This window comes from Heptranchias perlo, chromosome 12 (assembly GCF_035084215.1).
Source record: "Heptranchias perlo isolate sHepPer1 chromosome 12, sHepPer1.hap1, whole genome shotgun sequence".
NCBI classification, from domain to species: domain Eukaryota; kingdom Metazoa; phylum Chordata; class Chondrichthyes; order Hexanchiformes; family Hexanchidae; genus Heptranchias; species Heptranchias perlo.
The window spans coordinates 38,565,904-39,719,336 of NC_090336.1; the positions used below are offsets into that span (position 1 = coordinate 38,565,904).

Below are 1,153,433 nucleotides of genomic sequence, written 5' to 3' on the forward strand. Positions count from 1 at the left end.
CAAAGCACTTGAGCCAGACGGAATGTACCCAGGAATTCTCAAGTAAATGAAACATTCAAAAAGCTAATATAAATGGTTAACATTTTTTGAAGAAATGACACCTGTACATTAGAACCTAAGAAATTAGAGCAGGAATGGGCCATACAGCCTCTCGAACCTGCTCCGCCCTTCAATAAGATCATGGCTAATCTTTTACCTCAACTTCACTTTCTCGCCCTATTCCCATATCCCTTGATTCCCAGGGTGTCCAAATATCTCAACGACTGAGCGTCCACAGTCCTCTGGGGTAGAGATTTCCAAAGATTCACTTTTGAATGAAGAAATTCTTCCTTATCTCAGTCCTAAATGGCCGACCCTTTACCTTGAGATTATGACCTCTAGTTCTAGAATCTCCAGATAGGGGAAACAGCCTAGGACTGTTGTAGGACTAGACATGTTACCTAAGTATTCAAAAAAGGACTGAGATCTGAAGCTGGACCAGTTAACTAAACACCTGTAATGGGGAAAATGCTTGAAAGCATTCTACAGGATAGTATAAGGGAGGTAATTTTAACCTAACCCACCCGGCAGGAAACTAACAGGATCAGATTGACCGTCCATTTTACTTTACATGGAAGTCATTAGAAAGTAAAATCAGATGAGGTGTGAAACGGGTGGTCGATGAAATCCTGTCAGTTTCCTGCCTGTCGGGATAGGTTAAAAATAACCCCCAGGCTCATCTAAACAGCACATAGAGCATTAGAAGTATACCAAATTAATTTAGAAATAAAGGGCTAGATTTTCACCTGTTTTTGAGCAGATTGAGTTGGGGAAGTTTAGTGCCAAAACCCCACCTATAAAAACCCAAAATTACAGTAGATCGGGAGAAGCCCTGTGGAAATTCCACCCTGAGCTGTTAAACTTGTCTGCCTGCTCAGACAAATGTAAAGTACTATTTGAAGAATAGCAAAGAGATCATCTTGACCAACAATCCTCCTTCAACTAATATCACCAAAACAGATTATCTGGCCATTCATTTGTTTGGTCTTTGCATAATCTTGCTGTGCACAAATTGGCTACCATGTTTGCCTACATATTAACACTAACTGCACTTCAAAAGTGGCTGTAAATTGTTCTGGGATTACCCTGAGGATGTGATAAGATGCTGTGTAAGTGCAAGTCCGTTCATTCTTTCATATTGGTTTGCAGTGCCATGGAAGGTGATTCCAAGTTGGGTTAGGATTGAATATCTTTTCAAAATCTCAGTGGTGCTTCCACGATGGCTTAGTGTATAAATATGCTACATGATGTGGTACTCAGCTGCGCAAACCACCAAGGTTGCGGGTTTGATGCCCAGATTAGTTGATCTCAGCTAAGGTGGTAGTGGCAGCATTAGGTGGCCCTGGGCTAGGGAAGGGATAAATCACCCAAGGTTCTTGCTCCTGATTGCTATCCAGTGATGTTAATTTCTAAAAATGAGTACATGATCTCTTCAATGTCCTATTTCAATAACCTACTTCTCAATTTCACATCAATTTTTTAAAATTAAAAGCAGCAATGGTCTCTGTGTACTCCATTTGACAGAAGCTGGAGCACAGCGGTCATTGGGTAGATTACTGCAACATAATGCAAATGGCTTTTGAAAGACAAGATGATCAGATGAAATAACTGCAATAATTCAGACATGCAATAATAATGCAATTTTTCCTTCCTGTTCTGTTTCTTTTTCAAATGACACCTTTTTGGCATGATTGGAGTGAGTCATGAATGGTAAAGCTGGAACTAATTAAATTGGACTTTCAATGGAAGGCCCAGTAGCACAATAGTTATTTGCTCCCGTGGGACTATAATACCCAGATGTTATTGACCTACTGGCATGCAGATCTGCCAAATATATGTGTGGTGACTTTGGTTACCATTGAGTTTGGCCTCTAGGTGAAATGATTGACGTCAAGTAACAACCAGAACTCTATTCATCTTTCATACTTGTAAGTGTATGAGTCAGCAAAGCTATGATGTGGTACTGGCATCATAACTCAGAGGAGTTGGCAGCCTTTTAAACTGCTGCCCCAACTCATTGCAAAGAATTGATTCGCCATGCATATAGAGAAAACAGACTGAATCAAAACCACCTTCAGTTAAGGATACTGAAATAAATCAAATATGAAATTGCCTGATTCTGTTTAAAGAATGTAATATGAAGGAAAGTGATATTGTTTCTGGTTTTCCAGATTTTTGTTGCAGGAAGAATACACCAAATGTACTAAAATTATTTCTATTTTGCATACAATGGGTAGTGTAGTTTCACAGGAGCAGGGTATAAACTACAACGTCCATTAGGCATCTCTCACCCATAGAATTTCACCACAGGAGTTAAGGACTCACTGCTCTTTATCTACCTGGTTGTCATATGACATAACTTATCAGTTTGATAGACACCAAAGTGTGACCGACAGAAAATGTGCGCAGAGGCACCGTTTTTATATTATAAGCAGATCTCTCGTTGCATTGCTGACAGTAAGTCAATTAGTACACTTTTCTTTTAAGGCAGGAATGTTATGCCACATAACGTACAATTTTTATTCTGCCACTAAGATGAAGCTGCGTCCCTTTAAGACTACCAATAAGTAAATACTGGGTGAGATCAAGAGTTTAATTGCTCTTCAGGCTGCAGGTCAGAAGCGCGGCTTTCTTTTTCTTTTTTTTTAACAAGTGTGAATAATAATGTCAATTAAGAAGCTGCAGATTTTCTAACCCTGGTACTTTCTGTTCCTGGAAAGTTTTTCTGCACATTCTCAATGATGCTTATTGTTTCTTTGAACTCTTTTTGAAGTGTGACCCAGAGGTTTGAGTGTGAAACTTGAAGTGTAATGGAGAAGTACACAAAATGGAGGCGTGAAACGTGGGAAATGCACATTATATGTACCAATTTTGTTATGTTATTAGATGATCTCACAAGGCATTGTTCATGGTGAGCAGGAGGATGTACTGTTTTATAATAACAATAGTGCACCATGTAATGCACCATATATTGTTTGGGCCACTGATTTATGGTGACTGAATAAGTGAGGTTACATTATTATTACATATCATTCTGAGATATCTACACGTATCTCTGGGATCAAATCCATTACTCTCCATTTTTCTGTAAAATAAATTATATCAGTGGTCTTAATTGTTATTATATGTTCCTCGACCAGACAAGGATACACAGCAATATGGTAGGCGACATATACCGGATTGGCGATAAGTACAGGTATTTAGCCACACCTGGAAAGTAGGTGGTTTTAATGTTTAGCAGTATTTTGGGAGGGGAGGCCCTGGGCTTTGATAGCACTGAGAAGGGTAGTCCTGGGATTTGGCAGAACCAGGTAAGAATCCTATAGTTTGGCAGCACTGTAGTGAGGGTCCTGGGATTTTTGACTGACTGAGAGGGTGGTCTTGGGGTGTAGAAGGTCTGAGGCGAGTGGGGCTCTTGCAATTTGGGCATCCTGGAGGAGTCCTACGGTCTTGCAGTATTGTGGAACAGGAATGGCATTTGGGACTTGGTTCTGTGGGGGATTCTTGGGGCATAGCAGCCCTGAGGGGGGAGGATAAGGAAGGTGGCAAATGTAAAGATTCCACTGTGTTCCTAGGGCCGATTTTAACCCTGCCACCTTGGTGGAAATGGAGCGGATGGGTGGTTAAATTTGGGGTAGATTATTCACCACTGTGTACTTAATGTACTCCTACCGGCCACCATCTTAACTGCGCAGATACCTAAGTCACTTGAGGCAGGCAGGGGCCTCGTGATACATGTAAATCGGGGTTCTAAGATGCGAAATCACGGAAGTCCTACCCAGTGCCCAACCCGCCAGTGAAATTTAGCAGAATTGCTCTCTCAGAGCCTCTGAAGCAGTATCTAAAGAGGCACTGATCTGCAGACAATTGGATCATGGTTATCTGTGTGCTTTTATGTTGTTGGATTTCCAGTAGAGTGTCCCACTGATATTTTTTACCTTACTTACCCTCAGTAAGCTCTATCTGCTTATAATAGCTGCTGTTATTGCCAGTTTCATTTGGATGGAGGTACTGTTGGAGAAAGAGAAGCAGCAGCCTCAGCAACCAGCACTAAACAGCAGCTGGGCCTATTAAAAGACAGCAGATGAGGTTGCTCGTAGGAGGCTATACCCAGCACAGGCCAAGAGTCACTTTCTTGGATCCATCCGAAGAGCAGTGCATCAGGAAGGTGTGCTTCTCCAGACAGGACCTCTGCTGTCTCCTGAAACAGGACCTGCTGCCTGCTGGACCAGGGAGCAATGCTTTATCAGCGGCTCTCAAAGTCACCATAGTCCTTAATGTCTTTGCCACTGGTTCCTTCCATTCTTCCACAGGGGACATCTCCTATATCTCTCAGTTAGCAGTGGATGCTTAGTCATTGGGTATATTCAAGACTGAGATCGATGGATATTTGGACTCTAAGGGAATCCAGGGATATGGGGATAGGGCGGGAAAGTGGAGTTGAGGTAGAAGATCAGCCATGATCTTATTGAATGGCGGAGCAGGCTCGAGGGGCCGTATGGCATACTCCTGCTCCTATTTCTTATATTCCTATGTTCTTATGCATTTGGAGGAGGCAAAGCAGCAGCAGTCCTCAATGGATGAGGGAGACCGAAGGTGAAGGCAAGGAAGCAACAAAAGGAGAGCCACCTGAACACCTTGCAGCAAGAGATGTGAGGGATGAGTTAATTGCTCAGTGATTTCCCTGCCCTGAAAACATACTCAAAACCCCTCTGCATTAACATTCTTTGTTACAAGCTTCACCACTCCCTTAATCTGGAATTAAAGAACATTGAAACTATTTAGCCAGCTTCTATATGACTGACATCCCCGTGCCCAGCACAGTCACAATGGGCCTAATGGCCTCCTTCTGTGGTTGTACGATTCTATGACATACTGACAATGCAGTTTCCACAGCAAGGCTTTGACTTAGTGGTAGCATTCCCTCCCCTGAGTCAGAAGGTGGAGGGTTCGAACCCTGTTCCCGACAGTCCCAGAGAGTAGAGACCGGAGCTCCGGCTCTGATTTTTGGGTTGATATCCAGCTGGATACTTGCATGCGGTGGGTGTGGGTGGCCCCTCCCATTCATCAAATGGGTTTTAGGAGCCCTATAAGACCCTCCTGCCATTTAGGATTAACAACTCTATTGGCTGATATAAAGATGGTTATGATCATGGAAGGACTGTTCACGTCGCAACCTGTCAGATTGTAAATTCTTCCACTAGTTCACACCATTCTCCAAAGGAAGAGATGTGAAAACAACACTACAGACTCAGAAGCTGCTACAAAAACCACACTGCTGACCAAAATGCTAAATGCGATAAAGGCGATGAATTTAATTCCCAACACGATAAATGCTTTCCATTCATTTCTCACCCAAGTGTCTTTCTTACTAACTCTACTGCTGCTATGAGGTGCTGCCTTAGTGGCCTCAGCAAAGCTGGTGGAAGGCTGCTGTTGTTCATGTTGGGCCGCTTGAGGTGCTTGTGGCTGGTGACTTCTGGGTGCTCGAGCCTGTGAGGGTCCAGCTTCAAACTGCTGCACCTTGGCTGCTGCCAGGGCAGACTGGCCCAGCTGGTGGGTATTGATTCAGGGGGTGGTGAAGGAGAAGACATGCTGACATCCTGCAAGAGGGCAACAAGTTCTGTTCCCATTGCGCCACTGCCACTGTGGGGCTGATGCTTATCACTTCTACTGACCTGCGTGGAAGCAGACTGCAAAAGATGAGTGATGCTTTGAAAGCCCCTATCCATTTGTTGCACCAATCTCTCCAAGATGGATTTCTGTCTCTCTGAGGCGGAGCAAAGGTTTGAACCCAGAATCTGCATGGCAGTGGTTTGATTCTCTAGCAAAGCTGCAAAGGCTGCTGACACTGACTCCTGCTGAGATGGTTCGGCTGCTGCATTCTTGGAGGTAGCCACTCTCTCCAAGGTAGACTGCAGGTTACTGATGCCATGCAAAATCACACCGCATAAACTGGAAGCGGATTCCTCCATAACTTCAGCCATGGCGCTGAAACCCCTTGGCAGGCCTTCCAATACATTGTATAACTGTTTGGGAGAGGCAAGCAGTTTTCTTTTCATGGCTGGGTCTCTGAAGTCCTCATCTCTGTACTGCTCAGCAGAGGTGGGACAGGATCTTGTCCTCTGGTGAACTCTCTCTTGGGCTGTCCGCGTCACGGGTACCTGCTGCTGCTCACTCGTGCTGGGTGTTTGACTATGCGCACACCCACACGGAGTGCCAATGTCTGTGCTGGTGTTTGGGAAAGATGGAATGCATGACGGTGAATCCTCAGGATTGTCCTCACCTGAGGTGTCTTCTTCAGTGTTGAGGTAAATTAAGGGTTCCAAGTAATATGCAGACACTCTGCTCAGATAAGTCACCAGCCTCACTTTCCCTGATGCTCATGGCTTGGCCTGGGCCACTAATCTCCAGGGTTTTGTGCTCCGCTTGGGTGAGGGCTTTGAATTTAAGTACTCCTCTCCTGGTCTTGCTCCTCTTCCTTTCATAATGTGCTGTTTTGTCCTGCAGAAGCAGAGGGCAAGAATTAGCGAGTGGCTGCTGGAAAGGTAAGTGGAGTTGTGTATGGATTTTGCATTTAGTGCATGTGCTGAGAGCTAGAGAACAAGCAAGATGGAATGAGGATGGGGAGGTGTTGAATGTAAAGCAATGTGAAAGTGTGAATGTAAAGTGTGTGAAACGTGAAGAGAGACAGGAGTGCTGGGAGGAGTTGGTGGTTGTGCAAGTGTGAGGATATGAGAAGAGAATGTTAGTGTCTGGTGAGAAAAGAACAAAGGCAGAGGTGAGTCTATTTGGAATGAGGAAGAGAGGTGTTGCAGTGTGCCCTTGTGATTGTATGTGTGAGAATCTGATGGAGGGGAGGGAATTGTTGAGAGTGGTGGGATGAAAGGAGTGTTGTCAGGCACCGTTGAGAGAAAAAAAGGGCCGTACTGACCCTTGTTGCTCTTGTGATGTCTTTGAACTTCTTCCTACACTGAAGCCAGGCCCTTGGGGTGATGCTGCTGGCACTGACCCTCTCAGCCACCTCTGTCCAGCCTTGCCAGAAAGGAAGGACATTCGAAGAACATCAAGCCTATATGCAGGCTCTGAGGTCAATCTTTCAATATGTGTGACAACAAACAGCTGCGCCCCAAGAGTCTACTGCCTTCATTTGCAGGAACATCATAGAAACATTTTCAATATTGCAGGAATGAATGGAGCATGTGGCGTCTTCAATGGAATCTGCACCATTCCTACCTCACAAGCAGGCCGGGATCAGTCAGTGACGGCCTGCTGTCCTGGTGGCCGGAGGGGACAGTTTAGACGGCACCCTTCATACTGGCTTTCAGGCTCTTGCAACTGTGTTGAAAGCTGCTGTCTCGCTGGGATTTCAGGATCCGATAGCTGCCATTAGCCCAGCTAGCCCGCTGATCGGCGTACACACAGATCCAGGGCCCAGTACAGTTAGAGTGGACCTGTCTGTGCAGCCATTTCTAAGGACAGCAGCATATGTCAGGCATCCAACCTTCCTCCTCAGAGCAGCTCATGAGTAGCACATAGAAGGCGCCACAGGGCAGCCCAGGCATAACCTCCAGAAATGCAGCCAGTGGCTCTCTCTCAGGACCAAGCTGCCTTGAAAAGAGAGCCAGCTCAGTCCCATGAGTGAGCCTTTTGTACACAGCAGTGGGTAATGAGCTCTCATGATACTGACACTCAGGTTATACCTAGAAGAAGCACTAGGATAAGAGGTAGAAAGGCTGTTTAGACACCCAGGAGAAGCACGGTGTGAGGAAAGAGTCGGGTGGCTTATGTTCACTTCTGAGTTGCTTGTAATGAAGGAGAATGCACACTTAGTTTGTGCTCTGTTATTCATGCACATTATACTCATACAGGAAAGGGAGCACTTATGTTGTGCTCAATTATTCATTCATATTATGTAGACTTGCATCCCTGCTGTCTCTCAGGGCTTTCAGCCCTGCTGTCTCTCAGGGCTGATAGCTGACTTTAGACCAACATAGCCCACTGATCAGTGAGGACACAGATCCAGGCCCAGTGGAATGGTGTCTGCTTGAGGCAACCTGCCTGAGCCTGCTGTCTCTCAGTACAGTGGCACATGCTAGGTCTCCGTCCTTCCTCTCAGACCACTGTGCCAATGGCACGTAGGAGGCGCACCAGGCTGCAAGTTGCCATGAGAAGAGGGCTATCATAGGAAGAGTCCCATGAGCCTTTCATACCACAAGAGCAGCCAGCCACCTCTCAAGATACTGGCCCTCGGGTTGCACCTCAGTGAAGCACTGGAATAGGAGAAAGAAAAGCATGTTTAGACTCTCAACATAAGCATGGTCACAGGAAAGAGTAGGATGGCTTCTGTTCATTTTGGAATATTTTGCATGCTGACTTATTTAATCAAGTAATTACTATTGGCAAGGCCATATAAGGAAAAGAGGCCTGATGTATTACCATGTTCTAGGATAGGTACTGGATTGAAGGATTAACCTTTTATTTGAAGGTGGGGAGAGGGAGTTGAGACAGTGATGACAAAGGTAGACCGTGTTAAATAGAAAAAAAGACTTCAGTGATTAGATGTGTCTTGCAGCAGTCACCAAGGAGTCCTCCGAGTGATGGGCATCTGATGCTCTTCCCCATGTAATTCTGCCCCCAAAGCAACTAGGGCCAACGCCCCAGGTAAGTTCACAAGTAGTCCTTTTTGGATCATGAAGTTGTGCAGGACATAGCAGGCTACAACTATGCAGGACACACAAGCTGGAGCATAGTGCAGAACTATCAAGGCAGCAAAAGCACCCATTTAAGACCCAGTGGTCCTCTCGGTGACCACTCTGGCAGAGGCAAGTGCTTCCTTGTAATGCTGTTATTCTGCTGTTCACACAACTCTTACTGGGGTCATTATTCATGGGAGATGGGGATACATCTTGTCACACACAAGCCAACAGTTAGCCTACTGCGGTGGTAATGGCTGATAGTTTCAAGATCTTCTGGCTGTCGTCCAAAAATAGCAGCCATCAAATGATTCCCCTCCTCCAATCCACATGGCAGCTTTTAAGCATGTGTGTGCTAATATATTCACTTTGTGCTAAAAAATGAATTCAGGTCAGGATCCAGGTTGACCACCATGACAGGTGGCACTGTGGAGAACAGTGGGGAGGTCTCACAGGTAGGTAAATAAGCATTAGCATCACATACCTTGGAGCAAGAAGGGCTCAATCAGAGGTAAGTAAAATGAATAAGTGAGTTTAATTATGAAGGAAAATATGACAAACATTTGTGTTGGAAACAGCATGATAGAAATCAACTAACAAGAAAGTGTTCGTGTGACAATTACAGAAAGTGTATGCATATGAAAGACTTATATATATTTTTCTGAAATTACACAGTCCGACTCCGTTCTTGCTAGGTTAAGCCATCTGATTGCGAGCAACATTGTTGAACTACGTCCCATTTCACTTCTAGTTTAATTTACGTGTGAAAAGACTCAAAGGATCGGTCTGTGAATTATTCATGTATTAGGATGTATGATTTTAAATGAAATAATGTACAGATTTTCATTCAAGGACATTCGCAGTATCTAGTAAGTGAGGAGCGTCATCTATTTTTTGTCAATTTTTGTTTTGAAATGCAGCCAGGAGAGAATAATCCATAAAATGTGTCTCCTGTTAGCTCATCATGAAGCAACAGTGGCAATGTGTGCGAACCGAGGGCAACAACCTCTCCTAGCCAGACAAAGATGCTGTCTGTGAGAGACGAAAAATTAAAGAAGTTGTTGAGGAGAAAAAAAAATCTAATTAAAGATAAATAATTTAAAGGGGAGCTCAACCCTCAGGAGAAACCCCGACATACTGACATAGCAACTACTTGCAGAGTGGAGTTTCTTGTTGGCAGCTTTTCCAGTAATGGAAATAACCTGTGAAGGAAGCCATTATATTGCACTGTAACTTTAAGATAAAACACAGTCAGAAATTTTCATTGCCTATATCATTAGGACAAACCAAAAGAAACAAGAATAGAAAATGAAATGGCCTTTGAAGGATCCTCTTGTTCATGATTGAATTGTTTTCCCTTTTCCTTTTTTAGCCCTGCTTTTTAAATTTAATGTATAGAGGCAAGATCTGTGAGGTTATTATTAAGAGCAAAGAAAATCCATTGAGAATTGTGCTGCTATTTTGGATATGCTGTACTGTAAGTCTGCTGCTTATGAGTTTCAATCATGTAGAAGCCGAAATTCCTCTTTTGATGAAAAATGTGAGAGAGCACCGCTTTTTTTTACGATAATCAAGACTGACTAATGAAATGAGGGGATGCACAAAATTGAAACGTTCAGTTTCTGCAAGAAAGATTTTGCTCGTGGTAACGAACAAATATCAACCAATTATAGTGCACCTGCAATAAAGATACCTTAACACTTCTCAAGCAGCTAATGAGCCACTTTAGCAGTATAAATCTCCCAGACTTCATTAATCCAGATGTGGAGTGCGCAATTGTATTACAGAATGGCTTAAGGGCAAGTAACAAAATTATATTTCAGGGACAGTACACTGCAAGTTCTCACGAGCAGGGCCACTGATTTATGGTGAGTGAATAAGTCAAATTCTGTTTTTATTCCATAAGATTTTTACGGATGTTTTGGAGATCGCTTGCACATTTCCATTTGTTTATGATTAAGGCCTTTGGTTTATAGTGACTGAGAAAGACAAATTCTGTTTTTATTACATGGGATTCTTGTGATCTTTCTCAGTGTTTTGAAGATTGAATTCCACCATTCCATCATTTTCCATGAAAACCATTATCAGTGGCCTTGCTCACAAATGCTGTAAAGGAGTGTTGGGACAACATCTTTGGTGAGTGAGAATGAGCCCCAAACAAGGGACAATGCCACGCAGACAATGAACACTTTTGCTGGGACAAAAAGACCCTCCAATTTAGAGACAACACCAAGGTAAGGCCTGAATATTACTGTAAAGTAGCAGCACATGGCATAAATGTACATGACAGAAAGCTGTAGTTGTGGAAGAAATGCAAAAAACTACTGATACAGGAATGTTAACAAGGATTTAGAAAGCAAGTATCATGATAGCAGCTTTTTATATATTACACGTGCCATGATGGGAGAAAGAATATAACGCAGGAAGCAATTTCTCAGGGCAAATTCACCCTGTCTTAATCCTCACTTTATTATGTTTAAAGGCAAAGCACTCATATATTAAGAGGGCCTAAAGAGACAGATGTTGGTGTTCCGGACCAGAACGCTCTAACAACCTATAATCAGGTAACCATTGAGAAAGTGTTAGGAAGCCATGAGATGGCTGATTTTCCTGGGGCCCATGGTGATGAGTGGTATGCATGGGCAGTGCACTGGAATAGCGTTGTGCCCAAGGTCACCTCTCTGCATCCCAATTTCCTGTAAGGGCAAATTATAATATAGTGGCCATTCTGTGTGAGGGGGCGGAGGCCTCTGATTAGGTGCATTCATGAGGGTACAGAAAATTGTAGCACTGCTTTAGATCTTAAAGGGCTGCTACATCTTCGGTCTTTGGGAGAGCCTATGTACGAAGCACTATAGCCTGAGCAAAGTTGAACATTTAGAAAGCCTGCAACATATAGCCAGGTATCCTGCAGTGCTTCTGAGATGTTATTGCTTCCAGCAGATCATTTTTAAAGCGCAAGTAACAAGGATGGAAGATTTTATGGCTGTATTGCAATTCATCACCATGTCAGTCACAAGGGCTGATTGCACCCTGCTTTGATAATGAGGTGATTGAGCTGCTGCTGCAGGAGGTGGAACAAAGGAGGGTTGCCTGCCATGGAAGGAAGGCACTGAAGGCTGCAGTATGCAGAGCAATGGCAAGAGGTGGCTGAAGCCATCAACCGCAGCAGCACTGTCCAAAGGACGTGGATGCAATGCCAAAAGACCTCACCAGGAGGGAGAAAGTAAATGTGAATCTTTACACACATCAAGCTGTTTGTGAGCCCCTTGACAACAACCTAGTGTTTCCTATCACACAAGAGTATGTGCTCATTCAAATTACACAACATAAGTCAACAGAGCGTCATGCCCACTTCGGCATATCTGCCTGGTTACAATCTACATGCACTCCACACAAATATTTGGAAGACTCTAATGCATGCATGCAGCAGCAATTTTAACTTCACTGCAACTTCTGTTAATGCATAGGGTGATGAATGAGCTCCTGCTCTAGGGTGTCCTGACACTGCAGTTAGTAATGAAAGTCTCATATGTTGCCGCAGGAGAAGGCAGCTTTTAACAGGAGACAGACCATCACTATCAGAGGAGGACCTGCTATAATCCAAGAAGTGATCCCATTTGAGGAAAGGGTTATAGCGCTGCAAGAAAGCAATTTGACGGAGGTGGCAGGATATGGTGAAAGCAGTGGGTAAGTCCTTACTGAGGGTCCGTTCTTTTACCTTCTCCACCTCCCAATCCTAGCAATTGTCATAAACTATGTTAACTCTGATAACTTTCCCTGGCGGATGAAAATCATGACATAGGTGAATGAATATACCTTAAGTTCATTCTGCATTTGCTTTTATAATTGTCCCTCCTTATGTCTTGACAGGAGTGGTACAGAATGCGGATGCTGAACCCTCACAGAACTTGCAGGAAGCAGCTCGTCTGGCACCTTGATACGCAGCATCCCAGTTACAGATAGGGAGTATGAGGAGAACACTGAGGTAGAGTCACTGAGCACAGGAAAGCAGGATATGTAGGAGAAGAAAGAAGAGGAGCCCCTCGGAAGAGGAGCCCCTCGGAAGAGGAGCCCCTCGGAAGAGGAGCAGCTGCTCAGGCAGTAGACCAAAATCTCTGTGGCCGTGCTTTGAAAAAAAGAATGTTGTCCGAGCACGATGGCCTGTTGCAGTCATTGGTTGATGTGCCCAGTAGCTTCTACAACACGGTGACACATATGGAGGAGTCCATATCCCACATATGTGAGGTTCTGATGCAAGGACTTGAAAGCATGCAGACATCCTCGGAGCAGATGGCAGCTCCAGAGCCATTTGGTTTGCGAGGTCACAGAAACCAAGCTCATTTGGGTCCCTGAGCTTGATCCAGACACACAGCTACCATCTTACTGCCTGTTCACGCCACAGTTGGAAGAGGCACCAGGCACTAGTTATCCATGTATAAAAGATATCCAGTGTTAGAAAGGGGAAGCACCATGGCGGGAAGAGTTAGATTGACAGTAACAAATTGGATATTTGTGCAGTAATTATGTTAGCTAGGGATTATGCTTTGGGCAAAGTACTTTTGATGTTGCTAGGAATTGAGGTTATCGCAGTAGGCGGAATGGTGCTGACCGGGACTGTGGAAGGATTTCTTGCTGGTTTTTCAGGAATGTTTTAATTTTCAGGAAGGTAAAGAGGGAAGGATGGAATCTAGGTGTTATACTGAATGACATGTTCAGGTGAAAGTTTCAAGGATGCTGATTCCCTGAATGCTTCAGCTAGTAGGAGTCTGATTGCCCCATGTTCTCCCTGAAACCTTTACCTCCTCGACTGACATCATTGTGTTCATTGACTGCCCATTCCACTTCTTGCTTCGCCAGATGGATGCCCCTGTCAAACGTACAGTTGTAGAGTACAGAGCAGGCCAGCGTGATCCTGGATACCTTCCCTTGATTATATGGCAGGATATTCTAGGAACGATCTAGACATTAGAATCTCTGCTTCAGAATGCCAATGACATTCTTCATGGTGACTCTAGTGAAAGCATTAGCTTAATTATACCTCTGCTCTGCTTCATTAGGTGGAGCCCACAGGGGTGTCATTAACCACAGCAACAATGGATAGTCAAGGTCTCTTAGCACCAGCCCTTCAATCCATGCCCTTCCTCAAGCAAGGACAGAATGGAGGATTGTCTGAGGCTGAAGGCATCATGTGAGCTGGTAGCTGGCATTCACCTGCATCATTTTGTGCCACAACTCACACACTAGCTGGACATTGATGGAATAATATCCCTTTTGATTCATGTCTGGAGCACACCTCTCTGCAGGATCATGCAAGCCAAAATGGGATCTGTCAATCAAGCCCTGCATCCTGGGCAAACCATCAAGTTGGTAGAAACCAAGGGCATGTGCTTTCTGCTCCCAATCATCCATCGGGAAGATGATCAATTGACTTGGCATTACAAATCACACGTCTGTTATCTGGTGGATGCACAGATGAACTGTCGACTGGCTTATGCAAGTTATGTTCTTGGTTGCTCGCTGAGACCCTACAGTGTAGAAATTGAGTGTCTTGGTTATTTTCATTGGGCAGTGCATTGGAGGCTCCGGACCAAGGTTGCAAGTCCTTTCCCAGCAGGTGATACAACTCTCTGATGACCTCCCTACTAAACTAGAGCCAACAGAGGCAGTGCTCTTCACTAAGGTTCAGGAATGTCTGTCAGGTCTGTAAACCGGCATGTTGGGTACCTTTGAGTTGGCACTATCCTCCTTAGATGCTGCCTTACTACTCATGAATCCAAAAAACTTTCTGCTCATCCTCCTCCTCTTCCTGACAGAATTGTACAGAGGGATTTCAAACAGCAGCTTTCACACATGTCGCAGTACAGACAAAACCTGTGGGAGACACAATCCCTTCAATAGCTAGAATAGCAAATGAAAAAATAAGTATTCTTAGTAATTGTAAAGTTCCTCTACCTCAAAATTCTCACAGTCTCAGGCCTCGCAGTGCTCAGAAATCTCTTTGCTTTCTCATAGAACCCTCTTTTTATGTGGACAGCTTGCAAATGATCTTCAACCGCGCAAAATCAGGTAGTCAGGTTGCAAGTCGTTGTACATGAGAAAAAGGATAAATGAAATATCTGTGCCAGCACTGCAATATGGTCCTCTCAAAATAATATGGAAGGAAGTTTGTGGGCAGCCCTATTGTTAATTGTATCCAAGTGATTTATATCAATTAGTGTTAATTGTATTCAGGTGGTGGGTATCAATTGGAGACTCAATTGTATAAGACCATAAGAGATAGGAGCAGGAGTAGGCCATTCGGCACCTCGAGCCTGCTCCGCCATTTAATGAGATCATGGCTGATCTGATTTTTACCTCAACTCCACTTTCCCTATATCCTTTGACTCCCTTGCTGATCAAAAATTTGTCTAACTCAGCCTTGAATGTATTCAATGACTCAGCCTTCACAGCTTTTTGGGGTAAAGAACTCCAAAGATTCACGACCCTCTGGGAGAAGAAATTCCTCCTCATTTCCGTCTTAAACGGGCGACCCCTTATTCTGAGACTATGCCCCCTAGTTTTAGATTCCCTCATGAGGGGTAACATCCTCTCAGCATCTACCTTATTGAGTCCCCTCAGAATCTTGTATGTTTCAATAAGATCTCCTCTCATTTTTCTAAACGCCAATGAGTATAGACCCAATCTGTTCAATCTTTCCTCATAAGACAACCCTTCCATACCCGGAATCATCCTAGTGAACCTTCTCTGAACTGCCTCCAATGCAAGTATGTCTTTCCTTAAATAAGGGCACCAGAACTGTACGCAGTACTCCAGTGTGGTCTCACCAGCACCCTGTACAGTTGTACCATGACTTCCCTGTTTTTATACTCCATCCCCCTAGAAATAAAGGCCAATATTCCGTTTGCCTTCCAGATTACCTGCTGCACCTGTATGTTGACTTTTTGTGTTTCATGTATGAGGACACCCAGATCCCTCTGTACCACAGCATTTTGTAGTATTTCTCCATTCAAATAATATTTTGCTTTTTTAATTTTCCTCCCAAAGTGGATGACTTCACATTTTCCCACATTATATTCCTTCTGCCAAATTTTTGCCCATTCGCTTAACCTGTCAATATCCCTTTGCAGACACTTTGTGTCCTCATCGCAACTTGCTTTTCCATCTATCTTTGTATCATCAGCACATTTGGCCACAAGACACTCTGTTCCTTCATCCAAGTCATTGATATATATTATAAATAGTTGAGGTCCCAGCACTGATCCCTGCGGTACCCCACTAGTTACAGATTGCCATTTTGAAAATGACCCTTTTATCCCGACTCTTTGTTTTCTGTTAGTTTGCCAATCCTCTATCCATGCCAGTATTTTACCCCCAACACCATGAGCTCTTATCCTGTGCAATAATCTTTTATGTGGCACCTTATCGAATGCCTTTTGGAAATCCAAAATATACTGCATCCATTGGTTCCCCTTTATCCACCCTGCCCATTACTTCCTCAAAGAACTCGAATAAATTTGTCAGACATGATTTCCCCTTCATAAAATCATGTTGACTCTCCTTGATTGTATTATGAGTCTCCAAATGTCCTGCTACTACTTCCTTAGTAATGGATTCTAGCATTTTCCCAATGACAGATGTTAGGCTAACTGGTCTATAGTTACCTGCTTTCTGTCTCACTCCCTTCTTGAATAGGTGTGTTACATTTGTGGTTTTCCAATCCGCTGGGACCTTTCCAGAATCTGGAAGATTACAACCAAGAATCTCATGTGTGAGACTTGAGTTAGGACCTGCCCTAGGACAGAACACAGCTAAAGGACAATATTGATGGTGGGTACATGATGACTTCAAGTGTACAGTCACTGATGCCCTGTATCTTGTGGAATCTAGCAAACTGGAAATATTTATGCTTCCTCTGCTGGCCACTGCTGAAGTACACACAGGTAGGTGCAAGACAAAACAAAGCTGCAGTGGTGCATGGCAAACTGGCTGTCTCCTGTGAGTCCCATGGGTGCTAGTAAGATTTCTGAGGCATAACAATCGAGGGCATTAGTGACCTTCACTGAAACTGACCTTCACTACATTGATACACAGTTCATGCTGTGATTCCACATACTAATCTCAACTGTGCTTTCATGGGGAAGATTAGACCAAGTGCTTCCCAGAGAGGGAGAGCAAGTCAGAGAGTGAGTTAACTTTGGTTTCTCTCATACTTATGCTCGTCATAGAATGGCATTGACAGAAGCCTGTGAGCTGCACTAGAGCCTATCCACTTACTGGAAGATGGTTAAGATTTTGGGTCCGTGTTATTCTAATAGCAGTGGTAACCCATTTATTTTAAAATAACATGGGACTGAAAATTTTAGGTTGATGTATGCTACAAGACATCAGAGGAAGGGTAATTGAGAAACAAAATAACTTGTACAATGGTTGATAAGTTTGATCGTTATCACCATATAAGATCTTTGGCCTACGTAAAGCTGATTGGTGTGAGGGTAAAAACTGATATAAAAAAGAAGTAAGTTGCATTAACATAGCGCCTTTCACAATACTCCAGTTGTGGCCGAACCAGTGTTTTATAAAGGTTCAACATAACTTCCTTGTTTTTGTATTCCATGCCTCTATTTATAAAGCCCAGGAACCTATATGCTTTTTTAACCACTTTCTCAACCCGTCCTGCCACCTTCAAAGATTTGTGCACATATACCCCCAGGTCTCTCTGTTCCTGCACCCCCTTTAGAAATGTACCATTTAGTTTATATTGCTTCTCCTCATTCTTCCTGCCAAAATGTATCACTTTACACTTCTCTACGTTAAATTTCATGTGCCATGTGTCCGTCCATTCCACCAGCCTGTCTATGTCCTCTTGAAGTCTATTACTATCCTCCTCACTGTTTATTGCACTTCCAAGTTTTGTGTCATCTGCAAATTTTGAAATTGTGCCCTGTACACCCAAGTCCTGGTCATTGATATATATATCAAAAAAAAGCAGAGGTCCTAGTACTGACCTCTGGGGAACACCACGATTTACCTTCCCCCAGTCCGAAAAACAACTGTCCACCACTACTCTCTGTTTCCTGTCATTTAGCCAATTTTGTATCCATGCTGCCACTGCCCCTTTTATTCCATGGACTTCAACTTTGTTGACATTTAATGTAGCTAAATGTGGCAACCAATGTGTACACAGCAAAGACCCACAAACAGCAGTGAGACAAATGACCAGATAATTTATTTTAATGGTGTTGGTTGAGGGCTAAATCGTGGCCAGGACAACTCCCCTGCTGTTTTGCAAATATTGCCTTGGGATCTTTTACATCCAGCTGAGAGGGTAGATGGAGCCTCGAATTAACATCTCATCCAAAAGATGGCACCTCCATCAATGCAGCACTCCCTCAGGTAATATTGCAGTTTCTCAAAGTTGGATAATACTGCAAATGAAAATAAGGAAATGGCAGACTTTTTGAGCAATTACTTTGTGTTAGCCGTGGTTCAGTTGGTAGCACTCTCGCCTCTGAGTCAGAAGGTCATGGGTTCAAGTCCCACTCCAGAGACTTGAGCACAAAATCTAGGCTGATACTCCAGTGCAGGACTGAGGGAGTGCTACATTGTTGGAGGTGCCATCTTTCGGATGAGACATTAAACCAAGGCTCCATCTGCTCTCTTAGGTGGATGTAAAAGATCCCATGGCACTATTTCGAAGAAAAGCAGGGGAGTTATCCCTGGTGTCCTGGCCAATATTTATCACTCAACCAACATCACTAAAAAACAGATTATCTGATCATTATCACATTGCTGTTTGTGGGAGCTTGCTGTGTGAAAATTGGCTGTTGCGTTTCCTACATTACAACAGTGACTACACTTCAAAAATACTTCATTGGCTGTAAAGCACTTTGGGATGTCTTGAGGTCATGAAAAGTGCTATATAAATGCAAGTCTTTCTTTTTTCACAGTAGAGGAAGAGGATAATATACCTGACATTCCAGGGAAACTAATAATGAATCAAGGACTGGAACTCACTAAAGTTAACATAAGCAAGAAAACAGTATTAGAAAAAATAATGGCACTAAATCCCTAGGACCTGATGGTTTCCATCCCAGGGTTTTAAAGGAAGTAGGTGAGGAAATAGCTGATGCTTTAGCTATAATTTTCCAAAGCTCTCTCGATTCAGAAATTGTCCCTTTAGATTTAGATTTAGAAAACATAAATTACAAATGTAACTCCATTATTTAAGAAAGGTGAGAAAAAAAACTAGGAAAATACAGACCTGTTAGTCTAACATCTGTTATGGGGAAGTTATTGGAATCTATAATTAAGTACAGTGTGACTGAGCACTTAGAGAAATTTGAGTTGATTAGAGAGAGCCAACATGGATTTGTAAAGTGATTTATATGGACTACCAGAAGGAATCTGATAAGGTTCCACATAAAAGACTGTTAGTTAAAATTAAAGCTCATAGGATTGAAGGCAAATTATTGACCTGGTTAGGAGATTGGTTAGGCGGTAGAAGACAGAGAGTAGGGATAATGGGTATGTTCTCGAATTGGAAGGAAGTGACTAGTGGTGTCCCACAAGGATCTGTGTTGGGGTCTCAACTATTCACTATATATTTATTAATGACTTAGATAACACAATAGAGAGCGATATAGCCAAGTTTGCTGATGACACAAAGATTGTAAGTAGTGTAGACAAGAACATAAAATTACAGAGACAGTCATAGATTAAGTGAGTGGTCAAAACTGTGGCAGATGGATTTAAACGTAGGTATGTGTGAGGTCATCCATTTTGAACCAAAAAAGGATAGATCCAGTATTTATTAAATGGTGAAAAGCTAGGAACAGTGGAGGTCCAAAGAGATTTAGGGGTCCATGTACACAGATCACTAAAATGTAGTAGTCAGGTACAAAAAATAATCAAAAAGGCTAATTGAATGATAGCCTATATAATTAGAGGGTTGGAATATAAAGGGGAGGAAGTTTTGCTACAGATATATAAAGCCATGGTTAGACCACATCTGGAGTACTGTGTACAGTTCTGGGCACCGCACCTTAGAAAGGAAATATTGGTCATGGAAGGAGTGCAGAGCAGATTCACCAGAATGTTACCAGGGCTCCAAGGATTAGATTATGAGGAGATTACATAATTACTAGACTTGTATTCACTGGAATATAGAAGGTTGAGGGGTGATTTGATAGAGGTGTTTAGGATTTTGAAAGGAATTGATAGGGTAGAGAGAAACATTGTCCACTGGTGGGGAGTCGAGGACAAGGGGACATAACCTTAAAATCAGAGCCAGGCTATTCAGGACAGAAGTCAGGAAACACTTCTTCATGCAAAGGGTGGTAGAAGTGTGGAACTCTCTCCCACAAAAAGCAGTAGATGCTAACTCAATTAATAATTTTAAGTCTGAGATTGATAGATTTTTGCTAGCCATGGGTATTAAGGAATATAGAGCCAAGACAGGTGGATGGAGTTAGGATACAGATCAACCATGATCTCATTGAATGGCGGAACAGGCTCATGGGGCTGAGCGGCCTACTTCTGTTACTATGTGTATCTGCCTGGGTGCTGTATTAGGCAGTATTGTAACCCTGCCTCAGATTACTCCAGCATGCAAGTGCAAGAATTCTTCTCCAATATCTGGATTCTCTTTTGCCATCTGTAACATACATGCCAACCTTGAGAATTAGTAAAACCTGACACAGGCCCCAATGAGCCAATAACTTAAAAGCAAATAATTACATTGAAAGTGCAGTGGGACAGGCTTGCAAATTAAGCTGCAGGTAAACTCAGTATTCATTCACTTGTATTGGAAGAAAAAGAAACATGAATACATGAAAGCCCGATGGAGGGATACAAGTCGAAAAGGCATAACATTTATTCTCTAGGTTGGTGTTATGTTTTGGGATTTTGGGTTATTTGACCTTGGAATGATTTTGGATAAATTATAATAAGATATTGCTATGAAGTAAAATTAAGATCACAAGAAGTTAATTTCACAGAACACACAAACTGCTGGGAATGTGGATTAAATCCAAATGAACTGGCTGGAGAAATTGTGTTTCTCACATGTTGCAATCAGCTTGAGACAATCGAGTTCATTGAGTAGTTTTTGTAACATTCACACGTTACAGGTTGGAAAGCTTCATTCACTTGAACCCAGCGTGGATGCAGTTGCCAGAAGCCCACACCTAGGAGGGTGGTAGCAGGTTTGATTAGCAGCTCGCTTGGCCAATCCCCAGGCATGGTGAGCTGGAGAGGGTAGGAGGTTAAATCTCTGGCTTCTGCCCAGCTGAGACATAAGGGGAGGAATTTTAACCCCCAAGATCGGGTGGGTTGGAGTTGGGTGCAAGGTGGAAATAGTTTCTTGGGTCATGACTGCAACCCACTTCTGAGTGCAACATGGGTGTGTTTGGATGCATGCAAGGAACGCATTGGCTGAGGTCCTGTCCCCAATTAGTTCCAACGGGCGAGTACTTAGCAGGGCAATTAATGCAGTTAAGAGACATTAAGTAGCGTTTTTTAATTGAATTTTTCTAAGCTTTGAATTTGACGCCTCCAGTACGGCTTTCCCAGGGCTCGAGAATCTCGCCAGGTAAAAGGAGGCGAGAAGGGCCGGTTCATCAGGTAAGTGCCTTTATTGCACTGCTTGTGGACCAGGAGGAGCAGGAGTGTTTCCTTCAGGCGCAACAAGCCTACCTGCCGCTATCGGACCCCAGCGATTAGCCAACCCCCCCCCCCCAATGTCCGAGAACTCCTCTGATGTCTCCAGCCCTCCTTCGATGTCTCTAGCCCTCTTCCGATGTCTCCAACCCCCGATGTTTCCAGCCCTCCTCCGATCTCTCCAGTCCCTGATGTCTCCAGCACCCCCAAGGTACAACCCCCCCCCACACCCCCCGATGACTGGTCCCCCCACCCGCGATATCAGACTTACCCGGCATCTGCTCCCTGGCTGCTTTCCCGCCCGACAGGCTGCCAGGCTTTCAATCTGGATACAGTAAAATTGTAATAATTCAACTAGGTCGCAATCGCAGATTCCAACCCACCAACTTTACTTCCGGGTTTCGCGCCCAAAAATCTCCCCCCCCCCCCCCTCCCCCTCCCCCCCGCCCTCTTTCCAGCTTCAGGTAAAAATCATGCTCCGGGATCTGTAGAAACTTGGTGGAAAACAGTCACAGAAGGAGGGATCTCTCCTATGTTACAGCTGACTAGTTTCAAAGATTTGCTAGTCTGTAAAATGAATTTAGTCTGCAAACAGGGGTAGTATGGTGTGCTTTGTTATTTTCTGCATTATGAGCATTATGCAATATATTATGCAAAAACTGGGATGCCTAAAAAAAGGGCCCCACAAATTTAGCAGCGGGACCAACACCTGCCGCAGATTGATCGCAGGCGGTCCCACTGCTAAATTGGTATGCTTTGCGTCCCTTTTACGCCCGAAAAATGGGTGCAAAGCATACCAATGTCTACCCTAGGAAGTCTTAAAGAAGCTTGGGAGTGATACCTAGGTCACCAGATAACAAAAGTATGGAAGGAGATCCTCATACCTACCACACACAGGAAAATACATAAGGGCTAGATCAAGATAATTCATCAAGTTTACCATGCACCATACCTGGTCTGCAAATTCCACCTTCTCTGGAGGGTTGAATGCTGGAGAGGTTATGACCAGTGGTCTGCAGTGCTACATATGTTCTGTTTCTTCTTCAGCCTGTCTAGGCAGCAATCCAGAAGGTCAGGGCCAACAAGGCAGACCTCACAGTCCCTGCAAATCTGAGCCTATGCCTGCCGGGCATATCCACTTGGAACCAAATCCCCCTGCAATATGCAGACTACTGCAACTATCACAACGCATCCTCCACTGTGGCAGACAATAATCTTCCCCACAACAATTATTTGGACGAAGCATCTGTGAGACATATGTCAGTCAGAAATGATGTGATGTATGGATGCTGCCTGGAACTCAGGAAATAACGAGCATTCTGGAACCCACTCCTTGAAGCCACACAACCCAGGCACCTCCCACATAGATCCAGACCATCCTCCAGGAAAGTCAAAATAAAGCTATAAACTAATAACCCCTCCTAGTTGTCCACATAAGACAATGCCTGAACTCTACAAGGCTCATCACCACGTTTGTAAAAATCCATGATACTACTGACCCAGCCAAATCTAGGGACCATTGCAAAATTATCTTGATCCCCAAGCACCTTTGTCATATTTTGAATTTTGTTTGACCATTTTTCCACAGAAAGGATTTGGAAATGAGTTACATTTAAGTGGTGTGTTTTAAATTTAAGTGGGTTCACATAAGTTTAGAATTCTGCTTACAACCATATGCTGCAGTCGCTGAGACAAAGAGGAGTTTATCTGTCAATGAGCCAGGCATTGAAGATATATTTGCACAACCACTAGGGACAATAGTTAATTTGTTATGTTGTTTCAGGCTTTCTATCTGCATCTATGCCTTTTATTGTTGGTTGGGACAGGGAAAACCGGTCTGAGCCAGAAAACATTAAGTTATCCCCAAAATGTGGGATAGTGTGACGTGGTTTATTACTTTTTCTTTTTAAGAGGAAGAGTTTGATGTTAAGTGAAGTAAATAAGTTTTGTTTATAACTGTCACTCTGTATGTTCATTTGCTGTCAGTAAAGTAGCAACCATTTGCATATGGCCTCATTTCTCTAAAGTATCCTTAATCCATCTAATGAAAGATTGGAGAAAAGCAATCCTTTAGTCACCCGTCTTAATATCTCCTTCTATGACTCAGTGTTAATTTTTGTTTGATTATGTCCTGTGAAGCACCTTGGGATGTTTTACGACATTAAAGGCTATATAAATACAAGTTGTTGTTGTTGGTAATGTGTGAAAGACGTGCTACCCAGTTCAGCACAGATAACAAGGGAGTATTATTGTTATGCCTTCAAGTTACGCTATTGTATGATTAGATAGTGGGCGACACGGGTGCAATTTTGAATATAAGACGGGGGGGACTACTGTCAGGAGTGGCCAGCACCGCTGAACCTGAGGCAATATCAAAGGCAGGCCCAAAATTTCTAACAGTTGCCTTGTTCCCAGCATGTACACGATGTGCTGACTGACCCAAGGTATTTCTTTGTAAGTATCATGTGACAAATTGCACAGTGAATTTGTAAAATATATGCATATTAAAAAACAGTATGTTCTGAGATTTTTTTACTTATTTCGTTTAGATGGAATTTTGGTTTAATTTATATCATGTTGTTGCTATGAAGTTAGATTCAGCTCACAAAGGGTTAACTCCCAGAGACTCTATCAGGGATTGTAAACAATTTTACAACACCAAGTTATAGTCCAACGATTTTATTTGAAATTTACAAGCTTTCGGAGGCTTCCTCCTTCATCAGGTAAATGTCAGGAACTCCTCGAAGCCTACGTATTTATAAATCACAGAACAATACATGGTGATTACAGACAGTCTTTGCAACTGCCCGTTGCCAAGGCAATCACCGTGTTCAGACAGAGAGGTGTTACCTACAGAACCCCCGAATATACATTCAACAAAAAAAAACAAACAAACAAACAGGAAAAAAAAACAGAGAGAGAGAGGCAGAAACATCCGGAAGGCAGAGAAAGCCAGCAAATGACCCGTTATATTAAAAACAGATAGCTTTTGTTCGCTGGTGGGCTTACGTGTAGCGTGACATGAACCCAAGATCCTGGTTGAGGCCGTCCTCATGGGTGCGGAACTTGGCTATCAATTTCTGCTCAATGATTTTGCGTTGTCGTGTGTCTCGAAGGCCGCCTTGGAGTACGCTTACCCGAAGGTCGGTGGCTGAATGTCCCTGACTGCTGAAGTGTTCCCCGACTGGGAGGGAACCCTCCTGTCTGGCGATTGTTGCGCGGTGTCTGTTCATCCGTTGTCGCAGTGTCTGCATGGTCTCGCCAATGTACCATGCTCTGGAGCATCCTTTCCTGCAACGTATGAGGTAGACAACGTTGGCCGAGTCACAGGAGTATGAACCATGCACCTGGTGGGTGGTGTCCTCTCGTGTGATGGTGGTATCTGTGTCGATGATCTGGCATGTCTTGCAGAGGTTACCGTGGCAGGGTTGTGTGGTGTCGTGGACGCTGTTCTCCTGAAAGCTGGGTAATTTGCTGCGAACGATAGTCTGTTTGAGGTTGGGTGGCTGTTTGAAGGCGAGTAGTGGAGGTGTGGGGATGGCCATAGCGAGGTGTTCGTCGTCATTGATGACATGTTGAAGGCTGCGGAGAACATGGCGTAGTTTCTCCGCTCCGGGGAAGTACTGGACGACGAAGGGTACTCTGTTGGTTGCATCCCGTGTTAGTCTTCTGAGGAGGTCTATGCGATTTTTCGCTGTGGCCCGTCGGAACGGATGAACGGACACCGCGCAACAATCGCCAGACAGGAGGGTTCCCTCCCAGTCGGGGAACACTTCAGCAGTCAGGGACATTCAGCCACCGACCTTCGGGTAAGCGTACTCCAAGGCAGCCTTTGAGACACACGACAACGCAAAATCGTCGAGCAGAAATTGATAGCCAAGTTCCGCACCCATGAGGACGGCCTCAACCAGGATCTTGGGTTCATGTCACGCTACACGTAAGCCCACCAGCGAACAAAAGCTCTCTGTTTTTAATATAACGGGTCATTTGCTGGCTTTCTCTGCCTTCCGGATGTTTCTGCCTCTCTCTCTCTTTTTTTTTCCTGTTTGTTTTTTTTTTGTTGAATGTATATTCGGGGGTTCTGTAGGTAACACCTCTCTGTCTGAACACGGTGATTGCCTTGGCAACGGGCAGTTGCAAAGACTGTCTGTAATCACCATGTATTGTTCTGTGATTTATAAATACGTAGGCTTCGAGGAGTTCCTGACATTTACCTGAGGAAGGAGGAAGCCTCCGAAAGCTTGTAAATTTCAAATAAAATCGTTGGACTATAACTTGGTGTTGTAAAATTGTTTACAATTGTCAACCCCAGTCCATCACCGGCATCTCCACATCATGTCTATCAGGGATGTTGAAATACCAGCCATCTAAGAGTTGTGTATTCTGAAATACTAGTTCAGTTTGAGACAGTAAGGATCACACGACACCTCCTACACATATTTGTACCTTTAAAACAAAAACAGAAGACACTGGGGACACTCAGCAGGTCAGGCAGCATCTGTTGAGAGAACAAAAATCAGTCGACGTTTTGGATCTTGAACCCTTCCTCAGAACTGGACTGGAGGTATGTAACATTAGTACTTCTAACTAAAGAGGTCTTAACTAAACAGGCAATGTAGATGACATGACTCCCACTCCAAACAGAGAAGTCTCTCATGCAATATGGTACATTTGATTGGCAAGGAGATATTAGGTGGATTAAGGATACTTTAGAGAAATGAGGCCATATGCAAATGGTTAAGCTACTTTACTTTACAGACTTTACAGCCTGTCAGTCCTTAACAGAAAGAGCTGAGAGAGATGTCAGAGGTCAATCTTTGTCTTGCTTTCTCTCTGTGGAAGAGGCAGCAGCCAGCAAATTTCAGTCTGGAACTTTAGAAAGATCTCACTTTGTATAGTTAGTGCCAGTCAGCTCCGAAGTTTCTGATTTGTAAAATGAGTTGAGTCTATATCAGAGGGCAAAGTTATATATTTTGATATGTTTCATGAGGAGTGACAGTTTGACTCTTGCTGTGAAAACTGCATTCTGTTCATTTATATATTACATGTAAAATAAACCAGTTTGTTGGTTTATAATTGGCCTTGTCTCATTAGAACACTTTTCAGTCCATCTTCCAAAAGATAGAAGAAATGCATGTGGTGGCACATGTGATATCATAGTATCCAGTAAACACAACAAGACGCCCTTGGGTCACATTATCAGAGTGACCGGTGACAGTGTACCTGAGAGAATATCTAGTGCAGCCCCAAAATTTGTAATAAGGTGTTTGAGGCATCTTCATAGTGATCAAGAGCTGCCACGAACATAGGTTACAATGCAGTGAGCCATGACGCCAAGAGGATCATTTAAAGAAAACTTGCATTTATATAGGGAAATGAATTAGGGAAATGAAGCAGAATGAGTGGGATCCATTCATTTGCAAGGGCATGCAGTTACATAGAACTTATCCTAAATTGTTTTACTATTAGTTAAATGCTCTTGTCAATCATAGTCAAAGGGTTCCACTAGACTATTGCCAATGACTGGTAAATCCTCCAGGAAGGGCATCCTCAGGTTCTGGAGAGAGCATTATACTGATTTTGCACCTGGCCAAACAAGCCATAGTAAGGACCAATGTACATGGATGTTAGAAAGGCTGGTGGTATGTGCTGCACAGATCAAAGGCCTTAATGAACCAATTCACTGGGAGAACAACAACAACTTGCATTTATATAGCACCTTTAATGTGGTAAAATGTCCCAAGATGCTTCACAGGAGCGATTTTCAAACAAAATTTGACACCGAGCCACATAAGGAGATATTAAGACAGGTGACCAAAAGCTTTGACAAAGAGGTAGGTTTTAAGGAGCGTCTTCATAGAATCATAGAAAGTTACAGCACAGAAGGAGGCCATTCAGCCCGTCGTGTCCGTGCAGGCCGAAAAAGAGCTATCCAGCTTAATCCCACTTTCCAGCACTTGGTCCAAAGCCCTGTAGGTTACGGCACTTCAAGTGCATATCCAAGTACTTTTTAAATGAGTTGAGGGTTTCTGCCTCTACCACCCTTTCAGGCAGTGAGTTCCAGACTCCCACCACCCTCTAGGTGAAAAAATTTCTCCTCAGCTCCCATCTAATCCTTCTACCAATTACTTTAAATCTATGCCCCTGGTCACTGACCCCTCTGCTAAGGAAAATAGGTCCTTCCTATCCACTCTATCTCGTCCCGTCATAATTTTATATACCTCAATTAAATCTCCCCTCAGCCTCCTTTGTTCCAAAGAAAACAACCCCAGCCGATCCAATCTTTTCTCATAGCTAAAATTCTCCATCCCTGGCAACATCTCGTAAATCTCCTCTGTACCCTCTCTGGTACAATCACATCTTTCCTGTAATGTGGTGACCAGAACTGTATGCAGTACTCAAGCTGTGGCCTAATCAATGTTCTATACAGTTCTGGTGTAACCTCCCTGCTCTTATATTCTGTGCCTCGGCTAATAAAGGAAAGTATCCCATAAGCCTTTTTAACCACCTTCTCTACCTGTCCTGCTACCTTCAGGGATCTGTGGACATGCACTCCAAGGTCTTAAAGGAGGAGAGAGGTGAAGAGGTTTAGGGAGGAAATTCCAGAACTTAGAGCCTAGGCAGTCAATGGTGGAGTGATTAAAATCTGGGATGTGCAAGTGGCAAGAATTGGAGGAGCGCAGAGATCTCGGAGGGTTGTAAGGCTGGAGGAGGTTGCAGAGCTAGGGAAGGGGGAGTGTTAATTGTATGATTTATATTTATGAGTGTTAATTGTATTCAGGAGGTAGGTATCAATTGGGGACTCTCGGACCCTTTTTATAAGAGAGCTTATCTAGGGTATGGTGTGTGTATAAGGTGAATCTCTGTGAATAAAAGCTTGGAAACAACTAAAGACCAGGCTCTAGTATTCTATCCTTCACCACCTGGCTATTCGATTTTAACAGGGAGGCCATAGAGGGATTTGAAAACAAAGATGAGAATTTTAAAATTGAGGCGTTCCCGGATCGAGAGCCAATATAGGTCAGCGAGCACAGGGGTGATGGGTGAACGGGACTTGGTATGTATTAGGATACGGGCAGCAAAGTGGACTTCCCATGCCATTGCCTAGCTAATGATAGGTGGGGATGGTATTCAAGCCAAATTCCTAAAAGTTGCTCTAGATGAGAGAGTAGAAATGACAAAGGACTTGAACATTAGTTTCAGGAACTACTGACTTCTCTTGGAGCTGGGAAGTGCAATTCTGTTCGAGGCATGAATACCCTTGGTTTCTAGAAGGTATCCTGGTGAGTCCAAAAACTACTAAGGAATCTTGCTGATATCAGTGGCTGCTAATACAATATTTCAGATTTTTATGGTACATATATGAGGAGCTTTAAAGTTAGATTTTGTCTGATTAGGCTCCTGTGAAGCGCCTTGTGACGATGTTAAAGGTGCTATCTAAATGTAAGTTATTGTTGTTGATTTTTAAAAAAAATTCCATTTTTATTTTTAGCATTAAAAACTGGGAGAAAATCAGGGGGAAAATAGAGCCCAAAGACGAGGGTAAATTCGGTAAAAATCAATTTTTATTTTGAACATCACTAAGCCTTGAGAAAGCAAGCAAGAGTCTAAAGAGGTGCCTTTAAGTTAAATAATAAACCACAATTATTTACAGTCACAGACACTACTTTTATGGGCCTCAATGGCAGTTTCATACGCTATGGTTTTAAGGTATTTGCTCCTCCTTAAATCCTTTGTCATTCCATACAACTCATGATCGATCTGCTTTTTCATTGGTTATAGTTCAGCTGATGGTAACCTCAAGAGCACACTTTCACTTCTGCTCTCAGTTGATTTACCGTAGTGTAAACAGTAAGAGAGAAGCTTGTCAAACAGGCTTTAAGAAAAATGACCAGCAACATTAACAAGTGAACTTACATAAAATGGCTTCTCATCTAAATGTGGCGCAGAAAATCGGTCCCCAGATGCGCATGTATCGTGTACATTACATGCATAAGTCATTGTCCCACTCCAGATACTAGAGCATAAAATGTAGGCTGACACATCAGTGGAGTACTGAAGGAGTGCTGCGCTGTCAGAGGTGCTGTCTTTTGGATGAGACGTTAAAACCGAGGCCCCGTCTGCTCTCTCAGGTGGATGCAAAAGATCCCATGGGTAAAGCGACAGAAGATCAGTGTTCAAAAAATAATCTAACATGATACAGACCAGTTTATACCCCTAAGGGGTAAGAGCACTACTTACCAAAAAAAAGCCATGGATGACAAAAGAGGTAAGGGACAAAATAAAACTAAAAGAAAAAGTATACAAAAATACAAAAAAATGGCACAGATCCTGGCAACTGGGAGAGATACAAAGAAGATAATAAGAGCTACAAAAAGGGAGAATGAAAAGAAACTTGCATGGGATATCAAAATCAACACAAAAAAAAATTACAATTATATTAGGCAAAAATAGCGGTCAAGAGCAATGTGGGCTCCTTAAAAACTGATAATGGTGATATTGTAAATGAAAATAAGGAAATGGTGGACATGTTAAATAATTACTTTGCATCAATATTTGTAGTAGAGGAAGAGGATAGCATGCCGGACACACCAAGGAAACTAATTTTGAATCAGGGATGGGGACTCACCATAATTAATGTAAGTAAATTATCAGTAATGTATAAAATAATGGCACTAAACAGTGACAAATCCCCAGGACCAGATGGTTTCCATTCCAGGGTTTTAAAGGAAGTAGGTGAGAACACTGCAGATGCCCTAACTATAACCTTCCAAAGTTCTTTCGATTCAGGGACCGTTCCTTTAGATTGAACAATTGCACATGTCACTCTGCTATTTAAGAAAGGTGAGAGGGGGAAACCAGGCAATTATAGACCCAGTTAGCCTAACATCTGTTGTAGGGAAATTACTAGAGTCTATAATTAAGGATAGAGTCACTGAACACCTTGAAAATTTTCAGCTGATCAGAGAGAGCTAACATGGATTTGTAAAGGGTAGGTCATACCTGATGAACCTGATTGAATTTTTTGAAGAGGTGACTAAAGTAGTGGGCAGGGGAATGTCTATGTTGATGTTGTTTATATGGACTTCCAGAAGGCATTCAATAAAGTCCCTCATAAGAGAACTGTTAGCTAAAGTTGAACCTCATGGAATTGAGGGCAAATTATTGACCTGGTTAGGAAATTGGTTAGGAGACAGAGAATAGGGATAATGGGCAGGATGTGACGAGTGGTGTTCCACAGGGATCTGTGTTGGGGACTCAACTATTCACTGTATTTATTAATGACCTATTAATGACGAGATAGAGAGCCAAATATCCAAGTTTGCCGATGACACAAAGATAGGCAGCATTATAAGCAGTGTAGATGGAAGCATAAAATTACAGAGAGACATTAATAGATTAAGTGAATGGGCAAAACCGTAGCAAATGGATTTCAATGTAGGCAAGTGTGAGGTCATCCACTTTGGACGTAAAAAGGATAGATCAGAGTATGTTCTAAATGGTGACAAGCTTGAAACAGTGGAGATCCCAAGAGACTTAGAGGTCCATGTACATAGATCATTAAAATGTCATGGAAAGGTACAGAAAATAATTTAAAAGGCTAATGGAATGCTAGAGGACTAGAATACAAGGGTGTCAAAGTTATGCTATACAAAGCCCTGGTTAGACCACACCTGGAGTATTGTGTTAAGTTCTGGGCACCGCACCTTAAGAAGGATATATTGGCCTTGGAGGGAGTGCAGTGTAGATTTACTAGAATTAAAACTGGACTCCAAGGGTTAAATTACGAGGAGAGATTACACAAACTAGGGTTGTATTCCCTGGAATTTAGAAGATTAAAGGGGTGATTTGATTGAAATTTTCAAGATATTAAGGGGAACCGATAGGGTAGATAGAGAGAAACTCTTTCTGCTGGTTGGGGAGTCTAGGGCTAGGGGACATAGCCTAAAAAATAAGAGCCAGGACTTAAGTTAGGAAACATTTCCACATGCAAAGGGTGGTAGAAGTTTGGAACTCTCTTCCGCAAACGGCAGTTGATGCTAACTCAATTGTTAATTTTAAATCTGAGATTGATAGATTTTTGATAACCAAAGGTATTAAGGGAAATGGGGCTATGGAAGGTGTAGGGAGTTAGGTCACAGATCAGCCATGATCTCATTGAATGGTGGAACAGGCTCGAGGGGCTAAATGGCCTACCCCTGCTCCTATGTTCCATGACAATATTCGAAGAAGAGTAGGGGACATCTTCCCGGTGACCTGGCCAATATTTATCCCTCAACCAAGATCACCAATCAAACAGATTTTATGGTCATTATCACATTGCTGTTTGTGGGACCTCGCTGTGTGTTAATTAGCTGCTGCATTTCTTGCATTACAATAGTGACTACACTTCAAAAAAGTACTTAACTGGCTGTAAAGCACTTTGGGACATCCTGAGGTCGTGAAAGGCAATATATAAATGCAAGTCTTTCTTTCTTTTAGCCAGTCATTCCTGGCACAGATTTTGTTGGTCTCTAAACTCAAGGCTACTGTGTATGTACAGAATTATATCTTTTTATTTGAAAAGTGTAAGGAAAATGTTGCAACAATACCTGAAGGCATCGGTGCACTGCAAGTCAGACACTATGGCCTGAAATTTTCTTTTCCTGCCCCAGGAGGGGGACTCCCACTTGCTGCTGTAACCATGCCACAGCCCCAACCCAGCTTCCTAGATCAGGAAGCTGAGTTGGGGCTGTATGCACAGCAAGCTCCCTGCGGCATCTCTGTCAGCAAGCGGAAGCCTACCAATGGCCCGGAGGAAAATTTCAGTGGTGCTGGAGCAGGAGAACCACTGCAGCGCCCAAAGAGGTGATATAATTTAAAGGGGGCAGTAGAGCCCCAAAGATAAAAGAGGGACAGGCACTTTCTAGGCCTATATTCAGTGGTGTAAAATATCCCACAGGTTACTTTAGGGACTGCCAAATGTAGTAACTGATGACTGTGGAGTGTTCAAAGGTAATACAGAAACTTAAATCACCTACATTAAAATTGATTTTTCCAAATTAAGTATGTTTCCAATATTTATATGGTATTTACCAAATAAGCAAACAATACCATCTAACAGGAAAAAAATTCCAAGAATGAGATTGTCAGTAAAAATGTAATTGAAATGGATGTGACAAGTGCTGTTCCCCAGGGATCTGTCCTGGGGCCTCAGCTTTTCACCATATGTATTGATGACTTGGATGAAGGAATAGAGAGTTGTATAGCTAAGTTGCAGATGACACTAAATTAGGAGACAAGTAAGCTGTGTGGATGAGAGCAGGAAGTTACAAAGGGACATACACAATCTAAGTGAATATGAAAAACTATGGCAGATGGAGACCAATGTGGGGAAGTGTGAGGTTATCCATTTTGGACCCAAGAAAGGCAAATCAGAATATATTCTTAATGGTGAGAGACTTGGAGCTGTGAAAGAGCAAAGGGATTTAGATATCCATATACACAAGTCACTAAAAGCTAGTGCACAGGCACAAAAAGTAATCAAAAAGGCTAATGGAATGTTGGCCTTTATTTCGAGAGGGTTGGAATTCGAAAATGAGGAAGTGATGCTTCAGTTGTACAGAGCCTTGGTCAGACCCCATCTGGAGTATTGCATTCAGGAACCAAACCTCAGGAAAGATATATTGGGCTAGAAATTGGGCCGTGTAGCGCCCATTGTTCAGGCGCGATGTGGCCTCCCGAAGTTCCAAAATGGCTTCCGGAATGCACGCGCACGCTTCCAGCATTACGTGCGCCGGATGTCACCTTGGTAAAGGGTTTTGCACACTGCAACACCTGCATGATCCCTTTCAATAGCGCTGGTGGGGGGGTCCTCCAGCCACTCTAAGACACGTTCAGGTGTTCGTGGTTAAGAGGATGCGTAGATAACGAACGCCAGCAGCATGTAAAGTAGGAAGAACATGCGTTTGATCAGTGTACAACGCTGATTTAAAGTGATAGACTAGACACCATTTTGGCACTTAATGCTCCACTCTACGCATCCTCCTAACCACGAGCACCTGAACGTGTCTTAGAGTGCCTGGAGGACCCCCCCACCAGCGCTATTTAAAGGGATCATGCAGGCGTTGCAGGTTAGTTGCTGGATTATTGCTTCTGGCTGCTGGTAGAATAGGACATGTTTATTGAAGCTTCCTATATTTAGAGAGTTGCTATAGTATATTTGAGAGCGGTTTGGCAGGTACTGCCTTATGGTTGGTTTAATTTGCAACAGTGTTTGAACAAGATTCCTGGCAACCATGGGTGGTCTTCTAGGACTTCCACTGGGCATAGAACACGACTGGGAGCATGCAGAGAGGCCACGCAGAGCAGGTCAAGCTGCGAGGAGAGGGAAGAGGTGGCGCAGGGCACTGAGCAGGAGGCCATATCGCATGAGGGACTTCAGGGAGCACCACTTTTACCTCCAGATGAGGGAGGACCAGTGCAAGATTCACCAAAGAGGTCGGGACGGAGATCTGCCACCAGCTGCAGCTATACCTACAGCCTCAGAGCAGGGCAAGGACAGCATTGCCTGTGGCTGTGAAGGTAACCGTGGTGCTGAACTTCTACGGCTCTGGATCTTTTCAGGCCTCTGCTGGCAGTCTGTGCAACATCTCACAGTGTGCAGTGCACTGGTGTATAAGGGAGGTCACGGAGGCACTATACGAGATGCGCAACAGGTTCATCACGTTCCCTCTTGATAGAGAGAAGCAGATCGAGTGAGCACGAGGTTTTGCTCATGTTGTAGGCTTCCCCATGGTGCATGGTGCCATTGACTGCACGCATATTACCATACGTGCTGCACATCTCAACTTGGCCATCTTCATGAACAGAAAGGGGTTCCACTCCCTGAATGTACAGCTGGTGTGCGACCACACGCAGCGCATCGTGGAAGTCAATGCCCGCTTACCCGAGGAGCAGTCACGACGCGTTCACTATGCGGCAGTCCAATATGCCAGCTATCTTTGAACAGGCTTGGCAAGTGAAAGGCTGGCTACTGGGTGACAAGGGCTATCCCCTCATGAGGTGACTCATGACCCTGGTCCAGAACGCACCCACATGTGCAGAGTGGGCCAACAATGACAGTCATGCTGCCACACGCAATATCACTGAGCACACCATGGGCGTCCTAAAGTAACGCTTCCGCTGTTTGGACCATCCTGTAGTACTCAGCTGAGCGGATGTCAAGATTTGTCATTGTATGCTGCATGCTGCAGAACCTCGCCGTTATGAGGGAACAGCCCTTGCCACCGATTATCTGGCAAGATCCTGAGCAAGAGGAAGAGGAGGAAGAGGCTGAGGAGGAGGAGAAGAGGCTAAGGATGAGGGGGAGGAGACGGAGGAGAAGTGGAGGAAGACGCAAGGGAGCAACCAGGAACACCGGCCCTGTCTGCCAGAGCTCTGCGTGCTCACCTGATCCGTGAGCGATATCAATAACGTGAACGACATCTCCCAAGTCACCAACAGTCCTACACTCCCCACCTGTCCTCTCCCACATGACCAAGAAAACGCCCTCCTTATGATTACACATTGCTTCCTCCCTCAGTTCATCGCAGAACTAAAACCACCACCAAAGGCAAATTCACATTTATAAATTAACACATGAAATGATGCAAACAAAATGAGACTATTCAACCTTGTGTATTCCCTTAGTGCCTGTTGTTTGTGTGCCTTTACCTTTCCTTGTGCTCTACGAGGTGCACCCCCAGTGGCTGGAGCATGGGCGGTGGAAGGCTGCTGACCTTCAATGGAGGAGAGTACAGATGGCCATGGAGGACGACCTCGAGCAGCTCTGGGCCAGGAGAGCCCGGCTTCAGACTGCACCATCTCAGCCTGGGCTGCAGCAGTCTGGCCTGGCTGGCTGACCGGCAACAGCAAGGGCACTGGCAGAGTGGCAGAGGTGGGAGCAGGAATGCTGTCATCCTGAGAGAGGACAACAGGTTCGGCTGCCATGGCGCCACTGCCACTCACACGGGGCGGCGCCTCAGCACTTATGGTGATCAGCTGGAGAACGGATTGCTGGAATACTGTGATGCCCTGGAATCCCCATTCCACAGTGGTACTCAGAGCCACGATAGCAGCAGTATGAGCCTGGAACGTAGCAGTCTGTGCTTCCATAGCAGTGGTCTGAGCTGCCATTGCCGCAGTCTGAGCTTCAACTGAAGCTTGCAGAACTTTGATGACGTCAGTTTGTGTTGCAAGGGCAGCTGTTTGTGCTGCATTGAAGGCTGCGACATTGGCCATCAGACCCTGCATCATGGTGCCTTCCTCAGCTGTGCTGATGGAGCTGACCACCCGTTCCACGTGGGTAAGGATGGGCTCCAAGCTCTGCGCAAAGCCATGTGGCAAGTTCGAGGTGGACTCCTCCATGCCCCTTGACATTGTGCGCAGGCTTTCTGGCAGGCTTTCCAGTGCACTAAGCATTTGGTGACGTACGCCCATCAGCCATCTTCCGTAGTCTGGCCCATCGGAGTCATCGTCTGACCCCCACGGCAGCAGAACCAATGTGCGACCTCGCCCTCCGGCGATCTGGCACCTGTGGTATCCGTTCCCCCCCTCCCCCAGCTCCTGCGCACTTGTGCCCAGTGTCTCACCATGTGCAGATCCGCCCTCTATCCTAGCCTCTACACTACGCACAGCGTTAGTCTCTGAGCTGGTGGATGCGAGTCTCAGACCGAGTGACGGTGCGGCTTCATTGTCAGTGTCTTCCTCCTCCTCCACCTCGGACGGTGCCGGCTCCAGGTCTTGGGTACCTGCAATGACAAAGGGAGAGGGGTTGAATTGTGGAGCGGGGAGAGGAGCAAATAAGACGTGTGTGCTGACACCATCTGCAGCACGTGAGTCAGAAAAGATTGTGGGATGTGGAAGATGTGGGAAACGAAGGAAGATTAGGTATGCAGAGACCCCCTTCGACGGGACCTCCAGCGCTGCCGGTAGCCACGTTCGCAGCAACGGCCCGCCCAATGATTCCCAGCACAGTCTCCTCCGGGGGGAGAGGACGTGTAGGCGTGCCTGTCCTCCCTCAGGTCTCTCCTGCTGCCGGCTGTTATGCGCCACCTTCTCCTGAAGTGTGTCAGTGAGTGTCCTGCAAGGTGTCTTGGGTGATGTGCTTGTCATGGTCGAATAGCTGCCAATGTGTGAGATCTGTGAGTGGTGGTTGTGTGACCTGCAAATGTGGTACAACGTGAGGGTGAGATGCAGCACGCGAAGTGCAGCGTTGTGTACGAACGGACAGTGTTTGTTGGTGGGTGGGTAACGGGGGGTGTTGTGCGTGGAGCATAGAATCATAGAAAGGTTAGAGCACGGAAGGAGGCCATTGGGCCCATCGAGTCTGTGCTGGTTCGATGCAAGAGTAGCGCTGGCTGCACGTACAAATCATGGTAATGACCAGGGAGCATGAATCTCACATGCTGCCTGCATCAGAAGCACTGGGCGCGGGTTAATTGCACATCATGATGCTTGCACTTGGATTCGGGGGTTATCGAATTTAACCCCCATTGACTTTGGAAGAGGTACAACAAAGATTGACCAATGACACCAGGGATTAAATTGTTAAATTAGGAGGACGGGTCATATAAACTTGGCTTGAATTCCCTTGAGTTTAGAAGGTTGAGGGGTGATCTAATTGATGTAATTAAAATGATTAACAGATCAATAGAATAGATACAGAGAAACTATTTTCTCTGGTGGGGGAATCCAGAACAATCTTAAATTAGAGCTAAGGCATTTAGGAGTGAAATCAGGAAACACTTTTTCACAGGAAGGATAGTGAAAATCTGGAACTCGCTCCCACAAAAGGCTGTGGATGATGGGTCAATTGAAATTTTCAAGATCGGTAATTTTTTGTTGGATATGGGTATCAAAGGATATGAAACAAAAACGGGTAAATGGAGTTGAGGTACAGATCAACCATAATCTAACTGAATGGTGAAACAAGCTGGAGAGGCTGGATGGGTTACTCCTGTTCCTATGAAAGGGTATGTGAACAATTGATCCCGGCTTTAAGAGGCCAATAAAAGTCACTGTTCCTTTAAGAGCAACATTTCTATTCACTACAAACGTAAATAACCATGGTCCACTATCTTAGTTAATAAGTAAATACATAATTTCCATCCACTCTTTTTAAAAAAAAACCCAGCGCCCCTTAAGCTACAAGCGATGCACCTGATACCCATGGGAGAGAGAAGGCGCCTGCGTGTCCTCTGGCAGAGGGTGCGGCCCCTCCTCACGGCAGCGCCGGGGCCAGAGCGATGCCCGCCCATCAGTGGAGCATCCCGCACAGCAAGAGGCTCCAAATGACAAACATTCACATTATTGCACGGATAGAAATAGATGGGTTAACGCTGAAATACATATGAGGGGGGGGGGGGGGTCTTTGCAAAGTGGGTGGGCGGGCTACTTCACCTCTTGAGGGCGGAAATTTTAAAATTACCAGCTAGAAATTGCAGCAAGCCACTTAACAGGTGCCTCTTCGAAGCAGTGCACGACGGGCTTTGTAGTTTTTTTGCAACTGCATTGGCAATATTCTTGTACATGATTATTTTCAGAGAAGTTTAAGTTTTCACTCTCGAGTATATTTTCCCAGTAACTTTGTTTTTCTTTCATTTTTTTAATAAAAAAGTGACTTCACCCCGAAGTTCCTCGTTACATTGTATTATGGCTCGTAATTGCTGCGGTGGCTCTGACAGAGTCTCAGAACAGTGTGTGGCTCGTTGTGGTGTCAATCACCTCGCGTCAAGGCGCTTCCGCTAGCACTTTAGGTTGCTTCAGCGTATAACCATCGTATCTACTGTTTCATGGTGTAGAACTGGCGTGTAGCACAATGGTGTATGGATCATAGCCTTTCTCATTTTATTTTTTTGCCCCAAAAAAAAATTTGCAGGAAAAAAAAAAGAGAATTTAAATAAAAACCTACCAGTTAGTGGATCTGCAAAGGATTTTTTTTTTTAAAAACCCGGTCAAAATGTCAACGGGTAAAGAAATCGGGGGAGCCCAACATGCTCAATACGTGGGACCATATCGACTGGAAAAAACGCTTGGAAAGGGACAGACAGGTTTGCGCAAATTTTAATGACATACACTAGTCAATATCAATAGCTGTTCCACTTATTATTGGTATCAAGCGAATGGAATATCTTGTTATCCATCTTGTAGTGTAATGAAGTCTTGCATAGTTTGAATGTTTCTTTGTAACACATTAAATGCATTATTTTTTGCAATTGTTGGGAATTTTAGATATACTAATATATATAAACTGTTTTATTCTCTGCTAGAAGTGTTGGTGAGCAGTATTACTGCATGTTCATCTGTGGTGCTACCAGCCTTGCGTGTAGTTTGTAGGAACTGGAGTCTGGGGATACCCCTTTCTGTGATTTCTTCTGAACAATGTTGATTAAGTGTAATCAAATTGGGATTTTAAAAATAGAATTGTGATGTAACGTGTTATTTCAACTAAGATTTTGATCATTTTTCTAGGAGCGCAATTTAAGTATTTCTGCCATATTTTCTGTGGGTAATTGTCCAGTTTCATTCCGAAAGGAAGTGGAAAAATGTTTTACCGTTTAATTTGATTAATGTTTTGTTGAAGGAATTGATGCATTGTAGCAGAGTCCGAGCGCAGAGCTTGCCCATCTGTTGTCTGAGACTACAATAGGCGTTACCTTACCAGCTGCTGCCCCAGTAATTTGCAGTGTTTGGGCATGTCCAGTATCTTTTGCATTGTAAATCGTACTCTCTATATAGAGTAATATAGCCTAGTCTTTTTGAAACCGGGCTTTCAGTCCATTGCGTTGTGTAGTGTAACAGAGTATTTAGCTTTGTTAATCTTCTTAGGCGGTGGTGAACTGATACACCAACACTTCTGCGGTTTTATTGACCGATTACCGTACAGCTACAATCACAACAGAACCAAAGCAAGCAGATAATTATGTATTGGCGGGTGGTGATTTTTTTTTAGCACGTTTCGACTACTTTTTGGGGTCTCCCGTCGTATAGATGCATTACAGGAGCACAGCAGTGATTTTCATGCAGGAAAGTGCATCCGTTTTCTGGCATTTTCCATATAATCCTTCATCAGAAGCCTTGCAAGAAAGTAACCCAGTACTGTACCTTCAGAAAGGTGTGTTATAGGAGGAGAGAGGGAAAACACGCGAGATAGCGGGTTACCAAGGACGCATTAAAAAGAGGGAGGAAAAGATGAGACTAAATGCGTGTGTGTACATTGTTTTAACATCGTAGCACCGTCTGAATTGTTTTGGAGAGTAAAGGGGAGTCCTTCAGTCTGGGTTGTTTGAAATTGATTATTGTTTGTGGGGTATGCGCAAAGCAGGTTTGAATGAATAATGGAGCTTATACCCGTGCATGTCCCGTTAATGGTAACTAGAAAAAGAAAATTACAGGCTCCTACACGTTGTGAAAACTCGTATTTAAATGCCCTCCATCGACCTGGGATGGAAACAATGAATCGGCATGGTTATATTTAAACCATCTTTCTGACCCACGTGTCGCTGCGGATCTGACCGTCTTTCCCCACTTCCTTGAGCTTGGTTTGATCCTTGCAGGAACTGTCCAGTTTTCTGTGCTATAAATATCGGCTGTCGGACGTAGGTGTCTCTGGGTCATGCCACCAGTTTATTTCCTTTGGAAGCATCGCCTCTTAGTTACCCACATGTCAGTACCGACTCTGATCTGACTGACGGACACTTTTGATTTGAAATTTCTTAATTTTTTTTTCAAATAAAAATGAAAGGATGATTTAAATCGCATTTCTTTGTTTCCGCCAGGCAGAAAAAGAAGTATTTGGAGAAACGTCATTTTACGAATGTCTTAACAGATGGGTGATTTTCATTATCCAGAGAAGCTGATTATTTTTCCTGTTGCTGCTCTCCAAAAGGGGTTAGACAGGATGATCTTGTCGTGATTGAAATCAGTGGTGTGCGTGGTGGTGTTTTACGGGTCGATACTTGCACTATAATTAAAATGCTTCGTGCCCTTTTTGGTAATGGCAGAGACACCGAATCCAGATGGTCTCGTATTGGTTGTTTTCCAATTTACGTCCCCGACTAGGGCTTTATTTTTAATGGTGCATTAAGAAATGGTGAAATGTTCGATTGAAATTTGCGTTGCCAATTAACGCAGTAATGCTAAGAATTTCTCAGGAAAGTTGAAAGTGACCAACATTACTCGCCCAGTTTTATTACTTTTGGGCGATAGGATGCCTAAAATATAGCCCAGGGTTATATTAACTGGCTGAGGATATGTTATAAATGGCCAACTGGAGGGAGAGGTTATTTTTGCACAGCAGCGATCACGTATGTAACCCCAAGGGCACGTATTTAAGCACTTCTAACCATAAAGTTGCAGTTTGTTTTATTACACCCTTTGGCTACAGTTGCTTATTGGTGATTTAACTCCTTTGCAGATTGCAATAGAATGTCCGCAGCAAAATAAAGTAATACATTGTAATTTTAAAAAACCTTTGCAGCCCACTGTATGGCAGGAAATATTTTATGACACTTCGCTAAAGCCCATTTCGTACTGAGTAGTAGAGACAACGCATTTGGTGGTTGTGTGTGTGTGTGTGTGTTTGGGGGCGGGAATACAAGGAGATTAGATGCCAAAAAGTCTATTAAATTATATCTAATAGGCAAAATAATGGATTGTGGGGGTGGAGAGAAATTCAAGGGTAGAGGTGGATTGCTTTTTGACTCCCAATTCAACATAATTTGTGTACTTTTTAAAAAAAAAATGAACTGTCGTACTTATACTACAGGAACAGTGTAGAATTTTAAGTCATTTAATAATTTTATAACCGTGTGTTAGCCGCTTGTCATTTTATCTGTGGGTATTGGGTTTAAGTCTGGACTGACTACAAGGGTCCTGAACTGAATGAGTTTTGGTTGTCGGCTTGAGAGAACGGGCACAGCAAAAAAAGAGCCGATAATTAAACATAAGTTGGCAATAAATTGGTCATCTTTCAAAAGCCACAAGATTGGCTGGTGTGGGACATGGACATTGTCACATTAGTGCAATAAAGATTGTTCTGAGGTGTTAGTTAAGTCACTGGGTAGAGTACAGATGCTTGCTGTACGTCTGACTGTGAGACCAGACCTGGGAGCAGTTGATTCTAATACTAGATAGCCAAAAGTTCAATTCTCCAGCACACTCAGCCCTCACCTTGAAGAGCAGAAAAACATTTTCTTTTAATTAGTATTTTGCATCATGTTGGAACATCACATTTCAAGTAATTTTAAAAAAATGTTTTGTTTCTGTTGTTTTGTGAATTAAGATAAGGGACAGTAGTAGACAAATGGAACACTTTCAATTTGGGATCCCAGTATTAGTGTCGAGCACTTCCAGGGCAGGTATGACTGAGATTACATACTTCCTTAATTCTACTCTGCTTAATAATGTGTCTTAACCCACATTTCAGAAGACCACTCTTGCCTGCACCAATTTCACACTTGAGACTGAGACTGTCTAATTAGGCAGAGATTTGTACTGTGGGCAGTTGAACTTAGTTGAGACTGTTCAAAGTCACTTCAGGTCAAATCATTGCAGCTAGCAGAGGAAATTTTAAACCCATCACACTGATTTGGATTCAAATATAACTCCCAGAAGTGAAAGGTAAGTGTTCAAACCCATTAAATCACCCAGTTACTCTCTTGAGCCTAAATATTACCACTGCTATTGGTGCTTAAAGGGCATTTTACAGTTCTGTATAAACAGATTCATCCATTCTGTCAATATGTAGAGAGTTGGTTGCAGAGTGTGTCCTGTAAGGATGGATGGGATTAGGATCTTTATATGGTGTTGCAGGATTGGTGCTGTGAGGACTGATCTCTTGGTGAGGTATGGAAGGATCAGTATGGTTGCCTCCTTTCCGTCCCATCAAGTTAGTTTATCTTGGTGAACGGGTGGGGGCCCCACCCAAAGTTGGAAGTGGTGGACTGCTGGAAAGGGCTGAGGTAGATGGATGTTTGCCTACACAATACCCAATTGGAATTGCAGATTTCTAACAGATATTTTGTCTGAGTCTGGTGGGGGGTGGGGGGGTTGCTCTTCATACATAGAGGGTTGGAATGCATGATTGTTGTTGAAAGCATGAATTGTGTTGGGGTATATATCCTTCTCGAGTAGAAGGAGTGAAATTTGGAGCATGAGTGGGTGTGGTATATTTGTCTTGTACTAGGATCTCCTTAGAGTCTATATGTTTCCTGATAACATGCAGTAAATATAATGCAATAAATGGAGCTGTGTCTTGGATGTGGAGGAATAACACTAAGGGGATAGGTTTCCTTTGAACTTTCAGTACAATGAGTCCCATCTTAGCCCTGTGGGCTGCTGCTCCTTAACCTATAATTTCCCCATTACGGTACTATGTACAAAATATTGAATCATTCCATCTTGGCTGAACCAAACTCATGTGGGCAGTAATGGACCATCACTGATTTATCACCTATGTGTTTTTGGTTTTTTACTCTCTTTCTTGGGTTCAGCATCTCGATCACTCCCGTAGGAATCTTTGCTTATAACTTTGCGGTAACCTAAAACTGTGTTGGTCTTTTGTTCTTGTCTGAAGGGGGCTACATGAGAATGAGTAGTGGCCACAGGAAGAATATGTAGAATGTAACATCAGAAAAATAGAAATGTCTTGCTGAATCTTTTTAGAGGCAATAAAGTATCTACTTATTTCAAAAGCCTACTTAACCTTAGTTAAATTCAGGTCGTTTCGAGAGTTTTTAATAGTTTTCATTGTAATATTATTGGTTAAGAGTTCTAATGTATTAAGGCAGTTGTAAAGAGTTCTTTCCTTTTATTTTGTATGTCTCAAACTTTCTGTCTGTATGCCAGCCTCGTTCTCTTGCATGCTTTCTCTTGTATGTCTCATACGCTCTCCTGTTCCTCTCGCCTACCATAGAGACCCGCAGGTAGACTTGGAATGACAAAGATCTACTAGCCACAGGTGTGAGCTTGTCACTCTGTGGACTGGAGGCATGCTGCATATGATATTTTGTTGCTTTCACCCAAGATGGGGAATGGGGTGGAGGGAGTGGGGTGGGGTGGGGGGTGGATGGATGATGGCTAAATTGGAAGGGAGCGGGATGGGGATGGCATCTGGGGTAAGGAAGAAGTCGAGGCAGGCCTAGGTATGGAGGCCATGGGATGGGCCTCAGATATCGGAAAGGCCAGGATCTGGGATTCAGACTTGGAAGGAGCAAGGAGGCTTGTATGAGAATGGGAGAGAGTGGGGAGGCGTGGATTTGGCTGCAGAATGATAGAGCAGGCGGATGGGTCATTGGTGAGTGATGATGTATTAACATTCTCTATTGAGCAATCATCTGCAGCCCATGACGGACAATTTTTTGTTTTAAGTTGAATTGGTAGTGAACAGATGAATTATTCCAATGTTATAACTTATTACAACATTACAGATGCACAATTTTTAATGCCAAATGATTGTCATGGTCATTTTGGTACAATGACACTACTATAATCCTCAACCAGTTTAAAGTATGTTATTTGGGGTAAACAAAAATGTTCATGAATCATATGGACGAAAGTTTTGAATATGCCCCTTTAATGTGCTGAGAATGTTGGTATTGGTAATTTAATATCTTACTAAATGACATAAACAGAAGTCACAATAAACAAACCTTTTCTCCTGAAGCTACAGTAAAACAGCACTTTCAAGTCCTGTAAAGGGTTATCATTATCAAAAGTAAAAGGGTTCTGATCCCTTTTTTGCTGAAAAACTTGTTGAAATGGGATTGGTGAGTAACTCTGCTCATTATTTTCAAGGAAAGTGTAATTCCAAGAATGATTACTGCAGCCAAATACTGCATTTTAACAGCAAACTATCAATGCCTCTTTGATTTCTTTACATATGATTTCTTTACATATGAAGACTGTAGTTACTGCAGAATAGTTTTGAGTAAAACAATTTTCCCCTTCATTTATTGTGCATCTACAGGGTGTTTGCATCGCTGACATTATAGAATATTTGTAGCTTTTATAACTTGCAGTCTTTTCAAAAATGTTATATTGCAACTCTTTTCAGATGCCACTGGAGAAAATTCCTAGGTAAGGAAGCCATATCTAACTTATGAAGAAATTTCTAAGTAGCTGATCATTGTAGGTCACCTAAGATGAGAGCAACGTTCTAACATTCTGTTGCCTTTCACTCACCATTGCTTCTCACATCATAAGTAAATGGAAACATCAGAATTCTTTGGTTTATTATCTGAGCATTGACACTAATGAACACTTGCATTCAGTCCTTCCCATGTGAAATCTGTGTTTGGACATCAATAACCATACAGAAGCCCCAGTGAGCAACCCATTTACTGTAAGCGGCATTCCTCTGCCTACACAGAATATATCTCTCAAAATCCTGCCATTATTGTCATATGGCTTTATCAAAAATGGTTTGTTTTTTTTGAGAGTGTCTTGTAGGATTTTAGTTTGGCCATGCAAATAATTGGTTTACTTTAAATGGTTAGATGTCCAAATTTGGAAATTGGTGTTTTCTGCAGGTAACACTTTACGCTGTTACGTTTGAGTGTCTATTGTGGCTACACAGAGCATGTACAGTAAACACCCTTGAAGATAACTCTTGTACTTGAGTGTTTACTGTGTGTGGTATAAAAAGCTGCTGAGTACCATTACTAGTTCTATTCATTATGATAACTGGAAGTGGAAAACATAATTGACTTTTTGTAGGATGAAATCATGCATAAAGATCAGTTAAGTTAAGGGGATCGTTAACCTTTCCATTCTCGCTTGCCAAAATGTATCCCTAGCAAACAAACTAAAAATGGCCACCTGTGGTTTTTTAAAATTGGAAATAGCCAGTGTTGGTTTGAAGAAACTAAAAACATTAGCTAATCATTACTAGCATCGACATTTTAGTTAAATGTTCACCCCCCCCCCTCCCCTAGCCAGCTGTAAGTCTACATTTGAGGATAGTGATAGGCTAAATCAGGGGACATATGTGCAGAATTCCAGTTTTGACATTGCTCATGTCACAATATTAATAAAAAGTTTGAATTATTTGGTTTTGGTCACAGTCGTGGTTATTATGATGTTTATAAATATGGTCGTATCCGCTAACGTACTTTAAAGGTTTAACTTTAATATTTTTACTTATTTATAAACTTGCATTCATCCAGGTCTGAGCTGTGCATGCTCATTTACCATAATTAATGGGGATGGGCAGAGCATTCCTTTTCACAGAGTATAGATCTTATCTGTAAGCATATACAAATTTGGGCTAAAATGTAAGTGTGTGCAAGTAAATCGAGAGCATATGCACCTGTGTTTACGCATACTATGAAAAGTATAGCCCAAGGCATTCATAAATTCAGAGACAGTATTCTTTGGTGTAGGCTTTTAAATTACTTGCTGTTAGTGTAGTTAAGATAATTGATCTAATATCTCAGCTCCCTGAATTATACTGAGAATAAGGGATACTTGGGAGTGATTACAAGCCAATGGTGTGCTTCTGATAATCCACAAGCAAAGCTTGAGCAGTTTACAACTGTCGCCTCAAATTTAAGAATAGGTTAGGGACCATCTGTGGTGTAAAGATATTTTTAAAAATCAATTTTCATTTTTTTACAGTATATTTGTAAGTGAACAGAATGTAGGCAAAGCATTAATGTTGTGAAGAAGGTGAAGTGTGTTATCCTTTACAACCTTGCAATTCCTGCCTGGTATCTGTATTGATTGTAATAAATACCATTTCTATTGTGGGACTTTTATCCTGTTTTGGTCAGTTTTTGTGCTGTTTGTACAGATAAGCTACTGCAGGTTGATTGATCTTTAGTTGATTACTGGGACATTCCGGACCCAATAAATTATATTTTATTATCTGAATACAGAAAAGCTGAATTTTTTAATTTGAAAGAATTTTAACTTTTTGGTTTAACTCACTATCAACCTCTCTGTCCATCACGGGTATAACAGCTAATCAAATTTAAAGGCAGTCCTTAATAAGAAAGATAGTCAGGGGAGAAGTGGGAAGTTGGCAGTGACCATGTAATTTGTCTGCTTCAGTTCATTTTAACTCTGCTGTACCACAGTGCAAGAAAACACTGAGCACCACATCTCCTATCCCTGACTTTTCTGAAATCCAAAGAATATCCTTAATGTGGTTTTATTTGTTGGTATGTTTGTAAAGGCAATGGCAGCCCAATCATCATTTTTTGTTTTAGTGGTGATTTGTGCCCTGTTTCCTGCTACAAAGGAAAGATTGCTTTGTGCTTCCCTGGTTCACCACAGGTGGCACTGTGAAAACTCAAAGAAGGCATGGTCCATGAACTTGCTGGGATGAGTGTGTCTCCTTTTGCTATTGTACATGGACTGGGAACTTACTGGGATGAGAGTGTCTCCTTTTGCTATTGTACATGGACTGGGAACTTGCTGGGATGGGAGCATTCTCCTTTTGCTATTGTACATGGACTGGGAACTTGCTGGGATGGGAGCATTCTCCTTTTGCTATTGTACATGGACTGGGAACTTGCTGGGATGGGGGCATTCTCCTTTTGATATTGTACATGGACTGGGAACTTGCTGGGATGGGGGCATTCTCCTTTTGCTATTGTACATGGACTGGGAACTTGCTGGGATGGGAGCATTCTCCTTTTGCTATTGTACATGGACTGGGAACTTGCTGGGATGGGAGCATTCTCCTTTTGCTATTGTACATGGACTGGGAACTTGCTGGGATGGGAGCATTCTCCTTTTGCTATTGTACATGAGGAACAATTTGACAGCTCACTAACCTGAAGAGGATAACATTTCTACTTAACTGTTGAATTCTGTTTTCACTGGGCTGCCGTTCATAACAGTAGTATGGACTGCAAGCAGTTGGCATATTTATTTTCCAGGGCTTTGAATATTGACCCATTTCTGGAATGGATTTCTACAACGAAGTAACTTTGATCATTGAAGGAAAAATACAAATTTGTTTATTTTTTCGTTGTTTTCACTAACACCCTGAATAGATGGAAAATAACAGAAAAGAACTACTGATGTTTCAAAATATATTTATTTGTGCTCACGATAAAACCACACAATAAATAGCTGAACAGTATAGGGAAAGAGCTGATTTCCCTGATATTACATGCAGAGATTTACTTTCCTGTCTGCCTGCATTGGGTAGGGAATTAAAAAAAAAAATTCCCAGGAGCTAATGAAAAAACAAACTTGCTTACATACTTCTTTCCAAATACTTTCAACACACTCCTCCTCACTTCCACATCTGGAACTCACTGCCAACAACAGCAAAGATCACCTCTGCCAGTGTTTGACAAATTTCACTCAATAGAGGGATCTCTTTTTCAATTCAAACAATGTGTAATATTATTAATAACATGCTTTGTGTTGGTCTAAAAGTTAAATTTTATTTCATAGTGTATGCCTCATTTTTAATTTTAGACCCAATTCTATGAGTTTATCAAGTTTCGAATGACTAGATTTTGAAGTCTAGGTTCAAATGGACCCTCTGATTCTGATGTAAACACTGCAAATGCAACACCTTAATTTGGCAACAATTTACAATTGGCATGGGTTAATTATCGTAAACTCAAAAAAAAATCTGACTCTAATTCTGGAAAGAAAATTTATACCAATTCATTACTTTATAGTAAAATTCCTTGTCACAAACACTGTATTGGAAGAAGTGTCATATTTAGACTGGTAATTTTTCAACCTCATCAAAATAAAGAAAAATCGTATGCACTCAGTCCATGGCAATAATAAATGTGCCATTAATAAATGTAAAAATGTACCAGAATTATTGACAATATCCTGGGGTTGATTTAATGTGGTTTATATGGATGTTGGTTTTATAGTTCTGATTAAGCTGATGGATACAGCTGTGGCTGCAAGATTCAGTTACTATGATACTATTGCTTTATGTCTACTCACTTTTAGATTGTCAACTTTTCATAATCATGAAGATGATGGCATTTTTGTAGGAGATGATTGTTTTCTTCATAGTTCCGTTGATGTGTTCAAACCAAATGAAAATGTTATGAGTAATTAAGGAGGTCAGGGGAACACTAAATGGTTGACCTTGTGTACTGTTACAGTTTGTGCAAGCATAAAAGTACACCAACTGTACATCAATGCTGGTCGACTGGATTATGGTCACACCAAACAAACCTTGATCCAGTAGGGAAGGATTTTTTTGTAGCACATTCCCACCAATCTTCATACTCCTAATGTACACATCGGAGTTTCAAGATTACTTGTGTTAAAGATGTTACTGTAAATTGGAAAGGTAAGGCAAGCTAGAGAGCTAAATACGCTACATTTATCTTTGAGTTGGCAGTCCCCTTAAGCCCTCTTCTGAAAAGTTAAATTTAGTAACCCATTAAACTCAGCCTTTAAAATGGTACAATTTATATTTACTCCCCATAAAGGTAGGTTCCAAGATGAAGGATCTTCAGGTAGACTGATTCATGGCATATTATCTGATGCAGCATCATGCTACAATTGGCATGAAGTATTATTTTTAGTCAGTGTGCAGTTAGCCTGTTTAACAGCTATGTGACATATTTGCACCATTCTCCTATAACTGATGAAAGCACTGTGTATATTGCACCACTGACTACAAGTTTGCCAGTGAGTCAATTTACTTCCAAATTCTGAAACTGAATCCTGATTATGCAAATTATTTTGCTCCCTGTGTTTTTGACTGTCATCAGGATTTCTGTAAAGTGCATTGGTGGGCGTCACAAGTATGACTGAATCCTGTTCAAAAATAGGGCCATTTCTATTTTGCTTTTTATCTGTGCTGACATGAATATTCAAAATTTAAATAGGTAGTTCGCTTTTTAATCTGTTTGACTTTTATTTTAAAACTATTAAGAATTTATCTTAATCCTACTTCAAACTCTATTGGCTTCCAAAAATTTAGTTTTGAATATGTGTCTTGCAGTATTTAACTGTAGTAATTATGCACTGTAACACAGACTATTTCTTCAATGTCAATGTTCTCTGCATTACTTAAAATTGATATATTTTTGGTCTGATGTAAACAATACTACAGTTGGATAATTTTTAAGCGACACTAATGTATCTTTAGAACTCAACACTGAAGTTAATTACATGGGTACGGTAGCATAGTGGTTATGTTACTGGGCTAGTAATCCAGAGGCCTGGACTAAAATCCAGAGTCTTGAGTTCAAATCCCGCTAAGGCAGCTGGTGAATTTAAATTCAATTAATTAATTAAATTCAATTAAATTAAAAAATCTGGAATTAAAATACTAGTATCAGTAATGATGGCCATGAAACTACCGGATTGTCGTAAAAACCCATCTGGTTCACTAATGTCCTTTAGGGAAGGAAGCCTGCCGCCCTTACCCGGTCTGGCCTATATGTGACTCCAGACCCACAGCAATGTGGTTGATTCTTAATTGCCCTCTGAAATGGCCTAGCAAGCCACTCAGTTGTAAAATCTCGCTACGAAAAGTCGTCATAAGAATAAAACCGGACGGACCACCCGGCATCGGACCACTAGGCACCCGACTCGACAATGGCAAAACACCAAGCCCAGTCGACCCTGCAAGGTCCTCCTTACTAACATCTGGGGAATTGTGCCAAAATTGGGAGAGCTGTCCCACAGACTAGTCAAGCAACAGCCTGACATAGCCATACTCACAGAATCATATCTTTCAGCCAACGTCCCAGACTCTTCCATCACCATCCCTGGGTATGTCCTGTCCCACCGGCAGGACAGACCCACCAGAGGTGGCGGTACAGTGATATACAGTCAGGAGGGAGTGGCCCTGGGAGTCCTCAACATTGACTCTGGACCCCATGAAATCTCATGGCATCAGGTCAAACATGGGCAAGGAAACCTCCTGCTGATTACCACCTACCGTCCTCCCTCAGCTGATGAATCAGTCCCCCTCCATGTTGAACACCACTTGGAGGAAGCACTGAGGGTAGCAAGGGCACAAAATGTACTCTGGGTGGGGGACTTCAATGTCCATCACCAAGAGTGGCTCGGTAGCACCACTACTGACCGAGCTGGCCGAGTCCTGAAGGACATAGCTGCTAGACTGGGCCTGCGGCAGGTGGTGAGCGAACCAACACGAGGGAAAAACTTACTTGACCTCGTCCTCACCAATCTACCTGTCGCAAATGCATCTGTCCATGACAGTATTGGTAGGAGTGACCACCGCACAGTCCTCGTGGAGATGAAATCCCGTCTTCGCACTGAGGACACCATCCAACGTATTGTGTGGCACTACCACCGTGCTAAATGGGATAGATTCAGAACAGATCTAGCAGCTCAAAACTGGGCATCCATGAGGCGCTGTGGGCCATCAGCAGCAGCAGAATTGTATTCCAGCACAATCTGTAACCTCATGGCCCGGCATATTCCTCACTCTACCATTACCAACAAGCCAGGGGATCAACCCTGGTTCAATGAGGAGTGTAGAAGAGCATGCCAGGAGCAGCACCAGGCGTACCTAGAAATGAGGTGCCAACCTGGTGAAGCTACAACTCAGGACTACATGCATGCTAAACAGCGGAAGCAACATGCTATAGACAGAGCTAAGCAATTCCACAACCAACGGATCAGATCAAAGCTCTGCAGTCCTGCCACATCCAGTCGTGAATGGTGGTGGACAATTAAACAACTAACGGGAGGAGGAGGCTCTGCAAACATCCCCATTCTCAATGATGGCGGAGTCCAGCACGTGAGTGCAAAAGACAAGGCTGAAGCGTTTGCAACCATCTTCAGCCAGAAGTGCCGAGTGGATAATCCATCTCAGCCTCCTCCCGATATCCCCACCATCACGGAAGCCAGTCTTCGGCCAATTCGATTCACTCCACGTGATATCAAGAAACGGCTGAGTGCACTGGATACAGCAAAGGCTATGGGCCCTGACATCATCCCAGCTGTAGTGCTGAAGACTTGTGCTCCAGAACTAGCTGCGCCTCTCGCCAAGCTGTTCCAGTACAGCTAAAACACTGGCATCCACCCGACAATGTGGAAAATTGCCCAGGTATGTCCTGTCCACAAAAAGCAGGACAAATCCAATCCGGCCAATTACCGCCCCATCAGTCTACTCTCAATCATCAGCAAAGTGATGGAAGGTGTCGTCGACAGTGCTATCAAGCGGCACTTACTCACCAATAACCTGCTCACCGATGCTCAGTTTGGGTTCCGCCAGTACCACTCGGCTCCAGACCTCATTACAGCCTTGGTCCAAACATGGACAAAAGAGCTGAATTCCAGAGGTGAGGTGAGAGTGACTGCCCTTGACATCAAGGCAGCATTTGACCGAGTGTGGCACCAAGGAGCCCTAGTAAAATTGAAGTCAATGGGAATCAGGGGGAAAACTCTCCAGTGGCTGGAGTCATACCGAGCACAAAGGAAGATGGTAATGGTTGTTGGAGGCCAATCATCTCAGCCCCAGGGCATTGCTGCAGGAGTTCCTCAGGGCAGTGTCCTAGGCCCAACCATCTTCAGCTGCTTCATCAATGACCTTCCCTCCATCATAAGGTCAGAAATAGGGATGTTCGCTGATGACTGCACAGTGTTCAGTTCCATTCGCAACCCCTCAGATAATGAAGCAGTCCGAGCCTGCATGCAGCAAGACCTGGACAACATCCAGGCTTGGGCTGATAAGTGGCAAGTAACATTCGCGCCAGATAAGTGCCAGGCAATGACCATCTCCAACAAGAGAGAGTCTAACCACCTCCCCTTCACATTCAACGGCATTACCATCGCCGAATCCCCCACCATCAACATCCTGGGGGTCACCATTGACCAGAAACTTAACTGGACCAGCCATATAAATACTGTGGCTACGAGAGCAGGTCAGAGGCTGGGTATTCTGCGGCGAGTGACTCACCTCCTGACTCCCCAAAGCCTTTCCACCATCTACAAGGCACAAGTCAGGAGTGTGATGGAATACTCTCCACTTGCCTGGATGAGTGCAGCTCCAACAACACTCAAGAAGCTCGACACCATCCAAGATAAAGCAGCCCACTTGATTGGCACCCCATCCACCACCCTAAACATTCACTCCCTTCACCACCGGCGCACTGTGGCTGCAGTGTGCACCATCCACAGGATGCACTGCAGCAACTCGCCAAGGCTTCTTCGACAGCACCTCCCAAACCCGCGACCTTTACCACCTAGAAGGACGTGGGCAGCAGGCGCATGGGAACAACACCACCTGCACGTTCCCCTCCAAGTCACACACCATCCCGACTTGGAAATATATCGCCGTTCCTTCATTGTCGCTGGGTCAAAATCCTGGAACTCCCTTCCTAACAGCACTGTGGGAGAACCGTCACCACACGGACTGCAGCGGTTCAAGAAGGCGGCTCATCACCACCTTCTCGAGGGCAATTAGGGATGGGCAATAAATGCCGGCCTTGCCAGCGACGCCCACATCCCGTGAACGAATTAAAAAAAAGTCTTAGTTCTAATTCAGCTAAAATTAATTGCTATCCAGCGACTACTTTTGGAAGTGTGTGTTTGGATAGGATCAGGCTTGGCTGTGATGTCCATGCAGTCAAATAGCCAGTCATTCATAGTGAAGATCTCACATGGATGATACTAGAGATTGCCCATGTAACCAAATGCCAGGAAGGATTCAGTGTCTTTTGGGAGAGGAGAAAAATTGCATCAGAAAAAATGCTGAGCACCCAAGATAATTACATTCCCAAAACCAATAAGTTCCAACCAAGCAAATATGAACCTAAATGGATTTACAGACAAATTAAAAAATGAGAAAAAGGGGCAAAATGCAGAGGGGGAATAAAAGGGGAAAAGGGCTCAGAGGTGAATGTAAGAAAAAGCAGAAACACATTCAAAGTGATCGGAGGAGCAAAGAGAGACATAGAAAAAGGCATAACAGCTGATACTCAGTATCACAGTGAAACATTCTTTCAGTACCACAACACTCACAGGGCAGTCAGAGAAGAGGTGAAAACCATAAAGGATCCAAATGGACTTGAAACTAATGAACACACAAAACAATTCTGAATGACTGCTTCCTCCAAGTATTGACAAGGGAAGATCTGAGCAACATGCCTTCTTGAAACAACAATATCCCCAAGTATAATCAATTACTTCAACATTAATGAGAAGGAAGTTCTCGAAAGGCTAAATGAGAAGGCAAATAAATCCCCAGTGATGGATGATATTTTTCCCAGAGTCCTAAGAGATCCTTGGGTGGGGACTTGAGGTACTGATGACCGTTATGAGGGAATCAGTGCACACTAGGGAGGTATCAGTAGATTGGAAACAGGTTAATGTACCCATATATTAAAAGAAAATGTGACAGAACAGACACAAACAGCGACAGACCCATTCATTAGGCTTGCTTCCATTCCATGTAAACTAATGGAATGGATTAACCTTGATCATCTTTATATCAATGACCTAGTTAATAGCCATGATGTGGAGATGCCGGTGATGGACTGGGGTTAACAATTGTAAACAATTTTACAACACCAAGTTATAGTCCAACGATTTTATTTTTAATAAATTAAAAATAAATTAAAAATAAAATCATTGGACTATAACTTGGTGTTGTAAAATTGTTTACAACTAGTTAATAGCAGTCAGCTTTGATTGAAAGAGGAAAATCCTGCCTGACCAACCTTGACTTCTTTGAGGAAATGATAACCTAAGTGAACTGTGAGAAGCCCTATGACCTGGTGTACTTTGACTTCCACAGGCAAAAAGGCTTTTAATTAAACTCAAAGCTGTCGGGTTCAGGATAAATCCTGGGAATGGATAAGAAACTGGCTGAAGGGTAGGAAACAAGCTGTCGTTGGAGGAGTTCTGTTGAGATTGAGGGGAGGGGTAAAGAGTACTGGGTGGGGTGCCTCAGCTTTAATGCTGGGACTTCAAGGGTTTTTAATTTTCTCAAATGACCTGGTTTCAGAACTTAATGCAAAGCCATTAAGTTTGCAGATGATACAAAACTAGTGGGATTGCAAGAGGCAGCTCAGAAATTAGAGAATGAGTTGCACAAAATTTTTAACTGGGCAAAACAGTGGTATTTGTAAGTTAATGCAATAGTTGATACTTGTTTGCACTTAGGAAAGAAAAATAGAAGACATACGTACTCCATGAATGGTGTTGAAATAGGTAAGGATGAAGCTGGAAGAGGCTTGGGCTTGATGCTAAATGTGTCCAATCAATGCACAAGCAGCAATTAGCAGAACTGATAGGGTGTTGAACTACATAGATGTCAAACTTGGCTCAGTGGTAGCACTCTAGCCTCTGAGTTAGGAGGTCATAAGTTCAAGTCCCACTCCAGAGACGTGAGCTCGTAATCTAGGCTGACACTTCAGTGCACTACTGAGAAAGTGTTGCACTGTCTGAGGTGCCTTCTTTTGGATGAAACGTTAAATCCAGGCCTCGTTTCCCCTCTCGGGTGGATGCAAAAAATCCCATGTCGCTATTTGAAGATGATCTGGGGAGTTCTCCCGGTGTCCTGGCCAATGTTTATTCCTCAACTAATGTCACTAAAACAGATAATCATTTATCTCATTGCTGTTTATGGAAGCTTGCCTTGTGCAAATTGACAGTCACGTTTCTCTACACTACATCACTGATTACACTTCATAACTACTTCATTGGCTGTGAAGCACTTTGAGACACTGAGGTCATGAAAGGTGCTATATAAATGCAAGTTCTTCCTAATCAAAGCAGTAGAATCGGTCAGAGGCGGTATTGATCACACCGTATAGTGCTCTGGTCAAACTGCACCTTAAATAGTGTTCAGTTTTCGTCACCAAGGAACAAGAGACATTTGAGTGCTGGAGGCACAAGATTGATTTCCAGTTTCAGGGGTCTGAGTTATGAGGGAAGAGTTGAGAAATCTGGGCTTTTCAGTTTGGAAAGGGAGCATTTGATGGCTGATCATAGAGGTATATAATATTGTTCAGTGTATTAAAAAAGTTAAACTGGAATATTACTTGAAATTTAAATTGAGTGTAGAACTAAGGGGTACTGGTTCAAACTAGTAAAAGATAAATTTAAAACCGATACCAGGAAATTCTTCCACATATTGATCACACTGTATGTGAACAAACTTTGATTGAATAGTGGAGGCATAACCCATGGAACTATTTAAGAAATAATTGGATGCCACAAGGGAGGAGGTTCGGATCTCTCTGGATGTATGAATTAAGAAACCTCAATGACTTTCCTCATCTGTAATTATGTTGCGAAAAAACTTTTTTTTTGAAGTGTGCTCTCTTGCTTTTGGAATGTCAGAGAAAGGGGAAGATTCAGAATACAGAACCGACGTCCAACTGTCCTTAATCTTGACCACACTCTTTCTTCTGCTGAACCCTATTGATAGCTTTGTGTGGCCACTGCTGCTCTGACAGACATTTGAGCTAGTACATCAGAGGGAACCTTTTCCCTACTGTGTAAAGTGTGCAGGCTTTTCTTTGCTAAACATCCTTTCTTGTGTCTCCAGTGCAACAGTCACTATTCCCAGCAGAGAGTGCAGAAGACCTGTTCTTGAGCCTCCACCAATGTGTCTTTGAAGCCAGATATTAGGACAAGCAAAAATATGCCTTTGGTGACCTCCTTTTTCTTCCTTTTACTGTGAGAGAATATCTAGGCATTGTTTAGTGTTCTCCTGTGGCTGAGATTAGGGATTTAGCTGATGAAGGATCATTAGCATAGGCTAATATCCTATCAACTTCTGCATTGCCTTAAAAGATGTGGATGTTTTTACCTTGTATATACACCTTTTGTCTATTTGGATGATGGCACTTTAGTAAGAAATTCCCTGAATCCAAATTGCCAGGGGAAAAGATTTTTAGTTTTAGATTTATGGTTCAAAATCACTTGTAACTAAGATTTATTTTAATAATCAATGCAGTCCATGAAACCGATTAACGCTGCAGTTTAACAACACAAATTTCATTTTTGTACGTATAATTTGATTTAATATTCATGTTGAGCTTCACAACAGATACTTCTTGAGATTTCGCTCTCCGTTTAACAAATCCACCAAGCATATGTAAACAAATTGCAGTCTGTATTTGCTTCAGTTTTAGCACCTGCTTATTTAAATTCTAATTCATTGAATTCTAATGTCAATATTTGCATTCCGGCCATTTATAGCTCTGCATCCTTGAACTTGCCACTTTCCATTACATTGTGGGGTCTCCAGTCAGTTGGGTAAAATTATGCTTATAAATTTGGGATTCCAGTCTCAATTTATGATCTTCTATTGAATAGGCAAACCAATAGTGTATTTTTGTATATGGCAAGTTGATTAGTGAAGGGTGGATTCAGTTGCTGAAGAATATGATCTGACAACCAGATACGTAGCTAGTGAATGAAACAATGAGCTGGATTTTTCTTTGAGTGGCGAATGAATGGCGCCCTCCACTCGTTAGACTTGGGCTTGTCCATAGATTTTTTTTTTTGTGGGCTTTTGCACTGCAAATTCCTCTTATCGGGCCCTCAGTCCAGCGTGGTATCCTTTCCCAGGCATCTGTGAGCTGTGTGAACAGGGCAAGGAACTGTCGATCCCCTTAACCAACTAGATTGAAGCATGTTAATAAGCAAAACAGAACCAGGAGGTGTAGGTTAGAATAGTGAATTCAATGTAAAACCAGTTACAGAAAGCGAAAGAGAGGGTAAGAAATATTGATTTAAAAGACACAAAGAAAAAGTATAAAAATATTGTTTTATAAAAACATCCAACAACAATTAAATATGAAGGAATGAGACTCCACACTTGTAAAAGTAAATTTTCAGTGCCAGAGAGGTGTTTGGCAGTCATTAAGACTTACCACGTCATTAAAATTTTGGTAAAACTAAAGAAACTGGACGTACCTTTTTTGCCTGATTAATTCATTTCCAGCAGGGCAGGCGAGGAACTTTGAAAAAAAAATTCGTTCATGGAAAGTGGGTGTCTCTGGCGAGGCCAGCATTTGTTGCACGTCCCTAATTGCCCTTGAGAAGGTGGTGGTGAGCCGCCGCCTTGAACCGCTGCAGTCTGTGTGGTGAAGGTTCTTCCACAGTGCTGTTAGGAACGGAGTTCCAGGATTTTGACCCAGCGACGATGAAGGATCAACGATATATCTCCAAGTCGGGATGGTGTGTGACTTGGAGGGGAACGGGCAGGTGGTGGTGTTCTCATGTGCCTGCTGCTCTTGTCCTTCTAGGTGGTAGAGGTCGCGGGTTTGGGAGGGGTTGTCGAAGAAGCCTTGGCGAGTTGCTGCAGTGCATCCTGTGGATGGTACACACTGCAGCCACTGTGCGCCGGTGGTGAAGGGAGTGAATGTTTAGGGTGGTGGATGGGGTGCCAATCAAGCGGGCTGCTTTGTCCTGGATGGTGGAGAGCTTCTTGAGTGTTGTTGGAGCTGCACTCATCCAGGCAAGTGGAGAGTATTCCATCACACTCCTGACTTGTGCCTTGTAGATGGTGGAAAGGCTTTGGGGAGTCAGGAGGTGAGTCACTCGCCGCCGAATACCCAGCCTCTGACCTGCTCTTGTAGCCACAGTATTTATGTGGCTGGTCCAGTTAAGTTTCTGGTCAATGGTGATCCCCAGGATGTTGATGGTGGGGGATTTGTCGATGGTAATGCCGTTGAATGTCAAGGGGAGGTGGTTAGACTCTCTCTTGTTGGAGATGGTCATTGCCTGGCACTTGTCTGGCGCGAATGTTACTTGCCACTTATGAGCCCAAGCCTGGATGTTGTCCAGGTCTTGCTGCATGCGGGCTCGGACTGCTTCATTATCTGAGGGGTTGCAAATGGAACTGAACACTGTGCAATCATCAGCGAACATCCCCATTTCTGACCTTATGATGGAGGGAAGGTCATTGATGAAGCAGCTGAAGATGGTTGGGCCTAGGACACTGCCTTGAGGAACTCCTGCAGCAACATCCTGGGGCTGAGATGATTGGCCTCCAACAACTAATACCATCTTCCTTTATGCTAGGTATGACTCCAGCCACTGGAGAGTTTTCTCCCTGATTCCCATTGACTTCAATTTTACTAGGGCTCCTTGGTGCCACACTCGGTCAAATGCTGCCTTGATGTCAAGGGCAGTCACACTCACCTCACCTCTGGAATTCAGCTCTTTTGTCCATGTTTGGACCAAGGCTGTAATGAGGTCTGGAGCCGAGTGGTCCTGGCGGAACCCAAACTGAGCAGGTTATTGGTGAGTAAGTGCTGCTTGATAGCACTGTCGATGACACCTTCCATCACTTTGCTGATGATTGAGAGTAGACTGATGGGGCGGTAATTGGCCGGATTGGATTTGTCCTGCTTTTTGTTGTCAGGACATACCTGGGCAATTTTCCACATTGTCGGGTAGATGCCAGTGTTGTAGCTGTAAAGGAACAGTTTGGCTAGAGGCGCAGCTAGTTCTGGAGCACAAGTCTTCAGCACTACAGCTGGGATGTTGTCGGGGCCCATAGCCTTTGCTGTATCCAGTGCACTCGGCTGTTTCTTGATATCACGTGGAGTGAATCGAATTGGCCGAAGACTGGCTTCTGTGATGGTGGGGATATCGGGAGGAGGCCGAGATGGATCATCCACTCGGCACTTCTGGCTGAAGATGGTTGCAAATGCTTCAGCCTTGTCTTTTGCACTCGTGCTGGACTCTGCCATCATTGTGGATGGGGATGTTTGCAGAGCCTCCTCCTCCCATTAATTGTCTACCACCATTCACGACTGGATGTGGCAGGACTGCAGAGCTTGGATCTGATCTGTTAGTTGTGGAATCGCTTAGCTCTGTCTATAGCATGTTGCTTCCGCTGTTTAGCATGCATGTAGTCCTGAGTTGTAGCTTCACCAGGTTGGCACCTCATTTCTAGGTACGCCTGGTGCTGCTCCTGGCATGCTCTTCTACACTCCTCATTGAACCAGGGTTGATCCCCTGGCTTGTTGGTAATGGTAGAGTGAGGAATATGCCAGGCCATGAGGTTACAGATTGTGGTGGGATACAATTCTGTTGCTGATGGCCTACAGTGCCTCATGGATGCCCAGTTTTGAGCTGCTAGATCTGTTCTGAATCTATCCCATTCAGCACGGTGGTAGTGCCACACAACACGTTGGATGGTGTCCTCAGTGCGAAGACGGGACTTTGTCTCCACGAGGACTGTGCAGTGGTCACTACTACCAATACTGTCATAGACAGATGCATCTGCGACAGGTAGATTGGTGAGGACGAGGTCAAGTAGGTTTGTCCCTCGTGTTGGTTCGCTCACCACCTGCCCCAGGCCCAGTCTGGCAGCTATGTCCTTCAGGACTCGGCCAGCTCTGTCAGTAGTGGTGCTACAGAGCCACTCTTGGTGATGGACATTGAAATCTCCCACCCAGAGTACATTCTGTGCCCTTGCTACCCTCAGTGCTTCCCCCAAGTGGTGCTCAACATGGAGGAGGACTGATTCATCAGCTGAGGGAGGACAGTAGGTGGTAATCAGCAGGAGGTTTCCTTGCCCATGTTTGACCTGATGCCATGAGATTTCACGGGATCCGGAGTCAATGTTGAGGACTCCCAGGGCCACTCCCTCCTGACTGTGTATCACTGTACCGCCACCTCTGGTGGGTCTGTCCTGCCGGTGGGACAGGATATACCCAGGGATGGTGATGGAAGAGTCTGGGACTTTGGCTGAAAGGTATGATTCTGTGTGTATGGCTACGTCAGGCTGTTGCTTGACTTGTCTGTGGGACAGCTCTCCCAATTTTGGCACAAGTCCCCAGATGTTCATGAGGAGGACTTTGCAGATGTTTCAGTGGTGAATCAGCCGGCAAGATCTCCTTCCTGTGAAGCTTCTGGACGAGCAGGGCATCTGGTAGAGGAATTTCCGATATCCTCCTTCAACTGCGCATGTGCAGTTGCCGGAAGTTCCTCTACCATTTGCACTGAAATAACAGTGAGCGCTGAAAGGCTCACTGTTATTTTTAGAGCAAGTTCTGGGCCATTATTTCTATTTGTTTTGGAGGCTGAAGGAGCTAGGCATGTACCCAATATCGCAATTTGCAGACGTGTAGTTTTTAAAAACACTTGAGGATATGAATAGTTTATATTGCAAAAGGTGAGGCCCTTAGTTATGATATTTACTTTGGAACCCAATAAAAAGCACTTTTGAGTAAACAGTTAATTATGGAGAGGAAAAAGGTGAGAGCGCTATATAAATTATGCATATCATATTGGTTGTGGCATATTAGAAATTTCTAGTACAAATCCAATATTAAAATAAACTGTTTGTTTCCTGGAAAATTAAGCAATTTATCTGTCTGAGAAAAACCACACTTGCCTACAGTATTGCTTTTGTCCTATGATTATAATGTCAAAAATAATCTCCCTTCTCTCATAACTCTGCAATCCTTGAGGTTGAACACCCAACAGAAACAGTGAATGGCAGAAGTGTAATCTATTCAGCAAGCTAAGATGAAGACCCAGTCGATCCCATTGTGATAATAAATGTAGATTTAAATTGATTGAATGATATGCTAAAGAAATCACACTTTAACTTAAGTGAATGGATCAGTGCAACTGTTGCCCCTGTGGCAGTGAATTGGTCTTGGTACTTCTGATCCTCCATATAGTGACCTCAGCTGAAGTCCGTGCATTGTAGCAGAGTCACAACTTTAATGGCGTTGACTGTTTTCATTCCCTAATGATGTATTACTTTGTACAGGAACACTTGCAAGATGGTTTTCCAGTGTTGTATAGTGTTTCGTTTTGGAGACAAGCAGCTAGTAGTGTACACTGTGCACAATAAAATAATGGTACTATTGTATCATTGCAGTTTATTACACATTTAGAATAAATGGGTGGGTTAGAGGGTTCAAATTGTAAAGTGTCAAAGGAAAATATATTGTAGGAAATTTTAGGTTTAGTACGGCACATGGGACTTTATAATAGACGTATTGTCCCCAGTATTTACTGGAAGGCGGGGAGGGAGTGGGGGCGACTGTCAGAGGCTGGGAAAGGCGGAGGTCGTGCCGCATTTAACGGCAGGACCTCATTAGAATCTTTTTACCTCATTTCCCGCCCGGCGGCTGGCCAGATTGAGAGGCTGGCTGGCTGTTGGGTGGGAAGGCTTGCTGTACAAGGCCGCAGCTGGGGACCAGAGAGGAGGGAAGACATCGGATTGCGGGGGGTGGGGGGAGGGGGGAGGGGGGTTCAGAATATCATCGCAAGTTTGCTTGGGGGGCTGGGGGGAAAGTGCTCCTGCTTCTCCTGGCCCACGTTCCAAGCAGTGCTGGAATAGTATTTCCCTGCTGGATCTGGCAGTTCTCGCCTCCCTTCTGCAGCCAGGTTTCCCGAGCTCTGGGAAAGGTGCTGGAGGCCTTAAATCCAAATAGCTGCTAAAAGCTGAGACATGGGGCCTCATTAATATTATTATTGGCTAATCGCCGGACCCCAACTCACCCCAGTTAAACCAGAAGTAGATGCGTTCACGGCGGGTTGGGGTCAGGTTTCCCATTTTTAAGAATTTAATCCCCCCCCCCCCCCCCACCCTGCCGCTGTCCTGGGTGGTTAAAATTACCCCTATTGTATAGAAATATTTTAGTGAATTTCCTGACCATTTTTACAAAGTCTACTAAGATTTAACTAATTTTTGGAGTTGGAGCAAATCCTGAAACTTGGCCAGCCAGTGTGATTATTTTTTTTTGAATTGTGGCTGAACTGTTAAGTTGTAAAATTTTGTCAAGATCACTTATCCACCTACATCTAGATGTTTCATTTTTTTTTGAAAAAATTGATTCCTTTCTTGCTGTGGTTTGTCACTGATTTTTTTTTTCACATGCTTACCAGTAATACTGCCCACCTCTTGCTGGGCGAGTGGATTAAAAGGCAGCAGCCTCCAGTATATGTTCTGGCACCAAAACCATACTTTGTGTAAGTTGCCAGGAGCTTTGTTTATATGAGGTGAGAGGGATGGGATGCATTTATTTTCCTGTTGAACAATCTTTATAAACCTTACCATGCATATTGTATTGAAAAAACAATTGTTAGATTGTCAAACCTGCTAAATCAGTTGATCCCAGAGGGCAACTCCTGAGCCAGAAATTGTGTTTTTGTACTTTGGAAATGTACTGTAACACACTGCTGTGCTAATCCACTTTCCTCAATAGATGAAAAGTCATTCCCATCTTTAGAGATATGGTGCTCTTTGGTGATCACTGTCCAGCGATAAATGCAATGCAGCAATATTAGTACTGTTATGTGCATTGCAAAATGTAACTGTAGGCAGCTTCATTGAAATCACATTAAATATGGTTCCATGGAATGAGAGTTGATGGACTTAAAAAAAATTGCTCACTGTATACTTATTACTGGGAAAATATACATTTCTATATTTGTTCCACAATACCGCAGTGACAAACGGCACTACATTTTTAGTAGCAGTTGCTAAATGTTTGAATGTTTATTAAAGATGTGAATATATTTTAATTACCAAGTATTGACATGTAAGATTATTGACTGTTCTTCAGTTATGTCTGTCAGTGGCAGGGGCAGGGAGGCGTAGGGAATTGGAGGAGCTGGGGATGGACATAATGGCCCATCAAAGGATGTGTTGTACTGCTTTCCTCTCGCTGGTTTTGTTAAGTGGATGACTTTCTTACTCATGGAATAAATTTTGGTATTCCCCTGTGTGTCTATTTATAAAAAAAACCCTTTGTTAGGGAATTATTTTGAAGTCGATTAAGAAATAAAAACCTGTTTTTGAAGGACTTAAATTCTTTCAGATTTGTTGGATAGCATTTTGATGGTTTGATCCTTTTCTGAAGCTTTAAAGTAAATGTGTTTCTTTGTTAATGTGGGCTCAAAAATGCAAAAGCAGCGTTGGGCTTTAAATTTTTAAAAATGTCATTGTTGAAATTCTGTAGATTTAAGAAGGTAAAAGAGATTTGCAATGTTTATTAGCTGGAGTTTCCTATAAATTGCAATTCAAGTTGTTAAAATAGTAAAATGCATAGTGAAAGTATCTGTTAAAATGTTATCACCATAATTAAGTACCAAGTATAAAATGGTAGAAATGAAAGGTAATGAAAAGGAACTGTAGTTCCAGTTTGTTATCATATATAAAAAAAATCTTTTTTCAGGGACAGAACAACCGAGAAGTAGAAAATACTTTCTTACGATCTTATGGAAAATATTTATAATGGAATAATTAGGGAAGGGAGTCATTTATTTTCTCTAGCAGTCACCTATCTTAAAGCTATGAGTACTATTTTAAGTCTTAATGTCCAGTGGTAACAGTGAAACAGAGCTCAACCTGCACATCTCATTTTATGATCAGAAAAATTGACATTTTCCTTCAACTAAGAGCTTTAACAGAAATTACATTAACTTCAGATGTCCATGAGATACTTGCTTTGTAATGGTGGTATTCCTATTTTTAAAATAATAAATTGGGTTGTAATGCTATACACAGCAATTAAAGGATAATTTTGGATTCCGTGTCTTTGCTGGAAAGAGGGAAAATTGTCTTTCAATGAACAAGATAAAAACATCACATTGTCAAGACACACAATCACAATCCACTTTATTGATTTTGGCAGTTTGGCGTGGTTACAGAGCCTTTGTGCTTGATAAACAGATATTTTGAACCTTGATTTTTTTTTAATGGAAACTTATTAAATGAAGGGAAAGCAATATAGAACTTCATAGCTGATATGCATTTTGATTGACAGAAATGCAAGCCAAAGATGTCCCAATTTATCATCATTTTCATGGCAGGCCACATGCTGATCAACACATTATCGGAATGACATTTGATAGCACAGAGATGTAGAAAGAATGTCGCTTCCAATAAAGAAAGTCATTTGGTTTTCAGTCCTGACTAACTGGACACATCACAAGCTAAAATGAAACTCTAGTGTATTTGTAATGTGATATTACGACATTTATTGCTGTTTCAGCAATGTCTCATGGTTATGTAATGTGTTAGAATCTACTTTTTCTGTAATTTCTTGACCCTTTTTGCAGTACATCGCTAATTTTTTATTGTGATACGTTCATTTTAGGTCACTCCTACATATCACTTTTTAACACATGCTCTGTGCAGTTTTATTGCTGCAGAAGTCCAATGTTTTGCATTTTATTTTTGCATGTTATAAATGTGAGTAAAAGGATTTAGATCAGTTATGGAATTGGGCAGACATGCAGCAAATTTAATTTAACACTGATAATTATGTACTTATGTCCCACATTTTTCGATCTATTGTGTTTTACAATGACTGGAATTAAACTGGCAGAGGGAAATTTAAGAAGGGACTTGCTTTCAATGTCTAGACAATACAATGAAGCAATTAAAAATGTGAACAGAATGCTAAAATATACAACTGGAACTTGTGCTAAGGTTTTCAATGTACTGGTCAGACCCTACTGATGTCTGTTCAGTTTTGGTTTTCATGTCTCAAGAAAAGATACTTGCATTAGAGGGGGTGCAGAAAAGAGCAACAAGACTGATCCCAAGAATGAAGAGATGTATTATAAAGGAAAAATAAGGAAGCTGAGAGGAAGGACAATCCAGGTGAAGTTTATTTTGTAGAGGAAAATAATAGTTTTGAGGAGAGTTGATTTTGTTTTTGAAAAATAAAGTTAATTTTCTTATAGGCCTGAACAGCTCCAAGTCTGATCTCAAACAAAAACAGAAAATGCTGCAACAACTCAGCGGGTCAGTCAGCATTTGTGGAGAGAACAGACAAGTTAGTGTTCTGAAGTTTTGCCTTCCCTGTGACATCTTATCACTAACTGGGAATATTCCCATGTATTTTGAAGCAGCTCCATGGCATATAGGGGACAGCAGAGACCTTTTAAGATTGACTTCAGAAGAGCTCCAAAACTGGGGTCTCAGGAAGTTGCACTGGAGGTTGGCTGATCTGCATTCCCAGCAAATAGGAAGTGTGCTCGGGGTTCCATGGCTGTCTGGCCAGTTTGAGATTGTGGCCCTCGCTGTTTCCTGTGAAGTTCCTCTGCTTGTGCTATCACTGGAATAGCTCGGGGACTCCTTCCTTCCTCCCACCCTCATTTCAAATGAGCACCTTTTTCTCCCTCAGTTAATGATGGCACTCTCCTTCCTCTGCCTCCCAAAGCATTTGTTCCCAGCTTCTCTCATTTTTCTTCCCCTCCAAAGTACCGTTCCCCGCTTTTGCCTCTTCCCCTTCCCTTTATTGCCATTCTCTCTCTCTCTCTCTCTCTCTCTCTCTCTCTCATGTTGCTTACTACCCAAGTTCTTTTGCTAATGAAAGAGATTCTTTCCTTGCAAACTGTGGGCAAGAATTCCCACCGACAGTATGCAGAGGCTAGACTCACTTCTGTTAGTGACCGGCATGCTGTTGAGGGGAGAAGGTCCCAGCTAGTGCTGATTTTTGGCAGGTCATCTGGTCATTATCAAATTGCTTGCTGTGTCCAAATTGGCTGCCGCGTTTCCTACATTACTACTTTTCCAACAATGACTACACTTCAAAAGTACTTAATCGCCTGTAAAGTGCTTTGGGGCGTCCTGAGGTTGTGAAAGGCACTATACAAGTGCAACTTCTTTATTGTATGCTTCATTCAAGATCCAGATACACAATGCCAGCTCTGAAATACAGAAAAAACTTGAGGACTAGTCTCCAGAGAAAAAGGTAGGCCTGTTTGGGAACTTTTGGTGCTATTTTTAATGTCCAGTGACTGACTTTGTTGGTATGTTGAGTGTTCTTTTTCAGAATTATTTCAATTCTTTATTTTGTTTAAAATGCTTTTAGCCACATGAATTGGGCTTTATGGGGAACCAAGATGACGCCTCCAGGCTGGAGAATTTTTTTCAGGTATTTAATTGATTCATTTCGTGGATAGTTGCTGCTTTTGAAGTAAAATTGGAATGATTGGATTTGCTGGTTTTGTAGTTGTTGGTTTGAGCTTTGATTGAATCAGCATGTTCAGTTAAACTGTGGTTATTTCAGCCAATCACTAAAGTGTGATGAACAATTCTAAAGTGAGACATCCTGGTGTAATGCCCTCTCAATGGCGGCTAGTTGCTAGACTTTTAATTATATCGATAGCAGCATCTCGTCAGAAGATTGTGGGTTCAAGCCCCACATCAGGTCTTAAGCACATTAATTAACACCTCAGTGCATTACTGAAGCTGTCATCCTCGAGATGGCTCGTTAAACCGAGACCATGTCTGGCTGTTAAGATAGACATTAAAGATCTCATAGCAGTATTCAAACGGCAGGGAGTTTTCCCGATGTAGCCAACATTCCTCCTTCAGTTAACATCACCAAAGATAGGATAACTAGCCATTTATATATTTGCTGTTTGTGGAATGTTGCTGTGAAAATTGGTTGTGATGTTTGCCTATGTAACAATAGTTACTGCATTTCAGAGTAATTGTATGTGAAGCATTATGTGGAAATAAAATGGAAATAGTACACTTGGAACAAGTTTCTGAGAAAAACTCTAATAAATGTTTTGAATAATCTACTCTAAGATAACAGAGCCAAAAGCATTGTTTTTTTTAAAAATAAGGTGTCATGATGAGAGAGAGAGAATATACCAGAAATTATTTTTACTGGGCTGAATGCCTTTTTCTCATTCTTGTCAACCGACCTGTTCATATGTACTGCAAATTCTGAAATGAATCTAAACTAATGTTAGATCAGTCTTTAGCAAGTTGCTTTTCATGCAGCAGTGAACAACTGTTGTACGTTGGCCTGACAGCATTGCACTTCAGCCTTTGAACAATTCTTGGACCTCTGTTTCTATTGGCAACATGCCTTCTGTCACTTTTTAATGAACATAGAAAAGAATAATTTAATTGGCTTGAGGCTAAGTTAATGACAAATTTGTTTTACATTAGGTCACTGCCCATTCATAAAGAAAGGTTATTCTTTGTAGCTCTTGTGTAGAATCTTGAGGGAGAGGAGATCACAGCATGTGAGCATTTTGAGCTGTCTGTGTATTTCAAACCAGTGTGAAGCTGTTTCATCCTTTTGAACTCTGAAGTGTACTGTCACTATAAATGAGACTATTTTAATTTCCCTTGCATCCGTTATGTCTGTATGCCAAGTCTGCATCTTGTGGAACTTAATTTGTAGAACCAATGCTTCACATTGCTACAGTTAGACTATTGGAGAAAGTGAGATTTTTTTTAATTGAGGAAAAGCAGAGTGCTAGGTTGGAAATATTTTACAATGAAGAGAACTTGAGTTATTTCTACACAAAAAAGACTATCACTGGAAGTACTTGTAACTTGTCAGAATTCAGCTTTTCAAACAGTTAAGCTTAAAAATAAAAGTAGCAGGAACATTAATATCCACTGTGAAAACCAGGGCTGGACTAATTACATGGGCCTATGGGTCTGTACCCAGGGATCCCAGCCAAATATGGGACAATGCTAGGGCCCATGCAAATGTATTTCATTCAAGCTTCGTATGTTGTAATATGATTTGCTTTATTCATACATTGTGTAAACATTTTATAGGCCTGTTTCTTCATGCATTTAACAACACATTTGAGTTTTAATGGAGAGATGCGGGGAGGGTCTCTGAATGTTCTTGGTGCCAAGGCCCCAGGAATTCTTCATCCGTTTTCATCAAAGCTAGATTAAGAAAAATGCAATTGAAAAATTTCATGGCCATTATATGTCTCAACTTTGGATAAATTCATAATTTATTAAAGGATTAGGTTTGAACAGAAATTTGACTTCATTGTTAAGATTTTTTTAAGGACCTATGAAGCTCTCTTGAATGTAGCTTTCCCTTCCCACAAGGCATCACTGTTCAGTCCTGTTGAGGCTTGTAGTTAGATTTCTCTAGTAAAATCCAAAGTATAATCATGTTCAAAGTTCATTTTAATATTATAAATGAATTTATCTTGGCAAATTCCACTGTACATTATCTTTGGAGATTTGCACAGCTAATTTCATATAATTGAAAGCAGAAAGTGCCTGTCAGTAATCAGTCAACTGTTTATTCAGTACCTACAAATATGTGGTATGCTAAAATATGCAGTGATCATTCCCACACTCTATTGTTGTATGAAACATTGAGTCAGATGTCTGATTTGAAACAGAACTCCCTGCCCCTCATCCCACCTCCATCTATTTTTCTTCTGTATTTACAAAAGTTTTGAGTTCCTTTCTACAGAGGAAACTACTGCATGGTATTCAGATGATGCAAAGATGAAATTGTTCTAAATACTCATAACATGAAATTTGTAATACTGTATAAGACACTACTTGTATAATTTATTTCAAAAAATTTTACAATGTATCTAGGGCAGACAAGTCAATCAACCTTAAATCTGCAGAGCCTTACGAGCAATACCTGATTTGTATCTCTAGCCAGCTGAAATCCTGCTTAAAACATCTAATTTGTTGAAGCTGCCCTCTCCACTGCTGGCAGTAGAAGCTTACTCCATTTTTTTTTAAACTGCTGAGAGGAGATTGTGGTGCAATTAATGGGAGTGACCCTGTCATCATTGTTTTGTCACAGCTCTGCCACATGGACCTTAGCCATAGCCTGCAGATAGGGTGTCTTCTGTAATACACTTTCAAAATAATGAAGATTAATGCAGAATAAAACTTATTTTTGCCTTTCATTTTTATCTCTGCAGCACAACCATGGAGGCTGCCAATATTGCTTCCAAGCTATAGTAGGGATAAATTGTTGGAAAGTGCTAAGCAAAGTAATGGGTTTATTTACAACAGACTTTGTATTAGGTAGTGAATGTAGAACAGTAACTCTTTTGAACATTCTGCCTGTAAAGTTTCCAAAATATCCTAAACCTAGCTTTGGTTACATTTTTGTGTGTTTTTCTTTTGTACTAAGTTCAGGTAAGAGTTCGAATTAACTGAACCAGAAATTATAGATTGGCCCAGAATTTGCTGTAGCAGGGCAATGAATGGCGCCCACTGTTCGACTTGCCCTTGCCCACCTAATCTCGATATTTGGTGCCGCAAGTTGCTGGAAATGCAAGGTGGAAATGGTGTGGCGCCCTCTACAGGGCATCTGGGATCTGAGTGAACAGGACAAGCAACTGTGTATCTCTTTAACCAATCAGATTGAAGGATTGTGACATTAATAGCGCAAGGATTGAGAAAGGAAGTGTAAGTTAGAATGGGTGAATTCAATGTCAAATCAGGTACAGAAAGAGAGAGAGACTAAGGAAAAGGTTTTAAAAATATTTAAATTAAAATTTAATATTTAAATTAATATTTTAAAAAAACTTGTCTTTTTTCTCCCCCTCTTAATCCAATCTTAATTTAAATTAAAAATGTTTTTTTATAAATCTCCTACAACAATTAAAACCTGAAGGAATGAGACTCCACACTTGTAATAGTTAATTTTCAGTGCCAGAGAAGTTGATTAGCAGTAATTAACACATCATTAAAAGGGTACTTAGACTTGAAATGACTTGACTTAACTTTCTATGGCGAGTATAGTTCATATCTACCATGCAAATACAGGAACTTCACACCATTTAATGCGTTTCAATGGTGAGGCAGACAGCGAGATGCCGTTTTTGTGAAGCTAACGGTGGAGCAGCGCATCTCTGATAATAACTTTTGGATTTTCACGTTTATCTGCACATCAGCCCCTTGCCTGAAGTTGCTGTAGCATTTGCGCATAAATAACAGCGAGCGCCATTAGGCTCATCGTTATTATGACAGCAAATTCTGGGCCATTGTCCACAATGGTATACACTTAATATTTACATTGACCGTACAGACTTTATATAATTACTGTACATGTAGTAGCTTTTGTATCATGGTATCTTGTGCTGGGTGAAAAGTTGGTCAATACTAATGCTTTACTCCAATTTTAGTACAATTATTTATATTAAGTTATAATGGCCATTAACTAACTGCTGAATGAAGCCTTTTGTGATTTTTGTTTTAAACTCCTCTTGGGATGTGGGCATATAATTGCCAGTTTAATGGTGGTAGAGATTTTGTTATGGTTAAAGTAAAAGTTATAATGGTGTTTCCTATTCTCAATATAATCAGTATTTAAAATACAATATCTAAACTGGTTCAATCCAGTTGTGTACTTCTGTAATATATGTCCTGTCTCATATCATAAGATTTCTCCAATCTTTCTCATACAAAAATTTAGAGTGACAGAAAGGAATATAACTGCACCATGTTGTTCTCGAATTCCAACTGCAGTCAGAATTCTTCATCATTTACTGACTATCTTTGGCCTCATCTGTCGTGGCAGGTAGGCTCCAGTTTTAGAAGTGCACACAGCCTCTCCTTGCTTGTACTTCAGCAAATGTAACTGCAATTTTAAATAAGTTGGCTGCAAATATGAGAAATTACATAATATTCTCCAAGGGCTTAAAGTAAAAAAGACTTGCATTTATATAGCTCCTTTCACAACCTCAGGACATCTCCAAGTGCTTTACAGTCAATGGAGTACTTTAGAAGTGTACTCACAGTTGTAATGTAGGATCTCAATCATAACTTCTCTTCTATACAAATATTGTTCAAATTCTTCACAATCATACACTATGAAAAACATATCTTAATTTGTTCATAGTTGCTTTCTATTTGGGTGAGTGATGTTGAGATATGCCACTGGCTGTCTTTGCATTAGTGTTACACTAATACCTGATTCTGGTGCATCACTCTGGTATGATTTCCTCTTCTACAGCATAGTAGCTAAGAAATGTTTTGTGATTAACCATTTGACTTAATCTACAGCCTGATTTTGTTTAACCAATGCCATTCTACATCTTTATCTTCTAGATGTCTCAGTGGTTTAGTTACAGTCAACCAAAAGTGGCATAAATTTTGAAAAACAGTTCACCTCCATACTGAAGATTGAATAGGCATCATTTGGTTTAGGTATCTACAGGACAGCTTCAACCTTCTTTGAATCTGGCTTCAACCTCAGCCTTAAGAATGATCAATGCATGGTACTTCTGTAAGCTGCAAATGAAGTTACTTCTTGCTTAATTTCAGATTTCTCAAGCAAGCTATGGACACTTTTTTTTCTGTTGCACTCTCTGGATCAACCTCTCCCTCCATAAAGGAAAATGTCATCCACATTGACTTCTACTCCCAGAAGACCCTCCAAAGTTTCATGGTTTCAGGTACTTCTCTGGAGCTGATGCAATGCCAAATAGCATATACCCACTGATGTTTTCTAAACTGTATTGGAAGTCATTCATTTGTCACAACCCATCTGTCACAATATGGGCTTTCATTAAATACTTCTTCTCATAGCAACATAAAAATGAGACCCTCTAGCAAGCCCATGCATCCTGTGAATGAAGTGAAACCTCATGAGCAAAGGAGTCTTGGATAGCAGTCCCAGAATTCTGGTCTATTTTCTCTAGGGTAATTGTAAACAATTTTACAACACCAAGTTATAGTCCAGCAATTTTATTTTAAATTCACAAGCTTTCGGAGGCTACCTCCTTCCTCAGGTGAACGATGTACCCTTCTCTAGGGTACACACTGGATTTCCTCTATATCCTCATATCACTTCAAACAGCAATTAGTTAGCCTAACCTCTCCTGCAGAAGACTAAACTAGCAAACAGGTTTATTCATGGATAGTCATTCACAAAAGCAAGCAGTAACAGGCCAATTGTTGAAGTCAGTTCAAGTAATACAGCAGCTTTGAATGACTTCATGAAAGGGGTAAATAGACATACCAGTGAGTTGAGTTCCTTTGATTATGTTTCTTTGCAGATCTTTTGGACAGGTGCTTCTCTGAAGGGAACAGCCACCTGATCCCTACCAGTTAGACTCTTTCTTGGAATTACGTAGACATCACACCAGTGGAGTTGTGCCTTTCCTTCGTGCCTGTTGTGGCTAGGTCAAAATCATAACTAACTGGTATATCAAAAGTGTTGCATTCTTGTATCCAAAAATCCTTTGAAATATAATCTTGACTTTGAGAAGTTAATCTATGAGACAGAGGAGCTTTATTCCAACAATGCACTGCAAACTCCATTACACATACACAAAAGTATGCCAATGGCCATTTGTGGTTTCTGGTGAGTGCTGTCTATCGTAGAGCTATCCGAACTAGATTATATCATTGATTAATAGCCCAATGATGCATGTTAATTGCTCCTAGCGCTTGAGTGAGGTTGTTGACTTTTTCCAGTCACACGTCAGCCTTTTTCTGATTTACTTTTACTTTATATACAGCTAAAAGACTGGAAGCTGTTTTCCTTCCTGCAATTGCAGAAGCCATTTTGAAGGTGGTATATTTCTTAAAAGAACCTATTTTGAAGTAGTGAAACACAATATGAAGAGAACACAAGCTGTGAACAAAAATACTCTATTTTTGCTACAACATCTTTTGGCATCTGTTATAGAGAAAATCTTACCTTTGCTGACTTTCTTGACAGACTCTAACTATTAGCAGTGGATAGTGAGCTTGTTTGGGTTCACAACTGTCACCATACCTTGGAATGGATTTTTCTCCACTATATCACCTAAAATCAACAGTAGAGGAGGAGGGGAAATGGGGTGGGGAAGCCTACTGCAGGATCCCTGCCCCTTAGCATGCCACCAGGTATTCTCCCACCACCCCCCAAGCAAAGCCCTTGATGATCCTGTCATGTTTAAATGTCTGGGGGCAGGGAAACTGCTTCTGTACTGCCGATCCCAGGTACCTGTAGAGGAGATTGGTGCTATTATCAGGGGAGCAGAGGGAATCCCAATGGTGGCTTGATTGGAGGGAGAGGACCTCTTTTACCCCTGTCATTCACCTCGTATAGGCCTCTGCTTCTTCTGAGGCATTAAGAAAAATGTTAGTGCTAATCCTTGGGGTGCTTCTGCCCTCTTTGGCTTCTCTCTTACTGGCACCAGCACATTTCCTTGGCTGGTAGTGGTGAGCTTCCTCTGTGTAGTGGAAATCCCCCTTGTAGCCTTCCCAGCATTTCTAATGAGCTCTGGTACAGAATAATTGGTCAGAGTCAGGATGGGATTGTTAGCAGCAGGTGGAACTCCTTGCCTGTCTCACCTCCAGCAATGAAACTGCTCTGGAGGAACATCCAGCCACTGGTCTCTGGATACACTTCCCTTTTTTTGCAATTGGATCATCAATTATTTTCTTCTGACTCATCTTCGGCCCAACAGAAATTTTACATGCTAGGCGCACCATCACTGACACCTTTTTTGGTCTGCTTCATTGTGCCATGTATCTTCCAGGCTACCCAAGCTTTAAAACTCATCATCATGCACATGTATAATTTCTTAAGTCAGTGGTTAACCGGTTGTCTTGTTACACTATGCCAATATGTAAATAATGTTATCAGTGCTCAGTATCTTAAGAACATTTAGTTTCTAACATGTTCTGCAGTCAACAATGGTATGGCATAAGAACATAAGAAACAGGAGCAGGATTAGGCTATACAGCCCCTCGAGCCTGCTCCACCATTCGATAAGATCATGGAAGATCTTTGACCTCAACTCCACTTTCCCGCCCGATCCAAATATCCTGCCATTTCCCTAGGGTCCAAAAATCAATCTACCTCAGCCTTGAATATATTCAATGTCTCAGCATCCACAGCCCTCTGGGGTAGAAAATTTCAAAGATTCACAACCCTCTGAGTGAAGAAATTCCTCCTCATCTTAGTCTTAAATGGCCGACTCCTTAGCTTGAGACTATGCCCCCTAGTTCTAGACTCTCCAGCCAGGGGAAACATCCTCTCAGCATCAACCCTGTCAAGCCCCCTCAGAATTTTATGTTTCAATGAGATCACCTCTAAACTCGAGAGTATAGGCCCATTCTACTCAATCTCTCCTCAGGACAACCCTCTCATCCCAAGAATCAATCTAATGAACCATCGTTGGATTCAAGGTTCACTCATCCTTAGATAAGGAGACCAAAACTGTACACAGTACTCCAGGTGTGGTCTTGCCAAAGCCCTGTACAATTGTAGCAAGACTTCCTTACTCTTGTACTCCAACCCCCTTGCAATAGAGGCCAACATGCCATTTGCCTTCCTAATTGCTTGTTGTACCTGCATGCTAACTTTGTTTCTTGTACAAGGGCACCCAAACCTCTCTGGACACCAACATTTAAAAAATATTCTGTTTTTCAATTCTTCCTACCAAAATGAATAACCTCACATTTCCCCACATTATACTCCCATCTGCCACCTTCTTGCCCACTCACTTAACCTGTCTGTATCCCTTTGCAGACTCTTTGTGTCCTCCTCACAGCTTACTTTCCCACCTAGCTTTGTATCATCAGCAAACTTAGATACATTACATTCGGTTCCTTCATCTCAGTAATATAGGTTGTAAATAGCTGAGGCCCAAGCACCAATCCTTGAGGCACCCCACTAATTACAGCCTGCCAACCTGAAAATGACCCATTTATCCCTACTGTTTTCTGTCCTTTAACCAATCCTCTATCCATGTTAATATATCACCTCCAACCCATGAGCCCTTATCTTGCGTAACAACCTTTCGTGTGGCACCTTATCAAATGCCTTTTGAAAATCCAAATATACTATATCCACTGGTTCCCCTTTATCTACCCTGCTAGTAACATCCTCAAAAAACTCTAATAAATTTGTCAAACACGATTTCCCTTTCATAAAATCATGTTGACTCTGCCTAATCATGTTATGATTTTCTAAATGCTCTATTACCACTTCCTTAAAATGGATTCCAGCTTTATCTGCAACGCAGAACACTTTTATTTGTTCATGGGATGTGGGCGTCGCTGGCGAGGCTGGCATTTATTGCCCATCCCTATTTGCCCTTGAGAAGGTGGTGGTGAGCCACCTTCTTGAACCGCTGCAGTCCGTGTGGTGAAGGTTCTCCCACAGTGCTGTTAGGAAGGGAGTTCCAGGATTTTGACCCAGTGACGATGAAGGGATGGTGTGTGACTTGGAGGAGAACATGCAGATGGTGTTGTTCCCATGCTGCTCTTGTCCTTCTAGGTGGTAGAGGTCGTGGGTTTGGGAGGTGCTGTCGAAGAAGCCTTGGCGAGTTGCTGCAGTGCATCCTGTGGATGGTACACAGTGCGCAGTGAAGGGAGTGAATGTTTAGGGTGGTGGATGGGGTGCCAATCAAGCGGGCTGCTTTGTCCTGGATGGTGTTGAGCTTCTTGAGTGTTGTTGGAGCTGCACTCATCCAGGCAAGTGGAGAGTATTCCATCACACTCCTGACTTGTGCCATGTAGATGGTGGAAAGGCTTTGGGGAGTCAGGAGGTGAGTCACTTGCTACAGAATACCCAGCCTCTGACCTGCTGTTGTAGCCACAGTATTTATATGGCTGGTCCAGTTAAGTTTTTGGTCAATGGTGACCCCCAGGATGTTGATGGTGGGGGATTCGGCGATGGTAATGCCATTGAATGCCAAGGGGAGGTGGTTAAACTCTCTCTTGTTGGAGATGGTCATTGCTTGGCACTTGTCTGGCGCAAATGTTACTTGCCACTTATGAGCCCAAGCCTGGATGTTGTCCAGGTCTTGCTGCATGCGGGCTCGGACTGCTTCATTATTTGAGGGGTTGCGAATGGAACTGAACACTGTGCAATCATCAGCGAACATCCCCATTTCTGACCTTTATGATGGAGGGAAGGTCATTGATGAAGCAGCTGAAGATGGTTGGGCCGAGGACACTGCAGCAATGCCCTGGGGCTGAGATGATTGGCCTTCAACAACCACTACCATCTTCCTTTGTGCTAGGTATGCCTCCAGCCACTGGAGAGTTTTCCCCCTGATTCCCATTGACTTCAATTTTACTAGGGCTCCTTGATGCCACATTCGGTCAAATGCTGCCTTGATGTCAAGGGCAGTCGCTCTCCGCTCACCTCTGGAAATCTCCTCTTTTGTCCATGTTTGGACCAAGGCTGTAATGAGGTCTGGAGCCGAGTGGTCCTGGCGGAACCCAAACTGAGCATCGGTGAGCAAGTTATTGGTAAGCAAGTGCCGCTTGATAGCACTGTCGATGACACCTTCCATCACTTTTGCTGATGATTGAGAGTAGACTGATGGGGCGGTAATTGGCCGGATTGGATTTGTTCTGTTTTTTTTGTGGACAGGACATACCTGGGCAATTTTCCATGTTGTCTGTTGGATGCCAGTGTTGTAGCTGTACTGGAACAGCTTGGCTGGAGGCGCAGCTAGTTCTGGAGCACAAGTTTTCAGCACTACAGCCGGGATGTTGTCGGGGCACATAGCCTTTGCTGTATCCAGTGCACTCAGCCGTTTCTTGATATCACGTGGAGTGAATCGAATTGGCTGAAGACTGGCTTCTGTGATGATGGGGATATCGGGAGGAGGCCGAGATGGATCATCCACTCGGCACTTCTGGCTGAAGATGGTTGCAAACGCTTCAGCCTTGTCTTTTGCATTCACGTGCTGGACTCTGCCATCATTGTGGATGGGGATGTTTGCAGACCCTCCTCCTCCCGTTAGTTGTTTAATTGTCCACCACCATTCACGACTGGATGCGGCAGGACTGCAGAGCTTTGATCTGATCCGTTGGTTGTGGAATCGCTTAGCTCTGTCTATAGCATGTTGCTTCTGCTGTTTAGCATGCATGTAGTCCTGAGTTGTAGCTTCACCAGGTTGGCACCTCATTTTTAGGTATGCCTGGTGCTGTTCCTGGCATGCTCTTCTACACTCCTCATTGAACCAGGGTTGATCCCCTGGCTTGTTGGTGATGGTAGAGTGAGGAATATGCCGGGCCATGAGGTTACAGATTGTGCTGGAATGCAATTCTGCTGCTGCTGATGGCCCACAGCGCCTCATGGATGCCCAGATTTGAGCTGCTAGATCTGTTCTGAATCTATCTATTTAGCACGGTGGTAGTGCCACACAACACTTTGGATGGTATCCTCAGTGCGAAGACGATTGTGTGCAACTCTTCTGGTGTGGTTCAATTTACATTTACCTATTGGATGCATCAAGATCCATTGTATAATTTTAGTATAATTTTACTATTTTTGAAGATGCAATTTTTGAGAGGAAATTGTACAATTTAGCTGAAGTGTAGCATATACATTACCACTGACCCTCATTCCAACAAAGTTGTTTGTGATGTTTTATTCATGTTTCCACCTACTCCAATTGTTTTTTTTTCTCATCCCCTTCCCCTCCCCCTCTCCTGCCTCCAATGACAGTTCCAACATGAATCAGTGATCAACAGTTTAATGTAATAATCAATCAGCTTCCAACTCACTTTGATGTCTTGAATTGGACATATATTTTTATATACACACACACATTCATTCTTAGTTGTCAAATTTCTCTAACTCCTCATTTTCATCACTTGCTGTATTACATACCAGCATGTTGCACACATCAACAGGTTTATCACAGATGATATAAGAATTGCTGTGACCATTAAGTCTACTCCTTTATCTGAAACACCAATAGATGGCTCATAATTCACCAACTTTTGCTTAAATAATTTACAGTTCTGCCTTGGATTTTAATTTAGGAATTGTAGTTATTCATGCAGTGGTAATAATAAATGGATTAATAGAAGTTTATAGCACATAACATGGCCATTAGGCCCATTGTGTCTGTCATCTTTACTAGAACAATTAAAAACTAATTTCACTGTTCTGCTCTTTCCCCAAACCCTTTAACCTGTCTCTGCTTCAAATATTTATCCAATTTTCTCTTAGAAGCTATAATCATTGCCTCAACCACTCTCCCACTCCCTGTGGCAAAGCATTCCATGCCCCAACAACCCTCTGTGTAAAGGAATTCCTCCTAACCCCACTCCTCACCCTCTTAGCGATTATTTTAAATTGATAGCCCTTTGTCACCATCTCCCCAATCAGCGGAAATCATCTTTCCCTCGTTGCTCTATCAAAACTCTTCATAATTTTAAAAACCTCTTAAATTTCTTCAGCCTTCTGTGTTCCAGTGAAAACTGTTGTCGTATCTCCTGTGTCTCCTAATAACAAAAGATTCCGATCCGTGGCATCATCCTGGTGAACCTACACTGAATGGTCTCAATGACTTATGACCTTTATGTATTGGGGCACCCAAAACAGCACAGAGTGCTCTTAACTGTGGCCTAAACAATGTTTTATATAATTCATCATTACTTCTTTACTCTTATGTTCTATGACCCTATTGTAAACCCAAAGTTCTATCGGCCTTTTTATGGATTTATTATACCCTTTGTGTATAATCCTTGCTTTGTCTCCCAAAATGCATTACTCCGCACTTCTCTATGTTAAATTGTATCTGGCCGTGTATTCCCATTTCATTAGTCCATCTGTTTTACTAAAGTCTTCTATAGTCTTCCTCATTGTTTGCCAAACCTTCTCCTTTTCATTGTTAGCAGATTTTGAGATTGTTCCCTATACCCAAGTCCAAATCATATGCATACCAAGAACAAAAGTAGACCCAGCACTGACCCTGGGGGTACACTACTTTTAATCACGCTCCAGTCTGAACAATTCCCATTTAACCTAACTTTTTGTTTCCCTCTGTCAATTAATTTTCTATCTATGTTGCTCCATTTCATTTTGAACCATGTGCCTGAAATTTTTTAACAAGCCTCTTGTGAGGCGTCTTACTGAATGCCTCCTGAAAACCTATATACACTACATATACTGAATTCCCTTTGTCCATCAAAGCAATCTTTGCTTCATACTAAATTTCTCAAGCATAACTTGACCTCACAAAATCCATGCAGACCGTCCTGCCTATTCCTAAATGTTCGCTAATTTTATCTCAAATTATGGGTTCTAAGAGTTTGCTTAATAGTTACCCAGTTGTCCTTTTTTGAACAAGGTTTGAAAACTAATGTCCAAAGCCTCTGTCTATCTCCTGTCTGACTACTTTCAATAGCCTCTGGCACATGCCATCAGGGATCCGTGACTCATCCACCTTGAGTTATATTAATTTTTTCAGAACCAATTATTTTTCTACAGTTATGTCTGACAATTGTTCAATATCTTCCTCCAGTAAGTCTACGTTCTCGCATCCACCACCATTAAGCCGATGCACAATATTTTAGTATCTATATCATAACCTTCATCCTCCACAATTTGACTTCCTCCTTCATCCTGAAATGGTGGTCCCCTCTTTTTTTAATTTTTCTTTTACATTTTATATACATCTAAAAGCCTTTACTCTTTTTATATTATCTGCTAGTCTTTTTTTTATATTCCCTTGTTGCCCTTCTGATCTCATTTTCACCTCTACTATACTTTTTATATTTCTCATTGTTTAGTATTGTTAGCCCTAACTCTCTCAACATTCAATTTAGTTTTAATGTCTGTCTATCCGCAGAACTCTATAGTTGTACCCCCTTTTCACCATATAGGAATATTTTGTACTCTATGCATTTCCTATTTTGAAGATTCCCCACTACTGATCTGTATGCTTGCTTAACTTTTCTGTCCAGTTAATTTGGGCCCCATTCCCTTTTTAGCTCGTTGACACTTTCCTTTTTGGACTTTTTCCAGTCCAACATCCTTGTCTTTGACCCTTCATTGACATTTTCTGTTCTTACATTGAACCCAACTATGTTGTCACTATTTCCCAATTGTTCTTCTGCTCTCATTCCAGTTATTTACCCCACTTCATTTCCCAGAACTAAATCAAGCAGTGCTTCTTTCCTTGTTGAGCTAGAAACATACCAATCTAGAAAGCAGTGCGAGATGCATTTTGGAAAACATTCTTCGCTTTGACCACTTACATTACCTTTATTCCAGTCGACTGTGAGATATTTAAAATTGCCAGTATTATTGCCCTCTTTTTTTCTTTCTGAATTTTCTGCAGATCTCCACCTCTACCTCAGCTCCACTGTTTGGCTTGTAATGCACATCAAGAATTGTACCATTTCTCTTATTAATTCTATCCACATGGATCCTATCTTAATTCAACCCCCTAGGACATCCTTACATTCTAGTGCAATGATAAAATCTTTCATTAACACTGCCACCCCCAACCCTTTTTTTTTCACTATCTCTTTTGAAAATGTTATAACCAGGAATATTAAGTTTCCCAAAGTTAAGGCACGTCTTCATTATAGCTACTATATTATATATCTCCATACTTATTAATGCTTCCAACTCTAGTTATTTTTTGAATGTTCTGTGCATGCATATACATACTACACAATCCTGATTCCAGTTTTTTTTTTGGAACATTGACAATTTTTTTTTAATCCTGGTTTTCTCATTTAATTTTTTGATATCCCTTGCCCTTTCTACTGCTGTGTTTTTATCTTTCACTACCTCATAGTCTGTTTCTTCCCCTTTCTCCTCTGACAGTATTTTCTCTTACTTATTTCAGATAAACCATCTGCTTCTATTCGAAAAGGTTTATTAATCTTGTTTTCCCATTCTAGTCTCAAACCTGCATTTTCCTCACCTCCGGGCAGGGGAAGATACCGAGCTATGGGGAGAGAGGAGGGCAGTGGGATTAGTCTTAGATTGCTGTAGCATAGAGCTGACATAGATATAATGAGCCAAATGGCTTCATTCTGTGTGAAACTTACATGGTCCTAATCCCCACGCAGTCCTTTCGACAAGTTTGTACCTTTGATTAAGCTTCAATTGACGATCCGGATTCTTTCCCCTCAGTCTGGTTCAGTAAAAACTGAAGTCGAATACATTTTAAAGTTCAACACAACTTTAATAGCAGGGTTCTTAGTCTGCAGCATTGATTTGGACTCCTGATAGAGTCCCTCTATGCTGGCAGAGCAAGAACAAGAAACATACAGAAATCCACACGTTTTTATACAAATCAATAGGGTTGGAACATACTTAACGAGGGTGAACACCAATCATAAGCCAGGCATAGGTTGCCATGCGAGGTTACATTATTTCCGGCCAATCATAGATAATCATGTGCTGACCATGTTGCTGTTAGACATCAAAGGGGATACTTCCTCACCTTCCAACCTGGAATGTTCTTCCCTGTTCCTTATCTCCCAACCTGGAATGTCTTTCAACTTTGGCTAAGTTCGTTACCTATATTGATCTGCCATAAACATGGAGACATTCAGACCAGTCCTTGAATCACATCAAAGACTCTACATTGCTAAGACCATGCAAACCTGCTGACTACGCAAACATATGGCCCAGCAGGAGGCCAGGCCACCTGTACCAATCTCAGTTACTAACTAATTAACCCTTTCTAACCATTTTGCATTCTGCTTCTTTGCCACGTAGGCATTTTAATATTTTTACCGAAAACTGACCACGTAGGGATTCTCACAATCAGGAGATGTTTTAGCACTTGTAGCATTGCGTACCATCTCCTCTTGTTCACAACCAACTCAGTAGATTCTTTACCATCCAGTGGATTCTTTTTTGTTTTTTCCAAAAGGCACAACCTTAATTGTATTCTTAACCAACATGAGTGATAACCTGATATTTGGCTCGTCTAATTTGTGCATTGCTGAGAATTTTAAAATTGAGGTGCTGGTGGACTGGGAGCCAATGTGAATCGGTGAACAGGACAGAGTTTTGGATGAGCTTAAGTATATGGAGGGAGGAAGATGGGAGGCCAGCCAGGAGAGCATTGGAATAATAGAGTCTGGAGGCACAAAAGCATGGATGAGGGTTTCAGCAGCAGATGAGCTGAGGCAGGAGCAGTGACTGGCAATATTACGGAGGTGGAAGTAGACAGTCTTGGTGATAGGCTTTGGGTCAAATAGGACGCTGAGGTTGCGGTCAGTCTGAGACAGTGGCCAGGGAGGGGGATGGAATCTGTGGCTGTGGAAGAGTTTGTGGCGGGGGCTGAAGACGATGGCTTCGGCCTTCCCAGTGTTTAATTGGAGGAAATTTTGGCGCAACTCCACTACTTCACTATCATGGCCGTTCTTCTAATGTGAATGTAAACCACGAGTATTGGTAAGCCAACTGTAGGTGGAATCTCATCAATCACACAAGTGCACTTTCCAGCTATTGGGAGTAGAAACCATGGCAGATATTCCCTCACTATGTATCAGTTGCACCTCTGTGGTTGCACTCTTGCCCCTGAGTCAGACGATTATGGATTCAAATTCCATTCCAGGGCCTTGAGTGTAAAATCACGGCTGACACTGCAGTGCAGTACAGAGGGCGTGTTCAAAATTGAGGGGTTTTGATTGGGTCGAGGGGGAGAAACTGTTTCCACTAACAGGGTTGGTAACCAGACGACACAGATTTACGGTAATTGGCAAAAAAATCCAGGGGAAAAATGAGAATTGTTTTAACGCAGTGAGATATGATGTGGAATGCACAACCTGAAAAGGTGGTAGAAGCAGATTCAATAGTAAGTTTCAAAAGGAAATGGGATATATACTTCAAAAGAAGAAATTTACAGGGCTGTGAGTAAAGAGCAGGGGAGTGGGGCTAATTGGATAGCTCTTTCAAAGAGCAGGCATAGACACGATGGGCCGAATGGCCTCCTGTGCTGTATGATTTTGAGTGCTGCAATGTTGGAGGTGCAGTCTTTCGGATGAGACGTTAAACTGAGGCTCCGTCTGCCCTCTTGGATGGATGTGAAACATCCCATGGCACTATTTTGAATAAGAGCAGAGGAGTTCTCCCCGGTGTCCTAGCCAATATTTAACCCTCAACCAACATCACTAAAATGGGTCTGGTCATTATCACAATACTGTTTGTCGGACCTTGCTGAGTGCAAATTGGCTGCCATGCTTCCTACATTACAACAGTGACTACACTTCAAAAGTACTTTTTTGGCTTTAAAGTGTTTTGGGTTGTCCTGAGGTCGGGAAAGGTGCTTAATAAATGCAAGTCTGTCTTTTATCTAATTCTGGAGTGCTGAGGCATAATGGTAGCAGCTCTACTGCCATCCCAGCTGAAATCAGCTAATTCAGCACAGGGTTCAACATTGACTGAATGTGATATTTGAATAAATGCCTACGGAAGGTTAAAAGCGGCTGCATAATATGCATTGTTAGGCACTTACTTTCATTGAGGTACCATTTTGTTGGTTTGGTGTCCAAGGATCGCAGTTTTATCTCCTTCAGTTATCTATTAAAACTGTACTTGTTACTGATTAGTATTTTAATTTTAACAGAGCTGATGCAATTCTTCCTCAATTAGTCACAGAAGTGGTAGATAAAATGCAGCCAGTATAAATAATGTGTATTTCGGCATATCAATAATGATCAGATAAATTATATCTCTGTCTTGAAATTTAAAAGCAAAAGCCAGTTTACTATTAGGATGAGTAACTTTACTCCGAGCTTTTGAGAAATCTGGTAAGGTTTGGGCTTTATAAGCACAGTTTCTCTTTTAATGCTGTACTTTTAGTGGCCATCCAAGCAAGACATGCCCCTGTGATCTGAGATTGTGGGATAGATTTTCAAGACGGGCCCAAAATTGGGGCCAAGTTGACAGCGCGCCTATCCAAGGCCACAGTCAGAAGGCCTGAGCTATTTTTGCGTTCAGGCCTTATTTAAATATTATCAATCAGCTGCAAGCGCCAAATAAGCTCTCTGCTGCAGCTTGCCGGATTGGTGGGGTGAAAAATTGGCTGGCTTCTGCATGGAGCTGGCTGGCAGGTAGGAGGGTAGGACCTGTTGGATGTGACCGGGGAGTGGATCCCAGGGCGGGTGAGCGGATCCTGGAGGGGTGGAGGGCTGGGGGGGTTGGTGGTGAGCGAGAACGGGCCGGAAGATCTTTGTGGGGTCAGATAAGCGTGAACGCCCCTCGTGGTCCCACAAAAGTCTTTTTTTTTTAAGAAAAAGCAAAAACTTACCTTTTCTGAGCAGCCTCCAGTGGTCCCATGTCATATCAATGAGAATTACATTATTAATGCAGCAGAGCTATCATCACACAAAGGGATCTATAATTTATATAATTAGGTGTTTAGGAAGAAATAAACCGTAGGTCTGAATTCAGATTTGTTTTGTTACATTTCAATAAACCGAGAAACCCAGGTATGATTATCAATTATTTCAGATTTTTCACATCCTTCTATAACTGTTGCATCCAGAGGATTCTTATCAGTAATGTGCAGAGCCTGACAACTTCAACCAAGAACAGTTTGTGGCTACCAAGATGGTGTTGGCAGAAAATTGAGATTCAAGGCAATTTTTGTCAATTTCTTGATATATTGAACAAGTGGCTTTTTATTTTCTCTGCCATAAAACTCAAGACCCTAGAAAACAACGGCACTGCAATAAAATTACAGTTGTGAGTTATGTCAGTCAATATTTAATTTCCTTGTACAGCAGCCTTGATCAGGTCAGGCAATAAATAGCCATTCAGCAGATGAAAGCATGATTCAAGGAGCAATTTTTATCTTGAAATGAAAATGTACATCTTTGTGGTAAATCAGTGGAATAGATCTCAATCGTGAATAAACTGAACGAACTCGGACCTTCAGCTATATTAATCTGAAGGTATGTGCTGTGGACACAAAAGCTCTTTTCCAAAAAAAAATGACATGCAAGTGCTGGTAAATCTTCACTCCATACATGCCTTTGTAGCGTATCTTCTAATAGAGGGCTATCCGTTCCAATGTCAGGATTTGCGAGGTTGGACTAAATTTTTCAAATCTGGTGGTACAGACATGATTTCACCAAAAAAGAGCAGTGATTTAATTAATTGTGAATCTCTTTAAATCTAGGTCAATTTTTTAAAAAAAGGCAGTAGATGGAGTTGCAGGTGCTGGCTTCCTCAATTTAAATTTGGTGCATGTGTTTTGTGTAAGTGAAGGAGACACAAACTTAAGGTGGAGCAGACTTGCATTTTGTACTTTTGTTTTCCTTTAGTGTCAATCTTCCACCCCCCCCTCCTTTTTCTGAAGGTATTCATTCCTGCTGGGGTATGGTTTCATGGGCAACAAACAGGTTCTGCCAAAGTGTCTATTCTTCACATGTTGGCTGAATATTTGAAGATGAGAGACAGCTGAACCTGCATGGCAATTAGGAGTGGGAATCCTTTTATGATTTTTGCTTTTCTTAGTCTGGAGCCCTGAGGCCAATTGTGGTTTAATGACACTGGCCATGACCTGCTAACTCAGTGCCAAGCAAGAATTGAACCCAAGACCTTCTGGTTTGAACTCCTAAGTTACTTTGTGCATTAGTAAACCAAATTATTGGCTCAGCCCACCAGATCTTTCATTGCAAGTTTGTACATTTCAAATAGGGAGATTACATTTATTTAAATAGGACAGTAAAGTTGACACATCCTTTTTTTAAAAAAAAGGATAATATGGGTGACATTTTTTGATTTTCTTTAAAATCTTAAATCCATAAGTGTGGTGTTTTAGTTACAGAATATTAGTAGGTTAGATTTAAAGCATAGCATCTTAAAATGTAAAAAGTTATAATTTCTTGGGCATATCTTAACTATCTGAAGTATAAGATGTGAGTCTGCTCCACCTGAAGTTCATATCTCTTTCCCTGTCATCTCTGAAAGCCTGACAGTTCTGTCAAATGCATAATAGTGAGGGTAATTATTTTAATTGTATAACTTTACAGTCTGGTTTCCACATGTAAATTGTGCTGAACTATCTTCTTCTAAATCTTAAATAGCATGTTATTCAATTTTAGTTTTTGTGCCTCAGAACTCTTATGTAAAGTACCTCTTTTTAGTATATAGTCTGATTAAATGTGCACAAAATAATTTTACTTTTATATATTGATCAAAAGTAAATGGTTAAATATAGATGTACACCATAAGGATTGTCATGGCCAACACTGAAATACAATAAATATCTCCAGTAGTGAAGCTGACCAGATAACTTCCTTGTGAAAATATTTTGACAGTTCTCTGGTGCCAGTCCTTCACTTCCTGAGATGGAATGTGTGGCGATAGTATGATATTCCATCTCATAGTTTTCTAAATTTCCTCCCCAGCAGCTGCAAGAAGGTCAATTGAAAGGCAACTATGGGACTTGAATGGTCTGATTGGAGGCCAGCACTCCAACATGTATGACAACAGTTTGACTATTAGTCAAAAATCTGAGTATTGCAAAGCTTTAATTTATTTTTTTACCTGTGCTTTCCCCTTCCTTGGTCTCAATGTATCACAGAGAGGCTGTGCTGAATGCAGCTGTGTAGGTGACATCTAAGAGGTACTCAACAGGTGATTGCCCCTCCCTCCAGTTTTTAATTTATTGCTCTTTCCATGCCCCATCTGCTTGATGTTGTGGGTTGGCGAAGATCTCTTTAGGGAATTGTGTCCTTGTTGGTGCACCACAGCCACACAACCCACTCAAGCTGACACTAAATCTGCATAGGATTGATCAAACCGTTTGTATTCTTGGATATTAGCTATTCTCATTCCTGATTCTATACTTCGCATCGTATTGGTCAAAATTCTGTTAATGTATAGAATAGATGATTTGAATTGTCACTTCATAAAACAACGCGTTTTGAAGCTGAGCACAAGTGGTTTACAACGCTTATGAACCCAGTGATCATGTTGCACCTTCTAACATATCATCCAACCCTGCTGCTAGTTATTTCTATACTATACAACTTGCTCTGTATGTAGATATGTAAATTCAAAAGTATAACCTACTTACAGAAAGTCCTCAGGGGCAGTGCCATCACGTAACAGGAATGACAATGGAACAGCCTTTGAAACATAAGCTACTGATGGAATAATGTTATTTGACAGTAAGAGAAGATGAAGTGAGATTTATCTGTGTGTTACAAGAAATTTATTTGTTCGTACAGTAAAGCCAGTTGCTTAAATGTTTAAACCAGTCCTCTGTATGTTAAGCAGAATAGACTAACCTTCAGGAACTGGTCAGAAAAAAAACTATTCAGGCTGTGTCATTGAAAACATTGAAATTGTATGATGGTTTCCTTGGGCAGAAAGGACTGTGACGCAGTGCAGGACAGACCTCTGTTTTGTACAATTATGTAAGGTCACAGATAAAAATAACCATATTTTGTTATCACCACTACTTGAGTGGTTATCCTTGTGCTGAATCATTATAAACTGCACTGAATTACACAAGCCATTGTTTGTGCACTATTTTCACTTTGGGTTAATGTTTGTGGTTATAATCAGTAATGTTTAGAGGGGTGAAATTAAGTCTCATTGTTTTTAAATAATGTCTATGAAAGCCAATGGCAATTTTGTTTTTACTGTGATTTTTATTCCATTAAAAAAAATCTCTCTCTCAGCAGAAAACTGGTGCAGTTTGATACATGCAAGTTCAGTGGTCAGGCTGCCCTTTGCCTCAAACTTGCATCCTACTTGTTGAGATCTGGACTCAATTAGAAAGCATTGAGCCTGTTTACTTTTATCTAGTTGAAAAATAAAAAGTTCATGAATGGAGAGATTATATTTTGCACCATTTTAAGTACAATTTTTTATATTGGTAATCAGTTATTCTGCATTATTACTGTTTTAAAAATTGATCCTGTGTTTAAAAAAAAATAGTGAAAACTGATTTAGGGATCAATATTCTAACTGTAGATTTGGAGAATCCAAAATTTGGATCCTCTAAATCCAGATTTAAAATATGAAAGCTGCACTGGCAAAGAGAGAGAATTCCCTTCAATAGCTCAACCAGAACGTTAGAAGCATGATTATCTCTCCACTAGACTGCTAGCGACTCTGAAGGATGCTTAGAGCAGAAATACACTCCTGCCGGGTGGATATAAATGTATTTGCCACAAGATTGCATGGCTCCTCCCACCAAGGACTGGATGTAAAATTATTAATTTTAAAACATACCTGCCATAGCATCATATTGTGGAAATTTATTTTTATTTGGTGTTCATCCCTAAAATATTAAAAGGACTACTTCTGTTTGTTAGTGTGTTTTGTGATGAATGTATGTGTGTATTATCCGTTAATTGGCTATATAGACAGACAGACATGTTCCAGGTAATTAGTCACCTGACTGTACTTGGGAACACCCAGTGTTTATATCACTTTGTAGAATATATCAAATTGTTATTAAATATTACAGTACATCACACCTACCTGTTTAACATTTATCAGATGTTAGTGATGTTACATTACCCATCATCTGCCCTCACAGGATAGAATAGATTTGCATTTGTCTGACTGAAATACTTAGGATCAAAGGTTCTACTGTTATACTTTGTGTCTCTTTGTTAAATTATATTGATACACATTAGCTACAGAAAATAGATGCACATTTCTGACTTATTTGAAAGGTAGCTGGTGGAAGCTCCTTCGATGACTTACTGGGTAAACGCACTGCCTAGTGTGGTATTGTGCCTTGCAGACCAGATCTTTGGTTTGATCCATGATCTGTGCTGAGTTAGCTGATCTGAGCTGGCAGTAGGAGCAAGGATGCTGCAATTGGTCTCTGTGCTCCTGGAATAGACAAGGTAAAAGTGTGTGTGTGTGTGTGTGTGTGTGGACAGGATTATCCTTAGCCCCGACTATCAAATGGCCTGTGGGCATTCACTGTCTAGGCCCATGAATGGAAAAATGAGTACTGTAGTCACTGCAAAGCTACTCACATCTATGTAAACAATTTTACAACACCAAGTTATAGTCCAACAATTTTATTTGAAATTCACAAGCTTTCGGAGGCTTCCTCCTTCCTCAGGTAAACATTTACCTGAGGAAGGAGGAAGCCTCCGAAAGCTTGTGAATTTCAAATAAAATTGTTGGACTATAACTTGGTGTTGTAAAATTGTTTACAATTGTCAACCCCAGTCCATCACCGGCATCTCCACATCACTCACATCTACGTAACTGTGAGTTGACATAAATTAGCACCTTCACAGAATAAGTGGAGAAGACTGAGGGGGAACAATGAAATGCAACCAATAAACGTTTAAGACCACGGTAATGGTAAATAAATTGAATAGGTCTATTAGACTCAAACAACATTTTTTTAAAGTCATTTTTCTCCCAAAACTTTCTGGTTAACCATCCTTCCTGCATGAATTAGGAAATTTAAGACCTATGTTATGTTTGGAAGCACACATGTAATGGTGCTGCTGGTTAGCAGCAGAAATAATTAGACTTGAATTGAAAAACATCAGCAACCTTGAAAGAAATGAATTTGTAGCTACAGCAATTTGGATGTATTGGAATTGTGTGTAGTCAGGGAGTATATGGAAATGACTAAAGAACCTTAATGGTAGATTTGCTTTTTCACTGTAGCAAATTAATTTCTAAGTCTGACTTCTTTTCTAGCAGGAAATTATTTCACTTGTAATTTTATGATGGAAATATTAACATAACTGGTCAGGGCAACCTATTTTGAATTAGTATTGTTCAAAGCATAAATCAGTAATATGGCCACGCGGGTTGGCAAATATGATTCAAAGTTCAGCTGCTACCAAGTAAGAAGGTGATACTTCCATCTGTGTAATGAATTAAATGCCATAGGAACTGTAATTCCTTAATTTTGTTTGAGTTCTTTTGCGGAGGTCCTTTAAGATGCTGAGGTTTTTTTGTGGAGGTTGGTACAGTCAATTGTACTAATTTTTAAGGAGGAACAGTAGTGGGCAAACTGCATAATATAGGTTTTTAGAAGCTTAAATTAGAACACTTTTTTTTAAAGTTGAAGTTTTGATGGATTGAATAGGGAAAGATTATTTCCTTTGGTTAGACAGTCGATAACTCGGTCATCAATTTAAAATGGTGGTTGAGCATAGTATGCTTCGACACAGGGAGTAGCTGAGGCAGACACCATTGGATCTTTTAAGGGAAAATTAGATAAATATTTAAAGTAGAGGAAGATACTGGGAGAAGGGGAGTGAGCAGAGCAGTGAGATTAATTTTGGATTGCTCTAGAATAGAGCCTGCACAGACAAGATGGGATAAATGGCCGCCTTCTTTGCTGGAAACTTCTATGGTTCCACTAAGACTTAGGAGGTGAAATTGGTCTTTGGTGATAGCAAAAAAAAAATGGGCAACAGTGAATGGACAGCCCATTTTACATCTCATCCAATTTTCTTTTCCATTGAGGTCAGAAAGCTGAGGGTAAGTGTAGTGTTGGGCATCTTCCTTCCTCCACTCCATCCCCCCAACCCAGCCAAAAAATAACCTGCACTTGACAATTCACCTGTTAACTAGAGTAACTAGAATTGGGTTGGTGCAATAATTACTTACCAAAATTTTCAGCCACTATGTTTGAGCAGATTTAGTGTGTGTCAGTGCATTTGTTTTGGTTGAACCTCTACAGTTTATTATTTGTGTCAACGGTTAGCATTTTGTTGTAGATTTGGCTCTTTCTCTTTGTCAATTTCTTGCCAGATGAACGTTACATTACATTTATAAGATGCCTGTTGAGCACTAATGACTGATTGAGTAATGATTTATTGACTTCTCAGCACTGACCAGAATTAAAGTAGGCAGTGAAGGCTTTTTAATCCCTAGACAGTAGCCTGGCCTTTAGTAATCAATCTCAGAAAGACAGCTTTAGGTCTACAGCAATTAACAAACCTATTTCATGGTGAATGACTGGAGAAGAACCCAATTCTACGGCGAAAGTGATTTTTTTTTGCCATTGAACCTTTGCAAGGTAATGTATTCTTCATCGGTAAAGTACTTTTCTTCACACTGGTCTGATCTGAACAGAGTCACTTACATCTGTTATTCTTTTGCCCTTCTATGTTGTGAATTATATTTCACTTTCCTATCACTAAAATGTAATCTGTCTTACTAGTGTGTAAAATTATGAAAATATTTCAGTGCTTGCTATATTTTCTTGTGTAAAAGTTCAAGAAAAATTATTTTACTAAACTGTCATTAGGAGAAAAAGAAACCTTCAACTTTATACACAGAGCAAAATATAGCCATTAGTCAGAACTAAAATCAGAATTTAGGAATAGTTGACTTTTTGCTACTAAAAGGAAACTGCTGTATATTCCTTATGAAACAAAGATACATTGTATTAAGATTAAGTATATTTATTGAATTGAGTGAGAATTCCCCAAACTGGTTATCTAGAAATCTATTGTCTCACCTTTTCAAGTTTATGTCAGGTTTCGTTCTGAATCCTAACTAGTTTATATTACAACAAAACCACAAACTTGACTCTTTACAATAAAACTTGTGCAGTAAAACTGCAGTCTATCCTGATCTGAGATCAGTTTGTGCTTCAGTGCATAGCCATTGCATGAACTAGAGTTGTACTGCCAGTCAGGTTTCTTGGAATTTTTCAGCAATTCCAGAGGCCGTCCTAAGCCTGAGAACAGACATTGGCATGATGATGCGCACACGGTCATGCATCATTTTTCCTACCAAAAGCAAGGATTGAATGTGAAAATGATCTCCAGGCCATGAGAATTACATTGCTTCCTGCAAACCATAAAACTGGGTTGAAATCCCTAACTGCCACTTTTATCTCCTACTTTAACACATGATGGTCAGATTGGTGATTTGACTCTGTGGTTATACTGCCACTTTTGCATCATCGTAAAGCAGAAACTATTTCACAGTGAAACCAACAATGGCAGTAAATGCAGCCGAAGAGTTCATTTAAGGATCATAAAAAAAATACGTGTATGCTTGTTCAAGTAATACAAGGACATTGTACAGCATAATCTTATTACAATTTCACTTAAAAGTAAATGGTTACCAAGCTGAATTTTCATGTTTGGATGGATGGTATGTTTTCGTGCAGTTTTTGCAATGGCTTCACTACCCTGTGCCAAATAAAACCATTTTCTCTCTCCTGCTAGACTAGCTGTCAGTCCTATTTCCTTTCCATCAGAGCTATCCTTTTTCCCTTAATATCTTAAAACATCTGAATATTGTCAGCAGAAGTTTCAAATATAGCTCGTCACTGGTCGTGCAAAATATTTTAGGGGTGAGGTTAACTGCTTGTCACTGGCAGTAAGTCCTATAACCCAGGCGCGCACGCACATAACAATTTTGACTGCGTATTCACCACTTTCTGCATTTGGAAATTTCACAACACTTGTACTTTTTTTTAGATCAAACATATTTCAATGTTTGTAAACAATTTTACAACACCAAGTTATAGTCCAACAATTTTATTTTAATCCCACAAGCTTTCGGGGGCTTCCCCCTTCCTCAGGCGGTGTGGAAATGAAATTTTCGAATCCTTCGCATTTTAAGATCACAGAACAAAGCCTGGTGATTACTGCCCGTTGCCACATATTTCAATGTGGTAGGCCTGCTTTGCTATTTGAAGTTTAAAAAATGGTCATTCCTTGTCTACTACAGTGTCTATAACTTCTTCAGAAAAATGTGACAAATTTTTGAAAGGTTTGCTTATAGCTTTCTTGTTTCATGCAAATAAATATAAACTGTGATGTGTATTTAATTAGTAGCTAAGGTGGGGGGGTGAGGAAATTTGGGAGCATTGGTTTACCAAACCAAATTCATTGACACCTTGAAAAGTAGATCAGATTTAGGATGCATTCCTTAAACAACCCACTAATGACCTATAATCAATGGTTGTGTCAAGGCCACCAGTCATAAAGGACACTGTTATACAGCAGCTGTTGTAACGTGTTTGGCAATTTCCTGAGATTTCTTTTCAATTAAAGGTTAGAAGAAGTAATTAATGTCACTGTAAACATGTGTAATTGGGTCACAATGAAGACAGCTGATTGCTTTTATTTTAAACGTGAATGAAATGGAACATCAAGAGCCGAGAAAGTAGTAATCATTGTAGAACTATAGCCCACTGCTCCAGATTACAATAACAATGCTTAATGTTAATGCAGTGCTGGGATATAGAAATAAAAAAACCTAAGCTAAAGGGAAATTAATTATATTTCTTTCTTTATTTTGGCTAGAAATAACCTATTGCAAAAACTTTTCAGGTAAGGTACCTGATAGCTTTTGTATATATGGCAGAAATGATCCATATGTAGCTTTTTAAAAGATCAATTCTGACTGTGACTATATCCAATGCATAAGAGACAAGAGAGACCTGTAGATTGTAAGAATGCTACAGCATCAAAATATGATTTTTCTTTCTAAAAGTGTTATGCACGGTTGACTTGGGAATCTGTGCAATAAATGTCATGAAGGATTTATTCTGAACTGAACCTCAAATTTAGTTACACCTGTACTTATTTAGTCTAGCCTGGAGCCTAAAAGTGATTCTTCCAGAGACTACAATTTCCTGAAGCACTTTGAGCCACAGGACATGGTTGATGTCCTGTTGATTTTTTACAATTTTACATCAGTATTCAGTGCACTATTAACAGCTCAGGCAAGGAAAGAAGCTCCAGGTTATGTGATAGGTTTAGTGAGTCAAAAAAAGTGAAACTGGGGATAGTGGAATATATATCATTCCTGCAAAACATTTTTGGGATTTCCAGCCATGAATCATCTGAACTTGATCCCATAAGTAGAAAACCAATAACAATAGATACACAATTGAAATTGTGTAAGTTTGCTGTTTGTACCAAGCAAACAGACTTGTCATGTTTCATTCACAGTGAGACTTATTCATTTTTTGATTTAGAAATGTATTTTGTGCTGAAAAATAACATTTAAATGGGTTACACCTCCTCTGGACCCATCCTTTGTTTCTATACTTCTCTATCACTTTTGTCATTTAATCATTCCTGCCTTCCACCCTATCACAGACTTCTCTCTGTTCTTTCCTGCCTCTTTTTTCCCTGACTCTGTACTCGCTTAAAAGCTGTTCATCTCTAACATCTTCCAGTTCTGATAAAAGATCATCGATCTGAAACGTTAACTCTGTTTCTTGCTGCACGGATGCTGCCTGACCTGCTGAGTGTTTCCAGCATTTTCGGTTCTTATTTAAATGGTTTTCTGATTTTGATCATAGATCACACGCCTAACATTTCTCTGAATTGCAACAATTATACACTCCTTTCTGGCGCAAAAACACAAAAGGAAAAGTGGCCCAACCATGGCTAACAAAAGAAATTAAGGATAGTATTAGATCCAAAGAGGAGTCATATAAAGTTGCCAGAAAAAGTAGCAAGCCTGAGGATTGGGAGTAGTTTAGAATTCAGCAAAAAAGGACCAAGAGATTGATTATGGGGAAAAAGAGAGTATGAGAGTAAACTTGCAAGGAACATAAAAGTGGACTGCAAAAGCTTCTACAACTATGTAAAAAGAAAAAGATTAGTGAAGACAAATGTAGGTCCCTTACAGTCAGAAACGGGAGAATTTATAATGGGGAACAGGGAAGTGGCAGAGCAATTAAACAAATACTTTGGTTCTGTCTTCACGGAAGAGGACACAGATAACTTCCCAGAAATGCTAGGGATCAAGGGACTAGTGAGAATGAGGAATTAAAGGAAATTAGTATTAGTAAAACAATAGTGCTGGAGAAATTAATGGGACTGAAAGCCGATAAATCCCCAGGGCCTGATAATCTGCATCCCAGAGTACTAAAAGGGGTAGCCGTGGAAATAGTGGATGCATTAGTTGTCATCTTCCAAAATTCTATAGATTATGGAACAGTTCCTGCAGATTGGAGGGTGGCAAATGTAACCCCACTATTTATAAAAAAAAATTAGGGAGAGAGAAAACAGGGAACTACAGACCGGTTAGCCTAACATCAGTAGTAGGGAAAATGCTGCAGTCTATTATAAAGGATGTGATAACAGGACACTTAGAAAATATCAACAGGATTAGACAGTCAACATGGATTTATGAAAGGGAAATCGTGTTTGACAAACCTGCTGGAGTTTTTTTTTGAGGATGTAACTGGTAGAATAGATAAGGGAGAACCAGTGGATGCGGTTTATTTGGATTTTCAGAAAGCCTTTGATAAAGTCCCACATAAGAGGTTACTGTGCAAAATTAAAGCACATGGGATTGGGGGTAATATACTGGCACGGATTGAAAATTGGTTAACAGACAGGAAACGGAGTAGGAATAAATGGGTCTTTTTCAAGGTGGGAGGCAGTGACGAGTGGGGTACCTCAGGGATCAGTGCTTGGACCCCAGCTATTCACTATATATCAATGATTTGGATGAGGGAACCAAATGTAATATTTCCAAGTTTGCTGACAACACAAAACTAGGTGAGATCGTGAGTTGTGAGAAGGATGCAAAGAGGCTTCAAGGTGATTTAGACAAGTTGAGTGAGTGGACAAATACATGGCAGATGCAGTATAATGTGGATAAATGTGAAGTTATCCACTTCGGAAGGAAAAACAGAAAGGCAGAGTATTATTTAAATGGTGATAGATTGGAGAATATTGATGTACAAAGGGACCTGGGTGCCCTTGTACACCAGTTACTGAAAGCAAATATGCAGGTGCAGCAAGCAGTTAGGAAGGCAAATGGTATGTTGGCCTTCATTGCAAGAGGATTTGAGTACAGGAGCAAGGATATCTTACTGCAGTTATACAGGGCCTTGGTGAGACTTGGCACCTGGAGTACTGTGTGCAGTTTTGGTCTCCTTACCAAAGAGAGGATATACTTGCCATAGAGGGAGCGCAGCGAAGGTTCACCAGACTGATTCCTGGGATGGCAGGACTGTCGTATGAGGAGAGATTGGGTCGACTCGGCCTGTATTCACTCGAGTTTAGAAGAATGAGAGGGGATCTCATTGAAACATAAAATTCTGACAGGGCTAGACAGACTGGATGCAGGGAGGATGTTTCCTCTTGCTGGGGTGTCCAGAACGAGGGGTCAGAGTCTCAGGATACAGGGTAGGATATTTATGGCTGAGATGAGGAGAAATTTCTTCACTCAGAAGGTAGTGAACCTGTAGAATTCTCTACCACAGGAGGCTGTGGAGTCCAAGTCACTGAATATATTTAAGAAGGAGCTAGATAGATTTCTAGACTCAAAAGGCATCAAGGTGTATGGGGAGAGAACGGGAATATGGTATTGAGATAAAGGATCAGCCATGATCATATTGAATGGCGAAGCAGACTCGAAGGGCCGAACGGCCTACTCCTGCTCCTATTTTCTATGTTTCTGATTTTCATAGCTCTGAGGCTTAGGTGTTGAATTGATTTTTCTCTCCAACTCTCTAGAAAAAAAATAACTTGCATTTATATAGTGACATTCTCAACCTCTGGGTGCCTCAAAGTGCTTTTTGAAGTCATTCTCTAACTCTGGAGGTTGGTGGCCAATTAATTTTTTACTTTTCAATCTCTACAGGTAATTTGTCAGCCCAAAATGTTATACCTGCCCATTACATCGCATCATCCAGCCACGTTCCCTTTGCCTGTCTCTTAATCGAGATCAATTTTCTGACTCCTGAGTAATGTGTCCACAGTGGTTATTTGTTTTTGTTTGGTAAAGCTAGCAACAAAAAAAATTGGTGTGAATATAAAGTAGTTTCTTCTGCTTTATGCTCATGCCAACTTTTTTGCTAACATTGCTGAATAGAGGAAGTTATACCCTAGTGTCCCATTTTTCTCATGATGAACTGTTTTACTTCTCTCTGTTCTTATTTGATATCTAGGAGCCCCTCCGTCCTTGTTCTTCCATAGCTAATTTTCCAACGTCGTCTGTCGCATGCAGCTCAAACAACTTGAGCCAGCTATTTGTGTTAGTATAGAAGATGCAGTTTTCACGTCAGTTCGATACTATTGACCACACACATCATTCACTGCTGAATTCACTACCCTCCTGGCCTCTTTCAATCTCGCCCTTCATATAAAATTCCTTCGCAAGTCATCTCTTGGGTCCTCTTTGATTGCCAACCATTTCCTCATCTCCCAATCCTCCTGCAATCCCACTATTTTTACCATCGATCCATGGGGGGGGGGGGGGGGGAAACTTTTCTCAAAAGTCCTTTGCAACTGCATTCTAAAATTCCCAAATTCCTCACCTTTGTCTTTCTATTTGTGGTGTCACTTCTGCAGTTGTCAACTTGCTTAACTGCCCCCTCACCTCTATCTTCAGTGCTCTTGTTCCCAGTAAAACTATCACTGTTTCCAAACCTTGTCATTCCCTGAAATAGTCCCAATCTTTTCTTCAAGTCTGAGGGGTGCAAATTTGAGAGAGCCTGCCCTACTCGTCCATCCCCAGATACAGTTTGAGCACATTAAGCACTACCGTTCTTCAAGCTCTTCTGCCAAGAACACCTACTACTACAAGATCCTCCTGGGGAGCAAGGATAATACTAGGCTCCTTTTATTCCATCCATGGCCAACAGCTTCCTGAAGCCCTTCATCCCCTGCCTTTCTCCACCTTTACTTCAAACACCAAGTGCAAATAGCTCATGGATGTCTTCACTAAGATTGAGACCATCTGTGCAGCTTCCTCAGCTGTGTCCTCCGTTTCCTTTTAACCCCTGCCCCTCCCTGTCCCCTAACTATTCGAGCCACAAAACCCCATCTCTCTGCAGTTTCTTCGCCCATTCTTTATATGAATGTAAGTTCGTTCATCCATTCTTTACCTCCCTCTTGCCTTCTTTGAGCTCAATTTGTTCATGACATTCGCTTCCTTTTCCACTCAATTCCCCTTCTTGGCCCATATACTAGCTAACATTGTCAATGTCCCTTTCAATACAACTGATATCGCTTCACCCTTTTTTAAAAAAAACACTTTTGACCCTTCTGTCCATACCAACTACCATGCCATCTCCAACCTCCTCTTCCTCTCTAAGGTCATCAAATATGTCATTGTCTCCCAGCTCCGTGCCCATCACTTCTGTAACTCCCTGTCCGAATGCCTCCAGTCCAGCGTACACCCTTCTCCGAGCACAAAACACCCAAAACAAAGTCTGAAACAACATCGTTCTCCTTTCTGGTTTGATCTGGTTCATTTTCTTTACAATGCCTCTCCTCCAATGTCCAGCTCTATGGTACAGTTCTTCTTTTCAAACATAGCTCGAGGATTCTGTCGCTGCCTTCTCCTCCCATCCCTGTACTATCACCTCAGTAATCTATGACGGATCTATTCTTGCACCTTCCTTTTATCTATAACCTGTACCTCTGTGACATCATTCACAGATACTGCGTCAGTTTCCACATATACACAGATGAAGCACAGATATACCTTTCCCAATGCCTCCCATGACTCTGTATGTATTCTGTCGGATTGCTTGTTTAACATCCAGCCTTGGATGACTTATCCTTTCCTCCATCTCAACACTGGAAGACTGAAGCTATCACCTTTGGCATCACCACAAACTCCACTCCCTTGGCAATGATTCAATCTCTTCCCTAGTCACTGTCTGAGGTTTAAACAACTTGTTTATAACCTTGGTTCCATGTTTCACCCTGAGCTGAACTTCATATTCCATGGGGTAAATTTTAACCCCACGAATGGATGGGTTGAGGGCAGGTGGGAAGGTAAAAATCGTTCTTTTAAAAAAAAGTAAAACATGACACCAACCCGCCCACTTCCGGTTTTAAGAGGGGCGGGCGACCAACCCGCTCTCAGGAGGCGGGTCCCGGGCCGCCTCCTTCACGCCGCGTAAGAGAAGGCAAGAAGGCTCGGATTGACAGGTAAGTGCCCTTTATTGCACCACTTGTGGGCTAGGAGGAGTGGGAATGTTTCCTCCAGGCCCAACAAGCTCACCTGCCACGATCCCCCACATGTGATCAGCTTGACCATTCCACCCATCCCCTGTCCTCTTCCCAGCCCCCTGTTAAAATTTACCCCCGTATTTTCTCCATCGCAAAGACTGCTTACTTCCACCTCTGCAACATTGCTTACTTCTTATACCTCTTCAAATCTCCATGTTCTGTCTCTTTGTGAAGAGTCTTGGGACGTTTTTAGTCCAAGACATTAAACAAATGCGAGTTGTTGAACATTTAATTTAAGTTGAGGCCCTATTTGTCTGTTCAGATGGATATTAAAGATCCCATGTACTATTCAAAGAAGAGCAGGGAGTTCTTCCAGTGTTCTGGCAAACGTTACTCCCTCAACCAGTATCACCAAAATCAGATTAACTAGTTGTTTGTTTGTGGGACGTTACTACATGCAAAATGGTTGCTGCATAATGTGAAGCTCTTTTGAGTAGTGTGATAAAGCATTATATTTTAACTCAAATCATTCTATAACACTAGTTAAACATCACTTTTGCAATTTTTGTTCTCCCTTTAACTTTTGTTTTGGCCATCTGCTGGTATATTACTCAAATAATTTTATCCACTTGCTCTATTTTTATATTCATGTCAAGGTTATTTTGTGAAGTTATTGTTCCTTGTGATTACCACTGTCTGTGTCTCCTTAGCATTTATTTTCCATCCATATTCCAAACTTGTCTGATTTACTGTCTCAAGTATCTCTTATAGTCTCTCTCTTTTGTATCCGCAATTGGTATTGAATCGTTTGTATACATTACATTATCAGTTTTCTACTGATTTTGATTTCAATTTCAAAGTCATCCAGACTGCCTCATTCAAGGTACATGTTGGGAAAAAAAAATGGAGTGATCTAACACATTGTTGTCTCACTCTGCTCCTGACCTTTGTCCACTTTGTTATTTCATCATCAACTTCTTACTGATGCTTTTTGTTCCCAGTAATAATGCTGAGTCTTGAGTTTTTCGTTTCAATTTCGACACTCTGGATATCTGTTAACCTGTGGTGCTTCTTTCTGTTCAGTGCTTTCTCATAATGTATGAAGTATAGATACATTTTGTTCATTTCGACAGCCTGCTCACAAATCAGCCTCAAACCAAATATTACATACAATGTGTTCTTTTTCCATTTTTTAAAGCCAATTTTTTAAATTGCTTAACTTCCAATCCAATTTCCTTTTTTCTTTTTAAAAGTATGATTTTAACAGCACTTCTACTGCACAGCTCTTCCTAAATATGTAAAAAGGCCAGAAACTTTTATGCTCTAAATCTCCCTCCCCCTCATCTCCAGTTCTGGCTGCGTCCGTGGCATGCAGTGATCAATTTCCAGGAAGCACAATTCCAAAGACAAACACTAATTTGTGACCATTTTCTCGATGAAATGCAATCCTTATACCTGTATGGGATTCTACTCAGTGACCCTAGTAAAGAACCAATGCAAAAGGACTCTCAAGTTGCAGTGTTCTGGTTAGAAACTCAACCTGCTTGCCTATTGAGTTAAACATAGCAAAACTAAATGCAAAATGTATGACCAAACAGTGCTCGCCCTTTTTATTTTCTTGTTGAATATATTAATTTTGAAGCAGTGCCTGATGGTGAGGTCTGTACAATCCACTGACTGTTTAGGCTTGAATAAGAAATGGTTTCATTATGAAACTGCATGTAAAGGGGTTAAGAATATAAATGTAGAAATGATGAAATACCATTTAGCCTATTTGTTCTTTCAGCCTTCTAGGACCCAAATTGATTCCTTTATTCAACTTTATTTCTACTCCCATCTATTTCGGTACTCTCTGCTGACTCAGTAATAGATCCGAGTTGCTTTTGAATCTGGCAGCTGAGTCGATCTTTACTGCACTAGGTGATTATCTGTAGTAACCGCCTGTACTTGTAGAGCACTTTTAACGCAACAAAACATCTTATGGTCTTTCACAAGGTGGGGGTGGGTGGGTAGGGAAATTTATACTGTACAGAAGTTAAGAGACGAGTTCATGGAGGTGGTCAAGGAGAGGTTTGGAGGAGGTTTTTGAAGCTGGGGGAAGACATAGCAAAGTGCAAATGTTTAAGACTACTAGAGTGCGGGGGTTTGATTGCTAAAGGCTGTGAGGCTGAATCTAGTCTATAAATCAGTAACTCTCTAAACATGAAGTTATTCCCTTAAGTTTAGGGTTTAATCATGTTAGCTGGTACTTTTGTTCAGATTTTTACAACATGCCTCTCATCTTATTGGTTGCCATTATTATTTAAAAACCTTGGATCCCTATTTTTTTCCCCCCATTTTCCTTTTTCCATTCTTCATAACTCAGTAATCTAAAACCTGGAATCATCTTTGAACATAGACCATAAAGTATCAATATTGCTGCTTTGATGACTTGCAGGGATTATTTATGTACTTATATTTTATTTGCCTTTGCAACTGCTGCCATACCCTATACCCATCTTTTGAAGGTTTATATTGCATCTATGTTTCCTTTTTAATTTCAATTATATTTGCTATTTTAGTATAATACATAATGACTTGTATTAATAATTATCATTTCATCTGCTCAGTTGCGAAGTCTCTTAAATTTTGGACACTCCTTCAAACATTCTGCAGTACTTGGTATCCTCTGAAATCTTAGACGTTCTACTTTTAATGTCTTCATCAACATCATTTATAAATACTGTGAACAGCAGTGTGATCCCTGAGCACTTTGGCCACAGCTGTCCAATTAGAACCACTGCCATTGATCACTGCCCTTTTTATTTCCTATTATTTAGCCAATTTATTACCCAATTTACAACTATTAATTTAATCCCCAAGAGCTTTCATTTCAACTAGTGTTTTGTGATGATGTGGAGATGCCGGTGATGGACTGGGGTTGACAATTGTAAACAATTTTACAACACCAAGTTATAGTCCAGCAATTTTATTTTAAATTCACAAGCTTTCGGAGACTTCCTCCTTCCTCAGGTAAATGTTTACCTGAGGAAGGAGGAAGTCTCCGAAAGCTTGTGAATTTAAAATAAAATTGCTGGACTATAACTTGGTGTTGTAAAATTATTTACAAGTGTTTTGTGAGACACCTTTTCAAATGGCTGTGCAAATCAAGATCCATAACTTCAACTGCTTCTGTTACTTCCTCAAAGATTTCAATAAATTTGTTTGACATGACCTACATGATTTCCTGGAGCCCTCAGGCCAGTCTGAAGTTGTGTTCCTCCCCCGGCCATTGTCTCTTAACCCACTTTAAGACACGGGGGAAATTCCCCATCAGTGACATCATTAGAGTGGCCTTGCAGGCGGAAGACCTGACTTGAGGCTTTCGAAACCAGTAGGAAAATAGATATTTTTATTAAAGTGCCAAAGGAATTTCTGGTAAGTATATTATTTTCTTCTATAAAAAGTGGAGTACTTTGACCAAAAATTACTCCTTCAAACCTTTCTTCCTCTTTAAGCAAAAACAACTTTGGCTACAAAGCCAGTTGTACTTATGCATCAGAGCACTGTTCTGGAGCGTTCTGGTTAACAACCTTATGAACAGCCTTATTTTCTGAAGTAATATGGTCCTAATATCCGCTGAATACAATAGTGTTTCGGTTTTTAGTGATTTTTATTATCAATTTCCTGTTTTCTCCATGAGCTCAGATTCATTTCCTGCAAATTCAGCTTCTGAAAAGGAGCCTCATTTTTTGTGGCTTAGAAATTTGCTACTCATGTATGCCATAAAATTAATAACTTTTCTACATTATGAAAATAAACAAGCAAATGTGCTGTTTTGAAAGAAACTGAAAATGCAAGAAACAAGCAACAGGTCCGTCAATACCTGAAAAGAGGAAAGGTTGGTTAACATTACCAATCTCCAGTTTGGTTGTAAATATTTTTATTTATTAAAAGGCTGCTTTAAGTTACTTTAAACCATTTTAGAGAGCCCAATTAAAAAGTCAGCTGCAAAGACATACAGCTTCTGGCAAATTTCAGTGATAAAGTACCTGTTTTAATTTCTAAGTAAATTAATCCAGAATAGTCTCGATAAATGCTTTCAGATCAATTATTGGGGTACAGTAGTTCAGTGGTTATGATACTGCACTAGTAATCCAGAGGCCTGTGCTGCTAATCCAGTGATTTTGAGAGTTCAAAACCCAGCATGGCAGGTTGAGAATTTGAATTCATTTTTAAAAAAAAAATCTGGAAATAAAAAGCTAGTATCAGTAAAAGTGACCATGAAGCAGTTGGATTGTCATAAAAACCCAACTGGTTGACTGATGTCCTTTTAGGGTAGGAAACCAGCCTTCTTTACCTGGTCTGGCCTATATGTGACTCCAGTCCCACACCAACGTAGTTGACTCTTAACTGCCCTCTGAAGTGGCCTAGCAAGCCACTCTGTTGTATCAAACTGCTAGAAGAAGGCCCACCATCAGCTTCTCTGGGCAACGAAAGATGGGTAATAAATGTCGGCCTTGCCAGTGATGCCCACGTCCGAAGAACGAATAAAAAGAATTCAGATCAGCTAATAGTCTTAGCATAGCAGAGGGGTTTCCAAGCTCAGGGCTCAGGTGAACATCTTTTTTGTTTCTCCAAAAAACACTTGACTGCATCTTCTGGTACAAATCACCCTAGAATCAATTGAGCAGCCCTTTCAACAAAGACATGCAGTTAACCAACTATAATATATAGTTTATAATTTACTGTCACAGCTGTACTCTCTTTTCCCTCTATCCTGCTGAATAAGTAAGGGTTCCGTATATTTAGCCTGACAAACATTGTGAGCGTTTTAAGGGCTAAGATTTCCAGCATTGTTTCCATTTGTTTCTAGCCCAGTGTTCTGTACTCGTGTTCAACAATAGATGATTCGAACTATTGGAGCACAAATGAACTAATCATCAATCTTTTAATGCCAGTGCTGGAAGCAAAAGATGGCATGGCATTTATAAAGGTTACTATTTAAATTTACATATTTAATAATGTATTGTCAACAGGGCTAGAGTAGAGTTTTTGATCGAGAAGAAATTGTATAAGGTAATGGATCAGGAAACTAAAAGCTACTTACATTTGAATACAGCCTCCAGATGGGGCACTTCTTTTCTAAATGTGTCCACACAAAGGTGCAATGTGAAATGGACAGAAGCCAAGCCAAACTGTGCAAGGAATGAAATGTGTCTCTTTAGTATGAACTTTTGAGGCTTCTAGAGGGTGTAATGAACATGGCATTCTGTTTAGTATGAAAACTTTTCTGTCAAATCTAATTTATCCTTATTAATAAAGAAGTACATTGCAGCTAAAAATGAAATACATTGTGATATCCTAGCCGAATATTACTTCTGTTTTGCTGCACATAGTGCACACCAAATATTGCTGTTAGCAATCTGCAGATCTAGCTCAAAGCACCTGTAAATTGTGTGGTTGCTGGGGGCTTGCAACTCAAGGAGGTCCTGATGCACACAAGTCAGCTCTGATTATTCTATCAGTTTTGCTAAAGATATTTGATCTATTGCTTGAGGAGCAACTTAGAAGCATCAGAAATGAAGACACAAGGAATTGGAGGCATTGGTGATAAAAAGGCTACAAGAGTTGATCCTTATTTCTGCATTCACTTTCCAAAAGGCTGAAAAGAGACTTACTCCCACCGCTACAGAGCCACTGACCATTGCACATCTATAATTGCTCTTTTTGAAAAAAAAATCCTTAAAATGCCAAGGAACACTCAGCATTGTGTCTGTGCTTGGACAGATGCAGATATTGCAAAAGTTTAGCTACACTTGAGTCCTTATTTGAAGTAATTTGTGCTTTGCTTAATTTAAGATTTGCCACTAATCATTCTGTACTCGCAGGCAGCATCATGTCTGCTAGGATTCCTGCTAGATATACAACTCAACTCAACAAAGGTCAAACTTAGCAAATTTCAGGTTTGCTACTTGTACATGCGCTTTGTTAGTACATGAGGATTCCCACCAGGATGACACTTTTATGTGGTGTTATCTTCTGAACGAGTTATGTATCCATGGCAGATGAATATCATTTGAGGCAATGTAAATCCTAGTTATCATATATCCAGTGGATCTCACATTCTCCCCCAAAAAAAGGTGAGACTGATGAGCTGGTTTAAGAACTCTTCTGAGTGGGGCGGGGGGAATAGTTCATAGTCTTTGGAATTTTTATCCATTCTCAGGTGTGGATGTCGCTGACCAGGTCAGCATTTATTGCCTGAGAAGATGGTGGTGTGACCTCTAGGGCTTTGGTACAACTGAGTGGCTTGCGAGGACACTTCAGAGGGCAGTTAAGAGTCAGCTATGTTGGTGTGGAACTGGGATCCCATATAGGCCAGACCGGCTAAGGATGGCAGGTTTCCTTCTTTAAAGGACATTAGTGAACCAGTTGGGTTTTTGACAACTCAGCAGCTTCATGGTCACTTTTTTTCCAAGTTTTGTTTTAAATCAACTGAAATCAAATTCTCAAACTGTCATTGTGGGATTTGATTACAGGTTCTCTGAATTATTAGTCCAATAACATAATCACTGTTATTGTACCCATGATGGGAAGGGACGACACTCTCATCAAGGCCCTTAATTCAAATTTATATGCCTTCCAATTACAATATACTCTTAGTGATCATTTCTAGTTACAGAATGTTGTTCAGGAGCACTGTAGAAATATTGAAGCCCCTGCACCTGTATATATGTTGATTAATATGGTTTTAAAGGGATGGTGGTAACTTGGGTGCATAATTGGCTAAGGGATAGGAGGCAGAGCATAGTGGTGAACAGATGTTTTTTTGACTGGAGAGAAGTATGTAGTGGGGTCCCCCAGGACCTCTGCTTTTCTTGTTATATATAAATGACCTGGACTTGGGTACAGGGAGTACAATTTCAAAGTTTGCGGATGATCAAAACTCGGTAACGTAGTAAATAGCGAGCAGGATAGTAGCAGACTTCAGGAGGACATACAGACTGGTGAAATGGGTAGACATGTGGCAGATGCAATTTAATGTGGATAAGTGTGTAGAGGACTTTAGGAGGAACAATGTGGAGAGGCAATATAATCTAAATTGTACTATTTTGAGGGGGGTGCAAGAGCAGAGGGACCTGGGGGTGAATATTCACAAATTTTTGAAGGTGGCAGGGCAAGTTGATAAGGCGGTTAAGAAACGTATGGGATACTTGGTTTTGTAAACAGGGGCATTGAATACAAAAACAAGGAAGTCATCCAGGCCTCAGTATTGTGTACAAATCTGGGCACCACACTTTAGGAAGGATGTCAAGGCCTTGTAGAGAGTACAGAGGAGGTTTACCAGGATGATACCAGGGATGAGGGACTTCAGTTATGTGGGATTGGAGAAGCTGGGATTGTTCTCCTTAGAGCAGAGAAGGTTAAGGGGAGAGGTATTCAAAATAATGAGGTGTTTTGATAGAGTAAGTAGGGAGAAACTGTATCCTCTGGCAAGTGGGTTGGTAATCAGAGGTCATAGAGTTAAAATAATTGGCAAAAGAACTAGAGGGGAAATGAGGAGAAATGTTTTCACACAGAGGGTTGTTAAGATTTGGAACGCACTAGCTGAAAGGGTGGTGGAATCAGATTCCATAGGAACTTTCAAAAGGCAATTGGACATATACTTGAAGAGGACTAATTTGCAGAGTTATGGGGATAAAGCTGGGGTGTTGGACTAAATTGGACAGCTCTTTAAAAGAGCCGGCACAGGCACTACGGGCCAAATGGCCTCCTTCTGTGCCGTAAGATTCTGTGATTCTATTCTATGATTCTAATGCTGCATCCTACAGCTGATCTGCCATATAACCTTGAGATTCTATATACTTACACCAGGTACAATATTCTTAATATATTTGTTGATTTTCCTAAACAGTAAAAACACATCAGGTCCAACAATTAACTTCTGTGCAAAATGCATGTTCCTGTTGACTATCAATCCAGAAAATGTAAAATATTAGATTGTTGTGCCAGGCTAAACTAGTAATTACATTTATTTGGATTTTTAAAAAATGTTTGATACAAGCAAAAAGAATGCAGTCAAAATACTAATCAGCACAATTTTAGGCGTTAGCCTTGGCTCAATGGTAGCACTCACCTGTGTCAGTAGGTTGTGGCTTCGAGTCCTACTCGAGACTTGAGCACATAATTCAGGCTGACAGGTCAGTGCAGTACTGAGGGAGTGCTGCTCTGTCCCAGATGATGTCTTCCCCCTCAGGTGGATGTAAAACTTAATTAAGTAGCAATCTTAATTTTAAACCCTAGCTATCTCAAAAATATTTAGATATTTAAGCCTACCAAAACTAAAGTATTACTTTTGTTACAATGAAGTTTTTATGTTCAAATCTAAATCATTATCATATGAAGCCATTTTCTCTAGCCAAAATTTATCAGCTGTAAAGTAGGAAAGCTGAAAGCATGAGTGACTATGAAGAATGTAGACAAGGAAATGCTATAATCTCCCTGAAGGAGATTAAATATCTGTTGTACAGTATGCACAGGACACCTGTGCTAATTTTTCCACACCATTTCTGCTAAATTTTCCCCTCTTGACCATTGAAGATTCTCCCCTGCCATTCCTAGTTTTTCCTCTTTGCAAAGATATTGTTTATCTCCAGCCAACAATTTCCTGTATAGCGGAGTTTAAATCAGTGGCTGAGTCGGTTGAGAGATCATAGATTTACATTAGGGCTGCTGCTCATGTGGAGGATCAACACCAGTCTGTGTTGGTGTTTATCCTCCATGAGCAGCAGTCCTAATCCCTTGTGCCCGCTCTGTTTCTACATCCCTTTATTCCCCTTTCAGTTAACCACCTATTTAACCTATTCTTAAACGTTGACGTGGTCTCTGCTTCAATTACTAACTCTAGTAATGCATTCCACAGTCTCTCAACCCTTTGTGTAAAATAAATAAATAAATTATCCTGCTCTCTGTTTGAATTCTATTATATTTGATCTTATATCTACGTCCCTGTGTTCTGGACCCCTCAATCACTGAAATCAATCTGTTTCTACCTACTCTGTCCCAACCCTTCATAGTTTTAATCATGTCTATCAAATCACCCCTTAATTTCCTTTGCTCTTAGAAAAACAGCTACACAGCTGTGTTAAGAAGGAACTAGCATTTTTTTTGTCAGCTGGGTACTTAAGGGTACTTAATAAATGTGACCATTTTAAAGAGTCTTGAATTCAAGCTGGCGAGAATCTACACCTACTGTAAGATTTCTGTTTGCCCTATATGGTATGCATGCGCTCTCCTCATAGGGACACCTCCCATTTACCCAAGTCCAGAAAGTTAGGTGCATTAAGGACCTTGAATTGCAAACTCGTGTACTGCTGAAGTTTGACCAGCTAAAACCACAAAGCTTACCAGAGCTGATCACCTAGTTAGCTTTCTGCTGCTGGATCAGCTAGGACCACCCTAACCGTTAGAGCTTTGTCCTACATGGTTATCTGGAGCTGAGCGAGAAGAGTCTAGGCCTAATCATTCAGGTTCCATTAACATTAACTGAACCCTGGAGTACGGCAGACCTACTTGGTTCAAGTATTGGATTGATACTTGAGGGTTGAATTGGCTCCAATCTCCCATCACCATCCACGTCAGCTTGAAGCCACCTTAACTCCAAGGAAACCATGCTTACCTCCCCCGTCTAGTCACTAGGCCAGGATACTGAGCGAACTCTTGGCTCTTCTTTGAACAATACCAATGGGCCTTTTATCACCATCTGAACCCACAGAACAGACAGATTAACATAGGGTTGCCGACTCTGTTTGGACTTATTCCTGGAAGTTTTACCACATGACCTCCTGTTTCCAACCGACGCTCCCCACGTTCCCACCATTGGTCGCCCAACATGTCCATCCTCACGGTGCACCGCCAGTTGGGAAGCGAATAGACTCATTACCCGATTGGATGATTCTTGACTGTCAGTTAAACAGCCTTTTTCCCATGTCCAATATTTTTATAACTAATGAACAAAAATGGTCAAAGATAATTTTTAAAAACCCACAATGTTTTACTGCTCCCTATGATTTTTCTGCTGGTTGCTTGCAGCAGTGCCCTGGAGATTAGTCTTTAATTCCTGGAGACTCCAGGGCAATCCTGGAGGGTTGGCAACCCTAGTTTAACCTCCCGTCTGAAAATCCACATCTCCAATATTGCAGGACTCCCTTAGTACTGCACTTAAATGTCAGCCTAGATTATGTACGTGGGTCCTGCAGTGGGGCTGGATTCTAAAAACGTCTGACTCTGAGGCGAGAGTGCTATCACTGAGCTTAGATAACCCCTACCCTGTTGCACTGTGCCTTGCCGTATTGTTACTTCACTTTTTGTTTCCTTTTTAAGGCTGCACACAGCTAATGACTGTAAATCAAACTCCACCATGTTTCTGCAGAAGTTATAGCTGTTCTTTTGGCTCCAGTTTATCTCAGTGACATTTATTTAAAAAGTGGTCACAATCAATTTTTAAAAAGTTCTCACTGTATATGTTGCTGGACACATGTCACTGAGATAAACTGGAGCCAAAAAAACAGCTATAACTTCTGATAATATTCCAGGTCACATTGTACTAGGTTGCCATGGTGAACTGCCTTAAAGACTCTCAACCATGCTTACACATAGGAGAGAGTACAGTGATGCAATTGAGTCATTAATTGTGTCTGACAGTACAAAAGTTTTCTTTGATCAAATTTTCATAAATAATAGAAGTTCCCACTACAGCAGGTATACTGTCTCTTTTGCAGCGTTTTTTGGCGAGTTCCTAATGTGCTCAATCTTATCCTCCCTTTAAATTGCCATGCTACTGTATGCACAGGTTTTGCAACATTTCAAATGTTCCCGGTTGCAGCAGGAGTGACGTGAAAGGGAAGCTCGTGTGCTATTTTCATCACTTACGTAACATTGTTGAGGTGGCCAGCTGTGCCGTTTTTGAGATCAGTGCATAGTACAAAAAACTCTGGCTTTCCTGAGTGTTAGGGTGCTTTGTGTGTCGTTTGATGGAAAAGGATGAGATCGTATCAGTTGGTTTCTTCTTTTGTAGTAATTCTGAACCTATGTAACAGTAAATGTGTTATGAATGCACTGAATTGCAGCTTTGTAATAGTATAGATGTAATCTTTCTAGAAATTTCCAGATACTTCAGAATGGAGAGTTCTATTACAGAGCTTTGTAACACTATGCAGGATTCTTGTAAGGAAGACATGATTGGGCAAATTTCTCACAGATGGGATTTCACTGTAATGAGATTGTGGGATGTTGCCTTTTTGTTAATCTGAGGATTCCTGTGTATTCTTTATGGCAGCAGGTCATATTGATTTTCTGGGAGATAAAGATCTAGGTGATGCCATTATTCTTTGAACAGCTTACGGTTCCCTGATATTTTTAACTCTGTGCTGGCAGTCGCTATGCTACAGTGTTGTACTCCAGGGACTTCGGCCTCCTCACCAATGACTAGGTATCTCTGTTGTGCATTTCCTTTGTGAGAAATTAAAAATATTAACCCTGCCCGCCTGACAGGAACGGGGTGGGTAGGGGTTTTAAAATCTCCTTTGGGTGTGAGTGGTTTGTGAACCATTTCCTCCCGCCCCCATTTTAACCTTGGAGTTTTATTGATTCGGGACAGGCGCCCACCATAGGCAGGCGGAGGCTTCATGAATATATTTAGATCAGGGTCCTATGACATAATTAGGACCCTGACACGATGCTGTCCAGTGCCTGACCCACCAGTAAAACCCAGTGGGATTGGTACCTCCGAAGCACTGAAGCTGTTTTTAAAGGGACACTGAGCTGCAGGTCCTGGATCATAAGATCTCTGCTGTCTGGTTTGCCAGGAGAATTTCCAGGTTCCAGATCGCTGCTTTCTCACTCTTTGCCTCATCATCTGTTTGTGCTTATCATAGGGGCTGTTATTGCAAGTTTCATTTGGATGGAGAAACACAGAGGAGGAGCAACAGTTGATTCAGCCACCAGAAGAGGTGGGCCAGAAGGCAGCAGTTCGGAGGGGAGGGTGTTCAGGCCAAAAGTCGCTTTCTTGGATCTATCTGAGGAGCAATGCAGGAGCAGGCTGTGCTTCTTCTAGCAGGTTTATTTAGACCTCTGCAGCTTCCTCTAACAGGACCTACAGCCTGCTGGACCAGGTGGGGCATTTCTTGCCACTGTCTCTCAAAATCACCACAGCCCTTAACTACTTCGCCCCTAACTTCTTTCAGTCTGTTACAGGGGTCATCAGCCACAGTCTGCAGTACAACCTGCATTAAGCAGGTCACCGACTCCCTGTTCGCCAGGGCCAAGCAGTACATCACCTTCCCCATTGACCTCAACAGTCAACGTGAACGAGTTTGGCGATTTGCAGCAGTGTCTGGCTTCCCTTGGGTCCAGGGCATGGTCTTGGGGACACACTTGCGGCTTCTGGGGAACAGTTGCTCCCTGCTTGCCCTCACATCCTCCACTAGGATCTCTAGGAAGGCATCAGCCTTGTGGGGGGCAGCCTTTCTACTAATCTGTGTTGCCACAAACTTTCCCAGTGTTCTACGAGCATAAATCAAAGGCCATGCACCCTGCTTTAAGCAGGCCTCTGGAGGCGGGGCGGAAATTTTGCGCATCGTGTGGGTGGGCTGCACTGTTACTGACGCGATGGAGCAGGAAGCCCATCAGTCAAATGTTAATGAGACTTGGGCGTTAAAACTGGGCAGGCCTCACACCAGTGACGTCATGTGGGCTTTCCGTCAGCCTGAATTGTGCCCCGAGTTAAAATTGGGCTTTTGTTTCTCTTCTGCTAACAATGTGCAGTGTTTCAAAAGCTGAATCGTGTAAGTATCTGACTTTTTAATTCTTGATGTTTTTGTTTGTAAAGGCAAAAAAGCCAGTTTCTAGCTCCATTCTGCCAACATAAAGAAGCTGTCCTTTTATACCATTACTGACTATGGGAATGATTAGCTACGCCAGGGTTAGTCAACATTTCAAAGCTGAAGAGCTGGAAAAAGAAATCATCTCTCAACAAATTTTAAATGTGTGTGCGTGCATCTATGGCTTGCTTACTGTCTTCGCACTGTGGCAAAAGTGTACAATGCAAGCAATTTTAAAATTTAACCCAGTGATGTGAGTTTTGCTTCCAATGATATACTTTCAATCTGGATTGTTTCCCCTCGTCATTTTCTGATTCCACTTCTCTCTCCCTCTCTCTTTGTCTTTCTCTCATTCCCTCTGTCCCTGTTTTTCTCATTACTTATTCTGGCCCCTCATTTTATTTCTGTTTCTATTCAGTGCATGATATTCCCTTGAAGGATTGTCTTATGAGGAAAGATTGAACAGGTTGGGTCTATACTCATTGGAGTTTAGAAGAATGAGGAGAGATCTTATTGAAACATACAAGATTCTGAGGGGACTCAATAGGGTAGATGCTGAGAGGATGTTACACCTCATGGGGGAATCTAAAACTAGGGAGCATAGTCTCAGAATAAGGGGTCGCCTGTTTAAGACCGAAATGAGGAGGAATTTCTTCTTCCAGAGGGTTGTGAATCTTTGGAATTCTTTACCCCAAAAAGCTGTGGAAGCTGAGTCATTGAATACATTCAAGGCTGAGTTAGACAAATTTTTGATCAGCAAGGGAGTCAAAGGATATGGGGAAAAGGCGGGAAAGTGGAGTTGAGGTAAAAATCAGATCAGCCATGATCTCATTGAATGGCGGAGCAGGCTCGAGGGGCCGAATGGCCTGCTCCTGCTCCTATCTCTTATGGTCTTATAAATTTATAAAGATGTGACTAACTCATGTTATGAATTCATCATTCTTCCATGCAGGAAAACAGGAGCTAAGCCAGGGGATCTCATGATGCTCTGCTGTTTCATTGATAAACTTAATGTCTGTGACATCCACGTTACCACAAATGGTTGTGTGGTAAATTGGCAGTAGTTCCTGCACGCCATCTGGCTTGTGTTTTGCTGAAGATTTGTAGATTATAATGCAATGAAGGTTTGTGCTTGTGACAATAGCAACAGCATTGCTTCCAGTTTGCTCCTTTCCCAGGCAGCCTGTGTGAGCAATTGTAGCTGAGCAAATTGATTGTTGAGGTAGGGGAGGGAGTTGGGAAGAAAATGTTGTGTTTAATATTTATGAACTTGTCTGATCTACAAAAGATAAGAAAAGCAATTATGTCTTGTTGAACGGAGTGTCCTGTTTCTGTTTTTGAATTCTGAAGAAATAATTTCCACAGCATTAAATTTAAGAGTACGAGTATGTGAAAGAGACTGTACTTTTTCATTAGATTGCCTTAAGCATCCATCTGTAAATAACCTTTCCTCTACCAGAAGTGTTTTGTGTAGAGGGCTTACAAATTAGACTTAAAATTTCCTTTTAAAAGAAACTCCAGCACAGGCACAATGGGCCGAATGGCCGCCTCCTGTGCTATATCATTCTATGAAACAAAGAGCCATACTTAAGCCATTAAAGAGTCATACGTGGCTCATGAAATCAGTTGGTGACCCCTGAGCGAAGTCTTGCTCTGTTTAGTGTGATGCGTGATATGAAACATGCAATTAATACAGTGCCTTGTCTGTGATGCTTGTTTGTGATTTTAAATGATGTAACTATAGTTTAGTTTTAAGTCATTTTTATTAACTTTTCCAAAACTGAAAAGAATAAAGTTGATCCATCTATCTGTTTTTGTGTTCTCTCAACACTTGGATTGGATTGGTTATACATATCAGTTGAAGAATATAGCTAAGCTAATATCTGCCCTCTCCAACCAGGCCAGCAAATTGTTGCAGCCTCCACTTCCTATATGGCTAGCTACTGTTTTGTCTTAAAATTCTTATTTACACTGGCTGGGCATCTCTTCCAGGATTTTCTTCATGCATTAGATTTCCCCTCAAGTTATTTTTGTAAGGCAGTTTGTGTGTTACCATTTTTACAGTCTGGAGAAAGCAGATTAAGAGCTACATGGCTTCAGAATTTATATGTGAACTTGAGAACATAAACTATCAAACAGGAACAGACCATCTTTCAAGCCCATTTCTTGCAACTGATTATATGCACAATTTACATTGTTGTGGATGCTCTGCAATTTACTACAACCCTGAGAGAGAAATTTCTAAGATAAATCTCCATGAATGGATAAGTGCATATTTCTATACTTAAAAGTTAACTGAAATCAAAATTGTCCAAATTAGCTGCTAGCTGTTAAACTGGCCATTACAGCCATGTTGCAGAATTATACAGCAACTTTTCATCTAGCTTTTCACATCCACAAAACTGAACATTGTTGTGATGTGAAAAGTTGGTACTGAAGTGTATTTTGCACCATTGGTTATTCTTTGAGCACTTGCATGTGCTTTCGCTGGGAAATTATATGAATTGGTGGAATAATTGATTGACAAAGCTCTATTTATGCTAGACCCTAATCCCCATACCAACTTTCATTATACTTGCAAAGTAAGAACTTATTTCATTTTTAAGCATTTCTAGTGCAATTATTAAAATATGTCTTGCAGAAAAATACACAGAATACTCGCGTCTTTGTATTAATACGAAACTCTTTATGCCCAAGGTGGTGTGATGGAGCCATAGGCTGGTGGGATACAGAATTCCCCTCTTATTCTGAGTTCCAGTTTTTCGCTTCATTACTGTTAGAAAGTGCCAAGTTTGAAGGGAGAACAAATCAGAGGATGCGTTATCCCTGAGTGATCTTGGCACTTACTAGCGGTTAATTCGGAGTGGCGTTGGTAGAATCCTGGGAGCAAGTTACCCAATTGTCCTGTTGAGGCCTCGAAAGATTGAAATTTAAAGAGAGTGTTACTCACAACAGGGAAAAAAAAACACACTCTTCTGTACACAGTCCATCATCATCTTTTGAAGCAAAACATTTTTATGCTTTTAAGAGTCACATATGGCAGCGAATCCCAAACAACACCCTGTGAAACATATAAAATGTATTGAACATTAAAACATTTCTAACAGAACTCATTCTAAATTTAAATAAGTGGATGAATCTGTATCTACAAACTACAATAACAGGCTGCAGTTTGCTTGTATCCACCTGCCAGCATAAAAATTATTTGAAGAGATTTGTGAACTGAGAAACTCATTAAGCGATAGTATCCTTACTAATGTAAATGAAGTGCTCAACTACCAATACTGGTGTGTGTGCTGTACCACCAGTCCCGCACTGCCTCCAACTCACTGACTGACACATGTTAATCAATATTCACTCTGAATATTTAATTGTAAACTATCCTTAGAAATTAAGTAGCAGAAATGGATGACTGACATTATACATATCAATATAATTCAAAATCTTTAATAACTTCTATAACTATCACATTTATAAATTTTGGTATCTGGCAATCTGAAGCTGCACTTCTTGAACCTGACAGACTTTTTCGAGCAGCATTCTTTATTAGTTCTGACCTTTTAGTCACCCTTGGTGAAGCATGCAGTAATTTATCAGAAACTGTATCGAGCTCTTTATATTACTAGAGCTGATATTCTTTTATTGTTTTTTTTTGTAGCATTGCTTTGTTTTTCAAAACAATAAAATATTACAATAGTTACATCAAATGTGCATCATAAGATAACCTTTCTAGATGTTGCTTTTCTTATTGTGTGAGAGGCTGGTTAGGATTTTGTTCATGAGAAAGCTTAAATTAAAAAAGAGTGAAACTCAGATCGATTGAAATACTAATTGAGTACTATAGGCAGTTCTGGTCATCTAATAATAGCAAGTATATTATTACTCGCGAGGTATAAGGCAAGCGATTAGGGATTCTGGACATCAGTTTGTTACGAGAAAATGTTAATGCAGTTAATCTTGTATTCCAAGGAAAATGTGATTTTTATGGTGGCCCAATTGAGGTGGTCAAGAATATCAAGAAAATTGACCCAGACAAATTATTTGTCATGATAAAGTCATAGAACGTATACAGCACAGAAGGAGGCCATTTGGCCCATCGAGCCCGTGCCGGCTCATTGTAACAGCAATCCAGTTAGTCCCATTCCCCCGCTCTTTCCCCGTAGCCCTGCAAAGTATTTATCCAATTCCTATTTGAAAGCCACAATTGAATCTGCTTCCACCACCCTTTCAAGCAGCGCATTCCAGATCATAACTACTCGCTGTGTAAAAAGATTTTTCTTCATGTCGCCTTTGGTTCTTTTGCCAATGGGAGCAGTTTCTCTTTATTTACTTAATCTAAACCCTTCATGATTTTGAACACTTCTTTCAAATCTCCTCTTAACCTTCTCTGCTCTAAGGAGAACAACCCCAGCTTTTCTAGTCTATCCACATAACTGAAGTCCCTCATCCCTGGAACCATTCAAGTAAATCTTTTCTGCTCCCTCTCTAAGGCCTTCACATCCGTCTTAAAGTGAGCTGCCCAGAATTGGACACACTATTCCAGTTGTGGCTGAACCAGTGTTTTATAAAGGTTCAACATAATTTCCTTGCTTTTGTACTCTATGCCTCTAATTATAAAGCCCAGGATCCCATATGCTTTTTTAATCACTTTCTCAACCTTTCCTGCCACCTTCAAAGATTTGTGCACGTATACCCCCAGGCATATCCCCCATAAATCTCCCTGTTCCTGCACCCCCTTTAGAATTGTACCATTTAGTTTATATTGCCTCTCCTTGTTCTTCCTGTCAAAATGTATCACTATCACTTTGCACTTTTCTGCATTAAATTTCATCTGCCATGTGTCCGCCCATTCCGTCAGCCTGTCTATATCCTCTTGAGGTCTATCACTATCCTCCTCACTGTTTACTACCCTTCCAAGTTTTGTCATCTGCAAATTTTGAAATTGTGCCCTGTACACCCAAGTCCAAATCATTAATATATATCAAGAAAAGCAGTGGTCCGAGTACCGACCCCTGGGGAACACCTTCCGTCAGTCTGAAAAACAACCGTTCACCACTGCTCTGTTTCCTGTTACTTAGCTAATTTCCTATCCATGCTGCCACTGCCCCTTTTACTCCAGGGATTTCAATAAAGGGTTCAAATACTGGGCGTGACACATTTTAAAAATTAGATTGGGATAAAAAGTCAGCATAGAAATTTTCATCCAAAGAAAGTAAATTGTACAGTAAGTCACCAAGGAAGACCATTGAAGCAGACCGTATAAGCGGATTCAAAAGGCAATTAAAAGTGTTTCTGCTGGGAGAAGGGATTGAAGGATAAATATTGTGAACAATTACTTTTCCAAGTATTCACAAGGGAAAACATGAACAATATGCCCTTCCCAAAAAAGGAGTATCAAAGCAAAATTCAGTACTTCAATATAAATCCTAGACGAGCTAAAACGGCTTAATACAAATAAATCCCCAGGAATAGATGGTATTTATTAAGAGATACTAGCAAGGAGATTTGTGAAGCATTGACAATCATTGAGGGAGTCAGTGGATACTGGGGAGGTACCAGTAAATTGGAAACAGTTAACGTGGTACCTATATTCAAAAAAGGTAACAACACAGACACGACCCATTAGTCTGTCTCTGGTTCGGCAGAGTGATGGAGACAAAAACCGTGGAATCATTTAAGAAACAATTAGATGCAACAATAACGAGATGTTCGGATCTCTCTGTGGATGAATTAAGATGGGCTGAATGGCCTTCCTCATCCATAAGTATTTTGAGATACAATGAGAATGGGATGAGTCTTATCAAAAAGGGATGGATTGTTGAACCTACTAGGCTTGTCCTATAATCCTAAAATGACGACTTCAGTGAAAGTCCCAAAATGGTACATTTTTCATGTGTGTACATCTATAAGAGTGATATGGCTCTAAAAATGAAGATCACCCAATTCAAAAAATGTTATACTCTTCACAGTATGATTCACATGGTCCCTTTTTAAATTCCTGTTTGAAAAGCTGCAGTATCTGAAAAGCTTGTCAGTGAATGAAAAGCAGTGGGATGTGAATACAATCAACTCTGGTTGTAATGCTGTTTATTGGAGCTACAGTAAAGCATCTTGAGTATATTTACAGAGACATTATGGTTTTTATATGGTTCTCTATATTAAAGAGCCATAAATGATTATTAATGGAGGTTGGTCTCATAGTATAGACACAGTTTATAAAGCAAGGAAAATCTACTTTGTTTGGAACCCTTGATGTGGAATGTGATTATATCGGCCTTTCAAATCCTACTGTATAAATATAGTAAAAAGTACATTACATTTTGGTTTAAAACTAGAAGCATCACTAAAAATTATGGAAGGCTTCAAGCTGATGCCGTGCTTTTCAAACTCTAACTGCTAATGGTGTCACTTATTAAAACCCAACATTCAGAAGTTGTCATTATCTACATGTCTAAAGAGTGTTGCATGATATTGCAGAACCTTTCATTCGATCATGTCTAAATTGAAGAGATAGTATGAGCTGTATAGCTGAGATTCTCCTTGGACACCCTCAAGAGAACGGTCTGTTGAGAGCACAGAAAGCAGTACAAGACTTGCAATAACATTTAAGTGTACCTTCAGCAGTTTAAATATTAGAATATCCTGATTTTAATAAGGTTTCAATTATTTGATTTTCTTTTATCCTTGATTTCAGTGAATGAAGTACTTTTTTATCCCACTATCTTTATCTTTATGTTCAACTTCATTAGCAGTGATTGAGGCAAATTGTGGCAAAATTGATGTAATACAAGTTTTGTTAATGGGTACTGCATATAATATTTAATCAAAAGCACTGAATGTCACAATGTTATTCAATTGCAGTGTGGTCCTATCACAATAAATGGTATACCTTGCTCATCAAGTATCTATTTATAATGCCCTTTGTTCATTTTTTAAAGAAAGATTATTCCTTGATGCTTGCTCAAACTCTTACAGAAAACACTAGGGATCATTGTGTGCTCCCAGGCTGTTTATTGCCTTGAGCAAAATGGAGTATTTAACATTAAAGATATTCTTTTGTGCAGAATACGTTGTGGGTGTGCAGGTTCACTCCTTGCTTAAACAAGTACATTCTTCACTCACCTGGAGTGTGCATATATGAAAATGTTCATGTTTTATAGATGTGTATGTTCACAGCATACTGCTCACGATTCTCTGATTGTTATGTTGTACTTTATCCTCCAGTAGAGAACCCAAGAAGGCCCTTTAAAACTTTCACAAGTACTGAGAAAATGTCTTATTTTCTTTCCATACTACATAAAGTGCATGCTATTATCGATTGAGAAGAGAAGTGACTGAAATTGTGATCAAAAAGATAAGTTTACGATGGGGTGAGGGGTAGTGAGGTTGAAAGATTGAGGAAGGGAGGTCAGAGAATAGGGTTAAGACAGCCAAAGGCTCTTCAATCTAAGGTGGGAATGGAGGGAAACGAACATACACAAAGGTCGGAGTCAGATGATTGGAGGGCATGGGACATAAGGCTGGAGGAGGTTGCAGAGATAGTGGAGGGATTTGTAGATAAGGATGATTTCTAATTTGATGCATTGGGTGGCAGAGAGCCGGTGGAGAACAGCAAGGACAGGGATGATGGATGAGTAGAACTTAGATTGAGACAGATTATGGAGAACAAAGTTTTGGCTGAATTGGAGGTTGTGAAGGATGGCGATTAGGTGGCCAGCAAGAAGGGCACAGAAGAAGTCAAAGTACGTGTACAAGGGTTTTATCACAATGCGAGTGCAGTGGCAGGTAATGTCACAGTAGGTGATCTATCTATGTGATGAATAGGATATCAAGTTTGAAGCTTAGCTCTGGATCATGCAGAACACTGAGATTGTGTACCATCTGCTTCAGTATGAATGAACAGCATAGCAGTGGGATGGAGTTGGTATATAGGATTCAGAATTTTTGGTGAGGGCCGAATAAGATGCCTTCAATATTTCTAGTATTCAATTGGAAATTCTAGCTTATCCAACCTTGATGTTGGATGACCAGTCATAGAGTTGAGGGAGCTGGTAGAGAGGTACAAGTGGGTGTCATCTACACACACACAACCTAATCCCAAGTTTATGGATGATGTTGCTGAGGGATAACGTAGATGAAGAAAATGAGGAGACCAATGAAGGATACCACACGGAGGCAGGAGGAGAAGCCATTGCTGATGGTAGGCTAGCTGCACTGGAGCAGGTAGAAGTGGAGCCCCATAAGAACAGTGAAATGGACATGGAAGATTGAGGAGAGGTGTTGTAGGAGGTTGGAGCAATTGACAGTGTTGAATGCCATGGAGATATCAATGAGAGATAATGCACCACAGTCATATTGAGGAATGTCTTTGCTGATCTTGACCAGGGTGGTCACAGTGCCTTTACCAGCAACTGGATGGAAGAGATTCATACATGCAGCTGTAGGACCGGTGAGTACGAAACTGGCAGACAACATTTCTGAGTGCCTTTGGAAAGAAAAGGGAAGTTAGAAATGGTCATGGGAGAGAACGGAGAGCTCAGAGGCATACTTTTTTAAGGATTGAGTTGATGGCAGTTCTGAAAGGGGAAAAAAGTGTTGCCTGCACAAAGTGAGTGAGCATTAACAATGTCAGTAAGCATTAGAAGAGGGAACGGTAGTGGAGTGGTCAGGAATTAGTTGAGGAAGGTATTGAGGATGCAACAGGTGGGTCTCATGGAAAAGATGAGCAGATGGGGAGACGTGATAGTGGGTCAGAGCTAGGGCGAGAAAAGGGTTGCAGTGTGTAGGAACGGGGAGGCGGCAGAGGTTGAGGCAGTTGTCCAAATAGTCTCAATCTTTGAGACAAAAAAGTCCATAAGCATCATGCACTTGGTATTAGAGATGAGGGTGGAGGGACAAGGTCTGGTTTTTATCTTGGGTTTGTCTGTGTGAAGCGGAATCTGGGAATGTCCTAACACACTGGGATGATCCTGGAGTTGTAGAAGGAATTGCCTATCAGGAGGTAGGTGCAGCGTTCCTTGAGACGGTTGTGAGATCTGCCAATCAATGAGAAAACCAATCACACGACAGGTGTGTTGAAGTCTCAGACTTGAGGGTGCAAAGGTGGGAAATGTACCAAAGGAAATAATAGCTGTGTTGTGACAAGTGGAAGGTCAAAGGAGAGGAAACCATAGGAATTCTTGTCGATATTCTCCACCAATTTGCTCCTTCCCTCCCATATCCCGAAGATGTTGATGCCATGCTGTGGTACTGTTCCAGATGCCAGGCCCCCTCTGATACCTTACCTAAGTGAATATTTATCCATTGAAGAATCTTGAAAGTCAGTATCGGTGACCTGTTCAACCACTGTGGTAAATCGCAGCTGATCCTGTTCCCACATGTGCACTTCCTGCTCTGACTCTCGCTGATTGCCGCTTCCAAGCCAACCACTCCCTCCTCAATACCCTCTCTGAATGTTGTTGGTACTCCAAGTTGGGACAGACCAATGCTTTGAACAAATACCGACAGGAGAGCAGTGGGGAATGTTTTTTTTTGGAGGGAGGAGGGACAAAGCCAGTGGGATTGGAGAATTCAGAACCAAAGAGAAGTGCAAAAGCATGTTAATTTGTCGAGTATTTTAAAACCCCTCTTTTTTTGCTTCATGAAAACAATATTTAATATGAACCTGTATAGCAAAAGGATTTTTCAGATCAGTAAAGACATTAAGCTTCATGATTGACTTGACCTATATTTTTTATCTGCTAAGTTATTTGCTGTCTCTACTGTTTTGCCTAGTGAGTTAATGTGCACACATTTCCTGTCTCCTAGCTCAGGTGTTCTTGGAGCCTCTGCTTTTTTCTCCTTGCTCTAGAAAGTGGCCAAATGCTTAAATTCTGCCAATTTGGCTTGTGCTGTCAGCCACCTGGACCCATTGTCATCTCCTCCCTGGTCTAGCTCTCCCAGTTGCTTCTCCCTGGGTCCATGCTGTTCTGTGGTGCCAGCTGCTTCTAATTCCTCTTCGGCTGAATTTACTTGTTTGAATTTGTGGTCTGTCATTAGTGCGGCTACTGGAAGAAATTGATGTTACAACTCCAAAAAAAAAAAAAGAGAATTTGTATGCCCAATTCTTGATTTCCTGTTTTTTTTTTTATTTGGACCTCCTGTATCTTTTTTCTTTTTCTTCCTCACTTTTTTTCTTTTCCCATGCTATTTACACACTTGTCCTTAAATTCTTTTCATTGCTTCACTGAGATGATTTCTTATACGACCTAAAATGTTCCTGCTTTACTATTAAGCAGTGTGCAGGTCGTTCAACCTAATGGGCCCGATGTTACCAGGGCTGCGGGTTCCCGGCGGGGGGGCTATTGGGTGCGTGGGTAACGTGCCCGGCGAAATCAGTCAGCCACCTGCGCAATCGTAGCCCAATTGGATCCACTTACCTGCTCCTCCGGGTTCCCCACTGCTGATCTACGTGTCGGACGGGCTGCGCATGCGCAGTAAGCTCTGTCAGCTGGAGGAGCTCTATTTAAAGGGGCAGTCCTCCACTGACAGATGCTGCAACAAATAGAAAAAATTACAGCATGGAGCAGCCCAGGGGGAAGGCTGCTCCCAGTTTAATGATGCCTCACTCCAGGTATCAATACACTGGGTGAGGAGGAGGGGGAGGACAGAGATCTTCCCCCCGGCGGGCGGGAGGAAGCGGCCTGCCTCTGCCACCAGGAAGGCCTGGCTCGAGGTGGCAGAGGAGGTCACCTGCACCACCAACATATCGCCCACCTGAATACAATGCAGGAGGCGCTCCAATGACCTCAGTAGGTCAGCCGAAGTGAGTACACTTACTCTTTCCCCTACACTCCGTCTGCCACATCACCGCCCCCACCCCATATCTCCTTCTGCACTGCCAACACTACTCTGTCACATCACCCCTCATACCCACTCAAACCTCATCCTCATCTTACCTGCACCTACTCACCTCGCCAGTACTCATCCCGCCACTACCACTCAACCCAATCCTCATACAATCTCATGGCTCTATCTCATACTCACCCTCTCGTGCATCTCTTTCACGGTCAGCCTCACTCAACCTGCCACTACCTGTGCTGCAGCCACAGGGCATGCATCACATATGTGCAGTAGGCAGCGTAAGGCAAACGTGTCGTGAGCATGAAGGGGATGCACAAGGGTGTTTGAGGGTTTGTCATGGTTGTTACTTATATTGAATTTCTGACCAACTCACATTATATATTATATTGGCACCACTACTGCCACATCTTTGAGAATCTTGTCTGGTTTGTGCAATAATGCCCTTTCCTGAGGATCACTATGAAGACCCACAACTGATGCCACCCATTGTGTCACTGCAGATTGGGTGTAGGTGTATTTGCAGGGCTCTTTTGTGCAGACGACTGAGAGACGTCGGCGATGTCCCCGGTTGCACCCTGGATGGATGCGGAGGAGAAGTTGTTGAGGGCAGTGGTGACTTTGACAGCGACAGGTAAGAAGATGGTGCTCGGGCCAGCCGGGAGTAGCTTGGCATGAAGGAGGCTGCAGATGTCCACAACTGCATGTCGAGTGACTCTGAGCCTCCATGTGCACTGCTGCTCAGAGAGGTCCAGGAAGCTGAGCCTCGGTCTGTGGACCCTGTGGCGAGGGTAGTGCCCTCTGCGACGCATCTCTCTGCGGTTGCCCTCCCTCCTGCTGTGCAGGTGGATGTGTCACAGCACTGTGTTGTGGAGCTCCACGTGTCAGAGGTGGACGGCGTGGACGGTGAGGCTGGTGATGCTGTTCGCCCTCCGAGGAGGTCATGACTGCAGCTACGGCGGCCCCCATCTGGAAGATGTACATCTGAGGGGGTCCGCAAGGTAGGTACATGTCTCCGGACCCCAGGGTAAGTGTGCAGGTTGGTGACTTTGATTGTCAGGAGGAGGGTGGTGGAGGCCAAACTTTGTCCCAAGTGACAGAGTAGCTTCCTGCAATGAGTGAGGGTTCCCCCCCCCCCCCAACAACCTGTCAAATGGATCTTTGCAGCTGCCACAGGCTGACAGCTGCAACAGGTCCATTTGAACTGGGAGTGTTTCCCCCAGTGTGGGAAACAGTCCGAGTTTGCTTTAAAATCCCACCCCTCCTCACATAATCCCTTAATCAGGTCAGTTAATGACCTGAACAAGCAAAGTAAATACCTTCAAGTGGAACCCCGCTGGCTTTAATTGCCTGTGGGATTCCCACCAGCGGGGGCTGCGCGTGCACGCCGGCGCGTCAGTGGGGAACCCGGAAGTGGGTGGGTTGGAGTCTGGCTCCCGACCCGCTCCGGGATTCTCTGATTTTCGGAGCCCCCCCCCCCTGCCAGGAACGCACCCGATAGTGGGTGCTAAAATGACGCCCAATAACTCCAATCAGAGAGGAGGTTAAGTGATCTTGCATTCTCCTTCTCTCTATGTATTTTTCTTTCCTCTACCCTACAAAGGGGCTTGATTTATCGTTCAGTTCTGAGAAGGGCTCTTGTACCTGAAACGTTAAACTATCTTTTCTCTTTACAGATGCTGAGTGATCTGATGTATCTTTCCAGCATTTTGTGTTCTTATCTCAAAATAAATCCAGAGTCAGAGCCAGATGTAAATCCAGAGAAAAGCTGTGCGAGAATCATTGGAGAGGGTATAGTCTCACACTGCTTGGGTTTGGCACTGAATAGATTTAATTAGTGAAATCTCTAACCAGATATAATAAGTTACTAAGAGGTCCCTTGATCACTTGGACACTTCTTAAAACCTATCTACAGTTAATTTCAATATTTAAGTAATGTGTACATTGCTGCCTGTGCCCTCCAGATAGTTACATTCGAAGTGTTGGGAATGGACTGCTGGGTATGTGTAGAACCACGTTCGTGCAGAGCTGTCTCCTGGCAGGAGAATTGAAGTTCAACTAGCTACTGCTGAGCTGGAATCAGCTAATGGTCTGAGACCAGTAGCTGCAGTATAAATGAAGCATTTGGGCACTTTACAAGAGGATGAAGAGCAAGGGAGGGAACCTAAAGCACAAGGGGGTTTTTGAACAAAGGGATCAAAGTAGCAAGTGAAAGTGATTTCTGGGAAAGTTCCAAACAGCAGGGATGTACTCTCAAAGATCAGCTTCCAGTGGCGGAGCAGAGAGCAGGCCATGAGCAGTAATAGGTTCGAAGAGCAGAGATTGCAGGGTGGGATATGTATGAAGATGATATGTGTAGCAGATTTTAACAGGACTTGACTGGAAACGTTAGACTGAGAGTGTGGCTGAAAATAATTTGAGTAAATTAGACAGCGAAGCGCTTGAGTTTAAATCAAAAATCATCCATTTGCAAAGTGCATGGTGGCTTATTTCAGAGAGCAATTTTTGCAATTTCAAATTAAAGTATTTTTTCTTTTCTGCATACAATCCTCGTGCATCTGAAAAAGCACTCATATGATTACAAAAGTTCTTCAGTTCTTCACTTCTTCAAAGGAGTCAGATGTATTCTACCAACTGACCACTGCTAATTGATTTGCTTTTTCATGTGTCCCCAACACACTATCTGTAACAAAATATGAAAAAAGTCTCCTATTTGAGATTGATTATTTCAGGTTTGAAATGATGCTTAATATAAAGTCATCTGATGATTATAAGTCCAACGTCTTCAATTTTAATAAGCTGAACCTCAAACCCCGTTTGAATCATCACGCTGAAAAAAATGTTTGCATGCAATGTCAAATATTTAGAACAAATTGTTATAAAGGACCATATCCTTCGACTCACTGTGAGTAATGCCACTAATGTAAATAACTGAGAACAAGAGGTTTTGGGAGCAAAGAATAAACAAAAGTTGCATCTTGAACACATTTTATAAAGTGATAAGTAAATAATATTACAAATATGTCTGAGGCTTTTATCTTCAATATCAATAATGTGTAATTTTTTTATCTTGTATTATTCAAGTGATGTATACAAAGTTCACTTTGTTACAGTGATGAGCACGTTGCTGTCATGTTTAGGCTGCCATGGGACTGCAGTAAACATCAAACTGTGTTCCAGCTCCCATACGACTCATGAGCAATGTCACTGGAGATCCACTGGTATTTTCAAAACTGAACATAGGAACAGGAGTAGGCCATTCAGCCCCTTGTGCCTGCTCCGCCATTTGATAAGATCATGGCTGATCTGTGATCTAGCTCCATGTACCTGCCTTTGGCCCATATCCCTTAATACCTCTGGTTGCCAAAAAGCTATCTATCTCAGATTTAAATTTAGCAATTGAGCTCGTATCAATTGCCATTTGCAGAAGAGAGTTCCAAACTTCTACCACCCTTTGTGTGTAGAAATGTTTTCTAACCTCACTCCTGAAAGGTCTGGCTCTAATTTTTAGACTGTGCCCCCTACTAGAATCCCCAACCAGCGGAAATAGTTTCTCTCCATCCACCTTATCTGTTCCCCTTAATATCTTTTAAACTTCGATCAGATCACCCCTTAACCTTCGAAACTCCAGAGAATACAACCCCAATTTGTGTAATCTCTCCTCGTAACTTAATCCTTGAAGTCCGGGTATCATTTTAGTAAACCTACGCTGCACTCCCTCCAAGGACAATATTTCCTTCCGAAGGTGCAGTGCCCAGAACTGCTCACAGTACTCCAGGTGCGGTCCAACCAGGATTTTGTATAGCTGCAGCATAACTTCTGCCCCCTTGTACTCCAGTCCTCTAGATATAAAGGCCAGCATTCCATTAGCCTTATTGATTATTTTCTGCACCTGTTCATGACACTTCAATGATCTATGTACCTGAACCCCTAAGTCCCTTTGGACATCCACTGTTTTTAACTTTTTACCATTTAGAAAGTACCCTGTTCTATCCTTTTTTGATCCAAAGTGGATGACCTCATTTGTCTACATTGAATTCCATTTGCCACAGTTTTGCCCATTCACCTAATCTATCAATATCGCTTTGTAATTTTATGTTTCCATCTGAAAACAGGTTATATGTTGCAAACATATTTATATGAAAACTTAACTTAAACATTTATATACAATAGCAACAGATTATTTCTCCAATTACCTGCAGTAATGACACCATAGCTGTTAGACATACTGCAGAGAGGGCTTACAGAAATCATGTTGGTGAGGCTTAACCAAGTATCTTTCAGTTGCTCATGGAGGGTGGGGGGGGAAACAAACACTTCTACCTTATAAGATATTTGACTTTGTAATCCAGAGTGGTTTTCAGAATCATATGGCATTTTGAAGTGATGCAGGGTAACAGGGGAGTGCTGGACGCTGAGAGTTCAGCACTGAGCTGTGTGCTTAACTAGAATAAAATTTTATTACAACATTACACTGCCCTCCCAGCAGGCCGTCCCTTTACACTTTTCATCTCCTGAGGAGCCAGCAGATGCCTAGGTAAGACTCACAAATAGGATTCTTATGAGTCGTCGCTTGAGTATTCCTTTAACTTCTCCTGCCTGAATGACATAACACTTCAAAGGCAGGAAAGATACTGATAGTTAGAATCTGCATGCAAACAAAAAAAAAATTAAATCCTGCATTAAAGTTAAATGATTTATATAATCTGATTGTTTTCATAGGGTTCATGTGATTTATGAATTTACAGTGATGTTATCTGATCACCTCTCTGTTGATTACTGTTTTTGTAATCACTCCTAGGTGCTCATAATTTATTTTGATCCCCTTTAATCACATTTGCCATTTGCAAAAAAATAGAGTACATGGAATTACAGATTTTATTAGTAACAATGGTTTTGATTTTGCAATAGTACCAGAGATTCTGTATCTCACTTAAGAGCTTTATTTTATTATCTGGTCATATAAAAGTACTTTTTAAAGAAAACAAAAGGTTGATCTGCCATGGTGTTGCACACGACCAAGAGCAAGTATAGTCTTGAGGTTCAGTGGAGTTAGAGGCCAAGGGATAATTGGACCTGAGCGTGCTGATGTAATTCAGTCCCTACTTTAAAGTCGTTCATTCTGTTGTTTGTATATATTTATTAGAAATTACTGTGTCAACATTTATACGGGAAACTGCCGATGTAAATTTGTCTTGCTTTAATTACATTCTCCTGCAGGCATTAGGATCTGTGCAAGAGCAACTCATTAAAGACTCACTATTTGGTTTTCCTTTGTCCCCCTGCCCCCTCCACAAAAAATAGAAAAGTGCCTAAACGTGGCACTGCATCTCCTGGTGTATCATAATTGGATTTAGGAATTTAGCAGAGTGAGGAATTGAACGTGGATCACACCATTCTGTGATGCTGAGTATTGGTGCTCTGTTGCACCAGCTCATCTCTCATGCAATGAGTGGAGAGTTTTCTGACTGGGAATTTTAATCAGTGATCTAGCAAACCTAGCATATACTCTTTAATGAAGTTTTTGACTGAGCTTTTTTTTTTTGAAACGGCAGTTAAAGTAGAAGAATGAACTTTTCCTCTATCTCTGTTCTTTCTTGTCTGATAAGTTTGCTTGCAAAATTTTAAAAGAAGGGGTTGTAACTACACAGAAGCAGGGGATTGTGCATGAAATACCAAATTCCAGTTCGGTAATACCTTTGGGGGTCATTTCTTTGATTAAAATACAGATCCGCTGTACATGTCTAGATAAAAATGGTGCATAAACAATTCAAATGCATTTGCTGAATCGAGTTTGAAATACAGTAAAGTCTTTCTTTCATTACCATTATATTGTCAACTAATTCAAATTTTCCATCAAACTAGCCGCTTTGCATGTATTACCTAGCCTAATAACTCATTTAAAAAAAAAATAAACTGTTGCAACTAGTTTTTCAGTAGCTCCTAATTCCAAACACTAACAGTTTCTTGGATATGCTGGAAGCCATAATGTTGTCCCTTTTATTTCCCCCTCCCCCCTTATTTCGTAAAGGCACCTATTTATCCTAGGATACAATTGCACAGGCAGTGGCTTCCTACTTCATCACCCAAGTTGTTGTTCTTTGTGTAACTGCCTGGAGAATGAGTATCAAAGAATGAATAGACCTTGGGGGTCATCACAGCTTGTGTATCCATAAAAAAGGATAGTAATGTTCCAGACAGCATGGAGAACTTGATTGACTTTACAGACTTGGAAGGGTAGTAAGTAAATTATGGCCATATTCCTTATAGGGATGGTAAACTTACACATTTTAGTAAAGGCTGGAGGTCATCTGAATCTTAGTGCCAGCTTGTCCTCCTCACTGGGTTACTTTTAAGCACAGCCTGTTGGGTTAGCTACTTGGGGCTTCAAGAATATCACCAAACAAATCTCTGTTCGTATTGACCTCAAAGTAATAGCCCAGGCCTATAAGGCCATATAATTTCCTTTTATCCTGGTATAAATTCCTTCTTTTAAAAAAAAAATATACCCATAACTGAAAAACTTGGCAGCTGGGGTTAAAACTTAAAACTTAAAATTTGATTTTACAGAATGCTGGTTTCTTGATTGAGTACATAAGATAGGAGTAGGCCATACGGCCCCTCAAACCTGCTCCGCCATTCATTAAGATCATGGCTGATCTTCGACCTCAACTCCACTTTCCTGCCCGATCCCCATATCTCTTGATTTCCCCTAGAGTCCAAAAATCTATCTCTCAGCCTTGAATATATTCAATGACTCAGCATCCACAGCTCTCTGGGGTAGAGAATTCCAAAGATTCACAATCCTCTGCGTGAAGAAATTCCTCCTCATCCCAGTCTTAAATGGCCGACCCCTTATCCTGTGACTCTGCCCCTTGTTCTAGAGTATTGTTTCAAAAGTTCCTTGTTGATATATGGGGCACCACTTAGTTTCCTTTAGCCATTGAGAAATTCAAAACTCCAGTTTAGATAGCTGATTTACTGCCAGACTTTTGAGGGAATTCCTAAAATGGACATTCTCTCCATTTAACATTGTCGTCATGAGCTACATATTGTAACTTAAAAAAATGATAGTTATAATTATAAAAAAACATTTTTTAAAAATATATTTTTGTATTTGAGTGTACATATTCTCAAATGCAAAACAAATCCTTCTTGTGCTTGACAGTCTTACTCCAGAGTGAGGGCCCTCAGGGTCTTTATCATTTGAGTACTTATGATAACATTACTACAACTACAACAACAACAAAAGTAAGGAAGTCATGATGAACCTTTTATAAAACTCTGGTTCGTCCACAACTAGAGTATTGTGTCCAGTTCTGGGCACCACACTTTAGGAAAGGCTTTGGAGAGGTTGCAGAAGATATTTACTAGAATGATTATAGGGATGAGGGTCTTTAGTTGCGTGGATAGACTGGAGAAGCTGGGGTTGTTCTCCTTTGGAACAGAGGATGTGAGGCGATTTGATACAGGTATTCACAATCATGAAGGTTCTAGACAGTAGATAGAGAGAAACTGTTCCCATTGGCGAAAGGGTCAAGAACCAGAGGGCATAGATGGGCAAAAGAATCAAAGGTGACACGAGGAAAAAAATTTTTACACAGCGAATGGCTATGTATGATCTGGAATGCACTGCCCAAGGGGGTGGTGGAGGCAGTTTCAATCATGGCCTTCAAAAGGGAACTCGATAAGTACTTGAAAGGAAACAATTTGCTGGGCTACGGGGATAAGGTGGGGGAGTGGGACTAGCTGGATTGCTCTTGCCTAGAGCCGACCTGGACTAGATGGTCCAAATGGCCTCCTTCCATGTTATAACCTTTATGATTCTATGAACTTGCATTTATATAGCACCTGTAATGCAGTAAAACATCCAAGGCGCTTCACAGGAGCGTTGTCAAACAAAATTTGACACCGAGCCACATAAGGAGATATTAGGTCAGGCGACCAAAAGCTTGGTCAAAGAGGTAGGTTTTGAGGAGCATCTTAATGGAGGAGAGAGTGGTAGAGAGGCGGAGAGTTTTAGGGAGGGAATTCCAGAGCTTAGGGCCCAGGCAACTGAAGGCATGGCCGCCAATGGTGGAGCGATTAAAATCGGGGATGCGCAAGAGGCAAGAATTGGGGAAGCGCAGAGATCTCGGAGGGTTGTAAGGCTAGAGGAGGTTACAGAGATAGGGAGGGGCAAAGCCATGGAGGGATTTGAAAACAAGGTTGAGAATTTTAAAATCAAGGTGTTCCTGGACTGGTCGCCAATGTAGGTCAGCGAGCACAGGGATGATGGGTGAATGGGACTTGGTGTAAGTTAGGATAGGGGCAGCAGAGTTTTGGATGAGTAAGTTTATGGAGGATGGAAATTGGGAGGCCGGCCAGGAGAGCATTAGCATAATCAAGTCTAGAGGTAACAAAGGCAAGGACGAGGGTTTCAGCAGCAGATGAGCTGAGGCAGGGGCGGAGATGGGCAATATTACAGAAGTGGAAGAAGGCAGTCTTGGTGATGGAGCGGATGTGTGGTCGGAAGCTCATCTCGGGGTCAAATAGGACACCAAGGTTGTGAACAGTCTGGTTCAGCCTCAGTGACGGAGGGAGGGGAGGGGGTTTGTGGCGGGAGAGAGGGGAGGGGGTTTGTGGCGGGGACCGAAGACAATGGCTTTGGTCTTCCCATTGTTTAGTTGGAGGAAATTTTTGCTGATCCAGTAGTGGATGCCGGATAAGCAGTGTGACAAATCACGTTATCTCATGATAGCTGTATCGAATCATAATTTAACAATATTTTTTGAATTAAGACAAAATGCTTTCCATTGGGCAGTAGTTTGAAAGAAGTGACACCAAGCTTGGAAACATAATCGTAGAATATTTACAGCATGGAAGGAGGCCGTTCGGCCCATCAAGTCTGTGCCGGCTCTCTGCATGAGCAATCCAGCTAGTCCCTATCCCCTTAGCCCTGCAGATTATTTCCTTTCGAAAAATTATCCAATTCCCTTTTGAAAGCCACGACCGAATCTGCCTCCACCACCCCCTCAGGCACTGCATTCCAGACCACAAGCACTCGCTGTGTTTAAAAAGAAACGTTTTTTCTCATGTCGCCTTTGGTTCTTTTGCCAATCACCTTAAATCTTTGTCCTCATGTTCTTGTCTGCTCCACCAATGAGAACAGTTTCTCTATTTATTCTGCCTAGACCCTTCATGGTTTTGAATACCTCTATCAAATCTCTCAACATTCTCTGCTCTAAGAACAACAACCCCAGCTTCTCCAGTCTATCGATGTAACTAAAGTCCTTCATCCCTGGAACCATTCTAGTAAATCTTTTCTGAACCCTCTCTAAGGCCTTCACATCCTTCCTAAAGTGCAGTGCCCAGCACTGGACACAATACTCCCAGTTGTGGTCAAACCAGTCTTTTATAAAGGTTCATCATAACCTCCTTGCTTTTGTACTCTCTGCCTCTGTTTATAAAGCCCAGGATCCCATATGCTTTCTTAACTGCTTTCTCAACCTGCCCCGTTCAATGATTTGTGCACATAAACCCCCAGATCTCTGTTCCTGTACCCCTTTTAGAATTGTACCCTTTAGTTTATAGTGCCTCTTCTCGTTTTTCCTACCGAAATGTATTATTTCACACTTTTCTGCATTGAATTCCATTTACCATGTGTCTGCCCATTCTACCAGCCTGTCTCTGTCCTCGTGAAGTCCATCACTGTCCTTCTCACTGTTCACTACCCTTCCAAGTTTTGTATCTTGCCTGAGTGCAGCTCCATCAACACTCAAGAAGCTCGACACCATCCAGGACATAGCAGCCTGCTTGATTGGCACCCCATCCACCACCCTAAACATTCACTTCCTTCACCACCGGAACACAGTGGCTGCAGTGTGTACCATTCACAGGATGCACTGTAGCAACTCGCCAAGGATTCTTTGACAACACCTCCCAAACCCGCTACCTCTACCACCTAGAAGGACAAGGACAAGGGCAGCAGGCACATGGGAACAACACCACCTGCACGTTCCCCTCCAAGTCACACACCATCCCGACTTGGAAATATATCGCCGTTCCTTCATCGTCGCTGGGTCAAAATCCTGGAATTCCCTTCCTAACAGCGCTGTGGGAGAACCTTCACCACACGGACTGCAGCGGTTCAAGGCGGCTCACCACCTTCTCAAAGGCAATAAATGCTGGCCTTGCCAGCAACGCCCACATCCCATGAACGAATTTTTAAAAAAATCATCTGCAGATTTTGAAATTGTGCCCTGTACATCTAAGTCATTAATATATATCATAAAAAGCAATGGTGCTAGTACCAACCCCTGGGGAACACCACTTAATACCTGCCTCCTGTTTGAAAAACAACCGTTCACCACTACTCTCTCTTTCCTATTACTTAGCCAATTTCGTACCCATGCTGCCAATGTCCCCTTTATTCCATGGGCTCCATGACAAGCCTATTATGTACTGATTTAATCTCAACTCCCAACAAATTGCTGCTTTCATTATAGCTGCAGGGAATTTGGAAAGCAAATCTGATCACTTTTAAAAAAAATTAGACATCACAAAAGGAAGCCTGATTTAACTTTTAGATAGGAACATAGGCACAGGAGTAGGCCATTCAGCCCCTCGTGCCTGCTCCGCCATTTGCTAAGATCATGGCTGATCTGTGATCTAACTCCATATACCTGCCTTTCGCCCATATCCCTTAATACCTTTGGTTGCCAAAAAGCTATCTATCTCAGATTTAAATTTAGCAATTGAGCTCGTATCAATTGCCATTTGTGGAAGAGAGTTCCAAACTTCTACAACCCTTTGTGTGTAGAAATGTTTTCTAATCTCACTCCTGAAAGGTCTGGCTCTAATTTTTAGACTGTGCCCCCTACTCCTAAAATCCCCAACCAGCGGAAATAGTTTTTCTCTATCCACCCTATCTGTTCCCCTTAATATCTTATAAACTTCGATCAGATCACCCCTTAACCTTCGAAACTCCAGAGAATACAACCCCAATTTGTGTAATCTCTCCTCGTAACTTAACCCTTGAAGTCCGGGTATCATTCTAGTAAACCTACGCTGCACTCCCTCCAAGGCCAATTTGTCCTTCCGAAGGTGCGGTGCCCAGAACTGCTCACAGTACTCCAGGTGCGGTCCAACCAGGATTTTGTATAGCTGCAGCATAAAGTCTGCCCCCTTGTACTCCAGTCCTCTAGATAGAAAGGCCAGCATTCCATTAGCCTTATTGATTATTTTCTGCACCTGTTCATGACACTCCAATGATCTATGTACCTGAACCCCCAAGTCCCTTTGGACATCCACTGTTTTTAACATTTTACCATTTAGAAAGTACCCTGTTCTATCCTTTTTTGATCCAAAGTGGATGACCTCACATTTGTCTACATTGAATTCCATTTGCCACAGTTTTGCCCATTCACCTAATCTATCAATATGATCAATAAAATAGAATTCTTAAAGTCTGCTGTAAATTAACTTTTGTTTCAATTTGTTTTTGGGATGTGGGTGACACTGGCAAGGGCAGCATTTATTGCCCATCCCGAGTTGACCCCCGGGGATCATTGGGTCAGCCATGTAGTGTGGGACTGGAGTAACATGTAAGATGAGGCAGGTCATTTTCCTGAAGAACATCAGTGAACCAGTTAGGTTTTTACAACAATCCAGCAGATTTCATGGTCATTTTAATTGGTGCCAGCCCACAAATTACAAGATTTATTGAAATTAATTCCACAGCTTGCCAGGGTGGAGTTTGAACTCCTGATCTCTGGATTAGTTGTTCAATACTATAACCACTCGGCTACTGTACCCAGCACATTAAGCAACCAATTTTACGCACATCACAATATGAACCTGTTGCAAAGACATTTACAGATTAGCATCCTGAACAAGCACCTGTACTTAAAAATAATTAAAACAAGATAGTATCACCAGTGACATACTGTGCACATTTAGCCAATGTATCAAAGCTACAGAATAACATTCCAGCTTTACACCACCAAATTAGCAGCAGACTTAACGAGTACACCATTCAATCTGTCTTTGGCCTAATGTAACATGTTGAAAGCAAACTAAGTTTGGCTTATTTGAGATCTAACAACTCAAACGGTAGCCAATTAACTCTCAAGTCACAAGGCTTTGTAATTTAACATTGTTAATAAAGATTTAGATGTTTTGAACTCACCATTGCATTTGTAATCTCTTTGAATTGGTGCTTACTATTAGAATCTTTAGCAAGATTTTCCTTGAATTATAAGCAAGTTGGGGCATGAGGGGCAATTCGCAACCTGTTGAATTACTGATTTTTTTAAAAAAAAGGTGCCTACTTATTGAATCTCAAACATTTTCATTAAAGTCTGTTTGAACTCGTATGCCAATTGGCGTATATAGCTTCAGTGGTTTATAGAGTTTGTTCGAGCTTTTCTTATTGGGGAGCTGGGATGTGAGGGTGAGCGACTGTGTTTCAATGAATTTTAAGTGGTCGTGATGGTTGGTTTTCTGGTTCTTTCTAACCTGACCATGAGTATGAAGCTACGAAATATCATTCACATAAGATTCCAGTATTATTTTGTTCTAATACTACTCTTCACTAATGTCTTTCAAAAGGAGGACTGTACTAAGAAGATAAATTCAATGTTTATTGTAAAAATTGGTTGAGGATGTGCTATTGCAAAGCTGAAGACGTTGGATCAGATTTTGCTGTTAAAATAACGGTGAGGCTAATGGTGCTCGCTGTTATTTATACGTAAATTGTACAGCAACTTCAGGCGAGGAACAGATGCGAATATTCAAAAGTTGCTGTACGAGTTGCACTACCCCACTGTTAGCTTCGCGAAAACACCATTTCACTGTCTGCCTCACCATTGACATGCATTAAATGTCATGAAGTTGCTGTATTTGCGTGATAGATATGAACTAAACCCACCGCAAATATTTAAGGCTAGTAATTACAAGTGTAAGTACCCTTTTAATGACATGATAAGTGTTAATTACTGCCAATAAACCTGTCTGGCACCGGAAATCAACTGTTACAAGTGTGGAGCATCATTCTTTCAGGTTTCGAAGATTTTAAAAATGTCATATTTTAGTTTTTTTTCTTTTCCATTCTGTCGTTTTTTCTCTCAATCCAGTCTGTCTTTCTGTCTGTCTGTCTCTGATTTGACATTGAATTCACCCCCTTTAATTCACCGTCTGTCTCCGTCCTTCTGTTTATTTCCCAATCCTTAAATCTGATTGGTTAAGGAGATACCCTGTTGGTTGCCCTCTTCCCCGATGCCCTGTTTCCCTGGCTGCGCCGTTATCAGCTCGCACTTTTAGCAAGTTTGTGGGCAAAAACATTTTCAGCTGAAGGGTGCAGAGGCAAGTCTAACTAACAGCAGATGCTGTTGGATACTTGCTACAGCAAAATCTGGCCCATTATTTAAAACAGTTAGCAGGCACCTGAAGATCTTTAAATGAACATTTGTCCCTGGCTTTTCTTAAACAAAATAAATTATCTAAATATACAGACCAAACTAGAAAACTAGCAAATGCTGACTAACACTTCAAAATTGTATACCTATGGCATGTAACGCTGAAAGTGCTGTGGGCCATAACTTGTCAGAACTTAAGCTGCAGGTATAACTAACATTCCATTACTTGTATCGTGGAAGACTGTGGCAATTTTCCCTCATTTATTGTGAAGAAATTTCAGGCTATATTAGATATGTATTGGTGCCCTCAGTTGTTGAATTTGATAAATTCTTCACACGATTGTTGAAGTGATACAAAGGCACTCTCTCTTTCTCCCCTCCCCCTCCCCTCTCCAGTTCACACAAGTAATGCTTTTTCCCCTCCTTGTCCCACAGTTCAGACTCCTTCCTCTACCTCAGCCTGCTGGCTGGCTTCTATCTGATGCTGCTACTCTGGGAGATGAAACAAAGGTTTACAGCACTTCATTTTTTTAAAAAAACCCCACCCATTAAAATACAAGTCATTTGGAGCCCTTAATTTTTACTTGACAGCAATCCACTTTTTCACTTTTATGTTGTTATCCCTCTATTTTGATTTACTTGTCAGCACTCCTGTTTTCAGAGAATTGGGTCTATAGATTGCACAATATAACAAGTTCCACCTCCTTATTTTGAGTGGGAAAGATCGATGTGATATTGGGATGCGACATCAAGCCAGCTTTTAACTTTCAATAAAGTAACAAACTGAGTTCATTTAATAATGCAATTTCTTAATGTAGAGAATAACCATGTTGTTGAAAGATTAGCATTTGGGGTACAAACCCCATTAAAATCTCTCTCTATTTCCACAATGTGGTTATTTTCATCCCATTTTGACTTGTGCACAACAGTCACGAGAATTCGCATCCACACCAGAGTTCCATCCCCAGACTAGCAGCAGGTAGATGTTCATTTGCAGATACTCATCTCAAAATGCTGACCACCCATATGAACTGTGGCGGTTGGCACTCCCATTACTTTCACAGGACCTGTAAGTACAGAGTTGCAGAACAAAAATGTACAATATTAAACTCACCAGGCAGCAAACAAGCAAGAAGAGGCATGTGGGTCCATGTCTACAATTCCACAAAGCTTCCAATCTCAGCTGGGAGGGGCACACTGAGCAGAGGTTGCATTTCTGTCCCTTTGGTCGTGGGGTGACGCAGAGTATAAAGGACCTAACTGGGTGAAAAAAGGGATGTGTATTCTTTAAATTCGGTATGTAAGTAAATTATAAATCTTACTGAATTCATTTGCGCTGCGCATACAGACTGAAACTCTATCCTTTCAGCACTGTATTGAACTATGTAAGCATTGCAGTAATAGACGGGGTTGAGTTAAAAGAACTTGCATAAATTATTGAGCTGTTCTTGCTGATTATTAGAAGAAAGGGCAAGCAGAGAACTGGTAGGCGCTACATGCATCATAGACACCTTACTCCCACACGAATCAATGAAATGTCACTGTTGTATTTCTTCCAATACAGTATTCAGAACAATAAATTGAGAAGATTTAGTCTGATTTATAATATCAACCCTGCAGGAGAAAAATCTAGTTACAGTTAATATTAATCCTACAGGATAAAAGTGCAGCAAAGGTAGAGCTTGTTTCAGTTCTGTTCTGTCTAACCATGGTGAATAATTGTTAATTATTATCATTGTTCTATGGCAGCAACTATAAAACCGTAGTCATTTTGCGATTGTGGAAACTCTCTCTTCTAAGTGAGGACTTTTTTTTTGTTTTTAGTTTTGAAACTCTCATTAATTATGCATCCTCATTTGTTCTAACATTTAACTTAAGGGAAAGTAGAATTCTTGATTAATTGATTATCCAAGAGGGCTGGCTCCAGCAGCTGGATGTCATTGTCCTTTACTACTTCAGGACAACCCCTTTGGGATCTTCTGGTAATATACAATGGCCCATGCAGGTTCGGGACTAGGCATTGCTGTGGTATTAGATACAATCATTGATCTATTTTGCTTAGTGTATCCCAGAGCAGTTGAAAAGAAGTTATTGATCTCTCCTGTAAAAGTAAGCCAATTGGTAGTATTATCAGGGTTCATCTGTTGAAAGCAGGACTATGGAGAAGCGAAGATGAAAAGTACACTTTGGTGATCGGTTTGTCTAGTGTTTTCTACTATGAAAACTCTAATGGTTCCTTTTCAGCCTCGTTGCTCAATTGTAAATCAAGACTCCAGAAATTGGAATAATTGTATAACTCTTTAGCTAAGATTTTCTGATATGAGTGCAGTTTAAACCCGAATGGTTAAAAGTGAGTTTTAGACAGATGCAGATGGAAGCTTGCATCTAATTTTGTGACGTTAGGACATTCGCATTGCTCCAGGTGCAGATTTGGATGAGTGCAGGGAGCACATTAGTAGTGGGAGTGGAAAATTACATGCTGATTAACTTTAAGGGATGGGGATATTTAAAAATGAAAAACAATGCAGAAAGCCTTTAGAAGGGTTGAGATGCTTTTTGAGCCTATCAGTAGCCTTTGCCAAAGCTCAAAGTGTAGGGGGATTAAGAAATGACAGGCAAACAGGAAGGGAAGGAAACCCAAAGTGCAGGCCTGAGTTTTTAGGCGAGGAAGGGTGCAGCCAAGCACCTGATTGCCTGTTTGATGGCTGGTGAGGATGGTGCTGCTGCATGTCGTGGTTGCATGACATGATTTGCCACAACATGGAACCATCCCCATAAGTAGTCATTGCAGTGTGTCTGCAAGGGGGTGGAGGCAGGTTGGAGGCTGGAGCTGACTGGTACTGACATTGGCTGTGCCAGCCCTATGCTGCATTGAGTCCTAGCAGCAGATGGCACAGCTCTGTAGCTGTTTCTGCTGATCTGAAACCTCTCTAGACAATTCCTCACTGTCATTGCCAGGTAGGTGTGACAATGCTGGCAGAAATGGTTGGTGAATCAGTCTATGCTGTCTGTTGATCTCCGGGCATGACTTCTTCCATGCAGTGTTGCTGAAACCATGACACACTGTAACTTGAGTGCTTTTGGGGAAACATCCAACATTAGGGTTAGTCATGCCTTCTCATAGTTTATGGGTTAATCCAAACTGCAACCTGGCGTATTGATAGATAGGCCCTTCCTCCCATCTCAACCAACCAGTGTTAGTCAAAGCTCCCTGGAAAATGGATCAATTTGAAGAAAGATGTATTGTTTGATGCTGAGTCAGCAAAGATTCAACATTTGGTCTCCATTTCTAATCTTCTGCCATTAAGAGCCACTGTTCACCAAAATGCCCACTCCCCCCACATTAGTACAAATATAAAGAAATTTAAAGCTGGAAAGGCACATAGAAACTCTCTCCATGAAAAGAAAACTCTAAAGGTTAGGAAAGGATGGAGTAGACCAATTTTCTATGATTTTTAAAAAGGGTAAAACCTGCCTCCAATGTAAATACAGTAAATATGAGCAAAAACAGCCAAGGTCTCTACAAGCCATTTGGAGTATGTAGGCCATTTGTCACACTTCAAATTGTATATTAATAATGTAACATAAGATGTATGCAATATATAATTGTTAATAACATTCTGTAACAGTACTCCAGTCTATCTGATAGCCATGACGTCTAAGACTACAATTAGAAATTCCAGCAAGTCTCACTCCAGTTCAGGTCCTGTTTCTGGATTTGTACTATAACGTTATCATTGACACTACAGTTGTAGTGTAAATGCAGCCTAAAGTTGCACACTGGAGGTGACTTGCCTCAGAAAGCTGAGGAAGCTGCTGTTGTATTATTGCTGCAGAATCCAATTCAATTCGATCGAACAATGTTGTAGATCTTCAATATTCCCACATTGGCATCAAATCTGGATGGCATTCAAGCACCAATTTAAAAAAAAAAATCCAGCATTTGAAAAGCTCAGTAATTGGGCTCTGACTCCTTATTAATACTAGGTTGTTTTCTTTTAATGCTCCTTCACTGCCGCAGTCAGTGGAAATCCATAATAACCAGATTATGGTGTTGCTGAGTATTTTGTGCTTGTGGGAGAGGGGCATATTTCAGCATAGCAGTATTTCGTGCCCTTGCTGTTGAATACCTAGATATAATTTCAGAGCCTCGGAGCAATTGATAGAAGATCTATCCATCTTCTTCATTGATGTTCGAGAGCATGTTGTGCTGCAACACAAAGCTTCTGAATACCACTTCTGCTTTTATGGCCTGACAAACATTATAATTAAATGCTTACAAATAATGTATAGAGAAAAATTCTTCAATTTGCATTGCAGCAAAAAAATGTATTGACTCCACATTTGATGAATCAAGTAAATTTTACTGCAATGAGAGTATTCTTCATACTCTTGGTGTCCTCTCTCATTCCATTTAATACAGTACGTTCAATTTATGATGCTGAGCTAAGGAACAGGCAAAGAGAGTACTAACATGAAACCCAAGATCCTACAACTGGTTTATTACATTTAAAGTGATGGACCTGCCAAAAACACAATAGGGAAATTACTCCATGGAGGAGTACACATATTGCAAACATGTTTTTGGAGAGATGAGCCCAGTGTTTAAACTACCTTGGTGGTTTATATTACCAGAAATAAAATATTCACTCCTGCATCTTGTGTGGAAATGGCTACTGTTTTAAAGCTGCTTTAATACAAGTCCATTTCTGTCAGATGAAATACTGACTTGAAAGTGCATGGAAAATGCATTCACATGATCCACTCACTCTTGGCCACAATAAAACACTGCATTGTAGAAGTATCATTCAGTGTACAGGGCATTGCCAAGCCCTCTGGTTCACTACTAAGAAATCAGTTTCTTCTGCTGCGGTGAAGGTAGTGAGCCCAGGGTTCCCACTCGTGATTAGGGTCCAGTGACCCTGGCTGAAAACTGCATATATTTGGATGTTGGGTAAGAATGGTTTCAAGCCTTCCCTACCATAACCAAATAGCTTATTGGACACTTACTGTCTAGCTTCACATGATGAATGGTCACTTGGGTGAGGTACTGGAAAGTGAATGTAAGGTTTCATGGACACATTAACATGGCCTGCATCTTCATGGGAGACCAGGAAAGTGCTGAGGAGGGGAGATGGAAATCAAATTCAAGTGTTAGCATGGAATCCATTGATGCACAGCATTTTAACTAGTTAGATGCTTAAGATATGTATCATTTTTCTTTGCCGTAAATATTTTATACATATTTGTTCTAGAAATTTTAAAATGCTTCTGTAACTTCTCCATGTGCAGGATTTTAATGTTGGTGATTACATGTCTCCCATGCACTCTTATCAAACCACTTTCATGATGTTATATCCACTCATGGAAATCTTTAAATTGGCATTGCAGAAAGTACCTATTTGTGTCTATCCATTTTTTATTAGAAGAGGTTTGCTGATCAGGGGTCTCATCAGATGCCTCCTTCTATTTGTAGCTTTTGCAATTTATTTAGGACACAAAAAAGTCAAAGATGAGAAAAGGCATTTAGCCCTTCAAAGTCTATCCACCAGTACACTCATCCATCATAGTGTTTAATTGTGTTTTGAATAACAGCAAAATTTTGCCGCTATTACTTTGCTTGGTAGAATATTACAAACATTTATCACTTTATGTAAATAATTTTTTTTCTCTTATCTGTTCTAAATTTATATTTTACTAATTTCCATTTATGCCTTATGGTCCTATTTTCCTGGATTACTTTGAAGCAATAAACTGGGCTTACCTTATCTATATCATTTAATATTTTATATCCTTTGAGCTTCCCCTTAGCTGTCACGTTGCTAAACTGTAAAGTTTAAGCTGCTCTAATCTTTCCTCATAGCTCATCTTTCTTTGTACTTGGGATCAATATAGTTGCTCTTTTCTGTATCCTTTCCAGTGCAGCTATACCATTTTGTGGCATAGCAACCAAAACTGAAAATAATATTCCAAATGTAGTCTGATCAGTGCATTATGAAGTCTTAGCATAACTTCTATCCCACTGTTCTGGCTATTCATCCTAGCATTCCATTGGCAGTTTCAATTGCTTCACCGAATATGTCTGAACATTGAAAGAGAGATGAATACCATCACTCCCAGGCCCTTTTCTAAATTTCCCTGTGCTAGTTCAATTCCATTCATTGTATGCTTGTGCCTCTCATTTTATTCTGTCTTAAATACAATTTAACACTGAGAAAACATTAACCATGTATCTCTCTAATTGCATAACTGATCTAAATTCTTCTGCAAATTTTTTGCTGCAACTCTACTGCTTCCCTTGTTTTTAATCCATTGGCAAACTTTGACCAGCTGGTTTCAGTATCCATATCATGAATGTAGATAAGAAAGAATAGAGGACCAAACATTGATTCCTATGGCTCAACATCTCACCCGAGTCTGATACACCTTTCACCTTTCAATTTCTCATTTCTTATTTTTGTGATCCATTTTCATGTTTTACCTTGGTTTTATGCGGCTTTTAGTTTAATTAGAAGTCTTCCATGTAGAACTTGGTCAAAAACTTTTAGGCAGACTAAATATATGGTAGATTTTTCTGCCCACTGCATATGAATAGATGGAAGATCCAGCCATATAGCGTAGGGAGTGCCATTATCTACTTCATGTGTAACGTCTGCAAAAAAATCAAGGTGGGTCATCAAGCAGGAAATTCGCCTTCTTAGAGCATTGAACTCTATAGCTAAAACAGTAGAATATACGTCCAAGGAAGTTGTGTTTAAACAGTGCTGTGTTCTGGTCAAACTGTATCTTGAGTACTATATCCAGTTCCTGTCACTGAGAATCAAGGGAGACATTGAAATGTTGTTGTGTGTGCAGACAAGAACTACAAAGCTGATCACTAATGTGAAACAAAAACAGAAAATGCTGGAAAGCACTCAGCAGGGCAGGCAGAATCTGTGGAGAGAGAAACAGTTAACGTTTCAGGTCGATGACCTTTCATCTGAAAAAAACAAATGGAAATGAATACTTGAAGGGGGATACTTTGAAAGCATTTGGTGAATCTTTATATTTAAAATTATGCATTCTGATAAATTTTAAGCAATTCTCATTCCCACCTGCTGGCCATGACATCAGCTTCTGATGGCTGACATATTTGAAAAATTTTAATGAGTCCCAGTGGTTAAAATTGGCCAGGCCTCGCTTCGGGCCTTTCACACAATGATCCCGCCCCAAGTTACAATTGACCCTTCAAATTCTGGAGGCAGTATATGGAATGGGATTGAACCAGAGAGTCAGGACTCCCCTAAAAGAGAAGATTGGAGAAATTTAAGTTTTCATCCTTGAAAGGAAATGAGGTTGTGGAGGTATATAAAAAGTAAATCCAGAACATAAATTAAAGCATGGCATTAGGATAGGAGCAGAAATTCAAACTAGCAAAAGACTAATTTAAGTCTAATGTCAGGAGGTTCTTCAGTGAGTAATTATTGTATGGAATGTACTTCCAGGTAAAGTAGTGAAAGCAAGACATTCTAGAATTATTTAAGGAATAGTTGGATCCTATGACGCCTCGGGAGACTGAACGAGCCAAGATAAGCCAAATGGTTTTTCTCTGTGTTGACGTTGTGAATAGGACCATAGATTACCAATAATCTGTGGAACACAGTATCTCTATAGATATCAATGTAACTAGTCAGGTTTGAACAGTGTTAGATTGTCATGCAAGGACTTTGCTGGATTACCTCAGTGGAATGGAAGTGCATATTGGAGAAATGTCACACAGGTTTATCTTTGTGTCTCTCAACTTTTGGGTTTTATGCATAGCCTACAATCTAGAATGCACTTTTTATTGCATCGTATCTAGTAAATGATAGCGTGACCCAGGGATTGTAACATAGAACCCTTGCTGCAAATACTGGCTACTGTAAAATCATGTGCCACCACATGCATTTTCCAGTCTTTACAGAAGGTGAACTAATAGGTATTCTATCAAGATGAGGCATGACTACAAACCAACAAATTAGTTTACATAAAATACATGAATGAACTGAATGTAATTTTCACATTAAGATCTATCCAATCCCTACTGTTCTGTTTAAAAATAGCAAAGATGCAACTATACTGATGCTCTAGATGAAAACACACTTAAGCTAGCCTCACCCAAGCTAACTGGCCCTGTTTTTCTGTTACAGGCTTCTCTGGTTAATATGCTAATTCTGAGTTAGGGAGAGAGAAAGCCCTTTAACCTTTCCCTTCAGTATCTGGTGTGGTTTTGGGGGGGTGGGGGTGGGGGTGGTGGCTTGGCCTGTTGGGCTGTCAATCACTGAGGACCCACCCATAGAACTGCAAGGAAATAACATCTTTCATATTTTAATTAAGCTACAATAACCAGCTGGCAACAGTGAATGGACACAGTCTTTGTTGATAGCTGAGGATCCTTGCCAATGACTGAGCATTATAGTTGAATGACTCTCTTTCTCTCTTCCCCGCCCCCATCCCCAGGGTTGTTCCATGGTGTCAGTGGTAACACTCTCGCCTCTGAGTCAGAAGGTTGTGGTTCTAGTCCCACTAGATTTAAGCACGTAATCTAGGCTGATGCTTCAGTGCAGAACTGAGGGACAGCTGCACTGTCGGATGAGCTGATTTTTGGATGAGATAAACCAAGGCTCCGTCTACCATCTCAGATGGACGTAAAAGAGCCTACGGCACTATTTTGAAGAAGACCAGGGAATTCTCCCCAGTGTCCTGGCCAACATTTATCCCTCAACCAATATCACTAAAACAGATTATCTGGCCATTATCACTTTGCTGCTTGTGGGACCTTGCTGTGCGCAAATTGGCTGCTGCGTTTCCAACATTGCAACAGTGACTACATTTCAAAAGTACTTCATTGATTGTAAAGTGCTTTGGGATGTTCTGAGGTTGTGAAAGGCGCTATATAGATGCACGTCTGTCTTTATTGTTTCAAAGCTACAGAAACTTGTATAATCAAGCAGTCTCAATGCTGACTGTTTAGTTATTCCCTGGAAATATTCCATCACCATGGCATGACATGCTTGAGATTTGTACACAACAATCTCTCCATTATTATTTCGACCAGTCTAGTTTCCATTTCTGCTGACTTAAGTAGTGAGTTAAAAATACTGCATTTAATGTTAGAAGAGATATTATAAATTAACAAAACTCAGTTCAGGCAATGCAAGTAAAACCCAAAATGCTACAGTTGGACAATATTAGATTGTTATCCAGGAGTGTTGCTGAATAGCCTTGGAGGGAGGGTCAGTGGAGAAATTTCACAAAGGTTTATCTTTTTGGATGTTTTACCTGTGGATAGTTAGCTCCTTCAGGATATTAAGCAAGCAAATGGGGCAGTCGTACATGAATGGGCAGTTCTAATTCAATATTTTCTTTTGCTCTTATGATATGAGAATCCTCTACTGATCTGTTGCAAAATAATATGGGTAAGGCATTAGGTTACCACAAATCAAGTTACCTATCTTTGGTGGAGGAGGCCTGTGGGGTAAAGATATTTACTAAGAAAATACAGCACTTGACAAAACAAGGCCAAATAAAAGCTAAAAATAGAATATTTAGATAGACAATCAGAAACCAAGGTAGTTATAAGAAGACATTATTCATGCTTGATAGAACTGCTGATGAGTAAAACTCTATAGGGATCAGTCTTTGTACCACTGCTATTCACAAATTTTGTCTGAAGGGGTTATAAGCAGAATTTCTAAATTTGCTGGTAACACAAAATTGTCTATCAGGGTGAGATCCACAGGATGGATGGATGATCAATGGTATTATCTGGAGAAACTCCCCATTAGGCAATGATTGGCCTATGACTTGTTACAAAATATAAATGCAATATATTGCACAAAGGTGTAGACAAATATTAACCTTGATTTACAAGCCGAGTAGTTGCTGCTTTTTCTAATTTACCTGAGGAAGGAGGAAGTCTCCGAAAGCTTGTGAATAAAATAAAATTGCTGGACTATAACTTGGTGTTGTAAAATTGTTTACAATTGTCAACCCCAGTCCATCACCGGCATCTCCACATCATGCTTTTTCTAGAGCAGAGGGGGATTAGAAGTGGTTGAACAGTGCTTTGGAAATGTCTCTGGTGTAAGTTGGCATTTAGTAAGGACAGAATGTTATGCACTGCCAAAAGCATGGTGTCCAAAGCCAATGATGATATATTACCATTTCATATTCTAGATGAAACTGCTGTTATAAATTAAATCCATGTTTGCTCACCATACTTAACAATACAATATCAAAGCAGAAGATAGCGTAAAGAATAGACCAGTAAAGATGATTTCTAGACTTTGATCACTGTGCTCTGGAAACAGGCTAAGGGAACTAGGATTATGCTTTATTTAAAAAAAAGATTGAGTGATGTGTTTCAAATGTTTTAAGTAATGTGGGCATTAAAGTAAGTTGAACCAAAAAAATTATTTGAACTGTATTCAGACTGTAGGACAAAAGGGCACAACTTCAAAACTGGAAAACAAAATGAACATTAAGAACATTAAGTTCTGACAAAAGGTTCATCGACCTGAAATGTTAACTCTCTTTCTTTCTCCACAGATGTTGCCTGACTTGCTGAATATTTCCAGCATTTTTTGTTTTTATTAAGGAATTTGTTGACTTTCAAATTAAGCTGTCAGCTGTTGTGCTGTGAGCATGTAGATTTGAGTGTAAAAGAGCTGGGCATATTTCTATTACAGGATAATATTATGAACGTAAATTAAATGCCTTCATTTGCATACGCATTCTGGCTGCTGCTCCAGACCTGAGCCCATTACTTCTCGCTCCCTTTATACCCTCTTTACCACTCTGGGCCCTTCTCTCCTGTCTCCTCCCCTTCCTGTTAACCAGTCATGCCACAGTTGATTCCTCCCCTCTTGGGTACTTTGCCTCCCAAATCCCTATTCCCCCAAACCCGTCTCGCTTCCTCTCCCTTCCTACTCTCCTGCCGCTGTCACAGGCTTTACTCTCTCCTGGATAAGCCCACAGCTTCCCTCTAAGCTTTGCCCAGCATTCTCAAAAGGGCCCATCTCGACACTCATCACAGTCTCCTTATTAGAAGCAACTCCAACTGCCCCTTTCTTCTCTCACTGACCTCCCCACCTTGCACACCTGGTTGTTGTTGTCATCGTCGTCACAGCAATTTGTATTGTGGGGTTTCAGGTTGTGAGTGATGACTTTAAAAAGGATTGTTTTCAATACCAATTCAATGGACTGATTTTGATGGTCATTAATTTTAAAACCTTGAAATTTGCAAATGTTTTTGTTTAGCCTCGTATAAATTTAAGTAATAACTAGTTGATCCACTGTGGTGTTGCACACTAAATGGAGACCAAGTGTAATCTCCAGGTGAAGCAGGGTTGGAGGCCAGAGGATAATTGGACCAAGGCAAGCAGGTATAATTTACACAACATTTTAGTCATACATCCTGTCCTTATTTTTATTTAATGCTTTGATTTTGAATTATTGTTTATAGTTAAATAGCAAAACATAGGGTAGTTTAGAAATAGAGAAGGAGAATTGTCTGCAGCACAGGCTGAGGAGGTGGGAGATGCAAAACCGAGTCATTATAGTGTCACCAGTGGTGGGGAGGTGTAAAGAAAGAAAAAAACTTGCATTTATATCGCACCTCTCACAATCTCAGATTGCCCCAAAGTGTTTTACTAAGCCTGTGCTGCAAACAAACTCCTATGCTCCAACCAACTCTCCTTCGCTATTCCTAAACTGCCCTATGTTTTGCTGTTTAACTATAAATAATAATGAAGTACTTTTGAAGAGTAGTCACTGATGTAATGTAGGAAAGATGGCAGCCAATTTGTGCACAGCATGGTCCCACAAACAACTCTGATAATGTCCAGATAATCTGTTTTAATAGTGTTGCTTGAGGGATAGGTATTGGCCAGGATACGAGGAGAACTCCCCTACTCTTCAAATCATAGAATCATAGAAAGGTTACAGCACGGAAGGAGGCCATTCGGCCCATTGAGTCCGCGCCAGCTCTATGCAAGAGCAATCCAGCTAGTCCCACTCCCACGCCCTATTCCCACAGCCCTGCAATTTTTTTCCTTTCAAGTACTTGTCGAGTTCCCTTTTGAAGGCCGTGATTGAATCTGCCTCCACCACCCTCTTGGGCAGTGCATTCCAGATCCTCACCACTTGCTGTGTTTAAAAAAAAAGTTTTCCCTCATGTCACCTTTGGTTCTTTTGCCAATTACCTTAAATCTATGCCCTTTGGCTCTTGACCCTTCCACCAATGGGAACAGTTTCTCTCTATCTACTCTGTCTAGACTCTTCATGATTTTGAATACCTCTATCAAATCTCCTCGCAACCTTCTCTGTTCCAAGGAGAACAACCCCACCTTCTCCAGTCTATCCACGTAACTAAAGTCGCTCATCCCTGGAATCATTCTAGTAAATCTTTTCTGCACCCTCTCTAAGGCCTTCACATCTTTCCTAAAGTGCAGTGCCCAGAATTGGGCACAATGCTCCAGTTGTGGCCAAACCAGTGTTTTATAAAGGTTCATCATGACTCCCATACTTTTGTATTCTAGGCCTCTATTTATAAAGCCCAGGATCCCGTATGCTTTTTTAACCACTTTTTCAACCTGCCCTGCTACCTTCAACGATTTGTGCACATATTCCCCCAGATCTCTCTGTTCCTGTACCCCTTTTAGAATTGTGCCCTGTAGCTTATATTGCCTCTCCTCGTTCTTCCTACCGAAATGTTTCACTTTGCATTTTTCTGGGTTAAATTTCATCAGCCTGTCTATATTTTCTTGAAGTCTATCACTATCCTCCTCACTGTTTACTACCCTTCCAAGTTTTGTGTCATCTGCAAATGTTGAAATTGTGCCCCGTACACCCAATTCCAAGTAATTAATATATATCAAGAAAAGCAATGGTCCCAGCACCGATCCCTGGGGAACATCACTGTACACCTTCTTCCAGTCCGAGAAACAACTGTTCACCACTGCTCTCTGTTGCCTGTCACTTAGCCAATTCTGTATGCATGTTGTTACTGCCCCCTTTATTCCATGAGCTGCAATCTTGATGATAAGCCTACCCTGCGGCACTTTATCAAATGCCTTTTGAAGGTCCATATACACCACATCAACTACATTGCCCTCATCTACCCTCTCTGTTACCTCATCAAAAAACTCAATCAAGTTAAACACGATTTGCCTTTAATAAATATGTGTTGGCTTTCCCTAATCAATCCACACTCGTCCAAGTGACTGTTAATTCTGTCCCGGATTATCATTTCTAAAAGTTTCCCTACCACTGAGTTTAAACTGGCCCAAAGTTGCTGGGTTTATCCTTGCACCCTTTTTTGAACAAGGGTATAACATTTGCAATTCTCCACTCCTCTGGCTCCACCCCCGTATCTAAGGATGTTTGGAAGATTATGGCCAGAACCTCTGCAATTTCCACCCTTACTTCCCTCAGCAACCTAGGATGCATCCCATCCAGACTGGGTGACTCATCTACTTTAAGTACAGCAAGCCTTTCTAGTGCCTCCTCTTTATCAATTTTTAGCCCATCCAGTACCTCAACTATATTTTCCTTTACTGAGACTCTGGCAGCACCATCTTCCTTGGTAAAGACAGATGCAAAGTATTCATTTAGTACCTCGGCCATCCCCTCTGCCTCCATGAGTAGATCTCCTTTCTGGTCCCTAATTGGCGCCACCCCTCCTTACTACCCGTTTACTGGTTCACATGCCTATAGAAGACTTTTGGATTCCCTTTTATTTTGGCTGCCAGTCTTTTCTCATACTCTTTGCCCCTCATTTCCTTTTTCATTTCCCCTCTGAACTTTCTATATTCTGCCTGGTTCTCACTTGTGCTTTCAACCTGACATCTGTCATATGCCATAGAATCTTTTACATCCACCTGAGAGGGCAGACATCCTTAGTTTCATTACACATCTGAAAGACAATATAATTACAATATAAGTTTGCATGAGCAGTTTCCATTATAATTGTGGACAAAGGAAGTTATAATGGACAAAGTTGACAGGAAGTGCACATAGACATAACATGTTTAATATATTGTACATGGAAGCTGGCCAATATTAATCAAGGAGTTGAGGGCAGTTAGTCAATCCAGGATGAGACAAATCCTTTGTCTGCTGCCCTTAATTCTTTGGTATGGTAGATATATCTAAGGATCTATTAAATAATTTGTTGCAATCTCAACCCAATGGGTGTGATTTGTCTGTTTCACTCAGAGATAAATGATGTGGACGGTGTGGCAAATGGAAAATTGACTCCAACAGGAATGGACCCTCTTTAATAAGTGGGATTAAGGTGCCTGTCAGGGCAGAGTAGAGGCGGCTTTACTATACATCTTTGTGTGCTTTGCCTGGCTCTTAAGTGATTGATTCAGACACTGGGTTTGTAGAGTGGAAAATTAGTCTACTTCACAACATCAATATCTCCCACTTCAATGACCACAATATTTTCCCCAAAAATATAAACTGTAGGGGTGGGGGGAGGAGTTAGTAATTGGGTAGAACAATGACAGGGCATGAACCAACACAGGTTACAGATCTCATAAGGATATCCTAATTGGGTTTGAATGCACTACATTCAACCAGTCAGCACTGTTATTTTCAGACACTCTGATTAAATATAGATCAGTTGATAGGGAATGATTTTTCTAAGATTATAATGGAGTCATATTAACTCAGAAGTTGCTTTGTGTATATATCTGTATAATATATCTATGTGTGGGAATTTCTTGGTTCACTGAAGATCACGCATGATAAATTGGAATTCTGCCTTATTTTTGTCTTCAGTGTGACTGAGAACAAGGCAGAAACAAGTTATGCATAATCCTCAGTGCACAGAGAAACTTTGACAGATAATGTACAACGGTGTGTGTCAGTGCGATTATGATGTGATCTATTGGTTGCTTAGTTAGCAGAGACAATATTCTCGCTCTTAGTAAATCCAGACAGAACACCAGAATTATAATGTCAAACATGTTGCTAGAACTTCTTTTTCCCAATTTTTATTTTTGTTCTCGTGATATGGGCACCGGTGGCAAGGCCAACATTGATTGGAACAGGTTAGCTAAGGGCACTTAAGCCGTAGACTTGTGAGGAACTGGTGAGATTGAGCTGATTTGCGGGTGTGTTGATTTTCTTTTTGTAACACAGCTGCACTACAATGAACTGCACCCAATAGAAATATTTTAAAAGGGGGAAGTGTGGCACATGGAAATTTCTCATCTGAGAAGGGAACAATTTTTTAGATAACTGTAAAGCTAGAGTTGTACCATTACTCATTTAGTTTGGATTCTGGTGGACCGATGCCAATGCACTGGCTCCCTGTCTTTACACTACCAAATCTGGCTTCCTTAGACTCGTAGCAGAATCACAGACCCACTTAAAAAATTGTGTCTACAGTTCTACCACTGGATTAAGAGAACCAAATGTAGCAATATAAAGTCAGGGAGCTGGCTCTGGCCCATGTGGCTGTATAAAAGCAATTTAAAGGCACCAAAAGATGGGGGCCTATAAATACGGCCATGCAGCGCTGTTTTTCAGGCGCTAACTGGCCTACTAATCCCTCAATATGGCGGGTAGGAAGCGTGCACAGTTCCAGCTGGAGGTGCGCCACCTGCCATTTTGTGACAAGAAAATAAAAACGCCCCCTTTACCCATACCTGAAGCAGGCATTTGGCCCTTTGCACGTGCAAGTAAGGGACTTTGATGCCTGTTTGAGGCCGCTATTTCAAGATTGGTTTGTCCTGAGGCAGTACACGCCAGCACTGGCTACACTCAGTAAAACCAGACCTTGGGTCTGCCTGCAAAAAACAAGGTAAGTTTTTCACATTTATTTACTTTAACGTGGAGCCGGGAGCAGCAGGAGTGCTACTCCCGACCCTACATTTAACAAAATCTCACCGCTGCTCCCGAGTCTGGCCTCTTCCTAACTCCTGATTCTCCCCCACCCCGGCCTCTGACCCCAGCCCCGAATCCCGTTCCCACCCTTGGATCCAGTTACCCAAGGGACGTTGCAACCCTAGCAGCAGCCTGATTTTGCAGTCCTCCGCCGGCTGGCTGTTGCGCCTCTTGGCTCCGTTATAATGAGGCCTGATATTAGGGGTGCCTCGGGCCTCACCATTCAGGCAGAGGGCATACATCTGACACGCCAACAATTGGTGCGCCTGAATTTCTAGGCTGGAGTCTTTTATCGATTTTAACTGGATTCAAACCCAACAGTTACAGACAATGTTCTAACACCTTGCATCATCCAGTGACCCCGATAGCTGAGTTTTACTGTAATGCAAATTGGTACCATCATGAAAATAGCAATATATTGGGAGGGGGGATCCTTTCTGTCAGTGTTATTAATTGTATTGTTATGGAGCCAGGAAACCTACTGGAAAGAGATTAGAAATCTCCATTACTGTAGGGCTCGGTAAACAAAAAGATATACAGTTACAATATGGTGGTTCTTTCCAAGGTTACTACTGTAGCTTGCTATTTTAGCTATTCCTGTTTGAAATATCAGATGAAGTGCTTAAAATTTTGAAATAAAAGTCTCCTACTAATCGTTTTTACTTGATATAATTTGGTGATAAAAGCAAGTGTGTACTGTAGTATATGTGAATTTTGAAATTATGGGATGAGGCAGTTTTAATGGATTTATTGATTGCATTTGCAGAGACTTGACCTTATTGTATCCAGAACAATAAAAGTTGGTTTTATTGCGCCTCTGTGTAATAATACAGGATTGCATTAATTCTTACCAGAATGTCAGCTAGTATAATGGCAGAGCTGAGTGTGCCATACCTGTCTCAAATTATGACTGTAATTATATCATTAGTGATTCTTTGGGCACTTGGGTTATTTTCATTCCTTGTTTTTTAAAAAAACCTTCCTTGTGCTCTTTTAAGTCAAAGCAATTCTGTTGCAGGCATTCACTTTCATGTTAAAATGCTGATATTATGGTAGCTACCTATCTAGTTATTGGGGTATTGAAGTACCCCTTTATACTACAGAACCGCTTCAAGTAAAAGCAGTCTTGCAAAATCCTGGTGTTTCTGTTGTAGAAACTGTCCCGTTTATATTGTAAGTGCATGTCCACAGCACTGGTGACAACAGATAAAACAGGTTGCATTTATACAACAAAGTTGCATTTATATCGCGCCTTTAACATGGAAAATTGTCCCATGGCGCTTGTTACAGTGGAGTGTGAAGTGGTTTTGATCCACACCGATGCTGCAGTTATAGTGTAAATGCAGTCTGAAGTGGATTAAGACTTTCTGGAGGACAGCGTCACACTGCTTCGCTTCAGAGTAGGTTCAGGCCTCCACAGCCTATTCATACCCCAAGCATGGCACTGGTGCAAAGCAGTTTTGGCTTTGCAACCAACACTAGACTTGTGGAGTGTGGATGTCACCATAAAAGTCTTCAATTGTGATTTCATTTCTGGTTGTCTGAACTGTATGGGGAAGCTCCATACAGGCCACACATTCAGAACTGCAGCACTGGACTGTAAGCTTGGCCTTAGCACTCAGCTCATCTGTTGGCTGGACACCAACTTACGTTAAAGCACTGCTGCCAAAGTTAGTGTTAGCATCAATGTAATGAAAAGGAAAGGTGAAAGATGTTTTTTAAAAAAAGTTGTTTTTTTTCTGTGTTCTAATAGATGTTAACTTTTTTTAGTCCTTTTGGCAGAAGGGTTGTGCATCATTTTAATTTTCATCACAAGGTCATTACATATATGTGACGCAGTGATGCATTTCAGCATGATTTTATGACCTTGGTTGTGTGCATTGTAAATAAATGGTAAGAGGTTTATCAAATATTTTTCATGAAAACAGCAACCCTTTTAAATTGGGGGTTTGTGTGCTTTTATTGTATTACAATATAAGAGTTACAGGCATGCTTGGAAATGGTAAATGTTAAAAAAAATCTTAGTAATTAAACATCAGTAAATTCTTGATGTAAAAACAAAATTTGTGTATTTTTAATTGAGTATGTTTAGAGCCAGCAAGTTCCTATTATTGAAGTGACTGATGATGATAGTGTCATTCCATGTAATCTTTAAATATTAATGCTGTGTATTTCAGAGAGAGGCCATAGTCAGGTCAGGGTAGGGGGAGAGGGATGTCGCCTTGGCTCAGTAAGTAACATTCTCATCTCTTTAGTCAGAAGGTTGTGGGTTCAGTTGACACTCTAGTGCCATACTGTCTGAAGTGCTGTGCTTCACTTAGGGTGTTACAACAAAGTCCTGTCTGCCTATTCCTGTGGTTCAGGTGGATGTTTGACTATCAACTGGTGCTATCAGAGAAGAGCAGGGAGTTGTCTTTGGCCTACATTCAACAAACAATACCAGAAACAGAATAACTGGCTGTTCATCCACTTGCCGTTTGTAGGATCATGCTGTGCACAAGCTGGCTGTTGCATTTGCCTATATCACAACAGTGACTGCACTTCAAAGTAAGTAAGAGTTAGTATAGTTAGTGATCAAAGATAAAAAAGGGTTGTACAATAGACTCCTAATTATGGGAGGGAAATTGAAGAGGGAATCTGTAGACAGATCAGGAAGATGAGAAGGAATTAAAACAAATATTTTTCGAGGAAATTTTATTTAGCCATTCATTGATAGGACAGGGAAGGAGTAAATGGAGAAAAGGGAATGGCTTACTAAAAAGATTCCTTCCTCAAGCAATATGTTCGAATGCCTGCAATCAGAGAGACATTGCTAGATCTAGTTATGAGTGACAAAATAGATCAGGTAAATGAGTTAAATGTCGGTGAATGCCTTGGGATAATATGATATGGTTTATAGTCCAAATAGAAAGGGGAAAAAGTTAGTATGAAAACATGGCCATCAGATTTAGAAAGGTGAGTCATCTAGCTGAAGTGAGGTGGAAAACAGTTGGCACACAGGACTGTAAATCAACTGTGGCATATTTTTTAAAAAGGAACAGTATTAATATATACCAATAAAAAAGGAAATTACTGAAGTTTCAGAATGTCAAATGCCAATACATAAATAGAGGAGGACATATTGGACCTATAGGTATAATTAACAATGAGAGAACATAGAGTTACAATTCTATAGTGAAGTTTCTTTTATTGTAACATTGCCTGTAAGGGAATCCTTCCCATCGTGCTTTTTTTCAATCTTTAGTATATAAATATTTCTGGAAGAAATTTGTGTATTTTATACTTTATGTTGATCAGATAATCTATAATTTGCAGTATCCAGCTGAGATGAATCGGTAGGCAATTGATCTGACAAAAGATTCCAATATCATCAAATAGTGCGGTTTGAGCCTTGCTGGATAGAACAGTGATGAATGTGAGCACTGCTGCATACTACTTGGCTAATTTACATTGTAACAACAAGCACTTTGCAACGGTGTGGTCCTCTACCTGAGCATATTCTTGACTATTTAGCCTATAAGAATGTTTCAAAATTTAAAAATAATTACCTGCGTTTAAATATTACCTTCAATGTAATCATGTCCCAATGTAATTTACATATGGAAATAGACAAAGAAACATACGCCAAGCAATGGTGGGGAGAGATTAGAAGAGGTTGAAAGCCTGGCTGACAAGATGGCCTTTGAGCAGGCTTTTAATGGAACAGATAGAAGTCGAGAGGTCAAAGAGTGTAGGGAATAAGTTCCAGAAAGTAGGGCTGAGGTGAAGGGAGGAAGGGATCTACAATAGGACCGAGCCAGAGGCCCAAAGGGTGTGGGTGGGGATGATGTATAAGGCTGGAGGAGGTTGTAGAGATATAGGGGGCAAGGCTGTGGAGGGATTTGAAGATGAAGGATGAGAAGTTTATATTTAATGCACCGGGGAACAGTGTAGATCAGAGAAGATAGGGTGATGGACAAGTTGGAGTTTGTGGAACGTGGCAAGCCGGAAAGGAGGGCATTGTAATAACTGAGGTGGCAAAAGCATGGATAAGGGTTTTCAAGTCAGAATGCCGCAGCTGGGGTGGAGATAGGCAATGTTGCACAAATACAAATATTTGGTCTTGGTGATGGATACGATGTGGGGCTTAAAGCTCAGTTCAGGGTTCAACACGTGCCAAGGTTTCTCATGGTCTGCTTCACCCCAAATAAGTGGCAGGGTGGATGTCGTCAGTGATAAGGAAGTGCATTTATTGTGGGGGGGGGGGTGCAAAAACAATGGTTTTGGTTTTCCTGATGTTCAGTTGGAGGATGTTATGGTTTATCTGTAATTTGATGTTGGACCGGCTGTGCGATAGCATGGAGGTTGCACTCCAACGGCATGGTGGCAGTCATGGAGTCGTGAAAGGTGGTGGAGCTGGGTGTCATTAGTATACTACATATAAGACATAGGAGCAGGAGTAGGCCATATGGCCCCCTCAAGCCTGCGCTGCCATTCAATCAAATCATGGCTGATCTTCGACCTTAACTCCACTTACTCCGCCTAATCCCCATATTCCTTGATTCCCTTAGAGTCCAAAAATCTATCGATCTCAGTTTTGAATATATTCAATGACTGAGCATCCACAGCCCTCTGGGGTAGAGAATTCCAAAGATTCACAACCCTCTGTGTGAAGAAATTCCTCCTCATCTCAGTCCTAAATGTCTGACCCCTTATCCTGAGACTATATCCCCTAGTTCGAGACTCTCCAGCCAGGGGAAACATCCGCTCAGCATCTATCCTGTCAAGCCCTCTCAGAATCTTTTATGTTTCAATTAGATTCCCTCTCATCTAAACCCCAGAGGGTATAGGTCCATTCTACTCATAGGACAACCCTCTCATCCCAGGAATCAATCCAGTGAACCTTCGTTGCACCGCCTCTAAGGCGAGTATATCCTTCCTTAGGTAAGGAGATCAAAACTGCACACAGTACTCCAGGTGTGGTCTCACTAAAGCCCAGTACAGTTGCAGAAAGACGTCCTTACTCTTGTACTCCAACCCCCTTGCAATAAAGGCCAACATACCATTTGCCTTCCTAATTGCTTGTTGTACCTGTACGTTAACTTTGTGTTTCATGTAAAAGGACACCCAAATCCCTTTGAACACCAACATTTAATAGTTTCTCACCATTTTAAAAATATTCCGTGTTCCTATTTTTCCTACCAAAGTGAATAACCTCACATTTCCCCACGTTATATGCCACCTTCTTGCCCACTCACTTAACCTGTCAATATCTCTTTGCAGACTCTTTGCATCCTCCTCACAGCTTACTTTCCCACCTAGCTTTGTATCGTCATATGGAAGTCTATGGTGATGTTGATGGACAGCCTGTAGATGAAGAACAACGGGCCAAGCAGAGAACCTTGGGGGTGTCAGAGGTCACAATACAGGGGTGGTAAGGGAAGCCATTTCTGGAGATGCGATGGCTGCATTTGGATAGATTTGAGCGGAACCATGCAAGGGCAGAGCTGGATGATGGAGATGGCTGGAATGATACACCATAACAAATATTGCAGAGAGGATAACTTATAGGCTAAATTGAAGTTAAATTAAGAACTCTAATGAAAATGAGTCTTTTAAACTCTAAACTGGAGCATCATGTGTTCTAGCACCTATCTCTCAGAAACCTGCTCATCAGAGTTGAACATCTTTGTTTAATTTCCAGGGGGTCTGCAAAAGGCATGATTCAGTCATGAAATGGTACTGATGTTGGCCGTGGAGAGTTGTCTGGCTTAGATCACCTGATCCACTAGGCTGAAAGAGTTTTGAGATAAATTGAGGGGTGAGACCATCACATCCAGCAGCCATCATGGTGTCCAATACAACAATGCTTATTGATTGATCATATTTGACTTGCAAGCCAAAAGGGCAAAAACAAATGATGCTGATTTCTCACTTTTTCAGTTTTGAACTAATTTTTGCTCAGCATATTTTTCTTTAAAAATATAATTTACAGTATTACAAACATTTTTTTAATCCTTCCATTTGTATTCCAATAACCCTCTGTAATCTATGGAAAGTTTACTGTATTAATTTCAGTTGTTAAAGTAACATCTTTAAAAGTGGGTACGCTGCCAAGAAAGAAACTTCAGTGATCCTCTTGAGCTTTACTTATTTTTTATAAGAAGACCTAACTTTCCAGCAATTTTCATTAATTTGACTTACTGACTAATTTGTAATGCTTTCAGAAGTTGTCAGGTGAATAACATAACTGTCGAGCAGCAAATTTATTATTATGTAGTCGAGGTTTTATCAGTGACAAAACAGAAGGGATGTCTGAAATCTTGATGATGCTTTGCTCAGATGGTTTTAGGAGGTGTAGACACCATTCTGAGACTAATGGAAGCATATATGTCTCTTGGTAATTCGTTATCTGGCAGTGGTCATGAAGTGATTGGTCTTGGGGGTGGGGGGGGGAATGTTGGTAATATACCAAAGTCTGTTTTAAGTTATCCCTTTCATGTCACTATCTACAACAGCTTGAAATAAATCTGCCTTTTATCAGATATTAGAAGTCCCTAACAATTGGCGTCGGTGCTTAATGTCAATTACAGTGCAGTACGTCTGTGCTTTGCGGCAAGATTTTGCTTTGTGTGCTGTTGACGCTGATTGATGAATGGGTACCCCCTAATAAAACAAGTGCAATTTAGCATGAGGCATTGGGAAGAGGAACTCTTGCTGATCAAAGTGAATGCCTCGTCTAGTGCATGTCCAGCTGGAAGATATACCTGTAAAAATGTGATGGGAAATGTCCTGGGGATTGTACAGAGTTGAAGTATTTTTTTTTATAATACTGCTTATGTAAAACTTCAGAGAAGTAAGTCTCAAAATATTGTAGACGGAGGTGAAAGCAGCATTCTAAGTTTTCTCCCATGCTGTGCATCTTTAGGTGTGATTTATAGTTTTGCCATGTGGTGTTGAACAGTATTATTCTGTAGTCATACAGTGCATGGAAAGGATTATCAATCTGGCTTTACTGCATGATGCAGCAGGTTTCATGTTGCAGTAGGATCCGAACCGGATTAAAGTTGAAGGAATGTCATCTGCTATAGTCGACTATAGCATTCAAATGTGCAACTTGCTAGATTGTTTCATTTATCCTTTGGGAGGTAGATATTTAATTTATTCTCAAAGGGGCACATTCTATGGGGCATTACCGCGTGGACACGATGAGCCAAATGGCCCCCTTCTGTGCTGTATCTTTTCTATGGTTCTATTATGACGCCACTTGTTAAAAGTTTTAACATGGCTCTTAGAATGAAGGACCTCATTGGATGCCAGATAGGTACTGTTTCTCAATCAGATCGTGTAATTTTAATAACCTAATAATTGGTTCCCTTTGGATATTAGATTACCAAATTCTGACATTTTAAACCATCATTTTTATTTTATTTCATAATCTTCCAGGAAGGAGAAGGCACATTATGCCTCCAAATGGTCTGGACAGTTCAGTAAAATTAGGCCACGAGCGACAGCTTCAGCTATTGGAGGTCTATTTGCATACCTTAGGTTATTGAATGAGCTGAAACTGCGTGATTATTGTTTCCCCTTAGTGCAACACTTAAAACAGAACTAGAGGGCACAGTCACAGGATAAGGGGTCGGCCATTTAGGACTGAGATGAGGAGGAATTTCTTCACTCGGAAGGTGTGAATCTTTGGAATCCTCTACCCCAGTGGGCTGTGGGTGCTCAGTTGTTGAGTATATTCAAGGCTGAGATTGATAGATTTTTGGACACTAAGGGAATCGAGGGATATGGGGATTAGGCAGGCAAGTGGAGTTGAGGCTGAAGATCAGCCATGATCTTATTGAATGGCGGAGCAGGCTCGAGGGGCCCAATGGCCTACTTCTTCTACTTATGTTTTTAACACTCTTTTTGGTTAATTTTTAATGCTAATTTGTTCTAATCTAAGTATATTTTAAATCGTGACTTAAAATGTTTCCGTGGAATTTCTAAAGTGGATATTTAACAGATTGCAAAATGTCAAAGGGACAGTTCGGGAGTTGCCCAAAGTTTATACTTACCACCTTGATTTTATATTTGGAGAATGCTACACTTTGCCATATTGCATTTTTAAAATTACCGGTGGATCTTCTGTGACAATGCTGACAGTGAGTCGTCGGTTATATTACGGGGGAGGGGTAATGGTCATGTGCTGGGGAGGTGCATATTTACTGAGAGGTTTTGGAAAGAAGCCCCAACACTGTAATGGCCCTAATCAAAGTCACAAATGGCATCCTCTGTGACTGTGACGGTGATGCACTTTTCCTCCTCGTCCTCCTCCACCACTCTGCAGCCTTTGACGTGGGCGACCACACTATGCTCCAATGCTTCTCCTGCGTTGTCCAGCTCAGGGGGACTGCCCTCGCTTGGTGTTACTCATATCTATCCAATGATAGCCACAGCATCTGCAGCAATGGCTTCTCTTCTCACCCTGCACCATTCCCTCTGGTATCCCCCAAGGATCTATCCCAGGCCTCATCCTTTTCCTCATCTACATGTCTCCCCTTTGCAACAACTTCTGAAGACGTAGGATCAGCTTCCACATGTACGCTGATGACACCCAGCTCTGTGCTGATAGACTGCTTGTCCACCATCCAGTCTTGGATGAGCTGCAGTTTCCTCCAGTTAGGCATTATGCAGACCGAAGCCCTTGTCTTTGGCCCCTGCCACCTTTTGACCGATTCCATCCCCTAGCTTGGCCACAGAATGCTCATATTTGAACTGAATGGCTTGACCCGTTGACCTGTTCCAAACACTTTGATCCATCGGTCACGTCCTTGTCCAAAGACTGTAGAACCATCGGCCCTTGCACATCAACTGCTTCCGAAGCAAGGTCTCTGGCGTTTCCTGAGGTGTGTACGTCACTCAGTGATATATATTCTCTGCAGCCTGCACAAACAAATAGCTATGAGTAACCAATTTTAACTCTTGTGTGCTGTGACCAGCAAGAAAAAATCCAATAAACATTCCATCATGGACAAAAAGCTTAATTTTTGTCACAGTAGGAATAAAAGGAAGTTTATTCACTTACTTGCTATAGATGTAAATGGTTTGGACTTAGGAATTGAGGGAGCAGTGTTTAAAATTTGCTAATGTTACCAATTTGGGGTGGAAGTAGGGGGGTGAGAGGTTGGCAAATTGTGATAAGGATTGCTAAAGACTGCAGGAGGACGTGGGCAGGAAGCACGATGAGCAGATCGGTGGTGAGATGCAGTACAATGTAGAAAAATGTGAAGTAATACATTTTAAAAATAAGAGTAGGGAAAGGAAGTATACCTTTTAAAGTAGAGGAACAAAGTGACCTTGGTGTTAGATACACAGGCCATTAAAGGTAGCAGTGCAAGTTGATAAGGCCATAAAACACAAACAGAATTCTTGTTTTTGTATCTTGAGGCATAGAATAGAAAAGCAATGTTGAAATTGTACAAGATCCTATTTAGGCTGCAGGTGCAGTATTGTGTACAGTTTTGAATGCCCTATTGGGTAAAGGATATGAAAGCAATGGAAAAAGTACAGTACAGATTCAGTAGACTGTCACCAGTGATGGGTTAATGGTTACGTTGACAGACTTCAGAAATTAGAACACTTTTTCACTAGTGCTAAGATGATTAAGAGGTCACCTAATAAAGGCCTTCAGGATTCTGAAGCTTTAAGTTGAATAGTGACAGATTGTTTTCACTAGCCAGCAAGGATAGTAACGAGGGCATAAATTATAAATAGTTACAAAAAGAATTAAAGGAGAAGTTAGAATTTGTTTAATACAAAAGATGGTTCAAACCTGGAATTGTCTGCACCAAACGATTGTTGAAGCAGAGCCCATAAATTCTTTTAAAAGACAATTAGATATTTGCTTAAAAAGAGACATATATTAAAGCAGAAAAGTAGGGTTAGATTAGGTGGTTGATGTGAAGACTTAATGGGCTGAACGGCCTCTTTCAGTGCTGTAACATTCTATGATTCTAGTCTCTTCAGCTGACGGGGATATATTGGAGCCCACATGAACTTGAGGGTCACATTCCCATATAGGCACAAGCCTCTGACAGAAAGCAATTTGACCACTCTAATGTGGATCGTGTGGCTTTTCTTCTCCGTTACTGCACAGTAACAAAGGGGCCTTCACCATGAGCACCTAAACAGCTTTCAAAGTTACAGGACATAACCTGGCACTACAGCTCGCCCACAAACAAGTCAATGCATGCATCACACCTCATAATTGTACATTGTTGTATAATGCTAAATATGGACATGTCAGTTTAATTTTCTAAATTAAGTACCACTCTATCCTCTCTGCCTGTTGTAATTCCAAATCCTGGCAATTTCACAAGTGTATTGACAGAAATGCTCAAAAATGCCAGTTAATGCATTTACACCAGGAATCATCCTCCTTATCTCAAAAAGCAGCTGCAACTAATCTTGAAAAAAATAAACTTACACATAAGACAATAGCTGGGTATGCTCAAAAAGTTCCATTGAGGAAAGTAAGTTTTTAAAAAGCTACATCTTAACCAGTTTGTTTTTTGTAATTTCTTTGGGGACAAGCGCTAAGCAAACGTAACAATATCAGTGACACGCAGAAACCATCAGCTCATCTTGAAACATTTCTGCCTCAAGTTCAGGCACAAAAAGAAATTAGTTGCTGTTCCTTTGGGTCTGTAAGCCTCCAGTTCCATCTTCTAACTGATCCAAGTGATAAATATTGATGACCTCAAAAAAAAAAGTTGATTTTTTTTTCCTTGTGTAATGCTAACAAATTAAAGCCCTGACTGTTAGCCTAAAACATTAACGATTGGCATGTTTCTTTATGGGTAGAAATTAGGAACAATAAAAGAAACTCTCTTCACTGCTAGGTAATCTTGCCTTGTGGCTCAACCGAAAGCCAGTCAAACTAGCCCATTGGAAATAACTGAGTCTATGTTTTCGGTGAAGCTAAGTTTTGAAGCTAGGTTCCAGCTTTGTTATATCTATCATTGCTAATAAGTCGCTCAGTCTTGAAGAAACTCATATACCGTAGGTCAAATTACTTTCATTTTCTGTTTTTTTTTTCATTTGTCACCTCTTTTGAAGGCACTCAGTGTTGCTGGATTAGTTTCCTTAATGTTGCCAGCCCTCCGGGACCTCACCCCAGACCTAATTCCTGATGTGTAAACCAAAATTGATTGCTGTTGTGGTATTCGACTATGGAGTTCATCACAGCGGAGCCCTATGCTGTCTTCAATTATGTTCTTGCATGCATGGGTGGTGGGGGGCCACTGGAAAGCCATCAGCAGCAGGAAGTTTTACTATTTTTTTTTGTTCCCCAATTACTGTCCCAGCTGATACCAGTTAACTCAGCACAAAACAGGGATCAAATCTGGGAATTTCTGGTCTGTATGCAAGGTTCCGTACCAGGCAGTGGATGTACCTTGTATGCCATGAGGGGGATGGAGGGGACTTAAAATTACTTCTGTCTGCTGAACAGCTGCAGTTGGTTGTTAGGATTAACTTAGTTTAAATAACTTTTCATTTACATTAACACCAACAGACAGAGCAGTAATAAATACTGATGTGGAAAGCTCCAATGGAACAGCTTTAGTAAAGCTTTCTTCTGCCATTAACCGTCAAGTGTCTAGGGATTTGAGATCTTGCTTCGTTAGCTCCATTAGTTGTCTTGGAGACCTGAGCTGGGCCCGGGGCAGCTCCACATCTGCTGTTACAACAGTACCAGCTGATTAAAATAAATGGCATTGATATATCTTTGCACTGCAGGGCTACCCAGAGACCGATGCAGTGCCTTTGATCCACTGCAGCAAAGCCTAGTAGCTGATTGTAAACCACAATTTCTTTTGTAGCTGAGGCATGAGATTTGAAGCTGATATGTAGGAACATTGGGGCTCATAATAGGGCCTGTCTCACTGTCCCAGTAGAAGCCATCCCCTAGTCTCATGTCTTCATGCATCTGTTTCAGTCCCAGATTCCCAAGCTTGTCAAAAATGTATAATTGTCAGGAAGGTAGTACAGTAAGTGGGTTAGCAATGTTCCAGAAAGTTTGTAATGTTTGTGAAGAATCTCTCTCTTTCTGTCTCTCTGTCTCTCTCTTGCTTTCTCTCTTGCCCCCCCCCTCCCCACACACCCCCTGTCCCTTATCCTACCCCCTCTCTCTTTTCCAACAAAAGTTCCCAGGCCAGGATCTTATGATGTCCAATGTTATTTTAAAGTTGCTGATTTTTCTTTTTGCTGCAGTGATTTAATTCATCATGTCTGGTTTTGTCAGGTGCTTCTGATGTTTTTTTTTGCAATGCGCAAGTGTTGTTGCTACATTCTGTGTTCTAGTTAGATAGAGGTGCCACTGGTGGCTAGGGGCAGAATTAGAAAGAGGAGCACAAACTATGTATCAGTGAGCCTTATGATCCAGGTTGTAGTGGTAGACATTTTGACTAGCAGTCACAGCTGAATTTTTGAAGAATTCGAGAACGATCCTTGATAATTCTTCAGATCCTTGCAATCCTCGCTATTCCTCACTATTCCTCGGATAATGAAGCAGTCCGAGCCCGCATGCAGCAAGACCTGGACAACATCCAGGCTTCGGCTGATAAGTGGCAAGTAACATTTGTGCCAGGCAATGACCAGCTCCAATAAGAGAGAGTCTAACCACCTCCCCTTGACATTCAACAGCATTACCATCGCCGAATCCCCCACCATCAACATCCTGAGGGTCACCATTGACCTGAAATTTAACTGGACCAGCCACATAAATACTGTGGCTACAAGAGCAGGTCAGAGGCTGGGTATTCTGCAGCGAGAGACTCACCTCCTGACTCCCCAAAGCCTTTCCACCATCTACAATGTACAAGTCAGGAGTGTGATGGAATACTCTCCACTTGCCTGGATGAGTGCAGCTCCAACAACACTCAAGAAGCTCGACACCATCCAGGACAAAGCAGCCCGCTTGATTGGCACCCCATCCACCACCCTAAACATTCATTCCCTTCACTGGCGCACTGTGGCTGCAGTGTGTACCATCCACAGGATGCACTGCAGCAACTCGCCAAGGCTTCTTCGACAGCACCTCCCAAACCCTTGACCTCTACCACTTAGAAGGACAAGGGCAGCAGGCACATGGGAACAACACCACCTGCACGTTCCCCTCCAAGTCACACACCATCCCGACTTGGAGATATATCGCCGTTCCTTCATCGTCACTGGGTCAAAATCCTGAACTCCCTACCTAACAGCACTGTGGGAGAACCTTCACCACACGGACTGCAGCGGTTCAAGAAGGCGGCTCACCACCACCTTCTCAAGGACAAATGGGGATGGGCAATAAATGCTGGCCTTGCCAGCGATGCCCACATCCCATGAATGAATTAAAAGAAAGTCATGTGAGAAAGGCTTGAGAGTTGAGTGTGTTGGGGGGGTGGGGGGGCGGTGGGGCGTGTAAAGGTCCTGATGGAGAAAAGAATTGTTTTTCTAATATTTGCCACCAGTCAGAGGAACATTATCCATAGATAGCTTGGGAGCCAGAGGAATAGAAAAGGGAACAGAAGAAGATAGTCTGTGGTTAGTTATTGAGGAAAAATGTGAAGGAGTCAATGAGCGAGAGGGACGGAAAAATGGAAAGAAATAGAGTTATGACCGACCAAGGGGGAGAAACCGAGCTGGGGATTAAGGGATTGAATAAAGGAACACCAAGTGGAGAGAGAGAGGGGATCTACCCACGTGTTCATATATACAATGAGAAAACTATGAAAAGCCTTGAACTTCGAGGGCTGTTTTTAAGCAGTCAGCTTTTCTGAAGTGATAGAATGTTGGGGTATACTTTCTGCTTAACCTGTGTTAAGCCCATATCCCAATGTACAATCAGTCTAACTCTCAGCCTTCATACGTGAAAACCTTAACACGTGAGACCAGAAATGACTGTTGGTGCCTAAGTGGTTGAACACTTTACACATTGATTTGACATTCCTCTGGTTTCTATTTTAATGGAGGGTTAGTGTTAAAATAGAGGACAGAAGACTATCATACAAAGACGTTAATCATTCGTCAATTATCACCAACACTAATTTCTGGCCTGTATTGCTCTTTTAACACTGTGGAAAAAGCTTTATGGTCTCATATCGAAAATAATCATTACGCACGGCAATCAATAAAAATACCTACAAGTGCAAACGTGGTTTGAAAAACCAGCATAGGGAGCTGATTTTACACACTCGGGTGGACGTGAAGGATTGTCTCCAGTGTGTGGTTTGCAATTTATTACACTTAATATTGATTATTAACGTCACTTCTCACTTTTTGTTATGGATTTTGTCTATTCTGATACAGACAGTGGGTGATAACAAAGGGATCTCCACCACAGTTGTGTAAACAAATAGATTTCAAAGGTACAGAACCCAACTGCGCATGACAACCTGTCCATAAACAAGCCAGCGTCTGCATTATACATTGCAGTGGAATCCTAAATATGCAATTCCGCAGAGGTACGGGAAGGCTTAAGTAAAGCCAGTTAATGCATTCATACCAGGGAACATCTTCCTATCTCAAAAAAGTGGCTGTGATAAGTCTTAAAATAATGCTTCAATTAAGATAACGGTTGGGTATGCCCCAGAAAGTCACTTTAGGAAAGTTTAAAAGCTTTCAAAAGGTGCATTTTGTATGTCACTATTTTGGGGGATAAATGCTAAATAAACACACCCTTAATTGTAACTTTCATAAACCATCAGCTCATCTCAAAACTTTTCTGCCTTAAGTTCACGTGCAACTGACAGTAGGAAGGGGAGGAAACTTCTGACTGCTTTCACCTTCGCCCTCCAACTAATTTGATTGGCTGATTGTTTAAAAAGCTGACGGTCAGCATGCATATTTGTTCCACTGCTTGGTCAGAGAACGACTAATCACCCGGAGATGACTAACTGAGGGGAAAGGGTGAATGAGTAGTCACGGGTCAGAGGGTCAGACAGTGATTGCTTGACTTCCTGACTTGTTCACCGCCCCCCACCCCCAGCTCAAGTTCAAACTGCAGGTGCAGGGTAATGAATGAACACCTTTCCACTCCTCCTCTCCATCCTCAGTACCAAATAGAACAAAAGAAAACTACTGTCAGCCCCCAGCCTGCTTTAAAAGGACAAATGAGCACTGGCGGACATAACTTGAGAATCAGGAAACTACTCTACTATTGCTTGTTGTAGTTAGTGATAAGACAACTATACTAGACATTTAGAAATTCAAACTTGATGCCTGTGGCTTTTGAAGCACAGGAAATGAACACTTAAGCAAAACATTTCACACAGGAGAAAACCCTCTAGAAAACCCCTCTAAGTATCAAGTTTACAATTTAAAGAGAAAACCTGTGTTTTTCAGCTTTCCCTGATCACTAAACCAAAACCTCTGATCTGGCAACACTGCCAAGGAAAGGGAGGGACATGGATTGTAATCCAGTGATTGGGATAAACCCCAGAGGGATATTTTTCGAAGTTTAGAGAGTGGAGATGATCGGGAGTATAATGGTGCTTTAGTTTGATGTAATTATTTGGATTAGTAATGCGAACTGCTTTCAACCTTTGCAGCTGTTAAAACTTAACATACAGTTTTGCATATTTGTGTTCTATGACATTTATCTGTTTTTGGTTCTTGGATCTTTAATAATATTTAACAAGTGGTTAATACTCTATACTCAGTCAAAGTTTTTATATTTGAGTATATTACATTTTCTTTAATTTTCTGACCTCAAATAAAATGTTTTGAACAGTAAATAATTAATTATGCTGACACAAGTAGTCAGCCACTGACAAATTCAGTGATGATGCAGCAAACATACCTTCACTGCAATCAAAATATCATTGCCAAGAAATGAACTTTTTAATGCTTATTCTTCAAAGCTGACCATTTACTGTACTTGCAAACACATTCACGTTGAAAGATCCTGTAGACAGACTATCGTAATGATTATCTGGGCACATGATTAAGTTAATAGAAAGCTAAATGGAAGTGTGTGTGGGGCCATTTTGTTGGGGGTTGCATCCATGTTCTCTGCCTCTCTCCCATTTCTGAGTCCGCATTTCAAAATAATTATTCAAAATTCAGAATTTTACCAGAGACCACAATATTCTTTGCCCCTGTTGTGTAGTTTGAAATGACAATAACCGATGTATAGTTTTATTTATAATTTTTTATTCTTGAACAAGATTTATTTGCCATTTTATTCTTTTTCCAGCTTTTTAGTTAAGCATCTCTTGCTAGCTACTCTTTTTCAGTCTAGCTTTTTCTCTTTTTTTTTATGATGTTTGCATTTTTTTTGCTCTCTGCAGGTTTCAATGCCTCTTGTTTCTTTTGACAGGCCCTCTTGTGCTGTGCTGATTTCTGTTCTTTGTCCTGACACTAATTTCAGTTTCTCTCTCTCATCTTTCTTCCATTCCTTTCTTTGATATGCCCGTTGTTTTCTACCCATCACTGCCTTATAACTGCTTGCTTTCACTTCTAAAGCCATCATGACGATGGCAATTCCCAAAATGCCACCAGTTTCTTTTCATGTATGAATCAGTCGCTAGTGATGATCATCTATCTTAAATATGCTAACTTGACTCAGATGGTAACGCTCTCACCTCTTTAAAAAGTTGTGGATTCAACCCCCACTCCAGGACTTGAGTACGTCATCCAGACTGACACTTCAGTACAGTACTAAGTGAGTGCTGCAGTGTCAGAGCTGCCGCCTTTTTGCTGAGATGTTAAGCTGAGGCCCTATCTGCCTGTTAAGGTGGATGCAAACGATCCATGGTACTGTTTGAATAAGAGCTGGAAGTTCTCAGTGTCCTGGCCAACATTTACCCTCAACTACCACCATCAAAAACAGATTAACTGGCGATTTATCTCATTTGCTGGTTGTTGGACTTTGTTTGCAAATTGGCTGCTGTATTTCCCTATGTAACAATGACTGAACTTCAAAAGGAATTCATTGGCTGTAAAGCACTTTGAGATATCCTGAGGACATGAAAGCAGGAGTGGACTTGCCATATGTAAAATCGTAAATGCTTCCATAGTGCTGTATTATTGGTACCTCCCCTTTTCCCATGAGAATCCCGAAGAATCCTGCACCCTTTGGGGAGCCAGTCAGCCCCTCCATGAAAGGCATTATATAAATACAACTTTGTCTCTTTCTTTCTCTAATCAAACCACATTGTGATGTTGTGCACTACTATTTTGACACCTGATCATCCCACAGTGAAAGTAGTGTTTAACTTTCAAAAAATATCCCACTCTTGACAAAGGTATAACACATGAACAGCAAACCAGACACATGTTTTTGGTCAACTGACAATAGTATTATAAGAAAATAATGACAGAAAATCCATTTTATTTTGCTACATAACTGAATTATTGTTGAAGCCACAAGATAGCTGAGTGACCAATGCTGAACCTGGAGTATTAAGCTTCAAAAGCGGAAAGCTTTGCTGCTTAAAACCAAAATACAATTTTATCCAACGGAAAGAATTTCTTCAAATTACTGTTAATTTTGAAAATGTTAAATGATCATTCCCAATCACAATGTGTGGGAAGGAGTGGATAGCTGCTGCTGTTATTAACGATGTTACATATAATTTTTATTGACCCAAGTCTTTGCAGCTGGTACTGTGACACATGGTGATTGCCTTAGTTGAGCTTCCCCAACAGCTCAGCTGGTTTAAGACTGATGGCAGTGCCATGCGGACCTAAAGGCCCTCGGTTGGATCACCAATTTATGCTAGGTTAGTTGATCTCGGCTAGAGGAGTCACAATTGGCTCGAGTGCCCCGGGTTTAGAAGAGAAGTGGCTAAGATTCCCGTTCCTGATCACTAATTCTGCTGGTAGTGTATATGTGTGATTGTCGGATGAGGACTTGGCTGTGATACCGTTGTAGTCGAATAACGTGCTGATACTCTGCCTTGGCTAACACTTGGGTAAGATACTGGAGAGCAACCAAAAGAGTTGATGCCTTCAGAGAGGATGAAGGGAGAAAAGGGAAGCAAGTTGGAAGAAAAAGGAGGGGAGAAAAAGAAAAAAATTCAATTTTTTCATTCCCCCTTTTCTCCCTCTACAACCATTCATTTCCCTGTAAAACAGTTTAATACTTACTTCCAAGCCTTTACCACCACAACTGCATTAATGGCTACTAGGAGATACACAAAAGTAGGCTGAGGTGATTGGCCTCAAGATTGTCCCTCTCTCCCTCTGGTTGCATTCTGCTTGTTAGCTCCCTGTCGTGGTGTAGTTGACATTGTGAATTCAATGTACTGGGAATTGTGAGTGTGAACTCACTCCCAATCCTTTCACTCTGCATTTACAGTGGATTGGGGCTCTAGCTCAGAACGTTACTGATGTCATCCTCAAGGTAATAGTCTGAGTATTCTATTTAAAAATTGCACTTAGACAAAGTTTTGACAAAGTTGACAGCAGATATATGATGTGCTTTTAACATTTTAATTGCTTGAAAGTCAAGTGTTCTTATGTTGTCACATGTTCTAATAGGTACCAAATCTATAAAATAGCTTTGATTCCTGGTGCTAAAGTTGTTGAGCGCACAACAGTAAAGCTTCCTACTTCTCCTGACCAGCTTGGTTCTCCGGTTGAATGAAAACTCCTTCATTTTTGTTAAATACCTCTTCGGCAATTGCATGTTCCTTTACCACCTCTAAAACAAAACTGTTCCTCACTTAATTCCCAATTCAGTTTCCTTTTTGTATTCTTTCTTGTGTGATTCTTAGCAGCACTTTGTGTGGCTTCTCAGACTGATGGTTCCTTGTTTTGTACATTGTGTGCCCTTTGTTTTCTTGAAGAGTGTTATGAATATACATCTGGCAAGGTCTGTAGGATTCCTGAACTGTACGTCATATTACAAAGTGGAGAGATCACACATTGCCCAAATCTTGCACTTACCCAGTGTCAAGTGAGGCACTCAATCCACCATCATCACCTGATACAAGCCCCCTCAACCCCGTCAACACACAATAATTAGTGCTAACAAAATGTATTGACGTATGTAAACCTTAATGTACACATCTGCAAGTACCATGTAATGTAACCTGTGATGTATCATTGTGTGAGAAAGCATGAAATAAAGCTAATTCAATAAAACAGGATATGAGCTTATTTTAATTTTAAAAAAAAGACTGTGTGTGTGTGTGTGTGTGTGTGTGTGTGTGTGTGAGTGTGAGTGATCTTTCACGATTTCAGGGCATCCCAAACGTTTAACAGCTAATGTAAAACCACTTTTGAAGTGTAGTCACTGTTGTAATGTAGGAAACACGGCAGCTAATTTGCAATCAACAATGAAATGACCAGATCATCTGTTTTATGTGTTGGTTGAGGGATAAATGTTCACCAGAACAACTGGAGAATTCTCCTGCCCTTCTTTGAATAGTGTTGTGGCATCTTTTACAGACACCTGAGAGGGCACCTCAGTTTAACATCTTATCCGAAAGACGGCACCTTTTAAGTGTAGTCCTCCCTCAGCAGTGCACTGAAGTGTCAGCGTAGATGATGTGCTCAAGTCTCTGGTGTGTGAGTTGAATCCATGACCTCCAGGCTGAGAGGTGAGAGTGCTACCACTGAGCCATGGCTGAACACCTATCTAGATCTAGACAAAAAATCAAAACAAGTTAAAGCTATTAGAAATGTGAGAACCAATGGCATTTGGACTGTATGGGATTTTCGTAGTCCTTGGTTGTAACAAAAAGCTTGATTTCTATTAATTTATTCCAAATGCTCTGCTTATATAATGTTTAGTTTTCAATCTTGATGTATAATTTTTTCACCTGTTTTGAATTCATGCATCAACTTTTGCCAATGCAAATGGTGTATACTTGATTGCAGCATCTTTAGCAAACAGACTTATCTTGTGTCAACTAAAAAGATCAAGTGTCCCTCAGATCATTGAGTTATCTTTCCAGAGAGCTGGCATCGTACCTTTTTTGTCAAAGATCTGAAAAGGGGAATTTTTTTTCCACTTTCCCTCCAATTTTTCTATGCTCTCACGAACAGGCAGACTCTTGGCATAATAAGATTGCACAAGCGCCAGCCTCCATCCAGTACCTCACCCAAGTGATCACTCCATGTTTGAGCCTTGACAGTGAACATCAGGCTATTTGACTTTGGGAGACATCACAGCCAAGTCCAAATCAGTCCTCATCTGACATCCACCTTTGCACTTTCCAGCATGGTTCAATGGACAGTGGGGTCACAGTCTCAGGATACGGGATAGGACATTTATGGCTGAGATGAGGAGAAATTTCTTCACTCAGAGGGTGGTGAACCTGTGGAATTCTCTACCACAGAAGGCTGTGGAGGTCAAGTCACTGAATATATTTAAGAAGGAGCTAGATAGATTTGTAGACACAAAAAGCATCAAGGGGTATGGGGAGAGAGCGGGAATATGGTATTGAGATAGAGGATCAACCATGATCATATTGAATGGCGGAGCAGGCTCAAAGGGCTGAATGGCCTACTCCTGCTCCTATTTTCTATGTTTCTATGAACAGCAGTGGGAACCCTGGCTGATTATTTCCCCTCCCCCAGCCCAGGGACACAGAGGCCAATTTAAGATCCTTGCACCACTTTGTCTGATATCAGTCAATGCAGGTTGGGGACAAATGAAAGACTTTTAAAAAAAAAAGTTGTACTTCCTGTCCAAAGAGCATTTTATGTCACATGCAATTAAAATAAAAAGCTAAATACACATAATGCTCGTCAAATGTACTTCTGAAATACTGTGGGCATGTTGGTTTTGATTCTCTAAGTGCACTTCCATCAGTGCGTAGCACATTTTAGTTGGACAGTGATCTTCAACATGTCTTTCTCCTGGCATAAAAGAAAACAAAATAAAATCCTGAGGGCTCTGTAATTTTGAAATACTTTTTGCTACATTTTTCCATCGTCCTTTTGATGTCTTCCAAGTTTTATGAATAAAGGTCACAAAAATCAGCGAGAGATTGCCTGGTATGCATTATGGTAATTTTAAATGACCTGGTGGCAGAATTTGTAGGTGTGTACGCTGCCTGGCCAATCAGGAGTGTGTGCATGTCCTCCCCCGCACTCAGTGTAAGTGTGTAGGATTCGTGACTTGGTAAAGGCACTGCAGCTGCATTATCAGGGGGAATGTTATCATGTCAGACAATGCAGTACCTTCGTTCATTTGGGAATACCCGAGCATCCTGTCGGCTTGACTCTATAATCACAATCTTGTCTTGGTTTGACTCCTGTTCATTGTGAATATATTTTCAGAGCTCTTGTTAATTTTAATTTTTTTTTTAAGGATCTTTGTTAAATTATATTTTTCTCCTTTATGACTTTTGCATGCTTCACCTTACTATTAAAATGTTAAATACCAAGTTCTTTTACCAGTTTATTTCAACATACCTCAAAGAGGTCTTGTCTTCATGATGGTGTTTGTTTGGCAAACATTTCACTGCTTGGGGAGGAAAAAGTGCCTGAGAATCCATAACCTCTTTTGCTTGTTTGGTTGGGATTTTGGGAGACCTATGTCCTGTGAGCTCCCTGATACCAGCATCGTGAGCTGACTCACTGAATTTACACTATTAAATCCAGCCACCTTATCTCAGCAGCAGAATTAGTGAAGAAAAAAGGTTTTCCATTGTTTTTTGCAGGGAAAGAAAATGGTCTTTAAGGCAAAAATATGGTCAGGCACACCTTTATAAAAAGAGATATTTAATGTTCAGAATGAGCCATGAGCTGAATTAAAAGATTGAAGTCGTCTGAATTTGGCTATTAAAGCTTTCAGGAACTCCTGAATTTGTACCATTTCACGATTTAAATCTGCCTGTCTTTACTAAAATAAATGTGTATATGTGTCTATTTCTGAATTACACTTTTTTTTGTCCCTTGCCTTCCACCTCCGTAACATTGCCCATCTCTGCCCCGCCTCAGCTCATCTGCTGAAACCCTCATCCATCCCTTTGTTACCTCCAGACTGGACTATTCCAATGGCCTCCTGGCCGGCCTCCCATCTTCCACCCTCCATAAACTTGAGCTCATCCAAAACTCTGCTGTCGGGGACCTAACTCGCACCAAGTCTCGTTCACCCATCACCCCTGTGCTCGCTGACCTACATTGGCTCCCGGTCTGGGAATGCCTCGATTTTAAATTTCTCATCCTTGGTTTCAAATCCCTCCATGCCCTTGCTCTTCCCTATCTCTGTAACCTCCTCCAGCCCAACACCCTCCGAGATCTCTGCAATCCTCCAATTCTTGCCTCTTGCACATCCCCGATTTTAATCGCTCCACCATTGGCGGCCGTGCATTCAGCTGCCTAGGCCCTAAGCTCTGAAATTCCCTCCCTAAACCTCCTTCGACCACCTATCTAACCTATTCTTAAAAGTTGACATGGTCTCTACTTCAATCACTAACTCTGGTGATGCCTTCAACAGCCCTCACAACCACCATGTAAAAAAGTTTCTCTTGTTCTTTGTCCTAAAATTCTTACATTTGATCTTATATCAATGCCCCCTCATTCTAGACTCTTCAACCCCTGCAAACATTCTTTCTATCTACTGTGTCCCACCCTGTCATAATTTTGAACACCTCTATCAAATCACCCTATAATGTCCTCTGTTCTAACAAAAATGACCCCACTTTTTCAAGGCTTTCTTTGTACTTATATTTCCTGATGCCAGGCAGCATTCTAGTGCTGTTCCCTCTCTACTGGCCACATCTGTCTCTACTCCAGCTTATCACTCATTTAAAATCATGATCTCTATTGTAATTTCTCTTTTTGCATGGCATTTCACAACTGTTGCAGAAAGCTCCTTTTCTCATCACTAGTGGATCTTTCCTGGTGTTGCTGACGGCCAATTGGAGCATAAGCTGTCTCTCGAGGATGGGAGTATTATAACCATGTAACACACTATGTAGTATTCTGCTTTTAAGGATATATAGTCTAATTGTTCGTAATATCTTTAGGCCCTTTTGTGCTTAATTGCTTTTAAAGACATTATAAGTCATAATTTCAATAAAGCAATTTCTGTTATTGGGGTAATTTGTCTGTGGATAAGAAATAATTGGCTTTCTTTGTCTTTTTCATCCATTTTTAAAAAAAAGTCTAACTCCTGAAATCAAACTTGAGGGGAATCGAGCAGATTTCCTGTGACATTTCTCACGGTGAATAGACACAAAAGAAGACACTAATAGCATTCCACCCATCGTAGGCAGTCCTACAATTAAACTTAATGATTCTGACACCACTTGCATGGAAGCTCAAATCAAATAAATGACCAAGAACAGATGTGTAACCAAGGGTGTCACATGAGCTATGGATGAAATCCACAAAGTGCTGACAGGCAATCAGGAGGTAATCAATGAATACAGGGGAGGCCTCCGTTTCGAAAATGGGGTATTGCACACTGGAAATAAGAAAAATAGGGAACATTCTTTATGAATGGTGTAGGACTGGCTACAGGGAAGGCTCAAAGAGGCCTGCGAATGATGAACTTGACACTTACCATGTCCAATCATTGCAGAGCAGCAATCAACAAAACAAACAGAATGCTGAACAATGTTGCCATATTAGTAGAGAATTTTACAACACCAAGTTATAGTCCAGCAATTTTATTTTAAATTCACAAGCTTTTGGAGACTTCCTCCTTCCTCAGGTACCTGAGGAAGGAGGAAGTCTCCAAAAGCTTGTGAATTTAAAATAAAATTGCTGGACTATAACTTGGTGTTGTAAAATTGTTTACAATTGTCAACCCCAGTCCATCACCGGCATCTCCACATCATATTAGTAGAGGATAAGGCTGAGACTGTCATGCTGAAGCTGTTTGGTGCTCAACTGTTTGGCACTGTGTTCATATCTGGTCATCAAAGTACAAGAAAAACATCCAAGCTATAGAAACAGTGCAGAGAAGGACCACAAGGTTGATCCATAGTATTAGAGGACTGTGCTATGAGAAAAGATTAGAAAGACTTGGACTCTTCAGGCTTGAAAGGAGGCAAATGATCTCTCTCTCTCTCTCTCTCTCTGTCATTTGCTGAGGTTTCAAGAACTCATTTGCCTTGGCTCTCCCAAGCCCATTCTCACTACTTTTTCTCAACCTGAACATGAAGCCCTGTGACATTCTGACATCACTATGCTGCCGATTGTGGGAAAGAATTGTTTGGAATCCCTGGTTGCTGAAGAACGATTTACAGTGTAGTCATGGATGAGCAATTCAGGCTTGAAACCCCAAGCTGATTCAAAGTATGATTAGGATGTTTGAATTATCCAATAATTTGAATTAAGAGGAGTAGACTGTATACTGGTTTCATATAGATAAGATAGAATATTCTCTTACCCCGTTTGAACCTTCATCAATAAAAATGAATGACAGTGCTACCTGGTTACAGGCATTTGGCTTTACTTATTGGCATAAGTTCACTCAAAAGTCGCACTATTGAAGCAGAATCTGTCTTTAATCTTGAAGTACCAATATGATGCAAGAAAAATCACACTTAAATCAATACTCTTTGACATTGTATGATCCAGCTTTTGTGTGATTTTAATTCACTGCCTCTAATTGCTCCCTCCACTACTAGTGGAAGTACCAATACTTCTTCATACTGTTTACATGGCTCAAATGCTCTTTCCAGAGATAACCCCAAGTTTCATAGGACAAATCTATAATTGTGCTACTGGGTGTTTTTCGTAGTTCAATTGAACATAGTTTTAAAATTTCATAAGTCCACCATTATAGTTTTCTCAAAAGCCCAGCAACAACCCTGAATTATTGTACCTTTGGCTGTACGCTTGCCTTAGTTCCCCATAGAGATTGTTTTCCACTAGTCCCGAATGTTTTGCTTGACAAGATGCTGAAAGTAGTTTACTTTTTTTGAATCTGTTCTTTGTTTTTGTAAAAATGAAAAATAAAAGTATTGTCACAAATCATGCTTTACTGTGCATTTGGTCACCAGAAGAGTAGGCGTTCCAACTTTGTATTTTACAAAACCAACAAAAATGCTCAGTTTTTCATAATTGGCAACAATAATCTTCAAATGAGCAATATTTTTTTAAAAAACGATTGCACGATGTAGTGTATCTTTTTCCTTTCCCACCGCCCCCTCAAAATAGCCTTTCAGTAGAGCACATATCCATTTTTATTTTGATCATGTATGGATGTTATTCTCCCACGGATACCTGTTTAGACACCAAACCAGTACAAGCATAAGAAATAGGAGCAGGAGTAGGCCAATCGGCCCCTCGAGCCTGCTCCGCCATTCAATAAGATCATGGCTGATCTGATCCTAACCTCAAATCTAAAGAATACAAGAAGTAGGAACAGGACCCGGCCACTCAGCCCCTGGGCCCGCTCCGTCACCCACAGGGCCTTGACCGATCCGAACTCAGCTTCATGTCCAATTTCCTGCCCGCTCCCCGTAACCCCTAATTCCCTTTACTTCTAGGAAACTGTCTATTTCTGTTTTAAATTTATTTAATGATGTAGCTTCCACAGCTTCCTGGGGCAGCAAATTCCACAGACCTACTACCCTCTGAATGAAGAAGCTTCTCCTCATTTCAATTTTGAAAGAGCAGCCCCTTATTCTAAGATTATGCCCCCTAGTTCTAGTTTCACCCATCCTTGGGAACATCCTTACCGCATCCACCCGATTAAGCCCCTTCACAATCTTATATGTTTCAATAAGGTCGCCTCTCATTCTTCTGGACTCCAATGAGTAGAGTCCCAATCTACTCAACCTCTCCTCATATGTCCGCCCCCTCATCCCCGGGATTAACCGAGTGAACCTTCTTTGTACTGCCTCGAGAGCAAGTATGTCTTTTCTTAAGTATGGACAAGCATGCACAGACATACAAATGTCAACTGAATTTTTTGCATTATCGAAGAGCTAACAGGACCTTTGTCTTTTAGTGAATATTAGAGATTAAAAACTCATTTTCCACAGTTGTGCTACAGCTCGTGCAAAGCTGAAGTGATGTGTGACTACCCCCTGGAGCTGATTTCAAGTCAGTTGTTTAAATTTGACTAGGGCTATTTTCCATCCTATGCAGATTTTGTTGCAAATCTAAAAACTGATCCCTTATATTTGCATTGTAATGCACTTGTACAATAGTGCTGTACACTATTACTTTAAATTATGTTTTTTGTCCCCAATGTATCAATTATGGATTCATTTTTTAATGCAAGTTCTCAATTTTAAAAAAAATCTCCAAGTCTTTTAATTGTAAATGGACTAGATAATCTCTGTTTGTTTTAGCCAAGATACGGTGTTAACTGATGGTGATTTTGTGGACTGAATACCAGCTGCTCTGAGAGAGATTTTCATGTTAATTTTACTGATCACTGACTCCTCACAAAACTTTATATTCATAGCACAGTGCTGTGTCCCAGGGATAAGTATTATTTAGTGGAGGGAAAGCATGATTGAATGAATAATAAATGCCGGCTTCTTCTAAAGCATCAGTCAAGACTTTCCTCTCTCTTGTGCCTCCACTTTATTGCATTCTCTCGCAGTGGATTACTTCTCCTGACTGCTGAGCTGGTTAAAAGGAGATGAGTTAAAAGCGCTCGCTGTACCCTGCTGTAAAATCTGGTTATGATGTGCAGCAAAATTAAAGCCTAAGAATAGAATCTGTCTTCCTAGCATCCTCGGGCAAGCTTTCCTTGGTACCAGGATTAGAAAGGCAGAATAGATTTTCTGTAGTTTACATCACCAGCTGTAGTCACGAGTTACACACGGTGGATTGTGCTGCAGATTTCCTGAGGGCATGTGCAGGTGAATGCAGTATTTCAGATGGCTGTTAGGAGTAAACTCTTGGCAACGTATTTTAAGAAAGATAACGGACAACCTTGTTTGATTTTAACTTATTATGTGGATCACAGTGACTTGCCTGTTTTTAATTCTGACCTTATTTGTGATTTATATGGTTCAGATTTTCCTTTCCAAATATTAAAATTTGCCACATGATATTCTGGGTATGCTTTGGTACAAACCACACCTATTTATTAGGAAAATTGGCAGAATTAAAATTTTCCTTTTCTGATAGGTGGGTAGATATTACACCCAGGTTCAATTGTCAGTACTGTCCTATTTTTAGGGGGAACTAACTGGTGAAGAGGGTTGGACACTGGCCTTTCACTTCTGAGACTTAAGTTCACAATCAACCCAAACTGATGGAGCGAAGGTTTAGTCTGTCTGCTGGCTGTAAGGGTCCTAAATAGAATGGGTTTGGGGCAGTTTCTAGTGAGCATGGGCTCAAAGCTGAAACGTTGACCATAAATTTGCACCAAATATGCAGCCTCACATGGGATGGTTGGTGTGGAACATAATCAAAGGACAGACTGTTGCAGTAGGTGCTGTTCCTCTGATGTTGGAGCAAAGACATGTTGGGATTAGAGAGAGCATCATTTTGCATCTAACCTGGCTGTTCTGTCATGTGGACGTGGTTTACACTGATAGTAGGATAGCTTGACACTGACAGTGTGCCCACAATGAAATGTTCTGTTCCCCAGCACCAACATCCTCACTTTGAGGAGCGCACACATTCTCAAAACAAATTTCTCACAAGTATGTATGTTTTTGAAAACTGTTGTTCCCATTTTACAGTCACTAGCACCCTTTTTTAGATAATGCCCCGCCCTCCTCCGGCACCGTGCACTATTATCTAGCTAAGCAGATGGGTGCTGAGCTGCTCCTGGCTCTTCGCTGATACCATCCTGTCGCCATCTACTCGAGATGATGGCTGAGATTAAAGGAGAAACTGTGCTCATGGTTGAAAAGTAAACTAGTTGTTCACAATGACACAGCAGATACTTGCGTTCCCTTCGCTGAAGAATAGGCGGTTCTGAAGCAGGAACTGTGCTAAAGGTGGGTGGCTCTACTGGGGCTGAAGATCACCCTCCAGTAAAAGTAAACGTGTCAGCTGAATGGAGGGAGGAGTGGGGAGGGGAGTTGCTGATCGTATCATTGTAGTCACTCAGGTCTCTCATAGTGTTGATTCATTCAAATGAAAATTAGATAGATTTCTTGTAGAAAATAACATTTTGGGATACAGTATATGAGTATTTTGAGACATGACATGTGGTAAGCGTAGCACACTTAGGAGGAACAGGTGATTTTGGGCCTATGGTTCCCAAAGCTCTCCACCACTGGGAGTTTTCATTGTTTAATGTCTGGGTCTGTTGTAGACTAATTGATAGAGATTGATTGCCACGAATAGTCAACAGCTCCATTATCGTTGTATCATACGACTACTAGGATGGTAGGAGGCGAACTAGATGGACCTTGGGTCTTTCTCCGTCTAGCAATTCCTATGTTCCTATACCTCAGTACACAGGAGGATCAAGTTTGCTGCTATCAAGAGGAAGGCAAAGGTATAAATGTACAACTATTCTCCCTCATCTAAACCCTGCAGTGCATTTGGACTCCCAGAGGAATATTCCACCTCATTACGTTGGTTGCTTCCAGCATTTAGATCACTAAGAGTAATGAAGAAAAGTACTGGCAGGAAAAAAAAATACTAGAATATAATTTAAAACTCAAAAATCCAAACAACTTACCAGCAACTAAAACTGTAATCTACCTTTTAAGAAGTCTACTTGAGCAGTCCAGGTCCCAGGACTCACTGTATGGGTGAGGTGTATGCTGAGGGTGGAGCCTCGTCTTACGTCATGAGATTTAACCTGGACTGGTCAAATCATTATCCTGATAAATAATTATGATAGTAGTGTGGCCTCATTTTCTCCCCCCAGTTTGGCCGCCACAAAAATCAGTGCACTCTGCATTGCGCATATGACTCCATATGCCCATTTTATGCCCTGCATCCACAACCAGTGAGGCTCCAGGTTGCCGGCTGAGTATTGCAAAATTGGTATCTAAAAGTGATCTGGGGTAATTCCTCTTCATTGCCCTTCCTTCCACATGGGAGAAGACCTGGGCTTCATTTACCACCACCTCCTAATGGACAAGCTTAGATCAGAAATGTTTGCACAAGGAATGATATGGCTCTTTGCACTAGGATACCAACACTAGAACAATGTGCCACTGGGTTTCTCCACTAACAGAAATATTCCACAAGTGCAAATGAAACCTAATTGAAATAAGATTTTTCATATTTTTATTTTTTATTTTTATTTTCATACTTTGATCTCCATGATATATCACTCAGCCTTTCAGCTTGGGAAGGTGAGCTGGGCCAGGCTGCAGATTTCTTAATGACTGTAATCAGCGCTGCTCTGTTAATCGCTAACAAGAGAGATGTGCTCAGTGAGAGGACCAAATTATTATTTTTTTCTTTCTCCTGTTCCATTTCTACCAGACACTCAACCTACAAGCCTCACTGAAAAATATGAAAAAAGGTGAATTCCAGCGGCAGAATTTGACTGTCTGCAAATAACCATCTGGCTGGCTGGGCTGCCACTCACAACTAGGCCACTAAAGAATAGTTCAATTGGGTCACAAGCTGAAAGTGACTAAAGTGAATTTGTGATCTTGCAATTGACAATCATATTAACTGAGGAAATCATTCTCTAGATTTCGAAAGACAAAAAAAGCCTTCCCATTAAAGAGTAGATCACTGATTCTAGATACATCCATGGTGGAACACAGCGCACAGCAACGTAATGGACAGGTGGCATAGTATGACAGTTTGTAGAATCTGAAAACTGAGGCCATTGGCCAGGGCATTCATTTAGTCTTGCTTTCATTGAACTTTTTTGTGTATGTAGATAATGAATCATCATCAATTTGCAGTGGGCCATATAATTATTCACTCCTAGAGGCAGAGAATGCTCTGCTAACTCTTGTTGATGAGACATTGACCAAAATAATTGTGCACTTACTATACAAGCAGTGTGGATTATTTTTTAAAATTTGGTGCCCTCAGTGTTAGTTTTTAGTGGAGTGGCTTCTCGTAGTCAATTATAGAGAAGCAATGTTACAGACGACAACTTACACTTGTGCGGTTGGTGAACAGTGTGTGGCAATGGATAATGCAAAGAAAGGGTTAATACAATCCAGTGGGTGTTCAATATCCCATGTACTGATCCTTGCACACTCTACATGGGTAGACTTATGGCTGCCAGCATTTTATAAATCAAACCTGCACTTGTCATGCTTTATAGCACAGCCAATTCATTTTTTTATTGAAAGCAATGAAGGGCAATCAGGGTAGAGAAACTTGTATTGGTTGGTCACATTGGGTCTCACAGGCCCAGAAGGCAAGGGCCCACATTGTTTTCTTTTGGACAAAGAGATACAAAGATGGCCAACCTCTTAAAAGAATCTTGCAAGAACTTCCCGAAAATTGAAGAATAAAATTTATGCTAAGAATTCTAAATAAATTGAGAGGTGTGAGTGTTCACAATAGCATTGTGATTTTGGAATACAAGTAATCCCTGAAGGACCTTGGCTTACTCAATGCATAAGTCAGTGGTGTTCCTTTGGTTTTGAATTAGAACACAAACCCAGAAATTATGTAAACCTCCTCTTGCCCTCTGTGGCATAATTTCTCTAGGGCTGTGGTATCAGTACTGATGTCTTTTCTACAAAGTGCAGAAATCACTTCATAAAAAATTACAGTATGGGGTAAATTCACAGATCTCGCACTCCCATGAAGAGCTGCACTCAAAGGAAGCATAGGTTGGAGAATTAGTGCCTCTGAGTGTTGTAGCCCTGTCTCCAGTTTGCTCTCCCTTCAAGTGTGGCTCCCTGCTGAAAGCATGGGATCTGTGAACTTACCCGTATATATTCAGAATCCAGGAAAAATATTCATAAAACTGTGCTTAAATAATATAGTTTTCCCCAAGTTTTGCCTTTTGTCTCCTGCACCTATCCTTTACCACCATAAAAGGGAATAGATCCTTCCAAAAAATTCCCCATAGATTAATGGTTACCTGACAGTGACTATGACTAGGGAACCTCATTGAGGGGTTTAAGTGTAAAACACATTTGATACCTGGGATTGCTAATGAACTGTTGACTCTTTGAGGGGTTCAGGTGATTTTGTCTTCACATTTTATATTTATCCAGATCCTGAGATGAGATTATGGCCTTGTATCACTCCAGGTGTACATATTTTATAAGAATGAGTCACCCATGTGCTGTGAAATGTATGGGGATGCTATGATTCAGTTTTTATGTTTTTTCTGACTCAGCTTCCCATACATAATAACTTCTACAGTGACTTGCACAATAATCTCACTCTTATGATGATGTAGATTATGCAAGTTTATCAATTGATAATGAACTGCTCATCACAGGAATTAGTATAATCATATTAAAGGTAATCAAGTTAAGAGGTTCAGATGATATAATTATGAACATCACCTGGACCCAAGATTGCATTACTGGCACAAGTTCACTTAAGGGCATGTTATTATTTTTAATGTACAAATGATCATCTTTAGTTTTAAATTGGTTTTGAGGATAGAAAGGGTTCTCGTTAGATGTGCAGCTTTAAAATGCTGTTTGAAGATTAAATAGTCCTTCATCTCAAAGGGCAAAGGGTATCATCAGTTCAATCATGTTGAATCTCAAGGTGTACAGATCATGTGACAGGACCTATAATAATGCCACGTTATTTTAACAGTAAATCAGTAGAACGATCACAATCTTGTATAACAGAAAATCACTATCTTTCTCGGGCCCCTAAATCATCAGTCATGGTTACTTTATATTATCCAGATACAACTGTAGAAAATGCAATTTCTCCTCACCCTTACCTTTTCTGACATCCCTGTGAATGTGCTGTAACAGTAAGCAATAGAGTTTACTCAAGGTAATGCATTTTGGGAGGAAAAACAAGGCATGGGAGTATGAACTCAATGAAAAGATGCGGAAGGGTGTGGATGAGCAGAGAGATTGAAGGATGCAAATATATAATGTCTTGAAAGTGAGAGTGAAGACAGACAAAGCTTTAAAAGGCCAATGTTTTGGTTTTAGAAATAGGGGCATAGAATTCAGGAGCAAAGCTGATAAATTTGTGCAAAGCAATAACCACAGAGTACTGTGCAGTTTTGGACACCCTATTATACAAAAGATATTAAAACCAGAGAGAGTGTACAGTGTGGATTCCATGGATGGGAAACTATAGTTGTAAGAAGAAACTTAAGATACTAAGACTATTTCAGCTGGAGAAGAAAAAGCTAAGAGGAGATTTAATAGAGGTTTTCTTTTTAAAATAATACGGTTTGATAAGGCGAATAGGAAAAGACTGTTCCCTCTGGTTGGGGAGTTATTGATGTAGGGTCATCAATTTTAAACTGTCACTCAGTGTGAGGAAATTTAGAAGAATGTTTTTACACTGACTTGTTAGAGAATGGAATGCTTTGCTATGGAGGGTAGTTGAGGCAGAGACCATTGTATCTTTTAAGCAAAGTGTAGATAAACATTTAAAGCAGGAAAAGATACAGGGCTATGGGAAGACAGTAAGGGTGTGGGATTATTTTTAGATTGCTCTAGTAAAGAGCCAACACAGATATGATGGCCCAAATGGCCTCTTTTTGTGGTTAAATTTGTAACAGAAAACATTGAAGTCTGTCCCGATCAGTCAACGGGTAATTGCTGCAGGTGGCATGCAACAGAGCTGTACAGAAAGTCCCAGGTTCAGTTCGAGGTCTGTGCTGAGTTAGCTGGTCTCATGGAGGCAGCTGCAATTGATCTTAGTGTTTTTTGGGCTAAAGACAAGAAAAATCAACCAGGATTCCCTCTTTAATCACTATCCATTGGCCCCTGCTGAAAAGTGAGTAGTGTACCTGTGGATAACGGATGAGAGCTGTCGAGGCACATGTGAAAACTGGCCAACTGTTCAAGTGGTGAAAGGTGGCCAATGTCGCTGGAAATATACCTCCGACTGAGTCACCGTTTTCAGAAGTGGAGAGGAAATTGTGGGGGGGGGGAGAAAACCAAAATTGATCGAAAGAAGTGTTAAAGTAAAATATTAACTGGATTCATGAAGTGAATGAGTTTTTGATGTTTTTCTCTTGCAGATCCTACACAATCTTCATGTGTCAGATTAATTTAAAATTACTTGAGATCTACACATGGATAGATATCTTGCAATATGTGGAGAACAAGTTACAATCTAGAGAAATTAAAAAACTGATGGAATTGAAGAGATAAGCAGGAAACTGCCCTGTCAGAGGATTAATCATGTGGGAGACAGCAGTCATTGCTGCTCAGAAGCAGCATTAAGAGGTTCTCTCAATAATGTTAGGTGTTCTTTGCTGTGTGATGGTGGTGATGCAGTCATGAAGATATTCACGCTGACAAAGGCTTAATAGAAAATGTTGGAAATGAGAAAAATCACACAACCTTGCTGTAACAATTTAAACATGGAAACCAAGCTGAACAAGGTTGGTGAAGTGATGGTGCACCAACCTTGGGAGGGAATTTCAGCTGAAAATTAAAGCTGGAATTGTACATGTAGTTTGTACCTTTTCCTTATGGTAGACAAAATCCTTTTTGTGGAGTTTTAGGTCTTAAAAATCAACAACAACTTGCATTTATATAGCACTCATGACATAGATAATATGTCTTGCATCTGAAATTGGGACTTTGTGTACGGCTCTGTTGCAAGTCACCTATAGCAATTACCCGCTGACCGATCAAGATAGACTTCAATGAGCAGGAGAGTAGACGGGAAGCGAAGCTAAGTTAGGGAGGGGCTTTGAAAGCATGTTCAAAGAAAAACGTTTAAAGGAGATTTTTGGGAGGGAGAAAGGTGGAGGGTTCTTGGGAGGGAATTTCAGAGGGTTGGGTTATGGTGGTGGAGCAGCAGAAGGGGCGTATGGGACGTACGACTGCAGAAAATCACAAATAGTGCAATAAATTTTAACCTGCAGTTAAAGCAAATAAAACAAAGGTAACTGCACACTGTGTAAGGGTGAAAGCAGGATTGCTGTGAGGGGATGGGGCAGCTGTCAAAACGTCATCGACCGCATTGTTGAGGTGTTGGGAAGTCAGCAGTCCATCTGCACGTTGCTTACTTGCCAGACTCCAGCCATCCCCCTATTACCCTGAGTCTATTGGAGTTGGTTTAAATCCCACACAAGGAAGTTTCATATCTCTGATGAGCCCAGAGGAAGATCCTGAGCAGAGGTGAAGCACTTCACTCACAGGTAGAGAGGTATCATATTGTTCCAGTATAAACTATCACCTTATTGCACTAATGGGGCCATTTCCGGTGTGACCTGAAATCTTAACTTGTCATTGCTGGTGTAATTTTTATAATGTTGAATTGCATTATTTAAAACTCTACACATCACTAGAGTTTATTGTATATGAATGAGCTGAATTTGCTTGGAACTATATATCAAGGTAAATATAGTTACTGGTATATAGTTTGTCACAGAAGGTTTGCAGAACCCTCTGTGCTCATGTTTGTTCTTGTATAGCAGTTTATAATGTCTGAACAGTACTTCTACCATAACTATCCTAAACTTGCTAGAAATCACAAACGGTAACTACTCAGCTATTTTTTTGGCATTAGTTTTTGACTATATAATGATCACTGCTTTGACCATGGCTTTGTAGATTCATAAGGTAAAACTGTTCATTTTTTTTAAAAAAGCATTGCATTCTCAAATATGAAATCACTGAATATGATATGTACGTTAATTCTTAGAGCATTATAAGTTTTCTTTTGTCACCTTCAAGATCATCCACAAGAATATTTGATGTTTACTTTGTGTTACTAGAACTGATTAAGTGAGTTAGCTTTCGAGCATAAAGATGTCAGTCTATGTCACATGTGTTCAAAGAGTTAGTATCATTCAGCTGTGTTTCATTGTTCATGTTGTGATGGTACCATGCAAACCAGGGAATACTTCATTGATTCTCATGGTCCTTATGATATATGGATTGGGCAGCACACTGCCCCTAAAGTAATTGTGTAATGCCCTAGGGTCACTTAACTCAATGGTCAGACGTTTTGAATTCAAGACCTGGCCTTATGTGCAAGCCCCTGAACTGGGCCAAATATCCAATCATCATTACTAAGGCTTTCTCAAAGGATTTCCTTCAGTACAAATGCTGAAAATTGACTGAGATAGGTTAAGAAAGTAATGAGAATTTGAGATGTTCCCTGAAGATTTCTCCTGCACAGTATCTCTTGATTGACTTGTTGAGAACTAATTGAAGCAAGCTTCTATTGAATATTCATACTCTCGTGAAAGGTGTTTGAACTTGTATTTGAAATGGATAAATTTTGGCACGTGCAAGGTTTTCTTTTGAATATATATAAACATAGTAGATATGTCAAAAAGAAGAATATTTGCATTGTATTCCACCCTGTATTACCATTTTGCCTTCTGTTAATGAAACAGGAAGACTTGTTTATGGACATTTCATTATTGTCTAAATAACACAGTGCTTCATTAGATATATTTTGGGAATAAAGCAAAATACTGCAGATGCTGAAATAAAAATAGAAAATGCTGGAAACACTCAGCAGGTCAGTCAGCGTCTGTGGAGATAGAAATAGTTAATGTTTCAGAGTTCTGACTAAGGGTCAGCGACCTGAAACGTTACCCCTAACTTTCTCCACAGATGCTGGGTGTTTCCAGCCTTTATTATATTTTACTATAATTTGGGGTTTGGCATAGGATGCAACACTATCTTGAGGTGGTGGTCTCTCCTCAGCTTTACATTGATTGCAATATAACTGCAACCTTTGCTAAGCCATTTCCTTAAACTTCAAAACCACAGGACTGCCGTTGCGATCCTAATGTTAGAAAAGAGACAACAGGGCAAGGCACTTAATAATATAAAGTATTAGATATTTCACAGGCTTGGTAACCATAGTTCTGAGCATGCGTTTGTGTATCAATGCATGAAATCCCGCCCTCCTCTAACTAAAGAGCAGTGTGATTGGGGCAGTATAACTCCGTGTCATCCACTCGCACCATTCTAAGAGCTGATACCGGTACCGACCATTTAAATGGATCATACATGCCTAAGAACAGCAGTAGTAAAGACCATAAATAAAAACAGAAAATACTGGAAATACTCAGCAAGTCAAATAGCATCTGTGGAGAAAGAAACAGAGTTAACGTTTATCTGTTTTTATTTCAGATTTTCGCATCTGCAGTATTTTGCTTTTGAAATAATAAAGACCAGATTGGTGCGTGCATGCATGCATATATATTTTCAAAATGATTCATTTATTTGACATTAGGCACTTTACAACCTTCTGGACTCTACACTGATTTCAGTAACTACAGATCATAACCACTGCTCCCATTTTTTCGGACAGCAGGTGCTGGTAATGGTTCTGATGTTGCCATTTACAGTTCCTCTAGACCCATCTTTTGTTTCTTTACTTGTCCCATTACCACTCTCCCTACCTTGCACCATCATCCCTTTTGTCATTTAATCACTCCTGTCCTCCATCCTATCAGAGACCTTCCCTTTTGTTCTTTCCTCCTCTCCTCTTCCTCCCCCCACCCCCTCTCCCCCTTTCCCTGACTCTGTACTTGCTTAAAAACTGTTTGATCTTCAACTTCTTCCAGTTCTGACAAAAAGTCATCTGCCTGAAACGTTAACTCTGCTTCTTTCTACACAGATGCTGCTTGACTTGCTGAGTATTTCCAGCATTTTCTGTTTTTATTTCATTTATTTGACATGCAAGTTGTTCAAAAGCATTTTCAGACAGATTGACAGGTAACTTTTAGACCACATCAAAAACTGAAGATATTACAAACTTAACTATTGCAACATTGTTAAACAAGACTATTGAGGAGCTGTTACTTACTGGTGGTTTTAAATTTAAAAGCACAATTTGCTGGTGGTGCTACTTGGACTGTTTTTGTACTGAACAGTGGGTGCAGCATGACATTTTACTTATAACCGTAAAATAATCCAACTACTGCAGGGGAATTGATTGGTTTTAATCCTTTCTTTTTGGATGTACCTGACCCATTCTGTGTATCTATTTATGATATAATTATCATGCTGATTTTTGTGTTAAACCTTTCCTAAAATACAGATTAGTCATTTCTTTCAATTCTTTATTTTAACCCCTCTTTATTTAAGTGAGCACCATTTTTCTGAAAACATGTTTGCCAAAATATTTTTTTGTTACAAATGCACAGTGCAATGATGTAAATCATGTCAAAGCACATCAGTGCATCATTTATATGTGACATAATTAGGATAAAAATGATGCACACTCTGCTGGGTGTTCCATCTCTCCAGGCAAGGAAAGGTGAAGGTGATGCCTGCCCGAAGCACGGTGACACATTAATCTGCCCAATTCACCATCAAAGAGCATGATAAGTGAAAATGTGACTGTGCATTTGACTAATAGACATAGTTTAATCTGTTTTTGTCTTTTGATAAGTCTTAATGCAGAAAAGATGGATGGTGTGCTGCAACATCATTTTTCATAGAATTATTAAAACAGTTGATCATACTAACATTAATTGAGCATTGTTAGCAATTTCTGGCTTGGAAATGGAAATTCATCTTTATAAACTAGCCGGCCTGTTCCAATACCACAGGCACTGCCTGGTTTCAGGTTCATTTTGATCTTTACAAGTATAGAGTTTTAAAATAATTTCAATGGTATCTTTGTATCAAAACTTTTTTGGGGAAATATTACATCTCTCAAAACTTCAGAAAGAGTGGATTATTGTAAAGATCTTGATGGATTCCCATGCCAGCATCATTTTTGATAAACATTACCACTGACGGTAAGACCTTAAGTTGCTCAGAGTTGTTAGAGATGTCCTTTTTCCCACCATGCTCGACGGCAACAATCAGCTTTTAAACCTTAGGTTAATTGTGACTAACTGAGGTGCTTTGTCCCGTTTTTGGCACGATCCCATTATAAATCAGCTCTCAAGCTTAGCTAATATCTCCAATAGCAATATCTTTAATAAATGACATTGAAACAGGTCTATTTTGACATTAATGAGGATAGATTATGTAGAAATTAATTAGAAATAGTTTGATGTCTTGGAATTCTATGAACAGATTATAGTGCAGTAAGGCAAGATCATAATTGAGTTCCCGTTTACTTGAGGTTTTAGGAAAGACTGATAAGAGGAAATGAGTATTGTTTTCTTTAGGGATGATTTTAATAATAGTTATTACCATTAAGCTAATCAGTGTAGAATAAGACTGATAGCTCCACAGCAATGCAGGCTGATCATTTGCATAGAGTTTACAATAAGTAATCAAAATAGAATATAGAAAGCATTCCTCCATGTATTTGATCTTTCAGGCTTAAAAAAAGTTTTATGCTATTAGTGACTCTCGTTATTGGTGGCTTTAAATTGAGTATTAATGAGAATACATAAAGTATTCTTTTGGTTCAACCTCTCTTATTTTGGTTGTTCTTCTCCTCTGCCCCAACCACTCTGAACACATACACTTCTCCTTCCCCACCCACCCCCTGCCCCCATGAAAATAAAAAGTTAGCATAAAATTCTGAAACTTAACAAGTTCAATAATAACGTCAGATAAACTGTACACGGGCCTTCTCGATAACTGATGTATTGAACCACACAGGCTAGAAGGCCCCAGGTTTGACCTGCAGTTGGTGATTAATCATCTGCTCTCCAATTGGGGTGTCCTGGGGCTTGGGAAATCAGTCAGGGTTTCTGCTCCTGATTGCTATCCAGAAAACCCTGCTGGAAAGTGCCCATGTATGGATGTCAGGATTAGACGTGGCTGTGAAGGATTAGACTTGGCTGTGATGCTTCCCCTGCCCAGCACCCCACACCACCATGGTCAAACTGTTGTCTAGGTTCACAGATGAAGAATAGTTATTTTTGGTGAGCTGGTGTAGAGTGACCAGCAATCATGAAACCACACCCAGGAACATTCAGTAGAGAAGTGGAGAAAATTGGGGAATGCAAAGTATACACATGGATCAGTTTCCCCTTCACTCGGGATGCATGTTTATATTCTTATATAAATAACTGTTTAAAAAAACCTAGAAAATTGTTGATGACCTAATAGTGTGTGCATAATGAAATAATTTGAGGAAATTAGGGGTTATATATTGTACCTTAAGAAAGTTTTAAAATTGAAGTACCATGCAGGTTACTTCATAAGTGAGGGGTATGATTAATAAGGGCATTCTTTTTGTAAAGGATACATTATTGCCTACCCATTGATTCCCAATGTATTTAAATCTATGCCAGTGAACATTCTAGTCTTGCCTTCTAATAAATGGAGCATTTAATTTACAGTAAGCATCTCAATTAATATGCTTCAGATTGTTTGGAGAAAGTGCTATTTCGCCTTTTTTTTGGCAGCTGAGAGCAACCGTTCTATTAAATTTACCAAGAAAAAAAGTGCCCACTGAATGGACCATAAATAACAAATGGTTTATGGCGGATTCTGACTTGTACAAAAATAGAATACAGCTGTTTTCCACCATTCAGAAGATGCACCTCAAAATCTAAATGACTGGAGCGCTTCTTTTCAATTAGGTATGAATCGAGGCTCTGCATGCAGAGTTAACAGCAGAAAGACACCATCAACATTATTGAAGCTCAGGTATTGCCCAGCAGAGCCTGTCACGGATGCACTTTTTGATTTGTTATGTATGGTGAAGGTGATATTTAGACCATTCTTGCAGAGTTTTTACATTGCCAGCTAATGAGCTCAAGAAAGCTAATTCCTGCTTTCCACAAATGAGATACATTTTGAAATGTTTGGTGCAGCCATTGAGAGCACACAGTTCAGAAGATACATGTACAGTATCAATAATACAATTAAATATAATGTATTCATTATAGTAAGTTTTCTTATGTAACTGAGCAAAGTTGTAGGATATCCAAATTTTCAGGTGTGCCAGGCCACCTGGATTTTTGGAAGCTATGTTGAGGCCGTCATGTCTCTCTTGAAAGCTTTGTACTTAAGTTACAGAGCTTGTTGTTTTGAATGAATAAATAAATAATATTTGGAAAGTTGAAATAAATGATTGCAGCACAACTTGTATTCCCCAGGAAATTATGTAGAAGTACATCCTGGGCACAGTTTTAAAGAACTCCAGAAGTACATCACCTAAGAGTGACTCACATGCAATGTGCACAACAGTGGCGATCAACAAAAATTAATTGAAATTCATTAGTGACCTAATCGTCACAGGTCAACACCTAATATCTTTTTAATTTTTCTTTTTTCACCCCCCAACAAAAGTTATCATCTCCAACTGCTATGTATACTCCCTCGGTCAGTGAGCAGTGATGGTGTAGGCCCACAATTTCACCATGACTGCCAACAGTCTCTTCCCCCGCCACCCACCCCCCCCCCCCCACTTTGTGTCTGGTTGACAGTAGGTTCACTTCTAAGAGGCTGGACTAATCCCATCAATTCCTCCTCCCATCCCCACTGAGAGAGCACTCTGATCCTACATAGTACTTCATGTGTTGGCTTTGCCGACACCTTGCAAAACTTTATGAATGGCAGCTGATGAACTTGAATGCTAATCAAGGCTGGAATGTGATTTTCTCATCCTCTGGGTTGGCAGTCCCACCACTAGAGATGCGAGGCTGCCCTTAATGTTTTATGTAATTGCAGCATTGTGATATGGCTGAACTTTTGAACTTCAGCTTGACTGCAGCTAATCTTGTATTTATAGTACAGGATACAGATTGGTTCATAACTGTGTTCTGATATCTAAGATGGCCACAAATAATTTATTTTGTCACAAAGGATAGCTGTTACAACACTGTTGTCCAATGTGTTATACAATGATTTGAAATTACTGTCAGCTACAGTAGCTGCACTTTTAAAATATTATCAGCAGCCAGTTCACACACCATTTACAGTAGTCATGTCTGTGTACGTAGCTCTTTTCACGTCAGTAAATGAGGAATTGTGTCCTTTAAGTAAGAGTATATGATGTTGAGAATACTCTGAATTTATGGCAAAAAAAATTGATTACGAAATACAGTAAAATGTTCATTGCTTGTACTTTCAGTTTTAGTTTACAATGCTTTTAGCTTCATTTTATGAGAGGATTAGGGACCTAATTCAAAGACTCTGCACACATTCACGACTCATGGGTAAGTTGCATATGGCATGTAGTGAAATACATGCATCATATTCTGAAATATACAGGTTTTGTAGTGAAATGGACAGATCATATAGTGACATTCCCTACACACTGAGAGTAGTCTTCATGGGAACTCAGGAGAATGGGGATCGTTTAATGAGGAGACTTTTTTCTTGTCAAGTTTTCTCCTCTTCCCTCCTCTCTTGAAGATGTTGACTCCTTGCTAGGATATGATTCCGCAAGCACTGTTTGGCATCAGTTACCCTGCCCAAACAGTCACTATTCATCTGTCAGCAAGCTATTATTCTGTGGGTGGCACCATAGTTGGGACTGACTCTGTCCTCACCTGGTGTCTGCACATGCTACCAGGAATGTGAATGCAGCCCTATTTTCCCTCTTAATCCCGGGTTACTAAACCTAATTATAGCACCCATACTACTAATCCTGATTAATTTGGCACATATCAGGGATCAAGCCTGGGACTTGGTCTGTATGACTCAGCTGCTCAATGGATAAACCCACAGGAGTATTGGGGAGCTATTGAGTTTTCTGTTGGAATCTTCCATTTCATTATGGAGTGACTGAAGCTACAAGTAAAAGATAGAAGGATTCTTAAAACTGTTAGAGCAGAACTCTTCAATGGTTTAGATCTCAGCAACAGTCAGCACCTTCAGAGGAGAAAATGTAAATTTAAAAAAAAATTGGTTTCTGAAAACTGAGCATGGAAAGAAAAAATAGTTCATTTGGTTAGGGGAGCACCAAGATCAATATAGATTAGGGTGACAATTCTTCCATAGAAACCTATAATCCCTCATCACTGCATCTAATTGCCTCCTGGATGATTCCAGAATTTTTGTCTCCACTATCTTACCCAGAGGACCATTCTTTGTGTGAATATGTGCCTCCTGACATCAGTCCTGAATTTACCTTTTACCTGCTTGTATCTACGACTCTTTATCCAGCAGTCATGATTTAATTTGAAATTGTGCTCTAGATCAACTTTTGATAGCATCAAAAAAAGCCTTTGATGTTGGAATCTCCTGATTTGAAGTTTTCAGATGTCAGCAGGTACAGTATTTTCATTTATTTCAGTACGTATTGATCTACTTAGTGGTATAATCTGTGAATCATACATTGCTAGCATTTCATTGATAAAGATTATTATCCTTTGCACTCCCCCACCCCCTCAGCCCCTACCCCCAGCAGTCTCCTTTCCTGGACATCTTAAGACTTTGCTCCTACTATTGGGTATGTTGTTGTTCAATCCACAATTTTAAGCTACAAGTTAAAGCTACTGTTCAGATCACATTGCCATCCCACAGCCATGTGTTTTTACATGGTTGCTCTTTCTAACAGCTGGCACTCTGCCCACAGTTGATTTCCTGGACTTCTCTGCCATCAGGACTGTGCTGAACTACACTATGCCTTGGCTGCCTTGACTCTGCTCTGCCACTCAACCTCTTTCAATCTCTTCAAATTTAAGATAACCTGTTCTATTCTACCATGCCCATCTCCCACATGCTGCTGTTAGTAACTGGGCTTCTGGACTGTACTGAAGTGGACACCTGACTTTTCGGCTTTAATCTGGGACATTAGACCCCGGGCAGCAGTCAGTTTACTCCTGGGCCAAGTCCTATTTGGAGTGGGGAAAATTACTCAAGGTTTCAATTCCTGATTGTTACCCAATGACTCCTGCTGGAAATTTGCATATTGGTTGAGCATAGACTCAGGGTCAGCAGTGATGTGTCCCAAAGTTGAATTGTTTGCCAACATTTCTGGCTGGTTTTACACACTAAGAATGGTCATGTGGGTGAGGTACCAGAGGGCTGCTGGCAACCTAACAGGGCCTCAACATGATTTGTTGCTTTTAGGAGAGAGAGACAGCAGTTTGTAAATTAAAAAATTAATGCAAAGAAATCAATTCAATAATTCTAGGAACAGGAGTAGGCCATTTAATATCGCGAGCCAGTCCCGCTATTCAGTTAGATCATGGCTCAACTCAAACTCCATTTACCTGCCTTTGCTCCTCATCCCTTGATACCCTTTTAGCTTGTGATCACGTTCCCTTTTTTAAAACAAAAAGGCAGCTTGTTTAGCCAGAGGCTGGACTGTCATCTATTTGGTCATGTTTTTACTAACTGCCTTCTGAGCTTTCATCATAAGCTGATGTTATTCTCTGTTTGATAGGAGAGAAGAAAAGGCTTTTTTTTTTGCTGTTTTATATCCATCAGATAGTTCTGCTCTGCTGAGCAGTGTTGTTACAGCCTAAGCTTTGCCGATGTGGAACAGATCTGTGGAAAGGTGCTTGGCAGGCAACTTGACATTTGAGTCCTATGCATGATGCACTCGAAACCGCTTCTGTAGAACTCTGTTCATCTCTAATTTTGGAGCTGCCTGCAATTTCAGAATATATGCTTTGATCAATGCTAATCATTTACCGGGGCACTTTCTTAAATCATTCACCTTCATTAAAATCAGAGGACTGACACATCAAACTGATGGTGCGTGCACAATTTTAAAAAAAACTTAATTCAGCAACTGTATTTGTTTTAAGTTGTACTGAAACAAACAAAGTGATCACAAAACCAAAATAATGCACATGATAGGAGCAGTATTCAACTGTTTGTGTTCAGAATTATTTAAAGAAATTTGAAGTGGCAGCTTTTTTGACAATAATCTTTATCAGTGAGTTTAACCAGTGGAACAGAGAGAGGGTTTCTGCTTCCAGGCATTGTACTTGTTGCAAAATGCAGTCAGTGGTATTCCAAAGTAGAGGGTGAAGCAGCCCCTGTCTGGCTTAATCTACATTTTTGTGTAATGTTACATAGTTATAAGCGTTCAGATTTTTCAGTGTATTTTGAAACTATTGTGGCATATTTACAATATCTAAGATTAGAGGGATCATTTTCACCTTCACCACTTGGGTGAAGCCTGTTATACAATCTGCCCGATTTTCATTTTCATTTGTGCCAGTGAAGGTGAAAATTACCTCCATGTAATTATGTGTTGAGCAGGATTTTCAGTCTCAGTCAAGGTTCATGTTGTGGTCCTTTCCTCCTGTTTTGCTGAGAGGGACACTGTGGATGCTGGGAAGCAGGGACTCTTAACATTTCACTTCATTTTATGTCAACTCTATTTGCAATCAACTGCCTGGAAAACAATACAGTTAATTTTTGTCATAGATTCCAGTGTTAGTCTTCAGAAAACCCCCCAAAAAAAGAACAGTAACTTACAATGAAACTATGGGTCAGCATTGCTCGAGTTGCTGGAGGAGGGATGCATGCCTTTTTGAAGAGTCATTTCGCCAGTAGGACCTCCCTTCAATTTTTAATATAATTTTCTCCTTTTGCCTCCCCATCTCTCCTGCACTTGGTGACTCACATTGAGGTACAGCACCATCGGCATCTTTAGCTCAGCACAGACCAAGGATCAAATGAGGTGCCTTGCTAGTTTGTATGTTTCAGTACTATGCCATGGGGCTTTTATTAACGCAGCCATCAGGGAAACTCTCTTGTACCCTTTTGTTTTTTTTACTCTGTTCTGAAGAATGTTAATTGACTTCAGTATCCTTGTGTCTTGTTCTTTGACTTCTCTCTTTTTGGTTTGAATATTTTAGTTTTAAATAGTAAGTGCTGAATACATTGTTGGGAGAAGTGATTTCAATTACACACTACAAGATGGAAGTACTTGGTATCCGCACAATGATGTGACTGTCCTTAAATGGCTGGGGTGAGTGGAGACTCTAAGGCCCTTCATTCTGGATGGATCAGTGAAGATGGGCCAAATGGCCATATTCGCCGATCTTGTGACCGGTTGCGTGCTAGACAAAAAGGCTAAAGATGTGCTTACATCCCTATAAAAGTGGTTTAAAATACACTTAAGGCACTGAGAGATCCAAATTTGCATTGCTTGTTAATTCTGCTCTGCTAAAATGCAACTGCCTACAATTCATCTGCAAATTACTACAGAAATTCAGCTATTTGCACACACTTTATGGAGAAGTATATTTTATCAGATCAGCAATAGCTGTGTGTGAAAGGTCAACAGTTGTGAATAACAGCTGGAAGACTAATCTTTTTAAAATGTATTTTCATTATGTTGAACTTTGCCCATGCTTAAACTGGCTGAGGTCCAACTATTTGCTGTACATCATTGGCACCGCACTATGTGCTTACTTTTACCAATCTCGAGTGGATACAGCCTCCATAACTCAGGCATACCAAATCGTTCAGTCATCACTGACTGACAGGTTACTTCCATCTTCTGAAATACCGAACTGAGGGCAATACATCTGTGACGAGACATACAGTATTAAGACATTGGACTAGCATGACATCAAAGCTCAATAGCTCGGCTGTAGCTTACGGTTACTGAGGCTGATTATGTTTCATATCAAGAGATTACTGGACTGGACGTTGACCGTACAACCTAGAATCACTGGAATATAAACCAGATTATGGTCACTCCGACCCATTATGTTCGTATTTGACCAACATCACTGGTTATCAAATCTATCCACACGTTGTTAAGTTTCCTGGTTTCAAAAGCATTTGTGGCCCAGCTGAGTTTTAGCAGAAGTTGACTTTTATTTCAGCAGAGTTCAGCTTCATGTAAAAAAAACCCCCAGCAAATCCAGAAATAGTAATGTCCAAATACAACAGACAGTCAATCTTAATAAACAATTCCAGAGTCAGTGCATCATAAAAGGTTCATTGATGAGTTAACAGGAAAATATATATCAGCATACGCTTAAGGTCCATGCCTAAATCAGCTCGGTCTGTCCCATTGAACAATCAGACATCCACCTTCCCGCAGATCACAACTTACCTCACAGTCCAAAGGATGACATTGTCCACACCTTCCTCCCCCAGTCCTAAACAAAGTTCAGTGGTGCTTGAGAGAGGACAAAGCAATTCATTCCACTGCTAGACCTGAACATAACTCCTCTTTCCTCCCAGTCTTTTTTCCTCTTTGATGTCAAGTATCTAAATGTCTAACTAAATTACATTTGCACTGATATATTTCTCAATAAATGCACCTTTTTGTCTGGAAGTGGCTGTATTTTAACACTTGCCACTAAATTGGATTTAACTGTGTTGTGCAGCTCATATATGGTATTTTCGTGATGTTGAAACTGAAGGTGAAATGATGGAATTGGTATTTTCAAGCAGAAGGGTTTCAGCACCTGTCATGTTCCAATTACACCCCTATTGCAACCCCCCGCGCCCCCCCCCCCCCACCCTCCCCATCATCACCACGAGAATGGTAAAGATCAGAGGAACGACCTGGGCGCGCTCATTCACGTCCTACCAGCTAGTCATAAAGGGACTGAGACATAGCCTGGGAAAAGTTTAACTGCTTGCACACTCGGTCAGGATGGTGTGTGGCTCAGAAGTGAGTCTGCAGTAGAAGCTCAAACAGTGCTTACAAGTTCATTTCTGAGACAGGCATATCGCCCAGCATTGGTCTCTACAAAATACACTTAATGCACCTGTACAAAAAAACCAGGGGTTCCACGCACGGGAGGAAAAAATACACTAATTGGCAGTTTGTTATTTTGTCAGTTGGGATGAGATTGTACACAGTTTTTCCTCCCTTCTGTGGCTCCTCTGTCGAAGAATCTGAGGCTATTTGTATTCGAGATATACATATCAAACTGCTCCATTTCTAATGGACCCTTGTGCCTGTTGAGACTACTTATTCATCAACCTTTCAGGCAGAAGCAAAATACTGCGGATGCCGGAAATCTGAAATAAAAACAGAAAATGTGGAAATACTCAGCAGGTCAGGCAGCATCTGTGGAGAGAGAAACAGAGTTAACGTTTCAGGTCGATGATCTTTCATCAGAACTGGATGAAGTTGAAGTTTTAACAGTTTCTAAGCAAGTACTTCAAGCCAGGGAGAAAAAAGGTGGGGGGGGGGGGTTAAGAGAGAGAGAGAGAGAGAGAGGAGTGGAAAGAACAAAAGGGCTGGTCTGTGACAGGGTGGAGGGCCGGAGTGTTTAAATGACAAAAGGGATTATGGTGCAAGGTAGCAATTTTTGCAGATGAAATGTACACAGAAGAACCGTGGCACAAGCCGGACTGTGTATTTTCAATTTGTCCTTTGGGTTCACCAGCACTCTTCAAACCAATGGTACCGCAGTGCTGGCACAAACCCACATCAGCCAGCACAAGGCACTTCAGTATTGCTTCCTGCCCACTGATTTAAAGCCGTATTCTTTGTTTAACTCTGTGGTCGCTGTAAGCCATTTCTGTACGTATACAGTAGCAGGCTGCTGAATAGCTTATTGAGAGCAAGGGGTTAATAAGAAAATCCTCAGCAAACACAAGTCAGAAAAATCAATGACGCACAAACTGAATGTGAATCTGTAGTCATAGAAGTGGAGCATTCTTCTCATGCAAATTAAAATGTTCTGTGGTTTATAGCTTAAGCCATGGATTGTTAAGTATTTATTCTACCATTCTCCAAAGTATAGGGGATCATGATGTATCCAGTACACTAAATATAGTAACAAGTGATTCTGTTTCTGTTGAACTCCTAGGCTTGCTATATTATCAGATGCTGGGTGTAAATGAGCATTACTAGAAAGCATTACATTATTTGGTTGTTCAGTGGGTCAGCTATGAAAATATTTAAAAATGTAATTCTTATATTAAATCAATTAAAAGTAAATCAAACTAAATTTCAGTTTTCCTATATTGTGACCTCAGCGCTGTGATCCAAGCACCTTAACCCAGCACTAGTTGCCAATTTAACCATCCATGTGTTCATTCAGCCACAAGGTTGATTCCAGAGTGAAACAAGATGGGATCTGACTTTGTAGTGTTAACCATTGCTGAGCAATTTAAACGGAAGCTCACCTCTTCAGCTGAGGCTTTTATACTCCGGGTCCTGGCCCCATGAGAACAAGAGCGCAGCGGGACAGTAGGGCCATCCATGTAATGTCACTACACTACCAGTGTCCCTGCCGACCATGTGTGCGGGAAGTGTGTCCACCTGCAGCTACTGACCGATCGTATCTCGGAGCTGGAGCTGCGGGTGGACTCACTGTGGAGCATTCGCGATGCAGAGAAACTCGTGGATAGCACGTTTAGCGAGTTGGTCACACCGCAGGTAAAGGGTATACAGGCAGGAAGTGAATGGGTGACCACCAGGAAGAGTAAGAGATGCAGGCAGGTAGTGCAGGGGTCCCCTGTGGCCATCCCCCTCTCAAACAGATATGCCACTTTGGATGCTGTTGGGGGGGATGACTTATCAGGGGAAGGCAGCAGCAGCCAACTTCCTGGCACCACGGGTAGCTCTGCTGCACAGGCTGGGAGGAAAAAGAGTGGCAGAGCTATAGTGATAGGGGACTCAATTGTAAGGGGAATAGACAGGCGTTTCTGCGGCCGCAACCGAGACTCCAGGATGGTGTGTTGCCTCCCTGGTGCAAGGATCAAGGATGTGTCGGAGCGGCTACAGAACATTTTGGAGGGGGAGGGCGAACAGCCAGCTGTCGTGGTGCACATAGGCACCAACGATATAGGTAAAAAAAGGGATGAGGTCCTAAAAGCAGAATATAGGGAGTTAGGAGGTAAATTAAAAAATAGGACCTCAAAGGTAGTAATCTCAGGATTGCTGCCAGTGCCACGTGCTAGTCAGAGTAGAAATAGGAGGATATTTCAAATGAATACGTGGCTAGAGGAATGGTGCAAGGGGGAGGGATTCAAATTCCTGGGACACTGGAAACGGTTCTGGGGGAGGTGGGACCAGTACAAACCGGATGGTCTGCACCTGGGCAGGGCCGGGACTGCTGTCCTAGGAGGAGTGTTTGCTAGTGCTGTTGGGGAGGGTTTAAACTAAAGTGGCAGGGGGTTGGGAACCTGAGCAGGGAGAGAGAGGAAAGCGTAACAGGAAGGGACAGAAGGTATGGAGTAATAGGTAAAGTGTTAAAAAAGGAAAAAGCAGGAACTAAGCGTCACAAAACAGATTTGAAAGTTCTTTATCTGAATGCACGTAGCATTCGTAATAAAATGGACGAGTTAACGGCACAAATAACTACGTATGGGTATGATCTTGTGGCCATTACAGAAACATGGCTGCAGGGTGACAACGACTGGGAATTAAATATGCCAGGGTATTTAACAATCAGGAAGGACAGGCAGGAAGGAAGGGGAGGTGGGGTGGCTATGTTAATAAAGGAAGGAATCACTGTAATACAGAGAAATGATATTGGGACAAAGCATCAAGATAATGAAACAGTTTGGGTGGAGATAAGGAATAATAAGGGAAAAAAAAACATTAGTGGGCGTAGTATATAGGCCTCCTAATAGTTGCAACTCTGCTGGAAGAAGTATTAATCAGGAGATAGTCGGGGCATGTAATAAGGGAACAGCCATAATTATGGGGGATTTTAATTATCATATTAACTGGACAAATCAAATTGGGCAGAGCAGCCTTGAGGACGAGTTCATTGAGTGCATCAGGGATGGATTTCTTGAGCAGTATGTAACTGATCCTACAAGGGGGCAGGCAACCTTGGACCTGGTCCTGTGTAATGAGTCAGGATTAATTAATAATGTCCTAGTTAAGGATCCCCTTGGAACGAGCGACCACAACATGGTTGAATTCCATATCCAATTAGAGGGTGAGAAGGTTGATTCTCAAACAAGCGTACTGAGCTTGAATAAAGGAGACTATGATGGTATGAGAGCGGAATTGATTAAAGTGGACTGGGAAAATAGATTAAAGGGTAAGACGGTACATGAGCAGTGGTGTTCATTTAGGGAGTTATTTTACAACTTTCAAAATAAATATATTCCACTGAGGAAAAAAGGGTGTAAAAGAAATGACAGCCATCCGTGGCTAAGTAAAGAAATCAAGGATAGTATCCGATTAAAAACAAGGACATATAAGGTAGCCAAACTTAGTGGGAAGATAGAAGATTGGGAATTCTTCAAAAGACAGCAAAAAGTAACTAAAGGATTGATTAAGAAAGGGAAGTTAGATTATGAAAAGAAATTAGCAAAAAATATAAAAACAGATAGCAAGAGTTTCTATAGTTATATAAAAAGAAAAAGGGTGGCTAAGGCAAACATAGGTCCCTTAGAGGATGAGACCGGGAAATTAATGGTGGGAAACATGGAGATGGCAAAAATGCTGAACAAATATTTTGTTTCAGTCTTTACAGTAGAGGACACTAAGAATATCCCAACACTGGACAAACAGGGGACTCTCGGGGGGGAGGAGCTAAATACGATTAGAATCACTCAGGAGATGGTACTCAGTAAAATAATGGGACTCAAGGCGGATAAATCCCCTGGACCTGATGGCTTCCATCCTAGGGTCTTGAGGGAAGTGGCAGTAGGGATTGTGGATGCTTTGGTGATAGTTTTCCAAAATTCCCTGGACTCAGGAGAGGTCCCGGCAGATTGGAAAACTGCTAATGTAACACCGTTATTTAAAAAGGGTAGTAGGCAGAAGGCTGGAAATTATAGGCCAGTTAGCTTAACATCTGTGGTGGGTAAAATCTTGGAGTCTATTATTAAGGAGACAGTAACGGAACATTTAGATAAGCATAATTTAATAGGACAAAGTCAGCATGGCTTTATGAAGGGGAAGTCATGTCTGACAAATTTGCTTGAGTTCTTCGAGGATATAACGTATAGGGTGGATAAAGGGGAACCAGTGGACATAGTGTATTTAGACTTCCAGAAGGCATTCGACAAGGTGCCACATAAAAGATTATTACTTAAGATAAAAAATCACGGGATTGGGGGTAATATTCTGGCATGGGTGGAGGATTGGTTATCGAACAGGAAGCAGAGAGTTGGGATAAATGGTTCATTTTCGGACTGGCAACCAGTAACCAGTGGTGTTCCACAGGGGTCGGTGCTGGGTCCCCAACTCTTTACAATCTATATTAACGATTTGGAGGAGGGGACCGAGTGCAACATATCAAAACTTGCAGATGATACAAAGATGGGAGGGAAAGTAGAGAGTGAGGAGGACATAAAAAACCTGCAAGGGGATATAGACAGGCTGGGTGAGTGGGCGGAGATTTGGCAGATGCAATATAATATTGGAAAATGTGAGGTTATGCACTTTGGCAGGAAAAATCAGAGAGCAAGTTATTTTCTTAATGGCGAGAGACTGGGAAGTACTGCAGTACAAAGGGATCTGGGGGTCCTAGTGCAAGAAAATCAAAAAGTTGGTATGCAGGTGAAGCAGGTGATCAAGAAAGCCAACGGAATGTTGGCTTTTATTGCTCGGGGGATAGAATATAAAAACAGGGAGGTATTGCTGCAGTTATATAAGGTATTGGTGAGACCGCACCTGGAATACTGCATACAGTTTTGGTCTCCATACTTAAGAAAAGACATACTTGCTCTCGAGGCAGTACAAAGAAGGTTCACTCGGTTAATCCCGGGGATGAGGGGGCGGACATATGAGGAGAGGTTGAGTAGATTGGGACTCTACTCATTGGAGTTCAGAAGAATGAGAGGCGATCTTATTGAAACATATAAGATTGTGAAGGGTCTTGATCGGGTGGATGCAGTAAGGATGTTCCCAAAGATGGGTGAAACTAGAACTAGGGGGCATAATCTTAGAATAAGGGGCTGCTCTTTCAAAACTGAGATGAGGAGAAACTTCTTCACTCAGAGGGTGGTCGGTCTGTGGAATTTGCTGCCCCAGGAAGCTGTGGAAGCTACATCATTAGATAAATTTAAAACAGAAATAGACAGTTTCCTAGAAGTAAAGGGAATTAGGGGTTATGGGGAGCGGGCAGGAAATTGGACATGAAGCTGAGTTCGGATCGGTCAATGCCCTGTGGGTGGCGGAGAGGGCCCAGGGGCTATGTGGCCGGGTCCTGCTCCGACTTCTTGTGTTCTTTAGATTTGTGGTTGGGATCAGATCAGCCATGATCTTATTGAATGGCGGAGCAGGCTCGAGGGGCCGATTGGCCTACTCCTGCTCCAATTTCTTATGTTCTTATGTTCTTATGATCCCTGTCCCGCGCACTGTTACAACTGCAAATCTTGGGTGCAAGGTCTGCCATATCACTCAGATCTTCATCAATACTTGGAATAAACTGTCCCATGCCGAGTCATCCCAAGTATTGGAGAACTGTGACACTGTATCCAAAAAAAAAACAGACCGCACCCCCCACCCCTCTCCCCATAGCATCCAGCTGTTTTTTAAATGATCCTTGGATTTGTGCCTCCCTGGAAATCTACTTCAAACACTGATTGCTCCTTGTGTGAAGAAGAGCTTCCTGACATCGGTCCCAAATTTGCCTTTTGCTAATTTACACCCAGCATCTGATAATGTAGCAAGCCTAGGAATTCAACAGAAACCCTTGTTACTCTATTTAGTTTACTGGATACATAATGAACCTCCTCATGATCTCCTATACTTTGGAGAACAGTATCAACCCATGGTTTAAGCTATAAACCACTTAAGATTTTTGTTTGCATGGGAAGAATGCTTTGTCTATTCAACTGAATACTAAAGCCATGGATTATGCCTGCAGTGGCTTGTGTCTTTTGAGCTGAATACTAACTGTGGCAGTAACCAAAATTTAAAGTGACTGCCAATTTCCTATATAACAAAATTTATAAACTTATAACTAGAATTGAGACGGAAACACCCGACTATCACAATTGTTACGACCATTGCAATGTACAGACGAAGCGTGACTTTCTATCACCTTGTCCTGTACAGTTTTGGCAACATAAGTTAAGGTTTCAATTTGGTTTGTTTATTGCTGCTCTGCTGTGAGTCGATATGTTGAGCGACGAGTCTACTAGTACTCGTCGATCTCTTAACGTCAGCCGTAGTTATTTCAGCATCATTCATTCAGCAGGTACGATGACAATTTTTCCTTCCTGTGTGCAGTACTTTGTATCTGTCAGAATTACATTTCACCTGGCACTCTTTACCAAATTATGTGTTTTACCTAATTCATAATGTAAGTTCATGGCTACCTCCTCACGTTCACTTGTCTTCTCTGTCTCTCCCTCCCGCACCCCCCCCCCCTGCCCCTCCACCCACCATGTTGACCAGTTTGCGTTAAATTTTTGAATTCAATTTGTATCTGTAAATGAGATGGTCATTATCTGAACACTGGTCCCTGATGTACTTCAATCAACAGTTTACTCCCCCCCCCCCCCCCCCCCCCCCCTCCCCCCACTCCACATCTGACATCCAACTTCTTATCCATTTCCAGATCTTGTCCTGAATCTCCACCACTTTAAGCTTAAATTGTACCGCAGGAACTGAGGCGGGAGAAACTTCCAACCGCCTTCAGGTTGTGGCGCTAACCGTGCCGGAAATTGCGGGGTCAGCTAATTTAAATACGCAGGGGAATGCAGGCTGTGTAAATATGAGCCTGCAGCACCTTTTTAGATGGGCTGGAGTGAGTGGATAACTCCAGTAGAGGTGGGAGTTAGACCCTAAACCGCCCTGAACGACTGGCGGAGCCGGCTGGATAAAAGCCGAGGGTTGGGGCCAGGAAATACCTGGGTGGTGGGGGTGGGACAAAGAGAGCTGTAAATACCTTGAGTAGAGGCAGGAGAATACCTGGAGGAGAGTCAGAGACCTGGTGCAGCAGCAGTATATAAAACCGGCAGCTGCTTAAAGGGTGAATGGCAGCAGTGGAGGAAGCAGGTAACCTGGGCAACGAGGATGGCTGAAGGCTGGGTAGCAGAAGATTTCCCTGCCTGAAACTGCTGAAAGGCAACTTGCGGAATCCTTTCTTAGCTGCACAGCCAAGACCGGATTTTTCTCATTGCTTCCGTCAAAGTTGATGTTTCAGACAAGGTTTGTGGACATTCAAAGCCAGTGAACTCAACCACTTCCTGGTTTGACAAGTCATGCAGGTAACTTTCCCCTCTTCTCCAGGCTTAACTTGTTGGATGCAATTCTGGTGGAATTTTTGGCATGGCACCTTTTGCCCTCATTATACTGTCATGTGCATACCTGCATGACTGAGGGTAGGTTCATCTTCTGCCAGCAGGTACTTCTACTGGAGTTTAATGCCTATTTTAGGATGTAGAAACATAGAAAATAGGAGCAGGAGTAGGCCATTCGGCCCTTCAAGCCTGCTCCACCATTCAATATGATCATGGCTGATCTTCTATCTCAATACCATATTCCCGCTCTCTCCCCATACCCCTTGATGCCTTGTGTGTCTAGAAATCTATCCAGCTCCTTCTTAAATATATTCATGATGTGGAGATGCCGGTGATGGACTGGGGTTGACAATTGTAAACAATTTTACAACACCAAGTTATAGTCCAGCAATTTTATTTTAACTTCACAAGCTTTCGGTGGCTTCCTCCTTCCTCAGGTAAATGTTCCCTCAGGAACATTTACCTGAGGAAGGAGGAAGCCTCCAAAAGCTTGTGAAGTTAAAATAAAATTGCTGGACTATAACTTGGTGTTGTAAAATTGTTTACAATTAAATATATTCAGTGACTTGGCCTCCACAGCCTTCTGTGGTAGAGAATTCCACAGGTTCACCACCCTCTGAGTGAAGAAGTTTCTCCTCATCTCAGTCCTAAAGGTCCTACCCCATATCCTGAGACTATGACCCCTCGTTCTGGATCCCCCAGCCAGGGGAAACATCTTCCCTGCATCCAGTCTGTCTTGCCCTGTCAGAATTTTATATGTTTCAATGAAATTCCCTCTCATTCTTCTAAACTCGAGTGAATACAGGCCGAGTCGACCCAATCTCTCCTCATACGACAGTCCTGCCATCCCAGGAATCAGTCTGGTGAACCTTCGCTACACTCCCTCTATAGCGAGTATATCCTTTCTTAAGTAAGGAGACCAAAACTGCACACAGTACTCCAGGTGTGGTCTCACCAAGGCCCTGTATAACTGCAGTAAGACATCCTTGCTCCTTTACTTAAATCCTCTTGCAATGAAGGCCAACATACCATTTGCCTTCCTAACTGCTTGCTGCACCTGCATATTTGATTTCAGTGACTGGTGTACAAGGACACCCAGGTCCCTTTGTACATCAATATTCTCCAATCTATCACCAGTTAAATAATACGCTGCCTTTCCGTTTTTCCTTCTCAAGTGGATAACTTCACATTTATCCACATTATACTGCATCTGCCATGTATTTGCCCACTCACTCAACTTGTCTAAATTGCCTTGAAGCCTCTTTGCATCCTCCTCACAACTCACGATCCCACCTAGTTTTGTGTCCTGGTGAATGGCTGTCTCTCTGATGTATCCGACTTCCGCCTCAAATTCTGATCTGCTATGCCAGTGCTACAGCAATTTTGCCTCCTAAAAATCTTGGAATTTCTAGTCCTATCTTTTTAATATGTCTTTATAGGGTCTGAGTAGCTGACCAGTTAGTGACCACTTGAATTTGAATACTGCTTGCTGGAAACTGTGTACCTAAAAACGCGTAGTTTCTGTCTGGTGCTAAAACCATTTCAACAGAGCAGCTCAGTCACTTCTGTCTAGATGGACTGCTAAGAGTTTTAGATGCAAGGTGAGACAGAGGAGTTAGAAACAGTTAATATTGTTCTCAAGCTGCTGCCACAGTCAGGGCGGCTGCAACTGTGTTTGATCTGACAATTAATCAGCTAAGAGACAACATCAATAACTTACATTTCTATTGTGACTTTTTAATGGAGAAAAACATAAAGCAATAGAGGACTAACAGGCTGCTTTCAAAGTCTCTCTCTCTCCAGAAACACTGGGGGGAAATAGCTTCAACATTTATCTGGACTGTAGCAAGCCATTTCACCCTCCCTCTAACACCGAACAGTAAAAATTTGATTTATCTGACTGCAAGAAGGAGGTCGAGCTAATTTTTTGGGATTCCCAACTCATGGAGGGGGAAACTATCCCGCTATATGTAAGAGTTGCTTTGTTTCACAGATATAAATATTAGGAAAACTGTTGGGCAGTTTGTAAGGAAACCGGGCTGCGCCCCTGGTCACCGGCATTAGGGTCTTTTGGCTGCTGCTCGAAAGCAGTGGCCAGAAGGTTGTCCGCTAAACTTCAGCAATACTCCACCTTTTTGGGGTGCTCAGGGACCCTCTGCAGATCCTGCAGTCCAGAGCTCCTGACACAAGCCCCAGCAGTGGCTTCTTGGGTATCCGAGGGCACTCCTCTGAGGAAAGCGAGGTGGGAGGACCAGTTACGTCCCCTCCCTCCTGATTAGCAAGCTTATTCCAGGCCTGCACCTACTGCAGGTGTAACTGAGCATTCCCCAGGTGCAGAGAAGAGGAAAATCCACCCTGTACTATCTGTCAAACTTTCTTGTCTGTTTGTTGGAGGGACCAAGAGAGAGTGCAGAGTGAATCATATAATTTCCAGCAAGCTTATCAGAAGCATAAGAGTTTATTTGTTTACCTTAGTCACGCTCTGCGATCAGAACCTTTTAGGCACGATTTTAGCCCTGCCCATCCGGCAGCAGGCAAGCAGTTAAAGTGGTCACAGCAATTTCCCACCACCGATTCAGCTTCCTTACCCGTAGGTTGCAATTTTAACTTGCTCTTTTGAGCAGGCAAGAGGGATACCAGCTGGAAGGGAGCAGGATCCTCCTTTAAATATGCAGATGAGCTTTGATGATGTAATCGGGACCTGACTGCTATTTTAACCTGAGGCCTGCGCGGGGGAGTCATTGTGGATTCCTTGCCAGGCCAACCTGGTGGCAGGAGGGGCCAGAAGAGGCCCAGAAAGGCGAGTTAATTTTTAAAAAATTTTGTTTCCTTGTGTGCCTGGAAGAGCAGAAGTGCTCCCATGTGCCCTGCGAGGATACCTGTGGTTTCCCATGCCCGGGGCGCCACTCCTGACGAGTTGCCCTCCCGACCCTCCTTCCAACCACTCAGCTGGCTGCCGGGGACCGTTCTTTTGGTTCCCTAGCAGTGGCCACGTACCATCCGAAATTCCGCTTTCGTCCACCGGCCAGCTAGCGCTTCCCACCAGGCTCAGGCGGGAGACAGACGACAGATGAGGACCGGGAATTAAAATCTCCCAGGCCTCACACTGAGGCGGGCTCGATGGCTTGCCACCCACCCTGGGCCCCGGACGCAGGACTCCTGCCAGCAGGTTAAAATCGGGGCTTTTGTGCCTGAGGGGTGGTGGGAGTGGGGAGGTGGTTGGAATGATTAGCTGCCAGTGCAGATAAATGTGAAAGCTATTTACTGCCCCCACACTATTTCAAATTTTCAATTTTTTTTTAATAAGGAATTTTGAGTTTTTTATTTAAGTGCTTTCATGACCTTTTCAATTACCGTAGCCTTGTCCATGTAAATGAGCACAATTTTACACTGAAAAATTGACATGAAATCTAAGTGTGTTTTACATGTGCACGGTATGCAAAATGTTGTATGCAAATGGAGATGGAAGTAATTTTCCCAGATAGCACCATTGTTTCTTCATTGAAAAACAGGCACTAAACTGAGCTGCATGTTACATGCAAATGCACATTTCATGCGGTGGTAATGTGACCAATTCTCATACTGGCTCACTGTTACAAATCCACTCCCAGTGATTTGTTCTGCATCCCCAGTGATAACTTAGCAGCTTTATTCACACCACGACACCATTCACGGTGTAATTTAGAGAAGATATACTTTAGCAAAGAGAAGAAAATGCAGGGACGATAAGAGAAAGACAATGTTCAGAGTTGTTTCTCTGCAGAACAAGCAATGAAAAATCTCCTGCCGTTTCGCTTGCTGTGACACAGATTGGAAATTGGATGAGTTCTATTGAAATTGCAATGTTAAAAACAGAGGACCTGCCAGTCCTAATAAATGCATCTGTACAGATGGAGAAATAAAGAAAAAGGACTTGAGTTTATATAGTGCTTTTATCATTTCTTTCAGAAACGTTTCAAAATACATTGCATACAATGAATTACTTTGAAGTACAGTGACTGCTATGTTGGTAAACAGAATGGAAAGGCAGTTCTTTTACAAACAATGTACAGCACCAGTTTTGTTAGTGACTCAAATGCTATTTTAACATTTTTATGGGGAGTGTAGATATAACTTTAATACAAGTGGCTCCCTTGATTGCTTAATGGGTAAGTCTTAGTGGGTAAATAGCCTGCCACAAATGGTACTAAGCCACACATACTGAGAAAGTGTGAGGTTGTGTCCTTACTTTGTGCTGAGTTAGGTAACCTCAGCCAAGGTGGCAGTGAAGCTATTGGCTTTGGGGAAAAATCAGCCAGGCTTCGTGTTGCTAATTGCTGACAGCTTCTGGAAAGCGTGTGTGTGTGTGTGTGTGTGTGTGTGTGTGTGAGAACATTAGGTGAGGGCAGGATTGGGCACAGTCGTGATACCGCTCAGTCGTGTGCAAACATTCAAACCAGTTTCACATGAAGAATGGCCAAGTGGATTACAGACTGGAGGGCAGTCAGCAGCCATGAAGCCCAACCTCCTAGTCTTCAGGAGAGGATGGGTAAAAGAATGGTGGGGTGGGGGGGGGAGAGAATTAAAATTAAAACATTGTTATATTTCAATTTATCCAAATATAGTAGGGTGATAAACCCATAGGCCTTCCACCGCCTCTGTAACTTTTTGGTGAGAGTACACTGGAAGGGCTGGAAATTAGGTCGGGACCCGGGTACGTGGGGTCCTGGCCAAATCTTGGAGCATCCAGGACGGTCTTTTGGCAGATGAGCCTCTGACTGCCCTAAGGTTGTGGGGGGGGGGGGGGGGGGCAAGGATATCCTATGTTGGGAGATCGTGTGTCCTCTGCCCTCAGAGAGACTCCGCAGAAGTACCATTATGCACCACCGGTAGAAATGTGGCCCACTGGGGTTTCCAGGCCGGGATCGTGGCCTGGAGCTCCATTCTGAAGAGAGTTTAAAAAAATTAAATATGGCCCTATTACAAAGGGGGCTGCTGGAAATACTAAAATTATCCCTGTGCCAGATTGCACCCCTCCTCACGGAAATTCAGGCCTAATATCAGAGGTTCTGCTGAGAGAGTTTGAGGAGTTCGGGTCCAAATTAATAAGCAGAACCTCAAGGGTAATAATCTCTGGATTACTACCTGAACCACGTGCAAATTGGCATAAGGTGGAACAGATCAGAGAGTTAAAAGGGTGGTGTGGGAGATGGGGGTTTTAATTCATGGGGCACTGGCACCATTACTGGGAAAAGAGGGAGCTATTCCATTGGGATGGGCTCCACTTAAACCGGGCTGGTGAATCAAATAACTAGGGCGGTAGTTTGGCTTTAAATTAAAAAGTGGGAGGAAGGGGTCAGGTAAGGGTAAATTTATAAATCTAAGCGCAAAATCAAGGCTGTAGAGCAGTGTAGCGATTTGAGTAAAGATAAGCAGAGTGTGTCAGGGAGTGACAGAGTTTAACGGTAATAGTGCATCAGTGAATAAGGTCAGCGGGAAAAATAGTAAAAAGTTAAAATTAAAGGCACTTTACCTCAATGCACGAAGTATTCTTAACAAGATAGATGAATTAATGACACAAATAGAGATAAATGGGTTTGATCTAGTCGCCATTACTGAGACATGGTTGCAAGGTGACCAAGGTTGGGAACTAAACATTCCAGGGTACTTGATTTTTTCGAAAAGACAGGCAGAATGGAAAAGAAAGTGGGTGGGTAACCCTGATAATAAAGGATGACACAAAGGCAGTAGTGAGAAAGGATCTCGCATAGGACGATCAGGAAATAGAATCAGTATGGGTAGAGATAAGAAATAACAAGGGATAGAAAACACTGGTGGGAGTAGTTTATAGGCCCTGTGACATTAATTAAAAAATAAGGGAAGCTTGTAACAAAGGGAATGCAATAATTGTGGGGGACTTTAATCTTCATATAGACTGGGCAATTCAAATTGGCAAAAATAGTTTGGAGGACGTGTTCACGGAATGCATTTGAGACAGTTTCCGAGAACAATACATCATGGAAATAGGCCATTTTAGATCTTGTCTTGAGTAATGAGAGAGGGTTAATTAGTAATCTCATAATAAGGGACCCTCTGGGGCAGAGTGATCATAATATGATAGAATTTCAGATTGAGTTTGAGAGTGACGTACTTAAACACGACACTACAGTCTTAAACTTAAACAAAGCCAATTATATAGGTAGACTGGGAAATTAGATTAAAAGATATGACAGTAGATAAACAATGGAAAACATTTAAAGAAATATTTCATAATTCTCAACGAATATACTTTCCATTGAGGAATAAAAACCCCACAGGAAAAATGATCCATCCGTGACTAACTTAAAGAAGTTAAGGATAGTATTAGATTAAAGGAAGAGGCCTATAATGTTCCCAAGAAGAGTAATAAGCCTGAGGATTGGGAGAGTTTTAGAAACCAGCAAAGGATGACCAAAAAACTGATAGAGGGAGAAAATAGAATATGGGAATAAACCAGCAAGAAATATATAAACAGACTGTAAGAGCTTCTACAAGTATGTAAAAAGGAGAGTAACGAAAGTAAACATGGGTCTCGTAGAGGCTGAGACAGGAGAAATGATAATGGGGAATAAGGAAATGGCAAAGACGTTAAACAAATATTTTGTATCTGTCGTCACAGTAGAAGATGCAAAAAATATACCAGAAGACGACCAAGGGTCTAATGAGAGTGAGGAACTTAGTGATTAAGATTAGTAAAGAAAAAGTACTGGAGAAATTAATGGGACTAAAAGCCGACAAATCCCCTGGACCAAATGGCTTGCATCCTAGAGTTCTAAAAGAGGTGGCTGCAGAGATAGTGGATACGTTGGTTGTGATCTTCCAAAATTCCCTAGATTCTAGAATGGTCCCCGTGGATTGGAAGGTAGCAAATTTAACAAGAAAGGAAGGAGAGAGAAAACGGGGAACTACAGGCCAGTTGGCCTGGCATCAATAGTAGGGAAAATGCTGGAATCTATTATTAAGGACGCGGTAACGGGGCACTTAGGAAATCATGATATGATTAGGCAGGGTCAACAAGGTTTTATGGAAGGGAAACTCTGCTTGACAAATCTACTGGAGTTTTTTGAGGATGTAATTAGCAAGGTAGATAAAGGGGAACTCGCGGATAAAGTATCTTTGGATTTTCAGAAGGCATTCGAAAAATTGTCACACCAAAGGTTGTTACGCAAAATAAGGGCTCATGGGGTTGGGGTAATATATTAGCATGGATAGAGGATTGGTTAACGGACAGAAAACAGAGAGTAAGAATATATTTTTAAATGGTGAGCAACTATTAAATGTTGGCATTCAAAGAGATTTGTATTTCCTTATACACGAAACACAAAGTTAACATGCAGGTACAGCAAGCAATTGGAAAGGCAAATGGCATGTTGGCCTTTATTGCAGGGGGTTGGAGTACAAGAGTAAGGAAGTTTTGCTGCAATTGTACAGGGTTGAGGTGAGACCACACCTGGAATACTGTGTGCAGTTTTGGTCTCCTTACCTAAGGAAGGATATTCTTATCTTAGAGACAGTGAACCTTTGCTGCACTAGATTGATTCCTGGGATGAGAGGGTTGTCCTATGAGGAGAGATTGAGTAGAATGGGCCTATACTCTGGAGTTTAGAAGAATGAGAGGTGATCTCATTGAAACATATAAGATTCTGAGAGGTCTTGACAGGATAGATAATGTGAGGCTGTTTCCCCTGGCTTGAGAGTCTAGAACTAGGGGGCATAGTCTCAGGATAAGGGGTTGGCCATTTAAGACTGAGATGAGGAGGAATTTCTTTACTCAGAAGGTTGTGAATGTTTTGAATTCTCTACCCCGGAGGGCTGTGGATGCTCAGTCGTTGAGTATATTCAAAGCTGAGATAGATAGATTTTTGGACTCAAAGGGAACCAAGAGATATGGGGATCGGGTGGGAAAGTGGAGTTGAGGTAGAAGATCAGCCATGATCTTATTGAATGGTGGAGCAGGCTTGAGGAGCGGTATGGCTAACTCCTAAGTATGTTCTTATGTTCTAATTTATAAATTCAGAAATGTTATTAAAATTCAAAAGTTTCTCATTCTATTTAGCATTAGGATTTCTCTGATTTCCAAGGAGCTGTAAAGGACATTTGATACTCGGTGGATTAGTTCTGGGGGATGCTTTTCATTGTTCTGTAAACTGCTGGTGTAAAGTAGCAGTGATCCTAAAGTAAAAGAAATCCAGGTCTATTAAAGTGAGGCCTGAAGGGACTTGATACTGAACTACTCTGTCAGCCTGTGCATCTTTGGGTCTGATCTGGTGTTGAATAATTCATAATCTTAAAGAATTAGCTTCAAAACTTCCCTCTGTCTGTAACTGAGAATTAAAGTCTGCCATTGTACTGTATTTATTTTGACAATATAACCCTTTCTAACCTATTTCAGATGAAGACTGATTTTAGTTGCTTGGGTTAGATTCTGTTCAATATACATTTTGGCACAATCCAGAGTTTGGGTCCTTTTCCCTCTCTTTCCCTCCCCATATTTGCTGTGCTAACTTTTAAGTTATAGTGTAGTCCTAAGGAAGGAATAGAGGCACTTCCACTGATGTGAGTGCTATTGGTATTTGATTGCATTTTAAGTGGCAAATCTGCTATGGTCATCACAATCCAAAATATATATAGTACATAGCCTTACCATTTAAAAAAAATGTTCAAAGCAACGGCAAAGGGTTCAGAATAACCCTTAATAAAATATAATTTGATCCTTAATCTCGGTCTGGGAATAGCCTCCATATTTCTCACTGTATTGTGAGGCAACTTTCATCCTGATGTACCAACGGAACTCATACCTCAACACAAAACCAAGAAAGACTTGCATTTATATAGCACCTTTCACAACCTCAGGGCATCCCAAAGCACTTTACCAGCCAATGAAGTACCTTTTTAAAAACAAATTGTAGTCACTGTTATAATGCAGGAAATGTTATGGTACCACATTGCAACATTTGCCACTTGTAAATATTTGTCATTTTGATGCAACAAATAAATTTGGCTAAATATTGTTCTGACATGGCTGAAAAGCACAGTGCATCGTATTGATCAACACTAATAATAAAAAAAGATAAAATTGAACTAGTCATATAGCTGGGAATTATAGGAAAAGCAATGGCTGTTGTAATGGTGGCAGCATTCAATGATTTAAACCTGGTATTTTTGGAATGTAGAATGATAATGGAAGGAATAGAAATGGCGTCATGTGCTCAATGAAGTGAGTACAGAATTGAAGAAAGTGACCATAAGTATGTGAGATGCACTATAGTACAGATCTGACTATGCACCACTAGTCCACCTTATGGTTTTCAGTATTTTGATCACTAATCTTAAAGCACAAAAGACACATGTTTTACATCCAGGAGACACAGGCCCAGGGCTGAGATTTCTTTTCTTTTTGCATGTGGTAGTTACAGTGAAACACATTTAGTGAAACTGCCTTGCTGGGTTGAAGGGGGGAACACGGACCGACGGACTGAAGCTTTTACAACTGTACTGTGAACAGAAGCCTGGTTGTTTCAGCAATTTTTTTTCCCCAGTCGATATTGCACAATGTTAATGGTCTTTGAAAGAAAAACAAATGGGAGCAAGGTTATAACTGCAACGGAGTGCTCTTTGGTTTAGAAGCCTCTTAACTAGAAGTGAAATCAGACTTTATCAAAGTCTTAGCTTGGGAATGATGCGGGGGTGGAGGAGCATCTGCTGAGAGCAAGATCATGTGTTGTCACTATTAATTTATGAATGAATAAAAATACAAATTGTTCATTTTGAAGCATGATGTCATCAGCAGCCTGTCACATCTAGTGTTCTTTTTTTGGTCCCTCTCTACCAGCGCTGAGAGTCCCAGCTGTCAGAATGAATGATGTTGGCTTGTCTGGTTTGATGGCGTGACACAGTTAACCTCCTTGATGCTGCTGCAGGTGAAATGAGTTATGGGGGTGAGTCAGCTTTATCAGGCAGGCCCAGGGCTCGCTGCAGCAGCAAGCCCTTGTTCACACCTTCTGCTGTGTACAAATAATGTGCCTTTCTCAGCCTTGAGACTTGAGGCTGCTTTGAATGTAGAATGAAAATTCCCTGGGGAAGGTACATGGGCTGAATAGCAAATGAGATCTACACAAGGATATTACCATGCTGGGTTAAGGGAGCACACACAGACTTCTACTTTTATACCGAGTTGGGGTAGGGGCTATGAAAGGTTTAGCTTGCAAGTGACACATACCACCTGCTTATGATGTGTGCAATCCACTGATAACCTGTTATGAATAATGTGGCTAAACAGCCAAGTGTCAAATAATGCCTGGAGCCTGATTTTTGTGATTTCATGTGCAATTTTTTCTCTGCGTATCTGGACAATTCATTGTTTGCTTATAGCACAATCTGTTTGCAGATTGCTTGTGGCTGATACTCCAAGCCATCTACCCCTTATTCAGGCTATTGAGCTTGCAAGAATCAACACATTTGTGGAAACCCAATGATGCCTTTATCTCTTGGCCTGGAAGCTCACCTCCTGTTGACCTGAGGCAACACTGGGTGGCAGGTGTCCACAACTTATTCACGTGGGGCGCGACTTTGCCACCCCTTCTCTCTGGTAGATGGTGCTGAACAGTGCCTGAGGTGAACAACTATATAGGTAGAGACAGAAAGGACAACTGATAATGGGATAAAATGTTTATTTGTTTCTTTTTGTTCCAGTATGCCAGTAGCTGTCTCTGGAGATCTGAGATTTACATTATAATTTAGAATATATTATAACAGCTTTCACTAAGTCCAAACCAGATAGAGGCTGATAAAGTGGAGATGATATCAGTAGGACACAACCTACAACCCATCAATCTACTTATTCTACATTCTAGGGGTGTGGCTTAGGAAATAACTCAAAAAATTGTAATTCCAAAATTTATTTCAACTATTGTGTGGCCTTAACATTCAGCTGTTGTGGGATTTTATTTTGATGATGCTCCTCACCTTGCTGGTGGTGCTGCACTTGATTTTGAGAGCCTGGTGATTATGCAGTCATGGGAACAGTTTCAGATAGGTCCAGTTTTAATACTTCAGTGTAAAGTCCACAATACCTGATTAAAATAAACAGTCAAAAACTGGACTTTTGCTGCCCATTTTATATTAAAAGTAAAAAAAAATGTCAGCCAGCTCAAGAAATGCATTGTCCAGACTAAAACTGGATGAGTTGCAACTTTAATTTTGAGACTTGCAATTCCTTGTATGACGTTATTGCTTAGTTTTCATTTTGTTTTTACACTTTTTAGGTTATTTTATATATTACCCATTATATCAACTGTAATTGGCATCATCATTGAATACTGCAGTATTCCTTTGTCTCTTATTCCCATGATCTTAGTGTCTAAACTTGCATTAGGAGACTGCTGCTCATCAAGGTCTATTGAATTAAGAGAAAAGTGGCCAGGAAATATCCTATTTATGTGCACGGTTAGATTTGATTTGTGTGACCAACTTCCTACAAAAATTATATTTCTGGTGCCTGATGTCTGTTTCCATCAATCAGCAATCACAGTGCTTAAAAAAGATTGCACTGCGGCCTGGTATTTGTGTTGGTTGTATTTGTGATCAACAGACTCCTGTTCTGAGGGCACCAGTTGAATCACCATTATGACTGATGTTCAAACTCCATTGTCTTCAGTAACTGAGTTTTGCTGGACTGTCAGATGAAAAGAAAGATGTGCATTTATATAGTGCCTTTCATGACCTCAGGACGTCCCACAGAGCTTTACAGTTAATGAAGTACTTTTGATCTGTAGTCACTGTTGTAATGTAAGAAACGTGGCAGCCATATTGCACACAGCAAGGTCCCACAAACAGCAATGTGATAATGACCAGATAATCTGTTTGTGATGTTGGTTGATGGATAAATATTGGCCACGACACCGGGGAGGACTCCCCTGCTCTTCTTCGAAATAGTGCTATGGGATCTTTTACGTCCACCTGAGGGCAGACGGGGCCTGGGATTAACGTTTTAGCCGAAAGATGACACCTCCGGGGGACAGCGCAGCACTCTCTCAGTAAGATGAAACTTTTCATGGTAGCTGAGCACTGCGTCCTTTGGCAGAGGGCTCAGATAAAAAGCTTTTTAGGATTGTTCACACCCACAGACTCACCTCTTGTTGACTCATCATGAGCTGACATTGATGGCCATGGAGGAGTCTAAAAGCTCTTGCTTCCTGGCTAGAGGAAGGAATATATAACACCAGCTGGCAGTCCAGGATCAACTTTGGGAGATTTTAAAAAAAAAGGAAATTAAATTCCATCTTGATTGTAACCGGACTCTACTCCCTTTTTGATGGAGAAGTTGCGATATTTATAATATACAAAATTCTTAGAGGAATTCAGTTATGCTTGGACATTCAATTGAGTAAGAGTGGACAATTTTCAATTGAGGGTCATTTGCAACAAATTTGAAGATTCCATCTCTCTTCCCACCACAAGACAATCTGTTATGCAGATTGGGACAGCTTAGAATGTTTGTCTGTATTTTATAAATACTACTGTCAAATTTAAAAAGAAAATATAATGGTAAAGTTTTAGGGGACACTAACTAAATGTTACTTCAAGCTGTTGCCTCAAACACAACCATGGTCCACAGGCTTTGAGGGAAAAGTTTCCAAAAGCTTTTAACATTTCTTTCATTTGTTTTAATTGTGATTGTATGGCTTGTTGTAATTGGAGATAGCAAAAGGATTAAAAGGCCAGCCCTACTTTTTAATCAAGAGTCAAAAGGGGGTAGAGATACACAAATCACTAAAAGTAGCAACGCAGGTTAATAAGGCCATTAAAAAAAATCAAACCAAGCACTGGGGTTCATTTCTAGAGGGATAGAATTGATAAGCAGAGAAGTTATGTTAAACTTGAATAGAACCTTGGTTAGACCACACTTGGAGTACTGTGAACAGTTCTGGTCTCCATATTATAAAAAGGATATAGAAGCATTGGAGAAGGTGCAAAAAAGATTTACTAGGATGATACCAGAATTAAGAGATCATACCGAAAAGGAAAGGTTGAACAGGCTGGAGCTCTTTTCTCTAGAAAAGAGAAGACTGAGTGGTGATCTGATCGAGGTCTTTAAGATTATGAAAGGGTTTGATAAGGTAGATGAAGAGATTATGTTTCCACTTGTAGGGGAGACCAGAACTCGGGGCCATAAATCTAAGATAGTCACTAATAAATCTAATGGGAATTCAGGAGCAACTTCTTTTACCAGAGACTGGTTAGAATGTGGAACTTGCTACCACAAGGAGTAGTTGAGGCGACTGGCATAGATGCACTTAAGGGGAAGCTAGATAAACACATGAGGGAGAAAGGAATAGAAGGAAATGATACAGTTAGATGAAGTAGGGAGGGAGGAGGCTCGTGTGGACCATAAACATCGGCATGGACCTGTTGGGCCGAATGGCCTGTTTCTGTGCTGTACGTTGTATGTAATTCTATGTAAGCTGCCTATCCTGAGTTACAATTGACTAGATTCCTGTTTGCCCATTGTGGCTGAAGTAAAAGATCCAACTATAGAGACAACCGTAATGCATTGTATTAGTTTGTAAAATTGTTTGTGTTACTGTACTCTACATCAAACAGTGGTCATAAGATAGGAAAGTACAAAACATTCTTTACTTTCACCGATATCGAAGGACGAACAATGATATGTGATATTTTGTGCTCCAGTATCTTTATTTTGAATATTATCGCTTAATCAAAGGTCATTCTAGGAACATTTCAGTCAGCATTTTTTGTGAATTATCAGCAAGTGAGAGCATCTATAGCCAATTAAAATTTAAATGACAACTTGATGAATATCATGCAGATGTACAGTAAGGTCAAATATGTTTTTGGATTAAAACTGCTAAATCACTCGTCTGTTTTGTAGTTGCAATTCAATACAGTTCGCTCTAGATAGGCATCTCACCTGTTTTCGCTTATGCCACATTTAATTGTTGTTAGCTCAGGAAAGACTTTGGTATATTTTGATTTTAAGTGAGCCAGTGTTGAGGGCTGCCTGAGGGTTGCCTGGTAGTTCAAATTTCTAGGTCTACCAGTTTCTCAGCCCTTCACGCCTCAGTTGGGTACGTTCTGTTGGTTATGATATGGCTATTGTTCGAAGCACGATACAAAAGCAGTGCACAAGTACTGGATCGAGATGAACTGCAGTTAAATATTGAAGTATTTTAGCTCAGGCTGTGCATATATTGAATCCTTAGGGATTTTAAAATTTCTGGATTTCAGAAATATACTTAAAATTTGTGGTAACTGTTTAGTGTAGCATTCCTATTATTTTATCGTGTGCTGTAGAACTTATGTTTTCAAAAAAAAATAGTGGAATAGAGAGTCACACTGTGAAGAATGAAATTTTGTGGCAAAGCTTTTATTTTTGTGTATATATATAAAATATTTTATTCTTGGTCTGCCAGGCTAAGCAACAGTTGCAGTTGAGAGAACCTGCTTCCAGGCCATCACTTTTGCCACTCGGGCACTAAGAGATGCACGAGCAGCTTGTCCTCTGATTGCCTTGGCCCCCATCTTCCCAATGGGAAAATGCTTTGCCTCCACTTAATGTTTCCTCACAGCCAAGGATCTGAGACTGGGGATTAAGTGGTCCGGGCGATCATCTCCCCTCTCCATGGAATCAGACATTGACGTGCCACTGTGCTATGCCGCATAATTTTTTATATTTCTTTCTTTCTATGTTTCTGACATTGAAGGGTACTGAAACTCCATACATACCTGTCATTCTGTCACCACATTTTATTCTTGTGGGTGAGATACCGAGAGGCTAACATATGTGCACTTGGATGGGCGGGGCACTGTAGCAATGAATCCTCCTATGGATTACTGACAGGATTATGTGAGCCAATCAGTTCATTGAGAAAAATATAAATAAGAAAACAGTTCCTCTATTTGTGCCAAACTAAAAATTTGTTTTTAAACACATTTGCAATTTTGTCGAAAAGTACATCCAAGGTCCTACCTTGGCAGGATGACAATGAATGAAGTCCTAAAACATATTTCAAAGAGAATTATCCTCAGCAATTTATGGAATGCAAGTCATAAATTGCTGTAAGCTTTCAGCAGTAAATAAAGTGGCAGCTACTGCATTTCCATTGCAATCTTCTCCATAATGATATTTTTTGAAGTAACTTTAGGAGTTTTTGTGTGAAAACAACACTGCTTAAATTGTCCAGAATGAGTGTTGAAAGATTATAGCAGGCTCAAGTCCTCACGAGCTTAAACTATGTCAAACAATGGTTTGTTTTGCTATACGAATTTGTATCTTGCAAGCCAGCTTATCTTAGCCCCACCAACGATATGCGTTTATAAGAAGTGAGTCACGCTAGAAGTAGAAGATTCATGATGAGCTGTAGGATATGATTGTCATCATCCAATTTATATGTCATTAAATCTTGTGTATTCTGTGTGTATCATATTGGGTAAAAATCCAGATGTAATTTTTAAACCCACATGATATGGTCCCCTAATTGTGGAGTGTTTTCAAATTCCTACCTGGCAAACTCTGTTTACCAATATGCACCTGCTTTGTGGAATCTGAAAAATATTTCATGGAGGTGACGTTATCATGCGTGTTATTACTGTCATTCTTGTAATTCTGCAAAATATCTACAAGGGAAAGGAGAGGCATTGCAAAGGGGAGCACTCAAAGCACAATAGTATGGTGATAGGTTGAAGTCTGCCTTCTTGCCTCCACCACTTCCATGATCGTTCTGAAAACGGCTCTGCAAGTTGCAGAGTACAGCACTCCCTACTCAAGTTGCATAAAAATCAATGAAGTACAATTTAACGCACCTAACCGGAGAGTTCCTCTCCAGCAGTTCTGAAAACATAGCAGAGTGCATTAGTGAATGAGAATGCATGAGTTTAAGGTGAAGTGCTTTTTAAAGTAAGAGGAAGCTCAGAAGTCATTTCCCAATACATGAGAAATCTTGCCTCTACGCATTCTATTTGAATCAACTAACTGTAACTACGTAGGGGTAAAAGGGTAGCATGATTTTAAAGATCGATGGACAAGCATTAATAGAGTTGTTATTAATCTACTGTATCCTTAGAAGTGCAAAAACATGAAGAAAAATGTGAAAATGGTTGTTTTCTTGATGTGTATTTTGGGCAAACCTAGGCAAAATAGTGAAGAGGACAGGAGGAAGAGCTGGTGATCTGAAAACCCACCCACTTCACTCTCCAACCTCTCTCCTGTCTTATTTTTCCAACATTCCAAACTCTGTCTCAATGCTTTTCTGCATGTTTAAATCAGGACTTACTGCACTGTCTCCTACTCTAGCTTATTTTTTTTTACAGTACCTCCAAAACGGTGGAACTCTTTACCTCCTGCAGTTTGGCATGACCTTCTTGATTTACCTTGTGTTCTCTCTTTTCAACTTTGGTGGCGTGCTGCGTTATGGGCCTTGGCCTTTCGTCTAGGCTTCTCAATTTAATAAAAGAAATAGGGGGAGTCAGCCTGATTAGATTTAGGGCATCATTCAAACACTAGGTTAAAAAATAGTTCTACACATTGTTCCTGCCACAGGTAATCCCACGTACAGCACTGAGAGATACATGTAGCTGTGAAGCAGTATTGCGAGTTCACCTGTGAGGTCATATGGAATCTTTGTTTCACAGACTCTCTTGTTGACTGTCGGAGCTTGACTCCAGAGAGCTGGTTATAACTCAACATGGAAAGTAGTCAGACGTGAAGCGACTGGAGAGTCCAACAGGTAAGGCCCAGTCAGGATTTCCAGCTCAGATGGAGTCCAGGCTTCCAGCCCCAATTCTACCACAGCAATACCAGCCAGGCTGCTGCTTAGAGAGAAGACACAAGTGCAGATTAAGTGGAGGAAAAGAAAGGATGATGGACAGGCAATAGCTTAGGCTGATTTATTTTTAAATTATGAAAAAAAACAGATTATGTGTTTTTTCTTTTATTACGCAGGATTTAGAGAAAAGCACTTAACAGACATGGCGTGATATTTTTTTAATGAGCATAAAGAATGAGACAGATTGCTGTAAACCCATAGAGCAGAGCTATATTTAAAATTTAATTCCAAAATGAGAGTGAGTCATTTTCATAAAATAAAATTTTAGAAAAAGTGTAGCTAAAATAAATAAAATTTAGCAGGCCTGTTACATTACATTTTAGTTATGTCCACCCTGAAGTTTATACAGTTAAAATAAAATTCTCATGCATGTTGTTATTAAACCAGCACTCTTAAATAGATAATGTCCCCTGATAAATTGCACTGTAAAGCACATCGGTGACATTAGTAATGTAGTGGTGCCATCATATTATTCATTGCATCTAGCTCAAGAAATTCTTCAACATTAAGAAAAAAACAATTGAGAATACCAGTTTATTCACATGGCTCCTCATATCTTCAGTGTGACGTGTTTCTCATGGGGAATGGTTGACAACTAGCATAGGCTGTCCCTTAACAACTGGCGTAACCTTGCAGAGGCCTATAAGTCAACTGCTTGCCGATCACCTCATTCTGGCTCAGGATGAACTAAAGAAAGTCCGGAAAAACATTCTTAAAAGGATGAAAATATTGCTGATATGTTTGAAACCTTTTCAGAATGGGAAGAAAAAAAACTTCAAATAGTTACAAATACTACAGTTATAGTAATAGATCATTTATTGCAATGTGATCATGTTCAAATGTCCTTAATTTTAATCTTAATCTCAATAAAGTCCAATTGCCAGGGCGTGCTCACTTTCCCGACTTTTAGCTCGGTTAAGCCCATTCAATCCATTTTTGCCTGAATATTAATTGGAACCAAATCTGGAGCTTTGGGTGTGGGAGAGAAAATCAAGATGTAGAATCAGTCTGGGTGGAGTTAAGAAGCACCATGGGGCAGAAAACACTGGTGGGAGTTGTCTTATAGGCCTCCAAACAGTAGTGGTAATGTAGGGGATGGGATCGAACAGGAAATTAGAGACGCATGTAACAAGGGTACTACAGTAGTCATGGGTGACTTTAATCTGCATATAGACTGGCCAAACCAAATTAGCAATAATACTGTGGAGGATGAATTCCTGGAGCATGTATGAGATGGTTTTTTAGACCAGTACATTGAGGAGCCAACCAGGGAACAGGCTATCCTAGATTGGGTATTGTGCAATGAGAAGGGGTTAATTAATAATTTTGTTGTGCGGGGTCCTTTGGGGAAGAGTGACCATAACATAATAGAATTCTTCATTAAGATGGAAAGTGAAGTAGTCCAATCCGAAACTAGGGTCCTAAATCTAAACAAAGGAAACTACGAAGGTATGAGGAGTGAGTTGGCTATGATAGATTGGGAAGCTTCATTAAAAGGCATGACGGTGGATAGGCAATGGCTAACAGTTAAGGAACGAATTCATGAATTGCAACAGTTATACGTTCCTTTCTGGCGCAAAAACACAAAAGGAAAAACGGCCCAACCATGGCTAACAAAAGAAATTAAGGAGAGTATTAAATCCAAAGAGGAGTTATATAAAGTTTCCAGAAAAAGTAGCAAGCCTGAGGATTGGGAGCAGTTTAGGATTCAGCAAAAAAGGACCAAGAGATTGATTAAGAGGGGAAAAATGGAGTATGAGAGTAAACTTGCAAGGAACATAAAAGTGAACTGCAAAAGCTTCTACAAGTATGTAAAAAGATTAGTGAAGACAAATGTAGGTCCCTTACAGTCAGAAACGGGAGAATTTATAATGTGGAACAAGGAAATGGCAGAACAATTAAACAAATACTTTGATTCTGTCTTCATGGAAGAGGACACAAATAACTTCCCAGAAATGCGAGGGAACCAAGGGACTAGTGAGACGGAGGAATTAAAGGAAATTAGTATTGGTAAAAAAATAGTGCTGGAGAAATTAATGGGACTGAAATCCAATAAATCCCCAGGGCCTGATAATCTGCATCCCAGAATAGTTCCTGCAGATTGGAGGGTGTCAAATGTAACCCCATTATTTAAAAAAGGAGGGAGAGAGAAAACAGAGAACTACAGACAGGTTAGCCTAACATCAGTAATAGGGAAAATGCTAGAGTCTATTATAAAGGATGTGATAACAGGACACTTTTAGAAAATATCAACAGGATTAGACAAAGTCAACATGGATTTATGAAAGGGAAATCATGTTTGACAAACCTACTGGAGTTTTTTGATAATATAACTGGTGGAATAGGTAAGGGAGAACCAGTGGATGTGGTCTGTTTGGATTTTCAGATGGCCTTTGATGAAGTCCCACATAAGAGGTTAGTGTGCACAATTAAAGCACATGGGATTGGCGGTAATACACTGGCATGGATTGAAAATGGTTAACAGAGAGGAAACAGAGAGTAGGAATAAATGGGTCTTTTTCGGGGTGGCAGGCAGTGCTTGGGCCCCAGCTATTCACAATATATATCAATGATTTGGATGAGGGAACCAAATGTAATATTTCCAAGTTTGCTGATGACACAAAACTAGGTGGGATTGTGAGTTGTAAGGAAGATGCAAAGAGGCTTCAAGGTGATTTAGACAAGTTGAGTGAGTGGGCAAATACATGGCAGATGCAGTATAATGTGGATAAATGTGAAGTTATCCACTTTGGAAGGAAAAATGGAAAGGCAGAGTATTATTTAAATGGTGATAGATTGGGAAATGCTGATGTACAAAGGGACCTGGGTGTCCTTGTACACCAGTCACAACGCAAACATGTAGGTCCATCAAGCAGTTAGGAAGGCAAATAGTATGTTGGCCTTCATTGCAAGAGGATTTGAGTATAGTAGCAAGGATGTCTTACTGCAGTTATACAGGGCCTTGGTGAGACCACACCTGGAGTATTGTGTGCAGTTTTGGCTCCTTACCTAAGAAAGGATATACTTACCATAGAGGGAGTGCAGCAAAGGTTCACCAGACTGATTCCTGTGATGGCAGGACTGTCATATGAGGAGAGATTGGGTCGACTCGGCCTGTATTCACTCGAGTTTAGAAGAATGAGAGGGGATCTCATTGAAACGTATAAAATTCTGACAGGGTTAGACAGACTGGATGCAGCAAGAATGTTTTCCCTGGCTGAGGTCTCCAGACCGAGGGATCAGTGAGTCATGATACGGGTTGGACATTTAGGACTGAGATGAGGAGAAATTTCTTCACTCAGAGGGTGGTGAACCTGTGGAATTCTCTACCACAGAAGGCAGTGGAGGCCAAGTCACTGAATATATTTAAGAAGGAGCTAGATAGATTTCTAGACACAAAAGGCATCAAGGGGTATGGGGAGAGAGCGGGAATATGGTATTGAGAGAAGATCAGCCATGATCATATTGAATGGTGGAGCAGGCTCGAAGGGCCGAATGACCTACTTGTGCTCCTATTTTCTATGTTTCAATGAGAGGAAAAGGAAATAATTACACCTCCTGCCAGATGACCGTACAACAGCATTGACAACAACTGTGCAGCAGTCTGAACGTGTCCTGCTGTGCTGCAGGGTGATGTGCAGTACTGACTAGCGTTGCTGAAGAACAGTGACAAAATATCAGAATGTTTTTTAAATTGTAAGAAAGGATTCAAAAAAGGCCAAGACACTGCTGCGTAACACAATGATTCAGAATATTCATAATCAGTGTATCTGAGATTTTGGATTAAGCTAGTTTTATATTTACTGGTAATGATGTACTTCAGCAAGAAGCCTTATAATAGCTCTATCCTTCTACTATCCCACATAAGAACATAAGAAATAGGAGAAGGAGTGGGCCATACGGCCCCTTGAGCCTGCTCCACCATTCAATAAGATCATGGCTGATCTTCGACCTCAACTCCACTTTCCCACTCTATCGCCATATCCCATGATTCCCTTAGTGTCCAAAAATCTATCGATCTCAGTCTTGAATATACTCTATGACTGAGCAATCCACAACTATCTGAGGTAGAGAATTCCAAAGATTCACAACTCTCTGAGTGAAAACATTTCTTCTCATCTCAGTCCTAAATGACCAACCCCTTATCCTGAGACTATGACCTCTAGTTCCAAACTCTCCAACCAGGGGAAACAGCCTCTCAACATCTACCCTGTCAAGCCCTCTGAGAATTTTATGTTTCAATGAGTTTGCCTCTCATTCTTCTAAACTCCAGAGAATACAGACCCATTCTACCCAATCTCTCCTCCATAGGACAACCCTCTCATCCCAGGAATCAATCTAGTGAACCTTCATTGCATCCCCTCTAAGGCAAGTATATCCTTCCTTAGGTGAGGAGATCAAAACTGTACACAGTACACCAGGTGTGGTCTCACCAGAGCCCTGTATAATTGCAGCATGACCTCCTTACTCTTAACCTTTATTGCAAGGGATTGGAGTATAACATACCATTTGCCTTCCTAATCGCTTGCTGTACCTGCATGTTAACTTTCTGTGATTCTGTGTACAAGGACACCCAAATCCCTCTGAATACAGGCATTTTTAGTCTCTCACCTTTTAAAAAAATATTCTGCTTTTCCATTCTTACCAAAGTGGATAATTTCACATCCAACCAAATCTCCCCTCCCCCTCTTTGAAACTTTATTTTTAAGTGGAAGAATATACTTGTGAAACCTTTGTCTTGTGATGCCTGGTCTTCTAATTGAGGCTCCCTCACTTGCATATTGTTTAAGGCTAGCTGCTGAGATTTATTGTTTCAGGACTATCCTTAGTCTCTTGGCTTTCTCTGCTTTTCAGTGATATTAATGGAGCATGTCTCAATTCTTGAGATGGACGAGCACAGCTTTTAAATCTGTTCTAATGTACTTAAACACCTGTTAGAAACATTTTTATTTTTTTTTTGTATTTACAGGCAGTCTCCACCATGAGGAACTTATTTTTGATGAAAATTTTTACAACAATTTAAAAATATAGAAATTTTTTTAAGGAATACTTGAGAATAAGTCTATTTCAGGGGTTTTATCCTATCCTGGAACTATCCTTTAAGTGTAGCAAATGGCAAGTTTCCTAATTTTATTAAATTTTTGAAGATCCCTCTTTTCTAAGGATGCTGGGACAAGAGGATAACTTGTGACCAGCCATCTGTCAATGTTGCTCTGTTAACCAGCTGGTAGAAGGCACTTTAACATCGTAGGAAGAGTCAACGGATTTTAAAAGGGAAGGTCACGCTTGATAACCTTACTGAATTATTTGAAGAAGTAACAGAAAGGATAGACAAGGATAATGCAGTAGATGTAACATATTTGGATAAGGTACTGCATAGTAGACCCATGATTAAGGTCACAGCATATGGAGTCAGGGGACAAGTAGCAGAATGGATAGCAAGCTGGCCACAAAACAGAAAACGGAGAGTAGGGGTTAAAGGTAGTTATTCAGACTGGCAAAAGGTGGGAAGTGGTGTTCCACAAGGATCGGTGCTGGGAACACTGTTGTTCACCATTTACAACAATGATTTGGACTCTGGAATTGGAAGTACAATTTCAAAATTTGCGATGACACCAACTTGGGGGGTATAGATAATACTGAGAAGGACTGCGTCAAAATACAGGAAGACATTAATAAACTTGCAGAATGGGTGTGTAATTGACAAATGAATTTCAATATAGATAAGTGTGAGGTGGTACATTTTGGTAGGGATAATAAGGAGACTACATACTCTTTGGAAAATAAGAGTCGAAATGGGATAGAGGAGCAGGGGGATCTGGGGGTACAGATACACAAATCACTGAAAGTAGCAATGCAGGTTAATAAGGCCATTTAAAAAAAAAAGCAAACAAAGCAATGGGGTTCATTTCTAGAGGGATAGAATTGAAAAGCAGAGAAGTTATGTTAAACTTCTATAGAACCTTGGTTAGAACACACTTGGAGTACGGTGAACAGTTCTGGTCTCCATATTGCAAAAGGGATATAGTGGCACTGGAGAAGGTGCATAAAAGATTTATTCGGATGATACCAGAACTGAGGTTATACCCATCAGGAAATATTGAACAGGCTGGGACCCTTTTCTCCAGAAAAGAGAAGGCTGAGGGGCAACCTGATGGAGGACTTTAAGATTATGAAAGAGTTTGATAGGGTAGACATGGAGAAGATGTTTCCACTTGTAGGGGAGACCAGAACTAGGCGCCATAAATATAAGATAGCCACTAATAAATCCAATATAGGGAATTTGGGAGAAACTTCTTTACCCAGAGAGTGGTTGGAATGTGGAACTTGCTACTACAAGGAGTAGTTGAGGTGACTAGCATAGATGCATTTAGAATCATAGAATGCTTACAGCACAGGAGGCCATTTGGCCCGTCAAGTCTGTGCTGGCTCTCTGCAAGAGTAATCCAGCCGGTCCCACTCCCCCGCCCTTTCCCAGTAGCCCTCCAAATATTTTTCCTTCAAGTACTTATCCAATTCCCTTTTGAAAGCCACGATTGAATCTGCCTCCACCACCCTTTCAGGCAGTGCATTCCAGATCATCATAACTCGCTACATAAATGTATTTTTCCTCATCTCCCCTCTGGTTCTTTTGCCAGTTACCTTAAATGTGTGTCTTCTGGTTACCGACCCTCCTGCCAATGGGAACAGTTTCTATCTACTCTGTCCAGACCCTTCATGATTTTGACCACCTCTGTCAAATCTCCTCTCAACCTGCTCTGCTCTAAGGAGAACAACTCCAGCTTCTCCAGTCTATCCATGTAATTTAAGTCCCTCATCACTGGAATCGTTCTAGTAAATCTCCTCTGCACCCTCTCTGAGGCCTTCACATTCTTCCTAAAGTGCGGTGCCCAGAATTGGACACAATACTCCAGTTGTGGCCAAACAAGTGTTTTATAAAGGTTCATCATAACCTCCTTGCTTTTGTTCTGTGCCTCTGTTTATAAAGCCCAGGATCCCATATGCTTTTTTAACCACTTTCTCAACCTGCCCTGCCACCGTCAATGACCTGTGCTCATATACCCCCAGGGGTCTCTGTTCCTGCACCCCCTTTAGAATTGCACCCTTTAGTTTATATTGCCTCTCTTCGTTCTTCCTACCAAAATGTATCGCTTCGCACTTCTCTGCATAAAATTTCAGCTGGCACGTGTCCGCCTATACAACCTCTCACTTATCTATATTGAAATTCATTTGCCAATTACACGCCTGTCTATGTCCTCTTGAAGTCTATCACTATCTAAGGGGAAGCTAGATAAACACTTGAGGGAGAAAGGAATAGAAGGATGTGCTGGAGGGTTAGATGAAGAATAGTGGGAGGATGCTCGTGTGGAGCACAAACACGGGCATGGACTCGTTGGGCCGAATGGCCTGTTTCTTTGCTGTGCATTCTATGTAATTTGTTCTCCTCTATTAGCACCCAGCACTAAGTGCGCCCATATGATATTACTGCCAAAATAGGGAACTTACCCTTGTGGAACCGAAAGAATTCATGGGCATGAATCTGAATCCTATTACAGTGACATGTAGTACTGGAGTACCAATACATTGCATTGTAACACCACTGATATTCTCCTCCTTTTAGTCTGAGGATCTTGAACTTCAATGTTTCAGAATTTTGACCTGTATTTTTTTTTTAAATGACTTCTTATCTGTATTGCCCATGGTGGCTAATTGCTCGTCAGTCAATGGAGTCAAATCTAATGAAGTAGCCTTTGTTCAGCTCTTTCACCTGGAAGAATGTAGACATAATGTGTGCAGCTCTAAATGGGGAATGATTAAAGATAAGAAATTGAAAAAAGTGAGTCAAGAAATTGAAAAAAGTGAGTCAAGGCAGAAACTGAGTGCTTATATGCAAGCTGAAATTATGTTTCATTGTAACATGCATTGTGTGATCAATCTCTATGAAAAAAGCGTAATTGTTGCAAAATAAAAGGGAAGGCTTTGATCGGTTTTAAACTGTTTCTGCTCTAGCAGCTCTCCATTGTTTCTCCAAAGGCAGGACTTTTAAAAGTTTGGTTTATGGGCTATTGGACCAATTGTATTTGCTGGACTGAGCAATAGGTTCTGGTACGCTATTAAATAACTCCCTCCCCCTCTCCCCAGTTTAAACATTTATTTCTAACCTGTATTGTTAAGAGTCAGTGATCTGTAAATTTTTGTGTTTGTACAAAGCGTGTAATGTAGCATAAAATAAGAGATTCTGGGCCAAGTATGGTTGAGCTTTAGAAATATTCAGTGTTAAAACACCATCACAAGAATGGAACAAACTAGTACCTACATTACCTATTTTTAAAAAAAAATTGTGTTTTGTCAGACGTGAGAGCCTGTAAACCAAGCTGTGCTTATACCCACCACATACTGAAAGGCAATTCAAAACAATTATTTTTGTTATATATTTGCAGAGTTGCATTAGCCAGCGATACTCATACTATGGTCTTGAGGGGGTTGTCTCTTGCAGCCGATCTTCCCCTGACCTGTGACCTAAGCAGACTTGCTGCTTCACGTGTCTCTGGGCCTACATTCATGGCTTGCCCAGATATGGGATGTTGGTTCAGTGCTGTTCCCCTCTTCTTTGTAAAAGAAAGAAAGGAAATACTATCAGAAGGCATGGCTATTCCAGATACTCCTACAAGAAGTGAAAAAGGCTCCATTAGAACAGAACTATCTAGTAGAACTATTGATCCTACAGTTTTATTTATCCTTTTTCTTCCTGTGAGAAGTGCCTAGTGTCTAACTTGGAGACTGTCAAGTGTCATGATTTAAATCAAGAGGATCACCATGTGGGGACTCGCAGGCTTACCATCACTCCATAGTGCAACATGATGCAGTATTCTGGAGCGTGGCCCTCAAGCAATACATTAGTTGGGATTGTGGCTTCTTTAAAAATAGATTACTCTAATGATGGTTATTGGAAAATAAACTTGGATTACTTTAAAGGGTAAACTTTGAATCTGAAGCATACGAAACAGATGCGTGCAGTATTAACAAAGAAGACATCACATTCGAGAGAAAAAAAGACAGTTTCAAAAAAAGAGTACAAGGGTACAGACTGTATGATACTACAGATGCTTACACCAGACTGTTGCCAATTTGATTATGTACCAAAATCTTCTGAAGTGAAACAAAATGAACCACAATTGTTAATTGTTCCTGGCAGCTCTGCCATTTGTATTTGGTGTATGGGATATAATATTCAATATGTATTCTCCTGTTCTCTGGATCCCACCTGATCCACTGATCTGGATTCTGCATCAGCTCATCTCAGTCACAACGTACTGAACCCTCCCTTCAGCATGATTTGCTGAACCTGCAAGATGCAGTTCAGTCCCCACCGCCACTGTTGACATTTGAACTTGATGCATAATAGCATTGAACAGCAAGCAAGAAGAAACTTGCCAGCTTTCCATTGCACCATCTAATAGAAGGTCAAATACCATATTGAGCAGGCAGTTGGGTTCAAAGGTCATCTGCACCTGCTGAATGTCCCTGCTCTGCCGGAAAACCACCTCTAACAGGGGCCAAATATTGTTTTATTTCAACAAAAAAACTTATGCTCAGTGTGAATTAAGTACATAAATATTTATTTTCTTTTTACTTTGCTATAAATGTTGCTTATACATGTGATGCAATCCCTATTTGCTTCTGCAAATAGCACACTTGAGCTGATGAGCAGAAATGTTGAGCCTCTCATTGCCAACCCATATACGCACGGTCATCTCAGTGGTTTTCTGTCCTTGTGCCCTTAGGAGACCAGATTGAAATTAAACTTATGTCATACATAGCGGTGTTTTAGATGTTTTAAATCATCCCCTTTCTCCTGGTATAAATTTTAATTTTAAAATATTTTTCAGTTAACATAAAAATATTAATTACCCCATGGTGATCTTATATTTTTATGGCAGCTTAATTCTCTTGCTTGCAAAGAAGTAGTTCAGCAACTTGGTGAACTGCATGCTCTTTTGGGGTATTATGGAACGTAGCCATGAATCCAGTCTATAGATCCACTTTGTACATATTGCTACATTAATGACTGGTATCAGGCTCACTGCCTTCCTGCTGCGAAGGATTGCTAATCATCCTGGGCTACATTTCCATTTCATGTGTGTGTGTGTGTGTGTGTGTGTGTTGTGGGGGGTTGTCTGTTCGCCAACTTGTTGTCCAATTTATTTTCTTTCATCTCTCCTTTGCTAAAGGCAATGTGTTCCGTTGTGGTACAGATCCAAGGATGAAAGCAGCCTGCCAGCGCCTCGCCGAAAGTGGCCATTCTTCCTTTTGTGAGCCTGAGTGTTAAGAGGATCCTCAATTGTGGGGAGCATCACAATTGATCGCCATCCTATCGTCACCCAGAATATGCGCATGCACACGTTTCAGTAGGGTACAACAATCAGGAAGAGAAAACCTACCTGAGTTTTTTTTTATTATTCCCTCTGTAGGCTAGAAATACTGTGCCTTTACTCTTACATCAGCTGAGATGAACCAACTCACCAAGAATCAGGGATTAAACTTGGAATCTTCCTGATCTATATGGCTTAATACCACATTTATCCTCTGTGCTGTTGAACAATCTTTATGCATGTTTACCTCTAATTTAGTGGGACTGTATTGTAATAATACACCTCTCTCACATTCCTGGACAAAGTATAAGGAAAAGCTCGCCATCTGATGTGATTCTTGACTCCTCTCACATCTCTAGCCTCCAACTGTTTTCATAGAATCACAGAATCTTACAGCACAGAAGGAGGCCATTCAACCTGTCGTGCCTGTGCTGGCTCTTTGAAAGAACTGTCCAATTTAATCCCACACGTCTGCTTTTTCTCCATAACCCTGCAAATTAGTCCTCTTCAAGTATGCGTCTGATTGCCTTTTGAAAGTGCCTATGAACTATGAAAGGGTGGGATGCCCCATCCTTTCAAGTAGAGCGTTCCAGATCTTAACAACTCTGTGGAAAAAAAATCTCCTCATTTCCCCTCTCGTTCTTTTGCGAATTATTTTAAATCTATGACCTCTGGTACTGACCCACTTGCCAGAGGAAACAGTTACTCTCTACTTGCTCTATCAAAACCCCTCATAATTTTGACCACCTATATTAAATCTCCCCTTAACTTTTCTGGCATGACCTTTCATCTCGGCCTCTATTTTAGCAATACTATTTTGGCCATTTCACTCTTGTTTCTTACTGAGCTCCAAATATGCCATCTTACATGCTTTTCCTTCTCTCTGCATGTTAACTATATTGATATCAAGACTTGCACCATCTTATGTTCCAGCACATACTTTCCCAGGACCTCAAAGCCATGAAACTCCTTTCTGCCTGTAAGTCATCTTTTTATCCTACAATCTACGGGATTCTAAGACCCAATTGGGGTTGGTCCAGAGCCATGCAAGTACTGGGAGGGAATGTTCAGGGAGGTCCACTGAGCTCATTAAGAGTGTTCTGTACATGAAAGAAATGCGAGAGAGAATGGTTGAATGACGCACCTTTTATTCCTTTGAGAAGTTTGACATTTTGTTTTTGAATGTTCTTATTTTAGTGCAACCATACCAAAATAATGATTAAAATCAAATTCAATGGGATACAGAGCCAAACTGACCATAGTAATAAAAATAGAACCCTATATCCATACAAAATAACACATGAAAATTAGTGGGGCCTACAGTATACTCTAGTACAGTAACAGGTGAAACAGTGTAATCTGACTATATTGACTAGGTTTGACTTGTATTTGAAAACATGATGCAGTTAGGATTTTGATTAGTGTCTTATATATTAGGATGTAAGAGTACTCACAGCGAGATTCTTACTAGCTGAAAACCCTTTACTGAAATACTGTTCTATCGTGAGATAGATAGAGTTTAATTTTGTCATGTATAGTACCTGCTGAGCATGTTCTTGCTCACAATATGTTCAACGGTTACTAATACAATGCTACCAAAAGCATTTGTGCTCAGTTGTTTTATACTTAAAACATTTGTGGTGGCTTCAGAAAACCTTTTGTTGATTTAGCACAGATTCTCCACAGTAAATCCCCAGCAGTCAAAACCTATTTTCCCAGCGAAGCTTTTCACCAAAGTGATTGAAATTCATTTTCGGTCCGCTTTATTGTACTTTTCATCTGATGAGGAAATGGGAAACACACAGATAAAGTTTGTCCTTGGGGAGATACTACATGATGGGTCTTTTTCTTTTCCACTTGCAGGTTGGCTGTTGCACAGCTGGTAAGGTGTAATTTTATGTTCCACCTCATTAGATGCCCAACCCAAACAGGCGCTGTGCAGCTGAGACACTCAGCATGGCGGCTGGACAGTCGTAAACTAGATCTGCATCATGTGACCAGTGGCCATGTACTTGCTGTGGCTGAGGGTGGGCTGGTAATACTGTGGTCTGCAGATTTCTTCCATAGTCCTTCAAAACTGAATTAGATAGATTTAAAGGTATATTTACTGGACGGTTTTTGGAAGGGAGAAGATTTCTATTCTGAAAAATACTGATTGAGGAAAAATTGTTACGAAATGAACGACAAAATAATGAGACCAATGTAAGCTTACAGGTGTGGTGGTCCCGCTGTAATTTCTCCCCCCATGTTGCGCTGGGGTTCCACACAAGCTATTTGATTAGGGGGTGGGGGGGAGCGATCACAGCTCAGCCTGGTCCTGCACCCATGCACACACTTTGTCACTGAATGGTACATAGGAATAGCAGCCCTGGCTGGCGCTTCTTTTCCCATCACTAGCTCTGGAACACTGAGACCAAATGCCTCACTCCCATTGATCCCGGTTCAAATTAACATAATCAGCACATACCAGGGTTTGCTTCCTGGTCTATTTGGCTTCATATCACACCATACCGTGCATTTACCAACTCAGCTATTGAGAAACTCAGTTTATGTTGTTTTAAAGGAAGGTTTCAGTTTGGCTGACTCAACACTGCACTGAATGATGCTTTTTTTTTCTGGCCTTCAGTCCTTGTGTAGCGTGTGCTAATGCTGTATTCTTAACAATATTCTAAACTCTTATTGGTAAAAGATTAAAGAAAAACAAATCAGCAGCTGAATACTACATAGTAATGTGTTTCTTTTAAAATTGCAATATTAATGTGTGCTTATGTTGTTTTTGAAAATTGAGTCTATGGAACAATTTAAGGTGTAAAAAATCAAAGACTGAGGATTTTCTAAATCTCTTCAAAATTCTAGACATGGGAATTTCATTTCCTGAGCTTGGCAATCATCCTGTATATTCTTGCTGCATAAATTAGACAGTTTGCCTCAAGAGGTTAAATCAATTTTGGACCTTGGGTACATGCTGTGTTAGCAAACAAAACTTTTTAAAAAATAAAATGTTAAAAATCCAAAAGAAATATGTGAAAATTCATCTTTTTTTCTCTCACCGCCCCCCCCCCCCCCCCGCCATCTCTTCATATTTATCAGCAAACTATAGGAGGTTATCTCTCTATAATTGAGGTGCTTCAGGATTTGCTGGGGGAAGAATGGCAGCAGTTAATCCTGCAAATGTGTACAGCATAGAAGCAGCAGACATGTAATAGCAGATAACAGAATGTGTGGCCAAAATGCCCACTGTAGGGGGGATGTGAATGGACACAAAGATGGCAGATGGACACAGCAAAATGATTCTATATTTAGCAGAGTCATTAGAACTCGAGCAGGTACGTGGTGGGTGGTCGGTGCGAAGTCGGTTGTGCTGCTCATTTCACAAACAGTTCTTTCTCCCCCTTCATGTTCGCATTGTTATGCTTTTCTGTCGCTGCATCTGCCGAACACACAGCCTGATATAGCTTCTGTCATCGATTATATAGGATACCACTTTCCTGGCTGCTCCCACTCTTCGTAAGGTGCAGGTTTCTTATGCTGTACTTGTGGTCGATACTCAGTGCTAGTGATGCAAAATCTATCTCCTGGTGGTCTTGCTGTCAGTATCACTTGTCACACACTGCAAAATTGACAGCTTATACTGCATTGCTGATATTAGTGTAGAGCACAAGTCCATGCACCCCAGGCCAAATGCGCAATGTAATTGGAGCATTAGATATTCTACACTTTAAATTGTCAACAGAAAGATCATTATCCTGTTTAGAAATGCATTTACTGATAGTGAGTGTTATACACATGTTTGTTAGTGGCTTTGGGACGTGGGTCAATCACAATACGGCAATTTACATTCTATCATAATTGTTCAATTTCTAGAAACCTCTATTAACTTTCCTTTTACCCGTCTCTGCTCCAATGGAGAGAGTCCCAGTATCTCTTGCCTCATAACCATGGTTTCCCATCCCTACATTCATCCTGGTGAATCCACGCTGCATGCTCTCTTTGGCTTTAATGTTATTATTGCTTCTTGACTTCTGTATTCTATCGCCCCTATTTGTAAAACCCAAAATGCTGTTGGTCTTTTTTAAGATTTTCTGAACTCTCACTTTCAGGGAATTATGTATTTGAACCCCTGATCCCCTCTCGTCATTCACAACTATCAAAGTCTTTTCATTAAGTATATATTCCCTTGCCTTGTTTTTCTTCCCAAAGTGTATTATCTCAAACTTGTCCACGTTAAATTGCATCTGCCCTTTCTGCTAACCTGGCTATGTCTTCCTGAAGTTTTTTTGTGCCATCAATAAATTTTGAGATTCTGCTCCCTGTGCCCAACTCCAAGTAATCAGTACACACTGAAAATAATAATGGACTTCTAGGGTACACCATTTCAATCCTCCAATCGGACCAATATCTATTTGCCCTAATTCATTGTTTCTTATCTGTCAACCAACTTTCTATCTATGTGGCTACATTTCCTCTTCTACCCTATGCTTAAATGTTTCTAACAAGTCTCATCGAATGCTTTCTGAAAAATCCATACACATTACATCTACTGCATCCCTTTCATCTATCCAATTAGTCACTATTTTAAAAAAAACTCTCAATTTCTCAAGTGATTTACTTTTAACAAATTCATGCTGGCTGTCCTTGATTCGTTCATGCATTTCTGAATGCTCACCAATTTTATCTGGAACTCTGAATTTCAGGAGCTTGCCCACAACTAACTAACTGGTTTATCCTTCTCTCCGTTCTTGAACAATATTGAGTTACTTTGCAAAATCTTTATTTCATAAGTGCAGTCCCAGTTTAAGTAAGTCAAATATCAGAGGGAATTTTGGAGGGCATAGGAAAGAAAAGAAAAACTTGATCCAAATTTCTGCTCAGTGCAACTGTGCTGATGCTGGTTATGCCAGAGGTAAAGAATATTCTCCCAAGTTGTAGCAGCAAATAGAAGTTTCTACCTTAAGAATTTTGACCCAGTAAATGACCTTGGAATTCAAAACCTATTTCAGTGGGTCAGCAAAGAATAATCCTCCAGCAAATGGAGCAGTCTCACTTTTCAAGCAGCAAGCCATCTGATTTTCCTCTTGTGCTTGTCTCTCCACAAATCCAATTTTGTTAATTTAACAAACATTTTTTTAAAATCCTGCATTTAGACTCTGACACAAAGTAAGTCAGGTGTCTATGCAGGAATATGAATGCTTAATTTTCCCTCTTCCCATTCTCTTCCTCCATAAAGTGACTCGGGTTGGATTGCAGTTCCACAGCTGGCAGCAGCTTTCCAGTTATTCATCCAGTTGTCCATTATTCACGTAGGAGCATGGGCTATTGCATTTGGCAACTACAAACTACTCTCATTTTTTTTATATATGTATCATTGGTCAACTGCAGTGGCTCCATTGCTGCCCTGGTTGTGATTGCTTAACTCAAGACAGGAATGTGGTGAAGTTCATCATAGCCATGTACGTCAACTGGAATCACCCAGATCACCTGTGCAGCTCCTGATTGCTGTGGAGTGGTGGAGTTTGGGGATCTGCCTTCAACATCGGGAGCAGAAAATTCAGAGCTGGCAGAGGTGACCTGGGATCCTCCCAGATAGATTGAGAAACTTGTACGGTATAATATCACCGTATACATTACATTGCTGAACCATCAAGAGTGAGCTGTGTGTATGTTCTTGAAAGGAAAAAAAAATAAAGCAGAAAGATTAGTGCTTTTTCAATATACCGACCAGAACAAAGTGACGCTCAGTGTATTGCTCATGTATAACATTTCACTACTTTGCTGCTGTTAGGGAAAATAACGTGCTATACCACGCTTTGGACAAGGTAATAATTATAGATTCTAATAATGATAGACTTGCATATCAAACGCAGGTTGGTGGTATCTGGGGATTGCCTCATTGGGTGCGTGGAATTCATGTTCCTTTTTGAAAATGTCTTTGTGTCCATATTTTTTTTTTACTTCAGGCACCATTCCCTGACTAGAAGACTGGCTCCCAGCACATTCCATCACTGGCACTTGGTGCCAAAGTGGTGACTTGCCTGAAACTCCCCCCTCCTCTTTTGTAAAGAAAGCTCCTTATCTCTGCTGAGCCACCCTCCCAATTCTTCTATTGAGATTGGGAACCTCACTGTGTGCATGAACCGGAGTCCCAACAATTGGAGAAATTGCCATAACATTAATGCTCATTACAGCTAGAATCAGCAACAGCTTATGTGGTTTCATTCACTTCTGTAGAAGCTTTGTGTTTTACTTCAGGAAATAAGCCTGGTGTTGCTTAAAAAAGACACAAATCCTGTGTGATAGTCTATTGTTTCCACTATTGATAGTGCTGGTTATGATTTCTGCTATTTACAAAAACAGCTGAAAGTAAAGCAGATTTATTAGAAGGACAACTGTAACAAACAGTGCTCTAATGCCAGAACTGCATAAAGGAATGGTCTATGTGATTACAGAGCTTCAAGTGCTCTCAATACGGTTATCACCATCACCACATTGTAGCAGTAACTTAAAACAGTAAATGCAATAGAATTTCAGAACCTCCCCACCTTTGGTAAGCCTTGCATTACATTAAGTCAGTACTGAATTCTGTGTGGGAAACAAACTGTGGTATTGACAATGGGCCAAATCTTGCTGGAGCAGGGCATCTCGCAGCGTGAGCCGTTACTTGGCTTCTTCCTGCACCCTTCAGTTCAAATATAATTTGTGCTGTAACTTTCTGGAATTGGGAGCTGATAACGGTGTGGCAAGGGCAACGGGGCATCTGGGACCTTAGTGAACGACCGAATCAACAGTTTATCTAGTTAACTAATGAGATTTAAAGATTGGGAAAGAAACAGAGGAACGATGGAGAAGGAGGATGAATTAGAGTGGGTAAATTGGAGTCAAATCAGGTATAGGAAGAAAAATAGAGGGAAAGCTTGGGTTAAGAGAGAGAGGAAAAATAAGAGACAGAAAGGGAAAGTAAGAAACTCTAAGAAGAATTTACTACATGCAGGAATGAGACTCAGTAGTTTAAATTGTGCCCTTTTTGGGCTGGAGAGATTGATTGGCATCGCATTAATAATTATCAAGGCGTTAAAACGGTACATACGCTGTCAATTATGAGCCCTAACTTTCTGCGACGAGTTTAATGGGCAATTCCAGAAAGTTCTTAAAAATAACGAGGAGGTTAAGGGCAAGATGCCGTTTGTGCGAAGCGAACAGTGAAGTGGCTTAAACTGAGCAGCAAGTTCTGGAGTTTCACAACTCATGGCATATCTCTTCTTCCCCTGAGCTTGCTGGCTGATTTGCGCATTAGTAACGGGGGGCGTCGTCAACTTGCTGTTATTTTTCCAGGAAGGTTTGGCCCAAAAATACTGCTTATAATTTTTGTTATGATAAGCTTTGATGTCTTTGTCAGCACATTATTGTAAAGTATAACATTTATCTTGAATTAAAACAGTGTTAAGACTGGAGACAGATTTACGTAATTGAATCTCAAATTACATTAGGAATCTCATAAATGGTCGCTTGTCTCATTCATATGAGACTTAGTTGTATTTTTGAAACAGGACTTCATGTGAGGGTTTTTACCCTTCACATTTTCCCTTTATTCTGCAAAGTCCAAAACTGAAGAGGGTTTGATAGGGGAGTTGTGGGGGAGGGAAGGGAATCATTCTATTTGCTTCATCTTTGATTAAAATTAATCAAACCTTACCCACTAATGCCGCCACTACTGTAAGATGCAGAAGTAATTGGAGAAATGTATTTTTAAAATTGGGACCTTTTTATTATCCAGTTTTGCAAAATTCCAGGCAGCCTATGTAAATACCAGACAGGTGCCAACCTTACATTTTCTCTAATTTTTCCCTGCAGGCTTGTATCTTCACAGTCACGCTCATTGCTATGGCTGTGAGTGACTGTTTGCACTATGTGAGTGCAGAATCTGCATGTTCATTTACTAGGGTCTGGAGTGGAGAGCAGCATTAGAGCAGTTGTCATGCTAGTTTGCTCAATTTCTGGTTCACAGGCATGAATTTGAGTTCCAGTCTTAATGGACAATCACACTCTTGGCTAGTTTGTGGGGCACGAGAAATTTGACCAGGGAAGGAGGGGAAGTAATTGATGGCACTCGTAATTCCACTTTAAATGTACTCTGGAATGCTTACATACAATCATCGTTTTCTCTGCGGACTACAAAAGAGAAATTGTGTTTCTCCTGCACTGGTAGGTTAAGGGAGCATTCTTCTTAATATTGCACTGTGAGACTTATGAAGCAAAATATTACAAATGGTAAAAGACATCATTAAGGACCCCGAATGAGATGAGAATCCTCACAGGATAAATTTGTTTATGTTCTGGAAAATAAAGGCAAAATATTTCCTTTATACCGCAACCATGGTGGTCCTATTAATGCTGCAGGCCCAAAGCTTGTGAAATGCTAAAATTTATATTGAATCCCACCGCTGGTGGTTGATGTGCCACTTGCATTCCAGTGCTGGCGGTAAAACACAATGACCTTTTGCAGTAACCCTAAAAAGCCATAATATATTCAGCAGCAGGATTATCACAAAACTAATAGCAATAGGGCCTATGTTGCAAGGTGGCTTCTTCTATTGGTGTATTTATACTCTGAACTTCATTAGTCTCCAGGAATCTAGACTCTCCACCCTATTCCAGATTCTCAGGCGTTCCCAAAAAAAAAGCCATATTAGAGGAACATAGGAAACATAGGAACGGGAGTAAGCCATTCATCCCCTCGAACCTGTAATATCATGGCTGATCTGTATCTTAACTCCATTTACCCACCTTGGTTCCGTAACCCTTAATACCCTTGCCTAACAAATAATCTATAATAAATTATAAAATTTATTCCGTAAGAAATAACAGTCAATAAGCTGATTGGCTTTATCTTTTATAAAGGCCTAATGTCATCTTGTGAGCCAGTTATAAGTCTATTGGAATATTACATAGAATTTACAGTGCAGAAACAGGCCATTCAGCCCAACTGGTCTATGCCGGTGTTTATGCTCCACACAAGCCTCCTCCCACTTCATCTTCATCTCACTGTATTGACGTATCCTTCTATTCCTTTCTCCCTCATGAACTTATCTAGCTTCTTCTTAAATGCATCTATACCATTCGCCTCAACCACTGCATGTGGTAGCGAGTTGCACATTCTCACTAATCTTGAGTAAAGGCTTTTCTCCTGAATTCCTTATTGGATTTATTAGTGACTATCTTCTATTCATGGCCCCTAGTTTTGGACCCCCCTACTAGTGGAAACATCTTCTCTACGTTTACCCTATCGAACCCTTTCATAGTTTTAAAGATCTCTATCAGGTCATCTGTCTTTTTTCTAGAGAAAAGAACCCCAACCTGTTCAGTCTTTCCTGATAGTTGTACCTCTCAGTTCTGGTATCATCCTTATAAATCTTTTTTTGCACTTTCTCCAGTGCTTCTATATCCTTTTTGTAATAGTTTGGATAGAACAGATAAAACCAGTCAGATTGTCCGCAGGAAGGTAGCTCCACTGCTGAAAGGGGACTGATGAGGCGTAGCATATGAGTGTTATTAGACTCCTTGCTAACACTGTTTGACTAATGTCAAGATAGTGCCAGGTAATTGGACTGCATGCCAGGAGAAAGATAGAGAGAGAGAGACTGATTTCAGACAGCCTGGATATTCACACTGGAGTACCATAGGAATAATATCAGCATGTAACCCACCAAGAATGATGGAGTTTCTGTTCTATTAGGCCTCTGGAGTGTCCACCACAGCACACTGCAGTCACTACTGGATTACTCTGCTATAGATGTAGTAGTTTTTTTTAAACAAAAAGGTAGAAGAAAGGGCAAGCATTAACCTTGTGCCAGCTTTGATATATTGGGCAACAAATCGTACAATAAATGTATGGTAGGCTTTAGGGCTCAGCAGAAATTGATAAATTAGACCAAAGCAGTGTCCTTTTTTAAATGACATTTAATTTTAAAAGACTGTTGCTTTCGTCTTTCACATTAAACAAGATTTCTGGCAGAAGCACCCTCCAATGATGAGACCATTTCAGGTAACCTGGAGCTAGTGTAATGGTGCAACAGAGGCTTCCCAACAGCACATTAACTCTGTAGACCTCAGGCTGCTAAAGCTGGAAATGGATAATGTGCTAGATAGGTACGAGTGAGATGATTTTCTTCAGGCTAAAGACACGAGTTATTAGTTCAACACATTGTGACTCCTTACCAGGCACCCAGCTGAGAACATTGATTTAACCTAAGACAGTGCTGTCAACATCAAAGACATTTTAAGAGTGAGATTTATGATCAAAAACAGTGAGACACGTTGCAAACTCCATTTAAACCTATTTGGATCTGTGTTTATTTGTAGGTTTGAGATACTTCAGAAAGAGTCTCAATCCAAATGAGTGAGGCTTGATAGGTCTGCTAAGACTGCAGGTTGAACTGTACCAGTGTTTTACTACAGCAATACCAGGCTTTGTGTTGTCTCTCCATCAGGGTGCCAAATGACTGCCAGCAAGGATAAAATAAGAGTCTGAATTAAACAGTGGTTTGCCTAGTGGGGCTCTAGATTTAAAGAGGTATGGTCCACTAGATTTAAAGAGGTATGGTCCACTAGATTTAAAGAGGTATGGTCCACTGATAAAATGTGTCACAGTTGGTATTTTTTCATAAGTCTGTGAACCACATAAATGTGTCTATTTTTGAGTTGAAACAAAGAGATTGTTACATGTTTCATAGGTTTAAATATCAAAATGAAAAGTCGGCCCAGGGTTCTGAGAAGGTGCGAGGTTTACGGTTTTGTCCATTTGCCAATCTACTTTTGAAGTTTGATACTTTCTTGACTTTGGGGTTTAAGGTTTATTGACATTTGAAACAGAACTCCAAGTGTAAATAGATCATTTTTTTTTATACTGAAAGAAAAAACTTGCATTTATATAACTCCTTTCACAACCTCAGGACATCCCAAAGCGCTTTACAGCCAATGAAGTACTTTTTGAAGTGTTGTCACTGTTGTGATGTAGGAAACGTGGCAGCCGAACTGGATTTTAAAAAGGCTCAATTTGCTAAAGTACATTTTATATTTGTGAAGTTTGTTATATTTGTATATAATTTCATGGTGTACATTATCACTACTCTTTATGGCTTTTGATTTCTTTAATTTTTTTTAGGTACCAAAACTGTTTCAAGAGCCTTTGAGCATCATGGCTCAGCTTTGAAACCATCGTAATCCTCAAAGATTTCCAGACATTCGAAATGAGTGATCAGACAGATCAGATAGTTCATATGCTGATCATTTGAAGTAATGTGTCAACAGACAATGAATGCCTGCTTTGCTTTAGGTCCTACATTGGGACCTATATGTGAGCATGGAGGGACTACTTAAAGTAAGATCTAAAGCTAAGTTACAGCACACACTATACTTTGATGACCATAAGTTATATATTAGTGAAGCAGTACATTAAGTACAACAAACCTATTTTGAACACTGTGAAAACCCACAAGTGGCCTCAAAAAGAGCTGTTGAAAAGGCTGTAAAGACAATGACTATGGGGATCATATTGGTAATTTAAGCTCAACACATCACAGAAAAGAATCCAAAAAGAGGACAATCCATTCACTAGTTCAAGATAAGTTTTAGATAAAAGCATTGCAGTTGTTTCAAAAGTTGAATACTAATTGACACACTGGATTGGCACACAATCTTTAGTACTAATGGAGGGAAATAATTTCACCAAGACATTTATCTAGTATCACAGGGCTAGTAGACAAAACTAAAACTAAGTTACACACCATTGCTGAAGGTTTAGAAGAATTAGTTGCCTTTACTCCAAGATTGAAGGCAGTATCCATTTGAGTTTCTATAACCTCCTGATCATTATGACTCAACCATGTAGTTTTCTAATGTGTGAAATAACCTTCCTTAAATATCAGTTGCTTGAAGGGGATGAATCATATACTGAAATCCCAACTGCAATACTCAACTTCCTTCTCTAGGCCAAAAGGTCCAGCATATTAGCTGCTCTTAAAAAAGACTTTAATGTAGGGCTTCCCACCACAAGCATGTTTTCATTACACCAGAGACTGCAGCCAAAAAATATTATTTTAATCAGCCATCCTGGCAGTGATTAACCAGGAAGATCATGCATTCTTAAGGATTTCAGAGAGAATATGAAAGGCATGCTTTGGATTAATAGGACCATTTAACAAGCAGATACCGTACGCAAGCCAGACAGCGAAGATTCAATTTCCAGTAACTTCAAAGATCAACACAATCATTAAACAGATGAGACACCCAAGTGACTTTGAAGAGCACTGTCTTCACAGGGAAGTATTTTGCAGATCTTTGGTTGGAGAGAGAGAAGTGTGTTTTTTTTTATGATATAATGTGCAAGTGAAATGTTGATGCCTTTCAGCATAACTTACATTGTTGTGTCAAGTATTTTTAAAGAACTGAAAAACAAAGTTTGTTTCATGGAGAAAGTACATGTGCATGTATATTTTAAAAAAAATGAAATTAACCTCTCCCCATTCCCATGCTTCATGCTCACAGAAAAGGGAAAATAATTGCATTAGTTTGTTACACAATATAGACTGAAATAGAAATTGAGTATTTTGAGTATAGTAAACTAGAATTGGGATTACCATCAACAATTCTACCAATACTTGGTTAGTACCAGTGTGAAGCTGCGGTCAGTGATGCAAGAAGGACTGATAAGGCTGGTATCTCTGGAATAAGTCACAATATATTTACATGCAATGATGCATGACTATATGCGAATATATAGATATCTGAATTGCGTTCTTAATGGAAATATACTAAGTTCACTTTTACTAGTGAGATTTTACAAGGTCAGTTCAATTAGGATTAAGTAATTCACTGCATTGTCTGTGATGCGCATAGGATTTGATGCATTGCAAACACAGTGACATCTTCAATAAGAGAATTGCTTTTACTCCACCAATCTGATGGCTAGCTTCTGTTAGCTGACTTCAAGGTATTTTAAAATGGGTACTTGTAAACAGCCTTGAATGCACAATAAAACTGTTAGTTTTATTGTGCATTCAGGACATTGCTGCAGGAGTTCCTCAGGGCAGTGTCCTAGGCCCAACCATCTTCAGCTGCTTCATCAACGACCTTCCCTCCATCATAAGGTCAGAAATGGGGATGTTCGCTGATGATTGCACAGTGTTCAGTTCCATTCGCAACCCCTCAGATAATGAAGCAGTCTGAGCCCGCATGCAGCAAGACCTGGACAACATCCAGGCTTGGGCTGATAAGTGGCAAGTAACATTCGCACCAGACAAGTGCCAGGCAATGACCATCTCCAACAAGAGAGAGTCTAACCACTTCCCCTTGACATTCAACGGCATTACCATCGCCAAATCCCCCACCATCAGCATCCTGCGGGTCACCATTGATCAGAAACTTAACTGGACCAGCCACATAAATACTGTGGCTACAAGAGCAGGTCAGAGGCTGGGTATTCTGCAGCGAGTGACTCACCACCTGATTCCCCAAAGCCATTCCACCATCTACAAGGCACAGGTCAGAAGTGTGATGGAATACTCTCCACTTGCCTGGATGAGTGCAGCTCCAACAACACTCAAGAAGCTCGACACCATCCAGGACATTGCAGCCCACTTGATTGGCACCCCATCCATCACCCTAAACATTCACTCCCTTCACCACCGGCGCACTGTGGCTGCAGTATGTACCATCCACAGGATGCACTGCAGCAACTCGCCAAGGCTTCTTCGACAGTACCTCCCAAACCCGCGACCTCTACCATCTAGAAGGACAAGGGCAGCAGGCACATGGGAACAACACCACCTGCACGTTCCCCTCTAAGTCACACCATCCCGACTTGGAAATATATCGCCGTTCCTTCATCGTCGCTGGGTCAAAATCCTGGAACTCCCGACCTAACAGCACTGTGGGAGAACCTTCACCACACAGACTGCAGCACTTCAAGAAGGCGACTCACCACCACCTTCTCAAGGGCAATTAGGGATGGGCAATAAATGCTGGCCTCGCCAGCGACGCCCACATCCCATGAACGAATAAAAAAAAAAGTTGAAGGAACAGTCCTTCGAGAAAAAATCCTACATACTTGGATCTGCATTTTCCTCTAATGTGCAAAGGCAAAAATAGGTGCAAGTTAACATCTCAAATTAACAGTTTTTGTTCATTTGCTGTGCATTTAAATGTAAATGACTTAAGTTTGCTCTCAAGTTGTCATTTTCAGTTGCATCCAGGATGAATGGACACAAGCGTAGTTCCTGGTGTGAAATGGGAAATGACACAATAAAATGGGACGTCATTAAGATATATAAAATAGTAAATAATACAGTTGAAGTAGATCTAGAATACTACTTTAAAGTAAGCAGGGTGTTGACTATAAGTTTAAATGAATAGAAAGTAATTTTAGGATTTAGTGATATTAGGAGTGGCTTTTTAAATATTGTACTGGGAACAAAACTATTTGGGACATTCAAAAAAAAAGCTGAATATTAAAATGGGAGATTTAGGCTACTAAAACAAAGAGCTGTGATGGGCCAAAAGGTGTTTTTTCCCTCATTTTTCTCTTTTGTTATGTTCTTAATAGTCATTTGTCTTCTGTCTGAAAAATGGTATTCTATCCTTCAGAGAATTATTCTGTAATTTTGCCAAAGCATAGATGGAATGTTTCTTTAAGGTAAAATCAACTTATTCTGTTCATGTACGAGAAGTGAAAATAATATATTGGCAATGATAGTGCTTGAATACAATTTATGTACAATCTGTTCAGGCAGCTCACTGTGCCACAGGAGTGTGCATTCTGTGCTTTGGCTTACTTGTAGTGAGAGAGAAGATGAATTAATTTGCATTGCTGTAATTATCACTTTGATTCCGTTTGTTGTGGATTTGTTGTGCTGCTGCAGGGGGGCTGGTGGAACAACCCACTACAGCCCTAACAGTGGGGGAACGGACATATAGTGTCTGCTCACAAGCAAACATTCTGACTGTACTGGGAGTCTGCTATTGTGTTCGCTTGGTCTTGTCTTGTAATGCGTTTCCTCTTGCTGCTGTGCTGTGTAGTTGTAAATTGTTGAATTTTGGCATAGTCAAATCAATATATTACAGTTAACATTTAAAAATAATGGAAACATCAATACTTGTATATCTGTAAATAAAACATATGACATTTCATAGAGAGAAACAGTATTTGTAGTTCGATGTCACTGCACTGAAGATGTACATACCAGGGCATAAACACAAACATATGGATATGTTTATGGTGGGACTCAAATCTAGAGCCCCCTGGATGTCAAGCAGCATACAGGGTAGGATGAGGCAAAAAAGGGAAACTTACGTCAGATACCGAGAGCTCAATACTGCAGAAAGCCTAGAGGGGTATAGTCAGTGCAGGGGTGAAATTAAAAAAGAAATTAGGAAAGCCAAGAGGGGGCATGAAAAAATATTGGCAAGTAAAATCAAGGAAAACCCAAAGATGTTTTATAAATACATAAAGAGCAAGAGGATAACTAAGGAAAGAGTAGGGCCTATTAGAGACCAAAAAGGGAACCTGTGTGTAGAGTGGAAGACGTGGATATAGTTCTTAATGAATATGTTTGCGCCTGTCTTCACGAAAGAGGGAGACAATGCAGAGATTATATTTGAGGAGGAGGAGGAGTGTGAAATATTGGATGGGAAAACACGGTGAGAGAGGAAGTATTAAGGGGTTTTCCAGGCCTGGTTGAAATGTATCTCAAGCTGTTAAGAGAAGCAAGGGAGGAAATAGCGGAGGCTCTGACCATCATTTTCCAATCCTCACTGGCTACAGGTGTGGTACTGGAGGACTGCTAATGTTCTCCCGTTGTTTAAGAAGGGAGAAAGGGATAAACCGAGAATTACAGGCCAGTCAGCCTAATCTCGGTGGTGGTCAAATTATTGGAAAAAAATCAGAGGGACAGCATTAATCATCATTTCGAAAGGCCCGGATTAATCAAAGACAGTCAGCATGGATTTGTTAAGGGAAGGTCGTGTCTGACTAACTTGATTGAATTTTTTGAGGCGGTAACAAGGAGTGTTGATGAGGGTAGCGTGTTTGATGTAGTCTACATGGATTTTAGCAAGGCTTTTGACAAGGTCCCACGTGGCAGACTGGTCAAAAAAGTAAAAGCCCATGGGATCCAAGGGAAAGTGGCAAGTTGGATCCAAAACTGGCTCAGTGGCAGGAAGCAAAGGGTAGTGATCGGTGGGTGTTTTTGTGACTAGAAGGCTGTTTCCAGTGGAGTGCGGCAGGGCTCAGTACTAGGTCCCTTGCTTTTTGTGGTATACATCAATGATTTAGACTTAAATGTAGGGGGCATGATTAAGAAGCTTGCAGATGATACAAAAATTGGCGTGTGGTTGATAGGAGGAAAGCTGTAGATTGCAGGAAGATATCAATGGACTGGTCAGGTGAGCAGAAAAATGGCAAATGGAATTCAATCCAGAGAAGTGTGAGGTAATGCATTTAGGGAGAGCAAACAAGGCAAGGGAATACACAATAAATGGGAAGGTACTGAGAAATGTAGAGGAACAGAGGGACCTTGGAGTGCATGTCCACAGATCCCTGAAGGCAGCAGGACAGGTAGATAAGGTGGTTAAGAAGGCATACCGGATACTTTCCTTTATTAGCCGAGGCATAGAATATAAGAGCAGGGAGGTTATGCTGGAACTGTATAAAACACTAGTTAAGCCACAGCTTGAGTACTGCGTACAGTTCTGGTCACCACGTTACAGGAAAGATGCGATTGCACTAGAGAGGGTACAGAAGAGATTTAGGAGGATGTTGCCAGGACTGGAGAATTTTAGCTATGAGGAAAGATTGGATAGGTTGGGATTGTTTTCTTTGGAACAAAGGAGGCTGAGGGGAGATTTAATTGAGGTGTATAAAATTGAGGGGCCTAGATAGAGTGGATAGGGAGGACCTATTTCCCTTAGCAGAGGGGTCAGTGACCAGGGGGCATAGATTTAAATTGATTGGTAGAAGGATTAGAGGGGAATTGAGGAGAACATTTTTCACCCAGAGGGTGGTAGGGGTCTGAAAGGATAGTAGAGGCAGAAACCCTCATCGTATTTAAAGGGTACTTAGATGTGCACTTGAGGTGCCGTAACCTACAAGGCTACGGACCAAGAGCTGGAAAACGGGATTAGGCTGGATAGCTCTTCTTCGGCCAGCACAGACACGATGGGCCGAATGGTGTCCCTGTGTGCCATAAATTTCCATGATTCTATATGCTCCCCTGCTGCCCTACCCAGCTGTGCAGCAGCCCAGTTTTGGTCCTGCCTGTTTGTACCTGCTGTTAATGATTTAAGCGTGTGCTATGGCCTCAGTCATAGCTGTTAAAAAGATATGCGTACAAGATTTAGGTTGCCTCCTTGATTGGGGATTTGACCATTTTGAGTTGTAGACAAGAATCCATTTTGTTGCTGACATGTTTCTTTCAGAAATAAGTTCCATTTTTACACATACATTCCCCCAAGTCCAAACACGGATTGGTGCCTGCAGTTTGGCACACAGAGCAAATCCCCTCTCTTTAGAAATAATCCAATTAAAATATCTAATGTTCAACATTTAAGAATTGATTGATCTATCGACAGTTTGTCACAATCTGCAGAGGGAGGTCTGCACAGATGGCCTACATCCATAGCCAGTCCCTTGACTTAGAGAAAAGGGGACTGAGGTTTATTGACACAAAGGCACCATTTTTGTCAATAAATGTTTTGTAAACCTTTTTCATTTGTTTGCCATAAGTTGTGTTTCAATTCACCATATCATATACATGTGATATCATCAATTGGTCAAAAATTACTTATGTCTCTTTTGGATCTCCTGTAACCTCCACCCAAAAAAAGGATTGCTGAACATATTTCAGGAAGGTGCTGTCCCCTTTAAAAGCAAAACTCTTGAGCTTTTCCATTTTTAACACAGACATCAAATCAGATAAAAATGAAGGCATTTTATGATCCTTCTGCAAAGACTAATCACCCTGCTGTTAATTGATGTTTTGTAAGGACTTAGTGCTCCAATACCCCTCTGACTGTTCATGGGTTTCTTTGCGGGATGTTAATTGACATGGATAACAACCATATCTCACCTATTTAGATTGTATTTCTAGACAGCTAGCTGAATATAAATAGAGTTTGAACTATGGAGAATTCCAATTTCTGGACCAGTTAAAGCAAATAGTATGCATTATTTTTCTTGTGCATATTAGTATAGCATCAGAGAATGGGCTGTTATTTATTGTGACATTGTTAGATTAGTTATCATATAGACTTTGAAATAGACAGAGGCAAAGGCAGTGTATTTATTTATTTATTTATTTACTTACTATTTTTCAGGGTTATTAAGTGAATGGATAAAACACCACCAGAAACTGAGACTTCTTTTCACTTGCATCCAATGATATAACTAAACAATCCTGTAGATCAGCTCTGGGATGAATTAATGCTTTGCAGAAGGTTGCCTCAGTAATACATCTGAATGTCATCCTCCAAATAATCCCCTTCATCTTGTAGCAGGGCACCTTCCATTTTCTACAGGCTCAGTTTCAGGGCTCGATCTTGTGCTTAGAGGCAGCTTTAAATATACACGATAAATATGTAGAGCTTTCAGGGAAAACAACATTTGACGAGCTGGGTCCAGTAGTACAATTGTTGATGTCAAATCAAAGAGTCACAATTCCAATTCTTGTCACTGAAAGTGGTCTAGTCTTGTTGGCTAAATATTAAAATTGTATTTGAAAAGTAGAGGAGAATTAGCAACTTGATGGAGCGTTGTGGAACACTGCTGAATCACGCCATGGGTGTGTGAGGAGAGGCACTGGTTAAAGGAGAACAACAAGCCAGATCAGCACCGCTGAGCAAAGATGCACTTTCTGTCACCTAAATACAGAAGCAGTATTTACAATAGCTGTGGTGTCAAAGTCATCCAACCTCCAACAGCAACTTGAAGGAGAAACATGTTATAAAATCTCTTCAATTCTCCTTTCCATTTTTCACCCGATGAACTTGATCCTGGTATCTCAAAATATCATGTAATTCAAAGACATTTTGCTGATCCTTTTACAATGTAATTTGGGTATTAATGTAAAATCTAGATTCTAGTTCTCAGTGATGTTTAAAATTGCTCACCCACTTGTAGAGAACATGAAGGTGTCACTTATACAGTTGATTTGACAGTAAATCTGACCAAAATTCATGCTCCCGTGTCACTGGTTTTAAATAGTAGAAAAGTTAAGAATTCTCCAAAAGCTATTGTAAAAGATGAAGGATTCCTAGTATTTCTGGTATGTAGATAAACATTTCACTACACAGACCAAAAGAAAGCAGTAAACTTGACTGCTGAGGGATTTACACTAATCCCTTAAGCAATTTGTGTAGTTTGTTGTCCCAAAGGAGGTGAAAAGCTGCATTGACAGTTTGACTTTTTCAGTATTGTTTAAAATGGAGAATTGACACGGCATATCTTTGATCATTACAATAGGCCACGGTCATTGTGTAGTTCCAAATTCTCATATTGCTTTCTCACTGTGCTGAAATAAAATCTCGTTGCACCTTCTGCTCTAGCTTATTCTCTCCCAGAACCTCCAAACTGTGGACTCATTCCTTTATTGTTGCTGGGACAAAATCCTGGAACTCCCTACCTGACAGGATTGTGGGAGCACTTTCACCACGCGGATTGCAGTGGTTCAAGAAGAAGACACATCACCACCTTCTCGAGGGCAACTAGGGATAGACAATAAATACCGGCCTTGCCAGCAAAGCCCATATCCTGAGAATAAAAAAGAAAAAAAAAATGTCCTTACTTCCATCAATCTTCCCTTCCATCTACAATCGACAGGTTTTTAAAACCCCAGCTTGGTATCGCCTAACCACTATTTCTTGATTTATCTCCTCTTCTCTCCTATTCTTTTCAATCTTGATGTCCTGCACTATGGGTCTTGGCACTTCGATTTCTCAATAACATAAAATAATATTGTAGCTAAGATGTGACTGAGAGCTTTTGATCAAGTGCTTTTCAAATGGACCTTAGCTGTTGGAATAAAAATGATCAGTAAGAGATGAAATACATTTAACATAATAGAACACAAGCAGTCGCAATGCAGAGGTCTTATCCAAGTTCTGCTTTGTTACAAGCAATGAACTAAAGCTCGTCGTGAATTGCTATAATGGTAGTTGACGTTTTTCTATATCATTTGATTCTAATTAGGATACCATGGCAGCGCTCTCGAGTTTGATGACGGTGTATTAAATATCCTCATTCAGCATATCTCAGCACGGATGCTTTGAACGATATCTGGTGGTTAAGTTTTGGTTTTCAAATATCAACATAAAATCAGCAAGTTATTTTTAGATTTTCTATGGCTTTTCATTATATGAATGATCTTTAATTATCTTTCTCAAAGTGTTTCGATGAGAGTAAGAATGAAAAATTGGATTAGTTTTATTTATTTTCAATTAAGGACTGATTAGGTTTCAGTTGGAAAAAAGTGTGCATTTTAGTGTATTTTCAAAGAGTTGATTAGGACAGTCAAACTATTTTTTTAAAATAATAGTCAAAAGTGATTGTTTTGGTTTGTTAAGCTGCCTGTATTGCAATGTTTTTTTTTCTCCACTATTCTTCTCTTCTGGAGGTAGTGCCTTACGACTCTACAATGGCTGGTAGCCTTCTGGTTTCTCAGCCAAGTGCTCCTACTTCATGTGCAAACTTAGGTAGCAAGCATAGGCAGACTGTTCATCAGTGTTGAACCCAATCGCATGCTCCTTCATGTCCTCACATATGCAATTTCGAACAGAAATCACTGGCTTGTGATCAGCGCACCTGGCTGACTTTTTTTCATCTTCCCAACGTGGGAGCATAAATAGTAATTATAGTGCTTTATCTGGGAGTCTATTTCACATTACTGTTCTGTGGAGGGAATAAAATTCTCTTTAATAATATATTTGAAGAGGAAAGATTTGCAGGCATATGGGGAAAAAGCCAGGGAGTGGGACTAATTGGATAGCTCTCAAGAGCCAGCACAGGCATGATGGGCCAGATGGCCTCCTTCCCTGCCGAATCATTCTATGATTCTATGATTTCTATCTCAAATTTTGCTTGAAGTTTGTTGATTTTGTGCTCCTCTCCTCTAGCTCTGCACACCCAATACATATTAACTATCTAGTGCATCTATATTTAAAGACCTGAATCATGTCTGAATCAACTGGGACTCTTATCTTTGAAAGAAGGTAACTGAGAAGGGAATTTATAGAAGAAGATGCTAAATGGTATACTAAGGGTAAATTTGGAACAGCATCTCCTGGTAAGCCGTGACAATAGGCTAGGGAACCTTAGTTCCTATTGAGTCTACCTACTGGCGAATGAGCCCCCCAGCAACACGTATGCTAGGGCATCAGTCATTGTTAGCTAAAAGAAAATGCATCTTCCTGCCCTCACAAGGCAAAGTACAGCCCTCCCAGCAAATATGTCTGAAACATCTGTGGAACATCTGCCATTTGGAACAGATAATGTATGAACTGACCTAGTACTCTGGTAACTGTCAGCCTGGAGCCCTTTCGTGGAAGTCTCCACAACCCAGAGAACCAGTGAACATCTGGACTGCCCCCGAAAATGAAACAATGAACCAACTTGGAATGCAGCCATAAGCCAACAGTATTTTCTCTGTTTGATTGGGCTCACAAAGCTCTACAATGGGAAATGCGCAACCCTGTGAAACTCCTGCCACAGGATGGACCTTCAGTATCTCCCTGATCCAGCCAAACCCAAGGGATGTTGCCAACATACCTTGACTCTCAAAGTTTGGGATTCGCATCATGTGTTTAACTATATTGACCCCAAATATGCCAGTGTATTCTCCTGTAAATACCATATAACAAAACTGTAGAGTAACTTTACAATTCCGTGCTTGGATTCTTTTCTTTAAATAAAAAAAGAGACTCCAAAATCCTTTCACCTAGCTTTTCAGTGTTATAAATAAATGTAAAAATTTGTTTAAAAAAGAAACTCTATTTGGCCTGAAAATAATTAATTGTGGAGCTTTTCTCAAAGTAAAAAAGATATGTGCAGGCTGTAAAGTTACTTACATTTATAATATGTAAAATTGGTCCTGTTTATCTATCTAACTATCACCACAAATTATTCTTTTCATTATTATTAGAAAAGTCAGTCACTACTGTAAGACTACAAAAGTGGAAAATACTGTAAAAACACAGTAAAACTGCAAGACATGAAACAGGCTGCGTGATATGAAACAGTTAACCCCGGGTGCCAGTCGAAGAGACTCCAGCCCATGATCATTTGCGGAGACTCATTTACATCAAACAATGAGGCCCTGGCGAAGACACATTTAACATCGAGACAATGTATAATCAAACAGCCTCTGAGCCATGCTCAGTCTCTGACAAGAACGGAAGGCCTTTCACACCTAAACAATGCTGTGTGCCAAGGGCCCGTCACAGTGAGGAATACCACATTGTCCTGATGCTGTGCAAATAGCGGGGAGGAGATAAGGAGTTGTCTCTCGACCTCACAGCTTTGCACAACTAAGGAGTTTTGAATCACTGAGATGCTCAGATGAAGAGGTGTGAATGTCAAGCAATCCAACAGATGGATAGCTGAAAGCACGGATGAGGCCCAGGTGGGGATTTGCATGACTGGAACACTATAAGAAGGTACAACAGCAGCATTTGGGGGCTTCAGTCAGGTGAAAATGGACGGAGACCAGTCACCTCCAGATCCAGGCCTACAATCAACATTGGTAACGACCAGCCACGTGGGTGATGGTAAGTTCCAGGCAAAGCACTAAGGGGTTTGCACTGCGGAGGCTGCAGTCAAGGGAAGGACGGACGGAAACCGGTCATTTCCAGGTCCAGGCCTACGATCAGCATCGGTAACGAGTAGCCGCATTGGTGATTGTAAGTTTCAGTCAAATCGTAGAAGGGTTTGTACTGGGGTTTTGTTGGTCTAATAAACTAACAAGTTTGGGTTGAGCCAAAGCCTGTTTGTCGCATGCAATTTTGATCTTATAATTCCGAGGTCCAATATCCGGTGTAAGGTGGAAAGGAACGGAACACCTTAAACTTCCCATGCCTTTTTAATTGTCCAGTGAAATAATTCGATAAGGGCCACTGCAGAATGGCATAAAGAGGAGTCCCTGTCAGCTTTTTGACTTTGAGTGTGGGAGTGTGCATTTTATTCTGGATTTTAGCCAATCCACTAGAGCTTTACTAGCACAAGGTGATGATGTCTGCTGAAAACTAAATAAACTCTCACCTTTCATTCATTGTCCGTGTGCAGCATTCCCACCCAACCACCCCTTTCCAGGTGCACGTGCAAGTGAGGAGGGTTAGAATTTATGTACTTTTTCTAGAGTATTTCATGAGACAAAGTTGCCCCTTAGGTTCAAAAGTCACAATACAACTTTCAGGTTTTGGATATTCTTTGGATATTGAAATGATCTACAACTATTGATGTTTTCAGAATTGACACCAATATCCGTAAACACTGAGCCTGTAATATCTGCTGACCCTATGGAAGATTCAAATTTAATAGATTTGTTTTTTGTTTCTCTTTCTTGATCAACTTTTTAAAAGAAAAATGCCTAAATTGTGAATACTGATGTCATTCAAAGGAACTGACTTGAAGAAGTTGATGAGCCTAACAATTTGATGTTACATTGGTAGAAATACAGTCATTAACCAAGCGATTGTACCATATTAACTAGTTATGTTAATTCAGTTCTCACATTGAGTTTAGTAACTCTTTGCTAGTTCCCTTGGTTATGCTATCAGCACTTACTGGTTTTAAAATTGGATAGCGTAGAGAGAGCCCTTTTAATATAAATTAATGAAATCATTTATAAAATTGTTAAAAATAATCTTAAGCCTGACAGGACATATCCTTAATTTTATTGTATTTTAAGGCTTATAAAGGCCTGTCAGTTTGGGTCTCCACTCATAGCAGGGGATAATTTGTTGGTAGCAGAGAACAGCTCCGTATGAATTCCTGAACATTGGCATCCAACCTGCTCTCAATGGAATTACTTCTAGGTGCAAGGGGAGAGAGACATGACCAGGAGCTTTTTCTGCAGCTGATGTAAAATAACATTAAGGATATCACCTCTGTGATTTTTTTTTAAAAGGAGTCCATTTTAAATGTGAACACTTCAGTGTTTCATTAATTGATTCCATCAGTATGTCTGACATCTTCGAACTGATATTGTCATGCTTTACAGTGTTTGATATTAGCCCTGTCTCTTGATGAGACAGTACTGAACCTCCTTAATTATTCAAAATCTTTTCATCTGTCATTTTCTGACCAGATGATTGGCTTTTACATTTATGAGAATGGAATGGAAAGTGCATGTGATTTTTTTAATATTAGATCACTACTTCAGGGCTCGAATTTAAGCACAGTCTAAGAACTAATTGTTCTCGGTTCAGAAGCAATACAATACTTCCTTCTAAAACGCCACTTCTGAAAGACTATATTTACCTTCCACTTAAATTGTCTCATAAAACTCCTTAAAGGCTTATTCACTTCCTGCATTAATTTTCAAAGGTGCTTTGCTCACAATGCATACTCGTAGCTCATGGCTAAGGAACCAGTCAGTCCAAACTTAGATCTGTTACATTTTTTTAAAAGTTAAATACATAGATGTGGAATTAATTTGTTTATTGCCCTAATGGTAGTAATGTTATTAGGACTGGTGCAAAATGATAAAATCTAGTTTAAAGTGACCAGAATCCACATGCCTTATGTGTGTCATAGACAGAGGAACATTGGATTTTAAATCATTTTGAGAAGGTACAAAATTACAGCTGATCTTTTTTTTAAAAAGCTAAAAGATTTTTTGAGGTGCTGGCAGTCTGAAATATTTTCATATTTAATTTTAAAATTACAATGCTTGCTAATCTGATGTGACTGGTGTGTTTTATGGGATGCTTGAGAGAAACAGCTGACTGAAAATAATCCATTGCAACTTTCTAGCATATGCCATCTATATAAAAGTGTTTGAAGGGTAACTCGACCCTAGTTTGAGAGACGGTACATTTTGATTATGATGGGCAAACAATCTCCTCTCAGGCTTTTGCTCTTGTTGCTCAGAACCAGCTGGATACGTACAGACAGGGCAGATTATCTTATTGATTTCATCCTGTACCTATGGAGAAGCCCCAAACTTCCATTTGACACCCTGCCACAGTAACATTGCTTCAGGCATAAATGGAATACTGATCAAATCTGTGCCACCAGCACTCTGCGTGTATTGTTATTCCAACGTGCTCGGGCAGTGGCTTCTCTTTGAGATGTGCACCTTAACCTCTGGAGTCCATTACATCTACCTGCTGCCCCTCGGCGAAATCATCCGAAAACGACGTCGGGTTCCACATAAATGCTGACAACATCCGGCTCTACCTCACCACCGTCACTCTCGACCCTTCCAATGCCTCTGTGTTGTCAGATTGCCTTTCCGACATCCAGTCCTAGATGAGCCGAAATTTCTTCCGATTAAACATTGGGAAGACCAAAGTCATTGAGCTCGGTCCCTGCCGCAAACTTCATTCCTGAGCCACTGATTCAATCCTCCTCCCTGACCACTATCTCAGACTGAACCAGACTGTTCACCATGACGTCCTATTTGACCCTGAGCTGAGCTTCCAACCCCATATCATCTCCATCACCAAGACTGTCTACTTCCACCTTCGTAATATCATCCATCTCCACCTATGCCAACTAACTGTTCAATGGTTTGCTTGTTAATCCAATGGACTGTTTCTAAAAATTCCTATGTTAACACATTGGAGCTTCAACATGGTCACCCATAAAGAGGGAAATATAGAAATATGCTGCTGGCTGAGGTACAGGCAGAGTTTAATAGCTAGGTACACTTACCAACAGAGCTGATAAATCTGAAGCCTGTTAAAGATTTTGGAAATACAAACCACTAAAAATAACTGTATATCATAAGTACTATTAGTTCAGTACTGCTCCAAACACTGACATCTAGTTCCCACTTATTTTGAAGTACTAATTTAGAAGAGGTGCTGACTCCAACTTTACTAGGTTTTTAAATAAATGATGTGCTGTTTGCGGAAAACTCTTCAAAGCATTCACCTCATTAACAAGTAAAATTCTAACATCTAACTTATTTCCGACTGAGTCTGTACCAAGCGAATTATTTTAAAATTAAAGCAATGCCTTTGAAGCATTCTGTGAAATGCATAATTAAAGTATCCTGTTTTCTGTCACACTATCACACTATTAAATAACTAATTGAAAATCATATTTTTTCTGCATGACAAAAAAATTATTTATGCATTTTTGGACCACTGAAACACATTGAACTTAGTGTTCTATGAGAGACTAGGAGCTGTGGAGGAGCAAAGGGATTTAGTTGTCCATGTAGACACATCACTCAAAGCTGGTGAACAGGTACAAAGAATAATCAAAAAGGCTAATGGAACGTTGGCCTTTATCTCAAAGGGATTGGAATACAAAAGTGAGGAAGAGGTGCTTCAGTTGTACAGAGCCTTGGTTAAACCCCATCTGGAGTACTGTGTTCAGTTTTGGGCATCACACCTCAGAATTGATTTAGGGTAGATTAGACCTGATATCTCCAACTGCTAACTATTAATTTAGAAATATGGGACTCCCCTCAGACAAAAACCCCTGAGTTCAAAAGCCCTGGATCTATATAGACTACTATTGCTGAAACAATCTCAATGACAGTCAGCACCAGGTTCATTTCTCTCGGAGTCAAAACAAAGAATAATATAACTCTGAAGGGCATTGGGAGATCCCCAAACTGTAACTCAAGAAAGTTTTTCACGATGAGCTCAGCTTTGTATTCTCAAAACTCAACTGTAGGGGATGAGTAACCAAGCTTGACTTCCACAACTATGATCCCATTGGGTGTTCCTCACTCTTTCATCTCCATAGACTCAATTTCAGGAGAGGAACTAAAGGAAATCAAGGCAAAACTGGCACACATCCTGGATCAAATGCGAGGGGACCACAAAGCCACTACATGATCGATTCAACTTCCTAAACAAGACCAGCAGTGACTTGGTAGAATTGATAAAAGCTGTTCTCACTTGGAGGGAGGAGGAGGGGAGGGGGGGGCAAATATTGCATTTGAATCTAGAGACATTCCAATTGATAGTCTGAAATACGCTCAATGGTAAATAACTTTTAGTTCCCACAGGCTTATAACATAAAATGGAAAGTATACAATAGTGTTCTACTTCAGTCACTCCTGCCTCAGGTGATATAAAATTTAGTTCAATTTGGGTTCATGCTGTAGCCATTTCATACTTTCATAATCCATTTGCATTTGGATTGTTAGGAGTCTCCCATCGGTGTCCAATTTTAGGCAAGCTGTTTAGAAATTGGTGACTTAATTCAGTTCTTTACACTGTAGAACCAGAGAGATTTGCAGCACAGAAGGAGACCTTTTGTGTCTATGCTAGCGCTTTGTTAGAGGAATTACAAACTAATCCTACTGGTAGGTCCCCCCACACTCTTCAGCATCTTTCCACAGAGTTTATACTTTTCCTTATTTTTCCAAATTGATATAACTCAATTCTCCACAATAAATTACATTTGTCACCTATCTGCTTATTCCACTAACCTGTCTCTGTTCTCCTGAAGACTTTTATAGTCCTCCTTGCCGTTTGCCAATCCCCATCTTTTGTGTCACCAGCCAATTTGATATCGGGCCCAAATCCAAATTATATATTAAAAATCTTGTGCCTGCATGTGCTTTGTCAACTTTTCCATAATGAATTCTTACGTCCACATTTATAATGGACACTGTCCAAGTAAACTTGTCATACTGTAATTACACCCTCATTCCAGTAGAGGCCCTGCAGTGCCACCATTGGCAAGAGAGAGTAACAACAGTATAAGTTTACATAGATAGTTTCTATTATAAATGTGGACATAGGAATTTACAAAGGAAATATGAAAATAAGGACAGAATGTAACAAGCAAAAATTGAGCCTGAGCCTGACCTGTGTGCCCTGGTCCAATTATCACTGCTTGACCTGAAGACTGCACTTGGTCTTGACCCAGTAGACCCTGTGTTGACCATTGGTGGACACCACTTCCAACCTTTCTCTACTCTAAGCAATAGCCATTAGTTCGACCCCTTTGTTTCTTGCCTGTCAACTTACTTTCTGCTCTTATACCATATGCCGGAATTTCTGTAATGCTCCTCCTGAGAGAGTTTTATCACATGCCTCTCTTTTTAGGTTTCAGTTTAGTTTTTACCTCTCTCTTTATCCACAAAACTCTTGTCCTTTGATACACCCCATTTTGGCCTTACATCAACATATCTATTTTGTACTTTATCCGTCTTGTACTTGGAGTCCCTGCTGCTTATCCATTGTCCTGTTTGTTAATTTTTCTGCCCAGTTAACTTGGGCCCAATCCTTTCTTATCTCACTAAACTTTTGCCTTTTTCTTGTCCAGCAGCTGTTCACATTGAACCTAACTATGTTGTGGCAGTTATTTCCCGATTGTTTTACTCTAGCATCAGTTATTTCTCCTACGTAATTTCCCAGAACTAAATTAAGCAATGCTTCTTTTCTTGTTAGACCAGAAATAAACTGATCTAGGAAGCCTTCTGGAAAGCATTCCCCACTAAGACTAAATTTATTATCTTTACCTCAGTCTATCTTAGGATAGTTAAAATCCTAATTTTAACTTTCACACATGGAAAGCTGCACCGTTGTCCCGTCAATTTATTTGCCACCCTTGAAGTCAGAACTGGAAGAACATTTTCACCGTCCGATGCTCGCAGAGCTGTGAATTGTGATGTCGCTTGCACAGAACAATTTAGGAAATCTCAACAGTTTTTCTTTTCCTATGGTGCAAAGACCCAAGGCAAACCAGTGACTAAGCAGCATTTAGCCAAATGAATGTTTGAGTGCATCTTACATTGCTACATCTTGCAGGGAACAAACCCAGTTGTCAGGTTAAGATTCATTCCGTACCTACCACGACTGCTACCTGAAGATCTCTCAATCAGGCTGTAACTGGAAATGTATGCAAGGCTGTCACATGGAGCAATTCTTCCACATTTTACTAAACATTACTATCTGTATTTAGCTGTAGATGACAGCCCCATTTAGAAGCTGGTTTACAGGGGCCTCCTTTTTAAATTTTGAGCTACTTTGGAGTGCTCCTAATGTGTAGAATGAAGACGAAAGATAGATTACCCACCTGATGGGATTATCATCGTTCTTTGAATGATTCGCATCCTCCACACACACATCCTACCAGTAAAATTCGCAAAGACCCTGTAAAGGTACAGCTTTTTGGAAATTAGTGGTAAGTAATTGGTTAGTTTCAGTTGAGCTTCAGGTAAAAATGAATTGGTACAGTGGCACAGGTCCTGGGGCTTTATATGATGTAAGATTAGGGGGCCATGTGTGACACCACCTATCTGCAGCATCCTGATGGCATGGTCATGTTATCCTTAACATATCAGCACGTGTCTTCTCCAGAGTTTACGCAGGCTATATTCCCAACGGTATGTGAAGGATAAACTTCGGTTGAAGGATGAAAAAGATCCTACCAGGTAGATCTTCTTTCTTTTTGTCTGTTTCTTGCACGTACCTACAATATCATTGGATGGCTTGTTATCTTGTTCAGGTGCCAGGGTGCCCAAGAGTCTCAGATAAAGAGCCTCAGAATTAATTTAGCTGTTGGTAGCAGCTGACTGAAATGGGCCATTTATGCTTGTCTAAAGTAAAGGGTCCAGCTTAGTAAAGTAACAGTTGAGTCTAGGGTATGGAGTGGAATAGTTTGGGTGCAATGTGACATAACGCCTTTGTGCTTCACAGGTTTCTTTATACTTTATATTAATTACTTCATACAATAAAATAGAGGGACTCCAGCAGCAGTATGATGATATTCCCCAAACTATCTAGCATTCCTAGGTATTTATACAATATTTAACAATCCAAGCCATAACTTGTAATCCTCTTAAAATACTCTTAACACAGTGTTCCAGTGATCTAGTTCACTGTAACTGCTGAAGTTAAGACGAGATGAAAAATGGAATTATGTTAATCTTATCCTAACAAGTTGTGTTATTGTAAAGTGTAAGATTAGCTGGTAGTACAGGATAAGCACAATCCTTTAAAAGTAATTCTTTTAACATTTTTTTTTTTAACTTGTTTTGTGATTGTCTATAGAATTGTGCCTGTTCTATGAGTAGTTCTTCCATCTTTGTAACAAGACTATGATCAGTGAAACAGGATGCTGTGGATAGTTGATAGGCCTTTTTATTATAAACATAAAATAGCCAAAACATTGAGCTGCATCATATAAGTTTAGCAAGGTGAATCTGAAAAGCCTTAGTGTGAGTTATTAGCATCAACGTGCATCCACACAATATGGTATTTTCAGATAAACCAGAGGTGAAAGTATAGTTTTCAAAGAAAATAGGATTGCACTTTATTAATATTTTGAAACCATTGAACACCATATATTCTTTATCTTAACACATTAAGGATATTTCAGTATTGGAATAAACACTAACAATAATTACTCATTCCCACTGTTACTCATGAACTATAAAGCAATTTGTCCCTCTACAGACGTTTCCTTGACTACTCATTTGTATCCTGCAGTACATGAAGGTGCAATCCTATCAAATATTATTAAATGGTGGTAATTGTTTTTAAAAATGCGATTAATGGTTTGTACAATACAATTTTAAAATAATTGGATTTAAATAATTAATAGACTTCAGAATATTTCTTTATTCTGTGGAAACATTTAATTCGGAATTTCTTATTCAGATTTGGAAACTGTAAAGACAATTTTTTTTTTAACTCTCAAATATGTTAAAAGATGCACATTCTGACAAATGGTTGAAACTTCACTCTGTGCCAATCAAAGATGCATTGTTTCTTGGAGAATTGTTCCTCAGGGCTTTTCATCAGATTGGTAACAAAGCAGTATATGCAATGATGTGACTGGTTATGTTTAGCTGTATGCATTTATTAACTTTAGGGTAAAACAAATGAGATCCCTCTATTCTCCCACTGAAAACAATAATACAGGGGGGTTGAAGTTTGAGCTGCAGCAGATATAAGTCTCCTGTTGTAGAAATCCCCCCTGGTGGTCAGTGGCTGACATTGAAGAGAGTACTCAGGACAAATAGTCCAAGAGATTTGAGTAAAGTATAGCCACCACCAGAAACCGTAATTCTTTAAAGTCTGAGTAAGTCAGGAAAGGAGTTCCTCTCTCTTTTGCTGTCATTACGGATTTGCAAACTTGTTCATTGAACCAGGAGTTGGAACAGAACTGCAGAAATTGCTGTTCCTGCTTCAAAGGCAAAGTTAAAAAAAAACTCTGATCCAAGCTTCTGATTTTAAAAAGAACTTAAAATCATTCTTAAAATGACAGCTAAGAATAAACTCTCCCTGTTCACATCTCTTTCCCCCCCCCCCAACCCTCCGTCAAAAATAAACAAAATAAACAGAACCAAATTAAAAGAAGGATGATTTTGATCTAATCTAACCAAACACCAGATTTGGATCAGATAAGTTTCTTTGGCCCAGCCTTGCATGTGTGTGTGTGAACAGTATAATTCATATTCATTGTTTGTAATCGCACAGTACACGTCTGTTACAGTTACACAAAGTTTATTTTGCTCCAAAACAGAAGAAAATTTATTCATGACAGTTCCTTTAAATAATTATCAGTAAATGTGTGATAGCTACTTCATTTTTTTCATTGGTGTATGCTAATTAGCTCATTAACATGCAAAGAGGCATGGGTTGGGGTGTTTATTATTCACTGTAGTAGCCTAAGTGCGCAACCTTATTCTGCCAAGGTCACATCGGTATAGAAGGGATCTTTGTAGTTGGGCACAACTGAATGATTCAGTTCTGCTCTGTGGAAACTGTGATTGGTTTGTGACGTTAGTGAGCGATACATGGCCAGAAGGTCATTTAGTTATGAAACCACCAATATGTCAGTGAAGTATTTGAGGGTGGAGTGGCGTTAGCCACATGACATTATGACTGTTCAATGAATAAGAATAATGCACTAGCTGTTCTTCAGAAAATCACTCACCCAGTAGATTGCCCAAGGACCTCAATTGAAAAGGTGGCTGCTAGTTTGGTCCATGAAAATTGAAATACTAGTGAATAATCTACACTGGTCAGCTATGTTGTCTTATTGTTAAAGTACTAGTTTGTATCACAAAACAGGGATGGCAAAGAAATCACTGATTGATTTACACTTGGGTATAATAAGATAATCGGTTGAACATCTTTGTATGACATGGTGCACAGTCCTACACAAAATAATGCCCACAGCACACATCCTTGCATGTGAATATTGAGGTCAAAATTCAAAATAGTTCAAATAGTTTCACACTACCAGAATATGAAATGGGCTATTGGTTTTTGGCATATGGAAATCCTCACAAGCTTCAGTAGCTTGTAGAAATTGGTTGAATTATGTTGCTTTTCCTAGTTTCCTCCTTTAGAAAGGTGCTTTAGGCATGAAAACCAGAAAAACTGAATTCACTCAAAATGTAACAGGCTACACTTACTTCTAATTGGCTGCAAAAAAGCAGTTGCTAAAGCACTGAATAAGAGACCCCTCTGATTACTCGGCAAGTTTATCCAGTGAATATCTGAGCCATACAGACCACGATGGTCCCAGGTTCAATCCTTGGTTTGGGCAGAGTGAGCTGATCTCATTCTGGGTGGTGACATAGAAATACATAGAAGTTACATCACGGAAGCAGGCCATTTGGCCCAACCAGTCCTTGTTGGCATCTACCCTCTATGCAATCATACAGTTCTAATCACATTTACGTTCCCAAATCCCTTCAACTCCCTTTCCTTCATCCACTTGACAGAGGTAGTGCAGTTGCCATCAGTGCTGCTGGACAAGGGAGGGGAAAATTTGGCCTGAATTGTTATTCAGCACTCTTCAGTGATCCCTGCTCAAAGTCCATGTATATGAATGTCAGGTGGGGGCAGGATTTGACTTGACTGTGTCACCCCTTGCCATTGAATAGCTGACTGACACTCACTGACAAGGTTCACACATGAATAATGATCACTTGGGCAAGACATCAGAGGGTACTGGCCACCCTTGGAACCGTACCTTAGCAGGGAATCAGCACTTTGAGGAGAAGTGGACTTCTGGTCGCTGCTTAGCAGGGCTCCCGCGACCTTATAAAGATGTCCAGGAACATCGGCCCGTGAATTGCTCCGAGCAGTGAACCAGCAGTGGTCACCGCTCATTATTGGCGACAACTTCCTTGAACAGCAAGTTCAAATAACATCAGCGTTCTTTCCTGGGCTGAGAGAGTGGTGAAAGGATCTCTAAGGCCCCTCAATCAATTAACTTAAAGCAAGCCACATTGTGAGAACCAGTTCACAGACAAACAGCACAGACTGAAACCACGGATGTGCCCAATAAGGTATTATAAAATGACACAGAGCAAGCGAAATAAAGAAAGGATAAGATTTAAAGACTTAGATAAAAAAGACAGAAGGAAAAATGGTTTAAAAAAATTGTAATTTTTAATTTTTTTAAATGTCCAAAAACTATTAAAATCAGGAGTAATGAGACTTTACATTTTTAAAAGTTAATTTTTAGTGCCAGAGAGGTTGTTTGGCAGTCATTAAGACTTACCACGCTGTTGAAACTTAGTTTAGACTTAAAAAACTGAGCGTACCTGTTTTGTGGCGATATTAGTAAGTTTCCAGCTGGGCAGGAGATCAAGTTGGCGCTGGCCCATTGATTCTATTGATTGCAGCCGGTGCTGTCCCTTTAAGGCGAAGCTGTCAGATTGCCAGTGAACCAGGAAGAGCAAGTTCCGGATTTCCACGTTTGGCTTCGCATGTGCGGTCGCTGGAACTTGTTCTTCGATTTCGCCACTAATATTGGTGAGCGAAGAACAAACAAGTCACTTTTGTGGCGTTTAGGCTCAGAAGCAAAATCTCAAAATTTGCTGATGGCGTGAAAGTAGTGACAAATAGCAACGAGGACAGTAAAAAAGAAAAAACTTCAGGAAGCCGTGGACAGGTTAGCGGAATGGAAAGACTAGTGGCAGATGGGGCCAGGTATGAATTTATGGATACTTCTTGAGTGTAAACTAGCACCCTTGTAGCCTGCACTGCATTTAGAGATACTATTAACTAGTTGTGTGCTGCCACGAGGCAAGAGCTGGCTGTTCTGTGGACTACCATTAGGTAGCATGCAGTGAGAAATGTAGGAGAGAACCTCGGCACACAGCCGGCAATTGAATTATCTCTCCTGTACAATCCCACTGATGATGTTGACATCCACATCCCATGACACAAAAATTGGCCTGTTTTAACATGCTTGGAGACAGACTTCGTGAATTATAATTGAAGGATTTAGAGATCTCGTGGCAGTGCAATGATCTGGTTGAACAGAGGAGTGGTCAACATCAGGAGTGTATGGCAAGAAGCACAGGACATAATAGGTGGCTCTCAAATTGCCAACAGTCCTTTGCTTGCAGGTACCTCTGAACATGTGACTGGAGTAACCCCTGCCCCTCTCCCCCACCCCAACCCCCAAGAGCAGGCAGTTTCTATGCTTTCCAAGCTGAGTCTGCCACGTACTGAATTAAGTGGGTAGCTAAAGTACAAGTGTAATTGCAGGAGACAGCGAAAGTACAGGCAGAATTGCAGGAGACAATCAGAAAGTCTCCACATCTACTCCTTCCAGTAATATATTGTAGTATGCAGTGGAAATACCATGGTGCATTAGTTCATGTGTAGGGATAGGTCAAGTGCCATTAGCCATTAAATACAGTATTTTTAGTAAGGTCACAGCATATCGCCTTCAACTTTATGGTCATTATTTACTTTCAAGATTTATAGTTTCCATATAAGCTGCATTACTGAGGAATGGTTGCTTTATATTTAGAAAAGTCAATGAAACATAAAGGAAAGGATGAATATGTGCTGTTTCCTTACTGTAGCTGCAGAGCTTCTGATAACAGTTCCTCCACCGCCATAGCTTTGTAGCTGCTCCACAAACACATATATGCCTTTTCTGATGGCTATGTTGTGCAGTTGGCAGCACATCACTGCCATTCTGCCAACTTTCTCCAGGGCACATTGTAGAGCTTCTACCGTGCAGTCTGAACATCAGAAATGTGTTTGAGGTTGCCAAGTGTTTCCTTGATAACGTCCTTGACTCTTGAACGTGTGTGGTAGTGATTTTTGCTGGGTACATATAGACTTGGTGGTGGTTTCAGACCATTTGGACATTATTCAAACGGTATCTTTTTTAGTTGATGCACATGATGGGATGTTGAATAGATGCTTGGACTGCCACATGGGTGCAGTCAATGTGGCCTTGTATCCTGGGAAATGCCGCATCTTTCAGAAGGTTTGTCAGACTCTCCTACTCATACTGCAGACTGATGCTCATTTAAATGCATTCCCCAGTTTGTAAAAGCAGATTATCTGTGACCTGGGTAATTCAGTGATAAATGCAAATCTGGTTGATCTTTGCCAACTCTCCTTCCATTACCTAGAACAAGCTTGTGGCAAAAAAGTTGAGTATCATTGTCATATTTACTACCACTTAGCAGCATGGTGCCAATGTTGCTCCTATTTGACTCCAAGCTGAAATTCCAACCCCGTATTCGCTCCATCACAAGTTTTGAAAGAGCTGTACTTTACTAAAGGTGGAGGATGGGAGGCCAGGAAGGAGATCATTGGAATAGTCAAGTCTAGAGGTGACAACATCATGGATGAGGGTGGATGGCTGAGGTAGGGGCAGAGGCAAGTGATGTTACGGAAGTAGTCTTTGTGATGTTAAGTTGGTGGTCTTTGTAATGGAGAAGCTCAGCGCAGGGTGTCTCCCCGAGACACTGACCAGGGAGGGGGATGGAATCGGTGGCTAGCGTACACAATTTGCTGGAGTTTCATGGAGCAGTGAGTGGTTTTGGCCGAGTGAGACCAGATATCACCAGATCTGGTGATGGGTGGCTAAACTAGTTCTATGCCAGATACATGCAAGTCTGCCCCCTTTGAATTTGGAAGGAACCATGATGTCGGCCACACCGGGGGAACGGTCTACTTGTTTAGCTGTAATGTACTCATTTAGAGAACAGGGCAAAAAACAAAAATGAACTGTTTTGTAACAATTATCTTTAGAAACATTTGGAATATTTACTACTTTTTGTAGTTGTTGTATGAAAGGACAGAGGTATGTATTTTCATTGATAAGGTTGTCTTTCAGAACTTAAAATGGTAAATTCTCCTGTGTTTGGCAATCCTTTTTGTTATTTTTATGCTATTAAAATTTTGATAAACTTTATTTTACTGTGAATTTCTTAAACTTACAGGGAGACTTCACAGCAAATATTGAAAAAAATTATAAAAATGCTTTTTTGTGAGATTACATATTTCCTCAAAAAAATCGTTCCTTGGTCAAAGGAGGTTTTGCAGGGGAGGGCCGCCCAACCCAGACAGGCAGGGGCCTACTTTACATTCAAGCACATTAGTGTTGCGACGTCATTTTAACTGAAAATTTCAGGAGGCCTGCATGAGGCCAAACTCGACAGCAGAACCTGGTGGAAGTAAGTGGAATGGCCAGAAGAGGCCAGGGTATTTAAATTGAACTTTTATGAGGATTCCTTATGGGCCAGGAGGAGCGGGAGTTCCGGCCTTGCCTTTTCATCCCAACGTCGACATCACCTGTGTTTCCCCCCCCCCCCCCCCCCCCCGCAATACAACTGCTCTTGGGGCCCTTGGTGTCCTCGAGCTCTCGTCCCAATTTCTGTTCCTGCCCACCAGCCCCGACATCACTGCTGCTGGTTTCAGCCGAGAGAGAGAGAGAGAGAGAGCAGTATTTAAAGAGGCCCAGGAGCTAAAATGGCCCGGGCTTCAGAGTGAAGTCTTCACGGGGTTTTCCCCCTCACCCCGAATGCACCCAGAGTTAAGAACAACCCTTGTGTGTTTTGTGCAGATTCCACACACACTTGTCAAAAAAAAAGTTTTGCTTTCCCATCCACTGCATCTAGCATCTTATTATCCAATCATTTCCAGTCGGGTTCGGCTATATCGGCCAAGGTCAAGAGGGACGCACCATTCAGGAACTGATTTTAAATGTCTTTTATGAACAGAACATGCTTTATATTTTAGCTTTTGACTCAGAAGGACTGGTTTCCATGTAGTAACTGCACTTGGAAGGATTGAATAATTAAGGCTGTAGTCTCTCATGCCCTGTCTGCTTAGAATTTCTGCTGCTGAAAGAAAAACACAATGTATTATTTTGTTGCTGCCTTTCACCCAACAGCTGCAATGACATGTAGTTTAGTCGTAATTGAGATGTTAGGTAATTTTCATTGTGGTTGGACAAGCCTGAATTATGTCTTAGCCATTCAGAACCCATGAAAATGGTCAGCTGACTGAGTTATTTATGCAAGCTTTACCATTTGCATTTTATACAGTATGCAACTGATGAATCAAAACTCAAAAGAGCTCCCGGTGTGTTGCCCACAAATCTATTTTAAAAATCACACCCTGAAGGTCTAGGTGGGATGGTGGGTTAGCACACTCCCCTTCCCCCTGTGAGACCCAGATTTGAACCTAGCATGATGTCATGGAAGCCTTTGCTGGCACAGGAGATCCAGTGAAATAAGTTTGGGCAGTAAACCAGCAGAAATGTCAATTGTCAGCTTTTTAAACAGTCAACGTTTCAACTCGTACACCATCTTGCCAGCTTTTAACAAGAAACATTGGCCTTTTTTTGGAACTACGATTGGAAGTCGTTATCCAATCAAATCAGTTGGATGGCAGGGCTGGAGATTGTCAGATCAAGCAGATTGGCCATTTATTTTAAATGGGTTAACAAAATAGCACAAAGAGGGCAGTCATATGAACATGGTAAGTGTTTGCCAATGTCATCAACAGTAATTCCCTTATTTTGTTTAAGATTTTAAGAACAGGAAGTGTTTGGAAATGCACAGCAGGTTGATTAGCAGCTAGAAGAAGAAAAGACAGGTTCATGCTTGGATGTGACCCTTTATCAGAACTCAGTTCTGAGGTTTAATTTGAATGTTATTAATTCAGCCTTATGCCTCTCAAAACTACTTCAAAAATACAATCATAGACAAGTTACAGCATGAAAGGAGGCCATTTGGCCCATCGAGTCCATGCCAGCTCTATGCAAAAGCAATCCAGTGGGTCGCACTCCCCCGCTCCATCCCCGTAGCCCTGCAATATTTTTTCCTTTCAAGTACTTATCCAGTTCCCTTTTGAAAATTATGATTGAATCTGCCTCCACCACTCCCTCCGGCAGTGTATTCCAGATCCTAACCACTCGCTGTGTGAAAAAGTTTTTCCTCATATCACCTTTGGTTCTTTTGCCAATCACCTTAAATCTATGTCCTCTGGTTCTTGACACTTGCGCCAATGGGAAAAGTCTCTCTCTACCTACTCTGTCTAGACCCTTCATGATTTTGAATACCTCTAACAAATCTCCTCTCAACTGTCCCTGTTTCAAGGAGAAGAACTCCAGCTTCTCCAGTTGATCCACGTAACTAAAGTCCCTCATCCCTGGAATCATTCTAGTAAATCTCCTCTGCACCCTCTCTAAGGCCTTTCACATCTTTCCTAAGTGCGGTGCCGAGAACTGGACATAATACTCCAGTTGTGGCTGAACCAGTGTTTTATAAAGGTTCGTTATGACTTCCTTGCTTTTGTACTCTATGCTTCTATTTGTAAAGCCCAGGATCCCATATGCTTTTTTAACCGCTTTCTCAACTTGCCCATATACCCCCAGATCTCTCTGTTCCTGCACCCCCTTTAGAATTGTACCCTTTAGTTTATATTGCCTCTCCTCATTCTTCCTACCAAAACGTATCACTTCGCATTTTTCTGCGTTAAATTTCATCTGCCACATGTCCGCACATCCCACCAGCCTGTCTATATCCTCTTGAAGTCTATCACCGTCCTCCTCGCTGTTTACTACCCTTCCAAGTTTTGTGTCATCTGCAAATTTGGAAATTGTTCCCTGTTCATCCAAATCCAAGTCATTAATATATATCAAGAAAAGCAGTGGGCCCAGCACCGACCCCTGGGGAACACCACTGTACACCTCCCTCCAGTCCGAAAAACAACCGTTCACCACTACTCTTTCTTTCCTGTTACTTACCCAATTCTGTATCCATGTTGCTATTGCTCCATTTATTCCATGGGCTTCAATCTTGGTGACAAGCCTATTAAGCGGCACTTCGTCAAATGCCTTTTGAAAGTCCATATATATCACATCAACTGCATTGCCCTCGTCTACCCTTTCTGTTACCTCATCAAAAAATTCTATCAAGTTAGTTAAACACGATTTGCCTTTAACAAATCCGTGCTGGCTTTCCCTAATCAATCCACACTTGTCCAAGTGACGATAATCCAGGACAGAATTAGCAGTTTCTAGAAGTTTCCCCACCACCGAAGTTAAACTAACTGGCCTATAGTTGCTGGGTTTATCCTTACACTTTTTTTTTGAACAAGATATTGGCCAGGGGCTGCAGAAAGTAACCTGAGATGTCAGCTGCTGAAACACACAGGCAAGAACAACTTTTGAACTGAAGTAACCTGAGTTCAGTCGCTGGCCTGAGCTGGCTAGAATAGGTTTGAATTAACTAAGTTTTGTGAAAGACAAAGGAGATGTGATAAGACACAAGTCCTTGTTTAGAAAAGGAGTAATGAGGTAATGCTACCTAAGTTCTTGGGACAGAGCCAATGATAAGTAACCGAGCAAGCCTAAACCAACGAAAGAGAGAGACAACACAGCTTGAAGAGATAAGATTCGGAATAAAATGAAGGATCTGGGGCGTGGAGCCAGAGCGAAGACTCCGGAGACCAACCATCGCAGAAGTGAAGACCCTACCTCAGGGACGTAGAGACGACGTATATTCTGTGACCACTCAGGGAGTGTCAGAAAAACCTCGAAAGAGAGAGAGAGCGAAGACTCTGGAGACCAACCATCGTGGAAGTGGAAGACCCTACGTCGAGGACGTAGAGATGACATCGAAAGAGAGAGAGAGAACGGAACGCCTGGCCAGCGTCAGCTTTCATTTTCGGGTATTATCCTTTATATTCTGTGACCACTCGGAGTGTCCGAGAAATCTAGTGAGTGTGCGTTTAGATCCTAGTTTCGGTATAAAATTGTATAACCTGGTGCAAACTGCATGTCTATATCTAACCAGATGTATAACGGCGTGAATAAAGTGAATTGAGAGTTAAGAGAGAATTGACTCTTCTCTTTGTACTAAGCCAGTAACCGTAACCGGTGACCTCCGGTCAACAAAGGGTGTAACATTCGCAATTCTTCAGTACTCTGGCATCACCCCTGTATCTAAGGATGTTTGGAAGATTATGGCCAGTACCTCCACAATTACTTCCCTCAGCAACCTAGGATGCATCCCATCTGGACCGACTTTAAGTACAGCTAGCTTTTCTAGTACCTCCTCTTTATCAGTTTTTAGCCCATCCAGTATCTCAACTACATCTTCATTTACTGTGAATTTGGCAGCATCTTCTTCCTTGGTAAAGACAAATACAAAGTACTCATTTAATACCTCTGCCATGCCCTCTGTCTCCATGAGTAGCTCTCCTTTTTGGTCACTAATCGCCCCACCCCTCCTCAGACTACTCGTTTAAGAACATAAGAAATAGGAGCAGGAGTAGGCCATATGGTCCCTCGAGCCTGTTCTGCCATTCAGTCATATCATGGTTGATCTCTGACCTCAACTCCACTTTCCTGCCCGATCCCCATACTCCTTGATTCCCTTAGAGTCCAAAAATATATCCATCTCAGCCTTATCCTGAGACTATATCCCCTAGTTCTAGACTCTCTAGCCAGGGGAAACAATCTCTCAGCATCTACCCTGTCAAGCCCCCTCATAATCTCATGTTTCAATGAGATCACCTCTCATTCTTCCAAATTCCAGCGAGTATAGGTCCATTCTACACAACCTCTCTTCACAGGACAACCCTCTCATCCCAGGAATTAATCTAGTGAACCTTTGTTGCACTGCCTCCAAGGCACGTATATCCTTCCTTAGATAAGGAGACCAAAACTGTTCGCAGTACTCCAGATGAGGTCGCACTAAAGCCTTGTACAACTGTAGTATGACTTCCTTACTCTTGTACTCCAACCCCTTGCAATAAAGGCCAACATACCATTTGCTTTCCTAATCGCTTGCTGTACCTGGATACTAACTTTTTGTGTTTCTTGTATGAGGATACCCAAGTCTCCCTGGACACCAACATTTAATAGTTTCTCACCATTTAAAAAATATTCTGTTTTTCTATTCTTCCTATCAAAGTGAATAACCTCACATTTCCCCATACTATACTCCATCTGCCACCACCTTGCCCACTCGCTTAACCTGTCCATATCCCTTTGCAGACTCTTTGTGTCCTCTTTACAGCTTACTTTCGCACCTAGCTTTGTATCGTCAGCAAACTTGGATATGTTACACTCGTTCCCTTCATCTAAGTCATTAATATAGATTGTAAATAGCTGAGGCCCAAGCATTGATCCTTGTGGCACCCCATTAGTTACAGCCTGCCAGCCTGAAAGTGACCCGTTTATCCCTACTCTCTGTTTTCTGTCCGTCAACCAATCCTCTATCCATGCTGATATATTACCCTCAACCTCATGAGCCCTTACCTTGTGTTACTAACTTTTATGTGGCACCTTTTTGAAGTGTGTTCAGGAGAACTTTGTTGACCAGTACTTTTCCAGCCCAATGAGGAAGGAGGCATTGCTGTTTACATGCCTATAGAAGACTTTTAGATTCTCTTATGTTGGCCACCAGTCTGTTCTCATACTCTCTCTTTGACCCTCTTATTTTCTTTTTCACTTCCCCTCTGAACTTTCTATATTCTGCCTGGTTCTTACTTGTGTTATCAACCTGACATCTGTCATACGCCCCTTTTTTCTGCTTCATCTTACTCTATCTCTTTTGTCATCCAGGGAGCTCTGGCTTTAGTTGCCCTACCTTTCTCCCTTGTGGGAATGTACCTAGACTATACCCAAAACATCTCCTCCGTAAAGGCCGCCCATTGTTCAATTACAGTTTTGCCTGCCAATCTTTGATTCCAGTTTACCTGGGCCAGATCAGTTCTCATCCCATTGAGATTGGCCCTCCTCCAATCGAGTATTTTTACTTTGGAGTGGTCCGTGTCCTTTTCCATAGCTATTCTAAACCTTATGATACTATGATCACTGTTCCCTAAATGTTCCCCCACTGACTCTTGCTCCACTTGGTCCGCCTCATTCCCCAGAACAAAATCCAGCAATGCCTCTTTCTTCATTGGGTTGGAAACATATTGGTTAAGAAGTTCTCTTGAACACATTTCAAAAATTCCTCCCCCTCTTTGTTCCTTATATTACTATCTCTGCCTATACTAGGATAGTTGAAGCCCCCATTATCACTGCTCTATGGCTTTTGCACCTCTCTGTAATTTCCCTGCAAATTTGCTCCTCCATATCCTTTCCACTAGTTGCTGACCGATGGAATACACCCAGTAGTGTAATGGCACCTCTATTGTTTCTTAACTCTAACCAAATAGATTCTGTCCTTGACCCCTCCAGGACATCCTCTCTCTCCAGCACTGCTATATTTTCCTTAATCGATACTGCCATCTCCACCCCCTTTTTTTTTCTTCCCCATCTTTCCTGAACACCTTGTATCCAGGAATGTTTAGTACCTAATCCTGCCCTTTTTTGAGCCAGGTCTCCGTTATCGCCACATCATATTCCCATGTGGCTAATTGTGTCTGCAGTTCACCAACTTTGTTTACTACGCTTTGTCCATTTACACATATGCACTGTAAACCTATCTTAGACTTTCTTGTACTCCCTTGTGATCCCACCCAATACTGTACTATTTTTTCTAGTGTTTTCTTTCCATTCCAATGCTACATCCTGGTGCCCACCTCCCTGCCAAATTAGTTTTAAACCCCCCCTCCCCCAAAAGTACGAGCAAACTTCCCCGCGTGGACATTGGTCCCAGCTCTATTGAGGTGCAACCCGTCCAGCTTGTATAGGTCCCACTTCCCCCAGAACTGGTCCCAATATCCCGGGAATCTAAAGCCCTTCCTCCTGCACCATCTCTCCAGCCACTCATTCATCTGCTCTTTCCTCCTATTTCTATATTCACTAGCGCATGGCACCGGCAGTAATCCGGAGACTACTACCTTTTGAGGTCCTGCTTATTAATCTCTTTCCTAACTCCTTAAGACCTGCCTGCAGTAGACCTCATCCCCTCTTTCTACCTGTGTCATTGGTACTGATATGGACCACGACCTCTGGCTGTTCACCCTCCCCCTCCAGAAAGTTCTGCAGACGCTCAGTGACATCCTTGACCCTGGCACCAGGGAGGCAGCATACCATCCTGGAATCATGTCTGCGGCCACGGCAATGCCTGACTGTTCCCCTAATTATAGAATCCCCTATCACTATCGCTCTCCTGACCTTTCTCCTCCCCTCCCCTGTACAGCTGAGCCACCCACGGTGCTATGGTCTTGGTCTCTGGCTGTACTCCTCAGAGGAACCCTCTCCCTCACCAGTATTCAGAACTGAATACTGCTTAGAGAGTGAGATGCCCTCAGGGGACTCCTGCACTATCTGCCTGGCCCTCCTGGTCTGTCTGACGGTCACCCAGTCCCCCTCTGCCTGCACTTTCTTGAGCTGTGGGTGATCACCTCCAGAAACGTGCTATCCATGTAGCTCTCAGCCTGGCGGATGCACTGCAGTGATGTCAGCTGTTGCTCAAGCTCCTCCATCCGGAGCTCGAGCTCCTCCAGCTGACGACACTTCCTGCACCTGTACATTCCAGGCCACGGGAAGTGTCCTGGAGTTCCCACATGGCACAGGATGTGCATTCAATGGGTCTGAGGTGTCTGCCTGCATCTTTATTTATTAGATTATTAACTAAACTTAACTGAAAAAACACCTCACCAGAAAAAGATACACTCACCAGCTACTGACCAGTCAGCTCCTTCCCTTGTGCTAGCGTCACTTTTGATTTTCTTACCCCACTCCCTGAAGCCCCTCACTCTTTATCCGCTCCGACGCTCCGCCTTCGAACTCCAACCAGGTCCACTCTCCTTACCTCAGGCACACTGAGGCCAATTCCCAGGGCCTCACTCTTTATCCGCTCCGGCGATCCGACGCTCTGCCCCTGAACTGCAACCAGGTCCGCTCTCCTTACCTCAGGCACTCTGATGCCTACTCCCAAAGCCCCGCTCTTTATCCGCTCCGCCTCCGAACTCTAACCAGGTCCGCTCTCCAATATTGACAGAAAATGCTGGAAAAGCTCAGCAAGTGAGGCAGCATCTGTGGAGAAAGAAACAGAGTTAACTTTTCAGGTCAAAGACCTTTTGTCAGAACCTTACATCTTCGTTTTTATTTCAGATTTCCGTGTCTGCAGTATTTTGCTGATGTTTAACAATAAATGTTGCTTGTTTAAAATAGTTAAATTAGTATTGCCTCACTCCAGGTATTGTCCACCTGCCCTGGACTGCCATGTGGTCTGGGATAGTTACAGAGGCAATAGTGAGCCAGTTTTGTCTTGTGCATGTAGAATACAATGCCATTTGTGGTTACCTTTGGTGTGCATTGTGAAAGATTTCACTTCACACAAATCAGCCTGATGGATATGGGGTTAATTCCAAAGAAAAAACCTGAATCCTGCAGTTATATTGAAGTCCCTACAACTACTTTTATTTTCATATTTGTAACCCGTCCAGGAGAACTTTTTAAAGGCAGAATTATATATGGCTCCGAAACACTGAAAAAAGCATCAAGTAAAATGTCAAAGGTTATCATTTTCTTGGGTAGGGTTTGGGGGGAAATGCCTGACCATAACCCCAGAGACCCTTTCCAATACTCCTTCAATACTTTCTAAATTCATCACTGGTATGAACTCCATGTTTGCTTACTTTAGTTTTTTTTTCCCCCAGGTGTCATAAAATGATTGATCGATTGGGTATACCTGTAGCTTAAGTTGTGATGAGCACATGTACCACTAGAGTACCAATCTAATTTTTTATTTTCATGTATCGTGAGGCCTATATTCAACGCAGTTTTTGAACTATCAGCTTTTTTGAAGCTATTTGTCAGCTTTTGCTTGATTTCTAGGTTGGAATAGAGGAACTATTTGTTAATGCATGTGGGCCCAGAGTACAAAACTGTTTCTGATTTGATACTAAAATTCAACCTTACCCAGGATCATAGTAAGTGTGGGAAATGGAAGTGTCACTCTGGTGATCTTACGTTGTGGTGAAGGTATATTATAGGAACTTAGTAGGGGGAGCTTTACTGTACATCTAATTGTGCTGTACTTGACCTTGATAGTGTTTCTTGCTAATGCTGGTGATTGAAATAGGAAAAAGCTCCCCAGTAATAATATCCTTTACCTTGATGAGCTTAAAAAAAACTACCAAAAATCCCACTGTAGTATCTGACAAATTACGTTGAGGGCTTATCTGGTGGGGCTACATCATCTCTAACAATGGAGCAACCATCAGTAAGCTCATATCTCTTCCCTTCAAAAAAAAATTGAAAATTACTTCTTTCACTTGGTCACAATTACTGTGTGACCTCATGATATTATAATTTATTTATCAAAATTCCAACCACCTCTCACTAGTTGACAAAACAGTACACTCAACATACATAGCTCCACAATGAAAGAAGCATTAAATTGCCAAAGTAACTACTGCTAACTTCTAAAATATGCAGAAGCTAGTTCTCCCAAACCACCTCATGTTCTATACTAACTGAACATACACATCTGAGTTGACTAATTTACTCAGTGAAAACTACCTGGTCTATGACCTTGTCATTTGTTCGGTATTCAAGACACATTGATTGCCTCATAAGCTCAGCATTTGTGATGTACATAGGAACATACAAATTGTTAGACGAGTAAAGACTAAGATTCATCTAGTTTGCCTTCTACCTTCCTAGTAGTCGCATGATATAACGATAATGGAGTTGTTGACTAATCGTAGCAATCAATCTCTATCAATTAGTCTACAACAGACCCAGACTTGACGCGCAGTAAACCCCAGTGGTGGAGAGCTTTGAGGACCATAGGTCCAAAGTCACCTGTTCCTCCCAAGCATGCTACACATACCACATAGCATCTCTCAAATTACTGTATATCATTTTACACTATGTACAGCATAGATGTACAAAATCTGATCCTTAACTGCATGTAAAGTAGTCTTCCTAAAATGTGAGCCAAGGAAGTGAAACATCAGGAGATAACACAGATGAGTATTTACTGAGAAAAGCTCCCCATCAATAATTTCTATGGATTTGCAATTTAAATTTGTCTGGAAAAGAACAAAGATTGATTTTTGTCAGGCCTAATTCATATTACATGATGTGATCCCATAGATATTTACTGTATTTTATCAATTAAGCCAGTTTTAGAAGGTTTGATGTAGGTGTGTGAATATGAATGGACACCAGCTGTTGAAAAAAAATGACCTAATTGAAATATTTATAACAGCTGTTGTCCCCTGATATGGTGTTGAGTAGAACAAGGGATTTACTGTGTTTTCCACGCTTATTAGTATTGATTTGAGACAGATCCTCCATGGAACTTGAAATCAACCTCATCCTGTTGGCAGTCTACAGACTAAGCTGTCTGATATTGGGAATCATATTGTAATTTGTAGACTTGTAACTGTTCAACAGTAATGGGTTAAGTGGATTCTCTGCTTATATAAAATGGGGGACCAGGGATGAGAAACATGGCACTATTGCCTCTCTTCAGCTGACTGGGTAGTTTCTGGGTGCCATAAACAACTTCTTAAGGCAGGATATAAATAATTGGCTTTACCTTTTATGCAGTATTTTATTCTTTAAATGCAACTTTTAAACCATGGCTGCTTTGACAGGTTATTGTGAATTTGTTGATTAAATACTAAATATTACAGATGTAAACACTAGCTAACTGGGGTCAAAAATGAAAACAGGAGATAACACCGGAATTGAATGAATGGAAATTGTGGGCAATGAAAGTTTATTGTGACGATCTATTTCTTGCTGTAGATTGCAATCTTTTGGCTTATAAAAGAATAAGTTAATTCATTGTAAGCAATGGGTTAAACAGCATTAAATGGTCAAACTGATGACCTTGAACATTCCTGAATCAGGCTGACAGTTACTACATGCACGTGCAGCCTTTGTATCACTTACTTTCAGTTTGCTTTGACTAATAACCCTATCTCCTTATCTCACAATGGAGTTACTGGTGTAGATGATTTATTAAATTTATATTCCTCGAATAAAAAGATCCAGTGTTTGTTCAGTATATACTGCGTAGTTTGTAGAACCAAATACCTCCCCTCGTCTCTGAACCTCAGGAAGGTTTAAATGTTGCAGTTTAATTGCACTTTGGTTCTGTAAAGGAGAGATTGAGATTAATTTAATTCAGTGTATTTATTAGCGGAGGGGTCACTTGTTTCGAATTCCAGAGAATGTCTATCATACCTGCTGGCAATCAGTTGATGGGGCCAGAGAATTTGACCTCTCTGTGCATGACGAAGAATCCAAAGGGTTCTCGTGAAAAGTATATCCGTGAGCAATGCTGGCAGGATGTAAACCGTTGCATTTGTGCTCCAAATTAGCTGTGCACTGATACTCCCAAGTATTAGCCTCTGCACAACATCAACCATTTCAAGTGTCGGAACTAATTTACCCTATTCTATCAGCGGTTTCTCTCAGAATAGCCCTTATCACTTTGGATTGGCAACTCTTCATCAGTCCAACATTCCACGGGTCACATCACATTTGACATTCTGACTTGTATTGTTATAGTGCTTCAATTAGTAAAGTTTCCAACAAACTCAAAAGAAACTTATTGCCGGACTAGGATTCAGTGCACAGCAAGATAGGATTCAATGTGCAGCAAGATCATTGTATCATGCGACTATTACGATGGGAGAAGGCAAGTATGCAGTGTACTTTATTAAAGATTCACTGTGCACATCATGCTATTTATGGAAATAATTTTATGCAGGTAACGGTTCTTTTTTAAAGCATCTTTTTTCCCAATAACTACCTCATCGATTCGTATTCAGTTGTTAAATAAGAGTTCATGATTGGAGAATGAGGGAAAATTGAAATACGTGCAGTCAGTTTCTTAATAAATTGATGTCATGAAAATGTGTCATTGTTCAGCATATGAGAAGGTTGTATTCTAATGCTCTCATGATTTTTCAGTGGGAGTGTGAAATTGGCTCAGACCTGTGATTGAATGATACACAGATTTGTTGTTGTGGTCCATTAGGCCCATTATATTTTATTTATTGTACTTGCTGGGAAATTTGAAGCCTTTAATACTGCTATATTCTGTAGTGGATAACCTGTATTTAAAAAAAAATGAAATAAAGTGGTAATGAATGACTCTAGCGATGTGAATTTGTCATTACTCCACTTTGGTATATGAGATGCTTTAGTTTCTGTTACACCACAGTCCACATATAGTGTAAGATACTAGATTCAGTCCCAAATTATTTATGACAAAGCAGTGCTGTTAAAAGACTTTGACTATTTTATGCTGCTGAGGGGTTCATGGGCCACTGATGTTTCTTGATGACCTGATTTTCTTACCCTTTGTTGACTATTCTCAATAGACTTTGGAGGACTAAGGATGCAAGTTTGACATTTATTTTGCAGGAAAGCTTCCTGCAGCTATGCTTTGGGCACTAATTATTTTCAACAGCAAATTCTTGTGGGAAGTGGAAATAATTTTAAATTCCATTCAATGCTTTTGTACTTTGCATAATCTATACAGTTGCTGCTTTAATAGAAGGAATCTTCCGTTGCAGGTCCCATAACTCTATGTACTATGTTGCCCCTCAGGCTTCACATTTGGCACCAGATGAAATGTTTTTCCTTGCACTGAACCAGAAAAATTTAACAGACATTATCAGACTTCCTAATTTAATGAGCTTGTGCATCATCATGATAAGTGCAAAAATTACCAAAAAAAACTAAATTAAATGAAAGTGCTTACTAACAGCACTTGTTCATCCATTCTTGGAGTTCCTCTTTGCTGAAGGCTTTACAGGTGAATTCTGGTTTGAGGCCAGACCTCTGGCCATCTTTTGAGGTGTTACGGACTTGGTGCTAGCCAAGGTTCCCTCTGCCAGCTCTGAACCCAGAAAGAGGAAAGATATTATTCTAATTAACTACAGTGTCCTATATCTGATGTCGATTTCCCCAGGGTTCCGTAGACAAATCAATTTGGGTTCCAATTTCAGAGGGTCCAGAATATTTAAGTAACAAGGTCAGTGCAGGAGCAGCAGGAGCCTCCACTCGACTGCTAGCGCTTGGATATATATCTTCAACTACACCAGCTCGAGCACAGATCTCTCCCCTTTCCCGCTATATCACCAGAGAAGATTACATACCAACTGACCCTCTGTGAAAAATAGTTACATGGACTAAATGACAACAGTTTTTATAATTATATTGCAGCAGATTGTTTCAGTTAATAGTCTCAGCCTTCATCAAATTGGTGAGATTATATTGGAAAGTAGTTCTAGGTGGTTTTATAGATTCCCCACTCTGTTCTAATGCAGTTTGATGAATCTTGAGTTATCAGTTCAAATGTTCTGGTATGATCATGCACTTGCTTTTCATCTCTTGCCATGCTGTGATAGCCCCTGTTATCCCATTGTAGGAGGTACTGACTTCTGTTTGTTGTGTTTTTTTTTATTTATGTATTCACTTTCAGCACAGAGCAGATCAACAAGGGGAAAAAAATTCTGTGCAGCATGAATCCAGTTATCAACAAGCACCAGATTAAAGGCAGCCCTTCAGGAATAATGAAGATAGAACAGCTGCTTAAGAATGCACATAGTAATGATCACAGTACAATAGTCAGCTGATGACTTTAACTGGGATATCTGAAATTTAATTTTAAATTTTTTTTATATGATTAGTATTGATAATACATGGAAAAAAGCACTTTAACAAAATTGTTATCAATCAGTAAATTTAGATAAACAAAGGGGAAAAAGTGGAACAGTGTTGTAATTGATGCAAGTCACAGATATTTGTATGTGAATCAGCAGTGAAGCAGAGTACAAAATTGTACAACTGAACACCAATCCTAAGGAAGACAAATTTGGTAAAGTCAAGCCCACAAATGGGAAAGACAAAGAGTGGACTTGCTTTTTACCAACTTACTTGGAGGGAAGTCCAGTCCTGATTGGATCATTTCAAAATTTGACGCACACTGGACGTACATTTCGGATTCCAAAGTAGACATCTTCCTGTCTAGGCCGAGTATATTATCAATCTACATGAAGCTAGAAGGAAAGAATGATCTTGCATTTATATAGAGGAACATAGGAACAGGAGTAGGCCATTCAGCCCCTCGTGCCTGCTCCACCATTTGATAAGATCATGGCTGATCTGTGATCTAACTCCATATACCCACCTTTGGCCCATATCCCTTAATACCTTTGGTTGCCAAAAAGCTATCTATCTCAGATTTTAAATTTAGCAATTGAGCTAGTATCAATTGCTGTTTGCGGAAGAGAGTTCCAAACTTCTACCACCCTTTGTGTGTAGAAATGTTTTCTAACCTCACTCCTGAAAGGTCTGGCTCTAATTTTTAGACCATGCCCCCTACTCCTAGAATCCCCAACCAGCGGAAATAGTTTCTCTCTATCCACCCTATCTGTTTCCCTTAATATCTTATAAACTTCGATCAGATCACCCCGTAACCTTCGAAACTCTAGAGAATACAACCCCAATTTGTGTAATCTCTCCTCGTAACTTAACCCTCGAAGTCCGGGTATCATTCTAGTAAACCTACGCTGCACTCTCTCCAAGGCCAATATGTCCTTCCGAAAGTGCGGTCCCCAGAACTGCTCACAGTACTCCAGGTGCGGTCTAACCAGGGTTTTGTATAGTTGGAGCATAACATCTGCCCCCTTGTACTCTAGTCCTCTAGATATAAAGGCCAGCATTCCATTAGCCTTACTGATTATTTTCTGCACCTGTTCATGACACTTCAACAATCTATGTACCTGAACCCCTAAGTCCCTTTGGACATCCACTGTTTTTAACTTTTTACCATTTAGAAAGTACCCTGTTCTATCCTTTTTTGATCCAAAGTGGATGACCTTACATTTGTCTACATTGAATTCCATTTGCCACAGTTTTGCCCATTCACCTAATCTATCAATATCCCTTTGTGATTTTATGTTTTCATCTACACTGCTTACAATGCCACCAATCTTTGTGTCATCGGCAAACTTAGATATGAGACTTTCCATGCCTTCATCTAAGTCGTTAATAAATGTTGTGAATAATTGAAGCCCCAAGACAGATCCCTGCGGGACTTCACTAGTCACATCCTGCCAATGTGAGTACCTACCCATTATCCCTACTCTCTGTCGCCTTACGCTCAGCCAACTTCCTAACCAAGTCCGTACTTTTCCCTCGATTCCATGGGCTTCTATCTTAGCTAACAGTCTCTTATGTGGGACCTTATCAAATGCCTTCTGGAAGTCCATATAAATAACATCCATTGACATTCCCCTGTCCACTACTTTAGTCACCTCTTCAAAAAATTCAATCAGGTCTGTTAGGCACGACCTACCTTTCACAAATCCATGCTGGCTCTCTCTGATTTAACTGAAAATTCTCGGTGTTTAGTCACCCTATCCTTAATTATAGACTCCAGCATTTTCCCCACAACAGATGTTAGGCTAACTGGTCTATAATTCCCTGGGTTTCCCTCTCTCTCCTTTGTTAAAAAGCGGAGTGATGTGCAGTTTTCCAATCTAGAGGGACCGTTCCTGAATCTAGAGAACTTTGAAAGATTATAGTTAGGGCATCTGCAATTTGCTCACCTACTTCCTTTAAAACCCTGGGATGGAAACCATCTGGTCCTGGGGATTTGTCACTCTTTAGTGCTATTATTTTCTTCATTACTGTTGTTTTACTTATGTTAATTTTATTGAGCCCCTGTCCCTGATTCAATATTAATTTTTTGGGGATTTCTGGCATGCTATCCTCTTTTTCTACTGTAAATACTGATGCAAAGTAATTGTTCAACATGTCTGCCATTTCCCCATTGTCAATGACAGTATCCCCACTTTCAGTTTTTAAGGGGCCAACACAGCTCCTGACCACCCTCTTTTTCCTAATGTAACTATAAAAGTTCTTCGTATTGGTTTTGAGATCCCTTGCAAGTTTCTTTTCATACTCTCGTTTTGTAGCTCTTACTATCTGTTTTGTGAGTCTTTCATAACCTCAGGATGTCCCATTGCAGCCAATGAAGTAGTTTTGAAGTGTAGTCACTGGTGTGATGTAGGAAACACGGCTGTTTTTTTGTACCTCTCCCAGGAGATTACATGGCTGCAGGGAGGAGTAGGAAGTGTCTAGTCATGATGCTCCAGCCATCCTGGTGGGGCAGGCTTGATGGACCAGCTAGCTGATCTTTTCCTGCCCGGCATTTTCGTATGCTCGTAACTTAGTATAAGCTATATATCATACTGAAATATTGCTACTAGAGTATCAGACCAAGTGCAAATGGGCTCCTAGCTACAGAGATAGCCTGAGATTGTTGTATTGCATCAGGACTGAAAACCCACAGAGTAGACAAGACACTACAGTCTGTTGTGAATAAGATGCATCATTGCCACCAACCTCCAAAACAGGTTTTGATCCTCAGAACAACGTACAATAGAATTAGGAAGCCACCTTGTTCAGAACCTTGTCACTTTAGTGGATAAGACGACACTGACTAGTGTGCTTTGGGTTTGAGAGTTAAGGCATGAAGAAAATGCAGTTTAAAAGAGGGCCAGAGACGTCTGCATTTTCAAACTTGATAAATAAGGGGCTCTGAGTTGCTGTAAAAGGCTTTAGATAAAGCAAAAGAGGGAGGGAGTAATGATTCTCTTGTCAAGAGAGTCAGACCAGAGATGAAGGACTTGCTATAGGAAAGAAGGAATAGTTAAAACATTTGGAAAGAGGATTGAATTCCTTTTAAAATGGAAGAGTATTGAAGAGTTAAATTTTAGGCTGGGGCAAACAAGATAATAGTTGGATACAGGAAGAATGTCCTCAGATTTGTAAATAGAAACATTCCGTTCTTGCCACCTGGGATTCAGCTTTGAGACAGAGACCAGTGTAAAGATCCAGGTGAGGAAGACATAATAGCTAAACCTGTATTTTTAGCTTTTGTGCTGATATGTAATCTGGCTGAACAGAACTGAATTTGTTTTTCTCCCCCTTGTTTTTTCCAGTTATCTTTTCTCCCTCTTGTCAAGGTTTTCTAGGCCATTCCTTGGTCAAGAGGGATAGGTTGATTTTTACTTTCTCTAGCTCTGTCACGTTCAGTATTCTATTTTGGATCAGCGAACTCGGGGCAGACCAAAACTGGGACCACCTCCTTCTTAATGGCTCTATATTGCACCAAGCAAACATAGCAAAAGAAAGGTGAGAAAAGACTATTGGGCCCATCCTTGCTTGGCCTAATTATTAGTTGGTGCAATCTTGTGCAGCTCCCTTCCCAAATGCAAGTAATGCTCCCTCCTAGAGGAAGCAGAAAAACCTGTGGCCAATTTCAGGAAAAATTCTGAGAAATTCTTCCTGCCTCAAACCACCTTCTGGAGACCACGATTACCCACAATTCATCAGTAGGCATACGTAAACTACCCTCTCCAATGTCCTAAATTCCTTTGGAACATAGAACTGTACATGAACAGAAGTGACCATGTACATCTAAATTGTGTAATTTAACTTTATGTAATGCTTTTCTTTTTTGCCTTTCTGAAGGATTTTTTATGATTAATCAGCAGTCCAGTTATGATGCAGAGTTTAAATTTAGAGCCACAATTAATGATTTTGAATGGGGTAGCGCTGTTCATTCCAGATATAAAATTCACTGATAAATAGGCTTTTTTGTATTGCATTCTGATGTGTGATAATCAAATCAGATGCCAAGTGGCAGCTGTGAAAGCTTGAATACATTTACAGTTGGCACTGTTTGGCTGCAGATTTTTGGCGGTATAGACTGTTACTATATGATTACAATAATCACACACCAAGCGTTAGTCCAGAGGCTGCAATGCAGTTATCTTCCAGTTCAAACTAGAAACATAATTTTGCAGTGAAATTTTTCACATATACAAGAGTATAAGGGATCCCCACATTAAATGTGAGCAGGCAGAAGTAGAATAAGCATTGCAAGGTGTCCTGTACACCAAGTCATACAGAACCAAGCGATGCATCTATATCTGGCCAATGACACAATTCACGTCCAATCCTAGACGCAATTGTGAATGATGTAAGCCTGGTTTTCCCTTTTGAGGTAAATATAATATGTGATTTTTTTTTAAACAGGTGAGTAAATCCTGTTCTTCCAGTGAGTAAATCCTGTTCTTCCAGTGACTAAAACCTATACTTCCACTGGCTTTAACACTGGTGCTAATGTATCCAGGTAGAAGGGGCAAAATTGGGGAACTGGGGTAGGTTGGTACATTTACCAACCTGCTCCTGATTTTCTTTACTTCTAAACACCAATAATGATGAGGCTAACCAGGGTTTTTTAGTTTTGTTAGATGGGCCGAGTATTTGACTGCCCTTCATATTCTCCTTCTCACACCTCCTCTTCCTGCATTCAAAGCGGAAACTTCACCCCATAATCTTTAACAATTTCTAATTTAAGATTTGGATATTTAATAATGTATTTTGTTAATGATTCTTATTTTCAGCTAATTTTATTTGGTAAATGACAACAGAACAAGGAACTGATCAAACCTTGTAGCATGAGGTGTATTTTAGTATGTGCCATGGAATTTTTAAGCAGAATCATGTAGTTGTGATGATCCACATGGGACTGATGCCTATTGATTGGAAGCCATTTATGTCAAGTCTGCTGCTCTTAAAAAAAAATCAATCCTTACCACCAAATGCCGATTGTAATTCTAAAAGCAGCAACCCTGGCTCTTCTATAATGCATTTGCTGTTTCTAGTGAGTCCATGGTACAATTTACATCAGCCATGCACAGCAGGGAGTTCATTGGCTTAATGTTGTTCAAGAGACAATACCTGCATAGTATTGTCTTATATTCTCTGTATCCCACAACCTCTCTTGTACCCTCTGGTATTCTCTGTATCCCCTGGGCTCTTCATCCTGTCCACTCCCTAATGTCATGTGCTGTGTCAGCCTTATACCTATAAAATGGCCATGGATCAGAACATTTGCTTAGCAGTTATAATCATAGTCATCAAGTATCCTTCTAATCTGGCAATATCAGAATTATTGGAAATAGTCTCTATTTTAAAGCTTATTCCACAATTCTTCTTTCAATGCTTTTAATGTGGCGTAAAGGACAAGTAAAGAAATGTTGGAAGGCTGACGTATTTTGCTGCCACAAGTTTCTAAGTCAGGGAACGCCTGCATCTACACTGGTGCAAGTTTGTTGTTGCAAATAACCCAAATTTTGTTTTACTCTTCAACAGTTTGCCTTCAGTTTGTGACTAAAATTATGGTGCTTCCAGATGGGTCATTCTTCATTAATGTGATGCTGGAATTTTACATTACCGGTTGTCTAATCATCCCGTCCTTTATTTTTTAAGCTTCTTGCCGGCTTTCACATCTATTTTAGTAATGTTCCCCATCCTGGTGGAAATCAGTTATCACCATTATGAGAGAAATTAGGTAACTGGAAGGGGAGTAGATTTGCTGCCTTGTGCATGAATTTCCATGTTTTGGGAATGGGCATCAAAAAGTCAAATTGAGATATTTTTAATCACTTCTTTAAGTGAGAGCCTCTCTGATGTGCCCTCATTCAAGGTAAGATTTAAACTACATTTAGAGGGTGAGAGAGATACAGTGAAATTGGAAAAATATAACCAAATATCTCCAATTAAGTTGTCTTTTGTTTCTGTAGAACATCAGAAATGCTAATACTGAAAATATCGAGATTTATAAACCTACGAAAAAGGAAGTCTAGGGGTAGCAGATGCATTCATTTGGGGCATTATGTTCGCTGATCACAAAGGGTACAATGGAAGAGGCTTACCAGTGATAGGCTCCGGGGGGCACAGGCAGCACTGGGAAACATAGCATTTTTTGGTTATTTTCAGTGATATTTTAAAGTGGTGACAAAAGAAAGGAAACCACAAGATAGAGATTAAGGGAAAGCAAGAGAATGAGAGAAAACTGCTAATTTATATTTTATGGTGTTTTTTTTGTAACTTGATGCCACAGATTTACCCAGAATATGAGTACAGATCAATGGCAAGCTTCCAGGATTATGGTTTTTGTATTCTGTAACCAGAATTTGCTCAAAGATCATCCAGGAAGAACTCTCATTCTTGATTGCTCTTCCCCTGGGTAAAAATGTGTTCTTGGCTTCATGGTTCTATGTCGTCATTGTGGACTCCCCCAATGCAGCCTTGTCTGTGCTAGCTCCACATAACTCATAGGTTAGTGTTTGTGCAAATACTTTGATTGGCCAGTTGCGTGCACTTGTGCTCGTTTCCGTTACAACTCTAGCTTCGAGCCTCAAGAAGAATTTGGTTGGGACAGTAATAACATGCTTGAATGCTTTCTTTTATCTGGAGGAAGGATGTATATTTTTGTTGTCGGACAATTCTGCCCTAATTTCAGTGGTAGCTCTGCCTGGGCTTTTCTTGAGAATTTCCGTGCCAAAAGTTAACGATTAGCTTGACCCCAGACGCTCCTCCTCTGATTGCACTGTCAAGTTGCAGAATTGGATTAGAAGACCTGGACTTCAAACCGCCTCCTTTTTGGTGCACAAGATTCTGAATCAGTAAGACATTAAGAAAACTTTGACAGCTCAAGTTTACTTGAAAGCTTGGAGTGTCTGTACAAATTAAGGCAGGTTGGCATCTCTACAACATGCTTCTTTGCCCTATGTGCTGACAGAATTTCCTTTTCTACTCCAATATACTGGTGACTCCCCACCAGCAAAGGGGGCCTTACCACTGGCAGTGGAAAATATCAGTGATGATAAACTTAACCGACTAGTAAACATAGACTGACTGGTAAACCCATCTGCCTACTTCAAAATTCAGCCTTCCATGTTTTGTATGTTCATAAGAGAAATATTAATTGCATGGCAGCATATAAAGAACATAATTTGCAAAGGAAAAGGTTTCACACTTTGCTTTTCTTGGTTGTACTTTAACATGGTAGAATTGGTAGCATCTTGATCTCAAGAACACAATCATTAAACACAGAAGGAGGCCATTCAGCCCATCATGCCAGTGCCGGAGTGATGTAACACAACATCTAGCTCTCCTGATGATTAGTAATGATGTGGAGATGCCGGTGATGGACTGGGGTTGACAAATGTAAACAATCTTACAACACCAAGTTATAGTCCAACAATTTTATTTGAAAATCACAAGCTTTCGGAGGCTTCCTCCTTCGTCAGGTGAATGTCAGGAAATCCTTGAACCTTTCGCATTTATATTCAGAGAACAATACCTGGTGATTACAGATAATCATTCCAACTGCCCGTTGTCAAGGCAATCAAAGTGTTCAGACAGAGAGGTGTTACCTACAGGAACACCGAATATACAAACGGCCAGAACACAAAACAGAGAGAGAGAGGGAGAAACATCCGAAAGGAAGAGAAAGACTGAAAATGACCCGTTGAATTAAAAACAGATAACTTTTATTCGCTGGTGGGGTTACGTGTAGCGCGACATTAACCCAAGATCCCGGTTGAGGCCGTCCTCATGGGTGCGGAACTTGGCTATCAATTTCTGCTCGACGATTTTGCGTTGTCGTGTGTCTCGAAGGCCGCCTTGGAGTACACTTACCCGAAGATCGGTGGCTGAATGTCCTTGACTGCTGAAGTGTTCCCCGACTGGGAGGGAACCCTCCTGTCTGGCGATTGTTGCACGGTGTCCGTTCATCCGTTGTCGCAGTGTCTGCATGGTCTCGCCAATGTACCATGCTCCGGGGCATCCTTTCCTGCAACGTATGAGGTAGACAACGTTGGCCGAGTCACAGGAGTATGAACCATGTACCTGGTGGGTGGTGTCCTCTCGTGTGATGGTGGTATCTGTGTCGATGATCTGGCATGTCTTGCAGAGGTTGCCGTGGCAGGGTTGTGTGGTGTCGTGGACGCTGTTCTCCTGAAAGCTGGATAATTTGCTGCGAATGATGGTCTGTTTGAGGTTGGGTGGCTGTTTAAAGGCGAGTAGTGGAGGTGTGGGGATGGCCTTAGCGAGGTGCTCGTCGTCATCGATGACATGTTGAAGGCTGCGGAGAACATGGCGTAGTTTCTCCGCTCCGGGGAAGTACTGGACGATGAAGGGTACTCTGTTGGTTGCGTCCCGTGTTAGTCTTCTGAGGAGGTCTATGCGATTTTTTGCTGTGGCCCGTCGGAACTGTCGATCGACGAGTCGAGCGTCCTATCTCGTTCTTACGAGGGCGTCTTTCAGCGTCTGTAGGTGTCCATCGCGTTCCTCCTCGTCTGAGCAGATCCCGTGTATTCGCAGGGCCTGTCCATAGGGGATGGCCTCTTTGATGTGGTTAGGGTGGAAGCTGGAAAAGTGGAGCATCGTGAGGTTCTCTCCCAGTCGGGGAACACTTCAGCAGTCAAGGACATTCAGCCACCGATCTTCGGGTAAGCGTACTCCAAGGCGGCCTTCGAGACACACGACAACGCAAAATCGTCGAGCAGAAATTGATAGCCAAGTTCCGCACCCATGAGGACGGTCTCAACCGGGATCTTGGGTTAATGTCGCGCTACACGTAACCCCACCAGCGAATAAAAGTTATCTGTTTTTAATTCAACAGGTCATTTTCAGTCTTTCTCTTCCTTTCGGATGTTTCTTCCTCTCTCTCTCTGTTTTGTGTTCTGGCCGTTTGTATATTCGGTGGTCCTGTAGGTAACACCTCTCTGTCTGAACACTTTGATTGCCTTGTCAACGGGCAGTTGGAATGATTATCTGTAATCACCAGGTATTGTTCTCTGAATATAAATGCGAAAGGTTCAAGGATTTCCTGACATTCACCTGATGAAGGAGGAAGCTTCCGAAAGCTTGTGATTTTCAAATAAAATTGTTGGACTATAACTTGGTGTTGTAAGATTGTTTACAGATGATTAGTAAGTAAAAGCAGCATGTAACTGGCTGTACAGACCATGAAGGCCTTGCTTTAATCCCAGGTCTATTCGGTTAACTGAATTAGCTGTGGCAGCAGTAACATCGCTGGAAGGGAAAAATTAGCCAGATATCTCACTCTTCATTACTGCTCAGCGACCCCTTTTGGAATGTGTGGATGTGGGATGAAGACCAGATTGGGCTTGGTTGTGATGTCCCCTTCCCTCTGCCCTGTTGCCCACAGTCAAATAGCCTGCCAAACATTCATTACCTATGCTTGCAAGTAAAGGATTACAACTTGGGCAAGGCACCAGAAAGCAGAAGGTGCCTGTGGACCAGGTCCCAGCAAGGAGAGAGAAAAGGAGAAAATTGGAGGTCAGGAAAAATTATCCAACATTTTCTATTTTGGTAGCCAAGTCCAGTCAAACTCTGCTGTTCTGATGTTCACAGTACAGTGGAGCTGAATTACTGTTACATTACCCAAGGGTTCTGCAACATCAAAGGTTTTTTATCCTTTACTTCAAAATAGAAACTTTCATTACTTCAGTGGGAAAACATTTTTACAGATTGCTTATGATCGATCAGTAAGAAGTGCACTTACTCGATGTTATGGTGTGAAATTAAGTTCCCCCCCCTCCCCGCCTTATGATACCGTGAAAATCAATCTGGAAGCAAATTAATTACACACTTGTATTTGTGTTTGTGGAGGAGGTAATTTTGCTCAGTTTGAATTCGAGCATTGGTTATTAAAGAACTTAAGTAACTGAGAGATTGGAGCACATCTGCTAATCTTAAACAATGGATAATTAAAATAAAATATTGGTTCTGGTCATGATACTGTGGTTAGACTGTCAGTCAAATCATATGATTAAAAGGGGTATCTGGATGATGAGAGCTTTGCTTTGTGCATCACCAATTAAGTTAATTTCACATTAATTGCAGATAATGAATGCAGATATTACTGAAGTAATTGCAGGCTGATTTTCTTTTCTGGCTGTATGTTTATTTCAATGTAGATTTATCGGATGTTGAGGTTTTAGGTGTTGTAAAGTTGACCACTGATTTCAAGCAAATGATTATTTCTGAGTACTGAGAGCTTTGTTGGCATTCTGATGAGAACAATAGATAGTCTGAGCATGGCCTCACTGTACTGTACATCAGATGGGAGCCTGTGCTCTGTATTGTATGTTTCACAGGCGCCTGTGCGCCATATTGTATGTCTGACGGGCGCCTGTGCACCGTATTGTACGTCTGAGGAGGACACAAAGAGTCTGAAAGGGGATATCGACAGGTTAAGTGAGTGGGCAAGAAGGTGGCAGATGGAGTATAATGTGGGGAAATGTGAGGTTATTCACTTTACTAAAAAAAATAGAAAAACAGAATATTTTTTAAATGGTGAGAAACTATTAAATGCTGGTGTTCTAAGGGATTTGGGTATCCTTCTACATGAAACACAGAGAGGTATACGCAGGTACAGCAAGCAATTAGGAAGGCAAATGCTATGTTGGCCTTTATTGCAAGGGATTGGAGTACAAGAGTGAGGAAGCCTTGCTACAACTGTACAGGGCTTCAGTGAGACCACACCTGGAGTACTGTGTACAGTTTTGGTTTCCTTACCTAAGGAGGGATAAACTTGCACTTCTGACAGATTTACAGTACAGGAGTCCCAAGCTCCTGTCAGACACAATAAAGAGGGCCCAGGCTCCTGTCAGTCATACAGTACAGGGAACCCGGGTTCCTATTAGGCATGCAGTACGGAGCACAGGCTCCCGACAGGCGTACAGTACGGAGAACAGGCTCCCGTCAGGCGTACAGTACGGAGAACAGGCTCCCGACAGGCGTACAGTACGGAGAACAGGCTCCCGTCAGGCGTACAGTACGGAGAACAGGCTCCCGTCAGGCGTACAGTACGGAGAACAGGCTCCCGACAGGCGTACAGTACGGAGAACAGGCTCCCGTCAGGCGTACAGTACGGAGCACAGGCTCCTGTCCGATATAAGAAATAGGAGCAGGAGTAGGCCACACAGCCCCTCGAGCCTGCTCTGCCATTCATTAAGATCATGGCTGATCTTCGACCTCAACTCCACTTTCCCGCCCGATATCCCCATATACCATGATTCCCCTAGAGTCCAAAAATCTATCCATCCCAGCCTTAAATGTATTCAGTGACTCAGCATCCACAGCCCTCTGGGGTAGAGAATTTCAAAGATTCACAACCCTCCCTCTGAGTGAAGAAATTCCTCCTCATCTCGGTCCTAAATCTCCGACCCCTTATCCTGAGACTATGCCCCCTAGTTCTAGACTCTCCAGGCAGGGGAAATATCCTCTCAGCGTCTACCCTGTCAAGTCCTCTTAGAATCTTATATGTTTCAATGTGATCATCTCTCATTCTTCTAAACTCCAGAGAGTATAGGCCCATTCTACTCAATCTTTCCTCATAGGACAACCCTCTCATCCCAGGAATCAATCTAGTGAACCTTGGCTCTCTCTGCTCTAAGTCTGGCAAAACCCCCTCCATACTGTATGTGAGGCAGAAGCGAGGTCTCCCGGTATTGTCCGTTGGATGGGAGGCTTGACCTTCCTCTACTATAAATCGTAAACAATTTTACAACACCAAGTTATAGTCCAGCAATTTTATTTTAAATTCACAAGCTTTCGGAGATTTCCTCCTTCCTCAGGCAAATGTTTCAAGAGCTCCTTGAAGCCTACGCATTTATACATATAGAACAATACATGGTGTTTACAGACTGCCCCTGCAACTGCCCGTTGCCAAGGCAATCACCGTGTTCAGACAGAGAGGTGTCACCTGCAGAACCCCCGAATACACATTCAACAAAAAAACAAACAGGGAAAAAAACAGAGAAAAAAAACAGAGAGAGGCAGAAACATCCGGAAGGCAGAGAGAGCCAGCAAATGACCCATTATATTAAAAACAGATAACATTTGTTCGCTGGTGGGGTAACGTGTAGCGTGACATGAACCCAAGATCCCGGTTGAGGCCGTCCTCATGGGTGCGGAACTTGGCTATCAATTTCTGCTCGACGATTTTGCGTTGTCGTGTGTCTCGAAGGCCGCCTTGGAGTACGCTTACCCGAAGGTCGGTGGATGAATGTCCATGACTGCTGAAGTGTTCCCCGACTGGGAGGGAACCCTCCTGTTTGGCGATTGTTGCGCGGTGTCCGTTCATCCGTTGTCGCAGCGTCTGCATGGTCTCGCCAATGTACCATGCTCTGGGGCATCCTTTCCTGCAACGTATGAGGTAGACAACGTTGGCCGAGTCACAGGAGTATGAACCATGCACCTGGTGGGTGGTGTCCTCTCGTGTGATGGTGGTATCTGTGTCGATGATCTGGCATGTCTTGCAGAGGTTACCGTGGCAGGGTTGTGTGGCGTCGTGGACGCTGTTCTCCTGAAAGCTGGATAATTTGCTGCGAATGATGGTCTGTTTGAGGTTGGGTGGCTGTTTAAAGGCGAGTAGTGGAGGTGTGGGGATGGCCTTAGCGAGGTGCTCGTCGTCATCGATGACATGTTGAAGGCTGCGGAGAACATGGCGTAGTTTCTCCGCTCCGGGGAAGTACTGGACGACAAAGGGTACTCTGTTGGTTGCGTCCCGTGTTAGTCTCCTGAGGAGGTCTATGCGATTTTTTGCTGTGGCCCGTCGGAACTGTCGATCGATGAGTCGAGCGTCATATCCCGTTCTTACTAGGGCGTCTTTCAGCGTCTGTAGGTGTCCATCGCGTTCCTCCTCGTCTGAGCAGACCCTGTGTATTCGCAGGGCCTGTCCATAGGGGATGGCCTCTTTGACGTGGTTAGGGTGGAAGCTGGAAAAGTGGAGCATCGTGAGGTTGTCCGTGGGCTTGCGGTAGAGTGAGGTGCTGAGGTGCCCGTCTTTGATGGAGATTTGTGTGTCCAAGAAAGAAACTGATTCTGAGGAGTAGTCCATGGTGAGCTTGATGGTGGGATGGAACTTGTTGATGTTATCGTGTAGTCTCTTTAGTGATTCCTTGCCGTGGGTCCATAGAAAGAAAATGTCGTCGATGTATCTGGTGTATAGTGTTGGTTGGAGGTCTTGTGCAGTGAAGAAGTCCTGCTCGAACTTGTGCATGAAAATGTTGGCGTATTGGGGTGCGAATTTGGTCCCCATGGCTGTTCCGTGTGTTTGGGTAAAGAACTGGTTATCGAAGGTGAAGACATTGTGATCCAGGATGAAGCGGATGAGTTGTAGGATGGCTTCCGGAGATTGGCTGTTGTTAGTGTTGAGTATTGATGCTGTCGCAGCGATGCCGTCATCGTGGGGGATACTATAAATCGGGTAGAAGCACAATTGTCCTGTACTAATTTCTGGCAGGAACCAGCGCACTCCATACTGTAAGTCGGGCAGCAGAGGGCCTCTCTCTGTGATAAATCTAAAATGAAATTTATGTCTCTTTCTCTTGTAGGTATAGATCTGTGTTTTTTTTTTACATTTTTACATTTTTTTCTTCTGGAAAAAATATGCTTTTTCTTTATGACATTCATTTTTTTCACCGAATTTTCCAACTTTCTCTGATTTTTAAAATTCTGATTGAAAACCTAGTTTTTCTATTGATTTAAATTGAAAATATTTCAAATTTTCCCCCCAAAAAACCCACGTACTTTCTTTTTGTACTCCCTAAATAATTCTGCCTTCTGATTCTGAAGCACCATCACCTCAGCCAGCCCCTCAGCGTTAAGCTGAGGAAACTGAAGTCTACAAAGCACTACAAATACATTTGTAAAACAGGCAAAATCTGACAGAAGAGGAATGGTTAAGGAACTTACTTGCAAATTTAGTCCTCCGCGATACAGCAGAACAGGCCGATACTGCACTGAATGCTGAGGTTCAAGCTTGGAACATATAGTAACGTCCTTCCCTTCCTCCAGCATAGCACCAAGAGGGAAACTGGCCTATGGATATTATAAAAGAATCTGTGTGCTGTGCTTTGCTGGACAGCATTTGTATCTAGCTGAAGGGCCCACTGGCAACTTTGTGCCTGAAATACCTGCCTGGACATTGGTTGCAAAGATAGCGGTGCATTGAAGGCAACATTGTATCAAGTGTTTGCTGAAACTTAGCATTCTTTTCTCTTCTGGCCCTGTTTTCCTTCTGATTTTATGGCGAAGAAACTGGCCCTGGATTGTGCAAACCTCCCTGTCATTTATCATTATGAGTAATTGAGTTATTGCAGTGTTCACTTTAGGCACAGTCGAATCTGAACTTTCAGCAAGTAGCAGTTTTCATCATGGATTCAGCCTTTACATGGTAAGGTGTGCACGAGAGATAAAGCTCACTGCGAAGCCAGACCTTTTTTCAGTCCCAAACCCACTTCATCTATTCCACTGCAACTTCAGCAGGTTTATTTGAAGGGTTGAAAGATGTGCAGTCCTTTCTGATTGTGTTGGGGAAGTGTTTAGGCATGCTTAAATGGGCACTCTTATGGAGCTATTGAATGCAGAATGCAGAATGCTCCCAACAGTTGGTCCACACCACTGGATGAGCCTCTACAATGAAGTAAGACGTGTTGCCAAAGCACGTGTATTCTAAGTAATTTGTAATTCAAAGAACCAAAATCAGAGATGCTCGATCAGCTCGTGAGAAGTGTGAAACTAATGCAAATTCTTAAGACTAGATGGAGTTCCTGATCGAAAACCTGCAACCCTGGCAATAATGCAGAAACAGATGGAATTTTTCCTCATCCAGCAGATTTCTTCACCGTTTTCCACCTCCTGATACTCGGTTTTTGCTCAGTTGCATTCCAATACAGGGAATGTGGATTGCACGTATGCAGAAATTACGCTAAAATTCATGCCAAGTTTCTGCACCAATCTTGCCGACGGAACTTGAGTGGAAAATTCCTGCAGAGCTCATTTGCCTAAAAACTGGAGTAAAACACGTGCAAATGCAGTGCCACCAATTGTTGCCCATTTGTCTTATAACTTTATAAGTTATTTTTAAAATGGTGTATTCCCCATAGAAATCAAAGACCTACTGCGAGTGTCTGTATTGCTGTTTAATGGTTTTTTTATAAAATCAGGAAGCTGGAGTGTGACATTGCTGGTGCTTCACAGCAGCAGAATCATAGAATGATACAGCACAAGAGGCCATTCGGCCCATCATGCCTGTGCCGGCTCTTTGAAAGAGCTATCTAATTAGTCCCACTCCCCTGCTCTTTCCCGATGGCCCTGCAAATTTTTCCACTTCAAGTATTTATCCAATTCCTTTTTGAAAGTTACTATTGAATCTGCTTCCACCACCCTTCCAGACATTGCTTTCCAGATCTGAACCATTAAAACTTGCATAATAGGCAGGAGGAAGTGTGAATCTCAGTTCAATCTGGGTTTGAATTCTCTGTTGTCCACTGTAGATCCCTGACATTTTACTATCAGGCCCACTGGAGAGGCACTTATTTCTGGTTTAGCCTCTCATTTCTACATGCAACTAAAATGGCAGCAGCGCGCCATTGCTATGTCCACAATTTGCACACCTCTACCATGGTGTCAATTTGGGCAGCATCCAACACTAATGTCAAAAAGCCATTGTTAATATGGGATTAGAGGGCACAATTCTAAAAATGGGGTACAGGAACAGAGAGATCACTATGTGCACAAATCATTGAAAGTGGCAGGGCAAGTTGAGAAAGCGGTTAAAAAAGCATACGGGATCCTGGGCTTTATAAATAGAGGCATAGGGTGCAAAAGCAAGGAAGTCATGATGAACCTTTATAAAACACTGGTTCGACCACAACTGGACTGTTGTGTCCAGTTCTGGGCACTGCACTTTAGGAAAATTGTGAAGGCCTTAGAGAGAGTGCAGAAAAGATTTACTAGAATGATTCCAGGGATGAGTTATGTGCATAGACTGGAGAAGCTGGGGTTGTTCTCCTTGGAACAGAGAAGGTTGCGAGGGGATTTGATAGAGGTATTCAAAATCATGAAGGGTCTAGACAGAATAGATAGAAATAAACTGTTCCCATTGGCGGAAGGGTCAAGAACCAGAGGGCATAGATTTAAGGTGATTGGCAAAAGAACAAAGCTTACATGAGGAAAAACTTTTTTACGCAGCGAATGGTTAGGATCTGGAATACACTTCCAGAGAGGGTGGTGGAGGCAAATTCAATCGTGGCCTTCAAAAGGGAACTGGATAAGTACTTGAAAGGAAAAAAAATGCAGGGCTATGGGGATAGGCTGGGGGAGTGGGACTAGCTGAATTGCTCTGGTGTAGAGCCAGCACGGACTCGATGGGGTGAAAAGCCTCCTTCCGTGCTGTGACTTTTCTATTATCCTATATTGTTGAAGTCTGAATTATGCCTACCAGATGTAGTTTCACTTTTGAGTGATATTGTGTTGCTGTATTAGTGACCTCACTCTGCCAATGCCTTGTGCCATGCCGCCTCACTCTCACAGCCTCTTTCCTTTGCTGCTTCTCTTCCTTCTCCATTATTGTGAAGATCAGGGATATTCCCATTGGAAAGGCCATTTAGCCCTTCTGAATGTGTGGTGGAGTGCCTGAAAAATTTTGGGTGCACTGATACTGACAATGCTTCGGTTCCGTGTAATGCAGGTCTCAGTAAGAAACATTCAAAAAAAAATGATGAAGAAACTTGCTGTCAAACTCCAGAAATCTCCAGATATAAGGTGACTTAGGGCAGTGCTCTGCTTAAAATTTTGGATATAAATCTACCCCTCGTAAATTCAAGAAACTTGCGCGAGTTGGTCTTTTGCATGGAGGCAGAGGGTTTTGGCAGACATATCTCCGAAGTGGTGCAAACGATCAAAGAAATTCCCATGTAGCGATGTTTCCGGGTAAAACTGGCAAATCAGGTCTTTGCCAAAAAGCCGCCCTTGTAGTTACGCTGAAATGTTCCAAGAAATTTCAGGCAATGGTGTCAAAATCTAGCTCTTTGCGGATAATCAGACTGAAGAAGACCAAAGGCATTGCTTGATGTGACAAATGGGAGGCCATTGTTGTGTGCAACATAAATCTGAAGATTTTTCACCCTGATGACTGCTTCTGAAATGTCAAGCAACTACTTAATCCCTCCTAAAGCAAAACCTTGCTATGCTGACTACCAACTATCCCAGTGAGTGTTCTGTGCATTCAAACTCCTGAAGGAGTGAGAAAACCCTGAGGTGAGCTGCCAGTGTGTGAATACCAGAATCTTCCAATGCTGTCATTTCTCCCATGGACATCTGATAGTTGAATGAGAGATAAAGAATAAGGATCAGCTCAAAAGGAGAAAACAAATTCAAATCAAACTGAAAAGAGGAAGATACAAGACTATTATGTTTATTGCTATTGCCAGATAACTCGCTTGAAATAATTAAGTTCTTTCACAGGTTCTCTGATTAGAACCCAATAGAATTGTTGAAATGACTATACAGTGTACGTTACTCTGAAAACCAATCTCAATCTATTTCAGCAGCAATTCTCTGCTCTAGTCAGTGTACATGAGGTTTTTTTTCCCACATTTTAATCCTTGCTAGCGTCTTCCCTAAATGAAGCACAAATATCCGTGAACCCTGGTCGCAGTGGCAAATGCAGTAGCTTTGAGATGTTTAGGCATTTGAATGCTTTTAAAGACATCTTTTAATAAAGTAGTTAATAATAATCTCATAATCATGAATATCTATTGCTGCTGGACTTAAAAGATGCTGGTACTGAAACGGTTCTTAAATGGTTCTTAATTAGTTCTTTCTCCTATGTTTTTCTTACATTAGGATTGGTGAAGCTTGGAGTCCACTGTGTAACGTGTCAAAAGGTCGCAATAAAGATTGTCAACAGGGAGAAGCTCAGTGAGTCGGTGCTAATGAAGGTAATGGCCTAATGGGAGGGTTTCAATAAAAATCTCCACTTTAAGGCTACCCCTTAACAAAATTAATTTCATTAATTATATTAAACAAATAACCTGTCATAACTCATACTGTACCTGTATTTTAATCAATAATTGTTGCAGAGACACAATGGAACCAAATACTGTATTAGTCTTGTTGTTGAAAAATGATACATCGTAAACTTGTACCCAGTGGGTACGATGCAATAAACTGAATTTGATTATGAAGTGTTTTTGAGTTTTGCTGATGCCAAGTTTTGTTTCGAGTGCCTCGTGTTTACTATTAGTTCACAGCTTTCTATTCCCTATGTGTACTGCATATTGGGAAATTTACACAGGGCAAAATTTTTGCAGAAGGGACCTCAGGGACAAATTCACATTGTTTAGTTTTCACGCCTAGCATGTGCATGCTGGTAGAATTATTGACAGGAGAAAGTACGCGAGAGGTTTATTTTAATGACAAATGAGCTGACACAAAATTTGTGAAATTAAAGCCCAGGTGAAAATAACCCAGTTTGCAATAGATAGTCGTGGGGGAACTCTAAGGAGCTAATTAAATCTAGGGAGTTCAGATGACATCATAAACCACATAAGCAGTTTTGACTGCCAATAGAACTCTAGATATTGAATACCAGCATTATAAACCTTTATTGCCTCTCCCCCAGTTGTACATAGTATGCATTAGGACATTATCGCTGTTTACATTATAAGGTTCTGTGTTTGCCATTGTTCCATTCTGGCTGTGCCACGTGACCAATGAACTCTGTATCCACTGCTCTTCAGTAAATTTCTCTTATGTTTCACAGGTAGAACAAAATGAAAGGAGGCAGAAACTTTAGAAGATATTCCGCAGTAATGTTAAATAATAACCTGATAGTAAAGGCAACATTTGAAGTTTCAAATTAACTTTATTCAGACTTTACCAGCAGTGTGGGATAGATTAAAGTAGGGTGCAGTAATGTAACAAGAATGGTCTAATTGGTTATGATAATGTTTGACCTGAAGGATAAGCCTCATCGTGTGACAAATGCTGCAGTATAATCCCTTCACGTTCATAGTCGTAGAAATTTACAGCACAGAAGGAGGCCACTTGGCCCGTCACACCTGTGCTGGTGCTAGCTCTTCAACTGGAGCTATCTACTCTAATCCCATTTTCTGCCTCTTTCCCCAAGAGGCACTTCAAAGGTTTATATTCCAATAGCATACATTCATGGCCCTGTTGCTGTAAAATCACATGTACAAGCATTTTAGGTCAGCCAATTATCAATTTACTACCAATTTTATACAGTTAAAGGTCTGTGTCCTTTTACCGGCATTAACTAGTAACAGTGATTTAATTTTAAAACGACCACGTGAAATTGAAGTAACTTTTACAATCAATGTTAATAAATATTCGGCTTATTTTATTATTGGGTTGTGTGGTTTGAGAGTGTTGTGAAGGAACATATTGTTTTACATCCTTCTGAGTAAAGGCTATTATTTTTTTGACAAATGTGCACTGAGTGTTCAGTTTCCTCACGTTGAGATGTGCTTTGTTTTATTTTCCTCCTGCTCTTGAACTGTCTCATTTAAATAAATTCTACATATGCTAATTCCCAGCATATGTTCATAGGCTCAGCCTCTGATGTGTACATCCTTATATGAAATCATACATCATGACAAGGCACGAAATGTGGAATTTATTCCACTATTTAGGGAACCCAATAACTCAAGTGCCTGAAGTGAATCAGTTGTATAGCTCATGAGGGGGACAAATTCCGAATCTCATTACCTGCTGTTATATTTTTAATTTGTACCACAAATATGACCTAATAAGCCTTTCATTTTCTTTTTGGCTTATTAGAAACACAAAAGGTGCTTTAATATTTTGTGCATTTGTGGGGTTTAAATATAGAAATTATGAGCATATATAGCCTGAGCATTGGTATATTTTAACTTGTCATATTTCACAACCTCTTCCAGGTCCAGTGTGTGACAAAATGCACAGAAAATCAACAAAATGTGAACTATTTAAAAAAAAAACGATCAGCTGCTTGAGACAAATCTGTAGTGAGGGGACAAAGAAGCATTCATGTGAGAAATGTGTGAAGATCCCTTCATGGCCTCACCCCTCCCTATCTCTGTCATCTCCTCCAGCCCTACAACCCTCACCCTCCAAACTCTCAATTCCTCTGGCCTCTGACTCTGTGCATTCCCCAGCACTCCTTTTGCTCTATCACTGGCAGGCGTACCTTCAGCTACCAAGACTGGTATTATTAGTCTGGAATTCCCTCCTAAAGCCCTCTGCCTCTCCAACGCCTCCTCCTCCTCCTTTAAGACCTTCCTTAAAACCCACCTCTTTGACTGTGCTTTTGATCACACCTCCTAATATCTGATTCTCTAACTCAACATCCATTTATTGTTTATGCCTCTGTGAAGCGCATTGGGATTTTTTTTCTACATTAGTTGTTATTTTATATTATAATCCTTATTTTGGCCATTAGAAATTTCAATTACTGAGAAAAAATGGCAACCAAAAATGTTTTCAATGATTCAATTCAAATACCTTCATCTTTCTTTTATTGGCCGGTTCCGCTAACTGATCATTTAGGATTGGTTATTTTCATAAATCCTTGAAAGGATAGACGTAGAGAAGATGTTTCCACTTGCTGGTGGGGGGGGGGAACCAGAACTAGGGGCCATAAATATAAGATAATCACTAATAAATCTAATAGGGAATTCAGGAGAAACTTCTTTACCCAGAGAGTGGTCAGAATGTGGAACTCACTACCACAAGGAGTAGTTGAGGTGACTAGTATAGATGCATTTAAGGGGAAGCTAGATAAACGCATGAAGGAGAAAGGAATATAAAGATATGCTGATTGGGTTAGGGACCTGAAGGGCCAAATGGCCTGTTTCTGTGCTGTATATTCTACTTAATTAGTAGTTTCTCATTGGCAGTTTTCCAGCCACTTTTATCGTTTTTGATTCAGATGTTCCCTTCCTCCACACTCCCTAACCTGAGCACCTCTGCTCCAGTGCTACTAAACTTCAGGACCCTGACCCCAATTCTGCTAAACCACTGGGCCATCCTCCAGTGCTTCTAAAGCCACGACTGCCTCCAGTACTGCTAAACACCATGACCCTCTCTTTCCAGTACTGCTGCTGCTTCCAACCTGGTTTACCTTGCATATCATTTTTACAGGATCCAGAAGTTACAGGGAGAGAAATTGAGATTAGCCCCATAACTCATCAAAATTTAATGTATTTGGAGCTTTGACTATAAGAAATTAGGTCCAGGTCATACACCAGAATAAACTATACAAAAAAATGACTGTTAAATAATGTGTTCGTCCTAATATAATTGGAAGTTCTGCACCATAAATCTGATATACTTTCAAAGCACAATTTGTGGCACAAAAATATACCCTTCATCATGTAGCACTATTTTCATCTTGAAACAGAAATATGAAATACTGATTAGAAAGTTAATTTAAAATAAAATCACCCCTCATATCGATGTGATAAACAAAAACAGAGGCATCTCGGTGAATTATAAAGCAGTAGTCCAATTTGGGGTTCAGTGTATCTTACATTGGATGCTTGACAGTGAAGTGTCCTCTTTTTCTTTTGCCCTCTAATTTTGGTTCTGTGCAGTGAATTAGGACCTCTCCTGCTTTTGTCAGGATTCCCTTTCTGGGGTCTGTATGTAATTCTTCATGAGCTCGATATAATTACCTCTAACAAAGAAGAAAGCTAACCTGTAGCTGGATTTTTTTCCAACTCTGTATGGACAATGAAAATTGCCAAGCAGATTGCTGGATCTGTTGGGCTGCCCTTAGTTTTAATGGTACGCCCTCTCAGTACAGTCTCAGTTGATGTTGGATAGGACAGGAAACTCTCAAGTTTTCTGATAGTTGTTAACAGTACATAGCCATCGAGCTGAATATATAATCTTTAAAATCTACTGAAACAATTGAATAAATGTGCATTTATATCATAAATTTAGCATCCGTTCATAGTAAATCTGAAGTGAAACTGACTCTGTGGCAAAATGGAGTGAGCCTCCCAGTTGGTAATCTCGTGTCTTTTTGGTTTGACACCACAAGGAATGTATATCTATTGTGGTGCAAACCTAGTTTACAAAGTGCCTAGGGGATCCATTAGATGCCCAGGCATTTGTAAATCCACTGAACTGATTGAAATGTTTGAAGAGTAGAGATTCTCCCCTTCCTGCGTTCTAAACATTTATTGTTGTATCTGCTGGAAAAGAGCTGTGTTATCTATCTGTAAAGTTTTCTCTGAATATAGTGACTGACAAAACATTAGAAGATACACATCTATCCAGAGATGTGCACAGTTCTCTTCTGTGCCAAACTATTAAAGTTCTTGCTAGGTAGAAGCTAGACAATGTAAATGTGGTCCTGCCTGCCTGGAACCTGAACTGCAGTGAAAATTTACCCCTACAAAAACATGCTGATTAGAATGGCCCTGGCTTGCAAGGGTTACCAAGGTGAAAAGTGTGAAAGAGCTGAATTACTATTCCTGGTTAAAATGATACAACGGTTGAATCTCTCTAACTTTATGACTGTACCTCAACTAGAGTTAATTCAGCTCCAGTCAATAATGAAAAAGAGACAATAATTGGAAAGTCCTATTCAATAAGAGAACAACCAACAGGATCCACTGTAATTGTAATTTTAATGCATGCATCCCTTAATTTTGTTGTTGGTAACATCAGTTATAAGGCATTTTACTTCACTGTTGATTCACTTTGGTGTTTAATGCATATGCACGATTGATATGGAACATGCAACCAACGTGGATTAAGAACAATTAAATAAAGTTGTGTGTATAGCCCTTCCTCTGTTACTAGAGGATGTTATTGTAAACTGACCACTGTGAACCAGTAGAATAGCAATTTAATAATCTAATTTTGATAACTTTCCCTCCCCAGTGCAATATGTGTCTCATTCTGTGCAAATTTCACTGGTTTAATGCGACAACCAGGTAATTAGATTTTCATGTCACGGCTACTTAGTGATTGTGGTGCTTCCAATATAGAGCTGGTATGACGTGTGAGAAGGGAGCTTTGATGCTCATGGCACTGCCCAAGAAAATCAGTGTTTGAAAATGCAGCATTCTGACTGAACACTATACAGCCAGCCCAGAGTTGGAATATCCTTTCAGACACCCCAATGTATAGTGAGGTATTAACCAATCAGAAACACAGCCTGGCAGGCTTGTGTGAGAGTGTCTCTCACCAGACACTCCAGCAACCAACTGGATGTTAACTAATCAGTCCCCTCGTTAGCCTCTTGTCAGCAACAGTGAATGGTTCCTCACTTCTTGGTTAGCTGTTATCTCATGTAGTTTTTGAGACAGGGTAGTATCTATAGAATACTGTAAAATTCAATAAGATACAATATGTTTTCAGGCAGTGTATTCAAAAGAGAAAGATGTAAATTTTATGCTGAGCACATTCAACTGCCAAATAAGTTACAGTTCCTAATCTGTCGTGCTGCTATAGTCAGCAGGAAAGTGAAAAACCGACATTAGGCAGCAGCACTGCATATTTGGAACCACAACTTTTATTGGGCAATTTCTTGTGCTCAGCAGAAACTGTAAAGTTTTCTCTGAATATAGTGACTGACAAAACATTAGAAGATACACATTTTTCCCTTCCTTTTGGAGCTTGGAATAGATATGAACTTGGCTCAATGTTTGCTTGTTTCCATAAGCACTGGATCTTGAATGCGCAATTGAGAAGGAGCATCGTATAATGAACAGACTTAAAAGTGCAGTGCAGAAGGAGAATGTGACCGTGAAAGACTCAAAGCAGTGTTGGAGAGCGAGAATTGGAAAGTATGATAGACTTTAAGGCGATTCACCTACAGCACTCTGCCCGAAGGTCCGTTGCAAGTATTGATCACTCTGCGTGGAAAAAAAAACGTACTGATATCAGCCCTAAAGCTACTTGTTTCAACCTGTGTCCCCTTGTTCTACAGAATCTAGAAGGGATGTCGCTGCAACATCAGAAGATCTCTGCTGCTGCGCTTAAAGGGACAGAATAGTCTTGAAGGTGAAAATGGCTTATACTAGGCCGCCTTCCTCAATCAGGAGACTTCAGGGCCATTGCTCTGCTAACCTGGGTCTACTGTCACCTTCCACCAAGTGGTACTGAGGTGTGGAGCGGGGGGGGGGTGGTGGGGGGGAACAGTGGGGGAGGAAATTGGGCTGGGAGGCAAGGCAGGAAAGAGGTGGCCAGTCGCGGCCCAAGCGGAGGAGGAAAATCCAGGTCATAGTGGGGAGGTGGCAGTAGGCCCCTTTATCCCGCCATCTCCGTAGCTATCCCACTTGATTTAGGTGGGGGGGGGTGGGGGGTTGCATGGGGGATAGTGGAAGAATATTAAGACTCCTAGGTATCCTTCAACTTCATCCTTGGCTATTTAAACACCGTTCATGAAGTATGTGCGTTGCCCATTTTTCCTTCCTATGTGCAACACCTTACACTTGTCTACATTAAACTTCAGCTATTATTGTTCAGTCCAATTGCACATCTTGTTCATGTTGATTCTCTGAGGTTTCTGCTGAACTTCTGCCAAAGTTGCGGTGGGAGAACTCCTGGAGAAATTCTATCCCATTCCACTTGTCTTCTACTAAAATATTGACGACCGTCTTCCTCCAATCAACTTGTTTTAATTTTTCCCACACTTCTTTGAATGTAGTCCTTTTTTAAAGGTCTTTCACATACTTGAAGCCCAGATACTGTTATGCTTGATAGCTCTGTGATCTGTCCCCAGGGGTGCTTTGACTTCCATTTCCAGTACATTGTCTGGGTCATTTACTAACACCAGGACCAGGTGAGCACTGCCTCTCATGGCTTCCTTACTCACTGGGTCATGAAGCAGTCATGCATTACATTTGTCAACTCTGACTCTAAACGACTTAGGTTCTACCAATTTACATTGGATTGATTGAAGTCTTCCATTAAAATAACTTTCCTATTCTCGCATACCCTTCATGTCTCTTCATAAAATAAAATGTCCTCTTTCTTGTGTTGACTTCATGGTCTATAGTATAACCCTATGATTAACTTGGATATTTTCACATTAGAGATTTTAATCCAGAGTAGTTCTTTCTGTTGCTTATCCTCTCCCTCAACTTCATTTACCTCCCAGTTGTTCTTGAGATATATGGCTTTACCACCTCCTTTCCTGTCTCTTCTTTCCTTTCTGAACACCCTAGGATATTAAACGAATTCGATCATCTAGTTTTAGTCATTTTTCTGATCATTCCCCCTAGTTCACATCAGTATGATATTCTGCCTCAGCTGTACAGTGCTCTCTATCTTGGGAAAAATTGATCTGTTACCCTGTAGTACAACATCTTTTAGATCAACTAAACCACTGATTGACTTGGTGCTTCAAGTTACAGAGGACTGTGTCCCATACCACTCAATGAAAATATGATGCAGGAGTGGCTGTGATGAGATAAGGAAGATGTGCATAATTTTTTTTTTAATTTGAAAAATTCCCATTTTGAGTAGTGACACGTGAAACACGCAATGTGCAGTTTTCAGTGTAATAATTCCTTAATTAGTGTGTCCTTCTAAAATATACTGTTACCAGAATACCCTAGGATGTTTCATAGCGGGAGATTTTATTTACAAGCAGAACAGTTTTGTCATTCCTGTGGTTTTTATTAATCACACAGTGTCTGTTATTAGACAGTAGTTTAATTATGGTAGTTTTACCCCAAAACTAATCAGATCGTAGTGGTCTTCTTGCTGTGAAACTTGGTGGAAAATGTTTTGTCAATATTATGCCAGATGGTGTCAGCTTGACAGCAACATAAACATATCTTTCTTTCAAAATTACCATTTTGCTTGGAGGCTGGACAGTGAGCTGCTCACAACATTACAGACTAGAGCATTGTTATATATTAAAATGAGAGCTGACACAACAATTGTTAATCTGCCAATCATGCATCTGTGTAATTTAAAATGAATACTGCCTTAAAGCCCATCTATATGTCGGTGTACGCTGTCTGTAGTAACAACTTGGGACCACTCCCTTCTTTAAATTAGTGACTTGATCTTGTGTTAAGGGTCTATCTGTTCTCAAAGATCATCTAAAGTCTGACCCAAAGGTGGTTGCTTTACCTATTCCATGTTTAGATTTAAGTTTGAGAAATCCAGGACAAGACAGTAGTGTAGCATATGTTCTGTCAGTGGAGTAGGAGGTGGTTTACAGCCCACTGTTTTACAGCTTGAGAGTTCTGGCCCCACTTGTGTAGTCAGGGGAGGCACGGAGCAGAAACCGCACCTTTTCCTACGGGTATGAAGAGAAAGTTGGTGCCAGAAACCCTAGGCTGCTCTTCTGTATCTGCCAACGGCTGCCTCAAGGCCAAGATCATTAGACACAAGGAAGCACAGGTTACTTGTCCACTCTTTTCCATGGGAGTCAGTGGCCTGTAGAGAAGAATCAAAAAGAATTAAAAGTGGGAGAGGGGAAACAAAGGTCTAATTTCCAACCTAGATATAAATATCATCATCTTCAATCAGATGAGTTCTTACTTCTGAAAAGATTAGTGAACCGACACTTAATTTGGTTGCGCCCCAATACCATTGTAGCTGAGAGCTCTGTTCACGTCCCTGGGGTTGGGAGTCCAGGTGGCCCGATATTCAAACTCGTCAATCACAGATGTATTGAATTTTGTTCGGTCTCAGCTGGGCTGGCAGAAGCAGCATGTTTTATAAAAGTAGATCGAGTCGTAGTGGAAGAGGAGGATTGGAATCATCAGCTTCAGGAAGAACAAACTGTCTGGTGGCATGTGGAACAGTATTGAGGCTGAAGTTTTGCAGAAATCTTTGGCTCAACTACTCCAAACTTCATCAAAGCTCAGTTGAAGCTCAGGAAATATAGGGTAAAATGTTTTATTTAATTTTCAAGTTATTGCTAAATCTTAGAATACTCTCTTTGAAGCATGGTTGCTACAGGGACTTTTCTCCCTAGTGGATTTTTACATTACTCAAGAGCACTCAAGTGATGTATCGTATTATGAGAATACGGTAGCAAACCTTAGAGACACAATTGTTTTTGTGATGTGGTCGGGCTTTTTGGATGGTTTGAGAAAAGTCCTGCTATTTCATTCTATGGTTTGGAAGAAATTAGTTTGTGTGCATTATTTCAATCAGTTTGCTATTTTTCCTGAACCATCTTCTCCCATGCATCATATTCTCAGTCTGTTAGTCAGTGCCCCATTAGGAGAAGCAGCCTGCGTCTTAACAAGCTCCAGCGACCTTTCTTTGGTGCTGTGCTTCTCGCTGTCGGTACCTGTGTCAATATCCACAGGCACGTGGAAAACAACTGATGAAGAGATAGCTAGACTTAGCACTTCTGGTCATTAGCACATTATGAATAGCTGGACATTCAGGCTGTGACAGTGTGTCAAATATGATACCCGACTTGCGGAATATAACTGATCATGCCTATCTGTAACCACCAAGACATTAAGACAAATGATTATCTCACTGGGTAAGGTCACAAAGCAGTGCAGAGGTTCTCTGGTACCACGGACAGATAGACCGTGCTATTGTAGTTGGCTGCCATAAAAAATAAAGAATAGGTTTTGACTGATGTGCAGATGACAATTACTGTCACTCGTTGCTGCAGCCTCTGGGCTGATTTTTGACAAACACTGAAACCTTCCATATAATGACAGTCTGTTTCATTTTGGGGACCAAAAAAACACAGAAGAACTCACACCTCTCTGAGTTTGAAGGCTTTGGATGGATGAAAATAGACAAAGGCAGTTATTTTTAGTGTTGTTTAGTGTTATTTTAGTGTTGAACTGTGTTATTTCATAAGAAAATAATAATACTTGCATTTGTACAGGACCATATCATGCCAAAGCATCTCAAAGCCCTTCACATAATGAATTACCTCTTCAATGAAGTGACTTTTATGTAGGCAAATAATTAACATTTTCTAAAACAAACTAGTGTAATACAATTCAGCTTTTCCATTGCATGGCAGCACCAAATTTTATTTTTATTTATATATAATGTATGTATGTATATATGTATGTATATAAAAAAAAATGGGTGTTGTAGATCCTGCTTTGAGGCAGAGTCCCAAATGTCTCTGTCACACGCAAATTTACGTCATATGAGCCTGCAGTTTTTATCATTTCCTTTTCTTAAACTCAGAACCTTTAAGTTGCCGTGCAAATCCTTTTTAAAAAGAAGATATAATATTGGAAAATGTAAGACTTAGATATGACACTACCCATAATTGAAACCTCTAGCCGAAAGCAACGCCGACGTTGAGATTCATTTTTTTTAATCCTCGAATGTTTGCGCCTGGCAGTAGGCTTATCGGCTGTGCAATTTGATGTGGAAAAAGCCGGGGTCTTCAGGGAACTATGAATCCTGTGAGAGGATATTACAATAAAGATCACATTCTTGAAGTTACTTACTTGGTCAAAGGAATATTGCTTAATTTTTTTTTAGCATGCTTAAAAAAAATACATGAAAGTATTGCCATCCACTTTTATAGATTTCTGAACAGGCCCTTTGGCTGCCTTTTGGAACTTTTGATCCTGCGCTTTGATCTGAAGTTCTTGATCATTAGTAAGCCATATAATAGTTGTTCTAACTTTTTTTTATTTGTTGACTATGGCAATCAAACATTGTTTATTTCCCCCTTCCCAATTTTCTTCCCTCCTCTCCTGAAGGCGCTGGAGTATGATTCCATGTACCAGTTGCCCTGCTGTACCTGGCCATCCTTCAGTAGCGAGCCTAGACAGCACATTACAGCCGAGCAAAATCCTGCCCGCATTTGACCTCCATCTACATGTTCTTTCTAGTAGGTGTCACTGAATAGTGATCAGGAGTGGGCAGCCAATGCTGAAATTCTATTTAGCATTAGGGACCTTGAGGTCATTTGTATCCCAGCTACCACTTCGACTGCATATTTTTAAATTCTGCATGGTAAAATAAATATTTCACAGCAATGTTATGTCTGCAGATCAGTTTGCTAATGAAAAAGACCAGAGCCTTGATTTTGACTCTGGGTGGGTTTTGGGTTGTTGGGTAGCAAGGTGAGTTGGTACTACACAAATCAGGCCTGGACTATTTTAACTCCCGGACCTCGTTAACATGCCGACGGCCGAATTCCCGCTTGGAGTGGGTGGTAAGCTGCTGCTGGCATCTGGAAAATTGGGCGGCCCATATTTGCCTGCTGGCACTCAGATAAGTGTGGGGAAGAGGAGGGTCTCGCAGGAGACTAATTCATTTGATCTTCATCACTAGAGTTGACTGGATTGTTTGTAACCAGATTTACTCTGACCAGACCCATTTTGACTCTAGGTATTTTTGGGGAGATAAAGTTTTCCTGAGGTTATTGTCAGTAGTCATTTTTTTGTATGGAAGCCATTTATCAGTAGCTCCTGTCAGTGTCAATGAGACAATGTGAAATGATGTGACCTACAAAACATAACCATGATATAACGTCTCCAGGCAGTAACTTAGATAAAAGTTAATCTCTGGCACTGAATAAATTGTAATAATTGACACATATCAAACAAAAACATCTGTTGAATAAACCGGTTAGTTCTGTCCAGTGTTATGGAGATTCCCCAGGTTCTTTGTTGTGTTGATTCAATACAATAAGTGTTCCTGCATTGTGAATCAGATAATTCAGTTCTGAAAACATGATTGGTAAAGAGGTGTGGACATCTTTCTGTTTACAGTTTGTGACCGTTTTCTCTTTTATTCCTTTTCTTGCTCATGATCTAAGTATTTGTCCGTGTTTAAGCCATTCTTTCCCACTTGGATGAACCACAAATTCAAGTGGCTTCCTGTGCTGATGGTACCTGTATTTAGATGTGTCCCTGTGAAGCAAGATGGGTAGCTGTCAACCTAAAGCATGCTTTAACTTCTAGTCCAGTTACCAACTCATTAAAGTTATGATAACATTTTAAAGATATGAAAGGGGATCTGGTGTCAATGACAGAGCGCTCAGCAAATCTTTCTTTGAGTTTTGCCATGATTTTCAAATGAAAAAAAGTTTACCAAATGCATTTTCATCAATTTCAGTTTAACCATTGATGAGCTGATGAGAAATAACAGGATATGGACTTACCTGCACGAAGATTATATTTAGATGCTTCCATTAAACCCATATACAGTAGTTTACCTTCAAAAACAATCTCAGCTCAGTCTTGTTCTATTTCTGGCAGACTTGAACACAAAGCTGTGGCACAATATATATGTTGCTACTTTTCTAATAGTTGAATGTGGAATTACAGGGATTCATAACTTGGCTACTAAGGAGAGAACAGTGACAGTGGTGTCATAATTTAGCAATGTATCAAAGACCAACAACAGTATTCTAACCAAACACTGATGTCGCACAGCCTTTGTGTTGTACTAGAAAAATTGAGATCAATTTGGAGCATCTGGCTTTTTATCCTGCCTGTGATAGGCGAACACCTATCTCCATTTTTCTTACTAGAAAAAAAATGTCAAGACTGTTGCATTGATTTGACAGCAATATACAATGGCAATTGAGCCATTTGAGAGGGGGATCTTACAAAGACTTTGTATTTTGATTAAAAAGTGGAGAATGGTTCAGCCCTAGCCTCGCTAATGCTCTGTGTGTCCGCTTGTCTCCAGGATGGTGGAATGAGTATATCAACGATGGCATATAAGCATGCCAGATATATATTACTGTACCATATTGTGCTGCTGAATAGCATGTTGTATTTACAATGTGCTGCACATGATTTTATTGGCATCAGCATTAATGCTGACACTGCTCATGTTTATAGAAGCTTGCTTCGACTCTGTCGCTTTCTTCATATAGCATAAACATAAACAAAACACTTCTACAAGGACTGCCATACATCTTCTGGGACAGAAGGCACTATTTTGAACAATCAGTGATGGGTACGCAATTTGGGGGGATAAAATTTGAGTCATTTTTAACTACTTAATATCTTGGAAACTGTTTATGCTTTGTTACAGTGGAACTAGATTTTCCCTTCCTTAGTTCCATATAAAGTAAAGCCAGGATAAAAAAAAAGGGGAGCTTATCACAGAATATTTTGTTTATTAATGTACAAACACCAGAATTTTATTACGTTATGTCTGATATAAAATGGTTAGACTGGAATTATCCCCTCTATGGTAATCTTACTGTTTATAATGGAATGTTTTAGGTACGGCAAGTTTATGGTTTCCACAGTGAATTAAACACAGCCATAATACATTATGACTTAAATACCAATTAAAAAGTAATTATTTTGGGATGGATCCATATGAAATACCGTTGTGCTCCATGTGGACTGCATTGCACAGTTAAGGTGTGATGTTCATTGACATATGTCAGCAGTTTCATGCTGACCTGGAATTCTCCTCTTTAATTGCCATAGTATTTACTGAAACCAAGCAGACACCTGCATTCCCGTACCAGAACCCTCCTCTAATCTTTGGGAATGACAGTTCTGATATCGTCTAGTGCACCATGCCCAGCTGCATCCCTGAGGGCACAGATGTACTGTTAATGGGGCCTTCCAGATTTATCCAATACCATAAAGCGGAAGAGCAGCAGGTTTTACTCAAAAGAATTTCAGTTCTGGGTATAGTGGATTGCACACATTTAAAAAAAAATACAGTGCAATTTATTGTATTTTTCCCCATGAAACTTGTACATTCCTTGCCGATGTATGGGCAAATTGTTCTGATTTGTCCCCTTGTGTGATAACATTAGTGTCTGCCTAGGAGATAGAGCAGCCGAGCCCAATTCCACATTAGGTGAACAGAGGCAGTTAGACATAGACATAGTCATTTTTCCTTCCCTTGGGTTATGATTTAATCCCTCATGCTCCCTGTTATTTTATGTGTTGATGTGATATCATCTCATACTCCTTATGAGAAGTATACAATGTGACTGAGGGCTTTTCATTTCAAATTGTTCAGAATGGCAAAAGGACTGATTCTAATATTTCAGGCAAAAAGGATCTACGGCACTTGAGATTTGTTTTATCTCCTAGACTTTCTTTCATTCTTAACTTCTTTCCTGTGTTCCTCACAAGCTGTCATGTTTGGCCATTCATTAGTACCTAAATACAGTATAGCATTTTTTATCAGGAGTACATGGGCAGAAATTGCTCGGAGCGGTCAGTTCAAGCGAAGCTAGGACCTATGGGAGAAACGAGAGGATCACACTCTCCCCTCGACCAATCAGAATGCAGGATTTCTGACAAGCTGCGTTAACTGTCTCTTCAAGCTTGGAACGTGAAAACCAGGAAGTGAAAGGTACAACATTAAAATCATTGTAAATCAGCTATAGACAGAGAAAAAAACAGACGGTAAGAAATAATTGAATTAAATAAAAGACAGAAGGGAAAAGTTTTTTTCAAAAAAAGTTTACTTTTTTTAATGACCAAAAACTATTAAGATAAGGAGTAATGAGACTCCGCATTTTTAAAAGTTAATTTTCAGTTGTTCGGCAGTCATTAAGACTTACCACGCTGTTAAAACTTAGTTTAGACCTGGTATTTTTAAGCGTACTTGTTTTGTGGCGATATTAGTTAGTTTCCAGCTGGGCAGATGAGCAAGTTGGCGCTTTTTCAATGATTTCACTGATTGCAGCCAGCGATATACCTTTAATTCGAAGCTGTCATATCACCGACGAACCAGTAGGAGCAAGTTCCAAACTTTCGTGTTTCGCTGCACATGTACGAACGCCGGAACTTGCTCCCCCATTTTGCCACTAACAACGGTGAGTGCTGTTGGGCTCACCGTTATTTTGCAAGCAGTTTTTGCCCCATAATGTTATCAAGCAATAATTAATCTGAACACTGAAGTGGAATAGGGAGCTCAGCCCATCTGAATGTGGGTGTTTGTGACATGCTTTCAAACAGCAGCTTTCAGCCAGTGCTAAAGGCTGTGGTTTGGCCTCATTTTGGTCACTGCTTTCTCAGAAAAATCAGAATATATTTTAATGTCTTTGACTCCAATACCTCAGTAGTTTTAAAGGAAAAGTTGGACCCACTGACTTTGTTAACCAGTTTGCCAGTGGAAACCTTTTGGCCAGTTAAATCAGAAAACTGGAAAACCTGCTGCTCAGAAATATGAAAACATAAAATGAGAAAGATCTGTCAATTCATTGCTCGGACAATGTACAATCTGTTCTGTCATGAACTCTACCCTTAATACGGGGAAAAAATAAAAACTGTTAAATCTGAAACGGAAACAGAAAATGCTGGAAATGTACAGATCATCGGTCACAGATAAAGAAGTTAACATTTAGATGGACATTTCATAAATGTAGTATAACTAAAGCGTTTAATCACCTGAAACTCTGAAATCACCTCAAGGAGTTGGAGCACTAGGAACTTCTTTTTGTTGATTCTCTCATCTGTTCAGACTATACTTGGAGCACTGTGCCCAGTTGTGGTCACCAAAACACAAGGGAAACCTTTGAGCCTGTGTGGTTTTACAGAGAAAAGCCACAAGGCTAATTTCTATGCCTGAAAGTTATGAGGAAAGGCAGAATAAACTTGAACTTTTCAGCCTTAAAAGATGACTGAAAGGGGACCTTATAGAGGTTTATAAAATAGTAAACAATAAAGAAAGTGGTAGATTTTGAACCCATGTCAAATTAAACCATAACTGCAGGACAACGGGGTACAGGAAATTTAGGATTAGAGTCAGGAAGTTGTTCTTCATGCAGAATACTCAATGCATGCAATGTACTTTTGAGTGAGGAATGGAGACAAATATCCCAGAATCTGCTGGATGCTGTGATGTAGTTTCTTTCAGGATGAGCTAGGATGGGGTCAATGGTTTTCCTCATTCGTATCTATCTTCTGTGGTTCCACAGTCACTGGACACCCTCCAGTATCTCACGCGAATGGTCATTCTTCATGTGTGGACCTGGACATTGAGTATCAGCAGGTTATTTGCCCGAGGACAGAATCACAGCCAAACCCGTGAGAACCACTGTCTCACCCAATGTTCATATGTGCCCACTTTCCAGCAGGGGTCACTGGATAAGAAGCAACTTTCCCATTGTTTTTTTTCCCCCCCATTCCTTAGACCAGGGGCACTGAGGCCAGTTATAGCAGCCTTACTACTCCTGCAGCTGACATCAGCTAACTCAGCACAGAGAATCGAATGTGAAATCTTTAGGTATGTATGGCATATTGCTGCACTGAGAATTACCCTAAGCCACTGGGTCAGAGGGAGCTTGCCTTGGAATTTTTAAAATTATATTTGGAATCTTTTTAGCATTTTGCAGAGATGGCAGTGAGTAGATGGTAGTAAGCTGAACTAGGCTCTGCTGGCTATGTGTCATTCTCATACCTGTAGTATAACCATAGCCTAAATAAGAGGAAAAGATAACTATGTTAGCACACATAAGCATCTGATAACTCTGGTATCACGCACTGTGCAATTTAGGATCCTTTTTATCTCAACCACTCCATTGAATGTTGTTAAGATACCATAAACCTGTGTGAGAATTTTAGCAAAAAAAAATTATTTGATTTAATATTTTTAGCATTAGTTTTACAGAGAATATGAATGCTATTTTTGATGATGTGGAGATGCCGGTGATGGACTGGGGTTGACAATTGTAAACAATTTTACAACACCAAGTTATAGTCCAGCAATTTTATTTTAAATTCACAAGCTTTCGGAGATTTCCTCCTTCCTCAGGCAAATGTTTCAAGAGCTCCTTGAAGCCTACGCATTTATACATATAGAACAATACATGGTGTTTACAGACTGCCCCTGCAACTGCCCGTTGCCAAGGCAATCACCGTGTTCAGACAGAGAGGTGTCACCTGCAGAACCCCCGAATACACATTCAACAAAAAAACAAACAGGGAAAAAAAACAGAGAAAAAAAACAGAGAGAGGCAGAAACATCCGGAAGGCAAACAAACTACCTAGCTTTCAAGAGAACAGCGTCCACGACGCCACACAACCCTGCCACGGTAACCTCTGCAAGACATGCCAGATCATCGACACAGATACCACCATCACACGAGAGGACACCACCCACCAGGTGCATGGTTCATACTCCTGTGACTCGGCCAACGTTGTCTACCTCATACGTTGCAGGAAAGGATGCCCCAGAGCATGGTACATTGGCGAGACCATGCAGACGCTGCGACAACGGATGAACGGACACCGCGCAACAATCGCCAAACAGGAGGGTTCCCTCCCAGTCGGGGAACACTTCAGCAGTCATGGACATTCATCCACCGACCTTCGGGTAAGCGTACTCCAAGGCGGCCTTCGAGACACACGACAACGCAAAATCGTCGAGCAGAAATTGATAGCCAAGTTCCGCACCCATGAGGACGGCCTCAACCGGGATCTTGGGTTCATGTCACGCTACACGTTACCCCACCAGCGAACAAATGTTATCTGTTTTTAATATAATGGGTCATTTGCTGGCTCTCTCTGCCTTCCGGATGTTTCTGCCTCTCTCTGTTTTTTTTCTCTGTTTTTTTTCCCTGTTTGTTTTTTTGTTGAATGTGTATTCGGGGGTTCTGCAGGTGACACCTCTCTGTCTGAACACGGTGATTGCCTTGGCAACGGGCAGTTGCAGGGGCAGTCTGTAAACACCATGTATTGTTCTATATGTATAAATGCGTAGGCTTCAAGGAGCTCTTGAAACATTTGCCTGAGGAAGGAGGAAATCTCCGAAAGCTTGTGAATTTAAAATAAAATTGCTGGACTATAACTTGGTGTTGTAAAATTGTTTGCTATTTTTGATAGCATGGTAACCATTATATATAATATGAGAGATTGTATCTCTGTTGTATTGTATATAATGTATATTTCTGATATTACGTTCACACTTAGGAACATAGGAACAGGAGTAGGCCATTCAGCCCCTCGTGCCTGCTCCGCCATTTGATAAGATCATGGCCGATCTGTGATCTAACTCCGTATACCTGCCTTTGGCCCTTATCCCTTAATACCTTTGATCGCCAAAAAGCTATCTATCTCAGATTTAAATTTAGCAATTGAGCTAGTATCAATTGCCGTTTGTGGAAGAGTGTTCCAAACTTCTACCACACTTTGTGTGTTGAAATGTTTTCTAATCTCGTTCCTGAAAGGTCTGGCTCTAATTTTTAGACTGTGCCCCCTACTCCTAGAATCCCCAACCAGCGGAAATAGTTTCTCTCTATCCACCCTATCCGTTCCCCTTAATATCTTATAAACTTCGATCATATCACCCCTTAACCTTCTAAACTCTGGAGAATACAACCTCAATTTGTGTAATCTCTCCTCGTAACTTAACCCTTGAAGTCCGGGTATCATTCTAGTAAACCTACGCTGCACTGTCTTCAAGGCCAATATGTCCTTCCGAAAGTGCGGTGCCCAGAACTGCTCACAGTACTCCAGGTGCGGTCTAACCAGGGTTTTGTATAGCTGTAGCATAACTTCTGCCCCCTTGTACTCTAGTCCTCTAGATATAAAGGCCAGCATTCCATTATGCTTATTGATGATTTTCTGCACCTGTTCATGACACGTCAATGATCTATGTACCTGAACCCCTAAGTCCCTTTGGACATCCACTGTTTTTAACTTTTTACCATTTAGAAAGTACCCTGTTCTATCCTTTTTTGATCCAAAGTGGATGACCTCACATTTGTCTACATTGAATTCCATTTGCCACAGTTTTGCCCATTCACTTAATCTTTCAATATCGCTTTGTGATTTTATGTTTTTATCTACACTGCTTACAATGCCACCAATCTTTGTGTCATCGGCAAACTTCATCTAAGTCGTTAATAAATATTGTGAATAATTGAGGCCCCAAGACAGATCCCTGTGGGACTCCACTAGTCACATCCTGCCAATGCGAGTACCTACCCATTATCCCTACTTTCTGTCGCCTTTCGCTCAGCCAACTTCCTAACCAAGTCCGTGCCTTTCCCTCGATTCCTTGTGATGTTGTAGATACACAGTGAGAGGCAATGGAATACAGTTTGTTCCATGAGTTACCTTTGGAACACACAACTGACTAGAGTTGTAATAATAACAACTTTCTTTTATATAGAGCCTTTAATGGTAAAACAAATCCCAAGGTGCTTTGAAATGGAAAATAGTTGGGGGAATGGCCATGGAGAAGAGATTAGGTGTGGTGACCAAAGAGAAGATTAATTTATAAGAAGATTTTTAAAGGAGAGAAAAGTGGAAAGGTGCATGAGTTTAGGGAGGGAATTGTAGGGTTGAGGTGGCTGAAGGCTTTCCCCCATGGTGAGGTGGAGGGAGGGAAAGGAGAGTTATTCAAATGGCTAGAGTCAGAGAACTGAAGAGTGTGAGTGAGACATAAGAAGGACTGAAGGAAGTTGCAGAAATAGGGTGAAGTGAAACTGTACTGGGACTTGAAGACTAGGACTTTAATTGAAAAACATGGTGGGCGGGGTGGGGGGGATAGGGAATCAATGTAGGTCACGAGAATAGGGGTGATGGGTGAATGGGACTTACTGTGGCACAGGATATGAAAGTCTTTTGCATCAATAAGATTGCTACTTAAAATAGCAAAGCACATGTATTGTGACCAAACTGGAGAGGAAATGTTTTCTGAGTAAGATTAAAACTAAATTGAATATTATTAGTGACTGGAATTAAATCAAATAAAATGAAAAGCATTATCCTGTGGGAATTATGCAAACTTGCTACTGTTCTGTAAATGGCCTAAGGTGTACTGGAGCAGCAAGTTGCAGTACTGTATCTGGAGCAGAAAGTTCCAGGATCCATCCTTGAAAATATGTTTTGAGCATAAAATGAACATTCTCAGTGTAAATAAAACCAGATTGTGTCCTCTTAGTTGAAGTGGGAGCAGAGGAGGCTTGCACCAGTACTTATGTTGAAAACCATGGAAGCGCAAGTCGTCTTGAGAAAGATATTACACCCAGGCCAAGATTTGTTATTCCTGGCGTTTTGTTCTCTCAGATTTCCGGTGGGACCTTGAACAGGGTGTGTGTTAGAACGCCATCTTTTTCTCATTGTTTGAGAAGCTGCACTTATACATGAGTTTTCAAATCTTTAACAAACCACTTGAACACAGGAGAGACGGTTGGTTCAAACCTCCTCTGCTGAATAAAAGACTCTTCAGATCCAGTAACTCCTATTTGCACAAATCAAAGAAATTGGGTGAGAAGCATCACAACACAAATACAGTTAAACTAGAGAGTTCATCTTTATGAATCTTCTAAACATTGCCATGACAACAACCCGTGCGATCTCAGAAAATGCATGAGTAAAGAGGCTGAATCATAACTTACAGCTGGAGCCTCCTCCCGACCCCCGCCCCCCCAAAAAAAACCCGGTCAAGTTCAACTATAAATTTTAGATATATAATTTATTGCAGGTATTTAGTTTCAGACTATTTTGTCAGGTTGTTATGGTAACTACTGTACAAGGATCAGAAATAACTTCAAGGTTTTCAGCTCCAATATGTTGTGTGCATGAATGATATTGACATGGAGCAATGCTGTGTACGAACACACAACTAAGTGACTGAACCAAATAACCTGTGAGTGCCACAGGTCCTTGTCATAAGTGCTGTATTTTTTTTCACACCACTGCTCTCTGGATCGGTTTCTGTTCATAGTTTTTGTTTCTTCACTCAGTCATCTATTTAGAGTTGCTCTCTGTTTTTATTTCTGCCCTCCCCCATGCAACATTTGCCAGCCTGAGAGCTTGAGGTTGCCAAGCAACCCGTTCTACTTATGGCACTCTTTAATTGGATGTTGAAAGAAACGTTTATGTAACGCCTTACCATGTCATTGAAATGTCTCAAAGCGCTTAACACAATGAGTTACTTTTTTGCAGTGCAGTGACAGTTAGTTTGGCAAACAAGGACGGCAAGGAGACTTGTTCAGTAATTTTGCTGTCCCTCTTTATGGGGAAGTTCCTGTCCTCCATACTGGAGAGATTTTCTAATCATCATTATCTGCGCTGTAAATATCCAAATGGAGAAAATACTTTATGCACAAGTGGTAGTTCTGAGCGTTAATTCTGGGAGGAATTATTGAATGTACTACTTGTCTTTCCAATGCTACCATTTGCCATTGTCCATTAGGCGACTGTGTGAGTGGCAATAACTTACTGCTCGTGTGGATGTATTATATTAATCAGGAGCAGATTGCTGGTCTCTTCAGATTTTCTGGTTTAGAAATTGGTACAGTGATCAAGGTTTTTAACACCACACACACACACACACACACCAGTAATTAGTTTTTCCTTTGAAATTACTTCAGGCTTGTCCTTAGTAGGATCTACAGTAGAACCATGCTTGGACAATCAGTGAGGCTTTGTCCTCTATCTGGGTGTGATCTTCATTCTGGGCACAAAAGTGCTGAGTATCATTGGTCTTTAAATTTAAATAGGCCCCTACTGGCAGCACCATAAAAATAGGTGCGGTTGAGACACTGAACTTCTATCGACAAGCCATGAGTCCTTCCATGCACCCACTTGAAAATTTTCCCCATAATCTTTGCTGCATATTATCCATATATTGCATTGGTCTGCCACTATTCCCCAGAAGTGAATATTAAAGGTGCCAAAGAATGATTTTTATGAGTGCTCGAACTACTTTGACCTCACAACTTTAGTAATTTATGATTTATAAATGCACCCAGATAATATACCCAACTGCTCAATGTCACCTACCTTGACGACATTACATTTCCTTCCTAATTCTAGATCTCTTCCTACATTCACACGGTCTCCATTTCAAACATCCACACCACATGTCATCTTAGGCAGCTGTTCCACTCCCCCATCTCTTGTACTTTCAGCACTGCCATTCATTGCAAAGGGCCCTTCAGTTACCAGAGCAAGTGAGAGCTCACAATGCACCCAGTATATGGTTCGAGAATATAACGTGCACCAGGAATTGCTTGTGAATAGTGTGTTAATGTCTCATCTTTAATGGCCCAATTGAGAAAGCTTATGATACCTACAATATTGACCCATAAAACATGATTGTGGCCATCATCCTGAGTTTATACAGAAACAATCTGAAATTTTTTAGAAAGTAGAGATGATCCCCAATAATAATCCCCTTGGTAGGACAAAGGGACTGTGTAGGTTTAAGTTCTGTACTGCCCTTTGTTTCCTTCACAGATTCTTATTTAACCCAGTCTATCTGTATTTCACAAGTTAACATACTGATGAGCTTATTCTCAGTAGAATGTGATATGATAGACAGGATTGTCTGTGCTTGGTAATTTTGTTTTATTATAGATGAATCCTGACTAATGTTGTGCTCAAACTATGGCTGTTAGAGCTTCGAAGAATGACTCCCCCATCCTACTGTCATAACATTCTAAATATGTAGTGGGTCTTGGACAGATGCTGATGTGCTTAGGGATCCCTTCAGATCTGTTTCACTTACATCTGGCAGACATGAATTATACATCAATCCACATAACTGCCAAATTTAGAGCAGCGTGCCATTGCTGCTGTGTGGTAAATTTAATTTGAAAATGTGAGAACAGATGCATGTAATGAAATACAGTGACATGATGGACTGTTTCAACCCTCTACAAATGCACTCCAGACGGTGATCTATTTGTCTTTTGTATTGGTGTAAAATTAAAGAATAAGTTTTTTTTTCCCAAGGAAATGTTACAAACTAAATAGAGAAGAGTGAACTGTGTTGTCAGTGCTTATTTTCCCAGTATAAGACCTATCCCTAAAGAGACAAAATGTTATTGTGTTATTGTTCCGCTCCATAAATTTTAATTGAGAGTATGTTTTTTCTTAAGTAGCATTATGATCATTACAGGAAACTAGTTAATAGCAGATGGTAGTACATGCTTTCTGTACTTTCACTGTATTTATCTCATCTTGAGTAGTATTTTGGACAATATGCAATACAAATGACCAAGAGGCCCCTTAGTGAAAAATAGAAAATACTCAAAATAGTTGAATTTATGTGGGCACCACTGGCCTATTGATGCCCACTAAACAAAGCATTGATTGCTAGTGGGTACTCACTGCTTCATGCTCCATATAAGAAACAGTTGGTACTGATGCTTCTACAGTATTTAAATTATATACTGAGTGCAGGAAGTCTCTTGCTTTTGTAATATAATGGGCCAGAACTTGCGCAGAGCAGCATGGCAATGCTCACTGCAGCTCCTGTGAATTAAGTTAACGAATGTACTTACTACAGGCTCTGTGGCGTTGACTTGCTTGATTTTGAACACTTAAAAAATTGTGCACCATCAACCCAGCCTCTGAGCAGCGTGAGTTGACATGCATGTGGAACAGTCTGAGAGACTAGAAGACACACCCACAAAATCTGTCAGGAAGAGAAGTCACACCCACAAGCAGGCAAGCAGACTTCGTTCATTTAACATTAGTATTCTGGAAATAATTCATTGTAAATAAAAATTTAATTTTTTTTTGAAAAAAAACAAAAATAATTGAATTAAATTAGAGATGGAAGGGAAAAGTGAAAAAAAAATATTTTTTTAATTTTAAATATTTTTTAATGACCAAAAACTATTAAAAGAAAGAATAATATGAGACTCCATATTTTTAAAATTTAATTTTTAATTGTTTGGCAGTCATTAAGACTAACCGCGCTTTTAAAACTTAGTTTAAACCTGGTATTTTTAAGCGTGCCTTTTGGTGGCGTAATTAGTTACTTTCCAGCTGGGCGGATGAGCAAGTTTGCGATTTTTCAATGATTTCAATGATTGCAGCGTGCGATGGCCCTTTAATTTGCAGCTGTCAAATCGCTGGCGAACCATTTGGAACAAGTTCACAATTTCCGAGTTTTAGTGCGCATGTGCAAATGAGGGAACTTGATCCTTCGATGCGCCGTTGAGCTCCCTCGCTAATTCAGGAGCAAGTTCTGCCCCAAGATGTAGTCCACGGCATAGAAAGGAAAGAAGAGCTTAGAATCTGAACCTTAGTGGCTGTCTGCATTTTCTAGTTTGGGTGAAAAAAGGCTCTTGGCTAAAAATAAAAAAGCCTATTTTTAAGAACCTTGGACATTAACATGGTGTATTATGGGACAGCAGGACATAGCCTGAATCCCCATTGAGTTCTTGGTCTTAACCGTGCCACTGCGAAGGGCTGAGTTTAGGTCAGCAAATAGGAAAGATTTACCCAGCATGCATATGTTTGCCTCCATGAACCATAAGAACATAAGAAATAGGAGCAGGAGTAGGCCAATCGGCCCCACGAGCCTGCTCCGCCATTCAATAAGATCATGGCTGATCTGATCCTAACCTCAAATCTAAAGAACACAAGAAGTAGGAACAGGACCCGGCCACTCAGCCCCTGGGCCCGTTCCGTCACCCACAGGGCCTTGACTGATCCGAACTCAGCTTTATGTCCAATTTCCTGCCCGCTCCCCGTAACCCCTAATTCCCTTTACTTCTAGGAAACTGTCTATTTCTGTTTTAAATTTATTTAATGATGTAGCTTCCACAGCTTCCTGGGGCAGCAAATTCCACAGACCTACTACCCTCTGAGTGAAGAAGTTTCTCCTCATCTCAGTTTTGAAAGAACAGCCACTGATTCTAAGATTATGCCCCCTAGTTCTAGTTTCACCCATCCATGGGAACATCCTTACCGCATCCACCTGATCAAGCCCCTTCACAATCTTATATGTTTCAATAAGATCGCCTCTCATTCTTCTGAACTCCAATGAGTAGAGTCCCAATCTACTCAACCTCTCCTCATATGTCCGCCCCCTCATCCCCGGGATTAACCGAGTGAACCTTCTTTGTACTGCCTCGAGAGCAAGTATGTCTTTTCTTAAGTATGGAACCACTTTAGAGTAACAATGTATTAGGGAGTAGACTCTGTAGACTGCAATGGTGCACTGCCTGGAGATATCCGAGCAATAGTGAGCAATTACTTCCACAAAGAAAAAATACTTTCTGGGCCTATTTTACCCAAACTGAAGCACGAACATACAGATACAGATCTGAATCCTGATTGACTATGTAAAGAATCCTACAGATAAAACTCACTTGGGCTCTAGTCATTCCTTAATCAATCATGCTTATCAAATTGAGACTAGGATCACTTCAGTCCATTAGTTTTTTTTGCCTATATGACAACAGTCACTCCACTCCAAAAGCATTTCACTATGTGAAGTGCTTTGCGACATTTCAACACAATAAGGTACTGTCTAAATGTAGCTTGTGTTCTTTCTTTCGATGTACTGTTTTTCATGTGCGTTGTATTGTAATTGTTGTCGTGTCTTTAAAAATTTGTTTTTGGGATGTGGGCTACAAAGGCAAGGCCACATTAATTGCCCATCCCTAGTTGCCCTTGAGAAAGTGGTGGTGGTGGACATTCTCCTTGAACTGCTGCACTCCTCGTGATGAAGATGCTCCCACGATGCTGTTAGGTCGGAAATTCCCAGATTCTGACCCAGCAACGATGAAGGAATGGCAATGTATGTCAAGTCAGGAGGGGAACTTGAAGGCCATGGTGTTCCCACAACATTGTTGCTCTTGTTCTGCTTGGAGTAGAGTTTGCCGAAGAGGGAGGTGCTGTTGAAGTAAGCATGGCGAGTTGCTTCAGAGCATCCTGTAGATTGGTGCACTGTGGCTGTAGTATGTACAGTGATGGAGGGGATGGATATTGAATCCAGTGGCAGTGGCACCAAACAAGCGAAAAGCTCTCTCCTGAATGGTATTGAGCTTCTTGAGTGCTGTTACATAGAATTACATAAAATTTTACAGCACAGAAACAGGCCATTCGGCCCAACAGGTCTATGCCGGTGTTTATGCTCCACACGAGCCTCGTTGCAGCTGCACCCATTCAGGCGAGTGGTGAGTATTCCATCACACTCCTGACTTGAGCTTGTGGATAGTGGAAAGATTTTGAGGGTTCAAGAGGTGTGCCACTCATCACAGATTACCCACCCTCTACCCTGCTCATGTAGCCATGGTGTTGATTTGCCTGGTTGAGTTCAGTTTCTGTTCAATAGTGACCCCACAGGATGTTGATGATAGGGGACCTGGTGATAGTGGAGCCATTTAAGGTCAAGGGGAGGATGCTTGTTCAAGTTGGTCATTATTTTTCAGTTACATGGCACTAATCCGCCCAAGTCTGGATGTTATCCAAGGTAAGTTAGCATGGGCTGCTTCATTATCAGAGTAGTTGTGAATGGAGCAGAACATTGTGGAATTGTCAGTGAACAATCCCATTCCTGACTGAATGATGAAGGGAGGGTCATTAATGAAGCAGGTGAAGATGTTTGGGCCGAGAACACTTTCCTGAGGAACTCTTGCAGTGATGTCCTGGGGCTGTGATGACTGGCCTCCAACAACCACAACCATTTTCCTTTTTGTCACGTTTCACTTTAGCCATTGGAGGGTTTTCTCTTTGACCCCCACCAACGTCAGTTTTCCTGGGGCTTCTTGGTGCCACACTCTGTTCAATGCTGCATTGATATCAAGACAGCTACTCCCAGCTCTCTTCTGGCATTCAGTTATTGTGTCCATGTCTGGATTAAGGTTATAATGAGATCTGGAACTGCATGATCTGACACAACCTAAACCGATCATCAGTGAGTAGATTATTGGTGAGTAGGTGCTGCTTGATGGCACTATTGATGACCCGTTCTATCACTTTTTACTGATGTTTGGGAGGGGGCTGTTAGGGTGGTAATTGACCGGGTTATATCTGTCTTTTTTTGTATATTGCTGTTGACCAGAGAACCAGGTCTCTGAATGTTTTTACTGATTTGATATAGTTCTTGAAAATTGGTTTTGGCACTAAAGATTAGATGTTGCTTAACTGTTGTTAAATGTTGTTTTTGGCCATTAATTACTGGCCACCATTTTATTATTGTGCTAAAATTTTTTTAGAATTGCACCTGTTCTATTGGGCTTTCATTCAAATAATGAAACACAGGTCTAAAATTCTGCTGACCGAACAGAAACAAAAGCTTGCAATGCAAGTAGAGATGGAGGTTAATGCTATCCAGTGCGAAATGTAGAGGTTTAATGGTTAAGATGTTGAATGGGCAATTCCGTTTGAATTGTAATCTGGATAAGCTGAAAGAGCACTTTACAATTACAATACAGTTAAGTTTCTTTGTATCTATTGAGCTGAACCAGCGATAAATATAACGGTGCTCATTTCTTTGTCTCTGAATACTGTATTAGATTGTCACTTAACTTCATTCAGGGCTGGCCTTGCAACTATTCTAGGTACCATTTATTTCACACTTTATGGAATAGACATCAAGTTCTGTTACAGTTTTCTTTTCAAGTAATGAACTTTTTATATATGCTATACGAACAGAGTGATAAACATAAAATAATTATTCTATTATCAGGTAATATGTTTAACAGATACTACCTCTTTTTTAAGTGTGCTCTGTTCCGATCTACAGTTATGATGTCTGTGAATTGAATTTCCTTTTTGACTCTCAATCTTCCACCTCTCTTGAAGGCATCAACTCCCTGCTGGGGTACAATTTCATGGGTGCCCACCACTATCTTCCCTATTCCCAGTTCTTCATGTGTGAGCCAAGGTGGTAAATGACAACAGGCTATTCAGTCATGGGGTGAGGTGTCGAAGACAAGACCCATCCTTTCCTGCACACCTGGACTTATGCGAGCAATCAGGAGATTGAACTGTGGCTCATTTTCTCTTCCTTGTCCTAGGATGCTAAGACCTATTGTAGCACCTCTACTGCCGCCCTGGATAAGATGAGCAAACTTAGCATAGATTGGGGTCTGGAATTACTGTTATGTCCGACACTGAGTTCACATGGAGGACATTCAGTAAAGAGTGCAACCTAAATTAAAATGATCTGAATCAAGGTAAATTCACGACATTGCCATAACCAGAATGATTCAGTCTTGATTGCTGCTCCTTCCCTTCTGTATTGAAACTGCTGCTCCTTATTTTGCCTTCATCAGCTTTTGTGATCAAGTGCATGAAGGAATTTACCTTTTAAATATAAACTAAATAATTTTACTGATTTGTGAAATTTTCATTGTGGAAAAAATACATTGCAATGAGAGTATTAAATTGTAGGTATGGAAGTTGTACTTTATGTATGGTAGTATTGTTTTAAGAAGGGAGTATTACACATTTTTCACTGACAATGTCATGTTTCTATTAATTTCAAAGGATTTTTACAGCAGATAAGGAACAAACCAGTTTGAAACTTGAAACTAAATATATTTAGTCACAAAGCTTAAATTCTTGGGAATATTCAAGAAGATGGTTCCCTAATCCCAATTCCTTTACTCCGGAGCTTTAAAACCAATTAAAAGATTATCTACAAAAAATACTTGACTATTTAACACCTTCCAACTGAATCTGAACAAATCTACGTTTTGCTGACTTGTCCAAACTGGGCCTCTCCCGGTGATGGTGCAGCTGTCTGTTCTTGTGTCTTTGTAGGATTCCATTCTTTCCCTGGTGGTCCACACTTCTGTTCCTGGAGAGATGCAGCTTCGTGGAACCTCTTTAATCAGCAGTACTTTCAAAGCGCTACAGCTAATTAGGTTCCAGAATGAGGCATTTCTTAGTGAATAAAGGTGCAGCTCTATTAAGAGCCTGTGCAGGCACAGTAAGTATCCTGTGAGGTCTGGGGTGGATAAAGAGCAAGTGAGAAAGAACAAATGAAAGAAATGAGGAATCTGAATCAGAACAGACCACCAAGGCTTGGATTCATAATTTTTTTTTAGCTTTGGCTGTTAAGCTGCTCTGAGCTTCCTTTCTGCTTTTTAATTTGTAATTCTTCTTTTCCTTATTTCATTACATTTTGTCTTTTCCCCACATTTCTGTTGTCTGTATTTTTCTTGTCTTTTTGTTTTTCTTCCTATTTCTTTCTAGTATATCTCTCTTTTACAGTGTTTCCTTTTGTTTAATCCTTTACACTTTTTAAATTGTTTTTCACTTTCTTCTCTCACTCACTTTAATTCCCATGGCTTTTATTATCATCTGTTGAAAATGAAAAATTGTAATTGTGACCAATAAATTAAATGAGATGAGAAATGACAGTTTTGCTTGTATTTGGGGAGTTGTGGGGATGCTGGGAAGTGTAGTTTTTTGAATAGTGTGCAAAGGAAAACCTCAACAAGCTGATTTATGCCTATCTAGGGTCCTTTTTCTGGCTGCACTTTTCACATTGCTTCTGTGGCCTGTGTGCCCGGCAGTCTCTGCTTACTTGTGGACAAACATCAGCTGGTTCACCACGGCTTACAGTTGTCACCAGTGTCATTACTAGAATTTTCACGCTCGTTTCACTTAAGTAATGGTGTGAATTTGATGCAAAAAACTTTAGAGCAGTTGAATGGCCTTTTCATCTAGATGCTTTGCCTCCAGTGAGACCATTTATTGTAAATGGTATAGTGTTGTGCAGTAAAACAGCTGGAGTTAAGGCATTGCCCCATAAACCAATGCATGCCATCGTGACATGCAGGGAAACTAATTTATCTACTTTTCAGTGGGAATTTGTTGTCACATCTCCCTCCCATTTAGGATGATAAACTTGTACTGCTAAATAGACTTAATGTTCCCAGCCTGCAGATAGTCACACACAGTTTTTTATACTTATACACACACACACACACACACACCGCAAAGCTAAATCTGGAGCTGTATCCGAGTGGCATATCCCTTTAATGCCACAGCTCAAGTATTCCCCGGGAGAAGTGATCTAAGCAGGTAAATCCAAGTAATTGTACCTGTTGGAAACTCATGACGACAATTGTATCTGTTTCCAAATTTCTAGCTCCAGATCAAAAGAACCTAGCATCACTTACCTTGGAGGCCAAATTTTGAAGATTCAATCAGAGGTAAATAAAATAGGTAAGTTTAATCAGGACAGAGATGCATGACAGGCAGGTGTAATAGAAATAGCGTGGCAGGTAAAGCCATGAGAGGAAAATGTTACTTGACAGGAAGTCAATAAATATCCATGATTTTTAATATTAACTGATACATGTCTAATGATGTTGCAGGGGTGGATGCATGGTTGTGGTAGAAACATAGGGTGGAGACGGCCAGTGAAAGAATTTGAAAAGATGTTTATAAAAGATCCTCAAATGCAGTGAACTAAGTGCTTTTGATTGGTTCCTGGAAAATAAATAGTGTTCCCTTCCTCACCGCAGATCAATAAATAAATATCACAGCTGCATAATACGCTTCTATCATATTATAGGCTTGTCAGCAAAATTGAAGCCCATGGAATAAAAGGGGCAGTGGCAGCATGGATACGAAATGACCTAGTGACAGGAAACAGAAAGTAGTGGTGGAAGGTTGTTTTGCGGACTGGAGGGAGGTGTACAGTGGTGTTCCCCAGGGGTTGATACTCGGACCACTGCTTTTTTTGATATATATTAATGACTTGAACTTGGGTGTACAGGGCACAATTTTCAAATTTGCAGATGACACAAAACTTGGAAGTGTAGTAAATGTTGAGGAGGATCGCGATAGACTTCAAGAGGACATAGACAGGCTGGTGGGATGGGCAGACACATGGCAGATGAAATTTAACGCAGAGAAGTGCGAAGTGATATATTTTGGCAGGAAGAATGAGGAGAGGCAATATAAACTAAATGGTACAATTCTAAAGTGGGTGCAGGATCAGAGAGACCTGGGGGTATATGTGCACAAATCTCTGAAGGTGGCAGGGCAGGTTGAGAAAGTGGTTAAAAAAGCATACGGGATCCTGGGCTTTATAAATAGAGGCATAGAGTACAAAAACAAGGAAGTTATGTTGAACTTTTATAAAACACTGGTTCGGCCACAGCTGGAGTATTGTGTCCAATTCTGGGCACTGCACTTTAGGAAGGATGTGAAGGCCTTAGAGAGGGAGCAGAAAAGATTTACTAGAATGGTTCCAGGAATGAGGGACTTCAGTTATGTGGATAGACTGGAGAAGCTGGGGTTGTTCTCCTTCGAACAAAAAAGGATAAGAGGAGATTTGATAGAGTTGTTCAAAATCATGAAGGGTTTAGATAAAGTAAAAGAAACTGATCCCATCGACGGAAGGGTCAAGAACCAGAGGACACAGATTTAAGGTGATTGGCAAAAGAGCTAAAAGGCGACATGAGGAAAATCTTTTTTGTGCAGCGAGTAGTTATGATCTGGAATGCGCTGCCTGAAAGGATGGTGGAAACAGATTCAATCATGGCTTTCAAAAAGGAATTGGATAAATACTTGAAGGGAAAAGATTTGCAGGGAAATGGGGCTAACTGGATTGCTCTTACAAAGAGCTGGCATGGGCTCGATGGGCTGAATGGCCTTCTTTTGTGCTGTAACCATTCCATGATTCTATTCTATAAATAAACCTCTGCATGTAATATGGTGGTGCAGATGTCTACTTTTTCTTTCTCTCAAAGAAAAATAAACTCAAAATTACTGCTATAGCTTCTGTGCCCTCCTGCTCTCTGGACGATACAGATTACCTGCAGAAAACTATAGTGATGCATGTTGGAGTTTTCTCCACAATGACCTGCTGTGAATTGTAGGTGTGGACTTGGGAGTAACATTCTCCACTCCTCAGGGCTCCAACATGAAATATTGTTATATAATTTCAAACAAGGAAAAAGAAATTCTATGGATACATTTAGTAATTTCTTGTAAATTTTGCAATTTATTTTACCTCTTTATTATGTTGTCAACATTATTTCTCAAAGCAACTGCTTAGCATAGTGGATAACCCAAGATGACAGTTGGTAGGGTATTAAAAGATTTTTTGGAGCACCTTAATTGGCTTTGCTACTGCTCCTTGCTATTGGTAGCTGTTGCTGACTGCCGTTGATTGACTGGAAGTTTTAAGAAAAAATTGTTCATTGGTTACTTTCACTGTCCTAAGATTGGTTCCCTGGGGATTTTTGTTCTTAGTAATTTTCCATTGGAACGGGTAAGGCTTATAAACAGCAAGCTCTGGCATGCTTTGTGAATGACCATTTTTACTATCAATCATTAAAATAAAATCCTTGTACATAAAGGTACATCCTGGGAGCTTGAATTTCTTTGACAGTGATGGGTCTGGGAACCTACATGAACTCGAGGCTCAGGCTTCTCACTCACATAGGCCCAGGCTTCCAATGGAAAACAGTCATAGGCATTTGAAAGATAGAAAATGCTACTGTTTAATCATTTCCTTGTAAATTTCTGAACTTTTTTTTAATGTCTGTAATTTTACAAAACTTGTTTGCAATATTAAGTGCTTAGCACAGTGGAAAACCAAAGGTGGTGGTTGAAAGGATTTTCAAAATACATATTAATTGATAAGTTTACCATCTTTTTATTTTATTGTAGTTTTTTGAAATTCATGATTGATGGTTTTCATTGCTACCTGCTGATTTGTACATTTCCTACCAATTTTGTGATTTTATTTTTGCTGTGAGCCAGTTGGGTGCATGTGCATGTGCATGCAATTTGCAGTCTTTTTACATTTAAGTGGTAGTTTTCTGAAAAACCTCGTACTCCTGGTGGAGAGCTTTATCCAATGAGAATGCATATTGGAAATTCGGGTACATTCTGGCCATGTTTTTTCAAATATTTAAATAAATAGAAAAAAAAACTTGCCTTTATAGAATCAGAATTGTACAGTGTAGAAAGAGGCCATTCAGCCCATTGTGCCTGTGATGGCTCTTTGAAAGTTCTATCCAATTAGCCTCACTCCCCAGCTCTTTCCCCATAGGCCAGCATTTTTTTCTTTTTCAAGTATTTATCCAATTCCTTTTTTGAAAGTTACTTTTGAAACTGCTTCCACCATCCTTTCAGACAGTGTATTTCAGATCATAACCTGCTGCTTGAAAAAAATTCTCCTCATCTCCCCTCTGGTTCTTTTGTCAATTACCTTAAATGTAGCACTTTATTACATCCTTAGTACATCACAAAGCACGTCACAGCCAATTAATTACTTTTGAAATGCAGTCACTGTTGTTGTGTAGGCAAGAGTAGTAAATCAACGATTGGAAGATATTGCTCACCACATGTTCAAATTTCCGATATACAATCCTGGCAAATGAGGCTCCCCGCCCAGACTGCCAAGTCAGAAAATTACCCAGTTAGCGTTAGTTTGGCTTAGTTGGTAACAATCTCGACACTGAGTCAAAAAGTGATGGGTTTAAGCTCTAGTCCAACCTTCAGCATGTAATTTGGGCCGACACTTCTGTATAACACTAAGGAAATATAAGGAAATGTTGCATTGCTGAAGGTGCCATTTTTCAGATGAGACGTTAAACCAAGGCTCCATCCGCCTGTTCAAGTAGATGTATAAAGTCCCACAGCACTGTTTTAAGAAGGGTAAAGAGTTCTCTCACTGTCCTGGTCAACATCCCTCCCTCAACTAAAAGCACTAAAAAAAAAGATTAATTGGTCATTCATTTAATTTGCCTTTTATGGGACCTGGTTGTGTGTAAATTAGCCACCGCGTTTGCCTATGTAGCAGCAGTGACAATAAAATAATGTATTTGCTGTGAAGCACTTTGAGAGCTCCTGAGTACTACATAAATATAAGTTGTTTTTTTCATAATCTCCTGAAGACATTGGTTTCTTGGGGGGGGGGGCATGGTTGCTCAGATTCCAGACATTCTTCAGTATTTTTCCCATGTGGCCAATATTAATGTGAGCATCACAAGCTATTACAACACTGTGAGCATCACAACCAAGGCCAGTCCTGTATTCACTCATCATCGGCACATGCATACTTCCAGCAAGAATCACTGGGTAGCAATCAGGGTATGAAATGACTAGTTTTTCCCCTCCCTTAACATAAGGGCACCGAGGCCCATTGTAATGCTTCTACCTGTGCCCTGGCTGAGATGAGCTAACTCAGCACAGAATGGGGGGGTCACAAGTTACTAGTCTGGATGGCTCAGCTGCTCACCTGATAAACTCACTGAGACAATGGGGAGCGGTGTACTTTAGGCAGAGTGTCCTTCTTCCCCTTACTCCACACACACACACACACACACACACACACACACACACACTTTTATCGTCTCCTTTTGCAATTCTATTTTTGGGGACACTGTGAGCAGATTTCCAGTAAAATATCGCTGTCCTTCAATTTTAAAATACACAAATCCATGTGTATAAGCTGTACATTTATGCCCATTTTATATCTTAAGAGTTTGTGGTAGTATGGGCATTAAATGCACAGGGGAAAAAATAATCATGAAAGGAGGAGGGTTTTGTATTGTATTGAATGTTCCCTTTTAGCTTTCTTTCACTCCATTCCCCCGCTCAGCTCTCCATTCCTTGACAAAGTTGAACGGAGGAAGTTTTACAAGAGAGGGTCACAGCTCAATGGCACTACTGGTAGTGTGGTAGGGATTCTTTAAAGCCCTTGTACCTGCTGATTTTAAAGACATCGCACGTGTAGCAGCAAATACTGTAATGTGCATAAAATATTCATTACAGCATCATACAGCCTAATGTGGGTCTGGAGCTAAATATAGCGACTGCAGTAGGGAGTTAGAGGAGCTTGTTAGTCTGAGCTCAGAGCATTCTGCTCCTTGGGTTCCTGTCAATTTTGAGTCCTAAAGCACAGAGGCAACATAACGAAAAGACAAGAGAAATGGAATAAAAAGCAATCTTTTGGGCAGGTTCAGTGTTCTTGCAGGAGCTGGTATTACAATCTGATTGTGAAGATAATTATTACAAAATATTATTAAAATGTGTATCTTTTTCTTGAATTCAATAAAACATAAATAATTAATTGTTTGAAAATCAAAAATCTTCATGCTAATGTAGTGCTTAAAAACCAAATTGGCATGTCCCACTTCTTACAAAGTTGATTCTCTGAGCTCATTGTCACAATGAGCCAGTGTTTGTTTTTTGTGGAAACTTTGTATTGTAAGTAATAATTTCTCCTGAAGTAGTGAGGAACTTAGGTGAGATGCAGTGGACAGCAGTCAAAGGGTCTAACGTGGGGAAGAATATGGTGAAAATATTCACGTATATCCTTGATTGAACTCTACTATGTGTCGTGAACAACAGCAAAAACTGGTGTTATGGATAGTAAACTTGTTCTCAGTTTTCTCCACAGGTCAACCAATGCCAAAGGATCATTTATACATGTGTATCAATCACATTCTCGGACATACAGGCCACAGAAACACATGTAAAAGTGTGATTCGTCCAATCAGTTTAAAAACACAAATTGTCGGGAGAATAATAGTTTGAAGATTGAAGGAATAATTTTTTTGACTTCATGTTTCCATTATGGTCGGAAAATTGTGGAATGCGAGCCTGAATTTTAGATATGCACTTCCAGCAGCCCTGGAATGTGAAATAGGAAAATTACACCTTATCTTCAAACATCATAATGATTCAATCATATAACCCTCCCCATCTTTTTAAGCTGTGTTTTATCATTTTTGTCAAAACTCAAATATTTTGTGTGATTCTACCCTGTTTAATATTCTATATTTGTAATTTTTTTTCTGTTATAGTTGTTGTGCAATTGCAATTCACAGTTTTCTTAACCTTCATAAAGAAGTAGTAACTTGGCAAATTGTATTAATTTCATTGGATTTTCCAAGACTAAAATGAATTCAGCTCTTCATCAATTATTAAAATACTCCTGCTAGTTGAAAACTGTAGCTGCTCATTTGGAACAGTTGGAAAAAAAATGTTAAAGACCAGCATTATTTTGGTCACATGGTGTAAAATCTGGGTGAAGTTTTACAGTCCTAATTGTATCTCTGATTATTGTAATCAAGAGTCAAATTTAAAGGCCTCCCTTGGTAATTAGACACAGTGTGTAAATAATGCAGCCAGAACTGAAAATACTGTAGCAGCAGTTTTGTTCGACTTGCATGTGTTCCCTGAAGTTTACATCTACAGGTTCAACTGTGATTAAAAAGGAAGTAATGAATTTTTTGGAGAATTTTCATAAACGACCTTGAGTTCTCTTAAAGAAACTCTGTCTCAATGATAGACTTGCATAAGCAGCATTCTGACCCTTGCCACTTTCCCCTCCCTATTATTACCATCTGAATTGCTAAAATCAGAGCTTTTTTCCAAATATCAATCAAATATAACACTAATTTTTGTTTAGAGTGGCTGATGGAACCTTACTTGAAGGCTACAGATTCTTGTCTGTGATTATTTCAAATAACTTGTGTGTTAAACAATTAGTAACTTGCATGTTAAACCTCAGAGTAGATAATGCAGAATACAATTTTAAAGTAGATTCACTCGGCTAATCCCGGGGATGAGGGGGTGGACATATGAGGAGAGGTTGAGTAGATTGGGACTCTACTCATTGGAGTTCAGAAGAATGAGAGGCGATCTTATTGAAACATATAAGATTGTGAATGGGCTTGATCGGGTGGATGCAGTAAGGATGTTCCCAAGGATGGGTGAAACTAGAACTAGGGGGCATAATCTTAGAATAAGGGGCTGCTCTTTCAAAACTGAGATGAGGAGAAACTTCTTCACTCAGAGGGTAGTAGGTCTGTGGAATTTGCTGCCCCAGGAAGCTGTGGAAGCTACATCATTAAATAAATTTAAAACAGAAATAGACAGTTTCCTAGAAGTAAAGGGAATTAGGGGTCACGGGGAACGGGCAGGAAATTGGACATGAAGCTGAGTTCGGATCGGTCAAGGCCCTGTGGGTGACGGAGCGGGCCCAGCGGCTGGTGGCCGGGTCCTGCTCCTACTTCTTGTGCTCTTTAGATTTGAGGTTAGGATCAGATCAGCCATGATCTTATTGAATGGTGGAGCAGGCTCGAGGGGCCGATTGGCCTACTCCTGCTCCTATTTCTTATGTTCTTACGTTCTTATTTTATCGTAACCATTTAGGGTATAGAGAAGGGTATAGAGACTACTATGCTTACTATATATATCCCAGGTAGAAAACATGAATTAGCTGCTTATATGCCTATAGTTGTTGCTAGAGCAGCATGCTTTGTGACGAATATATTCTTAAAGGAACTAGTGTCGTCCTTGTAAGGTGTCTTGCATATCATTTTAACTGGTTAGTAAATTGAGAAGTGCTCAGTGACTGGTGATGTGATAATGTTATCTTGTCACCAATTGTGTCTGCTCCAAAAATTTTCATGCTGGTGAATTGAAGTATATACAGAATGATGCCATTTTCCAGTAGATTCTATCACGATTTTAGTTGTGCAGCAAGGAATTAATTGCAAGTCAACTGAATGTTGTTAATAAAGAGCTTTCCCACCAAGAAAATGCTATCCCCACGTAGGAATTTACGTATGATTAGAAATAAAAACGGCTGCTAGTTCAGTTTATGGTGTAGTACTGAGTTATACAGACCATGGAGGTCCCAGGTTAGATCTCTGGTCATTGCTGGGTTAGTTATTTTAGCTGGGTCAGCGATGGGGCACTACGTTCATCTCGACGCACATTAGAGAGCAGAAAATTTGGCCAGGGTTCCTGCTCCTAATTGCTTTCAGCAGTATGATGGATCTAAAGTAGAATTTTGAAGTAGGCTGTTCTTGACTTCTCTGGGAAGTGAGCTGCCTGACAACTGCAAAAAGAAAAAGAAAATTCCTGATAAACCTAAAATCAGGAATGGTCAAAATTAAACCACTTGCCTTTAACGTAGTAAACTTGTCAAGGCGCTTCACAGGAACGTTATCAGACAAAATTTGACACCGAGCCACATGAGATATTAGGACAGGTGAAAGAGGTAGGTTTTAAGGAGCATCTTAAAGGGGGAGTGGTTTCGGGAGGGAATTTCAGAGCTTAGGGCCTAGACAGCTGAAGACATGGCTGCTAATGGTGGAGCGAAAGAAATCAGGGATACGCAAGAGGCCAGAATTGGAGGAACGCAGAGTTCTCAGAGGGTTGTAGGAGGTTACAGTGATCGGGAGGGGTGAGGCCATGGAGGGATTTGAACACATGGATAAGAATTTAAAATTCAAGGCATTGTTGGACTGGGAGCCAGTGTAGGTCAGCGAGCACAGGGTGATGGGTGAATGGGACTTGGTGCGAGTTAAGATACGGGCAGCAGAGTTTTGGATGAACTGATGTTTACGGGGGGTGCAAGGTGGGAGGCCGGCCAGAAGAGCATTGGAACAATAGAGTCTGGAGGCAACAAAAGAATGGATGAGAATTTCAGCAGCAGGGGAAGAGATGGGTGTTATTACAAAGGTGGAAGTCGGCGGTCTTGGCGATAGAGAGGATTTGGGGTCGGAAGCTCAGCTCAGGGTCGCCGAGATTGCGAACAGTCTGGTTCAGCCTCAGACAGCAGCCAGGGACGGGGATGGAATCGGTGGCTCGGGAATGGATTTGTGGCATTTGACTCCACTAGTTTTTACACTGTTATGAAGTCATCAATGTCAAAAGTCCAAACAAATTAAATTGCCTGTCCAGTATATATTTCTCCTCAACAGAAAATGGCAGGAAATTCTCTGGTGCTTATATTACATCAGCCTCCAGAGAAAAGGTTCTGCTGAGTTTCTCCCTCAAGCAAAACTGTCGAATACCTCTCTAGCCTTACATCCTACGTTTATACATTGTTGACTGGTTGCCTTCCTTAGCAAGATTATTCTATGGTCCCACAGTTTAGGAGCTATTAAGCTCCACAAAGAATGTGATTATCTTTAATCTGTACTTTATCTTAATAACTATTTAATCCCATTCATAACCAGGTATTCAACCAGCTCTTTTTTTTAAAAAAAAGGTGTCAATCAGCACACAAGCTCAGAGGAACATTTTATTCTGAAGTGAATGGGTGCTATTACAGCACAATAAAGATGTATCACATGCACAGAGGTGTGATGTCTACGTGCCAGGGACTCTTTTTGTTTGAAGGTTAAAATCCTGAAGTGGACTGAACTGGGCCAAATTCAGTATTCAGAAACGAAAGTGAAAAGATATAATTCAGGTCACTTTAGCTTTTGGTTTGGTTCAGGACTCGTTCCTGACATGTTGTCGCTCTTCCACCTATTCAGAGTTCCTTCCACAGAGCAAACGCTCCTTGAATTAAAGTGGGCCAAGAACACGAATGGCTTTATTTTGAGGATTAAAAAAATTATGTAGCAGAAAGGAAAGCAGAAAATACTGCAGATGTTTGTGATGGTCAATCATTGGAGTTATAGTTGGAAACTATTAATTGAAACCTGTTTCTTTGAGGTGTTGGGTAAAATTGCTTTAAATAATCAATGTATTGGCACTTTCCACACAAAAATAATACAATTCACACCCGTAGAGAGAAGGCCAAAAGAAGACCTTTTCACTTCCATTCTGATTAAATACAGGCAGACACTTGGGACAGAATTTTCACTTCCAGCTGGGAAGGGAGCAGAGAGGGAATATTTTTGGGATGCAAAACCCAGAAGGTAAGATTGTGACCTTAGTAAGGCCAATATGTTTTACTTCCGGATTTCATGCCCAGCAGCCAGCCTGATTGACCGGCTGGCTGGCTGTCGAGCAGGAAGGCCTGCGGTAGCAGGCTGCAGCCGGGGATCGGAGGGAGGGAAGGATCACAGGCCGGGAAAGAGATCGGTGGGGGCGTCGTGGGGGAGAGCCGGGGAGAAGATTGGAGGTCACTGGAGGTCAGGTGAAGAGTCGGAGGTAAGTGAGGGTCCACCATGGTGGAGGGCGGAGGTGGGGGAACGCCATCCGATCGTGGGGTTCCTGTTGCTTGTCGGGTTTAGATGAAGCACTTCTGCTCCTCCAGGCCCACAAACAGTGCAATAGAGGCACTCACCTCATGGATCCGGCCCTTCCTGCCTGCTTTCACCTGATGTGATTCGGAAGCGTTGGGAATCCCGAACAGGTAAGGTTAAATTTCTTTTATTATTCCAATACACAAAATATTAAGTACCTTATCTCAATGAGGTTCATTGCCCTTTTAATTATCAGCCCGCTGGCTTTAAGTGGGGGCAGGACTTCCTGGTGTCTGCTGTCCATGCGCGTACAAACCTGCCTGAGTTAAACCCAATAGTGGGTGAGTTGGAGCCTGGATGCGGTCCCGCTCCAAAAAGCTGTTATTTTAACCTCTCACCCATTCTTGGCGGTTAAAATTTATCTCTCGGACTCTCCAAGTAGCTTTTGTCCAATACTGCAATCAGTAAATTTTTTTCTCAGTTGTGCAAAGACCTGGCAAACATGGCTTGAAAATAAGTTTGTTTCTGCCACAAGGAAATTTGCAGGAGGTGGTGTTTGTGAGGTTTTTAATGAAAAATTATGTGTCTGGACAAAGTGTACATGGGTCATGAATGGAACTTCATCAGTGCAGCGTTTGTTAGATCTTATTCAGAGCACTTCATATCACAGATCTGTATATAATTTGCACTTTTAATGAATGATGCACTCTTTCAGGAAAGGCATGCAAAACTCCTCATTTATGTGATGTGGTAAAATCAATACTGCAGATCAACAGGAAAGCTGGGCGTTTTTAACCGACAGCTTTTGGATGAATGTCGTGAAGCATCGAAGGGTTAACCTTCGGCAAACAGGACTGCACAAGTTAAAGCTTATGTTCTTCAGGATTTTTGCATTGTAAAGAAACCCACAGCAATTAAGGACAAACTTTTGATTAAGAAAATTCAGTGACCTTCAAAGAATTGTGCGCTGAATTTTCAAGCTATTAAGGGCAGTTTTTCACAAAAATTCTCAGCCTTCTTCATGCAAATGCTGTCTTAATGTATTCTGGGGCTATCTAAAATGCTTTAAATTCCCAGGTTGTGATTTGTGTCCTTGATGTTGGGAGTTGGTCTTCACACGACAGTCTTGCAGTATATTATTAGCATATCTTCAGTGTTTTTACACCCTGCATAATAAAAAACTAATTACTCTGGATACAGCTTAACTACGATCCATTCTGAAAAAACAGATTGTGCAGTGGAAAGTGTATCCTCCATATATCTTTCTGCATTCACACAATCAAATCTTCAACTTGAAGTTATTTAATTAAATTGGAATCCAATTGCAATTGCATGCAAATGTGTAATATTCCCAGATGCTATACCTGCTTCACTTCTTTTCATATGCAAAACTGCAAATAGACTGGTTAATGAATTGGATTAACATTTTAGGGTATCTATTTGAAGCCAATTGTTAAAAGTTAAAGGCCAGAAGTAATTTCGACGCGACACTAGTAACTCAGCACTGCTGGTGGAGACAGCTCCACAATGCCAATGAGAGATAAGTGCCTCCTGAGGCACAGAGTTTCAATGTGAGGGGTGGTTTGTCTCTGCATCACTTGAGGAAAAGTGTCACTGCTGGCAAGCACTGCCACCTCTGGTGACGATGGATACACAGCCCACCATTTTCTTCAGGCTGCAGAAGGGCTGAAAGTTGAGCCCACTCGTGCAGGCCAACAGTGCAGTTTTTACATTGATGGCCCCATATTGAGGAAGGTTTGCAAGCAGAAACATAGTCACAGGTGTGACTTGGAAGCAGTAACGCATGCACAAATATCTGCCATGGCTTAATTGATAGTGCTTTCGCCTCTGAGTCGGAAATCCCACTCCAGGACTTGAGCATGTGTTCCAGGCTGACACTTCAGTGCAGTACTGAGGAAGTACTGGACTGTTGGAGGTGATGTTTTTTGGATGAGATGCTAAACAGAGGCCTCATCTGCCCCCTCAGGTGATGTAAAAGATCCCATGGCACTATTCAGTGAAGAGCAGGGGACCTCTACCGGTGTCCTAGCCAATATTTATCTGTCAACCGACATCACTAAAACAGATCATCTGGTTATATAGCTCATTGCTGTTGTGGGATCTTGCTGTTTGCAAATTGGGGGCCAAGTTTCCCTACATTCCCTGTGACTACCAGGCAAACGAGATGCACCTTGGTCTTTTTTCATCTAGCAATTCCTATGTACATTACAACAGTGACTACACTTCAAAAGTAATCCATTGACTGTAAAGTGCTTGGTGGTGTCCCGGTGCTGTATGAATGCAATGTCTTTCTCCTTTTTTTAGCTCTTCCGGAAGTGCTCTAAATTCAGTCCATAATGTAAACTAGTGTAAATTCAAAGCAACAGCACAATTAACACATTACAGAATTGTTAACACCTGCTTTAAGATGTCAGTTGTTAGTTGTATGCTCTCGCCTGTCGTTCCCCACAGTGGTAAATCTCTGCTTTGAACAGGGACTTTGGGAAAGCACCTCTTTGAAAGAGATTGAAATTTGAACAGCAATTAAACCAGCAGCACTCTTGTATATAATCCAGTGGCTATGTTAAAGTGGCATTGCCAGAGGACTGAGAGCAGCTTAGCTGGATGCATTCTTGGTCTGAAAGTGATGTGCGCTATCGCGGGACCTGTGGAGGTGAGAAAAAAAATTGCATAATGAGGGAAAGATTATAAATATATATTTATCCATTTTAAATTCTACTATTTGTCTCTGGAATGAAGTTAGTAGAGATTATTTCAAATGTAATTCTTAAAGTAAGCTACATTTGTTTCATACATGGTTTAAACTTACTATTGCAAGTTGTTTGTACTGATGAAGTGTAAGGAGACTAAGGCTATCACCAATCTAATAGCACACGAATATTAGCACCTTTCCACCTGAAAGGAGAAAGAACCTGCATTTGTGCAGCACCTTGCATGTCCTTAGGATAACCAATGAAGATGACTGCTGATTTTCAAAGCAAACAAAGCCATTTTCCTAGGGCTGGAGACATTGTACACCAACAAAGTATGTGGTTTTTATGCACACCTTCAAAGGCAGTGCCACCTTTGATACCAACTATCAGTGCAGCCACCCTGTGCAATGGCAAACAAAAAATGGGTTGTGAGTAAAACATTCCCACCAGTGAAGTGGTTTTGCTTGTATCAACTGGAGCTCCCAATCCATTGGCAAAACTATTGGCCTCAGTGAAATGGTGCTTGTTTGCAACTTTTCTTGCTGCGAATTCCCCTTTCCCTTTCCTGAAGGTGTTGACCCATTGGTGGGGGCGATTCTATAAGTGTGGCTGCTCCCTATTATCTCACCCAAATGGCCACTTTTCATTCATTCAGCTGTGGGGAGCGCCACAGGCTAAATCTAATTTTGGTCTCACCCATTGTATACGGGTGTTTCCAAGTTGGGTTAATGAACAGCAACTAGGAGTTGGGACCCTGGCTGATTTTTCCCTTTCCCTTCCCCACAATCCAAGTTCACTTATATCAATTGTAGTGCCTCTATTGCTGCCTTAGCTAAGCTCACCACTCTGAGCATAGCCTGAGTCCTTCCTGGTCTTTGTGGCTCAGCAGCTCACTGGAGAAGTTTGCTGAGCCTTTGAAGGAACACAATTTGCAACTTTGCAGTCTGTACATGAGTAGTTTTTTTTAGAAGGAGATCTAGCTACTGTAGAAACCTCACCTGCAGTATAAGAAGACTCAACAAAGAGGCAGGAGAAGGGGTTGGTGGAAGCTGGTATTAGACAACCACTTCAGGAAGCAACTTTCCAATATAAATGGAGCATAAGTCTTGATTAATTGACCAGGTTTGTTTGAAAATCCTGCAAATTAACTTTACTTACAATATCGCCAACAAAAGAAATGATCTGAAAAGGTGCTTTTGAAAGTGCAGCTGTATGATACAGGAATAAAGAAAAGTTAAGAGATAACTGACAGGCAGTAAAGAATGAGAACATTAATGGAGTTACAGTTGCCAGGTAACTTTGGAGACAAGGCTTTATTGTCATCAAATCCATTTCAATGTGTATATCTGTTCAAAAGAGGAAATTTAAGAGGATTTTTTAAGAAATGATCTAATTAGAATTTGTCAATAAAAATTATTCTCAGATGTGGCAATTTAAAACATTTTGATGCTCGTGGTGGAGGTGGAACGGACTCGGGAATGAAGCTGTTAAGATGCATCACCAGTTTAGACCTAAAAGCTGACTGTTTTCAATTTACCCGATTTGTGGACAGACAACTTTCAGAAGCAGAATCTTCTCTGTGGGAGGGAACAAGGAGGTTGGCAGAGGGACAACTACAGCTTCATTTATGCCTTTGTCACCTTCAGGCTTGACTATTCCAATTCTCTTCTAGCTGACTTCCCATCCTCCACCCTTTATAAACTTAAGCTTATCCCAAACTCTATTGCCTATATCCTATCCCGCACCAAGTCCTGCTCACCCATCATCCCGTCCTCACTATATCTATATTGGTTTGTGGACTCTCAATAGCTCAAATTTAAAATTCTCATCCTTTTGTTTAAATCTCCCCATGGCCTTGCCTTTCGCTATCTTGGTAACCTTCTCCAAAGCTACAACACCCCATCCCACTGAAATTTTTGTTCCTCTGATTTGGACTTCTTGTGCATGCCTCCTCCCTTTGCTCCATCGTTGGTTGCCATGCCTTCAGCTGTCTCGGCCCCATTGTCTGGAATTTCTGCCCTTTGCCCCTCCACCTCACTTCTTTAAGATCCTCCTGAAAAACCACCTCTTTGACCAAGCCTTTGGTCACCCCTCTTTGGCTCAGCATACATTTTTCCTATGTGAAAGGTGCTGTGTAAATGCAAGTTGTTGTAATTCTGCTGCGTTTTCAGACAGTACTGGCTTTTCTCCAGCTGCGATGCCTCCAGTTGTCTTTTTGGTTGATCCCTGATACCAATTTTTGGGTTTCTGAGAGGGGCAGTCATTGTCGTGTTCATTACTGATATAAGTTTCCTGGTGAAAAGTGAGTCTTGAAATCTTGTATCTTCATTTGGTGGAGCCTGGAATCAATCTTGAAAATAAGGATCTCCCCTACTGGAGGTCTTGTAAGTGGTGCCATACTTTACATAGAAACTATTTGACCCTAAGATATCCTTTATGTCCATACTATTTTTTGATCTAACCAGCATAATCTGGCTGCATAAACTTATTTGCAGCATCCACTTTATGCTTCCTACATGCAATGCGTGCTCCGGCTTCCTCTAAAACCCGAGTGGCATGAATCACACTGTATCATGGGTTTCGCACGTGTCTGCATGTGTGTTACAATCCTCCAAGTTTTGAAATCTGCTGGAGGCTAGTACATTACTGATGCGTGCCGTACTTGGCTACCTTGCCATTTGTCAGTTAACCCAAGAGGTCAATTCTCCATGACTAGTACAAATGAAAGCATTTGTACACATTATGATGCCTTGTCATTGGATGCTGCCGGACTGTGTAGGGCTCCTCATGTTACACTGGAGGCGACTCATTACTGCTCCCAGATGACCACTTGGAGTAAATCTCAGTAGGGGTGCCGTGGTTGAGAGCAGTTTCTGTTGAGTCGCCCGATGCTGAAATGTTCTTGCCACATTGACAATCCTAGCAGTATTAGTGTGGCTAAAATCTCCTAATGCACAAGATACGAGTAAACCAATCGGGAACAACGCTTGCCATTTTCACCCTCTGCTACATATGACTACCAGGCTTAATACTTTAAGTAAGTGCCTCTCGGGCAGGTCCTATTTTGTGCAGGTTCACCTAATTGGTCTCAGCGATAGTAAAGATGGTGTTGTGAAGATGGCACAATGAGACCAAGCGAGTTCTGCTGCAGGGACTGATGGGACAGCAGGGTGGTTTGTGTAGATTATATGGAGCGTTGCTGATAGAGGGTACAATTGCTCTCAGAAATGAGAAGCAGCTACAGGAAAATCAGATTAGACCAAAGCCCCATTAGATTGGGAATTAAATGCTCAGTGCTCTTAACTGCCTTTTCTAGTGTCTCAGCTGTTTCCACTATAAAATGCAAAATCAGAAAGAGCTAGGAAGTTGCATCTAGAAATTAATATTGTCAATAATATTTGGAGCTCTATTTTCCTTCTAAGAATCATATTGAATTTATGAACTTTGGCATTTGGCTCTGCACCCTGCTGATAAATACAGAATGTTTCAGCTTGTGACGATTCGTTATAAGTTATATTTTTTTCTTTTTCATAAGAATTTTGTGCTCATTGAGGTGAAGGATGTCATTTCTGGGGAATAGAATTTTTTCATTTTCTCATACACCGCTGGTATCGAGCACTCCCAGGTCAAATGCAGCATGGGTTAGATGCAAAATAAAGCTCCTTCTACACTGCTTCAATAACAACATGCCACTCCAATCTCACTAGAATGCACCTCATTGTAACATTTCCTTTTTCCATACATGGAGTTCTCATTGCCTCTCTTAGTACCCTATATCTAAAAGTGAATGGAATCCAATCTGCCTGTGAAAAATGGCCATTCATACTTTTGCACTCCTGTTGCTGGCTTGCTCTCCTGTGCAGTTTTATTTCTCCTGCATGTTTTCTGTGCTGCAAAATAAAATGCACACTTTTTGTAAAAATATGCACATGTTTACATGCTGTGTACATGTACAATGACCTGTGTGCACATGAACAGAAAACAAACTGCTCTATTTTGTGTCATTTGCTTTCTAGGAGCAGAGCAAATCACTGTAGAGGAAAGCAAACTGAGGATGAGTGCTGGCCATTTTATACATCTCTTTTGTTTATGGAGCTAACCTGCAGTATAAAGAGTTTCTTGAACAAAGAAAAACAAAGTCAAATGCTGAGCCCGTCTTATGGCACTGGCTTTTTGCATTAACTATGCGGAGTGAGATTTAATAGTGTTAATGCAGAATGAGGGTCACTTTTATGTTGTGGACTCGTGCCTATTAATGTATCAAATTGAGATTTGCTCAAGGTCGCTTCAAATGAAACTACAAAACAGAGGACAATTTTGTTGAGTCAGCACTTTAAAATAAACTAATCATTGATGTATATATTGCACTCTTAAGGAAATGATGAAACAATGGGTGTGACTGCGGTGATGGTATGGCAAATGCTCAGCTTGTTGTTTCAAATAGGGCTCGATAATTAATTTGGAGCGAGCTCAAATATTTGGTTTTGTGCATTTATATTGCAACATATATTGTAGTCTAGCGACCAAGGAACCTTCATTTGGTTAGATCCAGTATACCCTTTGTTGACTGTGGCAGACTGGTGCAGTTTTGATCATTCTATATATTCAATTGATTGAGTTTTACAAGAAAAAATATTGGATATAGAGAGCAATGGATGCTTGGGAGCAAGTTATAAGACTATAATTTAATTGCGGTGCTGATGACATAGAGATGAAAGCTTGACTAGTTTATGAACATCACATGACATTGCAATTGAATTACAGCTATCAACTCCTGATATCTCCCTATCCCATTTTTTCAGGATTTGTTCAGCGTCTCTTTTTTTTCCCCTGCCTCCCACGCCCTGGCCAAGAGGGAGTCACATGCCTTGTTTTCAGGCCCCAGGTTATGCCCCATTGAGCCAGTTGATAGACTCTCTCCTGGTGAGACAGTGCCCTGCATCTGCCTGACATTGATACAATTTGAACAGGCTCTTGTCTCCAGAAAAGAGGGATGACCTAATAGAGGTCTTTAAGATTATGGAAGGGTTTGATACGGTAGATGTAGAGAAGATGTTTCCACTTGTGGGTGAGTCCAAAACTAAGGGCATAAATATAAGATAGTCACCAGTAACTCCAATAGGGAATTCAGGAGAAACTTCTTTATCCAGAGAGTGGTTGGAATGTGGAACTCACTACCACAAGGAATAGTTGAGGTGAATAGCATAGATGCATTTAAGGCGTAGCAAGATAAGTACATGAGGGAGAAAGGAATAGGATATGCGGATAGGGTTAGATGAAATAGGGTGGGAGGAAGCTTGTGTGGAGCATAAAAACACTGGCATGGAACAGTTGGGCCGAATGGCCTGTTTCTGTGCAGTAGATTCTATGTAATCCATTGTATTTTCTGGTACAAGTATATGAATCAAACTTTATAAGTAGTCATGTTACATATTCTTGAATTTGCTGCTCAGCTCTGTATTCTTAAACCATCTTAGTCTTCTAATAGTATGCGAGGATGGCCTGGTATTGTTCGACTTCAATTATTCTTTTGTTTCTCGATTGTTAAGGATAACCCTTGGCTCACCACTGCATGTTGTGTTGTTGAACCATGCAGACCTGGCAGGCCCCAGGACAATCCCTGATCAGCGATGAGTAATTTGATCTCAACAGAGCAGTGGTGGAGTATTCTGGTTCCCTAGGAGAGGGAAGGGAAAAATTAGCCAGGGATTCTGCTGCTGATATCTATTCAATGGCCTACTGAAGAGTGTGCATTTTTGGGTATTGGGTAAGGACAGGACCTGGCTCAGTAGCAAGCACCCCACTGTTGAATAGCCTGTTGATATTCCAGGTCTAAGCTTGCACAAGAAGACCGACAAGGGTATGTTCCAAGGCAGTAAGGCTTCCTCAGATTTTGATAATAGTCACAAACCACATGAATTTTACTTCTATGATCTGGGATGCCCTCTAAAACCCTTGATGTCTTGCTGCCTTGTGATAGGCTTCTGGGTGAAAGCAAGAAAATGTTTGCTAAATAAAGCCTTCTGAATTTCTAAAAATGAAATATTACATTTGTTGTGCGTAGCTATGGTTCTCAAGTCCCCATAGCATATTTTCCTTCTATTAGGTTAACTGACATGCCAACACATAAAAAATTGCTCAAGCTTCTCTGAACTAAAGTGTGTGCTGTTTTAAGGGCCTTTGGAGACCTATGGAAGCATAAGAGTTATAGAAGTTGCAGTATACCATGCTGTTTGTAACAGAACAAGTGTGCTGGGGGCGAAATAGGTGCATAGTAATCGATATGGTGATAGGTGTGCCACATAAATAAGAAGGGTATTTTTAGGTGTAACATGAATATGACATTGTACTTATTTGTCTTTAAGAGCACTTTATTATATTCAGTATAATTGCACAGTTCAGGGTAAATATGAAGCACAGGACATGACATGCAAAATGTCCTTATAGCTGCTTTATTATGGGACTAAATAAGACTAGTATCAACCTCTTAAGTGCTAAATATTTATAGATTTCAAATTATGCACATTTTACAAGCTGTTACATCTTTAAGGAAAGATTGGTTACAAGTTTCTACCTGTGATATACAATTCCACAAATGTACAGAAACATGGAATATTTCTTGAGCTACAGTTGTGCCCGTCTATTTGCAACTTGCTTAATTACAATGCCCGTTTTAACGCATCCATTTCCATTGTCCCTTTTTTCCCTCTGTACTTCGGATTGTGAAAAGTGTGTTTTACTGCAGTTTTGTTTATTGCAATTCCCACTTATATGCAGGCAGAAATCCTGCTTTAGCAAGACCTTTCACCTTTGAACCTGAGGCTTTCACCTTGCAATCTGATTGGGTTTGTTTTTCAATGTGCCTTAAAACCTGTTTGACCTGGTTTCCATTCATCTCTAATGCCTGTTAGTGTTGTGTGGGTGAGGGAGGAATGGAAGTCAAATTTCAAGATGGCTGAACAAAAAAAGCGCCGTGACTTGTCGTTGCCGAGCAACTGGATGTTTTGAACATCATTACCACCCAAAAATAGGATGAAAAGCCCATCCAAATGTGGTGTGAAGACACACACAAATGAAAATAAATTAAAATAGATGGAAAATATACTGTCATATATCTGATGTTCTGTTAATAATTACTTAAATTCAAATATAAAACACATTTCATTCCAAAGGGCTTGGACAGTCTGATTTATACTGAACTGTGAGAATGGTTAATTGATGCATGGGACTACACAAAAGCCAACCATTTCCAATCTTCCATCATTCACTCCACAAAAAACATGATATCAAGACCAGACTTGTAATTTGTTGGAGAATATTGTAGCTGTAAGGTGCAGGAATGATGAGGAAAGTAAGATGGAATTGAAAAAACTCCTACATTAGGTGTTGGAAAACCTAGCCCATTCAAAGGCCTTCAGTTCAATTCCAGCTCAGCTGCCCTTTAAGGGCGAGTTTTGCCAATTGTCAAATTAATATATGAAGATTCCTGCATAGAGGAGAACATATCTTATATGGGGATTGGGTGGGTGGCAATCATCAGATCCATTTTTCCTACTGATCAATATGGAGCTGGATTGAAATGACCACTGAGAAAGATTTCTGCTCTGGCAGTCTCACCTTTCTGTCTGGAGATGGACAGTATGTAGGCAGACTGACTGCAGGTATGGATATAACAGGAGATATGACAGGGTGGTAAAAAAGCACAACGAAAGCAAAAAGCGAGCTCATTCTCCATATTCATAAACCAAGCAAATTCATGAAATAAATAGATCTAATAGTAAACTACACATCAAAAGAAAAAATACAAAAGCAAGATAGTGGATTTGTGGTATAAAGTTGAGCACTGCTTATTTGTGAAAGCAAGAAATGCTACTCAGGTTTATGCACTGTACATGTAGTTAACGTGTGCTGCAAGTGTTACTTTCCCGAATCTGCTTAAAGTGTCTTTATTCCAAGCACACTGTCACTTTGTGTTGTGCTCATCCTTGTAGTTCAGGATTCCGCTTCTAAGTAACACACGTATGTGTGGCAGTTTTTAATCAGGCAAATCGTATCCACAGGATTGCAGGTTTTGCGTGCCCAGTTCTAATTTTGCACAAACGAATTGAATCACATGCAGTAATACGTTGGTGCAAATGGAAGTGTTATATCACTCACTCATGTGATAATTAGAATTGGGCTTCTCCACTCCACTGAACAGGAGGTTTGTATCAATCGCAATGTTTACCATATGCTTCGAGTTAGAGCAAGCCAAGTCTTTCTTTGATCTTCAGTAGATGCTGAATACCTGAAATAAATGTGTATAATTTAATTTCCAATGACAACTAAACAAAGGACATAAAGAACCCAAATAATGAGCACAGGTTAATATACTTCCTGTATTAAAGTGAGGGTCCCCATTATTTATGAAGAAATTCATGTTTATTCTGACTCCTGATGCTTCCAATTCCTTGTTCTTGACTTAGACAATACATTTGGTACATGACACTACAAACTACCACAATTTTGTAACTTTCCCCATTGCACCACAGAAAATATGAACTCAGAAAAGAGGCAGGTTGGGAGAAAGCCCATTTATATGATATATAAAAATACATAATTTGAAACCATCACCAATTGCAAAATGAATGATGTCGTGTGCTGTGAAAATTATTCTGACCTACAGTTCAGAGCCTTCAGCTTGTTCCAGTAAGATGTCACTCAGCTTAGTGCTAACATTTGGAATTCACCTTGTTCAAACTTTTACACAGGTCAAAAATCTATAATGCATACCACATGAACCTTGGATTATGGAACACTTGTAAAGTTTAAATTCAATTTATATTCACTTGCTCCTCCTATCCCTTTCTGACATTTGTTGCATGGCTGTTTACTGTCCATTTGCCTCAAGATATATGTTTGTTTTATAGTCCGGCAACATCTCGATTTTAAAATTGTCATCCTTATTTTCAAATCTCTCCATGGCCTCGCCTTCCCCCCTCCCCCCCCCCCCCCCCCCCACCACCATCTCTGTAACCTCCTCCAGCCCTACAACCCCCCAAGATCTCTACACACCTTCAATTCTGGCCTCTTGTGTATCCCCAATTTTCATCGCTCCACTATTGGCAGCCATGCCTTCAGCTGCCTAGGCCCTAAGCTCTGGAATTCCCTCCCTAAACCGTTCCATCTCTCTACCTCTCGTCCTTTAAGATGCTCCTTAAAACCTATCTCTTTGACCAAGCTATTGGTCACCTGTCCTAATATCTCCTTATGTGCCTCAGTGTCAAATTATAAATGCAAGTTGTTATATTTCATTCCTGCTTGCCAATAGTTCGCAATTTTTTTTAGCAGATCTCTGTTCACTTTCAAAAGTTGATAATATCATTTACTGTCAACTCCAACCCTATTCCTTTTGTTACTTTCTTGCTAAGGGGAAGAATTACACTTCAACTTAAATTTCATTTATTGTCACCATCTGTCAGAAGCCAGTGTTCGCAGCTCCTTGCAAGTGGACAGTACAATCCAGATCTCCAAAGAGTTCCACTCCTACTCAATGCAAAATGTGATCAGCATGCTTTACAATTCATTTATTGCACCATGGTTCATCTTGAATAGTTCTCTGAGGAAAACAACAACAAATTAAGTGAAACCCTGTTGTCGTCATATTCTAATTATCATTGCTTTTATAGCTGGAAAACGTAATTGTGATAATAACAGCAATCTCCTCCATTAATCAGCTATAGTATGGGATAGTGTTTCTGTACTATGGCTAACCAGAGAGCAATATTTTTTATTTAATTCAATTTTTTCAAAAGTTTTCACGTCTATAAAATCTTTCCCTACATTGCACCAGTGAATATACTTCAAAAGTACTTCATTCGCTGTGAAGCACTTTGAGACCTGAGTTCATGAAAAGTGCTATATAAATGCGAGTTCTTTGTTCTTGAAAGGAATGTGATTATCACTATAGAGGTAGACCATGAGCCATTCTGCAGAGATGCTGTCATTTGGGAATTGTTACCATCATCAACTTTAGTTGAGTAGAATGGGCTTATAGGGCTCGATTTTCGGATGTCCAAGCGGGTGCGTTTGTGGCGGGGGGGGGCTCCGAAAATTGTTGATTCCCGGGTCGGGTCCGGAGCCTGGCTCCAACCCGCCCACTTCCGGGTTCCACAATGTCACTCTTAGATGCGCCCGCAGCCCCCGCATGCGGGACTCCCACCGGCGGGATCCCACTTAAATCAATTAATTTGATACTTCAGGTCGTTAGGAGACCTGATTTGGAGGATATTTTAGGAAGGGTGGGATTTTCAGATTAACTGAACGTGTTTCCCGTACTGGGGGAAACACTCACAGTTGAAATGGACGTGTTGCAGCCACCTGCCTGTGGGAGCTGCAAAGGTCCATTTGACAGGTGGGGGGGGGGGGGGGGGGGGGGGGGGGGAGACCCTCACTCATTGCAGGAGGCCACTCTGTCACTTTGGACAATGTTTGGCTTCCACCACCCTCCCCCTAACAATAAAATTCACCAACTTGCAAACTTACCCCGGTGTCCAGACACATGTACCTACCTTGCGGACCCCCTCAAATGTACATCTTCCAGATGGGGGCCGCCATAGCTGCAGTCATGACCTCCTCGGAGGACGAACAGCATCACCAGCCTCACCGGTCATGCCGTCCACCTCTGACACGTGGAGCTCCACAACACAGTGCTGTGACACATCCACCTGCACAGCAGGAGGGAGGGCAACCACAGAGAGAGATGCGTCGCAGAAGGCACTACCCTCACCACAGGGTCTACAGACAGAGGCTCAGCTTCCTGGACCTCTCTGAGCAGCAGTGCACACGGAGGCTCAGAGTCACTCGAGATGCAGTCGTGGACATCTGCAGCCTCCTTCATGCCGAGCTGCTCCTGGTTGGCCCGAGCACCATCTTCTTACCTGTCACTGTCAAAGTCACCACTGCCCTCAACAACTTCTCCTCCGGATCCTTCCAGGGTGCCACCGGGGACATTACCGGCATCTCTGTCGTCTGCACAAAAGAGTCCCGCAAATACACCTACACCCACTCTGCACTGACACGATGGGTGGCATCAGGTGTGGGTCTTCATGGTGATCCTCAGGAAAGGGCATTATTGCACAAACCAGACAAGATTTGCAAAGACGTGGCAGTAGTGGCGATAACAAATTTTTATGTTTTTTTGCAAAACAAACAAAAGTAAATCAAAAACATGACATTTTGTCTTACACCCTTGTGCATCCCCTTTGTGCTCACAAAACCTTCTCCTTACGTTTACGGGAACCCCTACGTGGTGCTACCCCTGTGGCTTCAGCAGAGGTAGTGGCAGGTTGCTCTTGTTCATGCCCTGACCGATGAGATGCTTTGCGCGGACGCCCTCTGGATTTCGGTGCCCGTGGGGGCCCCTCCGAAGACTGGTCCACCTACACCTGTGCAGGGGCAGACTCGGCCACCTGGAGAGGGGGCAGGATTGCGGGTACTGGTTGAGAGGGGGGCAACGGGTGAGACGTGGGAGCGCTTTGAGTGGCGCCCTCACTTCCATGTCCCCTTTCACCATCATCCCTCTCCTGGCCCAGGCCCACATCACTCCTTCCATCCTGCTGGATGACAGTTTGGAGGATTTGTGTGAAGCATGGAAGTCCAGTTATAACGTATCTGTCAGCCTGTTTAAGGCGGCAGAATGTTGCTCCCCCTGAATCCGAACGGCCGTTGTTAGGGCCTGAATGGACTCATTGTTGAGCCGTGCTTGACGCTCGAGGGAGGCTAGCCTTTCCTCCATCGCAGACATTCCCGCACCTACCCGCAACACTATCTCGGAGATACCCTCCTGTACCTGTGCCACCATTCCACTCATGCTGGAGTTGGACTCCTCCATCCTCTGCGTGATTGTGGAGAGTGCGCGTGGCAACTGTTCCAGTACCTCGGCAATGTGCTGCTGCCCCTTGATGACTCTCCTTTTCATGGCTGGCCCCCAGGGTTCAGCTGAGCAGAGCCTGGAGAAGAGTGCTCCCACCGACGCAGATTCTCCACAGCTGCCCCTGCCACCAGGGTCTGCTTGTGCTCACGTGCGTGGTGACTCACCATGTGCAAGCCCAACTAAGTGAGGACGGAGAGCCACCGAGGTGTGTGTATCTGCGCTGGTGGATGGCTGGCTCAGAAGTGATGATGACCTGCCAGCCTCTGAGGATGCCTCTGAGGAATCGCCCTCCACCGTCACGGCGCTCGCAGATGGCCCTGCAAGAGAACAGAAAGCAATATTAAGCATGTGGACAGATGTTGAGGTGCTGCAGATGCCAAGTGATGTTAAGATCATTTGCTATCATGAGTGCCGAGTGTTAGATTTCTGTCACCAGCCGCTTGTGCACTCCCAGTCTTGGCGTCTGCCACGGACAGGCACTCCAGCGTCCGGCTTATTTCTAGTGCCTGCTGCTCCGCGTCCGTTAGGACCACCGGGTGTGGCGGGCCCCCTCCGGTCCTTGCCCTCTCCTGGGCATTCTGGCATCTCTTCTCCTATCATGGTAAAACACAGAGGCATGATTGAGTGATGGTTGCATAGTGACCCGCTGTATGCATTGGTGTGGGTGGGGGTGACCGTGAGGGAGATGCATGGGAGGGTGCGTGTGAGACATAGCCATGAGATTGTATGAGGCTTGGGTTGCGTGGTAGTGTTCGAATGGGAACTGGGGCGGTGAGTAAGTGCAGGCAAGGTGAGGATGATGGTTGAGTGGATGTGAGGAGTGATGTGAGAGCGTTGTGGTGGCAGTGCAGAAGGAGTTGTGTGGTGGTGGAGGTGATGTGGAAGACGGAGTGTGGGAGGATGCGTAAGTATACTCGCTTTGGCTGACCTGGCTAGGTCATTAAAGCGCTTTCTGCACTGGACCCAGGTTCTGGACACATCGCCACTGCTGGTGACCTCCTCGGCCCCCTCCAGCCAGGCCTTCTTAGTGTCGGAGGGAGGCCACTTCCTCCCATCCGATGGGAAAAAAAAATTCCCTTCTTCTCCTCACCCCATCGAGCAGCACCTGGAGTGAGGAGTTAGAGAACCTTGGAGCAGCCTCGCCTCTGGCCTGTTCCATGATCCAAAATTGGTTGTTTGCTGCAGGAGGAGCATTGGAGGACTTTAAATAGGGCTCCTCCTGCTGACAGCCTGTGATGCAGGTGCGCAGTGCGCCCGCTGCGTAGGTCTGGAACGGGAAACCCGGAAGCACGCGTAAGTACCTTTAATTAGGCTGCGATCGCGAGCGGTGCACCCCGAATTCACTGGGCGCGTTACCCAGTCGACCCCCACTGCCAACCCGCCTCCCTCCTAATATCGGGCCCATACTCTCTGGAGTTTAGAAGAATAAGAGGTGATCTCATTGAAAAATATAAGGTTCTGAGGGGGCTTGTCAAGGTAGAGGTTGAGAGTTTGTTTACTCTGGCGAAGAATCTAGAACTAGAAGGCATAGTTGCAGGATAAGGGGTCAGCCATTTAAGACTGACATGAGGAGGAATTTCTTCACTTAGAAGGTTGTGAATCTTTGGAATTCTCTACCTCAGAGGGCTGTGGATGCTGAGTCGTTGAGCATATTCCATGCCGAGATAGACAGATTTTCGGACTTTAGGGGGAATCAAGGGATATGGGGATCGGGCAGGAAAGTGGAGTTGAGGTTGAAGATCAGCCATGATCTGATTGAATGGTGGAGCAGGCTCGAGGAGTTTGTATGGCCTACTCCTGCTCCTATTTCTTATGTTCTTATGTCTACTTTCAACTAATAGTGCTGGGCCTAAGTTAAGACCAGCAGCATGCTTTAGTTCATATGCATGATTTCAAAGGAACATTGCCTACTCAATAGAGAATTTAAGCAACTGATTTTCTCGAACAATTTTGGGTATTTATAAGATAAGAAAATCCAAACTTGGGAAGATGGGAATGTACGGGACCGGAAGAGACCAAATGGTTGACCAAACAGACCCAGCCAACCACAGGCCCATTAGGCTCACATCAGCGCCAGGGCGAATAATGAAATTGAGGTTTATGCATGAACGACTGCCAGGGGATTCAAAATAAAACCTGGGAATGAACAAGAAATTGGCTGAAGGGTAGGAAGTAAGTGATGCTTATTGGAGAAGTGATGTTAGAATGGGAGAAGTGCTGAGTGGCATGTTCCAGAGATCGGTAGTGGGACGACTTCTTTTTCTGTCTTGGGCGGTGGGAGTCGTTGAATCTGAGGAGTTGGACGTACAAACTCCATGAATGATTTTATAGTAATATACAACATGTGGCTGGGTCACATGTTTTAGTGTTTCTCAAATCAGTTTGATTGTTATCATGCTATGGTCACATAGAAGTTCAGCTGTTTCTTCTACTCTGTGGATAGTATTCGGGTCACACTCGAGAATCAAATCTAGAAAGAAACAATTTTATGGGTTCCTAACGCGTTAGAGGGGCTTTTAGCTTCCTCCACCCAGCGGTCCACTTTCTGCTCTTTTCCCACCCCGTGGCTAGCCTAAAGGCAGGCTTACTCCCTTCTGTGTTTCCAAAAGCCTCCCAACCCCTCCCCACCCCTGCATTCGACTTACCTTGCTACAAGCCATGTGCATTCTGAGCTACCCAACCTGAACCTAGCGAACTGCCTCTGGATGCCCATTTGAGGCGGGCAGCTTGCTGGCTCCATTTAAATGTGATAATGCTGTTAAAATTGGCCGAGCCTCCTGCTGCATCTTGCGGACTTTTCTGGGAGTTAAAACTCCCCCTACTGAGTCAGCAAGCAGTTAATCAGCTCAAAGCTCTTCTCACTTGGGCATTCTCAATTTATATTGGGCTGGTTGAAGTTCCTCATCAGTACTACCTTTTTTTTTTACTTGTGTTCCATTTTTTCTGTTGGCCTATTCTTCCTAAATATCTTGTATCTGTGTATTTTTTTTCTTCATTTGTCCTAGGTTAGCCTGTGGTTCATTTTTTAATTAATGGTTGGCACCAGTACCTCTGGTTTCACTACTTTAATTTCAAATGCTTCTAGCATTCATTAACATACACCTAATTTTGGTCTTTGCCTCCTTAACCTTCGTCTTTATTGTCTGGGCAATGTGATATTCTTGTGGCGCTGCATTCTGGGCCCTGTTCTGATCGCTTCCATTATCCAATCTGTTCTTATTCGCTTTCTGGACCTCACTCCGACTCCACTGTTTACCTGGGCAGTACATTAGATATAGTCACTACCAGTCGCTGTGTGAAATAATTAAACCTAAACTGCCTGTTCACCTGTCCTTTTCTGAGCTTCAAACTTGCCTCCGTGTTTAGAGTTTGTGACTGTTAGTGAGTGAAATTTAGCTTAGAAGCTTGAATACTTCAATAATATCCGCGAGAAGCCAAGCTTGAATACCATTCCCATTTGGGCCCCTCTACAGAGCCTGCATTTTATCAATCACGCCTTAATTGTGGTCGGGCAGACAAATGGAGCAAAGGAAATCCCAATGCACTGCTGACCTACACCCTTAGTGCGTCAATTGAGAAGCAATATTGGCAATGTTTGTGAAGATGTCCATAGCCTAGAGTTCCCAAGCGGATAGCTTAATGCAGGAAGGGAGAGAATAGGAAAATAAAGTTTGTTTTAGAAAATAAGACACATTTTCTGAGGGGTTCCACTTGTCTTCTGTCACAGTTCCAGCTGGGGACTGACACAACCCCCAAGGAATTTCAGCCTTGAAATTAGATGTTTTTCTACAGAAAGATGGAATTGAGGTATATAGTGAGAAGCATGAAGAGCAATCAAAAAGGCAATAGCATGTCTGGCCAAACAGCCTTTTCCGGTTCTCGAATTGCTTCTGTTGGGTGTATGTTGTATCTTTCTTTCTAAAATGAACTTTATTGTGTCCCCCTCTGCCAGACAACATTAGCCTTGTAAGGGGCAGGTGTAGGTTGTGCCCTTTACACTGTACAGGATCTCTAACATTCCTGTAAGTTTCTGACTTGCCTTGTAAAGGGCACAGCCTGCACTTGCCCCTTACAAGGCTAATGTTGTCTGGAGGAGTGGGACGCAGCCAATAATACAGTGCATCTGTGGAGATGGTACACTGAGTGAGTTGAGGCATAGCGGCCTCCAAATGGGCAAATGTGTCCAGGCCAGGGAAGTGGCGGAGTTTCAGGCTGCATGGAGCAGGCGGGGTGATGGTCCTATAGAGGTGCTTGTGCTCACCTGCACCATGCACTAACTGCAAACTCTAGTGGGGTCAGTCCTAACCCCCAGGATTGTGTTCCGAGGAATTATGGAGCCATTATTGTTATTTGAAAACATTTACACTGTTAGCTTCAAAAGCCTTCCATGGTAACTTATTCCATATATTTATTACTGTTTGTGTAAAATAGTCCTGTATAAATTCCCTATTTATTCCTACTTTTTATATTATGATCTTATTTAAGGTCACCAGAAACCTGTCTTTCTCTTTCAAATGCTTGACTGATTAGTGTATTTTCATTTTTTTCCTCAGATATCCAAAGTTCATTGTTCTTTTTATAACTCAGTGCAGAGTGAAAGTATGGCCATCAGGGGGGATGGATATGATCAAAGAGTAATTTGCATAAATCTATATGCATGTTTTTATATTTGAGTGTGCAAAACCAGACAGGAAAGCATTTTTGTTGCACTGCAGAGAAATTATGGATTAATCGTGCCACACAAATAATGCTTGCACGATGGACAGGCAGAGTCAGGCCATTCCATTGAGATTGGCTGAAGTATATCAGAAATGCATTTCTGTAACAAATTGCTTATGGTTCTGGAGAAGTTAATCTATTCTACACAGTATAACCTTTGCATAGCTGAGCAGTATGGTCTCAGTAGAATGAGTTTCTATACAGGGGATGCTCAGTCTGTTGCATACTCAGCTGTTATGTGGACCATGTGTGAAAGTGATTTCAGTATGTTGAATGGTACAGCTCCTCTGGCATTTCACAGCACTGCACCTTTTTAGTAGCACACATCATTACCAAGCTGATTTCAGAACAGATTCCCCTCTGGAATATTGTGAGAATTCGCTGATGGGCCTTGACATCAGAGATTAAAGAGAGGAAGGCAGTCATGGTGATGCGACAAATCTCCATGGCAGCAGTAGTAATAATTGTAGCCTGAAGCTAAAAGCACCAAATGCGTATACTAACCAACCTCCATCTCCCAAAATGCTATTGCTGTCTCACTGACTATTAGTTTGTTGGTCATTGTAAATACAGCTTTCTAGAAAAAAGCACCGCAGTTACCATATTTATCAACACAATTGTGAGCCCCAAAATCATTTTTTCAGGGGGTATAATGTAATCTTTTAAGCAGTACTTCTATCGTAACATATAAAGAAGTCTGCTGTGGTTTGTTCATTACCTTGTAGCTTCCCGTGTGGCAGTCTGTAAAACGATAATGCTGAATATTATGAAGAAATAATTGGAACAAGTGCATTGAACAGATTGCTGTTTTAATGGTTGCTGTATTTGGGGGGGGAAAAATTATGGATGTGTTTTTGCATAAAATACTTTTTCTATACTGTTCTTACATATTTGATTGATTAATATTTGGGGGTGTTTCCTTACATCTGACTGGTTTGGTTGGCTGTCCTTAATTTTCAGTTGAGGAAACTCACAATACATTGGTGACCCACCTTCACTCCTTTCCTCCCATCCCATTGTGCAGGTTCCTAATAGGTTTTTTTCCTATACTCTTACAATTTAAAAAAAGAACCATTGAGCTGCTGACAGCCTTAAAAGAGTATTCCTCAAAGCTGAATAATAGCCTTGTCATAGAGTATATGTTCCATATAAAAATACAATGCCTATTTTGGCATTCACTTGGCTAACTTATTTTTTGCATTAAAAATAGTTTAAAATGACTAATTTCCTGCTGTGGAGATGCCGGTGATGGACTGGGGTTGACAATTGTAAACAATTTTACAACACCAAGTTATAGTCCAAAATTGCTGGACTATAACTTGGTGTTGTAAAATTGTTTATAATTTCCTGCTGTCAGTTCTGCAGCACTTGCAAGATTTGGGATGTTAGGAATGATGATGTATGACGTCACATGCTTGCCTGATGCTCCAGGTACCCAATTGAAGTTTTCAAGTTTATGAGCGGAATTGAACAAATTAACTCCCCCAAATTGTTCATTGTGGCTTCAAACGGTTCAAATACCAAGAGATACAAGTTAGAAATGAGAAAATGAGGAGTAGTAACAACCTATAATTTTATAGCGCTCCTCACACGCAGGAAGACATCTCAAAGCACTTTACATTTAGGAGGAGGAACAGTGGCTGCCAAACAGGAGGGAAGAAGAGAAAATGGGAGAAGGGTGGGGGGAGGGGGGTCAAAGGCATGCTCAAAAGGCAAGGTTTTTGATAGGATTTCTAAAAGAAAGGAGGGAAGTCACAAGGTTGGGAGTTAAATGGCTAAGGCACGGATTCGAATTTCAGCAGTGGAGAGAGGCAGTGTTGCAGAGGTGGAAGAAAGATGTCTTCATGATTGAATGGATGTAGGGAGTTACCTCAGGTTGAGGCCCAGCATTGTGCTGAGGATTGGCACATGTTAACATAACGCAAGATTGTAACTGGAGAGATTGATGGAGTCAAGGGCAGAGGAATACAGTTGGAGGTGGGAGATGGAGATGACAGCTTTGGTTTTGCCAACATTAAGGTAGATTACATTTTGGCTCTTCCAATTCTTAATACCAGAGGGGGAGTTGAAGAGTGTAACAACAGCCTTTTGGATTAAAGGAAGAGGCAGAGTGATAGAGCTGGGTGTCATCAACATACTTGTGGTAGCTGACCCTATGCTTCCAGATTATGTCGCCAAGGGTAACATATCAATGATGGAGAGGAGGGGACCAAGGATGAAGCACTTGGGTATTCTGGAGGTTATCATGTAAATGAGAAGGATAAGCTGTTGGAAGTGATGTAACGTCTTTATTGTGACAGGTAAGAGCAGAACCTGGAGAAAGTAATACGATGGAAGTGGATTGTAGAGGAGAGATGTTGGAGGAAGATAGAGTGATTGATGGTGCTTCAGGCAGCAGTAACATTAAGGAGAATGAGGAAAGACTATGATCCATTTATAGTGGAATTCAGGTAGAACTTTTTCATTCTTAGTACACTTATGAAATAAGTTGAAGGAATGTATGTGCGACACACAGTATACATGGGTGTACTGTGTCAACTTGGGTTTTAGAAGCAATTGGATGTATCTCTGGGGAGAGAATGCATTAAGGGATATGGTGAGAAAGTACATATGCAGAACTGGTCTCTCAATCAATGGTCATATTGAGCCTTTCTCGGCATCTAATTTTTTCAATGTTTCATGATTATTTGAGTATTAAGACAATCTCCTGTGTATATTGTCAGTCGTTATAGCTCCTATATGTTTTCAGGTCTTGTTTATGATGCCTTTCTTTAAACTTTTGTCTGAGCATGTGATGCTAAGTTTTGTGTACATGGCACAGGCCAGAGATTATCACGGTGTAAGACACAACCCAAGCAATTGAGAAAATGCCACAATTAATTTTTAATGAAACCTTCAGTAGGCATAGGGCGTCCATGATCAGTCAAATACAAAATGTTGTAATTGGCTTATTTCTAGAAAAGCATGTTTTTGTGAAACAAAATTCACAGTCTGATTGTCTCTTCCCTCATATTTTCAATTTATGGACCAATCTGATGTGAAATAAGGTGCAGATGATGTGCTTTGCAGAAATAGCTGAAAATTGCAATTGATTCTAATCTTGTTATCTGCAGTATGACATGATGACAATGCATTTTAATGGTATTAACATAGAAACATAGAAAATAGGAGCAAGAGTAGGCCATTCGGCCCTTTGGGCCTGCTACACCATTCAAAATGATCATGGCTGATCATCTAACTCAGTACCCGGTTCCTGCTTTTTCCCCATATCCCTTGATCCCTTTGGCATTAAATATATTCAAGAAGGTTTTAGATATATTTCTTAATGACTTGGCCTCCACTGCCTTCTGTGGTAGAGAATTCCACAGGTTCACCACCCTCTGAGTGAAGAAATTTCTCCTCATCGCGGCATAAATGGCATACCCCGTATCCTGAGACTGTGACCCCTGGTTCTGGACTTCCCAGCCATTGGGAACATCCTCCCCGCATCTAGTCTGTCTAGTCCTGTTAGAATTTTATATGTTTCGATGAGATCACCTCTCATTCTTCTAAACTCGAGTGAACATAGGCCTAGTCGACCCAATCTCTCCTCATACGCCAGTCCTGCCATCCCAGGAATCAGTCTGGTAAACCTTCGTTGCACTCCCTCCATGGCAAGGACATCCTTCCTCAGATAAGGAGACCAAAACTGCACACATTACTCCGGATGTGGTCTCACCAAGGCCCTGTACAACTGCAGTAAATACATACATTAAATTGAGTGGGAAGCGGGACTCTGGTCTGTTTGCTGCTAGCTATAATCAGACTTTTGCATAGGTTCTTTCCATTCTATAGTTTGATGGCACAAAGCTGTAGTGTTAAATTCCTGGTATGTTCTGCATTGCTCTGCACAGCAAAGCCCTTTCAGTTCAATTGAAAACTTCAATCTTCTGGGACAGTTAGAAAATTACTCACTTGTCACAGAACATGAACTCAATCAAATTGTGTAATGATTTCAGATGCATGTTTATTTGTATGATCTGTGAACAACTGAGTGATATTAAAGGCAAAGAAAATCCTAACATCTCTCAGAAGTCGACTTTATTTCCCTAAAGTAAATTACATCTAATACACCGGTACTTTGTACAATATGTAGTCAGTTTATGATTGGACAGACGTTAATGTATTGCAACAGCTTTTCTAAATCAAATATATTAGAGGCCTCAATGGGGCAGCCCTCCCCTCCTTATTAAGCAAAACATCCCAATAGAAGCCCCCCTTTCCTTTTCTGTAAATACCATAGTGTTTGGAATGTGAATTGGTGTCCAACTAATGTCATTCCCTGGTGTAAACCACACTTCATGAATTGGCTCCATTTTCAGTATTTAACTTGACTGACCGGAAAAAAAAACCTTTTTAAAAAAAAATACATTTACCCCAATTTAAAATTGATTTTTCTCCTTTTTTGCATTTGACTCGTGGCACACGCCATTCCCTGGCTGAAAGGTGAGTTACCAGCCTCAGAGAACACTGGCAAGGATATTTCTAGGACCAATGACTTGTTACAACCAGAAGTTACAGAGCTCAATTTATTTTCAGTGCAGGGACATAATTCAGGTGTCTCAAATGCTGTCAGGCATTCATGGTACAGACAAAACAGACTACTTCGTGTGAGCGATAAAATGAACATGATTCAAGTGACACTGAAGATCAAAGATTCTCTTCCCTCCCCGCTCTCTCCCCACCCCCTCCCACCCCCAATCAGAGTAGCAGATATGTGGAACCGACTCCCCAAAAAAAGCAGTTAATACTATGTCAAAAAACTGCTTGAAAAAAGAGTTGGATAAATATTTGGTCAGGGATGGGATTGAAAAATAAGTGAATGTTCCATAAATAGGATGGTTCCTGCTCTGCTGTTTCCAAGAAAATGTCATCTGTGGAAAGTAACCAGCCAGAGTTGGATAGTGGAGAAGTATGAATCGATAGATATTTGGAGTTTCGTTTGATTAACATTGGGCTCAAAGAGGAATTATGTGAAGCTTTACCTTGGGCGATTGATAGGTGCGCGATAGGGTAGACTAGATATGGTTTGTGGAGGGGGTAGTTTAATGGTCTGAATGACCTTTTATCGTTCCATGTTTATTTATCGTCTTATATTAGGAGATGTACAAGTGTAGCCTGGAGTGAATGACCTACTGATTTCTACTCTTTCTCTACAAGAGCTAATTTCCTTTCCTTCTCTCTCTTCCTGATGGTACATGTGGGCAGCCAGAAGTTAACCCATAAACTACCACACTATGGAAAAGCACGTTCAAACACCAACATGCTGCACTCTGGATAAATTTAAATTGAAATGGCATGGTGACAAAACAGAAAAAAAAGAAATGGCCAGACCTTATCCAAAACTCCTACTCCATCAGGGAGGAGGTAATAATTTTGAGCTTTCATTTATATTGTCTATTGCAGCTTGAGAGCAAGTTTCATTAATTCACCTTTATGACCTTATATGAGGGAGAAGGGAACACTGTCTTGGTTGTCTTACCTCCTCTTCCTACATGTTACTACAAAGTAATGTGGTCTCTGGTTGTGAACTAGTCCACTGCCTGTCCTGCTCTGACCAAAGGCGATCACATAGTTGCATACTTTTCCTTTGGATAATGCAAGAGGCAAATCAGGACAGCAAAACACACATATCTTTATAGCACACCTGTTGTTGCATTTCACTGAATTATCTCTGATGTTATTTTGCCAGGGCTCTACTTCTTAATGGTTTGATCAGACTGAGCTGCAGCCTGTCACTTACTACTGCTGTTTGTCTTATAAATGAGACTTTCTACACCTGTGTTTTCCTTCATTATTTGCAGTTTCTTAGTTTTCAAAGTGCCCCTGTTTCTACTGCTGTTGTGCATTGTTGCTTATTGTGCACTGGAGGAACCATACCTCCAACTGTAGGCACTTCAAAGGCATGTAAGGATTATTTTCCTGAAAATTACCCACCCAATACGTCATCCAATATATAAAGACCACTTGAAGTAAGCCCCAAAGGTGGTAATTATAGACAATTTCAGGACATTTGAAATGATTATCAATGTGTAGGTAATGTGGTAGTTTTGATGGTGGAGGTTTGAATTTGCAGAGCATTGAGAAGTACAGCTTGAACTGTCACTTGATCAGATTGGATCTCATTAGGTGACCTTTGCTAATTCGTTGTCGGTGCATGGCAGTGAAGAGTTCAGATTTCTTGGCTATGGGGGTGGGGGGGGGGGGTGGTGGTGGTGGAAGAGAGAGGATAGAGCGGTGGGAAGGTTGAAGAACAAAAAATTACAAGCGACTGAAACCTACCTTCTGTTTGATAATGGAGCAGTGCAGTGGCACAGCAATGTATAGAGATAGAGGGACATCAAGAACAATTCAAAGGTTTGGAGGGAGAGGAACATGAGCCATGCCAAAAAAAAATGATGGGACATGCCCCCTCTCTCACCCCTCCTTCCGTGGTTGTGCCTATGGAGGAGTGGTGTTGGAACTTGTAAGATAACACAGAACCCAGACTGCACTGAACCTCCGACTGTAGGAGGAAGAAGAAAAATGCATTTTTATCAGAAAATCTATGGAAACTTTTTTTAAAAATCCAGCAATTGCATCTCTGCAACTTTATTATAGTAATGAGACATAAATAAGGCCTACATTGATGACGTCGAGTAAAAGTACAAGACAGTCTGAAATATATCTATGAATTGTGGAAGCTCCAAGTCACTGACCACAAAAAAGTCAGATAATTTGGTGAAATAATCAAAACCGTTTTTTAAAAAAAAATGGTAGAATGTAAGTCTACAGAATTATGTTAAGTCTTTTCAATGCATCGCTCAGACCATGCTTGGATACCGTATTCAGTTTTGGTCATCCCACCACAAACAAGACCTTTACTTATATTAGAATGGGTACAGATAAGAGCAGCATCACTGATCCTACTTGTAAAGGGATGATTTATGAAGAGAAATGAGAAGATTAAAATTTACAATCTAGAAAGAAGGTAGGTAGGGGAGATCTCCTTAAAATATATATTAATTGTGATGAATAAGGTAAACTTAGATTGCTATGTCAAAGTAATTGAGATCGTGTGGAGATGCCGGTGATGGACTGGGGTGGACAAATGTAAGGAATCTTACAACACCAGGTTATAGTCCAACAGTTTTATTTGAAAATCACAAGCTTTCGGAGCTTACCTCCTTCGTCAGGTGAGTGAGGGAAGGGTTCTAAAATCGCACAGCATATATTAGGCTGGGAGACGATCACAGCAATCAAAGGTGTCGTTGGTGTTCAGACAGGTTAGCCACAGAAAACATTACATCCCAGTATACTGAATACACAATGGGCCAGATTACAAAGACAGAGAGAGAAAGAGACCCGAAAGGCAGAGAGAGAGAGAGAGAAACTGTCCAGTTGTATTAAAAACAGATAACTTTTTTTTCCGCTGGTGGGGTTACGTGTAGCGTGACATGCACCCAAGATCCCGGTTGAGGCCGCCCTCATGGGTGCGGAACTTGGCTATCAATTTCTGCTCGACGATTTTGCGTTGTCATGTGTCTCGAAGGCCACCTTGGAGGCACGACACCACACAACCCTGCCACAGCAACCTCTGCGAGACATGCCAGATCATCGACACAGATACCACCATCACATGAGAGGACACCACCCACCAGGTACATGGTTCATACTCCTGTGACTCGGCCAACGTTGTCTACCTCATACGTTGCAGGAAAGGATGCCCCGGAGCATGGTACATTGGCGAGACCATGCAGACACTGCGACAACGGATGAACGGACACTGCGCAACAATCGCCAGACAGGAGGGTTCCCTCCCAGTCGGGGAACACTTCAGCAGTCAAGGACATTCAGCCACCGATCTTCGGGTAAGCGTTCTCCAAGGCAGCCTTCAAGACACACGACAACGCAAAATCGTCGAGCAGAAATTGATAGCCAAGTTCCGCACCCATGAGGGCGGCCTCAACTGGGATTTTGGGTTCATGTCACGCTACACGTAACCCCACCAGCGGAAAAAAAAGTTATCTGTTTTTAATACAACTGGACATTCTCTCTCTCTCTCTCTCTCTCTCTCTGCCTTTCGGGTCTCTTTCTCTCTCTGTCTTTGTAATCTGACCCATTGTGTATTCAGTATACTGGGATGTAATGTTTTCCGTGGCTAACCTGTCTGAACACCAACGACACCTTTGATTGCTGTGATTGTCTCCCAGCCTAATATACGCTGTGCGATTTTAGAACCCTTCACTCACTCACCTGACGAAGGAGGTAAGCTCCGAAAGCTTGTGATTTTCAAATAAAAGTAATTGAGGAAAGTAAGACCAGAGGACATAAGTGGAAATCAGTAAAATGTGAATTTAGAATGAATATCAGGAAACTGTTTTTACCCAAAGAGTGATAAATGTTTGGAATCATCCACCAAGCAAAGTAAAAGGAAGATTATCAGAATTATTCAATATATAACTAGATTCATTCATTCGAGAGTTAATGTACTAGAGGGCTATGCCAAATAGTCATTCCTGATCCCTAATTTTTCTTATGTTCTAAAAATGTGCCCAGGATGCTACTTTCTCACTGGATTAATCAGATATTCCTTTAGGGAGCAGGTAAAAGAGGCTATTCACCCACATACTGCCTAATTCATGTGCGATGTACTTCCTCCTTCTCAAGTGCAACACATTTTACAGCAAGCTCCACATTCCCAGTGGGCATTTTGCTTTGTTCTCCCACTCTATGTGGATCTGTGTAAAATATTTTTTTCTGGTTTCAGGTGATGGTCTCAGAGCTAAATCTTTATCTGTTTACCAATAAAGCCCGCCTACTCACTTTCTTTCTTTCTTTCTGTCATCATTTTGCAATGAGCTCCAGCAAAAAAAAAGTTTTATTTCATACATGCTAACTTCACAACAAACTTGGTTGCTATATGTATTGTGACAAATGTTATAGAACATTTTAGTTGACGCAGGATCTTGAAAAGATTGAAGATGTTATGACAAAATTGGAGATTGGTCCTATATCAAGTCATAAAATTTGTGTTATATCTTTTCATTTAAATTGTAATGAGGCCACGGCTCTGGGGTATTTAAAATAGAAGCCATGGTGACTGGTCAAGTTTATTCTTGTCGTCTTAGCACGAGAGCCCATAGGTAAAGCAAATGTATAATCTGACTGGAAGCATTAGCTATCAATAACAAACATCAACTGGTTCCTGTTTATTGCTTTCTGGAAGACATTTCTGTAGTTTTTGTGTGGGTTGAGGCAAAAAAAGACTGACTGGAGTTAGAAGCTAGCTTCAAAGTACAGACCATTTCTGATTATATTATTTACTTGCTGACTGGCTACTGTCGGGGCAAATTTGGTTTGATTAATTTGTCAAAGTATGCAGTTTGCCACTGTGACAAAGAAATTGAGCTGCTATCTGTAATGGGTGTCCTTTCAGAGGTATCTGCTAGGCAAGCGATTGTTGTCTCAAAGTTAGCACCTGTGACATGAAAGGCTTCTTTTGGCATAAGGCCTTGAGATTGCTGCTCATCTTTAGTTCAGACAGGTCAACAGTATCTCTAGATCATTGTGATCAGTCAGAATTCAATGTGTGTCAAAAAATCGTGTGCTTGCATAAAAAAACTCATTAAAAAATTTCAGTTAAAGAACTTTGGGAGGGGAAGGACTTCAATTAATTCAGTGCATGTTATTTTAGTCTCAGAAAATGGCCAGAAGTATCCTAGAGAGTTAAATATTGGTATCTTGGTTGCCAATTTAGCTTGTTTCTGTGTATATTACTTATAATCAACAAGTACTGCCTGAAATATATGGCCTTTCAGTGTCTTTTTCCATCAGTCGCTAAGACCAGGAATATTTGGTGGACAACCTGTACTATTTCCAGTATAATCCAGTGTTAAAAGGGTAGACAGTTCGGTCTGAGGCACACCACATCCTATTCACTATATGCATAAGGTCAAGTGTCCATTATAAGAGGCGCGGGACAGCTTATAGAATTGCCTTTATCTTTGAAAACAAATAAAGGGCAGTGACCTGAACCAAAGCAGGTATGACACTAACCCATTGGGCAGGTTAAAATTGCTTTTAACTAGGGTTTGAAACTAGCAGGAATTGACACATCGCAACCCCCAACCTAGAAGTATGGAAGGCTTTTGTCACCCTTGCTGGTGCTCCATAGTGTGAGATGGACAACATCCTACATTTGAGATTTGCAACGTCACATATTGTGCACTGTCCATCTTCCCTGAATTGTTCCTTGTGCTGCTTTATTTTAACATAAGTGTTGAAAAATGAACTTCAGTGACTGGTTGTTTATTATTTAACCACATGTTAATTGGACAAGAGTGTAAATACTTTGTGAGGCAAAAAACAGATTAGGCATAAACTGTGTCTAGTTTTACAGAGTTGTGTAGCTTTTCTTTTCAATACAGCATCATGCTGTATTTCTTTATCTAACTGTAGTGTACTGTGTCAAGGTGGAGACATTTGTCACCTGTCTTCTGGCTTCATTTATCACTCGTTTTGACATTGTAACATCAAAACATTCAGGTCTAGGTCCATTAGAACCATTTCTGAAGCACATTATAACCCAATTACATTTGACAGCTTCATACATGGCCTGCAGCTTTGAACATTTGCAATTTTAAAAGATAATGTAACATACTTTTTTTTAATAAGCGGTCTTACTTTTTGTAGTTAACGAGAAATGTAATTAGAGCTATTGTGGAGTATGCAACGTGCATAAAATAAATGAATATTATACAAATAGAGGATATGTTCATTGGATACTAACTGAAAGATGAAAGAGTACCCTACATAAAAGATGAAAGAATACTCGGCATAAAAGATGAAAGAATACTCTACAACAGCAATGTGCTGTGGCTTCACTCGAGTTTCTTATTAAGCACAAGACCCCATATTATTATTATTTCATTATTTAATTTATCGATATTAATAAAAACTTGTTCTTGCTCTTGGTTGGCCTCCCAGTTGGAGACACCATTTATATGCTCTTTCCCAAGTCTGGGAAGGCTGGGACCACTAATTCATGACATCTCAGCACCCAACATTGGATTCCAAACCCCCTCCCACTGCTCTCGATATTCCATGGAACATCTTTCAGCCACTGATAGCTCCCTCTAGCTGTTTGCATACCCAGCATGTGCTGCATTCTTAGGGGTTCCATTTATAACTACTTATTTTGAAAAAGGCAGCCTCTACATTCGGGAGATTGAAAATCGGGAAGAACTGGAGGATATGGGTTTAAAATGAAGATACCTCCAACAGGGCTGGAAAAAACAGACTCCTGGCAAAAAGAGAGGGACTTTTGTTTGAATAGTAAGATGTAGGGTTGGATAAACATCTTGGAATTTTGCTCAATTTCTTTTGCGGATCAGGGAGTGGCATTTACCTTCAGGAGATTAAACAGGTGAGGCAGAATCAAGCCTACCGCTTCATATTTGGCAGGAGTTTCCTTTTGGAGATTGTAATCTCCTCCTTCTGTATGTATAGGCAGTACCAATAATTCCAGGTATTTCCTTGCTTTTTCTCAATGGAAAATGAGAGAAAGCAAAATGCAGCTCTGGAGACAGAGCCCTCCCAACATTCATAGCAATAGTGAAAGCCCTCTTAAAATATAGAACCTTTAGTTCTAATAGCAGGCTTTCAGTATGCTATCACTTGCTTTCTCTTGCTCTCCAGTGAAAGAAAGCCTGGAGGCAAAACACATCTTCATGGGTAAGACACCAATGTAATTCTAAGAAAAACTGTAACTGTTAGGGGATCAGGCATCTATTCCTTTTCTGAGAAGTATTTGTCCATCTAATGTTTCAAAGATCTGCAAAGAAAGCCATTCAAAGGAACTAAACTAATGGGTTTAGCTGCTGAATCCTTTAATGAACTGGTTCAAAGCTGCTGTTATTTGGACTGACTGCAAAAACTCACTGCTTATTTATATGAATGGATATCTGTGAATAAACCTGTTTGGTAGTTTAGTCTGTTACGAAAGTGTTTGGCACAAGTGATAATGATCTTCTGTGGTAGTCAAAACTCTGCATGTAATCCACAAATAAATTCTGATCCAACCAAAAACTGAGTAGCATAAGAATGGAAGATCTATTCTTGTGTCAAATTTGAAATCATTGTTAAAATTTTATATTTATTATTAAATATTAACTTTGCAGTACCTGGGTAAGAAATTTGAAACGAAGCTGGTATTTGAGGGGCTATTGTCATTGTGCCTTGCTTTTTAGCATGTATCACTACGTTGTAAGCTTAATTGCAGTCAGGTACTCTCCTGAGATAGGGCTTTCCAGTTCTCTGATAATTAGGAAGAGTTCAGAACTATTCATATTAAAAATATTTGTCAAGCTGTTCTATGGCAAAACAGCAATGTTGTACATGAGATCAGGTGGGAAAATATATTGCACAAAACAGCATTCAGTAATTTGTTATATATATTTTGTCTGATTGCAGTTTAACGTATAAGCCCCGATTTTAACCCTGCCCACCCAGTGGGAACGGAACAAGCAGGCAGTTAAAATAGTGGCCAGGTGCAACCTGCTGTATTCCCACTGCGTTTGCGCCGCCCACCATTTTAACTCCTGGGTTTTTGGGAGCGTCAAGGCTGCCCGTCACTGGCAGATGAGGGCTTAATTAATTTGAAAATGTCAGGGTTCAATGACGTTATTCGGGCTCCAACAAGATTTTAAATCTGTATCGTGGCTACGACGCTCTATCCCGAAGCTGCTAGGAAAAGCTGGCGGCAGAGAGACAATATCCAGAGCCAGAAGAGGCCCAGATAAGTAATTTAAACATTTAAAAAAAAAGTTTCCTTGTTGGTCAGGTAGAGCAGATGTACTCCTCCAAGTCCTACACAGAATCCTGGAGCGCCCCCCCCCCCCCCCACACAAACCCCATCACTTACCTTGCCGGGGACTGTTTCCTTCGCTTTCCAGCTACTGCCCGCATCCGTGCTATTTGCCACTCCTTCCCGCCGGCCATCACATCATTCCTGTCAGCTTTGGGCGAGATTCCCATTTGTGACATTTGAATGAGGACTGGGAGTTAAAATGAGCCTGGGCCTCCCATTTCCCTCCTGCTCCATACCCTTCATGCTTTCCTTCCGAGGTTAAAATCAGGACTTAAATTTCCATTCAAGACACAAATGAAAGCAAGACTGGCAAAAGGAGCCAGACCAAGGGTGGTGTATCTTACCAAGCTTATTTTATTATCTTCTATTTGTGCTGCAAAGATGGAAATGGCCTTAGTGCATTACTTCTCCAACTCTACTGCATTTCTGACCGCTGACTAATTCTGTGACCCGACCTTTAACACCCTTTTGCCCATATTTGATCCTTTTCAGATGAACTTGTTGATATTCAACAAATTTATAATCAACTAAAAATTCTAGTTGACAAACTAGTCAATACATAAACAAGTGGGCTCAATAGGCTTGAGGCGTTGTGTACACCTCCTGCCCACGCCCCAAACTGGTGGTCAAAAATTGAAAGGAGTAAGCTGGAATTCTAGAGAGGTTCTAAGTTTGCATTTGATGGAAAAATTCAAAATTTTAAATTAGTGCATTTCTCTTTAATGTTTATTGATTTCTATTTGTTCCGAGCACAATATAATGCATGGGTTCTCAATTCACAGACAACATCCACTTGCCTTATTTATTGATCCTACTGGGGTCAGGGTTGGCATCTATCCCATTCCTATTTTTTAAAGGCTCAATCCAAGTATCTCTCTATTACTCTCTTACTTTCCCTCTTTCTCCCCTTTTCAGTGTCTATTAATATTCATCCTTTCTCTGTGTTTCTCAATTGTTGCGGTCTGACTGCTCTTCATACTTCATCATCTATTACTCTAGCAATCTCTAGGCTGCACCAATTGTGTTCTTGTCCTCCAGTGATCTCTCCTAACTTTGTTTCTCATCAAAACCTGTTAAGTGCACATACTACACATGAAGCTCCTCAGCTCCTTGGGCCCCATGCAGCTAATCAGTGTTCATTTGCCATATGGCAAGTTTTGAAAAGTTAAATCATAATACTTATGTATGTGGTAATAGGATATCTGAGCAGGTTTCACAGGCCCTGCACATAATAAAAAACACTACTTTTGTTGACTAGATCACTTTAGTCAATGGATGTGGTTTTTTTTTTCTTTTTATTCGTTCATGGGATGTGGGCGTCGCTGGCGCGGCCAGCATTTATTGCCCATCCCTAATTGCCCTTGAGAAGGTGGTGGTGAGCCGCCTCCTTGAACCGCTGCAGTCCGTGTGGTGAAGGTTCTCCCACAGTGCTGTTAGGAAGGGAGTTCCAGGATTTTGACCCAGCGACGATGAAGGAATGGTGATATATTTCCAAGTCGGGATGGTATGTGACTTGGAGGGGAACGTGCAGGTGGTGGTGTTCCCATGTCCCTGCTGCCCTTGTTCTTCTAGGTGGTATAGGTCGCGGGTTTGGGAGGTGCTGTCGAAGAAGTCTTGGCGAGTTGCTGCAGTGCATCCTGTGGATGGTGCATACTGCAGCCACAGTGCGCCGTGGTGAAGGGAGTGAATGTTTAGGGTGGTGGATGGGGTGCCAATCAAGCGGGCTGCTTTGTCCTGGATGGTGTCAAGCTTCTTGATTGTTGTTGGAGCTGTACTCATCCAGGCAAGTGGAGAGTATTCCATCACACTCCTGACTTGTGCCTTGCAGATGGTGGAAAGGCTTTGGGGAGTCAGGAGGTGAGTCACTCACCGCAGAATACCCAGCCTCTGACCTGCTCTTGTAGCCACAGTATTTATGTGGCTGGTCCAGTTAAGTTTCTGGTCAATGGTGACCCCCAGGATGTTGGTGGTGGGGGATTCCGCGATGGTAATGCCGTTGAATGTCAAGGAGGTGGTTAGACACTCTCTTGTTGGAGATGGTCATTGCCTGGCACTTGTCTGGCGGAAATGTTACTTGCCACTTATCAGCCCAAGCCTGGATGTTGTCCAGGTCTTGCTGCATGCGGACACAGACTGCTTCATTATCTGAGGGGTTGCGAATGGAACTGAACACTGTGCAATCATCAGCGAACATCCCCATTTCTGACCTTATGATGAAGCAGCTGAAGATGGTTGGGCCTATGACACTGCCCTGAGGAACTCCTGCAGCAATGTCCTGGGGTTGAGATGATTGGCCTCCAACAACCACTACCATCTTCCTTTGTGCTAGGTATGACTCCAGCCACTGGAGAGTTTTCCCCCTGATTCCCATTGACTTCAATTTTACTCGGGCTCCTTGGTGCCACATTCGGTCAAATGCTGCCTTGATGTCAAGGGCAGTCACGCTCACCTCACCTCTGGAATTCAGCTCTTTTGTCCATATTTGGACCAAGGCTGTAATGAAGTCTGGAGCCGAGTGGTTCTGGCAGAACCCAAACTGAGCATCGGTGAGCAGGTTATTGGTGAGTAAGTGTCACTTGATAGCACTGTCGACGAGGCCTTCCGTCACTTTGCTGATGATTGAGAGTGGACTGATGGGGCGGTAATTGGCCGGATTGGATTTGTCCTGCTTTTTGTGAACAGGACATACCTGGGCAATTTTCCACATTGCCGGGTAGATGCCAGTGCCATTCTTATTAGAATGTTAGTGCAGGGAAATGGAATATTGTCAATTGTCAATGGTCAGCATCAAACACCATTAGGTGTTAAAACTTCCTCCACTGTACCCCAGCAATGTGTCTCCGCCTCAACCTTATAAAAACAAACACTACTGCACCAGTGTAACATTTTTTCCTCATTTCACACACAAGCCATCCTTGGCTTCTGAGTGAGAGTGTCACTTTATTGCAGTTTTATGCTAAGATACCCAAGCCCACTAGGAGCTGATTTGTCACTGTCCAAACGCAGTTCACATTGGACAGGGCTGCTTGCAAACAGAGGAACTTGGGTCTCTGAGTTGAGAGGCTAATTCAATTCACTGCACTACTCAGTTGCCAGATTTAACATTTTTAATCTTATTGGGGGAACTGATGGGATATTAAACATGCCCAAACCCTTTCTCAGTACTAACCAATTAAAATCCCATCAAAAAGAAAGTTCTGGCTTTTCCTTTGTATTTTCTGTTCTTTCCTCTGTTTCATTCCTGGCCTGCCGTTTTGTTTTCACTGGCACAAATATTATTGTAAAAATATATTTTTTAATATCAATTTGGTAAACGCAGTGCGTGTTCATATAAGCTAAATAGTTAATTTCGAACAAAATCACAGCGATTATTGCAAGCAAGCTCCTGAATGATGCAGTCCTATATCACTCTCTTTATAAAAGCTTTCTGGCGAACCACTACCCCGTGTCACGCAGTCCTTTATATAAATATTAAAATAGATTGTGACTGTAGTGAGCCAAACTTTTTCTGGTTTGGAAGAATTTGTTTTGTCATCTTTAAATCAATAGCGATTTTCCTGAGCTATAGAGCGGACTGATTACATGTTTCAAACACGGCTGAAAATAACTACAAGACTGTAAGTGACTCGAGAAACACTGAAAGTAACCACAAAGGGAACATTAAGTGATTTTTGAATAAATCTGACTGTGACTTGTGGGGAAAAAAGCTGGATAGTTTTAATGAAATGCTATCTTTATTATCAGTCCCACTGGTGTAAATTATTTTCTACTTGATTGCAGTCAGCAATCAGCCCATGTCATTGATAAGGTCGTGTTTGCTTAAGTTTATTAGAAGATTATGTGGAACTATAAATAGCATTATGCTGAAGGGATGTGAAGTGAACTGACATTTTAGTTTGGATTTACATACCACATTGCTGGATAAATATTTGGGATCTTACCTCGTTTAGTTTACCTGTAGGCAAAAATATAAAGTATGAAATTCCTGAATATTTTATATAAAATATTTATATAGTTTTAAAATATCAATCTGATAATCACAGCATTATGTTTGTATAAATTGAAACTAATAGCTTGATTTCTGTTTTTTTTTGAGAGAGAATATTGTAGTTGTGACTCTACCAGAGGAAGGCACAGCAAGGGAACAAGCCTGAGATAGATGGTAGTGCCAGAGCTATCAACATTGGGCAAATACTGGGTGTAAGATTTGGGGTATTCCTGAGGCATTAGCTTGTGTCAAAAGCATAAACGTGGTCAAAGGTAGCAAGCTGCATCTGTCACACGGCCAACGGGATAGCCTGTCCACATCAGAATCGGTGTTCGCTTTCCCGTTGCTCCTGATGTGGCCGTTCCAAATCATTGGTTTTCTTCAGTTAACGTAAGCATACATACTGTCCATCATTGTTTCATACCAACACTCAGCGTTTGTAGCGTTATGTCAGTGTTTGCTCCAAAACTCAGTGCTTCCCGTAATACCTGGTCCGTCATCTGAGATCACCTCGGAATGCTCCATAATTCTGTTCTGTTTCACGCATGATCCAGACCCTATGCACATGTGTGATCACATGGGACCTGTACTGGCTGCTGATCTGGCACCTGGGTGGCAGGTTTGATGATCATTGTTCATACTGTTATAGACCTAGCAACATTAATTAAATAAAGATATAGATTCTTAATAATCAGGTTGGTAACAACATTGCACTATGTATTGGTACAAAGTGGAGGGTGCTATATGAATATACTAGTGTGCTCGAAGTGTATGTAGTCCCAATACTAAGTGTACAGTTTATGATGCAAGGCATATTTTAATACTGCAAGAGAAGTATTTAATTTAACATTGCTCTGATCTAGAACGATAATCTGAAATGTCCCTCCAATTTTGCTTTTATGGAGCTCATGGGTTGAATGCCAGTGTATTTTTATATTGTTTAGAGGATTAAAAATATACACGTGGCGGTGACTAACTGCAAACGAGGGCCCATGGATACAAGATTAAATGTAAGAGATTTGGAGCAGAGGGCAGGATAAACTTCTTCACAGAGACTTGTGAGACTGTGGAATTCATTTCTAGAGTGGGTGGTCTCAGCAGAAGCTATGTTGATATTTGAGATTAGACTGGATAGGTGGATGAAGGAAAAGGGGTTGAACGGATGCGAGAACAGGATGGGTAAGCGTGATTAGAACCATTTGCTTGCTGACACAGACTGGTTGGGTCAAATAGCTGGTTTCTGCACTGTAACTTCTATGTATTTCTATGTAAAGGCATCTGTTGGAAAATTTGGTGATAGGCATTCTGAGCTATTTTCAGTGCAATGCATTAAGCTGCAGTAAAATGATTGCCTTATGCCCTTGTAGTTGCATCATTGCCAGCTGTCAGCATTTACAGATCTGAGTCCGCAAGTCAATCTGCACTGCCTCTTCCTACACTGCCTGGCACTTCCTTTGAGGTTGCCTGAAAGTGCCCTACAGATTGCTTCTGCACATGTGCAGTCCTGATGTGCATGTGTGGTCATATGACTCCCATGCTGGCTTGTGATGAAATTGCACTTGAGGGCTGTACATACTTCAGACCTTCAGGGGGATATACTGCATGGACTGAACATGTAAGTTGTATTGGAGAGAAAAAGTCATGTAAAATGTATCAAGGGGTGATATGCAACAGAAATTGATGTACAATACACTATAATGGGTGATGTAAAATGCACAGGTGATACATGCATGCCAACTATCAGCATGTGACTGCTGTTTTAGGTATGAGGAGAATTGTAACCATCTTAGAAAACAGTGCCTGCCTTGGAGTCTCTTCTGTGAATAAGATTCTGTTCAAGACACACATGTCCTTGGTATTCTGAGTGCAGTTGTGGTTTCAAGGGGAATCCTAGTAAGCTCAAAAAGTATAGAGGAGTCTCGCTGGTATCAGTGACTCTTAAAGTGAATCTTCCAGTTATCGTAGCATGCATATTGGCTGCTTTGCAGACCTGGAGAGAAATTAAATATGAACAGGCTGCATTTTAATCTCATAAGGAATGTTCAGGGAAGGTTGTGGCTTTATATCAGATTGCAAAGCATTGTAAGGTTAATGCAACCCAATTACATTGATTTCATCTGTACATTTTTGAAAAAATTGCAGCACTCCTTTTCGTAGATGATACTGTGTTGTTACCGGACTCACCTAGAGATGTAGTGCGCTCTATTCCAGCTCTAAGACCCTTGTACAGATAGATGGGAAACTCACTGAATTTATCTCTCCTGAAAGAAGACTGAGGCAAGCTTGGCATCACAGAATCATTCAGCACTGAAGGAGGACATTTGGCCCTTCATGCCTGTGCCGGCTCTTTGAAAGAGCTATCCTGGGGAACTGGTCCATGCACACCTTCCTGAGGAATTGGTCTACACACACCTGTCCCTCTTTCCCCCCCCCCCCCCCCCCCCCCACTCCACTTTCCTGGGAACCAGTCCACGCACACCTCCCCCTCACCTACCACCCACCTGGTGAACCTGCCACTCACACCCACTTTCCTGGGGAACGAGTCCGCACACACCTGCCCCTCACCCCCTCCCCCCAAGTACCACCCAAAGTGGCCATTGTTTCCCACTTGACTCAGACAGTAAATCTGCGGGACATTCAACCTCAGGGAGCATCACCGGCCATGCCCGAAAGGGTGGTGGAATCAGATTTGGCAAGTGGGTCGGTAACCAGAGCTCATAGATTTAAAATAATTGGCAAATGATTTAGTGGGGACATGCAGAGAAATGTATTCACACAGAGGGTTGTTAAGATCAGGAATGCACTTCCTGAAAGGGTGGTGGAATCAGATTCCATAAGAATCTTCAAAAGGCAGTTGGACATTTGCAGGGATTTGGGGAAAAAGCTGGGGTGTGGGACTAAATTGGATAGCTTTTTCAAAGAGCCGGCACAGACACGATGGGCCGAATGGCCTCTTTCTGTGCTGTAAGAGTCTATGATTCTAGTTAGTCCCATAGCCCTGCAATTTTCAAGTAGATACAATTCCCTTTTGAAAGTTGCTATTACATCTGCTTCCACCACCCTTTCAGACAGTGCATTCCAGATCATAACAACTCGCTACATAAAAGTATTTCTCCTCATCTCCGCTCTGATTCTTTTGCCAATTACCTTAAATCTGTGTCTTCTGGTTACCGACCCTCCTGCCAGTGGAAAGAGTTTCTTCTTATTTGCTCTATCAAAATCCTTCATAATTTTGAACACCTCTATTAAATTTCTTCTTAACCTTCTCTGCTCTATGGGGAAAAATCCCAGCTTCTCCAGTCTATCCGCATAACTGAAGTCCCTCATCCCCGGTATCATTCTAGTAATTCTTGTCTGCACCCTCTCTAAGGCCTTGACATCCTTCCTAAAGTGTGGTGCCCAGAATTGGACACAGTGCTCCAGCTGAGGCCTAACCAGTGTTTTTTAGAAGTTTAGTATAACTTCCTCGCTTTTGTACTCTATGCCTCTATTTATAACGCCCAGGATCCCTTATGCTTTTGAACAGCCTTATCAACTTGTTCCGCCACCTTCAAAGATTTGTGTATGTGAATCCCGCCCCCCCCAGCCCAGATCTCTCTGTTCCTACACCCCCTTTTAAATTAAGTTTATGTTGCCTCTTCTCATTCTTCCTTCCAAAATGCATCATATGGGACAGTCTGGGCATCATCTATTGAAAATTATTTGGAAAAAAGTGGGCTCATGGCAAGAAGGATTGACATTGGCAACCACTGTTAACAAACACATTTTAAACAGCAAACATGGATTTACAGTAGAACTGTTGAAACATACCTTGTACAGTATCCTAAATAGATATGTGTGTATGTATGCATGCATGTCTGTGCTGATATTTTCAACCCCTTTTTGCCAGTAATACAAAGCTATTATATTCCACACAATATACCATGCTGTGGTTATTACTGTTTGTCAGCAGCCTTTTTCGGTCGCTCAATTTCAGACATCAGCTTGGATCAAGCCGCTGTTTATGCTGTTTAGTTGTTGACACATATTACTCTTTAGGAAAGGTTTTCCCTCCCAGACATCATAAAAGTTCGCTATAACAAGGTTACGAGGGAGAGAGAGCGAGCTAGCTTGAAACAAACCTGAAACCTGCAGGTTGCACTGACCAGTTTGTTGTTTGTGTACTCAATCAGTCCACTGTAATACTCACTTTCAATGGATTAAGATAAAACACAGGCGTGTAATCCTCACTGCCTGCTGTGTACATCATACTTTGAGCCATGACTTTCATTGGGATAAAATCTTTGCAAAAGCATCAGGTACAGAAGGACTATTAGAATTCAGAATCCAGTAACTGCTTGAGGGAAGAACTGCACCCGTTATTTCTTTCCTTTTAATCCTTTATTCGTTCCTGTAGCCAGGTTGCTGATCCATGTGTCAACACAGAAAATTAGGAAAAGCTGATCGTTCAAAAATAGCCCTGAATTCTAGGTCTATAAAGACAAAAAGTTCGGTTTAAAGTGCGGTTGGGCATAGGTGTGCCATTGCGTAAGCTGCAGATATACTTACTCACTATTATGTTAATTTGTGAACTGTAACCTTTTACAACAATCATCTGCAATAATCCTAACTGGCAGCATATTCTCCATAGACGAGATAAAACTGGCATCCTATCCCATCTGTTCCTGTTCTGGACCCCGTGGCAGTCTGCAGCAGGCAGGAGATTACCTGGATTAACAGAAAGATGATTTAAATATTTAAAATAAACAACCTTTATTTAAAAGTAGCTTCAGAAGGATAAGGCTGAGTCAATATCATCAAAACAAAACCCTAGAACTGAATTCTGATGAAGTATCGCTCCCCAACATTAACATATCCTTTCCTCTTTTAGATGATGGCCAACCTGCTGTGCATTTCAAACATTGTCTATTTTTAAAGCCTTAATACATAAGAGGATAAAAGTTATCTTGATGATGATCGTGGAGAAATGCCTGATGTGTAAATGAGGGGACAGGGGAAAGTCTTACCAATACATTAAATGTCTGAGTGCTATTATTGCCCATAGTAATTGCTAATTATTGTTGCTCTTTTGACCTTGTTAGAAAGATTTATTTGCTTTTACTAGAAATAAAGATCATTTAAAAAAAAATACACACCAAAACTTGGTTTACAGGAACAACCATGGGAAGTGAATTTGTGCTCTCGGGTAAACCTGACTGACTGCCTCCAGTCTGGAGTTTACAATCTGTGATGCGCTTATTGATTATTAATGTTACACCTCACATGTTGATTAATCTGATACCGACGACGTGTACTCTCTCCCCGGCTGCTGCACGGTAACAAAGGAAGTGATCTGAAAACAGCTTTCAGAGTTCCAGACGATAACTGGGCACTGCACTCACACATAAACATGGCTGATGGTCTGTGTGACACATCATAGTGGTACATTGTAGGAGAACCCTAAATATGGGAAACTTAGCATCATATTTTAAATTAAGTAAAACTGATCACCTCTAAATCCAATCCCTCTTTTATTTTCACTGACTCTTTTGCAAGTCCAGTGACAGGAGGCTCAAATGAAGTCAGTTAATGGATTCACATGTGAACATACTCATTAGCACCAATTTCCCCCCTCCTTGCCGCCTCCCCATCCCTGTCCCAGGTGCCCGACAGGCGCAACATATTTGAACTGCGCTGTGCCTATCGAGGCCTAGGATTGCCAATTTTCCTGCCCCAGATCATCAGCACAGCTAAGGAGTGCCTCTGACACAGGCCCATTCTCTGGCAGGGCCTTGGGCTGGGAACTAGGGACAGAAACGGAAAGGCCTGCAGCTGCACTCCTGGCCGGCAGCCTTGGGGCATTCTGGCTGCTGCTGAAAACTGAAAGATAAGCAAGCTGTTCAGTAGGAAGGAAAGTGGAAGAGAGGGAAAAATAGGAAACGGGAGAGAGAAAGAGACAACAGATACTTCAACCAAATCAAAAGCAAAATACTGTGGATGCTGGACATTAATCAGATACTTCAATCAGCAAGTTGATATGTCGATTGACGTGCAAACTACTAAATAGAGATGCAAGAACCTGTTAAGTGATGTAAAAGATCATCTCATTAAGGCAATGAAAAGATAGAATAACAAAAGGACATGCAAATAGCTAGGATGGGGAAAACCACTGGAAAGGCATGAAATTAAAATAGGAAATGTTGGAAACACGCAGTGAGTCCGCCAGTCCTGAAAAGATTAGTAACACTCAGGTACAGAACCTCCTACCAGAGTTGTATCCTAATGAAGAATCCACACCCGAAACATCAACCAGCCTTCCCACCCCTCCAGGACATCGACAGACCCATTCCACAGCCCTAGCACCTCCTGCTAAAAGAAAATATGGGAAATAGCTGAAGCCTCAAGTTACTAAAATCAATGTTAAGACCAGCGGGCTGCAGTATGCTCAAGAAAAAAATGGGGGTACTGCTCCTGAAGCTTGCTTTGAGGTAGTTTGGAGCAATGTAGGAAGTCAAAGACAGAGAGGTTAGAGTGCGAGTCGGAGGAGGAATTAAAGTGATAAGCCATAGCGAGATCAAGGTCCCACTTGTAAATAGAATGGAGGTGTTCAGAAAACTGGACACGTAACCTTCATTTGTGCTCCCCAATGTAAGGGAGACCATACCGTAAGCAGCAAATACCATATACTAAATTGGATCATGTAAACGCAAATTGCTGCCTCATACAGGATAAGTATTTGGGGCCACAAACTGTGGTGTGGGAAGAGGTAAATTGCCGGGCATTGCATCTGCTGTGGTTGTATGGGAAGATGCTGAGAAGGGCAGCTGGAGGTAGGAGTGGTCGAGAAATGAGGAACGGTATCCTGGAGGGAATGGTCCCTTCAGAAAGCAGGAAGGGTAGGAGAAAGTGGGATTGTGCTATAGGTGATGGAAATGGGGGAAGATGATCTGGCGAATATGGAAAATGTAACGTGCGATTGATTCTGACAGGCTATAGTCATGCCCTCTGACCAATCTGATTCTGATAGCTTCCAGTTGCACCTTCCAACTGATCTGATGGTTTGTTATAGATAACCTTTAATTCCAGTGAAAAAAGATTTTTTTTAATGTGAAGTGTGACTAAATTGACATGTGGTTAGGAATTGTTGACTGTTAGATTAAAAGGCTGACAGTTAACAGGTATGGGTACCAGCAATGCTAAATCAAACCAGAATGGGATTAAGGCTAGCCTGTACAATGCTGTAAACATATCCTCAACACTGAATATTAAACTTGGATACAATAGCTATTAATAGTTACTTTATTCCTTATATTTTTCAAGCACAGTTTATGAACTCTACAACCATGTCAGGCTGCACAAGATAAATCCTTGCAATTTTATTTCCTCAAATATTCATTGTGCTTGTTGCATCTTTAACTAAGGATAAAGATTGAAGAATGGGGGTAAATTAAAAAATCTGAAATGGTTCTGATTTGTACATTTTGCACCTATCAATATAGCTTGACTATGGGATAGTTCCATTTTGTTGGATGCACGATTCTTTCAGAAGAATCTCCCTTTGAGTATTTACACCACAGTTTTTAAGGATGTACATTGGTGTGTTATTATCATAACCATTGATGGATATTTGACATGGGTTTGTGCAATGGACTCCTGCCCCATTCATCTCTCTTTACTGGTGGTCAAGTGGTGTGCGTGTATTTGGTTCCTGACAGTCCAGTAGGGCAAATGTTTCCTGGTGGTTAGAGGCTTTTGCACCGTGCAAGTGCCTAAATTGTAAGAGTGCCAAATCCAAAATCTGAAAAAAAAAACTCACCCCAGTTATGACATTGTTTGATTATTGTTGCTCGTTTGCTCACTTGTGCAGTCAACTCATTTCTGATGCAATAGAAAGGTACCTTATGTAATAGGTAAATGGTTGGTTAAAGAATGAATTTCCGATGTATAGGACTATTCTTTACTGGATTTGGACTCCTTGTACCTCATGGCATTTTTATTTATACATATACTGGGCTCAGACTAATTCAAGACCACAGTACACAATTGTATTTCACCCAAACTGACCATTATTTTCCATATAACTTTGACCAGCTTTTTATAAACACATGGTATGAGAGGAATAAATTAATGTTCATTCTGCAGTTCTCTGAATTCATATCACTCCACAATTTGAACCTGGACCTGCAGGCTACATTGAAATTGATGAGGTTGTGAATGACCACTGCAGAATGAAATATGCTATATGATCAATATTTGACCCTTTTGAATGCCATTCAATTACTAGCTCTGAAACAAAAGGTCACACAAGATTTGAGACAAATGCATCAACTTGCATTACTTTTGACATGTTCTTCTGCTGTGGGAAACACTGAAGCTAACTTTAAATGTTGAACATTTGGTCCAATTAAGGATTCAATAGTGTGTGACAGTTCATCTCATCATATCTGTCACCTTCGCAACAGCATATATGTGCTGTTTCATTGTGAGGCGTTGATGCAACCTGTGTTAATGTCTAATTGTGTGACTGCTGCTGCCGTTTCCGTTTTGTCGCGGGCTTTCTGACTTAACTGAAATTACTTGTTCGGAATTCACATTACAGCATTGGCTTTAGTTTAGGCAAATGGTTTGCTCGACTATCCCTGTCAATTACGTAACCCTGATACATTGTTTGCTGAAAGATGAAAATCCCTTCTCCTGATGTCTATGATGTGCATCATATAATCCTGTGTACTGGTTCCATCCGTGTAAATGTTGCACCCAAAACCTTTGAGCTTATCCCAGGTTATGAAGTAATTAAAAAACACACGTGATGGTGTGACTTATGCATTGGGTGTTAGCAATCATAATGGGGCTAATAGCCTGTTAAAATTGTACAGTTTGGTAGTTTCAACACCTCCAACCTAATTTTCACCATTATGGCACAGAATTGCTAATTACTGATTTTTAGTGTAGCCAGTGTAAATATTGTACCTGCAAATTCTTCAGCAACCCTCAACTGTTGAACTAGTGCAACTATTAGATCACATTACATTTTTAAGAAAATTAATGGTTGCACCACATTTATTTTTGCTACTTCTTGTGGAAACTCAATTAAACACTTTGCAAGTGTGCACTCTGCCACCTCTCTCGACCAGCCCGCTGCCTCTGATTTGTCACGCTGTTTGTCTGACAATCCAGTGTTGGCTGAGCAGAAATTTCCTCCAACTAAATATTGGGAAGACTGAACCCATTGTCTTCGGTTCCCGCCACAAACTCCATTCCCTAGCCACCGACTCCAACCCCCTCCCTGGCCATTGTCTGAGTCTGAACCAGACTGTTTGCAACCTTGACGTCCTATTTGACCCTGAGATGAGCTTCCGACCCCATATCCACTCGATCACCAAGACCGCCTACTTCCATCTCCCGTAAAGTCGCCTGTCTCCGCCCCTACCTCAGCTTGTCTGCTGCTGAAATCCTCAGCCATACCTTTGTTACCTCTAGACTCGACTATTCCAATGCTTTCCTGGCTGGCCTCCCACCTTGCACCCTCCATAAACTTGAGCTCATTCACAACACCACTACCTGTATCTAAACTTGCACAAAATTCCGTTCACCCATCACCCCTGAGCTCGCTGACCTACATTGGTTCCCGGTCTGGTAACATCTCGATTTTAAAATTCTCATCCTTGTTTTCAAATATCTCCATAGCCTCGACCTTCATTTTCGTTGTATCCTCTAGCCCTACAACCCTCTGAGATCTCTGCTCTCCTCCAATTCTGGCATCTTGTGAATCCCCGATTTTAATCGCTCCACCATTGGCGGCCGTTCCTTCAAATGCCTAGACCCTAAGCTCTGGAATTCCCCCTCCACAAACCTCTTCAACTCTCTCCTCCTTTAAGGCACTCTGTAAGATCGGTCACCTGACTTAACATCTCCTTACATAGCTCGGTGTCAAATTTTATTTGATAATACTCCTATGAAGCGCCTTGGGACGTTCTACAACTTTAAAGGTGCTATGTAAATGCAAGTTATTGTTGTTGTTGCTTCGTGACATGTAGGCTGCATTTTCATTGCAGACTGAGGCTTAATTAGCTTATCTTTCTGGTTGCTGGTGCTATTAATATTTCTTTTTCAGCCATAGGAGCGAGAAGACATTGTATACAGATTTCTCTTTGGCTTTCGTTACTGCTGCTGTGCAGCGAATTTCTGTCATAGTGAGCTGATCCTTCCAGTTCTGCCCAGTTTTGATACGCAGTCACCTAACTCTGAACCATTAAAAGCTAAATGATAGGTGTACCCAAGTTTAAATGTCAGGTGAAGCTTGGATATGAACTTTAGGCCCTCAGAAATGGCTATCTGTTGCTCTGCTGCTAGAATGCTGGTTCAGCTTCATCAAGCTCATCTTCAACTTGCTATAAAGGCAGTGTAGAATTTCCTCCCATCTCGAAGGTTGAGTTGCAGTCCCACGGCTGTCTGTCACTCACAACAATTGTTCATTTCTTGGTCCCAGTAAGTGGATAGAGTACTTTAATGAATGAGGAAAAACTACTCACACTTTATTTCTAAGTTGGATGATTATAGAGCTCCATTGACTGTGTTTATGTTCTCTCCTCTGCCCTGCTGGAGAAGGAACTTGACTTGTAACTCAGGATAGCTGAGGGACACTTTGCCGTGTGAGGGTTATTGCCTGAACCAACAAGTTTCTGATCCACTGCACTCTACTGCAGTGGTCTGACAAAGATTACCCGGCGACATCTCATTCCCTTGTTGCAGTCTTCCATTTTAACCTGTTCTTCTGGTGAGAAGGACATCTGCCAGAAACCAATGATTTCATCGGAGCTGGACACCTATTTTAACCAGTGACCTGAGTGAGGAAATGGTTGTGGCTTTCTCACCAGATCAACTTCGCGGAAAGAAGGGTCGGAGCCCAAAGAGGCCCAAACAGGTAACTTTTAAAACTTTTTTTTAGTTAACCTTTTGGGCCAGGAGGAGTAGGAGTGCTGCCTGACATTTTCACCAGCCAGCCTTCTCTTCCTGCCGGTTTCGGGCAGGAAACCGACCAGAGTCATGCAGATGAGACCCAGAAGTTAAAGTCCTCCGGGTCTCACACCGCCGAGGCCAGGACCATTTGCGGCTCTCTTCGGCCTCCCTCTCCCCTTCCGCCCAATTCCCGCCCTGAGTTGAAATCATGGCTTTTGTTTCAGGCACTGAAGTATGATTGTAAAATGCTGCCTTTTGTTTTACATTATTTGTGGTGTTGTTGCCAAAGAGCTGCTTATGTCTTGTTTATTTAGTATCTGTGTGCACTGCTCGCAGGACACTAACAATTTTACAGCAGTGTTTCAGTGTACTTACTGTCCTTTCCCAATACATAAGCAGCACTGCCACAAGGTTAGGAAAACGATTTATAAACCTTAAAGTAAATGTATACTTGTAGAGGCTCCTTGCCTGACTTTTGTATCTATAAAACTCCTCATTTTTGCTTTTCAAAACATTTTCTGGATAATCCTTATAAAGACGAAAATGGTTTTGTCCACTCCACAAACAGATTAATTTCCAGCATTACACAATTTCAAGCTTAGGGTTTAGATTTCAGTGGATGGAGGATTAGCAGGAATGCTTGGGATATGTCATTTTCTATGTGTTCCAGATTGTCACCAGTAAATGTTAAAGATGAGCTATGCAGTTTCCTTATAGAATTTCCAGAGTATAAGTAACACAGCAGAAGCTAGCAGGGAGGAAAAGAATGAATAATAGAAGTACTGTGAGTGCTGTATATATTCTGGGGTAGATACAGCAGTAGAATGCACCAGGGGAGTAGATGCATAACACTGCAGTGGGATCATAGAATGGGGAGAGCAGGCCCAGTGCCCATTTCTTACTGAGCTACAGTTCCACAGTCTGTTCCATTCTGTGTGCCAGAATGTTTGAACCCATTTCATGCCTTAGCCCCATTGAAGCCAGGTTTGATGCAGATTAACGACTTGAAAAGTTCTGCCAAGGTTTGTCCCTGGGCTTGCTCTTTTTTTCCTTAGGTGCCCATTTGAAATGGGAGCAAGGAGAGCTTCATGGGTAAAGCAGTTTTTGAATTGCCACAGGTTCTGTATCATTTTTCTTGCAATGTTTACAATATTTTCAGTGCAATATTTTTATTGAACTTTTCGCCCCAAATTTGCAAAATTTTAATTTATTTTTGAGGGGAAAAAATTGGGCACAATTTTTTTTTATGCTTGAGGTAAGTTTGTTTTTCATGGTTCTTCATGGTTAAAGAATGTAAGATGTAAGAAAGCATGACCAGGAGGTGAGTAGGCACCAGATCATATCTACAGACCTTGGCACACCCACCTGCCAATGACTCTGGACAACTGCTTGAGCTTGCTTCATGTCCGTGGGGAGCCAGTTGTAGAGCTTTGCCATCTGCAGCAAAGATACCTGAAGCCAATTTGTAACATACGGATTGCATTGCCAGTGGTTGGCAAAGCTATCACTGCCCTCATCTGGTATCCCTATGGCTCAATATCAGCTAATGGGCTGCAGCACATGTATCAAATAGGCAACGCTAGACAGCATGGTCATTTCCTTACAAACCAATCGGAGTGACGCAGCTGTTCAGTGTAATCACATTGCTATATTTTCCAAAGTACAAGGGGTTACTGATGACTGACAAATGCCCAACTTGAAGCCCAATCTGGGTGTCAATAAGTTTTCATTTTTGTGTTACAGTTGTTTGATGTATGCAGCTCTTGGAAGATGTGAATATGGCATGGCTTTCAAATTGCAGCTTGCCCCACTGAGGTTAACAGACAACACTGTAGTCTTGGACCAACTACCTGGTTTGTGGTACTGTTGGGTAGTTTTACCTTGCCAGGTTCACTGAAGTATATTGTCTTCTCCCACATCTGTTCCCAGGTCCTGCAAGTACTGTGCACATTATTAACCATGGCTGGTATCTCCTGGAAGTCATGGTGCACCGTTTGTCTATTGGGGAGGGTGGCGTGTAGTTCCAGATAGCACAGCCCTCGCCCAGCTCGTGCAGCAGCACATCCACTTTGCCACCCATCAAATGGAGTCAGATGCATTTGTGCACAGACTCTGTTTCGTGCCTCTGAGAAGTGCTGTAACTGTTGTTATGCTTCTAAAGAAGAACATTGCTTATGGAGACTCTTTTAGACCACAACTCTTTGTGGTTTGGATTTGGAGGGTGCTTTTGTGAGAAGGAATTGCTTCCAAGGCTTTAGTGGACTATGGGGGAAGGTTGAAGGACCTTGTGGGGGGGTGCATCAGTGACCTTATTGAAAATTTGTTGACATTGGTGAGATACATTCTGCATGTATTAAATAAAATGGTATTTTACATGTACAAGATGTCAGTTTATTTCACAATTGCATGGATCTGTAAAGAAGGACATGCTTGATAGGTATATTATCCATCTATGTGTTTTCAAAGTCTCTAAATGTCATGGAAATCAATTTGTCAGTCTTCTCAAAGGAATTATGGTTTATATTGTCTGTGGGAGGAAATAATGGTGTAGTATGGGTCTGTCCTACAAAATGCAGTGTGCACCATCCACAGGATGCACTGCAGCAACTCGCCAAGGCTTCGTCGACAGCATCTCCCAAACCCACGACTCTACCACCTAGAAGGACAAAAGCAGCAGGCACATGGGAACAACACCACCTGCACGTTCCCCTCCAAGTCACACACCATCCCGACTTGGAAATATATCACCGTTCCTTCATCGTCACTGGGTCAAAATCCTGGAACTCCCTTCCTAACAGCACTGTGGGAGAACCTTCACCAGACGGACTGCAGCAGTTCAAGAAGGCGGCTCACCACCACCTTCTCAAGGGCAATTAGGGATGGGCAATAAATGCTGGCCTCGCCAGCGACGCACACATCCCATGAACGAATAAAAAAAAATATTGGAAGCTGCAGTGCCCTGCAGAATACATTTTTTTGACATGTAGGTAAGGGTGATTTAAAAACAAGAATCTTTTCAAATAAAAACAGAAAATGCTGGGAACACTCAGCAGGTCAGGCAGCACCTGCGGAGAGAGAAACAGAGTTAACGTTTCAGGTTGATGACCTTTCATCAGAACTGGAAGATGTTCGAGATGAACAGAGTTTAAGTGAGTACGGAGCCAGAGGAAAGCTTCCAAGAAATCTTTTGAATTTGTTACTGATATTTTCCCCCTTGTGCTATCCACATCTTTTTAATGGTGCTCAGTTTTGTGCTGCGATTTACACATTTTAGCTATTGACCTTTGTTCGTTCTTGCGGTTCAGCCTCCATTTTAGGTAGGAGCCCAAGGACGAAGATGTGAAACGAGCTGGATTAGTACACAAAGTACACATTCCAGAATTCAAAATTATGAATGGCTTCAAAATAGAGGGCACTAAGTGCAGTTTATTTAATGAGTTAGCTCCAACATCGCCAATATTTTGTTATAATTAAAATCATTGAAATTTAAATTAATTTTTTAGCCTCCGTATACTGAAAAGATTTCATTAAACTGTTTAAAAATTACAGATTCCTCGTTGTCCAACTCACAAGTGGTGGATTTAAAGTGTGAATCTAACCATAAGTATCCTTCAAAAGTAAACTTTAACATAATGTTCTTTACTCAAGTATTCCAATGCTCTCCTAACCGATCCTCCGCCCTCCATAAACTTAAGATCAGCCAAAGCTCTGCTACCTGTATCCCAATTCGGATCAAGTCCCATTCACCCATCACTCCTGTGCTCGCTGACCTACATTGGCTCCCGGTCCATCAAGCTTCGATTTTTAAAATTCTCATCCACGTGTACAGATGCCACCATGGCCTCATCCCTCTGTAAACTCCTCCACCTTACAACCCTCCAAGGAGGCGTTCCTCCAACTCTGGCCTTTTGTGCATCCCCATTTCCTTCGCCCCACTATTGGCGGCTATGCCTTCAGCTGCCTCGGCTCTAAGCTCTGGAATTCCCTCCTTAAATCTCTCTGCCTCTCCTCCTTTAAGACGTGCCTTAAAACCTACCGACTTGACCTAGCTTTAGGTCACCTTCCTAATAGTTCCTCCTTTGGCTTGGTGTCAAGTTTTGGTGGATTACACTTCTGTGAAGTGCCTCGGGATGTTTTACCACGCTAAAGGTGCTATATAAATGCAAGTTGTTTTTTTCAAATATATGATTTTGCTCAGAGGTGTTAATGGTTTAGAAGTGTAGGGGAACTGAATTAACATCAGTTCAATGATTCACTTAGCATGCTTCAATTTCAGGGTGTCTGTTAACTGTAGATCTCTTCCAAACTGATTTCCCCAAACGATACCATCAGTATTTGCTGTTTGAAGAGGGAGTCACAACATCAGGATCACTTATAAAACTCAACCAGCTAAAAACAATTGGGATCGATTCAGTCTTCTTGGAGGGTTGTAAGGTGAAGGAGTTTATAGTTTCTGTTTTTAAAACATTTCTACATACCTTGTTTAAACAATGTGTGTTGATACAGCCAGAGAATGCCTTGGAGGAGTTTTACCATCCCAAAGGTGGGGGAGGATTTTCATTGGTTGCCGTACATTGATGACACTGTAAACATAGCAAGACAATTTCATGTGATTGCTATTACGAGTAAAATGTGAAACCTTTCATTTGGAAAGTTTTTATGACAAAAAAGAAAGAAAATCTTCCCACTATGTTAATTTAGTTCCTTCAAACTGAGGGAAGATTATAACATACACACGGCTGAAGCATTCTGGGAATTAGGGGTTACGGGGAGCGGGCAGGAAATTGGACATGAATTTAGATTTGAGATTAGGATCAGATCAGCCATGATCTTATTGAATGGCGGAGCAGGCTCGAGGGGCCGATTGGCCTACTCCTGCTCCTATTTCTTATGTTCTTATGTATAATAACGGCATAGATGGATGTTAATCCAGCTCCATAACATTGTTGGAATGAGAACGTTTTCCAAGCATTACTTTCAGTGGTGTCGTCCATGGGACAACCACTTCAAGGTCAGGATTGGGAATGAGGGGAACATGTTTTTTCCCACCTGCTAAATTTTTGCCATAGGTTCCGTCCCCCTCGTTCCAAATCCCAGAATTTTCACTGATGTACCCTCCCCACTAACTTTTTATATGTGCTAATGCTTCTGGTGCCACCTAAATTCAACCTTTTCAATCAAAAATATTCCGAAAAAAAGATGAGAAAAATCAAATATTATCATACTAGCTATATTTTTTTTGTCACTGTGATTTTTAAAAGGGGATCCTAATACTTGCAGAACCAAGGTCGCTGAAGCAAACGTCAGCGACTTCCCATTGGTATCCCAGGGCAATCTTTCCAAGTCTTTCTGTGCTTGCAGCATCCACCCATCATATCTAAGATTTGTGTTCTTATTGCAGTTTTCTATGGCTGCACATTATTGTTGTGGCAAGTAATATAAATAAATACTTTGTCACTGAGTTTTGAAAAGGGAAAATAATCTTTAGTCACCTTTTAAAGTTGTCGCTTGTCAACAAAAAGCAGTCAGAATAACTTTTGCATGAATTTCATCTTGTTTAAAGAGTGTTCATTGTTTATCAAGTAAGATTTGCATTAATCCTCAATTTATATAACAGAAAAAATCATCATTTAAATTTATTACAGAAATTATTTTGCATCAATGTTACCAGAAAATATTAGTGTTATTATGATTGAATACACTTCTCTCAAATGACCAACAAAGCCATCTGCTCCTGTACTGAAGGCAGAAATGAAATGAAACTTGAGCATTCCTCAGTGCAATTTAAATATTCATCAGTTTCCAAAGTTTTGCTTCCGCAACTGAATCCGTGAGTGAGCCATTGAAAAATACGTTGTTTGTGAGATTTTTTTTTGCTTTTTAGAAATCGCTAAAGTTTTCTTCTAAACTGTGTTTGGAACTTTGTCATATAATAAACCAGACTACCCTGAATTTTTCAGATTTCAGAAATTGCAAGAATGTTGGTGTTGGCAGCCTTCATCATTGAATGTAAGGAGTCGCACAACACTAGGTTATAGTCCAACAGCTTTATTTGAAATCACAAGCTTTCGGAGCTTTGCTCCTTCGTCAGGTGAAGACAAAGTAAAGCACTTAGAAAGCAGACCAGCTTTCTTTGTGGCTAATACAGATAGCGTACCAGTCAAAAGATAATACCTTTACCAAAAATTTGTAATAGTTGTTCTTTTAGCTCTCTTCGGTGAAGAACTAGAAATCATCAGAAACATAAGAATACTAAATTTTCTTTTATTCTTGGGATGTGGGCGTCGCTGGCAAGGCTGGCATTTTATTGCCCACCCTAATTGCCCTTGGGAAGGTAGTGGTGGGCCACCTTCTTGAACCACTGCAGTCCACATAGTGAAACTACTCCCAAAATGCCGTTAGGTAGGGAGTTCCAAAATGTTGACCCAGCGACGATGAAGGAACGGTGAAATACGTCCAAGTTGAAATGGTGTGTGACTTGGAGGAGAACTTGGAAGTGATGGTGTTCCCATGCACCTGCTGCCCTTGTCCTTCTCGGCGGTGGAGGTTGCATGTTTGGGAGGTGCTGCCGAAGAAGCTTTAGCGACTTACTGCAGTTCATCATGTAAATAATATACACGGCAGCCATGGTATGTCGTGGTGTAGGGAGTGGATACTTAACCTGGTGGATGGGGTGCTGATCAAACAGACTGCTTTGTCCTGGATGGCGTCAAGTTCCTTGAGTGTTGCTGCAGCTGCAACAACATTCAGGCAAGTGGAGAGTATTCCATCACACTCCTGACTTGTGTCTTGTAGGTGGTAGAGAAGCTTTGGGGAGTCAGGAGGTGAGTCACTCCCCACAGAATACCCAGCCTCTGACCTGCTCCAGTAGCTACGGCATATATGTGACTGATCCAATTGAGTTTATGGTCAGTGGTGACCCCTGGGGCGGGGGGTGAAATTTAGTGATGGTAATGCCATTGTATGTCAAGGGAAGGTGGTTAGGCTCTCACTTGTTGGAGATGGCCATTTCATGGCACTTGTGTGGTGCAAATGTTACTTGCCACTTATCAGCTCAATCCTGGATGTTGTTCAGGTCTTGCTGCATGCGGCATGGATTGCTTCATTATCTAAGGAATTTCAAATTTCCCTGAATGATTCATTATCTTGAAGTATCAAATAGTACCAATTGTAAGGGAATTACTCAGTGGTTTCTGAGGATTTTTTGGTGTTTGTCCATGATGAAAAAATTGGAGTTATTTATTGTAAATGTCAAACTCCTGCAGAGACAACATTTGTCAAGAACCTCTCAATTCACTTCTCATGATGAGACAATATATAGGTTTCATACTGTACTGACATTGTGGTATAACTATGTTAGGCTGGTGGAACACTATAATGAAGCCTGCTGAGATGATAGTTCCACAGATTTTCCCACATGATAAACCAACAATGATACTATAGGCTGTGCTTTATCTAGATTATAAATATCCTCTCTTTCAGTTGTAGAGTTCATATACACACAAACATGTACACAGTTTACAGGACTCACAAAAATGCATTTATTCCTCTTAATGCAGGGAGATATAAGTGACCTTCTCATTGCTTAGGGAGAATTGGAATCAGACTCTATGTCTGAAACTCATTCCAGGCTCTCAGGTCACAAACTTTCTTTGGCCTTCAGTCTCATGAATTCTATTTTTGTGGTGGTTTTTGAAATACCTATTACATGCTGGAAATTTTTGCACATTGCAAGTTTCCAAAGCATAAGTGAAGCTATACCTCTTCAGTCAGTGGATAAGATTCAAAATCATTCCAATTATATAAATGCGGTATCTATAGAAACTTACTTGAAAAGACTATGCCTTTTACAATCACAGTGTGTTGGTACATCGACATGCTGCTTCATAAAGTATGTACACAGCAGGTGGTGGAAGAAGCAACATCAACAACCAACCTCCTGCCCATGGAGCTGTAATCCTGGACACTTCATCTCAGAGCCTGGGCTGAAAGGTGGTGTCCACTTAGCGTTATTTTTTAGGGATCTCCTGGGTGATATTTGAATCCTGTTAGTGGTTGACGATGGATCAACGCTCAAACCAAATGTTTCAGATTTCTCGTGTCTGCAATTTAATGATTCTAGCCCAAAACCAAATGAAACATAAATGTTACTCTTATTGGCACTGACTTAGAATCATAGAAAATTTATGGCACAGAAGGAGGCCATTCGGCCCATTGTTTCCACGCCGGCCGAAAATGAGCCACCCAGCCTAATCCCACTTTCCCGCATTTGGTCTGTAGCCTTGTAGGTCACGACACTTCAGGTGCACATTCAGATACTTTCGAAATGAGTTGAGGGTTTCTGCCTCTACCACCCTTTCAGGCAGTGAGTTCCAGACCCCTACCACTCTCTGGGTGAAAACTTTTTTCCTCAGCTCCCCTCTAATCCTTCTACCAATTACTTTAAATCGATGCCCCCTGGTTATTGACCTCTCTGATAAAGGAACTAGGTCCTCCCTATCCACTCTATCTAGGCCACTCATAATTTTGTACACCTCAATTCAATCACCCCTCAGCCTCCTCTGTTCCAAAAAAAACAATCCCAGCCTATCCAATCTTTCCTCACAGCTAAAATTCTCCAGCCCTGACAATATCCTCATAAATCTCCTCTGTACCCACTTTTAGTGCAATCACATATTTTCTGTAATGTGGTGACCAGAACTGTACACAGTACTCAAGCTGTGGCCCAACCAGTGTTTTATACAGTTCCAGCATAACCTCCCTGCTTTTATATTCTTTGCCTCAGCTAATAAAGGAAAGTATTCCATATGCCTTCTTAACCACCTTATCTATCTGTCCTGTTACCTTCAGGGATCTGTGGACATGCACTCCAAGGTCCCTCTCTCCCTCTACACCTCTCAGTATCCTCCCATTTACTGTGTACTCCCTTGCCTTATTTGCCCTCCCCAAATGCATTAACTCACACTTCTGTGGATTGAATTCCATTTGCCACTTTTCTGTGCACCTGACCAATCGATTGATATCTTCCTGAAGGCTACAGTTTTCCTCCTCACTATCAACCACAGGGCCAATTTTTGTATCATCTGCAAACTTCTTAATCATGCCCCCTACATTTAAGTCCAAATCATTAGGTGTAGCAATGGCAAAACAATATTGGTCACTATCCCCATCCTGAAAGAGAGCAGTAGGCAGTAACATAAATTGAAGAAAATGCTTGTCTTCCTAAGCTGCTGAATTGGTTCAAATGTAAGGAGTCACACAACACCAGGTTATAGTCCAACAGCTTTATTTGAAATCACAAGCTTTCGGAGCTTTGCTCCTTCGTCAGGTGAAGTCACACGAATTGGTTCAAGACACTGTTCTAGAATAAGGAGATGCTACTAAAAATGGTGGGACTGTGGTACTTGGGCAAGATGTTTCTGAATTGATTATCATCAATTCGAAAGGTTTTTTTTTGTTGGGTGGAGTTGGTCCAAGTGTACGTACTTCAGAAGGGGGGAATCTCTTAAAAGCATGCCATTGATGATAGGGGGACAAACATAAGAAATAGGAGCAGGAGTAGGCCATACGGCCCCTCGAGCCTGCTCTGCCATTCAATAAGATCATGACTGATCTTTCCTGCCTGATCCCCATATCCCTTGATTCCCCCAGAGTCCAGAAATCTATCCATCTCAGCCTTGAATGTATTCAATGACTCAGCATCCACAGCCCTCTGGGATAGAGAATTCCAAAGATTCACAACTCTCTGCGTGATGAAATTCCTCCTCATCTCAGTCTTAAATGGCCGACCCTGTATCCTGCGATTATGCCCCCTAATTCTAGACTCTCTAGCCGGGGAAACAATCTCTCAGCATCTACCCTGTCAAGCCCCCTCATAATCTTATATGTTTCAATGAGATCATCTCTCATTCTTCTAAACTCCAGAGACTATAGGCCCATTCTACTCAACCTCTCTTTATACGACAACCCTCTCATCCGAGGAATTAATCTAGTGAACGTTCGTTGCACAGCCTCTAAGGCAAGTATAATCCTTCCTTAGATAAGGAGACCAAAACTGTACGCAGTACTCCGGGTAAGGTCTCACCAATGCCCTGTATAACTGTAGTAAGACTTCTTTGCTCTTGTACTCCAGTCCCCTTGCAGTAAAGGCCAACATGCCATTTGCCTTCCTAATTGCTTGCTGTACCTGCATACTATCTTTTTGTGTTTCTTGTACGAGGGCACCCAAGTCTCTCTGAACACCAACATTTAATAGTTTCTCACTATTTAAAAAATATTCTGATTTTCTATTCTTCCTACAAAAGTGAATAGCTTCACATTTCCCGACATTATACTCCATCTGTCACCTTCTTGCCCACTCACTTAACCTGTCCATATTCCTTTGCAGACTTTTTGTGTCCTCACAGCTTACTTTCCCACCTAGCTTTGTATCGTTGGCAAACTTAGATACGTTCCACTTGATCCCTTCATCTAAGTCATTAATATAGATTATAAATAGCTGAGGCCCAAGCACCGATCCTTGCGGCACCCCACTAGTTACAGCCTGCCAACCTGAGACTGTCCCGTTTATCCCTACTCTTTGTTTCCTGTCCTTTAACCAATCCTCTATCCATGCTAATATATTACCCCCAATCCTATGAGCCCTTATCTTGTGTAACAACCTTTTATGTGTCACTTTATTGAATGCCATTTGAAAATCCAAATGTACTACATCCACTGGTTCTCCTTTATCTACCCTGCTAGTTACATCCTCAAAAAGCTCTAATAAATTTGTCAAACACGATTTCCCTTTCATAAAACCATGTTGACTCTGCTTGATCATATTATAATTTTCCAAGTGCCCTGTTACCACTTCCTTAAAAATGGATCCCAGATTGACAATGTCAAGAATTTGGGATTTTTGGTATACGCACCTTTATAGATGAGCTCCACAGTGCAAATATTAGGTGTAGGTTAGTGAAGTTTGCCCACCTCAAAATTATTAAGGAAATGCAAGAAAAATATGCATAACCTTTGGGGGAAAGGTCTGACCATGATCTGAAAGCACTGCTTTAAAGCATGGCTTATTATCTTTTATGAGAGGAGCGGTTCTGATTTTGACATTTATGTTGTCTTTCAAATGACTTGTATCTTGACATGGATTTTCTTGCAGTTATTAAATAGCTTGAGATGGCTTTGTCTAAATTCTCTGTTCAGGAAAAAAATAAATTGGTTTTCATGGCATTTCAGACTTAGCATCTCTGCTGTTGTGTGGCTTGCATTTTTTTTTGTATAGTATTATTAGATCACAAAAGTAAGGACAGATGAGGGCTGCCAATTGGCTCATCTAGCTCATTCTTCATAGGGACCTACAGTTTCTCCATTCCAGTGCTTAACCACCTCTTGAACGATTCCAGCGTTTTTGCCTTCACATTAGTTATGAAATATTACAAAAACAGGGACAAAGACAAAATGATAGAGCTTTGTAAAATTGCTGTTGTAGCTTAGAGCTCATGACTGGTTAGTTCTATAGCTCAGTTTATTCACTTTTTCATATTCTTAATGATCGGCTGGGGAATAAAATAACATTTTAATGATTTGGGCTGGTGAAAGATTGCCTAGTATATTGTGATCACTTGATGTTCTTTGTCCATTGTCATTTTTCCTGTGTTTAATGCTTTCATTTTATTATACCACTGCCCCCCCCACCTTTTTTTCTCCTCCTTTAGATTTCTCCAAGGCACACACTGTTCCTTATTCAGAAGGTCATATTGACAACCTGTCTGTCCATATTATCAGCAGTGCCTTCCTCATAACACTGAAAAATAGTCTTCATTTCTGTCACAACATAATTGGAGCTAAGCATGCAGTGGTAGCCTAAGCACACTGTTTGCTGGACAGAAGGCTTCTTCTATGTATGGCACTAGCTTTGCATATATAAAGCCTGTAAAATATGACTGGGATGATGTTATTGAGTGCAACATGCTCTCCAGGGGTTTTAATTTATGTAACACATACGCATAAAGCTTTTGAGTTTTGCACTCTTCAGGATCATTCAACCTAATAATACATTTCCATGTGTTTTATACAGTGGTGAAAAATCCGATTTTTAGCTGTCTGCTCACTAGTGTAATGGGTGCATCAAAATACAATTATTACAGTAACTGCCCATTACAAAGCTAGCTGAAGTTTGCTGTGTCGCTTGTTAATCATTCTGTCTACTATAGGCAATACAACCTTGGGGGAGTAATAAAGCAGAGTTTTACAACTAATAGTCCTTTAAATGGCCTATAAAGATTTTAACCAGTGTACTAAAGAGATATTTTCAGAGCATTGACATGAAATATTAAAAGCCAAGAAGATTTTGATTAACAACAATTGGGTTTTAGCAGCATTGCCACTGGCAAATTCAGTGTCATTGCAACTAGACGATTCAGTATCATTGTTATTAACCAACTGAATATTCTGCCTACCAATTCAGTATCCTTGTCAATAATACAATGGGCATTAATTGATTTATTGTTATTGATGGCATGGGCATTGGCCTACGAAGTATCATTATCATTGGCCAGTTTAGTATTCTTGCCAATAATACCATAGGCATAAGTTGATTCAACATCATTGTCATTAATACCACAGGTATTGTATGACCCAGTATCCTTGTTATTAATACGGTAGGCATCAGATGACCCTCTATCATTGTTATTAATAATTGTGTTCATCAGTCAACTCACTATCACTGTCATTAACATTGTGGACACCAGCCAAATCAGTATCATTTCAATTAATACTGTGGGAATAGGTCAATTCAGTATTGTTGTCATTAATAGTCTGGACACCAGCTTAGTCAGTATCATTGTCATTAATATTGTGGGCACTGGTTGACTTGCTATCATTGTACTTACTACTGTGGGCATCTGTTAGTAGTGAGTAATACTGTGGACATCCGTCGACTCATTACCCTTGTCATTAATACTGTGAGCATCATTCATTTCAGTGTCATTGTCATTAATGCCATGAGCTTGGCCAAGTCAGTGCCAATTGCTATTAGAAGTTTAGCTAAATTTTATTTGGGGAGATTGGACAATATTAAGTACCATATCTGATCAGCATTATATAACTCAACCAAGATTCCAACTAGCCACTAAATATAACTAATGCATGTAAGACAGTAGAATCCGAACTTTGATATCGCATTTGTAATACCAAGGTTGAAGACTTTCCAGTGGCTTTCCACAGGCATGTCAGCTGATTGTATATCCGCTTGAAGGCCATTTTATGTTTGTTTATGAATGATTATACCATGCTAGTGTTGCTATCATAAATTATAATTGGTACACTCACTAGTGATGCTAGTGGCAATGAAGAGTATTATGTATGTTTCCTCAAACCATTTATAAATAAGATTCTTGGCAACTGAACATGAAGTCTTTGGCACCTCTGTGCATCAAAACTTTAGCAAAACAGCCAATATGGGAAATGGAAATAAATCAAACTGATATATAGGGTTATTCTTCTGTTGAGATTAAGCCAGGTTGTTGGGGAAGAGTGGATGGAACTTTGTTCTGCATGAAGCTATGCTGTATCTCATCTGAAAGCATTTGATGCTGAAACTGAATGCCAAAAGTTTATTTAAAAAACATTTCATTACTCCAAACTGACATCTTCCATCTCGATCACAAAAACAAATCACTATAAAGTATAAATTTCATATTATATTTCATATGCCGCTCACAGCGTGTATGTCCATTGGATAGCGTTTACAGAAAGTCTCTATACATTTCTATAAACAATATCCAACAGATATATTATACACCATCAGAAGCACCTGAAATATATATATAAAAATAAGTGAATTGCAATGATCTCTGTTCCTAGTTCATGCAAAGTGCCAAAATATAAAGACTACATTATAATGTTGCTGAGTGATTAAATTCTCTTCTGCACTCCAGCGCCATTTCTTCTGTGCACTACGGGGAGCACTAACTAATAAATGTTTTCCCTGTTGGGAGCTCCAGTACACAGTGACGTTAGTGTTCCTGAATGTGTTTCAGTTTCTTCTCAGATACAACCAGCGCCTTTGTTAATCACTGTAACATGCGTTGCTCCTCCAAGGAAAGGGCATGGGCATTATTGGTGTGCCTTGGCATCGTGCAAGTCTTTTTTCATCTTTCCAAATGAGAAGTAACAGTAATGCCCAGTAGACACAATATCCCAGCAGGTGTTTCTGTCATAAGTAACATCCCAGAAATTCAATCCAGAACAAACATCCATAAATCCTTGTGTTGAAATGTTTTGCCTTCAGTAAGGTGTGGATGTGCAATCATTCTTGGAATAATTACCTAATCTAAGATTGCAAAAGTATTATTATTTTTATATTCCAAATATTATGTAACCCCTTTCACTAGCACAAATCTACATTAAAGTTAGAATCCTGGTGATATCAGACTAGATTTCTGTTTGGAAAGTTATTTTCATTCTTCTGCATAGTCTGTAAAATCTTGTGGTTGTGTGACTTGTAATTCCGTGAATGAAGGGTGTTGTGGTATGGAAAGAATTAAATAGCAGTTTTAACAGAAGTGAGTCATTAACTGCAACAAAATAATAACATTTCAATCCAACTTCATACCTACTGGAACTGGAGCTAATGAGAAAAAGCTTTCTAAGGCAAGAGTGAAGAAGATGCTGATTCTTATCTTAGTTTGTGTGTCTTCCAGAATCTTTTAAGTCATTTTTTAAACTAATTTAGTGATGTGACTTCCTAGAATTGTCAGAAAAATTTGGTGCAGTTTTGAAACATTTTATTTTTAAATTGTTGAGTCAAAGTTTGGGACTTTTCTTCATATCAATTCCTAAAGCTGCCTTGTTGAGCTGGTGTGCTGCCTCATCTGGTTCCCTATAGTGCTGCCTTCATTTGTCTGTAGTGCATTGGCTGCTTGCAGTGTGTGCGATTCATAACATGTTGTACTCATAACGTGTTGTGTTGCTGAATGCATTTTTTGTGCTTCCATGTATTATGAAAACAGTGCACTTTAAACATCAAAAAGTTAACAATGTGCATTTCCTTTCCATTATGATGGAAACGATGAGATATCTTTTTTTTCAAAATTAGCACCTTGGAATTATTCATTTAATTGTTTAAATTTGATATCTAAAGGTGCAATTGGCCCCTTGTACTGAAATCCATCATTCAGTCTGAAAAGTTACTGATGGGCTGTCCTTGAAATGACACATACAGTGTCAGGACATGTATGTTGTTCTGTGCTTTTTCAAAACCTGACTGAGTGAAATCTTCAGTGACTGGTGGGTAATTTTTTTTTGCTCTGTACATCATAGGAAGAGGGTTGACTATATTGCCACTTAATTGCTATTCGGCAAGGGGGGGAAACTCTCATGTCAATGCATTTCTATATGTTGGCCTTCATATAGCCTTCAGAAATATTCAGGAGGCTGTCAACCATTTAAAGGCATTGTCACTACTATTTGCAGCAGTATATTTCAGCCCCACCTTGGCCTTGTTCTAGTTCTATTCTTGAGGCAGCTGTGCTTCTGAGAAGTAGTTCCTCTCTGATATACAGGAACAGTGCAGTACTGTGCATCAATGCAGCTGTGAAAGTAGTCTGTGTGCACAAGTTTGCCTCTGGACCTTACTAAGCCACCATTGATAAATGTCTCCTGAAAATTTGGGGTCTATGGACGCATTGGATGTGTCGAAGGCAGACTAATTCCTTGCAACATCAGCACACTTACTATAGACTACACTCCCATCCTCCAAAAATAATCTTTCAGTTGATGTATGAACTCACTGTATAAATAGCTTCCAGCAGTTCCTATGGGGGACTCACTATTCTCTGTTGGGCTGAGGTATGAGATTGATCATGTCATAAGACCTACCTAGTTTAACAGTTCATCTTGTGCACTAGCCCAGGTGAGAATAACTAATTCTTCAAGGGGAAAGCTACTTCTTACTGTGGTGTGCACTCAAGGTGCCATTGTTCCAGTGCGAGTCAACAGAATTCCAAAGAGCAAAGAGCAGCGTAAATGTATTTAAAATTGCGTTGTTCATGATGATTCAGTGCTCCTGAGTCATGTGCACTAGAAAAGTTATACAAACTCAATGGACAGCTTTGGTATTCCCACAATACTCACAAAGAAAATGGTTCAATATAGTCACATGTTTTCAAAGCCAAACTAAAGCTTAAAAGTATATTTTCTCTATTCTTGAACTTCTTTTTTTCTCCTCACTCCCATGCCGCACACTATTCCCTGGCTGAAAAGGCAAGCATGTGACGTGTTCCCAGCCTGTTACCAATGCTACTCTGCAACCGGGAGTTGAAGGAGAGTGCTATGGGACATGTATTGGATTTAAGCAGAGCGTGGCGGGCAGGCTGTATTTTGGGATAATTCCTTCCTTATCCTTTTAACAGATTCGTAAAGCTAGAGACAGTAACGTGTCTGAGAATTAACTTCATTTATTCTTGTTTCAAAACATTCATCTTCAACCTTCATATAGAATAGTACATATTTACTGCTATGTCTAAAACCATCTGTGGAGGGAACATCTAGGGGGAAATCATAAGCAAGGATTATCCAAGCCTGTTCACTTTACCTGATCTTGAAGGTAGGCAAAAGTTCCTTCTGAGTGAAACATTGTATTTCTTTTTATACCATTTTCTTTTATGGCCTAGTTCTTTCTGGATTCAGCACTATTGGGTGTTTTATGATCCCTAGTTCTTTGAACAGATTGCTAGACAGGGATGAGGGGCCCCACATCACGCAGTCGCTTCCCAGGCTTGTTCTTCCCGGGTCATAGTTTTTGTTGTACAAACCTTTGATGTTATGCTCTATAGTAAAAGGAACCTATTGCCTTTTATATTGTAGCAACCTCCTCTCTTATACTCCCCCCTGCTGTGTTCAAAAGTCTGCGTTTTAAAAGCCTAGGTATTTTAATCTAACAACCCTTTTTAGCTCCATATTATCCAACTAGCTTATTTATTTGATAATCTATATGTGCCTATCCTTACAGTACAATGTCTTCAGCTCTGAAATTCATCCTCTCCAATGTTATCAGTGCCATTAAGGGGAAAAGACAGGATTTGCGAGCAAACAGTTTAAACCAATTGTGCTATATTTGCTGTTTTGTTTTTGTTCTGTATTAGAATAATGTAAAAACATATCTATATTCTTATACTGTGCTGTCCATCAGAAAAAGTAACACAAGCATGAAACCTCAATAGAGAAACTGGTCTACTGCAGCCATCTTTGGGATTGACGTAATGTGGTCTTCATAGGCAGTGATCTTTTATAAAGAAGAAAGAACAAACTTCCAGTTATACAGCACCTTTGATGACTTTACAACATCCCAAAATGCCTTAAGTCAATGAAGTACTTTTGAAGTATAGTCACTGTTGTAATGTAGGGAAGATATATGTTTGTGTCTGAATCATTAATATATTATTGGAACTGTCATTAGATGGTCATGGCAGGTGATGAGTTAGTTGTTGTGTTCATTCTAATACAAGAAGTGGACTTCTGTTCGTTCTTCTGTCCAGAGCTGTAGGAGGGAAGTTACTATCCTATTACCATGTTCATCTAAAATGTTCACAAAGATGCTGAATTTCATAATGTGGGACAGGAACAAGAATATAACAATCTGATTAATACAGTTAATTACCTATTAATTCTTCATTAACATAAAATTAAAAATGGCAACTGTTTAAATACTTATCTCAGCCATGTTAACTCTACAGCATTGTGTGTCTTAGCATTTACACTTTTAACACTTAGACCAGTTTTCAAAAGCTTCATAAGAGAATTTTTTTTGTATAATCTGATAAATGTGTTGAAGATCTAGCGGCAGCAGCTAACTGAAGAAGAGACCAACCCTTTATCACAGTGAAGGTGAGACTCTGTTGATTGCAATTCTATGGATGGACTATGAATGGTCAAGGCTTACGTAATCATTGGTCTAACACGCACAGGGAGGAAGACAACTTAGAAGATTGAGCGACACTTGGTGCAGTGCATTCTTGATCATGATCTCAATGCCGATCAAGTGCCAAGAAAAGCCTAGAATAGAAATGATGGCATCACTTCGTTACTGTCTGTGGACGACCTGAGGCCTGGAAATAATTAAAGTTCAAAAAATGTATTAAATGCTGCATGCAGGGTCATTTTAAACAGAACTGTATTGCTTCTCTATACATACTTAAAACAGACAATCACCTTAGCTAACTTACTTGGATCTAAGTTGAAATATCAGTGCAATCCTGTTCTAAGGCTTCTGTGGTAGTATATTGAGTTACTCAAGAGAATTCAGTTAAGAAGAATGTGCACTTTCAGCTGAGTTTGTCCAAGTAACCCAATATAGTAGCAGAACAGGGAAGTGGGAACTCCTTAAGTAGGGAATCCCTGCCTCCAGCCTCACTGTCTCTGCTATGGTTGGCATTGTAAGGGGTGGGCAGAGGATACAAGGCTGAGTGGGGTTTCCTGAAGAGGTCTGGTCCCAGCCTTTTTCTCAGCCGTCATATGCAGGAATCTAACAGAACAGCCAACAAAATTCCCCTTAAACTTGTTTTAAAGTTCTTTGAAATCCAAGGTTGAATGACAAAAGAATTACTTTATCAAAGTTTAAAACAATATACATACAGCAACATTCAGTAGTTCAGACTGTGCTAACAACCTAACATACTCCATCTTGAGACCTCTGCTGGAGTATTGTCCCTCAACCCAGTTGGCACATTGTCAGAGACTGATTGTTAAGGGGCTATCTCCGACTTATATACTTAAATTGATATGAAACATTGATATTTACTGTAATATCCATAAATGCAAATACTATATCAAGGGAGCCACCTTTCTTGTGTGAGCTTTGACAGTGAGTGTCGGCAGGCCATTCGATCGCAGGGAAATTACAGCCAAGCCCAAATCTGTCCCCACCAAATGACCACACCTGGAGCAGGTGTTCCTGGATAACAGTTAGGAGCTGGAATCCTAGTTGATTTTTCCTTTCCCTAATTCAAGGACGCTGAGACCAGTTGCAGTGCCTCTTATTGCCGCACTGGTTGAGATGAGCTAAATCAACACACAACAGGCATCAAGCCAGGTGCTTTGATGCTCTGTACAGCTCAGCTGCTCACTACTCAAACTTGCTAAGCCATTGGGAGAGCCAGCAGTTTAAATTAGGTGTTAGTCATTTATGTGTGAGAGAGAGAAAGACAGCAAACGTACGAGAGCAAGCGAATGAATATGTGTTCAACTCACTCAAGTCTAATGACCACCATTCTAACAACTTGTAATGAATTTAACTAGTCTAATTCAATCAAAGATAATCAGTGGAAGAGACTAGGCAAACAGCAGTAAGAAAAACAGCAATAAGGAGAGTCAAAAAGACTGAAAAGAAAAATGAGTAGGTAAACAGGAAGCAATGAATACTTATAATTTAGCTTCACACTAACGATGGAAGATGCAGTGAACATGGGTGGAGATCTAAACTGTGCCTTTCACCCCAAGACAGGCAGGTTCCCAGAAGAAACAAGGCACCCAGGACAAGCAGCCAGAGTACTTTGAGGCAATATAATGGCGCATGTTTGGCGGACCCTACCCAGAAAAGGAATTTGCCTTCTATTCGAACCCACACAAGACATACTCCAGGGGAGACTTCTACTTTATGAAGCAATCTCACCTACCCCGAGAAACACACACTGACACGGCCCATAGCCATCTCAGACCAATTACACTTCAGCTCACCTTAGCAATTCGGCTTCCCCCCTCCAGACACATCGCTATTTGGTTACCTGATGTTCCTATTCTACCTCCATGCTAAGCTCATTTGTTGCATTGTTGAGAACAAAGGATCCCATACCTCCGCTACACAACTGTGGGAAACACAAAAAAATCCTTAGGGGTCACATCATCATCTTTACCTCCACCAAGAGGTATAAAGAGTTGCAGACCCTATACAAAAGAAACAACCCCCCCATACACACAAAACACCAAATAATATATATGTCAACTAACTAGATGGAGTAAACTGCCCATATCTCATGGGTAGGTTGAATACAATAAAAATATGTTTTCTACTGCTTCCTGTACCTGTTTCTTACCCGTCAAGGTACCAGTCCCTCAATTCCATGTTCAGTCGCTTCTCCAAGTACCTGTGGACAGGCAAGAAGCCACAAATATACCTCAAGCACTTTCAGCTCCTAAAACAAGAGAAGATTCCCAAACTTCAACAGGAAACAATTGCCCAGAACTCTTCCATCACTCCCCAGCAGTCACCTGCAGACAATTGTCCATCTTGTTCTTCATGCTAACCTCTGTGACCAAAAATTGGATGCAAAACCTGAGGTAAGCCTGGATGACCACACCTAAACTATTTGTTAAGGAAGGGAGAATGGTGAGGGGTATAGAAACAGATCTCAACACTACTACCTGCAGCAAAATGTAGGAAGGCCAACTCAAGATTATATGTCACAATTTTGCACCCCACATAAGGTCCACAATTTTCATCCCTTCACATCAGACAACTGCTGAAGGGACTATGGCCAGAAGTGAACCTTTTTACACATATTTTGGTCATGCTCCTGTATTCCTCCATTCTCATCTTGGAAATCAGAGGATCCAGTTCAGTGTTTGTTGGTTAAGTGAGGGCCCTGTAAACGAACAGGTTAGTACAACTCTTGCTACTAGCTGCAAGAAAGTGTACCCCTGGTGAAGTGCAGCCCTCCCCACAACAAATGTGGCTGAAGCACATATTCTGGTCAGGATGAGTGATGTTCAGCCTCCACCTGGAACCAGAGAACTCTAAGCATGCTGGAGCCCAAGCTTGGAGGCTCACTCAGGATAAGCTGCCCACCCACTAACCAGGAAGGACAACAACCCAAATCAAAAATGAACACCTCCCTTGTCCCTAGAATAAATCAATCCACAGGAACCAAGAGCAAGTTGCCTCAACCTCTTCATCTGCATTGCTCCCCAAACAGGCACAGCGATACCAAGAAACCAGGATATATCAATGCACTCCGTCCACAAGCACCATGCAATCAAAACATACAGGGCTTTCATAAAATATAAATGTGAATCTACACCTTTGAGAATTCAATAAAAAAAATTCCTGTGAGAAGACATAAAATATTGAAACATTTTCATTGTTCTATACATCATGCATTTAAACTCACTTGTATATGCAGGGAAATGTACAGAAAATATGCAGGAACATTTTTTTTTTAAATTGTGATTTATGGGAAAAGTGTGATGAGGATATGGGAGCACTGAGTTTAAAATTATGGATAGAAATTTCTAAACAGATATTCTGCCATTCATATGGGGACCTAAATGAAATTCTGCATATCAATCACTGCATTTCAAGCATGAAACTACTATATTAAATACAAAATCTATCGTCCCTGATCAGACCAAAATTCAGTTCATACATTTTTGCTCTAAACATTGTTCTTCTTAAACAGATCTACGTTTAGTACAGTTACAGCTTGCATAATCATCAATATTGCTGTACACAGTAATCCACAGAGGGGGTAAGGGTCGTGAAATCTGCAGTGTTCTACCCTGTATGTGTACTCTGCTCCTGCACTGTTGACAGGCTTTGCATAGAGCCGAGCCGATCCGAGCCATGCCCCTTGCATTGTCCTATGGCATCCTGTGGAATTGCTCTGATTCCTGTCTTTCCAATCCCACTACCCATCAGATAAATTTGATCTGAGTCATGCTGCTGGCTCTCACTTGGGGATGCTGAGGGCAGATTGCACTTTGGCCTTCCAAAGGTAATACTTCAAAGTTTGAAGAGACAGCAAGAAAGGCTCGGCACGACACAATTGCAAGCAATAGGTATATAGGCAAGCAATATTGTGGAAGCATTCAACTGAAACTTCAAAGTAATTCACTCAAATCCTAAAACTGGAACTATAAATGGCTCCTCCAACCCTCTGATTCTATGAAATAAGTCACCTTACTGCATTCACTGATCAAGTTCTTAATTTCTCCTGCTTCCATACTCTCCATATTGTTTTTCTTCCACTCCTTTCCTCTTTCCCTACTGTGGATTTCTGATTAGGAATTCTGGACGTTTATCCCAGTTCACTTGGAACAGTCCATTTTTTTCCGGCTGTGTCCCCTGTTGGTCACATGATGCCAAGGAGTTACATTTTAGCAATGAAACAAAACCTTTTTTGCCACAATATGTGGTGCAAATAAAATTTAGCACAGTCATGTAAAACAATGCTACTTTATACCAATACGTTACATCATTTTTTTTTGTACTCAGTCACAGTTGAGGGGGCAGCCTAGTTGTCAGCAATCCACTTTTGTGCAAACAGTCAGCTTTTGCAGCTCCCATTCATACTGTTCGTGGGATGGGGGGGGGCATAAATTCCACTGTTTTTCAGCCCGTACATAAACTCCACTAGTATGCTGTTCAGGCATTACATAGAGCTAATCCAAACTCTGTCCCTCATGCGGTCTCCTCTGACGTTGTGTGGAATTGTTCTGATTCCAGTCACTCCAATTCCATGTTGCCCTTGGGTGAATGTGATCCAAATTGTGCTGCTATCTCTCCATCAAACACTCACTTAAGGACACCTAAGTGTCTCCCTCCTAATGGTGACATCAAGTTAACTATTTTTAGTCTTTCGCAAAATCTTTTAATCTGAATGTAGTCGCTAGTTCCTGGTTCTTCTGTTTGTGGAACCTATTTTATTTTGCCTTCAGTTGGCTGAGACCTGTGTTGGCCAATGTCTTTGCATTGGTAGAACATAATTGCCAATTGTCCACTTTTGGAGTGGCCACCATCTTATCTGGCATCCAGTTACTTGGAGCCCAGCAGAACAGCTGATTTAAGCGCTAGCTGAAATCACTACATGTGGTTTACCTATTCTGCTCACTCGTGAGAAGCTGACCAAGTGACCCTTCCATGCACTTGGTCCATGACACTCAAACTCCTGGCTCAAGGCTCCAGCCGTTACATGCAGGCATAGCTTGTGACCCCACCTCCCTGCCCAGTGTAGGCAGTGGTCGAATTGTGCATGTGCCACTCTTTTCGTTGCAGCGTGAGCCTAAATCTCTATCCTGCTGCGTTATCGGCCTCAATGCTTTCCGTTGATTCCTGGTGACATAAAGTTGTTCCTTCAGGCTGCTAACTTCGGGGCAGTTGAGCAGCATTCAGGTGCTAGGTAGGATCTAGTCCAGGCTGTGCCATTGAGTAGATATCGGGCTGGGCCGATCCCACAAGATTGCAGGGATAGTGAAAGTGGTTGACAACATCTTGCACCATATTATCGAGTGAGCATTTAAAATAAAGAAAACATGTTATTAAAAAATAAAACCAATAATGTGTGTGAGATATATATATATATATATATATATATATATAAAATATATATATATATATATATATATACACACACACACTTATGTTTGTTGGTCAACTACATATGCCTGTTGTTCCTTTCATATAATTCTCTCCAAGTGACATTTTGATGATCAGCAAAGTTTACTGACCAGTCCATACATACAAGCAGCAACACACGCCTTTTAAATAGATGATATCAACGTTCAGTAAGATTGCAGCAGTCGGATTCCATTTCAGAAATATGACACTGTGTGAACATCCTGCATTTCTGACCTCCCCATGTATCGGAAAAAAGCCAATGGAAAAAACTACCAAATGTATGGAATTTAAATATATGTAAATGCTCCATGTTGGCGTGATGGTGAAACTTGCCTGAGTTTGGTTACTTGCAGTGATGATCTTACAGTGATACGTGCTGCGTTTTCTGCAGATATGACCTTAGGTGGGCTGTTGTGAATAGTGCTCATAGGAGCTTTCAGACATCTGTTAGTGAATGAGATTCCATGTAAGAATTGTGGAATGCGATCCTGAAACAATATTTTTTAAAAATCCAATGTAATAAAATGGAATTTAATTTATTTGGTTACCTTGAAGCAATGGCCTTGGACGAAGGACTTTATTCAGGCCTGTTTTCCAGTATAATATTCTTTGAGTTGTTAAGATTCTTTGGGGCCGTGTTACCTTTTCTGAAGCTGTTTGCCAGCTCGTCCAAGTTCTATAGGTTGGCATGTATGCTGACAGTTTCTTTCAGAGTCAGAACTTATAGATGCCCCACTATCACATTGGATGGTGCAATTGTTGCTTCTGGACTAGACATTTTGCAAACTGTTGTGATTGCAGAAAGCTTTTAACAAATGTATACAAAATAATACAGAATTTAAAAAAAAATAATGTAGCAGTTGACTATTTAATAATGCACTAATTTTTCAGAATTTGGACTTGTACTTTGTTTATTTACTGTTATAAGGAAAGGGTTTTACTGGGGAAACACATTCTCCACAAAGTAGCAAAACTGTGTTAGATTTCCTACTGATTATTAATCTTATTTGCCTTTGTAAAGAATAAATATGGTTTATAATTGATGACTATAAATATGGTGCCCTATATAGTTTGCCATGGTATTTTGATAGTAGAAAGCAATTGTTTTATACGTTACTGCGCTGAGCTTGACATTGACGTGACAAGTTAATTACTGGTATGATGGATTCGTATGGCTCAATAAATAGATTCTAAAAAGCTAAAGGATTTTGAAAATCTTGCCATTATTATCACAATGTGTGTGTGTATATGTATATATACGTGTGTGTGTGTGTGTGTGTGTGTGTGTGCGCGCGTGCATGTGTGTGTATATAACATATGTAATATGTATATAATATATGTAATATGTGTGTGTATATATATATAAATATATATATATATATAAACAACAGACAATAGTGATACTCCCATTATAATTTGATGAGACATTACAATCAATTTTATTTAGCAAACAATAAATTATGTAAGAGACAGGTGTACAATTTTTTTAATAGGAGAACTCTTTTAAGTAAATGATCATGTAAAACATACAAGAATTAGATTTGCAATGCATTTTGCAAATCATGTTTAAGAATCTTCTGGGACATTTAAACTGTTTTAAAATTTTTAGGGTATTCTGTTGGATTAAAGTGTAAAATTGAATTTGAGCCTTGTTGTTTGGTGAGATACAAATGGCATTAGTAGGAGTACAGTAGTGTAGTAGTTATGGTACTGGACTGGCACACAAGAGGTCATGAGTTCAAATTCCACCATGGCAAGTCATGAAAAATTTAATTTACTAATTTGTGAGCTAGAAAAAATTAACATGATAGCTGCTAAATTGTTGCAAAAACCCAGAAGTTTCTCTAATGTTTTTCAGGGAAAGGAACCTACTACCAACCCTGCATATGATCAGTCCTACTCACGACTAATCCACACTATCTGGTTGACTCTTAATGCTCTCTGAAGTTGCCTAGCAAGCGACAAACAATCCCAGGACCATCATCACAAAGACTGCTGCAGTTCAAGAAGGCAGTCTACCACCATCTTCAGGCAATTAGGGATAGGCAATAAATATCCCACATCCTGAAAACAAATTTAAAAAAGAACTTGGAAAGAGTGACTTGTATATGAAACTGTTTCGGAGAAGGAGGCTGAACAAAGTATTTTCTGGGATCAGTAAAGCTGAGAGTTGAGATTAGTTTAGGACTTCCAACCAGAAGAAAATTTTCTGAAGGTGAAGAGGGCACGAAGTGTAGCCAGATTTCTGCTTTAGATTGGCAAGAGCTTTGGGCTGTCTCAAGCCCCATATTTTTCTGTCTAGCACAAAATATATCAGTAAATAATGACATTAAAGTGGGTGTTTCTTAAGAAATTAGATTTTTACCCTGCCTTCATACTGTCATTGTTTCTCTTGCACTCCTTTCCTCTTTCCCCACTGTGGGTTTCTGATAGGAATTCTTGGGACGAGGATAAATGGATAACAATGAAGAGGAGAGAGAACAGCTGCCATGCATTGAACATGAAGAAACTTGAGTATTTTTGACATTTGACCTAATCTTTCATGTCATCAGCAGCCGTGAGAGGAGATAGCTTTATCTTGGATCTCATTTTTTTCAATTTAATTCATTTTCACTACTGTCCAAGTCACCCGGGGTAAAAAACATCGCAGGATGAAATAAGTAGTCGCCAAGCATAGAGTAAAGGGCACCCTTCATGAGGAAACCAGGGGCAATGATTGCAGTGCAATGCACCATAATGTAATGCAGAAAGTAACTGGAACAAACAAAATGATTAAATGCATATGGAAATTGCAAATTATAAATTGTAATGTAAGCTGTAACTTGGCAGAAGTGTTGTCAATCAGAGGTGAAAGAGAATAGAGAAAGAAGTGAATATTGGTGTGATAGAGATTCGAGAATGTCCTGACACTGGTGTGATGTTAGCGTCAGTGTAACAGTTAAAACAGACATAGTGCCCACGATGAATGCTCGATGTACAATTTTCCCCTTGCATCCCCCATTCCTCTCCCCTCCCCCTCCCTCCCCCGCCCCAAGCCAGCGATTTGCTCTGTTACATTTAAATGTAAACAATTTTACAACACCAAGTTATAGTCCAGCAATTTTATTTTAAATTCACAAGCTTTCGGAGGCTTCCCCCTTCGTCAGGTGAACGATGTGAAATGACATCGTTCACATCATTTCACATCGTTCACCTGACGAAGGGGGAAGCCTCCGAAAGCTTGTGAATTTAAAATAAAATTGCTGGACTATAACTTGGTGTTGTAAAATTGTTTACAATTGTCAACCCCAGTCCATCACCGGCATCTCCACATCATGACATTTAAATGTGTTTGGTTGGTGAAATAGGGCAGGCACAGGGAGCTCCGGTTTCTTCTGAACACAAAGTGCCACTGCAGCCATTAAGTACCAGCCAGTGTAACCCTGATGGGGGGGTGCAAGTGAAATGGTAATTTTAAAGCCTCTCTCTTGCACTGGTATTCCTAATTTGACAAAGGAGACTATTGGAGAAGACTAAGAGGTATGGAAATAGGGAAGGGCAGAAAATTAGATTTAAAAACCAGTTAGAAGGGAGAAACCGAGTAAGAGTTAAGGACAGTTTCTCAGAGTGGTCGGAAGTATCCCACAGGGTTCTGCTCTGGGACCATCAATGATTTTGGACATAAGGCTAGAGGGAGTGGTGTCAAAATTGGCAGATGATACTAATAAGAGACATAGTAAATCATTTTGAGGACTATAGAACGCTACAAGAGGATATTAATGAGTTGGTGGAATAGGAAAACAGTGGCAAATGGAATTCAATGTCAGTAAGTGTAAAGTGGAACATTTTGATTAAAGAAAAATAAAAGTATAATTATACTTTGGGGGAATGGTGGGTGATGTAGAAGAACAAAGGGATTTGGAGGTCCAGGTTCACAAGACATTTAAAAACAACACCTCAAGGCATAAGGCCCTAACAAAAGCTAATAGAAAATCGGGTTGTATGTATGGCAAGAGGTATAGAATATAAAAGTCAAAATGTAATGGTGAATCTGTATAAAACCTTACTAAGACCACTGTTGGGAACATTATGTGCAGTGTTGGGCTCCAAACTATAGGAAAGTTAATGAGACAATAGAGAGGGTACAGCACATATTTACTAGGATGCGGCCTGATATGAGGAAATACGAAGAAAGGCTTGGAGAAAATTGAGGTCGTTTTCATTAGAACAAAGGAGATTATGGGGTGAGTTGTGATAGAGGTGATTAAAATTATGAAGGGATGGGACACAGTTGATAGAAACAGACTGTTTCCAGTGATATGGGGCTCCAGAACAAGGAGACATAGACATAAGATTAAATGTAAGTGATTTAGGATAGACAGCAGGAGAAACATTTTTACGCGGAGGGTTGTGAGGCTGTGGAATGCACTACCAGAGTTAGTGATTGAAGTGGATACTGTGTCAACATAGGTGGTTGAAGGAAAGAGGGAATAAAGTGATGTGGGAACAGGGTGGGCACGTGGGATTAGGAATACTGCTCATGTGGAAGATAAACACCATCACAGACTGGTTGGGTTGAATGGCCTGTTACCAAGGTGTAATTTCTATGCAATTCTATATGCGATGACATGGGCATAAAACATCAGCACAGCTCAATAAGAATTTCCCAAGTTTAATTGAAGAAAAATGTAATGAGGCTGAGCATACAAAAACAATTGTAAACAATTTTACAACACCAAGTTATAGTCCAGCAATTTTATTTTAAATTCACAAGCTTTCGGAGACTTCCTCCTTCCTCAGGTAAATGTTACCAAGGTGTAATTTTAACCTGAGGAAGGAGGAAGTCTCCGAAAGCTTGTGAATTTAAAATAAAATTGCTGGACTATAACTTGGTGTTGTAAAATTGTTTACAATTGTCAACCCCAGTCCATCACCGGCATCTCCACATCATACAAAAACAAGGAAGTAAAGCAAATTATTATTGGAGACTGATATAAAAGACTGTTCAGATTTTTTTTTAAAGAGAGCATCAAGGAAAAGAAGAGCTGCATGCAATCAGTGGATCATTCTGTGTGTCTGACAGAGAATGGGCTTGTTCCTGTGAAAGTCAATGTTGAGCCGAGGAAAACCACTGAGGTTCATATTGAAAATTTCAGGATCTGTGTTGAAGGCTGCCCCTCCAGGCAAACAGCTGAACTGAACCTGGTTTACTGATGCACTGTTCAAGAAGCAAGCCAGGCAAATGAGTTATGCTTCAGAGTGGCATACACAGGAGAAGAGAAGGCTTTGGAGAGTAGAATTAAGATGTTCATAGTTAAATTTAGATGAATTGTGTAGCTCACTGCCCGTGGCAACAGTAATTTGCATGGTGTGAAGTTCATCACCTTTAATTTACCTGAATTACTTTGGCAGGAATTTTCCACCCATTCATTGTCAGCAGGGAAAAATAACAGCCAGACTGTTAACTTTTCTATCCATCTTCCAAACACCCTTTTGCACAACATGCTCTCGTATGGAATTTTCATTTTGTCCACGAAAGCTCATTCCGTTACTAAAGGCATCTTGAGGACACTTTTTCTATCTACAAGGTTCATTTCCCAGCATGCGCTTAGAGATTTTTGGTAGAATGCTAAAGGTTGTTCTGCTTGTAAATATTAATTGGATAGCAAATGTCAGCTGCACCTCTGCACCACGCCATGTTTTAAAACGTTAGTTGCCAGTAGACTTACTTCGTATTCAATCTGTATAGATCGTGACAATCTTTTCATTGTCTTTGATCAGGGGACTTGCTGCTGTGTTACACCATACATTTGATGGTGTAGTTCACTCCTGCGCATCTGTGATAGGGTAGAGCTTTTGAATGACTAACTTTGGTACAAAGGCGATGGTGAATGAATATCCTGATGCGATGGCCATCAGCTGCCACCTAGTAATGCAAGTTGTTGTAGAACCCCCCTGGGGCTCCAGCACATAGTGTGAACAGTGTAGTCTGTCCCCTGTGAATTGCATTACAGCTAAAAAGAAAATGAACAAAAAGCAGTGAAGGAGAAAGACATAAACTGCTCTCATTTCTTCCAGTCGATGATGAATTTGTACCCAGCAGGCTTGCAGGTTTTATGGGTAGTTCCAGTACAGCTGGGCACATCAGGCAATTTAAATATAGAAAGCAGCATCGCTGCAACATACTTTGTGTGTCCATGCATTTGTAATTGGAGTGTGCATTTCAAGTAGCTGGCAATGAGGATCAGTTTTGTACAGTGCTGTGAATTGGATCAGCTGGCAACTTGCTTGTATGAAGAAGCGAGAATGGTGATAATGATGGGAGGCATAAGTTCTGTGGTGGTTTGACTGAACAAAATCTCAGACTACCTGTGATTGTTCCCCATTGTATACGAATGTAGTAAAATGTCTGTCTCCAACATGTTGACATTGCCCTTTTAAATTAATATTCCAGGCTGGGCTTTCATGGTTCATTAAATAGTGTTTCTAAGTAATCCCAAAGCAAGTTGCCTATATGGATATTTCTGTGATTCAATGCAAAAAATGGTTTATAATGTACACTGCTTCAAGATTATGATTACAGTGGGTGCTGCCAGTAACTTCAGTTTGTCCAAATTATCTCCCTTAAATGCCAGTGATTAAATCCTACCCTCAATGGGTCCCTTTTAGTGGCAGGTGAACGGGACTTCTGAACAGAAATCACAGTTCGAGTCCTATGACTTCCTGTTTCTTCAACTTGTTTACTTTACTTGGGTAAGTGCCCTCATCTTCTCTTAAGAACATTGAATGAAACAGTACACAAATTCAGAAGGAGGGGTACACGCTCTGAAACAGATTTGTTCACCCCATGGGATTGTGCATCCCGCGGGCCAAACATGAGGCAGCCACGCTGCAAACCATGGAGAAGCTCACAAGCTACACTGCTCGTCCTGGGAATACCTGTGCATGGAAAATGTCAGGCTTTGAATAAAAATCAGGACTTAAAAAGAAAACTCAATCTATTTTATCAAAGTATGACCAAGCAACAATTTTGTGACAGACCTGGTGAAATGTAAATTAAAGGACTGCGGAGAGATCTCTAGGTGGCTGAATTTGATTTTTTTCCCCCCACAGTTGAAAAGAATATAATCTGTAAAAGGAATATTATACTTTTAAAAGTTATGCAGTGGAGGATTCATATTCCTAACCTTGTTAAATTGTGCAGTATAGAAAGGTGATAGTTACCCTATATAATTATACTATATTCAAGTTTCTGATGTGTCAGCTCACACCATGAAACGTGTGATTCACATAATTCCACTCTGCAGTCCTAAAATTGGAGTTTTGCTTTGAAGTCTACTGCAACCTCTGAGAGACTCCAGTGAACAGGTACTTCCATCTCCTGATCAACTGAAGAAGCATACCTCATTCTACTGAATCCATGAAGCAGGTGTGCTGTCGGCCTGAGCAGCTCATACAGTGAGATTGCCACAGGCAGAAGTAACCTGATCCCCCATTCACACTGGAAGCTTACTTCAGAATGTTGATAGATCTGTACAAGGCAACAGACACCATGACCTTGATTTAATGCCAAATATTTATGTCACAGTAGGATTGCAGCAGATTTTCTCCTTATTTTTAAGCTGTAGTGCTGCCAATTTCCAAGAATGAAAGTCTATGAAGTGGTAGCTTAAGCTGGGCTAGAATCCCTATCTATCCCTTCAACCCACAGCAAATGTCAAAAATAAGTGATAACATCAGTAGGTACATGTTATATTGGGATGATAATTTGCAGTGAAATTATGGAATTTCATAACTATTGATTTTAAATTTATTTTTGTTAAAATAAGACTTTTAATACATGGAGCTTCATTATAGTGCACATCAACTGCATAAAATAAAGATCTAAATATAGTTACTCAGATTGGGGTAGTATATTGGAGCTCTGACTGTTAAACCATGGTAGTTGGGGAGTTGAAGGAAAGTTGGGCTCAATCCTCCACACTGCTGTGTTGTCAGTCTCAGCAGTGCTCCTTTGAGGAGGTACTGAGTGGGTGGCAGAGCACATCTCTCCAGGGGAGACAGAAAAATGAAAGGCAACCCAGGTCATGGTCAGATGCTTCCTAGCAGAGTGGAATTAGCAAGGGCCTGGGAGCAGGTCCTCAGTATCATCTGATGTGTGTGGCTTGAGGACAAAATAGAGAGACTTGTATCCTAATCAAGAAAAATAGTTATATTTAGTGCATATACCTGGGAGGCTCATGAAGAATCAGTCAGCACATCTAAAAGTGGATCCTTTGCAGTGTTAAATATAATATGCTATAAAATTATAATGAATAAGGGAAGATCAAAAGAGGGCAAACCAATGGTGCAAGCTCACGTCTGATCTAATGACATAATGAGTCTTTAATGATCAGCGGATCAGCAGTGCTCAACATCACTAGCTGGCTGTGGGAGAATGGAATGAGAAATGAAGGAGATGTTAAAGCATTAATCCAGTGCCTGAGATATTTATTTACTAACCCTGTGAATAGCTGGTGTGATCAGTAGCTGCACTCTGTTATGAGATGTAGTTCGGGTCACGTGCCCCTTAACGGTTATAGGAACAGCGGTGTTCTCCTGCATGGTTCATTAATTCTTCCTTTCTTCCATTAATCTCGTGCCAGAATGAATTGATTTTATAGAGGTCATTTAGTGATGAGTGTGCAAATATTTCTGCAAGTCCTTCTGCTGTGTCCTCCAGTTGTATGTACCGGAATCACTAGGAGACTTGAAACTGACTTTTTCCACTAAAGCAAAACATGCTGTCCCTTTTTTTACTCCCCTCCCCCTTTTCTTTCCTTCTCTTCTGTTCTGAATGTGTGACTTATGTTGTGGTACGGTTTCACAGTCAGTTGTGGTCCTCCATTATCGCACCCAATGGACTATTCCTTACCTGTGAATCTAAATTGTAAGTGTCAGTCAAGATTTTTGACTGTGGAGAGCATCACAGTTGAGATTCATCTGATGTCCACATCCATGCATTTTCCTGCAGGATCACTGGATAGCTGTAAACAGCAGGAACCCTGGATTATTTTATTTCCATCTTTCCAGCCCTGGCATATTGAGATCAATCTTCATGTTACAATGGTATCTTTGACCTGTTGAAGTGCTATTATGAACCAGATTAATCACTTTATTACAGCAATCACAACTACTTACATTTCCATAGCTCATGGTACGAAGAAACATTTGAAAGCAATTTGCAAGGTGGAAGAGAAAATTAGGGGATGCTGAGCAGAGGGGAAATGGGAAGGAATGTCAAAATGTTTAAGAGTAGGATGAAGGCATGGTCCGAGAGAATGGTTATGAGTAGGATTTTGTAGGCAAAGAGGGAGATGCCTAGGCAAAGGAATCTAGGAAGGGAAATTCCAGATGGTGATGGTATAGTGACTGAAAGAGCACCCACAGATGGTGGAGCAGAAGGAGTGGGGGACAAGGATTAACCCTGTGTTAGAGGAGTAAGAGTGGGTGCAGAGACGTATAGCTAAAGGAGACTATAAGGTAGAGTGGGGCAAGGTCATGGAAGGATTTGAAAGCAAATACGAGGATTTGAAGTCATTGTGCTGAGCCATGAGGAACTAACGGAGCTTGGAGAGGGTGGGATTGATTGGGGTGTGGGTAAGGCCACAGCATTTTGAGTGAGTATTCAATATTGGAAAGAGGAAGGGGGAGACAGGCTGAGAGAATGTTAGTAAAGTGCAGCTTTGGGGTGATAAAGGCAAAGAATAGTGCTTCGGAACCAATGGGGGATCGGTGGGACATTTTTTTATTCGTTCATGGGATGTGGGCGTCGCTGGCTAGGCCAGCATTTATTGCCCATCCCTAAATTGCCCTAGAGAAAGTGGTGGTGAACCGCTGCAATCCGTGACTGGAGGTGGAAGAAAGTATTTTCGGCAACAGAATGGAAGTGGAGTGCAAAGACTCAGTTTGGGGTCAAGCAGTACACCAGGGTTCCTTACTAAGCCTGATATGGCCGGCAGGAAAATGGATAGAGTCAAGGCTACAGACAACTTACATGCTGATGCGAGCTGAAGAGCGTGGCTTCTGTTTTGTAGTAAAAAAAAATTTGGTTCATCCAGGTCTTCAGTTGGAATATGCCTTTGGATCAATGAAGGAGCAGAGACGTAGAACTAAATATTATTGTCAAACATGTGGAAGCTGACCCACGTTTCTCAGGATGTCGGTGAGGGATACCGTGTCAATGCTGAAATGGAGGAGACCAAGGATGGAGCCCTGGTGTCCATCCGAGATGGCCAGATGGACCCTGGAGGAGAAGCCATTGAAGGTGATGTGACTTTAATGTGAAAAGTATGTGAGAAACAAACAGAGGGTTGTCCCATGGAGGTAGAATGCCAAGGAGAGGCATTAAAGAAGGACAGAATGGTCAACAGTGTCAAAGGCAGCAGACAGATCAAGGAGAATAAGGAGAGACAACAAACCATGGTCCATGATGAGTGCAGTCTCTCCGCTGTAGGCAGGGCAGAAGCCAAATTGTAGTGTCTTTAAATAAGGAGTGGTGGAAAAGGTAGGGCACAGGTGCTTGGGAACAACATTTAAAGTAACAAGGTTCAGTCGCCATTTAATAATAGAAAACCAACTGAATTACAATTTATATGTATCTGCATTAAAAATTGCCAGTGAAATGTGTTATTCCAACATGTCAGCGTGCTAACTTGTGGCTTCTACCTGCAATTTCCCCACATGCATTCAGTGTAGGATCACTTTATACTGGAAAAATTTATAATTTCTGAGAATGTTATTGGTGAAAGTTACGAAGATTAACTATTCCAATTATACCTTTTGGGTTCAAAAGCCTTCGCTAGGTCCAAATTAAAGCATACCGTTCCTTTTAATGGCTTCTTAGCAATTGTTTTAAATTCAGAAATATTTTCAGCAAAAATAAATGTAACCTTGTGCTTTATTTGACTGGAATGGCCCATAGTTGTGGATGAGGAATGTGACTCTAAGGCAGCAGTCAGCTGTTTTCTAATTTATTGTCATTCAAATTGATGAATTGGTGCAGTATATTTGATTTATAGTATAACAATCTGACTCTACTTGGGGGTTATACATAGAGGACTGTAAATATGCACTAATAATCAAGAACTTGGTTTCGGATTTTAGGTATTGCCCAATGGAAAGCACTTTTGTTATCTTACCGAAGTACTTTGGAATCCAATTGTCCCAACTACTACTACTCTATTCGATGCCTATACTGGGGTGTGTGTCACTGATTTTTCAAATTGACCGTGGTTATTCCTCATGCTGTTTAGTAGAAATGTCATTGTAGTTTAGTCTACACCAGTGTTGTCCAATAGAAATTGCTGATGAGGCACTAGACTGGCTATGGCAATACTGTTTTAGCCACATGCACTAATTTTAATAGAAAACGCCTTACATACAATATACAGATAAATCTACTTCACGTGTATATTTACAAACCTCTACTACCATTCAGTAACCAAGGAAGTAAAGCACTCAACAATCAAAAAACATTCCCACACTGTGCTTTTCAGCTTACCATTTTACCAATAAACACACAAAAAGCTTAAAATTCACATGCATATGTCGCGGGAATATTAGTATTGAGATCAGCTGTCTAACCTGACAGTGTCTATTACTCACTTTATTTAATAATCAGAAATGCAATTATCCACATTTGGATTCCCAATTAGTCTCATGTGGCTAGTGGCTGACTATTGGACACCACTGATCTATACCATCGCTGCGAAGAATAGGATGGGTAATCAGTGCCATTTTACTTGTGTGCTATGATCTTAAGATTTGGAGTTACATTTGGCTTCAAAGGTTGCAAAGCTTTGAGTCTGAATTTACCTGAACAATTTTCACTCTTAAGTATCATGAATGTCAACCTAGAAAACTTGCAAAAGTTGGCCAGCAGCACCTAAAAAGCTGACCACTTAAGAACTGTCCTGATGTGTGAAAACAAGCAATTACATCAGCTTTGTAACACAAGCAGCTCCTTCACTGATACGGAAGGATAATAACCTTGAAGCTTGTAAGGGGAAATCCAAAGCTTGTAAGCATGAAGGGGAAATCCAAATACCCCTTTCACTGTCCCACTCTACCCCCTCCTTTTACTGCCATCCATTTCTTTGCTTTAAGAATGAATCACTGAATGTTGACACATATGAATTAGCCTGATTTTAGATTTTATGCAGCACAAATACTATCATGCAAGTGAATTTTTCAAGATTGCACTTGCAGGACCACAACAATATTTTAACTGTGATGGAGGCCACTTAATATGAATTGTGATTACATTCCTTCTTGTTAATGTACAAAGCCATTGTAATTTGCTGCAATATAAAAAACCCCCATTAAGATTCATTTTGTAAGATCGGATTTATTTTAAATCTAAATTAATTATTCGATCTAATGTTGTACGCCACAATCCTTAGCTTATTTTTCACTTACTGCAGCTTTCATAAATGTCCATGACATGCACATGGGAATTATTTGGTTCATTTCATGTGAAAGGGAACATTGTTTGAAAAGAGAAACATTGACTGTGTTACAAGCTTATCCTTCCCTTCCTATACTTTTGGGCTTTCAGCTTCAGGATGAAGAGATACATCTTGAAAGGGGTGACCCTGTTTAATTTTGGCTGAAGGCACAACAAATAGCTTCTGCCAACCAACAGAAGGGTTACATTTATTCTCATCCAGAAAACAAAAGAAATAATTACATCAGCTACTGCCAAAATACCAATAGCTAAATGGGGACCTTCTGGCTTATATTATACAGGCAGGAACCTTAATACACTGTGCCAATTCTCCTATTTGGCAAGATCCATTTTCCTTTTCAGCCATCAAAACCTTTTTTTATCATTTACCCTGTTAATGCTTCACGTCTTCAAATAAATTAAGCAGGGCTATATAGATAAAGGAAGTTTATTAGAAGTTAGACTGCCTCAATGATCCAGCTAACGACAAGATATTATTTCCAACCCACCTCCCGCCAGAGATAATGCAATAACTTGAGCACAGAGGTTGGTAAAGACAGAGAGTGAACCTCTAACGGGGTGAATTGCTAACAGGGTGAGGACTTTCAACTGGGAATTTGGTGAGTGTGGGAATTAGGTGCAGAAGGGAAAGGAGATGATAAGCGATTTAAACCAAGGGACTATAAACTAATCTACCAACTTTTGAAACTTAAATAAAAAATATACAAAATTTTTAAAAGAACTTAAGTAATTACTAATTAATTTGAAATCAAGCTAAACCCATTTACTAAATATAATCTAGAGCTCAAGTAATTCTATTAGTCCTAGAAATAAATGGCTGATTAAATAAAAACTAGAGATGGCAGTACAGGCTGTGTATCAGGACTGTAATATGTGGGAGTTTGTGGACATTGAGACTGTCCCAGATTGCCACATCTGCAGTAAATGTCTCTGGCTTGGGACGGTCCAGCTCAGAGTCTTTGAGCTGGAGTGCGAGTTAGAGACACTCGGACACATAAGGGAGGGGGAGGTTGAGAAGGAGGTCCCGCATTCGTTGGTCCTATCCAACAGGTATGAGGTACTTGATACATGTGAGGATAAGGATGAATGCTGCAGGGAGGATGCCCAGAATGCTAACCATGGCACCATGGAGCATGAGGCAATCCAAGGGTGGCGAGGTGGGGAGGGAGGATCAGAATAGAAAGGTTGTAGTCATAGAGGATTCTATAATCAAGGGGATAGATAGGGTCCTCTGCAGTCGCGACCGAGAGTCCAGGAGGGTAAAGGACGTCTTGGAGCAACTGGAGAGGACCTTGGAAAGGGAGGGGGAGGATCCAGTTGTTGTCCATGTCAGCACCAATGACTTAAGGAAAAACAAGAAGGCGGTCTTGCTAAGGGAATATCAAAAACTAGGAACTAAATTAAAAAGTAGAACCTCATAGGTGGTAAGTTCAGGTTTACTAGCTGAGCCATGTGCTAATTGGCATTGGGATAGACAGATCAGAACAGACAGACAGATGCGTGGCTGAAAGAGTGGTGTGGGAAAGAGGGGTTCCATTTCATGGGACACTGGCACCAGTACTGGGACAGGAAGGAGCTGTACCCCTGGGATGGGCTCTATCTGAAGGGGACCAAAGTCCGAGCGGAAAGTATAAATAGGGCAGTGCAGAAGGCTTTAAACCAGCAAGATCTGTTAGCAATAACAAAAACTTAAAGATAAAAGAAACAGGAGATGAGTGTAAAGATCAGACCAGAGTAAGGAATAAAGATAACATAAATGGTCAAGGAACAAATATAGTTATAAAACAGATGCATAAAAGGACTGTTAAAAAATAAAGTAAAAGGAACAACTATTAGAGATGAATGAAACTGCCTGTACAGCAATGTATACAAGGTCCAAAATAAAATGGGAGAACTGGAGGCAATAATCCGTCGTGAGGAATCAGATGTAGTAGGAATAACTGAAACATGGCTACATAAAGAACAGGACTGGCAACCAAATATTGCAGGTGATAACATAATCAGAAAGGATAGGGAAGGAAGAAGGTGGGGAGGGTGGGGTGGAGTAGCTGTATTAATTAGAGATAACATAATGGCAGTAGAAAAAAGGGACATAACTAACAGAAGGATAGAAACAGAATCCATATGGATTGAAATAAAAGACAAGAAGGGATCAATCATGCTATTAGGGATATACTACAGGCCACCTAATAGTGGAAAGAAATATGTAAGCAAATACGTGAAATGAATAAAAGACATAGAATAATAATCATAGGAGATTTTAACTACCCCTAAATAAACTGGCATTTAAGAGGTAGGTACAGGGAATGGAGTGTACAGCACTCCTTTCTTACCCAGTGTGTAAAACGCTCAACAAGAGAGGAAGCACTGCTGGATCTAGTAATGGGAAATGAACCAGAACAGATGAAAAATAAGTGTAGGGGAACATCCAGGCAATAGCAATCACAACATAATGAAGTTTAAGATAAAGATTGAGAAGAACATAAGTAAGACAAAGACCAAAGTAATAAATTGGAAACAAGCTGATTTTCAGGAGATGAGAATGGAACTTGGGAAATAAACTGGAAAAATTTACCGATCAACAAAGAAATAGATCAGCAGTGGGAAACATTTAAAACGGTGATCAATAGAGTCCAGGAGAAATATATCCCACTAAAAAGCAAGAACAAACTAGCCAGTAATGATGCACAATGGGTGAATAAAGAAATAAGGGCTAAATTGAAACTAAAGAAAAAGGCATACACTAAGTACATAGACAACAAAGGAGAGGATGACAAAAGGGAATACAAAAAGGTTAAGAAAGAAGTTTAAAAAAACAATTAGGAAGGCAAAGAGAAACTACAATTAAATTATCAAGGAAAATAAAATAAATAGTGAAGTATTTTGCAGACACATGAATAACAAAAGAAAAATCAGGTTAGGGATAGGGCCACTAAGGGATACACACAATAAACTCACAGGTAATGACAGCAAAATTGCAGAAATATTAAATAATTACTTTGCCTCAGTATTTACCTGGGAGACTAACAAGGTGGGCATGACATTAGAAGAGGAGATCAAAAAAGGTATAAAGACATTTAAGATAGAAAGGGGGGAGATAATTGATAAACTAATTAAACTTAGAGAGGATAAAGCCCTTGGTCTGGATGGATTCCATCCGCGCATATTAAAAGTAGTTAGGGAAGAGATAGTAGAGGCACTATTACACATATATGTAAGTTCATTAGAAAAGGGAATAGTGCCAGAGGACTGGTGGACAGCTAATGTGAATCCTATATTTAAAAAGGGAGATAGAACCAATCCAGGGAACTATAGACCAATTAGCTTAACATTGGTGGTAGGAAAGATAATGGAATCCTTACTCAGATGTAATGGAAAAAAATCTAGAAACCGAAAATATAATTTAAAAAAATAGTCTGCACGGATTTCAAAAGGGAAGGTCATGCTTGACCAACTTATTGAATTTTTGAAGAAGTGACAAAGGGTAGACAAGGGTAATGCAGTGATGTAATATTTTTGGATTTTCGAAAGGCCTTCGATAAGGTATCACATAGTAGATTCATGACTAAGGTCCGAGCATGTGGAGTCAGGGGACAAGTAGCAGAATGGATAGCAAGCTGGCTACAAAACAGAAGAGAGAGAGTAGGGGTTAAATGTAGTTACTCAGACTGGCAAAACATGGGAAGTGGTGTTCCACAGGATCGGTGCTGGGACCACTGTTGTTCACCATTTACATAAATGATTTGGACTCTGGAATCGGAAGTACAGTTTCAAAATTTGTGGATGACACCAAATTGGGGGTATAGTTAATATCGAGGAGGACTGTGACAAAATACAAGACGACTGGGTTTCATTTCTAGAGGGATAGAATTGAAAAGCAGAGAAGTTATCTTAAACTTGTGTAGAACCTTGGTTAGACCACACTTGGATTACTGTGAACAGTTCTGGTCTCCATATTATAAAAGGGATATAGAGGCACTGGAGAAGGTGCAAAAAGGATTTATTGGGATGATACCAGAACTGAGAGGTTATACCTATGAGGAAAGATTAAGCAGGCTGGGGCTCTTTTCTCTAGAAAAGAGAAAACGAAGGGGTGACCTGACAGAGGTCTTTAAGATTATGAAAGGATTTGTGGGGGAGACCAGAACTAGGGGCCATAAATATAAGATGGTCACTAATCAATCCAATAGGGAATTCAGGAGAAACTTTTTTACCCAGAGAGTGGTTAGAACGTGGAACTCGGTACCACAAAGATTAGTGGAGGTGACCAGCATAGATGCATTTCAGGGGAAGCTAGATAAACAGATGAGGGAGAAAGGAATACATGGATATGCTGATGGGGTTAGGTGAAGTGTGGGGGAGAAGGCTCGTGTGGAGCATAAACATCGGCATGGACTTGTTGAGCCGAATGGCCTGTTTCTGTGCTGTACATTCTATGTAACCTTGTTTCCAATTCCCTTAGGATCAGAACTGCACAGGCCCATTGCTTGAGCCAATGTCATCAATACTGTACACTGTAATTATATTCTGATGCTGGATATCCATTTTAGTATTACTGTGTTACTGTTCGAGCCTATCTCTATGCCCATGTTTGTCCATGATCTGTTTCTAAAGTATTTTGTTCTAAAGCCATGTTTTAATTGTGGCATATCAGCATGAAAATTTATAGGCTGGTCCTTCTGTATAATTTTGTAAACTTCAGCATCTAACAGTACAGGTCCAATCGTGGACTGTTTAATCGAGGGAAATAGAATGGGATTAGTCACTGATGGTGCATGGAGCATCCAAGGCTTCATCTGCCTATCCAAGTAGATGCAAAAGATCCAATAGTACTAGTTTGAAGAACAGAGAATTCTTTTGGTGATTTGGCCAATAATTCTCACTCAGCTAATGCCACTAAAAACAGATTAAATGGTTATACATTTGCCATTTCCAGGATCTTGTGCATAAAATTGACTGCCACAATTGTCTACATAACAACAGTGACTGCACTTCAAAAGTATCATTGGATGTAATGCTCTTTGAGAGGTCCTAAGGCACTGTATAACTGCAAGTTTGTTCGTTCTTTCTTTCCTTCTTTCTATCCTTTACTTCTTTTCTATCTTTTTATTCTTCTCTTTCCTTCTCTCTCCATTGTTTCCTGGAATATCTGATTGAATTGTGATCTCCTGCAGCCTTTATTGTAAAACATCTGGCTTTTGGTGCACGTCATTTTTGCTGCATAAATGTAGATGATATGTTTAATAGCTTCCCTTTTTATAGTCATAAACCGATGGTCTTTCCAGGGTCTAAAGGCCATTGAATGCTGTAGATGGCAGACATGTTGTACCCACACTGTTGATACCCTTTAATGTAATAAAAATGACCTGACCTCTGGAGAACCGACGACATTGTTCTTCGTTTGAATGCCGCTCCCATGAGACCACTTTATATAATGTACAATGTGCCATAAAATGTCCTATGCTGCAGTACGCTGTGTCTTTTCTCCTTGAATTTTGACCTTTAAGAGTCATTGAGGCTAAATTTTGAATATATGATATCCATTTAATTTGCTTATATACAGCACATTAATTCTGTTTAATTACGTTTTATGTGTATCACTTCAGTATTCAAAGACTTAAAATTACTCATGTGGTAAATGTAGATCTATTACGGCTGTCAAGGAAATCCCCACATTTCAGCAATCTCAGCAGCTGTGTCAGAGTAATTCCTGCTGTTATGCAGTGTTGGCGTCTGTATTTTGATGATAATCCTGAATATCTCAGCTATAACCGCTAGATACTCAATTGCAAATGCTTCGCACAAAATACTGCTTCCCTTCGTGCTTTGTACTGACTGGGGAAGCTGATGTTAAATCATGGTCCCGCCTACCCTCTCAAGTGGACATAAATGATCCCATGGCACTATTTTGAAGAGGAGCAGGGGAATTCTCCCTGGTGTCCTGACCAATATTTAGGCCCCAACCAACATCACAAAATAATAGATTAACTGGTCATTATCACATTGCGGTTTGTGGGACCTTGCTGTGTGCCAATTGGCTGCCGCATATCCCTATATTACAACAGTGACTACGCTTCAAAAGTACTTCATTTGCTGTGAAGTGCTTTGGGATGTCCTGAGGCCATGAATGGCGCTATATAAATGCAAGTCTTTTTTCTGATTTTACTGCAGTATTAGGTCTGTCAGGAAACTATTATGGAACAGGTCATGCAATGTTTGTAGAATAAGACAACACATCTAGAACAGCTACCTAGGAATCTATTACAAGGGTAAGTACCTACTCAATTGTTGACTCAATGCAATGCATTGTGTGGTGAGAGTCTGTACTGAGTTAGCCAATCACAAACTGGGGCAGTGGTGAGAGCATAAGAATTATCTTTAATTCACACGGGCAAGGGGCACTATAGACAGTTTTCTAGAAGTAAAGGGAATTAGGGGTTATGGGGAGCGGGCAGGAAATTGGACATGAAGCTGAGTTCGGATCGGTCAATGCCCTGTGGGTGGCGGAGCGGGCCCAGGGGCTGAGTGGCCGGGTCCTGCTCCTACTTCTTGTGTTCTTTAGATTTGAGGTTAGGATCAGATCAGCCATGATCTTATTGAATGGCGGAGCAGGCTCGAGGGGCCGATTGGCCTACTCCTGCTCCTATTTCTTATGTTCTTATGTAAATTAGGGTGAGGGCAGAATCACTCATTGTCTAGGCTTTCACATTGAACAATAGCAACTTGCATTTATATGGTGCCTTTAACATCGAAAAATGTCCCAAGGCACTTTACAGTGGTGTAATTAGAAATAAATGGATGCTGAGTCAAAGGAGGAGTGGCCAAAAAATTGGTCAGAGAAGTGGGTTTTAAGAAGGGTGTTAAAAGAGGAGAAGAAAGGTGAAAGTCAGAGGAACTTAGTCAAGGAATTCCAGAGTGTGCGGCCTGGCAACTGAAGGCACAGCCACCAATGTTAGAGCGAAGAGAGGAAGGGATGCATAAAAGGACAGAGTCGGAGGAATGAAGAGTTTGGGGCAGGATTGCAGGCCTGGAGGAGGTTACAGAGATATGGAGGGGCCGATCTGCTGCTGCCCATGGAGCTGTAGCACATGAGTTGGCACCTCTAGTAATGGAGAATGAGGGAAAATTGGGGGAATTTGGGAAAGATAATTGCGGGGTTCAAGCAACATCATAAATAGAGCGTGATGCTTGCGCACTTTGCAAGTATCTGAACCCTGAGATTTCATTGCTGTCTTGCAACGCATTCCTGGGACTATTTTTTCTTGAAACACATAACACACTAAATTTATTTGAATTTTTATTAGTTGTAGCAAGTAAGAAATGAGCTCACAGTGATGGATAGTCTACTGCAGGATCCGATTGGTGACCTAGATCAAACTGTGGAGGGAGCAAGAGACAAAAATATCCTGAATAGGTTGTCTTGCTTCTCAGATATCTTTACTGGAGTGACCTGTTACATTATTTGTTTGAAGATTGTATAATATTTTTGTTTTGCACTTTGATGCTAAAGAGTTGAACATCTCGTAATTTTTATTTGTACCTTCTATTTCTGTGTTTTTTTATGTGGCTCCATGGCATGTGACAGGAAGAGAAAGTGTTTTACAATATTTTGATGGAAGATTAAAACTATAATGGTAGTCAGCAGACAAGATAAGGGTTTTTACTGAGAAATAATGTACCCTAGTTTAGAGGTTAACAACTGTGTAGGTGCTATTAAAAGATAATAAGAATGTGGCAGTGAGTTACAGAGCTGTAATTCCATTAGATATGACAGTACCACAAACTGTGAGCAGTCTATTGTAAACGTATAGCTTAATTTGTTTTAGACTTTTGTTAGGACGGGCATGCTGTCAATACCAGTGGTTGAGCAGGCGAAAGCCTCCTATAGATTATAGTGACCAAGGACCCGAAAACATAACTGGATGTGACTCATGCTGCAGTTGGTTGAGGGAGAACTGTTAGTCAGGATAGCTCCTTGCCCTTCTTTCAATAGTACCATGGGATCTTTGATGTTCACCTGAGCAGGCAGATGCAGCTTTTCTAGAACTCATGTGTAAGATGGCAGCTCCAGCAATGCAGCATTCTCTCAGTACTACACTGAAGTGACAGCCCATATTATGTGCTCATGTCGCGGAATGGAGCTTGAACCACAATTTTCTGACTCGGAGGCAAGTTCTATCACTGACACAAGCTGTTGCTGTCAGTGGTGAATAATGTGCTTGTAACAAATCTGCTTCCACTTATCAGGAATTCATAGTATGATATGAATTATTCATTATTATCCTCCATATACTTTAGAATATATGCCAAGCCATCAACAGAAGGGGCAAATGAATCATTGTGTCTAAGACATTTCCTACTGTTTATTTCTTCCATGTCTATAAGTATTGACAGATTACAGATAATGTATAAGGTGGAAAACAAAAAATGGGTTTACCCAACAGAAACGAATGCTGCAATTATATTGATACATTTGCATTGCTACCAAGCGGTTTCCACTTTACACTGATGGTAAAGTGGCATAATTATGAAGCCAGATCAAAAATCTGATGGCATTAGGTATTTGAGTAGGAGAAGTGAAACCCTTGGTTTCTCACCCACAGTCCTGGCTGCAGCATTACTTAAGTTTGTAGGTATATGGTTGTACAGAAGGACATCTGAATGTACTGTTTCATGATGTGATGACACCAGGACCTAGAAGTACCACCTAGCGAAATGCAATTGGTTGTTTCCCTTCACCTATCAATAGTATGTGCACCTTCTAGAGCCCAGAATCACTCCGGAATGCCAAAAAATGGAACACACCAGAATGGCAATGTAACTCGAGTCTATGCAACCACAGCACACTCAAAGACAACCTCTCATATCACTATCTGCAATATAAATGCACCCTTAGAGCCAAAGATCTGGAATGAAGAGTAATTAATGCTATGGTGTATGGATTTCCAGTTTCTTTCGTAATTGAAGAGAGATTGTCCCATAATAGAATTGATTACATGGATTCCCGTGTGCGTTTTTTCCTTCTTAAAGTTGCAGCCTACCTCATTGAACTGTTGTGCAGTTAGTATGTTTCTGAAGGTGCGCATCTTAATAAAAACAAATTACGTCAGCATGACTATTATCAGTGATGTGATGGTGGGGTGGGGGCGGTGGGAAGGGGAAGGAAGCAAGGGTTCTGCATAGTTATCAGCTTTTAGAGTCTTCAGTTTGTGGCGAGATCCTGATCCACTCTTGCAGCAATGATAGCATATCCTGCAGCTTTACTCACTCCATTAGAATACGTGTGATCCTTTGCATGTCACACAAACTGAGGAGGAGGGAGATGACAGAATCCGGACATCCCAGAACATTCTTCCAACAAATAATACATTTCTACAGTCAAATATTTATATTTGATTATTGTTACAGAAGCACAAAAGATGTTAGTGCTCTGAATCAAATACACCCAGCCATTATAATAATTTTGAATATTTGTTTTTACGGAATATAAATTGCCATATGAACTAGACTGAAATCCATTATATAAAAATATTTTAACATTTAATATAGACAATAATTCCTGGGTAAGTGCTAGTGTAATAAAAAGAGCTATTACAAAATAAATAATTTAACATTAATATAACATTGTATACTAATCTGAGCTTTAAGTAAAAGAACTGTACAGCTATTTGGTATGATCCATCATGAAGATGATGATAGCATTGTGACATTATTAAATATGTTGCAATTTAATACAGTTTTAAAGGCACAGGGATTAATTCTGCAGCAATGTAGAATGCTCAGGTTATCGAAAATGCCCTGAGCTGTTCAGACCAGGAGACAGGACTGGTATATTTTGAGTCCTGTTGGGCTCTTTTCTATTCCCCTACCCCCAGAACAAAACAACAGAAAGCAACAATATTATTTGGAAAGAATAATTCATGAGTCAGTTTTATCAGTTTTATATGTGATGTGACCTTATATATGGAGGCTTCAATCATGACACCTTGGCACTACAGGAAGCTCTTGATTACACCTGTACAATGGAAGAGGGACATCAGTGAAGGGAGAAGTGATGTGTAATTAATAATAGATGACTGCTCGTACTTTACTGGAGAACTGAAGGTGGCGGGTTGACGGAAGATCGTGAAGAGTGAGGCTGTCGTTTGAGCTCTTCAGTCAGCTTACTATTCTCACCTCCCTGGTGGAGCACAGACAGTTTTCAGCTGCTATTCAATCAGAGTTTCAGCTACTCTTTGAATCAGAGGTTTGCTCTTCAGTCCCTTTTGCAGCTTATGGAAGTTGCTTCTCAGCTCAGGTCACCATGGAGGGTTCCTTATTACTACTAGTATATTGAATGGGATAATTGTTGACATCCTTCATGTGGTAGACAAGATAATTTCCTGACAATTCAGCATTCAGTCAGTCAGAAAGTTCTTTTTCCAACACTGTTCTTGTATCTGATTTACCAACCGGTATTATTGACTGTCCTTTCTAATGTTTTTTTTGTTTACGAGCCAAAGTTTAATTTTCAGCTTGTGGTTTTAGTAAGCTATCTAATACTCTTCCTGTCCATACAAATATAACTTCTGAATTTACTGTTTCTTAGAATTAAATAGTCACTACTTTAAATTACTTTTCCTTTAAACAATTTGTGGTATCAGGGTTAGATTAATTTGCATTGTTTAGAGTGTTTTCTGGAATATACAGTAAATAGCTCCTCCCTATTTCTAACCTCCTCCAGCTCTACAACCCTTCAAGAATTGTAAACAATTTTACAACACCAAGTTATAGTCCAACGATTTTATTTTTAATCCCACAAGCTTTCGGGGGCTTTCCCCTTCCTCAGGCGGTGCTAATAAATTTTCCACACCGCCTGAGGAAGGGGAAAGCCCCCGAAAGCTTGTGGGATTAAAAATAAAATCGTTGGACTATAACTTGGTGTTGTAAAATTGTTTACAATTGTTAACCCCAGTCCATCACCGGCATCTCCACACCCTTCAAGAACCCTGCGTTCCTCCAACTCTGGCCTTGTGTATCCCCCAATCCCTTTGCCCCATGATTGGCGGCCATGCCTTCAGCCGTCTAAGCCCTAAGCTCTGGAATTTCCTCCCTAAACCTCTCTGCCTCTCCACCGCTCTCTCTGCCTTTAAGACCCTCCTTAAAAACTACCTCTTTGAACAAACTTTTACTCACCCGTCCTAATATCTCCTCCTTTGGCTTGTTGTCAATTTTTGTCTGATTACGCTCCTGTGAAGCGCCTTGGGATGTCTTCCTATGTTAAAGTGCTATATAAATGCAAGTTATTTTTATATGGGTTCTTATAACCCTCTATGCTCTGATACACTGGAATGCCATCTTTCCACTTGCATCAGAACAAAAGTGTTAATGTGGTCATTAAATTTGGAATCATGCTGTCATTGTTGCCTTTGTGCTATGAGGACAAGATCTCTGGGTGTGTTTTAACTTTTTACCTATACCATTTGATGGGTTTAATACCAAGGCTGTTTGATGCTAATAAATTGTCTTTTTTAATGACAGAAAGTGTTGTAATTTGTAAATCACTGCCACTGGACAAAATTAGCACCATTATCTGAGGGTCTAATGCTGCTCCTTTATTAGTGGTCTGATGAGACAGCAGTTCTAAATGGCCATTACAAGATTGTTGCAGTGAAATGTGCTAACATTGACAATATCATATGCATAAGTACAAATAAAATCTAGCCCCATACTCGGAGGTAGTAACAAGGATTTCAAGTGCTATAATATAAGATTGGTTCCTTATGCATGTGCACCTGTAATGTTGCTTACACACTTGAGAAATTACATTACAGCAGCTTATATACAAGGAACTATTGTGATGTACACAGTAAGTGTGTAGCTCTGTTTGATTTCTCCATAGTCAAACAGGTACATTAAAGAAGCCCATTCAGCTTAAAAAGTATACTTCAGTCTGTTTTTTCTTGTGATGATAGAGTTTCAACAACACACGGGTAGATCTGAGTAAATGAAAAAATTAAAAACCTGTCATTCAATCCAGTGCTTTCCAGTAGGTCAAAGCTAGGACCTAAAAATATAACATCAGGCTTCAGGGGTGAAGGCTGAAAAACAGGCCTTCTTTCTAGGACTGGCTGCATACTTGTATTCACAAAGCTTTACCGACAAACCAGCATCCTTTTGGCACTCTACCTGCTCAGAAGGGATTTGATTGTTTCTTTGGTATCATACCAATTGTAAAGTTCCGAGATGATCTGTGACCTTCCCTAGTAAATGCCTTTAATGGATGACAGAGACATGTGCTTTCATGACCCAGCTCCTTGATAGATTTATATAATGATTCACTCTCATACTTGGTATCAGCTTTAATGCACTAGCGAGCCTTGACATTGATACCACACTTTTGTGTTCTCCCAGACCCTCTATCTTGTGCTGGCACCTTCCACAGTAAAATAATCAGGAGAATCATTAACTGGACTTGGCACAAAAATGGTACCTGCACATTTAATATAGTTTGTTCCCTCATATGTTCTACAAGGTCATGTGTTTTGTTGTAATATGTCACCTTTTCTTTCCTTAATTTGTGAAATTAGTAACCAGTCTCTCTCAAGATATATTCAATTTTTAATGGATCAGTTCCATATTTGTGAAAATATGTACAGTTCTTTATAAAACAAGAGCATTTTTGGTTCATCCATGGATTTGAGGGAGTTGTAAAGATATTCCACATGAGTGATGCAAATGTTTTTCACAGTTTTAATTCTACCACAAGTTTAAAGAAAAACTTTTAATTTAATGTTAATGAGGACTATTATATACATGAAGGTACCTTAATACTCCTCAGAGGCACATTCTGCTAAATTGAAAGTCTCCAAAGCAGGAATTTCCATAAAACGTGTAGGGATTATTGATTGACTAAACAACACTGCTCTAGAGAAAGTCAGTATGCAGATACTGGAACGTGGTTCGAAATGGTCAATAAAAGTCAGCTGTACATTTTATTTAGAAATGCAAGCACTCTAAATACCAGAATTTCAATAGCAATATTCAAAGTGCTTGCAGTGTGACTTTCAATAGCTGGCTGGCCAATTGAGAAATGGTGGGGAGGGGGGAACTAGTGAATCTAATTGTAACATTATTATCTGGTTAGTATTAGATTAAAATACATTTGTTTCAATGACCTGAAAGAACATACAAAAAGATAACATACATTGTGTACTAGAATATGTTGGAACTGAAATGTTCATGTAATAACTTTTTGTGTACTAAAATTTCATTAATTGTTTGGATAGTCTACTGTAAAATCCGATTAAAGTCCTCGTGTTAAGTTGCTGTATATTTGGTTTTGTTGCAGCCCACTGGATCATTATGTCAATTTTTTTAATGAATTCAATATTCCCAATAATAGCATAAAATTACCATTAGCTCTGATTAAGTTACTTTTGGCTTGATGCTGTTTCCGTTATGAGATTTCTACAGCTTAGTCAGTAGAATGGAGTACATAGGAACATAGGAACAGGAGTAGGCCATTCAGCCCCTCGTGCTTGCTCTGCCATTTGATAAGATCATGGCTGATCTGTGATCTAACTCCATATACCTGCCTTTGGCCCTTATCCCTTAATACCTTTGATTGCCAAAAAGCTATCTATCTCAGATTTAAATTTAGCAATTGAGCTAGTATCAATTGCCATTTGCGGAAGAGAGTTCCAAACTTCTACCACCCTTTGTGTGTAGAAATGTTTTCTAATCTCACTCCTGAAAGGTCTGGCTCTAATTTTTAGACTGTGCCCCCTACTCCTAGAATCCCCAAGCAGCGGAAATAGTTTCTCTCTATCCACCCTATCTGTTCCCCTTAATATCTTATAAACTTCGATCAGATCACCCCTTAACATTCTAAGCTCTAGAGAATACAACCTCAATTTGTGTAATCTCTCCTCGTAACTTATTCCTTGAAGTCCTTGAGTAGCTATGCTTGTTTTTTTCTTTAGAAAATACAGAAATAGTTGCTGTATAATCATGGTAATTTTGCATTAACTTGCAGCACCCAAGTTCATTACTTTGGTGTGAGTATTAATGTGACGTTTATCTCTTCTTGTCTTGCAGGTGGAACGGGAGATAGCTATCCTGAAGTTAATAGAACATCCACATGTTTTAAAGCTACACGACGTCTATGAAAATAAAAAATATTTGTAGGTATATGTTTGGTATTTAGCTGAAAGCATGTTTTACAGGTTCGTTTCTGTTGATTTAAAATGAATTGGTTTGTAATGAATATGCTTCTGTTCACCTTATCTACACCTTTCGATTTTTGTTGTATGCAGAATACATTTTGATAGTTGAAATCCGAAATAAAACCAGAAAATGCTGGAAATACTCAGCAGGTCAGGCAGCATCTGTGGAGAGAGAAACAGAGTTAACATTTCAGGTCGATGACCTTTCATCAATAATTCGAAACTGCAGTTGTGATCTTTGTTTAGAAATGTGAACTTCCCACGACTAAGTGATGAGGGGATTTAAATGTGGCATGGGTCACTGCCATCCACATTCCTATTGGAATTCTATGCTTTTCTTGGCTTGGCGATGTTTTGTAGCCCTTTGTTTTATTAGTGTGATGGGCATTACTCAAGGAAAAGGTAGAGATAAAATACAAAATGTTGCAGTTCAAGGTCTTTCCCTTTTACATTTATAGTTTAAGGTTAAGTGTATGGAACTGTAGGGATGCCATAGTACATTTTGCTATAAAGAACACATAGTTGTAATTATGGCTGAGAAGAAAAGTAATTTCTAATGATGGAGGGTAATGATGGAGACTGACCAAAGCTACTGATGTTGGCACACACAGCTCACATTATTTTTGGATCAAATGGAAGTTGCCATGTTGTGTTACTTCATAGAACTATGATCCATTCTATCTGTACTGAGAAATATGAATCAGAAACAAATTTAAAATATTTTTAAATAGATTGCTCAAGATATGATTAGGTAAAAAACCCAGAATTTTGTCCATTAAGAAAGCTGATTAAGTGCAACTCTCTGGGCAAAGATCAGAAGAAGAAAATATAGAAAATGGCTACCCTCTGCCTTCAAAACCTCAGTTAACCATGCACAATTTCTGATGCCAGCAATTTTGCATTGTTTGACAGATAAAATCAATAGCACTGAAAAATACATTAACTTCATGATTTTTGAAGTATTTTATATTTATTGCAATTTTGATTTCTTTGTCCGTCACTAAATTGATTTGAGAAATAGAGGTTGATTTTTGCTGGGCATGAATTTTTCAAATCCTTGGTAGCATCTCCACTAAAATCCCAACAAAGTGATGTTATGTTACAGTAACTACAATAAATAGCAGTGACTGTTCGTTCCCTCAAGAATTATTAGCACAAAGGTATTCTTTAAAAAGGAGTTCCAATAATTGCTAGTATGTACAACTACTCAATCTCCTGTGTGACCTGTAAATGATTAGGTAATATTCACACACATGAATAGACTTGTTTGATATGTTACCTTCTTTAAATGAAAATCCAATTTTGCGAGTGCAATAAATTAGATTCCAGCACACAATAGCACTTCAGAGCCATTTATTTTATATTTAAACTCAGCTCTGACTGCTGATTTAATTTGCTTTGTTGGGGGAAAAATCTCATGTTCCAAAAAAACTGCTGCTGATATATGGATCCATCATATCATTTTAGTTTTTGCAATTGTTGATTGTGTAGTATGAAAAGCTGTGTCCTTAAATCATGGGTTTAATATTTTACAGTGCACATCATTTTTCTTTCATTGCATCCTTCTTAAATATCTGTTCTTGTTCTGTTGCAATGTTCATTTGATTTTTGTTTAATCTTCAAAGTTTTTACAGTAACCTTCATATAGCCACGGACATTAAATAGATTATTTTGACTTGTTAACACAGTATTCTAATGTATCTGAGCTCGCTGTGATTACATTTTGAGCTCACTGCTTTATGTTAAAGCAGTTCTATCGTAAAGAGTCTTTCATGCCAGAAACTCCATACTAATGCTGGTGACGAGCTATAGTTTTATAATAAGAATGTGTAAAATGGCTTCTGCACCCAAACTAGAAGACCAGCATGTCGTGCCAGAATAATGATGCACTGCGACACCTTAAGCTGGCCATACAGAACTTCCCGTTCAAATTAACCCATCAGATGACTGGATTCTTTGCTCGAAGGATGGTTAATATTTGTACAAATAATTCATCAGAATCTTTATCAACCCGTTGAGTTAAATAGTACAGAGTAAAATCTGATAAATGACACTTGTATTATGGAACCAGTAAAATGACATCCAGTTCCTCAAAACTGAGCAGTTTCTAGAAACTGGTTGTTTGTGCCAAATACACTCTACACCCACATTTGTTTGCAATCCAGATACTGTTTTGCTCATCTGAGTTTGCTATTAACAAAAATAATGACAGGCAGATTAACTTTGCTTTAACATTTAACATGAATTTCCATTCTCTCAATAGTAATGCAACAGGGCTTTCTGGCAAAGTTCTTAGCAATACCGTGGAGCTGTACACTGTGGTTTCATTCCAGCAATTCTCCATACAACAAGTTCCCAACTTCAGCTCAGAACAAAAGTAGACCCAGACCGCTTCCAGCACTTCTCTAATCCAAGCAATACCCATTTAAGAACATAAGAAATAGGAGAAGGAGTAGGCCATCCGGCCCCTCGAGCCTACTCCGCCATTCAACAAGATCATGGCTGATCTTCTACCTCAACGCCATTTTCCTGCACCATCCCCCATATCCCTTGATGCCTTTAACATCTAGAAATCTATCGATCTCTGTTTTGAATGCACTCAATGAGCCTCCACAGCCCTCTGGGGTAGAGAATTCCAAAGATTCACCACCCTCTGAGTGAATACATTTCTCCTCATCTCAGTCCTAAATGGGCCTACCCTTTATTCTGAGACTGTGACCCCTGGTTCTAGACTCCCCAACCAGGGGAAACATCCTCCCTGCACCGACCCTGTCGAGTCCTGTAAGAATTTTGTATGTTTCAATGAGATCACCTCTCATTCTTCTAAACTCTAGAGAAGCCCAGTCCATTCAATCTCTCCTCATATGACAATCCCGCCATCCCAGGAATCAGTCTGGTGAAGCTTTGTTGCACTCTCTCTATGGTAAGTATATCCTTAGGTAAGGAGACCAAAATTGTACACAATACTCCAGGTGCGGTCTCACCAAGGCCCTATATAATTGCAGTAAGACATCTTTACTCCTGTATTCAAATCCTCTTGTAATAAAGGCCAACATACCATTTGCCTTCCTAATCGCTTGCTGCACCTGCATGTTAGCTTTTAGTGACCCATGTACAAGGACACCCAGGTCCCTTTGAACATCAACATTTCCCAATCACTCACATTTAAAGAATACTCTGCATTTCTGTTTTTCCTACCGAAGTGGATAACTTCACATTTTTCCACATTATATTCCATCTGCCATGTTCTTGCCCACTCACTTAGCTTGTCTATATCCCCTTGAAGCCTCTTTGCATCCTCCTCACAACTCACATTCCCACCTAGTTTTGTGTCATCAGCAAACTTGGAAATATTACATTTGGTCCCCTCATCCAAATCATTGATATAGTTTGTGAATAGCTGGGGCCCAAGCACCGATCCCCACTAGTCACAGTCTGCCAACCTGAAAAAGACCTGTTTATTCCTACTCTCTGTTTTCTGTCTTAACCAATTCTCAATCCATGCCAGTATAATACTCTCAATTCCATGTGCTCTAACTTTGATCACCAACCTCCTGTGTGGGACCTTATTGAAAGCCTTCTGAAAATCCAAATACACCACATCCACTGGTTCCCCCTTATCTATTCTACAAGTTACATCCTCAAAGAACTCCAATAGGTTTGTCAAACATGATTTCCCTTTCATAAATCCATGTTGACTCTGCCAAATCCTATTATTATTTCCTGAGTGTCCTGTTATAATAGATTGTAGCATTTTCCCTACTACTGATGTGAGGCTAACAGATCTGTAGTTCCCTGTTTTCTCTCTCCCTCCTTTTTTAAATAGTGGGGTTACATTTGCCACCCTCCAATCTGCAGGAACCATTCCAGAATCTATAGAATTTTGGAAGAGAATCTATAGAATTTTGGCAGAAAACCCAACTCCTTTGTTTCCTGTCCATCAACTAACATTCTACCTGTGCTGCTAAATTTCTTCTGATACCATACGCCTCAATTTTTGTAACCAGCCTCGTGAGACACCTTATTGAATGCCTGCTGAAAATCCATATACAGCACATCTGCTGCATTTATATGCAAATAATCACTTCTTTGAAAAATTCCATTCAATTTGTTAATTGTTTCTTGATTTTAACAAACCTATGTAACTTGCCCTTCATTATCCCATGCATCTCTAAACACTCACTAATTTTATCTTAAATTATGGATTCTAAGAATTTGCCCACATTTAACATTAAGCTAACTGGTCTATACTTAACTAGCTTATCCTTCTCTCCCTTCTTGAACATTTGTTCTCCTGGCACATTTTGCATATCTAAAGGAGGATTGGAAAATTGTGACCCAATCCTCTGCTGTATCCTTTCTGACTTCCTCCACCAGCGTAGGGTTCATGCCATTGGGCCTCAATCACTTATCCATATTGAATTCTGCTGATTTTTCAAAACCAATTCCTTTTCTACAGTTATCTGTAACAATTATTCCATATCCTCCACTAATTTATCATTTGTAAAAACTGATCCAAAATATTAATTTAATATCTTTTCCATATCTTTATCCTCCATAACTAGATTAGACTCCCTTCATACCTGAATAGTCCTACATTTTCCTTAACTATTCTTTTACTTTTAATGTGCTTATAAAAGCCCGTACTATTTTCTTTTATATTATCTGCTGGTGTTTTTCATATTCCCTTTTAAACCTACTAACCTTTTCACCTCCCAACTATCTGTCGAGGAGCGCACGATAATTGTTAGAATAACCTCCCCAGGTGTGGACACCCTATTCTGTGTTTGGATGGAATGGGGCTTTATGGAAAGTTAATAGTTACTGATGGTAGAAGAAGTGTTTGGCACAAAAAAAACTATATAATGCAGTGTACTGGGAACTAGGGCCAGGCTGCAAGTGGGGTAAGATTAGTTCCATTCTGCTTGCAACTAGTATTTACTTTAATGAGTGGAAAATGATTTTCTTACTTTCTCTGCTTTTGCCTCTCTTGATCGTCCCACAATAGGCACAGTTGCAAGGGCAGATTGGTGACCTGTTCCGTGGCCTCAGCAACTGTTGCTTTGTGCTATTTTGGATGAAAGTGTACCATAGCTACTTGGCTATCAGTATTTTCTCCAGTCCCTATCTTTTTTTTAGGGAAGCCTTTGTACTGACCTCCTTCCTCTTAGCACAGCTAAAATCAGGTACCTAACACATGGGGAATTATAGGTGTAAATTTGCATCCCACTAGTTCATAGCACAACGTGCTGGTGTTCTCAATAGATTATACCACTGAGCCAGCCATTTTATTTTTGTTTTGCATAATATCTATCAAAAAATAAAGGAATACAGCTCTCTTAAAGAAATGCATTAAAAGCTTGTGTGGCTGCAAACCTATGTTCACGGTTACATTTTTGTGAACTTACATGACAGATAGATTTGTAACAGCTATACTTTTTGTATCCCTCAAGATACTGTTGTGTGCACTGGACCGTTACCAGTATAGCTATTGTGTATTGCAGAACCTGCAGCACAGTAACCCAGTGTTCCTTAACTCCTTCCTTTTCGTATACATCATTCCTACATTAGGTACTGACCACTACTAACTATATATCCTATCTCGGCCTCACTAGACTGATAATCAGGCAGTCACCAGTGATGTGATGTGCTACATCTACTGAGTACTGAAGCTAAAATGTGCCAAGGTAGACTGAACCTTTCTATCTCCATTCTTGGGTATGTGCCTGTTTCTTTAAATGGACCAATAAAGCAGAAAGTGAATATATTTACTTGAATTGCAATCTGTTTTTAAGCAAACATGAATAAGTACCGGGAACAAATTGATAAAGTAGCACTTTTGGTGATGCAATGGAATCAGCTATGGAGCATTGTCAAGTCAGTCAGCATTTATGAACAAGCATTTTAATAATATCATAATAAAGGGGGGAAACACAGTAACGAAGTATTGGTGGATTGATCTGCAACTTGCTTAAAAGAACTACAAGAGATTGTCGGATGATGGAGATGATATTTATCATTTCAGTCATCTAACAATCTCTTGCTTTTGTTTTAAGCGGGTTACAAATCATCCACAAATATTGCCTCTCTTTTTCCTCCCTTCCCCATCTCTCTCTTTTCCCCCTTCCCCATCCCCTTTGATCTGATTCTATTAAAATGCTTCTTTATCTTTCAATGTACAGTTCTGAAGAAGGGCCGAGCCCGAAATATTCATTTCTCCTTTCTCACTACAGAAGCTGATTGACCTGCTGTGTATCTCCAGCATTTTCCATTTTTGTTTCAGATTTCCAGCATTTGCAGTTTTTTTTTGTTGTTTTTCATGGAATACGGTCAGTCATGTTAAATATATTTGTGTCTCTCTAGTAATGATGCTGTAACTGGTAACGGCCAATCACAAAAACTTCACCCAGCATTTGCTGTATTGAACAGCTAATAACCATCTAAATAGCACGCGTGACTTCATATTTGAAATTGCAGTGACTATTCTAATCAAAATATTTTTTAGGCAACAAAGAAGATAAAGCCTCTTCTGAGAGGTCATTAAAAATCTGAACTGCTTTACAAGTAAAATTAGTTTGTTGGGTTCTTGGAAATATTTGTTCGAACCAGCACCTGATGTTTCTTTAAGGCAAAGATTTTTGGCTCTTTGCCCAATAAAGGTTTAAAAAATTCATGCGTAACATCAGACTGGATATGACTCTTGCATAATTTATAAACTGCACCAAATACAGCATTTTAATATCTTTTATGGATTGTTTAATCAATACAAAAGAATCTCACAAAACAGCCTTATGAGAATTTCAATTTTTGCCTGGTAATGTAATGTACCTTAATTAACCTTTGAACAGATGTATGTAATTTGCCGCTTGAAGCTCAGCTCAATGTTAAGTTAGCACACAATAATGGAAGTAATACACAATGATACATTGACACATTTCCATTGATCCCATAAGTGAAAAACATTGGTTTTCTACTTAACTTCTGTTTCCTTGCATACATGCAAAATACAGGAATAGACTGTTGAGGCTATTGGTTCCCATTGTGGTGTCATCAAGAAATCAGACCTTGGTGACCTCCTAATTTATTTACATAATTGTTAACTGCATGAGGTGCTTAAATAATAAGCTGACTTACATGAGAGTGCCTGGGTCAGAGCAAGGTTAGATTTCATCATTATAAAACCATTCACATCTATTCTCATTATTTTCCGTGGAACTGCTAGCGTTGAATTTTATACAGTTTAGTGGCGATCTACATGCTTTTCTGCTTTTATAAATACATTGTGCCCTTTTAATTCACTCTGTATGTATTAGAACAAGTGTCTAACTAGCAAACTAATTGGACAGCACCCTTCCTTGAAGGAAAATTCCAGGATAAGGCTCTGCTTGAATACCTGACCATAAAACACATAACTATGTATTGTTTTAAAGAGCATTTAGTTTTAGCTTAATTTTTGTTTTGAAAGTATAACTGGATTTCCAAAGAGTGCAGTAGTTTCTAAGGTTTATGCATGGAAGTATGATATTCTGTCACTAGGACTCTGCTGGAAGCACCCTTTACTTTTTGTGAGCAGTAGGGTTGGAATGGACCAATGCTGGACACTGATACATCTTCACTCCTTAGCCTTAGGAACATGGTGAAGATGGCTGTTCCAATCATTGTGCCAGCCACCTTGTAATAAGCTTATAAAATTTATCTTGTTATTTTGTGGTAACATGTATACATGTGGGGCAAATTTTAAATACTTGGGGCTACGAGGATCTTATCCTGGAGTATCCATTTAATTTTCCAATTTAATACTTGGCCTGATGATTTTATCTGATAAATGTTATGGTTAGTAACTTGCTATCGTTTATATTTTAAAAGAATTAGAGCATAAGATTTGTAAATTATATTTGAGGGAAACAGAATTTCAAATGTATTAATGTAAAATTGGGCGATATAATTATTGTGAACTAGGACAACAGCAGAGACCTGATAACTGCATTATTGGATCAATGAACAGCTAATGTCTGCTTATTGTGTACCATTTATTTATTTAATTGAGTGCTTCACTACATAGGATGAGATGGAAGACATCAGTCCATTACTTATATTAACGCTATTCAATCTGCTTTGACCTTTTTCATTATACAAGTGCATGTCAATATATGTGAATCTCCCACTGATGATTTCATTGAGTTCTCCGCTGAATAACTCCAGCTGCCTCTGGTCATTGTAGCAGCCATTCTGTGATGGTTCTCCTGGTACCACATATACAGCTGGTTTAATGAATGCTGTAGGCTCACTGTTTCAGCCATCTCCAGTGTAATGCCGTAACAAAAATGTAAGTTGGGTTAATACTTGGTGACTGCCCAAATTTGAATGGAAATATTCACATTATGCAAATTGCACATTCATTGTAATACCCAGTGCTTCAGTATGCACTGCAGCCAACACCACTGTGGTGTGTGCAACTCTTAACTAAAACTGCATGGACTCCGGTCTATAAACAGCATACTCTCTTGTAGGTGATTAGTGATCAGAACTGAAGAAACTAATGTGATTGTGTGTCTTGCTGATTTAAATTGCACAACTGAACTCCCTGCTGTAAAGACAATTTCTTGGATTACAGAAGATTTGCATCTTATTTGAGATGGAAAAAATTTGTTTCAGAAGTTGAGAGGCTCCATAAGATTTCTAGTGGGAGAGTATGTTAATAGGAAGTTCTCGCATTGCCAAATAATGGTTATATTGGATCAGTTTTAATACATGTGCTCCTATTGTTATAAAGTTTAAGGTTTAGAGAATTTATAGTCCAATCAAACAAGTGGTTTATTAAAATCAACATAATCCTTTCTCAAAGAATTAGGTCTAATTTATCTAGTCAAATTTAATTGAAATGAATGAAAATTCTTGAAATTCTCGAGGGTTAAATGCAGTTGGACTAACAAAGGAACATCTAAGCCAGCCAAGCCAGTCATTCTCTTTCTGTATCTTCCAGTATGTGCACTTTCCTTCTCCCTCTCTCTCTCACACACATGCATTCTTTCTGTCATGCTTTGTCTGTCTCTCTCTCTGATGCTTTGTCTCTCTCTCTCTCTCTCTCTCATACATTGTCTCTTTCATGCTTTGTCTCTCTTTCTCCCTCTCAGACTTTGTCTCTCTACCTGTCAAAAGCTTTGAGTCTATCTCCCTCTACTTCTCTTTCCGTCTCCCTCTGTGACAGAGTCTCTTTTATGTCTATGTATCTCCGTATCACGCTCTCTATTGTGCTACCTATCTTTCTACATTTCTTAATATCTTCAACTTTCTCCTTAAAAATCAGAAGACAGCGTTAACAACAACAACTTGTATTTATATAGCGCCTTTAAAATGGTAAAACATCCCAAGGCCCTTCACAGGAATGTTACCCAACAAAATTTGACACAGAGCCACATAAGGAGATATTAGGACAGGTGACCAAAAGTTTGGTCAAAGGGGTAGGTTTTAAGGAGTGTCTTAAAGGAGGAGAGAGAGATGGAGAGGTTTAGGTTCAACCTCCGACAATGACCAGGGAGAGGGATGGAATCGGTGGCTAGGGAAACGGAGTTTATGGCGAGGACCGAAGACAGTGGCTTCGGTCTTCCCAATATTTAGTTGGAGGATAGTTCCACTCATCCAGTACTGGATATCAGACAAGCATCGTGACAAGTCAGAGACAGAGGAGGGATCGAGAGAGGTGGTGGTGAGTTGGAGCTGGGTGTCAGCGTACATGTGGAACCTGACGACGTGTTTTTGCCAAGGGCCAGCATGTAGATAAGCAATAGGAGGGGGGGCCAAGGACAAATCCTTGGGGGCTCCAAAGGTACTGATGCGGGAGCGGGAAGAGAAGCCATTGCAGGTGATTCTCTAGCTACGGCTGGATAGATGAGAATGGAACCAGGCAAGGGCAGTCCCACCCAGCTGGACGATGAAGGAGAGGGGTTGGAGGAGGATGGAGACAGATTGAGAAGGATGAGGATGGATAGATTACCATCGTCACAATCACATAGGATGTCATTTAAAAAAAAATCATCTGCCAAACTCAGTGTTCCCGTGGTTGATCTATGTGCAGAACACAATGAAACAGCTAAAGGATATATAAAGAAATCTTGTATGCACACTATTCAGATCATGGTCTGTCTTTTCCATCTTACAATTTGGTATAAATATACAGAAAAGGGGAAAAATGGTTTATATATTATTTTCTTCCTGTCTCCCCAATTGTATTTTCCTGTAAGAGGGCATGTGGGCAATCTGCTCCCAGGCTTCTACCATTGTCATTCTGAAACCTGCTGCTAATGGTTGAGTATGAGTGAACCAGACGACGACTCTTCCTTCAGTTTCCCAGTACCTCTCAGGGGAGCACTTGGCCTCTGCTGTGCAATTCCCTAGAATGACTGGCAATGACACGGTAACAAGTATTGGATACATGCCCTACTACTCTGTGACATTGCGGAGTGATGCTGTAATATGTTGTCCTATCCACCAGAAAAACACAAATGCTTGAAATTATACCAAAGGTCACCCATATTCCATTAAACCTGTATCCATGTGATTTACATTTTTTGACCATCCATTTCATGCTGTTATTTTTTAATAATATACTAAAATGTATATCTGACAATCATCTTTTAGAGGTCAGTATCATTATGAATTGATTGATGAAAACACAAACATTATGTAAAGTGTACTTAGTAATAACAGAAAATAAAAGTTGGGCTCTACTCTTGGTTCTAAAAAAAAATCACTGGAGAGACAGAGGAGGGGTTATCCTGCTGAAGGTAGCGAGGAATCATGTTAGGACTGGCAGTAATGATTGTAAAATAGCATTGCTTTTGGTTTAATCTGCGACGGAAGTAGTGTTCAGTGTGACCTAACTTATTTTCCCATTTCCTAGCAATATTATTACTGGAGATGGTTGGTGTTATCCCCATCATAGCAGGTGGTAGTTCGCTAATCGCTTAAAGTCATTGTTCTGTGCTAAATCCCTGTCTTTGCTGGATCAAGACTCCAGCTATTCAGTTCCGATGAAAAGTAACTTCTGAACCGTTTACTTGTCTGTTCTCTCCATAGATGTTGACTGACCCACCGACTGTTTTTATTCCAGCTATAGTTTTGTAAGTGTTGTGGGAATAATGACTAGTTACATCACTGGTGGTCAAAGAACAATTGTAACTATCGTATTCCGTTATGGTTCCATATAAAATTATCCCTGTAGGGATTTGAAAATTCAAATTTCTGAATTTAATATACAAGGAAATTCAGCTCAGAATCAGACTTTCTGTTGGTACTATTGGTCGCATTAGAGAAAATACGGACTCTAGATATACTGTCAGCTCTATGAAGGATGTTTATCTTTTCTTACAAAGAAATCAGGCCAGCTCAGTTTTGTCAGCTTAACTGCAGAGAACAAGGGTATCTTAAAATCAGCACTTGAATGAAATCCCCAAGCACGATGGCATGTATGACTGTGATGGATTATTTATTGGATTCTTTCTTGATGGTCAACGCCCACACTGGATTAAATTAGTTGCTGCTAGCTGTGAGCTGCAGAGAATAAACATTACAGTCTGATATGCTGAAGGCACTAATTTATACCGGTGGTTTATTTCTGTAGAACAAAAAGAGTGGGGGGGAGTTAATATGCTAATATCTGTTGAGGGCAGTGACATTAGTTTCATTCTGTCCAGCAATGTCCCTGGTAGCTTTCTGGACAAATTTCCAGCAATCACACATTGTTAAGGAAGATAGAATTATTTGATGAGTTTCCCAAGAATGGGGTAAAGCTATTCAGTGCAAACATACTATGTAATAAGTTTGATTGATAGTTATATCTCAGTTTAAAATTTGTGGGAGAAATTGGATATCATTGCGCCCGTATTTTTGGGTGAAAAATTAAGGTTGGGGAGACCAATTTCGGATCGCCATCTCCCTTGCCCAGTTTCCTCTGGAATTGTGCCAGCTACCAAATTGGAAGCCAATGACTTCCAAGTGTGCAGGGCACCCACCTCAAACAAGCATTTGGCCCCCTGAATATGCAAATAAAGGTCCTAAATTGGTCATCAACTGGGCAGAGCATGCGTGGCCCAGTTGTTCCAGGTCTTCAGCATGCCCAGCAGTCCTTTTAGACGAAGCAGTGCTCCTCCTGGCTTAGAAGCAGCAGTGCTCCTCCTGGCTCCTCAAAAATGCTGTGGACCACTGCCGGCCCTGGCTTGCACCCCTCCACTCTGCTGCAATTCCTAAGGCTTTGACCTGCGAACCGCATCAGGATGTCCAATTGGCGTCCGCAGCTCGCTGGTTTCATGCAGATGAGGCCTGAGGGCCAGTTTCGATCGGGCGGTGGGCCGATGTGTTCGGGTTCACGCTGCGACTGCACTGCTTATTTTAGCTGGAAACTGCCTTGGATCAGGTTTGTGAAAAGGGCGAGGCCATGATACTTTGTAAGCCCTTTGAGTCAGAGGATTCTTTAACAATGAATAGCTGCATAAAAACCACTGACGGTATATTCAGAGTCAGTCTAATGTTGAGGGTCATCAGAGTCTTTGTTGTTTTCGACAACTCAAGATGATTAATATGTTTGTAGTTCCTGTAAATATACGGTTGTATTGAATACTGTTCTATTACTGGAATTATATTTCTTGTTACAAATCATGTGGATGTGAGTATTTCTGTCAACAAACTTAATTTCCTGTTGTCACAAGTTTTAATTATGTTAACACTTACCTTTTCAGACCTCTTCTGTTGTGCCACCATATTTTACTGTGCAGAGCTTCCATGGGAGGTTAAAATCAGGTTCCTCTGTACGTCATAGGACCCCAATTTGCGTAGACTAATGAGGTTCCTGTCTGATTCAGGCAGATGCCTCAGCCACCCAGCAGAAGGCCCCGGGAAAAATGACAGTGGATCAGGAATGGGGCGGTAAATCCCCACCTCCGTTTTAACTCCGCTATTGCCCTGTTTCCGCTAAGCAGAGGGAGCTAAAAGCTCCCCTATAATGTCTAAAATAGGTTTTGAAACAAAATCAAAAAAATTACATATTGCACAATAGCATGATTAACTTTATCTGTTGAATTGTCTTTTGTGTCTTTTAATAGCTTCATTAAAGGTTTTACTTTGAGGTCTTAGCTTCTCTCTGAAGTCTGGGCTTTAACTGGATATTATTGTCTCAACAGTTGTCCAGAGCCTTCAGTCACATCTGTACATTCTGAGCATGTGCAGTTTGCGGAATTTTCCAGCATGCTATTTTAGCAGAGGCATGAACCCATTAAAATGGAAGGGTTAATATGTCTGTTAAAGTAGTAGTTGGACAATGAGTTCATATAGCATTTAAGTGTTCGTTGTTGATATTATCGACTGTCATGTCTAAGCTCTTGTGATTGAAATTATAGGAGTTTTGTCGATGAAATTAAACCTGGTCATATTTTAAACCTTTGAGCAGCAATGTTTAATTTAGAAAACAAGTTGCTCTGTTATAAAACTTATGCACATTTTTTCACTTCATTATGCACCATATCCTGGCTGAAAGAGTAAGTTAACCATCTCCCAACCTTCTATAATCCCAGATAAAGTCCTTTTACACTCTAAGGCACAAAGCATTGATGTAGTAAAATGTCATGCAACTCTGCTGCCTTATAGTATTATCATAAGAGTAAAATAAAGCAAGTTTATTAAGAGAAGGCAGTGAGTAAAGAAAATTGAAATTGATTTGAAAGTACACTTCCCTAATGAGGTTGTGTAGTGGCTAAAGAACTTGAGTGCTTGACTCCTAAATAGAGTTCACATTCCAAGACTTTCTATCACTCAAATTTATTTGGTATAATTAGATACGTTTTTCTATTCGTCAGTAGATTGCTGGATAGTGCACTATGTGGAAATAAGGCATTTCTACAATGAAAGAAAGATGAATGTTGTACATCTTGTTCCACTTAAATTTGAGTTCCTACAGAAGCATTATTAGTCGTAGTATTTATAAAGAAGTCTGAGGCCCAGATCATCCAAATGGCTAGGATATCTCAGCTAAGGGAGAAGGCAAGGGCTCAACAATCATAATCAAACCCATTAAGACTCGAGGAATAGATCCATAGATAATAATGGACTGAAGTGGTTCTGACACTCTAAAGGGTTTGCAATATATGCATTTCAAAAGAAAATTGGTTTGTAATTCAGCAATGAGAAATAGGAACTTCCTTAGTCCTTTCTTTTAGATGATTTTGTAACTTTAATAATGGATGACTTCAAGAATATTTTTTTTTACCAGATCTCCATGTTCAGCAGTGAAGCTATATAATAACTTAGCAATTTGTGTGGGACACTGGAGGTATAAATACTTTATATTAGATGGAAATAATAATGGTGCAAAATATTAGCATTGCATACTTCTGAGGTTCATTTCTCCATTAAGAATGGAAAAAAGAATTTGACTTATTATAGAACTTAAATATGTGATTCTGAATCTCAAAGCAGTTCCTAAACGCAGGACTAAATATATAACACTGTCAGTTTCAATCCATCTTAGGAAATACAATTGGCTCAGTGTTACAGCAATAATTAATAACACATGAATTTTCTATTGAAGGCGAAGGTTTGATTTCTGGAGTGCTTTAAAATTTAAATGTAGCCTGTATATGTTCATTTGTCGTGCTACTTCTGAAACTGAAATCCTGGTCTTAATTTTACTAAAACCAGCTGAGATGGGGCAGAAGCATAACACTGCACGTACACAATGTGCATCTACATATTCAAAGCACCAGAATGTGATTTTTTTTTTGAAGCGTGTATTTCATTAAGAATGTGCATACCTTTCTGCACACTAGGGTGCTGTATATGGAAATGAAACCCATTAAAGAAAAAATGAGAGTTTGGAGAATTCAGATCAACAGGTTGAGCTTGAAATGTTCACATTATTTATGGGATTTGATTCATTAACTTTCACTCTGTGTGGGTGTTCTTCCATTCACATACGCCACAAGAATTTTGCATCTTGGAGGGGGTGTATGGATGTGTGCAGATTCTAAACTTTATACCTAAGCATATTTCACTATCAGATCACATACATATTGAGTAAATATAAGCTCCAGTGCATTTGAAAGTTGATTGTAAGTGTTACAGTAGCATTATACCCTCTAGGTGTATTTTTCCCGATTCCTATGAGCCACTGGATGGAATTCCAATTCTCTCACTTTGAAATTCATTAGATTCTAGGACTCCCAAGTTCCCTCCAGAATATGCTTTCTAAAATGAAACGTCCTTCATGCACTCCAACATTTTACTTCAGCATCCTTAGGCATTACTTAGGCATCCTAGAATCGAGAATGCTGACGTAACTACAGAAGCTAAATTCATTCCACTTAAAGTTTGAATATGAAGTAATAATGCTGGTTGCACTAAATAGAAAGTGCTGTGCCTTTCTATTTATTTTAATAACAGTGTTAAATGCCCATTTTTGTAAAATTTAATCAAAATAGTGGCAGAACACAATTTTCCTACCGGCGATCTCGAGAAATAAGTGATTTTGTTAGCAACGCTGCCCAGCCACAACCTAACTGTGGTAATACTCCTTACACATTTCTCAAGTAGCTAAGTAACGACTTAACAGGTAAAACGGATAGAGTTATGTAGTCCAGCTGCGAAGCACTCACAAGTTGTGATGACCACACGAAAATGGAGATAATGCCAATTTACCTACAAGGCACAATCTTCACAAAAAAAAAAATCTGGATCTGAAAGAGATTGGTGTTCCTCAAGCAGCAAGATACATTCCACTTGTCACTTTCAGGTATCAGCCATCAAACTACCAAACTACCTCCTTTCTCCTGTAAAGCCATAGCTTTTTGAAGCTGAAGACAAGATTCAATGTTTTGATACTAGATATAAATGTTAAAAGCAATATATGTGGGTGCCAACCTGTAGTAAGGCTGCGCTAAGGGATGATGGCATGCCACTTCTTATAACATGATCTCCCTTTCTTGTTGAGGTCTTTTACCAGAGGCTGCTGTATCCAGGTCTCACTGTAACAATCTGCAGACTGAGAGAGGTGAGGTCTGTTTGCTTAGGCAGATTCGCCTGGGGCTTGGATGAACATGCAATCTTGATCATTCACATGAACTTAACTTACAATTCAGGTGCAATTCACTCTGAATTCAGTTAAAAAGAATCTTAATAAAACTTGGGCTTGCAGACTAAAGGCACGTGATAATTGGTGCATGGAAGTGACAAATCGAGTCTATCTTGCTGCCTGAGGAACGGCATACTTTTTAAACTTGAAGATTACAATCACTTTTACATTTTAAATTTGCATAACCCGGTGTTGATTGCAATGATTTACTTGCATTATCTCTCTTCTGAGCTTGAGCTTGTACCTGCTGGTTCTAGAGTTTTCGGGCAATCTTGAACATATTTTCAGGGTTCTATTTATCTATTCCTTTAAGAATTTTAAATGGTTGAATAATATTTCCCCTGAGCCATCTCTTCTCCAGAGTAAATAATCCCAAGGTCTTCAGCCTCTCCTCCATAGCCCAGATATCTCGCTCGCTATCAGTTCGGGTTGTCCTTTTCCGCACCGCGTCCAATGCCTAGATGTCCTTGGTATAGAACGGCGACTAAAATTAATTGTTCACTTGTCCATATATAAGCTGGGATGCAGGCTGTCATTCTACATGCTTTTCAAACTTCCAGCTTCTCAACTTAGGGTAAATATTTGTCTTCAGTGCTCACAGCAAAGAACTTTTTTATATTCATTCTAGGGATATCGGCATTTATTGCCCATCCCTAGTTGCCCTGGAGATGGTGGTGGCGGGCCTTCTTCTTGAACTGCTGCAGTCCATGTAGTGAAGATGCACACTGAGCCAATCAAAAGGTTGGATTGTTCACCCGTTTTCGGGTGATTTAGCGGCACCAAAGAAGAGGAAAATAGAGTGATGTGACCGACCATCCCAATCGTGCCCCAAAGACTGCTTACCAGAATTCCCAATGATAAAATCCACGAGTTGCCATTACCACCTGCCCTGTGGACCACTGCGTGGACAAGCTTTCCGTGCAATTTTCCCCTAAATGATGCCCCATATCCAACTTTGGGAAACACTGCCACTGTATAATTGCTGGTATGAGTAGTCCAGCGGTAACCCTGAGATAAATAGAGCATTGAGGAGGCCATCTATGTGAAACTTTGCCTGGGCATTCATTTTTACTGTTTGTTGCTCTGGAACTTCTCTGAAGAATTTGGCCATTTATAGCAAGTACTTATGAACATACGAACGGGAAAAGACCCTCTGGTCCATCCAGCCTGTCCCACACAACCATGATATCTTGTGTATCACAATATATACACTCCCCACCCCACACCATGTGATCTCTTGGAAGAGGTGAAAAAACAGATAAAAACCCAGGCCAACTTGGGGGGAAATCAGTCTGGCCCTGATAATTCTATGCATTACGTTCCCTACCTTTTTGGAAGAGGTGATCTCTGCCCCAGCCAGAAACAGGTCCAGCTCTCGCTTGAAGGAATTCAGCGAATCGGCGTCCACCGTACGAGCCGGCAGCCTGTTCCAGAGGTCCACTATTCCCTGGGAAAAGAACCACCTCGTGACATCTAACCTAGACCTGACCTTATACAATTTAAAATTGTGACCACGGCCCTCCCTAACCTATTTAATTGGAACAAATTGTCAACTGGGACACAATCTATTCCTTTCATCTCTTCTAAACCTCAGTCCGATCACCCCTAAGTCTACGCTTCTCTAGAGTGTAGAGTCCGTGCTCTTTTAGCCTATTTTTTTTATTCGTTCATGGGATGTGGGCATCGCTGGCAAGGCCAGCATTTATTGCCCATCCCGAATTGCCCTTGAGAAGGTGGTGATGAGCCGCCACCTTGAACTGCTGCAGTCTGTGTGGTGAAGGTTCTCGCACAGTGCTGTTAGGTAGGGAGTTCCAGGATTTTGACCCAGTGACGATATATATCCAAGTCGGAATTGTGTGTGACTTGGAGGGGAACGTGCAGGTGGTGTTGTTCCCATGTGCCTGCTGCCCTTGTCCTTCTAAGTGGTAGAGGTCACGGGTTTTGGAGTTGCTGTCGAAGAAGCCTTGGCGAGTTGCTGCAGTGCATCCTGCGGATGGTACACACTGCAGCCACAGTGTGCTGGTGGTGGATGGGGTGCCAATCAAGCAGACTGCTTTTTCCTGGATGGTGTCGAGCTTCTTGAGTGTTGTTGGAGCTGCACTCATCCAGGCAAGTGGAGAGTATTCCATCACACTCCTGACTTGTGCCTTGTAGATGGTGGAAAGGCTTTGGGGAGTCAGGAGGTGAGTCACTCGCCGCAGAATACCCAGCATCTGACCTGCTCTTGTAGCCACAGTATTTATATGGCTGGTCCAGTTAAGTTTCTGGTCAATGGTGACCCCAGGATGTTGATGGTGGGGGATTCGGCAAAGGTAATGCCGTTTAATGTCAAGGGGAGGTGGTTAGACTCTCTCTTGTTTGAGATGGTCGTTGCCTGGCACTTGTCTGGCGTGAATGTTACTTGCCACTTATCAGCCCACGCCTGGATGTTGTCCAGGTCTTGCTGCATGGGGGCTCAGACTGCTTCATTATCTGAGAGGTTGTGAATGGAACTGAACACTGTGCAATTGTCAGCGAACATCCCCATTTCTGACCTTATGATGGAGGGAAGGTCATTGATGAAGCAGCTGAAGATGGTTGGGCTGAGGACACTGCCCTGAGGAACTCCTGCAGCAATGTCCTGGGGCTGAGATGATTGGCCCCCAACAACCACTACCATCTTCCTTTGTGCTAGGTATGACTCCAGCCACTGGAGAGTTTTCCCCCTGATTCCCATTGACTTCAATTTTACTCGGGCTCCTTGGTGCCACACTCAGTCAAATGCTGCCTTGATGTCAAGGGCAGTGACTCTCACCTCACCTCTGGAATTCAGCTCTTTTGTCCATGTTTGGACCAAGGCTGTAATGAGGTCTGGAGCTGAGTGGTCCTGGCGGAACCCAAACTGAGCATCGGTGAACAGTTTATTAGTGAGTAAGTGCCACTTGATAGCACTGTCGACGACACCTTCCATCACTTATGCTGATGATTGAGAGTAGACTGATGGGCAGTAGTTGACTGGATTGGATTTGTCCTGCTTTTTGTGGACAGGACATACCTGGGCAATTTTCCACATTGTCGGGTGACTAAGATGCTTTAAGCTGGGAATTAGTCTCGTGGCCCTCCTCTGCACCCTTTTCAAAGCCCCACCATGTGAGGAGTCCAACACTGGATACAGTATTCCAAATGTGGCCTGACCAAGGCCTTCTGCAAGGACAAAATAATATGCTTTGTCTTATAGTCAACTGTCCTATAAATGTCACTAAAATCCAGGGCGGGTTCAGAGCCCGGCTCCCAACCCACTGACTTCCGGGTTCCCCATTGACGCGTTCGGGTGTGCGAGCACTTCCTGAATGCGGGAGTCCCACCGACAATTAAAGCTGGCAGGGTGATCATTTGCATAGTTTGACAGATAGTTAAAGTACTTGAAATACTTGATTGAGTGGACATTTTGGAAGGGGTGCGATTTTGAAGGATCCCCAGCGTGTTTCCCGTGCTGTGGGAAACACTCCCTGTTGCGACAGACGTGTTTCAGTCAGCAGTCAGTGGGAGATGCAAATGATTATTTGACAGGTGGGGAGAAAACCTCATTTATTGCTGCAGGGCACTCTGTCACTTCAGGCAAAGTTTTGGCTGCAAGACCTTTGTGTTTTCACTCAAAATTCTTACTTTCCACCCTCAGAGGCCGGCAGGTCCTCTGAGGAATCGCCCTCTGCCGTCACAGCGGTCGCTGAAGGCCCTGTAAGAGAACAGAAGGCAATATTAAGCATGATCACAGATGTTGAGGTGCTGACGATGGCAAGGCAGGTTAACATCATTTAATATTGTGTGTGCTGAACGTTAAAGTTCTGTCACCAGACCTTTGTCTGGTGCCAGTCTCAGCGTCCCTGACGGACAGGCACTCGAGAGTACGGCTCAGCTCCAGCGCCTCCTGCTCCGCGTCTCTGAGGACAACAATCTGTCGTGGACCCCCTCCGGCTTCACCCTCTCCCGTGCATCCTGGGCTCTCTTCTATAAGGGGAGAAAGTAGAGGCGCGTGAGTGAGGGATGGTGAAGTGGCCAACCAATTAATACATTGGTTTGGGTGAGGCTGACCATGAAAGAGATGCATCAGAGGGTGAGTATGAGACAGAGCCATGACACTGTATGAGCATTGGGTTGAGTGGTCGTGGTGGGGTGAGTACTGGGGAGGTGAGGAAGTGCAAGTAAGTTGAGGATGAGATTTAGTGGGTGTGAGGAGTGATGTGATAGAGTAGTTTTGGCAGTGCAGAATGAGTTGGGGGGTGGGGGCGGTGATGTGGAAGACAGAATGTAGGAGAATGAGTAAGTGTACTCACTTTGGCCGACCTAGTTAGGTCATTGAAGCACTATCTGCACTGGATCCAGGAGCGGGAGATGTTGCTGCTGCTGGTGACCTCCTCTGCCACCTCAAGTCTGGCCTTCTTGATGGCAGAGGCAGGCCACTTCCTCCCGTCTGCCGGGTAGAACACATCCCTCCTCCTTCTCACCCCATCCAGTAACATCTGGAGTGAGCCATTGCTAAATCTAGGAGTAGCCTTTCCCCTGGGCTGCTCCATTGTGCTGTTTGGGTTTTTGCTCCAGGAGCAGCTATTGGAGGACTGCCCCTTTAAATAGAGCTCCTCCAGGTGACAGCCTGTGATGCGGTTGCGCAGTCCGCCCGCTGCGCAGGTTTCCGACGGGAAACCCGGAAGCCACGTTAAGTGGCTCCAATTTACCTGCGATCACGTGGGGTACGGATAGATTTCATTGGGGGGGTTACCCACGCGCCCAATCGCCCCCCCCACCCCCCTGCTGCCATCCCGCCTCCTTGCTAATATCGGGGCCATTAAGTGAGTGGGATAAACTATGGCAGATGGAGTTCAATGTGACAATGTGTGAGGTCATCCAATTTGGACCCAAGAAAGATAAATCGGAGTTTTTCTAAATGATGAGAAACTAGGAACTGTAGAAAACAAAAGAGGCTGGAATGCAAAGGGGAGGAAGTTATGCTACAGTTGTATAGAGCCTTGGTCAGACCCCATCTGGAGTACTTTGTTCAGTTTTGGGTACTGCACCTCAGGAAGGATATAATGGCTTTGGAGGGAGTGCAGTGCAGATTCACCAGAATGATACTCGAGTTTAGAGAGTTAAGTTATGAAAGGCCGGTTGCATAATCTTGCTTTGTATTCCCTCGAGTATAGAAGATTAAGGGGTGAACGGATCGAGGTGTTTAAAATGTTAAAATGATTCGATAGGGTAGATAGAGAGAAACTATTTCCTTTGGTGGGGGAAATCAAGAATGAGGGGATATAACCTTAAAATTGGAGCTAAGCCATTTAGGAGGGAAATCAGGGAGCATGTTTTCACATAAAAGGTAGCAGAAATCTGGAATTCTTTCTCCCCCCAAAGGCTGTGGATGCTTGGACAATTGGAGCCTTGAAGACTGAGGTCAATAGATTTTTGTTAAGTATGGGTATCAAGGGGTATGGAGCAAAGGCGGATAAATGGAGTTGAGGTACAGATCAGCCATGATCTAATTGAATGGCAGAACACGTTTGAGGGGCTGAATGGACTACTTCTGTTACTACTGGGAGAAAGTTAATTTTTGGACTGGGGAAATGGAGTTCCCAATGAAAATTCCTCTCTTGTATTATGAAGGAATGTGACGAAATGAAAGAGGCTAGATAGGAAGAACTTAGAATGAAGCATCACAGAAGATAATTGTTTCCATCATGTCAATATCCACTTGACAGGATTTACAGACATTGATGTTCTTAGTTAGAATTCTCTGCCTGTCAGTGCCTCACAATTCTGTGCTTCCCCCCGAAGGCTTTTGGAGAGTTATCCCAGCTGCTGCATGAAGATTTGGAGCAAGGAGCACAATATTATCTGTAACAGTGAAAGTGACCGCTACCTTGAATTTTTTTTTTGCTACTAAATCTTTGCTGTGCGACAGCCTTGTGTGACCGTTGTGATCACATTAGTCAGGCAACTGCTCACCAGTTTATAAAGAAGGGCACCGATGCTCCTTTCAGATGCGCCTCGCAATTCATCAGCTTCTCGGTGGGACTTGCACAACAAAGAGAGTGAGCAGTCCAATTCTACAGACTGGTAGAATTCCCACTGGTGTAGGAAGCAATTGACAAAATATATGGGGGTAAACAGCTGAGCAGAGCTTGGAGAGGAGAGCGTTTCCCCCTTCCCCCCCGTCCCCCAGCCGATGCGAGCTCTCCACCACCTGGTGCCCCTGCCACCAGTGTCTGCTCGTGCTCACTTGTGATTGGTGAATCACCAGGTGACGACCCAACTAACTGTCTAACAGGACCCATTGAGGTGTGAGTATCTGTGCTGGTGCATGACTCAATATGATGTGACGGTGCGCCCTCAGAGGCATGGAGCTCCTCTGAGGAATTGCCCTTGTCCAGGTCTTGTGCCTCTTAAACAATCCTTGAAGGTCCTGGAAGAGAACATGAAGCAATATTAAGAATCATCACAGAAGTTATGTTGCGATGACCAGACTGAGGTGTGCAACATGTCAATCATTGATAACATCAATTCATGATGTGTGAGGGATGTTAAAGTTCTGTCACCAACGTTTGCAGGGTGCCAGTCTCGGCATCTCCGACCGCCAGGCATTCGACCGTTCAGCTCAACTCCAAGGCCGCCTCCTCTTCCTCAGTCAGGGCCTCTATTTGTGGTGGCCCCCCCCCCCCCCCCCCCATCCAGTCCGCGTCCTCTCCCTTGCATTTTGCGCGCTCTTCTCCTACAAGGGGAGAAAGAACAGATGTGTGAGTGAGTGAGGGTGACGGGGGTCACCCGAAGGATGCGTTGCTTTGGGTGAAGCTGCCAATGAAAGAGATGCATCAGAGCATGACTATCAGACAGATTCATCACATTGCATCAGGATTGGGGTAAGTGGGAGTGGTGAGTGCACAAGTGGGGAGGTGAGGAAGTGCACAGAGAGTGAAGGTAAGTTGATACTGAGCCTTACGTGGGTATGAGGAGTGATGTGATGGAGTAGGCTTGGCAGGACAGAGTGAGAGAGGAGGTAATGTACACCACAGGATGTAGGTGAATCAGTAACTGTACTCACTTTTCCTGACCTGGTTCGATCATTAAAGCGCTTCCTGCACTGCACCCACGTCCTTGAGACGGTGGTCCTGCTGCTTAGCCCCTCTGCAACCTTGAGCTGGGCTTCCTTAGTGGCAGAGGCAGGGCACTTCCTCCTGTCAGCCAGATGCAGTATGTTCCTCCTGCTCCTCACACTGGCTAGTAGCAATTCAGGAGAAGAGTCACTGAACCAGTTTGCTGGCCTCATCCTTTGTTGCTCCATTTGGCTCAATTCCTCCTTTCTCCCTCAAATTCCATGGCTGCAACAGCCCTTTATATACTCCAGCTCCCAGCATGTCATTCGGGTGCACAGTGCGCCCCCTGTGCAGCTTGGAGGCGTGAAACTCGGAAGTCACATTAAGGGCCTTCAATTGAGTCCTGAAAAATTTTCCGGGTTTTCCACCCGCGTATTGACCCCTCCCTGCTGAGTTCCCGCTGGCATGTTAAAATTTATCCCATGGTCTTGAAAGCCCCATTCAACAACCCCCTTTATTTCATTAATAGGAAAGGGTTTCATTCTGTCTACGTCCAGCTAGTATGTGATGCTAATCACCTTATCCTACAATTCAGGATAATTGATTGGTGACCAGTGATGATTAATGATTCCAGTATGGCATCTACAGACAGAGGGAGGGAACAAATATAATGAGGCCCATGAAGTTTGACAGAGCAGGCCATTCTGCAGTCTTGTGTTAGGTGCCTGGACAAATCTGATGCAGCATTGAGGTACAGCCAATCAAGAATGTCCAGAATTATTGCAGCTTCCTGTACGTTGCATAATATTGCAGTGGAGAAAGATTTACCACTTCCTGAAGCTGAAAAGGTTAACACTGAAGATGAGGGAGATAGCCCTCCATTCCTAAGCAAGAAGAGATTGCACAGTAGGGAGACATAGTGGACCATGAAATCCATCAGCATGCAGTCAGAGGAAGGAAGCAGCATCTTATTGCTGATTGCTTTCAATAAAAACCCTTCCCTCAAGGCTGTACTTCCCCAACCGCCCATTAAGACTGGATTCCGAAAGGCATTTGTACCTTGCACTGTAATAGAAATCTCACATTCTCACATTTCATCAACTCAATCCATAAGGTTGCACACATGCAGAGAAATAAACTCTGAAAGCTATGTAGTCAAACAATTATCACTTTTCAATATAATAATTTCCAAATTATAACAATTTGTACACTAACTGCTACTACTTACTGTCGTGTCTGCCCCCTGTGCTTAAATTTTTACTAACTTGTGCTCCTCATCTTTTGCTTCTACCTAATGGTTCTTTAGTGACAGAAGGCTGGGAAGTGGGTAACTGGGGTTTTCAAGGACTGAGGAGACCTCATCTCAGTGAAGCTGCTGTTCCTGAGGGTCCCATCCCAGTATGCTTTATTTGCTACCTCACGGGGTACTTGGCCCAAGTCTGAAGCTCTCTCATTAGTTGACTTTGGAGCGAGCCTTTAGAACTAGGGTCATTGTCACTTTTATGAGAGATAGTGACAACTATTACCCTCCTTTATAGATTACTGGTGCTAGGCTCAGAGGTGCTACAGGTCAGTATAAGAGCAGACCACCCAGTCTTGGAAGGTCTGTGAAAGTGTTGTGTTAAGGCTGACCCTCAAAGCATTTATTTAAGCAGTGGTAGCTGCTACTCCAGAAGCCGCCAATTTGCTTAGAACTTCCTCCTGATGCCTTGTTGCTGCAGATATTTCCTGGATTGCCACATTCTCCAGTGTATTTTGCATTGTGTTGCAGGTGCATGCAGTGGACTCCTCCCACTTAACTATTATCTCAACCATATTCATGGAAACTATCCCCAATGCCTGTTCATGCTCTATAATCAATGTGCTCTTGGTCCCTAGGCTGCAGCACCACTGAAGTTTCCCACTGCCAGCGTTAATAAACCAATGAACAGCAGGCCCACTAGTATAAACGTGGCCTACATAGCTCACGAGATCTGGGCCAGTATTCAAAACTTTAGAGAGTAATGGTGAGGACACATGGGTGGGCTGTTCACAGGAAAATCCAGCCCAAAGAGTCTCAGTGTAGATTTTACATCTTATACAGGAACACATACGGTTATTTTTTCCAATTATAGCAAATTTTCTTTCTGACTCTGGTCTACTGTCCAGCACCCAGCCAAGGTCCCCCCTCCCCGCTCCACCATAAGGCATCTCAGCCCAACAATCTGGAACTCTCTCCTTGAACAGTCTCTGCCATTTTGCTTTTCTTCTCGCCTTCAAAAGCCTTGACAAAACCCATCTGTTTGACCATGATTTCAGTCACCACCCCCTAATGTCTTGAAGGCTGAACTGGGACAAAGGAAGATTAAAAGTGGACCCTTGCAATCGGCAAAGTTGTCAATCAAAATATGGTTCAAAGACAACAGTTAGCCTGACAAGATATCCCAGTACAATGTTTACACTTGTGAGACAAAGCAACTCTCATATAGGTTAGGTTTTCCCCTTGATGGGCTAGCAATCCCAAACGATTAGTTGTGTCTGCTTCCTGCAGCCAGGTCAGAAAATGTTTGTCATCTATTGACTCGGTAACCAACACTTTCTTAGGCAGTTTGCCCAGAAAGAAGTGGCTTATCCATCCTTTGAAGTAAAATTAACATATGATACAACTAAAATATTTGCAGGTACATGCACACAGATGGTCTATTTCCAGCAAGAGATAAACATGTGAAAATGGCCACCAGCTACCAAAATTTCATAAAGAAATATTGAAACAATAGAGTCTTTTATGATTTTTTTAAAAAGACATCATCTAGGAACAGTTCATATAATATATTTTTATTCTGCGTGCTGTGGGGCTATTTGCTGCTTTTCCTGAATAATTTTGTTAGGTATTATGTAATACTTATTTTCTTCCTGATCTTCCTTGGTTAAACACACAAAGGTTCATGCTTGCCCTGAAAAATACACCCATTATAATTAACGATACATCCAGCAGATCCCTGCACGTGTTCTCCCTTTCGAGAACAGCTGCTTTAAATGGTGATGCCACTCACTATTTGCTGGTACAACATTATTGCACTTCTGCTTTTTATTGCCTCTTATGCTCATCGAAAACTACTCACCTGGTGCTTGACTAGGTGATGCAGGTAAATAGGATCTCTGAGTCCAGGGTTTCTCCTCTGAGACCAGGATTTAGAGTCCTGAGCAATATGATGATAGTCTCCTCTTTATAATGGCTATAATGAAAGAGTTTGAAGAGTCTTAACTTAGTTCCTATGGGTATGTCCACAGCACAAAACAGCTTATAAATCAGTAATAATTGGATTTATAATTGGTAATCAGAGGCACTACACAGATATGGGAAATGGAAAATGCTATCCTCAGGTAAAGGCAGAGTTCAACTTTACTCTGCATCTAGCCCGTGGTGCAGCTAAACTGGGAGTGCTCAGTGTTGACTCTGGTGAAATAGAGAAGTGTTCATGCTGCAACGCTTACATTTCTTGTTTAGATGAATAAAAGACCCTTAAAAATTATGATTGAAACATTCTTGCACAAACAATTTGCTGCATGTTCAGATGCACAGTCAGGGCTATAATGTGTGTTTAAATTGCCAATGCAAGTAGAAATTTTACTATCTGCATCACAGGTTATTAATGGAGAATGCCTGGAGCATAAATTCTAATGGTTGGCTTGGATGTAGACAAGAACCATGGGGGTGATTTTAAATCCCAAGAACGGGTGGGTTGGGGGCGGGTGGGAGTTGAAAATAGTTGTTTTTTGGGTTGTGACTGCAACCCGGCTTTATTTCCGGTTTAACGTCAGCGCGGAAAAGTACAGGCTTCCCATCGGGAATGCAAAGTCCAAAAATTTTGCGGTTGCGACCCAAAAAAACAACTATTTTCAACTCCCACCCGTCTCCAACCCACCTGTTCCTGGGGTTTAAAATCACCCCCATGTGTCCTAAAACTATACTACAGGGAATTACATTGGCTTGTTTCTGTGCTGTACATTCATTCAGCCCAATTGGTCTATGCCGGTGTTTATGCTCCACTCAAGCCTCCCTCCGTATTTCATCTAACTGTATCATCATTTCCTTCTATTCCTTTCTCCCTCATATGTTTATCTAGCTTCCTTTTAAATGCATCTATGCTATTCACCTCAAATACTCCTTGTGGTACTGAGTTCCACATTCTTACCACTCTCTGGATAAAGAAGTTTCTCCTGAATTCCCTATTGGATTGATTGGTGACTATCTTACATTTATGGCCCCTAGTTCTGGTCTCCCCCATAAGCGGAAACATCTTCTCTATGTCTACCTGATCAAACCCTTTCATAATCTTGAAGACCTCTATCAGGTCACCCCTCAGTCTTCTCTTTTCTAGAGAAAAGAGCCCCAGCCTGCTCAATCTTTCCTGATGGATATAACCTCTCAGTTCTGGTATGATCCCAGTAAATCTTTTTTGCACCTTCTCCAGTGCCTGTATATCCTTTTTATAATATGGAGACCAAAACTGTTCACAGTACTCCAAGTGTGATCTAACCAAGGTTCTCTGCTTTTCAATTCTACCCCTCTAGAAATGAACCCCAGTGCTTAGTTTGCTTTTTTTATGGCCTTATTAACCTGGGTCGCTACTTTTAGTGATTTTTTTCAAAATGGAGATTGTACCAATCAGTCCTGGATTCACCCAGATTTTATACATGTACACCATTTACTTATGTTTGCTACAAGAAAAATGGTCAAAAGTGGCAAATCTACCCCATCTTGTTTTCAAATCAGCACTAAGGAAATCCTTTTCATGTACAAGTGCACAATGAATTTGAAAATATGTACGTACAAAATATGCACGTACTTGTTGAGCAACCCCGTGCACTGCTGGAGAATGTTTAATTTATTAATTTATTCCGTAAGCAGGAAAACATGAGTGAGAGCTCTGGCCTCTTCCTGTCACACACCTGCACATTTACTTAATAGAATCGCTCAACAATATGCTTCTAATATAAGGCTGCATATCAAGAGTTCAGTTGAGAAAACCCTCTTGATGTCACTTCTGTGACCACACTACCTAGTATATTACTGAGGTGATCTATTCTAATCAAATTTGCCCCCAGATATTAAGCAGATTCAGGCCTGGTTATTGCTTAAGGGAGAGATCCTCTGAGTCAAGGAAACATTGCCTATGGATTTAGCACTTTATGAATATATTCAACTTCTCATGACTCAGACACTCATTTATTTATTTTTTGGTGCTATTGAGACACCCCTTTTTAAAAAAAAGTTGGGTCCTCTGCACCGTGTATCATTGCTGCCCAAGAGAGTAGGTGAGCAACCTGCAAACATGTCTCTGCCAAGGCTACTGTGACACTGGCAGCACAGAGGGATGCCACAATGGCCTAGGATGACACTTTTGATTATCCTTCTACCCACTGGAGCCTAATCTCCAGTAAGCATCTCTCCACAGTAGCACAAATGGAAAGTTGGCATGAGTCTGATTATAGGAGCAAATTGCACCCTGACCCTCTGTGATCCAATGCATCGGGACACTAGTGAACTGTGGCACTGCACCACAAAACTTATTCTCTCTGAAGTTAGTAGACTGCTGAAGATTTCTATGAAGTGAGTAACTAGAAACCGACATTTACAACCGGTTTGCTAAATAACTCAAATGTTTTCATTGTATTGCTGGCAGAAGTATAATTTGCTTATATTCAAAGGTATTAACTTATTTCTGGGAGACCAAGATGAACAAACACCACACTGAAACAGACCAAATTATCATGAGAGATGAGAGTTACCCAGAGTGCCAAACACTGTCCAAGTTCTCGAAGATAAATTTTCAAACAAAAGTTTAAATGCAGAGCTCAATACCACTTGTTGAATTAGGTTTAAGCTGCAGGATATCTGTGACTTCCCAGTTGGTGGGCTACAATAATCTCTCCCGCTCATTCTGTGTCCCTAGAAACCACTAGGGCCATCCCTCATTGTAGTTGTCTGTCTGTGTCCTGTTTTTAAGTAACCTAGTACATAAACTTGACTAACGTCAGTACTCTGAGCGCTCTACAATGCTTTGCGCATTCATAATATGACTACTGAGTGTGGGATAACCTACTTGTACACCATGTGTAGGTTATTGACACATTTATTATTTCTTATGACATAAAAACTTCCATAGAATGTACCATATATCAGTAAAGACTTGTTAATTCTTTTCAATGCTTCTGTATTTTGTTCCTTATTGTGGTTTACTAGTTACCATTTCAAACTTCAATTTTTTTCCCCAAAAATGAAGGTCCCTGTGTGGCGGGGGAGGGGCATATGTCATGCACTTTTTCTGGAAGATGCTGGCACATGTCACCTTACACGTAATTTATTATACAAAGGGTAAATGACAGAGTGGCGATATTGTGAAAAGTAAACCAGGAACATCAGACGATGTGCATCCTCACTCGAGAGGAGTGGGACAGACCAGGAGGAAGGGAGAGAAGAGAGAGTCAGTGGGTTGGATGGTGAGGAAGGGAATGAGAAAGGAAGGAACAGATTGGGAGAGAGGAAGTAAGAAGGAGAGAGAGAGAATAGGAGTAAGGAGTAGGGCGGGCTAAAAGAGGGAATTGAACAGAAAGTAGGAATTAATTTTATATCACAATTGAGAATTCCCTTTAATTTCTTCAGTGAATTTTGGCAGCGTTTACATTTGTTGGCACTGAGTAATATGTGGACTGTGATTTTACTCCCTCTGTCCCCAGTGTGAACTCATCAGTGGCCTGAAATAAAGTGAGAGCCCAACAGCTGTCAGTGTTGGCACACAATCAATCCAAAACAATGTTGGCAGAACACAAAACCATCACGTACAAACTCTCAAAATAACCTCTACACATGTGGTATAAATAATTGTGCAAGCATCTCCTTCACAATCTGCTGTTATGTAAAAGGCAGGTTATCAAAGGACAAATGAAATTTTCCTGTTGAATTAACGATTATGAAACCAGCAAGATATTCAGTGTTGTGGAGCTATAATCTCCACATAATTTGCTTCTTTCACTTGGTTTCTAAATTGTGCCCCATATAGACTGCACAAATCATAAAGTATTACAATTTGTTTTAAAACTGTTTGAGCTCAGTTTCTGAGAGGTTTCTTCCCCCTGCTTGTTTGTTTTGTGTTGCAGGTCAAGTTATACTAACAATTTCTACTATAGAATAGTAACCATTTCTCTAGCAATGGAACTGTTGATTTTTTTTTTCTGATGAGGGGGATTAAATGGGAAGAGTAAAGAAAACATTTTCTGCTCCTCTGGCCAATGTAGCCCTTTCAGTTTCTTCCAAATAGATTCTATGTAAATACACATCTGTTGGAAATGCCATAATTTGATGAGCTGTCAGCTGCTGAGTTTAATAGAGTTTAACTTGATCAAAAAAAAATTCAAACTCCAGTTATCCTTGGGAGAAGTCCATGTATTGTATATTTCTTTACCCCGAAAGGCTGCAGCACACACAATGACTGTTCATTGGTTGTCATTAGTTTCTCAGGCCTATATTGAGTGTGTAAAATGATTACATTGTTTCCTCTTAATTTTTCTAATCCTTGATTAAATATTTTCAGAAATCAATGTAAACAAAGTAATTATTTCAAGTACATCAAAGATTTACAAAATTGACCTGAAACAGGACAAGGAACCTTTTGCTGTATAATGAACTAAATCATTTTGTTTAGTTCTGTTTTTTTTGCCCTATTGCACAAGTTAGTTTCTCCCCCTCTTCAGATGTCTCCAACCGCCATTATGCACCGTCCAATGACGGCAGGGAGCCAACCTATTCCCCATCCTCTCTTTATTCTACTCTCTCTATTCACCAGATTCTATTCACCAGTTGCTGGGAGGTGTTTGAAGGAACTTGTACATTGAAGAAGTGTTTTGGAGGTCAGGCATACAGTACTTCCACCAGCAACAGCATTCTGTAACTTAAAGGAACTGTTTTCCAGTGACCCACAGAGCAGTTCTCTTGAGCTTAGCTATGGAAATTGACTTTCTGTCCTCCATTGGCCTTGATTGCCAGCAGTGGCCCAGTTATTTTTTATTCATTCATGGGATGTGGGTGTCGCTGGGAAGGCCAGTATTTATTGCCATCCCTAATTGCCCTTGAGAAGGTGGTGGTGAGCCGCCTTCTTGAACCGCTGCAGTCCGCATGGTGAAGGTTCTCCCACAGTGCTGTTAGGAAGGGAGTTCCACGATTTTGACACAGCGACGATGAAGGAACGGTGATATGTTTCCAAGTCAGAATGGTGTGTGACTTGGAGGGGAATGTGCAGGTGGTGTTGTTCCCATGCGCCTGTTGCCCTTGTCCTTCTAGGTGGTAGAGGTCGTGGGTTTGTAAGGTGCTGTCGAAGAAGCCTTGGCGAGTTGCTGCAGTGCATCCTGTGGATGGTACACACTGCAGCCACGGTGCACTGGTGGTGGAGGGAGTGAATGTTTAAGGTGGTTGATGTGGTGCCAATCAAGTGGGCTGCTTTGTCCTGATTTGTGCCTTGTAGATGGTGGAAAGGCTTTGGGAAGTCAGGAGGTGAGTCACTCGCAGCAGAATACCCAGCCTCTGACCTGCTCTTGTAGCCACAGTATTTATGTGGCTGGTCCAGTTAAATTTCTGGTCACTCGTGGGGGATTTGGCGATGGTAATGCTGTTGAATGTCAAGAGGAGGTGGTTAGACTCTCTCTTGTTGGAGATGGTTATTGTCTGGCGTGAATGTTACTTGCCACTTGTCAGCCCAAGCCTGGATGTTGTCCAGGTCTTGCTGCATGCGGGCACGGACTGTTTTATTATCTGAGGGGTTGCGAATGGAACTGAACACTGTGCAATCATTAGCGAACATCCCCACTTCTGACCTTATGATGCAGGGAAGGTCATTGATGAAGCAGCTGAAGATGGTTGGGCCTAGGACCACTGCCGTGAAGAACTCCTACAGTGATGTCCTGGGGCTGAGATGATTGGCCTCCAACAACCACTACCATCTTCCTTTGTGTTAGATATGAATCCAGCCACTGGAGAATTTCCCCCTAATTCACATTGACTTCAATTTTACTCAGGCTTCTTGGTGCCAAGGGCAGTCACTCTCACCTCATCTCTGGAATTCAGCTCTTTTGTCCATGTTTGGACCAAGGCTGTAATGAGGTCTGGAGCCGAGTGGTCCTGGCGGAACCCAAACTGAGCATCAGTGAGCAAGTTATTGGTGAGTAAGTGCCGCTTGATAGCACTGTCGACGACACCTTCCATCACTTTGCTGATGATTGAGAGTAGACTGATGGGGCGGTAATTGGCTGGATTGGATTTGTCCTGCTTTTTGTGGACAGGACATACCTGGGCAATTTCCCACATTGTCAGGTAGTGCTGTAGCTGTACTGGAACAGTTAAAGTAAGCAAGGGAGAGTGGTGCACAGAGCTTGCAAGTCTGTATTTTAGTGCTGTTCCCAAGGCTCCTTACTATGAAAATACAAAAATGCCATTGAGTCCAAGGTCAGCTGACTCATCCTTCCAGTGCTTCTGAATTTGCTGCCTCAGCACGACAGACAGACCAAGGTCACCATGTGGGAAATACAAGTATGAACCAGCGTCCTATCACTCTGCGTGACTCTGCCTTACTTTACCAGTATGCTTAAAAATTGGAGGCTAAGAATATACCATTTTTAAATGTATTTATAATCTTAGCACTGGCAATGCCATTATTATACTTTTATCATTTGTTATTAATACATTTTATTGTTACTGTGGTAACTTCAGCACTGTGTGTAAATAGCACTATACTGGAACTAAAAACAACAACACCTTCCTGTTCTGTGGAAAACTCTTGGCTAAATTTTAAATTTGTTTTACTTAAATTTCTTTAAGCCTCTTGACGCCTTAGAGAAAAGGAGTAGTTTTTAAAACTTAATTTGTTAATATAATTCTGTTTCTTTTTAGAACCTAATTATCCCCTCTCCAATACTAAAGCCTAGAAATTACTTTTGTCGATATTAGTGGACGAATATTAATACATTTGCAAGACATTCCTTTACCTGCTGCTTTAATGCCAGTGTTAATCTTTTTATTTGAAATGGTTCACACTGCCACTAAAATAGTGGACAGGAAAATGTTATATAAAAGTGTTACATGTTGGTCCATTAGTATCACCAACAGTAATTTCTATTCCTTAATTTACAGTGTATCATGCATGAACTGCTATCACCAATCTAAAAATCAAAATCAACATTTGAAGCTATGGTGGGGTTGAAAACCAGTTCTATAAATAACCAGCACGAAATACACAGATCGTGGTAGCAAAAGAGGGATAAGATGGAGCCCATAGTCCTATATATGAACTAGTTTCAGACTTTGCCTTATCTGGATTATGTGTCATTATCATTTACTGGAGAAACTAAAATTGTCTGTGTGTTTGAGATAAGCAAAGATGTCTTAAAGAGGCAGTGTCTTAATCATGGAGGGGGAGGACAGCCACATGATGGTTTTGCATCAGTTACATTATTTATAGAACTGTGATGTGTTTTGCCATTATGGCACATTGGTTGGCAAATACAGGTAAAGATTTTGCCAAAACGCTTTCATAAAGATAGGGCCTCTTTAATGGAATGTTCCTCCAATTTAAAATGGTTGTTTTGTATAGCTCCTCAGATCTTCTCTCATCCGTTTTCTTTTTGTGTGTCATTTGATTTTTCAGGTACTTGGTGCTAGAACATGTTTCTGGGGGAGAACTCTTTGATTATCTTGTGAAAAAAGGACGATTGACACCAAAGGAGGCCAGAAAGTTCTTCCGACAAATCATATCTGCATTAGATTTCTGCCATAGTCATTCAATATGGTAAGCTCCAAACATTGCTACCACATTCAATCTGAAAAAATAAATCTGCTTGTGTTTAAATGCAGTGTACAGAATATTTGTTGCCAGACAACAATTCAACAGTTGTTGAGAATGATCACATCAGTCGGAAAAAGGTTCTATGTACATGTGGGCTCTTTACTATTGGGATGCTATTAAAATTTGATGAAAGTAATAATTTGAGAGAAATCTTTTGATACCAGTTGACTTTCATCTGAGTACATTCGTTAACATCAGGAAGGGGATGCATCTTGAGACTTGCATCAAAAATATGATAATTAGTCAAATTCCCTTAGAGATGTTGAATTTGACTTTGGAAAGTTTCCTTTTGTGTAAAAGAGTTTATTGTAACATCTTCAACTAAAATCATATGTATATGATAGGGGCTATAAATTAGCATTTTGCTGGAAAGCTACAGCTAATAATTGATAACGCTGACCATGTAAACAATATTGAAGTATTTTCGCAGTTCTGATTTTAAAACTTTGAACTGTTGTTGATCCCTTCAGCCAGCTGTGATGCATAACATTCAAATCCAACTGGTCCATTTCAATCCCAGTCACTTTCTGTCTCAACACTGCAATGCAGGGTATTGGTGTGGTAACAGTTGAGTACTGAATTACTATGGGCTTCTATTAACTGTTTGGCAACTGTTTTTTAAACCATGGTTTACAATTCAGAAGTTTGAACCAAAGTTTGATTGTGCTTTTTAAATACTAACTTTTTTCAGCCTAGAATGGTATTTTGTAAATAAATAAACTCTAACCACCATTGGGATAATGAAACAATGATAAAGCTGTGGGATAAAGAGGGTTGTAGGTCATGGTGCTGTTGTGATGAAAAGATTTGGTTGAAAGAACAACTGTGTATTTGGAGAATAGCGGCTACCTTGCAATGATTATATGCTGGTATTCCCATTCAATGAATTTATCTGAAGTCCAAAATGAGATTGCAGCTCGAGACCACTCATATATGGCTGTTATTTAGTATGTACTATAGTTTGTTTCGTCATTGTATCATAGTTGGTGTGCCCAATGTTATTAATGTGGAGTGATGGCCACATTAAAAGAGTAATAGTTGTGATGCAATCTTGCAGGTTTATCAAGTGATAATCCATAGCTAATTACCAGAAATAACAGTCAATGTACATTATAAGTTGATACAGTTTGACTGATTCTTGAAGCCAACACATACGGGAAGTAAATGACAAACATCACTTTGAGAATGAGCTGTAAAAGGGACCTATTATTGATAGGATAGTGGAAACCTCAAACTCATCTTCCATTGAGTTGGACCTTCGTATTGGAGAATGCCCAGATTGGTTTAAGTTTTGATTTGAAAATATTCTGGAGAGTAGTATTGATGGAGCACTGTGCTACAAGGGAAGACAAGAAATGTTAGACACAATGATACAAAGAGCAAACATCAGAGACCAGTTGGAACCATTACCAGGAGCAGAGTGAAGAATGTTAAATGCTTCGGTACAGTCATCCGTCACCTTAATGAGCATCAAAAGAACCTGAAAAGAAGAGCTGAATACCTACACATTATTGATTGCCAATCCTTCAAGTAAATATCTCTCTTTTCTACTTTTTATCTTTACATTGAGTTGTCTAGAAAAGATTGTAGAGTTTAGTAGATAGAAGTTTATTTGTAGACCATTGGAGAGAATTCCATATAGAATAGCAGTGAGCTGCAAGACTGAAATCTAGTCAGGGAATACAAGATAGCCTGCATCGTGAGAGTAAACGCGAGCCCTTTGCAAACATCTGAGCCCTGTAAACTCACCACTTTATCTGTTGTTCTATATTCTGCGAACTGTTTACTTTGATTGCGCTTTTATTACTGTAGTCTGTTTCTGAGTGTTGCTCATATTGATGAAAGGCAGCAGCATGCACAATGTTCTTGATACATAAAGCCATATGCAAAAGGGTATTGGTGCCTTATAACTATTATTACTGAATTGAGTTTGCATTTATCATATATTTGGTGGATATAACAACAGACAATTAAGAGATGTCATAAACCAAAAGAGCAAGGTTTAAGCAATCAGTGTCCCGCACAATCTGTTATCATACTTTTGGAAATTGAAAATTCCTGGTAATATCAGCCTTCAAAGATGCTTTAGGTCTTTTGAAGTGATATCAGTAAGTGCATCAAACTTGTAAGGAATTTAATGCTATTAATCATATGACTGGTGAAAGGATATTACCAAGTCTTTTGCAGTGAGCTACCAAATTTAACCTAGTGTATATTCTAGCCCTACTTTTTACATTTTGTAAAATACACCCGAGTCAAAATGGAAATATTGGTAGAAAAAAGGCAAATTGCGGTAAGAATTTAAAGTGAATTCAATATTTCATATAGTTTTGAAAATAGAAGACATTGTAATTTGTAATCTAATTTATGCGGCAGAAAGTTAATGTGAAACTGATTGTGATGCAAATGTATGCAAATATAGGCAAAATTACTTGAGGTTAATTAGGTGGCAGGTTAAACAAGACAGTCTATCAACCATCAAGACAATGTCACTTTGGTATTTTCAACTAAATGAAGAGTTGAAACAATATTAATGTTCTAATAATGTATTCTGTGAAAAACTCTTTGAAGTTTATGTGACATGTAGAAATGATCAATGAGACTTCAACCTTGTTACATTACAATAAACTCACGAGCTAAAGAGATCCTGCTCAGTAGATGAATGGTGTTATGCAGTATTGTTATCCCTTCAGTATAGTTCACTATTGACACTGGCAATTCATGTTTTATATCTTATTTGGATACAACCAGACACGGTTGTCAGCTAATGCGTTAAAATTGAAGCTGAACTTTCTACGGTTATGCTCCATTGGTTTTTTTTTTGCAATCCATCAGCTCAAAGTAAAACTCCATTAAAGGAAAAGAAATAAAAGCTAGTCCAATAGTGCCCTGGGTTAATGCAGTATGTTAGTGGTGGGGATTGCATTGGCTTCCAGTGTGGCTATGGAGTTTCCAATTTCAGCCAGGTGTTTTGGGAGGAGGCACCTTATCTTTTCCCAGGAAACCATCCCTTACTGATCTCATGCATTGTCTATGTAATTCAGATCTCACTTTGTGTCCATTCACTGCGCATTTTGGCGACAGCTCCGAATCTAAGTCCATCCCCTTTTTCAAACCTCTCTGGCCTTTTTCTCCCCTCTCCTCCCCTTCCCCTCACCTGGCTATGCCTCCTATCATCTCTCCCCTTAGGAACTTTACCCCCTAATCTATACTCTAACCCATCCTTCAGCCTTCCTTCTCGTCTGCTGTCATCCTAGTCTTGAATCTTCCTTGAACAAGACCGCGGCTACCCTCTGTGCCTCTCTCGGCATTCTCCAATGGGCCCATTGTGGCACTCATCGCTACCTTCTTAAGAGGAGTAACTCCAACTATCTTAACTTCCTCTTTCACTGACTTGCCTGCCTAGCGCTTCCGTTGGGGGCTAACCTCACCTTATTACTTTCATGTCCTGCTTTCTACACCTACAACCCGCCCTCTGGAGACTGGTGTTGGACTGACAATCACCAACACTCTCTGCGTTTCCCTCTAGAATGTCTGCCCACTTGCAAACAAGACTATTGCCATCTATGACCTTATTGCTGATTGTATTGACACTTTTGCTTTGACTCAAACTTGGCCTTTTGCCCCACCTGGCTATACTTTCCACCACTTGCCCTACCCATAACACGGTGATGACTGTAGCCTTTCTCACCGTCATACTTTGACCTCTCCCTCTATTCCTCCTTTGAGCACCTCACCCTGTTCCAAACCTCTTGTCTCTCCTTTAAAATCATCATTGTCCACCACCCCCACAGCAAGTTTCTCCCTAAGACATCTCTCTCCCTGAGCCTCTGCATCATGACTCTTCATCCTCGTGATTTCAGTTTCCTTGCCCTCTATCTTCCAAATTTACTGCTCTTCTGTCCTCGCTGAGCTTCTCGCTCCGTATAAACTCTCCTACCTATGTTCATAACCACCCCCTCGATCTCGGCAGTTGCCCTGGTACAGCCCAGATCTTCCAATGGACACAAACCTGAGTGTACCTGGCACACAACTGGCTTAGCCATTCATCACCAGATCTGCCATGGCTGCATTAAGCTCTGTTGAGCCTCTGCTAAAACCACCCACTGCTCTAGGGTCATCCTGGAGGCCAAGATAACACCAGGCTCCTTTTCTCTACTATCAACTGCCTCCTTAAACCCCTCCCCCTGCCCCCTCAACCCTCATCTCTAACAGCAAGTGCAAGGAGCTCGTGGATTTCTTCGCCACTAATATAGAGACAATCTGATCAGCTGCTTCTGCCTAACTTACTGATTCGAACTTAAATTTAATTCGGTGGCAGACTGGATAGTCAATTGGGTAAAACCACAGCTTTTTTTTATTTCTGAAATCCAAAATCAAATCCAGCCTTCACTGCAATGAGGATTTATATCTCTGTCCCTGCTGACTGGTCAAGGGTCCAATTTAAGTTTTAATGAGTACAGTGAATACAGGCCTTAGTAGTTACTGCACTATGGAGTTAATAAACTAGATACTTACCATATTGCTGATGCATTCATAAATATTTTATATTATTTCCATAAATAAAATGTTTCAGATCTGATGGAATGAATTACACACGACTACTTTGTTGGAAAATTTTAATTGGATTTAAATCTAAAATTATACTTGGCTAACATCAAATAAAGATGTTAAGGTCGATTTTAACCCTGCCCACCTGGGTCTGAAATTGAGTTTGGAAATGCCTGAGGAGAAGAAAGTAACTCCCAAGAAGACTGCTAAGAAAGCTTTGAATAAAGCGCCAGCAAAGGGCAGCAAGAAGTGGAGAAAGTCGAGGAAGGAGAGTTACTCGACCTACTTCTATAAAGTGATAAAGCAGGTTCACCACGACACCGGCATCTCCTCCAAGGCCATGAGCATCCTATGCGAACGATATTTTCAAGCGCATTTCAGGCGAGGCTTCCCGCCTGGCCTATTACAACAAGCGCCGCACCATCAGCTCCCGGGAGATCCAGACCGCTGTGCGCCTGCTGCTGCCCGGGGGGCTGGCCAAGCACGCTGTGTCGGAAGGGACAAAAACAGTGACCAAGTATACCAGCTCCAAGTAAAACTCCACAATGTGCTGAAATAAACAAACCCTGCCCACCTGGCACAAATTGGGCTGAGAGTTAAAATAGCCATAGCGACTTACCCCCACCGATTGTTTGTGCCGGGTTCAGATGGGAGACTGATGAGGCCTTAGAGTTAAAACCTCCCGAGTCTCACGCAGTGGAGGGGTGACAGTTTGCAATCCGCCTCAGTCCCTGCCGCACGACTCCTAACGGGAATTAAAATCGGTGCTGTTATGTTGTGTATAGTGCATGTGTTGTCAACATGTTATACGGTAGCATATTGCTTTTGAAGGAATGGAGCAAAGAAAATAAAACTCTTCTATAAAAAGTTACAGGACGTGCAGCTTTCTGGTAGAGAAAATGGGTGGTGCATGTTATGCAACCAGACTGCAGACTGCTGTTTTTGGTGTAATAAAATGTATTTATTTCCTTTGCTATGCAGATAGCATCTTCATAGCTCTAAGCGAATTATGTTACAAAGGCTACTTATATCTGTTAGCGATCTTGTACACAGAAGGTTCCCAGTAAAAGGGCATGCTAAAAGTTTGATGGGCTAATACCGCAATTATCTGCTCCCATTGGGAGCTACACTTGCAATGGAGTACAGGTAACAGAGTTGGGGCTACAATAGAAGTGCAGGAGCATGGAAAGTGTCACCTTGTCTGAGTTAGTAGCGCTATCATTTCTGAATTCAAAGGTTGTGGGTTCAAACTGCACTCTCGGATTTGAGTACCTCATCCAAGCTGACGCTTCAGTGTAGCACTGAGGAAGTGTTGCATTGTCAGAGGTTCTTGTTGTTTTTGTATCTTCATAATCATCCTTTGGAGAATAGTGCAAAGTAGTGGAAGGATTCGCAGGCTGATTAACAGTCTGACAGGCTGCGACTTAAACGCTCCTTCCATGGCCATTGGATTGATTGTATATGGGGACATTTTAATTGCTGTGGGTGCATATTAAATGAATGCTTTCCTTTATGCAGATTGTTATAGTCACTGTGACATTCTAGTTAATGCGCAGTTATTATCTAGTTCTGGTATTTTTCAAAGTTCTTTTTATTGATAAACTGAAGGTTAAAATCAAACTTTATTTTTTCTTCCAAAATGGATTGTTTTTGATTTTTTAATTATTTTCTTATTTAAATGAGGAAACCGCCAGACTATAGATTTTTTGGTTGTTTGTAATGCACGTATGTTGTATTGCCTTTTATATTGTTGCAACTTTTATAAATAATAGAAAGTCAAATCTGAAGTCACACAACTTTTTTTTAAAGTTTTCAATTCAAGACCAGGATATTTAGCAGCATGTTCTGGCAATGCTTTATAGCTTAATTTCTGTAGTAAACCAGTATTAAACAGAGTGCTGTTCTTTTCTTACAAGGAAGTTATGCTGAACCTTTACAAAATAGGGTTCGGCCTCAGCTGGAGTATTGTGTCCAATTCTGGGCACCATACTATAGGAAGGATGTCAAGGCCTTGGAGAGGGTGCAGAAGAGATTTACTAGAATGGTACCAGGGATGAGGGACTGGAGAAGTTGGGGTTGCTCTCCTTAGAGCAGAGAAGGTTAAGGGGAGATTCGATAGAGGTGTTCAAAATCATGGAGGGTTTTGATAGGGTAAATAAGGAGAAACTGTTTCCAGTGGCAGAAGGCTCGGTAATTGGCAAAAGAACAGAGGCGACATGAGGGAAAAACATTTTATGCAGTGAGTTGTAATGATCTGGAATGCATTGCCTGAAAGGGTGGTGGAAGCAGATTCAATAGTAACTTTCAAAAGGGAATTTGATAAATACTTGAAGGGGAAAAATTTGCAGGGCTATGGGGAAAGAGCAGGGGAATAGGACTAATTGGAAAGCTCTTTCAAAGAGCTGGCAAAGGCACGATGGCCAAGTGGCCTCCTTCTGTGCTGTATCATTCTATGATCCTATGTGAGGAGGGTTGTAGCAAAGCCATGTTGTTGACCAGGGCGCAAGCAGGAGATTGATGTCTTCTGACTGGATAACATTTGTGCTGAATCTGTTGATATTGTTTAAAAATCATTACCACCAAATACTAATATACTTTAGAAGGTGCATTTATCCTAGAACCATAGAATTGGTGCAAAGGAATTTCACTTCACATCAACCCTACAGTTATACTGTAAATCTGGAGTTAGGGCCCCACTGGAGCGAAACACAATGAGACTCACTGAAGGAGGAAGTCTTGCTCAACTTCAGGGTCAGTTCGGGCCTCAGTACCCAGTTTACAGTTCAGAAGTTCAGCATTAGTGCAAAACGAAAATTGCTTCATACCAACTCTAGGCTTTTAGCATAAATGCACCTTAAAAGCATCATCACCACAAAAATGGCTTATTGAGTAAATGCACTGTGCTGTGGCACTGAGGTGTACAGACCAGGAAAGTCTAAGCTTTGATCCCTGGTCTATGCAATGCTAGCTGATCTCAGTGAAGGTGTTAGTTGGTGACTAAAATTGGCTTTGTACTCATGGACTGTGGAAGAATAAAATCAGCCAGGGCTTCCATTATTATGTTGTGTCTCCAGCTGAAAAAGTGTGAATGTGTGGATGTTGGTATGGATATGATAAGGGTCAGATGTGATGCCTTTCATAATTGAATATCAGATGACACTCATTGTCTAGGGTCATATATGAAGAATGGTCACTTTGGCAAAGTACTGGAGGACCATCAGCACCTGTGGAACTATATGGCACCAAGACCCTTCAGGAGAAGAAAGGATGCAGTGGTAATAAAAATATTCAAAGCAGTAGTCCTTTTAATATCTTAATAGAAAAGGAATATTCACATTAGACAATTGTAATATTCACAATGGTGTATCTGAAACTGGTTATGAAGCCTGAATGGAGACTATAGTGATTAGTTTTGAAGGTGGCACCTTTCATACTCTTTAGACACTCATTATAGCTCTCCTGTTGCTCAGTTGGTAATGGGAGCATGAAAATGAGCTATACCAATCGGAAGTCCCAAGTTCAGTTCTTGATTTATGCTGAGGTGGCTGATCTCAGCTACAATGGTGCTATAATTGTCCTTTGGACCCATTGGCTAGAGTGGAGAAAAGTCAACTAAGGTCCTGTTCCTGATTGCTATCTAGTGAAACCTGCAGGAAAATATGTATGTGTGAGCATTGAGTAAGTTCAGGATGAGATTCAACTGGGATCCCCACTCACCATCCAACAGCCTGCTGAAATTCACTGCCTCACACAAAAAGAATGACCATTTGGTTGAGGTATCAAAGGGTGACCGGCAAGTATGGAAGCATGGTCCAGCACAAGTCGATGCCTTAAGGAGCCAAAAAATAACAGTTACCATAAGCAATTTTCACAGTACAACTTTCTTTCCTTATTTGGACATCTCAGAAGGTGCTCAGTGTTATAGGAAAAACCTGATTCTCCAATGATTCTTGAACCTGGACAACAGTCAAGCCAAGAAAATCACCCTCACAGTAGTTTCATTAATCAAAAGCAATTATTTCATGTTATAATTCATACAAGCATTCATGAAGCAAAATCAAACCATACTTATGACCTTCCTCTACCCATTATACACTTAGTAATTCACAAGGTTATTATTTAATGATTTAACAATTCACACACACATCAGGCAAATCATTAATATATATATAACCTCAAACCAAGGATTTTTCAACAAGGATTGAAGGGTGATTAGCTCTTTGGCATTTGAGGCTCTTTTCTTCTTCCTGTTGTTGGACCTTCCTGCAAGCTCTTCAATTGCAGTGAGAGAGAGATTTCATCACCAAAGTCTTTTTATATTGTTTTGGACCAATGAGATGTAGGGTTGGGAGAAAGTGTCATTTTGTCCAATCGCTCCATTTGTTACTAGGATTATGTCTCTTTGATGTAGTTAAAAGCCACGTGCGGCGACCTCAACCATGGAATGTGAGAGGCCTCTTTATTATCTTTGTTTACAGCCTTTCGTGCAGAGATAGGAATATGTGGCCCCTTCTCTCCACACAGACTAGGCTTTATAACCGTTTCGTCTCAATTACCTTGTGTGGTCTCTTATCAATTAGTTTCAAATTCTTTCCTTATACCATTTGCTTTTATAGTATATCATATGCTGGATGCAACACTCTGATGTTTTAGGAATTCCAGTTCTTTGAACAGATTACCAGATAAGGATGGGAGGCCCATGCCTTCTCACAGCAATCTCCTTTTCTTACATCACCCCCTACTGTGATGAAAAGCTTGTGTTTTAAAAGCCTAACAACCCTTTGAGCTCAATATTATCCATCTGGCCTATTTATTTAATAATCTAGATATTTCTATTCGCACAGTACAATGTCTTTGGTTCCAAAACTCATCCTCTCCAATGTTATCAGCGTCATTGAGGGGGAAAAAACAGGATTTGCGAAAACACAGTTTAAACCTACATTACTGTGTTTGCAGATTTCAAATGTCTTTGTTTAAAAGGGGCACCGTTAACCCTTTCCTTCAAATGTCTTTTGTTCCAGGGGATTTTTAACCCCACAGTGTTTAATTTAGAAATGGCTCTTTCCCCTTCTTGCAGTGTTATTGAAGATCATGAGCTGATCTGCAAACATTCCTTTGGCAAATGCACTGCCAAAGCACTAAAAACAGGAACCTAAACTAACCAATTAAGGCAGTCTATTTAATCGCATATTGAGCAATCAGTTTCAGACAGCGATCATGCAGGGCTTCAGCAATCTCAATGCTGTGAAGTGGTCTGTTCTCACACAGATTTGCAACTATGCCAAGGGAGCGCCCAGTGGCAAGGGAATGACGGGAACTGACACGGTTGATGGAAATGTCTTTTAGGCAATGTCACATCTGTATGTCCATGCCCCCCTACTCAAATAACTACAGATGCATCAGTGAGCATTAATTACCATAGTGGCTACATTTGCATAAGTGCAGGGCATAATTGACTGCATTCATGTGGCCTTATATGGCCCTATCTTCCCCCCCCCCCCCCCACCTTAGAAGGGGCACTTATGAAGTAGAAGAGCAATGAGAAATGCTGGGCAAACATACTGAACACACCTGCACCATACACTGTAATGTTCAATAAAAGTTGGATCGAATGAGTCTCTAATGAGTTCTAACAGTTCTATTGGTGTGAGACACCTGAAGGCCATTGTGGAGAAATGATGTAGCATTCACGTGTCTGAATGTAAGGCTGGATCTAATGGAGGGAAGGTGTCATTTGGCAAGGACATTGAGTACATGTGTCGATAACCTTTGTGTTTTGGAAAAATAAGGAACTTAAGTAAAGGTTTGATCTGTTAGAAGTCCCTAATAATGCTTAATAACATTATTAACATTTGTAGGGCAAAGTTGTGTCAGACACAGGAGGCCACAATAATCTTGGAGGCCTTAGCTGGGCTATACTGTGGCACTCCCCCCATCTGTCCAAGCATAAGAATTGCTGCTTGAGGATGTCAAAATTGTGCTCCACTCAGATCCTAGTGGAAGCATGGGTTGCATTTTACCTTCCCCCAAGTCTTGTCCTTGGTAGCACAGCAGTGTTACAAGCTATGGATGCAGTGCATATCCTTGATCTCTCCAACAGCCACTCCTGCTGTCTTCTTGGCCCTTCAAATAATGCTGTCACATTGACGGCTGCAGGATGACGGAATCATGGGAGCAACCAAAGTAGTGGGCATTGACAAGCATATGTTCCAATGTTCCAATAGTCACAGACCAGCTGTAATTTCATGGACTGGTAGCCTTTTCCATATATGAATGCAGTAGCATTGGGGGCAGGGGAACATAAGGCCACATGAGTGCAGTCAATTATGCACTGCGCTTATGGAAATCCTGCCACATACTAAAGTGGAGGGCTCAATCTTGTTGCTCTTTGCTTTCAAAAGGAAAATTTGATGAAATCAATGGGCCCTGGCAAAGAAGAGTTAATTTTCTAATTTCATGCTCCTGGTAGGGAGCCCCATCTTCCAAGAGCACGTATCAGAAATTCTGGCTTGTGCTTTACTCTGTTTTTCCACCATTATTTTTAAACAGTCTGAAAATTGTCCACAGTATGCACTAGAATTCCTAATATTACTACAGTAGTATTACTCGGAAGCTCTTGGAAAATTACCCCTACGATTTGTCAGTGACATGCCAAGTGTGTACTAAAGGTTGGGAGATGTAGCCAGAATTTCTATAGTTGCTTTGAATGAACCTGAAACACAAAATTCAATGTAGCTTTAACCTTTACAGTCACTGACAGAGCCGTTCCTGCCCTGGAACCGGTTGGCAAATCTGGCTGCAAGAGTGTACGTAGTTCTGTTATGGTTTAGAAATATTAGTCTGCATGGTGCAGGTGTCTTTGGAAAGGTCTAGAGACAGAAACCTGGCTGTGTGTACACAAATGACAGCATAAGGCCATGTCCTAATGGAGTGCCTAAGATGCAAACACACATAGAATGTCTGGCAAGGCTCCTCTGATCCTACTAATCCTTCTCCAAACACAAATCAATACATTAACAGCTTTGGCTGTACAAATAGGTATTGATAACTGATAGAATATGGCTTTAAGAAGCTGTCAAAAATGTTCCAAGAAGTTTCCTGAACTTACTTTGTCCAACAAGACCAATATAACACAAAAAGAGTGAGAAAACATTTAACAACAATGACTCAACTGAAGGGGACAGGTCTCCCTTGCAGGGACTATTTTCTATGGGCATGTAGTTTATTGGGCACATGTGTAGTTTATTCAGGCATAGGCATTATTATGGGGAATCCACCCCCCCCCCCCCAATTGCCATTGGAATCAGGTCTTAAATGAGCATGGTCCACAGTGCACATGCAGGTACCAAGTGCGCAGGGTCACATTAGTTTGCTTCAAGCTTAGAGTAGGCCTCAGGCTCACCCCTCGTACAAAATGGTAGGGCTCTGGTATGCGCAAGGCAGTATCACTACAGGCGCCTCAGATTGCATTACCAGCCCCATTATGTCGGAAAGATCCCTAAACAAATAAATACTCAGTGTATATAGAACCTAAGAATAGCTCTAATAAACAGGATTGCTTAAACAAGGAGGTGTTCAGATGTTTGAATCTTTCTCCAATGTTTGTCCTATAATTTGACGTACATATTTTTATTCTGTGAGGAGCAGATGAATTTTGCTGTGCAAAGGAAGGATTTCTTACAAAAGGACTCGACACATTCTTATCTTGCTGGGAAAAAGTCATTTAACTGAACTCATGCAGTAACTACTCTTTGCCTTGTATTCAGGGATAGGACTATTGTCATGCATCTTGAAGAGAAATCCCAAGCTAATCCAAAAATCTGGAAGTGAGAAGTATATACATGATGAGTTTATAATAATCTGAATAAGAGTTGACATGGAGTTAAGTGCCAGCATTGTCATGGTCTGCTGGAACTACTTGTCAAAATTTGTATGTGAAATCTTTCCTGGCCAAAAAAGTGCAGCATATTATCCATATTGGTTCATTGATTTAGACCATATGTCCTTATGCAACAGTGACACACAAATGCAAATAGGTATGAAAATTAGGGAAGAAATGCTGGTTTACGCTGGTTGTTTTTTACGAGTACAAAATATCCCCTTGTAATCATGACTGACACGAGGGACTTATGAAGGTCTTTCCCAGAATAGCCATCATTGCATGTCACTCAACACCTACAGATACTCATGCATTGCCCATTGTTCATGTCAGTTTTAAAATCTCATTGGAATGCTTTGCAGAGCACGGGCCATTAAATAATAATTCACACACGTGTTTTTGTTTCTTTTATTCTCAGTAGTGTGAATTATCACCACCTGACACCATGAAATTATTAATGTCCACAGAATTATCAACTCACATTCTGTTGGAGTTCTTATTTTAAAGGTGGTGGGTTTTGATAATCAGGTTAAATCACTATGCATGTGAAATTCCCACTGTTAATAATTGTAGGTTTAAAAAAAAATCGCTGTGATTACAAATTGGGATTTCTGGTTTTGTGTTCACACAATGTTTTTCACCAAAATTATCAACAGGATGCATTTCCGACTCTGTAATTTTATAATGTGTATGAGTGTAATAATCCAATAAAGGTGGATATTGTTTTTCAGTAAAACCCTTTCCATCTGTGATGTTAGAAGACCCCACGTTATTTTCCAGTTTAAAAAAGAATTCTGACCTAGTCTCATAAGAACATAAGAAATAGGAGCAGGAGTAGGCCATACAGCCCCTTGAGCCTGCTCCGTCATTCAATAAGATCATGGCTGATCTTCAATCTCAACTCCACTTTCCTGCCCGATCCCATATCCCTTGATTCCCCTAGAGTCCAAAAATCTATCTATCTCAACCTTGAATATTCTCAACAACTCAGCATCCACAGCCCTCTGGGCAAGAGAATTCTAAAGATTCACAACCCTCTGAGTGAAGAAATTCCTCCTCATCTCGGTCTTAAATGGCCGACCCCTTATCCTGCAACTAAGCCCTCTAGTTCCAGACTCTTCAGCCAGGGGAAACAAGCTCTCAGCCTCTACCCTGTCAAGTCCCCTCAGAATCTTATATGCTTCAATGAGATCACCTCTCATTCTTCTAGGATAGGCCCATTCTACTCAACCTCCCCTCTTCCAGTCTTCCAGTTTCCTGTGTTTTACAGTGGGTGGGGGTAAGTTAGAATCATAGAATTTTACAGCACAGACGGAGGCCATTCGGCCCATCATGCCTGTGCCAGCTCTTTGAAAGAGCTGTCCAATTTAGTCCCACACCCCAGCTTTTTCCTCATAACCCTGCAAATTAGTCCTCTTCAACTACATGTCCAATTGCCTTTTGAAAGTTCCTTTGGAATCTAATTGTGAGCGAGGTAGTGCATTCCAGATCTTAACAACGCTCTGTGTGGAAAAAATATCTCCTCATTTCCCCTCTAGTTCTTTTGCCAATTATTTTAAATCTATGACCTCTGGTTACCGACCCACTTGCCAGAGGAAACCGTTTCTTCCTACCTGCTCTATCAAAACACCTCATTATTAGGTCTCCTCTTAACCTTATTTGCTCTAAGGAGAATAATCCCGGCTTCTCCAACCTCTCCACATAACTGAAGTCGCTCGCCATTGATATCATCCTGGTAAACTTCCTCTGTACCCTCTCCCAGGCCTTGACATCCTCCCTAAAGTATGGTGACCAGAATTGTGTACACTACTCCAGCTGAGGCCTGACCAATGATTTGCAAAGGGTTTAGCATAACTTCCTTGTTTTTGTATTCAGTGTTCCGATTTACAAAGCCAAGTATCCCATATGTTTCTTAACCACCTTATCAACTTGCCCTGCCACCTTCAAAGATTTGTGAATATGCAACCACGGGTCCCTCTGCTCTTGCACCCCCCTCAAAATAGTACAATTTAGATTATACTGCCTCTCCATGTTGTTCCTCCCAAAGTGCATCACTTCATACTTATCCACATTAAATTTCATCTGCCATGTGTCTGCCCATTTCACCAGTCTGTCCATGTCCTTCTGAAGTCTGCTGCTACCCTGCTCACTATTTACTACATTGCCAAGTTTTGTATCATCCACAAACTTTGAAATTGTACTCCCTATACCCAAGTTCATTTATATAAAACAAGAAAAGCAATGGTCCTAATACCGACCCCTGGGGGACCCCACTGCATATTTCTCTCCAGTCAGAAAATCATCCATTCACCACTACTCTCTGCCCCTATCCCTTAGCCAGTTAATTACATACCTAAGTTACCACCTTCCTTTTAATACTATGTGCTTCTGTTTTCCAAATAAGTCTGTTATGTGGTACTTTATCAAATGCCTTTTGAAAGTCCAGATATACAACATCTACTGCACTACCTTCATCAACCCTCTCTGTTACTTCATCAAAGAACTCAGTCAGGTTAGTCAGACACAATTTGCCTTTAACAAATCTGTGCTGGCTGTCCCTTATAAGAACATAAGAAATAGGAGCAGGAGCAAGCCATACGGCCCCTCAAGCCTGCTCCGCCATTCAATAAGATCATGGCTGATCATCTACCTCAACTCCACTTTTCTGCCCTCTCCCCATATCCCTTGATTCCCTTAGTGTCCAAATAACCATCAATCTCCATTGAACCCATACTTCTCCAAGTGAGAATTAACTTTGTCCTTGACAGTGGTCTTTAGCAGTCTTCCCAGCACTGATATTAGACAGATTGGCCTGTAGTTACCAGGTTTATCCCCCTCCTCTTTTTTGAACATGGGTTTAACATTTGCAATCCTCCAGTCCTTTGACACCACTTCCATATCCAAGGAGGATTGAAAGATTGTGGTCTGAACTTCTGCTATCTCCACCCTTGCTTCCCTCAGCAACCTGGGATGCCTCCCATCTGGACCAGGTGACTTGTTAACTTTGAGTGATGCCAACCTATTTAGTACCTCCTTTCTATCTATTTTTATCCTATTCAATATCTCTACTCCCCCCTCCTCTACTGTGACATTAACTTCATCCTCTTCTTTTGTGAAGACAAATGTAAACAATCTTACAACACCAGGTTATAGTCCAACAATTTTATTTGAAAATCACAAGCTTTCGGAGGCTTCCTCCTTCGTCAGGTGAATGTCAGGAAATCCTTGAACGTTTCGCATTTATATTCAGAGAACAATACCTGGTGATTACAGATGATCTTTCCAACTGCCCGTTGTCAAGGCAATCAAAGTGTTCAGACAGAGAGGTGTTACCTACAGGACCACCAAATATACAAACGGCCAGAACACAAAACAGAGAGAGAGAGGGAGAAACATCCAAAAGAAAGAGAAAGACAGAAAATGACCCGTTGAATTAAAGACAGATAATTTTTATTCGCTGGTGGGGTTACGTGTTGCGTGACATGAACCCAAGATCCCGGTTGAGGCCGTCCTCATGGGTGCGGAACTTGGCTATCAATTTCTGCTCGACGATTTTGCGTTGTCGTGTGTCTCGAAGGCCGCCTTGGAGTACGCTTACCCGGAGATCGGAGGCTGAATGTCCTTGACTGCTTTGTGAAGACAGATGGAAAGTACTCATTCACTACCTCGGTCATTCCGTCTGCCTCCACAAGCAGATTTCCTTTTTAGTCCCTAATCGGCCCCACTATTCCTTTAACTATCCTTTTGCTTTTTATATGTTTATAAAAGATTTTTGGTTTCTCTTTTATGTTACACGCTAATCTTTTCTCAGACTCTCTCTTTGCCCTTCTTATATCCTTTTTTAATTTCCTTCTGCACTCTCCCCCTTCCTATATAAATATATATATAAAATAAAACAAAAAAATCTGAGGTCATTTCAAGTATAATACTATCAGAATTTGATATCGACAGCACTTGTGTGTATATAGCACCTTTAATGTAGAAAACATCCCAAGATGCATTCTCGTGGTGTAAAAAAAAAGACCCAAATAACTCAAGTCTAGTTCTGGTCTTGTGGCATGTTTTTGTAGTGTGTAATCTCTGTTTAACAAGTCTCAATTTTAGGAACTTTCTGGATAAAGTAGGAAGATTCTGCTGTTGTGGAGGTTCCAAATAGTATAATCTGTGGGATTGTGGCAGATTTGATTTGCTAACACAATGTCTGCTATTGTTAAATTGAAGGTCTTGAGTTCACTAAGTTCAATTTATTAGTTGTGCTTTATTGTATTTTGCATGCTTTGCATCTTCAGTGTACTGAATTGCTGAATTTTTCTTAATTGATATGAGTTGAGTTCGATACTTTTCTTGAAAAAATATTTCAGACAATGCAAACTGACATGTCCCTGCTTGCACCATTGTCTTTATCATTGCTGCTGGAGGTATGCCATGCTGTAAAAATGAAGAACAGTGCTTTTAGAAAGCCCACATGCTCAATCCTGAGCCAAACATGAGGGAAGAGATATTTCAGGCCGAGACCAACCCAAGTATAAAGATCATTGTGTCTGAGGTTCTTGGAGAGGACATAATTAATTTTCATATGTTGAAGCAAACTCATTCATTATAATCTTTAGAACCCAAGGTAGCTAACTATGTGCAAAATGCCCTGTGTACAGCTACATGTTGATGGGCATGCTTTGATTTTGCAGCTTGTAACAGTTGACCTTTCTAATGAAGCGGGAGTCACCAGCAAAGTGTATCAAGCCACTCGTGTGAATATTAATTAAACTTGCTATTGATGTCTTTATAGGTGGGAAGGCATTAATTGTGGATGGTCATAATTAGTCTTTCTGTTGTGTTGATTTTGCCAGGTGTGAAAGAATACTGGCCAATTAATGTCTGGAGTTTTCTTAATAAATTGATGATGACCGATGGAACTGAAATTATGCTTCAGCATTTATATTCAGCATCAGAGTTATTAATGTGCCCTGATCTTGAGGTTTCATGGAAATAATTGAGGTGCATGCTAAGCAATTATGCCTCCCACATAATGCAGTCTCCTTTCTTATATTTTCAAAGCAAGAAAAACTGCCTCTTGTGTCGTGTCCTGAGCCCTAAGCTGCTGTTCAGCTGTGGATCCATACTATTTTTTCAGGCTTGTAATTTATCTGGTTGCACGCATCAAAAGAGGTCATTCATGTCCTCTATTCCTGCCAACCCAAAATTCTTAAAAATATAAAAATAAAAATAAAACTCAGACCATTAAATGTCTCAGTTATTAAAGTAATTTTGTGCCTATTAATTTTGTTATTAGCTTCTGTATTTTGCCATGATTATGTGTACTTGTTCATGGAACTCCAGAATGAGAATTTTTTCAATAGAGGCCACAATATCAGAATTTTCTCTTCTGTCCAACTGAATAAGGATGAGGTATTACATTTTGGTAGGAAGATTAAAGGGCCACTTGGATACTGCTTGGATAATAAGAATCTAAATAGGGTAGAGGAGCAGAGGGATCTGGGGGTAGAGATAAACAAATCACTAAAAGTAGCGACGCGGGGTTCATTTCTAGAGGGATAGAATTGAAAAGCAGAGAAGTTATGTTAAACTTGGATAGAACCTTGGTTAGACCACACTTGGAGTACTGTGAACAGTTCTGGTCTCCATATTATAAAAAGGATATAGAGGCACTGGAGAAGGTGCAAAAAGGATTTTCTAGGATGATACCAGAACTGAGACATTGGGCTCGATTTTTGCGTCGTGTTTCCAGCGGGGGGGCCCCGAAAATCCCGATATCCGGTCACGTGACCGGATCGCGACAAAATCCCGGCCACTTCCGGGTACCGCGCTGACGTGCGGGGCTGCGCGCGCAAGCCCCGCTGGTGGGAATCCCGCAGGCAATTAAAGCCAGCAGGGTTCCACTTGAGTGTATTTACCTTGCTTGTTGAGGTCATTTAATGAGCTGAAGCAGCTGTCAAAAGAGGAAGTGTGGGATTTTAGGTTCAAGGCAGTGAGTTTCACACACTGGGTGAAACAGTCTCTCTCCAACCAGGCGTGTTGCAGCCAGCAGCCTGTGGCAGGTGCCAAGGTGCGCTCCACGGGGGAGAGCCCTCACCCACGCAGGAGGCCACCGCGTCACATAGGGCAACCCCTGCCCTCCACCACCCCCCGCCAAGCCAGAGGACAGACCGACACGAAACCGCAGCCCCAGTCCGAGGAACCACCCACCTACCCTGCACAACCCCTCAGACCAACACCTGCCAGATGGGTGGTGCGTTGACATCGTCAGAGGACGAACAGCATGACCAGCCCCAGCAGCCTCGCAGTCCACGCCGTCCGCCTCGGAGACGTGGGGCACCCCAACACGGTGCGGTGGCACACCCACCTGCACAGCAGGAGGGAGGGCAACCACAGAGAGAGATGCGTCGCAGGAGGCACTACCCTCCGCACAGGGTCTACAGACCGAGGCTCAGCTTCATGGACCTCTCCGAGGAGCAGTGCATACGTAGGCTCAGAGTCACTCGCCAGGTAGTCGCCGACATCTGCAGCCTCCTTAACGACGAGCTGCTCCCTGATGGACCAAGCAGCATCTTCTTACCTGTCGCCGTCAAAGTCACCACTGCCCTCAACTTCTTCGCATCCGGTTCTTTCCAGGGTGCCACCAGGGACATCACCGGGGTCTGTCAGTCCTCTGCACACAAGTGCATAAGGCAGGTCACCGATGGGTTGTTCCGCAGGGCCTCGCACTACATCAACTTCGCCATGGACGAGCGCAGCCAGATGGAGAGGGCGGTTGGATTCCATGCCATGGCCGGCTTCCCACGGGTGCAGGGTGTCTATTAATTTGTACATTTTTAATAGACACCCTATCGCAATACGGGCACCTCCGCATGAGCCAGGGCTGTTCATCAACAGGAAGGGGTATCACTCCATGAACGCCCAGCTCATCTGTGACCACCGCCAGAGATTCCTACACGTGTGCGCCAGATACCCCGGCAGCTGCCACGATGCCTTCGTCCTCAGGGAGTCCGCCGTCCCGCCCATCCTGCAGGCACCCAACGCCGGCAACGGCTGGCTCCTCGGCGACAAGGGGTATCCCCTACACACGTGGCTCATGACGCCTCTGAGGAACCCCATCACCGAGCCGGAGCGTCGGTACAATGACAGCCACACTGCTACCAGGTCTACAATTGAGCAGACCATAGGGCTGCTCAAGATGCGCTTCAGGTGCCTTGATCGTTCTGGGGGAGCGCTGCAATACACACCATTCAGAGTGGGACGAATCATAGTTGTCTGCTGTGCCCTGCACAACATGGCCCAACAGAGAGGGGTGCCGCTGGAGGAGGCCCCATCCACACCCGCCACCCACATTGAGGCGAGGGCGAGGAGGAGGCGGAGGCGGAGGACGCACCAGAGGATAGTGGACGACCCATGCGCCGAACCGCGACTCACCGGGATGGTCGCCGGGCCAGGGAGGCACTCATACGTCAACGGTTCTCCTAGAGTCAGACAGTGTGAGGCGCTCGCATCTCCTCACCTGCACATGCGAGTGGCCATGCCAGCTCCCTCCACTGAAGAGTGTTGCCAGTACTCCTGCACCCACAGCAGTGTGCCCAATGGGCGGCGGCAGGTGTTCGCCGTCATGATGGCCTCCACGGAACGCACCTATTGCACAGGCCGCGGAAGAATGGACGAGAGGTGGCAGGAGTGGTGAGAATAGAGTATTTAATATGTCCAATGTGACATGATATAAAAAAAATGTACAAATTAATAGACACCCTGGTGTATTCCCTTTGTGATTATAACGCCTTTGGATTTCTTTTCCGGGTACCCCTACGTGGTGCTACCCCTGTGGCTCCAGCAGAGGTAGTGGCAGGTTGCTCGTGTTCTCGCCTTGACCGGGCAGATGCTTTTGGCGGACGGCCCCTGGGTTTCGGTGCCCGTGAGGGCACCTCCACAGACTGCTCCTCCTGCACCGGGGCAGGGGCAGACTCGGCCACCTGGAGAGGAGGCACCATTGCGGATACTGGTTGAGAGGTGGGCAACGGGTGGGACGTGGGGGTGCCTTGAGAAGCGTCCCCGCTTCCATGTCCCCGGTCACCATCATCCCTCTCTTGGCCTCGGCCCACATCACCCCTTCCACCCTGCTGGACGGCAGTTTGGATGGCATGTGTGAGGCCTTGCAAGGCCACCCCTAGTGTATCCGTCAGCCTGTTGATGGCGGCGGAATGTTGCTCACCCTGAATCCGTACAGACGTTGTCAGGGCCTGCAAGGACTCGATCTGGAGCTGTGCGTGACGCTCGAGGGAGGCCAGCCTGTCCTCCACCGCAGACAGTCCCGCACCTACCTGCGACACTGTGTCGCCGGTACCCTCCTGTGCCTGCGCCACCAATGCCCACATGCAGGAGTTGGACTCCTCCATCACCTGCGCTATTGTGGACAATGCGCGCGGCACCTCTGCCAGCACCTCAGCAATTAGCTGGTGGCCCTCGACGACTCTCCTTTTCACTGGTGGCCCCCTGGGTTCAGCATCTGGGTCCGGCTGAGCAGAGCCTGGAGATGAGTGCTCCCTCCGTCGCGGACCCTCCGCGGCTGCCCCTGCCACCAGGGTCTGCTCATGCTCACTCGTGCGCGGTGACTCACCAAGTGCTACCCCAACTAGTTGGCGAGGGGGACCCACCGAGGTGCGTGTCTCTGCGCTGGTGGATGGTTGGCTCTGATGTGACGATGCACCCTCAGAGACCGCCATGTCCTCTGAGGAATCGCCCTCCTCGATCGCTTCACACACAGACGGCCCTGCAAGAGAACAGAGGGCACTTTGAGGCATGTGGACCAACTTGACAGTGCGCCTGATGGCAGGTGATGATACGGTCACTCGCGATCATGGGTGTTGAGTGTCAGCTTTCCCTTACCGGCCGTTTCTGCAGCGGCACACTCGCCATCAGCCACCGACAGGCAATGTCGCGTGCGGGCGAGGTCGAGCGCCTCCACCTCGGCGTCGGTGAGCTCCACCACTTGCGGCGGCCCACCTCCGGTGCGTGCCCTTTCACGATTGTTCTTGCCCCTCTTCTCCTGTCAAGGCAAAACACAGATGTGTGAGTGGGTGCGTATTGCATCGTGAGACGCATCGAGCATCGGTGTGGGTGGGTTGAGCGTGGCGCAGATGGATGGGAGGATGCGTGTGCCACGTGCCCATCCCATTGCATGGGGATTGGGGTGTGTGGTAGTGTTCGGGTGGGGACAGGGACGGTGGGTACTTGCGGGCACGGCGAGGATGGTGAATGAGTGGCTGTGAGGATTGCTGATGGAGCGCAGTGGTGGCTGTGCAGGAGGGGTTGTGATCTGTTTGGCGTGATGGTGGGGATGGGCTGTGGGAGGGTGCGTTGGTGTACTCACCTTGCCAGACCTAGTCAGGTCATTGAAGCGCTTGTGGCACTGCTCCCAAGTCCTTGGGGTGTTGCCCCTGCTGCTCACCTCCGCCGCCACCTCTGCCCATGCCTTTCTGGTGGCGGCGGCAGGGAACTTGCGGCCATCCTCCGGGAAGAGCGTGTCCCTCCTCCTCCTCACGCCCTCCAGCATCAGCTGCAGCGCTAGGTCGGAAAAACGGGGCGCAGCCTTGCCCCTTGGCTGAGCCATCGTCAGCAACCTACTGATTGCAGCAGGAGGGGCTTTGGGAGACTGCCCCTTTAAGTGGAGCTCCTACATCGCGTCGACGGTACTGCGCATGCGCAGCCGGCCGGCACGCAGCTGGGGAGCGGAGAACCCGGAAGCAGGGCTTAATCTGTTCAATTATCCCGCGATCACGTGGGGGACGCACGAAATTAGCCGTCCGCGTTTTCCACGCTCCCGGAGGACCACCCGCTGGGAACCCGCAGGCCTGCTAAATTCGAGCCCATTATACCTATCAGGAAAGATTGAGCAGGCTGGGTCTCTTCTTTAGAAAAGAGAAGACTGAGGGCTAACCCGATAGAGGTTTTTAAGATTATGAAAGGGTTTGATAGGGTTGATGTAGAGATGATGTTTCCACTTGTGGGGGAGACTAGAACAAGGGGCCATAAATATAAGATAGTCACTAATCAATCCAATAGGGAATTCAGGAGAAACTTCTTTACCCAGAGAGTGGTTAGAATGTGGAACTGGCTACCAGAAAGGGTAATTGAGGCGACGAGCATAGATGCATTTAAGAGGAAGCTGGATAAATACATGAGGGAGAAAGGAATAGAAGGATATGCTGATAGGGTTAGATGAAGTCGGGAGGGAGGAGGCTCGTGCAGAGCATAAACACTGGCATGGACCTGTTGGGCCGAATGGCCTGTTACTGTGGTGTACATTCCATGAATAATGTGGCAATTCAGGTTACTCACAGGCTTGTTGTTGACAGCTACAATTCTAATCTCTTTCTTTCTATTTTGTGTCAATATTTCATCTCCCAAAGCTGGGAGATTGTGGCAGGTTGCCAATAGCACACGTGCTTTGCAAGTGGTGAATGGATCGCAATCCAGATTGCAGTCTATATTGGGCTGCTCAGCCAATCTCCGGTGCTTGGTTAATTTTAGTGGTGCATTTTGTAGTTTGTTTATTTAGATACATACTGGTGTGATTCTGAAGTGTTTTAGAGTCAGAATTGGTGGTTGTAATGCATAACTGCTTCTTAACCCCCTGGAGGCAATGCTCATCTTGACCTGGCATTGGTTAATAATCTAGAAAATGTACAAAACATGGAAGTCATAGCACCTCTGGGAGTCAGTGACCACAGAGTGATAAAGTTTAACATTATCTGGGAGTCAAAATTCCTAAGATCAGGAGCTAGGCACATATTTAAAAGAGTTAAATTCAATAAAATGCGGGAACAACTAAAGCAAATAAAATTAGGGGAGGTTGTTCAACAGCTCTTCAGAGGAAGACAAATCACCTTTTTTTAGAAAGAAAGATATAGAGGGTAATTTTCACCTTCAACACCTGAGCTGTAATCATGCCAGTCCTTTGTAGAACCCTTCCGATTTTCATCCCATTAAAATCTGGCCACGCTAGATTATCACCCAAGCAGTGAAAGTGAAAATAGCCTGTTCGAACCTTGAGGAGAGAAAGGAGGGCCTCACTGGGAATAATACGAAAAAATGCAGAAACGTGTTAAAAGGGTGATTAGAAGGGCCAGGAGAGACCTGGAAAGAGAAGTAGCAGCCAAAGCTAAGTTTAACAATAAAAAGTTATTTCCAAAGTATAACAGCAAGCGGGCAGTAGGAGGAGAGGTGTAAACCGTAAAAGAACAAATGGACTTGGAACTCAGGATGAGCATAAAATAGTAAATATTATAAATGAATATTTCCTCCAAGTATTCACAAGGGAAGACATGAGCAACATGTCCTCTCCAGAAAGGGATATCTCAAGCAAAATCAATGACTTCCTTATGAATGAGATGGAATCCTAGACATGCTAATTGAGCTCAAAACAAATAAATTCCCAGGGATAGGTAGTAAGTATTTATCCCAGATTGTTAAGAGAGACTAGGAAGGAAATTGTGAGGCAGTGATGATCATTATAAAGGAGTCAATGGACAATAGGAAGGTACCAGTAGATTGGAAACAGTCTAATGTTGCACCCATAATCCAAAAAGGATGATACAGGCAGCTATAGACTGAATAGCGTTCCTTCCATTCCATGTAAAATAATGGAATTGATTATCAGGAGTAACCTTTAAGGATCAATATAACAATAGCCTTGTTAACAGCAGTGAACATAGCTTCAAAGGGGAGCGGTCCTGCCTGACCAACCTCCTCAACTTCTTTGACAAAATGATAACCTAAGTGGATTGTGATGAGCCCATGATGTGGTGTACCTCGTCTTCCAAGAGACTTTTGATAAAGTTCCACATGAAAGGCTATTAATTAAACTCAAATCTGTGGGGATTCGGGGTAAACCTTGGGAATGAATAAGAAACTGGCTGAAAGGCAGGAAACAACTAGTATTCATTAGAGGAAGTATGTCAGTCTTGGGTGGGGGGAGCGGTACAGAGTACCGAGAGCCATTGCTGGAACCACTACAGTTCCTAATTAGCATAAATAACTTGAATTCAGAAACCCTGTGTAAAGTTGTCAAATTTACAAATGTTACCAAACTTTTGATGGGGGGGGGGGTTGGGGGAGTGTGTAAATAGAATGTAGGAAGACAGGATTCTAATTAAACTTGGTTTGTATGGTATCATTTTTCTGGTGTGGAATTAGTCTTTGAAAATGGTGAGGTAACTCCACACAACCATTACAATTGTTTACAGAGAATACTCTTTCACCTAACACAAACTTTCATAGAGATTTGCTTTCATGTTGAGGAGAGCCAGTGGTTAGCATTATTGTGTTGGAAATTACTGAGCTAAAGAAACAGAAGCTTTCTCTGAATTCCTGGCTCTTTATGTGTAGCAAAATTTTATTCACCAATGTGTTTGTCATTTAGCTTCTATTTGGTTACACTGCTTTTATTTCTTTTTGACTGAAAATATAACTCTTATTTGGATATGTTGGGCAGGGTTCTCTGCAGCCCAGCGTAACCACAGCAGACATAGGTGGGAAATCCACTTAATGTCTTTCCCCTCTGCCCTTACCCATACACTAATTGACAAGGGATGTAAACTACATCCACCCCAATATGGGCAGGCAATTCCAAATTCAATGCAAATAATAGGAATGAATTGTATAATCATTTATGCTGGAACCTTGGCATTCAGGATTGCGATGATGGAGGTTAACTTTTGTGCTTAACTGGAACAGACTACATTAACTTTCTAATCCGGGATGTGTTGTTGAGCGAACAACTGAGTGATACAGAAAGGGAGTGACATTGAAGGGGCAGTTAGTTACCATGTATCACACTTAGGCAACCTCCAGCATCCAACATAAAAGCAACATTGCAGAGATCTGGAGCATGATTTTTACTTGGAGCCGGGAATTGAGGGGGTGGGTAGATTACCGGGTGGAAAACCCAGAAGTAAAGCGTGTGAGTCGGAATCTGCGATCGCAACTCAGTTGAAAGCAGTTATTTTTGCTTCCGGTTTTCCTGGGCGATAGCCAGCCAGATTGACAGGCTGCTGTCTATTGGGAGGGAAAGCAACGGGGGAGCGAATGCCAGGTAGATCCAAGATCGGGGGTGGGGTGGGGGGGGAGGTGCTCAGAGACATTGCCGGTGGAGGGGGGTGTCAGAGACATTGCTGGCGGTGGGGGGAGCTCAGAGACATTGCTGGCGGTGGGGGGAGCTCAGAGACATTGCCGGTGGAGGGGGGTCGGCCATCGGGGCAGGATCTCAGAGTGAATGTTGGTTTAAATCCTAACCAGCGATTTCTGAGATGGGAGCGGTTGGGGTTGAATGAGAATTTGTGATCCTATGGCAGAATTTCTGTTCAGGGGTGGGGAGGAGAAGGTTTGTTGCCCTATCCTGGAATTTCTGCTATGTGTTTGTGGTCCAATGCTGTGGGGATGCATTTGGACTTCTTTTTCGGATACAAAAAGAATCAAGGGATGTGGGAACGGGGCAGGAAAGTGGAGTTGAGGTAGAAAATTAACCATGACCTTATTGAATGGCGGAGCAGACTCGAGGGGCCGCTTGGCCTACCCCTGCTCCTAGTTCTTATGTTCTTATGGGCATTTTTTGAGGGGGTTGTTCTTGGATATATAGTCATTTGCTTGGTTCCAGATTTTTGCCGAGTGAGTGGGGTTTGATTTGTTTTTTTTTACTTCGTTGAATGGGGCCACATTTATTATTCTACCAGGGGATGTAGAAGGTGATGCAATGGTGGTGCTGCGGGGGAGAGATTTATTTTCATTGGTTGCAGTTTTGCCAGTTGATCTCCCATGGCATTGCACACGGGGAGTCAAAACCAATGAAACTTTTCAGGTCAACCAAGGGAGATAATTGAACCAAGACAGGGAGGGGAGGGGTGAGAGAAAGGGAGAGGGTGAGAACAGTGAAGGCAGACTGAGTGAGGGGGAGAGGAAGGGTAGGGAAGGAAGAGGCAGCGAGGGGGAAGAATGGGGAGGAGAGTAGAGAGCGGAGAGATGGTGAGGACAGGACAGGGGTGGGGTGAGGGAGAGATGAGGGGAGAGGAAGGTGGTAAGGGAGAGGAGAGAGGGAAAACGAAAGAGGAGGGGAGGAATAGAGGGAGGAGGAGAGAAGGGGGAGAGGGGGACGTGTAGAGGATGGGGCAATGAGACAGGAGCTTGAAGTATATCAGATTTCTGGATGGGGTGTCTTGGTGCTTCCCAAGAACTCAGCAACAAGTCCGAATGGTAGTTTCCTCGGCAGGTTGGAAGTTTGCCCAGCTATTTGCAGGACACAAACACCTGCCGCCAGCCACAAGTGGATTTCAAGTCGATTTGCTAACAAACTTTTTCACTCATTTTTGGTTGACTTCTGTGTTTCACGTTATTTGGGATTTATTCTTTGGGATCGCCTATTGCTCTGAGGATTCTACTGTTGATTCTGTCTGTTTCCACCATCCTGGATTTCCACGGACGTTTGCTCTTTGCAGGTTGCACATCTTGCTGTACTTTTACGGTATTCTACACTTCCTTATGTTTACAAAGAACTTTAGGTTTTTTATTACTGACCGTTCGTTGGTGGGGAGAAGCCGGCAGACCAACATATACCAATATTAAACAAGGAAAGACTTGCAGTCAACATACTGAAGTTGAGTAGGGAATCATTGGGAGCCACCAGCACTTCGCACCCGCTGCAGTACATGCCAGTCTGCATTGAGGCTGCACGGGGAGGAGGGCGTGAAGAGTTGGCTCCAGATTCAGACCAGGAATAACGAACATATACCAGAGTGAGCAGGAGAGAAGTGATTGGATTATCAGTGCAATATAAGTACCATTCATATTTTGAACTCCCTAACAGCACCAGCACTAGCATTAGCATTAAAAGATGAAAAGCACAACAGATGACCCCGGCAATTATTTTCTGTTGCATGTGGGAAATGTGGTGGATTCAATCCAAGGGCCTGTCAACCACTGCTGAGGGAAGACTCAGCTGAGGAAAAAGAAGGACCTTTAGGAACTCTGGTGTGGAAAGTAGATTTATTATTGGAGCTGGTTTGCGGTCGTGCTGAAAAAAGCTGATATTTTAACCTCTCACCCGCCCTCAACCCACCCATTCTTTGGGGTTAAAATGACCCCCTGGAATCAGATTGCCTTTCTGCTTCTGGTTTGAAGGATGGTTATTTGGGGTAGGATGAAACTTTTTATTAGAATGAAGTATGAATAAATATGTTATTGTTCAATACTTCGATTTGTTGAACAGACTTCTCATATTTTTTGTTTTGTTCAGTTTGTTAACATGCTATTTCAGAAATTGACAATGCACTTGAGTAGATGCATGAGCCACTGAGGGCTTTGTGTTGCATTGTGTTTGAGTTAATGTAGCAGGAACTGTAAAATATCCCAGCTTCTTACTCTTTGTACTCAGTGCATTCATAGAATATGTAATAGTAATTCTTTCCTGGCAGTATGTTATTTCTGTGCAATTTCTATGCATTGTTTAAAACTTCTTTCTGAAGAGATTTAAAAAAGTGTCTGGTAAATGTTTTCTAAACTGTGGAGAAAATGCCTTGTGATAGGAATCCAAGGACATAGAGAGGCACAGATTAAATCAGTGTTTCTAATTCAGTTCTGTGAGATAGCAAGCAGATCATTTCTAGGTCATTGAAATCTTTAGATATTTCGAGTATAATCATTTAAAATAATCTTTCACCCTTTTGCCCGATCACATCACTAAGCAATCATACAAGGTAATCCTTTTCCATTCTGCTGTCCGCAGATACAGATGAGGAGGTTATAATATAGTTTTTCTTTATGAAACACTGAATAATGAATGGATTTGTAGACAAATCAAATATTACATATTCCAAAACCACAAAATTGCTTCCCTGACTTTACATTATCAGCAGGAAGTCGCAGGCTGTACTTTCCATATCTTCATCTGAAATGATTGTTTCCACAAAATTATTACTTTGAGAGCTCTTAGGATGAAGATCATATGGTTGAGGAGCCGAGAAAATGAGTTTGCTGTTTTGTATCGGAGAGTGAAGGCTTTTTTGCTCACATGTGCGCAGGTTAATGTGGGAGATCTTATAGGCTCCGCTGTGTGATACAGTGGTTATCAAACATTTGTGGGTTGTACCATAATTCATGTGCAGGTTATAAAGAAATCTGAAAATGTTTTATATTGAGATCTGTGTAAGAGACTAGATGTACAGCACTTTTTCAAGTACTGTATTGGAGTTCATCAAGTTGATCATGATAGGGAGGTTTTAAAATTTGTGCCAGCAGTGAAACCACTCAATTGTTCAAGACAATGAATGTGAAGATGAACAGCAGTGGAATTTCTTCAGTAACCGCATACTAATCCATAACATGCCATGAATAACTTCTAGAAAACAATGCCCGCTCATTGTATAATGAGAGTAAATCAATAGAATAAGAGCCACATACCACTTCCACTGGGGCTGCATTAATACAGTTCTTCTCTTACAGAGACAAGGTGCAAACAGTGTGCTGTCATGGACACTCCCCCCAAAGGCACGGGTGTCAGTAGCTATATCAACAGCTGTGACTTATGTTGATCCATGACATAATGAATATGCACCGTTGAAGTATGCCGTACTTATCTCAAAGATGCTTCTGTCCTCTGGACTCTTGGTCTTACTAATTATTTGCATGGTAACATCTTGTCACTTTTTCTCCTCGTTCCCCTCTTGCCCCAACCCCCAAAAAGAGCTTTAACATTTTTTCAGTAACCTAATCAGTCCAGCTTTGCACCGGAATTAAAATATTGGAGGAGATTTTACGATTGTTTATGGAAATTCATTTAAAGAGCCCTATTGTAAGATTAGTAGCAGCATTTTGAGGCTATTTCTCAATCTTTGCACTTGCCTTTTTTTTGTTAATTTCCTGTTTCCACTTAGTTGGTCTTTTTCTTCTGGTGAGCTGTCAATCTGAAGCCTGATATGTGCTGAGAGTTTTTCATGTAAATTAAGCTGACCCTGCAAAATCAGGCAGGATCAGCATGTACTGTTAATGCCTGTTTGGAGGCTTGATTGGAAAATCAACCCTATTAAGTGCCTTTGTGGTTGAGTTGGTAGCACCCTCACCTCAAAGCTGTGGGTTCAAGCCCCATTACCAGCTTGACAGGCTGACACTTCGGTGCACTCCTGAAGGGGTGCTGTATTATCAGAGTTGCCATTTTTTTTTGGATGAGACGTTAAACTGAGCCCCATACGCTGCTCAGCTGGACGTAAAAGATCACAGGGGTAATTTTAACCCTACCTGCCTGGAAAAAATTGGGCAGCTGGATGTTAAAATTGTCCTGGTCACTTATCGACCTTGGAACCGCTGGAAGCTGACCTATTTTAACCTGCTGCACTGAGCGAGCGGTGAGGACACCTGCCCAAAGCCAGCGAGGTCCTTTTTAACATGTGTCCTGATGATATGATCAGGATCTGAATGCAATTTTTATTAGACCACAGCAGGAAGCAACAGTGAGCTTCCAACTAGGCCAACCCACTGTGGCAGTGGATCGAGGCCCGAAAAGATCAATTAAAATGTTTTCTTAAATTTCGTCTGCAGGCAGTGCAGGAGTACTCCTCCAGGCCACACAAGGAAATCATAGCCCCCCCCCCCTCCCCTCCCCGATCGTGGGAACCCCACAGGATGACTCTGCAGCTGATCCCACCGCTTACCTGCTTCGAGGGTGGCTTCGGGGCCGCGCAGATTTCCACCACTTCCCACCAAATTCCCTCCCAGAATTGGTGTGAATTGGGATAGAAAGCATGAAATGAGGCCTGGGAGTTTAAAAAAAAAGTCATAAGAATAAAACTGGACGGACCACTAGGCACCGGACAGGATAACGGCAAACCAAGCCCAGTTGACCCTGCAAAGTCCTCCCCACGAACATCTGGGGACTTGTGCCAAAATTGGGAGAGCTGCAACAGCCTGACATAGCCATACTCACAGAATCATACCTTTCAGCTAATGTCCCAGACTCTTCCATCACCATCCCTGGGTAAGTCCTGTCCCACTGGCAGGACAGACTGACCAGAGGTGGCGGTACAGTGATATACAGTCAGGAGGGAGTGGCCCTGGGAGTCCTCAACAATGACTCTGGACCCCATGAAATCTCATGGCATCAGGTCGAACATGGGCAAGGAAACCTCCTGCTGATTACCACCTACCGTCCTCCCTCAGCTGATGAATCAGTCCTCCACCATGTTGAACACCACTTGGAGGAAGCACTGAGGGTAGCAAAGGCACAGAATGTACTCTGGGTGGGGGACTTCAATGTCCATCACCAAGAGTGGCTCGGTAGCACCATTACTGACCGAGCTGGCCGAGTCCTGAAGGACACAGCTGCCAGACTGGGCCTGGGGCAGGTGGTGAGCGAACCAACACGAGGGAAAAACTTACTTGACCTCGTCCTCACCAATCTACCTGTCGCAAATGCATCTGTCCATGACAGTATTGGTAGGAGTGACCACCGCACAGTCCTCGTGGAGACGAAGTCCAGTCTTCGCACTGAGGATACGAGCCAACGTGTTGTATGGCACTACCACCGTGCTAAATGGGATAGATTCAGAACAGATCTAGCAGCTCAAAACTGGGCATCCATGAGGTGCTGTGGGCCATCAGCAGCAGCAGAATTGTATTCCAGCACAATCTGTAGCCTCATGGCCCGGCATATTCCTCCCTCTACCATTACCAACAAGCCAGGGGATCAACCCTGGTTCAATGAGGAGTGTAGAAGAGCATGCCAGGAGCAGCACCAGGCGTACCTAAAAATGAGGTGCCAACCCAGTGAAGCTACAACAGAGGACTACATGCATGCTAAACAGCGGAAGCAACATGCTATAGACAGAGCCAAGTGATTCCACAACCAAGGGATCAGATAAAAGCTCTGCAGTCCTGCCACATCCAGTCGTGAATGGTGGTGGACAATTAAACAACTAACGGGAGGAGGAGGCTCTGTAAACATCCCCATCCTCAATGATGGCGGAGTCCAGCACGTGAGTGCAAAAGATAAGGCTGAAGTGTTTGCAACCATCTTCAGCCAGAAGTGCTGAGTGGATGATCCATCTCGGCCTCCTCCCGATATCCCAACCATCACAGAAGCCAGTCTTCAGCCAATTCGATTCACTCCACGTGCTATCAAGAAACGGCTGAGTGCACTGGATACAGCAAAGGCTATGGGCCCCGACAACATCCCGGCTGTAGTGCTGAAGACTCCTGTTCCAGAACTAGCCGTGCCTCTAGCCAAGCTGTTCCAGTACAGCTACAAAACTGGCATCTACCCGACAATGTGGAAAATTGCCCATGTATGTCCTGTCCACAAAAAGCAGGACAAATCCAATCCGGCCAATTACCGCCCCATCAGTCTACTCTCAATCATCAACAAAGTGATGGAAGGTGTCGTCGACAGTGCTATCAAGCAGCACTTACTCACCAATAACCTGCTCACTGATGCTCAGTTTGGGTTCCGCCAGGACCACTCGGCTCCAGACCTCATTACAGACTTGGTCCAAACATGGACAAAAGAGCTGAATTCCAGAGGTGAGGTGAGAGTGACTGCCCTTGACATCAAGGCAGCATTTGACTGAGTGTGGCACCAAGGAGCCCTAGTAAAATTGAAGTCAATGGGAATCAGGGAGAAAACTCTCCAGTGGCTGGAGTCATACCTAGCACAAAGGAAGATGGTAATGGTTGTTGGAGGCCAATCATCTCAGCCCCAGGGCATTGCTGCAGGAGTTCCTCAGGGCAGTGTCCTCGGCCCAACCATCTTCAGCTGCTTCATCAATGACCTTCCCTCCATCATCAGGTCAGAAAAGGGATGTTTGCTGATGATTGCACAGTGTTCAGTTCCATTCGCAACCCCTCAAATAATGAAGCAGTCCGAGCCCGCCTGCAGCAAGACCTGGACAACATCCAGGCGTGGGCTGATAAGTGGCAAGTAACATTCGCGCCAGACAAGTGCCAGGCAATGACCATCTCCAACAAGAGAGAGTCTAACCACCTCCCCTTGACATTCAATGGCATTACCATCGCTGAAGTGGCTGCAGTGTGTACCATCCACAGGATGCACTGCAGCAACTCGCCAAGGCTTCTTCGTCAGCACCTCCCAAACCTGCGACCTCCACTACCTAGAAGGACAAGAGCAGCAGGTACATGGGAACAACACCAACTGCACGTTCCCCTCCAAGTCACACACCACCCCGACTTGGAAATATATCGCCGTTCCTTCATCGTCGCTGGATCAAAATCCTGGAACTTCCTTGCTAACAGCACTGTGGGAGAACCTTCACCACACGGACTGCAGCGGTTCAAGAAGGCGGCTCACCACCACCTTCTCAAGGGCAATTAGGGATGGGCAATAAATGCTGGCCTTGCCAGCGACGCCCACATCCCGTGAGCGAATTTTAAAAAATGTCCCAGGCCTCTTTGCTATTCGATGAAGAGCAGAGAGCTCTCTGTGTCCCATCCAATATTCTTCTCTCAAATAACACCACCCAAAACACGTTACTTGTTTATTCATCGCATTTACTGTTTGTGGGACCTTGCTGCAAATTACCTAGCTTTCAAGAGAACAGCGTCCACGACACCACACAACCCTGCCACGGTAACCTCTGCAAGACATGCCAGATCATCGACACAGATACCACCATCACACGAGAGGACACCACCCACCAGGTGCATGGTTCATACTCCTGTGACTCGGCCAACGTTGTCTACCTCATACGTTGCAGGAAAGGATGCCCCAGAGCATGGTACATTGGCGAGACCATGCAGACGCTGCGACAACGGATGAACGGACACCGCGCAACAATCGCCAGACAGGAGGGTTCCCTCCCAGTCGGGGAACACTTCAGCAGTCAGGGACATTCATCCACCGACCTTCGGGTAAGCGTACTCCAAGGCGGCCTTCGAGACACACGACAATGCAAAATCGTCGAGCAGAAATTGATAGCCAAGTTCCGCACCCATGAGGACGGCCTCAACCGGGATCTTGGGTTCATGTCACGCTACACGTTACCCCACCAGCGAACAAATGTTATCTGTTTTTAATATAACGGGTCAGTTGCTGTCTTTTCTATGTTTCTACCTCTCTATCTCTGTTTTTTTTTGTTTGTTGTTTTTTTTTTGGTGATTTGTATATTCTGAGACCTTGCAGGTAACACCTGTCTGTCTGCACACTGATTGCCTTGGCAACGGGCAGTTGAAAAAACTGTCTGTAATCACCAAGCATTGTTCTGTGAATTATAAATGCGATTTCATTTCGAGGATTTCATTTCGTTCACCTGAGGAAGGAGGAAGCCTCCGAAAGCTTGTGAATTTAAAATAAAATTGCTGGACTATAACTTGGTGTTGTAAAATTGTTTATAATTGTTATAGGTTCTGGATGACAATGAGAGAGATCACAGACTGAGCAAATTGTTTGATTTCTTTGTTTAAATCAACAGAAGAAAAATATTTTTTCCTCTAGGTTTCCTTTTGTTTAGTTTTTTTTTGGAGTGAAGGCTCAATGATCAATTATCTGTAGCACTTTAATCTATTATTCAGATAAAGCAAGCTATGAATTAATCAGCGTGCAGTGTGCACTGTGACCCAGATTTATGTTGCACTATACCCATTTATACAGATCACCTGCTTGGACAATTGTCTGAAACAAGCCATATCAATTTTTCTTTTTCAAAATGCAATATAAGGTATTGTTTCAAAATACAAATCATTAAAGCTTTGAGGAAAGAGGAGGTTCCTTGACATTTTTCTATGTCGTTTATTCATGACGAAAGACTGTTTGACTGTTTCGGCAGGGATGCACTCTGAACTGTATTAGAAATCATAACTGACCTGAATTTGCTGTAACAGAAATTTATCACAGTGAAAACTTTAAAAGCTGGTCCAAATGGCTCTGTCTGATATTCATGTGGGCTCATTCACAATGTGACAATGGAGTGCAACCTGAAGTCCAAGCATTCCTGTGAAGGCCTAGCTGAAGACTCCCTATTTGTGCACATGTGGAAATCTATTTTGCTCCCAATGTGTGTAAAAGCTACATTGTTCGAATCTGTACACGTGTATTAATAATACCATTAGCTTCACCACTGGGAGAAAATGTATTTTTAAAAAATCGATGGCAGAAGAAAAAAGCCCTGCTGTAGAAGCTGCTCTCTCACTCCTTGTGATTGGCTCAGATTGCCCTTAGTGGAGGCTAGGGGCAGGTTCCTCGCCCTCCATATGGAGATTGCCAACAGTAGGCGATATTGGCTGCAAGGGATAGTGATAGAGCAGTTCTGTGGTAAATGATCCTAAGGTGTCAGACTCCCCATAGAGCACAAGAATGATGTTTCTCTGCAGTTATTAAATAATAGTTAGGTTTGGTCTGCTTCCAGTAAGAGCCACCCACCTCAACAGCCATCTAGTGGTTGTATTTGTGGGAAAAATTGGCACAGGGTATGCCCAAGGTAGGAAGTTACAACTATTTGATGTAAGAAGACCAGCAGGACAGCATGGTATATACAGGCATTCATTAATCCTGGGGTAGCCTGAAATATAAATTTCTGTCATCACTATGTGTGGTGAATCCTAACTTGAGAGTTAAAACATGACAACAGCAGAAGATTAAATGGTAAAATTGCAAATTAGAAGATAGGCAGTTGGCTCCAGCACTCCAGAGTTAGCAGGCCATTTCCAACGACACTTCCTAATTATGCTATTAGTTACTGTGTCTATCAAAATAAGAATAGCTTCTTGTGAATTTAATTCCAAAACTCTGCTTTCTGTAGCAGACACCTGTTGGATGGTTATATTGGATGAGATCCGTATTGTCTATAATGGAATCATTTACAAATAGATACAGAAGCTACTAGAAAATCAATTGTATAATTGATCTTTTCAATGCTAATAATCCTATCAGTGATCATTTTAAGTCACTTTCTATAAATAAAATTAACTTTTATTCAATCTTGCGCTTTACTTTTGTAACAACACAACAGTTCGAATGTGATTAGAGATTACAGATGCATGAACAACTTTTCCATTGGCAAGAATAAACTTATCTAGTGAGCTGATGAGTTGCACAGACCAGGAAAGTCCCTTTCCTGCGCTGAGTTAGCTGATTTCACCCATGATTGCAACTGGGGTGGTCCTCAATGCCCCTGAATTAGGAAGGGGCAAAATCTCTCATGGTTCTCACTCCTAATTGCTATTTGTGCCAGAATTGTGTGTGTGTTCGTGCATGCGTTCGTGTGTGTTTGCGCGTGAATGTTAGGAGAACTTCTGCTAAAGTCAAATAGCCTACTCACAGCCACTGTCAAGGCACAGTGTTTGTGGAGCAGTACCCCAGCATGGAGTTGACGCCTTCATGGGAGAAGGGGGGAAAAGTGGATAAAATTGGGAGAGAAAGAAATGTGTAAATATGGTGGATGTTCACTTCCTGAAAGCAGAGTGTGTGTTCTATCAAATGGAAGAATGACAGAAAAGTTAAATAGCAGTTCTTTAGGCACCTGAGTGATGTTCACCATATACAGTATGAGCCATATTTGATCATTTCTAAAACATAAATATCGTCAACAGATTATTAACTGTGCAATTGCAGCGCATAGCAAGACACGAGAATGAGTTAACAGCTACATTTAGATCATGTGGAATAAGTTGTCATTTTGTAGGCGCCTTATGTGCACTAGCACTGGAATTTAACAAACTGCCTGGCACAAAATATGTCATGGGCTGGATTTTGCTGTGAGCGGCGAATGAATGGGCCGAGCCATTCGTTAGACTTGCACCTGCCCGTAGACTTTCTGTGGGATTTTTGCACGACAAGTTCCTCTAAATTAGAGATCTATTCAGCGCGGCGCCCTCTACAGGGCATCTGGGACCTGTGTGAACAGGGCAAGCAGCTGTGTATCTCCTTAACCAATCAGATTGAAGAATCGTTAATGAGCAGCACAGAGCCCAAACCAGGAAGTGTAAGTTAGAATAGTGAATTCAATGTCAAGTCAGGTGCAGTAAGCGAAATAAAGAGAGGCAAAAAAAGATTGGATTAAGAGACAGAGATAAAAGAGACAAAGAAAAAAATGTTTTAGTTACATTTTTTAAAATATCCAACAATAATTAAAAGCTGAAGGAATGAGACTCTACATTTTTAAAAGTTAATTTTCAGTGCCAGAGAGGTTGTTTGGCAGTAATTAAGACTTACCACGCTGTTAAAAGGATGTTTAGACTGGAATGGACAAGGCCTAACTTTTTTTGGCAAGTTTGATCTGTATCTATAAGGTAATTACAGGAACTTCACGCCGCTGGCGAGCCAGACAGCGAGATGCTGTTTTCATGCAGCTTTTGGAGGAGCATCGCATCTTGGACAGCAACTTCCGGATTTCCGCATTTACCTGCGCATGTGCCGTCACTGGAAGTTACTGGCTGATTTGCACATAAATAACGGTGAGTGCTCTTAGCCTCACCGTTATTTTTACAGTAAAATCCGGCCCCATGTTTATGTGTCTAAAAATAATGGTATTACCTGTGCACAAAAATAAAAGTGAGTTTACTCTGTGAATATATCCTTGGGCTGGGTATCAATTGGAGGGGTTAGTAATGTGCAGCAACAATTTTAGCTCTTCTGCATTTCTCCTGATGTTTTTCTGTATCAGTGATAGGGTGGAGAAAGCAATATGAACTGACTATGGAAAGGAAAGATAACATCATCCTAATATCATATTTGACGGTCAATCAGCTCCCCCCCCCCCCCAGCCCGTACCTCATGTGGGACACACATAAATGCACATTTGCATTCTCTGGATGTCATAATGGGTCGGTGATGATATAATTCACTCCACGTATAGATAAGTCTCTGATACAGGCTAGGTGCAAAGAAAAACTCCCTTTACAATGGTCAAAAGAAGGACCTAACCCCCAACCACAGAAGAGTGTCCCCTACTGCACATGTGGGAGTTACACATTTTTAACACCAATTTCAACATAGGTAGGGTTAATAGCATTAAAGAAACTGGCAATCTATAATTTTGAAATTAAAGTAGGTAACCAATGTGGCTAATTTCAGAACCTCCTGCAGTGCTAAATTTAGAACGTCAAAAGCATTCACAACATGATTAAGAAATAAACTAATCTTAATATTCTATTCATTTACTTAATCGAATGCCCAGGCTGGGTGATTGTAGTCACCCACTCAAATTCTGTTCTCAAAATGCTTTGTTAGAACATTCTTGTAGTTGCTCAGCAACAGAGCAGCAATTGACAGTAACATCAAAACAGTGTGCTTTTTAAATGTTATATTCATACTGTAAATGTATTAGTGGTGAGTACATTAAGAATGTGTGAATACAGTGAAGTGTTGAATTCCTATAGGCTGGTGAGTATGTATTTTGCCAAATACCAAGAAAAAGCCTATCCAAAAAGGACCACAAAAATGTATTAGCATAATAGGATTTAGAGGATTTTCCCCCATTTAGCAGTATCCAGTATAGTAAACAAGGTACATATATTTTTACAGTTCTATACAGAACTTGGCAAAAAGCAGCCTTATGGAGTCTAAGGGACTTGAAAAATCTGGACACTGGCATAGAAACACAGTGCATTTCAAATTTGAAACATGAAAGGGAGTTGGGCACACAAATTTAGAAAACCTATGTGAAGGAACATGCTTCGTATATTAGACGGGATAAATTATTTCTTCAAAAAGCTTTAAATCTTAGAATTAATGCACTCTTTCGCAAAGTTTTATTTTAATATATTAGATATATTTTAAAATCTTTATTCCGTCCCATCCACCTGTTTAAGTCCTTTCATAGGCCACATGTGATTCCCTGCCTCAGAGGGCATGCAATGGTTGGGAACTGTGAGATGTGAAGAGACCTGACGGTTTCTCATTGAATATAAGGAAGTGTTTGGCCTCATTTTGCTACTTCCCCATGCAGTTTGATGCACTCTAGTTTTACGATACATTTAACAGCCTTCAAGCTTCAGTTTTCAGACCGTTCCAGTATCCCTGCAGGTACTCTAGATTTGAAGAGTCAAAGCTCAGGAAACGTTCCCAGAATGTGAAATAAAAAGAAGAGAACTACAAATAGTGGAAATTTGGCGTAAAAACGGAAAATGGTAGAGCTGCTCTGCATTTCCCTCAGTATCTGTGACGAGAAAAAGACAGGTTTACATTTTGGGTATAGGATGTTCATCTGACTGTCAGAATTAATTTGATTTCTGACAAAGGATCTACACCCGAAACAATAAGCCACCTTTTCTCTTTACAAATGCTGACAGATCATCAGTGTATTTCTCAAATTCCCTGCTTTTAATCCTATAATGTAGGATTATGTCAACCAGTATTTATGAATTGGTGGCAGCACATTTTCCATTGGCTGTATTTGTTGTGCAAAATCTGTGAAGTCAGCCCCCCACCATCCAAATTTATAATTGAATTTCATAGCCTTGTACACTGAGTTCAGAAAATATTTAAGTTTCAATGTTGATGTTTGTTGGGGTACCTCCCTGCCCTCATTCACCTCATGGTTGTTACTGAGATGCTGTTTGTACAGAATAGATGCCATATTTGCCTATAAAACTGCATTTCAAAAGTATTGATCCCTTTGAGTTGTTTCAATGTGAAAGTAAACCACATTCATTATAATCCAGCTTTAGAGAGGAAAAAAAAACACAACAACTATAGTCCAGCTTTAGAGAGAGAGAAAACCACACAAACTTATAGTCCAGCTTTAGAGAGAGAAAACTACACAAACTATAGCCCAGCTTTAGAGGGAGAGAAAACTACACAAACTATAGCCCAGCTTTAGAGAGAGAGAAAACCACACAAACTATAGCCCAGCTTTAGAGAGAGAGAAAACTACACAAACTATAGCCCAGCTTTAGAGAGAGAGAAAACCACACAAACTATAGCCCAGGTTTAGAACTACCTCACAAACTATGCTCTGGTTTTAAAGAAAGAGAGAGAGAATTGCACTAACTATAGTCCAGCTTTAGGGAGAGAACCTCAGTGGCTATTGTCCAATTTTAGGAGGAGAGAACTGAATTAACTGCTGTCCAGCTTTATTGAGACAAGAAAACTGACACACCCTTCTCCAGTTTTAGAGAGAATGAGAATAACCTTACTATCCTGAGCTGTCAATGCTGGATGAATCCTAGCTGTGGGATTTTCAGTTGCAAGTTGCATACCTGAGGTGTAACCTTTTACCTAAAATATAAATATGTGGCTAAGAACAACAAACTACATTTGTCACATGGGCTAGAAAGGATGGCCAAGTGGTTTTAATATATTATCTTCTCTCCCCTTTTTTATTCTTTTTCCCTTTCTTTCTATTCTTTTTCTCTTTTACCCTATCCCTCTTCACATCCAGTCTGGCTATGAGGTGTGGAAAAGTTTTCCCCTGCCTGCTTTCATTGGAGAGTGATAGAAACAAAGAACAGGCATGGAGGCACATATATGCCAGAATTCATAGCAGTTATGCAAGTCCTCTATTAAAACCATTGGGGCTACTTTTTATTAGACTTTTGCTACCACAATAAATGCAGTGATACCTTGCTTTCTCTCACGTTGCATTCTGCATGACCTCCCAGATTCTGCAGTTGAGGTCCAGTCTTGAGACAGGAGATCATGCAGAACTCAGGAGAGTCGTTGACTTGTTCACATATGTGCAGCTTTGGGGACAGAGAGCGTAAGCAAATCTCTTCCAGAGCACAAGGCATTTTTTTCTGTAAAATGTAGGAAAGTTTCCCTTCCATGTACAAGAGAAAGGGAAGGATATGAGGAATGTTTCAAATGTAGAATACTCTGCCAGAATAAGCAAGTAAAAAAAAGTCATTTAAAAAAAAAATATATATTTTGTTGGAAATGTTCAGATTTTATTTAATTTCCAATCTCTAAACTCAGCAGGGACCCGACATCAGCCACATGACCCATCAGCAAGTTTCTCCATTAATGTGCAATGCTGATTGACATCAGTTCCAATTCTAATCACCAATTTGGGAAGCAGTTGGCCTGGAATTTTTCAAATTTAAATTTCCTATACCCACAGCTGAGCTTTTATAATATTTACAGTTTTTTATTGAGTTTTCCCAAATGTTGGCATTAACAGCTGACTTAAATGAAACATCTGATTTTGAGGTGCTTTCAGCAGCATTTGACATTGTAGGGAACTCCGTTAATCCTTGATGATCTGCCAGCATTGTGTTATTGCTAAATCAGTCAGTTTCACTCTTCTTTTGTTGCTTTTGGTAGTTGTGGATTGTCTGAGTTCAGTGAAATATTGCTTTAATAAAACAAGCAGATTTCTGGACTCTCAGTGCTGCTGTTTTCACCTGGGCCTGAGCCGATGAATTTTTCTGATTTCTTTAGTAGTTCACATTTGTTAATCTTATAACTTCGTATAATGGAAAGGAAGAGGACTGGCCAGGAAAGCAGCTCACTCCACAAGCACCAGTGTTCTAGCTATTATATCAACACTGGTGCTCTGTTAGATCGAGATTTTATATCTTACCCAGTGACAGATTCAAGAACAATAATAAAACAAACTGCCCTACCACCTGCCCACACTGAAGCTTATCTCTAAGGATACCATTTCTGTCTCGCATGCACATTCCATATGGGCGAGCAATTTCTTTCACATGTCTTTACTTCTGCCTTGGTACAACTCAAAAGTAAACACTCTGTCTCCCACGCAGTGATATACTAATAAGATTTTTGAACATCTCAATCAATGCAACCATTTGGATAATACATCAGCACCTGTTGTTCTTCCTGCCATCATTGCATAAAAACTGCTTTTTATTATTCCTTTTCTTTGTGCTTGAAACAATTGAGAATGACCAAAAACTTATGGTAGTGGTTTCCAGAGCATGTGGGCCATTATGTGAACTGACCATAGGTGCAATCTAGTTGCATGAGTTCTGCCTTATTTAACAATTGTCATTTGAAGGTGTGCTTGACATGAGTGTGATCAATTGCATATCTTACCAAAAGCAGAGAGGGGCCTGAGAGGCATCACTTTTTAAGAAGGACATAACAAGGACCCATTCAACAGCTCTAAATATCTACCCCTGTGCTATTTTGACCTATCATTTGTTCCCATGGTTATGCCGTTGATTGGTAAAATGATACTTTGAATTCCAGTATTACTGCACCATCGAATGTTGCATTCCTCTGACAGAAGGCTCTTTATACATGATACAATCTGATCCGTGATACCTGTTGCTATTATCAGACTCAGTCATTGCAATTATACTAAACTAAAAGGTACAAAATCAAAAAAAAATTGTGCATAAAAAATTCCCACAGCCTTTTTTCTAATTATTCATAAATATCTATATTTTTCTTTAATTTACATTTTTTCACACACTGTCTGCCACAATTGGCTCGCCCGCTACCACATTCTACCAGAATCCTTCTATCACCCTCTGTTGTCAACATGACTGAGGCCATATCATTAATCAATCTTTGCTGGTCCGGCTAATGAAAACATAGCTAAGTTGTAAGCACTCCGAAAGCATCTTATTGTAATAAAATATGAAACTGCTTTTTCAAATAAATTAAGGTGTGATAAAAATGAAGCCTTTTTGTCTATGATGGATTATTATTGGATTAATTCTAGCTGGTTACAGCAATATAGGGTTAAAACTGATTAATGCTATCTATTTCTGAAAGCTGCAGAAAACGAACATTACAGTCTGGTACGCCAAAGGCACTGATGTGCATGGTTGTTTGCTAGCCATTTTCCTTGGATGATAACTCATCTTGCAGATTATTCAAAGTGCTTGGAACAGATCAGTGGAGTTCTCAGGAAGAAGGCAAGCCATTCCATTCAATTACAGGACTCCTGTAAATGTCTGACCATTCATTCATTGGCAGTGCTTTGGGACAGTCAAAAAAGTATTTTTGAAGTGTAGTTATTATTGTAATGTAGGCAAATGCAGCAGCCAATTTGCATACAGCAAAGTCCCACGAACAGCAATGAGATAAATTACTAGATAATTGTTTTTTTTTGGTAGTGTTGGTTGAGGTATAAATGTAGACTGGGAGAACTCCCCTTCCCTTCTCTTTGGATAGTGCCATGGGAGTGCAGACAGGATCTTAGTTTAATATCTCACCTGAAAAATGGCAACTTCGACAGTGTTGCACTCCCTCAGCACTACATCAAAGAGTCAGCCTAGATTATGGGCTCAAGTGTCTGGAGTGGGGCTTGAACACACAAACTTCTGACTCAGAGGTAAGAGTGCTACCACTGAGCCAAGGTTGACACTTTTGAGGCTGACTTTATCATAAAGTCCATTACTGTTACATATGTAACTGTTCTTTCCTTTTATCTTTTTAAATAGTTTTCTTCAGCTCTCTGTTACAGCCTTGTCAGGTTGACCATAGAAATAAACAATCTCCCTAAGAAAGGGAGCTATCTGCATGAGTGATGAACGAAAATCCGTAGTCTCCAGTTAACTGAATAGAAGTGTCTAATATGAAGGCTGAATCAATATATAGCTTGCCTGTAAAAACTGCAACCATGCATGGATAAATTAGTGGCTTGTCAATTGTGAAAGGTTAAATTTTATTACGAACCATTGTTTAGTTCTCCTTCACTTGTTCTGTTTTATTAAAATCTACACTCTACTGCCTGCAGGAAGCATGTCAGAAGTGGCCTGATTAGACCTGTTTGGCCGCTTTAGTTTATGCTGGATCAAACTTCATATATTGTAACAACAAAGCTCCTTTAATTGGGCAATAAAATAACTGACAAATATTTTTTGCCACTCTTGAAGGATCCCATTTTATAAGTTTATAAGATAAATGATGAAGATCCATGGATATGACTTACATCCCAAGAATGTCCTGACCTGATAATTCATGAATGCCAACTGGAGAGTGAGTTATGGTCAACACCATGATTGGGACATAAAATAAAGCAAGCCATGGGGATCCATAGATTACAGACTGGTTCCATTGATATCATCTGTATAAATTTGGAGTTGTCTTACACATCCATTCAATTTGTTGCAAAAAACAGGTGTGGAAATGACTTTTTTAATCAAGTATTGCCTTGAAATTGGGTTCTTTGAATATTAGCCTATGAATGCTTGGTGCATTCAATAAAATGCCTGTGCCTGGTATTTTAATGGAGGTATTCACCCATATATTTTAAATGGATTAATATTTCTGTTAAAATAGTAGACACAGGAATTTCATACAAATGCATTAAGTATTTGCTAATATTTGAAGAGCCTAATTTCCAGCTACATGGATGGGATTGTAAATTTGTGTAAATATTTAATTATCCTGAAATTCATGTTATTGTAATTAGGAAATGTTATTTTCTTACCAAACACTGACTATTTTAGGTTATAAATGATATTGTAAATGTCTGCCTCAGGCTCTTTAAATTAGCCTTCAATCTAATTTGATGTTTGTGATTTTTTAGGGTGACTCTTTACTTTGAACATAGAGTAGAAAATAGATAGGAAGGAAGTGGGGGCTGCAAGGTGCCATTAACAATGAGCGCAGAGCTTGAACAGTTTAAATGTGACATCTGACTACTGGCCTGTGTTACTGTCTTTAATGGCCTCATGCTGATATGAAGGCCTCGATTTTCCTGCAACAGCAAGATCGGCAATTTTACACCATAAATTTCACTGTTCAGTGCGCTGATCTTGCCATCGATAACTGACTCCGTATTTTCCTGAATTTCTAATTAGAGTGTGCTGCAGCGAGCATAGTGGTGAATCAGAAGCTGTGCAGCCATTGGCTACTGTACTTTCTATCACTCCATAGACGATTCCTCACACCTTTATTTAAAACTGTCCTGCCCATGCTTGGCTTTGTTTGCCATAGATTAAACATTTGTACACACATCGATACGGAATTGTTGAATTGTCTTTTTTAGGCATTTATTTATTCTTGAGGGACCTTTTTAGATAAACAAAGTTGTGAAGTAGCAGATTAGCAACAATAAATGCTTTTTAGAAAATAGCACATAGCAATGTTTAAGAACCTGCGTTTCAACAAGTCTCCCGATCAGCAAATACAGCAGTGTCCTGCTCGGCAACCCTATTAGCACGTCATTTAAATGTAATCAGAGAATGCACTCAAAGTCAATTAATCACACCGCTGCCAGTCTGTAGCGCTATCATTTTTAAATCTAAGTGGCATCGGCGTGAAAACTGGCGCTAATCATGGAAAATCGCAATCGCCGTTGATTGTAATGGGTCGGGTGGAGCTATGATGATTACCTTCTGACTGTTGTCAGCGACTGTAACAGCAGAGCGACGCAAAAGTCCCAGGAAAAAATGGCTTGATGTAAGGAATGAAGTGGATCACTTATCCCAAAACAAAAAGAAATGTTCTGGATATCATTGAAAAAAAAACTCTGAAATTTCTCGTTATTCCACATGTTTTATATAATTCTCGCTGAGGAGGGTATTTCTATCTCTGAAATGGTAAAACATACTTGCTATGACCTTGATTTGAATCAGGTGGTATACTGCATTATGTTATTCTTCAGCTCTGTTCTCCCTTACACTTCCAAATTTCTTTCTCCTATAGGTATTTTTAAGTTTTATAAAGAATACATGATTGTGTAGCAATGTCTTCTCAAACTGTGTCACATCTCGGGGATATCAGATGATGCAGATAAACTATGCAGGTTTCCTTACATTACCTGAACCCTTTGACGTCTTATGGCCTGTGTACACTGTGACATTTTCCTGTAACATGCTCTGAAATAAATCTCAGGATCACTGCATTCTGAATGTGTGGTGCAAGTTCACTTCAATTTGAGTTGTATAATTAAATCACAGGAGCCTGCCATCGGTTCACAATGGAACTTCTCTCTCCTGGGCCGATTCTATTTTAAATGATAGGCTACTTTCTCTATGTATATTGCAGAGAAAACATAGGTGGTAAGAATTTGTTTCAAGGCAGCAAAAGATTAAGGGGGGGGCAGAACACTTTATTAAAAAGCCAAGGCCTCCAACTTGGGGGCTTGTCAGATTATTTGCATGCCTAATATCTGGCTTTTGTGATACATTCCAGCCAATGAACTATCTTCCAGGTAACACTCCTATCAATCTATATGGATGTGCAAAATCAAGTGATGGCAGTGCCGTTAGGAGCTATATCACTGATTTGATCTAATGGAAACACTGAGAAACTGCTTAGATAAATTGCTTAGGCTCATCCTTCTCGCTATAGGGATGAGCTGACGCACCTCAATGGGGAGCCGAGCTTGCAGGAAGCAAATTGAAGCAGACGAAGATGGGGAGAGAGCAGAGCAGTGGGATTCATTTCTGATTATTCTAGCAAAGAGTCAGCATAGACGCGCTGATTGGCCTCCTTCTGTGCTGTGAGTCCCTGTGGTAACTGGCTCACTCTACTATATATGGGGGTAAGATATTTTCTGTGCTATGCTTAGCAAAATTCAAAATGCGTTCTTTAGAACCACATTCACAATTTTGCTGCACATAACATAGAAAGGAAATCTTATATATACTGCTTTTCATTCTCTTGATATGACCCAACCTGATCAGCTGACTGTCTATCTATAGATACCCTAATTTTCTACGTTCTATGTATTAACCAGCTCTCTATATAATAACCAGACCAATCTACCATCTATATGTATTAACCGAAGGCAATTTAGTTTTTCTAACACTTAAAGGAACTGGGTGATGCAGTAGATTAGACTTGGGCTTTTACCTCTGCCACCTGGGTTCAAATCCAGCTCGAGCTGATGGAATGGACGTCTCCTCTGTCTGCTACTTGTAAGGAACCTGTGTGAAATGAGTTTAGACATGGGCCTAAAGCACAAAATTGTCTCTAATTTGGCACTAATTAGCAATCTCCCTCAGAAGGGTAAGAATATGGCTGGTGTGGGAAATGGAAAAAATGGCACACTGTGCGGTAGGGGTGTTTGAGGTTGAGGCTGAAAAACGTTGTTGGAACAGAGTAGAGAGGCTTTACACCGCATCTGATTGTGCGATATCTGAGGTGGCAGAACTTGATGTTCACACTGGGTGCCTGAAATAGGAAGAATTCCACTTTCTAGCTCTAATATCCCTCAACTTGGTCTAAAAATTTAAGAGGGAAAAAAATTTCTGCCACTAATACGAACTTGAACTAGGGTAAATTCCTCAATTATAAATAATGTGAATTTACACCATCTAACGTGAGCTCTTAATAAATGCCCCTTGTGATTATGATCTTTTTTGACAATTTGGCAAGTAAATGTGATCATATAGGGTGTGTCTAACTTGCGCTGTGTTCAGTATTGTTTTTATCTTAATCTAGTGCTCCCTCGGACTACCAGTATTTTTGTAATTTACTGTTTAGTTTGGTACATAAATTAACAGCGATTTCTGCTGCTAAAGAGTAAATCGTGCGATTTTTTGAAAAACGGATGGTTTTGTGCCAGCCATTGTTCGTAACTTCTTTTCGGATAAAAGTCCCCGATGTTCAAAACCTCCTTCGTTCTATTCCTAGTTACAGATCTCCAATCACTCATCATGTCACAGTAATTGCAGCAGAATGCTGGTGTCCATTTAGGCTGCTGTTAGCTCTAATAGTTATACATGCTTGCATTGCCCAGAGCTACAGCACTAATGAATTTGGGCTGCCAACTAGGAGGATGGGGGGGTTCCCATTTCAGTTTTGACTGACAATCTCACTTAGGCTTCTTGTAGTGGCTGAGTTTTGCTCTGTAGCTGGGGGACGGAGGTTATACTGTTCTTTTCCTGCACCGCTCAGCAGTGCCTTCTGTTGGATTTATTCGGGGAGTACTGCCTGGAAGTAAAACTCTATTGTTCGTTTTCTTTGTACTTGAGACAGTTTAGGATGACCAAATTTATTCTAGCAGTCTTTAGAGTTTGTGGACCATTGTATGAACTGGCCCTAAATGCAATCTAGTAGCATGAGTTCTACTTTATTTACCATTAGTCATTTAAAGATATGGATGATCATGGCTGGATCAAAGTTCCCTCTTTATCAAAAAGAGATAGTATCAACAGCAGAGAAGATTAGGAAGACAGGAAAATTGTAACTGCAAAAAATAATCATCTGCAGAATATAAGGGATGTATTCCTAAAAGGCTACTCCAAATCTTTGTGAATCTAGACAATGGGCTATAAATTGGGCCACGTAGTGCCCGTTTTCCAGGTGTTACGCAGCCTCCAAAGGACCCGGAATGCGCGCACATGCTTCTAGCGTGACGTGCGCCAGACGCCATCTTGGTAAAGGCGTTTGCACATGTGCAGATAAAGAACGCCGGCCGCATGTAAAATAAGGAGAACATGCATTAGAATATGCAGTAGACGGCCTGAAGGACCCCCCCTCCCCCACCAGCGCTAATCAAAGAGATCATGCAGGTGTTGCAGGTTGGTTGTTTCTGGCTGCTGATACATTTGTATGTGTTTGTTGAAGCTTCCTATACTTGGAGAAAGTTGTATTATATAGAGAGTGGTCTGGCAGGTCCTGCATTACTGTTGGTGGCATTTACAACAGTGTGCTGAACAAGGTTTCTGCCAACCATGGGTGGCTTGCTAGTGCTCCCGCTAGGCATCGAACACGACTGGGAGCATGCAGAGAGGCCACGCAGAGCAGGTCAAGCCGCGAGGAGACGCAGGGCACTGAGCAGGAGGCCATATCCAATGAGGGCTTTCAGGGACCAATTCTCTTACCTCAACGTGACCGAAGATCAGTGCATCCAACAGCTGTGGTTCATGAAAGAGGTTGCGACACAACTGCAGCCTCAGAGTGGGGCAAAGACAGCATTGCCTGTGGCTGTGAAGGTAAACGTTGCACTGAACTTTTACGGCTCCAGATCCTTTCAGGCCGCTGATGGTGATATGCGCAATATCTCGTAGTTTGCAGTGCACTGCTGCATAAGGGCAGTCACCGAAGCACTGTACGAGCTGTGCAACAGATTCACAACGTTCCCGCTTGACCGAGAGAAGCAGAATGAGCGAGCACGAGGGTTTGCTCGCATTGTAGGCTTCCCCATGGTACAGGGTGCCATTGACTGTACGCACATTGCCATGTGTGCTCCACATCTCAACTCGGCCATCTTTATGAACAGAAAGGGGTTCCACTCCCTCAATGTGCAGCTGGTGTGTGACCACATGCAGCGCATCATGGAGGTCAATGCCCGCTACCCTGGCAGCAATCATGACGCCTTCATTCTGCAGCAGTCCAACGTCCCAGCATAGCAAGTCAAAGGCTGGCTACTGGGCGACACGGGCTAGCCCCTCATGAGGTAGCTCATGACTCCAGTCAGGAACGCACGCACACGTACACAGCAGGCCTACAATGAGAGCCATGCGGCCACACGTAACGTCATCGAGCACACCATAGACATGTTAAAGAAACTTTCCTGCTGCCTGGACCGTTCTGGAGGAGCCCTGCAGTACTCAGCTGAATGGGTGTCAAGATTCGTCGTTGCATGCTGCATGACCTCGCCCTTATGAGAGGACAGCCCGTGCTGCCACCTATCCAGCAAGACCCTGAGCCAGAGGAAGAGGAAGTGGAGGAAGAGACGGAGGAGGAAGTGGAGGATGAGGCAAGGTGGCAACAAGGTGCACAGACCCTGTCTGCCAGGGCTTTGTGTGCTCACCTTATTAATGAGTGATATCAGTAACCTCAACGACACTTCCCAACTCACCAACAGTCCTACACTCCTCACCATTCCTCTCCCACATGACCATCAAATCGTCCTCCTTATGATTACACATTGCTTCCTCCCTCAGCTCATCGCATAAATAAAAACCACCACCAACTGCAACTTCAAATACAAATTCATAAACTTACACATGAAATCATGTATACAACATTACTCTGTTCACCCTTGTACATTCCCTCAGTGCCGTCTCTTCGTGTGTGCCTTTTCCTTTCCTAGTGTTCCTACGAGGTGCATCCCCAGTGGCTAGAGCATGGGTGGTGGAAGGCTGCTGGCTTTCAATTGAGGAGAGTGCAGATGGCCATGGAGGACGACCTCGAGCAGCTCTAGGCCGGGAGAGCCCAGCTTCAGACTGCACCATCTCAGCCTGGGCTGCAGCAGGGCACTGGCGGAGTGGCAGGGGTGGGAGCAGGAATGCTGTCATCCTGGGAAAGGACATCAGGTTCAACTGCCATGGTGCCACTGCCACTCTCCCGGGGCGGCGCCTCAGTAATTCTGGTGATCTGCTGGAGAACAGGTTGCTGGAGTGCTAACACACCCTGGAAGCCCCGTTTCACAGTGGTACCCAGAGCCACGATAGCAGCAGTCTGAGTCTGGAACGCAGTAGTCTGAGCTTCCAAAGCACCAGTCTGAGCTCCGAAGGAAGCATGCAGACTTTTGAAGTCATCTGTTTGTGCTGCAATGGAAGCTGAGACATTGGTCATCAGGCGCTGCATCATGGTGGGTTACACAGGTGTCCTGATAGAGGTGACCATATGGGAAAGGATGGGCTCCAAGCTCTGCGCAAAGCCCTGTGCCAAGTTGGAGCTGGACTCTTCCATGACCATTGGCATTGTGCGTAGGTTTTCTGGCAGGCTTTCCAGTGCCTCCAGCATTTGGCTGTGTACGCCCATCAGCCACCTTCTGTAGCCTGGCCCATTGAAGTCGTCACCTGACTCCTCGGCAGCAGTACTAGTGAGCGACCTCACCCTCCAGTGAGCTGGAACCTGTGGTATCCGCTCCCCCCACCCCGGCTCCTGCGCACTTGTGCCTGGTGTCTCACCATGTGCCGATCCCTCCTCTATCCTAGCCTCTACACTACGCACAGTTTCAGTATCTGAGCTGGTGGATGCAAGTCTCAGACCGAGTGACGGTGCGACTTCATTGTCAGTGTCTTCCTCCTCCTCCACCTCGGACGGTGCCGGCTCCAGGTCTTGGGTACCTGCAATGACAAAGGGACATGGGTTGAATTGTGGAGCGGGTGTGGAGAAAGAAAGACATGCGTGCTGACACCATCTGCAGCACGTGAGTCAGAAAAGATGAGGGAGATGTGGGAAACGAGGAAGAGGATCAGGTATGTCAAGACCTTCATTGTCAGGACCTCCAGAACCGCCAGTGGCCACGGCCACAGCGATGGCTCGCCCAATGATCCCCAGCACTGTCTCCTCCATGGGGGTGAGGACGTGTAGGCGTGCTTGTCCTCCATTCGTTCTTCCCTGCTGCTGGCTGTTGTGCGCCACCTTCTCCTGCAAGACAGAGGGAAGTGTGTCAGTGAGTGTCCTGCAAGATGTTTGGGTGATGTGCCTGTCATGGTTGAATAGCTGCCAGTGTGTGTGACCTGTGAGTTGAGGGCGTGTGGATTGCCAGAGTGGTACTATGTTAGGGTGAGATGCAGCATCCAAAGTGCAGCGTTGCGTACGGGTGGGTGACGGGGAGATGTTGTGCATGGAGCAGTGGTACAGTTGGTAGGATGTGCCACTTGACAAACGCATTCACTCACCTTGACCATTCATGTCAAATCATTGAACTTTTTCTTGTACTGCATCCACGTGCGTGGTGCAATGCTCCTGTCGTTCACGTTCACCTCCAGGGCCACTTCCTCCCACTGCCTCCACAGCTGGTGTTTGGAGGGTCTCCTGCCAAGCTACGGATAAAGGACAGTCCTCTGTGCATCCACCTCCTCCACCAAGGTCTCCAGTGCATCATTGGAGAACCTCGGTGCACGCTCTCTTGCAGGTCCAGCCATTCCACTTGTCTTCCTCCACCGATTGCATTGACAGTGCACCCCCCCCCCTTTAATAGGTGCAGGCTGCCTTTAAGTAGTGCTGGCCACACCCCATATTGGGCCCTCTGCTGGTGCGTGCAGGCAATCAGCAGCGCGGGTAGCACTGGCTGCACACAGAAATTGGGTAAATGACCAGGCAGCATGAATCGCACATGCTGTCTGCATCGCAACGACCGGGCGCGGGTTAATCGCGCACTGCGACCCCCACGTCCGAATTCAAGGGTTATCGAATTTAACCCCCAATATGTCGAAGTACTTCATTGGTATGTAAAGATTGTAAGGAACATAAAATGTGATTGTGATTCTGAGTTTGTAATCCGCTGTGATATTTAGTTCCCTTGTCCATGGTAAAAAAAACTGGAGCATATTCCATTTATATCATGGTGTAAATGTTGTGTTGTCCCTCGAAAGCACTCACAATGCTAAGGCACATTTCTGTTGCAGAATTGATTGATAGTTGCCACTTTGAACATCATCTATTGGAAGGTACTGACTATGGGAGAGACAGACGATGGGTTCATTAGAAAACTGCTGGAGGCTAAGAGTTCTGATCATTTTGAAGCTGTGTTTTCTAGCAAGGCTTTATTAAGCATATTACTGTCACTAAGCTGTCAAATTCTTTTACCCGAGTCACCTGTCCTACAAGGTAATGAAACTTCTGTGCCACAGTATTTGTTGCTGTATCAGTCACTTTACCTTTCACAGAACCTTGTGCTGGCTGGTGCACAGAGTATGAATAACAAATTTTAGTAGAGGTGCAAGCAAACATTGAACTTTGTTTTATCGTCTTTTGGGGAAGGGAAGAATAATTAATAATTCAAATATGTTTTGTTAACCATAAATAAAAAATATTGAGAGAGCATATGAAACACGCAAGTTGCTATATGTTAGCTTCTATTTAAAGTTACCTAATTTAAAGTGAGGTAAAATTACTTGGAACTAGGTTGGCTTAAGACAAACGAATTGTATGGCACAAATTATGTGATTGTGCCTGTGATTGTAACCATACTGGGACTGCTGTTCTTGAAGCATTAGCCTACCTGCACCCAAACAAATTAACATTGTACCATAATGCAAGGCTAACTTAATTACCTATTTTAGTGGTGCTTCTGCTGCATAGATGCATAGAGCAAGATATAGAGGGAGGATTTCATTAGCCATGTATAAATGTCTGGTGTACAATGCCACCATTTTATTTTTTGCATACCATGGACAACAATGTCTTTGTTGAAAAAACTGGCCACTGCTGACCAAGTTACAAATGTAAGGAATCTTACAACACCAGGTTATAGTCCAACAATTTTATTTTAAAATCACAAGCTTTCGGAGATTATCCCCTTCGTCAGGTGAATCACGAAGGGGATAATCTCCGAAAGCTTGTGATTTTAAAATAAAATTGTTGGACTATAACCTGGTGTTGTAAGATTCCTTACATTTGTCCACCCCAGTCCATCACCGGCATCTCCACATCATGACCAAGTTACAGAGAGGGTTGTAGTTAAAGCTAGCCCTCTAACAAAGAGAGGACCACCCAGGAATAAACCTTTACATTTTTAGAATGGGCCTCCTTCCGTTCCAAATGGCCCCCCTCAGTGACTAAAATGCTACTCAGGCACTCCAGTCAAATTAGGGGATGCCCCCTAATTCAAATAACTTATTAAACCTTATGAGCCTTCCACACGTTTAATGTACAGGCTCCCAGCACAAGGACCGCATTGAGGCTCTAGGTGAATCGGGCATAGAGTATGCCTCAGTGCCCAATAATACATGGTGCCTGTCATCGTATTATCCACCGCTATTTATACTGACTAAATAAGGAACAAAATGGGACTTTGGAACTAATTGCTTCTATTAGAATTTTTCCCAGAATTTGTTAACATCAGTATTGCCTGAAAATGAACTTGAATCTCGTCATCAGGATTTTTTTCCCCTTATGTAGGCCAGGAATACTAACACCAATTGTAGCAGTGCTACCACTGAGATCAGATAACCCAGCACAAGCTGGGGACTGAACATGGGACTATCCCAGTCTATATAGCTTACTTCCACACTAGTCAGTTCACTTACCAATGTAGCTAGTGGAAAAACACAGAGCTGTTTTTTGATAAATGGTTTGCATGATATCAATGGTAATCACTTAGCAACTACAACAACTTCCAACATGAATAGTACACAAGTATATTGTCATTGTGCAGCACGCAGACTAAAAATGACAATGGAGCAACATTCAAAAACCTGCAGAGATAAATCACATGACATTCCAAAACATGTCTGTCATAGCCTCTGAATACATCCACAGTACCAAGTCTACTCAAGATTTACAAAAATACTGAATAACAACCGCTGTATAAACTTTATTTAATTGCAGAAACCACTAAAAACAGTGTAAATGGATTGTACATTAGGAAACAATGGTTTAGAAAATAAACCACCTATTACGGCTGGCATAATTAAATTGCCACTTTTGGAATATACAGCCTTCATCATTCAGTCGTTGCATGATTTGCATCCTCTACCGAATTTACTAAGAAAGACTTATTAAAAAGTTTTGATTTGATAAAGAATATTTTTTTCTATGCTAGGTCGCATAAGAAGCTGACACTAAGCCGAGTCAAGAATATCATGGAGCAAAAAGAAAAAATAGTTCATGGTGGAGTTTAGCACTGCTAAATGAATATTCAAAACCACATTGAATATTACATTTTATATTTATAGCAGATTTTACCAGGAACAGCCAGGAGGAATGAACATAAATTACAATGTGTTCAATCTGCAATTCTTTACAGCTGATGGACTTGGCATTTTTTTTAAGTTACAATTAAAAACACTAACAATTTGAGCTCTAATCATAGAATCATAGAAAGGTTACAGCACGGAAGGAGGCCATTCGGCCTATCGAGTCCGCGCCGGCTCTATGCAAGAGCAATCCAGCTAGTCCCACTCCCCCGCCCTTTCCCCGTGGCCCTGCCAATTTTTTCCTTTGAAGTACTTGTCCAGTCCTCTTTTGAAGGCCATGATTGAATCTGCCTCTATCACCCCCTCGGGCAGTGCATTCCAGATCCTAACCACTCGCTGTGTAAAAAAGTTTTTCCTCATGTCACCTTTGGTTTGTTTGCCAATCACCTTAAATCTATGTCCTCTGGTCCTTAACCCTTCCGCCAATGGGAACAGTTTCTCCCTATCTACTCTGTCCAGATCTTTCATGAATTTGAATAACTCTATCAAATCGCCTCTCAACCTTCTCTTCCAAGGAGAACAATCCCAGCTTCTCAAGTCTATCCACGTAACTAAAGTCCCCCATCCCTGGAATCATTCTAGTAAATCTCTTCTGCACCCTCTCTAAGGCCTTCACATCTTTCCTGAAGTGCGGTGCCCAGAACTGGATACAATACTCCAATTGTGGCCGAACCAGTGTTTTATAAAGGTTCATATGACTTCCATACTTTTGTACTCTATGCCTCTATTTATAAAGCCCAGGATCCCGTATGCTTTTTTAACCGCTTTCTCAACCTGCCCTGCCACCTTCAACGATTTGTGTACATATACCCCCAGATCTCTGTTCCTGGACCCTTTTAGGGTTGTGCCCTGTAGTTTATATTGCCTCTCCTCGTTCTTCTTACCGAAATGTATCACTTCGCATTTTTCTGCGTTAAATTTCATCTGCCGTGTGTCCGCCCATGCCACCAGCTTGTCTATATCCTCTTGAAGTCTATCACTATCCTCCTCACTGTTTACCACCCTTCCAAAAAATGATTCATTGAATGTGTTTCCTGGTGAGTTACTGAGCCATGCAAACCAGGAAGGTCCCAGGTTTGATCCCCTGTCTATACTAAGTTAGCTTTGATAAGAACATAAGAAATAGGAGCAGGAGTAGGCCAATTGGCCCCTCGAGCCTGCTCCTAACCTCAAATCTAAAGAACACAAGAAGTAGGAGGAGGACCCGGCCACTCAGCCCCTAGGCCCGCTCCGTCACCCACAGGGCATTGACCGATCCGAACTCAGCTTCATGTCCAATTTCCTGCCTGCTCCCCGTTACCCCTAATTCCCTTTACTTCGAGGAAACTGTCTATTTCTGTTTTAAATTTATTTAATGATGTAGCTTCCACAGCTTCCTGGGGCAGCAAATTCCACAGACCTACTACCCTCTGAGTGAAGAAGTTTCTCCTCATCTCAGTTTTGAAAGAGCAGCCCCTTATTCTAAGATTATGCCCCCTAGTTCTAGTTTCACCCATCCTTGGGAACATCCTTACCGCATCCACCCGATCAAGCCCCTTCACAATCTTATATGTTTCAATAAGATCGCCTCTCATTCTTCTGAACTCCAATGAGTAGAGTCCCAATCTACTCAATCTCTCCTCATCCCCGAGATTAACCGAGTGAACCTTTGTACTGCCTCGAGAGCAAATATGTCTTTTCTTAAGTATGGACACCAAAACTGTATGCAGTATTCCAGGTGCAGTCTCACCAATACCTTATATAACTGCAGCAATACCTCCCTGTTTTTATATTCTATCCCCCAGCAATAAAAGCCAACATTCCATTGTCCGCCTTGATCACCTGCTGCACCTGCATACTAACGTTTTGATTTTCTTGCACTAGGACCCCCAGATCCCTTTGTACTGCAGTACTTTCCAGTTTCTCACCATTAAGATAATAACTTGCTCTCTGATTTTTCCTGCCAAAGTGCATAACCTCACATTTTCCAATATTGTATTGCATCTGCCAAATCTCTGCCCACTCACCCAGCCTGTCTATATCCCCTTGTAGGTTTTTTATGTCCTCCTCACTCTCCACTTTCCCTCCCATCTTTGTATCAGTGGAATATATTTTTTTTGAATGTTGTAAAATAACTCTTTAAATGAACACAACTGCTCATGTATCATCTTACCCTTTAATCTATTTTCCCAGTCCACTTTAATCAATTCCGCTCTCATACCATCATAGTCTCCTTTATTCAAGCTCAGTACGCTTGTTTGAGAACCAACCTTCTCACCCTCTAATTGGATATGGAATTTAACCAGGTTATGGTCACTCATTCCAAGGGGATCCTTAACTAGGACATTATTAATTAATCCTGGCTCATTACACAGGACCAGGTCCAAGGTTGCTTGCCCCCTTGTAGGATCAGTTACATACTGCTCAAGAAATCCATCTCTAATACACTCAATAAACTCTTCCTCAAGGCTGCCCTGCCCAATTTGATTTGTCCAGTTAATATGATAGTTAAAATCCCCCATAATTATAGCTGTTCCCTTATTACATGCCCCGACTATTTCCTGATTAATACTTCTTCCAGCAGAGTTGCAACTATTAGGAGGCCTAAATACTACGTCCACTAGTGTTTTTTTTCCCCTTATTATTCCTTATCTCTACCCAAACTCTTTCATTATCCTGATCCTTTGTCCCAATATCATGTCTCTGTATTACAGTGATTCCTTCCCTTATTAACATAGCCACCCCACCTCCCCTTCCTTCATGCCTGTCCTTCCTGATTGTTAAATACCCTGGCATATTTAATTCCCAGTCGTTGTCACCCTGCAGCCATGTTTCTGTAATGGCCACACGATCATACCCATACGTAGTTATTTGTGCCGTTAACTCGTCCATTTTGTTATGAATGCTACGTGCATTCAGATAAAGAACTTTCAAATATGTTTTGTGACACTTAGTTCCTGCTTTTTCCTTTTTTAACACTTTACCTTTTACTCCATACCTTCTGTCCTTTCCTGACACGCTTTCCTCTGTCACCTTGCTCAGGTTCCCAACCCCCTGCCACTTTAGTTTAAACCCAGTGATACAGAAGCACAGTACATTAGTGATTCAGCACCCTGTCGTGGACTAAGATTTAGGCTCATGCAAACAATTGACACAGATTTCTGATGATAACTATGGTGCTAGGGGTAGGGTCCACGCAAAGGAAACTTAACCATAGGGAGGGACGATTAGAGAAAGTGTCATCCTGCATTGCTTTTCCCCAGCTCTTGGCCTGTAATCAGCTGGGTTACAAAGTGTCACTAGCAAACACTCCTCCTAGGACAGCGGTCCCGGCCCTGCCCAGGTGCAGACCATCCGGTTTGTACTGGTCCCACCTCCCCCAGAACCGGTTCCAATGCCCCAGGAATTTGAATCCCTCCTCCTTGCACCACTCCTCTAGCCACATATTCATTTGAAATATCCTCCTATTTCTACTCTGACTAGCACGTGGCACTGGTAGCAATCCTGAGATTGCTACCTTTGAGGTCCTATTTTTCAATTTACCTCCTAACTCCCTATATTCTGCTTTGAGGACTTCATTCCCTTTTTTACCTATATCGTTGGTGCCTACATGCACCACGACAACTGGCTGTTCACCCTCCCCCTCCAAAATGTTCTGTAGCCACTCTGAGACGTCCTTGACCCTTGCACCAGGGAGGCAACACACCATCCTGGAGTCTCGGTTGCGGCCGCAGAAACGCCTGTCTATTCCCCTTACAATTGAGTCCCCTATCACTATAGCTCTTCCACTTTTTTTCCTCCCAGCCTGTGCAGCAGAGCCACCCATGGTGCCAGGAAGTTGATAGCAGTGGAATGGATAATTGGCTTAGTATACCATGCCAGGGAGGGAGAAAACTCAGAATTTCCTTGACTGTCATACTCCCTGACTCACTGTTGAAAAGTGTACATGTGTAAATGTTGGAGGTGACCAGATCTGTCTCAGGTGTGATGCACCACACAGTTGAATAGCCTGAAAATGCTCACTGTTATGGCCCTTTTGGTGAGGTAATAGGATGGCTGTCATGGAACTGTGCCAGCAAGTGCCCATGGAACTGTATGCCAGCAAGAAATAGTGTTTTCAGGAGAGGGGGAGATTAAAAAGAGAAAAAATGGAGGAAAATGTATTATAATAAAATAACATATCAAGCAGGATATGTTCCAAAACATGGTTCACATGCTGATATTTTTTTAGCATATTCCGGCCCACTATGTGTTGCTTCACCTGAGTTCTCCTTCTGTAGAGACCATTTACCTACTAATAATATTAAAATTACTCCAAATTTAAACAATATTAAATGGTATACCTATGTAATTGAACAGAATTTGAAAATATAATTTATTTAGCATCCTAAAACCAAATACAGTGTTTGATTGAAATAACATAAGGAGTTGCATGATGTTTAAGGTTTAAAGACATAGTATAACCAGGTATTTGTATAGGCTGTCATATGCTCCTTAACATTGTTAACTTTTTAGATTTGTGGTTATGTCCTTGACAAAATTGCTTAGATTTTCTAGAAATAAGAGGTGGAAGAAAAACTGTAATTCTGCACCATTTTCCCTGAGAAATGATTTCAGAATTAAAATTGTTTGTTTTTGCTTATCGGCGATATTAAAGAAACATTCATTGTGATACAGAAGCACAGTACATTAGTGATTCAGCACCCTGTCGTGGACTAAGATTTAGGCTCATGCAAACAATTGACACAGATTTCTGATGATAACTATGGTGCTAGGGGTAGGGTCCACGCAAAGGAAACTTAACCATAGGGAGGGACGATTAGAGAAAGTGTCATCCTGCATTGCTTTTCCCCAGCTCTTGGCCTGTAATCAGCTGGGTTACAAAGTGTCACTGTTCCTTTTCACTGGAGAACACAAAGGAAAACTGTGCAGTTGGGACTGAAATGGTGTTTTTACTTTGTACTTAGTTGCAAGAAGAACTCAGCAACTGGTGATGCGCTTAATGATGGTTGGCTCGAGCTGTGACTGAAGTGCAGTGTGTTTTGTTGGTTGCCAGCTGGGCCACCTGCAGGAAGTGTGACGGGGGCTGAGATCACCAGGATCCACTCTGACTACAATTCTCTGCGCACGTAGGAACACAGGAACAGGAGTGGGCATTCGACCCCTCGAGCCTGTTCCGCCATTCATTTAGATCATGCCTGATCTGTATCTTAACTCTGCCTTGATTCCGTAACCCTTAATACCCTTACCTCACAAAAATCTTTCAATCTCAGTTTTGGGATTTTTAATTGACCCCCAGCCTCAACAGCTTTTTGGGTGAGTGAGTTCCAGATTTGCACTACCCTTTGTGTGAAGAAGTGCTTCCTGACATCACCTCTGAATGACCTAGCTCTAATTTTAAAGTTATACCCCTTGTTCTGGACTTCCACCAGAGGAAATAGTTTCTCTCTATCTACCACCCACAAACACACTGCACAGGGAGTCTCAAGATTTAATCTCTCAATTGGAAGTGCAGAGTGACAGGAGTCTGGAGAAGTGGACAGGATGTAATGCAAGAAGGGAAGCAGGCTAAATGCAGGGTGAGCGTCATTGTCTGCAATTTCGATTGCACTGCTATTGGGTCACACCGTGCCTGACCTGTTATGCCATTCTAAAACCTCTATTAGCATTTTATAACATTTATTTTTTGTAAACCTGGTTGACGAAGAATGTCTTCTTACAGTGCAAGAGATAGGAGAGTCTTTGAAAGGATTTTTTTTTCAAGTTTCAGCTGGTGAATTCTAATACTCTGCTGTTAGTTGTCTGTAAGTAAGCAATGTTCCCCTTTAAAATGAAGCAACACATTTGTGGAGACAGCTCAGAAAACATATCCACAGCAAATTTAATGCAGCGCATTCTTAGTCTCTACAATTGGTTTTACATCAGGGTTATATCAGTTGTTATTGATGCAATACAGCTAGAACCATAGATAATGAAAATGTAGAAATGCATTAAACATAAATGTACTGCCAAAAGTAGGTTCAATAATTCATGTCGGAGGATGTATATTTTGACATGGTTTTGACATCCACGTTACGGCTATTTTTATGCATGATGGCTGAAACTGTTCTCAGGGATGCCGTAGCAACCTCTTTTGGGAACGTGTCTGTGGTGAGAAAAACTTTCCTTTTATCCCATCATTCCTGTCAAGCAGATCCCATTGGGAGTTATATGCCACATGCCTGACAGTCCTTTACATGTCTAACAATTCAGATCTTTAACCTGTCTCTAACTGGAGGTTTACATTACGTGAAGAGGGTCTATAAGTAACTGACATCCAAAGGTGGGAATGTATTTAAACAATATATGGTACATCACACTCGCTGAGAATTAAAGATGCTAAACAATGAAGCCTGAGGCCAAGACACTTATGCAGTGTGTATGAGTCCCTTTGAGCCTAGAAAGTGTTACTCAAACATTTTTTAAAAAATGTTTTGATGTCCATTTTCAATTGCAACAAATAATGAAAAATTATTTTAAAATTCTTCTAGGCATATTGTGCTTCTGAAGCCATTAGGTACACACACATGCCAACCTAGAAATCTAACAAAAGCTGACCAACAACTTCAAAACAAAACCTGACAGACCCAAAAAGCTAACAACTCAAGAATGGTTGTGTATAAACCTCTGACATGCGAAAATGAGTAGTTGCATGTAATTAAGTGGTAAGTATACTCAACATTCTTTCACTTCTATTGGAGGAAATAAATATGAATATATTTAAGCTCAAAGAGGGAAATACAAATATTGGAGACACAAAATTAGTGGTGTATTTTAGGACAGTCCTATGGCCATGTTCCCATGGAAATTCAGAATTTTTACTAAAATGATACATTCGGGTTAATTTTGATCACTTTTATATTTCACAACTGATTTTCCTTTTTTTATACATAACATATCTAAGTAACGTTTGGATTTTGAACAGACCATCATTTCCCCCAAAAGTTACCTCAAAGCTCACTCTTCTCCATCTAACCCCTCTGCCCCGACTCAGAGACATTTTGCCCCCTCTTGACCCACTTCAAAGAGCCACTGTACCCAATCCAACTCACCACCCTTTCACAAAGGCAACCTCTCTTCTTCAGTATTCAGCTCAGCCTTGCACACTCATTTTCCAACCAGTGCAAGTAGACACTCTTCCCTTCAATCTAGTACTCGACCCCCCCCCCCCAACCCAGTTTAAGCTGGTATTCTTCTTCCATCCTCCCATTCGAGATGGCACTCTTATTTTTCAGTTCAAACTGAAACTCTTTCCTCTCTCCAACCTGCTCAGTTCAAGCTGGCACTATTTCCCCCATCTCCCCCCCTCCCCCCCACCCCCTCCAAGTTAATGCTTGCATACTCCTTCCTCCTCCACCCAAAGCACCTCTCCCAGCTTCTCCTCCCCTCTTTCTCCCTCAGCACCATTCCCACTTCCTGTCCTCTTCATCTCCCCTTTGCTTCTTGCTTTTCATTTCTCCCCTGTCACCCATTTCTCTTCCCCTTCTTACCTCCCATTGCTATCCATTTCCCCCTTCCCTCTCCCCTCACTACTACTACTACAACCTGACTCCCACGGCTTTAAGTGATTCCGGTCAGCAAGGTTGGTAGGCGGGAACTTCTGTGCTCATGAGAATTCATGCCTACAGTATGCGAGGTTGGGACCCCTTCCGTTAACAGTAAGAACAGTGCTGAGAGCAAGGGTGGAATTTGCCTTACGGGGCCCCCTACAAAGGTTCGGTTTGGGGCCCCTACATTTCACTAGACGATGATACTAAATACTACCTACACACATGTATGATCGCGATAAGGCATATTTACAATAGGCAATATAAAAATTCAAAATGATAAGCGATAAATAACACAAGAATAAATGATATCGAAAGATTAGAAAGGTCTTGAGAGACCAATGTTATTTCAGTATTTGAGCCGTATGACAACTCAGAAACTAGCTTTTCGAACTTTAGCTGCAGGGGGATTTTGCATAATACCTGAGTAGTCGAGTCGATCGTATATTTCGTAAGAACTGAATTTCGTCTTCTCCTTCTCCCACCTCAGCCATGACTGTGGGTTTGGTGAGCAGGCGAGCACTGGGTTTGGAGCCCACTGCGTGTCCCCTGGATTACAACTCTTCTTACTACCCACTCACTCGTACTTGTTCTCCCGCGCTCACTCACTGACGCACAATCTCTCGCATTCACTCACACTCACTAACTCACACTCACTCTTCCACTGATTCACACTCTCTCACACTTATTCACTCATTCACAAACTGTCTCATTCACTCAGTTACTCTCACATTCACTCACTCTCACTCAGGAACTCATTCTCTCCTGTTTACTCTCATACTCTTATGATTGTACCCCAACCTTATAATCTTCATTTTCTTTCTCCCCTCCATCTCTCTCTCCTGACTTCTCTGACCACCTTGATTCCCCTCCGTCCTCGCCCTTTTTTCCTTTGGACCTCAGAGAGGGACCCCGACACTCTCTAGCAGCACAGTATCAGCAGCCTTAGAGTGAAAGTCTGACCCTGGAATCAATGCCTGGGGCAGACTCCCACCAACTCCCACCACTGGGACCGATACCTGTGATTCTCTTTCCTTTACCAGAGGCAAATAGTTTTTTAAAATATAAAGGCAAACCAGTAGTAAAATTAAATGACCCTCCTGCTCGGTGCTATACTGCATGTCAGCGTGTCCCATGAAGCATAGGTTCCGCTGATATCAGCAAATGTTGGCACACAGACTACGGCCCTAAAGCACTGATGTCTGCACGAAGCACTGCTGGTTGGCATGTATGAGTATGAAAACTATTAACTGTGTCTGCATTGAATTGAATTTAACAGTAGATAACAGGTGTTATTAACTGAGAATGGAACTGAAGTGGGAATTATGCACTGACAGAATGGTGAATACTTTTGAATAAATTAGGAGTTTATTCAAGGGTGAATGGTAGATGTAGGGAAACCCAAAAGAACAGTTGATGTGTGGCCCGAGGAGACCTAGAGAGGGAACGCCTATATAATTATTAAATTGGTATGTCCTGTCACCTATCAATATTCCTTATGAAGATTTCAATGTTAACTGTGCCCACACCTATGTTGCATCTGGTGATGTCTACTCCTAGCATGTTTTTAATAGGATTTTCCAATTAATGTGACAGACACATTTAAGGGGAGACTTGATACAGACATGAGGGAGAAGGGAATAGAGGGGGCCAGGGTGGGAAGAGGCTTGTGTGGAGTATAAACACCAACATCGACTATTTGGGCCCAATGGCCTGTTTCTGTGCTGGAGATACTATGAATGTAATTCTGTAATTGTACAATCTGGCCACTGGGTGGCTTCATAAACCAAATCTGAACTCTTTCTCTCAGTTCAGATGCTTTCCTCAATTTTGTGCAAATAAGTTTTTAAATTGTAATTTCTGTCAACACATATTTGTATTTGATTATTTTTATATTAATAATCATTCTAAAATTTTAATTTAAAAAAAATACTTTTTGTTCCTACTGCGCCTCCCATTGGTTTATTTGTTGATCAACCATCTACCTAGCTCCCTTCCTTTGGTCACCTGAATTTCTTCTTCCTGCAACTGAGGTTGTATCCAAAGAAGCTGGCAATGGGAACCCTAAGCTCAAAGGATCTGAGGCGACCAGGAACCGAGCCAAAAAAGGCCCAAAAAGGTGAGTGTCCTTGTCTTCTTTTTTTGCAAGGACTGATTGGATCTTTGGGCCTGGGGCCTTCAACAGGCAGAATGCCTCAAGGGTAATGACCAGTCCTGCAGCTGTTGGCCTCTAAACCCTGCAGCTGAGCTTGTGTTCCTGTCCCTGTTTTGCAGTGCAAGGCCCTGCCTGGTGGTGGGCCTGCACTGCGGGTATGACTGGATCATACTATCCACCCAGTCCACCAATTTGGACACTCTAAGGCCTGGGCAGGCAGAGCACACTTTGGATGCAATCATCCTGTCTCTCGTCCAGGTAAGGGAAGAGAGAAATATCAGGGCCATTGTGTCCTTGTCCAACAATCAGCAAGTGAGACAATGGGAAAACAGAAATGAGCAAAATTTCAAAATGGAAAGCCTGATGTAGATGCAGATATGTTTATTTGAAAGTTTAGGACATAAAGAATTCAGGGGGTTAAAGCAAAAACACTCATAGCTGTACAAAGCTTTGCAGCATCTGCAGAAATTCCATTCCTAAAGATTTCTGCTGACCACATAGTGAGCTAGTGGGATTGTCCACTTTGAGTTTGTCAATCCTCTCCAATTTAGAAATTTTCCAAATTCCCACTATATTCGGTAAGAATTTACAGTCATCTTGTTGCCTCTTTGAGTAGCGTATGATTAGAGTTGCAATGCTTCAAAGGAGAAATTTCCAATTTATTATTCACTGTTTTCATGATGCCATGCTCATAGAATCATAGAATCAAAGAAGTTTACAACATGGAAACAGGCCCTTCGGCCCAACATGTCCATGTCGCCCAGTTTATACCACTAAGCTAGTCCCAATTGCCTGCACTTGGCCCATATCCCTCTATACCCATCTTACCCATGTAACTGTCCAAATGCTTTTTAAAAGACAAAATTGTACCCGCCTCTACTACTGCCTCTGGCAGCTCGTTCCAGACACTCACCACCCTTTGAGTGAAAAAATTGCCCCTCTGGACCCTTTTGTATCTCTCCCCTCTCACCTTAAATCTATGCCCCCTCGTTATAGACTCCCCTACCTTTGGGAAAAGATTTTGACTATCGACCTTATCTATGCCCCTCATTATTTTATAGACTTCTATAAGATCACCCCTAAACCTCCTACTCTCCAGGGAAAAAAGTCCCAGTCTGTCTAACCTCTCCTTGTAAGTCAAACCATTCCCTCCTATTTACCGGGAGTCTACTTTTATTTATATATCCCTCAATCAGTAAAACCAGTTATGGGGCACAATTAAGTCTTATTTTTATCTGTGCACAAATCCAGCAGATGCTTAGTATGGACCAGAGGGGGGGGTTGGATTTAAGTGGGGGGGTATGGGGAAAATTACAATGCCATGTTCAAAATATGGACCTCAGCTCCACTTAGAGCTCACCATTTCCCCAGAATCTGCATGGTAACTTCCTAGCACCTGTGCCAGCCATGGGTGGAACACTGCTGCAGTACAGTGTGTACCGTGTTATTTTTTATTTTCAGAGAAGGCCGTGGTATCATGAAAGCAGTAAACTAACTGGAGGTTTTCCCTTGTATCAGGGCAGATGGATTGAATATAGGGCACTATCATTTATGGACAGTGGGATTGCCTTGGCTGTATCCTAGTTAATTATTTAATTGGCAAGCCATCCAAGTTGTTTCCAATAGAGAAAATGTGTAATCCATTGAGCTGGACATAAGAACTGGAGCCTAGTCTGTATAGGCGGGAGTCCATAGCGACCCCATTCACCACCTATGAAGTCTGAATGTTCCAGCAGCAGTAGTTCCAATGGCATATTAAACAGTAAGATGGGAGAGTGGGTAACTCTAGTGAGGATTTTCTCAATTTTCTCTTTGCCAACAACTTTGGAAACTATTTTTTCAATCATTGTATTATCAAGATTATACTGAAAAGTGAGTCTTTCCTTTTTTAAGGTAGTAAAGGTGTAAATTCCAATATTCCATTTATCATTAAAGCTACTAAGAGGCTAGAGTAACAAATGCTGTTTCGTTATCTCCTTGTAGAATTGAGATGTGAAGCTGTTGTGCCCTGGAGAATTACCCGACACTGGTTATCAATTGACCCTTCATGTTCCTTTAGTAGAAAGGCCACTTCCTCTTTTCTGCACTGAAGGGGCCAAGTTGAGAACTACTTTAAAAAAAAAGATTTCATGCCAAATAGCTTAGTGCTGTTCTAAAACCTGTAGATAGTAAAATTTGTTAAATTTAATAATGTAGCCTTAGGGTCAATTGAGGTAGTGCCATCTGCCTGCTTTATGTCTGGTAAAACGGAGACACCCTTTGCTTTCACAGCCAATGATTCAGTAGACGTCCCACTTTCTCCATATGTTCAATATTATTCTATTTCTCTCAGAAGACAGATAACTCCATTTTTTCAGTTAGCAAAGCATTGAGTTACATCCACATCTACAGCATGTTAAAATAGCTCATCTGGAATTGTGTTCCTTATACCATTTCTCCCTTCCTCCAATTCAATGATTCATTGCATTTTTTATCTTTGAATGAAAGCAAAATATGGAAACGGTACTCTATAAATAACTGCAGCCATTATACAATGTTAGATCTAAGAGCTGTGTCACATTTCAGGATTTTTTTTTACCATTTTTCCACAAAAGATTTGGAAAGAAAGTTACTTTTAATGCTGGAATTTTAAAAGTAATGTGTATTCATACAAGTTTAAAAGAGGCACCTAGACAAAAGGTGGCTAAGTGAAAGTTGTTTCTTCCAGAGGCCAAACAATAAGTGATTCAGTGGCTTGTCTGGGTATTTAGGAAACACTTCTCACCCATTCTGTTAGAAATCCCCTTGATTCCTGTCAGTCTATGAAACGGGGGATATCATAGGGACATAAGGGAGAAAGTTTTAACACAGCGAAGCTGCAAGAGCAGTCAGTTTTGCTGAAGGGAAAACTGAGGGCCTTCACTCAGATGAAGAGATTAGAAATACTGGAGGACAGTTAGGAGACCTCTTGTTGACATTAAATAAAATGATGCATTGGGAAAGTGTGGCATGTTCTTTATTTTGTATCATTACACAAATATAAGTTGTACCAATTGAAGTAAGTGTATCTGATCATATCAGCTTACCTTACTGTAGAATAGAACAGCTTAAAGATTCAAACCCAGCCTTGCCTCACCTAGCCTTTGGTTTGCCTCTGGAGTGATTGAAGAAATGCGCATACACAAGACGTGTATCCAGTCCCATTCACAAGGGATTGATATTGTTCCATTCCTGTATAGCACGAATAGATATAGGGCAGTGTGGGTCAACTCACATAGAAGTAAGATGCTCAGATCACTTAAGGGAAAGACTGATACCACTGAATCTGAGAAAACATCTCCTGCAGACCCGAACTTCTTACATGCTGTTTAGTAATTGTTTAATCTTCCTGGCAGTCCAGTCTGTTTATAATTATTGACCATACCTTGAAAGGATCCAGCCAATAGGAAGTTGTTATCAAGGAGGCTAATCTACAACAGAACCTCTATTATCTGCTATAATGGAAAGGGTCTGCCAGTGGATAATTGAAATTGGCAGATAATCAAGAGTCCCGACATTTTGGCTGAGAAGAAACTGATTGAGCTGAGCTTATTTTCATTGGAGAAAAGATTGGAATGGACCTTGATCTGGGTATTTAAAATGAGGAGAAGTATGGATTGCATAGGTATATGCAAGTTATTCGACCGTAAACAGAACCGGAGGACAAATAAAAAAATTATAAAACAGAACTGCAGATCATAAGTACTGCTTTTCCTTCGCAGAGTAATGGATATGTGACTCCCAGCAAATATGAATGATTAGCTCCCTTAAAAATTAGCTGAATGAATATATGTAAGGAATGGGACTGAAGGGTATAAGAATTTGGTTGGACAAAGATGATTAGATACTCTATGGCATACAATCGTTCCTATATTGGGCCCGTGGAAATGATGTGGAATTTCTCACTTATCTTTGGGAGTCAGTGAAAAAATTAGCAGAGTTTTCCCTCGAGATTAAATGGGTCAGGTAGAGTTTTCAATAGGATTTTTCTGGATCCACACTTGCTTATGATTTGCTTCAGTTACCCTTGTGACCTGTTGGGCAGTATGTATCTGACTAACTTTGTGATTTAGTTGCTAGGAAGTATGCACTTGATTTCCAATAGTTGATTGGCAATAGTCGTATGTGCCTTTCTTCCCTCGCAACTTGGGGTTGCTCTGTCCACTACTGTAGGAGTCATTTTTTTTAGAATTTTGATTTAGGCCTTCCTAATCCAAATCCCATGTTAATTGGAATGCCAGGCAGGGTACACTTGATAGTTGCGCCATTGGCGCCTTGCTTACATTGCACATCAGCCAAATAATCAAGCATCTCTCGAGATACATCGACCTTTGACAAATAAATTCCCTGCCTCTCCATCAACATGCAGGAATCATCAGTTTGTCCTGCAATCAGAGATATGTAGTGATGAGAACATTGTCTGTCAAGACGGTGAAATCTAATGCAGTTCTCCCTGTCAGTTTCAGCAGCTTGCCTGGGCCCAGGAGAGATAGCAGGATTTGTAAAAATGTAATCTCATTTTGCCCATGCTTTTTTTTAAGCCACCAAAACACAAATTGTTCCAGTGTGACCTAATCTCTAAATCATTGCTTTGCACTGCCAAATTTTTTAACCTTACCTTCCAGCACAAAGCACGTTGAGTTTCAAGTCACCGTCTTCTTTGTTTTCATTAATTTGATCCCTCACTGCTCAGAATGGCTGTTCAATTTCCTTTGGAGAGCGCAAAATTTATGATTTAGGATTTAAGTATTGCTTCTGATTGCTTTTAGATTCCATTGAAATTTAACTGAGTTTCTACTGATGTATCTAGTAGTGTTTGTACTCAGGTTGTTACACATCTTTGATTTATATCCAGTTCATTGTTTTATGAACAAACGCAAAGGTTTATATTTTTAAAATGTGAACAATCGGACTTTGTATTCTTTCTATGCCGTTCTTTCCTCCTCACCCTGCAAAGGAATAATGTTATCTTGATCTGAAAGCTGATGATATTTAGCATTCTTTTATTTTTTCTTAATTTGGTGAAGTCTATCCAAGTTACATATTTTCTGGCAAATTGAAATTGATCGTGTGCAGAATTCATAATTGATTATTAAGTTCTAGCGATGCTAATTTTCTGTCACTAGGTTTGGGCTAGAGGGTCATTACAATACATGCTAGAGCCATGACCATCATGATGGGACCAAAATGGTAGGACATGGGTTAACTCTCCATCTCAACTGGCAAAGGTACCAACTTCCTCAACATTGCTGTGGGTGCCAAGTGTTTTCCAAAATGCAAGGAAAGAAAATAGGAGGGAGAGTAATCCTAGGCTGCTACTCCTAGATCACTAGTGGCAGTAAGCAATTTCTCAGGAACTTTCTAACGAGATATTGGGGACTTTGTGGAACTATAAATGAAGAGGGCAGGAAATTGCTGACTCTTTGGTATTTCAAGATTTTTCCACCTACTGAAACTTTCCCCTTAACAGCGAGGGAATTCATCAGTTTTTTTTTTAACAGTAGATCCAGATGAGATCCCACTTAAGTTGATCTAAGTGATTCTGTTGTTTGTGTTTTTGTGAACTATTCCTGTTTTTTCCTTTTAATTTTTTCTTTAATTCTTTGTTGCTCATGTGGAAACGATGTGCCTCTTGCTATAAATAAAGGATGCTTTCCCATCCCAGTGGAAGGGATGCATAATACAAGTATTTCCAGAGGGACTCTGTTAACAATGCAGTGCAAATACTGCCACAATTGAGCAAAAACCAGTTTGTTGGATTGCTGTTTTAATATGAAATGATGGGTCAGACCTAACAAATTTGTGTGATTCCTCTGCAATTGATGGCATTACAGCTGTTGGAAGTTGATTTGAAATACAAATTTCATGCGGCAATCTTTTGCCATTAAATTGATGGATTTACTTTGTGTTTACAAGACACAGGCATGAGTCATAATCAACGAATGACTAACAAATGTGTGAAGTGTACAGATCACATTCACGCATACATTATAAAGGGGCCCGAAAGCATACAGCAGTGATTCATTGGGAAAAGAAGTCTCTGAAAGATAGGCAAGTCTGGGGTGCCTAAAAATAAAATGGTCACCGCTCGATTTGTGACTGCGGAACCACACAGTCTGTTTTTAAAAAAAACACAATAAAAATTGCAGTACCTTAGGTTAAATCGCCTCCTTCAAAAAACCTAATGAGAACCTAATTTTAAAAAAAAGTGTCTTCAAACACAGCAGAAAATTATTCTAATATCTAATGGAGATACATTTGTTAAAAAGTCTGGAGAATTTTCATGTTGTGTCACATTAGTTGGGTGGATCATGCGTATGAAGAGGGTTTTGAATTCCTGTATTTCAGATATAGAATAATGTACGCATGTCCTTTTTGCTGTGTCAGCTAAAGAGATGTGGTTCTGCAGCCCAAGTAACAAGAGTTTTTGATTAAGAAGGAGAAAGCAAGAATGTCATTTACATTTTTTTTTTGTGAAGAACCCTGAAGTTTATTGATCTATCTAAAGCATTCTCTTGCTGTTCCTTTTATAATCTCACGTAGCAGCATGGGACCAATATGTTGCAGAATTCACAATAACTTAGGGTTGACTTTAGATGGGTCATTGTGAATGACAAATTTAAATTATCCTTCTACTCAGAAGGGCTGGCATATGTAGATGTGATGGAGGAAATTTTTATGTTAAATTTAAATCGTCCTGCTACTCAGAAGGGATGACTGTTTGTAAATATGATATCAGAAATTTTTATGGTATTTTACCTCATTCTGTGATCGACCAATTTTAGTGTTAAAGGGAGAAACACCTTGTTCAGAGTTTTATGTAATTTAGAAATGGGGGGAGGGGGGGTCAAGTTTCCGCTAGTTATATCTGTGTAATCCGGACAGAATCGGCTGAACTAATCCAAAAAAGCAGGGAATTTTAAACATGAGTTACGTCCAAAACCACTTACGCTCGTGTTTTCCACAATCTCTTATGCTGAGCCAAAGATGGAGATATTAGAAGAGGTTAACAAAGCTTGGACAAAGAGATGACTTTTAAGGAGAGTCTTAAAGGAGGAGAGGGAAGTGAAGAGGTTTAAAGAGAGAATTCCAGAGCGTGGGGCCTACGCCACTGAAGACATGGCCTCCGTTGGTGGGGTAAAGGGAGGGGGAATGCACAAGAGGCTAGCGTCAGAGGAACGGAGAGTTAAGGGGGGAGGGTGTTGTAGGGCTAAAGGAAGTTATAGAGATAGGGAGGTGTTGGGCCATGAAGGGATTTAAACACAAGGATGAGAACTTTAAATTTGAGGCAACATAGGTCAATGAGGACATGAGTATTGGGTGAGCAGGACTTGGTGCAGGATAGAATATGGGCAGCAGAATTTTGGATGAGCTGAAATTTATGGAGGGTGGAGAATGGGAGGTCAGCCAGGACAGCATTGGAATAGAAGTGTCTGGATGTGATAAATGCATAGATGAGGCTTACAGCAGCAAAGAGGTAGGGGCGAAGACGGGCATTGTTATGAAGGTGGAAGTAGACAATCTTTGTGAAATATGGGGTCAGCTAGTACATCTTGTCACAGTGAGTCGGGTACATAATTACAACAGATGTAGCACATGGCTGTTCTAGTTCTTTATCCAAAAAAAGGGTTTGCCAAATGTCTTTCCCATCACAACAGTGCACCTTTTAATTGAAGCTGGTGTACAGCTGAGTGATTTAGTTTCAGTTGTTCTGGCACTGAAAAGTGGAATTAGACATCCCATTATATCTAGGACACATAAATGTAATGTTACATTTTATTGATTAGTCATTTTTGGATTTCTTTGATATATCAACATTTTCTGTTTCAGCATTTCTGTTAGTTTATTATTTGTGCACAAAATCCGCTTCAAAATTCCAGCCTCTTTTTAGTTAATTACACCACTTCTCCTATAATGCACATGAATTACATACAAGGTACAGCACAGAAGCAGGCCATTCAGCCCAACCGGTCCATGCCAGTGTTTATGCTCCACACGGTCCTCCTCCCTCCCTACTTCATCTAACCCTATTGGTATATTCGTCTATTCCTTTCTCCCTCGTGTTCATCTAGCTTCCCCTTAAATGCATCTATGCTAGTCGCCTCAACTACTCCTTGTGGTAGCCAGTTCTAGATTCTAACCAGTCTCTGGGTAAAGAAGTTTCTCCTGAATTCCCTATTGGATTTATTAGTGACTGTCTCATATTTATGCCCCTAGTTCTGGTCTCCCCGCAAGTGGAAACATCTTCTTCATGTCTACCCTGTCAAACCCTTTCATAATCTTAAAGACTTCCATCAGGTTACCCCTTAGTCTTCTCTTTTCTAGAGAAAAGAGACCCAGCCTGCTCAATTATTCCTGATAGGTATAACCTCTCAGTTCTGGTATCATTCTAGTAAATCCTTTTTGCACCTTCTCCAGTGCCTCTATATCCTTTTTAGAATATGGAGATCAGAACTGTTCACAGTACTGCAAGTGTGATCTAACCAAAATGTTGGCCAGGGGCTGCAGAAGGTAACCTGAGACGTCAGCTGCTGATACAGAGGCAGGAACGACTTTTGAACTAAAGTAACCTGAGTTCAGTCCTGACCTGGCTGGCTGAAACCGGTGCCGGTGACCTCCGGTCAACAAAGGTTCTATACAAGTTTAACATAACTTCTCTGCTTTTCAATTCTATCCCTCTAGAAATGAACCTCCGTGCTTGGTTTGCTTTTTTTATGGCCCTATTAGCCCTTGAGTTAGGGTTGATGTTTTACTGCCTTATGACATTGCTGACATCTGGATATTCCCTCTTTCAATATGGGTAGGCTAACCTGAAGCTCACTTTGTGTGTAGCTGGGCACTGAGTCTGACTGATAGGATTCGCTAGTTCAGGCACCTACTCCATGAACTGATAATTGAATTTGCTGTTATAAACAGCAGTCTAACAATCGGGTGACTGTTCTCTTGATTCAGACCCAGAAATTCCTGACCCACAGTGCATGCCATGAATGTGATTACTGTGCTGGATTGATTCCAAAGTATTTATCCTAAAGTTCATGTGTCTTGGGCATATTATCCTAGAGAGGGATGCTAAAAACAGACTGAATGCCAAACAGTTTTAGGCATGTTTCTGTACGGGTATCTTTATTTATTTCATTTTGGTTACCTCGTGTGTTTTATCAAGTAAAAATTCTTGTGCTCTGGTCTTGGGTGTTGTTATAAGCGTTTCCTTGCCAGGTGGTGAATCTATGATGAAGTGAGTTCGGCAGACCCCAGTCTCTGGAGTATTACTCTTAATGTGATTGGTGTTCAGGGCAAAAGCATGAAAACATGGAGAGTGGAAGTAATGATCACTGATTCATAAAGGAAACCTGCATTCAGGCATTGGCTGGTGTTCTCTGAAACGGTGCTAGAAATAGTGGGTTTGCTTTATTCCTCTATTGCACAGGGGTAAAATCAAACAAAAACAGAGCTGGAAAATAGCGCAGCTCAAGTCAAGACTAGAATATCTTTCTGTCTGGAATCACACAGTGGTATCTCACCACCCTTGATGGAAATGTCATAACATGTCTCTGCATAATCCTGTGAAATGTCGCAACACAACTTGACATCACTCTGTACACACATCATTCAAAGATGGAAGGTACTGGTGGGCTGAGCTTACAGTAGCATTAGAGTTCAGATTTTATTTTCCTCTTGGTTACCACTGTTTGGCAAAACATTTCTAAGAATCAAAGGGACTTCCTGGTTGAAAAGCTGGAATACTTCAAAAAAAATTATCAAACAAATGGAGAATTTTAATCAAAAACAGCAATGGGGCAACCAGACCCTTAGGCATTAGTTGTCCCCAAATAGAGCAAAAACACCAGTGCTACCCTTTCACAGGAGACATCTTCCAGAAAAAGCCTAAGGCCACTCATTAGATAAGGCTGCTTGAACAATTGGCGAGATGGGGCATACTGTGGGTTTAGCATGTGACACAAATATATTATTCACTGTTTCATTTTTATTGTAAATGCAATCTTTTCAGTTGGACAATATGCACGGCAGCAGAACTGACAGGAAACATATGATTACAAAAACAACACTGCCTCTTAAACTTTATTTAAAAAAACATAGATAATGGATAATGGCATTGGCTGCACTAGGCAATCGCGATGTTCAATGCCGTTGCTTTTTGATAATTGCATTTTGAGAAATGTATCTGTATGAACATTGATTGGAAAGCATCTGAGCAATGTCTTCAGCATTTAATGTCGGCCCTCATACACGGAGCCATTTTCCTGTGATCTGCATAACAGATGGGGCTGGAAATCTCGTACAGTAATGATTAAATGGCAGGGCATTCCTGATTCATAAAATATTAATATACTTTAGACAGGAACTATGTATAGTAATATTGAAAGTTAAGTGAGCCTTACTATGGCCTCGTTATTGTGATCAATCACTTTGAGAGAAAGTAATGCTACTGGTTTTAAATGTATATCATGGGGGAGATCACAGGGAAATATGTGACTGAAAAGTTGTGCACATTAATAAAACAGAGCATATCCTTTTCTGCATATCTCACCTGTACTTTAATACCATCATAGTGGGTCACAACATCACATGTTTGCATGATAAATTATATTCAATATGGGATTATTACTATAGGTAGTGATCTTTTCCTGGATTAACTCTTGAATGCTGAAAAACCTTTACTAGCTTTCAAAACCTGCACCTTATTTCTTGCTACATCACAGATGATGTGAGAATTTCTGAAAATGAGTTTGAGGGGGAAAGAATAGCAATTTCTGAAAGGCTTTCTTATGATGTCAGTAAGCCTCTGGGCCAATGATGCATTAGTTGCACAAAATTAACACCATTGCTTAAGTTTTACTGATTGGTATTGTAGAAAGTAAATAAATGTGGATCATTACCATGCATTATACAGCATGAGACTCTGCATTGTAATTGGATGGGATCATATGGATTATTTCCACCGGGTCACCAAAGTGCTGCACTCTGTAGAAGTGTGAAGTAAAAACAGAAAATGCTGGAAATACACAACAGGTCTGCCGGCATCTGGAAGAGAAAAGACAGGTTGTTTCAGGTAGAGGCCCTTTGTCAAACTTCTGATGGAGGGTCTATACCCAAAACATTAATCCATCTTTTCAGATGCTGACTAATTTGCTTTGTGTTTTGTACATTTTCTGGTTTTATTTCATATCTACAGCATTGTAATTTTCTTTTTTTTTATATACATCTACTCTGCAGAAATTATATCCTATATCCATCTTATCTTTATCTCACTTTTCACCTTGCTGCTCCACATTCCTTAGAGCAGTTGCTCATCTTCACTGATGGAGGAAGGGGAAGGATAGTCTGTGCTGAGGCTTTTCTCTGGAACTGGCATCAGTACAGACACAGGGTCAACTATTAAGAATTAGTACATATCATGTATTCCAGATATCACTGGTTACAACCTAATTGTCAATGAAAGGGCAGCAAAATCGAGCAGTTAGTTGGAGCACCCATGAAATGCACCACAAAATGTGAGCTTGCAGCTACACATTCCCCACGTGGTCAGTAACCTGCTTGTTGTGCCTGCTCGTACCCAGAGAATGACTTCCAGATCTCAGCCATGGCATCAAGTGGAGGTTAGCTGCTTGAGAAGGGAAGGACATTTTTGTGCCTTCTGCTGATCAGTCTTAGATGAGCAATAATTTCCTCCAGCTAAATATTGGGAAGGCCAAAGCCATTGTCTTTGGCTCCCACCACAAACTTTGTATCTTTGCCACTGACTCCACTCCTTTCTTAGCCACTACCTCAGCTGAACCAGACTGTTAACAAATTTGGCCTTCTTTTAGCCCTGAGCTGAGTTTCTGACCTCATCCTCTCCATCAAAAAAAAACATAAGACAGAAGAACATAAGAAATAAGAGCAGGAGTAGGCCATCTGGCCCCCCGAGCCTGCTCCGCGATTCAATAAGGTCATGGCTGATCTTCTACCTCAACACCATTTTCCTGCACCATCCCCATATCCCTCGATGCCTTTAATATCTAGAAATCTATCGATCTCTGTTTTGAATGTACTCAATCACTGAGCCTCCACAGCCCTCTGGGGTAGAGAATTCCAAAGATTCACCACTCTCTGAGTGAAGAAGTTTCTCCTCAGCTCAGTCCTCAATGGCCTACCCCCTATTCTGAGACTGTGACCCCTGGTTCTAGACTCCCTAGCTAGAGGAAACATCCTCCCTGCAACTATCCTGTTGAACCCTGTAAGAATTTTGTATGTTTCAATGAGGTCACCTCTCGTTCTTCTAAACTCTAAAGAATACAGGCCTATTCCACTCAATCTCTCCTCATACAACAGTCGCGCCATCCCAGGAATCAGTCTGGTGAACCTTTGTTGCACTCCCTCTATGGCAAGTACATCCTTTCTTAGGAATGGAGACCAAAATTGTACACAATACTCCAGGTGCGGTCTCACCAAGGCCCTATATAATTGCAAATGTAAGGAATCTTACAACACCAGGTTATAGTCCAACAGTTTTATTTGAAAATCACAAGCTTTCGGAGGCTTTCTCCTTAGTCAGGTGAATGAAGGAGAAAGCCTCCGAATCTTGTGATTTTCAAATAAAACTGTTGGGCTATAACCTGGTGTTGTAAGATTCCTTACATTTGTATTCCCCAGTCCATCACCGGCATCTCCACATCATGGCTATATAATTGCAGTAAAACATATTTACTCCTGTACTCACATCCTCTTGGAATAATGGCCAACATACCATTTGCCTTCCTAATTGCTTGCTGCACCTGCATGTTAGCTTTCAGTGACTCATGTACATGGACACCCAGGTCCCTTTGAACATCAACATTTCCAGTACAGCTACAACACTGGCATTTACCTGACAATGTGAAAAATTGCCCAGGTATGTCCTGTCACAAAAAGCAGGACAAATCCAATCCGGCCAATTAACGACCCATCAGTCTACTCTCAATCATCAGCAAAGTGATGGAAGGTGTCATCGACAGTGCTATCAAGCAGCACTTACTCACCAATAACCTGCTCACCGATGCTCAGTTTGGGTTCTGCCAGGACCACTCGGCTCCAGAACTCATTACAGCCTTGGTCCAAACATGGACAAAAGAGGTGAATTCCAGAGGTGAGGTGAGAGTGACTGCCCTTGAAATCAAGGCAGCATTTGACTGAGTGTGGCACCAAGGAGCCCTCATAAAATTGAAGTCAATGGGAATCAGGGGGAAAACTCTCCAGTGGCTGGAGTCATACCTAGCACAAAGGAAGATGGCAGTGGTTGTTGGAGGCCAATCATCTCAGCCCCAGGACATTGCTGCAGGAGTTCCTCAAGGCAGTGTCCAAGGCCCAACCATCTTCAGCTGCTTCATCAATGACCTTCCCTCCATCATAAGGTCAGAAATGGGGATGCTCGCTGATGATTGCACAGTGTTCAGTTCGATTCGCAACCCCTCAAATAATGAAGCAGTCCGAGCCCGCATGCAGCAAGACCTGGACAACATCCAGGCTTGGGCTCAGAAGTGGCAAGTAACATTCGCACTAGACAAATGCCAGGCAATGACCATCTCCAACAAGAGAGATTCTAACCACCTCCCCTTGACATTCAACGGCATTACCATCGCCGAATCCCCCACCATCAACATTCTGGGGGTCACCATTGACCAGAAACTTAACTGGACCAGCCACATAAATACTGTGGCTACAACAGCAGGTCAGAGGCCGGGTATTCTGCGGTGAGTTACTCACCTCCTGACTCCCCAAAGCCTTTCCACCATCTACAAGGCACAAGTCAGGAGTGTGATGGAATTCTCTCCACTTGCCTGGATGAGGGCAGCTCCAACAACACTCGAGAAGCTCGACACCATCCAGGACAAAGCAGCCCTTTTGATTGGCACCCCATCCACCACCTTAAACATTCACTCTCTTCACCACCGGCGCACTGTGGCTGCAGTGTGTACCATCCACAGGACGCACTGCAGCAACTCGCCAAGGCTTCTTTGACAGCACCTCCCAAACCCGCGACCTCTACCACCTAGAAGGACAAGATCAGCAGGCACATGGGAACAACACCACCTGCACGTTCCCCTCCAAATCACACACCATCCCGACTTGGAAATATATCACCGTTCCTTCATTGTCGCTGGGTCAAAATCCTGGAACTCCCTTCCTAACAGCACTGTGGGAGAACCTTCACCACACGGACTGCAGCGGTTCAAGAAGGCGGCTCACCACGACTTTCTCAAGGGCAATTAGGGATGGGCAATAAATGCTGGCCTCGCCAGCGACGCCCACATCCCATGAATGGATAATAAAAAAAATCTCTCACCATTTAAAATATACTCTGCATTTCTGTTTTTCCTACCAAAGTGGATGACTTCACATTTTTCCACATTATATTCCATCTGCCACATTCTTGCCCATTTACTTAGCCTGTCTTTATCCCCTTGAAGCCTCTTAATATCCCCTTGAAGTGTAATAATTGACGGAACAAATGGGTATAATCTCGTGACGTGATTGCAAGGTGACCAAGGTTGGGAGCTAAATATTCAGGGTTATTTAACATTTCGGAAGGATAGGAAAAAAGGTAAAGGTGGTGGGGTAGCTCTGTTAATAAAGGATGAAATTGGTAAAATAGTGAGAAATGATCTTGGCTCAGAAGATCAAGATGTCGAATCAATTTGGGTGGAGGTAAGAAATAGCAATGGAAAGAAATCACTGGTGGGAGTAGTATATAGGCCCCCTAACAGTAGCTACACTGTAGGGCAAAATATAAATCAGGAAATAAGGGAGGCTTGTAAAAAAGGTAATGCAATAATCATGGGCGATTTTAACTTTCACATAGATTGGACAAATCAAATTGGTAAAAATAGCCATGAGGAGGAGTTCATAGAGTGTTTAGGGACTGTTTCTTAGACCAATACGTCGGAGAAACAACCAGGGAACAGGCCATTTTGGATCTGGTAATGGGTAACGAAACAGGATTAATTAATGATCTCAAAGTAAAGGATCCCTTGGGAAGCAGTAATCATAACATGATGAATTTCACATCCAGTTTGAGAGCGAGGATCTTGGGTCTGAAACTACTGTATTAAACTTAAATAAGGTCAATTATAAAGGAATGAGGGCGGAATTGGCTACGGTAGACTGAGTAAAAAGATTAGATGGTATGATGGTGGATAAGCAGTGGCAAACATTTAAAAAGATATTTTATGACTCGCAACAAAAATATATCCCTGTGAGGAGGAAAGACTCTACAAAAAGGATGAACCAACCATGGCTAACTAAGGAAGTCAAGGATGGTATCAGGTTAAAAGAAAAAGCATACAACATGGAAAAGATTACTGGTAAGACCGAAGATTGGGAAAACTTTAAAAACCAGCAAAGAATGACTGAAAGAATACTAAAGAGGGAGAAAATAAATTATGAGAGTAAACCAGCAAGAAATATAAAAACTGACAGTAAAAACTTCTACAAGTACATAAAAAGGAAGTGGGTAGCTAAAGTAAACATTGGTCCCTTAGAGGATGAGACTGGGGAAATAATAATGGAAAACAAGGAAATGGCAGATGAATTGAACAGATATTTTGTATCTGTCTTCACAGTAGAAGACACTAATAATATACCAATAATAGTAGAAAATCAAGGGGCAAAGGGGAGGGAGGAACTAAAAACAATCACTATCACTAGAGAAAAAGTACTAGGTAAACTAATGGGCCTAAAGGCTGACAAGTCCTCTGGACCTGATGGCTTGCATCCGAGGGTCTTAAAGGAAGTGGCTACAGAGATAGTGGATGCATTGGTTGTAATCTTCCAGAATTCACTGGATTCTGGAAAGGTCCCAGCGGATTGGAAAACCGCAAACGTAACACCCCTATTCAAGAAGAGAGTGAGACAGAAAGCAGGTAACTATAGACCATTGTAAACAATTTTACAACACCAAGTTATAGTCCAGCAATTTTATTTTTAATTCACAAGCTTTCGGAGGCTACCTCCTTCTTCACCTGAGGAAGGAGGTAGCCTCCGAAAGCTTGTGAATTAAAAATAAAATTGCTGGACTATAACTTGGTGTTGTAAAATTGTTTACAATTGTCAACCCCAGTCCATCACCGGCATCTCCACATCATAACTATAGACCAGTTAGCCTAACATCTGTCATTGGGAAAATGCTAGAATCCATTATTAAGAAAGTGGTAGCAGGACATTTGGAGACTCATAACACAATCAAGGAGAGTCAACATGGTTTTATGAAGGGGAAATCATGTCTGACAAATTTATTAGAGTTCTTTGAGGAAGTAACAGGCAGGGTGGATAAAGGGGAACCAATGGATGCAGTATATTTGGATTTCCGAAAGGCATTCGATAAGGTGCCACATAAAAGGTTACTGCACAAGATAAGAGCTCATGGTGTTGGGGGTAATATACTGGCATGGATAGAGGATTGGCTAACTAACAGAAAACAAAGAGTCGGGATAAAAGGGTCATTTTCAAAATGGCAATCTGTAACTAGTGGGGTGCCGCAGGGATCAGTGCTGGGACCTCAACTATTTACAATATATATCAATGACTTGGATGAAGGAACAGAGTGTCTTGTGGCCAAATTTGCTGCTGATACAAAGATAGATGGAAAAGCAAGTTGCGATGAGGATACAAAGGGCCCGATATTACCAGGGTGGCGGGGGGTAGATTGGGCGCGTGGGTAACGCGCCCAGTGAAATCGGGGTGCTCCGCACACAATCGCAGCTTGATTGAAGGTGCTTACCTTTTGCTTCCGGGTTTCGCGCTGGAAAGCTGCGCAGCGGGCGGAGTGCGCAGGCGCATCATAGGCTGTCAGCTGGAGGAGCCCTATTTAAAGGGGCAGTCCTCCACTGACTGATGCTGCAGAAAATAGGCAAAATTACAGCATGGAGCACCCCAGGGGGAAGGTTGCTCCCAAGTTTAATGATGCCTCACTCCAGGTCTTATTGGATGGGGTGAGGAGGAGGGGGAGGACAGAGATCTTCCCCCTGGCAGGCGGGAGGAAGTGGCCTGCCTCTGCCACCAAGAAGGCCTGGCTCGAGGTGGCAGAGGAGGTCACCTGCACCACCAACATATCGCCCACCTGAATACAGTGCAGGAGGCGGTTCAATGACCTAAGTAGGTCAGCCGAAGTGAGTATACTTACTCATTCCCCTACACTCCGTCTGCGACATCACCGCCCCCATCCCACATCTACTTCTGCACTGCCAACACTACTCTATCACGTCACTCCTCACACCCACTCAAACCTCATCCTCATCTTACCTGCACTTATTCACCTCGCCAGTACTCATCCCACCACTACCACTCAACCCAATCCTCATATAATCTCATGGCTCTATCTCATACTCACCCTCTCATGCATCTCTTTCACGGTCACCCTCACTCAACCTGCCACTACCTGTGCTGCAGCCACAGGGCATGCATCACATATGTGCAGTAGGAAGTGTAAGGCAAATGTGTCGTGAGCATGAAGGGGATGCACAAGAGTGTTTCAGGGTTTGTCATGGTTTTTACTTATATTTAATTTCTGATCAACTCACATTACATATTATATTGGCACCACTACTGCCACGTCTTTGCGAATCTTGTCTGGTTTGTGCAATAATGCCCTTTCCTGAGGATCACTATGAAGACCCACAACTGATGCCACCCATTGTGTCACTGCAGAGTGGGTGTAGGTGTATTTGCAGGGCTCTTTTGTGCAGACGGCGATGTCCCCGGTGGCACCCTGGAAGGATGCGGAGGAGAGGTTGTTGAGGGCAGTGGTGACTTTGACAGCGACAGGTAAGAAGATGGTGCTCGGGCCAGCCGGGAGCAGCTTGGCATGAAGGAGGCTGCAGATGTCCACAATTACATGTCGAGTGACTCTGAGCCTCCGTGTGCACTGCTGCTCAGAGAGGTCCAGGAAGCTGAGCCTCGGTCTGTAGACCCTGTGCCGAGGGTAGTGGCTTCTGCGACGCATCTCTCTCTGCCGTTGCCCTCCCTCCTGGTGTTCAGGTGGATGTGTCACAGCACTGTGTTGTGGAGCTCCACGTGTCAGAGGTGGACGGCGAGGCTGGTGATGCTGTTCGTCCTCCGAGGAGGTCATGACTGCAGCCATGGCGGCCCCCATCCGGAAGATGTACATCTGAGGGGGTCTGCAAGGTAGGTACATGTGTCTGGACACCGGGATAAGTGTGCAAGTTGGTGAATTTTATTGTTCGGAGGAGGGTGGTGGAGGCCAAACATTGTCCAAAGTGACAGAGTGGCCTCCTGCAATGAGTGAGGGTCTCCCCTCCCCCCTTCCCCCCCCCCCCCCCCCCCCGCCCTGCTCCCTCACCTGTCAAATGGACCTTTGCAGCTGCCACAGGCTGATGGCTGCAACATGTCCATTTCAACTGGGAGTGTTCCCCCCAGTACGGGAAACAGTCCCAGTTGACTTGAAAATCCCACCCCTCCTAAAATATCAGGTCTGTAAATGACCTTAAGTACGTAGTTTTAATTGCCGGCGGGAGTCCCACATGCTGGGGCTGCGTGTGCATGTAAGCGCGTCACTGAGGAACCCGGAAATGGGGCGGGTTGGAGCCGGGCTCCGGACCCGCCCCAGGAATCCCCGATTTTCGGAGCCCCCCGCCACAAAAACACCTGCTCAGGTGCGAAAATCGACCCCAAAACGTCTGCAAAAGGATATGGACAGGTTAAGCGAATGGGCAAAAATTTGGCAGATGAAATATAATGTGGAAAAATGTGAAGTCATCCACTTTGGGAGCCATACAGAGGTATCTAGGTGTCCTCATACATGAAACACAAAAACTCAACATACAGGTGCAGCAGGTAATCCGGAAGGCAAATGGAATATTGGCCTTTATTTCTAGGGGGATGGAGTATAAAAGCAGGAAAGTCATGGTACAAATGTACAGGGTGCTGGTGAGACCACACCTGGAGTACTGCGTACAGTTCTCGTGCCCTTATTTAAGGAAGGACATACTTGAATTGGAGGCAGTTCAGAGAAGGTTCACCAGGTTGATTCCAGGTATGGAAGGATTGTCTTGTGAGGAAAGATTGAACAGGTTGGGTCTATACTCATTGGAGTTTAGAAGAATGAGAGGCGATCTTATTGAAACATACAAGATTCTGAGGGGACTCGATAGGGTAGATGCTGAGAGGATGTTACCCCTCATGGGGTAATCTAAAACTAGGGGGCGTCCATTTAAGACGGAAATGAGGAGGAATTTCTTCTCCCAGAGGGTCGTGAATCTTTGGAATTCTTTACCCCAAAAAGCTGTGCAGGCTGAGTCATTGAATACATTCAAGGCTGAGTTAGACAAATTTTTGATCAGCAAGGGAGTCAAAGGATATGGGGAAAGGGCGGGAAAGTGGAGTTGAGGTAAAAATCAGATCAGCCGTGATCTCATTAAGTGGCGGAGCAGGCTCGAGGGGCCGAATGGCCTACTCCTGCTCCTATCTCATGGTCTTTTTGCATCCTCCTCACAACTCACATTCCCACCTAGTTTTGTGTCATCAGCAAACTTGGAAATTTTACATTTAGCCCCCTCATCCAAATCATTGATATAGATTGTGAATAGCTGGGGCCCAAGCATCGATCCCTGCGGTACCCCACTAGTCACAGTTTGCCAGCCTGAAAAAGAGGATAGTGAGTTAGTAATTGGAGAATGCTATGCCCTCAGGGGACTCTTGCACCACTGCCTGCTCCTCCTTGTCTGTCTGGCAGTCACCCATCCCTCTCTGCCTGCACTCTCATAAGCTGCGGGGTGACCTACTTCCACCTCTGTAACATCCTAGATCAGCCCGAATGCCACTGAAATGCTTTTGTCACTTGCAGAGTCAACTTCTGCTCACCCAAAACTGTGCTGCCCATATCCTATCCTGCACCAAGTCCCTCTCACCCATCACCCAAGTCCTTGTTGGCTTATATTAGCTACTGGTCCTCGAATGCTTCAAGTTTAAAAATCTCATCCCTGTGTTTAAATCCCTCCGTGGCCTCAACCTTCCTGTCTCAGTAATATCCTCCAGCCCTAGCAATGCCAGTCACCCCTCATTCTATTCCTCTTACTCTGACCTCTTGTGCATCCCTCCTCCTTTCACTCCACCATTGGCAGCCTGTGCCGTCAGCCACTTCAGGTAACTGTGTCAGGTGATAGCTTTATCGAAAGATGTTTGGTATCACTGATCTGGCAGCAATCGTTTACGACTTTATTTTGTAAACAAGAGCTTCTACAGTTAGTAATTATGTGTGAGCACCTTCTGTTACAATTAAATTGATTTTTAAAAAAGCTGATTTCCTAATTCATGGTTTCATCTCTCTTTCTGGGAAGTGTTTTGTACAAAGAACATAGATGATGTTAAGTGTTACTATTCCAGAGGAGATAGGTGTAATGAGACCTCTCAAGTGTGTGTTCATAAAACAGAAGATGACCTTTTGTGAGTTCCAGGCATACATGATCAGAAGTGAGCAAGATCAATTGGATGGAGACCAAATTAAGTACATTTACATTGTGATATTCCATTAAATATAAAGTAATTATCACAGTTTTAATTTTGATGCTGAGCATTTTCAGAATATTAATGTGATATATCATCAGTAGTTTTTCTCAGTGAAACCATTTTCCCCAGGGGGTGAGTGGGAGCTGTGGGTTTGCACAGTGTAGCTAATGCAATATACTTTTATTCTGTAGAGGCCATATGAAACCAACCAATGTGGATTTATGCTTTCTTAAAATTGTTTCACTTAATGTGGGTTAAAGTGTTGACAACAATCAGATCAAGATCGAAGCAGTAATTTGCTTTGAACTTGAATGATTTGAAGTTTCTTTTACAGGATCTCCATTCTCCTTTTTGCTGCTCTTCTCATGCCACATCTCACTTGCAGCTACCCTGCTACTACTTCTCGACCAACATCTGTGTGTAACAGGCTCCCTTATAGATGGAGCACAAGGCTGGCTGGTGATGGCCAAACCTTGTAATTTCTCTCTTTCCCCTTCTTCACCCCTCCCAGGGTGGGGGGTGGGGTGGGGGGTGGGTGGGAGGTTGGGGAGGGTGATGTGGGTGGGGGGAGGTTGGGGAGGGTGATGTGGGTGGGTGGGGGTGTGGGTGGGTGGGTGGGGGGTCGGGGAGGGTGATGGCAACATGATTGCCACCCACCCACACAGCAAAACAACTCAAGTTTGGAATTCAACAGGTAAGGAATGAGGAGGGGGTGGGGGAGGGAGGAGATCGCCGGGGTGAACCCATGACCTGCTAGTCCATGATGGAGCCTCAAAGATCAAGTCACTATCGTGCTGATTCATGGGATCAATTTGAACATAAAGCAGCTCTTTGTACTGCTCTAGAAGATGATATAAGTGCCTTTATGTGACTCTGTTCACACTTCCATACATTCCAGTTAGGAATGCGAATGAAACAGAAATTGAAATATTTCAGAATTCCAATCAGACTGCAGTTATTTTTCCTTCTGTGCATAATTGCATATGCAAAGGAATTTGCATTCATCCAACTCTTCTCTTGCTATCTTGAAAAACATACTATATGTCAAAAATATGCAGTTGTACACATGTAATCACGCAGATCACAGTTGCAGAAATACCTGTGAGCTGGAAAATCCTCATTCTTACAGAGCTAGACTTTGTTGGAACTTCAGGTGCTGATGTGTATTGGGAGCTGGCAGCAATGCTTTAGTTTAAGGGGGTGGGGGACGAGTTGATCTGAATGAAACTCAACTTCAGAACTTGGGCTAGTTGAGATATCCCTATTGCAATACATTTGAGAGAATATAGAATAATAGGGCATTTCAGAGCTTCAAGTGTATTTACACTAATTACATTCCATCAAGTAGATGAATAATTAATAGGTCACCATTAGCAATGATTAGAATTGGGGGAATAGACTGCAATACTAGACCCTTAACAGAAAATGAGCCATCTTGTTAAATACTTAACACAAACCGATTTCCCTAGACATGAACGTGGGCAAAGTTTTCAAACACAATGCAATTCCAGTTTATAGCTTAAAAGGTAACTTACTGTGTTTAACTTTCTGCTTTACAGAAATATGACCATTTCCGTGGGTCCCCGGTGGCGCCCTGACCTCATGCACACCTGCTGTGACGTCATTCCTGCTGGCTTTGGTTGGAACTCCGAGTCAGGCATGCAAATGAGGCCTTGGAGTTAAAATCTCCCGAGTCTCTCACTCCAGGGGGCCAGTTGGTTCGCACCACTTTGACCTCCACACTCCTGATTCCTGTCCCGAGTTAAAATCGACCCCATATTAATTTCATCTTTAATTAAAGATTCCAAAATTTTCCCTATCAAAAATAGATGTTAAACCAACTGGGCTGTAATTACCTGGGCGATTCTGCAATTCTCCAGCACGCATCCACTCTCAATAGAACCCTGAAATATAATTTCGAGGGCCTCCACTATCTCTTTCCCCTTAGCATCCTTGGATGAATCCCATCATGACCAGGCACTTAGTTTCACGTTATTTATTATAATATCTCTTACCCATTTTTAACCAGTTCAGCATTTACCTCATCTCCAATAAACGGTAAAAAGTTAAAAACAGTGGATGTCCAAAGGGACTTAGGGGTTCAGGTACATAGATCATTGAAGTGTCATGAATAGGTGTAGAAAATAATCAATAAGGCTAATGGAATTCTGGCCTTTATATCTAGAGGACTAGAGTACAAGGGGGCAGAAGTTATGCTGCAGCTATACAAAACCCTGGTTAGACCGCACCTGGAGTACTGTGAGCAGTTCTGGGCACCGCACCTTCGGAAGGACATATTGGCATTGGAGGGAGTGCAGCGTAGGTTTACTAGAATGATACCCGAACTTCAAGGGTTAAGTTACGAGGAGAGATTACACAAATTGGGGTTGTATTCTCTGGAGTTTCAAAGGTTAAGGGGTGATCTGATTGAAGTTTATAAGATATTAAGGGGAACAGATAGGGTGGATAGAGAGAAACTATTTCCGCTGGTTGGGGATTTTAGGAGTAGGGGGCACAGTCTAAAAATTAGAGCCAGACCTTTCAGGAGCGAGATTAGAAAACATTTCTACACACAAAGGGTGGTAGAAGTTTGGAACTCTCTTCCGCAAACGACAATTGATATTAGCTCAATTGCTAAATTTAAATCTGAGATAGATAGCTTTTTGACAATCAGGGGTATTAAGGGATATGGGCCAAAGGCAGGTACATGGAGCTGGATCACAGATCAGCCATGATCTTATCAAATGGCGGAGCAGGCACGAGGGGCTGAATGGCCTGTTCCTATGTTCCAATCTCTGTGACTTTTGTAAACGCTAAAGCAAAGTACTTGTTAAGTATCCCCATCAATTTCTGCTTATCCTCTACTAATTAATTATCTTCTCCTATCAGAGGTCCCATCTCACATTTAACAATTCTCTTTTTACTGATATATTTGTGGAACACTTTACTGTTCTTTTAATTATTATTCCTCATACTCCCTCCTTGCTTTCCTTATCCCTTTCTTTACCTCTTTCCTTATTTTCTTGCAACCTCTTATTTTTTATCATACCTATAGGTCCAATATTTCTGCTGCTTTAATTTTAGTTTGTTTCTAAATTCTTTATTTATCCATTGCATTCTGAAACTTGAAATGGACTCTTTTTTCAATGGTATATATTTGTTTTGGCACCTTTGCAATCTCCTTTTTAAAAATTTCCCATTGTCAATCTACAGTCCTGTCTGCCAATTGTTTTTCCACCTCATCTCAGTTAGCTACCTCCTCATCTTTCTAAAATCTGCCCTGTTCTAACCTGGTGCGTTTGTTTTTGTTTTAACTTTTTCCCTTTCAATTTAGACCTTAAACCTTATCGTATTTTATGGTCACTATTTCCGAGGTGCTCATCCACATTTAACTCATCTATCTGATCTACTTTGTTAATCATAACTAGACCTAACAACGCCTGTCCCCATGCAGGTATATGAACATTCTGCTTGAAGAAGGAGTCCTGCTCACATTATAGGAAGTCCATTCCCTTTTCTCTGTATACTCCCTCCCTGTTCCAATCACTGAGAGAGCAATTGAAATCTCCTTGGACAATATTTTCTTTGTTCCTACTCATCTTCCTGATCTATCTACAGATTTCCTCTTCCATTTCCCTCCCACAATTAGGGGTCTGTAGTACAGCCCCACTAATGCAACAATCCTTTTTTTAAATCTTTTGATCTCTAAGCATTTTGACTCTGCTTGAACCTCTTTTTTTTGTGTACATCAGTCCTCTCTGCAGCGTTTATTCCCTCTTCCACTAATATTGCCATTCCTCCTTTCTTACCTACTCTGTCCTTCCTAAAAATATTATAACCCGATATGTTTATTTTCTACCTCTGCCCAGTTTCCAGCCAAGTTTCGGTTTGTGTTATTAAATCTACATCTTTCTGTGACCTTATTGCTTCTAATTTCCCCAGTTTATTTCATTTACTCTGAGCATTGCAGGACATGCCCTTTACCATTTTTATTGTTCATACTTAACACTACTCCTTTTCCCATCCTCCCCAGAACTGGTGCCAATGCACCATAAAATGGAAACCCTCTTCCTGACACCACCCCGTTACCCATGTGTTCAACTCTCTAATCTTCCCATGTAGAGTACTGTGTACAGATCTGGGCACTGCACCTTAGAAAGGCTATACTGGCCTTTGATGGAGAGCAGCGCAGATTCACTGGAATGTTACCAGGGTGCCGAGGGTTAAATTATGAGGCGAGATTACATAAATTAGGCTTACATTCCCTGTTTTATAGATGATTAAGGGGTGATTTGATTGAGGTTTTTAGGATTTTGAAAGGTATTGATAAAGTAGATAGAAAGAAACTTTTTCTGCTGGTGGGGGAGTCTAGGACGAGGGGACATAACCTTAAAATCAGAGCCAGGCCATTCAGGAGAGAAGTTAGGAAACACTTTTTCACGCAAAGGGTGGTAGAAGTGTGGAACTCTCTCCCACAAAAAGCAGTAGATGCTAACTCAATTAATAATTTTAAACCTGAGAGCAATAGATTTTTGCTAGCCAAGGATATTAAGGGATATTGAGCCAAGGTGGGTAAATGGAATTAGGATACAGATCAGCCGTGATCTCATTGAATGGTGGATGAGGCTCGAGGGGCTGAATGGCCTACACCTGTTCCTATGTTCCTATTCTATATCCTTCCCTATTCCAACATGTAGCTGGTGCAGCAATCACGAAATTACCATCCTTGAAGTCCTGTTTCTAAGCCTGCTTCCTAATCTCCCTTTTGCAGGACTTCAGGATTTTCCTTTCCCATATTGTCAGTTCCTACATGGACCATGATGATCGGCTGCTCTTGCTCCCTTTCATAATCATTTCCAGTCTTTCTGAAATGGCCCTTTTACCCTAGCACCTGGGAGGCAACAATGCATTCAGGAGTCTGAGTGTAGACAAAAAGATAGTGTCCACTCCTCTAACTATTGAGTCTCCTCTTCCTACTTCATTCCTAACTGAATTACTAATCTCATTCTCACAACCTATCGCGTGTTGTGGTAGAGTTGTGAGAATGTGGAACGTACTGACCAAGAAAGCCACAAATGCAAACTTAATTGTGGTGTTTAAAAGGGAGATCCATCCTTTGGAAATAATGAATACTGAAAAAAGCCAGAGAATTGGGATTGAGACAGAACTGCTTTGGCTAACAAAATGGCGGAACAAGCTTGACGAGCCAAATTGTGTATTCCTGTTGCTATGTTCCAAATGGTGTGCCGTAGAAATTTTTGTAATATGTCCACTTGAACAGTGGAAAACGCTCAGGAGAACACTTATAGAATCTACCCTTCTAAAATTGGACAGTATTTAGAAATAGCACTTTGTGTTATATAACATGAGGCTGAAGTACTGATGGGAGCAATTTGATCATTGGTGGTAATAGTGGTGGGAAGTTTGAGGTGATAATTAACTATCACTTGAAAGGTACTGCCTTAAATGTGATTTTTCCTATAGTTTACTGGTCCTAATAAAAACCCTACACAGTCGGTGAGCTGTAGCTAAGGTAGGACATGATGTCTGCTTAGTTTAGGGGGGCTGGTGAATAAGGGTCAATCTTTGCTCAATGGTGGGGTTGTTGATGCCCTCTATATGTTGGTGGAGTTTGCAGCTTGCCGTAACATTCGCTCAGTAGCGAGGGGGAGGAGAGTGGTCCATGTGGAAATAGGAATTTATAATGCAAAAAAGTTGACAGGAAGTGCGTGCAGACTTAAGATTTTTAAGATGTTATAGATTGTACTTTATCATCCTCTTATGATGTAGAAATCAAAAATTCAAATACACAAGGAGGAACCCGTGGAATAATAGTTTCCATTTTATATGCAAGCTTAACCTTCATAATTCACACGTGACTTGACAGTTTATCTAGCTTTATAAGTTGAGTAAGCTGTTCTTTGCACCATTTCATTGATAATATTTTAATGATCCTGAGCTTTTCACGGCATGGATTCTGCAACATGCTTTTCTTAGAAGTCTGCTGCAACTGGAGAGACTTCCTCCATCTTTCCTTTCTCCTAAAATCTATAGGTTTATAAAACCCAAACTTGGTGTCATCTATTACAACCTGATTTATCTCATTTTCTCTCCTACTCTCCTGAACTTTGGTGGTGTCCTGCACTATGGGCATCAGCTGTTCACCTAGATTTCTCAATAATTAATAACAAAAAAAAACTACAGGTAATTTGCAGTCCTAGATCAACTTATAATGAAACCCAGCTTTACTGACCAGTCAAGGAAAGATGAAGCAGAGACATTGGGGGTGATTTTAAACCCCAAGACAACCCAGCTTTATTTCCGGGTTTAATGTTAAAACTTTCCCAGTTTTTTGCTAATGAAACATATATAATATTTACAGTTTACTATTTTCTGGGATATATTGATGTAATCTAACAAAAACAACAGCGTCCATGACTTTAGAAGATGTGTAGTGTCAATAACCTTGGAAGGCCCTGATAAGACAAGACACTCTTATTTGCATAACATTTTCCCACATTGCTGACAGAATTGTTGCTGCTTGTTTTTAAAGAGGATTTGGGTTATTAGAGGGTTAAATGGATTACATTCCAAGCATATTTTCACTGAATGGTCCGTAAAACCAAAGATAGGATGACTGGGTTTTAATACCTAACAAGGAGATATAAAAATGCAAATTTGATCATTTAATTTAAAACAACCATTTTATAATCCTCAAGATACAGCACTGTCTTTCATTCTTCCTAGCAAAAGATTATATCATAGATTACAATCATTGAATGATACAGCACAGAAGGAGGCCATTTGGCCCATCGTGCCTAGGCCTGCTGTTTGAAAGAGTTATCTAATTAGTCCTACTACCTTGCTCCTTCCCCATAGCCCTGCATATTTTTCCCCTTCAAGTATTTATCCAATTCCCTTTTGAAAGTTATTATTGAATCTGCTTCCATCATTCTGTCAGGCAGTGCATTCCAGATCATAACAACCTGCTGCGTAAAAAATGTTTTCCTTTTGCAATCTCTGGTTCTTTTGCCAATTACCTTAAATCTGTGTCCTCTGGTTACTGACCCTTCTGCCACTGGGAACAGTTTTTCCTTATTATTTACTCTATCAAAACCCTTCCTGATTTTGAACACCTCTTTCAAATCTCCCATTAACCTTCTCTGCTGTAAGGAGAACATCCCCAGTTTCTCTAGTCTTCCCATGTAGCTGAAGTCTTTCATCCATGGTACCATTCTAGTAAATCTCCTCTGCACCCTCTCTAAGGCCTTGACATCTTTCCTAAAGTGTGGTGCCCGAATTGGCCTCAATACTCCACCTGAGGCCTAACTAGTGTTTATAAAGGTTTAACATAACTTCCTTGCTTTTTTACTCTATGTCCCTATTTATAAAACCAAGGATCCCAGATGCCTTTTTAACAGCCTTCTCAACTTGTCCTGCCATCTCCAAAGATTTGTGTATGTGCACCACACCGGTCTATTACTATCCTCCTCACTGTTTACTACATTTCAGAGTTTTGTGTCATCTGCGAACTTTGAAATTATGCCTTGTACACCCAAGTCCAGGTCATTAATATATATCAAAAAGAACAGTGGTCGTAATACCAACTCCTGGGCGGACACCATTGCACACTTCCATCCAGTCTGAGAAACAGACATTCACCACTACTCTCTGATTTCTGTCCCTTAGCCAATTTTGTATCCACTCTGCCACTGTCCCTTTAATCCCTCGGGCTTCAATTTTGCTAACAAGTCTATTTCATGACACTTTATCAAATGCCTTTTGAAAGTACATATACATAACATCAACTACACTACCCTCTTCATCCCTCTCTGTTACTTCATTAAAGAACTCAATCAAGTTAGTCAAACATGATTTTCCTTTAACAAATCTGTGCTTGCTTTCATGCATTAACCCATATTTTTCCAAGGGCCAATTAATTTTGTCCCGGATTATTGTTTCTAAAAGTTTCCCCGCCACCGACATTAGGCCGACTGGGTTTATCCCTCTCCCCTTTTTTGAACAGGGTGTAACATTTGCAATCCTCCAGTCCTCTAGCACCATCCCCATATCGAAGCAGGATTGGAAGATTGTGGCCAGAGTCTCCGCAATTTCCACCCTTACTTCCCTCAGCAATCTAGGATGCATCCCATCTGGACCAAGTGGCTTTTCTACTTTGAGTACTGCCAATGCTTTAAGTACCTCCTCTTTATCTATTTTTATCTTATCCAATTTTGCTACTACCTCCTCCTTTACTGTGATATTGGCAGCAGCCTCTTATTTAGGGATGGCAGATGCAAAATATTAATTTAGTACCTCAGCCATGCCTTCTGCCTCCACAAGATGATCTTTTTTTGGTCTATAATCGGCCCCACCCTTACTTTGACTACCATTTTTCTATTTATATGTTTAGAAAAGACTTTTGAGTTCCCTTTTATGTTGCCCGCTTATCTATTCTCATACTCTTTGCCCCTCTTATTTCCTTTTTCAGTTCTCCTCTGTACTTTCTGTATTCAGCCTGGTTCTCTACTGTATTATGAACCTGACATTCATCACATGCCTCCATTTTCTGTTTCATTTTAATCTCTATAATCTTTAGTCATCCAGGGAGCCCTAGCTTTGGATGCCCTTTCTTTACCCCTCGTGGGAATGTGTCTACTCTGTATGCGAACTATCTCCTCTTTGAATGCCTCCCATTGCTCACCTACTGTTTTACCTACCAGTCTTTGATTCCAATCCACCTGGGTCAGATCCCTTCTCGAATCATTGAAATTAGCCCTCCTCTTGTTGAGTATTTTCATATTTGATTTATCCTTGTCCTTTTCCATAACTACTCTAAATCTAATGATATTGTGATCACTGTTTCCCAAATGCTCCCCCACTGAAACATGCTCCACTTGTCTCACTACTTTCCCCAGGATTAGATCCAGTACTGCATCCTTCCTCGTTGGGCTGGAAACACACTGATCAAGAAAGTTCTCTTGTATGCATTTCAGGAGTTCCTCTCCCCCTTTGGCCTTTACATTGTTATTTTCCCAGTCTATATTAGGATAATTGAAGTCCCCCATTATCACTACTCTAAAGTTTTTGCATCTTTCTGCAAGTTTGCTCCTCTATCTCCTTCCCATTATTTGGTGGCCTGTAGTATACACCCAGCAGCATAATAGCTCCTCTGATGTTCCATAATTCTAATCAAATAGATTCTGTCTTTGTGCCTTCAAATACAATCCCTTTGTAGTGCTGTAAAAGTATCTTTGATCAATACTACCCCACGCCCCTCCTTTTCTTTCCTTCCCTATCTTTCCTGAATAATTTGTAGCCAGGAATATTAATTGCCCAATCCTCCCCTTATTTGAGCCAGGTCTCTGTTATCGCCACTACATCATAAACCTATGTGGCAATTTATGCCTGAAGCTCACCATTCTTCTTTACCATGCTCCATGCGTTTACACACATGCACTCCAAACCCATCTTAGTCTGCCTCGCATTTCCCCCCTTGTCTGATCCCTCCTATTTCTGAACTACTCTTTATTCTAATGCTGTTTGCCTCTCCCAGTCCTCTGTGCACCTTGTCTCTCCTCTCTAATGCTTCACCCTGGTACCCCTCACCCTCCCAAATTAGATTAAACACTCCCCCACAGCACTAGTTAACCTTCCTGTGAGGACAATGTTCCCAGCTCTGTTGAGGTGCAACCCGTCCATCCTTCCCCAGAACTGGTCTCAATGCCCCAAGAATCTGAAGCCCTCCCTCCTGCACCATTTCTCCAGCCACACATTAACCTGTCTTATCCTACTATTCCTGTACTCATTAGCGAGTGGCACTGAAAGTAATCCAGAGATTACCACCTTTGAGGTCCTGCCCTTTGACTTCCTCCCTAACTCCTGAAATTCTGACTGTAGGATCTCCACCCTTTTCCTTCCTATGTCATTGGTTCCAACATGGGCCATGACTTCTGGCTGTTCCTCTTCTCCCCACAGAATGTTCTGCACCCGTTCTGTGATGTCCTTTACCCTGGCACCAGGGAGGCAACACACCATGCGGGACTCACGTGCAGAAATGCTTGTCTATCCCCCTGACTATTGAATCTCCTATGACTACTGCATTTCTACAATTTGCTGTACCCGCCCCCCCCACCCCACCCATGCAGTCCTTTGCCCCACAGTGCTATGGCTTTGCTCTGGACTGCACTCCCCTCGCCAATATTCACCAGTTTGTGAACGCCACAGTCCCGGAGGATCCTTGTACTGCCTGTCTCTTCCTACCCTGCTGAATGGCCACCCACTTACTCTCCTCCTGAACTCTCTGTGGCTACAGGGCGACCACCTCCTGGAACGTGTGATCCAGGAAACCTACAGCCTCCCGTACGCCCTGTAGTGACTGCAGCCGCTCCTCAAGCTCAGAAACCCTGAGCTCAAGCTCGAGCAGCTACAGGCACATCCTGCACACGTGGTTATCCAGGACACACGAAGTGTCCCGGCGTTCCCACGCGGCGCGCGAAGTGTCCCGGCGTTCCCACGCGGCGCGCGAAGTGTCCCGGCGTTCCCACGCGGCGCGCGAAGTGTCCCGGCGTTCCCACGCGGCGCGCGAAGTGTCCCGGCGTTCCCACGCGGCGCGCGAAGTGTCCCGGCGTTCCCACGCGGCGCGCGAAGTGTCCCGGCGTTCCCACGCGGCGCGCGAAGTGTCCCGGCGTTCCCACGCGGCGCGCGAAGTGTCCCGGCGTTCCCACGCGGCGCGCGAAGTGTCCCGGCGTTCCCACGCGGCGCGCGAAGTGTCCCGGCGTTCCCACGCGGCGCAGGAATTGCAGGCAACGGGTCTCAACTGTCCCATCATTTTACTTAGATTTCCTGTCTGTTTACCTGGAGTTTAGTTTAGCTCTTATGTTATATATATCTATATATTTAGTTTAGTAGCCCCATTACTCCTATATAGTTAAATATGAAGATAAATAATTCAGATACTTAGCTTCTAATCCTCAGGCTCCGCCGCTCGTCCCTCTCTGCTATCTGTGATGTCACATTTTTTGGTTTTTTTTCCGTGCTCTGCAGCATTTTCAGCCCCGCTCTTTATAAACGAGCTCCGCTGCGCTCCCAAATAGCTACCACTGTAGACCAGTGGTAAGTTGGAATACATCAGGATGGAACATACAGTTTTAAGTTGGGCTTGGGCCAGCCTTCTAAAGAGGTTACTGTTGTACAGTTTTCCACCAAAGCTTTGTTCACACGATCTAGTTTCCTTTCAAATCTGACCTGTAGTCGATGGCTCATCCTTTGACTTTTTTTTCCATCAATTCAAGGATTCCTCAGGGCTTTCTTCTCTCTCCTGCTCCGTTCCTTCAGTCACCTCCTGCACTCATCATTCAACCCCGTCCACTCTTTTGCTAATGATTTCTCTCAACATTCATCAACTTCCCTCAGCTCACACATCTTCATTTTTCTCACTGGACTGACTCACTACATTTTGATCTCCATATCCATCAAAGGCAATGAAAATTTAATTTTTATCGAAAATGTCTTTCTCTCTCTCTCTCTCTCTTCCTCTCGCCCACTGCCTCTTGCTTTCGATGGCTCCATTCGTAGTTCTTCATTTATTGAAGTTCTTGGGCATCGCTATCTGCTCTGATGTCAAATGGAATTCTCAATTGCCTATGGCTAAAGCTGCTTCCAAGAAACTTGTTTTCCTCTTTTGTGCCAAAACTTATTGTCCCCTAGACCATCCAAGACTTGAGTACTGTTCCCAGATTCGGAGACGATCTTCTAACAACTTTTTTTCATTCCTGAACAGATATTAAGAAAAAGCTTATTGTCTGATAAGCAATCCTCTTATCTCAGGACTAGACACTCTCTCTATTCATTGCAAATTATCTTGACTCTCTCTTTTATCGATAGTACTATGATCATTGCATCGCTGAACTTTCTTCTCCCTAAACTTCGAATATGTCATCCTAAAGAATCTTCCGACTCGTTGCATCCTCACCATGTTGAAATCAAGAGTCATCAAGTCTTCTATTCCAACTCATGTCGCAAGGCCTCCTTATGAAACTCCTCACCTCCTTCAGTCTTGCCTTCCATTTACAATCTACAGCTTTAAATACCCAAACTAGCATCAGCTAATCTTGACCTTTTGATTCCCCTCACCTCTTATACCCCTGAGTGTGTCCAGAACTATGTACGGGCTTTGACCCTGCATCTGGGTGCTCAATTATTTAAAAAAACTGTATGCTTGGACTGCCACCTAGTGGAATACTTCAGTAACTGTCTGTTGGATCTGCCATGCACAAAGAACAGAAGAACGATAAATATATTATTGTTTTTTCAATGTTTAAAATTGTAAATTAATAATAGTTTTTGAAGAAATGGCATGGTTTTTTTAAATGAAAAATCAGATCTGTATCTTTTTCCCTGTTCCTAATTTTCAAAAAGTTTTTCTGGGCTATGGTTCCACGGGCAGCCCTCTGGTACTTTGCTGAGATGCCCATTCTTCGTGCATGGGCCTAGTCAGCTCATGTGATGGACGCATCTAGGCCAAGCCTGGTCCTGTTCGAACTTGATATCCATACTGGGCAGTCTGCAGGAGAAGCCATTGGACAGTGACCAGGAGCAGGAACCCTGGCTGATTTTTACCTCCCTAACGCAGGGATGCTGCTGCCAATTGTACCACCCTAATTAATACCCTGGCTGAAATCAGCAAACTCCGCACAGACTTGGGATCTAATATTGGGTCTTGTGGTCTGTGAGCCTTAGTACCACACTGGCCTTCACCTTCAAAGCCACTAGAACATTCTTTCTCAGATTTGTGTTATTTGGAAGGATGATATAAGATCTCTGTGATGATTTTTAAAGTGAAAAGAGCAGTTTAGCCTGCAGCCTCATAATCTGGTTCAACAATGTATACCATCAAGCCACCGCTTAAATGTATGGGAGACCTGGCTAGAGAGGGGAAATCTGACTCTTGACTGCAATCCAGTGACCCCCCCATGTTGGCACAAGTAAAGACATATTCAGGCTGAGCTGTATTGCCAATCTGGGGTTCAGTCGCCTGCCAACACTCACTGTGGAGTCTTACGTATGAATAGCGGTCACTCGAATGAGGCAACGGAGGCCCCAACAAGAAATCAATGCCTTGAGTATGTGTGGGGAAGAAAAGTACTTAAAATAAGATTGAAGTTCTGATGACAGAGAAGCTATTGTGATGTGACATAAAGAAGCAGCGTCCCATAGACAGTGATTCACTGCTCCATGAAATGGGTTCATATGCTCAGTTCCAGATATAGCAATTGTCCAACATTGCCAGCGGATGTACAAAGATCAGCCTAAGGCATATGTCACCAGCTTTGAAGTCAAATAATGGTCAAATATTTATCTAGCTGGCTGGGTGGTGCAATGGGCTAACAGACTGTTTATTCATGTCTGGGATCAAGGTTTGAATCTTAGTTGAAAGGGATGGGATGAAAGGCTCCTATGTGAACATGTTTGGCTTGTCTCAACCCAATTCATGTCTACGTACCACAAACACTGCCCACAATGCAGTACATTTTGGCACAAAACTGCCAATCTTGCTTAGACCTCAAGGGTGGCTGCAAAGTAAAATTCTCATAGGGGTGACCTTCCAAGGCTGGGGGCAAAACATGCTGTTGAGGCAGAAGAACGGGAGCTTTATTCTCTGTCAGGCCTGTGCTGTATCCAGTGCTTGATGCCAGTGCTGAAAACCTCATCTTGCTAAGCATAACTATTTTTCAAAAGGGAAATTTAGATCTGGATTCCACACTTTGAGACCATCTCTTTTTAGTGTGAATGACAGTCACCCTTTTGAATTATTTTTAATACAATGTGGCGTATTTGTGTGGTTGGATCTTTTACCTTTCATCTAAAAAGGACAGACATTCCTATCCCTGTCCCACTCACCAGTAAATAAAGCTATGGGTTGGAGCTGTGGTGAAATGGTGTACACACAAATGCTTGGAGGTGTTGTAGTCCTGCTAAAGACTGCTTTCCTGGTGAGGTATTGTTTCCTTTTGGTGTTGTATGTGTGCATTTTTTTTCTTTTTCTCAGTGTAAGTGAATCTGCTGAAACACTGACCCAGTGAAATCGAATGTGGTCACAAAGCAATACTTATTGACGTTTTCTCTCAGACGTTGTTCAAAGAACCTGCCCAATGCTTAAGTGTATCGGTTAGTCCCTGCCAAACTTCTCTGGGGTTTTTCAAGGTGGTGTTTTATGTCTGAATTTCTAATAGAGGAGTAGCGAGACAAATTAAATATATTATAAAAGCAAAAATAATGATTGATGCACGCCAGGTTAACCAGCATGTAAAAGAGAAAGATAGGTTAACATTTTACTCAATTAGAACTGATTAGTTTTGATGAAGGAATCCCACTGGAAACTTTATAACCTGGCTTTCTCGAACTGATACAGACTAACCCGTTGTGTATTTATGCTATTTTCGGCTTTTATTTCCGATTTCCAGCATTTATAGTTTTATGCATGCTGACGTGTGTACAGTGCAGCTTTTTAACTAGATCTCTCTCGACCTGTTGCAGGTGAAGATCACAGCAGGTTGCCCTCTGCCAGTCCTCTTGCTGGTGACTGCTCCAGCTTTCGCTCCCCCATGTTCTCTGTATTTTTTATTATGTGAACAAATATTTTAATGGAAATTAGCACTTAAATATCTCCTCCACCCCCACCCCCCTTTTAAAAAAAAGTCAAAATCATTTTAGACAATTTACAAGAAATGTTTTATTTTCTCCAAAGCTACAACCACAACAGCTGGTCCACAGGAACAAAGAATTTGTGGCCTGTACTCAGCTTTTTAAAAAAATCTATTTTCTTTTATGAATATTGGCTCCAGTCCCTGATAGGTTGGAGTGCAGGTAGCACAGAATTAAAAAGTAATTAAACAGATGTTTGATTCAGCAAGCTTTCCATATTAGTACCTCAAAAAAACAAATTATTCTAAATTCTGATTATTGCTGGAGTTGTGATATGCACTATTGATCTCAACAAAACAAATTGTGGGATCGTTAATCTTTTGTGCATAATTATTTTAATGACTCGTCTAACTCCTGCTTCTAAATTGCAGCTTATGGACTATGTTAGTCGGCATTTCACCAGGGCCTGTATTCACATTCGGCCCAGAGTCGTTAGCTAATTTCTACCTACCTATAAAACCTGCTGACAATCAGATATGAAACAAGCTCTTGGACTCTCAGTCTTTATTTTTCTTCCCGCTTCCACCTTTTAAGTGTTCCTTGGCTGAGCAGGTGGGCAGATGATTTGGTTGCAAACCCAGGGGACATTGGTACCACAGATTTTCTTGAAAACGGGATTCTTGTTTCACCTGTTTTCCATTGCTCATGTGACGTCCCTGGACACTCTTCAAATCACATGCAAATCCTGCCATTGTTGGAAGGGCAAATGCCCTTGTTTCTCGATTGCTTCCAGAACTCTTGTAAGCCTCTGCCAGTGCTGTTGTTGAACTGTCAGCTAGGGTGTGCATGAGCATAGCTTGGAGAAGAAAGGGTGGTAATTTGCCCTGGTCCGTGTCAAAGCATCTAATCGCCCCAGTGGCAAGGATGAAAGCACCTAAACGTGGTGCTTGATGATTCAGCTGTAATTTGAGAAATGTTGGAATTGCTGAAATAGTTTAGGAAAAGTGCACATAGTCGCATAACCGATGGCAACCTGGAATCAAGATTTTTGTTTTTTCTTTCTTCTAATAGCAAATAGAACAGATGAAGTAATTCCCGGGTGTAATGCTGTTGTTTTTGGGGCATAATTTTGTTGCATTCCTGTTTTTGTTACATATCCAGTATTAGTGTGTGTGCTATTAAAGATTAAACAGCTCGGCAGTTTTTTTTTATGCGTGATATTAGGCATCAAATAATACTGTGCAGTATTTTTAAATGTGTAGTATTAGGGATCAAACATAAATGGCATAAATAAACACCCATTATATATATTTATTTACATTATTTACCTCATCTAAAGTCCAAAGTTTATGATTTATGTTGTTTTGATTTTAATGCAGAATAATAATTCAGCCACCCTTCTAGACATTTCCATCGCTAGACCGAAAAGCGGAAGGGCCTACAAGCAACAAATCACAGAGCTCGATATTAGCACCTGCAATCGGGTGCGTTCCTGGCCAGGGGGGCTCCGAAAATCGGGGAATCCCGGAGCGGGTCGGGAGCCCGGCTCCAACCCGCCCACTTCCGGGTTCCCCACAGACGCGCTGACGTGCGCGGGCAGCCCCCGCATGTGGGACTCCCGCAGGCAATTAAAGCCGGCGGGGTGCCACTTAACAGTATTTATTCTAGTATTTCAGGTCGTTAACAGACCTGATTAAGGAGATATTTCAGGAGGGGTGGGATTTTACAAACAACTGGGACTGTTTCCCACACTGGGGGAAACACTCCCAGTTGAAATGGACGTGTTGCAGTCATCAGCCTGTGGCAGCTGCAAAGGTCCATTTGACAGGTGTGGGGAGCAGACCCTCACTCATTGCAGGAGGCCACTCTGTCACCTTGGACAAAGTTTGGCCTCCACCACCCTCCTCCTAACAATCAAATTCACCAACTTGCACACTTACCTTGGTGTCCAGACACATGTACCTACCTTGCGGACCCCCTCAGATGTACATCTTCCGGATGGGGGCCGCCGTAGCTGCAGTCATGACCTCCTCGGAGGACGAACAGCCTCGCCGGCCACGCCGTCCACCTCTGACACGTGGAGCTCCACAACACAGTGCTGTGACACATCCACCTGCACAGCAGGAGGGAGGCCAACCGCAGAGAGAGATGCGTCGCAGAGGGCACTACCCTCGCCACAGGGTCCACAGACCAAGGCTCGGCTTCCTGGACCTCTCTGAGCAGCAGTGCACACGGAGGCTCAGAGTCACTCGACATGTAGTCGTGGACATCTGCAGCCTCCTTCATGCCGAGCTGCTCCCGGCTGGCCCGAGCACCATCTTCTTACTTGTCGCTGTCAAAGTCACCACTGCCCTCAACAACTTCTCCTCCGCATCCTTCCAGGGTGCCACCGGGGGCATCGCCAACATCTCTCAGTCGTCTGCACAAAAGAGCCCTGCAAATACACCTACACCCACTCTGCAGTGACACAATGGGTGGCATCAGTTGTGGGTCTTCATTTTGATCCTCAGGAAAGGGCATTATTGCACAAACCAGACAAGATTTGCAAAGACATGGCAGTAGTGGTGCCAATATAATATGTAATGTGAGTTGATCAGAAATTAAATATAAGTAAAAACCGTGACAAACCCTCAAACACCCTTGTGCATCCCCTTCATGCTCACAACATGTTTGCCTTACGCTTCCTACTGCACATATGTGATGCATGCCCTGTGGCTGCAGCACAGGTAGTGGCAGGTTGGGTGAGGCTGACCGTGAAAGAGATGCATGAGAGGGTGAGTATGAGATAGAGCCATGAGATTGTATGAGGATTGGGTTGAGTGGTAGTGGCGGGATGAGTACTGGCGAGGTGAGTAAGTGCAGGTAAGATGAGGATGAGGTTTGAGTGGGTGTGAGGGGTGATGTGACAGAGTAGTGTTGGCAGTGCAGAAGGAGGTGTGGAGTGGGGGTGGTGATGTGGCAGACGGAGTGTAGGGGAATGAGTAAGTGTACTCACTTTGGCTGACCTACTTAGGTCATTGGAGCGCCTCCTGCACTGTATGCAGGTGCGCAATATGTTGGTGGTGCAGGTGACCTCCTCTGCCACCTCGAGCCAGGCCTTGGTAGCAGAGGCAGGCCGCTTCCTCCCACCCGCCGGGGGGAAGATCTCTGTCCTCCCCCTCCTCCTCACCCCATCCAATGATACCTGGAGTGAGGCATCATTGACCCTGGGAGCAGCCTTCCCCCTGGGCTGCTCCATGCTGTAATTTTTCCTATTTGTTGCAGCATCAGTCAGTGGAGGACTGCCCCTTTAAATAGGGCTCCTCCAGCTGACAGACCTTACTGCACATGCGCAGTCCGCCCGACGCGCAGATCAGTAGTGGGGAACCCAGAATACCAGGTAAGTGGATCCAATTAGGCTGCGATCGCGTGCGGGGCAGACTGATTTCACCAGGCACGTTACCCACGCGCCCAATCGCCCCCCTGCCACGAACCTGCCGCCCTCCTAATATCGAGCCCATAGAATCTTACAGCACTGAAGGAGGCCATTTGGCCCGTCGTGCCTGTGCCGGCTTTCTGAAAGAGCTGCCCTGAAATGCTCTGTGAATGGAAGGTTCCTCACCCTATATTCTGGAAGCAAAATGAAGAGAGGAGGGGCTTGTCTTTTACAGAAAAAATAGTCAACTAAGCCCAAACTTTAAAGTTTCAAACTCCAGCAAAGTACTCCATATTAAACAGCAGGCTCAGAAAACAGTTTCCAGTGATTTATAACATTGTACATGCACTCTAAGTAATAATAATTATTTTCTAGCAGCTTATTTTTTATTGGTTTCTTATGTTAGAAGTGTCACTGGGGAACGGGAAATTCAAGGTAGCAGCTCAATTCAATTTCTCAATGTTTGGAGCGATTTGATTTTCAGTCTCTCGCTTTTATTAGTAACTTCTGCTGACTGCTCATGCTTGATTTATTGTTTTCATGTCTTGGTAGTTTCCCACAGGCTTTCCTACCCACTTTTCCTCACATTTAATTTGTACATTCCATACCTGTTCAGTAGTGATTAGTCGCTATTTTACAAAAAATTTGGACGTAAAATGGAATGATGGACACAGGTGCTGTAGGATGAAACTGTTTTATACTTATGCCAGTGAATTGGCCACGCGGTCATTGATGAATATCAGTTTTTTAATATACGAGACAAAACGACAATGGTGTTGGGAGAGAGGTTTCAGAAACTCTCTCCACACAGCCACCTAATGGCAAGAGCCTGCAATTGTATTATGACTGTTGACTTAGCAAAATTGAATGCCATTAAAATAAACCAAAATTGGCAAAGAAATTCGGGATACATACCCTCCATCATTTGTGGCAATGTAATGTTATCAAAATACCATTCCTGACTGGCAATATTAAAAAAAAAGGATAAATCCCTGCTTGCTTCAAGGAAGATTCTAGTGTCATCGCAATTATCCCAAGGTATTGCAGCATTTCAGAATTCCCCATTAATGTCAATTCTAATGCAGGAATGTGGTGGAGAATGCTTACCGTACATGTGTAAATCTCCCATGTGTTGCTCATGAGTAGCCCAGGATCTGGAGCATGGTTACTGATGAAGTCTCAGCTTTGGCTTCGTGGTAGCACCCTTGCCTCTGAGTCAGAAAGTTATGGGTTCAAACCTCACCTCCAGGGCTTGTGCACATTATCTAGGCTGGCACTTCAGTGTAGTGTTGCTGGAGGTGCTCTCTTTTGGGTGGATGTAAGAGATCCTGTGGCACTATTTGAAGAAGAACACAAAGTTCTCCTTATGTCTTGGTCAACATTTATCTTTCAACCGACATTACCAAAAACAGATTCTCCGGTCAATCGCTCATTGCTGCTTGTGGGACTTTGCTGTGCACAAATTGGTTGCCGTATATGCCTACAAAACAACAGTAACTACTGTACACTTCAAAAGTAATTAATTTTGGGATGTCCTGAGGACATGAAAGCAACTATATAAGTTTTTTTTCTTCACTTTCCTTCTTGGAGTCTCACTGTAGTCGAACAGGACAGAGGTTTGCCTATTACTGTAATACAAAAAAATTACTGAAGCAATATATCACACAACTGACATGAAGTAAAAATATTACACTTTACTGATAACTGATATGCCTCAAGTGTAATATTTCCCACTTTAAAAAAAAAACTTGCTTACAATGCAGTTTTTTTTTGCTTCCCAAAACATATTTTATTTACATCATGATATGAGTATGTGTATTATTTCCCTATTTCCTTTTGCAATATTTGCTTATGGCAGAAGTATTTTTTTAATCTGTTAGTTTTTTTCCTCCTCCCTCCCCAAAACATCTTTTTCTCAGTTATTTACATGACAATAAAAGATGTTTTGCTCCTCCTCCCTTCCCACAGTTGATTTGCACTTCTTGCTGAAGCTGTATTGGTTTTGAGCTGCATCGGGACAATTTATCTCACCGTCGAGTCTCCGATGACTATGACATTGAAGAGGTGGTCGTTCACCATGGCCTGGGCCTAATGTCTGAGCACAGCATGAAAGCGACTCATAAGTGTCCTTAGCTGGCCTGAATTTTCCTCGGTGATACAAAAAAACCACCCTCATTCCAAAAAAACACCTCTAGCTCAGAATTGTTGTTCAACAGTTTAAATTATAAAATATTTGTGCGCCATGATTATTATTTGTAAAAAAAAAAATTTGCCTTGGTTGTCATGTGAGGTGGGCCGTCACATTCTACAAGACAGGGATGGAAATTGCAACTGCCATGTTGGATCACTCACACACACAACTTGTCAATAGGATACATTAAATCCCCAAAGTTAATGAATCAAAGGTCTGGGAACAGAGCTTAACTCAAGCTGCTGGGAGAGTGACAGACCTGTCCTGATGAAGCTTCTTCAAAGCATTTCTAATATACAAAGGCTATCGTTGAGTTAGTTTAGTGGGGTTTTCCTGGAGTTCTGTAATTTTTAATGCATTATAATATAAAATTTAATTTTAATGTCCATGTACTGAGGTACTTGAAGAATCAGCAAAGCTACTCAAAGGACTTGAAGAAAATTGATTTGATTGGTCAGTTTTGTGATAATTGCTGGATTGTGAATGATCACTCTGGGGGGGAAAGAAGTAACAATTTGATTGGTTATTTGGTAGCTTTCCCTATCTAGTAAATGAAACTGGCTTGAAATTGGTTTGAAATTAGTCAATTGAATATTTAAGACAATTGGCAGCTTTAAAAAAAAAAGAAAATGCTGGAAATGCACAGCAAGTATATCAGCATCTGAAAGATAAGTTCATATTTTGCATAAAACCTTTCATCAAAGCTCTAATGGAATTCTCACGATGGGCCGTGATCTGAAATATCAGCCAATGTTTTCCTTTCAGATATCTGTTAATCCGCATTTTCTGTTCCCATTTGACCAACCCCCAAAGTTTCAAAAAGCCTTTTCTTTTAAACTTCAAATTTTTATTTTTTTTAAATTCTGAAAAGCTATCACAAAGGTTTATCTGGTAAACTCAATAGACTCTAGAAGATCCTAGGTTTAATCCCTGGTGGGTACTGAGTTAGCTGATTCCAGCCAGGGTGACGGTAGGGTCTTGTCATTGGCCTCGGGTCCCTGAGTTAGTAACCAAAAAAACAGCTCCCAGGTTCCTTCTCTTGGTTGCTATCGAGTGATCCCTCCCTCCTGGATGAGTACAGGGTCAGGCTTGGCTGTGAAGTGTACCTCCTGATTACGAATAGTTGGACAGCCTGCCAACACTTATGTAGGTTCACACAAGAATGATCATTTGGGCAAAATACCAAAGGGCAAACAGCAGAAGGGAAGCTGCTCCCAACAGCAGCTAACACCTTCAAGATAGGAGGAGGAGAGAAAACAGAAACAAAAAGAGTCATTAGTTGTTAAAATTTAAGTTCACAATGGACATGAATGCCGCAATAAAAGCTTTGACACAAATGTAATGGACCAGTGAAGCCTTTCATCAGAAATACAGCTTCACAGTAAGTGGCAGAGAGTCGACAACTATGATGAAAAGCATCATTGTAAAATCAAGGATGGTTGATAACATGATTTATCACAATTCAAAATATCAGTTATTGTGAGTAAAATTAGAAGTGAGAAGTGATTGAAGAGCTGTACTGAATATTCTTACTGTTAGTGCTTTTACAAGAAAAAGAACAGAGAACAAGAAGCTGGTGTTACATGGATTGTTCCGAAGCAATCAAGGGTACCTTGCTAAAGGTGATTTTCATACAGGTTGCAGATGAGATGTAAGTTTAATGAAGCTCTCTGCCTGAGAAAATATTTTTTACAGCTCGCCAGATAAAAAAGGAAAGAAGGGAAAGGATCTGGGTTACAAAGATAGATTGCTGAACTTAAAACTTAGTGATGCAAATCAGACAGGACATTGATGACAATGTGAAGGATGAAGTACAGAGCAAAAGGATGTCCAAACGTCACTTTCTGTTTCAAACTTCGGATCTATATTAATGACCAGTCTTTGGACACTGTGGAATTTACCTTCGTATTTAACATGATTCGGTCACTTTCTGTTTTCCGCTACTGTTGAGGTTTGCGAATGCTTTAGGAATATATTGACTGTGCTGTATCCAAACGAGGCAGAATTTTTGTGGCTTGCGGTGTGTCAGTTTACGAGGGAAAGACCAGCTTGCACTTGGGCTAAAGTGAAAACTTGCTGACAGATGACTGCAGCTCTTAGAGGCGACATAACTGTGCAGTATCAGACCAAGTGAGAACTGTACACTTACAACTGTGCATGAGAACGATTTAAATCAGTACATTTTGAGGTCAGCATTATAAAACTATGATTGCGGTATATTAGGTTAGATATATTATCTTTCACCCTGTGCTTTCAAAAATGTTTGTGTACATTTTAATACCAGGATTTTATTATCCTACATTAAGACAATGCTGAGCTGAATGGCCCTTTTTATATTTCATGGTTTCTTATGTTCTAGTTTTCCATTTCTGATATAATGTGACCATTTTTTAGTGTTGAATACTGTTTTCCCACAGGAGCAGGGAGGTCACAAGGAGAATCACTGTTGTACCTCTACATCATGCCTCCTAGAAGTTGGACCAAGAGTGGCTCAGGCTGAGGCCTAGGAGTAGGTTGTCCACCTTTTCAACCATTAGCAGTACAAGGCCTGGTTGACTCAGAAAAGGAGCAAGAAATATTAGATTGTAACGTTCCTGTCCTACATATCATTACTTCTGTCTTCCCATCCAGCCTAGAGAATGTGCACCCCTATTTAAAAGGTGTAGTTTGTCAGGACCTGTTTGTCCAGGCGGAAGTACGTGGTTAGAGACTGCTGAGCTGAGATGGCATGTGGAGACATTTAGCTTTATCTTGGGACCCATTGCAGCTATTGGAATCATTTTTTCACTGTTATACTCGGGAAGCCTTCCCTCATATTCCAAATTGGAAAGTATTGTATTTCAAGTAAATTACTGAGCTAGTATCTGAGGGCTGCGCTCCCATTTTACATGATCTCTATGCTGGAGGAAGAGGAGTAGCAGGAGTCTGTAAGGGAAGTCAGATTAATCAGGCAGCACCAAAGGAGAGCCAGACCATCCCAGCACTACCCATCCAGCAGCATGTATCAACCTGGAGACCTTTCCCAGAAGCTCTGTCTCAGATGGCTGAGCTTCAGTCATGAAGCTTTGAAGGAGCTCTGTTCATTGCTGCAACCAAGGTCCACAGTGCACACAGCTCTGACTGTGGGAGAGAAAGTGGCCACTGCTTTCAACTTTTATGTTACAGACTAATTCAGGAGGTACAGAGACTTTTGTCAGAGCAACCAATTCGCCATGGACTTCTCTATAATACAAGGCACCAATGCCACTATGATAATGCTCCCAACGGATTGCTGAGAAGACCATCACATTTTTCAGAATTGCTGGATTCTTTGAGATTGTGAGAGCTATTGATTGCACCCATGTGGCATTGTATGCCCCAAATGGAAACCCCGCATTGATATGAACTGCAAAGGCTTCCATTCCCTAAATGTGGAACTCATTTGTGATGACGAGCACAGCTTGCACATGGATTCACAATGTGCTGCCATGATGCTTTTATACTTCTCATTTCAGCATTCTATATTTAGGTGTCATTCCTGGCTCAGTGGCGGCATTCTCACCTCGAAGTTAGAAGGTTATGAGTTCAAACCCCACTCCAGAAACGTGAGCACATAATTTAGCTTAACACACTCGGTGCAGCAGTGAGGAAGTGCAGCACAGTCGAAGGTGCCATTATTTGGATGAAATGTTAACCCTTTTGCCCGCTCAGGTGGAAGTAAAGCATCCCACAGAGCAGGGGAGTTCTCCTGGTATCCTGACCAATATTTATCCCTCAGCCAACTTCTCTCTTTTTTTAAAGAAACATATTTTCTGGTCATTTATCTCTTCGCTGTTTGAGACCTTGCTGTGCACAATTTGTCTGTTTGTTTCCTTACATTCCACGCAAAGGGTGGTAGAAGTTTGGAACTCTCTTCCGCAAACGGCAGTTGATGCTGGCTCAATTGTTAATTTTAAATCTAAGATTGATAGATTTTTTGCTAACCAAAAGCTATTAAGGGATTTGGGGTTAAGGTGGGTATATGGAGTTAGGTCACAGATCAACCATGATCTCGTTGAATGGCAGAACAGGCTCGAGGGGCTAAATGGCCTACTCCTGTCCCTATGTTCCTAATATAACAGTGACTACACTTCAGAATTATTTCATTAGCTGAGTAGTGTTTTGGGACACCCTGAGGTCATTAAAGGTGCAAAATAAATGCAAGTTCTTCCATTCTTGTATTAATTAGCTACTTCATGGATCTCTTATGAGAAGTGTGGTAGCTAGTGGAGAGATTGAAGAATACATAGAAGTATCAAATAAGAAAAAGTATATGTTCTCATGAACCCAATGAAGGCTAAGTATCTGCACATCTCCACCCCCAATTTCCAGGCTAGAGATGAAGCTAATGATTGCCATTGCTTCCTCTTCATGAGATGTTAAATGTTGAATTTTTGCACTTTCTCCCCCAGTGACCAGGCATTCCCTGGCATTGTGAGCTGACTTCTCCTGCAGGAGGAATGCATGGTGTTGAGTGGCAGCTGCACTCTTTAGATCCTACCATCACAATCTGTTAGGATTCATAAGAACATATGATATAGGAGCATCAGTAGGCCATACGGCCCTTCGAGCCTGCTCCGCCATTCATGGCTGATCTTCAACCTCAACTCCACTTTCCCACCCTATCCTCATATCCCTCGGTTCTCCCAGTGTTCAAAAATCTATCGATCTCAGTTTTGAATATACTCCACGACTGAGCATCCACAGCTCTCCAGGGTAGAGAATTCTAAAGATTCACAACCCTATGAGTGAAGAAATTTTTCCTCATCTCGGTCCTATATAGCTGATCCCTTAACCTGAGACTATGACCCCTAGTTCTAGACTCTCCAGCCAGGGGAAACAGCCTCTCTGCATCTACCCTGTCAAGCCCTCTAAGAATTTTCTACGTTTCAATGCGATCACCTCTCATTTTTCTAAACTTCAGAGAATATAGGCCCATTCTACTCAATCTCTCCTCATGGGACAACCTATCATCCCAGGAATCAATCTAATGAACCTTTGGGAAGGAAGTCTATCCTTCCTTATGTAAGGAGACCAAACTGTACACAGTACTCCAGGTGTGATCTCATCAGAGCCTTTTATAATTGCAGCAAGGCTTCCTTACTCTTATACTCCCATCCCCATACAATAAAGGCTAACATACCATTTACTTTCCTAATTGCTTGCTGTACCTGCATGTTAACTTTCTGTGATTTGTGCACAAGGACACCTAAATCCATCTGAATACCAACATTTACTAGTCTCTCACCTTTTAAAAAATATTCTGCTTTTCTATTCTTCCTACCAAAGTGGATAATTTCACAATTCCCCATGTTAGTTTTTCAAAATCCATTCATGGGATGTGGGCGTCGCTGGCAAGGCCAGCGTTTATTGCCCATTCTCTAATTGCCCTTGAGAAGGTGGTGGTGAGCTGCCTTCTTTAACCGCTGCAGTCCGTGTGGTGAAGGTTCTCCCACAGTGCTGTTAGGTAGGGAGTTCCAGCATTTTAACCCAGCGACAATGAAGGAACGGCGATATATTTCCAAGTCGGGATGCGTGTGACTTGGAGGGGAACGTGCAGGTGGTGGTGTTCCCATGCGCCTGCTGCCCTTGTCCTTCTAGGTGGAAGAGGTCGCGGGTTATACTCCATCTGCCACCTTCTTGCCCAATCACTTAATCTGTCTATATCCCTTTGCAGCCTCTTTGCGTCCTCCTCACAGTTTACTTTCCTACCCAGCTTTGTATTGTCAGCAAATTTGGATACATTGCATTCGGTCCCTTCATCTAAGCTATCATGAAATAGATGATAACAATTGTAGGTGGACGAGACCAAGCACCAAGGTTGAGGGACATCAATCTGTGCACCAGTTTACAGAGTGTAACACAGAAGAAAATCGCTCCAATTGTCTTGGAAGAAGAAAGCTGATGCCAGAGCAGGACTATTCTTGTTGGTAATCATGGGATGGCAGATTGTCCCACTTTGCCAGCAGCGGGAAGGAGAAAAAAGTACTATTTCTGGATGATGAAGGTTTTTCATTTAAAGTGAAGTATTGTCTGAAACATTAGCATTTGTATGATATAACAGGATTCCTATTTATGGCAATATGAAGAGTGATTCTACGATCCAGCTCAGCCATAGGCCTCACAAGGAGCACATCTGAAGAAATTACAGGCCATAATTTTCCATCCAAATCACAAGCAAGATGACAGGAAACAAAGCATCCGAAATTTGTGGATGTTAATGCCATTCTCATTACATTGTTGGTTGCTGTCATCGTGTGACTTTAGAGTTGGATGGTGAATGAAAGAAATGGAGCATCAACTTTAGCCTCTAAAAGACCATAGTATGAAAAACAGCACAGAGGAATGAAGGAATACTCAAAAGAGTGAGCACTGATAATCAGGAGGTTTAAGTGATGAATGAGTCTGAAATCTAAATGAAGGGGCGATGTGGAGATTAATTATTTCAGCTGGAAGCATTCTGTTAAGGCTGTGGAAACCACTCTAGAGGAGGAGAGATGTATGATAACATTTGAAAAGGAGTGGATGGGAGTATCCAGTTAACACTTCTGTACGGTGACGAGCTGACTCCTGACAAAGGCACAGTAGCAGAGTCTTTTGGAACGTATTGGGTATCAGCTGGAAATGCAGTGAGACCAACACTGAGGTAATTTGAAGAAGTAGCCTGCAGACAAAAGGATGTTACAGAAAGATGTTTGCGATGGGCAGGATATGTGTGCCATATGGCTGAAGTTCAGTACTCTTGGAATATAGTGGAATGGGTCCCTGCTAAGTAAAGACCAGATAGAAGGCCAAAACTGATATATGTGCACTGGAAAACGTGAATGGAATAGTGAAAGACCGACAGCTATAGGAGTTTACAGAAGATAGAGTCCCATGGCAACGTTTGGTGGTGTCTATGGGAAATCCCAATTATAACAAAGGACAGATTGACTAACTATTTGACTACTTGTGGCATCTCATCCCATCTTTAACTTCACTACAATACTGATTTGAAACTAAATGCACACAGGTACGGTGGTCCTTGACTATTGTTCTCTGACATACTACGGGCTCTAATATAGAATCATAGAAAGGTTACTGCACGGAAGGAGGCCATTTGGCCCATCAAGCCCATACCAGCTGTCTGCAAGAGCAATCCAGCTAGTCCTACTCCCCCCGTCCTTTCCCCATAGCCCTGCAATTTTTTTCCTTTCAAGTACTTATCCAGTTCCCTTTTGAAGGCCATGGTTGAATCTGCCTCCACCACCCCCTCGGGCAGTGCATTCCAGATCCTAACCACTCGCTGTGTAAAAAAGTTTTTCCTCATGTCACCTTTGGTTCTTTTGCCAATCACCTTAAATCTATGTCCTCTGGTTCTTGACCTTTCTGCCAAAGGTAACAGTTTCTCTCTATCTACTCTGTCTAGATCCTTCATGATTTTGAACAGCTCTATCAAATCTCCTCGCAACCGTCTCTGTTCCAAGGAGAACAACCCCAGCTTCTCCAGTCTGCCCACGTAATTAAAGTCCCCCATCCCTGGAATCATTCTAGTAAATCTCTTCTGCACCCTCTCTAAGGCCTTCACATCCTTCCTAAAGTGCAGTGCCCAGAACTGGACACAATACTCCAGCTGTGGCCGACCAGTGTTTTTTATAAAGGTTCATCATGATTTCCATACTTTTGTACTCTATTTTGTACTCTATGCCTCTATTTATAAAGCCCAGGATCCCGTATGCTTTTTTAACCACCTTCTCAAACTGCCCTGCGACCTTCAACGATTTGTGCACATATACCCCCAGATCTCTCTGTTCCTGTACCCCTTTTAGAGTTGTGTCCTCTATATTGCCTCTCCTCGTTCTTCCAATCGAAGTGTATCACTTCCCATTTTTCTGTGTTAAATTTCATCTGCCACGTGTCCGCCCATGCTACCGGCCTGTCTATGTCTCTTGAAGTCTATCACTATCCTCCTCACTCTTCACTACCCTTACAAATGTTTGTCATCTGCAAATTTGATGGGGGAAGCTACAAATAACATTTTTAGATAACAGATTATTTATAGCTTCCCCCATTAATAAAAAAAATTGTCTAAAATACAGTCACTATTCACAACTCTCATTTCAGTACACTTTTGTACATCTCTCAAAGGTAACGTCCTCATGTTTATATACATCATGTTGCACATAGACAATTCATGCATATTTATATATGGATTTTATGATTTTAAAGTTTTCTTGTCTTTTGTGTTGCTGCAACTCAGTTATCTCAGAATGGCATCATGGACTGTTGTCAGTAGTACCAAAATGGAAAGTGAACAATCTTTGTGTTGTATCTGTGGCATAATTCCTGAAAGTTGTGAAATGCTCCTTTGATTAACTGTTGGAGGCGTTGTTCTGTCTGCTCATGGCTTGCCTTTGTAATGATGCATTTGATTTGTCTTCACAGTCTTTGTTATAAGCTTGTAGGAACATAAACATAAGAGCATAAGAAATAGGACGAGGAGTAGGCCATACGGCCCCTCGAGCCTGCTCCGCCGGCCAATAAGATCATGGCTGATCTTCAACCTCAACTCCACTATCCCGCCCGATCCCTATATCCCTTGATTCCCTTAGAGTCAAAAAATCTATTGATCTCAGCCTTGAATATATTCAACAACTCAGCATCCACAGCCCTCTGGGGTAGAGAATTCCAAAGATTCACAGCCCTCTGAGTGAACAAATTTCTCCTCATCTCAGTCCTAAATGGCCGACTGTGCCCCCTAGTTCTAGACTCTCCAGCCAGGGAAACAGCCTCTCAGCATCTACCCTGTCAAGCCCTCTCAGAATCTTTTATGTTTCAATGAGATCACCTCTCATTCTTCTAAACTCCAGAGAGTATAGGCCCATTCTACTCAATCTCTCCTCAAAAGGACAACCCTCCCATCCCAGGAATCAATCCAGTGAACCTTCAATGCACCCCCTCTAAGACAAGTATATCCTTTCTTAACTAAGGAGACAAAAACTGTATACAGTATTCCCCTGGTACGATAGCATAGTGGTTATGTTACTGGACTAGTAATTCAGAGGCCTGGACCAACAATCCGGAGTCATGAGTTCAAGTCACGGCAGCTGAGGAATTTAAATTCAATTAATTAAATAAAATCTGGAATTAAAAAAACTAGTATCAGTAATGGTGGCCATGAAACCCATCTGGTTAACTAATGTCCTTTAGGGAAAGAAACCTGCTGTCCTTATCTGGTCTGGCCGATATGTGACTCCAGACCCACAGGAATGTGGTTGATTCTTAATTACCCTCTGAAATGGCCTAGCAAGCCACTCAGTTGTAAAATCTCGCTAAAAAAAGTCATAATAAGAATAAAACCGGACGGACCACTAGGCACCGGACACGACAAAGGCAAACCAAGCCCAGTCGACCCTGCAAAGTCCTCCTCACGAACATCTGGGGACTTGTGCCAAAATTGGGAGAGCTGTCCCACAGACTTGTCAAGCAACAGCCTGACATAGCCATACTCACAGAATCATACCTTTCAGCCAACGTCCCAGACTCTTCCATCACCTTCCCTGGGTATGTCCTGTACCACCGGCAGGACAGACCCACCAGAGGTGGCGGTACAGTGATATACAGTCAGGAGGGAGTGGCCCTGGGAGTCCTCAACATTGACTCTGGACCCCATGAAATCTCATGGCATCAGGTCAAACATGGGCAAGGAAACCTCCTGTTATTACCACCTACAGTCCTCCCTCAGCTGATGAATCAGTCCTCCTCCATGTTGAGCACCACTTGGAGGAAGCACTGAGGGTAGCAAAGGCACAGAATGTACTCTGGGTGGGGGACTTCAATGTCCATCACCAAGAGTGGCTCGGTAGCACCACTACTGACCGAGCTGGCCGAGTCCTGAAGGACATAGCTGCCAGACTGGGCCTGCGGCAGGTGGTGAGCGAACCAACACAAGGGAAAAATTTACTTGACCTCGTCCTCACCAATCTACCTGTCACAGATGTATCTGTCCATGACAGTGAGAATCCCTACGTGGTCAGTTTTCGGTAAAATATTAAGATGCCTACGTGGCAAAGAAGCAGAATGCAAAATGGTTAGAAAGGGTTAATTAGTTAGTAACTGAGATTGGTACAGGTGGCCTGGCCTCCTGCTGGGCCATATGTTTGCGTAGTCAGCAGGTTTGCATGGTCTTATCAATGTAGAGTCTTTGATGTGATTCAAGGACTGGTCTGAATGTCTCCATGTTTATGGCAGATCAATATAGGTAACGAGCTTAGCCAAAGTTGAAAGACATTCCAGGTTGGGAGATGAGGAACAGAAGGAACAGGAAAGAACATTCCAGGTTGGAAGGTGAGGAAGTATCCCCTTTGATGTCTAACAGCAACATGATCAGCACATGGACGATTTATGATTGGCCGGCAATAATGTAACCTCGCATGGCAACCTATGCCTGGCTTATGATTGGTGTTCACCCTCGTTAAGTATGTTCCAACCCCTATTGATTTGTATAAAAACGTGTGGATTTCTGTATGTTTCTTGTTCTTGCTCTGCCAGCATAGAGGGACTCTATCAGGAGTCCAAATCAATGCTGCAGACTAAGAACCCTGCTATTAAAGTTGTGATGAACTTTAAAATGTACTCGACTCAGTTTTTACTGAACCAGACTGAGGGGAAAGAATCCGGATCGTCAACAGTATTGGTAGGAGTGACCACCGCACAGTCCTCGTGGAGACGAAGTCCCATCTTCGCACTGAGGACACCATTCAACGTGTTGTGTGGCACTACCACCGTGCTAAATGGGATAGATTCAGAACAGATCTAGCAGCTCAAAACTGGGCATCCATGAGGTGCTGTGGGCTATCAACAGCAGCAAAATTGTATTCCAGCACAATCTGTAACCTCATGGCCCATCTCTACCATTACCAACAAGCCAGGGGATCAACCCTCGTTCAATGAGGAGTGTAGAAGAGCATGCCAGGAGCAGCCCCAGGCGTACCTAAAAATGAGGTGCCAACCTGGTGAAGCTACAACTCAGGACTACATGCGTGCTAAACAGGGGAAGCAACATGCTAGAGACAGAGCTAAGTGATTCCACAACCAGCGGATCAGATCAAAGCTCTGCAGTCCTGCCACATCCAGTCGTGAATGGTGGTGGACAATTAAACAACTAACGGGAGGAGGAGGCTCTGCAAACATCCCCATCCTTAATGAAGGCAGAGTCCAGCACGTGAGTGCAAAAGACAAGGCTGAAGTGTTTGCAACGATCTTCAGCCAGAAGTGCCGAGTGGATGATCCATCTCGGCCTCCTCCCGATATCCCCACAATCACAGAAGCCAGTCTTCAGCCAATTCGATTCACTCCATGTGATATCAAGAAACGGCTGATTGCACTGGATACAGCAAAGGCTATGGGCCCGGACAACATCCTGGCTGTAATGCTGAAGACTTGTGCTCCAGAACTAGCTGCGTCTCTAGCCAAACTGTTCCAGTACAGCCACAACACTGGCATCTACCCGACAATGTGGAAAATTGCCCAGGTATGTCCTGTCCACAAAAAGCAGGACAAATCCAATCCGGCCAATTACCGCCCCATCAGTCTACCCTCGATCATCAGCAAAGTGATGGAAGGTGTCATCGACAGTGCTATCAAGCGGCACTTACTCACCAATAACCTGCTCACCGATGCTTAGTTAGGGTTCCGCCAGGATCACTCGGCTCCAGACCTCATTACAGCCTTGGTCCAAACATGGACAAAAGAGCTGAATTCCAGAGGTGAGGGAAGAGTGACTGCCCTTGACATCAAGGCAGCATTTGACCGAGTGTGGAAAACTCTCCAGTGGCTGGAGTCATACCTAGCACAAAGGAAGATGGTAGTGGTTGTTCGAGGCCAATCATCTCAGCCCCAGGACAATGCTGCAGGAGTTCCTCAGGACAGTGTCCTAGGCCCAACCATCTTCAGCTGCTTCATCAATGACCTTCCCTCCATCATAAGGTCAGAAATGGGGATGTTCGCTGATGATTGCACAGTATACAGTTCCATTCGCAACCCCTCAGATAATGAAGCAGTCCATGCCCGCATGCAGCAAGACCTGGACAACATTCAGGCTTGGGCTGATAAGTGGCAAATAACATTCATGCCAGACAAGTGCCAGGCAATGACCATCTCCAACAAGCGAGAATCTGACCATCTCCCTTGGACATTCAATGGCATTACCATTACCGAATCCCCCACCATCAACATCCTGGGGGTCACCATTGACAGAAACTTAACTGCACCAGCCGCATAAATACTGTGGCTACAAGAGCAGGTGAGAGGCTAGGTATTCTGTGGCGAGTGACTCACCTCCTGACTCCCCAAAGCCTTTCCATCATCTACAAGGCACAAGTCAGGAGTGTGATGGAATACTCTCCACTTGCCTGGATGAGTGCAGCTCCAACAACACTCAAGAAGCTCGACACCATCCAGGACAAAGCAGCCCGCTTGATTGACACCCCATCCACCACCCTAAACATTCACTCCCTTCACCACCAGTGCACTGTGGCTGCAGTGTGTACCATCCACAGGATGCACTGCAGCAACTCACCAAGGCTTCTTCGACAGCACCTCCCAAACCCGCGACCTCTACCACCTAAAAGGACAAGAGCAGCAGGCACATGGGAACACCACCACCTGCACGTTCCCCTCCAAGTCACAGACCATCCCGACTTGGAAATATATCGCCGTTCCTTTATCATTGCTGGGTCAAAATCCTGGAACTCACCTCCTAACAGCACTGTGGGAGAACCTTCACCACACAGACTGCAGCGGTTCAAGAAGGCGGATCACCACCCCTTCTCAAGGGCAATTAGGGATGGGCAATAAATGCTGGCCTCGCCAGCGACGCCCACATACCATGAACGAATAAAAAAAAAACTGTTCACAGTACTCCAGGTGTGGTCTCACCAAAGCCCTTTGCAATTGCAGTATGACTTCCTTACTCTTATACTCCAACCCCCTTCAATAAAGGACAACATGCCATTTGCCTTACTAATTGCTTGCTGGTCCTGCATGTTAACATTTTGTGTTTTGTGTACAAGGACACCCAAATCTTTGTGCCCTCCCCACCTAGCTTTGTATAGTCAGCAAACTTAGATATATTACACTCGGTCCCTTCATCTAAGTTATTAATGTAGATTGTAAATAGTTGAAGCCCAAGCACCGACCCTTGCGGTACCCCACTAGTTACAGCCTGCCAACCTGAAAATGACCCATTTATTCCTGCTCTTCGTTTTCTGTCCTTTAACCAATCCTCTGTCCATGCTAATATATTGACCCCAGCCCCATGAGCCCTTATCTTATGTAACAACCTTTTGTGTGGCACCTTATGGAATGCCTTTTGAAAATCCAAGTATATTAATCCACTGGTCTCCCTCTGTCTACCCTGCTAGTTACATCCTCAAAAAAACTCTAATAAATTTGTCAAACACAATTTCCCTTTCATAAAAGCCTGTTGACTCTGCCTAATCATATTATGATTTTCCAAGTGCCCTGCTACCACATCCTTAATAATGGATTCCAGCATTTTTCTGACTATTGATGTCAGGCTAACTCTCTTCCTCCTTTCTTGAATAGCGGGGTTACATTTGCTACCTTCCAATACACTGGGACCGTTCTAGAACCTAGGGAATTTTGGAAGATCACAACCAATGCATCTACTATCTCTGCAGCCACCTCTTTTAGAACCCTAGGATGTAGGCCATCAGATCCAGGGGATTTGTCATTTTTTATTCCCGTTAATTTCTCCCGTACTTTTTCTTTACTAATATTGATGATTACTACTCTTCTTGGCAACATTATAGGCCTCTTCTTTTAATCTAATACTATCCTTAACTTCTTCAGTTAGCCACGAATGGATCACGTTTCCCATGGAGTTTTTATTCCACAATGGAATGTATATTGTTGATAATTATAAAATATTTCTTTAAATGTTTGCCATTGCTTATTTATCATCATATCCTTCAATCTAATTTCCCAATCAACCTTAGCCAACTTGCCCCTCATACCTATGTAATTGGCTTTGTTTAAGTTTAAGACTCTAGATTCGGACTTATGTATGTCACTCTCGAACTCAATGTGAACTTTGATCATATTATGATCACTCTTCCTCAGAGGATCCCTTACTATGCGATTACTAATTAACCCTGTCTTATTACACAAGACAAAATCTAAAAAAGCCTGTACATGAAATTGGTTTCATTGTTTCGAAGTTAATTTCAGCAACATTTTCCTCTGTAGATTGTCCTTTGTGTATCAGCTGGTAGTGTTCTTGCCTCTGGGCCAACGTATAAGCAAAGTATGTATCATAGTTACAATGTGCTAGCTCAAATTTAATAGTCACAAAACTGCAAAAAGTCACAACTGAACAGGTAGGAAATATACCAAATAAAAATGGATACATAAACTACCAATGAAAAGCTATGAAAGATTTATGAAAAAAAACTAATTATCAATGAGCAGGCCTCAAAAGCTACCAATAAAAAAAAAGAAAGGAAACCAGTGAAATTACTTCAATATATACACCAGCTTCACAAAGCAAAGTATTGGGGTCAAACTCATTGAGCGTATCTGCACCTCACAGCTGGGGAGAATAAAATGGGTGTGTTTTACTTAAATTTTATGCTGAGACTTCACTTGGGATGAAGTGGAATAAGACGGCAGCAAAGGAATGATTGGTTGTTGGTGTAGGGCTCGGGAATGATCAGGATGGTGTATTGGTCCATTTTGACACGTGGATATGACTGATTTTGTATTGGGCAGAAAGAGTACTTAAGTAAAGGTCTTGTTGATTAAAGCCTGCCTTCAGGGTCTTCAGCCTAGCTTTTCCAATCACAGTTATTTTAATGCCAACATTAATTCATATATTTTAAACAGGTTAACACCAACATTAAAATATATATTTTTTTATTTATTCATTCATGGGATGTGGGCGTCGCTGGTGAGGCCAGCATTTATTGCCCATCCCTAATTGCCCTTGAGAAGGTGGTGGTGAGCCGCCTTCTTGAACCGCTGCAGTCCGTCTGGTGAAGGTGCTCCCACAGTGCTGTTAGGAAGGGAGTTCCAGGATTTTGACCCAGCGATGGTGAAGGAACAGCGATATATTTCCAAGTCGGGATGGTGTGTGACTTGGAGGGGAACGTGCAGGTGGTGTTGTTCCCATGTAAAATAATGCCAATCAGAAAAGTTTGGCTTTCCTTTCGAAACTCAGCCAATGGTTGCACCTGGTCCTCCTCTTCCACCTGCTCCATGAACATCTCTCTTTGTAACGGTGAAGTTGTGCAATAAGCAACAGATTGCAATGATCTTTGAGCAGGACTGTAGTGTAAGATCTGCTCATCTGTCCAAGCATTGTTGTTGCAACATTCTGATGGAATGTTACAGCTGCAGCTGAACATATAATGGAGTCAACCCCCTTTCTGTTCATGAAGATTTGGGGTTGGAGCCTGGATGGCCATGTGCATACCATCAATAATACCCTGCATTTTGGGGAAACTGTCAAAAGAGAAAAACTACAGCGCTATCTCACGCAGCTGGCTGCTTTCTATGGGGAAATGAATGAACGAGATTGCCCTGGCAATTAAGATTCATTGCACTGCTGGTTATAATATTTGGCTTTTCTCCCATGCTGTAGCTTGAAAGGATCCAGCAACATATAAGTTTACAGTTGTGGTCACCTTGATAGCCACTGGCATAACGGCCCCATCAAGGAAATTGCCTGAACGCCTGGCTCAAGGAGACGGCATATTTCTGAGCCTGCTTCCCTATTGAAGTGTAAAGTATGAGGGTACATCTGCTCAGATATGTCTCATTAAGGAACAACTTAGTCTGTTGATATCGTTGGTCAGGTAAGAATGGGGACAACAAGACTGCCTCAGGTGTAAACATACCTCCTCTCATGTCTCCCCTGATCCTTTTCTTCTCTTCCAAAACCTGCAAGTGGAAAGTTATGCCCAGCAGGATATATATAACTTTTTGCGTATGCAACTTAAATTGCAGCTTTTAACATGCCAAAGAGAGAAAATAAGGAGTTGCTAAAAAAAAAATGCAAAACCAATGCAAAAACTAGGTCACAAACAAAACCAGCAAAAAAAACATCGAAAACATATTTTGATATATATATTAATGACTTGGACTTGGGTGTACAGGGCACAATTTCAAAATTTGCAGATGACTCAAAACTTGGAAGTGTAGTAAACAGTTTGGAGGATAGTGATATGGATAGACTGGTGGCATCGGCGGACATGTGGCAGATGAAATTTAACGTAGAAAAATGCGAAGTGATACATTTCGGTAGGAAGAATGAGGAGAGGCAATTAAAACTAAAGGGCACAACTCTAAAAGGGGTAGAGGAACAGAGAGATCTGGGGGAATATGTGCACAAATCGTTGAAGGTGGCAGGGCAGGTTGAAAAAGCAGTTAAAAAAGCATACGGGATCCTGGTCTTTATAAATAGAGGCATAGAATACAAAATTATGGAAGTCATGATGAACCTTTATAAAACACTGGTTCGGCCACAACTTGAGTATTGTGTCCAGTTCTGGGCACCACACTTTAGGAAAGATGTGAAGGCCTTAGAGAGGGCGCAGAAGAGATTTACTAGAATGATTCCAGGGATGAGCAACTTTAGTTACATGGATAGACTGTAGAAGCTGGGGTTGTTCTCCTTGGAACAGAGATGGTTGCGAGGGGATTTGATAGAGGTATTTAAAATCATGAAAGGTCTAGACAGAGTAGATAAAGAGAAACTGTTCCCATTGGCGGAAGGGTCAAGAATCAAAGGACATAGATTTAAGGTGATTGGCAAAAGAACCAAAGGTGACATGAGGAAAAACTTTTTTACACAGCGAGTGGTTAGGATCTGGAATGCACTGCCCGAGGGGGTGGTGGAGGCAGATTCAATCATGGCCTTCAAAAGGGAACTGGATAAGTACTTGAAAGGAAAAAATTTGCAGGGCTACGGGGAAAGGGCAGGCGAGTGGGACTGGCTGAATTGCTCTTGCATAGAGCTGACGTGGATTCGATGGGCCCGAATGGCCTCTTTCCGTGCAGTAACCTTTCTATGATTCTATATAAAAAAAAAACCTGAAAGAACAAGAAATATTGCAACAAAACAAAATTAAATAGCCAGTAATGGCACAATGGATCTCTGCTGTTTTCTAGAAGATTCTACCTGTCTTCCACCATAATTCCAGTGGGAGATCAACAACTTGCAATTATATAGCGCCTTTAACGTAGTAAAACATCACAAGAGCGAATATCAAACATAATTTGATACCACGCCACATAAGGAGATATTAGGACCAATGACCAAAAGCTTGGTCAAAGAGATAGGTTTTAAGGAGCGTCTTAAAGGAGGAGAGAGGCGGAGAGGTTTAGGGAGGGAATTCCAGAGCTCAGTGCCCAGGCAGCTGAAGGCACGACCGCCAATGGTGGAACAATTAAAATTGGGGTTGCGCAAGAGACAAGAATTGGAGGAGCGCAGAGATCTCTGAGGGTTGTAGGTCTGGAGGAAGTTAGAGAGACAGGGAAGGGTGAGGCCATGGAGGGATTTGAAAACAAGGATGAGAATTTTAAAATCAAGGTGTTCCCGAACCGGGAGCCAATGTAGGTCAGCGAGCACAGGGGTGATGGGTGAACAGGACTTGGTGCAAGTTAGGAAACAGGCTGCAGAGTTTTGGATGAGCTCAAGTTTATGGAGGGTGGAAGATGGGAGGCTGGCCAGGAGAACATTGTAATAGTCAAGAGTCTAGAGGTAACAAAGGCATGGATGAGGGTTTCAGCAGCAGATGAGCTGAGGCAGGAACGGAGATAGATGATGTTACAGAGATGGGCGTAGGTGGTCTTGGTGATGGAGTGGATATGTGGTTGGAAGCTCATCTCCGGGTCAAATAGGATGCCAAGGTTGTGAACAGTCTGGTTCAGCCTCAGACAGTGGTCAGGGAGAGGGATGGAGTTGGTGGCTAGGGAACGGAGTTTGTGGCAGGGACCAATGACACAATGGCTTCGGTCCTCCCAATATTTAGTTGGAGGACATTTGTGCTCATCCAGTATTGGATGTCAGACAAGCAGCGTGACAAATCAGAGAAGGGGTCGAGGGGGGTGTTGGTGAGGTGGAGCTGGGTGTTTTCGGATGATGTTGCCGAGGAGCAGCAGAAGTGGAACCCGAAGGAATTTTGGCCTCCTTGTGTCCGGTTTCCTTTACATCTTTGCTGAATTTGAACCTCACAACTCCTGAATTGCAGATGTAATAAATATATTACTGGTATAACGGTGTAGGCATTTCTTATTAGTAACTGTTTTTCTTTATAACTTGGAGTTTCATAAATGCATTTATTACTGTGTTTTGGGGGTTTGTCTGTTTGTTTTTGTTGTTGAGAATCCTGGTAGATTTGTGCATCTCTTGCATTTTTTTGTGCATGTTTGACAAGAGGAAAACAGAGAAAGACCCTTGCTGATGCTTCCTTCTCCTCGGGGGTTTCGGATTCTGTTCCTAGAGTGGTGAACAGTATTTTGTCAGGTTCCTCTCCTTTCTATTTTTTCATAGCTGCCTATTTCACCTTCTCCATGACCTACACCTTCTCACACAGCAGAGTGGACTAAAGTGTGAACAGGTTTTTTGCATGGTGTGGGTGAATTATCAGCAGGTTATGATAAAGCACTGACTCTGAAGGCATCTGGTCACATATACATGGTGCACGGTCATCTTTCAACTCTATCTTCAGGCTCTTATTTCTGTTGTGATAAATGGAGTTTACTAATTCTGTAGCCATTAGAAGCACAAGTGAAGAACACACTGCGGTGAGCAATAAAGAGGCTGTAGGCGATATTACCAGACTTTGTCAGTAGCAGAAGTTGTCACGGGATTATATACATGATTATATTTTAATATAAGAAAGCTATTTTATTGAACATTTTGTTAGATGCAAAAAAAAATCCAACTGCCATTTCTGTGAGAGGCAGAGGTGGCTGTAGCTGTATCCCAAGATGCACTGTTCTCTGCTTGAAAGTACCGCATCAGTTTCACAACATATTAAAGCTGCGTGACCTTACATGACCCCACATTTTTTTTAATCAATACTACACACCACAATATGTAGTTCCAATTTAATACGCACAAATCCATTTTGTTTTAGAGATATTAAGATGGAAATTTTGCTGGACTAAATTGAATGTGGTTGTTTTCTGTGACATCTTTGGATTGTACATCAGGGGATCAGAACTAACAGCAAGACTCAGGGGGTAAATGCAACATGTGGTGTGGCACAGAGCAGAGAAATTCCCGATTTAATCCCTTATGCATGCAGAGTTACTGATCTCGGTGCGAACATTACAATTAGCTTCAGCATCCTTGGGCCCTTCGCTTAATTGCTACCCAGCGATCCTCGCAGGAAAATGCCTGGGGATGTTAGGTCAGGTTTAGATAAGGATTGATTGTGATGCCCCCCGTAGTCAAAAAGCCTGCCAACATTCACCGTCTAAGCCATGTTGTTGTGAAGAATGGTCACTTGGCTGAGCTGACAGACAATGGCTGACACCAGTGGAACCTTTAGGAGAGAAAAGGTCAAAAAGTGAACAACTGAGGGGTGGGTGGGAAGAACTTTGAGCACACTTCATGTTAGACAACGTGCTACTGAGAACAATCACTTGAAAATAACTCGAGATAATTTTTCTCGAGTATTTGAATGACAGCTTCAGCTAACAGCATCGCTTTCTCAATTGTTAATAACACTTTAGCAAAATGAATTGTGAGAACATGCAACTTTAAATGCTCTGAACCAGTGCTTTAATCACATACCAAGTCATTCCATGTCCAAAATGACAGTTTTATTTTCAATTTGTGATCTGAAAATCCATATCCATTTACACACAGTTACTATAAAAATTCCCAACTGTGGTTGGGCTCTGTTAAGAGCTTACAAGCTCATAAAAATCATCTTGTTCCTTTGACTTTTCTTGCAGATGATATTGCCGTATGTGGTCCTACGGACTTGTCAAATATATATTGAATAAAATAAATGTCTTAAATCTTTTAATACACTAGCAGATCTCCTGTGGCATTGCTCATGGTGAATCAAAGGTTTATAAAAAGAAGGGTATTATGCAAAGTAGTATTACCAGGCATGCTGGTTGCTCAGCACTGGGACAGCCCTGGGATCCAGCAGTATTTTGAGGTGAACTTCCAGGGTCTTAGGAACACTGGGAGAGGGGTCCCAAGGTTCCAGGTACACTTGGAGAAGGCAGTTCTTGGAACACTGGGGCAGGTTCTTGCTGTCCATCATGTTTTTTGTTCTGTTTTAATGAATAATGACATGAGCACACAGCCAGCACTGATAATTAGGGAAGTTGGGAAAAGAACAGAAGCAGATAAGTCTGACTAACATATCTTTGAGGAAATAATGAAATGTTTTGATAATGAAAATGCTGTGGAAGTTGTGTATATGGATCTTCAAAAGGCATTTGGTAAGGTGTCACCTAGGGGCTTATTGATAAAAATTAAAGTGCATGGTATTAAAGGCAATATGTCAGCATAGACATAAAGTTGGTTAAAGGACAGAAAAGAGAGTAATGATTAATAAATATTTTTCAGACAAGAGGGATGTAAATAATAGTGTTCCCTAGTGGTCAGTGTTAGGACAATTGGTTTTCTCAATATATAGAAATGATATGGACTTGGCCATCGGGGACATGATATCAAAATTGCAAATGACACTGAAATAGTGAGCATGCATGAATCTATAAGTGACTTCAATAACAACAGTGCCTTTAATGTAAAAGAAATCCCAAGATTTTTTTTTAGATAGGCATATGGAAAATAGATGCTGAGCGACTAAAAGCCCACTTCGGACGGATGACCAAAAGCTTGGTCAAAGAGATGGTTTTTTAAAGGAGGAGAGAGAAGTAGAGAGGTGAAGGAGTTTAGGAGGCAATTACAGAGAATCAGAATCAGAAGGCTCTGCTGCCAGTAGCGTAGGGGAAAGGAAAGAGCATGTACAAGACACCAGATTCAGTGGAATGGTGAGTTCAGAGGGTGTGGGTGGGATGTAGACCTGGAGGAGACTTCAGAGCTGGTTGATGAGGCCACTGAGTGATTTAAAGATGAGAAAAAGGATTTTGAATTGGAGGAATGGACGTGGTGACCCAGTGTAGGTTAGTGAGCAAGATTAGTTTTTTTTTATTCGTTCATGGGATGTGGGCGTCGCTGGCAAGGCCAGCATTTATTGCCCATCCCTAATTGCCCTTGAGAAGGTGGTGGTGAGCTGCTGCCTTGAACCTTATAATGGGGGGAAGGTCATTGATGAAGCAGCTGAAGATGGTTGGGTCTAGGACACTGCCCTGAGGAACTCCTGCAGCAATGTCCTGGGGCTGAGATGATTGGCCTCCAACAACCACTACCATCTTCCTTTATGCTAGGTATGACTTCAGCCACTGGAGAGTTCACCCCCTGATTCCGATTGACTTCAGTTTTACTAGGGCTCCTTGGTGCCGCACTTGGTCAAATGCTGCCTTGATGTCAAGGGCAGTCACTCTCACCTCACCTCTGGAATTCAGCTCTTTTGTCCATGTTTGGACCAAGGCTGTAATGAGGTCTGGAGCCGAGTGGTCCTGGCGGAACCCAAACGGAGCATCGGTGAGCAGGTTATTGGTGAGTAAGTGCCGCTTGATGGCACTGTCGACGACACCTTCCATCACTTTGCTGATAATTGAGTGTAGACTGATGGGGCGGTAATTGGCCGGATTGGATTTGTCCTGCTTTTTGTGGACAGGACATACCTGGGCAATTTTCCACATTGTCAGGTAGATGCCAGTGTTGTAGCTGTACTGGAACAGTTTAGCTAGAGGCATGGTATGGAACACTATGTGCAGCAGAGTTTTGGGCAAATTGGAGTTTATGGAGGGTTATGGATGAGAAGCCGGCAAGGAAAGCGTTAGGGTTGTCAAGTATGGAGTTGACCAAGGCATGTATTAGTGTTTTGGCAACAGACAGGCTAAGATAGCGGTAGAGGTGGGTTAAATTAGTTAACCCCCGGAAACGGGCACTGGGATCATGGTGCACGATTAAACCGCGCTCATTGGTTGTGATGCAGACAGCACATAACATTCGTGCTGCCTGATGATTTCAATGATTGCTGCTTGCAGCCAGCGCTACCTGCGCTGTTGATTGGCTGCACGCACCAGCAGAGGGCCCCGATATCGGGAGTGGCTAGCAGTACTTAAAGGCAGCCTGCACCTCTTAAAGGGGAGGTGCACTGTGGCTGCACGAAGTGCTGGAATTTGTTTGGCAACACTCTCTGTGCTGCAGGATAGTGAGGAATGGCTGCACCTGCGAGAGAGCGTGCACCAAGGTTCTCGGATGGTGCAGTAGAGGCCTCAGTGGAAGAGGTGAAGGCGTGGAGGGGCATCCTATATCCGCAGGGGGCCCTCCAGACATATGTTGAAGAGGCAGTGGGAGGACGTCATGCACGAGGTCAATGCCAGGGGCATCGCACCTCGCACCTTGCACATGGCTGCAGTGCAGGAAGATGTTCAGTGATTTGACATGAGTGGTCAAGGTGAGCGAATTCAACTGTCAAGTGGCATCTCCTACCATCTGCACCACTAGTCACATCCACTGCTCCACACACTACACCCCACCCTACCCCCATCACCCACCTACCAACAAACTCTTGCAATCAGTATGCAACTCTTCAATTCAGAAGCTTCATCTCACCCTCACACATTACTACTGCTGCAAGTTGCACACCCACAACTCACAGGTCACACACACTGGCAGCTATTTAACCACGACAGCCACATCACCCAAACATCTTGCAGGACACTCACTGACACATTTCCCTCTTTCTTGAAGGAGAAGGTGGCGCATAACACTAGGCAGCAGGAAAGACCTGGAGGAGGACAGGCACGCCTACATGTCCTCACCCCCACGGAGGAGAGAGTGCTGTCTATCATTGGACGGGCTGTAGCTGCGGCCGTGGCCACTGGCTGTGCTGGAGGTATCAATGATGAGGGTCTCTACATACCTAATCCTTCTTCTCGATTCCCATTTCTCCCTCGTCCCACAATGTTTTCTGACTCACGTGCTGCAGATGGTTTCAGCACGCACGTCTTAATTTCTCCTCTTCCCGCACCACAACTCAACCCGTTATTTCAGATACCCAAGAGCTGGAACCTTCCCAGGCAGAGGAGGAAGACAGTGATGGTGCAGAGATACCGTCACTCGATCTTACACTCGCAGCCACCAGCTCAGAGACTGACCCTGCACGTACTTTAGAGGCTAGGATAGAGGAGGGATTGGCACACGGTGAGACACCGGACACAAGAGCGCAGGAGCCGGGGCGGGGGGAGCGGATACCGTAGGTGCCAGCTCGCCAGTTAGCAGGGTCGCACATTGGTTCAACGCTTGGTGCACTGGAAAACCTGCCAGAAAGCCTGCACACAATGTCAAAGGGCATGGAGGAGTCCAGCTCCAACTTGGCACAAGGCTTTGGCAGAGATTGGAGCCCATCCTTTCCCATGTGGAACAGGTGGTCACCTCCAACAGCACACCTGTGGAACCCACCATGATACAGATGTCACAGCTTCCATTGCAGCACAAACATCTGCCATCCACCATCCGAGGTCTGACTACTGCTCTGGAAGCTCAGACTGCTGCTATCATGGCTTTGGGTTCCACTGTGGAACGGGGCTTCCAGGGCATCACAGCAGTCTGGCAATCTGTTCTCCAGCAGATCACCAGGATTGCTGAGGCGCCTGCCCGGGAGAATGGCAGTAGCGCCATGGAAGATGTACCTGCTGTCCTCTCTCAGGATGACAGCATTCCTGCTCCCACCCCTGTCACTCCGCCAGTGCTCTTAATGTTGCCTGTCAGTCAGCCAGGCCAGACTACTGCAGCACAGGCCGAGATGGTGCAGTCTGAAGCCGGGCCTTCTCGGCCCAGAGCTGCTCGAGGTCGTCCTCCAAGGCCATCTGCACTCTCCTCAATTGAAGGCCAGCAGCCTTCCAGCACTCATGCTCCAGCCACTGGGGATGCACCTCGTAGGAGCACTAGGAAAGGTAAAGGCACACGAGCGATAGGCACTAAGGGAATGCACAAGGGTGAATAGTATCAGCTTGTTTGAATCATTTGAGGTGTAAATCTATAAGTGTGGTTATGAATTTGTATTTGATGGTTTTCATTTCTGCGATGAGCTGAGGGAGGAAGCGATGCGTAATCATAAAGGGACGATTTGATGGTCATGTTGGAGCGGAATGGTAAGGGGTGTGGGACTGTTGGTGAATGGGGAGGTTAATTACTCATTAATAATTTGATCATGCAGAGCCCTGGCAGACAGAGCCTGTCTACCTTGTTGCTTCCATACCTTGTCTCCGTACCTCCTCCTCCACTTCCTCCTTCTTCTCCTCCTCCATTTCCTACTCTGTCTCTTCCGCCTCCGCCTCTTCCTCCTATTCCTCTGCCTCTGCCTCTACCTCTGGCTCAGATTCTTGCCTGACAGGCGGTGGCAAGGGCTATCCCCTCACAATGGCCAGGCTGTGCAGCATGCAGCATACAACAAAAAATCTTGAAACTCCTGCTCAACTGAGTACTGCAGGGCTCCTCCAAAGTGGTCCAGGCAGCAGAAGTGTTGTTTGAGGATGCCAATGGTGTGCTCTATAATGTTCCGTGTGGCAGCATGGCTCTCATTATATGCACGCTATGCACGTGTGCGTGGATTCTGGACCGAAGTCATGAGCCACTTCATGAGGGGATAACCCTTGTCGCCCAGTAGCCAGCCTTTGACTTGCCGTGCTGGTTGAAATGTAGGTGGCACGTTGGACTGCCGCAGAATGAAGGAACCATGACTGCTGCCAGGATAGCGAGCATTGATCTGCATGATGCACTACATGTGGTTGCACACCAGTTGCACATTGAGGGAGTGGAATCCCTTTCTGTTCATGAATATGGCCATGTTCTGATGTGGAGCACGCATGACAACATGCATGCAGTCATTGGCACCCTGCACCATGGGGAAGCCTGCAATGTGAGCAAACCCTTGTGCTTGTCTCTGGCAAGAGGGAATGTGATGAATCTGTTTCTGAATGCATACAGAGCCTCAATGACCTCCCTTATACAGCAATACACTGTAAACTGCGAGATGCTGCTTGTATCTCCAGCAGCAACCTGAAAGGAGCCAGAGCCATAAAAATTAAGCGCCATGGTTACCTTGACAGCCACAAGCAATGCTGTCTTTGCCCTGCTCTGAGGCTGCAGTTGTGGCTGCAGCAGTTGACAAATTTCAGTCATGACCTCTTTAGTGAACCGTAGCCGTCGGATGCACTGGTCGTCGCTGAAGTTGAGCTAAGAGAATTGGTCCCTGAAGGCCCTCGTTGGATATGGCCTCCTGCTGAGTGCCCTGCTCCTCCTCCTCCTCCCTCTTCTAGCAGCTTGTCCTGCTCTGCATGGCCTCTCTGCATGCTCCCAGTCATGTTCAATTCCCAGAGGAAGCCCTAGCAGGCCACCCATGTCTGGAAGCAACCTTGTTCAGCACACTATTTTAAATGCCACTAACAGTACTGCAAGACCACACAGACCACTCTCTATATCATATAGAAATTTCTCCAAGTCTAGGAAATTTCTACAAACATGCACAATTGTACCAGCAACTAACCTGCAACTCCTGCATGATTCCTTCAAATAGCGCTGCTGGAGGATCCTTCATGCCATTTACTCCTATTCAGCTGTGTGTTGGCTGGAGTGGGTGCTTGAAATCAGCGTTGCACACTGATTAACGGCGCAATCTCCCTACTCTACATGCTTCCAGCATTCGTTAGGTGACCACCTTTACCAAAATGGCGTCCTGCACACGTCACGCCAGAAGTGTCCGCGCGCACCTCAGACGGTATTTTCGGGGCTTAGGTATCCGCGTAATGCCTACAAATCGGGCGATACGCAGCCCAATTTAGCCTCCGTGGACTTCAGGAGGACATAAGTTAATAGATTGGGCAGATGGATGTTGGGTGAAATTTAATGCAGCGAAATATGAGGTGATATATTATGGCAGGAAAAATAAGGAATGAAAATATAAATTAAATGGTAAAATATTAAAAGGATTAGATGAAAAGAGACTTATGGATTCAGATAAACAAATCTTTTAAAAATGGAAGGACAAGTTGATAAATGAAGCTGCAAAGAAAACCATATGGCGTAATAGGTTTTAAAAATAAGAGCATAGATTACAAAAGCAAAGAAACAATGCTAAACCTATACAAATAACTGGTTAGAGAACAGTTAGAGTATTGTATCCAGTTTTGGGCACTTTAGGAAGTATGTCAAGGCCAAGGAGAGGCTACAGTGCAAATTTACTAAGATGATTCCAATGATGAGAGGTGCTAGTTATGTGGAGAGATGAGAGGACTTACATAGAATGTACAGCACAGGAACAGGCCATTCGGCCCAACAGATCCATGCCCGTGTTTATGCTCCATACGAGCCTCCTTCCACCCTGCTTCATCTAACCCCATCAACATATCCTTCTATTCCTTTCTCCCTTAAATGCATCTATGCTAGTCACCTCAACCACTCCTTGTGGTGTTGAGTTCCACATTCTAACCACTCTCTGGGTAAAGAAGTTTCTCCTGAATTCCCTATTGGACTTATTAGTGACTGTCTCATATTTATGGCCCCTAGTTCTGGTCTCCCCCACAGGTGGAAACATCTCTATTTCTACCCTATCAAATCCTTTCATAATCTGCCCCAGCCTGTTCAATCTTTCCTGATAGATATAATCTCAGTTCTGGTATCATCCTAGTAAATCTTTTTGGTACCTTCTCCAATACCTCTATATCCTTTTTATAATATGGAGACCAGAACAGTTCACAGTACTCCAAGAAACTGGATCTCTTTTCCCTAGAACGGAGAAGGTTAAGAGGAGGTCTGTTCGATTATGAAGAGTTTGATAGGTAAATGAGGAAAAATTATTTCCACTGGTTGCTGAATCAGTAATCAGAGGGCATAAATTTAAGATCACCACCAAAAGAACAAAGGATTGGTTAGGAGAAACTTTATACGGAGTTGCCTTACCAGAAGCAGTTGTGGAAGCCAGATCCTTAATAGCTTTTAATGGAGAAGTGGATAAATATTTGAGAAAGAAAAAAATTCAACGGGTATGAGGATAGGCTAGCTTTATCAGCATGGCCTCCTTCTGTGCTGTAAATTCTATAACCCAATTTTAACTCGGAGTGGGAATCAGGTGGACGGAAATCAAGGTGAGTCACAAACTGCCTTGCATACAGCAGCGTGAGGTCCGGTCTGCATATTTAAAGAAGGACCCCACCGGTTTCCAGCAGGAATCCCTCCCACCTACACAGAACAGCGGGTTAAAATTGGAACTTGCAGGAAGAGAGCAGGACCTCGGCGGGTAGGTCCCACGGGCGATTTTAACTGCCCGCCTGCTTGATTTCCGCCTTGTGGGCAGGGTTAAGATCATCCCCTATATTTCTATAAACTTGAAGAACCCAGAAGCTACAAGCTAGCGTGTTAAAGGAAATTCTGGGAACAGGCCGCGCAAAGAAATTATAATTGTAAAAAAGGAGTACTGCAACAGCAAGGAATTGTATGTAACATTTCCTGAAGGGACTGTGAAATGACCATCTTAACCTCTACTACAGCAGCTGAACCTATTCCAGAATGAATACTTCTGCAGATTCAGGTTGCATTTTTAATTCCATTTTTAAATTATTGGTGTACTGGTTTCAGCTAAAGGTCATGGTCATGCATCTTAATAGTTGTTTCCTGGTGAGTTTGATTATTTTTCAGGGCTGTTTAAATTAAAATGAAGCGTTTGCATGTTGCAAAGCCGCTGTGCTTCAACAGTGGCCGGAGGCAGAGTGACAACTCAAATTTGGGGGAGGGGGAAGGGATCGACACGGCACATGATGATATGAAAAATGCTTAAGCAACCACTATATTGAATCTTATCCAGGTTTTCAACAATAAATAAAATTAAGTTGAATGAAAAATTTGTCAAATAAATAACTATGTATGTAGAAAATATTTTTTATGGTGCCTTCCATGATCTCAGGACATCCCTAAGCGCTTCTGCTCAATGAAGTACTTTTGGAGTGTAATCACAGCGAAATGCAAAAGCCAATTTGTGCACAGCAAGATCCCACAAACAGCAATGAAATTAATGACTAGATACACAATAATTATTATCTAATAACTATTATTATCTAAATTATACAAGATAAGGGCTCATGGGGTTGGGGGTAGCATATTAGCATGGATAGAGGATTGGTTAACGGACAGGAAACAGAGAGTAGGGATAAACGGGTCATTCTCAGGTTGGCAGGCTGTAACTAGTGGGGTGCCGCGAGGATCGGTGCTTGGGCCTCAGCTATTTACAATCTATATTAATGACTTAGATGAAGGGACCGAGTGTAATGTATCCAAGTTTGCTGACAATACAAAGCTAGGTGGGAAAGTAAGCTGTGAGGAGGACACAAAGAGTCTGCAAAGGGATATCGACAGGTTAAGTGAGTGGGCAAGAAGATAGCAGATGGAGTATAATGTGGGGAAATGTGAAGTTATTCACTTTGGAAGAAAGTAGAAAAACAGAATATTTTTTTAAATGGTGAGAAACTATTAAATGTTGGGGTTCAGAGAGACTTGGGTGTCCTCGTACAAGAAACGCAAAGTTAACATGCAGGTACAGCAGGCAATTAGGAAAGCAAAAGAAATGTTGGCCTTTATTGCAAGGGGTTTGGAATACAGGAGTAAGGAAGTCTTACTACAGTTGTACAGGGCTTTGGTGAGACCTCGCCTGGAGTACTGCGTACAGTTTTGGTCTCCTTATCTAAGGAAGGATATACTCTCCTTAGAAGCGATGCAGCGAAGGTTCACTAGATTAATTCCTGGGATGGGAGGGTTGTCCTATGAGGTGAGGTTGAGTAGAATGGGCCTATACTCTCTGGAGTTTAGAAGAATGAGAGATGATCTCATTGAAACATATAAGATTCTGAGAGGGCTTGACAGGGTAGATTCTGAGAGGTTGTTTCCCATGACTGGAGAGTCTAGAACTAGGGGGCATAGTCGCAGGATAAGGAGTCAGCCATTTAAGACTGAGATGAGGAGGAATTTCTTCACTGAGGGTTGTGAATCTTTGGAATTCTCTACCTCAGAGGGCTGTGGATGCTCAGTCATTGAATATATTCAAAACTGAGATCGATAGATTTTTGGACTCTAAAGGAATCAAGGGATATGGGGATCGGGCAGGTAAGTGGAGTTGAGGTTGAAGATCAGCCATGATCTGATTGAATGGCGGAGCAGACTTGAGGGGCCATGTGGCCTATTCTTATCTCCTATTTCTTATCTTATGTTCTTACGTTAGGTAATCTGTCTTAGTGATGCTGGTTGAGAGATAAATACTGTCCTTCTAATAGTGTCATGGGATGTTTTTATGTCCACCTGAGAGGGTAGACAGGGCATCAGTTTAACGTCTCTTCTGAAAGACTGCACCTCCGACAGTGCCGCACTCCCTCAGTACTACAACTGAGTGTTAGCCTAGCTTGTGCTGAAGCCTCTAGAGTGGAGCTTGACCCTACAACCTTCTGACTCAGAGGTGAGAGTGCTACCAATCAGCCAAGGCTGACACCTTAAGTAAAATTCTTGGAAATGTTGCACACTCTACAAATAAGCTAGATATTCCAGTATTCACAATAGTCTGCCTTCGCACTATTTAAATATGGAAATGTCATGAAGGTGGAGTTATAATTTGAGCTTCTAAAATATTATTTTTTCTTCTCGATAGTTGGACAACATTTCACATTGTCCTCCCATGAACCTGAATTATGCTTCTTGCGAGATTTTCCTTAGCTGAAATCACATGGCCAGGATTAACAATTACCACAATTGCAGAAAACTGCAAATTGAAATTTATGTAGTCATGTCTTTTATCTCCAGACATTTCAGTAGATTGAATACCACATCACAAAAATTGCAAAGTTTACAGGCTAGAATTACTACTATAGTTGTTTGTAAATTTACAAACACAAAGAAGCATAAATATTAGGACTAGGCAAATTCTATGGAATTCAGATTTGGCTCGGTGTCAATTTTTGTCTGATTATGTTTCTGTGAAGCGCCTGGGCACGTTTTTCTATGTTAAAGGTGCTATATAAATGCAAGTTATTGTTATCGTCTGATTCAAGAAACTAGCACCCATTAATTGGTTACTGTCATTTAATCTAATAAAACGCTCATATCCGAGTGGCAGAACTGTAGATGCAATTCTTTTCATGGGGTAGATTATCATCTTCACTGGGCGATAATCTGGCAGAGCAAATCACCCGAATCTGGTTTAGCAAATCACCCGAATCTGGTTTAGCAAATCACCCGACTGGGCGATAATCTGGTTTAGCAAATCACCCGACTGGGCGATAATCTGGTTTAGCAGATCACCCGACTGGGCGATAATCTGGTTTAGCAGATCACCCGACTGGGCGATAATCTGGTTTAGCAGATCACCCGACTGGGCGATAATCTGGTTTAGCAAATCACCCGACTGGGCGATAATCTGGTTTAGCAGATCAACCGACTGGGCGATAATCTGGTTTAGTAGATCAACCGACTGGGCGATAATCTGGTTTAGTAGATCAACCGACTGGGCGATAATCTGGTTTAGTAGATCAACAGACTGGCGATAATCTGGTTTAGCAGATCACCCGACTGGGCGATAATCTGATTTAGTAGATCAACCGACTGGGCGATAATCTGGTTTAGTAGATCAACCAACTGGGCGATAATCTGGTTTAGTAGATCAACCGACTGGGCGATAATCTGGTTTAGTAGATCAACCGACTGGGCGATAATCTGGTTTAGTAGATCAACCGACTGGGCGATAATCTGGTTTAGTAGATCAACCGACTGGGCGATAATCTGGTTTAGTAGATCAACCAACTGGGCGATAATCTGACGGAACAGATTAGCCGACTGGGCGATAATCTGACGGAACAGATTAGCCGACTGGGCGATAATCTGACGGAACAGATTAGCCGACTTGGCGATAATCTGACGGAACAGATTAGCCGACTGGGCGATAATCTGACGGAACAGATTAGCCGACTGGGCGATAATCTGACGGAATAGATTAGCCGACTGGGCGATAATCTGACGGAATAGATTACCCGCCCGTTGTGGAACCTGCCCGATTTTCATTCCATTGGTTTCAATCGGGCAAGCTCTACAATGGCTGGATGTTCTGCTCCGCCAGATTACCGCCCATACCGTAATAATGGAAATCTAACCACATGGGTTTATGATTCAGATTAATCAGCAGAATTGCTGGGAGTCGGGCCATTAACATCCGATCCAACCTGAACAAGTGTCAGTATAAAAGTAGTAAATTGCTTCACAATATTACTGAAGCCACCTTGCTTAGGATGGGACAATGGTATTTAGATTCAAGACAACAAACTTTGTTTTAATAATGGTTGAAATGACCACTGTAAATAATGAAACCTGAAAGCTCAGCTCAAAGCCTTTCCTTAATTAACCCATAACAAATTACTGATATCTGAATTTTATCTCGTAATAAAAATTGGAACCTCACAAGTTCATAATTTGTGACAGACTATTTCTTTTGAAGACTTCAGCCTCATTAAGTTTGCATTTCTATTTAATTAGCAACTTACTTCCACAGTAGATTGAGTTGAAATGAATGAGTGGATTAACAATCGCTACATACATGTATCATTTAATGTTAACTTTTTTTAAAAAAAACAGCTACCTAATGGCTACCTGGGGAGTTTGTTGCAAGATTTTGACCCAATCAAAAGTACAGATGATTTCACAAGGCATGAAATCAAAGCCCAAAATTAGACAGTAGGCTTAAACTCCCTAATATTTTTCAAAGGAACCCTTAAGAGATAGTGGGGGGGGGGGGGGGGGTGCTTGGGTACAGGGGAAGGAACTGGGTCAGGACCTAGGAACACTTGGCCTTGGGGCTGAGCCCTGGAAACAGATTTTACTTCAACCGGCCTGAAGTGGACAGGCTGGGCGACCAGCAGTGGGAATGCTGGGGCTGCAGACAGAGGAGGAGAAGAGAGGATAGGACCAGGTTGGGAGGGGTTGGAGCAGCTGCTGATATGGAAGGAGAAGGAGCAGAAGAAGATGCTGAAGAGAAGCAGCATTCAAGGATAGAGGACAGAGATTAGGAGATATGCCGATGGGAGTTGGCAAGGGATCAAAGCAGGTTGGTGAGCGAACTCAGCAGACTCGGGCCTGAAAGGGACTAGAGCAGAGCTGAGGCTAAGCCCAGGAGTGAATCTGAGATTTTTAATAGTATAGAAGAAATATTTATCTCTTTTACTCATGGGGTATTCTATTTTTTGTTGTTGCCACTAGCTATCAGTGCAATCCTTGCCCTTGATGTATTAATATCTTCTGATCTCAACAAAGCATTATTAATGAGTTTGACTGCATACTAGTTTTTCAGGGTTTAGCATACTCAGTACATCTTAGAAGATTTTATCAGTTATACTGCTGTCTAAATACTCTGCATGCACCGAGTCAAGAAACTGCTTGATATAAATCACTGAAATAAAGTGATTTTAGGTTTCGAGTGCAACAACACTGAATACTAACAAATTATATGCACAATCTGAATGTCGAAAGATTCAAATCACATAAGCATACATGGCATAAACTGGGAAGAAATACATCATTTTATTTAATAATTCTGGCAGTGATTTCAATAACTAGATTGCTGTGGAAATAATCGATTTCAAAGGGAAAAAAGCTGAGTTTGAATTTATTTTAAATTACATTTGTAGATTTAGAATTATTGCTGCAACTGAACAACATGATTATAAATTTTGCGCTTAAATAGTGGTGTCCAGTTCCTTAGGTTGCAAATTATTTCATACTTTTACAAGAAATATCTTTACATACAGACTACCGTGCCTCAATGCCGATTTGGTGTTTAACCGTGTGGTGTTTAGAAGGCTAAATTTTTCTTGCCATTAATTTCAATGGTTTGTTTAAATATGTAAACACAAGGTCAGTTTTATACTATATGGAGTACATGTTTGTGATTAAATGGATACTTTCACTAAGCGCAGAAAACAAATTTTCAAAACTTATTTATAGACTTAGCATGAATGCTTGCGTGCCTGTATGCCTATTTGTCTGTGTATCCGCCTATCTGTTTGTGCCTGGATATCATCTGTGTTTGTCTGAATGTCTGTATATCTATCTACATACCTTTCTAACTAATTGCCTTTTTGTTATTATGTTATCCGGACTCACCTCAATTCCTCACTCAGTATCCACCTTACCTTTTTCAAAATATTACTACATCAATGATGTATTAGTAATTCACTGGAATTTGAAAGTATTCATCACCGTTTCTAGTGATCAGTCACTTATAATGGTCAAACTCTGCTATCCAAAACTACAACACATGTGATACTATATAATTGCTGGTGTTTATAATGATCAAAGACAGGTTAATGTTTCAGGTGCATACCCTTATTCAGATTTCTAACATTTGCAGGTTTTCCTTTTATAATGGCAGGACTGCACTATTAGCATATAGTTCAGTTGAGCATCCTGAGAGTGACTGCTCTGCAGACCAGTGTTGCTTAGCACTTGCCAGCATTCTAAAATGTTGAACAGAAAACCACCGATTGATCAGTTGCTCAGCCTGTGCTCCCGGCGTCGGGACCGGATTCCCCTCGCGGCGCCGGGACCGGATTCCCCTCGCGGCGCCGGGACCGGATTCCCCTCGCGGCGCCGGGACCGGATTCCCCTCGCGGCGCCGGGACCGGATTCCCCTCGCGGCGCCGGGACCGGATTCCCCTCGCGGCGCCGGGACCGGATTCCCCTCGCGGCGCCGGGACCGGATTCCCCTCGCGGCGCCGGGACCGGATTCCCCTCGCGGCGCCGGGACCGGATTCCCCTCGCGGCGCCGGGACCGGATTCCCCTCGCGGCGCCGGGACCGGATTCCCCTCGCGGCGCCGGGACCGGATTCCCCTCGCGGCGCCGGGACCGGATTCCCCTCGCGGCGCCGGGACCGGATTCCCCTCGCGGCGCCGGGACCGGATTCCCCTCGCGGCGCCGGGACCGGATTCCCCTCGCGGCGCCGGGACCGGATTCCCCTCGCGGCGCCGGGACCGGATTCCCCTCGCGGCGCCGGGACCGGATTCCCCTCGCGGCGCCGGGACCGGATTCCCCTCGCGGCGCCGGGACCGGATTCCCCTCGCGGCGCCGGGACCGGATTCCCCTCGCGGCGCCGGGACCGGATTCCCCTCGCGGCGCCGGGACCGGATTCCCCTCGCGGCGCCGGGACCGGATTCCCCTCGCGGCGCCGGGACCGGATTCCCCTCGCGGCGCCGGGACCGGATTCCCCTCGCGGCGCCGGGACCGGATAATTTCTGCAAAACTCTGTTCTTGCCATAGTGATGGCACTCTCTGCTTTTTAGAAGCTTTTATACTGCTACAAAATAGATGTCTACAGATAGCTTAAGATTGTTGATGATTAGATCTTTTGTAGTCTGTCAAGTTTGAAAAGATGGTAGTGTTGATTATTGGGTGTGTTACTGCCTGTGTGGTATCATATTTGTTGATGATTGATGCTGTGTTAAATTTACTTGTGGTGGTGTTTACTGAATGTGGTGTCACTTAGTTGTGAAAGTGGAGTGGAAGATGGATGGACATGTCAATCACTCTCTCTGCCTGAGACTAGTCATTTTGATCTAATGTGCTGGATCTGAATAATCCCTGCTGAAACTGAAGACGATCTATGCAGAGCTGCCTAGAAAGGAATCATGACACTTTTTATATTTTAAGTGAAACCCAATGTTATTATGTTAAGTATGAAAATAAATATATATGGATCCACCTTGAAGACCACAACATTTTAAAACTGGCATTGGCTGGGCTATATTAAAACCATTGGTAGTTTACTGCACACACAGAGCACAGAACCCAATTCTCTGGCCTGGAATTTCATGGATGCTGCTTGTGCAGAAATTAAGCAGGAATTTACACCAGTTTCTGCACCAATCATGCCGATAGGAACTTACACCAGAATTTCCTGTGGAGCTCGTTTGCCTATGTCGCAACGTAAAAACCGGTGTAAAACAAGTGCAAATGCAGTGCTACCAATAGGGGTAATAGTGAACAGGCTGTTGTCTTCTGCCATGGCGCCTCACTGTCGGAGCCTCTTGCCTCTGACGCTCTTCCTCTTTCATTATTGTGTAGAACAGGGGTTTTCCCATTGGGAGGGCCCATTCCAGCTGATTAGTACTTCTGAATGCGCCGGAGGGGGGGTGCGGGGAGAGGGCTGAAAAGTTTTGAGTGCACTGAGTCTCTCAGCACTTTGAATTGTAAATAAGTAATTAACTAAAGAACACAAAAAAACATAAAGACTAGAAATAACCAATACTAGAATACAAGTCAATATTGACAAATATACAGCAGAGAAAGTCCATTAAAGAGTTAACTGATGTCACAGTTCTTCTTGAGCAGAAATATGGAAAAGTTTCCTAGCATTAAACAACATCTTGAGCATTACTCACTTTGTCCTGTTCAAACTTGATTATTGACCATTTTCAAAAGACAAGCACCTAAGAAGATTTCTCAAATAACCACAGACTAGCTTTTATCCCATTTTTTATGAAGCTGGGCCTCCAAACACGCTTAGACAAAACCAATCTTCATTTATGCAGTTAACAATGATGTTGGATGATCAGATGAAATATCAATTTCAGAAAACAATTTTTAAAAAGCCCCTTTCTGAGAACTTTGGGTTGTGGGTTCTGACACAAAAGGTTAACCAACTTTCCTGTTTCAGATGCTGACTAGCATTTTCTTTTTTTTTTAATTGTCATTTCATTTCATCTCTCTTTTGGAGCTTTCCCCACTTTAGATGCAAAAACAGTTGAAGGTTTAGCTGACTAAACTCAGCGTACAGTAATACAGTAATTGAAAGTAAAACACTTTGAGCAGGGCTAGACTGGAAGGCAAATCAAGTGTATCTTGGTTCTTTCCACTTAAATGAAGGTTGTGAGGGTAGACCTTGGTAATTCTCCCCCTGTCTTTTCCCACAGCCACAGGGACTTGAAACCAGAAAATTTATTGTTGGATGAAAAGAATAACATCAGAATAGCAGACTTTGGAATGGCTTCACTGCAGGTCGGCGACAGCTTGTTAGAAACCAGCTGCGGGTAAGGTCTCATTTTGCTGTTGTAATAAAGGAAGCGAAATATGTGTTAATAATTGCTTACTTCAGAAGTTTAATTTGTTCATATCAACTGCATTATTTATTTTAATGCAAATAGCTAGCATAAATGTGCAAGCAAATTTTTGAAAACTGATTTATTTGTTTGGTGTGTGTTATAATTCAGAGCGGAACGTAATGTGGTTTACTGAGATACCATCAACCCTCAGAAAAGGTTTTTTTTTCATGAACCCCCATTAATCTTGATTTAGATTTTGAAAGTGCTCAGTGTTTTAGCAACATTTAACTATTACAAACAACATTCGCTGTTGATTTTAATTCAAACAACGGTGAGGGTAATAATTCATATACACCGTGTCAGACAAGTAACTCTTTATAACACTGACAACAACAAATGACAACTCAGCAAAATGTATGAGGCTATTATCTTCCAATGACAATGTTGTGTGAAATAATTTTTCACGATGGAACGCGTCTTAATCTATCTCAATGAATAACCAGGGAGACCGTGGTATCCTTCCAAGTTCAATGTGACTGAAAACTGTGGAGTCATCAAAGAACAGATTTGAACCCCCCGCCCCCCCCCCCCCCCGCAAAAAAATTAGACACCTTGAAAGTTACAGTACGTAAAAAAAAAAGTGAAAAACATGGTTTTGTTATTTGCTTTTTTAAATCATCTTGCTTGAGTTTGCCTGATACCCTACACTTGGGTTTAGTGACAGCAGAATACACAGAGGATGCCCATCAGAAAGCAGTAGTTCCCACTCAAAAAGATAATCCCAGAGTGCCACGTGTTTTCAAACTTGCTGTCACAATGGACATTCCTGTTGCTGGTGTCTTTAATTTACAAAGCACTAGTGTCAGAATCAGGTGGGAAAATATCAGATGAATTTTTAAAAATTATTATTGATTATGAAACTCTAAATACCTTTTTTATTACTTTGTTGCTGTTTTTCTCCCTCACTAATTTCTCCCCTCCTCTTCCAAAGATGCTGATTCTTGCTTGGTGTATGGTTACAACAACTTGCATTTATATAGTGCCTTTAACATAGTAAAATGTTACACTGGTGTCGGCAGCTCTCTGGCACCTCATCCAAGTTCCACCTTGACGGTCCTCCATGTGTATGCGTAGACTGCGAGTGAGAGCAGGCCGTTTCAAGCAATGTTAAGTATCACGGCCAAAGGCAATTCTGTCCTTCACCCAATGTCCACGTGCACTTTCCAGCAGAGGTCACTAGAGGGCCATCAAGAACAGGAACCTCATCTGATATTTCCCATCCTAATCCAGGGACACTGATCCTGACTGCAGCACTGTAATTATTGTCCCAGATGAGATCAGCTAAGTCAGCATAGACCTGGGGCCTTCTGGTGTGTATGGCTTACCGCTACACCAGGCAGTGCCATTAACCACTAGGCCATTGTGGAAGCATTGTCTGTACATACGGTCTTTTCATAAAATTATTTTTAGCCATGGCTGTAGGAACGTCATATAACTGCAAAATTTTTGCTCAGAATTATAAATGAATAAAATCATTTTCACACCTAGGCAGCAGTGTATTCAGTGTAACTATACAGCTGAAAATTAGACCAAGGATGAATTCAAGATCAGTTAATGAATACAAATTATTGGTAATTTGCTGTCACCATCTGAACACGCTAAGCATCTGCAGCCCATCAGGATTACCTAATATTGTTTAGCCTTTCAGTCAGAAGTCTTCAGTTGAAATCTGTTAATGCACATGCTTATTTCAGATAATTGTAGAAGGCTTTTTGAGAAAAACAATGAAATCAATAGCAAACCTACTGAAAGGAAAATACTTGTGTTATTATTTGATCTATGCAGAAAGTGTTACCTCACAAAAATCCAATGTCACTGCAAGTACATGAATGGCCATCAACTCCAAATCATTTGAACTAAGACCCACTCACTTTGGTTTCAAATGTGATCTTCTTTCAAATAACTCATTCCTAACAATGAGCACTGCACCGGATGTTTAAATTAATTTGAAACCTGTCACTCTTTGATCACAAATCTCACTCCTAATATTTCCCTGATGTTGGTCTGCACATGTGACTTGACAGGCCTGTATATTTTTATTTGGAGCATCTAGCATTCCTAGGTCAGATAAAGCATAAGTTACCGGCATGTTAAATCTCCTAACACTGTGCCCTGACAATGTGCTTTAAACCCAAGAAAGTTGCTACTGTACCAGTGTGACATTTCCAGGATGAGCCATTCTATGTGTCTCTTCAATGCAAATTAGTGTCAAGTTCTGCACAATTTGTGTTGTGTATTCACCCACTGGGAATTTATTTTATGCAGGACCCTTACAGTCAGCAGAGTAGAGAGTCTGTAGTCACATAATTCTGTGCTGGACTAAACCCAGCTCGCAGAGATGAAAAGCACTAACCTATGATGTTACTATAATGATTAAATTGTTTACATAGGGGAGGATCTCTCCCACTCATGTTTCTTCCCATTCATTGCATCAATAAAATGAGCACAATTACCACAAATCAGCATGTACAATTTTACTCTTGTATAGTAAAGGCCAGAACTGTTTCCTCTCTACAGCCCAATTGGTAACTGCCATGATATTAATAAAGGATTTTTAACTTTCTCCACATATGTTTGCACTGTCTGGGTAAATTGACAGCCTATCCCTACAGTGCTTTGAAAATGATTTTAAAATGAGCTGTGACCTAAAACTGTTGCAATATATCAAGAATACACGCTGGGTGCAAAACTAGAAAGTGCACAAGAACTGCATCCAGAAATTATCAGATGGTAGAGCATTCAGCAGTGCTTCAGATCTCACTGATGTCTGAAACTCTTACTTTCCTTTAACTAGAACTCCAGTCCATCAATGACAAATGTTGAGCACATTTGCACAGCTATTGTTGGCTTTTTTTAATAATAATTATTACTGCCATGTCAACTAGTCTTCCAACCTACGAAAGCCACAGCCAAATGCCCAAGGAGTGAGGCATGATCAAATGGGCAGTAATTCAGAAGCTGCTTTATATCTCTGGAAACTTGAGTGGTCACAAACCCTTCACTTATTCTCTTCGATACAACATATAACCAGGATACAAAATTATCTGTTCAGAAATTAAGTTGCTACCCTCAAAATGAGGGTTGAGTTGGAAGGCCTGTGACAGTGCTGGATGTAAATTGATTGCCACAGCCCCAGCTACCCAGATGCTGTGGGTGTGGACCTGAAGTTGTCAAATTGGCAGGCTGTATTTTTTTCTCCATTTTGTATATGGCTTGATGAGACTTGGGAGTTCCACTTCCTGACATCTCAGTGTGTCTCTCCTACTCTGAGACAATGCTACCGAGAGGCAGGGCTGGCCTGGCCTCCTTTGTGTGCTGAAAGCGGTCTCTCTCTCCATACTACAGGGTCAGGAGTGGGGAAAATTGCTGCATTCAGTCTGATCAATTGCGTGGTCTCTTAAAGATCTAGGAATTGGGCACTACATGTCAAATTCTGTCATGTGTAATAACAATGTGTATCGAAATCCCTGATCAGCTGACACTGATGGAAGTGCTTATAGGTTGTAGCCTGGAGAAGTTTCAATCAATCAGTAATTGGTGGTGTTTGAAGAGCTGTTGGAGCAGTTTTCTTTTTTTTTTGCAGTGCACCTGTACAGCCTTGCCTCTGACAGCTTGAGGCCCTAAAGGACCACTGGAACATTTTTGCTCCCACTCAAAGTAAGAGGTTCTATGTCAGCACAAAGAAATTCCCAAAAGGCATTCCCATGTCTTCCATTTTAAGAGGTGGAAGTGCAACATAGAATGGAGGAAAGGGGAGTGAGGCGGCATCTCCGAAGGTTGCGCTCGGCAAGATAATACCCTCCCCAAAGTGTTTACAGGCCAAGCAGATCTTACAAAGATCTCACAGAGCAGCTCTGTGCGAGAAGAGTGTGTTCATGAAAGAGACTATAAATGAGCTATAAATGCCAACCTTTTCATGAAGACCTGCGGCCAAGATTATCTGCCCAAACAGCTGCCTGTGGCTGTAAAGGTTACTACCGGACCCAACTTCAATGCCACCAGCAGCTACAAGGGACCTTTATAATATCATCCGGCCATGCATATGCCAGCTTACTGACAGCATTCTCAGGAGAGCAGGGGAGCACATCCACTTTGGCATGACAGCACCATGATAGAGCCATCCAGTTTTATCATGTAGCAGGCTTCCCAAAACTTCAGAGAGCAATAGATGGCATGCACATAGCATTGCAAGCGCCTCCAGTAAGCCCTCTGAGGGATGATCTGCTGTGAGGCTCCAACTGATCTTGCTGAATAGAAAGAGGTTCCGCTCACGGAATGTTCAAACGGTGTGTGACCAGCTCCAAAGTATTCTCCATGTCAGTGTCAAATTTGCTGGAAGCTTTGTCCTCAGGAATTCTAGCCTCCCTGATCTATTCAAGGAAGAAAGGCAAGTGAGCAGATAGACTTTTGATGATATATCGTACCCCTTGCTACTACGGATAATGACCCCTCTGTGTGTTGCAAGAAGAGAAGCTAAGAAATGCTACAGTGAGGCAACTGCATCTATTAGAGTTGTCATAGAGAAAACTATATGGGTCTTAAAGGGGAGCTTCTGTTGCCTAGGTAGATCAGGAGGGACTCTGTAATATGTTTCTGAGCATGTCTCCCGCATTGTAGTAGCTTGCTGTACTGTGCACAACCTTGCCTTCCAAAATGAGATTGCTGGGGAGGTAGCCCCAGCTTCACTGGGGGCAGAGGATCATAGAGTGGATCCACATCAGGATCATCACTTAAGGATTCCTCAGTTCCGACTGCAGGAATACAACTAATCAATGAAGTATGCCCTTCTGTTTAACTGTAGCAACAGCCATCACACCATTTCCCCTGTCTTCAGGTCACATTCAGTTCCTTCAATATAGTGGAGACCTTGGACCCTCACAGCACATCAGCCTTCTCTGTCCCTACACCGTGCTTCCTCAGGGTGTCTAACATGCCTTTCTCAGGTTGCATCTAGGAGAAAGAGTCAGTATTGGGAGAGATATTTGACTGCTTCTGTGCTACAAAAAATTCATGGGACTACGGTGGCCCTCCTCGCAGGACAGCTTGGTCCTGGGAAGGACGTGCTGTGAGCTGCATCTCTGGAGCTTCTGTCTGGGATTGCCTCCTATGTGCCACTTGTGTGGGGCTCGGAGGGGATGGGTTCGATGCTTGCTACGTGCTGCTGCCCTGAAAAAGTGCAGCTTCATGCAGGTTGACTGTAGCACCTGCCATTCCACTAAAGCCCTGTATGTCCACTGATTAGCGGGATGTCAGGTCTAATAGTTGCCATCAGATCCTGAAAGCCCTGAGAGAAAGTGTCTGAAAGCCAGTTGCAGGCTTCTGTCTAACCTGCCTCCGGGGCTGCAGTCTGTGCTACTGCGGAGGAGCAGTCACCAACCAGACCAAGCAATTTTTGAGGTGGGGGACTGTCGCAGATTTCAGTAAAGGTGCCACACACTTCATTGACGCCTGCAACAAGGAAAATGCTTCAGTGATGTAACCACAAATGAAGGCCGTACAATCTTCTGTCACTTCTGTCGGTCGCCACACGTCTTGAGAGACTGTCCATGGTACCTGCTCGTGAGTGTGATGTTGTTCAAACAGCCTGTTGTTTATTACTCATCATATATTTCCTTTTCTTATTCTTCCTCAAATTATATAATCTCATATGTCTCTGTATTAAATTGCATACAATTATCAGCCCCATATTCTAATCTATGACCTTCTGAAGTGATTTACAATCTTCTTCACTGAGCGGCACACTCCATATTTTTCTGCGTTCTCTAAATTTTGAAATTGTGCCCCTATACAGATAATTTATTTTTGTATTTTCTATGAATTGTTAGTCTGAACAAAAGGGATGTTTACATTCCTCCATTCCGAAAAACCTACATTAACAATTACTCTCCATTCTCTGTCCTTCAGTCAACTTCCTTTCCATATTGCCTCATGCTCTTTAATACTGTGTGCCTTCATTTTATCAACAAGCCTCCTACGTGGCACCTTATCAAATCCCTTTGAATATCCAGATACACAATATCCACTGCATTTTTGTTAACAGTACACTCCATCATTTCCTCAAAGTACTCGAGTAAATTTGTCAGACGAAACTTGTTTTTTTAAAATGTGTGCTGGCTATCTTTACTTAGCCCATGTCTTTCTAAGTGAGCATTAATTTTATCCTGTATTTTGGCATCTACAAGCTCATCGATGACCAATGTGAGGCTGAATTATAGATATCCAATTTATTCTTTATTATCTTCTTAAATAGAAGTGTTACATTGACCACCTTCTATTTCCTAGGCTGTTTGAAAGATTTTGATCAGAGCTTTTGCTATTTCCTCTGGGATTTCCCTCAGCATTCTGGGATGTATGAGACATTAGGGCCCGGCACGTTATCTACTTTGAGTTCCAACAACCTTTTCAGTATTATGTCCCTATCGATAGTTATCCTATCTAATTTCTCCTCCTCCTGTTGTACTTTTTCATTCCCGTTATCACTCTTTTGTAAAATCCAAGATGAAATGCTCATTTAGTACCTCCGTAAATCTTGCATTCTCCATGAGATTTCCTTTTACATCTCTTAATTGGCTTACCCTTTTTTCAAACTATTCTTTTTTTTATGTATCTATAAATGCTTTACTATTTCCCTTTATGTTCCCTTCCAGTCCTTCTTCATACCCCATCTTAGTCTTTCAAAACTTTTTTGCTTCCCCTCGACACATTCGACTTGAATTTCTTTTTTATTTTTAGCTTTTCAAATCTAAGTTTAATTTTAGCATCTCCACCCATCCGAGGAGCTCCAACATTTGCTGCGCCACCTTTACTTCTTGTGAGAATTTTGTTTGCTCTCGGGATGTGGGCAACACTGGCAAGGCCCCATTTATTGCCTGTCCTGAGTTGCCCTGAGAAGGTGGTTGTATGTCTTTTCCTCAAACAACAGCAGTCCTGCGGAGATGTTGCTCCTCCAATGGTGAATATACCTGGTCTCTACCCTGATCATCTCCTGTTTGAATGTTTCTCGTCCTTTGTGCACTATTTGATGTACCAATTGTTCTTTACATCTGGGCTCGTTCCCTTTTTATCTAATTCAAATTGGGTTTTTTTCCCAGTCGAGTACCTTTATCTCTGTTCCATCCTTTTCATTTTTTTGTTATCTAGCCTAATTATGATGTGGGCATTCTTACCTCAATGTCCCCCTATTTTATATTACCTTAAATTAAAAAAGAAAGGCTGAAGATAAAACCAAAATATTGGGAATACACAGCAGGTCAGCATCTGTAAAGAGAAAAGGCAAGTTATATATTTTTAGAGTATATCTTCAGATACTCGGTGCTGGATACCTGTTTGTCAACTCATCACTCTCAGGGGATCGTGCAGTGCCTCCTGGTCAAAAAGTTTTCTTTCATTTCTAGGAATATGGGAAGGGAGGAAGAAAAAATAGTCATTAATCCCAATCAGTTTATCCTGTACATCATTCAGATTCATGTGGGTTACTGTAATCTTTCTCCTGCCTGTAACACTATGTGCCCATATGAATTAAGAATATGTCCTTTGCTGCCTTGCATGTTATAACCAATTTCTTATTCACTGCACAGGGTTGCATTATTCCACAAGTTAATAACCAAATTGTGAAGAAATTATTCTTTAGATTCCACTGGCACCTCCGGTTCTTTCATCACACAATCATTATCCTGAGCTTCCTTGGTTCCACATAAAATAGGTCTCCACATCTAAACCATTTATCCTCTTAATAATGATTTTTAAAAGCTTCGATCATTTCTCCCTCCCCCAACAATCATCTTTTTTCAAAGAGAACAGATGGAGCTGCCTTCTCCTCTTTTCACTGCTTGATGATCTAAGACCTTCAATCATCCCTATTCCTGTTTTTCTTTAACTCCGTTAGAATGCCTCTGTCTTTGCATAATATAGGAACCAAACTGTAGATGTGTGGATTATCAAGTTGGTGTTCCTAACCTGCCCTCTCGCTATTAGAACAATAAATTATTAGTAAATTTAAATCCAATCTGTACTTTGCTGGTTTTAGCAATAAAGATGTTGCTATGTCCTTTGTGCTTCTAGTTACTTTGCTGCATTCAGGCTTTTGCTGAATTCCCACCAAATTCTATCTATTTAATAATAAAATAAAAGCAAAACACTATGGATGCTGAAAATCTGAAATAAAAACAGAAACTGCTGGAAACACTCAGCGGGTCAGACAGCATCTGCGGAGAGAGAAACAGGGTTAATATTTCAGGTGGGTGACCTTTGTCTTTCCAATTTTCTTCCCAAGGCAGTGACACCTGCTGAAGTACAGCTCCGTTGGTGTCTGCAGTGTTGTTGCACCTCACCCAAGTGGTCATGCTGAAAGTGTGAGCCTGGACAGTGAGTGTCAGCAGGCCACTGAAACATGAAGGCACAGTAACTGAGCCTGATCCTGTCCCTACTCCCAACTTCCATACACATGCACTCTCCAGTAGGATTGGGCAGCAATCATGAGTGAGAATCCTCGCAGATTTTTTACTCTCCCCAACCCCCTCCCACCTCACTAAGACAGGGATACTAAGGCCGAATGAACTGTCATAATTGCTGCACAGCTGAGATCAGCGAACGCAAAACAGATAGGGAATCAAATTTGACCCCTTCTGGCCAGCGACTTAGTGCTACTGAGGGTGATGACTTTATCCACCAGGCCATAAATTTTATCTGTTATATATCTGCCCTCTTCTTCAAATCCCTTCATGGTCTTACTCCTTCCTACCTCTCAAACCTCCTCCAGTCCGACATCCCAGCTTCCACCCTCTGCTCTTTCGACTCTAGTCGGCTCGGTCGCCTTACCACCAGTGGCAGCGTCTTCAGCCATCTCATCCCCACATTCTGCACCTCTCTCCCCAAATCCTCCCACTTACTGCACCTTCAAAACTCTCCATAAAAAATATTTATTTTACCGTGCCTTTAGGCACCTCCACTCATTCCCTCCTCTTCCTGCTCAGATTTGACATCAAACTTCAAGTGCAATGGGATGTTTTGCTATGTTACAGGTGCTATATAAATGTAAGATGTTATTGTGATGTACACATAAGAACATTAGAAATAGGAGCAGGCGTAGACCATATGGCCCCTCGAGCCAGGGCAGCCATTCAGTAATATCATGGTTGATCTTCTACCTCAACACCACTTTCCTGCCCGATCCCTAAACTGTACATAGAACTCCAGGTGTGGTCTCACCAGAGCCCGACATAATGGCAGCAAGGCTTCCTTAGTCTTATACTCCAACCCCATTGCAATAAAGGCTAACATACCACTTGCCTTCCTAATTGCTGCTGTACCTGCATGTTAACTTTCTGTGATTTGTGTACAAGGACACGCAAATCCCTCTGATTGCCAACATTTCTTAGTCTCTTGTCTTTTAAAAGAAAAACTCTGCTTTTCTATTCTTCCTACCAAAGTGGATAATTTTACCTTTCCCCGCATTATACCCCATCCGCCACCTTCTCACCCACTCACTTAACCTGCCTCTTTGCATCCTCATAGTTTACTTTCCCACCTAGCTTTGTATCATCAGCAAACTTGGATACATTACACTCAGTCCCTTCATCTAAATCATTGATATATATTGTAAACAGCTGAGGCCCAAGCACTGATCCTTGCAGTACCCCACTAGTTACAACCCGCCAACCCAAAAATGACCTGTTTGTTCCTACTCTCTGTTTTCTGTCTGTTAACCAATCCTCAATCCATGCTAATATATTACCCCAATCCCATGAGCCCTAATTTTGTGTAACAACCTCTTGTATGGCACCTTATCAAATGCCTTTTGAAAATCCAAATTTACTACATCCCCTTTATCTACCCTACTAGTTACATCCTCAAAAAAAAACTCTAATAGATTTGTCAAACACGATTTCCCTTTCGTAAAACCGTGTTGACTCTGCCTAGTCATATTATGATTTTCTAAGTGCCCTGTTATCACGTCCTTAATAATATATTCTAGCATTTTCCCTATTACTGATGTCAGGCTAATTAGCCTGTAGTTCCCTGTTTTCTCTCTCCCTCCTTTCTTGAATGGCAGGGTTACATTTGCTACCTTCCAATCCATGGGGACCGTTCGAGAATCGAGGGAATTCTGGACGATCAAAACCAATGCATCCAATATCTCTGCAGCCACCTCTTTTAAAACTCTAGGATGTAGGCCATTGGGTCCAGGGGATTTGTCAGCTTTTAGTCCAAAAATTTCTCCAGTACTTTTTCTTTACTAATATTAATCACTTTAAGTTCCTCGCTCTCATTAGACCCTTGGTTCCCCACTGTTTCCAGTATGTTTTTTGTGTCTTCTCTTGTGAAGACAGATACAAACTATTTGTTTAATGTCTCTGCCATTTCCTTATTCCCCATTATAATTTCTCCTGTCTCAGCCCCTATGGGACCAATGTTTATTTTTGCTAATCTCTTCCTTTTTACATACTTGTAGAAGCTCTAGCACTCTGTTTTTATACTTCTTGCTAGTTTACTCTCATATTCAATTTTCTCCCTCTTCATCAATTTCTTGGTCATCCTTTGCTGATTTCTAAAACCCTCCCAATCCTCAGGTTTACTTTTATTTTTGGCAACATTGTAAGCCTCTTCTTTTAATCTAATACTATCCTTAATTTCTCTAGTTAGCCACGGCTGGATCACTTTTCCCATGGAGTTTTATTCCTCAAGGGACTGTATATTCATTGAGAATTATGAATTATTTCTTTAAATGTTCGCCATTGCTTATCTACCGTCAGATCTTTTAATCTAATTTCCCAATCTACCTTAGCCAACTCGCCCCTCGTACCTATGTAATAGGCTTTGTTTCAATTCAAGACCTGAGTTAACTACCTCACTGTCAAACTCAGTATGAAATTCTATCATATTATGATCACTCTGCCCCAGAGGATCCTTAACTATAAGATTACTAATTAACCCTGTCTCATTACACAATACTAGATCTAAAATAGCCTGTTCCCTCATTGGTTCCACATCCCAGAAATCAAGTCAACAGCAGTAAGCATTGAAGATTGGTTTTAAAGAATCTGATACGCATATCCTGAACTCTCCAGTTTTCCAAAGGGATTGAATATAAGCTTTGGAGAGCCAAACTGTCCAAGTGACAAAACTCCACATTTCAACTTTGCAGCAACCAAATTTCACTGAAGTCATGGCCCATGGGCCAAATTGAAATGTTTGTTCCTAGTGCACAGCTGTAAACTGTTGTTTGCAACAAAAAAATGAAGATAGCAGTGGAAACTATGACCTACTCCTGTTTCTATGTTCCTATAAACTGAACCAAAGGCTAATGTATAGTTGTAGGCAGTGAGATTTTTTTTTAAACTGATTATTATGATGACGCTCATGAGATTCATTTTTTGACTAATGACATCTAGAAAGAGTTAGTCCAAATATAAATTAATTATGATTTGTCCCAGTGAATGGATGAAAAATGGGATTCTTGTGATACAGTAATTTTGAGATGCTATAAAATTCCAGCACAGTTCTTCAGAGGATGAATAATTAAAGGAACATTTAAAATATGATAAATGTATGAAAAATTTTGGTGTTATTTGAACATCCTTTTTATGCCAACTAAACTTCTGGGTAGAGGTAGCTGCACTAATTGCTCCATGGATGGAGCTAGTAATCACTGTAAATGATTATTGAATGGAAAAATTAAAATTCTCATTCATTAATAATGAATATTCCAGTAATCAATTTTTGCACGCTAGAGCTGTAGAGAAAAGATACAGCTGTGCATCTGGAGTACATGTCAGTTAACTACAGTTCTTTGCTGGGAATTGCACGAGGATGCCTTACCAATCAGAACATACGACAGGACATGGAGGGCTGGCGTCCCAGTGCTTTGGTGAACCTGGAGCTGCTTCCAGGAATGGTAGGATGGGGGCTTACTAAGCAATAACTTCTGGGAGTTTCTAATATTGCTGGCAGGAAAGTTAGAAATGAGGAGTTGAGTTGAGGTAAGGTACTTCCCCATAGGGGAGGATGAACCAATCCAGATCACTCCGAGATACCTTCCAGCACCTAGTTATAGAGAATGTTGGCTAAGAAAAGCTGCTTGCTGTAATTTGTTTAGTTTTGACAGTTATTAGTTGGGTCCCTAGATGGGACAACTCTTTATTCATTTTGCAGGAATTTTTTTACATGCATAAATTTTTGAACCCATCATGGTGAGGATTTTTTAAAAATTCATTCATGGGATGTGGGCGTCCATCCCTATTTGCCCTTGAGAAGGTGGTGGTGAGCTGCCTTTTTGAACCGCTGCAGTCGGTGTGGTGAAGGTTCTCCCAAAATGCTGTTAGGTAGGGAGTTCCAGGATTTTGACCCAGCGACGATGAAGGAACAGCGATATATTTCCAAGTCCGGATGGTATGAGACTTGGAGGGGAACATCCAGGCGGTGTTGTTCCCATGCGCCTGCTGCCCTTGTCCTTCTAGATGGTAGAAATTGCGGGTTTGGGAGGTGCTGTCTTGGCGAGTTGCTGCAGTGCATCCTGTAGTTGGTAAACACTGCAGTCACGGTGCGCTGGTGGTGGTGGGAGTAAATGTTTAAGGTGATCGATGGGGTGCCAGTCAAGTGGGCTGCTTTGTCCTGGTGAGTGCCGAGCTTCTTGAGAGTTGTTAGAGCTGCACTCATCCAGGCAAGTGGAGAGTATTCCATCACACTCCTGACTTGTGCCTTGTAGATGGTGAATCAAGAGGTGAGTCACTCGCCGCAGAATACCCAGCTTCTGATCTGCTTTTATAGCCACAGTATTTATATGGCTGGTCCAGTTTAGTTTCTGGTTAGCGGTGACCCCCAGGATGTTGATGGTGGGGGATTTGGCGATGGTAATGCCATTGAATGTCAAGCGGAAGTGGATAGAGTCTCTCTTGTTGGAGATGGTCATTGCCTGGCACTTGTCTGGCACGAATGTTACTTGCCGCTTATCAGCACAAGCCTGGATGTTGTCCAGGTCTTGCTTCATGCGGGCACGGACTGCTTCATTATTGAGGGGTTGCGAATGGAACGGAACACTGTGCAATCATCAGCGAACATCCCCATTTCTGACCTTATGATGGAGGGAAGGTCATTGATGAAGCAGCTGAAGATGGTTGGGCCGAGGACACTGCCCTGAGGAACTCCTGCAGCAATGTCCTGGGGCTGAGATGATTGGCCTCCAACAACAACTGCCATCTTCCTTTGTGCTAGGTATGACTCCAGCCATTGGAGAGTTTTCCCCCTGATTCCCATTGACTTCAATTTTACTAGGGCTCCTTGGTGCCACACTCAGTCAAATGCTGCCTTGATGTCAAGGGCAGTCACTCTCACCTCACCTCTGGAATTCAGCTCTTTTGTCCAAGTTTGGAGCAAGACTGTAATGAGGTCTGGAGACGAGTGGTCCTGGCGGAACGCAAAATGAGCATTGGTGAGCAGGTTATTGGTGAGTAAGTGCCGCTTGATAGCACTGTCGACGACATCTTCCATCACTTTGCTGATGATTGAGAGTAGACTGATGGGGCGGTAATTGGCCGGATTGGATTTGTCCTGCTTTTTGTGGACAGGACATACCTGGGCAATTTTCCACATTGTCGGGTAGATGCCAGTTTTGTAGCTGTACTGGAACAGCTTGGCTAGAGGCGAGGCTAGTTCTGGAGCACAATTCTTCAGCACTACAGATGTTGTCAGGGCCCATAGCCTTTGCTGTTCGTGTTTGTGCTGGACAATGCAATATTTCAATTTCTGACTCCCAGTACCTGCATTTAGCACTCCCTGTTCAGGTATAGCACAGTTTACATTCAGACTAAAACCCACACTACTCTGCTCCAACAATATTCCTCAGTTTCAATCACCGAAAAACACTCCTTGTTACACCAGTGTAACATTTTCCTATTTCTCATGCCAGCCCCTCTGAATTACATTGTGTATGGGCGTTTGACCGCTGGGAATTGCACTGCAACTTCCCAAATTGGACCATTAGCAGATAGAGGAGGCTTTTATTCCATTGAATTCATGGTCTCAAAACTGAAAAACCAGTCAGCCCATGATACTCTTCTTTGAGTAGGGTGAAAAGGAAATATTGTCATTATCAACTAACTTGCAAACTTGAGTTGTACTTCCTGTTGGGTGATTACTCTCTGGTCACTCAGCTCACCTGACATTGCTGACATCAGATAGAGAAACACTCCACTTTTTTGGGAGGAGACCATTGAAGAAATCATACAGTGAAAAATTGCCTGATACCATGCTCCCAGCAGGGAAGTGCCCTCAAAGGGAGAATGGAGCAAAGATAGGGCTACAACACTATATCCCCAATTCTCCAGCCAGTGTACGCTTCAAGCTTGGCTCCTTGCTGGAACATGGGACCAAGGAATTTACCCCATAGTCTGCTCAGTCTGTATTAAGCATACTTCCTACTGCCAGTCACAGCAGCCACAGATGTGTCTGCAGCCAGAATGTCTGATACTCCCAGCTGAAAGAGGCCAGCTAACTTGAGTTGTATAGTCTTATCACTCATCAAAGTCAGCATTAATTTCCCAACCATACATTATTTGCTATTTATGCCAAGAAAGTGTCCCCATACAGTTGATTGGGATTTGTTGAATACAATAGAATTTGAACACTATAGCAATAAATTAACTACATGACTGGGCACAGGGTAATGATTATTGAAGCCATGTTCCAATATTAAAAATCTTTTAGCAATTTAAAATAAAGGGGTGGTAAGTTCTGGATGGATGTACGTGCATGGAACAAATAAAATATATGAGGAGCCAAAAATCCTTGGCCCCAGTCAGGCAGCAGAAGTGCAGCAAAGTGGGTGACAGTGATCGTGTTTCCTGACCTAACAAAATGAAAGCTCATTGAATTGAAGGCAAATTATTTACCTGGTTAGGAGATTGGTTAGGCAGTAGAAGACAGAGAGTAGGGATAATGAGTATGTACTCGAATTGAAAAGGAGGTGACTAGTGATGTCCCACAAGGGTTTGTGCAGGGGCTTCAACTATTCACTATATTAATGACTTAAATAACACAATAGAGAGCCATATATCCAAGTTTGCCGATGATACAAAGATAGATGGCATAGTAAGTAGCGCAGATGGGAACATAAAGTTACAAAGAGACACTGATAGGTTAAGAGAGCGGGCAAAGCTGTGGCAGATGGATTTCAACGTGAGGTCATCCATTTTTGACCAAAAAGGATAGAACTGAATATTTTTTAAATGATAAGCTAGGAACAAAGAGATTTAGAGGGTCCATGTACACAGATCACTAAAATGTAGTGGTTGGGTACAAAAAATAATCAAAAAGGCTAATGGAATGTTAGCTTTTATATCTAGAGGGCTAGTTTATAATGGGGAGAAAGTTTTGCTACAGCAATACAAAGCTCTGGTTAGACCACACCTGGGTCAGTTCTGGGCACCACACCTCAGAAAGGATATATTGGCCTTGGAAGGAGTGCAGCGCAGATTCACCAGAATGTTACCAGGGCTCCAAGGGTTAAATTGTAAGGAGAGATTACATAAACTAAGCTTGTATTCCCTGGAATATAAATGGTTAAAGGGTGATTTGATTGAGGTTTTTAGGATTTTGAAAGGAATTGATAGGGTAGATAGAAAGAAACTTTTTCTGCTGGTGGGGGAATCTAGGACAAGGGGACATAACCTTAAAATCAGTGCCAGGCCATTCAGGAGAGAAGTTAGGAAACACTTCTTCACACAAAGGGTGGTAGAAGTGTGGAACTCTCTCCCACAAAAAGCAGAAGATGCTAACTCAATTAATAATTTTAAATCTGACATCGATAGATTTTTGCTAGCCAAGGTTATTATAGGATATGGAACCAAGGCGGGTAAATGGAGTTAGGATACAGATCAACCATGATCTGATTGAATGGCGGAACAGGCTTGAGGGGCTGAATGGCCTACTCCTGTACCTATGAGTGGGTTGCTGGCCTTGTGGAAATTTGGGACCCACATCTGGAAAATAATTGAAACAAAATATTGGGGGAGAAATCACTTGGAGCGGAGAAACCACCACTCCTCGCCGCTGCATAGATTTATACCAACAAACTTATGGCGGTCTTTTCTTCGGGCACTTCCTCGAATAGGAAGCAGAGAAGAGCCCAGCGTCCATTCAGGTGAAGCTAGGATCCTGGGAGAAACGAGAGGATCGATCTCTCCCCTTGGCCAATCAGATCGCAGCATTTTTGACAGCTGCGTTCACTGTCTCTGCCGGCTTGCAGCGTTAAACCAGGAAGTGAAAGGTACAACGTTGTACATCAATGTAAAAACATTTATAGACAGCGGAAAAAAGAGAGAGGGTTATAAACATTTGAATTAAATAAGAGAGACAGAAGGGAAAGGTAAACAAAAAAAAAGTTTTTTAAAAAATATTTTTTAATGACCAAAAACTATTAAAATAAGGAGCAATGAGACATTTTTAAAAGTTAATTTTTAGTTGTTTTGCAGTCATTAAGACTTACCATGCTGTTAAAACTTAGTTTAGACCTGTATTTTTAAGCGTTTGGTGGCATAATTAGTTACTTTCCAGCTGGGCAGCACTTTTTCAACGATTTCTCTGATTGCAGTGTGCGATGTCTCTTTAATTCGAAGCTATCATCGCCGGGGAACCACACTGAGCAACTTCCAGATTTCCGTATTTCACTGCACGTGTGAACGCCGGAATTTGCTCCTCCATTCTAACAATGGAGAGCGTTGTTGAGCTCTCCGTTATTTCACGAGCCATTTCTGCCCCATTAACTTGTGTCCCATTCATGAAAGACTTAACATCTTGTAGATTTTATGGTCTTGTTTAAATGTGTTACAGGTCCTATAGTTTTCCAATAGCCGTTCTCTAATAGTTTGATGATTATTACAGTGTTATAACTTAATTTGATACCTGGCATGGAAAATATTGGTTATTTATATCTGACTATTCACTGACAATGAACGTAAAAATGAATTAATTATATTTTCAGATTCTTTATGAAAGTCTATGAAGACAAATGTACACAGGACGACTTGGGTGTCAACATTGCATTCTCTTCTTAAGAAATCTCAATGTGGTGACATCGATTTTAAAAGGAACTCTGATTTAATAGCAGTTAATATATTGCCAAATATGCATCAGGTTTAATGGATAGTTAACTTACTGATTTAAAAGTAATACAGTTAAGTGCACTTTCAATTGTTGGAATCATAATGATTTTCAATAGCAATTATATGCTGTTAGATATATATTGGGAAGGTGATTTGTAATGTGCATTTAACTTACCATCTGCTTGTACTCCAATTGACTCCAAGCCTCTATACTGAAAACTACATTAGTTATTTCTTTTGTACTGGGGGAATACTTTTCATCCATCATCACTATTCCAAAACAAGGTGGACAAATCAATCCATTAGTGAGCACCTTGAGTGCCATTCCTTCTGGACAATTCTTTTTTCTTCGTAAATGCACTTGATACTGAGGTTTCTCGCTCTCTTCTCGTCACTGCCTCCCTTTTAGATATTTCCAACTCTGCTGCATTTGCAAACCAACCTTCATGATCAGATATTGTAATTGGTAGAAAATTACTATGACGCAATAGCCCCCATTTGTTTTTTGCAAAATGGTAGCAAGAAAAATCCATGCTTCATAAACCAGAGTGTATCCAAAAATACAGTCTAATTCAAATCAATCAAATGCTACTCAATAGCAAACACATCTCTTTATAAAATTTGGAGTAACTTGGCAGAGTTCCACAGACACAACTAGCTCCTTGTCAGGACAAAGCCCCCCAGAGGGAGTGAGGGACTACGAGTCAGAAAGTCACCCTGGACACATCCACCAGCATCTGGTCACAGAGTGCTGCCGCCAAGAAGCCTCTCCAACGTCTTGCCCAAAAAATCAAAGTTGACAAGGGGTAGCGAAACAATCTGAAAGGAGATTGCCTCACACCTAACACAAAACACCAATGTGAGTTTGGAAGAGTTGCACTGCAGTTATTCTTACATCAGTGCAGCATTAAAAATCTGCTTTGTATAAGATGTGTAAATTCACATTAGTGGTGATAGGTTGTGCTGAACAAATGTTTTTTTCCAATTTTTTTTCTGTCATCCATTTCCAAGTGCATTAATCTTCAAACTATCTGAATACATTTTTACAGTATATATTACTTGTCTGTGGCAAGTGCCCAGCACCTAATGTAAATATTAAACAGCCTGTAGCTCTGTAGTGCAATGAACTAATCGTGTTGCTTTCTTCTTTTTTAGTTCACCCCATTACGCCTGTCCTGAAGTCATCAGGGTAAGCATCTACCAAGGAAGAACTTAATAGCTGTTTCTTAATTTGAATGTAAACGATCACAAGGATAGTAATAGTCTGTTCAACTAAATATTAGAAAACTAATGTTTTCATATGTCACCATATAAATATCTTGTGTAATAAAGCATAAAAATAAGTTATGTTTTTAAAGACTCAAAATAGAGGAAAGCAAGCAAGGTTATAAAAAAAATGCAGATTTACTACAATTATGAGTTTCTTTCAGATACTATACACAATTCATTTTGTATTTGGTTTTGTGCTGGAAATATTTTGGATGATAGTAGGAAATCAGATCAGAAATCTCTGCTAAATTGCCTCTATTGCTTATTTTGAGGCTGTGCTTCTCACTGTTTCTCCTGAGACTGCTACTCTTGCGTCTTCACTGCCTTGTACTGCTTCTCCTGTAGCTGTTTCTGTTGACTTCTCTGACTCAAGTGAAAGCCATCCACACACTTCATTCACTGGGAAGGGCACTTACTCATCTTGTGCTACTGCAACTATGACCTCCTCCATTGCTATCCAGGTTCCTAAGCAGAGACATGGATAAAATATGGTCCCCATTGTTGATACAGTATGGACATCCTTCCTCATTGAGAAACTCTTCCTAGGTGGAACTTTTTAAAAAAATCTGTGAACTGAAGACAATCTGTTCAATATATCAGTTGAGGCAAGGGAGCAAAAACTGACTGTGGAAAGAACATGTCAATTGTTGCCCTTACAGAGATGCTGTTGGAGACGGCCATGATTCCAGTGACCATACAGTAATATAAATGAGGCACCACTAGTGCCTCCCAGCACAGAGTACCACCGAGAAGGGTAGTTTTTCATGGCATGGACCCACTCACTGGCAGCAAGTATAAAAGGGGTTTGCAGACAGAGCTAGATGCCACATGTTGCTTTTTTTTCAGCTGAGCTGAATCCACCTGTACCTGCCAGGAGTGCAGTTTCTGCAATGGAGCAAGTCCAAAGCCAGAAAATTAAAAGTCGCAATCACAACTTCTTAACAATATTGGTGAACTTGCACTTGTTTTATTGTTGCTATCAGTGCTCTGAAATCCATGCTGCAAGATAAATGGGCAGGTTGCAGAAGTCATAATGCGATGCAGAAACACTTATGGTAGAACTGCTTCAGAGAGGTGGTGATGGTGTGACAGTGATAGTGGTGCAGAATGGTAAAGTAGTGATAACTATTACATTATAAAGCAAAATACTGCAGATGCTGGAAATCTGAAATAAAAACCGAAAATACTGACAACACTCAGAAGGTCAGGCAGCATCTGTAGCGATAGAAACATAGAGTTGATGATCTTTCGTCAGAGTGGTGGCGGTACCTTCTACTGATCTGTGTTCACTTTCTTGCCATCGACATGGCATGTCTTTGAGGAAGAGAAGATCATAAATGATCAAACAGCAAACCCGTCAGCCCAAGAACAAATTTTGTACTAATTATGCTGTTTCCACCACACTTACATTGGTGGTTGGGGAAATTATTGCTCTTCTTTCTCTTGAAATATATTCTATTAGAAAGTGTATAGATTTCTACAGAAATTAATTATACGCCTGCAAACCAAATACAGTATTTGCTCCAGATTTTGCTTTCTCGTTCAGATATTTATTTTTTAAAAATTCAATTTTTCGCTAATAGAGAGATATAAAAGGAGTATTCATTCATCTATCCGTGGACCAGCTCTGTTGAATGTGGTCTGTTGGGATGAACTCAAGAATCAAGAACTTTATGGGGAGAAATTCAACCGTGTTTTGCCTATTTTTTGGACAAAAAATTAAGATTGGAGAGACGAATATTAGGTAACGATCTCTCTCGCACTCAGTTTCCCCCGGATGTGTGCCGGCTGCCAAATTGGAAGCTGATGACTTCAAAGTGTGCAAGACTCCACCTGAAACAGTCATTAGGTACCTTGAATATGCAAATTGTGGTCCTAACATCTGATTCTTCAGCCTAACCAGCGGTCCTTAAAGGGACCACTGGAGGCCGCCCACAAAAAGGGAAGCAAACTTCTTAATAGTTTAATTTCTGTAGAGACAACAGGAACAGGAGTGCTTCTCCTGGTTCGACAAAAATACTGATCTGCTGTACGCCGGCTTGACATTGGAGCTGGCTGAAATTCCTAAGGACCCGATTGGCATCCACAGCTCGCCAGCTTCATGCAGATAAGACCTGAAGCCCAATTTCGAATGGGCCTCAGGCCGACATCGCTGGTTTCTGCCAGGTGGGTAGGGTTAAAATCACCTCCAGGGTAAAAAAAAAACAAACTGTGAAGAAGAAGCAAATGAGCAAAAGAGAAGAGAGAGCAAAACAAGAAATCGATGTAATGAGTGAGTAAGGAAGACAAATAGAGAGCATGAAGACTCCAAAATAGCATTGATAGTGACCATGGGGATACCCATGACCCAGATAATCCTGGTTATAAAAAGAAGCATGATACTTGGAAGCAAGATCAGGTCATTCAAAAAAAGAAATATATTATAAATACATGGGTGCATGTGCACTCTTCTGTATCTAAAGAAATACAGGAAAAGGTCTGATTTGATAATGGAGCAGTATACATACCTTCTGCACACAATAAAAGATAATACATTGGCAAATGAAAAACAAATAATTAGTATCATCACCATTGTTTATAGAACCTATAGTCATTTCCATTGTCTCATAACAGATTTTTCTCAGTGTTTCTTTCCTTAAACATAGACTACCAGACCATAACAACTTAATAAAGCAGTACTTTTTTCAGTACCACATAGTGTATCATAAAATGAAGCCCAGTATTAGATGACACGGGAATTTAAGACCAGTGAAAAAACGTTATAAAAGAAACCATTCTAAACGAAACAGTAAAAAAAGGAAGACTTGCATTTATATAGTGCCTTTCACATCCTCTGCATGTCCCAAAGCACTTCAGCCATTGAAGTACTTTTGAAGTGTAGTCATCTTTGTTATGTAGGCGAATGTGGCTACCAATTGCAACCAAGACCCCCCAAACACCTAGCAAAATAAATGGCCAGTGAATATGGTGGTGTTGGTTGATAGATAAATATTAGCCAGGACACCAAGAGAACTCTCCTGCTTTTCTTTGAATAGTGTCGTGGGATCTTTTATATCCACCTGAACAGGCAGACATGGCTTCAGTTTAATTCCTCATTCGGAAGGCACCTCAAATAATGCAGCAGCCCCTCAGTACTGCACTGAAATGCCAGCCTAGATTACTTTTTTAATTCAATCTTGTGATATGGCCATTGTTGGCAAAGCTGGCATTTATTGCCCATCCCTAGGTGCCCTTGAGAAGGTGGTGGTAGGCCATCTTCTGGAACCGCTGCAGTCTTTGTGGTTAAGGTACTCCTACAATGTTGTTGGGTAGGGAGTTCCAGGATTTTGACCCAGCGACAATGTCCAAGTCGGGATGGTGTGACTTGGAGGGGAAATTGGAGGTGATGGTGTTCCTATGCACCTGCTGTCTTTCTAGGTGGTGGTGGTGATTTGGGTGGTGCTACCGAAGAAGCCTTGGCAACATACTGTAGTGAACCCTGTAGATAGTACATACTGCAGCCATGGTGTGCTAGTAGTGGAGGGAGTGGATGTTAACACTGGTGGATGGGGTACCATCATGACTCAGAGGTGAAAGTACAGAGGCAAGAATGCTACCACTGAGCCAAGCTGACAAGCTTGCTGTCCTGAGGTTGTGAAAAGAGCTATATAAATGGAAGTTGTATTCATCTATCTAACTATCTATCTATCAATCTTCTAATTCTGAGGGAGTACTGCACTGTCGGAGGTGCTATCTTTTGGATGAGATGTTACGTCAAGGCCTGTCTGCCCTCTTGGCTGAATATAAAAGATCCCATGACGCTATTCAAAAAAGAGGGGAATTCTCCCAGTGTCCTGGCCAACATTTATCCCTCAACCAACACCACCAAAAAGATCTGGTCATTGCTGTCTTTGGCTCCCATATTTCCCTACATTACAACAATTTGGGATGTCCTGTGGTTGTGAAAGATGCTATATAAATGCTTTATATTTTATGATTTTTTTAATAGAATTTTGCAATGTAAGAGCAATTGTGTATACTTAGGCACAGATCATTTCTGGAACACCGTGACATTAAAGTAGTTTTGTATATAATTAATACTTTGAGCAACTGAAAATTCAATTACTCCTGTCAAGTTTTACTAAGTGTTACGGATATTGGCTCATCATCATCGTCCTAATTACTACTGAGATTATTGATGATTAGGTTTCATGCTAGTTTTAGAATAGATTTCAGGGCCTGGGGTTTCCTCTGTATTTATGCCCAGATACACCCGTAGTCTGGGCGTAAACAAATTACATGGCTTAAAAGATTGCAAAATTTTCAGTGTGTGTTACGCACGTAAAATACAATGTGCCCAAGCCCCCTCAATCTTTCATGACCATCTGTCAAACCCTCCTCCTGAACGAATCTCCGCCCTCAAAACTGGCCACGCTCCCTATTCTCAAATATGAGTAACCTCCAATTGCACTTGTTCAGGTGGGTCTCTCAACATTGAGACAAGATTTTCAGACGCAGCAGGAAACAGTCATTTTTGTGGTCTTCTAATTTTTTGAGCGTTTTTAAAAAATGTATCCTCGCCGAGACCTGCTCTGTATTTTCTGTTTCTTTTAATGAATTTTAAGGCATCAGTATAAGTCACATAAAAAAAATTGAAAGCTTCCTTGATTGCAGGTTCTTAAACATGGTGTGCCTGATGTACATGAATAATGGTTAAATGAGTTGAAACTTAAATTTTAAGACTCAAAGAAGAAATATACTGGTGTGGGTTCGGCTTTTCCGTGGGCCCAGATTGTTTATACTGATTTTTGCCCATTTTAAGTTCGGGTGTACTCTAATGAGATTGGGAGGATACTTAGGTGTAACTTGACATCAGCAAAATGAGCGCAACATTGGCCACATTTTCGGGTCTAACTCCAAGGAGGAAACTCCAGGCCCAGATACTGTTCGATGTTATTATACGTTTCTTACTGGAAATACCATTTATGATCTGGTTGTTGCTCACATATATCCCCCCACTATTGAGACATTGGGCTCGATTTTAAACGTAAATTGCGGGTGCACTGGGGGCAGGGGGGCTGCGAAAATTGCAGAAATGCAGAGCGGGTTCGGAAGCCGGCTCCAGCCTATCGACTTCCGAGTTCCCCATAGACGCACCTGTGTGCACGCGGGCATCCCGACTCCGGAAGTCCTGCCGGCAATTAAAACCGGCGGGATGATAGTTAAAGAACCAACTGTACCTCATTGAGTTACTTAAGGCACTTTACTTGTGACATATTAGGTTGTTAGGACGATTTTTAATTTACCTGGGTGGCTTTCCCACAGCTTTTGATTCACGACTGAAGGGCCAGATCAAGCAAAAAGAAACAGAATTAATGAAATAACAAGCCATTGCACAAAGTTAAAACACAAAATCAACCTACCTTTCCACCCTGCTCCGATGTCCGATGTCTCCCTCTCCGATCTCCCTCTCAGCCCCCGATGTCTCCCTCTCTGATCTCCCCCACGTCCCCCCCCCCGATCTTTCCTACTCTTTCCCCCCTCGATCTGTCCCACTCTTCCCCCCCCCCCCCCGATCTTTCCCATTCTTCCCCCCCGATCTTTCCTACTCTTTCCCCCCTCGATCTTTCCCACTCTTCTCCCCCCTCGATCTTTCCCACTCTTCCCCCCCCCCCGATCTTTCCCATTCTTACCCCCCCCCCGATCTTTCCCATTCTTCCCCCCCCCCGAACTTTCCCACTCTTTCCCCCCCCCGATCTTTCCCACTCTTTCCCCCCCCCGATCTTTCCCACTCTTCCCCCCCCCCCATATCTTTCCCACTCTTCCCCTCCCCCACCCCGATCTTTCCCATTCTCCCCCCCCCCCCGATCTTTCCCACTCTTTCCCCCCCCGCCGATCTTTCCCACTCTTTCCCCCCCCGCCGATCTTTCCCACTCTTTCCCCCCTGCCGATCTTTCCCACTCTTTCCCCCCCGCCGATCTTTCCCACTCTTTCCCCCCCGCCGATCTTTCCCACTCTTTCCCCCCCGCCGATCTTTCCCACTCTTTCCCCCCCGCCGATCTTTCCCATTCTTCCCCCCCGCCGATCTTTCCCATTCTTCCCCCCCGCCGATCTTTCCCATTCTTCCCCCCCGCCGATCTTTCCCATTCTTCCCCCCCGCCGATCTTTCCCATTCTTCCCCCCCGCCGATCTTTCCCATTCTTCCCCCCCGCCGATCTTTCCCATTCTTCCCCCCCGCCGATCTTTCCCATTCTTCCCCCCCGCCGATCTTTCCCATTCTTCCCCCCCCGCCGATCTTTCCCATTCTTCCCCCCCGTCGATCTTTCCCATTCTTCCCCCCCCCCCCGCCGATCTTTCCCACTCTTTCCCCCCCGCCGATCTTTCCCACTCTTTCCCCCCCGCCGATCTTTCCCACTCTTTCCCCCCCGCCGATCTTTCCCATTCTTCCCCCCCGCCGATCTTTCCCACTCTTTGCCCCCCGCCGATCTTTCCCATTCTTCCCCCCCCCCCGATCTTTCCCATTCTTCCCCCCCCCCGATCTTTCCCACTCTTTCCCCCCCCCGATCTTTCCCACTCTTTCCCCCCCCCGATCTTTCCCACTCTTCCCCCCCCCCATATCTTTCCCACTCTTCCCCTCCCCCACCCCGATCTTTCCCATTCTCCCCCCCCCCGATCTTTCCCACTCTTTCCCCCCCCGCCGATCTTTCCCACTCTTTCCCCCCCCCGCCGATCTTTCCCACTCTTTCCCCCCCGCCGATCTTTCCCACTCTTTCCCCCCCGCCGATCTTTCCCACTCTTTCCCCCCCGCCGATCTTTCCCATTCTTCCCCCCCGCCGATCTTTCCCATTCTTCCCCCCCGCCGATCTTTCCCATTCTTCCCCCCCGCCGATCTTTCCCATTCTTCCCCCCCGCCGATCTTTCCCATTCTTCCCCCCCGCCGATCTTTCCCATTCTTCCCCCCCGCCGATCTTTCCCATTCTTCCCCCCCGCCGATCTTTCCCATTCTTCCCCCCCGCCGATCTTTCCCATTCTTCCCCCCCGTCGATCTTTCCCATTCTTCCCCCCCGTCGATCTTTCCCATTCTTCCCCCCCCCCCCCCGCCGATCTTTCCCACTCTTTCCCCCCCGCCGATCTTTCCCACTCTTTCCCCCCCGCCGATCTTTCCCACTCTTTCCCCCCCGCCGATCTTTCCCATTCTTCCCCCCCGCCGATCTTTCCCACTCTTTGCCCCCCGCCGATCTTTCCCACTCTTTGCCCCCCGCCGATCTTTCCCACTCTTTGCCCCCCGCCGATCTTTCCCACTCTTTGCCCCCCGCCGATCTTTCCCACTCTTTGCCCCCCGCCGATCTTTCCCACTCTTTGCCCCCCGCCGATCTTTCCCACTCTTTGCCCCCCGCCGATCTTTCCCACTCTTTGCCCCCCGCCGATCTTTCCCACTCTTTGTCCCCGCCGATCTTTCCCACTCTTTGCCCCCCGCCGATCTTTCCCACTCTTTGCCCCCCGCCGATCTTTCCCACTCTTTGCCCCCCGCCGATCTTTCCCACTCTTTGCCCCCCGCCGATCTTTCCCACTCTTTGCCCCCCGCCGATCTTTCCCACTCTTTGCCCCCCGCCGATCTTTCCCACTCTTTGCCCCCCGCCGATCTTTCCCACTCTTTGCCCCCCGCCGATCTTTCCCACTCTTTGCCCCCCGCCGATCTTTCCCACTCTTTGCCCCCCGCCGATCTTTCCCACTCTTTGCCCCCCGCCGATCTTTCCCACTCTTTCCCCCCCCCCCCGCCGATCTTTCCCACTCTTTCCCCCCCCCCCGCCGATCTTTCCCACTCTTTCCCCCCCCCCCCCCCGCCGATCTTTCCCACTCTTTCCCCCCCGCCGACCTTTCCCACTCTTTCCCCCCCGCCGATCCAGCTCCGGATGACGTCTCACTTTCTCTCTTTCTCCCCCCCCCCCCCCCCCCCCCGCGTTGCAGCTCCTGTCGGCAGCCTGTCAACCCGTCACCATTTCAAAATTGAGCCCATTGGGATTGTTTCTTGTTTATTCCAAGCTTGTGCTCGTCTGTATTTGGTAATTAGTTGATCTAAATCTGTTAGTTGGGATATACCATGGCTTGTTGACAAAGGGAAAGGACATGCTAAAATATCTTTGTACCATTGATTTAATCATCTTTGTTTTAATTAATGTCAAACACTTGCCCAGAAGGTCCAAATGTTTCAGTTTTCCTCAGATGGATGGAGACTTCTCCAATTGGCAACTGAATCATTTCCTCCTTCAGCTGCAGAAAGTCTTAGGAATTGATATGATGGCTGAAACTGTTCATGTTTGGATACATTAGACCTCAGATCAAAAAAATATGATCTAGATGTTGAAATCATCATGTGCGAGGGTGGAAAAGGAACATTTATTCTTATCTGAAGAAATCTTAAGAAAACTATCTCTGGCTCCAGGTTATTGGGTTTGGGTCAGTTCTGATGTCTTTTGAAGTTTTGACTCCATTTTTGCCACCAGATTTACAGGTGTAAATCATTTTCTTTGCAAACTAAAAAATTGTTGTAGCTTAAGACCTTGAACCTGCCTAAAGGTGCATAAATGTGTATGCAAAAGGGGAAATTGTAGAAGACATTTTCAAAAGTGCAAAATACTTATTCAAGTCAGAATTTTGAAAATGTTATGCATTGCAAAAATCTCTACAAATGGAATGAGGAGGTTAAAGAAAGGTCTCCACAAACGATGAAGAAAATAGTACACAGCTTTTGGAAAAGTTATGTTCTGTAAATGTTTGCCCTCCAACGTTATAAAGTAGAGCTGGGGAATCCATGGAACCATTCAATACTTCTTACCTACTAGAATTTTCCAAATTATCTTGGGGCAGTGTTGAAATGATCCTTTTAATGCAGCTTACTATGTTTTTGAATTTTTAACACGAGACATTCAATTTGGATTTTTTTGTCACTCCTGTGAGCAGACCTTGTATAAACCAACATGTGCCTTTACTTGCCCAAAATGTAGCAAGACCCAGGGGTCAAACAGAGAATCCTGCAACTATACTCAGCTTACTGCAAATATATCGCATTCCACTATATGACTTCCTTGATTTCAGTAAATGGAACAATATACATTCTGTCAGATCACAGCTCAGGCTATAAACCAACAAATACATTTACTTAACAATAAGCAGCTAGATGAACAGTACTAAGTACAAATGTGATATCTACAGTAACTAACTTTACTATTTTTGAAATGTCAAAACAACAAAGCCACTTCTCTTCTGCTACCTTAATATAAAAATGATCCTTGAAACATGAGCACTCACTTCAAACATGATGAAATGCTATTAGCTTCGTACCTCTGACAGTCTCAGACTGACTGCTGAGTTGGGCAAAGGCTGCTAATTACAGGGCTGTCCATCAAGTGGCTACAAAGAACCATGGCCCTGCCCTCTTAGAAATCTGAGTCAAGTTTTCAAGTCAGACATAGCTGCAAATGGAGCCTATTTAAAAAAAAATTCACAGTATGCCAAATACTTAAGGGAGCCCAATAATGCAGTGTTAAGGCACTTCATACACCTGTGCAAGAATGACCTAGCCTTGCCTGATAATGGGAGGTTAGATCATTTGAATAATTTTCTGGTGTTCATTCATGACGTGCCGGGGGATCCAGAGGGCGCAGGTGGGAGCAGGGCCAGATTTTGAGCACCAGAGTCAGTCAAGGACTTACTAGTTGCCTACCAGAGCACCGCCAGGAATTTCTGGAAAAGACAGAGGGAGCATTGTGACAGGGATAGCAAAGGGGCATTGGACACGGCTTTTTTCAAATTCGGGACTTCCTTCACCACCCATTTCAAAGTGCATTGTGCGGCTGGAGCGTTGCTCAGTCACACCATTTTTCAGGACCCTAATGAAGCTTGTGCACAGTTTGTATCCAGGTTCCCAATGCCCTTTGTGTTGGCCAGCTGCATTGAGGTCTGCTGGGCACCTAATAATGTGGATAGCCAATATACTACCCAATACCTGCCATCAGATTATCAGCCCCAGGGCATTTGTACCAAACACTTTGTCCAGCCACACTACTGGGCTGAATTACACTAATGGCTCTACACCAACAGAGATTTGTAAATTAAACCACCTTTTGTTCAACGGGAATAAGCTACATGTTACATTTTGCTACACAATATATTTTTGGGGTTTCTTTTACCTTTTTAATGCTAGATATTTTTGGTTTCCACAATCAGACTATTGTCGTAGATGAGTACTAGAATCATATATCCTCAACGTTGTTTGCTCTGATATCTAATTAAGTCTCATAGGGTGCTTGGGATAATGAAGAGAGAACTCTTTTTTTCGATTACTTCAGCACCTGGTTTAATCCCACACCTCCACACAGGGTTTTTCTTGTCTTTAGAAGGCAGTAGCATAACATTACATTAGATTCTGTTTGAGGCTTTAACTGTCAAACAAATTTATTAAACAAAAATAAAACAGGCAAATAGTAGCAGTAGCACAACATATACTTGTACAGCAGCTAGCCCCTCGATATAATGGAAAATAATAAATGGTTCACAGCTTTTATGATAAGCTATATATTCTAATTCATTTTTATATGTAGTTGTTCTTTATTTTTTCTCTTTGCTTTTTCTCATTCACTACGCAAGTCTCTACTTTAGCTAACACTTTTCAGAAGTTTCAGACAGATTCATTTTGAATACTTTTGGTACCATCTTGCCTTATTGAAAGTCCCAGATAGTCTTAATGATTTGAAAAGGGCAGGCTGATAAATCCTTTTGAAACACTAACTGGAGCGAAGCAGAATTTAAATAGCTGTCTGTCAATTTTTTTAAAAACTGCCAATCAGACACATGGCTGAATAATTCACATAGCATGTTTGTATTTGAATTGAATGGGTTGGCTCCTTGCTCAAGTAACTGCACAGCAACAACTGATTAATTGTTGAAATAAAGTATTGACTTAAACTGGGACATGATTTCTGTGTGTGAAGCTGTTTGTAATGCGTTACTGTGTCAGAATTGAAGAAACCAATACTAAGCTAAATCTTAAGATGAAAATGCTTCATTTTTATCACACTAGAGATGCACATTAATAACAGACAGCGATCTTTATTCTCTGCAACCTTAAAAAAAAATCCAGCAGCAGTAACCAATGTAGCCCCTGCATGTAACATGACTCAAGAAAAAGAAATAAAATAAAACTGTACTCCATGGACAAAAGTGCTCCATTTTTGTCACATCTTTAATGCAGTTGTTTTAGGTAATGCAGTAACTGTCATTCGATGTGTGCAACTTTGTTTGATAAGCAATGTTTGGAAACAGATAAATGTAGATTATCTTCATAATCATACTTACATCAAAGTGTATGACACCATATGAATGCTCAGTAATGTGAGGATTGCTGATAATTAAGACTGTGAATTTTTTATATGCTTTCAGCAGTCTGATATATTCACACCCCATTACAACAATCTCTTGGGAATTTTCAACTAGTTGTTAGCCTGGGACAGGAGGAGAATTTTTTTCATATCAAAGTTCAAATTCTTTTCAGTGACTTTGTTCCTGTCCTGTTACTAAATAAATTCTATGGTTCCATCCCATTTATAAACTGCAGTACACAATTTAAGCATTCTTAGATGAATAGCCACTTCTATTGACTGCTATAAGAGTTCTATGTTTCCAGACCATGAGATAAGAGTCATCATGAACAGTTCTCATAATGCTATTTTCATTCAATATATGGAAATAATGGAGCATTGTTCAAACAAAGGCAGCACCCAAAAGATGTTGTTCTGATTAAAGATCTCACCCATCAGAGAGACTGGAACAGTCTGAGGAATGTGTCACATTGTGTCCGTAAGGCTCAGATCCTAGACAATAGTTGCAATCTGAGGGACGGGATGTGACTGCTTTACATTATAGGGGACATATCCCACTCATAGACATGCAGGAACCAGGTTACAATTTTTATACTTTGTGAAAATTAAATGTTGAAATATTAAAATAAAAGCAGATCTGATAAATGGAGCAGATCTTAACTATTGGCTAAGTGGGTTAAGTTTTGATTCATTTTTTTATAGAAAAGGGGGGAAAAGTTGTTGTGATCTTATAGTTAAACAACCAACTTCCATGATGCTGGTTTGTGATGAATGTCTTCTGTCATATCATGACTTTACTCGATGCTGCGTCACCTTCAGTTGTAGTAAGTACACTTCACTTTTAATTTCCTTTTTTATTCTTTTTAATCAGTCTCAGTTTAATATTTTTATTAATTTTGGTTGACACCCATGGAAAAACCACAACACTAATCAGGGACATGTTAGGTGTTATATTTATCCAGTATGCATACAATGCATTTATCAGTCAGGTCCATCCTTTAGATAGATTTTTAAAGATTGATTCTCAGGAGCTGGGCGTCGCTGGCAGTGCCAGCATTTATTGCCCATCCCTAGTTGCCCTGAGAAGGTGGTGATAACTGAATGGCTTGCTAAGCCATTTCAGAGGACAGTTAAGAGTCAACCACTTTGGTGTGGGATGAAGTCACATATAGGCCAGACTGGCTAATTCCTTGTCTAATTAACATTTTTACCACACTCCAACAGCTTCATGGTCACTTTTACTGATACCAGCTTTTTATTGCAGATTTTTAAAAACTGTATGCTATAATGAGATTTGAATTCATGTTCTCTAGATTACTAGTCCAGGTCTCTGGATCACTAGTCCAGTAACATAACCTCTACACTACTGAATCCACCATTCAGTAAATGATTCATTTGCAACTCTGTTGTTTAGTACAGTAGGATAAGGTTCATTATCCTACGCTGGACGCTGGAGACTAGCCTTATTTATAACCATATTCTTATTAGAGATTGAACTTTAGCAGTAACTAACGAAAAGATTTGTTATTAATGAGGTTTATAATAACTTGAAAATGTTACAATGAGGCTTGATTTTATCTCTCATAACGTGCACTGATCAACGGGCACTGATCAACTATTATTTTAGGCAAGATAAAAAGGAAAATGTCTTGCATTCATTAATAATCATTGTACCAAACCACAGATCGGTAATTTTATGCTAATAGTGAATAAAACTGATGAGCCATAAAATTCTAATAAAGTATATGAACTATAGGTCCAATAGGAATATCTGGTATCTAAGGAACATATTTTCCTGAGCTTGTGGAAAAAAACCTCACTTGACCTTTAGTTTTACAAAAAAATTCTTTATGAACACTTCACAAAGATACTCTAATTCAGTGGATAGTAGGTTCAATAGTAAATAGTTGATTTACAGGACCTTACGCACAACTAATGATCATACTGAGCACTTTCACCATATTCAATATCAATAAGACAAATATAGACTTTTGTACTGTGAAATCCACAATAGCTGCATGTATCAGTATGCTGAGGATTCAGAATTGTCAGTACTTGTATTTTTGTTCTCTTTAGATTTTAAAAAAGACAAAAAGTATAACAATTAAGGATAAATAATTGACATCACATTGGCTATGGATCTGGAGTCAAAGCAATGACTGAAACTTGAAGTCAGAATCCATAAGTTTGAGAAACCTAAGTGAATTGAAAATAATAGCTGAGAGGATAAGGGTAAATCAAGAAACAGTGATTCAGTGATGCCAAGCTTGGGTTTTAAAAACCTACAGAGTGTTGAAGGAAGGGAAAGCTGAGCATGGTAAGGATTTCCATAATTATGAGCTCTTGCAGAAGTTTTGTTTTTACTTGTTCTGGGATATGGGCAAGGCAGTATTTATTGCACATCCCTCGTTGTCCTGAGTCACTGGAGTCATATGTAGACCAGACCTGGTAGGAGTGGCAGGCTGCCTTCCCTGAAGGGCATTAGTGAATCAGTTGGGTTTTTATGACAATCCAGCAACTGTCATGGCTATTTTCCTGGTGCCAGCTGGCAAATCACCAGATTTAATGAATTCAATTTCACAACTTGCCATGCTGGGATTTGAACTCACAATCACTGGATTGCTAATTCATTGCCATAACCACTAGGCTACTATACCTGTTTTAGATTGAATTAGAGCAATATGAATTATTGACAGTTCATCCATCACTGTTGTTGTAAGTATACCTGTTTAATGGATCAGCATGGTTTCAGAAGCTACGTAGGAGTCAACAGCCAAGTAAGAAACTGCCTTCAGTTGTAACACGGGAACAGGAGTCGACCACTCAGCCCCTTAAGCCTGATCTGCCACTCAGTTAAATTATGGCTGATCTGTACCTCAACTCCATTTACCTGCCTTTTCTCCATAACCCTTGATATCCTCACTTAACAAAAATCTATCGATCCCAACCTTCGAAATTTTAATTGACTCAGCATCCACAGCCTTGGGGGAAGAGAGTTTCAGATTTCCAGTATCCTTTCTGTGAAAAGTGCTTCCTGATTTCATTCCTAAAAGGCCTAGCACTAATTTTAAGATTATGCCTCTTTGTTTTGGATCCCTCCACCAGAGGGAATAGTGTTTCTGTATCGACCCTATTTAATATCTCATCATTTTAAACACCTTGGTTAGATCATCCCTCAACCTTCTAAACTCACGGGAATACAAACCAAGTTAATGTAACCTTTTCTCATAATTTAATCCTTTAAGCCCTTGTATTCTGGTGAATCTGCACTGTACCCCTTTCAAGGCCAATATGTCCTTCCTGAGGTTTGGTGCCCACAACTGAACGCAGTACTCCAGATGCAGTCTGACCAAGGCTCGGTACTATTGAAGCATCATTTCCTCACTTTTGTATTCCATTCCTTATGAGATAAAGGCCAACATTTCATTAGCCTTTTTGATTATATTTTATACCTGTGCACTAGCTTTTAGTGATTTGTGGTCATGGACACCTAAATCCCTTTGCTCTTCCACAGCTCCCAATTATTCACTCCAAACTTGGGGAAGTGGTGACAAATAATAGCAATACAGGACTCTTTTGTGGTCTTGTAATTGGAATGTATAATCTGAGCCCATTAAGAAAATATTCCTGTTGGTTTATCTCAAATCCAAAGTGGATGACCTCACATTTCCCCACATTGAACCCCATTGGACATAGTTTTACCCACTCACTTAGTCTGTCTATGCCCTTTGTAATTTCCTGCTCCCATCTACACAACTTACTATGCCTCCTAATTTAGTATCATCTGCAAATTTGGATATACAACTCTTTATTCCTTCATCCAAGTCATTAACATACATGATGAAAAGTTGAAGCCGCGGGTACAGATACCTGGGAAACACCACTTGTCAATTTATGCCAATTGGGAGGCATTGAAATAAATAGCCCTGCCTACCTTCCAGTAATCTGCTTTTGTGCCATTCCCTAGTCCTCCGATATCTGGGGGTGGGGGAGGGGGAATAATTTTGCCGATTATTCACAGGTAAATACACACATATATGATATATTTATTACTGAGTGGCTGCCCTTGTCTCTAAGCATCTCTATTGTGGTCTTAATGATTTAACTCAATGGTGAATTTTAAATGTAAGCTGCTTTTATATTACCTGAAATCATCACAAGTGCAGCTGGTTCCCATCGTGTAGGTGATGCGCAGCTGGCTGCAAACCAAATTAAAATTGCCAGGAGTCACTAAGACTAACTGCCAGGAAGACCCATTTTACCAGCTGCACTTGTGTGAATCTTGCACAATGTAAAAGCACCTGAATGGGCTTCCAAATGCAACATTGTTCTCCACCAAAGGACAATTACCATACCCCTAAACTTTTCTTTTCGTGATCTTGTCATAGAAGGTAGGATCTCCAGTATTTCCCACAATGTTACACATTATAGTGCAGAATTTTTTTTTTTAAAGATTTGAAGATGGTGTTGCATCGCCGTTTTATTTTAATCACTGCATAGTTCTGAACAGAAGTTTTCTAATTGAAAAATGTGTTCAATTTAGGGAGAAAAGTACGATGGTCGGAAAGCAGATGTCTGGAGCTGTGGTGTCATCCTTTTTGCACTGTTGGTGGTAAGTCATTTAAATTGTTTCCTTCAGTCTAGTAAATATTGAATGAGCTTTTGATGCACAGAGATCTATTATAAGAGGATTAGTATTTTGTATTTTTGACTTAATGTAATTTCAATCTATTTGCTTCAACTTCATCTCTTAGAATTAATGATAATTTTATGCGGTACATTTGTTAAAGTTATTCTGTTGTGAAGATGTGCTGCTGCGCTGCAAAACAGCAGTAAGTTCAGTACCCAGAGGGTTTCATTTGACAGCAGTATCACTTGTCTCCATATCAGACAATCTGCATGTGTACAGATATTGATGGGTCTATTTGGCTTCCATTAATCTATAAAACATCTTCAGCAATACAGTGAGACCATTTCAGGTGGACTATCTAAACTGTAATCACTTCAGGTACTGCAACCTCTGTAAAACATCCTGCCGGTATTTCTGAGGGAACCACTTGAACTGTAGCATTGCCACTAAATCTGTGGAGCTCTGGTGAGGAGGACAACTGAAGTGTAGCATCACTCTTGTTTCATTCAGCTAAAAGGACTCAATTTATGATGAGTGAAAGAAATTGAAATTCAGATCATGCATCTGCAACAATAGAAATGCCATTTCTAATTGCCTAAATATTTGAATTTAATTCAGTAAGAGCATTTTGTTTTGTTTTAACTGCTCTGATAAATTAAAATGGATACAAAATGGCATTGGTAGTAAGAATTCATAGAGATCATGGAATAATTTATTGGTGTTATGACTATTAAGAAATATAATTTGATTGGGGTACTGGATAGTGCATTGGGTTAGGGCAGGGTGTACTCATGGGCTGGAAGTCTAATCTCTCTGCTGACTATTAAAAGTTGCAATCCAGTAGTCACAGCTCCACATCACACACATACCCATAATTTGACACTTCAGCTCTTGTGTGAGCAATGGAAATGTCACACTGGGGCATGGAAGTTCTTTCCTGAGGTTAGGATTAATACATATTGTTAGAGTAGAGGATATTGTCCCCTTTGTTTAGTAGTAGTACACTTGGCTTGATATCAACACTGGGTGTAAGAAGTAGTTCCAGTACTACCCCATCTTTGATGCATATAAAATTCACATCAAATCGTTATTTAAATAAAACACGCATGGGGCGAATTTAACCTTACCCACCTGGTGTAAGCCGGGGGGTTGAGGGGTTGGGGGTGGGGGGGGGGGGTTGGACAGTTAAATACGGCCAGGTAACTTACCCGCCAAGGTCCTGCAGTGATCATGCTGTCTTCTGTTTTAACCTGCTCTTCTGAGCAAGTGGCAACGACACCTTGAAGCCAACAGGGTCCTTCGTTAAATATGCAGATTGGGGTCCAATACATTATTGGACTCGGACTGTAATTTTAATTGGTCTGAGTGGGCAAGCCGCCAGGTGAAAACAGTGCAAAGAGGATACGCGGTCAAAAGTGATCCAAACTGCTACGTTTTTGTTACTTTCTTTGTGAGGCCAAGAGGAGCAGGGGTGTTCCTCTGCGCCCCACAAGGAAAGTTTTGCCCTCCTCTACCTTGGGCCAAACCCCTTCCCTCACAAAACTCCCTCCCCCCGACTTAGTTTGTTGCCGGCAACTATTGCTTTGGTGCCGCTGCTACTTCCCGCCTATTTCGGGTGAGTAGCTGACCAGGAGCTCATGGATGTGGCTCGGGAGTTAAAATCGGCCAGGCCTTAGGCTACCGAGGTCGGGGGGTTTGATGTTCGCCTCACCACCCACCTGTCCAGTTCCTGCTCCAGGTCTTTTTAATACTCTATTCAGATCAACAATTATGAACTGTGTATTGATTCTGCCATCCAGTACCCCGCAATGATTTTAAAAGTATTTGCTCAGTTTCATGCGACTAGTATCATACTTTATTTTCACACAGTAATCTGATGGATTCTGAAATTGTATCCCATGTTGCTGTAACAGCCTATCAATAAAGGTTAGGCTGAGTTCTCAAGTTCCAGTGTTTTCACATTGCTGGCCTTTATGACCTTGGTCTAAATCAGGGAAGGTTCACAGCCAAAAATGTAAATTTATGAATGAGACTTCAGGGCATCTGCACCCAAATTGCTTTAACGTTGCAATTGCAACTATCAAACAGTATGGAAGATCAAAGTATAATATGAAGAAGAGAAGAACTTCTTTAACATTTTTAGTGTTGACTGCCCATCGTGTCTTCTGCATTCCACAAACATTAAAAACTCTTGAAAAATTTAACGTTTTAAATACTTGATTCCTTTTTTGAATTCCCCATAACGTACCTTTCAATATAATCTGCTTTGTAGCATTAGCACCATTTATACATTTGCCATCTATTGGTTTCCACTAATCATGATTAAATATCAAATTAATCAAGTTCGGTATCAAAATTTCAATTTATTTTGAGCAATCATGATGCTGAGAAGTGGTTAAGAATTTTGGAATCCCTTTTGGACCTGCTACATAGAAGAGAAAATTGTTGTTCATCCGGCCTGTTCCAAAGTTTGAAAAATACTATTCTCATGCCCTCATTCCCTTTTCTCTGCCAGATATGTATTCAGTTTCCTCTTGATTTTGTCAACACTAACAGACATTCCACTGTCTCTTTCATATATTCACCACCTTTTGTAAAATGCAGTCCCTCTTCCCTCTTCTTTCCTTGAGTCTGTGCCTCATTTTAGAGTTGGTCATTATGTCAAATATTATATTGGGGTTCAATTTATACCTGGAATCTTGCAGAAATATTTTTAGATACTTTTAAATCATAGCCTTATTTTCCTAACTTGGAGAACCTCAAAATCCTAAAAATAGATTAATAATTTGTTTTGAGTTTGTAATCTCTCAAAAAGATGCAGGCCTATCATTTTCATTTTCCTGTTATTGTCGTTGTTAAGATTGAGCTATGGAAATATTGTGTTGCTGTTTCCCTTCGCATTTGGAATCATGGTGATCCTAATTATATTAAACTTACTATACACCACAAGAGCATATGATTTGACATTTTAAAACAGCCATTTTTCTTTCATCATTATTTAATGTGGGTCGTGATCTCTACTTCTGTGTTTTTGACATTAATTACTCAGGGTGGTCCTTTGATCAGAAAGCTTTTATTTATAGCCAGCATTAATCATGGCCTGGGGAAGAATTCTGTTACAACGTGTATTTGATGTTTGGCCTTAAACTCTGAATAGTTACATTAAAAATGCAGGGAGTTTTCTAATTATTTCCTAATGTTAAAAACTCTACATTTATTTTGAGAGATTGATCTAAATCTCCGTTGAAAACATATATGAATCAATGAATTGATTTCCTAGGGATTTTGTTTTAAATTGCAAGCATTCCGTAAGGCAGTATAGTTATTTTTTTTAGTCTGGCAGCACCCTATATTTTGCTACAAATTTTACAATATCTACCTTGAATAATTTTATGATTAGTGGCAACAGATATAATGCAAATACTATATTTTACTTTCATCTGCTTAATTGAAGGATTCCCTCTTTGCTTTGAAGCATTATTATTTTTATTATTATGCCAGCTATATGAAAGGCCAAGGACACCATCAGAATTGAAAAGAGTGGGAGAGAACATGAGATAAATCAGGAAGTAGTGGCTAGGTGATGCCAAGCTTAGGTTGTACAAGGCTGTTGATGTTAGAAGAAAAGGAAATCTTGGAGAGGTTAAGAGTTCCACAGTTTTGAGGTCCTGGGAATGAATGAGTTAGGGTAGAAGACTATCCTGTAAAACAAAAAATAGGCTAAAAAAAAAAGCCTTGAATTCTTTCCTGTCTGAAAGTGCAGGAACAGCCAAGAGAACCAGAAGATCCAGCTAAAACTCATCTAACTTGATCCCTGCCACTTGTATACTGGATGCTATTTTTCCAGAAAGCCTTTCTGCTTGGCCTAACATACTCGTACTGAAAATGAGCTGTAGCTTCATTTAAATGTTAATATGTATTTAAATGCGGCCTAGCACCATTTTCTGTCTGCTTAGGCTGGAACTGAGCCAGCAGCTCACTTCTCCCATTTGGATCAGGCTGAAGGGAAGCTCTTAAAGGCTCCGAGGTATTTTTTTAGCCTTTGTTTTATTAGTTTTGGAGTTCAATTTTAATACCGGCTTCTGTTCATTTTTGTTAGCATTTTTATGAAAAATATTTTTATCAATTTTTTAAAAAACATTTAAAGGTTTTTTTTAAACGTATGTTTTTGTCAAATGTAAACTAGCTGAATATTGTCTGTTAATTCACTGGAAAGCCGCTACAATTGAAGCATTTACAAAAGTTCATTAGCACAGGAATAAACAAAAATAACGCACATAAAAAGAAACTCTTACAGTGTGAATTTTCAAGGGAGCTTGGGAACAAGGCACCTATGTGACGAATCCCTGAGGTCAACAAATCAAGTTCCACTTGCTGATGGGGTTCCCTTCAATGTGCCCGATTTGCAGTAGTTCAATGTTGAAGTGGTACAAGATGAAAAGACTGGCAGCAAAATGTTGAGGTGACCTTGACTGTCAGGGAAATCATCAGGTATCAGAACTGAACTATCTACTTGTGCCATTATGCCAGCACCCATATTTGTAGCCCCTGGCACTCTTACCTAACAATGACTGTAAGGACCTGACTTCAGTTGCAAGAACACCTGCAGCTAGCCTCCACCACAGGGACGGTCCGACCAGTGACAGCCAAGGTCACCTCAACATTTTGCTGCCAGTCATGCAACATTACTGTCTTTGGGGAGGAGTGTGAAGAGGAGAAATTCAACATTGTTGCGGCCGTATTTTGGTAGAAAACCTGAAGGACGGGGGGATGAATTTTGGGATCTCCTGCGCCCGATCGCTACCGGAAGCGTGCCAGCTACCAAACTGGAAGCAGGTGGCCTGATAGGGCGGTGGAAGCAGATTCAATCGTGGTTTTCAAAAAATAATTGGATAAATACTTGAAAGGAAAAAATTTGCAGGGCTACGGGGAAAGAGCGGGGGAATGGGACTAACTGGATTGCTCTTACAAAGAGCCGGCACAGGCTCGATGGGCCGAATGGCTTCCTTCTGTGCTGTAACCATTCTATGATTCTAGGTGCTAGGTGCCCTGCAGATGCAAATCAGGATCTTAATACCAGTTGTAGGACCCCCCAATTGAAATTCATCTACAAATGAAGGGAACATGCGCCACATATGCTTCTCCCTGTTGTTGCAGGTCTTGAGCGGCCTAACCAGTGGTCCTTAAAGGCACTGCCAGAGGCCATTCAAAAAATCTCCAGAAAACTTTATAAAAGTTACATTTCTGTGGAGCCAGGAGGAGCAGGAGTACTCCTTCTGACGCATTATATTACTAAGAGCTGCTCCAGGCTCGTCTGAACGTTTAATTAGGGTCACTCTTGGGAAATTCTGAAGATCAGCCCAACTGGAAAGCAAAGCTGGTCATTACATCATATTACTTTTTTTAAAAAAACTGCAGAGATTATACCCCAATTTATTGAGGTGTAATCAGACCTAATGACGAAGAGCCATGGGATGCGGTTTTATTCCAGTTTTGGTGTTAGCCCTAATTTACTCTTGGCTTTGGGACCCGTCAGTTGTGAGGTCGGGCCACATTACTTAGAACAAATGAGTTAAAATAGGAGGTGGTGCAACACAGTGCAGCTGCATGGTGGAGGAAGAGCATGTGGCACAGCGTATTTGAAGCTTAAAAGGAACAAGGCAGTAAAGTGCAGAAGCATAATGACAATACTGAGAAGACAAGAAAGATTGTGATGGAGAGAGAAGTTGGACTCCTAATATATCCAGCACTTTAGCCATAGCCTAATCCACAGCTCTTTGGGAAAACAAAAATAAATGTGACCTTACGAAATGGTTCCTACCATTGCATCCTGTATTCTGGGTCACACTCGCGCATCTCCTAGAAGTTCACTCAAATAGAACAATGGCAGAGTTGATAGATGTATGGAGTAGGTTGCCTGGAGAATAGTGTCTGTCGTGGAGACACACAAATTGGGTATGGAAAGTTGGAAGAAAGTTTTTTATCAATCGGAGTAAAATGTAAATTCATATAAGCAATTATTGATTGTGTATGTGATAAAACTAAGCAGAATTTTTGTGCTGCATCAAATAAAAGAAAATTACTGTGTATATTTTATATCACTTTGGATAGACAAGATAATTGTGATTTAAAAATTGGCTTCAGATAGGCATAGCGAGAAAAGAGTTTCATTGTCTCTGTGTCACGGGAGTGGATAATAAACAAAACTTACCAGAAAGATCCTCAATTCCAGGGAAAGGCCGCCAGATTTTGTTGTTTGCGCCAGTGCCTAAATTGATTAGGTCAAAGTGCGCTTGATGGCAAAACAAGGTCACATACATCACATTTGGGGAAGAACCAAAATTAATTTTCTCAATTGCCTGAACCATCAAGGGAACCTTGTTCTGAGAGGAGTCAGGTGTCGAAAACAAATAAACTATCAGATGACCAGGAGACCACTATTTTCACCTCATCTGCTAAATGTTAGAATTGTTATTAAATCACTTGCCTGACCACTGAGAAGAATTTGATCTTGCCTTCGAATGAGCTTGCCTTAATTTAAAAATAAAGAAATACATATAATGGAGGAGCAGCGTTATGGTGCTTAGTTATCTACTATGCACTGCCTCAGTCAGAGATGGGGTCTAACAGGAGTTCGATGGGACATCAATCTCCCATGCGCCATCCGTCAGAGAATCTGTCAAAAGCTTCTGAAGAGAACTAGAAGTATTCTGGACACTCTTTCTTGTTTAGGGACAGTTTGTGTTTGTGTAAGTTAAGTTTTGTGCTATTAGTTTCTTGCTGTGTCTTTCTGCTTCTGTATAATTGTCTTACTTTTAAATAAATTTGACTATTAGTTTTAGACTGAATGTAACGTTCTGACTGATATTTATTGCCTTTTGGAGCAGATAGGAGAACATGGTGGGCATCACATGTAGTTCACAGTGCATTTTACTGTAATAAAGGGTAATTGCTCGTGCTATGGCACTTAACTATTCCATCAATGGCACGTATAAAAGATACAGATTTTGGTTCATATGGATGCCACCTTTTTGCTGTGAGCAATAGACAAAATTAACAGGAGAAGCCCAAATCATAACCATCTAAGTTAACTATTCTTAGTTATCCTGTTTGTTCATTAAACTGTACCATTTTGATAGTGATACATTATTTTGTTCATGAAGAATGCGTTTTACTCCTGATGGGAGTCATGTAGCCAGGGGCCGAGGGAACGGTCGTTGGGATGGAGTTCAGAAGGGCATCGCAGATAGGGGAGGCCCAAGCTTTCCTTGTAGGGCCCAAAGAATCAATTCTGCTCTTCCTGGCCCAAACGGAAACCAAAAAAATAAATAACCTACCTTCAGAAGCCTCTTCTGTCTCGGCTCCACTTGCCGCCAGATCAGCCCAGTGAAGAAGCCATGACTGGTTCCTGACGCAAGTCTCAGTTTAAAATTGGAGTCAGACCCGGTTATATCATCTGAATATTTAAAGAAGGACCCCACTGCCTTCCAAGAGCATTTAAACTCATGGAAAGGCAGCAGGATCGGAGGGGGTAAGGTAGCTGCAGCTACTTTAACTGCCCGTCTGACTGGTTTCTGCCTAAGTTCCTTCACTAATAGGCCCTAAGGTCTTTCGCTTTCCCTTATTTGATTTAGTCTCCTTGTGCCACTTTCTCATTATCTGCATTGAAAATGGGAATGATCACTTGCACTCAAACACTCAGTCCCAGAAGATTAAACACACCAGAGTTCACTGCACTGCCAATGTAATGCTTTATTTCTTTCACTTTACTGATTATCTGAGCTGTTTACAGCAAAAAACCATTACACCGATGAAAGCAGCACAACGAGAGTAATTACTGCTTTAACTGTACTGTTTTTCATGGGTGTTCTTCCCAAAACTCTAGTAAAATTGACTTTAATTGGAAGAGATATTTTCTGAACGACAATTCAGGACCAAATGGATTTTGCCATCTCACACTCCCATGTTGTTTGTTGAAGCCAGACAATGTTCTTGCAGCTAGGAGAAGTTCTTGCACACCCCAGAATTTGCAATGAGACTACCTGAACCCTATTTTCATTTGTGAGAGGTAGGTTAGATTTTTTTTCTCCACCTGGAGAAAGGATGGGTGGACTTAAATTGGAGCAGTTGGTCATTTTGTACACCCCATGGTTATATTTTCTCATTCTTGGTGGATGCAAATGGGGGTAGTTTTGCCTATAGACAAAACTCACTTGGGAAAGATCTTATCTGTAAATATATCACATACAAGCCATTTTTGTTGTTATTTGAGTAGAAACACCAAAACATTTTAGCAACTGCAGAGGAGTGGTGACAAGAATTTTTCATATGATTAAACTAAAATGAAGTGACTTAAATACAACAGACAGGATGGAAAAACTGACACCTTTTAGGTGCATCTTCCATCCATTCTTTCAGTATGCGGAGGTCAACATGGCTGCTAAGGCAGGAACTGAGGTTCAGTACTATCACAATTAGCATATGCATATCAAGGTACATACGTAAGGGCATGAGGATTTGCACATGCTTGACACGGGGCATAGTTTTATCCTTGTGCAGAAGAAGGAGAATGATGGCACCTATAGATTTTTAGCCAAAGCAATTAAGAGGAAAAACTATAATTATGAATCCTTAATCAGTTAATTGTCCATCATGATGTGGTCAGCTTCAATAACAGAGTTTATTCATTTTAAAGAACAATAACTATTACACATTTAGTATAGAATGATTTTCCTGAGGATGAGCCTGTCTTTTTAAAATATTTTTCTGCCTGATATTTTCCTGGTCTTGTATCAAACACCATGGTGTCTTTTGCTGTGAAGTAAATTGGGTGCTGGCTCTATATATTATCAAATACAGAGGTCTGAGGCCTATATGCACCTTATGGGCCCAGCCTTCAATATGTACAAGGCTCATTTAGGTCACCACAACTTATTTTAATTAGGGCACTTAACCATAATATCGCTGGAGTGCCTGAGTGCTGCTCCAGCCGCTAAGTGCCTGCTAGGAACAATTGCTTTAGAGAGCGCCGGAAGGGGGTTGGAATTTTGTTGCTCAGTGATCCCCATCCTACAAAGGGACACTCATCATTATAGCTGCAATTTTTTATTTCAGCCTTCTTTAGCCAGAACCAGCAAAGGACTTAAGTTCCTTGTGGTTGTTAGTGGAAAAAAAAATGGCAGCAATATTCGGACAGCCAACAGCCCTGCACTGAATGTAGGTGGCAACATTCTGGCCCCTCACTCTGTGATGCTCCCAACAACTCTTGTGTTATGAGCCAAGGGCACCACTGAAATGTTTGTGAGCTGACCTCACTTTATCATGCTCGTTTTGTCACAGGTGCAGCCAGCGCCCAATTTGTTGCAGTCCTAGCAACTCCACCTCGACCATCTAACCAGCCCCTTTGTTCCCTGGTCTCCACTGACGCTGACCTCAGACTAGGTGCTAAGGTTTATGGAAAAGTAACCTAGGAATGCTCTGCTCCTAATGACAGCGTCAAAACTGAGATTAGGAATTCAGTGCTTGGGGTATTGTGACTATAAAACATTTGATTTGTTTATTACAATGAGACAATTTCTGACTCTGTAAACCCTGAAAGGTGCATCCAAGTGTATGTAAATCCAAATGAACAACTACTACTACTTCTTTTTCTTCGTTTTCTTCTGAGTCAGAAGGTTGTGGGTTCAAGTCCCACTCCAGAGACTTGAATATAATCTGGGCTGACACTTCAGTGTAGTAGTGATGGGATGCTGCACTCTCGGAGGTACTGTCTTTTGGATGAGATGTTAAACCGAGGCCCCATCTACCCTCTCAGGTGGATGTAAAAGATCCCATGGCACCATTCGAAGAAGAGCAGGGGAGTTCTCCCCATGTCCTATTTATTCCTCAACCAACATCACTAAAACTGATTATCTGGTCATTATCTCATTGCTGTTTGTGGGACCTTGTGTGCAAATTGGCTTCTGTGTTTCCTACATTACGACAGTGACTATACTTCAAAAGTACTTAATTGGCTGTAAAGCACTTTGGGACATCCTAAGGTCATGAAAGGCACTTTACAACAACTACTTGCATTTATACAGAGCATGAATGTAACACACATAAACATGTGATACGTGAAGAAATCAGGATTGGTCATTCCTCGCTGAAATTTCTCCTCCACTATAAGTAACCTATCTTTCACCATCCCCCAAAAAATAGAAAATAGTTTGCAAACCTTTGTAGTTACTACAGCCAATGAACATTTGCCCTAAAGCATATCCAATGATGTTTTAAGAAAAGGAAATTGCATTCAATGTATTTCCATCATTATTCTCTTGAGTGTCTTATCAGTTAGCTTGGTAAATAAGAGTGTTAATTCTGAGCTTTCCTGGTTTTTGCAGGGAGCACTGCCATTTGACGATGATAATCTGAGACAGTTATTGGAAAAGGTAAAGCGTGGAGTGTTTCATATGCCACACTTTATACCGCCGGACTGCCAAAACCTCTTAAAGGGAATGATCGAGGTGGATGCTTCAAAACGCTTAACAGTAAGTATTGGTTTTCTGTTTCTCCACTTCTCTCTCAATGGTTGTACATTAATCTCTTGTTTGACCATGCAAATCATACATAGTCATTTCTTTTGAAGACATCAATAAAAAAGACTACGCTAAGAGAACAATACAGTGCAGTAATTCCAATAGTTTTGTCAAATATTTTTCACACTATGGTGGTGCTTTACTAAAATTCAATAAGGATTCATAATTTTATAAGTGTCAGTGGTGTACTTTCCCACTTAGTTGCATTCTTTCTCACTGCAAATTTTAACACAAACATGGCCTGACTAAAACTCTCAATTAAAAAATGAACTAAGATGCCAATTGGGTTGTCCCAATCAATTGATATTCTATTCAAGCGATAAGAAGAATCTCTAACTAACGCAATGAGGCAATCACGAGGCAAAACTGCTGTTGTTAAGAAAAAAACACCTTTTTTTAGTTAGAAAAGCTGGATTGGAGAAGATGATGGCTTTTCAGAAAAGCTGCTTCCCTGGTAGCTTAGTGGATAACTTCATTGCCCAACGTGGAGCTGAGCCAAACAGACCAACACGGTCCCAGGCTCTGCATTGTGCTGAGTTAGCTGTTCTCAGTCAGATGATGGGGAAGTGTGCACAATAATTCAGTGCCCCCGCCCCCCACCCCGGCTTCAGCACATTTAAGGCGAGGGAGGGTTCCTGCTCCTAATCACTATTAAGCAAACTGTGCTGTGTGAACGTCAAGTAATAATAGGATCAAGCTCAACTACAGTGCCTTCCACAGCAAAATAGCTCGCCAATTCTCAATGCCTAGGCACATGTGAAGAATGCCATTTCAGTGAGGCACTGCAGGGTGTTAGCGCCCATGTAACTATACAGCAGTGTGTCACTATCTTCAGAACAAAAGGGTGGATAATTGAGGAAAAGCATATGTTTTTAAAAAATATATCTATCCTGTTAATGCAGTGAGAAACATATTAAGCAGGAAAATAAAGCGTTGAGAACCGGTTTTTGCTTCCTCAAAACAGTGGTGTATACTTTTAGAAGTGGCTATATTTTCATTGATTTCATGTAGACGTTTACACTGAATGATGAGATATCATGAATGAGTTACTCCCAACTCAATTGACAGAGCAGATACTCTGACCATGATGAACAATTGGTTTTCTAAAGCTGCTTCTAGATTTGGTTTAGTGGCATAGGAGAGCTTCTGGCTCCTGCAGTGTGGGTCTCATGCTGCTGGCAAACCCAGAATAAACTTGCTGGATTTGCTCAGGCCTGCTGTTGGGAAGACTGTTCTTTTTATACCAGGTCTTGCGCGTGGCATGCCTTTGTGAATCTGGCAAGGTTACATAGAATTACATAGAAATTTCAGCACGGAACCAGGCCATTGGGCCCAACTAATCTATGTTGGTGTTCATCCTCCACACAAGCTCGTGCCCGCCCTGTCCCAACATCCCTTTATCCCTCTTTCCTTCAACCACCTATCAACCTATTCTTAAATGTTGGCACGGTCTCTGCTTCAATCACTAACTCTGATAGTGCACTTCACTACCTCAAAACCCTGTGTTTTTTTTAAAAAAAGTTTCTTCTGCCCTCAGTTCTAAATCTCTTAGAGCTAGTCTTGTATCTATATCCTCTTGTTCTAGACCCCTCAATCACTGGAAAGTCTCTTTCTATTTACTCTGTCCCATCCCTTCATAATTTTAAACACTTCTATCAAACCATCCATTAATCTGTTCTAATGAAAACAGCTCCAATTTTGTATGTTTTTCTTCATGTTTATATTTCCTCATACCAGGCACAACATCCTAATTAAATCTATGCTATACCTTCAGTGTTGCCTGAACCTCATTCCTATAGTGTGGAGCCTAACACTGCATATAGTACTCTATCTATAGTCTTATTAAGGTTTATATAGATTCACCATTACATTTCGATTTTCATTTTCTCTACCCCTTGCCATAAAACCCAGTATTTTATCAGCTTTTTCTTAATGGCCTTATCCATTTGAGGTGCTTCTTTTAATGTCTTCTGAACCTGAACACTCAGACCTCTCTGCTCTTCCATGTCATCCAGCCTTCCCCCATTCAAAGTACAATTATTACTTTATTTCACCAAAATGTATCTGACATTGAATTCCATCTGCCACTTTTTTGCCCATTCCACCATCTTATCAATATTCCCTTACAGCTTCTTTGGTCCTCAGAATTATTTACAATTTACTATTTTAGTATTCACTACAGATTTGGGCATCACTTCCTCTAGCCCTATATCCAAATCACTGATTTATACAGTGAACAGAAGAGGCCCAGAACAGAACCCTGTGGGATATCTTTACCCACTTCCAACCACTCTGAGAAATTGCCTTTCATTTCCTCTCTTCTAAACAGTTTATAACCCAACTTTCTACTGGCCCTCCTAATTCCATACCCCTTAATCTTCTTCAATAGTCTCCTGTGTAGTACCTTTTCAAAAACTTCCTGGAAGCCCATGTACACCACATCCACTGCATTTCCCTCATACACCATTAATGCTACTTTCTCAACGAACTCTATCTGGTTTGTCAGGCATGATCTTCCTTTCTGTAATCTGTGTTGGCTGCTACTGATTAATTTCCCTTCATCTCGATGTTTATGAATTTTGTCTTAGGGAAAATTTTAGAGTCTTTAACTGTCACAGATGTTAAGCTAACTGGCTTGTAATTACCTGGGTTAGCTCTGTCTCCCTTTTTGAAAATGGATATTACTTTGGCCACTCTCTCCAGTCCTCCGATAGATATCCATTTTCAAAAGAACCCTGAAATACAGACCCAGAATTTCCTGGAGACTTGCGGCATTATAATTGTCATAGGACCCGCTTTACAGTACAAGAATTCCAGGAAATTATGGCGAGTGACTTACGCCATTACTTACCTCACGCCATAATTTACCAGGACTTTTGTACCACTCTATTGTTACTCTCACCAAATAGTGATAAATTAATTATCATAGCTCAGCCCCCATTAAAATCAATGGAAATCGTGAATTTCCTGAATTAATGTGACTTTAATCGTCACTGTGACCTAAACTGTAGAATAATGCTGCCAGTGGGCCCTTGATGACTTGGTAGTGGAGTGAACTATTGCTCCAAGATCAGTTTCCTTTACACATGTTTTAGAGTTTCCATGAGCGCATTTGACTCTCCCGGAGAGTCTGATCCCTAGCTGAGTGCTGCCTTTTTGCAGGTGTTAAATCATATTGCAGCTTCACAGCTTATTAAAAAATTGGATGTCACGAGAGTTTAAAATTCAGAACACCATTAAGTCATAATAAAATTGGAAGCACGCGAAAAACATCACAAATGCAAGTTGTAACATAGGTACATTTATATTTCTCAACATGATGGGCTACAGGATGATTAGATCTAATCGCAATACTTTATTGTTGGACCTCAAATTAAAATTGCCGTCAAATATTGAACATATTTTCCAAGTGAGTGATATGTAGGTTCTCATCTGGGAACTGAGATTTGATGAGATAAAGCCTCAGAGGTCCCAATCCCCTTTATAGCTCAAAGTTCCTCCAAGAATCCACTGTTTTGCTCACCACAGATGCTGCCTGACCTGCTGAGTGTTTCCAGCACTTTCTGTTTTTATTTCAGATTTCCAGCATCAGCAGTATTTTGCTCTTGTTCCTCCAAGAAATGGCTGTTTGCGACAGCATCTTGCCTATCAGTGAGATGTTCACCTCCTTTCTCAAGGTGGTGGAGCTGAACATTGGAGGCCAGGTGTACGTGACCAAGCATGACACCCTGGTCAACGTCTCCGATTCCCTCCTAGCAAACCTGTTTTTAGCAGCAATGTTCAAGGTGCTTCCCAGGGGCAACAGGGCTCGTTATTTTATAGGCCGGAATGGATTCCTGCTTCGTTTTATTTATTAAATTCGGCTGGATTTTGCTGTGAGAATGACTGTGAGGCTAACAGCACTCACCGTTATTTATGTGCAAATCGGACAGCAATTTCCGGCAAGCGCAGACGTGCAGTAAAAGACGGAAATCGGGAAGTTGCTGTCCGAGATGCGTCGTCCCTCCATTAGGCTGCACGAAAATGGCATCTCGCCATCTGGCTCCGCATTCAAATGAATTGAACAACACCAAGAGCCAAGAATTGGAGGGGCACAGAGATCTTGGAGGGTTGTAGGCTGGAGGAGGTTGCAGAGATAGGGCGGGATGAGGCCATAGAAGGATTTGAAAACAAGGATGAGATTTTTAAAATCGAGGCATTCCTGGACTGGGAGCCAGTGTAGGTCAGCGAGCACAGGGGTGAAGGGAGAACAGGACTTGATGCAAGTTAGGATACGGGCAGCAGAGTATTGGATGAGCTCAATGTAGTACCATTATTCAAAAAGGGGAGTAGGGAAAAACCGGGGAACTACAGGCCAGTGAGCCTAACATCAGTGGTAGGAAAATTATTGGAAAAAATTCTGAAGGACAAAATTAGTCTCCACTTGGAGAAGCAAGGATTAATCAGGGATAGTCAACATGGCTTTGTCAAGGGAAGATCATGTCTGACTAATTTGATTGAATTTTTTGAGGGGGTGACGAGGCGTGTGGATGAGGGTAACGCAGTGGATGTGGTATACATGGATTTCAGTAAGGCCTTCGATAAAGTCCCGCACAGGAGACTGGTCAAGAAGGTACGAGCCCATGGAATCCAGGGTGCCTTGGCACTTTGGATACAAAACTGGCTTTGTGGCAGAAGGCAGAGGGTGATGGTCGAAGGTTGTTTTTGTGACTGGAAGCCTGTGGCCAGTGGGGTACCACAGGGATCGGTGCTGGGTCCCTTGCTGTTTGTGGTCTACATTAATGACTTGGATATGAATGTAAAAGGTATGATCAGTAAGTTCACTGATGATACAAAAATTGGTAGGGTGGTAAATAGCGAGGAGGATAGCCTCAGTCTGCAGGACGATATAGATGGGTTGGTCAGATGGGCGGAACAGTGGCAAATGGAATTTAACCCGGAAAAGTGCGAGGTGATGCACTTTGGAGGGACTAACAAGGCAAGGGAATACACAATGAATGGGAGGACCCTAGGCAAGACAGAGGGTCAGAGGGATCTTGGTGTGCAAGTTCACAGATCCCTGAAGGCGGCGGAACAGGTAGATAAGGTGGTAAAGAAGGCATATGGGATACTTGCCTTTATTAGCCGAGGCATAGAATATAAGAGCAAGGAGGTTATGATGGAGCTGTATAAAATACTGGTTAGGCCACAGCTGGAGTACTGTGTGCAGTTCTGGTCGCCACACTACAGGAAGGATGTGATCGCTTTGGAGAGGGTGCAGAGGAGATTCACCAGGATGTTACCAGGGCTGGAGCGCTTCAGCTATGAAGAGAGACTGGGAAGATTGGGTTTGTTTTCCTTGGAGCAGAGGAGGCTGAGGGGGGACATGATTGAGGTGTACAAAATTATGAGGGGCACAGATAGGATGGATACGAAGGAGCTTTTTCCCTTCGTTGAGGGTTCTATAACAAGGGGACATAGATTCAAGGTAAAAGGCGGGAGGTTTAGAGGGGATTTGAGAAAGAACTTTTTCACCCAGAGGGTGGTTGGAGTCTGGAACTCACTGCCTGAAAGGGTTGTGGAGGCAGGAACCCTCACAACATTCAAGAAGCATTTGGATGAGCACTTGAAATGCCATAGCATACAAGGCTACGGACCAAATGCTGGAATATGGGATTAGAGTAGACAGGGCTGATGGCCGGCGCGGACACGATGGGCCGAAGGGCCTCTATCCGTGCTGTATAACTCTATGACTCTATGACTCTAAGTTTATGGAGGTTGGATGATGGGAGGCCAGCCAGGAAAGCATTGGAATAGTCAAGACTAGAAGTAACAAAGGCATGGATGAGGGTTTCAGCAGCAGATGAGCTGAGGCAGGGGCAGAGACGGGCGATGTTACCGAGATGGAAGTAGCCGGTTTTAGTGATGGAGCGGATCTGTGGTTGGAAGCTCATCTCAGGGTAAATAGGACGCCAAGGTTGCGAATGGTCTGGATCAGCCTCAGACAGTGGCCGGGGAGAGAGATGGAGTCGGTGGCCAGGGAATGGAGTTTGTGGCGGGGACCAAAGGCAATAGCTTCATCCTTCCCAATATTTAGTTGGAGGAAATTTTTGCTCATCCAGTACTGGATATCAGACAAGCAGTGTGACAAATCAGAGACATTGGAGGGGCCCAGAGAGGTGGTGGTGGGTAGAGCTGGGTGTCGTCAGCGTACGGTATGAAGTTCCTGCACTGATGCCGTAGATACGGACTAAACTCGCCAGAAAAAGTTAGGGCTTGTCTGAACTGACGCGAGGAGCCTGTCTTGCTACCATTTAAAGTTTGCGCATATTTAATTAAGGCAGGATTCAGCTAAAGGGAGCGTTTTAGCTGTCAGAAACTTGTACAAAAAGTCTATGAGAGCTGGATGTCAGATTGTTTTCACACTCTTTTCAAATATATATGACATCAAGACTTCTGGAAGTGCTTAAAGAGGCCTGTGTGGGGAAAAAAATGGGAAAAACATGCCTTTTCCACTCAGGATCCCATTGTTTATAAAAAGTTTTAACAAATTTATATACAATTAAACTAACTTTCTATTTTTAAAAGGTCATTTGAAGACTCTACTCACCTCTCTCAGACTCCTGGCTAAATTGGTGGGCTTGTCTTCTCTTCACTGTTTATCGTCCCATGTGATCAGAACTTTTCGTGCATGATTCCAAATGCTGCTCAGATGTCCTGTGGAGGGCGTCGCGCTGTATTGAGCCCCTAATGACAGCAACTGGCCGTGCAAAAGCCCATGGAAAGTCTACGGACAAGTGCATGTCTAACAAACGGCTGGTGTCGTTCGCTCGCCGCTCAGAGCAAACTCCGGCCCAGTATTTCTCATCTCCCTTTTGACCAATTAAGGATTTATCTCCTCCCCAATATCCTTCTTTTTTGTAAACACTGATGCCAAATACTTGTTAAGATTCCTTGCCAATTTCTGCTTATGCTCTAATTTACTATCTTATATGGGTTCCACCTCACATTTAACAATTCTCTTTTTACTGATATGGTTGCAGAACATTTTACCGTTCTTTTTAATATTTTCTGAGATTCTCTCCTCATACTCCCTCTTTGCTTTCCTCATCCCTCTTTTAACCTCTTTCCTTATTTTTCTCATATTCTTTCATCACTCTGGGATATCACCTGATCCAGACCCGTACATTGGGAGCTGGTAGCACTGACACTCAGAATAATAGTTAACACTGTCCAGTTCTGTTGTATATTTGTGACAATGACAGGGTTACTTGCATATTAAATAAACAGGACGGTGTTTTGCCCTGCTTATCTTCAGTGTTGAGCACTACATGCTAAAACCTACATGTGATTTTTTTTTGATCTGGAAATCAATTTTTCAAAAACAGTCTTTTTCTATTTGAAGGGGGTGGGGAAGATATGCTTTTATTTGAGTATGTCTGTTACCTCTCACAATTTCTAGTTCATAACCTGTGATTTATATGTGATATAAAATCTGATGTAATTCACACACATCCCTATCTATATATGTTCTTAAGCACTAAATCGTCTTTTTAAATTTCTTCATAAAGCTACTTGTGCGTGAGATGCATTTGCAGCACAAATTTCTTCAAATTTAAAATTTAGTTGGAAGGTCTTTAAATAAGAGCATCAGGAATCTTAAAGCAAAACAAGACATTGCCCAAGGAGAAGGATGAGGTTTAAGGTGCAGATTTGGGAATCTGTGGGAGAAATGGAGTGTTGATTTTGAATCTCAATATCGCAGATCTAAGATTGCCTAATGCCATTACCAGAAGCCACATAGGAGATAATTTTCATTCTTCAGCATTTTGTCATCCTTCAGGGTAATAAGTTGAAGACCATGTATACAGTATAGTTAGAAAGATCATTGACTACTCTGGTGTAACAAGAATATTAGAAATCTAACTGGAAGGTAATGGAGTAGCCAAACCATATTATTCTTTGTCTGTAATAGCACAGTTTAGACAAGCTATGGCATGCAATACTTCAATTTTAGCTAAAGGGACTTCAGGACACTGAGTTTGAAAAAGGTTTTAACTGCATGTTGATTAGAAACACTGTAATTGTTTTGGAATATTTTGCAGTTAAGGATATTTACCAGTAAAGTACTTCCAAGCAAGTGCCTGACCCTCTCCTTTCACAGCCTGCCTACATGTTAAGGCATGAACCTCTGTAGAGTGATAAACATCACTATTTTCAGATGTATTGTATCCAATTTACATTTAGATTGCTAGACATTTACTCAAAAATTTACAACTCTGCCTCATCATCCTTTTTATCCTGAATGTTGAGCCATCTTAGTCGAGGATTGAATGAAATGAAAATGACTGTTCAACGAAGATAAACACAACTCTGGCTTTTAATGTATTGGTATCAGAACTAGTCACACAATTTTGCAAATGTCATACCTACATATTAATGTGTAATTATTTCATACCCCAACCCCACCAAACTGTTAAGGACTCAATAAGCGCCTAGGACTATGTCTCCGATCCCACTCCTCCATCTTGGACTATTAGAAACTAGCGCTCGTACTCATGTTTATCTGTATGGGAACTGAAGGCATATCCGTTAAACTAACTGAATAAGCCGATATCCAGAGCCAAAGTGTATGGGGAAATGGATATATACCCACTGAATCACCTCAACTATAGACTTACACCCACAGCCTGATATGGGCAATGGCTGCATACTGACTAACTCAGCTCTTCACTTGGTTAGCACAGCAAATGTGAGTTATGCTTTCCAGTATAGGTTTTGTTTTTGTACCTAATGAAATGTTATTAATGCATCTGCATAGTTACCAGATTATACAATCAAACCTAAATAATGTTTACCAATAAGAACACTTACTGAGAATTCGATAAAAGCTCAGTGATCCTCTTGTTTTCATTTGACTTGAAACAATGCAGTATATAGTCACCTCCTGAAATCAAAATCCTTAAAACCCACCTCTTTGGCTTGGGTCCATTTTCTTTAGGCCTCTGTGAAGTACTTTGGAATGTCTTTCTACATTAAAGCTGCTATATAATGCAAGTTGTTGTGGTGTCAAAAATAGGAATGATTTAATAAAATTCAAAATATCCTCAAGTGTGTGTGAGCTCATTTAATTTAATCCATTTAGTCAATAGTGTACATGTTTTTGGACTTAGATGTGAGTTCTTACTATCAAAATCTTAACTTTAAAAAAAAATTGGGTGTGATCAGATGGATTCAAAAATGGTAACCATTTGAAACGTTTGAATTGTCAGCAGGAATTATTCAGAATCTGGGTTACTTCTTTCAAAGGTGGTCACATCCAAAGTGCTTGCTGGCAGCTTGTTGATTTTCATCAGTTCATATAACTTTGAAGATTGTTCAGTTAATCATTAAAATTCATGCATATCTTTCTACTGTGAAAATATCCCTCCTTTTGAAATAGGATGTGATTTGGATAAGATGGCAATCTCGTATTATGACCAGACTTTAGCACATTATTTTCTGCGGGTGTTCGCTCTATTGTCCGTCATAATTTCAGCAGAAGATCCGCAGAAACCACATAGAAACGGCCTCACCAGTAAATTTTAAGGAGCACCTTAAAGGAGGAGAGAGAGGCAGAGAGGTTTAGGGAGGGAATTCGAAAGCTTAGGCCCTCTCAGCTGAAGGCATGACCGCCAATGATGGAACGATGATACAGGAACAAAGTAGGTCAATATATTATTGACTATTTGCTCATGTGGAGGGTAAATGCCGATATGGGCTGGTTGAGACGATTGGACTTCTGTGTTATAACTTCTATGTAAAAGGATTTGCATCAAAATCCAAGGTTGGTATTTTAGGTTAACAATGTCTGGTGCAATAATTTTAAAAAACAGTAGAAGAGGAATTTATTTTGAAACGAACATTTCAGTCAGCATTTAAAAGAAAACATCTGTTATGTAGGGAAATGAAAGAAGTGGTAGGTAGCATGAGAAATTACAGTGTAAAGGACTTTGGGACTAGTTCTGGTGAAAAGTTATATGGAAACTGCTGGACGTCCTCTCTCATTTAAAATGGAGTTTGAAAGGATCCTTTACATTACGTTTCTAGTTGATAATAGTTATTAGAATTCTTCAGCACTCTATCTGATAGAAAGTACAGACACAAAATCATACATTCTCAAAGCTGCTGACTGGTTTAGAAAGTTTGGGGATTTACACATTTAATGCCAAACATAGAACTGCATAAGTAGAATCGACAGCAGAGGTACAGAACATTCGGCCCAACTGGTCTATGCCGGTGTTTATACTCCACACAACGCTCTTTCCACTCTTAATTACCTCTTCCGATCCTGCCCCCATATCCCTCCATGCCCCTCTCCCTTATGAATGCACCAAATGTGCCAATGCTATCTGCTTCAACTACATGGCTGCGAGTTCCACATTCTTGCCACTTTCTGTATAAAGAAATTCCTTCTAAATTCTTTATTTGATCGGTTAGTGGCTATCTTTATTTATGTGGGACACCCCTTCCCACTTTCTGTCAGTCTGAGAAACTTCCCTGAACTACTACCCTCTGTTTTCTATTTTGTAGCCATCTCTCAATCCATTCTGCATCGTAGCCCTCACTCCACATGCCCTGAGTTTAGTCATGTGTCTCATTACGTGACATCTTCTGAAGGTTCATGTGCACCACGTCCACTGCATTGCCCTTGTCTACTCTTTCTTTTACTTCAAAGAATTCAATAAGGTTGGATATCCTTGTATTTGCAGTTCTGAGAAAATCTAAGTTTAAACTTCTCCATAATATAATTGTTAGTTAGCTAGCATATATTAATGTCAATTAAATATCATTCTGCAATCTTTTCTTTGCATATCCATTAACTGATAAGATGATTGCTTTTTCAGGATCAGTTCACACTCAATACACCTATTTTTTTTCCCAAAAGGCCTTCAATTTGTTAGTTGTATATATAAATACCTCAATTACAGTGGAACTGCTATTACAGTGGCACTGTTATCACTGCGGACTAGGCTTGCCTACATTTGCATCCCTGCTTCCCGCTCTTTGTTGATGATAGAGTTGAAGGCTGTTTGCATTGTACCTCGTCATCCTGAGCAAGCAAATTATATTAGTTTAACTGAGCTCATTATAAAGTTTGCTCTGAATGTTGAGTTTTTTGGACTTGTACACAATAAAAGAATAATTGGTTTTTTTTTTACAGAGTTTAAAAAGTATGTATTCCAACGGAGTGTTCTGTTTGAAATAAATGCTTAATTGATCATTAGGTATCCTCTCGACAGGATGCCTACTTTTCCTATTAATTCAGCTCTAGTGATACCTGTTTAAACTGTAAAAATTCTACTGCTAAATATTTTGAAAGAGAATGAAACACAATCCTAATCCATGTTAAGTACCAACTAAATCTGATAGTTCCTGTTAAATTAGAACAATCATATGACAGATTTAGGAGCGCTGCTTTGAACATGAGCATACAGAATGATTATTAGATCATCAAAACCAAAAAAAGGGGGGAAGAGTGACTACTGTTAGCAATCTGGAAGGATCAGAAGATCGTGTTAGTGGAGCCTCCCCTCATTAATAAATGGTTCCAAGATTTCTACCAGATGTTTGATAAATCTCACTATGTCCTGCCTGAGGCGGATCATAAATGAAGACTGTCTCTGGACAAAGTTCCCTGTATGAGAAAGTGAAGTTCGGCAAATCCTGATATTTCAATACAAACTAGCTCCTATGACACTTCACTTTTATGAGGCCATTGAAACTGGGGAATTCCAAGTTGTTTGTTGGATGTTACATTTGGGTGGCAAGATCTTTGCAAAACTCCTTTTTTATTGGTCAGCGGAAGTTTTAAAATGTTAGTAGGAATAGACAAGTTGGGTTTCTTTAAAGTGAAATTACAGATCTAAAACTGTAAAATATTTCTCAATGGCCCTGTTGATTTGTCGTGCCTAACAGCTGCTGCATGTCTCACTGTTTAGAGATACAACTGATGGGGTGGAACAGCTCTTTCTTTTATGCACCATATATTAGTTTAAGTTAAGCGAGTAATTTCTTAAGTAAGTTTGTGCCCTGTACTTAGGTCCTTTTACATCAGTCACAACAAGAAATATAATATCCCCTCTTTGCCTGAAAAACCATACAGTGCTACCCCATCATCGCTTCTAAGTGGTATATATCATGACATACATCAATAATTGCACGCTTATGATTGATGCAACTTACAGTTCTTGACAGAATGACTGTTACTTCAACACTTGCCACCACTAAGACATGCCCATCTTACTGATACACTGATAGCACTCCAGCCTAAGAACTAGGGGTGTAGAATTTTATTTGGGCTCTTATCCTTAAAGTATCAACCCTAATTTTAAGACCTTCTCTTCTAACGAAACTATGATTCATTCCCACTGTCTCTCCTGCACCTTCATCCCCTTGGGCCGTTATAACGACCCCTGGCCTGCTGACCTGAAGATCTTTGTTCAAAGATGAATACGGTGTAAGATCAAAACAAAAGCAATGTGGATTCCACAATAGTGCAGAGAGCTGATGCTCCAATACACTGTGCCATTTAAGTGGTATGACGTGGATTTGTATCCACAATTCTCCACATAGTGAATATCTGATATTAGCCTACCTATCATGAGGATGTGTTAAGGGACAGCCATGTACCTACAGGGAAAGTGGAATAATCAGAGGGCAAGTCAGCCCAGATAGTATTGGTGTGTTTCCTTGTGGCTACATCGAGGAGTGTTGACAAAGGCTAGGAAACAAGTTATCTGCTTATTAACCATGAAATAGTAGGTGGAATATGGAGGGAACTGATAAAGGGGAAAAAATATTTGCAAAAAATAATAGAGCACCATTGTTTTGAACAGTATGATAGATTACATATCATTCATTAATCAGCAAAGTTAATTTTCTGCATAAGCAAAAGGCGGGTGTCCTGAGCAAAGTGTATATTAATTGTCAATTAACATGCTTTGTCATTGGGCACTGAGGCACTGCATTCACTTTCTGCATGGGTGTGCTTTAATCATCAGTTAATGCACACTTTCTTGTTCATTAATTATAAACTAATGGTTCCCACATTTCTTTGAAAGAGTTGGCGTCCAGAGTGTCGTTAAGATTATGGTAAAAGTAATATTACCTTCTATTCTATTTTCATATTTTGTTATCATTAGTCTGGAAATGAATGGAAAACTAATAATGTACAGTGCTGATGGCTGTGAAAAGGCTTATCACTTAGTATCACCTAATAATTGTGCTCTAATCAATTTACATTTATTTTTAATGCAAAATATGTACCTGCAATCTCTTCTGTGTTTACAAATGTGTAATATTAAGCTCTAAAAATTACAAAATTGAAGTAATTTTCTCAGATGGTTCTGCTCTTGTGGTTTTGAGTGTTCGATTGTTTAATATTTTTATTATTCCTAGTCTTTCAAAAGTGCTGTCATTTTGTATCTTTTTTCAATATCAATAAACCTTTAGCATAGGAAATAAATTCCTTCACTGCATTGTATTAAAAAAGAATATCTCTCTGTCCTGACTTTTAATACAAGCTCAAATTAGTAAAATAGCTACCGTTGTAATTAAATCGCCTCTAGGAGTTTTGAACCTTTCGTATGTTCTGGTCAAAAAAACAGGTTTTAAAGGGACTGTGTCATCGTCTGTAAGGCACTGAGGGTTAGATTTTTCAACCAAGCTTTTTTCTCAACGGTTCTATTGCCAAAAGGTTATTTTTCCTGGGTCGGATGGCCAGGGTCAAAATATATATTTTAAATTGCACCTGCCTGTGATCCATTGCATTAGACAAGGCAGTCCTTTCATTTTTAAAAACCCCATCCACTGATTTCACAACACTGGATGCTAAGAACACAGTGGCAATCCTGTTACCCCAAGCTGCTAAGGGGTTAATTGTGGAAAATTCATCAGTTGATGTGTTCCCGTCTTTAACTTATCATTTAAATAAATCCACCCAGATATTGTATTCAACGTCCACCATAAGTTCCGGTAGAAAATCCCATAAGTAAGTAGTGGAGGATGCCAGGGAGCTGGTGGAAATGCATCTTGTCACATTTCCTGCCTCCAACCACTCTGCTGCCAAAATTGGATGGTGGCGGGGTGGAAAATTGAGGCCAGAGTCTTACTTGTACAGTTCTAGAGTGGGATGATGGAACTGCTTGGAATCATTCCAGACTGACTTATCCAATGGAGTCTGACGTTATGGTTCAAAAAGGCTGGTTTTGCATTCCATCTAGTTGATGCATGATGACAATTCATCATTGCTGATACCTTGGGCTGTTCTATGCTGTTACCTAATTAACATACATCACTCCCTCTAGGAAACAAGGACAAATGCCTTTAAATCTTTACTTAAAACAACAGAGACCTTTAATTGAAAGTAAGGATTTATTGTAAAAGTACATGATAAAGGTATGTTAATAAGTTAGGATTTTTGTCCTCATTTTCTATTTTCCCTTTCGTACCTCCTAACCGCCAGCACTGCATGCTTCTCACAACTACGGCAGCATACTGCTTTGAGCCAATCATTCATGTGCACATGGCAACAGATATAGGGAACAGTCTATGGCTGTGTGATATATTTATACAATAAAAGGACTGAACTACATAACATGTAAGATATAAATTTGCTAATATCGATGACAATCAGGCCCATGTGTTGAGGGTTATTCTATTTATACAATGAAATTGCTGAGAATTATTAGCAATTTCATTATTAAAGCCTCTTTTTTATTTAAAGCACTTTTTAGATATTTCTGAGAGATATGATAAGGCACCATGATAAATGCAAGTCTGTCAGTTACATTTTTGATTTCAGTTTCAGTTTTTATTCTTGCTTCTTTTGAGGCTGGGTGGCATCAGTTTAAGTGTATGTCTCATCATGGCTAAAATTTGTTCTAACCATGTAAGATGGGTATTATCCTAGGCCTCAGGACAACTTTCACTTTATAAATAAATGGGTCAGATTTTTGTAGCCCCAGAGTGATTACTGGGAGACAGAAATATCCACCAAGTGGCAAAACTAATAATCCAAAACAGTGCAAGACAACTTCGAGAGGCAACAAAAGCACCTATTGGTTACAGCAACTAATTTGTACAGCCTTTCCAAAAAGAAGTGTCAACTGTTGATTCTTAACTGTTGAGAACTCATCTTCTGTTTGGTTGGCTGGTTGGAGTTGCGTTCCTCTTGGACCTATAGTTCAGCAAAGTGAGACCCCATTAAGTGGCGACCCAAAGAATGTGTTCATGATCATTTCATTGCTTACTCTGTTTGTTCACATCCTTATACTGTGTCACAAACAAAATAGCAGAATCAGGTATGTTATAACTGAAAAATGTACGCTGACCCTTCTATATTCATGTATTAATACCTTTGACTTTACCAGTTGATGTAAACTGCTTGTTCCAATGATTTATCCTGTCCAAAAAAAAAACATGGTCTGGAATACTGTTTAACATGGTCTATCAGTTTGTGTTGATTTTTGTTGACAGGGAGGATTTAAAGATTTTTTTTATTCATGTGAGAGCTGTTTATGTGTAAAACACTGCAGCATAAGTATGCAAATTCAACTCTTACATTATTGAAAAGGTTGAGTGTCTTTCTTATTTGCAGTGAAGGGAGAAAAACTGTGGTGCCTCTAGCCCTGGAACAAGTGTATGAGCTGTATTAAACATAGAGCAAATATGGGATAAGTCCAAAAACAGAGTATGCTGTCTATTAAATGAGTTTCTAATAAGTATCCTGTTGTACCTTTTATATCAGCCAAAAACCTAATGAAATTGTAGAGGTCTGACTCTTTGTTGTTGAAGACCAGTTTGATTTTAAAAAAACATATTACATTGTTGTGAGAGAATTTTCTATTAAAATATTTATATATAATTTGATTCTTCATATGAGTAATATATTACTCATTTCTTTTTCCCTTAACAGCTAGACCAGATCCAAAAACATTCTTGGTATATGTAAGTACAACTATTAGTTTGGCTACATTTATTAGCTTCTTTATTTGCTCCTAACTTGTATATCTCTGTTTCCTTCTGGCAAATTCGACCTGCTAGACTTTCCTAATCTCTCACAAATCATGTGTGACATTGCTGGCATATTGAAGCCTAATGGAATTACATAGCACAGCAGACTTTGAACTTAAATCATGGGTTTCCATTCTTTTTGATGTTCAGTTATTCTTGGACATTTTTGATGCATAACAATTTTGCTTCAAAAATCATTAAACTAAGAAAATACGGCTTTCCTAATGGCTTAGTAAATAAGCTCAAAGCCCAATGTGGGACTGAGCCATACAGACCAGCAGGACCCCAGTTTCAATTCCTAGTCTGTGCTTAGTTAGCCATTCTCAGTCGGGGCAGCATTACGGTGCTACAATTGACCTCAGTCATTGCTCTTAAGTCCAGAAGAAAAATCAGTTGGATATTCTGCTTTCAGTCACTCCTGCTGCAAAGTGTACTTGTGGGCAAGTGAGGACTGGATCGATCTTGGATATAGTGTCCGTTACAATCGATAAGTCTGCTGACACTCATTACCTAGTTTAATACAAATGGTGAGGGACCAGAGGATGGCTGGCACCTGTATCCAAGCATGAGTTAGATGTCTTCAGGAGAAGAAGGGGAAAATAATGAACAAAATATTTTTGTCAAAATGTAACATGGTGTTCTGTGAAATGACTATTTTCTGTATTTGTTCTCTTCTTTCTCAATTTTTAAAATATTATTTCCTTCATCTTTAGTTTTCTCTTCCCATGCAACAGGCTAATCACTAGTTGAGAGGGTGGCCAAGCAGCCAACCTGCTTGTGCTATTGCCGGTGCCTGTGCCTTTGTAACTGGCCATTAAGACATTTATGAAAGTGGTCCAGGGTGATTCGAGCCGATTCCTCGGTCTTTGCCCCTCACCCCAGCTACCATTGGGATCTCAGCACTTGGGAATTCGTTGCTAGGAATACATATTCCATTTGAGTCAGATACAGATACAGCACTTTGCAAAAGTCACTTTTCAACAATTCTAAGACATGAATATGGATGAACCAGATTGTAAACTATTCTGATGCTGTTCTATGAATTAGTCAGTAAGAGATTTGTATCTGATCATTTGTTGCCATTAGTAACCCCAGCGGGACTGACACGTAGCACCATCCTGTATAACGGGCAGGACTAATTTATCATCTTCACCATTCCTTTCACCTCTGAATATGAGATAAATGCCTCACTGTTTTTGGTTTGCTTCTTTATTGTGAAATTTCAAGCTAAATGTCAACCTAGATCACACTTTTTTTTTAATCGGAGAACATTATTCTTTCAAATCAAACAAAAATATCAATTTATATAAATTAAAGTCTCTCAGCTGCTTCAGTCAGGAAATTTAAGGGAAGATAATATTATTAAGTGAGTCAGAACATTCTGTTCACCTCTGGGTTTAATTCCACTGCAGACAGAAAGTTTGAGTTTTCCTCTGTCTGCTGGTTATAATGGCCCTAATTGAAATTGGTGTGGGCAGTTTCTAGTGTGCACTCCACAGCACAATAATTTGGCAATAATTGTCCTTCTCATTCAGACGTCCCACTGGTGTTGTTTTGCTGGAGTTAAGATACATTGTTGGAGAGAGCAAAAGGGAGTTTTATCTGGCAAAAAAAATCTAATTCCCAGGACAGACATTTATCACTTCAGTGAGCATAGTTTTACCCCAAAGAAATCAATGATGAGAAAACATCTAAGTAGCATGAAGAAAATGATTCTATTTGCTTAAAACAAAAATGCAGTTTATTTTATGGAGCTGGAATTTTGGGTTTTTATGTTCTTACAGCGGGGGTAAGAATGAACCCGAACCAGAGCAGCCTGTTCCAAGAAAGGTGCAGATCCGTTCACTTCCGTCGCTGGAGGACATCGATCCAGACGTCCTGGACAGCATGCACTCATTAGGTTGTTTTAGAGACAAGAACAAGCTCATGCAAGATTTGGTATCAGAAGAGTAAGTTATATTTGTTAATGGTATTCATAGATTGTGCTAATTTTCCATTTGTAACAATTATAGCCATTGTCTGTCATTAATTGTGTGATTCTTACAAATATTACAACATTCATTTCTTCATTCAGCCAGAACAATACCAATTACCAACTTGTACTATCAGCTGTTGAATGGGAAAAAACAGCTTAGACGTGTAACTGTTCTGTCGTTTGATGTGAAGCATGTTATACTCTAAAGGGATCGAAGAGCTTGATCCATTTGTGAAAAAGCAATAAATCCAGTGCAAGCTGCTTCTTGTGAACGTCTTGGGGAGCTCCATGTTTAATAAACCTAACCAGCAGTGCTAAATTAAAGGGGTATTTGTAGGGGGACACTGACAAAAATAATTTCTGGAATGATCTCAGTTTAACAAATAACTTTTTTTTGTCGAGGATGCATTGGTGGCACAGAACACCACAGAATCAATGTACTGAGTCTTGGAGTACAGAAATGTGAATTTCTAGGCCAATGTGTCAATTACCATCTTGGACCCCCCCCCCACCCCAATTTCCATTTATGCCTTCGGATGTACACCATCATTAAGCCAGCCCTAAGGTGGTATTCCTTCATCTCAGGATGGATTTGGAGTGCAAAACGTGCAGTTTACTGAATGAAAAAGATTTGGATTTGTGCATGCTGGGTTACCCCAGCATCAAAAGCATTCAATTTTAGGAAAGGTAAAGGTGTTGAATCTCAGCTATGTCTTTATATTAAGAAGTCAGTAATGAAATGACTTCCAACAGTAAATATCTAGCCTCCAACAAGCATCAATTCACATGCAAATCTGTTCCTAAATCTTAGATCTGTGCGACCTAGAGAGAAGCTCAGTAAAATGGTAATTTCACCCGATGGAGCAGAAGAATCCACATCCAAGGTTAAAATTGAAAATCATTGGCCTGTATTGTTACTGCAATTTAATATACCTGTAGATTGCTCAGGACTCCCACTAGCCCCAGAGCTGTGAAATATTCAATTTTTCAATGAGTTCAACACCATCCCATCCCTCTGCCTTATGAACAGTGAAGCACACATTTAAAAAATAAAAGTGTTCTATTCTTTAGGGGAAGTTAACTGGTGAAGTAAAGAAATGTGTTTTTAATATTACAACTTTCACATTTAATTTACAATTTTATTCCAAATAAATTCAATATAATCTAGGTCCATTCTGGAGGCTGAAGAACCCAACAAGTAGAGCTCAATACATCCCACATTTATCACCTCAAGCATGGGGCAATTACCCACCAGAATAGTGGCCTGCAGTGTTCTTTATTGTGCCTGTTTAATGGCACATTATTTCACTGTTTAAAATTTCATGGTGCGACGTGTGGCACTGCATTTTAAATAAATCCATTTCTGTTTCATCACTCAACATGAATTTTTATCTTCATCCTAAATATGGCAATTTGAAGAAAGAATAATAGTGATTTTAGCAACGGGTGCACGGTCACAAGTGTATTCATCTGCTCTCATCTTGGTCATTCATGAAGTATGTGCAGAGACTGTCAGATACCTTTCTCAGAGTATAATTGAATTGCTACAGTTCAGTTGAGTAAAGAGATTTAGAGAAAATCAGGGTAATGTTTCACACATATTGGAATGGAGAAACCTGGTTAGTTGAAACATTAGTATTATTTATTCCATTATAATTGGAGCTATTTTTGTGATTTTTTTCTAACATTCCTCCCCCAAATGTCTTCCCTACTCCCTTCTTATCAGAGATAAAATTCTGAATTAAATATGTGAAAGTTGTAATATCAAGGCAGTGACTCATAATGGGATACAGTGTTGCAGACAGGGGCAGTACTCTGTCACATTGTTCATTCTTCTATATGACTTTGTGCAATAAGTATATCAACAGGCTGTTTGGCCATGACAGACACCATAAAATTGTACGGCCTGTCTTCAAAAGTTTGCAAACTTAATGCTCTTTGGTCCCCGCCACCGACTCTCTCCCTCTTCCTGGCCACTGTCTGAGGCTGAACCAGACCGTTCGCAACCTCAGCGTCCTATTTGACCCTGAGATGAGCTTCCGACCACATATCCGCTCCATCACCAAGACCGCCTACTTCCACCTCCGCAACATCACTCGTCTCCGCCCTGCCTCAGCTCATCTGCTGCTGAAACCCTCATCCATGCCTTTGTTACCTCTAGGCTTGACTACGCCATTGCTCTCCTAGTTGGCCTCCCATCTTCCACCTTCCATAAGCTTGAACTCATCCAAAGCTCTGCTGCCCATATCTTAACTCGCACCTAGTCCCATTCACCCATCACCCCTGTGCTCGCTGACCTACATTGGTTCCCGGTCCAGGCACACCTCGATTTAAAAGTTCTCATCCTTGTTTTCAAATAGCCTCACCCCTGCCTATCTCTGTAACCTCCTCCAGCCCTACAACCCTCCAAGATCTCTGCGCTCCTCCAATTCTTGCCACTTGAGCATCCCCGATTTTAATCGCTCCACCGTTGGCGGCCGTGCCTTCAGCTGTCTAGGCCCCAAGTTTTGGAATTCCGTCCTCAATCTTTCCGCCTCTCTACCTCTCTCTCCTCCTTTAAGATGCTCCTTAAAACCTACTTCTTTGACCAACCTGTCCCAATGTCTCCTTATTTGGCTTGGTGTCAAATTTTGTTTAATAACACTCCTGTAAAGCAGCTTGGAACGTTTTACTACGTTAAAGGCACTATATAAATGCAAATTGTTGTTGTTGCTTTGCAAAACCATGGCCATTTTTAGCCTATAGCACATAACACTAGTAAAACATTGGAATCTTAGAGCAGGTTTGGCACAACTAGTCACAGAGTAAACTTTATGCCACATTTGGAATGGTAATTGCAGAAAGTTTTATTTTATTTTATGACTGCATCAATTATATTTTAGTCTGGGCTTTATAACCCAGCGTCACTAGCATAGCAAAAAGCAGGAAATTTAAAAAGTGAATGCATAATTTTATTGCCATTATAGGGCCTTCCGCTCCATATTAAGAGCGGTGGACTCATCAGTTGTAAGTTGATTTAAGTTTGTAAGCTGTCAGCAGGAGTTGGGTCAGACTGGGATGCCAGCAGGGGTCTGATTATTAAGAGAACGGGGCCACACAGTCCCTAAATTTGTAGTTGTTTGCAGCCATGCTGTGAGGTTTATTGGCTTTGCCCAAGAAGTTCATCACGTATTTCAATCACAATATCTGATAGCGCCATTATTTCCCAGTCTATAAAATGAGATTCAGAAAATCTGGGGTCAATTTTTATTCTCTCCCTGCACCCCCACCCCCGGCCTTTAGAAACCAGGGAGGGGAGGGGCAGTTAAAATGGAGCAGGACACTTACCGAGTCTGACAGAGTCTTCTTTAAATATACAGATTGGGCTCCGATAAAATCATCGGGGTCCATTCTGCTATTTTAACTTGAGGCCTGAGCGGGGGAGCAATGGTGGCCTCCCTGCCAGGCAAAACCTGCCAAGAAGAGGCCCATCAAGCTACGTTTTCAAAAATTTCTTTTAGATTCCTCATGAGCCGGAGGGAGCAGGATTTGCCTCTCTGGTGCCCACAAGGAAATCAATGGCCTCTGCTGCCCCAGGCTTCTGCTTCCACTCTAATTAAAATTGCTTTGGGGTCCTAATGACGTCACAGGACCCCGATTTTAAATTATTCACAAAATGTCTGCCTGTTTCTGGTGGGTGCGTTTGCGTTTGCCGCCTATGTCAGCTCAAGAATTAAAATGGTGGTTGGCGTGTTTCTGACGGGAGCGGAGTGGTAAGTCGATTATCTCAATTTTAACCGCTCACCTGTCGTATTCCCACTGGGCAGGATGGGTTAAAATCAGGGCTTTTGCTCAGTGGATAGAATTGATCATCAACTTTAATTTATAGCGACATAAGCCAGCATCTTTATAATACAGAAGTGTTAGTAAAAGACAAAGAGGAGCTGCATGCAGGTATATTGCATTATATTAGTAGAGCTGTATACAGGTACATTGTATTATAATATTAGTAGAGCTGTATACAGGTACATTGCATTATATTAGTAGAGCTGTATACAGGTACATTGCATTATAATATTAGTAGAGCTGTATACAGGTACATTGCATTATATTAGTAGAGCTGTATACAGGTACATTGTATTATAATATTAGTAGAGCTGTATACAGGTACATTGCATTATATTAGTAGAGCTGTATACAGGTACATTGCATTATAATATTAGTAGAGCTGTATACAGGTACATTGCATTATATTAGTAGAGCTGTATACAGGTACATTGTATTATAATATTAGTAGAGCTGTATACAGGTACATTGCATTATATTAGTAGAGCTGTTTACAGGTACATTGTATTATAATATTAGTAGAGCTGTATACAGGTACATTGCATTATATTAGTAGAGCTGTATACAGGTACATTGTATTATAATATTAGTAGAGCTGTATGCAGGTATATTGTATAATATTAGTCGAGCTGTATGCAGGTATATTGTATTATAGTATTGTCAAATGACTGAAGCACACTGATTTGATTTTTTTCCTGATTTGCAGAGAAAATCAAGAAAAAATGATCTATTTTCTCCTTCTTGATCGGAAAGAACGGTATCCAAGCCACGAAGATGAAGACTTGCCTCCTCGAAATGATATAGGTGAGCACATTGGATATCTGTGAGCTTTACAAATATTATCAGCAGAAGTGTCACATTTAGATTATTGATGCTTCCTTTTATGCAAAACACTTAATGAGCCAAGCCTTTGCGTTCCAAAGTATGCAAACAATTCCCTACAATATAGCATTTGAGATCCAGGAATGAAATAATCAATTACTGCTGCTTCAATGGGTGAGTTGGAAAATGCAATGCCCGATTAGGGTGGTGATGATCCATACAGACCAGAAGTTCTCTGGTTCGATCCTTGGCTTATGCTGAATTAGTTGATCTTATTCCGGACCGTGGTAAAGCTACTAGAACTGACCTTGTTGCTCTTTGACTACGGAGAGTAAAAGTCATTCAGGTTTCCTGCTCCTGGTTGCCATCTAATAATCTTTGCTGAAATCTGTGCGTGTGGACCGTGAAGTGCAGACAGGATTGGGTTTGGCTGTGATGCCTTTCACGTTTGAAAAGCTTGACAATATTCACTGTGTTAGGCTCATGCATGAAGAGTTACCTCTTTCATGAGGCCCCAGAAGACTTTTAATGCTCATAGAGTCGATGCTTTCAGGAGAGGGGGAGGATTTAAAAATAAAATAGCCCAATATCAGTTTTTTTTTAAATTTCCACATACAAATTATAATCAGTCCATTGGTGAATTCTACCTGGAGACATCAACATTTTCCAGAAATCGAATCAGTTCTATGTAAAACATCTTTCTGTTGAAGGTTGTCTGCTGCTTTTGTCACATGATTAAATGGGGTGTGGTGCAAAGAATTAGTCAATAGGCTATGGGTAACTGTGATTTTTTAGAAAGCTTGCATTAAAGGAGTGTAAAATAAAGAACTTACATTTGCATTAAAAGGTGATGCTGATTAAAACTAAAAGAAATTGTAAATACAATTAATAGCATTTCTGCCTTACTGATTTTAGTATTTGTAATAGATTCAAACCAAATGATGGAAAAATTTACCGCATCAGTATGATTTACTAGTCAAAATATTAGTCAGTTTAAACAGCTTTGATGTTCTGAATCTGTTTTAGAAAGGCAGTCTAATATGCGCAGAATAATTATAATGAAGTTTTTTTAATATGCAATTTTTAATTGTCATGGATCTTGAAAGATCCACCCAGAAAAAGAGTAGACTCACCAATGTTAAATCGACATGGCAAGAGGCGACCTGAAAGGAAATCGATGGAGGTACTGAGCGTGACTGATGGAGGCTCTCCGGTTCCAGCTCGGCGCGCCATTGAAATGGCACAGCACGGCCAGAGGTACAGCGTTGTATTGTGGTATCAAATCGTTAAATGCTATTTCACAAACTAACAGAGGGAATGATCTTAGGCTTTCTTTATGTTTGAGGTTTAATGATGTGGTGATTATTCTGTTAACTCCACCAAGAATGAGGAGCTTTTATAACGAATTACAAAGCACAGACCTGGTGCTGCCCTTGAACCTATAGTCTTATCTTCGAGACACTGTGAGTGTACGACAAACCCAAATGCTGGATGTACAGTACAGGAAGTTTTGGGCTTGCCTGAATATGATCAGACTGTACATTACATGGCAAAGAGTCACGGGTGTCAAGGGAAGACGTACAATTTTGAACCACAATAGACTTGGATGTTAATTGTGGCCTGTTCATGCTGCACTTTCAAATCCTATTTTTTTTTGCCAAATATTCATATTTTAAACTGTTTGCAATCTTAATCTTAACTCAGTGTTCACCTTATTTTTTTACTTTATATCTGAAATAGTGGGCGCAGCTGCCAACAGCTAAAACTTGTCTCATTAACCTGAATGGGCTGAGGACATATACTGATATGCTCAAGATATTTGTTTCTATGTCAATAGCTCTCAGTAAAAAAAAAGCTTTCTTTTTTTAAACTATATATATATCAAGTTTTAAAGTAGCCCCTGTTTAAATTCTTTACCAATGTAATTATGTTTTTTTTTGTTTTACTGTCCCTACTGTAGTAAAAGTATGTTCAGTAAAAGCTTGGATATCACAGATGCCAATCCCAGAATCAACAAAGAAGAAAGGTAGTAAAAGTGTTTCACATGATTTCTCCCTCACTGTGGGTAGCTGCATTAGATGCCCTTAAGTGCACATGGTTGTTGGAATAGCTAAGATATCTTCTCTTCTTCCTCTCTCCCCACTCCCTGGACGTTTCCGTCCCATATCTGAATGGCAAGAGTTTCTTCTGTTGCACACCATGTCCACAGTGTTGATTAACCTCTGGCTTGGGTAGCTTTCACCTTCCCCAATTTTTTCTTCCCCAATTTATTTTCTTTTTATTTGTTAAAAGCCTGAGCATTTCTAGTGCACATTGTTGGGAAGTAATTACCAATTGTTTTGATGGCCTGATCTATGCTGTTTTCCTCCCCTTAAGTCTATGCATGGCATTCTGGTGGTTTATTTAAAGGTGTTCCCTTGGATAATATGACGGGTGTTAAAATGCTTGGTATATCTGCATGTACAAGTTTCCTAATGTTCTTTCTTCTTCCTCATGGGATGGTGCTGATTGTAATTAATCTTTATTTTACACCGATTATATTTTTTCAGAAGCAATATTGAGCAAATTTGTATGTTAATTTTACAATAAAGCAAATTATTTTTTGCATCTGGTGTCTTTTCTAGGAGGTGCTGTTTGCAGTGTACAAAAGTAAAATTGTTGTTTGACAGCCCTAATATGTATAACTGAGAAGTGAGACTTGATATATTTTGATCTTTTGCTAAATGTGCTAGTACTGTATATTTGGCTCACATTATACAATGCGCCACTTGTCTTAAAATTTGTAGCATGCGGAGCATATGATGGTACAAGAATAATGTGTAGAGAAAATAATTTAAGCTAATGTGACAAGCTCCCCAGATGGTTCAGTTGGTAAGTGCACTGCTCAATAAGCCTGAGCCATACGGAACACAAAGGTCCAATATTCGGTCGTGCTGAATTAGCTGATCTCAGCTGGGGCACTGGTAAGGGTGGTACAATTGGCCTCAATATCTCTCCCTAGTAAGGGGACAAATCAGCTAGGGTCTTCCCTGCTGATTAGTGTCCAGTGATGCTGCTGGGAAGGTCTGCATGTGTGGACATCAAGTGAGCACATGATAGAATCATGATAGGCTTCAGTTGTGGGACAACCATCTCCCCTTCTCACACACACCTATACGCACGTACACAGGCAAGTAGCCTCCCACCATTCATTGTCTAGGACAATTGGGCTAGGCACTGGAGGGCCTGGGGAACTGTACCCCAGCAGGAGTCAGCAATTTCAGGAGAGAAGAGGAGCAAATTGAAGGAACCAAAAAAAAATGCTATTCTAATTGAGTAAATGCCTTGTTCTGTCTCTTAAAAAAGCACTACAATATTTAGATGAATGGGAGCCTAGAGGAGACATAGGATCAAGTACATCTTATTTGAGAGGGTGATGAACTTTGAACACTTCCTTTTTCAAAAACTAAGTTTTTAAAAAAACTGAATTGATTCTGGTGTGCTTTTTCTGTGCAGATCCAGGTCAATAAGTGGAGCATCTTCTGGCCTCTCCACCAGCCCTCTAAGCAGTCCAAGGGTAAGTGATACTGACCAACCCCCCACATTAGACTTTCAATTGTCATGCATTTCATTAATTACTGCTTTTTGCGTTTTGATTTTTACCTCTAAATGTAACAACTGCAAGGATTGGTTGGGCCCTTTGACTATGAGTTACAATTATTACCACTTTGACCATGTGTTTGCCTTTTATTGGTCTTAGTTCATCAAACACGTGAATTACAATGTGCTGCTTCTCTTCCTATTAATTTGCTGGCGTAAATCTTATGATTTTGAATGCCTATGTATTTGATGGTATTTTATGCTCACTTTTTTGTTATGACATGTTGCCTACCGCCTAACAGCACGTATTTTTGTTTTCTGCACTCCCATCTTCCTGATTTGTGTCTGTGTACCATGCTATGTCTTGTCCGTTTTTTCTCCTTTGACTGTCCGTGCATGACGTTGTCTGTCGTGTAGCCTATCAGAAAGTTTTTTGTTCCTCCCCAGAGTCCCGATCTTATCCTCTTTCCCAGAACACATGCTCCCATAGATCCTCATAGTAATAGAAACACAACAAAGCCCAGTAATGTGCTTCAACCAAAGATAGGGTTACAACCCAATCCAAAGACACAGACTCTTCCTGCTAAAAGTAAGCTAACAGATAAACCTTTGCAAAGCACTAAATCTAACCCTCTTCCTGTTGTAACATCAGATATGCCCCTTCCCCAGAATCCTCCTGTTAAAAATGTTCAGAGTCAGCAACCTGCAGTCACATCACCCACCCAATTGTCTATCCCTTCAGTCCAGATTACCCCCCTTTCTCTTGTCAGATTGATCCCCGGTACTGATCCAAACACCAAATCTATCCCCATAATACAGGTGACCCCTCACCCTTCCCCAAGGGGAAGTCCCCTCCCCACCCCAAAGGGCACACCAGTCCATACTCCCAAGGAGAGTCCGGCGAGCACTCCGAATCCAACGCCGCCATCCAGCCCCAGCATTGGAGGGATGCCTTGGAGGACGCGGCTGAATTCTATCAAAAACAGTTTCCTTGGATCACCCCGGTTTCACCGCAGGAAACTACAAGGTGGGTTCTTTTCAGTACTTGACTTTTAAGTTAGTTCAATGAAATGCTCTGATCATATTCTCTTTTATGCCAGACATAACTGGGATTGTTTTTGAACTTTTCTACTGTGCGATGCCTTTGTTTTTTGAATTTTTGCTGGAGATTTGAATTCTGGCCCTGTCAAGTTTCAGTTTCAGATACCTTAAGATTTGTGGATTCTGAAAAACTGAAGCTTGCGAATGGGGGGAGCATGGTTCCACCGTTCCCTTATATTAGCCCCCATCCTTGCTGCCTAAACCTTCAAAATTACAAACATAAATTTTCATCGCTAGGCTGCCAGGATTAAGTCTCTCCCACAACAAGGTACTACATTTTGTAATGTCGTTGCAGACTACTAGGTATCTGAAGCAAGCTTTACTACTAGAGATCAGACCAATATTGTCCCATGTGATTATTAGGAATTAGATTCATATTCTAACATAAGACGAGCTAGGGGTCAGGTGCATGCTCTCACACTAGACTACCAAGGATCAGGCAATCACGCGCACACACACCCCGCATCCCCACACACCCACCTATACACACGCCTTCAAACACACCGCCACACACACCTCCACATCTGCCACCCCCACGTGCACATGCCCACCTCGCCCTCGCGCCACCCCTCCGCGTGCCACCACCACCACCACCCCCGCGCACGCATCAGCCCTCCCCCCCCCCCCCCCCCCCGGCGTACACATCAGCCCTCCCCCCCCCCCCCCCCCCGGCGTACACATCAGCCCCCCCCCCCACACATAAAGACCACCCGCCCCACCGCACACACACCTCCCACCCTCCCTCCCCGTTGTATAACACAAATGGAGTTTTGCAGACACCGAGGGACATCGCACTGGTGGAATCTACCTGTGTAAACAAACATTGAGCAACCTTGAATTTTATTGGTTTGAATTGGAACCAAAAGGTCATATTTATGAAATAATCATCAACAGACAAATTGAAATCATATTCAACTTGGTTCAACACTGAGTTTTCGCAGTGAAGCTTTTATAAGTGAACTTGGCGATTTATGATTGGCCGGAAATAATGTAACCTCGCATGGCAACCTATGCCCGGCTTATGATTGGTGTTGACCCTCGTTAAGTATGTTCCAACCCTATTGATTTGTATAAAAACGTGTGGATTTCTGTATGTTTTTGTTCTTGCTCTGCCAGCATAGAGGGACTCTATCAGGAGTCCAAATCAATGCTGCAGACTAAGAACCCTGCTATTAAAGATGTGTTGAACTTTAAAATGTATTCGACTTCAGTTATTACTGAACCAGACTGAGGGGAAAGAATCCGGATCGTCAAACTAAATTGAAGGCCTTTAGTAATATTACACACCAGGGGCATGACTTTAATCCTACACCCCCAGCGGAAACCACTATGGCTTTCTCGCCAGGCTTGAGAGTCGGGACCTGCCAGAAAGATGCAGAGGCCCAAACAGGAAATAGGTTTTACTTTCCTTTGTGGGGCCAGGAGGAGCAGGCGTGCTCCTCTGAGCCCCACAAGGAAAGTCTAGTCCTCCAGAGCCCGGCAGGCACTTCCTGCCTATTCCGTCCCCAGTGGGAAGTGGACTGGCAGCAGGCTCGGGGGTTAAAATAGCCCAGGCATGATTTCTGCAGGTGAATTTTCAACTGTTCTCCCCACCCATGCCCCCAAGATCCGCCTGGAGTTAAAACCGGACATTTGAAAGTCTACGTTTTTATTTGCAGATGTATAAAATCATTGCCCTCTGTTCCAAGCTATTGAGAGCAATATAAACTTCAAGCAATTTTTTAAAAATACAACTTTGGGGAAACCTATTTTACAGCAACTTAAACGGTGTTGCTGTAATCTATTTTAGTTTCTCTCTTGGGGGCAAGCTTGTTTTTATTTCAACCTGTCTGTGTGGCATTTTACTTTGTCCCAACATATATTTGTAAAGATTTGATTTATTTTTCTTCATTCATTTTATTAATGTATGATGAACTTCCCTCAGGGGCCCTATTACAAAATTAGTGTTTTACTAAGTATGCTTCTCTTCTTTGAGACCTATCAGGGCAGAGCTTGTAACCACGTGTCTTTAATGGCTGTTTCTGTGTAAATATAATGAAGATATTACCTTGACAATGTAACCACAACTTCATTCTACATCAGATAACAATGCTTTCAACCTACGCACTCCCGTGACCCCCAGTATTTTTGTATTGTTAGAGTGAATTACAAATTAGATTACTACTTCCATAACTAATTTTACTTATAACCACTAATTGTGAAATAACCATGATTTTTTTTTGCTTTCCTAATAAAATGTATTAGTCAGTTTCTTACTATCAGCAATGGTTGCAGGAAAAATGTTTTTTCATTGTGGTGCAGAAATTGTACTGTACTCTCAAAAGCTATAAGTCCCATCACATACAGCAGAACTTTAACCTATAATAGAAACCTACAATTTAAGATCAGCCACGATCTTATTGAATGGCCTATTCCTGCTCCTATTTCTTATGTTATTAAACAGTAAATTCAACTGTTGCTCTCTGCAAATGACAGTTATTGTATGTACCCAATAAAAAGCCTCTATTGTAACATATCCTCCACATGCTTTCATTGACTAACAATGGGGCTGCAAAAGAGCACCAAAAAAAAATTCAGGCCATGATATTACTTTCGTATATGCTTATACTCCCTTTGTTACCATTGAGGGAATAAATTACAAAACATTCATCATCCCCACAACTTAATTACCTGATATATTCATGAGTTTGCTGCTCAAAAAACATTCAAAAATCAAATAAAACATTTGCATTTGTCAATTTAAAAAAAAAAATCCCTTTAATGGAAATGCATTTCCTAATAGATTTAAAAAGCATCTAATGGTTTGACAGAATATTAGTACTGTACATTCAACAGGCAATAAAGAACAAAAATGCATTGAAAACCCACTTGGTCTTAGGGCATTTCATTATTCCCCACCTGCCAAAGGTAGATTCATTTCTCCCTCATTATGAATCCCAAAGAATCTCAGGAGAAGAAATTAGTTTGTTTCCTTCTAAATATGCAAGGGCCTATTTTCCTGAGTTGTGCCAGCTCCCTGGGATAACTCCAGCGGGCAAAGGTGAAAGGTTGCCGCCATGTCGGGACTTCCTAGCTGAAATGATGTCAGGTGCACAATGTGGAATTATATGCAAATGACAGGAACGTGCCGCCCGATGTATTTCCTGTCTTTTGCGCCATAGCAACGCTGGATGCTAGGAATGCCATTTGTTCGTGCCATCCAGCATTGCCACAGCCAGTTTGAAAGAAAATTTCTCTGGTTATCCCAGAGGCAGTGAGCCAGACTACGTATATACAGGCTCCCCAGCTCCGCAGCAATGATTTCCCTGCTTCCTCCTCCCCCAACCTGCCAATGCAGACTGAAATCCAGCCAGGAATCCACCAAAAATGTTAAAGTAAGCCTGACCCCAGGAAATCAGCCAGGGTTCAGGGGTGCAGGCATGGGCCAGGCAAAGTCTCACCCTTCCATCGTTGCACCAGTGTAAGAGCTGTGAGGAAAATGAGCCCTTTAAGATCCATTTAATTAATTCTTTTGAAGAGAAAAAAAAGAATACGTGCAGTAAGTTTCAGAATAACTTTTGCCAATTAATTTTATATACAAATTTCAAAATAAAATTGAGCAAATCTGAGATTTTGTAGGAATGAGATGCTTGAACGGATGGGAGTTACTCAGTATTGGAAAATTAGACTCTCAGATGGGACATCTGACTTTAAATCCAGGTCTCAGTTTACACTAACAGTTAGGCTTCCGTAGATATTGAGGTCCTCCAATCTGAGTGATTTCATTTTGAGGATGGAGAGAAAACTGAACCTGGGAGGAGGGGTCCTTCCTGCAGAAGTCTGAATCTCAGTCAAACTGACATTTGAGCACCTCCAACACTCCTTGAATAAGCCAATAGATGTTGACAATTAATGCCCCATTTTGAAAGAGGGGTTGGAAAAATTAATAGGAGCTTCTCCCCCCCCCCCCCCCTCGTAGAAATGCATCCCTTATTGTCTTATTATGATGGCGGTATAAGGAGACATTCTTCTGGATTACTCCTACCTGCACCCGAGTTCAATCCAAAAGCTGAGATTCATCTTTCAGAGTCAAAATTTGCTTTGGTTAGATGGACAGTTTCAGGTATGAACTTTCACTGTATCTATCGAGAACACCTGCTGTCCAAATGGATCCAATTCTATTGTGTTCAGATTCACACATTCCTTATGACTTTATCCTTTCCAAGGAAGGCACCAAAATGGGGAAAATATAAATTAAAAAATATATATTTTGAAAAAATTAACTTTGGTCATTCTCTTCTTCAAATTTCTTTGCATCATTTCAAGAACAAAACATATCAATAGATTAAAGAGCTTCTGAAGTATTAAACTGCTCATTAAATTTGATAGCGTTGTATTTTTTGAAACACTTTCATGTCCAGGAATAAAAGTTTCTAAAATGTCAGTGGTTCCATGTTTGATTTAAATAACATGTTTTTCTATTCTCTTCATGCAGTACCTACACCAGAGGAGATGTCAAGCCTAACTCCAGAGTCTTCCCCAGAGTAAGTAACTGCCTGTTGCTCACTAATGCAAGCATGTAACCAAGGTGTGGTGTTCCACTGCTTATACATAGCAACTATTTCCAACATTTGTTTGTCCAGTTTTGGGTGAGATTGTGTTCATTATAGAACAGACTGAATGTCAGTGGGATTCGAGATCCAGGACCCATTTGTGATCTACTTTCCCCAATTTAGCAATTTTTCTGTTTTAAATGCCTATAATACTATTTCCTGTTGGTGGCCTGTGTCTTTGTGAGAAATCTGATCTTTGAGTTCTTGCAGGCTTCCAGAACCATCACTGTTAGCTGAAGAGATTCAAGCTGGCAGGCTACAGGTCCCAAGATTGGCTATTCATAGAGTACACTTTGGTTTTCTGTTTGTAAGGCAGAAAGCATTTTTACTTTAAAGGCTGGGCCCCTAAAGTCTGCATCTCGTTCCTTTTTAGCAGAGCTAAGACCCGAGCTGACACTCCGGTGAACTATTTCCTGGGCTTTCTTTTCCATTTGCACCTGCTCATGCTCACTTGTGCTCTCTGAATCACCCTTTGCACACCCCTCTATCTTACTATCTATCTCACCCTCAAAATATGCAAGCATGAACTTCTGAAATCCTTTTGAGGTAACTGTATTCAAGCAGTTGTCTATGTAGCTACAACCATTACGTGTACATAGTTATTTACCTATTGTAATATGGATACTCACCGCCAACCCGATTTACATTAAACACTAAAATCACCCCACTGTACATATATATTTTCCAGGAACCAATCACTGAGTATTTATTTCACTGTCTCTCAAACTTCTTTCCAAATTCTTTCAGTGGTGATGTAAATCCCTTCCTCACCTCAATGCTCCAACCCCTGCATCAGCATAATCTCCAACCCAACATGAGCAACACCGTGTGAAATCTACTATATATAAAGGCTGATTATGAGAACCTGGTTAAGTGGACCCAGGAGTGGCTGGCTGCCAGCAGAAAGCGAGAGCACAAGCACACTGACCAAACTGCCTCCAATTTATCGGGGACAGCTCACAGCTTCGGCCTTGCACCAGAGCACATTTGTAAATGTCATTTTCCGAGAATGAGCCAACAACTCCATTATCATTGTATCGTGATAGCAAGTGAACTAGCTGGACCTTGGCCGAGCAATTCCTATGTCCTAGACACCTGTCCTGCAGATGACAGGACTCTGTTCCCGTGTCAGAGACCAAAGGTTGTTGCGGGAATGATTCCCAGGACGTTGGCAGGAAGATGATGAGTTCGAAGCTGATCTTATCAGTTGAAAAAATAAGCCATGTTACAAATTCAGGGGTTGTATCACTATCACTATCAATCTGTCCCTGCTTTAGACCATTTAATTCTATTTTGCTTGCTAAAAAGCACAGGGATTTTGGTTGGCGATTTTTGGCATTCAGATACCAGGCTAATTCCGTTTTTACATATTTATTTACAATAATTATAATTAATTGTGCTTTGATAGAAGTATGTAAAATCCTTTCCCCCCACTTTTCCTTTACTCTCTCCAGAAGATGCAGGGATCTGCTGTCTCACTCAAATGGTCATTCTTCATATAGCTGTCTAGAAAATGAGTTTTATCGGGCCATTTCAGACGAAAGAAACTGAATATTTTGCTGGATTAACGCTCGTAAACATGTACCTTTTCATCCAGACCTTGGGCCTTAATCTGAAACAAATGCTAAATTCATGCAGCATTATTAAGAGAGCAACATTTCCAAATAAAAACAAATTTATTTTCTTTCACTTTCTTGCAAAGCTGTTGCTACGTAGCTCATTAGTGCACGTTTCAAAGGTGGTTTGCATAAAGTACCACTCCCTGCCAATGTTCCATCAGCTAGAAATTGCTGACAACAGTGTAGTGCGATAGTTTGGACAGAATCATTGCATCTTGTTTAGTTCAGAAATCCATATTTCATGTACTTCACAAGCAATCTCTAATTGCTGTGCCTAATGGTGCTTTCATCTGTTTTAAATATTTATCAGTTTACAATCAAAATGGTGCTTTTGTGATGGTCTGTGCTGGTGAAAGTTATCAGCTTCAACAGAGACCCATGTGACGAGATGCAAGTCCAAGTGCTTCCATTATGCCTAGTCTCGATGAGCAGCTGTAGATTGAACTGAGCAGAGTTCATACGCTCCATTTATAGCTGCTTTTATTGTTGGTGTCAGGTGGGGTGTTTGCGTCACTGGTTCCCGGAGTGCAGGTCTTGCACAGCTGGCAGTAACCTCAATATAAACCTGCCAGATTCACTAAAGCCAAAACCAGTAAGGCCCGTTTTTACTTCCAGACCACCAATCTCAAAAAAAAAATCAGACAAAAAAGCAAAAAACTGCAGATGCTGTAAACCTGAAATAAAAACAGAAAATGCTGGAAGCGCTCAGCAGGTCAGGCAGCGTCTGCGGAGAGAACAGACAACTTAACGTTTCAGGTGCTGTTCTGATGAAGGGCCCACACCTTTGGCCTGCTAAGGTTTCAGGTGCCGCCAGCCACTTGAGACAGTGCATCAATTCGAGAAAGCAGGAAAAGAAGTGCAGAGTAGAGCCTTTCTGTGACCCAATAATTCCAGAGGAAAAAGGCTTCATGCTCTATGATCCCAATTATACACGAAGAGGTGACTGAATAGTATTTGTGTGTGTGATAAATTACTTCTTTTGCTACTTCGGGTGATCATACTGTGCTGAGTGTAACACGCCTATGGAAAAGTGGTAAAACAGAACAACTTAAATGTTCAGGCCATTAATTGGAGTTACCATTGGGTCAAAGTTCAAGCCAACTTAGCAACTGACTTACTGTCAATAGAATGTTGCTGCATATTAATTGAACCTGAATCTATTTTAGTACCCAAGGTTACAGTAACATACCTTTAACCCGATTATCACAGTTAGCAACATGAAATTCAGCAATCAAAACAGCACATCTTTAACTCTTTCAAGTCTTCTATAGCTTTTGATCAGTGTTCAGTGGAGATGTAAGGTTAAAATTGTCAATTCTCTCTCTCCATCAATTGGGATTCACTTTATAACAGAAAGAGGGAGGGACTGTTGAGACAGTCTTGTCCGAATCTTTCTCAGCTCTCAGTTTCATCAGTTTTTTTTTTAAAACAGACTTTTGGATAGAGCTTCATTTCCTGTGGACAGAAGGAGGAAAAGTGTAAAAGATAGTATCTGTAGTGCTTTACACGCTCAAATTAAGTCCACTGTCCATAAGGTAGCAGTGACAGTGCTCATGGAAGTATCTACAGCCTTCTAACCGGAGGAAGATGGGAGAGAATGTCATGTCTTTGGTTTTTCACGCTTTGTATTTTCTCAGATTCAGGATCACTAACCCCTCCCATAAACAGACCTCACTCCCCCCTACAATCCACAGTGTACCTTTTCAGTCAAAAATCAAGGTAAATGATAACAAGAACCCGCGATCACAAACGAGAAGCCTTGCACTGTACATCAGCTACTGGAATGTGTCATGTGCCACCATCTGCCTCTCTATTCTTCAAAAGGTGGACTGATTATACACCCTATCAGACCAAGACTCGGGCTATAAACCAACAAACAAAATAAATGAAACGTATACAGAATTAAACAGTGAGTCATCCACCTCACTGTTCTCCTTTGATACCTAAAATAACAGCCGCCTCTCATTTTCTCTCTGTGCATAGACTTTAAAACAGAAACTTACTTCTTACGTTATGAAACATGCCACAGTTTCAAAACTGGCCTCGCTTCTCTGTTGGCTGACACAGTCTTAAATACTTCTTTGCTGGCTGAAAAGTAGGCAATCCATCTGACCCCTGTGCCTAGGAAATTCTCGCATCTAAGCACACTCCCAATAGAAATACTGTCCAACAGCAGCAACTTGCATTTATATAGCATCTTTAATGTAGTAAAACGTCCCAAGGGACTTAACAGGAGCGTTATCAAACAAAATTTGACACCGAGCCACATAAGGAGATATTAGGACAGGTGACCAAAAGCTTGGTCGAAGAGGTAGGTTTTAAGAAGCATCTTAAAGGAGGAGAGAGGTAGAGAAGCAGAGTGGTTTAGGGAGGGAATTCCAGAGCTTAGGGCCTAGGCAGCTGAAGGCAGGGCTGCCAGTGGTAGAGCGATGAAAATCGGGAATGCACAAGAGGCCAGAATTGGAGGAGCACAGAGAGTTTGGAGGGTTGTAGGGCTGGAGGAGGTTACAGAGATAGGGATGCCATGGAGAGATTTGAAAACAAGGGTGAGAATCTTAAAATCGAGGCGTTCCCGGACCAGGAGCCAATGTAGGTCAGCACGCACAGGGGTGATGGGTGAACGGGACTTGGTGCGAGTTAGGATACAGACAGCAAAATTTTGGATGAGCTCAAGTTTGCGGAGGGTGCAAGGTGGGAGGCTGGCCAGGACAGCATTGGAATAGTCGAGGCTAGAGGTGACAAACCCCTTTCAAATTTTCACATCGTTCACCTGACGAAGGAGGAAGCCTCCGAAAGCTTGTGAATTTAAAATAAAATTGCTGGACTATAACTTGGTGTTGTAAAATTGTTTACAATTTTCAAATTGAAAGGGATGAAATCTAAAAGACTGCATTTTCCTTTTTAATATTAAATTTATACCCAATCTTTGACGATGGAATACGATGCTTGTCCTGCAAGGTGAAACCTTTGGCCATTTAACACAATTAGCACCTTAGATTTCCTTAATGTGTTGTTCCTAACAGTTCACACCTTGTGAGGACCACTGCAGCCAGCATGTCTGGTCTCTGAACTCATGGCTTTTCCTTTGAGGAATAACCTTGTGTGTCATTACTGCCTATATGCTATTTCCAGCAATTCAGCAGAGAGAAAAATCCATTTTTGTCACAGGGACGGACAAGAGAACAAAAAAAAACATACATTTAAATTGACGCCCGATGGGAAAGTAAGTTAAATACTAAGAAACTTATCCATGCTCATTACTTCTAGATTTATTTTAACTTCTCTCCTACTCTTTTCGACCTTGGTGGTGCTCTGTACTGTGGGCATTAGTCCTTCACCAAAGCTTCTCAATTTATCAAAAGGGAAGTGCTCAAAGGGGTTAAAGCTAACTCAGTAACCTGCTACACATTCCAAACATAATGATGTGCTTTAATGAAACCGTTCAGTATAATTCTATTCAAACTTGCGTCACCCTGTTAATCAGGCCTGCTTGATTGAGTCATGGTCTATGAATATTTTAAGATTATTTTTTCCTTTACTGAAGTGGAGTAGCAGTTCCAAAAAGAATGGTAATGACTTCGAGTGGGGGAGGGGAGCGGAAGAGGCTGATTATGTGTAAATTATGCAACACTCGTGATTTCAATTCCAAATGTAATTTTTCTTCTTGCCAGTACTTTAATGCTGTGTTATTGCCCCACATTGGAATATGTTTTTAAAAACATATAGAGCAATTGCATCGTCTGCAACACAGAGGTGTCAATGTATGGCTTTTCCCAAGTTTGATCTCCATGTGCTTGTTATCATTGCAATGATGCTATTGCAACTGTACGGCAAGGGCCGGCAACTAAATTTATTACCCAAAACAGCAGTGGTTCCCTTTAATCAGCTCTCTGACCACAACTCCAACTGAAACAAGCTGGAATGTTTATAATAACAGAGAAGGTGCAGCATGGTAACAGTGCAGTTGTTAATTTACTATGATGAGCGCACAGTCAATTGTGGGACTTGGTGAGTCTACAATCAGCCTTGTGTTAATTGAGCATTAGAAACAGAATGCTTATTACCATGCAGCAATCATAATACTCTATGGATGAATCTTTATAGTACAGTATTTGCAGCTGTTTTCACCATTAGTATCAACATTTTTGAGGCTTTAAAAATATTCACAAAGTACAGATTAACATAACGTACCCTACTGCAGGTTTTAATAGATTTGACATTAGGAGGTTGTATATAATTAACATTTATACAAGTGTGAATGTACAAGGTAGGGAGGGATTGACCATTGTTATCCTACAATCCATTATTTGGTCAGCCAAGAGGACTGGATCCTCAACCCCTGAAACTATCACAATGTTGGAAGCCTCCTTTGTGTTTGATCTTATTTTACAGTTTCAAATTTAACTTTTGTTTTACCATCAACACACAAAAGCTAATATTAAATCCAGACTTTCCCCTCAAACCATGTTTGCTAATGGTCTTCCTTCACAGCTCAAAAACTGTTCAGGAGAGACTGCAGAAGTTGAGTTTGTTTACAGCAGAGGAGAGGCCCGAAAGGGGATCTTATTGAGTTATTCAAGATTCTTAACGGTATTGAACAAGTTGATTCCTGATAAACATATTGCTATGGCTGCAAAAACAACAATGAGAGGACATGGGGTGAAACTCAGAAGAGGGAAGATGAATGGACAGATCAGATATAACTACATCACACAGAGGGCAGTGACTGGAATGGACTTCCGGGGGCAGGTGGTTGAAGCTGATTGCATTAGTAATGTTAAATTGGACAGACATTTGGCAAGAAAGGGTTAAATTATGAGGAGAGATTACACAAACTAGGGTTGAATTCCCTGTAATTTAAAAAATTAAGGCGTGATTTGATCGAAGTTTTCAAGATATTAAGGGGAACTGATAGGGTAGATAGAGAGAAACTATTTTTAAAGCCTCAAAAATGTTGATACTAATGGTGAAAACAGCTGGTTGGGGAGTCTAGGCCTAGGGGACATAGCCTAAAAATTAGAGCCAGGAATTTCAGGACTGAAGTTAGGAAACACTTCTACACGCAATGTTTGGAACGCTCGTCCGCAAATGACAGTTAATGCTAGCTCAATAATTAATTTTAAATCTGAGATTGATAGATTTTTGTTAACCAAAGGTATTAAGGGATATGGGCTAAGGTGGGTATATGGAGTTAGGTCCCATATCAGCCATGATCTCATTGAATGGCGGAGCAGGCTCGAGGGGCTAAATGGCCTACTCCTGTTCCTATGTAAAAACAATTGAGAGATGTAGGTAGTGAACTCTGTATTTTGTTTTTGAACTCTGGGTCTGGTCAGGTGGACTGAAATGGTTCATCTTTATATTCTTATGTTCCTACGTTTTAATAATTTGTCACACACCAGATAGCTCAGTTGTACTACCCTGGAAAAATAGCCTGAATGGAGACTTGCATTCAAAGTTGTCAACATTGGACAATTCCTAAAGATTAGATTCTTGGTTGCGGCCCGTATAGCTAAGCCATTGCCTCAAACAAAAATTGTAAACATGGTGAAAAGAGGCATGTTACATGTATCATAAAGATCGCTGAATTGGCCGAGAGACTTTAACGTATTCTCCTTCCCTCTTTTCCTCCTATCTTTGGTTTTTCTCTGTATTCCTTACTCTGCACTTCTCTTTCTCTGTCCTCACAGCTCACCTGGTTATGCAAGTGTCACTCTCCAGCAGGAGAAAGGGACAGCTATTGAGGCAAGGCTATCCCAACAATCAAAACAGTAGTGAAAGCACCCTAGTAAAACTATGAACCATATGCAGTTTTACTAAAGAGAATTTGCGTTTACTCTCCAGCACTTGGTCCGTAGCCCTGTAGGTTACGGCACTTCAAATGCTTATCCAAGTACTTTTTAAATTAGTTGAGGGTTTCTGCCTCTACCACCCTTTCAGGCAGTGAGTTCCAGACCCCCACCACCTCAGCTCCCCTCTAATCCTTCTACCAATTACTTTAAATCTATGCCCCCTGGTCACTGACCCCTCTGCTAAGGGAAAAAGGTCCTCCCTATCCACTCTATCTAGTCCCATGATAATTTTATACACCTCAATTAAATCTCCCCTCAGCCTCCTTTGCTCCAAAGAAAACAACCCCAGCCTATCCAATCTTTTCTCATAGCTAAAATTCTCCAACCCTGGCAACATCATCGTAAATCTCCTCTGTACCCTCTCTAGTGCAATTACATCTTTGCTGTAATATGGTGACCAGAACTGTACACAGTACTCAAGCTGTGGCCTAACCAATGTTTTATACAGTTCTAGCATAACCTCCCTGATCTTATATTCTGTGCCTTGGCTAATAAAGGAAAGTATCCTGTATGCTTCTTCAACCACCTTATCCAACTGTCCTGCTATCTTCGGGGATCTGTGAACATGCACTTCAAGGTCCCTTTGTTCCTCTACACCTCTCAGTATCCTCCCATTTATTGTGTATTCCCTTGCCTTGTTTGCCCTCCCCAAATGCATTACCTCACACTTCCCTGGATTGAATTCCATTTGCCACTTTTCTGCCCACCTGACCAGTCCATTCATATCTTCCTGCAGTCTACAGCTTTCCTCCTCACTATCAACCAAACGGCCAATTTTTCTATCATCTGCAAACTTCTTGATCAAGCCCCCCACATTCAAGTCCAGATCATTAATATATAATCACAAAAAGCAGGGGACCTAGTACTAAGCCTTGTGGAACCCCACTGGAAACAGCCTTCCAGTCGCAAAAACACCCGTCAACCATTACCCTTTGCTTCGTGCCACTGAGCTAATTTTGGATCCAACTAGCCACTTTCCTTTGGATCCCATGGGCTTTTACTTTTATTACCAGTCTGCCATGTGGGACCTTATCAAAAGCCTCGCTAAAATCCATGTACACTACATCAAATGCGTTACCCTCATCGGCCCTCCTTGTTACCTCCTCAAAATATTCAATCAAGTTAGTCAGACATGACCTTCCCTTAACAAATCCATGCTGACTGTCCTTGATTAACCCGTGCCTTTCTAAATGACGATTTATCCTGTCCCCCAGAATTGATTCCAATAATTTGCCCATCACCAAGGTTAGACTGACTGGCCTATATTAACTCAGTCTATCCCTTTCTCCCTTTTTAAACAATGGTACAATGATAGCAGTCCTCTAATCCGCCGGCACCACGCCTGTAGCCAGGGAGGATTGGAAAATGATGGTCAGAGCCTCCGCTATTTCTTCCCTAAACAGCCTGGGATACATTTTATCCGTGCCGGGCAAGTTATCTACTTTCAAAGAAGCTAATCCCCTTAATACTTCCTCTGTCACGATGTTTATCCCATCCAATATTTCACACTGTTTCTCCTTAACTACAATCTCTGCATCGTCCCCCTCTTTTGTGAAGACAGACGCAAAGTATTCATTAAGAACCATACAAACACCTTCTACCTCCACACATAGGTTACCTTTTTGGTCCAATGTTATGACCATGTCACCCACACAAAAACCTGGAGGAAAATGCAGCCATCAAGGATACTGTTCTTTAGCTATCTTGATGACCTGAACATTTCTATGCCCTGTGTAAGATCATAGTCTTAAAATATTAAAGTCAATTTTTCTCACACCATTGGCTTCAATGTTTGTTTGGCTCCATAGTGAAATCCTAATGGTAAATGACGCACTACTAACTCTCTTGGTAGTATGATGGGCTTGACAAATTCTGATCTTAGTCATTATCTAGAACATTGAAGTAAAGGTAAAAGCTGACAGCTCTGCCTATTCTGGTCCAATGACCTACAACTCCTGTCAGTTGATCAATGGAGATATGTTGGTTTCTCTTGTTAACACTTCAGAAAACTATACACCATGCATAGGCCAGATGACATACTAAGTGAAGGTGACATGTAAGAGGAAATGAAAATGTTTCAGACAATTGTGGTCAAAATACTTGTTTCTGGTTCTCTAGACTTGCCAAAAAATCATGGTTTGGTAACTTCATCAACCTGGACAAAGAGGAGCAGATATTTGTGGTGATCAAGGACAAGCCATTGAGTTCCATTAAGGCAGACATTGTCCATGCCTTTCTTTCAGTGAGTATCAACTTTTGTTGAAATTACGAGTGAAATGTTATCTCATCATTGCTGCTTGTGATTAAATTGAGATGCTGCCTTGAAGAGGTTGAGACCTTTCTAAATTTAACAATTGTAGAATGTTTAATTTTCTAAAATACACGTGGACTGAAATTTGGAAAACAATATCTACACACAAAATAATCAGCGACTTATTCTGAAATATCCCAAAAATTCATTTTCTATTTTCTGACTGTGAAGCTTATATTCATTCTAAATGTACTGTATATAAAGTATAAACCTTAAAACTGCAATCTAACCTAAAGAGGATATTTATTGAGAAACTATTTACTGCTTGACCCACAAACATAAGGCTGTTACATTGATGCTTCATTGTCTCATGAGTAGGATGTGAGCTCATGCCTGTGGCTCCCCACAGTATGTGGGTTCATGATCTTACAAGTATGGTTAAGAAGAGTCACAGAGCAGATGTCTGGTATCTCCCCACAGGGAGGACGAGCTCACTGGAGAGTCACAAAAGAGATGGGCTGTAACCATCCACATTCTTGCTACTGAGTCAAGCCTCTAAGCTGGGAAGGCCAAACAATCACTGGAAGAAAATAAAATGGTGTAAAAACAGAGTAGAGCAGAGGTTTTTTTTCTGGTTATTTCAGTAAAGTTTATTACTTTGGCTCCCATTAAGAATAAACTTCAATGACAAATATTCTGTCAAATTTGCACCTATGATATTCAGTAATTTTTCTGCTTTGATAACATTTGTTTGCACATAAAATTTTTGTATGATAGCATTGTGGAGCACAGGGCCATGCCATAGCAGCTGTGACTTAGATTTTGTCTCCCTGTCTAACGAGAACGGGGTGGGTGAGCAGTTAAAATCGGGGAAATCCACTTTCCACGACGTTCCCATCTTTAACTGACCCATCGCGATTTTCACGGAGCAACTGACTCCATTCCGAGCTACACTTTCCCATTTCCAGCAAGTGCCTAAAGAGCATCTTTAAATCAGGGTCCCATGACGTAACTAGGACCCCGATGAGATTTTAATTGGGCGAGACAGAAGTCCTGCTCAACGGCCAACCATTTAGTAATGCCTCGGGATTGGTCTCAGAAACTAACTGACACGAGTTGCAGGAAAATTTAAAAGGGCACTCACCTCCATTAACGTAGATGAATGGAATTTCTGTGCTTTTTGATAAATGCATTGTCAAGCATTTTTGAGTTTGGAGATTGCATTTGTTTGCCTTACTCATCCTTGAGTAAACAATTTCAGCTTAGCGTGGGTGCCATTTTTGCTTTGTTATTCTGGGTGGATGAACAGTTAGAGGAAGAACAGCAGCCTCAGCAACCAGGATGAGCAGCTGCTGAGAACGCAGCAGGTGAGGCGGGTGCTGCTTGTAGAAGGCCTTATGCAGCCCACAGGCTACAGGCCTAGAGTAACTTTTGTGAACATATCAGAGGAGCAGTGTGTCAGGAGGCTGCACTTCAGGCAGGTTCTTACAGACCTGTGCAGCACCTTGCAGCAGGACCTGCCTCCTGCTGACTCGGAGGACCATGCTTTGCAGGTGGCTGTGAAAGTCACAATCGCTTTGAACTTTTTCACCTCCGGCTCCTTCCAGGCTATTACAGGAGACATCACCTAGTCTGCAGTGCACAGCTGCATTAAACAGATCACCAATGCTCTCTTAACCAGAGCCAATCAGTACAATACTTTCCCAATGGACACCAACAGCCAGAATGAGAGAGTTTGGGATTTGCAGCAGTGGCCAACTTCCCTTGTGCACAGGGAATCATTGACTCTACGCATATACCTATCAGGGCACCAGAGGACGAGCCAGGAGCTTTTTTCAACAGGAAGGACTATCATTCCAACTGGTGTGTGATCACCACTGAAGGATCATGCAAGTCTGTGCCAGTTCCGCTGGCAGATGCCACAGTGCTTTCATCCTGAGACACTCACCCGTCTCACCACTATTCAACCGCTCCAGGAATGTCAGAGGATGGCTGCTAGGGAACAAGGGACACACCCTCCGGACCTGGCTGATATCCATCCACAATCCCACCACACCTGAGCAGCACAGGTACAATAATAGCCATGGGACCACCATTAGCATCATGAAGCTAAGGTTTCAGTGCCTTGATCGGTCTGTGGGCCTCCCTGCAATATGCTCCAGACAAAGTAGGTCGTGTCATAGTAGTGTGCTACATTCTGTATAACGTGGCTATGCACTGAGGATTGCAGATACCACTGCTCCTCACATGGGGCTGGGGCTCATCACTTCCATTGATCAATGGGAGGGCAGACTGCAGAAGGTGAGTCATTCCTTGAAAGCCCCTATCCACTTGCTCCACCAATCTGTTCAAGCTCTGCATGGCAGCCGTTTGAGCTTCCTTCAAAGCTGTAAAGAGTGCAAACATGGACTCCTGTTGTGAGGGCCCAGCTGCAGCATCCTTGGAGGTGGCCACATGCAAGATGACACTACTCAGACTGGAAGTGGATTCCTCTATACTTTCAGCTATGGTGGCAAAACTCCTTGGTAGGATTTCCATTCCTCGTACAATTGCTTGTGTGAGGCAAGCAGTTTTCTTGTCATTGCTGGAAGATGTCCTCACCCTCCGGCATGCAGTCTTTTAGGCTGTTCCTGCCATCGCTACCTGCTCCTGCAAACTAGTACTAGGTGCATCACCATGTGTGGACCCTTGTACCTCATTCTCTAACCCAGCTGCCCTGCTAATCTCTATGGTGGTGCTTAGGAGTGATGGAGCTTCATCAGAAGGACTTCCCTCCTCTGAGGTATCTTTGGCTATCGAGAAGGGCCTAGAGGAATGAGAAAAGGGAGATGAGTTCAGACGGCATTGGGAGGCTGCACAATTGCAGAAGATGTGCATCACAGTGTAGTTTCATGTAGTCAAGGTGGCTGTGCGTTTTTCCATAGCTTAATAAAGGAGTACAGGTAATTGTCAGGAACCCTTTTCAGTGAAGCCACCAGACTCAAAATGGCCGATGCGCACAGGCCCTGCAGGTCCACAAATTTCTGTTGATTTTTGCTGCTCCAGATTGCTGAAGATCATGGGGTTATCTAGACCTCCCTCGGTCTTGCTCCACTCGCAATTATTGTGCAATGTTTTGTCCTGCAGAAAGAGAGAGCAAGAGTTAGTGAGTGGCTACTGAAAAGGAGAGTGCAGATGTATGGGGCTCCTGCTGGTAGTGCATATGCTGAGAGGGAGTAGAAGCAAAATTCCATCAGGGTGAGGAAGTTTTGAAAGAGAACCATGTGAGGTGAGGAAGGAGTCTTGAGGAGAAGTTGCTGATTGTATAAAGGCTAGCAAGTGAGAGGAGAACAGTGCTCGTGGCTGGTGTGAAGGGAGCAAGGAAGAGATGAGAGTGTGTTTGCAATGAGAATGAGAGGTGGTGTAATGTGGCCTTGTGCTAGGTAGTAAAGGAAGTGATGGAGGGAAGGGAATTGTTGACAGTGATGGGGGAGGGGTGAATGACAGCTCCATGTGTTCATAGTATCATCGTAGGCACAGCATAGGAGGAGGCCATGCGGCCCATCGTGCCTGTGCCGGCTCTTTGAAAGAGCTATCCAATTAGTCCCATTCCCTTGCTCTTTCCCCATAGCCCTCGAAATTTTTTCCCTTCAAGTATTTATCCAATTCCCTTTTGAAATTTAGTATTGAATCTGCTTCCACCACCCTTTCGGGCAGTGCAGTCCAGATCATTACAACTTGCTGTGTAAAAAAATTTCTCCTTATGTCGCCTCTGGCTCTTTTGCCGATCACCTTAAATCTGTGTCCTCTGATTACCTGACCCTTCTACCACTGGAAACAATTTCTTCTTATTTACTCTGTCAAAACCGTTCATGATTTTGAACACCTCTATCAAATCTCCCCTTAACCTTCTCTGTTCTAAGGAGAACGACCCCAGCTTATAGGAAGATAGGAACAGGAATAGGCCATTTAGCTCCGCCATTCATTGAGGTCGCGATTGATCTGTGACCTAACTCCATATACCCACCTTAGCCCCATACCCCTTAATACCGTTTGGTTAACAAAAATCTATCAATCTCAGATTTAAAATTAACTGCTAAGTATTTCCAGCATTTTCTGTTTTTATTTCAGATTTCCAGCATCTGCAGTATTTTACTTTTGACTCTGTATAAGATTTGCCAGTTTAGAGCCAAATGTGGGGAACTGGATAGAAACTGACCAGATTCAGGAGCCTTGCAACCAACAGACTTTCATCCCATCAGTCAGGGCTGAATTTGAATCCAGGTCCCAGAGGTGACAGAACACCATCTAACTGATGGCACCAGCCAATCCTTTTTTTTGACATTCAGTTTATCCCTTTTACCGCTGGAAATGAAAACAGAGATGTGATCACTATGTGATAAGTTGTCGCTCAGAAGTGTGGTACCTGATTTTATCAGATTGAAATTACTGAAGGAAGTGCTGCAGTTGCTGCTGCACCCAGACCTCTGCTAAAGCTTTTCTGATGGCATTTATTTTAAAATAAGTAGGGACTGTTCTTTTTAAAAAAAACTATAGTGCAAATTTTCTAACTGTGAAATAAAAGTGGAAAATGCTGAAAATGGACAGGTCAGCCACCATCTCAAGGGAGAAAGATAAGTTAATGCTTTGACTGGGACACTAGTTAGCTCTGATCAAGAGTCCCACCCAAAATGTTATCCTGCCTTTCTTTTTCCAATGCTGACCTAGTTGCTGTGTGCTTCTAACATTTTCTGTTTTTATTTTAAATCTGAAGGTGATTGTACTAAGAAAGTTCAGTGAATACTCCTGATGATGATCCTTTATGGGAACAACATCATCATAACTTCAGACTAAAATCACAGTCTGGAATATTAACAGTTCAAAATTATTTTTAAATAAGCAACAGACTGGAAAGACAGAAGTAAATTCACGTGACAGCTAGCTGACGATTATCATTTAGCTTCTGTTACTTTTTCACCTCAGGGTATTTCCCTTTTACACAAGTTTGATCAGAATGGACACACAAATAAATATGAAAATGAGCTGCATAATTCAACTGAAGATTCTAATATCTTCTACAAAATTTAATTTCTTAATATCAGATAAACTTGTTTCAAATGATTATATGTCCACCAGACAAATTTTGAATTGGTTGGATAGTTTATTTGACTCCCTACAATATTGGAATATTATGCTCTGAGCATCATCGCTGCTAGAAGAGGCTGCAATTACAGTCAGCTCCATCCTCTCACCCATATCAGTCTTGCCATACTGGAGAGGTGCTGAGAAGAAGTCTGTCTTCTCCTACAAGGAGGGAGGTTTCCTTCAATGATCCCACACCTGCTTACAAATCACTGCAATTTTGCCAGAAGTCTGGGAGAAGATCATCCAAACACCTGAGAGGATGATATGTGGAGCAGAGAGAGCCTAGATTGAGAAGGAGAGAAAATGGCATAAGAAGTTGTTCCACTATAAACACAAAAAAAAACCTTATTTGAACTGAACAGTACATGCAGAAATAACTGGCATTGAGGCTTGGTTTAGTTATTTCAAATTGGGAAGCGCAATGCGATACAGAACAAGAAGACAAAGTTTTGTTGAGATTATTGGTTTGTTCCACATCCCTCCATCCTAGTTATGTACTTCATAATGGCAGTTATGTCATTAGAAGAAATCATGGGGTAGAATTTGAGGCCTCCCGCCTGGCAGAAACGTGACATAAGTGCCCCAGCAATGTTGGGGAATGACTAACTGCCCTGTTACCTCCATTGCAGTGGCCGCAGCGGCCTTTTTGCTTGCTCCACTGGTTGGCCACCCAAAAGTCAAAATCTACCCCCTGTCTCTACTTTCACATTGTATGAGAGATTTGTTTCAGGTGCACTCAGGTTACCAAAGATTTCACCTTGCTGACTGCCACTGATCAAATTACAATTTACAAATTTAATTTGGAATATTTATACTTAGTCTGAACCTAACACTTTGTACAATCTACTGTATTGAAAAACCCACTTTTTTAAAATGACCTGTCGTTTCTTTGGTTAAGTCCTGTGATCATTCTTTATCTCAGGATTGAAACAGTGAGCGTACATCAACCTCTGACAAAGCCAATTTTCCTTTCAGTCCACTGCAACCAACAATATATAATGCTCCAGTTAGCTTCCATCACTAAAGAATCTTGGGCTTGACAAAGCAGAGAGCAATGAAGGAGTGTGAACTGAAAACTAGTCTGGTGGAAAGGGATATTGACATGAATGATGAGAGCTTCATGCCTCTGGAGGTCACAATGTTTTCAGAAAAATGTTAAAACTTATACTACATTATGCAGTTGACTTCACTGGAAACTCAAAATCCCAAATCATTCTACAGTCTACACCTAACGTAATCACTCCTTCTGCCAATTTGTTGGTGTCATTTGCATAGGATGGGCAGGGGTGGGAACTGTTGCAGGGTTGTGTTCAGCTGCATCCCTGCCCATTTTAACATCTTTGTAGTTTTCTGCTGATTGGGACAAGTGACATGCAAAAAGCTCAAATATATCTGGGCGGGTGTATTTTCAATCATTTGCGCAAGCTTTGCTATGGTGGTAGAGGAGGGCTGTTTAAAATTTAAAGCCTAGAAAGTCAGGGCAATGGATTGCTCAGGTGATTCTTTTTGAATTTTCATCCAGCAGTACAAAGGCTGCCAGCCACGCTACACTGTGGCAGACATCGGAGACATACTGCAGCCAATCTCTGCCCGCACCATGACAGAGGCCCAGGAAGCCCTGTTACCAAAATGATGTGAATGAGGCCGGTAAAATTGGCCGGGGTTAGGAGAGTATCTTTGTGGTGCAGTGGGGTGGGGGTTGAGGGGAGGGGTACTGCCACGCTGAAAATAAGCCCCAATCTGCAAATGGAAAATCTAACCCATAGGGGATGAAATTGGTCTTCAGCGGGTCGGTAGTCTGTATACGCTGCGCCCAATTTTCTTTTCCATTGAAGTTGATGAAAAGGTAAATCGGGCGCGATGTAAAATGGGCTGCCAATTTGCTATTGCCTGTTTCACACTGCCGCTGAAGACCAATTTCATCCCCATTGTGTTTATAGCCCAAATTATAGCCTCTTGTATGACTTACTTACACAAGCTACATATAGCAGCTATATGAAACTGCTTAGATTTCAATAAAAGCATCTATTGATACAACATATAGGATACAAGTAATGGTGCATCAGAACATATTTTTATTAATTTCTCACTTTGAAATTTTTGGAAAGTGTACAAATTATTGTGCCAAACACCCTGTTGATTAAACAGGAATTGAATATACATGTCTTTGAGGAGGCAGTCACTGAAATGTGCAGAACAGTAGTTTAAAATTGTATTGTTGTGCTTCAGCATCAGGGTATAACCTAAAACACCCAGGTGCCAAAGTGTAAGAGTAAAGCATTTTATAGTATGTCCAGTCTTTCTGCTTATGATCTCGTAGCGGGGAACATTTTGAAGCTGCCTGCCATGTTAATTGGTGACTGCATCATTTTGCAACTGTCAGCAGTTCAGATTTTAGTTCCAAGTATAGCAAGAACCTGCATACAGGGCAATAAATAATGTTGTCTCCATTTTTTATTTAAGAAGTAACAAGGATATTGGTGCTTATGATAATAATAATGATGTATCTTGAGAATGGAATCAGGCAATAATCTGTTAAGAAAACATCCAAACTATAATCATTTGAGTGCACCTGGGCAAAGTTAAATAGGGTGTTTTGTGCGAACAGAGGGTATCCTTATAAGCACTTCTACCTAATGGGACAAATTTTTAGAATCCATAATTTGAGATGAAGTTATTGAGCATTTAGAAATGCATGGATTAACCAAGGACAGCCAACATGGATGTGTTTAAATGGCCAATTGTGTTTGACAAATTTAATAAGTGTTATCTGAAGAAGTGACCAATTGGATAGATAAATGGAATGCATTAGGTGTAGGGGTATATAGATTTTCAGAAGGCATTTGATAAGGTGTCTCACAAGAGGTACGTTAGAAAATTCAGGCATATGGTATAAGAAGAAATGTAGCAGCATGGCTAGCAAGTTGGTTGACAGACAGGAAACAGAGAGTTAGAACAAATAGATGTTGCTCAGTTTGGAGAAGGGTGAGAAGTAGTGTACCCTGGGGTCAGTGATGGGTCCACTTTTGATCTCAGTAAAAAGGTATATGGATGATTTGTACTTGAGTATAGGGAACACAATCTCAAAATCTGCTGATAACACAAAAGTAGGAGGTTTGGCAAACAGTGAGAAGACTGTTTAAAAAAAAACTTGAAGACATAACCAGGTGGAGAAGAAAAGACTAGCACGAGATTTAATAGATTTTTTTTTAATTATCAAGAGGTTTAATAGAGTGATTAGGGTTGGGCAGTTAGTGACAAGGTGTCATCATTTTAAAATGATCACTAAGTTAATGAGGAGAAAGGTCATTGCACAGGGATTGTTGGAACATGGAATGCTAACATAGGGAGAGGTTGAGACAGATACCATTGCATATTTCAAGGGAGAATTGACTAAGTATTTGAAGTATAGAAAGATACAGGCTATGGAGAAAGAGCAGGGCAGTGGGATTAGTTTTGTACAGTTGTAGCAAAGAGCTGGCACAGACACGATTGGCCAAAAGGTCTCCTTCTGTGCTGTGAACTTCTATGGTTCTATGAAAATAACGGCAGAGCTAGTGTAAAACTCCCATTTATCATAATGTAATATATGGAACTCATGGTTTTCAACTGGAAGATGCTTATGGATGTTATAAATTTATCCACTGATTACTGCTACATAATATGCTGAAAATAAATGTGTCTTTCTCTGTTTTGTCGTAGAAAAAGGATTAATTTGTTTGATCCATTTTTAAAAGAAACAGGTCTGTGTCATTGTCTGAAATACCTGACTTTTCATTGCATACACCTATGCTACTTAAAGAAGTTCAACCCTATTTCCTTATTATTAATGAATGGTGTATTCATTTCCTGAATTGCAGATCCCCAGCCTAAGTCACAGTGTCATGTCTCAGACAAGTTTTCGAGCAGAGTACAAGTCCACTGGGGGCCCAGCTGTGTTCCAGAAGCCAGTTAAATTCCAGGTGGACATCACTTACACAGAAGGCAATGAGGCACGGAAGGAGAATGGGATTTATTCAGTCACCTTCACACTGCTGTCAGGTAACAGCAGCAACAAGGGCAATGGGGGCAGCTGTAACCTTATTAATGGCAGGAAGGGAAGTGGAAGGGACCTCTTGCACACACTGATTATCACTGGAACCTATGCATAATGTTTCATTTCTGTGTAATATTGTATTCTGTGTCTCTTTAGGTCATCAGTGATTTATCATATTATTGCAGTCACAGGAGCAGATGGGGATATGCATATTAAATTCAAGCGAGTTCAGAAAGAACACTTAGATAGCAGGCAACAATGTTGAAAAAATTCCACAGTTTAAACCTTAGAGCTGAATTTTATTACACACTAAAAATTATGTTTTCGTTCTTCACTTGAAGTAGAATGTTCTAATCATTCATTCAATAAATCTAATTATAAACAAAATGAATTGGGAGGAGGAACAGTACCTTAAGTGTACTCGCATAGCATCACAAGTAAGCTTTTATGAGTGCTAGATGGGGTGCATTCTATCATATCTCTTAAATTGCTCACATTATGTTGTATTTTATGACAGTCTGATTCAAATTGTGCTTGTTTTGAAATGAATGTGTGTTTTACTTTGTTTAGCATTAGTAGCTCATCTTTTTTTAAAAAAAAGAAATTAGCTATTTCTGCCCAAATTTGGGAGGGGGAATGCTTCTTATTAACAGATGACAATAAAAAGCGATTTTACCAGTAGGATATAATTAGAGCAGAGGTCATTGACGTTTAGAAACAGTTTAGAACAGTGATTTGTTGAAAAGATAGGGGTTTACAATTGTCACTGACAGTTTGATTGTCAAACTATTAGACCATGGAAATTAGTTTTATGTTCTTTTTCCATAACTGCTTTATATTTCAGAAAATGTATAAAAATGCTAATCATGGAAGGATTTGTTGAAATTTTTTTTTCAAATCTGCCTGTGTGTAGAGATATTAATGTGAATGTAAATACTATTACTCTGAGGATAGTTAAAGCTACACTCATTCTGTTGTAATCTCTAAAGCTGTAGCTGAGTGAATAAGAAAGTACAAATTTTCCAATGAGGTGCTACTTGCCCTTGCTTTTGAGGTTGTTGGACACCAGGATGAATGACTTGGATGAATCTTACTCAGGTTATTCCAGGGAGAATAACATAATTTCACCAGTCAAAATTTCAACATACGTTCACAAGTAATGAGCAAGCAAAAGCAAATTAATCAGATCAACATGCAAATTAATCACTAAATCACCATAGACCATGAGAAAAAACAGAGAGGCAAGAGATACGAGCCCCATAGCCTGTTGAAAGAAGCAAAAGATAATGAAAGTCAATACTGACATATAACCTGTGCAATTATAGACAGAGTATGACTTATAGCTTTGATAGTTAAGGTGAGTATCAATTAGGGAGACATGTCGGACTTCCAGTCGGGGAAACCTACCTTATATTCACGGTGACTTTTTCCACTATTAACAAATGAAGGAAATTATACACCACATTTTGATATTTATATAATTCATGAGTAATTAATGACTTTCAAATTTCCACTAACAGCCATCTTCATGTCTGTAAAGTTTAGTGAGTAGCAAATGTGTACAGATTTGCATTGGAGGCCCCTCCCATTACCCCCATCTCAAGTGACTGTTAGCGGTATCCTGTAGAACCTTAGCAGCGAGGACATGCTGCCTCAAAACTAAAGCTTGTGAATGGAAGACTTCCAAACTAAATCTGTAAATGGGCCACTTTTGAAAAGGCTGCAGAAAAAAATGTAAAAATTAATGCACAGAAGTTAATGAACAGAGAAGTAGGGCAGGAAAAACTGGTCAAAGTCAAAACAGTTGTAACCCAGTAGCTTGCTTTGGTAGAATACTGGATGACTTTCACACCGATTTAAACACCAAGTCTATTACAGATGCGTTGTGAAATCGTTATCTGTTACTGATTGGATTTGTTTTAAAGGGGCATCGCCAATTGTGTTGAAAGACAGAAATGTTTGTATATAAATAGGGGCCAATTGCAGTGCTGTGGTAAATAGCTGTGTTGCAGGTTCTCCGTTATTTTTAAATTGAGGATTGTTTTTACACAGTGTTGAATTTGATCTAGAACTGTTCAAAAACATCCATATTGTGAAAATAATGGTGCATGTTTGATACCCCTGCATGGGTCTCACGTTACATGCAGCAATCTCTGGCATGTGAGCCACAAATTGCTAACGATACCCATTCAATAAAGCATAGTCCCCATTTGATTAGCTTTTTGCATAAATTCAAATCCCCCTTCTGTGCCAATGAACTTAAAGTCAAGACTGCCAGTATGAAATGCTTCAATTTTAAGCACCATTTCCAACAGAAAACTCTTACATGACTGCATTCAATGTGACAGTTGGTTTAAGCTTCACCTGAGACAATAGCTTGCTATGATTGGTGAAGGCAGGACAGTGACTTGTAAAATCAAATTTATTACACAATAGAGGAGTACAGATAACAACCACTAGTATCTGACAGCCTTTCATTAAAGAGGCACCATCTTCACTCTTGGGGAGGAGGAAACAACCATTTCTTCTTAGTAGTAACATCACATGCAAATGACAATTTTTGTGCTAAATGACTCATCTTAATGCAATTTGTGTCATAGCATCTCACTTTTAGCCAAACACAGAGAAAGGTTTACCAAGTTCTTCATTAATCAGCACACCAGTGCACTAATAGACTGTGCCTGTGAAGTGAAGTTTTGTAATTCCCGAAACAAAGGCCCTGATTTTAACTGGGGGCCGGTATTCAGCGGGTGAGTTTTGGTGCCACTTCAAAACTCACCCGCTGCAGCAAAGAAGAGGCCCAGGGTGTTTTAACTCCCGAGCTTGATTTAAATGCTGCTGGCTGACTTCGCACCCATTCTGGGCGGGAAGCGGCGGAAATTCACGTAGCCCAGAGGCTCCCCATCGAGCAGGTAAATGTGTGGAATCGGCTGCTGTGCCTTCCTGCAGGGGTTCCTGCCATTGGCAGCGGGGTCCCCAAGGAAATCTTAAAAAATGTTAAACTAACCTTTCCGGTACTCTTCTGGCACCCCCATCCACTTCTGCACTGAGTTGGCCTGGCTGGAAACTCACTGCTGTTTCCCACTCGGGTCTCCTAGTAAAAATTGCAGGCTGGTCCTGATTATGTCATCAGGGCCCAAAATACATATGTTAAAAACGACCCCAGTGGCTTTGGGCGGGTGTCCTTACCACGTCCTCAGTGGGACAGGTTAAAATAGCAGCAGGTTAGCTCCCACAGCTCCACGGTGGGTAAATGACCAGGGCAATTTTAACTGCCCACTCCCCGGTTTCCATTGGGACCGTAGGATTAAAATCGCCCCCAAATGATTTGTTGAAACCTACGAAGGGCCATGTGGGGAGCTAACAATCGGAAGAAAGATGCTTCCCCTGAAGAAAACAGGGAGGAAAAGTTTGAGAACAAGTCAAGTTTCTGTAACCACTTACCAATGGATTCAGTGCATAATAGGCAGAGACCAAGAATTGGGTCACTCTTCCCGCCACCTCACTATCGCAGTAAAGGATTGATGTGGAGGCATGGGTAGGGGGCTGAGGAACGGGGGAGGGCTCGTGTTAACTCTAAAAAAAATTATGAAGAATTTACTTCACTAAAATGCAGTTTTATGTATCTGAAAGGAATGAGTTTACCGTCATTGATTGTAATGTGTAACATTACATAGCTATTGTTGGTTCAGATTCCAAATGACATGTAGTGCCATGTTGTTTTCCTCCTGTTAAATTGTCATTACTGCCTTCAAATTCCATGATTCTCTTATCAGCCTGGAGAGTGGGACAGTGTGTACCACAAACCTCTCCATAACTGGTGTCTGTATGACACTATGGCCAAAAAGAGGTGTTGAATTGTCTCTGATACTATCACTTTCTGTGCACAGACAGAACAATCAGTTACTGTGAAGTGTTCTGCCTGGAGGGCCAGCGAAAGAGCTGTAAAGGCACACCCATTGAATGAATTTGGGTTTTAAGTAACAGTCAAGATGGCACTCGCGCCCCTCCACCATACTGCTGTTCAGCTGCTAAGGCCCTGTTTAGTATCATTTGGGGGGAACCTCTGTAAAGAGCGACCCAGCCCTAACCTTTTCCCACCAGTTGGTGTTTTGTTTTTAATTGTCTTCAAGATCCGACTGAAATTCTTATTTATTCATTTTAGAAAAATTGTATTCATTGCATTTGTTAAAGAATCAGAGCTGTGAGTCACACAGGCCAGAAGATCCTAGGTTTGATTCCCTATCCATGCTGAGTTAATGGATTTCAACTGGGCAGTATTACAGCTGCTATGATTGGCCTCAGCATCCCTGGTATAGGCAGGAGAAACTCAGCCATGGGGTCCAGGTCTCTGTCGCTCTCCTGTGGCCCTCCTAGAAAGTGCGCGTGTGTGGATGTATGGTGAGGACAGGATTGGGCTTGACTGTGACCTGCTGACACACACTGTCTAGATTTACACATGAAGAATGGGAACTTGGAGAGGATGCTGCAGGGGAACCAGACTCCATGGAAAAAAAAAATCCCAGCAGAATTTAAGGTCTTCAGGAGAGCAGCAGTGTACAAATTAGTCCAGAAAAAGAGATGGTATTTGCTACATTATTTATTTTACTAGAAGTGTAAACAAGCTTCTCTGGGGAGATTGAAAAGTCATACCAATAATTACATCTAATCAGGGACTCATTTTCATCACTGGGTCGCACAAGTCTTAATGAAGTGGAGATGAAATTAATGCAGCTAATAATTATAGTGACTGTGTGAGATTCAGAAAGTGGTCAGGCTAAAAAAAAAACATAAATTATACCCTATACATGATACTCTGTGTCTATGTGGATGAGCATGTTGTGCTTATAATGAGAATACAGAGTTCATTCCTTTTACCTTTAATTCTCTGCTCCAAATAATAGGTCCAAGTCGTCGGTTCAAAAGAGTGGTGGAAACAATTCAGGCCCAGTTGTTAAGCACACATGACCAGCCTTCCGTGCAACAGTTGTCTGGTAAATATTAAGTTTTATCTCAAAATTAATAATGTGCTAAATAGATGCCATCTTATTTGCTTACAGCAACAATCCCAGAGGGAATTCAATATTTATATCAAGACATGTCTTATGTCAAGCCATTCTATGCAATCTAGAAATCTCCCAGTTTTAACATTCAGTTAACCACCCAGTTAAACCTGTTTGTAATCTCCTCATAGTATAGATGAAATGAAAAGTTTTGCTTTCATAAGTTTTTTGTGCAATTTTCGGAACTTTTCATAAGAATATTTTCAGTTGATTCTTCATAACTGAATTTGATTACATCTTTGTTACACTTTGGTCAGTTCACTCAAAATTCCATTTAGAAACTATGAGCTGCAAAGTTGCACCGAGTGAGAGGAAAAAGTCTTTCTATGACATTGGGCCACAAGTTTAGACATGAGTTTTGTAAATCAAAAGAATCTAATAACTATTTTATTAAAACATGAGATAAATTATCCTAAGGTTTGAAAGATTCTATACTGGAGCGAGTTTTCACAGCACAACTTGTAAAAAAAATGTTTTGAGGAAAGTGAGCAGTAGATACAGACCACTGAATGGGAGAATGAGGAGGAATTTCAGGATTTCCACAAATTCATGATCTTCTAGCCTATTTAAACTACATACAGCAAAGCTTTTATTATGTGGTCACCTCCAACATTGAACCATACAGGTTAACAGAAAGAGATGGTTGTTGTGCTGACATGTTGAAATAATGTATCCTATACCCCAAATGCACTGATATTATGAAATGGTTATGGGGGGGTTTCAAAGTGGCCACTTAAAGGGACCATTTTTCCATTCCAGACAACTGGGCTCATTTGTAAACATAGTGGGGGTTATATAACCTCCGAAAACAGGCACTAGGATCGCGGTACGCAATTAACCCGTGCCTGTTCGTTGCGATGCAGGCAGCGTGTAGCAATGCCTGATGATTTAAATTATTGCTGCTTGCAGCCAGCGCTACTGTGCTGTTTATTGGCTGCACGCATCAGCAGGGAGCCCCGATATCGGGAGTGGCTAGCACTTGTGAAGGCAGCCTCCGCCGCTTAAAGGGGAGGTGCACCGTGGCTGCAGGAAGTGAGGGAAGTCAATTGGGAAGTGAATCCTTGCTGCAACATATTGAAGAATGGCTGCACCGGCGAGAGAGGAGCACCAAGGTTCTCGGATGATGCACTAGAGGCCCTGGTGCAAGAGGTAGACAGAAGAAGGGCCATCCTATATCCGCAGGGGGCAAGAGGCCCTCCAGACATACGCTCAAGAAGTGGGAGGAAGTAGCGGACGTGGTCAATGCCAGAATCATAGTGCCAAGAACATGGATTCAGTGCAGGAAGAAGTTCAATGATTTGACACGAGTAGTCAAGGTGAGTGAGTTCAATTGCCAAGTGGCATTTCTTACCAACTGCACCACTAGCTGCATCCACTGCTCCAAACACTATACACCCCCCCACCCACCATCACCAACAAACTCTTGCAATCAGTACTCAACTCTTCAAATCAGAAGCTTCATCTCATCTTCACACATTATGACCGTTTCAAGCCGCAAACCCACAACTCAGGTCACAGACACTGGCAGCTACTCAACCATGACAGCCACATCACCCAAACATCTTGCAGGACACTCACTGACACACTTCCCTCTTTCTTGCAGGAGAAAGTGATGCATAACAGGAGACAGCAAGAAAGAATTGGAGGAGGACAGACACGCCCACACATCCTAACCCATGGAGGAGACAGTGGTGTCCATCATTGGACGGGCCGTCACTGTGTCCGTGGCCACTGGTGGTGCTGGAGGGATTGATGATGAGGATCTCTGCATTCCTAATCCTCCTTCTCTCTTCCCACTTCTCCCTCATCCCACAATCTTTTCTGACTCACGTGCTGCAGATGGTGTGAGCACGCACGTCTTACTTTCTCCTCTCCCCGCTCCACAACTCAACCCATGTCCCTTTGTCATTTCAGATACCCAAGAACTGAAACCTTCCCAGTCAGAGGAGGCAGAGGAAGAAGACAGTGATGTTGAAGAGACACCGTCACTTGATCTTACACTCGCAGCCACCAGTTCAGATACTGACGCTGCACATACTTTAGAGGCTAGGATAGAAGAGGGATCTGCACGTGGTGAGACATCCAGTGCACAGGAGCCAGGGCAGAGGGAAAGGACACTACAGACGCCAGCTCACCAGAGGGTGAGGTCGCTCACTAGTTCTGCTGCAGAGGAGTCAGATGATGACTTCAATGGGCCAGGCTACAAAAGAAGGCTGATGGGCGTACACAGCAAATGCTTGGTGCACTGGAAAGCCTGCCAGAAAACCTACGCACAATGTCAAGGCGCATGGAGGTGTTCAGCTCTACTTGGCACAGGGCTTTGCCAGAGCTTGGAGCCCATCCTTTCCCGTATGGAACAGGTGGTCACCTCCACCAGCACACCTGTGGAACCCACCATGATGCAGCGTCTGATGACAAATGTCACAGCTTCCATTGCAGCACAAACATCTGCCATCCAAGGTCTGACTGCTGCATTTGGAGCTCAGACTGCTGTCTTGGCAGCTCAGACAGCTGCTATCATGTCTCTGGATACCACTGTGGAATGAGGCTTCCGGGGCGTCACAGCAGTCCAACAATCTGTTCTCCAACAGATCACCAGGATTGCTGAGGCGCCATCCCGGGAGAGTGGCAGTGGCAACATGGAAGACGAACCTGCTGTGCTCCCTCAGGATGACAGCGTTCCTGCTCCCACCTCTGCCACTCCGCCAGTGCTCTTGCTGTTGCCTGTCGACCAGCCAGGCCAGACTGCTGCAGCCCAGGCCGAGATGGTGCAGTCTGAAGCCGAGCCCTCCAGACCCTGAGCTGCTCGAGGTCGTCCCCCAATGTTTGATCACAAGGAGGACGATTTGATGGTCACTTGAGAGAGGAATGGTTAGGAGTGTGAGACTGTTGGTGAATGGGGAAGTGGCATTGAGGTTACTGGTGTCACTCATTAATAATCTGATCATGCAGAGCCCTGGCAGACAGGGCCTGTCTACCTTGCCTCTTCCTCCTGCTCCATTTACTCCCCTTCCTCCTCCGTCTCTTCCTCTTCCCCTTCCTTCTCTTCCTGTACCTCTTCCTCTTGCTCAGGTTCTCGCCCGATAGGGCTGTTCCCTCATAATGCCTGGGATGTGCAGCATGCATCATACATCGACAAATCTTGATACCTACTCAGCTGAGTACTGCAGGGCTCCTACAGAGCGGTCCAGGCAGCAGAAGAGTTGGTTGAGGATGCCTATGGTGTGATCTATGATGTTCCACGTGGCAGCATAGCTCTTGTTGTAGGCCTGCTGTGCACATGTGCATGCTTTCCTGACCAGAACCATAAGCCATTTCATAAGGGGATATGTCTCCAGCAGCAGCCTGAAAGGAGCCAGAGCCGTTACCTTGACAGCCACAGGCAATGCTGTCTTTGCCCTGCTCTGTGGCTGCAGCAGTTGACAAATTCCAGTCACGACCTCTTTAGTGAACCGCAGCCGTCGGATGCACTGGTCGTCGCTGAAGTTGAGGTAAGAGAATTAGTCCCTGAAGACCCTCCTTGGGTTATGGCCTCCTGCTGAGTGCCCTGCTCCTCCTCCTCCTCCTCCTCCTCCCTCTTCTAGCAGCTTGTCCTGCTCTGCGTGGCGCCTCTTCATGCTCCCAGTCATGTTCAATTCCCAGCGGAAGTCCTAGCAGGCCACCCATGTCTGGAAGCAACTTTTTTCAGCACACTATTTTAAATGCCACTAAAAGTACTGCAAGACCAACTGGACCATTCTCTATAGACTATTGAAACTTTATCCAAGTATAGGAAACTTCCAAAAACATATACAATTGTACCAACAGCCTGAAAAAATAATCCAGCAACTAACCTGTAACCCATGCATAATCCCTTTAAATAGCGCTGGTGGGGGGGTCCTTAATGCCGTTTAAGTTCAGTTCAGCTGTGCAAGGTTAAGACAGTGCATTGGATGGAGTGTGGCAGTCCAAAATAGCAACGGTCCCTTTAAATCAGCGTTGCACTCTGATTCACGTCATAATCTCCCTGCCCTGCATGCTGCCGGCGGTCGTTAGGTGCGCGCGCAAACGTCTTTCCCAATATAGCATCCTGCGCACTTCAAGTCGGAAGTGTGTGTGCGAATCTCAGACGCCATTTCTGGAGCTTAGGTGTCCGTTTAGCGCCTACGAAACGAATGCTACATGGACCAATTTTGCCCCCAATGTATGTAATTATGTCATTTTGAACACATTCATTATTTTTGGAGAATAAATTTCTGCAAATGAAACATGGTGTGGATAAGTTTGTAATACAACAAGCATCCAATAGAAATCATTGCATTTTATGGTGTACGTTGTTTCTGGCTGCTCTACAAAGGTAAAATTGTGCACAAACTGCAACCTGAAAGCTCCTTTAATCCAGGAGCAAATGTTATTTCCTTCTGCGGGTAACCTGGTACTTACACCAGCAGCCATAGTCATGCCAGTCGCTTAGTCCAAATACCTAATGCTTTACTTAAAAACTTGATGGTTCAAAGCAGTTATTCAGTTCAGGTGACCAGAAATAAAGCTCTTACTGTATTTGCAGATTTTCTAGGCGTCTTTCTGATTTTGTTCTGTGGAAATCTGTAGAGATTTATTTCCTACATAAAACATTTTTCAAATTCTGCTTATCAAAGAAAAGAACTAGATAAATGATTTTTTAAAACTTTTTTTTAAATTACTGACCATGTAAAATTACTTCTTAACCATCTAATTTTTAAAAAAATGTAATTTGTTACAGATGGTATTGAATATTGCTTCTTAATGGAAACTCTAGTCAAACCCTAGCTCATTTGAACGTATCTGCTTCATGCTACACAAACACGGTTTCCCTCTGGAATCCTGGGTAACATTAACTGTGTTTAATCAGAATATTCTAATGTCTCCACTGCAGTATATGAACCATCCTTGTGTAATGACGACCCTATAGCCTCCTGATATCTGTGTGCTCGATCACTCCATTCCTCATCTTTCAGCATCTCTCGTAAACCAGTTTCACATCTCCTGCTCTCTGCTTAGTCTCTCCATTTTGGTGTTCACTGGATTGTGTAATCTCATCATCCCTGCAATTACCATCCTTAGGAAGAATGAATTATTTCAATCTAAGAAGATCTGCCATTCAACAGATACAGTTCAAATGGGGGCATGTCCGTAAAGAAATATTTTGGGGCTTTTTGTTTTAAAAAGCAAACGAGAAATTACCGTTGTGCTAGTGACTTAACATGACTTATTTGTCTACGTACTCTTGTCTCAGATTATTGGTTTATGCAGTAAAGAAACATTTGCCTTTCTCCCCCTGTAATCCAGCAACTTCTCACTGTATGGAGCTGCTGACTGGCAGACTTTCAAAATGTGGTAAGAACCCCCCACTCCCCGCCAATCACTCTTACCCCATGGAGAGCGCACCGTGTTATGTCTTTTTAAGTTTTCAGATTGTTTTTTGTTTATTTTGAATCCACGCTTTTGACCACACTTTAGTTCCTTCTGTTGCTGGTGCTGCATGTTGCAATATGTTATAATTAACCCAACCTTATGCAGCAACCGCTGGGTGACTTTGCCTGCTAGATAGGCTTGTGCTGCGTTGAGATGCCTTACTGCTTGTTTTTTTGGCAGTGAATGGCAAGACCGCAGCTTTAATAGTTTTTTGAAGATGAGCCTTGATTACTTGATTATTACTGTCGTTCTTGTCAGGCAGCTGTCTAAACGCTGCTCACTGATCTAATATTCAGGAATTGCTATTGCTTTGCTTATGTTCCAATGCACATAATGCTAAATGAACAGGATAACACATCTGACACCCCCTCACTGAATTGTGCATGATGACACAAAGACAAAATTGCATTTTATTTGTACACTTTTTGCTAAAGTTTATCCCACCAAATCTTCCCTCCTCTTTATATATTATATATTTTTTTTAAATCATTGCTTTTATAAATGACTTGCAGAACTTTTGCTGCTTTATAGTATGTTCATAAATCTGGGCTCCTGGGCTTTTGAAAGTATAGAAATTGTTTAACTTTTTGAGGACTGCAATAGTATTGATGTTCAGTGTAATGAACCATTGGAGCTGTCCACCCCTTATGAATGCATTTTATTTATTTTTCAGTGGTGTCTGTACCGTGAGCTCTCCTAAGGGCACAGTTCTGACATGCATTGCCCAGTCTGGTACTTAGCCACACAAATCAGGACGGGCCAGTCCCAATTGCTGGTGCTGAAATAGCTGTGCTCAGCTGGAACGGTAATGCGGTGCTAAAATTGCCCTCAATGTCACCAAATTAGGGAAAAATCAACCAAGGTACCCATTCCTAATTTCTGTCCAGTGATGCCAGTTAGACATTGCTTGATCATGACAATTAAGGACAGGATCCGACTCTGCTCCGATGTCCTCCAGTTGCTTGCTGACGCTCATTCTTTAGGTTCACATGCAAAGGATAGCAGCCTGGGCAAGATAGCAGAGGATCGCCAGTTTCTGTGAAACTGTACTACAGTCGGAAGTCAGTACGTTCAGGAAAGGAGGGCAGAAAAGTGGTTATATTTTCCTCCAGTCTCTAAAAGCCATTGCAAATATAAAATGGGGAAATACATTTTAAACTTGCACCGGCTTTTTTGGTAACATTAGCAATCACAGGAAAATACACCTGAAGGGCAGAAAATTTGATACCTCATTTCAATTTAAAAGTTTTCTTTTTGAATTGGGTTCCTGCCCAGGAATGGTTAACAAACACAGCAAAGTGCGAGAGATAGAAGAGATATGTAAAGGACACATCCTGCCCAGCAGTGAGAAATGATAACCATCTCACAGAGTGAGAGGACCAGATAACTCAAGTGACATAATCATGCTCAAGTTACACAGTGACCCTCACAAGTGTGGGTTTCTACCAAGCCTCACCGCTGTCCAAGACCTATAATATTTGTATTATTCCACATCATATAATATTTGTTACATGTTTGGAATGAAATTTTAAAATTAATATTTTTGTGACAAATTGTAAAGCAACTCCACAGCTCCCAGCCGAACATGCATGTTTCTAAAACGTTGATCAGTGTGGGACAAACGTTACGTACAGAGGTTCCCTGTAACATTTGTCAATATTTTTACACGGTGGTAATGTAGAAAAAAATGTTGCTGTCCTCAAAAGGTTTGAACAATTTGTCAGAAAGGCTTTATGTCTGAATAAATGTTGTAACACTTCACAACATTATAATGAGATTAAAAACTGACGGTAGTTCTGTACAGATGCTGGATAATGGTGTTAAAGAAAGACTTATGACCCTTTCAACAGCACAAACCTATATTTAGGTTTTAAATCACATGCGTCTTGAATGGAATAAACTTCCACTGTATTCTTTCCCTTGTGCAAGTGGAATTGCATTCGTGTGACACTTTTGTCAAATTCTCCTTCAAATTCCCTATAATTGTAAAAAAAAATTGTCAAAATTATGAACAGAAATCTGCTGTAACATGCAAAAGGAAAATGTACATTCTTGCCTCACAGCAATCTTAACTTGGTGCTTCAATCAGAGTTTTAGCATTAAAATCTGCATACGGATCCTACAAAAGGTATCAAGCCACTTTCACAGCTTAATCAGTCGAGGGCGTAGTCAGGAAGTTACACCTGAAATTTTGCCCTTTTGTATGCCCATTTTTCCGATGTCTAATTACACCCAAATTTCCTACCAATCTCATTAGTATCCGCCCAAACATAAAAAAGGACATAAATAAGCAGAAATCAGCATAAACCTGGGGTCCAAGTAAAGCACCAAACGCACATTATATATTCTTTCTTTAAGTACGAAAATGAAAGTTTCAAGCCATCTAACTATCACTGATGCACATTAGGCACAGCACGTTTAAGAACCTGCAATCGTGGAAGCTTTTCAATTTTTAATGCGACTTGTACTGATGCCTTAAAATTGCATTAAAAGAAAACGGAAAATATTGTGCTGGTCTTAGTGAGAATAAATAAATCAAAATTGCTCAAAAAAATCTTAATGAAACATCAAGATGATATTGTTTCCCACTGCGCCTAAAATCCTGGGCATAATCTTACACCAATTATGAACCTGAATAATTGCAGGAAATTGGCATGAACGGCTCTTTAGCCTGGGGCCGGAGCCATTATAATGAGCCGAGATGTGTTCGAGGGCAGGGATCGATAGACGGACACAAAATAATGAGGAAATTTGGGTGTAGCATAATTACACTTGCACCTCAGTTTTCTCAATCTTCCACACCAAGTATTTATGCTGCAATTGCACAATTCTGGGCATAAATACACAGAAGATTCTACGCCTTTGTGATTACAACCTCTGAGGCAGTATGCTATTGTCTGTGTCTGCAAACACTGCACTGTCCATCATTCCATTGTATTTGCCTCATTCCAATGAGATTTTAAGTTCTCAACCTGGAAGATTTTTGGCATCACAGTTGTGTAAATATGAAGTGATTGTGCTTGAGTTGCACCGTCTGCTTGCTGCTCCGAGTAGTATTGACGGTGATTGTGGAAGAACTGCCACCCAAACCATCCAGCCCTACCAATTGTTGGCTAATGCTTTCAGCTGCTGTTAGTGAAGAGCCTGCAGGAAAGGAATGTTTTGATTTTTTTTTTACGTTTTAAATCAAGTACTTGTGTGTTTGATGGTTTGTATCTCAAAGTAAACAGTGAACGTCCCTGTAAAGAGCTTGCCATTTTTAACCAGATGCTCAGCAACATAAACCTGGAAATTCTTCATGTGGTGAGTTTCCAATCACAGATGAACTGTATAGGAGCAGAAGAAGGACTAAGCAGATACAAGACATTTCTGCACAGGAATGTTGGGTATCTGATGCCCTGTTGTTGTACTAGGATTTTTGCCTTGGATTTGCCCCATGGTCATGTGATTTAGTATGAAAATTCTTGTTTAGAACAGTTAAACTGCTCTGATTTGCCTGCTCTATCTTGGCACTGCAGTGGTGCAACACAAGCCAGCAGAGCCCACAGAAACGATTGGCTATCAATACATCACAATAGTATAAGTTTGAGTCCCCACCCCCCAGGTCAATAGGTTCACCCATATAGTAGCTTTGTGTACCTGCAGCCAAGCAAAATAGGCTGCAAGTAGTAGATGCTCCAGTATACTCTAAAATGTGGAGTGCTTAACACATGTATTCAGGCACATATACATGATGTACAAAACATGGAAAATGGAGCCCAAAGAGTTTCCTTGGAAGGCTAGGACTCAACCAGTCACACCTACCTCTGTAAAATGATACAATTAAAGTAAAATACTATTGAAAGGACCCCCTAGTGGTAAGTGTATTGAGTAGTGTGGCACTGAGTCATACAGACCAGGAAGATTCTATGTTTTAATCCCCGGTCTGTGTTGAGCTAGTTGATCTCTGCCTGTATTACAATTGACATTAACAATCCTAGACTAGAGAGAGGAAAATAATCAGGATTCATGTTCCTGACTGATATTCAGTGACCTGTTCTGAGAAATGCTTGAGTGTAGATGCCAGGTGAGCACAGAATCAGGCTCAGCTGTGATGCTTCTAGTGGTCAAAAGGTCTGTCGACACTTACTGTCTAGGCTTACGCACATAGCAGGATGGTAGCTGGCAGCATTCGAACTTCAGGAGAGGAAAGATAAGAGGAGAAAATTGGGGGCAAATGAAAAATACACTGAAAATATTTGGGCTACACCAAACCATAGTATCCTCCACAGTTGGACAAATGTAAGGACTTGCACAACACCAGGTTATAGTCCAACAGTTTTATTTTAAATCACAAGCTTTCGGAGCTTACCTCCTTCGTCAGGTGACTCACCTGACGAAGGAGGTAAGCTCCGAAAGCTTGTGATTTAAAATAAAACTGTTGGACTATAACCTGGTGTTGTGCAAGTCCTTACATTTGTCCACCCCAGTCCATCACCGGCATCTCCACATCATCCTCCACAGTGCTATTTCTGCAGCAAGGAACGTTCAGCAGCAGCATTCAGTACATCGTGCATCAGGACCTGAACCTGCCCTGGAAATTCCCCTTCACAGCAATACCACCCTGTTAACTAGAAACAGGAAACATTGGAAATACTGACGCTGGAAAATCAGTTGTGTAATGGGAAAGACGGGTTAACGTTTTAGGCATCAGTCCTTCCTCAGAATACTTTCGTTACCATTGCTCACTGGCCTGTTGTATATTTTTAGTAACTTTTATTTTTATTTAATTTTCAGCATCTGCAGTTACTTTTATTTCCACTTTGACACTTAAACTGCTCTGAAGCTAGAATGTTTAAATGTGACCCTTCACGATGTACAAAAGATTGTGCAATATTTGATCTATATAAGCTGTTCTAGTCAGTTTATAAAAAATATTTCATTTTGCGTGTATATACTTTATGTGGAACCTTTTATTGTATTTATTTGGAAATACATTAATTTAATATATTGGGGGAGTGGTCTTTCACTTATGAGACCTGAGATCAAATCCAGCCAAGATTTAGAGTGAAAATCTCCTCTGACTGCAATGTGTGAAGAGTTTGGGTCATCTCAATCCAATTCCTATGAGAATGTCCCGTGGAATGAAACTGCCCTTAGTTTGACGAAAAGCTCCCGAATGGCCAGAATAGAAAATAAAAAATAATCGTACTAGGTTAAAGCTTAAGCACAATAGAGTAGAAGGATCTTTACTGTATAGATACACTGTAGTACGCTTGAGACACTCACGCTGGGTGCCTGTATGGGAAAGTGTTCCATTCCTCAGCACTAAGATATCTTGCCCAGATGAGCAGAAAATTCACAAAAAGAGGGGGAAATTAAAAAAATTAATAGTCTACCATCAAACTCCATCTAATCTTACAATCTTTTGATGAACAAATCTATTATGGTACACTGCTGTAAAATTGGTTCCCCTCCCCTGCCCAAACTTGAGCAGCCTGAGCCAATCTTAACACATTATGCATGTGTATAACAATGGGTCTCACAACAGAGCCCAGCAGGCTGTGAAGAATGGCACATGATGTGAAATATAAATGTGGAAGAGCAGCACATGGAGATTGCTCTCTCAAGACCAGAACGAGAAAAATAGTAGGGCAAAAGTGCTCTGAGATACACTTGCCATGCTCATCTTCAGCGTAAACCATTAAAGATCTGGAAGGATAGAATTCCACCCTGCCATTGCATCTGCCTCCCCTTGTGCCAGCATCCTGATCCAGTTAGTAACAATTCTTGTAAATTATTTATGCACAGGATTAAACAGTGTTCCATAAATAGAACCTACTGCATGTATAAGATTCAAAGACAATTTGAATCACAGGATAAAGAAATGTTTGATTCCTAAGTATTTCAGTAAATCTTCATTGTATTACAAGGTTTAAATTTGCCGTATCTTGATGTTAAATACTGATAAAGGCCCAAACGAAGAGCATTATATCGACAGCTGACAGGGGATTATAAATTGGAGGGTTCCGTATTTGGTTCATTATCCATAATTTATGTGTTCACATATAGCTCCACATTTTATCTGTTTTGTGCAGCAGTTAGTAATACCTATTTGCTTACAGTTTTCACGGCCTTCACCAGTTGCGCAGATTCCATGTAATCGGGAAGGTCCCATGAAATTATCTCAAAAAATCACTCACACTAAAGGAAATGTGTGGCTAAAATCACTGACTTCATCACTGGGTCTTCATGAAACGCACATTTGTGCTGGCAACATGTGTACTCAAGTCTGTCAAAAATGCGAATCGGTGCGTGTTTACTAAATGTCATTTGGATTTCACTCCTGATCCTATGCAGCAAAATTTTCATAAGAGTCTGCCAGGGAGTATAAAGAGGCACAGCTTCATTTTCAAACGTTTCACATATTCCCTCCAGCAGGGTCATAAAATAAACAAAATTTTGCACATAAATCATAACTCCTGTTTCAAAAACCTGCCCTCTACAGACATTACCAATTTATGCAAGTTATTCTGTAAAGGTCAGTCTGCACATAACCCGTGAAATTTTCTTTTGAGCAGTGCAAAGACCGTGAAATTTCACCAAAATCCTGGGAAAACGTACAGCCTTAGTAAAACCCACAAGGTGTTTATTCTAGCTCTTGGCCTGTGTTTGTATTTAAACATAAAACGATAATCATTTAGCCGCCAGTCTCTCTGCAACCAGCTGCATGCATCAGAAGTGAAATAAGTGAAGATTTTGTCCTCTCCTCCCCCCGATGTGCATATAACCACTCACACCTGACTAGTCCTTACAGGCAAATGAATCATTTTACACCTCTACTGCTGCTGGTCCCTGAGTAACCAGTAGCAGGACTGGAATATGATACATATTCCTTCCTCTCTCCAAGCTGAGCTAAAAATTGATGAGCATCAATTGATATATTGTTAGATGGCGTAGAGAGTTGTTCACCACTGGCAATCCATCTCATGGCTCTAAAGGTGGGATCAGTATATGACACAGAGAAAGCACTAGAGCAATATTAATTTTCAGTTATTAAAGGGAAATTAGTTTAGTATTTTATGATTTATGATCCTTCTATTTTTTTTCCACAATATTTTTGTGTTGGAATATATATTGAACCCATTTGGCTATTTACTTATTGAACCCTATAATTGTGACCACTTTCTACACTGAGATGCCTTCAGATTTGAAAATGCTTCAAGTAAGTGGAACAGGCTATGAGGGTTTGATGATAAGCCAGGGTGGTGAAGTAGGTTTGGAGGCGTCTTTTACTCTCAATTTTTGACAAGGTGTTTGCTTTCACCTTCATTATTAATGCATTATCCAAGGCAGTAACAGGAAATTGTAATGCTCAGCAAGTTCAGGCCAGCGAAACAGATTTATAGGCTTGTATGGGTTTTCTATGGCATGGAGAGGGGCTGCCTGTGTAGTTCGGCTAGAGAAACAATGATCGAGTGACTAGAAAATCCAGCAGTGATTGCAGTTTAAAATCCCTCCTGTTCCAGCCTAAGCTGATTTATAATAAGGTCACTGAAGGGGCTGTTTTATGGGCAATGATGGCTGGTATGTAGGAAATTCATCTTCTGCTTTATGTATACTGCAGTATAAACCAAGTCCATCTGGGACAATGTCGCAGGTTGACTCTTGCTGATATATTTTGGTTTCTGACCAAAGAATTTTACGGTTCCACCAGTAACCAATTGGCTATATTGTCTGCTTCCATTTTTTTGCCACTAGGATATACTGGTAAATATAACATAATAATGTTCAATTTTATATTTAATTGCTTTTTTTTAAATAACTATTTGTCTCTCCTCCTTTGCTAAAAGCACTAACTCTTGCTGGGTTCATAGTTCATAGGTGCCAGCCACCCTCAGGTAGTTCAGTCAAATGATTATTCTTTGTGAGCAAGCTGAGACATTGAAGTATGAATTATCTGTGAGTCCATCAAACCTAATCAGAAACTTGGGCAACGATGCTCAACATTGGATATGTGCCTATTTTTGCATCTGCTTCATTTTCTGCCGTCATATCCAGCAGCCACAGGAAGCGCTCATCCATTTTTGGGTGGTTCCATGCAGACGAGGCAAAAATGCCACTATGTTCCTCATTTTCCATTTCATACCTATATAAAATCCAGGGTTGCTAGGCACTCTGGGCAAGTTGAAACAGGACTTAATGAGCCCAGCACCAACTTTGATAGCAATAGTTTAAAGCTTACTTCTGATCTGTTTTTGGAGACTTTTTTGTTTTTTTTTCTGTTGCTAACTACTTTGATATCAGCCTTTCTGCCATTTGCATTGGGACTACCCCTTTTTCTACCTGTTGTTTCAGACATTGGGTTTCTCTTTGGAAATTACCCATATATTTTCATTTGGAAAGAAGAGGAACAATGATGGAATGTCAGGATGCACATGGCACCCACCTGCCAGTACCCCTACACTAGAATATACAGGCAGAGGTGCACATACCTGCAGTTATCAGAGCAGGAGAACCTGATGAGGCTTCATGAGTTATGCCATGTGCTGCAATTGGCCCTAAAGCTGATCTCCACCACAGGCATCACACTGCCATTAGTGGCTTCATTTTAAGGTAGTTCATCATGCCAGTACTCTTTGACATAGAAAGGCAAATCTCAGAATTACTCCTGGGAGATCAAGGCTACCCTCTGCAGCCATGGCTGATAACACCTGCATGATATCCCAGGATATAAGCTCAGCACTGATTTAATAAGTTAACTCACCACAGTTTAGCACACCATTAATTGTTGAAGCCATTATTCAGTTGCCTGGATTGATCTAAGGGTATCCTGAATATATTCTGGCTAGGGTTTGAGGATTGAGGTTGTGTGCTGAATACTGTGCCACTATGTCTCACAAAGAGGCCTCATCGTGGAACCCCGGTGGAAGAAGGGCCCTTTTGCTCGCTGCCAGAAAATTTATGCTACTCCTCCTACATGAGCCTTTATCTTTACTTCCATATCTTGGCAGTACATTTATTAATGTCTATATCTATGTACTGTCTATATTTAATAATGCCTATACATTCCCTTCCCTCCACATATATGCCATTATCTACAGATCCTTGTCTGTGCATCACTCACCAAGTTTCCATTCATGCCACCTGAGGAAAGCAACTTCCAAAACTCTGCAAGAACATTGCCTGCATGCGCAACTTTGGTACCACTATAATGTTAATTAGACCCCATGAAATATGTGTTCTTTAAACCTAGCCTTGTACTTCTCTGAGATGCTACTTCAGTGGCAGGAGTGTGCGAGGTGGCTACTGTATTGCAAAAGGATGTCCTAGACCTGAGGTGACTCTGATCTCATGGCAGCTAAGTCTCTCTTCCGGTGCTGCACTGACAACTTGCTCCACCTCCTTTAAGCCATGTGTGCAGGCATAGGAGGGAGCTGGCATGCCATCCAATAAACATTCTTGCCCATTCAGTCAGTGCCACTAATACTGGGCACTGGCTTAAGATGGCCACTGATCTGTCAAAGAACAGACCTATTGGTCCCATTGAGATCAGTGAGGCCTCTGTGATGCTTATGTGCAACCTAGCCCTGACCCTTTGAAGGGCGGAAGCGAAGGTCCCTTCCAATCTAGCACCCTCAGCCTCTGACAGCAGTCTGAGTGTTCATGGAAGAAGCGCAGACTGCCATTGGGGTCTCTGCCATGGGGCCCTCTGCTGCAGATGTCTCTGAAGCTCACACACACTTCATGGTGGAATGCACAGTTGTGAAACAGTCTTCAAATGTCCTGAGCACATTGCTAGTGGAGTCCTCCATCTGAGCCACCATCTGCAGCACACTGTCTGGCATGGCCCCCTGATGTCTGTACCAATACCTGATGCTCTGCAAGAGGACATGTGAGATTCAGATCTTCAGGCTTTTCAACCAAGCGACTACACAACCTGACCCTCCAGTCAGCAACATCTACCTAATCATCTGCTCCTTCTCATATGTGTCCACTGTTTTATCCAGTACACTCTTCTCTGGCTCACTCGCTAGCTCCCTAGGGATTAATGTCTCTGAGCCTTTGATTGGGAGGGATAGGGTAATGATGTCTGGTGTGAACTGCTGGCAGAGCCAGATGTACTCGGGGCTGTGTGCTGTTCCTCAGTCACTTCTAGAGGAGGAAAAGAGGAAGAGAAATTACATTGGTTTCCTGATGCACAGAATTCACGTTATTTCAGTGGGAGTGACATGAGGGTTTCATGATGTGGTTTGTTGACACTGGCCAGGAATTTACTGGGAGCTGCTCCCGCTCCGCCAACATAACTTCACCAGAAGTGCGGAAGAAAGCATGTTTATGCACATAAAGTGAGTTTCCAATCGACTTCCAGCAAAGAGCAGCTCCAAGGAAATTCCCGGCCATAGCGTGAGGTACAATAACAGAAGGAGGAGAAGCAGAAGTTCATCATGAACCCGCAGCTGACACATGCCCTTTTACCTTTCGATCTTCTCTATCCTATATTGCTGCCGTCCCCATTATTTGAAGTGTTTCTTCCTCATAAGAGGTGGAAGATTGGAGGTTTGGTGAACTGCCACTTGTCACAGCTCTCTCTCAAATGTTATGGATTGGTTTGCCCTTGAAAAAGAATACAAAAAGTGAGGAATGCTTTTTGTTGCCATGACATGTAGTAAAACCCCGATGTCAGCACATAGCTCATAATAGGTATCATGATAGATGTATTCACCAAGCAATTACATTCCATGCAAGGTGAATACATGAAAGGATGATAAAATTAGGGGTAAAAATAGTAAAGGAAATCACAAGGAATATAGAAAGTGTAGTTGGAAGATGAAAAGAGAGATTAGAAGAGCTAAAAAGTATTTAAAAAGGCGATACTATAGAAGGAAATAGTAAGGACTGTGCTAAGCATATAAAAAGCAGAAGAATAGTTAGCAAGAGGATAGGAACACTGAGCTATGAAGGGGGAAATCTAGTTCTGGAGGATGAAGGTATGGCAGAGATATTAGGAACATAGGAACAGGAATAGGCCATTCAGCCCCTCGTGCCTGCTCCGCCATTTGATAAGATCATGGCTGATCTGTGATCTAACTCCATATACCTGCCTTTGGCCCATATCCCTTAATACCTTTGGTTGCCAAAAAGCTATCTGTCTCAGAGATCTTAAGTAAATATTTTGTGTTAGTTTTTACAAATGATGCTGGAAGAGAGAATATAGAAGTACTAGAGAAGGATACAGAATAGTTGACAGCGATAATTGTAGAAAAAGAATTGGTTCTGAAAAAATTAGCGACATTCAAGGTTGCTAAGTCATTGGGCCCTGATACCATACTCGCTAAGAGATAGCAGATGTGATACCAATTTTTCAATCCCCCTCAGATATGTAAATTGTGCCGGGTCTTTTTTGAAGTAGCGACTGATTATCCAAAGGGAATGCAATATGTGTAGCATATATGGATTTTCAGTAGGTGTCCAATAAGATGTCTCACAGGAGGTTTGTTACCAAAATTCAGATGTATGGTATAGAAGGACATACAGCAGCATGGATAGAAGGTTGGTTGACAGACAGGAAACAAACTGGATGTTGCACAGACTCGTGTGTGCAGCTGGTTGGACTGCTTGATCTAACGTCTGGCCCCTTTCAACTTCTCCCCCCTAAATAACACCACCTCACACCTGCCAGTACAGTCCTTGCACCAGTTTCCTTGAAAAGTCGGCACTTAAGCACTGTATCATGTGTGGGCAGAGCCTCCAACAGCCAGTGTGAGTGCTCATTTCACCCAGCTTCATAGACTTACGATTGCAACTTTACAGGCTGAAAGGGTCAGACGTGGTCTGAGAAGTGCTGTCCAATGGATTCTGGGACAATGAATATTGAAGTGTTAAACTACTTATTATCTGGGTTTTTGTGGCTGAATTGGTGTAAGATTTGTCTGCTCTATACAATTTTTCACCAGACTCATGCTACTTTGGGCAAAGGTTGTAATACAATATAAGAATGAACTGCCAGTTAATCCACCAAACATTTCCAAGACTAAAGTTGTTTATCACAATCTGGGCCAGGCTTGTATATGCTTCTCTTAGGGTCTCCCAAGCAACAGTTGTAAATGATTCTCCTTCCTCAGGTACTGTTCCTGACCTCTCTGCAGCCTTTGACACAATCGACCATACCATCCTCCACAATTGTCTCTCCTCCACTATCTAGTTCAGTGGGACTACCCTTGCATGGTTTCCCTCTTACCTATCCAATCGTAGCCATAGCATCTTGAGCAATGACTTCTCTTCCCACTCCCGCACTATTACCACCGGAGTCCCCCAAGGATCTGTCCTTGACCCCCTTCTTCATCATCTACATGCTGCCCCTTGGTGACACCATCTGCACAGCTTCCACATCTATGCTGACAACACCTAGCTCAACTTCTCCACCACCTGTCTCAAGCCTCGACCCCTCATTGCCTCTGTGTTCTCAGACTGCTGTCTTGGATGAGCTGAAATTCCTCCAGCTAAACATTGATTAGACCAAGCCGTCGTCTTTGACCCCCACAACAAACTCCAAACCCTTGCCACCGATTCCATCTCCCCTGACGGCCACGGTCTCAGGCTGAAGCAGATTGTTAAATGATCTCGTCCTCCTATTTGACCCAGGGCTGAGTTTCTGACCTCTTATCCGCTTCCTCGCAAAGATCGCCCGCTTTCACCTGCGAAACGTCGCCCAGCTCCGCCCCGCCTCAGCTCACCTCCAGCCATGACGATTCCAATGCTGTCCCCGCCAGCCTTGCAACCTCCACCCTATGTAAACTTCAGCTCATCCAAAACTCCACTGCCTACATTCTATCCCTCTCACCCATCACTCCTGTCCTCTCTGACCTACATTGGCTCCTGGTTTAAAATTCTCATTTTTATATTTAAACCATGACCTCATGGCCTCACCCCTACTTATCTCTGTAACCACCTCCAGCCTTTCAACACCCCCCCACCCCTCGAACTCTCTGTACCTCTAACTCTGCCTCTTTCGTATCCCCCACTCCCTTTGTCCCCACCATTAGCGGCCGTGCCTTCAGTCTGTTTAGGCCCAACAGTCTGGAATTCTCTCATTAAACTACTCTCTCTCTCCACTCCCCTCTCTTTTAAAGAAAGACTTGCATTTATATAGCGCTCTGCACGACCTCAGGACGTCCCAAAGCACTTTACAGGCAATGAAGTATCTTTTGAAGTGTAGTCACTTACGTAATGTAGGAAACAGGCAACCAATTTGCGCACAGCAAGATCCCACAAACAACAATGAGATCAGTCCTTCTAATACCACTTCCTTTTGCTAGGTGTTCATTTTTTTTTCTTACATCTCTGTGAAGCAGCTTGGGATGTTTTTTCTACATTAAAAGTTCTATATAAATGTAAGTTGTTGTTTGGCTGTCCATTGTTCATTCAAGACGTGTGTCCAAACCACTTCATCCTTTTGTCCAGCTTAGCTCCAATACCAAGATTTATCCGGTGGTCTCACACATAACCTCGTTCAGGTTGTGATCCTTATTCCTAATATTGCTCAGCAGCTGCAGTTGTTCAAAGGATCAAGACGAGATCACTTATCATTAGCTGCCAAAGTCCTAGTTTCAAACCCATAAGACCGATTATATTGACTTATCAACCTAAAGGTAGATATTCTCATCTGTCTGTCAATTTATTTTCTTCTGTCACCTTTTTGGCTCAGTTATCTACCAAGATAAATCAAATTTGGCATTGATTCCAATGCGCCCTCCTCCCCATGTTTAATTCTAGGCCTTCCAATAACCCAGCTTCATCTTGCCTCCATGGTTTTGAGCTTTTAATTACTGATGTTTAAGCCAATATGTCTAGCCATGTCACAGCCCCCCACTTTATGAATCACTCTTATGGCAGCTGAGCTACCAACCAATTGAGTTACATCAACAACAAAATGCAACAAACCAAGCACAATCTGATGGCTGTTAAAGATTAGGTGAAATGAGTTTTAGTAGTTTGAACCCAGTCAAACAGCTTAAAACTGGTCATAATTTTAGTATTAATTGGCAGGAATCTAATACTTTCATTCAGAAAGGGTAGACTAATAGATGATGTGTGAAAGGGAGATTCATGCTGATGCATTTATTGGAGCAGTTTAGGGTTTCAATAGCCAAAAATAACCTTTTGCTTTCACCTTTCTTGCTGCTAGTTTCTACGTGCTGTTTCTACTTGAGTAAGTTTTAGAAAAAAAGTTAAGGAAAATTTGGGAGAATCCCTGAAAAGTAAACTTGGAACTATAACCTATTATATACTATCCCTAGTCTGGAATTGCTCAATGCTGCCATTAGATAACATGAGACAAGATCATGACAAACATAAGAAATAAGAACAGGAGTAGGCCATACAGCCCCTCGAGCCTGCTCTGCCATTCAATAAGATCATGGCTGATCTTCGACCTCAACTCCACTTTCCCGCCTGATCTCCCATATCCCTTGATTCCCTTAGAGTTCAAAAATCTATCAATCTCAGCCTTGAATATACTCAACGACTGAGCATCTACAGCCCTCGGGTAGAGAATTCCAAAGATTCTCAACCCTCTGAGTGAAGAAATTTCTCCTCATATGGCCTACTCCTAATCCTATTTCATATGTTCTTAACCATAGGATATAGGCCATCAGGTCCAGGGGATTTGTCAGCTTTTAGTCCCATTAATTTCTCCAGTATTTTTTCTTTACTAATCTTAATCACTTTAAGTTCCTCACTCATTAGACCCTTGGTTCCCCACTATTTCTGGTATGTTTTTTGTGTCTTCTACAGTGAAGACAGATTAAAAACTATTTGTTTAACATCTCTGCCATTTCCTTATTCCCCATTATAATTTCTCCTGTCTCTGCCTCTAAGGGACCCATGTTTACTTTTGCTACTCTCTTCCTTTTTACATACTTGTAGAAGCTCTTACAATCTTTTTTATATTTCCTGCTAGTTTATATCATATTCTGTTTTCTCCCTCTTTATCAGTTTTTTGGTCTTCCTTTGCTGGTTTCTAAAACTCTCCCAATCCTCAGGCTTACTACTTTTCTTGGCAACATTATACGACTCTTCTTTTAATCTAATACTATCCTTAACTTCTTTCGTTAGCCACGGATGGATCACTTTTCCCATGGAGTTTTTATTTCTCAATGGAATGTATATTCGTTGAGAATTATGAAATATTTCTTTAAACATTTGCCATTGCTTATCTACCGTCATATCTTTTAATTTAATTTCCCAATCAACCTTAACCAATTCTCCCCTCATACCTATGTAATTGGCTTTGTTTATGTTTAAGACTCTAGTTTCGGACTTAAGTACGTCTCTCTCAAAGTCAATGTGAAATTCTATCATATTGTGATCACTCTTCTCCAGAGGATCCCTTATTATGAGATTACTCTGAGAGAACTCTGTCTCATTACACAAGACAAGATCTAAAATAGCCTGTTCCTGGTTGGTTGTATGATATACTGTTCTAGGAAACTGTCTCAAATGCATTCCATGAACTCATCCTCCAAACTACTTTTGCCAATTTGATTCGCCCAGTCTATATGAAGAATAAAGTCTCCCACGATTATTGCATTATTTTTGTTACGAGCTCCTCTTATTTCTTGATTAATACTCTTTCCAACAGTAGAGCTACTGTTAGGGGGCTTATAAACTACACCCACTAGTGTTTCTGCTCCTTGTGATTTCTTATCTCCACCTATACTGATTCTACTTCCTGATCTTCCGAGCCAAGATCCTTTCTCACTACTGTCTTTATGTCATCCTTTATTATCAGGGCCACCCCCCCACCTTTTCCATTTTGTCTTTTCGAAAAGTTACGTGCCCTGGAACATTTAGTTCCCAATCTTGGTCATCTTGCAACCACGTCTCAGTAATGGCTACTAGATCAAACCGAGTTATCTCTATTTGTGCCATTAATTTGTCTATCCTGTTACAAATACTTTGTGCATTGAGATAAAGCGACTTTAATTTTAACTTTTTACTATTTTTCTCTGATTTGACCTTATTCACTGATGCACTATTACCGTTAAACTCTCTGTCCCTTCTTGTCACACTCTGCTTATCTTTACCGAAATCACTACACTACTCTTATGGCCTTAACTTTTCTCTTTATATTTATAAATTTCCCTTCATCCGAACCTTCCCCCTTCCCCCCACCTTTTTAGTTTAAAGCCCTATCTACAGCCCTAGTTATTGATTCGCCAGGACACTGATCCCATCCCGGTTTAAGTGGAGCCTGCCCCAACGGAACAGCTCCCTCTTTTCCCAGCACTGACCCCTGTCTCCCACGCCACTGTTTGAACCACGCATTTAACTCTGATCTGTTTGTCCCTATGCCAGTTTGGGCGTGGCTCAGGTAGTAATCAGAGATTATTACCTTTGAGGTTCTGCTTATTAATTTGGACCCTAGCTCCTCAAACTGTCTGAGCAGAACCTCATTCCTAGTTCTATCTATGCCGTTGGTTCCTACGTGGACCACGACAACTGGATCCTCCCCCTCATGCTCCACGTTCTTTTCCAGCCACAAGGAGATATCCTTAACCCTGGCACCGGGCAAGCAACACAGCCTTCGGGACTCTTGGTCATGGCTGCAGAGAACAGTATCTATCCAAGCTTGCAGACGCTAAATAAGTTACATTTAATCACTTCACTGTTTCTAGAAGAAAAATGTGATGTTTTGAAGGGTTCCCTGTGTTTTAATAATACATTCACTTAAGAAAGCCAATTATTGTCATATTATTTATGGCAGAACAGGCTCGAGAGGCTGAATGGCCTACTCCTGTTCCGATGTTCCAATTGCATTTATCATAGTAGCTCTAATGAAATGTTTCACTTTATGGACCTTACACGTTTTTCTATTATATTTGTAACTTGTGTTATTGGTGTTAATGGGAACAACTTGAGTTTTCTTTCTGTTTATCCAGCATCTTTTAAAAATTTTCACCAATTTTCTCCCGTCCTGTGGGCATTCACTTGCTGTAGTACAGTTCTACTGGTTGCTTGCCAGTAATTTATCCAAGAAGCCATTATTGATGTGTAAGACTCAACAGATTATTTGCCCATGAGGGCATCAAGCTGAGCCTGATCATATTATCACCCACTGCACACTTCCAGCAGCTGTTACTTCATTGCATTCAGGAACGAGAATCCGAGCCGATTTCCCCCTCCCCCCATCATTTAACAGGGTTCTGAAGCCAATTGTAGTGATCCTACTGCTGATCAGCTAAATCACCACGGACCAGGGATTGAAGTTAAACCCTTCATGGTCTATATAGCTCAGCTATCCAGTCACCTATCAAGCACTTTGTGTAGTTTCAAGAGTTGCTACGTGTAAATGGCACAAAACTTCAATATCGTTAATTTAGTTTCATTGAAATTCAACAAATCGATGTTCCAATTAATGTGGTAACCTACAAATCAGGTGATGCATCCTCTAGCAGTCCATGCTGCTTTTGCTATGGGCCTCAAATCAAATCTAACTTTTTAGGTAACCTAAAATTCTGCAACTTTGCATTTTTCTTAACTTTCAGGACCAAAACTTCTCTGGTTAATGTGAAGAAGAAAACTAAAATATGTTGTACTTAATTACTGTTAATACCATTAGTAAACTGTCTGAATGGGACAATGACCATCGACTATTATTAGACTGAAGCCTGCAGTCCAAGCCTACTCACATAGCTGAACATCAACTAAAGGCAAATAAATACAGCCGGAGATAGTGAGAGAATGCAACAGCAAGAGTGTATTGAACACACTCTCATACATGCAGAAATGGTTTTGGATCTGGAGGTATAGAATCAAAAAGCAATGTTGAACTTGTACAATTACTTAATTAGGCCGTGGTTAGAGTATTGGGTACAGCTTTTGCCACCCCGTTAAATGAAGGGTATAAAAACAATGGGAAAGAAGGGTTACAGTGATGAAGAAAGATTTGAGAAGTTAGAGATTTTTTTTAACTGGAGCTGAGAAAGCTATGGAGTGATCTGATCGAGGTCTTCAAGCATTGTGATAAGGTGAATACTGATAGATTGTTTCCACTGGTCAGCGAGATGGAAGAAGAATTTAAAGGGGAGAATTAAAGGGGAGGTAAGAAAAAATGTGTTTACTGAGGTTAGAATTCTCTATCACAAACTAATGCTGAAGCAGAGTCTATAAATGATATTAAAAGGGAATTAGATAGTGGCTTGAAAAACAGGAATGCAAAAGGGTGTGGGGAATGGTCAGGTGAGTAGGATGAAACTAACAGGTTTATATGCAGAAATACACAACAACAACTACTTGCATTTGTAAAGTACCTTTAACGTAGGAGGATGTCCCAAGGTACTTCACAGAAGGGTAATCAGACAAAAAAATGGACACCAAGCCATAGAAGGAGAAATTAGGAGGGGTGACAAAAAGCTTGGCCAAAGAGGTAGGTTTTAAGGAGGGTCTTGAAGGAGGAGAGAGAGAGGCAGAGAGACGGTAAGCTTTAGGGAGGGAATTCCAGAGGTAGGGGTCTGAAGTCAGAGTTCAAAAAGGAATGCAGGGAGAACCTAAGGGAAGGTGGGCAGCCAGCCAGAAGCACAAAGACCAAGTGGAGATCAGCCTGAGGGTGGCCTGACCTAAAGCATAAGTGGTACGTGGGAGTCAATGAAACAGAAATCGGCACCCAGTAACAGAAAATTATAGGGGTGAAATTGGCCTTGGGCAGTAGCAAATCGGCCACCCATTTTACACTCCGCCCGATTTTTTGTTTCATTGACTGCAATGGGAAAGAAAATCGGGCAGAGTGTAAAATGGGTGGTCGATTTGCTACTGCCTGTTTTGCGCTACTGCCCGAGACCAGTTTCACCCCTATAATTTTCTGTTACTGGGTTCTAATTCTGCTGTATATATAAAATCATTCTTCATTGCAATAATCTTAAATATATTATATCACATTATATTATTTGCATAACTCAGTAATTAAAATAAATAGTAGGAAGATATTTTTTCAAGATATAGCAAGTATTTTTGAGATTAATAACAGCATATTTAACTGGTTACATTGCTTTTAAATGTAGGCAGCAGTAGGTCATTTCCTTTAATTTTAGGTGACCTTCGAGGACATGTGGAAGAGAGAAAGATCAAATTCAAATGAAATAATGTAAAGCTGTTATCCGAGGTTGTCAAATACCCTTTTGGTCAGACCCAGTGGTAAACTATACTTGGGGCAAATTCTGAGAGACTCCATCCTGGCCCAGAGCCTTGTTCAATAAGATCAAAGACTGGAGAATTTGGTTGGATGTCAGCCCACCTGATCACAGCACTCCCAATCTTCTGGTGATTACTTCTATTGAATTATATCAAGTAATTAGTCAATAAAAATTGTCAAAATGAGGCAGTGTTTCTCTCTCCATGAGATGTGATGCTTCCATCTGTCAACCTGGTCAAGAGCTGACACAATTGTGGCAATGGAAGACAGTGAGAGTCGCAGCCTTCTGGCTGTAAACCTGAAACCACAGAGCTGCGCCAAGCTGTTACCTCAATTTATATTGTTACGTAAATTATTGTTGAGACGTACTGGCATCCAGTAGGCAATGGTTGCATTTAAACTACTGACATCAGGCTTCTATATACATTCGGTTTATGCCCGACAAGAAATAACTTCTGACATGTTACCAAGTGTTGCTATTATTTCTTTTACCCCTTGAGTCAAAGGACTGGAAGAGACAGATAGCATTAGAAACATTCTATTAGGTGGGATCAGACTAAGAGAGAATACAAGAAGGTCTAAGATAGGTTTACAGTGCATACGCAACACAGCATGGTAAATAAGGTTGGTGAACTGCAGGCACAAATAGCCACATGGGAATATGATTTCGTGGTGATAACAGAGACCTGGCTTAAAAAAGGACAGGATTGGGTAGTAAATATTCCTGGATACAAAGTATTCAGGAAAGATAGGGAAGGGAAGAAAGGAGGGGGTTGGCAGTATTGATTAAGGAGAATATTGCAATGTTGGAGAGAGAGGATGTCCAGGAGGAGTCAAGGACAGAATTGATTTGGTTAGAATTAAGAAACAATAGAGGTGCCATTAAACTACTGGGTGTATTCTATAGGCCAAAAACTAGTGGGAAAGATGTAGAGGATCAAATTTGCAGGGAAATTACAGAGGGTTGTAAGAGCCATAGAGTAGTGATAATGGGGGACTTCAATTATCTTAATATAGACTGGGATAGTAATAGTGTAAAGGTCAAAGAGGGGGAAGAATTTTTGAAGTGTGGTTCAGGAGAACTTTCTTGATCAGTATGTTTCTGGCCCAATGAGGAAGGAGGCATTGCTGGGTCTGGTTCTGGGGAATGAGGTGGAGCAAGTGTCAGTGGGGGGAACATTCAGGGAACAGTGATCATAGTATCATAAGGTTTAGATAGCTATGGAAAAGGACAAGGAGCAATCTAGAGTAAAAATACTTAATTGGAGGAGGGCCAATTTCAGTGGGTTGAGAACGGATCTGGCCCGGGTAAATTGGAATCAAAGATTGGCAGGCAAAACTGTAATCAAACAATGGGTGACCTTTAAAGAGGAGATGGTTTGGGTGCAGTCTAGGTACATTCCCACAAGGTAGAAAGGTAGGGCTAACAAAGCCAGAGCTCCCTGGAAGACAAAAGAGATAGAGAATAAGATGAAGCAGAAAAAGGGGGCATATGATAGCTGTCAGGTTGACAATACAAGTGACAACCAGGCTGAATATAGAAAGTTCAGTGGGAAGTGAAAAAGGAAATAAGAGGGGCAAAGAGAGATTATGAGAATAGACTGGCAACTAACATAAAAGGGAATCCATAAGTCTTCTCTAGGCATATAAATAGTAAACAGGTACTAAGAGGAGGGGTGGGACCAAAGAGGAGACCTACGCATAGAGGCAGAGGGCATGGCTGAGGTACTAAATGAGTACTTTGCATTTGTCTTTACCAAGGAAGAGGATGCTGCCAAAGTCACAGTAAAAAAGGAGGTAGTTGAGATACTGGATGGGCTAAAAATTTATAAAAAGGAGGTACTAGAAAGGCTGGCTGTACTTAAAGTAGATAAGTCACTAGGTCCGGATGGGATGCATCCCAGATGCATGAGGGAAGTAAGGTTGGAAATTGCAGAGGTACTGGCCATAATTTTCCAATCATCCTTAGATACCGGGGTGATGCCAGAGGACTGGAGAATTGCAAATGTTACACCCTTGTTCAAAAAAGGGTGTAAGGATAAACCCAGCAACTACAGACCAGTCAGTTTAACCTCTGTCGTGGGGAAACTTTTAGAAACGATAATCTGGGACAAAATTAACAGTCACTTGGACAAGTGTGGATTAATAGAATCATAGAATCATAGAAATTTACAACATGGAAACAGGCCCTTCGGCCCAACATGTCCATGTCGGCCAGTTTATACCACCAAGCTAGTCCCAATTGCCTGCACTTGCCCATATCCCTCTATACCCATCTTATCCATGTAACTGTCCAAATGCTTTTTAAAAGACAAAATTGTACCCGCCTCTACTACTGCCTCTGGCAGCTCGTTCCAGACACTCACCACCCTTTGAGTGAAAAAATTGCCCCTCTGGACCCTTTTGTATCTCTCCCCTCTCACCTTAAATCTATGCCTCCTCGTTATAGACTCCCCTACCTTTGGGAAAAGATTTTGACTATCTACCTTATCTATGCCCCTCATTATTTTATAGACTTCTATAAGATCACCCCGAAACCTCCCACTCTCCAGGGAAAAAAGTCTCAGCCTATCCAACCTCTCCCTATAAGTCAAACCATCAAGTCCCGGTAGCATCCTAGTAAATCTTTTCTGTACTCTTTCTAGTTTAATAATATCCTTTCTATAATAGGGTGACCAGAACTGTACATAGTATTCCAAGTGTGGCCTAACTAATGTCTTGTACAACTTCAACAAGACATCCCAACTCATGTATTCAATGTTCTGACCAATGAAACCAAGCATGCCGAATGCCTTCTTCACCACCCTATCCACCTGTGACTCCACTTTCAAGGAGCTATGAACCTGTACTCCTAGATCTCTTTGTTCTATAACTCTCCCCAACGTCCTACCATTAACGGAGTAGGTCCTGGCCCGATTCGATCTACCAAAATGCATCACCTCACATTTATCTAAATTAAACTCCATCTGCCATTCATCAGCCCACTGGTCCAATATATCAAGATCCCGTTGCAATCCTAGATAACCTTCTTCACTGTCCACAATGCCACCAATCTTGGTGTCATCTGCAAACTTACTAACCATGCCTCCTAAATTCTCATCCAAATCATTAATATAAATAACAAATAACAGCGGACCCAGCACCGATCCCTGAGGCACACCGCTGGACACAGGCCTCCAGTTTGAAAAACAGCCCTCTACAACCACCCTCTGTCTTCTGCCGTCAATCCAATTTTGTATCCAATTGGCTACCTCATCTTGGATCCCGTGAGATTTAACCTTATGTAACAACCTACCATGCAGTACTTTGTCAGAGGCTTTGCTAAAGTCCATGTAGACCACGTCTACTGCACAGCTCTCATCTATCTTCTTGGTTACCCCTTCAAAAAACTCAATCAAATTTGTGAGACATGATTTTTCTCTCACAAAACCATGCTGACTGTTCCTAATCAGTCCCTGCCTCTCCAAATGCCCGTAGATCCTGTCTCTCAGAATACCCTCTAACAACTTACCCACTACAGATGTCAGGCTCACCGGTCTGTCGTTCCCAGGCTTTTCCCTGCCGCCCTTCTTAAACAAAGGCACAACATTTGCTACCCTCCAATCTTCAGGCACCTCACCTGTAGCTGTCGATGATTGAAATATCTCTGCTAGGGGACCCGCAATTTCCTCCCTAACCTCCCATAACGTCCTGGGATACATTTCATCAGGTCCCGGAGATTTATCTACCTTGATGCGCGTTAAGACTTCCAGCACCTCCCTCTCTGTAATATGTACACTCCTCAAGACATCACTATTTATTTCCCCAAGTTCCCTAACATCCATGCCTTTCTCAACCGTAAATACCGATGCGAAATAGTCATTTAGGATCTCACCCATCTCTTGTGGTTCCGCACATAGATGACGTTGTTGATCCTTAAGTGGCCCTACTCTCTCCCTAGTTACTCTTTTGCCCTTTATGTATTTGTAGAAGCTCTTTGGATTCACCTTTGCCTTATCTGCCAAAGCAATCTCATATCCCCTTTTTGCCCTCCTGATTTCTCTCTTAACTCTACTCTGGCAATCTCTATACTCTTCAAGGGATCCACTTGATCCCAGCTGCCTATGCATGTCATATGCCTCCTTCTTCTTTCTGACTAGGGCCTCAATCACCCGAGTCATCCAAGGTTCCCTACTTCCACCAGCCTTGCCCTTCACTTTATAAGGAATGTGCTTACCCTGAACCCTGGTTAGCACACTTTTGAAAGCCTCCCACTTACCAGACGTCCCTTTGCCTGCCAACAGACTCTCCCAATCAACTTCTGAAAGTTCCTGTCTAATACCATCAAAATTGGCCTTTCCCCAATTTAGAATTTTAACTTTTGGGCCAGACCTATCATTCTCCATAGCTATCCTAAAACTAATGGAATTATGATCACTGGTCCCAAAGTGATCCCTCACTAACGCTTCTGTTACCTGCCCTTCCTTATTTCCCAAGAGGAGGTCAAGTTTTGCCCCCTCTCTAGTCGGGCCATCCACATACTGAATGAGAAATTCCTCCTGAATACACTCAACAAATTTCTCTCCATCCAAGCCCCTAATGCTATGGCTGTCCCAGTCAATGTTGGGAAAGTTAAAGTCCCCTACTATTACCACCCTATTTTTCTTGCAGCTGTCTGTAATCTCCTTACATATTTGCTCCTCAATTTCCCGTTGACTATTTGGGGGTCTGTCGTACAATCCTATCAACGTGATCTCTCCCTTCTTATTTTTCAGTTCGACCCATATAGACTCAGTGGGCGAACCCTCGGATATATCCCCTCTCACTACTGCCGTGATGTTCTCCCTAATCAAGAACGCAACTCCCCCTCCTCTCTTACCTCTTGCTCTATCTTTCCTATAGCTTCTGTACCCTGGAACATTGAGCTGCCAGTCCTGCCCCTCCCTTAGCCATGTTTCAGTAATAGCTATAACATCCCAGTCCCATGTACCCATCCGTGCCCTGAGTTCATCTGCCTTGCCCATCAGACTTCTTGCATTGAAATAAATGCAGTTTAATCTAGACTTCCCTTGGTCTTTGCCCTGCTTTCTCAGACCATCTTTCCGGTCATGTTTTGTACACTCTCCCTTACTGCCTTTTGTTTCTGTCACCACTTTACTTCCCACTGACTTCCTGCATCGGTTCCCATCCCCCTGCCACATTAGTTTAAACCCTCCCCAACAGCACTAGCAAACACTCCCCCTAGGACATTGGTTCCAGTCCTGCCCAGATGCAGACCGTCCAATTTGTACTGGTCCCACCTCCCCCAGAACCGGTTCCAATGGCCCAGGAATTTGAATCCCTCCCTCTTGCACCATCTCTCAAGCCACGTATTCATCCTAGCTATCCTGTCATTCCTACTCTGACTAGTCCGTGGCACTGGGAGCAATCCTGAGATTACTACCTTTTGAGGTCCTACTTTTTAGTTTAACTCCTAACTCCCTAAATTCAGCTTGTAGGACCTCATCCCGTTTTTTACCTATATCGTTGGTACCTATATGCACCACGACAACTGGCTGTTCACCCTCCCCCTCCAGAATGTTCTGCAGCCGTTCCGAGACATCCCTGACCCTTGCACCAGGGAGGCAACATACCATCCTGGAGTCTCTGTTGCGTCCGCAGAAATGCCTGTCTATTCCCCTTACAATCGAGTCCCCTATCACTATAGCTCTGCCACTCTTTTTCCTGCCCTCCTGTGCAGCAGAGCCAGCCACGGTGCCATGAACCTGGCCGCTGCCACCTTCCCCTGGTGAGCCATCACCCCCAACAGTATCCAAAACGGTATACCTGTTTGAGAGGGGGTTGGCCACAGGGGACCCCTGCACTACCTGCCTGCACCTCTTACTCTGCCTGGTGGTCACCCATTCACTTCCTGCCTGTACTCCCTTTACCTGCGGTGTGACCAACTCGCTAAACGTGCTATCCACGAGTTTCTCTGCATCGCGGATGCTCCACAGTGAGTCCACCCGCAGCTCCAGCTCCGAGATACGATCGGTCAGTAGCTGCAGGTGGACACACTTCCTGCACACATGGTCGGCAGGGACACTGGTAGTGTCCATGACTTCCCACATCTTGCAGGAGGGGCATATCACGGGTGTGAGGTCTGCTGCCATGACTTGCCTTAGCTTAGTTACCCCTTTTAAATTACGTTGAAATAAAGGAAAGCCGGCACGGATTTGTTAAAGGCAAATCGTGTTTAACTAAATTGATTGTTTTTTTGATGAGAAAACAGAGGGGGTCGACGAGGGCAATGCGGTTGATGTGGTGTATATGGATTTTCAAAAGGCGTTTGATGAAGCGCCACATAATAGGCTTGTCAGCAAAGTTGAAGCCCATGGAATAAAAGGGGCAGTGGCAACATGGGCACAATTTCAAAATTTGCAAATGACACAAAACTTGGAAGTGTAGTGAACAGTAAGGAGGATAGTGATAGACTTCAAAAGGACATAGACAGGCTGGTGGTATGGGCAGACACATGGCAGATGAAATTTAATGCAGAGAAGTGTGAACTGATACATTTTGGTAGGAAGAACAAGGAGACGCAGTATAAACTACAGGGTACAATTCTAAAGGGGGTGCAGGAATAGAGACACCTGGGGGTATATGTGCACAAATCGCTGAAGGTGGCAAGGCAGGTTGAGAAAGCGGTTTTTAAAAAAAGCATACAGGATCCTGGGCTTTATAAATAGAAGCATAGAGTACAAAAGCAAGGAAGTTATGATGAACCTTTATAAAACACTGGTTCGGCCACAATTGGAGTGTTGTGTCCAATTCTGGGCACCGTGCTTTAGGAAGGATGTGAAGGCCTTAGCGAGGGTGCAGAAAAGATTTACTAGAATTGTTCCAGGCATGAGGGACTTCAGTTATGTGGATAGACTGGAGAAGCTGGGATTGTTCTCAGGGCAGAGAAGGTTGAGAGGAGATTTGATAGAGGTGTTCAAAATCATGAGGGGTCTCGAAAAAGTAGATACAGAGAAACTATTTCCATTGGCAGAAGGGTTGAGAACCAGAGAACACAGATTTAAGGTGATTGGCAAAAGAACCAAAGGCGACATGAGGAAAAACTTTTTTATGCAGCGAGTGGTTATGATTTGGAATGTACTGCCTGAAAGGGCGGTGGAGGCGGATTCAGTCGTGGCTTTCAAAGGGGAATTGAATAAGTAACTGAAGGAAAAAAAATTGCAGGGCTACGGGGAAAGGGCGGGGGAGTGGGACTAGCTGGATTGCTCTTGCAGAAAGCCGGCGCATGCTCGTTCTGTGCTGTAACCATTCTATGATTTTATGATTCTGGTCAACCCAAACTCCCCCTACATTTCAGCTTTAATCATACATTAGCTTTGCAATCCAGTCATGACTTGATATTTGGACTGTGTTTGCTGCAGGTAAGTTCTACAAATAAGCAAAACTTTTAGACAAGCAAGTCCGACCAACATTAGTGACTTGAAATCATCAAGGTAGCTGGACTAACAAAAGTCAAATTTGTTATTCAATATGACTACTGATTTAAAATTGAATATTGAATGGTGTGCCGACAGAACACTGGGGAACCAAAGCAAGTTTTCCCTTATCTCCACGTCCTGACTGGTGACACTTGTTACTGCTCACCATGGACTACTTGCATAACAAATGATTCGTCATCGTTTCTGGCAGAGCTGGAGTCAACAAAACAGGATATAAGCAAATATGTGCAAGCATGTATTGCTTATCAGTGGACTATATGAATAAATCATCATTTCCTTTTGTGTAAGCATACATTAAAAAGTCAAAACAGTTACAGTAAATAAGATATTCTCTGGGACGTTAAGTGGGAGTTGGCATTCCATTCAGTGCTCCATCATTAGATTTCATACTGAAATGGCAAATAATTCCTTATGATTTAAAGATGGCACACTAAGACGGATATTATGCTGATTTGCATTATATTGAATGGCTATAATTATAATGTTAATTTGTTTTCCATGTAATGTGGAGGGACAAGAGAGAAATATTATCACCATCAGAACAGTCAAACTTGTCTGCTTGTAAATGTATTGCCTTCACGTGTATTTGAACAAATGTCATCTCATATTAACATGAATTGGACGATGTTTCCTAAGTATAGATGGCTGCAGAAAGTAATGAATTAGATTAGCCTAGCATCTGAAAATGAGAGTTGGCCAGCAATTGCAGATGCTTCACATTAATTCCTATAAAACTGATGCCTGAGTAGTGGGGCTGACTGAGAGGAATTTCTGTTCGATGTATGTTTTCAACTAGTGCAGTCACATTGAATGGTCATCATTACTAGTGGCTATCATGCAGGATTGTTCACAGTGAGCTGCAGGACATGCTGTAATTTCGGTTTATGTTACACATAGAAATGACAAGAGATCAGAAGTGGCAGACAGAGCTGGATCCATCCTTGTAAGGTGGAGTAGCCCACAGCCACTCTGCCTGAGGTTCTCAGGGGGGCCGTTCCAAACCAAAGAAAAATGGCATCTTCAATCACCACCTGCTCTTAAAGGAGCCATTTCTCAGCAAACCCTCCAGGATTGATTACCTTTCCCTGCTAAAGGTTTGGGGCCTTCGCTGGAGCCTCAGCAGAACCCACAGCAGGGATCACTTTTGTTCACAATTTACATCAACGACTCGGGATTCAGAAGTACAATTTCAAAATTTGCGAATGACACCAAATTGGGGGGTGTAGTTAGTACAAAGGAAGAATGCATTAAAATGCATTAAAACATTAATAAACTTGCAGAATGGACGTGCAATTAGCAAATGAATTTCAATATCGTTAAGTGTGAGGTGGTGCATTTTGGTAGGAAGAATAAGGAGGCCACATACTGCTTGGATAATAAGAGTCTAAATGGAGTAGAGGAGCAAAGGGATCTAGGTACAGATATACAAATCACTAAAAGTAGTTACACAGGATAATAAGGCCATAAGAAAGGCAAACCAAGCACATGGGTTCATTTCTTGAGGGATAGAATTGAAAAGCGGAGAAGTTATGTTAAACTTGTATAGAACCTTGGTTAGACCACACTTGGAGTACTGTGCACAGTTCTGGTCTCCATATTATAGAAAGGTTGTAGACGCATTGCAGAAGGTGAAAAAAGATTCACAAGTTGATACCAGAACTGAGAAATTGTACTTATCAGGAAAGGCTGAACAGGCTGGGGCTATTTTCTATAGAAGAGAGAAGGCTGAGGGGTGACCTGATAGAGGTCTTTAAGATAATAAAAGTGTTTGATAGGGAAAATGTAGAGAAAATGTTTCCACTTGTGGGGGAGTCCAAAACTAGAGATCATGAATATAAAATAGTCACTAATAAATTCAATAGAGAATTCAGGAGAAACTTCTTTATCCAAAGAGTGGTAAGAATGTGGAATGCGCTACCACAAGGAGTAGTTGAGGCAAATAGCATAGATGCATTTAAAGGGAAGCTCGATAAGCACATGAGGGAGAAAGGAATAGAAGGGTATGCTGATAGGGTTTGATGAAGAGAGGTGGGAGGACGCTCATATGCAGCATAAACGCAGGTAGAGAGCAGTTGGGCCGAATGGCCTGTTTCTGTGCTGTAGACTCAATGTAACACCAGGGGCTCGATTTTAAAAGTAAAAAACAGGTGGGTTGGGGGCAGGGGGAAATTGAAAATTGCCATCATTTCAGACCCGCCCCCAGCCCGCCTTTCCCAGTTTTCATGGGGGCGGGACGAGGGGTGGGTGGCCAACCCGCTCCCAGGAGGCGGATCAGGCCTTAAAACCTTTCAAGGAGGCTTCAGGCCTCCATTTTAAATAATTCCCCATTTCAACCCCAGGCGGCCGGGATTCCCGGGCCTTCTGTTTTACGCCACGTGAAAGGAGGCGAGAAGGCCCGAGACTTCAGGTAGGAGCCTAGAAAGACACAGCTTGTGGGCCCGGAGGAGCAGGAGTGTTTCCCCCAGGCCCAACAAGCCAACCTGCACCGCCCCCCGCCCCCCCCCCCCCCGATCCCAATCCTCCAACTCCCCCTCAACGATTGTGGACCCCCGCGATTACTCCCGATCCCGCGCCCTCCCCTCCCCTCCCGGTGACTGACCACCGTCCCATCCCCCAAGACTCGCGACTCCCATGCCCACCTATGCCCACCCATGCTCCTTGCCCACCCATTCTCTTTCCCCCCCCACCCCCCACATCAATGCAAACAAAGACTTACCTGCAGACGTCCTCTCCCTGGCTGGTCTCCCGTCCGACTGAGACCAGCCTGTCAATCAGCCGGTCAGTCAGACGGGAAACCGTCGAGAAAAAATAAAAGACGTCCTTACGTCAAAATCATTAGGACATCCGGGAAACCGGTACTAATGGGTTTCCCGACCTCAAATTGACCCCTGCCCCCGCCCCCTTCCTGGCTCCGTTTGAAAATTGAACTGAGAGTTCTGCTGTGGCCTTATAAGGGCCTATTGGGTGGTATTCCGTGAACTCCTCCAGGCACTCCTGGATGTTAGGGGATGCGGGGGGGAAAATGGCGATTGGAAAGAAATGAGGTTGATTCCTGGCAAAACCAGGTATCGCCCCAATTTCTGATCACCAGCAGGCAATCTGCCTGTTCTCTGCCCTTGGCCTGTACAGAAAGTTCGGGCCCACTATCTTCAGATCATAAAATCATGGAACTTACAGCATAGAAGAAAACCTTTCAGGTATTGTGCCAGCACCAGCTCTTTAACTAGAGCTAGCTGTTCTAATCCTTTTTTGAAACCCTTTCCATTTTTCAAATACCAATCCAATTCCCTTTTAAATTAGGTTATAGTCAATACTTCATTTAGCACAGAGGTAAATTATTACATGTTCTTATAACCTTGAGTAAAACATTTCTTCTAAATTTCCCTTTTTTTCTTCCGTTGATAATCTTCCATGTCCCCTTGTTACTGATCTGCCAAAACAAACTTTCACTGTTCACCTTTTCAAAACCTATTCGTGATTTTGGAAACTTCTATTAGATGCTTTCTTAACTTTCGCTGTTTCAGTGAAAAATCGCTAGTTTCTGTGATTCTTGATTATGCGTTAATATTTTAATTTAAGGGTGAAAGTAAGTGTCATGGTCAGGAACACAATATAAAGCTAGAACACATTTGATTGAATGTTTGGACCGAATTCATCTCCCAGCCAATTCAATATGGCCGCTGGAACAGGAAAAACATCAACAGGAAATTATGTGTTGCCTTCTGTCCTCAGATTCTAGCAGTAAATTCACTTGTAACACACGTTATGCCACAGTTTTGTATATTTTCTGCTTGATTACATCCTTCTCCAACTGAGAGGACTGCAATATAGTTGTAAATTCAGCTATGAAGAGAGACTGGGAAGATTGGGTTTGTTTTCCTTGGAGCAGAGGAGGCTGAGGGGGGACATGATTGAGGTGTACAAAATTATGAGGGGCACAGATAGGATGGATACTAAGGAGCTTTTTCCCTTCGTTGAGGGTACTATAACAAGGGGACATAGATTCAAGGTAAAAGGCGGGAGGTTTAGAGGGGATTTGAGAAAGAACTTTTTCACCCAGAGGGTGGTTGGAGTCTGGAACTCACTGCCTGAAAGGGTTGTGGAGGCAGGAACCCTCACAACATTCAAGAAGCATTTGGATGAGCACTTGAAATGCCATAGCATACAAGGCTACGGACCAAATGCTGGAATATGGGATTAGAGTAGACAGGGCTGATGGCCGGCGCGGACACGATGGGCCGAAGGGCCTCTATCCGTGCTGTATAACTCTATGACTCTATGACTAACTCTAAATTTGTCTTGGAGTTAAGATGGCAATGTCACTTCAAGCCACAGTGTTACCCCTCACTTAACTTCACTCCCTAACTCTGAGTAGAAGGAAAAAAGAGATAAAATAAAACAGTAACTTGTCTTATAATTTGTATAATATTTAATATCTATATATTGGGAGTGGGATCTGCGTGTTTGCGGATAGAAAGTGCTTATTCCAATAACAGGTGCCGTTGAAACTCTGGAGGTCACCTCCTTTATATGTTTGAGTGCGGGAGAACCACACACATGTTGATGGCACTGACCATCCTAAAAATGTAAATATTGCATTTAACCTGTGAAATTGATGTTGATTTGGTAGCACTGACACCTGACAGTAGAGCCTAAATTTTAACAATGAGGCAGGATCTCAGCGGGGGGGAGGGGTCAATAAGTGGGTGAGAAACCTGGAAAAGTTTTTTGTGCGTGTACCCGAGCGATAGCGACTCAATTGAAGCCACTTAACTCAACTTCCGGGTTTTGCGTCTCCAAGCTGCGCAGCGGGCATACAGTGCACCCACATGACGCGATTTAAGGCCCACAATTTAAAGGGCCAATGCAACAATGGATTTTGAAGGTGAAAGGAGGAAAAAACAGAATGTAATGTCATAGAGCAAAACCAGCACCCAGGTTCTCGGACGCCATCCTGGAGGTACAACTGGCTGCCGTGAGAAACAGGAGGGAGGTGCTCTACCCACCTGACAGGAGGGAAGACACCTGGTTCTGCCACCAAGAAGGCATGGCTAGAGGTGGCAGAAGAGGTCAACAACAGGAGCACAGTGCCCAGGTCGTGGCTGCGTTGCAAGATGCGATTTAATGACCTAACAAGGTCAGAAAAAGTGAGTACAGTTACTGATTGACCTGAATTCTGTGGTGAACATTACCCCCCCTCACACTCTGCCCTGCGAAGCCTACTCCATCACATCACTCCTCACACCCACTTAAGGCTCAGTGTCAAGTTACCTTCACTTTCTGTGCAATTCTTCACCCCCCCCCCCCCCGCCCCCGCAAATTTGTGCACCCACCTCTCCAACTCACCCTAATCCTGATCCAATGTGATCAGTCTGTCTGATAATCACCCTTTGATGCTTCTCATTCATTGTCAGCCTGACCCAGAGCAGTACATCCATCGGGTGACCCCATCACCCTCACTCACTCAGACCTCTGTACTTTTTCCCCTTGTAGCAGAAGGGAGCATAAAATGCAAGGGAGAGGAGTCGGACTGGAGGAGGGCCTCCACAAATCGTGGCCCTTACCGAGACGGAGGAGGCGGCCTTGGAAATAAGCCGAACGCTGGAGTGCCTGGCTGTCGGGGATGCCGAGACTGGCACCACGCAAAAGTCTGGTGACAGAACTTTAACATCCCTCGCACACAGCATGGATTGATGTTATCAATGTTTGACCTGTTTCACACCTCAGTATGCTCATCGCAACACTAATTCTGCGATGAATCTTAATATTACTGTATGCTCTCTTCCAGGGCTGTCAAGAACCGAAGACCTGGACGAGGGCAATTCCTCAGAGGAACTCCATGCCTCTGAGGACGCACCGTGACATCTTAGTGAGCCATGCACCAGCGCAGATACTCACACCTCGGTGGGTCCTGTTGGAGAGGTAGTTGGGCTGTCACCTGGTGATTCACCAATCACAAGTGAGCACAAGCAGACACTGGTAGCGGGGGAAGCGGCGGAGAGTCCGTGTCGGTGGGCACACTCCTCTCCAAGCTCTGCTCAGCTTGGCACTGATGCTGAACCCAAGGGGCCATCCTTGAGACGGAGAATGATAGAGGTACAGATGCACCTTTGCAGTGTACTGGAAGACGTGCCACACTCACTCTCCACAATAGCAGAGAGGATGGAGGAGTCCACCTCCAGCATTAGTGGACTGGTGGTGCAGGTAAGTGTAGGAATGTCTACAATGGAGAGAATGGCAGCCTCCATTGAGCTTCAAGCGTGGCTCACAAATGGGGCCATGCGTACTCAGGGTGAACAACATTCTGTCGCCTTAAACAGGCAGACAAATACATTAGCACTGGCCTTACAATGCACCACACGTCTCCTCCAAGCTGTTGGCCAGCAGAGTGGTAGGAGTGATGTGGCCCTGGTCCAGGAGAGAGATGATGGCGAAAGGAGACATGGAAGTGAGGACCCCACTCAAAGCACTCCCATGTCTCACCCATTGCCCCCCCATCTCAACTGGTATCCACAATGCTGCCTCCTCTCCAGATGGCCGAGTCTGTCCCTGCACAGGTGAAGGTGGAGCAGTCTTTGGCGCGGCCCTGACAGGCTCCAAAACCTAGAGGTCGTAGGCCAAAAGCATCTAAGCAGTCCGGGCATGAATCCGAGCAATCTGCCACTACCTCTGCTGCAGCGACAGGCGATGCACCAGGTAGAAGCAGTAGGAAGAGGAAGTCTAAGGTTTTGTGATCACCAAGGGAATGCACAAGGGTGTCTGTCAGATTGTCATTTTTATCATTTATATTTGGTTTATATTAAATGCACACTGAATATTATGATTCTCATCACCATGGCCACGTCTTGCCCATTCTTGAGTCCCCTTTGTGGAAGCGGCCTTTCATGTGCTTCGTGAATGGCAAACCATCGTGCCACCCATTGGACACGTTTACGATGGGTGTATGTGTGGTTGTAGGACCGTTTTGTGCAACCTGGTTGGGGGGAAGGAGCTGGTGTTGGTGGTCGTTCCAGGTGGTCTGAGTACTTGACTGTCGTCACTTTGCAGATCTCCCTATGAGAATCTATCAAATATGAGTGACTCCCTGGCATCACGAGCAGCCAGGTGAGACGCTACTCTGCCGATGGTTCATCCATCATCCTCCTCCTCCTCCTCACCATCAACATTGGTGGCAGGTGCGGTTGCTTCATAAGCACGTGGGACCTCATCCACCAGTAACCCTCTTTGTTGAGCGATTATTCTACGCACCCTCGCTGGTGAGTACTGTAGATCCAGATCGATCCAGGCACCTGAAGTGCATCCTCAGCATTCCCATGGCTTGTTCAGTGACAGACCTGGTGATGATGTGACTGTCATTGTACTGCCGCTGTGCCTTGTTGGTGGGATTTCTCACAGGTGTCATGAGCCACGTCTGCAGGGGGTATCCCTTGTCACCTTAAGTCTTGTGCCTGGAAGAGGGCCGGGATTTTGGATTCGTGCAAAGTGAAGGAATCATGGCAGTTGCCAGGGAATTTGGCGCACACCTGCAGAAACATCTTCCAGTGGTCGCAAACCAGCCGCGCATTGATGGAGTGATATCCCCTTTCGGTTGATCAACAGTCCTGGCTCGTGTGCAGGTCCTCGGATTGCTGAGTGTGTGCAGCCAATTGTGTCCTGTACCCGTGGGAAGCCAGCCAGAGAGTGGAAACCCACTGCCCTCTCGGTCTGGCTGCTGTCGTCGATGGGGAAGTTTACATGGTCAGATGCCCTGAAAAACAAACCATCCATGACCTGTCAGATACACTTATGTGCAGACAACTGAGAGGTCCTAGTAATGTCACCACTGGCGCCTTGAAATGATCCGGAGGCGAAGAAGTCGAGGGCATTGGTGACTTTAACTGCGACGGGCAATGCGTGCCCACCAGGCCCAACCGGGAGCAGCTCTCCATGAAGGAGCCTGCAGATGTCTGCAACCGCCTGACAACTCAATCTTAGCCTTTGTAGGCTCCTCAGAGAGGTCCAGGAAGCTCAAACTCTGCCTGTAGACCCTCTCACGAGGGAAGCGCCTCCTGCGACGTTGGCCCCTCCGTTGGTCCTCTCTCTGCTCTTCTGCAGGTCTTTGTGGCGCACCTCTGTCTGGTGGAGCTGCAACTCCCAGAACTGCACGCCATGCCTGCCATAGATGGTGATGTGCCTCCTCTTCCAATGTACTGCTGAATACATCCATTGCGCTCTCCCATCCTGATGTTGTCAGTTTGAGGGGGTCCAAAATGTAGGTAAATATCTGTGAACACAAGAATTCTGAGTGTGCAAATGGAAATCTCAGTCTAAACACAAAGAACTCCCAGCCAAAGGTTTGTCTGAGAGAACTCATTGCCCTGCTGCAAAAACTCACCTTTTCTTTACACATTTGTCAATCACTGGTTTAAAGGTCCAAATGGCCGCCGGATGCAACTCGCCTCCGTTTCCATGGTGTGTTTCAGAGGCCACGGGGGACACGTTCAGGTAGAGTTAAAATACTTTGTCTGCCTCAATACACTAAAATTTAATTCACTTAACCTCTTCAAATACCTTAATTGCCCCTTTAAATGTCACAAGCCGACGGGACTTCCGGGTTTCTGAAGCACACACACGCCCAGATGTGTCTGGGTGAAATGTGGAATTTGACGGGTTGGAGCCGGGATTCATTCCAGTTCCAAACTTTTAAAATTTTGACTCTCTTTCCCCCCCCCTCCCACCCATTCTTTGGGGTTAAAATTTACCCCCAGGTGTTTCGAGCCCCACTCATTCCAATTTAACTCTAAAGTCACCACTGTTACAACAGATTCGATAACAGAATAATTAAATCAGAAGGAATGGAAGCAAGAAAGGTTACAATAGAATCAGTTCAAGCGAGGAAAAAATATAAGGGAGCGGGGAGCTGTGTAAATGGTTATGATCAGTGTAGAACAAAAATAATTTTAAAGGAACTCCTTGCACTCTAGTTATGAGAGTAAATGTCAAAGAAAAGAAAAATAATTGTTGAAAATTGTCACACATTTGCGTTACTATGGCCACTGTCTTAGCAACAGATTGACCTGTTGTGGAATCATCAGTTTAGGGACATCCAGGCTTTGCTAACAGACTCACACTGGATCAGTTTGTTTCCATGATGTGATGTTTCATATAGCAGTGCTCTTGAGAACTAATGAAACCCAACACATGTTGAAGTAAATGATTTTTAGTGCAGGCTTCTTATTACAAATTTACATTCCCTGCTGATGTAATAACAAACCACTCCCGCAATCAGTGTTATCCCACAATGTTTACACTACTGATTTGTAAGTACGATGGGAAGTCTGCGTCGTACTGCTACCGGCACTGAAGGCCACTGGTGTGACTTTCTGCACCACTGACTGCAAGACAGCATGCTCGGGGGGATTAGAGTATGCTTGTTAACACCAGCAAAGGAATTTGTTTATGGATGTTCATCTCATTTGTGTTTGCAACCCTGTATTGCATTGATGGATCAAAGATGACACTAGCATAGTGGAATTAGAATTTGTTGAAGTGATTTTAATGCTCTGTGATGAGCAGCACAATCATTTGATAGAAATGTGTGTGTTTCATAATACTTCACCTTCTGTTCAGATCACAAGTTTTTTGCATTGTACTGAAGTGTGTTTTATAGTCTCTGCTGGATCTCAAGACTGAGATAGGTGCATTTTTGTTAGGTAAGAAAGGGTATCAAGGGATATGGAGCAAAGGCAGGAAAATGGAGTTGAGGTGCAGATCAGCCATGATCAAACTGAATGGCAAAGCAGGCCCGAGGGGCTGAAAGGCCTACTTCTGTTCCCTATGTTCTTATGATATTCATCCTTATATCCTAAGATGCTCTGATTGTTAGGAGGAGGAGGAGGAGTGTTTATTAAGACTGTGGGTACACTGCAACTTCAGGATCACTGTGAAGCAGAAAGTTCCAGGTTAATTTTGGAATCAGCTTCTGAACCTACTCAGGGACCTCCACAGTTTGAGGATCTCTGGAGCGGGCCGTCCAATAATTCTTGTGTTTGACACTTGTAATTTCAGTGCAGTGTCAAACCAAGTTTAAAAAGTGTTAAGGGCGATTTTTGCTTCCTGTCAACATTTTTTAAACTGATTCAGAGTGGATTTAAGTGCTTCTTTCAAAATATTAAAATTTAACAGGCAGAAGGGGATCTCTGCGCGTGCCTGTATAAATAAAACACTGCTTGCGTGGTACTGGTCCTGCAGCAAACAGTCTACATGCAGTATAAATGCATCTTATTGTTAAACCTGGCAGTATCTGAAAGGGCTTTCTTCATGTTGTTGATTTAAAGAAGGACCTGACAATATGGAAGGACTCAAGCTCAAATAAATCAGCATTGAACAGTTCATGTTGTTAATTATTTTATTGAAGTAATGCACTAAGTTTGCCTTTGGAACCATTGAGGAGTTTTCAAAAAAAATGTTGTTTCCCAAATCACCCTTTTTAAGAAAAAAATGTCTCAAAATCTTGTTTAAAATGATGATAATTAAAAACAAAGTAAACGTTGTTGGTGTGCGCTGGGTTGGAGATTCAGACTGGTTGCCAATGCTTGAGGGAGTCTAGAGGTGACCATGCTGCCAGGGATGTCCTGCCATCATTTGCTTTGAATTCTGTGCTTGATGAGAGTTACAGGACTATTTTTGATCCTGGAACTTGGCTGGATATTTCAATGCACACACCTCCCTTCTGCATAGTTACACAGCATTAATTGATATTTGTGAAAATGTTTATAATGAGCTGAGTACCCCCTCTGTTCCCTTCATGTGCTCGAGGCTGCACTCCCACAGAGATGATGAGTGCCTTCATTGCAGGCTGGAAAATATTTGTTAAAAATGCCCTTAATATAGTCAGATAAACAGGACTACAGGCAATCGACTGTGAATGTAGTAGATCAAAACTGTGAGGCTTTACAGTATTATCATAAGAACATAAGAAATAAGAGCAGGAGTAGACCATACGACCCCTCGAGCCTGCTCCGCCATTCAATATGATCATGGCTGATTTTCTACCTCAACTTCGCTTCCCCGCCCTATCCCTCGATCCCTTGACATCGTTGACGGTTACTTTACAGAATATTTTTATTTACTCCTGTTAGACTGTTTCTGTATATGCTTTTTTAATCATTTCAAATCACAGTAAAGTTCTTCCATTTTCTTATTTCTCTTCAAATACTTGAAATGACACTGTGTGACTATTAGTATATGAATGTTTAATACATTCCTTTGAAATTTTTTGTCCATTATTTTAACGGAGACATTAACCAATTTAAAATAAGCACTACTATTCATACAGGGTGACTTCAAGGCCTGAGTCTCCACAGCTACACACCATCCTCTCTGGAGAGGACAGGCAGGTAATGTGCTCCGAGGTCACAGCCAATGGCATTGTTAAGTTCGCATCTAGAACGCACAAAAGATTGGTCGTGTGTGTCTCACCTAAATTTCATTTCAAGCATTGTCTAATTGCAATTCTCACAATTGCAAGGCACATGGCACCATATCCTAAATCAGAAGCTGCCCACCTGGGGAATCATTGGCACAAATCTGCATGTCGTCATTCTGCGGCATGGTACGTTGGTATCAATTGTCTTTTCAAAACAAGTGGAGTTTGAAAGAAGCTTTCACTCTCTTTTTGTTCACTTGTTCTTCACCTTTATAATCTCCATCAGTGCGATTCCACAGAGGCCATTCTCATAAATAGGGTCTACTGTTGAAACAAAAACCAGATAAAAAGGTGGTGTGTAACTGTACATGGGCCAGCACGATGTATTGGTTTTGTGATGGTTACAATGACTTAAAAATTTGACCCTGGCTCTAATGAGTTAGCAGACGTTGTCCGATCACTATAGTTTCTCCTGAGTAAAGGAATACCTAGAATTGATTGCTCAGAGGTATTGATTCTGTGTACTTTGTAGTTTCTGGCATTTTACAGGATATTTCATGCTTCAAAGAAAACCCCAGGTGTCAGTTCTCAAAAACACAAAATGATGCAAAAACAGAAAATGCAGAAAAAAACTCAGGAGGTCAGGCAGCATCTGTGGAAAGAGGAAAAAAGTTAATGTTTCACTTATAACCCTTCATCAGAACTGGAAGATTTTACAGATGAACAGCTTATAAGAAGAAATAGAGCAAGGGAAAGGTGTGGGGAGGAAGACCACATATACAAGTTAATAAAAAGAGCAAAGTGCTTAGGAGATGGTTAGATAACAGAACTGATAATCGCATTAGATAAAAGCAGGCATAATGAGAGAAATTAGCGAAATAAACATTGTAATAACAACAACAACTTCCATTTATATAGTGCCTTTAACGTAGTAAAATGTCCCAAGGCATTTCATAGGAGTGTTATCAGACAAAATATTCAAAAATAAACCAAAACAGACAGACAAAAAAATACAGCAGCAATAAAAATTGTTGCTGAATTTGTTAAAATTACTCTTGGGTGCTGAAGTGAGATTACTTAACCGGAATGGTTCACTGAGGTGTGTGTGCAGCTTTCGGGTTGTGTACTTGGATTCCTAGCTGCGCTGACTACACATGCAACACACAAATCAGCTAAAGGCCCAAAGTAACTGCTTTAGTACCTGTTTATTATGCAATATATATAAAAGGCCTTTCTGCATGAATCAAAATTGCAAAGTGCTCACCAATGCTATCCCTAAATGCATTTCTCCATCTTAACAAGTTTGATGTGTAGATGATTGGCTAAATTTAGAAGCTGTTTAGTTTTCAGGTCATTACCTCAAAGGTAAAACTTTAGGGTTCAGTTATACTGCCACTTTTCCACTAGGTTTTTAATTACAGCAATGCAAAAGTGACAGCATAACTCTGGATCAGGTGCCAACCTGATTCTGAAGACAATCAGTGAGAGAACTCCTGCGGTATAACTCAAGTGGGATATCAAACCAGATTTAGAAAACACTCAGGGAGTCCCATGGCACTTTATAAATTTAACCAGAGATTATTTAGCATTCTTTGAAGAATAGATGCTCCCGCCTCCTGAACTCTTGAAACATTTAAAACTTACCAGCCGGGATGGAACTCTGCACATGCCTGTAAGCATATATGTGAACAGTTCCCCTGAATTTGAGAGTCCAAATCTGAGCCAAGCCACATAAACAAGATGTTACTGCACTGTTGAGTGCCTGAGCATCTAAAAATATGGTGCTTTCTCGAATGTATTGAAACAAAACAATTACGTTTTTTCTAAAAAAAATAGTTTTAAATGGACAAATAATTGGGCTTGAACACATGAGAATAGTACAGAAGGAACTGCAGTTTGTCTGTAAATATGGTGTTACTTATGTCATTATTTCATAGAATCATAGAACCTTACAGCACAGAAGGAGACCATTTGGCCCATCGTGCCTGTGCTGGCTCTTTGAAAGAGCTATCCAATTAGTCCCACTCCCTAGCTCTTTCCCCATACCCCTGCAATTTTCTCCCCTACAAGTATTTATCCAATTCCCTCTTGGAAGCAAATTCAATAGTAACTTTCACCGCCCTTTCAGGCAGTGAATTCCAGATCACCATAACTCACTGCGTAAAAAAAATGCACTAACAGTATTTGGACGTCAAGAAAGAAAAACAATTCCCACCAGGCGGATCCAGACATGAATCCATCAGTCTTTACAGGAATAAGGGTTACTTTACCAAATCAGCATCACGTTGTAGAAGGTAATCTAATTAGAGAGGGAAGTGGGAGACCCAGAGCTCAAAGCAAAAGCTGAATATGGATCCATAATCAGTTTTTGCTGATATTCTGGTCACCTCAGCTATTGAACAGTTTCCCACAGATTTATTAGGATTATTATAAGTATTGCATTTAACCGTTGAAATCAATGTTGATTTGATAGTACTGACACCTGACAGCAGTTGTTTTGAGCCCCACTCATTCCAATCTAACTCTCAAGTCACCATTGTTGCAACAGATTTGATAACAGATTAATTAAATCAGAAGGAATGGAAGCAATAAAGGTTACAGTAGAATATCTTCAACACTGAGCCTAAGAAGGCAAAGAAGCAGTGCTTTAAAATTGTAGCTTGCACAACTAAGATTGATACTGCCTCTAATACCTGGAGAAGCAATCAGTCAGTGCACTGCTGAGACATGGGATTTCCATGGCAACCTCTCAGCTTTCCACTCCATCAGTAAATGCTGGGATGTAGCAATCTTTGAACATCATAAAAAAACGCCTGTCCTGTGGTTATTGCTTTTCTACATACGAGTGTTCAAAAGGACATTTTTCATTATTTCTTTCCACTAATAAATCGAAGCAATTAGTAGGTTTCTAGTATAAGTGATTTGTAAAGGCCCATGTACAAGCCAGAGGACACTGGCTTTTCTTCATTCAAATTCTTGAATCCTTTCAACAACATTACCTTATGTACATACTCCAAAACAAATTGCCTTCTGGACATAAACTGGCAAAACTCTTGAAATTTTAATTTAACTTATATTAATATAGTAATTCAGGTATAATCTAGTCTGTCTCTATCTCCAATCCAGAATATTCCAATATTTCTTGAATCATTCGCAGCTGATAATCCTTTGTGACATTTGTTGTTCTTTACAGCTTACCATTTATGTCAGGCACCGTATTGCGCTTTCTTATTGAAAGTTTAATTGAAATTCCACCAAATGCATCTTTATTTGAAAACCCTAAGGGTGCAATGCTAGGCAGGTTCTCGAAGTCTTGCATCTAATTAAATGTCACATTCTGTATATTAAAATAATATGCCTGACCTTTGATCTTCTTTTATTTTTTGAGGTATTGATTTTATGACATCCATCTTGTATTTAATTTCCATAATAATTTTTCTCATTTGTATTGCTGGGTTCTGATTGCTGTATAAAGGTGTCAGCCTTGGTTCAGTGATAGCTCTCTGAGTCAGAGACTTGAGCACATAATCTAGGCCGACACTTCAGTGCAGTAGTGAGGGAGTGCCGTCTTTTGGATGAAACATTAAATCGAGGCCCATTCTGCCACCTCTGGTGGATGTAAAAGATCCCATGGCATTATTGGAAGATTAGCAGGGGAGTTTTCTCTGGTGTCCTGGTCAATAGTTATCCCTTAGCCAGCATCACTAAACATATTATCTGGTCATTGCTGTTTGTGGGACTTTGCTGTGTGCAAATTGGCTGCCATTTTTCCCGACCTCACAACAGTGACTACTTCAAAAGTATCTCATTGGCTGTGAAGTGCTTTGGGATATCATGCGGTCGTGAAAGGCACTACATAAATGTAAATTCTTTCTTTTTTAAACTACTGTTGGGATTTGCAGTGCTGAATTTTTTGTTTATCGAGAATATTTTACATCCTTATCTTATACTGTGAAACAACTCCACTTTAAGGAAGGAAGGAACTAATATTCCTACTACAAAATACTTTTCCCTGGCCAACATGGGAGCAACACTAATAATGTCTGCTTCTGAGACTATCACCCTCCTAGCAGAAGGAGGTCAAGTAGAAGTAAACATCTCTTGGAAGACAAGAAGTACTGAACATGTGAGAGAGAAGTTTTTCATGAATAATAAAATGGGTTTTCACGGACCCGAGTATGACAAAAATAAGAAACTAAAAATGTAACCAGTCGATATGGTGATGGCTGAGTTCACAGTGGGATTTTGTTCAGTTCTAACCAAACAATCAGAGAAGCAAAAAAACTATTTGCCACAATAGCTTTGAAAAGAAATCTAATGATCATGTTTTTATATCGCCTCCTTCCACCCCCCCCCCGCCCATTTCCTTCTCATTCCCTGTCTCTCCAACCCTCAAAGACCATCAAATAGACACGATTCTACTGCACGGTTATCATTACTAGCATTTCTGAAGAGATTACATTGAATTTGTGCTGGTTCCCCACCCAAGTAAGCTTTTCTTGATTTATTATTCTGAGACTTTCTTTGTCTGTTTGCCTCAATTCTTTAAGGGCAGTATACTGAATAATCAGGGACCTTTAAAAAGTGTTTAAATTTAATCAGATTTTGGGAGGTCCTGAGGTGTTTTGGTTCAGTGAAAGCGATTAGCAACAAGGATTTTATTTGAATGTGAATGTTGTTTCTCCAGGAAATGCAAGGGTTAAATAAACTTGTTGAACAGAGAAGAGATTTTTTTTTTCTCCCAGCATAGTTGTAACTTTATTTTAAAAATACCCCACGCAGGATTGTAAATATAAAGTTACCAAAAAAAATACCTTTAATTGTGTTTACTTTTATATCTATTTACTTGTCGGTAACGATTTTAATGAGGAAACAGTTCGGAGCACAGTGCATTCCTCTGGCAGATAGCTGAGGACAGATGCTGTGCTCCTATGATGTTTTCTGTCAGTCTTAGAGGAGATGATAAGGTCCTTTGGGTTTCGCAAAAGTACAAGCTTTCTGTCAGACCACATCTGTTTCATGGCCTCAAATACAGGTGTAAATGTACCACTGCATTAAACAATTCCAAATTAAAAGGACTGATCATTGTAATCCCTTCAGAAAGGCTTGTAATGATAACGGTGCAGTAGAATTATGCCTACTTGATGGAACGGCTAACAGAGACAATTAGCGTTAAATAATTTGAGTTGTCACTACTCATCTGAAAGACAATGGTAAATAACTTACTTGCAAAAAGCAACTGAAATTGAAGACAAACACAAGGGCTTTTAGCTGAAGATGGTAACTGTTAAGAGTCTGTGCTATGTACCCCTCCACCTGCAATGTGGTTTGAAACAATAGATTTTTGGATTGGAACTTAAGGAGGCAGTGTAGTTCTCCATAGAACCAATAAGTTGGCTTGGGTGTCGATAGAGTGTTTGTCAGTTAATGTTAGAACATCCCAAATGAAATAACTAGGGTTGAAAGGCATGGTATACTAACATTTCTTCAAGATATGGAATGAGTAACATACTGTGTGTTTTCGTGCGCAAACCTATTTGTGAGGATTTGGCCCTCCCATCTTCCTCCACAAATAAAAGGCTTTATATTGATGAGCTCCAGTGATGAAGTGAGCGAGAGTTACTGAGCTCCAGTGATGATGTGAGGGAGAGTTACCGAGCTCCAGTGATGAAGTGAGGGAGAGTTACTGAGCTCCAGTGATGATGTGAGGGAGAGTTACTGAGCTCCAGTGAAGATGAGGGAGAGTAACTGAGCTCCAGTGATGAAGTGAGGGAGAGTTACTGAGCTCCAGTGATGAAGTGAGGGAGAGTTACTGAGCTCCAGTGATGATGTGAGGGAGAGTTACTGAGCTCCAGTGAAGATGAGGGAGAGTAACTGAGTCCAGTGATGAAGTGAGGGAGAGTTACCGAGCTCCAGTGATGAAGTGAGGGAGAGTTACCGAGCTCCAGTGATGAAGTGAGGGAGAGTTACTGAGCTCCAGTGATGAAGTGAGGGAGAGTTACCGAGCTCCAGTGATGATGTGAGGGAGAGTTACTGAGCTCCAGTGATGAAGTGAGGGAGAGTTACTGAGTCCAGTGGTGAAGTGAGGGAGAGTTACTGAGCTCCAGTGATGATGAGGGAGAGTTACTGAGTCCAGTGATGATGAGGGAGAGTTACCGAGCTCCAGTGATGAAGTGAGGGAGAGTTACTGAGTCCAGTGATGAAGTGAGGGAGAGTTACTGAGCTCCAGTGATGATGAGGGAGAGTTACTGAGCTCCAGTGATGATGAGGGAGAGTTACCGAGCTCCAGTGATGATGTGAGGGAGAGTTACTGAGTCCAGTGATGAAGTGAGGGAGAGTTACTGAGCTCCAGTGATGATGAGGGAGAGTTACTGAGTCCAGTGATGAAGTGAGGGAGTTACTGAGCTCCAGTGATGATGTGAGGGAGAGTTACTGAGCTCCAGTGATGATGAGGGAGAGTTACTGAGCTCCAGTGATGAAGTGAGGGAGAGTTACTGAGTCCAGTGATGAAGTGAGGGAGAGTTACCGAGCTCCAGTGATGAAGTGAGGGAGAGTTACCGAGCTCCAGTGATGAAGTGAGGGAGAGTTACCGAGCTCCAGTGATGAAGTGAGGGAGAGTTACCGAGCTCCAGTGATGAAGTGAGGGAGAGTTACTGAGCTCCGGTGATGATGTGAGGGAGAGTTACTGAGCTCCGGTGATGAAGTGAGGGAGAGTTACTGAGCTCCAGTGATGATGAGGGAGAGTTACTGAGTCCAGTGATGAAGTGAGGGAGAGTTACCGAGCTCCAGTGATGAAGTGAGGGAGAGTTACTGAGCTCCAGTGATGAAGTGAGGGAGAGTTACTGAGCTCCAGTGATGATGAGGGAGAGTTACTGAGTCCAGTGATGAAGTGAGGGAGAGTTACTGAGCTCCAGTGATGATGAGGGAGAGTTACTGAGCTCCAGTGAAGAAGTGAGGGAGAGTTACTGAGCTCCAGTGATGAAGTGAGCGAGAGTTACTGAGTCCAGTGATGAAGTGAGGGAGAGTTACTGAGCTCCAGTGATGAAGTGAGGGAGAGTTACCGAGCTCCAGTGATGAAGTGAGGGAGAGTTACCGAGCTCCAGTGATGAAGTGAGGGAGAGTTACCGAGCTCCGGTGATGAAGTGAGGGAGAGTTACCGAGCTCCGGTGATGAAGTGAGGGAGAGTTACCGAGCTCCAGTGATGAAGTGAGGGAGAGTTACCGAGCTCCAGTGATGAAGTGAGGGAGAGTTACTGAGCTCCAGTGATGATGTGAGGGAGAGTTACTGAGCTCCAGTGATGATGTGAGGGAGTTACCGAGCTCCAGTGATGAAGTGAGGGAGAGTTACTGAACTCCAGTGATGATGTGAGGGAGTTACTGAGCTCCAGTGATGAAGTGAGGGAGAGTTACTGAGTCCAGTGATGAAGTGAGGGAGAGTTACTGAGCTCCAGTGATGAAGTGAGGGAGAGTTACCGAGCTCCAGTGATGAAGTGAGGGAGAGTTACCGAGCTCCAGTGATGATGAGGGAGTTACTGAGCTCCAGTGATGATGAGGGAGAGTTACCGAGCTCCAGTGATGAAGTGAGGGAGAGTTACTGAGTCCAGTGATGAAGTGAGGGAGAGTTACTGAGCTCCAGTGATGAAGTGAGGGAGAGTTACCGAGCTCCAGTGATGAAGTGAGGGAGAGTTACCGAGCTCCAGTGATGAAGTGAGGGAGTTACTGAGCTCCAGTGATGATGTGAGGGAGAGTTACTGAGCTCCAGTGATGAAGTGAGGGAGAGTTACCGAGCTCCAGTGATGAAGTGAGGAAGTTACTGAGCTCCAGTGATGATGTGAGGGAGTTACCGAGCTCCAGTGATGAAGTGAGGGAGTTACTGAGCTCCAGTGATGATGTGAGGGAGTTACCGAGCTCCAGTGATGAAGTGAGGGAGAGTTACTGAGCTCCAGTGATGATGTGAGGGAGTTACCGAGCTCCAGTGATGATGTGAGGGAGAGTTACTGAGCTCCAGTGATGATGTGAGGGAGTTACCGAGCTCCAGTGATGATGTGAGGGAGAGTTACTGAGCTCCAGTGATGAAGTGAGCGAGAGTTACTGAGCTCCAGTGATGATGTGAGGGAGTTACCGAGCTCCAGTGATGATGTGAGGGAGAGTTACCGAGCTCCAGTGATGATGAGGGAGAGTTACTGAGCTCCAGTGATGAAGATCCCATAGTGAATGCCATTGATGTGAGTGCACTCAATTCTTTGCAAAATAAAATTGGTGCAGTAATATGAATATTTCGAAGCTAAACATATGGATGTACAGGCCTGTAGCTTATATTAATAATCCTTATATTAATAGTGCTTAGCATCTTCTTTAAGTTACCCATTGAAATTGTTTGTGACAGAGCAGCCCAAAGCAGCCTAGTACTGATGACAGTTCTCCACACCAGCCCAATTAAGAATTAATGAAACATATGAGACAGGTTAGAATGGCAGCCCTCAGCATTTCACACTGTAACGAGGGTAACCTTGAACCACTACCTGACCAAAGCACAATATAAAGAAGGCAACCTCATCCATGTTCCTTAAATATGAGCCAGCTGTGTTTCTTCATGATTTCTTGGAGAGCTGTGTCTTTACACAAATAGAAGCAGCATTTCATTGCTGGATTAGCTGTTCCTATACTGTGCTAAAGCGCATACTAGTGGTGGCAGCTCCTGACACTTGCGTCTCACAGCTCGCTGCAAACCACAGGCAAAATGCCAGGATTCACTAACAGAATTTTTTATATATTTCAACTGAAATGATAGCATCAAAAAAGCTGTTTTTGTTACCTCCTGTACTGCAATGTTTTTATTTGTTATAAATTTAATTTTATATATTGCACTACACTGGTAATTAATTTTATTTAAAAATATTAGTGGAAAGGATTCATTAATTTTGTCTGCTCTTCTGATTTTTTTAGTGGTATTTAAGGATAGAGTTAATTCAGTGTTGACCTAATTATTTGAAGTAGGTGTTAATTTTTTTTTATTCGTTCATGGGATGTGGGCATCGCTGGCGAGACCAGCATTTATTGCCCATCCCTAATTGCCCTTGAGAAGGTGGTGGTGAGCCACCTTCTTGAACCGCTGCAGTCCGTGTGGTGAAGGTTCTCCCACATTGCTATTAGGAAGGGAGTTCCAGGCTTTTGACCCAGTGATAATAAAGGAACGATGATATATTTCCAAGTCGGGATGGTGTGTTATTCGGTGGGGAACATGCAGGTGGTGTTGTTCCCGTGTATCTGCTGCCCTTGTCCTTCTAGGTGGTAGTGGTCACAGGTGCTGTCGAAGAAGCCTTGGCGAGTTGCTGCAGTGCATCCTGTAGATGGTGCACACTGCAGCCACTGTGCGCCGGTGGTGAAGGGAGTGAATGTTTAGGGTGGTGGATGGGGTGCCAATCAAGCGGGCTGCTTTATCTTGGATGGTGTCGAGCTTCTTGAGTGTTGTTGGAGCTGCACTCATCCAGGCAAGTGGAGAGTTTTCCATCACACTCCTGACTTGTGCCTTATAGTTGTTAGAAAGGCTTTGGGGAGTCAGGAGGTGAGTTACTCGCCACAGAATACCCAGCCTCTGACCTGTTCTTGTAGCCACAGAATTTATATGGCTGGTCCAGTTAAGTTTCTGGTCAGTGGTGACCCCCTGGATGATGTTGGTGGGGAATTTGGCGATGGTAATGCCGTTGAATGTCAAGGGGAGGTGGTTAGACTCTCATGTTGGAGATGGTCGTTGCCTGTGCGAATGTTACTTGCCACTTATCAGCCCAAGCCTGGATGTTGTCCAGGTCTTGCTGCATGCGGGCTCGGACTGCTTCATTATTTGAGGGGTTGCGAATGCAACTGAACACTGTGCAATCATCAGCGAACATCCCCATTTCTGACCTTATGATAGAGGGAAGGTCATTGATGAAGCAGCTGAAGATGGTAGGGCCTAGGACACTGCCCTGAGGAACTCCTGCAGCAATGTCCTGGGGCTGAGATGATTGGCCTCCAACAAACACTACCATCTTCCTTTGTGCTAGGTACGACTCCAGCCACTGGAGAGTTTTCCCCCTGATTCCCATTGACTTCAATTTTACTCGGGCTCCTTGGTGCCACACTCAGTCAATTGCTGCCTTGATGTCAAGGGCAGTCACTCTCACCTCACCTCTGGAATTCAGCTCTTTTGACAATGTTTGGATCAATATTACAGTGTTATAAGCAGTGTACAATGTTGTTATGATGGTCTCATATGTACCTGAATATATGACCACTATGTCCATTTCCTTTGCCTGGTTCACTTGTATCATTAGGTAGGATCTGATTTTTATCCCTAGTATATTAACGGAAGCTCATCCTCACCAACTGGCTCTGCTCCCAGCTGCTGTCATTCTGCCTGAAACACAAGTGCAGGAAAGTACACAAGTGTAGCTGGATGGCAAAATACCAAACCTGTGTTGGGAGAGTGGGATCTCATTGGAGGACAGCTGCATGTCATAATCTCATGACCGGTGTAATCAGATTGTCAGCAGAGCTAATTAATAACTGTATCTCGGCAACATGACCATCCTCTTTTTCGGTATTTCACAACTTGTTGGCTCAGGCTTTGTCAGTAGGTCCAGAGGGCGAGGCAAGTGATCAGGGGGAAAAAAAAATCACTGTTTAAAATGTGTTATTAATCATTCATGACTGAATGAAAGGTCGCAGACCCTACCCACTGTCAGCTGGTTCTCAGCTGCGGTCCAAAGCAGAGTTTATGTTTATTGTACGTAAAAGATTGAGAAGCACTAATCTGGACAGTTGCATGTGTGTATGCCCTGCCAGCTAAACCAGGGGTTGCACTATTCAGGGGGCTGGTGGGGAGGAGGAGAGAAACAGACAAGTCTGTACATGTTGGCAGAAAGCCAGCTGACAGTATGGGACCACGTTTATGGTAGATAATGAATATTGTGGATTTGGAGCACTGATTGGGCTCCCAGTAACTCAGTGGATGTGGGACTGGAGCAATATATACTAAGAAGGTTCCAGGCTGAATTTCCACACTAGCTGACCTCATCCAGTGTTCCTGAGTGCTATCCTGTGACATAGCATGGGTCTCAGGTGGTGACAGGCTCAGGCTCAGCCATGGCGGAACATCATGCTGACATTTAGTAAAGAATGGTCAGTTAGAACATCAGAAGAGGGGGAAAAAAATGAGAAAAGGAACGTCTGATTCAAAGAAAAGAAAGAAAGACTTGCATTTCTATAACACCTTTCACAACCTCAAGACATCCCAAAGCGCTTCACAGACAATCAAGTACATTTTTTAAAAATGTGCAGTCACTGTTGTGATATGGAAAATGCAGCAGCCAATTTGTGCACAGCAAGCTCTCATAAACAGCAATGTGATAATGGCCAGATAATCTGTTTTAGTGATGTTGGTTGAGGGATAAATATTAGCCAGGTCACCGGGGAGAACTCCCCTGCTCTTCTTTGAAATAGTGCCCTGGGATCTTGTACGTCCACCGTAGGGCAGATGGGGCCTCGGTTTAATGTCTCATTCAAAAGATGTTACCTCTGACAGTGCAGCACTCCCTCAGTACTGCACTGAAGTGTTAGCCTAGATTTTGTACTCAAGTCTCTGGAGTTGGGACTTGAACCCACATTCTCTGAACCAGAGACAAGACTGAGCCATGGCTGACATCATCAATAGAGAAAGCACAATTTGGTTATTTGTTCTAGTTGGTTTTATATCTGTATTATACTCTTTTGGGTTAGGATAACCACTGTCACATAGTATAATTTTTTCAATTTATATATTTCAAAACGACCATGTTATATACTTGTCTCAGAAGATTCTAAAATTGATCAGAATGATTTAGACTTTGGATCATATTAATGTACACAAACGTATAGTCATTATATAATGAAATTCAAACAAGCTTGACGTATATGAGTCTTAATGAATTGCCAATGGAAGATTGATCTTGAAAGGAGGTCTGTTGCCCATTGTATGTGTGTACTTGATTCATACTTTCATGATGTGATGTTTGTATCTCTGGTTTGCTAAGAATTCTGCTCTATCCCAGTCATAACTTTCAGACATTCCCATTGTTTTGAATGGGAATTATCTGTGACACTTTGCTTTGCTTGAGAAAGGGTTAACTGAGGGAGGGAACGGGAGATGCTGACACTCCTGTTTGGCTCATGAGATCAGTCTGCAGAGATAGCTACCAAGAAGCATGCACCATGCTCATCTACGTAGCAAGTAACATTGAAATTTACTGTGAAATTGGGATGGAAATGGCATGAAATTATTTCTTAAAGATGGATCCCAGCTGTGGAGTCAGGAGTATGAGTCTGAGGAGCTGGTAGTGGAGGGATTGTCTTCTGACAGTAAAAAGGGGAACAGACAGTTTAGATTTAAGTATTTCACAATGAAATGACATCAAAGGGAGCCAGTCGAGCTGCAAATAGAGGGAGCGGGATAACTTTTTTAGTGAACAAATGATTGAGGGGAATCAGAATTCCAAGGATTGAAATGACGAGGGTCGGCTGCTCATTAGAGAATTGCGGCTGTAATATTATAGTCCAATCACCAACCTGCCTCGGGTCTGTAGTCTTATCTGCGACCTGCCTCGGGTCTGTAGTCTTATCTGCGACCTGCCTCGGGTCTGTAGTCTTATCTGCGACCTGCCTCGGGTCTGTAGTCTTATCTGCGACCTGCCTCGGGTCTGTAGTCTTATCTGCGACCTGCCTCGGGTCTGTAGTCTTATCTGCAACCTGCCTCGGATCTAGCGAGGCTCCGTATTGGGAGTAGAACATGGCAATTTTGACACTGTTGTGTGGGATTTCTTTAATGTTGGGACTGACCATCTGGACCACAATGGTCTTTACTGTACATTTCTTTATTCCTCTGATTGTGGCTTGTTTAACAACACAAGGAGAAAATTTTAAACTAATGAACTGTACATTGAAAGAATCTGAATCAAATGTGATCTGATCACACGATAATCTTAAACAAGTCCTGGCTTTATTGGGAACAAAACTGTCCACTGGCACAGAAATAGCATAATTTTAGTGAAAAAAAAGTTTCACATAGCTTTAAAGAGGAAGAAAACATTTCCCTGCCTTTCAAAATACAGGAACGTTCTGCTTCCAAAATTTAGCCTGAAATTACCATTAGTGATATTGTTGTACGGTTCCTTAACGAACTCATCTCAAATTCCTCTATCCAATCATTTAACGTAAACTTCGGCTATTTATTCTAATTGAATTGATGCCTCTGTTGAAACAGTGGAGAGAGGAATTTGATCAAGCTTGTTAAATATTTGTACCATGAGATCACTGAGTCTTTTCCAATATTTTTATTATCTTCATTTTAACAAGGTTTTAAGCAGAAAACTTCTTGTATTATAATGTGCTAACAGGCTGATTTTCATTGTAAACTTTGAGGACCGTGATTAATAAGTTACTGATTTGCTGCTAGTACCAGCCCTACAAATCAACACTATCCCTTTGTACAATCGAGTTCAATCCTCTCCTCACTCAATATCTACACACGCACACTTTCCAGCAGTGGATCAGGAGCAGGACCCTCAGTATCCTTAGGCCAAATTTCACACTGCCCCAGCTGACTTTAGTTAACTTATCACAGAGCAGGGATCAAACCTGGGACTTTCTGATCTGTATGACTCGTTTCCACATCGGGCAATGGATTTACCAACTGAGCCATCAAGGAGCAAAATAAAATTCGAACGAAAATAATGTCAGCCTTGAAAAATACTCTGGATGTGCAGATTAAATTTATAAAATAATTTGTCAGTTTTATTAAGTCAACATGCAGCTTGAAAGGTGCCCTGCCTTAAAAGCTATTACAAAGGTTTAACGTGTGCAGTTTAACCTTGGTTATGCAGCATATAAATTAGAATGGTTTCCTCTTTTAAGTAATGGTGAGGTACTATGGTGACTAAATGGTTTGTGAAACCGTTTCCCGCCAAGGAGCCTAAAAGTGTTTCTGTCACTAAAATTAAACTGATGATTATTGATAGAATAAACACTAAATGCCTCCGATTGTTTAGTGATGAATGATACTAGTCAGGGCTGCATGGACTCCCCTGACTTCAGTCATGTTCAGTAATGTAGTCTCCAGATACTGTAAATTGCTGCAATTCCAGAATAGCTTCCTGTTGGGAAAAGCCCTGGTTAAATTTCCTCTTTTTTGTCCCCCCTTCTCTCTCCCTTTCTCTCGCTCTCCAAGACAGGTCAGAAAATCATGACTTAAAAAGAAAGATGTAAGAGAGTCAAGAGTTTCTGTGCTGAAATGTATGTTACATCAGTACCAGTAATCATGTCCTCAGAAGGAACTAAAATGTTTCTCAGCAACATCCTTTCTTCCAGTGAGACACACCCTTCCAGCATCTTCAGTGCTCTCTTCCATTCTTTCCGTCAACTAATTTCATTCAAGTAGAAAAACTGAGACTCCAAAGCCACTTTTAAAAATAAAATAAGTTACAAGAAGTATTTGGCTTTGTCGTTTCCAAACAAACCGACCAGCCGACTAACCAAAAGAAGTTGCGATTTTAAAGGCTCAGTGGTGACTTGCTTCTTCTTTCAGGCACTTGTGGCTATGGATCTCATTTCACTTCTCTCGTGACCCATTGTTCATCTGTTTGTTTGTTCTTTCTTTCTTTCTGTTTGTGTACCCAGGCAGCCCATTGAGTAACTTCTTTGACGTAATTAAACAACTTTTTTCAGACGAGAAGAACAATGGGCAAGTAGCTCATCCGCCAGCTACGCCAACCAAACATGGCACAAACAGCAAGCGGAATGATTCTGATACTAATGACTATGGTTCTAGAGGAGACTCTAAATTTCCAGCTGGGAAAGAAAAGGCAAAGATGGTGCCAAGTATTGGGACACAGGACCAACCTTAAATCCATTTAGAATTAGTCCCATGTTCTAAAAGGACAATGTCCATAGACAGATTTTGTATGGCGGAATGATTGTATATAACGGAGGATTAGCACGTGCAGCCCCCTCTCTACAACATTTGTTTCCCTGTTTTTGCTGCTCTCGTTTTATGATGACCTGATTTATTTCCACTCTACTGCCAGGAATTGTCCAGAAAACTTGTTAAATCCCATCTGGTGAACCCTATGGCTGCGGACATTTGTCGAAGGAGAGGCAGCTGATATCTTGGTGCATGTGGGAACCTGGCGCCCTTTTGACGCTTAACACTTGACCAATCTGGAGCTCCTGCGTCCCAGGAAAAGGAACAGAAATCCTGGGAGAGACTGACACCTTCAGCAGCAGATTGTCCACCAGAGAGCGGATGTGGGGGTGAATTCAACAGCACCGCACAGCAACATGAGCTCCGGCAGCTACAGTGGATTCTTTCTTTTTTGAAACAGGACTTTGGTGAGAACTGCTGCTGATGGGTAAGAGATCAGGGGGTCGGACAACACAGCAGCAACGAACTAAAGCACGTACAAGTGTGACAAACACACCACCTTGTACCACCCCTACTTTCTGTATAGATTCTGTTTGTCTAGTTGTGACACCTTGTTTAGCTGTAGAAAAACAGATTCAAACACTGTGTTGCCAGTTATAAGTTTGTCAGTATTATTTATTTTCAGGGTAATATATATGTGTATATATATATATTTTATTCATTTCACAAGGGCACCATGTTCGACTGAACCGTGTTGCTGGTTTACTATCATGGGGGTTTGACCACCCGCTGCTGTAAAAGGCTACATTTGTTGTGGACATTTTATATATATTTTTCCCCCCTTCTGTTCTTATTTATTGAACCCCAGTAATTTATCAGCAGAACGTCTAGGTGTATGAATGTTGTCTTTCATTGTGAATGACTTATAGAGGCAACACTGTATTAAAGGAAAAAAAAATATTTTGTCCAATTTATCAGAGCTCTGTGAACAATATTAACTTATTCTGTCCCGATTCAAGGAACTTGTAGTATATGTTTAAAAAAAAAACACAGTACTTTAAGAATGTAGAATAGCAGTAGTGTCTGAAATGATTACCTTATATTGCTATTTGTTAGTTTCATATCAGTGTGCGTGTTCTACAGGTAAAATTATTGGACCAGTTCTTGTACATAAGTAAATCAGCAATGGACTTTGAACCACTGGAGGTTACTGTTATTGAATTTATCTTGTATAACTGTGTGCATGTCAGACATGGGTTTTTTCTTTGCATGATGTTGCTGTAATTGTTCCCATAATGCTCTGTCCTCTTTCTTGCTCTCCTATGTGCACAAACTAATGCTTCCTTACACCGTACCTCTGCAGAATGGCTGGACTACAACATGGATGGTACAAGCAGGAAGGGGAAGAAATAAAGCAATACTTATATTGATATCCTTCCTATTTTGTACTTTGGAGAAAAAAAATAGTTATTTAACAGACCAACTATCAAATGTACCCACCCACCCCCTCCCCCTTGTAATATAACTGTGAGCAACTTCAGTGCAAGATCAATAAATTCATTCAATTCCAATAATTTTGTGTGCTGGTATTTTGCTGATGGCCACTGGATGGCAGAATTACTTTCTAGTACTGCATAGTCTTCCAGGTAAAATAAAACGCCACCTACTGTAGAATTTCTGCATATCAAAAACAAGGAATTTTTGCAGTGTCCAGAACAGTTTAGAACTACAAAGTTTTAACGATATGGCACAAACAATCTAATTCTGATAATTTGTAATTTTAGCAGGAAGAAAAATTGCCACTGGGGCTAAAGATGGACTGAAGGTGAAATGGAAAAAAAACATTCTATCTAAAACCTCAGCACCACCACTGACATCAAGTATAAGGCCTAGGACTTGGCCTGGTGTTGTCCCGAGATCTGAGACTGGTTGTATATTATAATTAAGTGGGTTTAATGCTGATGTGTAACTGTTTCTGGCAGATAATTTTACACAGCACGATGATAGTTGAAAATGTGATTTATTTATTTGATTCATGTATTGATTGATTTATCCAACAATTTATTTTAACTCAGGCTCCAGAAGCAAGTTTTTTTGCTCATTTGGGCAGTTATACTACACATTTTGCATCAATTAAGACTGCTCTCGGCTTTGTATCCGCACAAATTATGTAGTGTAACTCAAGTGTGAAGCTGCCTAAATTGAACTTGGGCAAGCTCCAGGAGGTATTGCTTAGGCCTCATGGTCTCCACAGTATAACTGTAACTAGTGTGAAACAACAGTAAAGAAGTTCCCTGACAGGCCTATGTTTTTTCACCTTTACAGATTCTCTTTGCTCTGTGAAGAGGGAAAATGGGACATTATGACTAAATATGCACATTTATCAATCTATAGGTTGCATTGTCATCACATGCATCATTATGTGTTTGTTTGCAATCACAGAATATCTACATATCATGGTATATACCATGAAGTTCTCCCTTCCAAATAAAACAACTATTGTTTCCTTATATGTTGTAAGTACTTTCATGTCATGTGATTCATCCTGCAGTAAAGTACAAGCTTTGCCTTTAAGTGTGGTATCATAGTATCACAGTAGTACAGCAGAGGAGGAGGCCATGCGGCCCATCGTGCCTGTGCCAGCTCTATGAAAGAGCTATCCAATTAGTCCCATTCCCCTGATCTTTCCCCACAACCCTGTAAATTTTTTTCCTTCAAGTATTTGTCCAATTCCCATTTGAAAGTTACTACTGAATCAGCTTCCACCACCCTTTCAGGCAGTGCATTCCAGATCATTACAACTCACTGCGTAAAAAAATGTTTCTTCATGTCACCTCTGGCTCTTTTGCTGATCACCTTAAATCTGTGTCCTCTGGTTACGGACCCTTCTGCCACTGGAAATAGTTTCTCATTATTTACTCTATCAAAACCATTCATGATTTTGAACACCCCTATCAAATCTCCCCTTAACCTTCTCTGTTCTAAGGAGAACAACCCCAGCTTCTCCAGCCTCTCTATAGAAGGAATTCCCTCATCTCTGGTACCATTCTAGTAAATCTCTTCTGCACCCTCTCTAAGGCCTTGTCATCCTTCCTAAAGTGTGGTGCCCAGAATTTAACACATTACTCCAGCTGAGGCCAAACCAGTGTTTTATAAAGGTTTAGCATAACTTCTTTGCTTTTGTACCCTATGTCTCTATTAATAAAGCCTAGGATCCCATATGCTTTTTAACAGCCTTCTCAACTTGTCCTGCCACCTTCAAAGATTTGTGCACCCCCAGGTCTCTCTGTTCCTGCACCCCCATTAAAATTGTACCATTTAGTTTATATTTCCTCTCCTCATTCTTCCCACCAAAATGCATCACTTCACACTTTTCTGCGTTAAATTTCATCTGCCTTGTGTCTGCCCATTTCACCAGTCTGTCTGTGTCCTCCTGAAGTCTGGCGATCGACACGGGGTGATTTGGTTCATGCTAATTCGCTCCTTGCCACATTAGCATGTATACTTTAGTTTCATAACTCTTCCATTTTCACTTCTACCTTACTCGCTAACATTTCTCTCTGTCAGTATTAGGTTTTTGAGACAACTACTACTTTCCTTAATGTCTATAAATATCCTATACTGTTGCTATGCAGCAATTTCCATGTCATCCCTTTGTGTTCTTTTAAATCCGCCCACCAAGTCCTCTGAGTCATAGACAAAACATTGTCTCTTACTGTGACAAATTGCCACACTAGTTGCCTCCTTTGCATATTTGGGAGCTGTCCTCCCCCACCAGAAATGTTTCTCTAATATAGTGATTACCAATGCTTCCAGCGCATGGCTTGAAAATCGGACTTTTCTCACATTGCTTTCTGCCATTCTCTAAGTTTTGCACTTTTAAACTGTTAGCTGATTAAGAAATGTTAAAGGATCATTATTATGGTCATATTGTGATTGGTTACTCAATTTTCCTTAGTGTGATAATAAAATCTCATTTTCAAGAATTGCAGAGCTGTGGAAGGCAGACCCAGAAAGATCACCTTCAGGGAGGGTGGGGGGGGGGTGCAGGACTGACGTAGGGAAGAGAAGCAACAACAACAAAAACTTGCATTTATTAAGCACCTTTAACATAGTAAAACGTCCCAAGGTGCGTCACAGGAGCATTATCAAACAAATTTGACACCAAGCCATATAATGAGCTATTAGGACAGTTGACCAAAAGTTTGGTCAAAGAGGTAGGTTTTAAGGAGGAGAGAAAGGTAGAGAGGTGGAGAGTTTCTGGAAAGGAATTCCAGAACTTAGAGCCTAGGCAGCTGAAGCCTCGACTGCCAATGGGTGGAGCGATTAAAATCGGGGCTATGCAAGAGGCCAAAATTGGAGGAGCACAAGATCTCTGAGGGTTGTAGGTCTGGAAGAGGTTACAGAGCTATGAAGGGGCAAGGCCATGGAGGAATTTGAAAACCAGGATGAGAATTTTAAATTCAAGGTGTTGTCAGACCAGGAGCCAATGTAGGTCAGCAAGAACAGAGGTGATGGGTGCACAGGACTTGGTGTGAGTCAGGATATGGGTAAGCAATTCTGAGATGAGCAACATTAGTGTGGCAGCTCCTGAAAAGTCCTTTTGCAGAAGGGGAGTACGGAGGGTAGGGTTGCCAACCCCTAAAGGTCCTTTTATGGGTGGGGGAGGAGTCTTCTCTGTTTTTATAGCCAGTCATTTGGTGGGCGGGTGAAGTCCTTTGGTGCACAGGCAAGATGCATGTAGCCGCGGGTATATTCGGCTCAAAGTGCGCCCAGGGAATCGCTGTGTAGTTCACCAGTCTATTGGGATGAGGTTGAATGGGGAAAACTGGATTACTGAAACAAAGCTGTTAAATGCTGTCTGCGGACTGGGGCAGTGCAGGTTTTAGCTAACTATGGGGCCATAAATCTCCATTGCACATTCCAAGCTCATCTGGGGTCAGGTAGAAAACTTTACTGCACAATCCAGAGGATCTGCCATTTCTTTGAGGGACTTGGGAGGCAACTCTAGGGCCAATGGATAGATCCGGAAGCCTAAGAGTGTGGAGATATAAAGAAGCTGGATTACTGATATCATGAAAAGAAGCTTGTTTTATATAAACCTTTATTCTGCACTGCTGCCCAGGGTCTCTCTAATGGAGTTGACGCTGATGCTGCCTTTTATAAGAGTAACCGTGCTTGGTTTGGGCTAACATTAGGTGATTGTTTTTTAATCATTACAAATGCCAATCACAACAGAATCTACAGGAATGACAGTCACTGAAGGTAAATGTTGACACTTATGAATACTGGGATAATTTTAACTTTTGGCGATTGTGTAAAATGGGATTGGCCGCCCGTTATACACCTCTCCCGATTTTCATTCCTTTTGACTTCAATGGAAATAAAAATTGGGAGAGGTGTTTAATGGGAGCTGAGAGTTTCACACTATCGCCCAAAGTCAAAATTACCCCACTGGGCCCACTTTTTCTTTACCTTAGGAAGAATATCAAGGCCATGCAGAGAGTGCAGAAAAGGTGATCCCAGGGACAAGAGGCTTTGATTATGGGGAGAGACTGGAGAAACATTCGGGGAAAAAAAAGATTAACAGGAGATCTAATACAAGTATTCACAATTACGAGGGGTTTTAATAAGGTACGTGGAGAAACACTGAACAGTAAGTCAGTAACCAGAGGACATAAATTTGCATGCAGAATTGGCAAATGAATTTCATTGTATAGACTGGAGCAGCTGGGGTTGTTCACCTTAGAGCAGAGAAGGTTGAGAGGCAATTTGATAGAGGTATTCGAAATCATGAAGGGTCTAGATAGAGTAGATAGAGAGAAACTGTTCCCATTGTCAGAAGGGTCAAGAACCACAGGACATAGATTTAAGGTGATTGGCAAAAGAACTAAAGGCGACATGAGGAAAAACTTTTTTACACAGCGAGCGGTTATGATCTGGAATGCAGTGCCTGAGGGGGTGGTGGAGGCAGATTCAGTTGTGGCTTTCAAAAAGGAATTGGATAAGTACTTGAAGGGAAAAAAATTGCAGGGCTACGGGGAAAGGGTGGGGAATGAGACTAGCTGGATTGCTCTTGCATAGAGCCGGCACGGACTCAAAGGGCTGAATGGCCTCCTTCCGTGCTGTAACCATTCTATGATTTTATGATTCAATATAGATAAGTCTGAGGTAGTGTATTTTGGTAGAGATAATAAGAGCCTAACGAGGTAGAGGAGCAAAGGAATCTAGGGGTACAGATACACAATTCACTAAAAGTAGCGATACAGGCCATAAGGCCATAAAAAAGCAAAGCACTAGGGTTCATTTCATAGTATCATAGCCATAGTAGGTACAGCATAGGAGGAGGCCATTCGGCCTATCATGCCTGTGCCGGCTCTTTGAAAGAGCTATCCAATTAGTTTCATTCCCCTGATCTTTCCCCACAACCCTGTAATTTTTTTCCCTTCAAGTATTTGTCCAATTCCCATTTGAAAGTTACTATTGAATCTGCTTCCACCACCCTTTGAGGCAGTGCATTCCAGATCATTACAACTCACTGCATAAAAAGTGAGAGGGATTTTTAGAAGGATAGAATTGAAAAGCAGAGAAGTTATGTTAAACTTGTATAGAACCTTGGTTAGATCACACTTGGAGTAATGTACACAGTTCTAGTCTCCATATTATAAAAAGGATATAGAGGCATTGGAGAAGGTGCAAAAAAGATTTACAAGGATGATTACAGAACTAAGAGGTTATACATATCAGGAATGATTGAACAGGCTTGGTCTCTTTTCTCTAGAAAGGAGAAGGCTGAGGGGTGACCTGATAAAGGTCTTTAAGATTATGAAAGGGTTTGATAGGGTAGACATGGAGAAGATGTTTCCACTTGTGGGGGAGACCAGAACTAGGGGCCATAAATATAAGATAGTCACTAATAAATCCAATAGGGAATTCAGGAGAAACTTCTTTACCCAGAGAGTGTGGTTAGAATGTGGAACTCGCTGCAAGGAGTAGTTGAGGCGACTGGCATAGATGCATTTAAGGGGAAGCTAGATAAACACATGACAGAGAAAAGAATAGAAGGATATGCTGATAGGGTTAAATGAAGTAGGGTGGGAGGAGGCTCATCTGGAGCATAAACACTGGCATGGACCAATTGGGTCAATTGGCCTGTTTCTGTATTGTACATTCTATGTAAATTTAAGTCATCACCGAAATACCAATAGGAGAGGTTATGAGAATTTTTTTTTGCAAGAGACTGTTAGGCGATGGAGTGCCCTACCAGAAACAGCTGAATCCATAATAACTTTAAAAAAGGAAGTGTTTGAAAAAGAAAAATGTTAAAGGATATGGGGAAAGGTCAGTGGATAGCTCTTTGAGAGTCAGCACAGGCACAATCAGTTGAATGGTCTCCTTCTGTGCTGTAAAATTAAATGATTCTATGAATTAAAACATATTGTTCCAAACTAGATCAACTCGAGTTTTCCCCAAATACGTGTTAGTGAAATAATTATTGTTGGTAGTTTAGGCAAAATGAAATGACAATAAGTTCATATGGGGTACCATTCCAGTGATTTGCTTGGCACAACATGCAAGCAAAGAGTTCGCAATTGGCACTAGGTCATATGTACACACTCCAGTGAATTTCCTGTGGCATTGCTAACTATTAGTTGGAGGATATGGTCTGTCTCTTAGTTATATTAGTTGTGTTTATGTTGTTGTTTTATTTCTCTGTCTTTTTTGTAATTTTCCCCCCAGTTATCTGTGAGTTTGAGGTCACCAAAGACATTGTGTGCAGTTTGCATTACCTTTTGTAATTGTCATTTTTGTGAATATGTTGTGGCTGTGAAGTGGCACTGTCTGATCTGTGGTGTTGGCATTAGGTTATCCCCTGTAGAGTTTGTGTGCTCTTTATGTTTTTTTAAAATTGACCTTGTGAGAATCTGGTGCTTGACGAGCTGGTATCCCGTCATGAAATTTAATTGCTATTGTGTAATTTGATGATTATGGAGGCAGATTCACTGACAGAATTTTATATATTGTCTGATAGAATCTGATGCTGGAATTATGAACAGATGTTAATTGTGCAATAATCCTGAAATGGTAGGGGTATTTGGGAAAAAAAATTACATTTAAACAGTATTAGCTTACGCCTTTTGTGTTCAGATTATTCTTGAGTTTAAAGAAGGTATCCGTAGTGGCATTATAACCCCACTGGCCCCATGCAAATTAGGTGCCCTCCCACTGACACGAACTCCAGCAGTGTCAGCGTTCTGGAGTTGAAGGCTTCAGGCGTGATCCCGGGATAAACACAAAATGTCAGGCTAGTGTCTCTAAAAAAGGGGAGCAAGTCAGGCTAGTGTCTCTAAGGTTCCTGAAGGGGTAAAATGTCTGTAGGACGAGCAATAGTCACTGTTGAGGTAACTTTTGGGGGTGTATCGGTGTGGTTGATCTTTTGGAAATCCAAATGTTATTTTGTTTTTCCTTTTTATAGATTAAAAAATAGTCAACTGTGAAGGGAAAAAAATTACTTTAAATTAATTTAAGTATTTTTTATGCACCAATACAAAAGTTTCTGGGGAGCCTGTTCTCAGACCCCCCCTCCACCCCCGGAATACATCTCCAATTTTGTGACTTTGTTATTTGCATTTCCTTCTGTGGGCTTTTTTGCCTGTTTTTTTTTCCTCTAATACAAGTGAAGGAATGTTGAGTATTCCTACAGGTTAAGTTACAAAGGAATTTCACATGTCAAAGGGGATTATACTCAGGGCTGTTCTTAAATTGTCAGATTTTTGGGACTGCACCAGCTGTTTTGAAGCTGTTGGTCAGCTTTTGCTAGTTTTCTAGAGTGGCATAAATGAACACTAGACTTGGGTTCATAACCTAAACATCTTGACCTTTATGCATTTAATGATTTCCAGGTTACTACAAGGAAAATGATGTGACCATGAGCATATGCTTTGCCTATTGCAAGTGTAGTTGCTGCCGAGTTTATTGGAATGACAGGGATTTTGCCACTGATGTGGAAAAGGGTTGAGGAATTCCTTCTGTGGGCAGAGGAGGCTGGGTAATGTTGCTGGGATTATGTAAGTATGATAAATGTTTGTAATCATTCAAATTTGTGAGACCATAAATATATCCAGTGGAAATTCCCTCCCCATTTATGATATAATTAGAAATTGTAATTCAATTCTTCTTTTCTTCAGTGCAGAGAAAGCTTCAACCTTGTGGAGTGCAATTACTTTGCATCTCTTATCTTAATTTGGTTTTGGAAATATATCTGTTCAACATTCATTCCCTTTCACACATTTCTACTAATTTAATTATTTTTGACACCTTTGCTCTACAACAAGGTACCAGATGAGGTTGCCGATTATCTACTAAACTCTCAGTGATGTTGTTAAACCTTTTGGCCAGCACAAATAAATTGGGGAATAAAATAGAAGGAATAGCTGCTGGTAAAATAGAAGATGAAATTAATTTTTATATCACTGACCCACCTCTCATCCTTGGTATGAATTTTTAATTTCCCTTATTGAATATTTTTCACACCACAGAAGAAAGTAGGTAATCTTAGAAGTTCTCATTTCCAATAGCACTGACATTCCTCTCCCTTTGATTACGGGATTTGGATGTGTTCTCATATGTTGGGTATGGATTCATTACAGCCCTTTAAAAAGAAACTTGGCAAATTCCTGAATGAAATGGACATTTCCAGTTGTAGAGAGTCAGTTGCTAGTTAGCTGGGATTTTAAAAATTTATAGACTATTGTGGTCTTCTGGGGCTTTGCTTGATTGGCTTATAGAGCTAGAGAGGAATTTCCCTGCATGCTAAACACCAAAAACTACAGACTATAAGACAGAGCCAAGCAGTCTCACAACCAACAGATCAGAGCAAAGCTCTGTAGCCCTACCACATCCAGTCAAGAATGGTGATGGATAACCAAGCAAGTAACAGGAGGCGGAGGTTCCATGAACATCCCCTTACTGAACTGTGCCAGTGATCAGCACGTGTGCAAGAGACAAAGCTGACGAGTTTGCAGGCATCTTCAGCCAAAAGTGCTGAATGGATGATCTCACTCATCCTCCTCTCAAGGTCCCCACCATTATAGACGCTCTTGTTAAAGTTGGCTCTCAGTGCCACCTCCTTCCATGAGTGCCCTTTTTGGTAGGTTTCCTGCCACAGACACCCTGCACTCTGGTCTCTCCCCTCTCCCTCTATTACACTACCTTCATCACCTGCCTTATCTATCACATACACTGCCTCAGAGACTTTCACCTGGTGAGGTGGTGATCTAGATCGTGGAGATGAGGATATTATACCAGGTGACTAACTGAGCACAAAGGAGCCAGAAGAATGGGGAGTGGATGAGGACTCAACTATTTCTCAATGGAGGTTCTAGAGATGCCTTTCCTTGGCTGAGGACACAAAGGACTTGGATCTCATGGATCCTGGTATGAAAAGAAGGATGTTTAATGAACATTACAGTTCTGTGCAGGACTGAGGTTGTTCTCTCGGGATGTGCAGAATATGACAGGTAACTTAATTTGGCCCATGGCTTCACATGCAGCAACATCAGGGAAGCATTTTACACATTGCAGAGATCAATGGAATGTGTGGCAGTTTCATTCCAGTCTGCGACCATTCCTCCCTCCCTCAACACACAGCAGCATCTCAGGACAAGTTGGTACATCCTATACATTGGAAGCACAGATTTGTGGCCCTGGGGGGAGCCTTGACAGAGTTCTGCATTCTGGCTTTCAATCACTTGAGATTGGGTTACAGGAAACACTCTCGGGTCTTTTAAGATTTGGTGGGAACCATTAGACCAGCCATCTCGCTGATCATTAGCCACCCAGAACCCGTGCCCAGTATGAGTGGTGCAGCCGGAGCCGGCCAACGTGAAGCTGCTATTTCTCAGCGTAGCAGCATATGCCAGACCTCTGGTCTAGCCCCTCAGAGGTCAATTCAAAAAGGCACGTGGAAGGCAGGGCCAGGCAGCCCAGGCATTTGCACGTGAGGTGCAACCACAGCAGGTTCCTCTCGGGACTCAGCTGTTGTGAGACGAGGCCCTCCTCAGTCCCCAGAGCCTCTTGTACCAGAGCTACTGCCAACTACCTCTCACAACACTTGCCCTCAGGTGGCACCTAGATACAACAGCAGCATAGGAATTAGAAAAACACATGGAGGCACCATGGGGAAACGGTGATAAGAAGTAGCTTGGAACACTTACTGTAAAATAAAAATTTATGTTTCCTTTGACTTGGCTTTAATGCTCAAAGCTGGGTGCTGGAAGTTACATTTTCTGGTGGTGGGGTTGGGAAATAGGACTTGTAGGCTTTGGTGGCTCATTTCATATTCCCTACTGCTTTACTTCACCTCATTTGCTTTAGCTCACCCTCTTGCTGTGAACGGTTTATGTACCTCTTTCCGACCATTGCCCATTATTCCCCTCACCTTCTATTTCTGCTCCATTCCGATGACTTGACCTTTCTTCCCATATTCACTCCCACCAACCCCCATTCCATTCTACTAGGCCCATCCCACATGTATTCCCCTGATCTCCCCTCCCCATGTTGTATCCTCTCCTCTCCCCATTAGGTTTATGGTCCACATCACATTTCCTATTCCCTCACCAACACTTATCGTTTCCCCCTATGATTTATTTCCTCCACCTGTCATCGCATCCTCTGTAAGCCCATATCTACTACAGCCATCCTGTGAAGCCATTAACTGGGAGGAGCAGGGATGGGAAGCAGGATTTCTTTTTGGCACTGGGAGTAAGAGCTACGAGGACTGGGACTGGGAACCCGGGCAGGCTGAGTACAAGAGCCACAAGGTTACAGGGCTGGACCACCTGGGACACAATGCCTGAGGCAGGTAGAAAAAGTTTAGAGTGCAACTGGGCAGTGTTGGATGCAACACCTAAGTCAGCCACAAAAGTAGTAGGAATGTAATTTTTAAAAAGCCTCAAGATAGGAGAGGATAAGCTAATGGAAGACAGGACATGGAGTTAATTTAGCGGGCATTAAAATTATCTGGAAGCAGCCAGTAATGAGAAGCAGTGAGCAGGGCCAGAGGTGCAATATTTAAAGGAGCTCAGAGGCACAGTGAGGAGTGGGGAGCAGGGCCTGTAGCAAACTATTGCAGAGGAGGCACAGCAGGCAGCGGCCAGTGGGTCCTGAGGCCCAAAATTCAAAGCAACTAGGGAGGGCGGGAGGGAAAGGGGGTGGTGTTGGGGGAGGGCTTAGGTCCAAAGCTGAAATAGTTTGTCAGAGGGGAAGGTCATAACAAGACTTGGATTGGGCTGGAGACACAGAAAAGAGAATCTGAATAGCACAATCTACAATCATATTTCAAAATACCATTAAAAACATTAAATAAAGAGGAAGAATTCTTTTCGGAGCTCTCCCCAGGCAAAGAGGCTGAAGTGTTGTGTAAACTGTGCTGGGCCATGATGTGAAGATGTATTTGGGATGAGAAGGTTCTGCAGCTCCATCTGGTGGTGTAGCTGGACCTGCTACATGACAAGGACCCGTGACACCTCATTTCCCAGTTTAGAATGAGAAATCCAATTAAAGTGTCATCTACAGGGACAACAGAGAATGGTGACAGCTAACTGTTGACATTCTAACATTGGAAAATTCCATAACAGATGTTTATCTATCTCTTAAAACGCAGCATGTGTACTGGTTTTAATTTATAGATTGTACGTTATATTATCTATCCACTGACGAATTTAGTGTTCATCTTAAATATAATTCATGTTTGTTTTCCCATTCCTCCTTTGTTGTCCCTGTTAAGACACTTTCCTGATCTCTGGCCAGTACTAACGATGGTCATGCCAGGATGACATAGAAGATTTCAGAATGATAACAATCCTGATAATGTAGTGGCTTATCTATGAAAAGAGGTGTTTCATATATTAAATGGTATTTACCTTTATACTCTACACCATGGATTTTCTACAATCTTTTCTGCATTACATATTTAATTTTTTGAATTACCTATTTTTCTTTGTTAGATTGTATCCTGTTAGTGTGGGCGATCGAAACGCAATTAAGAACAAGAGATGGGAAGGTAGTGCAGTATTTAAATTGCAGAATTGATGAAATTGAAATTAATAAGTTATTTGCATGGGGTGTAGAACATAAAACAAAGAATATGATAACCAGGCTCAGATGAAACTGTCACATAAACAAATTGGGCCTAATGTCCTCCGTCAGAGAAACAGCAGATGTAAGATCGAGATCTGCGGCCTGAAGTGGTTCATATAGTAATGATAGACTCATTGTGTTTATTGCAGGAGAGTTGGAAGAGCACCTTGTAAATGCTGGATATGATAGGAAAAGGTAAATTTAAATGTAGTACTTTGAAGAGAATAAAAATTGAAACGGTTAAAAGCTGGTTTAAGAATCAAATTTGTATAGTTAGCTAATGCTGTGAATTATTGGGGAATGGGTTAAACAGATCAAGTGGCATTTTATAATTCCTAAATTCATAAAGTTCTTATGAAAGTTCACATAATGTCAACAATACCTAATATATTTTCTAAATTTTAATTGGAAAATATATTGTCCTTACCTTGTTTTCTTCAAGTTTGTGCTGATTTCCATGTTATCTGGCTGGTCCTGCAGATATTTTCACAGAAACAATCAATGCTGCTGCTTAAATGACCCACCAGCAAATATGCTGACAACCTAACTAAGCAGATGCTATTTATTAGACAAGACTGGCCAGCAAACTCAGATTTTCTAGTGCAGAGTCCAATGCTCTAGTGTTTGGCAACCTGGTCACTTTGGTATTTCCCCTAGTGTTTGTAAATTTCAAACCATTTCATTTGGTTTCTTCTCATCACACACTATCCCTAGACAGTAGGTAAATGATGCATTAACAGACATCTTCCAATGGAACGCCGTAACCAACCACTACAGAATGTGCACCAGTTCACTTGGACTCAATCCAGTGACCCTCTAATAGAAAGTTCACGTGTAGATGCAGCCAAGATTGGAGTCGATTAAAAATGCTCATCCCACCTCCACCCACATGGTTATACACTTTCCTGACACTGAAGCCCCAATTTTGTAATATAATAACAACACCCGTTTATATAACATCTTTAATGTAGGAAACTGTCCCACGCTGCTTCACAAAAGTGTAATCAGACAAAAATTGACACCTAGCCAAAGAAGGAAATATCAAGATGGGTGACTAAAAGCTTGTCCACGTTATATAGAAAACACTGGACCTGTAGTGAAGAAAGCTGGCCTCACCTAATTTTGCTAAAATGCCTTCTCATTTTAATAGTCTCCCTGCGTATGAGTAATGCGAGCAAAGGGTCTGGCCAGCAACATGGTTGGCTGGAAACAGGAAATCTGGAAAAAGCATTAGTTCTCAAAGGGCTGCTGCTCCCCGTTAAAGGAAGGGGAGTTTTTGTTGTGGTGAAGGTGTATGGTTCCTGGAGAAGAACTGTGACCAACAGAGTGGCCAAAGGTGCATGTGTCCAAAAACATCTAGAAGCAGAAATGTGGGTCAAACTCTCCCTGTCATAAGGAATTCTTTGAAGTCCTGCTGAAGGAGGTACATTAAAGTCGGGTGACTGTTTGTAGGGGGAGGCTGCCCTCCTGTCAAAGCTGATTGGTTGGAGGTAACAGAGAGTGGAGTCTTCCAGGTCCATTGGACCTAGGAACAAATGAGGAAGAGGTTTGGTGGTATCAGGAGGAGTGCGAAAGTAAGTGTACTCTTTGCATATGTTATTCTACTATTGGGTATATTTTGCACGGGTCAAATCAAATTTGTGAGTGGCAGCATCCTCGTGGAGATAACATACAAAGCTTATAGACAGCCTTTTCAACACACTCTTTTGTTTCAGAGAAGGACGCTCTTCTTGTAGGGCATTCAAATAGTTTTCATTGTGACACATAAGTGTGTACTGCGAATCAACACTGCCACCAGAATGGATATGCATATTGCATTAGAATGTACTCACACAAGGAGGGATGTGAACAGGCCACACACAGCAGGTCGGTATCTGTGTACTCTGGCAATTTCTAATACTGAGGATGTCTTGTGTGCGTTTCCAGGAGAAGACAGTTCACAAGCACCATCAGCGGAAGCACACTGGTGGGGACCTCCCAATGTGAGAGAGCCGCCTTCATTTGAGGAGGTTGCCCTTGGCATATTTGGCTTGGATTCCATGTAAGGAGTTGGGGAGAGAGAGTTTGGAGCCAAGCTACCGCTAGCCAGTGAGTATCCCCTTTTGTTCTCATTTTGCCCTTGCTCTCTCAGTAACAGAGAGACATGCGTTGCAGAACAATAGCATAGCACAATATATATCAGCATCTTAGTTCACTTAGAAGGCATTTTATCCAAAACACACCTTTTCTTTTCCTATCGGATCTTCACAAGATAAGGCAGCAGAAGCTGCTGGTGGCTAGGAACCAGCTGATTGCGCCACACACCGCACCTGGAGCAAGCACCATCGCAGATCCTAGCACGACAGAGCATCGCAAATTTCAGTCCTGGTGGGTTTGAGCAGGAACAAATGGAGATGACAATGGAGGAGCAGCAAGCTGCTGCCCAGAAACACAGCCTCAGTCAATCCCCTGCTACATAGGAAAGGCATAGACAGGTTAGCAGAACGGACAGACTGGTGGCAGATGCAATTTAATGTGAGGTAATACATTTGGGAGAAAAATGAGGAATGGTCATATACATTTAATGGAAAGGCACTGAAGGGTGTGGATGAACAGAGAGGCCTAGCAATTCTAATACATAAATCCCATGGGGAAAAAAAGGCCAAGAGCATTTTGGTTTTTATAAATGTAAGGAATCTTACAACACCAGGTTATAGTCCAACTGTTTTATTTGAAAATCACAAGCTTTCGGAGGCTTTCTCCTTCGTCAGGTGAGTGTGTGATCCCACACTCACCTGACGAAGGAGGAAAGCTTCCGAAAGCTTGTGATTTTCAAATAAAACAGTTGGCCTATAACCTGGTGTTGTAAGATTCCTTACATTTGTCAACCCCAGTCCATCACCGGCATCTCCACATCATGGCTTTTATAAATGGGGCATAGCATACAAGGGTTAAAGAAGTCATTTATGAAAAGCATTGGTTAGGTCACAGAGAATACTATGTGCAGTTTTGGGCCCCCCATTATAGAAAGAACATTAAAGGCATAGAGAGCATACAGTGTAGGGTCATTAGGATGATGCCAGGTTTGGGAAACTACAGTTATGAGGAGACACTTCAGTTTCTGGGACTATTTCCACTGAAGCAGAGAAGACTAGGAGAAGATTTAATAGAGATTTTTAAAATTATGAAGAATTTTTATAGAATGATTGGGGAAGACTATTACTTCTGGTTGGGGTATCAGTAACAAGGGGTCATCAATTTAAAATTATCACTAAGAGGGTGAGGAGTGGGGATAGGAGAAATTTCTTTGCAGAGAGGGTTGTTGGAGCATGGAATGCTTTGCCGTAGGGAGTGGTTGAGGCAGCGACCATTGCTTCTTTTAGGGAAAAAATAGATAAATGTTTAAAGGAGAGAAGGCTATGGGGAGAGCATGGGAGAGTAGGATTCATTTTTGATCGCTCCAGCAAAGCATCAGAACATGCACAATGGGTTGAATGGCCTCCTTTTGTGCTGTAAACTTCCATGCTTGCTGTTCATTTGTTACTGTTGGATCAAAAGCCTCTTTATCCTGGTAAATGCCTATTTCTCTTTGAATTGCAAAGTTATGCATTATACCTTGATTATTTCGGATACTTTCGCTGAGCCATACAGGCACCTGGCCTGAGTGGTCTACCAGAAACTTTGCTATTGGTGTGCTCTACACTAATGCTGGTTAATTCTGACCTACACTAATTCTTGTACTTCAAGGGATATGGGGATTGGGCGGGAAAGTGGAGTTGAGGTCGAAGATCAGTCATGATCTTATTGAATGGCGGAGCAGGCTCGAGGGGCCGAATGGCCTACTCCTGCTCCTATTTCTTATGTTCTTATTTTATTAAGGCACTTGGCTTCATTGTATTTACGTTACATTGCCGTTTGGGATTCCTCAGTAAGGTAATCATAGCGTTGATCTTCCAGCGACCATCTGTTTAGTCTATCTGAACCTCTGCCCAACTTCAGCAGATCGGCCGGTGGGTTAGTGTTGCGTCTTATTTTATACGATCAAGGTGAATGCCAGGGTGCAGCTCGTCCGAAGACCGTGAGATTTAGCATAGGGTTTAATAAATCAAATGTACATATTATACTGAGATTGACACTGGTCACCAGAGCACCCTCCCTTTGCCTGCTATTTTTCTTTGCTGTAAAATGAAGCGCACTGTGAATCGGATACAGAGGCACTTGTACTCCATTTTACGATCTGTGCTCACACCTAACAAATCTCCGCTGGCAGTGCAGAGCTTTGCAAAATCACATTAAAAAATGTTCATTTGAGTGAGCTACTGAAAGGCTACTGGGGTCTGTGATAAGGTATCCCAGCCTGAATAAATGCCTGCAGGAGAGGAGAGAAACAGGGAGGGGGAGTGTGGGTTGGGGTGGGGAGAAGCTTCACCCTTAATAATCCTGTTTTTTTTTTGTTAAAGACAGCGTTTCTGCAGCAGATTGAAGGAAAGACAGCTGTGTGAACTTTATTACATTATCATTTCCTCTCAGGAAGTATCAGTCTCACAAAACCTTTCTGTACAAAAGCACAACCAGACTGCCAGAGTCTCGCCCTGAGATTCAGACTTCTCATAATATACCCAGGGGTTTGTTGTGTAAAACAAATCTCAATGAAAACAGCACACAACAAAATATTGTTTTTGTGACATGTGTAGCCAGACTGGGGAGTAAAATTCCTCTTCTGATGAAGAACAGAAGGATGCCTGTTTTGCTCCACAATTAATGAGCCAAAAATGAAATCATGAGAATGCGAAGCTTTGAAACATGCAGTGCCTGAGAACGTGACTTTATTGCGTAACTTTCCTTACTGAGATAAACTACTGCATTTAACTTTGGTGCAAATCAGCCTTAAAGTGAAGCATCCAAATGTTCCCAGGTCTGACCATAGATTTATTAGAGCTCTAAACCTGTCGGTTACTGATAAATAGAGCTTCTATTTCCCAAGCATAATTCGGTTTATTAACCTGCACTTGAACCCAATCAGTCTTTTTTTAGGAATGTGTTATCTTTAGATTCTGGCAGGTTTATGTAAGATGTGTTCCAGTATGGTATTTGCAGATATTTTTAACTTACTGCTGTCGCTGTTTATGATGAGAGTGTGGAATTTCATCCAGACTGTAATAACCATAGAGAGCCAGCAAGGGGCACTCCCAATCTGCCTGAGCAGGAATAAGCAGCAACACTGTTTGGTTTAATATTACAGGCTATTAGCCTCACTTGATTTTATATATCTGTATAAAATTTTCATTATAAGTTTGCTGCAGTTGAGAAATGTGAAGATGCCAAGTGGAAACGCTGCCGTTAGCAACGGCCCATGTGATGAGGCACCAAGTTTTGGATTTGCAACCGCTCTGCTCCAGTTTATATAAGTGTAGCGATTAAATCAAGTGTCCCTGAAACCAATGTGACTTGACTCTATTGCTGAACATTGCATTTTGTGGCATTCCAGCACTAAGGAGAAACTTATGAGGGTCTGTGATGCTGTCCCTTCAGTGACTGTTCTGAGCAGCAACAACAACTTGCATCTATATAGCACCTTTAATGTAGAAAAGTACTGCGCAGAGGTGTAATCTGAAAATAGATTCAAGCCAAGGAAGATATCACATGGGATGACTAAAAGCTTGGTCGAAGAAGTGAGTTTTAAGGAGGATCTTAAAGGAGGGGTGTGAGGTGGAGAGGTGGAGGGAATTCGAGAGAATGAGGCCTAGGCAGCTGAAGCCACAGCTCCCAATGGTGGGGCAAAGTGGGGGATGCACAAGAGGTCAGAGAGTTCGGGAGGAGGTGTTGTAGGGTTGGAGGAGGTTACATAAATAGAGAGGAGCGAGGCCATGAAGGGATGTAAACACAAGGTTGAAAATGTTATACTGGAGGCCCTGGGGGACTGGAAGTCAATGTAGGTCAGCAAGGACAGGGGTGTTGGGTGAGCTGGACTAGGATATAGGCAGCAGAGTTTTGGATGAGCTGAAGTTTACAGAGGGTGGAGGATGGGAAGCCGGCCAGGAGAGCATTGGAACAGTTGAGTCTGGAGTTGACAAAGACATGAATGATGGTTACCACAGCAGATGGGCTAAGGTCGGGTTGGAAGCGAGCAATATTTGGAGGCAGAAGCAGGCAGTCTTTATGATGGAGAGGATAAAGGGTTGGAAGCTCAGATCAGGGTCGCATATGATGCTAAGATTGCGAACAACCAGAGAAGGTGGTTGGGGTGGGGGATGCGTTTGGTAGCAAATGTACAGGATTTGTGGCAGGTTTTGAAGACAATGGCTTCAGTCTTCCCAATGTTTAGCTGGAGGAAATGGTGGTTTATCCAACACTGGATGTCAGACAAGCAGGCAAACAACTAATGCAGTGGAGCAGTCGATCTGGATGCTGTCAGCTTACATGTGGATGTTTTCAGATTATATTGCCGAGAGACCACATATAAATGAGGTGAATGAGGGGGCCAAGGATAGATCCTTGGGGGGCTCCAGGGGCAACAGTGCAGGGGCAGGAAGAGAAGCCATTGCTGAATTTGTTCTGGCTACGACTGGATAGGTAAGAATGGAACCAAACTAGGGCTGTCCCACTGAGCTGGAGAATGGAGGCGAGGCATTGGAGGAGGATGGTGTAGTCGACCGTGTCAAAGGCTGCAGACATGTTGAAGAGAACGAGGAGGGATAGTGCATCACAATCACAAAGGATGTCATTTCTGATTTTGATTAGTGTTGTTTCAATGTTGTGGCAAAGGCAGAAACCTGATTGGAAAAATTCAAATGTGAACTTGCGGGAGAGATTGGTATGAATTTAGGAGGTGACAACATGTTCAAGGACTTTGGAGAGGAAAAGGAAGTGACAGAGGGGGTCTAGGGTGGAGAGGTGGGGGATGATGATGGTGGTTTTGAAAAGGAGGGGGGACAGTACCCGAGGAGAGGGAACCATTTACAATGTCAGCTTGCATGGGGGCCCATAAAGGAAATTGGTTGATCAGCAGTTTAGTGGGAATAGAGTCAAGGGAGCAGGAGGTGGGTCTCATGGATGAGGTGAACTCAGAGAAGGCATGGGTGGAGATGGGAGAAAAGCTAAAGGGAGACATGGGGTCAGGGCAGGTTGTAGCTTGGGAGGAGGTTTGGCTTGATGGGAAGGGCGAAGCAATGGAGGCATGGATGGTCTCAATTTTGATGACACAGAAGTCCATAAGTTTTTACCTCTTGTTGGAGGTGAGGGAGGATGGGCCAGGAAAGAGGGGTTTGAGGAGGGATTTGTTTTATTCTTCATTCTCGGGATGTGGACATTGCTGGGAAGGCTGACGTTTGTTGCCCATCCCTAGTTGCCATGAGAAGATGGTGGGCAGCTAACAGTCAACCACATTGGTTTGGGACTGGAGTCGTATATAGACCAGACTGGCTAAGGAGGGCAGATTTCCTTTCCTAGAGGATGATAGTGAATCTGTTGGGCTTTTATGACTAGCTTCATGGTCACTTTTACCAGTTTTTTTATTTTCAGATTTCTTTTATAAACTGAATTCAAATTCTGAAACAGGCATGGTTGGATTTGAACTCATGCTCTCTCGATTATGATTGTGGGCCTCTGGATTACAGGTCCAGTAGCATAACCACAACATTACCATACCTGGTAGTGGAGAAAAAAAGCTGGGGTTATTTTTGGTCTCCAGGATGATCCTGGAGTAGTGGGCAATTTTGGCAGAGGCGGACTGATAGTGTTTGATGTGGTACAACCAGAATTGGTGATGGAAGTTTTGTCATCATATGAAATGGCACCATGTCCCATTCCCAGTGCATGACTGTCTCTGCTACTAAGCTGCTGCTCAGCACTCCTGTGGAAGAGCAAGGCTCTAGGAGATCAGTGATCAAATGAGTGAAGCCCCTATCCATTCGTACTCTCAGCCTGTCCAAGGCAGAGTTGATGGTTGAGCCCATAAACCTGCCTGGCTCCAGTTGGGGGGAGGGGTTGACTTCAATGACCATCGAGGTGGCCCCATGCTCCATTTTGACTGCAGGGTATCAATGCCAATCGTGGGAACCTCACACAACTGCATAGTAAATTCCACCAGACTATCCAACAAGTTATGGAAGCTCCTTGATAGGCGGTCTAATGCGTTCAGCAATTGCGGATGTACAGGCATCATCACTCTTTTTAAAATGCCAGGCCCCTGAAGTTTGAATTTCTGTCCTCTTCAGCAGAGTTAGGATGTGAGCTGCCCTTTGGGTAGCTCTTCCCTTGGCCTTCCTTGGCACAACTGCCTGCTCCTGCTCACTATCTAAGTCACGCAGAATGCCGATTGGCAAGGTAAGAGCGAGTGATGGTACATTGTCATCAAGGATTTCATCACCAATCTGTCTGGCACAGGTGACCGAGTCTTTTGAATGACTAGAAAAAGGGGCGATGGACAAGGGTTAGGATGCAGTTGTGAGGATAAGCATTAGCCAATCAGTGGCAGCATAATGCAGCATCAAGTTGTCATGTTCAGGACATTAGTGTGTGACTGAAAAAGTTAAGTAGAAAGAGAAGGCAGCGGCAAGATGGCAACTAACCCTGCCATTCCAGACCTCCAGCCTGCCCATCTCCGAGGCTGACTGCTGTGTGTCTTTCAATGACATCAATATTGGCCTCTGCCATAGATGTGAATGTTTGTTTGTGGTGCGGTGGGACCTCCGCCTGTGCTGGTTGCCTTCCTCCTATACTGTGCTAGCTTGTCCTGCAAGAAGAATGGACATGGGTTTATATGTACCCTGAGCAAGGGCTTTCAACCCTTGCCATGTATGAGCCAGCTCGCCATAGTGGCAGGAAAGAGCAGCAAATAATGCCAAGAGGGAGAAATAGTTGTGAAGGCAGTAGCAGCTTGTTAGGATTGGAATGAAAACAGAACAAGGTGAAGTGAAGTTTTCTCTGCTGACTTTTGGCAAGTGGGAGGAAGAATTGATAGTCCTGAGTCATAGGGTCCTGGGGGCTATGCAGAACGTGCGATAAAGTCTTACCTTGGCACTCCTGGTGAGATTATTGAATTTCTTTCAACTCTGTAGCATTCATCTGTTGTGCCACTGCTCACCATGCCCATTCACCAATTTGCTTTGGTACCTGTCAACCATCCAGAGAGAAGAGGACCTCCTTTATATTGTGAACTTGCTCCACCAGCCCCTCCACAGCTGTATCTGAAAACCTCGAGGCCCTATTGGAACCCTTCTTACCCTAGACATCTTCCTGCAGCTCCACAGTGCTTTGGCCACAAAAACTTCCTTTTAAGCTGGTGCGGGCCCTTAAGGACCCAATTTCTTATCTCCTAATCAGCAAGCTGCCTATGGATAGCACGTTTCATGCTGGTATTTACACCATGACGATGCAAATGATGGGTGACCCAGAAACTGGGATGGGTTCCCTGCCGATTCCTCTGGGTGGCTGGTGTTCTTTCCCCACCTCCCTCCTGCCAGTTTCCCACTGGGAGACCAAAAACAACCCTATGGTTTCTAATCCAGACTCTGGCTTTCCCAACAGCTTTTTACTCTTACGCGGCCCACTCACTGGTCATGGTACATGGATCAAAAAGATTGGACTTTCTTTACTGTATGCTGCGCGGTGGTAGTCTACAGAGCAGAAAGCCCTTGCTGCAGGCCGCTACCTAACTGTGTACAAACGTGTGAATATTTGCATCATTCTCTGCAAGGAGCAAAGTAACTAGTGCACCCGATCATGATGCTGAACTATCCTCCACTTCATACCTTGCCCTATGCCGTCTCCGCCCAGCAGCAGCCAGCTCATCGTCATGCCTCCGAACCCCGCTTCTTCCCATTCCACACACGTGTGACGTGACTCATCCTCTGCTAATGCTAAATCTGTGAAACCCTCTGCAATGCATGTCTCTGGCAGATTGACTGTCAAGTGGTGATGCTGCTGATTGCTGTTGTAAAGCTTGTTGCTGAGAGTAACTAGATCACTGCTTCTGTAGTTGATTCTCACATATCAGGCAGGTGTATCATTCTCTCTTGGTTCTCCTGTACTAGTTCTTAACCATCTTCATTACCTCCCTTTGCGTTGCAGTTTCATCAGATTACTGGAACAATTTGGGTTAAGTATGCTGAGCTATCCAAGCAAACTTATCTGATACCTGTAACTAACTTTGATCGGGATCAGTGGCTACCTACATATATGGTCATTTTTCAGTCATCTTCATTTCTTACTTTAGTACTTTTCTTCAGGACAAACACCGTCTGCCAGCTATCACTTCACTTCTACAGGTACTTAAACTTACATCCAGTCACAGCAATGGCTTTGCCCCCCCCCCCCCCCCCGCTTTTCCATTTGGCCCTCCGGTTATTAATGGTTGGCCCCTTCACACCGTACATACCAGTTCTCCTCGCTTTTACTCCATCAACTATGACCTGCAGATCTTGTCTGGAAATCATTTCTGCTGTCTTGGTCCATTGTATTATTCCCATCGGGAAAATCAGCCAGGGATTCCAATCTTGATCACTATCCAGTGGCTTCTGCTGGAACGATACAGGTGGATGATAAAGGGGGAACAAGGTCGACTATGCTGTGATGCCCCTGCCTTTGAATAGCCTGTTGACACTCACTCAATATTTTACATATGAATATGTGCCAAAGGGTGACTGAATCCCAAAAGGGAATCAATAACTTCAGGATAGGATTGATGAGAAGGGAAAAAAAAGAAAAAAGTTTGTTTTATTACTTGATGGGTATCAAAGAAAGACTTGTGTGGGTTTTTTAAATCATCCTGGTGAGTTTTAAATGTGGGAAGGAAATGGCCTCTGAGTTTGTGCTGAGGTGTGTCTGTGAAGTCATTTCTTCCTAACTCTTGAGTTCCACTGCCAGTGTACACAATGCAGGAGTAGTCGGGTATTCATTCTTTGCCTAGGCTCAACAAATATCCCTTCAGAAGAGACCGCAGTGGATTTCTTTTATTCATCAGTTTGTCTGGATTCACAATAGGTCGGTGAAATCCCATTTTGTACTTTTGTCTTTTTTGCTAAGATTATTGATGTGAAGAATTTCAACCTCCAGCGGTGAAGCAATTGTGTATCAATTAACTACGGTATCCAGGCCTTCTACACCAGATTTTAAACTTCATAAGGGTAAGTTGATTTCCCAAAATCAGGAATGTGTTAATTCTGAGCATGCTCACACTTACCTCCTTTAAAAATGAATGCGCTGGGAACCATCAGTTCAGCCTCATGTCTGTAAAGAGTCAATGTGATCAGTTTTAGCCTCAATAACTGTGTAACATGTAATGTAGGTTTAAACTTGCTTGGAGTTTCCTCAGTTTCACGTTTCCACATGAAAATGTACTTATTGCAAACCACGTGTGAATAAATCTGTGGCTATTAATAGTTCCCTCTCGCTTAAAATTGCTTAACAGCACATTCCACAAACTTGGCAAGTCACTTCCTATCCTCAGGCTCTTGGTTTCTTTTGTAAACAGAGTAATTGGAAATAACTTGTGGGCCTGTATGTGCCTTGAAATACTGAAATGTGTCCTGTCGACTTAAGCATGTTAAGTTTATTCATTTTCCCCCAGTTTTTTCCCTTCCCTCTCCTAAAGGTATTGATTCATGTCAGGGTACAATTCCATGAGCAATAGTAGCCTGCAAAATCCTTGCTCATTCTTCATATCCGAACTTTGTCAGTAAGTATTGACATACTATTTAACCACACAAGGCAATTTTTCTAACTGCAGACCAGAAGTTGAGCCTGGAACCCTCCTGGTCTGTGTGAGCACATGAAATGTTTAAACATTTTTCCATTATGTAACTTATTTTCTCCTCATAGTAAGGTGCCCTCCCCCATGCCACGCCAAGCCATGTATCATTCTCCAGCCCAGTGGATCAATTCCCATGCCATCATTCCTACTGTCTGGCGAGGTACCTCACCTCTGCTGTGTAGTTCTCCCAGATGGATCTATCATAATGGAGAACAGGCCACAACATCCATGGCATGAATTAGTATTAATTTTCCCCTTATAGATGAAGGATCAAAGCTCATGAATTCTCTCACCTTTTGTGATATCTTCTATTTATCAATGTCAGCACAACCCATAGCTCTGTCAGCTAAAAGATTAAAACAGAAGGGAAAATGCTCTGAGTGAATTGCTTAATCCTGTTCTAGCCTAGTAAATACAGAACTAATTCACCAGAATTGTTACTGATTGGATCAGGGCAGGTTTGAGGTTGGGATTACCACTAGCCACAGTACTAGAGTTGAATGGGGATTATCCATGGGGTTATGTTTATGTCCAGATTATTCTTGGATGGTGAATACCCTCAGAATAGTTCGACACGTTGGCTGGGTTTATCTTCAGAATGCGGCTAAGCTTTATCCTTTGATTGGGGTAGTATTGGTAAAGACTCCTGATTTTTCAAATATTATTTGTTACCTATCTGCTATGCTGCAAATGAATCTAATTTAAAATTCAATGGCCAGAATCTGATTTCACACATTGTTCATGTGTCAAAGTTGCAGAAGGAACTAAGGACCGTCAGCAGAACATCAAGGCTAAAGAAAAGGATTGTCAACCTCAGCATGAGGCAGTCTCGAGCCAACATAAGGCAGAGGCAAAGGAGAAACAGCACTGGTGTGCACTTGAATTAACAACTATGCAGTTGGTAAGTGGGAGTCCTTTTGATTCAGCCTGTGACTATCTCATCCACAGCATGCATAAGAATGCAGGTCTCAGTTCACAGAAGACTTGGTTTGCTTATCAAGACTGCTGTTTTTCTGTGAGCATATTAATAGTGTTTGGAGGCAGCCTGAACTGTCTCATTCTAAAGAGTATGTATAATTGAGGCAGATGAGAATGGAAAACAATGGATGGTGATTCATCACCCAGGCCAATTATAAAAGCACCAGATATGTGACAGTGTTAAGAAAGCAACAATGGGATTGGACACTTAGTATATGCTGGCCTCCATCAGGAAATGCAAAGGTTCAGTTCAAGTTCTGAATTCCTGTTTCTAGCGGGTGGCCGTGTTTATTACTGGAAGTTCACTGCTGGGAACGTTCAATGCACGAACAGTTGATTAGAGCACATTGCTCAGCATGGATGATTAACATGGGCACATTTCCTGGTTTGGCATCTACAAATATTACTGTTATGGCAATACAGAGGTTGCAGGGAGCAAGATGGGTAACAACAGTATAACAGAAAGAGAAAGTTCTAAAAACTAGAAATCGGATTTGGGAAGTGATAGTTGGCTGGGTGAGTCCATTTCCTGGGTGCTCCCAATTAAGTCCAGATAGTATTGTTGTTTTGAGACTTTTTGTATCTAGGATGCTTCTAGGCAGTTTCAGTAATCTACTGGGCAGAGCGTTTGTAGGACCAGGGATAGGAACATAGGAACAGGAGTAGGTTATTTAGCCCCTCGAGCCTTTTCCGCCATTCATTGAGATCATGGCTGATCTGTGACCTAACTCCATGTACCTGCCTTAGCCCCATATTCCTTAATACCTTTGGTTAACAAAAATCTATCAATCTCAGATTTAAATTTAACAATTGAGCTAGCATCAACTGCCATTTGTGGGAGAGCGTTCCAAACTTCTACCACTCTTTGTGTGCAGAAGTGTTTCCTAACTTCAGTCCTGAAAGTCCTGGCTCTAATTTTTAGGCTATGTCCCCTAGGCCTAGACTCCCCAACCAGCGAAAGTAGTTTCTCTCTATCCAGCCTATCGGTTCCCCTTAATATCTTAAAAACTTCGATCAAATCACCCCTTTTCTTCTAAATTCAAGGAAATACAACCCTAGTTTGTGTAATCTCTTCTCATAATTTAACCCTTGGAGACCAGGTATCATTCTCGTAAATCTACACTGCACTCCCTCCAAGGCCAATATATGCAATGCCCAGAACCGAACACAGTACTCCAGGTGTGGTCTAGTTAGGGTTTTGACTAGCTGTTGCATAACTTCTACCCTCTTGTATTCTAGTCCTCTAGATATAAAGGCCAGCATTCCATTAGCCTTTTTGATTATTTTATGTATCTGTCCTTGACATTTTAATGATCCATGTACATAGACCCCTAAGTCTCTTTGGACCTCCGCTGTTTCGAGCTATTCACCATTTACAAAGTACTCTGATCTATCCTTTTTAGGTGCAAAGTGGATGACCTCACAATTACCTACATTGAAATCCATTTGCCACAGTTTTGCCCATTCACTTAAAATTAGAGAGAGGTATTAATAGATTATGCTTCCATCTACACTGCTTACAATGCTGCCTATCTTTGTGTCATCGGCAAACGTGGATATGTAGCTCTCTAAGCCATCAACCAAGTCGTTAATAAATACAATGAATAGTTGAGGCCCCAACACAGCTAGTGGGATACTGCTAGTCACATCCTGCCAATTTGAGTGCCTGCCCTTTATCCCTATTCTCTGTCTCCTGCCGCTCAGCCAATTTCCTAACCAGGTCAATAATTTGCCCTCAATTCCATGAACTTCAACTTTAGCTAACAGTCTCTTATGAGGGACTTTATCGAATGCCTTCTGGAAGTCCATATAAACAACATCAGGATATACTGAAACAACCACTGCCCAGTAACATTAGCCTCAATACTCCTCGTTATTTTCTCACACATCACTGCTCCTGAGTCATGATTTCCATTTAGATCCTTTATACTTGTTGGTTTTTAAGTTCTAGCATTAATTCCAACAGCACAAGCTCTAGAACTATGCTTCTTCCTGAAGTTCCTAGCAGATCAACAGGAAGGAACATAGACTGAAGCCCAAGTATTCCCCCAGTGGGAGGGAAAGAAAATTGAAAGTGTGCCCCACCATTTTTCTGCATCCCACTCTTGTACACCTGCTTGTGGATATGTAGAGTGGCAATATAAGAATTCTAGCAGCAAGTCTTCTACCTGCTGTCTAGGCTGAAAATGAGATGGTGAAAATGAAAAAATTAGACCAACACTGAATAAACTTAAAAATCTGCATTATTTCTGGTTGTAATGCTGCATTGCTGTGTTCATTTATAGTTAAACGTTCCCTCACTACACAAGAAAAGTCTAGGAACATTGCTCACTATCCAAGGGAATCCTAACTACTTCTGCAGCTAATCAATTAAAGCACAATAATATCTACTGGAAGTTACTTAATTATGTCTCACATTTGACATTTAAGGGGACACTCATGCCTCAAACAACAATTAAAACATCAAACTCTGGTTATAAGTCTCTGTCTATAATAGGACAACACATTATAGTGCATGATGAATATTTTTTAAGAACATTATTAATGGGGAAGAGCGAGAATTTGAAAAATAAATTACTGTGCCTAGCAACGGGCAGAAAAATACATAAATAAGTTATTCATATTTTCATAGCATACAAAGGATATTTGATATAGATGATTGGCAAGGCAGTAGTTAAATCTAGGGATCCTCTTTGTCATAAACTATGCAAAGCCCTAGTTACACTGCTGGTCATGAGTTGGAGTGTTAGGGTATTATGCACTGCTCCGATACTCGGAATGGAGCACCGTTGATCTGGAAGCACAGGAGCTCTTGGGAAAACACTTGCTGCTAGTCATGCACATTGAGCATGGCAACACAGACTTTTTTCTTTTGACAGTAATATACGTTAGCTATTCAAGCATAAAGTTTGCAGACTAGGTGGTGACTCAGAATATCTTGTGATTTTTTTTTGAGAGAAAATAGAATTCTTTTCCTTTAAAAATAGAAGCACGTGCGGTTGCTCATTTTGTCAAATCCTTCACGTAAAGTTGTAGCAAGGAAAGGAGTTTGAGCAGATGAAGTCAGAAACATGGGGGCCATTTTTTGTCTCCAGGTCTAAGTGGTTTAAAACTGGTGCAAATCCTGCCTAAAAGGTCAAGTGCAAATAGCACTGAATTCTTCAGTCTTAAGATCATTTCTATTATTATTCACAACAGGTGCAGGCTCATTTGGGTCTAGAAAGGACCTGACTGGTGGGAGAGGAAAGTTGTGTTAAGTTCAATTTAAAGGGAGGGGGACAATTAATATCACATTTTGGGGACACAAATTCTGAAATCCTTTGGAGAAAGTCAAAAGGCTTCTCAACCTATTAGCAGCTTTTGGGAAGGTTGAAGGGACAGGCGATTAAGAAGTGGCAATCCAAAATGGAGGGTCTGCAGACAAGTGACAGAGCAGCCCACTGTTCAATCCTCAGTTCGAAGGCTGCTGAAAAGGAGCTGCTTCTGAAAACGACGGTTGCTCTAAGGTCAGCATTGTAGCATTCCTGCAAAGAAGTGCAGCCAAGTTCACCATTATTGTGGCTGTATGTGCTACCCTTATGCAGCATGCTGGCCCTAGGTGTGCTTGCAGCCGATGGCACAACTTGGCATCTGCTTCCCTGCTGACCTAGGGCTAAAATGGGCTATAATTGACCAAAAAACACTTGACTTATGTCAGGGCCCTTTAAATGGTCTCTCACCAGAAGGTCTGCCTCTACCAATACTGGTCACTACATTTCCCATGTTTCCTGGGCACAAAATGGAGCCAGGGAATTTCACCTTTTTCAATTTAAAATGAAGCTCCCACCTGCTTTGGCTTGCCTAGTATTGTGGCCTTATGCCCATTAGAACTGACAGAGCTCGAGCTAATAGCAGTGGTCTCAAGATAGGCCATTTTCCTAGAAAGTACAGGGTTTGCCCCATTATTCTTGAATCTTTATTCTTTCATTATATTAACTTTTTTTGAGGGTGTGTACTACAGTAGTTTTCATTCTGATATCTATTATTTATTCTCAGGGTGTGGGCATCATTGGCAAGGTCAGCACTTATTGCCCATTCCTAGTTGCCCTTGAGAAGGTGGTGATGGGCCTTCTTCTTGAACCACTGCAGTCCATATGCTGTTAGGCAGGGCGTTACAGGATTTTAACCCAACGCCAATGAAGGAACAGTGATATATGTCCAACTCAGGATGGAGTGTGACTTGGTGAGGAACTTGGAAGTGATGGTGTTCCTATACCCTTGTCTTTGGTGAGTTGCTGCAGTGCATCCTGCAGGTAGTACGCACTGCAGCCACGGTACGCTGATGGTGGAGAGAGTGGAAGTTTAAGCTTAAGATGGGGGCGCTGATCAAGCGGACTGCTTTGACCTGGATAGTGTCAAGCTCCTTGAGTGTTATTGTCCTTCCCCTTTGGTCACCCCAGCCATTGCCCTTCTTGCAGCCAGGCATGTGGCTGGGAAAGACGCATTATTAAAAAGGGAACTGAATAAATATCTGAAGGAAGAATATGACAGGACACAGAAAGCACAGGGAAAGCAGATTGGATTAGCCAGCTCCAACTGAACTGCCAGGACTGGCATGATGTTTCTTGAATGTCTTCTGGATTGTAAAGATTCACACAAAGCTGGTTTCACAGCTGCTTTTGAACATTTATGCTGTTTGTTTCCACTGCTGACAATAGCATCATCTACCTTTGTGTCTTTTGTTGTAGGTCTCACGTCTTCCACCTGGCCACAAATTCTAAAGACGGTAATGAGTCTGCCAATGGGACCACCCCATGGCTAAATTTTCCTCTCTTCAGCTTCCTATTTTTAAGCATTCTGGGGTGGCCAAATGGAGGAAACTCAGGTAGTAAATCCCAATGCAACATCTGCCCACCCCCCCATGAAACCTACTGGAGCCATTTTCTTCTACCCTCTGCCTGGGGGTGGATATCTTTAGCTGTTCTCAACCTACTGTATGTAAATGACAGTGGGCAGGCAGGGTTTGCTGCAGTGCCCCATTTCCTTCCCCTGCCACCCACTATTTTCACCCAGTATGCTTCCAACCAACAGCAGGCAACAAGGTCTGTACAGACCAGGGATTAGGATCCATTTGTGGTAGCACAGAGACTCTCTTCTGTTAAAGACCAGAAGGGACCTTAGGTAAGTTTAGCACTGTTTATTATCATTTTAAAAAAAGTGTATTCAAGTCTCAAAAAATTAAATATACTTTAGAAATGTATTTAAAGTGACTACTATAAATATGTAATGGTGTACTGAGGAAAATTGGCCTGGAGATGGATGGAATTACATTGATCAGAAGTACAGTTTTGGTGCCATTTCAAAGTTCTTCATTCAAATATCAATAATTGGCAAGCTGAAAGGGAAACGCAGACTACTGAAATTTTGTAGCTCTCATCGTACATTGATTCAGCTGTAAACATACTGTGTGCCTCAGTGATCCATCCATACCCTTTTAGAGATATTGGTTGGAAGCATACTGGGAGTAAATATTTTGTGTAATACTCCCAACTGAGAATGTAACTGAACTCAGCTCCAGTAACCTCACAAATTAGTCAATCACTGCATACCTAGTGGCTAAGGTATTGGGAGACACCTGGAAAGAGGGTTGCCTAATCATAATGTTGGCTCAAGGATTTATTAAAGAAAAAGGCATAATAGTATGAGTTATAATATGAAAATGTTTGCATTGGTAAACAAAAATGTTCCAAACTCAACAAGGATAAGCTTTTAAAAAAACATTACTTACCAAGGCTGCTTTTCTCCCCCTCTTCTACAGAAAACTGCACATGAATACTCAATTTATGGAGGGCATTTAAAAGGCAACATTATGTTTTGTTGAAAGTTCCTTTAAAGATCCCCTTCAAAATTGAAGATAAACAAAGAATTCCAAGATTTATATTTTAGTTTATCCCTACCTAAGCAACATCTCATCCAATCAAAAGATAGCTTATCATGGAAGATTGTTTTAACTACCTACTTTACAGAGTGCTGTTACTGATTATTTGTGAAGGTTGAAAGACAGTTCTTTAAAATGGGGTGTAATCTTGATCCCTCCACAGAAGCAATTCATTTCTTTCACATTTTAGCACTTGGGGCTACAGACCAACTTATAAACTTCAGCAGTCTAAGGCCTAGAATGTGGTGAATACTTTTATAGACATTTCAGAAACATATATGCACTATGCAGCAGACAATATCCATTTTTTTTGTTTTATATCACTTTTATTTGTAATTTATATTAATGAAGCCAAAAACAAAATAAATTTGCTTGGAAACCAAGGTTGACTACAACGAACAAGGTTCAAGTGCAACACGTTCCAACACAAGAGAAACTTAAACAGCAAAAAAACCCTATACTTCTAAATAAAATGATAATTAATATGAAATATTGTGCTATCCTCAGTTTAAAACCAAAAGTGGGCAACTGAGATGGAAATCTGTGTATTGATCCCCTCCCCCCACCTTTTTATTCTTAACAAACTTGAGGGCTAGCTACTTGGCTAAACTTAGAAGATGCATTATAACAGAAAATGAAAATAACCATAAATCAATAATGAACTGATGGAAAAACTAAGGTTGCTCTTTGTATTCACATACAGCACGCCAACCTCAACTGTAAACAGTATTTACAAAGGAAAGTGTGTACACACTCTGAAGTGGTTCCCTTCGAAGGAACATCAGACTGACTTTCCCCTTTCTGCCTGATCAGGAACATTTCCCAGATAGCTGAGCAAGGGTGAGAAGCAACAGGAGCTCACCGCTAAAATGTGCCAGAGCAGAGGCCCTCATGTGGTACTAAACTAGGCCTGACTGCAGTGCCCATCTCACATGCTGTTTGCTCCCCATCAGCACTGACTTTGACTATTTCTCTAAATTGAGGCTAATCGGCAAGGTTAACTGAGTATAGAATTGCTTAATGAGGGAAAAATAATTTTCATCTCACAGGTTTGAATGCAAGCCAAAATATTGTTAAGCTGCGTTAAGTTTTCGTTTAAAATACAACTATGGAGCTTGCAGATAGAATGTGCTAAGAAAATTATTCCTGTCCTGTGCAACTGGTCCAAGCCGGATAATGAGTAGAGGTACTTGATTAGTTGTCAGAGCAACATGATAGCTCTAGTATTCCAAGATTATAACCATACAAATTCCAACCTCTATATTCCTGGGTTAAAACCAAGGCTCATCCATTCCATTCCTGCTCAGTAGGGGAGAAGCAGTAAACAGAGCATGTTTGCTAACATGCCACTTCAAAATTAAAGTCATTTTTTAATAACATATCATAATATATTAAAAATGGCAGTACCACCATTCTAGAAAGCATCTTCCCATGCCAAATGTGGTTCTTTCCTAAAAGTAAACACTGCATTTAGAGTGCGAAATGAAATTCCACACTTGATTCTGCACATTTCAGTTAAGTCCCACAGTCATCATGATCAAATGTCTTTCCTCTGCATGTGGCTCATCTTTCCTTGACGTGGTTCTGTGCTGCTGCGTGGCTGCAGAGGATTTCAGTCAGGTCATCCATGACAAGTGTTTCCTTGGGATCGACCAAATTGAATTCCCTTATAAATAACATGAAATGCACATACAGTGCGTTTAAATGTCCGTGCAGGTCCAATGCAACAGTCTCCTTAAAATGAGCCCAGTAGATATGAGTCAGTACATGGAACAGATACCTGCAGATCTTTTTAACTAAAGACTCAAAGGAGTTTGGAAATTCTTTGCCTGCAATGAGAAAGAGGAACAAGTTTAGAACCTAATAAGCTTTTCTGGTCAAAAAATGAGACACTAAAAGGATAAGGATAAAAAGAGCAGAATAATTCCAGAGATGCCACTGAAAATTGAAAACAAAAATGTGAAGAAAATGTGATAATCACTAGGCTCCCACATTGGCTCAATGTGGTAACTGAGCCATTCAGACCAGAAAGGTCCTAGGTTTGATTTCTGGTCTGTGCTAAGTTAGCCGCTCTCAATAATGGAGGTGCTAAAACTGTCCTCAGTGTTCCAGGAATGGAGAAAATCAACGACAGTTCTTGCTGTTGTTCCAATGTCGGATGGTGACCTTTTTGACAGGTGATGCACAGCTATACATGCCTAACCCAGCCACCACGTTATCGAGGCACTGGGCCTTTCGTGCGTGTACAGTGCATTTTATTTTCTTGTCTGTAGCTCACTTTCATTACAAGAAAGCAAGGTCAAATAAAAGAGTAAGAGGAAAACCAATAAACAGATGGGAGGAGAGGAATCCACTAATCACTTTGGCAAAGCCAGCTCCTTTTCTTGGAACCAGTTCTTCCTGATTATGCACATCAAGCAAATGCCAAATAACTTATTCAGGGAATTCTAAAATCTGCATTCCATCACTTTCAGGCACAGGAAATGCAATTACACTTTTGCTGGATGCTGTGACAAACATTACAGCTGCCCAGAGGCCAGCTCCCACAATCCTCAACTAAAATAAAATTAGGAAATTTGATGTGTATTAACCTATAACAGGCTAATAAGGTCAGTTTATCTGTGGTCAAATTGTTTTAAATATATTGAGGTACTTTAAAGATGCATCTGGCACACTGTTTGACTTAGTTAATATTGCAAAAACTTGCATTTATATAGCACCAGTAATGAAGAGAAACATTCCAAAGAGATATTAGGAGGGATGACTAAAAGCTTGGTCAGGTGGTTTTTAAGGAGGTCCTTAAATGAGAGGGAGGCAAGAGGCAGAGGAGTTTAGGGAGGAAATGGCAGAGTGGGGTCTAGGCAGCTGATGGCATGGCCACCAATGATGGGGCAAAGGGAAGGGGAATGTACAAGATAAATTGTATTCCTGTACCAGGAGTCAAACCTGGGCCACCTGGGTGAAAACCAGGAAGCCTAACCGCTAGACAATCAATCAAGTAAGTTGCATCATGCAAGAAAATAAATATCCAAAATGGACAGCTTGTATCATAAAACAAAATAGTACGACATTAAATGGGATGTTTATTTTTCCTCTAGCTATTTCCCTTTATTTCCTTGGAGCTATATTTTACAACAATTCAAACTTCACATGTAATCTATCTAATACGTATAGCTTATTACATTTTAAGTACAATGACTAGGTAGTTTATGCTTGGTCCAAAATCCAATTGAAAATCTGTGGTTTCAAGATAGATTGTACAAATTGCTATACGCAGGGAAAGTACTTCCCACTCCACAATCGTTGGTTCAGATTACCTGCCATTAGAGGGAGCCACACATCAGTGTACAATATCGCAACCATTTCCTGATCTGCACCACCTGCAAGTATTTTCAGCATCTACTAGGGAAAGTGGCCTACTGCAGCTTCCCGACCTCCCGTTGTAAGTTATGGGATGTGTTTTCTGAATAAAACTCCTGATAAGCTGCCTAGTTTTAGATAGCAATTTCTCAACTTTTAATTGGAAAGTACTGAATAAATCCAAACAAACTCAAGTCTGGTCTAACTAGTATTAGCTGGCTTTCTCTAAGCTCAAAGAAGAAATCAATATCTTCCAGAAGTAATCTTGTGAAAGTAATCTTCAAAATACAAGAACTTTATGAAACAATGCTACGCTGAAGTCTATCCTATAAAATACATCTCTATAACTCCATTAATTATACTTACCGAGAAGCATATGATTACATTTTACAACACCAGTAACGATCATAAATGGCTTTTTATGTCATGACTTACTGTGCATTGAGTCACTGAAAATCACAAACCTGTTCAAATATTTTGCAGCTGTGGTTCTAAATTATGTACCCACTTTGGTAATCATATCACGAGTCACATCCTGTCATACTATAGTCAGATATTTTGACTAATAGAAAATCAGTGATATGCAATTCAATGATGTTTAGCAACTTACTAACAGTAAACATATGATACAACAGAAAGTTAAGCTGAATAAGGCGCAGCTATGATGATAATACAATTATCGTTTAGAATCTATCAAGGAAACAGAGTTTCTATTACAAAAATGTTACATAAAAAGGTCTTTGAACCCCGCTCCACCACTCCTTGTTCAATTATGGTTTCTGACCTGCCTACATCATTGAGACTACCCCGGTCAAAGTCAGCGGCATCCCCTGATCATAAATGTGGCTCACTATCTCTTGTTCTTCCAATAAAGTCAACCAGTCCACCCTTCCCCATGGCAGTGCCTGCTCCTGGTTCCATTCCACCTTGTACCAAAGTAGTCAGCATCTCTTTTAATGGGCATTTCTTCTCATTCCTCCGTGGTCACTTCTGTTGTGTCACAAGGGTCTATTCCTTGGCTCCTTCCTGTCCCTCACCTATATACTACTACTCCGCTACATCTTTTTTGCAAACAGAGTCAGCTTTCACATGTACGGCGATAACAGCCAACTCTTCTTCCCTTTTATCATCAATTCTACAGCCACTACTGTGCCATTAACTGACTAATATTAAATTCTGGATCAGCTAAAACTGTTCCCAGATCAACAATTGGCAAGACCGAAGCCATCCTATTCAGCTGCTACCTTCAACTGCTCTCAGTCTGAACCCATAGGTGTACAAATCTTGATTTACTATTTTAACCCTGAGCAGAGTCAAACCCCACATTCAGTACGTTGCCAGGGTCGCTTACTTCCATTCCCAATCATCGCCTGACCGCACCCTACCTCAAGTCCTTCGCCATCCAAGCTTGCATCATTTCAAGGTTTGATTCTCCAATGTTTTCCTTCCTAGCTTATACAGCTCCAAATTATTTTTTTTATTATTCGTTCATGGGATGTGGGTGTCGCTGGCAAGGCCAGCATTTATTGCCCATCCCTAATTGCTCTTGAGAAGGTGGTGGTGAGCTGCCTGTTTGAACCACTGCAGTCTGTGTGATGAAGGTTCTCCCATGGTGCTGCTAGGTAGGTAGCTCCAGGATTTTGACCCAGTGACAATGAAGGAACGGCGATATATTTCCAAGTTGTGATGGTGTGTGACTTGGAGGGGAACGTGCAAGTGGTGGTGTTCCCATGTGCCTGCTGCTCTTGTCCTTTTAGGTGGTAGAGGTCGTGGGGTTCGGGAGGTGCTGTCGAAGAAGCCTTGGCATCCTGTAGATGGTGCACACTGCAGCCACGGTGCGCCGGTGATGAAGGGAGTGAATGTTTAGGGTGGTGGATGGGGTGCCAATCAAGCGGGCTGCTTTGTCCTGGATGTGTCAAACTTCTTGAGTGTTGTTGGAGCTGCACTCATCTAGGCAAGTGGAGAATATTCCATCACACTCCTGACTTGTGCCTTGTAGATGGTGGAAAGGCTTTGGGGAGTCAGGATGTGAGTCACTCGCCACAGAATACCCAGCCTCTGACCTGCTGTTCTAGCCACAGTATTTATGTGGCTGGTCCACATAAGTTTCTGGTCAATGGTGACCCCCAGGCTGTTGATGGTGGGGGATTTTTTAAAATTTTTTTTTATTCGTTCACGGGATGTGGGCGTCGCTGGCAAGGCCGGCATTTATTGCCCATCCCTAATTGCCCTTGAGAAGGTGGTGGTGAGCCGCCTTCTTGAACCGCTGCAGTCCGTGTGGTGACGGTTCTCCCACAGTGCTGTTAGGAAGGGAGTTCTAGGATTTTGACCCAGCGACAATGAAGGAACGGCGATATATTTCCAAGTCGGGATGGTGTGTGACTTGGAGGGGAACGTGCAGGTGGTTTTGTTCCCATGCGCCTGCTGCCCTTGTCCTTCTAGGTGGTAGAGGTCGCGGGTTTGGGAGGTGCTGTCGAAGAAGCCGTGGCGAGTTGCTGCAGTGCATCCTGTGGATGGTGCACACTGCAGCCACAGTGCGCCGGTGGTGAAGGGAGTGAATGTTTAGGGTAGTGGATGGGGTGCCAATCAAGCGGGCTGCTTTATCTTGGATGGTGTCGAGCTTCTTGAGTGTTGTTGGAGCTGCACTCATCCAGGCAAGTGGAGAGTATTCCATCACACTCCTGACTTGTGCCTTGTAGATGGTGGAAAGGCTTTGGGGAGTCAGGAGGTGAGTCACTCGCCGCAGAATACCCAGCCTCTGACCTGCTCTCGTAGCCACAGTATTTATATGGCTGGTCCAGTTAAGTTTCTGGTCAATGGTGACCCCCAGGATGTTGATGGTGGGGGATTCGGCGATGGTAATGCCGTTGAATGTCAAGGGGAGGTGGTTAGACTCTCTCTTGTTGGAGATGGTCATTGCCTGGCACTTATCGGGCGCGAATGTTACTTGCCACTTATCAGCCCAAGCCTGGATGTTGTGCAGGTCTTGCTGCATGCGGGCTCGGACTGCTTCATTATCTGAGGGGTTGCAAATGGAACTGAACACTGTGCAGTCATCAGCGAACATCCCCATTTCTGACCTTATGATGGAGGGAAGGTCATTGATGAAGCAGCTGAAGATGGTTGGGCCTAGGACACTGCCCTGAGGAACTCCTGCAGCAATGCCCTGGAGCTGAGATGCTTGGCCTCCAACAACCACTACCATCTTCCTTTGTGCTAGGTACGACTCCAGCCACTGGAGAGTTTTCCCCCTGATTCCCATTGACTTCAATTTTACTAGGGCTCCTTGGTGCCACACTCGGTCAAATGCTGCCTTGATGTCAAGGGCAGTTACTCTCACCTCACCTCTGGAATTCAGCTCTTTTGTCCATGTTTGGACCAAGGCTGTGATGAGGTCTGGAGCCGAGTGGTTCTGGCGGAACCCAAACTGAGCATCGGTGAGCAGGTTATTGGTGAGTAAGTGCCGCTTGATAGCACTGTCGACGACACCTTCCATCACTTTGCTGATGATTGAGAGTAGACTGATGGGGCGGTAATTGGCCGGATTGGATTTGTCCTGCTTTTTGTGGACAGGACATACCTGGGCAATTTTCCACATTGTCGGGTGGATGCCAGTGTTGTAGCTGTACTGGAACAGCTTGGCTAGAAGCGCAGCTAGTTCTGGAGCACAAGTCTTCAGCACTACAGCTGGGATGTTGTCGGGGGCCCATAGCCTTTGCTGTATCCAGTGCACTCAGCCGTTTCTTGATATCACGTGGAGTGAATCGAATTGGCCGAAGACTGGCTTCCGTGATGGTGGGGATATCGGGAGGAGGCTGAGATGGATTATCCACTCGGCCCTTCTGGCTGAAGATGGTTGCAAACGCTTCAGCCTTGTCTTTTGCACTCACGTGCTGGACTCCGCCATCATTGAGAATGGGGATGTTTGCAGAGCCTCCTCCTCCCGTTAGTTGTTTAATTGTCCACCACCATTCACGACTGGATGTGGCAGGACTGCAGAACTTTGATCTGATCCGTTGGTTGTGGAATCGCTTAGCTCTGTCTATAGCATGTTGCTTCCGCTGTTTAGCATGCATGTAGTCCTGAGTTGTCGCTTCACCAGGTTGGCACCTCATTTTTAGGTATGCCTGGTGCTGCTCCTGGCATGCTCTTCTACACTCCTCATTGAACCAGGGTTGATCCCCTGGCTTGTTGGTAATGGTAGAGTGAGGAATATGCCGGGCCATGAGGTTACAGATTGTGCTGGAATACAATTCTGCTGGTGCTGATGGCCCACAGCGCCTCATGGATGCCCAGTTTTGAGCTGCTAGATCTGTTCTGAATCTATCCCATTTAGCACGGTGGTAGTGCCACACAACACGTTGGATGGTGTCCTCAGTGCGAAGACGGGATTTCATCTCCACAAGGACTGTGCGGTGGTCACTCCTACCAATACTGTCATGGACAGATGCATTTGCGACAGGTAGATTGGTGAGGACGAGGTCAAGTAAGTTTTTCCCTCGTGTTGGTTCGCTCACCACCTGCCGCAGGCCCAGTCTAGCAGCTATGTCCTTCAGGACTCGGCCAGCTCGGTCAGTAGTGGTGCTACCGAGCCACTCTTGGTGATGGACATTGAAGTCCCCCACCCAGAGTACATTTTGTGCCCTTGCTACCCTCAGTGCTTCCTCCAAGTGGTGTTCAACATGGAGGAGGACTGATTCATCAGCTGAGGGAGGACGGTAGGTGGTAATCAGCAGGAGGTTTCCTTGCCCATGTTTGACCTGATGCCATGAGATTTCATGGGGTCCAGAGTCAATGTTGAGGACTCCCAGGGCCACTCCCTCCTGACTGTATATCACTGTACCACCACCTCTGGTGGGTCTGTCCTGCCGGTGGGACAGGACATACCCAGGGATGGTGATGGAAGAGTCTGGGTCGTTGGCTGAAAGATATGATTCTGTGAGTATGGCTATGTCAGGCTGTTGCTTGATTAGTCTGTGGGACAGCTCTCCCAATTTTGGCACAAGTCCCCAGATGTTAGTAAGGAGGACCTTGCAGGGTCGACTGGGCTTGGTGTTTTGCCATTGTCGTGTCCGGTGCCTAGTGGTCCGATGCCGGGTGGTCCGTCCGGTTTTATTCTTATGACTTTTCGTAGCGAGATTTTACAACTGAGTGGCTTGCTAGGCCATTTCAGAGGGCAATTAAGAATCAACCACATTGCTGTGGGTCTGGAGTCACATATAAGCCAGACCGGGTAAGGACGGCAGGCTTCCTTCCCTAAAGGACATTAGTGAACCAGATGGGTTTTTACGACAATCCGGTAGTTTCATGGCCATCATTACTGATACTAGTATTTTAATTCCAGATTTTTATTTAATTAATTGAATTTAATTAATTAATTGAATTTAAATTCGCCAGCTGCCGTGGCGGGATTTGAACTCATGACTCTGGATTTTAGTCCAGGCCTCTGGATTACTAGCCCAGTAACATAACCACTATGCTACCGTACCCTATTCAGTGATGGTAATGCCTTTGAATGTCATGGGGAGGTGTTTAGACTCTCTCTTGTTGGAGATGGTCATTGCCTGGCACTTATAGAATCATAGAAGTTGCAACATGGAAACAGGCCCTTCGGCCCAACATGTCCATGTCGCCCAGTTTATACCACTAAGCTAGTCCCAATTGCCTGCACTTGGCCCATATCCCTCTATACCCATCTTACCCATGTAACTGTCCAAATGCTTTTTAAAAGACAAAATTGTATCCGCCTCGACTACTGCCTCTGGCAGCTCGTTCCAGACACTCACCACCCTTTGAGTGAAAAAATTGTCTGGCACAAACGTTACTTGCCACTTATCAGCCCAAGCCTGGATGTTGTCCAGGTCTTGCTTTTTGCAGGCATAGACTGCTTCATTATCTGAGGGGTTGCAAATGGAACTGAACACTGTGCAATCATCAGCGAACATCCCCATTTCTGACCTTATGATGGAGGGAAGGTCATTGATGAAGCAGCTGAAGATGGTTGGGCCTAGGACACTGCCCTGAGGAACTCCTGCAGCAATGTCCTGGGGCTGAGATGATTGGCCTCCAACAACCACTGCCATCTTTCTTTGTGCTCGGTATGATTCCAGCCACTGGAGAGTTTTCCCCGATTCTCATTGACTTCAATTTTACTAGGGCTCCTTGGTGCCACACTCGGTCAAATGCTGCCTTGATGTCAGCTATACAAACTTGATTCGCTGGTCCATAACTTACACCTCACAAAGTCTTGCTCATCTATCACCACTGTTCTCACTGATCTCCACTGGCTCCTTCTCATTTACTTTAAAATTCTCATAGTCTACAGCCCTATTACCCAGCTCACAGTTCCAGTGTCAATCGCCCCCCTCACCCCATTCCCGTTCATAGAATCTTATGCCACTACATCCCTGAAGCAATGAAAAAATATAGAAGTGGTAAAAGCACCATTAGCCATGTCACAGATACAGTGCCCATAAGATTGGCTGTAGGGCAGCTTTGACCCCAACAAGGACCGGTTGGCAGGATGTGATTAATCAAATACCAGGCATTCTTGTAACAATGTCAACTGCCAAATTACAAGGAACTACAAATCCCAAGATTGGTGTGTATCTTTAACAGTAATGAGAGCAATATGTGATCTGACTGGCACTGACATTACACAACACGATACAGGAATGGCAAGAGTATTGGGGAGAGAAATAGTAAACAGCCTCAACCTGCCAGACTCTATGGGTAGTTTCATGTCAACAGGATAAGTAGTGTGCCAGACGCTTGCATATGGAAAGCAGACCAAAACTTGGGGGGGTGCGCAAGAGAATTTAAATTTGGTGTCTTATTTTCAAATTCAAAAAATCTCTACACACCATTCATATGGCGATGGCCAATGGCAACACAGATGTCCTCTTCTACCTTTTGACATTTTTTAGCTATAATATCAAAGCAGTACTGGCATCACAAAATAAATCCACATTGTAGGTAGGCTTATGGGGGGGGGGGCGGAACATACACACATGCCAGGAATCTTACTACTGTCATGTCAGAATTACCTTGTGTGCTGCAACAATGTGATCTTTTAATAAGATCCCCTTATTCTACGTGCCAGTTCATACTTAATTCAAATCTATTTCAGTGCTAGTGATCTGTTAAGAAAACCGTGCGTAAGAAATTCAATTCTTGGTATTAAACTGTAGTCATTTTTACTCTGGAAAAATGTCATGAAATCAGAAGTGTCAAAAGTTATTGAAGTGATCTTGCGTTCAGTTCTTAAACATGAACCCATAAAAAGCAATGTCTTTCCCATCACAATTTACCACAGGATTTTAGGTGAAGCAGTTTCAAAACTGGTTTTCAATTGTACTTTGCTGTTCTCCTTGGATCATGCTGGAACTTTTAGATTGCACTTAAGTACCAGTATTTGGTGATATTGGCATATCCTGGTACAAGAAATAATAGGATATTGAACAGCATCAATTCAAATATAGAACTTATTTTATACAGGGGTAGTGTAGTGGATTGGGTAAAATTAAAAGAATTAAGGACACAGAGCCCAAGAAGCCAAAGGTCATAGATCAAAGAAAAATATCACCCGACTCCTATAAGGATCAGTCTTTCCACTTTTAGGACTTCTGACTGGCATTTATTGGGCTATGTTTAAAATAGAAGAGTGGGGATTCAGGAAGTAGAGGGAGAGCTGTAAAGAGGGGGCAGAAACTCCAGTCTTCAGACAACTCTTTTCCAAATCCGCAGGCCAATCCAAAAGTACATAAGTGTATCAAATATTTAAACAAGATAAATAGAAATGTTTAGTCAAACTGTGAATAATCCTCAAATGTGTGGCAGCTTGAATTGTATTATGCTGCTCAAAGCAATATTCATTACATGCTGACCCTCATCTGAATCCTGGCATTCTCAGCAACCAAAAGAGTTTTTTTTTTAAAGTCACAGACATCTGGTCAAGAATGCCCAGGGACACAAATGGAAAAGTATACATTAAAACCTACCATATTTTGTTGGAAAAATATCTTCATCTGTCACAAACTTCTGTACAGAAGTCATTACAAAGTCCACGTACTGTGGGGCTGTGCATTTGATTTTCTTTCCCCTTTCATCATACCAGTAATATTGCCTGTTGACAAAAAAAAAGTTCAACTACATGCAATGATTGCAATTGGTAAATCTCCTGCTTCTCTGTGACTCTCAAAAGGTGAGAAACAGCAATTTTCCAGTCAAGAGCTTCAGCCAATAGCAAAATATTCTCTCCACTTTCCCTTCCCCAACCAATCAACAATCACTCCAATTCAGCAGAGATGAAAATGCACTTTTTAAAAAAAAACAGGGGAGGGATACGTTTGATATTTACACAACTCATTTTGAAGACTGTAAACACATTTAAAATGCAGCAATCAAATATCCTCCATTTTTTTGTTTTAGTTGGTACTAATCTGAAGATTGTGGGTTCAAGCCCCACTGCAGGACTTCAACACATAATCTAAGCTGGCACTTCAGTGCAATACTGAAGAATTACTGAATTGTCAGAGATACGAGACATTAAATCGAGGTCCTATCTGCCTGTTCAGGTGGATGTAAAAAAAAATCCTGTGGCGCTATTCAGAGAGCAGGGAGTTTGCATGGCCTGACCACTCCTTCCACAATCACCGCCAATATCAGATTAACTGGTCATTCATATCTTCGTTGTTTGTGGGTCATGCTGTGTGTAATTTGGCTGCTGCATTTGCTATTACACATCAGAATTAATTCATTGGTGAAGTGCTTTGGGGCATTCCAAGGACATGACAGGGTACTATGCTATTTCAAGTTTGTTCTTTCTTACAACTTGCAAGGTAAGCCCACTTTAAATTTGTGTGAATAAAGCTTGGGAAAAATGTAGGTTATACAGTTACATCTTTAAAAACTATGTGCAAAATATTGGCTGCATCAAAATACACTGCCGCTTAAAATGTTTTATTCTTTGATAAACAATTTCTCAGTTAATTGAAAAATAACACTTGGAAAAATTGAGCATGATTTGCAAGGGTTAAATCTACAAATGGAAATTCTGCTATATGCAGATATTCAACACTTGCTACCATGAAAAGTGTTACTGGCAGCATAAAGGCAACGACTTGTTTTGATTACATTAACAAAATTACTTACTCCTGTCAAAACTATTTTTGATTGTCAACAAGATTTACTGTGTCCACATTTATTATACATGATACAAAGTGAAACAATTGCCACGGTGAAATAAACATATGTGTAGTGTTCAGTGCTGGCAACAAGTTTAAGGCCATTTAATTAATGGGTTCTGAACTACAATTGCTTTCCTTAGGCCAAATTAATGTCTAACTCACTTGTCAATTTGTTTTGTGTGTATATACTGCACACCAATTTAAAATATCTATTTTCCTTATTAGGGAGGGGGTATGTACTCAGCATAGCTAGGAAGTCAAAGCAGTATGATTAAGTGAAAAGGCAATTTATGACTGTGTATGACATAATGGGACTCAAGCTATTAATATTCTGCATACTTCAAATCCTTCACACAAAAGGCAACTTTATGTTTAAAAACGACATTTTCTGTTAATGTGCCATCAGAGCAGCAGCAGCAGAGCACTCCTGTCACCAATGGCACACTACAATGTGATGGAGGTGAACCCTCCAGGACACAAGCTTTTCCATCAGTTTCAACAACAGCCTGTGGCACAGGAAACACACACCTCATTCCTACTGATCCTCCAATGTCAGCACGTTGGTAAATTTAAAAAGTAAGGAATCTTACAACACCAGGTTATAGGGGGGTGAATGGTGCTCAGCTGCAGACCTCTGCTTGTATTGCCACCCAATATAAAAAAAATCTTTAAAAAGACATTCTGAACCTGTAGAGGTAAACAGATAGCAGAGGGAAAACCCAAACATTCTTAGGTCATTATTTGAACTGACTGCTGGTAAACAGGGTGGAGTGAAAATGTCAGATCAGTGCTAACATGCAGGATCTTATTTGACTGACTTAGTTAACATTACAAGTATGAACATTAATGGGCCCCAAAGCACACAGCATCCGCAATTATGATTGCAAAGCATCACAAGAGGTAAACAGTGATGTATAATTTAAAAGCATTTGTCACATAGCAATAAATTGATGGACTTAACACAAGGCCAGTCAGCTATGGGCTATAGGAGCTTGGGCTCAGTGAACTTGTGATGATAGAAAACTTGAATACTAAGGCTACTGTCAAGATAAATCAAACAATTTGTGCAATTACAGCAAGGAGTAAACAAGTACTATGTAAGTCAGGCCAGCAACAAAAGTTAGATGTCAGCTTCATCATTTTTGGGTGCTTGTACACAACTAGTGACAGGTGTTGTGTACCCTAAGGCCATAATAATGTTGGAGCCGCATTTTAGTCAGGCTGACAATTCTGCTGACTCTTCGGGAAATAATCTATCCATTCCAGTCTAAAATCGAAGTTTCTGCAGTATTAGAGACCCAATTAAAAAAAGAAACTTTCACACCTTGCTCCAAACAAGATTAGGACAGCATTGACAATGTCAGCTACTTAGAATGTCCTTGGCATACCGTTTCAGGAGCACATCTTGAAGCTGGGGTGAGGGACAGAAGGCACAGTTGAAAGTAGGGTTTTAAGGTTCTTTTGGAAACAGTGAGGAAGGTGAGGGAACTGGGTAGAGTGGAAGATGATGTGGACTGGGCCTTCGGCAGTAGAAGGGAAGCGATGAAAGCAGTGGCAGCAATATTGCAGAGGTGGAAGAAAAGAGTTTTGTTACTGGAGCGGATGAGCTGGGTTTGGATTTAATAGGATGCCACGGTTGCACACTTCTTGACTCTGCTGAGATAGCAGCAAGGAGGTGGTTGGAATTGAAGCCAGAGGCATGTAGGATAGCCTCAGTATTGCCAGCATTCATTTTCTTTCTCTCTCTTTCCCCCCCCCCCCTCCCCTTCCTCGCCATCATCCACAGCAACCAAGTTTTGATTTAAATAGGTATGAGATTCTGTCTGAACCTGCTGTTGCCTATGGCTAAATATTTTCCTGCTAATGGGTACAAGTCAGCACTTGCAAACAAGGTACTGCCATGGGGAAGGATTAGCTCAGGAGTTAAACTGAGAAGAGTAATTAACACACTATATTTTTCATACATGAAATTTAATATTCTAGATATTTGAAGTGAGTTCTGATTGTGAAATGCCATTTACAATTCAGTGTTCACTTGGGAGTTCTGTAAATATTACTGTTTTTAGTGTAATTATCTCCTGCAGTGAACATATAAGCACCTGTATTTAGCCTGTGAAGGGGGTAAAGTTTCTCTTCCCTCTCCCCCCCCCCGCCAAAGTCAAAACACATTTAACCTCTTACTTTATACTGAATTTAACCACATTTAATTGAGAATCACAATTTCTCTGCATTATATAGCTGAATTTAGGTGAGGTTTACAATCTGATAAAGTGGATGCTGCAAGTTCGATTGCAGCTACTCAGAAAATTTTCATGCAGGATTTTCATAAAACACACAATATACGTATAATACCTGTGTATAATGCTGCTATGTAGTTTTGGGATTGCACTTTGTGGCTTTCTGAGTTCAGTGCCATATTTGAGAGCCTATCCGTGGGGTTGGTCAGGGGAATTGTAGTATAGCAAGAGGCCTAATGTTGCAATTGATGTAAACCTCATTGGGTTGGGTGACAAAGGATTAATTGAATTTGGGAACTCTGCCAGAAAGAATATAGGTCTGTGAATTTTCATGCTTTCAAATCAAGACTGACTTTTGGAGCTGGACAGAAGGGTCCCAGTGTTTTGTTGAGCTGAAAGATCACTGCAGTAGGTGGCAAATTGAGATAGACTCCAGGAGCCTGGAGCGACTGACAAAAATCTTGCGAATAGTATGTATCTCCTAGAGATCTACAATGTATCTCCTAGAGATCTACAAAAGAGGGAAGTAAAATAGGTGAAATTTCACTAATATAGTTTACAGCTTAATTCGATAATCTAATTAAACTTACTCTTAATTGATTTTCTTTGTCTCTAGCTATCTTATGATTTACATGCAAAACTAATTTCTGTATGAAACCTTGAAACACACTGCTCTTGGGCAATGCATTAAAACACTACCAAGTTATACTATAGTACGATGATTGTAAACAATTTTACAACACCAAGTTATAGTCCAGCAATTTTATTTTAAATTCACAAGCTTTCGGAGGCTACCTCCTTCCTCAGGTGAACGATGTGGAAAATGAAAATAGTACGATGAGGCAGGCTTCAAGATGTGCTCCTGAAACGGTATGCCAAGGACATTCTAAGTAGCTGACATTGTCAATGCTGTCCTAATCTTGTTTGGAGCAAGGTGTGAAAGTTTATTTTTTTAATTGGGTCTCTAATACTGCAGAAACTTCGATTTTATCCATGTTCCGTGTCCACCATATCCTTGTATTTCTTATCGTAAAAAATACTCCAGTATCTTCAGCATGCAAGGCATGCCATGTAAATGGAAGCTGTTACGGGTGCTCATAAATTTCAGGCTCTAGCTCTGAAGCATACATCATTTTAAGGTTCTTTTGTATCCGTAAGAAAGTGATATAAAATCTGTCAAGATTGCAGATATGTTCAAATTGCAGTTCAGGAGCCCATGGCTTTCAGAATTTAACAATTCAAAAGAAGTTTCTAAGTTAAATCTGAGAACTGTTACAATTTGCAACACTACAAGACATCAATGCCTACTCTTACTACAAGAACATATACAATAAGATCTTTAGCTCTGATTTAATTATTTTGAATAGGTTGCAAGTAGAAGCATCAGCTATTGGACTGAGCAACATTTACTTCATACTCAACTACTCCTGTCCATCTCTAGAAGGTGAAAAGATTCAGGAAGCATGTTCGGTTTTCAGCCTAAATTTGAAACCAATAACTCAATATTTTTTGAAGTAGGTAGATGTGAAAGAGCCTTTGAATAGCTATTTCTATCACACAAATATGACTTTAATGTTTATATTTCTGGTAACAATGCGTTAACACAGCCATGTTTACAAAGCACTAGCAATCTAAAGCCCATTTTAAGTTAATTGGCCTCCTTCTGTTCACATTCCCAGCTAATTTATTCTGCAAATATTGATGGAAGGAAGGAAATCTCATTTTTCCTACAATAGGAACAAGTTGACAATTGGAAAAACAACCATTTACCTGTATAGTTTTAGTTATGAATGCAATCTTCTATATTTTATAACTTCCACAGTACTGAACTCCAGTCCTACTTTGGTTTCCTTTCAAATTGTGTCCATGAAGAACTATTATGATAGGCACCACTTTATGAAAGAAAAACCATGGCCTGAAGGGAAGGAGCCTAGCATTTTTGGTTAGTAACACAATTATAAGTCTGCAATACTGCACAAGACCTAAAAAGGAGGCTTCAAAATGCAGTTGTAGAGAACATGCACTTAAAAAAACATACTTTAACCGCAGAAGGATCATAGGAAACACGCAGCTGTCTTTTGAACGTCAACAATACAAAAATGCCCCTTATTTGGCAAAGACTCTGGAGCAGCCTCAGTAAACAGCTGTAGAGAACAGAAATCAACAATGTATGGGCATTTTAGAATGGAGGTACATAGCATCATGGTGATGTAATAACCATTTGTCTGCCAAATATCATTAACTACATCATTTAATTTGCTTCAGCAACTCACTATTGTGTTGCTTGTAAATCTTCAATGAGGTTACAAAGTAGCCTTCAGACATAAAAATTAGTTTTTAAAAAAAAATTAACAGGTCAGTCTTTTGTAGTAAAACATCAACCTTGGCTCAGTGGTAGCATTGAGTCAGAAGGTCGAGGATTCAAGCGCCAACCGAGACTTGAGCACATGATCCAGTCTGACACTTGAGTGCAGTACTGAGGGACTGCTGCACTGTCGGAGGTGCCGTCTTTTGGATGAGATGTTAAACGGAGGTTAACATCTGACCTCTAAAGAAGATATAAAAGATCCCACGATACCATTTCAACAAGTGCCAAGGGGTGGGGGTTCTCCCAGTACCCTGGCTAACATTCATCTCTCAATCAACATCATTAAAACAGAGTATATGGTCATTTGTCTCACTGCTGTTTGTGGAACCTGCCTGTGTGGAAATTGGTTGCCACATCTGCCTACATTATATTATACTGGTCTGAATTGGCCAGCATTTACACATACAACATACTAAAATATGCATGAAAGTTGCGAACCAGTGACAATTCGCCTTCTCAGCATTTAGACAACAGGTAAAATAATGTGAAAGTTTAATAGGAGCATCAACATTAAAGTCACTTGTGTCTCTCTGCAGATCTTCAACATTTCAATGATAAATGTCCTTCCTCAATTCACTGTTCAAAAAATTGATATGCAAGCTTTTTGTAAATGTTGTACATAAAATAATCGTTATTTCAGGCTCCCTCCTAAACAAAGCCTTATAGTTTGCAATTTTCAAGCTGACTGTAAATAACTAATGGGGATCCAGAATGGCATAAATGGAGAATCCTTGCTGACATTAAAGGTGTCCCATGGCTGCATGCACTCTTACTTTCCTTCCGACAACTTGCATTTACATAGATTTAACAAGATGCTGCCTCACTTGCTGAGCTTTTCCAGCATTTTCTGAAGGCAGAAATGATGTGGACTCCTGTCCTGAATCCTGTATGTATTGCCATTTTAAAAATGCACATGGCCAGGTGTACTGCTTTCTACCAATATATGTGCTAAGTCCAGATGTATATGTACATTCACAACTGGCCTAGAGTGCTATGTCTTGGAGTAGAGGCCTATTCCTCATATCAAGGGAAAGAAAAATTGTCAGTAGTAAGCACACATACTGGATAAACTTTGTAAACAGCTCCTTCAAACAGAGGTGGTGCATGGAGGTAAGCAGCAATGATAGGATTTGCAGAGAGAGAAATGGGATCAATGCAGTAAAATAAGAAAAATGCAGTGGAACCCAGTAACAGTGATCATGTTAATGAAAATAGGAGTTTCAATCTTTCCGAGGTTAGCCCACTAGAAATAATGGAGGTAGTGTCAGATCATTGGGAACAAATATCTCCAGTCAAAGCACCAAAGCTCCTCATGTCAGTTAACCAACTCTCAATTACATGTTAAGTGCTTTCGCCAGTTTAATGACTTGAAATTGCCTGATGGATTTCTAATCTTTAGACCTAGTATGCAAGCAATCCCAGGTAAACAATGTTACTCTGCAGAAACAGAGGATACAGCAATTTGTCAGAATTAAGTTAAGATTTGATTCTGTAGGACACAGGTTTACCTTTATTCCCCAATATGTTTCAGATCTCAGCTGGAGAGTCCAAGAGCTCCCCCTGAAGGAGAGAAAATCCAAGCAAGTAAACCTGTGCCATTCTTTAGATATGGGCCAGGTAAATAACAAGAGTTATATTTGCAGAAACCTCAAGAATTGGTCATCTGCCTGGCTAGCCAGATAAAACGGAATAGGGAGGGGGGGAAGGAGTAGTGGAGGAGCAGAAAGAGAGAGAGAGAAAAGGAGAGAACCTAAAGGCCTTGCAATTTTCAGTAGATTGGAATGTTTCTCTGACAGAACCTGCTACTGTCTCCATTTCAGTATGTAGTCACTAATACCAAGTAGTTGACTCTGTTTAGCAAAACTCTAGAAATCGAATCAATGTAGGCTTGCAACTTGTTTATATTCAATTGCAAGTTCTAAAATTACATTGACTAGCACAGAAGCTTCCACATGTCACAAATTACAAACAAGATTAAACTTTGAGACAGGTTCTTATCTGATCCAGACAAGACTACATTCACTTTTTAAAACCCTTCACCAGCCAGTGCCACAAATTCTGCTGACAAGCAGTTATTTGGTTTCTCTAACAGGTTTAACTAACCTGCTCACATCATTGTTCTCCTGATAAGTGCAGATCAATCAAGTTTGAACTGAAGCCAAATGGACAATTATGCAAGGTGCATATATAAATGTCAGCAGCATAAATTTAACAGCAGCTCTTTATAGAAAAATAATGAATCATGAAAAACAAAGCCTGCAGGGCTTCAATAAGATCCAGAATGCTTCAATAAGATCTGGAATGAAATCAAGATTGGGAAAACTTCAGTTCAATTAGAATCTCTGCAAAATATCATAAACCTGGAACCGCAGCAATTTTAACAGCAGGGCAGTGGACACCCAGTCAAGTCCCCTCATTGGCCATTATTTCAACTAAAATAACAAATATCTTAAAATCAAGCATGCAACCATTGTGGAACATGCAAGCATTGCAGAATTTCCGTTCTTCAGCTCGATTTTATAATGACCCAGATTTCAAGTAGGAGTGGCTAAAACTGAGCACAAGTCAAATGAGGCCATGAATTTGCCACCATGCCCATGTTTTTCCTCTCCGGCTGGTGAAAACTCTCTGCAGGTAAGAACCGTTTTACCAATTAGTGCCGAGCTGGTACACAACAGCACTGGTGGCAACTCAAAAGTTTTAGGTCCTTAGCTGAAAAGATGTTGTATAGAAACAAAAGTCAAAATCTGATTTTTGGCAGTCATTTTAAGCAGCTCAAATTTACAATTTACATTTATGTAGCACCTTTAATATAGAAGACTATCCCAAGACCCTTAACAGAGGTATAGGAAAAATGGACACTAAGCCAACGAAGCAAAGATGAGGAGAGGTGACCAAACTTTTGGACAAAGAGTTAGGTTTTAAGGTGGGAGGTGAAAAGGCAGAAAAGGCTTAGGGAGGAGCAGGGGGGTTTAGTGAGGAAATTCAAGTGTGGGGCCTAGGCAGCTGAAGGCTCACCTGCCAAACAGTGGGGCAAAAAGGAGGGGGTGGGGGTGTAGAGGGGGACATGCACCAGAGATCAGAGTCATAGGAACAAAGAATACGGAGGAGGGGTGTTGTAGAGCTGGAGGAGGTTACAGAAATAGGGAGAGGCAAGGCCACACATTTGAAACAAGGAGAATTTAAAATTTGAAGCACTGGGAGACTGACAGAGGGATAGAGCAACATAATCACAGTCACAGAGGATGTCATTTGTGACTTTGCTTAGGTCCATTTCGGTGCTGAGCAGAGGCGGAATGGGATTGGAGAGATTCAAACATGGAGTTGCAGGGGTACATATTTAGGAGGCGACAATATTTTCAAGGACTTGAGAAGAAAGGGAGGTTGGAGCTGGGGTGTTAGTTTGCAAGGACAGAAGGTTTGAGGCTTTGTTTTCTGAGGTGGATGATGACAGGGATGGGGCCAGTACCTGTAGAGAGGGAACCATTTACAACATTAGTTAGTGTGGGGCCAGGAAGGGAAGTTGGGTGGTCAGAAATGTAGTGGGAATGGGGCCAGGAGACCAGAGATGAGCTTGGGGAGAGTATGAGGGGAGATAGGAGAGAAGCTAGAGAAAGATGCAGGTCCAGAGCTAGGGCAGGGAGGATAATCTATGCAATGCTCAAGAAAATCTAGTTTAAAATTTACAGCTGGATAATGTGAGTAAGGAATAAATTTCTTAGAACTCTAAGATTTAAGTAACAATTGGCCTGTTTCTCCCTCATTCCAGGTGTTAGCTGAGAGTTTGCATAACCACCCCAGGTCATGTTTTCTTTTCTTGCTTTACAAAAATCTATCAACATACCAATCTCCACCTGCAGCTGTACCCCAACCTTAATATGCTTCAAAAGAAAAAAAGCTTATGATTATGATCTATGCTGTTACAAAAAGGTATTAAATTATCACACTCATTCCATCATGAATACACACCCTCCTCAGAGTCCAGCTTTTAAATAATTCAATTTTGATCCTGTTTCAAGCAAACAGAAAGGGGAAAGCTGCTGCCAATACACCAAATGGCAAAGCAAGATGCCTCTGTTAGCTAAATTATGCGTTCAAGATGGAAAATTCCAGAATACCGCACATAGCAAAGCACTATACAGAAGGACATCCTAGAACTTAACATTACCTAAGAGGCAAAGCAGCTAGCCAAAAATATGGTGCTGGGCCCAACATGCCTAAGGGCTCACAGATAAGCAGGTGCTGTTACACTGACTCCATTAATATTTTGCTACTTTGTCACAGCCCTACAATCATCATCTGAAGAGTATAATTAAACTGACGAGCAACAAAAAACTCAAGTTACAAAACCAAATTCGACTACTGTTAACGAGCTTTGTGGCTGAAACTGAGAGGAACGGATACAAACACAAATATCTGTGACCACAAAGAAATAAAGGAAGTTGTATGGACCATGACATCAGTAAGTAATGGGTTATGTATTGCTTTAAGTGATCCAGTTCATTTCCTTCAAAAGTCCCATCAAAAGCCACAACTGTCTTCACACGTATGTTCTCTTTCATGGTACGTCCAGTTGAGAAACAACTGTGGCTAAACCTTCACGTGATCCCTCTATTGCAAGGAGTATATTACCTAGATTTAAAGGTAATATTGATTTTTAAATGGCAAATTTATTTTGTCTATACATATTGTCTATACGGCTGCTAAGCCAGAACACTAGGAGTGTCTCCCCTTGTGTGTAATCAGTCACTGCTTTGCAATATAACAGGTCTTGCCCCAGTGAAGCTAATATAATGCCACAGTCTGATTACAATGTTAAAAGGTTACTGTTGTAAAATAATTTTTAGAAAATATAAATGTGGACCTTTATGTGACTGATGTTAGTCCATGAGTCATGTCATCCATACATTCTAATACCAGCAGAAATTAACATTTACAAAACACATGGCCCAACAGGATTATAGGTTCTTTTTCTCGGACTGTTCTGTCTCCAAGATCTCAAATACCTTCTGTTCCAAATCACTTATAGTACTTACAGAATCATAAATTATTCAATTAACAGATTGATGGATAACTGTAATCATTGAAATTACAGTTGAATAATGAAGTTTTGACCAGTCCCAAGACAATGCTAGGATCTACTGCTGTTTTTCATATTGTGTCATGGTATGATTTTAAAAGCATCAAATAGTATGAAATAAATTCAGGAAATTGGAATACAAACACATTTGATAATGTCACTGAATATTCAAACAGAAATGTGTGATTTTGGAGTTTCAACATTTGTCCAAATATTTCAATGGGCTTTATAATCTGTCCTTTGTCCCACATTGCACATTATACTTACGTATTGCACACAGTCATGGTTTGACATGTATCTCCAGTGCAGAACTCCGAGATGGTGCTGTACTGTAGGTTTATGTGATTGAAAAATGTTGTTGCTAAAGAATTGGGGGGAAAAGGAAACAAAAGTTACATGGCGGCATTTACGTTTGGCATCACAAAGCATAGAATTTACAGAAAATCTTCGTATAGCAATTGCTCAAGAGCATTATATCCAACACACTAAAATGTGATTAGAATCATAGAAAGATTACAGCATGGAAGGAGGCCATTCGGCCCATCAAGTCCACGCCAGCTCTATGCAAGAGCAATCCAGCTAGTCCTACTCCCCTGCCCTATCCACATAAAGCCCTGCAAATTTTTTCTTTTCAAGTACTTATCCAGTTCCCTTTTGAAGGCCACGACTGAATCTGCCTCCACCATAACCCCCTCCCCATCCCCCGACAGTGCATTCCAGATCCTAATCACTCACTGCATAGAAAAGTTTTTTCCTCATATCACCTTTGGTTCTTTTGCCAATCACCTTAAATCTATGTCCTCTGGTTCTTGACCCTTCCACCAACGGGAACAGTTTCTCTCTATCTAGTCTGTCTAGACCCTTCATGATTTTAAATACCTCTATCAAATCTTCTCTCAACCTTCTCTGTTCCAAGGAGAACAACCCCAGCTTCTTCAGTCTATTCCCGTAACTAAAGTCCCTTATCCCTGGAATCATTCTAGTAAATCTCTTCTGCACCCTCTCTAAGGCCTTCACAATCTTTCCTCAAGTGCAATGCCCAGAACTGGATATAATACTCCAGTTGTGGTGTAACCAGTGTTTTATAAAGGATCATCATCATGACTTCCTTGCTTTTGTACTCTATGCCTCTATTTATAAAGTTGGACTATAACTTGGTGTTGTAAAATTGTTTACAATTCTATTTATAAAGCCCAGGATCCCGTATGCTTTTTTAACCGCTTTTTTCAACCTGCCCTTTCACTTTCACCAATTTGTGTACATATACCCCCAGATCTCGCTGTTCCTGTATCCCTTTTAGAAATGTGCCCTCTAGTTCATGTTGCCTCTCCTCGTCCTTCCTACCGAAATGTATAACTTCGCATTTTTCTGCGTTAAATTTTATCTACTTCATGTCTGCCCATTCCACCAACCTGTCTCTATCCTCTTGAAGTCTATCACTATCCTCCTCACTGTTCACTACACTTCCAAGTTTTGTCATCTGCAAATTTGGAAATTGTGCTCTGTACACCCAAGTCCATTAATATATATCAAGAAAAGCAGTGGTCCTAGTACCGACCCTTGGGGAACACCACTGTACACCTCCCTCCAGTCCGAAAAACAACCGGTCACCACTACTCTCTGCATCCTGTTATTTAGCCAATTTTGTATCCATGCTGCTACTGCCCCCTTTATTCCATGGGCTTCGATCTTGATGACAAGCCTATTATGCGGCATTTATCAAACGCCTTTTGAAAGTCCATGTACATTAAATCAACTGCATTGCCCTCATCGACCCTCTGTTACCTCATCAAAAAACTCGATCAGGTTAGTTAAACATGATTTGCCTTTAACAAATCTGTGTTGGCTTTCCTTAATCAATCCACACTTGTCCAAGTGACTGCTAATTCGGTCCCGGATTATCGTTTCTAAAAAGGTTTCCCCACCACCGAGGTTAAACTGATTGGCCTGTAGTTGCTGGGTTTATCCGTATAACCTTCTTTGAACAAAGGTGTAACATTTGCAATTCTCCAGTCCTCTGGCACCAATCCCGTATCTAAGGATGTTTGGAAGATTATGGCCAATACCTCTGCAATTTTCACTCTTATTTCCCTCAGCAACCTAGGATGCATCCCATCTGGACGAGGTGACTTAACTACTTTAAGTACAGCTAGCCTTTCTAGTACCTCCTCTATCAATTTTTAGCCCATCCAGTATCTCAGCTACACCTTCCTTTACTGAGACTCAGGCAGCATCTTACTCCTTGGTAGAGACAGATGCAAAGTACTCATAGAGCACCTTGGCCATGCCCTCTGCCTCCATGAGTAAATCTCCTTTTTGGTCCCTGATCGGCCCCACCCCTCCTCTTACTACCCATTTACATGCCTATAAAAGGGAATCCAAGTCTTCTATGTTGGCCGCCAGTCTATTCTCATATTCTCTCTTTGCCCCTCTTATTTCTCTTTTCATTTCCCCTCTGAACTTTCTATATTCAGCCTGGTTCTCACTTGTGTTATCAACCTGACATCTGTCATATGCCCCTTTTTTCTGCTTCATTTTACTCTCTATCTTTTTTATCATCCAGGGAGCTCTGGCTTTAATTGCCCTACCTTTCTCCCTTGTGGGAATGTACCTAGATTGTACCTGAACCATCTCCTCCTTAAGGGCCGCCCATTGTTCAATTACAGTTTTGCCTGCCAATCTTTGATTCCAATTCACCCGGGCCAGATCAGTTCTCATCCCACTGAAATTGGCCCTCCTCCAATCGAGTATTTTTACTTTGGAGTGGTCAGTGTCCTTTTCCTTATGATACTATGATCAATGTTCCCTAAATGTTCCCCCCCACTGACCTTTGCTCCACTTGGCCCGCCTCATTCCCCAGAACCAGATCCATCGATGCCTCTTTCCTCGTTGGGCTGGAAACGTACTGGTCAAGAAAGTTCTCCAGAACACACTGCAAAAATTTCTCCCCCTCTTTGCCCCTTATATTACTATCCCAGTCTGTATTAGGATAGTTGAAGTCCCCCATTATCACTATTCTATGGCTTTTGTACCTCTCTAATTTCCCTGCAAATTTGCTCCTCTATATCCTTCCCACTAGTTGGTGGCCTATAGAATACACCCAGTAGTGTAATGGCACCTCTACTGTTTCTTAACTCTAACCAAATAGATTCTGTTCTTAACCCCTCCAGGACATCCTCTCTCCAGCACTGCAATATTCTCCTTAATCATTACTGATAAAACATGATGGCTCTTCATCTAAAGTTTTCATCATTGCCTACTAATTGATATGAAATAGTCAAATGTCTTCAGTGACCAACAGATGCCATTGCAAACAGCAGACTAGAATTTGTACAATATAGAAGTTTTCACTTTTAAGACCATTTAACTCAAGGGCATAAAGAAACTACTCAATACAGTTTTCACTAAATTCTCGCTTTAAAATTCTGTACCTGACCACGATATTTTAATCAACATTTAATCAAAAAGTGTAATTTATGGAAGGGATAAATCTAAAAGGGAAAGAGGAAGCAAGCAAGCAAGGCAAGCAGAAAAAAAGACAGAAAGAGAGAGAGAGAGAAAACTTTAGATAAATGGGCACCTCCCAGTATACGAGGGCCTCTTGCAATGTGAAATTTGTGATAATTAAGACACTGTGGCTGGTACTATAATTTGCTTACATTGGTAATTTTCTTCCCTTTGTCCTGAAGGTGTTGACTCTTAGCTAGTGTATTGTTCTGAAGATACTGGGCACCCTCCAGTACCTTACCAATGTGACAACAGCCTATGTGAGTCAGAATAGTTAGTCATCATACAATGTAACCACCAGTGGCAGAGATAAGCACAATCCTATCCTTGCCTAGGCACTTTCAGCAGGAATGGAAACCCTGTTTTATTTCCTTCTCTCTAAACGCAGGATGCCAAAACCAACTGTAGTGCACTACCACTGACCCAGCAGAGATCAGCTAATTCAATACAAACCAGGGATCAAACCCCATCAGGAGAGGATTTGCTTGTATGGATCTAATTGTACTCAGATTTTATTGGCTTTCTGAATACAATACAGCTCACTTATGTTAACATGGTATAAGATTTAAAAATGTATTAGTGGTTGAATCTAGCTGAACAATAGGAACTTACTATTGCTGGCTAGCCATTCATTTAGGTCAATTTCATGTGGCAAAGTCACCAGCTCCTTAAAGTCGAAATCTGTTATTCTGGCTTTGGTATATTCAGGCTCCAGATACAATTTCTTCTCTTCTGCTGCTGTTTTTTTACCGTTTGGCTTAGTCTTCGACTTCCTAAAAGAAAACAAACAAGAGATTAATTGAATGGGACTGGATTGGACAGGTTTCAATTTGACAATGTGTACCATTTACTTTGTAGTCTCAAACATTCATAACATTTACATAAATATCACAAAGGGAATTCAACATGCTATGTAGTGTTCATATGTAAGACAATGAAATCTAAAGAAAAACAAAATGAGCATGGGAATGGGGAGCAATGCCAAGATACTATTCCGTTCCCAGAATATACCAAATAACAATTACTCTAAGACCTGCTTTCCACTCCCACCTCCCGTTCTTGCTTTATCACATCAAAATGGAAAGGCTGTCCTTTTTGTTAACCCTATCGAGCAGCAAATCAGAACGTACTGCTAGTCACTATTTTATCAAAAGCAAATTGTACAACTAGAATTGTATACTATGTTGAATTCTAGCACTGAATCTGATACTCAAAAGTTGGGCAAGTAAATTTCCAGCATTTTCAATCATTTATATTATTCAGCCTTAGCCTACTGGCCTGCACTGATACCCCAGCTCACAAGAATGATACTAAAGCTACAATGTTCTATGACCACGGTGAATGAATGCATTAGTACAGTAGTTACATTAAGCTCACACTACTTCAGAGCAGCTGAATCACCTAATTCCTCCACATTCTTGCAAAAATCAAACTGGTGATGTACAGTTTACTTTGTACATCACAAGTCTTTCACCATCTAAAACAGTCTCTTCCACATACATCAGCTGCAAAGACTTGGTGATCCAGGTGCCATTCTGCAGAGATTCTTCCATGATCTTTCCATCCACTCTACTCTATATTATAGTACATAAAAAGTTCACTCTTTCACTACACTTATCAACCAATGTGCAATATTGCCATGTTAAGTGAATGTGGGAATTCATTTTGCATTTGTTTTTTTTTGAATACTATAGTGATACTACAGTGCTACATTGAGATCTCATGAATGCTACAGATACAGAAAGGAACACTCCTTAATGCAATTCAATCTGAATAAATGTAGGAAATTGGCCAAGATGTAGTGTAAAATGTTACCTCAAGTGAATTAAAATAAAGTGAATTAAAATAAAGCATTCATATTTTAACCAAATTAATTCCATATTTTTCTTTTTGCTTCCAATCAATTCAGTTCAGATGCTGAAGGACACTAGTATTGATCCCACTGAAATTGATCAACCAGTAAAGAGTCCAGGTGGAAATAGCTGGACAGTGTTTAAAGGATACAATAGGAGAACACTGGCAACAGATAGCTTCAGTTGAAACTTAAACTATTGAAATTAAATTTCCTATTTAAGTAACCATCTTGTACAGGTATCCCATTTCATTCGATTCCCTCGACAGTAGTGTAGGGAGCCTGTTCCCAAGGCACTCTCTGTGCTGCTCAAGCCGACTGCTAGGAGGAGAATACAGCAGCATAGTTGGACTCAGTCTCTCTGGCTTGATCCTCCCCAAAAACAAAACCAAAATCAGGAGCCCATCGCATCCTGGTGCTGTGCACTTAAATATTTAAGGAAACACTTTCAGCTTGAGTGACTTGGTACCACATGGCCCAGATGGTGCCCCTAAAAATCTATTCCATTTGAAAGGAAATACAATCTACTCCGAATAACTCAAGTATTTTTTAAGCAAAAAAATTGACATTATCCAGTGGTATAATTAAACAATTTAAACAAAACAGCACAGGAAGTTTCTTGCACAAAATAACATAATTCAAATTAAGTAACTTTGAAATGTGAAGTAGACTGTAACCAATTAATTCTACATATGGTAAAGTAGGAAAGGGAAATTGTCTTTTATAAATGGAAGTCTGTTTTGTTAGCAAATCACCTTATGTCTCAAAAGCATCCCAAAGTGCTTCATAGACATTAAATTATTTTGAAGCAAGATTCCACAAATAGTAAATGAGATGAACAACCAGTTAATCTGTTTTGGGGGAGGAATGTTGGCCATGATACAGGGAGAATACTCCTTCTTTGAACACTCTTGTTCATGGGACCTGAACCATAAGAACAAATGCTTTACATCTCATTTGAAGGATGGCATCTTCAATAATGCAGCATTCCTTAGTACTACAATGCATTGTCAGCCCAGGTTACATGCACACGTCCTGAGTGGGAACTGAACCCATACCTATGACTCAGAAGTAAGTTTGCTGCCAGCTGAGCCAAGCTGGCACTTAACAAACCTATTACAGTAATATCCAATAAGGGTAAAGTATGCAGGCTTCCAGATAAGCACATAATGAATGTGCTTTTTCAAGATGGATGTTTCAGTAGTTCCCACAGAAGAGGAAAGAAGATCATTTCTGACTGTTTCAGAATTTATGTAGAAAGAATGAACCCCCAGTGGCCATACATCAGCACATGTCTTACAGGTGGTCACAGGACTGGATAAGCAGCAACTTCTTGGATATCTATGAATCCTGGAAGTTATGGGGGTGAGGTGGGAAAGAGGTCATCTAGGACTTCTGAAAAGATAGGCGTGAAGGGGTGGAAGGAAGGGAAAGTTTATAGGCATCCTCTTGATGAGGTCACTTACTGGTAAGTGAATGCCAGCTCCCTACCACAATAAAATGGAGCACTAATTAAACTCTGAACATTTATGTACAGCTAATCTTCATTAGTCTCCACTTGCCATCATATGACATTTTGGACATTGTCCAGTTGTTCATACCATTTGTTCAGCATTTTTGGGAATAAAATGTTTCTGGCAATGTGCACTGCTTTTCCTTTTCAGTTTATTCAAGGAAAAAAAATACTGTAACACTGCCAGATGCCTTTTTTCTCCCTATTCTTACAAAAATCTTTTCCTTAATAGGTAATCTCTGCTTAATATTTCCAGGGTCTGCCATGGATGATGCAAGATCAAATCATGAGCTGATGGAGAGGCATGAATATGCTTGAGAGACAGAAACCAGTCATTTCAATATGCAGCTGTAACTCCATCAAATTCTATTACCACTCTTCTTCAGAAATGTGAACTCTCCAGTATGTTCCAGAACTACAACTCCTTTCATACTGGTCAATTGTTATAGGGCATCTTAAGTGGTGTAAACTTCACCTTGTTCCAGTACCTGCTAATTAGCCCATAATGCACAAATAGAAGCACAGTATTTCATAGCATACTCTTCATAAAAAGATTTTCATTTAGTTCCCATCACACGGGGCCACATATTTTCAGCTCCAATATAACCACATATCAATTTTTGAAACATTGATAAAACTGCATACTTTAACAGACTAATCCAAACAATCCATGTTTGGCAGTTGGTTCAGAATACTCAAAGCAGTTTTGTGGCTGCTTATATAACTGCTCTGTAAATCATTGCCAGCTGCATCTTATCCTGTACAATCCACAGTAGAGGCTAACAAAGTGCTTATCGTGGCATTACAAGATAAACTAAAACCTATTTCAGTTCAATATCAAACCTTCAAAATGCAACCATCCCTCCAAACACATCCCTCAAAAATAGGATGGGAAGAAATTAGAATAACGGTCACTTGCAGTTATCAACAGGGCCTGGTAATGACGCGAACAAAAATGAGTGAAACTCTGTGGAGGAGAGTGTCTCACTCTGCTTTGGAATCAGTTCAGGCCTTGACATCCGATTTACACTCAAGTTTCGCAGCAGTGCAATGCAGTTTCAGCATTGCACTAACACTAAACTTGGACTGTGAGTTCACCCTAAGTGACTCAATTTATTGAATACACATTTGCACTCAAATGTTTTTGTGAATAGTTTTTTTTTTAAAAAAGGAGTATACCTACCCCAGCAACCTCTCACTGGAAGCTTGTACAGAGAAAATGCTGCTGCACCTTCCATTTTAATAAACTTCAGATGAATTAAAAAATTGGAAAACCACCTTGAAATTTACATTGCGAATTTGAAGCTGGTACAGATGAAGATGATTATATGAAACATGCCAATAAACAACATGGCTTTAAAACCCTAAATTCAAATTACTTACTACAGAAAATATTACAATAGGGGACAAATAGAAGTCCTTAAAAATGATGCTCTATATGGTATTATAGAACACCCATTATAACCCAAAACATTCCAGGAAAGTGAATAGTTTACAAGCTGCAGACATCCATTCAGTACACAAAGGGTTATTATACACAAGACTGCAATGGCCTTGACTGCAGGCCAGTAGCTGCACCATTTACATAAGACAACTTCTGACACAGTATATTTTATTGATCCATTAAACCAGTCACAGCTAGTTACTACAATGATAGCCAGAGTGCCAAATTCTGTTTGGGTAATAAATCTTGTAATCAAACAACCTTGCCCTTCATCAAATGAGAAGTATCTCAAATCCTGCTGCAGGTGGGAAGACAGCTGCTGAGAACCATATCTCAACTGTGCCTGTAATATTCTCTAAGCAATGAAGATAAAGGAAGACCATATCAGAATTCAAGTGAAATGAATTCTGAAGAGTTTGAAATCTTAACAGTGTGGAAATGGTATTCAGAAAGATCCCCAAGTGGCACAATTCAATTAATCTCAGTCGTGGACAATGAGAATGTCTAGCAACGCACAATGCAATAATTTAAGCAGGAAAACAAAGTTACTTTTAGGTAGAACACTTCCTCAAATCTGCCGATATGAATCACCCCTATCTTAGGCTGTTAAATTGAGTTATTGATGGAATCACAATGACTCCTAGCATTAACACCATCCAAAACCAAGATTAATAAAAATGTTTACATCCAGGTAATCATGTCACCACTCAGAAATATGGCCCAAGTCCAAACTAATGCTATACATTAAACTTTACTGCTGAAAAGGCAGTACGTTTCAAAGTTACGTTTACAATAGCTGTACTCTTGCACTACCAGAGTTGCTCTGAGCAAATTTGGGAATAATATTTGGCTCACCCAAAGATTCAGTAGCAGAGTTTTTACACAAAATGTAAAATACAGAAGCTTAACTCATGGAGAAGGATTGTGTGGTTTTGATGAGTATAATGCAGTCATTCACAGGTCATGTGGCCTGTATGCCCATGATAAGGAACACAAAGCTTTAAACTGTTCCCAGGTACAGCCAGGATACTGGAGGTAAATTCTTGCAGTGTGACCAATTTTCAACATGGTACCATTTTCCCTTGCAAGAAAGTTTGGTAACCTTAGCCTCATGAACAATGTGTTCCCCTCCCAAGCTTCAATTTTTACAGATCAGAGATTGATTCTTTAAGCAGCGTAAATCAAATACTTAACTCTCACTAGAGTGATATAAAGCAAATGCTAAACTACTTTCAAACTGATCCCACTCAACATACTTTGATACCCCCATGAGCCATTTCTGCAGAAATACTGGATTACTTTAAATTCTGAGGTGGCCAGGTGTAATGAAGTGTGCAACAAAATAGATTCAACAAAATCAGCTGCAACCGTTAATTATTATTTCAACCACCTGAAATCAAGCTCAATCAATTTCAAAGATTTCACCATGCAGGCCATGTGCACAAGCTGAAAAGTGAACTTCAGTCTCAGTTACTCCACACAGCATCAATAACCAAATGTCAGCCGTTGTAGTGTGCAGACTCCATTGCTGTTAACACAGTCTAGTCAGACATTAAGTCATACAACTGCAGATAAAGGCACAAAATTAAGCAGTTACTGTTCAAACTACAGTGAAACACTATAGCTTTCGTATTATGACTGTTAACTGACAACTTACAATGAGACACTTCTGTGGGGAAATTAAATATCTACTGCACCATTTAACTATTTCCCTTCAGCATGGGATCATCCAAACATATCGCACCAATTCATATTGTTTGAAAATTAGTTATTACGTGGAAGGCAGCTGTGCCTTTGAGAGCCTGTAAGGGTAAAGAAAATCAATAAGCTGTTTATGGAATAGTATCTAGTCACGCACATAAGTTATCTATAATGACCTTAGTTAATACAGAAGTAATAACTCACAAACTGCAATAATCTTAACCATATTTTTCCCTCGTCCAGACCCTTATTACTTTACAAAAAGTAAGTGTTCCTCTACCTCAGGACTTTTCCCATAGCTTGTAGAACCATCTTGTAACTCAATCCTGTTTTCTGCTGTCCAAGCAATGACCTATCGTCACTATAGCTTAAACGATCTCCCACCATGGTAGTTTCTCAGTCTTCAGACCTCCTTTGTCTCTTTACAGCTCAAACTAGTCAAACCACATTCACATTTACATCAGCATTGAGCTTCAAACAACCTTCGCTTTCAGCCAATCAGACAAGAAGTGCCTGGATTTGGCATGAAAGGACAAGCAGTCCACTGATTTCATCAACAGCTAGGGCCATAAATCAAGGGAGCGTCTACGAAGAGAAGGAAAAACTTTAGGCGTATGATTGAAAACAGCTGTACTAAATTTAAAAGCTACCAGAGGTAGTAACCAACTTCTGCATCAGTACCCTTCCCACATCCATATTGACCATTTTGTGATTAGACAAGTCACTTTCACAGCAAGATATCTAACTCCCTCCCCCCACCAAAAAAAAACTAGTTTTCAGCCTTTTTCTCTGCCCCTTTCCACTTTTCAAACCAAAAAAGTGAGCAGCTTCCTTGTGCTAATGTCACTCTGTAATCAGGTGTACCAGCATAGACTGCGACAACTTTGGTTACAAATTTGCCTGCTTGCAGAAAAGTTGTATTAATCAGCTTCTATTCAGCATCTTGTCTCTCTCCGCAGCACATTAGTAACTTGGCATGTAGAACAAAGCCACAAGTCCAAGTTTAGAATGGATCAAATCAAAATTATAAACCCACAAAATAAGTGTAACCTTATAACATTCAACTAAGTACCAAATTAATTCGTGAAACCACATCCACAATATGGAATCATGGGTCGATCGTACACACATGCATTGAAAACAATTTTACCTCAAATGTCAAATATTTTCAATTTTGAACTTTCAAATCAATCTGACAGCAGCTATTACAGCTGGTTTTATTCTAAACAAAAAACAAATTTAGTGAATCAAAAAAGTTATGTTGTAGATTTGCTGACAGTACAAATGCTCCAACTAACAGTCCTAAATTCTTAGCATGGGCTGTTGACTTCCCTGAAGTTGGACTATTTACATGACAAATTAATGTAGTTTCTGTACCATCCTTTTCAAACAACCCTGTTTTATGCAGAATGCGCATGGCATATTTAGAATTGTAGAACATACATGTAACAGGTACAGAAAAGGCTTTAAGGGATTGTTATGAGCAGTTTCACTGATAGAGGGCAGCAAGAGAGTACATTTCCACTCCATGTGAACATGAGACTTGCTATAAAAGGAAGAAATGTGCAACTACTGTTGTAAACTACTATAAAGTAAAGCCATGCAAATTACAAGATAAATCTCTTCACTCATTTTGGGCTAAGGAGACAGGTAGATTAAACAGAGACCAATGACTGCTTTGAAACAGGGCTTATTTGCATTTTTTTTCAAATAAGTGAATGCGTAACACTGCATTTGTCATTGCAATACACCTTGTCGGTTATATGGAAATACTAATACAAGTATAGTATTTCTCAGAACAATAGTGGTTTCACATCTACCTACATTCAGTTTTAAGTTCTCCAATAGCTCAGACTTTCCCAGTTTTTACTGAAACTGAAAGATCATGCAAGACCTGATGCCAAGAAGTGAATCAGTTCAGGATCAAAAATAGCAGACAGACAATGGTTTCCTTAAAGGCTGATAATTTCAGCACTTCTAAATTACAAAGAATTTTTTCTTCAAAAAAAATTAGTTTGGGTACTTGGGGAAAAAATTCTTGGGAAGGGCAAAAGAAAAAAAAAAGATCTCCTATTAGCTATTCCCATTACCCAGCTTTTAAAACAAATGGAGGGACAAGGGTGGCAGCCAATTGCAACAATCACTACCACATGGTGCCTGGGAAATTGGATATGACTGCACTGGGCAGGAATATGTAACTGCACTCCAAGCCAAGCCTGCCCACAACTGACAAGATAGTTTTTTTTCATTGTTTGTTTTTTCCCCACTCCTGGAAGCTATGGCATCACTGATGTTCTCACAAGCTGTTCATACACATGCATTTTGCAGCAGGGATCACTGAACAACAATCAGGAGCAGGAATCCAGGCAATTTTTTTTCCTCTGTCCTAGCCCACTAACACAAATTGTAACTACTCCTGATGATGAGCCGCAGGAAGTTGAAACTAACACATGACTAGATAATGAACAAACAGTCTGACAGCACAGAGAATATCAAAGGGTTGATAACCGTGGTGAAGGTACGTGTCCGTACCAAACGCTGCCATCACGTCCTGAATACCCCACCCCACGAGGATCTCTTCTTGGATCCCTCCTCATCCTTAGTGACAATTAGCCCCTTTAGCAACATTGTCTTCAGGTACAGGGCCAGTTTTCACATGGATGCCATTACCTAGCTTTACCTGGCCACCATTTCTCCTGACCCCTCAACTGCATCAGACATAAAAAAAGTCATTCATCCAGGATTTGAACAGCTCAACAATGGAAAACCAATGCCATCAACTTCAGTTTCCACCACAAACTCTGCTCCCTTGCTACTCAACTCACCCTATCTCTGCAATCACCTCCAACTCTAGAACCCCTCCTGAAGGCTCCATTCCTCTGACTCCTGGGACTTATAAAGTTTAGAACTACACAGGCTGATTTGAGTTTTTGAATAGGATTCAACAATGAAGGTGGCTGTTACCCCAACATTCTTCAGGATTTTCCTGCAGCATTGCCGACTCTGTCACACTAATTGCACCTTTAAAAAGCTTCAGATAATAAGATTTGTTTAGATTTTAGAAAAATGCATCAGCATAGTCAGTAATGAGCTTTACATACAGAAGTGAGACCAGACAGAAAAATATTAGCATCATGGCATAACTGATACTACCTTTGTCACATATATATAGCACACATTCATGATTGCAGACCTTAATCTGACCTGGTCATTAACAAACATTATACCTGTAGAATGTACAGCCAGAGCTGGATTTATTGGGAACCCACACAGGGCTGTTGAGGCCAGTTGTTGCACCCCAAGACTATCCGGGTGAGATCAGGTAACTTAGCACCAACCAGGATCAAAGTGGAGACCTTCAGATGGGTTTGGTTTAGTACAAAGCCAAAAATTCTTGATTCAATCCAGATTCCTACCCTGCCAAAAATCACCTATCAGTTGGAGAACATATCCCACATTATCATATCGCTGCTGACACTCCCTGTCTAAGCTCACACACATAAAAGTGACTTACAATGGGTTCCAGAGGGAGGGCAATGCCCATGGAACCATACTCCAGGATAACACTTTTGGGGAAAGGTTGAAAATGAAGGATTCTGTACTGGTGTTTAGTTGTGATATAGAGCTGAAGAAAACAACATTCCTAAAGTCCTTGAAATGGACCAAAAGGGAATTTTGATTTCACCAACATGTTCAGTCATAAATGATGTAACAAGAGGATCTGAAAGTGGTACAAAATTAATTGTCAGGGTCACTGAAGTTAGTCAAATTCAGTTTTTATTACATGGGATTCCAGGATTTTTACCACTTGCCCATGAGTTCTGCAATCAGAACTTCATCATGTGCAATGTATTTTTCCAATTAGGAAATTCTTTGAGCAATATGCATTATGTATATTGTGGTTTTACTAGGATTGCAATACAACAGGATGGTTTCATTCAGGAGAACTACCGCCTTATGCTTTGAGTCACTGTCAGTGCATTTTTTGTGAAGAACAGAGTGTACATATCACAGTCATGTCAGGACATGCTCACGCTCACATCTGTCTAAACTACTCAGCCAGACAGGTTGAAACAGGAATACATTTTTTTTTAAATGCAGTTCTTACAGAACCACGCATGAACTGGCTTCTTTCAGCCTTTTTTCCCCTCTGTGTAAACACAGCCAGCAGAAATTTGCTCTGGGCAACACAGTAGTCTAAAGTTAAGGTAAACTGATACAAACCATACAAGAGTAAAAATGAAACAAATCCCACAAGCAGCACAATACTCTAAGTGTGCTATCCTGTCATTTTTGGAATTCGAGTCTAATTTTTCAGAGAACTGTGGGCAGTGCAGCAGCACGGCTGGTAAGTACACCACCCTCAAATTCCAGAGCTGCCTATAAACTGAATCCGCCTAATTGTCTGCATTCTTTTTTTCAATTTAGAACAAGATGGCCCTTCAGGGGAAGCAAGTGAGTACAGAACATTGTATCAACCATCACCAATGCTGGAGAGGCAACACAGTGGCTATGCAGATACTGGTGTGTGGCTCAGATGTATTCCCCTCCAGGGTGAGAAGCATTAGTGGCAAGAGAACTACCACAAATTCTCATTTTCAATAGAAGCATCACCCTTTGCTGCTCTAAAAAGTGAAATCCAAAGCTTCATTTACAAATCCACATCAACACTGTACCACTGTAGACAGAGGAAGCATAGTCTACAGGACTACTTTTAAACATCCTTTCTTTTAAAATATTTTCTCCCAATCTCCATTCTCCAACTTTTGAGGCTGCATGACTTAATATTACACTACACAATGTATATTTCCCCAATGGGAAAGCAAGTTATTCCATCTTGGGTAAGATTTCAGACCAGATGCCAACCTGTATTCAACGACAGATGGCTTTGCATGGTTAGGGGAAGGCGGGGGGGGGGGGGGGGGTGGAAATCACTCAAGGCAGGAGTCTCCTCCTCAAAATAACTTTTGAGCAGATATAATTGGTGTTGCAACATCAATTACACTTCCAAATGTGAAATTTACATGCCAATAATTTTTTTACAAAGGAGAATGAGTACTACCTTTGTTCGGCATCTTGGGACAACTCAGATATTTGGACAGAAGCATGTTGTCTATTGGACCTTGCGCACTGGGCTGTGCAGAGATTGAGGAGACTAGTGTGGTGGTTAAGGGATTTCATCCCTCAGAAAACTCATACATGCCAAACATTTTATTAAATTCACCAGCATGATACAAGCAATCCAATAGTTTTATATCCTGCCACGTAGATAACCAACCACTACAAAACTGACAAATTCCATGTTGTGGTGAGGTGCAAAAAATGTTAACAAACAACATTTTGTGTACAAACAGGACGAGTTTTGCATGATCAGGTAGAAAGGATGAATTCCCATTTTTTTATACTTAGCATTTCTGCTACTTCAGTAAGGTTTTCACATTGTTTCCAATATTTTAGCAGACATCAATTACTGTTATCGAGATTCACTGACTCCACAGAAAAGCCCTCTATCCGTGCCAATCTGATTTCTCAAGTTGCTGGAGTGTGAAAAGGCAACAATTTAAATGAACACATTGCGCAATATTTGCTGGCATACTGAACTTGATTCAAGTCAGTAATTTCTCATCAGTGGCACCCATTTGGACAGATTGGAGACCTGTCTTGGTTTATGTTATAAGAGATTCTATATTTTATTACTTAGGAGCTGTAGTGAGTCAGTTTTGTAGCTGCTTTAAAATGGTTACTGCAAACTGCATTTTGGTACAGATGGTTATGTTATAGTTCAAAGGTACGGTGGGCTTGTCTGCAGAAGCAGTCCTTTCCACAGGGTATGAGTAGCAGTATCTGGAGGATGCTGAAATTTAACACTCATCTTGCATTTCTGGAAAGCAGCCTAGTCTGGAAATTAAACCTTTAAAATGCTGAGTTTGCTGCAAAAAATTCTGGAGTATTGAGAGGGCACGAAACTAGTGCAGTTCCAGAGTTAGAACTTTTTTTTGTGGACAAGGATTGGCTCAGAGCTGTTCAGAATGGAAGTAAAAGTTGAAATAATGGTCATCTGCAGCACAAACAGTTTGGTAGCTGGGAAATTTTGCTATGTCAGAAAGCAGATTCAAGGATGCGTTTTTAAATTTTGCATGTTCATGGAATTAACAAAGCTTCACTACTATTGTAAATATTACTATAATAATCCCTTTTTATCACTTACCGACATAGTGATTAGAAAAAAATTACATTTGGAACAAACTTACTCAAAAACTGAGGGGGTCACAAACAACGAAAATGGCAGTGAGTGAAAACCATATCCAGTTTCAATGGCACAATGTGAGGAGAGAAACCATCACTTCGGTAAAAGTCCTAAATGGTCTGCATATGGACAAAGTGCACCATTATATAAACCACAAATACTTGCAGAGGGTAAATAATGGTATAAATATAGTTCCTGATGCCTCAGTGGATAAATGCAATGCTCACTGAACTATACAGGCTTGGAAATCCCAGATCTTTAAGATGGTTGATCTTTACTTAGTGTAGCAGTAAGTTCATTACAGTTGGCCTAACTGCCCTTTGACGAAGGGACGGGGGCACATAGCAAGAGAGAGGAGAAAGAAAACAGAAAGAGAAAAAAAGCATGATTGCTGTCAAAACACTTATTCTTGTTGGGGAACATGCATGCAAGGACATTGGGTGAGAAAAGGGATTAGAATCAGTAGTGATGAATCAAATGATGTAATAGGTTGCTATTGCCTGAAGAATGGCCCCTTGAATATAGTAGCATAGGGTGACCAGCACCTATGCGATCATACCCGGCAGGAGTCAATAGTTCATGGAGGAAAAGATAGGGGAAAATTTGCACAATTAAACATCTGTTTCAGTGCTAAATCCACCTTAACGCTTTATTGAAAATAAAAAGTACACAAGTCATTCCCTCAGGTCGAAACATTTATTGCAACTTTGCCAATAAGTATGGTAAGCACATGTACGCTCAGACTTGCTTGTCTTCAACTGGTTGTTTTTCTTCTAAGAACTCCTAACATGTGACTATTTGAGTGCAATGTTATTGAATAGATCTGTTTCAGTTACTTTTTAAAAATGTAGGCCTTTCATCTTCTGTAGCAGGGTAAAAAAAATAATTACCAGGTAACAGCAGCCCAACTTAGAAACGAACAAAACAAAGACATGCAATAAGGTACAATACCTCGATCTGAAAATGAGCAAAACACACATCAGCTTCAATACTTAGGTATCTCAAAAGTCCAAGTATAAAACAAAATCAGCTCTAAACCATGAAGAATTCCATGAATAAAAATAACACCAGCTCGGTCTTAATGTTTGCCATTTGTTACCATACTACAGAATAGAATACAACATCTGATAGGAATTTTAATAAATGGGATCTTGAATACCTTAAAACATAATAAATGTTGAATGTATTTATGTATGAATACTGGCCGATGACATATTCTTGCTTTACCACAGAGAAAGCATTAGTTTAGAAATACCTGGGCTTGCATCATTATTTTATAGTAAACCTAAGCATTTCAGATCTTAGGTTTCGCTTTACCAGTTTTTCCCACAGCCATCAATTATTTTTAACCTTTGTCTGAATATCACATTACTCTCCGTAAACTTCACCGCCCCAACCCCCTCACTCGCCAAGACACTAACTAGTTCATGCTGCAGTATGATCCTATGGGTCTGACCGCCTCGAACACGGATACTCTTCACACATGAGCCCACACTATAATCAGCGGCAGGCTACTCTACTATGGAGGGCTGCACAGCTGGATACAATCCACCCTTATCCAATGTCCCCATATTCATAGTTTCCACTTGGGATCACCGCAAGACAACCAAAAGTAGAAATCTTAGTCAATTTCTCTACTTGTCAGCCTAGAAATGTTGAAGAACTTGACTTATCACTTCTCTCTGAACCACCAAAAGCACTTCACAATTCAGTATTTTGAAGTGTAGTCACTGTTAAATAGGCAGGCGTGACTGCCACTTTATACAATCTCCCCGCTTTCCTCCCAGTTCTGAAAAAGGGTTGCTACCTGAAATATTATCCTGTCTTTTCTCATGCAGAATGACCTGCTATATATTTCCAGCATGTGTGCTTATATTGTGATTCTATTAACAATCTGCAAAATTAACATTGTGTTAAACAACCTCTCCATGAAGTAAAAAAAGGAATGTCCCATCTGTCAGGGCTGACTTTTATTATGTGGCTGCATTTCACTCATCACCATTGGAACATATCCTCTGATATAATGGCAGCTTCGACATAAGATGTCTGTTACCAGACTGTCTAACTAGCAGTTTTAAAGCACTAAACTTGGTAACCAAGGGGGTAACAAGAGAGGGTAAGGTATGTGTGAACAAATCATTAGAACATTTAGGATTACATGACAGCACAGTACATTCCCCTTGAAGTACCAAGCCATCAGCAGATAAACCGTACGCAGTCAGAAAAGGACTAAGTTGCATCATGTAGCTGAAAGGCTGCATGACCTCTCCCCTTCCAATTCCAGAGAGTGTGCAATGTGAGAACACCAAATTTTAGATGTGATGGAAAATCCCAATGGAAACTCAGCTTTCTAGTCCTTCTGAAACTTACTCAACATGTGTTAATGTATTACACGCTGCAATGGGGAAGGAAATTTTTTTCTGTGCTGTTATTTAACTGCTCAATATACTCGTGACCTAATCTCATCAAGGTCCCCAGTGAGTCAGAACAGGTAAGGGCACTGCGGATGTAAAACTTTAAGGCAAAGCAATGGTTTCAGCTTTTATCCTGTGTGTAGCCAAGACATACTGACTCAAGGCACACTCATTCTTCTACAGATATCATAATTATAACAAAAGGGATGGAGTTTTTTTCACATTTATTCATCCAACATACAGCTTTTAATATAAAAGAGACTATCCATTGTGTTCTTTTTAAAAGGGTAGGGAGAAAGAGAACATAAAAAAAATTGTCCGATCCAAAGATGAAACTGATAACTGGGAAGGGCTCTCGATTTCCTGGAACTAATTGAGATTATAATCAATGACGATTACGGCTTTATGGTTCATTGCTACTGGCAAACCCATTAGAATTTGAGATGATTATAGTTTACAAAAGGGGCAAAATTATTTCCAGAGGGAAAGGAAATTGACTGCGGCCCTTTGCTGCCAGGCAGTCAGATAAAACCCTGACCGTATAAACTACATGCCCATTTATAGTCATCGCTGCATGTATTGTTTTAGTGGATTCTGGTTAACCTTTGACTTCAAACACTGCATAAACAAACATTTGTAATCAGCGCCTTTGTTTCCAGTGCAAGTTTTCAATTGTACTGTTCAATAACGTGGGAAACTTTGCACCACTGGCTGCTTACCTTCTTCAGCAACAGGACACCTCTTGCAGCTTTGGGCAAGATTCTGGCCTTGCGACCAATGATAGCTGCCAGGTTGGAATGGCTAACGGCTTCTGTGCTGTCAATGATTGGTCCAAAGCACTCAGCTACAAGGACATTGCTGACCATGACAACTGGGAACAGAGTCTGAAAGATTGGCAACAGGGCAGCCTCTCCAACCAAACGCAAAAACTGAAGCTAGAGCCTGTTCAGCCACTAAGCAACATCCTGTGAAGGTTGACTGCAAAGGGAAGGAGAACTATTATGAAAACACAGTATATTTGGAGCAATCAAGGTAGATTTTGATGCAGTATGTTGAGTGGTCCGGAAAGTTAGAGAAAGATGAAGCGCTGCATTTATCCACAAGGGTATACAATTACACAAAAACATGATCCTAACTCACTTTTCATTGGCTGAAGTCAATCAATCAGGGGCTAACCAGTGGGATATGGTGGTGTGTACCTGTAATATGGTATTATGGCTTCACATGATGCAAGAGAGCATGTCAAAAATATTGGCTGAAAGATGCCATCTGTCCCAATTCGTCATTCATCAATCTGTAACTGGAGGTCCTAATGAATACTAATCTTAGCTTTGACAAAGTTCTTCCAGACCACAGAGAAAAGGAGCAAAAGAAACTTTAAAACTTTCCTCAATTAAGGTTAATCTTACAGCACAGAAGACATCTTTCCAAACAGTTTTCCTTCCTGGGTCATAACACCTAAGCATACAACAGAAGAGCTTCCTTAATCCCATATACCAGGATTCAGAATCAAGCTGCGAGATGGACCAGTAAATCTGGTACACTGGACTTGATATATCTAGATTATGTCTGGCATGTTGCAAGCTATCTTGTGTAGGTCCTACCACCAAGCTGAAGGCAGATGTCTATAATTTATGAAGATTCGGGAGGAAAGCTGCGGAGACACACCTAGAGGGCAGGCATGAAATACATGGTTGTATATCCATGGCTCAGTCCCTACCATGATGTTGCAGAGAAGCAAACAGAAGCTGCTGCTAAAGCTCTGCACCTCAATTCAATAGGATATGTTATGTGTCCATGTTGTGGTCAGGAGGATGGTAACAATGCACTCAATTTATCTTGGAGTTCTGCAGCTCACTTTACGATTCAGTAGGTGCTCCTGGTAGCTGCTATCCACCTAGGGAGGGCACAAATCTAGCCTTCTCGGTTGTGAAATGAACATTCTTGGAGGTGTGAGAAAGACGACAGGGACATAAAAAGGACTTTTTGAGGGAATGATAGCTCCAAGATGACATGCCTAATGGTAGGAAATTCAAATCTACTCAATCCTCTGTAGCAGGCTCTGAAATCTGATATCCAAGCTAGATATTTCCACAGTACTCTAGGGCACGATAATTAACCAGCCAAGTTGGCTCATTAATGGAACCTGGCAAGACCGACCTATTAGAAGCTGGGATTCTTTCCACTAGTTAGGCACGAGATAGGCCTGCAAGCCAAGCCTTAAAATACTAGAGTGGTTCTGGCTAGACAAGCAGCAGAAAGCTCACTTTGTGCTGGCAAGCTGCGCTGGTTTAGCTAGTTAAACTGCAACAGTGACTTTGTGCTCATGGGGATCCCTTAGCCTCTGCGTTTGTTAACCTGTACACAAGCTCTCTGGACTTGGGCAAATAGGATACACCCCTATGGGGAGAAGGTACATTCCACATCAAGTAAACAGAAACTTCAACTCCATTTGCGTGCACTTCTCAGTAACTTGGTTTGGAAACTAAGCATGGTGATGGAAATCCACAGGCATCTGACATTCAGTTGATTCTCTCCCTCACCCCCAAGAGAAATTCCAGTACAAGGGCAAGATGGGGAGGTTACATGGTGGTACAACGTGGCACAATGTGTAGAGTTACAATCATGCATATACAGTATGAAGTTTCCAAGTAGAAATGCATTTAAAGTATAACTTCTTGGGGAACTAAAAATGTATTTAAGCTATTGAGGCTACAAGGTAGTATCCCAGTACAGGATATTTAGATATATGGTCTAATTCATTAACAGCAGCTAGCATAGAATCATAGAAAGGTTACAGAAAGGAAGGAGGCCATTTGGCCCATCGAGTCCATGCCAGCTCTATGCAAGAGCAATCCAACTAGTTCCACACCCCAGCCTATCCCCGTAGCCCTGCAATTTTTTTCCTTTCAAGTACTTATCCAGTTCCCTTTTGAAGGTCATGATTGAATCTGCCTCCACCACCCCCTCTGGCAGTGTATTCCAGATCCTAACCACTTGCTGTGTAAAAAAGTTTTTCCTCATGTCACCTTTGGTTCTTTTGCCAATCACCTTAAATCCATGCTCTCTGGTTCTTGACCCTTCTGCCAATGGGAACAGTTTCTCTCTATCTACTCTGTCTAGACCCTTTATGATTTTGAATACCTCTATCAAATCTCCTCTCAACCTTCTCTGTTCCAAGGAAAACGACCCCAGCTTCTCCAGTCTATCCACATAACTAAAGTCCCTCATTCCTGGAATCATTCTAGTAAATCTCTTCTGCACCCTTAGGCCTTCACATCTTTCCTAAAGTGCGGTGTCCAATAACTGGACATACTACTCCAGTTGTGGCCAAACCAGTGTTTTATAAAGGTTCATCATGACTTCTTTGCTTCTGTACTCTGCCTCTATTTATAAAGCCCAGGATCCCGTATGCTTTTTTAACCACTTTCTCAACCTGCCCTGCCACCTTCAGCAATTTGTGTACATATACCCCAGATCTCTCTGTTCCTGTACCCCTTTTAGAATTGGGCCCTTTAGTTTATATTGCCTCTTCTTTTCCACCCATACTTTCCTTAGCAACCCATCCGGTCCAGGTAACATATCTACTTTAAGTTCAGCTAGCTTTTCTAGTACCTCTTTTTTTATAAATTTTTAGCCCATCCAGTATCACAACTATATCTTCCTTTACTGAGATTCTGGCAGCATCTTCTTCCTTGGTAAAGACAGATGCAAAGTACTCATTTAGTACCTCAGCCATCCCCTCTGCCTCCATGAGTAGATCTCCTTTATGGTCCGTAATCGGCTCCACCCCTCCTCTTACTACCCATTTACATGCCTGAAGAAAACTTTTGGATTCCCTATTATGTTGGCCGCCAGTCTATTCTCATACTCTCTCTTTGCCCCTCTTATTTCCTTTTTCACTTCCCCTCTGAACTTTCTATATTCAGCCTGGTTCTCACTTGTGTTATCAACCTGACATCTGTCATATGCCCCTTTTTTCTGCTTCATCTTACTCTCTATCTTTTTTGTCATCCAGGGAGCTCTGGCTTTAGTTGTCCTACCTTTCTCACTCGTGGGAATGTACCTAGACTATACCTGAAACATCTCTTTAAAGGCCGGCCATTGTTCAATTACAGTTTTGCCTGCCAATCTTTGATTACAATTTACCCAGGCCAGATTTGTTCTCATACCACTGAAATTGGCCCTCCTCCAATTGAGTATTTTTACTTTAGAGTGGTCCATGTCCTTTTCCATAGCTATTCTAAACCTTATGATACTATGATCAATGTTCCCTAAATGTTCCCCCCACTGACCTTTGCTCCACTTGGCCCACCTCATTCCCCAGAACCAAATCCAGCAATGCCTCTTCCCTAGTTGGGCTGGAAATGTACTGGTCAAGAAAGTTCTCCAGAACACCCCCTCTTTGCCCCTTATATTACTATCCCAGTCTGTATTAGGATAGTTGAAGTCCCCCATTAACACTGCTTTATGGCTTTTACACCTCTCTAATTTCCCTGCAAATTTGCTCCTCTATATCCTTCCCACTAGTTGGTGGCCTTTAGAATACATCTAGTGTTATGGCACCTCTACTGTTTCTTAACTCTAACCAAATAGATTCTGTCCTTGACCCCTCCAGGACTGCAATATTCTCCTTAATCAATACTGCCATCCCTCCCTCCCTTCTTTCCTTCCCTATCTTTCCTGAACACCTTGTATCCAGGAATATTTAGCACCCAATCCTGCCCTTTTTTGAGCTAGGTCTGTTATCGCCATGACATCATATTCCCATGTGGCTATTTGCGCCTGCAGCTCACCAACCTTGTTTACCACACTGTTTTTGATAAGCAGAGGACAAAAATCACTTGTCAAGTCTGGTAAAAATCCCAAAAAATTATGAAGTTGTTGCATGGTTCTTGGGGTTTTCATAAATTGGAACAGAATAATCTATTCACCAAACTCACAGGATCCTAGTGTCCTCAATACCAGGAAAAATAAATACAACCACTGCTATTCTGCTTGTTTTGGCAATTAACTTTGTGTGTCAGAAGAATATTTCAACATATGGCTCCTACATAATACGACAGGGCTGTTACAAAGCATTTAACAGTAAAAGGGGCGACTAGTGAAAGCTACAAAAACTATAAGAATATTAGTTTTAAAAGCTATAATTTGAAAGAGCTATTGTTGGCTGTAAAGTTGGCAGAAGGTAGAATTTTGCAGGAAATGAGTTCAGCTCTTGGAGTTTAACCTATCACAGACTAACAGTGGTCTCCATTGTGCAGTTTAACTTACCAATTTAGTGACTCAAGCCTTACACCAATTGTTGCCTGCTTGAGTGGATCGTGTGTGTGCGCTGTGCAGCCAGCCTGGCTTCAACTCTGAAAACTAGGAGGGACCTTGTCCACATATACTAAGCCAACACCCCTCTGCTCACAAAGCCCCTCTGTTCTCAAGTTGCCAAGATCTTATAAGGAACTTGATTCTAGCTAAAAATTTCAATGTTATTCAGGCCTCTGCACCTTTATATATTACTTTAAAAAAAGAGCACTTGTCATTACAAACCTACAAAGGTGACAATCATCTAAGTTTAATGGAGCAGCATCAACGGTACCCCCTCAACAGATTTACAATTCAAAAATTGTCAAAACTTAAACAGTGAATGCTAAGGACTCTCAGATGAGGTGGTGGGGAGGGCAAGGAGGACAGTTGGAAGGAACTGAAGAGCCCAAACATGTCAGAGATCAGTTATCTGAGATAGCATCAATCTGGAAGTACGTCAATACTTACTAAAATGTAAATAGCTAAATGTTTGAGATAGTGAAAGAATACATTTTGCTCAGAGAGATATTGAGCTTTCCCATTTGCCAATTCTTGTTTAAGTGGTGGGATTTTAACACCAATGAGATAAATACTTTGCTTTACTGTAATATGTCTAGTTTTATTATCTCCAATTCAGTATAAATCAAGCCTTTCTAGCTGTGCATGTGATGCATATTTTCCTTTTGTTCACTTTCATGCAAAAGGGCGTATTAATGGCTCAGAGTTTAGAGACAATTCTAAGCGTGTTCAAATTATTGCCCACAAGTAGGAAAAGGACCAGTACCAGTTTGTCCACGGTTAATCTAGCTTTTTTGGTCAGGTTTGTAACCATTCAAACGAGTTTCTTCGCGCCCCCTCGCCCAAGCCATTTTCTGGTGAAACCAACATATTTTTAAATATTTACTAATGTTTCCAAAAAAGTTAACATTTTAATTTTGGAAGAAAACACCAACAGCAAGACAGCTCCTATGTATTTTGCGATCAACAATAACATTGCACATGGAAAACAAAAACTACTGGCTACAACATTTCAGGAAAATACTGCAATCAAGTTCCTCAAAACCACCTTCAGTTTACAAGCTGAAAACAGGAAGACTCAATAGAAAATCTAATCTAATTTTCCTGAGATTATGCTTTGCTCTAACAGGGTGAGCTTCTGTCAGGAGTCGCACTCTAATTACTACTTGAGGGCAGCCTGGGGCCAACACAATATGACCAATTCCAGACATTATCTACTTGGCCAGACTTTCCTGAAAACTTGTCCAAGCAGTTATTGTGAGAAATCATATCTGTAGGCTTGAAGAACTTATCATAGTTCTCAAAATATTAAGTTAATAACCTCCTGTAGGTACATTGGGAAAAGTTGATGCCATTTATTCCAAAATAGCATAAATACTTTTTGTGCTACAATATATTGTAGGAACAAATTTTTGGGAGTGTTTTTCTCCAAATAATGTTCAGCAACAGTCCAAAAATGCTACCAAAAGCCAAAATTTAATGCCTTCAAAACAAATTAACCATTGCAATACAACAAGCCTGATCAAGTCATGCCAGTGTATACATCATTGCTTTATTCTTAGAACTGCTAATTCAGCAATAAAATGTAAAGTTGCACTGACATATGTAAAAAAAAAATCAACTACATTTAATTACAAGTGCAAATGCAAAACACACACTGCTAATGTATTTATGTGCTACTCTTATTTATCACCTCAGATTGCTCCTACCACTGGTGACAGACCTGTAACTGACAGACCTGTAACCACCAGTATTTTACTCCAGGGTTACAAATGTCAAAATACTCCACAACCAAAAGAACAAACATGCATTTACACAGCACCTTTCACATCCTCAATGTCTCAAAATACTTCAGTCAATGAAGTACTTGGGAAGTCTCGACACAGGACAGCCAATTTGCACAGCAAGATCCCACAACAACAATGAGGTAAATGGCCATATAAGCTTGTTTTCAATATTGTTGGTTGAGGAATAAATGTTGGACAGGACACCAAGAGAACTTCTTTGCTCTTCTTCAATTGGTGCCATGGGATCTTTTAATCGGGTAGACAGGATCTCAGTTTAATGTCTGCCTAAGTTATCTGCCTAAATCTCTGGACTGGGGCTTAAACCCACAATCTTTTGACTTAGGTGAGAATGCTATGACGGGCCAAGGCTGACACTTGTTGCAAGAACAAAAATTCAACTGTACTGCTGGTTTCATTCACAGTTTAAGTCAACATCATACAAAATTTTCACACTCCCTACTATGCTGAAATCTTAGTGACAACTTTCTTTGGTGGTGACATTTATAGAAGCAAAGTCAATTCTGTTTAAAAAAAACCCTATTCCACCTGAAGTATTCACTTGGGCCAATAAAAATAAATCAATGTTTTAAGCATGACAATTTTTAGTCATGTCTATCCTAGCCACATCCTCTGAAGTCCAATTTTGCACAGCATACCAGCACGGGAGGAGAGTAGATTTAGGATTTGAATTATGCTGAGCAATGATTTCAATTAATCTGTCCTGCCCAATTTTTGCCCTTCCTCTCCTAAAGGTAGACTCATAGTGGGATATTGTTTTACTAATACTGGCACCTACCTCACCAACACAACACCCACTGGCCAGCCTTGATTTACAAGCCTAGGCATGAACGGGCTACTTGACCATGGGAGGAGACACTCAGTCACGCCTGATCTTATCCTCAACCAGTGTCCATGTATGCAGGAGTCACTGGATAGTTACTGGGAGTAAAAGCTCGAATTTCTGGCAGCCAGAGCAAGACCCTGGCTGAGGTGAAATAACTCAGTACCTTGGAGTCTGTACACTGAATATTGCACCAGTCAGCGCATTTACTCACCAAGCCATGTGGGATTTCAGTTAATTATTTCCGACAGCTTTTCCATCTACTTAATTAAATTTCAATCAAGATCAGAAATCATATCAATCGCTACACAGAAAATACCATCCTGCTAGAAAAAAATTCAGAAAAATAGCAAATTCTCTTTAAAAAAATTGAGCCTGTGAGGTCATTTAGCCTTTAAACACATTAAAAGTGATCTGGAGGGGGCTGAGATGTATTGGATCCATGTTGTGTAAAGCTCTGTAGGTGCTCAACAGATATTGGGCACAAACATTTCATTCACCATTGTAATCATAAAATTGTTCTTGCCTCTCTCCATTATTAGCAACCAAACAAAATATCTACAAAACAAATGTCCATTTAATTTCAGATCCTTAGCTGCCACAGGTAAATTATACATGCAAATTATGCAAGTCAGTGATTTTCAAACTGTGTTAGTGCTGCAGAAAACATTTGTTAGTACAGTGACGGAAACATGTTAGCAAGTCAACAAATATAAGAAAAGTAATGACTGCTGAGATACCGAGATCCCTTCATGGACTTCTTGGGGTCCTGGCACTGGTCTGAAACTCGTGGTGTAAGTGACAGTAAAACATAGTATTGTAGTATCACAGTATGGTACAGCATAGGAGGAGGCCATTCGACCAAGCGTGCCTGTGCCGGCTCTTTGAAAGAGCTATCCAATCAGTCCCATTCCCCAAACATACCCATTTGGCAGCAAATTCCCAATCCACGCCACACACTTCCAGTTTTGAGGTGGGGGATGGAGGAGAAAGGATAGGGAGAAGGGGGAGCATTAAAGTCATCCTGACTGATCTAACACATCTCACAGCAACTAACTTCGCAGCAGAACAGCATTTCTTATGTTCTTAACTGGCAAGGGCCTCAAAACAGATTGTTCAACTTTATGACTAGGGTGAATGCGAGGAGAACCAGAAAATAAAGGAGAAATATTCTCACTAACCTTTGGCGCCTCAAAAATTTAACTGAAGTAGTTAGCAGATTTGGCCCTGGAAAATACATCAATGAGATACTTTGAATCCTAAGGCATTAAAAATTAGCTGACCTAAAATGACACTCCAAACAAGGAGTGTTTGTAAAGAAGCCACGCCCTAAAATGTCCTCAATTTTCTACTTGTAAGAGATGCTCTTATCTTGTAATTGGAATTGTTGAATAAAATACTCCCTCACCAATCATTTCTACATAACTGGTTACAGTTAGTTTAGCATGTCATTTATATTGTTCTCTGGGATTTAGAGTTTTTGCAACTATTAACTTCTTTAAAGCATCATTAAAAGACTACTGCAACAACTGACAAGTGCAGAATATTTCTGGGTAGAAAAGAATTCACTGGATTAGACAAAAATGAACATTCGCACTACAATCGGGAGCTTTGACCAGGACAATATTTGCTGTTACAGAGACCAAGTCAATGCCAATGCAATTTGCCTTCTAAGCTCTGAATTTCGTGCACAAATCCTTCCTATCATGAAGGAATTTGTTAATTCCTGTAGTAACTATGGCAAAAATGTACCAACTCCAAGGACAAGGAAGGCTACATAAAATAAATTTATTACTCTTTTAGTTCTACATTTAAATGAATATTGTATACAAAAAAAGTTAGAGGGAACCAAACACTACTGGTTTAGAAGTGCCCCAAGTGGAGCAAAGAACCCCCATCATTTACCCACACCAGGGGGCACTGGACAGGTTTTACATTGAATTCGGACATGGGACGTCAATTCAAACTAGGAAATGTAGGTTTCAGAATAATTTCAAATCAATGTGTATGCAGACTACAAGACCTTGGTGAAAGATGGGACCAACAATCTATCTCCTTAACCAATGAGATTTAAGGATAGAGAAAGAAACAGGAATGACAGAAGGAAACAAGGTGAATTAGAGACAAATTTGGATCAGATAGATAAAGAAAGGGAAAAGAAGACTGCAGAAAGAAAGAGTGAAAAAGAGACAAAGGAAAAAGAAAAAATTGAAACATTTAAAATTTAAATTTTAAAAACCTCTAGGAACAATTTACTACCTGCAGGAGTGAGATGCCACGGTTTGGATCGTTCCTTTTCTGGGCCAGAGAGGTTGAATTGCATTGCAGGAACATAAATCTGGTCATTAAAAGGGTCCTTATATCATTAAGTACCAGCCCTAACTTTCTGCAATGAGTTTAATTCGATTTAACAATGCAAATGCAGCAGTTTGTGAAACTCATGGCGAGCTCCCATTTTCGCGAGGCTAACGGAGGAGCGGCGCAAATTATCCAGCAAGTTATGGTGATTCGCAACTCACGAGGTATCTCTTCCTTGCCACAAATTACAGGGTTATTTACACATTATTAACAGCGTGTTCATTAAACAAATTCTGGGCCATTTCCCTAAACTCGCTCAAGGATGTACCTATGAGTTTTTCCAACATTTAACACTGTACTGCCAGCAACACTCATCAAAACATACACTTACTGTCCATACATTTACCATCCTTAATGACAAGCACAGAATTAATATTGCTACGTTTATCCAATAATTCAGTTGATAAATGAAATTTTATGTCCATAAGATCCATTTGTTTACATCATGGAACACTGTTTAAGCATTTTATATTGAATGAGTCAAACCAGGACAGAAAACTTATAGTAAGCTTCTGAAGAGCTAGTCCAAGATTTGCTTTCATTGCTTAAGTTATTGGAATCTTTTTGCTACGGTTGTAACCTTGTAATTTACTCCTTTGTAACCATTCTCCTCTATGTAATATAGGAAGGGAATAGCCACAAATTTCATGACAAATACTATCCTTTACAATGTAATGGGATACTATATATTCAGCATCATAAAATGCATGTAATATGCTTGGGCGCTCATCCTTTGCAAAAAAGGCCAGAATCGAAAGACATGTACAGGAATATAGTGTTAAGTGAGATTTCCAAGGTACGACTGAGCAATGTCATTGAGGGTTTTGTAGATTAGGACATAGATTTTGAAATGGATGGATAGGGGAATAGCGATCCAGTGTAGAGTGGTGAATATGGGGGTAATAATATTAATGTGTAACCCCACACACAGTAAGTGTTGGCAGGCTACTCGAGAAAGTTGTTGGAAAGGGCACCATAGCTACATCCACTTTCCTAATCCGACATCCACACAATTTCCAGTAGGAATCACTAAACAGCAATCTGGAACCCAGAGTAATCTTTCTTTCTCCCTTGCTAAGTGTGACTGAAGATCACCTCAGTGCCACCTTGCTGAGGTTAACTAACTGCAGACGAGAAATCAAATCTGGAACCATCCTGGTCTGTATGTATCAATACCACATGTGGAACACATTCACCTGCTAAGCTAAAAGAGAACCAAAAGTTACTTCAGTCCTAGCCTATTTATGCAGAACTATTCATGTCCTTCACACCTACCACTGAGCTCCCCATCCGCCATAAGTCCCTGCATGCACCATCCACTACTCTCACACTGGATTACACCTTGCTCTTCAATTTACCAATTGGGTATTATATTTCAGCCCAAACTTTCCTGTCCTCAAACTCTCCAAAAATTCCTTCCCCCTTTCCTGCTTTCTTCCCCATACAGCATTCCAATACGTTATGCTCTATGTGAGAAGTGCAACAATAATACAATAAGTGACAGCAATGACCAATAGGTAAAAGGGGAAACCACAAATGTAATCCTTATCTCACAGGAAATTGCTCTTAAAAAATTTTTAACCTTCCACTGGTACTATGGGAGGGGGAACATTTCACGGAACATTTCACTGCTTAAATTGTTCAAAGAAGATTTGAAAAGCAGACATAGGGTGGGAACCATTTCAAATAGACTAACTTTTTTTTAAAAGCATGAATTAAAAAATTCAGTTCATATGTCTGCCACATTTTTGGAAGTTTTATTTCAAATACCCAAACTTAACTGGAAGACTGCCAAAGCTTTAAAATAATCACAAGGATTCAATTTCTTCATGCTTAAGTTTAGCCTGTGGAGTTATTTTTGAATTGTTTCTGAAAGTACAGCTGGTCATCTTCATTTTCAGATCTGACAAGCCTGGTTATGGCTTCAAGTAATGTTTCATCTACAAAAATGTTCTGGCTTTAAATGGCACCAGTCAATATAAGGGAATCATTCAACAACTGCAGATACTTCTGCCTCCACATCTCATGAGGCTCAGGCAGGAGGTTCAAGTTTTATTTTACTCAAAGACTCACCACCAACTGTGTGACACCCATTGAAGGGCAGAGTGCATGGAAAAATGCAAATGCAAGCACATTCGGCGATTTAAAACCCCACATAATTTTACGTAAAAATTTGCTGTGAAAGTTGGATTTTAATAGAATACAGCATTTTGCACAGCTCGCACACACCTGGGAGGTTCCAGTATTGAAAACTGCTTAAAACACTGTGGAGGGGAGGGTAGGAGAGAAGAGAACCAAGACCTGCTTCAACAGCCTTCTCTGGTAACTTACTACACAAGTTTACACAACCTTGGCATAAAACCAATTTCCCTTTTTTACTCCTAATTTAATTAGTCCTTCCCAGTATTCGAACCCTCCACAAGAGAACAATTTACCTAGATTAACTCCATTAGTCCCCCTCATATAAGCTTCAATTAGGTGACCTCGAAATCTGCACCTTCACAAGCACAATAACATCCTTTCTATGATTAGGCATCCAGAAATGTACACAGTACTCCAAATGAGGGCTGATCACCATAATATACAGGAACACAAAAAAAATTACTATGTGCACCATTTAAATTAGAGTTTGGTTATGCTGCAACATCAGATCAAGGATTTGATTACATCAATATTGTGTCTCCATTAGCAAATACTCAAAAATCTGATGAACTGACCATGGTATGCCAAAAATAAATCATTTGTAGCAATAGGGTAATTTGTAGCAAAGTTAAGCCCAATGTGGATATCACTACTTTATCTGGCTCATGTGCTCAGCTTATTTCCTTGTATTGAATTTGGAATCAGCAGACTGCAAATAACTGATCAAAGAATATAGTTTACACCAATATCTATACGGGAACCCTTTGCTTGTATTGTCTTTACTGGTGTTGAAGAATGAGGCAGACTTTCACAGAATGCTTTTCCTGTGTGTCTCACCTGTAAAGTCTTGTGCTCACGAGAAAACTACACATGTAAAAGCTCCTGCGATTCAATTACAAAATAGGGGAGTGAGCCCTGGCTCAGTAGCAGCATCCCGAGTCCGAAGGTTGTGGGTTCAAGCCCCAGTCCAGATGGCCCCGATGAGCGAAAATGAAAGTTCCGGTCTCTGAATACTCGGTTGACATCCAAGGGGATAGCCCTGTCCATTGGGAGTGGAGTGGCAATCCTTCCACCCCCCACATATCTATTCTGACCTCCTGGTAGGGAGTTGCAAGTCGGACCAACGACCTGTCCGTGTTTTAAAAAAAAAGGGTCTTTTGCTACGGAAACAACCCAGAACGTGATCTGCTGCATGAAGAAAAGCAGTGGAAGAAATGGGTTGCCTCCTGTCCTGTTAGGCATGGAAGAGAAAGAATAAAAGAAATCTCAGAACAGCCAATGGCAGAAGGACCCAATGGCCTTTAAGACCCTACTGCAGTCTTTGGTCCTCATGCAACATTTGGCAGAACAGAAGAATTCGTCATTTGCAAAACTACTGGACAGAACAAGTTAAATCCCAACTTATGCCAGCAGGAATTGCGCAGCACTTCAAATTTTTGATTATACTATGCTATTCTTATACTGTATAAACCACTGTCTTTGGTCCCTGCCACAAACTCCGTTCCCTAGCCAGTGACTCCATCCCACTCCCTGGCCACTGTCTGAGGCTGAACTAGGCCTTCGCAACCATAGCATCCTATTTGACCCCAAGATAAGCCTCTGACCACATATCTGCACCTACTTCCACCTCCGTAACATCGCCAGTCTCTGCCCCCACCTCAGCTCATCTGCTGCTGAAACCCTCATCCATGCCTTTATTACCTTTAGACTTGACTATTCTAATGTTCTCCTGGCTGGCCTCCCATCTTCCACCCTCCATAAACTTGAGCTCATCCAAAACTCTGCTGCCCGTATCCTAAGTCGCACCAAGTCCTGTTCACCCATCACCTGTGCTCGCTGACTACATTGGCTCCCAGTTTGGCAATGCCTCGATGTTAAAATTCTCATTCTTGTTTTCAAAGCCCTCCGTTGCCTCGCTCCTCCCTATCTCTGTAACCTCCGCCAGCACTAAATTCCGCGATCTCTGTGCTTCTCCAATTCTTGTCTCTTGCGCATCCCGAACTTTAATCGCTCCACCTATGGCGGCTGTGCCTTCAGCTGCCTAGGCCCTAAGCTCTGGAATTCCCTCCCTAAACCTCTCCGCCTCTCTATCCTCCTTTAAAGACACTCCTTAAAACCCAACTCTTTGACCAAGCTTTTGGTCACCTGTCCTAAGATCTCCTTATGTGGCTCGGTGTCAAATTTTGTTTGATAACGCTCCTGTGAAGTGCCTTGGGATGTTGTACTACGTTAAAGGCACTATTTAAATGTAAATTGTTGTTGCATAGCATTAATAATACTTTTAAATATATTTGGCTGAATTCTATAGTGTAGGCTAACCAATACATATACGATGTACTTATAACTTCAGTGTCACGGTGAAAGGGTTTCGATTTCACAGCTACAATAAAGTTGCAGTTAAACCTAGTGTGCATGTGAGGGAGAGCGAGAGGTAGAAAAGGTAGTCTCACATCACTTAGGTTTGACATTCCATGAGTATAATTCCAGGTTTGACATTCCATGAGTATAATTCCAGTGCAGTGTCAATGATTTTTAAAAATGCCTAAGTACCTGCAGTTAACTGATGGGAGTGGAGCCTCGTGCATGTGTGTAACTGCACATTGCAAAAATTACCTTCTGGGTGGAAGAATTTGATTCCAGAATTAGTGGGTGTGGGGGGGGGGGGGGGGGGGAAGAAGGAGAGTTAACTATCTGCAGAGAAACTGTGAGACAGTTATAGTGTAGGTACAACTTTCACTCATCCCCCTCACTCCATACACTTTTGCCTTTTTCTCCCTTTGCCCCCCAAAATACATTTGTGCTAATCGCACTGATTCTTATTCAGACTGACTGCTCTACAACACTATGCAGCCAGCCAATAACATCTCCAACTGTTCATTGAAGACACAGGTAAGAATCAAGACTGTCTTGGCATCACTGGGTGTAATGAATTTTAGGAGCAGCTTAGAGTCACACTAAGGTAGCATTTATTTTCCATCAATTCATAGCATATTAAAATCAACATTCTGTTTATTATAAACAATAATCTATTCTCAGAACTTTGAGGCAAATCAAAAACAAGTCTAAATGGATTTCTTTAAAAATAGAGACAAACATGAAATATAATGTTGAGCATTTTTAGAATTCCATCAAACCAATTTACAAATACCTGCAATTACTAAAAAGGGAAGAAAGAAACGTTCATGTTTTGGCTGAACATGTCCTCAAGTTAAAGCAAGTTTGTTCCAAGGAATTACATTTTTGGGCACCTGAGTAAAGCTCCATCTACTCTGGCCCAACAAATTGCCTAAACCCAACCTCAGGAGGGTATCACCTATACTGCAAAACATATGGCATTTCCTTTTCCAACAGAAACCATCATGTTCTCTTACATTAAACAGCCAACAGGCACACTTGCGGCTATACTTACTAACGTATACAACCAGACCTACAAAAATAGTACACGAATATGCCGCCTCATTAAGTTCCTCCTGTTGTAGAAGCCAACCATGCCACATTAGGTCTGTGTGTTTGAATCATGACAATGGTGCAGATTTTCAAAATTGACGAGTTGGCCTGCTACAAGCAGCTTGTGATGAAAAAATACTTAGAAACACAAAACAAGTCACTGTTAATTACTTGAAATGGAGATTATATCTTTATTTAAAAAGTTATCTTCCCTTACTCTGCACTAAGGACCTGGGTCAGTGCCCAAAGCTCAGCACATGCACATAACAATCAGCTCTCATTAAATGTTTTGGACCCAGCCAACCTATAAAGGATGGCACCCAATGCAAGAAAGAAATGGTCAATTAAGATTGCTGTGAGACTGCAACAAAAATAGCGAAAGTATATATTTCTTTGGAGCACAACTTCCAATTACTACAAATTTTAGACAGTTTTGTGGAGTAAACACTTATACTAGGGGCACCTATGTCATTTCACTTAGGACCCTTATCTCTAGCAGAGACAGAAAGGACCCTTACAGCTAGCAGAAACAGAAGACTTTCACTCCAGACACACAAGACTTCCATCACAGATGTCAAAGATGAAAAGGACTGTATTCTAACTCACTGTGCCATACAGTCTCTTTCCTCCTCCCAGCCCAGTTACAGGAACATTCTGTAACATAAAGATAACACTGTGCCTGTACAACATTGTGTCTATTGAATTCACTACTCAGAAATTGTGCTGTAATAAGGGTCAATATGTCTCACAGTACAGTTCAGCCAAAAATAAAAACCATACATTTAAAAGATTCTGGTATGCATAACAGGTAGAAGGGGGTTAAGAAAAAGAAAAGGGTATTTGCCTTTAAAACTAGAACAGCTAGATTTTTAAAACACACAGACAGACACACAAGCCTTCATTCATTCATTTCTGTTTAAACATGGCCTCTTTTGGAAAGCAGGCAGAACACAACATCTTTAGTCTTAATAGCTGAGCATATACAGTCTATGCTGGATCTTGTAAAACTGATGTAGACAGCCATACATTCCATACAGCCACAAAGCTCCAGGGAAAGGCAGACTTGTATAAGCACCTCCCTTCCTCCATGGCTGCACAGAAATACATCAGCAACTTCTAAATATAAAACACTCATAAAAGCATGTCACATATGGCAATCTATAGCTATAAATTTATTTTACCATTCACCTCTCATCTATACGTTTGTAATGAATATGCATTTTCCTGTTGGCTAGAAGCTGAAAATCATTAACGTTTTCCTGCATAAATTCACAGCTAGAGGCAGGTCAGCTCCTCTTTAAAAAAATCAAATTTAGAGGTGTGGGAATAAATAAATTCTGTTTAAGCCATACAATAAAACAGAAATGGCCATCAGAAAATAATCTTCTCAGGAGAATTGAGATCCACAAAACCTGCCCACTGCCCTCCTAGCAGTTTTGTGAATTTTACTCACACTATTAGCGACAAAAATGCTGTAGCTTGCTGCTTTTATACATAAAGATTACAGCAAATTTAATTCTGATTTTTTTTTTAAGCTTCATATTGCAATTGAACTGGACAAGTTCAATGCAAAACAAAGACACAAGAATACATCCAGTTCAAATCTTGTAACAATGTATTTTATCTATTTAGTTACATCAAAAAGATTATTCATTTTCTTTTAATGATATTGAAGACACTTAGAAACAAAAGCTGTCCTTTGAAGTTACATAAACCATTGAATTTTTTTAAGTCCAAGTTCTGTTACAGCAACAACTTGCATTTACACAGCACCTTTAACATACAAAAAAGTCCCAACGCACTTCAGAGGAGAAAAATGAGCAGGCACTGAGCAGGAGAGTTAAGAAAGGTGACCAATAGCTTGGCCAAAGAGATGTTTTGAAAAGGCTTTTCAAGATGAGGAAGGAAATAAAGAGAGCTATCCACGAATTATCAGACAGGCAGTCTGATAGCAAGGAGATGGTTGTGGGGTCAAGAGAAGTGCTGGAGAGGTAGAACTGGATGTTGTTATCATTCATATGGAATTTGACCCTGTGTCTGTGGATGATGTCACCATGAGGCTGCATTTAGATAAAAAAGGATGGGGCCAAGATGAATCCTACATCAGTATGTGACATTTCTCATTGTGAAAAGAGCAAGAACAAGGAGATGGGAGGGAACTGTAGACTTCTCCATGGTCGGCGCTGCTTCGTGGTAAGCCAAAAGGAGCCTGTGTGAACCACAATGAAAAATTACACACATGTAACTTTAACTTACAACATTTTAGCTAGGCGAAATACTCGCTGCATGGTGACCCAAGTCAGAACTGAAAATTCAGACCAAACGTGAAGACAAACTTAAATGGCAGGATGCTCTGGTTGGTAGATTATCAAACTTATTGCAAATTTCTGGATTTTGAATGTGAATACATTTGCTTCTCCAATTTTCTCATTTGCTTCCCTCCTCCTTGAAGGCAGCAATCCAGCACTTCAATTACTTGTCAAACATCCATTCTTCTCTTGCAAGTCTGCACAGCAATACCAAGCTATTAAAATGTGGGGTGATCACACACTTGTTCTCTACCATACACTTGCCAACAAAGACCACTGGAAAGAGATCAGAAGTGGGAACACTGGCTACACCTTTCCCTCTCCTGGCCCCATGACACTGAAAGCAATTGTAAAATCATCTTCTCTCCACCTCTTTCCCCTCCTCTTGCCCCCTCCTCTATGATTCTATGGGATATGGGCCAAGTGCAGGCAATTGGGACTAGCTAAGTGGTATAAACTGGGCGACATGGACATGTTGGGCCGAAGGGCCTGTTTCCATGTTGTAAACTTCTATGATTCTGTGACTCTGGCTGAGAACTGCATACTAGTCCAGTGCAGAAGCTGCATGGTCTGTATGCCTCAGGTGGAGAACTTACTGAGCTATCGGATAACCCAAGAGTTCATTAGCTATATAGGTTGCTTTTAGTTTAGGACTGCAGCACTGTTTTTCAAATTCACCTTTTAGACTTTTATGGCTCAGATATTTACAGCTACTGGTATTTCGAATGCAGAACAGTTCTTGTATCAGAAGAGGATTTTGCAAGTTCAGGACAGTTATATTTGCTCTGCTAAAATGTTGTCAACTCAAATGATATATTTCTCTACATTACAAATGGATATAAAGCACGTTGGGACATCCTGAGGTCATGAAAAGGTGAGATAGTGAAACAACAACACAATTTAGAAACCAAACACAATTATACTGACCAGTGCCCATGCATTTTCACCACATACTACTTGTTTTCATACTACTCTCCACTGCTATTCAAATTACAAGATTTGTTTTGCAAACATTGTATTAAAAAATTTATATATTCAATAAATGTCTATAAGGAACTAAATATCTGGTCGCCAAGAATGGAGGCAAAGGAGAAAAAAAGTTGAATAGCCAAGTATGAACGGTAATCTGCACAATAGTCCAAAACGGTTCAGCTTTTTAAACTAGATACATTTATGTAGGGGTTCTGGGGGAAACAAAGCGTTCAAAGAGATACTATGATCTTTGCGTGCTGCACTCCCCTACTTAGCTTGCTTCTTGCCACAACTCCAAATGAGACCTGTTGGAGGCCAGCGATCTATGATTCCCATAGCTGAAAGGAAGTCAATCTGGCCCCCTGCGTTTAGTTGCAAGTGGCGACCAGGTCTCCAGGTCCTTTGTATTATAAAGCTGTTGATGCTAGCAGTGCCTTTAACAGCACCCAAATATAGATGTAGCCTTGCATCTACACAATTGTGCTGTTCAATCAGGTGCCTAAAGGAATTCTTACATTGATGGAGTGCCAAAGATGGCAGATGTACAGTATGCCTGCCATCAATGGAACTCAAATATAAAAAGACTGACCTCTGGAAATCGAACAGCATTGGAGTCCTAAATTTGCATGGATCTCAGGTGCTGTTGAGTCTGCACTAACATAAGGCATCCAGCGGGAGTCACTCATTTTTAGCCATGAAACTCAAACAGACCTCAACTGGATACAATAATAGGGAGTGGTTTCAAGCAGGTGAAAGGTATCCAAGTACCCTAAGACCAATTATAACAAAAATGCTCTTAAGTGTCTATGCAACTCATTGATCTCACTGTCAATATGGGAAACAACACACAGTACTACATACTGCAGCTTTAAATCAGCAATGCATATTTACTTTTAGGAGAGGGAGGGAAGAAAAACAAGGAAATCTACAAGATTTGTATGTGATGGGATCCATTTTGACTTTTCCAATTTCAAAACATGCATTCTATCTACCTTGATCATTCGCATACAACATTTCCGATACTGCATGACAGAACATGTTCACAAAAGTCTCAAAATTTAAACGGTAAAATGTATTACAATGCTGATGTACAATAAGTTGTATAAAATGGTAGAATAGCTGTCACTTTTATTACCTTGCACAACATCTTTCTCAAAAGAGAAAAAAAAGTTAGCCAAGAATAAAAGTTCCTGATAGCCACAGCAATCCTTTCTTCTTAATTATTGCAAGGCAACCCAAGTATTACAGTCATTAGTATTCCTTTATCCCCCCCCCCCAAAACACATTTTATATATTATTCTGAAAAAAAAAGACTAGTTCTTAAACTTATGAACAGAAACTTTGCTGTATAAATGTTGCATTCGCCCTGCACATAGGTCAAATAAGGCATAGAATACTGTAAACGGCCCTCAAGATAGTTGAATTTCAAGACAGAAAATCATTATTATTCTCAATCACTGACTGTGACATCTTAAATCAAAGTTAAATCAGTATGAATTGCTCCAGTAAGTGAATGTTAGAAATAAGTAGCATATTTAGTGTTAAGGTCAGTGCTGTGATGTAAACTGACTTGAGTAGTGCTGAATCATATCTTCAGTCAAATCTCAAAGAGGGCACCCAACACTCCTAGCTTTGACTTTCAACAATCTCAACTCAAATTCCGTAGTGAAACAAAGCAACCGAAGCAATGATTAGAGGAAGCCAGTGCCTTTTAAATTGAGTAATGTATGTGAAGGACGGCTACTAAAAATAAACTCATCGTTACCATAATGCAGTCTAGGCACACAATGTCACAGGAATTAAAACATAAAATCAAAAACGGAGACGATGGATGGCCCGATGAAAGCGAAAGATGAAAAAAAACAAGTCGTAGCGTCGTATAGTACCTAAACAAGACGCAATCGAAGCAGAACAGGATGTCCATCGAGCTGCTGCTGGTCTGTTTACCTCCTCTTGGTCTTCACATGCTGCTCCCAAGATCTGCACTAACTTCCTCCTCGACTGCTCTGCCCAGAGGATCGTACACCCCCGGTGAATGCAGTGGGGAAGGAAAAGACAGAAACATTTCTCACAAATATACACAAACGGTAAACTTTCTGAAACCGAGGAATCTTTAACCCAACCGTGAAGGGAATTGAGCGCAGAGTTCAAACACACACAACATCTGCGTGTTTACTCAGGCTTGCAGTGGATTCTAGGACGATCGGAACAAATGCAAATCACTACTCGACAACGGTTTTTTTTCCCCCCAGTTCTACCTCACTGTTTACTTTTAAAGGCACCAATACAGAGAGGTCAGGAATATTTACTGTACCTGTGCAATGTGTACGATCCATTCCTCTTCAGCCTCATGTTCGCTGACAGGAGTCTTATGATGAAATCCAGACTGATATTTTTTATATATATAAAACAATTTCGTTACTGGGGTTATTTTGCAACCTTCTGCAAACTCCTTAGTAAAGCAGTGAAAGGCAGCAGGGCTCGACTGCGTTAATTAAACACAAGTGGGAAACAATTACTGGAGGCAAACAGCAGATCTAACAGAAGATGTCTCTCGCAGATGACTGCCACAATTTCCTTTAAATAAACATCAATAAGCCACGTAAATAAAAAAAACCTAATTGCACTGATAGCCTGCCACGACTGTTCACTTGAATGATTATCTCTGCTTGAATCCAACTCCTCCTCACTCTGCCACTGGATCTCGCTTGGCCATAAACTAACAGTGCAAACCACTTCACTCCCAGGGAAAACACAAGCAAGATGGATCTTCAGCCTTCCTTCTATGCTAACTGAACTGTCTACAACAGAACAATTTTAAAGTAGTAAGTTTCTATAACCAAGGATTCTTGTTGGAAAAAGGAACACAGAGCCGTTGCAACCACCCAGGCACATAAATGTCTTTTTTTTTGCTCTGGGCAGGCTGCCTCGCATAAATCACAGATGCACAGTGTCTCTGATTAGACTGCTCAGTTTTCCTTCCTGTCCATTTAACATCCCCACAAGTAGAGCTGCCCACTTGGTTCCTGATTGAAACAAAAAGTTCCCATTAACAGTAAATTTCAACAGGGGAGGGGAACAATAAAAAGTTTTTTCATTTAAAAAAAAGTCGACAACTGCACATGTATCTTTCTGGTTGGAAAAAAAGTGGTGTAGAAATCAAATTTGCAACTTAATAAAATAAGCTGTTTTATCTCAAACCAGGCAAAAACCTAAGCCCCCCTTATGAAATACAAAGGCCCATGTCCCCAGGGCCTATAAATAATGACTGCTGCACATAGTCCTCTCAAGTTTCATGCCTTTTTCTAACCAAGTCAAACTGTGTAGAATGAAAAGGCCCTAATAGTATTACACAGCCAGCGGTTCTTAAAAGTACAGCCTTGTATTATTAAATAATTTAACTGTCCTACCGAAGCTTTCATTAAACAATACTTCAAGCAGCTGGCAGTCGTTAATTGAGCTCATTTGAAATTTGTTATAGCAGTTTCTTTGTTGCCCTTGCTGAGATCCATTGTAGCCAAGTGTATTTTCGGATCTTTGTTTAAACAAAATAATAAAAACAAATTTATGTAAACAGAAGAAAAAATGTTCAAACTTTAAAAATTCATTTTATAGCAGAACTTAGTTTTTCTACATCACTTTTTTCTATAAATTCTTTAGGTTTCTACTTCATTCTTCTGTCTCCAGACAAAAAAAAACATCCCAGACAAAAAGGGAGGGAGAGAAAAATGATTCTCTGGCTTTATCTTTCCATAAACAGTGCCAGGTGGGGTTGGTCTAGGAGTTTGACTTGCTCGTCAATTTTTCCTCTTCCTTCATGCTCATTGGGTACCTTGCCATCTGATGCATCACAGCTGTAAAGTTTAACTAAATTCATGGAAAGAAAGCATTTAAAAATTGAGCTAGGATTCCTACATAAAAACATAATGGGATACTTCCTGGACCATTCTTCAGATAATATATTAGTAATGATGCATTCCAATGTTATTCAATAATATGTTAAACACAATTCCATTTCAAATTAAAATATTTTTTGCATTTCCATTCATTTCAACAAAACCAATTTTACAAACAAAGCAGGTCTAGAATAAACGTGTTTCAAAATTACTTCAAATATGTGTAAAAGCATTAGGCATTTGGTACATGTACCAAGTAAGTGATAGCTTAGTAAGGGTCTATTTAGTCTAGGACTCACCATCATGCATTTTGCTCTTCTGCTTCTGGCAAATGGCTACTACTGGGATGACAGTATTCACCTTAACAAACAAAAACAGAAAATGCTGGAAACACCCAGCAGGTCAGTCAGCATCTGTGGAGAAAACAGACAAGTTAACATTTCAGGTGTGGACCTTTCACCAGAACTCTGGAACATTAACTGGTCTGTTCTCTCCACAGGTGCCGACTAACCAGCATTTTCTGGTTTTGTTTCAGATTTACAGTATCCACAATTTTTTGCTTTTTGTTCACCTGAACTTAGTTCTTGCATTAGAGCATGAGATGAAAAGTGTAAAAATGATTGCTAGGAAGGGGGCATGGATATTAAGATCTTCTTTCAGATCAGCACTAGGTTTAGGACTTGGGATGGAGTGCTGAACTCAGCATTCAGCACTTTTTCAATCAGTGTTATTTTCAAGCAATGAATGTGGGGTTAGCATGAACAGCTGCAATTTTCCCATTTGTATAGCCATTTTGTATCTAAAAAAAATCAAAGTATCAGAATTGCTCTAAAAATCAAAAGAACTATGTACATCTCTTAGTTCAATTTTTTTTGCTCAGTCAATTTTCTATTTTTATTTAAGGGGAACATGTGCTGGAGACATTGTTGGGGGTACCAACAACAACAACTTGCATTTATATAGCACCTTTAATGTAGTAAAATGTCCCAAGGTGCTTACCAGTTGGAAAACTTAACAGTTTGGAAAAATCACAGAAGTTAAAAATTATGTCACATTTGAATGTGAAATTTTCTCCCTCCTCATGGTAAAACCAATCTGCATATAGTGAGATGGTTTTACTGAAGGGCAAAAGAAACTACTGCAAAAACAAGACTGTCAGCCCCAATCATTCTTGCTTCACCCTGCTTAAGTACTGAATTGGGTTTAGGACTGTAACAAGTTCAATTTTGTGTGTGTTGCCAGAGTTGAATTTTTCAACCTTTATATTTCCGTACAGTTAAATTCATCATTTTTTCCTCAATATTAAGCCAGATGAATACCATATATTAATTAGAAAACAGGTAGGATTATTATATATGTTCTAAAGCATTTCATGCCATTCCGATATCATTTTTATTGACATCGGAGGGGGCCAGATGCCATTCCAGGAACTTGGCTAAGGTAGTCGTTTAGATGCTCACAGTTGAAAGGGTAGTCATTCCATGCAAGATGATAACCTTCATTGATGGCTCGGTGGGCCTAAGCACCCCTCCCCATCTCACAGGCTTAAAGCGGTCTCTCTCTCTCTCCCTAGATATAGAGTGAGCTGTGCTTAGCTACAGACGTGAGCCTACGTTTATAGAGTAAATAAGTTGCCTTGTTATTACTTTCTATAACCAAGTGTAGGGAATTGATTATCACTATGAAAACTCTATATGATTCATTCATGAGTTTTACATAAAATAAGGTTGTGTTGGTCTGAAGTTGGGTCTTATCTCAACAGAGTACTTTTCAATCCACCTTCCATAAAAAGGCAGCATACAGAACAAGGGTTCTCTTGTTATGACTTGCAGATCATGCTATTGTTTAACTACATATAGATTGCTACAAAATGTACTCCAGAGAAGATGCAAGATCCACTTACGATAGTGAACAGTGACAATGAATCTATGAGAAAAACATAAAAATTGTGACAAGGACCAATTGCTGTTGTTTTCTTCTCTGGGTTGAGGTACTATAAGAGGACTATAATTTTCTAGTAAGAATTGTGACTATGATGTCATCTTTAAGTTAAGAAGCTGCAGAAACCAGGCCATAAGGTGATTTCTGTGAGCTTTTCCTGGACTATTCCTTCTTCCCTTCTCTTCTGAAGCGTTAACTCCTTGCTGCACACAGATCTATGGGTACCAGATACCCTCCAGCACCTGATCACTATCCAGGAGCAGGAATCCTAATTGATTCTCTCCCTCCCAACCTGGGGACACTGAGCCAATTGTTACACCCCTATCACTGCCTCAACTGAGATCAGCTATTTCCACGGAGACAAGAGAAGTTTCTGGTCTGTATGGCTCACTGAATAAATTTGCTGAGCCATCAGGGAACTGGCTGGATCATTCGTTTAACCCTGTAAATCTCTCCCCTACCCTCACCCAATGTCCACATGTACAATTCCAGTCACTGGATAGTGATCAGGATCAGAACGCCCGACTTTCTTCTCTCTAGTCCAGTGGTGCTAAGGCCAATTGTAACATCCATACTGCCATCCCAACTAAGATCAGCTAACTCAGCATAGATCAGGCCTTCCTGATCTGTATAGTCAGCTACTTACTGGTCAGACTTGCAGAGTCACTGGAGAGCCATGGCTGAAAATCAAACAAGACAATTAGCTTTAATTTTCTGTCCCAAAGAGACATCCAGCAATTGCTTTGCATCTCTCCAAAAAAAGATTATTTTCTCTGCATAGTGATAATTTATAGCAATCAATTAATGTTAGCACCCAGCTCTGATGACTTAGACTTTTTGTTTCTATTCCAATCTACAATTACTGGTCTCTTTTATACAAATATCCTACTGCATTTATTTGATTTGCTTTGTAACTAATGTTTTTTTTTAAATTCCACTTAAAATAGAAGAAAGTTTTTAATATGTTCTATTCTGACATAAACAAGAGTAGATTTGGTCATGTATTTGTTTTTGGAAAAATCATCTTTGTGACTTTTTTAAACCAGCAGAATAAGGAATGAATGTTCTGACTGTTAGATTCAGTCTCAATATCTGCTTCTAACTTGTACACTTTCCCTCTGAATAGAAGTTATGCTTAATAGTTCCCTAACAGTGTCCATAGTTCAGTGAAACAAGTTTTCCTTTGTATAAAGTTTGTTTGGATTAGTGACTAATCCCATTTAGAGAGACATTAGCTGCTATCAGTGTTTGAAAACCCTGCTAAGTTAGAAAAGGTCTGAATGTGAAGCTGAAATAAGAATTTTATGTGCCAGATAGCTCCACCCAGTAGAGGCATAGTATAAAAGAGCTACTGCACAAAATTTGGAGCATTACACACATCAAATCTCCATGTGGGTGAAATCCTCACAAAGTAAATGGTGAAACAATCTGTGTGCAAATTACTCCAAATAGCATTTACTGAATAGATCAGTTCCCACACGTGAAGTTTGTGCAATGATGGATTCCTAAAATATCTCTATCATCAGGAATTTCCAGCTTGTAACACATTTTGAGTGAAGTAAATGGAATAAGGGGGTACAAAAATAAAGACAGTGGTTGATATTGTGATAGGGTGGCAGATGATTGTCTCAATCTAAAAGAGATATTTTTGAAAAATTACAAGAATTTGAATCTCTACCACCATTTGACACCCATGGATTAGCTATTTACATACAGGAATTTTTCACTTAAAAAAAAATTTAAAATCCTCCCACATCAGTTCTTACTCAAATGTGTCTTACAGTTTATTTCCATAACGTAAGTCTTGTTTCTCATTGTTGAGCTTCTCCATTTGAGAGTGGCATTCAAATTTGTATCTCATTACCATTGCTAATTCCTCGACATTACTGCAACCAATACAATGATCATCATATTTTATGAATATAATTTTGCAAAATGTGAAAGTAAACTGCAATTTCTTCACGATAGCCATGGAGTAGTTTTACAGAGGTTGTGTATGAGCAAGATATTTATTTTGTTAGCAGCCAAATCTCAACAGCATGTTTTGATGAAAGCAGAAAAGTCTGGATGTCCTTCTCCATTTGTTATCTTACACAAGTCTCTAATGCAATAGGTTTCAAAATAGTCGACATAGTAGTGACGAGTTTCCCTGAACCTTTCCATAAGACTCCCCTCCCTTCCACCCAGAAGCAATGCAAGTTATTAACCAATAACATGTGAGGATTACCTCGTACAAAAGATAGGTACTGCATAACATCAGTCATGGCCAGAGTCATCTCCTGGACTAGTTTCGAATGTCTAAGGGGGTTGGAGAGGAATTTCCCAGATTTTTTCCCCAAATTGGCCTGGGTTTTTGTCTTTGTTTTGCCTCTCCCAGGAGATCACATGGGTTTCAGGTGGGGGGCCGGAGTCTATATATTGAGATGCACAAGGCATCGCAGTTGTGTGGGACAGGCTGAATGGACTAGAGGGTCTTATCTTGCCTGTCATTGTTCATATGTTGATATAACATTCTCTCTCCTGTAACAGACTTCTCCAAACTTTTTAATTCCATAGAATGCTAACCGTTGAGGGATTATTTCCTCCAGATACTGAGTTTATATACTAAAAAGCAATCTAACATGATGAATTTTACATAGAGCAGGACAGAAACACGATTTTTAAGCTTTTTTGATACATGGAAATTGGGTACCACCTCAGGGAGAAAGTTCTCATACAGCCCAATAACTGCTCTGGTCTTGCATCCGAAGGGGTCAAAATGATCAGATAACTGGGCTATCCATTCAAATCATTATTATAGCTTTTGCCCCTTAAATTATGCTTAGGTTAAAAAGTTTAGCAGTCAAGAGAATGCAAAGTGTGCACTTGTTGACCCCATAACCACTTGCAGATAATCAGACCATGCAAGACTGGAAACAATCCTCTTTCGTACACAAACCCAAAGTTATATCGCATCAACTTAAAAGAACAGTCAAACATGACTGATAGACACTACTTTATGAAACTGATCAGCATAAACTAAACACTGACACAGTCGAATAAATATAACCATCGTTGCGTTTATACTGTAGCTACTGGTCCAAAACCATGAGTTATAGAATCAATTCTAAGCTGGCAGCACTTGATTTATAGCGCCTAACTGGAACACCTTGAGGCCAAGAGAGCACTCCGTGGTCAGTAAATTTTAAATGTTTGAGTGTACAGGCAGGAGTGGCCATACTTTCAAAACATTAAAAAAAACTGTTTCAAGTTTATAAAGTGCCCAAGAGTTCCATGGGAACTTTTGAAACCTGGCATTACACTGCTCTGGAGTTATATCCCAAGTGATGCAAGACAGCCTCCCCCAGGGATTCTCTCCGCTCCCTTCTGAAGTTAGGTTGGGATATGACTCCAGCGTCATACTGTAATTTTTGTATTTTTATGAAGGGGAACCTGTTTTGTGGTGACAATAGTGGCAGTGAATGCCAGTCATGAATGGTGGTGGATAATTAAACAACTAAAAGGAGGAGGAGGCTCTGTAAACATCCCCATCCTCAATGATGGCGGAGTCCAGCACGTGAGTGCAAAAGACAAGGCTGAAGCGTTTGCAACCATCTTCAGCCAGAAGTGCCGAGCGGATGATCCATCTCGGCCTCCTCCCGATATCCCCACCATCACAGAAGCCAGTCTTCAGCCAATTCGATTCACTCCACGTGATATCAAGAAACGGCTGAGTGCACTGGATACAGCAAAGGCTATGGGCCCCGACAACATCCCAGCTGTAGTGCTGAAGTCTTGTGCTCCAGAACTAGCTGCGCCTCTAGCCAAACTGTTCCAGTACAGCTACAACACTGGCATCTACCCGACAATGTGGAAAATTGCTCAGGTATGTCCTGTCCACAAAAAGCAGGACAAATCCAATCTGGCCAGTTACCGCCCCATCAGTCTACTCTCAATCATCAGCAAAGTGATGGAAGGTGTCGTCGACAGTGCTATCAAGCGGCACTTACTCACCAATAACCTGCTCACCGATGCTCAGTTTGGGTTCCGCCAGGACCACTCGGCTCCAGACCTCATTACAGCCTTGGTCCAAACATGGACAAAAGAGCTGAATTCCAGAGGTGAGGTGAGAGTGACTGCCCTTGACATCATGACCGAGTGTGGCACCAAGGAGCCCTAGTAAAATTGAAGTCAATGGGAATCAGGGGGAAAACTCTCCCGTGGCTGGAGTCATACCTAGCACAAAGGAAGATGGTAGTGGTTGTTGGAGGCCAATCATCTCAGCCCCAGGACATTGCTGCAGGAGTTCCTCAGGGCAGTGTCCTCGGCCCAACCATCTTCAGCTGCTTCATCAATGACCTTCCCTCCATCATAAGGTCAGAAATGGGGATGTTCACTGATGATTGAACAGTGTACAGTTGCATTCGCAACCCCTCAGATAATGAAGCAGTCCGTGCCCACACGCAGCAAGACCTGGACAACATCCAGGCTTGGGCTGATAAGTGGCAAGTAACATTCGTGCCAGACAAGTGCCAGGCAATGACGATCTCCAACAAGAGAGAGTCTAACCACCTCCCCTTGACATTCAATGGCATTACCATCGCCAAATCCCCTACCATCAACATCCTGGGGGTCACCATTGACCAGAAACTTAACTGGACCAGCCACATAAATACTGTGGCTATAAGAGCAGGTCAGAGGCTGACCTGCTCTTATAGCCACAGGTGAGTGACTCACCTCCTGACTACCCAAAGCCTTTCCACCATCTACAAGGCACAAGTCAGGAGTGTGATGGAATACTCTCCACTTGCACGGACGAGTGCAGCTCCAACAACACTCAAGAAGCTCAACACCATCCAGGACAATGCAGCCCGCTTGATTGGCACCCCATCCACCACCCTAAACATTCACTCCCTTCACCACCGGCGCACTGTGGCTGCAGTGTGTACCATCCACAGGATGCACTGCAGCAACTCGCCAAGGCTTCTTCGACAGCACCTCCCAAACCCGCGACCTCTACCACCTAGAAGGACAAGATCAGCAGGCACATGGGAACAACACCACCTGCATGTTCCCCTCCAAGTCACACACCATCCCGACTTGGAAATATATCGCCGTTCCTTCATTGTCGCTGGGTCAAAATCCTGGAACTCTCTTCCTAACAGCACTGTAGGAGAACCTTCACTATACGACTGCAGCGGTTCAAGAAGGCGGCTCACCACCACCTTCTCAAGGGCAATTAGGGATGGGCAATAAATGCTGCCCTTGCCAGCGACGTCCACATCCCATGAACGAATAAAAAAAAGTATAACAGCACCTTTAAAACAGCCTAGGGGTGTCTTCGAATTAGAAAAGAGGTGCGTTTGTATGTTGGCCTCAGATATACTGATGTCCTCTCAAATGTTGCCCTAGTCGTGTTGCTCAAGTCCCTTCAGACTAGCTTTCCTCTTTCTCACAGCACTGACACTACTCTGGCCAAGATATGAATGACATCCTCTGTGACTGTGGTGCATTATCTCTCCTTACCCTCCTCTATTTCTCCACAGCACTTGATACGGTTGTCCTTGCCATCCTCTTCCACTGCTCAACTCCATGGGACTGCCTTCACATGGTTCCACTTCTACGTTTTCAAATACAGCCAGCACATCTGCAGCAATAGCTTCTCTTCCCACCAACATGTCACCTCTGCAGTCCTCAAGGGTCGATCCTGACCCTGTCTTCTATCTGACATGTTGCCCATTGGTGAAATTATCCACAGGCAGTGTTAGCTTCCATATATATGCTGATGACACCTAGTTCTACCTCCCATCTCTTCCCTTAACCCCACAAAAATCTCTATACTGTCAGACTGCCTGTCAAATGGAGTCAAAAGATGAGTCAAAACGTTTTCCAATTGAACATTGGGAAGACTGAAACTATCGTCTTCCGTTTCTCCCAACCCAGAAATTCCACTTCCTTGCCACTGACCCCACCCTCCTTTCTAGCCACTCATTCAAGCAAACCAGATTTTTTGAAATTTTGGTGTCCTGTTCAACTCAGAGGGAGCTTCAAACACCACAGCCTTCCATCCATCAAGGCCGCTTACTTCCACCTCAGCAACACTGCCGTCCTCCACCCCTACCTCAGTCCCTCTGCCACTGAATCCCTGATTCACACATCACCTGTAGAATCAATTTCTCCAATGTCCTCCTTGCTGAGCACCCCATCCTTCACCTTCCATAAAATTCAACTGGTCCAAAACTTAACCACCTGTATCATGTCCTGCATCATATCCATCTGCCCCATTGCCCTGTCCTTGCTTATGTATATTGGTTTCTTGACTCCCAGTGCATTAAATTTAACATAATCATTCTAATCTTCAAATCCCTCCATGTTCTTGTCCCACCCTATATCTGCAACATTTTACATAGAATTTACAGCACAGAAACCGGTCATTCGGCCCAACTGGTCTATGTCGGCAATTATGCTCCTCAGGAGCCTACTCCCATCCCTCTTCATCTAACCCTATCAGCGTATCCTTTATTCTTTTTTCCCTTGTACGTATTTAGCTACCCCTTAAATTCAACTATGCTATTAGCCTCAACTGCTTCTTCTCCAGCCTTACATCCGCTGCCTCACCATTTAGTATTCTACTCCCTCATTTCCTCGCACAGTGGTGGCACAGCCTTCAGTCACCATAGCCGTGCTCATTAGAATTGCCTCTCTAAACCCTTCAGTCTATCTACTACTTTCTCCACATTTAACAATCTTCTCAAAAACCAGCTTTTCGACCAAGCTTTCCATCACCTCTCCTAATTGCTGCCCCCCTCTCCTCCACAATATCTACCCCACTCCTTCCCTAGGGACTGCACCTTGACATGCGGGAATATTGCTCCTAGTAGGGTCACCCAAGCCAGACAGGTCAAAAAGTAGCAGCCAGATTAACGGAAACTCACCAGTCCTCTTGGCAGAGGGTTGCGAGTAAAGCTAACAACCTGTACATGTAAAAATTCCTTTCGTTATGGAAACAATCCAGAAACAAGACAAGTCTGTTATAGACTTACATATATAACCATCAACTACAAAGAACCATGATCTCCTGGATATAAAGCAAGATGATACTCTGATGGTGTCAAATATCTTGCTCTGGAGAGATGACAGTGGAAGAAAGGGGTTGCCTCATGTGCCACTATCTCCTTCATGAAAATGTTGAATGTTAATTCATTGTTGACCCACTTGAGCAGTGAACAATGGTGTTCCTCTATCACATTGAGGCTATTACAGTTGCTTCCCAGTTGAAGCTAGAACATGAATTTTGGGAAAGTCTGGGAGTCAAATTCAGTTCCTTTTCTAAGAATTTAATATGTTCCAGCATTATTGCTGCCAAAAAACCTCCCATCTTACTCATGCTTAAAATAAGTGTTCTTGTGGTTGACTAATGAGTGGAAACAAAAGCAGCAGTATTCAAGACTACAGTTCAGTTGCTTCCTTTTTCCTGACTGAAAATTGATGTAGGAAATGATCAGAAGAGATTGGAATAGGGCAGGGGCAAAACCAAAACCAAATACAAAATGGTAAAGAACACAACCAAGGATGTAAATTAAATTGTAAAAAAGCGTGGTTCTACATTTCACTTCAGCACTTGGCTGAATACTTGAACAGGATTTTTTTTTAAAAACTCATTTTAATTACACTTTGTGAGAGTCATAAAATCATATACATTACTTGAAACACAGTAAATCATTTGTGGCCAATTTTTCATGGCCTAGCCTAAACTGATTCAGGTCCAGTAGCTAACTGGTCAGTCAAAGTACATAAATAAAGCCTAGTGCTGGGATCCTGAAGGAGAAAAAAAAAGGGGCGAAGGCTGTATAGATATTGATCATAAAATAATTTGGTACACAGCTATGGTAGGTGGCTGAAGAAAACGTATTGACATTAGGATCAACTGAATTAAAGCCAATGCATGTTTACCAAAAACTAAAACAAATAAAGACCTCAAGTCATGAACTCGAATTTTTTGACATAGCGTAAATCTAAACTGCAGTTTCAGAGGTTAAGCAGAGAATTTATTTAGCAAATTTATGTCATGGAAACCATCCAAGATAAAGCAGCCCGCTTGATTGGCACCCCATCCACCACCCTAAACATCCACTCCCTTCACCACCGGCGCACTGTGGCTGCAGTGTGTACCATCCACAGGATGCACTGCAGCAACTCGCCAAGGCTTCTTCGACAGCACCTCCCAAACCCGCGACCTCTACCACCTAGAAGGACAAGGGCAGCAGGCGCATGGGAACAACACCACCTGCACGTTCCCCTCCAAGTTACACACCATCCCGACTTGGAAATATATCGCCGTTCCTTCATTGTCGCTGGGTCAAAATCCTGGAACTCCCTTCCTAACAGCACTGTGGGAGAACCGTCACCACACGGACTGCAGCGGTTCAAGAAGGCGGCTCACCACCACCTTCTCGAGGGCAATTAGGGATGGGCAATAAATGCCGGCCTTGCCAGCGACGCCCACATCCCGTGAACGAATAAAAAAACAAAAAAAAACTTGATTTTCCATTGGTCTGAACACCAATTTTCCTTGCTTAGTCATGCATCTTGTGGATGTGAGTATATCCAAGTTTATTGTTTGAGCACTGAAAGACATTTTCTGGAGAATGACTGTGGCATAGGAACAGGAGTAGGCCATTTGGCCCCTCGAGCCTGTTCCGCCACTCAATGAGATCATGGCTGATCTGTGATCTATCTCCATATACCCGCCTTAGCCCCATATCCCTTAATCCCTTTGGTTAACAAAAATCTATCAATCTCAGATTTAAAATTAACAATTGAGCTAGCGTCGACTGCCATTTGCGGAAGAGAGTTCCAAACTTCTACCACCCTTTGTGTGTGGAATTGTTTTCTAATCTCACTCCTGAAAGTCCTGGCTCTAATTTTTTGACTATGCCCCCTAGTTCTCGACTCCCCAACCTGAAGATGGCATGATATTAAGTAAGTGCATATATGCCAACCTACAAAACTTGGAAAAGCTGGCAAATAGCTTCGGAAAAGGTGAAACAGTTCCAAAAACCTAGCCACTCAAAAAAAAATGTAAAGCCAAAAAACACCACGGTATAAAGGCTTATGACCGGAGCCATGGCTTCAAGGCAACTAAGTTAAATTTGTTTTTGTTACATTGGATTTAAGGATTTTTATTAATGTTCTGGGATCACATTCTTTAATTCAGTTTATTTTCCTATTTGGCCTCATCTCTCTACCTCTAAACTCCTCCAGCTCTACAACCCCTCTTCCCTACAATCTCCGTTCCTCTATCTCTGGCCTTGTACATCTATCCCTTTCACCCCACCACTGTGCCTGTGCCTTCAGTTGCCTAGATATTCTCTGGAATTCCCTTTCAGAACTCCTTTACTTTCCTAACTCCCTCTCCTTCTTTAATATTTTTCTTAAAACCCACTTCTATGACCACATTTTTGGTCACCTCTCCTAGCATTTCCTCCTTTGGTTCAGCATCCTTTTTCATTGTCTTTTGTGAAGCGCTTTGACACATTTTTCTGTGTTACAGGCACTATAAAATTGCAAGTTGTTGTTTTATGCAGATGCCACAGCTGAATGAGATAATAATGGTCTGTAGACTTACTTACATCATAAAATTATTGAAACAAGCATAAATAATAGAACTTGTTGATGCAAAAAACATTGATTTAAAGAACAAAATTTATATTTCTATAGCACAACAACTTGCATTCATAGTGCCTTTAATGTAGACAAACGTCCCAAGGTGCTTCACAGTAATGTAATCCAAAAAATTGACAATGTTGGAAAGAAGGAGATATTAGGAGAGCTTGCTCAAAGAGGTGGGTTTTAAGGAGTATCTTAATCATCTGTTTTTTTAGTTCTGGCCGTTTGTATATTCGGTGGCCCTGTAGGTAACACCTATCTGTCTGAACACTTTGGTTGCCTTGGCAACGGGCAGTTGAAAAGACTATCTATAATCACCAGGCATTGTTCTGTGATTTATAAATGCGATAGGTTCGAGGATTTCATTTCCACATTCACCTGAGGAAGGAGGAAGCCTCCGAAAGCTTGTGGATTTTAAAATAAAATTGTTGGACTATAACTTGGTGTTGTAAAATTGTTTACAATTATCTTAATGGAGAGAGAGGTGGAGAAGAGGATCGGTTTAGGGAGGGAATTCCAGAGCTAAATGACTGAAGGCATAGCCGCCAATGGAGGGGCGAAGGGAGTGGGGGAGAGTTGGAGGAACACAGAGTTCTCTGAGGGTTGTCGGGCTGGAGGAGGTTACGGAGCTAGGAAGTGGCGAGGCCATTAAAAGATTTGGAAATGAAAATTTTTAATTGGAGGCGTCGGGGGACCAAGAGCCAATTCAAGTCAGCGAGCACAGAGGTAATGAGTGAGCATGACTTGGTCAGGGATTGGATAGGGGCAACAGAGTTTTGGATGAGCTGACATTTATGGAGGGTGGAGGACAAGAGGCCAGTCAAGAGCATATTGGAATAGTTGACTCTGGAGGCATGGATAAGGGTTTCGGCTGTAGGTGGGCTGAGCCAGATGTACAAATCAAAATAACATCCAAGAGCAGGAAGAGGTCTCATTGCACATTAAATTGAGGAAAAAACATAAAAGTTAGTCAATAAATGATGGCACGGGCACAGCAAATAAACTTTTAAAGTCTTTTCAAAAGTCTCTACCACACCACCCCAGTTCACAAAGGCATTCTACCCTCTCCATACAGACACCACTCGCCGCTCCTTTCCAGTTAATGCTGGCACTATCCTCCCTCCCCCACCCCAAAATCTAATCTCAGCTTCTCTCATCCAGCAAAGTATCACTTCCAGCTTTTTGCCTCTCCCCTTGATCATCATTCATGTCCTCTTCTCTTTATTACCATTGTTTTATCTCTCCCATCGATTCCCCCTTTTCCCCTCCCCTTCATTTTCCCCCTTACCCTCTCTGTGTCACTGCCAACCACACCCCCCACAATTTCTTCGTCATCATGAATTATGGTCCCCTGCCCTCCCCCTGATGTGCATAGTGCTCCCTTCCCTTGCCACACAGTCTGCACCTTTTATTTCCCTTGCCATGCATCCTCCGCTTATCCTCTTTGCCCGCTCTCAACACCTATTGGTCCAGACTCGAGACAGCATTCCTGTTCTCAAGCAAATTCTCACCTCTAGTAGATAGAGATGGCAATTGGGGCCATTGGTAGTGGAAGCGTGCAAAGAGGAGGAATGGAGCCTGTTTCGTGAATTAACCATGGATTTAGGAGGAATCGGAGGAAGGAGGGGGAAAAAGAGAAGCAAGGAGTTTACACAGCCTGCTGATTTTGAGGAAAAAGCATGTAGTGCAAACAGAGCACCAAATGTTGACTGTTCATATAAAAATGGTTGGTTGGCATGTATGAAGAGAATCCAGAGATAGGAACATAGGAACAGGAGTAGGTCATTCAGCCCCTCGTGCCTGCTCCGCCATTTGATAAGATCATGGCTGATCTGTAATCTAACTCCATATACCTGCCTTTGGCCCATATCCCTTAATACCTTTGGTTGCCAAAAAGCTATCTATCTCAGATTTAAATTTAGCAATTGAGCTAGTATCAATTGCCGTTTGCAGGAGAGTTTTCCAAACTTCTACCACCCTTAGTGTGTAGAAATTTTTTCTAATCTCGCTCCTGAAAGGTCTGGCTCTAATTTTTAGACTGTGCCCCCTACTCCTAAAATCCCCAACCAGCGGAAATAGTTTCTCTCTATCCACCCTATCTGTTCCCCTTAATATCTTATAAACTTCGATCAGATCACCCCTTAACCTTTGAAACTCTAGAGAATACAACCCCAATTTGTGTAATCTCTCCTCGTAACTTAACCCTTGAAGTCCGGGTATCTTTCTAGTAAACCTACGCTGCACTCCCTCCAAGGCCAATATTTCCTTCCGAAGGTGCAGTGCCCAGAACTGCTCACAGTACTCCAGGTGTGGTCTAACCAAGATTTTGTATAGCTGCAGCATAACTTCTGCCCTCTTGTACTCTAGTCCTCTAGATATAAAGGCCAGCATTCCATTAGCCTTATTGATTATTTTCTGCACCTGTTCATGACACTTCAATGATCTATGCACCTGAACCCCTAAGTCCCTTTGCACATCCACTGTTTTTAACTTTTTACCATTTAGAAAGTACCCTGTTCTATCCTTTTTTGATCCAAAGTGGATGTCCTCACATTTGTCTACAATGAATTCCAATTGCCACAGTTTTGCCCATTCACCTAATCTATCAATATTGCTTTGTGATTTTATGTTTTCATCTACACTGCTTACAATGCCACCAATCTTTGTGTCATCGGCAAACTTAGATATGAGACTTTCTATGCCTTCATCTAAGTCGTTAATAAATATTGTGAATAATTGAGGCCCCAAGACAGATCCTTGCGGGACTCCACCAGTCACATCCTGCCAATGTGAGTACCTACCCATTATCCCTACTTTCTGTCGCCTTTCGCTCAGCCGACTTCCTAACCAAGTCCGTACTTTTCCCTCGATTCCATCTTAGCTAACAGTCTCTTATGTGGGACCTTATCAAATGCCTTCTGGAAGTCCATATAAATAACATCCATTGACATTCCCCTGTCCACTACTTTAGTCACCTCTTCAAAAAATTCAATCAGGTTTGTCAGGCACCACCCACCCTTCACAAATCCATGCTGGCTCTCTCTGATTAACTGAAAATTCTCAAGGTGTTCAGTCACCTATCCTTAATTATAGACTCCAGCATTTTCCCCAAAACAGACGTTAGGCTAACTGGTCTATAATTCCCTGGTTTCTCTCTCTCTCCTTTCTTAAAAAGCGGAGTGACATGTGCAATTTTCCAATCTAGAGAGACAGTTCCTGAATCTAGAGAACTTTGAAAGATTATAGTTAGGGCATCCGCAATGTGCTCACCTACTTCCTTTAAAATCCTGGGATGGAAACCATCTGGTCCTGGGGATTTAGTGCTATTATTTTCTTCATTACTGTTGCTTTACTTATGTTAATTTTATCGAGTCCCTGTCCCCGATTCAATATTAGTTTTTTGGGGATTTCCGGCATGCTATCCTCTTTTTCTACTGTAAATACTGACACAAAGTAATTGTTCAACATGTCTGCCATTTCCCCATTGTCAATGACAATATCCCCACTTCCAGTTTTTAAGGGGCCAACACTGCTCCTGACCACCCTCTTCTTCCTAATGTAACTATAAAAGTTCTTCGTATTGGTTTTGATATCCCTTGCAAGTTTCTTTTCATAGTCTCTTATTGTAGCCCTTACTATCTGTTTTGTGACCCTTTGTTGATCTTTGTATCTTTCCCATTCGCCAGGATCTGTGCCATTTTTTGCCTTTTTGTATGCCCTTTCCTTATGTCTTATACTGTCTCTTACTTCTTTAGTTGTCCATGGTTGTTTTTTTTTGGCAAGTAGAGTTCTTGCCCCTCAGGGGTATAAACCGATTCTGTATCACGTTAAATGTTTCTTTAAACATTTCCCACTGATCATCAGCCGTTCCACCCATTAACAGATTTGCCCAGTTTACTGTGGACAGTCTCTGTCTCAGCCCATTGAAGTCGGCCTTACCCAAGTCTAGGATCTTAGCAGCTGATTCACTTTTTTCCCTTTCAAACACTACATTGAACTTGATCATGTTATGATCGTTATTGGATAGATGTTCATGCACAGTTAAAGCTGTTAACTAAATCTGCTTCATTACTCATTACTAAATCTAGTATGGCTTGCCCCCTTGTTGCCTCTAGGACATACTGCTGTAGAAAACTATCCCGGACACACTCAAGAAATTCACTACCTTTCTGACAGTTGCTAGTCTGCTTTTCCCAATCTATGTGAAGGTTAAAGTCCCCCATTAAGACCACTATGCCTTTCTTACACGCTTGTCTAATCTCTGCATTTATACAATCCAGCACTTCAGAGCTGCTGCCAGGGGTCCAATATACAACTCCCACTATGGTCTTAGATCCTTTCGCATTTCTCAATTCAACCCATAAGGTCTCTGTTGGCTGCTTACCTCTCGTTATATCCTCCTTTATCATTGAAGTGATTTCATCTCTAATCACTAAGGCTACTCCTCCCCCTCTTCCATTTTCCCTATCTCTCCTGTAGACCTTATAACCCGGTATATTTAGTTCCCAATCTTGACCATCCTGCAGCCATGTCTCAGTAATAGCTATCATGTCATACCCTCCAATTTGAATTTGAACCTGTAGTTCATTTAATTTATTCCTTATACTCCGTGCATTTGTATATAGAACTCTTAGTTGGGCCACACATCCTAGCCTGACCTTCAGCTTTGATGCTGGGTTAATCGCCTTATGCCTTCTAGTTTTCACTTTATCTGTAGTGCCTAAAGTACACTTTCTTTCTGCTGCTCTACGCTTTTCCCTTTCGCTTGTTCTTGAACAACTGTTTGTACTATTTGTATTGTAAATTTCCCCTGGGTCTTCTCCTCTCAACTTTACTCCCTTCTGACTCCCCGCTCAGGTTCCCATCCCCCTGCCACTCTAGTTTAAACCTTCTCCAACAGCACTAGCAAACACCCCCGCGAGGACATTGGTCCCGGCCTGCTTGGGTGTAATCCGTCACGCTTGTACAGGTCCCACCTTCCCCAGAACCAGTTCCAATGTCCCAGGAATCTAAATCCCTCCCTCCTACACCATCCCTGCAGCCACGCATTCATCCAGTCTATTCTCCTGTTCCTATACTCACTAGCACGTGGCACTGGTAGTAATCCTGAGATCACTACCTTTGAAGTCCTGCTTTTTAATTTATCTCCTAACTCCTTAAATTCACCTTGCAGGACCTCATCCCTTTTTTTAACCTATGTTGTAGGTTCCAATATGGACCACGACTACTGACTGTTCACCCTCCCCCTCCAGAATGTACTGCAGCCGCTCCGCGACATCTTTGACACTAGCACCAGGGAGGCAACATACCATCCTGGAGTCACGTTTGCGGCCGCAGAAACGCCTATCTGTTCCCCTTACAATTGAATCCCCTATCACCATAGCCCTGCCACTCTTATTCCTCCCCTCCTGTGCAGCAGAGCCACCCGTGCATCTCGGAAGGTTGTACAAACCAAAGATTAGGTTCATTCAGTGCTAATGTCAAAATAAACAGGACTGAAGAGTTACCTTTTCAGCAAAATCTTCCTCAAAACCATGTTGTTGAATTATTTTCACATTCTCTAAGCAAAATACACAAATATATCACTTCTTATTGTGGCTGCACATGGGATTATACTGAATTTTTTTTTTGAAGTCAAACATAGCATCTGAGCCATTTTAGTAAATAACAAGAAAGATACAGATGAGCAAGGCCATTGGCCCCATCTAAGCTCATCCACCCAGAAGAATCTAGAGATGTCCCATTACAGAAACCAATTGTTTTGTAAATGATTTCAGGGTTTTTGCCTCCACTATTCCATCTGGACATCTGTTCCACTGTGTGAAGAACTTCTCAATATGTGTCCTAAATTTAGCTTTCACTAGTTTAAACCTTGTGATGTCACTGTTTAGCTTGTACCGTTCCAATTTATCTATTTATCATGTTTACTATTTTAAATATCTCTACTGAGGTTCCCTCTTAGTCATTTCCTTTTGAGTTTTTCCCGTCTTCCTCATAATTCTTTCCAATTAAGGGAATAATCTTGTGGCTACTGTAACTTGTTTTGTAAGTCCTTGACTACCTCTTTAGGTTCAACTACCCTTCCCTCTCAGTTTTGTATTATCTGTGACTATTTTAAAGGTTTTACCTTTAAAATTCCCATTGCTTTAAGCTTCAGAAAGTAGTACTAACTGCAAAGCTGCCTAACTGAACAGAATTAACCTTCTAATCCTAAAACGACACTAAATTCCCTCACTGAAGAACTTTCTATTTTAGAACATTTGCTTACTGTACACATTTTGTCAGCACACAAGATTATGTTTCTCTTCTACCCTGTATTATTCTCCAAATTTTAGTTCATCTCATTTTTCACCCACTCCACCATCAACAAGCACAACCTGAACCCAAACGGGTAAAGTGCTAAATGCATCTCCAGAATCACCTTAATATGCAAGTTGCTTGTCAAGGCTCTCCACGTATTAGCTATAAAAGAAACCCACTAATGTTCAACTGACCGCCCACAGCAGTTAATAATGCAAGAACAGGAAATCTTTACTGCTAGCTATTTTGCGCTTTGCAAAACCTCTTACATAAACTGCATATTTGGAACATTGTGGGAGTGACTGGAAGCTTAAATTTGCATCACAATATCAAATACATTGATGACTAGAAAAAACATTTAAGAACTGGCAACAGATACATGCATGAAGCCCAACATCTGAATTAGTAAACACTAGAAATGCAAGCATTAACAGAAAACTTGCATTTGAGCTCAAAGCGGTCTATGAATTCATAGTTTCCCGTGTCTTCTGATTAAATATTATTGAAAAGTCATTTACAGTGATTCATACCAACCACGTAGTCTTAATTAGCTGGGGTTTTTTTTACAATTTGAAGCAATGGACTGAAATTGATAAAACAACTCGACTTGCATTATATTGATCCAAGTCAGTTTTCTACTTTCTCTTGGAGATTTTATAATAAATTGTCTAAAATTCTATCTAATTTAACACTAAATCTGGAGATGCAAAATTATGTTGCACTCAGACGGTTTTAAAATTAAACTGCAAGTAATACATCACCAATCTGTCTGCAAACAACTTTGGTTTTGGATAGACCTGCAATTGATTGGGTTCATTCAATGGCAGTGTTCCCAGACTGCACTCTGACAGAGTGTGAGCAGATACTTAGAATTGTTTTGGAGGCTATTAGTTGATGGGCATACTCTATTTTTGAAAAAAAGGCAATCTGAATAAAGTGTTTAATACACTACAGACTTCAATAGTTTGTGTGCTGACAAAATGTGTACAGTAAGCAAATGTTCTGAAAAATAGAAAGTTCTTCAATAAGGTAATTTGGGTTAAAAAGTTTAATTGTCACTTAAATGTCACAGTATTGAGCTGTTTTAATGTCTTGGCTGCCTCAGAACTCAGACTGAAAATGATTTCAGCGAGGAAAGGGAACTAGGAAGAACTTGCATTTATCTAGCACCTTACTGTGTTCTTGTGACATCCCAAAACACTTCACTGCCAATGAATTACTTTTTGAAGCATAGTCACTGTTGTTATCTAGGGAAACTTGTCTTTGACCAGTAACCCAGAAAAATAACCTGACCTCTCATCAGATGGGCTCTATTCATTGGAATAAACAAGTGAAACTTTTGACCTTCATTTACAGTGTATATAAAAAGTTTAATTGACGTCCAGAACTGTGCTATAGAATTAATTATTTTTGTATGTATTCCACATCCCATGTGTTAAGTTCCTGAAGTTGATAAGAGTCTCATAGGAGACACACTAAATGGAGCCAGGCAAAACCCTACAGACCTTGAGAGGGAGTCATTTGAGAGCATTTAGTAAATGGTTATGAAACTGAACTGGGTGCAAGTTGGCTGCCTGCCCTTATGTCAAGTGACAGGGGAAAGGTGCAAGGGGCCCATGAGAGAAACTTTTAGTAACATTTTTCTGAAAGATTTTCTAATACAAAAATAAACATACATTACATAATTTGATTGCTATGTCTCTTTGCCTACATATGATTGCATTAGCTGCAGCAAGGTAGCCACTTCAGTGTAATGTTAACAAGGTAAACTAAGGCAACATATGGCCTGGGACATGGAAGATGTCCCAACTATCTTACCCAGTTGTGGGGGAGGGGGTACAAGAAGAGTTTTTTTTTAAATCTAGATTAAATGCCCTTTCCTTCAATGCAAAATTTATGACATAACAAAATGAGGTTTTCAATCTGAACATTGCTGAACTCTCTCCGTCCATGATGGTGCAATGTAATGATTGTGTTTATTACTACAGCCCAAAAAATGGAGGCAGCAGCTCTGAAGATCTAGAATTTTAAAAGGTTCTCAGATCATAAATATTGAAAAGTTTGGTGTATATACATACAATGCAATAAAACTTATTAGAATTGTAATATTTCTAAACCATGCTATTTCCACTTGTAAAAACACTGCCCCATGCTTCAATATAGCTGTCCAAATATTTGCCTGAAAGATACTCTAAGCAGTTGCAAGTTGTACATGGCTCCCAACAATTAAAAACAAACTCAGGCTCTCAATCAATTGGCTTTACTGTGGCACACAGCAATGCTAGATATCACAGGTCGAAGTGTTACTGCGTAATGACCAATGTATTCATAGCACATTTCCGCAATGCCAGCAATAACAACATAACTTAATGAAGCTGAACAGAAGCAGAACTTTTCCAGGTTATTGCTCCACCCTCTAAGCAAAGGAAGTATGCAGTCAAGAGCAACCTTTACAGTCCCACAGATAATTAAAGGTTCTGCCCTCACCCACCCATCCTTAAGCTGCCATGCCCTTTATAAATACCAATCCTCTGCCAGACAAAACAATGTACCACAGACCTCCAGGCTATCCAGCATCCCCATATGTTACATCATTAATTCTTAACGCATTTTCCCAGTGAGCAAACATTTGAGTGGTTTATTTAACTCAGAATCTTTCCAGCAATTAACTCCTCAAATCCACTGGGAAAATGAGATGGTACAGCCTGTCCAATGGTACTGCTTCAATGTACAGCAGTCAATTTGCAGATCATACATCATTAAAATCAACAGCAAAACACCCAACCCAGCATATATTACATGAGCCAGATGCGCACAGCAGACCCTCTAAGTCTTTCAGAGCTGTACAAAAACCATTCTACTGTAAAAGCTGATTCTGACTTTTCAGTCTAATTGAAACCACAAAATAAAAGGACATGTGCAGGGGAGTGGCATTGCTGTGGATCTCCCACATGCTATCACGTCATTCGAGCCCCTAATTTCTTACATGGTGAGTTACTGACTTTAGCCTTGCAAACATGAGAGTTGATGAGCTGATGTCAGAACCTCTCTCACAGGAAAGGAGCATTAAAGAAAGACCTTGCATTTGTATGGCACCTCTCACAATCTCAGAACGTCTCAGCCAATGAAGTACTTTGAAGTGTAGTCACTGTCATAATGTAGTGGTCAACTTACACACAGCAAAGTCCCACAAACAGCAATGAGTTAAATGACCAGATAATCTGTTTCAGTAATGTTGGTTGGGGAATAAATAGTGGTCAGGACACAGAGAACTCACCTGCTCTTCTTCTGCAGCACCTCACAAACCTGCACCCTCCACCATCTAGAAGTACAAGGGCAGCAGGTGCATGGAAACATCACCTCCAAATTCCCCTCCAAGTCACACACCATCCTGACTTGGACATTGTTCCTTCATCATTCCTGGACTCCCTACCTAACAGCATTGTGGGAGCATCTTCATCACAAAGATTGCAGCAGTTCAAGAAGGCGGCCCACCACTACCTTCTCAGGGCAAATATTGATGGGCAATAAATGTCGCCCTTGCCAGCAATGCCCACATCCCAAGAATGATTTTTTTTTAAAGTTCCATGGTATCTTTTACATCCACCTTGGTGCCCTTTAACATCTCATCTGAAAGACAGCACCTCCAACAGTGTAGTTCTCCCTCTGAACTGCACTGGCAGCCTAAATTATGTGCTCAAGTCCTGGAGTGCAGCTTGAAGCCCTAACGCTCAGAGGTGAGAGTGCTATCACTGAGCCAGGGTTGATACCAGATAAGTCAGAGATATCAGCCCCAATCTATTCTTGAGCAGCCAGCTCAATAGTGACCTGCTTACTTCCTTGGCTTGGGGAGGTGGGACACATCGCTAGTATGAAGCCTGGGAGAATAGCCAGAGAAGAATGGGAGAGAAACACGCAGGGCACAATTTTAACAGTGAAAAATGGGTGTGTTGGGGGTGGGCATTCAAAATTGCAACCATTTCAGGTCCGCCCCCAACTCGCCTATTTCTGGTTTTTACCGGGTCGGGATGAGGGGCGGACGACCAACCCATTCCCATGAGGTGGGTCGGGCCTTAAAACCTTTCAAGGAGGCTCCGGGCCTCCATTTTCCCACAGTTTCCAATTTCAACCCTGGGGAGCAGTGATTCCCGGGTGTTCTCTTTCACGTCTCATGAATGGAGGTGAGAAAGTCCGAGACTAACTTTCTGGCATAGCTTGTGGGCCAAAGGAGCAGGAGTGCTTCCCCCAGGCCTAACAAGTCTACCTGCAACGATCCCCCAACGATCGCAGATCCCCACCTCCGATCCCCAATCTCCCCACAATGATCGCGGACCCCCGACCCCGATCTCCCCCACAACTATCCCGAACCCCCGCCCCTGAACCCCCGACCTCCTCCACCAACAATCGTGGACCCCTGCGATGGCCCCCAATCCCGACACCCCCTCCCCATGACTGACCCCTGATCCTTCTCCCCATGACTGATGACCCCCGTGCTAGCCTATGTCACTGTGCCAACCCATGACCCCCCCCGGGCCCACCCCCCCCCAATCCATACAATCAAAGACTTATCTGAACAAGTCCTCTCCCTGGCTGCTCTCCTGTCCAACTGAGACCAGCCTGTCAGCCAGGCCGGTCAGTCGGATGGCAAACCGACAAAAAAAAAAGCTCCTTACGTCACAATCGTAAGGACATCCGGGAAACCCGTACTTCCAAGTTTCCCGTCTGCAATTTGACTCCCACCCACCACCACCCCCTTCCCGGCCTCAGGGTCAAAATCATGCCCACAGTATTAACCAGTCAGCCTGTCAATCTGAACCAAGCAGATATCAGGCAGTTTCCTGGGTAAACAGGAATACAAATCTCAAATTCATTCATGCTAAGGATGACATTATTTGCAGGCAAAGATATCCATTTTAAGAGCCCAATATTGCAGTGGCCAGCTAAGCACCACCTATAACTTCCCAACATTAATGAGATAACTGTTTGCCAGATTGGAGAAGACTTTTAGTAGAATTTATACTGAAACAGCATCAGTTTTTTTTTTAAAAGCCTATATTAAATTCTTTGAACCATAGTCACAGCACATAGTAATATTAATTTTGATATTTGGTACTATTTGTTGGTTCTGCTTTTCCCATATATAGTGCATATACTAGGTCCAGATATACTGTGCAAGAAGCAGCATTAAGGAGAGCAGGGCTGTTTGGAAGTTATTAGCCCTTCAGCATTACTAGCGAGCATTAAAATCAGGGGATTCAAATTTCCCATGCTCTAAAGGATCTCCAGTGACAGGACAACTCCCAGGAGTGCTGGACATTTAAATTCACTGACACAGTTGCAAATGTGAGCTGCTTCAGTTTCTAGGGCTGCGTGGACAGTAGCTTCTCACAGCTGAGAAAATCTCTGATTGGTCGCTCCGGAATCGATTTGCAACTGGTAGTATTTTATTTATATTGCCGGGCGGAAATTCCAATTTCTGCAGCCAGGAGAGAGTGTGTAAGCACATGTGCACAGAGTTCCGCTCCCAGCTAGTGAAAATTTTTATTCACCAAGCAGGCTGGATCACTCGCTTTGTCAAAATATTTAAATAAGCTCTGCTAAAGTTTACAAACCACCCAGGAGGTCCCTGAGCACTTAAGTATATTAGACACTGCATAATGTAATGCAGTAAGTTGTCCTCTTCCAACATCCCCCACCCCAGGGGACCTTTGACTACTGTGCTTCAAAGTCAGGCCGGGACTAGACTCGAGAGTTATTTTTATTCATTCTTGAGATGTGGGCATCTCTGGCAAGGCCGCATTTATTGCCCATCCCTAGTTGTCTTTAGAAGGTGGTGGCAGGCCTTCTTGAACCACTATTCTTTGAAGCGGTTTAATACAACGGAGTGGCTTGCTACGCTATTTCAGTTGGGCAGTTAAGAGTCAACCAAAGTCACATAGAATGGTTACAGCATAGAAGGAGGCCATTTGGCCCATCGAGCCCGTGCCGGCTCTTTGTAAGAGCAATCCAGTTAGTCCTATTCCCCCGCTCTTTCCCCGTAGCCCTGCAAAGTTTTTCCCTTCAAGTACTTATCCAATTCCTTTTTGAAAGCCACGATTGAATCTGCTTCCACCACCCTTTTAGGAGGCACATTCCAGATCATAACTACTCGCTGCGTAAAAAAGATTTTCCTCATGTCGCCTTTGGTTCTTTTGCCAATCCAACAGTCACTTTTACTGATACCAGCTTTTTATTTCCAGATTTTTTAAAACTAAATTCAAATGCTCAAACTATCATGGTGGGATTTGAACTCACATTCTCCAGATTATTAGTCCAGGCCTCTATTTTACTAGTCCAGTAACGCCTAGGATCACACATGAAGAACTGCCATTTGGGCAGGGTACTGTAGAGCTTATGATGTCAATGGGAGTGCAGAAGGAGTTAGTGGGTTAGACTGTCAACTACTGGCAAGGTGGCTCAGCCGTTTGTTATAAAAACCAGGTGGGCAATCTTTTACTGACACTAGCTTTCATTTCCAGATTTTTTTTTAAACTGAAGTCAAATTCTCGAACTGCCAGGATGGGATTTGAACTAATTCACTGGAATGTGTACAACATTACAAAAGGCAAGTCACATGAGTGCACCATAACTCTCTGGGCAGTTCAGAATAGAAAATAATGCGATGGAAATGTAGACACTAAATAATGATATCCCCTTGTGGCTCTTCACAACTATTATGTAGTTAAGTATTTGTATACAAGGGTCTCTGTGTGGGACTGACAGCACAACATGTAATTATTCTGAAACCTGCACGACAGTTCAGCAGCTTCAGTCCTGCTCGGCAATGTTTTGCACACGTTGGCACTTATGGTGTGTGAAAATTGAACTCCTTTGTTTTTGGTGCATCCAACTATATCTGTATGGGACATGAAAACAAGACTCTAAGCAAATACTAGTTTTCCAATATATGAATCCACTGCATCCATTACTTCTGGTGCCTTAACTTCAAAACAGTTTTGAGATACCTGTAAAATGTTTCTTCATGGTCTGCCTCTTTCAAAATAGCTTCAAATGAATGCCTAGTTAGTCTGTCCAACAACTAAAAGCACTAGCTCTAAATGCAAATACTTAATTCATTCCCCATCTCTGCTCATTTCTTACTACATATGATGCACAACAACTGAGTCAGAGAATAACTCAAAGTGAAAATTATCACTGCAGCAGTGCACAGCCCCTTATAAAAAAGTAATCTGCAGTTACGTTACATTCATTAGGTATAGTGGGTCCCTGCCAAGAACAAAAAAGTTAGGTGCATCAATACACATGGCTTTGACTATCCAAATGAAGTAAACAGAAACCCTGGGTCCATTTTTGCTCAGTGCAAACTGCTTTACTGCGTTCACTTTCCAGCAATTATGGTTTTGAATGATTCCCTGATCGTTGCAGCAGAGGAAGAACCCCACCGCAGTAGACAGCATGCAACTGAGCTGTGCCATTGGTCCATTTGCTCCACTGTGATCAATTGTTCTATTTGGAACAAGGTTTTTGCAGGCAAATTTGCAAATTAAAATTTTACGTAATTCTAATCACACTTAAACAAAAAACTTATCATTCAAAACCTGCTTCATCCTAAGGGAAGAATACTTGAGTCATCATTCCTGTATATTTACATAAATAATGATGTCTGCAAGGCCTATCCCACAAGTGATCAGTACAAGAGAAGCATACATATTATACCTATAAAGAAGGTCACTTGACCCTTCTCAGCTGTGCTGGTGCTAGCTCAACTGGAGCTATCCACTCAAGTCCCATTTTACAGCCCTTTCCCAGTATCTTTTTATATTTTTCCTTTTCAAATATTTATCCAATTCCCTTTTAAATTATGATATGGTCTCTGTCTCAATAGTCACTCCATGTTCGAACTATCCTGTGTGAAAAAATGTCTTCTAATTTCTCTCTTTATTCTTCCAATGATAACGCCGAGTTTATGCCCCCTTGTTACTGATTTGTCAGCCAGTGGAGACAATCTTCCATTATTTATCCTCTCAAAACCTTTCATAATTTTGAATACCTCCATTAGATTTTTCTTTTGCACCTTCATAACCATAACCTCTCATCCCTGGTATCATTCTAGTGAATCTTTACTGTACCCTTTCTATGGTTCTAATAGTCTTCATATAATGGGGTGCCCAGCATTGCATGCAACATGCCATCCTTTGCTAAACCAATGTCTTCCACAAATTCAACATCACTTCCTTACTTTTATATTTATATGCTTATAGTCAAGAAGTCCACTCAATGATGTTTTTTGGTGTTTTCCAACATACACACAAGATAAATATCATCCATCTTTTTAAATTTTGTAAGTTTAACACAATTCCCTGTATATAAAACCCAGGATCAGAGTTGCCATTTCCACATGCACTACGATATTCTTCCACTCTAAGAATCTTACCATTTAGGTTATACTTTCTTTTACTGTTGAATATACACTCTACATTGAACTGTATCTGCCATCTATCTGCCCACGCAGCTAGCCTGTATCATCAGCAAATTTTTATATCATTCCTTTTTCCCTACATCCAAATTTCTTATGTTTTCAATTTATATGTATATTGAAAACAAAAAAGATTCTCACAGATCCGTGGGACACACCATTACATCCATCTACCAATGCTGTTTGCTTTGTCTCATTAGTCATCTCTCTATCCAATAGACTACATTCCTTTTAATACTACATAGCCTAACTTTTGTAACCAGTTTCTTGCGTGACACCTTATTAAATGCCTCCCAAAAAAATCCATTACATTCTCTTTATCTATACTTTCATTTTGTCAAAAAATGTAAATAAATAAGTCAATTTGCCCATTACAAATCAAAGCTAATGATATCTGATTATTCCATGTTTTTTCTGATAATTCATTAATATCATCACATATTATGGGATATAGAAGTTCCTAACAATGATCCATAATTTCCTGGCTTATTCTCTTCCCCTTTCTCAAATGAAGGAATTACGTAGTAACATTAAACTTTCTGTACTACTTATTCCCAAAAGCCTCATCAGCAAGGTAATCAACTGACAATTTTTAAGGAAAAAAAAATGAAATCTTATCCCTGATACACCAATAAAAATCCTGGTATCCCTTGCAATAAACATAGAATTTGATTTATTCATTATAAACCAGCAGGCCTACTCGTCAGATGCAGAATAAACAATGAAAACTTCATGTTTGTGAGATTACAGATAGACTGTTATCAGAGGACATTTAAAATATACATTTTCTAATTATTCTGCACTGCATTTATAAAATGACCTTAAGTAACATTCTGACATCAGAAAGGGGCACTATTTTTAAAATAGTATTTGGCAAATATTTTGTGTGGGGAGGGAGAGAAACCAGAATACCTGTACACTCTTGTCATGGCAATGTCATGCACCATTACACAATATTGCTTTTTAATGACGTTCACGTCACTTCAATGTGCAAATTGTAAACATATCTTTATCAAAACAATTTTTCATAAAAATGGCAGTCCTTTAATTCAATGATTTTTTTTAAAAAATCAAATCACAATATTGGGCAAATGATGCTAAATTCTTAGCAAGACCCATAGCAACTCCTGTAAATGGCTGATTTCATCAATATAACCAATCTGAAAGTGTGCTATTATTTAACAGGAACAGCTAAAAACAATCTTTGTCTTATTCAAAGCATTGGAATTTAGAAATCATTAATAACTTATTTGTTTGATCACATATGCAACATGGCTCGGATCAAGAATAGTTTGTTTGATGAAGCAAAATTGTGTTAAACTTACAAAATTAAAAAGATGGGTGATGTTTATCTTGTGTGTATGTTGGAAAACACCAAAAATATAATTGAGTGGACTTCTTGACTATAAGCATATGAATAGATCATGAAGTGCTCAAACAGGGGTGCTCTACAGTCAATCAAAACTGTGGTGATAAGCAATTATTCAATACGACTTACTGCATTAGCTAGCCAAAAGAAATGAAAAGATCAAAAATAAACTCCCTGCAGCTTCTTTAATCAGTATTAAAACTTTCATACCTGAAATTCCTTCATGCAAAAGAAGAAAGCCCTAGTTTGAATTGCTTGCATTTGTGCACACTACATGATTTACAAAAGTTCCACTTCAAAATGTCCTGGTTACGATTGTGTTTAATGATATTATCGAGCATGTTTACATTTTTTTTTTAAATGGGAAAATCTGAAACGCTAGCTGGCGTACCAGAACTCTAAATTAAATATCTCCATTTATAATCCACTTTGTGCAAGCTTCTGGAACATAAAGCCTGAACTCTTGCCTTTTCTCTTCAGTGTCCATAGATGAAAGAGTCTGTTTTCACTGTACCCAATTACATTACTCAATATGTCGGTGTTAATTAATCAAACCTGATAACATTGAGAAATGGAATTTGCCTGTGCCTCTCAAGTCTTACTTTATAATGCAATATGTTTGTGCTAGCTGTCCAAATGTCATGGGTGTGCCAGAATTCTGCTTTAAATGAACATGCACTAGTGCATGCAAAAGAGACAAATACAAAAAGTATGCTGCCTATCATGACTTTTCACAGAGAGGTAGATTGTAACTCTGAAGAATGCACTAAGAAACAATGAAAGGTACCAAATCACGAGAAGTCAATGAGGGAAAAAATGTTATTGATCCCGAAGTATTTTACTGTTACTGTGCCACTAAGAGTACATTCAGACAAGTTTATTGCTCGTGCAACGCAGTTTGACTTTGCACAGAAGCTATACTTGTGCACTGTATATTGGGTGTTAAGAACTGAACTGACTCCGAAACAAAGTGGAATAAGACTCCCTTCTTTGAGGAAGCCTCACTCCATTTCACTCCAGTGTCAGGTTGGATCATGACACCAGGTTCAAGCTGCTCTATCAACTTCAGCTCATCTGGAATTCTGCTGCCCGTATCCTATCCTGTACCAAGTCACAGTCGCCTATCACCCCTGACATATATTGGCTCCCGGTGTCCCAAAGTCTCATATTTAAAATTCTCAGACTCATGTTTAAATTCCTTTATAGTCTCGCACCTCCCTAACTCTGTAACCTCCTCCAGCCCTATAGCCCCCACCCACCCCACTAAACACTCTGTTCCTCTTAACTCTTCTGCATCCCCCTTCCTTTCACCCCACCCATTGGCAGCAATGCCTTTAGCCCCCTGCGACACACAGTATCAAATTTCCTCCTTAACCCCTCTGCCTCCACCTAACTCTCCTCCTCTAAGGCCCTTCTTAAACCCCACCTCTTTGACCAAAATTTGGGACATTTCCAATATTTGCCTCTTAGGTTCATCGTCCATTTTTTGATTATGCCTCTGTGTAGCACTTTAGGACTTTTTGTTTTCAAAATTAAAGGTGCTATATAAATGCAAGTGATTGCTGATGCAGCAGTTACACTGTAACCGTAGTGTCGGTGCAAAGTAAAGCCACTTCACATCAAGGTTACAATCACTTTTAGTGTTGGATTTTGTATGGGCTACTTAAGATTTGTGCTTGGATACATTTTTCAACCTACCTAACTTTGGGCAAACCGTCAGGTGTATATTGGGACCTGTACTCTCAGGAGTCACTACGTGTCAAGCTGAAACTTTTCAGGCACTGAAAAAATTAGTATTGGGTTCTAATGTGTAATATGGGTTTGATGACTCAGTTGCTAAATGCAATATGTACCTGAGTCATTGAGTGGAAGGTCTCTGGTTCGATTCCTGAGCTGTACTGAGTTAGCTTTTTTTGATAGGGACATTAGTTTGGATGCTACAATTGGTCCTAACACTTCTAGCTTAGGGAGGAACAAAAATCAGCCTGAGTTTCTGCAATGACACCTGCTGGAAAGTCTGCGAGTGGATTATGGGCAAGGGCAGGACTGGGCTTGGTTGTAGTGCCTCCCATGTTTGACATTCACTGTCCACATTCACTCAAAGATGGGCAATTTGGGGGAGGTACTTAAGGGCAATGAATACCTGTGGAATCATACATCAGCAGAAGTCAATACCTTCAGAGCAGGGGGAAGAGAAAGGGAGAAAAATAGCAACTATAAAAAATATACAAAAAGTGAAAAATGTATAAAATCTAGTTTACTTCAAAAATCCTAATTGGATGTATATTATGTATCTTCCTGCTCCAAATTAAATTATACCTCTACTAATCAGAAAGTAGCTTCAGAAAACTGGTCACCCCCTTGACAATCAAGCTCAAAAGATGATAAAGGAGTGTGAGCATGGAAGAGGAGACAATCTTGAAAAACGGGGAGGGGAGGGGAGTCAATTTCTGTTAACTAAAAATTAAGAACTCAAAAATGTAACAAATCTGAAGAGTGGTAAAAACTGGAAATCCCCAAACCCCCAGCAGAAACAAGTCAGCTCAAACTGGACGGGTTCATGACCATCGGCTCCTGACCAAAATCTTGAATTCATCATTGCTTATCTTCTTATTCCCCTCACTGTCTCCTCTCCCCTGAAGCAGAAGTAGCTATGTATCTTTCAACCTCACCAATCAGCAACTGAGTCAAATTATCAGACACTTGCAAATCCCACAATTCCAATATGCAATCTTTTATACAGTACCTTTTTTGTGGCTATTTTATATTCCATCCTCCTCTTCTGAAGACACTGACTCCTTGTTCGGCTACAGTTCTATGGGCATTGTCTCTCTTCTGGTAACTCACCCAAGTGGCCATTATTCATTGTGTGTGAGCTGAGACCGTGACCATGGGTGCCATCACAGTCAAGCCAGATTGCCCTCGCCTGATACCCACACGCATGCATAGGGTCATTGGATAGGGATCAGGAGAATGAATTCAAGCGCAATTTACCCCTCCCGAAATCAAGGTTGCTGAGGCCAATGGAGGCATCCTTACTAATTAGTAATTCATTGTAATATCCTCAGGACTTGAAAGGTACTATATAAATGCAAGTTCATGATTTCTTTTACTGCAGTCCAGGCTGAGATCAGCTAATTCAGCACAAACCAGGAATCGAATCTGGGACTTTCCAGGTCTATACGCTTTTTTTCTAATCTTAACCAAACAATTTTATATCTCTAAGCCATCATGGACAAATTACTTCCCCTTCCTCTAAACTTCAGCCCTTCTAGCTTGTCTATTTGCCAGCAGCCCTTGCGACATGCGTCACAAGATAACAAACTTCTGCCAAATTTCAATGGAATGTTACAGAACTAAATATTACAGTTCCCACAAAAAAGTAAAAACTGACATGATCACAGTTATTAGGAGTCTTTCTTTAAATGTCATGCATTGATTCACCAGCAACAAATGTCACTGTTTATGGCTGTGTGTATTAATAAAAGGTGCACATTGCTCCAAATCTCCTGCAACTGAATCAGTGACATTTTATTTTTACTCAAATAATGAATATTTCTACAGGAAAAGCTATTATTGACATTTTTTAAACTGGAACTTCAGTTCATCAATTACATTATGGACAAAGATACTGCCTATTGTAATTAAACCACAAGCCGATCATAAGGTCCCAGATTATATTTCTTGCCTGTGCTGGGTTAGCTGATCTTAGCCAAGGCAAGAGTTCAGGTTAAGTCCTGGAGGGATGTGAGGAACCAGCAGAAAATTGTATATCGTGACTGTAAATTAACCACACAATATTTGAACAACCTAATTTCAACACATACATGCATGACTATCTGCAACATAACAGGGCGGATACAACAGCATCTGGACCCTGAGGCAATGCCACAGAACTGATTCAGAAAGCAATTCTGCAATCTAATTATGGCAATAGTGGCCTGATCATGACCAGCATTTGTAATGGCCTGGAAGCAACATTTCCAGTACTGTGCAGTCTCTCAGCTCAGAAAATTTTTAAACAAGTTATTCTTGGAATGTGAGTGTCGCTAGCAAGGCCAGCATCTATTGCCTATTCCTAGTTGCCCTTGAGAAGCTGCTGGTGGGTCTTCTCCTTGAACCACTGCAATCAATGTGGTGAAGGTACTCCCACAATGCTGTTAGGTAGGGAGCTCCAGGATTTTCACCCAGCAATGATGAAGGAACGGTGAGATATGCCCAAGTCAGGATGGTGTGTGACTTGGAGGGAACTTCAAGATGATGGTGTTCCTATGCACCTGCTGCCATTGTTCTTCTAGGTAGTGGAAGTCGCTGGTTTGGGAGGTGCTGCCGAAAAAGCTTTGGTGGCTTATTGCAGTGCATTCTGTAAATAGTACATACTGCAGCCAAGGTACACCAAGGTAGGAGTGGATCTTTAAGGAAATGGATGGGTGCTGATCAAGTAAACTGCTTTGTCCTGGATGGTATCAAGCTTCTTGTATGTTGTTGCAGCTGCACCCATATAGGCAAGTGGAAAGTATTCAATCACACTCCTGACTTGTGGCTTGTAGGTGGTGGGGAGGCTTTGGGGAGTAAGGAGGTGAGCCACTCGCTGCAGAATACCCTGCCTCTAACCTGCTCTAATAGCCATGGGATTTATGTGACTGTTCCAGTTAAATTTCTGATCAATGGTGACCCCCAAGATGTTGGTAGTGGGGGACTCGGCAATGGTAATGTCATTGAATGTCATGGGGAGGTGGTTAGGCTCTCTTGTTGGAGATGGTCATTTCCTGGCACTTGTGTGGTGTGAATATTACTTGCCATATATCAGCTCAAATCTGAATGTTGTCTGGGTCTTGCTGCATGCGGGTATGGACTGCTTCATTTTCTGAGGAATTTCCAATGGAGCTGAACACTGTCCAATCATTAACGAGCAGCCCCACTTCTGACCTTATGATGGAGGGAAGGTCATTGATGAAGCAGCTGAAGATAGTTGGACCGAAGACCATGCCAAGGAACTCCTGCAGCGATGTTCTGGGACTGAGGAGATTGGTCTCCAACAACTACAACCATTTTCCTTTGTGCCAGGTATAACTCCATTCATTGGAGAATTTTCCCCCTGATCTCCATTAATTTCAGTTTTACTAGAACCACACTTAGTTGAATGCTATCTTGATGTTAAGGGCAGTCATTTTTACCTCACCTCAGGAATTCAGGTCTTGTGTCTATGTTTGAACCAAGGCAGTAATCAGGTCTGGTGCCAAATGGTCGTGGCAGAACCTAAAATGAGCACTGGTGATGACTCAGCACTGTTGATGACTCCTTCCATCACTTTGCTGATGATTGGGAGTGGGCAGATGGGTGGTAATTGGCCTGCTTTTTGTGGACGGGACATACATGGGCAATTGTTCACATTGTCGGGTAAATACCAGGGTTGTAGTTGTACTGGAACAGCTTAGCTAGGGGCGAAGCTCATTCTGGAGCATACGTCTTCAGCCGGGTGTCAGGGTCCGTAGACTTTGCTGTGTTCGGTGCATTCCACCATTTCTTGATTTCATGTGGAGTGAATTGAATTGGCTGGAGACTGGCATCCGTGATAGTGGGGAACTCAGGAGGCAGTCGAGAAGGATCATCCATTCGGCACCTCTGGCTAAAGATGGTTACAAATGCTTCAGCCTGGTCTTTTGCACTCACGTGCTGGGCCCTGCCATTGTTGAGGATGGGGGTGTTCATGGAGCCTCCTCCTCCTATTAGTTGCTTAACTGCACCACCATTTATGATTGGATGTGGCAGGGTTACAGAGGTGCAGTGGCAAAAGAGTTGGAGGGAAAGAAAGAAGAGGAGAATGGGAGGGGATTTTAGTTGAGAAAATATGAATAAAAAGTATTCCTTTCTGTACCCAAGAGAATTAAAATAAATGTTTCACATAGAAAGGAGCCAATTATTTCTATATACAGGTCACAGAGAGCTATCAGCAATACTACAAAACAATACTTTTAAAACTGAAAAGATTTCCATTACATTTTGACCAAGCACGTCAAACTTTTTAACTGGAAAGGTTTAGTTAGTAATAGAGCTCTGCTTTCAAACAACTGACTTCAATAGTCAAATAAATGAGTCAACTTCGTTGTTCACTGGACACAAGACTCCCAGAATTGCAGAAGTTTTATTTGCTCGCATTAGGAGTTGCATGTGATCCTACACAGTCAAGAAATAAGAGACCTTTTTAAAAATATATACTTCTTTCCCAAGGCTGGTTTCCAGACCCGAGTCTCAAGAGGTGAAGGACACCAATTAACTAAAACCTGTCTTACATGCACCCCCCAGCCACTTGGCCAAATGTTGGCCTGTCAAAACAAAAACATGAAAGAGATGGATGTGAGTAAAATCTCACAAGGAAACTACAGTAACACAAATTTTGATCCATCTAAATAGTGTTATACAACCCATGTCTTTTCATTGTTTGCGAGTACTTTTACTTCAAAGCAAGCATGAGTGGCTGCCTTCTCTCACTTTACTATTGGAAATGGTCATTTTCTACTCCCCAAAGAACTGTGATGAAGGCTGTGTACATTAAAATTGTTATTGGAAGAAGAGGAATCATTCAAGTAATAGATTTTTTAAAGGGCCTCCAAGGAGAGTTACAAGATGGATTATAGCAGGCTGGTTGTCTGAAGATAGTCCAAGCTCTTGGAAGCTGAAAGAGATTTTTATGTCAAATAAAAAAAAGTTAAGAATATAGCATGGTAACAAATAACTCAATAAATACAAGTAATACTCCCCCAACTAAGTTCTCCAGAGATTTTTTTAAATTGTTACCATTTCACATGTGTAGGATTTTTTTTTCTCCTCTCCCAAGGCATTGACGTCTGCCGGAGTACAGTTCCACAAGGCCCAGCTGTCCCCTGGTACCTCAACTAAGTGACTTTTCTTCACGAGTGAGCAGTCTATTCAAAAGTGGAGAGCACCGCAACTGAGCCCAATCCTGTTCACGTGCATTTTCCACCAGGAGTCACTGGATAGTAGTCAGGAGCAGCAGCCCGGATAGATTTTCTCCTCCCTAATTTAGAGCACTGAGGTTAATTGTAGCTTCCCAACTGCCACCTCACTGAGATTAGCTTATCGATGAGGGTATTAAACTTAGGTCCTTCTTCGTCTGTATCACTCAGTTCCACAATAGTGCACCTACCACATGAGCCTTTTAGAGAACATAAGGATTTCTTTTCAATATAAATGAATCAGGGTTTGTACACCAGAAGTACTGGACACTCTGCTGACACTTGAACAAGGCCTACCCTGGAGGTCCACTTTTAGTCGCTATTTCAGAAAAAGCGTTTACAGGTTCAGGATTGTAAAAGACAAATTTAAGACAGACATCCTAACAGAGCTGGTATTCCATAAAAACAAAATCAAATGGGTTGAAGGGCCTTCTTCATCCGAACCAGTCAAATGAACCTACCAGCAGTTCAAACAAAAAGCAAAACTGCCAACTGCCATTATCCACAGACGCTTACCTGAACCGGGCCATCCACCCTCCTGAGGACAGCGTGACGGCTTCTTTTATGGTACAAACAGAACAGGCAGCAGTGGGTGGTTAAATACCTGATTCATGATTCATCTGATTCATGATTATCACAATTCACGCAAGTTCACTAAGTGAGTATGTTTGGCATTCCTTACCCCATCACCACACAAACATTATTTGAAAAGAGACACAGAGAGCAAAATGTATCTTCAAGCTGAAGAGAAAAGTGGTCTGAGTTTTTATAGCTATTAACACCACCACAAGAGCAATTTCTGACTTCAGCCTTGACACACTGTACATGAATACCACAAACATGAAAAGCTGGGAAAATGCCACATCTCAGTGTTGCTTCTGCTATAAATGAGCAGAATGTGTTGTGTTGATACAACAGTGAATGGCAGGTTTGTTTATATCTTCTACAGGAAACAGATATATTGTGGGAACAGAATACGTCGACAACAACAACTTGCGAGCATGGGGTGATGGGTGAATGGGACTTGATGTGAGTTAGTATACGGGCAGCAGAGTTTTGGTTGAGCTCAGGTTTATAGAGAGTGGAAAATGGGAGGCCAGCCAGGAGAGCATTGGAATAGTCAAGTCTGGAGGTAACAAAAGTATGGTTAAAGGTTTCAGCAGCAGTTGGGCTGAGGCTGGGGAGGAGAGAGGTGATATTACAGAGGTGGAAGTAGGCGATCTTTGTAATGGAGAGGACATAGAGTCTTAAACTAAGTTAAAAGTCAAATAGGATGCCGAAGTAGCGAGCAGTCTAGTTCAGCCTGAGATTATGGCCAGGGAGGGGGATGGAGTTGATGGCTAGAGAACGGAGTTTGTGACAGGGGCCGAAGACAATGGCTTAAGTGTTCCCAATGTTTAATCTGACATCATGTCTTCGGATGATGTCACTGAAGGGCAGCATGTCGATGAGAAATAGGAGGAGGCCAAGGATAGATCCTTAAGGGACTCCACAGGTAACGATGCACGGTGGGAAGAGAAGCCATTGCAAAAGATTCTCTGGTGACAACTGGATAGGTACGAGTGGAACCAGGCAAGGACAGTCCCACTCAGCTGGACAACAAAGGAGAGTCGTTGGTGGAAGATGGCATGGTCTACTGTGTCAAAGGCTGCAGAGAGGTCGAGAAGGATGAGGAGGGATATTGCACCACGGTCACAGAGGATGTCATTTGTGACTTTGATTAGGGCCGTTTCAGTGCTGCGGCAGGAGCGGAAACCTGATTGGAGATGTTCAAACTTGGATTTGGGAGGCGACAACACATTCAAGGACTTGGGAGAGGAAAGGCATCACTTTAGAACAGTTAATAGAAACAAAGTTTAGTCAAAATATTAGAATTTTAAAACTCCCTAAAATGTTAATTTATTACCTATATAGCTTTTTCATATTTTTTATTGCCAATAGCTGCAGTAAGTATATGAGTCTCTCAACATAGTTAAGAATTCTCATCACTCCTCTCACTCATCCGCCAGCATCAATAGCAGATAACTAATTAATAAAACATTTCTCCATATAAAAATGTTATGGTAGAACTAGGATACGCAATGGAAGCAGTGAAAGACACCTCAAGATTTTAACCTATAATTTGGTCCTATTGAAGAATTATTAGCTATGCTATTTGATTTCAGCTTTTTACTATACAGTTACCACACAGAATATAGAAAATTGAATGAATCCTGAAAAATGCTCAACCCACAAATTATTCCTCCATAACATAAAGAAACTTGTCTCTGATTCGTTCCAGTTACTGATGTATAATAATGAAAAGATATTGTCTTTTCTTTTTTAAACTGTCCATTCAGGACAAGAACAATAAGCTCCAGTCTTGACAGCAACCTGTGTGCACGATTGATCAAGGAAAAGTGAAAGTTCATTTTTAATTATGTTGATACAGCTAAATTAAAAGGGTAATGGAAGTGGATTCTCTCCTACTCTCAGCAAAACAAGAGTTAGCTTGAAAAGTGTTTCAAGATGAATACTTTCAAAAATGAAGAGACTTTCCAGCTTTTAAAATTAAGAGCCCTTTCATGTTAGAATTGGGGTTTGTAAATTCATGGTGATGAATTCTTAACATGTCGGGAATTGACTAAAAAGTCACTATTTTGCCTTACATTTGATTTTGGTGTTGAATTGTTGCACAGATCTCAAGAACATAAGAAATAGGAGCAGGAGTTGGCCATACGACCCGTCGAGCCTGCTCCACCATTCAATGACAACATGGCTGATCTTCTACCTCAACTCCACTTTCCCGCCCTATTCCTATATCGCTTGATTCCCTTAGTGTCCAAAAATCTATCGAGCTCAGTCTTGAATATACTCAACATCCACAGGCCTCTGGGGTAGAGAATTCCAAAGATTCACAACACTCTGAAAGAAGAAATATTTTCTCATCTCGGTCCTGAATGGCCGACCCCTTATCTTAAGACTATGACCCCTAGTTCTAGACTCTCCAGCCAGTTTATTGAGCGTATTAGGGATGGATTTCTTGAGCAGTATGTAACTGATCCTACAAGGGGGCAAGCAACCTTGGACCTGGTCCTGTGTAATGAGCCAGGATTAATTAATAATGTCCTAGTTAAGGAGCCCCTTGGAATGAGTGACCATAACATGGTTACATTCCATATCCAATCAGAGGGTGAGAAGGTTGGTTCTCAAACAAGCGTACTGAGCTTGAATAAAGGAGACTATGATGGTATGAGAGCGGAATTGATTAAAGTGGACTGGGAAAATAGATTAAAGGGTAAGACGGTACATGAGCAGTGGTGTTCATTCAAGGAGTTATTTTACAACTTTCAAAAAATATATATTCCACTGAGGAAAAAAGGGTGTAAAAGAAATGACAGCCATCCGTGGCTAAGTAAAGAAATTAAGGATAGTATCCAGCTAAAAACAAGGACATATAAGGTAGCCAAACTTAGTGGGAGGATAGAAGATTGGGAAGTCTTCAAAAGACAGCAAAAAGTAACTAAAGGATTGATTAAGAAAGGGAAGATAGATTATGAAAATAAATTAGCAAAAAATATAAAAACAGATAGCAAGAGTTTCTACAGTTATATAAAAAGAAAAAGGGTGGCTAAGGCAAGCGTAGGTCCCTTAGAGGATGAGACCGGGAAATTAATGGTGGGAAACATGGAGATGGCAAAAATGCTAAACAAATATTTTGTTTCAGTCTTTACGGTAGAGGACACTAAGAATATCCCAACATTGGACAAACAGGGGGCTCTAGGTGGGGGGAAGGAGCAAAATATGATGAAAATCACTAAGGAATTGGTACTCAGTAAATTAATGGGACTCAAGGCGGATGAATCCCCTGGACCTGATGGCTTACATCCGAGGGTCTTGAGGGAAGTGGCAGTGGGGATTGTGGATGCTTTGGTAATAATTTTCCAAAATTCTCTGGACTCGGCAAAGGTCCCGGCAGATTGGAAAACTGCTAATGTAACACCCTTATTTAAAAAGGGTAGTAGGCAGAAGGCTGGAAATTATAGACCAGTTAGCCTAACATCTGTGGTGGGTAAAATTTGAGTCTATTATTAAGGAGACAGTAGCGGAACATTTGGATAAACATAATTTAATAGGACAAAGTCAGCATGGCTTTACGAAGGGGAAGTCATGTCTGACAAATTTGCTTGAGTTCTTTGAGGACATAACGTACAGGGTGGATAAAGGGGAACCAGTGGACATAGTGTATTTAGACTTCCAGAAGGCATTCGACAAGGTGCCACATAAAAGATTATTGCTCAAGATAAATAATCACTGGATTGGGGGTAATATTCTGGCATGGGTGGAGGATTGGTTATCTAACAGGAAGCAGAGAGTTGGGATAAATGGTTCATTCTCGGACTGGCAACCAGTAGTCAGTGGTGTTCTGCAGGGGTCGGTGCTGGGTCCCCAACTCTTTACAATCTATATTAACGATTTGGAGGAGGGGACCGAGTGTAACGTATCAAAGTTTGCAGATGATACAAAGATGGGAGGGAAAGTGGAGAGTGAGGAGGACATAAAAAACCTACAGGGGGATTTAGACAGGCTGGGTGAGTGGGTGGAGATTTGGCAGATGCAATACAATATTGGAAAATGTGAGGTTATGCACTTTGGCAGGAAAAATCAGAGAGCAAGTTATTATCTTAATGGCGAGAAACTGGAAAGTACTGCAGTACAAAGAGATCTGTGGGTCCTAGTGCAAGAAGATCAAAAAGTTAGTATGCAGGTGCAGCAGGTGATCAAGGCGGCCAACGGAATGTTGGCTTTTATTGCTCGGGGGATAGAATATAAAAACAGGGAGGTATTGTTGCAGTTATATGAGGTATTGGTGAGACCGCACCTGGAATACTGCATACAGTTTTGGTCTCCATACTTAAGAAAAGACATACTTGCTCTTGAGGCAGTACAAAGAAGGTTCACTCGGTTAATCCTGGGGATGAGGGGGCGGACAAATGAGGAGAGGTTGAGTAGATTGGGACTCTACTCATTGGAGTTCAGAAGAATGAGAGGCGATCTTATTGAAACATATAAGATTGTGAAGGGGCTTGATCGGGTGGATGCGGTAAGGATGTTCCCAAGGATGGGTGAAACTAGAACTCGGGGGCATAATCTTAGAATAAGGGGCTTCTCTTTCAAAACTGAGATGAGGAGAAACTTCTTCACTCAGAGGGTGGTAGGTCTGTGGAATTTGCTGCCCCAGGAAGCTGTGGAAGCTACATCATTAAATAAATTTAAAACAGAAATAGACAGTTTCCTAGAAGTGAAGGGAATTAGGGGTTATGGGGAGCGGGCAGGAAATTGGACATGATTTTAGATTTGAGGTTAGGATCAGATCAGCCATGATCTTATTGAATGGCGGAGCAGGCTCGAGGGGCCGATTGGCCTACTCCTGCTCCTATTTCTTATGTTCTTATGTTCTAGGGGAAACAGCTTCTCAGCATCTACCCTGTCAAGCCCTCTATGAATTTTATACGTTTCAATGAGATCACCTCTCATTCATCTAAAATCCAGAGAATAAAGGCCCATTCTACTCAATCTCTCCTCATAAAAGGATGAAAACAGTTGAAAATAAACCAGCTTTAATATTGTGGTAAAAGCCAATGGAAACCCGTCATTGCCCAGAGTACTACTGGCAGCAACCAAATGATTAACCAAACTTGTGACCTGCCTTCCCCCTCAAAAGGCAATTCTAAATAAAATATTTGCATTTATATAGCACCGTATCATATTTAATCATCTCAAAGTGCTTTACACAATGAATTTTTTTTTTGTAAGTGCACTGTTGGATTCTGTACATGATTATTTTCTAAATATCTTTATGTGTTTAAAGATATCCCCACACAAGCACCTACTGTAGGGAGTGTGCTGGGAAGGCAATAACTGCCACAAAAAAATTAGAAAATTCTATTCACTTGTAATACTAATATCAGCTGACATTGTGCACAGCTATCTCATATCTGACGGTCCACTGTGCAGATCTATCTCATGTTGCATGACAATCCTTTGGAATGTGGCAAAGGCGGAGATTCTGACCCAATTCACGTGATGCACATTCAGTTTTGCTCAAAGTTGCTTACAACCTCATTTTCAAACTCACATCTCGAGTCTTCCATTTATCTGCAATATCTCTGCCGCTGTTGATTTGCTTCCCCACTCTCTCATCATGTATTGCATGTGTATTTATGTACCTGCACTTTTATGCATGTTTGTGTGTGTGTAGCATGTGCGTTTGTATAGAGGGCATATTTGTGCATAGGATGCATGTTTGTGCAGGGAGCATGTTTGTATGTAGCCTGCATGGATATTGAGCCCTTAGAGAAGATACATTGCAGATTCACTAGGAGTCTGGAATGAGGAAATAAAACACAAAGAAACCCTTGAAAAAGTGGGGGGTTTTTTGTTACAACAATGTAGATTACAGGGTGACGTGACAGAAGTGCTTAAAATTATGAAAGAATGGACAGGGTAGATAGAAGCAGACTGCTTCCAGTAGTTGAGGGGTCAAGAACTAGGGACCATAGATATAAGATTGGATGCAAGAGATTTAGAAGAGGGCAGGAGAATCTTCCTTAGATAGAGAATTGTGAGGATGTGGAATTCACTTTTTTTTAAAATTCGTTCATGGAATGTGGGCGTTGCTGGCAAGGCCAGCATTTATTGCCCATCCCTAATTGCCCTTGAGAAGATGGTGGTGAGCCGCCTTCTTGAACCACTGCAGTCTGTGTGGTGAAGGTTCTCCCACAGTGCTGTTAGGAAGGGATTTCCAGGATTTTGACCCAGCGACGATGAAGGAACGGCAATATATTTCCAAGTCGGGATGGTGTGTGACTTGGAGGGGAACGTGCAGGTGGTGTTGTTCCCATGTGCCTGCTGCCCTTGCCCTTCTAGGTGGTAGAGGTCGCGGGTTTGGGAGGTGCTGTCGAAGAAGCCTTGGCGAATTGCTGCAGTGCATCCTGTGGATGGCACACACTGCAGTCATGGTGCGCCGGTGGTGAAGAGAGTGAATGTTTAGGGTAGTGGATGGGGTGCCAATCAAGTGGGCTGCTTTGAACTGGATGGTGTCGAGTTTCTTGAGTGTTGTTAGAGCTGCACTCATCCAGGCAAGTGGAGAGTATTCCATCACACTCCTGACTTGTGCCTTGTAGATGGTGGGAAGGCTTTGGGGAGTCAGGAGGTGAGTCACTCGACACAGAATACCCAGCCTCTGACCTGCTCTTGTAGCCACAGTATTTATATGGCTGGTCCAGTTAAGTTTCTGGTCAATGGTGACCCCTGGGATGTTGATGGTGGGGGATTCGGCGATGGTAATGCCGTTGAATGTCAAGGGGAGGTGGTTGGACTCTCTCTTGTTGGAGATGATCATTGCCTGGCTCTTGTCTGGCATGAATGTTACTTGCCACTTATCAGCCCAAGCCTGGATGTCGTCCAGGTCTTGCTGCATGTGGGCATGGACTGCTTCATTATCTGAGGGGTTGCGAATGGAACTGAACACTGTGCAATCATTTCCATTCCAGCGTTAGTGGTTGACGCAGAAACTACATCTACATTCAACATTGGATTGGATAGGTGGATGATAGAAATCAGGTTGAAGGGAAATGAGAACAGGGTGGGTAAATGTGATTAGATCTATTTTCTTGTGTGGAGGGTAAATGCTGACACAGTCTGGTTGGGCTGAATGGCCTGTTTCTACATTGTAACTTCATGTATTTCTATGTAGGGTGTGTGCTTGCATGTAGTGTGCGGTTCTGTAGGGTGCACGTTTATTTCTGTAGGGTGCGTTTTCATGTGGGTAGAGTGCATATGTGTGGGTAGAGTGCATTCGTGTGTGTTTGTGTTTAGGGAGTTTGGTTATCTGTGTAGGGTTCAGGTGTCTGTGTATATGGGCTGCATCTGTGTGTGTAGGGAATGGGTCATTTATGTTTAGGGTATATGCACAGGATGGGTGCATGTGTGTAGGTACATGTGTGCGATCAGCCTTAGCTCAGTAATCGCAGTCTCCCCATTGAATCAGAACGTTGTTGGTTCAAGCCCACTCACAGACTTAAGCATATAATCTAGGCTGATACTTCAATGAAGTACGGACAGAGTGCTGCACTGTCGAGGGCCCCATCTGCCCTCTCAGGTGGATGTTGAAGATCACATGGCACTATTAAAGAGCAGGGGAGTTCTCCCGATATCTTCAGAATGTGCAATTGAACTAACTGGGCTATATCTTTAGCTAGGGTGGGTTCTTTTACACTATAAATGTCCCTAAAAATTTACTTCTCTCCATCACATACACCATTCCCCAGCTAAGGGGACCAGGGAAGTCACATGCTCTCATGCTTCTGCCAATGCTGCTCCTGAGCTGCCTGCCAGGAAACGCAGAAATGATGCTCAGTAGGTTCAGCCAGTGAGCAACTGCCCCATATAGACCAATAAAGTTCCAAGTTCAATATCCAGTCTGTGCTATGCGAGCTGATCTTGGTGGTAGGGAAATAATTGACCTCAGCACCGAGTTCAAGAAGGGGGAAATCAGCTTGGATTCCTACTCAGGAAAGCTTTTCAGTGACTCCTCATGGAAGTGTAAATGTATATGTATTGTATGAGGACAACATTGGGCTAAGGTGCAATGGTCCCCACAGTCAAACAGGCTCCTAACACACCGTAAAAGCTCACATGTAATAATGGTCACTTGGGCAAGTATTGGAGGGTGACCAGCAACTCTGGGGTGTGGGAAAAAATTTGCCAAGAAGGAAAAAGAGAAACATAACTGGCAATGTATTAAACAAAACATCATGGGGGAAGCCACAGACACAAATACTTATCTTTTGTTTTCGGTAACACAATCCAATGCGCTGCTATATCATGCTGTTGTCGATAGAGTTGCGAAACAGTACTGAAAGGGTGCTGTAAACAGTCTTACAGTGTACACTCACTCCACAAGTGTAGGAGCCCAAACCACTTTGCAATGATGCGAAACTTGAAGTGTAAATAGGATGAAAATCCCAAACTGACCCCAAACCAAAGAGAACTGAGACTCCCTCCTCCAAGGAATTTCACTCCACTTTGTTCCGATGTCAAGTTGGGCTGACAATGGACCCGAGTTGCATTTATGCTATATCAGTCGCATCAATGCAAAATGAAACCATTCTCTCTAGCACTACAGTTGTAGTGTGAATGTACTCCTAATTATATTGAGTCAATAACTGAAAAAAATACTTCACATAACACTAACTGAAATGATATGTAAATCTTTCAAACCCACAAAACAGAACATTCACATTTTGTGCCTCAGTTTGCCATTAGCACTTAATTTAAGCAGACTATTTATCAAAGTGAAATGTGCATATACGATTAGTGAAGGTGAACAGAAATTGTTGCTGGCAATTTTTACTTTTTTGTTGGTTTGGTAATGAAAATGCTGTACAGTATATGGAAAAACAGCTTGAATGCTTCCATCTCAGATTACTGCCTTTTTGAGCAGTGCATGGATCAAGCACAGAATTGTGTGAAATAAGCAGCTACTCACGTAGGAAAACTCTTCCAGCACTGGAAGCCTGGAAATTTTCAGCATCTATAAATATCCAAACTCTTAAGTGAACTGTGGATTGCGTGCAAATATTTTCCAACTGCAATAACGTCAACATTGCACTTTAGACTGGTCCAAATTGCCACTGAAGGACAACAAATGAAACGTCCTGGTGGAAGGGGGAAGTCCGATTAAGCAAAAAGACAGATTGTATTGATGTAAATATATTAGAATAAATTGGAATGTCCCCGATGAGGGAATTTTTTATTTTAATAAGAATCCCACCAATTGCCATCAATATTCTTGCAGAAAATCTTGCAACTGTCACTTAATTGTCCCCTTTTGATAAGCAGCAACAGGTGTTGAAATAACAATCACAGGCAGAATGAGTTTGGTTACTCCTTAACCACTGCATTGGGGGAAGAGACATCAGTATCTGCCTATCTGCCACCAAGGTACAACTATTATTCCATTTATATTATAAGGTCGAATACTGTCTTACCAACAGCAATTTTAGCCAATTGACATCACTGTTTTTTTCTCCCCACCCATCTGACAGCATTCCTCATTTTTGTGTGGCGCTCCATCTAGTGATCTGGCTGTAAATTGAAAATTTTGTCCAATGCTGTGAAACATAAAGACCAAAATTCTTCCAAAATGCGGGAATGCAACTATATCAGAGAAAACCAGGCAGTCTTCAGTTTTTAATTTAAAGAGAAATTTCATCTTCACAGTGTTTCCCACCGCCCTCGTAGGTACTGGCTAATGTAGAAATGTCACTTGCCCAATTCGCAAAGAACTACGTTTAAGAGAAAAAACATTATAAAATTCTGAAAGTTACTAAAATCTACATTCTAATTTTTTCACTAATTTTTCAATGGAGAAATTCCCACAGAACATTTACGCAGGGGCCCAGGCCAACCACAATCTTTCCTTGAGATCCTCAAATAGACAAACTGGACTGATCAACTTACTCCAATTCAAATGTAGTCACTATCTGCCACCTGTCAAATTCAGGCCCCAACATAAAAACTGATGAAACTTGTGAGTTTATGACTACCGTCCCATTCTGCGATCTTAATACCCATTGAATGTTTGTTCAACATTAGCCGTGCTTCACGCACTGGACTAATTCAACCCTGCATTAAGGCCCATAAAAATAAAGGCCCTCAAGAGTACATCAGCCTTCAACAATCTAAAATTGCACTCCATGTGTGTGTAAATCCTGCAATTCTTTGTCTTAAGAGAATTGTGGAATGCAATTTTTTTTTCAAACCACATAACTATTATTTTTCTGCCATGGGCAGTTTTAGACTTTACAGAAAACAAAGTATACCATGTCCACAATTTCAGCTATAATTTATAATTTGGGCAAGCTGGGACATTTGGACTACAGCACGTCTATCAACCATACACAGAGCAGTACCAGAGGGCGAGTGGCTTTTGTTTTCATTTTTGAAGCAGAACAATTCAGTGCAATTTCAACCTTTTTAAAATATATTTTGGTATCTGCTTTAACATGGCTTGGCAAAATAATTGCTCAAGAAACAAAATGGCCATTATTTAAACAAAATATCAGGATAATTGCAGATTTCCCTTTTAGCTGACTGACTGATTCCTGAAAGGATAACCCAACAATCAATGGCATTAACTATATGACAGTGTTAAAAGAGAGGACTGTTGTTTAAAAAGGTAATACAGAAGCATTAAATCAAAATGTAATTACTCAATTTAACAATCGCTGCAGGTGACAACAGACAAAATTTGGCTTTTTATAAAAAGGCCTTCAATTGGAACACATGGCCTATACTTGGCAATTTTGAACAAGCACTCTGAAACTTTCCTCTGTGGTGCAGAGAGAGCCAGGTTATTAGCAATATGTAGGTAAAATTAAACTGAGATCTTTTAGAATTATGGACTGCATGTTTGAACATTTACCATGATTCAAACTATTTTAATAATTTTTCAAGTAATTGTCTATATTATTTAAAGCTATACACTTTACTAAATTATGTTACCCACTGTACATGAAGGGAAAGATCACTTTCTTTGCCCCCAAACCCCCCCCCTCCGACACCCACCCACCCAATGTTCTCTCCTTTTCTCCTGAAGGCAGAGTTTTGCTGGAATACAGATCCACAGATGCCAGCCACCCTCCAGTACCTCATCCAATTGGCCATTCTTCACTAGCCCAAACAGTGTGTGTCTGCAATCTACTCGATCATAGGAAACATCCTAATTTAAAGTCAAATTAGAAGGTCAACTGGACAGCCTTTAAAATTTTTAATGTTTCTAAAGAGCCACTAGGATAGTTGATTGTTCAATATCCAAAAATGAATTATGTTTAAGAGCGGATGCACACACATTACTCAATTTTGCCAGAATGCAGAATGGTGCACAGTAAGCAGTTCAGCTCAATGTTGCCGGCAGGCACCATTCTAAACCAGGTACTGATCTAAAACTTGCAGTATAAAAAGGCTATTAAACTAAGTCTAGTCTTCAGATGTCCATTTAAAAAGCAACAGAAGATAAAATACAAGATTTGTAAGTCTTGAAGAGGTCTGTGCATCGTGAAGCCATCACTTAGACACTCTGACTGTCAAAATCACGATCTACTTGCCAAAGAGCAAGAGATCCACTGCACAGGACTAAGACCAAAACCCCTGGATCCTCCAGAGTAAACCATTTGAATTTTTCTAATCATTTTCTTTAGTTGTAAGAAAACATAGGCTATTAAAGAACACAAAGTAAACAAATGTAACCAAATTTAAAACACAAAAAGGTCTCTAGTTACTATACATACAGACTACAACTGCTCACTGGGCCATGCACTAACTGCACTATATGTTACAGTTAGTACATATCCCAAAGGGAAAAATAGATAACCAGGGAGACAAAGAAGGGTTTATAATCTCAGAATTTTTTTTAAAAGAACTAAATACTGATCCCCTAAACTTACTGATGTTAACAGGATGTAACATAACAGTAACAGACTTATGAATCGTAACTCAATTTATTTAAAGGTCAGTAAATACAGATGGTCTGTTCAAAACTATTTTCATCTGTCATCTGTCATAGAAAATGAAGAAAAGAATATGTCTAATTTGATACCCAATCATCTGATGAAAAGTATCGGCATGTTATCAGTAGAGCAGAAAGCCTTCACTGTATATTTGAGCTCTGTATGCAGAGAGGAAACTACGTCATCCAAGGCTGACCATCCCAGCCTTTGAAGAGAAAGCCAGTGGGCAGTCCAACACGGTCAGCTTTTCAATGACATTAACTTAAAATAACGTTGCAGTTATTGTCAGTTTATCAAAAATGCTCCTGGCTTGTCAATGACCATGCATGGACAAATTAACACCCCTGCCAATTTATACTGTTACAGTCATACAAGTTTATATCAGAACTCTCTGCTTGTGCCATGCAACAATGGAACATAAATATGGCTCATAATTCCCCAGACTAATTGGTCAAAAAGGAAACAAAAAATCTTCTTCCAGGGATCTTCACTTATTTTTCACAAACATTCTAGGTTTATATCAACCATTAAGATCTTCATTCCTGCTAACACACTTCCTTTTCAATCTGGGTCAGGGGAAGGAAAGAAACCATTCAGGTTAATGTCACTCCACATGTCAGCTGACAAGCATATTTTTGTAGACAGGACTAATCTTGGTAACTTTTGTTTCCCTCAAAGAGGAACCTATTCCACATAACAGCCTAGGGGAAGATAGCCAAAAGCTGGAATATCCACAGCAGCTAGGTTTTGAGATTGGCTTAGGCATGAACTCCAGCATTACAGTGGCTCCCAGTCTTTATGTGTCAATGAATGCTTTCTAGTTTGTCACATATTCAATGTCTGCAGACCATTAACCTTCCATTCACTCGTTCAGCTAGGAGCATTGAACAAGATTGGAAGGTGCTGGAGTTCAGCTGATTTTCATAATCTTAACACAATGGAAGTAATTGCAGAACAATAACAGGTGTATGGAGTATGCATCAGGAAATGACTGAAATTTATAGTAATTGCAACTACTGAAAAGAACACTTGAAATATTAATGTACTCTTCAAGAATTCTTTGCCCTAGCAAAAAAGAATCGTCACAAACAAAATAATTAATTATTCTTTAACAATAATTTGTTTAGAGGGGGAAGAATGGAAAAAAAGTTGACCACGATTGAAAACTCAGCAAAGATACATTCCAGTGAGAAAGACTCCAGTGGAAAGGACGTACCATCCATGGCTAACTAAGGAAGTTAAAAATAGTATCAAATTGAAAGAAAAAGCATACAATTCCGCGAAGATTAGTGGCAGGTCAGAAGGTTGGTTAAAATATAAAAAACAGCAAAGAATGACTAAAAGAATAATGAGAGAGAAATTAGACTACGAGAGAAAGCTAGCTAGAAATATAAAAACAGATATTTAAAAAGGAAAAGAGTAAGTAAAGTGAGCTTTAGAGAGTGAGTCTGGGGAATCAATAATGGACAATAAGGAAATGGCGGATGAATTGAATGGATATTTTGCGTCCGTCTTCACTGTAGAGGATACAAATAACATGCCAGAAATAATTGTGAATCAAGAGGTGAAAGGGAGGGAGGAACTTAAAACATTTACAATCACCAGGGAAAGGATTCTGAAAAAAATATTAGAACTAAAAGCTGACAAGTCCCCAGGTCCTAACGGACTTCATCCTAGGGTCTTAAAAGAAGTGGCTGCAGAGATAGTAGATGCATTGGTATTAATTTTCCAAAATTCCCTAGATTCCGGAAGGGTCCCATCAGATTGGAAAATAGTGAATGTAACTCCTCTATTCAACAGGAAACAGAGTAGACATAAATGGGTCATTTTCAGGTTGGCAAGATGTAACGAGCCACTCTTGGTGATGGACATTGAAGTCCCCCACCCAGAGTACATTCTGTGCCCTTGCTACCCTCAGTGCTTCCTCCAAGTGGTGTTCAACATGGTGGAGGACTGATTCATCAGCTGAGGGAGGGCGGTAGGTGGTAATCAGCAGGAGGTTTCCTTGCCCATGTTTAACCTGATGCCATGAGATTTCATGGGGTCCGGAGTCAATGTTGAGGACTCCCAGGGCCACTCCCTCCTGACTGTGTATCACTATACCGCCACCTCTGGTCGGTCTGCCCTGCCAGTGGGACAGGGACGGTGATGGAAGAGTCAGGGACTTTGGCTGAAAGGTATGATTCTGTGAGTATGGCTACATCAGGCTGTTGCTTGACTAGTCTGTGGGACAGCTCTCCCAATTTTGGCATAAGTCCCCAGATGTTAGTGAGGAGGACTTTGCAGGGTCAAATGGCCTTGGTGTGCCTTTGTCGTGTCCGGTGCCTAGTGGTCCGATGCCGGGTGGTCCGTCCGGTTTTTTTATTCTTATGACTTTTTTTAGCGAGATTTTACAACTGAGTGGCTTGCTAGGCCATTTCAGAGGACAATTAAGAATCAACCACATTGCTGTGGGTCTGGAGTCACATATAGGCCAGACCGGGTAAGGACGGCAGGTTTCCTTTCCTAAAAGGACATTAGTGAACCAGATGGGTTTTTAACCACAATCCAGTAGTTTCATGACCACCATTACCGATATTAGTTTTTTTAATTCCAGATTTTATTTAATTAATTGAATTTAAATTCCCCAGCTGCCGTGGTGGGATTTGAACTCATGACTCCAGATTATTAGTCCAGGCCTCTGGATTACTAGTCCAGTAACATAACCACTATGCTACCGTACCCGGCTACGACTGGATACATAAGAATGGAAACAGGCGAGCGTAGTCCCACCCAGCTGGACAACGGTGGAGAGGCATTGGAGGAGGATGGTGTGGTCAACCGTGTCAAAGGCTGCTGAAAGGCCATTTCAGTACCGTGGCAAGGGCGGAAACCTGATAGGAGGGATTCAAATGTGGAGTTGCGGGAAAGATGGGCACGGATTTGGGAGGCGACAACACGTTCAAGGACTTAGGAGAGCAAAGGGAGGTTAGGGATGGGGCAGTAGTTTGTAAGGACATAGGGGTCAAGGGTAGGTTTTTTGAGGAGGGGGGTGATGACGGCAGATTTAAAAGGGAGGGGGACAGCACCTGAGGAGAGGGTACTGTTCCAGTCACTAAGGGCTCTTCATTCGAGATCAGATTCTAAAAACATTAGACCCTCCAAAAAAGAACACATGAAGAAATTGAGCATTTTGCTCTTTTTTTAAAACTAAGCTTCTTCATTTGAAATAGGTTCTTTCAAAAGAACACACTCAACATGGGAGCTCTGCATTCTTTAAAAAGCCAATGAAATTGAAACAGCTAAAGAAAGTGATGAAACAAAGCATTCATAAAATGATAGCATTTTAAATGCCAAGGTGTTTAGAGTTGAACACTTTCTGTTATCCATTTGCCTAAGTTGCCCATCAGTTGAATTTGGCAGATTGTTAGTTTGTCACCTGTTGGACTATTTTACAATAAATGTATTTGCCTTGTAAATCTCATCAGTGCAGACGGCTGAGAATTACTCGAAAGGAAGCTGCTCTTCAATCAAAGTGGGGTCTTGCATTAAATGCTTCAGAACTGCCTGCTTTTAGTTACTTTGGTTTTTGTCTGTCATGGAATAGAAATGAAAATGCAACTCCATTGGTATACACCTATGTAAATCCTGTACAGACCATTAATTCTCTAAGAATTAAAGATTATTATCTCTGGAAAGCATTTGTTTTATCCTTGGCTTTGAAAGGAAGCTTTTAAACAGAGGACCAGGAGTAGGCCAGTCAGCCCCTCGAGCCTGTTCCACCATTCAATTTCATAGAATCACAGAATCATAGAAAGGTTACAGCACGGAAGGAGGCCATTCAGCCCATCGAGTCCGCACTGGCTCTATGCAAGAGCAATCCAGCTAGTCCCACTCCCCTGACCTATCCCCGTCGCCCTGCAAATTTTTTCCTTTCAAGTACTTATCTAGTTCCCTTTTGAAGGCCATGATTGAATCTGCCTCCACCACCCCCTCGGGCAGTGCATTCCAGATCTTAATCACTCACCGTGTAAAAAAATTTTTCCTCATGTCACCTTTGGTTCTTTTGCCCTTGACTCTTCCGCCAATGGGAACAGTTTCTCTCTATCTACTCTGTCTAGACCCTTCATGATTTTGAATACCTCTATCAAATCTCCTCGCAACCATCTCAGTCCCAAGGAGAATAGCCCAAGCTTCTCCAATCTATCCACGCAACTAAAGCCCCTCATCCCTGGAATCATTCTAGTAAATCTCTTCTGCACCCTCTCTAAGACCTTCACATCTTTCCTAAAGTGCGGTGCCCAGAACGGGACACAATATTCCAGTTGTGGCCGAACCAGTGTTTTATAAAGGTTCATCATGACTTCCATACTTTTGTATTCTACACCTCTATTTATAAAGCCCAGGATCCCGTATGCTTTTTTAACCACTTTCTCAACCTGCCCTGCCACCTTCAACGATTTGTGCAAATATACCCCCAGATCTCTCTGTTCCTGTACCCCTTTTAGAGTTGTGCCCCCTAGTTTATATTGCCTCTCCTCCTTCTTCCTACCGAAATGTATCACTTCGCATTTTTCTGTGTTAAATTTCATCTGCCACGTGTCCGTCCATTCCACCTGCCTGTCTATATCCTCTTACAGTTTATCACTATCCTCCTCACTGTTTATTACCCTTCCAAGTTTTGTGTCATCTGCAAATTTTGAAATTGTGCCCTGTACTCCCAAGTCCAAGTCATTAATATATATCAAGAAAAGCAGTGGTCCCAGCACTGACCCTTGGGGAACACCATTGTGCAACCTATCTCCACTCCGAAAAACAACCATTCACCACTACTCTCTGTTTCCTGTCCCTTAGCCAATTCTGTATCCATGTTGCTACTGCCCCCTTTATTCCATGGGCTGCAATCTTGATGATAAGCCTACCCTGCGGCACTTTATCAAACTCCTTTTGAAAATCCATATACACCACATCAACTGCATTGCCCTCATCTACCCTCTCTGTTACCTCATCAAAAAACTCTATCAGGTTTAACAAATCAGTGCTGGCTTTCCCTAATCAATCCACCCTCATCCAACTGTCTGTTAATTCTGTCCCGGATTATCGTTTCTAAACGTTTCCCCACCACAGAGGTAAAAATGACTGGCCTATAGTTGCTGGGTGTATCCTTACACCCTTTTTTGAACAAGGGTGTAACATTTGCAATTCTCCAGTCCTCTGGCACCATCCCCGTATCTTGGAAGATTATGGCCAATACCTCTGCAATTTCCACCCTTACTTCCCTCAGCAACCTAGGATGCATCCCATCCAGACCAGGTGACTTATCTACTTTAAGTACAGCTAGCCTTTCAAATACCTCTATCAATTTTTAGCCCATCCAGTATCTCAACTATATCTTCCTTTACTGAGACTCTGGCAGCATCTTCTTCCTTGGTAAAGATAGATGCAAAGTATTCATTTAGTACCTCAACCATCCCCTCTGCCTCCACGAGTAGATCTCCTTTATGGTTCCTAATCGGCCCCACCCCTCCTCTTACTACCCGTTTACTGTTTACATGCCTGTAGAAGACTTTTGGATTCCATTTTATGTTGGCCGCCAGTCTATTCTCATACTCTCTCTGCCTCTCTTATTTCCTTTTTCACTTCCCCTCTGAACTTTCTATATTCTGCCTGGTTCTCACTTGTGTTATCAACCTGACATCTGTCATACACCCCTTTTTTCCATTTCATCTTACTCACTATCTCTTTTGTCATCCAGGGAGCTCTGGCTTTAGTTGCCCTACGTTTCTGCCTTGTGGGAATGTACCTAGACTGTACCCGAACCATCTCCTCCTTAAAGGCCGCCCACTGTTCAATTACAATTTGATCATAGCTGATCTGTATCTTAACTCCATTTACCTGCCTTGGTTCCATAACCCTTAATGCCCTTGCTTAACAAAAATCTATCAATCTCAGTTTTGAAATTTTCAATATCTTTTATGGGGGCGGGGGGGGGAGGCGGAATGAGAGTTCCAGATTTCCACTACCCTTTGTGTGAAGAAGTGCTTCCTGACATCACCCCATAACTCCCTAGCTCTAATTTTAAGGTTACTCTGAAATCCCGCATCAAAGGAAATATCTCCCCTATCAAATCCTTTACATCATTTTTTGGTACCTGTCCACTAGCTTTTAGTGATTTCTGTACATGGACCCCTAAATCTCTCTGGTCATCCATAGTTCCTGGCTTCTCACCATTTAGAAAATACTATGATCTCTTTTTCTTAGGTCCAAAGTGGATGACCTCACACTTCCCCACATTAGACTCCATCTGCCACAGTTTTGTCCACTCCACTTAATCTATCAATGTCCCTTTGCAACTTTCTGCTCCCATCTACACTATTTACTGTGCCATCAAACTTACTGTCGTCAGCAAACTTGGATATATGGCTCTCTATTCCTTCGTCTAAGTCATTTATAAATATAGTGAAAAGCTGAGGCCCCAGTACAGATCCCTGGAGGATACCACTAGTCACATCCTACCAATTTGAGTACATACCCATTATCCCTACTCTCTGTCTCCTATCTCCTAACCAATTCTCTACCCATGTCAATAGGAACCTCATCTCAATCATAGAATCACAGAAAATTTACGGCACAGAAGGAAGCTATTCGGCCCATCGTGTCCGCGCCGGCTAAGAAACGAGCCACCCAGCCTATTCCCACTTTCCCGCATTTGGTCTGTAGCCCTGCAGGTCACAGCTCCCCAGGTGCACATCCAGGCATCCCTTAAATGAGTTGAGGGTTTCTGCCTCTACCACCCTCTCAGGCAGTGACTTCCAGACCCCCAACACCCTCTGGGTAAACAAAGTTTTCCTCATTTCCGCTCTAATCCTTCTACCAATCACTTTAAATCTATGCCTCCTGGTTATTGATCCCTCCGCTAAGGGAAATAGGTCCTTCCTATCCACTCTATCTAGGCCCCTCGTAATTTTGTGCACCTCAATTAAATCACCCCTCAGCCTCCTCTGTTCCAAGGAAAACAACCCCATCCAATCTGTCATCATAGTTAAAATTCTCCAGTCCTGGCAACACCCTCGTAAATCTCCTCAGCACCCTCTCTAGCGCAATTACATCCTTCCTGTAATGCGGTGACCAGAACTGTGCGCAGTACTCAAGCTGTGGCCTAACTTGTGTTTTATACAATTCCAGCATAACCTCCCTGCTCTTATATTCTATGCCTCGGCTAATAAAGGAAAGAATTCCATATGCCTTCTTAACCACCTTATCTATCTGTCCTGCTACCTTCAGGGATCTGTGGACATGCACTCCAAGGTCCCTCTCTTCCTCTACACCTCTCAGTATCCTCCCATTTATTGTGTACTCCCTTGCCTTGTTTGCTCTCCCCAAATGCATTACCTCACACTTCTCCAGATTGAACTCCATTTGCCACTTTTCTGCCAATCCATTGATATCTTCCTGCAGTCTACAGCTTTCCTCCTCACTATCAACCACACGGCCTATCTTTGTGTCATCCAAAAATTTCTTAATCATGCCCCCTACATTTAAGTCCAAATTGTTATTGTATACCACAAAAAGCAAAGGACCTAGTACCGAGCCCTGCGGCACCCCACTGGAAACAGCCTTCCAGTTGCAAAAACACCCGTCGACCATTACCCTTTACTTCCTGCCACTGAGCCAATTTTGGATCCAATTTGCCACATTCCCTTGGATCCCATGGGCCTTTAGTTTTTTTGACTAATCTGCCATGTGGAACCATGTCAAAAGCCTTGCTAAAATCCATGGAGACTACATCAATTGCGCTACCTTCATCAATCCTCCTTGTCACCACTTCGAAAAATTCAATCAAGTGAGTCAGATACGACCTCCCCTTAACAAATCTGTGCTGACTCTCCTTGATTATTCCGTGCCTTTCTAAGTGACAGTTTATCCTGTCCCTCAGAATTGATTCCAATAATTTGCCCACCACCGAGGTTAGGCTGACTGGCCTGTAATTACTCGGTCTATCCTTCGCTCCGATTTTAAACAACGGTACAACATTAGCAGTCCTCCAATCCTCCGGCACCATGCATGTATCCAGTTAAGTTTGGAAAATGATTGTTAAAGCCTCCGCTATTTCTTCCCTGGCTTCTTTTAACAGCCTGGGATACATTTCATCCGGCCCTGGTGATTTATCCACTTTCAAAGATGCTAAGCCCCTTAATACTTCCTCTCTCACTAAGTTTATCCCATCCAATATTTCACATTCCTCCTCCTTAACTTCAATCCCTGCATCATCCCTCTCCTTTGTGAAGACAGATGCAAAGTATTCATTAAGAACCATAACCACATCTTCCGCCTCCACACAGTTTACCTTTTTGGTCTCTTATAGGCCCTACTCTTTCCTTAGTTATCCTCTTGCTCATCTATCTCGTTTGTCTGTTTAACCTTCCGTAAACTGGCTCAGGAATTATTTTTTGGACTGTTACTACCTATTTCTGTAAATAATTATCTGTAGCTAAACTTATTTGATAGTTTAGTCTGTTTTGAAAATGTCTGGCATAGCTGATATTAATTGTCTTCTGAAGTGATGCGAGACATAGTGGAAGTCCTACATGAAATCCTGCAATGGAAAAAAGATTCATGCTAGAACATGCTATCCCAGGTTACAATGTGCAGAAGTTCATGCCTTGATTCATAGGAAGCGATGGATACTTTTACATTTTTGCACTGGCCATAAGAAAAGTATCTGGAGTGAGCTCAAAACGTAATAGAGTTTTTAAGTATTAGAAAGTCAATTTGCCAGACAATGTACAGAGGCAATTCAGGATGCTTGTTTGGGATTAAACTTAAGCCTCTGGTTCAGTTGACATTCATGAAACGCTCAAGTTTTGTTCTCTGGTTCTGATGAAATCTTAAACCTTTTTCATTTATGAGACTAAACAAGAAAGAAGGAAAGAAAGAGAGAAAGAACAAACTAACCTTTGATGGTGTGGATATTCAGCATGGAGTAGTGAGAAAAGAAATGGGTAGGAGATAGGCAAGACATTTTCTATCATCTCAGTGACAGTGCCCGCAGGTGTGTTTTTCCTTCTCCAGTGATCCTCCTTATTTTCTCCTTTTTATAGGTACCTCACCCAAATTGTTATCCTTCAAGCAGGAAGTTAGATTGAATATTACCCAGCTATTCATCATGGAAATGTTATCACAGCCAAGCCTGATCATATCCTCACCAGCTGCCCAGCCACACCAGATCAGTTAACCCAGCATTGACCACGATCAAACCTGGGGCTTTCTTTGTCTATATGGCTCAACGCCAGTCTATTTCCTCACTCAGGCATCAGAGCAGCCTCACTATTTTCAACTCTACATAACTGGATGATTTAAGAATGCTACATAAGCTGAAATTAGGGTCTTCCTTGCAAAAAATGTAATCAATTTTTCTTCAATTCCAGAACTAAAACAAGTAAACACTCAGTGGAATAAACACTGCTTCAGTTTAGATTTAACCTGTTTGAAGGTGCAGGGTGGTTTGCTTTTTGTCCAATTGTAACCTTTCAAGTGGCCACCTACCATTTACAGTCAGCCACTGCACAGACTGTTGCTGGAAAAAAGATTACTAAACTGTGCCAGTTGAAGTTTAGATGGTAATACTTTCCCATTCCTCTAATTTTTTTTGCAGTGGTGTGTGTATCAGCTGTGGTTGTGACATTTTGACAGGTATCATTTTGTCAGAATTTCCTGTCAAAGCACATGTTTAAAGGTATTTTCCTTCAGGTTCCCCACTGGTTCAGCAAGTTTATCCAGTGTATGGCTGAGACATACAGACCAAGGAGGTCTCAGCTTTGATCCCTGATATGTGCTGAGCTGGTGATTTCAGCCAGAATGGGGGACAGGGCGCTACAATTGGCCTGAGCTCCCCAGGGCTGTGCAGGCATGGAAGAGAAAGAGAGGAAAATAGTTCAGCAACCTCAGCTGCAACCGTGCATTTCTGGACAATGGGCGAGGAAAGCGTTGGGTGTGAGATCTCCCATGGTCAAACAGCTGGCCAATGCTCGTTATCAAGGTTCACACTTGAAGAATAATCACTTGGGAGTGGTAAAGAGGACGACTGCCTTGAGTAGAACAGTGAAGCAGCAATGTGTCAACTCCTGCATCAAAGGAGGGGGAAGGGGTAAGAAGAGCGGGAAGGGGTAAGAGTAGAAGTAGGAAATTTTGGCGAAGAAAATTGGTAAAAAAAAAAGGAAAAATTACTTTTATGAAGGCCAATATATTTTCCCACATTTACTACTATTCTTCTTCCAACAAATGAAAAGGCCCAAGGAACTATATATCTAAAGGTCAGGAAAGCATTATTAAATGTATATTATCTTTAACAAATCAAATCAGTGGCCACGTGTACCCCTTTCCAACAATTAATTCCAAACTTACCATGGACCATGTCACTCAAAATCCAGCAATATCACAAAAATGTGCTGCTGCAATTTGAATTGATCTCAACTTAATGGCTATCGCTTATCGATTATCACATCAGGAAGTGGTTCCTATTCTAGAATATGCAGTATAATGAATTTGAGGCCAGAGTCCGCCAGGTTACTTCACCTTCACAGATTTACTGCTGTAGAACTAATTGCAAGTTAAGCTGCAAGAATGTTTTTAAGGGGTAATTCAACATTCCGCAAAACATTTTAAGTCATCTTTGTCCTTCACACACCAAACCAAAACCATGTATACCTATGCTATCAAAGCACTGTAAATCTACAGTCATTGTTCATCATTCATTTTAAAAATAAATATTTCCACAGATTTTTTTTTGCTTATAGGAGAACTTAGGTCTTCACACTGGTAATTAACTTCAGAGTCCTGTTTTAAGATAGGCCGTTGAGATTGGGCAAAGTTCAATTCCAACAAGATGCACCAAATATTTCCCCTTAAAGGAAAACACCAATAAAGGTTCAAGAAGGGGTGGCTCACCTCCAGAATCTTAAGAACATTAACATTTTGTTTTAAAATAGCCAATCAAAATTCTCCAGATCCTAATATTTTATTCTATAAAATGTCAGAACATTTCAAACAAAAGTACTCCCCTGAGACCTTCTTGCCTCTTTGAACGATGATATGATTTATTACCAAGGACTTTGTTTGTATCTGTGAGAGGGGGGTAAATATAAACAGTTGAACCTGAAGCACCCCTGGGTGGTAATGACCACCTCTACTGAGGATGATCCAGCTCCCTTACAATACTATTATACCAAGCTAGTACCCCAAATAAGTCACCAGCACTAATTTATATAAATACCCCATTGTAGACTGGCCATTTCCCAAATTACACAATTTAGTTTGCATTGTGCACTGTTGATAAAGTGTTAGTCTCTTAATAAGTACTCAATTTATTCACAGGCACAATAAAGTTGCAGCTTGAATAACTGGTTTATAAAAATATGATTATTCTGTAGGATGTAATATCTGCATATTTTGATATGGTGTGCCACAAAATGCAGCAGCTATTATTTTTATGTTTTGATCCTTATTTTTTCCCTTTCATCACCTCTCAGAGTGTCCATTTTGTACTAAAGATGGTGAAAGAACAGACATCTCAAGAGACTCCAATCAGGTCAAGCTGTAGCCAGCTATCTAGCCAGGCAACCAATAGTGTTCAAAGTCCAAGTCAGAATCTCTGAACTGCTTCCTGTCAGATAGGTACCTAACCTCCAGAGAGTAAAGTGCTTAAAGCTACTCGGTTCCAGAGGGAAGCCAAAGCTGGGATTGAAACCTGAATGTGAAACCAGCATTGTTTAAATGTATTTCAGACTTCAGGCAGTTCCCAGAATTCAACTGTATTTCTTCCTATTCTGTGCAATATTTCTCACTTGTAGCTACCTTTTGCAAATGACACCAGTAGAAATAAGTTGGTCATTTCAGTATATTCCATCCATATCCAACCAGCTTCATGAAACCGTGCAGGTGTGGCTACCGACAGCAGAATGCATAGAACTACTCTCAGACAGCAACAAGTTCAGACTGAACATTTAGCAACATAATCCTCAGAGAAAAACATACTGTATAAGGAAATGGATTGGATGTTAAAGTTAACAGTGGCTTTTGTCTCCATAAACACATAGCTGAATGCGAGATTGGGGGTAGAGGGAGTTCCTTTGTCTCTGGAGTGGTGCTTGAACTCAGAGCCTTCAGACTCAGAGGCGACTGCTACCATTAAGATAAGGCTGACACCTTAAATGGTGGAGGTGCTTTGAGTGGTTAGAAGGCAAGCCACTCATCGCAGAGTACCCAGCCTCTGCGCTATTCTTGTAGTCACGTTGATGATCTGGCTAGTCCAGTTCAGCTTCTTGTTAATGGTGACCCCCCCCCAGCATGTTAATGGTGGGGGACTTGGTAATGGTGGTGCCATTAAAAATAAGGGTGAATGGCAGAGCTTTCTCTTGTGCGAGATGGTCATTATCGGGCACTCATATAGAACAAATGTTACCTGCCGCTTGTCAGCCTAAGTCCAGATGTTTTCCAGATCCTGCTGTAGGCTGGCATGGATTGCTTCATATTGGAGCTGAGCGCTGCAGAATCATCAGCGAACAACCCAACTCCTGACCTTATGACAGAGGGAAGATCATTGATGGAGCAGCTAAAGACAGCCAAGGTGAGGATGCTGCCCTGAAAACTCCTGCAGCTAAGTCTTGGGGTGCGATGATATGCCCTCCAATAATCTCCAACCATCCTACTGTTGCCTACTGTTGCCCTCCAATAATCTCCAATAATCTTACTCAGATATGGCTCCAGCCACTGAAGAGTTTTCACATTGACCTCAGTTTTGTAAGGACTCCTTGGTGCCATACTCCGTTTCATGCTGCCGTAATGTCAAGGGCAGCTACTCTCACCTGTCATCTGGCATTTTGCTCATGCTCATGTCCACAGCACAAAACTCCCCCTAATTTGGCATTAATTGGCATCCCCAGAGGTCACACAGATGGCTGTTAACAATGCAAATGTCAGACTGCCTTAGGGAGTGCTCTTCTGAAATTGGGGCTTAAGGGGTACTCTGTATCTAACCTATGTTATAGCTGACTTCAGAGTATTAAGAGTAAACACTGGAAACCAAAATGGAAAGCATTCCAATCCCCATCACAGCAGTGTCTGAATCAGAAGGTTGTAAGGTCAAGCCTGATTCCTCAACTTGAGCACAGGACTTAGGCTGACGCTCCAGTAGAGTACTGAGGGTGTGATGCATTACTGGAGATGCGGTCCTTTGCCGAAAAGTTAAACAAGGCACTATTCGAAGAGCAGCAGGGAGTTCTTTCACCAACACCACCAAAAACTGTGTAGCTGGCTGTTTATCTCATGGCTGCTTGTGGGATCTTGCTTTGTGCAAAATGACTGACACATTTGCCTACGTAAGTCATTGTACTTCAAAGTAATTCACTGTACTTGAAGTGCTTGAGATGTTTCTACGAGATGTAATAAGGCATTATAGAAATGTATGTACTTTTTTTTTTAACATCCTTCATGCAATGCAGAAAAGAGACACAACCGTAAAATGACTCATCCTGGAGCACAAAGATGCTCTGCCACCACACTGCTTGTAATCACTAACTTCTTTGTACTACAGTTATTTCCCATCACATACAGAGAATGAAACTTGTTCAAACCTCAATTGAATATGTAATTTGTCTTTTATACAGCCTAGATTTTATTGGTACAACAACAGGAATAAATATTATAAATTTATATGTTTTCCATTACATTTTGTGCTCAAAGTGAAGGATGTCAAATACATCATGATAGCATCCAACTGTACCTTGAATGGTTCCAGAGTTTCTGTATCACTACCTACCAGAAGAACATCTCAGGTGTTAATCCATCCCTCTGTTTAAAAAAAAGTGCTTCTTGACGTCAGTCCTGAACCTGCCGTATCTTAGTTTTCTTGTCCGACAGTCATGCTTTAATTTTAAATAGTGCTCCAGATTAATATTTTTCTGACTGCACTTAGGATGCTATATATCGCTATAAGGCCTCCTTTCAATGCCCAAATACTAGGACCGTGAATGGAAAACTTCCACTTTGGTAATCTATTGCTAGCATCACACAATCTAGGATCAGGCTAAACACACAGTCAGTTGCAAAATAAAGCACTTTGCATTCTACCACACCACCATACTTCAACCATAACCTAAGAGAGGCCCTTTTGCACCAAATGGCCATTTCCATTTCCATTTCCCACTGTAACCAACTGTAGGGACCCTGGGCAAGAATACCAATTTACAGCCAAATTTTGAGTCTAATGCTATGTATCTGTGCAACTTAAATGCTAATCCTCAGTAAAGCACTAACATGTTACTTATTAATCCTGCTTATGGCAATTTACAGTGGACCCTTGAAAAAGTAGAGCTTTATTTTTGAACAAAGCAAACACAAAAAAATGTCATACTCTAAACAGTAGTCAATTCTGAATATAAGACTACTATAAATATATATATATACACAAGGACACGTGCACATGATCAAATTAATAAAGTAAATTAACAGGATATTAATATGTGGATTAACACCAGGCCAGAGACGAGGAGATTCCAATGTTAATTAAAGTGGTCTGGAAGCCCACTCTACTAGAGCTGGTCCCATGGAGCAATGGTGAAATAAAGTGGAACAAATGAGAGATTATTCTTGTATTCAGAGTACAAATTAGGCAGTCAAAATTCTGATAATTAAGCAATGCAAATTGTGGATGAAGAACAGGAATCTCAAGCTGAACTAAAAAAGTGTTTTTTGTAAGAACTGATGCTCAGAAAAGAACAGATTACCAAAGACAGGAGAATCAACTAGGTTTTACCATCCAAGCCTTCAGTTTATGTGCTAGAATCATAGAAAATTTACAGCAGAGAAGGAGGCCATTCGGCCAATTGTGTCCGTGCTGGCCGAAAATGAGCCACCCAGCCTAATCCCACTTTCCAGCACTTGGTCCGTAGCCTTATAGGTCATGGCACTTCAGGTGCACATCCAGGTACTTTTTAAATGAGTTGAGGGTTTCTGCCTCTACCACCCGTTCAGGCAGTGAGTTCCAGACCCCTACCACCCACTGGGTGAAAAGAAATTTCCCCAGCTCCCCTCTAGTCCTTTTACCAATCACTTTAAATCTATGCCCCCTGGTTATTGACCTCTGCTAAGGGAAATAGGTCCTTCTTGTCCACTCTATCTAGGCCCCTCATAATTTTGTACATCTCAAATAAATCTCCCCTCAGCCTCCTCTGTTCCAAAGAGAACAACCCCAGCCTATCCAATCTTGCCTCATAGCTAAAATTCTCCAGTCCTGGCAACATCCTCGTAAATCTCCTCTGTACCCTCTCTAGTGCAATTACATCCTTCCTGTAGTGTGGTGACCAGAACTGTACACAGTACTCAAGCTGTGGCCTAACCAGTGTTTTATACAGTTCCAGCATAACCTCCCTGCTTTTATATTCTATGCCTTGTCTAATAAAGGAAAGTATTCCATATGCCTTCTTAACCACCTTATCTACCTGTCCTGCTACCTTCAGGGATCTGTGGATATGCACTCCAAGGTCCCTCGCTTCCGCTATACCTTTCAGTATCCTCCCATTTATTGTGTACTCCCTTGCCTTGTTTGCCCTCCCCTCACACTACTCCAGATTGAATTCCATTTGCCACTTTCCTGCCCACCTGACCAGTCCATTGATATCTTCCTGCAGTCTACAGCTTTCCTTTTCACTATCAACCACACGGCCAATTTTTGTATCATCTGCAAACTTCTTAATCATGCCCCCTCTATTTAAGTCCAAATCATTAATATATATCACAAAAAAACAAGGGACCTAGTACTGAGTTCCGCGGAACCCCACTGGAAACAGCCTTCCAGGCACAAAAACACCTGTCGACCATTACCCTTTGCTTCCTGCCACTGAGCCAATTTTGGATCCAACTTATCGCCCTTGGATCCCACGGGCAAGTGCTGTAGTTAATTTTAATGTGCTACAAAATTAAAGCCCTGTAAAACAGAATTAGTATCTAACCTTTGTTTTACATGCAACAGCCCATATAGCCTCAAAGAGGTGTGGGCTGATAACATTCTTGTTTGAATTATTTTCACAGTAGCAATGTCTTGGTTGAAAAATGGGCTGTTCACAAACTAGGTCACGCAAATTCACTAAAAGGTAAATGTCTACAGTCAGTGTCAAATACCAGCTATCAATGCAAATTTAAATATTTGCATGAACAACACACCTTAATTAAAGAGTCACAAGCTGACAGTCTCCTGGCCATGGTAACAACAGAAGGGCTGTTTATACAGTGCAGGAGTGTGGATAACTGTGGCTAAGCAGCAACATTTACAAACAGCATTACTTTTGGAAAACCAATTCTAGGTACCTCCCCCTCCAGTATAAAACTGAGTAAGTAAACACCCACAAAGTTGGCACTCCAGATTCCCTCAAGTCCAAAATCAGTCGGACCTGTGGCATCTAAACCCAGAGTTAGTATCAAGTAAACACAACCTTAAGAAATCCTTCAGAATTCTCTCCACATTTCCTGAAATTCTTGGTAACATAGAATCAGACATAGGTAACAAAAGCACAGTTCCCTCCTGCTACCATCATCTCTAAAACACATCCCCAACAGTCCAACTGAGAACATGCTGTGTGGCGAATCACCCCTCTGTTACACATTTTATTTCTACACTTATATATAAATGACGCACATTTAAAGAAATAATTCGTAATTCCCAACGAATATACATACCCTTGAGGAATAAAAACTCCACAAGAAAGGCAATCCAACCGTGGCTAACGAGAGAAGTTAGATTAAAAGAAGAGGCTTACAGTGTTGCCATAAAGAGTAGTGAGCCTGAGGATTGGGAGGATTTTAGAAATCAGCAAAGGATATCCAAGAAATTGAGAGAGAGAGAAAATTGAATATGAAAGCGAACTAGCAAGAAGCTTCTACAAGTATATGAAAAGGAAGAAATTAGCAAAAGTAAATGTGGGTCCTTTAGAGGCAGAGACAGGAGAAATTATAATGGAGAATAAGGAAATGGCAGAGAAGTAAACAAATATTTTATACCTATCTTCACTGTAGAAGACACAAAAAAAATACCAGAAATAGTGGGGCACCAAGTGTCTAATGAGAGGCAGGAACTTAAAGTGATTAAGATTAGTAAAGAAAAAGTACTGGAGAAATTAATGGGACTGAAAGCTGATAAATTCCCTGGACTCGATGGCCTACATTCTAGGGTTCTAAAAGAAGTGGCTGCAGAGATATTGGATGCATTGGTTTTGATCTCCCAGAATTCCCTAGATTCTAGATCGGTCCCCGTAGATTGGAAGGTAACAAATGTAACCCCGCTATTCAAGAAAGGAGAGAGAAAACAAGGAACTATAGGCCAGTTAGACTGACATCAGTAGTAGGGAAAATGCTAGAATCTATTATTAATGATGTAGTAACAGGGCACTTGGAAAATCATAATATAATTAGGCACAGTCAACACGGTTTTATGAAAGGGAAATCATGTTTGACAAATCTATTAGTTTTTTTTGAGGGTGTAACTAGCAGGGTAGATAAAGGGGAACCTGCGGATGTAGTATATTTGGATTTTCAAAAGGCATTCGATAAGGTGGTTGTTGAACAAGATTAGGGCTAATGGGGTTGGGGGTAATATATTAGCATGGTTTGAGGATTGGTTAACAGACAGAAAACAGAGAGCAGGAATAAATGTGTCATTTTCGGATTGGCAGTTTGTAACTAGTGGGGTGCCGCAGAGAACGGGGCTTGGGCCTCAGCTATTTACAATCTATATTAATGACTTAATTGAAGGGACTGAGCGTAATGTATCCAAATTTGCTGACGATACAAAGCTAGGTGGGAAAGTAAGCTGTGAGGAGGAAGCAAAGAGTCTGCAAAGGGATATAGACGGGTTAAGTGAGCGGGCAAGAAGGTGGCAGACGGAGTATAATGTGGGGGAATGTGGTCATTCACTTTGGTAGGAAAAAATAGAAAAACAGAATATTTTTTTTAAAAGGTGAGGACTATTAAATGTTGGTGTTCAGAGAGATTTGGGTGTCCTTGTACACGAAACACGAAAGTTAACATGCAGATACAGCAAGCAATTAGGAAGGCAAATGGTATGTTAGCCTTTATTGCAAAGGGTTTGGAGTACAAGAATAAGGAAGTTTTGCTGCAATTGCACAGGGCTTTGGTGAGACCACATCCGTACTGTGTACAGTTTTAGTCTCCTTACCTAAGGAAGGATATACTTGCCTTAGAGGCGGTGCAATGAAGGGTTCACTAGATTGATTCCTGGGATGATAGGGTTGTCCTATGAGGAAATATTGAGTAGAATGGACCTATACTGTCTGGAGTTTAGAAGAATGAGAGGTGATCTCATTGAAACATATAAGATTCTAAGAGGGTTTGACAGGGTAGATGCTGAGAGAATGTTTCCCCTGGCTGGAGGGTCTAGAACTAGGGGACATAGTCTCAGGATAAGGGGTTGGACATGTAGGACTGAGATGAGGAGGAATTTCTTCACTCAGGGGGTTGAGAATCTTTGGAATTCACTACCCCAGAGTGCTGTGGATGCTCAGTCGTCAAACATATTCAAGACAGAGAGAGATTGATAGATTTTTCGACTCTAAGGGAATCAAGTGATATGGGGATCGGGCAGAAAAGTGGAGTTGAAGTCGATGATCAGCCATGATTGTACTGAATGGCGGAGCAGACTCGAGGGGCCGTATGGCCTACTCCTGCTCCTATTTCTTATGTTCTTAAATTGTGACCAAATTTGTGATATTAACAAGTATGAGTTTGTAATCATAAAATAATGGTCAAATATCTAATGCAGTTTTTGCTATAGGACAGCAAATGGATGCAGAATTAAACTTGCTGTGCTTAATAGGTTCAAGCACCACCATGTGGTAATGTACTGCCAACACACTCAACTCATGGTGAAACGAAAGACAACAAAACATATTTTGTTTTTAAAAACTTCAGTGCCTCTCCTTTTTATAATTGGAACTTTAAAAAAAGATTTACACTCTACAATTTAAATATTCTTCTAGAGCCCTCTGCACCATCTATCATTCCCCAAGTGGGAAGATGAGCAGGCTCCCAGGCCTCTTGCCACCCACCAGGAAGTTATCAAGAGCAATTAGGGTGGTGTGCCTAGCAAGATTCTCTTCCCTTGTAGAGAACCACCTGGCCTTCATTTGGTATCCTCCCCATGATGAGCTGGCACCCAAGATCCAGAACAAGATTCGGCAAGAACCTGTGTATTATTCCTCTTACAGCATGTTGGTAAATGGCCTTCTGCACCACCTTTTTGTAACTGATGCAAAAATGCAAATAAGAAATACAAAATAAACTTTAAATAATGAATTCCATCTGAGTAAGAATATTTTATGTATTTATCAGATTAGGAAATGTGCATTTTGAAATTTTCATTTGAAATTTAGCCCTCAAAAGAGTTATTACCAATGAATCCAATGAGGTGGCCCCTGCTGAAAGGAGTCATGTTCTGAACTACACTTGCAGTACCTCCACCTCCCAATGTATTATGCAAAGACAGCAGAAACTAAACAACTCATCATTTCAAAAACTGGAGAAGCCTACATCAAAATATGGACCAGACAAAATATTGCACATTTTCAGCTCAGACTGCTTTCAAAGTGTTCCTTCTGTAAGTTTGAATAATTAAATACACTAACTGTGTTTATGGCATTTTGTGTCTGAACACCCTTCCTTTGGTAATTACACTGTCTGGTCACGTGTTTTGCCTTTGGAAGGATTTCAAAAATGCTGCAGCATTCGGTTGTCAGTGAGTAGTAAAGAAAGCTCCCACCTCCTCAAATCCATCTTGAATACACATTCCGCAACAGTGGGCAGGCCGAGAACCTATTTATGATGCCAGTCATAAACAGGATGACTGGCATCATAAATCTTAAACAGGATGCAGACAGTGTACCACATGTTTCTTCCTTCCTTCCCAACTTATATCTGCTCAATGTTTTTCCCCAATTATCATGCTGAGATCAGGAACCTTCTGTATGGGTAAAATTCAGAAGTGAACCTCTACCTCAATCATCCTGTAAAAGCAGTGATTTGGTGCATAACTGCATCACTTCACTGGACCTTTCCTAACCATCTTACTTTAATGACCAAACAGAACTCTATTTTTTAACTTAAATAACAATGCCTTAAAGAACTTAGGGTATTTTATAAACTGGGCTTGAGGCATTTAAACTTTTTTAGCCAACAGCTTACAATACTAAAGTAATGATCATTAGATTGCTTATTACAAATGCACCTCAAGGCATTTCTGTTAACTTAAAAATGCATAAATCCATACCATTGGATAAATAAAATTGTATGATTGGCACATTTGTCAAGCATGACTTACTATGATAATCATTTACTGACCTTGCACCCACTTAAATCAACGAGCAGTTAAACAGAAACACAGAGATATGCTTTGAACAGGAGGTGTAACAAGCAGAGAAAGAACTGTTCAGATTTTATTTGTCTGAAATATTGTACCAGGTCTGTGAAGCAAAATACCAAATTAAGAGCTCAAACGTATCAGTTAATAAGATGGTCCTACGAAACTACAAGAACATAAGTTGGTCAATAATATTACCTGCAATGAGGCAAAATGCCATAGCAACCAGCAATATCTCCATCTGTGCAGCTGCCCAAACTTTATGGTGTAAACACGATCAACAGCGACAAAAAGAGCTGCTTCCCTTTAATTGTGTTTGAATGATATCAGGTTTGTTTTTTGTGGGCCTGAGCTGATTATCACATTTCCTTTTTAAAAAAAACACACAATCAACCAAGAGGATATAGCTAAGCATTCCAGTTGTTTCTCAGACAAATTGCTGCTTCGTTACAGATTCAGGAATGCAAAAGTCCCGTGAAAGCTGGCTGGCCATGTATGGTCAGACAGCAGTACTTGAAGTGGTTCTGCTCTGCTGGCTGCATGACCTTCAAGAACACCAACCTCAGAACATGGGTAACAGAGTTTAGCTGAATATCTAAAAGGCTTAAAGAATGGGAATGGTAGCAACAGCGAGAAACATCGGGCATTACCAATTCCATGAATCTTAGCTTCAAACATTAACCAACCATGTGCACTTCTATCTGCAGATGTAGGATTCCATTAAACACTGCTTTGTATCATTAAACAAGACATGTCACCATAATTTAGCTTTCTACGCTTACCAACTGGCTATAAATTCCCCTCCTACAAGCAAAGACAAAACAGTTTCCTCCACTAATTCTGCAGCTGTCACCTTTACTCAAAGGAGAAGTTTTATTTTCTGAAAACGTGTCCCTTTTCTACTATTTCTGTGATTGGTCTGACTATAAGTACCATATTCCCATTCTATTTAGTACACTTTTTAAAAACTTAATTTTCCTTCTCGTCCCTCTAAGATTTCAATCAATGCTAACATTAGTAACACTCAAAAGATAAAACTGAAAGCATGTACTGAAAGCCTGGTTACATATATGGTAGTGCACCATATTAAGACCGCAACTGCACATTTTCCAATCAAGTAAAAAAATGTTTCACCATCACTAAGGAATGCAAATTGCTTGAAAAAGTAGAAAGTCAGAACACTTTAGTACAACCAGCAATAGTTCAAGTCTTGTATTAAAACATCTGTGACATTATGAGGAGAGGTTGAGTAGATTGGGACTCTACTCATTGGAGTTCAGAAGAATGAGAGGCGATCTTATTGAAACATATAAGATTGTGAAGGGTCTTGATCGGGTGGATGTAGTAAGGATGTTCCCAAAGATGGGTGAAACTAGAACTAGGGGGCATAATCTTAGAATAAGGGGCTGCTCTTTCAAAACTGAGATGAGGAGAAACTTCTTCACTCAGAGGGTGGTCGGTCTGTGGAATTTGCTGCCCCAGGAAGCTGTGGAAGCTACATCATTAGATAAATTTAAAACAGAAATAGACAGTTTCCTAGAAGTAAAGGGAATTTGGGGTTATGGGGAGCGGGCAGGAAATTGGACATGAAGCTGAGTTCGGATCGGTCAATGCCCTGTGGGTGGCGGAGAGGGCCCAGGGGCTATGTGGCCGGGTCCTGCTCCGACTTCTTGTGTTCTTTAGATTTGTGGTTGGGATCAGATCAGCCATGATCTTATTGAATGGCGGAGCAGGCTCGAGGGGCCGATTGGCCTACTCCTGCTCCAATTTCTTATGTTCTTATTATGTATATTCCACAGTAGCTATGAAGAGCAAGATCACTTAGTTAAAGCTCTGGGTAATTCCTTAGGCTAATCTACACAATATCACTAACAGATACTTTGAAACTCTGGGAATTAAAATATTCAAATTGTCAAAAAAATTAAATGGTCAAAAATAGAACCACATCTGGTCTAAGTAGTGAGCTCTTTTCCTCCACCCTATCCTTCATGTGGTGTACTATGCTGGTCAGGCCACATTTAAAAAAAAATTAGTGCAGTGTAACAATGAATCCTCATGTGCTTCCTGAAGTGAAGTTTTCAGGTAACTGTTGCCCTCTACTGGGCTGAAACCAAATTATTTGTATACATGTGACTGAAAAGCACAGAATGAAGGAAAACTAATTTCAGATTTGGAAAACTGATCACTTTTAAGTTATTTATGTATAATGTATCTATGAACCGGGAAAATGCTTTGAGGCAAGGTGCTGAAATTTTGGAGTGTTCGAGCCCTGAAAATGAGCACAAAGGAATCGTAAGATGAACACTCACATGTTCAATCCCTTCCTATTATGTTTTGTGTCCGGAGTCAACTCACATGACTACAAACAAGGGGCTTTGTCCATTTAAAAGAAAACAAGAGCTTTGAAAACTACAATCATATTCTAGACAATTGCTGTGAAATTCATTAACAATCTGAAGCTCTGCTTGGATTGAAAAATCCAATTTTATTTTTGTAGCTCGAAGCAAATGCTTCACTGGACAGAAAACAAAAGACAACACTATTGTTGCTGGGGACAGTCAGCAGTAAAACACAGACAAACCCAGCATCTTTGATAAAATGTTTCCTTCTCATTGAGTTTCTTTTTAGATTCCAAATTCCAGCCAGAACAGGACAGTCATAACCACACACTTCTCCACAGAGTATGTATCCTTGCAGAGTAGGACTGATCCTAAATTTTTCCTCCCTCTTAGAAGAAACAGCTCTGATACTGCAAGATTGCTCCATTTAGCTACCCAACATAAGAGATAAGAAATTGGACCCTCAACATATGAGAGCAACATTGCCACAAGTTATTTATATTTAAATATGATCTGCATTAGGTTTTTAAAAAGAATGGTACAGGTTGCTTCCTATTTTAAACACTTTAAGGTGTGAAAAACAATGGGCTTTTATACAAAGAAAACCTTCAGGCTGTTGACATTTGCGGGGACTATTTCAGTACAATCACTCTGTCCCTGTGGACCATACAGGTGCAACTTAAAGTAACCTAAGGGATCACTTCCTTCCCATAAGGATACCTCTCACAAATACCATAAACGATTGCACAGTATTTGTTAACTCCTTCATTGCCACAAAGCTCTATACTAGGTTGGAAAAAACGTACTCTATTAATCTATGTCCTTTACAAGTCCCAATGTCATTCGCATAATCGTAAAAGCACAAAATATCTGAGCATCAGCATTAGAAAAAAAAATAACAAGGACAGCGAATATCCTGAATACTGCAAGGCTGACAGCTTCACGCAGTTAACTTACCTTTAATATAATTAAATCTCTTGGAAAGTAACATCCATGCCTAGTCAACATTTGGATCATTTATTCATTAAGAGTCAGTATAACGGCAATCAGTAAAACATATAAGTCTGTTCACCATTCAAGCATTTGAATTAAGAAATGCCAAATACAGGCAAAAGTCAGAGGTTTTGCATGAAACAGTTTGAGTCATTAAAACTATTTATCATGGATCTGGTTGGAACGAAATCTTCTTCAATACAGAACTTCAATGTAAAGTTTAGTAAAGTTTTGCTTCAGACCCTAGCTTAGATAGCACACATTTCCACCATCAGCAATATCTACAGAAATATATCACCGTTCCTTCATCGTCGATGAGTCAAAATCCTAGAACTCCCTACCTAACAGCACTGTGGGAGAACCTTCACCACACGGACTGCAGCGGTTCAAGAAGGTGGCTCACCACCACCTTCTCAAGGGCAATTAGGGATGGACAATAAATGCTGGCCTTGCCAGCAACGCCCACATCCCATGAACGAATAAAAAACATTATGGATATACAGGTCAAAATTTGGTTTCAGTAAATGCACATAGGTAACAGGGGAAAAAAAAATTCACAAGTAAAATATCCCTGAAGAAAGAGATACAAAGAGTGATTAGGTGTGGGTGTGCAACTAAAATCCATTTCTCTGATTAAGAGGTTGGGACATTTGTTCTGCTAAGAACATATGATCACAGCCATGATATATCACTTCTTCTAAAGCTGCAGTGTTGCACAATATTAAACTGCTATCTGAATGCACTTGGTAGATTCATCCTGTTCTAAACTTCACCCATGTCCATGTTCTACACCTGGGCATACAGTTTATGCCACACAATGGCATGCATTGCAGCACAACCTACCTTCTGATCAACTCAGGTAAGATTACTGTTATTCACACAGAGCCACTTGGATGCAAAGTCATTTATTATTTAGAAGATGAAACGTGCAAAATTAAATCACGATCAAAAACAACTCAATCCAGGCAAATTTAAATGATTGCAAGGTTTTTAAGTATTTTAATCGGCTTGAGTAGAGACTTTGACCTAAGAAAACTGAATTCTATATGCTCTACGGTCATACTGGCAATATTGCGATGCTTCATAGAAACTGGACTGTGGAACTCAGAAGAGTTACAAAGCCCGATGAGTCCAATACACAGCCAATTCAGATAGGCTCCAAAAAAGTAGCAAAGCAGGACTACGTTTAGAAGATGGAGAAGGAACAGAAAGCATATAGATTTTGAAAAGCATATGAACTCTAGCAGCAGAGGACCGTTCTCCTTCAGCAGAAAATAATGAACATTTTAACTAAGTTACTACAGCAATAAACAAGCTGAAACATTAACTCTGTGTACAAAGTTACAAAAGATCAAGGAATATGAAAACCTTCAAAAAAGGAATAAAAGTAAGATTTTGTCTTGGGCCAAATATGAAAAATTAAATAGCATGTAACAACAGCATGACTCACAAAACGTTTCCATCCCTTTGTCTATAGTTTTAACTAAGGCAGCTAAAACTGAAAGTAGATCAATATGTTTCAGACTACTATATCCCTGCCACACACACTGCATTATCCTGGTTAATGAGTCAATAGCATATTATTTGCCAGCAAGCAGTATTCAGTACATTAATGGTCAAGAAAAGAGCCAAGAGGATCAGAGACAGCTTAGACAAGATGGAAGGAGAACAGGCCTGTTGGAACTAATGTTTGTAGATGTCTGAATGTCAATAAGGGGGCAATTGTACAAAAATCCAAACTGTTGTTTCTTCAGCAGGTTTTACCTTTCTGTGGCTTTTGATGCAATTAACAAACTGTGACAACCATTTCTACTATCTATTCAATAGACTTTTCAAGTTGTACAGGTTAAATAACAACAGAGTGGTGTATTAACAGTGTGCCGTAAAATGGCACAATGCCCCTACAATTTTCCTCATAGCAAGTTCCTGATCCCATGTAAAACATTGAACCTTTATAAAACATTGGTTCGGCTACAGCTGGAGTATTGTGTCCAATTCTGGGCACTGTACTTTAGGAAAGATGTGAAGGCCTTAGAGAGGGTACGGAAAAGATTTACTAGAATGGTTCCAGGGATGAGGGACTTCAGTTACATGAATAGACTGGAGAAGCTGGGGCTGTTCTCCTTACAGCAGAGACGACTGAGAGGAGATTTGATAGAAGTGTTCAAAATCATGAAGGGTTTAGATAAAGTAAATAAAGAGAAACTGTGCCCATAGGCAGAAGGGTCGAGAACCAGAGGGCACAGACATAAGATGATTAGCAAAAGAATCAAAGACGACATGAAGAAAAACTTTTTTACGCAGCGAGTAGTTAGGATCAGGAATGCGCTGCCTGAAAGGGTGGTGGAAGCAGATTCAATCATGGCTTTCAAAAAGGAATTGGATAAACACTTGAAGGAAAAAAAACTGCAGGGCTACGTGGAAAGAGCGGGGGAATGGGACTAACTGGATTGCTCTTACAAAGAGCCAGCAGGGGCTTGATGGGCCAAATGGCCTCCTTCTGTGATATAACCGTTCTATGATTCTACATAGGTCATTGGAGGAGGATTTAGAGTGGAGCCAGGTATATTCCCATGGGGAACATGGCAATTGGAAAAAAAATTGGTATATCATAGGATGTCCCAAATGAATTGTCCCTGACCACTCTCATTCCTCCTAATGGAGAGTTATTGAGTAGCACTGCCAGAGACCTGGACATTGTTGCCTAAGGGGCAGAGGAAATAGATTAGCAACATTTGAAAATGAAATTATTACAAATATGAACAATGAATCCTATGGCTAAAACTTGTATCAGTACATCTGTTCTGAATACTTCAGAGATATTTTTATAGCTAGTGCTGCAAGTGATGAGAAAGTAATCTGGTCATGAGTCAAATCTTAATTCTAATTAATCCTCCTTTTCTTTCTTCCACCTTCCCGTCTCTCACCCTCTGTCAGCCTAACAGTATAACTCTTTTCCCTTCCCTTAAAATCAAGCAACAAAAGAGCTATATTTTCAACAGTAAGCCACTTGATAGTGTTTGTTACTTCTTTGTGAGTATTAAAAAAACAGATTAAAGGCGATGTATACTTGCAGCAGTCTAGCTTGAAGTGACCTCTAATTGAACTTCTTCCCCATCAGAAAAGCATTTCCTGTCAATAATGTGATCTCAGCCAAACACTATTTAGAAATCAAAGCTCTGACACGGTCATGATGAAGTTTTCTTCCCAAACTAAACAAAGCTAGTTGAAAAACTGGATGAAAAAAAGTGGTCACATGCTCTGAATCAGTCAGGTGGACGGATGTAGGATGCTGACTGTTTTATCCTGTTGTTCTTACAGTACCACGACGAATAGGAGCACAAACAGGATCTTTCCACTTTTTAACCTCAGATCGGTTGTGCGAATACTTTTCAGATTCATGCATGGCACACTGCTCTTTCGATTAATATCACTCCTCCCCAAAAAAATTAACACCAAATTTTCCATCATCAAGAATGTACGCACAAGTCAAAACAATCATATTTAAATTAATCTCTGATCTTACTGAATATCCCCAAATTATATGCAGTCTTGTTACAAGTTCATATTTTTTACAAAGCGTTTTTAAAACTTTAGAAATTCTTCAAGTTTTTTTGTAGCTGGGTGGTTGGAGTTTCACGTTACACTTAAAATTGGTATGTAGAATTTAACAATTCTGCAGTTCATTTTCAAATGCTAATTGATGTTTTCCCATACAGCAAAGTCGGTCAGTACAGGTATTTCCGAACAGGCACAAGAAAATTTTCGCTAACCCAAAACTCTGCAGTCAGAGTCCTCTCCAGCACACTTATCAACCTCATCCTCGGCCAGTTCTCTGTGCCACAGCAAATACACTTCAAGATTCTCACCCTTGGATCCCTCCACAGCTTCCCTCCTCTCTATCTCGGAAATCTTCTCCAGTTATATGTCCTAGTTGAATCCTCTGTTCTTTGGACTCTGGATTACTGCTTCCTTCACTTTTCCTGTATAGGGCAATCTTTCGGTCACTGCACAGAGATGGGCTGTGCCTAGAGACAGCATACTGATCTATACAATGCTAGGATGCAGTACAAGTGGTTACAGGTCTATCATTGATGGCGCAAGCAATACGAGACTATTAGTAAAGAATATGACAATATTAAAACATATTAAGTGTAATTTTTACTAAACAACATTGGTATCTAAAAGCTAAATAAGCCTAGTGACAGCACTGCATTATATGAAGACATTTCCCCTGATACGCCATGGTTCAAGAAAAATTTCACATCACAGGAAATGTGCTTCAGCTTAAGCTGGATTAAAGAGGTTACCCTCTCTACAACAGAGCATTACAAAGGCAATGCTTGAAATACTGTACATTCAATTTTAGGCTTATTCTAAGACAATATAAATTAGCTGTGCAGTTAAATTAAGTCATTAGATACAGGTAGACGAAAATAACACCAAGTACATGATGTACAATTTCAGTGAAACAAACAGAAAACACATTTCCTCTTCATCACCAAAGTATACTGAACTGCTTTAGAAACTGTACATGTAATTATTCTGCTTGAGTACTCAAAAGTGCCTTTCAGGGCATGTGATTAAAATCAAACCTGGTGGAGATTCTAAACAAGCACCAAACAAATGTGTTGATTGGAGAAAAAAACTGGATAAACTGAGTGAAATCATTCAAAATGACTTTTACCAAACATCCCAATCTGTTGAACAGTACGTCATTCTGCAGACTGAGGACTGAAACCGACACCCACATAATTAGGTTTCAAAACATGAAGCAACTTTCATACCATGTGCTTATTTGTGGATACTTTCATTTCTTAAAACTAGAGAACTCGCATTATTTACATAGCAATATTTAGTACCATCTCTGTAATTAATTCCCATCTTGTAGTTACTCAATGGACTATCTAATGAATATACTGTCTACACATATTCTCTCTTGTAGTTTGATCCTGTATTAAGATCAAGAGAACAGTAAATGAAATTATCATTCTTGGGAACGCAAGGGTTTACATTCCCTATTAAAGGTAGTGTTACCTATGCTATATATATATACACATTATACATTTAGTGTATTATATTCTCTGTAGCCAGATGGTATACTATTGCAGATTAATGTAGCATACATGGTGGGACACATTTCTGTTCTACCCCCATGGAAACTTAATTTTCCCTATAAAGCTTACTGTTAAGTCAGTGCTACTTTAATTATTTACATATCTTTTTTTAGAGTTAATGAAATACTGCAATTATAAGGAAAGTTCTTAAATCATTTACTGCATGTTCAATTTTTATTAATTCTCATTAAGTAAAGAAAATTACATCATCTAGAACTAAAGTGACCTGGTTTAAAAAGCTCAGAATTAACCTCCATAACAGTTACAAGTACTAAGCATCTACCCTAATGTAATGTGGATCAAAGAAAAAACATGAAAGCAAGTTATCAGCAAAATCTAGCATACAATAGACACACATAATCTAATGCCCAGGTTACTTTCTTTTGTAGTGCTGACTGTTCATAAATATGAAAGACCCTCCTGCCCATTTGTGTTATTTTAAATTTAAGCAGTCCAGTCCACGCACACCACATACTGACAAAATACTGCCCAGTCTGCAACTATACAACTTGTGGATGAATTATCTAGACTGATAAGCATGTCAGTGGATAGCCTTTGCTACTACTGAACAGATCTTCAGCATTAATCAAATAAAGAGAATCATTTTGGACAAATGATAGAAATCAGATATATATTTTGAAAATTTCAAAAGCCATTCATTGCTCAAAGATTAGCCTTCTATTGCTCAGTTTTTCATATATGCTGTTGTCAGGTCCCAGAATGTAAAATGAGATTAGCAAGGCATCACTGACTAAGTGTGAAACACAACTAAGTGTGAAACACAACTAAGTGTGAAACAGAACATGGTCTAAAACACACTCACCAAGGCAAGGGAGTGAACAAGGATTATAACCACATGCAAAATGCATCGGGAAGAGCAATCATATAGATGTTTACAGAACTTTATGGAAGGCCTGGACAGCCCTAGGCATTTGCACACCAGAATGCTATTGTATTGCACATTACATGAGTGAATGAACAAACTTGCATTTATTAAGTGCCTTTCACGTCCTCAAGACACCCCAACACACTTCACTCCTAATAAGGGAATTCTGAAGTGTAGCCTCTGTTGGCTTGTGAGGTGGCCAATGTGTGCACAGCAAGATCCAACAAACAATAATGAGATGAATGTGCAGTTAATCTATTTTGGTGGTGTTAGTTGGGGGGCTGAATGCTGGCCAGGAAACCAAGAGATCTCCCTGTTCTTCAGAAAGTGCCAAGGGATCATTTACATCCACTTGAACAGACAGACAGGGTCTTTGTTCAAAAATGTCTCATACAAAAGGTGGCATCTCTGACAATACTGCACTCCTTCAGTACTACACTGAAGCGTCAGCTTAGCTCAGGACTGTGAGTGAGGTTTGAACCCATAACCTTCTAATTCAGAGACGAGAACTAAGCTGAAACAAGATCTCACCCTACATAGTAAGTTAGAATCGTAGTGGATCAGAGGAAGTGGCCAGTGCCAATTTCCCTACAGAAGTGAAGGGTTGTCAAAATTTAAATAACTAGAAATAATTGGAGGGAAGGTCATTTGTAAAAAGCACTTAACTATAATGAAGGGCCCTAAGTAAGTTATACACTCCTGTTACAGAAGCCTGGGAACAGGTCAGCTGCCATCCTCTTAGCTAAGGAAGTGGCACAGGGAGACAAGGATGGAAAAAAACCCAAAGAGCAGCTGCACTTTCAACGGAGTTAAGCAACTTTCTTATGAGATCAAAAAAGAAAACAAACACTTCACCGCTACAAGATAGCTCAGCTGGTTAAGTCGGTGAATAGATCAGGAAGATCCCAAATCCAATCCCCAGCATGTGCTGAGTTAACGGATATAAGTCGGGGGTAGTGATGCTTCATCTTGCCTCAACACCTCTGAGTTAGCAAAGGGACGAGATGGGGAATTCAGCCACAATTCCATGACTGATCAAGCAAGCCCTGCTAGAGATGGGAAAAGGGGAGTGGGGAAATGAAGGCCATTTGGGCGAGATATTACCGGATAACCTGTAGAACTGTAAACCCACCAAGGAGGGAAGGTGGTTAAATTGGCAGGAAGACAAAGATAACATGCTTTCTTAGTCAGCAATACCATGGAGCAATCATGTTTGAATCAACAAATGGCTTTACATACCTGGGGAGCATACTCCCAACATTTGCACAGCCAGACAAGAAAATCAACAGGTGCATCAAAAAGGCCAATGAGGCACCATGTTTGAAATTAAAGACAAATCTATGGGTATACCATACTGGTGCAGTTGTGCTCTGTGTGCCATTATACAGCTGTGAAACCTGGACTTTTGAACACAGGTACATTAAGCAGCTAGAAAGGCATATACAATCTTGCATGAAAAGTGGCACAACAGTGACGAACACAAAAATGCTGCAATGCGCCAACGTGTCGAGCATCAAAATCATGGTTATACATGTAGAGCTCCAGTGGACCAGATATGCTACAAGCATGCCAGACAAACGGCTTTACAAAGCTGTAATCTACAGCCAACTGATGACAGGGGGGAAAAAAAGAGTTTGGAGTCAAAAGAAATGTTTCAAGGGTAAGCCTGAAGTGAAGACTTAGGAATGTGACATTCATCCAGAACTAGGAAAATTAGCCCTGAAATCTGCTGTGAAACATGACAGGATTAGATAAAAATAATTTGAACAAATTGACCATCCTAGCCTATTGCTGCACTATGAACCATTGGCAATTTTTCTTTTTTACGCTGAGGTAAATGAAGAGAGGAATAGCTCCACTGTCGGCAGCCACCATCTGATACCTTGCCCAAGTGGCCATTCTTCATATGCAAGCCCAGTAAGTTTTCGAGGCCGTTTCAACTATAGGGAGCGTCGCAGCTGAGCCTGATACTTTCTCATTCAACATCCATACATGCACGCTTTTCAGCAGGGGGCTTTGGATACCAATCAGGAATGGGATCTCAGGATGATTTTTCCCTTACCAACCCACTCTTAAATCACCAGTGATAAAGCTGCAGTGCTAAATTTTACACTGCAAATAAATTCACAAGTCGAAAAGTAGTGGCATCCTAGCTTTATCAATTCACTAAGGCAACTATTGTGAACCATGATTAATTTTTCTTTTTAAGAAGTTTTAAACCGTTGTTGATTGATGCCACAAGAGAATGCAATATAAATTGTGGAAATATTCTCTGGAAAAATAGCAAGTCAGCTATACCAACTAGCTGAACACTAAGGAACCTGCAGTAAGATGTATTCTTATTAAAAACAGATCACATACTATGAATTCAAAATACCATATAGGATGGTCCATTAATCTTTTACAGCACTCAAGTGAAACACAAGTGAACTGTAGGTCATGTCCATTTCAGAAAAATGTACTCCTTATTTACACTGATTCATGTCATGCACACTAAGGGCACTCATTAAATGTGTATCACATTGGAGACACTGCTATTTCTGCTTACTGTGTACATGTTGTGTGGCATTTCAAAGCTGAAACATAGCTCTAAAATTAGCCTGTCCCCAAATGTAGATATGCAAGTCACTCACACTGCAACATACCACATTCCAGGGGCATAACTTCCACTAGTAACATTTACATGTACAGAATGCATCAATGTTCTCTGTCTCCACCACCGTCGTCCCCCCCCCTACCCACACACCCCTCACACAGCTCCATCATAGTTATAATGGTTCAGATGGGTCCACTCTAAGAACTATCGCTTGCAGTGACAAGTCTGGGCTATTCTTGCTTCAAGTTATTGTGTAAGTAATTTAGGCTTTACACGCACTTCAGAAAAAAACACTAAATACTAAAATGTATTTATATAACTTTTGAAAATTGAAGAGTTCCTATAATTTAAAGGGCAGGCTTCAAAACTCCCTCAAACTACAGTCTTGTAATTGTTTCTTGAACCTCTGCTATAGACTTCACGGGAAAACTTTTACTCCATGTTATCAGATGCAGTAACAACATGGAGCTTTTATAAGGCAGGTGTCCAACTTACTGCCCAAGAGCACAAAATATGGCCCCGATACCCCAGAAATCCAGCCCTCACAGCCCAGACAATCCAGCCCTATTTGCACTTACAGCAAGCAGTTAGGAAGGCAAATGGTATGTTGGCCTTCACTGCAAGAGGATTTGAGTATAGGAGCAACGATGTCTTACTGCAGTTATACACGGCCTTGGTGAGACCACACCTGGAGTAATGTGTGCAGTTTTAGTCTCCTTACCTAAGAAAGGATATACTTGCCATAGAGGGAGTGCAGCGAAGGTTCACCAGACTGATTCCTGGAATGGCAGGACTGTCGTATGAGGAGAGATTCGGTCGACTCGGCCTGTATTCACTCAAGCTTAGAAGAATGAGAGGGGATCTCATTCAAACATATAAAATTCTGACAGGGCAAGACAGACTGGATGCAGGGAGGATGTTTCCCCTGGCTGGGGGGGTCGAGAATGAGGGGTCACAGTCTCAGGATACGGGGTAGGACATTTATGGCTGAGATAAGGAGAAATTTATTCACTCAGAAGGTGGTGAACCTGTGGAATTCTCTACCACAGAAAGCTGTGCAGGCCAAGTCACTGAATATATTTAAGAAGGAGCTAAATAGATTTCTAGACACAAAAGGCATCAAGGGGTATGGGGAGAGAGCGGGAATATGGTATTGAGATAGAGGATCAGCCATGATCACATTGAATGGTGGAGCAGGCTTGAAGGGCTGAATGGCCTACTCCTGCTCCTATTTTCTATGCTTCTATGTTTCCTGTTTGCGAGCTTATCCAGTTTGCATTTATTAGCTTTATAGGTTTCAAAGGGCTGTTTTATCTTTAGCACTGTTGCAATAAATCCGAAATCAGACTACCAAAATCTGTTAGCATCAGCAACTTGAAATATATGCAAATTAATGGAAGCATGGATTTTAAACTTTATATGTAGTGTTAATTGTATCAGTGATTTATATCAATTAGTGTTAATTGTATTCAGGTGGTGTGTATCAATTGGGGCTCTCTTGTATCCATATATGAGCGCGCTTATCTAGGGTGTGGTGTGTGTCATGTGGAGCTCTGTGAATGAAGGCTTAGAAGCAACTGAAGACCAGGCTCTAGTATTCTATCCTTCACCGCCAGGCTACCCAGCTTAGAACATGTAGCCCCTTAGGCTTCATGTTTTGCACCATCATAGCCTACAAAAACAAAACCCTTGGTGAAACTTTCCAAAATCCCAAGGCCTCAAGACATGCAACAGCCAAATTATAAGGAAATCACAGGTACTTTGCTTGTGGTTTTCCATCCACTGGCATTAATAAGTGAAAACTCAGGAGCAATGCACCTACGATTTCCCGATAAGCCGCCCGCCATGTGCCAGGCCCCACTGGTCATGTGAAGCTTGGAAAGTTCCACCTGATTTTTAAATAGATTTTCATGTCATTTAGATTACCCACCTTGCTCAAATTCTGTCATGTGTCAGCCTTGGCTCGGTGATAGCACTCCTGCCTCTGAGTCAGAAGGTCCTGGGTTCAAGCCCCACTCCAGGACTTAAGCACATGATCTCAACTGCCACTCTAGGGCAGTAGCGAGAGTGCTGCACTGTCGGAGGTGCCGTCTTTTTGGATGAGACATTAAACTGAGGTCCCGTCTGCCCTCTCAGGTGATCATAAAATTTCCCAATGGCACTTTTTGAAGCAGAGCAGAGAATTTTTCAGTGTTTTGGCCAACATTTATCTCTCAACCTACATCATTACAAAAACTGCTTTATTGCCGTTTATGGGGCCTTATGGTGTACAAATTGACTGCCACGTTTCCCTACATTACAACAGTGACTACATTTCAAAAGTACTTCATTAGCTGTGATGTGCTTTGGAACATCCTGAGGTCACAAAAGACACTATATAAATGCAAGCTCGTGCTTTCTATCTTTATGTCCACAAGCTCCTGCTGCTATGAAATCCGCCCCTTCTACGTTGCAGTGCAGATTCCAGAATTCCAGTGGTAACAACCAGCTGCCACAAAATTCAATACCATGCTCTCAGCAGTCATTTTTCTTGAACAGTAAAATGAGGCTTTTAGATCTGTGATAGGGTGATCAGAGTGTTTGATTGCAGATATGTACTGTAATGGACAACTTCCAACAGATTTTCACCTAGTTGTTTGCCTAAGAAGGTTTGCAGTATCTGATCTAATTGAAATCATAACAGTATGTTGCTTCCTGGGTGCAGGTAGATAAGATCCTGTGATGAGAAGGGGAGAAGTCAGAGGTCACGATCCATGTGGGAACCAACTGCAAAGAGGGGAATAGAATGGAGATCCTAAAAGGAATTTTATGAACTAGGAAAATGACTAAGGTAGTAACCTTAGGTTTACTCTCTGTGCTATGAGCTGGACCTACTGGAGACAGATTAGGTTGGTCAATGTATAATTCAACACATGGTGTAAGAGGGAGGGGTTCAAATGCTTGACCTACCTGGACCACTTCTGGGGAAAGGAAAGGCTGCACTGTTGGGATGATCTTGTCTGACAGGATAAACAAAACAGGTGGGAAGGTTTAAACGAGGGAAGCAGGGGGAAGAGAAAACTGTATAGACCACCTATTAAAAGAGTCATGTGAATATTACAAGGAATAAACTACATGAATGTCAGGAGCATAAAAAATAAAATGGATGAATGGTGTTAAATAGGAAGCTAACAGATATTAAGAGTTTCTGACCTGGCTAAACAAAGAATATAAGCAGGGAACAAATCTGCAGGGCTATGTGCGCATCAGGAATGATTATTAAAAAAAGGGGTGACATTGCTTCTTAGGGGAGGTTTTTATGTTGCTGAGAGGAAGGAACTGGGAATTGGCAGAGTCTCTCTTCTGGAAGATAGAAAAGGGAGAAAGTTAGTGATCTGAATACGTTACAAGCCACAGCAAAATAAAAAGGAGACGCAAATACTTCTGTGGGAGGTCATAAAAAAGGTTAGTGGTAAGACCTCACTTGTAATCATGAGGGATTTTATTCTTCCCAACATAGATTGGAACTTACAGTCCGGACAACCCAGATGCGCCAGGGAATTTATTCAAGGAACAGCAAGTGAGGGAACCTACAAGGGAGAAGACAATATAGCATTTTCTTTTAATGAGGAAAGACTAATAAACCAAGATGAAATAAGGGAACATTTTGGATCTAGTGACCGTAAAGTTATTGGCCTAGGTTTTCCCATGGTAAGGCAACAATAAACTATTAAGATGAATGGGCTACTGTTGGTGTTACTATCAGAAAACTAGATCATTCATTTTAAGGTTGAAATGACAGTAAAATCAATTAAGAAACTGGATATCAGAATAGCATACTTTGAGGGAATGAAATTTTGTATGAAAGAAAGAAAATGGGAAGAGCTATTAAGGGGAAGCGTATGGAAGGAAAATTAGAGCGTTTTAAGGAGATTTTTAAAAAAAAACAAGCTGAGGACCAAACAGGAGGGTAAAACCAATGTGGATAAAAAGGATGGTCATGGAAGGGGTATAAAATTCTGAAATGTAGAGTGAGGGAACAGGATGGGGAGAAGAAAGACAAACAGAGGAAGACCAAGGAACTGATAAGAGATGCAAGGAGGGAACATGGGAGAAAAATTAAAGGGAGTATATCAGGGGCAAGGGAGAAAGAGATGTTGGAGTTGAAAAAGAAGTATACAGAACAGAACAGATTGTAAACCCCATTAGTGTCACAAGGGAAGACATTGGGGAAGGGTTCGGGACGCGGGCTCTGACGATTTCTATCCAAGGATGTTGGTGCAGTTGGCTGATAAGATTTCACATTTCCACACTGATAACTTTCAAAGATTACTGGAATTGGATTATGTCCCAATGGATTGAAAAGTACCAAATGTAACCCCCATTTCTAAAATAAAAAGCAGGGGATGGTTCTTCAAATTACAAACCCGTTAGTCTTACCTCAACTAAGGGGCAACTGTTTGAGGCTTTGATGAAAGGACAAGAGATCACCTGGAAGGTCTAGTTAGGGACTGGCAGCATGATTTTAGAATGGGCAGATCGCATCTAACCAATTAGTGGAGTTCTTTGAGAGGATTTACAGATCTGGTAGGTAACGGTGAGGCTGCAGATGTTATCCATTTGGATTTCAGGAACCATCTAACACTGTGCCTCATAAACTGATTTATAGGGTGTAGTTTCAGTAGGAGGAATAAGGATGCTACATACTCCTTGGAAAATAAGAGTCTAAATGGGTTGGAGAAGCAACGGGATCTAGGCATACAGATTCACAAATTATTAAAAGTAGTAACACAAGTTAACAAGGCTATAAAGAATGCAAACAAAGCACTGGGATTCATTTCTAGAGGAATAGAATTGAAAAGCGGAGAAGTTATGTTAAAGTTGTATAGAAGGTGCAAAAAAAATTTACAAGGATGATACCAGAACTGAAAGGTTACAACTATCAGGAAAGACTGAACAGGCTGGGACTCTTTTCTCCAGAAAAGAGGCTGAGGGGGACCCAATAAGGGTCTTTAAAATTATGAAGTGGTTTGATAGGGTAGATGTAGAGAAGAAGTTTCCACTTGTGGGGGAGTCCAAAATTAGGGGCCATAAATATAAGATAGTCAGTAATAAATCCAATAAAGAATTCAGGAGAAACGTCTTTACCCAGAGTGGTTAGAATGTGAAACTTGCTACCACATGGTGCAGATGAGGCAAATAACATAGATGCTTTTAAGGGGAAGCTAGGTAAGTACATGAGGGAGAAAGGAACAGAAGGATATATAGATAGGCTTAGATGAAGTGGGATGGGAGGAGGCTCGTCTGGAGCATAAACACCAGCATAGACAGTTGGGCTAAATGGCCTGTTTCTGTGCTGTAAATTCTATGTGCGTGCCAATGGAATAAATGGCAAAGTATTAGACATGGCTGAATGGGAGACAACAAAGGGTAGTGGTATGTGAGGAGCTGTCAGGAAACTGATTGCCAATGAAGTCCCATAGAGGTCAGTTTTGGGACCACTTATATGTAAAAAATTATAAACGACTTAGAGGACAGAATCTTTTTTTAATTCATTCTTGAGATATGGGCGTCGCTAGCAGGGCTAGCATTTATTGCCCATCCTTAGTTGCCCTCGAGAAGGTGGTGGTGGGCCTTATCCTTGAACCGCTGCAGTCCGTATGGTGAAGATAACTCCCATAGTCGTGTTAGGGAGGGAGTTCCAGGATCTTGGTCCAGCAACGATGAAAGAACGGCAATGTATGTCCAAGTCAGGATAGTGTGTGACTTGGAGGGTAACTCGGAGGTGATGGTGCTCCCATACGCCTGCTGCTCTTGTCCTTCTGGGTGGTAGAGGTCGCGGGTTTGGGAGTTGCTGCAGTGCATCCTATAGATAGTACACACTGTAGCCACATTGTGTCAGTGGTGAAGGGTGTGGATGTTTAAGGTGGTGGATGGGTTGCCAATCAAGCGGACTGCTTTGTCCTGGATGATGTCAAGCTTCTTGAGTGTTGTTACAGCTGCACCCATCCAGACAAGTGGAGAGAATTCCATCACACTCCTGACTTGTACCTTGTAAGTGGTGGAGAGACTTTGGGGAGTCAGAAAGCAAGGCACTCGAAGAAATCCCAGCCTCTGACCTGCACTAGAAGCCATGGCATTTTTGTGGCTGGTCCAGTTGAGTTTCAGGTTAATGGCGACCCCCAGCATATTGATGGTGGGGGATTCGGCAATGGTAATGCCATTGAATATCACGTGGAGGTGGTAGACTCTCTCTTGTAGTCCAAGTTTAAGTCTAAGTTTGCGAATGACACCAAATTGATGCAATGGCCAATGACATTAACTAATGTGTGATAATCCAAAGGGATCTAAATAGGCTAGATTCATGGGCAGATGAAGTTCAACATGGAAAGTGTAAAGTCATGAGATTAGGTAGAAGAAGCAAGGGTGTGGATTACATATTAAATGGCAATGAGCTTGAAATAATACATCAGGAAAGGAGATCAGGGGGCAGGGTTTGGTGGATAGGTAATTAAAACCATCAGTTCAGTGTTTGCAGGCAGTGAAGAAAAATGTTGGGATATGTAGTTGATGATGTGACTTGTAAGTCTAAGGAAGCGAAGTTGAAGTTGTATCTGGTATTGGTACAGCCGCATTTGGAGTACAGTATTGTGTTATGGTCTCCATACTACAAAAAAAGATGTAGAATCATTGAGAGGGCTATGAGGCTGATTCCTGAACTTAGAGGGCTGAGTTATGAGGAAAGCACATAAAACTGGGACTTGACTCTCTGAAGATAAGAGGGTGAGAGGGAAAGAGAGGACTTTAAGATTTTTATAGGTATGGAGAATTTGAAAGCAAGAAAGTTCTTCTGTCGGACACAGGAATTAAGGACGAGAGGCACAATTTTTAAAAATTCAAGTTAAATTTGTCAGAAGAAAATGAAAAAATTTAGACAACTGTTTTTATTAAGAAGGTGATAGAATTGTGAAACAGATTACTGGCTAGCTGTTGGAACAGAAAACCACAGTTGTTTATCTTTTTTAAAAAAAGGACTGGATGAATTCCAATTAGGAAAGGGGAAACAGAGCTATTAGTTCTAGAACCATGGTAAGGAAACTAATGGTTTTGGAAGGATAGGCTAGATGGACCATTGGTCTTCTGCCCAAAATATTACTATGTTACTATAATTTAATATTTGGGCCACTACTACCGAAGGTTCATTCAGGTTTGTGTTTTTTGTTCTTCAGTGGATTTCTTGGTAAATTCATGTTTAAACTTTATATCCTCATAGCAATAAGTCACCTGACCCTTTTAAACCTGAGCTAAATCTCCATTAAAAGCCATGATCAATAGACCGAAGATGAAACAAACTCTGTTTCACTATGTGACGTTGGGTAATTGATGATTGGAGTGTAAGCGAAGTTTGTTAGTACTACTGCAGGTGCTTTTAACAGAACATTCTGTACACTTACTCAGTATCAATCCTCCAGCATTTTGCCACATGCAGAAGTTATAATGTGGAAATATTTGTAATTTGAAGTGAAAACCATAATTAGTGTAGGGGTTAGTATGTTATATTTAACTCAATGAGCTGAATTGTCCAATAGAAGATAACTGCTTTTGCATTTTCTAAAGACAGTAAAACTATGTTGAAGATGGAGTAATTTTGTTATGCAGTAGGAAATGGTGTAGAAATAGAAAAATATATACATACAATTTTGATCCAAAATTATGCAATGCACAATTATGATAAAGAAACACAATGCAACATAAATTTGAAGTTGTCAGGAGGCAGAGTATTTGGCTTTACAAAAACTTCAAACAAATACCACAACTAAAGCTCTATAATAGTCTCCATCTAAAGTATCTTAAATATATTTAAAAAAATTAAATCACAAATATACCCATATTTTGGGCAAAGAAGGACATAACCGTTCCCGACCTCTTCCCCATCCCCGCCTCAAAAACACTATACAGTAGGAGCAGTTGAGAGTAGGGGTTCTATGAAGTAATGTGACATTTCTGCACCTAAGCCTCACAAATGCCAATAGGGCAGTGATATGAGTATAAGTTTTTAAAAAACACATGTAGAAGAGTAATTTACACACAAGTGCTCAACTACAAGCCTTCCTTCAGCATTCTGTAAAACTTATAAAGCACAAATTCCAATACATACAGAAAATATTATACTGTTTGATTCTGTTTGGGTGTGGAAAAATGCACTCCTGTTTGGTTTCAATATCTTCACTGTACTTAGTTATTAGGTATCTTGAACAATCGCTATGTGGTGTGCGATACCAGAGTAGGTTGGCTCGCCTCTTGAATTCTTCTCATCCACCCTCCTTTCCCAAAAATACATTTAACTGCAAATCATCAGCTGAGTTTGTGAATTCACCATATGGCAAACTTCTGAAAAAAGTATTTCTTACTCTTCCACTGTGCCATGCTCCAGCAAGTTACTCAAGAAATCATTTCAGTTAAAATTCTGCCTATGTAACAATCACTGAACTTCAAAATAATCCACTGCATGGAAAGCACTTTGAGTTGTTTCTGAGAGATACCAGGTGCCACATAAATGCAAATCTTTCCTTTAACATGTTATACATAATTCCAAAAATATGTACTGAAGCCTCCAGCGATGCTCTGCATTAAGAGAATGTAATAAAAAATATGAAGAAAAAACATCAAACTGTGCAATGAGTTCAGATGCAACACACTCCAAAGAATTTGTTTTACAGTGACTATTTTATATTTCTATATATTCCATTGGGACCAACTGTAGCTGATTTTATAGAACATGAAATAAGTTTCAAATCAAAATTACGCAGTACTTCTAATAAGATAAGTTTTAATAAGAACAGTTTGAAAATGATACAGGTTTGCTTATAGATGTCTTAGAAGGCAGGGTGCTTCATGTGCATGCGTAGTAGAAGATGCCCTGGCTAACAAAAATGAAATAATGTATCAATGGGATGCACCCTGAACAATGATGGAATACTTCACAAGAATGGGAGAAGCAAGACAGCATGTTCATCTGAAGGAATGGGGAAATCAAGTAAACCCCCCATAAAAACAGCAGACATATATGTCTGTACATACATTAATTCCATAACCTAGGAGTTAATTCTATCCAGTATAAACATCTAATTCACAGTTTACATTTGTAATACATGTTCCTTGTACTGAATATTGAAGGCCAAGAAAGGGTGAGGAGAAGAGTAATTATATTGGCAGTCCAGATGAATAACGCAAGTTGCATGTCAGTTTTGGTCAATCCGCAGTGACAACAAATTGTGCAGTCTGCCAGAATCTTTCCAATCCTGGCCTGTGTTGATCTTTGTGCAATCTTCATACAGAAACTTCTCAATGAAAACTACACTGTTAAAAACATTACTAACTCAAAATTCAGCTGTGTCCTCATGCTGGGGAATGCTAAGTGAGTAACAACAACTTTTGTTTATAAAGTGCACCTCACATGCCGGAAGCTGTCTCAATAGCACTTTACAGTAAAGAGTAAAGAGATATAGTGAACATTGAGCACGAGGAAAAAGGAGAGAAACGCCACAACGGAGAACCAAACAGGTAGGTTTTCAGAAGTTTTTGAAAGAAGGGAGGAGGTGGCAAGGTTGAGGGAACTGAGTAGAGGGCAGAAGCACAGTGGCTAAATCAGCTACCATCAATGTTGGAGTGGAGGGAGCAAGAGATGAGGAAAATTCTGGTGTAGGGGAGTGGAGGGCATGTGGAGGGCCATAAGGCAGGAAAAGATAATTAAGGTAAGGTGGGGCAAGGTCACGGAGAGACTGGAAAACAAGGATGAGAATTTTGAAATGGACCTGCTAGAGCATCGTGAGCCAATGGAACCTGGCGAGGACGGGGTTGATGGGAATGTAGGAATTAATACAGGTCAAATGCAGACTGCAACATTTTAAATAAGTTGACACTTATGGAGGGGTGATGCAGAGAAGCCAGCTGGTGAGGTCAAGCCTTCAGGTGAAAGCAGTATAAATTAGGGTTTCAGCAGCCCGAGTGGAAAGATAGGGGAGGAGGTAGGCAATGGTGCAGAGACAAAAGAAATCGGTTCTGGTAATCGAGCAGCTGTGGGGAAGGAAGCAAAGCTCAGGGTCAAGCAGGACACCAAGGTTCTGGACTTCCTAACACAGCTTGAGATGGCAGCTGGAAGTTTGAGTGACTCGAGGCCAGAGACAAGGGAGTGCTGACAGAAGCTGAAGAGGATGGCCTTAGTTTTGCGTAAATTTAACGAAAGCATGTTTTGGTTCATCCAACTATTGATATCAGGCAAGCAATTTGAGAGTGTGGCAACTACTCTTAGATGAACAGAAGAGGCTGTGAGATAGTGTCCTCAGCCTACATATAGAAGCTGACCCTGTGTTTCAGGATAATGTGGCCAAGGGTCAGTATGTAACAAAGTAGAGGGGGTAAGACTGCCCCCCCGCAATACACTGGAGCAACTTGAATATAAAAAATTCTAGCTTACAAACTGCCATGGCCTGACAATGCTGCTCCTTCCATTTTGTATTTCAATTCTTCATTATAATACCTGGACTAGAATTGATGCTTCCTATTTCTGTATTTAAGCAAAAGAAAAAGTTAAAGGGCTAGGGAATGTCAGAAGCTCTGACGCATGATTTGGAGGTTCTACTAAATACTCAGCAAGTTTGTCCAGTGAGCAGTTAAGCCATACAGACCAGACATATCCCAAGCTTGATTTCCAGTCGGTGCCGAGTTAGCTGATCTCAGCTACAACAGTGATAGAAGCACTACAGTCTGCTTACTGTTAACAAGTAATCCCCAGGTGAATGCGTGCATATGTGGACATTTGGGAGAGGGCAGGATATGGCTCAGCTGCTATCCCTCCCTTCCTTTACCCCTCCATCGGCAGCTGTGCCTTCAGCACCTAGGCTCCACACTTTGGAATAACCTCCCTAAATCCCTTTGCCGTTCCACCTGCTTCTCCTCCTTTAAGGCCCTCCTTAAAACCCATCTCTTTGACCAAGCTTTTGGCCACCCCTCCTAATATCTTCTTCATTGACTTGGTGCCGATTTTTGTCTGATTATCCTCTGACTCACCTGGAGATGTTTTTCACCCCTAAAGGCTCTATATAAATGCTTGTTGTTGTTTATGTTGTTGTTGGGTGGCTCCCGGAGAATCGTGGTGTACTAAGACAATGTTACACTACAGCTCAAACTGACGCTACCTGTGTGTTCTGGACAGACATACGGCAAAAACACAGTAGTACAAGTGGAAAACATCCAGGAGGGGATGCGAAGAAAGACTTGTGGAGAAACCAAGCCCAAATTCCATTCCAAATTACTACTCTGAAAAGCCTCCCCCCCCCCCCCACCATCCCGCCCCTGAAAAAAAAGAATCTATCTGCTAAATTCATCCTGGGTTATTTTACTTCATGTTTAAACCCTTATTAATTTCTATAACATCTTTAGATATGATGATCATTAATGAAGCAGTCAAAAAGTTACTATTTCATGATTTTTATGACATCCGCTGGCAACTACAGCTGTAACATATTTAATGTACTATTTGAAAAACAGTTTAACTTGTAATTTTAACTTTGAGCTATTACACCAGCTTACTGAGATTCGTTCCCCTGCTACAGGTTCAGTTTAATCACACGAAAGACATAACAGATTGGAAAACAGAACATGAAGTTTGCCTTAGGGAGTGTAACTGGCGCCGGCAGGGGTCTCCCTTTTCTCTTTAAAAGTCTACCGTGACTAACAAACTTTTTACAATATAGCATTAAACCCATGGGCACATCAAACTTAGTCCTTAAGTTCTAGATACTGAATCATAAATGTAACCATTATTAAAATTACAAATTAAACACTGTTCAGCCAGGTTTTGTTTTTAAAAAGCTTGAAGCATGAATCACAGCTGGACCAGCTCAGCCTCTGCCAATCCCCTCTTTTGCAATTCCATAACAACACACCAATCTGAACTGTAATCGTGTACAATGTAGTTGTCCTTGAACATCAGATCACTTACAGGAAACCTGGCAGCAGGATACAAATTTTTTTACCTTTCAACAGAATAAACTGAACTACCATGAACTCTGAAGCATTTCATTGGTAACTTTCTTCCAAGGTACACCTGACTACATCTTATAAACACTTCAACTTTCAGTCTAACTTCTTCCTCACTGCATGTAGATACATTGTCGTACAAATTGAGAAACTATATACAGTAAGTGTTTTACATGAGAATGAAAAAGGAAATTACAAAAGAAAAACACCTGGCCACAACATCCTGAATCAGTAAACTGAAAAAAATGTAAATTCTTGTTGCTGAACTTTTTGGGTGGAACGTACAGGTATCAAAAATCTATAGAACCTCATTGGTAAGTCTTCCAACTGCTGATTTCCCAGGAGGGATTCATTAGCTTCTAAGCAATGCAGTGAGTACAGCAGAGCTCAACTTTAAAGAAAAGCTAAAATTTCTAAATTACAGCAATGAAGGCAATACCTTTGCAAGCAGAACTGAAACTATTACTTAAATGGTTAGTTTAAAAAATTACAAATAGCCAGTGTGACTGTCAAAAGCTACCTTGTGGGATTTCCAAGAATCATGTGATAGCCACTGTCAGCTGTTCTAATTAGGGCATGGTTATGGGTCAGTTAGCAAAAGTTTGGGGAAATGCCTAGTGTCTGTGCAAGTCTTACATCTAAGTAAAGCATATGAAAACCTGCAAGAACAGCTGTTAACCTATAATTGGATATTCCAACTTGAAGGGAGTCATTTTCTAATAACCAAGTAGGTGTTGTACAGGTAGATTGTAAAGCAATTAATGATCTTGTACAATGGTCAGGTCAAATCAGTTTAAACTCTAAGGTCCATTACTAGCTTGTTTCAGTCCAAATGCAAAATAGTATCATCCTTTGCCCAACTAAAGATAAGGTACAGAATGACAGACCTGTGTATCATAGAATCATAGAATAATTTCATATCATATGGTCCGTTCCTAATGTAAAGATTGCTTGACATGAACTGGATTTCCTATCACAGTTTGTTATTACATCCAAGCTCCAAAACTAGAGTTTTCTTAATGATGGCATCAAGTTTGATCCCACGCACCAAAATGGAAAGAGCTTGGATTGAAGTTATATTGTAACAAAAGTTACCACTGTTAAATTAACATATACATCTGCTCCAAGGAGGGGATGGGGGTTTTGGGGGCAAATGCAAGGAAGTCAATTGTAATGCCTCAACTGCCACCATAGCTAAGGTCAGCTAATGTAGCACAGACCAAACCTGGGATCTTGTGCCACAAATGGGAGAACAAAAGAAACATGCAAACGTGAAACAGAAAATCCTGGAAATACACAGCAAATCCATCAGCATCTGTAAAGAGAAAAGATAGGTTAATATTTCTGGTGTAACCCTTTGTCAGAACACATTTTATTTCTGGGATCTTCTGACCTCTACGGCCCAGTGACACATTAACTTTATTTACTAACTGAACCATTTCACCTGAAAAATATATTTTGGTGAAGGCCCTGTTGTCTAAACTGTAATTTTCCTCAGCAGACTCATGCTCCAAATGCATTGCATTGTGCTTGGTAAGATGAATTTTTTTTTTTAGGTACATGTCACAACAGGGCACAATCTCCAGGTGTAAAACAAAATAATATTGAAGCTGGTTTGTGATATTCTAATAAGATCATTTATTCTCCACTGCAGTATAGCTTACAAGTTGTTAAAATTTCTCAATATACAGTACTCTCATTCCCACAAGATCACTTCTTCATTGAGCTTGAGTTTGTTTAGTATGGGACATATTTTATTCAACATTAACATATGGTGAAAATCATTTTTAAAAACCCATCAGCCTGCCTTAAAACACAAATTATATGCAAGACTGAACATTGCTCGAGTAAAATGTTCACATTTAAGGGCTGTTACAAACTTTTATTTCCTATTTCATTTTTAATATCCGACAGTTACATATAAAATACTTGGGTCAGCAGCATGGATTCAGAAGTTTGAAGTTAAAAGAAAATCTATCTTCTCAGAAAGTGATTAATGTAAGTAGAAAAGGGCAAGATCACTTCAGTAAAGTGCTGGGAGCTAGTAATTGATAAATCTAACTTTATCGTGGGTCTCATTAGCGTTTAGTGTGAAGAAACTGCGGATAAATACACAGTTGAAACCACTTCCCACCAATCAACCAGAAATAGCTCTCCGTGAGTCTGCACCTGCTTTGTGCATATGTAAGAACATGCTGCTCTAGTTGTGGTTTACAGAAGTGCTGTGTGTGACAGAATGAATTTCTCAGACTGACTTCCTATATGCTGAAGGCTTCCTTGTTATAAGCAGCATAGCACCAGACTTCCAGCAAATTATAATTTAGTCCAGGTTCGTTTTTAATTTTAAAAAGGGTTGTAATTGCTATGCAATCCTAGTCACCTATGGCCCCATCCATAGTTTTGGCATCCTAAAATAAGTAACCAACTCCATTGGCAGTGAAGTAAAGGGGTTTTCAGCCTTTTCTTAACAAAGTTGACTCTTGATAGGTCCATAGGTTCCAATAGCAATCCACTGCCTTACTAAAGAAGCCATTCTTTATTGGAGAGCCTAGATTGCAAGTTTTGACAAGCTATTCAACCAGGGAGAATGTCACAAACGGGCTCAATTCATTCCTCACCAGATATCCACACATGCACGTTTCTCCTGGCTGATCTTTTCCCTCCGGATGCTCCTTGTACTTTTTCATTAATTTTCTCTCCCAACTTTCTCCCCTCCTGAAGGCAGAAACTCCTCACTAGGGTACAGTTCCACGTTTTTTTTAATATTAGTTCATGGGATGTGGGCGTCGCTGGTGAGGCCAGCATTTATTGCCCATCCCTAATTGCCCTCGAGAAGGTGGTGGTGAGCCGCCTTCTTGAACCACTGCAGTCCGTGTGGTGAAGGTTCTCCCACAGTGCTGTTAGGAAGGGAGTTCCAGGATTTTGACCCAGCGACGATGAAGGAACGGAGATATATTTCCAAGTTGGGATGGTGTGTGACTTGGAGGGGAACGTGCAGGTGGTGTTGTTCCCATGTGCCTGCTGCCCTTGTCCTCCTTCTAGGTGGTAGAGGTCGCGGGTTTGAGAGGTGCTGTCGAAGAAGCCTTGGCGAGTTGCTGCAGTGCATCCTGTGGATGGTACACACTGCAGCCACTGTGCGCCAGTGGTGAAGGGAGTGAATGTTTAGGGTGGTGGATGGGGTGCCAATCAAGCAGGCTGCTTTGTCCTGGATGGTGTCGAGCTTCTTGAGTGTTGTTGGAGCTGCACTCATCCAGGCAAGTGGAGAGTATTCCATCATGCTCCTGACTTGTGCCTTGTAGGCTTTGGGGAGTCAGGTGGTGAGTCTCTCACCGCAGAATACCCAGCCTCTGACCTGCTCTTGCAGCCACAGTATTTATATGGCTGGTCCAGTTAAGTTTCTGGTCAATGATGACCCCCAGGATGTTGTTGGTGGGGGATTCGGCGATGGTAATGCCATTGAATGTCAAGGGGAGGTGGTTAGACTCTCTTTTGTTGAAGATGGTCATTGCCTGGCACTTGTCTGGCGCAAATGTTACTTGCCACTTATCCAAGCCCAAGCCCAAGCCTGGATGTTGTCCAGGTCTTGCTGCATGCGGGCACGGACTGCTTCGTTATCTGAGGGGTTGCAAATGGAACTGAACACTGTGCAATCATCAGCGAACATCCCCAGCAGTCTGACCTTATGATGGAGGGAAGGTCATTGATGAAGCAGCTGAAGATGGTTTGGCCTAGGACACTGCCCTGAGGTATCATCTGGTTCCTTGCTCGAGTGACCATTATTCACATCAGCCTTGATGTTGAAGACTGGCAGGATATTTGTGCGTGCAGGGCATCACAGCTGAGACCAAAATCACTCCTCACCCAATAACTACATATACACGCTCCCAACAGGAATCACTGGATAGCAATCAGCAGCAGGACCACGAGCAATTTTGCCCCTCCCTAACTCAGGAATGCCATGGCCAACTGTAGGTTCCCTCCAACCCTCCCAACTGAGATCAGCAAATTCAGCACAGACCAGGGACCTCTGATCTGTACGACTCACCTACTCGCTGGATAAACTCACTGAGCCATCGAGAAAGTTCCTCACTTGGGTAGTGTTCACATTCTATTGCAACAAGAATGGTTATTGTAGGAAGACTGCTGCATAATCTACCCATAAATTCATCCCATATCAGAATAGTGTCTCAAAACATAGTGAGGCTGATTCTGTGAATAGGTTAATTGTTAAAATGTATACATCAAATATGTGACTTTTACTGAATATACAATCTAAACATGCAAATGAAGGTGGCTGTGAAATACACTTATTTGAGGTGAAATTGCATCTTATCCTTATAACCAGACTATATAGTTCTACTTTTTAATTGAAGATCCTTTACTACAAATTTAAAATTATTTCAGTAGTCTAAAAGACTGTTTTGAAACATTTGTGAAAATAAATCATATTAACCTACGGTGGGAAAAATTGTAGCGAGAAGCAGTAAAGCACTGATATCACTGAACTCAGAAGAAAGGTGTGCATAGATAACACTTCTATTTAATTTCAATGTTCTGGCTGCATTTCAAATGACAAAGGTGATTTTTCTTTTCATTTTTGTAAAGGCTGTACAGCACAAAAAAACATTAAAAACTCCAGCTCATGACTGTAAATCTAGTGTTCAATTTAGTTGATTTTCAGGTTTTATAAACCAGACTGCATGTTGTAAGATTTACCAAATGAAGTACCATTTTAACAATTAAATTCCTGTACAGTACTAAACAAGTCTACAGCTGGATTTCTGTTAGCCATTGAAAAAATATAAACCTGGAAAAATGGAGGGTGGGAGAGTAGACAAAGAAAATAGTTGACCTGAGTACCAATGCACTTGACTCCCCATCAGAAGACTGAGTTTCAGCATTAGCTAATTCCTCACTTACTTGGTTAGTTTGATGGTCCTCACTTAGCTAGAACGTACAATTATATATTGTAAGCTTGAGTAATGAGCCATTGTGCACTGAGTGGGAAACCATTAAAGGTTAAAAGTGAGAAAGGAGATCAATGGAATCAAGTAGTAATGGTCACCTTCCTTGATGGCTCAGTTATTAAGCAGTTTGCTCGGTTAGCCAATCTAAAGTGGATTGCTAAAATTGGCTGAGCTGTCATACCCCGCACAATCAAATAACCTGCCAACACAGCTCACTCATGAAGGATGGACACGTGAGCAAGGTTCCAGGAGACAGGTGAGCATGGAAGCACATACCAGGATTAATCAGTGCTTTCAGGAGAAAAGGAAAAACAAAAAAAGTAGCAGATAAGCAACACCAACCTTGGATTTTAAAAACCTGAAGACTACGATGAAAAGGAGAGAGATAAGGAGTTTTATTGTTTTGAAGTTCTGGGAAAGAATCAGTTAGAGTAGGACACTGTGCAATGAATCCTGATTTCAACACAATGATAGCAAGATAGCAAATACAATGGCAACAGATGCAATCTTGAGCGGGATGAAAACATAATGGCTAATTCAAATCACTTCAATGAAAATCGTACAAGCAGTGTGCACAGAGGGTAGAAGTCCATGGCCCAGATTATTCCAGGAGCACCCAACAAGAGAAATTAAACTAACAAAGGAAATTGGAATTAAAACAACAACTTGCATTTACATATGATTGAAAAACAACTGAATTATGGTACTCATACTGCATTTTAATCTTTTGATATGGAATCATAGAAGTTTACAACATGGAAACAGGCCCTTCGGCCCAACATGTCCGTGTCGCCCAGTTTATACCACTAAGCTAGTCCCAATTGCCTGCACTTGGCCCATATCCCTCTATACCCATCTTACCCATGTAACTGTCCAAATGCTTTTTAAAAGACAAAATTGTACCCGCCTCTACTACTGCCTCTGGCAGCTCATTCCAGACACTCACCACCCTTTGAGTGAAAAAATTGCCCCTCTGGACCCTTTTGTATCTCTCCCCTCTCACCTTAAATCTATGCCCCCTCATTATAGACTCCCCTACCTTTGGGAAAAGATTTTGACTATCGACCTTATCTATGCTCCTCATTATTTTATAGACTTCTATAAGATCACCCCTAAACCTCCTACTCTCCAGGGAAAAAAGTCTCAGCCTATCCAACCTCTCCCTATAAGTCAAACCATCAAGTCCCAGTAGCATCCTAGTAAATCTTTTCTGCACTCTTTCTAGTTTAATAATATCCTTTCTATAATAGGGTGACCAGAACTGTACACAGTATTCCAAGTGTGGCCTAACTAATGTCTTGTACAACTTCAACAAGACATCCCAACTCCTGTATTCAATGTTCTGACCAATGAAACCAAGCATGCTGAATGCCTTCTTCACCACACTATCAACCTGTGACTTCACTTTCAAGGAGCTATGAACCTGAACTCCTAGATCTCTTTGTTCTATAACTCTCCCCAACGCCCTACCATTAACGGAGTAGGTCCTGGCCCGATTCGATCTCCCAAAATGCATCACCTCACATTTATCTAAATTAAACTCCATCTGCCATTCATCGGCCCACTGGCCCAATTTATCAAGATCCCGTTGCAATCCTAGATAACCTTCTTCACTGTCCACAATGCCACCAATCTTGGTGTCATCTGCAAACTTACTAACCATGCCTCCTAAATTCTCATCCAAATCATTAATATAAATAATAAATAACAGCGGACCCAGCACCGATCCCTGAGGCACACCGCTGGTCACAGGCCTCCAGTTTGAAAAACAACCCTCTACAACCACCCTCTGTCTTCTGCCGTCAATCCAATTTTGTATCCAATTGGCTACCTCATCTTGGATCCCGTGAGATTTAACCTTATGTAACAACCTACCATGCAGTACTTTGTCAAAGGCTTTGCTAAAGTCCATGTAGACCACGTCTACTGCACAGCTCTCACCTATCTTCTTGGTTACCCCTTCAAAAAACTCAATCAAATTTGTGAGACATGATTTTTCTCTCACAAAACCATGCTGACTGTTCCTAATCAGTCCCTGCCTCTCCAAATGCCCGTAGATCCTGTCTCTCAGAATACCCTCTAACAACTTACCCACTACAGATGTCAGGCTCACCGGTCTGTAGTTCCCAGGCTTTTCCCTGCCGCCCTTCTTAAACAAAGGCACAACATTTGCTACCCTCCAATCTTCAGGCACCTCACCTGTAGCTGTCGATGATTGAAATATCTCTGCTAGGGGACCCGCAATTTCCTCCCTAACCTCCCATAACGTCCTGGGATACATTTCATCAGGTCCCGGAGATTTATCTACCTTGATGCGCGTTAAGACTTCCAGCACCTCCCTCTCTGTAATATCCAAAATAGTACAAATTAATTGACTCCAAATTTCAGTGTAGAGTCTCCTACCCGATGCAGCTTTCTCCTTTTTTGTCTCATACTTCATGCATTTTCTGTTCATGGTTAGATCACCTTGCCAGACAATCTCTGTCTCACTGTGTGATTGAACAGCAACAGGGCACTATGACCCACTAATGATGCATTTTAACTAGTTAGTATAATATAATATAAACACAAATTGATTCTCCCTTCTGGTTTTCCACCCATTTCCAAGATTGGAATGGGAACTGAAAGAGGATCATACTCCTTTGCTTCACAATTCCTCAGGCACTGTTGGTTGAGACCAAGAAGTGAACACTGTGGGGAATCTCAGACTCAAACTCAAATCCTGCCACTGTCTATGCATTAACTCGCTGTAGTGCCTTTCTGTTCTACCCACCATCACAGCTTTAAAATTGGCTCACAATCAAATGGACTAGAGGTGAATGCAATGACGTAAACAGTCTTATTCAATTTACTGATATGAAAATTTTAATATGGATTCAAGAAAATATAGTCAGTGTAGAATAATTTTTATTATTTTTAGACAGGACAGTATCACAGTTAGAAGGATTCCCTCCGTTCAAAAATCAAAGACTTTATACAAATTTCTGCTGGAAAACAACAAGCTATGTTGTTGTATTAAAGGCCTAAGAACAGGCCTATAAACTGTTTTTTTAAAAAGCAAGTCATGGCAAAAGAATGAGGCTTCAGATTAAATCTAGGCTTTCCCAAAAATAAATTGCAAATGTGAGAAGATGGCAATTCCAAGTTCCCCCCTCCCCAAACCCGAAGAGTGATGGATTGGATAGACGATAGTGTCAAGACCAAGGAAATACACTGACCGTACTGCAGGGGTGCCATATCTGACCCATGAGCCCTAGCAATCTGGCCCACAAAGCCCAGACAACTCAGTTCTGTTTGGATTTATATTTTTTTACTTGCTACTTTGTCTCAGAACCATAGAAGTTTACAAAAGGAGGCCATTTGGCACATCATATCTGCACCCACTCTTTGCTAGAGAAATCCAAAACTAATTCCACTGACCTTCCCTCTCCTTATGGTCCTGCATCTTCCCCTATGTCAAATATGTAGCCACTTTTTTTTGATAAGTTCCTATGGTATCTGTCTCAACCACAATGCAGCAACAGCTCTAAAAGAAATAAAAACTATCACCATCATTATCCTGCATTTCTTTTTCGAACACAACTCAGCAAACTGTAGGTCTATGGCAGCCTTTCTAGTAAGAGTGCTTTCAGGGTTTATATTGGATGTGGGGGCATCAAAAGGTTGATCAGAGGGGTAAAGAGGGAGAAATAGAAAAAAAAGCATAGCAACAGAGGTAAAATGTTCAATAAACTATTCTCAGTACTACAATAGCAAAGAAGAGGTAAGAACATTAAAAGATGCAAAATGAGCTTGAAACTGAGGATGAGCATAAGATAGCAAGTGTTCTGAATGATTACTTCCTCCAAGTATTGACAAAGAAAGATATGAACAATGCGCCCTCACAAAAAAAAGTATCATGGCAAAATTTAATATTTCAATATAATTAATACAGAAGCTGACAGGACTTAAAACAATTAAATCCCAAGGGTTAGGTGGTATTTACACCAATGTTGAGTGAGATTAGCGAGGAGATTTATGAGCCATTGACAATCATTATGAGGAAGTCAATGAAGCTGGGGAGGTACCAGTACATTGTAAACAGGTTGCTGTGGTGCCTTTTTCAAAAAGGATGACCGAACAAACATAGGCTACCACAGATCTATTAGTTTTACTTCAATTCCATACAAGATAGTGGAATTGATTATGAGTAAATTTGAGGATTAGCTGTACAATAGTTAATGGGGTTTTAGACAGGGAAGATCCTGCCTCACCAACCTCATTGATTTCTTTGAGGTAGCGATAACCCAAGTCAACGCTAGAACAATCCTATAACATTGTGTATGTAAACTTCCAAAGAGCATTTGATAAAGTTCCACACAAAAGATTACTAGTTAAGCTCAAAGCTGTAGAGGTTCAGGGAAATACTTGGGAATGGATAAGAAATTGGCTGAAAGGTAGAAAGTAACAGGTACTGATTAAAGGAGTAATGTCCGGGGAGGGTGGTGAGAAAGTGCTGAATGGGGTGCCCCGGGACTCAGTGTTGGGACCACAAATGTTACTCATTTACATCAACAACTTAGATTCAGAAACTCATCACATGTTGGTCAAATTTACTGACCATACCAAACTAGGAGGGAGAGTAGAATTGAAGGAGGCAGCCATGAAATTACAGAATGATTTAAACAAAATATGTGAGTGAGCTGAACAATATCAGTTGAAATTTTAAATGCAGACAAATCTAAGGTAATGCATACAGGAATGAAAAAATGACAACATACATATTCTGTGAATAATATTTAAGTATCTAAGGATGAGAATGAAAGAGACCTAGGGGTCTTAGTGGACTCAATGCTCAACATATCCAATCAATGCAGAGCAGCAAATCAGCAAATCCAATATAAAGTTGAACTACATAGCCAAAACAGTAGAATACACCAGTCTGAGTTACGAGGAAAGACTGGAGAGTCTTCGGCTTTTCAGCCTGGAAGGAAGGTGCCCGAGTGGTGATATATAGGTGTAGTAAATGGTACGGAGAAGTTAATCTGGAATGCTACTTTAAATTAAACTGTGGGAGTAAAGTTCTTAAAATTAGAGCTAGGCCATTCAGGAGTGAAATCAGGAAGCACTTTTTCCACACAAAGGGTAGTGGAAATCTGGAACTTTCTCCCTCACAAGGCTGTGGATGCTAGGTCAATTCAAATTTTTAAGACTGAGATTGATATATTTTTGTTAAGTAAGGGTATCAAGGGATAGCAAGGGTAGGCAAATGGCACTGAGGTACAGATCACCCATGACATGATTGAATGGTGGAATAGGCTTGAGAGGCTGAATGGCATACTCCTGTTCCTTTGTTCCTAGTAAAAGACATTTTTTGGACTTACATCAGGAAATTCTTCACATAGAAAGTGATCACTCAGAATAGAATTCTGGGCAGGGGGTTGAGGGAAAACCCCTGAAATCATTTTTAAAAATTAGATGTAGCAATGAGGGGTTTGAAAGGTTGTTCAGGATGGATAAATTAAGTTGGGCCAAATTGCCTTCCGCGTCCGTAGTATTTGTAACCCCAATTCATACATCTTCCCATTCAGGACGGTAGCTGACCGACACTTAGGGTTATCAACTCTGGTTGGACGTTTTCATGGCAGTTTCATCATATGAACTTCAATCTCCAACTACCCACCCAGTAAAACAGCCTTTTCATCAATTTCCAATATTTTTATAATTAATAAATGAAAGTGTTCAAAGAGATTGAAAAAAAACTCAATTTTTTTTACTGGCCCTATGATTTTTCTCCTGGATTGCTCGCAGCAGTGTCCAGGAAATTAATCTTCAATTCCTGAAGATTCCAGGGCAATCCTGGAGATTTGGCAACCTACACTAAGATCCCCCATTCCCTTCTGAATGTGCAAAAGAAAGGGGAGGGCAAGGTGTCTCGTTCATTCCACAGGGGAAAGCACCTGGCCTCTACTTATTGCTTTCCTAAAGGACAGCAGCTGAGGCTGGAAACTTACTAGTAGGACAGGGAGGTTCATGGTACAACAGAATGGAATGCTATCTCTGTATGTACATTTTTAATGCAGATTTTTTAAAAGTAGAATGAAAAACATAAAAATATAAACAGTTCTGTATTAAAAGTCATCTTAGCATAAACTAAATGCAATGTTACACATCCTGATCATCTGTTCTGTATCACAAAATGGCTGCCATTGCATAGTTGTTCAAGACCCACAACTGGCACAAATACAATTCCCATATCAATGACATGCCATATATTCTTTTGCAATTCAACTATAAACCATCTGTTATTCAATTCTACATAAATATGAAATAGTTCACAAGTCACCATATATTTCAAATATGTTTAAAATACAACAGGTGGTTATGTGTTTGGCCCACAACTGGATTGTCAGCCCAAACATTCACACACTTACTTTAAAAGCTCAATGAGAGGTTTCATTAAACATGTACCCATTTGTTATTTCAGCTTCTTCTTTGAGACATGAATTTTGTACTCATTATAAATTCACCAATAATGTTCAAAAATGAGAACATTTTTAATCTTTGCATCCATTATCTATACCAAGTGTTCCCCCGTCAGGTACAGGGCAGGTTCCCTAACACCTGGCCTAATTAGCTTTATACCCCAAGAAACTTATACAACTTGAAAGTGTGATCACCAAAGGCTATAATAATTCAATGTGTTTTCCTACGTGACTGCATTCTGAATATGTACAATCTTGGTGCATAAGCCCAGTACATAGTAATCTTTACTCGCGATATAGATCGGAGGCCAATATGAGGTGGCAGGTCATGTTGTTTGTGCAACTTTTAGATTTTGCCAGCGACTGTTACACTGTGGCCTTGTGATGAAATGTTTTGATTCAGACCAAATTCTAAGCACTAACATAACTGTGTATCGGTAAGCCTGAAACCACACAGAAGTGGTTTCATTTTAGATTTGGCCTTTAAAGAAACAGTGCTAAGAGAATACTATTGGTTCTGTAGATTGTACCATTTACTGCAGCAGATGTGAAACTGAGTCAATACAAGGATGTAGTACTCACCCCACCCAATTGCTGACATTGACCCCACCAGGACACACCCTAAACAAGTGTCCCACCCCCAACAAAATACTTTGGAAAACAGTTATGTTGCCAATAGTACAACAGGATTTACTTTTATTTCTAACTGAAAGTGGTGCTAACCATAACATTTTACTTAAGGCTTTGTTGTATAGGTATGCAAATACATTATTCTCTACATTTGTGCATTAACAAACTTTACGATTTTTAGCAGAACAGAGACATTATTCACTGGCACTCCGATGTGCTATGGACTGAAAATGTATGGATAAACACCAAAGTTAACCCACACAGTTAGGTGCCCCTCCTCCAATCTCGGTCATTCAGAGGAAGAGCTCTCTTCTAAAAGTAGCAGGTAATATTGGCCATTCACGACAGCTGCTCTCATACATCTGATGGCCTGGAAACCAATATAAGAGCACCTTAGCACAATCCTGGGAGGTTGCCTTGTGAATCAATACATAACACACAAAAGCTTAAAGAAAAGAAAATGCATCAAAAAACTGGAAGGGAATAATTAAAATTGACCAAAAATACTGATTTTCCCCAGCCATTCTTTAGTGATTATGCTGAACAATATCTATAATTGGGATTGACAGAATATTTGTTACTATGATAACGAAACCCCTTTGAGAAGAGAAGAATGTTTTTGCTGTGTTACACTTATAATCAAATAAACAGCCACAACTCACTGAATACAAAAACAGAAGCTCAACGCATTTTGTTGCACACCTCTAGTTTCTACAGATTCAAAATTACAAAGTCTGTTCCTAAAAATCAAACACAGATCTCAACTTTGTAACAAACTGATAATTTCACATGAACATTAATAGTGAGTAGAACCTTCTTAACTGCAATAGCCTGGTGCACAGTAATTCCATAGCAATTTTCCTCACAGTGAAAACTAACTACACATACCTAGAACTGCCAGGACAATGTAATTTTGGCATGTTTGGCCATTATTGGAAAGTTTCTAGATCTGATCCTAGAATTGATAGGACATTGTTAACATTACGGCCACAATGTCCTTTATACTGGCTGAGCTAAAGCACCAAGTGTTTTGACATAGAACATAATGACCCTTACAATGAACTTAACTGGCTAAATGCCATGAGGAAGTATCTACACTGGATCAAGTTCACTCAGATTATCACAACTGAAACTTTTTTGCCTGATTTGGTTACAATGAACCACAGCAACTTACTCTATTGCTATACATTCTTTCCCAATAAATTATGCAATTATCATAAGCTAATCTAAACATACAGACCTCACCTGACACTCAACATCCTGTAGAAGGCAATGACAAGGTCATTTCCATTTAATGCATTTCAAAACTTCAGAAATAATAAGTGTGAATCATTCCAATATATTCTACCAAGCATAGGGGAGTGTTAATCCAAAAACATCAACACTCAAATTAGTTTTTCACATTGTGACAAATTACACAGTATAATTCCAACAAAAATGTCTGTTTATACAATATCTAACTTTCAATCAAGCCCCTTGATGAACTTGATTTGTCTACTAAAAGGAATCAGTGACATTGATTAAAAAAAGAAAAGAAAGACACTTGATTTTATACAGCGCCTTTCACAACTTCAGGACGTTCCAACGCGCTCTACAGCCAATGAAGTACTTTTTGAAGTGTAGTCACTGTTGTAATGTAGGGAAACGTGGCAGCCAATTTGCACATAGCAAGGTCCCCACAGCAATGTGATAATGACCAGATAATCTGTTTTAGTGACGTTGGTTGAAGGATAAATATTGGCCAGGAGAACTCCCCTGCTCTTTTTCAAAATAGTGCCAGGAGATCTTTTACGTCCACCTGAGATGGAAGACAGGGTCTCGGTTTAACGTCTCATCTGATAGGGAGCACCTCTGACAGTGCAGCACTTCCTCAGTACTGCACTGGACTGTCAGCCAAGATTTTGTTGCTCAAATCCCTGGAGTGGGACTTGAACCCACTCACCTCTGAGTCAGAGGTGAGGGTGCTACCCACTGAGTCACAGCTAACACCAAAAGATAAGTTGGGAGCTGGTGAGTTGCTTCATTTTAACCAGCAGTGGAAAAAGCTTCCCCCTGAATAACTGTTATGTGGAGATGCCGGCGATGGGCTGGGGTGGACAAATGTAAGGAGTCTTACAACACCAGGTTATAGTCCAACAGCTTTATTTGAAATCACAAGATTTCGGAGCTTTCCTCCATTGTCAGGTGAGTGGCAGGTAGAACATTACAACCACATTTGACAGGCTCACCAGAAACAGTATTACTATGATATTTTATCTCTAGCTGCATTCCCTCCCAGCCCCCACCTCCATCTCAACATTTGGAAAGTAGCACTCATGAAGCAACTAATCAAACAGCCATTGCCCAAATTACTTTTTCAGTTTACTGAAAGTACCTTTATCATTAATTTAAAAGCTATTGTCAAAATCAACTTTGTTCTGAAAGGGAGACTAATAATGATAGCAGCCTGCCACTGAAACTCCAGAGGCATAAACAAAAAAAGGATGATGGCAGCAGGAAATCCTGATTCCTAAACTTTCTTTTAGGCTTTGAATGGATTAAATCTTCTGGAACGGACAAGGTGAACCCAATACAGATAAATAATGGGTCAGAGGAAACATTGTACGACAAAGGATCATTTACAGCAGCCATATAGAGAAGAAATATGATTGCCAAATCACACATTAATCTCCAACATATGAATATAACATTGCATTAATGATTAAAGTACATCCGCCTGAGACACATCTACTTTCAATCCCTGAATAGGTGCCCAGTTCTCCTCCCAGGTGATTGCCTAATGAGCTTTTATAATCTGGTTCACCATTTACCAGCACTTTGCTCGTCACAATCAAGAGCCTTACCTCTTTTGCACTCTCATTTTCAAATGAAAAACAGACATTCACTACTCACTTTACTGAACCCCAGAGATTTTAGCCAACTATTATGCCAAGTTAATTGATGGCACACTATGCATGAATAGTTCTATTTAGCAAAAGTGTTCTTTTATACATTTTAACTTTCTTCATTCTTCACAGTAAATGCATTGCACAACAGCCTAACTGCAGCATTAAAGCTGACACACTCAAATTTAATTACCTGCCTCAAGGTAATTTCACCCATTTTTAACCAACTGGCTGGATGAGGTACTCCACTGCCATGAAATGTTATATATAAAATGGTTAAAATGAGCCAGGGGACAGGAACAAAAACCCAGGACTGTACATTTAACATTTTAAATTATCTATGATAGATTGTTACAAATGCAAAGTGTCAGCAGAGATACGAACATTAGATGCTTTTAAAATGCATTAAAATTTAAATATCTAAATATAGGACGCGACAAATTAAGTGTTTTCTTTTCAGTTTTCCGTTCTCCAAAAGGTAATGATTCATGCAAAAGGTATGGTTCATGGGATTTGACAAAGCTCCAGAAGCTGGCCTAAGTAGTCATTTATAATGTACAAATCTCAACAGTGGACACTGGCTGGCTACTTGGCTGAAGTGGACATCATAACCGAGTACAATCTGTATTCACTCAACTTCTATTTTCTAGCAGAGATCACTGGATAGCAATTACCTGTTGGAATCATGGTTGATTATCCCCCCTTCTCTTGCCAAGAGGGGATGAGGCCAATTTCAATGCCGGCATTATTGCTCCAGCTGAGATCAACTAACTGAGCAAAGACTGGATAGTGAAACAAGGGACCTTCCAGATCTATGTTGGTCAGAGACACACCTGGCAGTGTATTTACCCACAAAACACATGTTCACCTCTTTTCATTTTGCTTCCTATTTCTGGTGCCACCTCAGAACAGACAAAAATTACTCAACTGTATCGGTTCTACAATCTTTTCTTTGCATAGTCAGTCAAGCCTACCTGCCACAGTGAGTAAGTTTAGGCAGTTTTCAGCCATGCCACTGAAAATAATAACTGCTATGTGATCATTCCATTTCATGGAGAGCGAGAAACCAACAAGCAGCTTGCCAACAACATCCCTCCTATCTGTTAAACACAGATCGGTATAATCAGGGCTCAAGCTGTCCCACCTCTATCAGCCAAAGGAGGCTGGAAAGTGGGGAGGCAGAGGGAAACAAACTATGGCCATTATTAATTTAGAAAAGCAATGATGAAAAGAGTAATTCTATTCCTGATTCACAACAAGGGAAGAATGTGACAGGCAGCCTCTTCCATGTCCTGAAGGAGCAGCCTACCTAATTTCCCTCAAGACTGTAATAAGCAGCCCAAACCTAGATGAACTTTCATCTGCTACAATGATACTGATTATGCCACATTGGGAAAACATGCTATACACATGGATACCATTTTGTTATAAATAGCAAACAGAGGAAATCTTCCTCACCTCACCCCCACCCCCCCCAATGCTTGTTCAGTTTATGTATGCTATGCAGGTAGTAAATAATATTACAACTGATACAAAAAAAATAAAGATCTGATTTCTGAAAAAAAAAGTACACTTTAAAATGCTACGGCAGTAAATATCTTCTAAATCCATTTAACATCTATATACTATCCATGCCCAGCTCTGATATGATATCACGAATTTTAAGTTCCTAAACACTCTTGGCAGGAATATTTCTTTGACTGATGAGAGTTGATCAATATTATGCTTGATGAAATGTTCCATCCTACAATTTACAGCATATCCAACATACTCTTCAGATTTATTGAGAATACCGCATCATTAATGATCATATGCCATGGCCTGGTATACTGATGATTTTATTCTGATTTCAATTTATTCTGATTTCAATTTATTCTGATTTCAATATTTAACAATAAATGTACTTTTTAAAATTAAAAGCTTATTTTTTGGTTCCAAAATAGTGTGTTAATCGTTACTCTACTTAGTATTTTCCAGGATCATTCAAATTTATTACCTTTCTAAGTTTGTTCAGTCTTATTAATTACTATTTTAACCTGTACTCTGAAGACTGTCAAACCAAAATTAATACTTTAATTGCTAAATTAACATCATATTAAATAATTCTTTCCAAAATATGGCAAAAAAAATCACAATAAAAAGTAATACTTTTGAGAAAGAACAAAAAAACAGAATAAGCTAAGTAACATCATGAAAAGAAAATGTTCTGTTCCAATAATATAGTTACAAGACAGCTGAGGTATCAGAATACAATCCCAAGGACTAGTGTTTCCTAACTGAAATGTTTGCATAAAAGTACACCTGTTCATTTTTGCCAATATAGATAACATGGGGTCTTATTATACGCATTTTCCACTTCAGAATCGTAACTACACTGCAGTATTCTAGTCCCAATGTTTGTCTGTCCAACCGATACAGTATATTTTATTTCCTAAACTTCAAATGGAACTTGCAGTATTTTCGAATTGCTTTAGTAAAAAAAATGCATGTTTTGCAGTAAGACTAGTATGACAAGCTCATAAACATTGAATTTAAAGAATTAAATAGCTGTGCAGTAAACAATATTTGCCCAAGAAAACTGTTCCTAACAGGTTTCTCATGTTACATCCTAATGGAAGGATTGACAGGACAATACAGTGCATAAAGTCTACAAAGTCTGCAAATAAAGTATTTCCCACCTCCAAAACAAAGGGTTAAGATAATTTATTAAATGAAACTTATTAAAAGTAAAAACCATTACCTATTGGCTTTGCTGGATACAATTTACTAACATAACCTACAATACTCTGGCATGACATGGCAATTTTAGGACCAGGTTTACAAACACTGTAAATTATATTGTTATCCCCCAACCTTGTACAGTAAAAGTATTATGTGCAGTTTACAGTAAGGCTTCTACATAAATAGGCAGATAACATCCCCGACCTTTGCCTGCCTCTTTCATCTTAAAACAAAATTTCATTACTGATTAATTTTTAAATAACTGATTGAGTTTTTCTTTTGTAAAAAAAAATAGATTTCAGTGTGGAAACTGTAATGTTGCACTTTAGCCAGCCTGCAGTATCATCATAAAACAGAAGCTAATCCAATAAACCAAACACCCATCCAACAAGGGGCATTGACCCTCTCCTCCTATTTCACATCTATGTCGGATGCATTTCCAAGCCTTCGCAACACTTTCTTTTTAAATCAAACTTACATAAACTGTCCACTGTCATTAAATGAAGTACCTCTGTGAGCCGAGGTTAGGGCAGGAGCCAGCCCTCACTTCGGCCCGACGTGAACTATATATATAAAAAAAAGAGGCTTGATGGATGGATGAATGGATGGATGGATGGATGGAGCACTATCAAGCAGGTCAGCCTCAACGGCAGCTCCTCGCACAACCCTATTTCCCTTCAGTGGCTGGGCTGGGTTTTTTTTTTCCGAAGTTCCTTCACTCACCCCATAAGCCAATCCATAGCTGAGCGGATGAAGAGCCCCCGGCACCTCTTCAAGCTTCCTCCACCCCTCCTCCTCCTCCTCCTCCCTCCACCAAACAGTCAGGCACCATCAAACTGGAAGCAGTGTAAGGAGAGGGACGGGAGGCATTTGAAAACCGCCGGCAGAGTCTGTCAAGAGCCCGCTGTCTGTCTGTGTGTGTGTGAGAGAGGGAGAGGAGGGGGGAGGAGGCAGCCCAGCTGGCGGAGCTGTCTGTACAGCCGGTGAGAGACTCCTCAGGCATCAGGCAGCCCGGACCGGAAGTAAACACTCAACCGCCCCGCCCCCCCCCACAACACACAAAGGTCACCGCTTCCGCCGGAAACACAGCCTCCTGCTGGGAAATGTAGTTTAATTGCTGCTGCGTCAGCCCCCGGTGGAAGTTTGTTTTTGAGTCGAACACGCGAGAGAAATGGGAAAAACTTTTCTAACCCGAGGAGGGGGCACCTTACAAAAACGGTGAAGACTTTATAACCGACTTCGCAAATCAGCGGGACTGGGTCGCGACAAGTCCCGACCGAGCGGAACAAGAGAAACGGAGCGGTCTTTCAGTGGACAGGTTACGACAATCGAAACAGCATGAATTTCAATAGTGCCTTTAACATAAATAAACTGTCCCAAGGAAAATGGACACCGAGCCGGACAAGAAGAGAGTGGTGGTCAAAGGCTCAGTCGAAGAAATGGGTTTTTATGATGTTTTTAAAAAGTGCAGCAAGAGGTGTAAAGGCTTAGGGAGCGAGTCCCAAAGTGGCTGGAGACTGCTACCAATAGTAGGCATGATGTGGAGATGCCGGTGATGGACTGGGGTGGACAAATGTAAGGAATCTTACAACACCAGGTTATAGTCCAACAGTTTTATTTGAAACCACAAGCTTTCGGAGGCTTTCCTCCTTCGTCAGGTGAGTGTGGGATTCCGTAAAGGTACAGCATATATAGTCAGAGAACATGGAATCCTACACTCACCTGATGAAGGAGGAAGCCTCCGAAAGCTTGTGATTTCAAATAAAACTGTTGGACTATAACCTGGTGTTGTAAGACTCCTTACAATAGGAGGGAGGAGGGATGTACGGAGGCGGAGTTCAGGAGGAGATTTATGGCTGAAGGTGATTGCAGAGATAGAATGGGGAGAGATTTATTGGCAGAGGATGTTTGTTAAATTTGTCAACTTGTATTTTGTATGGCTAGAAACGTCATGCAAGGAGTTAAAGCCCCAAATATTTCCCAAAGAAAAGCCACCAGCTTGGAGAAGGACTTGTTGGCTGTAATGGGCTTCACAAAGTGTGTGTTGTTAAGTATGCACAATAAAATTGTTTAAGGTGTAGTTTAAATTGCCATTGTCAAAAATTAGCCATCCATTCAATATTGATAAGTTATTGCTTATCTAAGGGAATTATGAGAGATGCAGTTGTCTATTATCTCTTATTTCTGTGTCATTTCAAAGCTGCTGGGAATTTATTTCTGTGGGAAGTCTATTTTACCAAAGAGAGTCACTTTCAGCTTTACAAGTCAGCAGCAGAAGGGCTCTGCGTTTAAATTTGTGCCAGTTCAGCAGGGAAGCTAGACCAGATTTAAGCTACAACAAATACACTTTTTAAAATCTGTGTTTAGAGAGAAAGTGAGTAGCACCTTTATTTTATAGATTGAGAAGAGTAAAGTGTATGATTCACTGTTTTATATTGTACACTGTTTAATTACCTCTTGTTGAAATAAACTGTCTTGAGCCTGAGTATTGGTCTGAATATACACATTCAATCTGTATTTCAAAGAGAGGGTAATTTTGTTGCAGCACATGATATATGCAGTAACTGGTATACAGAATATGAGTTCTCTATTACTATTCCTGGGTCTTGCTATCAGACAAGTTTAAAGCGTGCTCTGAATTCTAGGGGATGCAAACTCTGCTAACAGGAGTGGTTGTTAACACTAAACCTAAGAAGATATCTAATGTTGAAATCCCAAAAAAACATAACCATGTATAAGAATTTCAGCACAGGGTCTGAAGTGTAGGTGGAGGGATTCAGTGTTGCAGAGGTGGAAATAAACAGTCCCAATGATTGATAGGATGTGGGGTTTAAAGCTCAGCTCAGAGTCTAACAAGATGGCAAATGATCTAGTTTAACTTAAACAAATGTTTGGGAAGGGGGATGGAGCCAGTGGCAGGACTGAAGATGATGGTTTTGGTCTTCTAGATGTTGAGCTACAGTAAGTTGTAACTCATCCAGGAGTTGGTGGTGGACAAACAATCTGATTCCACAGAGGCACTCGGGATCAACAGAAGTGGAGAGACAAGGTAGAACTGGATATTATTAGCATATAAATAAAAGCTGCCTCTGTACCTGCAGATCATTTTGCTGAGAGGCAGTATGTAGAGTAAGAGGAGGAGGAATGCAGGATAGATCCTTGAGGGACTATGGAGCTGACATAGGAACAGGAGTAGGCCATTAAGTCCCTCAAGCTTGTTCAGCCATTCAGTTGGATAATGGCCCATCTGTAACTCAACTGCATTTACCTGCCTTTGATTCATACCCCTTGATACCCTTACCCAACAAAAATCTATCACACTCAGTCTTGAACATTTCAATTGACCTGGCATCCACTGGGAGAAAGAGTTCTAGATTTCCATTATTCTTTGTGGAAAAAGTGCTTCCTGATTTTTGCTTCTAAATGGCCTAACTCTAATTTTAAGATTATGCCCTCTTGTTCTGGATTCCCCCACTATAGGAAATAGTTTCTCTGTTTCTACCCTATCAAATACCTTTATCATTTTAAACACCTTAATTTAGATTATCCCTAAACTCAAGGGAATTCAAGCCAAGTTTATGCAACCTCACTTCATAATTTAAACCTTTATGCCCTGCTATAATTCTGGTGAATCTTCCAAGGTCAATATCTCTTTCCTGAGATTCGATATCTGAAAATGAACACAATATTCCAGGTGGAGACTGACCCAGCTTCTGTACAACTGAAACATCACTTCCTCACTTTTGAATTCCAGCCCCCTTGAGATAAAGGTGAACATTCCATTCACCCTTTTGATTACATTTTGTACTCGTGCTCTAGCTTTTAGTGATTTGTGGATATGGACACCTAAATCCCATTGCTCCTCGACAGTTCCTAGTCTCTCAACAATAAGAAAATATTCCGATTTGTCTGTCTCAGACCCAAAGTGGATGACTTCACACTTCACCTACGTTGAACTCCATCTGCCATAGTTTTGCCCGCTCCTTTGTCTGCCTATGTCCCTTTGTGACTTCCTGCCCCCATCTACACAACTTAGTGCCTCCTAACAAAGTGTAAGCTGCAAACTTGGATACACAACTCTCTATTCCTTCACCCAAGTCATTAAGATATATGGTGAAAAGCTGAGACCGCAGTACGGATCCATGGGGAACAGCACTTGTGACGTTGTAAGGGAGAGTACAGAAATAATTTCTGGAGATTCACTGGCTGCACTCGAATAGGTCGGTAGTCCAATGGAACTGGACGACAGGTGAGGCAATGGAGAAGGATGATGCGGTCAAACATATCAAAAGCTGAAGGGGATGAAGATGAATAATGACAACGGTTGTCACTTCTGACTTTGGCTAGTGTCAGTTTGGTGCTGTGAAGAATAGAAGTCATACTGGAGGGATTCGAACAAGGGTTTTCAGGAGAGATAGGCACAGAGATGGGAGGTAACAACACAATTACGAACTATAGAGAAGAAAGAGGTTGATGATGAAGTGATAGTTTGCCTCATGGATGATCCTGGTGGTTTTGACTGAGGAGAGCAAAGTACAGTAATGCTCGATATGGCCAAGCCAAATCTGACAATTGAGAATGAGGCTAGTGGTGTAGCAGATACACTGAAGTTGCACCCCTCCATCTTCATGGTATGAAGATGGGATTGTATCCAGGGGAAAGGGACAGTAATTGATTTGCTCGAAACAGGGACATTGAAGAGAGCAGTTGGTAGTGACAGAGGTGTCACGATGCCAAAGCTGGGGGAATTGTGAACTTGTGAGTAGGTATGAGGGAGCTGGAGTTTTTTGCATGGGTAGATGGGTAAGGTCGTGGGTCATCATGGAGATGAGGAAGTGGTCAGAGATTGCCTCAAAATTCAGTTGTCTGCTGTTCGAACAACAACTTGCATTTATATAGCACTTTTAACGTAGTAAAACATCCCAAGGCGCTCCATAGGAGCGTAATCAGACAAAAGTTTACATTGTGTCAAAGAAGGAAATATTAGGACAAGTGACCAAAAGCTTTTTTAAAAATTCGTTCATGGGATGTGGGCGTCGCTGGCGACGCTGGTATTTATTACCCATCCCTAATTGCCCTTGAGAAGGTGGTGGTGAGCCGCCTTCTTGAGCCGCTGCAGTCCGTGTGGTGAAGATTCTCCCACAGTGCTGTTTGGAAAGGAGTTCCACGATTTCGACCCAGCGACGATGAAAGAACGGAGATATATTTCCAAGTCAGGATGGTGTGTAACTTGGAGGGGAACGTGCAGGTGGTGCTTTCCCATGTATCTGCTGCTCTTGTCCTTTTAGGTGGTAGAGGTCGCGGGTTTAGGAGATGCTGCAGTGCAGCCTGTGGATGGTACACACTGCAGCCACAGTGTGCCGATGGTGAAGGGAGTGAATGTTTCGGGTGGTGGATGGGGTGCCAATCAAGCAGGCTGCTTTGTCCTGGATGGTGTCGAGCTTCTTGACTGTTGTTGGAGCTGCTTTCATCCAGGCAAGTGGAGAGTATTCCATCACACTCCTGACTTGTGCCTTGTAGATGGTGGAAAGGCTTTGGGGAGTCAGGAGGTGAGTCACTCGCCGCAGAATACCCAGCCTCTGACCTGCTCTTGCAGCCACAGTATTTATATGGCTGGTCCAGTTAAGTTTCTGGTCAATGGTGACCCCCAGGATGTTGATGGTGGGGGATTCGGCGATGGTAATGCCGTTGAATGTCAAGGGGAGGTGGTTAGACTCTCTCTTGTTGGAGATGGTCATTGCCTGGCACTTGTCTGGCACGAATGTTACTTGCCACTTATGAGCCCAAGCCTGGATGTTGTCCAGGTCTTGCTGCATGTGGGCTCGGACTGCTTCATTATTTGAGGGGTTGCGAATGAACTGAACACTGTGCAATCATCAGCGAACATCCCCATTTCTGACCTTATGATTGAGGGAAGGTCATTGATGAAGCAGCTGAAGATGGTTGGGACTTGGACACTGCCCTGAGGAACTCCTACAGCAATGCCCTGGGGCTGAGATGATTGGCCTCCAACAACCACCACCATCTTCCTTTGTGCTAGGTATGACTCCAGCCACTGGAGAGTTTTCCCCCTGATTCCCATTGACTTCAATTTTACTAGGGCTCCTTGGTGCCACACTTGGTCAAATGCTGCCTTGATGTCAAGGGCAGTCACTCTTCCCTCACCTCTGGAATTCAGCTCTTTTGTCCATGTTTGGACCAAGGCTGTAATGAGGTATGGAGCCGAGAGGTCCTGGCGGAACCCAAACTGAGCATCGGTGAGCAGGTTATTGGTAAGTAAATGCCGCTTGATAGCACTGTCGACTACACCTTCCATCACTTTGCTGCTGATTGAGAGTGATGGGGTGATAATTGGCTGGATTGGATTTGTCCTGCTTTTTGTGGACAGGACATACCTGGGCAATTTTCCACATTGTCGGGTAGATGCCAGTGTTGTAGCTGTACTGGAACAGCTTGGCCAGAGGCGTAGCTAGTTCTGGAGCACAAGACTTCAGCACTACAGCCGGGATGTTGTCGGCGCCCATAGCCTTTGCTGTATCCAGTGCACTCAGCCGTTTCTTGATATCACGTAGAGTGAATCGAATTGGCTTAAGACTGGCTTCTGTGATGCTGGGGATATCGGGAGGAGACTGAGATGGATCATCCACTCGGCACTTCTGGCTGAAGATGGTTGCAAATGCTTCAGCCTTGTCTTTTGCACTCACGTGCTGGACTCCGCCATCATTGAGGATGGGGATGTTTGCAGAGCCCCCTCCTCCCATTAGTTGTTTGATTGTCCACCACCATTCACGACTGCAGAGCTTTGATCTGATCCGCTGGTTGTGCAATCGCTTAGCTCTGTCTCTAGCATGTTGCTTCCCCTGTTTAGCATGCATGTAGTCCTGAGTTGTAGCTTCACCAGGTTGGCACCTCATTTTTAGGTACACCTGGTGCTGCTCCTGGCATGCTCTTCTACACTCCTCATTGAACCAGGGTTGATCCCCTGGCTTGTTGGTAATGGTAGAGTGAGGAATATGCCGGGCCATGAGGTTACAGATTGTGCTGGAATACAATTCTGCTGCTGCTGATGGCCCACAGCGCCTCATGGATGCCCAGTTTTGAGCTGCTAGATCTATTCTGAATCTATCCCATTTAGCACGGTGGTAGTGCCACACAAACACGTTGGACGGTGTCCTCAGTGCGAAGACGGGTCTTTGTCTCCACGAGGACTGTGCGGTGGTCACTCCTACCAATACTGTCATGGACAGTTGCATCTGCGACAGGTAATTGGTGAGGACGAGGTCAAGTAAGTTTTTCCCTCGTGTTGGTTCGCTCACCACCTGCCGCAGGCCCAGTCTGGCAGCGATGACCTTCAGGACTCGGCCAGTAGCGGTGCTACCGAGCCACTCTTAGTGATTGAAGTCCCCCACCCAGAGTACATTCTGTGCCCTTGCTACCCTCAGTGCTTCCTCCAAGTTGTGTTCAACATGGAGGAGGACTGATTCATCAGCTGAGGGAGGGCGGTAGGTGGTAATCAGCAGGAGGTTTCCTTGCCCATGATTGACCTGATGCAATGAGATTTCATGGGGTCCAGAGTCAATGTTGAGGACTCCCAGGACCACTCCCTCCTGACTGTATATCACTGTACCGCCACCTCTGGTGGGTATGTCCTGTCCCACCGGATGGTGATGGAAGAGTCTGGGACGTTGGCTGAAAGGTATGATTCTGTGAGTATGGCTATGTCGGGCTGTTGCTTGACTAGTCTGTGGGACAGCTCTCCCAATTTTGGCACAAGTCCCCAGATATTAGTGAGGAGGACTTTGCAGGGTCGACTGGGCTTGGTTTGCCTTTGTCATGTCCGGTGCCGAGTGGTCCGTCCGGTTTTATTCTTATTGTGATTTTTTTTTAAGCAAGATTTTACAACTGAGTGGCTTGCTAGGCTATTTCAGAGGGCAATTAAGAATCAACCACATTGCTGTGGGTCTGGAGTCACATATAGGCCAGACTGGGTAAGAACGGCAGGTTTCCTTTCTTAAAGGACATTAGTGAACCAAATGGGTTTTTACGACAATTCAGTAGTTTTATGGCCACCATTACTGATACTAGTATTTTTAATTCCAGATTTTATTTAGTTAATTGAATTTAAATTCCCCAGCTGTCGTGGTGGGATTTGAACTCATGACTCCGGATTATTAGTCCAGGCCTCTGGATAACTAGTCCAGTAACATAACCACTATGCTACCGCTTGGTCAAAGAGGTAGGTTTTAAGGAGTGTCCTTAAGGAGGAGCAAGAGGTGGTGAGGCAGAGACGTTTAGGGAGGGAATTCCAGAGCTGAAGGCCCATATGGCTGAAGGCATGGTTGCCAATGATTGACCGAAGAGATTGGGTGATACACAAGAGGCCAGAGTTGGAGGAAAGCAGAGTTCTTAAAGGATTGTAGAGCTGGAGGAGATTATTGAGATAGGGATGGACAAGGCCATGGAGGGGTTTGAACACACGGATGAGAATTTTAAAATCAAGGCGTTGGTGGACCAAGTAGGTAAGCGAGCTTAGGGGTAACGGCTAGTCAGAACTTGGTGTGGGTTCAAATACAGACAGCAGAGTTTTAGATCAGCTGGAATTCATGAAAGGTGGAAGATGGGAGGCCAGCCAGGTGAGCATTGCAATAGTCAAGTCTGGAGGTAAAAAAGGTATGGATGAGAGTTGCAGGGGTAGAGACATTCAACCTTACAGAGGAGGAAGTAGGCAGTCTTTGTAATGGAGAATTAAGATGCCAAGGTTACAAACTGTCTGGTTCAATCTGAGGCAGTGGCCAGGAAGGGGGTTGGAATTGCAGGTTATGGAACGGAGTTTGTGATGGGGGCCAAAGACAATGGCTTCGGTCTTCCCAATGTTTAATTGCAAGAAATTAGGGCTCATCCAGTACTGGATGTTGGACAAGCAGTCTGACAACACAGGCAGTGGAGGGGTCGAGAGGTGGTGGTGAGGTAAAGCTGGGTGTCATAGAGTCATAGAGTTATACAGCACGGATAGAGGCCCTTCGGCCCATCGTGTCCGCGCCGGCCATCAAGCCCTGTCTACTCTAATCCCATATTCCAGCATTTGGTCCGTAGCCTTGTATGCTATGGCATTTCAAGTGCTCATCCAAATGCTTCTTGAATGTTGTGAGGGTTCCTGCCTCCACAACCCTTTCAGGCAGTGAGTTCCAGACTCCAACCACCCTCTGGGTGAAAAAGTTCTTTCTCAAATCCCCTCTAAACCTCCCGCCTTTTACCTTGAATCTATGTCCCCTTGTTATAGTACCCTCAACGAAGGGAAAAAGCTCCTTAGTATCCATCCTATCTGTGCCCCTCATAATTTTGTACACCTCAATCATGTCCCCCCTCAGCCTCCTCTGCTCCAAGGAAAACAAACCCAATCTTCCCAGTCTCTCTTCATAGCTGAAGCGCTCCAGCCCTGGTAACATCCTGGTGAATCTCCTCTGCACCCTCTCCAAAGCGATCACATCCTTCCTGTAGTGTGGCGACCAGAACTGCACACAGTACTCCAGCTGTGGCCTAACCAGTGTTTTATACAGCTCCATCATAACCTCCTTGCTCTTATATTCTATGCCTCGGCTAATAAAGGCAAGTATCCCATATGCCTTCTTTACCACCTTATCTACCTGTTCCGCCGCCTTCAGGGATCTGTGAACTTGCACACCAAGATCCCTCTGACCCTCTGTCTTGCCTAGTGTCCTCCCATTCATTGTGTATTCCCTTGCCTTGTTAGTCCCTCCAAAGTGCATCACCTCGCACTTTTCCGGGTTAAATTCCATTTGCCACTGTTCCGCCCATCTGACCAACCCATCTATATCGTCCTGCAGACTGAGGCTATCCTCCTCGCTATTTACCACCCTACCAATTTTTGTATCATCAGCGAACTTACTGATCATACCTTTTACATTCATATCCAAGTCATTAATGTAGACCACAAACAGCAAGGGACCCAGCACCGATCCCTGTGGTACCCCACTGGCCACAGGCTTCCAGTCACAAAAACAACCTTCGACCATCACCCTCTGCCTTCTGCCACTAAGCCAGTTTTGTATCCAAAGTGCCAAGGCACCCTGGATTCCATGGGCTCGTACCTTCTTGACCAGTCTCCTGTGGGGGACTTTATCGAAGGCCTTACTGAAATCCATGTATACCACATCCACTGCGTTACCCTCATCCACACGCCTAGTCACCCCCTCAAAAAATTCAATCAAATTAGTCAGACATGATCTTCCCTTGACAAAGCCATGTTGACTATCCCTGATTAATCCTTGCTTCTCCAAGTGGAGACTAATTTTGTCCTTCCGAATTTTTTCCAATAATTTTCCTACCACTGATGTTAGGCTCACTGGCCTGTAGTTCCCCGGTTTTTCCCTACTCCCCTTCTTGAATAATGGTATTACATTAGCGGTTCTCCAGTCCTCTGGCACATCCCCTGTGGCCAGAGAGGTTCTGAATATATGTGTCAGAGCCCCCGCAATCTCCTCCTTTGCCTCACACAGTAGCCTGGGATACATTTCGTCCGGGCCTGGGGATTTATCCATTTTTAGGCCTGCTAAAACCGCCAATACCTCCTCCCGCTCGATGTTAATATGTTCGAGTATATCACAGTCCCCCTGCCGTATTTCTATGTCTACATCGTCCTTCTCCATAGTGAAAACAGATGCAAAAAATTCATTTAGAACCCCTCTTACATCTGCCGGCTCCACACACAGATTGCCATTTTTGTCCCTAATGGGCCCTATTTTTTCCCTAGTCATCCTCTTACCCTTAATATACTTATAAAACATCTTAGGATTTTCCTTTATTTTGCTCGCCAGTGTTATTTCATGGCCCCTCCTTGATCTCCTAATTTCTTTTTTAAGTATCCCCCTGCACTTTTTGTACTCCTCTAGGGCTTCCTCCGTCTTTAGCCTTTTGTATCTGCCAAAAGCCCTCCTTTTTTTCCTAATCCATTCTCGTATATCCCCTGACATCCAAGGTTCCCTGGAGTTCTTGGAACCACCCTTGACCTTTACGGGAACATGTTGCCATTGTATGGTCTCAATCTCCCTTCTGAAAGACTCCCATTGCTCCGATGCGGATTTTCCTACAAGCAGCTGATCCCAGTCCATTTTGGCCAGATCCTGCCTTATCCTATTAAAATCGGCCTTCCCCCAATTTAGAACCTTTATTTCCGGCCCCTCCCTGTCCTTTTCCATGACCACCTTAAATCTCACCAAATTATGGTCACTGTCACCAAAGTGCTCACCTACTAGCACTTCTTCCACTTGGCCGGCCACATTCCCTAGAATTAGGTCCAGTACCGCCCCCTCTCTTGTAGGACTTTCTACATGCTGGCTCAAAAAGCTCTCCTGGATGCACGTTAAGAATTTTGTACCCTCTAAGCCTTTTACACTCTGAGTATCCCAGTTAATATTGGGGAAGTTGAAATCCCCCACTATTATTACATGTGGAACCTTGCATCGTGTCTTCGGATGATATTGCCAAAGGGCAGCATCTGGATGAGAAATAGAATGGGGCCAAGGATGGATCCTTGGGGAACTCCAGAGGTAACAATGCAAGGGGGAGTGGGGAAGAGAAGCCATTGCAGGAGATTTTCTGACTACAATTGGATAGGTAAGAGTTGAACTGTTCTGACGAAAAGTCGTAGACCTGAAACGTTAACTCTGTTTCTTTCTCCACAGATGCCACCTGACTTGCTGAGTATTTCCAGCATTTTCTGTTTTTATTTCAGATTTCCAGCATTCACAGTATTTTGATTTTGAGCCACTGTTATTATGTAGGCAAAGGTGGCAGCCAATTTGTGCATAGGAAGGTCCTATAAATAGCAATGAGATGAATGACCAGTTAATTGGTTTGGTGATGTTGACTGAGAGATAAATGTTGGTCAGGATACTGGGAGAACTCTCCTCTTTTAATAGTGCCATGGGATCGTTTACATCCATCTGAACAAGCAGACAGTGTAATCTGGAAAACAGCATCTCTGACAATGAACGACTCCCTTAGGACTGCACTGAAAGAGTACGGTGGCTTCTTGGCTGTGGATCATTTTTAGAACTTCCTACAGGAATTTTCCAGAGAATCACCAATAAGATGATTTCCTGTTATGTTTAGTGTTCCTTTGCTGAGTGCTTTGCCAATTGCTAATCTTTTGATATGTAGTTCAAGTAGGTGATAGCCTTGAATGAGAAGGTGATCTTCCACGAGTGAGTGATACAGAACATCTCCTAATGGTCCAGTGGAAGATTGCCAATGGACCGGACTGCCAACTTAGATTGCATGATATATTGGAGACAAATGGTCTCTGCTTTCCTTAGCACGGAGTAACTTCCGTCTCAGCTGCATTTAATGCTTTTTGAATAGAGCCAGACTCTTTTGGCTAAATGACTAAATATGCAATCTCTAGATTAAAATTTTCTTGAGACTTTAGACTTATTCCTCTGAGTCCCCAAATACATTATCACTCAGAAATCAATTATTTGTAGTTAAAATGCAGTTAACAGAATGAATTTAAATTTGCCAACTATGGCCCAGCTAAAAATTAATTTAAAATTCTAATTTTTATGACTGCAATAGTACAGATCTTTGGTGCATGACAGAGAGGAGTGGAGAATATTGGAAGGGGACATTTTATGTCAAATAATTGGACATTTTTCATCTCTAATATTCTTTTAAAGAAATATATGTATTATGTTTTTGATTTTGGTACAGAAATCCTACTACAATCCTCAAAGCATTAAGATCTGTATTCCACCTTCTTAGGAGTTTCCCACTGACTTTTTCAATATCTATTAAGTTTCAGAGAACTTTTCTTCAGGTTCATTTTCAGTGTTAAGCAGTGATTACAAGTAGTCATCTCATCACTGATCAGGCAAGGCAGTTGGAGATTACTGCACTTATTGCAAGTGAATCAGGTAGGACTTTGTTTATGTGTTGCTTATCAGAATTTTATCTTCCCCTCTTTCAGAACTTCCTAACCTACCAAGATGGTTGGGGGAAGGAAGTAAAAACCTTCCTTCTTTCCAACTGGTAAGGTTTATTATACCCTCTTTTTGGGATAATTATTTGAATTAGTTTCAAATGTTCAGGGATTGCTATGGATTTGATCACTTTTAGGAAGTCTAGATCATCTAAACCGTTGGTGCAGCTGAAAAATGTTTCATGACTGTGCACTCTTAGAATTACAGACTTTGGTTGATCCCTATTTCAAAGGATTGTGTTGCATATGAAGATTGGAGTTAACATATGAGCTGGAAGACACGTTCCACATGCAATATGGCTATGCACCAAAAATTCCATCAGAGAGATGGATTTAGCATGAACTTATAAATAGACAAAATTCATTCTCCATGGAGGCTCTGCCAAATGACTGCTTCTCTACCATCCTTGCCACAGCAACAAAAACTTGCAATCTATAGCACTGTTCATAAGCAAAGAGACATCTCAGCACTTTGCAGGGTATTGGACTATGTGTTGCCACTGAGCAGGGGAGTAAAGGGAAAAAGATGGTTGGAGGAAGTAAAATCAAAAACAAAAGTCAGAAGCAGACATTTGAAGGTAGGAAGGGAAATGACAAGGTGGAGGTATAGAAAAGAGAGTTCCAGGGAGTGAGGCATAATGGCTAAAGGATCGGCCACTGGAGACAAGTTCATGGGGAATGGGGAACTTGGAATAAGCCGGTATTGAAGAAGCAGAGGGTGGTTGCAGGGATATATAATTGGAGGATATCACTAAAAGGAGCATGAAGCGTGGTGATGAGAAAAGTGATCACCCTCTGATTTTCCTGGTGCCTGGCCCCCAGATCACGATAGCTGAAAATGGTAACTCAGCCTGTGGAGTATTATGAGTGCCAATTCATGTGCTGCAATGGGTTGGGGCTCCAATGGGCTGTCCTAAAGCAGCACTCGTGCAGATAAGCTTTTTAAGTTTGATATTTTTTGTTTTTTTAAATAAGTGTTGCTAGTAATCCGTGAGTGATATTTTGTGTGCTGTGAGAAGCATTGTCTTTACATGAATAGAATAGCCTTGGTTTAACCTACCAATGCAACAACGAAGGGGGTAACTATAGGCATGAGTTTGGGTTATTGGTAAGTACTTACCCATGGATCAACCTGTATATTTTTTTTTAATATAAATTTATATTGATATTTATTCATGAAACAATGGAGTGACATCAGCCAAAGAAATTGTGTTGGACAGCAGTAATCCGTAATATTGGGTCTGTGGGACTGGGCTGACTAGAGATCTATTATGGGTCATTTTAATCTCAGCTGAGAACATAAGTATACTGAGGAAAATAAATTTATGAGGGGCAATAAATAAATAATTTCCAGTAATTGTTGGTAAGTGCACATTAAATAAGATAAAATATAAAATACAATCAAAATGTGAAGTGTAACAGGCCTTAAAGCTAAAAGGCTGGAGTTATAAATGTTTCCGGTTGTGATGAAGGGTCTACGTCCAAAACAGAGAGTTATCTTTTCTCTCTACAGATACAAAAATAAATGCTATGTCTTTCCTGCATTTTCTGTTTAAATTTTACATTTTTGTGTCTGTTCTCCTTCCATGCTCCTCCACTATGGGTGTGCCTTGTCACCACAAAACCTTCTTCAGCCAAGCGAGTGGATTGGTCTGAGCCAAGGATTTATCCACAGCTGTCATTGATACCAGTGTGTGGTCAAGTGACAAAAGCAGGATTTACTTGGCATGATATGATGTATATCAGTGTTTCTTCCTCCTTCATCCAGTGACCCAACTAAGAGCCAACAAAACTCACACAGCAGAGACAAATGAGTGTATGTAAACTCTGGACTCAAACTTACAGCCTCACAGTTGGACATCAATGAATGAGACCATTTCTATCAGCTATTTTCATTAGTAACACTAAAATTCCTAATTATATTTCCATTCACTTACAAGAGGATAGTGCCTTCTTTTTTGATAACATTTTTATTTAATTCTAAATTTTGCCAGGAGACTATAAACTTTCTTTATAGCTTTTATATTAGACTCAGAGATAAAGTGCTTTGTTCATTCCTGATCAGGTTGCATAGGAATTATAGTCACTAAATGGTGATAGATTATTTTTTGGGAAACTAGGTGCAAGACCTCTTGAATATTTTAGATTAATCAAAATAGAAGTCTAGAGTTCAATTTCTGGTACATAAGATAATGGTGAGTGCTCCTATCACATTTCAGTGCAAGTCTGGCTCCCCTGTGATAAGATTTTATAGCTATTAAAGCTAATAATCTCAGTCTTTGTCCACATTAAATTACAGCTATTGAGTAATGACTTTGTTGTTAATACGCATGGAGGTAATGCTGCAACATAGTCCAGATCTAATGAGATTTGAACGCCCTATTGAGGACATTGTCATCCTTGCAGGTTGGAAGAAGAGGCGGCACAGCTGAAATAATTTTTGTCAGAAATAAATTTTCATGATACATTTTTATTTGAATAGTATCACTGAATCAAATTGTCTACCAAACACTCTTTAATACATCATTTATAGCAACTATATTTCAAATTTCCTGACGGTAATATAGAATTTTAATATTCATATAGATTCCTGCTTTTGACGGAAATGATTCCCCTCGGGGATAAAATATAGCAAATCCACAATATCTTACTGTAAGTTTAAATAACTGAATACTGCTTTATGTACATTATAAAATCAAATTGAGGTATCTGTGACACACAGCTTCCCATCTATCTATCTGTGTATCAACATCTGCACGCACTTCCTGTCTGCACCACTTGACTTCCTATTGTCATACTTTTACTTTAAATTTTATTATAAATTCCTTTGTCCACATTAGTAGTGGAGAATGCCTATGTAAACTTCTCACTTTGATTTTGCAATTGCAGATCACTGTGGAGTAACTTTGAGTTGACCACCATCTTGACTTTCTCTGCTGAGCTTCCACAAGGTAAGTATTAAATAAAATTTTACATTTTTTATTTTTAACTAATTTTTTCTGCCATGGCACAATCTCATAAAAAGGCACCAAAGTAGCAGTAGCAGAATATTTTGTCCAATTAATTTTAAATTATATAAATTTTATCACTTATTTTGGCACTGATTACATCAACTGCTCCATCCAAAGTATCTTCCCCTTCTGCTATCAGTACATTAGAATTAGCATTATATTTATGCAGAGCGAGTGGACCAGTTGGAAGATCTCTGTCCAAATTTTTCCAGTTGCACCAGCACAAAATTTAGGAATTTCACTGGGGCTGATTTTAAACCCCAAGAACGGGTGGGTAGGGGGCGGGTGGGAGTTGAAAATAGTTGTTTCTTGGGTCGCGACCGCAACCCGGCTTTATTTCCGGGCTTAATGTCGGCGTGTAAAAGTACAGGCTTCCCACTGGGAATACCAAGTCCAACGATTTTACGATTGCGACCCAAAAAAACAATTACTTTCAACTCCCACCCACCCCCAACCCACCTGTTTTGGGGTTTAAAATCACCCCCATTGTGTCTACAAGACCAGCCTAAAGCACACAAAGAAAATATAGCAATTTTTTTTTTAAATGGAACTTTGGTCTGAGGTGAAATATAAATATAACTTTAGGGGGAAGAATGAATTTTAATGAACCAAAGCCATTGGTAGAGCATGGCAATTGCTTAGTGAGAATGTTGACATCCTACTTACCCATTGATACAAATGTCACAATGTAGTCCAAAGCAGAAAGAAAAGCTTTTCTATTGCTGACTGCTAACTCAATGCCAATTGCCATATTGGTGATCGAGGATGAGTTTCTGATTGTGATTTCTCACATAGTAGGCTCCTGATTTTTTGCTAGGATGTAAGGGAAGATGCTTTCTATAGGTAGGGCAGTCCAGTCTGGATTGTTTTAGAGCACATCTTAGTTGTGGGCTATTAACTGATAAAGCAGTATTTTTTGTTAAAAGTAGATTTCACAAAACCTACCATAGAATTTGGTGTATAGAATCACACCAATGACGCATATGTTGCTCCCTTGTTATTGTTGACTCTCAATATAACAAAGATCAAAGTCATTGTAGACATTCCTCCCCAACCAACACCACGAGAAACAGATTAACTGGTTGTTGATTAATTTGCTGTTTGTGGGACCTTTCTGTGCACATGTTGCATACTGTGTTCGTTTATGTAACAGTGATTACATTTCAAAAGTAATTCAATGGTTGTGAAGCCCTTTGGGACGTCCTGAGGATATGAAAGGTGCTATATAAATACACATTGATTCTTCCTTTCTCGAAAAAATTAGTTACACATTAGATTTTACACTGTTTATTTGTTCTTGATCAGTTTTCTGTTCATCTGGGTGTCATTGCCAGGAGAATGGAATATTTTTCACCTTTGAATCCAATCTTAGCGCTGAGCTCTCTGGTTTGGTACAACGTGAGTTAGTTGCAGGGGAAAAAACCTCCCATAGAGTCATGTGTCTTAACCCAAGCTGCAGGAAAGCGTCCTGCGTTGCACTGATATGACCTTTTCTTTCCCACAGTGGCTGTCCTCACAACCCATTTGAGTGACCTTTCACTTAATGCCAAGCCATTATTTTAAAGTCATTCAGTCTCTTTTTAAAAAATCTAAACATATCAGATGGGAGAATAATAGCTATACTTGTAATGTACTGTCCTACCATGCACTAGTTGTCATAGTTATTCTGAAAGGTCACTCTCTATGTTTATGATGAATTTAGATCTTTCTTAGTGATGTGTGGTGGCCATACCTCCCAAAGAGCTCACTTCCCGTTGAGTGATCACTTCTTTAGTTTGAATGGATTAGCAAATGGATTCGTTCCCTACTTATAATAACCAAAATAGGATAATAAGCCCTTGGAGAACTATTAGTGATGGAGTAGAACTGATGTTGATACTTGTCTGGCAGATTGTCTCAGCATTGTGCACAAACTCATCCAGAGTTAGAATTTATGCTGAGGTTAAAAAAAATGAAAATCCTGGAAATATGAAATAGGAACAGAATGAAAATGAAGCAGAAAATGTACAGTAGGTCTACAAACATCAGTTAAGCAAAGATAGGTTGACGTTTTGAGATTGTTGTTTCAACAGACCTGGTAGCAGAACCCCATTTATATGACTGAAAAAAACAAAAAAGGGAGGAGAGGCTAGAAATCAGGAGTTAAAATATAGTTACTACTTTCACAAGCAGATAATGTTCTGATGAAAGGCCTACATGAAATATTGATCTATCTTTCTCTTTCAGATGCTGATTGACCTGTACATTTCTAGCATTTTCTGTTTTTATTAAAATCATTATTAATAATCCATTTAAATGTAGTCAGATTCTTGGCATTGTCCCAATGATTCATGTCCTCATGGGAAAATAAAATAATTAATAAAACTGTATAATTTTGGGCAGAGGACATCCTATCGAGAATTATGTCTTTGAGCTCCTTCATGTTTTGTAGAAATGCTTTGCTAATTCTTTACAGGTCTATTGGACATGAGTATTATGACAATACCTTTAACATGAAAAGAACTGGCTCCATCTAATGTTATAAAATTGTATGAGATGGGATCTAAAAGTTTAAGATTAAAATTGTAATGTGCATCAAATTCTATAAAATGAACCAGGGGACTTCAATACTTCCTGTTGTGTGAATAATTAATCATATTATGATCATTAATATTACAGTTCAAAAATATGCAACAAACAATTCTATTAGAATGTTTCACTAATCTTATCTCATGTCTGAATAAGCTGTGGCAGCTCTAAATCATTGTAAAATCTCACACACATTGAGAGGCTTGTTCAAACAAATTTGAGTTCAGACCCCTTAATAACCTGAACTCAGAATTATAATTAATGGAACGCAGCTCTTACATAAATGAATTATAGAAACATGAACAAAATCTGCATGAACAAAATCCACTCTTTTTTCCTCCATTAAGATCACTTTCCTCTACACAGCCTGGGGCATTATGGTCCAGATCAACAGCAATTCTCTCTGATTAACTGACAGGAGGGTCACTGTTAATGGGGAGAGATGAATGCCAGATATTCTTACGTATCTGGCATATAGCAGATGGACATACTAGGCAGTCCTTGAACTCATTGATCACTGGATTCTGATACAGTCATGTTATTAACTGTCAGCTTGGCTCAGTGGTAGCGCACTTGCCTTTGAATCTGAAGGTTATGAATTCAAGGCTTACTACAAACTTAGCGCCATAATCTAGGCTCACACTTTATACGGAGGGAATGCTGCATTGTTGGAGGTGCCATTTTTCAAATGAAATGTTAAACTAAAATCTGCTACAAGTGGATGCAAGGCACAGAGTTCTTCCGGTGTCCTTGTTCCTTATCTAATATCACCAAAACAGCATTATTGATCATTCATCTCATTGGCGTTTGTAGAACCTCGGTGTGTGCAAATTTCTGACAAAGAGTCATAAGACCTGAAACGTTATCCCCACCTTCCTCTCTCCACAGTTGCTGCCTGACCTGCTGAATGTTTCCAGCATTTTCTGATTTTATTTCAGATTTCCAGCATCTGCAGTATTTTGCTTTTTTTTTACACATCAAAGTGTTTGTTTATAAAACACCAGAAATTAAGCTAACAGCAAAAGGTTATTTAAAATGTCAGTTGTCAATGGCAAGCAGCTGGTAGTTGGCATGCTGTTTAAAAGAACACAGTTTAGTTGAGAAGCTGTCAAGCTATAATCTTGGCAGATAAATTGTTCCAGATACTGATCATGATTAGCAAGAAGGAATTCTACTAGCAGTGGGAGTTGACCGTGGAACTCTACAGTAAGCATTAGCTTATGTATGTGTTAGTTTAGCTCAATTGGTAGCATTCTTGTCTGTGTCAGAAGATGTTGGTTCAAGCTACATTCTGGGATTTGAGCAGAAAATAGAGGCTGGCATTTTAGTGCAGTACTGAGAGAGTGCTGCAATGTTGGAGATGCTGCCTTTCAAATGAGACTAAGGCCCTTTTGACAAAATGCAGTATTTTGTTTATGGTATTATTTTTGTTCCACCTTTTCATTTGGGTTAAACCTGATTAACTTAAGGAATAGGCCAGTCCGGTTGACAAACAACAGTCCAGGAACAGAGATCAGTGTCCATTGTATGAGCGAGGAAGCCATTAATATGCTAATATTTTAAGTGCATCATTGTTTACCTACTTGCTTTGTTCTAACAGTAAGCTAGAAAAGATAATTGTTTACAGATGATGGAATGTCTTACAGTTTATCCAGAGTACTAGGACCAATTTAATTTCATCCCAGGATTGAACCAAGCGATTCAATTTAAATCTGTTGATCCAGTAGGATGTTTGACAGTCTTTTGCAATTGTTAGAGACATATTTTATTCCTTTGGCTCCTGATTGCACTTCAAAGGAGTTAGAAAGTATATCTTATACAGTCTTGTTCCAATTTATTACTCCTTGTGAGGTCATCAGAAAGAGAGGAGGCTCCATGGGGAGTTAGGCTATGAACCTCAAGTAAAGTTACTGTCAAGGGAGCCGATCTCAGGTCCAGTTTTATTTTGAGCTTCAGCATAGGGACACGTCTGTTATTTTTCATATTTGAGGAGTAAGTTATGTTTTGTATATTAGTGTAAATCTGTTTGTCTTTGCTATTGCTTATTCACACATGTGATCTGCTGAAATACAGCAATGTCATTTTGTGCCACTGTAACAATGACTGTTGAGTTTAATTTCTGCAGATCGATGCACTATAGCAGGTTTACAACAGCAAGGAGCACAGCCCTGGAAACTGAAATTTTTTTTATTATTCGTTTATGGGATGTGGGCGTCACTGGCGAGGCTGGCATTTATTGCCCATCCCTAATTGCCCTTGAGAAGGTGGTGGTGAGCCGCCTTCTTGAACCGCTGCAGTCCGTGTGGTGATGGTTCTCCCACAGTGCTGTTAGGAAGGGAGTTCCAGGATTTTGATCCAGCAACGATGAAGGAACGGCGATATATTTCCAAGTCGGGATGGTGTGTGACTTGGAGGGGAACGTGCAGGTGTTGTTCCCATGTGCCTGCTGCTCTTGTCCTTCTCGGTGGTAGAGGTTGTGGATTTGGGAGGTGCTGTCGAAGAAGCCTTGGCGAGTTGCTGCAGTGCATCCTGTGGATGGTGCACACTGCAGCCACAGTGCGCTGGTGGTGAAGGGAGTGAATGTTTAAGGTGGTGGATGGGGTACCAATCAAGCGGGCTGCTTTATCTTGGATGGTGTCGAGCTTCTTGAGTGTTGTTAGAGCTGCACTCATCCAAGCAAGTGGAGAGTATTCCATCACACTCCTGACTTGTGCCTTGTAGATGGTGGAAAGGCTTTGGGGAGTCAGGAGGTGAGTCACTCGCCGCAGAATACCCAGCCTCTAACCTGCTCTCGTAGCCACAGTATTTATATGGCTGGTCCAGTTAAGTTTCTGGTCAATGGTGAACCCCCCCAGGATGTTGATGGTGGGGGATTCGGCGATTGTAATGCCGTTGAATGTCAAGGGGAGGTGTTAGACTCTCTCTTGTTGGAGACGGTCATTGCCTGGCACTTATCTGGCGCAAATGCCACTTGCCACTTATGAGCCCAAGCCTGGATGTTGTCCAGGTCTTGCTGCATGCGGGCTCGGACTGCTTCATTATTTGAGGGGTTGCGAATGGAACTGAACACTGTGCAATCATCAGCGAACATCCCCATTTCTGACCTTATGATGGAGGGAAGGTCATTAATGAAGCAGCTGAAGATGGTTGGGCCTAGGACACTGCCTTGAGGAACTCCTGCAGCAATGTCCTGGGCTGAGATGATTGGCCTCCAACAACCACTACCATCTTCCTTTGCGCTAGGTATGACTCCAGCCACTGGAGAGTTTTCCCCCTGATTCCCATTGACTTTAATTTTACTAGGGCTCCTTGGTGCCACACTCGGTCAAATGCTGCCTTGATGTCAAGGGCAGCCACTCTCACCTCACCTCTGGAATTCAGCTCTTTTGTCCATGTTTGGACCAAGGCTGTAATGAGGTCTGGAGCCGAGTGGTCCTGGCGGAACCCAAACTGAGCATCGGTGAGCAGGTTATTGGTGAGTAAGTGCCACTTGATAGCACTGTCGATGACACCTTCCATCACTTTGCTGATGATTGAGAGTAGACTGATGGGGCGTTAATTGGCCGGATTGGATTTGTCCTGCTTTTTGTGGACAGGACATACCTGGGCAATTTTCCACATTGTCGGGTAGATGCCAGTGTTGTAGCTGTACTGGAACAGCTTGGCGAGAGGCGCAGCTAGTTCTGGAGCACAAGTCTTCAGCACTACAGCTGGGATGTTGTCGGGGCCCATAGCCTTTGCTGTATCCAGTGCACTCAGCCGTTTCTTGATATCACGTGGAGTGAATCGAATTGGCCAAAGACTGGCTTCTGTGATGGTGGGGATGTCGGGAGGAGGCCGAAGATGGATCATCCACTCGGCACTTCTGGCTGAAGATGGCTGCAAACACTTCAGCCTTGTCTTTTGCACTCACGTGCTGGACTCCGCCATCATTGAGGATGGGGATGTTTGCAGAGCCTCCTGCTCCCGTTAGTTGTTTAATTGTCCACCACCATTCACGACTGGATGTGGCAGGACTGCAGAGCTTTGATCTGATCCGCTGGTTGTGGAATCATTTAGCTCTGTCTATAGCATGTTGCTTCCCCTGTTTAGCATGCATGTAGTCCTGAGTTGTAGCTTCACCAGGTTGGCACCTCATTTTTAGGTACGCCTGGTGCTGCTCCTGGCATGCTCTTCTACACTCCTCATTGAACCAGGGTTGATCCCCTGGCTTGTTGGTAATGGTAGAGTGAGGAATATGCCGAGCCATGAGGTTACAGATTGTGCTGGAATACAATTCTGCTGCTGCTGATGGCCCACAATGCCTCATGGATGCCCAGTTTTGAGCTGCTAGATCTGTTCTGAATCTATCCCATTTAGCACGGTGGTAGTGCCACGCAAACACGTTGGACGGTGTCCTCAGTGCGAAGACGGGTCTTCGTCTCCACGAGGACTGTGCGGTGGTCACTCCAACCAATACTGTCATGGACAGTTGCATCTGCGACAGGTAGATTGGTGAGGACGAGGTCAAGTAAGCTTTTCCCTCACCACCTGCCGCAGGCCCAGTCTGGCAGCTATGTCCTTCAGGACTCGGACAGTAGTGGTGCTACTGAGCCACTCTTGGTGATGGACTTTGAAGTCCCCCACCCAGAGTACATTCTGTGCCCTTGCTACCCTCAGTGCTTCCTCCAAGTGGTGTTCAACATGGAGGAAGACTGATTCATTAGCAGAGGGAGGATGGTAGGTGGTAATCAGCAGGAGGTTTCCTTGCCCATGTTTGACCTGATGCCATGAGATTTCATGGGGTCCAGAGTCAATGTTGAGGACTCCCAGGGCCACTCCCTCCTGACTATATATCACTGTACCGCCACCGGTGGGACAGAACATACCCAGGGATGGTGATGGAAGAGTCTGGGACGTTGGCTGAAAGGTATGATTCTGTGAGTATTGCTATGTCAGGCTGTTGCTTGACTAGTCTGTGGGACAGCTCTCCCAATTTTGGCACAAGTCCCCAGATGTTAGTAAGGAGGACCTTGCAGGGTCGACTGGGCTTGGTTTGCTGTTGTCGTGTCCGGTGCCTAGTGGTCCGATGCCAGGTGGTCCGTCCGGTTTTATTCCTATTATGACTTTTCATCGTGAGATTTTACAACTGAGTGTCTTGCTAGGCCATTTCAGTGGGCAATTAAGAATCAACCACATTACTGTGGATCTGGAGTCACATATAGGCCAGACCGGGTAAGGACGGCAGGTTTCCTTCCCTAAAGGGCATTAGTGAACCAGATGGGTTTTTACGACAATCATGGCCATGGCCACCATTACTGATACTAGTATTTTAATTCCAGATTTTTTATTTAATTAATTGAATTTAAATTCGCCATCTGCCGTGGCAGGATTTGAACTCATGACTCCGGATTTTAGTCCTGGCCTCTGGATTACTAGTCCAGTAACATAACCACTATGCTACCGTACCCTTAAATCACATGAGTTGATCTGGACGCTTCTACCCCGCACCCAAGAAAAACCAGTATTCCATATTCAGTCAGGTAACAGTTTTATAGGTAGTTATTATTCAGGTCTGTAATGACATCTGTGTGCAGTTTTGTTGAAAAAACCTGGCAACTTCTGTATAATTGTGAGATTTACAGAAAACTATTTGCTACTTGTTAGCAAATAGTATCATTTCAACACTCAATCATAACAGAATTCAGCTGTGGAAGAAAGGGTATTGCAGCCTCCCAGCCTTTATATATGGAAAATTGGTCTTATCGTCATTGAGCCACACCAGTTGTCTTTTAGCAATCGTGGCTGAGTCACTACTTGTCCTATATCATGAACAGATTTACTTTCTTATTCTTAATATTTCTGTGGAGGCAATTGATGGATGGAAGGAAGGGAGGAAGGAAATGAGGTGACATTTTTTACGCAGCAAGTTGTTATGATCTGGAATACACTGTCTGAAAGGACGGTGGAAGCAGATTCAGTAGTAACTTTCAAAAGAGAATTGGATGTATACTTAAAAAGGAAAAAAATTGCAGGGCTATAGGGAAAGACCAAGGGAGTGGGACTAATTGGATCGCTCTTTACAAAGAGCCGGCACAGGTACGATGGGGCAAATGGCCTCCTTCTGTGCTGTATGATTCCATCCAGGTCTGCTGGCCCTGGGGATGGTCCTGCAGGTGTTAGGGAACAGTACCTCTCTCCTTGCCTTGACCTCTTCCACAAGGACCTCCAGGGAGGCCTCAGAAAACAAGGGACCAATCCTCTGTCTCATTGTTCTACCAGAATTGTGTTCACGGTGTTGAAATAAAATCTGAAAGCAGGGAATGCAATCTTGCTTTAATGAGAACACCATCACCTCCAAGTCACACACCATCCTAACTTGGACATTAATCACCATTCCTTCATTGTCGCTTAGTCAAAATCCTGGAACTCTCTACCTAACAGCATTCTGGGAGCATCTTCACCACATGGACAGCAGTAGTTTAAGAAGAAGGCCCACCACCACCTTCCCAAGGGCAACTAGAGATGCCTGCCTTGCCAGTGACGCCCACACCTCGAAAATGAAGTTTAAAAAAAAATTCCCACTTTAAATAGGCCTTTGGTGGCCAGTCAGCAATTGCACGACAAAAGTAGGCAGGCTGCTTATTTCCCAATGCAATCAGATGGGCAGCCTGACAATCATATTAAAATCGCCAGGGCTTCATGCTGGTGATAGCATGGTGGCTTCCCACTCTCGCCTGAATGATCCATACTCCAAGTTACAAAGAATGTACAGCACAAAAACAGGCCATTCGGCCCAACAGGTCCATGCCGGTATTTGTGCTCCACGTGAGCCTCCTTCCACCCTATCAATATATCCTTCTATTCCCTTCTCCCTCATGTGTTTATCTAGCTTCTCCTTAAATGCATCTATGCTAGACACCGCAATGACTCCTTGTAGTAGCGAGTTCTGCATTCTTACCACTCTTGGATGAAGAAGTTTCTCCTGAATTTCCTATTGGATTCGGCAGTGACTATCTTATATTTATGGCCCCCAGTTCTGGTCTCCCCCACAAGTGAAAACATCTTCTCTACGTCTACCCTATCAAACCCTTTCATAATCTTAAAGACCTCTATCAGGTCACCCCTCAGTCTTCTCTTTTCTAGAGAAAAGAGCCCCAGGCTATTCAATCTTTCCTGATATGTATAACCTCTTATTTCTGATATCATCCTAGTAAATCTTTTTTGCACCTTCTCCAGTGTCTCTATATCCTTTCTATAGTGTGGAGACCGGAACTGTTCGCAGCACTCCAAGTGTGGTCTAACTAAGGCTCTGTACAAGTTTAGCATAACTTCTCTGCTTTTCAATTCTATCCCACTAGAAATGAACCCCAGTGCTTGGTTTGTGTTTTAATGGTCTTATGAACCTGCATCGCTACTTTTAGTGATTTGTGTATGTGTACCCCTAAATCCCTCTGTTCCTCGACCGCGTTTAGACCCTTATTTTCCAAGGAGTATGTGGCTTCCTTATTATTCCTACCAAAATGTACCACCTCACACTTATCTATATTGAAATTCATTTCCCCATTCTGCAAGTTAAAATTGGCTCTTAAGGGTCTCACATAGGAAACAAAGCAGCCTCATCCAAAAAATAAGTGTATGAGCAGAACTGCAAGCAGTGTTCCAGTGCACTGTCTGCAACAGAACACCTCATCTTTGTCTCAGAAACCCAGTTTACTTAAGTTAAAGCATAGACAGTACAGAATCCTAAACAGTAAAAATCTGAAGCTGATATTTAGAAATTGCCTTAGTTATTCTATTGCACTTATATTTCCAGCTGGTGTAGAGAATTTGTGATCTCCTACTGAAGAAATCAGATGCCAGATAAGTTTTTCTTTTTTTAATTCCTCTCTCCTAATCTAGACAGTAAGCCATTGATAATTATGGTGGAATTATATTCCATAATAAGCACTAAATTGGCATCCAAGGTGCATAAGTTTTTTTTTCAAAGACGACTTCTGGTGAAAGATTTGCCATGTTATTGGTGTAACAACATTAAGTATAATTCCTGGAAACTGTGCAGTGTGAAGTATTGACTGAAGAATAATGGCGTGTACCTGTTCTTCCTCAGCCCCTGCCAAGCTGCTGTGTATAAATGGAAGTTAATATAAGAAACCTTGGGTCATGTAATGTAAGAAAGAAGAAATGTAAGATGTTTCATGACATTACTTTGCTTCAGCCTGATAATTCCATTTTATAGAATCATAGAAAATTTATGGCACAGAAGGAGGCCATTCAGCCCATCATGTCCTCACCGGCCAAAAAAGAGCCACCCAGCCTAATCCCACTTTCTAGCACTTGGTCCGTAGCCTTGTAGGTCACAGCACTTCAGGTGCACATCTGGCCAGTTAAATGATTTGAGGGTTTCTGCATTCACCACCCTTTCAGGCAGTGAGTTCCAGACCCCTAACATCCTCTGGGTGAAAAAAGTTTTCCTCAGCTCCCCTCCAATCTTTCTACCAGTCACTTTAAATCTATGTCCACTGGTTCTTGACCTCTCTGTTAAGGGAAATAGGTCCTTCCTATCCACTCTATCTAGGCCCCTCATAATTTTGTACACCTCAATTAAATCACCCCTCAGCCTCCTCTTCCAAAGAGAACAACCCCAGACTATCCAATCATTCCTCATAGCTAAAATTCTCCAGTCCTGGCAACATCCTTGTAAATCTCCTCTGTACCCTCTCTAGTGCAATTACATTCTTCCTGTAATGTGATGACCAGAACTGTGCACAGTACACAAGCTGTGGCCTAACCAGTATTTCATACAGTTCCAGCATAACCTCCCTACTCTTATATTCAACGCCTAGGCTAATAAAGGAAAGTATCCCATATGCCTTTTTAACCACCTTATCTACCTGTCCTGCTACCTTCAGGGATCTGTGGACATGTACTCCAAGGTCTCTCACTTCCTCTACACCTTTCAATATCCTCCCATTTATTGTGTGTTGTTTGCCTTGTTTGCCCTTCCCAAATGCATTACCTCACACTTCTCCAGATTGAATTCCATTTGCCACTTTTCTGCCCAGCTGACTAGTCCATCGATACCTTCCTGCAGGCTACAGCTTTCCTCCTCACTACCAACCACACGGCCAATTTTTATATTATCCGCAAACTTCTTAATCATGTCCCCTACATTTAAGTCCAAATCATTAATATGTATCACAAAAAGCAAGGGACCTAGTACTGAGCCCTGCAGAACCCCACTGGAAACAACCTTCCAGGACCTTGGATTACATGTCCACAGATCCCTGAAGGTAGCAGGACAGGTAGATAAGGTGGTTAAAAAGGCATATGGGATACTTTCCTTTATTAGCCGAGGCATAGAATATAAAAGAGTAGGGAGGTTATGCTGGAACTGTATGAAACACTGGTTAAACACAAAAACACCTGTTGACCAGTTACCACTGGGCCAATTTTGGATCCAACTTGCCACTCTCCCTTGGATTCCAAGGGCTTGTACTTTTTGACCAGTCTGCCATGTGGGACCTTGTCAAAAGCCTTGCCAAAATCCATGTAGAATTCATCAAATGCACTACCTTCATCGACCCTCCTTGTTACCGCCTCAAAAAATTCAAGTCAGACACGACCTTCCCTTAACAAATCCGTGCTGACTGTCCTTGATTACTCCGTGCCTTTCTAAGTGATGGTTTATCCTGTCCCTCAGAATTGATTGCAATAATTTGCCCACCACCGAAGTTAGATTGACTGGCCTGTAATTACTTGGTCAATACCTCGCTCCCTTTTTAAACAACGGTACAACATTAGCCGTCCTCCAATCCTCCAGCACCACGCCTGTATCCAGTGAGGATTTGAAAATAATGGTCAGTGTCTCCACTATTTCCTCCCTTGCTTCTTTTAACAGCCTGGGATACATTTCATCTGACCCTGGTGATTTATCTTCTTTCAAAGATGCTAATCCCCTTAATACTTCCTCTCTCACTAAGTTTATCCCATCCAATATAACTACTGTTGGCCAGGGGCTGCAAAAAAACTACTGAGTTTATTCCGAATTGCTAACACTCAGGCAAAAGTAACTTTTGAACTGCAGTAACCTGGAGTTCAGTCACTGGTCTGAGCTGGCCAGAACCGATTTGAATTAGCTACACTTCTAAGAGACAAAGGGGCTGTGATGAGACACCAGTCCTTATTTAGAAAAGGATTAATGAGGTGATGCTACCTAACCCCTTGGAACAGAGCCAATCAGGGGATGACACCGACCACTCGAGCAAATCTAAGCCAACAGGAGAAAGACAACACCACTCGAAGAGATAAGACTTGGGAATAAGAATGAAGAATTGCAGGCTTGGTGCCAGTGTGTGAGACTCAGGAGACTAACCATCGCGGAAGTGGAAGACCCTATGTCAGGGATGTGGAGACGACGTCAAGAGAGAGAGAACGGAACGCCTGGCCAGCGTCAGCTCTCCTTTCCGGGTAATATAATATCCTTTCTATTCTGTGACCACTCAGGGAGTGTCAGAGAAACCTAGTGGGTGTGCGTTTAAATCCTAGTTTGGGTATAAAACTGTATAACCTGCTGTAAACTGCATGCCTATATCTAACCAGACGTATAAGCTATATGTACATGATCTAACAACGTTAATAAAGCGAATTGAGAATTAAGAGAGAATTGACTCTTCTCCTCTTTGTACTCAGCCAATAACCGTAACCGGTGACCTCCGGTCTACACTACAATGTCTGCATCGTCCCTCTCTTTTTGTGAAGACAGACGCAAAGTGTTCATTATGAACCATACCAACATCTTCTGCCTCCACACATAGGTTACCTTTTTGGACTCTAATAGGCCCTACACTTTCCTTAGTTACCCTCTTGCTCTTAATGTATTTATAAAACATATTAGGGTTTTCCTTGATTTTACTTGCCAATATTTTTTCATGCCCTCTCTTTGCTTTCCTAATTTCCTTTTTAATTTCAACCCTGCACTTTTTATACTCCTCTAGGCTTTCTGTACTATTGATTTCTGTGTCTGACATAAGCTTTCCTTTTCAGCTTTATGCTCCTTGATATACAGGGGGCTCAAGATTTGGCAGCCCCATCCATTTTCTTTGTGGGAACATTTTTACTCTGCACCCCTTGAATGCCTCCCACTGCTCTGACATTGATTTACCTTCAAGTAGCTTTTCCAATCCACTTTTGCTAAATCATTTCTTAGCTTTGTAAAATTGGCCTTTCCCCAGTTGAGAACTTTAACTCCTGTTCTATCTTTGTCCTTTTCCATAACTATGCTAAAACTAACTGAATTATGATCACTACCACCAAAATGCTCTCCCAGTGATATTCCTTCCACCTGCCCAGCCTCATTTCCTAAAACTAAATCCAGAACTGCCCCCTCTCTTGTTGGGCTTGCTACATACTGGCTAAAAAAGTTCTCCTGAATGCAATTTAAGAATTTCACGCACTCTATACCCTTCACACTGTTTGTGTCCCAATTAATATTAGGACAGTTGAAATCCCCTACTATTACTGCCCTACTGTTTTTGCACTGTTTTAGTAGTCTTCCTTCAAAAAGGAGAAACATGACTACTTTTGAGGTCAGGGAGAAAGTTTTACATAACAATCACTGCACTCCAAAAAGTAATTCAGCAGTAATGAAGTGCTTTGAGACAATTAGATTATATGACAAAATGCTTTATTAACGAAAGTATGACTTTCCTTTCTCTAAGGTGTCCAATCTGACCCTTTGTCAAGTATTTTAGGAAGGTCTGATACATTAATGGCAATATATAAGTGTACGTTGTTGTTAGCTTATAATTGAGGATAGATAATTATATCTGGGAATAATTACCGCTTTAATGAGCCCAGATTTGCTGAGAATGGATAATGAGAGGCCATTGGAGCATTGGAAAAATTCTATTACGTTCTTTCATTGTAATGCAATATACATCAACTTTGAAATTGAGGGAAGGCAAAAATTCCCAAATATCAAATTTTTCAAAAGGTGATAAAAGTTTACAAAGGCCACAAAACTGCAGGATTGCAGTTGTTTACAACTTGTTCCCATGTCTTGTAACCTTAAATTCTTTGTTGCTTCTGGTAAACTAATGAGTCCCTCATGGCATTGCTAATGATAAGTCTGATGATGTGCTGTTTTATAATGACAGGAGTGTTATACTGTGTGATGCACAATGTATTATTTTGCTGCTAAAGTGGAGCTGGCTTACCCCCTTTAAGATTATAAAATCTGTTTGCTCTAAGTTAAGACTTTTGTAAACAATTTTACAACACCAAGTTATAGTCCAGCAATTTTATTTTAAATTCACAAGCTTTCGGAGACTTCCTCCCTCCTTCCTCATTTACCTGAGGAAGGTGGAAGTCTCCGAAAGCTTGTGAATTTAAAATAAAATTGCTGGACTATAACTTGGTGTTGTAAAATTGTTTACAATTGTCAACCCCAGTCCATCACCGGCATCTCCACATCATGACTAAGTTAAGACAACCTGGGGTCCATTTTAATTGCTGTTTAGCAAGGGAAGTTTGCAGATTGGGAGGTGTCTATAAATTTCTGGCTTCAGGTCAGAAAACACATCATAAAACAACTTTTTCAAAACTTTTGTCACTTGAAATGTAATGGATACTCTCAAAGTGCTACATATAAAATAATAGATGGTGAAACGCTTTTGGCCGCATTACGAGAAAGGTAGAATGCCATCTGTATGGAGTATTCCAGAGTGACTGGAAGTACTGATCTGTTAACAAATAGAACCTATGAACTGTCTGGTTTCTCTACTGAACAGAAAAGGCAAGAGACAACACTTCCAGTGAAAATGACTGCCTGGAAACTAGAATACAAAACCCTACTCTAACATATGAATTGTCCAATCATATAAAAGCAACAGGGAGTATGGATTCAGTCAACCCTATCAAATACTTCTTGGGCATGAGAGGAGACCTTTCTAAATAGAATCCAAGCTCCCTGTGTCAATATATAATGCCTAGAAAGTAACATATTATCAGCAGCATGCAGATGTTGTCATACATGTATCTTACGGCTAATATCTTGGCAAATAGAATAGTAAATGTTAAGAATTTTTTAAAAATTTGTTATCGGGATGTCGATGACACTGGCAAGGCTGCATTTATTGCTTATCCATAGTTGCCCTGAGAAGGTGGTGAAAAGTGCTTCTTATAGAAACTGGATGTAAAACCATCAATGGCCTCAGCTTTAGTGAAAGACAAAGCATAAATTGTTCCCTAATTTCCATTGCTTTTATCTGTTTATCTAGCCCCTTACTTTGTGCATCACATAGCTGTGGAAAATTTATTTTTTCCCCTTTCTATTGAGATGTTGCCATACTTGCACACCTGTCTGTACATAATTGTGCAGGCTGCTCATATTAATGTCAATGATGTAACTTATCAAAAAACTTAAGTTTTTTTCTGAGAAGCAGCACTTTGATGAACAGAACTCTGCCCAATATATTTTGAATAACTAATCTAAGAACACAAAGGACGTAAAATTCTGATCGATGGCCAGAAAATGGGGCGGAACCCAATTCTGTTGGGAAATCCACCACTTTTCAATTGGGTGGGGGGGGGGGGTGCTGTGGCCAGATGTTCCATCTATGCTTCCAAATCGTGTGTGTGGGGGAGGGGGCGGGATGAGCATGGGATTTTCTGGGTTATTCTTGGAATTCTGCCTTTTATGCCCACTGCAGGTCTTGGCAGAGCATTTAAAAGGCCTCAAATCTTCACTAGAGAAAAGTAGTTTTTTCAGAGGGGACTGATTACTTTCCCCACTGGGAGCAGAAGAGGCAAAGAAGATATATTTCTTCAGGGCTTCCGCTCCTTGGTGCCATTCTGAAATTCTGCTGGCAGTTCGGGGCGGGTGTTGTTGATGTGCCCTTGCAGATGTGGGTGGCCCACTCTAGCCATGCAGATGACCTCATGCCTGGATCTCTAGCATGGGGCTAAGGGCTGGTGGTGGGGGGGGTCCGCTCCAGCACACGTGCCAGTGGAAGAGACGCTCAAGAATTTCAGGCCCAAAATATTTATATCATTCTGTTAGGCATTAATATTTTTCAGGTCCTACCAGTCCCACTTGACTAAAGCATGACTACCTAATAGTAGCATGAATGGTTAATATTGTAGCTAGTTTAAATTTTTTTGAGTGGAAACCACATCTTATAAGAGTAAAAATAATTTATTATTTATAATGGTTTCTTATTTTAGGTGAAAAGGCATGGCTTCTACTCTTAAATATAGATCTTTTATTAAAAATTCCACATCCAAACTATTATAAAGTTATCATTATAGATTTTCTCCTTTAGGTTCCCACTGTTGACTTAATCTACTACATTTGCTGCTTCATCCACTGCCCCAAGATTATCTGACAGAACATGAGCTACGTGGAACTGGATTGATTTTTGTCAGCTTTTTCTCCACTGGTGTGAACTGGTTTGTGTAGCTGTCCTGCCAAGAACTGAATGGATTTCGCAAATGAAGGTTAGTTGAAATGACAATGAAGACCAGAATTTAAAGTTGTTATCTGAATAGGGCCCGTAGCTTCACTGATAGAACGACTGTGGTACATCATGAATATATCATAACAAAAACAACAACTTGCATATAGCAACTTTAACGTAGTAAAACGTCCTAAGGCGCTTCACAGAAGCGTTATCAAACAAAATTTGACACCGAGCCATGTAAGGAGATATTAGGAAAGAGGTAGGTTTTATGGAGAGTCTTGAAGGATGAGTGAGAGGTGGAGAGGCACAGTGGTTTTAGGGAGGGATTTCCAGAGCTTAGGGCCGAGGCAGCTGAAGGCGCGGCAGTCATTGATGGAGCGAAGAAAATCGGGGATGCGTAAGAGTCCAGAATTGGAGGAGCACAGAGATCTCGGAGAGTTGAGGGCTGGAGGAGGTTTCAGAGATAGGGAAGGTCAGGGCCATGGAGGGATTTGGAAAAAAGGATCAGAATTTTAAAATAGAGGCGTTGCTGGACTGGGAGCCGATGTGGGTCAGCGAGCACAGGGTGAACGGGACTTGGTGCGAGTTAGGATATAAGAGCATCACAAAAGTTTATTTTTAAATTGACTTCATTGATTTGTACCTTTTTATAGTTCATTACCGTAGCAAGTTCCAGTCTGTTGATTGTGCACCATTGTTTGTGGATCTGCCAGGAATGGCACTGTGTTGAATCTTATAAATAGTAAGCAAAGGGGTCTGTGGAAGAGTGAAAAATTATAGAAAAAAAAGGCAAAACCACAACGTAACCAGGGAAATCAGTTAATCAGTCAAGTGTCTGTTCAAATTACATTACAGTTCATTTCAAGTCTGTTCAGGAACTGAGAAAGCATCTAGGGAACCAACATGTTACACACTGACAGCTGCTTGTTGGTTGTAATCAGTGTTATGGCGTGTTCACCATAGAATCAGCTGTGTTGTTAGCAGCAAACCGTCCCTCATCACAGTCCCCAGCATAACTGTAAAGTCTGTTTACACTTACTGGGTGCAAACATCTGTAAATCATCAGTGGTCTGATATCCGGCATTATGTGTTCTGTCTACGAGTTAGTGAGGGGAAGCTTTTGATTGAAGAATAGATAATGATGAGATGATTAAGCAGCACTTGTTCAATTCATTGCCACTAAAAAGATAACAACAAGGGCAGGGAGCTTCACAGTATCAAATTTAATTTGACAGTTGTCAACTAAGCAAGTTTGAACAGCAGAATGAGTTTCTGGCAATACTGTTAATTTAGCCAGTTAGGGTGTAAAGCATGATACATCATTTAAAGTATGTGTAAAGCATATGTATCATGCTGCCTTTTATTGTGAAGGTGACTACATGTCAAAAATAACTGCCAGAAAAATGTGATTACTTTACATTCGTTCCAGTCTATTTATTAATGCTGACTGCAGATGAAGGCAATAGTGTTGATATTTTAACATGAGACTTAGACATAGGACCAAAATAGCTACTCCAGTCTGATCCAGTATTCTTTTTTACTTGTGTGATTCTGCCTTGTGGTTGTTGTTTTTTTCTATTTTTACGTGGCTTATTGTGGACATATAACATTTGTTGGATTCCTATAAATCATATTTTTACATTGTCCAACCTGTCTCCATTCTGTAAATACTTAAAAACGTGTGCAGATTATGTATAGTGTTGGAGATTTTATATAGGCAGCTCATCCAGTGACAGACTAGTCTTCATGAACCTACTGTAACAGAATAGTAAATAGACTAACACCCATTGGAATTACGAACATATGAAATTGACGGGCAGGAAAAGACCAGTTGGTCCATCAAGCCTGCCCCACAGCTCATTATGGCTGGAGCATCATGACTAGATACTTCCCACTTCCTTCCCCCATAACCATGCAATCTTTTGGGAGAAGCAAAAAAATTACATTTGTGGAGTGAACTATTAGTAGTGTTATAGGGAAACGGCATTGATTTAAATTGGTTTCAAAAGACATCAATAAAAACATTTTTATTCAGCGTTTAGTACAGAAACCTGTACCATCGAAACCTATCTACCTCTCTGTCTCTGTTTTTTTTTGTTTGTTGTGTTTTTTTTTTGGTGATTTGTATATTCTGAGACCTTGCAGGTAACACCTGTCTGTCTGCACACTGATTGCCTTGGCAACGGGCAGTTGAAAAAACTGTCTGTAATCACCAAGCATTGTTCTGTGAATTATAAATGCGATTTCATTTCAAGGATTTCATTTCGTTCACCTGAGGAAGGAGGAAGCCTCCGAAAGCTTGTGAATTTAAAATAAAATTGCTGGACTATAACTTGGTGTTGTAAAATTGTTTACAATTATAAAACTAGAACAATGTAGGAATTAGAATAGCTAAATCAATTGGAACTGTGGGGGAGACTTTCAGATTGGGCAGCAAATGGTCTGGTAAGCTACTGCATGCAGCTGGCCAACAGGTAAGGCCTGTCGGGAGGTGGAGCGGATCCGGAGTGGGGGGAGGGGCAGGGATAGGGGCAAGAGTGGGTCAAGTAGCAGGTCTGAAGATTCTTATGGGGCCAGAGGAGCATTCCTGCTCCCTCCGGCCCCACATAAATATTTAAAATACCCCCCCAAAATTTTACCTTTTGCAAGAAGCCTCCAGCGGTCCTTCATCTGAATACCTGTAGAAAGACAGGCATGCACCACACGTGCTTCGCCCATTGGAAGTTGCCATCGAGGTCCCACAACAGGCGTTGGACCCCGATTTGCATATTTAAATAGCCTCCCAACTTTTTTGGGTGGGAATGCTGGGTGCCCATTTAAAGGCCCGCCTGAAAGTTGATTCAGGCGGGCAAATGGGTGCACAAGGCCCCCACCAGATTTTCAACTGCTGGTTGCCTATTTTTCAGGCTAGAAACAAGCGGCCAGCAGTTGAAAGTCTCCCCCCATCTGTGATTCTTGTGTGTTTGATACAAACGTATATAATGCTTGAGTACCACTATTACTTCATCACAAATACCAAATTGTAACAAGAAAAAAAGGTTTGTATGCATTCTACATTTGTTTTCCAGCTGATTACTTCAAATCAGCAATAAAATAACTTTTCAAATAATAATTTTGATTGGTTTTTCTTCAGCATTCAAAGCAAAAAAAGACTCTCAAATAAATGGGAGAAGAAATAACCCCAAAATAAAATTCATAATTCAAAAATATAAAAAAGAGAAAAATTAAAGGGAAAAGAAATTTAAAAGTAGGGAAACAAAAGAAAGTTAACCTTGCACATTTTAAACTAAACTGCATTCTTTTATAGGTTAGCAATATTGTGTAATAATGCCTATGAGCACATTTTCATTGACTAACAATGAGAATACAAGCAAACAAAATAATGGGGGTAATTTTCAACTTACTGGTAGAGTGAAAATTTGGCTTTGTGGGTTGGGCACACGTTCTAAAAACCTCCCTCTTTACCTTTCCATTAAGATCAATGGAAAGAAAATTCAGGCCATTCTATAATGGGCACCTGGCCCACAATGCCTGTTTTATGCTCCAGCAGTAAATTGAAAAATACCCCCAGGGGTTCTTGAGTTTCATATGCAAACTGCACTTTCAGTTGGAGAAGAAAGTACAAATGTAATTAACTGATGACCTCATCCACCCCTTATTTTCCCCCAAAATGTTCCTAGTCTAAAAATAAACTCCAAAAATATATACAAACTCATAAATCATTTAATTGTACAAAACATCCCAACAGGAAGTATTATGTAAATATTACTGACTGAGATCTACGGCCCGATATTACCAGGGCGGCGGGTTCGGGGCGGGAGGGGGCGATTGGGCGCGTGGGTAACGAGCCCGGTGAAATCAGTCTGCCCCACGCGCAATCGCAGGCTGATTGGATCCACTTACCTCTTGTTCCGGGTTCCCCGCTGCTGAGCTGCGCGTCGGGCGGACTGCGCATGCGCAGTAAGGTCTGTCAGCTGGAGGAGCTCTATTTAAAGGGGCAGTCCTCCACTGACTGATGCTGCAAGAAATAGGAAAAATTACAGCATGGAGCAGCCCAGGGGGAAGGCTGCTCCCAGGTTAATGATGCCTCACTCCAGATATTATTGGATGGGGTGAGGAGGAGGGGGAGGACAGAGATCTTCCGCCTGGCGGGTGGGAGGAAGCGGCCTGCCTCTGCCACCAAGAAGGCCTGGCTCGAGGTGGCAGAGGAAGTCACCTGCACCACCAACATATCGCGCACCTGCATACAGTGCAGGAGGCGCTTCAATGACCTAAGTAGGTCAGCCAAAGTGAGTACATTTACTCATTCCCCTATACTCCGTCTGCCACATCACCGCCCTCACCCCACACTTCCTTCTGCACTGCCAACACTACTCTGTTACATCACCCCTCATCCTCATCTTACCTGTACTTACTCACCTCGCCAGTACTCATCCCGCCACTACCACTCAACCCAATCCTCATACAATCTCATGGCTCTATCTCATACTCACCCTCTCATGCATCTCTTTCACAGTCAGCCTCACTCAACCTGCCACTACCTGTGCTGCAGCCAAAGGGCATGCATCACATATGTGCAGTAGGAAGCGTAAGGCAAACGTGTTGTGAGCATGAAGGGGATGCACAAGGGTGTTTGAGGGTTTGTCATGGTTTTTACTTATATTTAATTTCTGATCAACTCACATTACATATTATATTGGCACCAATACTGCCACGTCTTTGCGAATCTTGTCTGGTTTGTGCAATAATGCCCTTTCCTGAGGATCACAATGAAGATCCACAACTGATGCCACCCATTGTGTCACTGCAGAGTGGGTGTAGGTGTATTTGCAGGGCTCTTTTGTGCAGACAACTGAGAGACGTTGGCGATGTCCCCGGTTGCACCCTGGAAGGATGCGGAGGAGAAGTTGTTGAGGGCAGTGGTGACTTTGACAGCGACAGGTAAGAAGATGGTGCTCGGGCCAGCCAGGAGCAGCTCAGCACGAAGGAGGCTGCAGATGTCCACGACTACATGTCGAGTGACGCTGAGCCTCTGTATGCACTGCTGCTCAGAGAGGTCCAGGAAGCTGAGCCTCGGTCTGTGGATCCTGTGGCGAGGGTAGTGGCCTCTGCGACGCATCTCTCTGTGGTTGCCCTCCCTCCTGCTGTGCAGGTGGATGTGTCACAGCACTGTGTTGCGGAGCTCCACGTGGACGGCGAGGCTGGTGATGCTGTTTGTCCTCCGAGGAGGTCATGACTGCAGCTACGGTGGCCCCCATCCGGAAAATGTACATCTGAGGGGGTCCGCAAGGTAGGTACATGTGTCTGGACCCCGGGGTAAGTGTGCAAGTTGGTGAATTTTGTTTTTAGGAGGAGGGTGCTGGAGGCCAAACTTTGTCCCAAGTGACAGAGTGGCCTCCTGCAATGAGTGAGGGTCCCCCCCCACCGAAGCCCACCTGTCAAATGGACATTTGCAGCTGCCACAGGCTGATAGCTGCAACACGTCCATTTCAACTGGGAGTGTTTCCCCCCGGTACAGGAAATAGTCCCAGTTGTTTGTAAAATCCCAACCCTCCTAAAATATCTCGTTAATCAGGTCTGTAAACGACCTGAAATACCAAGATAAATAGCTTAAGTGGCACCCCGCCGGCTTTAATTGCCTGCGGGAGTCCCACATGCGGGGGCTGCGCGCGCATGTCAGCGCGTCTGTGGGAAACCCGGAAGTGGGCGGGTTGGAGCCGGGCTCCCGACCCGCCCCGGGAATCCCCGATTTTCGGAGCCCCCCCCCCGCCAGGAACGCACCCGATCGTTGGTGCTAAAATAGAGCCCCTAGTATCAGTAATCAGGGTGGATCATGAAGTGATCTTGTTACGCCCTCGATTTGTCCTTGGTCTCAAATCAAGTCAACAATCTTCTCTTGTGAATTAGATTCTCCTTACGAATGTTTGAAATTTGAAAATGTCACAAAGTAGTAATTTTCTGACTGCATTTTCAATCAAAATGAATAACTAGAGGTGAAAGGAAAATCAAATTCCCTAGGAGTCAGCAGCAAAGAACTCAAAAAAACATAATTAATTCATATGCACAATGTCATCCATAGTTGATGCAGCATTCTGTATGAGAGGAGAGGCCTTTGAGCAGTTCATAATGTACTCATCAAAGCTGACGTACCCATTTATTTTCCTTAGTGTTCCTTGCAGCTAGAAAAATAAGTTGATCACATAGATCCCAACTGAGGTTTCAATTGTCATCCATTTTCAACTATAGCCAGTTCTTCTCGAAATTTTCCTGCATGCCCCATGCTAACTGTCCAGAATTGATGTAAACTGTTAAATCTGTCAACTGAGCAAATGTGAAGGTGAAAAGCTGGATTTTCATTTTTACATAACTAACCTTTTAGCCAGCACTGCAATGACAGAATTAAAATAAATATGTATATTACACAGTGCATTCCTATAATGAACAAGTAGGCTTTTTTTCCAACAAAAAAAGCTGATTCAGAATCAAATTGATCTCATGTGCATTTCATCTTTGCATGGTTATTAATTGTAGCCTTTTCTTAGAAACCCATAAGGAGAGACTGGGTTATCCCAGTGTCATCAAACCAAAAAAATCTAACAAAAGTGCCCCCTTTTTAAGGGGGCACAACTAATCGAAACCCAAGTCATAAAAAAGCAAAGGAAACTTACCAAATTAAAATAATACTATTTACACCATCCACTATACACTCTAGTCTCTGCGGTGCCCACCAGTTGCAGAATTTATTAATTGTAGCAGAGTTGATACATAGGGATAGATTATTATTAAACCACTTGCTCTGAAAAAATCTGAAGTATCAGTCTGTGTGCTGCTGAAGATCAAGTCATATCAGCTTTCTCGTAACTGTTATGGATGAGTTATAAATGTGTGTTTTGGTTTTGCGTCCTGTAGTAGTGGACCTGAATGATAAATGATATGAGCTGGATAACAATCAAAGAATTACAAGGTTATCACTGGTACCTCCAAATGAACTTATTGTAAGTACACGAATGTTACTCAGAAGCATTGTTCTAGAAATTGGATTGCGCACACTGCACATGCCTAATGAGGCTAGCAACAGGACCACGGCAAAATGGTCCACTGGCCTCAATAGGACTGTATTGGAGAGCAGTGGGTCGTTCTAGAGGTAGCTTGCTGGTCGGGGGAGTGGGGGGCAGCAAGATTGACCGGCTCAGATGCCGGCCAAGGTCCTCAGGGGAAGCGGGGGAGGGAATTGTGAGGGGGTGAGAGGGGAGTCCGGCAGCGGCCTACGGTTTTCATGTGGAGCTGGGAGGAGCACGCGTCCAGCGCTCTCTTTAAGGACCACTGGTTCGGCTGCTGAGTACCTGAAGAAACTGACTGCGGTCATTTGCAGACCAATTTCGCAAAGGGGCCTGAAACAGGTGTTAGGCCACCGATGTGTACGGAATGGGCCTAACATCAGTTTCAGGCACGTGCCCAAACACTTATGGAAGAACCCTAACCAATGTGGCAGGCAATGCACTTCTGGTGTGAAGTGAGCACACGCTTGCTGCCCGCCATAATGATCCCTTAGTCGCCTGTTTTGCTCCTGTAAAACGGGTGCAGCGTGATCCAATTTCTAGGCCATAGTGCCGTAAAGAGAGAGAAAAATGGGGAGAAAAACTCCAAACTATGTCTTGAGTAGGTTTCACTTTTGCATGAAGCAATCTGTATTTGTGTGTGAATTTTGGACCATTGGGAATTACAAGGGTAGTATGGGGCTGTTTACTGGGATATGAATGGAGACTCCAAATCCATTTCACTTATGATCCCTATTAACCATCAGTTGGATTCAAATTCCAAGTCTTGGGGATTGAAAAATAGGGTTTAGCACTCAATTCTTCCTTTCAAACACTAAGGCATGGATTTTCCACCCATTGGCAGATTTGCAGGAGGCAAATCTGAACACCTGCCAAAATGAAACGACTGCTAACTTCCCACAATTTCCTCCCAAAATGCTCATTAGTCATTCTCACCACTGGGAGGGAGGAAATGCAGATGTGGTACAGCCGTTAAAGTGCAACATCACTTCTCAGCAAAATGGCAAAAGTAGCACTTCGGGAGTGTGTTGAATTTCTGCCCGTGTTTTTTCACTTGTGCAGTCATATTTTTCCTGATAGTGAAATGTCTCCACAGTAAAGGAGGGATCAATGCCTTTGAACAGTCAGATCCATATTCTGAACACAGCTTGAAGCTTAAATGAGATATTAGATGCATTTTCATGACTGGTTCAAAGGACTTTAATTCAATTTTCCAGTCCTAGGTCTGTGACGGGCAGGAACTAGCAGCTGAGAGTAGCGGTCAGTGCCACCAGTAAACAATTTTGTGATTGTGGCACTCAATTTTTATGTCAAATTACAAAATACCTGAAATAGATTACAGTTGCAGAAGTGTGATTTGGGTAAATAGCATATTTTGAGATCAACCTTCAGATTATAGAAAATATTGCTGAACTTAGGCAACCTCGTGGTGCAGGGGATCGTTCCTATAATTCCCTCATGATACAGCCTTGATCTCAACTTTTTCCCATACGGGAAAAGGAAAAATGCTCAGGGTGTTGACTCCACTCCACTGTTACACACTTTCTAGCCGTGGGCTTCTGGGAAGGGGGGGGTTGGGGAGACAGCTGCCTATCCTCTCAGCAAGAGAATTCTGTACAATTTGGTCATGGAACATTGCAGATTTAAAAGTAGACTTATCATACTCTCCACAGAACATACTAGAACATTATTCAGTCTGCTGAACACTCCTTCAATATCCATTCCATGGAACGAAGAAAATAGCTTTGTATTGTAATGAATTATTCTGTATAGGTCAGCACAAGAGGTAATACATCTTAAAATCCATTTGTGTGCGATTCCTTAAATCATTTAACTTTGTTTATTTCAGTAAGTGACGTAGTAAACAGGGCTGAGTCTATGTCAGTGCTGCCTAATATCAGCATGAAATGACTGCAGAGGCACTTGTGCTGTAAGCTTTGTCTTAATGCAGTTAACATTATCAACTTCTGAAACTGTTGGGGTTGAAAAAATTCAAATTATTCAATTGAACGGAAGTCTCACTATCTCACGACTCGCCATCTGCTGAGTGAATCCTTTATTATGCAGCTATCCTTTCAGTTACCTATTGTGAAGCAAAGCACAAGTGTGCCATCTAGCGATGGTAAGGCAGTACGTCCTTCTGTGTATACCCCAGGGAGCTTTCACTCCTTTCTGCAGGTGACTTGTCGAGACAGCCAGTACCTGAGTGAATACTTGTTGAGTCAAGAATTCAAACTCTGATCATCAAGTCAAAAGTCCAGCTGTCAATCATGACATCACAACCGTACACTAAGGATCAGAACCAACATTTATTTTTTGTATTATTCACGAAATACATATCACATGTTTTAGATCTCTTCTGTGATTGTGGTGGGAAGAATAAATCTGGCAGGATCTCAACCAGTTATATCAAAATGTTCCTAAGCCATTTTCAGGAAATGACTATGGGGCATTCGTAGTTAATAATAGCTCTTTATAACATCTAGTGGTGAATTAACAACTTTTCTAACTGTTGGGGTTGAAAAAATTCAAAATTATTCAATTGAACAGAAGTCTCTCTATCTCACGATTCCCATCTGCTGAGTGAATCCTTTGTTATGCAGGCAGCTATTCTTTCAGTTATCTATTGTGAAGCAAAGCACAAGTTAGAATTATAGAATGGTTACAGCACAGAAGGAGGCCATTCGGCCATCGAGCCAGTGCCGGCTCTTCGTAAGAGCAATCCAATTAGTTCCATTTTCCTGCTTTTTCCCCATAGCCCTCCAAATTTTTTCCCTTCAAGTATTTATCCAATTCCTTTTTGAAAGCCATGATTGAATCTGTTTCCACCACCCTTTCAGGCAGCACATTCCAGATCATAATCAGTCGCTGTGTAAAAAAGTTTTTCCTCATGTCGCCTTTGGTTCTTTTGTCAATCACCTTAAATCTGTGTCCTGATTCTCGACCCTTCCGCCAATGGGAACAGTTTCTCTTTATTTACTTTATCTAAACTCTTAATGATTTTGAACACTTCTATCAAATCTGCTCTGAACCTTCTCTGCTCTAAGGAGAACAACCTCAGTTTCTCCATTCTATCCACATAACTGAAATCCCTCTTCCCTCAAACCATTCTAGTAAATCTTTTCTGCATCCTCTCTAAGGCTTTCACATCCTTCCCAAAGAGTGGTGACCAGAATTGAACACAATACTCCAAGCTGTGGCAGAACCAGTGTTTTACAATGGTTCAGCATAACTTCCTTGCATTTGTACTCCTTTATAAAGCCAAGGATCCCTTATGCTTTTTCAACCGCTTTCTCAACCGGTCCTGCTACCTTCAAAGATTTGTGCATATATGATTCATTTGTTTATACTCAGGATTCTCAAAAGAATGTTTCAGTATTTACAGTGCTGACATGGAAAGTTAGGTCCATCCAGTGTCAATAAATAAACACGGCAGAAGAAGCAATGTAAATTCTTTAATCACTCAACCTTGGAACCATTTCCAAAATTGATAAATGTAATCAAGTATGGTTTTCAAGTAAGCCTTTTTGACGGTGATAGGTCAAAACAAAAGCTCTCATTTCCCCTAATTGTTGACATGTGGTCATTCCTTATAAGGAGACATTTGCTATGAATCCATCTTAAGGATAGACCCTGACCCAGATTGTCAACACAGAGAGACTTTTAACTGTTTAGTTAGGAGTGTCTGCTAATTAGAAAATGTTTGTCAGTTTCAGGTTGCAGGCCAAAAGCATCCTGAAGTAAGGGAGTACTTTTTTAAAAATTGCTTTTTATCTGAAACAGTGTGTCACTTGATGTACCATCTTTGTCGCTAAATATACCATTTTTAATATGCTTGTAATATTTAGATATAGAGATAAATGTGTCAGATGGGGACAATGCAAAAAAATGTCGTAGAGGGTTCATACCTACTATAAAAGTATCACTTCACATTTCCACATTGTCGCTAACAATTTTTGCTAGTGTCTGAATATTGGATTCAACGTTTATTTGCTTAATCTCTCCAACACATTGCAGCCAAGGGCAAGTGTCAGTTATGCATCTAAATGAAGAATGTCACATTTTTCACTGTGGTGTGATAACTCACCTAGGGGCGCAGTTGAGAATTAAATGTCAGCGGGAGAATAAAACTTACACAAAGGTGGTGCAAAATCAGCAACTCCACCACTAGGCTTCCAAAACAGCCATGATTTATGAACTGTTGCTACCGATCTGCTGACCTGCTGTAGGAGCTTGTGTGATCCTGAAATCTTGTGGGAAAAAAACATGTTATCTCATAGAACGGCTACAGCACGGAAGGAGGCCATTCGGCCCATTGAGTTCCTGCCAGCTCTATTGCAAGAGCAATCCAGCTGGTCCCACACCCCCGCACTATCCCCGTAGCTGTCCAATTTTTTTCTTTTCAAATACTTATCCAGTTTCCATTTGAAGACCACGACTGAATCTGCCTCCACCGCAACCCCCTCGGGCAGTGTATTCCAGATCCTAACCACTCGCAGTGTAAAAAGGTTTTTCCTCATGTCACCTTTGGTTCTTTTGCCAATCACCTTAAATCTATGTCCTCTGGTTCTTGACCCTTCAGCCAATGGGAGCAGTTTCTCTCTATCTACTCTGTCTAGATCCTTCATGATTTTGAATACCTCTATCAAATCTCCTCTCAACCTTCTCTTCCAAAGAGAACAATCCCAGCTTCTCCAGTCTGTCTATGTAACTAAAGTCCCTCATCCCTTGAATCATTCTAGTAAATCTCTTCTGCACCCTCTATAAGGCCTTCACATCTTTCCTAAAGTGCGGTGCCCATAACTGGACACAATACTCCAGTTGTGGCTGAACCAGTGTTTTGTAAAGGTTCATCACGACTTCCTTGCTTTTGTAAAATATGCTTCTATTTATAAAGTCCAGGATCCCATATGCTTTTTTTAAATTGCTTTCTCAACCTGCCCTGCCACCTTCAACGATTTGTGTACATATACCCCCAGATCTCTCTGTTCCTGTACCTCTTTTAGAAGAATTGTGCCCTTCAGTTTATATTGCCTCTCCTCATTCTTCCTACCGAAATGTATCACCTCGCATTTTTCTGTGTTAAATTTCATCTGCCATGTGTCCGCCCATTCCACCAGCCTGTTTATGTTCTCTTGAAGTCCATCACTATCATCCTCACTGTTCACTACACTTCCAAATTTTGTGTCATCTGCAAATTTGGAAATTGTGCCCTGTACACCCAAGTCCAAGTCATTAATATATATCTAGAAAAGCAGTGATCCTCCTACCGACCCCCGGGGAACACCACTGTACACCTCCCTCCAGTCTGAAAGATAACCATTCACCACTACTTTCTACCTCTTGTTACTTAGCCAATTTTGTATCTATGCTGCTAGTGCCCCTTTTATTCCGTGGGCTTCAGTCCTATTATGCGGCACTTTATCAAACGCCTCTTGAACGACCAAATACACAACATCAACTGCATTGCCCTCATCTACCTTCTCTGTTACCTCATCAAAAAACTCTATCGGGTTAGTTAAACATGATCTGCCTTTAACAAATCCGTGTTGGCTTTCCCTAATCAATCCACACTTGTCCAAGTGACTTAATTCGGTCCCGGATTATCGTTTCTAAAAGTTTCCCCACCACCGAGGTTAAACAGACTGGCCTATAGTTGCTAGGTTTATCCTTACACCCTTTTTTGAACAAGGGTGTAACATTTGCAATTCTCCAGTCCTCTGGCACCACCCCCGTATCTAAGGATGTTTGGAAGATTATGGCCAGAACCTCCGCAATTTCCACCCTTACTTCCCTCAGCAACCTAGGATGCATCCCATCCAGACCGGGTGACTTATCTACTTTAAGTACAGTTAGCCTTTCTAGTACTTCCTTTTTATCAATTTTTAGCCCATCCAGTATCTCAACTACATCTTCCTTTACTGGGTCTCTGGCAGCATCATTTTTCTTGGTAAAGACAGATGCAAAGTATTCATTTAGTACCTCGGCCATGCCCTCTGCCTCCATGAGTAGATCTCCTTTATGGTCCCTAATCGGCCCCACCCCTCCTCTTACTACCCATTTACATGCCTGAAGAAAACTTTTGGATTCCCTTTTATGTTGGCCGCCATTCTCATACTCTCTCTTTGCCCCTCTTATTTCCTTTTTCACTTCCCCTCTGAAGTTTCCATATTCAGCCTGGTTCTCACTTGTTATCACTTGACATTTGTCATATGCCCCTTTTTTCTGCTTCATCTTACTCTCTATCTCTTTTGTCATCCAGGGAGCTCTGGCTTTAGTTGCCCTACCTTTCTCCCTTGTGGGAATGTACCTAGACCATACCTAAACCATCTCCTCCTTAAAAGGTCATCCATTGTTCAATTGCAGTTTTGCCTGCTAATCTTTGATTCCAACTTACCCGGGCCAGATCTGTTCTCATCCCACTGAAATTGGTCCTCCTCCAATTGAGTATTTTTACTTTAGAGTGGCCCTTGTCCTTTTCCATAGCTATTCTAAACCTTGTGATACTATGATCACTGTTCTCTAAACGTTCCCCCACTGACACTTGCTCCACTTGGCCCGTCCCATTCCCCAGAACCAAATCCAGTAATGCCTCCTTCCTCATTGGGCTGGAAACGTACTGGTCAAAAAAGTTCTCTTGAACACACTTCAAAAATTCCTCCTCCTCTTTGCTCCTTATGTTATTACTATCCCAGTCTATATTAGGATAGTTGAAGTCCTCCATTATCACCACTCTATAGTTCTTGCGCCTCTCTGTAATTTCCCTGCAAATTTACTCCACTATATCCTCCCCACTAGTTGGTGGCCTATAGAATACACCCAGTAGTGTAATGGCACCTCTATTGTTTCTTAACTCTAACCAATTAGATTCTGTCCTTGACCCCTCCAGGACATCCTCTCTCTCCAGCACTGCAATATTCTCCTTAATCAATACTGCCACCGCCACCCCCTCCCCTTTCTTTCCTTCCCCATCTTTCCTGAACACCTGGGGCTCGATTTTACCAGCGGGTTCCGGGTGCGTTCCCGGCGGGGGGGCGTCGAAAATCGCGATATCCAGGTGCGTCACCGGATCGCGCCTCGATCCCGCCCACTTCCGGGTTCCGCGCTGATGTGCGGGGGTGCGTGCGCAGCCCCCGCTGGTGGGAATCCCGCAGGCAATTAAAGCCAGCGGGATGCCACTTGAGTGTATTTACCTTGCTTGTTGAGGTCATTAAATGACCTGATTCAGCTGTCTTAATAGGAAGTGTGGGATTTTACCTTCAACCGAGACTGTTTCACAGACTGGGGGAAACAGTCTCACTCCAACCGGACGTGTTGCAGCCAGCAGCCTGTGGCAGCTGCCAAGGTGCTCTCCACAGGGGGGGGGGGGGGGGGGGAGAGCCCTCACCCACGCAGGAGGCCACCGCGTCTCATAGGGCAACCCCTGCCCTCCACCACCCCCCTCCAAGCCAGAGGAAACACCGACGTGAAACCGCAGCCCCAGTCCGAGGACCCACCCACCTACCCTGCACAACCCCTCAGACCAACACCTGCCAGATGGGTGGTGCGTTGACATCCTCGGAGGACGAACAGCATGACCAGCCCCAGCAGCCTCGCAGTCCACGCCGTCCGCCTCAGCGACGTGGAGCCCCCCAACACGGTGCTGTGGCACACCCACCTGCACAGCAGGAGGGAGGGCAACCGCAGAGAGAGATGCGTCGCAGGAGGCACTACCCTCCGCACAGGGTCTACAGACCGAGGCTCAGCTTCATGGACCTCTCCGAGGAGCAGTGCATACGGCGGCTCAGAGTCAATGGCCAGGTAGTCGCCAACATCTGCAGCCTCCTTAACGACGAGCTGCTCCCGGATGGACCAAGCAGCATCTTCTTACCTGTCGCCGTCAAAGTCACCACTGCCCTCAACTTCTTCGCATCCGGATCCTTCCAGGGTGCCACTGGGGACATCACCGGGGTCTGTCAGTCGTCTGCACACAAGTGCATAAGGCAGGTCACCGATGGGTTGTTCCGCAGGGCCTCGCACTACATCAACTTCGCCATGGACGAGCGCAGCCAGATGGAGAGGGCGGTTGGATTCCATGCCATGGCTGGCTTCCCACGGGTACAGGGTGTAATCGACTGCACCCACATCGCAATATGGGCACCTCCGCATGAGCCAGGGCTGTTCATCAACAGGAAGGGGTATTACTCCATGAACGCGCAGCTCATCTGTGACCACCGCCAGAGATTCCTACACGTGTGCGCCAGATACCCCGGCAGCTGCCACGATGCCTTTGTCCTCAGGGAGTCCACCGTCCCGCCCCTCTTCCACGCACCCAACACCGGCAACGGCTGGCTCCTCGGCGACAAGGGGTATCCCCTACACACGTGGCTCATGACACCTCTGAGGAACCCCATCACCGAGCCGGAGCGTCGGTACAATGACAGCCACACTGCTACCAGGTCTACAATTGAGCAGACCATAGGGCTGCTCAAGATGCACTTCAGGTGCCTTGATCGTTCTGGGGGAGCGCTCCAATACACACCATTCAGAGTGGGACGAATCATAGTTGTCTGCTGTGCCCTGCACAGCATGGCCCAACAGAGAGGGGTGCCGCTGGAGGAGGCCCCATCCACACCCGCCACCCACATTGAGGACGGCGATGAGGACGAGGAGGAGGAGGACACGCCAGAGGATGATGTACGACCCATGCGCCGAACACCGGCTCACCGGGATGCTCGCCGGGCCAGGGAGGCACTCATATGTCAACGGTTCTCCTAGAGTCAGACAGTGCGAGACGTTCGCATCTCCTCACCTGCACATGCGAGGGGCCATACCAGCCCCCTCCACTGAAGAGTGTTGCCAGTACTCCTGCACCCACAGCAGTGTGCCCAATGGGCGGCAGCAGGTGTTCGCCGTCATGATGGGCTGCACGGAACGCACCTATTGCACAGGCCGCAGAAGAATGGACGAGAGGTGGCAGGAGTGGTGAGAACGATAGTGTTTAATATGTACATGGTGCAATACTATAAACAAAAAGTGTACAAATTAACAGACACCCTGGTGCATTCCCTTTGTGCTTATAACGCCTTTGGCTTTCGTTTCCGGGTACCCCTACGTGGTGCTACCCCTGTGGCTCCAGCAGAGGTAGTGGCAGGTTGCTCCTGTTCTTGCCCTAACCGGGTAGATGCTTTTGGCGGACGGCCCCTGGGTTTCGGTGCCCGTGAGGGCACCTCCACAGACTGCTCCTCCTGCACCTGTGCAGGGGCAGACTCGGCCACCTGGAGAGGAAGCACCATTGCGGGTACTGGTTGAGAGGGGGGCAACGAGTGGGACGTGGGGGCACCTTGAGAAGCGTCCCCGCTTCCATGTCCCCGTTCACCATCATCCCTCTCGTGGCCTCAGCCCACATCACCCCTTCCACCCTGCTAGACGACAGTTTGGATTGCATGTGTGAGGCCTTGCAAGGCCACCCCTAGTGTATCCGTCAGCCTGTTTATGGCGGCGGAATGTTGCTCACCCTGAATCCGTACAGCCGTTGTCAGGGCCTGCACGGACTCGATGTGGAGCTGTGCGTGACGCTCGAGGGAGGCTAGCCTGTCCTCCACCGCAGACGCTCCCGCACCTACCCGCGACACTGTGTCGCCGGTACCCTCCTGTACCTGCGCCACCAATGCCCGCATGCAGGAGTTGGACTCCTCCATCACCTGCGCAATTGTGGACAATGCGCGTGGCACCTCTCCCAGTACCTCGGCAATTAGCTGGTGCCCCTCGACGACTCTCCTTTTGACTGGTGGCCCCCTGGGTTCAGCATCTGGGTCCGGCTGAGCAGAGCCTAGAGATGAGTGCTCCCACCGACGCGGATCCTCCGCGGCTGCCCCTGCCACCAGGGTCTGCTCATGCTCACACGTGCGCGGTGAATCACCAAGTGCAACCCCAACTATTTGGCGAGGGGGACCCACCGAGGTGCGTGTCTCTGCGCTGGTGGATGGTTGGCTCATATGTGACGATGCACCCTCAGAGACCGGCATGTCCTCTGAGGAATCGCCCTCCTCGCACACAGCGCTCGCAGACGGCCCTGCAAGAGAACAGAGGGCACTATGAGGCATGTGCACAAACGTTACGGTGTGCCTGATGCCAGGTGATGATACGGTCACTCGCGATCATGAGTGTTGAGTGTCAGCTTTCCCTTACCGGCCGTTTCTGCAGCGCCAGACTCGCCATCCGCAACAGAGAGGCAATGTTGCGTGCCGGCGAGGTCGAGCGCCTCCACCTCTGCATCCGTCAGTTCGACCACGTGCGGCGGGCCCCCTCCGGTGCGGGCCCTTTCTCGGTTGTTCTTGCATCTCTTCTCCTGTCAAGGCAAAACACAGATGCGTGAGTGAGTGCATATTGCATAGTGAGACGCATCAAGCATCGGTGTGGGTGGGTTGAGCGTGGGGCAGATGGATGGGAGGATGCGTGTGCCACGTGCCCATCCCATTGCATGGGGATTGGGGTGTGTGGTAGTGTTCGGGTGGGGACAGGGACGGTGGGTACTTGCGGGCACGGCGAGGATGGTGAGTGAGTGGCTGTGAGGATTGCTGCGGGAGCGCAGTGGTGGCTGTGCAGGAGGGGTTGTGATCTGTTTGGCGTGATGGTGGGGACGGGTTGTGGGAGGGTGCGTTGGTGTACTCACCTTGCCGGACCTAGTGAGGTCATTGAAGCGCTTGCGGCACTGCTCCCATGTCCTGGGGGTGTTGGCCCTGCTGCTGACCTCCGCCGCCACCTCTGCCCATGCCTTCCTGGTGACGGAGCCAGGGCACTTCCGTCCGTCCGCCGGGAACAGCGTGTCCCTCCTCCTCCTCACACCCTCCAGCAGCAGCTGCAGCGCGAGGTCGGAGAAGCGTGGCGCAGCCTTGCCCCTGGGTTGCGCCATCCTGTGTTGCCTCTTGCTTGCAGCAGGAGGGGCTTTGGGGGACTGCCCCTTTAAGTGGAGCTCCTCCATCGCGAAAACGGTAGTGCGCATGCGCAGCCCGCCGGCACGCAGCTGGGGAGCGAAGAACCCGGAACCACGGCTTAATGTGATCAATTATCCCGCGATCGCGCGGGGGGCGCACTCAATTAGCCGTCCGCGTTTTCCACGCTCCCGAAGGACCACCCGCTGGGAACCCGCAGGCCTGCTAAAATCGGGCCTCTTGTATCCAGGAGTATTTAATACCCAATCCTGCCCTTTTTTGAGCCAGGTCTCCGTTATCGCCACAACATCATATTCCCATATAGCTGTACATTGCCACATGCCACAATTGCGCCTGTAGCTCTCCAACCTGAACTCTAACCAGGTCCACTCTCCTTACCTCAGGCATTCTGATTGAGGCCAACTCCCAGGGCCTTGCTCTTTATCCACTCCCGCGATCCAATGTTCCATCCCCGAACACCAACCAGGTCCGCTCTCCTTACCTCAGGCGCTCCGATAATAGCTGAATAAATAGTAAAGAAAAGAAAGACTCACTGTGTAATACCACAATAAAACCTCAATACGTTTGTTTGGCTGACATGGGCAATTCATTAAATACCAGGCTAATCAAAGACAGGAATTGATAATATATTACTTTCCTATCATACAGTCAGATGCAATGAACCTCAAAGCAATCTGCAAGATTTGCTCAACCCTTTGTAAGACTGAGAGAAACAAATCATTTGTTAATTTCCTTCATTAGTTAATTTCCTGCTTTGGCTGATTGGGCTCATTTTGAAAAACAAACACTTCAGGAGCAAATCACTATTCAATTAACCATAATGACTGAAACAAATGTAATTTACAGCAAAATTCTTTTGACAAGGAGTCATTTGTCATGTCATGAGTTGACTGCCTCCATACATGCTACAGTGCAATTTTCGAAGAGGCAGTAGAAAGAATTATCTATTCATTCATGATCAAATCCTACACATGGTTCCTCTGTGGTCAATAACAACTGTATAACAGTAAATTACAAACAGTATTTTGTTTCATTGGTGCTAGTAGTAGTTAAGTAACATAATATACACAGCATATTACCACACATTAAGAAAGTACCCAATAGTCGTCATATTTCTAATATTAATCTGAAAATCCAACCAGCAAGTGATATACACAAGATTCTGTGCTGTTGTGTTATATTTTCAGATTTCTATACATAGATTGATAATGCCTTGTTCTTTCCTGTGTTAGTTTATACTGTTACAGCTTTGTGTAGTATTATAAAATTCCCATAGACACCCCTGGTCTAGTGGAACATGAGTTTGCACTCACTATTGCCCTCTACAGCAAGTACCCAAGCTCAGCTGGCATATCATGAGGAACCTCCTAAGGAGAGATAAGGAACTTTCTTACAAAATTGAAAGGAAATTCAACAGGCTATTCTGGTGCATGCTCTAGTGGCTGGTTGTAGCAACTTGCCTGGAAGTTGATCACCTACCCATACTTTTTAAATTGATTGAATGCTGTTTGGTAGGAGGAACTAAAAAGAAAGGGGAACTATCTTAGAGGGGAGGGGTTATGAAACAAAATTAACAAGGAAAAATAACAGTATTTAACCCTTCGTACATGAGTGTCCAAACTTTTTGTTTTCACAGGCCAATTAGGTGCATACCATGGAGGCTCACAAGCTAAATCGGTACTCCCATTAATTTGCATATATCTCAAGCTGCACATGCTTACAAATCTTGGTTTTCTGATTTAGAATTTATCTATGAATGAGGCAACAGTGCTAGAACTATCCTTTTCAAACCTCCAGGCCACAAAATTCAAACAGGACAAACTAATGAGTAACAAATAAAACTGAGCTGCCTAGGTTTCATGGGCTACGTTGCATATGGCTAATGAACTGTAGTTTGGATACCACTGCTTAACATGTTGAACAAAGAGACTGCAAATGGGTATCAGAAAAGAGGTCACAATTAGTGCTTTAAGGGTTGCGTAAAAATAACATGCGTAGCTACAAGAACATAAATAGGAGCAGGAGTGGGCCTTACGGCTCCTCGAGCCTGCTCCATTCAATAAGATCATGGCTGATCTTCAACCTCAACCCCACTTTCCTGCCTGATCCCCATATCCCTTGATTCCCTTAGAGTCCAAAAATTTATCGATCTCAGCCTTGAATATACTCAATGACTGCACGAATTCCAAATATTCATAACCCTCTCAGTGAAGAAATTCCTCCTCATCTCAATCCTAAATGGCCGACCCCTTATCCTGAGACTATGCCCCCTAGTTCTAGACTCTCCAGCCAGGGAAAACAGCCTCTCAAAATCTTAAGTTTCAATGAGATCACCTCTCATTCTTCTAATCTCCAAAGAGTATAGGCCCATTCTACTCAACCTCTCCTCGTTGGACAACCCTCTCATCCCAGGAATCAATCTAGTGATCCTTCGATGCACTGCCTCTAAGGCAAGTATATCCTTCCTTAGGTAAGGAGACTAAAACTGTACACAGTACTCCAGATGTGGTCTCACCAAAGCCCCGTACAATTGTAGCAAGACTTCCTTTTTCTTGTACTCCAACCCCCTTGCACTAAAGGCCAACATACCATTTGCCTTCCTAATTGCTTGCTGTACCTGCATGTTAACTTTCTGTGCTTCAGTACAAGGACACCTAAATCTTTCTGAACACCAGCATTTAATAGTTTCTCACCATTTTTTTAAAAAAAAGTTTCTATTCTTCCTACCAAAGTGAATGACCTCACATTTCCCCACATTATACACCATCTGCCACCTCCTCGCCCACTCTCTTAACCTGCCTATGTCCCTTAGCAGACTCTTTGAGCCCGATATTAGGAGGGAGGCGGGTTGGCAGTGGGGGGTCGACTGGGCGCGTGAGTAACGCGCTCAGTGAAATCGGTGGGTTTGGCACACGATTGTAAATTGAAGCCACTTACCTTGGTTTCCGCGCTGGAAAGCTGCGCAGCGGGTGGACTGTGCATGCGCAGCATAGGCTGTCAGCTGGAGAAACCCTATTTAAAGTGGCAGTCCTCCACTGACTGATGTTGCAGAAAATAGGCAAAATACAGCATGGAGCAGCCCAGGGGGAAGGCTGCTCCCAGGTTTAATGATGCCTCACTCCAGGTCTTACTGGATGGGATGAGAAGGAGGAGGAGGGAGATCTTCCACCTGGCGGATGGGAGGAAGAGGCCTGCCTCTGTCACCACGAAGGCCTGGCTCGAGGTGGCAGAGGAGGTCACCAGCACCACCAGCATATCAAGCACCTGCATACAGTGCAGGAGGCGCTTCAATGACCTAACCAGGTCAGCCGAAGTGAGTACTCTTACTCATTCCCCTACACTCCGTCTGCCACATCACCACCCCCACCCCACATCTCCTTCTGCACTGCCAACATTACTCTATCACATCACTCCTCACACCCACTCAAACCTCATCCTCATCTTACCTGCACTCCCTCACCTCCCCAATACTCATCCCACCACTACCACTCAACCCAATTCTCATACAATCTCATGGCTCTGTCTCATACTCACCCTCTCATGCATCTCTTTCACAGTCAGCCTCACCCAACCTGCCACTACCTGTGCTGCAGCCACAGGGCATGCATTATGTATGTGTAGTAGGAAGCGTAAGGCAAACGTGTCGTGAGCATGAAGGGGATGCACAAGGGTGTTTGAGGGTTTGTCATGGTTTTTACTTGTATTTGATTTCTGATCAACTCGCATTACATATTAAATTGGCACCACTACTGCCACGTCTTGGCCATTCTTGACTGGTTTGTGTAATAAGGCCATTTCATGAGGTTCTCCATGAACACCCTTGATGCCACCCATTGGGTCACCCTACAGTGGGTGTATGTGTAGTTGCACGACTACTTTGTGCAGGTGCCTGTTGCGCAGCACTGTGTTGTGTAGCTCCACATGGCGGAGGTGGACGGCGTGCCTGGCGAGGCTGGTGATGTTGCTCCTCCTCCAATGGTGTGATGAATGCAGCTATGGAACCCCCCCCCCCACCTCATCCTGACGGTGTGAGTGTGAGGGGGTCCACAAAGTAGGTAAATGTGTTTGGCAGCAGAGTTTAGGGTATGATGTAATAATTTTGAGTGTGGACACAATGTTGTCGCAGGCAAATCTTTGTCTGAGGTGACAGAGTACCCTGCTGCAATGAATGAGGTATTCCCCCCGACTGTAAAGGAATCCTCTGCATCTCCCAATGACTGCTGACTGAAACACATCTGCAACAACAGGGAGTGTTTCCCACAGCATGGGAAACACGCTGAGGAGAGTCCAAAATCACATCCCTGCTAAAATCTCTTCCCAATGAGGTCTGACAATGACCTCAAGTACCTCCCTAACTATCTAAACTGTCATCCCGCCGACTTTAATTGCCGGTGGGAGTCCCACATGTGGAGGCTGCACGCATTGATTCGCGTCATTGGGGAACCCGGAAGTGGGCCAGTTGGAGCCGGGCTCCGGACCCACTCCGGGATTCCCCAATTTTCGGAACCCCCCCGCCACGAACACTCCCATTCGGCCATCCTAAAATTGACCCCTTTGTGTCTTCCTCACAGCTAACTTTCCCATCTAGCTTTGTATCATCAGCAAACTTGGATACATTACACATGGTCCCTTCATCTAAGTCATTAATTTAGATTGTAAATAGCTGAGGCCCAAGCACTGATCCTTGTGGCACCCCACTAGTTACAGCCTGTCAGCCTGAAAATGACCCGTTTATTCCTACTCTGTTTTCTGTCAGTTAACCAATCCTCTATCCATACTATTACCCCCATTCCCATGAGCCCTTATCTTGTGTGACAAGCTTTTGTGTGGCACCTTATCGAATGCCTTTTGAAAATCCAAATATACGACATCCACTGGATGCCCTTTATCTACCCTGCTAGTTACAGCCTCAAAAAACTCTTAATAGATTTGTCAAACACAGTTTCACTTTCATAAAACCATGTTGACTCTGCCTAATCATATGATTTTCTAAGTGCCCTGTTACTACATCCTTAATAATGGATTCCAGCATTTTCCTGACTATTGATGTCAGGCTAACTGGCCTATAGTTCCCAGTTTTCTCTCTCCCTCCTTTCTTGAATAGCAGGGTCACATTTGCTACCATCTAATCCACTGGAACCGTTCTAGAATCAAGTGAATTTTGGATGATCACAACCAATTCATCCACTATCTCTGCAGCCACCTCTTTTAGAACCCTAGGATATAGGCCATCAGGTCCTGGGGATGTGTCAGTTTTTAGTCCCATTAATTTCTCCAGTACTTTTTATTTACTAATATTAATTACTTTAAGCTCCTCACTCTTGTTAGACCCTTGGTTCCCCACTATTTCTGGTATATTTTTGTGTCCTCTACTGTGAAGACAAATACAAAATATTTGTTTAACTTCTCTGTCATTTCCTTATTCTCCATTATAATTTATACTGTCTCAGCCTCTAAGGGACTCACGTTTACTTTTGCTACTCTCTTCCTTTTTACATACTAGTAGAAGCTCTTACAATCCGTTTTAATGTTTCTTGCTAGTTTACTCTCATATTCTATTTTCTCCCTCTTTATCAATTTTTTGGTCATCCCTTGCTGGTTCCTAAAACTCCACCAATCCTCAGGCTTACTACTCTTCTAGGCAACATTATAAGCCTCTTTTAATCTTATACTATCTTCAACTTCTTTAGTTAGCTACGGATGGATCACTTTTCCCGTGGAGTCTTTATTCCTCAATGGAATGTATATTCATTGAGAATATTGCTTATCTACATCATATCTTTTAATCTAATTTCCCAAGCAACGTTAGCCAACTCGCCTCTCATACCTATGTAACTGGCTTTAAGGTTAAGACTCTAATTTCAGTCTTAAGTACATCACTCTTGAACTCAATGTGAAATTCTATCATATAATGATCACTGTTCCCCGGAGGATTCCTTACTATGAGATTACTAATTAACCCGGTCTCATTACATAAGACAAGATCTAAAATAGCTTGTTCCCTGGTTCCCTGGTTGGTTCCATGACGTATTGTTCTAGGAAACTGTCTCAAATGCATTCCATGAACTCGTCCTCCAAACTACTTTTGCCAAATTGATTTGCCCAGTCTGTATGAAGATTCAAGTCCCCCACAATTATTGCATTACCTTTGTTACAAGCTCCTCTTATTTTCTTGGTAAATACTGTGTTACAGGGCCTATAAACTACTCCCACCAATGTATTCTGCCCCTTGTTATTTCTGATCTCCACCCATACTGATTCTACTTCCTAATCTTCCGAGCCAAGATCCTTTCTCACTAGTGCCTTTGTGTCATCCTTTATTATCAGGGCTACCCCTCCTCCCTCCCCACCCTCCTTTTCCATTTTGTCTGTTTTTTGGAAAAGTCAAGTACCCTGGAATATTTAGTTCCCAACCTTGGTCACCTTGCAATCACCTCCCAGTAATGGCTACTAGATCAAACCAATTTATCTTTATTTGTGCCATTAATTCATCTATCTAGTTACAAATGCTTCGTGCATTCAGATAAAGTGCCTTTAATTTCAACTTTTTACTATTTTTCCCTGATTTGACCTTGTTCACAGATGCACTATTACCGTTGAACACTCTGTCCCTTCCTGACACAGTCTGTTCATCTTTATCCAAATCGTTGCACTGCTCTATGGCCTTAACTTTTTCTCTTTAGATTTCTAAATTTACCCTTATCTGAATCCTTTACTACTTCATGTTTAGAGACTTATTCAAATAAAATTCACAAATAAATTATCCTTAAATTAGTTGTCTTGGTTACTCTGTAATCTTCCAAAGTTCCTGGAATGTAGAGAACAATCTATTGTAATATATTAATTTGGTATTAATCTTTTGAGGACTGTATTTCACAGTTGCTTTGATGGATAGTATAAATTTTGCTCTCCCAAAGTCTGCAAGAGTCACATTTGATAATATAACAGGATTTGAAAATAATTTTTCTTTATGAATAAATGTAATGTAAAATAACTATATTAATCTTGTAACTTGCAAAACGTAACCAGTAGCAAAGGACTGAGAGTATACCATCAGGCTGCTTGAATGATATCATAACATTTTAGAGTGAAGCTCAATGGGTTTATATATGTCACCCAAACGCAGTCTGTGTTACAGCTTTGAACTCATTTCCTACATTCCCAAATGTATTTTTTAAATATTTAAGACATATTTACAGATTTGTTGTAAGAATATAGATGTGTTTTTATGTTATTCTAATACAGGTCAAAGAAAGAACAGCTAATCTATCAGAATTGGTTTAAACGGTGTGCTCGCAAATCCTGTCTTTTACCTTCAATAAAGCTGATAACATTGGAGAGGATGAATTTCAGGTCTGTGAGGAAAGGCTTTTAAAACACACGCTTTTGATCACAGCAGGGGGGCAGTGTAAGAGAGAAGATTGCTGCAATATAAAAAGGCAATGGATTCCTTTTACTATAGAGCATAACATTAAAGGTTTGAATAACAAAAACCATGACTTGGGAAAAACAAGCATGGGAGGCAACAGTATGATGTGGGGCCCCTCATCCCTGTCTAGCAATCTGTTCAAAGAAATAGGGATCATAAAACACCCAATAGTGCTGAATCCAGCAGAACAAGGCCATAAAAGAAAAAGGTATAAAAAGAGATACAACATATCACTCAGTAGGAACTTTGCCTACCTTCAAGACCAGGTAACATGGAAAGGCTTGGATAAGCCATGCTTACAATTTCCCCCTAAAAGTTCCATGCCCAGATGGTCTTAGATGTAGGGCTAAATGTATACTATTCTATATGAAGGTTTAGGATGAATGTTTTGAAGCAAGAATCAATGAAGTTAATTCTCAGATATATTACTGTCTCTAGCTTTACGGAATCTGTTAAAAGGATAAGGAAGGAATTATTTGTTATGTTTAGATTCCAAGCTTTTTTGTTTCAATTTGTTTCTTTGATTACCTACATCAATGTTCCCTTGCCTCTGCTAACCACCATCATTATGGCTGCTGAACTTGACTATGTAGTTTTGCATTGTGGAAGATATACTTATATAACAAAATTACGATGCAGAACTAGATTCTAAGTAGGACTAACTGATGGGAATGGAGGGTTTTATTAAAAAGCAACACTCAGTTTTGTCCAAAATTGGCAAGCAGTCTCAATATATAATTTTTTCAGTAACATTTGTAAAGAGTTTAAAGAGTGTGATCCATTTCATTATTTCTATATGATTGACAGCTGTCAACACCATTCAAACTCTTTACAAATGACCTGATTTGGGAAAGTATGAAGTACTTGACATATGTCACCATGCTAGATATTACTGAAAGAATAGTTTGATTGTAGTGGGAATTTCTGGCTTACAAGTGAGAAATTCTAGTTGATAATGCCTCTTTAAGGAGGAATCATCATTGTTACATGGCACCCCATCTTGTAATCAAAATGGATAAAAACCCTCACAAAAGTTGGCAACTTTAACAGTAAGGCAGCCTTAGAACCTAAACCTGAAACCATAGCAACCTAAAGCAAGACTCTTAAGTGCCATGATATCATATTTTTGAGTTTGGATTACACTATCACTATAACTGGACATTTTTTTTTTAAACAGTGCTAGAAGGCTATGTCTCTTTCTATCACCAAATTAGAGAGACACCAGGTGAATATATAGAGTAACAGTTTACTTGCTTACTTCACTTAACTTCAAACCACCCCCCCTCCCCACTCCCACTGTGAATAAGAAAAAAATAATAAACCACGTTTCCTTGCCCTGGGTTAACGAGCTGACTAATACTTACTTTCGGTCAATCTAACATTGAAATAGGCCAAGACTTACACTGGCTTGGTCCACGCTAGTCTTACAATAAATTCTCAGGAGACCATCCCAACTAACTGAACTTAAACATTGTTTTTCTCGCTGTCTCTCTCGCTGTCTCTAGGAAGCGGATAAGTTGGACCACCAACTTCTTTCCCATGCAATGATTCACCAATATGCCTGTTAATAAAACCGGCTACCTTTCCCCCACAAGAGTGGATTCTCAGTAGACAGCTCATGCTGAGCTCAAATGAATAGGTTATTCCGTTGATAACAAGTGTGGATGCTTATAGGAAACCTGTGACAAGGTTATGAATTAACTATTGTTCTCGATCATTGTATAAACACATCTCCAATGCCAGGCTGAAAAGCATATAAGCTTCTCCATCTCAATGGCTGCAGCATATGGTTATAAGGAGAATTTTAAACCTGTGTGACCCACTTTAATTTAAAACACACCACTTAAATTTAATTCACTTTCAAATCCTCTGTGGAAAAATGGTCCAAAAAATTCTGAAACATGGCAGTGACTTTGTGCACTTTTGATTTTTTTTTAAACCCAATAAAAATGTTTGGGATCAATTTTAACTTGATAAAATTAGTATTACCGACAGCCTCAAAATGGGCTCAGTGGACTTAACCACCCTGTTAGAGCGTAGGCTCTGTCTGCTGCCACTTTTACGGGGACCTACCACTGCATGGCCAAAGCAGCTGCCTGTTTCAGGAAGTAGGCCCCTTTTAATATTTTATTGGCATTTTAGGTCAGAACTAGTTGGAATGTGTGGCTTGCACTCTCTAAAACACCACCCACCTCCCCAGATTCCCCACATGTCTGATCATTAAATGGAAATTTCTAAATTCTGAACAATTATTTATTATTGGAACACTCCTCCAATAACTAGAACCATGCATTTAATTTTGTCAGTCATCATTTCACATATACACTGAACATAATTTTTAAAATAGACATTTCAAAGACATAGCTTAAGCTAGGACCAAGAGCTGAATATTTTTGGTTACAAAATATTTAGAAGGGATAGAGTAGGAAAAAAAAAGGAAGGGTGGCGGTGTTAGGGTTCATTACAGCACTGGAACATAGGAATGATATTCAGCATAGTGCAAAAGCTAAATCTATTTGTTTTGAGTTAAGGAATAATAAGCTAACTGTTACATTATTGGGAGTATATTATCGACTACCAAACAGTGGAAAAGAGATAGAGGAAAAGGTATGTTGACAAATTGGAGAAATTTGTAGGACCAACAGGACCATAATAACTTTAACTGTCAAAAGATATGATGTGGAGATGCCGGTGATGGACTGGGGTTGACAATTGTAAACAATTTTACAACACCAAGTTATAGTCCAGCAATTTTATTTTAAATTCACAAGCTTTCGGAGGCTTCCTCCTTCGTCAGGTAACATTTACCTGACGAAGGAGGAAGCCTCCGAAAGCTTGTGAATTTAAAATAAAATTGCTGGACTATAACTTGGTGTTGTAAAATTGTTTACAATTGTCAAAAGATAGACTGGGGTTACAGTAATGTAAGTGGCCATGAAGGAGAGGAGTATCGCAATGTGTCCAGGACTGCTTTCTAAGACAGTACATTTTTAGTCCAAGAAGGACTAAACTGGATCTGGTTCTAGGAAATACAGTGGGGCAAGTAGGTATTGCAAGGCTAGAGGAGCCTCTAAGAAACAGTGACCACAGCATAATTAGGCTAAGGGTAATTGACTGGAAGAAAGGTAATTTCAATTAGATAATTTTGGGGCAAGCTTGATAGATCAGCTGGTCTTTTCCTGCCCATCAATTTAGTATGTTTGTATAAAAAGGGCACTATCCCAGATAGTCTGGAAAGAAAAACTGGTAAATAAAACATCACAAACAATAGGAAACATTAAAACAGGAGATGATTAGGGTAGAAACTAGGCATATTCCCACAGGTAGAAATGGTGAAGCAAAAGCTGGAGTTTCTTGATTGAATAGAGAAATTAAAATTAAAATGAGTTAAAAAATATGAAAAATCAATATCAATATAGAAAATATAGGGGGAGCAAAAATGGTTAGAAAGGTTAAAAGGAGGTAAACAAGACTGGCAGATATCATAAAAGGAAATAGTAAAGGACTCTATTAATACAAAGGGGTGGAAATTCCTTTAGGCTGGTTTTTGGGCCTGAAATGGGTGTTTTGTATGGAACGTATGCCCCAAGCATGAGGCCCGAGGCCTGCCTGAAATTGAAGCTTGGGCCTCATTAATATTATTTGGGCGAGCTCCCGCACTTGTTCAGCCTCCACAGGCAGCTCGTCCATTTTAACAAGACGAATGTCAAGCTGCTTGCCTCACGGTCGGCAACCCGAAGGTAAGTCCCGGGAGGAGGGGTGGAGTGACCGGGGTAGGGGTGGGGGCATTCGGGAATACTGTGGAATCAGGGGAATACTCCTGCTCCTCATGGCTCCAAAGGAATGATTTTTAAAATTAATGTTTAAACTTCATGGCCGAAGAATCGTGAGCGGAACAGGCCCGACTCCTGCTCTGCCCATTGCTATCCAATTTCCCAAGGGAGCCTAAAATAGGCATTAAGGGACACAACACCTGTTTTATGCGGCCGCCAGAGATGCCTGAAAAACGGCCCGACGTAATATCAGGTCCGAAGTCTTTCAGGCATATTTTTGGCGCAGGACGTTTATCTCCAAAATTGGTCCTCGTTGGACTCATTTTACTTTCGCACAATTGACACAACGAGGAATAATTTCTACACCAAAAAGTAAAAGAATAGTTAAAGAAGGGGTATGGTGAATTAAATATGAAAAAGGAAATCTTATGGAGGATGATGGAATGGTAGAGATATTAAATGAGTACTTTGCTTCAATTTTCACAGCAGAGTGTGGTAGTGGGAATGGAAGGATACAAGAGGAGGAGATGAAGCAATTAGATAGGATGACATTAAATAAGAAAATATTACTGGAAAAAAATTGGTGGAACTGAAAGTGGGAAAGTCACCAGGCCCTGATATGATGCATCCTAAAATCTCAGGGAAGTTAGAATGGATCCAATGGGCTCAGATCCCAATCTTTCAAACAGCCTTGGAAATGGAAGTTATGCCAGAGGAATGCCAATGTAACATCTTTATTTGAAAAGGGAGAAAACAAGTAACTACAGGTCAGACTAAAATGGGTAAACTTTTAGAGTCCACATTACAAGATAAAATTAATACTTACCTAGAAAGGTGTGGATTAATTAAGGATAGCAACATGTAAGAGGCACGTCATGTCTGACAAATGTATTAGGGTTTTATGAAGAATTAATGGAGTATATTTATAAAGGAAATGCCATGGATGTTGTGTATATTGATTTTTAAAAAGGCATTTAATAAGGTGTCGTATAGGAGGCTTGTTGATAAGATTAAGGCACATGGGGGTAGATTTTCAACTTCTGTCTAGGCTTAAAACTGGCTTTCCGGAAGAGTCGCCTGTTATAGAAACTGTCCAATTTTATTTCCATTGAAATTAATACTTAAGAATTTTATTTACATTACAAGTGCTAATAAATGCAAGTTGTTGTTTTTGTGATGGGAGCATTAGAGTACTAGAAGGATAGGTATGTTTCTGGGGAGTAATAGTAGGCAAGTGGTATTCAGAATCAAAGAAAGTTGTATGCAAACCATGTTTCATGGAGCAGATGGTTCATAATCTAATTTAATTAATCCAAATCAATTATGAAAAGAGGAAATCATGGGCTCCAAACACATTACCAACAGCTATTGGGTATTGGAATGTTGGAATGGTTGGAATAAAAAAGGCCCCCAAAAATTTAGGAATGAAAAAAACTGAAAACATCTTAAGGACCTTTAATGGCCATTTGAAGGTGACCTATAATAAAGGTCCCTAAATAATGGCTAAGAATGAAGATAATACCACAGATTTAAAGTGCGGAAAAGAAAATGGCCACTCCTTTCCGACCTCTTGACAGAGTCTTCAGATTCTGGTATTTATTTTGATGTTATAACTTATTTTAAAAATATCAATCACTTTTAATTCAGGGTAATAATGAGGCAGATACCAATATCATATTGGATATGTCTAAAATACATTTAATATTCATTGTTCACTTATCCACAATCAAGAAAGTTCGTTCAAAAATTAGTTTTGCATCATATCTATCACTCTCTAAGAAGAAAATTCTTCAGATGATGTAAAGAAATATTTTCATAAATCATATATTTATATCTACACAAATGATTCATCCACATTTCTATCCAGACCTTTAACTTCGAAAGAGGACACATCACAGTGCGTTAAGAGGAGGAGGAGGAAGACATCTCAAAGGAAGAAATAGATTCTACTCACATGAAACGTACAACATTCAAGGGTCGTCATATAGTTGGGAGAAGAGAATGAAAGAGGACACACTCCACTTGATATCAGAAGAGTGTTTGGTGTATAAATGTAAGTTAGAGGGATGCAGCTTGTCAAAAATATTTATAAATAAATAAAAATGACCTCACAAAGAGGTAATTTCAATGTTCAATAGGTCCCTGACACCACCTGGTGTGACAGGATAGATGCTAATTTACAGTGAGAGTATATGGTAAATAAAAATAAAACTGCTTTAAGTCTGCATGCTGTTACATGCTCTGGCCAGTGGGTAGCTCTTCCCCACAATTCACTCAAATTGCTTTATGAAAAATTTTCAAATGAAGCTTTTTGATCTACAACTTATTTCCCGGTAACTGAAATTTCTATTTCCCTAAATAAGGGCTTAAATAAATAAAATACAAAAAAAAAATCCATATTTCACAATAACGTGATTAAATTTATCCATTGGTCTCCTTTAATGCCTTCATTAAAGTTTTTACATAAAGATCTCATCCTTTGCTAAAAGTCTAGCCTTGGACTTGACATTTCTGCCTAGACCTGAATTTGGATTGTGCAGTCTGAATATTTGCAATGTACTTAATTTCCAAAAGATGCATCAGTACTGTTCAGTCAGCTGTAATCATGGAATATATTTCTTTAACTTAGAATCATACAGCACAGAAGGAGGCCATTCGGCCCATTGCGTCTGCTCTTTGAAAAGCTTCTAGCAGTTTTCAGAATTATTTTAAGAGAAGCTACAGGAAAAATTTCAAAATATAAATTTTAACTGAACAAAAATTGAGTATTTTTTAAATAGAGGCTTTGTGGTATTAGAGAGTGAGAAAAATGTCAATGTGTTAATTGCACACTTGTGTTCTAAAAAGTTCAGAAAATATATTGAGCTCAGTGAGAGTGAGAGAAAGAGACACAGATTGGGTCAGAGAGAGTTGGGTGGTGATAGAGTCTTTTTCATACTAATAATTCAGTTTCAAAAAAATGAATTTTGAATTAACTAATTATTGCATGTGTTGACAGTTAGAAAAAGTAATTGTTAATTATTGCTTACACCTTGAGTCGGAAATTCTAATTGCTATTACGTGTGTGTGAGAGAGAGAAACAGCTAGATAGAATGAGACAGTGGGCTCGATTTTAGGGTCGGGTTTCCTGCGGGTTTCCAGCGGGGGGGCCCCGAAAATCTCGATATGAGGTCACGTGACCGGATCGCACCGCGATCCCGACCACTTCCGGGTTCCCCGATGACGTGCGGAGCTGCGTGCGTGGCCCCCGCTGGTGGGAATCCCGCAGGCAATTAAAGCCAGCGGGGTTCCACTTGAGAGTACTTACCTTGCTTGTTGAGGTCAGTTAATGAGATGAATCAGCTGTCAAAAGAGGAAGTGTGGGATTTCACCTGCATCGCAGCGTGTTTCCCACACTGGGGGAAACAAGTCTCTCTCCAACCAGGCGTGTTGCAGCCAGCAGCCTGTGGCAGATGCCAAGGTGCACCCCACGGGGGAGAGCCCTCACCCACGCAGGAGGCCACCGCGTCACATAGGGCAACCCTTGCCCCCCACCACCCCCCGCCAAGCCAGAGGACAGACCGACACGAAACTGCAGCCCCAGTCCGAGGAACCACCCACCTACCCTGCACAACCCCTCAGACCAACAACGGCCAGATGGGTGGTGCGTGGACACCCTCGGAGGACGAACAGCATGACCAGCCCCAGCAGCCTCGCAGTCCACGCCGTCCGCCGCAGAGACGTGGAGCCCCCCAATACGGTGTTGTTGCACGCCCACCTGCACAGCAGGAGGGAGGGCTACCGCAGAGAGAGACGCATCGCAGAGGGCATTACCCTCGCCACATGGTCCACAGACCGAGGCAAAGCTCCCCGGACCTCTCCGAGCTGTAGTGCACATGGAGGCGCAGATTCGCTCGACATGTAGTCGTGGAGATCTGCAGGCTCTTTCATGCCGAGCTGCTCCTGCCTGGCCCCAGCAACAAGTGCTTACCTGTCGCTGCCAAAGTCACCACTGCCCTCCACAACTTCTCCTCTGCATCCTTCCAGGGTGCAGCCGGCTACACCGCCAATGTCTCTCAGTGGTCTGCGCGGAAGAGCCCTGCAAATACACCTGCACCTACTCTGCAGTAACACGATGGGTGGCATCAGTGGTGGGTCCTCATAGTGATACCCAGGAGCGGGCATTATTGGACACAACAGACAGTATTCGCGGAGACATGGCAGTGGTGGTGCCAATATAATGTGTGCTGTTTGTTGCTCTGAAATTCAATATAGGTAACACCCATGGCAAACCCTCCGACACCCTTGTGCACCCCCTTCATGCTCACGAAACATTTGCCTTATGCTGCCTACTGCACATATGTGATGCATGCCCTGTGGCTGCAGCACAGGTGGTGGCAGGTTGAGTGAGGCTGGCCGTGAGGGAGATGCACGAGAGGGTGAGTATGGGATAGAGCCATGAGATTGTATGAGGATTGGGTCGCGTGTTAGTGGCAGGTTGAGTACTGGCGAGGTGAGTAGGTGGAGGTAAGATGAGGATGGGGTTTGAGTGGGTATGAGGGGTGATGTGACAGAGTAGTGTTGGCGGTACCGAAGGAGATGTGGGGTGGGGGCAGTGTTGTGGCAGATGGAGTGTAGGGGAAAGACTTCGTGTTCTCACTGTGGCTGACCTACTGAGGTCATTGCAGCGCCTCCTGCACTGTATGCAGGTGGGCGATATGTTGGTTGCGCAGGTGACCCCCTCTGCCACCTCGAGCCAGGCCTTCTTGGTGGCAGAGGCTGGCCGCTTCCTCCCGCCCGCCGGGTGGAAGATCTCTGTCCTCCCCCTCCTCCTCACCCCATCTGATGATACCTGGGGTGAGGCATCATTAAACTGGGAGCAGCCTTCCCCCTGGGCTGCTCCATGCTGAAATTTGTTCCATTGGTTGCAGCATCTGTCAGTGGAGGACTGCCCCTTTAACTGGAGAGCCTCCAGCTGACAGATCGTACTGCGCATGCGCAGCCCGCCCGACGCGCAGACCAGCAGCGTGGACCCCGGAGGAGCAGGTAATTGATTCCTATTAGTGTGTTGCCTGCTACGATCGCGCGGGCAACCCACTAATTTCACCGAGCGTGTTGACCACGCTCCCGAAACCCAACCCGCCGGAAACCCGCAGGCCTGGTAAATTCGAGCCCAGTGTGTTTTCTCATTCTAACTTTTTTTTCAGAAAGGAAGTTGAATTTTGAAAGCAAACAAAGCCTTTCAAATACAAAAAATCCACCAGAAATGTATAAACATGGAATATGAACACTGTACATTTTCCCTCTTTTTTCTGTAATGATGTTGCTGTATTTTCTTGAGATATTCTCACTCATGTAAGTAGAAAAACACCTCAAATATGAGAATTCTGAGAGGGATATATTAAATTTACAGTAGGTTGTTAAATGGATCATTAAGAATGGAACTAAGCATTGAGGAACAGGTACTTCACCTCAGCTGACCTTCAAGTGGCATTGCTGATGGCATTGGAGAAGACCAGCTCACAAATTTTACCTTTCCAGCTGAGGCAGTGGTGTGGGGGAAGAACTGCAGAAATAATATGTGTGTATTTATTTAACACTTTGAAATATCTCAAAGCACTTGACATAATGAATTTGTACTTCTGTAGTGTAGTTATGGTAATAATGAGACACATATGTAACAGATTAGCAATGTGCTGTAGACTAGGGTTTACACCCATTGCAAATCCAAACTAAATGAGCAGAAGTTCTGATATTTTATTTGGTGCCAGTAAAAAAAGTTAAAACCCCTAATAAAAGATGCCTTCACTTCATAAGACAGAGAATTAAGTTGACATCGGACTTCTATTTTTTAAGCTAGAGACTTTATGGTGTCCTATTTATATTTCAACAATTTCCTAACAGTCCACACACTAACTGGAATGACCAGTCCAAAACCAAGCAGATAGCAACCCAATATCAGCCACTGTTAAGAGATTATAACCGGCAATCCAGTAGAGATCCAAGAAATAACATGACATAGTTGTCCACAGAACTATGCAAACTAGTTCAAAAGGTGAAAAAAAAAATTCCTCTCAACGTTGTACTTTTTCCAGAGAGACTAGGGTGGTGACAGAGAGAAGACCAGCTCTTTTGAAGGAAGAAGTAGCATAGCTGTTAAAGTTGGCAACTAGGGCGTATCTCACTGCCTAAGTAATTCAAAAATCTGAAACATTTTGTATAAGTTGAACCAAAGTGTGCTTTTATGTCAGTGATAACGTTGTGCTGCCAGCCCCTGCCATTGGGGTGTGCTGTGTATCTGAGTGTGTACCAACCTGCTGTGCTCTTCTCTTTCTCCCTGACTCTCTCGCACTGTTTTCAGTGGCTCTCCTTGTGCAATAGCAGCCACTGACTGACTGACACGGACCAAAGTTATCCCGGAATAAGGACAGCACGCATGTGCCGTCAACCCGGATGTAAATCACTTCTCTAGAAAAAAGCCCTGGTTGAATTGACAGTGTAACCGGGACCGGGACCAGGCCGAGCCGAGCCGAGCCGTGCCAGTTAGGACCGCGCTAATAATTCATATATCTCTATATAAAAAAATAAAGACACAACCGGCAAGGACATCGTAGATCACCAAATTCATGAGGTAAATTAGCCAATAAAACCAAGTGGGAAAAGTCGGCGGAATTGGGCGAAATATACCCGAGATAACTCGGATGAAAAAGAAGAGGTCGGTGTATTTGGGATCTGATGACAGCTATTTCAGGTGATGTAAATGAACGGGAATACCGTTCTTTGAAGTTCTGAAACAAAGTGCAGATAAAATCCCGAAATGTTGGATAAAACTGAAATGGCAAAAGTAGAAGGATTTTAAAATTAATTTTAAAGGTGAGAATTTCCAATTTTTCTGTTGTGCGAATGATGCCAAACTTTTTCTTTTGAAGAGTTGCCGGTTGCAGACAATGCAACACTGTCATTGTGGACAGTTATCTATTTTGTTACCAGAAAGTATTTATTATCAAGTTGCTGCCTCTCAACGCTGCTCCTCCTGCACCGCAGGCAACATTCATCCCCAACTCAACCAACTAGTTCTTAAAAAGTCACAGCAGCACTCCCTCTAGCCTACTTTGATCCAGCCTGCACCTTCAGGCGGTTCTTCCATTCACAGCAGTACCAGTGTCCAAAACACACACACACACACACACACACAATCAAATTCGTTGGCTCACCGTGTTGAAATAATTAACTCACATTCAATTCGTGACTTTAAAATCAAACTCTCTCCCATTCATTCTGATTTCAGTGGGAGAGTGGAATTTAAAATGGTTGGTTTCTTTTTGTATTTGCAAGAAAGAACACCAAAATCTGACACTTGGACTTCGTTTCATCGGTTTTGTTTTGGTCCGTGTGGAAATTGACTCAGGTGCAGTAAGAGTGATAAAAGTAGATTATGCAGCTTTGAAAATCAGATTGATGCCTATCCTTTAGGAGTCTGCCCAACAAGGACCAAGTGATTGCCCCCAGCTATTAGTGGATTGATTTGAGTCCAAGTTATTGATTTAAATTAGAAACCATAGTGATTCCAACACTGATCTGAGGCATCCCACTCGGTACTTCCTCCCACCCCCACATAATTCCTCTAGTTCAGCCAATTTCTTGTTCATACCCAGGATTTACACTGAATTCCCACAGGCGGTGGGATATTTCGCTGTAGCTGTACAAAACCAAACATATTTACACCAATTTTGCTGTATTTTAATATGGCCAAAATAGCTGTTTGGCGGTCGTGTGTCTTAAAGCTTGTTGCACTTGATGTATAGCCTATTTCCTTCCTTGTTGACTGAGCTATCCCAGGAAAAATCCCAATATATTGTATTGTCTCATTCTTTTAAAGGTAAGGAAAGATCCTTTGTATGAATGTTGCTTCACATGCAATTTCTCAACAATATATGATATTAATCGTGAATTGTTTTCATCCAAACCAATTTTGATTTCATTAGGTTTTTGCATGGCACCTTCTCTGCAAACCAGGCTATGGAATCCAGCAGTGTCATCTTAATCCCGTTTTCTTCCTCTGTTCTTCACGGTGATGGATAGACTGATGCCAGTGTGATTCAGGTCCAATCCATCCTGAGCATATCTAAAAGTGGTCCTGTCATAACAATCATAACACTGAAGTAAGTCCGTTTTTTTCATTAGGAAAATATGAATCATATTTGAACTAAAAGCAGCCATAATATTAGGCTAACGGTATAGTGGTTTCACGATGGTCATACTTCTAAAGCAAATTTCTAATGTAAATAAAAGACAAGTTGTACTTTCCTAAGCTGTTAACAACCATATGTCAATCATCTGGGTGAATATAGTTTTATATTTTGAGCACAGTTAATAAATGCATATTACACTGATACAAGGAGCTTGGAATATTCAAAAGGTGTATCATTACTTGAATTTGAACATGAACGTTTTCAGATTTTTGTTTTTATGTAACATCTACTTAATGTTTTGTTAATGTTGGATAGTAAAATGATATTGCAGATAAGTACTCAAAATGTATTGATTCACTGTTAATGTCTTCCAGCCTAATGAGATGTGATGGATTTCAGAGGCAAAAAATATGAGCGTGGGAGTAACTGGTCAGATCCTGAGGTGGTGGAGTTGCTGCAGCTTTGGGCTGATGAGTCCGTTCAGATGGAGTTGGAGAGTTGCCTGAGGAACCAGCATGTCTTCAACAGGATAGCTGAAGTCTTAAGGGAAAAGGGTATCCACAGAACAGGAGACCAGTGTAGGGAGAAGATCAAAAAAATGAAGCTTGAATACAGAAGAATTAAGGATAACAACAAAATCTGTAGGGGAGGAAGGACCTGGAAGTTCTTTGAGGTGATGGATAGAGTGCTGTCCAACAGACCAAATATTTGTTATAGTACTGTGGGTAACACAGTGATAACGCAACAGATACCACCGGGTGTTCTGGCAGCAGGAGATGGGTACATTCATCATCATCACCACCATCATCTTACTTCTCCTCCACATGGTATTTCTCATTCGCACCATCCTCAGGAATTAATGGACATTAAATGTGAAGAAGTGGACTCGGACGAGCGCAGCGAGACACCTGAACCACCCCCTTCTCTTGTGCTTCAGCAGGGTGGAGATGACCATGGAATGGATGGAAGCCTGTTGGAAGGAGGGCACCATGATGGGTCACCAGCTATTAGGATAGATGTTCCTACGGAGAATACTATATCCCCATCAGGTTAGTACTTAACTTAAAAGAGCTTTCCCTCTCTCTCGCCACTCTTTTTTTCTTTTTCTCTAGTCTTTGTTTCTCTTTTTCTTGCACTCTTTTTATCTCTCCCTCCATCTCTCACTATCCCCCTCTTTCTTTACCTCTCTCTTTTTGCCTCTTTATCACTCCTTTGTCTCTTTAACTCTCACTCTCTCTTTCTTTATCTCCTCTCTTTCTTATTTTTCTCTCTTTCTTTACCCTTTTTCTTTCTCTTCCCTCTCTCTTTTACCCTGCTTGCTCTTTCTCTTTATCCCGCTCACTCACTCTCCCTTTCCCCTGGTCGCTCGCTCTCCCTTTCCCCCTCCGACCCCCACTCCCCGCTGTGAACCATTCGGCCCATCGCGCCTGTGCCTGCTCTTTGAAAGAGCTATCCAATTAATCACACTCCTCTGCCCTTTTCCCATAGCCCTGCAAATGTTTCACCCTTCAAGTATTTATCCAGTTCCCTTTTTAAGTTATTATTGAAACTGCTTCCACCACCCGTTCAGGTAGTGCATTCCAGATCATAACAACTCGCTGTGTTAAAAAAAAAATTTCTCCACATCTCACCTCTGCTTCTCTGTCCTCTGGCTACTGACCCTTCTGCCACTGGAAACAGTTTCTCCTTATTTTCCCAATCAAAACTGTTCATTATTTTGAAAACCTATTAAATCTCCCCTTGACCTTCTCTGCTCTAAGGAGAATAACCCCAGCCTCTCCAGTCTCTCCACGTAACTGAAGTTCCATATCCCTGGTACAATTCTAGTAAATCTCCTCTGCACTCTCTTTAAGGCCTAGACATCGTTCCTAACGTGTGGTGCCCAGAATTGAACACATTACTCCAGCCGGGGCCTAGCCAGTGTTTTATAAAGGTTTAGCATAACATCCTTGCTTTTATACTGTATGCCTCTGTTTGTAAAGGCAAGGATCCTATATGCTTTTTTAACAGTCTTCTCAACTTGTCCTGCCATCTTCAAAGATTTGTGTATGTGCACTCCCAGGTCTCTCTGTTCCTGCACCCCGTTTAAAATTGTACCATTTCGTTTATAATGCCTCTTCTGATTCTTCCTACCAAAATACATCATTTCACACTTCTCTACATTAAATTTCAGCTGCCATGTGTCTGCCCATTTCACCAGTCTGTCTATGTCCTCCTGAAGTCTGTTACTATCATTCTCACTGTTTACTAAATTTCTGAGTTTTGTGTCATCTGCAAACTTTGAAATTATGCCTTGTATACCCAAGTTCAGTCATTAATATGTATCAAAAAGAGCAGTGGTTCTAATACCGACACACTGTATACTTCCCTCCAGTCTGAAAAACAACTGTTCACCTCTACTCTCTGCTTTCTGTCTCTTAGCCAATTTCGTATCCACATTGCCACTGACCCTTTAATCCCATGGACTTCAATTTTGCTAACAAGTCTATTATGTGGTAGATAATCAAACGCCTTTTGAAAGTCCATATACACAACATCAACTGCATTACTTTCATCAACCCTCTCCATTACTTCATCAAAGAAATCAATGAAGTTAGTCAAACACGATTTGCCTTTAACAAATCCATACTGGCTATCAGTTATTAACCCCTATTTTTCCAAGTGTCAATTTTGTCTTGGATTATTGTCTCTAAAGGTTTCCCCACCACCGACGTTAGGCTGATTGGCCTGTAATTGTCGGGTTTATTTCCCTCCCCTTTTTTGAACAGAGGTGTAACATTTTCAACCCTCCAGTCCTCTGGCATCACGCCCACATCTAAGATGGATTGGAAGATTGTGGCCAGAGCTTCTGCTATCTCCACCCTTACTTCCCTCATCAAACTGGGATGCATTCCATCTGGATGAGGTGAATTTTCTACTATGAAGGCTGTCAACCTTTTAAGTACCTCCTCTTTATCTATTTTTATCCTAGCCAATTTCTCTACCTTCTCCTTAACTGTGACATTGACAGCATCCTCTTATTTCATGAAGACAGATGCAAAGTATTCATTTAGTACCTCAGCCATGCTCTCTGCCTGCACAAGAAGATCTCCTTTTTAGTCTCTAATCAGCCCCACCCTTCCTTTGACCACCCTTTTACTATTTATATGTTTATTAAAAACTTTTGGGTTCCCTTTTATGTTACCCGCTAATCTATTCTCATACACTCTCTTTGCCCCTCTTATTTTCTTTTTCAGTTCCCCTCTGTACTTCCTGTATTCAGTTTGACTCTCTACTGTATTATGAGCCCAACATTTATCATTTTTTGGTTTCATTTTAATCTCTATATCTTTAGTCATCCAGGGAACTCTAGCTTTGGGTGCCCTTCTTTTCCCCCTTGTGGAAATGTGTCTAGTCTGTACCCAAACTATCTCCTCCTTGAAGGCCTCCCATTGCTCATTTACTGATTCCAATCTCCTTCAACTCATTGAAATTAGCCCTCCTCCAGTTGAGTATTTTCACGTTTGAATGTTCCTTGTCCTTTTCCACAACTACTCTAAACCTGATGATATTGTGATCACTGTTTCTCAAATGCTTCCCCACTGAATCATGCTCCACTTATCCCACTTCATTCCCCAGAACCACATCCAGTACTGCTTCCTCCTTCATCGGGCTGGAAACATACCGTTCAAGAAAGATTTCTTTTTACACATTTCAGGAATTCATCCCCCTCATTGCCATTCCATCTCAACATGACGCAGCCTACACACACAATCAACCCATCCCCTCCCAATCATGCAATTTCCATAGATAGGTAAAATCTGTCCCAAATGCATCACGCTGCTTTTATCTGTATTGAAAGATATCTGCTACACGCTGGTCCATTTGCTTAATGGGTCTAGATCTGCCTACAGACTATTTATTTCATCTAAGGTGCTAACACCCACACATATCTTTGTATCATCAACAAAATTGTGGACTGTTCCCCTGATGCCTTCACCCAAGTCATTAATAAAGATCATGAAAAGCAATGGAGCTAACATTGATTCTTGTGGTGTCAGCCTTGGCTCTGTGGTAGCACTCCCGCCTCTGAGTCCCGCTCCAGAGTCTTGAGCACATAATTCAGGCTGACCTTCCAGTGCAGTACTGAGGGAGTTCTGCACTTTTGGATAAGATGTTAAACCAGCTCTCAAGTAGACGTAAAAGATCCTATGGCACTATTTCAAAGAGCAGGGGAGTTTTCACTGGTCCCCTGGCCAATAATTATCTCTCAACCAACACCTAAAAACAGATTATCTGATCATATTCACATTGTTGCGTTTTTTTTTATTCGTTCATGGGATGTGGGCATTGCTGGTGAGGCCAGCATTTATTGCCCATCCCTAATTGCCCTTGATAAGGTGGTGGTGAGCCGCCTTCTTGAACCGCTGCAGTCCGTGTGGTGAAGGTTCTCCCACAGTGCTGTTAGGAAGGGAGTTCCAGGATTTTGACCCAGCGACGATGAAGGAATGGCAATATATTTCCAAGTCGGGATGGTGTGTGACTTGGAGGGGAACATGCAGGTGGTGGTGTTCCCATGAGCCTGCTGCTTTTGTCCTTCTAGGTGGTAGAGGTGCTGTCGAAGAAGCCTTGGCGAGTTGCTGCAGTGCATCCTGTGGATGGTACACACTGCCGCCACTGTGCGCCAGTGGTGAAGGGAGTGAATGTTTAAGGTGGTGGATGGGGTGCCAATCAAGCGGGCTGCTTTGTCCTGGATGGTGTCAAGCTTCTTGAGTGTTGGAGCTGCACTCATCCGTGCAAGTGGAGAGTATTCCATCACACTCCTGACTTGTGTCTTGTATATGGTGGAAAGGCTTTGGGGAGTCACTCGCCGCAGAATACCCAGCCTCTGACCTGCTCTTGTAGCCACAGTATTTATATGGCTGGTCCAGTTAAGTTTCTGGTCAATGGTGACCCCGCCCAGGATGTTGATGGTGGGGGATTTGGCGATGGTAATGGCAATGAATGTCAAGGGGCGGTGGTTAGACTCTCTCTTGTTGGAGATAGTCATTGCCTGGCACTTATCTGGCGCGAATGTTACTTGCCACTTATCAGCCCAAGCCTGGATGTTGTCCAGGTCTTGCTGCATGCGGGCTCGGACTGCTTCATTATTTGAGGGGTTGTGAATGGAACTGAACACTGTGCAATTATCAGCGAACATCCCCATTTCTGACCATATGATGGAGGGAAGGTCATTGATGAAGCAGCTGAAGATGGTTGGGCCTAGGACACTGCCCTGAGGAACTCTTGCAGCATTGCCCTGGGGCTGAGATGATTGGCCTCCAACAACCGCTACCATCTTCCTTTGTGCTAGGTATGATTCCAGCCACTGGAGAGTTTTCCCCCTGATTCCCATTGACTTCAATTTTACTAGGGCTCCTTGGTGCCACACTCGGTCAAATGCTGCCTTGATGTCAAGGGCAGTCACTCTAACCTCATCTCTGGAATTCAGCTCTTTTGTCCATGTTTGGACCAAGACTATAATGAGGTCTGGAGCCGAGTGGTCCTGGCGGAACCCAAACTGAGCATCGGTGAGCAGGTTATTGGTGAGTAAGTGCTGCTTGATAGCACTGTCGACGACACCTTCCATTACTTTGCTGATGATTGAGAGTGATGGGGCGGTAATTGGCCGGATTGGATTTGTCCTGCTTTTTGTGGACAGGACATACCCGGGCAATTTTCCATATTGTCGGGTCGATGCAGTGTTGTAGCTGTACTGGAACAGCTTGGCCAGAGGCGCAGCTAGTTCTGGAGCACAAGTCTTCAGAACTACAGCCGGGATGTTGTCGGGGCCCATAGCCTTTGCTGTATCCAGTGCACTCAGCCGTTTCTTGATATTACGTGGAATGAATCGAATTGGCCGAAGACTGGCTTCTGTGATGGTGGGGATATCGGGAGGAGGCCGAGATGGATCATCCACTCGGCACTTCTGGCTGAAAATGCTTGTTGGACCTTGCTGGCGCAAATTGGCTGCTGTGTTTCCTACATTACAACAGTGACTGCACTTGAAAAGTACTTAATTAACTGTAAAGTGCTTTGGGATGTCTTGAGGTCGTGAAAGGTGCTATATAAATGCACGTCTGTCGTCTTTTCCTGCAGGACTCCACTAGTGACCTTCCCCCACACAGCTGCTACAATTAATAACTACCCTCTGTCTATGAGTTATTCAACCGAAATCTGCCTGCCAATCCTACAAGACTCAACCTTACTTAGCAGTCCTTTATTGTGGCAATTTATTAAAGAATTTTTGAAAACCAAGATAGATAATATCTACCAGATTTATATCATCCACCTACTTTGTAACCCCTTCAAAAACTTTGATCAGATTTCTTTTTCCAGAAGCCATGTTAGAGTTCTTTAACGACTGTTGCTCGCTCTTGATGTTGAATAATGTAGCCTCTGTTCTGCCAGCTAGGTTGTGTGTACCAGTTATATTGGTCACACAAAATTGGTTGATGTAGCTTACTCTGAAACTCAGCAGTGCTGTACATGCGTAGGCAAGTACCAGTCTAATTTGTTGTGTACATTTTATCGATCTATGGCATTTCGTCCACTGACCCGAGGTGTGTGACCCTTGCCAATATGTGTAAGCGGTGATTCCAATCCACTGTAATATCGTAACACACAGTTAGGGTATTATGTTAGCTGCGGTATTACTCCATTGCTGAGCTACCACCACAGATGGTCTCAACAGTTTGAACCATTTTTAATCTGGTAGCTCTCTGCTGGGATTTACACTACTAGGAACATTAGTGCAGCAATGAGATCCTAATATACAAAGGACATGGGTGTGCTTTGTGCACTTCTTACTTCCATCAGTAACGCACAAGTGAATATAAACCAAAAATGATTTCAATAGTGAGTGGCTGTTAGGCGTACAAAGCCAAGAGATTTGAGCTGATGTGACATCCCGCAGGTTTCTACACCTACTGCATGCAATGTGATTTCATACTCAATCTCTGCAATTTTGCACAAAAACTCCAGAGGGAGTGAAAAATCCAGTTTCTGAGTAGATCTGAGCAATAAAAACTAACTTACCCAAGCATACCTTCACTTTTTACATACAGATGTTGTGGTTTTGCAATGTAGACTCTACATTTCTCTCTTAAACTAAAATCATTTTTATGCTTTTGTGTACTCGTCTCCTCCATTTAAATTGATTGCTTCAAACAAAATATAATATATAGCAATTAGAAAAATTTTCCTTTAAAGCTGCATTTCTCCTGACTTTGGCAATCTCTCACTTACAGTGAAAATCTCTGTTTTTAATTTTTGATGGAGAGACACTTTGAATTTATCCATTTTTCCTTATCTTCATCCACCATTCATCAGTTGCTGCTGAATGGGCAGGGGACAGGCTTTCAGGACTTGGGCAGTGACACTTTGCAACAGGCCACGGTGAGGTAACGTGACCTGGCCCGCCCACGATGGCATGGCTAAAATGTGGAAATTGGCGTGTGCACAATTACAAATGTCAAGACCCACCACTGCCTCCTCAAGGGCAACTAGGGATGGGCAATAAATACTGGCCTTGCCAGCTACGCGCACATCCCAAGAATAAATTTTTTAAAACCCATTGCCGATTGCTTTGTCCCGTGGTCCGTTAATGCTCCAGCACTGCATCACACTGCTTACACGGAAAATAAATAAATGTAGCAGTATGAAGCTGTAGTAGGTAAAACAAGTATTTTAAAACCTGCTCAATATTTTTTAACTACATACATTTAAGTACTAAGCTTGGATTGTGGCTATGGCATCAGCATCATGTCTGAGCATAAGCAAATTACTACATCATAAAAGATTGGGTTAAGCAAATATTGAGGGTATGGAAAGAGAAAAGGAGTAATTTCCTCTATTGGAGCACACTCTTTAAAAACTATACTTCAGTTTGAAAATGGGCCAGGTTAATCACAATAGCAGAGCCCAGTGAGGTAGAAGTTTAACAGAGAAGAGAAGTTGAATTTAGAGTTTAGTACTGGGAGAAATAAATCGCAGAACTGAACCATAGTGTTCTATAGCTCATTCGTCACACAATATTTGAAGCACAACTGCTCTGGGATCAAATACACTTGTGATTTGAGGTGTTAATCGGGAAATCAGTAGCCACTAAGCATGTTGTACTTTGCCCTATGTATAGATCACAGATTGTAGCTAGCTGCACATGCTGAAGATCGTATTGCTGGAAGGTTCTGAAAATTAAGCAGGTACTTATTCTAAGGCAGTAGCTAAGATTTCATTACTATGAAATTTGCCCGAGGAACACTGACTAAATTATTTGTTATGCTATCTGGTCGTTGTGTTTAGCATTTCTTTACAGATATTGTTTCTGGTCGGCATGGGTTTGAGGAAAATTACATGTGTGGGTCATTAGTCCAGGAACAGAGTGCATAGGAAACAAACAAAGTTTCAAAGTCTACTCCGTTCTGATGGCAAGAAAAGGTTTTAATTTTTTTCTGGCTGACTGGAGTTCTGAAACAAAATAAGAACAAACTTACATTTATGTAGCGCCTTTTGCCACCTCAGGACTTCCCAAAGCGTTTTATTGCCAATGAAGTACTTTTTCAAGTGTAGTCACTGTATAGGGAAACGCAGCAGCCAATTTGCGCACAGCAAGGTTCTACAAACAGCAATGAGATAATGACCAGATAAATCTGTTTTAGTGATGTTGGTTGAGGGATAAATATTGGCGAGGTCCCTGGGGGAACTTCTCTGCTCTTTTAATAGTGCCGTAGGTTCTTTTATATCCAGCTATAGGGCAGACGGGGCCTCATCCAAAGACTTTAACAGCTCATCCAAAAGACGGCACCTCCCAACAGTGCAGTACTCCCTCAGTACTGCACTGAAGTGTCAGCTCAAGTTCTGGAGTGGGACTTGAACCCACAACCTTTTGACTCGGGCGAGAGTGCTGCCACTGAGCCATGGCTGACACACGAGTTCTGTCTTGAATAATTTCTTTAAATTTGATATTTGTTTATTGTGGCCACAAATGATTTATTTTAAGTGAGAATATTTCTCTCTACGTCGACTGGACTGTCAGAATTTCAGATTCTTTTGGTGTAGATCTGAATTATAGTGCGCCTCAGATAATTAAATGTTTGACCTTCAGCACTGATTAAACACCATCCAGTTGTGCAGACACATTGGGCCCGATTTTACCAGGGGTGCGGGTTCTCGGCAGATGGGCCAGCGGGAGCGTTGAAAACGCGCCCGGTGAAATTAGTGGGTTGCCCGCGCGATCGTAGCAGGCAACACACTAATTGGATTCACTTACCTGCTCCTCCGGGTTCCCCGCTGCTGATCTGCGCGTCGGGCGGGCTGCGCATGCGCAGTAAGATCTGTCAGCTGGAGGCGCTCTATTTAAAGGGGCAGTCCTCCACTGACATGCTGCCACAAACAGCAAAAATTACAGCATGGAGCAGCCCAGGGGGAAGGCTGCTCCCAGTTTAATGATGCCTCACCCCAGGTATCATTAGATGGGGTGAGGAGGAGGAGGAGGGGGAGGACAGAGATCTTCCACCCGGCGGGCGGGAGGAAGCGGCCTGCCTCTGCCACCAAGAAGGCCTGGCTCGAGGTGGCAGAGGAGGTCACCAGCGCCACCAACATATCGCCCACCTGCATACAGTGCAGGAGGCGCTCCAATGACCTCAGTAAGTCAGCCACAGTGAGAACACGTAGTCTTTCCCCTACACTCCGTCTGCCACAACATTGCCCCCACCCCACATCTCCTTCGGCACTGCCAACACTACTCTGTCACATCACCCCTATACCCACTCAAACCTCATCCTCATCTTACCTGCACCTACTCACCTTGCGAGTACTCACCCCGCCACTACCACGCAACCCAATCCTCATACAATCTCATGGCTCTATCCCATACTCACCCTCTCGTGCATCTCTCTCACGGCCAGCCTCACTCAACCTGCCACCACCTGTGCTGCAGCCATAGGGCATGCATCACATATGTGCAGTAGGCAGCGTAAGGCAAACGTGTCGTGAGCATGAAGGGGATGCACAAGGGTGTTTGAGGGTTTGTCATGGTTCTTACTTCTATTGAATTAAAGAACAACTCACATCACACATTATATTGGCACCACTACTGCCATATCTTCGCGAATCCTGTCCGGTTTGTGCAATAATGGCCGCTCCTGGGTATCCCTATGAGGACCCACCACTGATGCCACCCAGTGTGTCACTGCAGAGTGGGTGTAGGTGTATTTGCAGGGCTCTTCTGCGCAGACGACTGAGAGACATCGGGGATGTCCCCGGTTGCAGCCTGGAAGGCTGTGGAGCAGAAGTTCGGGAGGGCAGTGGTGACTTTGACAGCGACAGGTAGGAAGATGGTGCACGGGCCAGCCAGGAGCAGCTCGGCATGAAAGAGGCTGCAGATGTCCATGGCTACATGTCGACTGACTCTGAGCCTCCATCTGCACTGCTGCTCAGAGAGGTCCAGGAGGCTGAGCCTCGGTCTGTGGAACGTGTGGCGAGGGTAGTGCCCTCTGCGACGCATCTCTCCCTGCGGTAGCCCTCCCTCCTGCTGTACAGTTGGATGTGTCACAGCACTCTGTTGTGGAGCTCCACGTGTCAGAGGTGGACGGCGTGGATGGCGAGGCTGGTGATGCTGTTCGCCCTCCGAGGAGGTCATGACTGCAGCTACGGCGGCCCCCATCTGCAAGATGTACATCTGAGGGGGTCCGCAAGGTAGGTACATGTCTCCGGACCCCGGGGTAAATGTGCAGGTTGGTGACTTCGACCATCAGGAGGAGGGTGGTGGAGGCCAAACTTTGTCCCAAGTGACAGAGCGGCCTCCTGCAATGGCTGAGGGTCTCTTCCCCGCCCCCCCAACCTGTCAAATGGACCTTTGCAGCTGCCACAGGCTGACAGCTGCAACACGTCCATTTCAATGGGAGTGTTTCCCCCAGTGTGTGAAACAGTCCCATGTTTATCCAAAATCTCACACAGTCCCTTAATCAGGTCAGTTAATGACCTGAACAAACAAAGTAAATACTGTCAAGTGGCATCCCACTGGCTTTAATTGCCTGCGGGATTCCCACCAGCGGGGGCTGCGTGCGCACGCCGGCACGTCATCGGGGAACCCGGACATGGGCGGGATCGAGGCGCGATCCGGTCCCGCACCTGGATTTTGGGATTTTCGGGGCCCCCCCACCGAGAACGCACCCGGTAATGGGTGCTAAAATCGGGCCCATTGTGTTGACCACAAGCTGCAGCTGTATTTCAATGTTTGGATAAATTTTCAATGTTTCTGAATCAACAACAACAACTTGCATTATATTGCACCCTTAACATAATAGAACGTTCCAAGGCACTTCACAGGAGTGTTATCAAACAAAATTTGACAACGAGCCACATAAGGAGATATTAGGACAGGTGACCAAAGAGGTAGGTTTTAAGGCGCGTCTTAAAGGAGGAGAGAAAGGTAGAGGCAGAGAGATTTAATGAGGGTATTCCAGTGGTTAGGGCCCAGGCAGCTGAAGGCATGGCCACCAATGGTGGAGCGAAGAAAATCGGAGATGCGCAGGAGGCCAAAATTGGAGGAGCGCAGGGATCTCTGAGAGTTATAGGGCTAGAGGAGGTTACAGAGAGAGTGAGGGGCGAGGCCATGGAGCGATTTTAAAAACAAGGATGAGAATTTTAAAGTCGAAGTGTTGCCAGACCAGGAGCCATTGTAAGTCAGTGAGCACAGGCATTTCACTGATCTTCATATATTCATCAAGATGATGAAACAGGAAAATTATTGTTACATATTCAGTACCAATATCAAACGGTAGTATTCATTCGCCAGTCTTGATGTACCTTCTCAGTAGTATCTAGTTATTGGAAGCATCGTATAATGTCAATTTCTCGTGTTTTGGTAGAAACCCCTTTCGTAGGTGGTAAAAGAGCTCAAATCTCTTTAGATAAACAACATGTAGGTGGAATGTAGCATTTTGTTAGTCGCTACAGTAATCAAATTTGACTAATAAGTAGGCTCCCCCGATAGATTAGCAGATTCATCCAATGATGCCCAACACGTACAAAGCAGAAAGGTCCCAGGTTCAGATCCCTGATCTCAGCCAAGGTGCTGGCATGAATGCTAAAATCTTTGGGGTAGGGAGGGTAAAACCACCCTACAGTTTCTGCTCCTGATTTGTTATCTACCAACCCCTTACTATGTAGATGTTGGGTGAATACAGGATTGGGCTTGGTTGTGATGACCCCCTTTATTCCCACCACCCCCCCCCCCCCCCCAGCCAGTCCTGAAAGTTACACGAGTCATGGTCATATGGACAAAGCACAGGAATCTCACTGCAGAAAGAGACCAACAGCCTTGGGAGGGGAAAAATTGATTGGTAGAAGAAATCAAATCCCTGATTTGAGTCCGTAACCAATTTTGATTGGTTTGTTGTTTGTTTGCCAGCACTTGGGCAGTGATACTTGAGCTGCTTTTTTTTTTCCCCGTTAAGGGATCAGGACCTACACCCAGTGGAATATTCCATCCCTTCCTGTGATCACTCTCAGACTTGTATGTAGAGTTTCTTGCCCAGTAGCACTACACAGTTAAACCAAAGTAAAATAGGAACAAAGTGACCTTTTAGATTTCCTTTCTGGACTTACTGTTTTAAAAAATATTAGCCTTTATTTTCTTTGAAGTGTTGCATGTTTAAAAAAACAAATTAAAAATGTAGTTTATGATTCTATCTGCACCTTTTTATTTCAGGTTACATCGACCCTAATATAGGTGGTACCTCCTCTAGGATGCATACCTCTGGGCCTGCTTTTTCTGCCCTTCACAGACTTCGCCGGAAAAGAAAGCCGCCCCGGGTGAAGGATCCCTTGGATGACATTCTTCTCAAATTTCTAACAGCACAAAGAGTGGTGGAGGAACGTTTCCTGCAAATGGAGGAACGAAGAATGCAACGGGATATGGAACTGGAAGATAGGCGGATGCAGTTGGAGCAGCGTCGGATGGAACTGGAGAGGGAGCACGAGTACAGAATGTTCACCATATTTGCTCAGATGGTGAACGCACTTCGGCACGGTGGCTCCATGCAGAACCTGGGCTTGGACCTCAGCCAGGCCTTCTCGCAGTCTTCTGGTCAAGCCAGTGGGACAGGTGGTGCCCCATCCTCGGCTTCTACCTCTAAAGATGGTAGCAGTAGAGTAGTGCAGCATCAGAGCAAATCTCTACCCAATGGACTGAGAAATGTTGTGCCTGACGCAGAACTTAATCCAACATTCCAACAACCTGAGCCTAGCATTTATTTATCAAAGAGAGGAAATGAAATTAATAACTTCTGTGGAATAATTCAGGAAGGTTATGTTTCCTACCATGCAGATAAACATGATGAAGACAAAAACCCTAATGTAAGTCTATTGAGCCATGTTAAATATCTATAAGGTTCTGTCCAGCTGTGGCCTTTTGGTGATTATTTGTATTCATATATTTATTATTTGGGGGGACAGGGGGGAATGCTATGATATCTAATTTAAATCCAAACTGAATTTCATAATGTGATGGATCACTGATTTTTAACTGGGAATCTGGGTTTCATTCTTAAACACATTGAGGAGGATCTACTTATTCTGAAGACTTCGGGTCTTCAATTAAAATTAATTTGCACAACATAAAACTATACAAATTTGGCATTGTTTTTAGGATTCTGACCTTGAGTATAGACTACATTTACATGTTCTTTAAATAAGCTGAGTGTGTTTGAAGTTTAGCTGGTCACAAATGGAACAGCGTTCCAGTCCTGACCACTGTCGCTTATCATGTGTGCATGTGTATCCTGAACATTGTACGTTAGGTTTCGCAAATTCCTTTTAGACAGCACTTTGTATATACAGGTTTATTGCCTTTGCACAGTTCTGGATCACCGAAACCACCCTTGAAAAATTCCTGACAGACCTTTCTCAGTTTAGAAGATGTTAAGATTGTTTCTATTTTTCTCCTGTGTTCAGTATCGTCACTATCACCCAGCAAGTCATCCTTACTATGAAACACCCAGCAGCCTTCCCTCCAACCTCTGCAGTCAGCAAGACATTTTGAAAACCAGGCTGTTGAAATTTGAACATTAGACTTTGGCCCCAGTTTTATACTTAGTGTTCCATTCTACTTAGTTAGAAGTATTAATTATTGATGGCAATGTTAAACTGAAATATCTTTACCTGATATATATATATACTCTTTTTTTTTAAATGGGAAAATTTAGAGGTGTAGAGAGTATTTTTCGACGTGGAACAGTCAGCTACTGGATTGTGGTTTCTTGTGTTGCTTCAGTAACTGGATGTTTTAATCAGAAATTTTAATCATACATTTATTCAATCGTGGGAAAAAGGGCTTCCTCTGGTCATTATGTGTTAGCAACATCAAAAACATAGTGAGATAATGTCCTTTGTTCACTATTTCTAGTGAAATTGTAAAAAGGTTCTGAAAAAATGGATTTTTGGACTCTTTAACAATATTAGAAACAGGAGTGGGCCATTCAGCCCCTCGAGCCTGTTTTGCCATTCAATTAGATCATGGCTAACTCCATTTGTCTACCTTTGCTCCATATCTCTTAATACCCTTGCCTAAAAAAATCTATCATTCTCAGTTTTGAAGTTTTCAATTGACCCCCAGCCTCAACAGCTTTTTGGGGGTGAGAGTTCCAGATTTCCACTACACTTTGTGTGAAGAAATGCTCCCTGAATGGCCTAGCTCTAATTATAAGGTTACACTCCCTTGTTCTGGATGCCCCCCACCAAAGGAAATAGTGTTTATCTACCTATCAACTCCTTTAATCAATATAAACACCTCAATTAATCAAAGAAAATCTTCCAGCTATGTTTACAATGTGGCTGATAGAGACCAGAGGAAATCTTTTCCCTCCCCCCTCTCCCTTCAGCATAGGCTGCTAGTTTCAGAAAGCTGGGAAATTCTTTTCCAGTAATGACAGTGGTTGTTTTAAATACTGTTTGTGTGTTTATAAATTTGGTAAATATCAATGTTCCAAATTACAGGCAATGAAAATCCCACATTATAGTACTGTACGTGCCTTAAATTGAGTTTGACCTGTGGACTGGAATTGGAGTGACCTAGCACCCACATTTTGAATTAATAACTTATGGGTGAGTTTCTGAAGTAAGTCTGAATGCAGCTCTTTGTTCAGATTATAGATTATTATTTTCTTTTTGCTTTCATCCCTTCTCATAGGGCATTATTAATCTGGGAACCAGTGAGAATAAGCTGTGCTTTGACCTGCTTTCCAAAAGGGTATGTGCATTTTTACTTCAACCGTATAACATTTTTTAAAAAAGCTATGGGGGTAAATTTTAAGTGGGGGGGGGAATTCCTGACGAGAAACCCGGAAGTACGGGTTTCCCAGACGTCCTTCCGATTTTGACGTAAGGACGTCTTTCATTTTTTTGTAGGTTTCCTGCCCGACAGGCCAGCCAGATTGACAGGCTGGCCATCAGTCGGACGGGAGAACAGCCAGGGAGCGGATGCCAGCGGGTAAGTTGTAGATGGGGGGGGGGGGGGTCAGGGGTCATCGGGTGAGTTGGTCATTGATGGGAGTCGGAGATTGTTTGGGGGGGGGGTTTGGTCGGGGATCATTGGGGGGGGGTTTTGTCGGGGATCGTTGGTGGGGGGGGGGTTGGTCGGGGATCATTGGGGGATCGTTGGGGGGGGGTTGGTCGGGGATCGCTGTGGGGGGGGGGGGGTTGGTCGGGGATCATTGGGGGATCGTTGGGGGGGGGTTGGTCGGGGATCGCTGTGGGGGGGGGTTGGTCGGGGATCGCTGTGGGGGGGGGTTGGTCGGGGATCGTTGGGGGGGGTGGGGGTTGGTCGGGGATCGTTGGAGGGGGGTTGGTCGGAGATCGTTGGGTGGGGGGGTTGGTCGGAGATCGTTGGGGGGTTGGTTGGAGATCGCGGGGGGGGGGTTGGTCGGAGATCGCGGTGGGGGGGGTCGGAGATCGCGGTGTGGGGGGTCGGAGATCGCGGTGGGGGGGGTCGGAGATCGCGGTGGGGGGGGGTCGGAGATCGCGGTGGGGGGGGTCGGAGATCGCGGTGGGGGGGGTCGGAGATCGCGGTGGGGGGGGTCGGAGATCGCGGTGGGGGGGGTCGGAGATCGCGGTGGGGGGGGTCGGAGATCGCGGTGGGGGGGGTCGGAGATCGCGGTGGGGGGGGTCGGAGATCGCGGTGGGGGGGGTCGGAGATCGTGGAGGTGTCGATAGATCACGTTTGTGGGGTCGCGGTAGGTGAGCTTGTTGGGCCTGGAGGAAGCACTCTCCTGGCCCACAAGCAGTGCAATAAAGACACTTGCCTGCTGAGCTGGGCCTTTTTGCCTCCTCTTACATGGTGTGAAGCAGAAGGCCCGGGAATCCCGGCCCCCAGGAGTAAAAAAAATTTAAAAGCTGTCAAAATGGAGGCCCGCAGCCTCCTTAAAAGCCCTTCGCCCCGCCAACGTGAAAACCGGAAGTGGGCGGGATGGAGGCAGGTTAGTTTTTTTTACAATTTTTACCTTCCCAACTGCCCCCAACCCACCGTTCATGGGTTAAAATTTACCCCATAGTCTCCAAAGTGGTTTTCCAATTTCCTATGCAGCATTTTAAAAGGCAGTGTGCAGGAGACTCCAAATGCTATTTTACAAGCTGGAATGCTTCTCATTTTTGGCACACACTGGTTTGGACTGTCCCCAAGTCAGTTTCGGTCAAACTCCATCGGTTGGTAGACTGCTGAGAGTTTGTGGGGAAATTGATGGCTGTGAAACCGCCCAGTGGTTTCAGAAACGAGTTGGAAATTCCAGTACAAGTAAAGGTTTATAGGAATGCCTTTGATCAAGGAAAGTAAATTTATAACTCTTCAATTAGATGTCAATTGCAATTATAAGATATTAATTTGTAGGAGCTTTATCGAACTGAGGCCAGAACATTGACACAAAACTTTGCTAAGTTTAGTGCAGCACAGTATTTAAGCTTTTCTTGGTTTATTTATCTGAATCCTTGAAGGACAAAAGCTGAAAATAGGAAGACACTACTTAATTTGTAGGAAATTTGAGATTAATAAATTTTATACAATCGTTGTGGAGACCAAAGTGACAATTTGCACTGGAACATTTTTAATGCCATGTTGATGTCACACAGCATTCATTCTGTGATACACATTTTTAGTAAAAAAAAGATTGTAACTCACAAGACACATGTGGAATGTGACCTCACTATATGCTTCATTCCACATTTAAATAGTAAGTATAGAAAAAACAGTAACAAACATAAGATAATTTTCAAACTGTGATTAACTGGTCATTTGTCTCATTGCTGTTTGTGGGACCTTGCTATGTGCAAATTGGCTGCCATGTTTGCCTACATAACAACAATGACTACACTTCAAAATAATCCATTTGCTGTGAAGCACTTTGGAGTCACCTGAGTACTTATGGAGCACATTCTCGGGCCTGGTGGTTCAAAGAAAATAAACGATTTCAGTTACCAACTGCATAATGGATTCTTAAATGACTTGTAAGTTGTAGGCTGGATGCCATTTTTTATTTTCTGTAAACCATCAGTCCTCCTATACATATATTCTATAAATGTATAGCAGTAACTTTGTGAGCTTCCCTGATGGCCTAAAGGGTGAAGGCATCACCGGCTAAAGCACTTACTTATCCATGCCAATCAGAAGGTGCCATGATCGATCGCAGCTCTGAGCTGAGTGCTGATTTCAGCAAACGCAACAGCTGGGTTGCTACAGTTAGCCTCAGTACTAAGCTATGGAGGGGACAAATCAATCAGGATTCCCACTGCTGATCTGGTTCAGTGATTGCTGCTGGAAAATGCACGTATATGAATGTCAGGAGACGACAGTATTGGGCTCAGCTGCGATGCCCATCTCGGCTTCCACCTACAGAATGGCTACTTGGCCAAGGTACTAGAGGGTTCCTTTGCATTCCCTGCAAGAAATACTGTTCTCAGGCAAGCAACCTTTCATGCTACATCTGTATCAATTTTGTTCCAAAACAAGCTGCTCGAATGTACACCAACCTGGAGTCAGTTTCCATCCCTCCCTACAGAGAAGCACCTGGCTTCTGTTTGGTAATTCCACAGTGGCAAGCTGAGAAAACAAATTATATAAGAGAGGAGAATGGAAATCATGGGTCAATCCTATGTCCTATTTCAATGTGCTGATGTTCCAATGTGATGTCCCTAAACCATTCTTCTTACCAGTGCAGCCATATTTTATCACGGAACATCAACTGATGATTCTGAAAAATCTTCACACAACTAGTGGTGTTGTACATGGGCAGTCAAGATCAAGTGTTATCTTCAGATGGCAGACTTAGAGGGCAGGAGATAATTAGACCAGGGCATGAAGATATAATTCAGTCTCCATTTTAAGTTTTCCATTCTGTGCTTATTTTGTGTCTAGTACTTCAGTTTTATATGATGAGTTTTGCTATTTAACTGTAAAGTAACAGCAGTTTGAGAAGCAAAGAAGTAGCCTTGATTGGAGTGTAGAAGCTTTCACTGCAGTACAGACTGAGGAGCTAGGGATATGCAAAACTGTGGCCCTATAGCACCACCACTGGTGGATAATTACCTTGTGACCAGTTTACATGGGCAGTTTGCATTATAAATGTGGATGTAGGAATTGATAATAGGAAAAGTTGACAACAGAAAATAAGGTTTTGTAGACAGGAAATGTATGCAAACATATGATTTTTAATGTATTATTGACTGACTAAGACTTGATATGTTAAAATTTATCTTTTAACTTAGACAGTGTGTGGTAATATAATTGAATTGATTTTAAAAAAACGATAACTTCACAGCAAGTCTTTGTCATCCACTTTATAACTGTTTACTCTGCTGTGTAGCATTGCATTATGAATAATATTTCAAACCCTTTTATTAGAGTAAAACAAAATGCATAAGAAATGTTTTGGACTAACTTTGTTTTGCACGCCTTCATCCTTATTCTATGTGGTGTGACAAGATTTGTGAAAGAAGTTAATAGAACAGGAAATGCATACTACTACTGAGCCAAGGCTGACAGATAGATTTGATCTCAAGTTACCATCCCACCACTGGCAGCAGAGCCTTCAGTCATCTGGATTCTGTTTTTTGGAATTTCCTCCCTAAACCTCTCTGCCTCTTCAAGTCCCTCTCCTCCTTTAAAACCTTCTCAAAACCCCATCTCTTTGACTTAAGCCTTTGATCACCCCTCGTAAATTTAACCTTCCTGGCTCGACCCCCATTTTCCTTATACCCATCTGGGAAGCAACTTGGGATGCTCTTTACATTAAAGGCACAATAGGAATGCAACTGGTACTCGATAAACTCACTGAGTATTACAAAAAGCTTCCATGTTTGTTTTCTTTACAAGTTTTGTTTGTGGTTGCTTTTCTGCTTTTTTGGATAGAATCCTTCTTCGTGTTTCAGAGATTAAACGTTCTAAATAAACATACAAGGTTCAAAACATTGTCAATGTTGACTTGTAAATTTATAGTAACTGAAAGATAAGTTCCTTTTTAAATGTGCTCAATAAAAATGCTAAAAGTTCTTTCTTGTTTGCAGTTGATGCAGACTGACATGTTTCAGATAGACCCTCCACTCTTGCAATATCCAGACTGGAAGGGACACCAGTTGTAAGTATTGAGAGATTTTCCTGTGCTGTTGCTAACTTCAGATCAAATCTATCTGATATTAAGAAGTGTCAGCCTTGGCTCAGCGGTAGCACCCTCACATCTGAGTCAAAAGGTTGTGGATTCATGCCCCAATGCAGGACTTGAGCACGTAATCTAGGCTGACGCTTTAGTGCAGTACTGAGGGAATATGCATTGTTGGAGATGCTGTGTTTCAGATCAGACATTAAACAGAGGTCTCTCCGCTGGATGTAAAAGATCTTGTGTCACTATTTGAAAAGGGCAGGGGATTTCTCCCAGTGTCTTGGCTAATGTTTATCCCTCAATCAATACCACCAAAAGAACAAATCAATCACATTGCTGTTTGTGGGGCCTTGTGTGCAAATTGGTTATTGCATTTGCTTACGAAAGAACAGTGACTACAATTCATTGGCTGTAATGTACTTTGGAATGTGAAAGGTGCTATATTCGTTCTTCCTTTAAAAGAATTAGCTTTCCTTTGCTATCTTGCTTTCTCTTATCTACCTAATTTTCCTTCCCTTTTTAATGTCCTTTAGCATATGTCTACATCTGGGAAGAAAGACAGGCAGCAAGTACACCATTCCTGAGTTCTATCAATGCTATTCTGTAATTAAAATACCAGGGAGCACATATAAGGGTAACTCGTATCTAATTTCTGTGTCCGCCCTCCCTCTCCCCGCCCCCCCCACCGGCCAAGTTTTGAAGCTCACCTCCATTCATCGCTATTTGGGGAAAATAAGGTGACGTTGTGCCACTTGAGGCCCACTGTTGTCCTTGCACTGACTTGCTAAGCCATAAAACACAAGCATAGATATTAGCATGTAGGATTCTTTTCTGAATCCCTCCCATAATATGGAATTTGTATCCTAATATAACACTTTCGAATCCAAAGCATATCAGTTCACCGTTCAGAGTTTTAAAGTTTCATTACTGCTCACCATTTCTATGCAGAGTTATTAAAAGTAGATATAGTTACCTGAAAACATCTCTGTGGCTTCACACTTCCTTATCTCTGTAACCTCCTTCAGCTCTACAATACTTACCTTAGCAACTCACCATTGTGCATTCCCCTCCCTAAGGCCCACCACAGGAGGTTGTGCCTTCAGCCGCCTAGGTCTCATGTTCCGGAATTCCCTTTGTAAGTTCCTCTGCCTCTCCACACCTCTTTCCTCCTTTTAAGACTCTCCTTAAAACCCACTTTTTTGACCTAGCTTTTGGTCACCCCTTCTTAATATCTCCTTTGGCTTGGCACCTGTTTTTTTTTGATTGCCTTTGTGAGTGCCTTGGGATATTTTTCTATGTTAAAGGCACCGTACTGGTGCAAGCTGTTGTTATAAATTCCAAAAACTGTCGCCCCAAAAACATTATTGAAAGTCTTGCGGTCATTGTTTGTCTACCTTCAAATTTAAATCTCTGCTATAATGGTTTAGAAGGGAAGATGTTGCACGTAGATGTTGAAGAGTCGAGAAAGGAACACTGCTGCATAATTGGAAACCTGTAATTCGCATTTTGTAAAACTCTGATGCTTTCTTATTTTATAACCTTAAAAATATTTTTGTATTTTTATAATTGTGATGTACTTTGTATATATGAATTTGTACATTGAGAGAAATGTGCAAGAAACAAATTCATCACATTTTTCTGTTCGTGTTTCTGCCATCTCAGCCTCCGAGTGGAAGTTGGAAGGTTTTTGACGTACTACTGTAAGGCACCGGTGCTTCTCAAGCCTGACAACGTGAGTAATGTAGTGACCAGTAAAGAACAGGAATAGCTGTGAATATTAAACTGTTCAAGTCTCAGTAAATGGGACCAGAAAAGGTGGGGGTGGGGGCAGAGCGTTCCAGCTTCTTTTGAGCACTTTGGTGGTATACCTCCACCAAGGGTACAGTGCTGTCCTTCAGCGGTTTTGGGGGGAAAATAATTAGACTTGTAGTAATGAGAGCTTACTACATATGCTCTGTGAAGGAGTCCTTGTTTTAAGAATGCATTTTCAAAGTGTTTTTTTTTTAAAAAGACAAACACCTCGGTGGGGCTAGTATTTGCCCCAAGAAATGCATTCTCTTAAGTTAAAGATCTGAAAACCATGTCCCAATATTTTCACCAGCCTCTTGCTTAATTTATCCTTGCAGGTGGTGCTATTCTTAAGTTCAGGTAATGTGGCTATTTCTATCAGGCTGGTTTCATGTCTAATGGACTCTCAAATGGTAGTGAATATTCTATGAATGTGTGCAACCAGTAATGTGTTTTTAGTGACAATTCTTGGCCATTTCATAATCATTTAGGGAGAGTAGTTCCTGTGATCCTTTTACTCAGTACAATTGTGCCAACACTATGGTGAACAGTATTTTTGGTGGGTCTTTTTTAACTGGTACAGAGGAAATCTCTAACTTAACTACTTGACTATATTTTTATTTTTCTAATATTCCCTGGGGAAGGGTGGTCATTGTGCTGTATAAGGTTATAGATGAACCAGAATTTTCTCAAGTTTAACATTTGGAAAACTGAATCCAAAGTATTTGGCTCCCAACAAAAACTCCATAACTTTGCTCCTGATTCTTTCTCTCCGGTTCTTGTCCCAGTTACTGACATGGGTTGAACCAGATAGTGTGCTACCTCGGTGTCCTGTTCGATTCTGAGCTGAACTTTAAACTCTACATCCTGTCTATCACCAAGAGAGTATACTTCCACCTCCTCAACATTACCTAGTTTCCCTATCTCAGCCCCTTCTGCTGCTGAAACCCATATCCATTCTTTTGTTACGCCAAAACTCGATTTCTCAACATCATCCTTGCCAGCACTCGAACGCCTCCCTATACAAACTTCAACTTGTCCAAAACCCTGCTATCCACACCCTATCTTACGCTATGTATCACTCACCCATCATCCCTATCCATATGAATTTAAAATCCTTGTCCTTGTTTACAAATGGCCTCATCTCAACCTACCTCTGCAGCCTCCTTCATCCCTATTTTCCAACCTGCCCTATACTCCTTTGAATCTGGGCTCCTATGCATACCCACTCCATCCAGCATTGTCATCTCATGACAGAGCTTTCACCTGTTTTGGCCCCACCTTCAGGAACTTCCTTCCTAAACTTCTTCTCCTTACCACTTCTTTCCCTGCCTTTAAAACCTCCTTAAAATCTTCCCTTGTGCTTTTGATTAACTCCTCTATTGCTTGGTCCACCTTTCTCCTGTGAAGGGCCTTAGGTCATTTTATAACAATAAAGGTGCTATACAAATGCAAGTTATTGTCGTTAGATTTACTCTTAACGATAATAGACGTTCTGATAATTTGATTTTTTTTTCCCTCTGGACTGAAATCACTTTTTTTTTTTAAAGTGCATTGTTTGTCCATTCTTTCACTTTGTAATGAATGAAAATAACATCATCTGAATGAATATAGGTTCTTTTTTAGTTAGCTAGGTGTCTTGACAGCTGGGGTCTCCAAACCAAGCTACTGAGAAATCTACAGATATAACATTTCTATTTGCCTAATGTGCAGTTTACACTCTCTCCCAATCAATGTTCCCTCTAATTTTTTTTGGCCATGTGGGGGTGAATTTGGGTTTGTGCACCGATATAAAGGCTGTGTGGGCCACCGTAAAAAAAAAAAATCACAACTTTGTAGAAAACATTATTCAGGGTATATAGCAAACAGAACAATTGTACAAAATAATGGATAATTGTAACAATTTAATGTTATATTGGCTGATCCATTTCATAAATTATATAAATTTGTTTCTTAAGTTGCACTAGATTGAGCAGACCAGTCTCGTTAAATTTTGTTAAAAATTATCTGATTGGAAAGAGTCGAATCAGCTTAATGACTCTGATTCAAACAGAAATAAATTGTGTGCAATCAGAATTTTTACATTGAGTCAGAAATACAAAACGGCTGTCAAATCAGTCAGTGTGCATTTGGGTTAGGGAACAGTTTAATTAAAGCTCTCCCCCCTCCGTCTCCATTGAATCCTCAGCAGGGTTTTAAAAATTATTGCATTACAATTATATATCTTGCAGGTCTCATTGGTTTTGGCGGGCTCTACATAAGGCACGGAGCAGTTTGGTCCCCTCATGGGCCCCTCATCTCTGGGTGGGGATGCCTGGTCTCTGATTGGGTGGGGATGCCTGGTCTCTGATTGGGTGGGGATGCCTGGTCTCTGATTGGGTGGGGATGCCTGGTCTCTGATTGGGTGGGGATGCCTGGTCTCTGATTGGGTGGGGATGCCTGGTCTCTGATTGGGTGGGGATGCCTGGTCTCTGATTGGGTGGGGATGCCTGGTCTCTGATTGGGTGGGGATGCCTGGTCTCTGATTGGGTGGGGATGCCTGGTCTCTGATTGGGTGGGGATGCCTGGTCTCTGATTGGGTGGGGATGCCTGGTCTCTGATTGGGTGGGGATGCCTGGTCTCTGATTGGGTGGGGATGCCTGGTCTCTGATTGGGTGGGGATGCCTGGTCTCTGATTGGGTGGGGATGCCTGGTCTCTGATTGGGTGGGGATGCCTGGTCTCTGATTGGGTGGGGATGCCTGGTCTCTGATTGGGTGGGGATGCCTGGTCTCTGATTGGGTGGGGATGCCTGGTCTCTGATTGGGTGGGGATGCCTGGTCTCTGATTGGGTGGGGATGCCTGGTCTCTGATTGGCCACTGACAAACGCATAGGTTTTGATTTTACTTCCTTGTCTGCTTTCCGTGCAGCCAATCAGCTGCTCACTGACTGTATTTCCTACCGACGCAGTAAACAATGCGGCGGCTGGGGCCGGAGACGTGGGATTGGACACTAAGACATTCCCCAGCACCAGAGGCAGAATAGCCTGCCTGAGGCTGGAGCACTGGGGATCGGGGAGGCAGAGCTGGAGAAGGGCCTGTTGTCCAGGCACTGGTCAGTGTGAGAGAGGGGCCTGGCGACTGACTGGTCAGTGTGAGAGAGGGGCCTGGCGACTGACTGGTCAGTGTGAGAGAGGGGCCTGGCGACTGACTGGTCAGTGTGAGAGAGGGGCCTGGCGACTGACTGGTCAGTGTGAGAGAGGGGCCTGGCGACTGACTGGTCAGTGTGAGAGAGGGGCCTGGCGACTGACTGGTCAGTGTGAGAGAGGGGCCTGGCGACTGACTGGTCAGTGTGAGAGAGGGGCCTGGCGACTGACTGGTCAGTGTGAGAGAGGGGCCTGGCGACTGACTGGTCAGTGTGAGAGAGGGGCCTGGCGACTGACTGGTCAGTGTGAGAGAGGGGCCTGGCGACTGACTGGTCAGTGTGAGAGAGGGGCCTGGCGACTGACTGGTCAGTGTGAGAGAGGGGCCAAGAGCACTGTGTTGGTGCGTGGACGGAATGTTTAGGTGCACGACCCACAACAGACTGCTGCGTGGCCGCGCACGCGCGCAGCTTAGAAGGAACAGTGCTCCCATTGGGACTCACACTCCTATTACCTGATTCCAAAGAGCTTAAGTACAGGATGGCTTGGGGACTCCCCAAGTGTTTGCAAGGGTACTGCAGGATTTTAACCAGCTAAAACCGTGCAGCTTCCTGCTGCTTATTCACTAGGACTGTCCAACATGTTAGGACGTTGGTTCGCAGGGTTACCTGTGGCCAAGTAGGAAGGAGACTGGCCCCCTGTGATGGGTCTACCGTGCAGATTCCATTAGTGAGTCAGGCTGTTTAGTCACTCATCACTGCCCTGGAGTATCACAGACCTGCCTGGTTCAGGTATCGAATTACCGAATCTACCACAGAGTACGATGGTTTTCAACTTCCATTATTAGGCAAGTCACCTTGGTGTTGCCTCAACCCAAAGAGACGCTGCTTGCCTCCCTCCCAAGTAGGATAGTCGCTTGTTAATTGATGGACAATTCACAAGTTTGAATTCTTCATTGGTAGACGGGTATTAGCTGCTCACCAGTGACGTTGGGAGCTCCACAACTTAACATAAAATGTATGAATGAATTGCCACCATCCTCCTGATCACAGAATAGAAAAGAACATAAGAACATAAGAAATAGGAGCAGGAGTAGGCCAATCGGCCCTTCGAACCTGCTCCGCCATTTAATAAGATCATGGCTGATCTGATCCTAACCTCAAATCTAAATTCATGTCCACTTTCCTGCCCGCTCCCCGTAACCCCTAATTCCCTTTACTTCTAGGAAACTGTCTATTTCTGCTTTGAATTTATTCAATGATGTAGCTTCCACAGCTTCCTGGGGCAGCAAATTCCACAGACGTACCACCCTCTGAGTGAAGAAGTTTCCCCTCATCTCAGTTTTGAAGGAGCAGCCCCTTATTCTAAGATTATGCCCCCTAGTTCTAGTTTCACCCAACCTTGGGAACATCCTCACCGCATCCACCCGATCAAGCCCCTTCACAATCTTATATGTTTCAATAAGATCACCTCTCATTCTTCTGAACTCCAATGAGTAGAGTCCCAATCTACTCAACCTCTCCTCATATGTCCGCCCCCTCATCCCCGGGATTAACCGAGTGAACCTTCTTTGTACTGCCTCGAGAGCAAGTATGTCTTTTCTTAAGTATGGACACCAAAACTGTATGCAGTGTTCCAGGTGCGGTCTCACCAATACCTCATATAACTGCAGCAATACCTCCCTGTTTTTATATTCCATCCCCCTAGCAATAAAAGCCAACATTCCGTTGGCCTTCTTGATCACCTGCTGCACCTGCATACTAACTTTTTGATTTTCTTGCACTAGGACCCCCAGATCCCTTTGTACTGCAGTACTTTCCAGTCTCTTGCCATCAAGAAAATAACTTGCTCTCTGGTTTTTCCTGCCAAAGTGCATAACCTCACATTTTCCAATATTGTATTGCATCTGCCAAATCTCCGCCCACTCACCCAGCCTGTCTATATCCCCCTGCAGGTTTTTTATGTCCTCCTCACTCTCTACTTTCCCTCCCATCTTTGTATCATCTGCAAACTTCGATATGTTGTACTTGGTCCCCTCCTCCAAATCGTTAATATAGATCGTAAAGAGTTGGGGACCCAGCGCCGACCCCTGCCGAACACCACTGGCCACTGGTTGCCAGTCCGAGAATAAACCATTTATCCCAACTCTCTGCTTCCTGTTAGATAACCAATCCTCCACCCATGCCAGAATATTACCCCCAATCCAGTGATTCTTTATCTTGAGCAATAATCTTTTATGTGGCACCTTGTCGAATGCCTTCTGGAAGTCTAAATACACTATGTCCACTGGTTCCCCTTTATCCACCCTGTACGTTATGTCCTCAAAGAACTCAAGCAAATTTGTCAGACATGACTTCCCCTTCGTAAAGCCATGCTGACTTTGTCCTATTAAATTATGTTTATCCAAATGTTCCGCTACTGTCTCCTTAATAATAGACTCCAAAATTTTACCCACCACAGATGTTAGGCTAACTGGTCTATAATTTCCAGCCTTCTGCCTACTACCCTTTTTAAATAACGGTGTTACATTAGCAGTTTTCCAATCTGCCGGGACCTTTGCCGAGTCCAGAGAATTTTGGAAAATTATTACCAAAGCATCCACAATCCCTACTGCCACTTCCCTCAAGACCCTCGGATGTAAGCCATCAGGTCCAGGGGATTTATCCGCCTTGAGTCCCATTAATTTACTGAGTACCAATTCCTTAGTGATTTTAATCGTATTTAGCTCCTCCCCCCCTAGAGCCCCCTGTTTGTCCAGTGTTGGGATATTCTTAGTGTCCTCTACCGTAAAGACTGAAACAAAATATTTGTTTAGCATTTTTGCCATCTCCATGTTTCCCACCATTAATTTCCCGGTCTCATCCTCTAACGGACCTACGTTTGCCTTAGCCACCCTTTTTCTTTTTATATAACGATAGAAACTCTTGCTATCTGTTTTTATATTTTTTGCTAATTTATTTTCATAATCTATCTTCCCTTTCTTAATCAATCCTTTAGTTACTTTTTGCTGTCTTTTGAAGACTTCCCAATCTTCTATCCTCCCACTAAGTTTGGCTACCATATATGTCCTTGTTTTTAGTCGGATACTGTCCTTAATTTCTTTACTTAGCCACGGATACCCATCATATGCCATACAACAGTGGAAGTGCAGAACTTCAGCAATAGCTGCTTGTCTCCCTGTAACCCAAACGGTATTAAGGCCTGAATATATGAGTGTGTGTTCTCATACCTGACCTACAGGTAGCACTTTTCAGCAGTAACGACAGCTTACATTTATATAGTACCTTTAACATGAAGAACATCCCAAGGCACTTCACAGATAGGTGTACGGAAAATGTTGGCTGATCTAGTAAGGTATGCATTGGGAGTGGTGACCAAAACTTTGGTCAAGGAGACGGATCTTGAGACGGTGTCTGTTTTCCTTACACTTATCCATGAAGTGCTGCGAAAGTACAAGAAAATATAAAATATCATGGTCACAGTCACAGAGGATGTCGTAATAAAGCAGTTTCTCCAAGTCTAAATATCCTCACCACCTATACGACAGACATGTGCCGTCAACATATAAGGATGGCAAAGCTAAAATGATCCATTAAAAATTCATTAGGTGGAAAAGCATTATATTGAGATTAAAAATGTTCAATAAAATAGCATTTTGTAGGAGGAGAGAGAATCAGAATACCATACAACCCAGATTAATGTAGATAAGTGAATATCCTCACTGTGATTTTGTAGAGTGTTGTTTTTTAAAAGCAAATGAAAGGTGAGCTGCCTTTCTCAATATTGTGTATGATCTGTGTGCCTGGGCTTTATGTACTAAGATGGCATTGGAAGAGCATCAGCAGAGTGTTGTGTGCTTGCCGTGCTGTCTTTAAGCTATACATTGGCTCATTAGGCCATCCCATGCAAAGGGAGATAAGCACATAGGCTTGTAGTCTGCACTAGTTTTATCAGCACAATCCGGGCACTATCGGCCGAACCAGTGCAAAAGATCGCAGAAACTCAAGCGTAAGTTATAATTTTAATTGCTCCACCATTGGCAGCCGTGCCTTCAGCTGCCTAGACCCTAAGCTCTGGAATTCCCTCCCTAAACCTCTCCGTCTCTCTACCTCTCCTCCTTTAAGACGGTCCTTAAAACCTACCTCTTTGACCAAGCTTTGGTCACCTGTCCTAATATCTCCTTATATGGCTCGGTGTCAAATTTTGTTTGAAAATCGCTCCTGTGAAGCGCTTTGGGACATTTAACTATGTTAGAGGCGCTATATAAATGCAAGTTGTTGTTGGTTTAAAAATCATCACGCCTGAGGCCCGTCCACAAAACTGGCCATACCCCCAAATCAAAATAACAAGGATATAGAGTTTCCACCGTTTGTGGCCATTCAAGGAGGGTCTTCAAATTGAGCTAGTTTTCTTAGGCGCACAAGCGCTAATGGGCACGTTTTAAAAGTTTTTACATATTATAAAATATTTAATTTACTAAGAAACTGAGTAGTGTACACCAATGAAACTAATAAATGCTTCAGTATAGCTTTTTTAAGTCATTATCAGTGATTTAAAACCAGGTTACTCACAGGTTGAGGACTAGACACTCTTATTAAAAGTGCTTATTTTTTGTGATTAAACCCATTTTTAGCTGTATTAATAAAACTGCAGCAGGTTACCACTCTTAAATGCATCAATGAATCTTTTTTAATGCAAAGAGAAGAAACAATTACGTTCTGTTACACTGACCGATTGTGCTGGTTCATAGAAGATTTTATATTTGTGATTTGCAAATGAATTTTAGCGGAAAGTTGAACTGTAACCTAACCAGCGTAATTTGCGCCCAATTATGCCCAAAGCAGAAACTCTACCCCTTAATGCTTATCAATTCAGAAACTATTAAACATCCAGATTGTAGAGGAATTTTCAGCTGAGTTTGGCTGATTGTTGGTTGAAGATTCATTAACTCAAAGGATAGGTTTTTTTCGGTGTCTCTTAGTAACATCAATATGAACCATCAATAAAAATCAGCTGCATATCTAAATAGTAAGAGTGGAGACCTTCACTATGTGAGTGACAAACTTTTGTGAGTCAAAGTGTGATTAATTACTATGTGTAATGATGGGAAGTTTGTACAATTGATTATAAAATACTTTTTTATGCTAAGGCCCCCTTTCCTCCTCCCCAAAAAAGGTGATGCTTGTTCATGGAATGCTTATTAACCAAGAATGATGTATTTACACTTTTTTCGTTATTCCAGATAGTGGTGGTTAATGGTTGTGGATCTCTATTTTCCTCATTGTCTGCTGTGCTCTGTGATCCCGGAGGTAGGTGAAGACTGAATCAGGGTGCTTGTTTATTTGAGCTGCAAAACATTCAGATTTCCCTTCTGGTTCTCAAAGTTTTACCCTGGGTGTGATGTTGGTTCTTGACATTTGACACATCAACGCCGTAAAAGTAAAATTACAATTTTTGAGTTGCTGTCTATGTTTGAAATGAACTTACGCAAGTAAAATACTGGAAATCTCGGCTCCTGACCTCATCACAGCCTTGATCCAGACATGGACACAAGTGCTGACATCTAGATGAGATCAAGGTAGCATTTGAGTATGGCAACAAGGAGTCCTAGCAAAACTGGGGTCATTAGGAAAACCCTCCAGAGGAAGATGGTCATGGTCATGGTTGTCAGAGGCCAATCACTGCAGCCCCAGGACGACGCTGCCAGAGTTCCTCGGTAGTGCCCATCGCCCAGCTATCTTCAGCTGCTTCAACAGTGATCTGCCCTCTGTCACGTCAGGGGTTGGGCTCTTTGCTGACAGTTCAGTTGTGTTCAGCTCCATTAATAACTTTTTTTAAAAAAAAAGAGCAGCCCATGCCAGCCTACAGCAGGACCTGGACAACATCCAGGTTTGGGCTGACAAGTGACCGGTAACATTCGTGCCACATAAGCCCTAGGCAATGACCATCTCCAACAAGGGAAGGTCCAACTACCTCCCATTGACATTCAATGGTGCCACCATCGCTGATTCTCCCACTATCAACATCCTGGGAGCCACTATTGTTCAGAAACTTAACTGGACCAGGCAAATCAATGCCATGGCTAAGGTAACAAGGCAGTCTTGCAATTCTGTGATGAATGACTCGCCTCCTGACCCCTCAAAGCCTCCCCACCACCTACAAGACTCAAATCAGGAGTGTGATGGAATACTCACTGTTCACCTGGATGGATGCAGCTGCAATAACACCTAAGAAGCTCAACATCATTTGGGATAAAATATTTTTGAACGACACCCCTGCTACTAAACTCAATTTTCACCCCCTACATCACCGGAGTAGTGTAGCTGCAGTATGTATCAACTTCAGGACACACTGCGGCAGCTCTCCAAGGCTATTTCGACAGCGACTCCCATCTCCGTTGCTTCAACCACTGAGAAAGATAAAAACGGCAATGTAATGAGAACACCTTCACCTCCAGGTTCTTCTCCAAGATACGAACCATCCTGACTTGGACATATCCCACTGTTCTCTCATCATTGCTAGGTTACTATTCCTGGAATCCGATACCTAAAGCCATTGTGGGAGCACGGTTTGAGGAGAAAGGCCACCACCATGTTGTCAGGGTAACTGGGGATGGGCAATAAATGAGGCCTTGTCAACATTATCCACATCCCAAGAACAACTTTTTTTTTAAAAATCTATTTCTGCAAATTTGGGGGAATCTTAAGTGGATAACATTATGTTGGTCACCCAGGCAAACATTTGGGGAAGTGATGTACAAAATATTAACTTTTATTATAATTGACACTAATCTAAATCCCCCACTTGCTCCTAATCTAGGATGCTTACTGGGGAAATGTATTTTGTAGTGGGACTCACTCATTTGTAGCACTTAAAATCTATAGTTATTGCAACATTTATGCTGGTTTATGGAGCTGGTTTATTCAGCTGGCTAAGGATTAATTGAATTGTCAATTGTTTGTCTTTTGATCATCTGTCATTTTATTAAAATAACTACTGCATGGTTTCCCTTCTGTTTTGACAGACAGAATCCTACTACCTACTCCATACTATGGTGTTATCAAGAATGATATCTTTCTCTACAGCACAGTCAAACCACTACTTGTGCATTTGGAGAGCAAAGTAAGGAGATCACACAAGAATCAAATAGTCAGAAAATGTGTTCCTCGTGTTTGTAATTGTATCTTGTAAAACTTGTCCGAAATGTTGAACTTCAGTTCGAGTGAATGAAAACTGAGTAATCTAAAGTTTAATCTTTACCATTAACAACCCGCTGAGCTATGTTGTGAACAATGACGTATTAGGAATTTAAACTTTATAAGGTTTTGTTATGTTTGTTGGACCAATATCTCAATCTGACTTATCACTAGTACACTGATGAACATGATCAGAATTTGTGTGCCAGTCGCTTAGCAGTGGTTCACTGCATCACACAACTGCCCTTTCACCTCTGGAATTTCCACATTCAGGCAAAATCTTTGTCTCTATCCAACTGACAGCAAATCTTACATCTTAGCATCAAGTGGGGAAATGTGTTTTTTAAAATTCTTATCCCACCATCCACAATTCTCCTCTCATCCCTCCATCCACAATTCTCCTCTCATCCCTCCATCCACAATTCCCCTCTCATCCCTCCATCCACAATTCCCCTCTCATCCCTCCATCCACAATTCCCCTCTCATCCCTCCATCCACAATTCCCCTCTCATCCCTCCATCCACAATTCCCCTCTCATCCCTCCATCCACAATTCCCCTCTCATCCCTCCATCCACAATTCCCCTCTCATCCCTCCATCCACAATTCCCCTCTCATCCCTCCATCCACAATTCCCCTCTCATCCCTCCATCCACAATTCCCCTCTCATCCCTCCATCCACAATTCCCCTCTCATCCCTCCATCCACAATTCCCCTCTCATCCCTCCATCCACAATTCCCCTCTCATCCCTCCATCCACAATTCCCCTCTCATCCCTCCATCCACAATTCCCCTCTCATCCCTCCATCCACAATTCCCCTCTCATCCCTCCATCCACAATTCCCCTCTCATCCCTCCATCCACAATTCCCTGACTGAGTGAGTCATGCCCATAGGGTTTTGCCAAAGTAGTGTTGTGTGAGCCCTTTGTCTTGACTTGTATTTGCCTGCACCCTTCCCTGCCCAAGGGACATTAGGAAGCTGCTACATAGAGAATTTGTAGGTGTAAACCTTAGATCTTGCAGTGAACTTCTGATGGCCTTGTTTTAGGTGACTGATGGTGACACACGTCCTTTTCAACTAACAGTGGGAAAGCTTGAAAAATCAATGCAAATTGCACAGTTACAGGTGAGTGAATGATTCAGAAATGTTAGTTATTCCTATAAAAGGGTAATATCTTTTTATAATTCAATTATAGAATTATTTTTTTAAAGTAGGATTCAGAGGATAAGATTTTAACAGAATATACAATTTTAAAAATTCTTGTATATTCTGCAGTGATTGTGCCATATGTATAGTTTCAGTTGGCCAATTCATACTTTTTTTCTGTTGCAGTACAAATAGCACATTATATCAAAGATTTGTTACATGTGAACAAGCTGATACAAAAGTTGACAAATGTATTGATGCCTAAGAAAATGAACCTTTAAGCATAACAATTGATGTTTCTATTGATGTGCCTAATTTTCAATTTTTAACCAACTTAAACTGTATGGGCAAATACTTCCAGGCTTATTTACTCTCATCTTGATTAGTGATCTGAGAGCAGTCTAAGCTTCTTTTGAATCTGTTTCTAGTTCATCTAATTGTGTAAAATTATACGTTCCATTCATTCAATTCTTTCTTGCATTATCAGATTTTTCATTAAAATGTCATGAACAATTTCTGAAATCCATTTCAAAATAGACATGCTTGGACTGATGGGTACATCAGGTTTCAATGCCCCATATTATAGGAGGGGGAGAAGGAAACATAAAGGGCAAATTTAAAGATTTACTGCTCTTGGCACAACGCTTCTTGCAACAGGAGCACAATTTGGTCATGGAGGTCAACGCACCCAATTCGCGTCCTGCGACGTCTTGTGTTTGGAGAAAATTTATAACGGGGCTCAAAATACCAGATCTATAGCTCTTGAAGACCAATCCGTTACAAACAGATGTGTTAGAAAATTGTTTGTTCCTCTTGGTTTACCGTCTCTTCATTAATTGTTCCTCGTTGGCTAAACTTAGTTTACCATAAGAGTATTATAATTACGTTTACTGCCCTTCCTAAGTAACTAAAGCATTAGTTCAGTCTAAAGGGTCAGTGACTAGGGGGCCTAGATTTAAAGTAATTGGTAGAAGGATTAGAGGGGAGCTGAGGAGAAATTTTTTCACCCAGAGGGTGGTGGGGATCTCATTTAAAAAGTACTTGGATGTGCACTTGAAGTGCCGTGACCTGCAGGGCTATTGACCAAGTGCTGGAAAGTGGGATTAAGCTGGATAGCTCTTTTCGGCTGGCACGGACACGATGGGCTGAATGGCCTCCTTCTGTGCCGTAACTTTCTATGATTCTATAAGCTCCTTATTCACTGTTGTTGTTTTACTCCCTTCAGTAAGAAGTTCTGCTTTTAAAAATGTTAGCATAAAGTATGAGATTCTGTCTCACATTTTTAGGTTAATACATCCTAAAGAGTGATTTATATTTATGCCGACTGATAATAGCCTCATAGAGTCATAGAGTTATACAGCACGGATAGAGGCCCTTCGGCCCATCGTGTCCGCGCCGGCCATCAAGCCCAGTCTAATTAATCCCATATTCCAGCATTTGGTCCGTAGCCTTGTATGCTATGGCATTTCAAGTGCTCATCCAAATGCTTCTTGAATGTTGTGAGGGTTCCTGCCTCCACAACCCTTTCAGGCAGTGAGTTCCAGACTCCAACCACCCTCTGGGTGAAAAAGTTCTTTCTCAAATCCCCTCTCAACCTCCCGCCTTTTACCTTGAATCTATGCCCCCTTGTTATAGAACCCTCAACGAAGGGAAAAAGCTCCTTAGTATCCATCCTATCTATGCCCCTCATAATTTTGTACACCTCAATCATGTCCCCCCTCAGCCTCCTCTGCTCCAAGGAAAACAAACCCAATCTTCCCAGTCTCTCTTCATAGCTGAAGCGCTCCAGCCCTGGTAACATCCTGGTGAATCTCCTCTGCACCCTCTCCAAAGCGATCACATCCTTCCTGTAGTGCGGCGACCAGAACTGCACACAGTACTCCAGCTGTGGCCTAACCAGTGTTTTATACAGCTCCATCATAACCTCCTTGCTCTTATATTCTATGCCTCGGCTAATAAAGGCAAGTATCCCATATGCCTTCTTTACCACCTTATCTACCTGTTCCGCCGCCTTCAGGGATCTGTGAACTTGTACACCAAGATCCCTCTGACCCTCTGTCTTGCCTAGGGTCTTCCCATTCATTGTGTATTCCCTTGCCTTGTTAGTCCCTCCAAAGTGCATCACCTCGCACTTTTCCGGGTTAAATTCCATTTGCCACTGTTCCGCCCATCTGACCAACCCATCTATATCGTCCTGCAGACTGAGGCTATCCTCCTCGCTATTTACCACCCTACCAATTTTTGTATCATCAGCGAACTTACTGATCATACCTTTTACATTCATATCCAAGTCGTTAATATAGACCACAAACAGCAAGGGCCCCAGCACAGATCCCTGTGGTACCCCACTGGCCACAGGCTTCCAGTCACAAAAACAACCTTTGACCATCACCCTCTGCCTTCTGCCACTAAGCCAGTTTTGTATCCAAAGTGCCAAGGCACCCTGGACTCCATGGGCTCGTACCTTCTTGACCAGTCTCCTGTGGGGGACTTTATCGAAGGCCTCCTTCAGTCCTGTCTCTGTCCAATTTGGTCTTCAATGGTTTATTGACTCAAGTTTTGAAAATCAGCACTCAATCATATCTCAAAACACTGTATGCTTTAACTGTTCAGCAGGTATTTTCTCGTTAACTTAAAAGTTTGAGGAAAACCCCAACAACTCCCTTAACAATTCTATTCAACCTCTTGCCAGTTGTTTTCACTTCCTCAGTGGAATGCCTTCACTTGGCATCGTAAAAGGAAAGCTCCCATTTAGTTTACAACTGTTATTGAATCATGGTTCCTAGACCAGAGGCCTGCTCTTTATGTAATGTGGGTGGTCCAGTTGGGAAAAAGTACTTGTAACAAACTAAGCGTATCAGTGCTGATTTTGAACACTTGATACACAGAGGTCTTGTCACTAAACGTTGTAAAGGATTAATTCAATGCTGTTTCCAAAATAGGGAGGCCTTCTCCCTCCTGAGGAGGGAGGAGGCCTCCGAAAGCTTGTGAATTTAAAATAAAATTGCTGGACTATAACTTGGTGTTGTAAAATTGTTTACAATTTCCAAAATAGAAGTTTGAGTTGCATCCTTCAGTGCCACTCCGAGTGAAACCAGTAGAAATTGAATGAATTGCTGGAGTTCACTATATTAAAGTGTGACAATCATCTATTCAGAATGCCTTGTTCAATTCGAGAGGTAAAAGCAAAAACGGGAAATGCTGTAAATCAGAAACAAAAATGGAAAATGCGGATTTCTCAGCATCTGAAAAGAGAATAAGTTACGGGTCTGATGACTGGTCTAACCTGATGTTAACCTATCTGCTTCTTTGATGTACTTTATATTTTAGGGTTTTTTTGGTGTTGATTAGCATTTGGTTTTTTTTCGTTTTTAATTCAGTGAAATCCTAAAATCTCCATTCTGATTGGACTAGCTTTTTGTGGGAGGTTGTTTTGTGTTAGCACTAATAATGTTTCTGTGTAACTACAGGGTACCAGGGTCAAGGCCATGATTCTGACAAACCCCCACAATCCGTTGGGTGATTGTTATTCAGCAACAGAAATGAAGGAATTTCTTGAATTTGCTAAAAGGTGAGATATCAATTGGAGCTATGAGAGAGTCCTAAACAATTTCTAGCCAGATCAGAAATTAAGGTTTGTAAGGAGATGTGTGTTTTTTAAAATTGCTAAAATGGTTAGAAATTAGGTAATGTGAAACTCGCAGTTTCTATCAATTCTAGGATATAAAAGTTACAGCTTTTGTTCCAGGATATAAAATGTGTTTTTATTTTTATGTACTCCTATGAAAGATTTCAAAACTATCTGTTCAGTGACACAGTTACATGCTTCTGCTCATTCTTCAGCTTTGATTTTCAAATAATTCACTTCATTTAAGAAAAAAATCAATCTGGACTTTAATATTTTAATGAATTTTTCACTTCCTTCCTTGTTTGTTATTCCATTCATCTCTCAGTGGTGGCTGTTAGCCTGGATCTTTTTCATAGCTGAAATGTTTTTATGGGATCCAGAGTGGTTTCACCTATGCTAAAGATGATGTGCAACAATTACCACCATTGTGCCTTATTCTACCATAAAGAGTATTTAATAATGTTCTCCACCCCCTTCCCCCCTCTCCCCACCCCGGCCAATATCTGTGACAGGTACAGATCACTATTGTGTGCTGATGAGATTGAGGTTATTTTCTTGCGTGTTTGAGTGCAAAAATATAATCATTTTGAGTCCAGGGTCTGGTTCAGGCTCTCAAATATTTCTGGCTAATTTATTCTAGATGACTTCAAGTTAGTAAGATGATCTGCTCATTCTCAAGAACACCTGAGCAATGCAAAGCATTAGAGCTAATTCGTGATGCCTCATGGAATGGTAGGATGTAGTTTTGTGCTGTAATTTCCCCACCTGATTTTTAGAAGAACCAAGCAGAAGGCAGGTGCTTGCCCATAAGGGGGCAGGGGAAATCAGAAGTCAAGTCCATTCTGCCTTCCCCAGCCCCACCAGCCACTCTTGTGCATTTCCTGGTGACTAGTTACACAGATTAGCATTGATAGAGGCTTTGAAGCAAGTTACCTGTCCCATGTCTTTTCAGTGGATTGGCATGCAACATGGTGGAGAGAGAAGGGAAGAAAGGGCCAAAATAAAACATTTCCAAAATTAAAGCAACATTTTGGGCATAAATAGACACAATGGGCCAGATGTTGACTTTGTGTGATCATATAAAACTGTCTGTCGACTCGCTATCACCGTTTTACACTAACGCACAAAGTCAAGATCTACCTCTATATTCTTTAAAATTGTATCATTGAAGAAGCTTGTCAAAACATAGCCTAGGAACATGTTCCATTTAGGATATTCTTACAATTCAGAGCAGAGAAGGGAATCTTGAAAGGTCTGTTCTTTAAGTGATGCTGATTTTTGTTTGATGCTGCTGGTTCCCGCCCAAAACTCATGGTGTTCAGCGGTTTCCCTGCGTCATTTATAAACAAAATGGGCCGAATTTTGCTGTAAAAATAACTGTGAGCCAAACAGCACTCACCATTATTCAGGTGTAAATCAGACATTAACTTCCGGTGACCGCACATGCACAGTTAAATGTGGAAATCCAGAAGTTGCTGTCTGAGATGCAAAAGCTGCGCGAAAACAGCATCTCGCTGTCTGGCTCCCCAATCAAATGTATTGAACGGCATGAAGTTCCTGTACTTACCTCATAGATATGGACTAAACTAAAAAATTGGGGCTTGTCTATTCCAGTGTAAGTACCATTTTAGCAGCGGGGTAAGTCTTAATTACTGCGTAACAACCCCTCTGGCATTGAAAATGAACTTTTACAAGTGTGGAGTCTCATTCCTTAAGGTATTTAAATAAAAAAAAGTTTTCTTTTTCTTTCTGTCTCTTTTATCTCTGTCTCTTAACTCAATTTTTTCCCTCTCTTTATTTCGCTTACTGTACCTGATTTGACATTGAATTCACTATTCTAACTTACGCTTCCTGGTTTAGACTCTGCGCTGCGCATTAACGATTCTTCAATCTGATTGGTTAAGGAGATACACAGCTGCTTGCCCTGTTCACACAGGTCCCAGATGCCCTGTAGAGGGCGCCGTGCTGAATAGATCTCTAATTTACAGGAACTTGTGCAAAAGCCCATAGAAAGTCTACGGGCAAGTGCAAGTCTAACGAATGGCTTGCGCCGTTCATTTGCCGCTCACAGCAAGATCCAGCCCATCGTCTAACTCTCTTAGATACAAAAATCAAAACCTTTCTTTGAACTGATTGAGATTTTTGGTAAGTAACTTTTTAAAGGTATAAGGAAGTATTGCTACAAATGTAACTTGATTAAATACTATTTTTATTTTTTCTTCTGGTGGTGTAGATACAAATTGCATGTAATTGTGGATGAAGTGTACATGTTAACGGTATTTGGTGATGTGGGTTCGTTCCATAGTGTCCTCGGCTTTGACAAGTGAGTGTTGCGTTTTACATTAAATATTGTCAAAATAGCAAAGTAATTATCATATTTACAATAAGTGTTGCGCTTGGATTTTTTTTTTCATCCTCATCTGGAATTTGATACGTACAGAAACCCATCATTTTTAAGAGGCTCTAAACCAAGCTACTGAGAAATCTACACATCAAATTTCTGTTTTTCTGATGCATTGTGCACATTCTGTCCCCAAAGGGACACATCCCTCTTACCCAACTATAGAGTGTTTAGGTGCAGGTTGCTAGAGCCCAGACTTAAGGCCTTTAAGTATACGCAGGTGTACTGCTCGAGATTAACCAGCTAAAACCACAAAGCTTCCTGCTGCTTGGCCAGGTCGGACCATTCTATCCACTGGAGCACGGGCTTGCAGAATTACCTGAAGCCACATAAAAGAATCTCAGCCCAAAGTAGCAAGTCTGCCCCTTCATCAACAGTGCCTTGGAGTACTGCTAACCTGCCTGTTTCAAGTACCTGATTGCCAAGTTTTTTTTCTTCCAGTCAGTAACTTTTGAAATTCCCTCTCTAGTGGTGCAAAACCAGCATATATCACAAAACCACCTAAAAGAAATCCAACCACTCATGCTTGGTTACTGTTTTACCTGACTACATTATACTGAATTTATGCCTGTGTCAACTCTTTTATGTAAAATGAGACTATACCAGAACATTGATGGTGTACCAAAAATTGTGAATTGCAGGTACAGCGTAATGAAGCACAGTGTGCTGCTTGAGCACTCTTTTTAATTTAACTGTGGTACTTTGGTGACTGTTTATATGGGAATAATTGCATTTACATTAATTATAGAACGAACAATATATATTTTTTATCTTCTCTGTCTAAAAATTCAATAAATTTACAATATATCTTAATTTTATTTTGTCTGTTTAGTATATTTGTGGTACTTTTTTTTTACATTTAAGTATTCAAAATTTATGGCTGTATGGCACTATTTTTCAGGCTTCCTGATCCAGAGAGAACCCATGTGATGTGGGGAATTAGCAAGGTAAAGCATCCATTGTAACTAATGGTTAATTCTGTATGAACACATGAGATGCATGTAATGTGTTAAAGCAGCAAGGTGGAACAGTGAGTTGGCACCTTAGCATATTGTGCCTGAGAACAATAGCACTCAGGTTTGTGCATCACATGATGAGTTTCCAGTCTCAGCTGCAGTCATCTGGGTACACAGTAAGAAGAGTCAGCTGACAGCATGGCAATAGTGGAACCCAGAAATATGATTCTGCTGTTCTATGTAAGAGGTGACTATGTGGTGCAGGGGACTTTATACTCAGGAAGAAAAATTTGAACCCAGAATATTGATGGTGTACCAAAGATTGTGAATTGCAGGTACAGCGTAATTTAGCTGTGGTACTTTGGTGACTGTTTATATGGGAATGGGAATAATTGCATTTACATTAATTATAGAACAAACAACAGATTTTTTTTTATCTTCTCTTCTATCTTCTATTATATATTACCAACTACTTTGATGGCCAGGTGCCCTCATCAACTGGAAATCCAAGATAATTTAAGATAGTTTTTCATTTAGTTTTAGGATAGTTATGGAAAAGGACAAAGATAGAACAGGAGTTAAAGTTCTCAATTGGGGAAAGGCCAATTTTACTAAGCTAACAAGTGATTTAGCAAAAGTGGACTGGAAACAGCTACTTGAAGGTAAATCAAAGTCAGAGCAGTGGGAGGCATTCAAGGGGTGCAGAGTAAACATGTTCCCAGAGGGTGGGGCTGCCAAATCTAGAACCCCCTGGATGCCAATCATCATAGAATCATGGAAAATAGGAGCAAGAGTAGGCCATTCGGCCCTTCGGGCTTGCTCCGCCATTCAAAATGATCATGGCTGATCGTCTAACTCAGTACCCTGTTCCCGCTTTTTCCCCATATCCCTTGATCCCTTTAGCATTAAGAAATATATCTATCTCCTTCTTGAATATATTTAATGACTTGGCCTCCACTGCCTTCTGTGGTAGAGAATTCCACAGGTTTACCACCCTCTGAGTGAAGAAATTTCCTCTACACAAGGACCATACAGGGTAAGATATAGCAGAAAAGGAAAGATTATGTCAGACACTGATAACACAATACTACAGAAAGCCTAGAGGAGTATAAAAAGTGCAGGGGTGAAATTAAAAAGGAAATTAGGAAAGCAAAAAGAGGGCATGAAAAAATATTGGCAAGTAAAATCAAGGAAAACCCGAAGATGTTTTATAAATACATTAAGAGCAAGAGGATAACTAAGGAAAGAGTAGGGCCTATTAGAGACCAAAAAGGGAACCTATGTGTGGAGGCGGAAGATGTTGGTATGGTTCTTAATGAATACTTTGCGTCTGTCTTCACAAAAGAGAGGGACGATGCAGACATTGTAGTTGAGGAGGAGTGTGAAATATTGGATGGGATAAACTTAGTGAGAGAGGAAGTATTAAGGGGATTAGCATCTTTGAAAGTAGATAAATCACCAGGCCCGGATGAAATGTATCCAAGGCTGTTAAAAGAAGCAAGGGAGGAAATAGCGGAGGCTCTGACCATCATTTTCCAATCCTCACTGGATACAGGCATGGTACCAGAGGATTGGAAGACTGCTAACGTTGTACCATTGTTTAAAAGGGGAGTTAGGGATAGACTGAATAATTACAGGCCAGTCAGTCTAACCTCGGTGTGGACAAATTATTGTAATTAATTCTGAGGGACAGGATAAACTGTCACTTAGAAATGATGTGGAGATGCCGGTGATGGACTGGGGTTGACAATTGTAAACAATTTTACAACACCAAGTTATAGTCCAACAATTTTATTTGAAATTCACAAACTTTCGGAGGCTTCCTCCTTCCTCAGGTGAATGTTGTGGAAATGAAATCCTCGAACCCTTCGCATTTATAAATCACAGAACAATACCTGGTGATTACAGATAGTTGTCTTTCCAACTGCCCATTGCCAAGGCAATCACAGTGTGCAGACAGAGAGGTGTTACCTGAAAGGCCACTGAATATACAAACCACCAAAAAAAAGAGAGAGAGAGGCAGAAACATAGAAAAGACAGCAAATGACCTGTTATATTAAAAACAGATAACATTTGATCGCTGGTGGGGTTACGTGTAGCGTGACATGAACCCAAGATCCTGGTTGAGGCCGTCCTCATGGGTGCGGAACTTGGCTATCAATTTCTGCTCGACGATTTTGCGTTGTCGTGCGTCTCGAAGGCCGCCTTGGAGTATGCTTACCCGAAGGTCGGTGGCTGAATGTCCTTGAGTGCTGAAGTGTTCCCCAACTGGGAGGGAACCCTCCTGTCTGGCGTTTGTTGCGCGGTGTCCGTTCATCCGTTGTCGCAGCGTCTGCATGGTCTCGCCAATGTACCATGCTCTGGGGCATCCTTTCCTGCAACGTATGAGGTAGACAACGTTGGCCGAGTCACAGGAGTATGAACCATGCACCTGGTGGGTGGTGTCCTCTCGTGTGATGGTGGTATCTGTGTCGATGATCTGGCATGTCTTGCAGAGATTACCGTGGCAGGGTTGTGTGGTGTCATGGACGCTGTTCTCCTGAAAGCTGGGTAATTTGCTGCGAACGATGGTCTGTTTGAGGTTGGGTGGCTGTTTAAAGGCGAGTAGTGGAGGTGTGGGGATGGCCATAGCGAGGTGTTCGTCGTCATTGATGACATGTTGAAGGCTGCGGAGAACATGGCGTAGTTTCTCCGCTCCGGGGAAGTACTGGACGACGAAGGGTACTCTGTTGGTTGCGTCCCGTGTTAGTCTTCACAATCGTCGAGCAGAAATTGATAGCCAAGTTCTGCACCCATGAGGACGGCCTCAACCGGGATCTTGGGTTCATGTCACGCTACACGTAACCCCACCAGTGATCAAATGTTATCTGTTTTTAATATAACTGGTCATTTGCTGTCTTTTCTATGTTTCTGCCTCCCTCTCTTTTTTTTGGTGGTTTGTATATTCGGTGGCCTTTTAGGTAACACCTCTCTGTCTGCACACTGTGGTTGCCTTGGCAACGGGCAGTTGGAAAGACTACTATCTGTAATCACCAGGTATTGTTCTGTGATTTATAAATGCGAAGGGTTCGAGGATTTCATTTCCACAACATTCACCTGAGGAAGGAGGAAGCCTCTGAAAGTTTGTGAATTTCAAATAAAATTGTTGGACTATAACTTGGTGTTGTAAAATTGTTTAGAATTGTCACTTAGAAAGGCACGGAGTAATCAAGGACAGTCAGCGTGGATTTGTTAAGGGAAGGTCGTGTCTGACTAACCTGAATGAATTTTTTGAGGAGGTAACAAGGGGGGTCGATGAGAGTAGTGCATTTGATGTAGTCTACATGGATTTTAGCATGGCTTTTGACAAGGTCCCACATGGTCAAAAAAGTACAAGCCCATGGGATCCAAGGGAGAGTGGCAAGTTGGATCCAAAATTGGCTCTGGCAGGAAGCAAAGGGTAACGGTTGACGGGTGTTTTTGACTGGAAGCATGTTTCCAGTGGGGTTCCGCAGGGCTCAGTACTAGGTTCCTTGCTTTTTGTAATACATATTAATGATTTGGACTTAAATGTAGGGGGCATGATTAAGAAGTTTGCAGATGATACAAAAATTGGCCATGTGGTTGATAGTGAGGAGGAAAGCTGTAGACTGCAGGAAGATATCAATGGACTGGTCAGGTGGGCAGAAAAGTGGCAAAAGGAATTCAATCCAGAGAAGTGTGAGGTAATGCAATTGGGGAGGGCAAACAAGGCAAGGGAGTACATAATAAATGGAAGGATACTGAGAGGCGCGGAGGAAGTGAGGGACCTTGGAGTGCATCTCCACAGATCCCTGAAGGTAGCAGGACAGGTATATAAGGTGGTTAAGAAGGCATATGGAATACTTTCCTTTATTAGCCGAGGCATAGAATATAAGAGCATGGAGGTTATGCTGGAATTGTATAAAACATCAGTTAGGCCACAGCTTGAGTACTGTGTACAGTTCTGGTCACCACATTACGGGAAGGATGTAATTGCGCGAAAGAGGGTACAGAGGAGATTTACGAGGATGTTGCCAGGACTGGAGAATTTTAGTTATGAGGAAAGATTGGATAGGCTGGGGTTGGTCTCTTTGGAACAGAGGAGGCTGAGGAGAGATTTAATTGAGGTGTACAAAATTATGAGTGGCCTAGATGGAGTGGATAGGAAGGACCTATTTCCCTTAGCAGCGAGGTCAATAACCAGGGGGCATAGTTATAAACTGATTGGTAGAAGGATTAGAGGGGAGCTGAGGAAAACCTTTTTCACCCAGAAGGTGGTAGGGGTCTGGAACTCACTGCCTGATAGGGTGGTAGAGGCAGAAACCCTCAACTCATTAAAAAAATACCTGGATGTGCGTCTGAAGAGCCATGACATACAAGGCTACAGACCAAGTGCTGGAAAGTGGGATTAGGCTGGGTGGCTCATTTTCGGCTGGTGCGGACACAATGGGCTGAATGGCCTCCTTCTGTGCCATTAATTTTCTATGATTCTATACTTAGAAAAAGGATTATAGGGAAGGTAAGATGAAATGTCTTTAACGGGTACAATTTTTTCTCACAGACTGTTATTGAAGCAGAGTCCATAAACTCTTAAAAGTGAATTAGATATTTGCATGCAAAAGAGTAATATTAAATGTGGGGAGCAAGGAGGGGTGGGATTTGACCAGGTGACTCATGGAGAAAAACACCGCAATACAGAGTTGCAATACAAATGGCCTGTTTCACTGTTGTGATCTTTTATGATTTCCCATGGAAAAGTTGGCAGTAATCCAAGGCTAAGTAACCCAGATGATTCTTGTGCATCTCCTAATGGCGGTGAGAAACATTGTGAGAGATTACGGCTGTTTGTCTACCTACCTTAGGGTACCTAAGGAGAATGGCGATAAGAATGTAAATGTAAGAAAGGAAATGGCAAGTTTTAAAATTAATATTGATCATGTTATTTCAGAGGTGCCATGGTCCACAAATTTGGAAATAATGAACTGCCTTTTTATTTCAGAAACAGCAGGCCTGTTAAAATTGCAAGAGTGAGGTGTAGAGAAAGATTAAATTTATTTTCACAAAAATAGTGACTGTCGCTGTGAATAAGTAGGACTTGACCTCATGTTAACATGCCTATAAAGAAATAGGACCTAATTATATCTACATCTGAAATCTCCAAGCCTGAGAGGTTGTATGAAAAAAAAATGCTCTTCAGATATGTGTTGGTAGAAAACACTTGTATAAATCCTCAGGTTTGGCAGTACGTAACCACAGAACAGCAGTTGGTGTAAATGTCTTGTTTGTGACTCCAATTTGAGCAGCTAGAGAATGATTAGGTCTCACATGTCTAGATGTTGGAGCTTAAATATAGTGAGAATGCCAAGTGCCGAAGAAAGCAAACATTGAATGTTGCAGAGAGAATAACCCTTGAGTTTTACTTTAGTGTAACTGTTGACTTAGTAATCCGTGCTTACAGGTTTAAACCCTGCATCGGCTTAATGTTTCAATCCATCAACAGCGGGCTTAATGTTTCAATCCATCAACAATGGATTACCAGTTTTTTCAGTGGTAATTGTCTTACAGGAGCAAAATCTATTACTTTGGGCAAAGGAAACTCCAAAACACTGAATCTTATCAAGAGCACATCCTGTTGACTGATCACATGGTGGCTGTTCCTTCCCAATTTCCAGAGAACCAGCTGACCTGCTCAGCCTGCTTGTTTTTAAGGCGGTTGTGTAAAAATGCATGGTAAAGGAGGGCAAGGAGGGAAAGGAGCAGCCTCAGGAGCTATGTAAATTAAACCTGTTTTATCATTGCTTAGGATTTCGCAGCCAGTGGAATTCGAGTAGGTACGCTGTACACTGAGAACACGGATGTTATCAGTGCCCTTGGCCAGTTGTCATACTTCCATGGTGTTCCAGGCCCCACACAACACATGGTAGCACAGTTACTGAGGGACCGAGGTAAGCCTACCACAGTGGAGAGTTGCCTTATTCCATGTTTGTATGGGATATATGTGTCAAATAAGCAGTGAGCTCAGTGTTGTCCTGCATGTTGTCCTGCATGGATTGGAGGCCTCCTGCAAAGCTGTTATGTCAGACTCTACAGATCCTTTGGATCTGAAAAGGTTCCAGCTCTTAAGCAACCCATTAGGTCTTCCCATTTGCCCCTAGAGTTGGTCATAAGGATGATGGAAAATTATTGCTGAATCTAATTTCTTCTTTAAGGTGTCCCTAATTAATATAACACATGGCAGAGCTTTTTAAAAGTGAACTAGTGATAGTTAATGGGTGATGCATCACCATTTACATCAAACCATAGTATGACTGGGATGTTGGCAAGCAGATATCAAAGATCCCTAACCAACCGTTAGCAGCATGATTTTTGTATTTATTTTTCCAAAACTTTCCTCGCTCCTGTTCCGAAGGTGCTGCACCAGTGGCTTCTGGAACCTAACCAAACATACCATTCCTCATGTATGAGCTTATACAATGTACATCAGCAAATTGTTAGATTGTGAAGAATGTTGGAATCAAGCTGAATTCTGTTCTCACCCAAACATGTCCACTTCCATGCACTTTCTACTAGTGGCGACTGGATAGTGATCAGGAGTGGGAATCTTGGCTGATTATTTAGTTTTTCCTCCCTAGATCAGGGTTGCTGAAGCCAATTGTAGCACCTCCAGTCTTATCATCATGCTGCTGAGATCAACTAATTCAGCACATAACCTGGGGTCAAAATTGGCACCTTCCTGCTCTATTTGGCCAAGTACCAACCCGGAGATGGGGGATGGAGGGGATGCAATCACCCATTAAGGCATCACAAAACTTTCTTTAATAACCTATTAATCAATAAATAGATGATTTTTTAAAAATTAATATTAAATTTTTTTAACTAGGAAGATGCTATTTACCCACTTTTTTTGTATTCATTCTCATGATGTAAGTGTTGCTGGCAAGTTTGGCATTTATTGCCCATCCCTAGCTGCCCTGAGATGGTGGTGGTTGGCTTTCTAGCGGTGTGGTACAACAGAGTGGCTTGCTCCTAACTCGGGGAGTCCAGGCTAATTGTAGTAACCCTGCCACCACCCTGGGTCAGATCAGCTAACTCAGCACAAACTTAGAAGTCAAATCTGGGACCTGGCCAGTCTGTGTAGCTCACTTACCAAACTGGATAAACTTGCTGAGCTATTGGGCTGCACTTTGAATTTGCTGTTTAGTACCCAGTGGAACAAGCCACGTACTAACTTTGCAAAATTACATCCTGCTGTCCCTGATACTCCATAAATTTGCATTTTATAGTTTAGAAATCAGTCTTGTATTTATTGATCATTTACTACTGTAAAACAGTAATCTAATGGCACAATCTATGCACAAGGGATTCAATCCAGAATAGGCGTTTCAAAGATCTCGCAATCATCAAACTGCTGTTTTATTTGGTTAGTTCTGTCCATTGCTGCTTCACTCAGTTTTTGAAGGATCAGAGCAAGCAAAGTGCCCACTTTGCAGCTAATTGTACTGGCTGTAAACTCTGCCTGATGAGTCCGTAAGCCAGCAGGGGATATCAAATTCTGAATGGGGTAGTTTCCATTTGTCACATTTGGAATATGTTTTGTTTCCCACGTTGAGCCCCAAGACTAGAGCTGAAGTGAGAGCTCGTGTCATTAGCAACACCAATTATAAGCAACATGCTTGAGCTATTGGGCTATACCTTCCTCCCCCTGAGCAGCATGTAACATTATGCTTTACTCAGTACAGCACCAATGTAATTGTGTGGGAAAAATCAGTGTGATTATTGAGGTTAATGTTGAAATTTTTATAGAAAATGGCTCTGAAACTCTGTTTTATTTCAATTTCAGCTTTTAATTTAATGAGATGGAGTAACACTCTTCAAATTGCAGTTTTACACAAGTGGTTTCCTACAATTGTGGCATCTTGAAAGATCAGATTTTCCTTCTGAGAGGTTGAAAAGTTCTTGCAGCCTCAATAAAATCCACAGTCATCCGCTAATTTTTTTTGTCTTTTCTTTTCACTTTTCTGTAGATTGGATCAACCAGGTGTTTCTGTCGACAAATCGAGCTAGATTGAAAACTGCCCACAAGTGCATAGCAAATGAACTAACAGCAATGGGCATTCCTTTCCTGAACCGGCATGCAGGCCTTTATATCTGGGCTGATTTTAGAAAGGTATTCTGTGCAATATTTTTTAACATTGCTTTTGTCTCTCTTCTATACCAGAGTAATTAAAGGAATGAATTAAAGGACATTATTTTAATTTATTCAGTCATGATAATTGAGAAATTTTCATGGTTCCATACATATATTTATTCTGTAATACGAAAAGGAACTGGGTGGTTCTGAGGATTCATATGTTTTTACCTTTTGGATCTTGGGTTTGATTCCAGATCAGGGCATTTCACAGAGGCATAATCAAAACAAAAATGGACACTGACCCAAGTATGGAGACATTCGGTGGGATGACAAAAGCTTACGTCAAGAGATGTGTTTTAAGAAGAGTCCTAAAGGAGGAGTGGAAGATGGAGAGGTGGAGGGGTTTAGGGGAGGAGTTCTAGAGTGTGGGGCATAGGCAATTGATGGTATGGTGGGGCAAATAGGAGGGGGGATGCACAAGAGGCCAGTGTCAGATGAACAGAGAGTTTGGGATGGGGGGGTAGGGGGGTAGGGGGTCGTAGGGCTGGAGGAGGTTACAGAGATAGAATGGGCTGAAATCCCATTACGGGATTTTACCAGGAGGATGAGAATTTAAAATTTGAGGTGTTGGGAGATGTGGAGCCAATGTAGGTCAGTGAGCTCAGGGATAATGGGTGAGCAGGACTTGGTGCAGACAGGATACGAGCAGCAGAGTTTTGAATAAGCTGAAATTTATGGAGGGTGGAAGATGGATGTGGAGGTAGGCCAGGAGAGCATTGGAATAGTTGAGTCTGGAGGTGGCAAAGGCACAGATAATAGTTTCAGAAGCAAATACGCTGAGGTAGGGGCGGAGGCTGCAGAGAGACCAAGCAGTATGCGGAGGAATACCGCACATAGTAACAGAGGATGTCTGTGACTTTGGTTAGGTCCGTTTCAGTTCTTGGCAGGGGTGGAAACCTGATTGGAGAGATTCAAATGGAATTGTGGGAAAGATGGGGACAAACTTGAGAGGCAACAACACGTTCAAGGACTATGGAGATGGGGAGGTGGTTTGCAAGGATAGAGGGGTCAAGGGTGGGGTTTTTTGAGGATTGCTTGGTCTGATGATGGTGGGACAGCTGCCTCTTCTTGCTTCTTGATATACTGGGTTATGAAGCAGGACATCACATTTACCAACTCTGATTCTAAAACAGTTGGGTTTTCCCAGTTTATATTTGATTGATTGAAGTTTCTCATTAAAGTAACTTGTTTTGAGTGATTCAGCAGGTGTAATGTAGCAGTGAAAACCACAGAAATATAATGTGCACATTTCTTCTGATTCAGTACTTAAAGAGTCCAACATTTGAAGAGGAGGCAAAACTATGGAAGCGGCTTCTCAATAATAAAATTCTTCTCACCTGTGGCGAGACATTTGGTTGCTGTGAGCCTGGGTGGTTCCGTATTGTGTTTGCTGACAAAACCTACCGGCTCCAGTTAGGTGAGTACAGTCACAACTATACTTTAACTTTGTCCTGTCGGTTCCAGTTTAGTATTTTTAGCTTTGCTCCTTTTTTTTAGTCTCTACATCCCTTCTAAACATGTATTTGCCACAGGTGACATTCCTTTATATGATTTGAGCACTGACTCAAATACAAATTCTAGTGTTTATATTGCTACATGGATTAACCAACAGGGGAACGTGCAAGGATGATGCAGTTTGAAAGGTGTCTATATTTTAATACTCTATAAAACAATTTTTGATGTTCACTGAGGTTATTGGATTGATGCCTCTTATTGCAAACCAAAGATCATCATATGCAAATATGTGTTCTATTTTTGCTAGTAACGCTGGGATTCAGCAATAAGACCTCCCCCACCCCCCCCCCCCCCAAACCACTTTGCCAGACCACATTTATTACACAACATTATGTATTCTTAAGTATTAATATTTATGCTGCTTTTTGTGCCAATTTCATTTCCTAGGCTCTTTGGTAATGTCAATTAAGAAGCCACAGTGATATAGCAAATTCACACTAGTGTATTGGAAGGTTCTTTGAAGGTCAGCAATAAGACATTTTGCTGCAATAGAGTGTTCTGCATCTGGCCTATGCTGTACCTAATCAGTGATCTGGGCATGCTTGATGTTGACATTGAGGGGGAGGGGACATTTTTTTGGTTCAGGCCCAGTCGCTCGCCTCTGGCTATAGTCAGGAGGCCAGAACCATTTTCAGGGTCGGGCCTCATTTAAATTTTACCAGCGAGCTGTGGGTGCCAGACGAGCTCTCTGCTGCAGCTCACCAATTTGACACAGTGGAAAATTGGCCGGCTTTTGCACGGAGCTGGCTGCAGGTAAGGCCTGTTGGGGGATGGGTGTGGAGCCCAGGGGGAGAACATGCTAGCAGCGGGCCGGAAGATGTTCTTTAAAAGAATAAAAGAAAACCGTACCTTTTCTGAGTGGTCTCTTCTGGTTCCTCCCAATGAGGCCTCCCAGTGCTTGGAAAAAATGGGACCAGTACGCACTTTGCATGTTCCGCCCATTTCTCCACAAAAATTGCAATCCGGTTCCTACAAACTTTGTAGGACTCCGATTTACATATTGAAACAGCTTCTTGCCTGTATTGGGCGAGAGTGATGGGCGCCCATTTAAAGGCCTGCCTTAAAATCAGGTGGGAAATATGGGTCCGCACCAGTTTTTCCTCTGCTAGTCGCCTATTTTTAAGGGAAGGATCAGGTGGCAGGCAGTTAAACCCCTCCCATAGCGTCTAAAGTGACAAGTGTTTCCTATCCAACTACTTACAAAACAAAATCAAAAGCAAAATACTGCAGATGCTGGAAATCTGAAATAAAAACAGAAAATTCTGGAAATACTCAGCAAGTCAGGCAGCATCTGTGGAGAGAGAAACAGAGTTAACATTTCAGGTCGATGACCTTTCGTCAGAACTGTCAGAACCAGTTCTGATGAAGGGTCACCAACCTGAAACGTTAACTCTGTTTCTTTCTCCACAGATGCTGCCTGACTTGCTGAGTATTTCCAGCATTTTCTGTTTTCACTTACAAAACAAAGTTGCTTTATTAAGCATAAAGGGTGAAATCTTCCTCCATTGACTGTGTGGAAAAATTCCCCCCTAATATTTTAGACTTTTTTAACCTGGTCAAGATATTCTTTGGTTATGAGTAGTTACAGAGGAAGATTTTGATCATCTAAGAATCATGCTAATTACACAGAATGAATATTCAATTTCTCATCTTTTTTTTTCAATTATTTTAGTAAAGTCCAATTCAATTAAACCATTTATTTAATAAAATTGCAATATATACATCCAAATAAATAGAAATGCAATACCCTAATATGAACCTTGTGACACCCTACTGTTTACTTTGTCTATTAAATATTACTATCTTTCAAATTAGTCTGATCATAACAGATAAAAATAACCTGTAAAATAACATTCATAGTTAATATTACCTCCTGATTTTCACCCCTCCTCTCCTCTCCTGAAGGTGCTAAGTCTTGCTCACATACGATTTCACAGAATCTGGTTGTACGCCAGTACCTTGCCTATGTGGCCATTGTCCTGTTTGAGCCTTGATAGTGAGTGTCGGCAGGCTATTTGGCTGCAGAGAGTATTGCCCAGTGTCTACACGCTTGCACATTCTAGCAGCATTTGGATGACTTTTCCCCCCTTCTTCCTCGTGCAAGTGTACTGAGGAGAACTGTAGAGTGCCAGCCGCTGCACTGGTTGAGACCAGACTGGGAGCCAAACCTGCCCTGGGTGTGAAATTGTTGAGCTGATTGAATATAGAAAAGTTTGGGAAAATGCAGCAATTTACCATAGAAAGTGGTGTGATACCTCCCTGAATGACTGTGTATGTGAATACATTGACTGTCATACAGAATCCACAAAGGTCCCTGATTCGATTCCCAGTCTGTGTTCAGTTAGCTGATCTAAATCTGGTGGTGATGGGGTTGCTACAACTGTTGGGCTCACTGCCTCTATATATTATAAACAATTTACAACACCAAGTTATAGTCCAACAATTTTATTTGAAATTCACAAGCCTTCGGAGGCTTCCTCCTTCCTCAAGTGAATGTTGTGGAAATGAAATCCTCAAACCCTTCGCATTTATAAATCACAGAACAATTCCTGGTGATTACAGATAGTCTTTCCAACTGCCCGTTGCCAAGGCAACCACAGTGTGCAGACAGAGAGGTGTTACCTGAAAGGCCACCGAATATACAAATCACCAAAAAAAACAGAGAGAGAGGTAGAAACATAGAAAAGACAGCAAATGACCCGTTATATTAAAAACAGATAACTTTTGTTCGCTGGTGGGGTTACGTGTAGCGTGACATGAACCCAAGATCCCGGTTGAGGCCGTCCTCATGGGTGCGGAACTTGGCTATCAATTTCTGCTCGACGATTTTGCGTTGTCGTGTGTCTCGAAGGCCGCCTTGGAGTATGCTTACCCGAAGGTCGGTGGCTGAATGTCTTTGACTGCTGAAGTGTTCCCCGACTGGGAGGGAACCCTCCTGTCTGGCGATTGTTGCGCGGTGTCCGTTCATCCGTTGTCACAGCGTCTGCATGGTCTCGCCAATGTACCATGCTCTGGGGCATCCTTTCCTGCAACGTATGAGGTAGACAACGTTGGCCGAGTCACAGGAGTATGAACCATGCACCTGGTGGGTGGTGTCCTCTCGTGTGATGGTGGTATCTGTGTCGATGATCTGGCATGTCTTGCAGAGGTTACCGTGGCAGGGTTGTGTGGTGTCGTGGACGCTGTTCTCCTGAAAGCTGGATAATTTCCTGCGAACGATGGTCTGTTTGAGGTTGGGTGGCTGTTTAAAGGCGAGTAGTGGAGGTGTGGGGATGGCCATAGCGAGGTGTTCGTCGTCATTGATGACATGTTGAAGGCTGTGGAGAACATGGCGTAGTTTCTCCGCTCCGGGGAAGTACTGGACGACGAAGGGTACTCTGTTGGTTGCGTCCGTGTTAGTCTTCTGAGGAGGTCTATGCGATTTTTCGCTGTGGCCCGTCGGAACTGTCGATCGATGAGTCGAGCGTCATATTCCGTTCTTACTAGGGCGTCTTTCAGCGTCTGCAGGTGTCCATTGCATTCCTCCTCGTCTGAGCAGACCCTGTGTATTCGCAGGGCCTGTCCATAGGGGATGGCCTCTTTGACGTGGTTAGGGTGGAAGCTAGAAAAGTGGAACATCGTGAGGTTGTCCGTGGGCTTGCGGTAGAGTGAGGTGCTGAGGTGCCCGTCTTTGATGGAGATTCGTGTGTCCAAGAAAGAAACTGATTTTGAGGAGTCATCCATGGTGAGCTTGATGGTGGGATGGAACTTGTTGATGTTATCGTGTAGTCTCTTCAGTGATTCCTCGCCGTGGGTCCATAGAAAGAAAATGTCGTCGATGTATCTGGTGTATAGTGTTGGTTGGAGGTCCTGTGCAGTGAAGAAGTCCTGCTCGAACTTGTGCATGAAAATGTTGCCGTATTGGGGTGCGAATCTGGTCCCCATGGCTGTTCCATGTGTTTGGGTAAAGAACTGGTTATCGAAGGTGAAGACATTGTGATCCAGGATGAAGCGGATGAGTTGTAGGATGGTGTCTGGAGATTGGCTGTTGTTGGTGTTGAGTATTGATGCTGTCGCAGCGATGCCGTCATCGTGGGGGATACTGGTGTAGAGTGCCGAGACGTCCATCATGGTGAGAAGTGTTCCTGGTTCAACTGGTCCGCGGGTACTGAGTTTTTGTAGGAAGTCTGTAGTATCGCGACAGAAGCTGGGGGGTTCCCTGTACGATGGGTTTCAGGATGCCCTCGATGTATCCAGAGAGGTTCTCACACAGGGTTCCGTTGCCTGATACGATAGGATGTCCGGGTGTGTTGGCTTTGTGTATCTTTGGGAGGCAGTAGACGTCTCCCACGCGGGGAGTACGTAGGATGAGAGTGCGTAGGATGCTTTGAAGGTCTGGATCAGTTTGTTGAGCTGGTGGGTGTGTTCTTTGGAATCGATAGCCAAGTTCCGCACCCATGAGGACGGCCTCAACCGGGATCTTAGGTTCATGTCACGCTACACGTAACCCCACCAGTGAACAAATGTTATCTGTTTTTAATATAACGGGTTATTTGCTGTCTTTTGTATGTTTCTGCCTCTTTTTTTTTGGTGGTTTGTATATTCGGTGGCCTTTCAGGTAACACCTCTCTGTCTGCACACTGTGGTTGCCTTGGCAACGGGCAGTTGGAAAGACTATCTGTAATCACCAGGAATTGTTCTGTGATTTATAAATGCGAAGGGTTCGAGGATTTCATTTCCACAACATTCACCTGAGGAAGGAGGAAGCCTCCGAAAGTTTGTGAATTTCAAATAAAATTGTTGGACTATAACTTGGTGTTGTAAAATTGTTTACAATTGTCAACCCCAGTCCATCACCGGCATCTCCACATCATATATATTATTAGGGAGGAGAAAAACTGATTAGAGTTCACTCTCCTGAAAGCAATATAATGACCTCCTGATGGAAAGTGCATGTGTATTGGATTAATTGTAAACAATTTTACAACACCAAGTTATAGTCCAGCAATTTTATTTTAAATTCACAAGCTTTCGGAGACTTCCTCCTTCCTCAGGTAAATGTTCAGGATCTCCTTGAAGCCTACGCATTTATACATATAGAACAATACATGGTGTTTACAGACTGCCCCTGCAACTGCCCGTTGCCAAGGCAATCACCGTGTTCAGACAGAGAGGTGTCACCTGCAGAACCCCCGAATACACATTCAACAAAAAAACAAACAGGGAAAAAAAACAGAGAAGAAAAACAGAGAGAGGCAGAAACATCCGGAAGGCAGAGAGAGCCAGCAAATGACCCATTATATAAAAAACAGATAACATTTGTTCGCTGGTGGGGTAACGTGTAGCGTGACATGAACCCAAGATCCCGGTTGAGGCCGTCCTCATGGGTGCGGAACTTGGCTATCAATTTCTGCTCGACGATTTTGCGTTGTCGTGTGTCTCGAAGGCCGCCTTGGAGTACGCTTACCCGAAGGTCGGTGGATGAATGTCCATGACTGCTGAAGTGTTCCCCGACTGGGAGGGAACCCTCCTGTTTGGCGATTGTTGCGCGGTGTCCGTTCATCCGTTGTCGCAGCGTCTGCATGGTCTCGCCAATGTACCATGCTCTGGGGCATCCTTTCCTGCAACGTATGAGGTAGACAACGTTGGCCGAGTCACAGGAGTATGAACCATGCACCTGGTGGGTGGTGTCCTCTCGTGTGATGGTGGTATCTGTGTCGATGATCTGGCATGTCTTGCAGAGGTTACCGTGGCAGGGTTGTGTGGCGTCGTGGACGCTGTTCTCTTGAAAGCTAGGTAATTTGCTGCGAACGATGGTCTGTTTGAGGTTGGGTGGCTGTTTAAAGGCGAGTAGTGGAGGTGTGGGGATGGCCATAGCGAGGTGTTTGTCCTCATTGATGACATGTTGAAGGCTGCGGAGAACATGGCGTAGTTTCTCCGCTCCGGGGAAGTACTGGACGACAAAGGGTACTCTGTTGGTTGCGTCCCGTGTTAGTCTCCTAAGGAAGTCTATGCGATTTTTTGCTGTGGCCCGTCGGAACTGTCGATCGATGAGTCGAGCGTCATATCCCGTTCTTACTAGGGCGTCTTTCAGCGTCTGTAGGTGTCCATCGCGTTCCTCCTCGTCTGAGCAGACCCTGTGTATTCGCAGGGCCTGTCCATAGGGGATGGCCTCTTTGACGTGGTTAGGGTGGAAGCTGGAAAAGTGGAGCATCGTGAGGTTGTCCGTGGGCTTGCGGTAGAGTGAGGTGCTGAGGTGCCCGTCTTTGATGGAGATTCGTGTGTCCAAGAAAGAAACTGATTCTGAGGAGTAGTCCATGGTGAGCTTGATGGTGGGATGGAACTTGTTGATGTTATCGTGTAGTCTCTTTAGTGATTCCTTGCCGTGGGTCCATAGAAAGAAAATGTCGTCGATGTATCTGGTGTATAGTGTTGGTTGGAGGTCTTGTGCAGTGAAGAAGTCCTGCTCGAACTTGTGCATGAAAATGTTGGCGTATTGGGGTGCGAATTTGGTCCCCATGGCTGTTCCGTGTGTTTGGGTAAAGAACTGGTTATCGAAGGTGAAGACATTGTGATCCAGGATGAAGCGGATGAGTTGTAGGATGGCTTCCGGAGATTGGCTGTTGTTGGTGTTGAGTATTGATGCTGTCGCAGCGATGCCGTCATCGTGGGGGATACTGGTGTATAGTGCCGAGACGTCCATCGTGGTGAGAAGTGTTCCTGGTTCAACTGGTCCGTGGGTACTGAGTTTTTGTAGGAAGTCTGTAGTGTCGCGACAGAAGCTGGGGGTTCCCTGTACGATGGGTTTCAGGATGCCCTCGATGTATCCAGAGAGGTTCTCACACAGGGTTCCGTTGCCTGATACGATGGGACGTCCGGGTGTGTTGGCTTTGTGTATCTTTGGGAGGCAGTAGAAGTCTCCCACGCGGGGATTACGTGGGATGAGAGTGCGTAGGATGCTTTGAAGGTCTGGATCGAAGGTCTTGATCAGTTTGTTGAGCTGGTGGGTGTGTTCTTTGGTCGGATCTGCGGGTAACCGTCTGTAGTGTTCCTGGTTGTCCAGTTGTCGGTATGCTTCTTTGCAATAGTCTGTTCTGTTCTGTATGACTATGGCTCCTCCTTTGTCCGCTGGTTTGATGACGATGTTGCGGTTGGTCTTGAGAGCGTTGATGGCGTTGCGTTGTGCTCGGGTGACATTCTGGACTGTCTTCTGAGTGCGGCTGATGAATCTGGCATTGACGCATTTCCTGACAGCTTGAGCATACATGTCCAGCTGAGGGCAGCGACCCTCCGGAGGAGTCCAGTTTGACTCTTTCCTCTTCGGTTGCTGTACCGCGGATCCCTCTGTCTGCTGTTCCGGATCGTCGATTGTCTCATTGGGTTCGCTGCTGAAATCTTGGGGTTTGTGGTAGAATTCCCGGAGCCTCATTCTCCTGATGAATTCCTCTGTGTCCGCCGCGAGACTAGTGGGGTCCATTTTGGTAGTGGGGCAGAAATTGAGCCCTCGGCTGAGAACTTCGATTTCGTCTGGTTGAAGGGTGTGGTCGGATAAATTGACAATAGACTTCCCTGTGGTTGCAACCGTGGTACCAGGGGAAGCTTGGTCGTTGCTGGTGGTGATGCCGAGTTTCTCAAGCTTCCTGCTCTTGGTTTTCATGTAGGCAGCGTAGTTCCGTTGCCTCGTCTGTTTGGTGGTATAACGTAGCTGGTCTGCTGTGTCCTGAGTACAGGTTGAGAGTATGGACTCTATCTTGGTTTCGAGGTTGTGGCGTCTGCTGTAGAGTTGGTGTATGAGATGGTTGCGGAGTGTGCGAGAGGTACGGCGGCAGAGTCTCTCAGCGTAATCCGAGTTGTATGTGGACTTGAGTGGGTTCGTGATCTGGAGTCCTTTCGGGATCTTGTCTGCTTTCTTGCAGCTCTGTAAAAACTTGATGTCTGTGTCTAAATGCGCGATCTTCTTGGATATCCTTTCCACTGTGAGCCGGCAGTTTGTGGTGTCGATGGTAGTCATGATGTGGAGATGCCGGTGATGGACTGGGGTTGACAATTGTAAACAATTTTACAACACCAAGTTATAGTAGTTATATTGGATTAAGGCAAGACTGTGTCAGATGCTCCCAACAGGAGAATAACCTTCGTATCTCACCTTTTGGGCACACATGTGAAAAATAGCCACTTGGATGACATACCAGAAGAACTGTAGCCCAGCATATGAGTCTGTGCCTTTGGGGGGGTAGCAATAGGGTGGGGTGGGGAAGAGAGAAAGAGAAATCTGAAATCTTTTGCAAGGATAGTGGAAATAATAGTTATGGTAAAAAAAAACCCTTTCTGGCAAAGAGCTGAACTACAACAAAATGTACAGGAAATAGTCTATTTTTGCAGGGGAGGTTAAAATTATTACAAGGCACATTATGTTGTTAAAAGACATGATTGCTGACAAAGTTCCATTATGGCTTAGTTGGTGTCAACCTCAGACTTCAAAGGAGATTCACAATAATCTTGCTTAGTCTGCATTTTTATGTAGTAAGTAGCTCAATGGTTGTGTTTGAAAGTAGTTTATTTTTTATTTTGATGAGCTTCATTAATTGTTGCTTCCATAAATAACTTGAGATTTCATCTTGTTTTGCTTAGGAATGCATAGGCTTAGGAAAGTTCTAGAAGAGCAAGATTCAGAAATCCAGTCTATTGAAAAAGGGCCCAATTCTGATTCTGAGAATACAACTAAGACAGCTGAGGATGTCACAGAAGTTGGTGTTCAGCCAGCTCCACCAGATCCTGCTCTTGATGGTCTAATTGGACTTTTACGTCAACAGATCCGATCAACTGACTGGTTACAGAGAAACACAGCAGAACAGTTTGCTCAAGAGAATCCAGAAGTGTATGAAGTTTTCTGCAAGCTTGCAGAGAAATAATCTGTCCTTGCAATTTTAGAAAATGCTTTAATTGGAATGTGTTGGTGATTATTTTCAAGTTTGCAAGATGCTTGTAGGTTATTTCACACTATACCACACTTACTGATTGGTTGGAAACATGTCTTAACACTGAAATGGTACTATATAACACTGCTGATATTTTTATTTTACTACCTGTCTCTAGTTTTAGTGTGCACTCAGCCAACCTCCCCATTTAAAGAAAATTAATTTTTGACTGTAACCAAGTCTTCTTGTCTTACCATGTGATGCATTCAAGAGTTCCTCCTTCACAAGACTACAGTATTGTCAAAACTTGCAATTTCATTAATTGATTTTGAATTGGAATAGAAGTGACATGAGAGATGGAGGAAAAGAAACTATATATCTCTGACCTTCTATCCCTGTAAATCACGCACATTAAAACGATAGTGCAAAACACATCAATTAAAATCCTGAGTGTTAGCAGTGCTTTGAGTAATTAGGAGGCAGGGTAGTGGGATATCGGGTTTTCTGTGGAAAACAAACCCGACATATTCTGCTGCTGCCCTCGCTTATTTTTATGTCCACTTAATGATTGAAAACAAGACACTTTTTTTCTTCCAACAGAAAATGAATTGATCTTAAAGTACATCTTAGTACTGTCATCCATTTACAAACTAAGTCCCTGGTGAGGTCTTCGAACCACGTTATGCTAAATCGTAGGGAACTGCAGTTCATAAAATTGATTCTAATTCACCAACACGATGATAAGAAGGAAGATTCTCTATCCTGTAGTGCTTTTTGAGTAGGATGTTATCACTGATCATCTCTACACCTATAGAATGCAAGAACCTTTCTGTTTTTTTTCTTTTTATTCCTTTTTGTAAGATTCAAACTACTGTGGAGAGTTGTGGGGCACGGATGCAGAGCGATCTGACCATTCTAATGTCTGGGTCCTGAAGTATCACAGGAAATGGGAGCGAATGTTCCCCTCCCCCTCGCCACCCCTCCACCCCATATTACAAGCCAGTGTTCTATCCACCAAGACACACAAAGACCAGGTGCAGCGTTCACTGTCGTGGGTTCTATCTTATTAAAAGGACAAGGTGAATATTTGCCCGGAGACGAAAGCTATGGGTTCAGTTCTTAATTGTTATATTTCTAAAATTGACCTCATTTACAGAGCAGCTCATCCGTAGAGCTCCAGATTAATTATTTTCAGTGTCAACAAATCATCTATATGTTAGAAGTTGTCAAAAAAATTGTATCTGCAAAGAGTGGGGGAGGAGAGAGTAGAGTCTGGGTGGCACAGTGATTGAGATCACTCTATGTTATGATCACTGTATGTCTCTTGTGGATTCCCCACTTCCCTCATTCCACCATTGGCAGCCTTGCTTTCAGCCATCTAGGCCCTAAGTTCTGGAATTCCCTCCCTAAACCTCTCCGCATCTCCACCTCTCTCCTCCTTTTAAGATGTTCCTTAAAATCTTCCTCTTCAACCAAGCTTTTAGTCATGCATCACATCAGCCCCTTGGCTCGCTGTCAATTTTTGTCTGATAACGCTCCTCTGAAGCGTCTTGGGACGTTTTACTATGTTAAAGGCGCTATATAAATGCAGGTTATATTAGTGACATTGGGAGCAGAATGTGAAGATTTCCTCTAATTGTCAACCTAGATCTGCTATTCTAATCATATTGTAAACATGTTCTTTTATAATGCATTTACAATTTCACTAAATAAAGCAAACATAGGAAATCTCCCCACTATGTTTCTGAAAATACTAACACACAGCAATCCGAGGAAATCTTCCAACTGCTGCTTCATTCCGTTATTTGGGCTGGATTGAAACCGAGCTCACTATGTGAAGGTCCCTTCTCTTTGCTAACTGTCGGGATTCTAAATGAAATGGAAACTCTCAATTCAATTCCTGATGGGCATGGGTAAAGTACTAAACTGCCACTGATTTGCCACTACAGTATTTGGCAATCTCGCTCCGAGAGGCCACAAAATGATTGAGATGAGAAGAAGAAAATGTGCTAATGTAGTAAGAGCTATTTCAAGCTCAGCAGTTGAGGCACAGAGGAGGAAGCTTTACTGTGAATCTGATCTGTGTCATTACCTAATTTGGCAATGTTTGACGCTGATACTGGTATTTAATGTGAAAACACGTTCCATTCCCCAGCTCTGACTTCCCTCATCTTGATGAGAAAAAATTAGTGGCAAAATGTTAATTTCACTTTTTTTAATAAACATCTGCCACCCCTGTGGTTGTTGGTACTGGAGAATCCACTGCAGTACTATTCTGTAGGCTGTAATACTGAAGAATCCAGTTCTGTTAATTTGTACGGGCTAAAGATAAGCTAAATTCAATAGTTGTGAAGGATGTGACTTTGATAGGTTTCGTTTCAGGTTTTTAAAAAGGCTGTTGGGATAGGGCAGGCTGCTTTCTATTCAATGCTTCTCATGACTACTTAGGAGTTGCAGTTGATTTATTAATTGAATTGTCACTTAGTGAAGACCGAAGAGGGATATGCTCTTGAGGGCAACAAAGAGGTGCTTTCTAATCCCACCAAATATAAAGTAGTTCCTTTTCTAGTGTACATGGCTTTCAATGTAATGAGTATTTAGAAGGATGGAAATAGTGAAGCTGAACACAGCAGAAATTGGAGTAAAAATAACAAATTCTGCAGCAGACCAATCAGCACTTGAAAGAAAAAAAGACAGGTTAAAGTTTCGGGTGTAGCCCTCCATCAGAATTGAATGTAGTTCTGACAATTCTGAAACATTAACCTATCTTTCTTAATTGCCTTTTCTTATAAAATCTATAACAAAAGTGCCACCTTTTTAGAGCGGCACAACTTGTAGAAAACAAAATTATAAAAAACAAGGAAACTTATCAAATTAAATAATAATACTTTCACCCGTGTCCAGTATGCCCTCCAGACCCTGCAGTGCCCACCAGTCGCAGAAGGCATACCGGCGGACACTGCGTGCTCCTTCTCCAAGGCCACCCGGGCGCAGACAAGGCCGCGGAAGAGAGGCAGGCAGAGCAACCACCCCCACCAGGCCGCATCCAACCTGGACCTGTGGATGGCCACCTTGGCCAGGCCCAGGAGCAGACCCATCAGTAGGTCCTCTGATTTGCCCGCACCCCCCTCCACACCAGGTGGCCAAAGATCAGGAACGCGGGACTGAAGTGGAGCTCACTCTTAATTGCTGATTGCCCATTTTTAGCATCTTCTGTTTTCATTTAAAATTTCTGGTGTTTGTGGTTTTTGTTTTTTTAATCTGTGCAGCAGGATCTAGACCTGCTTTTCAAGGAAGCAGGTAAACAGCAACTTTGTCTGGAGATTTGTTTAGCTCTGCTAGTCAAATGAAATTCCTGGTTTTATGATAAATTTGATAACGACCATGGAAAGCCGTCATCAATGAACAAGTCACGATAAGCAATGAAACCTGCCATTTAATTCACATGTGGGAAGGACTGTACATAACCAGTGACTGCCAGAAGCACGTTAGCTTCTCCCTGTCGTTCTCATGAGTGAAATAAAAGGCTGACTCCAGGTGTTTTAATTTTACGTGTGGCTTTCATTTGTTTTGAATGAAAGCAAATTGTTGAACAAGAAAAAGAACTGGCTTGGTGAAAGGCACAGTATGATTTGTAAAACTCTGCATTGTGAAGATCCTGCACTGCATTTCACCTAAATCATAGGAAGATAGCGTTAGGTAATGGAGTGATCTGAACAGTGTGGAAAGATCCCTCCATCATTAAATTGAATGGACTCTCCCATAAATTTATGATTCAATTAATCACTTCTCGTTTGCTCGATTGAAATTGAATTTGCAGTTTGTTGGGTTGCGTGGGGATTTCATGGGCAATTTAAAGGCTAGTACAGTTGGTGATTGTGTTACGTCATAAGACGGTTTTTACTGCAGTAGAATTATGGTGCTTTTATATTTGAAAATGTTATTCATGTAGAACAATAAATACCACATTACTCTAATTTAAGATCTTATACATCCCATTTTATTTTTAATAATTTTTATTGCATTTTGTGCCAGATTTATATAGCTACCTACTTGTATACTTTTGAACAATTCTACATGTAGTACATAATTCATTTTGTAGAAGAAATTTAGGTTTTGTCATTTGAACGTGTACTGTTCCACGGGATTCTTTATTTGTGGAAGTGCTGTGCGTGAAATACCTTGAAGGATTTATTTAATAGCTGTAGTTGTTTATTTTGATTTTAAGTGTTGAAGGTAAAATTGATTTTAAACAACCTCAGTTGAAGGTTTGAACTTTTACATGGTCCACTGTTTAAATAACCTTTCTGAAATTGTTACAGCTATTGTCATAAACACCAAAGTTGTCTTTTTTTAACCAAAGTATTTTTTTGTGTTTAACTTAGGCAATAAAAGATTTAAGTAGAAAAGGTATGTTAACATCGTTGGCATAGACTCATCTGAAAGTCTTCACCAGAAACGTTATCCATCTTTTATCTTAGGAGATGTATAGTCCCAGCATTTTCAATTTTTATTACACATTTTGAGCATTTGTAGTTTCTTTTTCTTTTTCTCTAAATATTTAATTAGTCTCCGACTTAGGATTTATCATGGTTTAGTTAACAAAACTTGATAGTAAAGTCCAGTTCAGCGGATCTACTTCCTGTTGCATGGCACCTTCATAATTTGTCACATGACTTTTTCTAAATGTAACTTTTGTGGAGGGAGGGAACAATGTTTTGGAGGAATAACTTTTCACAATATATGGACTGATTTCTCTTGTATTATTACATGGCAGTGAGAGGTCTGAAGTTAGTTTCCTATGGATATTACATGATAGTGAGGTCTGAAGTCAGTTTTGTGAGAATACACGACAGTGCGAGGTCTCAAGTCAGTTTCATGTGAATATTACATGGCAGCGAGAGGTTTGAAGTCAGTTTTATGTGAACAAGTTTATGACAACATCCAGAGTGTCTTGATTTCACTAAAATGAAATGTGTGTCTTATCTATCCACTGATTTTGAAAATATGGCTATTGACTTCTTGTTGTCCAGGAAGAATGAGAAGTGGCTTGTTATTTGAAACGGAATTTTTTTTAAAAGAAAAATGCAAAATTTTTTTGAATCAAATATAACTCATTATTGAGAAGCATTTCTCATCATACTCTAAAACATTAAACTGACAGCATGTGAAAACATTATCTCCCTGCTTATTTCACACTAAGCAATGAACATTGATCAAATTACTGGTACGGTACTAAACGTACTACAGAGGACAGAAGTGTGGTTTTTTAAAATTAAAGTCTTGGTCTATCTTTAATTTTACTTTCTTCCACTAATGTATAACGTAATTCAAGTGGCTGTCATTAACAGAGACACAAACATGATGTGTCATTTGTCATTAAAATCTTGGCACAACTACTAGGTCCCCGTGTGGCCTATCTACCTTAGAGCTAATGTATGTAGCTGTGAAGTGAAGTTTAATTGTCCGTCTATGTGTTGTGAACCCTGTTGGGGGAGGGAAGGCGAATGTATTTCATATAAAATGTATTACACCCAATGCTGTATAATAATGATTCAATATGATATATATGAATATAGATTGACAGTGCAACCTATTTGAAACATGTCACTTTTAAATGTAATCATTACTATAAAATTATTAGTTTTTTTTTATTTTGTACTCTGTATCCATATGTCTAGTAAAATTACAAGTTACTGCCACTTAAGCATTTTACTTTGACTCTGCATTCTGTTTAACTGTGTCCAAGTAACTGGTCTCACTCAACATTCACACTCCTGATCGTTTTGCAGCAGGTGTCAATGGACAGTGAGCAGGAGTGGGTATCCTAGCAGATTCCCTTCCCTGCTCACCCACCCAAGGGTGATAAAACTGACTGTGACACTGTTCTTGACAACATTGCTGAAATGATAATTCAGCACAGACTGAGGAATCAAAATCTTGGACCTTTTGGTCTATATGACTCGGTTGCAAATTGCATTTACTAACTGACTTAAATCACCAACTCAGTTGAGTGAGGCCTGAAGCTGTACTTCGCCCATCTTACTTTGTTGCCTATAAATGTGAATCTGCACATGCAATATCGTTTATGACAGGTATGAAATTCTTCAGTTTTCTCTTTGTCACTTGGTCCTGTTCGGCACAGTACCACTCTAAACCAGACACTATTGACATGCAAGAGCAACATAGGGACAACTTCCCTTCATTTATTCCCCTTATTCAACAGTTTAGCTGAAATCAGCCATGCTGTACCATTGGGAATTGAATCTGTGCCCCACTGCTCTGTGTTACAGCACATTAGTACTGCCCTCTACAAAAGCATTTTTCATGCTGCTTAAGAAAAATTATCGATTTATTAGGATGATTCCTGCTCGAGGCACTGACATTTTTATACACTTTGGTGCAATTATTTAATATTAGTTTGGACACTGAAGTATCTCGATTTAATATAAGTGTCATTCTTTAAAGCACATTAAAAACTGCATTATTAGTTGTAAAATCAATTCTCACAATCCACATCCCAGGGGTAAATTCAGTAAATTAACATCAGGAATTCTTAAACATTTGTGACTTCACCTTTCTAAACACTAACACTTCCCATCTTGCCACTTTCAGTTCTTTTTGTCATCCTCTGTATTTGTAAGGTTGAGTGGAAATGTTCTGAGACATCACCACATCCATCTGCATCCCTCCACTCTAGAATTATTTCAGTTCAACATTTGGAGTCTTGATAGTGGTTTTTTTTTGAGGGGAGAGTTTCCCAACCACTTTTCTCTTTTGAAGATGTCTGCTTTTCACTGGGGTATTGTTTCTTGGTGCTGAGATAAAGTTCCATTGGTGCCAGGTGCTAGGTTACAGTTTCATTGGTGCCAAGTGGTGGGGTACAGTTCCATTGGTGCCAGGTCCTGTGGTACAGTCTCATTGGTGCCAAATGCAGGGGTATAGTTCCATTGGTGCCATGTGCTGGGATATGGTCCCATTGTTGCCAAGTGCTGGGATACAGTTCCATTGGTGCCAAATGCTGAGGTACAGTTCCATTGGTGCCAGGTGCTAGGATTTGGTCCCATTGGTGCCAGGTGCTGGGATACAGTTCCATTAGTGCTAGATGCTGGGTACAGTTCCATTGGTGCCAGGTGCTGGGACATAGTCCCATTGGTGCCAAGTGCTGGGGTACAGTTCCATTGGTGCCAAGTGCCGGAGTACAGTTCCATTGGTGCTGAGGTACAATTCCATTGGTGCCAGTTGCTGGGATATGGTCGCATTGTTGCCAGGTGCTGGGATACAGTTCCAGTGGTGCCAAGTGCTGAGGTACAGTTCCATTGGTGCCACGTGCTGGGGTACAGTTCCATTGGTGGAGGTACAGGTCCATTGGTGCCAGGTGTTGGGATACGGTCCCATTGGTGCCAGGTGCTGGGATACAGTTCCATTGGTGCCAGGCACTGGGGCACAGTTCCATTGGTGCCAGGTGCTGGGGTACAGTCCAATTGGTGCCAAGTGCTGGGGGACAGTTCCATTGGTAGCAGGTGATGGGGGACAGTTCCATTGGTGCCAGATGTTCCCTAGTACCTCAGCCGGTTGGCCGTTCAAGTGTGCTTCCAGGCAATGAGTGTGGGCAGGTAATGTGGCATCATGTCTGAACCCAACCCTGTCCTCACTAGATGTCTCCAAGCTCCAGTAGGAGTCACTGAATAGCATTTAGAAACAAGAATCTTGGCTAATCCTCTAGCCAAGAGGCCAATTTCAGCATCCATAGTTTGCCGACATTATAGCAGTGATAGTACTTCAAAAAAATGTGAGGTGTTTTGCAATTTTCCTCAGATATGATAAGGTGCTACATAAATCTAAGTCTCCTTAATCTCTAATACCTGTATTTCATATTTTGTCTTTTGGAGCTAAAATTCACAAAAAAAATGCATGTATCTAAAACTGCTGTTAGGGTCATATGATGTGTGAACCTTAAATATTTTTGCACCTTTACTGTGATTTTTTTTTCTTGCAATGTGTAACTTGTGCAATAGGTTGAAGAGTTTAGAAAATTATACGAGGGTGATCACCATAAATGAAGACACCGCACATGTGGTATAATTAGGCCATTGCATATGGTATTTGTCCCACGTGTGACTAAGTATTACAGTAAGTAGGTATTGTAGATATTGCTGAGGAGTACAATATTCAATGGCTTACCATTGAGTATCCTGGATTCAATATAAGTAAAAAGGATTTAATATAAGTAAAAGAATGGAAAAAATAATGAGACTTAAGATAAACAAATCTCCAGGACCTGATGGTTTCCACCCCAGAGTATTAAATAGGTGAGGAAATTGCAGATGCATTAGTCATAATGTTCTAAAGCTCTGTTGATTTGGGAATTATGCCATTGGATTAGAAAATTATCATTCCATTATTTAAAGAAGGGAGGGAGAGGGAAACCAGCTAACTAAAGATCTGCCAGTCTACCATCAGTTGTGGGGAAGTTACTGGTATCTGTCATCAGGGACAGAGTGATTGAGAACTTGGACAAGTATGAGCTGATCAGAGTCAGCATGGATTTGTGAAGGGTAAATCATGTCGAACTAATCTAGTTGAATTTTTTGAGGTGGTCACTAACATGGTGTATAGGGGAGTTTCTATGGATGTTATCTATATGGTCTTTCAGAAGATATTCGACAAGGTTCCTCGAGATTATTAGCAAAAATGGAAGCGTATAGAAATGGATGCAACCTTGCAACATGGGTTGGAAATTGGTTGGGAGGTAGGAGACAGAGAGTGTGGACAAAGGGAACATACACTTATTTGGTGGGATGTCACAAGTGGTGTTCCCCAAGGATCTGTATTTGGGTCTTAGCTTTTCACCATATATATCAATGACTTGGATTAAGTTATAAACAGTTAAATATCCAAGATTGCAGATGACACAAGGTTGGGAGAGACAGTTAATTGTACAGATGGGAGCAGGAAATTATAAAGGGACATAGAATGGGCAAAACTGGCAAATGGAGTTCGATGTGGGGAAGTGTGAGGTCATCCATTTTGGATCCAAGAAAGACAAATCAGAGTATTTTCTTAATGTAAGAAATTAGGAACTGTGGAGGAGCAAACAGATCTAGGTATCCATGTACACAAATCGCTAAAAGCTAGTAGACAGGTACAAAAAATAATCAAAAAGGCTAATGGAATGTTGGCCTTTATTTCAAGGGGGTTGGGAATACAAAGGTGAGGAATTGATGCTTCAGTTGTGCAGAGCCTTAGTCAGACCCCATCTTAAGAGTGTAGTCACAGTCAGAATACTCAGTGGCATGTCATAAGTTAATCTGATCATGTAAGGATATGTTATCAATGTTACGAGTGCATCAATTGTGTTCCTGCCTGGACTGCTAAAAAGTGGAAGGTATTTTAGTACTGTCGATCAGTTTGACAAGACAACCAATATGGTGGCATCAATAATTTTAATGATCAAGTACAATTAGTTACACACAGTAACAAGACAATAAGCATAAAAGATGGATTATTATCCCAATCCTTTGGCGAACAGGTAATCATGTCTTGAAACTGTCTGTTCCTTTCTTCTTTCCTCCTGTTCTGCTCTTCCCCCTTAAGGCAGTTCTTTATATACCCACAACTTCATGCGGCGTCCACACGACCATGACATCAGCCAATCAGTGATACTATAGCCTATTTAATCTATATATGGACATGCTTTCATTTTGTTTCTCCATGACTCTTTTCAACAGTTTCCCAGCAGACACAACTTAAAATAAAATGCAGTAAGACAGTTTAGGATTACAGTACTTCCTTTCATTTGACACCATATCCTCAGAAGATTTTGTCAACCATCCTGAAAATCTTTGCAGCAACCTTTTACATCAAAGTCTCAAGGAATAACACAATGAATTACTTTTGAAGTTGTGGCTGTAGGAAATCACAACAGACATGTTGTGCCAGCAATGCCTCACCAATAGCTAGATGAAACGACCAGTTTGTTTTTAGATGGTATTGGTTGGAGGAGGAATGTTGGGTAAGGTCAAATGTCAAGCTCTGTGACTGTGAATATATTCTATCAATGTTCTCAGAGTTAGTAAGTGCCATAGTGCTAACTGCTGGTAACAGGAACATTCCTACAATTTTACTTCCTTCCCAAATTCCTGATTTTAAAATAATACTTACATTTACAGTGACAACGAGGGCCGACACAGTGACAGAAGTTTAAACCAGCAAGGAGAAAAAAAATGAAAATGTGCTATTTTCAGATCATAAACTGAAACCATTCTGCGTAAGGTCGTACCTTAGTCCATTCCTACAAAAGAGAAATAATTGAATATCAATTCATTCAATAGTTTGTACTACCACAGGAACAGGAGATATAAAAATACTATAATTAAACACTTAAATGAGCAGCCATTTCTACAGCACCATCTCCTGGTCTGGTCTGTAGCAGCAGTATTATCTGTTTAAAGGATGAGCTAGCTAAATTTTTAAGGGAAGGTATGTACAATGTACTAAGCTGCAAAGTAAAAGTCTGTATCATAAAGTCATAAGCAGAGAATGTACACAGATAATTATGCAGTAGGGGGAAATTGTAAGTTACATACAAAATAAAGCAGTCCTTAAATATTTAAGGTTTGTGGAATATGTTCTTGTATGATTTCAAAAGCTCAATGGCTCAGCTGCTTAGGGTAATGAAGAGCAGAGCCATACAGATGAGGAAGGTCCAGGTTCAGTCCTGAGTTAGCTGATCTCTGCTGCGATGGCAGTAGTGGTGTTATCATTGCCCTCACTGCACTGCATTAGGAAGGGGAAAATGAGCCCGGGTTCCTGCTGGAAGTGCACAGCATAGGATTTGGATGTGATGCCCCCTGTGATAGAATAGTCTGCCAAGACCCACTATGGAGGCTCACAATGATGAATGTCCACTTGGGCAAGGTAATATTGGTATCTGGCTCTTGTGGAATCATACCCCAGCAAGAAGTGAGGGAGAGGAGAAAATTGGCAGAGAAAGGAGGAAATGGCCTCTTTTATACAATGAGCTACTGTGGACAGGACATTCTCGTGCTTATCATTTCATTTCACAAAGACGGTTGACCAGGCATAGAGGTCCTATCTAGATCCACTGTCAATCAGCAAATGAATTAACTGTACTTTGATTCCTGGCTCTCATTCACCATATATTGATCAAAAGTGGAAAACCTTGGAATCATGTAAACACTATGCACATTGCTGACACAAGTGACCATACAATGTATGATGGAATGTTTATCAATGTTATGGGTCCATTTTCACTACTAAATAGAAATTCAGACAATCTTTTAATTTCCCTTTCAATTATTTATTCAGCCCAACTTTGGTATGATAAGTAACCTACGTCACTTGATATTTTAACCCTTTACCATTGCGAACAATTTGCTTGGATTATTTTTGTCAATTCCTTTCAAAACTTCATTTATAACAACTTGAAATCTCCTGTTTTCCAAAGCAAATGAACCCAAATTGTTTAATCTTTTCTTGTAACTCAAACTTCTGATACCCAGAAAGTTTTTGTCGCTCTCCTCTGTACTCTTTCAAGAGAAATAATATCCTTCCTGTGATTAGGTGAGCAGAACTGTATACAGTACTTTAGATGGAGGAAGATATGCTAACCCTTTGTTGTAATCCAGTACCCTATTTGCCTTTTTACTGTAGTTAAGCACTACGCTAAAGGTTTCCTAGATTTATTCATTGTAACCCCATATCTCTTTCCTGATCAATATGTTGTACCGCTGTTCTATTTAAACTGTACATACAATTTTGGTTCCTTGCTCCCATACTAATTATTTTATTCTTATCCGCACTGAACTACATCTAGCACAACTGGCTCAGTTACTCACTTAAAAGATTTAAATTATTTCTGAATCTGGTTGTATGGTTCCTTGTTATTTGCTCTACTTCCGATTTAAGTAAGGTCTGCAAAACGCTCTACAGTTCAGTTACTTCCTGTGCTACATCCTGTTTAGTATTATATTTCATACCAGCTGCATCAAATGGCTCAGCAAGTATATCCAGTGATTAGCTGAGCCATAGAGACCAGGAATATCTCAAATGTAATCCTCTGTCTGTGCAAAGCTAACTAATCACAGTAAAGACAATAGTAGGTGCTGCAATTTGCCTTAGTGCTCCTGGCCAGGGTTTCCTCTCTCCATTGTTATTCAGTGATTCCTTCCGCTGGAAGGGTGTGTGCATGTGCGTGTACGTCAGATGAGAAAAGGATCAACCTCAGCTGGAATGCCCTCAGCACTGGAATACCCTGCTCTGCTTGCTGTCGAGGCTCAAACATTAATAATGTACTTAGGCACGATACTGGAGGGTGACCAGCACCACTGGAACTGTATGCCAGCAAGGTCTCAATGCCTTCAGGAGGGAGGAGAGAATTAGTGAGGGGCAAAAATCATATTTGCAGACAACTACTAGAAAATATGAATGTTCAGAAAGGATGTGCAGGCACCATTCTGTACTCAAACAGTTAAGCAAAAAGTTATCAGTCCTCCATCAAAAAGGTACATTCTCACTATTCTTGCTCTGTGGGTAGGAAGACTATGTGGCTTTTTAAAGTATTTTAATCACTCATTTCCTCTTGTTGTATTCACTTCACAGGCATGCAGCCATTGGTTGCTACATTTCAACTTGTTTTTGGTTTCTCTGCAAAATATTAAAACTATACAACATGAGAGTGGGGGTTGGTTTCAAAAGCAAAAAGGGCAAAGTCTGAAAGCTCATAAGATCTGCTAAAATGGTGGCTTCTTTGTCTTACTGCTGTATATAAAGACTTGAATTACTGTGGCCAATAGTGTATTTCACTCCTAATCTAGGGCTGTTGAAAGAATGTTTTAACATGAGCCCACACTATGTACATAACTGCATGATGTGCATCTGAAAATAGGGAGTGGACCTTTTAAAGAAGTCTCACCAAGGAAGTCTACAATCCATGGAAAAAGTTTTAATGGACTTGAATCCTTTTGCCAGTGATACTGTGGATAGTATGTTGAGGAAAAAGCGAGGTTTTCAGGGCAAGGCGTGGAAATTGATGTGGAGCTAGTTTAGTGAGTGTGTGTGTGTGTGTGTGTGTGTGTGTGCGCGTGCATGCATGCTGATGTCATGACATGAGATGATGTGATGACACAAGTCCACTGAAGAAAACTGGGCCCACTTATTTAGTGGACCAGAAGAGGAGAAGCCAAATACAAAGACAGCTTACAAGACCCATGAAGATCAGTCTACTATGGTGTCAGGACTCTGGAGGTTGGTTCACATCTGTCATTTTGACTCATCTGATGTAGGAGCAGTGTCTTTGAAGATTGCCTTCAACAAACAGCATCTGAGCAGGCCAATAGAAAGAAAGAACTTGGATTTATATAGCACCTTTCACCACCTCAGACTGTCCAAAAGTGCTTTACGGCCAATGAAGTACTTTTGTAATGTAGTCACTGTTGTAGGAAACAATCTCCCAGTAGACCTGGGATGATGGCCCAGGAATCATGTCTGCTCTCACAGCTGTTTATCTTTTTCAACTAGTCTAGTTTTTAACACCTGACAAAAGAGAAAATTATATTTTTAGATTACTATTGCCAAGCTGCCTCCACATAAAGTAGTCTTGCAGAGGACAGACACAATGGACTAAGTTCTGGAAAGTCAGACATGGTCATGAAATAACAATAAAAATACATGTGCCAACCAGCCAGCCACATTGGGCAAGCTGATGATTTCTAATTGCAATACAACCAACCATGTGTATTGGCCATCCATCGACTATCTTTGCCACAGAACTAAGGAAATTTCATACAGACAGCACGGTTGATGCCACTTTTAATCTGGACATCTCCTAAGTACCTAATATCAGATAAAACCAAAATTTAAAAAAAAAACTATTTTGTCACACAGCCATCAATCTTGTTCCCATACCAGTTATTCACAGATAGTGTTCACAGTGCTGTACATTTGGTTGGATGAACACTTGCACCAACACGGCTAACACCTTGACATTCAGAACCACCTGTGTGAAACAGTAAATCTAGGATCACTTCTTGGCACTGCTCTATTCCAGGACCAGAGACCAAAAGCCACCCATTCACCAGTGAGCAACATAAACAGATTCTATAGATCTTTAGAGATCATAACACTTGTGTAATGTAAACATTTTTTAAAATGTTAATTAATTTTGGCTTTGTTTTAGAAAAAAAGGGCAAAAAGAACAGGGTTATTAAGATTTGGATACAGGGCACCTCATCAAATGTATAAAATATTATAGATAAAGTAAACCCAGAATATCACTGTCAAGTAAACCAGGAGAGGAGGACCAAGAACAGAAACTTAAATGAATGAAAAGTACATTTAAAACAGATACTGGTAAAAAAAAATCTTTAATTGAAGGGTAATAAATGTTTGGGATAACCTAGCAAGTAGGATAGTATGTCAAAAACATTAGGAGGGGTTAAATGTAGATGAATGCTCAAGTGGGTTGATGAAGTACTAGGGCAACAAACTTTGATGGGCTGTTTGACCCTTTTTCACCCTGGCTTTCTCTTGTGTTCAAATGAAATAGGTAAATAGTACCTATCTGTGGACATTTTCACAAATGAAACATTTTCATTAACAGTAACTTTTTATCCTATTCACAGTATATAGTCCAGTTGTTTCCAAGGACACTGCAATTTTAAATAAGTATTAAAACGTTAAATTGTATCATTTCCCCAGTTCCTAAAGGAGACTCTTTCAAATTCAATCTCGCTAGATCTCCAAACCGTATCTGAAAATAATCTCAGTATCTTTGGTCCATTAGCTGCTAGTATTTGGAAAGACTTCATACAGATTCACATGATTCCAATGTTTAAATATCCTCTTGAAATATTGAGCTCCTGCTCATGTTAGAATCTCAGATTCTGGAAGTGAGCACTGCTCCATCAAATAGATAATTGGTAAAATAACTAACAGTGTGAACCAAGAACACATTCCCATCCAGTATCCAGAGCCAAGTTGTGAGATATTCTTGATTTGTTTCTTGTGACGGTTGGTGAATAAAGACCATGAGATGAGAAACAATAGAGCTGAAAATAAAAACATAGAAAACTTTATTATTTCTGAAAAGGTCAGGTTGGCAACTCATGCAATTGTTATTGTGTTATATAGTGATGTGACAGGTAGCAACTGGAAAATGATTAATTAAAAATAGCTGCAAGATGAAAATTATCCAACCTACATCAGGTGGTTTTGTTTGATGTGACTGCATTTTTCCAGGCACCTTTCAGTGATGGTTTATGGCTGAGGTTGGCCACAAACTTAATCTAAATCTGTCAGTAGGTCTATTGACATTTTTACATAGTAATGTATAACAGTGTTTTGAATGTTAACATAAATTTTATGCAGTCATTGTTCTCTACTGTAAATGAGCCATCCTCACTAATACTATTACTACTCAATTCATGTCCGTCAGCTCAGCAGTGACGAGGGGGCAACATCCTCACAACTGCTGGTCAATAAACAGAACACAAAACAAAAATCTTAATAGGTTACTTTGCAGTAAATTGAGTTATCCCTGTTCATGTGATCGGTCATCAGCTGCAGTATGTCACCTACATATCAATTAAATTTAATCGAATGCTCAATTAGTCAGTATGAAAAACTGAGTTTGATCACTCTTTGTTGTTCAGGAACATATCAAAATGAATCTGTTATATCTCAGTGGGTAAATGGACCAAACATACCAGGAAGGTTCCAGGTTCCATCTTTAGTCTATGTTGAGATAGCCAATCTCGGCTGAGGTAGGAACACTATAATTGGCCACATCCTTGCTCTTGGAAGGAGAAAAAGTGGCAAAGATTCTTAACCCTAACTGCTATCCATTGTCTCTTGCTAAAACTCAGGAAAGAGCAAGACCTGGCTCAGCCTGTGATGGTACAGATTGTATCAACAGTCTGTCCCCATGGGGTCCATGGTGTAAAATAATGGGAGCCGAGCAGAGAAATTCAGTTATTTTCTGAACATTGGGATAATATTTCTAAAGATTTTTCTGGAGCTTAATGATGCATAAATAAAGATTCTGTATAATTTATATAATGTATTACAACTTTATAAATTTCATCCACAGCTCTGCACGGTATTTACCAATTTTCTTGGGGAATTCTCCCTCTCCTTCACCAGTTTTCTCCTTTCCTTCCCTCCCCCTCTCCTGATGGGGTACTTCTTCATGTGTCTCAATCACCCTCTGATTCTTTAACCAAATAGCCTTTCTTCTTGCATGACCCTTGACAGGTGAGTGTTGGCAGGTTGTTTACCACAGAGGCATCACACCTGATGTCCACATACTTACTCTCAGCATGGATTGCTAAACAGTGATTAGGATTGGGAACCCTTGTTTATATATTTTTTTCCTTAATAGAGGAACACTGATGTCAGTCGTAGTACCATTACTGCCATCCTAGCTGGTATCAGCACAGACTGGGGATTGAATCTGGGACTTTCTTGGTCTGCACGGTTCTGTTACTCACTGCCTTTAACCAGCTAAACCATTCGAGAAGCTCCAGAGATTATATTCTTACCAGTTGGCACCAGTACTACAAGCAGCAGTTCTCCTGGATGCAGCACCCGCCCAGGATTCATCTTGGACTCACTGTAGTTATCTGGGTCCCAGCAGAAGATAAGCAGCAAACAGATACAGACAGCTGTGACTGCCATCATACTTGCAATCATTCCAAATATACGCTCCACTTCCACAGCTAAAAAGGAAAACAACAGCAACTAAACAAAAAGCACAAGCAACACTTGAATATATTTCTCAGATTCAGAATGCCGTAATATTCCTTCCTACAAACTTAAGTTAATAATATACAAAGCCCTAAGTTAGAGGGACAGACAATTTCCCCCATGCTTAGGGTACAAATACAAGTTGGGTACAAAGTGCCTTTGCAGTGCAAATTGCACCCATTCTGGTATTTTTGTCAACCCCACCCCCTGCTAGCACTGGACAGGCACCTGAAAGCTGGGATTCTCCCAATACACCCGAGCAGCTAGCAAGTGGTAAGTGCTCTGAAAATAAATTGCCTGCCATCAGTTGCCCCGTCCCTGAAGGAGGAGTGAATTTAAATCTGAATTGGCAATTGTGTGGTTTCCAACTAAATTCTACAAATATGCTAATCAGAAGAAATAGCGCGTGTAGTGACTTTATCCATTTAAGCATTTGCCTTGCAATTCTGGATCGTGATCTATTAGATTTATATTGTAAAAAACAGTGGTCAGAATAGAAACATAGCTCTACAAAGTTTGCTTCTCTGTTAATAGCACTGGGGGTGGAGAGCAGAAACCGCATCTGTGAAGCAAGCAAACAGGAAATAAGTGAGATCAGACCTGACTGAATGCAGCATGGAGCAGTGAATGCTACACGCTAGTCTCAACACTTTGTAAAATCTTTTTTTTAATCCTTCGATCATGGGATGTGGGCGTCGCTGGCAAGGCCAGCCTTTATTGCCCATCCCGAAATGCCTTTGAGAAGGTGGTGGTGAGCCACCTTCTTGAACCACTGCAGTCTGTGTGGTGAAGGTTCTCCCACAGTGCTGCTAGGAAGGGAGTTCCAAGATCTTGACCCAGCGACAATGAAGGAACGACGATATATTTCCAAGTCGTGATGGTGTGTGACTTGGAGGGGAACATGCAGGTGGTGTTGTTCCCATGTGCCTGCTGCCCTTGTCCTTCTAGGTGGTAGAGGTCGTGGGTTTGGGAGGTGCTGTCGAAGAAGCCTTGGTGAGTTGCTGCAGTGCACCCTGTGGATGGTACACACTGCAGCCACAGTGCGCCAGTGGTGAAGGGAGTGAATGTTTAGGGTAGTGGATGGGGTGCCAATCAAGTGGGCTGCTTTGTCCTGGATGGTGTCGGGCTTCTTGAGTGTTGTTGGAGCTGCACTCATCCGTGCAAGTGGAGAGTATTCCATCACACTCCTGACTTGTGCCTTGTAGATGGTGGAAAGGCTTTGGGGAGTCAGGAGGTGAGTCACTCGCCACAGAATACCCAGCCTCTGACCTGCTCTTGTAGCCAAAGTATTTATATGGCTGGTTCAGTTAAGTTTCTGGTCAATGGTGACCCCCCAGGATGTTGATGGTGGGGGATTCAGTGACAGTAATGCCGTTGAATGTCAAGGGGAGGTGGTTAGACTCTCTCTTGTTGGAGATGGTCATTGCCTGGCACTTGTCTGGCGCGAATGTTACTTGCCACTTTTCAGCCCAAGCCTGGACGTTGTCCAGGTCTTGCTGCATGCAGGCACGGACTGCTTCATTATCTGAGGGGTTGCGAATGCAACTGATCACTGTGCAATCATCAGCGAACATTCCCATTTCTGACCTTATGATTGAGGGAAGGTCATTGATGAAGCAGCTGAAGATGGTTGGGCCTCGGATACTGCCCAGAGGAACTCCTGCAGCAATGTCCTGGGCTGATATGATTGGCCTCCAACAACCACTACCATCTTCCTTTGTGCTAGATATGACTCCAGCCACTGGAGAGTTTTCCCCGATTCCCATTGACTTCAATTTTACTAGGGCTCCTTGGTGCCACACTCGGTCAAATGCTGCCTTGATGTCAAGGGCAGTCATTCTCACATCATCTCTGGAATTCAGTTCTTTTGTCCATATTTGGACCAAGGCTGTAATGACGCCTGGAGACGAGTGGTCCTGGCAGAACCCAAACTGAGCATCGGTGAGCAGGTTATTGGTGAGTAAGTGTCGCTTGATAGCACTGTCGACGACACCTTCCATCACTTTGCTGATGATTGAGAGTAGACTGATGGGGCGGTAATTGGGGGGATTGGATTTGTCCTGCTTTTTGTGGACAGGACATACCTGGGCAATTTTCCACATTGCCGGGTAGATGCCAGTGTTGTAGCTGTACTGGAACAGCTTGGCTAGAGGCACGGCTGGTTCTGGAGCACAAGTCTTCAGCACTACAGCCGGGATGTTGTTGGGGCCCATAGCCTTTGTTGTATCCAGTGCACTCAGCCGTTTCTTGATATCACGTGGAGTGAATCGAATTGGCTGAAGACTGGCTTCTGTGATGGTGGGGATATTGGGAGGAGGCCGAGATGGATCATCCACTCGGCACTTCTGGCTGAAGATGGTTACAAGCCATTCAGCCTTGTCTTTTGCACTCACGTGCTAGACTCTGCCATCATTGAGGATGGGGATGTTTACAGACCCTCCACCCCCCGTTAGTTGTTTAATTGTCCACCACCATTCACGACTGGATGTGGCAGGACTGCAGAGCTTTGATCTGATCCGTTGGTTGTGGAATCGCTTAGCTCTGTCTATAGCATGTTGTTGCTTCCGCTGTTTAGCATGCATGTAGTCCTGTGTTGTAGGTTGGCACCTCACTTTTAAGTACGCCTGGTGATGCTCCTGACATGCTCTTCTACACTCCTCATTGAACCAGGGTTGATCCCCTGGCTTGTTGGTAATGGTAGAGTGAGGAATATGCCGGGCCATGAGGTTACAGATTGTGCTGGAATACAATTCTGCTGTTGCTGATGGCCCACAGCGCCTCATGGATGCCCAGTTTTGAGCTGCTAGATCTGTTCTGAATCTGTCCCATTTAGCACGGTGATAGTGCCACACAACACTCTGGATGGTGTCCTCAGTGCGAATATGGGACTTCGTCTCCATGAGGACTGTGCAGTGGTCAGATGCATCTGTGCATGGACAGATGCATCTGTGACAGGTAGATTGGCGAGGACGAGGTCAAGTAGGTTTTTCCCTCGTGTTGGTTCGCTCACCACCTGCCGCAGGCCCAGTCTGGCAGCTATGTCCTTCAGGACTCAGCCAGCAATGGTTCTACCGAGGCACTCTTGGTGATGGACATTGAAGTCCCCCACCCAGAGTACATTCTGTGTCCTTGCTACCCTCAGTGCTTCCTCCAAGTGGTGCTCAACATGGAGGAGGACTGATTCATCAGCTGATGGAGGACAGTAGGTGGTAGTCAGCAGGAGGTTTCCTTGCCCATGTTTGACCTGATGCCATGAGATTTCATGGGGTCCGGAGGTGCTGATGATGCAGTGTTGGTTACACACAGTGAATTGGAGTTTAAACAACTTTGCAATAGTTTTACACAAGCTTGCGATGAATTTGGACTAATCATCAGTCTAAAGAAGACAGTGATCAAGGCATAAGATTTTGACTTTGTGCGATAGTGTAAAACGGGTGATAGCAAATCGGCAGCCCATTTTACATCTCTCCTGATTTTTATTTCCATTGACTTCAAACAGAGATAGAAGTAAGTGGCTCAGGTCCGGAGCGGAAACCAATAGCGCATGAATTGGGGTTAAGTAGGTATGGCAGCGATAGAACCATAGAAAAGATACAGCACAGAAGGGGGCCATTCAGCCCATCGTGTTCGCGCCGGCTCGAAGAACAACCAGGTGCTCATTCTAATCCCACCTTCCAGCACCCAGTCTGTAGCCCTACAGCTTACAGCACTTTAGGTGCAGGTCCAAGTACTTTTTAAAAAGAGTTGAGGGTCCCTGCCTCTACTACCAATTTGGGCAGCGAATTCCATACACCCACCACCCTCTGGGTAAAAAAGTTTTTCCTCGTGTCCCCTCTAATCCTTCTGTCAATCAGCTTAAATCCATGTCCTCTAGTTCTTGAACTCTCCGCTAGGAGAAACAGGTTCTTCCTGTCTACTCTATCTGGGCCCCTCATAATTTTGTACACCTCAATCAAGTCACCCCTCAGCCTCCTCTGCTCCAAGGAAAACAACCCCAGCCTATCCAATCTCCCCTCGTAGCTGCAATTTTCAAGCCCTGGCAACATTCTTGTAAATCTTCTCTGCACTCTCTCCAGAGCAATTATGTCCTTCCTATAATGTGGTGACCAGAACTGCGCACAATACTCCAGCTGTGGCCTTACCAGTGTTTTATACAGTTCCATCATTACATCCCTGCTTTTGTATTCTATACCTCGGCTAATAACGGAGAGCATTCCGTATGCCTTCTTCACAACCTTATCTACCTGTACTGCCACCTTCAGGGACCTGTGCACATGCACTCCAAGGTCTCTCACTTCCTCTACCCCTCTCAATATATTCCCGTTTACTGCGTATTCCCTTTTACTGTTTGCCCTCCCTAAGTGCATTACCTCACACTTCTCTGGGTTGAACTCCATTTGCCACTTTTCCGCCCACTCCACCAACCCATTGATATCTTCTTGGAGTCTACAGCTATCCTCTTCACTATCAACTACACAGCCAACTTTTGAGTCATCTGCAAATTTGCCAATCATGCCCCCTACATTCAAGTCCAAATCATTAATATATATCACAAGCGGCAAGGGACCCAACACCAAGCCCTGTGGCACACCACTGGAAACAGATTTCCATTTGCAAAGACATCCATCGACTTTTACCCTTTGTTTCCTGTGACTGAGCCAATTTTGGATCTAATTTGCCACACTTCCCTGTACCCCATGGGCTTTTACCTTTCTGACCAGTCTGCCATGTGGGACCTTGTCAAATACCTTACTAAAATCCATGTAGACAACATCCACTGCACTACCCTCTTCAATCCTCCTTGTCACTTCCTCAAAGAATTTAATCAGATTTGTAAGGCATGACCTTCCCTGAACAAATCCATGCTGACTATCCCTGATTAAACCATGCCTTTCCAAGTGACAGTTTATCCTATCTCTCAGTATTGATTCTAATAGTTTGCCCACCACCGAGGTAAGACTGACCGGCCTATAATTGTTCGGCCTTTCCCTCGTACCCTTTTTAAACAATGGTACTACGTTTGCAGTCTTCCAGTCCTCCGGTACCTCCCCTGTATCTAGTGAGGATTGGAAAATGATCCTCAGAGCATCCGTTATTTCCTCCCTGACTTCCTTCAATAGCCCAGGAAATAATCCATCCGGCCCTGGTGACTTATCAACTTTCAAGGATTCCAGTTCCTCTAGTACTTCCTCTCGCGTTGTGTTTACCTTATCCAATATTTCACACCTCTCCTCTTTAACTACTACGTCCAGATCATCCCTTTCCTTTGTGAATACGGACACAAAATATTCATTTGAAACCCTACCCACATCCTCTGCTTCTACACACAAGTTACATTTATCATCCCTGATAGGTTCCACCTTTTCCTTAGCTATCCTCTTGTTCTTAATGTACTCATAAAACATCTTTGGGTTTTCTATAATCTTATTAGCTAATATTTTTTCATGCCCTCTCTTTGCTCTCCTTATTTCCTTTTTTTAACGTCATCCCTGTACTTTCTATACTCTAGGCTTTCTGCAGTATTTAGTTTTCTGTGACAGTCATAAGCTTTCTTTTTCTGCTTTATCTTGGCAAGATGTCTCATGGTCAGAAACAGAGGACATTCAAATCTCTGATTTTTTTTGTGTGTGCAAATACCCAGCTTGGAGGGAATTTACTTTAAGTCAAATTTCATGTTTATCTGTTTGAATGATTTCTTCCTGTCTTCAGTTTCCCTGTGCCATGTACCATTTCCTGGCTGAAAGACTGAACAGGAAATCATTCCTGCACTTCTGCCAAGGTTGCTTTGTAACCAGCCATCAAAAACAAAACGAGAAGCTCTAACCCACAAATAATTTCGTCTTTTCTCCCCTCCCCAGATAGGGAAGTGAGACCTTTCTCTCTGTGCTGTGCTTCTCCTTTTGGCTCGGGTTCCTGACAGTTGCCACCTATTGTCTGATTGATTTTACTTTAATCTCTCTCTGCTTTCAGATGTTGTGAGGTTTTTGAGGTCTTTGGAATGTGCTGCCTCATTTTAAATGTGTATTTATTCATCTTATTTTATAAACATCTCATGTTATCATTCTGGCATAAACTGTTGCAGACAGTTGATTTGAAGATTGATACAATGTTTAACACACTTATTTCCAACATTTTACTGAATCAGAGCTACTTGTTAGATAAATATTGTATCTAATGGGGCTTCACTGTGCAACCTGCTGTAAACTTTGACTTCGAATTCATACATTTTTTAATCAACATGCACTGGCTTATTTATTTATTCAGATCTAAGGCAGGTAACAACCTGTGATAATTAGATGGCACTTGCTATAGTGATCAGTGGCCTTGCTGACTGACACTGAGGTACAGCAATAATAGAGCTCTGCACGTGCGAACTTTGACACACGGACAAAGCTCTGGTCCCCGGCGGTTAGAGCATGGGCAGCAGTATTTGCTCTCATTCAAAGTTCCCAGGCCATACAATGGACGGCCAGGCCCAGCACATTTGAAATACAACTTCGCAATGGATTGTAATTTTCCTTCTGGTGATTCAGGTGGACATTTAAGTTCTTAAACAAATATTTTGTATCTGTATATTTGTATTTTGTATAGAAGACACAAAAAACATACCGGAAATAGTGGGGAACCAAGAGTCTAATGAGAGTGAGGAACCTAAAGCAATTAAGATTAGTAAAGAAAAAGTATTGGAGAAAATTATGGAACTAAAAGCCAACAAATCCCCTGGACCTGATGGCCTACATCCTAGGGTTTTTAAAAAGAGGTGGCTGCAGGGATATCGGATGCATTGGTTTTGATCTTCCAGGATTCCCTAGATTCAAAATGGTCCCCCATGGATTTATAGGTAGCAAATGTAACAATGCTATTCAAGAAAGGAGGGAGAGAGAAAACAGGGAACTATTGGCTAGTTAGCCTGACATCAATAGTAGGGAAAATGCTATAATCTATTATTAAGGACATAGTAACAGGGCACTTAGAAAATCATCATATGATTAGGCAGAGTCAACACAGTTTTATGAAAGGGAAATCATGTATGTCAAATCTATTAGAGTTTTTTGAGGATGTAACTAGCAGGGTAAATAAGGGGGAACCAATGGATGTAGCATATATTTGGATTTTCAAAAGGCATTCGATAAGGTCCACACAAGAGGTTGTTCACAGGATTAGGGCTCGTGGGATTGAGGGTAATATTAGTGTGGATTGAGGATTGGTCAATGGACAGGAGACAGAGAGTAGGAATGAACGGGTCATTTTCGGGTTGGCAGACTGTAACTAGTGGGGTGCCGCAAGGATCAGTGCTTGGGCCTCAGCTATTTACAATCTATATCAATGAGCTAGAAGAGGGGAGTGAGTGTAATGTATCCATTCTTTGCCTTTGTGTGCTCCATCTCTTCCCTTCTTTCTCTGTCTGTCTGTCTTTCTCCCTCTCCCCATCTTTGGCAATAGGCTTTACATAGATATTTATTGCAAGCTCCAGACTCCCACAACTATTTGGATTGTGTTTCTTCACTCCCCACTTCCAGTAAATACTACATCACTTTCTCTAATTTTCTCCTTCTCTGTCATATCTGCTCAAATAAATCTACTTTCCACACCAGAGTTCCTAAAGATCCTTCTTTTTCCTCAGCTGAGTCTTCCCTCAGCAGTGGTTGACAGGCCCTTGGATTGAATCCACCACATTTCCCATAAGCAGCGGAATCTAACTGCCAGGGACATCAGTTATGCTTTTCATCTTTTAATGATAGTGCTATTACGAAGTTCAAAAAATGAATGTTACTTATATTGTAATGATCATGAAATTGCTTCTCCCTTCACCTCACCTTCTCTCCCTCTCTCCTCCTCTCTCTCTATTCCGCTGCATCTCTTTCATTTTCCCTCTCTCCTTTCCCTTACCGTCCTCCTCTCCTCTCATCCCTCCCCTGTCCTCACCCTCTAACCCCTCCTCATTCCTCCCCCTCCTTCCCTCTCCCCCTCACTCAGTCTGCCTTCAGTGTTCTCACCCTCTCCCTTTCTCTCACCCCTCCCCGCCCTGTCTTGGTTCAAATATCTCCCTTGGTTGACATGAAAAGTTGCATTGGTTTTGTCTCCCCGTGTGCAAGGCCATGGGAGATCAAGTAGCAAGAACTGCAACCAATGAAAAGAAATATCTCCCCTGCAGCACCACCACAGCATCAATTTCTACACCCCCCAGTAGAATAAGTAACGTTGCCCCACTCAACTGAGTTTTTAAAAAATCATAACCCACCTACTGAGCAAAGATTTTGGCATAGGATCACAAACACTCATTTGCCCCATCTTAGAAATTGCTGGTTAGGATATCAAATGAGCATTCACACCTAGACCCCTGCCCCCTGATGGTTGAGACACCCCCATGGCCGCCTCCGGCATCAGACCCCATCCCCGCCATCCCTCCCTCCCTCCTCTCCAATTCCCAGCTGCTTTGCCAGGCTGGCTGGCTGTTTCAGGGGAAACCTGGAAGTGAAATCAATTGCCTTCAATTGAATTGCGATCACAGAATCCAGCATGCTCACTTCACTTCCTGGTTTCCCACACGATTATTTACCCACCCCCTCAGTTCCCAGCTCCATGCCCTTTGTTCTCGCTCCCTACTCTCTATGCTCGGTGGCTGCTCTTTCAGTCACTAGGCCCCTGCTCTCTGGAACTCTCTCTCCAAATCCCTCTGGCTTGCTTTCTCTGTTTTTAAAAACCTCCTCTCCTCAACCTGGGTTTCTGGCTTCCTTAACTTTTTTCTGTTTTCCCTTTTACCTCCTGCTTTGTGTCTACTGTTTTCCAACACCTTGAGACATAATTTTTGTAAATGAGCAATGCTATCAAAATGTAAGTTATTATTTCAGTAGAGTTGATGAGTTTTTCTGGATGGAACCTGCCTCTCCTGTCACAGAGTCCTACCGTCTCATAACCTTCTTCATACCACAAACCATAGTTCTTGACCAATTCGTACTTCAAAATACTTCTTTTAATTCACTCCACACAAAGTCACACTACAGTACCTTTGGCAACAACCAATACGCTGTCCCAGTCCCAGTCCTAGTCCTAGCGTGTCCTAGTCCTAGTCCCCTTCAGCTGCCATTTCAGCTCATCAGCTTCTTACAGGTCTCAGAGCCCAGGCTGGCCTACAGCTTCCTCTTCAGGGGGTCTGGGCAAGAGGTCCTGTTCCAGCCCAGTTCTCTTGTGCCTTGCCCTTTTACTCTCACCTGTCTGGGTAAGGTCTCCATCCACTCCAGCCTCAATTATTTCTTAAAGATGAAGTTTCTTAAAAGGGCCATACCCTTCCTCTTAAAGGGGGGTGTGGGGGGGAAGGTTCTTAAAAGGGCCATACCCTTATTCGGGGATCAGGGCTCTCATCAATCTATTGCAGACCTACCAGCCCTCAGTTACCCTGCTACACTCCCTACTTCCTGTGTGCATTGAAGTTTTAACCTACGGGGTTATTGTGTGGCGACTGACTTAGTTTGAACAAATTATTCAAAATTCAACTTGCTGTACTGTTACCTACTACTAGATGGTGGTGTATGGACCTTTTAAAATTTGTACAACCATAGATTAAATTACAGACTCCATAAATAAATTGGAAAAATTGTCTAAAATATTAAATAATCATCATGGTTTCTATGCGCTGCCTTGCCAAATGGGCAATGGTTTGAAAGACCGACAAGCCTGACATTGAAGTGTTCAAAATTACGAGGGGTTTTGACAGAGTAGATAGGGAGAAACCGTTTCCACTGGCAGGAGGGTCGGTAACCAGAGGACACAGGTTTAAGATAATTGGCAAAAGAACCAGGGAGGAGGTGAGGAGAGATTCTTTTACACAGTGAGTTGTTATGATCTGGAATACATTGCCTGAAAGGGTGGATGAAGCAGATTCGATTGGAAACATTTGCAGAGCTATGGGGAAAGAGCAGGAGAGTGGAACTAATTGGATAGCTCTTTCAAAGAGCCGGCACAGGCACGATGGGCCGAATGGCCTCCTTCTGTGCTGTATCATTCTATGATCCTTCCCTTTACTTGGCTTGGAGAGACCATAGACACAGTCATATTGCAACATGATGCCGATTTTAGATGAAATGTCTTACCTCGGCTGAGCTGGTGGTGGAGTTGGACGTTCTCGGCAGCTGTTTTATTTATGATATCGGGCGTGTGCCACAGCCCCTTACTCTGATACCAGTCGGGGCTGAAAACCGAGTAGATCAAGGCGACGGAGCCGATTATCCCCAAGACGTTCTGCAGCAACCTGTATCTCAGCTCCTTTCTCCCCATCTTCAGCTTTTCGAGTGGAGAAGAAGAAGTTTATGATAAATCTGCCGATGGTTACTGTCGGGAGAGGGGGTGGTGGGTGAGGGGGGGGTGGGTGGAGAGATGTAGCGAGGAGGGAGGCGGCCAAATATCACCGTGGGCTGGGCAAGAAACGTTTGTGCTAAACTGTAGAGCGATAGCGGCGACTAAATGGAATTGGGACTGGCCGACTGAAAACCTTTTACATTTCTGATCTGGGGTATAACCCAATGATACTGGTGTTAACAAAATCCCCAGGACCGGTGGAAATCCCAGTAATTCCCCACCAATGGGCAGTTTTCCAGCAGCTGGTGGAAATCCCCATGCGATCGATTACCTGATCTATTTCCCATCAATCGGCAGAGGGCGATTTGACAATGAATCATTGACGGCGAATGTCCAACAGTCCCGGGGAAACAGGATCTGGTGCTGGATCTCGAAACTAAAGAAGTGAAGTAGGAACTGAGGCGGAGATTCTCACCGAGAACAAGAAATCGGCGGAACATTTCCATTCGAAATTGCTCTCACCACCAATGACGTTTCGCGGAAACGCTTTGAATGGTGATAAAATCCGCCAAGAATTAACCACAACACCTGTTGTCAAAGCAGCAGTCACTTGGCGTGAGACACAGTAGCTTTGTTAAAAATGTAAGTTATTTTACCCCACCCCCCCCCTCCTCTTAGAAATAAAATGTAGTCCACATGGCCTGGAATTTCCTGCGTAATCTGCGCCCAGAGACACGCGGAATCGGGGCACAAAGTTCGCAGCATTGAGTTACCCACGTAAGTACAATATGTCCAAAACTTCCCGAGCTTTTACAAGCGTCTATCAATCCCTCCACCCGAATGCATTTGTGCCCATTATATTGTCCCTGCCCCCCCCCCCCCCCCATGTTACAGATGCAACTTTCCAGCAGTTGCACCTCTTCAGGGGTTATCTTCAAATTGCGACCAGATTGTCAGGGGCTGCCTAGTCACCTGAAGCAGGTGCAAAACAGCTGCTCGGGAAAGCATTGAAGCCATTCCCATCCTGCAGCTATCTGTACCCACTCAAGTGGCTGTGTCTGAGCTGCTGATTGCAAGGGAGAGGGTGAATGACGAGGTGGCTGCGTGGTTTCCAATGTTGGCAGAGGCAGAGGGGACTGCAAAGTCTTGCTATTCATTTTTTTTCAGCGAACACCTGACTTTCAGCCTCTGGAGGATAAAACAGTATTGTTATCTTTGGCCTGCTGGAGCAGCATTTTATCTTAATCAGCTACTTTGTGGATCTCTTATGGGGAAAACGGTAGCTGGTCAAGAGATCGATGAATACAAAGAAACATTAAATAAGAATATGTTTTTACAAACCCACTAAAGGCTCAGAGGCTCCCACATCTCCCCAGAGTTGAAGCCAATTATTGCTATTGCTTCCTTTTCATATGCTGTTAAATACCAGATGTTGGCTTGTCCTCCTCCAGTAGCGGGAATTCCTTGGCACTGTGTGCTGTCTCCTCCTGCAGGAGGAATGCATCATGTTTAATTGGCTGCTGCAGCCTCCAGATCCTGCATTCACAATCAGTCAGGATTCATAGAATGGATGTTAGTAATGGTAGATGTCAGGGATCAAGGACCGAGGATGTGAGACTGCAATGTGCTCAGGTGCCTTACAGGATGTGAGATACTTGACAGAGTGATACCAAGTGATTTTGTTTCTGGGACAAGAATCATGGTGTCATGTGATATCCCAAAGGACAATGCTGACTATTGCGCTCGAAAATACCCTGCTACTTCTCTGTGATTCAGTTATTTTCCCTGTTTTTAATCTGAAAACACATCTGTATGCTAACCTAGCAAGGTCAGTACATTTCTTTGAACGCTGGTGGTCCTTGGTGTTATGGAGATCCCATTCAAAGCCACAGCTGCTTTCCTCCACATGGCCAATGCTACTGCATTTGATGGCTTCTTCCCTGGTTCTCCAACTATTGAATCCCTTTATTATCTAATTTGGGCCAGCAGCATTTCTAGATCAGCCTCATCGAAGCTAGATGCTCATCTTTTCCCTTTTGTAGCACCGTTTCAGTCCCTCTTCCAAGAACTCTCTGAGCCCCTTAATTTCATGGAGCACTTTAAATCCAGAAGTTGCACCCTTGCACCACCCCCTTCCCAAATGTTCTGGTCCCCCCTGAAATATCTGGCTCCCTGCTGCAGTGATTCTCATCCTAAACACGATGGCTCCTGGACTGGCAGCTCCCTACGGAGCTCCTTTGCTGTGCAACTCTATCCTTGGCCATCCATTGTCATCATTTGCCCTTTCTCCCCAATCTCTCTTCCACTGTTCGCATTCCCCTGGCTATAATAATAGTATGTGCGTTTTAGCGTTAAATACAAGTTCAAACTGCAAATTTAAAGTTACCTGGACCCAGTGCCCATCCCCCGACCATGCCTGTTCTTTGTTTTCATCAGTGAGCACTGGATCTTTGCTCAAATTTTGCTTCCAAATTCCTGGATTTCTCTGCCATCAAGACTACACTACCCCACTGGACTGCACTGTAAGACTCTGATCTGCTTTTCAGTTGCTAAGTTTTAAGGTAACTTTGTCTCGTCTACAGCCCATCCCCCATCGCTGCTATTAATACTGAACTTATGACTGACCTATTGGTTTTTCAGCTTTATTTTGCTACAGTTTGAAGTCATCCATTTTGGGAGGAAAAATAAAAAAGCAAAATATTATTTGAATGGAGAAATACTACAAAATGCTGCGGTACAGAGGGACCTGGGTGTCCTCATGGAATATTTGCCTTTATTTCTGGGGGGATGGAGTATAAAAGCAGGGAAGTCATGCTACAACTGTACAGGGTGCTGGTGAGACCACACCTGGAGTACTGTGTACAGTTCTGGTGCCCTTATTTAAGGAAGAAAATACTTGCATTGGAGGCAGTTCAGAGAAGGTTCACTAGGCTGATTCCGGGTATGGAATGATTGTCTTATGAGGAAAGATTGAACAGGTTGGGTCTATACTCATTGGAGTTAAGAAGGATGAGAGGAGATCTTATTGAAACATATAAGATTCTGAGGAGACTCAATAGGGTAGATGCTGAGAGGATGTTACCCCTCATGGGGGAATCTAAAACCAGGCAGCAAAGTCTCAGAATAAGGAGTCACCCGTTTAAGATGGAAATGAGGAGGAATGTCTTCTCCCAGAGGGTTGTGAATCTTTGGAATTCTTTGCCCCAAAAAGCTGTGGAAGCTGAGTCATTGAATACATTCAAGGCTGAGTTAGACAAATTTTTGATCAGCAAGGGAGTCAAAGGATATGGGGAAAAGGTGGGAAAGTGGAGTTGAGGTAAAAATCAGATCTCATTAAATGGCGGAGCAGGCTTGAAGGGCCAAATGGCCTACTCATGCTCCTATCTCTTATGGTCTTATGGTTCCTGGCCAGAAATTCACTCTCCTTGGCCACTATCCATTTCTCGGCCGTTTCTAGATCTTATAGTGACCTCTAACTTCGCCACCATTTTTCTGCCCTGTGATTGATTCTAAAACACCTCCTGACTCTTCAGTCCCACTGATATAGCACCAGCAGTGTGTCCTCCGATACTCTACCCTTCAAATAGCTTCTGGACTCACTCATTGTTATTGGATTTTCCCATTACTGTTGCTACAAAAGGGTTGTTAATCCTTCAACAATAACTACCACGTGATACAAGCCCGAGTGGTTATAAAATAGCAAGCTTTGATAGATTAACTCACAACAGTATTATAGTTATAATACAACTGTCTTCGGATTATATTAAATGACAAGCAATCAATACAACCTGGTTTCCTGCGAATTCAGGATGATCAGACCAGACCTCTGCGGACTGCCTGTGGCAATGGACATCTGACCATCCTCTCTCTCTCTCTCTCTCTCTAACTTTTGGGAGGGAGCTTGCCCTATCTTTATACTACTCGGCTGCGTTGTTCTGCACATAAGCATCTCTGTCCTTATCTCCTGTTTGTAAACCATCTCATTGTGCCGACTCCGTGAAAAACAACTAAGAATGGCCATACTATGTTAGCATGGCTACCTTTTCCCTCATCTCTGCTACATAAACAGTTTGTTCCATGTCAGCCTTGAATGGCTTCTGTGATGTCTACTGTTTTATGCAGCCTTTGACCATTATCAGGTAGTTTTGTGGTTGCTTAGCAACCATCTGATATGAACTATCTCGTGACTTTTGGTTGTTTTTCGCCATTCTGACGTCTCAGCATTCTTTCAATGATGTCTTGGGTTTCTGTAAGTTATCTTTCTCACAGAGATGCTGAACTTCGCCCCCCCTTTAACATCTGCCCTCTTGCTTGGTGCTACGCGAGCCGGTATTGTCTATGCTTATTTCGAACCATATTCTTACATCGCCCTTCTCTTGAACCTGAGTGAAACCACTCTGGTTCAATTTTCACTTTGTCCCTCAACTACCTTCTTGGTCATAAAATCATAGAAAATTTACAGCACAGTAGGAAGCCATTCGGCCCATCGTGTGCGCACCAGCTGAAAATGAGCCATCCAGCCTAATCCCACTTTCCAGCACTTGGCCTGTAGCCTTGTAGGTCACGGCACTTCAGGTGCACATCCAGGTACTTTTTAAATGAGTTGAGGGTTTCTGCCTCTACCACCCTTTCAGGCAGTGAGTTCCAGACCCCTACCATCCTCTAGGTGAAAAGAATTTTCCTCACCTCCCCTCTAATCCTTTTACCAATCACTTTAAATCTGCAAACTTCTTAATCATGGCCCCTATATTTATGTCCAAATCATTAATATATATCACAAAAAGCAAGGGACCTAGTACTGAGCCCTGCGGAACTCCACTGGAAACAGCCTTCCAGTCACAAAAACACCTGACGACCATTACCCTTTGCTTCCTGCCACTGAACCAATTTTGGATCCAACTTGTCACTCTCCCTTGGATCCGATGGGCTTGTACTTTTTTGACCAGTGTGCCATGTGGGACCTTGTCAAAAGCCTTGGTAAAATCCATGTAGACTACATCAAATGCACCACCCTCATCGATCCTCCTTGTTACTGCCTCAAAAAATTCAATCAAGTTAGTCAGACGTGACCTTCCCTTAAATCCACGCTGACTTTCTGTAAGTTATCTTTCTCACAGAGATGCTGAACTTTGCTCCCCCTTTAACATCTGCCCTCTTACTCCATGCCTTTCTAAGTGACGGTTTATCCTGTCCCTCAGAATTGTTTCCAATAATTTGCCCACCACCGAGGTTAGACTGACTGGCCTGTAATTACTTGGTCTATCCCTCACTGCCTTTTTAAACAATAGTACAATGTTAGCAGTCCTCCAATCCTCTGGCACCATGCCTGTATACAGTGAGGATTGGAAAATGATGGTCACAGACCCCACTATTTCCTCCCTTGCTTCTTTTAACAGCCTGGGATACATTTCATCCGACCCTGGTGATTTATCTACTTTCAAAGATGTTAATCCCCTTAATACTTCCTCTCTCACTAAGTTTATCCCATCCAATATTTCACATTGGTCTTGCCTAAGATTATCTTGAGTTTACATTTTATCAACATTAGGTTTACATAACCAAACATAGACGTATACATATTGCTTCTAAGTTTCATTTGGTTAATAAAGAAACCTACAGTGTATCATATTATCAATAAATCATGGACTTAAAAGATTCTCCAGCTCTCCTTTTACTAATATCCATCTTGTGGATATTTTTTCCACTAAATATTATTTCTCCCTAACCCAATTTAATTGTTAACTGAAAGGAACCTAACCCTGAATTTTGGAAATCCAAATTACTATCTCCCTCTTTACTTTAATTTCAATCCCTCTGATTGGTACCAGTGTTTCCTGATTGTTTCATTAATTAGTCAGTTTCTCTATGGAGCATGTTTCAGTGCCTTGTTTAAAAGGTTTTCTCACTCTCCTGAGCCACAGTAACCATTTCATGTCGTGCTGTTGTCAAGTAACTGAGCATGTCTAAGACCCGTTCTTCCGTATCTTCATCACGCATTTCCACATACTAGTTGCCTCACATGCAACATATCATACATAATAATATTAACTTTCTATTGACCAGTTTCTTTTTCCTCATGGTATTTCCGAATATGTTTTCCATGGCACATGTCGTATGTCCAGTAAGATTCAATCCTGTAAGAGCAACTGTTTTGTTTAAAGAGTGGTTCCAATAGCTCACCAGGCTGTAGGCCTCTGTAATCATGTTCTTCATCCTGGTCTCCATTTCCAATTGATGGTAACATACATTTGTATCTTTCATGTCCACTGTAGCCATTCTTGGGCTTTCAGGTTATCTTATCAAAAGATTGGGGGATGTCTGGAGGACTTTACTTATCTCCCCCTGTTTGGTCGCAATGTCTTGGGTAGTGGCCAGGCTATCAAATGCAGTTTTCTCATTGTTCGATATAGGGAAGGACACAAATATCTCCAAGAGAAAGCTATCAATTAACTATTCTCAACTACACTTTCCTGACTTTCACTAGATTGTACATTTAAACCAGATTGATATCTTTATGAAATCATGCCCAGGTGATTTATTTACCCATAATCACCCAAGGCGATGACTTTAGAAAAATTCTCATTTGTTGGTGTAATTTCTCTGTTTCTACCTTATATTCTCAATCACTTCCCCTCATCCAATTTTACACATAATGTTACCCATTATATTACCATTTCATCTCATTCATGAGCCCTGGAGGAACTTTACTGTCCAATACAGTATTTACAGTCTGGCCCAATATCCCAATACTTTTTTTGTTTATTTTTCTTAAATTCTTCTTGAACTGCTTTTCTTTATCCCAATTCCAGACAGCAGTATTGTCGCACTGACAGGACCTGTCAATGTACAATTTTATTTCCCCCCACAAATTACTTTCTTCCTGATACACAGCATTGGACAGGAATCACTTAGGCTGGACTCATTTTATTTTAAAATCTAATTTAATTATCCCCTTAAACTACAGGTAAATTTTCCCTTCTCGAGTGCTTGAACAGCAACTCATATCACTTTATCTTATCAATTCCAATTTCAGAAACAAATTATGTCCTGTCTTCATGATTTAACAGTAGAGACAAAAGTGCTAGTAATTACTTTTGGATATATCTTCCCCCCGACCCTCCCACTTAGTCTCAGAAAATAAATGGGTTAAAGCGAAACAATCAAAATGTTTTCAAAAGAGGAAAAGCAACTTAGTATATTCTTAGTTAAGTATTGAAGAGTTTTGATCAAGGCTGATGATTGCTTTTCCTACTCTATGTAATTTTGAATTTTCAAAATCTAAGTCTTAAGTCTTAGTCCAAAACATCTCGACGCTGTGACATTTGATATCTGCCGATGTCTGCAGGTAAGATCTTAAATTCTTAACACCACTGGCTCGCTTCCTGCACCAACACTTCTCCAGCAAAGGTTGCTCCGTAACTTTATGTCAAAGAACTACTCTCGGTAATCCTGCACCATCAACACTCACGCGGTCGTGAAAACCATGGTCCCCTGTTTTAAAGAATCACAGAGAATCCATTGTGGCTCGCCTCGAGAGCCCAAAGGGTTAATTTGTCAGTTCATGATGTCATTCTGTCACCATGGTGAAATATCCAATTAAGTTATGCCATAAATGCAAAAGTTGTTGCTTAGTGAATTAAAACAATGTCGGTGTCCCTGGAAGGGGTTAACTCCTTTGCAGAAACAAAATGACAGAGCCAGATATCATCAGACTCATATAGCGTACATCAACGTAGCTTTCAAGTAAATTTTTTTTAAACATTTCGTATAGGGAGATAGCATTTCAGTTTGTTCATGTCAGTTTTCTTTTTAATAAAATGTACTTGTGCCTGGCCTTTTTATCTACAAACGTTGCAGATCAAATTCCAATTGTTTGTTAAAGCCTTTAGCATTTATTTATGATAATACTTACTCAAACAGTGGTTGGACCAAGCTCTCTCCCCTCTGATGTCCATTGGACGTATGCATCCATCGGACATTCTGAATTCTGTGGGGTTGATCGTTCAGTTCAGATAACGTACCAATTTATTGGTGTCCAGGGTGATGACATCCCTGAGGCCACGGGCCTGTGCCCTGTATGGCAGCCTGCAGCTGCTGGATCCAGAGATCCTTGTTTTGCAAATCTATCAAATTTAACTGTTTGTAAGCCACTCGGTCAGGAGCCATTTGAAGTTGCTCACTAATGGGTGGGGCCCACCATTCACCACTATGCTGGAAAGCTGTAGCCAATAAATCAGCTTTTCCATTTTTTGCCGCCCATGGTGTGTTTTTAGAATGTGCCTTTACTTTTGCAATAGCTACCAAATGTGTTCGATTACGGGACAGTTCCAAAGTTTATTGTCAAAGGTCAGCGGTGGGTAACAGCTTTCCATCCACTGAGTAGAACCCTCGTTTCTCCCAGACAGGTAAATAATCAGTCAGTGACAAACAAGTAAAATGGCTGTTGGAGAAAATGGTCAGGGCTCACGGATTTCTCAATTTCTAGTTCGGGCACATAAATACCAAATCCGGATCTAGGCCCATTTGGGGTCATGTGCAAGACCCATCCACAAAAACATACATTGAATCCGTAACCGAGGATGCTAGGAAGGGACCCTCGCACGTTTCGGGAACTTCTAGGGTACACTCATGAGGTTGTCCTGGAATCAGCAGGCCAGCTGCTAGGTACAGGGGGGTGCATGTGTGGTGCACTTCTAGATTTCATTCCTGTAGCCCAAGCGTCCAGCGAGCTATTCATTTACTGGACATCGTACCATCTTTTAATGCACCTGACAGCAACAACTCAGTGGACGGTCAGAAGTATGACTTCATTTAATCCGGTGATATAGGCAAATTTGTTAGTGACCTAGTAGACAGTTAAAAGGTGTTTCTTACAGGCGGTGAATGTCTGTTCCACCGATGACAGTGTTTGAGAATCATATCTCATAGGCACCTGAACACCATGTCGTTCTTGGAGTAAAACAGCCAACAATGCAATGTCGCTGTTCACTACTTCGAGTGAGTTTGGTTTGCCAGCTTTTGGGGTTTTTAAGGCTGGGACTGCGGCAATAGCTTGTTTCAAACTCATGATCGCTTCTTCCTGTGGGGGACCCCATTCCCATGCTGCCCCCTTCTTAAGCAAGGCGTACATTGGTGTGGTTTTAATTGCAAAGTCCTCAATAAAGCTTCGGTGATATCCTACCAGCTCTAAAAATGACTGGAAAGTCGGTACATCTGTTGGGAAGGGGGTGGCGATTACAGCAGTTACTTTACAGGTCATAATCTATCTGAACCCCGGAATTAAAGTTACTTCTAGATAGTCTACCTGATCACAGGCGACTTGTGCCTTTTTTGAGTTTAATTTTGATCCACTCACTGTGATCAGTTCTTTTAACAGATCATAATGTTGTTCCATAGTCTTGTTATGTAACAAAATATCATCCACATACTGAGCTATTGCCGATTTGACAGATAATTCGGTCAAGGTGTCCTTCAACATCTGATGAAAAATGGACGGGGAGTTGTGAAATCCCTGCTGTAAACAAGTCCAGGTATACCGTCGCTCCCTTAGGGTGAAAGCAAATTTAAATGGGCACTGACTGGTTAAGGGGATTGATCAGAATCCATTTGAAACATCCAAGACCATAAATATATTGGATTGGGCTGAAGTTTTCATCAGTGTCTCAGGAGAGGAGGCTACCATCGGGGATACCGCCACACAATATTTGTTAACTTCTTGGTAATGAATGGTTAACCGCTATGAGCCATCAGGTTTATGGATGGGCCAAATTGGGGAGTTACAAGTGCTTGCTGTCTTTCTCAGGACTCCCGGTTCGACCAGTGCCTCCACCACCCTCGCTATCGATATCTCCACTTCCTTTGGGAAACGGTATTGTCGGGCTGGTCCGGGTGGGTCAGTTCCATCAATCTGTACTACTCAGTCTATTCCACCACACTCGTTCTTGTGTTGTGCCCAGCAAGGGGTGGTCTTTAGCAGTTCATCAAATTCTCTCCATCGGTGTCGGAGGCACACTGCTAGGTCATATTAACCTTGTATCCCTAGTGACCAAATTCGTCCTCAGCGGTCCTGGTCTATCAGCAGCCCTCCCTGTGGAGAGTCTGCACCCATTTGCCACAAACACATATTTATCATGTCCACTACCACATTGTTCTTTCCCATCCAATCTACTCCTAAGATCCTATCCTCCACCTGCTGTTGTTTTTTTTGAGTGCCCACTACCATGTGGCGAGTGTTTACATCCCTTACTGTGACTTCCCACTGTACCATCTTCCTGAATCTCTCCCTTCTCCAAAGCCCCCTAGCTCTATTGTGTCTTGAAGTTCAAATGGTTGGTCAAGTACACCCCATACCACGGTATATGATGTGCCAGTATCTGCTAGTAATATTTTTGGGCAGCCTCCAATTCATGCTTTGTTATGGGGTCTTCCGTTAGGGTCCTGGTGCAACGCACACAGGCTTGGGAGGAACATGTGACTTTGGCCCTATGGTTCCAAAAGCTCTCCACCACTGGGGTTTTCCTCACCTCATGTCTGGACCTGTTGTAGACTAATTGATAGAGGTTAATTGCTATGATTAGTCAACAACTCCATTATAATTATATCATGCAACTACCAGGATGGTAGAAGACAAATTAAATGGATCTTGGTCTTTTTTCCAATGTTCCTACTGTGAGTACATTATAAGATGCTGAACAGTGGAAGGGAAATTGAGGATAACATTTGTAGACAAATTAGTGGATTATGATAACAGTAGAATTATAATTGCAGGAGGTTTTAATTATCCAAAAATAGACTGGGATAGGGAGAATGTGGATAGACGGGAGAAGCTGGGGTTGTATGTTCTCCTTAGGCCAGAGAAGGTTGAGAGGAGATGTATAGAATCATAGAATCATAGAAGTTACAACATGGAAACAGGCCCTTCGGCCCTACATGTCCATGTCGCCCAGTTTATACCACTAAGCTAGTCCCAATTGCCTGCACTTGGCCCATATCCCTCTATACCCATCTTACCCATGTAACTGTCCAAATGCTTTTTAAAAGACAAAATTGTACCCGCCTCTACTACTGCCTCTGGCAGCTCGTTCCAGACACTCACCACCCTTTGAGTGAAAAAATTGCCCCTCTGGACCCTTTTGTATCTCTCCCCTCTCACCTTAAATCTATGCCCCCTCGTTATGGACTCCCCTACCTTTGGGAAAAGATTTCGACTATCTACCTTATCTATGCCCCTTATTATTTTATAGACTTCTATAAGATCACCCCTTAACCTCCTACTCTCCAGGGAAAAAAGTCCCAGTCTATCTAACCTCTCCCTATAAGTCAAACCATCAAGTCCCGGTAGCATCCTAGTAAATCTTTTCTGCACTCTTTCTAGTTTAATAATATCCTTTCTATAATAGGGTGACCAGAACTGTACACAGTATTCCAAGTGCGGCCTAACTAATGTCTTGTACAACTTCAACAAGACATCCCAACTCCTGTATTCAATGTTCTGACCAATGAAACCAAGCATGCCGAATGCCTTCTTCACCACCCTATCCACCTGTGACTCCACTTTCAAGGAGCTATGAACCTGTACTCCTAGATCTCTTTGTTCTATAACTCTCCCCAACGCCCTACCATTAACGGAGTAGGTCCTGGCTCGATTCGATCTACCAAAATGCATCACCTCACATTTATCTAAATTAAACTCCATCTGTCATTCATCGGCCCACTGGCCCAATTTATCAAGATCCCGTTGCAATCCGAGATAACCTTCTTCACTGTCCACAATGCCACCAATCTTGGTGTCATCTGCAAACTTACTAACCATGCCTCCTAAATTCTCATCCAAATCATTAATATAAATAACAAATAACAGCGGACCCAGCACCAATCCCTGAGGCACACCGCTGGTCACAGGCCTCCAATTTGAAAAACAACCCTCTACAACCACCCTCTGTCTTCTGTCGTCTATCCAATTTTGTAACCATTTGGCTACCTCACCTTGGATCCCGTGAGATTTAACCTTATGTAACAACCTACCATGCGGTACCTTGTCAAAGGCTTTGCTGAAGTCCATGTAGACCACGTCTACTGCACAGCCCTCATCTATCTTCTTGGTTACCCCTTCAAAAAACTCAATCAAATTCGTGAGACATGATTTTCCTCTCACAAAACCATGCTGACTGTTCCTAATCAGTCCCTGCCTCTCCAAATGCCTGTAGATCCTGTCCCTCAGAATACCCTCTAACAACTTACCCACTACAGATGTCAGGCTCACCGGCCTGCCGCCCTTCTTAAACAAAGGCACAACATTTGCTACCCTCCAATCTTCAGGCACCTCACCTGTAGCTGTCGATGATTCAAATATCTCTGCTAGGGGACCTGCAATTTCCTCCCTAACCTCCCATAACGTCCTGGGATACATTTCATCAGGTCCTGGAGATTTATCTACCTTGATGCGCGTTATGACTTCCAGCACCTCCCTCTCTGTAATATGTACACTCCTCAAGACATCACTATTTGATAGAAGTGTTCAAAATCGACTGGTTTAGATAAAGTAAATAAAGAAAAACTGTTCCCATTGGCAGAAGGGTCGAGAACCAGAGGACACAGACTTAAGGTGATTGGCAAAAGAACCAAAGGCGACATGAGGAAAAACATTTTTACGCAGCGAGTAGTTATGATCTGGAATGTGCTGCCTGAAAGGATGGTGGAAGCAGATTCAATTGATACTTTCCAAAAGGAATTGGATAAATATTTAAAGGGAAAAATTTGCAGGGCTACGGGGAAAGAGCGGGGGAATGGGACTAACTGGATTGCTTTTACAAAGAGCCGGCACAGGCTCAATGGGCTGAATTGCCTCCTTTTGCGCTGTAACGATTCTATGATTCTATCTTTACATTGAAATAAGAGGAGGACTCTTTTTGCAGGGTATTTGGGACTGTTTTCTCAGTCAGTATGTTTCTAATTCAACAAAGACTACTTGGCCTGGTTCTGAGTAATGAAGCAGAGCAAGTAGGAGACTACAGTATAATTAGGTAAGAATAGAAAAGGAAAAAGAAAAACGAAAAGTCGAGGGCACGGATACTTGATGGAAGAAACAAATTATAGCAAGATTAAAAAAAAACCATGCCCACATTAAATAGAAGGAAAAGTTGGCAAACAAAACTGTAAATCAACAATGGGAAATATCTAAACAGGGAATGGAAACCATGTTTATTCAAGTAAAAGAAAGGGAGTATATCAAAGGTCAGTGTCCCATGGATAACTAGGAAAATGAGATCAAATTTGAAACTAAAAAAAGCATTAGCACTTACAGGCAGATAATAAAAATGAAAGTCAGGATGAATATGAAGAATACAAAGGAAAACTACAAAAAGGGAGATTAGCAAACCTAAGAGGGAGTATGATAGAAAATCAGCATAAAACAAAGGTATATTAGCAGCTAGGTAGGGGTAGAGCTACTATGAAATGGAGGAGGTGAGTGCACAGTGAGGGAATGACAAAAATATTAAATAAGTACTTTGCCTCAATTTTCACAGAGGAGTTGGATATTGGGATTGTAGAACTACCAGAGGTTGAAGAGTATTTAGTAGCAGTTACTATTTAAAGATAAATGGTTCTAAAGAGGTTATTCAATTTGAGAGAGACAAATCATGGGACCTGATGGTTTACATCTGAAGATCCTGCAGGAAGCTAAGAAAAAAATATAGTGAAAACTACAACTATAACGTTTCAAAATTCTGTGGAAAGGAAAATTGTTTGAGGACAGGAGGATGGCAAATATGACACCCCACTTTAAAAAAGGGCAAGTCAGGAAATTATAGGCCAGTTAGTTTTACTTCAGTTGTTGGTAAACTAGTAGAATCTACAATATAGGATGAAATCACTAAGCACTTGAAGAAACATGAGTTAAACAGGGCTGGTCTGGATTTCTAAAAGACAGGTCATGCTTGGCCAACCTTGTGGAATTCTTTGAAGAAGTAACAGAGGAAGGATAAAGGAAATGCACTGATGTGCTCCCTATGGATTTTCAAAAAGCACTGGATAATAAACCACATATAGGACTTATGATAAAGATAATGGAACATGGAACTAAGGTGAGCGTGGCCACCTCAAGATGGTTGGAGGGACAAAAACAAAGCAAAAGGTAAGAACCATCCCACTGTGCTGACTGAAAAACAACCAAGGATGGCCATACTAAGTTAGTGTGGCTACCTTATCCCTTATCTCTGCTGCATAAACAGTTTGTTACATGTCAGCCTTGAATAGGTTCTGCGATGTTTACTGTTTTACGCAGCCTTTCACTGTTATTAGGTCTTGGTATGTGGTTTCTTAGCAACTATCTGGTATGAACTGTCTCCTGACTTTTGGTTGTTTTTTGCCATTCTGATGCCTCAGCATTCTTCCAATGACCTCTTGGGTTTCTGTAAGTTATCTTTCTCACAGAGATGCTGAACTTTGCCCCCCTTTAACATCTGCCCTCTTAATAAGATGTTTGGCGCTATGCGAGCCAGTACTGTCCCTGCTTGTTTCAAACCATGTCCTTACACTTGTCCTCCACACCTGTCTCTGAACCTAGACATCAGTTCATTGATGCTTCAAGCTGAGCACTCTATCTACGTCAACTTTATCCCACCACGGGACCTCTGACTTTAACTTTGGACTCCCTCCTATTCTCTCCTCTCTATTCCCCGTTTATTGCCTGGACTTATCTATCCTAATGTTACCATGTAATCATGTCGATGTAACTCGAGTTTCCCTGTGTCCATTTGTGCGCACATTTTGGCTGATGCTCTTGACCTGAGCCCATCACTTCTAATTCCCCCCTTTTTCCCTTTTTTTTCTTATTTTCTCTTTACCCCTCCTAGGCCCCTCTCTCTTGTCACCATGCCTCCTTTCATTTCTCCTCTCTTGGGTACTCTGCCCCCCCATATCCCTACCCCAACCCTTCACCACTCCTCGACCTTCCTACTCTCCTACTGTTGTCCCAGGCTTGACTCTCTCTTAGATAAGCCTACAGTTTCATTCTGTTCCTCTCTTGGCATCCTCCAGAGGCCCTATTGAGGCACTAATCACTGCCTCCTTACAACCTCAACTGCTCCATCCTAGTCTCTCGCCAACCTTCCCGTCCATTGTGCCCGCTGAGGGTTAATCTTGCCAGTCTCCTTCTCATCCCACTCACTCCTCCCAGCGCTGATCCTCTGGATTCTGCCAGCAGATCAGCTATCACCGCCCCTCTCCGCGACTCCCTCCAGAATGTCCGTTCACTTGTGAACAAGGCCCTTGCCATCCATGAGCTTATTATGGATGATTGTATCGACATCATGGCCTTGATGGACACCTGGATGATGAGTGATAACACCTTCTCCCTTAATGAAGCCTCCCCGCCTGGCTACATCTTCCACCACTTGCCCCGCCCAGACTGCCGCGGTGGCGGTGTGACCCTTATCATCAAATCGAAACTTGGTCTGTCCCCCTACTCCGCTGGCACCTTCTCTTCCTTTGAGCATCTCACCTTGTTCCACCCCTCTCACCTCTCCTTTAAAATCCTCGCTCTCTGCCGCCCACCCAAGTACCACGCCAAGTTTCTCACCGAGATATCTTCACTGCTTTCCTCCCTCAGCCTCTGCACTGAGCGGCTTCTCATCCTCGGTGACTTCAACCTCTACCTCAACACATTATGCTCTCTCTCCTCTGAGTTCACTGCCTTCCTATCTTCTCTTAATCTCTCCCTCCATATAAACTCCCCTACCCATATTCACGGCCACCCCGTCGACAATGCCGTCTCATGTGACCTCTCTATTTCCATCGTGTCAAACACGGATAAGGCCACCACTGATCACGTCCTTGTATCCCAATCCACCCACATTCTCCTTCCCCCTTCCAACCCCACTTCCTTCTGTGACCACCCCTGGTAAAAACTCTTCCCCAAGTCACTTATAATGGCACTTTCAAATTTCCACTGTCTAGCCATTGGCCTTCCATTCACCAAGACATTTCTGCAGCTACAGATCTGCTCAATCACACCCTCACCTCCACCTTTGATGCTATTGTCTCCATTCAAACTATTACTTTCTCTCATCCTGGTCATTTCCCCCGGTATAGAAACATAGAAACATAGAAAATAGAAGCAGGAGTAGGCCATTTGGCCCTTCGAGCCTGCTCCGCCATTCAGTATGATCATGGCTGATCCTGTATCTCAATACCATATTCCCGCTCTCTCCCCATACCCCTTGATGCCTTTTGTGTCTAGAAATCTATCTAGCTCCTTCTTAAATATATTCAGTGACTTGGCCTCCACAGCCTTCTGTGGTAGAGAATTCCACAGGTTCACCAGCCTCCGAGTGAAGAAATTTCTCCTCATCTCAGTCCTAAATGTCCTACTCCATATCCTGAGTCTGTGACCCCTCGTTCTGGACCCCACAGCCAGGGGAAACATCCTCCCTGCATCCAGTCTGTCTAGCCCTGTCAGAATTTTATATGTTTGAATGAGCTCCCCTCTCATTCTTCTAAACTCGAGTGAATACAGGCAGAGTCGACCCAATCTCTCCTCATACGACAGTCCTGCCATCCCAGGAATCAGTCCAGTGAACCTTCGCTGCACTCCCTCTATGGCAAGTATATCCTTTCTTAGATAAGGAGACCAAAACTGCACACAATACTCCAGGTGTGGTCTCACGAAGGCCCTGTATAACTGCAGTAAGACATCCTTGCTCCTGTACTCAAATCCTCTTGCAATGAAGGCCAACATACCATTTGCCTTCCTAACTGCTTGCTGCACCTGCATGTTTGCTTTTAGTGACTGGTGTACAAGGACACCCAGGTCCCTTTGTATATCAACATTCCCCAATCTATCACCATTTAAATAATACTCTGCCTTTCAGTTTTTCCTTCCGAAGTGGATAACTTCACATTTATCCACATTATACTGCATCTGCCATAGAATCATAGAATCATAGAATCATAGAAGTTACAACATGGAAACAGGCCCTTCGGCCCAACATGTCCATGTCGCCCAGTTTATACCACTAAGCTAGTCCCAATTGCCTGCACTTGGCCCATATCCCTCTATACCCATCTTACCCATGTAACTGTCCAAATGCTTTTTAAAAGACAAAATTGTACCCGCCTCTACTACTGCCTCTGGCAGCTCGTTCCAGACACTCACCACCCTTTGAGTGAAAAAATTGCCCCTCTGGACCCTTTTGTATCTCTCCCCTCTCACCTTAAATCTATGCCCCCTCGTTATAGACTCCCCTACCTTTGGGAAAAGATTTTGACTATCGACCTTATCTATGCCCCTCATTATTTTATAGACTTCTATAAGATCACCCCTTAACCTCCTACTCTCCAGGGAAAAAAGTCCCAGTCTGTCTAACCTCTCCCTGTAAGTCAAACCATCAAGTCCCGGTAGCATCCTAGTAAATCTTTTCTGCACTCTTTCTAGTTTAATAATATCCTTTCTATAATAGGGTGACCAGAACTGTACACAGTACTCCAAGTGTGGCCTCACCAATGCCCTGTACAACTTCAACAAGACATCCCAACTCCTGCATTCAATGTTCTGACCAATGAAACCAAGCATGCCGAATGCCTTCTTCACCACCCTATCCACCTGTGACTCCACTTTCAAGGAGCTATGAATCTGTACTCCTAGATCTCTTTGTTCTATAACTCTCCCCAACGCCCTACCATTAACGGAGTAGGTCCTGGCCCGATTCGATCTACCAAAATGCATCACCTCACATTTATCTAAATTAAACTCCATCTGCCATTCATCGGCCCACTGGCCCAATTGATCAAGATCCCGTTGCAATCCCAGATAACCTTCTTCACTGTCCACAATGCCACCAATCTTGGTGTCATCTGCAAACTTACTAACCATGCCTCCTAAATTCTCATCCAAATCATTAATATAAATAACAAATAACAGCGGACCCAGCACCGATCCCTGAGGCACACCGCTGGACACAGGCATCCAGTTTGAAAAACAACCCTCTACAACCACCCTCTGTCTTCTGTCGTCAAGCCAATTTTGTATCCAATTGGCTACCTCACCTTGGATCCCATGAGATTTAACCTTATGTAACAACCTACCATGCGGTACCTTGTCAAATGCTTTGCTGAAGTCCACGTAGACCACGTCTACTGCACAGCCCTCATCTATCTTCTTGGTTACCCCTTCAAAAAACTCAATCAAATTCGTGAGACATGATTTTCCTCTCACAAAACCATGTTGACTGTTCCTAATCAGTCCCTGCCTCTCCAAATGCCTGTAGATCCTGTCCCTCAGAATACCCTCTAACAACTTACCCACTACAGATGTCAGGCTCACCAGCCTGCCGCCCTTCTTAAACAAAGGCACAACATTTGCTACCCTCCAATCTTCAGGCACCTCACCTGTAGCGGTGGATGATTCAAATATCTCTGCTAGGGGACCCGCAATTTCCTCCCTAACCTCCCATAACGTCCTGGGATACATTTCATCAGGTCCCAGAGATTTATCTACCTTGATGCGCGTTAAGACTTCCAGCACCTCCCTCTCTGTAATATGTACACTCCTCAAGACATCACTATTTATTTCCCCAAGTTCCCTAACATCCATGCCTTTCTCAACCGTAAATACCGATGTGAAATATTCATTCAGGATCTCACCCATCTCTTGTGGTTCCGCACATAGATGACCTTGTTGATCCTTAAGAGGCCCTACTCTCTCCCGAGTTACTCTTTTGCCCTTTATGTATTTGTAGAAGCTCTTTGGATTCACCTTTGCCTGATCTGCCAAAGCAATCTCATATCCCCTTTTTGCCCTCCTGATTTCTCTCTTAACTCTACTCCGGCAATCTCTATACTCTTCAAGGGATCCACTTGATCCCAGCTGCCTATACATGTCATATGCCTCCTTCTTCTTTTTGACTAGTGCCTCAATCTCCCGAGTCATCCAAGGTTCCCTACTTCTACCAGGCTTGCCCTTCACTTTATAAGGAATGTGCTTACCCTGAACCCTGGTTAACACACTTTTGAAAGCCTCCCACTTACCAGACGTCCCTTTGCCTGCCAACAGACTCTCCCAATCAACTTCTGAAAGTTCCTGTCTAATACCATCAAAATTGGCCTTTCCCCAATTTAGAATTTTAATTTTTGGGCCAGACCTATCCTTCTCCATAGCTATCTTAAAACTATTTGCCCACTGACTCAACTTGTCTAAATCGCCTTGAAGCCTCTTTGCATTCTCCTCACAACTCACAATCCCACTTAGTTTTGTGTCATCAGCAAACTTGGAAATATTATATTTGGTTCCCTCATCCAAATCATTGATATATATTGTGAATAGCTGGGGCCCAAGCACTGATCCCTGCGTTACCCCACTAGTCACTGCCTGCCACCCTGAAAAAGACCCATTTATTCCTACTCTGTTTCCTGTCTGTTAACCAGTTTTCAATCCATGCCAGTATATTACCCCCAATCCCATGTGCTTTAATTTTGCACACTAACCTCTTATGTGCGACTTTATCAAAGGTCTTCTGAAAATCTAAATAAACCACATCCACTGGTTCTCCCTTATCTATTCTACCAGTTACATCCTCAAAAAACTCCAGCAAGTTTGTCAAACATGATTTCCCTTTCATAAATCCATGTTGACTTTGTCTAATCCCGTTGATATTTTCTAAGTGTCCTGTTATCACAACCTTTATAATAGACTCTAGCATTTTCCCTACACCTGATGTTCGGCTAACTGGTCTGTTGTTCCCTGTTTTCTCTCTCCCTCCTTTTTTAAATAGTGGGGTTATATTTGCCACCCTCCAATCTGCAGGAACTGTTCCATAATCTGTATAATTTTGGAAGATGAAAACTAATGCCATGGCTACCTCTTTTAGTGCTCTGGGATGCAGATTATCAGGCCCTGGGGATTTATCAGCTTTCAGTCCCATTAATTTCCCCAGCATTATTGTTTTACTAATACTAATTTCCTTTAATTCTTCCTTCTCACTAGTTCCTTGGTTCCGTAGCATTTCTGGGAAGTTATTTGTGTCCTCTTCCGTGAAGACAGAACCAAAGTATTTGTTTAATTGCTCTGCCAGTTCCCTGTTCCCCATTATAAATTCTCCCGTTTCTGACTGTAAGGGACCTACATTTGTCTTCACTAATCTTTTTGGTATGGCCCTCATCTCCACTCCCTTAAGTCCAAGGGTCGCAGACTTGAACGTTTATGGCAGACAACTGGTTTAGCCATTCATCACCAGATCTGGCTGGACCAAATAAAGCATTATCGGGTCCTGCTCTTCTCTGGAAAAAACTGCTCATTATTCCAGGATCATCCTGGAACGCAAAATAACCCCTGGCTTCTCTTCTCCACTGCAAGCTGTCTTTTTAAACCCCTCTCCTCTGCCTCCTCCACCAAGTGCGAGGAGCTCATGGACTTTTTTGTCAATAAGATTGAGACCATCCATTCAGCTGCATCTGCCACTGCCCTCCCTTCCCCTAGCCCACCAAGCCAAACTTCCTCTAAGGTTTCCCCCCTGCCCTAGCCTTGAACTCACATCTTTCTCTAGTTTCTCTCCTATCTCCATTCATGCCTTCTCCAAGCTCATCTTGTTCATGAGATCCACCTCCTGCTCCCTCGACCCTACTCCCACCAACCTGCTGACCATCCAACTTCCTTTCCTGGCCCCCATGTTAGCTGATATTGTTAACGGTTCCCTCCCCTCAGGTACGGTCCCCCTCCCCTATAAATCTGCCGTCATCACCCCCCCTCAAAAAACTCACCCTTGACCCCTCTGTCCTTGCAAACTACCGCCCCATCTTCAACCTCCCTTTCCTCTCCAAAGTCCTTGAACGTGTTGTCGCCTCCCAAATCCATG

The 1,153,433-nt window shown here is 41.7% G+C and overlaps 4 protein-coding genes across 17 annotated transcripts; 2 read left to right on the forward strand and 2 right to left on the reverse strand.

Moving 5' to 3' along the window:
• The first annotated feature begins 38,219 nt into the window (after positions 1-38,219).
• Positions 38,220-773,168, forward strand: LOC137327980 (serine/threonine-protein kinase BRSK2). Of its 6 annotated transcripts, none has more exons than XM_067994008.1 (20): positions 38,220-38,467; positions 300,720-300,814; positions 437,516-437,601; positions 471,498-471,638; positions 612,193-612,309; positions 630,633-630,666; positions 646,647-646,715; positions 657,116-657,262; positions 673,248-673,279; positions 675,130-675,294; positions 679,852-679,949; positions 681,074-681,224; positions 681,928-681,993; positions 683,463-683,523; positions 683,964-684,573; positions 689,122-689,170; positions 698,829-698,952; positions 707,946-708,126; positions 713,026-713,115; positions 771,768-773,168. In XM_067994008.1, exons 1-20 carry the CDS (start codon positions 38,377-38,379, stop codon positions 771,788-771,790), a joined length of 2,430 nt encoding a protein of 809 aa, XP_067850109.1. In that variant the 5' UTR covers positions 38,220-38,376; the 3' UTR covers positions 771,791-773,168. The 6 variants fall into 6 exon arrangements, with proteins under 6 accessions (XP_067850109.1, XP_067850106.1, XP_067850110.1 ...); XM_067994005.1 differs by lacking the exon at positions 771,768-773,168 and adding an exon at positions 771,361-771,761; XM_067994009.1 differs by lacking the exon at positions 771,768-773,168 and adding an exon at positions 771,361-771,761 and having other exon boundaries at positions 684,366-684,573.
• Positions 773,169-803,674: 30,506 nt separating this feature from the next.
• Positions 803,675-866,418, reverse strand: LOC137327981 (MOB kinase activator 2-like). Its single transcript, XM_067994012.1, is given in 7 exon segments — positions 803,675-805,199; positions 814,731-814,855; positions 825,871-825,964; positions 829,723-829,883; positions 865,343-865,388; positions 865,391-865,462; positions 865,771-866,418. Coding segments are annotated over 7 exon segments (786 nt in total). The 5' UTR covers positions 865,793-866,418; the 3' UTR covers positions 803,675-804,933.
• Positions 866,419-1,045,265: 178,847 nt separating this feature from the next.
• On the forward strand, positions 1,045,266-1,111,228 carry accs (1-aminocyclopropane-1-carboxylate synthase homolog (Arabidopsis)(non-functional)). 4 transcript variants are annotated; one of them, XM_067994015.1, is made up of 17 exons: positions 1,045,266-1,045,458; positions 1,046,813-1,046,989; positions 1,047,394-1,048,068; positions 1,059,753-1,060,399; positions 1,062,231-1,062,290; positions 1,066,592-1,066,662; positions 1,068,346-1,068,415; positions 1,076,834-1,076,900; positions 1,078,616-1,078,713; positions 1,079,835-1,079,912; positions 1,083,404-1,083,504; positions 1,085,795-1,085,884; positions 1,086,864-1,086,909; positions 1,092,722-1,092,863; positions 1,094,943-1,095,085; positions 1,096,373-1,096,526; positions 1,105,417-1,111,228. In XM_067994015.1, the coding sequence occupies exons 3-17, from the start codon at positions 1,047,408-1,047,410 to the stop codon at positions 1,105,428-1,105,430; spliced, it is 2,442 nt and encodes an 813-aa protein (XP_067850116.1). In that variant the 5' UTR covers positions 1,045,266-1,045,458; positions 1,046,813-1,046,989; positions 1,047,394-1,047,407; the 3' UTR covers positions 1,105,431-1,111,228. The 4 variants fall into 4 exon arrangements, with proteins under 4 accessions (XP_067850116.1, XP_067850115.1, XP_067850114.1 ...); XM_067994014.1 differs by having other exon boundaries at positions 1,045,267-1,045,700; positions 1,105,235-1,111,228; XM_067994013.1 differs by having other exon boundaries at positions 1,045,267-1,045,458; positions 1,105,235-1,111,228.
• A 3,722-nt stretch (positions 1,111,229-1,114,950) lies between these two features.
• si:ch211-256a21.4 (uncharacterized) lies at positions 1,114,951-1,133,092 on the reverse strand. 6 transcript variants are annotated; one of them, XR_010964585.1, is made up of 5 exons: positions 1,132,380-1,133,090; positions 1,122,084-1,122,260; positions 1,120,478-1,120,592; positions 1,118,747-1,118,866; positions 1,114,951-1,115,815 (listed from the first exon to the last, which is right to left on the reverse strand). XR_010964585.1 is itself a non-coding variant. In XM_067994021.1 (4 exons), the coding sequence occupies exons 1-4, from the start codon at positions 1,132,561-1,132,563 to the stop codon at positions 1,115,770-1,115,772; spliced, it is 522 nt and encodes a 173-aa protein (XP_067850122.1). In that variant the 5' UTR covers positions 1,132,564-1,133,087; the 3' UTR covers positions 1,114,951-1,115,769. The 6 variants fall into 6 exon arrangements, 5 of the variants coding, with proteins under 5 accessions (XP_067850122.1, XP_067850123.1, XP_067850119.1 ...); XM_067994021.1 differs by lacking the exon at positions 1,118,747-1,118,866 and having other exon boundaries at positions 1,132,380-1,133,087; XM_067994018.1 differs by lacking the exons at positions 1,114,951-1,115,815; positions 1,118,747-1,118,866 and having other exon boundaries at positions 1,119,890-1,120,592; positions 1,132,380-1,132,569; positions 1,132,916-1,133,088.
• Between the last annotated feature and the right edge of the window lie 20,341 nt (positions 1,133,093-1,153,433).

Excerpts from the sequence above, each read along its gene's own strand:
- LOC137327980 (XM_067994005.1), top strand. The coding sequence starts at position 38,377 with ATGTCAACGGGTAAAGAAATCGGGGGAGCCCAACATGCTCAATACGTG. Across the intron at positions 646,716-657,115 it reads TCCTTTTTGCACTGTTGGTG|GGAGCACTGCCATTTGACGA; the intron begins GTAAGTCATTTA and ends TGGTTTTTGCAG. Across the intron at positions 689,171-698,828 it reads ACTCCAGAGTCTTCCCCAGA|ACTTGCCAAAAAATCATGGT; the intron begins GTAAGTAACTGC and ends CTGGTTCTCTAG.
- si:ch211-256a21.4 (XM_067994018.1), bottom strand. The coding sequence starts at position 1,132,563 with ATGGGGAGAAAGGAGCTGAGATACAGGTTGCTGCAGAACGTCTTGGGG. Across the intron at positions 1,122,261-1,132,379 it reads CCACCACCAGCTCAGCCGAG|CTGTGGAAGTGGAGCGTATA; the intron begins GTAAGACATTTC and ends TTTCCTTTTTAG. Across the intron at positions 1,120,593-1,122,083 it reads TGTAGTACTGGTGCCAACTG|CTCTATTGTTTCTCATCTCA; the intron begins GTAAGAATATAA and ends TTTTATTTTCAG.
- accs (XM_067994014.1), top strand. The coding sequence starts at position 1,047,408 with ATGGATTTCAGAGGCAAAAAATATGAGCGTGGGAGTAACTGGTCAGAT. Across the intron at positions 1,048,069-1,059,752 it reads GAATACTATATCCCCATCAG|GTTACATCGACCCTAATATA; the intron begins GTTAGTACTTAA and ends TTTTTATTTCAG. Across the intron at positions 1,078,714-1,079,834 it reads TTGTGCATTTGGAGAGCAAA|GTGACTGATGGTGACACACG; the intron begins GTAAGGAGATCA and ends GCCTTGTTTTAG.